Source organism: Lissotriton helveticus, chromosome 8 (genome assembly GCF_964261635.1).
Source record: "Lissotriton helveticus chromosome 8, aLisHel1.1, whole genome shotgun sequence".
Lineage (NCBI taxonomy): Eukaryota > Metazoa > Chordata > Amphibia > Caudata > Salamandridae > Lissotriton > Lissotriton helveticus.
The window spans coordinates 1,574,313,097-1,575,466,529 of record NC_136069.1 but is presented as its reverse complement, the minus strand read 5'-3'; the positions used below and the strand labels follow the sequence as shown (position 1 = coordinate 1,575,466,529).

The 1,153,433-nt window shown below is 45.5% G+C and overlaps 1 protein-coding gene and 1 pseudogene across 1 annotated transcript; both read right to left on the bottom strand.

Moving 5' to 3' along the window:
- Positions 1-376, bottom strand: part of LOC144773935 (olfactory receptor 4D2-like) — an 823-nt pseudogene extending 447 nt beyond the window's left edge.
- Positions 377-123,857: 123,481 nt separating this feature from the next.
- LOC144773934 (olfactory receptor 6N1-like) lies at positions 123,858-124,847 on the bottom strand. Its single transcript, XM_078658991.1, has one exon. The coding sequence runs from the start codon at positions 124,845-124,847 to the stop codon at positions 123,858-123,860; it is 990 nt and encodes a 329-aa protein (XP_078515117.1).
- Between the last annotated feature and the right edge of the window lie 1,028,586 nt (positions 124,848-1,153,433).

Here is a 1,153,433-nt window from a genome sequence, read left to right as displayed (position 1 = left end):
GTAGAAGATGCACACATAGAGGTCCAGTGCCATGACTACTAGGTTGGTGACCATGGACCCGATGTAGGTGTGAATGCAGAACAAATGGGTTAAGCAGCACGTAGGAGACAGTTCGTCGTTCGTAGAGGAGGTCAGCAATTAGCTTCGGAAAGAAGGCGGTGCTTCCATACATGTCATTTACCACCAAGGCATCTATGAAGATGTACATAGGCTTGTGAAGACTTTTCTGCACGATGAAAACAGCGATGAGTAGGCGGTTAGCGATGAGGATCATTACGTGGACAATCAGAGCGCAGACGCTGTGGAAAAATGTAAGGCTGGTCGGTTGTCCATATGCTGTGATCACAAGCATGGAAGGATGTATACAATTCCCCATTGTTGAATATACTGGTAGAATGAATGCCTGGACCCTATGTAAAATAAAATGAAGCACATTGTTACTTTCCGTATTTCAGTTTCATATTATTGAGTACTAGTACTTAGTGGTGGCATTACTGTTTTGGAATAGTAAAGCAATAGTTGATCTATCAATGGTTTCATTATCACTAAGAATGTGTTTCTTACTGAGCACAGTGCCATATTACTGTAGCTCACACTGGCACACATTTGCAGTAATTTAAAGTAATTTAAGGTTTACAGTTCTGTTGAATGACCGTTTGCCTGGGCAGGATAATACTCTCCGCAATATCCCTTCTACCAGTTTTGATACAGGGTGTTCCAAAGATAAAGGATGGGTCTTGCTTCAAGGTGCAGTGATGCACATCAATTCACATAGTTCTCCCACCTGGAGTATCCTCAGATAGGCGTTACTGTGCATAGGTCACCTTAACCATAGGGACTGATTCACAAGGGCATCTATCTGTATGGGAATTAGTATTAAAGTTATACTGTTTTATGCACTTTTATATGCCTTTGTGAATAAGCCATTAAACATCAAATTCTCAATTGGTAGAAGTGCAAAGAGTGCACAGACCTTTCTATTTGTATTAATTGTATATGAATATTCCTTAACTATTACCATGTGATTCCCATTTTGGATGTTTTGCGGCCAATTAACAAATGTGTGTAATAGTATGTAAAAAAGTACCGCAAAAGTACTACTTTACATACCCCCAATTATTTTGTGAATAGGTACCATAATGTCTGAAACCATGCAACTGGGACCTAACTAAACAAAACTGCTACCATTGCATCACTCAGATTTGCACATTTGCACAAATTGGGAATTTGGCAGAGGATGACAAAGGTTTTGCGCGGAAGGTGAGAGTGGAACATAGGTTTCACAATCTATCGAAGGTAGCCACCTAACTGTCTGATTCACAAAGAAGGTGTGCAATTTACACCACTGGTTTTCTCATAAGTTTTGGCATTCACAAAAAATGCCAGGCGCACTCCTTGAAAGCTGTGACTGTTGCAGCTTCCAAGAAGTACCTGGAAAATGAACTGCAATGTGTGTTTGCCCTTGCTTTTTGTTTTCCTTTCTTTACACCGGCAAACATCTTTACTTATGGAAGAACGCTGCTCCTCTGCATAACCACCAATCTTGGGCTGTTCCGCCCCCATTCTGAAAGCAAATTTACTCCTCTCAAAAGAAGTACATAGAACACAATTATCAGGACAGAATGATACCCACAAAGGTTGCAGAATACACAAAAACTCCCTGCTGGTGTATTTGTACCTATGATTTAATTAATGTGTGAGTGCAAATGTCCGTTTTGGGAAAAACTGTTGAATTTGCACTCTTAATTGCTGCTATTTGCACACCTGTCTATAAAATATACAAATACCTTTTTGCACCAGGCCATCAATCGCTAGATCAAATCTCCTTCCATTCCTATATTTCTCCGAGACTTAGGGCCCGATGTAGGTCGGTCGGTAACGGCCGAAAATCGGTATTTTCAGCCGTTACCGACCGGTATCGAGCCCTCGGGATGTAGCAGTCCGAAAACCGCCCAAATCGGTGAATATACCGATTCGGAAAGGTTACCGAATCGGTAGAATACCGAATCGGATAAACACAGAATCGTAAAATATACCGATTCGGTAAAAAATTGGGAATCGGTAAAATCACCGATTCGGTAGAATACCGATTCGGATAAACACAGATTCGGTAACAAAAACCGAATCGGTAAACTCATCGAATCGGTAAAATTACCGATTCGGTATAAAACCGATTCTGTGTGAAAAACTGAAGATTGAGATGTAGGAAAGCTCTGAAATACCGATTTAGCGTCAAATTCGGTATTTAAGAATCGGTATTTACCATAGATTGGAATCAGGTGGTAACCAGGTGCGACCTATAAAAAAGGACCCAAAATGCAATTCTTCTTGCACCATGGCAGCATTTTATGTCATAGCAAGACGGCTACGGCTACAGCAGGATGGAGAGAGGGAATGGCTGAGACAGGAGCAGGTGTATAGACAGCGGATCACCCTGTTCATGCAGACAGATGCAGAGATCCTACAGAGGTACAGGCTGGACCCAGAGACCATTCTAGAGCTCATTAGGGACCTCCAACCCCTGTTGCAGCACCCCACCCCAAGGGCACACGCAATCCCAGTGCACGTGCAGGTGCTATGCAGCCTACACCTGCTTGCGTCTGGCAGCTATCAAAGTGCAGCAGCTGCGGTAGGAGGGGTGACCCAGAGCAGCCTGTCAAGGTTCTTCCACAAGTTCCTTGACGCCATGATACAAAGGATGGACCAATACATTTCCTTCCCTGCAACCCATGCAGAACTGGTACAGACAAAAGCAGACTTCTACCACATGGCAGGATTCCCCCACATCATTGGCTGCATAGATGGCACACACATTCCGATTTGCCCCCCTGCTGACACGGAATACGTATACCGCAATCGGAAGTCACGGCACACCATAAATGTGCAGGTGATTTGTAATGCTAAGTGTGTCATCACTGACGTGGTAGCAAAATTTCCAGGGAGTACCCATGACTCCTACGTCTTTCAAAATAGCGGAATTTATGCACGGCTGATGGCAGGGGAATTCGGTGAAGGATACCTCCTAGGTAAGACACAGTGTCAGACCCCCATAACCTAAATAGCAGTGTGAAGTACATGTATGCATGTGAGTAATGTTACCCCTTATCCTTCTAGGCGACAGTGCATATGTCCTCCGCTCATTCATTCTCACCCCCTACCTCAACCCCTCAACACCCAGCCAAAGGAGGTATAACCGTGCGCACAAAAGCACAAGGAATGTAGTAGAACGGACCTTCGGCATCTGGAAAATCAGGTTCAGATGCTTGCACAAGAGCGGAGGTGCAAGGCAATATACCCCCATCACCTGCTGCAAGATGATTGCAGTCTGTGCAATGTTGCACAACCTTGCAGTCAAGAAGGGCACAGAGGTAGAGTTGTCTGACTACGAGGACCCTGACGATGACATTGCTGTGCCATAATCACAACCTGCTGGAGTGTCTACACCAAGTGATGGCAGGGTCAGACGTGAGGAAATACCAGACAACTATTTCTGAGTGAGTACAGATGCACAGACACGTTATGTATGTGAAGTAATGTAACTTTTGATTGTGGTACAACGGTACAGCACTGATGTGCGACTAATGAAAAGAATAACAACAATATGTGGTCAGGAAATGGGCCGGGTTGACTCACCCACACTGGCAGTGTCATTTCTTGCTGCGCTTTGCAGACCCACTGGGATGTGGCTCCCCCCCTTCTGCATGTCCGGCTGCCTCTGCGGAGCGCCTGGAGCTCTGGCGCGGCTCGGACACTGCGCTGGCAGGACTGCTGCGGCTGCTGCTGTCCCCAGCCTCGGCCACGTCCAGGGCAGGATTCACTACCGTGTTTGAAATAATGAGTGTCTCCATGGCACTGGTGATGCGGGCCATGCCCCTGGTCACCTCCGCAGTGTTATTAGTGAGGCACTCCTCCATATTTGCCCCTCGGCGGCACAGCAGGGCTGTTGATGCGGCTAGCCGGTTAATTGCCCGGTTCTGAACTCGGGCATCCCTGCGCCTTATGTGCTCATGCTGGTCCAACTTGGCACACAGCTGTGTCATGGCAGTTGTCATTCTACCCATTCCTGTAGCCATTTCCCGGTTGCTTGCAACTAAATCAACTATTCCCTTTGTCAACTCCCCCATCTGCAGGTTATGTTGACGCAATTGCCGGTGACAAGCGAGGATGGACTTGGCCTGCATCCGCTGTATTCGGACCATGCTCCCCTCAAGCCCTTGGAAGACACTGCCCTCCCGTGATGGAATAGCACTGCTGGAAGTGCGTGGACGCCGGCGTTCGGGGCTGGTGTGCTGGGTGGCCTGCTGTGCCACAGGTGTCGCAGGTGTGGGTGCTGGTGCCTGACCCGCAGCTCCCTCCATGATGGACAATGGGGCCACAATACTCCTCCTGGCTGGAGCAGTGGCAGGTGCTGGCTGTGACTGTGTGGGTGATTTCTCTGGTGAGAACTGCAATATTGGGGATAGTGACAATTGGGGGGAGTGGGGAAATAAGAGGGCATGGCCTGAGTCATCCTCATGTGTCATGGCGCTGCTGTCCTCCACCTCCTGCGACTCATCCATGCTGCTTGGCCCTGCCACCGCACTGTCCGCTGTTGCTGGAGCTGAGACTTGTGCAGCTGCTGCTCCACTACCTGATGGCGCCCCTAGGAATAAATTAGCATTTGTCAACTGAGTGGAAATGTCTTCCTGTCACTACAATACATGCATTGCACATGTCATTTTCATTACTCTGATTATTTCTTAAGGTGCAATGCAGTTTAATGTGCACTGTTAAATGTTCCTACTTTAGCTGGCTATGTTTCCATCATGCATTGCACATTTATATTGCTAGCAGTACTGGACTGGGGTTTGTCTGTACATGGGGGCCAATGGGGAGGTGTCTGGTAGGGTGTGTCATGCTGTGCATGCTTCTTACCTTTTGATTTGGCTCTGGCTGAGCTGTCCATGTCCCCAACTCCAACCACGCTCTCCCTCTCGATTGTTGTGGACACCAGTTCCTCCAGTTCTGTGAGGGGGGGCGCGGGGTTCCTGCCACCACCGGTCAGTCCTGCCTGCTTGCTGATCTCCGCCAATTTCCTCTTGGTGAGGCTCCGGATATCATAGAACCTCTTCGTTAGGTCGTCCATGGTCCTGGGGGTCACACCAACTGCATTGACCCTCTCACTGATGGCACTCCACAGTTTCTTTTTTGTTGACTCAGGGACTGTGAGGGACAGCCTCCCATACAGCTGCCTGTGGACCCTCACCACCTCCTCCACCAATACTTGCAGCTCATTGCTGCTGAACTTGACCTTACGCTTTCTGTCAGCCTTCTGGCTCTCAGAGCTGCTTGCCATTTCCACTGTTTTCAAAGTACTCCCAACACTCTCTCTGCTGCTCCCTCTCACTGCTGAGCTCTGGCTGCCTCTCCAGAAAGTTCTGATGAGTTGCACCTGCCTGGGTTGCCACTCCCTGCTAGGGTGGGGGAGGGTGCTTCTACCTCATTGGCTGCTTTCATTAGTTTCACTTCCTTGTTTGCCGATCACGTGTTTACCGATTCTGTATTTTCCGATTCGGTATTTACCGATTCGGTAAATTCCGAATCGGGAAATACCGAATCGGAAAATACCGAATCGGTTTTGACAATGCATTCCTATGGGCCTTTTGGCCCATACGGTTGTATTGCCATTACCGATTCGGTATCTACCGATTCGTAATTTCCCGAATCGGTAAGTGTCGAAACACAATACCGATTTTTACCGATTCTGTATTTTAGCGAATTTTTTTCTCTACATATCATTTACCGATTTCAGAATACCGATTCGGTAAAAATCGGTATTTTAGAATCGGTAAATGACTTTTACCTACATCGGGCCCATGGTGCTCTCTGCTACCATGGCAATGTCACCACTAGTTGGCAGTGTTTGTAATCAGTGAGATTTAATATAGACTAGGGGGCTGTGATACATTTCAATACTATGTTGGGTACTTATGCCAACTTTTCAGACATATATATATATATATATATATATATATATATATATATATATATATATATATATATATATATATATATATATATATATATATATATATATATATATATATGTAATTCCCAAGTTTAGGTGGAGAGAAGCTACTATATAGAGCACCCTCCAACATCAGAAAATGATACCCAAAGAAAGAAACAACCATGGGACAAATTATGGAGAGCCTTCAAGCAAGAACAATCTAAGTGTTGGGAAGTCATAACACTACAGAAATAGGTGGACTATGAGAGAGTCCCTCGAGGGCTCAGAATCTTTATAACAGCAACTTTTGTCAATCCAGACCCTGATCTCATAGAGGAGTGGCCAATGAACAATCATAATTGCTCAATGGTAATGTTACAATTACTAATCAAGTATGCCAAGAAAGACATTGAACACTTGACAGCAGAAAGTGATAAGCGTATAGAATTATTGAAAACCAAATACGCAGAGGCGGAGTTTGAACATGAAATTAAGAAACTTAATACCAGATTGGATAAAGTAGAGGAAGAAATAAAAGCCAAAAAACAATTAAAATTCTATAGAGATCAGATTGAATACGAGAAGGGTCATATACTCACATTTGGTTGGAAATTCGACCAATGAAGGGAAATTAACGAAACTATTAGGGTAACGGTACCAACAAAAGTCGCAAAGAGCAGAGAAGAGAATCAAGCAGTGACTGGAGCTACAGGAGGTAGATCAGACCGGAATGAAAGTGACATAAGTGAGAACGGCGCGTTTATTCAATCTAAAATCCAACATTTTAAAAGAGTTCTGGCACAAGGAAGAGAAGCCAACAAAGGAAATCAGAATCTTCCGGGAAATAGAGGATGCGGAGGGTGAGGAAATTTGGACAGCTTTGTGGAAATTAATACACGAGGCAAAACAGCGTCAAAATGAATGATAAACTAACTGTGATAAATCTCTCTGACTATATTTTATCTGCCAGCAGAATCGGAGCCGGATGGTTGCAATCCAAGATAGATTTGTCTGGAAACTGAAAAGGATCATTTGACCCACAGTAAACCTCCACATACGTGCACGGTTGGCACTACCTTCACCTCTTTTTTCAGAGTCCTCCTGAGCCCAACCCCACATGATCGCCCAGCCTAAAGTTATGCGTGGTTGCAAAATTAGGTGCTCCTTATCCATACAGTCCTGATGAAGACCCAACCCGAAGGCTGGAATCACCTTGTTAATTTTTTTAAGGGTCGAAACGTTGACTACAACTAACTCGTAAGCCTCTACAACTGTAATTCATTAACAGTGTTCATGTAATGCTATGTGATAAATTTGGAACAATTGACCCATGTTAGGCCGGATCAGTCTCACTTTGTGATTTTGATGGATATATGTCACACTATCTCTTCCTTGTCCACCACCCTCACGGTTTCACTTTGACCACAAACACTCCATCTTATCCTTTCCCAACACTTGAGTACCTTTTAATAAATATAAGAATTATTTCTCGATGAAAGAGCAACGGCGTTGCCACAATTGAATTGCAAATTCATATTCGAAATAAATTGCATTATTTGCAGTCTAACTTAAATCGATATTGTGAATGCTGCTAAATTTTTATTTTTAAAAAATTGTTGCTACTGTGACCACTCTTCTATTGTACTATATTTTATCTGAGGCATAAAACGATGTTCTATCACTATGCCTTTTTTTTATTGTGCCCCAGAGCACCTTTTAATTACAGGAAAAGTAGAATTGGTATGTTTAATTTTATCAGATAACTTAAACTCAAAAAATGATACGCAAATAAGACAATGAAAACACATACTATTTAGGATAAGCCTTCGATCCTGGTTATAGAAGACATTGATGTGTTACACACAATGGGAGACCTACAGGAGTCAGAGGGTTGGATTGACAACCCTATTTTAAATCTGTTAAATGATGATTTGACAATTGATCTAGAAAGTGAGAGCAGATTTAAACCAAACTCCATTTTTTTACCCCTGATTATCAATGATGCAATTGAGGTATTCGAAAACGGTATGATAAACAAGCTGAAAAAAATGAATAGAAAATGTAAGTTTGCACAAGGGAACTTGAGTATCAAACTTAGAGAGGCACTGAATGAATTAAAAATAACAGATCTGTGGTGATCAAAAAATCGGATAAAGGTGGTTGGGCCCATTGAGATGTACCGGGCTGAAGGTAAACGACAGCTTAATGAAGCCATGTCTTTCATGGACCGGAATCAAGCATCCTAGGACCGTTTTCAGGCTATCAGCCTTCATCAGCCAGGATAGCTTGACTCCAGTGGCGTAGTGAGCACGGGGCCCACGTCTGGGCATACCCTTCCCACATAGGGTGAACAGCAAAACACACAAGATGATGGGCGGAATGCTGCACAATGGTAAAACATTCATCCCCAGTCACAGATCTGGGTTTAATCCATCGTTATTTTCCTCACCAAGCCACCCCAGTTCAGACATGGCCATATGCAAATCAGTCTTGACCCTGTGCCTCATGGGAACAGTCCAGACCGAACTGTCAAGCCATGTCTTCCCTGGACCGGAATCAAGCATCCTAGGACCGGTTTCTGGCTATCAGTCTTCATCCGCCAGGATACCTTGACTCCAGTGGCGTAGTGAGCACGGGACCCACGTCTGGGCATACCCTTCCCACATAGAGTGAATAGCAAAACACACAAGATGATGGACGGAATGTTGCACAATGGCAAAATATTCACCCCCAGTCACAGATCTGAGTTTAATCCATCGTGATTTTGCTCACCAAGCCACACCAGTTCAGACATGGCCATATGCAAATCAGTCTTGACTCTGTGCCTCATGGGAACAGTCCAGACCGAACTGCCAATTGATGACATATTCTGCATTTGGAATGGGACAAAAGAGGAGGCGGATGTTTTGATCAATTTACTGAACATTAATGACTTTAATTTACAGTTTACGAGTCATATAAATCCCACAGAGATCGAATTTCTAGATATCAAATTAAAAGTATGCAATCACAAATTGGAGAGTGAACTTTTCCATAGGAAAACAGCAGGGAACATCATACTGCACGCAGCAAGTTGTCATCCTAAGAACCTCATTGAAAGTATTCCATACGGGGAATTACTTCGAGCCAGACGAAACTGTAGTTCAGAGGACAGTTTTGAGAAAGAAATGTCAGAAATGAGGAGAAGGTTTATTGAAAGAGTTACTCCAGAAAGGTGATTGATCAGGCATGCAATAGAGTTAAAAATATCTAAAGAGAAGATGTGTTGGCACAAAAAGTCTATAAGGTAGATGCACAACCGGTCAGGTTTATAACAGAGTTCAGTACCGAAGCATGGGACATTAAAAAGATTCTCAAAACATTTTGGAATGTCTTACAAACTGACGAAACCTCAGTTAAATCAGTGGGTGACCATGCACAAGTTACCTTTAAAAGGTGTACCTAATTGAAGGATCAGCTATGTAGCAGTACGTTACGGGAAAGTCACAACAAAAGCAGTGTGCAAGAGTTTGTGTAAAGCCTGTAACTACAACATCAACTGTAAAGAGATTAAATTATCTCAGAGAAGACCAGCATACATGATTAGCAAAAATCTAACATGTAACTCTGATTATTTTGTGTACTGTTTAGAATGTCAAGTGTACTATATTGGTAGTACAATACATAATGACAAAAAGAGAATTTTCAAGCATATCAGCAATGAAGAGAGACAATATCCTGTGGCAAGACATTTCAAAGAAAGAAATAGCTAAGATACTAGTCTGTTGAAGCTTTGCGTATTGGACAGAATTCCGGTACTAGAGAGAGGGGGTAACAGGGTTCAGATGTTCAGAATCTAAATTAATCGTTAAATATGACACCAAGGGGTCGATTCCGATCCTGAAAAAAAAAATCATCCGTACGATTCGTATCCGGAGCCCTCTCCGTACGAATCATAAACATGCCGTACGACCTGACGAGTACGATCCGGACCGGGGTATGAGGATGCTATTCGTACGGTCCACGTTAAGTAAGGGTGATTTGTACGGAAAAGCACACAATCACATACACACCATACGGTGCGTACCCCTGCGATCATGGGGTATACGCACCGTACCCCGCGATCGCAGGGTGTACGCACCGTACCTGGGGGGGGGGCGTTCCGTACCTGTTTCGAGGCGAACTCTGCTTCTCCGGATGTTTTCGGCTCCCGAAGAAAAAGCGTCGTACGGTGCGTACCCGACACAAATCGTACTGGCTGGGTCGGGAAATCCAGCTGTGAACCGTACGGATGTCGCGCACATCGGGTTCCGAGGGAGATTCGTATGGGGATTTGATTCGTACGGTCTCTGTACGATTCGTACAGAGTCCAGCTCCTGGTACGAATCATACTTCGTCGTACGTACGGGGGACGTTGTAGGGTACGATTCGTACAGGAAAAATGCACCATACGGCTATTCGGAGAGGTTTTTCCCGAAGCAGAATCGACCCCCAAGTTTCCCAATGGTTTGAACAGGGACGAAGAATTGTCTGAACATGTGTGGTAAAAAAAAATGCAAAATGAGGATGTTTTTCATAAATTGGAGAAGACATTTTGACATGAATTTATGAGAAAATAAGTTTACAAATTTTATGAATCCGATGCGAGATGGTCTAATATTGATTTTTTGTTTTTCTAGGTTACACAGGGCATGGACAATGCAAAAGAGCTTATATCTTGGGGAAGACACTGAATAGCGGAGCTGCGGTTTTTGCCTGCTGTAAGAAAGTGAAGGGTCGCCACATTATACTAGTATGTAGCCCAGTGGGGCAGAATTGGACATTTATGAGAATGCACTACCGCACACATGGGCAGAATTGCGAGTTTCCTGTAAGAATAGTATTTCTGACAGAAAATATTACATATCATAAAAGCCTATGGTATCCTATAACAATGTATTTAATTGTGTATTGGTTGTATGCCAATGTAAATGACAAGGAATGTAAATATTCTTCCCACGTTACAAGATGTCACTGACCATGTCATGAATGATGTAATATGTGATGTCATCAGCAGTGCATTGCGGGGGCGTGAGTTATAGTTAGCTGAACTAACTATAACGGACAAATTTCTCTGGTTTTGTACGAGTGAAATGTCCAACTAACTATAACGTTCATGAAACCTGTGGTTTTTTCAGTGAATTTCTAAAGTGTTTTAAATGCTAATTTCTAACTATGCCTTCAAAGGTAGAACATGTGCAGAAAGAGGAATAAAGGTGCAGAAAGAAGCAAGAGAAATGCAGAAAGAGGCAACAGAATTCCAGAAAGACGAAGAAAGGTACAGAAAAAAGCAAGAGATGTGTACAAAGAACCAACAGATGAGCAGAAAGAGGGGTTGTGGCAAAGTCATCCTGTGCCCCCAACGGTTTGCTGACATGTACTGGTGGTAACTGACTCTGACAAACCAAGCCTGGAGCCAGTGCTATGCTGAAAGACACTTAGAATACAGTGAAAACACCTACATACACTATGGGTTGAGGTAACCCTGTGATTGGCATGACCTCCCCCGTGCAGACAGAGGCAAGTGAGGTACAGAATGAAGCAAGAGCAGTGCAGAAAGAACCAACAGAGGTATAAAAAGAGGCAAAAGGGGTTGCAGAAACAGACAAAAGAAGTGCAGAAAGAGGTAAGTAAGATGCAAAAACAGGCAGGAAAGGTATTGAAAGAGGGAAGATGAGTGCATAAAGTGCCAACAGGGGTGCAGAAAGAAGCAAGACAGGTGCAGAAAGAAGCATGGAAAGTGCAGAATGAAGCAACAGGGTTGTAGAAAGAGGCAAGATAAGTGTAGAAAGGAGCAAGTGAGGTGCAGAAAGAGCCAACAGAAGTACACAAAGAGGCAAGAGAATTGCTGAAAGAGGTAACAGGGGTGTAGAAAGAAGCAAGAAAAGTGCAGAAAGAGGCAAGTGAGATGCAGAAACAGGCAGGAAAGGTACAGAAAGAAGGAAGATGAGTGCAGAAAGAGACAACAAAGTTGCAGAAAGAAGCAAATGAGGTGCAGAAAGAGGCAACAGACATGCAGAAATAGGGAAGAGAGGTGCAGAAAAAGGCAAGGAAAGTGCAGAAAGAGGCAAAAGAGGTACATATAGAGACAACAGGGGTGCAGAAAGAAGCAAGACAGGTGTAGAACGAAGCCTGAAAAGTGCAGAATGACACAACAGGGGTGCAGAAAGAGGCAATAGAAGTGCAGAAAGGAGCAAGTGAGGTGCAGAAAGAGCCAACCAAGGTGCAAAAAGAGCCAAGAGAGGTGCAGAAACAGGCAAGGGAAGTGCACAAAGAGGCAAGAGAATTGCTGAAGGAACAACAGAGTTGTAGAAAGAAGCAAGAAAAGTGCAGAAAGCGGCAAGTGAGATGCAAAAACAGCCAGGAAAGGTACAGAAAGAGGGAAGACGATTGCAGATAGAGACAACAGAGGTGCAGAAAGAAGCAAAAGAGGTGCAGAAAGAGGCAACAAACGTGCAGAAAGAGGGAAGTGAGGTGCAGAAAGTGCAAGAGATTTGCAGAATGAGGTCAAGAGAAGTGTAGAAAAAGAAAGAAACGTGCAGAAAGAAGCAAGAGAAATACAGAAAGAGGCAAGAGAGGCGCAGAGGGAAGCAAGAGTGTCTTGCACACCATTAGTACCAATTTAAAACCCACATTTAGCAATAAGTAACAGGTGACCATTCTAGATTTGCAAAGGGCCTTCCACGCTGTAACACTTGTTGCTGCATTTTTTGTAACGTTTGACCCGTTTCAGCTAGAAACAAGGGGCCTCATTTATGAGGCCTTGCGTCAGTTTTGCACTTCCGATGCGTCACTTTTTGTGACGCATCGATGGCGTAAAACATGCTTCCTGTTGCGCACTATTTACAAAGTGACGCATCTAAACAGATGTGTCACTTTGTAAACCCCTGCGCTACATTATACCTGCGTCAGGTATAATGTATGCAGAGGGGGCGTTCCCACGCAAAAAAGCCTTGTAATAGTGACGCAGTGAAATCTATGAGATTTCACTGCGTCACTTTTAGGATGCTGTTACGTCAAAATCTTGTGCCTGCCTCACAGCAGGCGTAAGACTGACGCAAGCCCTTTCACATGGGGCTTTCCCCATGTGAAAGGATGCATTGCTGGCGTTGCGTCACTTTTCTGACACACTCCAGCAATGCGTCACTTTTGCGCTTACAGATACGTCAGAAATACTGACGTATCATTGGGGTCGCAAGGAGGGCGCAATGAAAAGTAACGCATCGCTGTTTTTTCACAGCGATGCGTCACTTTTCATAAATGAGGCCCAAGGCTTTTTTTGTTCAAATCTGCAGATTAGGGTGCAGATGAGGAATTATGTGGCTAATGCAGAAAATGTATAATCGTGCGAAAGTCGGTGCAGCCAAACAGTCACATAAATCCAGTGGCCCTGCTCATATCTCTGACTAGGTCCACAAGTGCTCCTCAGTGATTCCATCTTTTTTTATCTCACTAAGTTCATAATTGATCTTCTATGGAAACGAGGAAGATTAAACCTGAGGTTACCACTCCACAACACAGACTACCACACCAGATAATTACTCTCCATAACACATAATCCCACTCTACATAATTCCTATACATTAAATACAACATACTTTCTATCCACATAATTTCACTGCACAACATATCACAGAATTCCACTACGCACAACGTACATCCACTCCACTCCAAAAAACATTAGTAAAAGACTTTTGCATTTACAACACCAATAGCTCTTATTCTCACAAATGCGAAACCTATTACATTGCAAACACTTTTTTAACTAGTAGTCATTTGCAGAGTGGTGGAGAAAGGGTGCTGGGCCTTCGACCAGAGCTCAGGAATTCTGGTGCGTAGGGCTTACAGGAGGTACCAGTAGGGCTTCTTGGCCCCCAAAGTGCCTCAGGAGTAAATTGGACTTCATCCCTCATCCCGTAGTCTGCCAAAAGGCACATTTGCAGAATGGTGGTGAAAGTGGGGCATAGCCTACAAAGACGTTTTAGCAATCCCATTGTGCGGGACTTACTGGAGGTAATGAGAAGGGTAGTTGGCCCCCAAGGACATTCTTGGGAGTCAACTACCCTTCCTATTACCTCCAGTAAGTCCCACACAGCAGCATTGCTAATCTTGAAGAGCAGGCCACGCCCCCATTTCCCACCACTCTCCAAACGTGCTCCCTGGCGCACTCTGGGATGGGGATTGAAGTCCCCTTCACTGCTGGGGGTCCTTTAGGGGCCAATTAGCCTACCTCTAACCTCCAGTAAGTCTCACTCAGTGTGATTGATGAGAGGTGGACAAAGGCCATGCCCCTTTCTCCACCACTCTGCAAATGTGCCCCCTGGCTCATTCTAAGTTGGGGTATTATGTTCCTTTTTTACACCTCTCTGCAATGCAGCTCTTTGGGGCTTACTGGAGGTACCTGGTGGGCTAGTTGGCCCCCAGGGATTTCAGGATTGAAGGGTACTTAATCCCCCAATTTACAACGTGCCAGCGGGCGGTATGCACAGTTGTTATATCAGGCCCCATCTCCTCCCTGCACCACTGTGCAAACGCACCCCCGGCACGTTGTAACTTGGGGGATTAAGTCCCTGTAATCTTGAGGGTCCCTGGGGGCCAACTAGCTCACCAGGTACCTCCAGTAAGCCCCACATAACTGCGTTGCAGAGAGGTGTAAAAAGGCGTGGCCTCGAACCACCTCTCTGCAACACAGATCTGTGTGCTTACTGGAGGTTCCTGGTGGGCTAGTTGGCCCCCAGGGACCCTCAGGATTGAAGGGAAATCAATCCCCCACGTTACAATGTTACAAGTGCCTCTTTTTTTATTAATTTTTTTATTGAGGGAGGGGGGCCACGTGGCCCCCTTCCCGGTCCGTAACAGACCTCCCATTTGACTACAGAGTGCTCAGGAAAGGTGATGGTCCCCGGGGTGTGTGGGTGGCTTGAGCCCCCCTCACTAATTATTTATTACAGCCCGGAAAGGCGGTGGTCTCTGGGGTTGGGGGGGCACGTGAGGCCCCCTGCCCTTATTTAATGAAGCCCTGGGGAGGTGGCGGTCCCCGGGGCAGCCTTGGGGGTTGGGACCCCCGCACATTTATTTTGAGAGCACCGGGGAGGTGGCGGTCCCCGGGGCTGTGGTGGCTCCCGCCAGCCAGCACTATACAATTTGTCATTGCCCCAGGGACCTGGCCCACCCGGGGACTTAAACATAATGAAGCACGGGAGCCCGCGCTTCATTTAAAAAAAATCATTTGGCCGTATTTGCAACCCCAGTGCAAATTCGTCCGATTTTAATTTTTTTTAAATGCTTGAGCAGGCCTAGGTGGTCAGGTTATTTCTACCCTGCCCCCGTTTGTCGTTTTTGAACCTTTACCCCCTTTGTATTGTGACTCGGTTACCGAGTCCCAAAATGGCTGCAAACACTTCCTGGTTTGGAATGTTGGCAGCCAATCAGAATTGAGCTTGTGGTCTGGAGGGTTTGCGCATCCTCCTGGGTGCTATATCGATATCTGTTCTTTTTAAAATTTCTCAGGAACTACTGAATGGATGTACACCATTTAACAAAAAGGGTGCTGTCTAAACCAAGACCTACCTTTTTGCCAAATTTGGTGTAATTCCGTTCAGCAGTTTGGGCTGTAGCCTGTAATAAAGTTTCCTATGGAAATTAACATGGGGAAAATGCTCTTTGGGACCCCCCTTTTTTCTCGGCCCCCACTTGATGAATCACCCTGAAACTTTCAACACACAAACTGAGTGGTCCAACTCTGTTTTTTGGACAATTTCACGAAGATTCGTCAAACAGCGCCAAAGATATTGGCAAATCAAAAAACGCTATTCCTATGGTAACTAGGTCCTAACTATAACTACCTACTGGTGATCGCCAGTAGGTAATATATATATATATATTCATATACTTCATCATCAAGTGGAACACAGAAAGCATGCAAACTCTTACCAGGAAAAACAGTATGCCACCCTCATGAAAAAACTACGTGATAACCAAGAAATAGTGGTTTCCAAGTCCGATAAAGGAGGAAATATCGTGATCTGGCCACGAAAAGACTACATCACAGAAGCACATAGACACCTGAATGATTTGAATTGTTATGAGAAAGCCGACTTTCGACTTTATAACCTTGCCAAAGATACTCTAAGCAAACTTTTATCTAAATGGAAAAAAGAAGGAATGATATCCAGTGAAGAATACAAATTCATGAAAGTGGATTTTCCTATAATACCTAGGATATATTTCATTCCTAAAGTCCACAAAAATTGTACACCCATACCAGGTAGGCTGATTAATTCGGCAATAGGTAGTATGGGCGAACATGTTACTGAATATGTGGACTTTTTTCTGCACGGTTTTGTCAAAAAGCTACCCATGTATGTTAAAGATACTGAGATTTCTTGATTGAATTGCAAAACATTACTTGGACTGATGATCTCATCTTCATCACTCTTGACATCGAATCACTTTATACAAGCATCGAACATCATGCAGGCCTCGATGCTGTTGAATATTTTCTTAATTCAAGACCTGCAGAATGTTATCATCATAACAAGATGTTGATGGAGTTAATCACTTGGGGCCTCATTTATGAAAAGTGACGCATCGCTGCGTGAAAACAGTGATGCGTCACTTTTTATTGCGCACCCCTTGCGACATGCTGGATGCGTCATATTTACAATATGACTCATCATGTCGCAAGGAGTTACAGATACGTCAGTATTTCTGACGTATCTGTAGGCGTAAAAATGACGCATTGCTGGAGAGTGTCACAAAAGTGACGCAACTTCAGCAATGGGCCATTTAACATGGGCTGGCACATTTCAATGGCCCTGCCTCAGTCTTGCGCCTGCTGTGAGGCAGGCGTAAGATAATGACGCATTTGCCTCCTAGAAGTGATGCAGTGAAATCTCATAGATTTGAAAAACACACTATAGCACCCACAGACGACTACAAGTTGAGCACCTCAATCCTAAAGTCCCATATATATCAGTTTCTGTGCATAAGGCCTCCGGGACCTGCTGCGGTTGGGTCCCACTGGAATTCCAGAGAAAAGACTTCAAGAAGCGTGGAGGCAGCACCAGGTATGTAGTCACAGAGCAGCCAGCAGTAAATTATATCAATATTCTTTTATTCTTCTTCTTATAAAAATGGAACAAAAGCCAACGCGTTTCGTTCCTATCAAAGGAACTTCGTCAGGGCAGATAATATGATGAGTAAACCACATAAGGTTCCAAACGTAAGGCAATCAAATCGGGTGGCGCCTAATCGAATCAAAAAAGGTATTGTGGCCAAGTTCCTGGTCATGTACTATATAACCTGTATTCAGACGTTTTCAGTAAGCTTCAATTCAAATCAGCACAAAAGTGATCAGTATGACTAAAATCACAATAATATCGATTCCTTATTTCATCCAAATCAGTACGGAGCCACTTTTCTAAAGCAGCATATTGAGTCACTTCAGAAGGGTGTAATAAAACAATCCTTTTAAGTCTCAAGACCCAAATTTATCCAAAGCAAAAGCAAGAGTGTATATCAATAGTCAAGTGTGTAGATGACCCAACTTTCGACTGTAGAAAAGCAGGAAAATGGAGGAAGCCTTGATACGCCACCAACCTTCCCAATCAAAAAGACCGGGTGTCCACCGTTCGTTCCTGTATCACGAAAAAACACCCTACCTCAATCTCATGGATTTCACTGCGTCATTTCTAGGAGGCTTACTTGCGTCAAAACGCCCACCCTGCATACATTATACCTGGTGCAGGTATAATGTGGCGCAACTACCTAGATGCGTCACTTTGTAATTATGACACAACATGGCGCATTTTTTACCATGCTGGTGCGTCACAAAAAGTGACGCATCAGCGGGGCAAAAGTGACGCGAGGGCTCATAAATAAGCCCCTTGGTGCCTTAACAGCAATTTATTTGTATTTGACAATGATGTATATATCCAAAGAAGGGGTGTGGCGATGTGGGTCTGCTTCTCTCCCAGCTATGCGTGTTTACACGTAGGCTGGTGGAAGGAGCTGGTCCTCAGACACACGCATGCACAGGAGTATGACAACCATGTACTACACTGGTTAAGATACATTGATGATATTTTCATCCTATGGCGAGGTGATATGAAAAGTGCCATTGATTTCATTGCAAATATAAATCAAAATGCACTGTATTTGAAATTTACCTCTCAAACCAACAGATAGCATTGAGTTCTTGGATGTAAAGGTATATGTAAAGGAAGGGAACATTTCAACCACTTTATACAGGAAAGTCACTGCTGGCAATTCCCTCTTACATGCCAGCAGTGCACATCCCAAACACCTCATTAGCAATATCCCCTATGGGGAACTTCTAAGACCCAAGAGAATCTGTAGTGATCAGGAAGAGTTAGACTCATGCACTTATGAAGCCTTGACCAGATTCCGAGCGAGAGGATACGATGAAAAATGTCTAGAAGAGGCATTGAGAAAAGTAAACATCAGACCTAGAGAATCTCTCATGCCCAAAGTAAGTGAAGATATTGAGCCAATACTGAAAGATGAAGCGCCTAGGCATATTACCACCTTTAACAGGCAAGAAAGAAAAATTAGGTCAATCATTAAACAAAATTGGCCTATAAGTTTGACTGATGGGGTACTTGCTCCAAGACTCCCTGAACAACTGACAATCACCTTCAGGAAGGGTCCTTCCATGCGATCACGAGTGGTGAGAAATAGCCCGGAAAGTACTATTTCCAATATGTGGCTCTCTTCTAGACAAGGGTTCTATAAATGCACTTCCTACAGGGCCTGCAAGTTTGGGAATAACACCACCCACTACATGACTCCTTTTAGTCCCACTGTGGTACCATTAAGGGTAATTTCAATTGCAGAACCGAGTTTGCGGTCTATGTCCTGACATGCACCTGTGGCTTGAGATATGTTGGCAGCACCAAGCTACAGGTGCATGTCAGAATTCTGCAGCACATACATGCAATTGTGAACAATGACTCGATGTACCCTGTTGCACGACATTTCAAAAGTGAACACAACAATGATCTTAAGTGTTTACATTACTGTATCATAAAAGCAGTACCCAAACAGAGAAGAGGGGGCGACAGGGACAGGAAGTTACGCCAATTGGAATCTAGAACAATTGTAGAATTGGATAGTAAGGCTCCCAACGGTATGAATAACACTAAGGATTTGCGTTACTTCTTATAGAGCAATCTGATGGAGAATACTGTTGTTCACCTTTGAATCTTATTGACCGCAAACGTCTCTTTTTAAATGAGGAACATTCCTATTTAATACTCTGTATATCATTATGTCCTATCTTGGGTTATCTCTAATTTTGTACATAGGCGATTGGATACATTATGCATTACATTTCAGCAATCATACGCTTCGCCAACCAGGTTTTTATTTGGGTAATATGAATTTTATCATCATGGAGAAATAGTATAATTATATGAAAAGAAAAAATAGCACTGGCACTTTATTAGGATTGGGATTTTTACATAAACTTTTTCACTTTTTAGCACATGCCCTTTATTGCTCACAGTATTTGCACATTTCTACCTTTACTTGAATGTCCAGAATTAGCATTCTTCTCCTTCAGGTATGTGAAAAGTAAAGATTGAGGTTCTGCATTTATGCAGATATATGATTTATTGGAATCGTTCTGAATGTTTAATTACACATATGATGGAGTCACAAATATACCCATCAAGTAATATAGGTAGAACGATATTTCATCCTTAGTCTCAGTTTCTGAATGTAGTTTTGCACATAATGATGGTTTACAAAACACAATGCGGTATTTGCACATGAATATAAATATAACTGACATTAAGTATTCGGCAGGATAATGTCCTTACAGGATATTTGGAGTTATCCCATTAACTGTCTGTTTTTATATTTGGAGGGCATTATTTTTACTATGTTTTTAGCGGATGTCTTTTTACATGGTTTCTGGCTCCCTTATATACATCCTTTATGTGTCGAACAATATTCATATAATCATGCACTTTGTAAGTAACAATTTGTCTTATGCATTTTATATTATGAGTTAAGTATTTTATCAGCATTGTTATGCCAAAAGTATATCTTTGTAATGATCGATTTGGAAAACAGACTACATGATGTGAACTACTAAAAGAGCTTTTAGTGTTTTTTCTATGTTTATTTATCACGGCAAGGACTAGTGCAGTCCGAGACGCGTCATTTCTTCGAGAAAAATAAATTAACATCAAGCATACCTTGCAGTGGTTTGTGTCTCTCTATTCGCCACATGGAAGTTGGAGAGTAATTTGCTGTGTATATATATATATCCAATACAAAAAAGAATATCGCGGCACACTTCTTAGTTTTCTCGCAGTTGTTTATTCAAACGTGACACAACACCTCCTACGCGTTTCAAACCGTAGTTCCTGTTCACGGTAGTATTAGTGATTAGTCCCTTTTCACTTTCCATATTTATATCATTACACACCCCTTTCATTTTCTGGGGCATGATGGAACTTGTAGTTTCAACAATATTGTCAATATGCATTACATCATGCATTACAGAATGTGGGTTGTGCATATCAGCGAGGACTGTTTTTAGTTACAGCATAGTAAGCGTGCCTATCTTTAAAGGATCCTTCGCTTCCTTAACGCTCGTGATGCACACGTGCGTGTTAAATCAACTGTCACGGTACCTGATAATTGATTTTGTGCGTAACTTAGGACTTAATGTCGGTTACAATTAAGGGCTGAGTGCCCTACGTCCCCGCTGTTGTGCTGTATCCCACATTGTGTATTTTCATATAGTCACTTGCTGTGAGTTCCCATATCCAACATATTCGGTCTGTCACTCGGGGCAATTAATTACTAGCTTAACGATAATCTGGAGAGTATAATTACACTATTGTTGCAGACATGCCTTTTCCAAACTTCATCAATATTACTACATTATAAATGGACATACAGTTCTTCATCGCCGTTCAGGCCAGCCGGCTGCTTGGTTCTGAACCTTATGATTAACTTCGATTCCAACCGTCTCAATCTTTGTGTACGGTTGCCACCTCTTTCATGTTGTGGGATGCTTGCCAGTCCAAAGAATTTCACATCAAGCCAGGTTTTAGTTTCATGACTGGCCATATGTTTGGCAATGGCATATGAGTGGTCACCGTTTTGGATTGCATGAATGTGTTGCAATATTCTGATTTTGAGGGAACATGTCGTGCTCCCTATGTAGGCTTTGCCACAAAAACATTGTAACATATACACAACGTACGACGAGTCACAAGTAATACTGGTTCTAATTATGAAGTTTTTCCCATCTGGGTCATTCAAGTTCTTAATGTTTTTTCCTATTTTACAAGCCTTGCAAGTTGGACATTTGCTGAATCCTCTTTTTCTCATGTCCAGCCAGGATTCTGGTTTTTTCATTTCAAAGTGACTTTGAGTTAGTTGATCTGCAAGGTTAGGAGCCCTTTTGTATGCAATCAGTGGGTGGTCACCAATAGTCATTCCTATATCTGGGTCTTTAAGCAATACATGCCAATATTTCATCAAGGCTTTTTGTATTTTATGACTCTCCTTGCTGAATGTTATTATCAACCGTGGCTGTTCCTCCTTTTGATTAGTTTTTCGTGAAGTTCCCTCTGTGGATTGATTCCTTTGATGGTCCTTATTTAGAAGAGTATCTGCGCTTGTTTTTGGTACGTGCTCTTGTTTCACATGCGTTGAGATCTGTTGTTTTATATCCTCTTTGTTTGAAGCGTTCCTTGGTCTCTTTGAATTTCTTCTCCATTTCAATGTCCTCCGAGCAATTTCTTTTCATCTGTAATAGCTCTCCATACGGAATGCTCTTTTTTAGTTTCTGTGGGTGAAAGCTCAAGCCATGAAGGAGACTGTTTGTCGCTGTTTTCTTTCTATGGACAGTGGTTTGTATTTTCCCATTGGCTATGTATACCTTTGTGTCCAAGAAATCTATCTCTTTGGAGCTGATAGTGTATGTGAATTTCAGTCCCACATTATTGTCATTCAGGACACCGAAGAAAGTGAGGAACTCTGCTTCAGTACCTTTCCATAGGAGAAAAAGATCATCAATAAATCGTAGCCAGAGGGCCACTTTAGCCATATGATGGTCGTTTTCCTCTCTCCAAGCCACGCCTCTCTCCCACCACCCCATCATGAGATTAGCGTAGCTTGGAGAGAAGGAAACTCCCATCGCCGTTCCACAGCATTGTTCATATAGGATTTTATTGAAAAGAAATACGTTGTTATGCAAGCACATGGAGATAATTTCCATGATCATTTTTGAATGTTCTCTCCGCATGATAGGTTGTTGATCCAGAAAGTAGCTAATCGCTTTTAATCCGATGTTGTGGTTGATGGATGTGTATAGTGATATCACATCGATTGTCACCAGTAGGTAATTCGGTTATATATATAAACACACAGCAAATTACTCTAATTACTACAATTATATTGTCACTGAAAAAAAACATAGGTTTCAGGAACGTTATAGTTGGCTGGACATTTCACTCTTACAAAACCATAAAAATTCCACCCTTATAGTTAGTTCAGCTAACTATGATTCGCGCACCTGCAATGCACTGCTCATGACGTCACATATTACAGCATTCATGACATGGCCAGTGACATCACTGATGACATCTCAATGACATCACTGATGACATCATTGTTGACATCATCCAGTGACTGTGTGTTTCTGTAAAGTTTAAACATGTTGTATATATATATATTCCAAGGTGTATTAAAGAATGAGTTGGTGTATAAGAGTCTGGTTGGAGGATTTAGTAGGTGCGTGACTGACTCTATAAGTGAATGATTAAATATGTCTAACTAAATGCATGGGTTAGTGACTAAACTGTATGAATGGCTGTATAAGTCTGTTTGTTGTTGTGCAAGCTGCTGCATGGGTTGGTCAGTAGCTACATGAGTGTCTATATAGGTTATTGATTGGTTGTCTGAGTATTTTTTGGGGAGATTGAGTGTGTGTGTGGGTGGATGGGAGGTGTGTGAGTCTGTGCATAGGTGTGTGAGTGGTTGATTCACTGGATGCATGGGTTCAAGAGTGCATGTGGAAACAGCTGTATGGGTGAGTGAGTGTGTGTATGGGTGTGTTGGTGAGTGAATGGATGTCTCAGTGGTACATGTCCAAGTAACTACATATGTACATATGTACATATGTAAAAGGCAGTGTATGTGGGAGTTGAAGTATATAAATGACTTCACATGATAGTCAGTGATTGTGAGACTGGCTGTAAGGATGAGTGTGTACTTGTATCACTGAATATATTTGTGAGTAAATATGCGTTAGTATCTGTATGAATAAGTGAGGTGGTGTGTGTATAATTTTATAGGTGAGTAAAGGGGAGTGTGATTGATTCTTAGCATGACTGACTAGGAGTGTAAGTAACTGCATGGATGAGTGGCGGTTTGTGAGTGTCTGTATAGCTGGATGAGTGCATATGAGTGCCAAGTAGCCCACCAGGTACATCCAGTAAGCGCCACAGACCTGCGTATCAGAGAGGCCATGCTCCTTTTTACACAACGCTACAAGCGCACTGCTGCTCACAGGAGGAAGTCCACTTATGTCTTGAGGTCCTCAGGACACAAGAGGACCTCATCGCCCCACTAGAAGTGCACCAGAATCCGCATTTGCAGAGTGGTGTAAAAAGGGGTGTGGCTTTGGAGCACCTCTCTGCAACACAGCCATGTGACATTTACAAGAGGTACCTGATGGGCTAGTTGTCCCCCAGGGACTCTCAGGATTGAAGGGGAATTATTCTCCCAACTTAAAAAGTGCCACAGGGCGCATTTGCACTGTGGTGCAGGGGGGTGGGCAGGGCCTGATGTGACAGTTGTGCAAACACGCTCTGTGGCACGTTTTAAGTTGGGTGATTAAGTCTCCTTGAATCCTGAGGGTCCATGAGAGCCAACTAGCCCACCAGCTACCTCCAGTAAGCACTGCAGAGCTGCGTTGCAGAGTGGTATAAAAAGGGGGAGTGGCCTTGGACCACCACTCTGCAACGCAGCTCCCTGGCGCTTACTGGAGGTACCTGGTGGGCTAGTTGGCCCCCAGGGACCCCAGTATTGAAGGGGAGTTAATTCCCCAACTTAAAACACGTCACAGGGTGCATTTACAGAGTGTTGCTAGGAGGGGGCGGGGCCTCTGGCACGATGCTGGTCTTTTTTTAAATTTATTTTTAGATGGAGGTTGTGTTGCCCTCCTTCTTTTTCCTTTTTTGTGGGCCCTGGAGACCCCATCCCCCAGTGCCTGACCCCTTTTTTTATGAAAAAGAAAAAAATTTAAATGGGAAGAGGGCCGTGTGGGCCCCCCTCCGGTGGCCAATTCTGGCCCTGGGGACCCCATCCCCTGCGGCATGGCCACATATATGTATTTGTTTAAGGAGGGGGCTGCATGGCCCTCCTCCTGAGGCTTCTATTGCCCCGGGGCTGCCCTTTATTTTTTATTTATTTATTTTGGGGGGAGGGGGCCATGTGGCCCCCAACCCAGGCCCCTTCTAGCCCCAGGGACCCCATCTACCAGTGCTGGCCCAATCTGTTGGGGACCGTGGGGGGAGCCCCAATGCCCTCACTGTCTAGACCGCTTCCCGCCTCCTGTGGGAGCAGGCATTGCTTTTCCATACGGGGAGCTGCTGGAGGAAGGAATACAAAGATGAAGACATAAAAGAATACAAACTGAGCCTGGCTCAATACAAACGGATTGGGCAAGTGTATGGCTAAACACTCGCCTAAAGCACTGTTCAAAACAGTTAAAACCCTAGGACATTCCACTATTCCATCTATCCCAGAGAGTCAAGAATTACACAATAACATTGCCAAATTCTTTTTTGACAAAGTTAATGCCATTTTTACAGATTCATCAAACAGAAATTTACCAAACTCACTCACTTGCACAACAAAAGAATTAAAAGATAACACTGTACTCAACTGCTTCAGTCCTCTCACTGAAGGTGACACCTATAATATCCTCACTAAAGTGAAGTCAGGATCCCCGTACGACTCTTGCCTGATAGAAACAGTAAAGTTAGCTGCAAAGACAGTGGCAGGCAAACTTACACCCCTTTTTAACCTAATGTATAAAGAAGGATAATTCCCAAGAGACTGGAAACAGGCTTCCATTGTGCCATTATTGAAGAAGCCCAACTTAGATGCCAACACCCGAACAATTTCAGGTCCATTTCCAGACTACCCCTCCCAGCAAAAATAATAGAGAGAAACATGAAAACCCAACTTAACCAGTTTCTAAAACTATCTCAGACACTGGACCCGACTCAATAGGGATTTAGAGAAGGTCACAGCATGGAAACGGCGCATATCAAATCCATGGAAGAGATCAGGGCCACTCTCGATCGGGGAGGTAAGGCCGCCCTGATCATGCTAGACCTTTCGGCGGCAATAGGATTCAAAGGAATAGCTCAAAAACTCCTTGAATCCTTTCTCTCAGAAAGAACTCAAACGGTCAAACTAGACAAATTTGAGGCAAAAGCATTCTCCCTTCCCTGTGGAGTTCCGCAAGGGTCCTCATTGAGTCCCACACGTATTAACGTTTATATGACCTCTCTAGCCCCCCTTATTGAATGTTTTGGTTTTAATTTACGCCGATAACACCCAAATCGTGGTAGCAATACGACATGATGCTACAGGATACCGCATCCAGACTACAGGATTGTATGAATGCGGTGGGTAACTGGATGGCACAGAATTGTTTAAAGCTAAACTCCAATAAAACGGAGGTTGTGCTCTTCTGCAAAAATCCTATTTTCTGGACCCCAGACTGTTGGCCGAACTCCCTAGCACCACTGCCATCCCCGATCAGGAAGGTGAAGAACCTGGGAGTCTGAATTGATGACACAGTTTCAGGGACCAGGTTAATTCTGTGGCAGCTACTACTTCGTTCATACTCAGATCATGTAAAAAAAATAATGCCTCTACATCCTAAAGATGCACAACAAAAGGTGATCACAGCATTAGTAAAGTCTAGACTAGACTATTGCAATAGTTTTTACCTCAAGCTACAAGAAGAATCTATGAATACATTACAAATGCTGCAGAAAGCGGCTGCCAGACTCCTTACAGGAACTCCTAAGTATGCATCAATCACAGCATCTATTAAAAAGCTCCACTGGCTACTAGTCAGAAAGCGCACCAAGTTCAAGGCCCTGTGTCTGGTTTTCAAGGTTCTGCAGGGATCAGGGCCTGACTTTTTAAAGCAACACTTCCACTGGTATTTACCAACAAGAATACTCTGGTCATCAGATGCTAAAGTAGTGACAATGCCCTTGTTGAAAAAAGCCAAATGGGGTGGCAGTTTCACGGCTAACGCAGCCAAGGCTTGGACTACTCTGCCATTACATCTGAGATGCATGACAAACTTGATGGCCTTCAGGAAGACTTTAAAAACTTGGCTCTTCACAAACTAGCTTGAACTACACACAATTCCTTCATACCTCTGGTAGGTGTTCACCTCAGCGCCAGGACACCTCCATGTAGCAGCAGTGCTTTACAAATGCAATTAACATGCATATCCCTGTGTGGAAAAGCAATCTGCTTTAGATTTTGGAAACCAGAGTTTGCAATTGCAAACAGCAGTGTCCCGGGGGTGGGCACCGGAGACACTCCAGGAGCTGGCTCTGGGTGTTGGTGGACCCCAGGGCCTTTGAGGGCTCCAGGTGCGGTCCCCCTCCCAACTAGTGCACAGCCCCGAGGAGGTGGCGGTCCCCGGGGCATGTGGGGTGGGCTCGAGCCCCCAACACAGTTTTGTTTTTGAATAAAAAAAGAAGCACCGGAGTGGCGGTCCCCGAGCCTAGGGGGGGGCCAAATTAAACAAGCCCCGGTGGTTGCGGTCACCGGGTTTCCGGGAGGGTTGTGTGCCCTTCCGCATATTATAAACAGCCCGGGGGAGGTGGTAGGCCCCGGGGGTGGCCCCCGCTAATAATGTTTGGCAATGCCTCTGGGACCTGGCCCATCTGGGGGCCTCAATTACATGAAGCGCCGGAGCCCCCGCTTCATTTTTTTAAAAAAGTTAGGTGAGATTTGCGACCCCAACACAAATTTCACCAAAATTAAAAAATGTTTTTCTGGACCCTGGGGGCCCTTCTGGGACCCCCTGAGCATGCCTATGGGGTCAGGGTATTTCTACCATGCCCCCTTTTCTTTTTTTCAACTTTGTTTTACTGTTTTCTTGTGACTTGGTTCTACAGAGTAACAAGATGGCTGTCAACACTTCCTGGTTTGGAGTGTTGGCAGCCAATCACAATGTAGCTCATGCTTGAGAGGGGTCGCAACTACACTGAGTCCCTAGATATCAACACTTTTTCTTTTTCAAATTTCCCAGGAACTACTGAACGGATTTACACCATTTAACAAAAAGGGCTCTTTCTGAAACAAGACCTACCTTTTTGCCAAATTTGGTGTAATTCCATTCAGCAATTCGGGTTGTAGCTGTGTCCAAAGTTTCCCATGGAAAATTACATGGGGAAACCACATTTTGGGACCCCCCTTTTTCTCAGCCCCTGCTTGTCGAATCCCCCCAAAACTTTCAAGACAGAAGCTGACCGAAGCGGGCCACTAGTTTTGAAAAGTTCACGAAGATTCGTCAACCGGCGCCAAAGATATTGAGAAAACAAAAAAAACACTTTTCCTATGGAAACTAGGTCCTAACTATAACTACCTACCGGTGACCACCAATAGGTAATATGTATATATCCGTGTATTTCCCAAGTTTAGGTGGAGAGAAGCTCCTATATAGAGCACCCTACAACACCAGAGACACTCTGAATCTGCTCACCTCATATTTCTATATTTCCAGCAAAGTTCTTAAGCAAAGTTCTTAAGTCCCTTTGTAGCTCAGCGTGCCATCCACGCTGAGCTACAAAGGGACAAAGACTTTTGCCATTTATACAGCTTAGTTTTTAAGCATGGGACTAGCCCAGTATCATCCATGCTGATCTGTAAAATGACAAAGGTTTTAAGCCAGTTTTATATAACTATGCTTAGGAATAATACTGATAACTGTTTCTGTGATGAAGTGACTTTTATTAGGCACTAATATAAAATGGTGTTCAGATTTCTACTCATTACGCAACATTACAAGGCGTCATCCGCGGCCTGTGCATGTAAGAGCGGTGGGAGGTGGGGCCGGCTGTGGGGGGATTTCGAAGGATAATGATGAGGGAACATTAATTATTTATTTAATTATCGCTTGTCATCGTCCGTCAAAATCCTCCCCCAGCCAGCCCCACCGTTCTTACCCGCACGGGCCATGGCTGCAAGTCATAATCACTAAAAGATCAAATAGGCCAATTGTGCTGCATTGCCACATTGCATTTGCCATTGCACCAGTATGTAAAGCACCATAACATGCCAGTTTTCACGTTCCTCAAATATGTGGAGAGCCATAACACCTCTTTAAAGCATATTGCTGCAGTATATAAAACAACATCTTAAATGGGCACATTTCCACAATACACAGTATGTGCAAGACCATAGCCAAGCAAGTTCTTCCCCATAATCAGGCAAGTATCTGTGCAGTTTGCTGAACGATACAGCTAGACCTCGTTCTGCAAAATCTTGTACTATTAACCACTAAAGCCCAGTATGTAAAGTAGCATAAGCAGCCAAGCATCTACAATGCCTGTGCACATAAAAAACATAGTCCAACTAGCACATTTCCAATATTTAATTAAAGCATCAAAGCCAGACTATTATAGCCGCAATAGAAATGTTACAAAAACTCTTAAAGTGTGCAAAAATATATTAAAAATGTTTAAAAAATGTTTGAAACTATATATTGAAAAAACATATATATATATAAAGTATGAATTAAATAGAATTATAAACACATTGCTCTATATTAAATAGTACTAATTAATATATAATATTAATGCTCTATAAAAATGTAAAAATAATACTACTTGGTATGAAAAATATAAGTATGAAAATACATGTATGAAAAAGTATTATGTACCATTTTTGTATGATTGTTTAAAAATATTTCTTAAATGAGTGTTAAGAATATAGTACATGTAATGTTCCAGAAAAAATAAAAATGTACCACTGTGACATTTAAAAATGATGTTTACATTTACAATGATACAAAAAATGTACAATAAAAAAATCATAAAATAATAGATGTAAACCCTGACATTTGTTGCTTATTAATGTACAAAAGTACACAGTATACAAAAGTATAAACCATTTTGGGGAAGGTGTTTGACAATAAAAGGGTAGCATATTCTATTCCCACTCAGACAATTCCCACTCAAGCTAAGCCATGTTGGGGAAAGTGTTTGACTCTAAAAGAGTTAGATTTACTATTATCACTCTTATCTAAACCATTTGTATTGTATTGTTTGGACAGTAGAAGGGTGTATTGTACTATTCCCACTCACATCTAAAGCGTTTTGGAGAAGATATTGGACACTAAAGGGGTTAAATGTATTATTCCCACTCTAATGGAAACCATTTTGAGGAGGCACTGGGGGTAATTTGAGTAACTACCTATGTATAAACTTTGTGTTCTTTGCGTCTGCTCCCCGGTCCACCACAGCTTTGGCTGATTGACTGGAGGGAGCATTGACGCTACATTTTCCCCTCACTCCCATTTGGACAGTAACGGGCACCATCTTGCAAAGGAGACGGTCTAATCTCCTCTCATGATCGCCCGCACCACTCTATAAACGGAGGTTATGGCGCTGACGCGCATTTGATAACATTGCTGGCTGTTTTTAGAAGCCAGTCTTGCTGCTCTTATTATTTGTTTTAAAATTCACCATCTCAGATTGTTCTGTGCACTGAGCCATGTTTTCAATTCCTCGTAGCTCTGTGAAGCCTGCCCACATTCGGATTTGGTCACATTGAGGGAAGGGAGGCATTGGGGGTAATTTGAGTTCTTACCTTTGTATAAACTTTGTGTTCTTTGCGTCTGCTCCCCAGTCCACCACAGCTTTGGCTGATTGAGTAGAGGGAGCTTTGAAGCTACATTTTCCCCTCACTTCTGTTTCGACAGTAACGGGCGCCATCTTGCGAAGGAGACAATCTAGTCTCCTCTCAAGATCGCCCACACCACTCTATAAACGGAGGTAATGGCGCCGGCACACGCAGCGGGCGCGCAGGCGGTGCGCCAAAGGCAAGCCCGTCTCCACCCGTCCGCGCCCGAAACGTGGCCAGGACCAGCCATGATGCCGGTTTCCAAGCAGAAAAAACTTTTACATTGAATCTCCTGAGGGAACTGAACACTAAAAATCAGAGTGAACACTATTTGGAGGTCAATAAAATCAGAGGCCCTGTTACGTCTACCGGTTTGTGTCCCCATTGCCCTTCCCCTCCTCTTTCCATGCGGTGTCCTTCACCCTCCCCTCGTCTTTCCCTCCTTCATTACCTGTCTACTTCCCCAGCTCCTTCCCCCATCCCCTGAATCTTTACCCTTGCCTGCTTTTCCCCTTACGTATTTGTGCTTATTGTTTATCTCGACCTTACAAGTAACTATGTTGCCATGCTCTAATAACTGTGTAACCTTTGTAACAATGTAACCTGTAACTATGATCTGATGCTCATGTAAAGCGTTATGATACCTCCAGGTCCAGCCAGCGCTATATAAAACCTTAAAATAATTAAATAAATAAATAAAGTGTCAGGTACAGATACCTTTCATCAAACCTAATCAGGCAATGGAGAAAGACAAAGGAGCCTGCAATCAGGTGGTAATTAAGGGGGGTTTAATTAAAGCACCTTCCTTAGTCAAACATGCCTTGGACATTAAAGAGCTAATCATGGATAATGATTTAGACTTCTTATGCATCACTGAAACATGGCTAAAGGAGGACTGCAATCCAGACATTGCAGTCGCCCTGCCTCCTAACTTTACCATTTGTAGGAAAGACAGAGAGGATGGCGGGGGCGATTAGCCATTATCCATAGAGAGACCTTACAATGGAGGACTTTTACTTTACATGGCCTAAAGGGAGCGGAAAATATGGACTTCTGCTGTGCCATAAACGGTTCATCCTCCTTTTCTGGGGGTTTAATATACCGCCCCCCAGGCAACAGTAATATTTTCTTGGATTCATTAGGGGATTCCCTCAGCCAAGCACTGCTTAGATATTCGAATTTCTCACTGCTCGGAGATATTAATTTACGCTTAGAATGTAGTAATAGATCGGGGTCACTAACTTTTTCGAAACTCTCACCCCAGTTTGCCTGAACCAAGTTGTTCAGGGGCCAACACACAGAGCAGGACACATGCTGGATGTTGTTTGCACCAACCTCACTTCACTTCAGATAGAAGCCCCAATCCCACAGGCCTGGTCAGACCACTGTTTTATTCCCCTGGCTATTCCAATACCCAGTATGGCCCAAGTAGCTACAAATAGTAACACAGGGGCACCGAGGCGTAAATGGCATCTGCTAGCCACTAATCCCTCTTTCCCCATAATTGCCCAAGATAAGGTATCAACATTAACTGGCAAACCAGTAGAGGACTCTCACTGCTTTCACATCTGGATGACGTCCATAGGTGAGGAATTATCTCCATTAAGGTGTTCCACCAGAAGGAGCAAAAGAAAACTTCATAATGACCCATGGTTTTTGAAAGACTTAGAGAGACAACATCAACACTCTAGATAACTTGAACATTGATGGAGAAGGGGATATGAAGTATTAAACTTGCAGATATTCAAAATCTTCAGAAAAGAATATCACTCGGCTATTAAATCAGCCTAAATAGAATATTTCAATAATAGAATAGCTATTGCAAAGCAAAATCAAAAAGAAATCTTTGAAATTGTAAAATCCTTTATAGAACCTTAAGCCCTACATTCAGAAATTCCCCACTCTCAAAACCTTTGCAATGAGCTCGCATTATACTTCGAGGATAAGATTAAGAATATTCATAAGGATTTTGGGACCCATAGTCCATTTGAACCCACTAATGATTATGAGCTGGATTACAGGAAGGGCAAGCCTGTCCTTCAAGCCGTACAAATTACATACATTACATACGCTATCCCAGACTCAGGACACCATACTGGCTTGTAAACCAGGCTCACTATTGGATGCTTGCCCCCAACAGTACTACAACATAATATTGACAGTGAATCCCGTGATCAATAATACCGTGAATTCCTCTTTATCCACCGGCATAGTGCCGGATGAATGGAAATTCGCCATTGTGAAGCCACTCAAGAAGAAACAAAATGTAGATCCCTCCAATCTTTCTAACTAAAGGCCCATACCCCTGTTACTGATTCTAGGTAAGTTCACAGAGGGAATGGTTTAGAAAGAACTTTCCAATTTCTCGGAGTCAGCTCTGAACTTGGCCAATTTGGGTTTCACCCGAAACATTCTATGGAATCGGCGTTATTGGAGATATCGGATACCCTGAAATGTATTACAGACAACGGCAAGTAGGCAGTTCTGATCCTTTTGGATCTGTCTGCCGCGTTTGATACCATCTCTCATAACATCTTGCTAGCCAGATTGAGATTTTGTGGCATTTCCAATTCTGCCTTGGCATGGATTACATCCTTCCCGTAGAATAGGAAGCAAGTTGTCTCCCTGGGATCCTTTCTATCCTCAGAACGCACCATCACTATGGGTGTACCACAGGGGGGATCCCTCAGTCCACTCCTCTTTAATATATATATAGCCACACTTATCTCGCTTTTTTCGGCTCTTGGGATAGAAACAATGTCTTATGCTGATGACACTCAGCTGATCCTGTCCTTGGAAAAGAACTCCACGGAAGCCAAAGAAAACTTCAAAGCCTGTCTCACGGCGGTCATCCAATGAATGAAGAATAACCACCTCCGCTGCAATACCGACAAGACCGAAATCTTACTGATAGGGAAAAACAATCCATTCCTACCCAAGGACTGGTGGCCAGAGGAGGCAGCAGCTCCCCCATCTACAGTAGATGTGGCAAAAAATCTGGGAGTGTGGTTTGAGTCTTCTCTCTCCTTCAAACCCCATGTATTAAAGGTAGCGGGGACATGTTTTGGCTTAATTAAAATATTTCTTAAAAGAGTGTTAAGAATATAGTACATGTAATGTTCCAGAAAAAATAAAAATGTACCACTGTAACATTTAAAAATGATGTTTACATTAACAATGATACAATAAATGTACAATAAAAAAATCATAAAATAAAAGATGTAAACCCTAACATTTGTTGCTTATTAATGTATAGAAGTACACAGTATACAAAAGTATAAACCATTTTGGGGAAGGTGTTTGACAATAAAAGGGTAGCATATTCTATTCCCACTCAGACACTTCCCACTCAAGCTAAACCATGTTGGGGAAAGTGTTTGACTCTAAAAGAGTTGGATTTACTATTACCACTCTTATCTAAACCATTTGTATTAAGGGTTTGGACAGTAGAAGGGTGTATTGTACTATTCCCACTCACATCTAAAGCGTTTTGGAGAAGATATTGGACACTATAGGGGTTAAATGTATTATTCCCACTCTAATGGAAACCATTTTAAGGAGGGACTGGGGGTAATTTGAGTACCTACCTTTGTATAAACGTTGTGTTCTTTGCGTCTGCTCCCCGGTCCACCACAGCTTTGGCCGATTGACTGGAGGGAGCATTGACACCAACATAAGTCAACAGTGAGTCTACACACACAGACAAAGTACCCAAATATACTAGGGAAAAGTTTAACAAAAACGAGTTCCCATCAGTCCACCATCGAGACCGCCCTTCATCATCTGGGATCTCTTTTGACACATATAACTATTGCTGTTGAAGGTGAAAAAACCTGCACTGGCTGTTAACAAACCATGTACCAGGAAAAACCACAGCAATTATGTGGATGTGAAATGGCGTGTCTAGTGGAGTACTGAAAAGCAGTGCATAGAATAAAGTGTGTTGTGAAAAGAATAAGAAAAAGTGTTCTAAAATTAGGTCGTGATCAGGGACAACAATTTTAATAACCACCGTCACACTCCTAAATCAATAAAAACAGTGCAAATTAGTGGCATAACAAATAACTACTTAATAGAGATGTAAGGTCGACATGTTTCTGCAGTCTAATAGAGTCTCGAGATCTCCTGCTGCTTCCTCAGGACCATTAGTGCTACTGCTAAATAAGATCAAAAAGATCAAAAAATAAATAAACCATATCACCTGGATAGTGTGGGTTACTGTACAATCATCTTCTCATCCTAAATATAAGAAGAAAAGTGTATATGTAAGAAAGTAAAATATATATGGGTACAATGTAAAGCCTTAAGGATAACATGCAATATTATGCATACAATGTGATGTGATGCCAGTCAAAATAAAGTTATTGACCGACAATTGGACCGTCTAAGTCAGTCACCACTCACCAAATCGTGAGTATACATATTTGAATACACTCACCCACTCGATGAGAAGGAGAAGCCCCACCTCACCTGGCGCGAGCTCAGGTAGTGGATGCACCGCACTATGAAGAAAATAACACGAAAAACTATGTAAGCTACACCTGTATGTATTCCTAAGCAAACCAGTCTCAGCATGCGCCACAACTAGCGCCAACCCTCGCATGCCAAAAAACCACGCCCTGGCCGCGTGCATCTCTTATTCCAGAGAGTATGTTTATGGAGCTATCAGCTTCAACATCCACTCGTTAGGGACCCCAGCATGTTTTGTAAGCTATCATCTTAAACAGGCACCCGTCTGTTGCCCCAGCTGCTGCACACACACTGGTATCGTGAAGTAACATAAAGCTAAAAATAGCTCACCTCTCCGTCGGTCCACCGGTCGTCCCTCTAAGCTCAATCTTGGGGAGGAGCCGACTCGGTGTACCGGGGGGTGAATATGTCCAAAGCCTGCTTCCGCGTCAGGCGTGGGGCGTGTGCAGACGTGCACAACGCGCGATGACGTCACAAGCAGCGCGAGGGCGCGCTGTTGCAACAGGGAAATGTAGTTTTCCGGGATCATTTACAGGCTAGGTAGCAGGTTCGAATCCCCGACGGGTGATTCGAATCTGCAACGATGGTAAATTAATCCTCATAAGGGGTAAAAATTGTGTAATTGTATATTGCTCAAAATGTTATATTAGAGCAATCACCATCGTAAAGAAACGGTCTTAGATCCTGGCTCAAACTTACTTTGATATGATGCAGAGCAATTGCCGGGAGCGTGTGATCTAAAGCTCTCGCCCCCTGTCACGAAACAACGGGCACTCCACTCGATAAATTACTAATCACACTATACACAATGTCGTTTTGTTGGAAGTGTATGCGTGAATACGCTACATGGCGTTACCCAACCAGTTAAAACAACCATGCCATTAGCTATGTGAATGTTAAATCATGTGGTGGCGGATCGGAACCAACATTAACCAATGAATTAGGGCAAAATTTTTCTATATATATATGTACTTCAGGCAAATTTGCCTAATATAGAAATGACAAGTGGGAGATATATGCCTAATAGTGTTTACTAAGACATTGACAATCATAGCCAACATGCCACTAGTTATACAGATGCTATGTCAGGTCTAGAACACTTTAATTCATGAAAAAATGTGGTTCATGGGAGGATGCCCAGTGTTTACAACGACATCCAAGGAATTTCGTCATTTAACCCACATTCATCACTCCGAAGTCTGTAAACCCATTTCTGTTCGCATTTGAACAGAAATTTTGAGATGTCAATTACAGAAGGAGGAATCCACGGTTGGTCCAATACAGTCCAAGAAATGTCTGAGGGCTGGTGACCCACTTGTAGGAAGTGATTCGTCAATTTCGTTGCTTGTTTACCACAACGAATTGAACTTTTGTGCTCAGAAATTCTAGTTTTAATTTTTCTCGTGGTCATCCCCACGTAGTTCAATTTGCAGGGGCATGTTATCAGGTAGATTAGGTTTGAACTGTTACAATTAGTGAACCGTCTCAATTGCCATGGTCTGTTGGTACCTATGTCTATAGTAAGTGTTTTCATAGTTTGTGGACAAGCCGTGCAGCTACCACAAGGATGGTGTCCAGTAACTGCGGGTAAGTCCCATAGAGTACCAACCGCTCGGGGAATCGAGGTTTTAGGTCTCGTATGAACCAACTGGTCTCTCAAGTTCCGGCCTCTCTTGAAGGCAAACAAAGGGGGAGGTATTGAATCAGTGCCCGTATTAAGGATCTTCCAGTGTTTGGTGACAATGTTTTTGATTTTATTGGAAAGTGTGCTATATGTATTCACACAGGTGATCCTCTCTTGTTGTTTTTTCGGGGGTAATAGTTCTAACAGGCTTTCCCTGTTGTTGTTAGAAGCCCGTTTTCTCGCATGTCTAATGAGATGTTTGGGGTATTTCTTGTCCCGTAGATTACTTTCAAGGGTTTGAGAGTGTTCTCGAAAAGCTGTTTTGGTGGAACAATTCCTCTGGATACGGAGGAATTGCCCAAAAGGTAAATTATCCCTCAATGATTTTGGATGGAAACTCTCATAGTTGAGCAAGGAATTCCTTGCCATTGGTTTCCGATATAATTCGGAATGTAGGCCCCCTCCTGATGCAGAAATTAACAAGTCCAGAAAAGGTAACTGATGTTTGTGAAACTCAATGGTGAATTTGAGGAATTGATTCCTTTCATTCAACCAAGTATGGAAGAGACGAAGATCGTCTACCGTTCCCCGCCATACGACAAAAATGTCATCAATATATCTTTTCCATACTCGCAGACACTGTAGATGGGGATTAGTGTCTGCGAGTACGTGTGTTTGTTCGAAGGTATGGACATACAGGTTAGCGAGACTGGGAGCAAAAACACTTCCCATGCTCGTCCCGCTAACCTGCAAGTAGATTGTTTCCTCATACTCGAAAAAATTCTCAGTCATGGCAATAGTTGCCAAAGTCATGATGAAACTAACCGGAGTAATTGAATTGAGATCTCTGTTAGTCAGGAGTCCTTCAATAGCTTCTAGTGTCTCTGCTTGTGGGATTGATGTGTACAGACTCTCTACATCAAAGGATACTAGAAGGTCAAGTTCTACATTGAACTCAATGTCTGGCAAGATCCTTGGGACATCGTTGGTGTCCTTAAGGAAAGTTGGCATTTCCCGCACAATGGGCTGCAAGAAAACATCTACAAATGTAGACAGTGGTTCCAACAGTGAACCAATACCCGATATGATGGGTCTACCGGGTGGGGGGCGTTGTGTTTTGTGTACTTTTGGCAACGTGTAAAAGTACGGCATCTTCGGATTGACAGTGCATAGGTATTGGGATTCCTTTTGCGTTATCCATCCTTCTGCTAGACCCTCCTCGACAATATGGCCTATGACCACAGTTAGCCTCTCCGTGGGGTCACAATCCAGTTTACGGTACGCCCCTGTGTTGTTCAATTGGCGCATACATTCCTCACGGTATGTGTCTACATCCATAAGGACAATTGCCCCGCCCTTGTCCGCTGGTTTGATTATCACCGACGTCAGATTGGCCAGCGTCGTTACAGCCTCCTGTTCCACTTTGGAAAGGTTCATGAAGCAGTTTTGAGGTTGAAGGTACAACTGTCTCAGATCATGGTCCACTGCCTCTTCAAATGTCTGTACCTTGGATGGTAACCCGACTAGACTGGGGTTGAAGGTAGAGGGTCTCTTGAGACCAGTGTTCTTTGTATCTGCTCCCTGTGTAGTAGTAGTTTTGTTAGCAAACAGGTAGTGGAGCCTGATTTTCCTAAAGAATTTACCCATTTCAGTTTGTATGAGAAACGGGTCACCCTTATTAGTTTTGACATATCCCAGTCCTTTATTAAGGACCAGTTCTTCAGTGTGTGATAAGGCGTGTTTGCTCAAATTTATCACAAGGCTGATGTTCCCGCCTGTTCCCGCGGGATCTTCTTGCCGTCCCTCAGTTCCATAGTTGCTGGAGCAAGGTTCCAACGCACTTGGCCTTGTGTTTGGCTTCTCCGCCGGCCTCTCGGACGTCCAAAGCCCTGTCCTAAAAAAGGCTGCTGATTAAAGTCTGGATATGATTGTTGTGGTCCAAAGGGACCTGGCGGGGGAAATGTAGGTGGGCCCCATGGTGATGGTTGCCACCATGATGGAAAAGGGGGTTGGCTGTAATAGGGATTGTAACCTCTTTTGTTCCTCCTATTATTACCTCGTCCTCTCGCACCCCCTTTGTAACTACCCTGGTTAGAAGAATCGGAATCGGTGGATGTCTCATCCGAATTCGACGTGCCATAGGTCGATCCTCCTGTCCGTCCGTTATTATTAAAAGCCGCAGGGACATAATTATCACCAGTGTAAGGATATATAGTCTCTGCAGAAAACTTAGCCAAGTCTTTCTTGAATTTTTCAAGTTTCTGCACCAGAATGGAATCCCTCAGTTCCTTACTGGTTTTATTTCCTTCCTCTTGTCCTTTATTGAACAACTTGCTAGACAAAGTCGTCCTGATCTGACCTTCCAAGGTCTGAATTTCGACCATTATTTCGTCAGCTTTCTTTTTGGCAGTTTTGATAATCAAAACTAGCCAATCCCTTGTACACTTCCACGCGATAAGGTACCAGTCCCTACAGAAATCTTTGTTGTCAAGGAACAAGCGGGGGCATTGTTTACTATTAGCCCACTAGGAGCACAATTGCCCCTAAGGTATTCTGCCATGATAATGCCATGGACGCAGACCCTTGCCTGGCTCTTTTTAAGTACAAGTATTTTCGCCCAGCCATCATCACTAGTCAATTGGACAGGTGGTATGTTATCCAATATACTCGGATTCTCTGCTAATATGGAATCGATTTCGGCATCATCAAAAGCTAGACCAGGATTAGTGGCCATTGGCATGGCGAAAGGGGACGCCCGCAACTGGCACACGCCCAACCGATATGGAGCAGGAATACGATAATAATCAATGTCAAGTGTTTAACTGTTAAATGTTACGGTGCAGAAATACAGGACCTGCAACAAAAGCTGCACAAAACTACTAATCACAATGAGAAGGTCCCAGGGGTATATTAAAGACCCTTCCGGAGCATTGACGCTACATTTTCCCCTCACTTCCATTTGGACAGTAACAGGCACCATCTTGCGAAGGAGATGGTCTAGTCTCCTCTCAAGATCGCCCGCACCATTCTATAAACAGATGTTATGGCGCTGACGCGAATTTGATAACGTTGCTGGCTGTTTTTAGAAGCCAGTCTTGCTGCTCTTATTATTTGTTTTAAAATTCACCATCTCAGATTGTTCTGTGCACTGAGCCATGTTTTTAATTCCTCATAGCTCTGTGCTCTGCGAAGCCTGCCCGCATTCGAATTCGGTCACATTGAGGGAAGGGAAGCATTGGGGGTAATTTGAGTTCTTACCTTTGTATAAACTTTGTGTTCTTTGCGTCTGCTCCCCAGTCCACCACAGCTTTGGCTGATTGAATGGAGGGAGCATTGATGCTACATTTCCCCCTCACTTCTGTTTCGACAGTAATAGGCGCCATCTTGCGAAGGAGACGTTCTAGTCTCCACTCAAGATCGCCCGCACCACTATAAACGGAAGTAATGGCGCTGACACAAGCAGCGGACGCACAGGCGGTGCGCCAAAGGCAAGCCCGTCTCCACCCGTCCGCGCCCGAAACGTGGCCAGCACCAGCCATGATGCCGGTTTCCAAGCAGAAAAAACGTTTACATTGAATCTCCTGAGGGAACTAAACACTAAAAATCAGAGTGAACATATTTGGAGGTCAATAAAATCAGAGGCCCTGTTACGTCTACCGGTTTGTGTCCCCGTTGCCCTTCCCCTCCTCTTTCCATGCGGTGTCCTTCACCCTCCCCTCCTCTTTCCCTCCTTCATTACCTGTCTACTTCCCCAGCTCCTTCCCCCCTCCCCTGAATCTTTACCCTTGCCTGCTTTTCCCCTTATGTATTTGTGCTTATTGTTTATCTCGACCTTACAAGTAACTATGTTGCCATGCTCTAATAACTGTGTTACCGTTGTAATGATGTAACCTGTAACTATGATCTGATGGTCATGTAAAGCGTTCTGATACCTCCGGGTCTAGCCAGCGCTATATAAAACCTTTTAAATAAATAAATAAATAAATAAAGTGTCAGGTACAGGTACCTTTCATCGAACCTAATCAGGCAATGGAGAAAGACAAAGGAGCCTGCAGTCAGGTGGTAATTAAGGGGGGTTTTATTAAAGCACCTTCCTTAGTCAAACATGCCTTGGACATTAAAGAGCTAATCATAGATAATGATTTAGACTTCTAATGCATCACTGAAACATGGCTAAAGGAGGACTGCAATCCAGACATTGCAGTCGCCCTGCCCCCTAACTTTACCATTTGTAGGAAAGACAGAGAGGATGGCGGGAGCGAGTAGCCATTATCCATAGAGAGACCTTACAATGGAGGACTTTTACTTTACATGGCCTAAAGGGAGCGGAAAATATGGACTTCTGCTGTGCCATAAACGGTTCATCCTCCTTTTCTGGGGGTTTAATATACCGCCCCCCAGGCAACAGTAATATTTTCTTGGATTCAATAGGGGATTCCCTCAGCCAAGCACTGCTTAGATATTCGAATTTCTCACTGCTCGGAGATATTAATTTACGCTTAGAATGTAGTAATAGATCGGGGGTCACTAACTTTTTCGAAACTCTCACCCCAGTTTGCCTGAACCAAGTTGTTCAGGGGCCAACACACAGAGCAGGACACATGCTGGATGTTGTTTGCACCAACCTCACTTCACTTCAGATAGAAGCCCCAATCCCACAGGCCTGGTCAGACCACTGTTTTATTCCCCTGGCTATTCCAATACCCAGTATGGCCCAAGTAGCTACAAATAGTAACACAGGGGCACCGAGGCGTAAATGGCATCTGCTAGCCACTAATCCCTCTTTCCCCATAATTGCCCAAGATAAGGTATCAACATTAACTGGCAAACCAGTAGAGGACTCTCACTGCTTTCACATCTGGATGACGTCCATAGGTGAGGAATTATCTCCATTAAGGTGTTCCACCAGAAGGAGCAAAAGAAAACTTCATAATGACCCATGGTTTTTGAAAGACTTAGAGAGACAACATCAACACTCTAGATAACTTGAACGTTGATGGAGAAGGGGATATGAAGTATTAAACTTGCAGATATTCAAAATCTTCAGAAAAGAATATCACTCGGCTATTAAATCAGCCTAAATAGAATATTTCAATAATAGAATAGCTATTGCAAAGCAAAATCAAAAAGAAACCTTTGAAATTGTAAAATCCTTGATAGATCCTAAAGCCCTACATTCAGAAATTCCCCCCTCTCAAAACCTTTGCAATGAGCTCGCATTATACTTCGAGGAAAAGATTAAAAATATTCATAAGGATTTTGGGACCCATAGTCCATCTGAATCCACTAATGAATATGAGCTGGATTACAGGAAGGGCAAGCCTGTCCTTCAAGCCTTACAAATTACATACATTACATACGCTATCCCAGACTCAGGAAGCCATACTGGCTAGTAAACCAGGCTCACTATTGGACGCTTGCCCCCCAACAATACTACAACATAATATTGCTAGTGAATCCCGTGATCAATAATATCATGAATTCCTCTTTATCCACCGGCATAGTGCCGGATGAATGAAAATTCGCCATTGTGAAGCCACTCAAGAAGAAACAAAATGTAGATCCCTCCAATCTTTCTAATTAAAGGCCCATACCCCTGTTACCGATTCTAGGTAAGTTCACAGAGAGAATGGTTTATAAAGAACTTTCCAATTCCTCGGAGTCAGCTCTGAACTTGGCCAATTTGGGTTTCGCCCGAAACATTCTATGAAATCCGCGTTATTGGAGATATCGGATACCCTGAAATTTATTACAGACAACGGCAAGTAGGCAGTTCTGATCCTTTTGGATCTGTCTGCCGCGTTTGATACCATCTCTCATAACATCTTGCTAGCCAGATTGAGATCTTGTGGCATTTCCAATTCTGCCTTGGCATGGATTACATCCGTCCCGTCAAATAGGAAGCAAGTTGTCTCGCTGGGATCCTTTCTATCCTCAGAACGCACCATCACTACGGGTAATCCACAGGGGGCTCCCTCAGTCCACTCCTCTTTAATATATATATTGCCACACTTATTTCCCTTATTTCGGCTCTTGGGATAGAAACAATGTCTTATGCTGATGACACTCAGCTGATCCTGTCCTTGGAAAAGAACTCCAAGGAAGCCGAAGAAAACTTCAAAGCCTGTCTCACGGCGGTCATCCAATGAATGAAGAATAACCACCTCCGCAGCAAAGCCGACAAGACTGAAATCTTACTGATAGGGAAAAACAATCCATTCCTACCCAAGGACTGGTGGCCAGAGGAGGCTGCAGCTCTCCCATCTACAGTAGAGGTGGCAAAAAATCTGGGAGTGTGGTTTGATTCTTCTCTCTCCTTCAAATACCATGTATTAAAGGTAGCGGGGACATGTTTTGGCTTAATTAAAACCCTGAAAAAATTATTTGACCTGATCCCACTTACCGCAAGGAAAACAGTGGCAGTAGCTTTAATACTCTCGCTGTTAGATTACTGTAATAGCCTTATGGCAGGGACTAATAAAGCAATCCTGAGGAAACTACAGGTAGTACAACATGCAGCAGCTAGACTGGTCTTATGTCTCCCCCGTAGAATGTCTGCCTCTGCTGCCCTGAAGACCCTTCATTGGCTCCTGGAACATAAAAGAATTTGTTTAAACTTCTGTTAACGATCTTCAGGGCAACTTGCTGGCTAGGGCCTGCATACCTTTCTATTAGATTTATGCCATACATGACAATGAGGACACTTAGATCCACTTCAGCAAACCTGCTCAAACTGCCAGGCTTCAAACTGAAAATCAGGGAAGGGAAATCTGCCACGGTGTTAGGGGCTAGGGCGTGGAACTTTATGCCAAATAAACTCAGAGGAATGGAATCTGAAGTGCAGTTTAGAAAGGCCCTAAAGACATGGATCTTTGGAACATCTGATGCCTCATGCTTTGCACTTATCTAGGCTCTAATTCTTTACCGCTGAAGCTCGTTATCTGATAGCTCCAGGAGACTCCTGTGGGAGTGGCAGTTCGCGCTTTATAAGCACTACATCACATTACACATTACATTACTTTATAAGGACAAGGCAACTATTCCCACTCTAATCTAAACCATTTTGGGGAAGGTGATGGACATTCAATAGGCAAGATGCACTATTCCCACTTCAGTCCAAATATTTTGGTAAGGCGTTTAACAGTATAAGGGTAAGATTAATTATTTCCACTGACATCTAAACTCTTTTGTGGAAGGTGTTGGACACTAAAGGGGTTAATTTGACTATTCTCTATTCTCTCTCCAATAGGGTAAGGTGTTTGGCACGAAAAGGGCAAGATTCATTACTACCGCTCGAATCAAAAAATTTTGTGTAAGGTGTTGGGCTCTAAAGGGGCTACATTTATTATTCCCACTCCAATGTAAGCAATGTGGGGACAGGTTTGGACACTAAAGAGGCTAGAGTTCATATTCCTATTGCAATGTAAACCGTTTTGTAGAAGGTGTTGGAAACTAAAAGGGCAATAATTAATATTCCCAGTCTAATATAAACCATTTGGGGAAGGTGTTGGGCACTAAAGAGGTTACATTTAGTATTGCAAATCCTATATGAACCATTTTAGGGAAGGTGGTGAACACTTCTGGTGTTAGATTTACTATTACCACTCCAATCTAAACCATTTTGGGGACAGTGTTGGACACTACATGGGTAATATTTAGTGTTCCAGCTTATTTTCAAAATCATAAATCCCAATATAAAATCACTAACTTACAACACACATTTTGATTTTACACAAATATGAACATTTAAAAAAGAAACAAAACCTACATGCTAAAATTGTACAGATTAAAAAAATAATATACACAAATATTTTTAATATACAATGTTTTAATTTTCAACAACACATTTACCCACCAATATAGAAATCAATAAACGTATAAACTAATAATGCATTAAGGTGATTAGTAATTTTGTCAAAAAATGCAAAAATATTTATTTTTAAAACATAAAATTCAATATTTCAATACAAAATTCACACGTACTTACAACAACTACATATGCACACATTAAAAAGGCTTGTAAAATAAAACTATACCAACAATATTTAATAAACGTATTTATTACAAAGTAAATCTAATTAAAACTAACATTTAAAAATAAAATACCTTTATAATCTGAAATAAAACTTTACCAAATATCAAAATGATACATTAATTATTTTCAAAAGAGTTTCCTTTTAATTATCAGAAACATAAAGGGGCTAATTACGATGTCGGGGAACTGCCTGACCTCAGGTCGGCGGTTCCGATCTCAGTATTTGGAAACATCCAGTTTTCAATAGAAGCATATGCAGTGGGCAGAAAAGGTCCGCAGCACAAGTTTCCATTGAAAACTTTATGTTTTGAAACATCCCTGCACCGTGTGGGTGGTACCAAACGTTGCAGGGATGTCCCAGCCACATTGCAGTGAACCAAGAAGGAAGGGGGCCCTGCTATGGGCCCTCAATGTCACTTTGTACGTCGTAAAGGCTGTCAGAAACCAACACCATAATCCTGACTGTGGAGCCACCACCATTAAGAGATTATGAAGTATTTCCAACATGAACTGTCCCTCTGCATTCTGCCTCCGACCTCAAGCATTGTATTGTGTCACTCGGACCGCAGCAGCAGATGGCAGTCAGCCCGGAACGGACAAGATGTCGTAGCGGTCCAACCTCCATCGTAATTGGGCCCAAAGTATATATACAATGAAGTAACAGAAATATAAAATTCAATAAATAACTACATTTAAAAAAATTATAAATAAGACACATAAATGTATACCTTAAATAAAATACATTTTAACGTTAAAGCACTCTCACAAACTAAAATGACAAATCTAAATAGAAAAACAGCATCTACACATACTGTACAAACCTCCCAACCTTTTTCACCTGTAGGCCAAACATCCTGCTACAAAACATGCTATTACACATATATTTTGTGATTAACCGCACTTTTTAAATCCTGATTGATTGATTGATCTAAGTAAACAATATATTTTACAACCATATTAAAAAGAAGACTTAAAACAATATCCTTACCATTGTTATTTATGTCCATGATATTTTGACATCACAAGATTCCTGCAACAATACTATCTATCTATCTATCTATCTATCTATCTATCTATCTATCTATCTATCTATCTATCTATCTCATCAGTCGCCAATGTGCAGTTATATTTAGGACCAGGTTTCCATAGAAAATTAACTTGTTGGTGTGGTGATAACTTCGGCTCTGTTTTGGGAATCTTCACAAAACCTTTCACAAGAAAGGGTGAACAACTCCGTTCCTTCCTAACGTATTTTGGGGTGATGCATCAATCAGTCTTGACCCTGTGCTTCATGGGAACAGTCCGGCCCGAACTGCCAAGCCATGTCTTCCCTGGACCGGAATCAAGCACCCTAGGACCGGTTTCTGGCTATCAGCCGTCTTCAGCCAGGATAGCTTGACTCCAGTGGCTTAGTGAGCACAGGACCCACGTCTGGGCATATCCTTCCCACATAGGGTGAACAGCAAAACACACAAGATGATGGACGGAATGTTGCACAATGGCAAAACATTCACCCCCAGTCGCAGATCTGGGTTTACTTTAATCCATTGTTATTTTGCTCAGCAAGCCACCCCAGTTCAGGCATGGCCATATGCAAATCAGTCTTGACCCTGTGCCTCATGGGAACAGTCCAACCCGAACTGCCAAGCCATGTCTTCCCTGGACCGGAATCAAGCATCCTAGGACCGGTTTCTGGCTATCAGCCGTCTTCAGCCAGGATTGCTTGACTCCAGTGGCTTAGTGAGCACAGGACCCACGTCTGGGCATACCCTTCCCACATAGGGTGAACAGCAAAACACACAAGATGATGGACAGAATGTTGCACAATGCAAAACATTCACCCCCAGTCACAGATCTGGGTTTAATCCATCGTTATTTTACTCACCAAGCCTGCCCAGTTCAGACATGGCCATATGCAAGTCAGTCTGGACCCTGTGCCTCATGGGAACAGTCCAGCCCGAACTGCCAAGCCATGTCTTCCCTGGACCGGAATCAAGCATCCTAGGACCGGTTTCTGGCTATCACGAAAATGGACCAACTCTGCACTGGTGGGATGATTGAATTTCTCTTAGCCATCAGTGCAGAGTTGGAGCTGTATCCAATCTAGCATTCTTTTGCCCACAATGTCACTTCAGATTAGACCCAGCCATATGAAAATCAGTCTTGATTCTGCTCCAATTGGAACAGTGTAGCCCGAACCGCCAAACCAGGTCCACTCGCAACCAGAGTTCAAGCAACCTAAGATCAGTGCCTTCCTAGGTGGGGCTCTTTATTCAGATGCAATTTGATTCTAGTGGGAAAGAAAGCATGGGTCCCATGTCTGGACATACCTGTGACACTTAGGGAAACGCAGTGAAGTAAACAAAAAAGTGAGGGTGGGATGCTTGAATTAATCGCAGCTACTGGTAATTACTTTGGGCCTCAACCCAGTCCTTCATTCTTTTGCCCACAATGCCACCTCAGAGTACACTCAGCAATATGTAAACCAACACTGATGCTGTTCCATTAGGAACAGTCCAGCCCAAACTGTCAAGACAATACTCTCTGAACTGGCGCACAAGGAAGAAAAGACTGGTTTTGTCGAGGTTGGAGCTTTTTAGTCGGGTGCAGATTTGTTGCGGTGGCAAAGTGAGCAAGGGATCTTCTGATGATGCATCAGAAGGCAATCTGGTAGAGAGAGAGTCAAAACTCAATGTCATTGAGCATAAGAAGAGATCACAATCAAAACATTAGTCCCACTAACCCTTTCAAGTAGCCAGACCATGTGAAATCTCATTCTGTCCAAAGTGTTCAGATAAGTCAAAGATGAGGATAAGTCCAAGAATGCCATATACAATTTGACCTCATTCTGCTAATCAAAAACAGGAGAGAAGGCGAGGGAGTCAATCGAGAAATCATACTACACATGCGTCTTCTGATTCAGATGTAGTCAGGTAATTGGCCCCTGTGCACCCCAAATTCTCCAGGATGCTGTTGACCGAGCAATAAATAGCTGTCTTCAAGGAGGACATGCTGCAGCTCTTTCAGATTGCAGCAGCGCCCTCTGAAACACCTTTAGACCCCACACAAGCCAAGAGGGGCTCCAGTTGGGCTTCTGCCTATGGCCCCTACCTCTGTGCCAACTGTTCCCATGGGCCCTAGTCCTGTTCCCACACCAGTTCACACTTCCATCCAAGCTCCTGGGTCCATGCAAGTGCCTTCTGTGCCCATGTGAATGCCAACTCCTCTGACACTAGAGCAGACACTGACCAGTATTTCCAACCCTGACCCATCATCAGACCATGCCATGCTTGTGTTGTGCTACGAGATTATGAAAGAACAGCCAGACAGTTTGCAACCAGACTAATCTTTTACCTCTGTCTTGGTGCAAGTGCTATCAGAGGCTAGAGACCTTATTTGTGTCCGATTCTAAAGCAGTTCAGAAGATTAAAAAATATTCCACCATGGGGAGATGGACAAACCTCTCCCCCTCACTGTGCTGATGATGGACTATACATGAATTTAATAAATGTCAATGGGCTGGATACATCCTCAGAGACTGAGCTAGACTCGCCGCCTGGGCCAATTATGGAAGAAAGTTGCCCTTTTACAGTAGTGGTGCGAAGAGCAGCATCAGCATAAGTCTTACAATTGCCTGCCGTTGAAAGTAAGACATGTTTGATAATGTAGAGCCTTCAGCTAAGTCCAGTATCTTCTGGGACACTATCACCATTCAACAAAGCTTTTACAGATGTATGAAAGGCCACTAGGTTCTAGTCATGCTCCGGCCCTATGGTCGGTTGTCCTGTGGCCATTCAACATAAACTGGTCACTCATTGTTTCAGATTTTCTGACCTAAGCCTTGTTGTAAAGACATTGGCAAATGAATTCACTTCTAAAGTAATTCTGATAAATCCTCTGAACAGAGAGTCAAAACTTATTGATTATTTTAGAAAGAGAATGTATTCATTGACTAGTTTAGCCTTGAGATCATTAAACACAATGTGCCTATAGGCTGTCACACCCATGCTTTTTAGGACATGGCCAGTGAGATCTTTCCGGCCAACCCATAAGACATCATGGCCTTGCTGGCTCAAATGCTGCATGATAATTGGGATTCAGTGACTATGTCTTGCATGCTGGCATGGACACCACAGACTGCTGGCAAAGCTATTGACAACAATGTAATGCTTAGAGGGCATGCATGGATGTGATCAACTGGGTTCTCCAGGAATATCCAAGCATCCCCTATAAATGCTCTTAGATTGTTTGGAGGGAAGGTTGAATCAGCACTCAACTGATGTAAGGACAGTCAAGCCACAGATCGATCCTTGAGAGTCTTGTCTCCCATCTACAAGTTCCACTGGAAGTTCCAGGTTTTATCTAGGAGGCTAGCCTACATACAATGCCAACCCCCTGAACTTGTGCAGCCCGGTCATTACAAGGCAGAGGCAATGGCAGCATCCCCAGAAGCTACTGTTAGAGTGATACAGTTAGGCTTACAAGGGCAGAGAACTGACAAGTACCATGGCATAGGAAGACAATTGTCCACGTTCTATCACCTAAGCAAGGAAGTCCATCAAGGTATTGATTAGTATAGAGTAGTATACCCTGGCTTTTGGCCCTTTAGACAGAGCTACCACCAGATATGTGCCTTCTGTTTCTGACCTTGTTTGTGTTGGCATAAAGACCCTATGCACTTTTTCCATGCTAAACAGTGGTTGAGTGCTTGCGCTCTCTCCCTCAAACATAGTACAATTGGCCTACTCCTAATTGGTACATTTAAATTCTTGTAATTCCTGGTACTCCTACATGTGTCCAGAGCTTGTAAATTAAATGCTACTCGTGGGCTGAAAGTACTCATTGTACCACTCACTAAAGTAGCACTTTAAAAGCATGTTTCAGCCATGCCACAACAGCCTGCAGTGCAATTTCAAACTGACATTTTGACCTGGAAAAATACATATTTTGCCAGGCCTAAACCTTCCTTTACAATATTTATGTCATCCCTAATGTGGGCCCTCAGAGCTCTTGGGAAGGATTCAGAGTATTTAAAGTAAGACATATGTACTTAAGTAACTTTGGATTGGGAGTAAATAGAGATATGCTATTTAGATTCAAACGAATTGTAATTTGAAATCCTATTTAATGGTGAAGTTAGATTTTAAATCACAATTATGAAAATGGCACTTTTAGAAGTTGGCATTTTCTTGTCCCACACATTTGCCTTCTGGCAGTTGCCTGTATAGCATGACGGTGAATGGCTCTGCTGTTGGGATGCTGGTATTCCTCTCAGACAGGGACACAACGGGGCTAGATGTGGACAGGATGGGCCACCCTGGCAGGATGGCTGGTGATGGAGCTGTACACACCCCCATTTACACTTCAAAGGGGTTTGCCTCCTGCACACACAAAGGAATCTGGTACCAGGCTTGTCCTATCTTTTGTCACCTCATACAGTTTAGAACCTTGACAGGGGAAGAACTTTCCAGAACTAGATGTGGGGCTTGAAAAGGGAGCCCCCCCCTCACATAGGCAGGCACCAGATATAAATATTGGACCTCCAGATCCACTCTTCAGTTTACTTCTGGACTTGTGGGAAGCTCAGAAGAAGGCTGCATTGCTGCTGGAAGGAATGCCCTGCTCCCCAAGGAAGAAAAATTGGACTTGCTCCTTGAACTCAGAAGCACCAGAGTCTCACCCAGGGCTAGTTGGCTGTCCTCTTGTTTGCGCTACAGGCACTTGATTGGGCACCCAGGGCTAGTTAATCCACACTGAGGCAAGTTCAGGGTTTTCCCACTGGATTTCTTTTATATGGACATGGCCAGAAGGCTGCACCCCATTTGACCACCGGTATCTCATTTTACCATCCTGTTTTAATCGTTTCTCCCCTATCTGAAAATGAGTTACTCAGCCCACTTAATGAGCCAAATCCCTCCCTCACCAAGGAGCCCAGGTGGAGTATGGCCCCCCTTGGAGCTCTCCTCATGATCTCCCTCACTCTGGAACCTATTAATGTCCACAAGACCAAAGAGGTGATCATGCCATCTAATGAGCTTACCGAAACCTGTGATGGGGATTCTAAGCATGGTGTGAACATCCATTATTGGAATGTTGTGGGCCTAGCTAGCAAATTGATGTGTACAAATGGGGGCTCTACATATTCAAGCAGGACTTTGATCTATTTCAGGAGACTAGGGCCAGCAAGGAAATAGTTTTGGGTGGTTCTTATTCCTACTCAGTCCTCGCACTTTGCTCTGCTGCAGGCAGGGCCAAGGCAAGCTTAATAGCTTGGTTCAAAATCAACCTGGATTGTACTGTCATTCCAATCCCCTCTGATAGTCTCTTAATTCAAGTCTTCCTAACTACTTGGCCAAATAGCATGAATATTATCCTAATTAATTTCTATAATGGTTACTTCATCTCAGGCCATAATGCCAACCTTAAAGAGCTGTCAGATTTCATATCAGGTCTTTAGGAACATGTATCATCTTTCTGCAATGTTTTTAATATTTTCATAGAGAGTGATTTCATTGTAAAACTAGGGCCTACCCAGGTGTGAAACATGTTTGATAACCTTAGTATTAAGGGAGGGGCAGGTCTTTCAGCAACCTACTAAACTGATTAATCTCTAGAATGTCAGTCAAACATATGATCCACTCTACTCAATTATAGTAACTTTTTAGAGGGGGTTAGTGTTCCTCTGTGATAGATTATATTTTTGTAAACGAGGAGCTCTGTGCTTGGTTCGCTGGCGCCAAAATTGATGAAACACCTCATTGTGGCCATAACCCATGTGCCTGGAATTATGTATGCACAGGATGGGGGAGGAGGATGATTTTGACCTCACAATCCCTAGAAACTAAGACGCAAGGACACTGATTGGTATCGAGAAATGTGGATATGGCCAACCTCCTTGTGGTGAATAGTCTGCTGATGAAACCTAGCAGTCCAAGGCAAGTTGAGTATAAATGGTTTGACCAGGCATGTAGAAAGGCCTCATAGTGCCTACATGAGGGCCAAAAGGCTAAGCCTTAGGATGTGCCCAAAGTTTGTCAATGCAGAAGGGATTATGGGATTGCACAAAGGGTTAGGCAGAAGGAATTACAAGACAAGACCTGGGTAGAGCTGGTGAAGGCTTGCAGACTGAAAGACACCAAAGCCTTTCGGGCTGCCTTAGAAAATATCAAATCAGTTAGAGTAAAATCGAACACTGTTATCACCACTATCAGTCAGGAAGCCAGGGTTGAACATTTTAAAAACATTTATGGCTCCTGGCGCGATTTTGAGGCTGTCGAGGAGGAGTTAGAATTTCCTTTATTAGTAGAATTATCTGTAGAGGAAGTAAAACAGGCAACTAATAAAAGTCCATTCAAGAAGGCTGCTGGTCCGGATGAGGTGCCAATGGACTTACATAGATCTTTGGGCCCATTTACTGTTCAATTGATTTAATGTCCTCTGCAAGACAGGTCTCCCACAATTTTGGCATTCAGCCATAATAGTCCCCGTTTTAAAAAAGGGAAACCTCCACTCCCCAGAATGCTATCGCCCGATAGCACTACTGGACACAGCTGTCAAGTTGTTGGGCAGAATGGTATTGGCCTGCATCTTAGACTGGGTTAGGCCAACTGGTATCCTGTCGGAAATGTAGTACGGATTCCACGAGGGGCTCGGCACAATGGAGCTATGTCTAAATTTGTACCTGCTGATTAGTAAATGCACCATCACTAAGTAGGGCTCCATTTGCCTGGTCTTCATGGATCTGTCCTGCGACCGTTTGGTGAGGTCCAAACTCTAGGAGATATTGATTGACATGGGGATCGATGGCTATCTGGTACTGTTTTTGAGAGCACTCCATTGCGACCTCTCTGCCTTGGCTCAGTTTGGCCCTCAGGAGAAAGGACAGATGGTTTTAAGATAGGGCAGTGTGTACGCCAGGGGTGCATTTTAGCCCCACTGCTGTTCCTGCTATACATAAATGTTATAGGTACTGCCCTGTCTGCCAAGGTCTCTGATGCCCCTTCCACTGCCCGTAGTGCATAGAAACCTTCGGGTATGTGTAGCACTCTATAGATGCCTTATTTAATTTCATTTCACTGGTGGCACAAATGTTCCTGTGTAATATGCAGATGATGAGGTTTTTGCTGTCTAGAACCCACAACGGTCTAAAGATACTATTCCAGGAATGTGTTACCTTGAAGGAGGAGCTTCGCGCGTAACCAAGATGGTCGCATGAGCACAGGGCTCCCCGGACCCTCGCCACCTCCAGCGTCTATCCTGACTTCTATCCTGATTTGGACGACGGGTTGTTACTGGCACAGCCCTGCTGATCAATTATCAGTTTACAGAATTTGATTTGGACTTTGGGAGCCGAAGATACGGATCTCTGACTTTTTCAGGCCTGCTCCATGGCATTGCCCCGGGCTCTGTTTCTTTTCCAGCCGGACAGTAATTGAACAACAACGGACTGCCCGAGTCTTGTCGGTTCGGTTGTCTACTTTCGGTTTCGTTTCTCGCCCGAGGACCTCCTTGATTCAGCCTGATGGCCTGTCCCGATTGCCTTCCACTCTCCTGTTTCTCGAAACTGTGACTTTGGCCTACTTCGGTTTACTGCCTGGCAAGAGGTGCTTATCTCACCCTTCTCATTGACGCTGGAGACTTGGTTGTAGCGATTTTTACCCGGTACCAGGCTTCCCTCCGGGGCTCCAGATCTACAATGGCCACCAAGCCTGAGGGTGAAAAACGCAAGACCAAGCCGGGTGTCCGAGGGAGTTCCGTGCAAACGAACGTCATGGATAGATATACCCTCGCTAAGGGCTCGCCGGGAGGACCGACTAAATCCCCAACTACTGCTACAGATGACTCCTTGACTGGTGAGGACCTGTCCCTGCGGGACGTTATGGGCGCCATTTCTGCAATGAAGACTACGTTGGGGCAACAATATGAGGCCCTGTCTCACAAGTTAGACACGGTCGCTATAGACGTTAATCTGATCAGGGCAGATCTTGCGAAGACCAACGAGAGGGTTAAGTCCCTTGATCTTAAGACGTCTAGCCTCACGACCGATGTCTCCGACTTGCAGGCCGAGGTCGGCAACCTACGTTCCGCCCAGGATTATTTCTCGAGACGCCTGGAGGATTTCTAGAGCCGTGCCCGGCGGAATAACATCCGTCTGATTGGTGTCCCGGAAACATCCGGGGCCTCTTCGGTGGACCTACTGGTGGAGGATCTTGTATTGAATCATTTCGCACCCAAGGGCCTTAGCAAGTTCTTCGCTGTGGAACGTGCGCACAGGATCCCTGGAGGCACGCCGAAACCGGGTGCCACTCCGCGTCCTATCATCGCTAGGATTTTCAACTTTCGGGACAGGGATGCGATTCTACAGGCGTCATGCCAGTCTGGCCCGACTGCTTTCGAGAATACCACAGTCAGTTTTTACCCGGACTTCACCCAGCAGGTCCAGAAACAGCGACTTGGTTTCCAAGGGGTAAAAAAGAGGCTGAGAGACAGAGAAATGAAGTACGCTATGCTCTTTCCGGCCAGACTGCGTGTGGTCTACAACGAACGGACATTTTTCTTCGACCATCCTGGGGCCGTAAGTGACTGGCTTGACTCGCTGCCTATGGGGCAGGGTCACTCTGAGAATTTTGGACATTCCGGGGGTGCGGAGGGCGGCCCGGTGGAACAGGAATAGGGATCGTGGCCTGCCCCTTGTCCATCGCATTGACTTTTAACTTTGGTTTGATGCCGTGATTATTGCTGCTGACACCTGGTCACTTTTGGGGGCGGGTGGGGGGTGGGTGCCTCTTCCTACTCCGGGGTTCTTTTCGTAGATTAGTTGGGTACTAGGGCGACAGGCACACTGCAAGTTGGGGTGGCTTTTTAGTCTCACGCAGGGGTGCGGGGAGGAGGGTGTGATGTACTGCGTTTTTTGGGGGATAGGGGGTTGGTGTTCGTGTTTTATAGTTCTTTGCAAGACACAGTAATGACGAGCTTCTGTTGTACGTTGTCGCACTGGGTGTGGAGTGGGGGCGGGGTTCACCATTGGGATGGGGGGTAGGGGACTTCAACTGTTGTGTTGGAACGTTAACGGGTTGGGGGATAGGATTAAACGGGGTGTGGTGTTGCAGCTGCTGCGACGTCTATCCCCTGATGTGGCTCTGCTCCAGGAGACGCACTTGCTTGGCAATACGTGCCACGTGTTGAATAGGCGTGGTTATCGTCTCCTGGCGCACTCGGGTTTCACTTCTGGATCCAAGGGGGTGGGCATACTGGTCCGTAACTCCCTCCCTCTCGCTATTGACGAGATCATCCTTGATGATAGGGGACGGTACGCCGCCATTGTTGGGCGCTGGGAGGGGAAGGTCATAACCATGGTCTCTGTCTACATACCACCCGGCCTCCAGACTACTACTTATGCTGATTTGGGAAGGGTGCACCTGGGAGTCCCGGGGGGTCTGCTTGTGGTGGGCGGGGACTTTAATTCCGTAGTTTCGGGGATGTGTGATCGTTATCCTCCCCGGGAACTTCCCAAAGCTCAGTCCTGGTTGGGCGAATTCCTTGATACTCTGGGGCTCTCCGATTGTTGGCGCTTGCTTCACCCGGGGAAATCAAAGTATACCTTTCACTCTGGAGCACACGGCAGTCTCTCGAGATTGGACTATGTGCTGATGCCCTCTTCCCAGGCCTCCGCTATACGGGAGGTGAGACATCTCGCTAGGGGTATATCGGATCACTCCCCGGTGTGGTTGGTTGTGGATGTGCAGCTGGGGACGGAAGGTCGTGTGGCCCCGATTAACTCCTGGTACCTCCGTGATCCCAAGGTTAGAGCTGAATTGATTAAGACACTTGACCACTACTTTGCTGACAACGTTGGCTCCGTTTCCTCCTCGGTTTCGTTGTGGGAAGCATATAAAACTGTTCTCCGAGGCCAGGCCCTCTCTCTGATTAGTAACATTAAGAGGAGTAACCGAGCAGAAATTGTCCGTATTGAGGGTGAAATTTCTGCCCTGGAGGGGGAACTGGAGTCCGAGGTTACCCCGGCCGGGCTACACCTGTTGGGTCTCAAGCAATTTGAATATAGAGCGTTGGTCACAGATGCTGTGAAAGTAATGAGCAGGGAACAGCAGGGACGCCTGTATGATGTTGGTGATAAAGCTGGGAAGTTGCTTGCCTGGCTGGATAAGAGGGAGAGTGCAAGTCGGGTGGTCCCTGTGATTGTGGATGTGAATGAAGTGCTTCTTACTGATCCTGTTGCAATAGTTGAATGTTTCGCTGATTATTTCCGGGGAGTATATTCCCCTGTGTCTGATAGATCTGAGCAGGACTCCCACTTGCTTTTGCGTGACATTGCGCTGCCCTGTTTGTCTGCTCCTGAGAGGGAATTCCTCGATGCGCTGCCCACGGTTGAGGAGGTGTCGGTTCGCTCCGGGAAGGCCGCGGGTCCTAATGGGCTTCCTATTGAGCTCTACAAGCTCCGTCCGGACACGATAGCTCCGTATTTACGATTGATGTTCCTGGAATCGCTAGAGATGGGTACCCTCCCTCCTGATCAGAGACTAGCCTCCATAGTAGTGATTCCTAAAGAAGGCAAGCCCCGCGACCGCTGCGCCTCCTATAGGCCGATATTGCTGATTAACGCTGAACCGAAGATCCTGGCCAAATTGCTTGCCAATCGCTTGGTTACTGTTATAGGCGACTTGGTTCATCCGGACCAATCCGGCTTTATACCACACCGCAATACTGAGCTTAACCTCCGGCGATTACATGGCGTCCTCGCGCAGGCGGAAACGTTGCGGGAACCGGCCGTCTTGGCGTCTCTGGACGCCACTGTGGCGTTTGATACGTTAGAGTGGCCATACCTGTGGGCGGTCCTTGCTAAATTTGGTTTTGGTCCGGTTTTCATTAACTGGGTGAAGCTGCTTTACACTGACCCCTTGGCTCAAGTGGTCGTGAACGGTCGAGTCTCTGCTTCCTTTGCGCTGGGAAGAGGTACGCGCCAGGGCTGTCCTTTGTCTCCTCTTTTGTTTGCCCTCGCCTTGGAGCCGCTCGCGGCTTGGCTAAGGTGGGAGCCGTCCTTGAAGGGCATTAGATGGACTCCGGAGTTTGAGGACCGCGTATCCTTATATGCGGATGATATCCTGTTATACCTTACGTCGCCGCGAAAATCGCTAGTTGTCCTTTTTGACATGTTGACCTCCTTCCGTAAGAATTCTGGCCTTGTCATTAATTGGTCGAAGTCTTGTGTTTATGTTCTTTCGGGAGACGCTCATCTTTTGCCCCGTGACTGTCCTATTGCGGTAGTGCGGGAGGGATTTAAATACCTGGGAATCTTTGTTACCCTAGACCCAAGGCTTCGTTATGAACGTAATTTGTTGCCCCCTCTCCGGCGCCTCCGAGCTGATGTCCTTGCTTGGGGTAGACTCCCTCTCTCTCCCCTGGGAAGGGCGGCGTTGTTTAAGATGATGTCGCTACCCCGGTTCCTTTATGCGCTGCAAAACACACTTGACGCTGTACCAGCTAGTTATTTCCGAGAGATTGAAAGTTTGCAGAGACAACTGTTGTGGGGGGGGCGCTCTCGTATTGCTATCGCTAAGATGACGCTCCCGTGGTACGACGGTGGCATCGTGCTCCCTGATATCCGCCGCTACTACTGGGCCTCACAGTTAGGGGCTAATAATCATTGTACCTACGGGCCCTCGCCGAATCCGGCCTTTGCAATGGATAGGTGGCTGCTGCCCGGTGGGAGCTACGATAGAGCTCTCTATGCAAAATCTCCTGGTGGGACTCTCACGGGCCCTACCAGAACGGCAGTCCAGGTTTGGCATCGTGCTACGGTGGCTTTGGGCTGGGCGGACAGGTTGACTCGTGCGACCCTGTTGTACGCATCGGACAAACTTGGCTCCCTTTGGCGGTCGAAGGGGTTTGATAAGTGGGACGTCATCGGTATCAGTAAGGTGAATGACGTGTGGATCAAGGGCAGGGTCAAGACGTTTGATGAGCTGAAAATTGAATATGAGTTGAATGATAGAGAATTCTTCCGGTATGCGCAAGTTCGGCACGCGGTACTGTCTGTCTTTCCCTTGGGCACGGATATACCAGAGGCATCCCCGCTTGAGGATAGGATATTAGATGGGTACGTCCCTGACAGCACAATCTCGCTTATATATAAAAAGTTGATCAACTCTAGGACAGACCTGTTGTGTCGCCTTCGTGAGGCATGGACTAGTGATGGGCTGGAACTTGATGACGAAGATTGGCAGGCTGCAATCTCTTCTCCCAGGGAGGTGGCGATCCCGGCGCGCCTCCGGTTTGTCCAGCTAAAAATTCTCCATAGGATATATGTGACCGGCCCCCGTCTTGTACGCATGGGATTTTCTGAGGATGGACTGTGCAGGCGTGGCTGTGGTTTCGTGGGAACGTTTCTCCATATCATTTGGGAGTGTCCTGTAGTGATGCGATATTGGTCGCGTCTGCATGAAGTTATGAATGAGGTCACGGGTGTGCGGTCGATGCCTGAGGCGAGGAGATGTTTGCTGAACGTTTGGGAGCCGAATGATTATAATGTGGCGCAGCTTCGATGGGTGACCTTAGGTAATATGATTGCCAAACGAGACATCGCACAACTATGGGGTGCCCAGAGACCGCCGACGGTTCTGCTATGGAAACAGAATTTGGATTGGTGCATGTTCAGGGAAAAAACAGTATATGTTTCTCGAGGTACGCCTCGCAAATGGGGGAAGATATGGTCTCAATGGAATGTCTATCGTGGTGAGATATGTGCTCCTCCCCTCCTGGATTTGGATACGGAACTGGTATCTCCCCGGCCCAACGTTTCCCCCACGACGAATTAGACAGCTTCTTGTCCCTTTGCCCCCCCCACTCATATGATGTGTTTCTAAACTGCTTTGTAGTGCACCTCCCGCCCCCCCCGCACGATGCGACACTGTATTGTAAAGTAATGCCTTGTTTGGGTTTTTTGTTCTTGTTTCTGTATTTTGTCATTTTATCTTTAATAAAAAGTTTTATAAAAAAACAAACAAAAAAAAAAAAGAATGTGTTACCTTGAGTGTAGTTTTTGATGCAAATGTAAATTGGCGACCTTCTATCTCTGCAGTCCGGTGTACATTTTTAAGTTCGGTTGAGTATGTTTTTAACCTGGCCAGACATATTGGAAAAAACCTGTGGTCCCCTCACTGGAGGTATATAGGAGAAAGTTTCTTCTCATTTTAATGCACGGTGCAGGCATATGGGGATATAGTAAACCTAAGTCACTCCAGGGTGTGCAAAACAGACTACTGAGGCGACTCCTGGGTGTTCTATGTACTTGTTCCACCTTTACATTCCACCAGGAGTTAGGGGTGGAATATATGGAGGACTCCATTAATATAGCCCCTCAGAGAAGCAAATGAGTCCTCCAAAATTACTGTCAGGGAGCATACCACCCTATACAACACTCCAGCTATGGCACCATATCTGGAGTGGATAGACTCATGCACGTTCGTCTAGGTTATGTGAACTGGCACTTGAGTTTCCCTTTGGTGCAGTTTGATGTGTCTAGAAGTGTGACACGCCCATGTGATGAAGTTTCACCCTAAAGCTTGTAACATTTTACCTTCTTTTGTAAATTTTATCAGGATTTTAGCTAAATGGATTTAAACCCCATTTATAGAAACAGGCAATTCAAACTTCTCTGTCAGCCTTGGAGTATCTTCAAATGTTGGAGTCCCCAATGAACTGTGCCAACATATGCTCCTTCTTAGGTCGATTCTATAGCCGCAGCGCCCAGGTGTTGCTTGCTTTGTGAGGCATTCAATATTCAGTATGGAGTGGAAGCTCCACCCACTTTCTGCCCATCTGTTTTATTGGCTTGTGTCTTTGTCGGTCCTAAATGCTGCCTTCCGATTGGTTTTAGGCTTGTTATTCCCTCCTTATGACTGCCATGTCGTCATTTGTATCCTTCCATGGCTACTGGCCCTTATACTTCAAGTGTTGCACAGTAGGTTTTATTTAGATTGTGAGCACTACTTTCTTCCCGTGCCTCCCCCCCTCCAGCAGTCCGTGCCTTCTTTAGAATTCGAAAGCAGGGGTGGCGCTCACAGAGCATTAGAAGTAGTTATTGTCGTTGTTGAATTTGTTTGGTGTTTTCATGGCAATCACGGATTACCCCGGCACTAGAGGGGAGCCTTGGAGCAATGCATGAACGAGTTGTTTTTTTCTGCGGAGCACCAGATGCTGGCTGTAACATTTGTGTGGGTGAGCTCTGCCGTTATTTGGGGTGCCATGGCAAACTAACTGTGTGAGGGCAGATTCCGAGGCATGCTGGGTAACGCACCCTAGATTGACATGTGGCGTGAGATGTGCTCAGGGCTCTCTGTCACCGAGTTGTGAACCCCTCTTAACTAGGTGAAGCCTGCGATGTTTCTTCATAACTACGTGTATACACTCAGCACCGGGAGCTGAAACCTGGCCCTGGTACTCCGTGTCCTACGTGGGAAAGCCCCCTGGCTAGGGGCGCCCTGGAATCCGAGAACGGGCTGAATAATGTTATGTGAAGCCAACCGTACTGTGCCCTCTTCTGAACCCCCCCTTAAAACAGAGAGTCACCACCGTGACTCCCCACAAGGCCCGCTGTGACACCCAGTCTCCCCTGTGCCTTGGGATCAGAAGCCTGGGTGTCTCCCCCACCCTCCCACCCACCGGAATACCCGTGTGCCAGTGTGCGGTGCTGTGTGTACCCAGTCCCCGTGTGCCAGAGGGTGGCTGCTTTGGGTACCCAGAGACCAAAGCGTACACGGAGATCGACGGGAGCCCCGCCGTGCCCTCACATCTGACTCTGCCATTATAGCCAGTGAAGGGCCGACTTCTGTCATTTCCGACTCAATGGGAGTGTGGGGGGATTTTTTTTAAGGGAGGGGATGAGAGGGTGCGCCGCCTCTATTTTGTACTGTAGGGGTTAAGGGCATATATGAGGGCACATAGGTCTTTCAGCTCACTTTTCTTCAGATTGGGAGGCGCACAGGTGTCTTTATGGAGAGATCATATCCCTTGTAGCCTTGAGTGGAAAAGTGAAAGCGAATGGAGGTGGTTAACCCCATGTGGATGAATTGCTTTTAACCACTGTTGTGGCCTTGCTGAAAATGACCAGTGTTGAGCCGGTTGTAGTTAGCAATCACCAGTGCCAGGCTGGCATTTTCGGCAGTCTGGCAAAGCCACACGGACGGGCCAGCTTTGATGGCCTCTAGGCATTTTGTCTCTACCCTTTAGCTTTCAGACATTGTCCCTCTTTTAGCTAGCTCTTCTCCCTTTTTTACTGCACTAACTCTTTCTTCTAGCTCTATCTCCCTCTCCTTTAATCCCTTTCCTAGTTTGACCCACTTCTATGTTCCCAAACCCTGTTTAACTCTCTTTTTCTACAATGTATATACAGAGCGGGTAAGCACCCACCTGCATAAGATTGTCTGTAAAGAACACAGTACTACTTACTCTGGCTATGTTGCATATATTGTGCTGTGCATGAAGTCTTCTTCTGTTATTAACACACAGGAGTGGCATGTGGTTATCTGAGTGAAGTGCAAGCTTGGTCCCTATTTGATTGCAGGGCCAGCAGTGTGCCTGCCGAAGTACAGGGCGAGCGGAGTCCCTTTTGGAATGTGGGGTGTTCTGTAAGTCTTGTGTGAATGCAGGGTAAACGATGTACAACAATTAAGTAGGGGCCCTTGACGGAGGAGCAACACCTAAAAATTACTTTGGAGTACTTTAATGATGACTAAGTTTAACAGGCTTCCAGAATTATTGAAAAGGGAACTAATTGAGTAAGTTGCCTGTAAGGATGTATTTTATTTTTTACAACAACACAATCGCATACATTGAAGGCCCTCACAGGGGATCCTGAAAATGACAGAATTCCCATAGACCCCACTTCCCTCCTCGTGGACCTCCAACACCTGCAGTGCCTAGTTCATAGTATGAACACCATTTTCCCATATTTTTAGGTCGAGTCTGGGCAGTGCATGAGCTGCTCTGCGAGGCATGCTGTATTCTGGTAGGGCCTTGAAGCTCCAGCCATGTAGTGTTCACTAGGTCGTACTCAGCATTTTCTCTGCTCCTGCCTATACTCTGCATGTTGGCACATTCCAGTTTTCCTTACTCTCCAGAGATAGGGACACAACTTGATATTTGTAGAAATGTACATTAAGTCCTTGCATATGTAGTCATCCTTTTTTAGGTCAAGCCTAGGCAGTGCATGCACTGCTTTGTAAGGCATGCTTTATTTGAGTATAGAATTGAAGCTCCACCCATATTTTTCATTGGCTTGTCGTCACTGTCCTTAGTAAATGCTGGCTTTTGATTAGTTATTAGGCTGGTTAGTCCCTCCTTAGTACTGCCTTATCATCATTTGTAACCTCCCATGAGGACTGGCCCTTTTACTTCTGTTGTTACATCGTATGTCTTATTTAGTCTGTAAGCAATATTTTCTTTAATGATTTTCTTCTACTGCAGGCACGGCATGCTTCTTTGTAACATTCAGCACTCCATGTGCGCTTTCACTTTCCAAGCAGCCCGGGACAATGGCGGCTGCTTCTTTAAACTGCTATAGGTCTCGTATTTACAAGAGTTCCAGCTATTGGCATTGTAAATGACAATGCCTTTTATTTATGTGTTTAATTATAAAAACAAATAAATGAAAGGCATTGTCATTTACAATGCCAATAGCTTAAACTCTTGCCAAAGCGAGACCTATAGCATTGCTAATGCTTGTTAAGGTGTGCTATTAACAGGAGTAACGCAATGCTGTTTTTTAATTTCAAAATATTGTAATGAAATGTTATATGCAGATGAAACATAAAGACAATACAAAAAATATTACTAAAGGGCGAAAATACCTTAAAACATTATCGAAACTAACAATCAATACATTACAAGGTTGCATTAGGTAAGGTTAACAACATTATTTAAAGGAAATTAAAAAGGGGGAAGGGAAGGGAAAATATATCATTAGAGTAAGAATAAATGGAAAGGGGCTACTGTAATAAGGAGAGAACAAACATTAATGGAAAATGAAGGCAACCTAGATAAGTGAATTATAAACAAGCCCTTTCAAAGATAATTGAGCACCTCTTCTTGTAAAAAGAACCCAAGACCACCATGTGTGAACAGATAAAGAGGAACAATCTTTCCAACAATAAGTAATGGATTTCAATGCTGCTGAAATGAGAAAATTAAAAAGTTTACATTCTAAAACATTTAAATCATGTAATAAGATATGCGATTTGCAAATCAACAATTTATAAGAAATATCTTCTTGGATATTAAAAATCTTAGTTATAACAGCCCAAACATCTGACCTAAACTTGAAAATGAGAGGGCAATCAAATAACATATGCTGTAATGTACTAGATTCTACTTTACAATGCCAACAGTCAGGAGAAGGGAGAAGTTTAGCATGAAATAAACGGTAAGGGGTCCATAATTTATCAAGTAAAATATTAGAGTTAGTTTGAAAGAGGGAAATAGGGAGCCAGCCAGATATACCATTACACCATATATCTTTCCAATTATCAGTAGATAGAGAAAGTGATAGTTTATTATTCCAAAAAGTTGACAGCGTATCTATATTGTTACCCAGAGTGTCCGATAATTTTTTTATATAAAATAGAAACACCATAAGAAGAAGAAGAAACCGTTTGAATGTAGCGTGTTAAATCAACATCAATATTAGAGGGAATAGCATCTGGAAAAAAATCTAAAATTGAATTTCATAAGAATTGGTATTTGATAACATGGGATCGAGATAAACCAAATCGAGATTGCAAATGTTCAAACAAAATGAAATTATGGTTGGTATACACATATTTAAGATAAAAAATACCTGCTTTAATCCATGAGGATCAAAAAGTAACATTCCTATTCAATTTGATGACATTGCTAAACCAAAGGGAGGTATCTCCAGTAGTATTCATGGGGGAAAGAAAAATAGGTCTAAATCATTAAACATCATTTTAGTAGATTTAATAATGGCTGATATATGGAGAAATTCCGTGCTATTAGACATTGTTAATAGATATGGAAGTGGGTGAGGATTGATTAACGATTTCTCAATAGATAACCAAGCAGGCGGAGTAAGTAATGAAGAGTGATTAACCAAAGAGAACTTTGTTTCAAAATAAAGGCTTTATGATAAAGAAAAAAATCAGGAATGCTAAAACAGGCATTACATTTAGGAATTTTAGTAGTTTATAACTAATACGAGGTGACTTGTTATTCCATAAAAACTTAGACAAAACTTTATCAACATCTTTATAAAACTTCAGAGGATATTGAATTGGAAGCATTGCAAATGTATAAAACATTTTAGGTGCTAAAGTCATTTTTATAGAGTCCAATCTGCCCCACCATGTGAGATGTAATGATGACCATTTGGAAATGTTGTCTTTAATATAAGTTAAAAGAAAATCACAATTTAAAGTAATAGTTGACTTTATGGATGTAGAAAATAAATTCCCACGATATTTCAGTTTATTTTTTTGCCAAATTATACCATTCAAGGGAAGCATATCAGGTGTACAATATATATTCAAAGGGAAAAATTCTGTTTTATTTGTATTTAAAGTATAACCAGGAATTGTAGAGTAATTCATTATAGCATGCAGTAAAGGTGGGAAAGAGGACACAGGATCACTTAAAAATAAAAGCAAGTCATCAGCATAAACAAGGGATTCAACAAGAACACCCTTAATACTGATACCTTTAATATCATCACATTTTCTAATTGAAGAAAGGAAAGGCTCGATGCCAATTAAAAATAAAAGAGGAGAAAGCGGACATCCTTGCCTCGTACCTCTAAAAAGAGAAAACTGATGAGAAATGTGTTCATTTATGAATAAACAAGCAGTCGGTGCGGAATATAAGGCAGAAACCATACGTATAAAGGAATCTCCAAAATTAAAAAAGGATAATGTATGAAATAAGAATTGCCAATGAATCTTATCAAAAGCTTTCTCAGCATCTAAGGCTAAGATACCTGAGGGGGGTGATAGAGTAGAACTTTGTTCAATAACGTGAAGTAAAGTTCTGGTGTTATTAGCAGAAACTGTATTTTTCATAAAACCAGATTGGTCGGGAGAGATAACTGAATCCAAAATAGGCGCTCATCTAGAAGCGAGTATTTTTGCATATAATTTACAGTCTTGATTAATCAAAGAAATAAGGTGGTAATTAGAGACAAGAGTGAGATATTTATCGGGCTTTGGAAGTACAATTATTAAGGCCTCTGTGAATGAACCAGAAGTTGTACCATTGGATCCAAGAAAAGTAAAACGTTGATGTAAAAAGGGTAACAAATGTATTTGAAATTCTTAATAAAACTCTGCAGGTAACCCATCTGAACTAGGAGATTTATTTTTCTTAAGGGATTTAATGGCAAGTAAAATTTCATCTTTAGTAATGGGAGAATCAAGACCAATTTTATCAGATTGGGAAATCTTGGGTAAATCACAGGAAGATAAAAAAGTGTCAATTAAAGATTCATCATGAAAATCAGGTTTGTTCTATAAGATAGAATAAAATTTCTAAAATTCCTTGACAATATCATTTTGAGAAAAATAATTTTTACCATGAGAGATTTGAATAGAGTTGATTTGAGTTTTGTCTTTTTTAATCCGTAAGTAATTAGCTAAAAGTCGTCCAGATCGATTGGTATTAAAATTAAATCTGCCTTTAGCATTAGAAATTTGAATGCCTGCTCTCTTACTAAGAATGGAGTTAAATTTATATCGTAATTTTTGAAGCGTAAACCTATATTGGGGATCATTAGAAGTTATAAAAAGTCTTTCATTTTTCTCAATTTGTTTTTGTAAATCTATAATGGATGCATTGAAGGTTTTGTTTTCATGTGCCATAATGGAAATTGTAGTCCCCCTAATATAAGCCTTAAATGCATCCCATCTGTTAATTAAAGAGGTAGAACTTTCGTGATTAAATGAAAAATACTCCTTTATGGCTGCTAACATTTTTGGTTTATGTTTCTCATTCAATACAATATCTAGATTGTTTAATGTATGTTGACTGTAAATTTAAAAATAATGAAAACAAGGCGTGGTCAGAGACATCAATATTACCAATTCGAGGATCTATAACAGAATTAATTAAGTGTCTAGAAATTAATAAACAATCAATTCGGGAATGGGAATCATGAGGATTGGAGAAAAAAGTGAAAAAAATTCTGTGGGAAAGTGTAATCTCCATATATCTACTAATTAAGTGGTTTGAAGACAAGCTTTGAATGCAAAATATACTTTAGAAGGGTGGAATTTAGTTTGAGAAATTCTATCCAATAAGGGGGTCATAAATTATATTAAAATCTCCACCAACAATTAAAGGAACATTACCGACGTTTAAGACCTCTGTAGCAAGAGTGGACCAGAATGTAGGATCGTCAGCAGTAGGACTATAAACATTCAATAAAAATAAGAATGTATCATGGACTTTAATTTTTGATAATATATATCTACCATCAGCATCAGAGTGTTTGCTTAAAATCTGACAATGTAATCTTTTTGCAAACAGAATCGCCGCACCATTTTTCGTGCCAGAAGCAGGAGAGGAGACAATGCTATAACCCATTTCTTTTTCATATAATCTAAAATGTTGTCATCAATATGAGTCTCTTGAATAAAACAAATATCAGCATTGTACCTACCTAAATAGTCTAATATTTTGATACGCTTAACTGGATTTCGCAATCCTTTGACATTTAATGACACTACATTCAACTTATGAGCATTAACCATAATGGTAGGAAATGAGATCTAGAAGACAGGCATAAGAGAAAGAAAAGCAAACAAGAAATCGGACTAAAATAAAAAGAAGTAAAAAGTAGCTCCAAAACAGACCAAAGAATTTAAGGAAAGAAAGAAACATGGAAGAAACGACAAACGAAAGACATAAATGTGAAATGTGAAACGCACACACGGTTACAAGAATGTCCAGAACCGCTGGAGCCCTACAGAAGAAAATCTCAGTATCCTGTCAGAAAAGGCAGAACTATTATAACTCAAGTATTGGAATCATGAGTATCCATTGAATGTTGAGACTGCTGATCAATAAAATGTCTCAAGTCTTCAGGACGTTGAAAAGATTTGGAAAAATTATCTTTCCAGAGACGCATCGTCGATGGGTCAAAAAGTCCATACTTAAAGCCACGACATGGAAGATGAGGACGGAATGTAGAAAATTCCTTGCGTATTGCAACAGTTTCCTTGGCAAAATCCTGATGAATAAAGATCTTATATCCATTAACCATCAGCAAAGGAATTTCTCGAGCTGCCTTTCTAATTAAGACCAAGTGGTGGTGACGAAGAACCTTAAAGATCATTTGTCGTGGTTTGTCATGGTGAGGATTTCAATGAGAAGGAATTCTGTGAGCCTTATCTATTTCAAATTTTTCAGGAAATTTGAGTTGCAAAAGACCAGGGAGCAAATTCTCCAAGTATAATCTGCAGTTAGCCCCTTCAACATCTTCAGGTAAATTAAAAATGCGAAGATTGTATTGCCTATTGCGATTTTCCAAATCCAGTAACTGCGAACACAAAGGTGACATTTTTGCCACCAGAGGAGTGAGAGAGTCAATTCTAGCTTTATTATCCTGAATTTTAGTTGAATTATCTGAACTTTTCATGGATAGACTAGCCAGCTCCTTGCGACCATTTTTAATTTCTGACGCAATGGAATCAGTGTTGACTCTTAAAGCTTGAATCTCCTCCATTATTAAAGATAAGGAAGGCTCTGAAGATTCCACAACTTTAGATTTAATAGGAGGAGGGGAGATTTGTTGCCTCCTTTTATTATTAACAAAAGATTTATTCTCCATGTTGTTAAAAAAAATAAGGTGGAAACAGTAGAAATAAAAGAAATTAGCCCAAGTAGCTGTAAAAGTTGTGAAAATGCAATAAAAATCACTGGTGCAGCAATTAAAATGAGCTGTGGGCGTGGCTAGGCCCAAGCCAGGCCCTTTCCTAGAACTGCACTCCGCCCCTCTGACTGGAAACCCTCCAGTACCTCAGAAGCTGGGCTGGGACCAGGAACCACACTGCCGAAAGAAGAACTTCCAATGTTCCAAAATCACTGGAAATCGCAGGTTATAGCAGGTAGGCAATCAGAAGGCTCTCCATCCACTTTTAAAAAGAATTTTGACAGGAATCGTCGCGTTTAAATACAAAAACGAGCGCAAAACGCGCTACTGCAGGAACGCGGCGGCCATCTTTGTTCACACGCTCGCGCGTCTCCCCAACGTAATGTTGTTTTAATTTGCTTTCATTCTTTTTGCACTAGAACAACTAATAAGCATTGACAGCAATGATATTGCGCGCGCACTTTATATCAAGTGGGGTGACCCCTCTGTATATGCGACTTTCTGGTTACATCCTGATGTTCTAAACTGTGAAATGTATTTAGTGCATGGTAGTCCAGGGTGAATGCACTTTTATGGCGACCGAGACTATCTTTTGTCTTTAACTATGTGATCTACTTTTTATCTGTTATGTGATTCACGTTTTATCTGCTGTGCTTTTATGGATAGGTTTGTGGTTGAAATAAAGGTTTTAAACAAACAAACAAACTTCATATGTGAATATATTTTTGAGAGTTCTTTGCATTTACGTGCTGATTTAAAAGCCATAGTAGAAAGATTGTAAAACACGTTATATATAATAAAAATATCTTATGTGATGCACATCCCAAAAATACATTTAAATACATGAAGTTGTCAGATAAAATGAAATGCAAAAATTAGATATTTGCTTTATTATGACACCGACTCTGGTGCATTGCAGAACATAAAACGGTGCAAGTCACATTGCGTATTGAGGTAAGTAGTTGGACAGCACTGCTGCAAGAAATCTACCAATTGTCCACTAAAGTTGCTACTGTGCGGTTATGTTGGGTCATAGGCAAGCCATAGTTTCCAAGCAGTGTCCATGTATTTGGCAATTCTAGCAGTCAGTTGTGGGAGTTTACCCTATGAGACAAAATGTCAGTGGCGCTGGCAACCTTTGAAAGATGCAGGGCACACACACAGGATAATGAAAACAGACTCGTTAATATTGAGATATCGTACTACGGTTTGAAGGTAAATGTTGCAATTCACTCTGTTTACTTCCAGGTATGTTTTTTATTGTCTGAAAAAGTTGTTGATAATTTAAACAAATACTTCTTGTTGTGTGAGAATGTACTTAGTCAGGTCGTATTCTAAATAAATCAGGCCTAAGACATGGAGTTCAGTAAACCATGTCACATTCTGTAAGTGTTACTCTGAACAAGGTCAAACATTTTTCCATATTTCCATAATTTATTGATGGTAAGAATGTGCTTTTATGTATACTCAGAAAGAATGCTAATAAAGCACTATTCAATGTCTTTCCCAGTGTGTTAAATTCAAAACCCAGAGAATATGCCTTTGATCTCAAAGAAGAGAGATGATTTTGAAAGCTAGCTCATTCATCAGACAGAATGCCCAAATAGGTATGCGTAAACACATGTTCAACTTTTTAACAGATTTTATACCATGTGCCATACTCTTGGCCATGGGCAGGTATCTTTAACTCAGCTGTGCAAGCTGCCTTTCATATGACTGAGTGAATTACTTTGATTCCTCTGCTACCTTAAAGACATGCAATATTGCTGTTGTAAGTGGTAAACATTGTTTGAGCACAGCAGTTAAATTTATTCTGTCTCCCGGCTGCAGTGGTCAGTGTTATCCTTGCATCCTGCTCCAGCGACAAAGTCCATCTATGTAGGGTGCTGGGAGAAATTTGTTGCCTGATGTGGTGCTTGTCACACCGACCCTCTGCAGCAAAAAGTTTTGGAAATATTATATTATATTCTATCCTTTGTCAAGCAAGGCCTTACAGCAGGCCCAGATAAGGTTATCTTCTGACCCTTTCGGTCTTTCTGTATGTGCCTGATCAACTCTCAAAGGCCTGACACACAAAGTTGCTCATCATGCCACAACGGGACTTAGTGTTCACTTAAGGCATGATTACGAGTGGGTAGGTTAATTCCAACTAATGCGTAAACCCCTGTTTATGCATGGGTCGGAATTTCAAGTTTAAAGGTATTTAACGCATCTAAAAAATTATCAAATGTATGAAATAACTCAACCTTCGTTAAATTTCGTTAGGTGAAACCTGCCAAAATTTAAAGGAGGAAAAGAATACAGTATTTAGTGTATCATCCTTATTTTGGTGCATTAAATACCAAAATCTGTATGTGATTCCCCATAGACTCGTAATAGGTGTTATTTATTTCACCTGATAAATAATGTAGCCTGTGGTATTGCTATTTATCAGGAGTGTTAAATAACAACTAAACTTGTAACCAGGCCCTTAGTGCTAATATTGGTAACACTCCCCAATTCTCGTAAACAAAATACATAAATAAACCATAGGACATCTTGTTAGTGGAGAAAATTGTTGCAGGTTTATTTGCATAACAAATATGCCAACATGGTGGGTTATCTTACGGGCGATCCAAGGTTCAGGCAAGCCCCCCTACGCCGCCTGCCCGCCTGATTAGCCAAATTACACCGTGGCCATCGCCAATCGGTGGATACCAATTTTGGGAGGGGCCACCCCTTCCAGCGGTGGACCGCCAGTCCACGCCCTTACTCACGCCTCCAAAGGGGGCGGAGCGTTCTTGGCAGCCCCTGGTTGCTCAGGCCCACAACCGCCCATAGGACTAACGGGGCGCCGTCGCTCTTCCAGGGGACAACGCCAGGACATCCCTGGGTACACTTGGCTTTGCACCCTTGTTGTGCTCCTGCATAGAGTACCTTTCTGCACCTTACAGCCTCTGGGTCGCCCTGTAACTCCTCCTGCAACACAAAACAATAAGTTAGAATATTTGCCCCCCTACTATCCCTTGCCCGTCCACAGGGAAAGTGGTAGGGCGGGAAACAGCAAGACCGGCAGCAGACAAGAGGCCACACCGTGGGTGGGGGAAGTATATATATTTCCTGCCCTCCCCCACCACTGCAGGAAGTGATGCGGCCCACTGGCCCTCTGGCCACTAGAAGGGGGATCAACTAGCAGATTACTCGTGTGCGAACATGTGGCACTAAGGTGGCCGCCCACATTGTACACAGTTGCTCACTAGTACTGATGCTCAGTTTTCTGTTCCCTGCTTACGTGAATTGCAGGTATCTTGGTGCTACCATCATATAACACTTTCTGCGGCGGACCTGAGCGGCCTCCTTAATTAAACGCGGGGTCCTGAACAGAACATCATGAGAAGGTTCCAACTTATTGGCACACTGCAATTTGTTTATTGTAGTCCGCGTCTGAGGGCGCAGAAGGAGAAATATTAAGTCACCATGCAAGGGTGGCAATTATATGAGGTGCCATTTCTTCACTGATAGAGCAATACGCAGTGATTGCAGAGCCTAATGGCGCCATCCGCTGGCTCCCTGGAGCATTTCTGTAAAATTCGTCGGATTCAGTCTGATGCTTGGGGATTTTCTGAAGGTGAGAAATCTGCTGTTAAATAGCATGTCCACCAGAAGAAGCATTTTTGGAGGTTAAGCAACCTGTTCATCTGTTTGTATCATAGGGTCAATGGTTTGTCTTTCAAGGATCAGCGCTTCATCTGAGTGTTTATACCAGACATTGAAACCTTTTTGAAATGCCTCAGGAGTGTAGAATAGGAAAATGCAGTTGCCCTGAAAAGAATGGCTGGCAAGAAAAACAAGCATTTGCAATGCAATAGGTCTCGCATTAGGAAAGTTTGAGCTATTGGTCTTGTAAATGACAATTTTTTTATTTATGTGTTTGTTTTGAAAATAGCTAAATTAATAGCTTTGTCATTTACAATGCCAATAGTTATATCTTTCGCAAATGTGACACCTATAGCATTTGTAATGCAACATGTTTTGTATTTACGTGACTTAGATGTATTGATATTACAAATAACAATGGCTTTTAATTTTTTTTAATAAATAATACTTAAATAAAAGTGATTGTAATTTATAATGGCAATAGCTTAAACATTTGTAAATAACTTTTGTGAAGAATATGTTCAGTGTATTTTATTGTGATGTAAATCCAAGATCAGAAGTGAAATATTAACATTTTTTTGTGACATTTGTAATAAAGCTTGAAACATTGAGCGAACATATTTGAACCAGTTGTAGTTGAATGGTCGCACAGATTGATGCTGTGATGGCGCGGAGTGATGCTGTGGCGTTCAGTGATACTGTGGCGTTCAGTGATGCTCTGGTAGCGCATAGTGATGTTGTGGTGCCCCTGAGTGATTCTGTGGACGCCCTGAGTGATGCTGTGGAGGCCCTGAGTGATGCTGTGGAGGCCCTGAGTGATGCTGTGGAGGCCCTGAGTGATGCTGTGGAGGCCCTGAGTGATGGAGGGTGGAGTTGGAGTTGGAGGGTGGAGTTGGAGTTGGGGTTGGAGTTGAAGAGTGGGATTGGAGTTTGAGGGTGGAGTTGGAGGGTGGAGTTGGAGGGTGGAGTTGGAGGGTGGAGTTGGAGGGTGGAGTGGAGGGTGGAGTTGGAGGGTGGAGTTGGAGGGTGGAGTTGGAGGGTGGAGAGTTGGAGGGTGGAGTTGGAGGGTGGAGTTGGGGTTGGAGGGTGGAGTTGGGGTTGGAGGGTGGAGTTGGGGTTGGAGTTGGGGTTGGAGGGTGGAGTTGGGGTTGGAGGGTGGAGTTGGGGGGTGGAGTTGGGGTTGGAGGGTGGAGTTGGTGTTGGAGGGTGGAGTTGGAGTGGGAGTGTGGAGTTGGAGGGGGGAGTTGGAGGGTGGAGTTGGAGGGTGGAGTTGGAGTGGGAGTGTGGAGTGGGAGTGTGGAGATGGAGTTGGAGGGTGGAGTTGGAGGGTGGAGTTGGAGAGTGGAGTTGGAGGGTGGAGTTGGAGGGTGGAGGGTGGAGTTGGAGTTGGAGGGTGGAGTTGGAGTTGGAGGGTGGAGTTGGAGTTGGAGGGTGGAGTTGGAGTTGGAGGGTGGCGTTGGAGGGTGGATTTGGAGGGTGGAGTTGGGGGGTGGAGTTGGAGGGTGGAGGGTGGAGTGTGGAGTTGGAGTGGGAGTGTGGAGTTGGAGTGGGGAGTGTGGAGTTGGAGTGGGGAGTGTGGAGGATGGAGTTGGAGGGTGGAGTTGGAGGTTGGAGGGTGGAGGGTGGAGTTGGAGGGTGGAGTTGGAGGGTGGAGTTGGAGTTGGAGGGTGGAGTTGGAGGGTGGAGGGTGGAGTTGGAGGGTGGAGTTGGAGGGTGTGGTAGGAGGGTGGATTTGGAGGGTGGAGGGTGGAGTTGGAGGCTGGAGGGTGGAGTTGGAGGGTGGAGTTGGAGGGTGGAGTTGGAGGGTGGAGTTGGAGGGTGGAGTTGGAGTTGGAGGGTGGAGTTGGAGGGTGGAGTTGGAGGGTGGAGTTGGAGGGTGGAGTTGGAGGGTGGAGGGTGGAGTTGGAGGGTGGAGTTGGAGTTGGAGGGTGGAGTTGGAGTTGGAGGGTGGAGTTGGAGTTGGAAGGTGGAGTTGGAGGGTGGAGTTGGAGGGTGGAGTTGGAGGGTGGAGTTGGAGGGTGGAGTTGGAGGGTGGAGTTTGAGTTGGAGGGTGGAGTTTGAGTTGGAGGGTGGAGTTTGAGTTGGAGGGTGGAGTTGGAGGGTGGAGTTGGAGGGTGGAGTTGGAGGGTGGAGTTGGAGGGTGGAGTTGGAGGGTGGAGTTGGAGGGTGGAGGGTGGAGTTTGAGGGTGGAGTTGGAGGGTGGAGGGTGGAGTTGGAGGGTGGAGGGTGGAGTTGGAGGGTGGAGGGTGGAGTTGGAGGGTGGAGGGTGGAGTTGGAGGGTGGAGTTGGAGTTGGAGGGTGGAGTTGGAGTTTGAGGGTGGAGTTGGAGTTTGAGGGTGGAGTTGGAGTTTGAGCGTGGAGTTGGAGTTTGAGGGTGGAGGGTGGAGTTGGAGGGTGGAGTTGGAGGGTGGAGTTAGAGGGTGGAGTTGGAGGGTGGAGTTGGAGTGTGGAGTTGGAGGGTAGAGTTGGAGTGTGGAGTTGGAGTGTGGAGTTGGAGGGTGGAGTTGGAGGGTGGAGTTGGAGGGTGGAGTTGGAGGGTGGAGTTGGAGTTGGAGGGTGGAGTTGGAGGATGGAGTTGGAGGATGGAGTTGGAGGGTGGAGTTGGAGGGTGGAGCTGGAGGTTGGAGTTGGAGTTGGAGGGTAGAGTTGGAGGATGGAGTTGGAGGGTGGAGTTGGAGTTGGAGGGTGGAGTTGGAGTTGGAGGGTGGAGTTGGAGGGTGGAGTTGGAGTTGGAGGGTGGAGTTGGAGGGTGGAGTTGGAGTTGGAGGGTGGAGTTGGAGGGTGGAGTTGGAGGGTGGAGTTGGAGTTGGAGGGTGGAGTTGGAGTTGGAGGGTGGAGTTGGAGGGTGGAGTTGGAGTTGGAGGGTGGAGTTGGAGGGTGGAGTTGGAGAGTGGAGTTGGAGGGTGGAGTTGGAGGGTGGAGTTGGAGGGTGGAGTTGGAGTTGGAGGGTGGAGTTGGAGGATGGAGTTGGAGGATGGAGTTGGAGGGTGGAGTTGGAGGGTGGAGCTGGAGGTTGGAGTTGGAGTTGGAGGGTGGAGTTGGAGGATGGAGTTGGAGGGTGGAGTTGGAGTTGGAGGGTGGAGTTGGAGTTGGAGGGTGGAGTTGGAGGGTGGAGTTGGAGTTGGAGGGTGGAGTTGGAGGGTGGAGTTGGAGTTGGAGGGTGGAGTTGGAGGGTGGAGTTGGAGGGTGGAGTTGGAGTTGGAGGGTGGAGTTGGAGTTGGAGGGTGGAGTTGGAGGGTGGAGTTGGAGTTGGAGGGTGGAGTTGGAGGGTGGAGTTGGAGAGTGGAGTTGGAGGGTGGAGTTGGAGGGTGGAGTTGGAGGGTGGAGTTGGAGGGTGGAGTTGGAGGGTGGAGTTGGAGTTGGAGGGTGGAGTTGGAGGATGGAGTTGGAGGATGGAGTTGGAGGGTGGAGTTGGAGGGTGGAGCTGGAGGTTGGAGTTGGAGTTGGAGTTGGAGGGTGGAGTTGGAGGATGGAGTTGGAGGGTGGAGTTGGAGTTGGAGGGTGGAGTTGGAGTTGGAGGGTGGAGTTGGAGGGTGGAGTTGGAGTTGGAGGGTGGAGTTGGAGGGTGGAGTTGGAGTTGGAGGGTGGAGTTGGAGGGTGGAGTTGGAGGGTGGAGTTGGAGTTGGAGGGTGGAGTTGGAGGGTGGAGTTGGAGGGTGGAGTTGGAGTTGGAGGGTGGAGTTGGAGTTGGAGGGTGGAGTTGGAGGGTGGAGTTGGAGAGTGGAGTTGGAGGGTGGAGTTGGAGAGTGGAGTTGGAGTTGGAGGGTGGAGTTGGAGTGTGGAGTTGGAGGGTGGAGTTGGAGTGTGGAGTTGGAGGGTGGAGTTGGGACTCGAAGGGTCCTCGGGGAGGGGAGGGAAGAGAGATGTTGCCTAAAAGAAAAAGAAAACGGACAAAATGACCCTGATACTTTAGGTCCACTCCAATTAAGAACGTTGCTTATTTGCTATAAATCTGTCCTTTTCGCATCCAAATATGTAATTGCAGTGCATTTCTATGTAAAGTATTTCCTACGAGGCCAACGATCCAGGCAGCATATTTGTATTTCAAAATATATAGGAGTTTGTCTTTTCAATGAAAACATGCATACACTTTATCCACCATGAAGCTCGTCGCAAATAGCACTCCTGCTAAGGTTGTATTTTCAGAATACCAACATCTTATGTGGAACATAGTTTCCAGACTCAACTGCATTCCTTCCCACTGGCATTGTTTGCCGCGTTTTACAGGCTGTGTAACAGAACCCATTAATGGAGGAGGGTGTGCGTACTTTGGCCTAAAGCAGCCATTTGTGAATAAGTTAAACACATCGCATGGTCGCAGGCCCGTGTCCTGATCAAGGACTGAGGGGAGGTGAAAACACACATTAGGTTCTACAGTTAGAAGACTTTGCAGCAAGTTCATTCTGTTGCATAACATTTCCAGCACGCCGTCTGTGAAAAACAAGCAGTCAAGTTCGCCTACCTCAAGCTTCACAAATGAGCAGTTAACACAAAAAAGAGACAGGACGCTTTATTACAGTTTTATAAACATCAACTTTATTGACTGTTAACCCCTCTCTTGGATCCGAAAAACCCAAACAGGAAATCACGATGATCATCACAAAATATGTAATTGCGCAGACAAAGCTTGAGAATACTTTCATCGTTAATAGCCCATAGACAACAGCAAGATCTCAAATACTCTGTACCCAACAATACCTAGGGTACACTGCTAGATTGATTTAGTATGGCACTGGAAGGGGAGGTATGTGTACGAGGCCTATCATACTGTCTTCATAAATGTAAAAAGCCTACCTGTTGTGCTGTTCGGTAACTTTGCCCTAGGGCTCCGAGAATATTTGCTGAAAGAACAAGCGGGAGGCGGCTCGGGCACAGCACGTCTTCCGGAGACGTGCGCGTTCACAGAGCTGAATCAGCTCGTGCACAGGCCAGCAGCGGCTCGTGCACAGCTCTATCTCCCTTGCCAGTTAACACGGTGACTATAGAACTCGCTGGCGGGAGCGCTTTGCGCTCCAACGCCAGCTCGACCTAAAAACGGAGAACAAAGAAACAGTGGAGCACTGGTAAATGGAAACAGCAATAACTTTTATGTCAGAATTCTAAACACTACGTAATAGCTAGGACCTAGCTCATATCCACTAATGTGCCTTCCCTTCAGAAAATATTTGAAATGTATTTGTTTATGTAAATACATCAAACATTTGATGAACTATACTTTGAAATGAAATCCAACATTTCAGGACAATTATATATGTATTTTAAGTGGCTGTATATTTGGGAATGAAATAGAAACAGTTGTATGATTTACTCATAAAACTAAACTAAGCTTAATGCCCTGTCTGAGTGTTATGTTGCTGGAAAAAATGCTAATTCTACAAGAGTTTAATGGCAATGCGAAAGACCGTGTAGGAGAATGAAAATGTCCTTAATGTGATGCAAATATATTATGTTCCAGATGCAGTCCTGCAGTTCTTTCGATCGCTTGCGCCTGTAGGGGTTGGTGCTAGAGTAGAAGGATGCAGGGCCTGATAAATATATAAGATGTACTCGTGCGGCCGCGCAAGTAAGAGCCCACACTCCAGAGAATTATATCACCATCAATCGCGCAAAAACTCACTGTCCATGACTTATTAAGCAAGAAAGGCCACTTTATTAAGACAGGTGTGAAAACAAACATCTGAAAAGCATATTTCATTTATTTATTTAATAAACCAAAATTCCTTCAGCTTAACTGAGCATCCTTACTAAAGAGTAAACCCCCCACCAAGTTAACTCTAACGAACCCAGAAACAACTAACTCTTGTAGATACCCCCTTCTTTCCTGTAACTGCCCTTTGAGGATGGACCAACCTGCTCCAGGCTGCCCACCCCCCACTAAAAACCCGCCTACAAAAAAGAATTCAACCTGTCTTAGCGTGGGAAGCCTAAAAAACCAAAGCAGTACCTAAAGCACTGAAAATAAAAAAGGCCTAAAGGGAAAAAGAGGGAAGGGTGGGTGGGGCAAAACAAACTCCGCTACCCGCCTCCTGCTGGCACAGTCCTTTCCCGCCCTACACTGGCCCTATTTATCCCCTCTGTCCCTTGCGCTACCTAATTATCACCTGCCCGTGGCCAGCCCTCGCGCGAACCTACCCAGGGAGAGACCGGCTCGCGCACGGCTCTCCCTTGGTCCCCCCTCGCACAAAATCTCACTGTCCACGACTTCTTATTAAGCAAGAAAGGCCACTTTATTAAGACAGGTGTGAAAACAAACATCTGAAAAGCATATTTCGTTTATTTATTTAATAAACCAAAATTCCTTCAGCTTAACTGAGCATCCTTACTAAAGAGTAAACCCCCCACCAAGTAAACCCTAATGAACCCAGAAACAACTAACTCTTGTAGATACCCCCTCCTTTCCTTTAACTGCCCTTTGAGGATGGACCAACCCGCTCCAGGCTGCCCAACCCCACTAAAAACCGCCAACCAGGAAAACCTTTAGAGTTTTCCTGCCCCACCTGAAAAGCAAATTAAACCTGACCCTGAGAGCAGCACAACTGAACATCCAGCACTTTGGCAATCAAATCACGTAGTTCTAATAAATAAAAGGACTGACCCAACTGAGAAAGGTGGACCCCAACCGCACGAAACAAGTGCTGTTCAGAAACCTGTAAATGAGGATGAGCCAAACTGTAAATACGGCCAGATGTAGGTGGGACTCTTCAGAGTCCCTAAGGCCTTACAGATTCGGTATTTTACCGAATCCAGGTGTGTATGCACATGTGTGCATGCACACCTAGCCATGTGACAGACAGACATGCCCTTAGGGCATGTCTGTGTGCCACATGGCACACATGCCCGTCTTTGGGGTGCTAGAGGGTGTCAAAGTGGCACCCCCTGCACCCTTGCTGGAATCGGTATTTACCGAATCGGTAAATACCGATTCAGTAATGCCCATTGATTCCTATGGGCTTCAAGGCCCATAGGAATCAATGGGCATTACCGAATCGGTATTTACAGAATCGGTAAATACTGAATCTTAACGATTCGGTATTTACCGATTCTGAAATACCTACATCCCCCCCCCCTCTATTTTACCACTTATTAAATACCGAATCAGTAAAATTTGGTATTTAAGAAGTGGTAAATAAGAATTACCTACATCTAGCCCCAAGTTCCTTACAAAACAGTCTCATAGATCGATTCAGTTTTCTCCTCGCTCTGTCCATAGCAGTGTGATTTCGTGCTCCATTCCATTGTAGCTGTGGCACAAATTCCGTCCAGATCACCATGGTGCTTGCCCAGGCGTCCATGATGACTTCCAGATCCATCTTCATCAATTTTACCAAAGATAAACCAGATAAGGATACCTGATCATTTTCACCCATGTGAATTACTAGCAAGTCTGGCGGACCCCCTCCTCCTTCACAAAGTGTAGACAAAAACGGAAACAATCCCACCCAACACATTCCCCCTTTACCATGCCAAAAAACATCATGTGTTAAACTGCTGAGACCTAGACATCTCCCACAAATTAGTTGTTCTGCAGAGACTGCGGCCCATTTCACGAAGGAATGTCCAACAATTCATACCCTTCTTTTATCTCTGACCATCCTGTGCAAAGAACATAGGAGAAAAAACAATTATTAACAAGAGACATAGGTGGGCTACTTTGTAACATACTTCTCGCAGCATCTCGACCTCCATCTGAGGAAAATTGAATTTTGCCTTGTCATATGTGCCTACGTGTTCCCCATCCTATGTTATATGTGCATGATCGATATGCATATATCCCCCTATGATCGATTAAAGACGTAATTATAGTTGTGTCCAACTCTAGTATGCCAGTTTCCAGTCCCCGTGAAAGCAACGTGAATTAGGCTTCTAGGCCTATGTTGCCACGTTTTACATTGTGCACGTTAATTCATTGCATTGTCCCCGTTTCTAGGCCCCAAAAGGGCCCGGACACCAGATTCAAGCTCCAGTCTCCTGAACCCACTCCGAGGAGCGATGCAGCCCCCACCTGCATCCCTGACCCTTCGCTTACTTTCTGCCAAGCAGCGCGGTGCCCGGCCTGGCCTGCCTGCCTGTCTGCCAAGAATATGTTATGCCTCTAGTTATCAGTTCAGCTCTCCGTCTTCACATTCCTAAGCTAGCGAACCGCATACACAGCTCCAGCTCTAGTCTAGTCTTTCTGTCTCCATGCAAGAGAATTACTGTATTAATATTCATGAAGATTCATAGCACACGCAATACATGTAGAATATATGCATGCACCAGCCTTAGTGTCAAGTAGCCTTTGCCCTGATAACTTTTAGATTCTATCATCATGTACTCCAAACACCAGATACCAGATATGCTATAGGTACATGTCGTCCTGACACCGCAGACTTTAGTCTCCTCTTCTAGTGCAGAAGTCATAGCCCCCAGTTCTCCCCGGTAACACGTCATTGCCCGTTTGCGCGCACCACTAGGTTAAAGGTTCCAGCTGCTCAGGTAGCCCCCTCCATGTATCCACCCACTTTATGACACTTCTGTGACGTTCTCATCACATGTCTACGTGCACGCCCTGTGCACGCCTTCTTTTCACGCCCATGTGTTCTTATCTTACGCTTGTCACTTGTTACGCCTACTGTATGCAATGTAATTGTGATGTTTTACTATATATACCTTGTACTGTTAATGAGACGTTGCAGCTGCCTTCTATGCCATTCTATTTCAGGCTGTTCCGATCCTGTTCCTTCCCTTGTGCCTGATTAAAGCCTGTTAGACTCAGATACATCGGATCCTGCCTCTTATTTATTGAGCTATCTGTTATTATTAATGTATTCAAAAATAGTACCGGTAATTAATTATTTATTTACCACATAAATGGCGCCCGAATAGGGACCTGCCCTTTCCCCACGCGCCGGCGATGTAACGCAGGCCCCCTGACCCTTCTACAGCCGTGACGGAACTCTACCGTGCACGTGCAGATATTTCTGCTTCAAGTCTCCCTCAGGCCCACGGAGGAGACGGAACCTGCGGTCCGGCATCCAGACGAGGCGGTGAGGAATGCGGTTCGTCCCGACCAGAGCCCAAGCCGAGAGAGCAAGGTCCGAGGTATCCAGAGGCCCACCTGTAACCGAAGTCCGAAGTTCGTAGTCCGACGTCGTAGCAGTCCAGTCCAGTCCGAGGCCTTCAGTTTCTGCTTCCCGGTGAGTACTGTTGCGGGGGGAGTATCTAGACAGGTTCATTAGTTTGTTCCTGGTCCGATGGGTTTGGGTACACAGATCCAGTCCGAAGTATTCACCTAGGTGGATACGGTATGACGTGTCTCTTTACGAGACCGGTATGTTCTGTACTGTTTTAGCAGTGCATCCAGTAATTCTAGTAAGTCCGTTCTCGAGAAATTCAAGTGTTATGTTTTCAGTGTACCAGGTAGTATTCTGTTCGAACTGTTATTAATGTATTTCTATGTCGTGGTATGAGTGATTTGTTTACCATTACATTACTGTGATTATTGTGTATTGTGTTCGCAAGTATAACTTAGACATGCCTCTGTTTCCGAAATTACGTCAGATCAAAACCAGAAAAGGGTTACTCGAAGAAGCAGTTCCTGTCCCTCCTAGGGACAGTCCTGGACATTTTATGTATCACAAGCATGGCTTAGATGCCATATTATATCTAGATTTATGGGTGGATTACACGAAGGATCTTGAAGAGAAATATAGATGGCCTGTATCAGGTACATGGGATGCCGAGTGCATCATGCGAGTAGAAGAAGCATTATGGAAAAAGAAAGCCAGACAATCCCAGAAAGATGCCATCGAGTTATGGCGCAAAGAATCTCATAGAAGAACCGAAAAAGAATTTAGAAAACCAGAATTAAGTAGGGAATCCTCAGAGAAAGCCCAAGAAAGGGAATTAATCGAAGAAGGTGAACGAGTTAGAGCAGAACAGTCAGACAGACAGAGAAATGCCCTTATTAAAGGTATGTATCCTCTTTTTGCCGAGGGCTTGCCGAAGGCAACCCCGGAAGCACCCTGTAATTTACCGCCACCATTGGTCCCGATTAAGCTACGTCATAAACCGACCGCAGCTGAAATTTTTCTTTCGTCCTACTTGGACGATACAGTCCCAGCATATGCAAATCGTATTCCGCCCGCTCACCCTCAGCATCCTGTAAATAATGTAATTCCTGTTCCTCCAGCCACTGGTCCCGGGGACCAAGTTAATGTGCCAGTACCCCCGGACCAGCCCACATTAAATGTACCCGCTTTTCCAGTCACTTTACCAGCACGTACAGTATTAACTGACGATTCCAGTTCAGGAGCAGCGGGGTGAGGTGCTCCTATCACCCCGCCTCAAGTAAGACGACTGACGCCGCGAGAAGCAGCGTTACAGCGTACGCCAAAAGTGGCTACATACACAGACCTCAAGCGACTTCTTACTGACTGTATATATGATCCAGTTCCAGGCGAAGATCACATGGTATTATATTCAGTACGATTAAGAAGGGTTGCCAACTTTTTGGTCACCCTGCCCGACATGAAGGAACATCTAGACAGAATATATCGTTTTGTCCGTACAGGGGAGAATCCAGGAAGTATTCACGAAGCTATGGCACACAGGAAAGCCGAGATTCAAAATATGATTTTACTTTTCTTGATTAACTGTTTATCAGGATAATCTTGCTCTCTTATTAAAGACAAAGACAAGATGAAGGGTCTGATCAGGTGGAGTGATAATATAGCCGAGGGAAAACACAAGACACAAGGTAGTGTAGAAAGTATGTACAGGAAAATTCGTAAGGAAATTATAAGTTTCCTCCAAAAGGAGGAAGCGAAAAGAGGAACCGAGAAAGAGAATGACTCTTCTAGTGAAGAGGTAGACAGCGAGAATCCCTCCAGAATAGCGTATGTAGGTAGAACTAGATTCTCCGACCGACATTCACGTCTAGATTACAAGAAAGTTTTTCCTCCTCCAGTACCAGAACAGTGTTCTCTTGAACAAGTATTCCAGGCTACTGATAAAATTCTGAAATCACGAATAGGTTATAGCGAGCTTAGCACAATGCATGAACAAGAACTAGCCCGATCAGCAGTCCGATGGACTAGTGATTCTACCACGTTTCCAGATGAAATAGTGGCCCAAACGTTTCTGAAACTGCCCCCAGCCGAGCAGCGTCTGGTGGGTACTTATATGATCCAGCACCTCATCACACTGTATGAGGATCAGCATTCTGATCCAGGTCCTTTACATGATGTACTGAACGAGTTACTCCTAAACAGATGGAAAGGTCTAGGTACCGATTTAATTAGTGTCATACTAGAACAGCGCCACAAATACAGAACGTTCCTGAATCCACATTTTATTCCTGTCCCACCCCCAGTAAGAAAATCATTCTACATAGACAGACAGAATCCGTTACGAGAAGTACATCCAGTTAAGGGAGAGGGGGGTGGTCTAGAACGAGTATTTGTTTACACCCCTATCACGAAAATAGATCTTCTTGAAATGAAAAAGTTAATACCCTGTCATGATAAAGATCCAGCAGGGTTCCACCGTGAATTAAAGGACATGCTCCGTATGGGAGAATACACGTATCCTGATATCATTAAAATGTTAAAGGTCCTGTTGCCTGCGGGCATATATGAAAAACTCAAAGAAAAAGAATGGGAGGTGGGAGAGAAAAAGATAGAATGGACCGCATTAGAAACTGAAGATAACACACGAGTTCCAGGTACCGGTCTTGGGGAGAAAGCTAAAGTATTGCCCGAATTGTTAATACAAGTCTTGCCAAGATTACTAGCCACGAAAAAGGAAGATTGGGATGCCATCTCAGCCTGTAAACAGAAACAAGACGAAGACACTAGTGATTTTTATTCTAGATTTGAGAAATGTTTCATTGTTAATAGTGGTCTGAAAACAAGTAGTGAATCGTACCCACATCTTTTTGTTACCAAGCTAGTCGAGAATTCAAGTCCACAAGTTAAAAATCGAGTACTGAAAGTCGAAAGTACCTGGCAAGCTAATACTCCGTCACAAATGCTCCAGATGTTGCAGTACCACCAGAACAGAATTAGGGAGGAGCAGGAACACGAAAGGAGACGTATGAAAGACACGAAAATGAAAGTACTAGTTGCACAGTCTGTTCCGCAAGACAGTCAGAAGAGGGGTCCGAGTCAAGCCAGTCATCCTACAGCTCCCGTTAAAGGGACATGCAATTACTGTAAACAGCCAGGTCATTATATAAACGAATGTGCAGTTCTGAAACACAACATAGCTACTGGTAAAACGAAAGAGAGACCACGTCCGCCTAGACAAGAACAAGTTTCACAGACTTCCCAGCCACCGCAGAATGCACCACAGACAGTTACAGTACCGCAGCCTATAGCTGCAACACAACACGTTACACAGCAGATGTACCAGTACGCACAGTCAGAGTATCCAGATTATCAGCCGTATTCATGAAACAGCCTAGAGAGGGAGGTTGGCTTGCCTCTCATCGAGATTCCTGTAGATCAAGAGGGTCCCTATATACACAGTCAAGTATTAGGGAAAGACATAAAGTTTCTGATTGATACAGGGGCAAGTAGGACTACCATCAGTCATGACGAGGTTCCAGGGGCTCCACTCTCAGGCTCTAGAAATGTTTCCCTTGGATTTTCAGGAAAGCCTATTGTTAATGAAATATCGAAACCAGTTACTCTAGAAGTTGGTCCATTGTCCCGAACTACAGACTTGTTACTCACGAAATCATGTCCAGAGAACTTACTTGGTATAAAGACTCTGAAAGAATTAGGAGCAGTTATATGCTGTTCCCCAGAAGGGGTGCAACTGTTTTTGAGAGATTTTAAAGGTCATTATGTATTACGTGATTTTGATCCAAGATTATTGAATGTACCACAGCATTTATGGGCGCAAGGTCCAACTGATGTAGGTTGTATGCACATCACACCCCATCGTGTCACTCTGAAGAAAGGTGTTGTATTACCACGAATCCGACAGTACAGATTGCCACCTGAGGCTGTAGCAGCCTTATCGAAAATTATTGACGAGCTCATTGCTCAAGGAGTAGTTGTAGAAACTGACTCCAATGTATGTAATTCTCCTATCATTCCGATTCTGAAACGTACTGATCCAAATGCACCTCCAGTTTATCGATTAGTGATTGACCTTCGAGAACTTAATAAATGTATCATACCCCAGTACCCAGTGGTTCCAGATATTTCTTCCCTATTGACTGCCATTGATTCTGAAGCCACGTTCTTCACTGTTATCGATCTCAAGAACGCATTCTTTAGTGACCCCATTCATCCAGACAGCCAATTCCTTTTCGGATTCTGTTTAAATGGAAGAAGCTATAAATTCACACGAGCTCCTCAAGGTTTCACAGAAAGCCCTAGCATTTATAGTCAAGCACTTAAAAGACAACTAGACAATATTCACATGCCAACTGACACTGCTCTGCTCCAGTATGTCGATGATCTATTGATCACAGCCCGTTCTGAACGTGACTGCGAACGTGCGTCACTTACAGTCTTGTATTTCCTGGCCGAGATGGGGCACAAGGTGTCCCCTTCTAAATTGCAATTCTGTGTCCAGCAAGTGGTCTACCTTGGACACTTACTGTCCAAGAGGGGTAGGCAGTTGACACCTGACCGTATCCAGTTAATAGCACATCTTCCACAGCCCAAGACTCAGAAGGAGGGACGAGCTTTTATCGGCCTCACTTCTTACTGCAGACAATGGATTCCTCAGTACGCATATCTAGCCAAGTCACTGATACAGTTAACGACACAGGAGGCAGCCGTATCGACTGTCCTCCCTTGGACCCAGGAACATACACTTGTTTTCAATGAGTTAAAGAAAGCTTTATGCCAAGCACCTGTTCTAGCAACACCGAACTACAGTAAGCCTTTTACACTTTTTGTCACTGAACGTGATGGTACTGCATTATCTGTTCTCACACAAGATCAAGCAGGACAATACAAGCCCTGTGCTTATTTCTCTAGCACATTAGATCCAGTGGCCCAGGCTCTGCCCGCGTGCCTCAAGTCAGTTGCAGCCACAGCTCTAGCTATCAGACAAAGTGATTCCATAGTGTTAGGACATTCCCTGACAGTACAAGTTCCACACTCTGTGGAAGTTCTTTTAAACCGAACACAGACTCAGCACTTGACAATTGCACGTTTAACAGGTTATGAACTGACGTTGTTTCAGCCACACATAGAAATCAGACGCTGCAACATTTTAAATCCAGCTACACTGTTACCTTCAGTTACTTCAAATCCTGCCATACATGACTGTGTGGAAGTTGTTAACACCATGACAAAGCCAAGACAAGACTTGACAGACATTGCATTACCTGATCCCGACCTGACACTTTATGTGGATGGTTCATGTATGAGAACAAGTACAGGAGAACTAGTAGCCGCGTATGCAGTGACTACTGACACTGAAGTTATAGAAACACATCGTATTGACACCCTGTCTGCTCAAGCAGCAGAGCTCGTCGCTCTGACCCAAGCCTGCATACGAGCTAAGAACCTGAAAGTAAATATATACACAGATTCACGTTATGCATTCGGAGTCGTACACGACTTTGGAGTGCTCTGGCAAGAAAGAGGTTTTATGACTTCCCATGGAACCAAGATTCAGCATGGCCCCCTCATTCAAGCTCTGTTAGATGCAATACATTTACCAACAGCTATCGCTATCATGAAGTGCAAGGCACATACGAAAGTCACTGACATCATTTCCCAGGGTAACGATCTAGCAGATCGAACGGCCAAGCTCACAGCTCAGACTCCAGACATTCCAGTTAACACGACACAGACAGACATTCCAGATCAGACTACTTGTATGACAGTTAAGGACCCTATACAAGACGTACTAGATATACAGTCACATGCTACTCTCGATGAAATCAAGAAATGGTCTGAACAAGGAGGGGTCCAGACAGATCAAGGATGGTTGACGAAGGGAAAAGCCACATGGTTTCTCCCCGACTCTATGGTTCAAGTCATTATTAACACCGCACATAGTCCAGCACACCTAGGAGAAAAGGCCATGTTAGACAGTATTCAGAATCTCTGGTTTAACAAGCATTTACGAGCAGCAGCCAAGCAGAAAGTGCGTACCTGCATGATCTGTTGTCAGTTCAATCCAGGTAAAGGTGTCCCGGTGGAACAAGGTGGATTCCATCCTCCTGACCACCCTTTTGAAGTCCTCCAGATGGATTATATTCAGATGGAGCGATGTCGAGGTTTCAAGTATGTCCTCGTAGTTGTATGCGCTTTGTCCAGATGGACAGAAGCCTATCCAGTCCCAGATTACACTGCTGCGACCACTGCCAGGCAGTTGGTTCGGGAGTTTTTCCCCCGCTATGGATTACCTAGGGTCGTGTATTCAGATAACGGCCAGCCATTCTCCTCCGAACTCATGAAACAAGTATCTCTTCTGTTAGGGTACCAGTGGAAGTTCCATTGTGTACGACATCCCGAAGCAGCTGGTCTCGTAGAGAGACATAATCAGACTCTGAAAATCCGCATTGCCAAGGTATGCGCAGAGAAAGGCGTAGATTGGATGGTAGCACTGCCAGTCGCCCTTTTCTATATGAGAATGGTCGCTCACTCCCGTTCAGGTCTCTCACCTTTCGAGGTAGTTTTCGGTCGTCCCCCAAACATGTGGGGTACACCTAGGCCACGTACAATTACAGATGTTGACAGTAATATGCTGACAGATTACCTGGCTTCCTTGATGTCTGCACTACTCTCTTGTCGTTCACAGGTTGCCGCTGCTTTTCCAGACAACACTCAAGTGAAACCGCACGAGGTCATACCAGGCGACCTCGTTTTGATTCGTAATTTTGATCGTTCAAGTCCGCTGGAGCCCCGCTGGAAGGAGCCAAGACTTGTACTACTAACAACAAGGACGGCCATCAAGGTGGAGGGCAGGAAGGGGTGGTTGCACTCCAGTCATGTGAAGCGATTCCATGGACTTCGACCAAAAACTTTTTTCAAGGACTGCCCCGTTCTCAAGGACTGCCCAGATACTGAATCTAAACTTCCCCTGTCAGAGAAAACTCCGCAGCAGGAGTATAAAGAAAAGTTAAGGTCTAGTAGGTCAGCCAGTTTAATTGTCTAAGTCCCTCTCGGGTGAAACGGTTAGACAGGTTCCTGACATGTATAAGATAGACCCACACAGTGAGAGAGTTAGTCAAAACTCTAAGAGAATACGTTATCAAAAGAATCTTCGAAGTAGATGCATTGTTACTTTATTTTTCATGATATTTCTGAGTCTTATGGGTACCTGCATAAGTTATGCCTTACATTTATGTTTTCCTATTAATTCACATGTACATATGTTCTCTAATGTTACAGTAGAGCACACTTTTAGTGACCTGCCTCCTCACGAGTTATCTTATCGTCTTGCCATGCGTAATAATACGTTTATCCGAATGTTACACTATTCACATCAGACCAGCAATGCCACTAATTGTTGGGTGTGTGGTCGACTTCCCCCTTTCCAGACACCGAAGGGAGTTCTGCCACTCTTTCCCTATCCGTTTTCACATAATGGTTCGTGTGGAGCATGGTCCACGTTAACGTCATCCTCAAATGATATGTCCCTTCTGAATAGAACATGTTTCCCAGACAAGGAAGGTCTTTCCCATAGAACAGGGTTAGATCTAGAAAATGAAGTATATGATCTAGGTAATTATTCCTCGAATTTCATGGTTTTGAATGTTCAGTCCGAGACTACTCCAGATCTGCCTGCTATTTCAGTTCTACCCGTGAAAGGCGAATTATGTGTCAGAAAGAATGGTTCCGCACATGTAGGACATAGTGATTGTACTACTGTGGTCGAGTATAGTGACAGTGGGAAATCTACTTTCAAAGCCTCACGTCATTCTTATTTTGTATGTGGTCAGACCGCATATGTTCGTCTGCCCCTCGATTGGGATGGAACATGTTACATTGCCTTCCTACTGCCACCAGTTTTCCTAGCCCCATCCAATTATCACAGAAACACACATCTAGTACACGTTAGACATAGAAGGGAGACTGAGTCCCCAATTGTCGATCAAACTGAAACTGCCTTAGAACAATATCAAGATTTCAATAAAGGTTTCTTCTTCTTCATAGGTCCTGTCCAGAATAGTAAGTTAATACGTAGGCTAACCAGAACCCTTGAAGCAGTAGTGAATGAGACTACTTCCGCTCTAGGTAACTTAACTGAAGAGCAATCTGCTATGAGATTTGTTGTGCTCCAAAATCGTCTCGTCCTTGACGTCATACTGGCCGATAGGGGAGGAGCTTGTAGAGTCATCGGATCTAGTTGCTGCATTTTCATTCCTAATAACGCACCGTCTGTTTATTCAGCTATAACCAGACTCCATAAAATTGCCCATCAGTTACACCAGAATCCAGGCACCTGGACATGGTCCGGTTGGCTCTGGAGTATAATATCTGCCTGGGGATGGAAAGTATTGTCATTCCTAGGTATAGCAGTAATGATCATATTCAGTTGCTGTCTCTGTTTACAATGTGGCCCTGCGATTTGCGGCTTGTGCGCTACCTCTTGTATTCCTAGTCCTAAGTCCCGTTCCAAGACAATTCGAGACGAGCAAATGATGCTATATGAACAGATAGATGGTATCATGAATATTGATGTTTCCTGATGGAAACGTAGGGCACAAGGAGGGAATGAGGAAAATTGAATTTTGCCTAGTCATATGTGCCTACGTGTTCCCCATCCTATGTTATATGTGCATGATCGATATGCATATATCCCCCTATGATCGATTAAAGACACAATTATAGTTGTGTCCAACTCTAGTATGCCAGTTTCCAGTCCCCGTGAAAGCAACGTGAATTAGGCTTCTAGGCCTATGTTGCCACGTTTTACATTGTGCACGTTAATTCATTGCATTGTCCCCGTTTCTAGGCCTCAAAAGGGCCCGGACACCAGATTCAAGCTCCAGTCTCCTGAACCCACTCCGAGGAGCGATGCAGCCCCCACCTGCATCCCTGACCCTTCGCTTACTTTCTGCCAAGCAGCGCGGTGCCCGGCCTGGCCTGCCTGCCTGTCTGCCAAGAATATGTTATGCCTCTAGTTATCAGTTCAGCTCTCCGTCTTCACATTCCTAAGCTAGCGAACCGCATACACAGCTCCAGCTCTAGTCTAGTCTTTCTGTCTCCATGCAAGAGAATTACTGTATTAATATTCATGAAGATTCATAGCACACGCAATACATGTAGAATATATGCATGCACCAGCCTTAGTGTCAAGTAGCCTTTGCCCTGATAACTTTTAGATTCTATCATCATGTACTCCAAACACCAGATACCAGATATGCTATAGGTACATGTCGTCCTGACACCGCAGACTTTAGTCTCCTCTTCTAGTGCAGAAGTCATAGCCCCCAGTTCTCCCCGGTAACACGTCATTGCCCGTTTGCGCGCACCACTAGGTTAAAGGTTCCAGCTGCTCAGGTAGCCCCCTCCATGTATCCACCCACTTTATGACACTTCTGTGACGTTCTCATCACATGTCTACGTGCACGCCCTGTGCACGCCTTCTTTTCACTCCCATGTGTTCTTATCTTACGCTTGTCACTTGTTACGCCTACTGTATGTAATGTAATTGTGATGTTTTACTATATATACCTTGTACTGTTAATGAGACGTTGCAGCTGCCTTCTATGCCATTCTATTTCAGGCTGTTCCGATCCTGTTCCTTCCCTTGTGCCTGATTAAAGCCTGTTAGACTCAGATACATCGGATCCTGCCTCTTATTTATTGAGCTATCTGTTATTATTAATGTATTCAAAAATAGTACCGGTAATTAATTATTTATTTACCACAAAAACGTAGACAAAAATGGGCATGTCTGTGTGCCACATGGCACACATGCCCGTCTTTGGGGTGCTAGAGGGTGTCAAAGTGACACCCCCTGCACCCTTGCTGGAATCGGTATTTACCGAATCGGTAAATACCGATTCAGTAATGCCCATTGATTCCTATGGGCTTCAAGGCCCATAGGAATCAATGGGCATTACCGAATCGGTATTTACAGAATTGGTAAATACTGAATCTTAACGATTCGGTATTTACCGATTCTGAAATACCTACATCCCCCCCCTCTATTTTACCACTTATTAAATACCGAATCAGTAAAATTCGGTATTTAAGAAGTGGTAAATAAGAATTACCTACATCTAGCCCCAAGTTCCTTACAAAACAGTCTCATAGATCGATTCAGTTTTCTCCTCGCTCTGTCCATAGCAGTGTGATTTCGTGCTCCATTCCATTGTAGCTGTGGCACAAATTCCGTCCAGATCACCATGGTGCTTGCCCAGGCGTCCATGATGACTTCCAGATCCATCTTCATCAATTTTACCAAAGATAAACCAGATAAGGATACCTGATCATTTTCACCCATGTGAATTACTAGCAAGTCTGGCGGACCCCCTCCTCCCTCACAAAGTGTAGACAAAAACGGAAACAATCCCACCCAACACATTCCCCCTTTACCATGCCAAAAAACATCATGTGTTAAACTGCTGAGACCTAGACATCTCCCACAAATTAGTTGTTCTGCAGAGACTGCGGCCCATTTCACGAAGGAATGTCCAACAATTCATACCCTTCTTTTATCTCTGACCATCCTGTGCAAAGAACATAGGAGAAAAAACAATTATTAACAAGAGACATAGGTGGGCTACTTTGTAACATACTTCTCGCAGCATCTCGACCTCCATCTCCCAATTCTGCGTATCTGAGACCAGTCACACCCCAACCAGGCAGCCTCAGTCGCCGCCCCAATCCGAAAAGAATGAGTACCAAAGTGGAAAGGATTCTGCCCCAAATTCAACAGCACCTTCCGTAAAACGGACAATAACTGGGCAACAGAAAGTGGGCTGCCATCAGCGTGGCAAAAGATCACGCCCGGTTTAAAAGAAGAGGAATCCATGAAAACCTCCCATTCCCGAACCGGGCAACAAGAATCCAAACCACTCCTTCCCAGGAAAACCCATTTACCCCTACCCAACTGATCCGTTTAAGAGACTTGCAGGCAAAGTCGTAACCTATCCCCTTCCACAACAACGTCATTACTATTCATGCCAGACCTGTTCCGCAAACCCAAGAGTTCTGAAGCCCGAAATGCCCCCAAAAAAACACACAAAACACAACCTAAATTTGACACACTAAAAAGCATCGTAACAGCAGGAAGGCAACTGAGACAACATTTGCGGAAGTAAATCAAAAGTAACAGGCTGCCGCAGCCGCTTAGAACCAGCCTGTAGCCTACCCAAACCTTTCAGAACCTTTTTGACCAAGACCCCCCCCCCACAGGATCCCTCCCCCACCTTAGCTGCCCATAAAAAGAAATCCCAGCCAGCTTAACAGAGATAGAGGTGTGTGAAAGACCTCTATCAACCAACTGCAAAACAAAACTCAACAAAAACTGTTCCTCAGACAACCCCTCCTCTGGAAAAAGAAACTCATCACTAAATTTCTGAAAATCCTGCCATGCTTGCAAGTAACTCCGACGAGTAGAAGCAGCTACTGAATTGTCGACCAACTGGGCGACCCTCAATCCCTCCAGGCCCATACGTACTGTGGGATCCGTGTCTGCTCGAAATCTGCCACAGGAGCCAGTCTGCAGAATTCCTTTCACTGAAATCGAGATAAAGCGTCTGCTATACAATTAATGGCCCCTGGAATATGTCTCGCTTTGAAAACAATATTCAGCTGTAGACACCTCAACATGAAAGCACGCAATAGCTTCAGCACACGCAAATCCCTTGCTTTTTGTCTGTTAATCAATTCTACTACTGCCAAATTATCCACATGGAATAACACAGTCCTGTTCCTGAATTCTGCACCCCAGACGTACAGCGCCACCAGCAAAGGGATCAACTCCAAAAAGGCAATACTGCGACCCTGACTTCTGCCAGTAAACAGGTAGGTCAGCTTGCAGCACACCTGCGCCCCTCCCAGAATATGCCAAAACCGTTGGCACCAGACGCATCCGTGTAAATTTGTACCTGCCAAATTGTGTCCTCCTCCGCAAAAAACAAGGACACGCCATTAAAATCTTTCAGAAAAGTCAACTAAATGGACAGATCCGCCCTGACAGCTGCTGTAATGCGCCTACGATGATGTGGAAGATACGCCCCAGACAATGACTTATCCAACCTTCTACAAAATGTCCTACCAGCTCGAACCACTCTACATGCAAAATTCAGGTATCCCAACTATTTCTGTACCTTTCTGAGTTTCAATTTACGCTCTTCCATAACTAACAACAAAAAGGCAGAAATTTCTTGAACCTTGTTAGCCGGCAACCTCGCCACCATGGCCAGAGTATCAATTTCGATCCCCAAAAAAGTCAATGTGGTACATGGACCTTCTGTCTTGTCAGGAGCCAAAGGCACACCCAGCTCCTCAGTCATTGCCTGAAAAGTCTGCAATGCCAAATGACACTGACCGGAATGTCGCACACCGATGAAAAGGAAATCGTCCAAATAACAGACCAGCCTATGTCCACTGATGAAAGTGAAATGCCACTGTAAGAAGGTACTAAAAGTTTCCAATAAAGCACAGGACACTGAGCACCCCATCGGCAAGACCTTGTCCACATAGAATTCCCTTGAAAATGCATTCCCAGCAGGCCAAAATCAGAAGGCTGAATAGGCAAAAGACGGAAAACCGATTGGATGTCACTTTTAGCCAACTGTGCCCCTTGTCCCGCCGATCCCACCAGCCCCAAGGCATCATCCACCGAAGCGTAAGACACACTAGAATCTTCTGGAGCAATAAAATCATTGGTGGAGGAACCCTCAGGCCAGGACAAGTGATGTATAAGTCGGAACTCACCAGCTGTCTTTTTAGGCACCACACCCAGAGGGGAAACAATCAAATCAGGCAAAGAACAGTGTACGAAAGGACCAGCGACCCTACCCGCATCAAGTTCAGTTTCCAATTTGTTCTGTACCACCTGGGGACTCTCCTTCGCAGACTTCAAGTTATCCGACCACCTTCCCGGGGCCCCCGATACCCAATCTTGAATCCCACCTTGAAGCCCCAGAACAAACTCTTTGCCGTATCAGAGTCCGGATAATCCTGCAACCACTGTTCCAAGACCGCAACCTTAATAGGAGTAGGAGCCCTTTGGGACAAACTGAGAAGACTGGCCTCTGCCCCCTTGGCCCCTCCCTTGATCTCCAAAGCGCTGTCCTGGGAAACATTGTGTGAGAGTGTGCCTGCCCCCACATTGCGAACACTCATTTTTATATTTACAATACTGTCGGGTACAAAAACCTTTGTTATAATGCCAGCAGGCACCGGATGTTGCTGTCTGCCCTCTGCCCATGACCCCCGCCCCAAACTGGGTGGGAAGAAATTGAAAGGGCCGATATGTCACAGGTAACCCACTAGCCGTGTGAGTAGTCACAGGTGGTTGGGCAGAAGCCATCCACTGTAACCACAGCTCAGCATCCACTTCCCCCCAAGAACGCTCAGGGAACAAACTCAACCTAGCACGGAATTCCTTATCATAAGAAAGCCAGGCATAGCCTCCAAAATAACTGTGCCCCTTCCTTTTGACGTCCACATACTTGAAAATATCCACCGCCTTATCCTGATGCTGTTCGCAATAAACACTAGCGTATATCAGGAAGGCCGACGTCCATTTCTCAATTGACTTCGGGACCCTAGGCCGCCGAGCCAACTCCCACTCCTCCTCCTTAGACCCCTCCCTGGCCTGAATATCATGATGAAGTAACTTAAAAACATCAACAAAGTCATTATGCCAAATCCTAGATTTCGTCTTTTCTGACAAGTGAGAACCCAAGGGCATACCAATTCCTTTATACGGCAATTTCTTATGTATGTTCTTATCCTCTTCCCCCTGATCCTTGGATTGAACAGCGTCCCCTGCCTGCCCATTCTTAACAGCGGCAGCATCTCCACCAGATGTATCACTCCCAGTATTGAGAAAACACCCGTGCACCTCCACAGTAGTCACTTTAATCCCTTCGCTATTGTAGCGTTTAACATACAGTCCATATCTGCAGGGACGGTATTCATGACGGACCTCGACAAACGCTGAGGAGGTGGGGCTTAATATGGTGCCACACGAATATTGTTACTGAGAAGACTGATTTGATATTTCACGTTTTTGACACTAATCAAGGGATCCTGCAGTAATACAACGACTATAGAGTCCAAGATTAACCAGACAAGGACATAAAAGTACATTTCACAGACTTTCAGTAGATACAGGAATTGGGACTTATGATTGCACTACAAATAGCCTTGAGAAAACCCGAAGAGGGCGAAACGCGCGTCGGCTGTGGATCATAACGTTTGCAAAATAAAAGCTTGAATTATCTACATCGTCTGATTTTGTGGAAGTGGCTTCTGACTAAGGATATGGACTGTATGTTAAACGCTACAATAGCGAAGGGATTAAAGTGACTACTGTGGAGGTGCACGGGTGTTTTCTCAATGTTGTGTTAACCTACAGCCCGAATTGAGGTTGGGGCAGTGGGTGACTGTTTGATGCCTTTGGTGGATGTGCATCCAATGCCAAAGTAGCACTCCGTACTGTTCATTGTGCATATAATTTAATTGACTTTGACTAATGAGAACTCATGTTGATGTGCGAGTCAAAATAGCAAATCCATCGTTCTCTTGTGTTTGTTAGTATCACTTCCAGAAGCCTGCCGCACAGGCAGCGTTTTAGTAGCAACTTGCTCCCCAATCACATCAACCCCAATACCAATAGATTGACTACGCTTAGCGGGAAGACTCTCCCCTTGTTGCCAAACAGACCACGATACTGCCTTACCTTTTGGCAACTGTGACATTCTCTGTTGAAACAAAGCAAGGTCCCCTTGACGTGACTTGATTGACGATGAGACTCGAACTTTTGCGTGGTCCGCACTTGACTCCTGCAAAAGACTAAGAGAACCAGATTGCCCCAAAACACCCCTCTCATTTGTGACTGTAACATTTGCAACATCCTTATCTCGTAATTCACCCTCCTCCAGGTCATCACCATAGACATCCAAAAGCAGGTCATCTTCATGTCCAACATAAACCCCACTGCCAATAGGCAACTCGCCATCACCAATTCCACCATCGTAAAATTGCCATTGAATATCCTCACTGCGCACTGCGCCTCGCATCCCAGAAGAGAAATCCGCTCCAGATCCCCTTCCGGTGCCCCCACCCCAGACTGAACCGCCTCCTGTTCAGCCCGTAACTTCTCCCTGCCCGCCGGCGACCGGCTCACTGTAGCTGTGTCCTAGCCTTTGGAGCCACTCAAGCCAGACTGCACCTTACTGATAGACCCACAAGCCCCCGCTGCGCCAGAGGAAGCAACCGCCGAATCTGCACCTGATCCATGCCAAACCCATTGGCCACCCCCTTGCGCACAGTTCGCCCCCTAACCAGCAGGCTCCCGACCCACGCCGGGGGGACTAAGGAAACACGCCTGGGGGGGGCCGCTGTGCCTCTATGGGAGCCGCAACACCCGCCAAGCACTGTGTCACCGGGGAATGGCTCGTGGCGGGAAGGGGGGGGGGGCGAGGAGGAATCGGGGCGAGACAAAGAACCAATGGACAAAGACACTGCAGCAGGCATAGTGTCAGGCCCAGCCACCCTGCTTCCCAAAGAAAGAGACCCACAGCACGGTGGCAAAACACCCCCATACCCCACAACCAAGCCATCCGTTGAAACAAGTGGACCAATGGCCCCAGACTGAAACTGTTGGGGAGGGGGGGGGCAGCACATAAGTCCTGCCATTGAATTGAATCGACTGAGCCAAAACCTGCCCAGCCCCACTACACACCATGGAAGCAGGGGCACTAGGAGGGGCAGGAACAGCCAAACGAGGGCGGCTACCAATGACCAGGCTCCTCCCCTGCTTTCCCCGGGCTCCGGAGGCTGACCTGAGAACCACACGGCCAAACGCCCCGCCCCGCAACCGGGCAGCCCGCCCAAAGGCCTGCCTCTGCCACCCACCCGACGCTTACCTCCGGCCCTCTGCCCCAGGAGAGACAGAACATATCTGCGCAGGAGCGCCCAGCAGCACGGGGGGGGTCACCATCCGACGGGGCACTAGGCAACCCTCCATCCAGCTGCGCAAGGGGCATGGCGGCAGCGCCATCCTCTTCATCTGACTGCGGCGCCAAACAGGCTGACACCACCTTGGCCACGCCTCCAGCTGCTTTCCAGGAAAAGGCGCACACGCCCAACCCACGCCGCACCGGAAACTCCAGGGGAGAGAAGGTCCTCCTGACCCGCTTCGAGGAGGACCTGAATGGCCCGCCGTACCTCCGCAGACTCCTCCATGGCCATGACAAACTGGTGAGTGACGCAGCAGAGCAAGCTTACACCGAGCGCAAAACAAACTCCGCTACCCGCCTCCCTCCGGCACAGTCCTTTCCCGCTCTACACTGGCCCTATTTATCCCCTCTGTCCCTCGCGCTACCTAATTATCACCTGTCCGTGGCCAGCCCTCGTGCGAACCTACCCAGGGAGAGACCGGCTCGCGCACGGCTCTCCCTGGGTCCCCCCATTGATTGTTTTGGATGATGCATTTTGACCTGCCGGGTCTTTAGCAAAGCCTACATAGCAATACTGCACGTGCCCTACTTCCTTTAAACAAAATTCCCAAGACGAATAAACATGGTAAACAGACTCGTGGGATCTCGATCTGTAACATTCTCTGTATGCAAAGAAAGACTGGATACATTTCAATACATTTGATGTAATTTCGGAAACATAGGTATGCATTTAAAATATGATAACTGAATGTGCTAAAACATCTTTGCAATATTATCAAAACCAGCATAAAATATAAGCACGGTACTGACTCAAAAAGAGGGGAAAATACATTTACCAACCGGTATGTGGCTTGCGCTATGTAGGGAGCACCATTTTACTGGTTAAGAAAAGGATCCTGGAACATTTGCGAGCCGTCAGAAAGAATGACATGAGTTAACCCATGGCTAGACACTGCAATCTAATGCATGGGTCCAATATGATAAAATCTCATTTTTTTGGTATTGACAGGATTCCAGCTATTGTAAGTGGAGGCGAGAGGGAATGGGCTCTGAGGAAACTGGAATCGGAGTACATAATTTGTCAAAACAGCAAGCACCCTGGCGGTCTTAACCAGGATGAGGAACTTTATGTTCACCTGGGCTAGGTTGCCTGTCTGTTTTGAGAAACACAATCTTTGATAAGCCCCATTTAATGCGGATGATCTTTAGGGCAAGCTAAATTCTAGAGTTTTGTTTTTCACTTTTTTATTTTTTTCAATCACACTCACAGTTTTTTGAAGCTGTGGGATGTTGGAGATGAACATTTCCTCAGTATAAGGCTTTTTCTACTTTTAAGCCAATTTTATCACCTTGATCCCTTCATTTGTCATATCTCACTAAAAGTCACGTGACATATGATATTGTTTATGCAGTATTGGAGCATTTGTTTGCTAAATGATAATACTCTGTATTATTGTGTACAGCTGGGGTTGGCGCAGAATTGCACATCTAATTATCTGTACATCTGAACGTTTTGATGGTATTGGCAAGAAATGGGTGTGCTTTTAGGAAAAAAATATGTTTCTTCAAGAGTTAACATGAGAACCCCCTCCCCCCCACACACACACCCCTTGGACCACTGCCCCATCCCAAACAAATATTTCTTTTTACATTAACTCTGTTGAAAATGTGGTAACCTATCAATGGTTTATGACAAAAATTGTGGATGCAAACGATTAAGACAACATTCTGAATCTTTTTTTAAGGGATACCCTAAACAAGTTGCTTACAAATGAGATTTGGAAATAATTTCTAAAGCCCTTTCATAATTTAATCACCTGTTACAGAATCACACGATGGGTTTAATACATTTAAAAAGCCATAGCATGGTCGAAAACACCCTGTGATTTGGTGAATCATGGGATTTGCGACTGCTAACTGGCTTTGTACATCTGGCCCATAGTTCCCACTTCAATATAAAATAATCACATTATCCTGCATTCCTATAGACAATTGTGTTTATTTCTTGCTATGCTGCAGGATCTTGTAATATACAATCTCTGCCTGCATTTAATTTTATTTGTATAGCTCGAAAAATAATATCTTGCCTTCAAGTGCCTAGCAATCGGAACAGATTGGAGAAAATGAAAAGCCATGCTTTCAGATTAAGGCCCAGTTTTCTAAAGCTTTGAAATGGTGCTCACGTGTTGCAAAGCATCACCAAGAAGAAGCGATGGATCAACTTTCACATGTAAAATCTGTTTTGTGCTAAAAGTTGACTCTTGGGCTGTGCCCAAACTCCTTTGCTCCATCCATCAGGGAATGTTTGCATGCTATATATGTCTGGAGAGGGCCAGCTCAGAAACCTTGGGTTCTGCTACAAAGCCAGATCTACTATATTAGCGTGCTCCGGCTTTGTCCCCAATCCTAATTCCAAGTATATGCAGACGCAAGCAAAGGGTCAATCAGTTCATCACCTGATACACCTATATGGAATGTGAGCTTTACCCTGAAGCACATATCTTGTATGGGGGACCCCTGTGACATTGTCTGCACCTAGGAATTTGTACTGGAGAGCGTCCTTTCACTACTCATCCTTGGCTAGACACTGATGACTTGCCTTTGCACAACAGTGCAGGGGTCAGCCTCATGCAGAGCAGCAGATTTAGCGATGATGTTAGTGTCAGACAACGCTTCCCGAACCTGGTGCTGCAGTATTATCTGCCCTTCATGAAACATAGCACTACAATTATTCTGCTGTGTGCAAAGAAAGTAAGCCTGGGCATATCTGTTAGGCAAATTAATATACTGTAATTTTCCTAAATATTTGCCATGAGTATTGTCTATAACAGGACAGACCAATGTTAGTTGAGAAGAACCAGACCTGTAGCAAGTGTTTAGATTCCCAATGGCTGTGCAAGTCACTCCCATTCAGTTTTAATGGATTTCTTGAATAAATTTCATAGATCCAAACCCTTCTGAACCAAGGTTGTTACCCTTGATATTCAGGGGGCAGTGAGAGAATTACCGAGCCGTGAGGGAAACGGCAGCTGACACCATATGGGCATACTGCTCCAGCGGGCTCCAGTGTGCGGGGGCAAGCGGCGAAATCCCGGACCCTTGCTGCAACCGCCGAGAGGGCTGAACAACAAGACCCTGGTGCCCCGGCGGTCGCAGCTCTCGCCCGTCATCCCAGAGCGCCCGGAGGCGCGTTAAAGCAGAGGAGCGCCGAGCGCTCTTTGGGGGCAGTGAGAGAATTACCGAGCCGTGAGGGAAACGGCAGCTGACACCATCTGGGCATACTGCTCCAGCGGGCTCCAGTGTGCGGGGGCAAGCGGCGAAATCCCGGACCCTTGCTGCAACCGCCGAGAGGGCTGAACAACAAGACCCAGGTGCCCCGGCGGTCGCAGTTCTCGCCCGTCATCCCAGAGCGCCCGGAGGCGCGTTAAAGCAGAGTAGCACCGAGCGCTCTTTGGGGGCAGTGAGAGAATTACCCAGCCGTGAGGGAAACGGCAGCTGACACCATCTGGGCATAGTGCTCCAGCGGGCTCCAGTGTGCTGGGGCAAGCGGCGAAATCCCGGACCCTTGCTGCAACCGCCGAGAGGGCTGAACAACAAGACCCAGGTGCCCCGGCGGTCGCAGCTCTCGCCCGTCATCCCAGAGCGCCCGGAGGCGCGTTAAAGCAGAGGAGCGCCGAGCGCTCTTTGGGGGCAGTGAGAGAATTACAGAGCCGTGAGGGAAACGGCAGCTGACACCATCTGGGCATACTGCTCCAGCGGGCTCCAGTGTGCGGGGGCAAGCGGCGAAATCCCAGACCCTTGCTGCAACCGCCGAGAGGGCTGAACAACAAGACCCAGGTGCCCCGGCGGTCGCAGCTTTCGCCCGTCATCCCAGAGCGCCCGGAGGCGCGTTAGAGCAGAGGAGCGCCGAGCGCTCTTTGGGGGCAGTGAGAGAATTACCGAGCCGTGAGGGAAACGGCAGCTGACACCATCTGGGCATACTGCTCCAGCGGGCTCCAGTGTGCGGGGGCAAGCGGCGAAATCCCGGACCCTTGCTGCAACCGCCGAGAGGGCTGAACAACAAGACCCAGGTGCCCCGGCGGTCGCAGCTCTCGCCCGTCATCCCAGAGCACCCGGAGGCGCGTTAAAGCAGAGGAGCGCCGAGCGCTCTTTGGGGGCAGTGAGAGAATTACCGAGCCGTGAGGGAAACGGCAGCTGACACCATCTGGGCATACTGCTCCAGCGGGCTCCAGTGTGCGGGGGCAAGCGGCGAAATCCCGGACCCTTGCTGCAACCGCCGAGAGGGCTGAACAACAAGACCCAGGTGCCCCGGCGGTCGCAGCTCTCGCCCGTCATCCCAGAGCGCCCGGAGGCGCTTTAAAGCAGAGGAGCGCCGAGCGCTCTTTGGGGGCAGTGAGAGAATTACCGAGCCGTGAGGGAAACGGCAGCTGAGACCATCTGGGCATACTGCTCCAGCGGGCTCCAGTGTGCGGGGGCAAGCGGCGAAATCCCGGACCCTTGCTGCAACCGCCGAGAGGGCTGAACAACAAGACCCAGGTGCCCCGGCGGTCGCAGCTCTCGCCCGTCATCCCAGAGCGCCCGGAGGCGCGTTAAAGCAGAGGAGCGCCGAGCGCTCTTTGGGGGCAGTGAGAGAATTACCGAGCCGTGAGGGAAACGGCAGCTGACACCATCTGGGCATACTGCTCCAGCGGGCTCCAGTGTGCGGGGGCAAGCGGCGAAATCCCAGACCCTTGCTGCAACCGCCGAGGGGGCTGAACAACAAGACCCAGGTGCCCCGGCGGTTGCAGCTCTCGCCCGTCATCCCAGAGCGCCCGGAGGCGCGTTAGAGCAGAGGAGCGCCGAGCGCTCTTTGGGGGCAGTGAGAGAATTACCGAGCCGTGAGGGAAACGGCAGCTGACACCATCTGGGCATACTGCTCCAGCGGGCTCCAGTGTGCGGGGGCAAGCGGCGAAATCCCGGACCCTTGCTGCAACCGCCGAGAGGGCTGAACAACAAGAGCCAGGTGCCCCGGCGGTCGCAGCTCTCGCCCGTCATCCCAGAGCGCCCGGAGGCGCGTTAAAGCAGAGGAGCGCCGAGCGCTCTTTGGGGGCAGTGAGAGAATTACCGAGCCGTGAGGGAAACGGCAGCTGACACCATCTGGGCATACTGCTCCAGCGGGCTCCAGTGTGCGGGGGCAAGCGGCGAAATCCCGGACCCTTGCTGCAACCGCCGAGAGGGCTGAACAACAAGACCCAGGTGCCCCGGCGGTCGCAGCTCTCGCCCGTCATCCCAGAGCGCCCGGAGGCGCGTTAAAGCAGAGGAGCACCTCTCGCCCCGCGAGTCGCGCGCGGGAGGCGCCAGGGAGAAGCCCGGGACAAGGGCGGGCCCTCTGTGGCCCTCTGTGGCCCTCAGTGGCACGAAGAGGACGGGACGGGGCAACCCCCCTAATGCTATCCCCGTAAGGCATTTCCATCCTAGTTCATGTTTACGATTTGCCTAAGACAGTTGTAGCTGGGGAGTCTTGTGCCACTGATTTTGATTTTGACTTTGACTTTGTTCTACACTGTAGCTGGGTGCACTTGTATGCTGGCCTATAATTATCTTACACTGCCTATTGAGTGGTAATTCCAACCTTCCATTCCTCTTAGCATTTGGCTCTGTATGTTTATTGTTTATTACTATTGTTAGCTTATATTGTTTCTGGCCTAGTATACGTTTCCATCATTATGTCTCCAAGGGGCAGTCGCAGCAAGACAGCCGCTGCGGGGGGCGGCCCTATAATTGGCCCCATAGATAATTTTATTACTAAGGCCAATGACGCTATAAACCAAGGTATTTCGCTTTTAGAGCGCAGGGTCTCTCAAGATCTAGCCCATGCTAGACGCTCTTCCCTTGGTCTTATCGCTGCTGCTACCACTCCTGTTCAGGTCTTGCCAAACAATATTAGACCTTTAGTAAACATATGTGCCGAGATTCATACCATCCCAAGTGAGGTAAATCTATCAGCCTCTATTCCTCTGATAGACTCTGACACAGACATTAGTACGGATTTGGAGAAGACCCCAGATTTACTTATTAATCCCACCCCTGAAGAAATACCTGTTGATAACATAAGACAACTAAGAGGTAGGCGTGAGGGGGCTATTAAAAAACAGAAAGTATATGTACCGAAGCCTCGGTCCTCAAAGGTTAGGGAACATGGTCTGATTAAAAGAAAAACCGGGAAAGGATCTAACTCTAACCCTAACCCTGATCAAATATAACGAGACTCGCAGAGACTATTCAGGAGGATGATAGAGAGAAGGAGCAGCAGGGTGGAATGCTAGTTAACAATGATACCATCAATGACAACCCTGAAAGTGCAAATGATTGTATGTTGGAAAGGCTGGCTGAATTATTGAGTATTCATTTATCTCCCATTGAGAGTAGGCTAATTCGGATCGAAAAACAAATAGCTGATCTGAGTATCCCTATTAAGAATTTACATAAATAACGCATCGTAAATGTTGCAACTAACCCCAGCTTAAATAAAATAGTTGGCACCAAACTCAATACTCCACAAGCACCAACTACAACCATTAATGATACACCCAAAGTCTCATCAGTTACATCAGCAACACCGAAGGGCCCACCTATTAGGCAGCCGCCAGCAGCTACAGCTACCCTTGGCACTAATAACGTAGCTCTGGATAAAATGAAGGATCAGAATACCAAAAAAGTAAATGCAACTACTATTGGTCAACCTATGAATCCCGTAAGTAGCTCTTTTGCGGCCCAACCGCCACAAAGAACAACCAAGCAAGTCCCCTCTCACATTAATCTTCCCCCAGAATGCGGAGCATATGTATTGGTGTTGGTAAATGTCACTAAATTAAGGAAGGACCAGGATGAAACTTTTTCATCTCTCAAAAATAAAACACTCCACTGGTTAATTGCAAATTGCAATTTTCCCATAGATGGCGCAAGGGAGATTATTAACACTCAGCGAGTGGGTTGGATAGGCCCACTCAGGAAAAAGTTTGAGGGCGATTGTGTTACTATAACTTTCAAAAACCCTCAATGGGCGGAGAAAACACTTGCTAGCGCCCCATCGCCCTCTCCCCAGGAATTTAACACCACACTCCTCCCATTAGGTTATTTTTACAGACATTTGATACCTCCTGAACAGGCTATACCGAATCATCCTACAATCCCCCATCAAGAAATGAATTTTGGAGCAAGGATAAAAACACCGCTTTTCATCCAGAATCAGAATCCCATGGTCAATCATATGAAAAATAACAATTTGTGGAATCAGCCTTTAATGTCAATCCCTACCCCTTATTTTCCCCACTATCCGCAATTCCCAATCGTGCACCAACATAATTATAGAGAAAGGTCTTACCCAGCTCATGACCCTTATCAGTTCACACCAACAACATTCAACATTCCTACTTACAATCGATTTGAGTATTTTTCCAATTTAGATGATCAGGATTGACTGGGTATATCGGCGAATAACGAAATGTATGGACAGGTTGCAATTGGTAAATTGGAGGGATCTCGGGTTTCGGTTGCACCTTGTCATGACCTGATTGATCCGATAGAAACTATGCCCACCAATAGCATTTTGCCCATTTTGCCCCTTTCCCATAAGTCAATGTATCATGAAACTAGGAAAGTTGGGAGTAGTCTGGGCACAGGTAGCAATGCTAATGCTTATGGCTTATCTATTTTAAGTTGGAATGTTGCAGGACTGGAAGCAAAGTTACAGGACCCTGCATGGATTGAGATAATTAATGATGTGGATATTCTTATGTTTCAAGAAACATGGGCTGTAGGGAATTTGTATATCGAGGGATACCACTGTTTTAATTTAACATCACCCAAACCTAGATTTGGTCGAGCAGTGGGTGGCTTATTCATAGGGATCAGAATTCTGGCAGGTGGTACAGTCAGAGATCTGCAGATTGAAAACTCTGATAATCCTAACATCCAAATTCTTGAATATAAGCTTAAGTCAAAGACCATGATTTATTTATTACATTTTTATAATAATGATTTTTATTGTGTACCGAACAATTTTTTTTTGGCACTGTCAAGGGTTTTAAGTATGCTTGAATGTCCCTTATCAGAAGATACTAACACTGGTATTCTAATAGGGGGCTATTTCAATGTGAAACTAACAGAGAATTATGGGTCCGACGATCCTATTTGCCCTGACTCAGCAGACCGCAGGGGATCAGAATTGTTTAAAATATTAATTGAATTCAACCTTGCTGATGCTATGAGGATAGGGAATAACACGAATTTCTCCCATGCCCCCACGTTTACCAGTGGGGATAGTAGCTCTACTATTGATTATGTATTCACTTCACTACTTTTAACCGATTGTATAGTAAACAGTTCTGTGGTGCAAACTTCCTTTAGTGATCATAATCCATTGCTGGTGATTTTAAATCTTGTATCCAGTCCAATTTATATGAATTTAAATGGGGCAAGGGACATCACACCCTCTATTGATGGCCTTCGATTGAAATGGAGAGGAGTTGATTGTGGGGCTATCATTGACAGCGTAAAAAAGTTATACCCACATCTGATAAAATCTTGTTTGTCCCCCATTGATAACAACAAGAAATTAATAGCAGATTTTGAAGCTTTATGTCATACTATTAAAACCCTTCTGTCAGTTCCATTCCCCAAAGAAAGCAAAGAGCCCAGGTGGTTTGACTCAGCTTGCTCCTTGGCTAACAGAGAGTTAAGAAAAGTACTCTCTGCCAAACCAAGGTGCAGAGTTGCTGTTCAAGCCGCCAGGAAAAACTATAAAGAGAAAATATCGGAAAGGAAGGCTAACCTACTTTCCGATCATTGGGACTCTTTGTTAATTAGTGCAAATTTGGGAGGCAGCGGCCCATTCTGGTCCGCTGTCCGGAAAACGAGGGAAATGGGTAAAGAGCTTACCAAAATAAGCTGTAATATAACAAGTGCAGCGTGGGAGAGCCATTTCTCTAAAATATATGAAACACCTCCTGAAGAGCCTGATGAGTATTTTCTCCCCAATCTAGACCAATTGGATGGTTTAAAGATCATGGAACATGAACTTAAAATGGCCATAAGGGAAAGTCTAGGAAATAAAGCACCTGGACCAGATGGTCTCCCTATTGACATTATTAAATATAATGCGGACTTGTGGACACCTATACTTCTTAATATCTTTAATAGTCTTCCACAAGCTGTCATGCCATCTACCTGGGCCACCAGTGTTATTGTCCCAATATATAAAAAGGGAGACAGGTCAGATCCAGCAAACTATCGCCCTATCTCCCTTTTGGACAATACCCTAAAAGTCCTAGGGCGTATAATTTATAATAGGGTATTGGAATGGGCGGTGGATACTGACTTCCTGGATCCATGCCAGATGGGATTCAGGAGCGGGGTAGGAACAGTGGAGCAATGTTTAAATTTGAAATTGATAATTGATAAATACTGCACTGCCCGCTCATCCCCTACCTACCTCGCTTTTATGGATCTTTCATCCGCTTTTGATCTCGTAAATAGATCTAAGCTGTGGTCAATTCTTTCATCCAATGGTCTTGATGACACTCTCGTTAGTTTTCTAGCCTATCTCCATACTGACCTAAAAGCAAGGGTACGTATTGGGATGGGTGGAGAGGTCTCGGGAGCTATTGAGATAGGGAGGGGGGTGAGACAGGGGTGCGTTTTAGCACCTCTGTTGTTCATCATTTATATTAATGGCCTCTCTAACTGTCTGAAAAAAGTTACTTCAGACGTCCCAATGATTTTAGGAAATCCTTTACCCGTGCTTTTATACGCAGACGATGTGGTGCTTATGGCCCGCACCCCAAATGCTCTTCGTCTGCTGGCACAGGGCTTCGTAAATTTTATGGGGGGTCTGGATTTAAAGGTAAATTTAAAAAAATCTTTTATCATGTCCTGTGGCCCGGGTAAAAGGAAACTTAACACAATTCGAATAGGCACAGACAAACTAGAATCTGTTCCCAATTTTCCTTATTTAGGGTTGGTTTTCGCTGCGAACGGCTCGTGGAGTGGGCATTTGGCCCATGCCACGAGCAAGTTCTCGAAAGCCAACAATTCGGTGTTGAGCCTCCCTCGCCCAAAGAAGATTGGTGCCACTAAGGCTATTTTAAAGATTTTTAAATTACAGTGCTCACCTGTTGCCACGTATGGAGCAGAGTTATGGGGGTTGGGAAGCAGTACATGTATTCAAAGAGAGGAAAACCGTTTCTGCAGAAAAGTGTTGGGTGCCCCGATTTCCTCATCCGATTTTATCTGTCACAAAGAACTAAATATCCCTCATATAAGTGATTTTATCAGAGCCAGACCAGCTCTTTTCTGGATTAGGATCTGGAGAAATGATGCTGCCGCCCTTACACAAAACATTATTAAGGACTGCCTAAATTGCGAACATGGCATGAAGATTCCTTGGCTCACAGAAGTTTTTAAATCACTCAATGAAGTTGACAGAGGTACCTTGTTTACTGACCCAATGTCAATTGAACCAAAGGACAAAATGGAGGTTCAAAATGCACTCTATGCACTTTACAGAAATGGTCGCCTTGGAATAGAATCCCAGAAATCAAGTGTTGCGAAATACATAGGAAACGGACTGTGTGGGCAAACTCTCCCGCCCTATCTCTCCCTCTCGATGTCCAGTTGGGAGAAAGCTTTATTGTTTCGATTGAGGGCAGGAACTGTTAAATTCTTGTTGTCATTTCCTTTGGGGTATCGACATAGTGCTGATCTTACCCCATGTCCCTGTGATGGTATGAGTACTCAAGATGACCTGCACTTTTTATTTTTCTGTAAATTTTATCTGAGATTTATTAAATGGTTTTTAACTCCCTATTTTAAAAAACACAGACCTCTTACCCTTAAAGAATCATATATAATGCTGCTTAAACTGGACAATGATGAATTGACTTTCCGCACCAGCACTTTCCTAAGAATAGCCATACGAGCACGTAAGACGATGGAAAACCCTTGAAATCAGTAATTAGCTACAATGGTGTCATCTTATATATAATGTAATGAAATGGAACTTATTTTATTGATATTGCACAAAACTCTGAAATGTTTTTCTGTACAACTTTCTCATTTGTTTGTATGTATTATATTTTTAATGAATTATTGTTGTAATCGGTACTTTTATGAATTTTATGAAATTCGAATAAAGGTCTTTTGAACTTGAACTTGATACAATATGCTTACTGGTCACATTGCTACTTGTTATAGAATTTCATTATATGGCATTAACCTTGTTCGTACTTTTCTACATCTGTAGGTGTTTATATGGCAAGCTTGGAGTTCTACACCCGGAACAGCAGCACAGTCTCCAAGTTCATTATATTTGGATTCCCAAGTCTGCAGGGCTTCCAGGTCTTGCTCTTCTGGATATTTCTCACCATCTACCTTCTCACAGTCACAGGCAATGGGGTGATTCTGCTCCTGACAAACACCGATGCCAAGCTCATGACTCCAATGAACTTGTTCATTGGCCACTTGTCCTTCCTGGATATGAGTTCTGTCACCGTCCCAAAAATGCTAATGAAGGTTCTGATGGACAACAGTGACATTTCCTTCAGTGGCTGCTTCTTACAGATGTTCTTGTTTCTCTCGATGACAGCAACAGAATGCTTCCTCTTGGCTGTGATGTCCTTCGATCGCTATTATGCGATTTGTCGCCCTCTTCATTACCACTTACGAATGGCCAGAAAGATTTCCATCTACCTCTCTGCAGCAGCGTGGACTGGGGGGTTCCTCGCATGTTTCCCTTTAGTGGTCTTTGCCTCCACTCGTCCCTTCTGTGGACCTAATATGATTCATCACTACTACTGCGATCATCCACCACTGCTCCAAGTGGCCTGCGCTGACACTTCCCTCAATGTGGCGGTGGGCTCCTCCATCGGGATTTTGTGATTATTTCATCAGTTTCTATTGTTGTGGCTTCTTATGTACAAATTATATTATCCATCCTGAGGATTACTTCTCCAGGGAGGGGGAGGGGGGTGGGAGAGAAAGGCATTTTCAACATGCACTTCTCCCTTGATTATGATCAGCTTATTTTTCGTGTCACTCATTTTCAGTTACATATGGCCCACCGCGTCATATTAGCCTGAGACAGACTCTCTGATTGCTATGGTCTCTACTGTTCTTATCCCCATGTTGAACCCCATAACATACACCCTGAGCAACAAAGACATTAGGGAGTGTAAATGAAAATAAAAAAACAGGCTTTTTACTTTGAACTCATGAAATATACAATATAAATAATATGTACAACAAATTCAAGACAATATGATTTTACTCATGAAAATTATTTCATTTTTAGATAGATGTTATAATAATTGCCCATATGCTTTCAATGTTTTTAAAATCATTTGTTAAATGGATAAAAAACGCTGCAGAACTGCATCGCAGAAGAAACGTTTTCTACCAAAATGTGTAGAATTTGCAGAAGTGAAACACCTGGGGGCAGATTTACTAAGGTTTCACGCAATGCAACACAGGAACACAGCTTGCTGCGGTGCATTGCATGAAATGGAGACAGCGGAAATGCTCCATATCTACTAAGATATGGCATACTTCTGCCCCCTCCTTGTGCTGGTGCACTATGTGCTATCTAACACCAATGCAGGCATCCTTGTGTCTTGCTGAAAGGTTGACTGGATTATGGGCAGTACTGTTTTTGTGAAGGAAGGTACAGAATGATGTGTATACCTGGGATTGTGCCAAACTGTTGCGCCTTCCCTACGGAGACATTAAAAGGTGAAATATCTTTATTCCTCTTTGTATATGTCTTGCATTGTGCAGCACACATGCAAAGAGGAAATGCACCTTCCTACACAAAAAAAATCTTTCCTTGCATCTGTGCTGCAAAATGCAACACATATACAAAGAGAAATAAAGATATTTCTCTTTGTTACGCCTCTATAGGGAAAGCGCAACATTTTGGCATAATCTCATGTTTACACATCTTTGTTAATCTGGGATTGCATCAAAAGGCATGGGTGAATACACGGGAACTCTACCCATGGGATGCATCCCTGCCACAAGATAAAGCAAGGCAGCGATATAGGCTGCCTTGAATTACTCTGGATTTATTAAACCCCACAGAGCCAGGCAAGGCAGCTTTGCGTGGCTTAGTAAATCCCATTTAAGGACTTGTATTGCATTGTGATGGCTTGTGTCACACAAGTGCAATGTAAATCCTTAGTAAATCTGCCCCTGCTTCATAAAAGGAAATTCTATGATAGTGTAAATTCCATTTGTGACTGTAACTAACACACTTAAAATGGGAACACGCATTAGGAAATCCAGTAGGGCTGGTGTATCATATATTCAGCTTCAGAACAGCCTGCCTCACACACAAAGCCCTGCACACAGGCAAACCCGAATACCTGGCCGCCAAACTCAAAAGGGCTGGCCAGTCCAGAAACCTCAGGAGCTCGAACACTCTGCTACTCATCCCGCTGAAAACGCATAAGCATAAAACGGCAGACAAATCATTTGCTGGAAATGCCCTTAAAATCTGGAACTCCACCCCCCTCCACATCAGAATGACCCCCCTCATTTCGAAAATTCAAGGACCTACTCAAAGTCTTCTTCCTCAAACGATCTCGAGTGAACCAATAACAGCCAAGGAAATACTTTAGACGGCTCTCCTCCTTCCTTAACTTGGAGACCAATGACACTGATTCGGAACAAGAAAACTTTTTAGACACCCGTCCTGACTGAACAATGAATCCGCTCGGATGCTCGTTTGGTTTATCATGCACCCTCCTGCCTCCCCTTTGCCCCTTCCCTTCTGTGTGCATTCGTTACCCGGCCAGAACCCTCATGTTATACCAACTATCTGTACCATTTATTTGCATATAATTGTACATGTTGTGAAGCGTTCTGATGCCCTCGGGTCCAGCTAGTGCTATATAAAACTCCTAAAATAAAACAAAATAAATAAATAAATAACTGGATGAGCCTGCTCAGTTTCTGGTGAGATCAGGCACTCCGTAACTGAGCACACATGCACTCTGTCACTCATCATTGCACTTTTAAATCCTTTCATCCACTCACTGATTTATTTTTGCATTCAGCCACTCAATCATCAATAAAAACACACAAAGTGCACAAGCATATGCAAGACTGATTAATATGATAAAAGTACAAAAAAAAGGGAAATGCCACCTCCTTGATGTGCCATTCATAAACTTGTAACAAAAACAGGTAAAAAATTAAGCATGAAACCAAGAGGCCAACATGAAATGCATTATGTGTAGTGTATATTCCTTGTAATAGGAATTCAGCCTTATAGCTGCATTGCTTTAACATAGGTTTTCATAATAAATATGTCAGCCCTCCTGCCTTTGTTATGATGTTTCATAATAGACACATTAGAACTACGGCATCAAACAAGCCTTTCACCAATAAAACAGTCAAACCTATAGCTTTCATCATTGGCATATGATGGCATGCCAACTTTATTGTGCAGAAGCTTTTGTACGGCATTGTCATCATCCATTAAGTCATGCAACTACAGAGGTGTACAAAATTACTTTTAACTAAATAATACACAACCCCTCCTAAAATGGCCCAAGATGGAGTGCAGATTGTTTTGCCCATGGTTTGTCAGAGTGGGTAACCAACACCAAACCTTTGCCTTATATTGTAATTTGTTAGATTTCATATAATGAAACAACTGTCTCCAGTCTTTAAAACAGTGTAATAACAACCCCCTTAAACGGGTATGATATTCACAATAAACAGGTCATGTTTATTGCCTTTGTCATATGTCAAAATGAACAGATCAGACCTCGATCATTGGTTTGCCACCATAAGCAGCTCATGCCTACAGTTCTCAGCATAAGATTTTCAACAGAGAAATACATTCAACACAAGCACTCTTTTTCAGTGTAAGCACACAGCACCTGCCCAATATAAAGGATCCAGTGGTGGTGTATAACAGACAATAGTAAAAAAAAATGTACAAGTGTACTGGGAATACATATAGAAATACCAAGCCAAAAATAATGGAGGGGTTTCCTTCATCATTCAACGTTTATTTTTTTTATGTTTGGTATTTCATTTTCATTTTTCCCTTTTTCCACTTATCACCATGTTGCACGTTCATGCATGCATGTTCTGAGCTATGTGTATTACTTTTGTGACCTTGTAAAACCTTTTTTTAGAGCACTGCGAGTAGACCGCCCACCACTAGGGAGGTCTTTTTTTCGCCACATTCCCATCGTTTCAGACTTTTTTAACACTCTTTTACAAGTCTATTGCATGCGACATAAAAGATATGCTCGAGACGTCTGCACACAACACTGCTTGCTGGGCCGCCCTTCAGGCCACATCGAGGCACTTTAGCTCTTACACAACGGGCCTAACAGGTAAGCCTTTATGAACCTGCCAGTGTCCTCTAATCTATAGACGGTACCAGCGAGGTTTCTTGCTCATGATGCGGGTCTTTTTTAAGTTATTTTCCTTCTCACGTGTGGAACACTTCAGAAGACCACAGAAAAAGGTCAATCGCATTGGTAGTAACCTAGTAGAATTGTAAGAGTTGAGTTTGATAGCACTTCGGAAATTTTCGGGCATATTCACAAGGAGCTGTCGCCAAATTAACAGCACTTTATCGCAGCCAAAGTCGTGATAAATTTACCACCCCATTCACAAGCTGGTGCTAACAGCTCCCAGCACCAGTTTACCCGCCTTAGCAGCAGCAAAACACATTGCCACAGAGGACCTCCGCAACTATCGCTAATGAAATGCAGAGTAGGCGTTCCCGTGCCAAAAGCCGCATCAACACGACACCTCAACATTCACAACGACCAGCCAGATTGGCAATAGGAACACAAAACAAGCTATAGGGCGTGTTGGCAGCAGGAAATGAACACCTGCCCTGCCCTGGTGTAAAGTTGGCCCACAGTCTGCACCACAAAAGGCAGCACAGCCCAGAGCCACACATGAAGAACAACAGATGCCCCCTAGCAACTGAACATGCAGCACGGACACCCAAGAGGGCCACAACACCCACCGATACCACACTCAGGCCCGCAGCACCCCCCCCCCCCCCGGGCCGAGCCCCGGACTAAGAAACTGCACACCAACACGATGTCGTACAAGCAGGAAAATCAACAAACATGCTTGGCCAGAAAATGGAGAATCAGTCATACAGCAATGCAATCTCCAACACTAAACACCATACAAACAAAAGCCAAAACAACCATTTGGATGAGTCCTAGCGGGTGTGCAATGCACCCAACAATGGAAAGAGAGGGAGAGAGCGAGGGAGAGAGACCGAGTGAGATTGCACAAGCAGTGCAAGGCCTTGCAGGGCACCTGGTACCACATGCCAAGATGTGTGTGTGTATCACCATCCTTACACCATGAGCCCAAGGCCATGTCCCAATTCCAAAAACGCAAGTAGTAGCCAGACAAACATCAGGGATGAAAGCTCCATTGTTCCAATGCAGAAGGCGTGAGGTGTGTGTCGATGTTCCCCTGCAGTCATATGGGAGTTGGCTCAGTGGCAGCAATGGCAAAATGGCAAAATGGCAAAATGAAGTACTGCAGGGCATTGAAGTTCCCAGATACTACTCGCTGGTGTCCAGCCGTGGCATACATACTTCCAGCCTGCATCTGCTCCATGGTCTCCATTGACCTCCGCATCTGTGCCAACTCTGTGATGTAATCACTGGTGCCTGTCTGACCAGACAGTTCTTGCATTCGATTCATGGCCCCAGCGAGGTCAGCCAAGGTCTGTGGTGGAGCATGGTGCATACAGGGGGTGTCCAAAAGGGACTGTACATGGTCCCTGATGGGACTCAGACACCCACATATCATCGAGTTTGGCTGCCACGAGTTCGAAACCCACCCGCAGCTGTTCAGCCAACTCCACATGGCAACCCCACACACTTTGTAGGAACTCCATGTATTGGTTGGGGGTGCTGGGAGACAGCCGTGGTGGTTTGCGTTTTCTGCTGTGTGGCCTGTGCAGGTGGTGGGCTCACCTCGGGGCAGCTGGCCTGCCCTGCTCCTGGGGATGGTGTGCGGAGGCTATCCATTATCCCTTGGAGGGCGTCTTGACATATGTGCAGGTTGTCCTCATCAATGATGTGAAGTGTGGTGTGCCCTGCAGGAGGTGTTGCTTGTCCCTCTGCAATGCTTAAAGGGGAAATGCAGGTCAACAGAGTCACACATGTAAGTTGAAGATTTGCAGATGTTTACATTCAGACTGCATGCCAATGTACATTGTCACTGTTTTGGTGGAGCTGGCTATTTGATGGCAGTCAGTGTGTGTTACGACTACATGACTAATGTGTGGTTGTACCCGTGCGTTATCATCACACAGTGTCAGGCAATGCCAGATGTGAGTGGACAGATACTCTGCACGTGCGGGAACTGTTGTGTGCCGCGTCCTATAGTGTTGGTGTTGCACTTTGTACCTCATTGCCGTCATTGCTGATGTTCTTTGATTACTATGTGTGTGTGCTGCATTGTGGGGGAGTTGCCCCTGCAGCTCTGAGTTCGTGTAGCTTTCTCCCTTTGAGGCGGAATGCCTTTGAATTGTGTGCTTTTCAGGGCCTGATTTGTTTGTGACTTGGGTCATATGTGCTTTCGGACAGATTTTGTGGCCGTCTGCTGCGTGTATCATACAGCATGCGTTGTGTGTGCACGTGGACATGTCAGAGTGTGACTTGCTCCTTTACGGATGTGATCCGCACTGGGCTACCTCCATGCCGATTTGCAGGCCATCTCATGTTTTTGGGCTGCTGCCATGCTATCGGGCATGCAGTGTTACTTGCATAGTCAGTGAGACTCACAGAGCTGCTGCTTTGCTGGATTCAGCACATGTGCATGGGTCAGTTGTGATAATGGGGATTTGGACGGGCCCCTTTGTGCACATTGTGGATGGGGGCCTACTTGGCATTTCCATGTGTGCTGCAGTGTGCCAAGGCTCTCAGTGTCATGTTCCCCGATCATTGTGGGTGTGCAGTATGCTGCACATAATTGTGCAATTGTGCCATTTTGACCATTCCACCCCCATTCCCCCCGACCCTGGTCATTACTCACCGTGTTGCTGTTGGGTCAGATCGTATCGTGCTGTGTCCAGGCCCCCAATTCCTGCCACCATGTCCACACTGCTGACTGTGGCCACCATTTCCTCCAGCTCAACAATCTCCACCTGTGTCGCCGGACTCCCACCTCAAGTCACACTTGCTGCCTTCCTGTTGGCGGAGAGTTTCTCATTGGTTTGGCTGCACACTTCATGCCGGCACCTCTTGACCTCCTCCAGTGACCTCCTCGATACTCAGACTGCATTGACATTGGTGTTGATGGCCTGCTATATTTTCGTTTGGGTTGCCAGTACCGCAGTGGAGGTGCGAACAGTTGTTGATGGTGTTCTATTACCTCCGTGACGATGATCCTGTCTTCCTGCGGACTGAACCCCGTCTACCTCTTCCTCTTCTCCTTGCCCTTCCCCGAACACAGGGTTCCTGGCAGTACCTCCGTGGGGCTTGTGGGGTTCGGCTTGTCCTCTGCACTCGGTCCATGTTGCAGAACAGTTTGAATTGCTTTTTTTTTTTTTAAATGTATAGTGCTGTTTCCCGCCAGACGCATGGGATTTGCAGGCCTGTGGCTGGTTTTCTCTGATTCTTGTTCCGCGATTGGCCTCATCGCATGTTTTTTTGAGTTCACGTTTCACATTTTTGCGGCGTGCTGTTGATTTTCACGCTGACATTTGACACGTTATCTGTTGACTATCGCATGCTTCCACCTTGTTGTGAATTCCATGTTGACACGGAGTTATATTCCCGCGATGGGCTGTGATGTTGAAAGTTGCGTTACGCTACTCTTGCGGTAATTATCATGCGTTCTTGTGAATATACCACTTATTTTTTCCAACATCAGGATTATTATTAATTGTTCAGTGAGGTAGCCTGCATCCAGCAATTTTCAGATTGAACGATAGGATTTAGTGAGTCTTCCAGTATGTTTAAGATTTAACCATCAGGCGCACATAGCACATGGTGTCACGGGTATTGGTTTCGATTTATAAAGTTGGGCACAGTTCAGAAACAAAAACCATTGTAACACGCTGTTTGCATCTGGTATCATTGACCTAATTTATCTTTGATTCTGCAATGCAAACATTCATACTTTCATGTGGGTTTGAGAACGCATCTATTTAGTTAACCTTCACCATGCTGATACTCGGCATGTATGAATAGGCGTAAATAATAATAATTATAATTGTTCCTGGATGCCTATGAAGTCAGATTGTGCAAACATACGTTATTTTTGCAGTTCCCCTGAAGAAGGATTTAAAGAAACTCGGAATGCATTGGGAAACTAATCACAAGCACAACATAAAGATTGTTACTGTATGATAGAATGTGATGTAAATGTTTTTAATTTTATGTGTGTTCAGGCCTCATCGAGCTTTATGTATTATGGCAATGCTATTTTTCTTGTCTACAACGAAAAATGTATGAAGAGAAAACCAAATATAAAGACAAACCTTAAATAAATGTAGGTCTTATCAGATTAAATTGTAGCAACATTTACTGTATTGTTAGAGCCCTAGCGGTCAAGAGTGATATTCCTCCTCTGTCATCCATATGTACAGCCATGATGGTAAAATATGTGTTTAAATATTTAAGCATCCACATAACAAGGAATGCAGAAGAATTCCTGGCTAAGAATTTACTTCCACTACTTGAGAAACTGTGGGATGATGTCGCCAACTGGAGGAGACTCCCAGTGTACCTAATGGGCAGAGCTGTCCTCTTCAAAATGATGGCCCTACCGGGCTTACTCTATCATACAGAATACCCCATACAAAACACCACTAGACTTTTTCCAGGTTGACAGTGAGCTGCACAGACTTCTGTGGAATGGGGTGATTTCTGGATAGCACTGTACAAGCTTAAGAGGGGTCTATTTGAGGGGGGGCAAGCAGTTCCAGACGTAAAGAAATATTATTGGGAAACCCAATTGATCACACTTAATGACTTTGTATTCATGGATAAAGGTGAACCTGCCTATTGGGTGGATCGCCAGGCAGTGGGAAATCAAGGTTACCCAGCAGTACAATACAGGAAGAGGCAGGAAAGACAGCTGCCAGTCCACACAGGAACAGTGGTTTGTGAGTGGCACTTGGACACTAACTTCTTGGGCTGGGAGGACAGGCTAACGGAGAAACCCCTGTTAAAGGACATCAATCTGCTGTGGAAGGTGGGTAATCTGCAGGGATTTCACAAGTGGAGACTCCTTGGTGTTTACTTGCTTTGGGATATCTGGAGAGGCCAGGCAGTGATTTCATTTGAAGAACTGAGGGCTGAGTATTAGATGATGGACAATGAGAGGTTTCGATACCTACAGCTCGGACATGCGCTACGGCACATGTCCTATAAGGGGAACAGTTATCAGAGTGAACGCCCTTGGAGGACTGACTACTGCTGGATCCTATGACAGACAAAGCCACCTCTCTAACTTATAGGAAGCTCATGAATAACTCACTTAACCCAATGGGAACCCTAAGGGAGGCAGATCTGGGATTACTAGAAGACTATGACTGGCTGGAGGCAATTCAGAGCCCTCGAGAGATAGCTATTCATGCTCGCATCCTCCTGATACAACTGATGATCCTGCATAGATCCTATTCCTCAGGAACATTAATGCATGGGAGACTGGATACAGACTTGTGTGCTAGAGGTTGTGGTGCAATGGGATCCTTTTTCCATATTCCATGGGTTCGTCCCAAAATCCAATAATATGACACACATCATGAGTAAAGTCACATGCTAAGATATCCTGTTGGAAGCAAGGTGGCATATCCTATGTGTGACGGGGAGGAGGTATGGCCCAAATATCACAAACTATGGCTGATATTGACAGCTGGTGTTGCAAAAAGAATTATAGCGAGGGCTTGAGTTACGGTCTGTCCTTCAAGGATGGCAGACTGGAAGGTCGACCTGGATTGGAGTCAACAAGCCAAGAAGGTAATCTATCAGAGTCAGGGATGCCCACGAAAATGGGAAACAGTTTGGGACCTAAGGACGGAGTTAGGAGCCACTAAGATACTACACTGGAGAGATCACAGACATATCATAAAGATGCTTGACTAGTGATTTGACTCATGCTAAGATGTGCCTATATTACAGCAGTTAGTCTTTACTATTTATTTGACTTCATTAGATATTGTAAATGTGGTGGATTTTTATATTTTCACTGTCGGTCGTGATCTTAAATGCCCATACCTGACCATGTATGCTGAGCTACTGTTTAATGAAAAGATGTTAAAAAAGTGGTTCTACACTTTCAAACAAATTTAAGAAGCTACTGATGCAATGCAAGTGAATGTCATATACATGCAATTGGGAACATGAGGAAAGAAAGTTAGGTAGCTGCATTTGAGGGTTTCACCCTTTTGCAAGCAGCATCAGCTATATAACGTTCTTCCTTCCCTAGGGGCTAGTGTGGAGTGGTGTGGCTCACTGGTTAGAGGCGGCAGACCCGTAAGCAGAGAATGGCCCAGGACCAGGGTTCAATTCCCGACGCGGCAGGGTCGTGGACCAGGGTCAAAACAACCTCGATAATTCTCACCTCGGTGCCTACTCTAACCAGGGAACACACTCGGCAACTCTGGGCATTAAGCTTGCCTCATCTCTACAACAGCCCCCCACAGACGCCGGGGATGCCAGGTTTCACCTTGGAGATACCCAGAAAGGGACCATCTCACAGGGAAAACCAGGACGGGTTCCCCAGCAGTCTTCAGCGCCAGGATACTCTATGGAGTCGCAGTGCGCTTTACAAGTACACCCACATTTACATTTACATTTGGAATGAGTGTTGTGTTAGACCCTCAGCTCTCCATCTGTGAATTGCTTCAGCATCCCAACATCTTTCTTCTTCTCTGCTCACTTAATGACAATTGGCTCTAATGGATCATTGGAAAAGCAGAGCATGTGTGAATGGCTCAGCCTCATGAGTATTGATTAGGAGGTATGAGGTACAATTGGGTAGAGCAGACTCTACCATATTCCAAAGGTACACCTCCCAAATGTACTCTTGCTTGTGTGTCAAAGAAAGAAAGAACCTGAAGCCTGAATCTGATCAATGACCATGAGATATTTGCTTTCGTAGGATGAGTGGTGACTCAGAACATATGGTGGGTCCCCATGTCCCCAACAATAGTCTGTCTCTCTACTCCCAGTGTGCTGGCCACAGGGGACCAGAAAACACCACTTGAGTAGCCCTGACCTCCCTGGTCTGTGCTCTGTTACCCACAACCTCTGCCTAGCTAAAGAGTCTGGTGCCTCATTCTACCACTAGTCCCGAGACCTCAGGTTCGATCCAGCGGGTGTTCGCTTCATTAGTTGCAAATTTCGCTCTGGTATTTTTTTGTTTAGTATTGTATTTAGTATTGCTAGCTTTGGTTACTTTGGAACTTAGTTCCTTGGGCCAACTATTGTTAGCTCCTCTGGTCCCCTTTATTGGTAACTCCCCTCAGGACGCTCGTCCCCACCCTCCTGCTGTTTTTCCGCCGTTGCTCCCAGCCTCCCCAACAGCCCTGGTCCCTCCAAGGCCTCAGTGATTAGCCCTGACCTCCCTGGTCTGTGCTCTGTGCATCGATCCCCACAGCCTCTGCCTAGCACCAGAGTCTGGTGCCTTGTTCTACCACGAGACTCAAGACCTTAGGTTTGGGCCAGCTCGGGTGCTTGCTTCATTTATTTGCTAATTTTACTCTGGTATGTATTTGTTTAGTATTGTATTTAGCATTGTTAGATTTGGTTATTTTGGAACTTAGTTCCTTTGGCTACTTATTGTTAGCTCCTCTGGCCCCTTATTAGATCCTCTGGTTCCTTTTGCAGGTAACTCCCACAAATCTGAGTAATTATCACCCAATCTCCATACTTCCTTTACTGGGAAAAATTCTTGAGAGCAATGCAAATAAACAGCTTATGGCATTTATGATTGACTATGCATTTGTGAATTCTTCTCAATTAGGATTCCGAGTGGCGCATAGTACTGAGACCGCACTTGTGGCAGTGACGACTCTAGCCATCTTTGGGTGGTGGTGTTACTGCCATACTTATTTTATTAGATCTCTCTGTGGCTTTCTACACCGCTTAGAATCCAGTTCTGATTAGCAGGCTGCATGAGATCAGTGTCAGTAGATTTGCTCTGCAGTGGTTAGCCGATTTTCTAAAAGATGAGACCCAAATTATTACTCTGGGTTCCTTTAAATCTCAGCAGGTTCCTCTCATCAAAGGAGTTCCTCAAGGCTCTTTTGACAAAACTGCAGGTCGTAGAAAATACAACTGCCTGTGTGATCTGTAATCTCCTTTCAGCTACTATGCTAAGGTCTTTGCACTGGCTGTTGGTTATGAAGCATATCTTTTTAAAGACTTGCTGTCTTGTCCATAAATCCCTACTAGGAAGATCCCCTCTTTACCTGAAAAACAAACTGCACCATTACTGCTCGTCATATACCCTTAGATCCAGTAGCTAGGCGCTCCTTTTTATCCCTCAGATTCTGTTCTACAGACATGAAGTTAGATACTTCTCTTACAAAGCTCCAAGGTCATTGAACCAACTCCCTGCCTACCTAAATGGGTGTGCATATTTTTTCCAACTGTAGGTTGCACCTCCTAATACAAATATCAAGAAAAAAGTAATTTATGAATGTCCATCCAGTATTAACAATGTTCAAGTTTCTTTATTCTTCATTTTAATTTCAAACAAAGCACCAGGCAGCCAATGCATTTCGTTCATTTTAGACAAGAACTTCGTCAGGGCGATTATACTGCTACTTGTTGTTATTAGTCTGGACACGCAATGCTCAGGATAGTTCAGGTAAGAGCTCTCCCTGCGCCTCCACCTTAAGGTCCAAACTCACAGGCTGCACATAACGGCTGTTGTGTCTATCGTACTGGAGTGCCAGGTATAATTTCTAACCTTGGGGCGATACCCTATTAATCGGCTGTTGTGCCAGCGACGTGGCATTTCAAGTCGTAGGTGATGTATCAAATCAGGCACTCAAGTGACAGATTTTGGTCAATTTAAGAATTTTTTGAAAACCTGGCCATATTAGCTTAATGTCGATGGGTCATGTTGAGGCTAGTCCCAAGATACATCTAGTTTCTTTGGCCACTTATTGTTAGCCCCTCTGGTTCCCTTTGCTGGTAATTGCCCTCGGCATGCTCATCTCTGACATTCTGCTGTTTCTTCACACTGTGGCTCCCCGCTCCCAGCCTCCCCGACAACCCCACCCCCTCCTAGGAGTACATATGCAGGCTCATGCATGGCCAAACCACTGATGCAATGAAGGCATGCCAAATGTAAGCCCATCTGCAGCCGTCCGTGCCTGGACTGTGCCCAGTGCTAGGAACCTTGGATCCTCTACCATCCGTCGCTACACCACCACTGAGCTTCTGGCTGCTGCATCTTCTATCCCAGACACGCAGATGGACCCTTCGCCTGCCAATGCTGCTGATTCACCTGCAGCACCGACACACTCGCTGTGCCTATACAGCCAACCCACTGAAGATGACATCTCATCAATTATGGAACACCTCAAGTTCCAAATCAGGATTGATGCAAACACAACCGTAAAAGGAACCCACACACCTACAGATCCCTGGGTCCACACCCCAGCTTTTGCGACGCCATTCCCAAACTCATCACCCCCCAGGCAACTGCCTCAATGACTCCAACTCCACCAACCGCCTGGAAAGCATGAGCAACATCAGACTTGCACACATGGTCACCAGTCCTACACCTTGCGCAGGACACACCCTAGACCCTATCTTTACAGCCAGCAACAGAATCAAATTCAGCTACACCACCAAACTCATCTAGACAGACCACAGTATCGTCCACTTCACCACTTCACCATCGCAGGCTCACCATACAACCCACCACTATGGCTTGCCGCAGATGGAACAAAATCAACGAGGTCCACTGGACTGCCACCCTCAATACCGACAGAACCCACACCTTGAGCAACCTTGAGCTAGCCATCCAAGACTTCTCCAACTGTCACCCCCAAGAAAACAGCCAGCACCAGAAGATCCAGGAAACACACCAGCTGATTCTCCCCTCAACTCCAGGCCTTCAAACATGAGTGTAATTGACTGGAGAGATGATGGTGCACCAGCAGAAACCCATCAGACCTCACCACCTTCAAAGTGGCCCTCAGCAAATATCACCATCACCTTAAGGAAGCCAAAAAGGATGCCCTAACCATCCGCATTGAGGCAAGCACCAATCACACTAAAGAACTCTTCAGCATTGTCAGTGATTTCTCATGCCTATCTGCCACTGAGACCTCGATCCAGCCTTCCCAAACCCTCTGCGAATCCCTGGCGGACTACTTCCACAACAAAATAGCAGACATCTAGAGCACCTCAATCCACAGCCAACTGACCTCAACCACCTCCTGACACACACCTACAGCACTCACAGCTATGTCATTGAATGGACCCAAATCACCACGCTCATCACTGCAGCGATCAGGTCCTCCATTCACTCTGCAGCACTAACAGACCCCTGCCCCCATCCAATCTTCACCTGGGTATAGAACAAATCAATAACGATCAGTGCACATGCTCATCTTCGAAAGCTTCACTGGCTCCCAGTGGCCGATCGCATCGAGTTTAAATCGCTGGTCCTGGCCTTTCGGGCCTTGCACCAACTTGGGCCACAATATCTGCACAAGAGGTTTATTTTTTATACTCCTCGCCGTGCTCTTCGATCGGCCAATCTGCTTCTGATGTCTATGCCCAAAGTCAGATACGCAAGATTGGGTGGGCAGTCTATCTCTGTCCAAACAGCTCGGTCCTGGAATGCCTTGCCGTTTTCTTTGCGATCATCAGCCACATTGGCGGGATTCAAGAAAGGGTTAAAAACCCATCTTTTTAATCTTAGTACTTAATTTTCTCTTGGATTGGTTCTGTTTAATCTCACATATCGCGCCAGGATACTTTGTAGTAGCAGAGCGCGTTATAAAATATTTTATAACATAACATAACACACTCACCACTATCCTCAACTCTACCATCATCACCACCACTTTCTCTGACACCTGGACCTTGAGATGAAACCCCTCCTGAAAAAGCCCTCCACCAACCCCAGCGAGCTCAAGAACTATGGCTTCATCTCACTGCTCCCCTTCCCAGACAAGGTGCTGGAAAAAGCCTTCATCTGCCAGCTCAATGATCATCTGTAGGGGAACAACCTACTCGATGCCTCCCAGTCAGGCTTCCGTGCTAACCACAGCACCAAGCCCGCTTTGCTAGCCACAACCGACGATATCAGATCCGTCCTCAACTGTGGCAAGTCAGCAGCCCTGATCCTCCTTGCCCTCACAGCAGCTTTCAACACTGTATCCCACCACATCCTCATCGCCAGATCCACCGCATCAGCATCAGAGGAAATACCCTCAAGTGGATCTGCTTCTTCCTCACAGGACGCACACAGAAAATCCACCTACCACCGTTCATCTCCAAACCCAAGAGCATCATTGGCATAGTGCCCCAGAGATCATCCATCAGCACTACCTTCTTCAACGCCTATATGACCCCATTGGCCGACATCATCTACGCCTACAGAATCAACATCATCTCATACGCAAACGACATCCAACTAATCCTCTCCCTCACAGAAGACACCGCCACCACCAGACACAACTTCCAGAATGCCATGACCAACATCGCCAACTGGATGAGATCCAACTGCTTGAAGCTGAACACAGACAAGTTGGAAGATCTCATATTTGGAAAGAACACCTCCCCATGGGATAACACCCAGTGGCCCACAGCACCTGGATCCCGCTTACTCCCTCCAACCACGCCCGCAACCTTGAGATCACCATGGACAGTGACCTCTCCATAAAGTGCCAGATCAACTCAGTTGCCTCCTCCTGCTTCCACACCCTCTGCATTCTGCATAAGATCTTCAGGTGGAACCCAGTCAGCACCAGGAAAACAGTGACTCAAGCCCTCGTCAACAGCCGACTGGACTACGAAAATTCACTCTATGCCTGATCTACTACCCACCTCCTCAAACGGCTACATGCCATACAGTACACCACTGCCAGACTCATCCTCGACCTCCCCAAATGAACCAGCATCACTCCCACCTAAGAAGCCTCCACTGGCTCTCTGTCCCAAAGAGATACCAGTTCAAGCTGCCGACCCTCACCTATAAGGCCCTCCACAATGCCAGACCCTTCTTCAGCAACCACTGCCTGACTTTCCACCAATCAACCAGACAACTCCAATCCCCCTCCCTCACACACAACCCCAAAATCCAGCACAGGGGCAGTGGAGGTCATTCTTTCTCCTACCTCACTGCCAGGTCCTGGAATGACATCCTACTCCTCCTTCAAACCTCCCCTTCACTTGCCGACATCAGGAAGGGACTCAAAACCTGGCTATTCAGCTGAGGCTCACCGTACCCCAGTGCCTGGATACCGTCTGGGGTGGTAAGCCAGATTGATTGATTGATTGACTAGACACCAGGGATAATATAAGTAACAAAGCTCAAAAAGATAAATGGAGAGGGGGCAGCAATCCTGGCATCAGTATTCACTTATCTTACCTTCTGCACACATTGAAACGCTTGCATCCTGAGTTTGGTGAACAACATTTTGTTAAAGTAAGTATACAAGAAAAACATTAAATGGCATGAACCACGTAGGCTTTGCCTCTCATGCGTCATGGTTCCTCCCCACCCTCATACATACACACATGTTTATCCATGTGTTTGTTCATGTGATACTAGTAAAAGGTCTAGCAAAACCTGAGCAGTTATTTAAATAGGTTAATACATTAATGTTCCAATAAAACTGTTTTTGCAATATTTTTTAGAACCAGGTGAACGTGTTTTATTAAGGTGAAATATGCCCATTATGGTTTGGTTGTACTGGTTTAAATGTCGTTTTCACCTAAATATAACAACTTTGTCCATAAAATGGGGCATAATTCCAAAAGAAACTCTGCTCTGCAAGTCTACAAACAATTTCTCTTTGACCATAGATTACCCTCATCAGGGGTGCTGTACACCACGGCGAAGTTGTCTCCTGTTGCGCAATAGCCAGAAGCCATCATTAATTGCATGTGCTATAAGATTACATAGTAATTTTGTACGCCATTGAGTTGTTAACTAAACTACATCCACCATAAGGCATTGCACCTCTTCAGGACGAGACTATTTGAGAAAGGTTGAGTTTCCTCTTTAAAGCCTCTTTAATGTCTTTGTTCCTCAGGGTATAGATGACAGGGTTCATCATGGGTGTCAATACAGAATACAGGACGGGCACCAAGGAGTCAACATCTGGCGAATAGGATGCTGTTGGGCGTATGTACATGAAAATAAGTGGTAGGAAAAAGATATTGACCACAATTAAGTGAGATGTGCAGGTGGAAAAGGCTTTTCTTCGACCTTCAGGGGAATTCATTTTTATAATACATGATAAAATCTTTCCATATGAAAACAGAACAAGAGAAAATGAGGATATTATAACAAAAGCCCCAAATGAAGAACCTACAATGACATTGAACGAAGTATCAGTGCCGGCCAATTGAAGTAGCGGGGGGTGGTCGCAATAATAATGGTGAATCACATTGTTCCCACAGAAGGGTAGCCTTGAGGCTAAAACTGTTGTTATTAAAGGAGCAAAGAATCCTCCAATCCAAGCGGACATCGAGAGGCAAATGCAAAAATCCCTTGTCATGCGTGTGGTGTAGAATAGAGGCTGGCAGATGGCATAATAGCGATCAAAAGACATTACAGCCAAGAGGAAGCACTCTGCCGCAGTCAGGGAAATGTAGAGGTACATCTGCAACATACAGCCTGAGAAGGAAACTGTACTGCTGTTGACCAGAAATTTGGCCAGCATTTTTGGAATTGTAACTGTGGTATAACTCAGGTCAAGGAAGGACAGTTGGCTGACGAAGAAGTACATGGGAGTTTGAAGCTTGTGGTCAAGGTTTGTAAGAAGAAATATCATCCCATTACCTGTGATAGTGAGAAGGTAGATAGAAAGAAATGTCCCAAAGAGAGCAACCTGGAAGTTCTGCAGGCTTGGAAAACCAAATATGATGAATTCCTTTACGGAACAGTCGGTCGAGTTGTTGAACACCCAGCTTCCCATGGCTTCACAGTTTGCCTGCAGAAAGTAGAACATGGACCATTATCCTATATTTCAATCCAAGCTAACAAATGCAGTCAAGAAATGTCTCATTAGAACTTAAGAACAATGAACCAATATGTGGTTGGGATTAGACCCAACCATATAAGTCTGTACAATGTATGCAAAATGACCAGGGATTTGCTAGAATGTGCTATGGACAAGAAGCTTGTTTTTACCAATTGCCGATGTTCAGTGCTTCGAAAAAGCAAAAGTAAGCCAGAGAATCCTAAAAATAGTAAATACAGTTAGTCTAATGGAAAGTACCTCCTAAATAACCGATGACATACACTGCCCTTTTACACCCAACTATGGGCCCGATTATGATTGCGGTGAATCCGCATCCTCCGGGCCGGCGGAAGCCACCGCCGGCCCGGAGGATGCGGATTCACTGCTGCAGTGATTCACAAGACCCCCCACCAGATTAGGGTGGCAGGGGGGTCGGGAAGACTGTCCGCAGCTTTTCCGCCGTGGTCCCGCGGCGGAAAAGCTCTAATATGGTGGCGGTGTCTATCAGACACCGCCAGCCATATTAGGATGCATGCGTAAACATGCTTTTCTACGGCGGCTTTTCCGCCGTGGAAAAGCATGTGGTCTTTGCAGTTTGGGGGCCCGTTGCGGGCCCCCAGGGTGTCAGGGGGTGGGGGGTGCACATGGGGGGTACCTATGGTACGCCCCTGCTTTTACATGAACAAAGCGGCAAGCACTGCGCGGTGCCTGCCGCTTTGTGCATGTAAATGCTATACATGCATTTTTAACATTGCGGCGGGTGCTGCTTCAAGCAGCACCTGCCGCAATGTTAAAAATACAGGATGTGACCGTCAGGGTGGCGGTCACATCCTAATTCGCACGGAGGGACCGCCGCTGCCCCTGCGGACGGTCCCTCCACCTCTGGGATGGCCGACGGACGCAGGTCTGTCCGCCATCCTAATAGGCCCCCTAGTTTGAGTTTGGTAAGCTCAGTTGTGAAAACCCGGTAGAGATGATGATGTGTTTAGCCTCATGGCAACTTGCCCCCAAGGCATCTCAATGTCACCAAGACACCACAAATCAAATGAAACAGTAACAAAAATATCAAGTGTATAGCATATGTCTTTTGCCTTTCTGGTGTGTGCAACAATATAGGGATATTTGCATAAAATGATGACATCACCTGGCCAACAAGTTTTGATGAATTATTAGAAATTTGGTTTCGTATGGCAGAGGTATGAACACTGACCAAACAGGAACAAGCACTCTATTCAGGGTAAGCTAGATACACACTAAAAGATAAGCTGTGCTCACCTTCTAATAGCTTGGCACACAGCAGCCATGCTTTTCTAAAGAGGCAATGTGTAAAATATTTGTGCAACACACACACACAGTAGCGCAATGAAAACATCACAAAAATGGTCCACACAGGGTTAGAAAACTAAACAATAATGTTATGAAACGTAGTGCTTAGAGTCTTAAAGTGCCAACCTGGGACATCTGGTCCTGCTAGACCGGGGCAAAGCCAAAGTAAACGCTAACTATAAAGTAGGGCAGGCCAGCTACAGGTCTCACACTAATAAAGTACATTGGATGGAGGAAGTGCCAATGTTGAAGACTCGTGTGAGGGGCATAGGAGGTGATGAGTTGGTCGTCGATAACGTGGATGGCGGTGAAGCGTCAGTTCTGATCCTCGCAGTCGATGAGGCTTCGTCGACGAACCCCTTTACAAAGCAGTGATGCGTCATCATCGAGCCAAGCTGTTTGTTGTTGTTGAGCTACGCAGTCCGTCAAAGCGATGTTGTCGATCTGCTACTGCGTCAGGGTCAAAGGGTGATGCATCGGTTCCAATCGCAACAAAGTCGTTGATGCATCAGTTTCGTTGGATCAGCACAGAAAAAGCTTATTTTCAAGGGCCCGGGACAGGTAGTGGTGCTGTTGCAGGGTTGTACGAAGTCTTTGATGTCTCTGAGACTTCAAAAAATGGGGCAAGCCAGCAAACCCTTGGAGTCACTCTGGGTTCATGTCCTTTTTTTCAGCAATGATTCAGAAAAGGGGGTGGTGATGAACAGAGTGCCTGAATTAAGCAGACCACTCTTACCCAGTCCAAAGATCAGGGCTTAATCCATCACCGTTTTTTAGCTCACTGCACCATCCCAGCTCAGAACTTGGCTATATGCAAATTAGTCTGTTCCTGTCCCAGTGCATGATGGGAACATGGCAAACCAAACTACCAAGCCAATTCTTGTACTGGGAAGGAAACAAGCTTCCGGGGACCGGTTTCTGCCATTTCAGGCGTCGTCGGCCCGGCTTGCTTGAATCCTGATGGTGCAATGAGCAAGGGACTCACATCTGAGTATACCCTTCCACGCTTATGGTGGACAAAATGATTCAGAAAAGGGGGTGGTGATGAACAGAGTGCCTGAATTAAGCAGACCACTCTTACCCAGTCCAAAGATCAGGGCTTAATCCATCACAGTTTTTTAGCTCACTGCACCATCCCAGCTCAGAACTTGGCTATATGCAAATTAGTCTGTTCCTGTCCCAGTGCATGATGGGAACAGGGCAAACCAAACTACCAAGCCAATTCTTGTACTGGGAAGGAAACAAGCTTCCGGGGACCGGTTTCTGCCATTTCAGGGGTCGTCGGCCCGGCTTGCTTGAATCCTGATGGTGCAATGAGCAAGGGACTCACATCTGAGTATACCCTTCCACGCTTATGGTGGGCAAAATGATTCAGAAAAGGGGGTGGTGATGAACAGAGTGTCTGAATTAAGCAGACCACTCTTACCCAGTCCAAAGATCAGGGCTTAATCCATCACCGTTTTTTAGCTCACTGCACCATCCCAGCTCAGAACTTGGCTATATGCAGATTAGTCTGTTCCTGTCCCAGGCTGAAATGCCAGAAACCGGTCCCCGGTAGCTTGTATCCTTTCTGGTGAAGAATTGGCTTGGTAGTTTGGTCTGCCCTGTTCCCATGATGCACTGGGCCAGGGACAGACTAATTTGCATATAGCCAGGTTCTGAGCTGGGATGGGGCAGTGAGCTAAATAACGGTGATGCATCAAGCCCTGATCTTTGGACTGGGTGAGAGTGGTCTGCTTAATTCAGACACTCTGTTCATCACCACCCACTTTTCTGAATCGTTTTTGGCCACTATAGGTGTGGCAGGGTATACTCAGACATGAGTCCCTTGCTCACTGCTCCATCAGGATTCAAGCAAGCCGGGCCGACGAGGCTGAAATGCCAGAAACCGGTCCCCGGTAGCTTGTATCCTTTCTGGTGAAGAATTGGCTTGGTAGTTTGGTCTGCCCTGTTCCCATGATGCACTGGGCCAGGGACAGACTAATTTGCATATAGCCAGGTTCTGAGCTAGGATGGGGCAGTGAGCTAAATAACGGTGATGGATCAAGCCCTGATCTTTGGACTGGGTGAGAGTGGTCTGCTTAATTCAGACCCTCTGTTCATCACCACCCCCTTTTCTGAATCTTTTTTTCAGCAAGGCAGAGGGAAACAAGTAGCAGGCAACATGCAGCACATTAGGGTAGAAAAGCAGCTCTTCCATATCAGTCCTTATTCTTAGCAGAGTTATTCACAGATCCAGAAGTGTACTGTCTTTGTAGGTTCACAAGCCTAGTACTTGTACCCAGCTGTGCCTTTGAAGTGGGTGACTTCAAAGCAGGCACTTGAAGTGGACATGTCTTACTTTCTTCCCAGCCCAGGCTCCAGACTAGCTGTGAGGAGTAAATCAGCTCATTGAGTGGGGACAGGACACTACCTATTCAGTCAAGTGTTAGCATCTCCCTCCCATCAGAATACAGATGTATGTAGATGGATACTCGGACATACATATCCATCTGTGTTTGTGACTGTCTAGAGGGAATCCATAAAGTGTAGCTGCCACCCCAGACATGTACTGGAGACAAGCTGCAAAGAGGATTTAGTATGACTATTATAGAGATATGAAACATGACAAAACTACTCCTTTCTAATCAGGAATTATAGAGGAGCAGGCCTCACAGTAGTGAAAAACTAATTTATCTGTTTGCCCCAACCAAGTTATGCAAAACATGAAATTACATTTCTACTTTTTATTACAGAATACCCTTCCCTTAGGACTACCTAGGCCCTAACGAGGGGGTGACTTATGTGTAATAAAAGAGGAGTTTAAGGCTTGGCAACTAGCTTAAATGGCAAGTCAAAGTGGCAGTAAACTTGTAATGGCAGTCCTATTCGGCTATATGTTTAGTACCAGTTGTTGACTTCACAATTAAACTGTAACATGGTACATCACAACAAAACAATCAAAGGAGAATGCAAAACTACAATCCGAGTACAACACAACAAAATCACATTGCAATAACAGCACACAAAAACAACTGTACAAAAAACAACAACATAACACAACAACAAAATACTGTAACAAATGTGTACAAAAGTTGCTATCACAGATTTACCTTCTCCAAATCCAACAGTGTGGTAAAGGGTATTTGGAGAAAGCACTGCCTTAACTTACCACCAAGGACATGAAATAGCGATGGTCAAAATATACTTTGGGATCTGGCATTATACATAAAAGAGCGAGTGCTGAAGCCCTAAGCACATATTAACACTCATGATGGGATCACATTTCCCATCTAATAACCCAACTTAACTTCCATCCAGAATAAAAATGTATTTTTCATAAATGTTCGTGATTGATAGAGGTTTGAGAGTTGTACTAGCATAAAACTATATAATTGGTGCACATACAGCAGACTGATTAAAAAGGCTGTTCGTGATTGGTGCATGTTTGACAGGGGTTGAGAAGTGTCCTGCTCCACAAAAAGTTTACTTAGCTCCCAAATGACTTTGGATGAGTGTCTGGTATTCATTGGACCCACATATATTTGTTGGACGTTCCCAGGCTCTGGTTTATGGAGCTGCCAGGCACTTGATCTAGAAGTATGCACAATACTACACTGGCAAGGACACCTCAGGGTAATTTGACACTTAGGCAAACTGATTTATTGAGCACAGCCAGGTTCCACTACTGCACATCCCAGATTGCCTTCAGAGCCCAAACTTCATGTATCTACAAGTGGAACTCCCCTGAAGCGCATCTACATTGTCCATGAACTACAGGCAGAGGGGGATACCTGTTACACATAGCCCACTGGGATGGGTTCATTCCTATGCATCCACTTTACTATAATTAGTTATAGATTAAACACAAATCTCTGCCGTTTGTACTCTCGCCCGCTGAGCATAATACACATAGATCTGAGGAGTCTGTGCACTAACTAACCCGCTGAATTGTACCAGACATCAGAACCACTTACATAAAGATTACACAAAGAACTCTGCAATGAAGTCAGTTAAATCCCCTGCAACATCACACTTCTATTTTTACCTGTGACATGCAAAGAATGATTTTTTCCCTGCAGTGCTCCTCTCTCACTTTCTCTTATTTTTTATTTTATATTTGATTTCTCTCTATTTATTATTTTACTCCGCATTCTGAATCTCTTGTCAGAGGGCGTGAGTCAATGAGGGCCGGTGTAGGTGGAGTCAGTCCTCTGAGAACTTCCACATTTTGAACATAAATAGACCTCAGGGTAAAAAAGGACAAAGGATTGCAACAATCATAAACAAACAACAAAAACGTACCAAACTGACTTCTCTACCCATCTCTTTAGCAAAAGATATGGTAATTAAACTAGATTCGCCCACCACCTCTCTGACATGTATCATTTGTACAGACCCCCAGGTCGCACACCGCAATTCCCGGCTGCTCTGACGGACGCAGTGTAGGGCTAGGCCATTGACTATGCAAAAATATTACTGATGGGAGACTTCAATCTATGGTCAAATAACCCTAATGAGGGCCCCATATTCTCCAAACTGACTGAGCAGTTGTTTTGTTTGAACTTCTATGTCTTCAGCCACCCATGTCAAGGTCCATATTCTAGATCAAATCTGGTTGCTGAACCTCCACATCTCCAATCTCCAGGTCATCCCCTGTTGTTGGTAAGACCATCATTTAATCAAATTTAGAATGGATGCTCCCTCATTTAGAAAACCTCCTGGGTCCTGGCACATTGTCCAGGAATTGGAAACATGTAGATCTCACTGCCTACTGCAACTCTTTGGTCACAGTCCCTTCCCAGCCAGATTGAGGGTCTGGAGGAGCTCGAGGAGGGCAATGACGAACTGGCTCAGAGAAGCAAGCAATATCCATGCTCCTCCGCATAGGACAAGCCTGATCCGTCGCCATGAGACATCCAAATAGTTTTCAGATGACCTTAAAGAAGCCAAACTCCTTCTACACAAATCTGAGTGCATATAGCGTAAAGCGTACAACCCCGAAGAAAAGGATACATTCCTCTTGCAGCTAAAGTCCTACAAGAAACTTATATGGGAGGTCGAATCCACCTACTTTTCCAACAAGCTTATCAATTCTGAAAATAAAACTAAATAATTTTCAAAAGTCAGAATTGGCTTACTCCGACCGCCTAAACACCCTAGTGGCCACTAAACAAGCTTTATGTAATGCATTGAACTCTTCATTCATCGAAAAGATCAGGACAATCAAAGACAGTAATCCTCCAAGCTCACCCATTAGCCCCACTCCTTTGGAAGACAGGAATCCACTCCATCTCAATGCATTCCCGCCAGTCACTAGGGATGATCTGTCAAAGCAGCTAATGAAGGTTACATTTAGTTCTCCCAATGATGTTTGCCCCCCTCTAAATCAAAGAGCGATTTTTTTCCAAAGTTTCCTGAATCAGCAATGGCCATACCATGACCAATCCCTGAGCTAGGGCGTCATCCCTATTAGTTTTAAGGAAGCAGCATCCTTTCTGCTCCTTCACTGTTGGGTCATATGTTTTTAGACTCACACCAGGCGGGCTTCCGGCCCTTTCCCTCCAGGGAATCTGTAATTCTCTTCATAGTGGGCGACATGAGAGAGGAGGTGGACAAAGAGCAGCTCTGGGCTTAAGTCCTTCTGGATCTTTTGGCAGCCTTTGGCACAGAGAATTATGACGCCGGGCAGAGGGGCTATGCCCTGTATTGGATAAAGGGCCTTATTATGAGTTTGGCAGTCTTGGAGCGGGCCATCATGACTGATTCCTATGGAGGCAGAGACCCTCGGCTACCACACACCAGAAGAATTCACAATCTTCAATTTGATCTACCTGAGACTCCTCTACATTGAACGGCTCCCAGTTAACACTAGCCTTTTCGGCTGCCCGCTTTAAATGCACTGCGGTCCACTGTTTTACTTGCCCCTGGTGATAGATATACAGCTTCCTTAGGGCTTAGTGTCTGGAGACCCTCACAACGTCAATACTTCGCTGGTTTATCAATGAGCTAGGTGGGTTTCATCTATATTTCCTTGTACTTCTGACCCTCTTGAAGTCAACCTGATTTATGACTGAGTCATTGATTTTTTCCTGTTTGTCCGTGCCATCTAAATTATGTTTACTTGCATAGATATATTGTGACAAAAGAACCCCCCACACCACTTAGTACATTTATATTCGAGAAATTTTAGATGAAACCTGACCACCTCATGAATAGCACCTTCTGCGCCCTGACGAAGGAATTGTTGGTCTAATGTCCACTCCGAAACGATCGTCGGCGCTGTTTGTCTGTTGATCTATTATGATGTTTTGAAAAATATTTGTTGTACAATCTTTGTAATGATGGTCTGTTGGATGTATTGTTTTTTTCTTTATTGAGGTTTGTCTTGTTTGTTTGTTTGGTGTGTTTGTGATTTGTGGTGTTACTATGCATATGCTGATCTTGTACTAGGTCATGGTGGGGCTGCTTCAGACATTTTATGTATAGAAATGATTTAAAAAATGTATAACTGAATTTATATATATATAACCTCAAAAAAAAGCTTTTGATAAAATAAATTAAGAAAAGAATACTATCTATGGGACATGATGTTATTTCTATTTTAGGATGTATCACCTATTTATTAATTTGTTGTTTCTGTTCTGTATTGGATAAAGGGCCTTATTATGAATGTAGCTGTATTGGAGCGGGCCGTCATGCCAGCGCCCTGCTCCAAGACCGCCAAACCCATACTGAGACCACATGTGGGAATCCAACTGGAATCCATGTCAGCAGGTCCGGCGGTCCTGCAGCAGCTGGCCCATGGCAGTATCATGCTAAGGCTCATATGTGAGCCTTAACAAGGTACTGCAATGGGAACGTCGCTGCACGTTCCTGCACAGCTTGGACTGTCCATGCCCCGCAGGAACTGGGGGTGCATGTATTCAGGGGGGCACACCACATGCCCCCCTGCATGCATCCCCTGGCGCAGAGGCACCTTGTAGGGCCCCCTTAGTTTCCACACCTCTACACTTTTCATGGTGGTTGCACCACAGCATTCTTCCAGAGCACCATGGTCTTTATTTGGGACTGGATGGACAGTCATCAACTAAAGTTAAACTTGGATAAAACTGAGGGGATGATTGTCAAAAACAAACCGCACTGCTGGAGTCCTTCCTTCGGACACCACAAGTTAGGCCCCCCACCTAAAAAGATGGTCAAGAGTCACAACATACTTGTCGATGAAGATCTGTCAATGGAACCTCAGATTGCAGCAGTGACTTCTTCCTGTTTCTTTCAGCTCTGTAAAATAAAAAAAATCTGAATTTTTCTCTCAATTGAAGCCATCATCCTGATTGTACTTGCACTAGTAATGTCCCGCGTCGACTATGCTAAAACCCTGTACCTAGGCCTCCCAAAGGGTCTGCGCCAAAGACTGCAGTTGGGCCGGAATCATGCATCATGCTTCGGCTCATTTCATTCTCCTAGAGGTACCCAAATTCTACAGGAAGAAGCTAGGGGGAAATAGGTTCGCTGTGCTGGTTCCCAGCAATTGGAACTCTTTTCTGTCCAACATAAGAGCAGCAACCTCCAATTAGAAAATTAGAACACTGCAAAAAACTTCAGACAAGCCTAGTACAAAGCCATATATCTGCCCTTCTGATTGTGATCCCAGCACCATGAAACCTTTTGGTGAACGTGCGCTTTAGAAGTTCCCTATAACATAACATAACTCATCTAGCTAGGAAACATGCTAGGAAACATGCTTTACCCAACAGTCAAAACAACAACCAGCCTTTACAAAAAAGTGAATACTCCAACTGCGATGTTACCATGCCTTGCTTTACCACGAAAGTTGTTACAACTTGCTGTAGGTGACACATTGTTGGATTTTTGAATCCATCACCTTTCCTACTGTTGGGTAGACTGGAGTTGGAATAGTAATTTATCCAAAGTCCAGCACCCCCTAAAGAAAAATTTTGTAACGACATGTGTGGTAAAGGAATGCTTGGTAATGTTGCAGTCGGGGTAGTGACTGCTTTGTAAAGACATGCAGGGTAAATGCATTCAGGGTTCCGGCATACAACCAGATCTGTTTGTTGTGTTTGTCCCCCCTGTAATTCTTATTTTTTTTGCTTTTCTCTGTATTATGTGGTATGACCTTTTTCCTTATCACCATGGTACTTTTGCTTTTCTATCCGATCCTATCTCCCAATTTAAATGAGGTTCTTTTTCTGCAGTTTATTTTCCTCTTCTTTCTTATTTTCTGTCAATGCTTGCTCTTATCATGCTTTCAATTAATTCTTCTTCTCTATGATTCTTGGTCTCTTCAGTTTTATTTTTTTTTCTATGTATGCCTCCATGTGAGCATTGAAGCTGGTGAAGTGAAAAGTGTAGCAGAAGAATTTTCATTTTGATGCTATAACAATGCTGCTTAGATGTTGAACATGCATGCAGCTGCACATGAAAGGGTAACATGGCGCAAAGACCCAAGGGCTTGAACCTCTGAGCAGGCTTGGTGGTCAAGCCTAGTCAGCTTTTTGACTCCTTGACCAATCTTAAATCTGACTATGCAAGGCAACTCCCATGAGTTTTACCTCAAAGGCTGTGACCCCTAATGTCAGAGTTGAGGCCTCAGGTACATCATGGGAAAATGTACGCCACCCCTCATCAGTAAGTAAACAATGTGTTTTATTTGCATTTCTAGTCACAATCATTATAAAACTGAGAAGGCACTACTATAACAAACTCATGGTTGCTATTTCACCAAAATCTCAAGGGTGGTGAAAGTGACATCCCATAACCACCCTTTTACCCAGTGACTTCACCGGAAGTGACATCAAATGATCAGAATAACTGACATTACTGAAATTAAGAGCCCCCTAAACGCACAATTATATAATAACATTTTACAAAAACAGATAAATGTGCATTTTAAATAGGGTGCTGACATGATTAATTAATGTTTAATTATCTTAAGTCAGTGCTGAACTTCGCTGTTTTGGCCCCCATTAAGAAACCAAAAAGGCATGCAGAGCAGGGAGTGCAGTGCAGTTTGCATCTCGGTAGAATCTTGACACCCGCTGGCGTGACTTTTGGGTGCTTTTTTTCTGTTAGGCAGGAGGGGGCAAGCAACAAAGACGGAGTGGTTAGAGAATGGATGAGTCAAGAAACAACAGGGACACTGCGCAAGGAAGCAGTCCTTGGGTCATTCTCCTGGGTAGGGACAAACACACAAAGAGGAAGTGAAGCTGGTGCTCACTGACCAAAGAGTAACAAGGAAATGAGAGTGATGATGAAGCCAACCAATGGTGAGCAATGGGCAGGCTCTAAGCCCCCTGAGTAAACAAAATGTCTTGCAAGTGACGGCACATGCACTGTCTCAGGCGAGATCTAAAATATGGAGTGCAAGGAGTAGACACGGGAAGGGCAAACTAACAAAGAGGCGAAGGTGCCTGCCAAACATACTATAGGACATAACCAAGCAACAGTGCCCCCAAAACATTTTTGTCCTGCCTGAGGGGAAACAGCCTTGACCTCAAAGTCTTTAACCCCTTGGGCACTCATGACGAGCTCAGCTTGTCATGAGGCACAGTGCTCATGATGAGCTGAGCTCGTCATGACTGCGGCGGCGCGCCCACGCGGGTATAATTCCCCTGCTGTGCTGGGCGTTCCATGAAAATGGGCGTGGTCATGACGAGCATAGCTTATCATGAGCACAGCGCCACGGTGCAGCGTTACGAGCCGAGCTCGTCACAAGCACCGCGGCGCAGCGCGCGGCCCCATTCCCCCCGCACCGCGGGGGAATTAGCCCCGCGGCGAAGGGGTTAACATGCAGCACCTTTCCACGCAATCTTTACCACACAGATAAAACCCACGTAGGTTAAGTATTTATGTCTTTACTAGGTGTTTAATTTCACAATGCATGTGGGTATACAATATGTTTTTGTGACTATTGTCTGTATGCGTCCCTTGTAGTTGTTGCGCAGCAAGCAAACCGATAGGGTCTGTTCGGCCTTTCGATTAAAAACACGCGCGTATTGTACACACGCGTATTCTGATCTAATGTTGTGTATATATAAACACGCGCTAATGTTGCAAGTGAACCAACCCCCCCCCCTCCCTCCACCCACTTCCTGGTCTGCCATCCTGACAGCAACTGTCCATCCTAATCTATTTAGACTATTGTCTCTATGCATCCTTTCTTAATGTTGCAAAGTGAACCAACTCCTCCCCCCTCCCTCCACCCACTTCCCGGTCTGCCATCCTGACACCAACTGTCCAATCTAATATATGTAGACTATTGTCTATATGCGTCCCTTGTATTTATTGCGCAGCAACCAAATCGATAGGGTCTGTTCGGTTTGCAAAGTGAACCAACTCCTCCCCCTCCCTCCACCCACTTCCCAGTCTGCCATCCTGACACCAACTGTCCATCCTACTATATGTAGACTATTGTCTCTATGCGTCCATTTTAGTTGTTGCGTAGCAACCCAATCGATAGGGTCTGTTCGACCTTTCGATTAAAAACACGTGCGTATTGGACACGCGCGTATTCGAATCCAACGTTGTGTATATATAAACATGTGCTAATCTTGCAAAGTGAACCAACTCCTCCCCCCTCCCTCCACCCACTTACAGGTCTGCCATCCTGACACCAACTGTCCATCCTAATATATGTAGACTATTGTCTCTATGCGTCCTTTCTTAATGTTGCCAAGTGAACCATCTCCTCCCCCCTCCCTCCACCCACTTCCCGGTCTGCTATCCTGACACCAACTGTCCATCCTAGTATATGTAGACTATTGTCTCTATGCGTCTATTGTAGTTGTTGCGCAGCAGCCCAATCGATAGGGTCTGGTTGTCCATTAGCTTAAAAACACTCCCGTATATGACACGCGCGTATTCGAATCCAACATTGTGTATTTATAAACACACGCTTATTCGAATTCAACGTTGTGTCAAAATTTCAAATCAATCGGTGAAGAACTTTCGTAGAATTACATTTTTTATCAAACACACACTTACATTTTGATGTGTCTGTTTGGGCTTTCGATTAGAAACACACGTGTATTCGACACACGTGTATTCAAATCCAACGTTGTGTATATAAAAACACGGGCTTATTCGAATGCAAAGTTGTGTCAAAATTTCAAAGCAATCGGTGAAGAACTTTCGGAGATTTCAGATTTTGAACAAACAAACAGTTGCATTTTTATTTATATAGATTGTGCAGTACTTTACAACACAAGTACTTTTTTTAAATAACATACATTTTATGTTATTTTTTGTAAAGTGATTTTAAGGTTTAGGAAGAAGTAGAGGTAAATGGAAGTAGGGGTTCATTTAGGGTTCAGGGGAGGGTGGAGGTAAAGGGAGGTGACAGTGACTTGAGTGTTCAGGGTGGGTAGAAGTAACGGGATGTGAGGGTGACTTTAGGGTTTGAGGTGTGTATAGATAAAGGGAGGTGATGTGAGAGTTTGGAGTGGGTACAGGTGACTTGAAGTTTCAGGGGTGGGCAGAGGTAAAGTGAGGATGTCGCCAGAGCTGAAGTAGGCACCAGAGTTAGTGCTGAGCCCAAAATGGGTCCAAAGGGCACAGACAGCACAAAGGGTGGACCCACCATCAAAAGTCCAACTGAAGGCCCTGGGACTCTTGGGGCCCGAAGGTGCACCAGAGGTAACCGGTAAAGTGCAGAAAATCCATAGCATAGTCTCCCTGGAGGCTGCTACTTTGTTCAACATTACAGACAGACCTGGAAACTCAGAGGGCATTGGGCCTAGACTTGGAATCGACTCCGATGAAGATCAGGAGAGGATGTGAGCTACACTAAAGCCCTGGAGCCCTTTCTGGAGTGGTGGGAAAGGGCCGTGTTCTGCGTTGACTTCTTATGTTTTTTCTTTGACTCAACCTGCTGTGGGAACAACTTCTGGTGTGGAAATGGGACCTTTCTTCCATCTTCGACCAATGACGGAGCACTCTTTTTGTATTTGAAGATGAAGAGTTTTGCTTTGCATTCACATATGGCCTCCAAGTTCACCTGGGCGCAGTCACATCAGGCCTTGAAGTCGTGGATCAACCAAGCACCACAAACAAACTTTGAATTGTATGGCGCAAACCCTTTTTAAAGAGCTGGCATAAAATCAGAGCTGCCGACACAGGGTCCCTGAACAATCAGCTTTGACTTGAGCTGTCCCGTACTGGCAAGTTGCCTGCTAATGACTACCTTCAGAAATCCTTGCAAGCTCTTGGTCTGACAGAGGCCTGGAAGAATCCAATGGGCCATTTGGTTTTCAAAAAACTAGTAACAAAATCGACAAGGCTCATATCGGTTACATAGGATAAGAATGCGGTATCAATGCGAGCTCATGGTTGGTTCCTGCTTAACAATTACGAAGTTCTCAAACCTCAGGGTCGGATCCAAGCTGGTGAACAAAGAAAAATTCCTAAGGTTACGGTTGGGAGTCGGTCCGATTTGCCTGCTTTTGCCACCGTGGGAAGGAAGAGGGAGTGATCAGACCTGCCGTTTGTGTGCAAAAGATACTGAGACTCTGATCCACATCATATGCATATGCAAGATGCTAGAGGACATTCGGAAAGCACTGTTAAAACCATTATTTAACCAGCATGGAGTGAGGACCTGCAGGCAGGCAGTGATGCTGTGCTTTAATCCGACCATAGTGCAGCTCAACTGTCGCCTTACAAAATTCTTCGATCTGACAGTATTGAGACTGAAAAAGCAAGCTGCCAACAGTTAAGACCTTTAACAGAGTGTTGCAGATCCTGTATTGGACCACTCGCCTGGACAATTAAGAAGGTTTACATAATTTACTTTATATAGGCCTGTAAGTCTGCGCCAGCGGTCCTAACACAGTTGAAACAATTTTACATCTTTTAATTACAAAACAAAGGCATTTTTTACTTTGTACTGTATTTCATATTGTTTTATTAATGCAATATTTTTTAAAATAACTTTTAATGTTTTGAATGCAACTGTTTTAATTGATCATGTATAATAAACTTACCTTACCCTACCAGTGTTTTTACGGGTTGACATATCTATTGCACACTGGAAAAATTCCAATGAAAAGTCTAGTCAAAGATCAGGTAGAAGCTCCGGCTCCAGGTCTGAAGGCGCAGACAACAAACGAACAGAGCACATGAGTGGAATTTATATGCTGCTCTACTCATCCAGTCCGGAGTGAAACCACGTCAGTCTGGAGCCGCACTCACTTAAAGGCACAAAAGAGAACTGATTCAAACGGTTCTGGATCCAGTTTGACACCTGGGGATTTTTCAGGAGGTGAGGGATCTGCGGTTGGAAATATCCATTGGAAGGAAACATTACACATGTATCTTTATATTGCATACAAAATGATTTGCTTCTTGGAAGAAGAGAGCATTGTGCCACAAAAAACACAAACAATACTGGGAAGCCTTATTATTTAGAGCTCACACTTTCATGATTTAATGGATTCCCGAGTGTAAATTCCAAGCATACAGTTTTTGGGAAAATTACAGAAATTCACAAACAAGATTTAAAAAGCAATGGTGGTTCTGCCCACCTCTAATTCTTCGTGTGGATCATTTATTGAATGTAAACTAGGCTACTGACATCAACTATGCCTTGGTACTCTAACACACTGCGATTATCATCACTTGTGAGGCATTATCACTCACTAAAGCACACAGCTGAGGGGTTTATACAAAGACGTCCTTTTCCATATATTCACAATAGTGAAAATCTTGTTAAAAAATGTGTATTTTGTTCTTTCTTGTTTTTTGTTTTTATTCAGGAGACGGTACATCGCACTGCTGTATTTATTTTTTCACAGAACTAATGGGCATATTATCAAGGGGGTTTATCTCCGCTTTTTTGGCTTTAAAAGCCAAGAAAGCGGAGATAAAATTATCTCCCTATTACCTAGCTGTCGCTAACACCAGTTAGCGACAGCTAGTAGGAGATAGCGACCATCTTGGGCCCCACTTTGCATGTCAGTGATATTTATCACTAATGACATGCAAAGTGGGCCTGCCAAGATGTTAGCGACTGGAAACAGTCGCTAACATCGCTATCTCCTATTACCAACTTATGGAGATATTCGCGCTAAGCGCGAATATCTCCAAAAGCTAACACCTGCCCCTGAGCAGTTCTTAGCCATGTTATCCAATGGGAGGTGGATAACATGGCTAAGAGCATTAGCTCGATAATGCATGAATATCGCTGACTTTTCAGCGATATTCATGCATTGCGGCCGATTTTTATCGCATTTGCGATAAACCTTGGTAATACCAAGGTTTATTTGCGATAAAAATCGCCGCAGCTCAGTGATAAATTTTTATCTCTAACCAAGCAATAGCGATAATTATCGCTATTGCTTGGTAATATGCCCCTAAGAGTGGAATGCTTCAGGTTGAGGCCAAAGCTGGAGAATGTAAACAGTGCACATCACATCACTGTTTACATTCTGTTTTAGACATTGCTTTTGCCACCACTGACGTCAAGGGTCACAAAGGCAGAAAAAGAGGTAGAAAGTGGCAAGCCAGGAGTCACAAATGCGACCCTGGTAGCCCATAGATCACGTCCATGTCGGCTCTTGTGCATGGCATTGTATCTATGCTGGCGCAGGTAGGTCACCATTGTTGTACTACTGTGGCGTGCATGTTTCGATGCAGCTCCATTCGAACTCCCCAATTCTTGAACTACCACTTGTGGTTGTGTGACACTATAGCGAGGTTTTTATTATCAACCAACAAATCCTACATTGCCTATCTCTACGTTGTCAAGGTAAGTACACGTTTATTATTCCTATCCCCATATCCATCTACACTCTACTTGCCCTGTGATGTGGATCTGGCATGGAGACACGCCATGAGCTGGCTGAAAGCGGGAAAAAGCAATTGGCAGTGGTATTTATTAAGGACAACGTTCAACTAATAGGTTTCTTGGTACAAGAAAATGCATGCCTGAGCAACTCACTGCCGTGGCAAGCAGGCACCCTCAAGCAGCAGCCATACCAATCTTACAACTGCGCGTAAATGAAGGAATGAGCAAAAATAAAGAAGTTTGCAATTCCAGGCTATCTTCATTTACAAGGGGAAACATCCTTTATAACGCAACTTTTACCATGCAGTGCCTTTACGACGCAACTATTACAACGCATGTCATTACAACGCATTGCGCTGGGGGGCGCTCTAGGATAGGGAATGGATTTAATTTACTATCCAACACCTTCCCTACTATCCACGGGGACTGGAGTTGGAATAGTAAATTAAACTATTCACTATCCAGCACCCCTAAGCGCTATGCGTTGTAACAGCATGCGTTGTAAAAACTGCGATGTAAAGACATGCGTGGTAATGTCATACATCCATTTACAAGTACCTGCTGAATCATTTGCTCCTCCCTGAGAATGCAGCCATGGACCCCCAGGGGTGCAGCACCACAGTTTGAAGACCTCTGCTCTAAGTCCACCCAAAACCTTATACATCAACAAGAGTCACTTGCAGGCTCTTATACTTACTGCAATGATTGCCTGTCTCTCTTCCTATGCTGCCACTGGTGCTGCAGCAGGACACTGTGGCACCTGTAAGTTGAAGGAAAGACCTGTGAAAGGCAGAGTGCTTTTCTGACTCTCCTCCTGGTAGTCATACGACATGTCGTGTAGTAAGTGGCTTCTTCTGCTATCTTTGTCTATATATGGCTGTTTCTGGTGCAGCCCTCACGGTGATGAGAATATGCCATTGCCATTTATTAGAGCAAGATGTCAGAGACGTTTCACACACACGCTCAGTTCTGATGGGATGGCAAGAAAGTGTGGTGAGTGGTTCAATCATTTGATGCAAGACCCAGAAGAGATGGTCTAGCCTAAACTGCTGGACCACCTCACCGAGGATGTGTTGCTGGCATGCAAACACTAGTGCTTGAATGGGAATCATTCATGTTGACACCAGTGACCACCTTATGAGTACAGACTTCTAAAGTGCTGTTCACAGAAAAATTTACTCTCTAAACTAACTCTTCAACTGAGAGCATGCACTGGACAGAAAGTTCTGTTCATTATTTGTTTCCCATTTTGAGCATACATGCACATGTCACCTGTAAGTACATAAACCAAAGATTTTCTATTTTCTTAATTTGTTGATAGTGTTTTAAGAACTGGCTACAGACAAATGTAACTGTCTGATGAGACTTCATGGAAGCACAACAAACACATAATATACAGATAGAGGTTTCGCGTCAAACCTCTAGAGCCATTGGCTTGTTAGGGTGAGCCCCCTTCTAGTATTGGCTTGAGGACAGCCCATCACTTCTTGTATAAGCCGACAGCATTTTGCGGATGCTTTTATTTTCATTGTTTACTTTTGGTGATGAGCATAAAGTGGTTCACTTTGTTCGCCCTAAGTTGGCAGGGTATGCCTGGACGTGGATCCCTTGCTCACTTTGCCACTGGATTCAAGCTAGCCTGGCTGATGAGGGGTGTTATCCTGAAACTGGTCCCAGGAGGCTTTTTTCTGGTCCAGGGAAGACCAGGCTTGGTAGTTCGGGCTGGCATGTTCTCATAAGGCACAGGGTCAAGACTGATTTGCATATAGCTGTGTCTGAACTGAAATGTCAAAGTGAGCTAAAGAACGATAATGGATTCAACCCAGATCTATGACTGGGGTGAGTGTCTGAAAAGTTTCAGCGCTCTGTCCATCATCTCTTAGGGCCGGATGTAGGTAGGCAAATACCGGTCGGTAACAGCCGAATTCGGTAATTTCTGCCGTTACCGACCGGTATTTGGAAAAGGAGATGTAGGTGGGCATTTTACTGATTCGGTAATTTACCGAATCGGTATTTAAAGGAATCGGTAAATTACCGATTCCTTAAAATACCGAATCGTTAAATTACCGATTTTCATGCAGATGCATAAAAGAAAATACCGGGAGCAAACGGCAAGATTCTCAGAATCTGGCCGTTTGCTCCCGGTATTTTTGCATTTGGGATGCATCATCCCAAATGCAGAAATCGCAATTTAAGGAATCTCTAAATAGCGATTCCTTAAATTGCTCTTGCATTTAAGGAATCCCAAAATGAGATTCCTTAAATGCAATGCATGAAATCCAAACAAATAGCGAATTCGCTAATAGGGGGAGCAAATTACCATGAAGTTGAACTTCGTGGTAATTTGCTAAAACTTTGAAAAATTCACTTTTGTGCATTTTTCAAAGTTACATGTTGCGCACACACATGCACTTAGGGCATGTGTGTGTGTAACATTTGTGCACAGGTCCATTTCAGGGGTGCAACAGGGTGTCCTTTGGACACCCTGGCACTAATCGCTAATAAGGAATGGCTTTCCCATTCATTCCTATGGGCCTTTAGGACCATAGGCATGAATGGGAAAGCCATTCCTTATTAGCGATTAGCTATTACCGAATCGCTAATAAGGAATGTTTAGGAATCGCTAATAACATTGCGATTCCTACATGCATCCTGTTTTGCGAGTCTTTAATAGCGATTCCTTAAAATTCGCTATTAAGGACATACCTTTGATGCATCTGCCAGTTTGCTATGTAAGGAGCACTCAAATGGGTGCTTTTCCCCTTTTAGGATTCGTTATTTACCACCAACTACAAGTTGGTGGTAAATAATGAAAACCTTGGAAAAAGCATTTTTTTTGCTTTTCCAACAGTGCCATGTTGCAGACATACATGCCCTTAGGGCATGTATGTCTGCAACATGTGCACCCAAACACAATTGAGGGGTGCAACAGGGTGTCAAAGTGACACCCTGCCACCCTTCAATGTTTCCCTCTTTTACCGAATCGGTAAATACCGATTCGGTAATTGGCATTCATTCCTATGGGCCTCCAGGCCCATAGGAATGAATGGCAATTACCGAATCGGTATTTACCGATTCGGTAATTTTTACGGTAAAATTACCTACATCCCATTTGTCTGTTCTTAAATACCGAATCGGTATGATTCGGTATTTAAGAATCGGTAATCTGGGATTACCTACATCGGGCCCTTAGTGTTTGCTCTGCATAAAGTGGTTCCTTCAAGCATTGCAGCTAAGGAGCCATGCTTCTATAACAAATATGCCTCTGACAGTCGCTCAAATAAAATTAGAGCAAGGCACCTCGCTCGCCTGTTTACCTTTGACAGCTCTCTTCTGCTGCTGGATCCTTGTGTTCTGCAGCTCAAGGGCAAAGTCAATGCATCTATTAGATAAGCGCTATTGGCTTTGCCAATGTTTTTAGCTATATTGTACCGTAGAGTGGCTGCTGTGCAGCATGGCTGAACGTTAGAATTTTTTTTTTCTAAAACGTTGCAAGTGTTGACCGCGAGGGGCTGTGATCCATTTTCTTACTACAGGATTAATGCTGCCTTCACAAAAAAAGTTTATTATCTTATGTCTGAGCTTAAGCTCACTGTTTTGGCCCCACATTAAGGCAGCACCAGAAAGCCCATGCAGATCAGGGAGCGCAGTACCATTTGTAGGTTGGTAATATCTTGGCACCAATTGGCGTGACTTTTGGGTGTGTTTTTACTCTGGCAGGACAGGAAAGGGCATGGAACAAAGAGGGAGGGAGGTGAGGGTGACTTGAGAGTTCAGAGGTAGGTAGAGGTAAGGGTAGTAAGGGTGATTTTATGGTTAGGGGTTGTTAGAGGAAATGGAGTTAAGGCTGAACTTAGGGGGTTGTATGACGTTAGAAGACATTCTGCTGCTACGCATGCATTTACAACACATCCGTTTCTGCGCAAGTGCCATTACCATGTATAACCTTAACTGTGAATATGCCTTTACCAGGCACACCTTTACAGTGAAAATCGTAGTAAAAGCATGCATATTAAAGGCATATTTGTGTTAAAGGTTTTTCCTGACCCCTGCTCCAAATCCGGTCTCTTGCTCCCCCTTGTCCTTTTACAAAAAAATAAACCCTTCCATGCACCCCTGTGCAACCCTCCCGCACCAAACCCTTCGAACAAATACCCTCTCCTGAACCCTAAAAATGTACTACTGCATGACTCCCTTCCTCCCCAAACCCACCCGGCCCTACTTCAAAGTACACCGCCCCTGAGACCTAGAAGCAGACCCCCCACTGTTCCCCATCCTGTCTAAAGACTACCGCTCCCCTGAGCCCTAAAAGGTGACATTCTAACAAATACCCCTCTCCTGAACCCTAAAAACAGACCCTGCATGACTCCCTCCCCCAAACCCCTCACCGGGCCTTTATTCAAATTACCCCGCCCCTGAGCCTAAGAAACAGACCCCTACTCCCCTACCCCTGACCCCCAAACCGTCTAAAGACTACCACTCTGCTGTCATGATAATAATTAAAATCCTTTTAACACTATTTATATTTTTGTATTGAAATACATACATTTAAACATTAATTTAATATCCCCCTCACTTCCCCACAACGTTAGTTTGGGTAGAGGTAAAGGTAGAGAAGGGTGAGTTTAAGGTTCAGGGGTGGGTAGAGATAAAGAGATGTAAGGGGGAATTTGGACTTCAGGGTGGGTAGAGGTTAAGACAAACCTGTTATAGACTGTGCAAACACCTAAGGTATACCTTCAAAAAAGTGAAGTCTGAAGAAAGGCAGATACCTGGATTGGGTAAAGGGTTAGTTTTCATTGCTGGCCTATCCAACTGTGTTCAGGCCTCTCTGGGGCTCAGGCTCTCTACCTCTACACCACAATCCCCTGTGACATCACTTCAGTCGCCTTCGCTGACCACCTCCTTGCAGCTGACACTTAGGTCTTCTCCTTCGGGAATCGCTGAGTGCTATGAAGGCTGGATGGCCCTTTGTTCCTTCATTCAAATCCTCTGAAACTACAAATAATCTACTTCACATCACAATCTTCCATCAATACAGTTTCCTTCTCATGTGGCCACACTCTTTCACTCCACCAACAAGCACTTGAGATCCACCAACACTCATCTTCCAAAGAGTATTAGATATGTATTTGTAATGGCACTTTCACCAAATTTGCATCTTGGCGCTGAATTACAGATGTCCATTTGTCCACAACGGCCTGGCACTAATTTTACCTACATCGGGAGTGTAACATCTGAGTAGGCCTGTCAGGATTAAAACCTGTGACCGTGTGGGTTACAAGCCCCTTGCGCCACCCTTATGTCACCTTTTCCCATTTTAAAAGTGACGCACTGGCGACGGCGCATGGCGCTTTAAATAAGACCCAGAATCTTCAACTAGACGCATTAATTCACTAAGCCACCAGCCCTTGTATAGCTGCATGTTTGATTCAAAGCTCTGGCAAAGCCAAGTGTGATTACATTAAAGGTTGTCCTCAGTTACTATTGAAAACAAATCATCAGCTTTTGAGCTGATCCACCCACACACCCACTTCAGCCCACCACCACCAAGGGCATGGGTGTGTCCTAAACACAGATGGCCTTCAGACTCCTCAACTTTGTCTTGAAGGCAGTTTGTTGTTCTCACTTTATCTCTGTGAACCTCTCCCACTGTGTCTGAACAATAGAACTGCACTCTGCAGACCAGAAGTAGGTTTCGGTCTACTTGGCTCCCAGTGCCTCGCCTACATGTATGCCCCTTGCACTGCCAGGTATTCCTTCATTGGGAGCCCTGCAAACTCTGGACACAAGGGTTCTTTTGGACATAGAGGCCGGTTCTTAACCCCCCCCTTCACCATTCCTGAACATCAGTGCAAGAAACTTAACACACTGATGATGAAAAGCTTCCCTTCCCTACTCTGTATCCTGGACTCTGACTTAGGCAGATATATGTTTCATGAATATAGGGCTACATGTATGTAGCTAAATACCGGTCGGTAACGGCCGAAAATCGGTAATTATCACATTACCGACCGGTATTTAGCCTTTTCTAATGTAGGAGGCAGGTTTGAAGGATTCCGTAATTTACCGATTCCTTATTTTAAGGAATCGGTACATTTTTGAATCCTTAAAAAGCTATGTAGGAGGCACTCAAGTGAGTGCATGTTAGCTTTAAGGATTCATTATTTACCACCAACTACTGGTTGGTGGTAAATAACGAATACCTTACATAAAGCATTTTTTTGCTTTTATCCCACTGCCATATGCCACATGTGCACACATGCACGATTCAGGGGTGCAACAGCGTGTCAATGGGACACCCTGCCACCCTTGAATATGCTCCCCCTATTACCGATTCGGTATTTACCGAATCGGTAATAGTGAATGGCTTCCCATTCATTCCTATGGGCCTCAAGGTCAATAGGAATGAATGGAAAGGTGATTCCTTATTACCGAATCAGTATTACCGATTCGGTAATAAGAAATATTACCGATTCGGTAAATTTTACCGATTTATCACTTACATCACATTTAGCGATTCTTAAATACAGAATCAGTAATTTTTGGTATTTAAGAATCGGTAAATTGTGATTACCTACATGATCAAGCCCATAATTGGTAAAAATGACATGTTATGTTCTGTCATTGTATTGTTAAAATCTTTAGCAATACTTTGCCAGCGAATATGAGACCATCCTACCGCCTAAAATCTAATATACCATCTGTACTGGGTACAGCATCTCTGGCACAAATGCTTCTTTCATAAAAAGAAATACAAATATACATTATCGGAGGCATCCAGGTACTCATATTCAGCAGGCAGCACTTGCACCGCAGAGGCAGCCAGTTCTGGATGCAGGATTCGGCCTGTTGGGAACCCCACGCATGCAAAGGGGTGTCATGGGATGCACTCCATTGCTCAAATAAGAGGTGTGGAAAGTTTCAAAGTTTTTTCTCTTGTAAAGATTAACTATAGTGCAAACTTAGCCAAAAGGCAGTGAAGCGCTGTACTGGGTCAAAGACAATCATAAGCTCTATGAGTAATAAGGGTAGTAGGAGAGGAGGCTGATTTGTGGACGGTTAATGCATTGTGATATAGTGTTAACAGCGGGACACTCCTTGGAGTAGCCACATTCTTTATAAATCTACCATTCATTCATTCGTTCATTTGTTCATTCATTCATTCTTTAACCCCTTCGGCGCTCATGACGAGCCCAGCTCGTCATGAGCGTAACGTGCCCTATGGTGAGGACGAGCTGGGCTCGTCATGTAACGCGGGGTTTTGAACATTGCAGCGCGCAGCGGGAAAACCGCTAGCGCGCATGCGGTTAAAGACAGGCGTCTGCACCTATTTTCTAAATTGGAGCAGCGTTGGGGTGCTTCTGATGGATACAGGATTGTTGTTCCAGATCCTAGGTGCATAGATGGAAAAGGCCTGCTGCCATGTTTTCTCTTTTTCACACTCCTTAGTCTGCATTCTGGTGGTGCCCTGGCAGTGGGTGTGCTGTCAATCACCAGAGATGGTGAACTGAAAATACTATGATTACAACCTGAGGTTCTCAAAGTTTTCTGTGTGTGGGTTTTCACCTTAAAATTGTGATTTTCATACCACGTTACTTGTTTTAACGAAAAAATAATTTCTAACATCCAACCAGTTTCATAGTTGCAAGAAAAACTTTTTAAATTAACCTCGCGAAAAAAACTGAATATTAATTTCAATGCCAGCAAGCACCTGACAGGAAATAGTGCCAGTTGGTGATAAAAACGTTTTCAGGGTACAAGCATGAAAACGAAGGAAGCCCCACATAGTACGAGGAGCCCTACAGTCATGACCTATGCAAGATTTAGTCCCACTTTTCTAAAATCAGTTGTCCTGATAGGACCTTAGTTCCCTAATGTCTAGAACTGGCAACACGCCACTTTAACCCCTTCGATGCTTGTGACGGAACCATTCCGTCATCAGTCACGGTTGAGCTGTGCTGATGACGGAATGGTTCCGTCACGACCGCACCCTGTTCTGGAATGTCCAGCACAGGGGGGGAATCGGTGTCGCACGGAAGCGGTTAAAGAGTTAAACATTAACTTAATTATACGTGAAAAAGTTTTAAAAGTAATAGAGGTGTCAAGAGTTATACACAATGCTTTCACTTTTAATGTCCACCATTTATTTAACCTGATGAACAGCACTTGATGCAACACAGACTTGTGCAAAAAACATAATATAGCACTGGGGGGATATTTACAATAAAATGTAGTGTTACGCCGAAATTGGTAACGCTGTGCTCCAACATTTTTTAAAAGCAAAGATGTGCCTTATTTAAAAAGATATGGCACACCCCTTCCTTTCCCCTAGCGCTGGTGCTAAAAAAGCTGCCAACCCATGTTACATGGGTGCCTGCACTGGAGGGGCAATTGTTTATGTGCAGGAAGGGAAACCTTCCTGCACATAAACAATTTTGAAAGTCGATTTGCTGATTCAATGTGTGCTGCAGAATGCAGAACCCCACCTCCCTTCCTCCCTTCCTCTATCCTCCGGCCCACCCCGCTACTTTGGCAGAGGACGGACTGGGTGCATTGGCATTATCTGGCCTTTCGGCTGAGCTACAACCAATGAGACAAAGACACCTTCGAGGACATACCAAGGATGTGAACTCTTTTCACCAGAACCTGCAGGCGGAATACACAGCAATCATCCATTCACTGGTCCTCACACGGGATAGCAGAAATGCATTACACACCAACATCCTTGACTCAACCCTGGCTCCACTGAAAAGTTCTGCGCCGTCCACTGTTCACACTTTCAAAGGAATTAAGAAGTATGGTCACAGCACTCTCACAGCACTCTCACTCTAATGGACCTGCACTGGCATCATGGCATCATGACTACATATCTCTAGATACAGAGCCAAAAAAGATCTCTAGTGTCCAATGCAGATTGTGGCTTGAATCCAGAGTGTGTCATGCATCTGTCTCCTTGTTTGACGAGTAACCAGAAATGATGCTTGGTGTCCTGGTATCATTTCAGACCCCCATGGTGACAGATTGGGGTAACAACTCCAGATCTGCTTTCGCAGGGGCTCTAGTTTTTAGAATAGTCTAGGGTAATAGTTTCCCTTGGATGCTAGCTAACCCTGGCCCCAAATACTACAAAAAAGCAGTCAGGCGTATCTTATAGGCAATGCGTAAAGTATTTATGCAGAAAAAACAGCAATAAAGTGGAAACACAACACAATAAATATCCCACATCTATTTACAAAAATAGAGTAAATTTGACCTAATCATTTGACACCAAAAGGACAAACATCCAATCAGTAGAACCAAGTTATTAATTTTTAACATGTTTTGTAAAAACTAACACCTAAAGGTTTAAAGCACCAATAGCGGACATCTTGTTGCGCAAGACCGAGTCAAAGTAGAAAAATATGGCGGACTGTGATGGAATGTGGTTTGGATATAAAAACTGGATTATTTGGCAGTCACCTTTGGATTTAGAAGAATTTTCAAGAAAATTGTTTTGAGAAGGTAAACTTTAGCTGGGCATGGCTGCAGGTGGGGTTTGTGGAGACAGCGTTGTAGTTTGGAAGCTTCTGGACAAAGCAGCAGTGAAGTTTTCTACGTTTGGACTTAGTCACTTCTTTGGAAGTCTAAAATCTCCAGCGGGACGAGGCTGGAGGCTGCAGTCAAAGACAGTTCCAGGAGGTCGGATTCCCCTTGGCGAAGGACCACTGAACAGGATTTGCTGCTGCGCATAAGAAAATACCAGGAGCAACCGCAAAGTCAAGCCGACTGCTGAGGTAAATCAGCAAGGAGGTTGGTTCTGGTCTCCCCTCGGTTCTCAGAACAGTTTTTTGGCCAAATATTTTCCAAGTCCCAAGTTTTGGATTTTGGCTATCAGGGCAACTTTAGTGCCTCAATCTATGGTCCAGGACTGGTGGGACACCAATTTGGGTTTTAGGACTCACTTGGGCTAAGTCCAGGTGCGGGTTCAAGATAGTGAGATCCTTTCTTGTCCCTGTGGCTCTGAATAGGAAGCCAGCAAACTGGCCCTTGGAGTAACTCTGGTAGTCCTGGGTTTAGGTGAAAATGCAGGGCTCAAACAGGGCCGGACTGGGAACTGAAAGCAGCCCTGGCAAATTTTGCCAGACCAGCCCCGGTCCGGCACGTTGCGAGCGAGCGCAGCGAGCGAGCCTGAACGCTACTAGGAGGGTTTGGGGGGGTTCTCCCCCCCAAGAAAATTTTGGAGAACAACAGACCAAAATAGTGAATTTTACAGCACATTTTTCATTACATATTCAAATTGTATCAACTTTCAAAGCATAGTAAATAGTAGATGATGACCTTAAAGAACATCAGGTTACCCGCCCAGTTATATGTACCCATAGACATTCTTTCAGAGAGCACCAAAAATAGATACAAGTAGTGAATCAGAGAGAACAAAGTAAAAGTGAGACCAGCCCCCACATGGTGTGTAGCGAGCAAGCACAGTGAGCAACCACTACTAGGGGGAGTTTGGGGGGTTGAACTTGCCAATTCAGTGTAAGTCAATGTTACCATGTTTGAAAGGAAAAAGCGCAAGCACTTTAGCATTGATAAGTGGTGGTAAAGTGCACTGAGCCCTAAGAGCCAACAAAAATGTCATTTTTTTATGTAACAAAGCAGATCAAACCGGATTTTAATTTGGAGGAATCTGAGGCCGACGAGGACTTATCTAACAAGGTCTCAGCATTCAGTATGAACAATATGTATCTAAAAAACATTTTACATGTGCTAATGGCGCTGGGAATTTTTCTGAGTTAGCTTCCTTCTATATCTCCTTGGGTGCCTGAAGAAAAGGATCCAGTTTAGAATGCAGGTATTTATCATCAGTTAGTGTCCTTTCCAAGTTCAATCATGGGATTAATTACTTACATTGTTTTTCAGTCCACAAAGAAAATAGGACAGTGTGTCTTAATTTATGTATTTTTTTTTACCAGAAAGTGGTAGCCCGAGTCCAACATGTATTTTGGACCACAGAAGAACTACTCCCTTCTAAAGCAGATATTTCTGGATCTATATGTTAAATCTAATGCAAATTACTCATGCCACCCTTGTTAGATCGTTAATACAGTAGTCAGGGTAGAAACAAAGCACCCAACATACCTTGAGCATATAATCAGTTCTACCCTCTTACTTGAACCATACAGAAACCTCACCTATTCCCCTTTGTAATAATAGATATAGGGCCCGATGTAGGTAGGCATTTACCAGTCGGTAACAGCCGAATTCGGCCGTTACCGACCGGTAAATGCCTTTTCCAATGTAGGGGGCATGTTTTTACAGAATCGGTATTTTTACCGAATCTGTATTTACCGAATCGGTAAAATTACCGAATTGGTAAATACACACTCTGTAAATGCAGATGTAGGTGGCGCTTTCACCAGTGCCACAGACCCCTAAGAATTCGTTATTTACCATGTAATACTATTGCATGGTAAATAACGAATTCAGGTGTACATGCACATCTGTGCATGTACACCTATGCCATGTGACACACAGACATGCCTTTAGGGCATGTATGTGTGCCACATGGCACACAAGCCTGACATTGGGGTGCTACAGGGTGTCAAAGTGACACCCCATTCCCCCTGCCAGGATTCGGTATTTACCGATTCGGTAAATACCGATTCGGTATTTCCTCTTGATTCCTATGGGCTTCAAGGTCCATAGGAATCAATGAGAAATACCGATTCGGTATTTACCGATTCGGTAAATACCGAATCGTACAGATTCGGTAAATTTAAAATAAAAATTACCTACATCTGCCTACTTCCAATTTACCGACTCTTAAATACCGAATCGGTATGATTCGGTATTTAAGAGTCGGTAAATTGGAATTACCTACATCGAGCCCATAGTGTTTTTGATGGTTAATGTAAATCTTCCTTCTCCATACAACTTCAAATTGGCAGCTGGAACGAATATGTACAACATTGGCAACATTCTCAGTTTGAATATTAAGTCTATTAAACCATATGCCATGTTTTAAAAATCATATCCATGTGGCATTGTACTCCAGAACCGCCCATTATTCTTAAGTCACGGTGCCTTGTCACTGCAGCACAATCTGTTCGTCGTCTGGCTCCCAATTGTTTTTCTTCTATGCTCTGTGTGCTACAATGCCTTAGTACCCAAAGGCTGTGCGAGAAAGTCTCTGACAATGTTCATTTGCAATTCCACGCCTTCCTGCCTTATTTTAACAGAGAGCCTTAACTATTGTTTATAATACATCTCCTTTCACCTCTTCAATTGCATTTTTGTCAGATGAGCTAACCAAGTAACTTTATGAAATTTACATGCAGAATATATGCTTAAGGCTCAAGTCACTTAATTACGATTTATGCCAATTAACTTTGAAAGCACAGTATTATTAAATCTTAAATTTAGTGTTGGTAATTAAACACTATTCAGTACTCAAGTTCATTTGCTGCATGGCAGCCACTGGCAGATTTGCTGGTATGAGCTTGGTATTTTAGCACAAAACACAATGATTTGAATGGTGTCATTGCTTGTTATATAGCAAAAGCTCATCTCCACCATACATTTTTAGGTGAATTAATATAAGTACCTTATCTCAGAGACTCTGGCTGGTAAGAATGAAACTCAGTTAGGGGTGCCCACTGGCTAGGAGTAGCAGCTCCCACCCCTGGCTTACCCTTGGGTACTCATGGTGTGGCACTGCCCTTGTTGGTTTCTACCTCTGCACCAGGTGTAATGAAGAAGGCAGGAGCAGAAATAGAAACTAAGGAGGGTTTTAAAGGGCCTATTAGTGAGTGAAGTGCCCCATACCTGACGACTTTTAACATTTTTGACTATAAGAGAGAGGAGGAGGAAGGGGCATAAACAAGGAGAGCTATGGCTAGCGAGTAGCCTGAGAGCCACACCTCTCTCTCTTCTAAAACTCTAGCAGAAGCTTCAGAGGCTACCACTAATTTCCTAGGGAGGCTGCTTGCAACCCACTTTATGAACGTCAGCAATGCAAAGCCTCCACACACAAGCTGGAAGGCTGTTCTGTGCAAGGGTTTCCAGCTCACCTTGTCTAGCACTATGATAACAGCTCTTCCCCAGGTGACCATACGAAGGGAGCCAATAGTGTGACACACACACCATGTGAGGTAGCAGTTCTAGCTTTCACATCTTGCCCTTGCTGCCCCTGGGCCCTTAGGAGCAAGTAGGACTAGGAGGCTGTTGAAGGGCTTGGGCTGGGATCAGAGATCAACTCTGTGATTTCATCAGAGGATTGGTGATGTAATTTGCCTAACACTGCACCTTCTGTAGAGAACTCTGTGCAGGTAATTCGTTACAGATTGGAATCAATGCAAGGCAGACCCAGCCTTCTCAGCTTTCTGAGGCCAAAAAACACGAATACTATTCAGCTGGATAATCTGTTCCTGGGACATCAAAAACGAAACTTCATAGAATACACAAGAATTGGGTATTATGAAACAGCAAGTCTCTTTCTAAAACTTCTGTCAGATTGCACACTGGGAACTGCAGCTACCGCACCGTCACTGTGGCCCAATTGCATCTTTTAGAAGTGAACCATCCGCTGAACACACAAGTGTGCACATTTTAACAGCGCAAACTCCTTTCTTGTGAAATCCAGACTGAAAGCCCCAAGTTGGGGCTTGTGCTGAAAAATACATTTTAAGCAGACTTGCTGACCCCAACCTTCCCCCCAGTTACAGCCCCCAAGAGTCCAGCACCACAGCGCCACCAAAGGGAGCAGCAAACATATTCTGCCTGATGGCTCGTAACATTGTTCGTCTCTGGCCATGCCCAGAGATGAACACACACATGAACAACACCTGACGAAAAGAAAACCCATTAATACAGAATCTGACCTGAGATCATGTTTGAGGTCAGTGCTGCACTGCTGGGGTGGCGGCCAATGGGCCCAATGCCTTGATGAATCTGATTGCAAATGCAAATGACTTCAGTGACTCCCTGCATAGCTGCCAAGGTTTAAAATTGCTATATGTGACATGGTCAGAATTTCACTGTAATTATGAGTGACATTTCAACGACAATGAGTGACACTTTTTCGAGAGCAAAATCAAGTCACAATCCAAGGTGAACAAGACTGGGCGAAGTTTAACTTTTATCCAAATGGGAAAACTGGTAACCTGTAAGCGGTATGCACATAGCTGCCAAGTTTTCAGACTGCTTATCTGTGGGATTTCCATGGTATGTACACCTTAAAGGCCTCACAGAGCACTCCACAGTGTTGCCATTGTGTGTGAAGAAATCAGTACTGGCGCTGCGTAGCTCGGTATTAAAAAGGGGATATCGGGGTGCATTTTCGAGAAGTCTCTACTAAATGAATATGTGATCAGGTGTGCCAACTGCAGACAGAGTTAAGATAATTGGTGTGTGAACCGACAGCCTTCGGACTAAGTGCTCGACATTTGTAGTGCGCATGCAGACATTCCTGTAGTATGCCAGTAGTCTGTTCATGCCCATCCTTCATGAAAAGATGTCACGCAGGTGCCCTCTCTGCCACTTTGGGGTGCCTAATTGGCCAGATGTCGACTAAGTCATGATCAGTTAGGAGGGAGTGCAGTTGCACTTCGGCGCTGGGTGTGTGCTCCAGTTGGACCGTGATCTGTCAGGATAGAGATCTAAAATAACATATAAGTCACTCACCTATAACACTGTCGAGTGACCACAGAGGAGACTATGGTTTGCCATATTGCGGCAAAGAAGTCCAGGGAGTTTAAATTGGGCCATTATACACATACAATGGTGACCCACTGACTTAGGAGGAAGTGGAACACGTGCAGAATCACACACTTACCTGCCCTTCTTGTCAGACAGGATGAAGGAAACGTGCTGCTGGGTCGCTGGCCGTGCCTTTCCCCAATACTTTCACCAAATCAAAGGCGGACCTCTCAGAAGGTCAAGTTCATAGGTAGCCTAGCCTGTGGTGTGGCTGGGCAGTAATCACCAGGCCATGTGGCAGCACAAGTACAGGTGGCTGCCCCGCCGGGCCACAGGTCCTCGAGGGGCACGAGCAGGTCACTGTGCTGCAGAGCATCAGCAGACCCCACACAACACCAATCCCTCAAATGGTGTGCAGGGTGGTCAAACAGCAACAGCCAGATAACAGCAGGTTGCACAGGCCGGAGCCCGCAGTCCTCACTCCTACCAGCAATTGTCAGCGGCGAAGTGGGAGCAACTTGAATGTGTCCACTGAGGAGCATCTCTGGTAAAATGCCGCTGTTCCTCTCCGCCTCAAATCGGGCTCCAGTCTGGAGCGAGGTATCGGGTCCACCAGGGCTTTAAGTGGGATGAAAAAACAGGGGGGGGGGTCGCTAAAAGGGGCATGGCTAATGTAATTAAGGGCGTGGCTTAACACATAAGCTAAAAATCTGTGCTTAGCATAGTGTGCCGCCCGACTTGTATTTTGATGTTCTTTTTGTCATTGCATCCAGATATATGATACAACAAGTAACATCATACCTACAAGAAGTCAGGACTATTGGCTTGTCAATGGTTGTTAGTTGCATAAGATAAAAAAACAGCAACTATGGCTTCTTGTATATAAAATTGAAAAAGCTTCCACTTAAAGCCCTGATGACACCACAACAATGTTGCTGCTCCTGAGTTTCAAAGAGAGAAGGGAAATGCAGCGAGAAAATTACTCTCTTTATTGGATTTCCCTTCCCCTACAACGCTCACCTGGCCTGACCTCATGCCGTAACTTCTCCACTAGTGAGAAGTGAGCAGTGTGAGCAGCGCACATCCATGTACCTGCTGTCACTGCAGTCCGGAAAAAAACTGACCGCCTGTGCCAGGGCACAAAACAGAGCCCGACAGAGACCCGTTTCGAGGCCCCCTTTAAAAAACTGCTGGTGCTCAGACCTGGCCCACTTAAAGCGCTGCTGGTACCACATTCTGGTTGTTTTGTCTTTTTGGGGGTTTAAATTGAATACAATTCAAGTTACGAGCACAAAGGTGTAGCTTTGTATTTTTAACTTTGCTTACCTATTTCTGTGTACTGGTACATCGTTTTTTCTCGATAACAGCCTTAAATTCATAGTACGGCCACTCATTCGTTATTTCAGTTGCCATGTGTTTTTGTTTGTTATTTTTTTTTTTTTTAATTCTTATTAATTTCTAGAACGACAGTAGCAATATTCATTCAAGTAAAGACAGTTAACTCCCATCCCCCTTCACTGAGTCCCAGTCACATGATATATGGTACAGTAATAAAATCCATCCGCAAACAGAACACCCCCAAATAAAGAACAGGATAGGTCTCGTATGTACCCCAACATAATTACCAAACACATCCTTGTGCATTACAAGAGGTCACCTCAGCCAGCATCTCTGGTATTTTTACAACAAAACAGTTTTGTAAAATGGAGTGCCTTTTAAATGCCAGGTGGCCCATGTCACTGAAGGCAAAAAAAGCAGGAGAAGGCTGTAAAGAACTGAAAGAAGGAGGAAAAGAAGTATAAGTAGAAGAATTAAAGACCGAGTAGGACAGTGGAGGTGTCCTCCTGAGGTTTTATTAATTATACGAATTTACTAATCTGCTCGAAAGCATTGGTACTCACACAGGTGTCAACACTTTTGTTAATAAGAAAATAAATACCCATGACAAAGAATGTACCCATCAAAAAGAAAATGTGAATACAATCTATTCCTAAAAATTAGTGTGAAGCTTATGGTTTGAACTAGCTTGTCGGGCACTCTGCCACTGCCTTGAAAGGGTCCGTGTGTGGGCCGTGTATGTGTTGTTTGTCCTGTTTTGGCTTGGTAGTTTGGTCTGCCCTGTTCCCATGATGCACTGGGCCAGGGACAGACTAATTTGCATACAGCCAGGTTCTGAACTGGGATGGTGCAGTGAGCTAAAAAACGGTGATGGATCAAGCCCTGATCTGTTGACTGGGTAGGAGTGTTCTGATTAACTCAGATACTCTGTCCATCACCACCCCCTTTTTGAAATTATTTTGGCCACCATGAGTGTGGAAGGGTATGCTCAGACATGAGTCCCTTGCTCACTGCACCATCAGGATTCAAGCAAGCCGGGCCGAAGACGGCTGTAATGCCAGAAACCGGTCCCCGGAAGCTTGTTTCCTTTCCAGTGAAGAATTGGCTTGGTAGTTTGGTCTGCCCTGTTCCCATGATGCACTGGGCCAGGGACAGACTAATTTGCATACAGCCAGGTTCTGAACTGGGATGGTGCAGTGAGCTAAAAAACGGTGATGGATCAAGCCCTGATCTGTTGACTGGGTAGGAGTGTTCTGATTAACTCAGATACTCTGTCCATCACCACCCCCTTTTTGAAATTATTTTGGCCACCATGAGTGTGGAAGGGTATGCTCAGACATGAGTCCCTTGCTCACTGCACCATCAGGATTCAAGCAAGCCGGGCCGAAGACGGCTGTAATGCCAGAAACCGGTCCCCGGAAGCTTGTTTCCTTTCCAGTGAAGAATTGGCTTGGTAGTTTGGTCTGCCCTGTTCCCATGATGCACTGGGCCAGGGACAGACTAATTTGCATACAGCCAGGTTCTGAACTGGGATGGTGCAGTGAGCTAAAAAACGGTGATGGATCAAGCCCTGATCTGTTGACTGGGTAGGAGTGTTCTGATTAACTCAGATACTCTGTCCATCACCACCCCCTTTTTGAAATTAGTTTGTCCTGTTACGGCCCACAGGGCAAAAAAAGACCCATTCACTGGCTCTTTCAAACTGGCCCATCTGAGAGCGCCAGAAGACCAGTTAGCCCAGTTATCCTTAAAAAACGCCAGAACTAAAGCAGTCTGAATCGGGTGAGTCACGTGATCTGGCTGTTTCAAGACGTGTACTTCACTATTCTAAATGGAGCCTCTATTTAATTTATCACAATTTCCTTTTCACACTTTTCGAACTTCCACCCTTGGCATTTGTATTGCTTGTCACAGTGATAGTGGACTTTTAAGTCACTGGATACCATAGAAAAAAACCGAGACACCCACCACTTGTGCAATGGTTTCGCCTCCGAGCATGACGTTGCTTCAATGTTAGTAGTGTTGTATAGCTCCTATATATCCTTATATCGTGTTAAGTTAGCATAGGTACATTTGAGATTTAAACGCCATTTTTCCTTTCTTGCAACTTCTGCACACGACCCTTAATTGTTGACTTAGCTTTCAACCTAGTGGTTTGCCGTGGTGTATGTGAGAATAATATGTTATTGCTCTGATATCAGTCTTGTTTAATAAACCATGTCTGCACGGAGAGTGCTGAAGTTTCAGGAGCAACACGATATGGAATTGTTATGAGGTCTGATCTCCACGCTTTCATAGTCATAACACAAGTGCAGCCTTTGCCAACTTGGGCTTGAGGCGGGATTGATATTGCTTTGCACGAGAATTGTTAACACACTTGATGCGGTGCACATGCAGAGAGAGCTGGTGTATGCTGATGTGATTCCTTCATGCTAGGACACTAAGGTATGGGCCCGCCCTAAAACAACCCAAAGAGACCTTCTTAGCTAATAATATAATATATGTGTTAGGGAGGGTGAGATATAAGTGTTGTTAACTCTTATTCATTACAGCATGTTAACATGCTGTCACCATTCGCTTTTTATGTCTTAGTAACTATGCTGATAATTTTGCTACTGATAATAAGTATACTTGTATTATCTAAGATACTGCGCCTGAGAAGACAGCATTAGTAAATAAACATTTCAAATGCACATGTGTCTTCTTTACTCCATGTTCTGGTTTGTAATGATAATATAACGAAAGAGTGTTCATGAGTCCCACGTACCCTGAGGTACTGTAAGTTCATGTTCTGGTTTGTCTAAACATTGGGTGTTTGATATGTCCAATGAGACACTGTAGCTAGCTCGGTAAGGGGTGAGTTGGTTGCTAAGGTAAGTTTTGGGACATCCTAATTTGCCGAGGTTCCACTCCTCTGTGCACAGTTCTGTGTGAGTACAGAAACCCTGCAACATGGCGCCCAACGGTTTCGGTGGTCTTATATCATGACACTCGAGTAGTTTATCGTTCATGCCTTAACCCCTTCACATCCGTTTCCGGAAAACGGGGTGTTGGTGAAACCTACCTATTTTTTGAAATAGGTCTTTATTCAAGCTTGATTCTTACTTAAACGGTTTCTTTGAATTACTACCCAGTTGTGCTACAAAGTATTCTTTGTGTTTTCTTGTTTCCAATTCTGTAATGGCGGCAGCGGTGGCTATTGCGCAGCATAGTCGCGTAGCGGTACGCAACCATCTTCAGACGTACCAGGTCCCAGTAGATGGGATGGCTGTGATTTTCGTGGTAAGTGCAGATCCGGCGTTTCCTTACGAGTTGTTTTACTCTTAGGTTACGTTTCCGGCTGTGGACGCTAATTCTGGTTTGTACCACTCCTACACCGCCTCGGATGTCCCGGCTGAATATACGCCATACAGGGCATTGGAAATACCTATTGATCATTGGCAGCATCGAGTTTGGTTTGATGGCGCCCTCCCCCACTCTTTGTCCCGTGCGAGGTTAGGTCCACTCTCAATTCCAGGTACTAATTGGCCTGCGTTGGGTGGCTTTACCCCGCACCCGAATCACGGGGCTTGTACCCTGGCAGAAATTCGCAGGCTGCATGTAGTTTCCATTTCCGTGATTCGTGCTTTAGTGCAATACATCGGTCGACATCTTCCTGGTGGTCCCCAGGGGGGTGCGGCCGCTCCCATGGAACGAGGCGGAATGCGTCTCAATCCAGTGATGGTAAATTCGGTTTTTGGTGCGCGTCCTGTTGACAACGATGACTTCCCATTCTGGCTAGCAGAGAAGTTTGATCAACTGGAAGCGGTTTTTCCGAATTCTACTCCTGCTGATAAACATAGAATGTTGACGATTACTCTCCCGAAGGATATTACTCCTGAACTTGCTGACTGTGACAGCTGGGGAAAAACATTTGCGGCAGTTTATACAAGGTGCTTCGGCACCCCGTCTATGACTGCCCTGCCTGAAATCGTTAGACGTGTTCAGAATGATCACGGTCCAGAGGCAGCGGTTGAATTGGGTATGCGCCTGTGTGGTTCTTTTGAGATTGTAAGTGATCTCATTCTCTCCAATGTTAAAGGAGATGCAGTTAACTTTCAGGTGTCGAATGCTTTGGCTGCTCTGCCCGATGCCGACAAACCCCGCCAGTTAGCAAAGATTGTGGTGGCCGCTTATAAAACGATTGGCCGCACAAGTAGAGGTCTGAAATATTTTCCAGTGAAGGAGAAAAAACAACCACAGGGGCAATCTGCAGTGACAGATGCCCAGCCAAAGTCCAAGAAACAAAATTGGCCTAAAAAACAGACACAGGGGAAGCAGACAATGCAGACTCAGGGTACTTTTCCTGCAATACAAGCTCCTGCGCCATCCGAAAAAGTTTATGATTTGCGCGACCGCGCGATGATTAAATCACCTGATCGTTTTCAGGGTTCTGATCAACGCTCTCCTCGTTCCTTTCAGGACACATCGGCCCCGAAGACCGGTGGAGGAGGAGGGGGTGGACGTGGACGTGGTGGCCAACAAGGACGTGGTCAGTCCCGCCAGACGGACGGCGCAGTGAAGCAGGAGGATTCTACGCCTAGGCGTCCGCAGTTTGCGAAAAAGAAAGTCGCAGCCTTAACAGCGCATCGATATGCCACAGATAGTGAGAACGCGGCTTCGGAATCTGACGTGGGCTCTGACCTTGCTGGACAGCGCGGCGGAGATAACCATAGTCAGAGAGGCGCTGCGTCCACTACTGAGGGTGACAGCGACTGATGTCTACGTTGTGATAGAAACAGCGGATACGAGACTTGCTCCCCCTGAAAGACTATATGAAATTGTCCTGTTAATTGAAGGTGACATACAGCGTACCGTTAAAGGTGTATTTTGGGAGAATCTGTCTTCTACATATGATATTTTACTTTCGGAGGCTGACTGGCCCCCACCTTTTGTGCTCGCGGCGCCGCGAGGGGAGGAGGTAATCCTACCCAGTTTCGCGAACACTGTCTCGAAAGAGCATGCGCAGCATTTTGCAGAAGAGTGGGCTCGGGCTCTCGCGCCGGCTCTGTACCGTAACCAATGTGGTTGGGATAAATTGTCGCCTTGCCACGAAATTCAGTTGCGGTCTCAGCCGCAGCCTCAACCTCAATATCCCATTCGGCGTGAAGCAAAATCTTCCGTCGCGGAAATCCTTGAACAATTGGAATATCAGGGAGTTATTGAAACGTGTGTGTCACCGATGAATAATCCCCTTTTTACTGTGAATAAACCTGACGGATCATATCGTTTGGTTTTGGATTACCGGCATTTAAACTCGCATTGCCGTAACTGTGCTGTACAGAATACCCACGGCTCTGCCCTAGTGGATAGTCTCGTGCGTAAGCGTTTCAAGACAACGCTTGACATATCCAATGGTTTTTATGCCCACAGATTGGACAGCTTTAGCTCCCAATGGACCAGTTTTACAAGCGCTGGAGTCCAAAAGCAATTCCGGCGTCTTCCAATGGGCTACAAGAATAGTCCTGGTGTATTTACCGCTCGAATTGTCTCTATTCTGGAGGCACTCGACCCTGATGCTTTTTCGTATGTGGATGACATATATCTCACAGACGACGATATTTGGGAGCATCTGTGTCGTGTAAATTCTCTTGTTTGCAACTTCGCAGACATGGGTTACAAATTCAACTTTGCAAAATCGCACATTGCTGAACACACAGTGTTGTTTTTGGGCTATGAGCTCAACAATGAAGGTAGAGGTTTGGCTCCTCACTTCTTGGAGAAGTGCGCACAATTGCGCGCACCAACAACACTGAAAAAATTACAATCCTTACTGGGCTTTTTGAATTTCGGCAGAACTTACATTCCGGAATATGCCCAGCGTATCAAGCCTTTGTATGCTTTGATACAACCGACTTTCTCTAAATCATGCTGGCTGCCTGAGCATTCAGCCATTTTGCAATCCTTGCAGGCTGATCTGCTCGCTTCTAAATATTTACTGACTCGTGATAACCACACCAACCTGGTCATAAGAATAATTCCTGGGACGGTGGGTTTCACGTACCTCACTTTTAATGAAGGTGACACGGTACCTATTGCTTACAAGTCACACTTGTACACTTCGGCTGAGATGCGGTTTCCCACCATAGAAAAGGTTTTAACTGCTGTACAGATGGCTATTCTAAAGGAACGAGCTCTGTCACAGGGGAAACGCATGCTAGTGGTAACACCCTGTCCTCATTTGGAGGCAGTCACGAAAGCAAGTGTACCAAATTCAAAGGCTTTGCACCCTCGGTGGATTCAGTGGGCTGCGTCATTGTCATCCACGGATGTCATGTTTATTTTTGACGCTTCCTTACGGTCGCAGGAGTACTTGCAGTATGAATTCGTTCACCCTGCTCCTCTGGCGATGCGACCTTTGGAGGACTTCCATTGCATCATTTACACTGATGGGTCGGCGCAGGTTGCGCATGGCTCTAAACATGCCTACGTTTCCGCATGCGCCATTGTGGTCGGTGCTATGTTGAATGATGAGTTCATTTCCAGGGAGGTACACACGTTGCCCCTGGGCGATTGCACCGCACAATTGGCAGAGCTTCGTGCTCTCTTACTAGCTTTGGAGTACGCAGATCCAAGTGTTACTACTCTAATTGTAAGTGATTCTTACTACTGTGTCCAGTCTTACAATGAAAACTTGTTCTTTTGGATTCAAAATGATTTTCATGATTCCAAGGGTTGCACAATAAAACATAAAATGATCTGGGTTCGAGTGGCAGAGCTTAAGGCTATGTTGCCACTCGTTTATGTGATTCATACTCTCGGTCATCAGCGCGTGGGAGTACACGCTGTTGGCAACTCGCTTGCTGATGAAGCGGCGAAATCAGCAGTATCTACATACTTAGTTGCAGCAGTTACTAGGTCTAAAACCAAGATTGATAGCGACATCTTGGCAGCGATTGCTGCCTCTGAGAAGGGAAGTAAACATCCTTCGGGATTCCTTTCGAAGTATAAATACCACTTAAGTCCCGAAAAGGTTCCTTTTGTGACAATTCCTGATGTTGGGGAACGGCTGATTCCCAACTCGGATCGCAGAACAGACTTGATTACAGCGGCTCATGAAGGTGTGGCATCTGCGCATGCGGGCGTCTCAGCCACTGTAACGCAACTACAACAACGTTTCTGGTGGCGGGGACTGTACAAACAGACGCGTGATTATGTCCTTCTTTGTGACATATGCCAGCAGATTAAACCTTCAACTGCTACGCGTCCGCCTCAGACTCAGTTGTACATTTCTAATAAACCACTAGGCTGTGTTTATTTAGATCACTGCGGTCCATTTTCATCTGATACTGCGTATAAATACATCTTAGTAGCAGTTGACTCATGCACACGCTTTGTGTGGGTATGGCCACATCGCAGCGCTGATTCCCGGACTGTCATCAGAGATTTGCGTATCTTTATAGGGATTTTTGCCTGTGGTACCTTCCATTCGGATCAGGGTCCGGCTTTCGCCTCTAAGGCGTATAAGGATGCCATGACTTCGATGGGGGTCCAAGTCAAGTTTTCGTCACCCTACAGACCTGAGGGTAATAGTGTAGTTGAACGAATGAACCGTGATTTAAAGCAATCTTTGACAGCCCGAGTTATAGGCACTGGCAGAAACTGGCTGGCTCACCTCTATGGCGTGCAGCGTGCTCTTAATAATCTCCCTAGAAGGTCTCTGGGTGGGCGGACCCCATACGAAATGCTCTTTGGCATCAAGATGTTCGTCCCTGACCTTGACGGTCTAGACTCAGTGGTTCGCGCCACTTCCTTTGACGCAGATGAACATTGCAATGTTTTACAGAATCTACAAAAGACCAGAGACACTCTTGCAAAGGAACATTTGCCCTCCGCTTCGGATGATGCGTTGCAGATCCCGGTAGTTGGCTGGCTACCCCAAGTTGGAGAACTGGTTCGAGAGAAGATTGACAACAAGAAAGAGTTTGGTCCCTCCTATCGAGCTCCAGTCCCAGTGCTTGGAGTGAAGGGCACAAGAACAGTCATTTTACCACCACTCCCAGGTCGTAAGGAAAACAGGTTTATTTCTATTGACAATGTCAAGATACACAGAGTGGCCGATTCTTCTTAGCATGACACCGGCTGTTTCCTGTCCTTCCATTGTGAGAAATTCAATTATGCCCACTGCTTCTAATAATGAACCTGAGGTGGCCATCGAATTACCTGCTGTTTCCAGTCCATTATTGAATAATTTACCAGGAACTAACCTTGATGAGACAGACTATACATACCCCACTGATTTGTCCATGCCTGACCTGCAAGCTCGTTTAGCCACGGAATCCAGATTTTCATTTGACTCTGCTTCCCTTGCCTCGAAAAAACCCTCTAAAATTGCAGTATATGCTAGCCTGTTTAAAAAACATTTTTTGATATCTCCGTGGATATACATTTGGCTGGTCCTTTTTTCAGTTTACCTTTTTATGTCAATTGGTTTTGTGTTTTATTTTTTTCGAATTATGAATGGACACTATGTCGAGGAGAGAACTTGCATTACTCATTTAAATGGAACATTGGCCCCACTTTCCTCTTCACATTCTACACACAGATTAAAAAGAGATTTGACTTTGGTTAACATCACAGCATGGCCTGTTCTGGATGGAATCGCGTGGGATGCAGTTCGTTTTCAGATTCATGGTCCAACGGAAGTCGTTAATGTTCCTAATGTACTGAGAGTTAATATGGGGGATGTGGTGAAACAAAACATTCGTTCTGATGATTGGGATGTTAATGCTGTGGAAAGTTTGTTTTCTGATTTGAAATACTATGCTGCCTTTGATGCTGAGGATTTATATTTAGAATCTGCTAATTATGGTGAATTGTTCTGTTACCAACATTATGGCAATCACTTCTTACACAAGACATCTTCCCGAAGGGATGCGGTTAATTTTACTCAGTGGGAACATTGCCCAGCACCTACACAAGGGAGTTCAGAAACGTTTCTTAAAAAGTATACCTATTTCACTGACTTTAATCAGTCCAATCCCGAGTCCTTTTATTTTAAATTTCAAAAACAGCCACTGTCCAAGGTTCGACTTACAAATACAAAATTGTTGTATTCGAAGGCCTTCCTAGATCAATTAGTTACTGGGGGGTATGAGTTATGGAAGGATGCCATAGACCTTAAATCAGTTTGGGGCTCAAGGGCCTGGCAGGTACGAGGCACTGAGGCTTTGCACCGTGCATGTCTCATCCCACATCATATGTGGTTTTTAATGAAACCATTTCCCAGACAACATGCTTTGGATTGGCTACATCTAAAAGGTTAAACACCCCGTCTTTCCCGGAGTTGGAGGAATATGAGAATTGGAGTAATTTTACTAAATTGTCCATTAGAGATATACAGGCTCTGCTTCTGAATTCCTCCTTTAACATTTCCAGTATGAATCCCAAGGGTTGGCTGCTTTGGCACCGTAGTGCTGATTCTTGCCAAAAGAGATTTTTAAATATAACTGATGGTTTTAAGGCTGTTAGATCTGATCCCCGTTTTGATTTGAGTCATACTGTCACCTCTTACTCTGTGGGCAAGTTGTGTCAAGCTTGGCTGAAACATTCAACTTTACCTGCGGTTAAGTATCACCTTTCCAAACTGAATGCAGACGTGGATTTGAATGATTTCATTAAGGGCCCAGCTAGTGGCAGGTCGAAACGTTGGTTATATGGTGTTTACAATGAAATTTGGAAACTCTCACAGATTGAGGCTGCTTCACGCCTTAGGGCTATTGATCAGGCAAATCTTGAGAAAGTGCTTGCAGTGGTTGACAATAGCATTAACGTGCTTTCCTCTAGAATTTACACATTAGATAATATTGTGTCGTCTGTTGTTGATATTGTGCATGATGAAGTGTCTGTATTATACCATGGTCAAAATCAATTACGTTCAATCATGCAGTTTGCATGGACACTTCAGACTCTGAAAATGGGTAAAGTTCCCTGGGGATACATGAATGTTTCTTCTTTATTTGCACCGTTTAATTTGACAGACAAACAACGCTTGCTTTCAATGCGTGATGCTTCCTTTTCTATGCTCCATATTGAAAGGTTGGAATCTTTACCTTTTTCTGTGGCAGAAGCCACTGCTGCTACGTGGCTTATCCACGGTTTAATAACGCTGCCTTTTGCTTTATATAAGTTTTCAAATTGTATGAAGTATGTGCCAATAGGTCGTTTTGAACCCTTAGGTAGCGGTTTTCTTCATGAAGTCTGGTCACTCCCATACACATACAGATGTTTCAAGGATGAACAAGAGGTTTATCTAACAGGGGATGAGTGTACTGAGACGCCAGATCATTCTTTAATGTGCAGACACATACAGTTACACGGTTCATGTAACAAGGACCGACCGAATATGGCTTGCGTTTTACAGGGCACGCCAGTTCCTGCTATCATCCCCACGTTTAAATTGTTAGAGAATGGTAGTTATTTAATGCTCAATAATGAAAACTGCTGTGGTTTAATTAAAGGTATAGCTTTCATAGTAACGGTTAGTGAGCGAGTTATTTGCTGCAGAAATGTTCTTTATCCTCCCACACGTGAACATAGGGAGTCTTCCATTTGGCCACAGATACCGACCTTGGGAGCAGAATTCAGCGGCATGGCTAGAATAAGAGCTCTATTGTCCCAGAAAGAGGTGGCCTTGAGCTCGGCCCGTGAAACTTTCGTGCTTCACATTGCTAACACCCGTACGGAGGTTCAGGCTCTATTAAACACTGATTTGCCTTTGCATTTCGGAGCCATGGTCCGTTCTATCTTTAACGCATCCTCCACAACATTTTTTTAAAGTTGTTAGCGGTGGTCTCGTGACTTCCTTTGAGAAGATATTTGGAGTCATCCCTGCCTTCTTCCATTCAATTTTTTCATCCTTATTTGGAGGGTTCCCGTTTTTGCTTGCATTAGCGGCTGGCGCATTGGTGGTTTTCTGCCTTTTTAAATATGGATGCCCTTCCTGTGCAAGACCACGCACAGCTACTACTGACGCGGTTTCGCAACCGCATGCTTGATTACTATGGCACACTGCCGTTAGCGACTCTAAGCACGGCGTTTGGATTATCTTTTCGGTTCTCCTATTTCACCTGTGTCCAGCCTGTATTTCGCTGTCTGACCTGCGATTTCCTTTGGGCCATTGATTTGTGTCTCTGCGGACCAGCATCTTCTGACGTCGATTTTGATCAACTGATGAGTCCTATCATTGCTCACGAGTTGGTTTGTTCTGACGAAAGGATTATGGCCTTGGCGGTGGCACATGGACTAATGGGTCCCTGGGATGTGTTGTCGGCAGCGCAAAATTTCTTGGGACTCAGTTTTCTTGAGAACCCACCGAGCTGTCCTCTGATGGTTATAGAGGATCCGGTGCTGGAAGATCACGTATGTTCCTTTCATCTTTTAAATTGGATGGCTGAACTGTTTTCTGATGAGGACAGTGACTTCCTCCTGGAGGCTGTTGCGGCTTACTTTTCATATACTGTCTTATCATAGACACTGCCTCAAATTGACATGCTGATTGATAGCATTTCCTTGATTTTATTGACTTTTTGGTCAAGACATTTTATTTTTTGCTTGCCTATTGGCTTGAGCCACATTATACTTGTGGGCTATTTTTTGGCATTAGTTTTTATAATTGAATTTTTATTCATGCTCGTTTATATTTGGATTCTGCTCTCATGTGATGGTACTTCTGTTATCTTATTTAGTCCGTTCTCGGATCATGGGGGGGTGTTGTATAGCTCCTATATATCCTTATATCGTGTTAAGTTAGCATAGGTACATTTGAGATTTAAACGCCATTTTTCCTTTCTTGCAACTTCTGCACACTTTGCCAACTTGGGCTTGAGGCGGGATTGATATTGCTTTGCACGAGAATTGTTAACACACTTGATGCGGTGCACATGCAGAGAGAGCTGGTGTATGCTGATGTGATTCCTTCATGCTAGGACACTAAGGTATGGGCCCGCCCTAAAACAACCCAAAGAGACCTTCTTAGCTAATAATATAATATATGTGTTAGGGAGGGTGAGATATAAGTGTTGTTAACTCTTATTCATTACAGCATGTTAACATGCTGTCACCATTCGCTTTTTATGTCTTAGTAACTATGCTGATAATTTTGCTACTGATAATAAGTATACTTGTATTATCTAAGATACTGCGCCTGAGAAGACAGCATTAGTAAATAAACATTTCAAATGCACATGTGTCTTCTTTACTCCATGTTCTGGTTTGTAATGATAATATAACGAAAGAGTGTTCATGAGTCCCACGTACCCTGAGGTACTGTAAGTTCATGTTCTGGTTTGTCTAAACATTGGGTGTTTGATATGTCCAATGAGACACTGTAGCTAGCTCGGTAAGGGGTGAGTTGGTTGCTAAGGTAAGTTTTGGGACATCCTAATTTGCCGAGGTTCCACTCCTCTGTGCATAGTTCTGTGTGAGTACAGAAACCCTGCAACAGTAGAGATGACGTGTGCCAATGTCTGAGCAGTTATTTTTAATCGCAGATGTAAATGACCCCTCATACTCACCCTGGAGCCTCAAATGGAATTCACCAGCAATATCCATCACTCGCTCTCCTCCTAACTTTTCAGACAGCATCAGTGCGTTTATATGGGCTCCGTCAGGCCACAAAAGATTACAATCACTTGTGGAGTCAAGCTACTTCCCTCTGTGCAGGGAAGTCGTGTCAGCAGTTCTCAGAATCAGTGCTTTGTCTTCTGGCCAGAGTCGAGAGATAGTAGTTCAGAGTACTACTGTCACACACGGCAGCACCACAGTGAAATTACGGAGCAGGTCAGTGTCGCTGCCCATGCTGCTGCCATCCTGCCACCAAGGCCGCTGACGCTCACCACTCTCAGTCGATGGTGACACAGCACGGCAACCCTGGAACTTCGGATCAAGGCTTCTGTAAAATTGCAGTGTCCCTGTCGGCCACCTTCAAGTTCACCACGGCTCACTCACTCCTCTCTCTGACTTCCTCCTCGGGCCCTGCAGGACTGAAATTGCAGGCCGACCGGCGGGCGGCAACAGGGGGGACTATCAGGCAGGGGCTATAAATAATGTAATTATGGGGTGCCTCTCTGCGAGTTATAAAAAATAAATAAAAAGACCTGTCTTATCCAGTTTGGAATGCTCCTCTCGATCTGTGCTCACGGGTCACGCACGCGCACGTTTTATTACCGAGCTACTATGCGCATGTCACCACCAGCGCGGCAGTAGAGACCCTCCCCCTATTGAATGGTGCGCAGCACAGTTCCATTATTTATGGATTTTTGCACGAGATAATCCACTCCACGATAGTTGTGCTTTATATTTACCCCCACACGGAGCGAGGAAAGACGCAGAGTAGTGACTGACTACTCTTAGTGAACTCTGATTTTTAATTCTTACGTGACGCTGCGGCAGGACCAAAAATCGGCCCCCAGCAAGAAAACCAGCCCCAGCCAAAAAACCGGCCCCCACCGCTGGCAGTCGACCGGGGGATTGCCCGGTGCCCGACATTGTCAGTCCGGCCCTGGGCTCAAACAGCAGGACTGGCCTGTGAGGGTTCAACACATTCTCCAGGCAGCAAAGCAGTCCTCTAGGTACAGCAAAGCAGTCTTGCACAGTGCACAGCAGGTCACAACAGCAGGTAGTCCTCTGAGAGTCTTTTCGCAGGTCCAGAAGTGAACTGAGGAGTGGGTCTGATGGTCCTACTTTTATATCTGATGCCTCCTTAGAAGTTAGTAGATGTTTCTGGAGGTTTCTCTTTGTACTGCTTATACTTTACTGACTCCCTTGCCTTGGCTCCAGGTTGGCTGTAGTAAGAATGTGGAGGTAACAAGCCCTTTGTGTGAAGGCACAGAAAACACAGCCCATTAGGTAGCAAGTGAGGCTCTGCCCAGCTCAAACCCCCTCCTGCCAACAGATGGCCCATTCAGGCACACCTTATCCCACTATTGTGTGACTTTCTGGGAGAAATTCACAAAGTCTAATTGTCGGTTACGCCCATTCATGTGACCCAGGGAAGGCTGCAGGCACCAAATGCCTAAGGGCAGAAAATCCCTACTTTCTAAAAGTGCTATTTTCAAAATTACAATTTAAACCCCGACTTTACCATCAAAGAGGATTTATCATTACAGGTTCAAAGATATCAAACATGAGATGCTCACATGGTCGCAATCAAACATTTGCACTTACTAAATGTAATATAAGGACATGTAAACCTTAAATGTATGTTTCCAACCTTTTAATCACAATGCACACTGCCCTATGGGCTACCTAGGACTTACCTATGCAATAAAAAGGTGAGTTTAAGACTTTGCAAGTGGATTATATTGCCAAGTCAAGTTGGCAGTTTAAATCTGCATTCAAGCTGCAATGGCAGACCAGAGACATGTTTTAAGAGGTATTAACGTGGGTGACACAATATGTGCTGCAGACCGATTAGTAGAATTTAATTTACCTTTGGGACTTCTCTGTCCTGGGTGATAGGCACACTCACACAAGTGGCAATGGGTACTGTTTACATCAGGAGCAGTGTGGGAGCACTGAATAGGAGGGCTTTTTGCTTTCCTCACAAAAAACACAGCTTTCTGTCACAGAAATGTAAGGAAATTCTGATTTGTAAATAAAGGTAAGAAAAAAAGGCTGGATCCTTACAAGCCACAACCCTATAAATGTGTTTGGTCTGCACTTTTGAGAAACATCTGGGGTAGGTAGGTTACCCTAGCTGCATGCTCAGAGTGGCCCAATATGTTAAACACATTCTACTAAGTGACTTTTTCCCTTAGGAAATGTCAAGCTTTTCCCAAGGTGTTTTTGGGCCTATCCCGTACCTTGTGATAGGCCCATCCAAACATGTGTGGTCCCGTTTTTAGGTCGAGCCTAGGCAGCGCTTGCCCTGTTGGTGAGAAATGTTGTATTTAGTCTATAGGCCATAAGCACGCCTATCTATTACCATTTGTTCTTTATTGTGCTTGTCTTAAATGCATTAGTCAGAGGCAGCACCCCACCAGGACAAAAGTTTTAAAAAACAACGCACAGGCACAGGCCCATCTCAGCATGAGCAGCAACGTTGGTGCATCAGTGGGCAGCAGCACCCCGCCAGGACAACTTTTGAAAACCCGCAAATCAGCAAGCGCGCCCAGACACAATCCTTAACCTGGCAACAGCCAAATAAAAGGAGCACAGACTTTCTGGTGCATATCGCGGCGGCAGCACCCCACCTTGGAATAATTGAGGGGCACCTGCACCAGCGAGCAACTAGGGCCAACTCAAGGAATGGCAAAGCAGGGGAGCAAAAGACAGCGGGAGGATCTTAACGACCTGCTGCAGAGAATTCGGGCAGCTCAGAGGTCCACAGGAGCGAGTGGCTGCAATTCCACAGGCTGGAGGATGCCAGGGAAGGGCCGAGAGACCAGCAGCAAGTGGTCCACGACGCACCTGTGGCCAAAAGAAGGAGGAAGGCTCCAGCCAAGCTCGAAGATGCAGTGGCGCCCAGGAAGGCCACCCAGGAAAAGGCCCAGCCACCTGTAACCAGCACGGCGGCAGCGGAACCAAGCAGGGGCACCACGGACACACCGGCGAGTGGTGAGCATATCATTGCAATTGTCCAAGAATGCTTTAAAACGATGACGCCACTGTTACTAAAGGGCTTAGGCATACAGGCAGGGGCGGAAGGAGCACGGACAGAAGTCCGGCAGGGAATCGCGCAGGGTTTAGGGGCGATGGGAGCCCAAGCAGAGGCGGAGACCTCAGGGTTACCATGGCACCTGATAGACCCAGGCGTGCCAGCGTCTTTTAGGGGAACAGGTCACAACAGGGGTCCGGGGAGAGGTAGGAACACCCGCAACAGCCTTGGAGAGCACAACTCCGGCAGCCATTCCTCCCAACACAACAGTGGCACCCAATTCATATAAACACAGCCCTCACCTGGCCCAGCGTCACTGACTACCAGGGCCACAGAGCTAGCCAGCCTCATACCACTGGCGGTCAAGGAAAGAATATGGAGGAAGGAATTCTTTAATATATTTTGGTTACTGGAAATGCAGTTAGAGGGGCTTCACTTGACCATCTGTGATAAGAAGGATGAGGATAAAAGGGAAAGAAGGAAGGAGCGCAAGGAGAGGAATTTTGATAACTGGTTAGATGCATTCTGAATAATGGCCTGCATAATAGTAGGAAAATTCCTGCGCTGCGCAGCCTATTTATGGCTTTATGAAGCCAAATCCATAATGCGCAGAGACAATTCCCGGGCGAAGGTTGGTTGGAGTACGATAAGGGGTTCAGGCTAAAACTGAAAACATAATCGGAGATGGAGTGGAACAAGGAGGATGTTTCTGGGTTCATTCACAAGATGATGGTGGCTAGGGAGGCCAAGGCATGGGCAGGAGGAAACAAGCAGTCCTTTCGGGGGTCCTTTCAGAAGGGGAGGGGGAGGCCTTTCCAAAAGCCCAAGCAATTCAGCTCATGGAACGCCCCCCACAGCAAAGGGGCACCGGCCATGTGCTGGAAATTCGAACAAAACTAATGTACCTACGGGGCATTTTGCAAATTCCAGCATACCTGCTCCTCCTGCGGAGGGGGTCACCCGGCAGCACGGTGCAAACGCAATAAGGAGCACAAAGGAGACAAAAAAGAGAAAAAGTAGCAGTGAGTCAAGCACAGGGGATGCGGTGGCAACAGGGTTCCAAAGTTACACACTAGCACGGTCCCCAATCTACACGCACCTGTTGCGCAAGCTAGCAAACAGTTACCACAGCAAGGCAGACACGGAAACAGGCATCCCCTGGGTGGGAAGCTCAACTACTTAGACGATTTCCTTTTTACGGGCTCCTGCGGCATCAACCATGTGCAGCGACACTGGGCGCCTTTGTAAATTTGGCAGGGGAGCTAGAGATCCCCCTCTCAGCAGAAAATACAGTAGGCCCAGCAACAAGAATCACATTCCTGGGAATAGAGCTAGACTCGGTTGCCGGGACATCCAGGCTCCCTCCAGAAGAGGTAGAGGTAGAGGATTTCAAGAAAGAGATTAGGAGCCTCTGTGGGCATGAGAAGACAATGCTGAGGGACCTCCAGATACTCATAGGCAATCTTAACTTTGCTTCCAGGGTAATCCCTGCAAGCAGGGCATTCGCCAGGCGTCTGACCCGATCAACAAGTGGGCTCACCCAGAAGCACCACCACGTAAGGCTCGGGCAGAAGTAAAAAAAGACCTAATGATATGGAACACTTTCCTGGCAGACTTCAATAGATTACTGATCTGGAGGGAAGACTGGGTAACTAGCAAACAGATTGTTTTGTGCACAGAGGGATCCGGCAGCATGGGTTTTGGGGGCATCCTGGGCAATATATAGTGCGCAGGGCAGTGGCCCGGCAGCTGGCATAGGGCAGGCATAACCAGCAACATCACCTTTTTGGAGCTATTCCCCATCATAGTTGCACTCACAGTCTAGAAACAGCAAATACAGAACATGAAGCTGACACTATGGTCCGGTAACAAGGGGATGGCACAGGCGATTAACAAAGGAACAGCTAGGTGACCCAATACACTACGATTAATGCGCAGATTGGTGAAAATGCAGCTGGAAGGCAACATAGACCTGAGAGCACGCCATGTACCAGGGGTAGACAACGAAGTGGCAGACGCCCCGCTCCAGGGTTCGGATGGAAAAGTTCAGGGACCTGGCACCTTGCGCAGAGCAGGACACGACCACCTTCCCGGGCCAGCTGTGGGACCTGGCAGGGTAGATTTATCTGAACTGGTCAACCAAGCCCTTACCCCGGAAGCTGCTAGGAGATACAAAACATATATAAGCACAGTAATGCGGGTAGGGGGCATCCAGTCCTGGGTGATAAGGGGGCCAAGCAGTTAGTCGGAGCTGATCAGCAGAAGCGAATGGCGCGGGGGGCCCAATCGCAGAGGGCAATTGAGAACTCCCGGAAAAAGCTGAACCTCTCTGTGAGCCAGTTCTGCAGAACCAATGGCTGCTTAACAGTTTAGGCACGGGCTCATCCACAAGGGCCGCCCGAGTTGTATGCCAAGGATGGGGTGCACCTGTCTGTGGAAGGCATGAGAGTCTTCTGGAACAACCTGTGGGGTGCAATGGCATTAGAAGGTTGTAGATTAAAGGACCTAGGGTGAACGGGAGAGGGTAGCCACAGGAAGACGTAAGCCTCCCGGACGGCGTGGCGAGAAAACACGGGGATAATGGTTGATACGGAGGCACACCGGAGGGCGGTGTGCCGGAAGAGGACCACTCACCTTGGGATGCCTTACGGCTGGGTGAGTTGGCAGGAGGGTGGCGTTTAGGACCACTCCCTTTGGGATGCCTTACAGCTGGGTGAGTTGGCCTACCATAAGGGGGTAGCAAACAGGGACGGCGCTCGCTTCCCAGCAACCCCAGCCGGATGGCAGGGCAGAACAAGAGTCGGACAAGGTAGCGAGTTGTGGCCTAACTCCGGGACAGAAGCTACACCCCCTCCCCGCCCCCCCCCCCCGAAAAGAGAGAGAAAACCCAATCAAACAAAGCAACGACCCCGTGGGTGCCAAGAGACAATGCAAGCTGCAAATAACATATACAAACGAACTGTCAGGCTAACCTGCCATTGGGCAATGTAAATGTGTTTATGATGACGATGCAAATAATGCCTCTGTGGTTTCTGTGGTACTGGTAAGTTGTTGCGCTAGAGCAGTGGTTAGTGCTCTGAGATTTTCAAATAGGATCGAGTCAGACATATTTTCTTTATTTTTCCTTTCAGATTTTTGTGGTCCTGAGGAGAATCCCAAGACTGTAGGGATTCGAAACGCGTAGACCATCGGTTCTGCCAAATTGTCTTTTTTCTAATGAGTTGTGACAGTGTCACACTGAATTAATAGGATGATCTTGTGTTTAAACTGTACAGTTGGATTGATTAGCACTTGTTGTACATAAGAAAAAATACTGTTGGTAATTGTTTGTGGTGGTAGTCCAGGTGCTCCTCAAGTGGTTTAGTCATTTACCCTTGTTGTGTGTGTACCTAGTAGTTTGCATGTGAGAGGTATGTTGTGTAAAAGTAAATGTAGCCCCTTTGTCCACAATTTATCCCCTTTTTTGTCTTGTCTCTTTTTTATATTGTAAAAAGTAATGAACCTTTTTGAGACAAAATAGTGTACATTTGAATAAAAAAGCTACTAATGAGCTTCCAAATGCATATGGTCTATGCATTTAGGGCAAATAGTTTTGAGTAATAATCAGTACTGGCATTGTTTCTTGTTGTATAGTGTATAGGGCTCAGCCTTACTGAACAGAGCCATACCCGTTTTTGGTACTAGTAGACGATGCAAATAAGGCATGACGCATATATGACAGTTCGCCAATAATGATTTATGGGATAATACTGAAAGGCATGCAATATATATATATATATATATACGTGTATTCCTAATAAAACTGCAGCCAACAAATGACCACCAGTACACAAGAGTGTACGTTGGCTTATTTATGATAAGGAATACAATGTTGGAAAATTGGAGAGTGGGCATAATGCGGGGTTATGCTCAGGCAAGGGGGTTCTCCATATCCTTCCCACACACATGCCTTGAATGATTATTCATTTGAGCTAACAGAACATGGCACAGGTGCGATACGTGATGCCACCCGGTTGCGTGGTAGCCATCTAAGCAAGTGTGCTTGCAGGGCATGCCCTTCCAAATATCTCTGATGGAATTAGAGTAGTGGTTATTCATATATCTGCATGCTTACCCTGCAGGTGTCCAACACATTCTTAAAATAATAGTCGAAGTACAGTGTGATGTAAAATGCCATATAGGAAGGCTAAATTATATAGATGGAACAAGAATTAAAACAGCCCGGAAGTGTGAGCTATTGACAAATACATTTATAACAGGGAAATACGTACATTTGAAATCACACAATGGAAATAAATCTAAGATAGCATTTTCTGATGAGGCTGATGGAATTTGCGTAGCTTATTGCAAGGGAGGAAGGAGAGCTTCCATTCCCAGATATTTGCCAGTGATGAGTGCTTGATAGTGATATTATTTCTTAAATCTGGGGGTTCGATATGGGGACATGCCAATCACTTCCCACATGACACAGGAGATTTTTTACAAGGCCCGGACGAAATGTAAATTATGCTGGTGTCGTTTTGTGATTTTCATGTTGAGCTTATTCAAATTCAATTCATATTCAATGTATGCAAAATTGCAGGAGTATTAATCGATCAATACATAAATAAATAAAGCAATCCTTCCTTGCAACGCAGGCACCCTTACACCAAGGTGCAAGGGTGTCTGCATGGCACTAGGCAGCTAAATTGAACACCAGTACTACAGAAAACACAGGGGTGTGCTGTATTCTTGTGAATATGGCGCAACCCGGCGCTTTGAAAATGTCGGAGCATGGTATTGCCAAATTTGGCGCAGTTCCGCGCTATGACATTTTCCCATAAATATGTTCCTCAGTCAGAAGGAGATGTACGAAAAAGAGGAGGGTCTTGAGTGGCTCTTTGAATTTAAGTGAAGAGGTGCCACTCTAAGGTGAGAAGGGGGTTCCACTGGTATGTGATAGCTTTTTTCAAATTTCAATCCTCTTCCCTTCCCAACCAATAACCATCGAGAGCTGCGTTCCTCCCACAGGCGAAAAGTGAGGGCCTTCTAAGGAAAGCAACAAGGTTGCAAGTTGAGGAAGCAAAACACAAACAAATGGGAATCGTTAGGTCTACTTACACTTGCAGAACTATATCCAGAACGAAGCGTACATGGGCAGACCACCCGCCCCCTGCACACTGTGGCAAAGAGGGTCCCACAGCACCTTCCCTTTAAAAGCTCCCATGACGGCTCGTCTGCTTCTTTGGCGCCTGCGCTTATCCGCAGAGGTTTTTATAGAATCTATGGAAATTCACTGAGGATATTCATTAATTAATTAATACACAGTGGACTCTTTGAAACACCTGTGACCATCTCATGCAAAACAGGGAATTACTCCTAATTGCACAGGTATATATGAGTGCTTTCCACAGGGGCCACTTCACTCCAAGGCCGCTCCACAGTGCTTGCTATGAGGCCTTTTCCCTGTGTTCTGGTCAATGAATAGTTAAAAGATATTATCCTGTGTGGGTGCTGTTGTGTACCACTCCTGTCCCTGAGCACTGGAGACAATTGCACTCCAAATAGATAAACAAGTTATTCCCATAGTGCGTTTGGGTATCCGAGAGAGTTCAAGGCTTGTCCAGCGGTCAGTAATGGCCTAGCTACTGCACGACACAAGTAATTGCACACGCTAAGCTCAATGTCAAGTCACATGCATGTTTTTTAATAGTAATAAGTATGTTATTTACACATAGAAAAATAGGGGAGGAAGGTTACTTCCTCCTAGAACTTTCAGCAAGGGATTTCAAGTTTAGAGAAAGATTAAAGGCCAGATGTACTAAACACTGGTCACAAAATACTGGTCGCAACTTGCGACCAGTATTTTTGCAGCCAGTATAGTATTTTGCGAACCAACCGATGTACTAATAGGTTGAAGCCAGCCACAATTCGTCAAACCTCATGAATATTGATGAGATAGACCGCAAATTGCCACCTACTAAGATTCCCTGCCGTTACAGAGATGATGACCTGCTGGGGTCAGCAGACCACTATATCTGTGATTGCTTTTAAATGAAGCAATATTTTTTTTTCAAAGCAGCCTGTTTTCCTTAAAGAAAATGGAACTGCATATACAAAGATTTTTTTTCTTTTGTTTAAAAGGAGGCTTTTTTTACACTCACAAAAGGGAAAGGGTCCCAACGGGTTCCCACCTCCTTTGAAGTGTTGAGGTGATGTTAAAATTTCAATGTCCCTGCGCAAATGCCGGTTTGTGCAGGGATGGACATTGTGTGGCATTTGCACACTCAGGGGGGTGCCACCGAGCTCTTTGCCGGGGCCGGTTTTCGGCCGATTTTGGTATAGGGCCAATTTTGCAGCTATGCTGCAAAAACGGCCCTGTAACAAAAACGCCCCCCATGGGCCCAAAACCGGCCCCTACCCGTGCGGCGCATCGGGGGATTGCCCGGTGCCCGCTATGGCCAGTCCGGCCCTGAATTCTAAGCTTTAGACAGACAGACATGGGTCTGTTCTCTAGACTCAGGGCAAGCCAAACATGGCTCACCTCCAGAATGGAGACTTTTTATAATAAAGTACACAGTGAAAATTGCACTGTTAGCATACGGTGCTTGAATAGTTACACAGGTCTAACAAGTCAGGATACAGAATGTAAAGGAGCGCCACCTAACACCATCTTAACTGCATCCCCAAAATGAATATTAATACAACCCCTTTTGGCCTACTGTGCACATCTAGTTACACTCAAAACAATGACAAACTCATGTAATGACTAGTTGGCTGTATCAGGCAGGAAAAGGCCTTTAACAGTTACATTTCTAGAGGAGAAGCCTTCCGAGTTCACACAGAACAATACAACAAAAAACTATTTCATTTCTGCACATTCTGCAGTGTGTAGAGACAGTGTGAGACAAAAACGTACGTATAAAAATGCATGGTTAAGTTGAACCTAGTTACGCCTTGTCTGGCCAATATTAATAAAACACAGTATTTTAAAGTGTAGCTTTCTCGTTTTCAGTGCAAAACATTCATGTTATTGAACTAACATTATTTATGAACCAGAAATGTCTCTAACAAATCCCCCCTCTGATGATGAATCACTCATCACAAAGCCCACAGCTCTATTTGTCATACAGACTCCATCTTCATCTTCTTGAGTCTTAATTCTTCCAAAGTCGTTATATTATAATAGGAACACGCCCTAATATTCTCCGCTCAATTTTAACAGCTCTTCTCCTCTTTCTTGCAAACGTTGCTGACACATTCTTTTCACACCCACAATTTAAACCTCCTGTTAAGAAAATGGCTTCTAAGAATTTTAGAAAGAGAATGAGACAAATTAGACATAAAGAATGATTAGTAACGTTACAATCTTCCTAAGTAAATTCCCACCTATCTTATTTAACCATTAACCAACCTTTGTAAACCCCTTTCCAACCTAATTGAAACACATACTAACTGATATATCCACAACCCATGCTCTTCAAGAGCCTTTGCCTTCAGCAATGTTTTTGTTTTATTACCAGAGTTGTCGGTATTAAGGTTACTATTATCTGGGATGAAGGTGCAATACTGTTGAACCCTCAACACACGACGGACTCCATCCATTTGTGCCAGCAAAAGTGTCCAAAGCAAGACAATTTTACATGATCATCGCACACATTGCAGTTAGCTCTTTGTTAACTCAAATTGATGTACAAGCAGTGTTAGAAGCCAAACGATCCAGCAATGTAGACAGCTTTCCATATTTACATCATTCCAAGCCACAAAAAAGAAGATATCATAGCACCAAGCACATCTTACACAATGTATCCAAAACCATGTTTTACTCTCTTGAATTTCAAATCATCCCTTTCATTTATTTAATCCATGTGGTTAGCATGAGGAAAGACTAAGGCAACATAGCAGCTTCCCACCCAATTATGTGGAAGGTTAAAATAAGCAGTCCTTCCACAGACATAATATATTCCTCTAAGTGTTAGTTCATCTTCAGTCAAAAACTCATCAACTACCAAATGACTGTTCACATTCACTTTTGTCAACCAACTCATTTGGCTCTTTATTTCCACATTTTTCATGTACCAAAGACATCACTCCTTATCTTATTTACTTCGTTCTCAGCATAGGATGCATTCTTTATTTTCTGCACTTCTTTTCCACCTCTTTTTTTGCAAATGTATCTCTTTCACATCTTCCCAATTCCTAATAATATTCACTCTTCTCTCATCTGTTCCATAATAAGTTCACGCTCCTCATCAGTCAACTTATACGCAAACTGATTTTTTGTTTGAATATATGTAATTAGTCTTAAATGATTTCAAAATATATTTCAGATTATCAACTTTAGGAAATGCTTCCAAGGAAATGTTGAAGTTTGTGCCGTAAGATGCTAAGAATTTGCGGACAAAATAAATATTTTCAAAAATATTAGACGATAAGGAAAAAGTCGAAGAAAGTTACAGATACTTAATTCCCTCGAAAAACGAATCAGGTAAAAAGGAACAAACATAACAATTTAGTATTCTCATTATTCAGAGTACCCTACTAACAAATTAGTATAAGTTTTTTTTCTTTATAATTGTACATGGACCTATCCCTGTGTGTTAATCTCATATCTACCATATTGTTGTGTACAGTGGTTAATTCATTATTCCCTATCTGTGGTGAAGCATATTCAACTGGCAATATTAAGCATAGCAGTAGGTCACCTAACAATTTTACTATTATTATAATCAATAACACTACTTTCAAAGTTTGGAACTGCTTTTGCTGAAAATATAAAACAAAACCAAGTTACTAAATCTAAGGTACAAACTCAAACTTCAGTTTTTAAAATGTATGTATTTATTTATTCTAAGTTCAATTCATAGATTCATTTAATATGTTTAATGTAATGTGGTAGAGGAGTGTTTTGTGAAATGCTTGTTACTGCTTCGAAGGGGCAGGAAAGGGGGCTCCTTTCCCTGGGCCTCTAAGCACTAGACTGCTAGAGCAAGCTGCAAGGTCCAGATATCCCCTCCCCCTGCCCTGGGCTTTGTAGCCATTACTTCCTCTTTCCATTATTTGTACCCCTGTGAAATGTATCCAAAAAAAGAAACACTTGCTGGAAAGGTAGTCTCTTTCTAAGATTTTTCACTTCCAAAGTGCAGCCTCGGGAGGGAGAGAAATAAAAGGTTAAAAATGTGAAAGGTAACTAAAGCAAGACAGAGTATGTCAAAAAGGGGCCAGATTGGTTTTATTGACATCCAAAACACGTTAGTGCCACTTTAAAGTGTTTGCCAGTGAAGCACTTCTTTTGTTTTCTTTTATTTCTCTGAACAGCATTTCTTTTTTCCGAGTGGGGAAGCACACCATTCCTAGAGGTACTGTGCAATACCCGCTTGATGGGCAGATAGGAAAACAAAATGCATACCACTGCTCTGTATTCACGAATGTGGTCTTTTTAAACTATACTGCTTACATTTTGTAAGGGTCTAAGCAATGGGCATTAAAAAGGGTCCTTTCTGGTCATGTAGTCACGCCCTTACCTTTTCATGCAAAAGCACTCACTGATTCTGAACAGTGAGTGTAAAAGCGTTGAGGTTAGCATGTTGTTTATGCTTACATTTCACATGCTTTACTTAATCTTGCATTCCTTATGTTTGTTTGCTTTTTTCAGTATGTTACTTTTTTTTAGGCAGCATATTGCTCTTGTCTATTGCGTAATTTGAATTGTGTCGCATTGAGGTGTTTATTGCGGGGCGCAATTGGGTTGTAGGTGAAGACAGTGCGAGTTTTTCGCAGTGGGGCAGTATTTGGAACTTTGGAACTAGGTTCAGCCTTCATAATCAGTCCACCAGACCACTCTCCTGAGAGAGCACATTTCAATGCTAGACCTTAGAAGGCCCTGAAAAACCTTATAAGAATGGTGTCTGAGCACCAGCAGGTGGACCATAGTGGTGGCAAGTGTGGGTTACCCTTGAAGGCCTGTCCACTACAACCCCTATTGAAGCTCACCTCCAGTCTTGTGGCAGGCCTACGAAGCAGCACACCCTAGAGTAACAGTGACTCTGTCACTGAGTTCACAAGACCCTTGAGCAGGGAGACTCTAGGGCAGTGCGACCGGTGAGATCGCACTGAGAGCTGACTGCGGGTGGGGGAGTCATGTTATTGAGTATATTTTGTTTTTAAAAGCACTTGCTGCCTCCTTCCTGGCCTCCAGCAATTTTCGGCAACAATAAAAATGTCATGATATCTCCGGTGATTAATGTTTCTTCCTAGAGAGAGATAGAGTTTTGTCAGGTGGAAGTTTTGATTTGTGAAATGGTAGAGCAGAGGGTTAATGTGCCTGCTGCAAAGAACATGTACTTTGCAGATCACTAAGTCAACATGATGTAAATAGGCCAGTGGGTTACTGCTTTTGTCAGAGATCCTTTTGTTACTTGCAGTTTATAAGTCAAAATCCTAACACAGAACAAAGAGCTATTAACTGTCACCTAAGAGCTGCATGCAAAGACACAAGGTCTAAATTAGAGCGTTATGTTTTTTCCCCCAGTCTGATTATCCTAATGATGCAAAAAGGGTTCATTTGGACAGAAATCAATTCCGGTTATTAAAGAGAATCCCCAACCATGGTATTACGTTCTAAATTTAGAGTTTGTGTTTCTCCAGATAAATCGCTATTAAACTATACTGCCTACTAGTAGGATTGTCATGTGACTCCTACACCTTGTAGTCCTTTGTCTTATGTAACATTACCTTTTGTGATTTACACACGTATGATTGATTGTCTCTGTGTAATGTGTGTGATATAAAGTTCTCTGACATCCTGCACTGATGCCAGTGGTGCTGTAAATCAAATTAAATGCATCTGAGCAAGAAAGTGGTTATGGAGACTTGAGGGACACTGTTAAAGGGTGGTAGTGAGGGAATCCGTGGCAGAGCGCGTCATTGGGGGGGGGGGTGCAACAAACATTGTCGCACAGGGCTCCACCAGCGCTAAAGCCATCCACTTCTACTTCCTACAGTTCCAACACCAAATCAAAAATGCTGATTTGAAAACCCCTTCAAGTCTATGTATGATTTAGCAGTGGTTTCGGCTGTTTTAAGTCTTTTTTTATTTATGTACAATCTTTATTTGTTTGCAATGGTGTCTTGTAATTTTGTATTATATGTGTTGTGTTTTTGCATTTAATATAATTCTGCTGAGTAAAGAGCCCACACACAAAATGATTGTCCTATGACTCTGGGATACTGGTGAGAGGATTTACGTTAAAACAAATTACTAAGTATTAATGTCATCCTAAGGTAGCACAATAATGGCACAGAAAGACAAGGCAGCTTTTTGAAATTGCGATTATATCCATGAAGTGACAGGTTTTCTCTTGTGTAATTTTATATTTTGAATGATCCCGCCCCTCATTACCTCAACAGGATCTCCCCCCTTTATGAGACAGAACTGGAGTGTTTATCATGCATTCATCTGGAAACAATCAGTTAACATGAGTAAGAAATATCAAGCTTTGTGAGACCTGCACCTAGCTTTTCTATCCAATGCGACAAATGTAATCCTTTTAATACAGTTTTAAAATATATGGACTTATTTAATTTGTATATTTATATTTTGTCCATGTTACTGATATCCACATTAGATCTCTTGATGTGATGCCAAATAAGACCAATAGTCCTGCGATGTCTTTTTCTGTGATGTCACTTCTTTTGATGTTACCAAGGATGGCTCCTCCACTAGGGCGGAGGAGTGTCGCCCCACTGATTTCTCGCAGAGCGAGAAGCAGAAACATAAAACGCTAAAACTAACATTTTATGTTTCTGCTTCTCGCACTGCGAGGAAGCAGAAGTGTTTGGTTGGGGGGGGTTCTGCTCTAGGGCAAGGGAGGAGTGGCTTGCACACTGATAAGGGTTCTGACTGTTTGGTCGACCCTCTGGGGCTGACCAAACCAGTCATCCGCACTCTGGCCTTTCTCGTCTGGCTGGTCACCGTCCCAACCAATCACAACGCTGTCATTTCAGCTTTGTGATTGGCTTAGGGAAGGGGAGGGAGGCTGCAGTGGAGCATGCCAGGCACAGAGACTACACCAGACCGGGAAAGGAAGTTTAGTTTTATAATAACCCCCCTGTGTACCCTCCCACAAGACCCCCCACCCGCGAGTCATACCAGCCGCGACTGGATGTTACATGCAAATTAGAGGGTCCTCACATCTTCCCTTTTGTCCAGGCCCCAGAAGTTCTAGGACCGGCCCTGGTTGCAGCAATCAAAAAAGTTCTTCCATGCCACCAAAAACATCTGACACCAACTCATGCCAAAGGTAGAATGCTAGTCTAGTGCTCAAAAAAGGCATTTCGTGCTGTAGCAATGCCTGCAAGAGGAGATGTGAACCGCTGTCAAACCCAACAATTAAGGAGTAAATGATTATGAGTGTGCAGTCAACTATCATCTGTGAGTCAAATCAAATTCAAATTCAAATTCAAATTCAAAAGATCTTTATTCAGTTATTCAAACAAACAACCATAAAAGCACAGTTCAATAGACAGAATAAAAAAAAAAGAAAGAAAAAGGTTAAATCGATCTAAAAACCTCTTCCAGAATTAAAAAAACACAATTCATCATGTACAATACAATGTTAAAAACAGTTTGAAACATTTATCCCTCCATGCTGTTTCTAAATTTTAGAGCTAGTTTTAAAAAACCAGTTACAAATAAAGTGCAATCGTGGGTTAGCAGCTGTAAATAACAAAGTGCAGGTCTAACCTGTGTAAAGTTCATATTTTTGAGAAGGGGCTTTAAGTAAAGCCTCCGAGGTATGTCATAGTAAGGACAAATAAATAGGAAGTGCACCAAGTCCTGCGGAGACATATTGTCGCAGCCGCAGGCCGGTAGCACTTGTCCTCGGTGGCTCCCCTTGGGAACGGCAAGCAGTAAATGGGAAAAGTCCAAACGGAACATTGTTAGCAAAAATCTATCGAAGCCCGACATTGGCCAAGACAAGTACGGTGCCATACTGGGTGTTGATTTTTTTACAACATATTTACGGACACTGCTTTTGTTCAGTTCCACCTCCTCTCGATGCAGATACCGAGAAAGGGAAAAAGTTTTCCTCAAATATGTAACATCAGATCTGCTGATAGAATCAGGTCTTATAAAAAGCTTAGGACGCCCCAGTTCTGAGAAGCAGTCTTTCAAGTATTTGAGCCACGGGATTTTGTGCATATTGTCCCAAGATAAGGCTTCTCTCAGAAGTTGGTGAGTAAGTGGCAGGTCTTTGTTTAGCCAACAGTTTAGCCACCAGATTAGAGGTCGTAGGGCTATAGTATCACTTATAAAGGGGACGCCTAGTTCTCCATGCACTATAAAACTGTCCGTTCCCCTTGGGACCCCCAGCATCTGTTTCAGGAAATTATTTTCTACTACCGCCAGGTCATTGATTGCCGTGTGCCCCCAGAGCTCGCTCCCATAACAGGCTAACGCCACACTCTTTGCCTGGTAAATTTTTAGCAATGCAGCAATTGGGCGGTTTCCCATTTTCCTAGCAAAGCTAAAGATGGCCGCGTTAGCCCGAGTTAACTCCCCCCTTTTCCTCTGTACTGCAGGGCCCCATTTCAACTGGTTATCAAACAAGACACCCAGATATGAAAAGGTTTTTGTAGTAGTGATCTTCTCCCCATTAACATGAAATGAGAACGTCTTTTTGTGGCCCTTCCCTACGTTCATTACAAAGGATTTTGTGTTGTTAATGGCGAGATCTCGGGATTTCATGAAGCTGTAAAAGGAGTCAAGTAACAATTGAAGCCCTTTTGCGGTCCTTGCCAACAAAACGGCATCGTCCGCATAGAGTAAAACGGGTAGGCCTTTGCGCCCAACATAGGGGTAATCTGCTCCGTTGTTTAAAAGGTTCTCCTCCAAGTTGTTAATATATAAATTAAAAAGAAACAGAGCTAAAATACAGCCCTGTCAGACTCCCCGATGCACCCCAAAATCCCTTGTTAACTTTAGCTCTTGGGAGTAACGTACATTGGCTCTCGTGTCCTGGTGCAGATCTGCCAGCAAGTTAACTAGATTTTGCTCCACGCCCATGTGGCCCATGGCCTCCCAGAGCTTAGCCCGGTTGACACAGTCGAAGGCTGATGAGAGGTCCATAAAAGCCATGTGTATTGTGCCCTGACGTGCCAAGGTGTATTTTCCCAGGACCATATACAGATTGAGACACTGTGAGATCGGGGAGTGGCCTGGGCTAAAGCCGTATTGGATTGGGGAAATTATATTATGCTCTTCCGCCCAGGTTGTTAATCTGTTCAAGATTACCCCCCCCCCCCCGCTACTTTGACCACAGAATCAATTAAAGATATTGGTCTGTAGCAGGATGTACTATTACTGTCCCCTTTCTTAAACAGGGGAACTATCGTGGAGACCCCCCACGACCTAGGGCATCCAGATACATCGGCTGCATTGAGCACAGCTGTAAGAACAGGCGCCCACAGTGATATACATGACTTAAAAAGGTCCGGGGGCAAGCCGTCGGGCCCTGGAGCTTCATTACTTGTTAAGCCCTTGATTCCCTTTTCAACCTCACTAATGGAAAAGCACAGGGGGTTATCTTCCAAAAGCCATTTTTAAATTCTGCTTGTGGTAAATTACTATTAAAAATAGAGCTAAAATGAGAGACCCACTCTTCTTCTGGTATGTTAGTGCCTACAGCGGAGTTACCTGTTAATTCAAAAAGAGGTCTATTTATGATTTCCCAAAACTTTGCACTATTTCCAAGGATTTGGGGATCTAACAGGTTTTCCCAAATGGAGGCCTTCACTTCTGATTTGCTTTTAACTAGGGCCTTATTATAGTGAGTGCGTGATGCCCTGATTCGTGCCAGGTCTCTGGGCCTGGCCTTTAGGGCCGCTTTTAAGTCACGACTTGCCTTAGAGCAAGAGTGATCAAACCATTTCGGGCCACTGCGAGCCAGCCCCGTAGAGGGCACGGTTAATATTGCCCCAACTTTAGATACAATACCGTCAAAAGCAGACAGGATCTCCAACTCAGGGCCACACGTGTTATTAATTAATTCGTACAAGTGGCTCGAGTTTACCATTGCCCACTTTAAACATTGTTTGCCATCAGTACATTTTAGGACACCACCATCTAACCTCTTCTTACGCAATTCAAATATCACGCCACCCAGTTGGATACAGACTGGATTATGATCGCTGTGTTGGTTCTCCTGAATTTTAAAGTCCAAGATAGAGGTACCAAGGTCGCCAGAAAGAAGTATATGGTCAATATAGGATCCCCCTGAGTTGCCTTTATAAGTGGGTACATCATGAAGGGTGTGGTCAGCCACCACAGACATGGCCGGGGTTAGATTGAATTCATTCAGGAGGTCATTCAACAGGTTACCCCGCCGTGTGTGATCGAAATGAAAACCTCTCTGTCTGTGGCAACCCAGTGAACCCGTTACAGTATCCCCTGGGTTCCCACAGGGGTGTGCGTTGAAATCCCCTACAATAAATATATGGTGTGGGAGGCTCTCCAGATTATTCCTAAGGAAATTACCCAAATCCACGAGTCTACACTCACCATTGTGATTTACAGCGTTATAAAAGTTAATCAGGGTTAGTGAGTCTTTCCCTTTCTTGACCAACAGCACTTGAATATCAGTATTACAGAAGGAGTACCTTTTGACTGTGCATTTTAGTGCTAGATCAATAAACACAGCCGATCCCCCTTTGGCTCTACCGCTACGTGACGGTTCTGCGGATACAAAGAAGCTTTTATACCCTTCTATAAATGCATTATTCCCAACCAGCCATGTCTCTTGAAGACATACCACTGCAAAAGATCTCATAAAGGCTACCCAGGCCGGGTCGCTAATTTTGCCTGCCAAACCAGCGATGTTCCAAGAGATTACATTGAATCTAGAGGTCAACGATTCAGTAAGGGCCATCACACGTGCAGCTAAGGCTTTTTCTGGGGGAACCTCAGGACTGGCTTCAGTGCTATCCCCTGCGACTGTATTTGCTTTAGTGTCATCTCTCTGGATAATTTTTGACACTTGAGTAGGTTCGCAGGTTGTTATGGGGTATACTTTATCTGGGCCACTATGATTCAGGGGAACGTTATCTGCCACTAGTTGCCCTAAATGAGGCTCGGCCACATCAGTTACCCTAGCTATATCAACTATAAATGGATTTGATATATCCCGTGCAGCAGTTAAAAAAACCGGAGCTACCTTCATCTGTTCCCTGTTTGCTATCCCACTTCGTAATTCAGATGGATTGTAACTAACAGAGAGCGGGGCCTTTGCACAGAGTCTATCCACTCCCTCAAGGTCTCCCTGAGAGTGGAAGGCGTTAAATCGATTGAAAATAGGAACCCTATATTGATTATCATGGTAATCGTAATACCTATTTTCATGGGTATAGTTTGAGTGCGGATTACCATAGGTCATATGTTGCTTATCATAAGTCAAATCACTTGGTGTGTACTGCCACAAATGAGTCAAAACCGCAGATGAAACGTGCACAGAATAAAGTGTGTGACCACTGAAAAGCAAAAGAAGCTTGTCTATGATTCCGCTAGAGCCAATGTGAGAAAGTAAACATGCTACATCTAGGTAATGAAAAGAGAAAAACTGGGGAAATTCCAGAGAAAAACTGAGGAAGGAAAACGAATATGAAAAATCAAGTAAACCTGTGAAATCTAAAAATCCCGTAAAATATGTCATAGATAGAACATGCCGTGAGTTATGTAATATGTGAGGTTACAAGTTATAGTTAGCTCTGCTACTATAACTGGTAAATGTCTGTGTTTTGTTTTTAGTTCAAAATGTTAATGTTTTTACTTACATATTCACGTAGCTATATCACTTTAACCTTTATTTTTTTCAGTGAATTTCCAAGTTTTTTAAACAAAAACAGATCTTTTGGCCAACCCACCCAGAGGCAGCCAACCACCCCCTGCAGGCAGCCAATTCGACGCTGCATATGACCTTTCATCATGCGCAGCGTGGGGTTGGCTGCTGCAGGACTGAGCTTGCAGCCAGACCCTCCCTCCAACTTCCTACAGGTAGCCGCCCTGAGACAGCCAATCCCATGCTGCACATAAGCTTTGGTCGTGAATGGTATGGTAATGGTAGCTATTAGCCAGGCCCTGTGTCCAACTCCACACATGCAGACAACCCAACACTGCACACCCCTTTGGTGTGCTTGGCATAGCGTTGGCCTTCGGGTCCCAGGGACCTCAACCCCATCGCTATATATATATATATATATATATATATATATATATATAACGCTCCAAATCCTCTCGGCTCACAAGAAGACAACAGCACTCGAGGGCTACTTTTCAACACCGCAGGGTTTTATTATTCGCAGGCACTCTCCACAAACGCGTTTCGGCGTGTCGCCTTCGTCAGTGTGGTTACAGTGATTTCTGCACTAAGGTGGATTTAAATACACCATTCTCAGTTTCTATTTTACATACATAGAAATAGACAGAGGACAACCCCACTGTGGTTACTCTAGGCACCATCTTGGAATGTCAGTATGGATAACCTCATAGTGCTCACAGGTTATACAATAAAGCCCCTAGATGGGCTAATCCATACACTTAGTGGGTATAAGCATTAAATTATGAGTTTCTGAGATAAACAACAGAATCAAGCCGTGGGTCGGCTAGGGTCCTCTAACTAATGGATGGCATAATGGTCCACCTTTATACCTGCAGGCATTCAACAGTTCATGTTTACCAAATAAGTCGCAAAATGTTCCGGTACAACTCACATTGTGTAAATCCCAATACTTCAACATTCTTAAGAATTCTTAAAAAGGAAGAAGGATGAAAGAGTTCATTCAATCCTTAGAACACAACATTATTACATATCAAATCATATGAAGGTCCTGGACAGAAAAGAGAACTCTAAGAAAATAATCAAATACATTAGACATGATGGTTTGTAGCCATATAGTGAGTGTCGTACATATTATGCGACTGGAGTCCCTGGAAGGTACACGCTCAGTAGACCATTATCGTTACCTTCACAAGGCAAACTTGCAGCCAATAGACTGAACCTCAAGTTCTACATCACATCGCAACAGTATTTTTGGACCACAGTGACCTGTGCTGTCATAGCAGTTCCTGCAAAGCTAGGGATATGTTGGGTGTAATATAGATGTGTTATGGATAGTTTATATGTTGCACGGCCTTCACGGGACGTTCTATTGATTTCATTTTCCCAGATGAAAAGCCATCTCCTCCCCAGCATTCAAGCCCCTCGGGAACTTCGTAGAAAGGTCTATAATGAACCTGGATTCAAGTCTACGGAGTCGTCTGAGGCGATCTCCACCCCTAACGTTGGGTGGTACAGTGTCAAGGCCGAAATATTGCAGTAGCTTTCGGTCTCGTCCATGGACCTCCGCAAAGTGGCGGGCCACTGGGTAGCTGGGGTCTGCCTTGTCGATGGCTCTCAAGTGTTCCAAAACCCTTAGCTTTAGTTCTTTAATAGTGCTGCCTATGTAGCGGAGGCCACATGGGCAGTGCAAACAGTAAACAGCATATTGTGTACTGCAGGTGATGAACTTTTTGATTGGAATGGTCATTCCTGTATCTGGAATAGTGTACGACAGAACTCTTCTGCTGCTCGCACAAGCTTTACATCTCCCACAGGGGAAAAACCCTTTTTGATCTTTCAGGGTATTTGTCTTTGGGGGAAGCTTCTCCAGATGACTCCTGACCAGCATATCACCCACAGACCTAGCTTTACTGAATGTGACTAACGGGTTAGGGGGAAGGTCATCCTTTAATACGCTATCCGTTTGCAGAATATGCCAGTTCTTTCTTAGCATTTTCTTTAGGTCATTGGCTCCAGTCGAATAAGGAGTGATCAACCGGAATTTGTTAATGGTGGTGGTACTGTTTTTGTCACGGCCTGATCCATCTGGTCTGGCCGTGAGTAGATTCCCTCTTGTTATCTTTTTTACCCTCCTCAGCGTATCCTGTAAAAGATCTTCACCATATCCCCTTACCTTGAAGCGGGATATACACTCCAAGGCAGCCGCCTCGAAGTCCAAATCTCTTGAACAATTATTGCTGCACTTCAAAACAACTCTTATTTGTAATTTGCTTATTAGGCTATTCTGTTAAGCAAATTACAAATAAGAGTTGTTTTGAAGTGCAGCAAAATGAACACTGCTTTGTTACCACAGCTACTGCATATAGTGGGATTAGATGCAAGTTTAATTTTTCTGGCACTCAGCCACCATTAATAACGTAAGAATATTTGCATAGTAATGCAGACATGAGAAAAATGGAAAATGTCCTTTTGTAATGCTGCATTTAGGAAATGAAATTATAACTATGTTCGTTAAAGACACCACTTTAATTTGTCTGAAACCACATATCCCACAATGCACTAAGAATGATTGCACACTATAAATAATGAAAAGCAAAGTAGGACAACTGTGAAAAACTGCCGTGACAAGGAACCATCCTGGTTCGAAACGCGTAGGCTTTACAGTGCTGAATAAACATCATTTATTCTAAACAAGCGGAGTGCTGGAGTAAATCTTTTTTGAGTGGAAATATATATATATATATATATATATATATATATATATATATATATATATATATATATATATATATATATATAAGTGTGTTAAGGGGAAGGGTCATCGAACCCCCCTCCCCAAGCACTATTTGGCCCCAGGGACCCCATCCCCCGGGCCACACTCCAATAAAAAGTAGAGTGGGGCCGCATGGGCCTCCCCCTGAAGCCTTAAAAGGCCCCATGGACCCTATTCCTGAGGCCAGATACAATTAAACAGGGGAAGGGGCATGCAGCCCCCCTCCTCAAACCTTCTTCAGTCTATTCCCTAGGGCTATATTATAAAGGGAGGGGGGCATGTATCCCTGAGACTTAATAGGCCTTAAGACCATATCCCACGAGGCAAACTACAATAAAAAAGAGGAGGGGGCCACACAGTCCCCCTCACCATGCTTATCAGGCCTCAGAGACCGCATACCCCGGGGCTGCATGTTCATATGAAGGGGAGGTGCCACATGTCCCCCTTCCTGAGCATTCTTGTCCACAGAGACCCCATACCCCGGGAATAAATATAATTACAAAAGAAAGCGAGGTGCATGGCCGCCTTCCAGAGCCTATTTTGACCCCAGGGACCCCAATCCCCTGGAGCCTGCATCAATTATAGGTGGGTGCAATGCGTTGAGGCCATGGGGGACCCCCAGGGTTCCGAAACCTGAGCCGGCTCCTGGCATGGTGCAGGAGCTGGCATTGTTCTAGCCCGGAGGATGCAGCTGTTTTCTGCTGGCTCTCTCCGGAGGGAGCCATGCAGGGAAACAGAACAAAAGTCTGCTCCCAGCCAGTGGGAGTTTATTTAACTATCCCCTCAGCCTAGGCCAGACTTTCATGTTTGCTCTCCCAGACAGGAGCAAACACAGTAATTTTCCTGTACGCACTAGCACAAGCTCCACCAGAGCCCCTGCCATCACCCAACCCAGGTGCGACAGTAGCCTACATTGCTCCCACCCCTATGGAGCAACTTTTCTTTACCTCCCGCCTGGCTGTCCCGCCTAGCTGGAGCAATTCTAAGTTTCCCTGCTCACAAGAGCGCAGGCAGTGAGAAACTTATGAGCGATCATTGCCTTTCTGTTTTGACTGGGTGTGAGCAAATAAGACTTTCTGGAAGCCTCAGTGTCCAGCGATATGAGGTCCTCAGAACATCCTCAATGACCTTGTCCCTGGAATGGAGTCCCCGGTGCATTGTATGGCTCTGGGAGGAGCGACTCTGCCTTGACACTGGAAGCTCAATCTATTGATTGATTATAAACTTTGATCCATGCCCAATTCAACTTCCCTCCTAAATGCGACTGGGACTACTCAACCCAGTGCATTACATTCCACTGTAGAATCATCTCATAGCACAATCTCATACAAACAGCAGAGTCACTGACTCAGCAACCCAAATCAGGCACTCAATCTCCAAGAAGAGCGGCCATTGTGAGTTGATTCTGCTTAAATCCCGGATGCTACTACAAGCCACTATTTATTGATTATAAAAACTGATTGTGGATTTGCTAGACCTCTAACCTATAATACTATGCGACTACTCAGCCCCAGACCTGCCTGCATTTCGAAACACTTCGCATCTCGCTTCCAGCAGTATCACACCCGAGGAGTAGAGCCACTGACTCAGCTACCCAAATCAGCACCTCCATTTACAAGAGTAGCGACTCTGCCTTGACACTGGAAGCTCAATCTATTGATTGACTATAAACTATGATCCAGGCCCAATTCAACTTCCCTCCTAAATGCGACTGGGACTATTCAGCCCAGTGCATTACAATCCACTGCAGAATCATCTCCTAGCACAATCTCATACAAAGAGCAGAGTCACTGACTCAGCAACCCAATTCAGGCACTCTATCTCCAAGAACAGCGGCCATTGTAAGTTGATTCTGCCTAAATCCCGGACGCTAATACAAGCCACTATTTATTGATTATAAAAACTGATTGTGGATTCGCTATACCTCTAACATATATTACTATACGACTACTCAGCCCCAAACCTGCCTGTATTTCGAAACACCGCATCTCGCTTCCAGCAATATCACACCCGAGGAGTAGAGCCACTGACTCAGCTACCCAAATCAGCACCTCCATTTCCAAGAGCATCGACTCTGCCTTGACACTGGAAGCTCAATCTATTTATTGATTATAAACTATGATCCAGGCCCAATTCAAATTCCCACCTAAATGCGACTAGGACTACTCAACCCAGTGCATTACAATGCACTGCAGAATCATCTCATAGCACAAGCTCATACAAAGAGCGAAGTCACTGACTCAGCAACCCAAATCAGGCACTCTATCTCCAAGAAGAGCGGCCATTGTAAGTTGATTCTGCCTAAATCCCGGACGCTAATACAAGCAACTATTTATTGATTATAAAAACTGATTGTGGATTCGCTATACATCTAACCTATAAGAGTATGTGACTACACAGCCCCAAAACTCCCTACATTTCGAAACAATTCACAACCCGCTTCCAGGAGCAACACACTCGAGGAGTAGAGCCACTGACTCAGCTACCCAAATCAGCACCTCTATTTCCAAGAGCAGCGTCTCTCCCTTGACACTGGAAGCTCAATCTATTTATTGATTATCAACTATGATCCAGGCACAATTCAAATTCCCACCTAAATGCGACTGGGACTACTCAATCCTGTGCATTACAATCCACTGCAGAATCATCTCATAGCACAAGCTCATACAAAGAGCGGAGTCACAGACTCGGCAACCCAAATCAGGCACTCTATCTCCAAGAAGAGCGGCCATTGTGAGTTGATTCTGCCCAAATCCCGGATGTTACTACAAGCCACTATTTATTGATTATAAAAACTGATTGTGGATTCGCTAGACCTCTAACCTATAATAGTATAAGACTACAGAGCCCCAAACGTGCCTGCATTTCGAAACAATTCACAACCCGCTTCCAGGAGCAACACACCCGAGGAGTAGAGCCACTGACTCAGCTACCTAAATCAGCACCTCATTTCCAAGAGCAGTGACTCTGCCTTGAAACTGGAAGCTCAATCTATTTATTGATTATAAACTATGATCCAGGCTTAATTCAACTTCCCACCTAAATGCGACTGGGACTACTCAACCCAGTGCATTACAATCCACTGCAGAATCATCTCATAGCACAATCTCATACAAAGAGCAGTCACTGACTCAGCACCCCAAATCAGGCACTCTATCTCCAAGAAGAGTGGCCATTGTAAGTTGAGTCTGCCTAAATCCTGGATGCTAATACAAGTCACTATTTATTGATTATAAAAACTGATTGTGGATTCGCTATACCTCTAACCTATAATAGAATAAGACTACAGAGCCCCAAACGTGCCTGCATTTCGAAACACTTTGCATCCTGCTTCCAGCAGCATCACACCCCTGGAGTAGAACCACTGACTCAGCTACCCAAATCAGCACCTCCATTTACAAGAGCAGCGACTCTCCCTTGACACTGGAAGCTCAATCTATTGATTGACTATAAACAATGATCCAGGCCCAATTCAACTTCCCTCCTAAATGCGACTGGGACTACTCAGCCCAGTGCATTACAATCCACTGCAGAATCATCTCATAGCACAGTCTGATGCAAAGAGCAGAGTCACTGGCTCAGCAACCCAAATAAGGCACTCTATCTCCAAGAAGAGCGGCCATTGTGAGTTGATTCTGCCTAAATCCCGGACGCTACTACAAGCGACTATTTATTGATTATAAAAACTGATTGTGAATTCGCTATACCTCTAACCTATATTAGTATGTGACTACACAGCCCCGAAACTCTCTACATTTCGAAAAGAATTCACAACCCGCTTCCAGGAGCAACACACCCGAGGAGTAGAGCCACTGACTCAGCTACCTAAATCAGCACATCCATTTCCAAGAGCAGCGACTCTGCCTTGACACTGGAAGCTCAATCTATTGATTGATTATGAACTATGATCCAGGCCCAATTCAACTTCCCTCCTAAATGCGACTGGGACTACTCAACCCAGTGCATTACAATCCACTGCAGAATCATCTCATAGCACAATCTCATACAAATAGCAGAGTCACTGACTCACCAACACGAATCAGGCACTCTATCTCCAAGACGAGCGGTCATTGTAAGTTGATTCTGCCTAAATCCCGGACGCTAATACAAGCCACTATTTATTGATTATAAAAACTGATTTTGGATTCGCTATACCTCTAACCTATAATAGTATTAAGACTACACAGCCCCAAATGTGCCTGCATTTCGAAACACTTTGCAGCCTGCTTCCAGCAGCATCACACCCCAGGAATAGAGACACTGACTCAGCTACCCAAATCAGCACCTCCATTTCCAAGAGCAGCGACTCAGCCTTGATACTGGAAGCTCAATCTATTGATTGATTATAAACTTTGATCCATGCCCAATTCAACTTCCCTCCTAAATGCGACTGGGACGACTCAACCCAGTGCATTACATTCCACTGTAGAATCATCTCTTAGCACAATCTCATACAAAGAGCAGAGTCACTGACTCAGCAACCCAAATCAGGCACTCTATCTCCAAGAAGAGCGGCCATTGTAAGTTGATTCTGCCTAAATCTCGGACGCTAATACAAGCCACTATTTATTATTATAAAAACTGATTGTGGATTCGCTATACCTCTAACCTATATTACTATGCGAATACTCAGCCCCAAACCTGCCTGTATTTCGAAACACTTCACATCTCGCTTGCAGCAGTATCACACCCGAGGAGTAGAGACACGGACTCAGCTACCCAAATCAGCACCTCCATTTCCAAGAGCAGTGACTCTGCCTTGACACTGGAAGCTCAATCTATTGATTGATTATAAACTTTGATCCATGCCCAATTCAACTTCCCTCCTAAATGCGACTGGGACTACTCAACCCAGTGCATTACATTCCACTGTAGAATCATCTCATAGCACAATCTCATACAAACAGCAGAGTCACTGACTCAGCAACCCAAATCAGGCACTCAATCTCCAAGAAGAGCGGCCATTGTGAGTTGATTCTGCTTAAATCCCGGATGCTACTACAAGCCACTATTTATTGATTATAAAAACTGATTGTGGATTTGCTAGACCTCTAACCTATAATACTATGCGACTACTCAGCCCCAGACCTGCCTGCATTTCGAAACACTTCGCATCTCGCTTCCAGCAGTATCACACCCGAGGAGTAGAGCCACTGACTCAGCTACCCAAATCAGCACCTCCATTTACAAGAGTAGCGACTCTGCCTTGACACTGGAAGCTCAATCTATTGATTGACTATAAACTATGATCCAGGCCCAATTCAACTTCCCTCCTAAATGCGACTGGGACTATTCAGCCCAGTGCATTACAATCCACTGCAGAATCATCTCCTAGCACAATCTCATACAAAGAGCAGAGTCACTGACTCAGCAACCCAATTCAGGCACTCTATCTCCAAGAACAGCGGCCATTGTAAGTTGATTCTGCCTAAATCCCGGACGCTAATACAAGCCACTATTTATTGATTATAAAAACTGATTGTGGATTCGCTATACCTCTAACATATATTACTATACGACTACTCAGCCCCAAACCTGCCTGTATTTCGAAACACCGCATCTCGCTTCCAGCAATATCACACCCGAGGAGTAGAGCCACTGACTCAGCTACCCAAATCAGCACCTCCATTTCCAAGAGCATCGACTCTGCCTTGACACTGGAAGCTCAATCTATTTATTGATTATAAACTATGATCCAGGCCCAATTCAAATTCCCACCTAAATGCGACTAGGACTACTCAACCCAGTGCATTACAATGCACTGCAGAATCATCTCATAGCACAAGCTCATACAAAGAGCGAAGTCACTGACTCAGCAACCCAAATCAGGCACTCTATCTCCAAGAAGAGCGGCCATTGTAAGTTGATTCTGCCTAAATCCCGGACGCTAATACAAGCAACTATTTATTGATTATAAAAACTGATTGTGGATTCGCTATACATCTAACCTATAAGAGTATGTGACTACACAGCCCCAAAACTCCCTACATTTCGAAACAATTCACAACCCGCTTCCAGGAGCAACACACTCGAGGAGTAGAGCCACTGACTCAGCTACCCAAATCAGCACCTCTATTTCCAAGAGCAGCGTCTCTCCCTTGACACTGGAAGCTCAATCTATTTATTGATTATCAACTATGATCCAGGCACAATTCAAATTCCCACCTAAATGCGACTGGGACTACTCAATCCTGTGCATTACAATCCACTGCAGAATCATCTCATAGCACAAGCTCATACAAAGAGCGGAGTCACAGACTCGGCAACCCAAATCAGGCACTCTATCTCCAAGAAGAGCGGCCATTGTGAGTTGATTCTGCCCAAATCCCGGATGTTACTACAAGCCACTATTTATTGATTATAAAAACTGATTGTGGATTCGCTAGACCTCTAACCTATAATAGTATAAGACTACAGAGCCCCAAACGTGCCTGCATTTCGAAACAATTCACAACCCGCTTCCAGGAGCAACACACCCGAGGAGTAGAGCCACTGACTCAGCTACCTAAATCAGCACCTCATTTCCAAGAGCAGTGACTCTGCCTTGAAACTGGAAGCTCAATCTATTTATTGATTATAAACTATGATCCAGGCTTAATTCAACTTCCCACCTAAATGCGACTGGGACTACTCAACCCAGTGCATTACAATCCACTGCAGAATCATCTCATAGCACAATCTCATACAAAGAGCAGTCACTGACTCAGCACCCCAAATCAGGCACTCTATCTCCAAGAAGAGTGGCCATTGTAAGTTGAGTCTGCCTAAATCCTGGATGCTAATACAAGTCACTATTTATTGATTATAAAAACTGATTGTGGATTCGCTATACCTCTAACCTATAATAGAATAAGACTACAGAGCCCCAAACGTGCCTGCATTTCGAAACACTTTGCATCCTGCTTCCAGCAGCATCACACCCCTGGAGTAGAACCACTGACTCAGCTACCCAAATCAGCACCTCCATTTACAAGAGCAGCGACTCTCCCTTGACACTGGAAGCTCAATCTATTGATTGACTATAAACAATGATCCAGGCCCAATTCAACTTCCCTCCTAAATGCGACTGGGACTACTCAGCCCAGTGCATTACAATCCACTGCAGAATCATCTCATAGCACAGTCTGATGCAAAGAGCAGAGTCACTGGCTCAGCAACCCAAATAAGGCACTCTATCTCCAAGAAGAGCGGCCATTGTGAGTTGATTCTGCCTAAATCCCGGACGCTACTACAAGCGACTATTTATTGATTATAAAAACTGATTGTGAATTCGCTATACCTCTAACCTATATTAGTATGTGACTACACAGCCCCGAAACTCTCTACATTTCGAAAAGAATTCACAACCCGCTTCCAGGAGCAACACACCCGAGGAGTAGAGCCACTGACTCAGCTACCTAAATCAGCACATCCATTTCCAAGAGCAGCGACTCTGCCTTGACACTGGAAGCTCAATCTATTGATTGATTATGAACTATGATCCAGGCCCAATTCAACTTCCCTCCTAAATGCGACTGGGACTACTCAACCCAGTGCATTACAATCCACTGCAGAATCATCTCATAGCACAATCTCATACAAATAGCAGAGTCACTGACTCACCAACACGAATCAGGCACTCTATCTCCAAGACGAGCGGTCATTGTAAGTTGATTCTGCCTAAATCCCGGACGCTAATACAAGCCACTATTTATTGATTATAAAAACTGATTTTGGATTCGCTATACCTCTAACCTATAATAGTATTAAGACTACACAGCCCCAAATGTGCCTGCATTTCGAAACACTTTGCAGCCTGCTTCCAGCAGCATCACACCCCAGGAATAGAGACACTGACTCAGCTACCCAAATCAGCACCTCCATTTCCAAGAGCAGCGACTCTGCCTTGATACTGGAAGCTCAATCTATTGATTGATTATAAACTTTGATCCATGCCCAATTCAACTTCCCTCCTAAATGCGACTGGGACGACTCAACCCAGTGCATTACATTCCACTGTAGAATCATCTCTTAGCACAATCTCATACAAAGAGCAGAGTCACTGACTCAGCAACCCAAATCAGGCACTCTATCTCCAAGAAGAGCGGCCATTGTAAGTTGATTCTGCCTAAATCTCGGACGCTAATACAAGCCACTATTTATTATTATAAAAACTGATTGTGGATTCGCTATACCTCTAACCTATATTACTATGCGAATACTCAGCCCCAAACCTGCCTGTATTTCGAAACACTTCACATCTCGCTTGCAGCAGTATCACACCCGAGGAGTAGAGACACGGACTCAGCCACCCAAATCAGCACCTCCATTTCCAAAAGCATCGACTCTGCCTTGACACTGGAAGCTCAATCTATTTATTGATTATAAACTATGATCCAGGCCCAATTCAAATTCCCACCTAAATGCGACTGGAACTACTCAACCCAGTGCATTACAGTCCACTGCAGAATCATCTCATAGCACAAGCTCATACAAAGAGCGGAGTCACTGACTCAGCAACCCAAATCAGGCACTCTATCTCCAAGAAGAGCGGCCATTGTAAGTTGATTCTGCCTAAATCGCGACGCTAATACAAGCAACTATTTATTGATTATAAAAACTGATTGTGGATTCGCTATACATCTAACCTATAATAGTATGTGACTACACAGCCCCAAAACTCCCTACATTTCGAAACAATTCACAACCCGCTTCCAGGAGCAACACACCCGAGGAGTAGAGCCACTGACTCAGTTACCCAAATCAGCACCTCCATTTCCAAGAGCAGCGTCTCTCCCTTGACAGTGGAAGCTCAATCTATTTATTGATTATAAACTATGATCCAGGCCCAAATCAAATTCCCACCTAAATGCTCCTGGGACTACTCAATCCTGTGCATTACAATCCACTGCAGAATCATCTCATAGCACAAGCTCATACAAAGAGCGGAGTCACAGACTCGGCAACCCAAATCAGGCACTCTATCTCCAAGAAGAGCGGCCATTGTGAGTTGATTCTGCCCAAATCCCGGATGTTACTACAAGCCACTATTTATTGATTATAAAAACTGATTGTGGATTCGCTAGACCTCTAACCTATAATAGTATAGGACTACAGGGCCCCAAACGTGCCTGCATTTTGAAACACTTTGCAGCCTGCTTCCAGCAGCATCACACCCCAGGAGTAGAGCCACTGACTCAGCTACCCAAATCAGCACCTCCATTTCCAAGAGCAGCGACTCTGCCTTGGCACTGGAAGCTCAATCTATTGATTGACTATAAACTGTGATCCAGGCCCAATTCAACTTCCCTCCTAAATGCGACTGGGACTACTCAACCCAGTGCATTACAATCCACTGCAGAATCATCTCATAGCACAATCTCATACAAAGAGCAGACTCACTGACTCAGCAACCCAAATCAGACACTCTATCTCCAAGAAGAGCGGCCATTGTGAGATGATTCTGCCTAAATCCCGGACGCTACTACAAGCCACTATTTATTGATTATAAAAACTGATTGTTGATTCGCTATACCTCTAACCTATAATAGTATTTGACTACACAGCCCCGAAACTCCCTACATTTCGAAAAAAAATCACAACCCGCTTCCAGGAGCAACACACCCGAGGAGTAGAGCCACTGACTCAGCTACCTAAATCAGCACTTCCATTTTCAAGAGCAGCGACTCTGCCTTGACACTGGAAGCTCAATCTATTGATCGATTATAAACTATGATCCAGGCCCAATTCAACTTCCCTCCTAAATGCGACGGGGACTACTCAACCCAGTGAATTATAATCCACTGCAGAATCATCTCATAGCACAATCTCATACAAAGAGCAGAGTCACTGACTCAGCAACCCAAATCAGGCACTCTATCTCCAAGAAGAGCGGCCATTGTGAGTTGATTCTGCCTAAATCCCGGATGCTACTACAATCGACTATTTATTGATTATAAAAACTGATTGTGGATTCGCTAGACCTCTAACCTATAACACTATGCGACTACTCAGCCCCAAACCTGCCTGCATTTCGAAACACTTGGCATCTCGCTTCCAGCAGTATCACACCCGAGGAGTAGAGCCACTGACTCAGCTACCCAAATCAGCACCTCCATTTCCAAGAGCAGCGACTCTGCCTTGACACTGGAAGTTCAATCTATTGATTGATTATAAACTATGATCCAGGCCCAATTCAACTTCCCACCTAAATGTGAGTGGGACTACTCAACCTACTGCATTACAATCCAGTGCAGAATCATCTCATAGCACAATCTCATACAAAGAGCAGAGTCACTGACTCACCAACACGAATCAGGCACTCCATCTCCAAGAAGAGCGGTCATTGTAAGTTGTTTCTGCCTAAATCCCGGACGCTAATACAAGCTACTAGTTATTGATTATAAAAACTGATTGTGGATTCGCTATACCTCTAACCTATAATATTATTAAGACTACACAGCCCCAAACGTGCCTGCATTTCGAAACACTTCGCATCTCGCTTCCAGCAGTATCACACCCGAGTAGTAGAGCCACTGACTCAGCTAAACAAATCAGCACCTCCATTTCCAAGAGCAGCGACTCTGCCTTGACACTGGAAGCTCAATCTATTTATTAATTATAAACTATGTTCCAGGCCCAATTCAAATTTCAACCTAAATGCGACTGGGACTACTCAATCCTGTGCATTACAATCCACTGCAGAATCATCTCCTAGCACAATCTCATACAAAGAGCAGAGTCACTGACTCGGCAACCCAAATCAGGCACTCTATCTCCAAGAAGAGCGGCCATTGTGAGTTGATTCTGCCTAAATCCTGGATGCTACTACAATCGACTATTTATTTATTATAAAAACTGATTGTGGATTCGCTAGACCTCTAACCTATAATACTATGCGACTACTCAGCACCAAACCTGCCTGCATTTCGAGACACTTGACATCTCGCTTCCAGCAGTATCACACCCCAGGAGTAGAGCCACTGACTCAGCTACCCAAATCAGCACCTCCATTTCGAAGAGCAGCGACTCTGCCTTGACACTGGAAGCTCAATCTATTGATTGACTATAAACTGTGATCCAGGGCCAATTCAACTTCCCTCCTAAATGCGACTGGGACTACTCAACCCAGTGCATTACAATCTACTGCAGAATCATCTCATAGGTCAATCTCATACAAAGAGCAGAGTCACTGACTCAGCAACCCAAATCAGACACTCTATCTCCAAGAAGAGCGGCCATTGTGAGTTGATTCTGCCTAAATCCCGGACGCTACTACAAGCCACTATTTATTGATTATAAAAACTGATTGTTGATTCGCTATACCTCTAACCTATAATAGTATTTGACTACACAGCCCCGAAACTCCCTACATTTCGAAAAAAATCACAACCCGCTTCCAGGAGCAACACACCCGAGGAGTAGAGCCACTGACTCAGCTACCTAAATCAGCACCTCCATTTTCAAGAGCAGCGACTCTGCCTTGACACTGGAAGCTCAATCTATTGATTGATTATAAACTATGATCCAGGCCCAATTCAACTTCCCTCCTAAATGCGACGGGGACTACTCAACCCAGTGCATTATAATCCACTGCAGAATCATCTCATAGCACAATCTCATACAAAGAGCAGAGTCACTGACTCAGCAACCCAAATCAGGCACTCTATCTCCAATAAGAGCGGCCATTGTAAATTGATTCTGCCTAAATCCCGTACGCTAATACAAGCCACTATTTATTGATTATAAAAACTGATTGTGGATTCGCTATACCTCTAACCTATAATACTATGCAACTACTCAGCCCCAAACCTGCCTGCATTTCGAAACACTTTGCATCTCGCTTCCAGCAGTATCACACCCGAGGAGTAGAGCCACTGACTCAGCTACCCAAATCAGCACCTCCATTTCCAAGAGCAGCGACTCTGCCTTGAAACTGGAAGCTCAATCTATTTATGAATTATAAACTATGATCCTGGCCCAATTCAACTTCCAACCTAAATGTGACTGGGACTACTCAACCCACTGCATTACAATCCACTGCAGAATCATCTCATAGCACAATCTCATACAAAGAGCAGAGTCACTGACTCAGCAACCCAAATCAGGCACTCTATCTCCAAGAAGAGCGGCCATTGTAAGTTGATTCTGCTTCAATCCCGGTGCTAATACAAGCCACTATTTATTGATTATAAAAACTGACTGTGGATTCGCTATACCTCTAACCTATAATAGTATGTGACTACACAGCCCCGAAACTCCCTACATTTCGAAACAATTCACAACCCGCTTCCAGGAGCAACACACCTGAGGAGTAGAGCCACTGACTCAGCTACCCAAATCAGCACCTCCATTTCCAAGAGCAGCGACTCTGCCTTGAAACTGGAAGCTCAATCTATTTATGAATTATAAACTATGATCCTGGCCCAATTCAACTTCCAACCTAAATGTGACTGGGACTACTCAACCCACTGCATTACAATCCACTGCAGAATCATCTCATAGCACAATCTCATACAAAGAGCAGAGTCACTGACTCAGCAACCCAAATCAGGCACTTTATCTCCAAGAAGAGCGGCCATTGTAAGTTGATTCTGCTTCAATCCCGGTGCTAATACAAGCCACTATTTATTGATTATAAAAACTGACTGTGGATTCGCTATACCTCTAACCTATAATAGTATGTGACTACACAGCCCCGAAACTCCCTACATTTCGAAACAATTCACAACCCGCTTCCAGGAGCAACACACCTGAGGAGTAGAGCCACTGACTCAGCTACCCAAATCAGCACCTCCATTTCCAAGAGCAGCAACTCTCCCTTGACACTGGAAGCTCAATCTATTTATTAATTATAAACTATGTTCCAGGCCCAATTCAAATTCCAACCTAAATGCGACTGGGACTACTCAATCCTGTGCATTACAATCCACTGCAGAATCATCTCATAGCACAAGCTCATACAAAGAGCAGAGTCACAGACTCGGCAACCCAAATCCGGCACTCTATCTCCAAGAAGAGCGGCCATTGTAAGTTGATTCTGCCTAAATCCCGAACACTAATACAAGCCACTATTTATTGAGTATAAAAACTGATTGTGGATTCGCTATACCTCTAACCTATAATACTATGCGACTACTCAGCCCCAAACCTGCCTGCATTTCGAAACACTTCGCATCTCGCTTCCAGCAGTATCACACCCGAGGAGTAGAGCCACTGACTCAGCTACCCAAATCAGCACCTCCATTTCCAAGAGCAGCGACTCTCCCTTGACACTGGAAGCTCATTCTATATATTGATTATAAACTATGATCCAGGCCCAATTCAAATTCCCTCCTAAATGCGACTGGGACTACTCAACCCAGGGCATTACAATCCACTGCAGAATCATCTCATAGCACAAGTTCATACAAAGAGCGGAGTTTCTGACTCAGCAACCCAAATCAGGCACTCTATCTCCAAAAAGAGTGGCCATTGTAAGTTGATTCCGCCTAAATCCCGGACACTAATACAAGCCACTATTTATTGATTATAAAAACTGATTATGGATTCGCTATACATCTAACCTATAATAGTATGTGACTACACAGCCCCGAAACTCCCTACATTTCGAAACAATTCACAACCCGCTTCCAGGAGCAACACACCCGAGGAGTAGAGGCACTGACTCAGCTACCCAAATCAGCACCTCCATTTCCAAGAGCAGTGACTCTCCCTTGACACTGGAAGCTCAATCTATTTATTGATTATAAACTATGATCCAGGCCCAATTCAAATTCCCACCTAAATGCGACTGGGACTACTCAATCCTGTGCATGACAATCCACTGCAGAATCATCTCATAGCACAATCTCATACAAAGAGCTGAGTCACAGACTCCACAACCCAAATCAGGCATTCTATCTCCAAGAAGAGCGGCCATTGTGAGTTGATTCTGCCTAAATCCCGGATGCTACTACAATCGACTATTTATTGATCATAAAAACTGATTGTGGATTCGCTAGACCTCTAACCTATAATACTATGCAACTAACCAGCCCCAAACCTGCCTGCATTTCGAAACACTTGGCATCTCGCTTCCAGCAGTATCACACCCGAGGAGTAGAGCCACTGACTCAGCTACCCAAATCAGCACCTCCATTTCCAAGACGAGCGACTCTGCCTTGACACTGGGAGCTCAATCTATTGATTGATTATAAACTATGATCTACGCCCAATTCAACTTCCCACCTAAATGTGAGTGGGACTACTCAACCTACTGCATTACAATCCACTGCAGAATCATCTCATAGCACAATCTCATACAAAGAGCAGAGTCACTGACTCACCAACACGAATCAGGCACTCCATCTCCAAGAAGAGCGGTCATTGTAAGTTGATTCTGCCTAAATCCCGGACGCTAATACAAGCCACTAGTTATTGATTATAAAAACTGATTGTGGATTCGCTATACCTCTAACCTATAATATTATCAAGACTACACAGCCCCAAACGTGCCTGCATTTCGAAACACTTCGCATCTTGCTTCCAGCAGTATCACACCCGAGTAGTAGAGCCACTGACTCAGCTACCCAAATCAGCACCTCCATTTCCAAGAGCAGCGACTCTGCCTTGACACTGGAAGCTCAATCTATTTATTAATTATAAACTATGTTCCAGGCCCAATTCAAATTCCAACCTAAATGCGAATGGGACTACTCAATCCTGTGCATTACAATCCACTACAGAATCAACTCCTAGCACAATCTCATACAAAGAGCAGAGTCCCTGACTCAGCAACCCAAATCAGGCACTCTATCTCCAAGAAGAGCGGCCATTGTGAGTTGATTCTGCCTAAATCCCGGATGCTACTACAATCGACTATTTATTTATTATAAAAACTGATTGTGAAGGCGTTGGCAAATCGCCTTCTCCCATATGTGACGGATCTGGTCCACCCGGATCAGGCGGGATTTATGCCGGGCAGGGCGACAAGACACAACATCAGACGGGCGCAGGTGGCGGTTAGTGCGATGGGGGCGACTGGGGAGCGGGCGGCGCTCTTACTGGCGGACATCGACAGGGCGTTTGATTCTGTCAGTTGGACATACCTCTTTGCTCTGTTGCCGCGCCTCAACTTAGGCCCAGTTTTTATCTCGTACGTCCGACTGCTGTACACCGACATCACAGCCTCGGTGCGTGTCTCGGGCGCCATTTCGGAGAAATTCCCGATTGCTAGGGGGACCCGGCAGGGGTGCCCCCTGTCCCCGTATCTCTTTGCGCTAGCCATGGAGCCGCTGGCGGCCTGGGTGCGCATTGATGCACAGCTTCGTGGCTTTGTGTGGGGTGCGAGCCTCACGGACAGAATCGCACTGTATGCGGATGATGTTCTTTTCTTTTTGACAGACCTGGATCGTTCAGGACCGCGTATATTGGAGATAATGCGTGTGTTCGGGGAAGTCTCGGGACTATACCTTAACCCACGCAAATCGACCCTCTGGTTGTTGGGGGGCCGGCGCGAGGTGTCTCCTTGGGCAGTGGATCTGCAGGTGGCGGTTGGTGGCCTGAAGTATCTCGGAGTCTTCCTGTCGGAGTCTGCCGCTGTTGCCTGGGAGCGTAATGTACAACCGGTGTGGGACAGGGTTCAATCCGACGTTAAGACATGGTCACGCATGCCTCTGAACATCTATGGCAGATCTGCCATTTTTAAGATGGTGGCCCTCCCTAGACTACTCTACCAACTACAGAACCATCCGTACAGAGTAGACCCGCAGTGGTTCCGGCGTGTGAACTCCCTATTAGGCCGGTTTTTGTGGGCTGGGGGTGCCTCTAGGGTGGCACTGCGGACCTGCTTTTTGTCCACGTACTGTGGAGGCCTCGCGACGTCAGACATATTGTCCTACTATCAAGCCTCTCATTTGCTGGTCTTGAATGAGTGGTGGTACGGGGGCCGCGACGACCCGGCCTATGCCCTGGAACATTCTCTGATGGGAGGTGCCACGCTCCATACCCTCTTGTATTCTGCGGGGCGGCGGAAGTTGCTGCCGCATGCGACACAAGTGGTCTTCCTGATTTGGAGGCAGGCACTACGTCGAATGGGTTGGTGGGGACGGCTGACGGCCGAAACTCCGCTGTGGCACAACGGGCGACTCCCGGCGCTGGCTTCTTTGCAAGGGTTTGGTGGCTGGGACTCCATAGGGATCTCGTCGCTTGGTCACGTACTTACCGGGACTACCTTTAAGTCCTTTGAAGTGCTCAGCGGTGAGTTTGCGATGCCCAAGACCCAGTTTTTTAAGTACCTACAGCTTCGTCATGCGCTGGCGCCGAGCCTAGTGGAGCTGGACCAGCTTCCGGACTTCAGCCCCGTTGAAGCTAAGCTGTTCATGGGAGACCTAGGGGATAAAAAAGTCTCGAAAATCTACCAATCGTTGGTCACTCACTGCTCCTCATCCCTGGTGTCGTTGAAGGCCGCTTGGGAGATGGATGTTGGACCGCTGGATGAGGATGACTGGAGAGAGGCGCTGGAATCCCCCCGGGGTGCGGCTATTGCAGTACGGTTGAGATTCATACAATTTAAATACCTACATCGGGCCTATTACACCAGGGAGAGACTGTGGAGGGCGGGCCTTATTGCTTCCCCAGATTGCCTGCGCTGTGGGGCAGAGAGGGGCACATTAGTGCATACTGTGTGGTCATGTGTGGGCCTGGTCCGGTTCTGGGGTGGGGTGTGGGACTGCCTGTCGGAAGTGCTGGGGTGGGAGCTACCTCGTACACCTAGGTTGGGTCTTCTTCATATCCTGGATCAAGTGGGTGGTAACGTCTATAAGCGCCATCTCCTGCTGTTGGGCCTTGTTGTGGCCAAGAGAGACCTGGCGAAGGCCTGGAAGAGTGACCGTGCCCCCCCACTTGGCGCCTGGAAGGCGGGCTTGGACTTCCTCATGGGGCTGGAACAGCCGGTGTTTGAGGCCAGGGGCTGCCCTAGGAAACATTACAAGATCTGGAAGCGGTGGGCGGACTACAGAGACCTGATATTAGATCCTCCCATTGTACCGGATGATGGTCTGTCTGATGATTGAAGCCTCGGGGCCCGGATAGCTCCAAGACACTTAGTGTGTTTTCTCTTGTCTTCTGCAGCTAATTGTGATCACGTGCATCGGGTTAGGGTGGGATAAGGGGTGGGTAGTTGGTACTGTTGGGATTGTGGGGGGGATACGGGGGCGGGTGGGGGTTAATCGAAAGTTTGAGCCATACGTATTTTCTACTGTACTTTGCATATTGTCGTGTTCCCCTGCTCTTGGGGTGCTGTACACTTGATCTGCTTGAACTTTTAATAAATACGGTTTTGAAAAAAAAAAAAACTGATTGTGGATTCGCTAGACCTCTAACCTATAATACTATGCGACTACTCAGCGCCAAACATGCCTGCATTTCGAGACACTTGACATCTCGCTTCCAGCAGTATCACACCCGAGGAGTAGAGCCACTGACTCAGCTACCCAAATCAGCACTTCCATTTCCAAGAGCAGCGACTCGGCCTTGACACTGGAAGCTCAATCTATTGATTGACTATAAAGTATGATCCAGGCACAAATTCCCACCTAAATGCGACTGGGACTACTCAACCCAGTGCATTACAATCCTCTGCAGAATCATCTCATAGCACAAGCTCATACAAAGAGCGGAGTCACTGACTCAGCAACCCAAATCAGGCACTCTATCTCCAAGAAGAGCCGCCATTGTAAGTTGATTCTGCCTAAATCCCGGACGCTAATACAAGCCACTATTTATTGATTATAAAAACTGATTGTGGATTCGCTATACATCTAACCTATAATAGTATGTGACTACACAGCCCCAAAACTCCCTACATTTCGCAACAATTCACAACCCGCTTCCAGGAGCAACACACCCGAGGAGTAGAGCCACTGACTCAGCTACCCAAATCAGCACCTCCATTTCCAAGACCAGCGACTCTCCCTTGGCACTGGAAGCTCAATCTATTTATTGATTATAAACTATGTTCCAGGCCCAATTCAAATTCCAACCTAAATGCGACTGGGACTACTCAATCCTGTGCATTACAATCCACTGCAGAATCATCTCAAAGCACAAGCTCATACAAAGAGCAGAGTGACAGACTCGGCAACCCAAATCAGGCCCTCTATCTCCAAGAAGAGCGGCCATTGTAAGTTGATTCTGCCTAAATCCCGGACGCTAATACAAGCCACTATTTATTGAGTATAAAAACTGATTGTGGATTCGCTATACCTCTAACCTATAATACTATGCGACTACTCAGCCCCAAACCTGCCTGCATTTCGAAACACTTCGCATCTCGCTTCCAGCAGTATCACACCCGAGGAGTAGAGCCACTGACTCAGCTACCCAAATCAGCACCTCCATTTCCAAGAGCAGCGACTCTCCCTTGACACTGGAAGCTCATTCTATATATTGATTATAAACTATGATCCAGGCCCAATTCAAAGCCCCCCTAAATGCGACTGGGACTACTCAACCCAGTGCATTACAATCCACTGCAGAATCCTCTCATAGCACAAGCTCATACAAAGAGCGGAGTTTCTGACTCAGCAACCCAAATCAGGCACTCTATCTCCAAAAAGAGTGGCCATTGTAAGTTGATTCCGCCTAAATCCCGGACACTAATACAAGCCACTATTTATTGATTATAAAAACTGATTGTGGATTCGCTATACATCTAACCTATTATAGTATGTGACTACACAGCCCCGAAACTCCCTACATTTCGAAACAATTCACAACCCGCTTCCAGGAGCAACACACCCGAGGAGTAGAGGCACTGACTCAGCTATCCAAATCAGCACCTACATTTCCAAGAGCAGCGACTCTCCCTTGACACTGGAAGCTCAATCTATTTATTGATTATAAACTATGATCCAGGCCCAAATCAAAGTCCCACCTAAATGCGACTGGGACTACTCAATCCTGTGCATGACAATCCACTGCAGAATCATCTCATAGCACAATCTCATACAAAGAGCGGAGTCACAGACTCGACAACCCAAATCAGGCACTCTATCTCCAAGAAGAGCGGCCATTGTGAGTTGATTCTGCCTAAATCCCGGATGCTACTACAATCGACTATTTATTGATTATAAAAACTGATTGTGGATTCGCTAGACCTCTAACCTATAATACTATGCGACTACTCAGCCCCAAACCTGCCTGCATTTCGAAACACTTGACATCTCGCTTCCAGCAGTATCACACCCGAGGAGTAGAGCCACTGACTCAGCTACCCAAATCAGCACCTCCATTTCCAAGAGCAGCGACTCTGCCTTGACACTGGAAGCTCAATCTATTGATTGATTATAAACTACGATCCAGGCCCAATTCAACTTCCCACCTAAATGTGAGTGGGTCTACTCAACCTACTGCATTACAATCCACTGCAGAATCATCTCATAGCACAATCTCATACAAAGAGCAGAGTCACTGACTCACCAACACGAATCAGACACTCTATCTCCAAGAAGAGCGGCCATTGTGAGTTGATTCTGCCTAAATCCCGGACGCTACTACAAGCCACTATTTATTGATTATAAAAACTGATTGTTGATTCGCTATACCTATAATAGTATTTGACTACACAGCCCCGAAACTCCCTACATTTCGAAAAGAAAATCACAACCCGCTTCCAGGAGCAACACACCCGAGGAGTAGAGCCACTGACTCAGCTACCTAAATCAGCACCTCCATTTTCAAGAGCAGCGACTCTGCCTTGACACTGGAAGCTCAATCTATTGATTGATTATAAACTATGATCCAGGCACAATACAACTTCCCTCCTAAATGGGACGGGGACTACTCAACCCAGTGCATTATAATCCACTGCAGAATCATCTCATAGCACAATCTCATACAAAGAGCAGAGTCACTGACTCAGCAACCCAAATCAGGCACTCTATCTCCAATAAGAGCGGCCATTGTAAGTTGATTCTGCCTAAATCCCGGACGCTAATACAAGCCACTATTTATTGATTATAAAAACTGATTGTGGATTCGCTATACCTCTAACCTATAATACTATGCAACTACTCAGCCCCAAACCTGCCTGCATTTCGAAACACTTCGCATCTCGCTTCCAGCAGTATCACACCGAGGAGTAGAGCCACTGACTCAGCTACCCAAATCAGCACCTCCATTTCCAAGAGCAGCGACTCTGCCTTGAAACTGGAAGCTCAATCTATTTATGAATTATAAAGTATGATCCTGGCCCATTTCAACTTCCAACCTAAATGTGACTAGGACTACTCAACCCACTGCATTACAATCCACTGCAGAATCATCTCATAGCACAATCTCATACAAAGAGCAGAGTCACTGACTCAGCAACCCAAATCAGGCACTCTATCTCCAAGAAGAACGGCCATTGTAAGTTGATTCTGCTTCAATCCCGGTGCTAATACAAGCCACTATTTATTGCTTATAAAAACTGACTGTGGATTCGCTATACCTCTAACCTATAATAGTATGTGACTACACAGCCCCGAAACTCCCTACATTTCGAAACAATTCACAACCCGCTTCCAGGAGCAACACACCCGAGGAGTAGAGGCACTGACTCAGCTACCCAAATCAGCACCTCCATTTCCAAGAGCAGCAACTCTCCCTTGACACTGGAAGCTCAATCTATTTATTAATTATAAACTATGTTCCAGGCCCAATTCAAATTCCAACCTAAATGCGACTGGGACTACTCAATCCTGTGCATTACAATCCACTGCAGAATCATCTCATAGCACAAGCTCATACAAAGAGCAGAGTCACAGACTCGGCAACCCAAATCCGGCACTCTATCTCCAAGAAGAGCGGCCATTGTAAGTTGATTCTGCCTAAATCCCGGACGCTAATACAAGCCACTATTTATTGAGTATAAAAACTGATTGTGGATTCGCTATACCTCTAACCTATAATACTATGCGACTACTCAGCCCCAAACCTGCCTGCATTTCGAAACACTTCGCATCTCGCTTCCAGCACTATCACAGTCGAGGAGTAGAGCAACTGACTCAGCTACCCAAATCAGTACCTCCATTTCCAAGAGCAGCGACTCTCCCTTGACACTGGAAGCTCATTCTATATATTGATTATAAACTATGATCCAGGCCCAATTCAAATTCCCCCCTAAATGCGACTGGGACTACTCAAGCCAGTGCATTACAATCCACTGCAGAATCATCTCATAGCACAAGCTCATACAAACAGCGGAGTTTCTGACTCAGCAACCCAAATCAGGCACTCTATCTCCAAAAAGAGTGGCCATTGTAAGTTGATTCTGCCTAAATCCCGGACACTAATACATGCCACTATTTATTGATTATAAAAACAGATTGTGGATTCGCTATACATCTAACCTATAACAGTATGTGACTACACAGCCCCGAAACTCCCTACATTTCGAAACAATTCACAACCCGCTTCCAGGAGCAACACAACCGAGGAGTAGAGGCACTGACTCAGCTACCCAAATCAGCACCTCCATTTCCAAGAGCAGCGACTCTCCCTTGACACTGGAAGCTCAATCTATTTATTGATTATAAACTATGATCCAGGCCCAATTCAAATTCCCACCTAAATGCGACTGGGACTACTCAATCCTGTGCATGACAATCCACTGCAGAATCATCTCATAGCATAATCTCATACAAAGAGCTGAGTCACAGACTCCACAACCCAAATCAGGCATTCTATCTCCAAGAAGAGCGGCCATTGTGAGTTGATTCTGCCTAAATCCCGGATGCTACTACAATCGACTATTTTTTTATCATAAAAACTGATTGTGGATTCGCTAGACCTCTAACCTATAATACTATGCGACTAACCAGCCCCAAACCTGCCTGCATTTCGAAACACTTGACATCTCGCTTCCAGCAGTATCACACCCGAGGAGTAGAGCCACTGACTCAGCTACCCAAATAAGCACCTCCATTTCCAAGAGCAGCGACTCTGCCTTGACACTGGAAGCTCAATCTATTGATTGATTATAAACTATGATCCATGCCCAATTCAACTTCCCACCTAAATGTGAGTGGGACTACTCAACCTACTGCATTACAATCCACTGCAGAATCATCTCATAGCACAATCTCATACAAAGAGCAGAGTCACTGACTCACCAACACGAATCAGGCACTCCATCTCCAAGAAGAGCGGTCATTGTAAGTTGATTCTGCCTAAATCCCGGACGCTACTACAAGCCACTATTTATTGATTATAAAAACTGATTGTTGATTCGCTATACCTATAATAGTATTTGACTACACAGCCCCGAAACTCCCTACATTTCGAAAAGAAAATCACAACCCGCTTCCAGGAGCAACACACCCGAGGAGTAGAGCCACTGACTCAGCTACCTAAATCAGCACCTCCATTTTCAAGAGCAGCGACTCTGCCTTGACACTGGAAGCTCAATCTATTGATTGATTATAAACTATGATCCAGGCACAATACAACTTCCCTCCTAAATGGGACGGGGACTACTCAACCCAGTGCATTATAATCCACTGCAGAATCATCTCATAGCACAATCTCATACAAAGAGCAGAGTCACTGACTCAGCAACCCAAATCAGGCACTCTATCTCCAATAAGAGCGGCCATTGTAAGTTGATTCTGCCTAAATCCCGGACGCTAATACAAGCCACTATTTATTGATTATAAAAACTGATTGTGGATTCGCTATACCTCTAACCTATAATACTATGCAACTACTCAGCCCCAAACCTGCCTGCATTTCGAAACACTTCGCATCTCGCTTCCAGCAGTATCACACCGAGGAGTAGAGCCACTGACTCAGCTACCCAAATCAGCACCTCCATTTCCAAGAGCAGCGACTCTGCCTTGAAACTGGAAGCTCAATCTATTTATGAATTATAAAGTATGATCCTGGCCCATTTCAACTTCCAACCTAAATGTGACTAGGACTACTCAACCCACTGCATTACAATCCACTGCAGAATCATCTCATAGCACAATCTCATACAAAGAGCAGAGTCACTGACTCAGCAACCCAAATCAGGCACTCTATCTCCAAGAAGAACGGCCATTGTAAGTTGATTCTGCTTCAATCTCGGTGCTAATACAAACCACTATTTATTGCTTATAAAAACTGACTGTGGATTCGCTATACCTCTAACCTATAATAGTATGTGAATACACAGCCCCGAAACTCCCTACATTTCGAAAAAATTAACAACCCGCTTCCAGGAGCAACACACCCGAGGAGTAGAGCCACTGACTCAGCTACCCAAATCAGCACCTCCATTTCCAAGAGCAGCAACTCTCCCTTGACACTGGAAGCTCAATCTATTTATTAATTATAAACTATGTTCCAGGCCCAATTCGAATTCCAACCTAAATGCGACTGGGACTACTCAATCCTGTGCATTACAATCCACTGCAGAATCATCTCATAGCACAAGCTCATACAAAGAGCAGAGTCACAGACTCGGCAACCCAAATCCGGCACTCTATCTCCAAGAAGAGCGGCCATTGTAAGTTGATTCTGCCTAAATCCCGGACGCTAATACAAGCCACTATTTATTGAGTATAAAAACTGATTGTGGATTCGCTATACCTCTAACCTATAATACTATGCGACTACTCAGCCCCAAACCTGCCTGCATTTCGAAACACTTCGCATCTCGCTTCCAGCACTATCACAGTCGAGGAGTAGAGCAACTGACTCAGCTACCCAAATCAGTACCTCCATTTCCAAGAGCAGCGACTCTCCCTTGACACTGGAAGCTCATTCTATATATTGATTAAAAACTATGATCCAGGCCCAATTCAAATTCCCCCCTAAATGCGACTGGGACTACTCAAGCCAGTGCATTACAATCCACTGCAGAATCATCTCATAGCACAAGCTCATACAAACAGCGGAGTTTCTGACTCAGCAACCCAAATCAGGCACTCTATCTCCAAAAAGAGTAGCCATTGTAAGTTGATTCTGCCTAAATCCCGGACACTAATACATGCCACTATTTATTGATTATAAAAACAGATTGTGGATTCGCTATACATCTAACCTATAACAGTATGTGACTACACAGCCCCGAAACTCCCTACATTTTGAAACAATTCACAACCCGCTTCCAGGAGCAACACACCCGAGGAGTAGAGGCACTGACTCAGCTACCCAAATCAGCACCTCCATTTCCAAGAGCAGCGACTCTCCCTTGACACTGGAAGCTCAATCTATTTATTGATTATAAACTATGATCCAGGCCCAATTCAAATTCCCACCTAAATGCGACTGGGACTACTCAATCCTGTGCATGACAATCCACTGCAGAATCATCTCATAGCACAATCTCATACAAAGAGCTGAGTCACAGACTCCACAACCCAAATCAGGCATTCTATCTCCAAGAAGAGCGGCCATTGTGAGTTGATTCTGCCTAAATCCCGGATGCTACTACAATCGACTATTTTTTGATCATAAAAACTGATTGTGGATTCGCTAGACCTCTAACCTATAATACTATGCGACTAACCAGCCCCAAACCTGCCTGCATTTCGAAACACTTGGCATCTCGCTTCCAGCAGTATCACACCCGAGGAGTAGAGCCACTGACTCAGCTACCCAAATAAGCACCTCCATTTCCAAGAGCAGCGACTCTGCCTTGACACTGGAAGCTCAATCTATTGATTGATTATAAACTATGATCCATGCCCAATTCAACTTCCCACCTAAATGTGAGTGGGACTACTCAACCTACTGCATTACAATCCACTGCAGAATCATCTCATAGCACAATCTCATACAAAGAGCAGAGTCACTGACTCACCAACACGAATCAGGCACTCCATCTCCAAGAAGAGCGGTCATTGTAAGTTGATTCTGCCTAAATCCCGGACGCTAATACAAGCCACTAGTTATTGATTATAAAAACTGATTGTGGATTCGCTATACCTCTAACCTATAATATTATTAAGACTACACAGCCCCAAACGTACCTGCATTTCGAAACACTTCGCATCTCGCTTCCAGCAGTATCACACCCTAGTAGTAGAGCCACTGACTCAGCTACCCAAATCAGCACCTCCATTTCCAAGAGCAGCGACTCTGCCTTGACACTGGAAGCTCAATCTATTTATTAATTATAAACTATGTTCCAGGCCCAATTCAAATTCCAACCTAAATGCGAATGGGACTACTCAATCCTGTGCATTACAATCCACTACAGAATCAACTCCTAGCACAATCTCATACAAAGAGCAGAGTCCCTGACTCAGCAACCCAAATCAGGCACTCTATCTCCAAGAAGAGCGGCCATTGTGAGTTGATTCTGCCTAAATCCCGTATGCTACTACAATCGACTATTTATTTATTATAAAAACTGATTGTGGATTCGCTAGACCTCTAACCTATAATACTATGCGACTACTCAGCGCCAAACATGCCTGCATTTCGAGACACTTGACATCTCGCTTCCAGCAGTATCACACCCGAGGAGTAGAGCCACTGACTCAGCTACCCAAATCAGCACCTCCATTTCCAAGAGCAGCGACTCGGCCTTGACACTGGAAGCTCAATCTATTGATTGACTATAAAGTATGATCCAGGCACAAATTCCCACCAAAATGCGACTGGGACTACTCAACCCAGTGCATTACAATCCACTGCAGAATCATCTCATAGCACAAGCTCATACAAAGAGCGGAGTCACTGACTCAGCAACCCAAATCAGGCACTCTATCTCCAAGAAGAGCCGCCATTGTAAGTTGATTCTGCCTAAATCCCGGACGCTAATACAAGCCACTATTTATTGATTATAAAAACTGATTGTGGATTCGCTATACATCTAACCTATAATAGTATGTGACTACACAGCCCCAAAACTCCCTACATTTCGCAACAATTCACAACCCGCTTCCAGGAGCAACACACCCGAGGAGTAGAGCCACTGACTCAGCTACCCAAATTAGCACCTCCATTTCCAAGAGCAGCGACTCTCCCTTGGCACTGGAAGCTCAATCTGTTTATTGATTATAAACTATGTTCCAGGCCCAATTCAAATTCCAACCTAAATGCGAATGGGACTACTCAATCCTGTGCATTACAATCCACTGCAGAATCATCTCAAAGCACAAGCTCATACAAAGAGCAGAGTGACAGACTCGGCAACCCAAATCAGGCACTCTATCTCCAAGAAGAGTGGCCATTGTGAGTTGATTCTGCCTAAATCCCGGACGCTACTACAAGCCACTATTTATTGATTCTAAAAACTGATTGTGGATTCGCTATACATCTAACCTATAATAGTATGTGACTACACAGCCCCGAAACTCCCTACATTTCGAAACAATTCACAACCCGCTTCCAGGAGCAACACACCCGAGGAGTAGAGGCACTGACTCAGCTATCCAAATCAGCACCTCCATTTCCAAGAGCAGCGACTCTCCCTTGACACTGGAAGCTCAATCTATTTATTAATTATAAACTATGTTCCAGGCCCAATTCAAATTCCAACCTAAATGCGACTGGGAATACTCAATCCTGTGCATTACAATCCACTGCAGAATCATCTCATAGCACAAGCTCATACAAAGAGCAGAGTCACAGACTCGGCAACCCAAATCAGGCATTCTATCTCCAAGAAGAGCGGCCATTGTGAGTTGATTCTGCCTAAATCCCGGATGCTACTACAATCGACTATTTATTGATCATAAAAACTGATTGTGGATTCGCTAGACCTCTAACCTATAATACTATGCAACTAACCAGCCCCAAACCTGCCTGCATTTCGAAACACTTGGCATCTCGCTTCCAGCAGTATCACACCCAAGGAGTAGAGCCACTGACTCAGCTACCCAAATCAGCACCTCCATTTCCAAGAGCAGCGACTCTGCCTTGACACTGGGAGCTCAATCTATTGATTGATTATAAACTATGATCTACGCCCAATTCAACTTCCCACCTAAATGTGAGTGGGACTACTCAACCTACTGCATTACAATCCACTGCAGAATCATCTCATAGCACAATCTCATACAAAGAGCAGAGTCACTGACTCACCAACACGAATCAGGCACTCCATCTCCAAGAAGAGAGGTCATTGTAAGTTGATTCTGCCTAAATCCCGGACGCTAATACAAGCCACTAGTTATTGATTATAAAAACTGATTGTGGATTCGCTATACCTCTAACCTATAATATTATCAAGACTACACAGCCCCAAACGTGCCTGCATTTCGAAACACTTCGCATCTTGCTTCCAGCAGTATCACACCCGAGTAGTAGAGCCACTGACTCAGCTACCCAAATCAGCACCTCCATTTCCAAGAGCAGCGACTCTGCCTTGACACTGGAAGCTCAATCTATTTATTAATTATAAACTATGTTCCAGGCCCAATTCAAATTCCAACCTAAATGCGAATGGGACTACTCAATCCTGTGCATTACAATCCACTACAGAATCAACTCCTAGCACAATCTCATACAAAGAGCAGAGTCCCTGACTCAGCAACCCAAATCAGGCACTCTATCTCCAAGAAGAGCGGCCATTGTGAGTTGATTCTGCCTAAATCCCGGATGCTACTACAATCGACTATTTATTTATTATAAAAACTGATTGTGGATTCGCTAGACCTCTAACCTATAATACTATGCGACTACTCAGCGCCAAACATGCCTGCATTTCGAGACACTTGACATCTCGCTTCCAGCAGTATCACACCCGAGGAGTAGAGCCACTGACTCAGCTACCCAAATCAGCACTTCCATTTCCAAGAGCAGCGACTCGGCCTTGACACTGGAAGCTCAATCTATTGATTGACTATAAAGTATGATCCAGGCACAAATTCCCACCTAAATGCGACTGGGACTACTCAACCCAGTGCATTACAATCCTCTGCAGAATCATCTCATAGCACAAGCTCATACAAAGAGCGGAGTCACTGACTCAGCAACCCAAATCAGGCACTCTATCTCCAAGAAGAGCCGCCATTGTAAGTTGATTCTGCCTAAATCCCGGACGCTAATACAAGCCACTATTTATTGATTATAAAAACTGATTGTGGATTCGCTATACATCTAACCTATAATAGTATGTGACTACACAGCCCCAAAACTCCCTACATTTCGCAACAATTCACAACCCGCTTCCAGGAGCAACACACCCGAGGAGTAGAGCCACTGACTCAGCTACCCAAATCAGCACCTCCATTTCCAAGACCAGCGACTCTCCCTTGGCACTGGAAGCTCAATCTATTTATTGATTATAAACTATGTTCCAGGCCCAATTCAAATTCCAACCTAAATGCGACTGGGACTACTCAATCCTGTGCATTACAATCCACTGCAGAATCATCTCAAAGCACAAGCTCATACAAAGAGCAGAGTGACAGACTCGGCAACCCAAATCAGGCCCTCTATCTCCAAGAAGAGCGGCCATTGTAAGTTGATTCTGCCTAAATCCCGGACGCTAATACAAGCCACTATTTATTGAGTATAAAAACTGATTGTGGATTCGCTATACCTCTAACCTATAATACTATGCGACTACTCAGCCCCAAACCTGCCTGCATTTCGAAACACTTCGCATCTCGCTTCCAGCAGTATCACACCCGAGGAGTAGAGCCACTGACTCAGCTACCCAAATCAGCACCTCCATTTCCAAGAGCAGCGACTCTCCCTTGACACTGGAAGCTCATTCTATATATTGATTATAAACTATGATCCAGGCCCAATTCAAAGCCCCCCTAAATGCGACTGGGACTACTCAACCCAGTGCATTACAATCCACTGCAGAATCCTCTCATAGCACAAGCTCATACAAAGAGCGGAGTTTCTGACTCAGCAACCCAAATCAGGCACTCTATCTCCAAAAAGAGTGGCCATTGTAAGTTGATTCCGCCTAAATCCCGGACACTAATACAAGCCACTATTTATTGATTATAAAAACTGATTGTGGATTCGCTATACATCTAACCTATTATAGTATGTGACTACACAGCCCCGAAACTCCCTACATTTCGAAACAATTCACAACCCGCTTCCAGGAGCAACACACCCGAGGAGTAGAGGCACTGACTCAGCTATCCAAATCAGCACCTACATTTCCAAGAGCAGCGACTCTCCCTTGACACTGGAAGCTCAATCTATTTATTGATTATAAACTATGATCCAGGCCCAAATCAAAGTCCCACCTAAATGCGACTGGGACTACTCAATCCTGTGCATGACAATCCACTGCAGAATCATCTCATAGCACAATCTCATACAAAGAGCGGAGTCACAGACTCGACAACCCAAATCAGGCACTCTATCTCCAAGAAGAGCGGCCATTGTGAGTTGATTCTGCCTAAATCCCGGATGCTACTACAATCGACTATTTATTGATTATAAAAACTGATTGTGGATTCGCTAGACCTCTAACCTATAATACTATGCGACTACTCAGCCCCAAACCTGCCTGCATTTCGAAACACTTGACATCTCGCTTCCAGCAGTATCACACCCGAGGAGTAGAGCCACTGACTCAGCTACCCAAATCAGCACCTCCATTTCCAAGAGCAGCGACTCTGCCTTGACACTGGAAGCTCAATCTATTGATTGATTATAAACTACGATCCAGGCCCAATTCAACTTCCCACCTAAATGTGAGTGGGTCTACTCAACCTACTGCATTACAATCCACTGCAGAATCATCTCATAGCACAATCTCATACAAAGAGCAGAGTCACTGACTCACCAACACGAATCAGACACTCTATCTCCAAGAAGAGCGGCCATTGTGAGTTGATTCTGCCTAAATCCCGGACGCTACTACAAGCCACTATTTATTGATTATAAAAACTGATTGTTGATTCGCTATACCTATAATAGTATTTGACTACACAGCCCCGAAACTCCCTACATTTCGAAAAGAAAATCACAACCCGCTTCCAGGAGCAACACACCCGAGGAGTAGAGCCACTGACTCAGCTACCTAAATCAGCACCTCCATTTTCAAGAGCAGCGACTCTGCCTTGACACTGGACGCTCAATCTATTGATTGATTATAAACTATGATCCAGGCACAATACAACTTCCCTCCTAAATGGGACGGGGACTACTCAACCCAGTGCATTACAATCCACTGCAGAATCATCTCATAGCACAATCTCATACAAAGAGCAGAGTCACTGACTCAGCAACCCAAATCAGGCACTCTATCTCCAATAAGAGCGGCCATTGTAAGTTGATTCTGCCTAAATCCCGGACGCTAATACAAGCCACTATTTATTGATTATAAAAACTGATTGTGGATTCGCTATACCTCTAACCTATAATACTATGCAACTACTCAGCCCCAAACCTGCCTGCATTTCGAAACACTTCGCATCTCGCTTCCAGCAGTATCACACCGAGGAGTAGAGCCACTGACTCAGCTACCCAAATCAGCACCTCCATTTCCAAGAGCAGCGACTCTGCCTTGAAACTGGAAGCTCAATCTATTTATGAATTATAAAGTATGATCCTGGCCCATTTCAACTTCCAACCTAAATGTGACTAGGACTACTCAACCCACTGCATTACAATCCACTGCAGAATCATCTCATAGCACAATCTCATACAAAGAGCAGAGTCACTGACTCAGCAACCCAAATCAGGCACTCTATCTCCAAGAAGAACGGCCATTGTAAGTTGATTCTGCTTCAATCCCGGTGCTAATACAAGCCACTATTTATTGCTTATAAAAACTGACTGTGGATTCGCTATACCTCTAACCTATAATAGTATGTGACTACACAGCCCCGAAACTCCCTACATTTCGAAACAATTCACAACCCGCTTCCAGGAGCAACACACCCGAGGAGTAGAGGCACTGACTCAGCTACCCAAATCAGCACCTCCATTTCCAAGAGCAGCAACTCTCCCTTGACACTGGAAGCTCAATCTATTTATTAATTATAAACTATGTTCCAGGCCCAATTCAAATTCCAACCTAAATGCGACTGGGACTACTCAATCCTGTGCATTACAATCCACTGCAGAATCATCTCATAGCACAAGCTCATACAAAGAGCAGAGTCACAGACTCGGCAACCCAAATCCGGCACTCTATCTCCAAGAAGAGCGGCCATTGTAAGTTGATTCTGCCTAAATCCCGGACGCTAATACAAGCCACTATTTATTGAGTATAAAAACTGATTGTGGATTCGCTATACCTCTAACCTATAATACTATGCGACTACTCAGCCCCAAACCTGCCTGCATTTCGAAACACTTCGCATCTCGCTTCCAGCACTATCACAGTCGAGGAGTAGAGCAACTGACTCAGCTACCCAAATCAGTACCTCCATTTCCAAGAGCAGCGACTCTCCCTTGACACTGGAAGCTCATTCTATATATTGATTATAAACTATGATCCAGGCCCAATTCAAATTCCCCCCTAAATGCGACTGGGACTACTCAAGCCAGTGCATTACAATCCACTGCAGAATCATCTCATAGCACAAGCTCATACAAACAGCGGAGTTTCTGACTCAGCAACCCAAATCAGGCACTCTATCTCCAAAAAGAGTGGCCATTGTAAGTTGATTCTGCCTAAATCCCGGACACTAATACATGCCACTATTTATTGATTATAAAAACAGATTGTGGATTCGCTATACATCTAACCTATAACAGTATGTGACTACACAGCCCCGAAACTCCCTACATTTCGAAACAATTCACAACCCGCTTCCAGGAGCAACACAACCGAGGAGTAGAGGCACTGACTCAGCTACCCAAATCAGCACCTCCATTTCCAAGAGCAGCGACTCTCCCTTGACACTGGAAGCTCAATCTATTTATTGATTATAAACTATGATCCAGGCCCAATTCAAATTCCCACCTAAATGCGACTGGGACTACTCAATCCTGTGCATGACATTCCACTGCAGAATCATCTCATAGCACAATCTCATACAAAGAGCTGAGTCACAGACTCCACAACCCAAATCAGGCATTCTATCTCCAAGAAGAGCGGCCATTGTGAGTTGATTCTGCCTAAATCCCGGATGCTACTACAATCGACTATTTTTTTATCATAAAAACTGATTGTGGATTCACTAGACCTCTAACCTATAATACTATGCGACTAACCAGCCCCAAACCTGCCTGCATTTCGAAACACTTGACATCTCGCTTCCAGCAGTATCACACCCGAGGAGTAGAGCCACTGACTCAGCTACCCAAATAAGCACCTCCATTTCCAAGAGCAGCGACTCTGCCTTGACACTGGAAGCTCAATCTATTGATTGATTATAAACTATGATCCATGCCCAATTCAACTTCCCACCTAAATGTGAGTGGGACTACTCAACCTACTGCATTACAATCCACTGCAGAATCATCTCATAGCACAATCTCATACAAAGAGCAGAGTCACTGACTCACCAACACGAATCAGGCACTCCATCTCCAAGAAGAGCGGTCATTGTAAGTTGATTCTGCCTAAATCCCGGACGCTACTACAAGCCACTATTTATTGATTATAAAAACTGATTGTTGATTCGCTATACCTATAATAGTATTTGACTACACAGCCCCGAAACTCCCTACATTTCGAAAAGAAAATCACAACCCGCTTCCAGGAGCAACACACCCGAGGAGTAGAGCCACTGACTCAGCTACCTAAATCAGCACCTCCATTTTCAAGAGCAGCGACTCTGCCTTGACACTGGAAGCTCAATCTATTGATTGATTATAAACTATGATCCAGGCACAATACAACTTCCCTCCTAAATGGGACGGGGACTACTCAACCCAGTGCATTATAATCCACTGCAGAATCATCTCATAGCACAATCTCATACAAAGAGCAGAGTCACTGACTCAGCAACCCAAATCAGGCACTCTATCTCCAATAAGAGCGGCCATTGTAAGTTGATTCTGCCTAAATCCCGGACGCTAATACAAGCCACTATTTATTGATTATAAAAACTGATTGTGGATTCGCTATACCTCTAACCTATAATACTATGCAACTACTCAGCCCCAAACCTGCCTGCATTTCGAAACACTTCGCATCTCGCTTCCAGCAGTATCACACCGAGGAGTAGAGCCACTGACTCAGCTACCCAAATCAGCACCTCCATTTCCAAGAGCAGCGACTCTGCCTTGAAACTGGAAGCTCAATCTATTTATGAATTATAAAGTATGATCCTGGCCCATTTCAACTTCCAACCTAAATGTGACTAGGACTACTCAACCCACTGCATTACAATCCACTGCAGAATCATCTCATAGCACAATCTCATACAAAGAGCAGAGTCACTGACTCAGCAACCCAAATCAGGCACTCTATCTCCAAGAAGAACGGCCATTGTAAGTTGATTCTGCTTCAATCTCGGTGCTAATACAAGCCACTATTTATTGCTTATAAAAACTGACTGTGGATTCGCTATACCTCTAACCTATAATAGTATGTGAATACACAGCCCCGAAACTCCCTACATTTCGAAAAAATTAACAACCCGCTTCCAGGAGCAACACACCCGAGGAGTAGAGCCACTGACTCAGCTACCCAAATCAGCACCTCCATTTCCAAGAGCAGCAACTCTCCCTTGACACTGGAAGCTCAATCTATTTATTAATTATAAACTATGTTCCAGGCCAAATTCGAATTCCAACCTAAATGCGACTGGGACTACTCAATCCTGTGCATTACAATCCACTGCAGAATCATCTCATAGCACAAGCTCATACAAAGAGCAGAGTCACAGACTCGGCAACCCAAATCCGGCACTCTATCTCCAAGAAGAGCGGCCATTGTAAGTTGATTCTGCCTAAATCCCGGACGCTAATACAAGCCACTATTTATTGAGTATAAAAACTGATTGTGGATTCGCTATACCTCTAACCTATAATACTATGCGACTACTCAGCCCCAAACCTGCCTGCATTTCGAAACACTTCGCATCTCGCTTCCAGCACTATCACAGTCGAGGAGTAGAGCAACTGACTCAGCTACCCAAATCAGTACCTCCATTTCCAAGAGCAGCGACTCTCCCTTGACACTGGAAGCTCATTCTATATATTGATTAAAAACTATGATCCAGGCCCAATTCAAATTCCCCCCTAAATGCGACTGGGACTACTCAAGCCAGTGCATTACAATCCACTGCAGAATCATCTCATAGCACAAGCTCATACAAACAGCGGAGTTTCTGACTCAGCAACCCAAATCAGGCACTCTATCTCCAAAAAGAGTAGCCATTGTAAGTTGATTCTGCCTAAATCCCGGACACTAATACATGCCACTATTTATTGATTATAAAAACAGATTGTGGATTCGCTATACATCTAACCTATAACAGTATGTGACTACACAGCCCCGAAACTCCCTACATTTCGAAACAATTCACAACCCGCTTCCAGGAGCAACACACCCGAGGAGTAGAGGCACTGACTCAGCTACCCAAATCAGCACCTCCATTTCCAAGAGCAGCGACTCTCCCTTGACACTGGAAGCTCAATCTATTTATTGATTATAAACTATGATCCAGGCCCAATTCAAATTCCCACCTAAATGCGACTGGGACTACTCAATCCTGTGCATGACAATCCACTGCAGAATCATCTCATAGCACAATCTCATACAAAGAGCTGAGTCACAGACTCCACAACCCAAATCAGGCATTCTATCTCCAAGAAGAGCGGCCATTGTGAGTTGATTCTGCCTAAATCCCGGATGCTACTACAATCGACTATTTTTTGATCATAAAAACTGATTGTGGATTCGCTAGACCTCTAACCTATAATACTATGCGACTAACCAGCCCCAAACCTGCCTGCATTTCGAAACACTTGGCATCTCGCTTCCAGCAGTATCACACCCGAGGAGTAGAGCCACTGACTCAGCTACCCAAATAAGCACCTCCATTTCCAAGAGCAGCGACTCTGCCTTGACACTGGAAGCTCAATCTATTGATTGATTATAAACTATGATCCATGCCCAATTCAACTTCCCACCTAAATGTGAGTGGGACTACTCAACCTACTGCATTACAATCCACTGCAGAATCATCTCATAGCACAATCTCATACAAAGAGCAGAGTCACTGACTCACCAACACGAATCAGGCACTCCATCTCCAAGAAGAGCGGTCATTGTAAGTTGATTCTGCCTAAATCCCGGACGCTAATACAAGCCACTAGTTATTGATTATAAAAACTGATTGTGGATTCGCTATACCTCTAACCTATAATATTATTAAGACTACACAGCCCCAAACGTACCTGCATTTCGAAACACTTCGCATCTCGCTTCCAGCAGTATCACACCCTAGTAGTAGAGCCACTGACTCAGCTACCCAAATCAGCACCTCCATTTCCAAGAGCAGCGACTCTGCCTTGACACTGGAAGCTCAATCTATTTATTAATTATAAACTATGTTCCAGGCCCAATTCAAATTCCAACCTAAATGCGAATGGGACTACTCAATCCTGTGCATTACAATCCACTACAGAATCAACTCCTAGCACAATCTCATACAAAGAGCAGAGTCCCTGACTCAGCAACCCAAATCAGGCACTCTATCTCCAAGAAGAGCGGCCATTGTGAGTTGATTCTGCCTAAATCCCGTATGCTACTACAATCGACTATTTATTTATTATAAAAACTGATTGTGGATTCGCTAGACCTCTAACCTATAATACTATGCGACTACTCAGCGCCAAACATGCCTGCATTTCGAGACACTTGACATCTCGCTTCCAGCAGTATCACACCCGAGGAGTAGAGCCACTGACTCAGCTACCCAAATCAGCACCTCCATTTCCAAGAGCAGCGACTCGGCCTTGACACTGGAAGCTCAATCTATTGATTGACTATAAAGTATGATCCAGGCACAAATTCCCACCAAAATGCGACTGGGACTACTCAACCCAGTGCATTACAATCCACTGCAGAATCATCTCATAGCACAAGCTCATACAAAGAGCGGAGTCACTGACTCAGCAACCCAAATCAGGCACTCTATCTCCAAGAAGAGCCGCCATTGTAAGTTGATTCTGCCTAAATCCCGGACGCTAATACAAGCCACTATTTATTGATTATAAAAACTGATTGTGGATTCGCTATACATCTAACCTATAATAGTATGTGACTACACAGCCCCAAAACTCCCTACATTTCGCAACAATTCACAACCCGCTTCCAGGAGCAACACACCCGAGGAGTAGAGCCACTGACTCAGCTACCCAAATCAGCACCTCCATTTCCAAGAGCAGCGACTCTCCCTTGGCACTGGAAGCTCAATCTGTTTATTGATTATAAACTATGTTCCAGGCCCAATTCAAATTCCAACCTAAATGCGACTGGGACTACTCAATCCTGTGCATTACAATCCACTGCAGAATCATCTCAAAGCACAAGCTCATACAAAGAGCAGAGTGACAGACTCGGCAACCCAAATCAGGCACTCTATCTCCAAGAAGAGTGGCCATTGTGAGTTGATTCTGCCTAAATCCCGGACGCTACTACAAGCCACTATTTATTGATTCTAAAAACTGATTGTGGATTCGCTATACATCTAACCTATAATAGTATGTGACTACACAGCCCCGAAACTCCCTACATTTCGAAACAATTCACAACCCGCTTCCAGGAGCAACACACCCGAGGAGTAGAGGCACTGACTCAGCTATCCAAATCAGCACCTCCATTTCCAAGAGCAGCGACTCTCCCTTGACACTGGAAGCTCAATCTATTTATTAATTATAAACTATGTTCCAGGCCCAATTCAAATTCCAACCTAAATGCGACTGGGAATACTCAATCCTGTGCATTACAATCCACTGCAGAATCATCTCATAGCACAAGCTCATACAAAGAGCAGAGTCACAGACTCAGCAACCCAAATCAGGCACTCTATCTCCAAGAAGAGCGGCCATTGTAAGTTGATTCTGCCTAAATCCCGGACGCTAATACAAGCCACTATTTATTGAGTATAAAAACTGATTGTGGATTCGCTATACCTCTAACCTATAATACTATGCGACTACTCAGCCCCAAACCTGCCTGCATTTCTAAACACTTCGCATCTCGCTTCCCGCAGTATCACACCCGAGGGGTAGAGCCACTGACTGAGCTACCCAAATCAGCACCTCCATTTCCAAGAGCAGCGACTCTCCCTTGACACTGGAAGCTCATTCTATATATTGATTATAAACTATGATCCAGGCCCAATTCAAATTCCCCCCTAAATGCGACTGGGACTACTCAACCCAGTGCATTACAATCCACTGCAGAATCATCTCATAGCACAAGCTCATACAAAGAGCGGAGTTTCTGACTCAGCAACCTAAATCAGGCACTCTATCTCCAAAAAGAGTGGCCATTGTAAGTTGATTCCGCCTAAATCCCGGACACTTATACAAGCCACTATTTATTGATTATAAAAACTGATTGTGGATTCGCTATACATCTAACCTATAATAGTATGTGACTACACAGCCCCGAAACTCCCTACATTTCGAAACAATTCACAACCCGCTTCCAGGAGCAACACACCCGAGGAGTAGAGGCACTGACTCAGCTATCCAAATCAGCACCTCCATTTCCAAGAGCAGCGACTCTCCCTTGACACTGGAAGCTCAATCTATTTATTGATTATAAACTATGATCCAGGCCCAATTCAAAGTCCCACCTAAATGCGACTGGGACTACTCAATCCTGTGCATGACAATCCACTGCAGAATCATCTCATAGCACAATCTCATACAAAGAGCGGAGTCACAGACTCGACAACCCAAATCAGGCCCTCTATCTCCAAGAAGAGCGGCCATTGTGAGTTGATTCTGCCTAAATCCCGGATGCTACTACAATCGACTATTTATTGATTATAAAAACTGATTGTGGATTCGCTGGACCTCTAACCTATAATACTATGCGACTACTCAGCCCCAAACCTGCCTGCATTTCGAAACACTTGACATCTCGCTTCCAGCAGTATCACACCCGAGGAGTAGAGCCACTGACTCAGCTACCCAAATCAGCACCTCCATTTCCAACAGCAGCGACTCTGCCTTGACACTGGAAGCTCAATCTATTGATTGATTATAAACTACGATCCAGGCCCAATTCAACTTCCCACCTAAATGTGAGTGGGTCTACTCAACCTACTGCATTACAATCCACTGCAGAATCATCTCATAGCACAATCTCATACAAAGAGCAGAGTCACTGACTCACCAACACGAATCAGACACTCTATCTCCAAGAAGAGCGGCCATTGTGAGTTGATTCTGCCTAAATCCCGGACGCTACTACAAGCCACTATTTATTGATTATAAAAACTGATTGTTGATTCGCTATACCTATAATAGTATTTGACTACACAGCCCCGAAACTCCCTACATTTCGAAAAGAAAATCACAACCCGCTTCCAGGAGCAACACACCCGAGGAGTAGAGCCACTGACTCAGCTACCTAAATATGCACCTCCATTTTCAAGAGCAGCGACTCTGCCTTGACACTGGAAGCTCAATCTATTGATTGATTATAAACTATGATCCAGGCCCAATACAACTTCCCTCCTAAATGGGACGGGGACTACTCAACCCAGTGCATTATAATCCACTGCAGAATCATCTCATAGCACAATCTCATACAAAGAGCAGAGTCACTGACTCAGCAACCCAAATCAGGCACTCTATCTCGAATAAGAGCGGCCATTGTAAGTTGATTCTGCCTAAATCCCGGACGCTAATACAAGCCACTATTTATTGATTATAAAAACTGATTGTGGATTCGCTATACCTCTGATCTATAATACTATGCAACTACTCAGCCCCAAACCTGCCTGCATTTCGAAACACTTCGCATCTCGCTTCCAGCAGTATCACACCCGAGGAGTAGAGCCACTGACTCAGCTACCCAAATCAACACCTCCATTTCCAAGAGCAGCGACTCTCCCTTGACACTGGAAGCTCAATCTATTTATTAATTATAAACTATGATCCTGGCCCAATTCAACTTCCAACCTAAATGTGACTAGGACTACTCAACCCACTGCATTACAATCCACTGCAGAATCATCTCATAGCACAATCTCATACAAAGAGCAGAGTCACTGACTCAGCAACCCAAATCAGGCACTCTATCTCCAAGAAGAACGGCCATTGTAAGTTGATTCTGCTTCAATCCCGGTGCTAATACAAGCCACTATTTATTGCTTATAAAAACTGACTGTGGATTCGCTATACCTCTAACCTATAATAGTATGTGAATACACAGCCCTGAAACTCCCTACATTTCGAAACAATTCACAACCCGCTTCCAGGAGCAACACACCCGAGGAGTAGAGCCACTGACTCAGCTACCCAAATCAGCACCTCCATTTCCAAGATCAGCAACTCTCCCTTGACACTGGAAGCTCAATCTATTTATTAATTATAAACTATGTTCCAGGCCCAATTCAAATTCCAACCTAAATGCGACTAGGACTACTCAATCCTGTGCATTACAATCCACTGCAGAATCATCTCATAGCACAAGCTCATACAAAGAGCAGAGTCACAGACTCGGCAACCCAAATCCGGCACTCTATCTCCAAGAAGAGCGGCCATTGTAAGTTGATTCTGCCTAAATCCCGGACGCTAATACAAGCCACTATTTATTGAGTATAAAAACTGATTGTGGATTCGCTATACCTCTAACCTATAATACTATGCGACTACTCAGCCCCAAACCTGCCTGCATTTCGAAACACTTCGCATCTCGCTTCCAGCACTATCACAGTCGAGGAGTAGAGCAACTGACTCAGCTACCCAAATCAGTACCTCCATTTCCAAGAGCAGCGACTCTCCCTTGACACTGGAAGCTCATTCTATATATTGATTATAAACTATGATCCAGGCCTAATTCAAATTCCCCCCTAAATGCGACTGGGACTACTCAAGCCAGTGCATTACAATCCACTGCAGAATCATCTCATAGCACAAGCTCATACAAACAGCGGAGTTTCTGACTCAGCAACCCAAATCAGGCACTCTATCTCCAAAAAGAGTGGCCATTGTAAGTTGATTCTGCCTAAATCCCGGACACTAATACATGCCACTATTTATTGATTATAAAAACAGATTGTGGATTCGCTATACATCTAACCTAGAACAGTATGTGACTACACAGCCCCGAAACTCCCTACATTTCGAAACAATTCACAACCCGCTTCCTGGAGCAACACACCCGAGGAGTAGAGGCACTGACTCAGCTACCCAAATCAGCACCTCCATTTCCAAGAGCAGCGACTCTCCCTTGACACTGGAAGCTCAATCTATTTATTGATTATAAACTATGATCCAGGCCCAATTCAAATTCCCACCTAAATGCGACTGGGACTACTCAATCCTGTGCATGACAATCCACTGCAGAATCATCTCATAGCACAATCTCATACAAAGAGCTGAGTCACAGACTCCACAACCCAAATCAGGCATTCTATCTCCAAGAAGAGCGGCCATTGTGAGTTGATTCTGCCTAAATCCCGGATGCTACTACAATCGACTATTTTTTGATCATAAAAACTGATTGTGGATTCGCTAGACCTCTAACCTATAATACTATGCGAGTAACCAGCCCCAAACCTGCCTGCATTTCGAAACACTTGGCATCTCGCTTCCAGCAGTATCACACCCGAGGAGTAGAGCCACTGACTCAGCTACCCAAATAAGCACCTCCATTTCCAAGAGCAGCGACTCTGCCTTGACACTGGAAGCTCAATCTATTGATTGATTATAAACTATGATCCATGCCCAATTCAACTTCCCACCTAAATGTGAGTGGGACTACTCAACCTACTGCATTACAATCCACTGCAGAATCATCTCATAGCACAATCTCATACAAAGAGCAGAGTCACTGACTCACCAACACGAATCAGGCACTCCATCTCCAAGAAGAGCAGTCATTGTAAGTTGATTCTGCCTAAATCCCGGACGCTAATACAAGCCACTAGTTATTGATTATAAAAACTGATTGTGGATTCGCTATATCTCTAACTTATAATAGTATGTGACTACACATCCCCGAAACTCCCTACATTTCAAAAAAATTTACAACCCGCTTCCAGGAGCAACACACCGGAGGAGTAGAGCCACTGACTCAGCTACCTAAATCAGCACATCCATTTCCAAGAGCAGCGACTCTGCCTTGACACTGAAAGCTCAATCTATTTATTGATTATAAACTATGATCCAGGCCCAATTCAACTTCCCTCCTAAATGCGACTGGGACTACTCAACCCAGTGCATTACAATCCACTGCAGAATCATTTCATAGCACAATCTCATACAAAGAGCAGAGTCACTGACTCAGCAACCCAAATCAGGCACTCTATCTCCAAGAAGAGCGGCCATTGTAAGTTAATTCTGCTTTATTCCCGGTGCTAATACAAGCCACTATTTATTGATCATAAAAACTGATTGTGGATTCGCTATACATCTAACCTATAATAGTATGTGACTACACAGCCCCGAAACGCCCTACATTTCGCAACAATTCACAACCCGCTTCCAAGAGCAACACACCCGAGGAGTAGAGCCACTGACTCAGCTACCTAAATCAGCACCTCCATTTTCAAGAGCAGCGACTCTGCCTTGACACTGGAAGCTCAATCTATTGATTGATTATAAACTATGATCCAGGCGCAATTCAACTTCCCTCCTAAATGCGACGGGGACTACTCAACCCAGTGAATTACAATCCACTGCAGAATCATCTCATAGCACAATTTCATACAAAGAGCAGAGTCACTGACTCAGCAACCCAAATCAGGCACTCTATCTCCAAGAAGAGCGGCCATTGTAAGTTGAGTCTGCCTAAATCCCGGACGCTAATACAAGCCACTCTTTATTGATTATAAAAACTGATTGTGGATTCGCTATACCTCTAACCTATAATACTATGCGACTACTCAGCCCCAAACCTGCCTGCATTTCGAAACACTTCGCATCTCGCTTCCAGCAGTATCACACCCGAGGAGTAGAGCCACTGACTCAGCTACCCAAATCAGCACCTCCATTTCCAAGAGCAGTGTCTCTGTCTTGAAACTGGAAGCTCAATCTATTTATGAATTATAAACTATGATCCAGGCCCAATTCAACTTCCAACCTAAATGTGACTGGGCCTACTCAACCCACTGCATTACAATCCACTGCAGAATCATCTCATAGCACAATCTCATACAAAGAGCAGAGTCACTGACTCAGCAACCCAAATCAGGCACTCTATCTCCAAGAAGAGTGGCCATTGTGAGTTGATTCTGCCTAAATCCCGGACGCTACTACAAGCCACTATTTATTGATTATAAAAACTGACTGTGGATTCGCTATACCTCTAACCTATAATAGTATGTGACTACACAGCCCCGAAACTCCCTACATTTCGAAACAATTCACAACCCCCTTCCAGGAGCAACACCCCCGAGGAGTAGAGCCACAGACTCAGCTACCCAAATCAGCACCTCCATTTCCAAGAGCAGCGACTCTCCCTTGACACTGGAAGCTCAATCTATTTATTAATTATAAACTATGATACAGGCCCAATTCAAATTCCAACCTAAATGCGACTGGGACTCCTCAATCCTGTGCATTACAATTCACTGCAGAATCATCTCATAGCACAAGCTCATACAAAGAGCAGAGTCACAATCTCGGCAACCCAAATCAGGCACTCTATCTCCAAGAAGAGCGGCCATTGTGAGTTGATTCTGCCTAAATCTCGGACGCTACTACAAGCCACTATTTATTGATTATAAAAACTGATTGTGGATTCGGTAGACCTCTAACCTATAATACTATGCGACTACTCAGCGCCAAACCTGCCTGCATTTCAAAACACTTCGCATCACGCTTCCAGCAGTATCACACCCGAGAAGTAGAGGCACTGACTCAGCTACCCAAATCAGCACCTCCATTTCCAAGAGCAGCGACACCCCCTTGACACTGGAAGCTCATTCTATATATTGATTATAAACTATGATCCAGGCCCAATTAAAATTCCCACCTAAATGAGACTGGGACTACTCAACCCAGTGCATTACAATCCACTGCAGAATCATCTCATAGCACAAGCTCATACAAAGCGCAGAGTCACAGACTCGGCAACCCAACTCAGGCACTCTCTCTCCAAGAAGACCGGCCATTGTGAGTTGATTCTGCCTAAATCCCGGACGCTACGACAAGCCACTATTTATTGATTATAAAAACTGATTGTGGATTCGCTAGACCTCTAACCTATAATACTATGCGACTACTCAGCCCCAAACCTGCCTGCATTTCGAAACACTTTGCATCTCGCTTCCAGCAGTATCACACCCGAGAAGTAGAGGCACTGATTCAGCTACCCAAATCAGCACCTCCATTTCCAAGAGCAGCGACACCCCCTTGACACTGGAAGCGCATTCTATATATTGATTATAAACTATGATCCAGGCCCAATTCAAATTCCCACCTAAATGCGACTGGGACTACTCAACCCAGTGCATTACAATCCACTGCAGAATCATCTCATAGCACAAGCTCATACAAAGAGCGGAGTCACTGACTCAGCAACTCAAATCAGGCACTCTATCTCCAAGAAGAGCGGCCATTGTGAGTTGATTCTGCCTAAATCCCGGACGCTACTACAATAGACTATTTATTGATTATAAAAACTGATTGTGGATTCGCTATACCTCTAACCTATAATACTATGCGACAACTCATCCCCAAACCTGCCTGCATTTCGAAACACTTCGCATCTCGCTTCCAGCAGTATCACACCCGAGGAGTAGAGCCACTGACTCAGCTACCCAAATCAGCACCTCCATTTCCAAGAGCAGCGACTCTGCCTTGACACTGGAAGCTCAATCTATTGATTGATTATAAACTATGATCCAGGCCCAATTCAACTTCCCACCTAAATGTGACTGGGACTACTCAACCTACTGCAGTACAATCCACTGCAGAATCATCTCATAGCACAATCTCATACAAAGAGCAGAGTTACTGACTCACCAACACGAATCAGGCACTCTATCTCCAAGAAGAGCGGTCATTGTAAGTTGATTCTGCCTAAATCCCGGACGCTAATACAAGCCACTAGTTATTGATTATAAAAACTGATTGTGGATTCGCTATACCTCTAACCTATAATAGTATTAAGACTACACAGCCCCAAACGTGCCTGCATTTCGAAACACTTCGCATCTCGCTTCCAGCAGCATCACACCCGAGGAGTAGAGCCACTGACTCAGCTACCCAAATCAGCACCTCCATTTCCAAGAGCAGCGACTCGGCCTTGACACTGGAAGCTCAATCTATTGATTGACTATAAAGTATGATCCAGGCACAAATTCCCACCAAAATGCGACTGGGACTACTCAACCCAGTGCATTACAATCCACTGCAGAATCATCTCATAGCACAAGCTCATACAAAGCGCAGAGTCACAGACTCGGCAACCCAACTCAGGCACTCTCTCTCCAAGAAGACCGGCCATTGTGAGTTGATTCTGCCTAAATCCCGGACGCTACGACAAGCCACTATTTATTGATTATAAAAACTGATTGTGGATTCGCTAGACCTCTAACCTATAATACTATGCGACTACTCAGCCCCAAACCTGCCTGCATTTCGAAACACTTTGCATCTCGCTTCCAGCAGTATCACACCCGAGAAGTAGAGGCACTGATTCAGCTACCCAAATCAGCACCTCCATTTCCAAGAGCAGCGACACCCCCTTGACACTGGAAGCGCATTCTATATATTGATTATAAACTATGATCCAGGCCCAATTCAAATTCCCACCTAAATGCGACTGGGACTACTCAACCCAGTGCATTACAATCCACTGCAGAATCATCTCATAGCACAAGCTCATACAAAGAGCGGAGTCACTGACTCAGCAACTCAAATCAGGCACTCTATCTCCAAGAAGAGCGGCCATTGTGAGTTGATTCTGCCTAAATCCCGGACGCTACTACAATAGACTATTTATTGATTATAAAAACTGATTGTGGATTCGCTATACCTCTAACCTATAATACTATGCGACAACTCATCCCCAAACCTGCCTGCATTTCGAAACACTTCGCATCTCGCTTCCAGCAGTATCACACCCGAGGAGTAGAGCCACTGACTCAGCTACCCAAATCAGCACCTCCATTTCCAAGAGCAGCGACTCTGCCTTGACACTGGAAGCTCAATCTATTGATTGATTATAAACTATGATCCAGGCCCAATTCAACTTCCCACCTAAATGTGACTGGGACTACTCAACCTACTGCAGTACAATCCACTGCAGAATCATCTCATAGCACAATCTCATACAAAGAGCAGAGTTACTGACTCACCAACACGAATCAGGCACTCTATCTCCAAGAAGAGCGGTCATTGTAAGTTGATTCTGCCTAAATCCCGGACGCTAATACAAGCCACTAGTTATTGATTATAAAAACTGATTGTGGATTCGCTATACCTCTAACCTATAATAGTATTAAGACTACACAGCCCCAAACGTGCCTGCATTTCGAAACACTTCGCATCTCGCTTCCAGCAGCATCACACCCGAGGAGTAGAGCCACTGACTCAGCTACCCAAATCAGCACCTCCATTTCCAAGAGCAGCGACTCGGCCTTGACACTGGAAGCTCAATCTATTGATTGACTATAAAGTATGATCCAGGCACAAATTCCCACCAAAATGCGACTGGGACTACTCAACCCAGTGCATTACAATCCACTGCAGAATCATCTCATAGCACAAGCTCATACAAAGAGCGGAGTCACTGACTCAGCAACCCAAATCAGGCACTCTATCTCCAAGAAGAGCGGCCATTGTAAGTTGATTCTGCCTAAATCCCGGACGCTAATACAAGCCACTATTTATTGATTATAAAAACTGATTGTGGATTCGCTATACATCTAACCTATAATAGTATGTGACTACACAGCCCCAAAACTCCCTACATTTCGCAACAATTCACAACCCGCTTCCAAGAGCAACACACCCGAGGAGTAGAGCCACTGACTCAGCTACCCAAATCAGCACCTCCATTTCCAAGAGCAGCGACTCTGCCTTGACACTGGAAGCTCAATCTATTGATTGACTATAAACAATTATCCAGGCCCAATTCAACTTCCCTCCTAAATGCGACTGGGACTACTCAGCTCAGTGCATTACAATCCACTGCAGAATCATCTCATAGCTCATTCTCATACAAAGAGCAGAGTCACTGGCTCAGCAACCAAAATCAGGCACTCTATCTCCAAGAAGAGCGGCCATTGTGAGTTGATTCTGCCTAATTCCCGGACGCTACTACAAGCGACTATTTATTGATTATAAAAACTGATTGTGGATTCGCTATATCTCTAACTTATAATAGTATGTGACTACACATCCCCGAAACTCCCTACATTTCGAAAAAATTTACAACCCGCTTCCAGGAGCAACACACCGGAGGAGTAGAGCCACTGACTCAGCTACCTAAATCAGCACATCCATTTCCAAGAGCAGCGACTCTGCCTTGACACTGGAAGCTCAATCTATTTATTGATTATAAACTATGATCCAGGCCCAATTCAAATTCCCACCTAAATGCGACTGGAACTACTCAACCCAGTGCATTACAATCCACTGCAGAATCATCTCATAGCAAAATCACATACAAAGAGCAGAGTCACAGACTCGGCAACCCAAATCAGGCACTCTATCTCCAAGAAGAGCGGCCATTGTGAGTTGATTCTGCCTAAATCTCGGACGCTACTACAAGCCACTATTTATTGATTATAAAAACTGATTGTGGATTCGGTAGACCTCTAACCTATAATACTATGCGACTACTCAGCGCCAAACCTGCCTGCATTTCAAAACACTTCGCATCACGCTTCCAGCAGTATCACACCCGAGAAGTAGAGGCACTGACTCAGCTACCCAAATCAGCACCTCCATTTCCAAGAGCAGCGACACCCCCTTGACACTGGAAGCTCATTCTATATATTGATTATAAACTATGATCCAGGCCCAATTCAAATTCCCACCTAAATGAGACTGGGACTACTCAACCCAGTGCATTACAATCCACTGCAGAATCATCTCATAGCACAAGCTCATACAAAGCGCAGAGTCACAGACTCGGAAACCCAACTCAGGCACTCTATCTCCAAGAAGACCGGCCATTGTGAGTTGATTCTGCCTAAATCCCGGACGCTACGACAAGCCACTATTTATTGATTATAAAAACTGATTGTGGATTCGCTAGACCTCTAACCTATAATACTATGCGACTACTCAGCCCCAAACCTGCCTGCATTTCGAAACACTTTGCATCTCGCTTCCAGCAGTATCACACCCGAGAAGTAGAGGCACTGATTCAGCTACCCAAATCAGCACCTCCATTTCCAAGAGCAGCGACACCCCCTTGACACTGGAAGCGCATTCTATATATTGATTATAAACTATGATCCAGGCCCAATTCAAATTCCCACCTAAATGCGACTGGGACTACTCAACCCAGTGCATTACAATCCACTGCAGAATCATCTCATAGCACAAGCTCATACAAAGAGCGGAGTCACTGACTCAGCAACTCAAATCAGGCACTCTATCTCCAAGAAGAGCGGCCATTGTGAGTTGATTCTGCCTAAATCCCGGACGCTAATACAAGCCACTATTTATTGAATATAAAAACTGATTGTGGATTCGCTAGGCCTTTAACCTATAATAGTATAAGACTACGCAGGCCCAAACGTGCCTGCATTTTGAAACACTTTGCAGCCTGCTTCCAGCAGCATCACACCCCAGGAGTAGAGCCACTGACTCAGCTACCCAAATCAGCACCTCCATTTCCAAGAGCAGCGACTCTGCCTTGACACTGGAAGCTCAATCTATTGATTGATTATAAACTATGATCCAGGCCCAATTCAATGTCCCACCTAAATGTGACTGGGACTACTCAACCTACTGCATTACAATCCACTGCAGAATCATCTCATAGCACAATCTCATACAAAGAGCAGAGTTACTGACTCACCAACACGAATCAGGCACTCTATCTCCAAGAAGAGCAGTCATTGTAAGTTGATTCTGCCTAAATCCCGGACACTAATACAAGCCACTAGTTATTGATTATAAAAACTGATTGTGGATTCGCTATACCTCTAACCTATAATAGTATTAAGACTACACAGCCCCAAACGTGCCTGCATTTCGAAACACTTCGCATCTTGCTTCCAGCAGTATCACACCCGAGGAGTAGAGCCACTGACTCAGCTACCCAAATCAGCACCTCCATTTCCAAGAGCAGCGACTCGGCCTTGACACTGGAAGCTCAATCTATTGATTGACTATAAAGTATGATCCAGGCACAAATTCCCACCAAAATGCGACTGGGACTACTCAACCCAGTGCATTACAATCCACTGCAGAATCATCTCATAGCACAAGCTCATACAAAGAGCGGAGTCACTGACTCAGCAACCCAAATCAGGCACTCTATCTCCAAGAAGAGCGGCCATTGTAAGTTGATTCTGCCTAAATCCCGGACGCTAATACAAGCCACTATTTATTGATTATAAAAACTGATTGTGGATTCGCTATACATCTAACCTATAATAGTATGTGACTACACAGCCCCAAAACTCCCTACATTTCGCAACAATTCACAACCCGCTTCCAAGAGCAACACACCCGAGGAGTAGAGCCACTGACTCAGCTACCCAAATCAGCACCTCCATTTCCAAGAGCAGCGACTCTGCCTTGACACTGGAAGCTCAATCTATTGATTGACTATAAACAATTATCCAGGCCCAATTCAACTTCCCTCCTAAATGCGACTGGGACTACTCAGCTCAGTGCATTACAATCCACTGCAGAATCATCTCATAGCTCAATCTCATACAAAGAGCAGAGTCACTGGCTCAGCAACCAAAATCAGGCACTCTATCTCCAAGAAGAGCGGCCATTGTGAGTTGATTCTGCCTAATTCCCGGACGCTACTACAAGCGACTATTTATTGATTATAAAAACTGATTGTGGATTCGCTATATCTCTAACTTATAATAGTATGTGACTACACATCCCCGAAACTCCCTACATTTCGAAAAAATTTACAACCCGCTTCCAGGAGCAACACACCGGAGGAGTAGAGCCACTGACTCAGCTACCTAAATCAGCACATCCATTTCCAAGAGCAGCGACTCTGCCTTGACACTGGAAGCTCAATCTATTTATTGATTATAAACTATGATCCAGGCCCAATTCAACTTCCCTCCTAAATGCGACTGGGACTACTCAACCCAGTGCATTGCAATCCACTGCAGAATCATCTCATAGCACAATCTCATACAAAGAGCAGAGTCACTGACTCAGCAACCCAAATCAGGCACTCTATCTCCAAGAAGAGCGGCCATTGTAAGTTAATTCTGCTTTATTCCCGGTGCTAATACAAGCCACTATTTATTGATCATAAAAACTGATTGTGGATTCGCTATACATCTAACCTATAATAGTATCTGACTACACAGCCCCGAAACGCCCTACATTTCGAAACAATTGACAACCTGCTTCCAGGAGCAACACACCCGAGGAGTGGAGCCACTGACTCAGCTACCCAAATCAGCACCTCCATTTCAAAGAGCAGCGACTCTCCCTTGACACTGGAAGCTCAATCTATTTATACATTATAAACTATGATCCAGGCCCAATTCAAATTCCCACCTAAATGCGACTAGGACTACTCAACCCAGAGCATTACAATCCACTGCAGAATCACCTCATAGCACAATCTCACACAAAGAGCAGAGTCACTGACTCAGCACCCCAAATCAGGCACTCTATCTCCAAGAAGAGCGGCCATTGTAAGTTGATTCTGCCTAAATCCCGGATGCTAATACAAGTCACTATTTATTGATTATAAAAACTGATTGTGGATTCGCTATACCTCTAACCTATAATAGTATGTGACTACACAGCCCCGAAACGCCCTACATTTCGAAAAAAATTCTCAACCCGCTTCCAGGAGCAACACACCCGAGGAGTAGAGCCACTGACTCAGCTACCTAAATCAGCACCTCCATTTTCAAGAGCAGCGACTCTGCCTTGACACTGGAAGCTCAATCTATTGATTGATTATAAACTATGATCCAGGCGCAATTCAACTTCCCTCCTAAATGCGACGGGGACTACTCAACCCAGTGAATTACAATCCACTGCAGAATCATCTCATAGCACAATTTCATACAAAGAGCAGAGTCACTGACTCAGCAACCCAAATCAGGCACTCTATCTCCAAGAAGAGCGGCCATTGTAAGTTGAGTCTGCCTAAATCCCGGACGCTAATACAAGCCACTCTTTATTGATTATAAAAACTGATTGTGGATTCGCTATACCTCTAACCTATAATACTATGCGACTACTCAGCCCCAAACCTGCCTGCATTTCGAAACACTTCGCATCTCGCTTCCAGCAGTATCACACCCGAGGAGTAGAGCCACTGACTCAGCTACCCAAATCAGCACCTCCATTTCCAAGAGCAGTGTCTCTGTCTTGAAACTGGAAGCTCAATCTATTTATGAATTATAAACTATGATCCAGGCCCAATTCAACTTCCAACCTAAATGTGACTGGGCCTACTCAACCCACTGCATTACAATCCACTGCAGAATCATCTCATAGCACAATCTCATACAAAGAGCAGAGTCACTGACTCAGCAACCCAAATCAGGCACTCTATCTCCAAGAAGAGTGGCCATTGTGAGTTGATTCTGCCTAAATCCCGGACGCTACTACAAGCCACTATTTATTGATTATAAAAACTGACTGTGGATTCGCTATACCTCTAACCTATAATAGTATGTGACTACACAGCCCCGAAACTCCCTACATTTCGAAACAATTCACAACCCCCTTCCAGGAGCAACACCCCCGAGGAGTAGAGCCACAGACTCAGCTACCCAAATCAGCACCTCCATTTCCAAGAGCAGCGACTCTCCCTTGACACTGGAAGCTCAATCTATTTATTAATTATAAACTATGATACAGGCCCAATTCAAATTCCAACCTAAATGCGACTGGGACTCCTCAATCCTGTGCATTACAATTCACTGCAGAATCATCTCATAGCACAAGCTCATACAAAGAGCAGAGTCACAATCTCGGCAACCCAAATCAGGCACTCTATCTCCAAGAAGAGCGGCCATTGTGAGTTGATTCTGCCTAAATCTCGGACGCTACTACAAGCCACTATTTATTGATTATAAAAACTGATTGTGGATTCGGTAGACCTCTAACCTATAATACTATGCGACTACTCAGCGCTAAACCTGCCTGCATTTCAAAACACTTCGCATCACGCTTCCAGCAGTATCACACCCGAGAAGTAGAGGCACTGACTCAGCTACCCAAATCAGCACCTCCATTTCCAAGAGCAGCGACACCCCCTTGACACTGGAAGCTCATTCTATATATTGATTATAAACTATGATCCAGGCCCAATTAAAATTCCCACCTAAATGAGACTGGGACTACTCAACCCAGTGCATTACAATCCACTGCAGAATCATCTCATAGCACAAGCTCATACAAAGCGCAGAGTCACAGACTCGGCAACCCAACTCAGGCACTCTATCTCCAAGAAGACCGGCCATTGTGAGTTGATTCTGCCTAAATCCCGGACGCTACGACAAGCCACTATTTATTGATTATAAAAACTGATTGTGGATTCGCTAGACCTCTAACCTATAATACTATGCGACTACTCAGCCCCAAACCTGCCTGCATTTCGAAACACTTTGCATCTCGCTTCCAGCAGTATCACACCCGAGAAGTAGAGGCACTGATTCAGCTACCCAAATCAGCACCTCCATTTCCAAGAGCAGCGACACCCCCTTGACACTGGAAGCGCATTCTATATATTGATTATAAACTATGATCCAGGCCCAATTCAAATTCCAACCTAAATGCGACATGGGACTACTCAACCCAGTGCATTACAATCCACTGCAGACTCATCTCATAGCACAATCTCATACAAAGAGCGGAGTCACTGACTCAGCAACTCAAATCAGGCACTCTATCTCCAAGAAGAGCGGCCATTGTGAGTTGATTCTGCCTAAATCCCGGATGCTACTACAATAGACTATTTATTGATTATAAAAACTGATTGTGGATTCGCTATACCTCTAACCTATAATACTATGCGACAACTCATCCCCAAACCTGCCTGCATTTCGAAACACTTCGCATCTCGCTTCCAGCAGTATCACACCCGAGGAGTAGAGCCACTGACTCAGCTACCCAAATCAGCACCTCCATTTCCAAGAGCAGCGACTCTGCCTTGACACTGGAAGCTCAATCTATTCATTGATTATAAACTATGATCCAGGCCCAATTCAACTTCCCACCTAAATGTGACTGGGACTACTCAACCTACTGCAGTACAATCCACTGCAGAATCATCTCATAGCACAATCTCATACAAAGAGCAGAGTTACTGACTCACCAACACGAATCAGGCACTCTATCTCCAAGAAGAGCGGTCATTGTAAGTTGATTCTGCCTAAATCCCGGACGCTAATACAAGCCACTAGTTATTGATTATAAAAACTGATTGTGGATTCGCTATACCTCTAACCTATAATAGTATTAAGACTACACAGCCCCAAACGTGCCTGCATTTCGAAACACTTCGCATCTCGCTTCCAGCAGTATCACACCCGAGGAGTAGAGCCACTGACTCAGCTACCCAAATCAGCACCTCCATTTCCAAGAGCAGCGACTCGGCCTTGACACTGGAAGCTCAATCTATTGATTGACTATAAAGTATTATCCAGGCACAAATTCCCACCAAAATGCGACTGGGACTACTCAACCCAGTGCATTACAATCCACTGCAGAATCATCTCATAGCACAAGCTCATACAAAGAGCGGAGTCACTGACTCAGCAACCCAAATCAGGCACTCTATCTCCAAGAAGAGCGGCCATTGTAAGTTGATTCTGCCTAAATCCCGGACGCTAATACAAGCCACTATTTATTGATTATAAAAACTGATTGTGGATTCGCTATACATCTAACCTATAATAGTATGTGACTACACAGCCCCAAAACTCCCTACATTTCGCAACAATTCACAACCCGCTTCCAAGAGCAACACACCCGAGGAGTAGAGCCACTGACTCAGCTACCCAAATCAGCACCTCCATTTCCAAGAGCAGCGACTCTGCCTTGACACTGGAAGCTCAATCTATTGATTGACTATAAACAATTATCCAGGCCGAATTCAACTTCCCTCCTAAATGCGACTGGGACTACTCAGCTCAGTGCATTACAATCCACTGCAGAATCATCTCATAGCTCAATCTCATACAAAGAGCAGAGTCACTGGCTCAGCAACCAAAATCAGGCACTCTATCTCCAAGAAGAGCGGCCATTGTGAGTTGATTCTGCCTAATTCCCGGACGCTACTACAAGCGACTATTTATTGATTATAAAAACTGATTGTGGATTCGCTATATCTCTAACTTATAATAGTATGTGACTACACATCCCCGAAACTCCCTACATTTCGAAAAAATTTACAACCCGCTTCCAGGAGCAACACACCGGAGGAGTAGAGCCACTGACTCAGCTACCTAAATCAGCACATCCATTTCCAAGAGCAGCGACTCTGCCTTGACACTGGAAGCTCAATCTATTTATTGATTATAAACTATGATCCAGGCCCAATTCAACTTCCCTCCTAAATGCGACTGGGACTACTCAACCCAGTGCATTACAATCCACTGCAGAATCATCTCATAGCACAATCTCATACAAAGAGCAGAGTCACTGACTCAGCAACCCAAATCAGGCACTCTATCTCCAAGAAGAGCGGCCATTGTAAGTTAATTCTGCTTTATTCCCGTTGCTAATACAAGCCACTATTTATTGATCATAAAAACTGATTGTGGATTCGCTATACATCTAACCTATAATAGTATCTGACTACACAGCCCCGAAACGCCCTACATTTCGAAACAATTGACAACCTGCTTCCAGGAGCAACACACCCGAGGAGTAGAGCCACTGACTCAGCTACCCAAATCAGCACCTCCATTTCAAAGAGCAGCGACTCTCCCTTGACACTGGAAGCTCAATCTATTTATTGATTATAAACTATGAACCAGGCCCAATTCAAATTCCCACCTAAATGCGACTGGGACTGCTCAATCCTGTGCATTACAATCCACTGCAGAATCATCTCATAGCACAAGCTCATGCAAAGAGCGGAGTCACAGACTCGGCAACCCAAATCAGGCACTCTATCTCCAAGAAGAGCGGCCACTGCGAGTTGATTCTGCCTAAATCCCGGATGCTACTACAATCGACTATTTATTGATTATAAAAACTGATTGTGGAATCGCTAGAACTCTAACCTATAATACTATGCGACTACTCAGCCCCAAACCTGCCTGCATTTCGAAACACTTCGCATCTTGCTTCCAGCAGTATCACACCCGAGAAGTAGAGGCACTGACTCAGCTACCCAAATCAGCACCTCCATTTCCAAGAGCAGCGACACCCCCTTGACACTGGAAGCTCATTCTATATATTAATTATAAACTATGATCCAGGCCCAATTCAACTTCCCACCTAAATACGACTGGGACTACTCAACCCAGTGCATTACAATCCACTGCAGAATCATCTTATAGCAAAATCACATACAAAGAGCAGAGTCACTGACTCAGCAACCCAAATCAGGCACTCAATCTCCAAGAAGAGCGGCCATTGTAAGTTGATTCTGCCTAAATCCCGGACGCTAATACAAGCCACTATTTATTGATTATAAAAACTGATTGTGGATTCGCTATACATCTAACCTATAATAGTATGTGACTACACAGCCCCAAAACTCCCTACATTTCGCAACAATTCACAACCCGCTTCCAAGAGCAACACACCCGAGGAGTAGAGCCACTGACTCAGCTACCCAAATCAGCACCTCCATTTCCAAGAGCAGCGACTCTGCCTTGACACTGGAAGCTCAATCTATTGATTGACTATAAACAATTATCCAGGCCCAATTCAACTTCCCTCCTAAATGCGACTGGGACTACTCAGCTCAGTGCATTACAATCCACTGCAGAATCATCTCATAGCTCAATCTCATACAAAGAGCAGAGTCACTGGCTCAGCAACCAAAATCAGGCACTCTATCTCCAAGAAGAGCGGCCATTGTGAGTTGATTCTACCTAATTCCCGGACGCTACTACAAGCGACTATTTATTGATTATAAAAACTGATTGTGGATTCGCTATATCTCTAACTTATAATAGTATGTGACTACACATTCCCGAAACTCCCTACATTTCGAAAAAATTTACAACCCGCTTCCAGGAGCAACACACCGGAGGAGTAGAGCCACTGACTCAGCTACCTAAATCAGCACATCCATTTCCAAGAGCAGCGACTCTGCCTTGACACTGGAAGCTCAATCTATTTATTGATTATAAACTATGATCCAGGCCCAATTCAACTTCCCTCCTAAATGCGACTGGGACTACTCAACCCAGTGCATTAGAATCCACTGCAGAATCATCTCATAGCACAATCTCATACAAAGAGCAGAGTCACTGACTCAGCAACCCAAATCAGGCACTCTATCTCCAAGAAGAGCGGCCATTGTAAGTTAATTCTGCTTTATTCCCGGTGCTAATACAAGCCACTATTTATTGATCATTAAAACTGATTGTGGATTCGCTATACATCTAACCTATAATAGTATCTGACTACACAGCCCCTAAACGCCCTACATTTCGAAACAATTGACAACCTGCTTCCAGGAGCAACACACCCGAGGAGTAGAGCCACTGACTCAGCTACCCAAATCAGCACCTCCATTTCAAAGAGTAGCGACTCTCCCTTGACACTGGAAGCTCAATCTATTTATTGATTATAAACTATGAACCAGGCCCAATTCAAATTCCCACCTAAATGCGACTGGGACTGCTCAATTCTGTGCATTACAATTACACTGCAGAATCATCTCATAGCACAAGCTCATGCAAAGAGCGGAGTCACAGACTCGGCAACCCAAATCAGGCACTCTATCTCCAAGAAGAGCGGCCACTGCGAGTTGATTCTGCCTAAATCCCGGATGCTACTACAATCGACTATTTATTGATTATAAAAACTGATTGTGGAATCGCTAGAACTCTAACCTATAATACTATGCGACTACTCAGCCCCAAACCTGCCTGCATTTCGAAACACTTCACATCTTGCTTCCAGCAGTATCACACCCGAGAAGTAGAGGCACTGACTCAGCTACCCAAATCAGCACCTCCATTTCCAAGAGCAGCGACACCCCCTTGACACTGGAAGCTCATTCTATATATTAATTATAAACTATGATCCAGGCCCAATTCAACTTCCCACCTAAATGCGACTGGGACTACTCAACCCAGTGCATTACAATCCACTGCAGAATCATCTTATAGCAAAATCACATACAAAGAGCAGAGTCACAGACTCGGCAACCGAAATCAGGCACTCTATCTCCAAGAAGAGCGGCCATTGTGAGTTGATTCTGCCTAAATCCCGGACGCTAATACAAGCCACTATTTAATGATTATAATAACTGATTGTGAATTCGCTATACCTCTAACCTATAATAGTATAAGGCTACAGAGCCCCAAACGTGCCTGCATTTCGAAACACTTTGCAGCCTGCTTCCAGCAGCATCACACCCCAGGAGTAGAGCCACTGACTCAGCTACCCAAATCAGCACCTCCATTTCCAAGAGCAGTGACTCTACCTTGACACTGGAAGCTCAATCTATTTATTGATTATAAACTATGATCCAGGCCCAATTCAACTTCCCACCTAAATGTGACTGGGACTAATCAGCCCAGTGCATTACAATCCACTGCAGAAACATCTCATAGCACAATCGCGTACAAAGAGCAGAGTCACTGACTCAGCAACTCAAATCAGGCACTCTATCTCCAAGAAGAGCGGCCATTGCAAGTTGATTCTGCCTAAATCCCGGACGCTAATACAAGTCACTATTTATTGATTATAAACTATGATCCAGGCCCAATTCAACTTCCCACGTAAATGTGACTGGGACTACTCAGCCCAGTGCATTACAATCCACTGCAGAATCATCTCATAGCACAATCTAATACAAAGAGCAGAGTCACTGACTCAGCAACTCAAATCAGGCACTCTATCTCCAAGAAGAACGGCCATTGTAAGTTGATTCTGCCTAAATCCCGGACGCTAATACAAGCCACTATTTATTGATTATAAAAACTGATTGTGGATTCGCTATACATCTAACCTATAATAGCATGTGGCTACACAGCCCCAAAACTCCCTACATTTCGAAACAATTCACAATCCGCTTCCAGGAGCAACACACCCGAGGAGTAGAGCCACTGACTCAGCTGCCCAAATCAGCACCTCCATTTCCAAGAGCAGCGACTCTCCCTTGACACTGAAAGCTCAATCTATTTATTGACTATAAACTATGATACAGGCCCAATTCAAATTCCAACTTAAATGCGACTGAGACTCCTCAATCCTGTGCATTACAATCCACTGCAGAATCATCTCATAGCACAAGCTCCTACAAAGAGCAGAGTCACAGACGCGGCAACCCAAATCAGGCACTCTATCTCCAAGAAGAACGGCCATTGTGAGTTGATTCTGCCTAAATCCCGGACGCTACTACAAGCCACTATTTATTGATTATAAAAACTGATTGTGGATTTGCTAGACCTCTACCCTATAATACTATGCGACTACTCAGCCCCAAACCTGCCCGGATTTCGAAACACTTCGCATCTCGCTTCCAGCAGTATCACACCCGAGAAGTAGAGGCACTGACTCAGCTACCCAAATCAGCACCTCCATTTCCAAGAGCAGCGACACCCCCTTGACACTGGAAGCTAATTCTATATATTGATTATAAACTATGATCCAGGCCCAATTCAAATTCCCACCTAAATGAGACTGGGACTACTCAACCCAGTGCATTACAATCCACTGCAGAATCATCTCATAGCACAAGCTCATACAAAGAGCGGAGTCAATGACTCAGCAACCCAAATCAGACACTCTATCTCCAAGTAGAGCGGCCATTGTAAGTTGACTCTGCCTAAATCCCGGACACTAATACAAGCCACTATTTAATGATTATAAAAACTGATAGTGAATTCGCTATACCTCTAACCTATAATAGTATAAGGTTACAGAGCCCCAAACGTGCCTGCATTTCGAAACACTTTGCAGCCTGCTTCCAGCAGCATCACACCCCAGGAGTAGAGCCACTGACTCAGCTACCCAAATCAGCACCTCCATTTCCAAGAGCAGTGACTCTGCCTTGACACTGGAAGCTCAATCTATTTATTGATTATAAACTATGATCCAGGCCCAATTCAACTTCCCACCTAAATGTGACTGGCACTACTCAGCCCAGTGCATTACAATCCACTGCAGAATCATCTCATAGCACAATCTCATACAAAGAGCAGAGTCACTGACTCAGCAACCCAAATCAGGCACTCTATCTCCAAGAAGAGCGGCCATTGTAGGTTGATTTTGCCTAAATCCCGGACGCTAATACAAGCCACTATTTATTGATTATAAAAACTGATTGTGGATTCGCTATACATCTAACCTATAATAGCATGTGACTACACAGCCCCAAAACTCCCTACATTTCGAAACAATTCACAACCCGCTTCCAGGAGCAACACACCCGAGGAGTAGAGCCACTGACTCAGCTACCCAAATCAGCACCTCCATTTCCAAGAGCAGCGACTCTCCCTTGACACTGAAAGCTCAATCTATTTATTGACTATAAACTATGATACAGGCCCAATTCAAATTCCAACCTAAATGCGACTGGGACTCCTCAATCCTGTGCATTACAATCCACTGCAGAATCATATCATAGCACAAGCTCATACAAAGAGCAGAGTCACAGACTCGGCAACCCAAATCAGGCACTCTATCTCCAAGAAGAGCGGCCATTGTGAGTTGATTCTGCCTAAATCCCGGACGCTACTACAAGCCACTATTTATTGATTATAAAAACTGATTGTGGATTCGCTAGACCTCTAACCTATAATACTATGCGACTACTCAGCCCCAAACCTGCCTGCTATTCGAAACACTTCACATCTCGCTTCCAGCAGTATCACACCCGAGAAGTAGAGGCACTGACTCAGCTACCCAAATCAGCACCTCCATTTCCAAGAGCAGCGACACCGCCTTGACACTGGAAGCTAATTCTATATATTGATTATAAACTATGATCCAGGCCCAATTCAAATTCCCACCTAAATGAGACTGGGACTACTCAACCCTGTGCATTACAATCCACTGCAGAATCATCTCATTGCACAAGCTCATACAAACAGCGGAGTTTCTGACTCAGCAACCCAAATCAGGCACTCTATCTCCAAGTAGAGCGGCCATTGTAAGTTGACTCTGCCTAAATCCCGGACACTAATACAAGCCACTATTTATTGATTATAAAAACTGATTGTGGATTCGCTATACATCTAACCTATAATAGTATGTGACTACACAGCCCCGAAATTCCCTACATTTCGAAACAATTCACAAACCGCTTCCAGGAGCAACACACCCGAGGAGTAGAGCCACTGACTCAGCTACCAAAATCAGCACCTCCATTTCCAAGAGCAGCGACTCTCCCTTGACACTGGAAGCTCAATCTATTTATTGATTATAAACTATGATCCAGGCCCAATTCAAATTCCCACCTAAATGCGACTGGGACTGCTCAATCCTGTGCATTACAATCCACTGCAGAATCATCTCATAGAACAAGCTCATACAAAGAGCGGAGTCACAGATTCGGCAACCCAAATCAGGCACTCTATCTCCAAGAAGAGCGGCCATTGTGAGTTAATTCTGCCTAAATCCCGGATGCTACTACAATCGACTATTTATTGATTATAAAAACTGATTGTGGAATCGCTAGACCTCTAACCTATAATACTATGCGACTTCTCAGCCCCAAACCTGCCTGCATTTCGAAACACTTCGCATCTCGCTTCCAGAAGTATCACACCCGAGAAGTAGAGGCACTGACTCAGCTACCCAAATCAGCACCTCCATTTCCAAGAGCAGCGACACCCCCTTGACACTGGAAGCTCATTCTATATATTGATTATAAACTATGATCCAGGCCCAATTCAACTTCCCACCTAAATGCGACTGGGACTACTCAACCCAGTGCATTACAATCCACTGCAGAATCATCTCATAGCACAAGCTCATACAAACAGCGGAGTTTCTGACTCAGCAACCCAAATCAGGCACTCTATCTCCAAGTAGAGCGGCCATTGTAAGTTGACTCTGCCTAAATCCCGGACACTAATACAAGCCACTATTTATTGATTATAAAAACTGATTGTGGATTCGCTATACATCTAACCTATAATAGTATGTGACTACACAGCCCCGAAATTCCCTACATTTCGAAACAATTCACAAACCGCTTCCAGGAGCAACACACCCGAGGAGTAGAGCCACTGACTCAGCTACCTAAATCAGCACCTCCATTTTCAAGAGCAGCGACTCTGCCTTGACACTGGAAGCTCAATCTATTGATTGATTATAAACTATGATCCAGGCGCAATTCAACTTCCCTCCTAAATGCGACGGGGACTACTCAACCCAGTGAATTACACTCCACTGCAGAATCATCTCATAGCACAATTTCATACAAAGAGCAGAGTCACTGACTCAGCAACCCAAATCAGGCACTCTATCTCCAAGAAGAGCGGCCATTGTAAGTTGATTCTGCCTAAATCCCGGACGCTAATACCAGCCACTATTTATTGATTATAAAAACTGATTGTGGATTCGCTATACCTCTAACCTATAATACTATGCGACTACTCAGCCCCAAACCTGCCTGCATTTCGAAACACTTCGCATCTCGCTTCCAGCAGTATCACACCCGAGGAGTAGAGCCACTGACTCAGCTACCCAAATCAGCACCTCCATTTTCAAGAGCAGTGTCTCTGTCTTGAAACTGGAAGCTCAATCTATTTATGAATTATAAACTATGATCCAGGCCCAATTCAACTTCCAACCTAAATGTGACTGGGCCTACTCAACCCACTGCATTACAATCCACTGCAGAATCATCTCATAGCACAATCTCATACAAAGAGCAGAGTCACTGACTCAGCAACCCAAATCAGGCACTCTATCTCCAAGAAGAGTGGCCATTGTGAGTTGATTCTGCCTAAATCCCGGACGCTACTACAAGCCACTATTTATTGATTATAAAAACTGACTGTGGATTCGCTATACCTCTAACCTATAATAGTATGTGACTACACAGCCCCGAAACTCCCTACATTTCGAAACAATTCACAACCCCCTTCCAGGAGCAACACCCCCGAGGAGTAGAGCCACAGACTCAGCTACCCAAATCAGCACCTCCATTTCCAAGAGCAGCGACTCTCCCTTGACACTGGAAGCTCAATCTATTTATTAATTATAAACTATGATACAGGCCCAATTCAAATTCCAACCTAAATGCGACTGGGACTCCTCAATCCTGTGCATTACAATCCACTGCAGAATCATCTCATAGCACAAGCTCATACAAAGAACAGAGTCACAGTCTCGGCAACCCAAATCAGGCACTCTATCTCTAAGAAGAGCGGCCATTGTGAGTTGATTCTGCCTAAATCCCGGACGCTACTACAAGCCACTATTTATTGATTATAAAAACTGATTGTGGATTCGCTAGACCTCTAACCTATAATACTATGCGACTACTCAGCCCCAAACCTGCCTTCATTTCGAAACACTTTGCATCTCGCTTCCAGCAGTATCACACCCGAGAAGTAGAGGCACTGACTCAGCTACCCAAATCAGCACCTCCATTTCCAAGAGCAGCGACACCCCCTTGACACTGGAAGCTCCTTCTATATATTGATTATAAACTATGATCCAGGCCCAATTCAAATTCCCACCTAAATGCGACTGGGACTACTCAACCCAGTGCATTACAATCCACTGCAGAATCATCTCATAGCACAAGCTCATACATAGAGCGGAGTCACTGACTCAGCAACCCAAATCAGGCACTCTATATCCAAGTAGAGCGGCCATTGTAAGTTGACTCTGCCTAAATCCCGGACACTAATACAAGCCACTATTTATTGATTATAAAAACTGAGTGTAGATTCGCTATACATCTAACCTATAATAGTATGTGACTACACAGCCCTGAAATTCCCTACATTTCGAAACAATTCACAAACCGCTTCCAGGAGCAACACACCCGAGGAGTAGAGCCAATGACTCAGCTACAAAAATCAGCACCTCCATTTCCAAGAGCAGCAACTCTCCCTTGACACTGGAAGCTCAATCTATTTATTAATTATAAACTATGATCCAGGCCCAATTCAAATTTCCACCTAAATGCGACTGGGACTGCTCAATCCTGTGCATTACAATCCACTGCAGAATCATCTCATAGCACAAGCTCATACAAAGAGCGGAGTCACAGACTCGGCAACCCAAATCAGGCACTCTATCTCCAAGAAGAGCGGCCATTGTGAGTTGATTCTGCCTAAATCCCGGATGCTACTACAATCGACTATTTATTGATTATAAAAACTGATTGTGGATTCGCTAGACCTCTAACGTATAATACTATGCGACTACTCAGCCCCAAACCTGCCTGCATTTCGAAACACTTCGCATCTCGCTTCCAGCAGTATCACACCCGAGAAGTAAAGGCACTGACTCAGCTACCCAAATCAGCACCTCCATTTCCAAGAGCAGCGACACCCCCTTGACACTGGAAGCTCATTCTATATATTGATTATAAACTATGATCCAGTTCCAATTCAACTTCCCACCTAAATGCGACTGGGACTACTCAACCCAGTGCATTACAATCCACTGCAGAATCATCTTATAGCAAAATCACATACAAAGAGCAGAGTCGCAGACTCGGCAACCCAAATCAGGCACTCTATCTCCAAGAAGAGCGGCCACTGTGAGTTGATTCTGCCTAAATCCCGGATGCTACTACAAGCGACTATTTATTGATTATAAAAACTGATTGTGGATTCGCTAGACCTCTAACCTATAATACTATGCGACTACTCAGGCCCAAACCTGCCTGCATTTCGAAACACTTCACATCTCGCTTCCAGCAGCATCACACCCCAGGAGTAGAGCCACTGACTCAGCTATCCAAATCAGCACCTCCATTTCCAAGAGCAGTGACTCTGCCTTGACACTGGAAGCTCAATCTATTTATTGATTATAAACTATGATCCAGGCCCAATTCAACTTCCCACCTAAATGTGACTGGGACTACTCAGCCCAGTGCATTACAATCCACTGCAGAATCATCTCATAGCACAATCTAATACAAAGAGCAGAGTCACTCACTCAGCAACTCAAATCAGGCACTCTATCTCCAAGAAGAGCGGCCATTGTAAGTTGATTCTGCCTAAATCCCGGACGCTAATACAAGCCACTATTTATTGATTATAAATACTGATTGTGGATTTGCTATACATCTAACCTATAATAGCATGTGACTACACAGCCCCAAAACTCCCTACATTTCGAAACAATTCACAACCCGCTTCCAGGAGCAACACACCCCAGGAGTAGAGCCACTGACTCAGCTATCCAAATCAGCACCTCCATTTCCAAGAGCAGCGACTCTCCCTTGACACTGAAAGCTCAATCTATTTATTGACTATAAACTATGATACAGGCCCAATTCAAATTCCAACCTAAATGCGACTGGGACTCCTCAATCCTGTGCATTACAATCCACTGCAGAATCATCTCATAGCACAATCTCAAACAAAGAGCAGAGTCACAGACTCGGCAACCCAAATCAGGCACTCTATCTCCAAGAAGACCGGCCATTGTGAGTTGATTCTGCCTAAATCCCGGACGCTACTACAAGCCACTGTTTATTGATTATAAAAACTGATTGTGGATTCGCTAGACCTCTAACCTATAATACTATGCGACTACTCAGCCCCAAACCTGCCTGCATTTCGAAACACTTCGCATCTCGCTTCCAGCAGTATCACACCCGAGAAGTAGAGGCACTGACTCAGCTACCCAAATCAGCACCTCCATTTCCAAGAGCAGCGACACCCCCTTGACACTGGAAGCTCATTCTATATATTGATTATAAACTATGATCCAGGCCCAATTCAAATTCCCACCTAAATGAGACTGGGACTACTCAACCCAGTGCATTACAACCCACTGCAGAATCATCTCATAGCACAAGCTAATACAAAGAGCGGAGTCACTGACTCAGAACCCCAAATCAGGCACTCTATCTCCAAGTAGAGCGGCCATTGTAAGTTGACTCTGCCTAAATCCCGGACACCAATACAAGCCACTATGTATTGATCATAAAAACTGATTGTGGATTCGGTATACATCTAACCTATAATAGTATGGGACTACACAGCCCCGAAATTCCATACATTTCTAAACAATTCACAAACCCCTTCCAGGAGCAACACACCCGAGGAGTAGAGCCACTGACTCAGCTACCAAAATCAGCACCTCCATTTCCAAGAGCAGCGACTCTCCCTTGACACTGGAAGCTCAATCTATTTATTGATTATAAACTATGAACCAGGCCCAATTCAAATTCCCACCTAAATGCAACTGGGACTGCTCAATCCTGTGCATTACAATCCACTGCAGAATCATCTCATAGCACAAGCTCATGCAAAGAGCGGAGTCACAGACTCGGCAACCCAAATCAGGCACTCTATCTCCAAGAAGAGCGGCCACTGCGACTTGATTCTGCCTAAATCCCGGATGCTACTACAATCGACTATTTATTGATTATAAAAACTGATTGTGGAATCGCTAGAACTCTAACCTATAATGCTATGCGACTACTCAGCCCCAAACCTGCCTGCATTTCGAAACACTTCGCATCTTGCTTCCAGCAGTATCACACCCGAGAAGTAGAGGCACTGACTCAGCTACCCAAATCAGCACCTCCATTTCCAAGAGCAGCGACTCTGCCTTGACACTGGATGCGCAATCTATTTATTGATTATAAACTATGATCCAGGCCCAATTCAACTTCCCACCTAAATGTGACTGGGACTACTCAACCTACTGCATTACAATCCACTGCAGAGTCATCTCATAGCACAATCTCATACAAAGAGCAGAGTCACTGACTCAGCACCCCAAATCAGGCACTCTATCTCCAAGAAGAGCGGCCATTGTAAGTTGATTCTGCCTAAATCCCGGACGCTAATACAAGCCACTATTTAATGATTATAATAACTGATTGTGAATTCGCTATACCTCTAACCTATAATAGTATAAGGCTACAGAGCCCCAAACGTGCCTGCATTTCGAAACACTTTGCAGCCTGCTTCCAGCAGCATCACACCCCAGGAGTTGAGCCACTGACTCAGCTACCCAAATCAGCACCTCCATTTCCAAGAGCAGTGACTCTACCTTGACACTGGAAGCTCAATCTATTTATTGATTATAAACTATGATCCAGGCCCAATTCAACTTCCCACCTAAATGTGACTGGGACTAATCAGCCCAGTGCATTACAATCCACTGCAGAAACATCTCATAGCACAATCTAATACAAAGAGCAGAGTCACTGACTCAGCAACTCAAATCAGGCACTCTATCTCCAAGAAGAGCGGCCATTGTAAGTTGATTCTGCCTAAATCCCGGACGCTAATACAAGCCACTATTTATTGATTATAAAAACTGATTGTGGATTCGCTATACATCTAACCTATAATAGCATGTGGCTACACAGCCCCAAAACTCCCTGCATTTCGAAACAATTCACAATCCGCTTCCAGGAGCAACACACCCGAGGAGTAGAGCCACTGACTCAGCTGCCCAAATCAGCACCTTCATTTCCAAGAGCAGCGACTCTCCCTTGACACTGAAAGCTCAATCTATTTATTGACTATAAACTATGATACAGGCCCAATTCCAACTTAAATGCGACTGGGACTCCTCAATCCTGTGCATTACAATCCACTGCAGAATCATCTCATAGCACAAGCTCCTACAAAGAGCAGACTCACAGACTCGGCAACCCAAATCAGGCACTCTATCTCCAAGAAGAACAGCCATTGTGAGTTGATTCTGCCTAAATCCCGGACGCTACTACAAGCCACTATTTATTGATTATAAAAACTGATTGTGGATTCGCTAGACCTCTACCCTATAATACTATGCGACTACTCAGCCCCAAACCTGCCTGGATTTCGAAACACTTCGCATCTCGCTTCCAGCAGTATCACACCCGAGAAGTAGAGGCACTGACTCAGCTACCCAAATCAGCACCTCCATTTCCAAGAGCAGCGACACCCCCTTGACACTGGAAGCTAATTCTATATATTGATTATAAACTATGATCCAGGCCCAATTCAAATTCCCACCTAAATGAGACTGGGACTACTCAACCCAGTGCATTACAATCCACTGCAGAATCATCTCATAGCACAAGCTCATACAAAGAGCGGAGTCACTGACTCAGCAACCCAAATCAGGCACTCTATCTCCAAGTAGAGCGGCCATTGTAAGTTGACTCTGCCTAAATCCCGGACACTAATACAAGCCACTATTTAATTATTATAAAAACTGATTGTGAATTCGCTATACCTCTATCCTATAATAGTATAAGGCTACAGAGCCCCAAACGTGCCTGCATTTCGAAACACTTTGCAGCCTGCTTCCAGCAGCATCACACCCCAGGAGTAGAGCCACTGACTCAGCTACCCAAATCAGCACCTCCATTTCCAAGAGCAGTGACTCTGCCTTGACACTGGAAGCTCAATCTATTTATTGATTATAAACTATGATCCAGGCCCAATTCAACTTCCCACCTAAATGTGACTGGGACTACTCAGCCCAGTGCATTACAATCCACTGCAGAATCATCTCATAGCACAATCTCATACAAAGAGCAGAGTCACTGACTCAGCAACTCAAATCAGGCACTCTATCTCCAAGAAGAGCGGCCATTGTAGGTTGATTTTGCCTAAATCCCGGACGCTAATACAAGCCACTATTTATTGATTATAAAAACTGATTGTGGATTCGCCATACATCTAACCTATAATAGCATGTGACTACACAGCCCCAAAACTCCCTACATTTCGAAACACTTCACATCTCGCTTCCAGCAGTATCACACCCGAGAAGTAGAGGCACTGACTCAGCTACCCAAATCAGCACCTCCATTTCCAAGAGCAGCGACACCGCCTTGACACTGGAAGCTAATTCTATATATTGATTATAAACTATGATCCAGGCCCAATTCAAATTCCAACCTAAATGCGACTGGGACTCCTCAATCCTGTGCATTACAATCCACTGCAGAATCATATCATAGCACAAGCTCATACAAAGAGCAGAGTCACAGACTCGGCAACCCAAATCAGGCACTCTATCTCCAAGAAGAGCGGCCATTGTGAGTTGATTCTGCCTAAATCCCGGACGCTACTACAAGCCACTATTTATTGATTATAAAAACTGATTGTGGATTCGCTAGACCTCTAACCTATAATACTATGCGACTACTCAGCCCCAAACCTGCCTGCATTTCGAAACACTTCACATCTCGCTTCCAGCAGTATCACACCCGAGAAGTAGAGGCACTGACTCAGCTACCCAAATCAGCACCTCCATTTCCAAGAGCAGCGACACCGCCTTGACACTGGAAGCTAATTCTATATATTGATTATAAACTATGATCCAGGCCCAATTCAAATTCCAACCTAAATGAGACTGGGACTACTCAACCCTGTGCATTACAATCCACTGCAGAATCATCTCATAGCACAAGCTCATACAAACAGCGGAGTTTCTGACTCAGCAACCCAAATCAGGCACTCTATCTCCAAGTAGAGCGGCCATTGTAAGTTGACTTTGCCTAAATCCCGGACACTAATACAAGCCACTATTTATTGATTATAAAAACTGATTGTGGATTCGCTATACATCTAACCTATAATAGTATGTGACTACACAGCCCCGAAATTCCCTACATTTCGAAACAATTCACAAACCGCTTCCAGGAGCAACACACCCGAGGAGTAGAGCCACTGACTCAGCTACCAAAATCAGCACCTCCATTTCCAAGAGCAGCGACTCTCCCTTGACACTGGAAGCTCAATCTATTTATTGATTATAAACTATGATCCAGGCCCAATTCAAATTCCCACCTAAATGCGACTGGGACTGCTCAATCCTGTGCATTACAATCCACTGCAGAATCATCTCATAGAACAAGCTCATACAAAGAGCGGAGTCACAGACTCGGCAACCCAAATCAGGCACTCTATCTCCAAGAAGAGCGGCCATTGTGAGTTAATTCTGCCTAAATCCCGGATGCTACTACAATCGACTATTTATTGATTATAAAAACTGATTGTGGAATCGCTAGACCTCTAACCTATAATACTATGCGACTACTCAGCCCCAAACCTGCCTGCATTTCGAAACACTTCGCATCTCGCTTCCAGCAGTATCACACCCGAGAAGTAGAGGCACTGACTCAGCTACCCAAATCAGCACCTCCATTTCCAAGAGCAACGACACCCCCTTGACACTGGAAGCTCATTCTATATATTGATTAAAAACTATGATCCAGGCCCAATTCAACTTCCCACCTAAATGCGACTGGGACTACTCAACCCAGTGCATTACAATCCACTGCAGAATCATCTTATAGCAAAATCACATACAAAGAGCAGAGTCACAGACTCGGCAACCGAAATCAGGCACTCTATCTCCAAGAAGAGCGGCCATTGTGAGTTGATTCTGCCTAAATCCCGGACGCTACTACAAGCCACTATTTATTGATTATAAAAACTGATTGTGGATTCGCAAGACCTCTAACCTATAATACAATGCGACTACTCAGCCCCAAACCTGCCTGCATTTCGAAACACTTCGCATCTCGCTTCCAGCAGTATCACACCCGAGGAGTAGAGCCACTGACTCAGCTACCCAAATCAGCACCTCCATTTCCAAGAGCAGCGACTCTGCCTTGACACTGGATGCTCAATCTATTTATTGATTATAAACAATGATCCAGGCCCAATTCAACTTCCCACCTAAATGTGACTGGGACTACTCAACCTACTGCATTACAATCCACTGCAGAGTCATCTCATAGCACAATCTCATACAAAGAGCAGAGTGACTGACTCAGCAACCCAAATCAGGCACTCTATCTCCAAGAAGAGCGGCCATTGTAAGTTGATTCTGCCTAAATCCCGGACGCTAATACAAGCCACTATTTAATGATTATAAAAACTGATTGTGAATTCGCTATACCTCTAACCTATAATAGTATAAGGCTACAGAGCCCCAAACGTGCCTGCATTTCGAAACACTTTGCAGCCTGCTTCCAGCAGCATCACACCCCAGGAGTAGAGCCACTGACTCAGCTACCCAAATCAGCACCTCCATTTCCAAGAGCAGTGACTCTGCCTTGACACTGGAAGCTCAATCTATTTATTGATTATAAACTATGATCCAGGCCCAATTCAACTTCCCACCTAAATGTGACTGGGACTACTCAGCCCAGTGCATTACAATCCACTGCAGAATCATCTCATAGCACAATCTAATACAAAGAGCAGAGTCACTCACTCAGCAACTCAAATCAGGCACTCTATCTCCAAGAAGAGCGGCCATTGTAAGTTGATTCTGCCTAAATCCCGGACGCTAATACAAGCCACTATTTATTGATTATAAATACTGATTGTGGATTTGCTATACATCTAACCTATAATAGCATGTGACTACACAGCCCCAAAACTCCCTACATTTCGAAACAATTCACAACCCGCTTCCAGGAGCAACACACCCCAGGAGTAGAGCCACTGACTCAGCTATCCAAATCAGCACCTCCATTTCCAAGAGCAGCGACTCTCCCTTGACACTGAAAGCTCAATCTATTTATTGACTATAAACTATGATACAGGCCCAATTCAAATTCCAACCTAAATGCGACTGGGACTCCTCAATCCTGTGCATTACAATCCACTGCAGAATCATCTCATAGCACAATCTCAAACAAAGAGCAGAGTCACAGACTCGGCAACCCAAATCAGGCACTCTATCTCCAAGAAGACCGGCCATTGTGAGTTGATTCTGCCTAAATCCCGGACGCTACTACAAGCCACTGTTTATTGATTATAAAAACTGATTGTGGATTCGCTAGACCTCTAACCTATAATACTATGCGACTACTCAGCCCCAAACCTGCCTGCATTTCGAAACACTTCGCATCTCGCTTCCAGCAGTATCACACCCGAGAAGTAGAGGCACTGACTCAGCTACCCAAATCAGCACCTCCATTTCCAAGAGCAGCGACACCCCCTTGACACTGGAAGCTCATTCTATATATTGATTATAAACTATGATCCAGGCCCAATTCAAATTCCCACCTAAATGAGACTGGGACTACTCAACCCAGTGCATTACAACCCACTGCAGAATCATCTCATAGCACAAGCTAATACAAAGAGCGGAGTCACTGACTCAGAACCCCAAATCAGGCACTCTATCTCCAAGTAGAGCGGCCATTGTAAGTTGACTCTGCCTAAATCCCGGACACCAATACAAGCCACTATGTATTGATTATAAAAACTGATTGTGGATTCGGTATACATCTAACCTATAATAGTATGGGACTACACAGCCCCGAAATTCCATACATTTCTAAACAATTCACAAACCCCTTCCAGGAGCAACACACCCGAGGAGTAGAGCCACTGACTCAGCTACCAAAATCAGCACCTCCATTTCCAAGAGCAGCGACTCTCCCTTGACACTGGAAGCTCAATCTATTTATTGATTATAAACTATGAACCAGGCCCAATTCAAATTCCCACCTAAATGCAACTGGGACTGCTCAATCCTGTGCATTACAATCCACTGCAGAATCATCTCATAGCACAAGCTCATGCAAAGAGCGGAGTCACAGACTCGGCAACCCAAATCAGGCACTCTATCTCCAAGAAGAGCGGCCACTGCGACTTGATTCTGCCTAAATCCCGGATGCTACTACAATCGACTATTTATTGATTATAAAAACTGATTGTGGAATCGCTAGAACTCTAACCTATAATGCTATGCGACTACTCAGCCCCAAACCTGCCTGCATTTCGAAACACTTCGCATCTTGCTTCCAGCAGTATCACACCCGAGAAGTAGAGGCACTGACTCAGCTACCCAAATCAGCACCTCCATTTCCAAGAGCAGCGACACCCCCTTGACACTGGAAGCTCATTCTATATATTAATTATAAACCATGATCCAGGCCCAATTCAACTTCCCACCTAAATGCGACTGGGACTACTCAACCCAGTGCATTACAATCCACTGCAGAATCATCTTATAGCAAAATCACATACAAAGAGCAGAGTCACAGACTCGGCAACCGAAATCAGGCACTCTATCTCCAAGAAGAGCGGCCATTGTGAGTTGATTCTGCCTAAATCCCGGACGCTACGACAAGCCACTATTTATTGATTATAAAAACTGATTGTGGATTCGCAAGACCTCTAACCTATAATACTATGCGACTACTCAGCCCCAAACCTGCCTGCATTTCGAAACACTTCGCATCTCGCTTCCAGCAGTATCACACCCGAGGAGTAGAGCCACTGGCTCAGCTACCCAAATCAGCACCTCCATTTCCAAGAGCAGCGACTCTGCCTTGACACTGGATGCGCAATCTATTTATTGATTATAAACTATGATCCAGGCCCAATTCAACTTCCCACCTAAATGTGACTGGGACTACTCAACCTACTGCATTACAATCCACTGCAGAGTCATCTCATAGCACAATCTCATACAAAGAGCAGAGTCACTGACTCAGCACCCCAAATCAGGCACTCTATCTCCAAGAAGAGCGGCCATTGTAAGTTGATTCTGCCTAAATCCCGGACGCTAATACAAGCCACTATTTAATGATTATAATAACTGATTGTGAATTCGCTATACCTCTAACCTATAATAGTATAAGGCTACAGAGCCCCAAACGTGCCTGCATTTCGAAACACTTTGCAGCCTGCTTCCAGCAGCATCACACCCCAGGAGTTGAGCCACTGACTCAGCTACCCAAATCAGCACCTCCATTTCCAAGAGCAGTGACTCTACCTTGACACTGGAAGCTCAATCTATTTATTGATTATAAACTATGATCCAGGCCCAATTCAACTTCCCACCTAAATGTGACTCGGACTAATCAGCCCAGTGCATTACAATCCACTGCAGAAACATCTCATAGCACAATCTAATACAAAGAGCAGAGTCACTGACTCAGCAACTCAAATCAGGCACTCTATCTCCAAGAAGAGCGGCCATTGTAAGTTGATTCTGCCTAAATCCCGGACGCTAATACAAGCCACTATTTATTGATTATAAAAACTGATTGTGGATTCGCTATACATCTAACCTATAATAGCATGTGGCTACACAGCCCCAAAACTCCCTGCATTTCGAAACAATTCACAATCCGCTTCCAGGAGCAACACACCCGAGGAGTAGAGCCACTGACTCAGCTGCCCAAATCAGCACCTTCATTTCCAAGAGCAGCGACTCTCCCTTGACACTGAAAGCTCAATCTATTTATTGACTATAAACTATGATACAGGCCCAATTCCAACTTAAATGCGACTGGGACTCCTCAATCCTGTGCATTACAATCCACTGCAGAATCATCTCATAGCACAAGCTCCTACAAAGAGCAGACTCACAGACTCGGCAACCCAAATCAGGCACTCTATCTCCAAGAAGAACAGCCATTGTGAGTTGATTCTGCCTAAATCCCGGACGCTACTACAAGCCACTATTTATTGATTATAAAAACTGATTGTGTATTCGCTAGACCTCTACCCTATAATACTATGCGACTACTCAGCCCCAAACCTGCCTGGATTTCGAAACACTTCGCATCTCGCTTCCAGCAGTATCACACCCGAGAAGTAGAGGCACTGACTCAGCTACCCAAATCAGCACCTCCATTTCCAAGAGCAGCGACACCCCCTTGACACTGGAAGCTAATTCTATATATTGATTATAAACTATGATCCAGGCCCAATTCAAATTCCCACCTAAATGAGACTGGGACTACTCAACCCAGTGCATTACAATCCACTGCAGAATCATCTCATAGCACAAGCTCATACAAAGAGCGGAGTCACTGACTCAGCAACCCAAATCAGGCACTCTATCTCCAAGTAGAGCGGCCATTGTAAGTTGACTCTGCCTAAATCCCGGACACTAATACAAGCCACTATTTAATTATTATAAAAACTGATTGTGAATTCGCTATACCTCTATCCTATAATAGTATAAGGCTACAGAGCCCCAAACGTGCCTGCATTTCGAAACACTTTGCAGCCTGCTTCCAGCAGCATCACACCCCAGGAGTAGAGCCACTGACTCAGCTACCCAAATCAGCACCTCCATTTCCAAGAGCAGTGACTCTGCCTTGACACTGGAAGCTCAATCTATTTATTGATTATAAACTATGATCCAGGCCCAATTCAACTTCCCACCTAAATGTGACTGGGACTACTCAGCCCAGTGCATTACAATCCACTGCAGAATCATCTCATAGCACAATCTCATACAAAGAGCAGAGTCACTGACTCAGCAACTCAAATCAGGCACTCTATCTCCAAGAAGAGCGGCCATTGTAGGTTGATTTTGCCTAAATCCCGGACGCTAATACAAGCCACTATTTATTGATTATAAAAACTGATTGTGGATTCGCCATACATCTAACCTATAATAGCATGTGACTACACAGCCCCAAAACTCCCTACATTTCGAAACACTTCACATCTCGCTTCCAGCAGTATCACACCCGAGAAGTAGAGGCACTGACTCAGCTACCCAAATCAGCACCTCCATTTCCAAGAGCAGCGACACCGCCTTGACACTGGAAGCTAATTCTATATATTGATTATAAACTATGATCCAGGCCCAATTCAAATTCCAACCTAAATGCGACTGGGACTCCTCAATCCTGTGCATTACAATCCACTGCAGAATCATATCATAGCACAAGCTCATACAAAGAGCAGAGTCACAGACTCGGCAACCCAAATCAGGCACTCTATCTCCAAGAAGAGCGGCCATTGTGAGTTGATTCTGCCTAAATCCCGGACGCTACTACAAGCCACTATTTATTGATTATAAAAACTGATTGTGGATTCGCTAGACCTCTAACCTATAATACTATGCGACTACTCAGCCCCAAACCTGCCTGCATTTCGAAACACTTCACATCTCGCTTCCAGCAGTATCACACCCGAGAAGTAGAGGCACTGACTCAGCTACCCAAATCAGCACCTCCATTTCCAAGAGCAGCGACACCGCCTTGACACTGGAAGCTAATTCTATATATTGATTATAAACTATGATCCAGGCCCAATTCAAATTCCAACCTAAATGAGACTGGGACTACTCAACCCTGTGCATTACAATCCACTGCAGAATCATCTCATAGCACAAGCTCATACAAACAGCGGAGTTTCTGACTCAGCAACCCAAATCAGGCACTCTATCTCCAAGTAGAGCGGCCATTGTAAGTTGACTTTGCCTAAATCCCGGACACTAATACAAGCCACTATTTATTGATTATAAAAACTGATTGTGGATTCGCTATACATCTAACCTATAATAGTATGTGACTACACAGCCCCGAAATTCCCTACATTTCGAAACAATTCACAAACCGCTTCCAGGAGCAACACACCCGAGGAGTAGAGCCACTGACTCAGCTACCAAAATCAGCACCTCCATTTCCAAGAGCAGCGACTCTCCCTTGACACTGGAAGCTCAATCTATTTATTGATTATAAACTATGATCCAGGCCCAATTCAAATTCCCACCTAAATGCGACTGGGACTGCTCAATCCTGTGCATTACAATCCACTGCAGAATCATCTCATAGAACAAGCTCATACAAAGAGCGGAGTCACAGACTCGGCAACCCAAATCAGGCACTCTATCTCCAAGAAGAGCGGCCATTGTGAGTTAATTCTGCCTAAATCCCGGATGCTACTACAATCGACTATTTATTGATTATAAAAACTGATTGTGGAATCGCTAGACCTCTAACCTATAATACTATGCGACTACTCAGCCCCAAACCTGCCTGCATTTCGAAACACTTCGCATCTCGCTTCCAGCAGTATCACACCCGAGAAGTAGAGGCACTGACTCAGCTACCCAAATCAGCACCTCCATTTCCAAGAGCAGCGACACCCCCTTGACACTGGAAGCTCATTCTATATATTGATTAAAAACTATGATCCAGGCCCAATTCAACTTCCCACCTAAATGCGACTGGGACTACTCAACCCAGTGCATTACAATCCACTGCAGAATCATCTTATAGCAAAATCACATACAAAGAGCAGAGTCACAGACTCGGCAACCGAAATCAGGCACTCTATCTCCAAGAAGAGCGGCCATTGTGAGTTGATTCTGCCTAAATCCCGGACGCTACTACAAGCCACTATTTATTGATTATAAAAACTGATTGTGGATTCGCAAGACCTCTAACCTATAATACAATGCGACTACTCAGCCCCAAACCTGCCTGCATTTCGAAACACTTCGCATCTCGCTTCCAGCAGTATCACACCCGAGGAGTAGAGCCACTGACTCAGCTACCCAAATCAGCACCTCCATTTCCAAGAGCAGCGACTCTGCCTTGACACTGGATGCTCAATCTATTTATTGATTATAAACAATGATCCAGGCCCAATTCAACTTCCCACCTAAATGTGACTGGGACTACTCAACCTACTGCATTACAATCCACTGCAGAGTCATCTCATAGCACAATCTCATACAAAGAGCAGAGTGACTGACTCAGCAACCCAAATCAGGCACTCTATCTCCAAGAAGAGCGGCCATTGTAAGTTGATTCTGCCTAAATCCCGGACGCTAATACAAGCCACTATTTAATGATTATAAAAACTGATTGTGAATTCGCTATACCTCTAACCTATAATAGTATAAGGCTACAGAGCCCCAAACGTGCCTGCATTTCGAAACACTTTGCAGCCTGCTTCCAGCAGCATCACACCCCAGGAGTAGAGCCACTGACTCAGCTACCCAAATCAGCACCTCCATTTCCAAGAGCAGTGACTCTGCCTTGACACTGGAAGCTCAATCTATTTATTGATTATAAACTATGATCCAGGCCCAATTCAACTTCCCACCTAAATGTGACTGGGACTACTCAGCCCAGTGCATTACAATCCACTGCAGAATCATCTCATAGCAAAATCTCATACAAAGAGCAGAGTCACTGAATCAGCAACTCAAATCAGGCACTCTATCTCCAAGAAGAGCGGCCATTGTAAGTTGATTCTGCCTAAATCCCGGACGCTAATACAAGCCACTATTTATTGATTATAAATACTGATTGTGGATTTGCTATACATCTAACCTATAATAGCATGTGACTACACAGCCCCAAAACTCCCTACATTTCGAAACAATTCACAACCCGCTTCCAGGAACAACACACCCGAGGAGTAGAGCCACTGACTCAGCTGCCCAAATCAGCACCTCCATTTCCAAGAGCAGCGACTCTCCCTTGACACTGAAAGCTCAATCTATTTATTGACTATAAACTATGATACAGGCCCAATTCAAATTCCAACCTAAATGCGACTGGGACTCCTCAATCCTGTGCATTACAATCCACTGCAGAATCATCTCATAGCACAAGCTCATACAAAGAGCAGAGTCACAGACTCGGCAACCCAAATCAGGCACTCTATCTCCAAGAAGACCGGCCATTGTGAGTTGATTCTGCCTAAATCCCGGACGCTACTACAAGCCACTGTTTATTGATTATAAAAACTGATTGTGGATTCGCTAGACCTCTAACCTATAATACTATGCGACTACTCAGCCCCAAACCTGCCTGCATTTCGAAACACTTCGCATCTCGCTTCCAGCAGTATCACACCCGAGAAGTAGAGGCACTGACTCAGCTACCCAAATCAGCACCTCCATTTCCAAGAGCAGCGACACCCCCTTGACACTGGAAGCTCATTCTATATATTGATTATAAACTATGATCCAGGCCCAATTCAAATTCCCACCTAAATGAGACTGGGACTACTCAACCCAGTGCATTACAACCCACTGCAGAATCATCTCATAGCACAAGCTAATACAAAGAGCGGAGTCACTGACTCAGAAACCCAAATCAGGCACTCTATCTCCAAGTAGAGCGGCCATTGTAAGTTGACTCTGCCTAAATCCCGGACACCAATACAAGCCACTATGTATTGATTATAAAAACTGATTGTGGATTCGGTATACATCTAACCTATAATAGTATGGGACTACACAGCCCCGAAATTCCATACATTTCTAAACAATTCACAAACCCCTTTCAGGAGCAACACACCCGAGGAGTAGAGCCACTGACTCAGCTACCAAAATCAGCACCTCCATTTCCAAGAGCAGTGACTCTCCCTTGACACTGGAAGCTCAATCTATTTATTGATTATAAACTATGAACCAGGCCCAATTCAAATTCCCACCTAAATGCAACTGGGACTGCTCAATCCTGTGCATTACAATCCATTGCAGAATCATCTCATAGCACAAGCTCATGCAAAGAGCGGAGTCACAGACTCGGCAACCCAAATCAGGCACTCTATCTCCAAGAAGAGCGGCCACTGCGACTTGATTCTGCCTAAATCCCGGATGCTACTACAATCGACTATTTATTGATTATAAAAACTGATTGTGGAATCGCTAGAACTCTAACCTATAATACTATGCGACTACTCAGCCCCAAACCTGCCTGCATTTCGAAACACTTCGCATCTTGCTTCCAGCAGTATCACACCCGAGAAGTAGAGGCACTGACTCAGCTACCCAAATCAGCACCTCCATTTCCAAGAGCAGCGACACCCCCTTGACACTGGAAGCTCATTCTATATATTAATTATAAACCATGATCCAGGCCCAATTCAACTTCCCACCTAAATGCGACTGGGACTACTCAACCCAGTGCATTACAATCCACTGCAGAATCATCTTATAGCAAAATCACATACAAAGAGCAGAGTCACAGACTTGGCAACCGAAATCAGGCACTCTATCTCCAAGAAGAGCGGCCATTGTGAGTTGATTCTGCCTAAATCCCGGACGCTACGACAAGCCACTATTTATTGATTATAAAAACTGATTGTGGATTCGCAAGACCTCTAACCTATAATACTATGAGACTACTCAGCCCCAAACCTGCCTGCATTTCGAAACACTTCGCATCTCGCTTCCAGCAGTATCACACCCGAGGAGTAGAGCCACTGACTCAGCTACCCAAATCAGCACCTCCATTTCCAAGAGCAGCGACTCTGCCTTGACACTGGATGCTCAATCTATTTATTGATTATAAACAATGATCCAGGCCCAATTCAACTTCCCACCTAAATGTGACTGGGACTACTCAACCTACTGCATTACAATCCACTGCAGAGTCATCTCATAGCACAATCTCATACAAAGAGCAGAGTCACTGACTCAGCAACCCAAATCAGGCACTCTATCTCCAAGAAGAGCGGCCATTGTAAGTTGATTCTGCCTAAATCCCGGACGCTAATACAAGCCACTATTTAATGATTATAAAAACTGATTGTGAATTCGCTATACCTCTAACCTATAATAGTATAAGGCTACAGAGCCCCAAACGTGCCTGCATTTCGAAACACTTTGCAGCCTGCTTCCAGCAGCATCACACCCCAGGAGTAGAGCCACTGACTCAGCTACCCAAATCAGCACCTCCATTTCCAAGAGCAGTGACTCTGCCTTGACACTGGAAGCTCAATCTATTTATTGATTATAAACTATGATCCAGGCCCAATTCAACTTCCCACCTAAATGTGATTGGGACTACTCAGCCCAGTGCATTACAATCCACTGCAGAATCATCTCATAGCACAATCTCATACAAAGAGCAGAGTCACTGACTCAGCAACTCAAATCAGGCACTCTATCTCCAAGAAGAGCGGCCATTGTAGGTTGATTCTGCCTAAATCCCGGACGCTAATACAAGCCACTATTTAATTATTATAAAAACTGATTGTGGATTCGCTATACATCTAACCTATAATAGCATGTGACTACACAGCCCCAAAACTCCCTAAATTTCGAAACAATTCACAACCCGCTTCCAGGAGCAACACACCCGAGGAGTAGAGCTCAGACTCAGCTACCCAAATCAGCACCTCCATTTCCAAGAGCAGCGACTCTCCCTTGACACTGAAAGCTCAATCTATTTATTGACTATAAACTATGATACAGGCCCAATTCAAATTCCAACCTAAATGTTACTGGGACTCCTCAATCCTGTGCATTACAATCCACTGCAGAATCATATCATAGCACAAGCTCATACAAAGAGCAGAGTCACAGACTCGGCAACCCAAATCAGGCACTCTATCTCCAAGAAGAGCGGCCATTGTGAGTTGATTCTGCCTAAATCCCGGACGCTACTACAAGCCACTATTTATTGATTATAAAAACTGATTGTGGATTCGCTATACATCTAACCTTTAATAGTATGTGACTACACAGCCCCGAAATTCCCTTCATTTCGAAACAATTTACAAACCGCTTCCAGGAGCAACACACCCGAGGAGTAGAGCCACTGACTCAGCTACCAAAATCAGCACCTCCATTTCCAAGAGCAGCGACTCCTCCTTGACACTGGAAGCTCAATCTATTTATTGATTATAAACTATGATCCAGGCCCAATTCAAATTCCCACCTAAATGCGACTGGGACTACTCAATCCTGTGCATTACAATCCACTGCAGAATCATCTCATAGCACAAGCTCATACAAAGAGCGGAGTCACAGACTCGGCAACCCAAATCAGGCACTCTATCTCCAAGAAGAGCGGCCATTGTGAGTTGATTCTGCCTAAATCCCGGATGCTACTACAATCGACTATTTATTGATTATAAAAACTGATTGTGGATTCGCTAGACCTCTAACCTATAATACTATGCGACTACTCAGCCCCAATCCTGCCTGCATTTCGAAACACTTCGCATCTCGCTTCTAGCAGTATCACACCGGAGAAGTAGAGGCACTGACTCAGCTACCCAAATCAGCATCTCCATTTCCAAGAGCAGCGACACCCCCTTGACAATGGAAGCTCATTCTATATATTGATTATAAACTATGATCCAGGCCCAATTCAACTTCCCACCTAAATGCGACTGGGACTACTCAACCCAGTGCATTACAATCCACTGCAGAATCATCTTATAGCAAAATCACATACAAAGAGCAGAGTCACAGACTCGGCAACCCAAATCAGGCACTCTATCTCCAAGAAGAGCGGCCATTGTGAGTTGATTCTGCCTAACTCCCGGACGCTACTACAAGCCACTATTTATTGATTATAAAAACTGATTGTGGATTCGGTAGACCTCTAACCTATAATACTATGCGACTACTCAGCCCCAAACCTGCCTGCATTTCGAAACAATTCGCATTTCGCTTCCAGCAGTATCAAACCCGAGAAGTAGAGGCACTGACTCAGCTACCCAAATCAGCACCTCCAATTCCAAGAGCAGCGACACCCCCTTGACACTGGAAGCTCATTCTATATATTGATTATAAACTATGATCCAGGCCCAATTCAAATTCCCACCTAAATGCGACTGGGACTGCTCAATCCTGTGCATTACAATCCACTGCAGAATCATCTCATAGAACAAGCTCATACAAAGAGCGGAGTCACAGACTCGGCAACCCAAATCAGGCACTCTATCTCCAAGAAGAGCGGCCATTGTGAGTTAATTCTGCCTAAATCCCGGATGCTACTACAATCGACTATTTATTGATTATAAAAACTGATTGTGGATTCGCTATACATCTAACCTATAATAGTATGTGACTACACAGCCCCGAAATTCCCTACATTTCGAAACAATTCACAAACCGCTTCCAGGAGCAACACACCCGAGGAGTAGAGCCACTGACTCAGCTACCAAAATCAGCACCTCCATTTCCAAGAGCAGCGACTCTCCCTTGACACTGGAAGCTCAATCTATTTATTGATTATAAACTATGAACCAGGCCCAATTCAAATTCCCACCTAAATGCAACTGGGACTGCTCAATCCTGTGCATTACAATCCATTGCAGAATCATCTCATAGCACAAGCTCATGCAAAGAGCGGAGTCACAGACTCGGCAACCCAAATCAGGCACTCTATCTCCAAGAAGAGCGGCCACTGCGACTTGATTCTGCCTAAATCCCGGATGCTACTACAATCGACTATTTATTGATTATAAAAACTGATTGTGGAATCGCTAGAACTCTAACCTATAATACTATGCGACTACTCAGCCCCAAACCTGCCTGCATTTCGAAACACTTCGCATCTTGCTTCCAGCAGTATCACACCCGAGAAGTAGAGGCACTGACTCAGCTACCCAAATCAGCACCTCCATTTCCAAGAGCAGCGACACCCCCTTGACACTGGAAGCTCATTCTATATATTAATTATAAACCATGATCCAGGCCCAATTCAACTTCCCACCTAAATGCGACTGGGACTACTCAACCCAGTGCATTACAATCCACTGCAGAATCATCTTATAGCAAAATCACATACAAAGAGCAGAGTCACAGACTTGGCAACCGAAATCAGGCACTCTATCTCCAAGAAGAGCGGCCATTGTGAGTTGATTCTGCCTAAATCCCGGACGCTACGACAAGCCACTATTTATTGATTATAAAAACTGATTGTGGATTCGCAAGACCTCTAACCTATAATACTATGAGACTACTCAGCCCCAAACCTGCCTGCATTTCGAAACACTTCGCATCTCGCTTCCAGCAGTATCACACCCGAGGAGTAGAGCCACTGACTCAGCTACCCAAATCAGCACCTCCATTTCCAAGAGCAGCGACTCTGCCTTGACACTGGATGCTCAATCTATTTATTGATTATAAACAATGATCCAGGCCCAATTCAACTTCCCACCTAAATGTGACTGGGACTACTCAACCTACTGCATTACAATCCACTGCAGAGTCATCTCATAGCACAATCTCATACAAAGAGCAGAGTCACTGACTCAGCAACCCAAATCAGGCACTCTATCTCCAAGAAGAGCGGCCATTGTAAGTTGATTCTGCCTAAATCCCGGACGCTAATACAAGCCACTATTTAATGATTATAAAAACTGATTGTGAATTCGCTATACCTCTAACCTATAATAGTATAAGGCTACAGAGCCCCAAACGTGCCTGCATTTCGAAACACTTTGCAGCCTGCTTCCAGCAGCATCACACCCCAGGAGTAGAGCCACTGACTCAGCTACCCAAATCAGCACCTCCATTTCCAAGAGCAGTGACTCTGCCTTGACACTGGAAGCTCAATCTATTTATTGATTATAAACTATGATCCAGGCCCAATTCAACTTCCCACCTAAATGTGATTGGGACTACTCAGCCCAGTGCATTACAATCCACTGCAGAATCATCTCATAGCACAATCTCATACAAAGAGCAGAGTCACTGACTCAGCAACTCAAATCAGGCACTCTATCTCCAAGAAGAGCGGCCATTGTAGGTTGATTCTGCCTAAATCCCGGACGCTAATACAAGCCACTATTTAATTATTATAAAAACTGATTGTGGATTCGCTATACATCTAACCTATAATAGCATGTGACTACACAGCCCCAAAACTCCCTAAATTTCGAAACAATTCACAACCCGCTTCCAGGAGCAACACACCCGAGGAGTAGAGCTCAGACTCAGCTACCCAAATCAGCACCTCCATTTCCAAGAGCAGCGACTCTCCCTTGACACTGAAAGCTCAATCTATTTATTGACTATAAACTATGATACAGGCCCAATTCAAATTCCAACCTAAATGTTACTGGGACTCCTCAATCCTGTGCATTACAATCCACTGCAGAATCATATCATAGCACAAGCTCATACAAAGAGCAGAGTCACAGACTCGGCAACCCAAATCAGGCACTCTATCTCCAAGAAGAGCGGCCATTGTGAGTTGATTCTGCCTAAATCCCGGACGCTACTACAAGCCACTATTTATTGATTATAAAAACTGATTGTGGATTCGCTATACATCTAACCTTTAATAGTATGTGACTACACAGCCCCGAAATTCCCTTCATTTCGAAACAATTTACAAACCGCTTCCAGGAGCAACACACCCGAGGAGTAGAGCCACTGACTCAGCTACCAAAATCAGCACCTCCATTTCCAAGAGCAGCGACTCCTCCTTGACACTGGAAGCTCAATCTATTTATTGATTATAAACTATGATCCAGGCCCAATTCAAATTCCCACCTAAATGCGACTGGGACTACTCAATCCTGTGCATTACAATCCACTGCAGAATCATCTCATAGCACAAGCTCATACAAAGAGCGGAGTCACAGACTCGGCAACCCAAATCAGGCACTCTATCTCCAAGAAGAGCGGCCATTGTGAGTTGATTCTGCCTAAATCCCGGATGCTACTACAATCGACTATTTATTGATTATAAAAACTGATTGTGGATTCGCTAGACCTCTAACCTATAATACTATGCGACTACTCAGCCCCAATCCTGCCTGCATTTCGAAACACTTCGCATCTCGCTTCTAGCAGTATCACACCGGAGAAGTAGAGGCACTGACTCAGCTACCCAAATCAGCATCTCCATTTCCAAGAGCAGCGACACCCCCTTGACAATGGAAGCTCATTCTATATATTGATTATAAACTATGATCCAGGCCCAATTCAACTTCCCACCTAAATGCGACTGGGACTACTCAACCCAGTGCATTACAATCCACTGCAGAATCATCTTATAGCAAAATCACATACAAAGAGCAGAGTCACAGACTCGGCAACCCAAATCAGGCACTCTATCTCCAAGAAGAGCGGCCATTGTGAGTTGATTCTGCCTAACTCCCGGACGCTACTACAAGCCACTATTTATTGATTATAAAAACTGATTGTGGATTCGGTAGACCTCTAACCTATAATACTATGCGACTACTCAGCCCCAAACCTGCCTGCATTTCGAAACAATTCGCATTTCGCTTCCAGCAGTATCAAACCCGAGAAGTAGAGGCACTGACTCAGCTACCCAAATCAGCACCTCCAATTCCAAGAGCAGCGACACCCCCTTGACACTGGAAGCTCATTCTATATATTGATTATAAACTATGATCCAGGCCCAATTCAAATTCCCACCTAAATGCGACTGGGACTGCTCAATCCTGTGCATTACAATCCACTGCAGAATCATCTCATAGAACAAGCTCATACAAAGAGCGGAGTCACAGACTCGGCAACCCAAATCAGGCACTCTATCTCCAAGAAGAGCGGCCATTGTGAGTTAATTCTGCCTAAATCCCGGATGCTACTACAATCGACTATTTATTGATTATAAAAACTGATTGTGGATTCGCTATACATCTAACCTATAATAGTATGTGACTACACAGCCCCGAAATTCCCTACATTTCGAAACAATTCACAAACCGCTTCCAGGAGCAACACACCCGAGGAGTAGAGCCACTGACTCAGCTACCAAAATCAGCACCTCCATTTCCAAGAGCAGCGACTCTCCCTTGACACTGGAAGCTCAATCTATTTATTGATTATAAACTATGATCCAGGCCCAATTCAAATTCCCACCTAAATGCGACTGGGACTGCTCAATCCTGTGCATTACAATCCACTGCAGAATCATCTCATAGAACAAGCTCATACAAAGAGCGGAGTCACAGACTCGGCAACCCAAATCAGGCACTCTATCTCCAAGAAGAGCGGCCATTGTGAGTTAATTCTGCCTAAATCCCAGATGCTACTACAATCGACTATTTATTGATTATAAAAACTGATTGTGGAATCGCTAGACCTCTAACCTATAATACTATGCGACTACTCAGCCCCAAACCTGCCTGCATTTCGAAACACTTCGCATCTCGCTTCCAGAAGTATCACACCCGAGAAGTAGAGGCACTGACTCAGCTACCCAAATCAGCACCTCCATTTCCAAGAGCAGCGACACCCCCTTGACACTGGAAGCTCATTCTATATATTGATTATAAACTATGATCCAGGCCCAATTCAACTTCCCACCTAAATGCGACTGGGACTACTCAACCCAGTGCATTACAATCCACTGCAGAATCATCTTATAGCAAAATCACATACAAAGAGCAGAGTCACAGACTCGGCAACCGAAATCAGGCACTCTATCTCCAAGAAGAGCGGCCATTGTGAGTTGATTCTGCCTAAATCCCGGACGCTACTACAAGCCACTATTTATTGATTATAAAAACTGATTGTGGATTCGCAAGACCTCTAACCTATAATACTATGCGACTACTCAGCACCAAACCTGCCTGCATTTCGAAACACTTCGCATCTCGCTTCCAGCAGTATCACACCCGAGGAGTAGAGCCACTGACTCAGCTACCCAAATCAGCACCTCCATTTCCAAGAGCAGCGACTCTGCCTTGACACTGGATGCTCAATCTATTTATTGATTATAAACTATGATCCAGGCCCAATTCAACTTCCCACCTAAATGTGACTGGGACTACTCAACCTACTGCATTACAATCCACTGCAGAGTCATCTCATAGCACAATCTCATACAAAGAGCAGAGTCACTGACTCAGCACCCCAAATCAGGCACTCTATCTCCAAGAAGAGCGGCCATTGTAAGTTGATTCTGCCTAAATCCCGGACGCTAATACAAGCCACTATTTAATGATTATAAAAACTGATTGTGAATTCGCTATACCTCTAACCTATAATAGTATAAGGCTACAGAGCCCAAAACCTGCCTGCATTTCGAAACACTTCGCATCACGCTTCCAGCAGCATCACACCCCAGGAGTAGAGCCACTGACTCAGCTACCCAAATCAGCACCTCCATTTCCAAGAGCAGTGACTCTGCCTTGACACTGGAAGCTCAATCTATTTATTGATTATAAACTATGATCCAGGCCCAATTCAACTTCCCACCTAAATGTGACTGGGACTACTCAGCCCAGTGCATTACAATCCACTGCAGAATCATCTCATAACACAATCTAATACAAAGAGCAGAGTCACTGACTCAGCAACTCAAATCAGGCACTCTATCTCCAAGAAGAGCGGCCATTGTAAGTTGATTCTGCCTAAATCCCGGACGCTAATACAAGCCACTATTTATTGATTATAAAAACTGATTGTGGATTCGCTATACATCTAACCTATAATAGCATGTGACTACACAGCCCCAAAACTCCCTACATTTCGAAACAATTCACAATCCGCTTCCAGGAGCAACACACCCGAGGAGTAGAGCCACTGACTCAGCTGCCCAAATCAGCACCTCCATTTCCAAGAGCAGCGACTCTCCCTTGACACTGAAAGCTCAATCTATTTATTGGCTATAAACTATGATACAGGCCCAATTCAAATTCCAACTTAAATGCGACTGGGACTCCTCAATCCTGTGCATTACAATCCACTGCAGAATCATCTCATAGCACAAGCTCATACAAAGAGCAGAGTCACAGACTCGGCAACCCAAATCAGGCACTCTATCTCCTAGAAGAGCGGCCATTGTGAGTTGATTCTGCCTAAATCCAGGACGCTACTACAAGCCACTATTTATTGATTATAAAAACTGATTGTGGATTCGCTAGACCTCTAACCTATAATACTATGCGACTACTCAGCCCCAAACCTGCCTGCATTTCGAAACACTTCACATCTCGCTTCCAGCAGTATCACACCCGAGAAGTAGAGGCACTGACTCAGCTACCCAAATCAGCACCTCCATTTCCAAGAGCAGCGACACCGCCTTGACACTGGAAGCTAATTCTATATATTGATTATAAACTATGATCCAGGCCCAATTCAAATTCCCACCTAAATGAGACTGGGACTACTCAACCCAGTGCATTACAATCCACTGCAGAATCATCTCATAGCACAAGCTCATACAAACAGCGGAGTTTCTGACTCAGCAACCCAAATCAGGCACTCTATCTCCAAGTAGAGCGGCCATTGTAAGTTGACTCTGCCTAAATCCCGGACACTAATACAAGCCACTATTTATTGATTATAAAAACTGATTGTGGATTCGCTATACATCTAACCTATAATAGTATGTGACTACACAGCCCCGAAATTCCCTACATTTCGAAACAATTCACAAACCGCTTCCAGGAGCAACACACCCGAGGAGTAGAGCCACTGACTCAGCTACCAAAATCAGCACCTCCATTTCCAAGAGCAGCGACTCTCCCTTGACACTGGAAGCTCAATCTATTTATTGATTATAAACTATGATCCAGGCCCAATTCAAATTCCCACCTAAATGCGACTGGGACTGCTCAATCCTGTGCATTACAATCCACTGCAGAATCATCTCATAGAACAAGCTCATACAAAGAGCGGAGTCACAGACTCGGCAACCCAAATCAGGCACTCTATCTCCAAGAAGAGCGGCCATTGTGAGTTAATTCTGCCTAAATCCCGGATGCTACTACAATCGACTATTTATTGATTATAAAAACTGATTGTGGAATCGCTAGACCTCTAACCTATAATACTATGCGACTTCTCAGCCCCAAACCTGCCTGCATTTCGAAACACTTCGCATCTCGCTTCCAGCAGTATCACACCCGAGAAGTAGAGGCACTGACTCAGCTACCCAAATCAGCACCTCCATTTCCAAGAGCAGCGACACCCCCTTGACACTGGAAGCTCATTCTATATATTGATTAAAAACTATGATCCAGGCCCAATTCAACTTCCCACCTAAATGCGACTGGGACTACTCAACCCAGTGCATTACAATCCACTGCAGAATCATCTTATAGCAAAATCACATACAAAGAGCAGAGTCACAGACTCGGCAACCGAAATCAGGCACTCTATCTCCAAGAAGAGCGGCCATTGTGAGTTGATTCTGCCTAAATCCCGGACGCTACTACAAGCCACTATTTATTGATTATAAAAACTGATTGTGGATTCGCAAGACCTCTAACCTATAATACTATGCGACTACTCAGCCCCAAACCTGCCTGCATTTCGAAACACTTCGCATCTCGCTTCCAGCAGTATCACACCCGAGAAGTAGAGCCACTGACTCAGCTACCCAAATCAGCACCTTCATTTCCAAGAGCAGCGACTCTGCCTTGACACTGGATGCTCAATCTATTTATTGATTATAAACAATGATCCAGGCCCAATTCAACTTCCCACCTAAATGTGACTGGGACTACTCAACCTACTGCATTACAATCCACTGCAGAGTCATCTCATAGCACAATCTCATACAAAGAGCAGAGTCACTGACTCAGCAACCCAAATCAGGCACTCTATCTCCAAGAAGAGCGGCCATTGTAAGTTGATTCTGCCTAAATCCCGGACGCTAATACAAGCCACTATTTAATGATTATAAAAACTGATTGTTTATTCGCTATACCTCTAACCTATAATAGTATAAGGCTACAGAGCCCCAAACGTGCCTGCATTTCGAAACACTTTGCAGCCTGCTTCCAGCAGCATCACACCCCAGGAGTAGAGCCACTGACTCAGCTACCCAAATCAGCACCTCCATTTCCAAGAGCAGTGACTCTGCCTTGACACTGGAAGCTCAATCTATTTATTGATTATAAACTATGATCCAGGCCCAATTCAACTTCCCACCTAAATGTGACTGGGACTACTCAGCCCAGTGCATTACAATCCACTGTAGAATCATCTCATAGCACAATCTCATACAAAGAGCAGAGTCACTGACTCACCAACTCAAATCAGGCACTCTATCTCCAAGAAGAGCGGCCATTGTAGGTTGATTCTGCCTAAATCCCGGACGCTAATACAAGCCACTATTTATTTATTATAAAAACTGATTGTGGATTCGCTATACATCTAACCTATAATAGCATGTGACTACACAGCCCCAAAACTCCCTAAATTTCGAAACAATTCACAACCCGCTTCCAGGAGCAACACACCCGAGGAGTAGAGCTCAGACTCAGCTACCCAAATCAGCACCTCCATTTCCAAGAGCAGCGACTCTCCCTTGACACTGAAAGCTCAATCTATTTATTGACTATAAACTATGATACAGGCCCAATTCAAATTCCAACCTAAATGTTACTGGGACTCCTCAATCCTGTGCATTACAATCCACTGCAGAATCATATCATAGCACAAGCTCATACAAAGAGCAGAGTCACAGACTCGGCAACCCAAATCAGGCACTCTATCTCCAAGAAGAGCGGCCATTGTGAGTTGATTCTGCCTAAATCCCGGACGCTACTACAAGCCACTATTTATTGATTATAAAAACTGATTGTGGATTCGCTATACATCTAACCTTTAATAGTATGTGACTACACAGCCCCGAAATTCCCTTCATTTCGAAACAATTTACAAACCGCTTCCAGGAGCAACACACCCGAGGAGTAGAGCCACTGACTCAGCTTCCAAAATCAGCACCTCCATTTCCAAGAGCAGCGACTCCTCCTTGACACTGGAAGCTCAATCTATTTATTGATTATAAACTATGATCCAGGCCCAATTCAAATTCCCACCTAAATGCGACTGGGACTACTCAATCCTGTGCATTACAATCCACTGCAGAATCATCTCATAGCACAAGCTCATACAAAGAGCGGAGTCACAGACTCGGCAACCCAAATCAGGCACTCTATCTCCAAGAAGAGCGGCCATTGTGAGTTGATTCTGCCTAAATCCCGGATGCTACTACAATCGACTATTTATTGATTATAAAAACTGATTGTGGATTCGCTAGACCTCTAACCTATAATACTATGCGACTACTCAGCCCCAATCCTGCCTGCATTTCGAAACACTTCGCATCTCGCTTCCAGCAGTATCACACCGGAGAAGTAGAGGCACTGACTCAGCTACCCAAATCAGCATCTCCATTTCCAAGAGCAGCGACACCCCCTTGACAATGGAAGCTCATTCTATATATTGATTATAAACTATGATCCAGGCCCAATTCAACTTCCCACCTAAATGCGACTGGGACTACTCAACCCAGTGCATTACAATCCACTGCAGAATCATCTTATAGCAAAATCACATACAAAGAGCAGAGTCACAGACTCGGCAACCCAAATCAGGCACTCTATCTCCAAGAAGAGCGGCCATTGTGAGTTGATTCTGCCTAACTCCCGGACGCTACTACAAGCCACTATTTATTGATTATAAAAACTGATTGTGGATTCGGTAGACCTCTAACCTATAATACTATGCGACTACTCAGCCCCAAACCTGCCTGCATTTCGAAACAATTCGCATTTCGCTTCCAGCAGTATCAAACCCGAGAAGTAGAGGCACTGACTCAGCTACCCAAATCAGCACCTCCATTTCCAAGAGCAGCGACACCCCCTTGACACTGGAAGCTCATTCTATATATTGATTATAAACTATGATCCAGGCCCAATTCAAATTCCCACCTAAATGCGACTGGGACTGCTCAATCCTGTGCATTACAATCCACTGCAGAATCATCTCATAGAACAAGCTCATACAAAGAGCGGAGTCACAGACTCGGCAACCCAAATCAGGCACTCTATCTCCAAGAAGAGCGGCCATTGTGAGTTAATTCTGCCTAAATCCCGGATGCTACTACAATCGACTATTTATTGATTATAAAAACTGATTGTGGATTCGCTATACATCTAACCTATAATAGTATGTGACTACACAGCCCCGAAATTCCCTACATTTCGAAACAATTCACAAACCGCTTCCAGGAGCAACACACCCGAGGAGTAGAGCCACTGACTCAGCTACCAAAATCAGCACCTCCATTTCCAAGAGCAGCGACACCCCCTTGACACTGGAAGCTCATTCTATATATTGATTAAAAACTATGATCCAGGCTCAATTCAACTTCCCACCTAAATGCGACTGGGACTACTCAACCCAGTGCATTACAATCCACTGCAGAATCATCTTATAGCAAAATCACATACAAAGAGCAGAGTCACAGACTCGGCAACCGAAATCAGGCACTCTATCTCCAAGAAGAGCGGCCATTGTGAGTTGATTCTGCCTAAATCCCGGACGCTACAACAAGCCACTATTTATTGATTAAAAAAACTGATTGTGGATTCGCAAGACCTCTAACCTATAATACTATGCGACTACTCAGCCCCAAACCTGCCTGCATTTCGAAACACTTCGCATCTCGCTTGCAGCAGTATCACACCCGAGGAGTAGAGCCACTGACTCAGCTACCCAATCAGCACCTCCATTTCCAAGAGCAGCGACTCTGCCTTGACACTGGATGCTCAATCTATTTATTGATTATAAACAATGATCCAGGCCCAATTCAACTTCCCACCTAAATGTGACTGGGACTACTCAACCTACGGCATTACAATCCACTGCAGAGTCATCTCATAGCACAATCTCATACAAAGAGCAGAGTCACTGACTCAGCAACCCAAATCAGGCACTCTATCTCCAAGAAGAGCGGCCATTGTAAGTTGATTCTGCCTAAATCCCGGACGCTAATACAAGCCACTATTTAATGATTATAAAAACTGATTGTGAATTCGCTATACCTCTAACCTATAATAGTATAAGGCTACAGAGCCCCAAACGTGCCTGCATTTCGAAACACTTTGCAGCCTGCTTCCAGCAGCATCACACCCCAGGAGTAGAGCCACTGACTCAGCTACCCAAATCAGCACCTCCATTTCCAAGAGCAGTGACTCTGCCTTGACACTGGAAGCTCAATCTATTTATTGATTATAAACTATGATCCAGGCCCAATTCAACTTCCCACCTAAATGTGACTGGGACTACTCAGCCCAGTGCATTACAATCCACTGCAGAATCATCTCATAGCACAATCTCATACAAAGAGCAGAGTCACTGACTCAGCAACTCAAATCAGGCACTCTATCTCCAAGAAGAGCGGCCATTGTAGGTTGATTCTGCCTAAATCCCGGACGCTAATACAAGCCACTATTTATTTATTATAAAAACTGATTGTGGATTCGCTATACATCTAACCTATAATAGCATGTGACTACACAGCCCCAAAACTCCCTAAATTTCGAAACAATTCACAACCCGCTTCCAGGAGCAACACACCCGAGGAGTAGAGCTCAGACTCAGCTACCCAAATCAGCACCTCCATTTCCAAGAGCAGCGACTCTCCCTTGACACTGAAAGCTCAATCTATTTATTGACTATAAACTATGATACAGGCCCAATTCAAATTCCAACCTAAATGTTACTGGGACTCCTCAATCCTGTGCATTACAATCCACTGCAGAATCATATCATAGCACAAGCTCATACAAAGAGCAGAGTCACAGACTCGGCAACCCAAATCAGGCACTCTATCTCCAAGAAGAGCGGCCATTGTGAGTTGATTCTGCCTAAATCCCGGACGCTACTACAAGCCACTATTTATTGATTATAAAAACTGATTGTGGATTCGCTATACATCTAACCTTTAATAGTATGTGACTACACAGCCCCGAAATTCCCTTCATTTCGAAACAATTTACAAACCGCTTCCAGGAGCAACACACCCGAGGAGTAGAGCCACTGACTCAGCTACCAAAATCAGCACCTCCATTTCCAAGAGCAGCGACTCCTCCTTGACACTGGAAGCTCAATCTATTTATTGATTATAAACTATGATCCAGGCCCAATTCAAATTCCCACCTAAATGCGACTGGGACTACTCAATCCTGTGCATTACAATCCACTGCAGAATCATCTCATAGCACAAGCTCATACAAAGAGCGGAGTCACAGACTCTGCAACCCAAATCAGGCACTCTATCTCCAAGAAAAGCGGCCATTGTGAGTTGATTCTGCCTAAATCCCGGATGCTACTACAATCGACTATTTATTGATTATAAAAACTGATTGTGGATTCGCTAGACCTCTAACCTATAATACTATGCGACTACTCAGCCCCAATCCTGCCTGCATTTCGAAACACTTCGCATCTCGCTTCCAGCAGTATCACACCGGAGAAGTAGAGGCACTGACTCAGCTACCCAAATCAGCATCTCCATTTCCAAGAGCAGCGACACCCCCTTGACAATGGAAGCTCATTCTATATATTGATTATAAACTATGATCCAGGCCCAATTCAACTTCCCACCTAAATGCGACTGGGACTACTCAACCCAGTGCATTACAATCCACTGCAGAATCATCTTATAGCAAAATCACATACAAAGAGCAGAGTCACAGACTCGGCAACCCAAATCAGGCACTCTATCTCCAAGAAGAGCGGCCATTGTGAGTTGATTCTGCCTAACTCCCGGACGCTACTACAAGCCACTATTTATTGATTATAAAAACTGATTGTGGATTCGGTAGACCTCTAACCTATAATACTATGCGACTACTCAGCCCCAAACCTGCCTGCATTTCGAAACAATTCGCATTTCGCTTCCAGCAGTATCAAACCCGAGAAGTAGAGGCACTGACTCAGCTACCCAAATCAGCACCTCCATTTCCAAGAGCAGCGACACCCCCTTGACACTGGAAGCTCATTCTATATATTGATTATAAACTATGATCCAGGCCCAATTCAAATTCCCACCTAAATGCGACTGGGACTGCTCAATCCTGTGCATTACAATCCACTGCAGAATCATCTCATAGAACAAGCTCATACAAAGAGCGGAGTCACAGACTCGGCAACCCAAATCAGGCACTCTATCTCCAAGAAGAGCGGCCATTGTGAGTTAATTCTGCCTAAATCCCGGATGCTACTACAATCGACTATTTATTGATTATAAAAACTGATTGTGGATTCGCTATACATCTAACCTATAATAGTATGTGACTACACAGCCCCGAAATTCCCTACATTTCGAAACAATTCACAAACCGCTTCCAGGAGCAACACACCCGAGGAGTAGAGCCACTGACTCAGCTACCAAAATCAGCACCTCCATTTCCAAGAGCAGCGACACCCCCTTGACACTGGAAGCTCATTCTATATATTGATTAAAAACTATGATCCAGGCCCAATTCAACTTCCCACCTAAATGCGACTGGGACTACTCAACCCAGTGCATTACAATCCACTGCAGAATCATCTTATAGCAAAATCACATACAAAGAGCAGAGTCACAGACTCGGCAACCGAAATCAGGCACTCTATCTCCAAGAAGAGCGGCCATTGTGAGTTGATTCTGCCTAAATCCCGGACGCTACAACAAGCCACTATTTATTGATTATAAAAACTGATTGTGGATTCGCAAGACCTCTAACCTATAATACTATGCGACTACTCAGCCCCAAACCTGCCTGCATTTCGAAACACTTCGCATCTCGCTTGCAGCAGTATCACACCCGAGGAGTAGAGCCACTGACTCAGCTACCCAATCAGCACCTCCATTTCCAAGAGCAGCGACTCTGCCTTGACACTGGATGCTCAATCTATTTATTGATTATAAACAATGATCCAGGCCCAATTCAACTTCCCACCTAAATGTGACTGGGACTACTCAACCTACGGCATTACAATCCACTGCAGAGTCATCTCATAGCACAATCTCATACAAAGAGCAGAGTCACTGACTCAGCAACCCAAATCAGGCACTCTATCTCCAAGAAGAGCGGCCATTGTAAGTTGATTCTGCCTAAATCCCGGACGCTAATACAAGCCACTATTTAATGATTATAAAAACTGATTGTGAATTCGCTATACCTCTAACCTATAATAGTATAAGGCTACAGAGCCCCAAACGTGCCTGCATTTCGAAACACTTTGCAGCCTGCTTCCAGCAGCATCACACCCCAGGAGTAGAGCCACTGACTCAGCTACCCAAATCAGCACCTCCATTTCCAAGAGCAGTGACTCTGCCTTGACACTGGAAGCTCAATCTATTTATTGATTATAAACTATGATCCAGGCCCAATTCAACTTCCCACCTAAATGTGACTGGGACTACTCAGCCCAGTGCATTACAATCCACTGCAGAATCATCTCATAGCACAATCTCATACAAAGAGCAGAGTCACTGACTCAGCAACTCAAATCAGGCACTCTATCTCCAAGAAGAGCGGCCATTGTAGGTTGATTCTGCCTAAATCCCGGACGCTAATACAAGCCACTATTTATTTATTATAAAAACTGATTGTGGATTCGCTATACATCTAACCTATAATAGCATGTGACTACACAGCCCCAAAACTCCCTAAATTTCGAAACAATTCACAACCCGCTTCCAGGAGCAACACACCCGAGGAGTAGAGCTCAGACTCAGCTACCCAAATCAGCACCTCCATTTCCAAGAGCAGCGACTCTCCCTTGACACTGAAAGCTCAATCTATTTATTGACTATAAACTATGATACAGGCCCAATTCAAATTCCAACCTAAATGTTACTGGGACTCCTCAATCCTGTGCATTACAATCCACTGCAGAATCATATCATAGCACAAGCTCATACAAAGAGCAGAGTCACAGACTCGGCAACCCAAATCAGGCACTCTATCTCCAAGAAGAGCGGCCATTGTGAGTTGATTCTGCCTAAATCCCGGACGCTACTACAAGCCACTATTTATTGATTATAAAAACTGATTGTGGATTCGCTATACATCTAACCTTTAATAGTATGTGACTACACAGCCCCGAAATTCCCTTCATTTCGAAACAATTTACAAACCGCTTCCAGGAGCAACACACCCGAGGAGTAGAGCCACTGACTCAGCTACCAAAATCAGCACCTCCATTTCCAAGAGCAGCGACTCCTCCTTGACACTGGAAGCTCAATCTATTTATTGATTATAAACTATGATCCAGGCCCAATTCAAATTCCCACCTAAATGCGACTGGGACTACTCAATCCTGTGCATTACAATCCACTGCAGAATCATCTCATAGCACAAGCTCATACAAAGAGCGGAGTCACAGACTCTGCAACCCAAATCAGGCACTCTATCTCCAAGAAAAGCGGCCATTGTGAGTTGATTCTGCCTAAATCCCGGATGCTACTACAATCGACTATTTATTGATTATAAAAACTGATTGTGGATTCGCTAGACCTCTAACCTATAATACTATGCGACTACTCAGCCCCAATCCTGCCTGCATTTCGAAACACTTCGCATCTCGCTTCCAGCAGTATCACACCGGAGAAGTAGAGGCACTGACTCAGCTACCCAAATCAGCATCTCCATTTCCAAGAGCAGCGACACCCCCTTGACAATGGAAGCTCATTCTATATATTGATTATAAACTATGATCCAGGCCCAATTCAACTTCCCACCTAAATGCGACTGGGACTACTCAACCCAGTGCATTACAATCCACTGCAGAATCATCTTATAGCAAAATCACATACAAAGAGCAGAGTCACAGACTCGGCAACCCAAATCAGGCACTCTATCTCCAAGAAGAGCGGCCATTGTGAGTTGATTCTGCCTAACTCCCGGACGCTACTACAAGCCACTATTTATTGATTATAAAAACTGATTGTGGATTCGGTAGACCTCTAACCTATAATACTATGCGACTACTCAGCCCCAAACCTGCCTGCATTTCGAAACAATTCGCATTTCGCTTCCAGCAGTATCAAACCCGAGAAGTAGAGGCACTGACTCAGCTACCCAAATCAGCACCTCCATTTCCAAGAGCAGCGACACCCCCTTGACACTGGAAGCTCATTCTATATATTGATTATAAACTATGATCCAGGCCCAATTCAAATTCCCACCTAAATGCGACTGGGACTGCTCAATCCTGTGCATTACAATCCACTGCAGAATCATCTCATAGAACAAGCTCATACAAAGAGCGGAGTCACAGACTCGGCAACCCAAATCAGGCACTCTATCTCCAAGAAGAGCGGCCATTGTGAGTTAATTCTGCCTAAATCCCGGATGCTACTACAATCGACTATTTATTGATTATAAAAACTGATTGTGGATTCGCTATACATCTAACCTATAATAGTATGTGACTACACAGCCCCGAAATTCCCTACATTTCGAAACAATTCACAAACCGCTTCCAGGAGCAACACACCCGAGGAGTAGAGCCACTGACTCAGCTACCAAAATCAGCACCTCCATTTCCAAGAGCAGCGACACCCCCTTGACACTGGAAGCTCATTCTATATATTGATTAAAAACTATGATCCAGGCCCAATTCAACTTCCCACCTAAATGCGACTGGGACTACTCAACCCAGTGCATTACAATCCACTGCAGAATCATCTTATAGCAAAATCACATACAAAGAGCAGAGTCACAGACTCGGCAACCGAAATCAGGCACTCTATCTCCAAGAAGAGCGGCCATTGTGAGTTGATTCTGCCTAAATCCCGGACGCTACAACAAGCCACTATTTATTGATTATAAAAACTGATTGTGGATTCGCAAGACCTCTAACCTATAATACTATGCGACTACTCAGCCCCAAACCTGCCTGCATTTCGAAACACTTCGCATCTCGCTTCCAGCAGTATCACACCCGAGGAGTAGAGCCACTGACTCAGCTACCCAAATCAGCACCTCCATTTCCAAGAGCAGCGACTCTGCCTTGACACTGGATGCTCAATCTATTTATTGATTATAAACAATGATCCAGGCCCAATTCAACTTCCCACCTAAATGTGACTGGGACTACTCAACCTACTGCATTACAATCCACTGCAGAGTCATCTCATAGCACAATCTCATACAAAGAGCAGAGTCACTGACTCAGCAACCCAAATCAGGCACTCTATCTCCAAGAAGAGCGGCCATTGTAAGTTGATTCTGCCTAAATCCCGGACGCTAATACAAGCCACTATTTAATGATTATAAAAACTGATTGTGAATTCGCTATACCTCTAACCTATAATAGTATAAGGCTACAGAGCCCCAAACGTGCCTGCATTTCGAAACACTTTGCAGCCTGCTTCCAGCAGCATCACACCCCAGGAGTAGAGCCACTGACTCAGCTACCCAAATCAGCACCTCCATTTCCAAGAGCAGTGACTCTGCCTTGACACTGGAAGCTCAATCTATTTATTGATTATAAACTATGATCCAGGCCCAATTCAACTTCCCACCTAAATGTGACTGGGACTACTCAGCCCAGTGCATTACAATCCACTGCAGAATCATCTCATAGCACAATCTCATACAAAGAGCAGAGTCACTGACTCAGCAACTCAAATCAGGCACTCTATCTCCAAGAAGAGCGGCCATTGTAGGTTGATTCTGCCTAAATCCCGGACGCTAATACAAGCCACTATTTATTTATTATAAAAACTGATTGTGGATTCGCTATACATCTAACCTATAATAGCATGTGACTACACAGCCCCAAAACTCCCTAAATTTCGAAACAATTCACAACCCGCTTCCAGGAGCAACACACCCGAGGAGTAGAGCTCAGACTCAGCTACCCAAATCAGCACCTCCATTTCCAAGAGCAGCGACTCTCCCTTGACACTGAAAGCTCAATCTATTTATTGACTATAAACTATGATACAGGCCCAATTCAAATTCCAACCTAAATGTTACTGGGACTCCTCAATCCTGTGCATTACAATCCACTGCAGAATCATATCATAGCACAAGCTCATACAAAGAGCAGAGTCACAGACTCGGCAACCCAAATCAGGCACTCTATCTCCAAGAAGAGCGGCCATTGTGAGTTGATTCTGCCTAAATCCCGGACGCTACTACAAGCCACTATTTATTGATTATAAAAACTGATTGTGGATTCGCTATACATCTAACCTTTAATAGTATGTGACTACACAGCCCCGAAATTCCCTTCATTTCAAAACAATTTACAAACCGCTTCCAGGAGCAACACACCCGAGGAGTAGAGCCACTGACTCAGCTACCAAAATCAGCACCTCCATTTCCAAGAGCAGCGACTCCTCCTTGACACTGGAAGCTCAATCTATTTATTGATTATAAACTATAATCCAGGCCCAATTCAAATTCCCACCTAAATGCGACTGGGACTGCTCAATCCTGTGCATTACAATCCACTGCAGAATCATCTCATAGAACAAGCTCATACAAAGAGCGGAGTCACAGACTCGGCAACCCATATCAGGCACTCTATCTCCAAGAAGAGCGGCCATTGTGAGTTAATTCTGCCTAAATCCCGGATGCTACTACAATCGACTATTTATTGATTATAAAAACTGATTGTGGAATCGCTAGACCTCTAACCTATAATACTATGCGACTACTCAGCCCCAAACCTGCCTGCATTTCGAAACACTTCGCATCTCGCTTCCAGCAGTATCACACCCGAGAAGTAGAGGCACTGACTCAGCTACCCAAATCAGCACCTCCATTTCCAAGAGCAGCGACACCCCCTTGACACTGGAAGCTCATTCTATATATTGATTAAAAACTATGATCCAGGCCCAATTCAACTTCCCACCTAAATGCGACTGGGACTACTCAACCCAGTGCATTACAATCCACTGCAGAATCATCTTATAGCAAAATCACATACAAAGAGCAGAGTCACAGACTCGGCAACCGAAATCAGGCACTCTATCTCCAAGAAGAGCGGCCATTGTGAGTTGATTCTGCCTAAATCCCGGACGCTACTACAAGCCACTATTTATTGATTATAAAAACTGATTGTGGATTCGCAAGACCTCTAACCTATAATACTATGCGACTACTCAGCCCCAAACCTGCCTGCATTTCGAAACACTTTGCATCTCTCTTCCAGCAGTATCACACCCGAGGAGTAGAGCCACTGACTCAGCTACCCAAATCAGCACCTCCATTTCCAAGAGCAGCGACTCTGCCTTGACACTGGATGCTCAATCTATTTATTGATTATAAACAATGATCCAGGCCCAATTCAACTTCCCACCTAAATGTGACTGGGACTACTCAACCTACTGCATTACAATCCACTGCAGAGTCATCTCATAGCACAATCTCATACAAAGAGCAGAGTCACTCACTCAGCAACCCAAATCAGGCACTCTATCTCCAAGAAGAGCGGCCATTGTAAGTTGATTCTGCCTAAATCCCGGACGCTAATACAAGCCACTATTTAATGATTATAAAAACTGATTGTGAATTCGCTATACCTCTAACCTATAATAGTATAAGGCTACAGAGCCCCAAACGTGCCTGCATTTCGAAACACTTTGCAGCCTGCTTCCAGCAGCATCACACCCCAGGAGTAGAGCCACTGACTCAGCTACCCAAATCAGCACCTCCATTTCCAAGAGCAGTGACTCTGCCTTGACACTGGAAGCTCAATCTATTTATTGATTATAAACTATGATCCAGGCCCAATTCAACTTCCCACCTAAATGTGACTGGGACTACTCAGCCCAGTGCATTACAATCCACTGCAGAATCATCTCATAGCACAATCTCATACAAAGAGCAGAGTCACTGACTCAGCAACTCAAATCAGGCACTCTATCTCCAAGAAGAGCGGCCATTGTAGGTTGATTCTGCCTAAATCCCGGACGCTAATACAAGCCACTATTTATTTATTATAAAAACTGATTGTGGATTCGCTATACATCTAACCTATAATAGCATGTGACTACACAGCCCCAAAACTCCCTAAATTTCGAAACAATTCACAACCCGCTTCCAGGAGCAACACACCCGAGGAGTAGAGCTCAGACTCAGCTACCCAAATCAGCACCTCCATTTCCAAGAGCAGCGACTCTCCCTTGACACTGAAAGCTCAATCTATTTATTGACTATAAACTATGATACAGGCCCAATTCAAATTCCAACCTAAATGTTACTGGGACTCCTCAATCCTGTGCATTACAATCCACTGCAGAATCATATCATAGCACAAGCTCATACAAAGAGCAGAGTCACAGACTCGGCAACCCAAATCAGGCACTCTATCTCCAAGAAGAGCGGCCATTGTGAGTTGATTCTGCCTAAATCCCGGACGCTACTACAAGCCACTATTTATTGATTATAAAAACTGATTGTGGATTCGCTATACATCTAACCTATAATAGTATGTGACTACACAGCCCCGAAATTCCCTACATTTCGAAACAATTCACAAACCGCTTCCAGGAGCAACACACCCGAGGAGTAGAGCCACTGACTCAGCTACCAAAATCAGCACCTCCATTTCCAAGAGCAGCGACTCTCCCTTGACACTGGAAGCTCAATCTATTTATTGATTATAAACTATGATCCAGGCCCAATTCAAATTCCCACCTAAATGCGACTGGGACTGCTCAATCCTGTGCATTACAATCCACTGCAGAATCATCTCATAGAACAAGCTCATACAAAGAGCGGAGTCACAGACTCGGCAACCCAAATCAGGCACTCTATCTCCAAGAAGAGCGGCCATTGTGAGTTAATTCTGCCTAAATCCCGGATGCTACTACAATCGACTATTTATTGATTATAAAAACTGATTGTGGAATCGCTAGACCTCTAACCTATAATACTATGCGACTACTCAGCCCCAAACCTGCCTGCATTTCGAAACACTTCGCATCTCGCTTCCAGCAGTATCACACCCGAGAAGTAGAGGCACTGACTCAGCTACCCAAATCAGCACCTCCATTTCCAAGAGCAGCGACACCCCCTTGACACTGGAAGCTCATTCTATATATTGATTAAAAACTATGATCCAGGCCCAATTCAACTTCCCACCTAAATGCGACTGGGACTACTCAACCCAGTGCATTACAATCCACTGCAGAATCATCTTATAGCAAAATCACATACAAAGAGCAGAGTCACAGACTCGGCAACCGAAATCAGGGACTCTATCTCCAAGAAGAGCGGCCATTGTGAGTTGATTCTGCCTAAATCCCGGACGCTACTACAAGCCACTATTTATTGATTATAAAAACTGATTGTGGATTCGCAAGACCTCTAACCTATAATACTATGCGACTACTCAGCCCCAAACCTGCCTGCATTTCGAAACACTTCGCATCTCGCTTCCAGCAGTATCACACCCGAGGAGTAGAGCCACTGACTCAGCTACCCAAATCAGCACCTCCATTTCCAAGAGCAGCGACTCTGCCTTGACACTGGATGCTCAATCTATTTATTGATTATAAACAATGATCCAGGCCCAATTCAACTTCCCACCTAAATGTGACTGGGACTACTCAACCTACTGCATTACAATCCACTGCAGAGTCATCTCATAGCACAATCTCATACAAAGAGCAGAGTCACTGACTCAGCAACCCAAATCAGGCACTCTATCTCCAAGAAGAGCGGCCATTGTAAGTTGATTCTGCCTAAATCCCGGACGCTAATACAAGCCACTATTTAATGATTATAAAAACTGATTGTGAATTCGCTATACCTCTAACCTATAATAGTATAAGGCTACAGAGCCCCAAACGTGCCTGCATTTCGAAACACTTTGCAGCCTGCTTCCAGCAGCATCACACCCCAGGAGTAGAGCCACTGACTCAGCTACCCAAATCAGCACCTCCATTTCCAAGAACAGTGACTCTGCCTTGACACTGGAAGCTCAATCTATTTATTGATTATAAACTATGATCCAGGCCCAATTCAACTTCCCACCTAAATGTGACTGGGACTACTCAGCCCAGTGCATTACAATCCACTGCAGAATCATCTCATAGCACAATCTCATACAAAGAGCAGAGTCACTGACTCAGCAACTCAAATCAGGCACTCTATCTCCAAGAAGAGCGGCCATTGTAGGTTGATTCTGCCTAAATCCCGGACGCTAATACAAGCCACTATTTATTTATTATAAAAACTGATTGTGGATTCGCTATACATCTAACCTATAATAGCATGTGACTACACAGCCCCAAAACTCCCTAAATTTCTAAACAATTCACAACCCGCTTCCAGGAGCAACACACCCGAGGAGTAGAGCTCAGACTCAGCTACCCAAATCAGCACCTCCATTTCCAAGAGCAGCGACTCTCCCTTGACACTGAAAGCTCAATCTATTTATTGACTATAAACTATGATACAGGCCCAATTCAAATTCCAACCTAAATGTTACTGGGACTCCTCAATCCTGTGCATTACAATCCACTGCAGAATCATATCATAGCACAAGCTCATACAAAGAGCAGAGTCACAGACTCGGCAACCCAAATCAGGCACTCTATCTCCAAGAAGAGCGGCCATTGTGAGTTGATTCTGCCTAAATCCCGGACGCTACTACAAGCCACTATTTATTGATTATAAAAACTGATTGTGGATTCGCTATACATCTAACCTTTAATAGTATGTGACTACACAGCCCCGAAATTCCCTTCATTTCGAAACAATTTACAAACCGCTTCCAGGAGCAACACACCCGAGGAGTAGAGCCACTGACTCAGCTACCCAAATCAGCACCTCCATTTCCAAGAGCAGCGACTCCTCCTTGACACTGGAAGCTCAATCTATTTATTGATTATAAACTATGATCCAGGCCCAATTCAAATTCCCACCTAAATGCGACTGGGACTACTCAATCCTGTGCATTACAATCCACTGCAGAATCATCTCATAGCACAAGCTCATACAAAGAGCGGAGTCACAGACTCGGCAACCCAAATCAGGCACTCTATCTCCTAGAAGAGCGGCCATTGTGAGTTGATTCTGCCTAAATCCCGGATGCTACTACAATCGACTATTTATTGATTATAAAAACTGATTGTGGATTCGCTAGACCTCTAACCTATAATACTATGCGACTACTCAGCCCCAATCCTGCCTGCATTTCGAAACACTTCGCATCTCGCTTCCAGCAGTATCACACCGGAGAAGTAGAGGCACTGACTCAGCTACCCAAATCAGCATCTCCATTTCCAAGAGCAGCGACACCCCCTTGACAATGGAAGCTCATTCTATATATTGATTATAAACTATGATCCAGGCCCAATTCAACTTCCCACCTAAATGCGACTGGGACTACTCAACCCAGTGCATTACAATCCACTGCAGAATCATCTTATAGCAAAATCACATACAAAGAGCAGAGTCACAGACTCGGCAACCCAAATCAGGCACTCTATCTCCAAGAAGAGCGGCCATTGTAAGTTGATTCTGCCTAACTCCCGGACGCTACTACAAGCCACTATTTATTGATTATAAAAACTGATTGTGGATTCGGTAGACCTCTAACCTATAATACTATGCGACTACTCAGCCCCAAACCTGCCTGCATTTCGAAACAATTCGCATTTCGCTTCCAGCAGTATCAAACCCAAGAAGTAGAGGCACTGACTCAGCTACCCAAATCAGCACCTCCATTTCCAAGAGCAGCGACACCCCCTTGACACTGGAAGCTCATTCTATATATTGATTATAAACTATGATCCAGGCCCAATTCAAATTCCCACCTAAATGCGACTGGGACTGCTCAATCCTGTGCATTACAATCCACTGCAGAATCATCTCATAGAACAAGCTCATACAAAGAGCGGAGTCACAGACTCGGCAACCCAAATCAGGCACTCTATCTCCAAGAAGAGCGGCCATTGTGAGTTAATTCTGCCTAAATCCCGGATGCTACTACAATCGACTATTTATTGATTATAAAAACTGATTGTGGATTCGCTATACATCTAACCTATAATAGTATGTGACTACACAGCCCCGAAATTCCCTACATTTCGAAACAATTCACAAACCGCTTCCAGGAGCAACACACCCGAGGAGTAGAGCCACTGACTCAGCTACCCAAATCAGCACCTCCATTTCCAAGAGCAGCGACACCCCCTTGACACTGGAACCTCATTCTATATATTGATTAAAAACTATGATCCAGGCCCAATTCAACTTCCCACCTAAATGCGACTGGGACTACTCAACCCAGTGCATTACAATCCACTGCAGAATCATCTTATAGCAAAATCACATACAAAGAGCAGAGTCACAGACTCGGCAACCGAAATCAGGCACTCTATCTCCAAGAAGAGCGGCCATTGTGAGTTGATTCTGCCTAAATCCCGGACGCTACTACAAGCCACTATTTATTGATTATAAAAACTGATTGTGGATTCGCAAGACCTCTAACCTATAATACTATGCGACTACTCAGCCCCAAACCTGCCTGCATTTCGAAACACTTCGCATCTCGCTTCCAGCAGTATCACACCCGAGGAGTAGAGCCACTGACTCAGCTACCCAAATCAGCACCTCCATTTACAAGAGCAGCGACTCTTCCTTGACACTGGATGCTCAATCTATTTATTGATTATAAACAATGATCCAGGCCCAATTCAACTTCCCACCTAAATGTGACTGGGACTACTCAACCTACTGCATTACAATCCACTGCAGAGTCATCTCATAGCTCAATCTCATACAAAGAGCAGAGTCACTGACTCAGCAACCCAAATCAGGCACTCTATCTCCAAGAAGAGCGGCCATTGTAAGTTGATTCTGCCTAAATCCCGGACGCTAATACAAGCCACTATTTAATGATTATAAAAACTGATTGTGAATTCGCTATACCTCTAACCTATAATAGTATAAGGCTACAGAGCCCCAAACGTGCCTGCATTTCGAAACACTTTGCAGCCTGCTTCCAGCAGCATCACACCCCAGGAGTAGAGCCACTGACTCAGCTACCCAAATCAGCACCTCCATTTCCAAGAGCAGTGACTCTGCCTTGACACTGGAAGCTCAATCTATTTATTGATTATAAACTATGATCCAGGCCCAATTCAACTTCCCACCTAAATGTGACTGGGACTACTCAGCCCAGTGCATTACAATCCACTGCAGAATCATCTCATAGCACAATCTCATACAAAGAGCAGAGTCACTGACTCAGCAACTCAAATCAGGCACTCTATCTCCAAGAAGAGCGGCCATTGTAGGTTGATTCTGCCTAAATCCCGGACGCTAATACAAGCCACTATTTATTTATTATAAAAACTGATTGTGGATTCGCTATACATCTAACCTATAATAGCATGTGACTACACAGCCCCAAAACTCCCTAAATTTCGAAACAATTCACAACCCGCTTCCAGGAGCAACACACCCGAGGAGTAGAGCTCAGACTCAGCTACCCAAATCAGCACCTCCATTTCCAAGAGCAGCGACTCTCCCTTGACACTGAAAGCTCAATCTATTTATTGACTATAAACTATGATACAGGCCCAATTCAAATTCCAACCTAAATGTTACTGGGACTCCTCAATCCTGTGCATTACAATCCACTGCAGAATCATATCATAGCACAAGCTCATACAAAGAGCAGAGTCACAGACTCGGCAACCCAAATCAGGCACTCTATCTCCAAGAAGAGCGGCCATTGTGAGTTGATTCTGCCTAAATCCCGGACGCTACTACAAGCCACTATTTATTGATTATAAAAACTGATTGTGGATTCGCTATACATCTAACCTTTAATAGTATGTGACTACACAGCCCCGAAATTCCCTTCATTTCGAAACAATTTACAAACCGCTTCCAGGAGCAACACACCCGAGGAGTAGAGCCACTGACTCAGCTACCAAAATCAGCACCTCCATTTCCAAGAGCAGCGACTCCTCCTTGACACTGGAAGCTCAATCTATTTATTGATTATAAACTATGATCCAGGCCCAATTCAAATTCCCACCTAAATGCGACTGGGACTACTCAATCCTGTGCATTACAATCCACTGCAGAATCATCTCATAGCACAAGCTCATACAAAGAGCGGAGTCACAGACTCGGCAACCCAAATCAGGCACTCTATCTCCAAGAAGAGCGGCCATTGTGAGTTGATTCTGCCTAAATCCCGGATGCTACTACAATCGACTATTTATTGATTATAAAAACTGATTGTGGATTCGCTAGACCTCTAACCTATAATACTATGCGACTACTCAGCCCCAATCCTGCCTGCATTTCGAAACACTTCGCATCTCGCTTCCAGCAGTATCACACCGGAGAAGTAGAGGCACTGACTCAGCTACCCAAATCAGCATCTCCATTTCCAAGAGCAGCGACACCCCCTTGACAATGGAAGCTCATTCTATATATTGATTATAAACTATGATCCAGGCCCAATTCAACTTCCCACCTAAATGCGACTGGGACTACTCAACCCAGTGCATTACAATCCACTGCAGAATCATCTTATAGCAAAATCACATACAAAGAGCAGAGTCACAGACTCGGCAACCCAAATCAGGCACTCTATCTCCAAGAAGAGCGGCCATTGTGAGTTGATTCTGCCTAACTCCCGGACGCTACTACAAGCCACTATTTATTGATTATAAAAACTGATTGTGGATTCGGTAGACCTCTAACCTATAATACTATGCGACTACTCAGCCCCAAACCTGCCTGCATTTCGAAACAATTCGCATTTCGCTTCCAGCAGTATCAAACCCGAGAAGTAGAGGCACTGACTCAGCTACCCAAATCAGCACCTCCATTTCCAAGAGCAGCGACACCCCCTTGACACTGGAAGCTCATTCTATATATTGATTATAAACTATGATCCAGGCCCAATTCAAATTCCCACCTAAATGCGACTGGGACTGCTCAATCCTGTGCATTACAATCCACTGCAGAATCATCTCATAGAACAAGCTCATACAAAGAGCGGAGTCACAGACTCGGCAACCCAAATCAGGCACTCTATCTCCAAGAAGAGCGGCCATTGTGAGTTAATTCTGCCTAAATCCCGGATGCTACTACAATCGACTATTTATTGATTATAAAAACTGATTGTGGATTCGCTATACATCTAACCTATAATAGTATGTGACTACACAGCCCCGAAATTCCCTACATTTCGAAACAATTCACAAACCGCTTCCAGGAGCAACACACCCGAGGAGTAGAGCCACTGACTCAGCTACCAAAATCAGCACCTCCATTTCCAAGAGCAGCGACACCCCCTTGACACTGGAAGCTCATTCTATATATTGATTAAAAACTATGATCCAGGCCCAATTCAACTTCCCACCTAAATGCGACTGGGACTACTCAACCCAGTGCATTACAATCCACTGCAGAATCATCTTATAGCAAAATCACATACAAAGAGCAGAGTCACAGACTCGGCAACCGAAATCAGGCACTCTATCTCCAAGAAGAGCGGCCATTGTGAGTTGATTCTGCCTAAATCCCGGACGCTACTACAAGCCACTATTTATTGATTATAAAAACTGATTGTGGATTCGCAAGACCTCTAACCTATAATACTATGCGACTACTCAGCCCCAAACCTGCCTGCATTTCGAAACACTTCGCATCTCGCTTCCAGCAGTATCACACCCGAGGAGTAGAGCCACTGACTCAGCTACCCAAATCAGCACCTCCATTTCCAAGAGCAGCGACTCTGCCTTGACACTGGATGCTCAATCTATTTATTGATTATAAACAATGATCCAGGCCCAATTCAACTTCCCACCTAAATGTGACTGGGACTACTCAACCTACTGCATTACAATCCACTGCAGAGTCATCTCATAGCACAATCTCATACAAAGAGCAGAGTCACTGACTCAGCAACCCAAATCAGGCACTCTATCTCCAAGAAGAGCGGCCATTGTAAGTTGATTCTGCCTAAATCCCGGACGCTAATACAAGCCACTATTTAATGATTATAAAAACTGATTGTGAATTCGCTATACCTCTAACCTATAATAGTATAAGGCTACAGAGCCCCAAACGTGCCTGCATTTCGAAACACTTTGCAGCCTGCTTCCAGCAGCATCACACCCCAGGAGTAGAGCCACTGACTCAGCTACCCAAATCAGCACCTCCATTTCCAAGAGCAGTGACTCTGCCTTGACACTGGAAGCTCAATCTATTTATTGATTATAAACTATGATCCAGGCCCAATTCAACTTCCCACCTAAATGTGACTGGGACTACTCAGCCCAGTGCATTACAATCCACTGCAGAATCATCTCATAGCACAATCTCATACAAAGAGCAGAGTCACTGACTCAGCAACTCAAATCAGGCACTCTATCTCCAAGAAGAGCGGCCATTGTAGGTTGATTCTGCCTAAATCCCGGACGCTAATACAAGCCACTATTTATTTATTATAAAAACTGATTGTGGATTCGCTATACATCTAACCTATAATAGCATGTGACTACACAGCCCCAAAACTCCCTAAATTTCGAAACAATTCACAACCCGCTTCCAGGAGCAACACACCCGAGGGGTAGAGCTCAGACTCAGCTACCCAAATCAGCACCTCCATTTCCAAGAGCAGCGACTCTCCCTTGACACTGAAAGCTCAATCTATTTATTGACTATAACCTATGATACAGGCCCAATTCAAATTCCAACCTAAATGTTACTGGGACTCCTCAATCCTGTGCATTACAATCCACTGCAGAATCATATCATAGCACAAGCTCATACAAAGAGCAGAGTCACAGACTCGGCAACCCAAATCAGGCACTCTATCTCCAAGAAGAGCGGCCATTGTGAGTTGATTCTGCCTAAATCCCGGACGCTACTACAAGCCACTATTTATTGATTATAAAAACTGATTGTGGATTCGCTATACATCTAACCTTTAATAGTATGTGACTACACAGCCCCGAAATTCCCTTCATTTCGAAACAATTTACAAACCGCTTCCAGGAGCAACACACCCGAGGAGTAGAGCCACTGACTCAGCTACCAAAATCAGCACCTCCATTTCCAAGAGCAGCGACTCCTCCTTGACACTGGAAGCTCAATCTATTTATTGATTATAAACTATGATCCAGGCCCAATTCAAATTCCCACCTAAATGCGACTGGGACTACTCAATCCTGTGCATTACAATCCACTGCAGAATCATCTCATAGCACAAGCTCATACAAAGAGCGGAGTCACAGACTCGGCAACCCAAATCAGGCACTCTATCTCCAAGAAGAGCGGCCATTGTGAGTTGATTCTGCCTAAATCCCGGATGCTACTACAATCGACTATTTATTGATTATAAAAACTGATTGTGGATTCGCTAGACCTCTAACCTATAATACTATGCGACTACTCAGCCCCAATCCTGCCTGCATTTCGAAACACTTCGCATCTCGCTTCCAGCAGTATCACACCGGAGAAGTAGAGGCACTGACTCAGCTACCCAAATCAGCATCTCCATTTCCAAGAGCAGCGACACCCCCTTGACAATGGAAGCTCGTTCTATATATTGATTATAAACTATGATCCAGGCCCAATTCAACTTCCCACCTAAATGCGACTGGGACTACTCAACCCAGTGCATTACAATCCACTGCAGAATCATCTTATAGCAAAATCACATACAAAGAGCAGAGTCACAGACTCGGCAACCCAAATCAGGCACTCTATCTCCAAGAAGAGCGGCCATTGTGAGTTGATTCTGCCTAACTCCCGGACGCTACTACAAGCCACTATTTATTGATTATAAAAACTGATTGTGGATTCGGTAGACCTCTAACCTATAATACTATGCGACTACTCAGCCCCAAACCTGCCTGCATTTCGAAACAATTCGCATTTCGCTTCCAGCAGTATCAAACCCGAGAAGTAGAGGCACTGACTCAGCTACCCAAATCAGCACCTCCATTTCCAAGAGCAGCGACACCCCCTTGACACTGGAAGCTCATTCTATATATTGATTATAAACTATGATCCAGGCCCAATTCAAATTCCCACCTAAATGCGACTGGGACTGCTCAATCCTGTGCATTACAATCCACTGCAGAATCATCTCATAGAACAAGCTCATACAAAGAGCGGAGTCACAGACTCGGCAACCCAATTCAGGCACTCTATCTCCAAGAAGAGCGGCCATTGTGAGTTAATTCTGCCTAAATCCCGGATGCTACTACAATCGACTATTTATTGATTATAAAAACTGATTGTGGATTCGCTATACATCTAACCTATAATAGTATGTGACTACACAGCCCCGAAATTCCCTACATTTCGAAACAATTCACAAACCGCTTCCAGGAGCAACACACCCGAGGAGTAGAGCCACTGACTCAGCTACCAAAATCAGCACCTCCATTTCCAAGAGCAGCGACTCTCCCTTGACACTGGAAGCTCAATCTATTTATTGATTATAAACTATGATCCAGGCCCAATTCAAATTCCCACCTAAATGCGACTGGGACTGCTCAATCCTGTGCATTACAATCCACTGCAGAATCATCTCATAGAACAAGCTCATACAAAGAGCGGAGTCACAGACTCGGCAACCGAAATCAGGCACTCTATCTCCAAGAAGAGCGGCATTGTGAGTTAATTCTGCCTAAATCCCGGATGCTACTACAATCGACTATTTATTGATTATAAAAACTGATTGTGGAATCGCTAGACCTCTAACCTATAATACTATGCGACTACTCAGCCCCAAACCTGCCTGCATTTCGAAACACTTCGCATCTCGCTTCCAGCAGTATCACACCCGAGAAGTAGAGGCACTGACTCAGCTACCCAAATCAGCACCTCCATTTCCAAGAGCAGCGACACCCCCTTGACACTGGAAGCTCATTCTATATATTGATTATAAACTATGATCCAGGCCCAATTCAACTTCCCACCTAAATGCGACTGGGACTACTCAACCCAGTGCATTACAATCCACTGCAGAATCATCTTATAGCAAAATCACATACAAAGAGCAGAGTCACAGACTCGGCAACCGAAATCAGGCACTCTATCTCCAAGAAGAGCGGCCATTGTGAGTTGATTCTGCCTAAATCCCGGACGCTACTACAAGCCACTATTTATTGATTATAAAAACTGATTGTGGATTCGCAAGACCTCTAACCTATAATACTATGCGACTACTCAGCCCCAAACCTGCCTGCATTTCGAAACACTTCGCATCTCGCTTCCAGCAGTATCACACCCGAGGAGTAGAGCCACTGACTCAGCTACCCAAATCAGCACCTCCATTTCCAAGAGCAGCGACTCTGCCTTGACACTGGATGCTCAATCTATTTATTGATTATAAACTATGATCCAGGCCCAATTCAACTTCCCACCTAAATGTGACTGGGACTACTCAACCTACTGCATTACAATCCACTGCAGAGTCATCTCATAGCACAATCTCATACAAAGAGCAGAGTCACTGACTCAGCACCCCAAATCAGGCACTCTATCTCCAAGAAGAGCGGCCATTGTAAGTTGATTCTGCCTAAATCCCGGACGCTAATACAAGCCACTATTTAATGATTATAAAAACTGATTGTGAATTCGCTATCCCTCTAACCTATAATAGTATAAGGCTACAGAGCCCCAAACGTGCCTGCATTTCGAAACACTTTGCAGCCTGCTTCCAGCAGCATCACACCCCAGGAGTAGAGCCACTGACTCAGCTACCCAAATCAGCACCTCCATTTCCAAGAGCAGTGACTCTGCCTTGACACTGGAAGCTCAATCTATTTATTGATTATAAACTATGATCCAGGCCCAATTCAACTTCCCACCTAAATGTGACTGGGACTACTCAGCCCAGTGCATTACAATCCACTGCAGAATCATCTCATAGCACAATCTCATACAAAGAGCAGAGTCACTGACTCAGCAACTCAAATCAGGCACTCTATCTCCAAGAAGAGCGGCCATTGTAGGTTGATTCTGCCTAAATCCCGGACGCTAATACAAGCCACTATTTATTTATTATAAAAACTGATTGTGGATTCGCTATACATCTAACCTATAATAGCATGTGACTACACAGCCCCAAAACTCCCTAAATTTCGAAACAATTCACAACCCGCTTCCAGGAGCAACACACCCGAGGGGTAGAGCTCAGACTCAGCTACCCAAATCAGCACCTCCATTTCCAAGAGCAGCGACTCTCCCTTGACACTGAAAGCTCAATCTATTTATTGACTATAACCTATGATACAGGCCCAATTCAAATTCCAACCTAAATGTTACTGGGACTCCTCAATCCTGTGCATTACAATCCACTGCAGAATCATATCATAGCACAAGCTCATACAAAGAGCAGAGTCACAGACTCGGCAACCCAAATCAGGCACTCTATCTCCAAGAAGAGCGGCCATTGTGAGTTGATTCTGCCTAAATCCCGGACGCTACTACAAGCCACTATTTATTGATTATAAAAACTGATTGTGGATTCGCTATACATCTAACCTTTAATAGTATGTGACTACACAGCCCCGAAATTCCCTTCATTTCGAAACAATTTACAAACCGCTTCCAGGAGCAACACACCCGAGGAGTAGAGCCACTGACTCAGCTACCAAAATCAGCACCTCCATTTCCAAGAGCAGTGACTCCTCCTTGACACTGGAAGCTCAATCTATTTATTGATTATAAACTATGATCCAGGCCCAATTCAAATTCCCACCTAAATGCGACTGGGACTACTCAATCCTGTGCATTACAATCCACTGCAGAATCATCTCATAGCACAAGCTCATACAAAGAGCGGAGTCACAGACTCGGCAACCCAAATCAGGCACTCTATCTCCAAGAAGAGCGGCCATTGTGAGTTGATTCTGCCTAAATCCCGGATGCTACTACAATCGACTATTTATTGATTATAAAAACTGATTGTGGATTCGCTAGACCTCTAACCTATAATACTATGCGACTACTCAGCCCCAATCCTGCCTGCATTTCGAAACACTTCGCATCTCGCTTCCAGCAGTATCACACCGGAGAAGTAGAGGCACTGACTCAGCTACCCAAATCAGCATCTCCATTTCCAAGAGCAGCGACACCCCCTTGACAATGGAAGCTCGTTCTATATATTGATTATAAACTATGATCCAGGCCCAATTCAACTTCCCACCTAAATGCGACTGGGACTACTCAACCCAGTGCATTACAATCCACTGCAGAATCATCTTATAGCAAAATCACATACAAAGAGCAGAGTCACAGACTCGGCAACCCAAATCAGGCACTCTATCTCCAAGAAGAGCGGCCATTGTGAGTTGATTCTGCCTAACTCCCGGACGCTACTACAAGCCACTATTTATTGATTATAAAAACTGATTGTGGTTTCGGTAGACCTCTAACCTATAATACTATGCGACTACTCAGCCCCAAACCTGCCTGCATTTCGAAACAATTCGCATTTCGCTTCCAGCAGTATCAAACCCGAGAAGTAGAGGCACTGACTCAGCTACCCAAATCAGCACCTCCATTTCCAAGAGCAGCGACACCCCCTTGACACTGGAAGCTCATTCTATATATTGATTATAAACTATGATCCAGGCCCAATTCAAATTCCCACCTAAATGCGACTGGGACTGCTCAATCCTGTGCATTACAATCCACTGCAGAATCATCTCATAGAACAAGCTCATACAAAGAGCGGAGTCACAGACTCGGCAACCCAATTCAGGCACTCTATCTCCAAGAAGAGCGGCCATTGTGAGTTAATTCTGCCTAAATCCCGGATGCTACTACAATCGACTATTTATTGATTATAAAAACTGATTGTGGATTCGCTATACATCTAACCTATAATAGTATGTGACTACACAGCCCCGAAATTCCCTACATTTCGAAACAATTCACAAACCGCTTCCAGGAGCAACACACCCGAGGAGTAGAGCCACTGACTCAGCTACCAAAATCAGCACCTCCATTTCCAAGAGCAGCGACTCTCCCTTGACACTGGAAGCTCAATCTATTTATTGATTATAAACTATGATCCAGGCCCAATTCAAATTCCCACCTAAATGCGACTGGGACTGCTCAATCCTGTGCATTACAATCCACTGCAGAATCATCTCATAGAACAAGCTCATACAAAGAGCGGAGTCACAGACTCGGCAACCGAAATCAGGCACTCTATCTCCAAGAAGAGCGGCATTGTGAGTTAATTCTGCCTAAATCCCGGATGCTACTACAATCGACTATTTATTGATTATAAAAACTGATTGTGGAATCGCTAGACCTCTAACCTATAATACTATGCGACTACTCAGCCCCAAACCTGCCTGCATTTCGAAACACTTCGCATCTCGCTTCCAGCAGTATCACACCCGAGAAGTAGAGGCACTGACTCAGCTACCCAAATCAGCACCTCCATTTCCAAGAGCAGCGACACCCCCTTGACACTGGAAGCTCATTCTATATATTGATTATAAACTATGATCCAGGCCCAATTCAACTTCCCACCTAAATGCGACTGGGACTACTCAACCCAGTGCATTACAATCCACTGCAGAATCATCTTATAGCAAAATCACATACAAAGAGCAGAGTCACAGACTCGGCAACCGAAATCAGGCACTCTATCTCCAAGAAGAGCGGCCATTGTGAGTTGATTCTGCCTAAATCCCGGACGCTACTACAAGCCACTATTTATTGATTATAAAAACTGATTGTGGATTCGCAAGACCTCTAACCTATAATACTATGCGACTACTCAGCCCCAAACCTGCCTGCATTTCGAAACACTTCGCATCTCGCTTCCAGCAGTATCACACCCGAGGAGTAGAGCCACTGACTCAGCTACCCAAATCAGCACCTCCATTTCCAAGAGCAGCGACTCTGCCTTGACACTGGATGCTCAATCTATTTATTGATTATAAACTATGATCCAGGCCCAATTCAACTTCCCACCTAAATGTGACTGGGACTACTCAACCTACTGCATTACAATCCACTGCAGAGTCATCTCATAGCACAATCTCATACAAAGAGCAGAGTCACTGACTCAGCACCCCAAATCAGGCACTCTATCTCCAAGAAGAGCGGCCATTGTAAGTTGATTCTGCCTAAATCCCGGACGCTAATACAAGCCACTATTTAATGATTATAAAAACTGATTGTGAATTCGCTATCCCTCTAACCTATAATAGTATAAGGCTACAGAGCCCCAAACGTGCCTGCATTTCGAAACACTTTGCAGCCTGCTTCCAGCAGCATCACACCCCAGGAGTAGAGCCACTGACTCAGCTACCCAAATCAGCACCTCCATTTCCAAGAGCAGTGACTCTGCCTTGACACTGGAAGCTCAATCTATTTATTGATTATAAACTATGATCCAGGCCCAATTCAACTTCCCACCTAAATGTGACTGGGACTACTCAGCCCAGTGCATTACAATCCACTGCAGAATCATCTCATAGCACAATCTCATACAAAGAGCAGAGTCACTGACTCAGCAACTCAAATCAGGCACTCTATCTCCAAGAAGAGCGGCCATTGTAGGTTGATTCTGCCTAAATCCCGGACGCTAATACAAGCCACTATTTATTTATTATAAAAACTGATTGTGGATTCGCTATACATCTAACCTATAATAGCATGTGACTACACAGCCCCAAAACTCCCTAAATTTCGAAACAATTCACAACCCGCTTCCAGGAGCAACACACCCGAGGAGTAGAGCCACTGACTCAGCTACCCAAATCAGCACCTCCATTTCCAAGAGCAGTGACTCTCCCTTGACACTGAAAGCTCAATCTATTTATTGACTATAAACTATGATACAGGCCCAATTCAAATTCCAACCTAAATGTTACTGGGACTCCTCAATCCTGTGCATTACAATCCACTGCAGAATCATATCATAGCACAAGCTCATACAAAGAGCAGAGTCACAGACTCGGCAACCCAAATCAGGCACTCTATCTCCAAGAAGAGCGGCCATTGTGAGTTGATTCTGCCTAAATCCCGGACGCTACTACAAGCCACTATTTATTGATTATAAAAACTGATTGTGCATTCGCTATACATCTAACCTATAATAGTATGTGACTACACAGCCCCGAAATTCCCTACATTTCGAAACAATTTACAAACCGCTTCCAGGAGCAACACACCCGAGGAGTAGAGCCACTGACTCAGCTACCAAAATCAGCACCTCCATTTCCAAGAGCAGCGACTCCTCCTTGACACTGGAAGCTCAATCTATTTATTGATTATAAACTATGATCCAGGCCCAATTCAAATTCCCACCTAAATGCGACTGGGACTACTCAATCCTGTGCATTACAATCCACTGCAGAATCATCTCATAGCACAAGCTCATACAAAGAGCGGAGTCACAGACTCGGCAACCCAAATCAGGCACTCTATCTCCAAGAAGAGCGGCCATTGTGAGTTGATTCTGCCTAAATCCCGGATGCTACTACAATCGACTATTTATTGATTATAAAAACTGATTGTGGATTCGCTAGACCTCTAACCTATAATACTATGCGACTACTCAGCCCCAATCCTGCCTGCATTTCGAAACACTTCGCATCTCGCTTCCAGCAGTATCACACCGGAGAAGTAGAGGCACTGACTCGGCTACCCAAATCAGCATCTCCATTTCCAAGAGCAGCGACACCCCCTTGACAATGGAAGCTCATTCTATATATTGATTATAAACTATGATCCAGGCCCAATTCAACTTCCCACCTAAATGCGACTGGGACTACTCAACCCAGTGCATTACAATCCACTGCAGAATCATCTTATAGCAAAATCACATACAAAGAGCAGAGTCACAGACTCGGCAACCCAAATCAGGCACTCTATCTCCAAGAAGAGCGGCCATTGTGAGTTCATTCTGCCTAACTCCCGGACGCTACTACAAGCCACTATTTATTGATTATAAAAACTGATTGTGGATTCGGTAGACCTCTAACCTATAATACTATGCGACTACTCAGCCCCAAACCTGCCTGCATTTCGAAACAATTCGCATTTCGCTTCCAGCAGTATCAAACCCGAGAAGTAGAGGCACTGACTCAGCTACGCAAATCAGCACCTCCATTTCCAAGAGCAGCGACACCCCCTTGACACTGGAAGCTCATTCTATATATTGATTATAAACTATGATCCAGGCCCAATTCAAATTCCCACCTAAATGAGACTGGGCCTACTCAACCCAGTGCATTACAATCCACTGCAGAATCATCTCATAGCACAAGCTCATACAAAGAGCGGAGTCACAGACTCGGCACCCCAAATCAGGCACTCTATCTCCAAGAAGAGCGGCCATTGTGAGTTGATTCTGCCTAAATCCCGGACGCTACTACAAGCCACTATTTATTGATTATAAAAACTGATTGTGGATTCGCAAGACCTCTAACCTATAATACTATGCGACTACTCAGCCCCAAACCTGCCTGCATTTCGAAACACTTCGCATCTCGCTTCCAGCAGTATCACACCCGAGGAGTAGAGCCACTGACTCAGCTACCCAAATCAGCACCTCCATTTCCAAGAGCAGCGACTCTGCCTTGACACTGGATGCTCAATCTATTTATTGATTATAAACTATGATCCAGGCCCAATTCAACTTCCCACCTCAATGTGACTGGGACTACTGAACCTACTGCATTACAATCCACTGCAGAGTCATCTCATAGCACAATCTCATACAAAGAGCAGAGTCACTGACTCAGCAACTCAAATCAGGCACTCTATCTCCAAGAAGAGCGGCCATTGTAAGTTGATTCTGCCTAAATCCCGGACGCTAATACAAGCCACTATTTATTGATTATAAAAACTGATTGTGGATTTGCTATACATCTAACCTATAATAGCATGTGACTACTCAGCCCCAAACCTGCCTGCATTTCGAAACACTTCGCATCTCGCTTCCAGCAGTATCACACCCGAGAAGTAGAGGCACTGACTCAGCTACCCAAATCAGCACCTCCATTTCGAAGAGCAGCAACACCCCCTTGACACTGGAAGCTCATTCTATATATTGATTATAAACTATGATCCAGGCCCAATTCAAATACCCACCTAAATGCGACTGGGACTACTCAACCCAGTGCATTACAATCCACTGCAGAATCATCTCATAGCACCAGCTCATACAAAGAGCGGAGTCACTGTCTCAGCAACCCAAATCAGGCACTCTATCTCCAAGTAGAGCGGCCATTGTAAGTTGACTCTGCCTAAATCCCGGACACTAATACAAGCCACTATTTATTGATTATAAAAACTGATTGTGGATTCGCTATACATCTAACCTATAATAGTATGTGACTACACAGCCCCGAAATTCCCTACATTTCGAAACAATTCACAAACCGCTTCCAGGAGCAACACACCCGAGGAGTAGAGCCACTGACTCAGCTACCAAAATCAGCACCTCCATTTCCAAGAGCAGCGACTCTCCCTTGACACTGGAAGCTCAATCTATTTATTGATTATAAACTATGATCCAGGCCCAATTCAAATTCCCACCTAAATGCGACTGGGACTGCTCAATCCTGTGCATTACAATCCACTGCAGAATCATATCATAGCACAAGCTCATACAAAGAGCGGAGTCACAGACTCGGCAACCCAAATCAGGCACTCTATCTCCAAGAAGAGCGGCCATTGTGAGTTGATTCTGCCTAAATCCCGGATGCTACTACAATCGACTATTTATTGATTATAAAAACTGATTGTGGAATCGCTAGACCTCTAACCTATAATACTATGCGACAATTCAGCCCCAAACCTGCCTGCATTTCGAAACACTTCGCATCTCGCTTCCAGCAGTATCACACCTGAGAAGTAGAGGCACTGACTCAGCTACCCAAATCAGCACCTCCATTTCCAAGAGCAGCGACACCCCCCTGACACTGGAAGCTCATTCTATATATTGATTATAAACTATGATCCAGACCCAATTCAAATTCCCACCTAAATGCGACTGGGACTACTCAACCCAGTGCATTACAATCCACTGCAGAATCATCTTATAGCAAAATCACATACAAAGAGCAGAGTCACAGACTCGGCAACCGAAATCAGGCACTCTATCTCCAAGAAGAGCGGCCATTGTGAGTTGATTCTGCCTAAATCCCGGACGCTACTACAAGCCACTATTTATTGATTATAAAAACTGATTGTGGATTCGCAAGACCTCTAACCTATAATACTATGCGACTACTCAGCCCCAAACCTGCCTGCATTTCGAAACACTTCGCATCTCGCTTCCAGCAGTATCACACCCGAGGAGTAGAGCCACTGACTCAGCTACCCAAATCAGCACCTCTGTTAGACCTGGCATCATTGGCATGAGTCTCTCCTCCATTTTTTCTGTTTGCCTCCTCTGTTTACGATGTTTTTGCTGGTATTTGCTGATCAGTGCCACAGTGCAAGTGCTCCCTATGGGAAATTGCTGTATTGATTGACTTCCATGTTTGGCTTATTTGGTTTACTGTCCCTAGTAGAGTGCACCAGGAGTGCCAGGGCTTGTAAATACAAGTGCTGCTAGTGGGCCTGCAGCACATGTTGTGCCACCCACAAGAGCGGCCTAGTAAAAGTATGTCTAAAGGTCTGCCATTGCCAGACCACGTGCAGTCTGACTGTCACGAGGACTGCGCAAGTACACCTACTTGCCAGTCCCTAAACCTTCCCTTAACTTCATGTTAGTCACCCCTATGGTAGGCCCACGGGCAGGGTGCATTGTAAGCATAAGGTAGGACAAGCCTGACAAGGTTGGCATGTCCTAATAGTGAATTACATCCCTAGTCGTTTTTCACTATTGTAAGGTAGCCTGCTCTCCATCAGTTAGAATGGGCTGCCAGGATTATTAATGCTATAATCCTAGCGGGCTCGGGGAGCATGGTGCAATGTCGAGTTTGGTATCCCTGAACTCAGGGTTTAATAACGCATCCGTTTGTGTGGATGGTTTTTGGACTCTGTGTTTGAAAATAGCACTTTTAGAAAGTAGCTATTTTCTTGTCTAACTGTCTACCGGTCTCTGCTGGTTCTGGTGTGCGTGTGACAGGAGCTGGGTGGCTCCAGAGAGTCTGAATGAGTCAGTGTGGGATGGGTGGGGCATTTGCATTGAGAGTAGGGGAAGAGTAGCTCTTGATAGCCTGCCCTGCCTGATACAATGTTGGCTCCGCCCCCCTGCCAGGCGACTGATGACTCTGTGCTTGCCTGGGACTTCCCTGGCCCGCCTCCTGCCAGGCAGCTGATGGCCCTGCCCCTGCCAGTGACAATGCTGGCTCCGCTCCTGCTGGGCGGCTGAGGACTCTGCCCTGCCCCGTGAATAGGCCAGGTGCTCTGGCCTGGCAACACCCACAACAAACCCAGGATGGGGGGAAATTCCCCTGCATGGACAAAGGGATCAAAGCCAAAAAGGGGTATAAGAGAAGGACCCCTGAACCAAGAATTCAGATCACTTCTGACAAGGAAACCTGAACCAAGGACAAGAAGCCTGCTGATCTAAGGACTGCCTACCCCTTCTGCCAGAGTGCTGTTTGTTGGGGGAATTCTGCATTGCTTCTTTATTTTTGCCAAGGAACCAGGAGAGAGGAACTGTGTGTGTACTCTCACTCTTTGCTGAGAAAATCTCCAAGGGCTGGAAGAGTGCCAGTCTCCTGTTGAAGTCACAGGGCTAAAGGACTTCATCTGCTTAAAGTGCTATTTGCTGGAGTTTGTGAATCCAGCACCTCTGAAAGAATCCAGCAATCTCGACGCCGACGGACGCCGCCGAATCCAGCTCGACATCGTGAGTAACGGCTCCAGTGTCCCGCTTCCTCGACGCCGGCCGCCGGGCCCGATCGACGCCAGCAGCAACGCCAGTGAGTAGTGAGTTCGGCTCCAGCTCCAAGTGACCCCGTGTCTGCACCGCTGCTGATCGCATCGACTTCGAGCCCTCTCGACGCCGTGAGCGCTGCTCACTCTTGCAACATCGACATCGACGACGCCGTATCCTGCTTCATCCCGTGAGCGCTGCTCCCGCCTGACTTCGGTCGACGCCGCTGCAGATCGCCCCGACTCCGAGGCCCGATCGACGCCGAAGACGCGACGCCGGACATCTCGACGCCGCTGATCATCGAGTGCTTCACTTTTTCCAAGGTACTGTGTTGTTGGGGTCTGTGCGACTCCGGGCTCGACGTAGCGCTCCTCGCGGTCGACGCCGAACCTTTGGATTAACTTTGCCTCGACGTCGTGTGACTCCCGTGTGGGTTACATTGTTGCCAAGAACTGTGTTTTAGAGAAGAAGAGTTGCTTTTGATACTAAAGACTTTGTGCTAAGAAGAAACCGTGCTTGAACTATTATTTTTTTCCTTCCAAGAGTATTTATTAAGATTGTGGTATATTTTTGTCGTTATTTGGTCTTGTGCTAAACCTTATATAAAAATCCATATTTTTATAATACTACTGTGTCGTGTCCATTTGTAGTGTATTCACTTTATTACTGTATGTGGTCATAAATGCTTAACGCACTGCCTCTGAGATAAGCCTGTCTGCTTTGCCAAGCTACCAAGGGGGTGAGCAGGGGTTATCTAAGTGTGTGATCTCCTTGCCCTGACTAGAAAAGGTGTGTCCCTATTTGTCAAAAGTGTATACCTCTGCCAACTAGAGACAGCCGCTTCTAACATTGGTGGGTCAGCGGTGGGATTTTGAACTTTGCATTTATGGCCCATGTGCAGTGATTAGTGTGCGCTACATAGTGAAAGCAGACCATAGCGCAGCCACAATCTGTTTTGGTTGGATATTCTATTTTTGTTCTCCAATTTCCTGAGCTTGATTTTTGAAACTGCCAGTTTTGACCATGAGTGACGCCGGAGTCACTGCCCCTGTTGTTGCTGTTGTGGAGGAATTTGATAGGAGTAAGATAAATGATTATTCCTTAAAAGAGCTGAAACACTTTTGCAAACAATTGAAAGTCCCTACTCCAGGCCTCTCCAAGAAAGCAGAATATTTCAAAGCATTGGAAGCCTGGTTAGAGGCCAGAAATCCCTCTGATCCGGTGGTGGTACCGACAGGGGAAGGGGAGGAGGAAGTGCCCGTGACTGGGCCTGTATCCCCTCCTGGCAGCAGTGTTTCCTCCAAAGGTCTTTCCCCTGAAGAAAGAGAAGAAAGGGCGAAGGAGCGAGCTTACAACATGGAAATGGCAAAACTTAAGATAAATGGGCAGTTGGAGATAGAGAATGCAAGAGGCAGGAGAGAAGCTGATTTGGAGATCAAAAGATTAGAGTTTGAAAGAGAGAAGTTAGCTTTTGAGCGTGATACCAAGTTGAGGGAGTTGGAGCTCCAAGCTAAAAAGTTAGAATTGAATCCCTCTGGTGGCAGCATCCCATCTGTGCCTGCAGAAAGTAGGTTTTATTTTCCCAAAGATGTGATCAAAGATTTTCAGAAGAATGAGGATATTGGTCAATGGTTTAAAGCATATGAGTTAGCATTGTTGGCCCACCGGGTCCCTGAGAAGGATTGGGGAGCGGGGTTGTGGGGTCGCTTTGTGAATGAGGGAAGAGATACCCTGTTAGACATGCCTGTTGAGAATAGGACGTCTTATGCTCATATGAAAGATGCTTTAATGTTAAGGTATGGCCTCACCCCAGAAAAGTACAGACAGGCCTTTAGAGAATGTAAGAAGTTGCCTGGTACCACATGGGTGGAGTATGTGTCATATTTTTGCAGAGCCATGGATGGTTGGGTAAAGGGCAGCAAAGTGGAAAGTTATGATGCTCTTTATGATTTGTTTGCTTGGGAGCACTTGTCTAATAACTGTTTTCCAGAGCTGCGCCAGCACCTTATTGATAGCAAGATATCTAACCCTAGAAAACTTGCTGAAGAGGCGGACCGCTGGGTCAGTACCAGGGTCCACAAGGGTCCAGTGGGAGACTCAGCCAAAGGTGGGCAGGGTCCCCAGCAGAAGAGTGGGGGGGACAAGGGTAAACAGAAGGAGTCCCAGAAAGGGCCCCAAAGTAATCCCCAAGGGAACCAAGGGAAGGGTTCCCAGCCTCCCCCAGATAGGAAATCAGAGGCCCCGACAGGTAAACCTGGTCGTAGGGGCCCCATGACTTGCTTCGCTTGTAAGCAGGTGGGACACCGTTTTTATGATCCTCAGTGTCCCTTGAAGAACTCTAGTGCGCCACCCGGTGCACCACCACGTGCCGCCCCCCGTCAGTTGGCGAGTGTAGCTCTGGGAGGGGAGGAGATGGTTGCCCATGGTGGGGAGGGTCCCGCAGAGATGTCCCTGGTCTCCCTAGGAGACATGGAATTGGTCCCGCCACCCCCGCTGCCTAGTAACACTAAAAAATATAGGCAGTGGGTGACCATTAATGGCCATAGAGTGGAAGCTCTCAGAGACACCGGAGCGAGTGTGACAGCTGTCAAGTGTCACTTGGTGTCCAGAGAGCAGGTTGTTCCCCACGCATTCTACCCTGTGATAGCTGCTGACAACTCCCAGAGAGAGTGTGAGGTAGCTCAAGTTTCCTTTGAATGGGGGGGAGTTTCAGGTACTCTTCAAGTTGCTGTAAGGCCCGCCATGCCTGTTGATTGTCTCCTGGGCAATGATTTAGAAGACTCCCCTTGGGCTAAGGTGGAGAGGGAGACACATTTGAAAATGTTGGGTGTGCCAGAGTGGGTGTGTGCAACCACTCGATCGATGACAGCAAGTAAGGGTGTTGATGGGGTTCTGGAGCCTGAAAGTATGGCCCAGGACCCAGCTGTGAAGAGAAGAGGCAGGGGGCGCGGGAAACCATCCCCCGTAGTTCCCGTGGTCCAGGAGGAGGCAGACCTTGAGGGGTATGCCCTGGAACCCACCGGTGAACAAGTTGCTGAACTGGGAGACCTGCCCGAGCTGACCCACTGGCAGCAGGATGGTGGTCCCTCCAGGGAAGAGTTCTGTGCAGAACAGAAAGTGTGCCCTTCTCTTGTGGGTATGAGGCAGCAGGCCTCAGCCCAAACCTCAGGTGATCAGTCAGGGTCACATTTTGTTTACTGGGAGAACGACCTCCTGTATAGCGAGCCTAAGGCTGCTGAGCCTGGGTCAGCCCGTGTGCTGGTGGTACCCCAGCGCTTCAGAGCCTTCCTACTGGGTTTGGCTCATGACGTGCCGTTAGCTGGACATCTGGGGCAGGACAAGACCTATGACAGGCTTGTCACCCATTTCTATTGGCCTCAGATGCGACGGGACACAGATGTCCATTGCAAGACCTGTCAAACTTGCCAGGCAAGTGGGAAAAGCGGGCGGAAGCAGAAGGCTCCCCTCCAACCTTTTCCCGTGGTCAGTACCCCCTTTGACCGGGTGGGGATTGACATTGTTGGGCCACTGGACCCCAAGACAGCCCTGGGCAACAGGTTCACCCTGGTCTTGGTGGACCATGCCACACGGTACCCGGAAGCCATCCCTCTCAGAACAGTGACTGCCCCCGTGGTGGGAAGGGCACTGATGGGTGTTTTCTCCCGAATGGGGTTCCCCAGAGAGGTGGTGTCAGACCGGGGCACCAACTTCATTTCCAACTATATGAAGTCTCTGTGGAAGGAGTGTGGGGTAACTTATAAGTTCACCACTCCTTACCACCCTCAAGGTAATGGGTTGGTTGAAAGATTCAACCGTACCCTTAAAGGCATGATTATGGGTCTTGAAGAACCAATGAGGCGTAAATGGGACGTCCTCTTGCCATGCCTGTTGTTTGCTTACCGTGAGGTGCCACAGAAGTCTCTAGGGTTCAGCCCCTTTGAGCTTTTGTATGGTCACCCGGTAAGAGGACCTTTAAGTCTGGTCAAAGAAGGCTGGGAGCAATCTCCCAGGAAACCTCCCCAGGATGTATACAGTTACATGCTGGCCTTTAGGAACCAGACTAGGCGCTTCAGAGATCTTGCTCAGGCAAATCTGGAGGCCAGCCAGGAGGAGATGAAGCGGTGGTACGACCAGAAGGCCACTCTGGTAGAGCTTCAGCCTGGACAGAAAGTTTGGGTCATGTCCCCTGTGGAACCTTGTGCGCTCAAGGACAGGTGGACTGGACCATTTGAGGTTGTGGAGAAGAAGAGCGATGTCACCTACCTGGTGGATTTAAAGTCTCCCAGGAACCCCTTGCGGGTCCTGCATGTCAACCGTTTGAAGCCCCACTTAGAAAGGTCCGAAGTGGGCATGCTCCTAGCTACAGATGCTGGAATGGAGGAGGAGAGTGAGCCTCTTCCTGACCTCCTGTATGCAAAAGAGCAAGATGGGTCAGTGGATGGTGTTGTCCTCTCTGACACACTGACCCCTGAACAGCAGCAGGATTGCCGCCAATTGTTGGGACAATTCCCTGATCTGTTCTCCTTGATTCCTGGTGTCACTCAGTGGTGTGTCCATGATGTGGACACCGGGGACAGCACTCCTGTCAAGCACAAGGCTTACAGAGTGACTGACAAGGTCAGAGCATACATCAAGGAGGAGGTCTCCAAGATGTTTGCCTTAGGGGTGGTTGAGTCCTCTAGCAGTCCTTGGGCCAGCCCCGTGGTCTTGGTACCAAAGGCTGCAGCGCCTGGTGCTCTACCGGAACTTCGGTTCTGTGTGGATTACCGAGGACTCAATTCAGTCACCAAGACTGACGCGCACCCCATCCCCAGAGCTGATGAGCTCATAGATCGGTTAGGGGCTGCCCGGTACCTTAGTACGTTTGATCTAACGTCTGGGTACTGGCAGATCGCCTTGACCGATGGGGCAAAAGAGAGGTCAGCATTCTCCACACCAGATGGGCACTACCAGTTCCGGGTTATGCCCTTTGGGATGAAGAATGCCCCTGCCACCTTCCAGAGGTTGGTCAACCAGGTCTTGGCTGGACTGGAGGATTTCAGTGCCACCTACCTGGACGACATCGCAGTGTTCAGCGCCAGCTGGGAGGAACACTTGTGCCACCTCCAGGAAGTGTTGTTGGCCCTGCGCAGAGCAGGCCTCACAATCAAAGCCAGTAAGTGCCAGATTGGGCAGGGTTCAGTGGTGTACTTGGGGCACCAAGTAGGGAGCGGCAAGGTGGCCCCCCTGCAACCCAAGATTGATACCATCCTGGCATGGGCACCGCCCAAAACCCAGACTCAGGTGAGAGCCTTCCTGGGTCTCACGGGTTACTACAGGAGGTTTGTCAAGGATTATGGTAACATTGTGCACCCCTTGACTTCGCTGACTTCCAGGAAGCAGCCACGACTTGTGAACTGGACTGACGCCTGTCAGACGGCCTTTGACACCCTGAAAACTGCAATGTGCACAGCACCCATACTCCAGGCACCCGACTTTTCTAAAGAATTTGTTGTCCAGACGGACGCTTCAGAGCATGGCGTGGGGGCTGTTCTAGCTCAGGTGAATGAAGAGGGCCGAGACTTACCTGTAGCCTTCATCAGCAGGAGGTTACTTCCCAGGGAACAGAGGTGGAGTGCGATAGAGAGAGAAGCATTTGCTGTGGTCTGGGCGCTGAAAAAGCTAAGACCCTACCTGTTTGGGACTCACTTCCGGGTGCAGACAGACCACAGGCCCCTCAGATGGTTGATGCAGATGAGGGGTGAGAATCCAAAGCTGTTGAGGTGGTCCATTTCCCTACAGGGGATGGACTTCACGGTGGAACACCGCCCTGGCACAGATCACGCCAATGCTGATGGTCTGTCCAGATTTTTCCGCCTTAGTGATGAGGACTCCCTAGGGTAAGGGTAGTTCTCCCCACATTTCAGCTGGAGGGGACACGTGTTAGACCTGGCATCATTGGCATGAGTCTCTCCTCCATTTTTTCTGTTTGCCTCCTCTGTTTACGATGTTTTTGCTGGTATATGCTTTGGGCACTGTGCCACTGCTGATCAGTGCCACAGTGCAAGTGCTCCCTATGGGAAATTGCTGTATTGATTGACTTCCATGTTTGGCTTATTTGGTTTACTGTCAGTCCCTAGTAGAGTGCACCAGGAGTGCCAGGGCTTGTAAATACAAGTGCTGCTAGTGGGCCTGCAGCACATGTTGTGCCACCCACAAGAGCGGCCTAGTAAAAGTATGTCTAAAGGTCTGCCATTGCCAGACCACGTGCAGTCTGACTGTCACGAGGACTGCGCAAGTACACCTACTTGCCAGTCCCTAAACCTTCCCTTAACTTCATGTTAGTCACCCCTATGGTAGGCCCACGGGCAGGGTGCATTGTAAGCATAAGGTAGGACAAGCCTGACAAGGTTGGCATGTCCTAATAGTGAATTACATCCCTAGTCGTTTTTCACTATTGTAAGGTAGCCTGCTCTCCATCAGTTAGAATGGGCTGCCAGGATTATTAATGCTATAATCCTAGCGGGCTCGGGGAGCATGGTGCAATGTCGAGTTTGGTATCCCTGAACTCAGGGTTTAATAACGCATCCGTTTGTGTGGATGGTTTTTGGACTCTGTGTTTGAAAATAGCACTTTTAGAAAGTAGCTATTTTCTTGTCTAACTGTCTACCGGTCTCTGCTGGTTCTGGTGTGCGTGTGACAGGAGCTGGGTGGCTCCAGAGAGTCTGAATGAGTCAGTGTGGGATGGGTGGGGCATTTGCATTGAGAGTAGGGGAAGAGTAGCTCTTGATAGCCTGCCCTGCCTGATACAATGTTGGCTCCGCCCCCCTGCCAGGCGACTGATGACTCTGTGCTTGCCTGGGACTTCCCTGGCCCGCCTCCTGCCGGGCAGCTGATGGCCCTGCCCCTGCCAGTGACAATGCTGGCTCCGCTCTTGCTGGGCGGCTGAGGACTCTGCCCTGCCCCGTGAATAGGCCAGGTGCTCTGGCCTGGCAACACCCACAACAAACCCAGGATGGGGGGAAATTCCCCTGCATGGACAAAGGGATCAAAGCCAAAAAGGGGTATAAGAGAAGGACCCCTGAACCAAGAATTCAGATCACTTCTGACAAGGAAACCTGAACCAAGGACAAGAAGCCTGCTGATCTAAGGACTGCCTACCCCTTGTGCCAGAGTGCTGTTTGTTGGGGGAATCCTGCATTGCTTCTTTATTTTTGCCAAGGAACCAGGAGAGAGGAACTGTGTGTGTACTCTCACTCTTTGCTGAGAAAATCTCCAAGGGCTGGAAGAGTGCCAGTCTCCTGTTGAAGTCACAGGGCTAAAGGACTTCATCTGCTTAAAGTGCTATTTGCTGGAGTTTGTGAATCCAGCACCTCTGAAAGAATCCAGCAATCTCGACGCCGAATCCAGCTCGACATCGTGAGTAACGGCTCCAGTGTCCCGCTTCCTCGACGCCGGCCGCCGGGCCCGATCGACGCCAGCAGCAACGCCAGTGAGTAGTGAGTTCGGCTCCAGCTCCAAGTGACCCCGTGTCTGCACCGCTGCTGATCGCATCGACTTCGAGCCCTCTCGACGCCGTGAGCGCTGCTCACTCTTGCAACATCGACATCGACGACGCCGTATCCTGCTTCATCCCGTGAGCGCTGCTCCCGCCTGACTTCGGTCGACGCCGCTGCAGATCGCCCCGACTCCGAGGCCCGATCGACGCCGAAGACGCGACGCCGGACATCTCGACGCCGCTGATCATCGAGTGCTTCACTTTTTCCAAGGTACTGTGTTGTTGGGGTCTGTGCGACTCCGGGCTCGACGTAGCGCTCCTCGCGGTCGACGCCGAACCTTTGGATTAACTTTGCCTCGACGTCGTGTGACTCCCGTGTGGGTTACATTGTTGCCAAGAACTGTGTTTTAGAGAAGAAGATTTGCTTTTGATACTAAAGACTTTGTGCTAAGAAGAAACCGTGCTTGAACTATTATTTTTTTCCTTCCAAGAGTATTTATTAAGATTGTGGTATATTTTTGTCGTTATTTGGTCTTGTGCTAAACCTTATATAAAAATCCATATTTTTATAATACTACTGTGTCGTGTCCATTTGTAGTGTATTCACTTTATTACTGTATGTGGTCATAAATGCTTAACGCACTGCCTCTGAGATAAGCCTGTCTGCTTTGCCAAGCTACCAAGGGGGTGAGCAGGGGTTATCTAAGTGTGTGATCTCCTTGCCCTGACTAGAAAAGGTGTGTCCCTATTTGTCAGAAGTGTATACCTCTGCCAACTAGAGACAGCCGCTTCTAACAACCTCCATTTCCAAGAGCAGCGACTCTGCCTTGACACTGGATGCTCAATCTATTTATTGATTATAAACTATGATCCAGGCCCAATTCAACTTCCCACCTAAATGTGACTGGGACTACTCAACCTACTGCATTACAATCCACTGCAGAGTCATCTCATAGCACAATCTCATACAAAGAGCAGAGTCACTGACTCAGCACCCCAAATCAGGCACTCTATCTCCAAGAAGAGCGGCCATTGTAAGTTGATTCTGCCTAAATCCCGGACGCTAATACAAGCCACTATTTAATGATTATAAAAACTGATTGTGAATTCGCTATACCTCTAACCTATAATAGTATAAGGCTACAGAGCCCCAAACGTGCCTGCATTTCGAAACACTTTGCAGCCTGCTTCCAGCAGCATCACACCCCAGGAGTAGAGCCACTGACTCAGCTACCCAAATCAGCACCTCCATTCCCAAGAGCAGTGACTCTGCCTTGACACTGGAAGCTCAATCTATTTATTGACTATAAACTATGATACAGGCCCAATTCAAATTCCAACCTAAATGCGACTGGGACTCCTCAATCCTGTGCATTACAATCCACTGCAGAATCATATCATAGCACAAGCTCATACAAAGAGCAGAGTCACAGACTCGGCAACCCAAATCAGGCACTCTATCGCCAAGAAGAGCGGCCATTGTGAGTTGATTCTGCCTAAATCCTGGACGCTACTACAAGCCACTATTTATTGATTATAAAAACTGATTGTGGATTCGCTATACATCTAACCTATAATAGCATGTGACTACACAGCCCCGAAATTCCCTACATTTCGAAACAATTCACAACCCGCTTCCAGGAGCAACACACCCGAGGAGTAGAGCCACTGACTCAGCTACCCAAATCAGCACCTCCATTTCCAAGAGCAGCGACTCTCCCTTGACACTGAAAGCTCAATCTATTTATTGACTATAAACTATGATACAGGCCCAATTCAAATTCCAACCTAAATGCGACTGGGACTCCTCAATCCTGTGCATTACAATCCACTGCAGAATCATATCATAGCACAAGCTCATACAAAGAGCAGAGTCACAGACTCGGCAACCCAAATCAGGCACTCTATCTCCAAGAAGAGCGGCCATTGTGAGTTGATTCTGCCTAAATCCTGGACGCTACTACAAGCCACTATTTATTGATTATAAAAACTGATTGTGGATTCGCTATACATCTAACCTATAATAGCATGTGACTACACAGCCCCGAAATTCCCTACATTTCGAAACAATTTACAAACCGCTTCCAGGAGCAACACACCCGAGGAGTAGAGCCACTGACTCAGCTACCAAAATCAGCACCTCCATTTCCAAGAGCAGCGACTCCTCCTTGACACTGGAAGCTCAATCTATTTATTGATTATAAACTATGATCCAGGCCCAATTCAAATTCCCACCTAAATGCGACTGGGACTACTCAATCCTGTGCATTACAATCCACTGCAGAATCATCTCATAGCACAAGCTCATACAAAGAGCGGAGTCACAGACTCGGCAACCCAAATCAGGCACTCTATCTCCAAGAAGAGCGGCCATTGTGAGTTGATTCTGCCTAACTCCCGGACGCTACTACAAGCCACTATTTATTGATTATAATTCTGATTGTGGATTCGGTAGACCTCTAACCTATAATACTATGCGACTACTCAGCCCCAAACCTGCCTGCATTTCAAAACACTTCGCATTTCGCTTCCAGCAGTATCACACCCGAGAAGTAGAGGCACTGACTCAGCTACCCAAATCAGCACCTCCATTTCCAAGAGCAGCGACACCCCCTTGACACTGGAAGCTCATTCTATATATTGATTATAAACTATGATCCAGGCCCAATTCAAATTCCCACCTAAATGAGACTGGGACTACTCAACCCAGTGCATTACAATCCACTGCAGAATCATCTCATAGCACAAGCTCATACAAAGAGCGGAGTCACTGACTCAGCAACCCAAATCAGGCACTCTATCTCCAAGTAGAGCGGCCATTGTAAGTTGACTCTGCCTAAATCCCGGACACTAATACAAGCCACTATTTATTAATTATAAAAACTGATTGTGGATTCGCTATACATCTAACCTATAATAGTATGTGACTACACAGCCCCGAAATTCCCTACATTTCGAAACAATTCACAAACCGCTTCCAGGAGCAACACACCCGAGGAGTAGAGCCACTGACTCAGCTACCAAAATCAGCACCTTCATTTCCAAGAGCAGCGACTCTCCCTTGACACTGGAAGCTCAATTTATTTATTGATTATAAACTATGATCCAGGCCCAATTCAAATTCCCACCTAAATGCGACTGGGACTGCTCAATCCTGTGCATTACAATCCACTGCAGAATCATCTCATAGCACAAGCTCATACAAAGAGCGGAGTCACAGACTCGGCAACCCAAATCAGGCACTCTATCTCCAAGAAGAGCGGCCATTGTGAGTTGATTCTGCCTAAATCCCGGATGCTACTACAATCGACTATTTATTGATTATAAAAACTGATTGTGGAATCGCTAGACCTCTAACCTATAATACTATGCGACTACTCAGCCCCAAACCTGCCTGCATTTCGAAACACTTCGCATCTCGCTTCCAGCAGTATCACACCCAAGAAGTAGAGGCACTGACTCAGCTACCCAAATCAGCACCTCCATTTCCAAGAGCAGCGACACCCCCTTGACACTGGAAGCTCATTCTATATATTGATTATAAACTATGATCCAGGTCCAATTCAACTTCCCACCTAAATGCGACTGGGACTACTCAACCCAGTGCATTACAATCCACTGCAGAATCATCTTATAGCAAAATCACATACAAAGAGCAGAGTCACAGACTCGGCAACACAAATCAGGCACTCTATCTCCAAGAAGAGCGGCCTTTGTGAGTTGATTCTGCCTAAATCCCGGACGCTACTACAAGCCACTATTTATTGATTATAAAAACTGATTGTGGATTCGCTAGACCTCTAACCTATAATACTATGCGACTACTCAGCCCCAAACCTGCCTGCATTTTGAAACACTTCGCATCTCGCTTCCAGCAGCATCACACCCCAGGAGTAGAGCCACTGACTCAGCTACCCAAATCAGCACCTCCATTTCCAAGAGCAGTGACTCTGCCTTGACACTGGAAGCTCAATCTATTTATTGATTATAAACTATGATCCAGGCCCAATTCAACTTCCCACCTAAATGTGACTGGGACTACTCAGCCCAGTGCATTACAATCCACTGCAGAATCATCTCATAGCACAATCTAATACAAAGAGCAGAGTCACTGACTCAGCAACTCAAATCAGGCACTCTATCTCCAAGAAGAGCGGCCATTGTAAGTTGATTCTGCCTAAATCCCGGACGCTAATACAAGCCACTATTTATTGATTATAAAAATTGATTGTGGATTCGCTTTACATCTAACCTATAATAGCATGTGACTACACAGCCCCAAAACTCCCTACATTTCGAAACAATTCACAATCCGCTTCCAGGAGCAACACACCCGAGGAGTAGAGCCACTGACTCAGCTGCCCAAATCAGCACCTTTATTTCCAAGAGCAGCGACTCTCCCTTGACACTGAAAGCTCAATCTATTTATTGACTATAAACTATGATACAGGCCCAATTCAAATTCCAACTTAAATGCGACTGGGACTCCTCAATCCTGTGCATTACAATCCACTGCAGAATCATCTCATAGCACAAGCTCATACAAAGAGCAGAGTCACAGACTCGGCAACCCAAATCAGGCACTCTATCTCCAAGAAGAGCGGCCATTGTGAGTTGATTCTGCCTAAATCCCGGACGCTACTACAAGCCACTATTTGTTGATTATAAAAACTGATTGTGGATTCGCTAGACCTCTAACCTATAATACTATGCGACTACTCAGCCCCAAACCTGCCTGCATTTCGAAACACTTCGCATCTCGCTTCCAGCAGTATCACACCCGAGAAGTAGAGGCACTGACTCAGCTACCCAAATCAGCACCTCCATTTTCAAGAGCAGCGACACCGCCTTGACACTGGAAGCTCATTCTATATATTGATTATAAACTATGATCCAGGCCCAATTCAAATTCCCACCTAAATGAGACTGGGACTACTCAACCCAGTGCATTACAATCCACTGCAGAATCATCTCATAGTACAAGCTCATACAAAGAGCGGAGTCACTGACTCAGCAACCCAAATCAGGCACTCTATCTCCAAGTAGAGCGGCCATTGTGAGTTGATTCTGCCTAAATCCCGGACGCTACTACAAGCCACTATTTATTGATTATAAAAACTGATTGTGGATTCGCAAGACCTCTAACCTATAATACTATGCGACTACTCAGCCCCAAACCTGCCTGCATTTCGAAACACTTCGCATCTCGCTTCCAGCAGTATCACACCCGAGGAGTAGAGCCGCTGACTCAGCTACCCAAATCAGCACCTCCATTTCCAAGAGCAGCGACTCTGCCTTGACACTGGATGCTCAATCTATTTATTGATTATAAACTATGATCCAGGCCCAATTCAACTTCCCACCTAAATGTGACTGGGACTACTCAACCTACTGCATTACAATCCACTGCAGAGTCATCTCATAGCACAATCTCATACAAAGAGCAGAGTCACTGACTCAGCACCCCTAATCAGGCACTCTATCTCCAAGAAGAGCAGCCATTGTAAGTTGATTCTGCCTAAATCCCGGACGCTAATACAAGCCACTATTTAATGATTATAAAAACTGATTGTGAATTCGCTATACCTCTAACCTATAATAGTATAAGGCTACAGAGCCCCAAACGTGCCTGCATTTCGAAACACTTTGCAGCCTGCTTCCAGCAGCATCACACCCCAGGAGTAGAGCCACTGACTCAGCTGCCCAAATCAGCACCTCCATTTCCAAGAGCAGTGACTCTGCCTTGACACTGGAAGCTCAATCTATTTATTGATTATTAACTATGATCCAGGCCCAATTCAACTTCCCACCTAAATGTGACTGGGACTACTCAGCCCAGTACATTACAATCCACTGCAGAATCATCTCATAGCACAATCTCATACAAAGAGCAGAGTCACTGACTCAGCAACTCAAATCAGGCACTCTATCTCCAAGAAGAGCGGCCATTGTAGGTTTATTCTGCCTAAATCCCGGACGCTAATACAAGCCACTATTTATTGATTATAAAAACTGATTGTGGATTCGCTATACATCTAACCTATAATAGCATGTGACTACACAGCCCCAAAACTCCCTACATTTCGAAACAATTCACAACCCGCTTCCAGGAGCAACACACCCGAGGAGTAGAGCCACTGACTCAGCTACCCAAATCAGCACCTCCATTTCCAAGAGCAGCTACTCTCCCGTGACACTGAAAGCTCAATCTATTTATTGACTATAAATTATGATACAGGCCCAATTCAAATTCCAACCTAAATGCGACTGGGACTCCTCAATCCTGTGCATTACAATCCACTGCAGAATCATATCATAGCACAAGCTCATACAAAGAGCAGAGTCACAGACTCGGCAACCCAAATCAAGCACTCTATCTCCAAGAAGAGCGGCCATTGTGAGTTGATTCTGCCTAAATCCTGGACGCTACTACAAGCCACTATTTATTGATTATAAAAACTGATTGTGGATTCGCTATACATCTAACCTATAATAGCATGTGACTACACAGCCCCGAAATTCCCTACATTTCGAAACAATTTACAAACCGCTTCCAGGAGCAACACACCCGAGGAGTAGAGCCACTGACTCAGCTACCAAAATCAGCACCTCCATTTCCAAGAGCAGCGACTCCTCCTTGACACTGGAAGCTCAATCTATTTATTGATTATAAACTATGATCCAGGCCCAATTCAAATTCCCACCTAAATGCGACTGGGACTACTCAATCCTGTGCATTACAATCCACTGCAGAATCATCTCATAGCACAAGCTCATACAAAGAGCGGAGTCACAGACTCGGCAACCCAAATCAGGCACTCTATCTCCAAGAAGAGCGGCCATTGTGAGTTGATTCTGCCTAAATCCCGGATGCTACTACAATCGACTATTTATTGATTATAAAAACTGATTGTGGATTCGCTAGACCTCTAACCTATAATACTATGCGACTACTCAGCCCCAATCCTGCCTGCATTTCGAAACACTTCGCATCTCGCTTCCAGCAGTATCACACCGGAGAAGTAGAGGCACTGACTCAGCTACCCAAATCAGCATCTCCATTTCCAAGAGCAGCGACACCCCCTTGACAATGGAAGCTCATTCTATATATTGATTATAAACTATGATCCAGGCCCAATTCAACTTCCCACCTAAATGCGACTGGGACTACTCAACCCAGTGCATTACAATCCACTGCAGAATCATCTTATAGCAAAATCACATACAAAGAGCAGAGTCAAAGACTCGGCAACCCAAATCAGGCACTCTATCTCCAAGAAGAGCGGCCATTGTGAGTTGATTCTGCCTAACTCCCGGACGCTACTACAAGCCACTATTTATTGATTATAATTCTGATTGTGGATTCGGTAGACCTCTAACCTATAATACTATGCGACTACTCAGTCCCAAACCTGCCTGAATTTCGAAACACTTCGCATTTCGCTTCCAGCAGTATCACACCCGAGAAGTAGAGGCACTGACTCAGCTACCCAAATCAGCACCTCCATTTCCAAGAGCAGCGACACCCCCTTGACACTGGAAGCTCATTCTATATATTGATTATAAACTATGATCCAGGCCCAATTCAAATTCCCACCTAAATGAGACTGGGACTACTCAACCCAGTGCATTACAATCCACTGCAGAATCATCTCATAGCACAAGCTCATACAAAGAGCGGAGTCACTGACTCAGCAACCCAAATCAGGCACTCTATCTCCAAGTAGAGCGGCCATTGTAAGTTGACTCTGCCTAAATCCCGGACACTAATACAAGCCACTATTTATTGATTATAAAAACTGATTGTGGATTCGCTATACATCTAACCTATAATAGTATGTGACTACACAGCCCCGAAATTCCCTACATTTCGAAACAATTCACAAACCGCTTCCAGGAGCAACACACCCGAGGAGTAGAGCCACTGACTCAGCTACCAAAATCAGCACCTCCATTTCCAAGAGCAGCGACTCTCCCTTGACACTGGAAGCTCAATCTATTTATTGATTATTAACTATGATCCAGGCCCAATTCAACTTCCCACCTAAATGTGACTGGGACTACTCAGCCCAGTGCATTACAATCCACTGCAGAATCATCTCATAACACAATCTAATACAAAGAGCAGAGTCACTGACTCAGCAACTCAAATCAGGCACTCTATCTCCAAGAAGAGCGGCCATTGTAAGTTGATTCTGCCTAAATCCCGGACGCTAATACAAGCCACTATTTATTGATTATAAAAACTGATTGTGGATTCGCTATACATCTAACCTATAATAGCATGTGACTACACAGCCCCAAAACTCCCTACATTTCGAAACAATTCACAATCCGCTTCCAGGAGCAACACACCCGAGGAGTAGAGCCACTGACTCAGCTGCCCAAATCAGCACCTCCATTTCCAAGAGCAGCGACTCTCCCTTGACACTGAAAGCTCAATCTATTTATTGACTATAAACTATGATACAGGCCCAATTCAAATTCCAACTTAAATGCGACTGGGACTCCTCAATCCTGTGCATTACAATCCGCTGCAGAATCATCTCATAGCACAAGCTCATACAAAGAGCAGAGTCACAGACTCGGCAACCCAAATCAGGCACTCTATCTCCTAGAAGAGTGGCCATTGTGAGTTGAATCTGCCTAAATCCAGGACGCTACTACAAGCCACTATTTATTGATTATAAAAACTGATTGTGGATTCGCTAGACCTCTAACCTATAATACTATGCGACTACTCAGCCCCAAACCTGCCTGCATTTGGAAACACTTCACATCTCGCTTCCGGCAGTATCACACCCGAGAAGTAGAGGCACTGACTCAGCTACCCAAATCAGCACCTCCATTTCCAAGAGCAGCGACACCGCCTTGACACTGGAAGCTAATTCTATATATTGATTATAAACTATGATCCAGGCCCAATTCAAATTCCCACCTAAATGAGACTGGGACTACTCAACCCAGTGCATTACAATCCACTGCAGAATCATCTCATAGCACAAGCTCATACAAACAGCGGAGTCACTGACTCAGCACCCCAAATCAGGCACTCTATCTCCAAGAAGAGCGGCCATTGTAAGTTGATTCTGCCTAAATCCCGGACGCTAATACAAGCCACTATTTAATGATTATAAAAACTGATTGTGAATTCGCTATACCTCTAACCTATAATAGTATAAGGCTACAGAGCCCCAAACGTGCCTGCATTTCGAAACACTTTGCAGCCTGCTTCCAGCAGCATCACACCCCAGGAGTAGAGCCACTGACTCAGCTACCCAAATCAGCACCTCCATTTCCAAGAGCAGTGACTCTGCCTTGACACTGGAAGCTCAATCTATTTATTGATTATAAACTATGATCCAGGCCCAATTCAACTTCCCACCTAAATGTGACTGGGACTACTCAGCCCAGTGCATTACAATCCACTGCAGAATCATCTCATAGCACAATCTCATACAAAGAGCAGAGTCACTGACTCAGCAACTCAAATCAGGCACTCTATCTCCAAGAAGAGCGGCCATTGTAGGTTGATTCTGCCTAAATCCCGGACGCTAATACAAGCCACTATTTATTTATTATAAAAACTGATTGTGGATTCGCTATACATCTAACCTATAATAGCATGTGACTACACAGCCCCAAAACTCCCTAAATTTCGAAACAATTCACAACCCGCTTCCAGGAGCAACACACCCGAGGAGTAGAGCCACTGACTCAGCTACCCAAATCAGCACCTCCATTTCCAAGAGCAGCGACTCTCCCTTGACACTGAAAGCTCAATCTATTTATTGACTATAAACTATGATACAGGCCCAATTCAAATTCCAACCTAAATGTTACTGGGACTCCTCAATCCTGTGCATTACAATCCACTGCAGAATCATATCATAGCACAAGCTCATACAAAGAGCAGAGTCACAGACTCGGCAACCCAAATCAGGCACTCTATCTCCAAGAAGAGCGGCCATTGTGAGTTGATTCTGCCTAAATCCCGGACGCTACTACAAGCCACTATTTATTGATTATAAAAACTGATTGTGGATTCGCTATACATCTAACCTTTAATAGTATGTGACTACACAGCCCCGAAATTCCCTACATTTCGAAACAATTTACAAACCGCTTCCAGGAGCAACACACCCGAGGAGTAGAGCCACTGACTCAGCTACCAAAATCAGCACCTCCATTTCCAAGAGCAGCGACTCTCCCTTGACACTGGAAGCTCAATCTATTTATTGATTATAAACTATGATCCAGGCCCAATTCAAATTCCCACCTAAATGCGACTGGGACTGCTCAATCCTGTGCATTACAATCCACTGCAGAATCATATCATAGCACAAGCTCATACAAAGAGCGGAGTCACAGACTCGGCAACCCAAATCAGGCACTCTATCTCCAAGAAGAGCGGCCATTGTGAGTTGATTCTGCCTAAATCCCGGATGCTACTACAATCGACTATTTATTGATTATAAAAACTGATTGTGGAATCGCTAGACCTCTAACCTATAATACTATGCGACTACTCAGCCCCAAACCTGCCTGCATTTCGAAACACTTCGCATCTCGCTTCCAGCAGTATCACACCCGAGAAGTAGAGGCACTGACTCAGCTACCCAAATCAGCACCTCCATTTCCAAGAGCAGCGACACCCCCTTGACACTGGAAGCTCATTCTATATATTGATTATAAACTATGATCCAGGCCCAATTCAACTTCCCACCTAAATGCGACTGGGACTACTCAACCCAGTGCATTACAATCCACTGCAGAATCATCTTATAGCAAAATCACATACAAAGAGCAGAGTCACAGACTCGGCAACCCAAATCAGGCACTCTATCTCCAAGAAGAGCGGCCATTGTGAGTTGATTCTGCCTAAATCCCGGACGCTACTACAAGCCACTATTTATTGATTATAAAAACTGATTGTGGATTCGCAAGACCTCTAACCTATAATACTATGCGACTACTCAGCCCCAAACCTGCCTGCATTTCGAAACACTTTGCATCTCGCTTCCAGCAGTATCACACCCGAGAAGTAGAGGCACTGACTCAGCTACCCAAATCAGCACCTCCATTTCCAAGAGCAGCGACACCCCCTTGACACTGGAAGCTAATTCTATATATTGATTATAAACTATGATCCAGGCCCAATTCAAATTCCCACCTAAATGAGACTGGGACTATTCAACCCAGTGCATTACAATCCACTGCAGAATCATCTCATAGCACAAGCTCATACAAAGAGCGGAGTCACTGACTCAGCAACCCAAATCAGGCACTCTATCTCCAAGTAGAGCAGCCATTGTAAGTTGACTCTGCCTAAATCCCGGACACTAATACAAGCCACTATTTATTGATTATAAAAACTGATTGTGGATTCGCTATACATCTAACCTATAATAGTATGTGACTACACAGCCCCGAAATTCCCTACATTTCGAAACAATTCACAAACCGCTTCCAGGAGCAACACACCCGAGGAGTAGAGCCACTGACTCAGCTACCAAAATCAGCACCTCCATTTCGAAGAGCAGCGACTCTCCCTTGACACTGGAAGCTCAATCTATTTATTGATTATAAACTATGATCCAGGCCCAATTCAAATTCCCACCTAAATGCGACTGGGACTGCTCAATCCTGTGCATTACAATCCACTGCAGAATCATCTCATAGCACAAGCTCATACAAAGAGCGGAGTCACAGACTCGGTAACCCAAATCAGGCACTCTATCTCCAAGAAGAGCGGCCATTGTGAGTTGATTCTGCCTAAATCCCGGATGCTACTACAATCGACTATTTATTGATTATAAAAACTGATTGTGGAATCGCTAGACCTCTCACCTATAATACTATGCGACTACTCAGCCCCAAACCTGCCTGCATTTCGAAACACTTCGCATCTCGCTTCCAGCAGTATCACACCCGAGAAGTAGAGGCACTGACTCAGCTACCCAAATCAGCACCTCCATTTCCAAGAGCAGCGACACCCCCTTGACACTGGAAGCTCATTCTATATATTGATTATAAACTATGATCCAGGCCCAATTCAACTTCCCACCTAAATGCGACTGGGACTACTCAACCCAGTGCATTACAATCCACTGCAGAATCATCTTATAGCAAAATCACATACAAAGAGCAGAGTCACAGACTCGGCAACCGAAATCAGGCACTCTATCTCCAAGAAGAGCGGCCACTGTGAGTTGATTCTGCCTAAATCCTGGACGCTACTACAAGCCACTATTTATTGATTATAAAAACTGATTGTGGATTCGCAAGACCTCTAACCTATAATACTATGCGACTACTCAGCCCCAAACCTGCCTGCATTTCGAAACACTTCGCATCTCGCTTCCAGCAGTATCACACCCGAGGAGTAGAGCCACTGACTCAGCTACCCAAATCAGCACCTCCATTTCCAAGAGCAGCGACTCTGCCTTGACACTGGATGCTCAATCTATTTATTGATTATAAACTATGATCCAGGCCCAATTCAACTTCCCACCTAAATGTGACTGGGACTACTCAGCCCAGTGCATTACAATCCACTGCAGAATCATCTCATAGCACAATCTAATACAAAGAGCAGAGTCACTGACTCAGCAACTCAAATCAGGCACTCTATCTCCAAGAAGAGCGGCCATTGTAAGTTGATTCTGCCTAAATCCCGAACGCTAATACAAGCCACTATTTATTGATTATAAAAACTGATTGTGGATTTGCAAGACCTCTAACCTATAATACTATGCGACTACTCAGCCCCAAACCTGCCTGCATTTCGAAACACTTCGCATCTCGCTTCCAGCAGCATCACACCCCAGGAGTAGAGCCACTGACTCAGCTACCCAAATCAGCACCTCCATTTCCAAGAGCAGTGACTCTGCCTTGACACTGGAAGCTCAATCTATTTATTGATTATAAACTATGATCCAGGCCCAATTCAACTTCCCACCTAAATGTGACTGGGACTACTCAGCCCAGTGTATTACAATCCACTGCAGAATCATCTAATAGCACAATCTAATACAAAGAGCAGAGTCACTGACTCAGCAACTCAAATCAGGCACTCTATCTCCAAGAAGAGCGGCCATTGTAAGTTGATTCTGCCTAAATCCTGGACGCTAATACAAGCCACTATTTATTGATTATAAAAACTGATTGTGGATTCGCTATACATCTAACCTATAATAGCATGTGACTACACAGCCCCAAAACTCCCTACATTTCGTAACAATTCACAATCCGCTTCCAGGAGCAACACACCCGAGGAGTAGAGCCACTGACTCAGCTGCCCAAATCAGCACCTCCATTTCCAAGAGCAGCGACTCTCCCTTGACACTGAAAGCTCAATCTATTTATTGACTATAAACTATGATACAGGCCCAATTCAAATTCCAACTTAAATGCAACTGGGACTCCTCAATCCTGTGCATTACAATCCACTGCAGAATCATCTCATAGCACAAGCTCATACAAAGAACAGAGTCACAGACTCGGCAACCCAAATCAGGCACTCTATCTCCAAGAAGAGCGGCCATTGTGAGTTGATTCTGCCTAAATCCCGGATGCTACTACAATCGACTATTATTGATTATAAAAACTGATTGTGGAATCGCGAGACCTCTAACCTATAATACTATGCGACTACTCAGCCCCAAACCTGCCTGCATTTCGAAACACTTCGCATCTCGCTTCCAGCAGTATCACACCCGAGAAGTTGAGGCACTGACTCAGCTACCCAAATCAGCACCTCCATTTCCAAGAGCAGCGACACCCCCTTGACACTGGAAGCTCATTCTATATATTGATTATAAACTATGATCCAGGCCCAATTCAACTTCCCACCTAAATGCGACTGGGACTACTCAACCCAGTGCATTACAATCCACTGCAGAATCATCTTATAGCAAAATCACATACAAAGAGCAGAATCACAGACTCGGCAACCGAAATCAGGCACTCTATCTCCAAGAAGAGCGGCCACTGTGAGTTGATTCTGCCTAAATCCTGGACGCTACTACAAGCCACTATTTATTGATTATAAAAACTGATTGTGGATTCGCAAGACCTCTAACCTATAATACTATGCGACTACTCAGCCCCAAACCTGCCTGCATTTCGAAACACTTCGCATCTCGCTTCCAGCAGTATCACACCCGAGGAGTAGAGCCACTGACTCAGCTACCCAAATCAGCACCTCCATTTCCAAGAGCAGCGACTCTGCCTTGACACTGGATGCTCAATCTATTTATTGATTATAAACTATGATCCAGGCCCAATTCAACTTCCCACCTAAATGTGACTGGACCTACTCAACCTACTGCATTACAATCCACTGCAGAGTCATCTCATAGCACAATCTCATACAAAGAGCAGAGTCACTGACTCAGCACCCCAAATCAGGCTCTCTATCTCCAAGAAGAGCGGCCATTGTAAATTGATTCTGCCTAAATCCCGGACGCTAATACAAGCCACTATTTAATGATTATAAAAACTGACTGTGAATTCGCTATACCTCTAACATATAATAGTATAAGGCTACAGAGCCCCAAACGTGCCTGCATTTCGAAACACTTTGCAGCCTGCTTCAAGCAGCATCACACCCCAGGAGTAGAGCCACTGACTCAGCTACCCAAATCAGCACCTCCATTTCCAAGAGCAGTGACTCTGCCTTGACACTGGAAGCTCAATCTATTTATTGATTATAAACTATGATCCAGGCCCAATTCAACTTCCCACCTAAATGTGACTGGGACTACTCAGCCCAGTGCATTACAATCCACTGCAGAATCATCTCATAGCACAATCTCATACAAAGAGCAGAGTCACTGACTCAGCAACTCAAATCAGGCACTCTATCTCCAAGAAGAGCGGACATTGTAGGTTGATTCTGCCTAAATCCCGGACGCTAATACAAGCCACTATTTATTGATTATAAAAACTGATTGTGGATTCGCTATATATCTAACCTATAATAGCATGTGACTACACAGCCTCAAAACTCCCTACATTTCGAAACAATTCACAACCCGCTTCCAGGAGACAAACCCGAGGAGTAGAGCCACTGACTCAGCTACCCAAATCAGCACCTCCATTTCCAAGAGCAGCGACTCTCCCTTGACACTGAAAGCTCAATCTATTTATTGACTATAAACTATGATACAGGCCCAATTCAAATTTCAACCTAAATGCGACTGGGACTCCTCAATCCTGTGCATTACAATCCACTGCAGAATCATATCATAGCACAAGCTCATACAAAGAGCAGAGTCACAGACTCGGCAACCCAAATCAGGCACTCTATCTCCAAGAAGAGCGGCCATTGTGAGTTGATTCTGCCTAAATCCCGGACGCTACTACAAGCCACTATTTATTGATTATAAAAACTGATTGTGGATTCGCTAGACCTCTAACCTATAATACTATGCGACTACTCAGCCCCAAACCTGCCTGCATTTCGAAACACTTCGCATCTCGCTTCCAGCAGTATCACACCCGAGAAGTAGAGGCACTGACTCAGCTACCCAAATCAGCACCTCCATTTCCAAGAGCAGCGACACCCCCTTGACACTGGAAGCTCATTCTATATATTGATTATAAACTATGATCCAGGCCCAATTCAAATTCCCACCTAAATGCGACTGGGACTACTCAACCCAGTGCATTACAATCCACTGCAGAATCATCTCATAGCACAAGCTCATACAAAGAGCGGAGTCACTGACTCAGCAACCCAAATCAGGCACTCTATCTCCAAGTAGAGCGGCCATTGTAAGTTGACTCTGCCTAAATCCCGGACACTAATACAAGCCACTATTTATTGATTATAAAAACTGATTGAAGATTCGCTATACATCTAAAATATAATAGTATGTAACTACACAGCCCCGAAATTCCCTACATTTCGAAACAATTTACAAACCGCTTCCAGGAGCAACACACCCGAGGAGTAGAGCCACTGACTCAGCTACCAAAATCAGCACCTCCATTTCCAAGAGCAGCGACTCCTCCTTGACACTGGAAGCTCAATCTATTTATTGATTATAAACTATGATCCAGGCCCAATTCAAATTCCCACCTAAATGCGACTGGGACTACTCAATCCTGTGCATTACAATCCACTGCAGAATCATCTCATAGCACAAGCTCATACAAAGAGCGGAGTCACAGACTCGGCAACCCAAATCAGGCACTCTATCTCCAAGAAGAGCGGCCATTGTGAGTTGATTCTGCCTAAATCCCGGATGCTACTACAATCGACTATTTATTGATTATAAAAACTGATTGTGGATTCGCTAGACCTCTAACCTATAATACTATGCGACTACTCTGCCCCAATCCTGCCTGCATTTCGAAACACTTCGCATCTCGCTTCCAGCAGTATCACACCGGAGAAGTAGAGGCACTGACTCAGCTACCCAAATCAGCATCTCCATTTCCAAGAGCAGCGACACCCCCTTGACAATAGAAGCTCATTCTATATATTGATTATAAACTATGATCCAGGCCCAATTCAACTTCCCACCTAAATGCTACTGGGACTACTCAACCCAGTGCATTACAATCCACTGCAGAATCATCTTATAGCAAAATCACATACAAAGAGCAGAGTCACAGACTCGGCAACCCAAATCAGGCACTCTATCTCCAAGAAGAGCGGCCATTGTGAGTTGATTCTGCCTAACTCCCGGACGCTACTACAAGCCACTATTTATTGATTATAAAAACTGATTGTGGATTCGGTAGACCTCTAACTTATAATACTATGCGACTACTCAGCCCCAAACCTGCCTGCATTTCGAAACACTTGGCATTTCGCTTCCAGCAGTATCACACCCGAGAAGTAGAGGCACTGACTCAGCTACCCAAATCAGCACCTCCATTTCCAAGAGCAGTGACACCCCCTTGACACTGGAAGCTCATTCTATATATTGATTATAAACTATGATCCAGGCCCAATTCAAATTCCCACCTAAATGAGACTGGGACTACTCAGCCCAGTGCATTACAATCCACTGCAGAATCATCTCATAGCACAAGCTCATACAAAGAGCGGAGTCACTGACTCAGCAACCCAAATCAGGCACTCTATCTCCAAGTAGAGCGGCCATTGTAAGTTGACTCTGCCTAAATCCCGGACACTAATACAAGCCACTATTTATTGATTATAAAAACTGATTCTGGATTCGCTATACATCTAACCTATAATAGTATGTGACTACACAGCCCCGAAATTGCCTACATTTCGAAACAATTCACAAACCGCTTCCAGGAGCAACACACCCGAGGAGTAGAGCCACTGACTCAGCTACCAAAATCAGCACCTCCATTTCCAAGAGCAGCGACTCTCCCTTGACACTGGAAGCTCAATCTATTTATTGATTATAAACTATGATCCAGGCCCAATTCAAATTCCCACCTAAATGCGACTGGGACTGCTCAATCCTGTGCATTACAATCCACTGCAGAATCATCTCATAGCACAAGCTCATACAAAGAGCGGAGTCACAGACTCGGTAACCCAAATCAGGCACTCTATCTCCAAGAAGAGCGGCCATCGTGAGTTGATTCTGCCTAAATCCCGGATGCTACTACAATCGACTATGTATTGATTATAAAAACTGATTGTGGAATCGCTAGACCTCTAACCTATAATACTATGCGACTACTCAGCCCCAAACCTGCCTGCATTTCGAAACACTTCGCATCTCGCTTCCAGCAGTATCACACCCGAGAAGTAGAGGCACTGACTCAGCTACCCAAATCAGCACCTCCATTTCCAAGAGCAGCGACACCCCCTTGACACTGGAAGCTCATTCTATATATTGATTATAAACTATGATCCAGGCCCAATTCAACTTCCCACCTAAATGCGACTGGGACTACTCAACCCAGTGCATTACAATCCACTGCAGAATCATCTTATAGCAAAATCACATACAAAGAGCAGAGTCACAGACTCGGCAACCGAAATCAGGCACTCTATCTCCAAGAAGAGCGGCCACTGTAAGTTGATTCTGCCTAAATCCTGGACGCTACTACAAGCCACTATTTATTGATTATAAAAACTGATTGTGGATTCGCAAGACCTCTAACCTATAATACTATGCGACTACTCAGCCCCAAACCTGCCTGCATTTCGAAACACTTCGCATCTCACTTCCAGCAGTATCACACCCGAGGAGTAGAGCCACTGACTCAGCTACCCAAATCAGCACCTCCATTTCCAAGAGCAGCGACTCTGCCTTGACACTGGATGCTCAATCTATTTATTGATTATAAACTATGATCCAGGCCCAATTCAACTTCCCACCTAAATGTGACTGGGACTACTCAGCCCAGTGCATTACAATCCACTGCAGAATCATCTCATAGCACAATCTAATACAAAGAGCAGAGTCACTGACTCAGCAACTCAAATCAGGCACTCTATCTCCAAGAAGAGCGGCCATTGTAAGTTGATTCTGCCTAAATCCCGAACGCTAATACAAGCCACTATTTATTGATTATAAAAACTGATTGTGGATTTGCAAGACCTCTAAACAATAATACTATGCGACTACTCAGCCCCAAACCTGCCTGCATTTCGAAACACTTCGCATCTCGCTTCCAGCAGCATCACACCCCAGGAGTAGAGCCACTGACTCAGCTACCAAAATCAGCACCTCCATTTCCAAGAGCAGTGACTCTGCCTTGACACTGGAAGCTCAATCTATTTATTGATTATAAACTATGATCCAGGCCCAATTCAACTTCCCACCTAAATGTGACTGGGACTACTCAGCCCAGTGTATTACAATCCACTGCAGAATCATCTAATAGCACAATCTAATACAAAGAGCAGAGTCACTGACTCAGCAACTCAAATCAGGCACTCTATCTCCAAGAAGAGCGGCCATTGTAAGTTGATTCTGCCTAAATCCTGGACGCTAATACAAGCCACTATTTATTGATTATAAAAACTGATTGTGGATTCGCTATACATCTAACCTATAATAGCATGTGACTACACAGCCCCAAAACTCCCTACATTTCGTAACAATTCACAATCCGCTTCCAGGAGCAACACACCCGAGGAGTAGAGCCACTGACTCAGCTGCCCAAATCAGCACCTCCATTTCCAAGAGCAGCAACTCTCCCTTGACACTGAAAGCTCAATCTATTTATTGACTATAAACTATGATACAGGCCCAATTCAAATTCCAACTTAAATGCAACTGGGACTCCTCAATCCTGTGCATTACAATCCACTGCAGAATCATCTCATAGCACAAGCTCATACAAAGAGCAGAGTCACAGACTCGGCAACCCAAATCAGGCACTCTATCTCCAAGAAGAGCGGCCATTGTGAGTTGATTCTGCCTAAATCCCGGATGCTACTACAATCGACTATTATTGATTATAAAAACTGATTGTGGAATCGCGAGACCTCTAACCTATAATACTATGCGACTACTCAGCCCCAAACCTGCCTGCATTTCGAAACACTTCGCATCTCGCTTCCAGCAGTATCACACCCGAGAAGTTGAGGCACTGACTCAGCTACCCAAATCAGCACCTCCATTTCCAAGAGCAGCGACACCCCCTTGACACTGGAAGCTCATTCTATATATTGATTATAAACTATGATCCAGGCCCAATTCAACTTCCCAACTAAATGCGACTGGGACTACTCAACCCAGTGCATTACAATCCACTGCAGAATCATCTTATAGCAAAATCACATACAAAGAGCAGAATCACAGACTCGGCAACCGAAATCAGGCTCTCTATCTCCAAGAAGAGCGGCCACTGTGAGTTGATTCTGCCTAAATCCTGGACGCTACTACAAGCCACTATTTATTGATTATAAAAACTGATTGTGGATTCGCAAGACCTCTAACCTATAATACTATGCGACTACTCAGCCCCAAACCTGCCTGCATTTCGAAACACTTCGCATCTCGCTTCCAGCAGTATCACACCCGAGGAGTAGAGCCACTGACTCAGCTACCCAAATCAGCACCTCCATTTCCAAGAGCAGCGACTCTGCCTTGACACTGGATGCTCAATCTATTTATTGATTATAAACTATGATCCAGGCCCAATTCAACTTCCCACCTAAATGTGACTGGACCTACTCAACCTACTGCATTACAATCCACTGCAGAGTCATCTCATAGCACAATCTCATACAAAGAGCAGAGTCACTGACTCAGCACCCCAAATCAGGCTCTCTATCTCCAAGAAGAGCGGCCATTGTAAATTGATTCTGCCTAAATCCCGGACGCTAATACAAGCCACTATTTAATGATTATAAAAACTGACTGTGAATTCGCTATACCTCTAACCTATAATAGTATAAGGCTACAGAGCCCCAAACGTGCCTGCATTTCGAAACACTTTGCAGCCTGCTTCAAGCAGCATCACACCCCAGGAGTAGAGCCACTGACTCAGCTACCCAAATCAGCACCTCCATTTCCAAGAGCAGTGACTCTGCCTTGACACTGGAAGCTCAATCTATTTATTGATTATAAACTATGATCCAGGCCCAATTCAACTTCCCACCTAAATGTGACTGGGACTACTCAGCCCAGTGCATTACAATCCACTGCAGAATCATCTCATAGCACAATCTCATACAAAGAGCAGAGTCACTGACTCAGCAACTCAAATCAGGCACTCTATCTCCAAGAAGAGCGGCCATTGTAGGTTGATTCTGCCTAAATCCCAGACGCTAATACAAGCCACTATTTATTGATTATAAAAACTGATTGTGGATTCGCTATACATCTAACCTATAATAGCATGTGACTACACAGCCTCAAAACTCCCTACATTTCGAAACAATTCACAACCCGCTTCCAGGAGACAAACCCGAGGAGTAGAGCCACTGACTCAGCTACCCAAATCAGCACCTCCATTTCCAAGAGCAGCGACTCTCCCTTGACACTGAAAGCTCAATCTATTTATTGACTATAAACTATGATACAGGCCCAATTCAAATTTCAACCTAAATGCGACTGGGACTCCTCAATCCTGTGCATTACAATCCACTGCAGAATCATATCATAGCACAAGCTCATACAAAGAGCAGAGTCACAGACTCGGCAACCCAAATCAGGCACTCTATCTCCAAGAAGAGCGGCCATTGTGAGTTGATTCTGCCTAACTCCAGGACGCTACTACAAGCCACTATTTATTGATTATAAAAACTGATTGGTGATTCGGTAGACCTCTAACTTATAATACTATGCGACTACTCAGCCCCAAACCTGCCTGCATTTCGAAACACTTGGCATTTCGCTTCCAGCAGTATCACACCCGAGAATTAGAGGCACTGACTCAGCTACCCAAATCAGCACCTCCATTTCCAAGAGCAGTGACACCCCCTTGACACTGGAAGCTCATTCTATATATTGATTATAAACTATGATCCAGGCCCAATTCAAATTCCCACCTAAATTAGACTGGGACTACTCAGCCCAGTGCATTACAATCCACTGCAGAATCATCTCATAGCACAAGCTCATACAAAGAGCGGAGTCACTGACTCAGCAACCCAAATCAGGCACTCTATCTCCAAGTAGAGCGGCCATTGTAAGTTGACTCTGCCTAAATCCCGGACACTAATACAAGCCACTAGTTATTGATTATAAAAACTGATTCTGGATTCGCTATACATCTAACCTATAATAGTATGTGACTACACAGCCCCGAAATTGCCTACATTTCGAAACAATTCACAAACCGCTTCCAGGAGCAACACACCCGAGGAGTAGAGCCACTGACTCAGCTACCAAAACCAGCACCTCCATTTCCAAGAGTAGCGACTCTCCCTTGACACTGGAAGCTCAATCTATTTATTGATTATAAACTATGATCCAGGCCCAATTCAAATTCCCACCTAAATGCGACTGGGACTGCTCAATCCTGTGCATTACAATCCACTGCAGAATCATCTCATAGCACAAGCTCATACAAAGAGCGGAGTCACAGACTCGGCAACCCAAATCAGGCACTCTATCTCCAAGAAGAGCGGCCATTGTGAGTTGATTCTGCCTAAATACCGGATGCTACTACAATCGACTATTTATTAATTATAAAAACTGATTGTGGAATCGCTAGACCTCTAACCTATAATACTATGCGACTACTCAGCCCCAAACCTGCCAGCATTTCGAAACACTTCGCATCTCGTTTCCAGCAGTATCACACCCGAGAAGTAGAGGCACTGACTCAGCTACCCAAATCAGCACCTCCATTTCCAAGAGCAGCGACACCCCCTTGACACTGGAAGCTCATTCTATATATTGATTATAAACTATGATCCAGGCCCAATTCAACTTCCCACCTAAATGCGACTGGGACTACTCAACCCAGTGCATTACAATCCACTGCAGAATCATCTTATAGCAAAATCACATACAAAGAGCAGAGTCACAGACTCGGCAACCCAAATCAGGCACTCTATCTCCAAGAAGAGCGGCCATTGTGAGTTGATTCTGCCTAAATCCCGGATGCTACTACAATCGACTATTTATTAATTATAAAAACTGATTGTGGATTCGCTAGACCTCTAACCTATAATACTATGCGACTACTCAGCCCCAAACCTGCCTGCATTTCGAAGCACTTCGCATATCGCTTCCAGCAGTATCACACCCGAGGAGTAGAGCCACTGACTCAGCTACCCAAATCAGCACCTCCATTTCCAAGAGCAGCGACTCTGCCTTGACACTGGATGCTCAATCTATTTATTGCTTATAAACTATGATCCAGGCCCAATTCAACTTCCCACCTAAATGTGACTGGGACTACTCAACCCTGTGCATTCCAATCCACTGCAGAGTCATCTCATAGCACAATCTCATACAAAGAGCAGAGTCACTGACTCAGCACCCCAAATCAGGCACTCTATCTGCAAGAAGAGCGGCCATTGTAAGTTGATTCTGCCTAAATCCCGGACGCTAATGCAAGCCACTATTTAATGATTATAAAAACTGATTGTGAATTCGCTATACCTCTAAACTATAATAGTATAAGGCTACAGAACCCCAAACGTGCCTGCATTTCAAAACACTTTGTAGCCAGCTTCCAGCAGCATCACACCCCAGGAGTAGAGCCACTGACTCAGCTACCCAAATCAGCACCTCCATTTCCAAGAGCAGTGACTCTGCCTTGACACTGGAAGCTCAATCTATTTATTGATTATAAACTATGATCCTGGCCCAATTCAACTTCCCACCTAAATGTGACTGGGACTACTCAGCCCAGTGCATTACAATCCACTGCAGAATCATCTCATAGCACAATCTCATACAAAGAGCAGAGTCACTGACTCAGCAACTCAAATCAGGCACTCTATCTCCAAGAAGAGCGGCCATTGTAAGTTGATTCTGCCTAAATCCCGGACGCTAATACAAGCCACTACTTATTGATTATAAAAACTGATTGTGGATTCGCTATACATCTAACCTATGATAGCATGTGACTACACAGCCCCAAAACTCCCTACATTTCGAAACAATTCACAACCCGCTTTCAGGAGCAACACACCCGAGGAGTAGAGCCACTGACTCAGCTACCCAAATCAGCACCTCCATTTCTAAGAGCAGCGACTCTCCCTTGACACTGAAAGCTCAATCTATTTATTGACTATAAACTATGATACAGGCCCAATTCAAATTCCAACCTAATTGCGACTGGGACTCCTCAATCCTGTGCATTACAATCCACTGCAGAATCATCTCATAGCACAAGCTCATAAAAAGAGCAGAGTCACAGACTCGGCAACCCAAATCAGGCACTCTATCTCCAAGAAGAGTGGCTATTGTGAGTTGATTCTGCCTAAATTCCGGATGCTACTACAATCGACTATTTATTGATTATAAAAACTGATTGTGGATTCGCTAGACCTCTAACCTATAATACTATGTGACTTCTCAGCCCCAAACCTGCCTGCATTTCGAAACACTTCGCATCTCGCTTCCAGCAGTATCACACCCGAGAAGTAGAGGCACTGACTCAGCTACCCAAATCAGCACCTCCATTTCGAAGAGCAGCAACACCCCCTTGACACTGGAAGCTCATTCTATATATTGATTATAAACTATGATCCAGGCCCAATTCAAATTCCCACCTAAATGCGACTGGGACTACTAAACCCAATGCATTACAATCTACTGCAGAATCATCTCATAGCACAAGCTCATACAAAGAGCGGAGTCACTGACTCAGCAACCCAAATCAGGCACTCTATCTCCAAGTAGAGCGGCCATTGTAAGTTGACTCTGCCTAAATCCCAGACACTAATACAAGCCACTATTTATTGATTATAAAAACTGATTGTGGATTCGCTATACATCTAACCTATAATAGCATGTGACTACACAGCCCCGAAACTCCCTACATTTCGAAACAATTCACAACCCGCTTTCAGGAGCAACACACCCGATGAGTAGAGCCACTGACTCAGCTACCCAAATCAGCACCTCCATTTCCAAGAGCAGCGACACCCCCTTGACACTGGAAGCTCAATCTATTTATTGACTATAAACTATGATCCAGGCCTAATTCAAATTCCAACCTAAATGCGACTGGGACTACTCAATCCTGTGCATTACAATCCACTGCAGAATCATCTCATAGCACAAGCTCATACAAAGAGCAGAGTCACAGACTCGGCAACCCAAATCAGGCACTCTATCTCCAAGAAGAGCGTCCATTGTGAGTTGATTCTGCCTAAATCCCGGATGCTACTACAATCGACTATTTATTGATTATAAAAACTGATTGTGGATTCGCTATACCTCTAACCTATAATACTTTGCGACTACTCAGCCCCAAACCTGCCTGCATTTAGAAACCCTTCGCATCTAGCTTCCAGCAGTATCACACCCGAGGAGTAGAGCCACTGACTCAGCTACCCAAATCAGCACCTCCATTTCCAAGAGCAGCGACTCTGCCTTGACACTGAATGCTCAATCTATTTATTGATTATAAAATATGATCCAGGCCCAATTCAACTTCCCACCTAAATGTGACTGGGACTACTCAACCTACTGCATTACAATCCACTGCAGAATCATCTCATAGCACAATCTCATACTAAGAGCAGAGTCACTGACTCAGCACCCCAAATCAGGCACTCTATCTCCAAGAAGAGCGGCCATTGTAAGTTGATTCTGCCTAAATCCCGGACGCCAATACAAGCCACTATTTAATGATTATAAAAACTGATTGTGAATTCGCTATACCTCTAACCTATAATAGTATAAGACTACAGAGCCCCAAACGTGCCTGCATTTCAAAACACTTTGCAGCCTGCTTCCAGCAGCATCACACCCCAGGAGTAGAGCCACTGACTCAGCTACCCAAATCAGCACCTCCATTTCCAAGAGCAGTGACTTTGCCTTGACACTGGAAGCTCAATCTATTTATTGATTATAAACTATGATCCAGGCCCAATTCAACTTCCCACCTAAATGTGACTGGGACTACTCAACCCACTGCATTACAATCCACTGCAGATTCATCTCATAGTACAATCTCATACAAAGAGCAGAGTCACTGACTCAGCAACCCAAATCACTCTATCACTCTATCTCCAAGTAGAGCGGCCATTGTAAGTTGACTCTGCCTAAATCCCGGACACTAATACAAGGAACTATTTATTGATTATAAAAACTGATTGTTGATTCGCTATACATCTAACCTATAATATTATGTGACTACACAGCCCCGAAATTCCCTACATTTCGAAACAATTCACAAACCGCTTCCAGGAGCAACACACCCGAGGAGTAGCGCCACTGACTCAGCTACCTAAATCAGCACATCCATTTCCAAGAGCAGCGACTCTGCCTTGACACTGGAAGCTCAATCTATTGATTGATTATAAACTATGATCCAGGCCCAATTCAACTTCCCTCCTAAATGCGACTGGGACTACTCAACCCTGTGCATTACAATCCACTGCAGAATCATCTCATAGCACAATCTCATACAAAGAGCAGAGTCACTGACTCAGCAACCCAAATTAGGCACTCTATCTCCAAGAAGAGCAGCCATTGTAAGTTGATTCTGCGTAAATCCCGGACACTAATACAAGCCACTATTTATTGATTATAAAAACTGATTGTGGATTCGCTATACCTCTAACCTATAATACTATGCGACTACTCAGCCCCAAACCTGCCTGCATTTCGAAACACTTCGCATCTCGCTTCCAGCAGTATCACACCCGAGGAGTAGAGCCAAAGACTCAGCTACCCAAATCAGCACCTCCATTTCCAAGAGCAGCGACTCTGCCTTGACACTGGATGCTCAATCTATTTATTGATTATAAAATATGATCCAGGCCCAATTCAACTTCCCACCTAAATGTGACTGGGACTACTCAACCTACTGCATTACAATCCACTGCAGAATCATCTCATAGCACAATCTCATACAAAGAGCAGAGTCACTGACTCAGCACCCCAAATCAGGCACTCTATCTCCAAGAAGAGCGGCCATTGTAAGTTGACTCTGCCTAAATCCCGGACACTAATACAAGCCACTATTTATTGATTATAAAAACTGATTGAAGATTCGCTATACATCTAACCTATAATAGTATGTAACTACACAGCCCCGAAATTCCCTACATTTCGAAACAATTTACAAACCGCTTCCAGGAGCAACACACCCGAGGAGTAGAGCCACTGACTCAGCTACCAAAATCAGCACCTCCATTTCCAAGAGCAGCGACTCCTCCTTGACACTGGAAGCTCAATCTATTTATTGATTATAAACTATGATCCAGGCCCAATTCAAATTCCCACCTAAATGCGACTGGGACTACTCAATCCTGTGCATTACAATCCACTGCAGAATCATCTCATAGCACAAGCTCATACAAAGAGCGGAGTCACAGACTCGGCAACCCAAATCAGGCACTCTATCTCCAAGAAGAGCGGCCATTGTGAGTTGATTCTGCCTAAATCCCGGATGCTACTACAATCGACTATTTATTGATTATAAAAACTGATTGTGGATTCGCTAGACCTCTAACCTATAATACTATGCGACTACTCTGCCCCAATCCTGCCTGCATTTCGAAACACTTCGCATCTCGCTTCCAGCAGTATCACACCGGAGAAGTAGAGGCACTGACTCAGCTACCCAAATCAGCATCTCCATTTCCAAGAGCAGCGACACCCCCTTGACAATAGAAGCTCATTCTATATATTGATTATAAACTATGATCCAGGCCCAATTCAACTTCCCACCTAAATGCGACTGGGACTACTCAACCCAGTGCATTACAATCCACTGCAGAATCATCTTATAGCAAAATCACATACAAAGAGCAGAGTCACAGACTCGGCAACCCAAATCAGGCACTCTATCTCCAAGAAGAGCGGCCATTGTGAGTTGATTCTGCCTAACTCCCGGACGCTACTACAAGCCACTATTTATTGATTATAAAAACTGATTGTGGATTCGGTAGACCTCTAACTTATAATACTATGCGACTACTCAGCCCCAAACCTGCCTGCATTTCGAAACACTTGGCATTTCGCTTCCAGCAGTATCACACCCGAGAAGTAGAGCCACTGACTCAGCTACCCAAATCAGCACCTCCATTTCCAAGAGCAGTGACACCCCCTTGACACTGGAAGCTCATTCTATATATTGATTATAAACTATGATCCAGGCCCAATTCAAATTCCCACCTAAATGAGACTGGGACTACTCAGCCCAGTGCATTACAATCCACTGCAGAATCATCTCATAGCACAAGCTCATACAAAGAGCGGAGTCACTGACTCAGCAACCCAAATCAGGCACTCTAACTCCAAGTAGAGCGGCCATTGTAAGTTGACTCTGCCTAAATCCCGGACACTAATACAAGCCACTATTTATTGATTATAAAAACTGATTCTGGATTCGCTATACATCTAACCTATAATAGTATGTGACTACACAGCCCCAAAATTGCCTACATTTCGAAACAATTCACAAACCGCTTCCAGGAGCAACACACCCGAGGAGTAGAGCCACTGACTCAGCTACCAAAATCAGCACCTCCATTTCCAAGAGCAGCGACTCTCCCTTGACACTGGAAGCTCAATCTATTTATTGATTATAAACTATGATCCAGGCCCAATTCAAATTCCCACCTAAATGCGACTGGGACTGCTCAATCCTGTGCATTACAATCCACTGCAGAATCATCTCATAGCACAAGCTCATACAAAGAGCGGAGTCACAGACTCGGCAACCCAAATCAGGCACTCTATCTCCAAGAAGAGCGGCCATTGTGAGTTGATTCTGCCTAAATACCGGATGCTACTACAATCGACTATTTATTAATTATAAAAACTGTTTGTGGAATCGCTAGACCTCTAACCTATAATACTATGCGACTACTCAGCCCCAAACCTGCCGGCATTTCGAAACACTTCGCATCTCGCTTCCAGCAGTATCACACCCGAGAAGTAGAGGCACTGACTCAGCTACCCAAATCAGCACCTCCATTTCCAAGAGCAGCGACACCCCTGTGACACTGGAAGCTCATTCTATATATTGATTATAAACTATGATCCAGGCTCAATTCAACTTCCCACCTAAATGCGACTGGGACTACTCCACCCAGTGCATTACAATCCACTGCAGAATCATCTTATAGCAAAATCACATACAAAGAGCAGAGTCACAGACTCGGCAACCCAAATCAGGCACTCTATCTCCAAGAAGAGCGGCCATTGTGAGTTGATTCTGCCTAAATCCCGGATGCTACTACAATCGACTATTATTGATTATAAAAACTGATTGTGGAATCGCGAGACCTCTAACCTATAATACTATGCGACTACTCAGCCCCAAACCTGCCTGCATTTCGAAACACTTCGCATCTCGCTTCCAGCAGTATCACACCCGAGAAGTTGAGGCACTGACTCAGCTACCCAAATCAGCACCTCCATTTCCAAGAGCAGCGACACCCCCTTGACACTGGAAGCTCATTCTATATATTGATTATAAACTATGATCCAGGCCCAATTCAACTTCCCAACTAAATGCGACTGGGACTACTCAACCCAGTGCATTACAATCCACTGCAGAATCATCTTATAGCAAAATCACATACAAAGAGCAGAATCACAGACTCGGCAACCGAAATCAGGCTCTCTATCTCCAAGAAGAGCGGCCACTGTGAGTTGATTCTGCCTAAATCCTGGACGCTACTACAAGCCACTATTTATTGATTATAAAAACTGATTGTGGATTCGCAAGACCTCTAACCTATAATACTATGCGACTACTCAGCCCCAAACCTGCCTGCATTTCGAAACACTTCGCATCTCGCTTCCAGCAGTATCACACCCGAGGAGTAGAGCCACTGACTCAGCTACCCAAATCAGCACCTCCATTTCCAAGAGCAGCGACTCTGCCTTGACACTGGATGCTCAATCTATTTATTGATTATAAACTATGATCCAGGCCCAATTCAACTTCCCACCTAAATGTGACTGGACCTACTCAACCTACTGCATTACAATCCACTGCAGAGTCATCTCATAGCACAATCTCATACAAAGAGCAGAGTCACTGACTCAGCACCCCAAATCAGGCTCTCTATCTCCAAGAAGAGCGGCCATTGTAAATTGATTCTGCCTAAATCCCGGATGCTAATACAAGCCACTATTTAATGATTATAAAAACTGACTGTGAATTCGCTATACCTCTAACCTATAATAGTATAAGGCTACAGAGCCCCAAACGTGCCTGCATTTCGAAACACTTTGCAGCCTGCTTCAAGCAGCATCACACCCCAGGAGTAGAGCCACTGACTCAGCTACCCAAATCAGCACCTCCATTTCCAAGAGCAGTGACTCTGCCTTGACACTGGAAGCTCAATCTATTTATTGATTATAAACTATGATCCAGGCCCAATTCAACTTCCCACCTAAATGTGACTGGGACTACTCAGCCCAGTGCATTACAATCCACTGCAGAATCATCTCATAGCACAATCTCATACAAAGAGCAGAGTCACTGACTCAGCAACTCAAATCAGGCACTCTATCTCCAAGAAGAGCGGCCATTGTAGGTTGATTCTGCCTAAATCCCAGACGCTAATACAAGCCACTATTTATTGATTATAAAAACTGATTGTGGATTCGCTATACATCTAACCTATAATAGCATGTGACTACACAGCCTCAAAACTCCCTACATTTCGAAACAATTCACAACCCGCTTCCAGGAGACAAACCCGAGGAGTAGAGCCACTGACTCAGCTACCCAAATCAGCACCTCCATTTCCAAGAGCAGCGACTCTCCCTTGACACTGAAAGCTCAATCTATTTATTGACTATAAACTATGATACAGGCCCAATTCAAATTTCAACCTAAATGCGACTGGGACTCCTCAATCCTGTGCATTACAATCCACTGCAGAATCATATCATAGCACAAGCTCATACAAAGAGCAGAGTCACAGACTCGGCAACCCAAATCAGGCACTCTATCTCCAAGAAGAGCGGCCATTGTGAGTTGATTCTGCCTAACTCCAGGACGCTACTACAAGCCACTATTTATTGATTATAAAAACTGATTGGTGATTCGGTAGACCTCTAACTTATAATACTATGCGACTACTCAGCCCCAAACCTGCCTGCATTTCGAAACACTTGGCATTTCGCTTCCAGCAGTATCACACCCGAGAATTAAAGGCACTGACTCAGCTACCCAAATCAGCACCTCCATTTCCAAGAGCAGTGACACCCCCTTGACACTGGAAGCTCATTCTATATATTGATTATAAACTATGATCCAGGCCCAATTCAAATTCCCACCTAAATTAGACTGGGACTACTCAGCCCAGTGCATTACAATCCACTGCAGAATCATCTCATAGCACAAGCTCATACAAAGAGCGGAGTCACTGACTCAGCAACCCAAATCAGGCACTCTATCTCCAAGTAGAGCGGCCATTGTAAGTTGACTCTGCCTAAATCCCGGACACTAATACAAGCCACTAGTTATTGATTATAAAAACTGATTCTGGATTCGCTATACATCTAACCTATAATAGTATGTGACTACACAGCCCCGAAATTGCCTACATTTCGAAACAATTCACAAACCGCTTCCAGGAGCAACACACCCGAGGAGTAGAGCCACTGACTCAGCTACCAAAATCAGCACCTCCATTTCCAAGAGCAGCGACTCTCCCTTGACACTGGAAGCTCAATCTATTTATTGATTATAAACTATGATCCAGGCCCAATTCAAATTCCCACCTAAATGCGACTGGGACTGCTCAATCCTGTGCATTACAATCCACTGCAGAATCATCTCATAGCACAAGCTCATACAAAGAGCGGAGTCACAGACTCGGCAACCCAAATCAGGCACTCTATCTCCAAGAAGAGCGGCCATTGTGAGTTGATTCTGCCTAAATACCGGATGCTACTACAATCGACTATTTATTAATTATAAAAACTGATTGTGGAATCGCTAGACCTCTAACCTATAATACTATGCGACTACTCAGCCCCAAACCTGCCGGCATTTCGAAACACTTCGCATCTCGTTTCCAGCAGTATCACACCCGAGAAGTAGAGGCACTGACTCAGCTACCCAAATCAGCACCTCCATTTCCAAGAGCAGCGACACCCCCTTGACACTGGAAGCTCATTCTATATATTGATTATAAACTATGATCCAGGCCCAATTCAACTTCCCACCTAAATGCGACTGGGACTACTCAACCCAGTGCATTACAATCCACTGCAGAATCATCTTATAGCAAAATCACATACAAAGAGCAGAGTCACAGACTCGGCAACCCAAATCAGGCACTCTATCTCCAAGAAGAGCGGCCATTGTGAGTTGATTCTGCCTAAATCCCGGATGCTACTACAATCGACTATTTATTAATTATAAAAACTGATTGTGGATTCGCTAGACCTCTAACCTATAATACTATGCGACTACTCAGCCCCAAACCTGCCTGCATTTCGAAGCACTTCGCATATCGCTTCCAGCAGTATCACACCCGAGGAGTAGAGCCACTGACTCAGCTACCCAAATCAGCACCTCCATTTCCAAGAGCAGCGACTCTGCCTTGACACTGGATGCTCAATCTATTTATTGCTTATAAACTATGATCCAGGCCCAATTCAACTTCCCACCTAAATGTGACTGGGACTACTCAACCCTGTGCATTCCAATCCACTGCAGAGTCATCTCATAGCACAATCTCATACAAAGAGCAGAGTCACTGACTCAGCACCCCAAATCAGGCACTCTATCTGCAAGAAGAGCGGCCATTGTAAGTTGATTCTGCCTAAATCCCGGACGCTAATGCAAGCCACTATTTAATGATTATAAAAACTGATTGTGAATTCGCTATACCTCTAAACTATAATAGTATAAGGCTACAGAGCCCCAAACGTGCCTGCATTTCAAAACACTTTGTAGCCTGCTTCCAGCAGCATCACACCCCAGGAGTAGAGCCACTGACTCAGCTACCCAAATCAGCACCTCCATTTCCAAGAGCAGTGACTCTGCCTTGACACTGGAAGCTCAATCTATTTATTGATTATAAACTATGATCCTGGCCCAATTCAACTTCCCACCTAAATGTGACTGGGACTACTCAGCCCAGTGCATTACAATCCACTGCAGAATCATCTCATAGCACAATCTCATACAAAGAGCAGAGTCACTGACTCAGCAACTCAAATCAGGCACTCTATCTCCAAGAAGAGCGGCCATTGTAAGTTGATTCTGCCTAAATCCCGGACGCTAATACAAGCCACTACTTATTGATTATAAAAACTGATTGTGGATTCGCTATACATCTAACCTATGATAGCATGTGACTACACAGCCCCAAAACTCCCTACATTTCGAAACAATTCACAACCCGCTTTCAGGAGCAACACACCCGAGGAGTAGAGCCACTGACTCAGCTACCCAAATCAGCACCTCCATTTCTAAGAGCAGCGACTCTCCCTTGACACTGAAAGCTCAATCTATTTATTGACTATAAACTATGATACAGGCCCAATTCAAATTCCAACCTAATTGCGACTGGGACTCCTCAATCCTGTGCATTACAATCCACTGCAGAATCATCTCATAGCACAAGCTCATAAAAAGAGCAGAGTCACAGACTCGGCAACCCAAATCAGGCACTCTATCTCCAAGAAGAGTGGCTATTGTGAGTTGATTCTGCCTAAATTCCGGATGCTACTACAATCGACTATTTATTGATTATAAAAACTGATTGTGGATTCGCTAGACCTCTAACCTATAATACTATGTGACTTCTCAGCCCCAAACCTGCCTGCATTTCGAAACACTTCGCATCTCGCTTCCAGCAGTATCACACCCGAGAAGTAGAGGCACTGACTCAGCTACCCAAATCAGCACCTCCATTTCGAAGAGCAGCAACACCCCCTTGACACTGGAAGCTCATTCTATATATTGATTATAAACTATGATCCAGGCCCAATTCAAATTCCCACCTAAATGCGACTGGGACTACTAAACCCAATGCATTACAATCTACTGCAGAATCATCTCATAGCACAAGCTCATACAAAGAGCGGAGTCACTGACTCAGCAACCCAAATCAGGCACTCTATCTCCAAGTAGAGCGGCCATTGTAAGTTGACTCTGCCTAAATCCCAGACACTAATACAAGCCACTATTTATTGATTATAAAAACTGATTGTGGATTCGCTATACATCTAACCTATAATAGCATGTGACTACACAGCCCCGAAACTCCCTACATTTCGAAACAATTCACAACCCGCTTTCAGGAGCAACACACCCGATGAGTAGAGCCACTGACTCAGCTACCCAAATCAGCACCTCCATTTCCAAGAGCAGCGACACCCCCTTGACACTGGAAGCTCAATCTATTTATTGACTATAAACTATGATCCAGGCCTAATTCAAATTCCAACCTAAATGCGACTGGGACTACTCAATCCTGTGCATTACAATCCACTGCAGAATCATCTCATAGCACAAGCTCATACAAAGAGCAGAGTCACAGACTCGGCAACCCAAATCAGGCACTCTATCTCCAAGAAGAGCGTCCATTGTGAGTTGATTCTGCCTAAATCCCGGATGCTACTACAATCGACTATTTATTGATTATAAAAACTGATTGTGGATTCGCTATACCTCTAACCTATAATACTTTGCGACTACTCAGCCCCAAACCTGCCTGCATTTAGAAACCCTTCGCATCTAGCTTCCAGCAGTATCACACCCGAGGAGTAGAGCCACTGACTCAGCTACCCAAATCAGCACCTCCATTTCCAAGAGCAGCGACTCTGCCTTGACACTGGATGCTCAATCTATTTATTGATTATAAAATATGATCCAGGCCCAATTCAACTTCCCACCTAAATGTGACTGGGACTACTCAACCTACTGCATTACAATCCACTGCAGAATCATCTCATAGCACAATCTCATACTAAGAGCAGAGTCACTGACTCAGCACCCCAAATCAGGCACTCTATCTCCAAGAAGAGCGGCCATTGTAAGTTGATTCTGCCTAAATCCCGGACGCCAATACAAGCCACTATTTAATGATTATAAAAACTGATTGTGAATTCGCTATACCTCTAACCTATAATAGTATAAGACTACAGAGCCCCAAACGTGCCTGCATTTCAAAACACTTTGCAGCCTGCTTCCAGCAGCATCACACCCCAGGAGTAGAGCCACTGACTCAGCTACCCAAATCAGCACCTCCATTTCCAAGAGCAGTGACTTTGCCTTGACACTGGAAGCTCAATCTATTTATTGATTATAAACTATGATCCAGGCCCAATTCAACTTCCCACCTAAATGTGACTGGGACTACTCAACCCACTGCATTACAATCCACTGCAGATTCATCTCATAGTACAATCTCATACAAAGAGCAGAGTCACTGACTCAGCAACCCAAATCACTCTATCACTCTATCTCCAAGTAGAGCGGCCATTGTAAGTTGACTCTGCCTAAATCCCGGACACTAATACAAGGAACTATTTATTGATTATAAAAACTGATTGTTGATTCGCTATACATCTAACCTATAATATTATGTGACTACACAGCCCCGAAATTCCCTACATTTCGAAACAATTCACAAACCGCTTCCAGGAGCAACACACCCGAGGAGTAGCGCCACTGACTCAGCTACCAAAATCAGCACCTCCATTTCCAAGAGCAGCGACTCTCCCTTGACACTGGAAGCTCAATCTATTTATTGATTATAAACTATGATGCAGGCCCATTTCAAATTCCCACCTAAATGCGACTGGGACTACTCAATCCTGTGCATTACAATGCACTGCAGAATCATCTCATAGCACAAGCTCATACAAAGAGCGGAGTCACAGACTCGGCAACCCAAATCAGGCACTCTATCTCCAAGAAGAGCGGCCATTGTGAGTTGATTCTGCCTAAATCCCGGACGCTACTACAAGCCACTATTTATTGATTATAAAAACTGATTGTGGATTCGTTAGACCTCTAACCTATAATACTATGCGACTACTCAGCCCCAAACCTGCCTGCATTTCGAAACACTTCGCATCTCGCTTCCAGCAGTATCACACCCGAGGAGTAGAGCCAAAGACTCAGCTACCCAAATCAGCACCTCCATTTCCAAGAGCAGCGACTCTGCCTTGACACTGGATGCTCAATCTATTTATTGATTATAAAATATGATCCAGGCCCAATTCAACTTCCCACCTAAATGTGACTGGGACTACTCAACCTACTGCATTACAATCCACTGCAGAATCATCTCATAGCACAATCTCATACAAAGAGCAGAGTCACTGACTCAGCACCCCAAATCAGGCACTCTATCTCCAAGAAGAGCGGCCATTGTAAGTTGACTCTGCCTAAATCCCGGACACTAATACAAGCCACTATTTATTGATTATAAAAACTGATTGAAGATTCGCTATACATCTAACCTATAATAGTATGTAACTACACAGCCCCGAAATTCCCTACATTTCGAAACAATTTACAAACCGCTTCCAGGAGCAACACACCCGAGGAGTAGAGCCACTGACTCAGCTACCAAAATCAGCACCTCCATTTCCAAGAGCAGCGACTCCTCCTTGACACTGGAAGCTCAATCTATTTATTGATTATAAACTATGATCCAGGCCCAATTCAAATTCCCACCTAAATGCGACTGGGACTACTCAATCCTGTGCATTACAATCCACTGCAGAATCATCTCATAGCACAAGCTCATACAAAGAGCGGAGTCACAGACTCGGCAACCCAAATCAGTCACTCTATCTCCAAGAAGAGCGGCCATTGTGAGTTGATTCTGCCTAAATCCCGGATGCTACTACAATCGACTATTTATTGATTATAAAAACTGATTGTGGATTCGCTAGACCTCTAACCTATAATACTATGCGACTACTCTGCCCCAATCCTGCCTGCATTTCGAAACACTTCGCATCTCGCTTCCAGCAGTATCACACCGGAGAAGTAGAGGCACTGACTCAGCTACCCAAATCAGCATCTCCATTTCCAAGAGCAGCGACACCCCCTTGACAATAGAAGCTCATTCTATATATTGATTATAAACTATGATCCAGGCCCAATTCAACTTCCCACCTAAATGCGACTGGGACTACTCAACCCAGTGCATTACAATCCACTGCAGAATCATCTTATAGCAAAATCACATACAAAGAGCAGAGTCACAGACTCGGCAACCCAAATCAGGCACTCTATCTCCAAGAAGAGCGGCCATTGTGAGTTGATTCTGCCTAACTCCCGGACGCTACTACAAGCCACTATTTATTGATTATAAAAACTGATTGTGGATTCGGTAGACCTCTAACTTATAATACTATGCGACTACTCAGCCCCAAACCTGCCTGCATTTCGAAACACTTGGCATTTCGCTTCCAGCAGTATCACACCCGAGAAGTAGAGCCACTGACTCAGCTACCCAAATCAGCACCTCCATTTCCAAGAGCAGTGACACCCCCTTGACACTGGAAGCTCATTCTATATATTGATTATAAACTATGATCCAGGCCCAATTCAAATTCCCACCTAAATGAGACTGGGACTACTCAGCCCAGTGCATTACAATCCACTGCAGAATCATCTCATAGCACAAGCTCATACAAAGAGCGGAGTCACTGACTCAGCAACCCAAATCAGGCACTCTAACTCCAAGTAGAGCGGCCATTGTAAGTTGACTCTGCCTAAATCCCGGACACTAATACAAGCCACTATTTATTGATTATAAAAACTGATTGTGGATTCGGTAGACCTCTAACCTATAATACTATGCGACTACTCAGCCCCAAACCTGCCGGCATTTCGAAACACTTCGCATCTCGCTTCCAGCAGTATCACACCCGAGAAGTAGAGGCACTGACTCAGCTACCCAAATCAGCACCTCCATTTCCAAGAGCAGCGACACCCCTGTGACACTGGAAGCTCATTCTATATATTGATTATAAACTATGATCCAGGCTCAATTCAACTTCCCACCTAAATGCGACTGGGACTACTCCACCCAGTGCATTACAATCCACTGCAGAATCATCTTATAGCAAAATCACATACAAAGAGCAGAGTCACAGACTCGGCAACCCAAATCAGGCACTCTATCTCCAAGAAGAGCGGCCATTGTGAGTTGATTCTGCCTAAATCCCGGATGCTACTACAATCGACTATTTATTGATTATAAAAACTGATTGTGGAATCGCTAGACCTCTAACCTATAATACTATGCGACTACTCAGCCCCAAACCTGCCTGCATTTCGAAACACTTCGCATCTCGCTTCCAGCAGTATCACACCCGAGGAGTAGAGCCACTGACTCAGCTACCCAAATCAGCACCTCCATTTCCAAGAGCAGCGACTCTGCCTTGACACTGGATGCTCAATCTATTTATTGATTATAAAATATGATCCAGGCCCAATTCAACTTCCCACCTAAATGTGACTGGGACTACTCAACCTACTGCATTACAATCCACTGCAGAATCATCTCATAGCACAATCTCATACAAAGAGCAGAGTCACTGACTCAGCATCCCAAATCAGGCACTCTATCTCCAAGAAGAGCGGCCATTGTAAGTTGATTCTGCCTAAATCCCGGACGCCAATACAAGCCACTATTTAATGATTATAAAAACTGATTGTGAATTCGCTATACCTCTAACCTATAATAGTATAAGACTACAGAGCCCCAAACGTGCCTGCATTTCAAAACACTTTGCAGCCTGCTTCCAGCAGCATCACACCCCAGGAGTAGAGCCACTGACTCAGCTACCCAAATCAGCACCTCCATTTCCAAGAGCAGTGACTTTGCCTTGACACTGGAAGCTCAATCTATTTATTGATTATAAACTATGATCCAGGCCCAATTCAACTTCCCACCTAAATGTGACTGGGACTACTCAAACCACTGCATTACAATCCACTGCAGATTCATCTCATAGTAAAATCTCATACAAAGAGCAGAGTCACTGACTCAGCAACCCAAATCACTCTATCACTCTATCTCCAAGTAGAGCGGCCATTGTAAGTTGACTCTGCCTAAATCCCGGACACTAATACAAGGAACTATTTATTGATTATAAAAACTGATTGTGGATTCGCTATACATCTAACCTATAATATTATATGACTACACAGCCCCGAAATTCCCTACATTTCGAAACAATTCACAAACCGCTTCCAGGAGCAACACACCCGAGGAGTAGCGCCACTGACTCAGCTACCAAAATCAGCACCTCCATTTCCAAGAGCAGCGACTCTCCCTTGACACTGGAAGCTCAATCTATTTATTGATTATAAACTATGATGCAGGCCCATTTCAAATTCCCACCTAAATGCGACTGGGACTACTCAATCCTGTGCATTACAATCCACTGCAGAATCATCTCATAGCACAAGCTCATACAAAGAGCGGAGTCACAGACTCGGCAACCCAAATCAGGCACTCTATCTCCAAGAAGAGCGGCCATTGTGAGTTGATTCTGCCTAAATCCCGGACGCTACTACAAGCCACTATTTATTGATTATAAAAACTGATTGTGGATTCGTTAGACCTCTAACCTATAATACTATGCGACTACTCAGCCCCAAACCTGCCTGCATTTCGAAACCCTTCGCATCTCGCTTCCAGCAGTATCACACCCGAGGAGTAGAGCCAAAGACTCAGCTACCCAAATCAGCACCTCCATTTCCAAGAGCAGCGACTCTGCCTTGACACTGGATGCTCAATCTATTTATTGATTATAAAATATGATCCAGGCCCAATTCAACTTCCCACCTAAATGTGACTGGGACTACTCAACCTACTGCATTACAATCCACTGCAGAATCATCTCATAGCACAATCTCATACAAAGAGCAGAGTCACTGACTCAGCACCCCAAATCAGGCACTCTATCTCCAAGAAGAGCGGCCATTGTAAGTTGATTCTGCCTAAATCCCGGACGCTAATACAAGCCACTATTTAATGATTATAAAAACTGATTGTGAATTCGCTATACCTCTAACCTATAATAGCATAAGACTACAGAGCCCCAAACGTGCCTGCATTTCGAAACACTTTGCAGCCTGCTTCCAGCAGCATCACACCCCAGGAGTAGAGCCACTGACTCAGCTACCCAAATCAGCACCTCCATTTCCAAGAGCAGTGACTTTGCCTTGACACTGGAAGCTCAATCTATTTATTGATTATAAACTATGATCCAGGCCCAATTCAACTTCCCACCTAAATGTGACTGGGACTACTCAACCCACTGCATTACAATCCACTGCAGATTCATCTCATAGTACAATCTCATACAAAGAGCAGAGTCACTGACTCAGCAACCCAAATCACTCTATCACTCTATCTCCAAGTAGAGCGGCCATTGTAAGTTGACTCTGCCTAAATCCCAGACACTAATACAAGGAACTATTTATTGATTATAAAAACTGATTGTGGATTCGCTATACATCTAACCTATAATAGTATGTGACTACACAGCCCCGAAATTCCCTACATTTCGAAACAATTCACAAACCGCTTCCAGGAGCAACACACCCGAGGAGTAGCGCCACTAACTCAGCTACCAAAATCAGCACCTCCATTTCCAAGAGCAGCGACACCCCCTTGACACTGGAAGCTCATTCTATATATTGATTATAAACTATGATACAGGCCCAATTCAAATTCCAACCTAAATGCGACTGGGACTCCTCAATCCTGTGCATTACAATCCACTGCAGAATCATCTCATAGCACAAGATCATACAAAGAGCAGAGTCACAGACTCGGCAACCCAAATCAGGCACTCTATCTCCAAGAAGAGCGGCCATTGTGAGTTGATTCTGCCTAAATCCCGGACGCCACTACAAGCCACTATTTATTGATTATAAAAACTGATTGTGGATTCGCTAGACCTCTAACCTATAATACTATGCGACTACTCAGCCCCAAACCTGCCTGCATTTCGAAACACTTCGCATCTCGCTTCCAGCAGTATCACACCCGAGAAGTAGAGGCACTGACTCAGCTACCCAAATCAGCACCTCCATTTCCAAGAGCAGCGACTCTCCCTTGACACTGGAAGCTCAATCTATTTATTGAATATGAACTATGATCCAGGCCCAATTCAAATTCCCACCTAAATGCGACTGGGACTACTCAACCCAGTGCATTACAATCCACTGCAGAATCATCTCATAGCACAAGTTCATACAAAGAGCGGAGTCACTGACTCAGCAACCCAAATCAGGCACTCTATCTCCAAGAAGAGCGGCCATTGTAAGTTGATTCTGCCTAAATCCTGGACACTAATACAAGCCACTATTTATTGATTATAAAAACCGATTGTGGATTCGCTATACCTCTAACCTATAATAGTATAAGGCTACACAGCCCCAAACGTGCCTGCATTTCGAAACAATTCACAACCCGCTTCCAGGAGCAACACACCCCAGGAATAGAGCCCACTGACTCAGCTACCCAAATCAGCACCTCCATTTCCAAGAGCAGCGACTCTCCCTTGACACTGGAAGCTCAATCTATTTATTGAATATGTACTATGATCCAGGCCCAATTCAAATTCCCACCTAAATGCGACTGGGACTACTCAACCCAGTGCATTACAATCCACTGCAGAATCATCTCATAGCACAAGCTCATACAAAGAGCGGAGTCACTGACTCAGCAACCCAAATTAGGCACTCTATCTCCAAGTAGAGCGGCCATTGTAAGTTGACTCTGCCTAAATCCCGGACACTAATACAAGCCACTATTTATTGATTATAAAAACTGATTGTGGATTCGCTATACATCTAACCTATAATAGTATGTGACACACAGCCCCGAAATTCCCTACATTTCGAAACAATTCACAAACCGCTTCCAGGAGCAATACACCCGAGGAGTAGAGCCACTGACTCAGCTATCAAAATCAGCACCTCCATTTCCAAGAGCAGCGACTCTCCCTTGACACTGGAAGCTCAATCTATTTATTGATTATAAACTATGATCCAGGCCCAATTCAAATTCCCACCTAAATGCGACTGGGACTACTCAATCCTTTGCATTACAATCCACTGCAGAATCATCTCATAGCACAAGCTCATACAAAGAGCGGAGTCACAGACTCGGCAACCCAAATCAGGCACTCTATCTCCAAGAAGAGCTGCCATTGTGAGTTGATTCTGCCTAAATCCCGGATGCTACTACAATCGACTATTTGTTGATTATAAAAACTGATTGTGGATTCGCTAGACCTCTAACCTATAATACTATGCGACTACTCAGCCCCAAACCTGCCTGCATTTAGAAACACTTCGCATCTCAATTCCAGCAGTATCACACCCGAGAAGTAGAGGCACTGACTCAGCTACCCAAATCAGCACCTCCATTTCCAAGAGCTCTGCAACCCCCTTGACACTGGAGGCTCAATCTATTGATTGACTATAAACTATGATCCAGGCCCAATTCAACTTCCCTCCTAAATGCGACTGGGACTACTCAGCCCACTGCATTACAATCCACTGCAGAATCATCTCATAGCCCAATCACATACAAAGAGCAGAGTCACTGACTCAGCAACCCAAATCAGGCACTCTATCTCCAAGAAGAGCGGCCATTGTAAGTTGATTCTGCCTAAATCCCGGACGCTAATACAAGCCACTATTTATTAATTATAAAAACTGATTGTGGATTCGCTATACCTCTAACCTATAAAAGTATGTGACTACACAGCCCCGAAACTCCCTACATTTCTAAACAATTCACAACCCGCTTCCAGGAGCAACACACCCGACGAGTAGAGCCACTGACTCAGCTACCAAAATCAGCACCTCCATTTCCAAGAGCAGCGACTCTCCCTTGACACTGGAAGCTCAATCTATTTATTGATTATAAACTATGATCCAGACCCAATTCAAATTCCCACCTAAATGCGACTGGGACTACTCAATCCTGTGCATTACAATCCACTGCAGAATCATCTCATAGCACAAGCTCATACAAAGAGCAGAGTCACCGACTCGGCAACCCGAATCAGGCACTCTATCTCCAAGAAGAGCCGCCATTGTGAGTTAATTCTGCCTAAATCCCAGATGCTACTACAATTGACTATTTATTGATTATAAAAACTGATTGTGGATTCGCTAGACCTCTAACCTGTAATACTATGCGACTACTCAGCCCCAAACCTGCCTGCATTTCGAAACACTTCGCATCTCGCTTCCAGCAGTATTACACCCGAGGAGTAGAGCCACTGACTCAGCTACCCAAATCAGCACCTCCATTTCCAAGAGCAGCGACTCTGCCTTGACACTGGAAGCTCATTCTATATATTGATTATAAACTATGCTCCAGGCCCAATTCAAATTCCTAACTAAGTGCGACTGGGACTACTCAACCCAGTGCATTACAATCCACTGCAGAATCATCTCATAGCACAAGCTCATAAAAAGAGCGGAATCACTGATTCAGCAACCCAAATCAGGCACTCTATCTCCAAGAAGAACGGCCATTGTAAGTTGATTCTGCCTAAATCCCGGACCCTACTACAAGCCACTATTTATTGATTATAAAAACTGATTGTGGATTCGCTATACCTCTAACCTATAATAGTATGTGACTACACAGCCCCGAAACTCCCTACATTTCGAAACAATTCACATCCCGCTTCCAGGAGCAAAACTCCCGAGGAGTAGAGTCACTGACTCAGCTACCTAAATCAGCACCTCCATTTCCAAGAGCAGCGACTCTGCCTTGACACTGGAGGCTCAATCATTTGATTGACTATAAACTATGATCCAGGCCCAATTCAACTTCCCTCCTAAATGCGACTGGGACTACTCAACCCAGTGCATTACAATCCACTGCAGAATCATCTCATAGCACAATGTCATACAAAGAGCAGAGTCACTGACTCAGCAACTCAAATCAGGCACTCTATCTCCAAGAAGAGCGGCCATTGTAAGTTGATTCTGCCTAAATCCTGAACGCTAACACAAGCCACTATTTATTGATTATAAAAACTGATTGTGTATTCGCTATACATCTAACCTATAATAGTATGTGACTACACAGCCCCGAAACTCCCTACATTTCGAAACAATTCACAACCCGCTTCCAGGAGCAACAGACCCAAGGAGTAGAGCCACTGACTCAGCCACCTAAATCAGCACATCCATTTCCAAGAGCAGCGACTCTGCCTTGGCACTGGAAGCTCAATCTATTTATTGATTATAAACTATGATCCAGGCCCAATTCAACTTCCCGGTATGCAATGTTTACAACCAATTTTTTACAACGCACTACCATTACAACGCAGGTATTACCACGCATACCATTACAACGCATTGCGCTGGGGGGCGCTCTAGGGTAAGTAATAAGTTTAATTTTCTATCCAACACCTTTCCTAGTGTCCACGGGGACTGGAGTTGGAATAGAAAAATATACTTATCACTATCCAGCACCTCTAAGCGCTATGCGTTGTAACGGTATTCGTTGTAAATACCGCGTTGTAAAGGTATGCGTGGTAAAAGTATGCGTTGTAACGTCATACATCCCAACTTCCCACCTAAATGCGACTGGGACTACTCAACCCAGTGCATTACAATCCACTGCAGAATCATCTTATAGCAAAATCACATACAAAGAGCAGAGTCACAGACTCGGCAACCCAAATCAGGCACTCTATCTCCAAGAAGAGCGGCCATTGTGAGTTGATTCTGCCTAAATCCCGGACGCTACTACAAGCCACTATTTATTGATTATAAAAACTGATTGTGGATTCGCTAGACCTCTAACCAATAATACTATGCGACTACTCAGCCCCAAACCTGCCTGCATTTCGAAACACTTCACAACCCGCTTCCAGGAGCAACACACCCGTGAGTAGAGCCACTGACTCAGCTACCTAAATCAGCACATCCATTTCCAAGAGCAGCGACTCTGCCTTGACACTGGAAGCTCAATCTATTGATTGATTATAAACTATGATCCAGGCCCAATTCAACTTCCCTCCTAAATGCGACTGGGACTACTCAACCCTGTGCATTACAATCCACTGCAGAATCATCTCATAGCACAATCTCATACAAAGAGCAGAGTCACTGACTCAGCAACCCAAATTAGGCACTCTATCTCCAAGAAGAGCAGCCATTGTAAGTTGATTCTGCGTAAATCCCGGACACTAATACAAGCCACTATTTATTGATTATAAAAACTGATTGTGGATTCGCTATACCTCTAACCTATAATACTATGCGACTACTCAGCCCCAAACCTGCCTGCATTTCGAAACACTTTGCATCTCGCTCCCAGCAGTATCACACCCGAGGAGTAGAGCCACTGACTCAGCTACCCAAATCAGCACCTCCATTTCCAAGAGGAACGACACTGCCTTGGCACTGGAAGCTCAATCTATTTATTGATTATAAACTATGATCCAGGCCCAATTCAACTTCCCACCTAAATGTGACTGGGACTACTCAACCCACTGCATTACAATCCACTGCATAATCATCTCATAGCACAATCTCATGCAAAGAGCAGCAGAGTCACTGACTCAGCAACCCAAATCAGGCACTCTATCTCCAAGAAGAGCGGCCATTGTAACTTGACTCTGCCTAAATCTCGGACACTAATACAAGCCACTATTTATTGATAATAAAAACTGATTGTGGATTCGCTATACCTCTAACCTATAATAGTATGTGACTACACAGCCCCGAAACTCCCTACATTTCGAAACAATTCACAACCCGCTTCCAGGAGCAACACACCCAAGGAGTAGAGCCACTGACTCAGCTACCTAAATCAGCACATCCATTTCCAAGAGCAGCGACTCTGCCTTGACACTGGAAGCTCAATCTATTTATTGATTATAAACTATGATCCAGGCCCAATTCAACTTCCCACCTAAATGCGACTGGGACTACTCAACCCAGTGCATTACAATCCACTGCAGAATCGTCTCATAGCACAATCTCATACAAAGAGCAGAGTCACAGACTCGGCAACCCAAATCAGGCACTCTATCTCCAAGAAGAGCGGCCATTGTTAGTTGATTCTGCCTAAATCCCGGATGCTACTTCAATCGACTATTTATTGATTATAAAAACTGATTGTGGATTCGCTAGACCTCTAACCTATAATACTATACGACTACTCAGCCCCAAACCTGCCTGCATTTCGAAACACTTTGCATCTCGCTTCCAGCAGTATCACACCCGAGGAGTAGTGCCACTGACTCAGCTACCCAAATCAGCACCTCCATTTCCAAGAGCAGCGACTCTGCCTTGACACTGGAAGCTCAATCTATTGATTGATTATAAACTTTGATCCAGGCCAATTCAACTTCCCTCCTAAATGCGACTTGGACTACTCAACCCAGTGCATTACATTCCACTGCAGAATCATCTCATAGCACAATCTCATACAAAGAGCAGAGTCACTGACTCAGCACCCCAAATCAGGAACTCTATCTCCAAGAAGAGCTGCCATTGTAAGTTGATTCTGTCTGAATCCCGGACGCTATTACAAGTAACTATTTATTGTTTATAAAAACTGATTGTGGATTCGCTATACCTCTAACCTATAATAGTATGTGACTACACAGCCTCGAAACTCCCTGCATTTCGAAACAATTAACAACCTGTTTCCAGGAGCACCACACCCGAGGAGTAGAGCCACTGACTCAGCTACCCAAATCAGCACCTCCATTTCCAAGAGCAGCGACTCTCCCTTGACACTGGAAGCTCATTCTACATTTTGATTATAAACTATGATCCAGGCCCAATACAAATTCCCACCTAAATGCGACTGGGACTACTCAACCCAGTGCATTACAATTCACTGCAGAATCATATCATAGCGCAATCTCAGACAAAGAGCAGAGTCACCGACTCAGCAACCCAAATCAGGCACTCTATCTCCAAGAAGAGCGGCCATTGTAAGTTGATTCTGCCTAAATCCCGGGCGCTAATACAAGCCACTGTTTATTTATTATAAAAACTGATTGTGGATTCGCTATACCTCTAACCTATAATAGTATAAGACTACACAGCCCCAAACGTGCCTGCATTTCGAAAGACTTTGCAGCCCGCTTCCAGCAGCATCACACCCCAGGAATAGAGCCCACTGACTTAGCTACCCAAATCAGCACTTCCATTTCCAAGAGCAGTGACTCTGCCTTGACACTGGAAGCTCAATCTATTGATTGATTATAAACTATGATCCAGGCCCAATTCAACTTCCCTCCTAAATGCGACTGGGACTACTCAACCCAGTGCATTACAATCCACTGCAGAATCATCTCATAGCACAATCTCATACAAAGAGCCGAGTCACTGACTCAGCAACCCAAATACGGCACTCTATCTCCAAGAAGAGCGGCCATTGTAAGTTGATTCTGCCTAAATCCCGGACGCTACTACAAGCCACTATTTATTGATTAGAAAAACTGATTGTGGATTCGCTAAACCTCTAAGCTATAATAGTATGTGACTACACAGCCCCGAAACTCCCTACATTTCGAAAACAATTCACAACCCGTTTCCAGGAGCAACACACCCTAGGAGTAGAGCCACTGACTCAGCTACTCAAATCAGCACCTCCATTTCCAAGAGCAGCGACTCTCCCTTGACACTGGAAGCTCATTCTATATATTGATTATAAACTATTATCCAGGCCCAATTCAACTTCCCACCTAAATGCGACTGGGACTATTCAACCCAGTGCATTACAATCCACTGCAGAATCATCTCAGAGCACAATCTCATTCAAAGAGCAGAGTCACTGACTCAGCAACCCAAATCAGGCACTCTATCTCCAAAAAGAGCGCCCATTGTGAGTTGATTCTGCCTAAATCCCGGACGCTACTACAAGCCACTAATTCTTGATTGTAAAAATTGATTTGGGATTCGCTATACCTTTAACCTATAATAGTATGTGACTACACAGCCCCGAAACTCCCTACATTTCAAAACAATTCACAACCCGCTTCCAGGAGCAACACACCCGAGGAGTAGAGCCACTGACTCAGCTACCTAAATCAGCACATCCATTTCCAAGAGCAGCGACTCTGCCTTGACACTGGAAGTTCAATCTATTTATTGATTATAAACTATGATCCAGGCCCAATTCAACGTCCCACCTAAATGCGACTGGGACTACTCAACCCAGTGCATCACAATCCACTGCAGAATCATCTCATAGCACAATCTCATACAAAGAGCAGAGTCACTAACTCAGCACCCCAAGTCAGGCACTCTATCTCCAAGAAGAGAGGTCATTGTAAGTTGATTCTGCCTAAATCCCGGACGCTAATACAAGCCACCATTTATTGATTATAAAAACTGATTGTGGATTCGGTATACATCTAACCTCTAATAGTATGTGACTACACAGCCCCAAAACTCCATACATTTCGAAACAATTTGCAACCCGCTTCCAGGAGCAACACACCCGAGGAGTAGAGCCACTGACTCAGCTACCCAATCAGCACCTCCATTTCCAAGAGCAGCGACTCTCCCTTTACACTGGAAGCTCAATCTTTTTATTGATTATAAACTATGATCCAGGCCCAATTCAAATTCCAACCTAAATGCGACTGGGACTACTCAACCCAGTGCATTACAATCCACTGCAGAATCATCTCATAGCACAATCTCATTCAAAGAGCAGAGTCACTGACTCCGCTCCCCAAATCAGGCACTCTATCTCCAAGAAGAGCGGCCATTGTAAGTTGATTCTGCCTAAATCCCGGACACTAATACAAGCCACTATTTATTGATTATAAAAACTGATTGTGGATTCGCTATACCTCTAACATATATTAGTATGTGACTACACAGCACCGAAACTCCCTACATTTCGAAACAATTCACATCCTGCTTACAGGAGCAAAACTCCCGAGGAGTAGAGCCACTGACTCAGCTACCCAAATCAGCACCTCCATTTCCAAGAGCAGCGACTCTCCCTTGACACTGGAAGCTCATTCTATATATTGATTATAAACTATGATCCAGGCCCAATTCAACTTCCCACCTAAATGTGACTGGGACTACTCAACCCACTGCATTACAATCCACTGCAGAATCATCTCATACCACAATCTCATACAAAGAGCAGAGTCACTGACTCAGCAACCCAAATCAGGCACTCTATCTCCAAGAAGAGCGGCCATTGTAAGTTGATTCTGCCTAAATCCCTGACGCTAATACAAGCCACCATTTATTGAATATAAAAACTGATTGTGGATTCGCTATACATCTAACCTATAATAGTATGTGACTACACAGCCCCAAAACTCCATACATTTCGAAACAATTTGCAACCGCTTCCAGGAGCAACACACCCGAGGAGTAGAGCCAGTGACTCAGCTACCTAAATCAGCACATCCATTTCCAAGAGCAGCGACTCTGCCTTGACACTGGAAGCTCAATCTATTTATTGATTATAAACTATGATCCAGGCCCAATTCAACTTCCCACCTAAATGCGACTGGGACTACTCAACCCAGTGCATTACAATCCACTGCAGAATCATCTCATAGCACAATCTCATACAAAGAGCAGAGTCACTGACTCAGCACCCCAAATCAGGCACTCTATCTCCAAGAAGAGCGGCCATTGTAAGTTGATTCTGCCTAAATCCCGGACGCTAATACAAGCCACTATTTATTGATTACAAAAACTGATTGTGGATTCGCTATACCTCTAACCTATAGTAGTATAAGACTACAGAGCCCCAAACGTGCCTGCATTTCAAAACACTTTGCAGGCTGCTTCCAGCAGCATCACACCCTGGGAGTAGAGCCACTGACTCAGCTACCCAAATCAGCACCTCCATTTCCAAGAGCAGCGACTCTCCCTTGACACTGGAAGCTCATTCTATATATTGATTATAATCTATGATCCAGGCCCAATTCAAATTCCCAACTAAATGCGACTGGGACTACTCAACCCAGTGCATTACAATCCACTGCAGAATCATCTCATAGCACAAGCTCACACAAAGAGCTGAGTCACTGACTCAGCAACCGAAATCAGGAACTCTATCTCCAAGAAGAGCGGCCATTGTAAGTTGATTCTGCCTAAATCCCGGACGCTACTACAAGCCACTTTTTATTGATTATAAAAACTGATTGTGGATTCGCTAAACCTCTAAGCTATAATAGTATGTGACTACACAGCCCCGAAACTCCCTACATTTCGAAAACAATTCACAACCCATTTCCAGGAGCAACACACCCGAGGAGTAGAGCCACTGACTCAGCTACCCAAATCAGCACCTCCATTTCCAAGAGCAGCGACTCTCCCTTGACACTGGAAGCTCATTCTATATATTGATTATAAACTATGATCCAGGCCCAATTCAACTTCCCACCTAAATGTGACTGGGACTACTCAACCCACTGCATTACAATCCACTGCAGAATCATCTCATAGCACAATCTCATACAAAGAGCAGAGTCACTGACTCAGCAACCCAAATCAGGCACTCTATCTCCAAGAAGAGCGGCCATTGTAAGTTGATTCTGCCTAAATCCCTGACGCTAATACAAGCCACCATTTATTGATTATAAAAACTGATTGTGGATTCGCTATACATCTAACCTATAATAGTATGTGACTACACAGCCCCAAAACTCCATACATTTCGAAACAATTTGCAACCGCTTCCAGGAGCAACACACCCGAGGAGTAGAGCCACTGACTCAGCTACCCAAATCAGCACCTCCATTTCCAAGAGCAGCGACTCTCCCTTTACACTGGAAGCTCAATCTATTTATTGATTATAAACTATGATCCAGGCCCAATTCAAATTCCAACCTAAATGCGACTGGGACTACTCAATCCTGTGCATTACAATCCACTGCAGAATCATCTCATAGCACAAGCTCATACAAAGAGCAGAGTCACAGACTCGGCAACCCAAATCAGGCACTCTATCTCCAAGAAGAGCGGTCATTGTAAGTTGATTCTGCCTAAATCCCGGACGCTAATACAAGCCACTATTTATTGATTATAAAAACTGATTGTGGATTCGCTATACCTCTAACCTATAATAGTATAAGGCTACACAGCCCCAAACGTGCCTGCATTTCGAAACACTTTTCAGCCTGCTTCCAGCAGTATCACACCCCAGGAATAGAGCCCACTGACTCAGCTACCCAAACCAGCACCTCCATTTCCAAGAGCAGTGACTCTGCCTTGACACTGGAAGCTCAATCTATTGATTGATTATAAACTATGATCCAGGCCCAATTCAACTTCCCTCCTAAATGCGACTGGGACTACTCAACCCAGTACATTACAATTCACTGCAGAATCATCTCATAGCACAATCTCATAGAAAGAGCAGAGTCACTGACTCAGCAACCCAAATCACGCACTCTATCTCCAAGAAGAGCGGCCATTGTAAGTTGATTCTGCCTAAATCCGGACGCTACTACAAGCCACTATTTATTGATTATAAAAACTGATTGTGGATTCACTATACCTCTAACCTATACTAGTATGAGACTACACAGCCCCGAAACTCCATACATTTCGAAACAATTCACAACCCGCTTCCAGGAGCAACACACCCGAGGAGTAGAGCCACTGACTCAGCTACCCAAATCAGCACCTCCATTTCCAAGAGCAGCGACTCTCCCTTGACACTGGAAGCTCATTCTATATATTGATTATAAACTATGATCCAAGCCCAATTCAAATTCCCACCTAAATGCGACTGGGACTACTAAACCCAGTGCATTACAATCCACTGCAGAATCATCTCATAGCACAAGCTCATACAAAGACCGGAGTCACTGACTCAGCAACCCAAATCAGGCACTCTATCTCCAAGAAGAGCGGCCATTGTAAGTTGATTCTGCCTAAATCCCAGACACTAATACAAGCCACTATTTATTGATTATAAAAACTGATTGTGGATTCGCTATACCTCTAACCTATAATAGTATGTGACTACACAGCCCCGAAACTCCCTTCATTTCGAAACAATTCACAACCCGCTTCCAGGAGCAAAACACCCGAGGAGTAGAGCCAGTGACTCAGCTACCTAAATCAGCACATCCATTTCTAAGAGCAGCGACTCTGCCTTGACACTGGAAGCTCAATCTATTTATTGATTATAAACTATGATCCAGGCCCAATTCAACTTCCCACCTAAATGCGACTGGGACTACTCAACCCAGTGCATTACAATCCACTGCAGAATCATCTCATAGCACAATCTCATACAAAGAGCAGAGTCACTGACTCAGCACCCCAAATCAGGCACTCTATCTCCAAGAAGAGCGGCCATTGTAAGTTGATTCTGCCTAAATCCCGGACGCTAATACAAGCCACTATTTATTGATTACACAAACTGATTGTGGATTCGCTATACCTCTAACCTATAATAGTATAAGACTACAGAGCCCCAAACGTGCCTGCATTTCAAAACACTTTGCAGGCTGCTTCCAGCAGCATCACACCCCGGGAGTAGAGCCACTGACTCAGCTACCCAAATCAGCACCTCCATTTCCCAGAGCAGCGACTCTCCCTTGACACTGGAAGCTCATTCTATATATTGATTATAATCTATGATCTAGGCCCAATTCAAATTCCCACCTAAATGTGACTGGGACTACTCAACCCAGTGCATTACAATCCACTGCAGAATCATCTCATAGCACAAGCTCACACAAAGAGCTGAGTCACTGACTCAGCAACCCAAATCAGGAACTCTATCTCCAAGAAGAGCGGCCATTGTAAGTTGATTCTGCCTAAATCCCGGACGCTACTACAAGTCACTATTTATTGATTATAAAAACTGATTGTGGATTCGCTAAACCTCTAAGCTATAATAGTAAGTGACTACACAGCCCCGAAACTCCCTACATTTCGAAAACAATTCACAACCCATTTCCAGGAGCAACACACCCGAGGAGTAGAGCCACTGACTCAGCTACCCAAATCAGCACCTCCATATCCAAGAGCAGCGACTCTCCCTTGACACTGGAAGCTCATTCTATATATTGATTATAAACTATGATCCAGGCCCAATTCAACTTCCCACCTAAATGCGACTGGGACTACTCAACCCAGTGCATTACAATCCACTGCAGAATCATCTCATAGCACAATCTCATACAAAGAGCAGAGTCACTGACTCAGCAACCCAAATCAGGCACTCTATCTCCAAGAAGAGCGGCCATTGTAAGTTGATTCTGCCTAAATCCCAGACGCTAATACAAGCCACTATTTATTGATTACAAAAACAGATTGTGGATTCGCTATACCTCTAACCTATAATAGTATAAGACTACAGAGCCCCAAACGTGCCTGCATTTCGAAACACTTTGCAGCCTGCTTCCAGCAGCATCACACCCCAGGAGTAGAACCACTGACTCAGCTACCCAAATCAGAAACTCCATTTCCAAGAGCAGCGACTCTGCCTTGACACTGGAAGCTCAATGTATTTATTGATTATAAACTATAATCGAGGCCCAATTCAACTTTCCACCTAAATGTGACTGGGACTACTCAACCCACTGCATTACAATCCACTGCAGAATTATCTCATAGCACAATCTCATACAAAGAGCAGAGTCACTGACTCAGCAACCCAAATCAGGCACTCTATCTCGAAGAAGAGCGGCCATTGTGAGTTGATTCTTCCTAATCCCGGATGCTACTACAAGCCACTATTTATTGATTATAAAAACTGATTGTGGATTCGCTAGACCTCTAACCTATAATACTATGCGACTACTCAGCCCAAAACGTGCCTGCATTTCGAAAGACTTTGCAGCCCGCTTCCAGCAGCATCACACCCGAGGAGTAGAGCCACTGACTCAGCTACCCAAATCAGCACCTCCATTTCCAAGAGCAGCGACTCTCCCTTGACACTGGAAGCTCATTCTATATATTGATTATAAACTATTATCCAGGCCCAATTCAACTTCCCACCTAAATGCGACTGGGACGACTCAACCCAGTGCATTACAATCTACTGCAGAATCATCTCATAGCACAATCTCATACAAAGAGCAGAGTCACTAACTCAGCACCCCAAGTCAGGCACTCTATCTCCAAGAAGAGCGGTGATTGTAAGTTGATTCTGCCTAAATCCCGGACGCTAATACAAGCCACCATTTATTGATTATAAAAACTGATTGTGGATTCGCTATACATCTAACCTCTAATAGTATGTGACTACACAGCCCCAAAACTCCATACATTTCGGAACAATTTGCAACCCGCTTCCAGGAGCAACACACCCGAGGAGTAGAGCCACTGACTCAGCTACCCAATCAGCACCTCCATTTCCAAGAGCAGCGACTCTCCCTTTACACTGGAAGCTCAATCTATTTATTGATTATAAACTATGATCCAGGCCCAATTCAAATTCCAACCTAAATGCTACTGGGACTACTCAACCCAGTGCATTACAATCCACTGCAGAATCATCTCATAGCACAATCTCATACAAAGAGCATAGTCACTGACTCAGCAACCAAAATCAGGCACTCTATCTCCAAGAAGAGCGGCCATTGTAAGTTGATTCTGCCTAAATCCCGGACGCTAATACAAGCCACTATTTATTGATTACAAAAACTGATTGTGGATTCACTATACCTCTAACCTATAATAGTATAAGACTACAGAGCCCCAAACGTGCCTGTATTTCGAAACACTTTGCAGCCTGCTTCCAGCAGCATCACACCCCAGGAGTAGAACCACTGACTCAGCTACCCAAATCAGAAACTCCATTTCCAAGAGCAGCGACTCTGCCTTAACAATGGAAGCTCAAACTATTTATTGATTATAAACTATAATCGAGGCCCAATTCAACTTCCCACCTAAATGTGACTGGGACTACTCAACCCACTGCATTACAATCCACTGCAGAATTATCTCATAGCACAATCTCATACAAAGAGCAGAGTCACTGAATCAGCAACCCAAATCAGGCACTCTATCTCGAAGAAGAGCGGCCATTGTGAGTTGATTCTTCCTAATCCCGGATGCTACTACAAGCCACTATTTATTGATTATAAAAACTGATTGTGGATTCACTAGACCTCTAACCTATAATACTATGTGACTACTCAGCCCAAAACCTGCCTGCATTTCGAAACACTTCACATCTCGCTTCCAGCAGTATCACACCCGAGGAGTAGAGCCACTGACTCAGCTACCCAAATCAGCACCTCCATTTCCAAGAGCAGCAACTCTGCCTTGACACTGGAAGCTCAATCTATTGATTGACTATAAACTATGATCCAGGCCCAATTCAACTTCCCACCTAAATGTGACTGGGACTACTCAGCCCAGTGCATTACAATCCACTGCAGAATCATCTCATAGCACAATCTCATACAAAGACCAGAGTCACTGACTCAGCAACCCAAATCAGGCACTCTATCTCCAAGAAGAGCGGCCATTGTAAGGTGATTCTGCCTAAATCCCGGACGCTAATACAAGCCACTATTTATTGATTATTAAAACTGATTGTCGATTCGCTATACCTCTAACCTATAATAGTATGTGACTACACAGCCCCGAAACTCCCTACATTTCAAAACAATTCACATCCTGCTTACAGGAGCAAAACTCCCGAGGAGTAGAGCCACTGACTCAGCTACCTAAATCAGCACATCCATTTCCAAGAGCAGCGACTCTGCCTTGACACTGGAAGCTCAATCTATTTATTGATTATAAACTATGATCCAGGCCCAATTCAACTTCCCACCTAAATGTGACTGGGACTACTCAACCCACTGCATTACAATCCACTGCAGAATCATCTCATAGCACAATCTCATACAAAGAGCAGAGTCACTGACTCAGCAACCCAAATCAGGCACTCTATCTCCAAGAAGACCGGCCATTGTAAGTTGATTCTGCCTAAATCCCTGACGCTAATACAAGCCACCATTTATTGATTATAAAAACTGATTGTGGATTCGCTATACATCTAACCTATAATAGTATGTGACTACACAGCCCCAAAACTCCATACATTTCGAAACAATTTGCAACCGCTTCCAGGAGCTACACACCCGAGGAGTAGAGCCACTGACTCAGCTACCCAAATCAGCACCTCCATTTCCAAGAGCAGCGACTCTCCCTTTACACTGGAAGCTCAATCTATTTATTGATTATAAACTATGATCCAGGCCCAATTCAAATTCCAACCTAAATGCGACTGGGACTACTCAATCCTGTGCATTACAATCCACTGCAGAATCATCTCATAGCACAAGCTCATACAAAGAGCAGAGTCACAGACTCGGCAACTCAAATCAGGCACTCTATCTCCAAGAAGAGCGGCCATTGTAAGTTGATTCTGCCTAAATCCCGGACGCTAATACAAGCCACTATTTATTGATTACAAAAACTGATTGTGGATTCGCTATACCTCTAACCTATAATAGTATAAAACTTCAGAGCCTCAAACGTGCCTGCATTTCGAAACACTTTGCAGCCTGCTTCCAGCAGCATCACACCCCAGGAGTAGAGCCACTGACTCAGCTACACAAATCAGCACCTCCATTTCCAAGAGCAGCGACTCTCCCTTGATCACTGGAAGCTCAATCTATTTATTGATTATGAACTCTGATCCAGGCCAAATTCAAATTCCAACCTAAATGCGACTGGGGCTACTCAATCCTGTGCATTACAATCCACTGCAGAATCATCTCATAGCACAAGCTCTTACAAAGAGCAGAGTCACAGACTTGGCAACCCAAATCAGGCACTCTATCTCCAAGAAGAGCGGCCATTGTGAGTTGATTCTGCCTAAATCCCGGATGCTACTACAATCAACTATTTATTGATTATAAAAACTGATTGTGGATTCGCTAGACCTCTAATCTATATTACTAGGCGACTACTCAGCGCCAAACCTGCCTGCATTTCGAAACACTTTGCAGCCTGCTTCCAGCAGCATCACACCCCAGGAATAGAGCCACTGACTCAGCTATCCAAATCAGCACCTCCATTTCCAAGAGCAGCGACTCTGCCTTCACACTGGAAACTCAATCTATTGCTTGATTATAAACTTTGATCCAGGCCCAATTCAACTTCCCTCCTAAATGTGACTTGGACTACTCAACCCAGTGCATTACATTCCACTGCAGAATCATCTCATAGCACAATCTCATACAAAGAGCAGAGTCACTGACTCAGCAACCCCAAATCAGGCACTCTATCTCCAAGAAGAGCGGCCATTGTAAGTTGATTCTGCCTAAATCCCGGGCGCTAATACAAGTCACTATTTATTGATTATAAAAACTGATTATGGATTCGCTATACCTCTAACCTATAATAGTATAAGACTACACAGCCCCAAACGTGCCTGCATTTTGAAACACTTTGCAGTCTGATCCCAGCAGCACCACACCCCAGGAGTAGAGCCACTGACTCAGCTACCCAAATCAGCACATCCATTTATAAGAGCAGCGACTCTCCCTTGACACTAGAAGCTCATCCTATATATTGATTATAAACTATGATCCAGGCCCAATTCAACTTCCCACCTAAATGCGACTGGGACTACTCAGCCCAGTGCATTACAATCCACTGCAGAATCATCTCATAGCACAAGCTCACACAAAGAGCTGAGTCACTGACTCAGCAACCCAAATCAGGCACTCTATCTCCAAGAAGAGCGGCCATTGTAAGTTGATTCTGCCTAAATCCCGGACGCTAATACAAGCCACTATTTATTGATTATAAAAACTGATTGTGGATTCGCTATACCTCTAACCTATAATAGCATAAGACTACAGAGCCCCAAACGTGCCTGCATTTCGAAACACTTTGCAGCCTGCTTCCAGCAGCATCACACCCCAGGAGTAGAGCCACTGACTCAGCTACCCAAATCAGCACCTCCATTTCCAAGAGCAGCGACTCTGCCTTGACACTGGAAGCTCAATCTATGTATTGATTATAAACTATAATCGAGGCCCAATTCAACTTCCCACCTAAAATGTGACTGGGACTACTCAACCCACTGCATTACAATCCACTGCAGAATCATCTCATAGCACAATCTCATACAAAGAGCAGATTCACTGACTCAGCAACCCAAATCAGGCACTCTATCTCCAAGAATAGAGGCCATTGTAAGTTGATTCTGCCTAAATCCCGGACGCTAATACAAGCGACTATTTATTGATTATAAAAACTGATTGTGGATTCGCTATACATCTAACCTCTAATAGTATGTGACTACACAGCCCCAAAACTCCATACATTTCGGAACAATTTGCAACCCGCTTCCAGGAGCAACACACCCGAGGAGTAGAGCCACTGACTCAGCTACCCAATCAGCACCTCCATTTCCAAGAGCAGCGACTCTCCCTTTACACTGGAAGCTCAAGCTATTTATTGATTATAAACTATGATCCAGGCCCAATTCAAATTCCAACCTAAATGCTACTGGGACTACTCAACCCAGTGCATTACAATCCACTGCAGAATCATCTCATAGCACAATCTCATACAAAGAGCAGAGTCACTGACTCAGCAACCCAAATCAGGCACTCTATCTCCAAGAAGAGCGGCCATTGTAAGTTGATTCTGCCTAAATCCCGGACGCTAATACAAGCCACTATTTATTGATTACAAAAACTGATTGTGGATTCACTATACCTCTAACCTATAATAGTATAAGACTACAGAGCCCCAAACGTGCCAGTATTTCGAAACACTTTGCAGCCTGCTTCCAGCAGCATCACACCCCAGGAGTAGAACCACTGACTCAGCTACCCAAATCAGAAACTCCATTTCCAAGAGCAGCGACTCTGCCTTAACACTGGAAGCTCAAACTATTTATTGATTATAAACTATAATCGAGGCCCAATTCAACTTCCCACCTAAATGTGACTGGGACTACTCAACCCACTGCATTACAATCCACTGCAGAATTATCTCATAGCACAATCTCATACAAAGAGCAGAGTCACTGAATCAGCAACCCAAATCAGGCACTCTATCTCGAAGAAGAGCGGCCATTGTGAGTTGATTCTTCCTAATCCCGGATGCTACTACAAGCCACTATTTATTGATTATAAAAACTGATTGTGGATTCGCTAGACCTCTAACCTATAATACTATGTGACTACTCAGCCCAAAACCTGCCTGCATTTCGAAACACTTCACATCTAGCTTCCAGCAGTATCACACCCGAGGAGTAGAGCCACTGACTCAGCTACCCAAATCAGCACCTCCATTTCCAAGAGCAGCAACTCTGCCTTGACACTGGAAGCTCAATCTATTGATTGACTATAAACTATGATCCAGGCCCAATTCAACTTCCCACCTAAATGTGACTGGGACTACTCAGCCCAGTGCATTACAATCCACTGCAGAATCATCTCATAGCACAATCTCATACAAAGACCAGAGTCACTGACTCAGCAACCCAAATCAGGCACTCTATCTCCAAGAAGAGCGGCCATTGTAAGGTGATTCTGCCTAAATCCCGGACGCTAATACAAGCCACTATTTATTGATTATTAAAACTGATTGTCGATTCGCTATACCTCTAACCTATAATAGTATGTGACTACACAGCCCCGAAACTCCCTACATTTCAAAACAATTCACATCCCGCTTACAGGAGCAAAACTCCCGAGGAGTAGAGCCACTGACTCAGCTACCTAAATCAGCACATCCATTTCCAAGAGCAGCGACTCTGCCTTGACACTGGAAGCTCAATCTATTTATTGATTATAAACTATGATCCAGGCCCAATTCAACTTCCCACCTAAATGTGACTGGGACTACTCAACCCACTGCATTACAATCCACTGCAGAATCATCTCATAGCACAATCTCATACAAAGAGCAGAGTCACTGACTCAGCAACCCAAATCAGGCACTCTATCTCCAAGAAGAGCGGCCATTGTAAGTTGATTCTGCCTAAATCCCTGACGCTAATACAAGCCACCATTTATTGATTATAAAAACTGATTGTGGATTCGCTATACCTCTAACCTATAATAGTATAAGGCTACACAGCCCCAAACGTGCCTGCATTTCGAAACACTTTGCAGCCTGCTTCCAGCAGTATCACACCCCAGGAATAGAGCCCACTGACTCAGCTACCCAAACCAGCACCTCCATTTCCAAGAGCAGTGACTCTGCCTTGACACTGGAAGCTCAATCTATTGATTGATTATAAAATATGATCCAGGCCCAATTCAACTTCCCTCCTAAATGCGACTGGGACAACTCAACCCAATGCATTACAATTCACTGCAGAATCATCTCATAGCACAATCTCATACAAAGAGCAGAGTCACTGACTCAGCAACCCAAATCAGGCACTCTATCTCCAAGAAGAGCGGCCATTGTAAGTTGATTCTGCCTAAATCCGGAGGCTACTACAAGCCACTATTTATTGATTATAAAAACTGATTGTGGATTCACTATACCTCTAACCTATAATAGTATGTGACTACACAGCCCCGAAACTCCCTACATTTCGAAACAATTCACAACCCGCTTCCAGGAGCAACACACCCGAGGAGTAGAGCCACTGACTCAGCTACCTAAATCAGCACATCCATTTCCAAGAGCAGCGACTATGCCTTGACACTGGAAGTTCAATCTATATATTGATTATAAACGATGATCCAGGCCCAATTCAAATTCCCACCTAAATGCGACTTGGACTACTCATCTCAGTGTATTACAATCCACTGCAGAATCATCTCATAGCACAAGCTCACACAAAGAGCTGAGTCACTGACTCAGCAACCCAAATCAGGCACTCTATCTCCAAGAAGAGCGGCCATTGTAAGTTGATTCTGCCTAAATCCTGGACACTAATACAAGCCACTATTTATTGATTATAAAAACTGATTGTGGATTTGCTATACCTCTAACCTATAATAGTATAAGGCTACACAGCCCCAAACGTGCCTGCATTTCGAAACAATTCACAACCCGCTTCCAGGAGCAAAACACCCCAGGAATAGAGCCCACTGACTCAGCTACCCAAACCAGCACCTCCATTTCCAAGAGCAGTGACTTTGCCTTGACACTGGAAGCTCAATCTATTGATTGATTATAAACTATGATCCAGGCCCAATTCAACTTCCCTCCTAAATGCGACTGGGACTACTCAACCCAGTGCATTACATTCCACTGCAGAATCATCTCATAGCACAAGCTCACACAAAGAGCTGAGTCACTGACTCATCAACCCAAATCAGGAACTCTATCTCCAAGAAGAGCGGCCATTGTAAGTTGATTCTGCCTAAATCCCGGACACTAATACAAGCGACTATTTATTGATTACAAAAACTGATTGTGGATTCGCTATACCTCTAACCTATAATAATATAACACTACAGAGCCCCAAACGTGCCTGCATTTCTAAACACTTTGCAGCCTGCTTCCAGCAGCATCACACCACAGGAGTAGAGTCACTGACTCAGCTACCCAAATCAGCACCTCCATTTCCAAGAGCAGCGACTCTCCCTTGACACTGGAAGCTCATTCTATATATTGATTATAAACTATGATCCAGGCCCAATTCAAATTCCCACCTAAATGCGACTGGGACTACTCAACCCAGTGCATTACAATCCACTGCAGAATCATCTCATAGCACAAGCTCACACAAAGAGCTGAGTCACTGACTCATCAACCCAAATCAGGAACTCTATCTCCAAGAAGAGCGGCCATTGTAAGTTGATTCTGCCTAAATCCCGGACACTAATACAAGCGACTATTTATTGATTATAAAAACTGATTGTGGATTCGCTATACATCTAACCTATAATAGTATGTGACTACACAGCCCCAATACTCCCTACATTTCGAAACAATTCACAACCCGTTTCCAGGAGCAACACACCCAAGGAGTGGAGCCACTGACTCAGCTACCCAAATCAGCACCTCCATTTCCAAGAGCAGCGACTCTCCCTTGACACTGGAAGCTCAATCTATTTATTGATTATAAACTATGGTCCAGGCCCAATTCATATTCCAACCTAAATGCGACTGGGACTACTCAATCCTGTGCATTACAATCCACTGCAGAATCATCTCATAGCACAAGCTCATACAAAGAGCAGAGTCACAGACTCGGCAACCCAAATCAGGCACTCTATCTCCAAGAAGAGCGGTCATTGTAAGTTGATTCTGCCTAAATCCCGGACGCTAATACAAGCCACTATTTATTGATTATAAAAACTGATTGTGGATTCGCTATACATCTAACCTATAATAGTATAAGACTAAACAGCCCCAAACGTGCCTGCATTTCGAAACACTTCACAATCCGCTTCCAGGAGCAACACACCCGAGGAGTAGAGCCACTGACTCAGCTACCCAAATCAGCACCTCTATTTCCAAGAGCAGCGACTCTCCCTTGACACTGGAAGCTCATTCTATATATTGATTATAAACTATGATCCAGGCCCAATTCACATTCCCACCTAAATGCGACTAGGACTACTCAACCCAGTGCATTACAATCCACTGCAGAATCATCTCATAGCACAAGCTCATACAAAGAGCGGAGTCACCTACTCAGCAACCCAAATCAAGCACTCTATCTCCAAGAAGAGTGGCCATTGTAAGTTGATTCTGCCTAAATCCCGGACACTAATACAAGCCACTATTTATTCATTATTAAACTGATTGTGGATTCGCAATACCTCTAACCTATAATAGTATGTGACTACACAGCCCCGAAACTCCCTACATTTCGAAACAATTCACAACCCGCTTCCAGGAGCAACACACCCGAGGAGTAGAGCCACTGACTCAGCTACCTAAATCAGCACATCCATTTCCAAGAGCAGCGACTCTGCCTTGACACTGGAAGCTCAATCTATTTATTAATTATAAACTATGATCCATGCCCAATTTAACTTCCCACCTAAATGCGACTGGGACTACTCAACCCAGTACATTACAATCCACTGCAGAATCATCTCATAGCATAATCTCATACAAAGAGCAAAGTCACTGACTCAGCAACCCAAATCAGGCACTCTTTCTCCAAGAAGAGCGGCTATTGTAAGTTGATTCTGCCTAAATCCCGGACGCTAATACAAGCCACTATTTATTGATTACAAAAACTGATTGTGGATTCACTATACCTCTAACCTATAATAGTATAAGACTACAGAGCCTCAAACGTGCCTGCATTTCGAAACACTTTGCAGCCTGCTTCCAGCAGCATCACACCCCAGGAGTAGAGCCACTGACTCAGCTACCCAAATCAGCACCTCCATTTCCAAGAGCAGCGACTCTCCCTTGACACTGGAAGCTCAATCTATTTATTGATTATGAATTATGATCCAGGCCAAATTCAAATTCCAACCTAAATGCGACTGGGGCTACTCAATCCTGTGCATTACAATCCACTGCAGAATCATCTCATAGCACAAGCTCATACAAAGAGCAGAGTCACAGACTTGGCAACCCAAATCAGGCACTCTATCTCAAAGAAGAGCGGCCATTGTGAGTTGATTCTGCCTAAATCCCGGATGCTACTACAATCAACTATTTATTGATTATAAAAACTGATTGTGGATTCGCTAGACCTCTAACCTATATTACTAGGCGACTACTCAGCGCCAAACCTGCCTGCATTTCGAAACACTTTGCAGCCTGCTTCCAGCAGCATCACACCCCAGGAATAGAGCCACTGACTCAGCTACCCAAATCAGCACCTCCATTTCCAAGAGCAGCGAGTCTCCCTTGACACTGGAAGCTCAATCTATTTATTGATTATGAACTATGATCCAGGCCCAATTCAAATTCCAACCTAAATGTGACTGGGACAACTCAACCCAGTACATTACATTCCACTACAGAATCATCTCATAGCACAATCTCATACAAAGAGCAGAGTCACTGACTCAGCACCCCAAATCAGGCACTCTATCTCCAAGAAGAGCGGCCATTGTAAGTTGATTCTGCCTAAATCCCGGGCGCTAATACAAGTCACTATTTATTGATTATAAAAACTGATTATGGATTCGCTATACCTCTAACCTATAATAGTATAAGACTACACAACCCCAAACCTGCCTGCATTTTGAAACACTTTGCAGTCTGCTCCCAGCAGCACCACACCCCAGGAGTAGAGCCACTGACTCAGCTACCCAAATCAGCACCTCCATTTCCAAGAGCAGCGACTCTCCCTTGACACTGGAAGCTCATCCTATATATTGATTATAAACTATGATCCAGGCCCAATTCAACTTCCCACCTAAATGCGACTGGGACTACTCAACCCAGTGCATTACAATCCACTGCAGATTCATCTCATAGCACAATCTCATACAAAGAGCAGAGTCACTGACTCAGCAACCCAAATCAGGCACTCTATCTCCAAGAAGAGCGGCCATTGTAAGTTGATTCTGCCTAAATCCCGGACACTAATACAAGCCACTATTTATTGATTATAAAAACTGATTGTGGATTCGCTATACCTCTAACCTATAATAGTATGTGACTACACAGCCCCGAAACTCCCTACATTTCGAAACAATTCACAACCCGCTTCCAGGAGCAAAACACCCGAGGAGTAGAGCCAGTGACTCAGCTACCTAAATCAGCACATCCATTTCCAAGAGCAGCGACTCTGCCTTGACACTGGAAGCTCATTCTATTTATTGATTATAAACTATGATCCAGGCCCAATTCAACTTCCCACCTAAATGCGACTGGGACTACTCAACCCAGTGCATTACAATCCACTGCAGAATCATCTCATAGCACAATCTCATACAAAGAGCAGAGTCACTGACTCAGCACCCCAAATCAGGCACTCTATCTCCAAGAAGAGCGGCCATTGTAAGTTGATTCTGCCTAAATCCCGGACGCTAATACAAGCCACTATTTATTGATTATAAAAACTGATTGTGGATTCGCAATACCTCTAACCTATAATAGTATGTGACTACACAGCCCCGAAACTCCCTACATTTCAAAACAATTCACATCCCGCTTCCAGGAGCAACACACCCGAGGAGTAGAGCCACTGACTCAGCAACCTAAATCAGCACATCCATTTCCAAGAGCAGCGACTCTGCCTTGACACTGGAAGCTCAATCTATTTATTGATTATAAACTATGATCCAGGCACAATTTAACTTCCCACCTAAATGCGACTGGGACTACTCAACCCAGTGCATTACAATCCACTGCAGAATCATCTCATAGCACAATCTCATACAAAGAGCAGAGTCACTGACTCAGCAACCCAAATCAGGCACTCTTTCTCCAAGAAGAGCGGCTATTGTAAGTTGATTCTGCCTAAATCCCGGACGCTAATACTAGCCACTATTTACTGATTACAAAAACTGATTGTGGATTCGCTATACCTCTAACCTATAGTAGTATAAGACTACAGAGCCTCAAACGTGCCTGCATTTCGAAACACTTTGCAGCCTGCTTCCGGCAGCATCACACCCCAGGAGTAGAGCCACTGACTCAGCTACCCAAATCAGCACCTCCATTTCCAAGAGCAGCGACTCTCCCTTGACACTGGAAGCTCAATCTATTTATTGATTATGAACTATGATCCAGGCCAAATTCAAATTCCAACCTAAATGCAACTGGGGCTACTCAATCCTGTGCATTACAATCCACTGCAGAATCATCTCATAGCACAAGCTCATACAAAGAGCAGAGTCACTGACTCAGCACCCCAAATCAGGCACTCTATCTCCAAGAAGAGCGGCCATTGTAAGTTGATTCTGCCTAAATCCCGGGCGCTAATACAAGTCACTATTTATTGATTATAAAAACTGATTATGGATTCGCTATACCTCTAACCTATAATAGTATAAGACTACACAGCCCCAAACGTGCCTGCATTTTGAAACACTTTGCAGTCTGCTCCCAGCAGCACCACACCCCAGGAGTAGAGCCACTGACTCAGCTACCCAAATCAGCACCTCCATTTCCAAGAGCAGCGACTCTCCCTTGACACTGGAAGCTCATCCTATATATTGATTATAAACTATGATCCAGGCCCAATTCAACTTCCCACCTAAATGCGACTGGGACTACTCAACACCGTGCATTACAATCCACTGCAGATTCATCTCATAGCACAATCTCATACAAAGAGCAGAGTCACTGACTCAGCAACCCAAATCAGACACTCTATCTCCAAGAAGAGCGGCCATTGTGAGTTGATTCTGCCTAAATCCCGGACGCTACTACAAGCCACTATTTCTTGATTATAAAAATTGATTGTGGATTCGCTATACCTTTAACCTATAATAGTATGTGACTACACAGCCCCGAAACTCCCTACATTTCGAAACAATTCACAACCCGCTTCCAGGAGCAACACACCCGAGGAGTAGAGCCACTGACTCAGCTACCTAAATCAGCACATCCATTTCCAAGAGCAGCGACTCTGCCTTGACACTGGAAGCTCAATCTATTTATTGATTATAAACTATGATCCAGGCCCAATTCAACTTCCCACCTAAATGCGACTGGGACTACTCAACCCAGTGCATTACAATCCACTGCAGAATGATCTCATAGCACAATCTCATACAAAGAGCAGAGTCACTGACTCAGCACCCCAAATCAGGCACTCTATCTCCAAGAAGAGCGGCCATTGTAAGTTGATTCTGCCTAAATCCCGGACGCTAATACAAGCCACTATTAATTGATTATAAAAACTGATTGTGGATTCGCTATACCTCTAACCTATAATAGTATGTGACTACACAGCCCGAATACTCCCTACATTTCGAAACAATTCACAACCCGCTTCCAGGAGCAACACACCCGAGGAGTAGAGCCACTGACTCAGCTACCCAAATCAGCACCTCTATTTCCAAGAGCAGCGACTCTCCCTTGACACTGGAAGCTCATTCTATATATTGATTATAAACTATGATCCAGGCCCAATTCAAATTCCCACCTAAATGCGACTAGGACTACTCAACCCAGTGCATTACAATCCACTGCAGAATCATCTCATAGCACAAGCTCATACAAAGAGCGGAGTCACCTACTCAGCAACCCAAATCAGGCACTCTATCTCCAAGAAGAGTGGCCATTGTAAGTTGATTCTGCCTAAATCCCGGACACTAATACAAGCCACTATTTATTGATTATAAAAACTGATTGTGGATTCGCAATACCTCTAACCTATAATAGTATGTGACTACACAGCCCCGAAACTCCCTACATTTCGAAACAATTCACAACCCGCTTCCAGGAGCAACACACCCGAGCAGTAGAGCCACTGACTCAGCTACCTAAATCAGCATATCCATTTCCAAGAGCAGCGACTCTGCCTTGACACTGGAAGCTCAATCTATTTATTAATTATAAACTATGATCCAGGCCCAATTTAACTTCCCACCTAAATGCGACTGGGATTACTCAACCCAGTACATTACAATCCACTGCAGAATCATCTCATAGCATAATCTCATACAAAGAGCAAAGTCACTGACTCAGCAACCCAAATCAGGCACTCTTTCTCCAAGAAGAGCGGCTATTGTAAGTTGATTCTGCCTAAATCCCGGACGCTAATACAAGCCACTATTTATTGATTACAAAAACTGATTGTGGATTCGCTATACCTCTAACCTATAATAGTATAAGACTACAGAACCTCAAACGTGCCTGCATTTCGAAACACTTTGCAGCCTGCTTCCAGCAGCATCACACCCCAGGAGTAGAGCCACTGACTCAGCTACCCAAATCAGCACCTCCATTTCCAAGAGCAGCGACTCTCCCTTTACACTGGAAGCTCAATCTATTTATTGATTATGAACTATGATCCAGGCCAAATTCAAATTCCAACCTAAATGCGACTGGGGCTACTCAATCCTGTGCATTACAATCCACTGCAGAATCATCTCATAGCACAAGCTCATACAAAGAGCAGAGTCACAGACTTGGCAACCCAAATCAGGCACTCTATCTCAAAGAAGAGCGGCCATTGTGAGTTGATTCTGCCTAAATCCCGGATGCTACTACAATCAACTATTTATTGATTATAAAAACTGATTGTGGATTCGCTAGACCTCTAACCTATATTACTAGGCGACTACTCAGCGCCAAACCTGCCTGCATTTCGAAACACTTTGCAGCCTGCTTCCAGCAGCATCACACCCCAGGAATAGAGCCACTGACTCAGCTACCCAAATCAGCACCTCCATTTCCAAGAGCAGCGAGTCTCCCTTGACACTGGAAGCTCAATCTATTTATTGATTATGAACTATGATCCAGGCCCAATTCAAATTCCAACCTAAATGTGACTGGGACAACTCAACCCAGTGCATTACATTCCACTGCAGAATCATCTCATAGCACAATCTCATACAAAGAGCAGAGTCACTGACTCAGCACCCCAAATCAGGCAGTGTATCTCCAAGAAGAGCGGCCATTGTAAGTTGATTCTGCCTAAATCCCGGGCGCTAATACAAGTCACTATTTATTGATTATAAAAACTGATTATGGATTCGCTATACCTCTAATCTATAATAGTATAAGACTACACAACCCCAAACCTGCCTGCATTTTGAAACACTTTGCAGTCTGCTCCCAGCAGCACCACACCCCAGGAGTAGAGCCACTGACTCAGCTACCCAAATCAGCACCTCCATTTCCAAGAGCAGCGACTCTCCCTTGACACTGGAAGCTCATCCTATATATTGATTATAAACTATGATCCAGGCCCAATTCAACTTCCCACCTAAATGCGACTGGGACTACTCAACCCAGTGCATTACAATCCACTGCAGATTCATCTCATAGCACAATCTCATACAAAGAGCAGAGTCACTGACTCAGCAACCCAAATCAGGCACTCTATCTCCAAGAAGAGCGGCCATTGTAAGTTGATTCTGCCTAAATCCCGGACACTAATACAAGCCACTATTTATTGATTATAAAAACTGATTGTGGATTCGCTATACCTCTAACCTATAATAGTATGTGACTACACAGCCCCGAAACTCCCTACATTTCGAAACAATTCACAACCCGCTTCCAGGAGCAAAACACCCGAGGAGTAGAGCCAGTGACTCAGCTACCTAAATCAGCACATCCATTTCCAAGAGCAGCGACTCTGCCTTGACACTGGAAGCTCATTCTATTTATTGATTATAAACTATGATCCAGGCCCAATTCAACTTCCCACCTAAATGCGACTGGGACTACTCAACCCAGTGCATTACAATCCACTGCAGAATCATCTCATAGCACAATCTCATACAAAGAGCAGAGTCACTGACTCAGCACCCCAAATCAGGCACTCTATCTCCAAGAAGAGCGGCCATTGTAAATTGATTCTGCCTAAATCCCGGACGCTAATACAAACCACTATTTATTGATTATAAAAACTGATTGTGGATTCGCAATACCTCTAACCTATAATAGTATGTGACTACACAGCCCCGAAACTCCCTACATTTCAAAACAATTCACATCCCGCTTCCAGGAGCAACACACCCGAGGAGTAGAGCCACTGACTCAGCAACCTAAATCAGCACATCCATTTCCAAGAGCAGCGACTCTGCCTTGACACTGGAAGCTCAATCTATTTATTGATTATAAACTATGATCCAGGCCCAATTTAACTTCCCACCTAAATGCGACTGGGACTACTCAACCCAGTGCATTACAATTCACTGCAGAATCATCTCATAGCACAATCTCATACAAAGAGCAGAGTCACTGACTCAGCAACCCAAATCAGGCACTCTTTCTCCAAGAAGAGCGGCTATTGTAAGTTGATTCTGCCTAAATCCCGGACGCTAATACTAGCCACTATTTACTGATTACAAAAACTGATTGTGGATTGGCTATACCTCTAACCTATAGTAGTATAAGACTACAGAGCCTCAAACGTGCCTGCATTTCGAAACACTTTGCAGCCTGCTTCCGGCAGCATCACACCCCAGGAGTAGAGCCACTGACTCAGCTACCCAAATCAGCACCTCCATTTCCAAGAGCAGCGACTCTCCCTTGACACTGGAAGCTCAATCTATTTATTGATTATGAACTATGATCCAGGCCAAATTCAAATTCCAACCTAAATGCAACTGGGGCTACTCAATCCTGTGCATTACAATCCACTGCAGAATCATCTCATAGCACAAGCTCATACAAAGAGCAGAGTCACTGACTCAGCACCCCAAATCAGGCACTCTATCTCCAAGAAGAGCGGCCATTGTAAGTTGATTCTGCCTAAATCCCGGGCGCTAATACAAGTCACTATTTATTGATTATAAAAACTGATTATGGATTCGCTATACCTCTAACCTATAATAGTATAAGACTACACAGCCCCAAACGTGCCTGCATTTTGAAACACTTTGCAGTCTGCTCCCAGCAGCACCACACCCCAGGAGTAGAGCCACTGACTCAGCTACCCAAATCAGCACCTCCATTTCCAAGAGCAGCGACTCTCCCTTGACACTGGAAGCTCATCCTATATATTGATTATAAACTATGATCCAGGCCCAATTCAACTTCCCACCTAAATGCGACTGGGACTACTCAACCCAGTGCATTACAATCCACTGCAGATTCATCTCATAGCACAATCTCATACAAAGAGCAGAGTCACTGACTCAGCAACCCAAATCAGACACTCTATCTCCAAGAAGAGCGGCCATTGTGAGTTGATTCTGCCTAAATCCCGGACGCTACTACAAGCCACTATTTCTTGATTATAAAAATTGATTGTGGATTCGCTATACCTTTAACCTATAATAGTATGTGACTACACAGCCCCGAAACTCCCTACATTTCGAAACAATTCACAACCCGCTTCCAGGAGCAACACACCCGAGGAGTAGAGCCACTGACTCAGCTACCTAAATCAGCACGTCCATTTCCAAGAGCAGCGACTCTGCCTTGACACTGGAAGCTCAATCTATTTATTGATTATAAACTATGATCCAGGCCCAATTCAACTTCCCACCTAAATGCGACTGGGACTACTCAACCCAGTGCATTACAATCCACTGCAGAATGATCTCATAGCACAATCTCATACAAAGAGCAGAGTCACTGACTCAGCACCCCAAATCAGGCACTCTATCTCCAAGAAGAGCGGCCATTGTAAGTTGATTCTGCCTAAATCCCGGACGCTAATACAAGCCACTATTAATTGATTATAAAAACTGATTGTGGATTCGCTATACCTCTAACCTATAATAGTATGTGACTACACAGCCCGAATACTCCCTACATTTCGAAACAATTCACAACCCGCTTCCAGGAGCAACACACCCGAGGAGTAGAGCCACTGACTCAGCTACCCAAATCAGCACCTCTATTTCCAAGAGCAGCGACTCTCCCTTGACACTGGAAGCTCATTCTATATATTGATTATAAACTATGATCCAGGCCCAATTCAAATTCCCACCTAAATGCGACTAGGACTACTCAACCCAGTGCATTACAATCCACTGCAGAATCATCTCATAGCACAAGCTCATACAAAGAGCGGAGTCACCTACTCAGCAACCCAAATCAGGCACTCTATCTCCAAGAAGAGTGGCCATTGTAAGTTGATTCTGCCTAAATCCCGGACACTAATACAAGCCACTATTTATTGATTATAAAAACTGATTGTGGATTCGCAATACCTCTAACCTATAATAGTATGTGACTACACAGCCCCGAAACTCCCTACATTTCGAAACAATTCACAACCCGCTTCCAGGAGCAACACACCCGAGGAGTAGAGCCACTGACTCAGCTACCTAAATCAGCACATCCATTTCCAAGAGCAGCGACTCTGCCTTGACACTGGAAGCTCAATCTATTTATTAATTATAAACTATGATCCAGGCCCAATTTAACTTCCCACCTAAATGCGACTGGGACTACTCAACCCAGTACATTACAATCCACTGCAGAATCATCTCATAGCATAATCTCATACAAAGAGCAAAGTCACTGACTCAGCAACCCAAATCAGGCACTCTTTCTCCAAGAAGAGCGGCTATTGTAAGTTGATTCTGCCTAAATCCCGGACGCTAATACAAGCCACTATTTATTGATTACAAAAACTGATTGTGGATTCGCTATACCTCTAACCTATAATAGTATAAGACTACAGAGCCTCAAACGTGCCTGCATTTCGAAACACTTTGCAGCCTGCTTCCAGCAGCATCACACCCCAGGAGTAGAGCCACTGACTCAGCTACCCAAATCAGCACCTCCATTTCCAAGAGCAGCGACTCTCCCTTGACACTGGAAGCTCAATCTATTTATTGATTATGAACTATGATCCAGGCCAAATTCAAATTCCAACCTAAATGCGACTGGGGCTACTCAATCCTGTGCATTACAATCCACTGCAGAATCATCTCATAGCACAAGCTCATACAAAGAGCAGAGTCACAGACTTGGCAACCCAAATCAGGCACTCTATCTCAAAGAAGAGCGGCCATTGTGAGTTGATTCTGCCTAAATCCCGGATGCTATTACAATCAACTATTTATTGATTATAAAAACTGATTGTGGATTCGCTAGACCTCTAACCTATATTACTAGGCGACTACTCAGCGCCAAACCTGCCTGCATTTCGAAACACTTTGCAGCCTGCTTCCAGCAGCATCACACCCCAGGAATAGAGCCACTGACTCAGCTACCCAAATCAGCACCTCCATTTCCAAGAGCAGCGAGTCTCCCTTGACACTGGAAGCTCAATCTATTTATTGATTATGAACTATGATCCAGGCCCAATTCAAATTCCAACCTAAATGTGACTGGGACAACTCAACCCAGTGCATTACATTCCACTGCAGAATCATCTCATAGCACAATCTCATACAAAGAGCAGAGTCACTGACTCAGCACCCCAAATCAGGCACTCTATCTCCAAGAAGAGCGGCCATTGTAAGTTGATTCTGCCTAAATCCCGGGCGCTAATACAAGTCACTATTTATTGATTATAAAAACTGATTATGGATTCGCTATACCTCTAACCTATAATAGTATAAGACTACACAACCCCAAACCTGCCTGCATTTTGAAACACTTTGCAGTCTGCTCCCAGCAGCACCACACCCCAGGAGTAGAGCCACTGACTCAGCTACCCAAATCAGCACCTCCATTTCCAAGAGCAGCGACTCTCCCTTGACACTGGAAGCTCATCCTATATATTGATTATAAACTATGATCCAGGCCCAATTCAACTTCCCACCTAAATGCGACTGGGACTACTCAACACCGTGCATTACAATCCACTGCAGATTCATCTCATAGCACAATCTCATACAAAGAGCAGAGTCACTGACTCAGCAACCCAAATCAGACACTCTATCTCCAAGAAGAGCGGCCATTGTGAGTTGATTCTGCCTAAATCCCGGACGCTACTACAAGCCACTATTTCTTGATTATAAAAATTGATTGTGGATTCGCTATACCTTTAACCTATAATAGTATGTGACTACACAGCCCCGAAACTCCCTACATTTCGAAACAATTCACAACCCGCTTCCAGGAGCAACACACCCGAGGAGTAGAGCCACTGACTCAGCTACCTAAATCAGCACATCCATTTCCAAGAGCAGCGACTCTGCCTTGACACTGGAAGCTCAATCTATTTATTGATTATAAACTATGATCCAGGCCCAATTCAACTTCCCACCTAAATGCGACTGGGACTACTCAACCCAGTGCATTACAATCCACTGCAGAATGATCTCATAGCACAATCTCATACAAAGAGCAGAGTCACTGACTCAGCACCCCAAATCAGGCACTCTATCTCCAAGAAGAGCGGCCATTGTAAGTTGATTCTGCCTAAATCCCGGACGCTAATACAAGCCACTATTAATTGATTATAAAAACTGATTGTGGATTCGCTATACCTCTAACCTATAATAGTATGTGACTACACAGCCCGAATACTCCCTACATTTCGAAACAATTCACAACCCGCTTCCAGGAGCAACACACCCGAGGAGTAGAGCCACTGACTCAGCTACCCAAATCAGCACCTCTATTTCCAAGAGCAGCGACTCTCCCTTGACACTGGAAGCTCATTCTATATATTGATTATAAACTATGATCCAGGCCCAATTCAAATTCCCACCTAAATGCGACTAGGACTACTCAACCCAGTGCATTACAATCCACTGCAGAATCATCTCATAGCACAAGCTCATACAAAGAGCGGAGTCACCTACTCAGCAACCCAAATCAGGCACTCTATCTCCAAGAAGAGTGGCCATTGTAAGTTGATTCTGCCTAAATCCCGGACACTAATACAAGCCACTATTTATTGATTATAAAAACTGATTGTGGATTCGCAATACCTCTAACCTATAATAGTATGTGACTACACAGCCCCGAAACTCCCTACATTTCGAAACAATTCACAACCCGCTTCCAGGAGCAACACACCCGAGCAGTAGAGCCACTGACTCAGCTACCTAAATCAGCATATCCATTTCCAAGAGCAGCGACTCTGCCTTGACACTGGAAGCTCAATCTATTTATTAATTATAAACTATGATCCAGGCCCAATTTAACTTCCCACCTAAATGCGACTGGGATTACTCAACCCAGTACATTACAATCCACTGCAGAATCATCTCATAGCATAATCTCATACAAAGAGCAAAGTCACTGACTCAGCAACCCAAATCAGGCACTCTTTCTCCAAGAAGAGCGGCTATTGTAAGTTGATTCTGCCTAAATCCCGGACGCTAATACAAGCCACTATTTATTGATTACAAAAACTGATTGTGGATTCGCTATACCTCTAACCTATAATAGTATAAGACTACAGAACCTCAAACGTGCCTGCATTTCGAAACACTTTGCAGCCTGCTTCCAGCAGCATCACACCCCAGGAGTAGAGCCACTGACTCAGCTACCCAAATCAGCACCTCCATTTCCAAGAGCAGCGACTCTCCCTTTACACTGGAAGCTCAATCTATTTATTGATTATGAACTATGATCCAGGCCAAATTCAAATTCCAACCTAAATGCGACTGGGGCTACTCAATCCTGTGCATTACAATCCACTGCAGAATCATCTCATAGCACAAGCTCATACAAAGAGCAGAGTCACAGACTTGGCAACCCAAATCAGGCACTCTATCTCAAAGAAGAGCGGCCATTGTGAGTTGATTCTGCCTAAATCCCGGATGCTACTACAATCAACTATTTATTGATTATAAAAACTGATTGTGGATTCGCTAGACCTCTAACCTATATTACTAGGCGACTACTCAGCGCCAAACCTGCCTGCATTTCGAAACACTTTGCAGCCTGCTTCCAGCAGCATCACACCCCAGGAATAGAGCCACTGACTCAGCTACCCAAATCAGCACCTCCATTTCCAAGAGCAGCGAGTCTCCCTTGACACTGGAAGCTCAATCTATTTATTGATTATGAACTATGATCCAGGCCCAATTCAAATTCCAACCTAAATGTGACTGGGACAACTCAACCCAGTGCATTACATTCCACTGCAGAATCATCTCATAGCACAATCTCATACAAAGAGCAGAGTCACTGACTCAGCACCCCAAATCAGGCAGTGTATCTCCAAGAAGAGCGGCCATTGTAAGTTGATTCTGCCTAAATCCCGGGCGCTAATACAAGTCACTATTTATTGATTATAAAAACTGATTATGGATTCGCTATACCTCTAATCTATAATAGTATAAGACTACACAACCCCAAACCTGCCTGCATTTTGAAACACTTTGCAGTCTGCTCCCAGCAGCACCACACCCCAGGAGTAGAGCCACTGACTCAGCTACCCAAATCAGCACCTCCATTTCCAAGAGCAGCGACTCTCCCTTGACACTGGAAGCTCATCCTATATATTGATTATAAACTATGATCCAGGCCCAATTCAACTTCCCACCTAAATGCGACTGGGACTACTCAACCCAGTGCATTACAATCCACTGCAGATTCATCTCATAGCACAATCTCATACAAAGAGCAGAGTCACTGACTCAGCAACCCAAATCAGGCACTCTATCTCCAAGAAGAGCGGCCATTGTAAGTTGATTCTGCCTAAATCCCGGACACTAATACAAGCCACTATTTATTGATTATAAAAACTGATTGTGGATTCGCTATACCTCTAACCTATAATAGTATGTGACTACACAGCCCCGAAACTCCCTACATTTCGAAACAATTCACAACCCGCTTCCAGGAGCAAAACACCCGAGGAGTAGAGCCAGTGACTCAGCTACCTAAATCAGCACATCCATTTCCAAGAGCAGCGACTCTGCCTTGACACTGGAAGCTCATTCTATTTATTGATTATAAACTATGATCCAGGCCCAATTCAACTTCCCACCTAAATGCGACTGGGACTACTCAACCCAGTGCATTACAATCCACTGCAGAATCATCTCATAGCACAATCTCATACAAAGAGCAGAGTCACTGACTCAGCACCCCAAATCAGGCACTCTATCTCCAAGAAGAGCGGCCATTGTAAATTGATTCTGCCTAAATCCCGGACGCTAATACAAACCACTATTTATTGATTATAAAAACTGATTGTGGATTCGCAATACCTCTAACCTATAATAGTATGTGACTACACAGCCCCGAAACTCCCTACATTTCAAAACAATTCACATCCCGCTTCCAGGAGCAACACACCCGAGGAGTAGAGCCACTGACTCAGCAACCTAAATCAGCACATCCATTTCCAAGAGCAGCGACTCTGCCTTGACACTGGAAGCTCAATCTATTTATTGATTATAAACTATGATCCAGGCCCAATTTAACTTCCCACCTAAATGCGACTGGGACTACTCAACCCAGTGCATTACAATTCACTGCAGAATCATCTCATAGCACAATCTCATACAAAGAGCAGAGTCACTGACTCAGCAACCCAAATCAGGCACTCTTTCTCCAAGAAGAGCGGCTATTGTAAGTTGATTCTGCCTAAATCCCGGACGCTAATACTAGCCACTATTTACTGATTACAAAAACTGATTGTGGATTGGCTATACCTCTAACCTATAGTAGTATAAGACTACAGAGCCTCAAACGTGCCTGCATTTCGAAACACTTTGCAGCCTGCTTCCGGCAGCATCACACCCCAGGAGTAGAGCCACTGACTCAGCTACCCAAATCAGCACCTCCATTTCCAAGAGCAGCGACTCTCCCTTGACACTGGAAGCTCAATCTATTTATTGATTATGAACTATGATCCAGGCCAAATTCAAATTCCAACCTAAATGCAACTGGGGCTACTCAATCCTGTGCATTACAATCCACTGCAGAATCATCTCATAGCACAAGCTCATACAAAGAGCAGAGTCACTGACTCAGCACCCCAAATCAGGCACTCTATCTCCAAGAAGAGCGGCCATTGTAAGTTGATTCTGCCTAAATCCCGGGCGCTAATACAAGTCACTATTTATTGATTATAAAAACTGATTATGGATTCGCTATACCTCTAACCTATAATAGTATAAGACTACACAGCCCCAAACGTGCCTGCATTTTGAAACACTTTGCAGTCTGCTCCCAGCAGCACCACACCCCAGGAGTAGAGCCACTGACTCAGCTACCCAAATCAGCACCTCCATTTCCAAGAGCAGCGACTCTCCCTTGACACTGGAAGCTCATCCTATATATTGATTATAAACTATGATCCAGGCCCAATTCAACTTCCCACCTAAATGCGACTGGGACTACTCAACCCAGTGCATTACAATCCACTGCAGATTCATCTCATAGCACAATCTCATACAAAGAGCAGAGTCACTGACTCAGCAACCCAAATCAGACACTCTATCTCCAAGAAGAGCGGCCATTGTGAGTTGATTCTGCCTAAATCCCGGACGCTACTACAAGCCACTATTTCTTGATTATAAAAATTGATTGTGGATTCGCTATACCTTTAACCTATAATAGTATGTGACTACACAGCCCCGAAACTCCCTACATTTCGAAACAATTCACAACCCGCTTCCAGGAGCAACACACCCGAGGAGTAGAGCCACTGACTCAGCTACCTAAATCAGCACGTCCATTTCCAAGAGCAGCGACTCTGCCTTGACACTGGAAGCTCAATCTATTTATTGATTATAAACTATGATCCAGGCCCAATTCAACTTCCCACCTAAATGCGACTGGGACTACTCAACCCAGTGCATTACAATCCACTGCAGAATGATCTCATAGCACAATCTCATACAAAGAGCAGAGTCACTGACTCAGCACCCCAAATCAGGCACTCTATCTCCAAGAAGAGCGGCCATTGTAAGTTGATTCTGCCTAAATCCCGGACGCTAATACAAGCCACTATTAATTGATTATAAAAACTGATTGTGGATTCGCTATACCTCTAACCTATAATAGTATGTGACTACACAGCCCGAATACTCCCTACATTTCGAAACAATTCACAACCCGCTTCCAGGAGCAACACACCCGAGGAGTAGAGCCACTGACTCAGCTACCCAAATCAGCACCTCTATTTCCAAGAGCAGCGACTCTCCCTTGACACTGGAAGCTCATTCTATATATTGATTATAAACTATGATCCAGGCCCAATTCAAATTCCCACCTAAATGCGACTAGGACTACTCAACCCAGTGCATTACAATCCACTGCAGAATCATCTCATAGCACAAGCTCATACAAAGAGCGGAGTCACCTACTCAGCAACCCAAATCAGGCACTCTATCTCCAAGAAGAGTGGCCATTGTAAGTTGATTCTGCCTAAATCCCGGACACTAATACAAGCCACTATTTATTGATTATAAAAACTGATTGTGGATTCGCAATACCTCTAACCTATAATAGTATGTGACTACACAGCCCCGAAACTCCCTACATTTCGAAACAATTCACAACCCGCTTCCAGGAGCAACACACCCGAGGAGTAGAGCCACTGACTCAGCTACCTAAATCAGCACATCCATTTCCAAGAGCAGCGACTCTGCCTTGACACTGGAAGCTCAATCTATTTATTAATTATAAACTATGATCCAGGCCCAATTTAACTTCCCACCTAAATGCGACTGGGACTACTCAACCCAGTACATTACAATCCACTGCAGAATCATCTCATAGCATAATCTCATACAAAGAGCAAAGTCACTGACTCAGCAACCCAAATCAGGCACTCTTTCTCCAAGAAGAGCGGCTATTGTAAGTTGATTCTGCCTAAATCCCGGACGCTAATACAAGCCACTATTTATTGATTACAAAAACTGATTGTGGATTCGCTATACCTCTAACCTATAATAGTATAAGACTACAGAGCCTCAAACGTGCCTGCATTTCGAAACACTTTGCAGCCTGCTTCCAGCAGCATCACACCCCAGGAGTAGAGCCACTGACTCAGCTACCCAAATCAGCACCTCCATTTCCAAGAGCAGCGACTCTCCCTTGACACTGGAAGCTCAATCTATTTATTGATTATGAACTATGATCCAGGCCAAATTCAAATTCCAACCTAAATGCGACTGGGGCTACTCAATCCTGTGCATTACAATCCACTGCAGAATCATCTCATAGCACAAGCTCATACAAAGAGCAGAGTCACAGACTTGGCAACCCAAATCAGGCACTCTATCTCAAAGAAGAGCGGCCATTGTGAGTTGATTCTGCCTAAATCCCGGATGCTATTACAATCAACTATTTATTGATTATAAAAACTGATTGTGGATTCGCTAGACCTCTAACCTATATTACTAGGCGACTACTCAGCGCCAAACCTGCCTGCATTTCGAAACACTTTGCAGCCTGCTTCCAGCAGCATCACACCCCAGGAATAGAGCCACTGACTCAGCTACCCAAATCAGCACCTCCATTTCCAAGAGCAGCGAGTCTCCCTTGACACTGGAAGCTCAATCTATTTATTGATTATGAACTATGATCCAGGCCCAATTCAAATTCCAACCTAAATGTGACTGGGACAACTCAACCCAGTGCATTACATTCCACTGCAGAATCATCTCATAGCACAATCTCATACAAAGAGCAGAGTCACTGACTCAGCACCCCAAATCAGGCACTCTATCTCCAAGAAGAGCGGCCATTGTAAGTTGATTCTGCCTAAATCCCGGGCGCTAATACAAGTCACTATTTATTGATTATAAAAACTGATTATGGATTCGCTATACCTCTAACCTATAATAGTATAAGACTACACAACCCCAAACCTGCCTGCATTTTGAAACACTTTGCAGTCTGCTCCCAGCAGCACCACACCCCAGGAGTAGAGCCACTGACTCAGCTACCCAAATCAGCACCTCCATTTCCAAGAGCAGCGACTCTCCCTTGACACTGGAAGCTCATCCTATATATTGATTATAAACTATGATCCAGGCCAAATTCAACTTCCCACCTAAATGCGACTGGGACTACTCAACCCAGTGTATTACAATCCACTGCAGATTCATCTCATAGCACAATCTCATACAAAGAGCAGAGTCACTGACTCAGCAACCCAAATCAGGCACTCTATCTCCAAGAAGAGCGGCCATTGTAAGTTGATTCTGCCTAAATCCCGGACACTAATACAAGCCACTATTTATTGATTATAAAAACTGATTGTGGATTCGCTATATCTCTAACCTATAATAGTATGTGACTACACAGCCCTGAAACTCCCTACATTTCGAAACAATTCACAACCCGCTTCCAGGAGCAAAACACCCGAGGAGTAGAGCCAGTGACTCAGCTACCTAAATCAGCACATCCATTTCCAAGAGCAGCGACTCTGCCTTGACACTGGAAGCTCATTCTATTTATTGATTATAAACTATGATCCAGGCCCAATTCAACTTCCCACCTAAATGCGACTGGGACTACTCAACCCAGTGCATTACAATCCACTGCAGAATCATCTCATAGCACAATCTCATACAAAGAGCAGAGTCACTGACTCAGCACCCCAAATCAGGCACTCTATCTCCAAGAAGAGCGGCCATTGTAAGTTGATTCTGCCTAAATCCCGGGCGCTAATACAAGTCACTATTTATTGATTATAAAAACTGATTATGGATTCGCTATACCTCTAACCTATAATAGTATAAGACTACACAGCCCCAAACGTGCCTGCATTTTGAAACACTTTGCAGTCTGCTCCCAGCAGCACCACACCCCAGGAGTAGAGCCACTGACTCAGCTACCCAAATCAGCACCTCCATTTCCAAGAGCAGCGACTCTCCCTTGACACTGGAAGCTCATCCTATATATTGATTATAAACTATGATCCAGGCCCAATTCAACTTCCCACCTAAATGCGACTGGGACTACTCAACACCGTGCATTACAATCCACTGCAGATTCATCTCATAGCACAATCTCATACAAAGAGCAGAGTCACTGACTCAGCAACCCAAATCAGACACTCTATCTCCAAGAAGAGCGGCCATTGTGAGTTGATTCTGCCTAAATCCCGCACGCTACTACAAGCCACTATTTCTTGATTATAAAAATTGATTGTGGATTCGCTATACCTTTAACCTATAATAGTATGTGACTACACAGCCCCGAAACTCCCTACATTTCGAAACAATTCACAACCCGCTTCCAGGAGCAACACACCCGAGGAGTAGAGCCACTGACTCAGCTACCTAAATCAGCACATCCATTTCCAAGAGCAGCGACTCTGCCTTGACACTGGAAGCTCAATCTATTTATTGATTATAAACTATGATCCAGGCCCAATTCAACTTCCCACCTAAATGCGACTGGGACTACTCAACCCAGTGCATTACAATCCACTGCAGAATGATCTCATAGCACAATCTCATACAAAGAGCAGAGTCACTGACTCAGCACCCCAAATCAGGCACTCTATCTCCAAGAAGAGCGGCCATTGTAAGTTGATTCTGCCTAAATCCCGGACGCTAATACAAGCCACTATTAATTGATTATAAAAACTGATTGTGGATTCGCTATACCTCTAACCTATAATAGTATGTGACTACACAGCCCGAATACTCCCTACATTTCGAAACAATTCACAACCCGCTTCCAGGAGCAACACACCCGAGGAGTAGAGCCACTGACTCAGCTACCCAAATCAGCACCTCTATTTCCAAGAGCAGCGACTCTCCCTTGACACTGGAAGCTCATTCTATATATTGATTATAAACTATGATCCAGGCCCAATTCAAATTCCCACCTAAATGCGACTAGGACTACTCAACCCAGTGCATTACAATCCACTGCAGAATCATCTCATAGCACAAGCTCATACAAAGAGCGGAGTCACCTACTCAGCAACCCAAATCAGGCACTCTATCTCCAAGAAGAGTGGCCATTGTAAGTTGATTCTGCCTAAATCCCGGACACTAATACAAGCCACTATTTATTGATTATAAAAACTGATTGTGGATTCGCAATACCTCTAACCTATAATAGTATGTGACTACACAGCCCCGAAACTCCCTACATTTCGAAACAATTCACAACCCGCTTCCAGGAGCAACACACCCGAGCAGTAGAGCCACTGACTCAGCTACCTAAATCAGCATATCCATTTCCAAGAGCAGCGACTCTGCCTTGACACTGGAAGCTCAATCTATTTATTAATTATAAACTATGATCCAGGCCCAATTTAACTTCCCACCTAAATGCGACTGGGACTACTCAACCCAGTACATTACAATCCACTGCAGAATCATCTCATAGCATAATCTCATACAAAGAGCAAAGTCACTGTCTCAGCAACCCAAATCAGGCACTCTTTCTCCAAGAAGAGCGGCTATTGTAAGTTGATTCTGCCTAAATCCCGGACGCTAATACAAGCCACTATTTATTGATTACAAAAACTGATTGTGGATTCGCTATACCTCTAACCTATAATAGTATAAGACTACAGAACCTCAAACGTGCCTGCATTTCGAAACACTTTGCAGCCTGCTTCCAGCAGCATCACACCCCAGGAGTAGAGCCACTGACTCAGCTACCCAAATCAGCACCTCCATTTCCAAGAGCAGCGACTCTCCCTTTACACTGGAAGCTCAATCTATTTATTGATTATGAACTATGATCCAGGCCAAATTCAAATTCCAACCTAAATGCGACTGGGGCTACTCAATCCTGTGCATTACAATCCACTGCAGAATCATCTCATAGCACAAGCTCATACAAAGAGCAGAGTCACAGACTTGGCAACCCAAATCAGGCACTCTATCTCAAAGAAGAGCGGCCATTGTGAGTTGATTCTGCCTAAATCCCGGATGCTACTACAATCAACTATTTATTGATTATAAAAACTGATTGTGGATTCGCTAGACCTCTAACCTATATTACTAGGCGACTACTCAGCGCCAAACCTGCCTGCATTTCGAAACACTTTGCAGCCTGCTTCCAGCAGCATCACACCCCAGGAATAGAGCCACTGACTCAGCTACCCAAATCAGCACCTCCATTTCCAAGAGCAGCGAGTCTCCCTTGACACTGGAAGCTCAATCTATTTATTGATTATGAACTATGATCCAGGCCCAATTCAAATTCCAACCTAAATGTGACTGGGACAACTCAACCCAGTGCATTACATTCCACTGCAGAATCATCTCATAGCACAATCTCATACAAAGAGCAGAGTCACTGACTCAGCACCCCAAATCAGGCACTCTATCTCCAAGAAGAGCGGCCATTGTAAGTTGATTCTGCCTAAATCCCGGGCGCTAATACAAGTCACTATTTATTGATTATAAAAACTGATTATGGATTCGCTATACCTCTAATCTATAATAGTATAAGACTACACAACCCCAAACCTGCCTGCATTTTGAAACACTTTGCAGTCTGCTCCCAGCAGCACCACACCCCAGGAGTAGAGCCACTGACTCAGCTACCCAAATCAGCACCTCCATTTCCAAGAGCAGCGACTCTCCCTTGACACTGGAAGCTCATCCTATATATTGATTATAAACTATGATCCAGGCCCAATTCAACTTCCCACCTAAATGCGACTGGGACTACTCAACCCAGTGCATTACAATCCACTGCAGATTCATCTCATAGCACAATCTCATACAAAGAGCAGAGTCACTGACTCAGCAACCCAAATCAGGCACTCTATCTCCAAGAAGAGCGGCCATTGTAAGTTGATTCTGCCTAAATCCCGGACACTAATACAAGCCACTATTTATTGATTATAAAAACTGATTGTGGATTCGCTATACCTCTAACCTATAATAGTATGTGACTACACAGCCCCGAAACTCCCTACATTTCGAAACAATTCACAACCCGCTTCCAGGAGCAAAACACCCGAGGAGTAGAGCCAGTGACTCAGCTACCTAAATCAGCACGTCCATTTCCAAGAGCAGCGACTCTGCCTTGACACTGGAAGCTCAATCTATTTATTGATTATAAACTATGATCCAGGCCCAATTCAACTTCCCACCTAAATGCGACTGGGACTACTCAACCCAGTGCATTACAATCCACTGCAGATTCATCTCATAGCACAATCTCATACAAAGAGCAGAGTCACTGACTCAGCAACCCAAATCAGACACTCTATCTCCAAGAAGAGCGGCCATTGTGAGTTGATTCTGCCTAAATCCCGGACGCTACTACAAGCCACTATTTCTTGATTATAAAAATTGATTGTGGATTCGCTATACCTTTAACCTATAATAGTATGTGACTACACAGCCCCGAAACTCCCTACATTTCGAAACAATTCACAACCCGCTTCCAGGAGCAACACACCCGAGGAGTAGAGCCACTGACTCAGCTACCTAAATCAGCACGTCCATTTCCAAGAGCAGCGACTCTGCCTTGACACTGGAAGCTCAATCTATTTATTGATTATAAACTATGATCCAGGCCCAATTCAACTTCCCACCTAAATGCGACTGGGACTACTCAACCCAGTGCATTACAATCCACTGCAGAATGATCTCATAGCACAATCTCATACAAAGAGCAGAGTCACTGACTCAGCACCCCAAATCAGGCACTCTATCTCCAAGAAGAGCGGCCATTGTAAGTTGATTCTGCCTAAATCCCGGACGCTAATACAAGCCACTATTAATTGATTATAAAAACTGATTGTGGATTCGCTATACCTCTAACCTATAATAGTATGTGACTACACAGCCCGAATACTCCCTACATTTCGAAACAATTCACAACCCGCTTCCAGGAGCAACACACCCGAGGAGTAGAGCCACTGACTCAGCTACCCAAATCAGCACCTCTATTTCCAAGAGCAGCGACTCTCCCTTGACACTGGAAGCTCATTCTATATATTGATTATAAACTATGATCCAGGCCCAATTCAAATTCCCACCTAAATGCGACTAGGACTACTCAACCCAGTGCATTACAATCCACTGCAGAATCATCTCATAGCACAAGCTCATACAAAGAGCGGAGTCACCTACTCAGCAACCCAAATCAGGCACTCTATCTCCAAGAAGAGTGGCCATTGTAAGTTGATTCTGCCTAAATCCCGGACACTAATACAAGCCACTATTTATTGATTATAAAAACTGATTGTGGATTCGCAATACCTCTAACCTATAATAGTATGTGACTACACAGCCCCGAAACTCCCTACATTTCGAAACAATTCACAACCCGCTTCCAGGAGCAACACACCCGAGGAGTAGAGCCACTGACTCAGCTACCTAAATCAGCACATCCATTTCCAAGAGCAGCGACTCTGCCTTGACACTGGAAGCTCAATCTATTTATTAATTATAAACTATGATCCAGGCCCAATTTAACTTCCCACCTAAATGCGACTGGGACTACTCAACCCAGTACATTACAATCCACTGCAGAATCATCTCATAGCATAATCTCATACAAAGAGCAAAGTCACTGACTCAGCAACCCAAATCAGGCACTCTTTCTCCAAGAAGAGCGGCTATTGTAAGTTGATTCTGCCTAAATCCCGGACGCTAATACAAGCCACTATTTATTGATTACAAAAACTGATTGTGGATTCGCTATACCTCTAACCTATAATAGTATAAGACTACAGAGCCTCAAACGTGCCTGCATTTCGAAACACTTTGCAGCCTGCTTCCAGCAGCATCACACCCCAGGAGTAGAGCCACTGACTCAGCTACCCAAATCAGCACCTCCATTTCCAAGAGCAGCGACTCTCCCTTGACACTGGAAGCTCAATCTATTTATTGATTATGAACTATGATCCAGGCCAAATTCAAATTCCAACCTAAATGCGACTGGGGCTACTCAATCCTGTGCATTACAATCCACTGCAGAATCATCTCATAGCACAAGCTCATACAAAGAGCAGAGTCACAGACTTGGCAACCCAAATCAGGCACTCTATCTCAAAGAAGAGCGGCCATTGTGAGTTGATTCTGCCTAAATCCCGGATGCTATTACAATCAACTATTTATTGATTATAAAAACTGATTGTGGATTCGCTAGACCTCTAACCTATATTACTAGGCGACTACTCAGCGCCAAACCTGCCTGCATTTCGAAACACTTTGCAGCCTGCTTCCAGCAGCATCACACCCCAGGAATAGAGCCACTGACTCAGCTACCCAAATCAGCACCTCCATTTCCAAGAGCAGCGAGTCTCCCTTGACACTGGAAGCTCAATCTATTTATTGATTATGAACTATGATCCAGGCCCAATTCAAATTCCAACCTAAATGTGACTGGGACAACTCAACCCAGTGCATTACATTCCACTGCAGAATCATCTCATAGCACAATCTCATACAAAGAGCAGAGTCACTGACTCAGCACCCCAAATCAGGCACTCTATCTCCAAGAAGAGCGGCCATTGTAAGTTGATTCTGCCTAAATCCCGGGCGCTAATACAAGTCACTATTTATTGATTATAAAAACTGATTATGGATTCGCTATACCTCTAACCTATAATAGTATAAGACTACACAACCCCAAACCTGCCTGCATTTTGAAACACTTTGCAGTCTGCTCCCAGCAGCACCACACCCCAGGAGTAGAGCCACTGACTCAGCTACCCAAATCAGCACCTCCATTTCCAAGAGCAGCGACTCTCCCTTGACACTGGAAGCTCATCCTATATATTGATTATAAACTATGATCCAGGCCAAATTCAACTTCCCACCTAAATGCGACTGGGACTACTCAACCCAGTGTATTACAATCCACTGCAGATTCATCTCATAGCACAATCTCATACAAAGAGCAGAGTCACTGACTCAGCAACCCAAATCAGGCACTCTATCTCCAAGAAGAGCGGCCATTGTAAGTTGATTCTGCCTAAATCCCGGACACTAATACAAGCCACTATTTATTGATTATAAAAACTGATTGTGGATTCGCTATATCTCTAACCTATAATAGTATGTGACTACACAGCCCCGAAACTCCCTACATTTCGAAACAATTCACAACCCGCTTCCAGGAGCAAAACACCCGAGGAGTAGAGCCAGTGACTCAGCTACCTAAATCAGCACATCCATTTCCAAGAGCAGCGACTCTGCCTTGACACTGGAAGCTCATTCTATTTATTGATTATAAACTATGATCCAGGCCCAATTCAACTTCCCACCTAAATGCGACTGGGACTACTCAACCCAGTGCATTACAATCCACTGCAGAATCATCTCATAGCACAATCTCATACAAAGAGCAGAGTCACTGACTCAGCACCCCAAATCAGGCACTCTATCTCCAAGAAGAGCGGCCATTGTAAGTTGATTCTGCCTAAATCCCGGACGCTAATACAAGCCACTATTTATTGATTATAAAAACTGATTGTGGATTCGCAATACCTCTAACCTATAATAGTATGTGACTACACAGCCCCGAAACTCCCTACATTTCAAAACAATTCACATCCCGCTTCCAGGAGCAACACACCCGAGGAGTAGAGCCACTGACTCAGCAACCTAAATCAGCACATCCATTTCCAAGAGCAGCGACTCTGCCTTGACACTGGAAGCTCAATCTATTTATTGATTATAAACTATGATCCAGGCCCAATTTACTTCCCACCTAAATGCGACTGGGACTACTCAACCCAGTGCATTACAATCCACTGCAGAATCATCTCATAGCACAATCTCATACAAAGAGCAGAGTCACTGACTCAGCAACCGAAATCAGGCACTCTTTCTCCAAGAAGAGCGGCTATTGTAAGTTGATTCTGCCTAAATCCCGGACGCTAATACTAGCCACTATTTACTGATTACAAAAACTGATTGTGGATTCGCTATACCTCTAACCTATAGTAGTATAAGACTACAGAGCCTCAAACGTGCCTGCATTTCGAAACACTTTGCAGCCTGCTTCCGGCAGCATCACACCCCAGGAGTAGAGCCACTGACTCAGCTACCCAAATCAGCACCTCCATTTCCAAGAGCAGCGACTCTCCCTTGACACTGGAAGCTCAATCTATTTATTGATTATGAACTATGATCCAGGCCAAATTCAAATTCCAACCTAAATGCAACTGGGGCTACTCAATCCTGTGCATTACAATCCACTGCAGAATCATCTCATAGCACAAGCTCATACAAAGAGCAGAGTCACTGACTCAGCACCCCAAATCAGGCACTCTATCTCCAAGAAGAGCGGCCATTGTAAGTTGATTCTGCCTAAATCCCGGGCGCTAATACAAGTCACTATTTATTGATTATAAAAACTGATTATGGATTCGCTATACCTCTAACCTATAATAGTATAAGACTACACAGCCCCAAACGTGCCTGCATTTTGAAACACTTTGCAGTCTGCTCCCAGCAGCACCACACCCCAGGAGTAGAGCCACTGACTCAGCTACCCAAATCAGCACCTCCATTTCCAAGAGCAGCGACTCTCCCTTGACACTGGAAGCTCATCCTATATATTGATTATAAACTATGATCCAGGCCCAATTCAACTTCCCACCTAAATGCGACTGGGACTACTCAACCCAGTGCATTACAATCCACTGCAGATTCATCTCATAGCACAATCTCATACAAAGAGCAGAGTCACTGACTCAGCAACCCAAATCAGACACTCTATCTCCAAGAAGAGCGGCCATTGTGAGTTGATTCTGCCTAAATCCCGGACGCTACTACAAGCCACTATTTCTTGATTATAAAAATTGATTGTGGATTCGCTATACCTTTAACCTATAATAGTATGTGACTACACAGCCCCGAAACTCCCTACATTTCGAAACAATTCACAACCCGCTTCCAGGAGCAACACACCCGAGGAGTAGAGCCACTGACTCAGCTACCTAAATCAGCACATCCATTTCCAAGAGCAGCGACTCTGCCTTGACACTTGAAGCTCAATCTATTTATTGATTATAAACTATGATCCAGGCCCAATTCAACTTCACACCTAAATGCGACTGGGACTACTCAACCCAGTGCATTACAATCCACTGCAGAATGATCTCATAGCACAATCTCATACAAAGAGCAGAGTCACTGACTCAGCACCCCAAATCAGGCACTCTATCTCCAAGAAGAGCGGCCATTGTAAGTTGATTCTGCCTAAATCCCGGACGCTAATAAAAGCCACTATTAATTGATTATAAAAACTGATTGTGGATTCGCTATACCTCTAACCTATAATAGTATGTGACTACACAGCCCGAATACTCCCTACATTTCGAAACAATTCACAACCCGCTTCCAGGAGCAACACACCCAAGGAGTAGAGCCACTGACTCAGCTACCCAAATCAGCACCTCCATTTCCAAGAGCAGCGACTCTGCCTTGACACTGGAAGCTCAATCTATTTATTGATTATAAACTATGATCCAGGCCCAATTCAACTTTCCACCTAAATGCGACTGGGACTACTCAACCCAGTGCATTACAATCCACTGCAGAATCATCTCATAGCACAATCTTATACAAAGAGCAGAGTCACTGACTCAGCACCCCAAATCAGGCACTCTATCTCCAAGAAGAGCGGCCATTGCAAGTTGATTCTGCCTAAATCCCAGGCGCTAATACAAGTCACTATTTAAATATTATAAAAACTGATTATGGATTCGCTATACCTCTAACCTATAATAGTATAAGACTACACAGCCCCAAACGTGCCTGCATTTTGAAACACTTTGCAGTCTGCTCCCAGCAGCACCACACCCCAGGAGTAGAGCCACTGACTCAGCTACCCAAATCAGCACCTCCATTTCCAAGAGCAGCGACTCTCCCTTGACACTGGAAGCTCATCCTATATATTGATTATAAACTATGATCCAGGCCCAATTCAACTTCCCACCTAAATGCGACTGGGACTACTCAACCCAGTGCATTACAATCCACTGCAGAATCATCTCATAGCACAATCTCATACAAAGAGCAGAGTCACTGACTCAGCACCCCAAATCAGGCACTCTATCTCCAAGAAGAGCGGCCATTGTAAGTTGATTCTGCCTAAATCCCGGACGCTAATACAAGCCACTATTTATTGATTATAAAAACTGATTGTGGATTCGCTATACCTCTAACCTATAATAGCATAAGACTACAGAGCCCCAAAAGTGCCTGCATTTTGAAACACTTTGCAGCCTGCTTCCAGCAGCATCACACCCCAGGAGTAGAGCCACTGACTCAGCTACCCAAATCAGCACCTTCATTTCCAAGAGCAGCGACTCTGCCTTGACACTGGAAGCTCAATCTATTTATTGATTATAAACTATAATCGAGGCCCAATTCAACTTCCCACCTAAATGTGACTGGCACTACTAAATCCACTGCATTACAATCCACTGCAGAATCATCTCATAGCACAATCTCATACAAAGAGCAGAGTCACTGACTCTGCAACCCAAATCAGGCACTCTATCTCCAAGAAGAGAGGCCATTGTAAGTTGATTCTGTATAAATCCCGGACGCTAATACAAGCGACTATTTATTGATTATAAAAACTGATTATGGATTTGCTATACATGTAACCTATAATAGTATGTGACTACACAGCCCCAATACTCCCTACATTTCGAAACAATTCACAACCCGCTTCCAGGAGCAACACACCCAAGGAGTGGAGCCACTGACTCAGCTACCCAAATCAGCACCTCCATTTCCAAGAGCAGCGACTCTCCCTTGACACTGGAAGGTCAATCTATTTATTGATTATAATCTATGGTCCAGGCCCAATTCAAATTCCAACCTAAATGCGACTGGGACTGCTCAATTCTGTGCATTACAATCCACTGCAGAATCATCTCATAGCACAAGCTCATACAAAGAGCAGAGTCACAGACTAGGCAACCCAAATCAGGCACTCTATCTCCAAGAAGAGCGGTCATTGTAAGTTGATTCTGCCTAAATCCCAGACGCTAATACAAGCCACTATTTATTGATTATAAAAACTGATTGTGGATTCGCTATACCTCTAACCTATAATAGTATAAGACTACACAGCCCCAAACGTGCCTGCATTTCGAAACACTTTGCAGCCTGCTTCCAGCAGCATCAAACCCCAGGAATAGAGCCACTGACTCAGCTACCCAAATCAGCACCTCCATTTCCAAGAGCAGTGACTCTGCCTTGACACTGGAAGCTCAATTTATTGATTGATTATAAACTATGATCCAGGCCCAATTCAACTTCCCTCCTAAATGCGACTGGGACTACTCAAACCAGAGCATTACAATCCACTGCAGAATCATCTCATAGCACAATCTCATACAAAGAGCAGTCACTGACTCAGCAGCCCAAATACGGCACTCTACCTCCAAGAAGAGCGGCCATTGTAAGTTGATTCTGCCTAAATCCCGGACGCTACTACAAGCCACTATGTATTGATTATAAAAACTGATTGTGGATTCGCTATACCTCTAAGCTATAATAGTATGTGACTACACAGCCCCGAAACTCCCTACATTTAGAAACAATTAACAACCCGTTTCCAGGAGCAACACACCCGAGGAGTAGAGCCACTGACTCAGCTACCCAAATCAGCACCTCCATTTCCAAGAGCAGCGACTCTCCCTTGACACTGGAAGCTCATTCTATATATTGATTATAAACTATGATCCAGGCCCAATTCAACTTCCCACCTAAATGCGAATGGGACGACTCAACCAAGTGCATTACAATCCACTGCATTACAATCCACTGCAGAATCATCTCATAGCACAATCTCATACAAAGAGCAGAGTCACTTACTCAGCAACCCAAATCAGTCACTCTATCTCCAAGAAGAGCGGCGATTGTGAGTTGATTCTGCCTAAATTCCGGACGCTACTACAAGCCACTATTTCTTGATTATAAAAATTGATTGTAGATTCGCTATACCTTTAACCTATAATAGTATGTGACTACACAGCCCCGAAACTCCCTACATTTCGAAACAATTCACAACCCGCTTCCAGGAGCAACACACCCGAGGAGTAGAGCCACTGACTCAGCTACCTAAATCAGCACATCCATTTCCAAGAGCAGCGACTCTGCCTTGACACTGGAAGCTCAATCTATTTATTGATTATAAACTATGATCCAGGCCCAATTCAACTTCCCACCTAAATGCGACTGGGACTACTCAACCCAGTGCATCACAATCCACTGCAGAATCATCTCATAGCACAATCTCATACAAAGAGCAGAGTCACTGACTCAGCAACCCAAATACGGCACTCTATCTCCAAGAAGAGCGGCCATTGTAAGTTGATTCTGCCTAAATCCCGGACGCTACTACAAGCCACTATTTATTGATTATAAAAACTGATTGTGGATTTGCTAGACCTCTAACCTATATTACTAGGCGACTACTCAGCGCCAAACCTGCCTGCATTTCGAAACACTTTGCAGCCTGCTTCCAGCAGAATCACACCCCAGGAATAGAGCCACTGACTGAGCTACCCAAATCAGCACCTCCATTTCCAAGAGCAGCGACTCTGCCTTGACACTGGAAGCTCAATCTATTGATTGATTATAAACTTTGATCCAGGCACAATTCAACTTCCCTCCTAAATGCGCCTTGGACTACTCAACCCAGTGCATTACATTCCACTGCAGAATCATCTCATAGCACAATCTCATACAAAGAGCAGAGTCACTGACTCAGCACCCCAAATCAGGCACTCTATCTCCAAGAAGAGCGGCCATTGTAAGTTGATTCTGCCTAAATCCCGGGCGCTAATACAAGTCACTATTTATTGATTATAAAAACTGATTGTGGATTCGCTAGACCTTTAACCTATAATAGTATGTGACTACACAGCCCCGAAACTCCCTACATTTCGAAACAATTCACAACCCGCTTCCAGGAGCAACACACCCGAGGAGTAGAGCCACTGACTCAGCTACCTAAATCAGCACATCCATTTCCAAGAGCAGCGACTCTGCCTTGACACTGGAAGCTCAATCTATTTATTGATTATAAACTATGATCCAGGCCCAATTCAACTTCCCACCTAAATGCGACTGGGACTACTCAACCCAGTGCATTACAATCCACTGCAGAATGATCTCATAGCACAATCTCATACAAAGAGCAGAGTCACTGACTCAGCACCCCAAATCAGGCACTCTATCTCCAAGAAGAGCCGTCATTGTAAGTTGATTCTGCCTTAATCCCGGACGCTAATACAAGCCACTATTTATTGATTAGAAAAACTGATTGTGGATTCGCTATACCTCTAACCTATAATAGTATAAGACTACAGAGCCTCAAACGTGCCTGCATTTCGAAACACTTTGCAGCCTGCTTCCAGCAGCATCACACCCCAGGAGTTGAGCCACTGACTCAGCTACCCATATCAGCACCTCCATTTCCAAGAGCAGTGACTCTGCCTTGACACTGGAAGCTCAATCTATTGATTGATTATAAACTATGATCCAGGCCCAATTCAACTTCCCTCCTAAATGCGACTGGGACTACTCAACCCAGTGCATTACAATCCACTGCAGAATCATCTCATAGCACAATCTCATACAAAGAGCAGAGTCACTTACTCAGCAACCCAAATCAGGCACTCTATCTCCAAGAAGAGCGGCCATTGTGAGTTGATTCTGTCTAAATTCCGGACGCTACTACAAGCCACTATTTCTTGATTATAAAAATTGATTGTAGATTCGCTATACCTTTAACCTATAATAGTATGTGACTACACAGCCCCGAAACTCCCTACATTTCGAAACAATTCACAACCCGCTTCCAGGAGCAAAACACCCGAGGAGTAGAGCCACTGACTCAGCTACCTAAATCAGCACATCCATTTCCAAGAGCAGCGACTCTGCCTTGACACTGGAAGCTCAATCTATTTATTGATTATAAACTATGATCCAGGCCCAATTCAACTTCCCACCTAAATGGAACTGGGACTACTTAACCCAGTGCATCACAATCCACTGCAGAATCATCTCATAGCACAATCTCATACAAATAGCAGAGTCACTGACTCAGCAACCCAAATCAGGCACTCTATCTCCAAGAAGAGCGGTCATTGTAAGTTGATTCTGCCTAAATCCCGGACGCTAATACAAGCCACTATTTATTGATTATAAAAACTGATTGTGGATTCGCTATACATCTAACCTATAATAGTATAAGACTAAACAGCCCCAAATGTGCCTGCATTTCGAAACACTTTGCAGCCTGCTTCCAGCAGCATCAAACCCCAGGAATAGAGCCCACTGACTCAGCTACCCAAATCAGCACCTCCATTTCCAATAGCAGTGACTCTGCCTTGACACTGGAAGCTCAATCTATTTATTGTTTATAAACTATGATCCAGGCCCAATTCAACTTCCCTCCTAAATGCGACTGGGACTACTCAACCCAGTGCATTACAATTCACTGCAGAATCATCTCATAGCACAATCTCATACAAAGAGCAGAGTCACTGACTCAGCAACCCAAATACAGCACTCTATCTCCAAGAAGAGCGGCCATTGTAAGTTGATTCTGCCTAAATCCCGGACGCTACTACAAGCCACTATTTATTGCTTATAAAAACTGATTGTGGATTCGCTATACCTCTAACCTATAATAGTATGTGACTACACAGCCCCGAAACTCCCTACATTTCGAAACAATTCACAACCCGCTTCCAGGAGCAACACACCCGAGGAGTAGAGCCACTGACTCAGCTACGCAAATCAGCACCTCCATTTCCAAGAGCAGCGACTCTCCCTTGACACTGGAAGCTCATTCTATATATTGATTATAAACTATGATCCAGGCCCAATTCAAATTCCCACCTAAATGCGACTAGGACTACTCAACCCAGTGCATTACAATCCACTGCAGAATCATCTCATAGCACAAGCTCATACAAAGAGCGGAGTCACTGACTCAGCAACCCAAATCAGGCACTCTATCTCCAAGAAGAGCGGCCATTGTAAGTTGATTCTGCCTAAATCACGGACACTAATACAAGCCACTATTTATTGATTATAAAAACTGATTGTGGATTCGCTATACCTCTAACCTATAATAGTATGTGACTACACAGCCCCGAAACTCCCTACATTTCGAAACAATTCTCAACCCGCTTCCAGGAGCAACACACCCGAGGAGTAGAGCCACTGACTCAGCTACCTAAATCAGCACATCCATTTCCAAGAGCAGCGACTCTGCCTTGACACTGGAAGCTCAATCTATTTATTCATTATAAACTATGATCCAGGCCCAATTTAACTTCCCACCTAAATGCGACTGGGACAACTCAACCCAGTGCATTACAATCCACTGCAGAATCATCTCATAGCACAATCTCATACAAAGAGCAAAGTCACTGACTCAGCACCCCAAATCTGGCACTCTATCTCCAAAAAGAGCGGCTATTGTAAGTTGATTCTGCCTAAATCCCGGACGCTAATACAAGCCACTATTTATTGATTACAAAAACTGATTGTGGATTCGCTATACCTCTAACCTATAATAGTATAAGACTACAGAGCCTCAAACGTGCCTGCATTTCAAAACACTTTGCAGCCTGCTTCCAGCAGCATCACACCCCAGGAGTAGAGCCACTGACTCAGCTACCCAAATCAGCACCTCCATTTCCAAGAGCAGCGACTCTCCCTTGACACTGGAAGCTCAATCTATTTATTGATTATGAACTATGATCCAGGCCAAATTCAAATTCCAACCTAAATGCGACTGCGGCTACTCAATCCTGTGCATTACAATCCACTGCAGAATCATCTCATAGCACAAGCTCATACAAAGAGCAGAGTCACAGACTCGGCAACCCAAATCAGGCACTCTATCTCCAAGAAGAGCGGCCATTGTGAGTTGATTCTGCCTAAATCCCGGATGCTACTACAATCGACTATTTATTGAATATAAAAACTGATTGTGGATTCGCTAGACCTCTAACCTATATTACTAGGCGACTACTCAGCGCCAAACCTGCCTGCATTTCGAAACACTTTGCAGCCTGCTTCCAGCAGCATCACACCCCAGGAGTAGAGCCACTGACTCAGCTACCCAAATCAGCACCTCCTTTTTCAAGAGCAGCGACTCTCCCTTGACACTGGAAGCTCAATCTATTTATTGATTATGAACTATGATCCAGGCCCAATTCAAATTCCAACCTAAATGTGACTGGGACTACTCAACCCACTGCATTACGATCCACTGCAGAATCATCTCATAGCACAATCTCATACAAAGAGCAGAGTCACTGACTCAGCACCCAAAATCAGGCTCTCTATCTCCAAGAAGAGCGGCCATTGTAAGTTGATTCTGCCTAAATCCCGGACACTAATACAAGCCACTATTTATTGATTATAAAAACTGATTGTGGATTCGCTATACCTCTAACTTATAATAGTATAAGACTACACAGCCCCAAACGTGCCTGCATTTCGAAACACTTTGCAGCCTGCTTCCAGCAGCATCACACCCCAGGAATAGAGCCACTGACTGAGCTACCCAAATCAGCACCTCCATTTCAAAGAGCAGCGATTCTGCCTTGACACTGGAAGCTCAATCTATTGATTGATTATAAACTTTGATCCAGGCACAATTCAACTTCCCTCCTAAATGCGCCTTGGACTACTCAACCTAGTGCATTACATTCCACTGCAGAATCATCTCATAGCACAATCTCATACAAAGAGCAGAGTCACTGACTCAGCACCCCAAATCAGGCACTCTATCTCCAAGAAGAGCGGCCATTGTAAGTTGATTCTGCCTAAATCCCGGGCGTTAATACAAGTCACTATTTATTGATTATAAAAACTGATTGTGGATTCGCTAGACCTTTAACCTATAATAGTATGTGACTACACAGCCCCGAAACTCCCTACATTTCGAAACAATTCACAACCCGCTTCTAGGAGCAACACACCCGAGGAGTAGAGCCACTGACTCAGCTACCTAAATCCGCACATCCATTTCCAAGAGCAGCGACTCTGCCTTGACACTTGAAGCTCAATCTATTTATTGATTATAAACTATGATCCAGGCCCAATTCAACTTCCCACCTAAATGCGACTGGGACTACTCAACCCAGTGCATTACAATCCACTACAGAATGATCTCATAGCACAATCTCATACAAAGAGCAGAGTCTCTGACTCAGCAACCCAAATCAGGCACTCTATCTCCAAGAAGAGCGGCCATTGTGAGTTGATTCTGCCTAAATCCCAGATGCTACTACAAGCCACTATTTATTCATTATAAAAACTGATTTTGGATTCGCTATACCTCTAACCTATAATAGTATAAGACTACACAGCCCCAAACGTGCCTGCATTTTGAAACACTTTGCAGCCTGCTTCCGGCAACATCACACACCAGGAGTAGAGCCACTGACTCAGCTACCCAAATCAGCACCTCCATTTCCAAGAGCAGCGACTCTGCCTTGACACTGGAAGCTCAATCTATTGATTGATTATACACTATGATCCAGGCCCAATTCAACTTCCCTCCTAAATGCGACTGGGAATACTCAACCCAGTACATTACAATCCACGGCATAATCATCTCATAGCACAATCTCATACAAAGAGCAGAGTCACTGACTCAGCAACCCAAATCAGGCACTCTATTTCCAAGAAGAGCGGCCATTGTAAGTTGATTCTGCCTAAATCCCGGATGCTAATACAAGCCACTATTTATTGAATATAAAAACTGATTGTGGATTCGCTAGGCCTTTAACCTATGATACTATACGACTACTCAGCCCCAAACGTGCCTGCATTTTGAAACACTTTGCAGCCTGCTTCCAGTGTGGTTCTGAAATTCTGGACCCTACCGTTGTCCCGGTATCGAGGTCCAATACCCGTGTCCCGAAACATCAACGTACCATGACGAATTTTGTGTCGACGAACCGATAATGATTAGGACATCATTCCTATGCATTTTTGTCATGATCGAGGTATGCTAACACCCCTGAATCGTAGTTTCCGTCCCGACCCCTCAGACTCCATTTTGTAAACGGTATCCATCTTGTGTCTTGCCCTCATGATAAGTCAATTAAAGGTCGAACTTGATCTAAAAGGACACGTCCACCTTCCCTGACTCCCCCCTGACCTGTCCCAACTGACTCCCTTGCCTCCAGCCAAACCTGTTTGGGCAGCTCCTCGCCCAGTGGCCAAACACGATAGCATCAATGCACAACATACCACAAACCATTCACCGCGTACAGATCATGTTTTCTACACACATACACACCTGTCCACACTCCCTGTTTATGGCCAGTTTTATGACTAGGAGGTGCCTTCTTTTATTGGGGTTTCACCGATATCTGATGGGAGTTCCGGGCCTGGCTAGGTAATCTATCACGAATTGGACATCTAAAATACAGGCTTGCCTACATGACTTCGCTCTTTTGTATTATTGTAGAAATATGTGTATAGCCATATCATAAACTCAAGAATTCTTGCTTGCAGCTATTATTTTTGTATATAAGGAGAAGGCTGGTTCTGTAAAAACGAACAGTCTCCTGAGAACACATGACCCGTGTTTGTCGTGCTTCTAGGACACCTGTTACTTGGTAGCTGCCAATAAAACTTGATCTCTGACTGCGACTAGAAGACTTCGTGTTTCTGTGGTCCGGAACAGGGAGAACTCAGAGGTCTTCGGGTGTTATCCCCTGGCACCAAACGGGTTCCTAAAAACCCGTTACCTCACCAGCAGCATCACACCCCAGGAGTAGAGCCACTGACTCAGCTACCCAAATCAGCACCTCCATTTCCAAGAGCAATGACTCTGCCTTGACACTGGAAGCTCAATCTATTGATTGATTATAAACTATGATCCAGGCTCAATTCAACTTCCCTCCTAAATGCGACTGGGACAACTCAACCCAGTGGATTACAATCCACTGCAGAATCATCTCATAGCACAATCTCATACAAAGAGCAGAGTCACTGACTCAGCAAGCCAAATCAGGCACTCTATCTCCAAGAAGAGCGGCCATTGTGAGTTGATTCTACCTAAATCCCGGACGCTAACACAAGCCACTATTTATTGATTATAAAAACTAATTGTGGATTCGCTATAGCTCTAACATATAATAGTATAAGACTATGCAGCCCCAAACGTGCCTGCATTTTGAAACACTTTGCAACCTGCTTCCAGCAGCATCACACCCCAGGAGTAGAGCCACTGACTCAGCTACCCAAATCAGGACCTCCATTTCCAAGAGCAGCGACTCTGCCTTGACACTGGAAGCTCAATCTATTGATTGATTATAAACTATGATCCAGACCCAATTCAACTTCCCTCCTAAATGCGACTGGGACTACTCAACCCAGTGCATTACAATCCACTGCAGAATCATCTCATAGCATAAGCTCATACAAAGAGCAGAGTCACTGACTCAGCAACCCAAATCAGGCACTCTATCTCCAAGAAGAGCGGCCATAGTAAGTTGATTCTGCCTAAATCCCGGACGCTAATACAAGCCACTTTTTATTGATTATAAAAACTGATTGTGGATTCGCTATACCTCTAACCTATAATAGTGTAAGACTACACAGCCCCAAACGTGCCTGTATTTTGAAACATTTTGCAGCCTGCTTCCAGCAGCATCACACCCCAGGAGTAGAGCTGCTGACTCAGCTACCGAAATCAGCACCTCCATTTCCAAGAGCAGCGACTCTGCCTTGACACTGGAAGCTCAATCTATTGATTGATTATAAACTATGATCCAGGCCCAATTCAACTTCCCTCCTAAATGCAACTGGGACTACTTAACCCAGTGCATTACAATCTACTGCAGAATCATCTCATAGCACAATCTCATACAAAGAGCAGAGTCACTGACTCAGCAACCCAAATCAGGCACTCTATTTCCAAGAAGAGCGGCCATTGTAAGTTGATTCAGCCTAAATCCCGGACGCTAATACAAGCCACTATTTATTGAATATAAAAACTGATTGTGGATTCGCTAGGCCTTTAACCTATAATACTATACGACTACTCAGCCCCAAACGTGCCTGCATTTTGAAACACTTTGCAGCCTGCTTCCAGTGTGGTTCTGAAATTCTGGACCCTACCGTTGTCCCGGTATCGAGGTCCAATACCCGTGTCCCGAAACATCAACGTACCATGACGAACTTTGTGTCGACGAACCGATAATGATTAGGACATCATTCCTATGCATTTTCGTCATGATCGAGGTATGCTAACACCCCTGAATCGTAGTTTCCGTCCCGACCCCTCAGACTCCATTTTGTAAACGGTATCCATCTTGTGTCTTGCCCTCATGATAAGTCAATTAAAGGTCGAGCTTGATCTAAAAGGACACGTCCACCTTCCCTGACTCCCCCCTGACCTGTCCCAACTGACTCCCTTGCCTCCAGCCAAACCTGTTTGGGCAGCTCCTCGCCCAGTGGCCAAACACGATAGCATCAATGCACAACATACCACAAACCATTCACCGCGTACAGATCATGTTTTCTACACACATACACACCTGTCCACGCTCCCTGTTTATGGCCAGTTTTATGACTAGGAGGTGCCTTCTTTTATTGGGGTTTCACCGATATCTGATGGGAGTTCCGGGCCTGGCTAGGTAATCTATCACGAATTGGACATCTAAAATACGGGCTTGCCTACATGACTTCGCTCTTTTGTATTATTGTAGAAATATGTGTATAGCCATATCATAAACTCAAGAATTCTTGCTTGCAGCTATTATTTTTGTATATAAGGAGAAGGCTGGTTCTGTAAAAACGAACAGTCTCCTGAGAACACATGACCCGTGTTTGTCGTGCTTCTAGGACACCTGTTACTTGGTAGCTGCCAATAAAACTTGATCTCTGACTGCGACTAGAAGACTCCGTGTTTCTGTGGTCCGGAACAGGGAGAACTCAGAGGTCTTCGGGTGTTATCCCCTGGCACCAAACGGGTTCCTAAAAACCCGTTACCTCAGTTGGCGCCCAACGTTGGGCGGTATCAAGCGGCGACGGTCCAAGCCAGATGTTCGTGAGGAGCTTCGTGTGAAAATTCCAGAGGACGGCCAGCCACTTCAGCGACCCCTGTATGTCGACGTGGTTCCGAAGGTCTTTGCTGCGAGGTTCCCCGCGTCCCGACGGCTACGAAGGACTGCTGCCCTGACTATCGCCTTGTTTTGGACCCAGTGATCCTTGGTAGAGCGAAACGATAGACGAGTCTTCTAGCGACGTCACCGATCTTCAAATACTTCAGTTAAGTATAAGTGGAGCGTCTCCCAGTCCTTAGTTTGTCCTTAGTTTTTGGTATCCTTGAGATACGCTTTTGATTTGGTACTTGCAAGCCCCAAAGCCGAAGGACTTGTGTATTCACGAGAAATATCGTAACAGATAATCCTTTGAAGTTTGAAGCTAGACTAGTGAGCAAAGATGCCTGGTTTTAGCAGACTTGGAAACTTGTTTTGTCTTGGTTATAGTAAGGACTCCCAATTAGAGGATTCCTGTCCGGTTCCTCCGATTGGAACTCCAACATATGAGCTCTATGTAAAGCACGGCGTAGGTCCTATCACATATAATGAAGTGTGGATAAAATACACCCGCAAGGATGGTGTTTTAAAATGGCCCCAATATGGTAGTTTCGACTCAGAAATATTAGATAACCTAGAGGTCAAATTATTTAAGAGAAAAGCCCGGCCGGCGATGTTTGACTCTTTCCGCTTAAGGCGCAAAGAAGCCAAACAGAAAGAAATAAAATTAGCAAAAAGGAATAAAAGAGGTATGTCAATGGTGCAAGCTGCCGTTGCATACAGGGATAACGAGGAAGAGCAAGAAAGCGAACAAATACTTAGGAGCAAGAAACTTGCAGTAGATAAATGCTACCCGATGTTACCAAATAAGGGACAAGGTCAAGAGGAGAGATCCGAGAAAGATCCATTAATGTCCCACTTATTAAGCTCACCTCCACCGTATGCGTTAGACACTACTACAACGCCAAAGCATTTTACTATACCGCGCCCCGGCGCACGTAACCCAGCTCTTGCACAAATGCCAGCTCCTCTTCAGCTGGTTTCTACTTCTCCGGCGCAGCCTTCTCAAGGGCCGCCATCTTTGCTACCTACTCCATCTACTTCTACGACTTTGCCTACAGCTCCAGCTATTGTCTATGATACTACGTCTGCTACTACTTCAACTTCCTCTGCTATTGCCTCTACTTCTTCTTTGCCTCAGCCTGTTTTTTCCGATGCACTTGCTCCTCCGCAAGGTTCTCCTTCTATTAGACAAAGAGTGACAGGTACCGTTACTGGTCTGCTTTCACCTTTCTTCGGGTCGCCTAAAACGACCCCTAAAACAGAAGATAGACAGTTACGTAGTCAACTGCCTGATTATGAGGAACGAAAAGTGCTGAATGAACTAGCCCGTAAATGAATTACGGATACTGTTAGATATGATGTTCAGTCTGTTATGGAAGTTTTCCGTCAATGGAATGCACCCACTCAGAGATACGTATTCGAAGAGATATGTGTATATCTGGGCGAAGATTTGGAGACGAATGATCCCAAATACACAATGAACGAGCTATGGCGTACACGCTTTAAGTTCTATGAAGGTATGATTATAGGTGCAGATGTTGAGAAAGCGATAGAGTTATTGCTCTCTTATAGGAGTAAGGGAAACGTCTCTAGATCATGTCACGAAGACGATGCACCAGGCGGGAAAAGAGCGAGACAGTACCCCATGAGAGAGGTTCCTCCGGTTTGGAGGGAAGGTGATGCGAATGCGAATCCACCAATTCTGCCTCATTTCCAGCGTGTATGGGTACATGTCCCCTGGAAAAGATCCGATGTCTTAGCACTCAAGCAGACACTGCCTGATCCTCGTAAAAATCCGACTGGGTATTATAAAGAGTTATAACAAACTGCAAGCTCATGTATAATGAATTTAGCGGATATCGACATGTTGTTTGGGAACGTTGTTCCACATCCTCTATGGAGCAAAATACGTCATACGAACCATGACCAAGAACTAGGTGACTCATGGGCGAACATTGCCGCTATAGATGCTAGACAAATTGGTGGTTCTAAACCTGAGCCATTAATAGCTGAACTTCCCGGTAGAATTATCGCGTACATGAAAACGATAATGCCTAAAGTACGCGTAAACTGGGACAAGCTATCTGCGTGCAAGCAGAAGAAAGATGAGAATGTGTCTGACTTTTTCACAAGATTTGAGGAGACTTTCACCGATCATAGTGGTCAGGATATGGCTACCGAGGGTGGTCAAAGATTGTTTGTAGACAAATTCGTACATAATTTAATCCCTGAACTGTGTAATAAACTGAAGGATTCAGAGAGTGCTTGGGCTGTCTCTACGTCAGCGCAAATTTTAGCTACAGCCCAGTACTATGAAAATAGGCGCAAAGACGAGCTAGATAAAGTCGACAAAAAGACAAAAGATTTAAAAACTAAAGTTCTTCTCCAGCAAGCCTATCCGCCTCGTACGACTAGTCAGCCCAATTACCAACAACAACAGCAGTATTCGAGAAACGCGCAAGGAAACGAGTTTTCCCATCAGCGTATTGCTTATGGCCCGAATCAATGTGCGTATTGCAAAGAAGAGGGTCACTTTAAAGGTAATTGTCCGGCTCTTGCGCGACGTTCGAGCGGTGCTTCAGGTGTAAGGGGAAGAGGTGTTCAACATTCCCCTAGAGGTAGGGGCCGTGGAAATTTCACCCAGAATACAACTTCCTTTCCGCCTCAGAATTCGATGAACAGCTTTGACCAACAGAATAATGCATCGTCTAGGTCAGCTCAGTACTATGCTGACGACTATTACACCGAACACGAAAATGAGGGTAACGATTGCTAGGACAGCCATGGACAAAGAGAGGGAGTTGTTTCAGTTCCAGTAGATCAGAATGGACCTTATGTCAAGGTAATTACCTCAGGAGTGTCAGAGCCATTTCTGCTGGATACTGGTGCTACAAAAAGTTCTATCATGCACTCGAAACTTCCTGGCGCACCTTTGTCTGGCGAAATGAATGTTTCAGTAGGTTTCTCTGGCGCCCCTGTTAGAAACCCGATCTCTAGTCCTATATCTCTTTCTATTGGCCCGTGCGAATTAGAAGCACCCCTCATTCTTACAACAGGTTGCGGTGAAAATTTGTTAGGTTTGGATTTGCTAAAAAGGTTATATGCGACTTTGTACTGTTCCCCCTTGGGAGTACAACTTACTTTAGGTAAGAAAGTCATTTCTCCAATGTATTTGTCAAAGGACAATATTCCGACTGAATTGTCATCACTTCCTGATATACTTTGGGCTAAAGGCTCCAATGATGTAGGTCGTTTGGAGATAGCACCGTATGTCATAACATTGAAAGCCAACGTTAGGTTGCCACGTATTCCCCAATACAAAATATCTAGCGAATGCGAAAATGCATTATTGACGATTGTTTATGACCTGATTGATAAAGACTTCATCGAAGAAACAACAGGAAATGTTTGTAACAGTCCAGTTCTACCCGTCTTAAAGCGTACTGATCCTTTACAACCGCCTGTGTATAGGTTTGTCATCGACCTCAGAGAAGTGAACAAGATAGTTATCCCACAGTTTCCAGTTGTCCCCAACATTACTGCTTTATTGACGATGGTTCCAGCTTCAGCAAATTGGTTCTCGGTGATTGACCTGAAGAACGCTTTCTTCAGCATCCCGATTGCTGAGGAGAGTAGAGATATTTTTGGATTCAATTTAGGAGGACGAAGCTTCCGCTTCAAGTGCGCTCCTCAAGGCTACTGCGAAAGCCCATCAATATTCAGTCAGGCCCTGAAAACACAACTAGACACGATTATTCTACCGAATGGTTCAACTCTGATTCAGTACGTAGACGATCTGCTGATCGCTGCAGACACTGAAGAGATTTGCAAGAAAGCTACGTTATCATTATTACGTAACTTATGTGACATGAAGCACAAAGTCTCTCTTTCCAAACTACAATTTTGCCGACAAGAAGTAACCTACTTAGGTCACATCTTGTCGAAGGAGGGAAGGAGACTGACACCAGAAAGAATACAGGCAATTGCAGAACTGAGTGCCCCAAGGACACAGAGAGAGGTTCGAGCCTTCTTGGGCATTACATCGTACTGTAGACAATGGATACCGAATTTCTCACTACTAGCTAAACCCTTGCTGGCACTACTCTGCAAAGACACGCCAAATCCTATGCCTTGGTCTGAAGATTGCCAGACGAGTTTCCACAAGTTGCGTGATGCATTATGTTCGGCTCCTGTGTTGGAAACCCCAACTACAGTAAGCCTTTTACATTATATGTCCATGAGAAGGAAGGTTGTGCATTATCAGTTTTAACACAACATTTTGGGGACAGACAGCGCCCATGCGCGTATTTTTCGGCAACTCTAGACCCTGTGGCTAAAGCCCTACCAAGTTGTCTGAGGGCTACCGCCGCAGCAGCTGTCTGCATCCGACAATCCGCTGGATTAGTCATGAACAATACTCTGATCGTTATGGTTCCGCATGCAGTAGACATTTTACTAAACAGGACGAAGACACAACACCTTATTGGCGCTCGACTATCCAGTTACGAACTTACACTGCTAGCAAGTCACATCCACATAAAGAGGTGCGATGCACTGAATCCCGCAACGTTATTACCCATTCCGACAGAAACAGACAAGATTGATAGCCATGACTGCTGTTTTAGGACAGAAGAAGAGACAAAAGGGAGAGTAGACTTACAGGACACTCCCCTTCCTGAATGCAACGATACTTTATGGGTTGATGGTTCATGTTTCAAGCTGCCGAAGGGTGATACGACTGCAGCATATGCCGTAACGAAATTACACACCATTATAGAGACCGCGCGCATTTCCCATAATTCTGCACAAGCTGCAGAGCTAATTGCGCTTACCAGAGCATGTGTGTTAGCGAAAGGAAAGCGAGTGAATGCTTACACTGACAGCCAATACGCCTTTGGTGTGGCTCACAGTTATGGGAGATTGTGGCGTGAACGTGGGTTTCTTACGTCACATGGTGCAAAGATACAACATGGTCAGTTAGTTAATGAACTCCTCGAGTCACTGACCTTGCCACTACAAGTTGCAATTGTAAAATGCAGTGCACACAAAAAGATTCAGGATGATGTTGGCCGCGGGAATGCATTTGCAGACGAGGTTGCGAAAGAGACTGCAAGGGACACAATGAGTCGGATGTATGTTGTAGGTCCCGCTAGATGGATTACTGATGTGGGAATGTGTGAGGACACCATCGAAAGCGTGAAATCTATACAAGCCGAGGCAACTGAGAAAGAGGTGAATGAATGGAGAGAAAGTAAGGGTAGGTTAGATGCGAATGGTTGTTGGGTCGAATTGTCAGAACACCAGCGATGGCTATTACCTAACGCATATGTACTTGCAGTAGTAAACCATGGCTCATGGAGTTGCGCACATTAGTTCGAGAGGAATCTGTAAGGTATTGGCCCCAGTATGGCAAAATGGTAATATCCCAAAATATGCAGAGAATGTGGTCAGAAACTGTATGGTGTGTTTGAAGTACAATCCCGGTAGGGGAACCCCAACTCCAGCTGGTCATTTTGCGCCTCCAACGTATCCGTTCGAGGTTTTGCAGCTCGATTTCATTCACATGGAGAGATGCAACAATCTGAAGTATGTGCTCGTTGTTGTTTGCGCTTTCTCCAGGTGGGTGGAAGCGTACCCCCTTAAGGACAATACTGCCTTGTCAACTGCCAAAGCCCTTGTCAAAGAGTTCTTCCCGAGATTCGGTATGCCTAGAATCGTCTGGAGTGATAATGGAAGTGAATTCGTAGGACGCGTGATGAAGAGAGTGTGTGAGTGTTTAGGCATACAACAAAAGTTTCACTCTGCGAATCACCCCCAATCAGCTGGATTAGTAGAATGCTACAATGGTACTTTAAAGCTCAAATTAGCCAAGATCCAAGCCTGTACAGGTCTTAAATGGCCTGACGCCTTGCCCCTAGCACTCTTGTCAACCAGAATGACCATTCCAGGTTAGGACTTAGCCCCCATGAGATAGTGTTTGGCCGCCCAGCCAACGTCTGGGGCGTGCCAAGGCCAAAGAAACTCAGCAAAATAGAGCACCCCGTACTGCTTGACTATTTGTGCGAATTAACAACTAAATTGCGTGTTTTACACCAACAGGTTCACAGCTCCTCTCCGCCAGCCTCTGACGATCCAGGTCACTCCATCGCACCCGGCACATGGGTCTTGGTGCGGAATTTCCAGCGCACAAACAACGGACAGCCGAGGTGGACCGTACCGTACCTGGTACTTCTTTCTACAAGATCAGCTGTTCGGGTGGAAGGCAAAAAGAACTGGGTGCACGGGACCCATTGTAAACGGGTCCCTCTGCCCCTTCCATATGACCGGTGGGTCGACGAAGGAATTGCGGACTCCGAGACAGAATCCATACCTCGCTTCATCCCTTTCAGCGATGCACGTTTAAAAGAAACTGGTACCGAAAAGGAGAGTGATCATATTTTACAAGGACTTGTGCCACCGTCAATGCAGTTGGACACTTCAGAACCTAAGACATTGTTTGAAGACCACGCCGTACCTGGGAAACAACAATATAATCTAAGGTCAAGACAAAGAGACAAATAAAAAGCAAACCAATGTGATTTCCCTTCCCCCAAGAACTATTTTTGATTTTTCAGCTCTCTCACTCTCAGGAAACTTGCTCATTTTTGATTTTCGAACCGCCATCCGGTTCTGCTGCTAGGGTCGCGGTTGAAGTCTGGGGACGTCTAGGTCAACGGTTCTGGTTGGTCCAAGGGAGTTACCCCGGACTGAACAGAGCGCACTCCCTGGCAGAACCAACCTACCACCGCGGGCAGCAACTAGAGGATGGAGTTTCCTAGGGTAAAGAGACCTACCAGACTCACAAACTTTGAAAGACAATTATGCACTGTACTGGCCAAAAGAAGGTTTTTGATAACGTGTATTTTAATGTTGTGTAGCATAACGATGTTTTTGACTGGTTATACTCTATTCGTATTCCAAGTTACTTTTTCAAATGACACCCGGCCACCGCCTCCTCCTACTATCTCTCCACACTACTTTCACCCTCTACCTTAACACGAGTCTGCCAGAAGACTCGAATTTGTAAATAACTCATTCATTCAACTTCTACACCAACACCAGTCCATAATGAACACATCGAACTGTTGGATATGTGGACTCATGCCACACACAACGGATAAGGGTATCCCATACTTCATCCTGCCATTCAGTTATTATGGTTCTCTGTGGGCTTTCCAGACCATGTTCCTATTCGCCCTAGAACCATACCCGACCCGTTCTACTGAGAGTGACTCCAGTAACAAGGCACTAGTAGCAGGGATAAGAAATATGAGTAGAGAGTTCGACACCTATCTTACGATTCCCAAAGATGAACTCACTCCGTACACTCGTTGGAACGTAACTAAATATGGGATTTACCTGAGTAAGAGCCAGACAGCAAAGAAATCCCGCCCAGTTTGGATAGTACCCAACCGAGGTCACTTATGTTTGCAAGGTATCGGCAGGGATCCCAAAGCACAATTAGGAAAGAGTATATGCACGGAAACCTATGTGTTCGCTTCCCGAACTTCCCCTATACTATTAGCAGCCAAAGGCACGTATTTCGTCTGCCATGACCAAGCCTACACCTGGTTGCCCCCTGACTTCTCAGGTACATGTTTTATCTCATTTCTGCTGCCTCCCACCTACACGGCCAGAGCAGATTACCATCGGACAAGGACAGCTAGAGGGGTCGTGAGTAAAAACGACACCGCGGGTCAGGAATTCGCTGACTTTGCAAAGGGTTTCTGCCATTTTGGGGGCCTATGGTGAACAGCAGGAATATTCGCCAGTTATCGAGGATAGTTGAATCCGCCGTGATTACAACGGCCGGAGCCCTTGGCAATTTGACGACCGAACTTCAGTCGGATCGACTTATGACCCTTCAGAACCGAGTTGCCCTAGATATCATACTTGCCGATCGTGGTGGTGTGTGTAGAGTGATCCAATCCAGTTGTTGCATTTTCATCCCTGATAACGCACCGACAGTGTACCAGGCCATCTCTAAACTACACGAGATATCTGGTTCCCTTCACGTAGAAAAAGTGGACTGGTCCTTACTAGGGTGGTTCTGGGAACTGATCGCTACATGGGGATGGAAAACACTGATCTACATTGGGATGATCTTAGCACTTCTGTTTATGTTCTGCCTGTGTGTACAGTGCGCTCCTGCACTATGTGGCCTCTGTGCTACCTCATGTGTACGGAAGCCTGTGTCAAGGGACGAACTGAGCAACAGAATGATGCTACAGCAGCATCTCCACGAATTCCTTCATACAGACTTAGACTCGGATTAACATGAATTATTGCCTTATATGAGGGCAAAAGGAGGGTATGTGGTTCTGAAATTCTGGACCCTACCGTTGTCCCGGTATCGAGGTCCAATACCCGTGTCCCGAAACATCAACGTACCATGACGAATTTTGTGTCGACGAACCGATAATGATTAGGACATCATTCCTATGCATTTTCGTCATGATCGAGGTATGCTAACACCCCTGAATCTTAGTTTCCGTCCCGACCCCTCAGACTCCATTTTGTAAACGGTATCCATCTTGTGTCTTGCCCTCATGATAAGTCAATTAAAGGTCGAGCTTGATCTAAAAGGACACGTCCACCTTCCCTGACTCCCCCCTGACCTGTCCGAACTGACTCCCTTGCCTCCAGCCAAACCTGTTTGGGCAGCTCCTCGCCCAGTGGCCAAACACGATAGCATCAATGCACAACATACCACAAACCATTCACCGCGTACAGATCATGTTTTATACACACATACACACCTGTCCACGCTCCCTGTTTATGGCCAGTTTTATGACTAGGAGGTGCCTTCTTTTATTGGGGTTTCACCGATATCTGATGGGAGTTCCGGGCCTGGCTAGGTAATCTATCACGAATTGGACATCTAAAATACGGGCTTGCCTACATGACTTCGCTCTTTTGTATTATTGTAGAAATATGTGTATAGCCATATCATAAACTCAAGAATTCTTGCTTGCAGCTATTATTTTTGTATATAAGGAGAAGGCTGGTTCTGTAAAAACGAACAGTCTCCTGAGAACACATGACCCGTGTTTGTCGTGCTTCTAGGACACCTGTTACTTGGTAGCTGCCAATAAAACTTGATCTCTGACTGCGACTAGAAGTCTCCGTATTTCTGTGGTCCGGAACAGGGAGAACTCAGAGGTCTTCGGGTGTTATCCCCTGGCACCAAACGGGTTCCTAAAAACCCGTTACCTCACCAGCAGCATCACACCCCAGGAGTAGAGCCACTGACTCAGCTACCCAAATCAGCACCTCCATTTCCAAGAGCAATGACTCTGCCTTGACACTGGAAGCTCAATCTATTGATTGATTATAAACTATGATCAAGGCTCAATTCAACTTCCCTCCTAAATGCGACTGGGACAACTCAACCCAGTGGATTACAATCCACTGCAGAATCATCTCATAGCACAATCTCATACTAAGAGCAGAGTCACTGACTCAGCAAGCCAAATCAGGCACTCTATCTCCAAGAAGAGCGGCCATTGTGAGTTGATTCTACCTAAATCCCGGACGCTAACACAAGCCACTATTTATTGATTATAAAAACTAATTGTGGATTCGCTATAGCTCTAACATATAATAGTATAAGACTACGCAGCCCCAAACGTGCCTGCATTTTGAAACACTTTGCAGCCTGCTTCCAGCAGCATCACACCCCAGGAGTAGAGCCACTGACTCAGCTACCCAAATCAAGACCTCCATTTCCAAGAGCAGCGACTCTGCCTTGACACTGGAAGCTCAATCTATTGACTGCTTATAAACTATGATCCAGACCCATTTCAACTTCCATCCTCAATGTGACTGGGACTACTCAACCGAGTGCATTACAATCCACTGCAGAATCATCTCATAGCACAATCTCATGCAAAGAGCAGAGTCTCTGACTCAGCAACCCAAATCAGGCACTCTATCTCCAAGAAGAGCGGCCATTGTGAGTTGATTCTGCCTAAATCCCGGACGCTACTACAAGCCACTATTTATTGATTATAAAAACTGATTGTGGATTCGCTATACCTCTAACCTATAATAGTATGTGACTACACAGCCCCGAAACTCCCTACATTTTGAAACAATTCACAAACCGCTTCCAGAAGCAACACACCCTAGAAGTAGAGCCACTGACTCAGCTACCCAAATCAGCACCTCCATTTCCAAGAGCAGCGACTCTCCCTTGACAATGGAAGCTCAATCTATTTATTGGTTATAAACTGATCCAGTCCCAATTCAAATTCCCACCTAAATGCGACTGGGAATACTCAACCCAGTGCATTACAATCCACTGCAGAATCATCTCATAGCACAAGTTCATACAAAGAGCAAAGTCTCTGCCTCAGCAACCCAAATCAGGCACTCTATCTCCAAGAAGAGCGGCCATTGTAAGTTGATTCTGCCTAAATCCCGGACGCTAATACAAGCCACTATTTATTGATTATAAAAACTAATTGTGGATTCGCTATACCTCTAACCTATAATAGTATAAGACTACACAGCCCCAAACGTGCCTGCATTTTGAAAAACTTTGCAGCCTGCTTCCAGCAGCAACACCCCAGGAGTAGAGCTACTGACTCAGCTACCCAAATCAGCACCTCCATTTCCAAGAGCAGCGACTCTGCCTTGACACTGGAAGCTCAATCTATTGATTGATTATAAACTATGATCCAGGCCCAATTCAACTTCCCTCCTAAATGCGACTGGGACTACTCAACCCAGTTCATTACAATCCACTGCAGAATCATCTCATAGCACAATCTCATACAAAGAGCAGAGTCACTGACTCAGCAACCCAAATCAGGCACTCTATCTCCAAGAAGAGCGGCCATTGTAAGTTGATTCTGCCTAAATACCGGACGCTAATACAAGCCACTATTTATTGAATATAAAAACTGATTGTGGATTCGCTAGGCCTTTAACCTATAATACTATGAGACTACTTAGCCCCAAACCGGCCTGCATTTCGAAACACTTCGCATCTCGCTTCCGGCAGTATCACACCCGAGGAGTAGAGCCACTGACTCAGCTACCCATATCAGCACTTCCATTTCCAAGAGCAATGACTCTGCCTTGACACTGGAAGCTCAATCTATTTATTGATTATAAACTATGATCCAGGCCCAATTCAAATTCCCACCTAAATGCGACTGGGACAACTCAACCCTGTGCATTAAAATCCACTGCAGAATCATCTCATAGCACAATCTCATACAAAGAGCAGAGTCACTGACTCAGCAACCCAAATCAGGCACTCTATCTCCAAGAAGAGCGGCCATTGTAAGTTGATTCTGCCTAAATCCCGGACGCTTATACAAGCCACTATTTATTGATTATAAAAACTAATTGTGGATTCGCTATAGCTCTAACCTATAATAGTATAAGACTACGCAGCCCCAAACGTGCATGCATTTTGAAACACTTTGCAGCCTGCTTCCAGCAGCATCACACTCCAGGAGTAGAGCCACTGACTCAGCTATCCAAATCAGCACCTCCATTTCCAAGAGCAATGACTCTGCCTTGACACTGGAAGCTCAATCTATTGATTGATTCTAAACTATGATCCAGGCCCAATTCAACTTCCCTCCTAAATGTGATTGGGACAACTCAACCCAGTCCATTACAATCCACTGCAGAATCATCTCATAGCACAATCTCATACAAAGAGCAGAGTCACTGACTTAGCAACCCAAATCAGGCCCTCTATCTCCAAGAAGAGCGGCCATTGTAAGTTGATTCTGCCTAAATCCCGGACGCTAATACAAGCCACTATTTATTGATTATAAAAACTGATTGTGGATTCGCTATACCTCTAACCTATAATAGTATAAGACTACGCAGCCCCAAACATGCCTGCATTTTGAAACACTTTGCAGCCTGCTTCCAGCAGCATCACACCCCAGGAGTAGAGCCACTGACTCAGCTACCCAAATCAGCACCTCCGTCTCCAAGAGCAATGACTCTGCCTTGACACTGGAAGCTCAATCTATTGATTGATTATAAACTATGATCCAGGCCCAATTCAACTTCCCATCTAAATGCGACTGGGACTACTCAACCCAGTCCATTACAATCCACTACAGAATCATCTCATAGCACAATCTCATACAAAGAGCAGAGTCACTGACTCAGCAACCCAAATCAGGCACTCTATCTCCAAGAAGAGCGGCCATTGTGAGATGATTCTGCCTAAATCCAGGACGCTAATACAAGTCACTATTTATTGAATATAAAAAGTGATTGTGGATTCGCTAGGCCTTTAACCTATAATACTATGCGACTACTCAGCCCCAAACCTGCCTGCATTTCGAAACACTTCGCATCTCGCTTCCAGCAGTATCACACCCGAGGAGTAGAGCCACTGACTCAGCTACCCAAATCAGCACCTCCATTTTCAAGAGCAATGACTCTGCCTTGACACTGGAAGCTCAATCTATTGATTGATTATAAACTATGATCCAAGCCCAATTCAACTTCCCTCCTAAATGCGACTGGGACTACTCAACCCAGTGCATTACAATCCACTGCAGAATCATCTCATAGCACAATCTCATACAAAGAGCAGAGTCACTGACTCAGCAACCCAAATCAGGCACTCTGTCTCCAAGAAGAGCGGCCATTGTAAGTTGATTCTGCCTAAATCCCGGACGCTAATACAAGCCACTATTTATTGATTATAAAAACTGATTGTGGATTCGCTATACCTCTAATCTATAATTGTATAAGTCTACACAGCCTCAAACGTGCCTGCATTTTGAAACACTTTGCAGCCTGCTTCCAGCAGCATCACACCCCAGGAGTAGAGCCACTGACTCAGCTACCCAAATCAGCACCTCCATTTCCAAGAGCAGCGACTCTGCCTTGACACTGGAAGCTCAATCTATTGATTGATTATAAACTATGATCCAGGCCCAATTCAACTTCCCTCCTAAATGCGACTGGGACAACTCAACCCAGTGCATTAAAACCCACTGCAGAATCATCTCATAGCACAATCTCATTCAAAGAGCAGAGTGACTGACACAGCAACCCGAATCTGGGACTCTATCTCCAAGAAGAGCGGCCATTGTAAGTTGATTCTGTCTAAATCCGGGACACTAATACAAGCCACTATTTATTGATTATAAAAACTAATTTTGGATTCGCTATAGCTCTAACCTATAATAGTATAAGACTACGCAGCCCCAAACGTGCATGCATTTTGAAACACTTTGCAGCCTGCTTACAGCAGCATCACACCCCAAGACTAGAGCCACTGACTCAGCTACCCAAATCAGCATCTCCATTTCCAAGAGCAATGACTCTGCCTTGACACTGGAAGCTCAATCTAATGATTGATTATAAACTATGATCCAGGCCCAATTCAACTTCCCTCCCAAATGCGACTGGGACTACTCAGCACAGTCCATTACAATCCACTGCAGAATCATCTCATAGCACAATCTCATACAAAGAGCAGAGTCACTGACTCAGCAACCCAAATCAGGCACTCTATCTCCAAGAAGAGAGGCCATTGTAAGTTGATTCTGCCTAAATACCGGACGCTAAGAGTGGCCATTTTAAGTTGATTTTGCCTAAATCCTGGACGCTAATACAAGCCACTATTTATTGATTATAAAAACTAATTGTGGAGTTGCTATAGCTCTAACCTATACTAGTATAAGACTACGCAGCCCCAAACGTGCCTGCATTTTGAAACACTTTGCAGCCTGCTTCCAGCAGCATCTCCCCAGGAGTAGAGCCATTGACTCAGCTACCCAAATCAGCACCTCCATTTCCAAGAGCAGCGACTCTGCCTTGACACTGGAAGCTCAATCTATTGATTGATTCTAAACTATGATCCAGGCCCAATTCAACTTCCCTCCTAAATGCGATTGGGACAACTCAACCCAGTCCATTACAGTCCACTGCAGAATCATCTCATAGCACAATCTCATACAAAGAGCCGAGTCACTGACTAAGCAACCCAAATCAGGCCCTCTATCTCCAAGAAGAGCGGCCATTGTAAGTTGATTCTGCCTAAATCCCGGACGCTAATACAAGCCAGTATTTATTGATTAAAAAAACTGATTGTGGATTCGCTATACCGCTAACCTATAATAGTATAAGACTACGCAGCCCCAAACATGCCTGCATTTTGAAACACTTTGCAGCCTGCTTCCAGCAGCATCACACCCCAGGAGTAGAGCCACTGACTCAGCTACCCAAATCAGCACCTCCGTTTCCAAGAGCAATGACTCTGCCTTGACACTGGAAGCTCAATCTATTGATTGATTATAAACTATGATCCAGGCCCAATTCAACTTCCCATCTAAATGCGACTGGGACTACTCAACCCAGTCTATTACAATCCACTGCAGAATCATCTCATAGCACAATCTCATACAAAGAGCAGAGTCACTGACTCAGCAACCCAAATCAGGCACTCTATCTCCAAGAAGAGCGGCCATTGTGAGTTGATTCTGCCTAAATCCAGGACGCTAATACAAGCCACTATTTATTGAATATAAAAACTGATTGTGGATTTGCTAGGCCTTTAACCTATAATGCTATGCGACTACTCAGCCCCAAACCTGCCTGCATTTCGAAACACTTTGCATCTCGCTTCCAGCAGTATCACACCCGAGGAGTAGAGCCACTGACTCAGCTACCCAAATCAGCACCACCATTTCCAAGAGCAATGACTCTGCCTTGACACTGGAAGCTCAATCTATTGATTGATTATAAACTATGTTCCAGGCCCAATTCAACTTCCCTCCTAAATGCGACTGGGACTACTCAACCCATTACATTACAATCCACGGCATAATCATCTCATAGCACAATCTCATACAAAGAGCAGAGTCACTGACTCAGCAACCCAAATCAGGCACTCTTTTTCCAAGAAGAGCGGCCATTGTAAGTTGTCTCTGCCTAAATCCCGGACGCTAATACAAGCCACTATTTATTGAATATAAAAACTGATTGTGGATTCGCTAGGCCTTTAACCTATAATACTATACGACTACTCAGCCCCAAACGTGCCTGCATTTTGAAACACTTTGCAGCCTGCTTCCAGCAGCATCACACCCCAGGAGTAGAGCCACTGACTCAGCTACCCAAATCAGCACCTCCATTTCCAAGAGCAATGACTCTGCCTTGACACTGGAAGCTCAATCTATTGATTGATTATAAACTATGATCCAGGCTCAATTCAACTTCCCTCCTAAATGCGACTGGGACAACTCAACCCAGTGGATTACAATCCACTGCAGAATCATCTCATAGCACAATCTCATACAAAGAGCAGAGTCACTGACTCAGCAAGCCAAATCAGGCACTCTATCTCCAAGAACAGCGGCCATTGTGAGTTGATTCTACCTAAACCCCGGACGCTAACACAAGTCACTATTTATTGATTATAAAAACTAATTGTGGATTCGCTATAGCTCTAACCTATATTAGTATAAGACTACGCAGCCCCAAACGTGCCTGCATTTTGAAACACTTTGCAGCCTGCTTCCAGCAGCATCACACCCCAGGAGTAGAGCCACTGACTCAGCTACCCAAATCAGGACCTCCATTTCCAAGAGCAGCGACTCTGCCTTGACACTGGAAGCTCAATCTATTGATTGATTATAAACTATGATCCAGACCCAATTCAACTTCCCTCCTAAATGCGACTGGGACTACTCAACCCAGTGCATTACAATCCACTGCAGAATCATCTCATAGCATAAGCTCATACAAAGAGCAGAGTCACTGACTCAGCAACCCAAATCAGGCACTCTATCTCCAAGAAGAGCGGCCATTGTGAGTTGATTCTGCCTAAATCCCAGATGCTACTACAAGCCACTATTTATTCATTATAAAAACTGATTGTGGATTCGCTATACCTCTAACCTATAATAGTATAAGACTACACAGCCCCAAACATGCCTGCATTTTGAAACACTTTGCAGCCTGCTTCCAGCAACATCACACCCCAGGAGTAGAGCCACTGACTCAGCTACCCAAATCAGCACCTCCATTTCCAAGAGCAGCGACTCTGCCTTGACACTGGAAGCTCAATCTATTGATTGATTATAATCTATGATCCAGGCCCAATTCAACTTCCCTCCTAAATGCGACTGGGACAACTCAACCAAGTGCCTTAAAATCCACTGCAGAATCATCTCATAGCTTAATCTCATACAAAGAGCAGAGTCACTGACTCAGCAACCCAAATCAGGCACTCTATCTCGAAGAAGAGCGGCCATTGTAAGTTGATTCTGCCTAAATCCCGGACGCTAATACAAGCCACTATTTAATTATTATAAAAACTGATTGTGGATTCGCAAGGCCTTTAACCTATAATACTATGCGACTACTCAGCCCCAAACCTGCCTGCATTTCGAAACACTTCACATCCCGCTTCCAGCAGTATCACACCCGAGGAGTAGAGCCACTGACTCAGCTACCCAAATCAGCACCTCCATTTCCAAGAGCAATGACTCTTCCTTGACACTGGAAGCTCAGTCTATTTATTGATTATAAACTATGATCCAGGCCCAATTCAAATTCCAACCTAAATGCGACTGGGACAACTTAACCCTGTGCATTAAAATCCACTGCAGAATCATCTCATAGCACAATCTCATACAAAGAGCAGAGTCACTGACTCGGCAACCCAAATCAGGCACTCTATCTCCAAGAAGAGCGGCCATTGTAAGTTGATTCTGCCTAAATCCTGGACGCTTATAGAAGCCACTATTTATCGATTATAAAAACTAATTGTGGATTCGCTATAGCTCTAACCTATAATAGTCTAAGACTACGCAGCCCCAAACATGCCTGCATTTTTAAACACTTTGCAGCCTGCTTCCAGCAGCATCACACCCCAGGAGTAGAGCCACTGACTCAGCTACCCAAATCAGCACCTCCATTTCCAAGAGCAATGACTCTTCCTTGACACTGGAAGCTCAGTCTATTTATTGATTATAAACTATGATCCAGGCCCAATTCAAATTCCAACCTAAATGCGACTGGGACAACTTAACCCTGTGCATTAAAATCCACTGCAGAATCATCTCATAGCACAATCTCATACAAAGAGCAGAGTCACTGACTCGGCAACCCAAATCAGGCACTCTATCTCCAAGAAGAGCGGCCATTGTAAGTTGATTCTGCCTAAATCCTGGACACTAATACAAGCCACTATTTATTGATTATAAAAACTAATTTTGGATTCGCTATAGCTCTAACCTATAATAGTCTAAGACTACGCAGCCCCAAACATGCCTGCATTTTGAAACACTTTGCAGCCTGCTTACAGCAGCATCACACCCCAAGACTAGAGCCACTGACTCAGCTACCCAAATCAGCATCTCCATTTCCAAGAGCAGCGACTCTGCCTTGACACTGGAAGCTCAATCTATTGATTGATTATAAACTATGATCGAGGCCCAATTCAACTTCCCTCCTCAATGCGACTGGGACTACTCAACCCAGTGCATTACAATCCACTGCAGAATCATCTCATAGCACAATCTCATACAAAGAGCAGAGTCTCTGACTCAGCAACCCAAATCAGGCACTCTATCTCCAAGAAGAGCGGCCATTGTGAGTTGATTCTGCCTAAATCCCAGACGCTACTACAAGCCACTATTTATTGATTATAAAAACTGATTGTGGATTCGCTATACCTCTAACCTATAATAGTATGTGACTACACAGCCCCGAAACTCCCTACATTTCGAAACAATTCACAACCCGCTTCCAGAAGCAACACACCCTAGGAGTAGAGCCACTGACTCAGCTACCCAAATCAGCACCTCCATTTACAAGAGCAGCGACTCTCCCTTGACACTGGAAGCTCAATCTATTTATTGATTATAAACTGATCCAGTCCCAATTCAAATTCCCACCTAAATGCGACTGGGAATACTCAAACCAGTGCATTACAATTCACTGCAGAATCATCTCATAGCACAAGCTCATACAAAGAGCAAAGTCTCTGCCTCAGCAACCCAAATCAGGCACTCTATCTCCAAGAAGAGCGGCCATTGTAAGTTGATTCTGCCTAAATCCCGAACGCTAATACAAGCCACTATTTATTGATTATAAAAACTAATTGTGGATTCGCTATACCTCTAACCTATAATAGTATAAGACTACACAGCCCCAAACGTGCCTGCATTTTGAAAAACTTTGCAGCCTGCTTCCAGCAGCAACACCCCAGGAGTAGAGCTACTGACTCAGCTACCCAAATCAGCACCTCCATTTCCAAGAGCAGCGACTCTGCCTTGACACTGGAAGCTCAATCTATTGATTGATTATAAACTATGATCCAGGCCCAATTCAACTTCACTCCTAAATGCGACTGGGACTACTCAACCCAGTTCATTACAATCCACTGCAGAATCATCTCATAGCACAATCTCATACAAAGAGCAGAGTCACTGACTCAGCAACCCAAATCAGGCCCTCTATCTCCAAGAAGAGCGGCCATTGTAAGTTGATTCTGCCTAAATCCCGGACGCTAATACAAGCCACTATTTATTGATTATAAAAACTGATTGTGGATTCGCTATACCTCTAACCTATAATAGTATAAGACTACGCAGCCCCAAACATGCCTGCATTTTGAAGCACTTTGCAGCCTGCTTCCAGCAGCATCACACCCCAGGAGTAGAGCCACTGACTCAGCTACCCAAATCAGCACCTCCGTTTCCAAGAGCAATGACTCTACCTTGACACTGGAAGCTCAATCTATTGATTGATTATAAACTATGATCCAGGCCCAATTCAACTTCCCATCTAAATGCGACTGGGACTACTCAACCCAGTCCATTACAATCCACTACAGAATCATCTCATAGCACAATCTCATACAAAGAGCAGAGTCACTGACTCAGCAACCCAAATCAGGCACTCTATCTCCAAGAAGAGCGGCCATTGTGAGTTGATTCTGCCTAAATCCAGGACGCTAATACAAGCCACTATTTATTGAATATAAAAACTGATTGTGGATTCGCTAGGCCTTTAACCTATAATACTATGCGACTACTCAGCCCCAAACCTGCCTGCATTTCGAAACACTTCGCATCTCGCTTCCAGCAGTATCACACCCGAGGAGTAGAGCCACTGACTCAGCTACCCAAATCAGCACCTCCATTTTCAAGAGCAATGACTCTGCCTTGACACTGGAAGCTAAATCTATTGATTGATTATAAACTATGATCCAGGCCCAATTCAACTTCCCTCCTAAATGCGACTGGGACTACTCAACCCAGTGCATTACAATCCACTGCAGAATCATCTCATAGCACTATCTCATACAAAGAGCAGAGTCACTGACTCCGCAAACCAAATCAGGCACTCTGTCTCCAAGAAGAGCGGCCATTGTAAGTTGATTCTGCCTAAATCCCGGACGCTAATACAAGCCACTATTTATTGATTATAAAAACTGATTGTGGATTCGCTATACCTCTAATCTATAATTGTATAAGTCTACACAGCCTCAAACGTGCCTGCATTTTGAAACACTTTGCAGCCTGCTTCCAGCAGCATCACACCCCAGGAGTAGAGCCACTGACTCAGCTACCCAAATCAGCACCTCCATTTCCAAGAGCAGCGACTCTGCCTTGACACTGGAAGCTCAATCTATTGATTGATTATAAACTATGATCCAGGCCCAATTCAACTTCCCTCCTAAATGCGACTGGGACAACTCAACCCAGTGCATTAAAACCCACTGCAGAATCATCTCATAGAACAATCTCATACAAAGAGCAGAGTGACTGACACAGCAACCCGAATCTGGGACTCTATCTCCAAGAAGAGCGGCCATTGTAAGTTGATTCTGTCTAAATCCGGGACGCTAATACAAGCCACTATTTATTGATTATAAAAACTAATTTTGGATTCGCTATAGCTCTAACCTATAATAGTATAAGACTACGCAGCCCCAAACGTGCATGCATTTTAAAACACTTTGCAGCTTGCTTACAGCAGCATCACACCCCAAGAGTAGAGCCACTGACTCAGCTACCCAAATCAGCATCTCCATTTCCAAGAGCAATGACTCTGCCTTGACACTGGAAGCTCAATCTAATGATTGATTATAAACTATGATCCAGGCCCAATTCAACTTCCCTCCTAAATGCGACTGGGACTACTCAACACAGTCCATTACAATCCACTGCAGAATCATCTCATAGCATAATCTCATACAAAGAGCAGAGTCACTGACTCAGCAACCCAAATCAGGCACTCTATCTCCAAGAAGAGAGGCCATTGTAAGTTGATTCTGCCTAAATCCCGGATGCTAAGAGTGGCCATTTTAAGTTGATTTTGCCTAAATCCTGGTCGCTAATACAAGCCACTATTTATTGATTATAAAAACTAATTGTGGATTTGCTATAGCTCTAACCTATACTAGTATAAGACTACGCAGCCCCTAACGTGCCTGCATTTTGAAACACTTTGCAGCCTGCTTCCAGCAGCATCTCCCCAGGAGTAGAGCCACTGACTCAGCTACCCAAATCAGCACCTCCATTTCCAAGAGCAGCGACTCTGCCTTGACACTGGAAGCTCAATCTATTGATTGATTCTAAACTATGATCCAGGCCCAATTCAACTTCCCTCCTAAATGCGATTGGGACAACTCAACCCAGTCCATTACAATCCACTGCAGAATCATCTCATAGCACAATCTCATACAAAGAGCCGAGTCACTGACTAAGCAACCCAAATCAGGCCCTCTATCTCCAAGAAGAGCGGCCATTGTAAGTTGATTTTGCCTAAATCCCGGACGCTAATACAAGCCAGTATTTATTGATTAAAAAAACTGATTGTGGATTCGCTATACCTCTAACCTATAATACTATAAGACTACGCAGCCCCAAACATGCCTGCATTTTGAAACACTTTGCAGCCTGCTTCCAGCAGCATCACACCCCAGGAGTAGAGCCACTGACTCAGCTATCCAAATCAGCACCTCCGTTTCCAAGAGCAATGACTCTGCCTTGACACTGGAAGCTCAATCTATTGATTGATTATAAACTATGATCAAGGCTCAATTCAACTCCCCTCCTAAATGCGACTGGGACAACTCAACGCAGTGGATTACAATCCACTGCAGAATCATCTCATAGCACAATCTCATACAAAGAGCAGAGTCACTGACTCAGCAACCCAAATCAGGCACTCTATCTCCAAGAAGAGCGGCCATTGTGAGTTGATTCTGCCTAACTCCCAGATGCTACTACAAGCCACTATTTATTCATTATAAAAATTGATTGTGGATTCGCTATACCTCTAACCTATAATAGTATGTGACTACACAGCCACGAAATACCCTACATTTCGAAACAATTCACAACCAGCTTCCAGGAGCAACACACCCAAGGAGTAGAGCCACTGACTCAGCTACCCAAATCAGCACCTCCATTTCCAAGAGCAGCGACTCTGCTTGACACTGGAAGCTCAATCTATTGATTGATTATAAACTATGATCCAGGCCCAATTCAACTTCCCTCCTAAATGCAACTGGGACAACTCAACCCAGTGCATTACAATCCACTGCAGAATCATCTCATATCACAATCTCATACAAAGAGCAGAGTCACTGACTCAGCAACCCAAATCAGGCACTCTATCTCCAAGAAGAGCGGCCATTGTGAGTTGATTCTGCCTAAATCCCGGGCGCTACTACAAGCCACTATTTATTGATTATAAACACTGATTGTGGATTCGCTATATCTCTAACCTATAATAGTATGTGACTACACAGCCCCGAAATACCCTACATTTCGAAACAATTCACAACCAGCTTCCAGGAGCAACACACCCAAGGAGTAGAGCCACTGACTCAGCTACCCAAATCAGCACCTCCATTTCCAAGAGCAGCGACTCTGCCTTGACACTGGAAGCTCAATCTATTGATTGATTATAAACTATGATGCAGGCCCAATTCAACTTCCCTCCTAAATGCGACTGGGACAACTCAACCCAGCCCATTACAATCCACTGCAGAATCATCTCATAGCACAATCTCATACAAAGAGCAGAGTCACTGACTCAGCAACCCAAATCAGGCACTCTATCTCCAAGAAGAGCGGCCATTGTAAGTTGATTCTGCCTAAATCCCGGACGCTAATACAAGCCACTATTTATTGATTATAAAAACTGATTGTGGTTTCGCTATACCTCTAACCTATAATAGTGTAAGACTACACAGCCCCAAACGTGCCTGCATTTTGAAACACTTTTCAGCCTGCTTCCAGCAGCATCACACCCCAGGAGTAGAGCCACTGACTCAGCTACCCAAATCAGCACCTCCATTTCCAAGAGCAGCAACTCTGCCTTGACACTGGAAGCTCAATCTATTGATTGATTATAAACTATGATCCAGGCCCAATTCAACTTCCCCCTTAAATGCGACGGGGACTACTCAACCCTGTGCATTACAATCCACTGCAGAATCATCTCATAGCACAATCTCATACAAAGAGCCGAGTCACTGACTCAGGCACTCTATCTCCAAGAAGAGCGGCCGTTGTAAGTTGATTCTGCCTAAATCCCGGTCGCTAGTACAAGCCACTATTTATTGATTATAAACACTAATTGCGGATTCGCTATAGCTCTAACCTATAATAGTATAAGACTACGCAGCCCCAAACGTGCCTGCATTTTGAAACACTTTGCAGCCTGCTTCCAGCAGCATCATACCCCAGGAGTAGAGCCACTGACTCAGCTACCCAAATCAGCACCTCCATTTCCAAGAGCAGCGACTCTGCCTTGGCACTGGAAGCTCAATCTATTGATTGATTATAAACGATGATCCAGGCCCAATTCAACTTCCCTCCTAAATGCGACTGGGACAACTCAACCCAGTGCATTACAATCCACTGCAGAATCATCTCATAGCACAATCTGATACAAAGAGCAGAGTCACTGACTCAGCAACCCAAATCAGGCACTCTATCTCCAAGAAGAGCGGCAATAGTAAGTTGATTCTGCCTAAATCCCGGACGCTAATACAAGCCACTATTTATTGATTATAAAAACTAATTGTGGATTCGCTATAGCTCTAACCATTAATAGTATAAGACTATGCAGCCCCAAGCGTGCCTGCATTTTGAAAAACTTTGCAGCCTACTTCCAGCAGCATCACACCCCAGGAGTAGAGCCACTGACTCAGCTACCCAAATCAGCACCTCCATTTCCAAGAGCAATGACTCTCCCTTGACACTGGAAGCTCAATCTATTGATTGATTATAAACTATGGTCCAGGCCCAATTCAGCTTCCCTCCTAAATGCGACTGGGACTACTCAACCCAGTCCATTAAAATCCACTGCAGAATCATCTCATAGCACCATCTCATACAAAGAGCAGAGTCACTGACTCAGCACCCCAAATCAGGCATTATATCTCCAAGAAGAGCGGCCATTGTAAGTTGATTCTGCCTAAATCCCGGACGCTGATACAAGCCACTATTTATTGATTATAAAAACTAATTGTGGATTCGCTATAGCTCTAACCTATATTAGTATAAGACTACGCAGCCCCAAAAGTGCCTACATTTTGAAACACTTTGCAGCCTGCTTCTAGCAGCATCACACCCCAGGAGTAGAGCCACTGACTCAGCTACCCAAATCAGCACCTCCATTTCCAAGAGCAGCGACTCCGCCTTGACACTGGAAGCTCAATCTATTGATTGATTATGAACTACGATCCAGGCACAATTCAACTTCCCTCCTAAATGCGACTGGGACAACTCAACCCAGTGCATTACAATCCACTGCAGAATCACCTCATAGCACAATCTCATACAAAGAGCAAAGTCACTGACTCAGCACCCCAAATCAGGCACTCTATCTCCAAGAAGAGCGGCTATTGTAAGTTGATTCTGCCTAAATCCCGGACGCCAATACAAGCCACTATTTATTGAATATAAAAACTGATTGTGGATTCGCTAGGCCTTTAACCTATAATACTATGCGACTACTCAGCCCCAAACCTGCCTGCATTTCGAAACACTTCGCATCTCGCTTCCGGCAGTATCACACCCCAGGAGTAGAGCCACTGACTCAGCTACCCAAATCAGCACCTCCATTTCCAAGAGCAGCGACTCTGCCTTGGCACTGGAAGCTCAATCTATTGATTGATTATATACTATGACCTAGGCACAATTCAAATTCCCTCCTAAATTCGACTGGGACAACTCAACCCAGTGCATTACAATCCACTGCAGAATCATCTCATAGCACAATCTGATACAAAGAGCAGAGTCACTGACTCAGCAACCCAAATCAGGCACTCTATCTCCAAGAAGAGCGGCCATAGTAAGTTGATTCTGCCTAAATCCCGGACACTAATACAAGCCACTATTTATTGATTATAAAAACTAATTGTGGATTCGCTATAGCTCTAACATATAATGGTATAAGACTACGCAGCCCCAAACGTGCATGCATTTTGAAACACTTTGCAGCCTGCTTTCAGCAGCATCACACCCCAGGAGTAGAGCCACTGACTCAGCTACCCAAATCAGCACCTCCATTTCCAAGAGCAATGACTCTGCCTTGACACTGGAAGCTCAATCTATTGATTGATTATAAACTATGATCCAGGCCCAATTCAACTTCCCTCCTAAATGCGACTGGGACTAGTCAACCCAGTCCATTACAATCCACTGCAGGATCATCTCATAGCACAATCTCATACAAAGAGCAGAGTCACTGACTCAGCAACCCAAATCAGGCACTCTATCGCCAAGAAGAGCGGCCATTGTAAGTTGATTCTGCCTAAATCCCGGACGCTAATACAAGCCACTATTTATTGATTATAAAAACTAATTGTGGATTCGCTATAGCTCTAACCATTAATAGTATAAGACTATGCAGCCCCAAGCGTGCCTGCATTTTGAAAAACTTTTCAGCCTACTTCCAGCAGCATCACACCCCAGGAGTAGAGCCACTGACTCAGCTACCCAAATCAGCACCTCCATTTCCAAGAGCAATGACTCTCCCTTGACACTGGAAGCTCAATCTATTGATTGATTATAAACTATGGTCCAGGCCCAATTCAGCTTCCCTCCTAAATGCGACTGGGACTACTCAACCCAGTCCATTAAAATCCACTGCAGAATCATCTCATAGCACCATCTCATACAAAGAGCAGAGTCACTGACTCAGCACCCCAAATCAGGCATTATATCTCCAAGAAGAGCGGCCATTGTAAGTTGATTCTGCCTAAATCCCGGACGCTGATACAAGCCACTATTTATTGATTATAAAAACTAATTGTGGATTCGCTATAGCTCTAACCTATATTAGTATAAGACTACGCAGCCCCAAAAGTGCCTACATTTTTAAACACTTTGCAGCCTGCTTCTAGCAGCATCACACCCCAGGAGTAGAGCCACTGACTCAGCTACCCAAATCAGCACCTCCATTTCCAAGAGCAGCGACTCCGCCTTGACACTGGAAGCTCAATCTATTGATTGATTATGAACTACGATCCAGGCACAATTCAACTTCCCTCCTAAATGCGACTGGGACAACTTAACCCAGTGCATTACAATCCACTGCAGAATCACCTCATAGCACAATCTCATACAAAGAGCAAAGTCACTGACTCAGCACCCCAAATCAGGCACTCTATCTCCAAGAAGAGCGGCTATTGTAAGTTGATTCTGCCTAAATCCCGGACGCCAATACAAGCCACTATTTATTGAATATAAAAACTGATTGTGGATTCGCTAGGCCTTTAACCTATAATACTATGCGACTACTCAGCCCCAAACCTGCCTGCATTTCGAAACACTTCGCATCTCGCTTCCGGCAGTATCACACCCCAGGAGTAGAGCCACTGACTCAGCTACCCAAATCAGCACCTCCATTTCCAAGAGCAGCGACTCTGCCTTGACACTGGAAGCTCAATCTATTGATTGATTATATACTATGACCTAGGCACAATTCAACTTCCCTCCTAAATGCGACTGGGACAACTCAACCCAATGCATTACAATCCACTGCAGAATCATCTCATAGCACAATCTCATACAAAGAGCAGAGTCACTGACTCAGCAACCCAAATCAGGCACTCTATCTCCAAGAAGAGCGGCCATTGTAAGTTGATTCTGCCTAAATCCCGGACGCTAATACAAGCCACTATTTATTGAATATAAAAACTGATTGTGGATTCGCTAGGCCTTTAACCTATAATACTATGCGACTACTCAGCCCCAAACCTGCCTGCATTTCGAAACACTTCGCATCTCGCTTCCGGCAGTATCACAACCCAGGAGTAGAGCCACTGACTCAGCTACCCAAATCAGCACCTCCATTTCCAAGAGCAGCGACTCTGCCTTGACACTGGAAGCTCAATCTATTGATTGATTATAAACTATGATCTAGGCACAATTCAACTGCCCTCCTAAATGCGACTGGGACAACTCAACCCAATGCATTACAATCCACTGCAGAATCATCTCATAGCACAATCTCATACAAAGAGCAGAGTCACTGACTCAGCAACCCAAATCAGGCACTCTATCTTCAAGAAGAGCGGCCATTGTAAGTTGATTCTGCCTAAATCCCGGACGCAAATACAAGCCACTATTTATTGAATATAAAAACTGATTGTGGATTCGCTAGGCCTTTAACCTATAATACTATGCGACTACTCAGCCCCAAACCTGCCTGCATTTCGAAACACTTCGCATCTTGCTTCCGGCAGTATCACACCCGAGGAGTAGAGACACTGACTCAGCTACCCAAATCAGCACTTCCATTTCCAAGAGCAGCGACTCTGCCTTGACACTGGAAGCTCAATCTATTGATTGATTATAAACTATGGTCCAGGCCCAATTCAGCTTCCCTCCTAAATGCGACTGGGACTACTCAACCCAGTCCATTAAAATCCACTGCAGAATCATCTCATAGCACCATCTCATACAAAGAGCAGAGTCACTGACTCAGCACCCCAAATCAGGCATTATATCTCCAAGAAGAGCGGCCATTGTAAGTTGATTCTGCCTAAATCCCGGACGCTGATACAAGCCACTATTTATTGATTATAAAAACTAATTGTGGATTCGCTATAGCTCTAACCTATATTAGTATAAGACTACGCAGCCCCAAAAGTGCCTACATTTTTAAACACTTTGCAGCCTGCTTCTAGCAGCATCACACCCCAGGAGTAGAGCCACTGACTCAGCTACCCAAATCAGCACCTCCATTTCCAAGAGCAGCGACTCCGCCTTGACACTGGAAGCTCAATCTATTGATTGATTATGAACTACGATCCAGGCACAATTCAACTTCCCTCCTAAATGCGACTGGGACAACTTAACCCAGTGCATTACAATCCACTGCAGAATCACCTCATAGCACAATCTCATACAAAGAGCAAAGTCACTGACTCAGCACCCCAAATCAGGCACTCTATCTCCAAGAAGAGCGGCTATTGTAAGTTGATTCTGCCTAAATCCCGGACGCCAATACAAGCCACTATTTATTGAATATAAAAACTGATTGTGGATTCGCTAGGCCTTTAACCTATAATACTATGCGACTACTCAGCCCCAAACCTGCCTGCATTTCGAAACACTTCGCATCTCGCTTCCGGCAGTATCACACCCCAGGAGTAGAGCCACTGACTCAGCTACCCAAATCAGCACCTCCATTTCCAAGAGCAGCGACTCTGCCTTGACACTGGAAGCTCAATCTATTGATTGATTATATACTATGACCTAGGCACAATTCAACTTCCCTCCTAAATGCGACTGGGACAACTCAACCCAATGCATTACAATCCACTGCAGAATCATCTCATAGCACAATCTCATACAAAGAGCAGAGTCACTGACTCAGCAACCCAAATCAGGCACTCTATCTCCAAGAAGAGCGGCCATTGTAAGTTGATTCTGCCTAAATCCCGGACGCTAATACAAGCCACTATTTATTGAATATAAAAACTGATTGTGGATTCGCTAGGCCTTTAACCTATAATACTATGCGACTACTCAGCCCCAAACCTGCCTGCATTTCGAAACACTTCGCATCTCGCTTCCGGCAGTATCACAACCCAGGAGTAGAGCCACTGACTCAGCTACCCAAATCAGCACCTCCATTTCCAAGAGCAGCGACTCTGCCTTGACACTGGAAGCTCAATCTATTGATTGATTATATACTATGATCTAGGCACAATTCAACTTCCCTCCTAAATGCGACTGGGACAACTCAACCCAATGCATTACAATCCACTGCAGAATCATCTCATAGCAAAATCTCATACAAAGAGCAGAGTCACTGACTCAGCAACCCAAATCAGGCACTCTATCTCCAAGAAGAGCGGCCACTGTAAGTTGATTCTGCCTAAATCCCGGACGCTAATACAAGCCACTATTTATTGCATATAAAAACTGATTGTGGATTCGCTAGGCCTTTAACCTATAATACTATGCGACTACTCAGCCCCAAACCTGCCTGCATTTCGAAACACTTCGCATCTCGCTTCCGGCAGTATCACACCCGAGGAGTAGAGACACTGACTCAGCTACCCAAATCAGCACCTCCATTTCCAAGAGCAGCGACTCTGCCTTGACACTGGAAGCTCAATCTATTGATTGATTATAAACTATGATCCAGGCCCAATTCAACTTCCCTCCTAAATGCGACTGGGACTAGTCAACCCAGTCCATTACAATCCACTGAAGAATCATCTCATAGCACAATCTCATACAAAGAGCAGAGTCACTGACTCAGCAACCCAAATCAGGCACTCTATCTCCAAGAAGAGCAGCCATAGTAAGTTGATTCTGCCTAAATCCCGGACGCTAATACAAGCCACTATTTATTGATTATAAAAACTAATTGTGGATTCCCTATAGCTCTAACCTATAATAGTATAAGACTACGCAGCCCCAAACTTGCATGCATTTTGAAACACTTTGCAGCCTGCTTCCAGCAGCATCACACCCCAGGAGTAGAGCCACTGACTCAGCTACCCAAATCAGCACCACCATTTCCAAGAGCAATGACTCTGCCTTGACACTGGAAGCTCAATCTATTGATTGATTATAAACTATGGCCCAGGCCCAATTCAACTTCCCTCCTAAATGCGACTGGGACAACTCAACCATGTGCATTAAAATCCACTGCAGAATCATCTCATAGCACAATCTCATACAAAGAGCAGAGTCACTGACTCAGCAACCCAAATCAGGCACTCTATCTCCAAGAAGAGCGGCCATTGTAAGTTGATTCTGCCTAAATCCCGGACGATATTACAAGCCACTATTTATTGAATATAAAAACTGATTGTGGATTCGCTAGGCCTTTAACCTATAATACTATGCGACTACTCAGCCCCAAACCTGCCTGCATTTCGAAACACTTCGCATCTCGCTTCCGGCAGTATCACACCCGAGGAGTAGAGCCACTGACTCAGCTACCCAAATCAGCACCTCCATTTCCAAGAGCAATGACTCTGCCTTGACACTGGAAGCTCAATCTATTGATTGATTATAAACTATGATCCAGGCCCTATTCAACTTCCCTCCTAAATGCGACTAGGACAACTCAACCCTGTGCATTAAAATCCACTGCAGAATCATCTCATAGCACAATCTCATACAAAGAGCAGAGTCACTGACTCAGCACCCCGAATCAGGCACTCTATCTCCAAGAAGAGCAGCCATTGTAAGTATTTATTGATTATAAAAACGAATTGTGGATTCGCTATAGCTCTAACCTATAATAGTATAAGACTACGCAGCCCCAAACGTGCCTGCATTTTGAAAAACTTTGCAGCCTGCTTCCAGCCGCATCACACCCTAGGAGTAGAGCCACTGACTCAGCTAACCAAATCAGCACCTCCATTTCCAAGAGCAGCGACTCTGCCTTGACACTGGAAGCTCAATCTATTGATTGATTATAAACTATGGTCCAGACCCAATTCAACTTTCCTCCTAAATGCGACTGGGACAACTCAACCCTGTGCATTACAATCCACTGCAGAATCATCTCATAGCACAATCTCATACAAAGAGCAGAGTCACTGACTCAGCAACCCAAATCAGGCACTCTATCTCCAAGAAGAGCGGCCATTGTAAGTTGATTCTGCCTAAATCCCGGACGCTAATACAAGCCACTATTTATTGAATATAAAAACTGATTGTGGATTCGCTAGGCCTTTAACCTATAATACTATGCGACTACTCAGCCCCAAACCTGCCTGCATTTCGAAACACTTCGCATCTTGCTTCCGGCAGTATCACAACCCAGGAGTAGAGCCACTGACTCAGCTACCCAAATCAGCACCTCCATTTCCAAGAGCAGCGACTCTGCCTTGACACTGGAAGCTCAATCTATTGATTGATTATATACTATGATCTAGGCACAATTCAACTTCCCTCCTAAATGCGACTGGGACAACTCAACCCAATGCATTACAATCCACTGCAGAATCATCTCATAGCAAAATCTCATACAAAGAGCAGAGTCACTGACTCAGCAACCCAAATCAGGCACTCTATCTCCAAGAAGAGCGGCCACTGTAAGTTGATTCTGCCTAAATCCCGGACGCTAATACAAGCCACTATTTATTGCATATAAAAACTGATTGTGGATTCGCTAGGCCTTTAACCTATAATACTATGCGACTACTCAGCCCCAAACCTGCCTGCATTTCGAAACACTTCGCATCTCGCTTCCGGTAGTATCACACCCGAGGAGTAGAGACACTGACTCAGCTACCCAAATCAGCACCTCCATTTCCAAGAGCAGCGACTCTGCCTTGACACTGGAAGCTCAATCTATTGATTGATTATAAACTATGATCCAGGCCCAATTCAACTTCCCTCCTAAATGCGACTGGGACTAGTCAACCCAGTCCATTACAATCCACTGAAGAATCATCTCATAGCACATTCTCATACAAAGAGCAGAGTCACTGACTCAGCAACCCAAATCAGGCACTCTATCTCCAAGAAGAGCAGCCATAGTAAGTTGATTCTGCCTGAATCCCGGACGCTAATACAAGCCACTATTTATTGATTATAAAAACTAATTGTGGATTCCCTATAGCTCTAACCTATAATAGTATAAGACTACACAGCCCCAAACGTGCATGCATTTTGAAACACTTTGCAGCCTGCTTCCAGCAGCATCACACCCCAGGAGTAGAGCCACTGACTCAGCTACCCAAATCAGCACCACCATTTCCAAGAGCAATGACTCTGCCTTGACACTGGAAGCTCAATCTATTGATTGATTATAAACTATGATCCAGGCCCAATTCAACTTCCCTACTAAATGCGACTGGGACTACTCAACCTAGTCCATTACAATCCACTGCAGAATCATCTCATAGCACAATCTGAAACAAAGAGCAGAGTCACTGACTCAGTAACCCAAATCAGGCACTCTATCTCCAAGAAGAGCGGCCATTGTAAGTTTATTCTGCCTAAATCCCGGACGCTAATACAAGCCACTATTTATTGAATATAAAAAATGATTGTGGATTCGCTAGGCCTTTAACCTATAATACTATGCGACTACTCAGCCCCAAACCTGCCTGCATTTCGAAACACTTCGCATCTCACTTCCGGCAGTATCACACCCGAGGAGTAGGGACACTGACTCAGCTACCCAAATCAGCACCTCCATTTCCAAGAGCAATGACTCTGCCTTGACACTGGAAGCTCAATCTATTGATTGATTATAAACTATGATCCAGGCCCTATTCAACTTCCCTCCTAAATGCGACTAGGACAACTCAACCCTGTGCATTAAAATCCACTGCAGAATCATCTCATAGCACAATCTCATACAAAGAGCAGAGTCACTGACTCAGCACCCCGAATCAGGCACTCTATCTCCAAGAAGAGCAGCCATTGTAAGTATTTATTGATTATAAAAACGAATTGTGGATTCGCTATAGCTCTAACCTATAATAGTATAAGACTACGCAGCCCCAAACGTGCCTGCATTTTGAAAAACTTTGCAGCCTGCTTCCAGCCGCATCACACCCTAGGAGTAGAGCCACTGACTCAGCTAACCAAATCAGCACCTCCATTTCCAAGAGCAGCGACTCTGCCTTGACACTGGAAGCTCAATCTATTGATTGATTATAAACTATGGTCCAGACCCAATTCAACTTTCCTCCTAAATGCGACTGGGACAACTCAACCCTGTGCATTACAATCCACTGCAGAATCATCTCATAGCACAATCTCATACAAAGAGCAGAGTCACTGACTCAGCAACCCAAATCAGGCACTCTATCTCCAAGAAGAGCGGCCATTGTAAGTTGATTCTGCCTAAATCCCGGACGCTAATACAAGCCACTATTTATTGAATATAAAAACTGATTGTGGATTCGCTAGGCCTTTAACCTATAATACTATGCGACTACTCAGCCCCAAACCTGCCTGCATTTCGAAACACTTCGCATCTTGCTTCCGGCAGTATCACAACCCAGGAGTAGAGCCACTGACTCAGCTACCCAAATCAGCACCTCCATTTCCAAGAGCAGCGACTCTGCCTTGACACTGGAAGCTCAATCTATTGATTGATTATATACTATGATCTAGGCACAATTCAACTTCCCTCCTAAATGCGACTGGGACAACTCAACCCAATGCATTACAATCCACTGCAGAATCATCTCATAGCAAAATCTCATACAAAGAGCAGAGTCACTGACTCAGCAACCCAAATCAGGCACTCTATCTCCAAGAAGAGCGGCCACTGTAAGTTGATTCTGCCTAAATCCCGGACGCTAATACAAGCCACTATTTATTGCATATAAAAACTGATTGTGGATTCGCTAGGCCTTTAACCTATAATACTATGCGACTACTCAGCCCCAAACCTGCCTGCATTTCGAAACACTTCGCATCTCGCTTCCGGTAGTATCACACCCGAGGAGTAGAGACACTGACTCAGCTACCCAAATCAGCACCTCCATTTCCAAGAGCAGCGACTCTGCCTTGACACTGGAAGCTCAATCTATTGATTGATTATAAACTATGATCCAGGCCCAATTCAACTTCCCTCCTAAATGCGACTGGGACTAGTCAACCCAGTCCATTACAATCCACTGAAGAATCATCTCATAGCACATTCTCATACAAAGAGCAGAGTCACTGACTCAGCAACCCAAATCAGGCACTCTATCTCCAAGAAGAGCAGCCATAGTAAGTTGATTCTGCCTGAATCCCGGACGCTAATACAAGCCACTATTTATTGATTATAAAAACTAATTGTGGATTCCCTATAGCTCTAACCTATAATAGTATAAGACTACACAGCCCCAAACGTGCATGCATTTTGAAACACTTTGCAGCCTGCTTCCAGCAGCATCACACCCCAGGAGTAGAGCCACTGACTCAGCTACCCAAATCAGCACCACCATTTCCAAGAGCAATGACTCTGCCTTGACACTGGAAGCTCAATCTATTGATTGATTATAAACTATGATCCAGGCCCAATTCAACTTCCCTACTAAATGCGACTGGGACTACTCAACCTAGTCCATTACAATCCACTGCAGAATCATCTCATAGCACAATCTGAAACAAAGAGCAGAGTCACTGACTCAGTAACCCAAATCAGGCACTCTATCTCCAAGAAGAGCGGCCATTGTAAGTTTATTCTGCCTAAATCCCGGACGCTAATACAAGCCACTATTTATTGAATATAAAAAATGATTGTGGATTCGCTAGGCCTTTAACCTATAATACTATGCGACTACTCAGCCCCAAACCTGCCTGCATTTCGAAACACTTCGCATCTCACTTCCGGCAGTATCACACCCGAGGAGTAGGGACACTGACTCAGCTACCCAAATCAGCACCTCCATTTCCAAGAGCAATGACTCTGCCTTGACACTGGAAGCTCAATCTATTGATTGATTATAAACTATGGTCCAGGCCCAATTCAACTTCCCTCCTAAATGCGACTGGGACAACTCAACCCTGTGCATTAAAATCCACTGCAGAATCATCTCATTGCACAATCTCATACAAAGAGCAGAGTCACTGACTCAGCAACCCAAATCAGGCACTCTATCTCCAAGAAGAGCGGCCATTGTAAGTTGATTCTGCCTAAATCCCGCACGATAATACAAGCCACTATTTATTGAATATAAAAACTGATTGTGGATTCGCTAGGCCTTTAACCTATAATACTATGCGACTACTCAGCCCCAAACCTGCCTGCATTTCGAAACACTTCGCATCTCGCTTCCGGCAGTATCACACCCGAGGAGTAGAGCCACTGACTCAGCTACCCAAATCAGCACCTCCATTTCCAAGAGCAATGACTCTGCCTTGACACTGGAAGCTCAATCTCTTGATTGATTATAAACTATGATCCAGGCGCAATTCCACTTCCCTCCTAAATGCGACTGGGACAACTCAACCCTGTGCATTAAAATCCACTGCAGAATCATCTGATAGCACAATCTCATACAAAGAGCAGAGTCACTGACTCAGCAACCCAAATCAGGCACTCTATCTCCAAGAAGAGCGGCCATTGTAAGTGGATTCTGCCTAAATCCCGGACGATATTACAAGCCACTATTTATTGAATATAAAAACTGATTGTGGATTCGCTAGGCCTTTAACCTATAATACTATGCGACTACTCAGCCCCAAACCTGCCTGCATTTCGAAACACTTCGCATCTCGCTTCCGGCAGTATCACACCCAAAGAGTAGAGCCACTGACTCAGCTACCCAAATCAGCACCTCCATTTCCAAGAGCAATGACTCTGCCTTGACACTGGAAGCTCAATCTATTGATTGATTATAAACTATGATCCAGGCACAATTCCACTTCCCTCCTAAATGCGACTGGGACAACTCAACCGTGTGCATTAAAATCCACTGCAGAATCATCTCATAGCACAATATCATACAAAGAGCAGAGTCACTGACTCAGCACCCCAAATCAGGCACTCTATCTCCAAGAAGAGCGGCCATTGTAAGTTGATTCTGCCTAAATCCCGGACGCTAATACAAGCCACTATTTATTGAATATAAAAACTGATTGTGGATTCGCTAGGCCTTTAACCTATAATACTATGCGACTATTCAGGCCCAAACCTGCCTGCATTTCTAAACACTTCGCATCTCGCTTCCGGCAGTATCACACCCGAGGAGTAGAGCAACTGACTCAGCTACCCAAATCAGCACCTCTATTTGCAAGAGCAGCGACTCTGCCTTGACACTGGAAGCTCAATCTATTGATTGATTATAAACTATGATCCAGGCACAATTCAAATTCCCTCCTAAATGCGACTGGGACAACTCAATCCTGTGCATTAAAATCCACTGCAGAATCATCTCATAGCACAATCTCATACAAAGAGCAGAGTCACTGACTCAGCAACCCAAATCAGGCACTCTATCTCCAAGAAGAGCGGCCATTGTAAGTTGATTCTGCCTAAATCCCGGACGATAATACAAGACACTATTTATTGAATATAAAAACTGATTGTGGATTCACTAGGCCTTTAACCTATAATACTATGCGACTACTCAGCCCCAAACCTGCCTGCATTTCGAAACACTTTGCATCTCGCTTCCAGCAGTATCACACCCGAGGAGTAGAGCCACTGACTCAGCTACCCAAATCAGCACCTCCATTTCCAAGAGCAATGACTCTGCCTTGACACTGGAAGCTCAATCTATTGATTGATTATAAACTATGATCCAGGCCCAATTCAACTTCCCTCCTAAATGCGACTGGGACTACTCAACCCAGTGCATTACAATCCACTGCAGAATCATCTCATAGCACAATCTCATACAAAGAGCAGAGTCACTGACTCAGCAACCCAAATCAGGCACTCTGTCTCCAAGAAGAGCGGCCATTGTAAGTTGATTCTGCCTAAATCCCGGACGCTAATACAAGCCACTATTTATTGATTATAAAAACTGATTGTGGATTCGCTATACCTCTAATCTATAATTGTATAAGTCTACACAGCCTCAAACGTGCCTGCATTTTGAAACACTTTGCAGCCTGCTTCCAGCAGCATCACACCCCAGGAGTAGAGCCACTGACTCAGCTACCCAAATCAGCACCTCCATTTCCAAGAGCAGCGACTCTGCCTTGACACTGGAAGCTCAATCTATTGATTGATTATAAACTATGATCCAGGCCCAATTCAACTTCCCTCCTGAATGCGACTGGGACAACTCAACCCAGTGCATTAAAACCCACTGCAGAATCATCTCATAGCACAATCTCATACAAAGAGCAGAGTCACTGACTCAGCACCCCAAATCAGGCACTCTATCTCCAAGAAGAGCGGCCATTGTAAGTTGGTTCTGCCTAAATCCCGGACGCTAATACAAGCCACTATTTATTGAATATAAAAACTGATTGTGGATTCGCTAGGCCTTTAACCTATAACACTATGCGACTACTCAGGCCCAAACCTGCCTGCATTTCTAAACACTTCGCATCTCGCTTCCGGCAGTATCACACCCGAGGAGTAGAGCCACTGACTCAGCTACCCAAATCAGCACCTCTATTTGCAAGAGCAGCGACTCTGCCTTGACACTGGAAGCTCAATCTATTGATTGATTATAAACTATGATCCAGGCACAATTCAAATTCCCTCCTAAATGCGACTGGGACAACTCAATCCTGTGCATTAAAATCCACTGCAGAATCATCTCATAGCACAATCTCATACAAAGAGCAGAGTCACTGACTCAGCAACCCAAATCAGGCACTCTATCTCCAAGAAGAGCGGCCATTGTAAGTTGATTCTGCCTAAATCCCGGACGATAATACAAGACACTATTTATTGAATATAAAAACTGATTGTGGATTCACTAGGCCTTTAACCTATAATACTATGCGACTACTCAGCCCCAAACCTGCCTGCATTTCGAAACACTTTGCATCTCGCTTCCAGCAGTATCACACCCGAGGAGTAGAGCCACTGACTCAGCTACCCAAATCAGCACCTCCATTTCCAAGAGCAATGACTCTGCCTTGACACTGGAAGCTCAATCTATTGATTGATTATAAACTATGATCCAGGCCCAATTCAACTTCCCTCCTAAATGCGACTGGGACTACTCAACCCAGTGCATTACAATCCACTGCAGAATCATCTCATAGCACAATCTCATACAAAGAGCAGAGTCACTGACTCAGCAACCCAAATCAGGCACTCTGTCTCCAAGAAGAGCGGCCATTGTAAGTTGATTCTGCCTAAATCCCGGACGCTAATACAAGCCACTATTTATTGATTATAAAAACTGATTGTGGATTCGCTATACCTCTAATCTATAATTGTATAAGTCTACACAGCCTCAAACGTGCCTGCATTTTGAAACACTTTGCAGCCTGCTTCCAGCAGCTTCACACCCCAGGAGTAGAGCCACTGACTCAGCTACCCAAATCAGCACCTCCATTTCCAAGAGCAGCGACTCTGCCTTGACACTGGAAGCTCAATCTATTGATTGATTATAAACTATGATCCAGGCCCAATTCAACTTCCCTCCTAAATGCGACTGGGACTACTCAACCCAGTGCATTACAATCCACTGCAGAATCATCTCATAGCACAATCTCATACAAAGAGCAGAGTCACTGACTCAGCAACCCAAATCAGGCACTCTGTCTCCAAGAAGAGCGGCCATTGTAAGTTGATTCTGCCTAAATCCCGGACGCTAATACAAGCCACTATTTATTGATTATAAAAACTGATTGTGGATTCGCTATACCTCTAATCTATAATTGTATAAGTCTACACAGCCTCAAACGTGCCTGCATTTTGAAACACTTTGCAGCCTGCTTCCAGCAGCATCACACCCCAGGAGTAGAGCCACTGACTCAGCTACCCAAATCAGCACCTCCATTTCCAAGAGCAGCGACTCTGCCTTGACACTGGAAGCTCAATCTATTGATTGATTATAAACTATGATCCAGGCCCAATTCAACTTCCCTCCTGAATGCGACTGGGACAACTCAACCCAGTGCATTAAAACCCACTGCAGAATCATCTCATAGCACAATCTCATACAAAGAGCAGAGTCACTGACTCAGCACCCCAAATCAGGCACTCTATCTCCAAGAAGAGCGGCCATTGTAAGTTGATTCTGCCTAAATCCCGGACGCTAATACAAGCCACTATTTATTGAATATAAAAACTGATTGTGGATTCGCTAGGCCTTTAACCTATAATACTATGCGACTACTCAGGCCCAAACCTGCCTGCATTTCTAAACACTTCGCATCTCGCTTCCGGCAGTATCACACCCGAGGAGTAGAGCCACTGACTCAGCTACCCAAATCAGCACCTCTATTTGCAAGAGCAGCGACTCTGCCTTGACACTGGAAGCTCAATCTATTGATTGATTATAAACTATGATCCAGGCACAATTCAAATTCCCTCCTAAATGCGACTGGGACAACTCAATCCTGTGCATTAAAATCCACTGCAGAATCATCTCATAGCACAATCTCATACAAAGAGCAGAGTCACTGACTTAGCAACCCAAATCAGGCACTCTATCTCCAAGAACAGCGGCCATTGTAAGTTGATTCTGCCTAAATCCCGGACGATAATACAAGACACTATTTATTGAATATAAAAACTGATTGTGGATTCACTAGGCCTTTAACCTATAATACTATGCGACTACTCAGCCCCAAACCTGCCTGCATTTCGAAACACTTTGCATCTCGCTTCCAGCAGTATCACACCCGAGGAGTAGAGCCACTGACTCAGCTACCCAAATCAGCACCTCCATTTCCAAGAGCAATGACTCTGCCTTGACACTGGAAGCTCAATCTATTGATTGATTATAAACTATGATCCAGGCCCAATTCAACTTCCCTCCTAAATGCGACTGGGACTACTCAACCCAGTGCATTACAATCCACTGCAGAATCATCTCATAGCACAATCTCATACAAAGAGCAGAGTCACTGACTCAGCAACCCAAATCAGGCACTCTGTCTCCAAGAAGAGCGGCCATTGTAAGTTGATTCTGCCTAAATCCCGGACACTAATACAAGCCACTATTTATTGATTATAAAAACTGATTGTGGATTCGCTATACCTCTAATCTATAATTGTATAAGTCTACACAGCCTCAAACGTGCCTGCATTTTGAAACACTTTGCAGCCTGCTTCCAGCAGCATCACACCCCAGGAGTAGAGCCACTGACTCAGCTACCCAAATCAGCACCTCTATTTCCAAGAGCAGCGACTCTGCCTTGACACTGGAAGCTCAATCTATTGATTGATTATAAACTATGATCCAGGCCCAATTCAACTTCCCTCCTGAATGCGACTGGGACAACTCAACCCAGTGCATTAAAACCCACTGCAGAATCATCTCATAGCACAATCTCATACAAAGAGCAGAGTGACTGACACAGCAACCCGAATCTGGGACTCTATCTCCAAGAAGAGCGGCCATTGTAAGTTGATTCTGTCTAAATCCGGGACGCTAATACAAGCCACTATTTATTGATTCTAAAAACTAATTGTGGATTCGCTATAGCTCTAACCTATAATAGTATAAGACTACGCAGCCCCAAACGCGCATGCATTTTGAAACACTTTGCAGCCTGCTTACAGCAGCATCACACCCCAAGAGTAGAGCCACTGACTCAGCTACCCAAATCAGCATCTCCATTTCCAAGAGCAATGACTCTGCCTTGACACTGGAAGCTCAATCTATTGATTGATTATAAACTATGATCCAGGCCCAATTCAACTTCCCTCCTAAATGCGACTGGGACTACTCAACCCAGTCCATTACAATCCACTGCAGAATCATCTCATAGCACAATCTCATACAAAGAGCAGAGTCACTGACTCAGCAACCCAAATCAGGCACTCTATCTCCAAGAAGAGCGGCCATTGTAAGTTGATTCAGCCTAAATCCCGGACGCTAAGAGTGGCCATTGTAAGTTGATTCTGCCTAAATCCTGGACGCTAATACAAGCCACTATTTATTGATCATAAAAAATAATTGTGGATTTGTTATAGCTCTAACCTATAATAGTATAAGACTACGCAGCCCCAAACGTGCCTGCATTTTGAAACACTTTGCAGCCTGCTTCCAGCAGCATCTCACCCCAGGAGTAGAGCCACTGACTCAGCTACCCAAATCAGCACCTCCATTTCCAAGAGCAGCGACTCTGCCTTGACACTGGAAGCTCAATCTATTGATTGATTATAAACTATGATCCAGGCCCAATTCAACTTCCCTCCTAAATGCGACAGGGACTACTCAACCCAGCGCATTACAATCCACTGCAGAATCATCTCATAGCACAATCTCATACAAAGAGCAGAGTCACTGACTCAGGCACTCTATCTCCAAGAAGAGCGGCCATTGTAAGTTGATTCTGCCTAAATCCCGGTCGCTAGTACAAGCCACTATTTATTGATTATAAACACTAATTGCGGATTCGCTATAGCTCTAACCTATAATAGTATAAGACTACGCAGCCCCAAACGTGCCTGCATTTTGAAACACTTTGCAGCCTGCTTCCAGCAGCATCATACCCCAGGAGTAGAGCCACTGACTCAGCTATCCAAATCAGCACCTCCATTTCCAAGAGCAGCGACTCTGCCTTGGCACTGGAAGCTCAATCTATTGATTGATTATAAACTATGATCCAGGCCCAATTAAACTTCCCTCCTAAATGCGACTGGGACTACTCAACCCAGTACATTACAATCCACTGCATAATCATCTCATAGCACAATCTCATACAAAGAGCAGAGTCACTGACTCAGCAACCCAAATCAGGCACTCTATTTCCAAGAAGAGCGGCCATTGTAAGTTGATTCTGCCTAAATCCCGGACGCTAATACAAGCCATTATTTATTGATTATAAAAACTAATTGTGGATTCGCTATAGCTCTAACCTATAATAGTATAAGACTGCGCAGCCCCAAACATGCCTGCATTTTGAAACACTTTGCAGCCTGCTTCCAGCAGCATCACACCCCAGGAGTAGAGCCACTGACTCAGCTACCCAAATCAGCACCTCCATTTCCAAGAGCAATGACTCTGCCTTGACACTGGAAGCTCAATCTATTGATTGATTATAAACTATGATCAAGGCTCAATTCAACTCCCCTCCTAAATGCGACTGGGACAACTCAACGCAGTGGATTACAATCCACTGCGCAATCATCTCATAGCACAATCTCATACAAAGAGCAGAGTCACTGACTCAGCAACCCAAATCAGGCACTCTATTGCCAAGAAGAGCGGCCATTGTGAGTTGATTCTGCCTAACTCCCAGATGCTACTACAAGCCACTATTTATTCATTATAAAAATTGATCGTGGATTCGCTATACCTCTAACCTATAATAGTATGTGACTACACAGCCACGAAATACCCTACATTTCGAAACAATTCACAACCAGCTTCCAGGAGCAACACACCCAAGGAGTAGAGCCGCTGACTCAGCTACCCAAATCAGCACCTCCATTTCCAAGAGCAGCGACTCTGCCTTGACACTGGAAGCTCAATCTATTGATTGATTATAAACTATGATGCAGGCCCAATTCAACTTCCCTCCTAAATGCGACTGGGACAACTCAACCCAGTCCATTACAATCCACTGCAGAATCATCTCATAGCACAATCTCATACAAAGAGCAGAGTCACTGACTCAGCAACCCAAATCAGGCACTCTATCTCCAAGAAGAGCGGCCATTGTAAGTTGATTCTGCCTAAATCCCGGACGCTAATACAAGCCACTATTTATTGATTATAAAAACTGATTGTGGTTTCGCTATACCTCTAACCTATAATAGTGTAAGACTACACAGCCCCAAACGTGCCTGCATTTTGAAACACTTTTCAGCCTGCTTCCAGCAGCATCACACCCCAGGAGTAGAGCCACTGACTCAGCTACCCAAATCAGCACCTCCATTTCCAAGAGCAGCAACTCTGCCTTGACACTGGAAGCTCAATCTATTGATTGATTATAAACAATGATCCAGGCCCAATTCAACTTCCCTCTTAAATGCGACGGGGACTACTCAACCCTGTGCATTACAATCAACTGCAGAATCATCTAAAAGCATAAGCTCATACAAAGAGCAGAGTCACTGACTCAGCAACCCAAATCAGGCACTCTATCTCCAAGAAGAGCGGCCATTGTAAGTTGATTCTGCCTAAATCCCGGACGCTAACACAAGCCACTATTTATTGATTATAAAAACTGATTGTGGATTCGCTATACCTCTAACCTATAATAGTATGTGACTACACAGCCCCGAAACTCCCTACATTTACAAACAATTCACAACCCGCTTCTAGGAGCAACACACCCGAGGAGTAGAGCCACTGACTCAGCTACCCAAATCAGCACCTCCATTTCCAAGAGCAGCGACTCTCCCTTGACACTGGAAGCTCAATCTATTGATTGATTATAAACTATGATCCAGGCCCAATTCAACTTCCCTCTTAAATGCGACGGGGACTACTCAACCCTGTGCATTACAATCAACTGCAGAATCATCTAAAAGCATAAGCTCATACAAAGAGCAGAGTCACTGACTCAGCAACCCAAATCAGGCACTCTATCTCCAAGAAGAGCGGCCATTGTAGGTTGATTCTGCCTAAATCCCGGACGCTAATACAAGCTGTAGGAGAGTAGTGTCTGCTATCCTATGGTCACCCCAAATTTTTGCTTTTTGCTTCACTGGTTTATGACTTAATGTGGCTGTGTTCCTGCTAATCAGACCCACAGCCTGCTGTTCTCTCTCTTAATTGTAACCCATGCACTTTAGGTGCCTAACAAAATTGGAACTGGTTCAACTTATTGGCCCCTGTAACAGTGTACCCAGGTACCCAGTGCATAGGTGCTTCCAAGGCCTACCAGGGGCTGCAGCACGTATTGTGCCACCCCTGGCCTGGCCTCCATATTTGACACAACTGGCTGATCACTCAGCTGGGGTAAGTCGGTGTAACCACCCCTTACTTAGGTGTAGTATGCCTATACCTAACCTAAAATGGACACATACGTTCCTATCAGCCACTCCTATGGAAGGCCTCATCAATCCTGGAGGCAGAGTGCTTGGAAATATGTGAGATAGTGCTCTGGCATGAGCTGAGCCTGTCTGCAGCTTTCAGAACCATGTCCTTTAGCTGTTTCATGATACTGCCATACCATATACTCTTAAGTGCATTATAATCCTCGCGGTTTAATGCTATCTTAGGTTTGGCTTTATCAAAACATGTCGATTAAGGTGTCAGACGAATTGGAATACTACCCCCTCGCCAGTTCTGGTGACGGGGGTAGCATTCCACCCTTCTAGAGGGACACGACATGTACCTAACCTGAACCCCGGTTAAAGTTAAACAGTGCCTCAGCATCACAAAATGGATGCTGCCACCACAGACACAAGTCTGACCTACTGTTGCTGGGAGTCCTTCCAGCGAGGGCAGCTTGGACAAAGGGTTTCCTGCCTTGGGAGGTTCTAGCACCACCCCAGACAGGATTTTTTGTATTGGGTAGGACAGGGCTGAATAGAATCAGACATGCCTGGGGCACACAAGGTGTCCCCGTGCATAGGCCAGTTCAAACCGGTGCTGGGGCCTTCCAGTCCCAGTCTTGGCGTGAACTGGACAAAGGAAAGGGGGTGTAACCACTCCCCTTCCTGGTCCCACCCAGAGGAGGGACCTAGTAGGTGATCCGGCCCCCAGATTCGAATAAGAGTGGGAGCTGTGTCCTGAGACTTCAGATCATCCTGAATCAACTTGAAACTAAGACGACGACTGGACTTCGACATTCTGCTGCACAGAAGACTGAAGAGCATCTCCCTTGTGGCCTAGGAGTGGCCACCCTGTGAACACAGGCACCATCCAGCAACTCGACGTCTGCTTTGCCACCTCCTCCCGCTGGAGCCCGAGCCCAGAGCCTGACAAGACCCAGACTCCCAGACTTCTCACAGCCCGATCCACAGTCCCTGCAAAAAAGGGACCCGTGGAGGCACCGAGAGACGTGGGACTGGACCTCTTGGAAGACCCTTGAGAAGCTGACTGCCCAGCATCAGAGGCAACCTCGACGCTGTGCTTTGGGTTTGAGAAGCCCCAACCTCGAGCAGCCCTTGCACCGAAGATCAGCCCCCCAACATCTCCACGATCTGCGTGGGGCCATTTTGCACCGTGCCACTCGACGCACCATCCCGGCCACTTGCCACGCTGCTAGCGGCCATCTTGGCAACGAAATCTTCAATCTACACCACTGGTCTGGTTGCTCCAGACTGGCCCTTGCTCCCCTGAAAAGGAGCACCCGCTCTGACCTTGCTGGTCTGAGTGAGAAGCTTGAATCACTTCCTGCGTGGCTTGCTTTAGCCAAGGCCTGTTTGCATCAATCAAGTTGCCGACTCCGCCATCAGCGAGACCCTTCGTGGGACAGCTCGTGACCAACGCCTGGACGTCCTTGACCTTTTCGTGTCCATGTGGCTGCAGAGACAATCTTCACGACATCGCCTGTTTGCACCCGACATTGCCTGGTTCCTTCCTGGTTCCATGGTAGTCACTGGCTAGTGACTTTGAACATTGTCCCCTCTGCTTTCAGGTCTTCACCTCTTCAGATCCACCCTTGGATTCACCGGAACTTTTCACATCGAGCCGCCTGCAGCATCTTCAGCTCCAAGCACCATTGACCTGCGTGACGAAACCCGACACTACTTCGACCCTGTGCACCCGCTTCCTCTGGGTGAGGTAACTCAGCAACGCCAGTGTTCCCACACTGGTACACACCTCTAGTGTCTGTGTCTAAATTTTCATCCTTCTAGGTCACTCGGAAGGTTCCTTAATAACTAACTTTGTAACTTTTACGCACCCTTGACATTGCATTGGTATTGCGTGCACTTTCCGCACTGCACCCGAGTCCCGCGGGCCTTTCCCGACTTCATCACTGCTAGTCTCGAATAGCTCCAGCGATTCCCCAGGCCCTAGGCCTCTTCACTTTCCCCATAGTGGTTCTTATACCACTATTTTAGTATATGGTTTAGGTGGCCCCTAGGGCTCATCCATAATTGTGCAACTTTTGTATATTTAAACTGTGTTTTGTTTTAACGCATTTGCTTCTGTGCTCATAAAGAGTATCAGGGATAATTGTAGAAATAAATCTATATATATTTTCAATATATATCTGTGTGGTGTCCTTTCATTTGGTATTCAAGGGGATTGTGTATGGTAAAACAGCTTGCTTCACATGCCTTTACAGAGTTTAGCCTAAGACTGCTTAGTCCATGCTACCCCTAGGATAGCTTGTCTATAAGGTTGACTTTACAACCTGCACCATAAGGGTTGCTTGGCATGGTACAAGGTGATCACTAGAACTAGTGAGCATCATATACCAGGCCAACTTCTCACACAAGCCACTTTTTATTGATTATAAAAACTGATTGTGGATTCGCTATAGCTCTAACATATAATAGTATAAGACTACGCAGCCCCAAACGTGCATGCATTTTGAAACACTTTGCAGCCTGCTTCCAGCAGCATCACACCCCAGGAGTAGAGCCACTGACTCAGCTACCCAAATCAGCACCTCCATTTCCAAGAGCAATGACTCTGCCTTGACACTGGAAGCTCAATCTATTGATTGATTATAAACTATGATCCAGGCCCAATTCAACTTCCCTCCTAAATGCGACTGGGACTAGTCAACCCAGTCCATTACAATCCACTGCAGGATCATCTCATAGCACAATCTCATACAAAGAGCAGAGTCACTGATTCAGCACCCCAAATCAGGCGCTCTATCTCCAAGAAGAGCAGCCATTGTAAGTATTTATTGATTATAAAAACTAATTGTGGTTTCGCTATAGCTCTAACCTATAATAGTTTAAGACTACGCAGCCCCAAACGTGCCTGCATTTTGAAAAACTTTGCAGCCTGCTTCCAGCCGCATCACACCCCAGGAGTAGAGCCACTGACTCATCTAACCAAATCAGCACCTCCATTTCCAAGAGCAGCGACTCTGCCTTGACACTGGAAGCTCAATCTATTGATTGATTATAAACTATGGTCCAGACCCAATTCAACTTTCCTCCTAAATGCGACTGGGACAACTCAACCCAATGCATTACAATCCACTGCAGAATCATCTCATAGCACAATCTCATACAAAGAGCAGAGTCACTGACTCAGCAACCCAAATCAGGCACTCTATCTCCAAGAAGAGCGGCCATTGTAAGTTGATTGTGCCTAAATCCCGGACGCTAATACAAGCCACTATTATTATAAAAACTAATTGTGGATTCGCTATAGCTCTAACCTATAATAGTATAAGACTATGCAGCCCCAAACCTGCCTGCATTTCGAAACACTTCGCATCTCGCTTCCGGCAGTATCACACCCGAGGAGTAGAGCCACTGACTCAGCTACCCAAATCAGCACCTCCATTTCCAAGAACAATGACTCTGCCTTGACACTGGAAGCTCAATCTATTGATTGATTATAAACTATGATCCAGGCCCTATTCAACTTCCCTCCTAAATGCGACTAGGACAACTCAACCCTGTGCATTAAAATCCACTGCAGAATCATCTCATAGCACAATCTCATACAAAGAGCAGAGTCACTGACTCAGCACCCCAAATCAGGCGCTCTATCTCCAAGAAGAGCAGCCATTGTAAGTATTTATTGATTATAAAAACTAATTGTGGTTTCGCTATAGCTCTAACCTATAATAGTATAAGACTACGCAGCCCCAAACGTGCCTGCATCTTGAAAAACTTTGCAGCCTGCTTCCAGCCGCATCACACCCCAGGAGTAGAGCCACTGACTCAGCTAACCAAATCAGCACCTCCATTTCCAAGAGCAGCGACTCTGCCTTGACACTGGAAGCTCAATCTATTGATTGATTATAAACTATGGTCCAGACCCAATTCAACTATCCTCCTAAATGCGACTGGGACAACTCAACCCAATGCATTACAATCCACTGCAGAATCATCTCATAGCACAATCTCATACAAAGAGCAGAGTCACTGACTCAGCAACCCAAATCAGGCACTCTATCTCCAAGAAGAGCGGCCACTGTAAGTTGATTCTGCCTAAATCCCGGACGCTAATACAAGCCACTATTTATTGCATATAAAAACTGATTGTGGATTCGCTAGGCCTTTAACCTATAATACTATGCGACTACTCAGCCCCAAACCTGCCTGCATTTCGAAACACTTCGCATCTCGCTTCCGGCAGTATCACACAAGAGGAGAAGAGACACTGACTCAGCTACCCAAATCAGCACCTCCATTTCCAAGAGCAGCGACTCTGCCTTGACACTGGAAGCTCAATCTATTGATTGATTATAAACTATGATCCAGGCCCAATTCAACTTCCCTCCTAAATGCGACTGGGACTAGTCAACCCAGTCCATTACAATCCACTGAAGAATCATCTCATAGCACAAGCTCATACAAAGAGCAGAGTCACTGACTCAGCTACCCAAATCAGGCACTCTATCTCCAAGAAGAGCAGCCATAGTAAGTTGATTCTGCCTAAATCCCGGACGCTAATACAAGCCACTATTTATTAATTATAAAAACTAATTGTGGATTCGCTATAGCTCTAACCTATAATAGTATAAGACTACGCAGCCCCAAACGTGCATGCATTTTGAAACACTTTGCATCTCGCTTCCGGCAGTATCACACCCGAGGAGTAGAGCCACTGACTCAGCTACCCAAATCAGCACCTCTATTTCCAAGAGCAGCGACTCTGCCTTGACACTGGAAGCTCAATCTATTGATTGATTATAAACTATGATCCAGGCACAATTCAAATTCCCTCCTAAATGCGACTGGGACAACTCAATCCTGTGCATTAAAATCCACTGCAGAATCATCTCATAGCACAATCTCATACAAAGAGCAGAGTCACTGACTCAGCAACCCAAATCAGGCACTCTATCTCCAAGAAGAGCGGCCATTGTAAGTTGATTCTGCCTAAATCCCGGACGATAATACAAGCCACTATTTATTGAATATAAAAACTGATTGTGGATTCGCTAGGCCTTTAACCTATAATACTATGCGACTACTCAGCCCCAAACCTGCCTGCATTTCGAAACACTTCGCATCTCGCTTCCGGCAGTATCACACCCGAGGAGTAGAGCCACGGACTCAGCTACCCAAATCAGCACCTCCATTTCCAAGAGCAATGACTCTGCCTTGACACTGGAAGCTCAATCTATTGATTGATTATAAACTATGATCCAGGCGCAATTCCACTTCCCTCCTAAATGCGACTGGGACAACTCAACCCTGTGCATTAAAATCCACTGCAGAATCATCTCATAGCACAATCTCATACAAAGAGCAGAGTCACTGACTCAGCAACCCAAATCAGGCACTCTATCTCCAAGAAGAGCGGCCATTGTAAGTTGATTCTGCCTAAATCCCGGACGATATTACAAGCCACTATTTATTGAATATAAAAATTGATTGTGGATTCGCTAGGCCTTTAACCTATAATACTATGCGACTACTCAGCCCCAAACCTGCCTGCATTTCGAAACACTTCGCATCTCGCTTCCGGCAGTATCACACCCGAGGAGTAGAGCCACTGACTCAGCTACCCAAATCAGCACCTCCATTTCCAAGAGCAATGACTCTGCCTTGACACTGGAAGCTCAATCTATTGATTGATTATAAACTATGATCCAGGCGCAATTCCACTTCCCTCCTAAATGCGACTGGGACAACTCAACCCTGTGCATTAAAATCCACTGCAGAATCATCTCATAGCACAATCTCATACAAAGAGCAGAGTCACTGACTCAGCAACCCAAATCAGGCACTCTATCTCCAAGAAGAGCGGCCATTGTAAGTTGATTCTGCCTAAATCCCGGACGCTAATACAAGCCACTATTTATTGAATATAAAAACTGATTGTGGATTCGCTAGGCCTTTAACCTATAATACTATGCGACTACTCAGGCCCAAACCTGCCTGCATTTCTAAACACTTCGCATCTCGCTTCCGGCAGTATCACACCCGAGGAGTAGAGCCACTGACTCAGCTACCCAAATCAGCACCTCTATTTCCAAGAGCAGCGACTCTGCCTTGACACTGGAAGCTCAATCTATTGATTGATTATAAACTATGATCCAGGCACAATTCAACTTCCCTCCTAAATGCGACTGGGACAACTCAATCCTGTGCATTAAAATCCACTGCAGAATCATCTCATAGCACAATCTCATACAAAGAGCAGAGTCACTGACTCAGCAACCCAAATCAGGCACTCTATCTCCAAGAAGAGCGGCCATTGTAAGTTGATTCTGCCTAAATCCCGGACGATAATACAAGCCACTATTTATTGAATATAAAAACTGATTGTGGATTCGCTAGGCCTTTAACCTATAATACTATGCGACTACTCAGCCCCAAACCTGCCTGCATTTCGAAACACTTCGCATCTCGCTTCCGTCAGTATCACACCCGAGGAGTAGAGCCACTGACTCAGCTACCCAAATCAGCACCTCCATTTCCAAGAGCAATGACTCTGCCTTGACACTGGAAGCTCAATCTATTGATTGATTATAAACTATGATCCAGGCGCAATTCCACTTCCCTCCTAAATGCGACTGGGACAACTCAACCCAGTCCATTACAATCCACTGAAGAATCATCTCATAGCACATTCTCATAAAAAGAGCAGAGTCGCTGACTCAGCAACCCAAATCAGGCACTTTATCTCCAAGAAGAGCGGCCATAGTAAGTTGATTCTGCCTAAATCCCGGACGCTAATACAAGCCACTATTTATTGATTATAAAAACTAATTGTGGATTCGCTATAGCTCTAACATATAATAGTATAAGACTACGCAGCCCCAAACGTGCATGCATTTTGAAACACTTTGCAGCCTGCTTCCAGCAGCATCACACCCCAGGAGTAGAGCCACTGACTCAGCTACCCAAATCAGCACCTCCATTTCCAAGAGCAATGACTCTGCCTTGACACTGGAAGCTCAATCTATTGATTGATTATAAACTATGATCCAGGCCCAATTCAACTTCCCTCCTAAATGCGACTGGGACTAGTCAACCCAGTCCATTACAATCCACTGCAGGATCATCTCATAGCACAATCTCATACAAAGAGCAGAGTCACTGACTCAGCAACCCAAATCAGGCACTCTATCTCCAAGAAGAGCGGCCATTGTAAGTTGATTCTGCCTAAATCCCGGACGCTAATACAAGCCACTATTTATTGATTATAAAAACTAATTGTGGATTCGCTATAGCTCTAACCATTAATAGTATAAGACTATGCAGCCCCAAACGTGCCTGCATTTTGAAAAACTTTGCAGCCTACTTCCAGCAGCATCACACCCCAGGAGTAGAGCCACTGACTCAGCTACCCAAATCAGCACCTCCATTTCCAAGAGCAATGACTCTCCCTTGACACTGGAAGCTCAATCTATTGATTGATTATAAACTATGGTCCAGGCCCAATTCAGCTTCGCTCCTAAATGCGACTGGGACTACTCAACCCAGTCCATTAAAATCCACTGCAGAATCATCTCATAGCACCATCTCATACAAAGAGCAGAGTCACTGACTCAGCACCCCAAATCAGGCACTCTATCTCCAAGAAGAGCGGCCATTGTAAGTTGATTCTGCCTAAATCCCGGACGCTGATACAAGCCACTATTTATTGATTATAAAAACTAATTGTGGATTCGCTATAGCTCTAACCTATATTAGTATAAGACTACGCAGCCCCAAAAGTGCCTGCATTTTGAAACACTTTGCAGCCTGCTTCTAGCAGCATCACACCCCAGGAGTAAAGCCACTGACTCAGCTACCCAAATCAGCACCTCCATTTCCAAGAGCAGCGACTCCGCCTTGACACTGGAAGCTCAATCTATTGATTGATTATGAACTATGATCTAGGCACAATTCAACTTCCGTCCTAAATGCGACTGGGACAACTCAACCCAGTGCATTACAATCCACTGCAGAATCATCTCATAGCACAATCTCATACAAAGAGCAGAGTCACTGACTCAGCAACCCAAATCAGGCATTCTATCTCCAAGAAGAGCGGCCATTGTAAGTTGATTCTGCCTAAATCCCGGACGCTAATACAAGCCACTATTATTATAAAAACTAATTGTGGATTCGCTATAGCTCTAACCTATAATAGTATAAGACTACGCAGCCCCAAACCTGCCTGCATTTCGAAACACTTCGCATCTCGCTTCCGGCAGTATCACACCCGAGGAGTAGAGCCACTGACTCAGCTACCCAAATCAGCACCTCCATTTCCAAGAACAATGACTCTGCCTTGACACTGGAAGCTCAATCTATTGATTGATTATAAACTATGATCCAGGCCCTATTCAACTTCCCTCCTAAATGCGACTAGGACAACTCAACCCTGTGCATTAAAATCCACTGCAGAATCATCTCATAGCACAATCTCATACAAAGAGCAGAGTCACTGACTCAGCACCCCAAATCAGGCACTCTATCTCCAAGAAGAGCAGCCATTGTAAGTATTTATTGATTATAAAAACTAATTGTGGATTCGCTATAGCTCTAACCTATAATAGTATAAGACTACGCAGCCCCAAACGTGCCTGCATTTTGAAAAACTTTGCAGCCTGCTTCCAGCCGCATCACACCCCAGGAGTAGAGCCACTGACTCAGCTAACCAAATCAGCACCTCCATTTCCAAGAGCAGCGACTCTGCCTTGACACTGGAAGCTCAATCTATTGATTGATTATAAACTATGGTCCAGACCCAATTCAACTTTCCTCCTAAATGCGACTGGGACAACTCAACCCAATGCATTACAATCCACTGCAGAATCATCTCATAGCACAATCTCATACAAAGAGCAGAGTCACTGACTCAGCAACCCAAATCAGGCACTCTATCTCCAAGAAGAGCGGCCACTGTAAGTTGATTCTGCCTAAATCCCGGACGCTAATACAAGCCACTATTTATTGCATATAAAAACTGATTGTGGATTCGCTAGGCCTTTAACCTATAATACTATGCGACTACTCAGCCCCAAACCTGCCTGCATTTCGAAACACTTCGCATCTCGCTTCCGGCAGTATCACACAAGAGGAGTAGAGACACTGACTCGGCTACCCAAATCAGCACCTCCATTTCCAAGAGCAGTGACTCTGCCTTGACACTGGAAGCTCAATCTATTGATTGATTATAAACTATGATCCAGGCCCAATTCAACTTCCCTCCTAAATGCGACTTGGACTAGTCAACCCAGTCCATTACAATCCACTGAAGAATCATCTCATAGCACATTCTCATACAAAGAGCAGAGTCACTGACTCAGCAACCCAAATCAGGCACTCTATCTCCAAGAAGAGCAGCCATAGTAAGTTGATTCTGCCTAAATCCCGGACGCTAATACAAGCCACTATTTATTGATTATAAAAACTAATTGTGTATTCGCTATAGCTCTAACCTATAATAGTATAAGACTACGCAGCCCCAAACGTGCATGCATTTTGAAACACTTTGCATCTCGCTTCCGGCAGTATCACACCCGAGGAGTAGAGCCACTGACTCAGCTACCCAAATCAGCACCTCTATTTCCAAGAGCAGCGACTCTGCCTTGACACTGGAAGCTCAATCTATTGATTGATTATAAACTATGATCCAGGCACAATTCAAATTCCCTCCTAAATGTGACTGGGACAACTCAATCCTGTGCATTAAAATCCACTGCAGAATCATCTCATAGCACAATCTCATACAAAGAGCAGAGTCACTGACTCAGCAACCCAAATCAGGCACTCTATCTCCAAGAAGAGCGGCCATTGTAAGTTGATTCTGCCTAAATCCCGGACGATAATACAAGCCACTATTTATTGAATATAAAAACTGATTGTGGATTCGCTAGGCCTTTAACCTATAATACTATGCGACTACTCAGGCCCAAACCTGCCTGCATTTCTAAACACTTCGCATCTCGCTTCCGGCAGTATCACACCCGAGGAGTAGAGCCACTGACTCAGCTACCCAAATCAGCACCTCTATTCCAAGAGCAGCGACTCTGCCTTGACACTGGAAGCTCAATCTATTGATTGATTATAAACTATGATCCAGGCACAATTCAAATTCCCTCCTAAATGCGACTGGGACAACTCAATCCTGTGCATTAAAATCCACTGCAGAATCATCTCATAGCACAATCTCATACAAAGAGCAGAGTCACTGACTCAGCAACCCAAATCAGGCACTCTATCTCCAAGAAGAGCGGCCATTGTAAGTTAAGTTAATTCTGCCTAAATCCCGGACGCTAATACAAGCCACTATTTATTGAATATAAAAACTGATTGTGGATTCGCTAGGCCTTTAACCTATAATACTATGCGACTACTCAGGCCCAAACCTGCCTGCATTTCGAAACACTTCGCATCTCGCTTCCGGCAGTATCACACCCGAGGAGTAGAGCCACTGACTCAGCTACCCAAATCAGCACCTCCATTTCCAAGAGCAATGACTCTGCCTTGACACTGGAAGCTCAATCTATTGATTGATTATAAACTATGATCCAGGCGCAATGCCACTTCCCTCCTAAATGCGACTGGGACAACTCAACCCTGTGCATTAAAAGCCACTGCAGAATCATCTCATAGCACAATCTCATACAAAGAGCAGAGTCACTGACTCAGCAACCCAAATCAGGCACTCTATCTCCAAGAAGAGCGGCCATTGTAAGTTGATTCTGCCTAAATCCCGGACGATATTACAAGCCACTATTTATTGAATATAAAAACTGATTGTGGATTCGCTAGGCCTTTAACCTATAATACTATGCGACTACTCAGCCCCAAACCTGCCTGCATTTCGAAACACTTCGCATCTCGCTTCCGGCAGTATCACACCCGAGGAGTAGAGCCACTGACTCAGCTACCCAAATCAGCACCTCCATTTCCAAGAGCAATGACTCTGCCTTGACACTGGAAGCTCAATCTATTGATTGATTATAAACTATGATCCAGGCGCAATTCCACTTCCCTCCTAAATGCGACTGGGACAACTCAACCCTGTGCATTAAAATCCACTGCAGAATCATCTCATAGCACAATCTCATACAAAGAGCAGTGTCACTGACTCAGCAACCCAAATCAGGCACTCTATCTCCAAGAAGAGCGGCCATTGTAAGTTGATTCTGCCTAAATCCCGGACGCTAATACAACCCACTATTTATTGAATATAAAAACTGATTGTGGATTCGCTAGGCCTTTAACCTATAATACTATGCGACTACTCAGCCCCAAACCTGCCTGCATTTCGAAACACTTCGCATCTCGCTTCCGGCAGTATCACACCCCAGGAGTAGAGCCACTGACTCAGCTACCCAAATCAGCACCTCCATTTCCAAGAGCAGCGACTCTGCCTTGACACTGGAAGCTCAATCTATTGATTGATTATATACTATGATCTAGGCACAATTCAACTTCCCTCCTAAATGCGACTGGGACAACTCAACCCAATGCATTACAATCCACTGCAGAATCATCTCATAGCACAATCTCATACAAAGAGCAGAGTCACTGACTCAGCAACCCAAATCAGGCACTCTATCTCCAAGAAGAGCGGCCATTGTAAGTTGATTCTGCCTAAATCCCGGACGATAATACAAGCCACTATTTATTGAATATAAAAACTGATTGTGGATTCGCTAGGCCTTTAACCTATAATACTATGCGACTACTCAGCCCCAAACCTGCCTGCATTTCGAATCACTTCGCATCTCGCTTCCGGCAGTATCACACCCGAGGAGTAGAGCCACTGACTCAGCTACCCAAATCAGCACCTCCATTTCCAAGAGCAATGACTCTGCCTTGACACTGGAAGCTCAATCTATTGATTGATTATAAACTATGATCCAGGCGCAATTCCACTTCCCTCCTAAATGCGACTGGGACAACTCAACCCAGTCCATTACAATCCACTGAAGAATCATCTCATAGCACATTCTCATACAAAGAGCAGAGTCGCTGACTCAGCAACCCAAATCAGGCACTTTATCTCCAAGAAGAGCGGCCATAGTAAGTTGATTCTGCCTAAATCCCGGACGCTAATACAAGCCACTATTTATTGATTATAAAAACTAATTGTGGATTCGCTATAGCTCTAACATATAATAGTATAAGACTACGCAGCCCCAAACGTGCCTGCATTTTGAAAAACTTTGCAGCCTACTTCCAGCAGCATCACACCCCAGGAGTAGAGCCACTGACTCAGCTACCCAAATCAGCACCTCCATTTCCAAGAGCAATGACTCTCCCTTGACACTGGAAGCTCAATCTATTGATTGATTATAAACTATGGTCCAGGCCCAATTCAGCTTCGCTCCTAAATGCGACTGGGACTACTCAACCCAGTGCATTACAATCCACTGCAGAATCATCTCATAGCACAATCTCATACAAAGAGCAGAGTCACTGACTCAGCAACCCAAATCAGGCATTCTATCTCCAAGAAGAGCGGCCATTGTAAGTTGATTCTGCCTAAATCCCGGACGCTAATACAAGCCACTATTATTATAAAAACGAATTGTGGATTCGCTATAGCTCTAACCTATAATAGTATAAGACTACGCAGCCCCAAACCTGCCTGCATTTCGAAACACTTCGCATCTCGCTTCCGGCAGTATCACACCCGAGGAGTAGAGCCACTGACTCAGCTACCCAAATCAGCACCTTCATTTCCAAGAACAATGACTCTGCCTTGACACTGGAAGCTCAATCTATTGATTGATTATAAACTATGATCCAGGCCCTATTCAACTTCCCTCCTAAATGCGACTAGGACAACTCAACCCTGTGCATTAAAATCCACTGCAGAATCATCTCATAGCACAATCTCATACAAAGAGCAGAGTCACTGACTCAGCACCCCAAATCAGGCACTCTATCTCCAAGAAGAGCAGCCATTGTAAGTATTTATTGATTATAAAAACTAATTGTGGATTCGCTATAGCTCTAACCTATAATAGTATAAGACTACGCAGCCCTAAACGTGCCTGCATTTTGAAAAACTTTGCAGCCTGCTTCCAGCCGCATCACACCCCAGGAGTAGAGCCACTGACTCAGCTAACCAAATCAGCACCTCCATTTCCAAGAGCAGCGACTCTGCCTTGACACTGGAAGCTCAATCTATTGATTGATTATAAACTATGGTCCAGACCCAATTCAACTTTCCTCCTAAATGCGACTGGGACAACTCAACCCAATGCATTACAATCCACTGCAGAATCATCTCATAGCACAATCTCATACAAAGAGCAGAGTCACGGACTCAGCAACCCAAATCAGGCACTCTATCTCCAAGAAGAGCGGCCACTGTAAGTTGATTCTGCCTAAATCCCGGACGCTAATACAAGCCACTATTTATTGCATATAAAAACTGATGGTGGATTCGCTAGGCCTTTAACCTATAATACTATGCGACTACTCAGCCCCAAACCTGCCTGCATTTCGAAACACTTCGCATCTCGCTTCCGGCAGTATCACACAAGAGGAGTAGAGACACTGACTCAGCTACCCAAATCAGCACCTCCATTTCCAAGAGCAGCGACTCTGCCTTGACACTGGAAGCTCAATCTATTGATTGATTATAAACTATGATCCAGGCCCAATTCAACTTCCCTCCTAAATGCGACTGGGACTAGTCAACCCAGTCCATTACAATCCACTGAAGAATCATCTCATAGCACATTCTCATACAAAGAGCAGAGTCACTGACTCAGCAACCCAAATCAGGCACTCTATCTCCAAGAAGAGCAGCCATAGTAAGTTGATTCTGCCTAAATCCCGGACGCTAATACAAGCCACTATTTATTGATTATAAAAACTAATTGTGGATTCGCTATAGCTCTAACCTATAATAGTATAAGACTACGCAGCCCCAAACGTGCATGCATTTTGAAACACTTTGCATCTCGCTTCCGGCAGTATCACACCCGAGGAGTAGAGCCACTGACTCAGCTACCCAAATCAGCACCTCTATTTCCAAGAGCAGCGACTCTGCCTTGACACTGGAAGCTCAATCTATTGATTGATTATAAACTATGATCCAGGCACAATTCAAATTCCCTCCTAAATGTGACTGGGACAACTCAATCCTGTGCATTAAAATCCACTGCAGAATCATCTCATAGCACAATCTCATACAAAGAGCAGAGTCACTGACTCAGCAACCCAAATCAGGCACTCTATCTCCAAGAAGAGCGGCCATTGTAAGTTGATTCTGCCTAAATCCCGGACGATAATACAAGCCACTATTTATTGAATATAAAAACTGATTGTGGATTCGCTAGGCCTTTACCCTATAATACTATGCGACTACTCAGGCCCAAACCTGCCTGCATTTCTAAACACTTCGCATCTCGCTTCCGGCAGTATCACACCCGAGGAGTAGAGCCACTGACTCAGCTACCCAAATCAGCACCTCTATTCCAAGAGCAGCGACTCTGCCTTGACACTGGAAGCTCAATCTATTGATTGATTATAAACTATGATCCAGGCACAATTCAAATTCCCTCCTAAATGCGACTGGGACAACTCAATCCTGTGCATTAAAATCCACTGCAGAATCATCTCATAGCACAATCTCATACAAAGAGCAGAGTCACTGACTCAGCAACCCAAATCAGGCACTCTATCTCCAAGAAGAGCGGCCATTGTAAGTTGATTCTGCCTAAATCCCGGACGATAATACAAGCCACTATTTATTGAATATAAAAACTGATTGTGGATTCGCTAGGCCTTTAACCTATAATACTATGCGACTACTCAGCCCCAAACCTGCCTGCATTTCGAAACACTTCGCATCTCGCTTCCGGCAGTATCACACCCGAGGAGTAGAGCCACTGACTCAGCTACCCAAATCAGCACCTCCATTTCCAAGAGCAATGACTCTGCCTTGACACTGGAAGCTCAATCTATTGATTGATTATAAACTATGATCCAGGCGCAATTCCACTTCCCTCCTAAATGTGACTGGGACAACTCAACCCTGTGCATTAAAATCCACTGCAGAATCATCTCATAGCACAATCTCATACAAAGAGCAGAGTCACTGACTCAGCAACCCAAATCAGGCACTCTATCTCCAAGAAGAGCGGCCATTGTAAGTTGATTCTGCCTAAATCCCGGACGCTAATACAAGCCACTATTTATTGAATATAAAAACTGATTGTGGATTCGCTAGGCCTTTAACCTATAATACTATGCGACTACTCAGGCCCAAACCTGCCTGCATTTCGAAACACTTCGCATCTCGCTTCCGGCAGTATCACACCCGAGGAGTAGAGCCACTGACTCAGCTACCCAAATCAGCACCTCCATTTCCAAGAGCAATGACTCTGCCTTGACACTGGAAGCTCAATCTATTGATTGATTATAAACTATGATCCAGGCGCAATTCCACTTCCCTCCTAAATGCGACTGGGACAACTCAACCCTGTGCATTAAAAGCCACTGCAGAATCATCTCATAGCACAATCTCATACAAAGAGCAGAGTCACTGACTCAGCAACCCAAATCAGGCACTCTATCTCCAAGAAGAGCGGCCATTGTAAGTTGATTCTGCCTAAATCCCGGACGATATTACAAGCCACTATTTATTGAATATAAAAACTGATTGTGGATTCGTTAGGCCTTTAACCTATAATACTATGCGACTACTCAGCCCCAAACCTGCCTGCATTTCGAAACACTTCGCATCTCGCTTCCGGCAGTATCACACCCGAGGAGTAGAGCCACTGACTCAGCTACCCAAATCAGCACCTCCATTTCCAAGAGCAATGACTCTGCCTTGACACTGGAAGCTCAATCTATTGATTGATTATAAACTATGATCCAGGCGCAATTCCACTTCCCTCCTAAATGCGACTGGGACAACTCAACCCTGTGCATTAAAATCCACTGCAGAATCATCTCATAGCACAATCTCATACAAAGAGCAGTGTCACTGACTCAGCAACCCAAATCAGGCACTCTATCTCCAAGAAGAGCGGCCATTGTAAGTTGATTCTGCCTAAATCCCGGACGCTAATACAACCCACTATTTATTGAATATAAAAACTGATTGTGGATTCGCTAGGCCTTTAACCTATAATACTATGCGACTACTCAGGCCCAAACCTGCCTGCATTTCTAAACACTTCGCATCTCGCTTCCGGCAGTATCACACCCGAGGAGTAGAGCCACTGACTCAGCTACCCAAATCAGCACCTCTATTTCCAAGAGCAGCGACTCTGCCTTGACACTGGAAGCTCAATCTATTGATTGATTATAAACTATGATCCAGGCACAATTTAAATTCCCTCCTAAATGCGACTGGGACAACTCAATCCTGTGCATTAAAATCCACTGCAGAATCATCTCATAGCACAATCTCATACAAAGAGCAGAGTCACTGACTCAGCAACCCAAATCAGGCACTCTATCTCCAAGAAGAGCGGCCATTGTAAGTTGATTCTGCCTAAATCCCGGACAATAATACAAGCCACTATTTATTGAATATAAAAACTGATTGTGGATTCGCTAGGCCTTTAACCTATAATACTATGCGACTACTCAGCCCCAAACCTGCCTGCATTTCGAAACACTTCGCATCTCGCTTCCGGCAGTATCACACCCGAGGAGTAGAGCCACTGACTCAGCTACCCAAATCAGCACCTCCATTTCCAAGAGCAATGACTCTGCCTTGACACTGGAAGCTCAATCTATTGATTGATTATAAACTATGATCCAGGCGCAATTCCACTTCCCTCCTAAATGCGACTGGGACAACTCAACCCTGTGCATTAAAATCCACTGCAGAATCATCTCATAGCACAATCTCATACAAAGAGCAGAGTCACTGACTCAGCAACCCAAATCAGGCACTCTATCTCCAAGAAGAGCGGCCATTGTAAGTTGATTCTGCCTAAATCCCGGACGCTAATACAAGCCACTATTTATTGAATATAAAAACTGATTGTGGATTCGCTAGGCCTTTAACCTATAATACTATGCGACTACTCAGGCCCAAACCTGCCTGCATTTCTAAACACTTCGCATCTCGCTTCCGGCAGTATCACACCCGAGGAGTAGAGCCACTGACTCAGCTACCCAAATCAGCACCTCCATTTCCAAGAGCAGCGACTCTGCCTTGACACTGGAAGCTCAATCTATTGATTGATTATAAACTATGATCCAGGCACAATTCAAATTCCCTCCTAAATGCGACTGGGACAACTCAACCCAGTCCATTACAATCCACTGCAGAATCATCTCATAGCACAATCTCATACAAAGAGCAGAGTCACTGACTCAGCAACCCAAATCAGGCACTCTATCTCCAAGAAGAGCGGCCATTGTAAGTTGATTCTGCCTAAATCCCGGACGCTAATACAAGCCACTATTTATTGAATATAAAAACTGATTGTGGATTTGCTAGGCCTTTAACCTATAATAGTATAAGACTATGCAGCCCCAAACGTGCCTGCATTTTGAAACACTTTGCAGCCTGCTTCCAGCAGCATCACACCCCAGGAGTAGAGCCACTGACTCAGCTACCCAAATCAGCACCTCCATTTCCAAGAGCAGCGACTCTGCCTTGACACTGGAAGCTCAATCTATTGATTGATTATAAACTATGGTCCAGGCCCAATTCAACTTCCCTCCTAAATGCGACTGGGACAACTCAACCCTGTGCATTTAAATCCACTGCAGAATCATCTCATAGCACAATCTCATACAAAGAGCAGAGTCACTGACTCAGCAACCCAAATCAGGCACTCTATCTCCAAGAAGAGCGGCCATTGTAAGTTGATTCTGCCTAAATCCCGGACGCTAATACAAGCCACTATTTATTGAATATAAAAACTGATTGTGGATTCGCTAGGCCTTTAACCTATAATACTATGCGACTACTCAGCCCCAAACCTGCCTGCATTTCGAAACACTTCGCATCTCGCTTCCGGCAGTATCACACCCGAGGAGTAGAGCCACTGACTCAGCTACCCAAATCAGCACCTCCATTTCCAAGAGCAATGACTCTGCCTTGACACTGGAAGCTCAATCTATTGATTGATTATAAACTATGATCCAGGCGCAATTCAACTTCCCTCCTAAATGCAACTGGGACAACTCAACCCTGTGCATTAAAATCCACTGCAGAATCATCTCATAGTACAATCTCATACAAAGAGCAGAGTCACTGACTCAGCACCCCAAATCAGGCACTCTATCTCCAAGAAGAGCGGCCATTGTAAGTTGATTCTGCCTAAATCCCGGACGCTGATACAAGCCACTATTTATTGATTATAAAAACTAATTGTGGATTCGCTATAGCTCTAACCTATAATAGTATAAGACTACGCAGCCCCAAACGTGCATGCATTTTGAAACACTTTGCAGCCTGCTTCCAGCAGCATCACACCCCAGGAGTAGAGCCACTGACTCAGCTACCCAAATCAGCACCTCCATTTCCAAGAGCAATGACTCTGCCTTGACACTGGAAGCTCAATCTATTGATTGATTATAAACTATGATCCAGGCCCAATTCAACTTCCCTACTAAATGCGACTGGGACTACTCAACCCAGTCCATTACAATCCACTGCAGAATCATCTCATAGCACAATCTGATACAAAGAGCAGAGTCACTGACTCAGCAAGCCAAATCAGGAACTCTATCTCCAAGAAGAGCGGCCATTTTAAGTTGATTCTGCCTAAATCCCAGACGCTAATACAAGCCACTATTTATTGAATATAAAAACTGATTGTGGATCCGCTAGGCCTTTAACCTATAATACTATGCGACTACTCAGCCCCAAACCTGCCTGCATTTCGAAACACTTCGCATCTCGCTTCCGGCATTATCACACCCCAGGAGTAGAGCCACTGACTCAGCTACCCAAATCAGCACCTCCATTTCCAAGAGCAATGACTCTGCCTTGACACTGGAAGCTCAATCTATTGATTGATTATAAACTATGATCCAGGCACAATTTAAATTCCCTCCTAAATGCGACTGGGACAACTCAATCCTGTGCATTAAAATCCACTGCAGAATCATCTCATAGCACAATCTCATACAAAGAGCAGAGTCACTGACTCAGCAACCCAAATCAGGCACTCTATCTCCAAGAAGAGCGGCCATTGTAAGTTGATTCTGCCTAAATCCCGGACAATAATACAAGCCACTATTTATTGAATATAATAACTGATTGTGGATTCGCTAGGCCTTTAACCTATAATACTATGCGACTACTCAGCCCCAAACCTGCCTGCATTTCGAAACACTTCGCATCTCGCTTCCGGCAGTATCACACCCGAGGAGTAGAGCCACTGACTCAGCTACCCAAATCAGCACCTCCATTTCCAAGAGCAATGACTCTGCCTTGACACTGGAAGCTCAATCTATTGATTGATTATAAACTATGATCCAGGCGCAATTCCACTTCCCTCCTAAATGCGACTGGGACAACTCAACCCTGTGCATTAAAATCCACTGCAGAATCATCTCATAGCACAATCTCATACAAAGAGCAGAGTCACTGACTCAGCAACCCAAATCAGGCACTCTATCTCCAAGAAGAGCGGCCATTGTAAGTTGATTCTGCCTAAATCCCGGACGCTAATACAAGCCACTATTTATTGAATATAAAAACTGATTGTGGATTCGCTAGGCCTTTAACCTATAATACTATGCGACTACTCAGGCCCAAACCTGCCTGCATTTCTAAACACTTCGCATCTCGCTTCCGGCAGTATCACACCCGAGGAGTAGAGCCACTGACTCAGCTACCCAAATCAGCACCTCCATTTCCAAGAGCAGCGACTCTGCCTTGACACTGGAAGCTCAATCTATTGATTGATTATAAACTATGATCCAGGCACAATTCAAATTCCCTCCTAAATGCGACTGGGACAACTCAACCCAGTCCATTACAATCCACTGCAGAATCATCTCATAGCACAATCTCATACAAAGAGCAGAGTCACTGACTCAGCAACCCAAATCAGGCACTCTATCTCCAAGAAGAGCGGCCATTGTAAGTTGATTCTGCCTAAATCCCGGACGCTAATACAAGCCACTATTTATTGAATATAAAAACTGATTGTGGATTTGCTAGGCCTTTAACCTATAATAGTATAAGACTATGCAGCCCCAAACGTGCCTGCATTTTGAAACACTTTGCAGCCTGCTTCCAGCAGCATCACACCCCAGGAGTAGAGCCACTGACTCAGCTACCCAAATCATCACCTCCATTTCCAAGAGCAGCGACTCTGCCTTGACACTGGAAGCTCAATCTATTGATTGATTATAAACTATGTTCCAGGCCCAATTCAACTTCCCTCCTAAATGCGACTGGGACAACTCAACCCTGTGCATTTAAATCCACTGCAGAATCATCTCATAGCACAATCTCATACAAAGAGCAGAGTCACTGACTCAGCAACCCAAATCAGGCACTCTATCTCCAAGAAGAGCGGCCATTGTAAGTTGATTCTGCCTAAATCCCGGACGCTAATACAAGCTACTATTTATTGAATATAAAAACTGATTGTGGATTCGCTAGGCCTTTAACCTATAATACTATGCGACTACTCAGCCCCAAACCTGCCTGCATTTCGAAACACTTCGCATCTCGCTTCCGGCAGTATCACACCCAAGGAGTAGAGCCACTGACTCAGCTACCCAAATCAGCACCTCCATTTCCAAGAGCAATGACTCTGCCTTGACACTGGAAGCTCAATCTATTGATTGATTATAAACTATGATCCAGGCGCAATTCAACTTCCCTCCTAAATGCGACTGGGACAACTCAACCCTGTGCATTAAAATCCACTGCAGAATCATCTCATAGTACAATCTCATACAAAGAGCAGAGTCACTGACTCAGCACCCCAAATCAGGCACTCTATCTCCAAGAAGAGCGGCCATTGTAAGTTGATTCTGCCTAAATCCCGGACGCTGATACAAGCCACTATTTATTGATTATAAAAACTAATTGTGGATTCGCTATAGCTCTAACCTATAATAGTATAAGACTACGCAGCCCCAAACGTGCATGCATTTTTAAACACTTTGCAGCCTGCTTGCAGCAGCATCACACCCCAGGAGTAGAGCCACTGACTCAGCTACCCAAATCAGCACCTCCATTTCCAAGAGCAATGACTCTGCCTTGACACTGGAAGCTCAATCTATTGATTGATCATAAACTATGATCCAGGCCCAATTCAACTTCCCTACTAAATGCGACTGGGACTACTCAACCTAGTCCGTTACAATCCACTGCAGAATCATCTCATAGCACAATCTCATACCAAGAGCAGAGTCACTGACTCAGCAACCCAAATCAGGCACTCTATCTCCAAGAAGAGCGGCCATTGTAAGTTGATTCTGCCTAAATCCCGGACGCTAATACAAGCCACTATTTATTGATTATAAAAACTGATTGTGGATTCGCTATACCTCTAACCTATAATAGTATGAGACTACACAGCCCCGAAACTCCCTACATTTCGAAACAATTCACAACCCGCTTCCAGGAGCATCACACCCGAGGAGTAGAGCCACTGACTCAGCTACCCAAATCAGCATCTCCATTTCCAAGAGCAGCGACTCTCCCTTGACACTGGAAGCTCAATCTATTGATTGATTATAAACGATGATCCAGGCCCAATTCAACTTCCCTCCTAAATGCGACTGGGACTACTCAACCCAGTGCATTACAATCCAAAGCAGAATCATCTCATAGCACAATATCATACAAAGAGCAGAGTCACTGACTCAGCAACCCAAATCAGGCACTCTATCTCCAAGAAGAGCGGCTATTGTAAGTTGATTCTGCCTAAATCCCGGACGCTAATACAAGCCACTATTTATTGATTATAAAAACTAATTGTGGATTCGCTATAGCTCTAACCTATAATAGTATAAGACTACGCAGCCCCAAACGTGCCTGCATTTTGAAAGACTTTGCAGCCTGCTTCCAGCAGCATCACACCCCAGGAGTAGAGCCACTGACTCAGCTACCCAAATCAGCACCTCCATTTCCAAGAGCAGCGACTCTGCCTTGACACTGGAAGCTCAATCTATTGATTGATTATAAACTATGGTCCAGGCCCAATTCAACTTCCCTCCTAAATGCGACTGGGACAACTCAACCCTGTACATTAAAATCCACTGCAGAATCATCTCATAGCACAATCTCATACAAAGAGCTGTCACTTACTCAGCAGCCCAAATCAGGCACTCTATCTCCAAGAAGAGCGGCCATTGTAAGTTGATTCTGCCTAAATCCCGGACGCTAATACAAGCCACTATTTATTGATTATAAAAACTAATTGTGGATTCGCTATAGCTCTAACCTATAATAGTATAAGACTGCGCAGCCCCAAACATGCCTGCATTTTGAAACACTTTGCAGCCTGCTTCCAGCAGCATCACACCCCAGGAGTAGAGCCACTGACTCAGCTACCCAAATCAGCACCTCCATTTCCAAGAGCAGCGACTCTGCCTTGACACTGGAAGCTCAATCTATTGATTGATTATAAACTATGATCCAGGCCCAATTCAACTTCCCTCCTAAATGCCACTGGGACTACTCAACCCAGTGCATTACAATCCACTGCAGAATCATCTCATAGCACAATCTCATACAAAGAGCAAAGTCACTGACTCAGCAACCCAAATCAGGCACTCCATCTCCAAGAAGAGCGGCCATTGTAAGTTGATTCTGCCTAAATCCCGGACGCTAATACAAGCTGTAGGAGAGTAGGGTCTGCTATCCTATGGTCACCCCAAATTTTTGCTTTTTGCTTCACTGGTTTATGACTTAATGTGGCTGTGGGCCTGCTAATCAGACCCACAGCCTGCTGTTCTCTCTCTAAATTGTAACCCATGCACTTTAGGTGCATAACGAAATTGGAACTGGTTCACCTTATTGGCCCCTGTAACAGTGTACCCAGGTACCCAGTGCATAAGTGCTTCCAAGGCCTACCAGGGGCTGCAGCACGTATTGTGCCACCCCTGGCCTGGCCTCCATATTTGACACAACTGGGTGATCACTCAGCTGGGGTAAGTCGGTGTAACCACCCCTTACTTAGGTGTAGTATGCCTATACCTAACCTAAAATGGACACATATGTTCCTATCAGCCACTCCTATGGAAGGCCTCATCAATCCTGGAGGCAGAGTGCTTGGAAATATGTGAGATAGTGCTCTGGCATGAGCTGAGCCTGTCTGCAGCTTTCGGAACCATGTCCTTTAGCTGTTTCATGATACTGCCATACCATATACTCTTAACTGCATTATAATCCTCGCGGTTAAATGCTATCTTAGGTTTGGCTTTATCAAAACATGTCGAGTAAGGTGTCAGACGAATTGGAATACTACCCCCTCGCCAGTTCTGGCGACGGGGGTAGCATTCCACCCTTCTAGAGGAACACGACATGTACCTAACCTGAACCCAGGTTAAAGTTAAACAGTGCCTCAGCATCACAAAATGGATGCTGCCACCACAGACACAAGTCTGGCCTCTTGTTGCTGGGAGTCCTTCCAGCGAGGGCAGCTTGGACAAAGGGTTTCCTGCTTTGGGAGGTGCTAGCACCACCCCAGACAGGATTTTGTGTATTGGGTAGGACAGGGCTGAATAGAATTAGACATGCCTGGGGCACACAAGGTGTCCCCGTGCATAGGCCAGTTCAAACCGGTGCTGGGGCCTTCCAGCCCCAGTCTTGGCGTGAACTGGACAAAGGAAAGGGGGTGTAACCACTCCCCTTCCTGGTCCCACCCAGAGGAGGGACCTAGTAGGTGATCCGGCCCCCCAGATTCGAATAAGAGTGGGAGCTGTGTCCTGAGACTTCAGATCATCCTGAATCTACTTGAAACTAAGAAGACGACTGGACTTCGACATTCTGCTGCACAGAAGACTGAAGAGCATCTCCCTTGTGGCCTAGGAGTGGCCACCCTGTGAACACAGGCACCATCCAGCAACTCGACGTCTGCTTTGCCGCCTCCTCCCGCCGGAGCCCGAGCCCAGAGCCTGACAAGACCCAGACTCCCAGACTTCTCACAGCCCGATCCACAGTCCCTGCAAAAAAGGGACCCGTGGAGGCACCGAGAGACGTGGGACTGGACCTCTTGGAAGACCCTTGAGAAGCTGACTGCCCAGCATCAGAGGCAACCTCGACGCTGTGCTTTGAGTTTGAGAAGCCCCAACCTCGAGCAGCCCTTGCACCGAAGATCAGCCCCCCAACATCTCCACGATCTGCGTGGGGCCCTTTTGCACCGTGCCACTCGACGCACCATCCCGGCCACTTGCCACGCGGCTAGCGGCCATCTTGGCAACGAAATCTTCAATCTACACCACTGGTCTGGTTGCTCCAGACTGGCCCTTGCTCCCCTGAAAAGGAGCACCCGCTCTGACCTTGCTGGTCTGAGTGAGAAGCTTGAATCACTTCCTGCGTGGCTTGCTTTAGCCAAGACCTGTTTGCTTCAATCAAGTTGCCGACTCCGCCATCAGCGACAGCCTTCGTGGGCCAGCTTGTGACCAATGCCTGGACGTCCTTGACCTCTTCGTGTCCACGTGGCTGCAGAGACAATCTTCACGACATCGCCTGTTTGCACCCGACATTGCCTGGTTCCTTCCTGGTTCCACGGTAGTCACTGGCTAGTGCCTTTGAACATTGTCCCCTCTGCTTTCAGGTCTTCACCTCTTCAGATCCACCCTTGGATCCACCGGAACTCTTCACATCGAGCCGCCTGCAGCATCTTCAGCTCCAAGCACCATTGACCTGCGTGACGAAACCCGACACTACTTCGACCCTGTGCACCCGCTTCCTGTGGGTGAGGTAACTCAGCAACGCCAGTGTTCCCACACTGGTACACACCTCTAGTGTCTGTGTCTAAAGTTTCATCCTTCTGGGTCACTCGGAAGGTTCCTTGATAACTAACTTTGTAACTTTTACGCACCATTGACATTGCATTGGTATTGCGTGCACTTTCCGGACTGCACCCGAGTCCCGCGGGCCTTTCCCCGACTTCATCACTGCTAGTCTCGAATAGCTCCAGCGATTCCCCAGGTCCTAGGCCTCTTCACTTTCCCCATATTGGTTCTTATACCACTATTTTAGTATATGGTTTAGGTGGCCCCTAGGGCTCATCCATAATTGTGCAACTTTTGTATATTTAAACTGTGTTTTGTTTTAACGCATTTGCTTCTGTGCTCATAAAGAGTATCAGGGATAATTGTAGAAATAAATCTATATATATTTTCAATATATATCTGTGTGGTGTCCTTTCATTTGGTATTCAAGGAGATTGTGTATGATAAAACAGCTTGCTTCACATGCCTTTACAGAGTTTAGCCTAAGACTGCTTAGTCCATGCTACCCCTAGGATAGCTTGTCTATAAGGTTGACTTTACAACCTGCACCATAAGGGTTGCTTGGCATGGTACAAGGTGATCACTAGAACTAGTGAGCATCATATACCAGGCCAACTTCTCACACAAGCCACTTTTTATTGATTATAAAAACTGATTGTGGATTCGCTATACCTCTAACCTATAATAGTGTAAGACTACACAGCCCCAAACGTGCCTGCATTTTAAAACACTTTGCAGCCTGCTTCCAGCAGCATCACACCCCAGGAGTAGAGCCACTCACTCAGCTACCCAAATCAGCACCTCCATTTCCAAGAGCAGCGACTCGGCCTTGACACTGGAAGCTCAATCTATTTACTGATTATAAACTATGATCCAGGCCCAATTCAAATTCCCACCTAAATGCGACTGGGACAACTCAACCCTGTGCATTAAAATCCACTGCAGAATCATCTCATAGCACAATCTCATACAAAGAGCAGAGTCACTGACTCAGCAACCCAAATCAGGCACTCTATCTCCAAGAAGAGCGGCCATTGTAAGTTGATTCTTCCTAAATCCCGGACGCTAATACAAGCCACTATTTATTGATTATAAAAACTAATTGTGGATTCGCTATAGCTCTAACCTATAATAGTATAAGACTACGAAGCCCCAAACGTGCATGCATTTTGAAACACTTTGCAGCCTGCTTCCAGCAGCATCACACCCCAGGAGTAGAGCCACTGACTCAGCTACCAAATCAGCACCTCCATTTCCAAGAGCAATGACTCTGCCTTGACACTGGAAGCTCAATCTATTTATTGATTATAAACTATGATCCAGGCCCAATTCAACTTCCCTCCTAAATGCGACTGGGACTACTCAGCCCAGTCCATTACAATCCACTGCAGAATCATCTCTTAGCACAATCTCATACAAAGAGCAGAGTCACTGACTCAGCAACCCAAATCAGGCACTCTATCTCCAAGAAGAGCGGCCATTGTAAGTTGATTCTGCGTAAATCCCGGACGCTAATACAAGCCACTATTTATTGATTATATAAACTAATTGTGGATTCGCTATAGCTCTAACCTATAATAGTATAAGACTACGCAGCACCAAACGTGCCTGCATTTTGAAAAACTTTGCAGCCTACTTCCAGCAGCACCACACCCCAGGAGTAGCACCACTGACTCAGCTACCCAAATCAGCACCTCCATTTCCAAGAGCAATGACTCTCCCTTGACACTGGAAGCTCAATCTATTGATTGATTCTAAACTATGGACCAGGCCCAATTCAGCTTCCCTCTTAAATGCGACTGGGACTACTCAATCCAGTCCATTACAATCCACTGCAGAATCATCTCATAGCACAATCTCATACAAAGAGAAGAGTCACTGACTCAGCAACCCAAATCAGGCACTCTATCTCCAAGAAGAGCGGCCATAGTAAGTTTATTCTGCCTAAATCCCGGACGCTAATACAAGCCACTATTTATTGATTATAAAAACTAATTGTGGATTCACTATAGCTCTAACCTATAATAGTATAAGACTACGCAGCCCCAAACGTGCCTGCATTTTGAAACACTTTGCAGCCTGCTTCCAGCAGCATCACACCCCAGGAGTAGAGCCACTGACTCAGCTACCCAAATCAGCACCTCCATTTCCAAGAGCAGCGACTCTGCCTTGACACTGGAAGCTCAATCTATTGATTGATTATAAACTATGGTCCAGGCCCAATTCAACTTCCCTCCTAAATGCGACTGGGACAACTCAACCCTGTGCATTAAAATCCACCGCAGAATCTTCTCATAGCACAATCTCATACAAAGAGCAGAGTCACTGACTCAGCAACCCAAATCAGGCACTCTATCTCCAAGAAGAGCGGCCACTGTAAGTTGATTCTGCCCAAATCCCGGACGCTAATACAAGCCACTATTTATTGAATATAAAAACTGATTGTGGATTCGCTAGGCCTTTAACCTATAATACTATGCGACTACTCAGCCGCAAACCTGCCTGCATTTCGAAACACTTCGCATCTCGCTTCCGGCAGTATCACACCCGAGGAGTAGAGCCACTGACTCAGCTACCCAAATCAGCACCTCCATTTCCAAGAGCAATGACTCTGCCTTGACACTGGAAGCTCAATCTATTGATTGATTATAAACTATGATCCAGGCCCAATTCAACTTCCCTCCTAAATGCGACTGGGACTAGTCAACCCAGTCCATTACAATCCACTGAAGAATCATCTCATAGCACATTCTCATACAAAGAGCAGAGTCACTGACTCAGCAACCCAAATCAGGCACTCTATCTCCAAGTAGAGCAGCCATAGTAAGTTTATACTGCCTAAATCCCGGACGCTAATAAAAGCCACTATTTATTGATTATAAAAACTAATTGTGGATTCGCTATAGCTCTAACCTATAATAGTATAAGACTACGCAGCCCCAAACGTGCATGCATTTTGAAACACTTTGCAGCCTGCTTCCAGCAGCATCACACCCCAGGAGTAGAGCCACTGACTCAGCTACCCAAATCAGCACCTCCATTTCCAAGAGCAATCACTCTGCCTTGACACTGGAAGCTCAATCTATTGATTGATTATAAACTATGATCCAGGCCCAATTCAACTTCCCTCCTAAATGCGACTGGGACTAGTCAACCCAGTCCATTACAATCCACTGCAGGATCATCTCATAACACAATCTCATACAAAGAGCAGAGTCACTGACTCAGCAACCCAAATCAGGCACTCTATCTCCAAGAAGAGCGGCCATTGTAAGTTGATTCTGCCTAAATCCCGGACGCTAATACAAGCCACTATTTATTGAATATAAAAACTAATTGTGGATTCGCTATAGCTCTAACCTATAATAGTATAAGACTACGCAGCCCCAAACGTGCCTGCATTTTGAAAAACTTTGCAGCCTACTTCCAGCAGCATCACACCCCAGGAGTAGAGCCACTGACTCAGCTACCCAAATCAGCACCTCCATTTCCAAGAGCAATGACTCTCCCTTGACACTGGAAGCTCAATCTATTGATTGATTATAAACTATGGTCCAGGCCCAATTCAGCTTCCCTCCTAAATGCGACTGGGACTACTCAACCCAGTCCATTACAATCCACTGCAGAATCATCTCATAGCACAATCTCATACAAAGAGCAGAGTCACTGACTCAGCACCCCAAATCAGGCACTCTATCTCCAAGAAGAGCGGCCATTGTAAGTTGATTCTGCCTAAATCCCGGACGCTAATACAAGCCACTATTTATTGATTATAAAAACTAATTGTGGATTCGCTATAGCTCTAACCTATAATAGTATAAGACTACGCAGCCCCAAACGTGCCTGCATTTTGAAAAACGTTGCAGCCTGCTTCCAGCCGCATCACACCCCAGGAGTAGAGCCACTGACTCAGCTACCCAAATCAGCACCTTCATTTCCAAGAGCAGGAACTCTGCCTTGACACTGGAAGCTCACTCTATTGATTGATTATAAACTATGGTCCAGACCCAATTCAACTTTCCTCCTAAATGCGACTGGGACAACTCAACCCTGTGCATTACAATCCACTGCAGAATCATCTCATAGCACAATCTCATACAAAGAGCAGAGTCACTGACTCAGCAACCCAAATCAGGCACTCTATCTCCAAGAAGAGCGGCCATTGTAAGTTGATTCTGCCTAAATCCCGGACGCTAATACAAGCCACTATTTATTGAATATAAAAACTGATTGTGGATTCGCTAGGCCTTTAACCTATAATACTATGCGACTACTCAGCCCCAAACCTGCCTGCATTTCGAAACTCTTCGCATCTCGCTTCCGGCAGTATCAGACCCGAGGAGTAGAGCCACTGACTCAGCTACCCAAATCAGCACCTCCATTTCCAAGAGCAATGACTCTCCCTTGACACTGGAAGCTCAATCTATTGATTGATTATAAACTATGGTCCAGGCCCAATTCAGCTTCCCTCCTAAATGCGACTGGGACTACTCAACCCAGTCCATTACAATCCACTGCAGAATCATCTCATAGCACAATCTCATACAAAGAGCAGAGTCACTGACTCAGCACCCCAAATCAGGCACTCTATCTCCAAGAAGAGCGGCCATTGTAAGTTGATTCAGCCTAAATCCCGGACGCTAATACAAGCCACTATTTATTGATTATAAAAACTAATTGTGGATTCGCTATAGCTCTAACCTATAATAGTATAAGACTACGCAGCCCCAAACGTGCCTGCATTTTGAAAAACGTTGCAGCCTGCTTCCAGCCGCATCACACCCCAGGAGTAGAGCCACTGACTCAGCTACCCAAATCAGCACCTTCATTTCCAAGAGCAGGAACTCTGCCTTGACACTGGAAGCTCACTCTATTGATTGATTATAAACTATGGTCCAGACCCAATTCAACTTTCCTCCTAAATGCGACTGGGACAACTCAACCCTGTGCATTACAATCCACTGCAGAATCATCTCATAGCACAATCTCATACAAAGAGCAGAGTCACTGACTCAGCAACCCAAATCAGGCACTCTATCTCCAAGAAGAGCGGCCATTGTAAGTTGATTCTGCCTAAATCCCGGACGCTAATACAAGCCACTATTTATTGAATATAAAAACTGATTGTGGATTCGCTAGGCCTTTAACCTATAATACTATGCGACTACTCAGCCCCAAACCTGCCTGCATTTCGAAACTCTTCGCATCTCGCTTCCGGCAGTATCAGACCCGAGGAGTAGAGACACTGACTCAGCTACCCAAATCAGCACCTCCATTTCCAAGAGCAGCGACTCTGCCTTGACACTGGAAGCTCAATCTATTGATTGATTATAAACTATGATCCAGGCCCAATTCAACTTCCCTCCTAAATGCGACTGGGACTAGTCAACCCAGTCCATTACAATCCATTGAAGAATCATCTCATAGCACAATCTCATACAAAGAGCAGAGTCACTGACTCAGCAACCCAAATCAGGCTCTCTATCTCCAAGAAGAGCGGCCATTGTAAGTTGATTCTGCCTAAATCCTGGACGCTAATACAAGCCACTATTTATTGAATATAAAAACTAATTGCGGATTCGCTATAGCTCTAACCTATAATAGTATAAGACTACGCAGCCCCAAACGTGCCTGCATTTTGAACAACTTTGCAGCCTACTTCCAGCAGCATCACACCCCAGGAGTAGAGCCACTGACTCAGCTGCCCAAATCAGCACCTCCATTTCCAAGAGCAATGACTCTCCCTTGACACTGGAAGCTCAATCTATTGATTGATTATAAACTATGATCCAGGCGCAATTCAACTTCCCTCCTAAATGCGACTGGGACAACTCAACCCTGTGCATTAAAATCCACTGCAGAATCATCTCATAGCACCATCTCATACAAAGAGCAGAGTCACTGACTCAGAACCCCAAAACAGGCACTCTATCTCCAAGAAGAGTGGCCATTGTAAGTTGAATCTGCCTAAATCCCGGACGCTGATACAAGCCACTATTTATTGATTATAAAAACTAATTGTGGATTCGCTATAGCTCTAACCTATAATAGTATAAGACTACGCAGCCCCAAACGTGCCTGCATTTTGAAAAATGTTGCAGCCTGCTTCCAGCCGCATCACACCCCAGGAGTAGAGCCACTGACTCAGCTACCCAAATCAGCACCTTCATTTCCAAGAGCAGGGACTCTGCCTTGACACTGGAAGCTCACTCTATTGATTGATTATAAACTATGGCCCAGACCCAATTCAACTTTCCTCCTAAATGCGACTGGGACAACTCAACCCTGTGCATTACAATCCACTGCAGAATCATCTCATAGCACAATCTCATACAAAGAGCAGAGTCACTGACTCAGCAACCCAAATCAGGCACTCTAAATCCAAGAAGAGCGGCCATTGTAAGTTGATTCTGCCTAAATCCCGGACGCTAATACAAGCCAATATTTATTGATTATAAAAACTAATTGTGGATTCGCTATAGCTCTAACCTATAATAGTATAAGACTACTCAGCCCCAAACGTGCCTGTATTTTGAAACACTTTGCAGCCTGCTTCCAGCAGCATCACACCCCAGGAGTAGAGCCACTGACTCAGCTACCCAAATCAGCACCTCCATTTCCAAGAGCAATGACTCTCCCTTGACACTGGAAGCTCAATCTATTGATTGATTATAAACTATTGTCCAGGCCCAATTCAACTTCCCTCCTAAATGCGACTGGGACTACTCAACCCAGTCCATTACAATCCACTGCAGAATGATCTCATAGCACAATCTCATACAAACAGCAGAGTCACTAACTCAGCAACCCAAATCAGGCACTCTATCTCCAAGAAGAGCGGCCATTGTAAGTTGATTCTGCCTAAATCCAGGACGCTAATACAAGCCACTATTTATTGATTATAAAAACTAATTGTGGATTCGCTATAGCTCTAACCTATAATAGTATAAGACTACGCAGCCCCAAACGTGCCTGCATTTTGAAAAATGTTGCAGCCTGCTTCCAGCCGCATCACACCCCAGGAGTAGAGCCACTGACTCAGCTACCCAAATCAGCACCTTCATTTCCAAGAGCAGGGACTCTGCCTTGACACTGGAAGCTCACTCTATTGATTGATTATAAACTATGGCCCAGACCCAATTCAACTTTCCTCCTAAATGCGACTGGGACAACTCAACCCTGTGCATTACAATCCACTGCAGAATCATCTCATAGCACAATCTCATACAAAGAGCAGAGTCACTGACTCAGCAACCCAAATCAGGCACTCTATCTACAAGAAGAGCGGCCATTGTAAGTTGATTCTGCCTAAATCCCGGACGCTAATACAAGCCACTATTTATTGAATATAAAAACTGATTGTGGATTCGCTAGGCCTTTAACCTATAATACTATGCGACTACTCAGCCCCAAACCTGCCTGCATTTCGAAACACTTCGCATCTCGCTTCCGGCAGTATCACACCCCAGGAGTAGAGCCACTGACTCAGCTACCCAAATCAGCACCTCCATTTCCAAGAGCAGCGACTCTGCCTTGACACTGGAAGCTCAATCTATTGATTGATTATAAACTATGATCTAGGCACAATTCAACTGCCCTCCTAAATGCGACTGGGACAACTCAACCCAATGCATTACAATCCACTGCAGAATCATCTCATAGCACAATCTCATACAAAGAGCAGAGTCACTGACTCAGCAACCCAAATCAGGCACTCTATCTTCAAGAAGAGCGGCCATTGTAAGTTGATTCTGCCTAAATCCCGGACGCAAATACAAGCCACTATTTATTGAATATAAAAACTGATTGTGGATTCGCTAGGCCTTTAACCTATAATACTATGCGACTACTCAGCCCCAAACCTGCCTGCATTTCGAAACACTTCGCATCTTGCTTCCGGCAGTATCACACCCGAGGAGTAGAGACACTGACTCAGCTACCCAAATCAGCACTTCCATTTCCAAGAGCAGCGACTCTGCCTTGACACTGGAAGCTCAATCTATTGATTGATTATAAACTATGATCCAGGCGCAATTCAACTTCCCTCCTAAATGCGACTGTGACAACTCAACCCTGTGCATTACAATCCACTGCAGAATCATCTCATAGCACAATCTCATACAAAGAGCAGAGTCACTGACTCAGCAACCCAAATCAGGCACTCTATCTCCAAGAAGAGCGGCCATTGTAAGTTGATTCTGCCTAAATCCCGGACGCTAATACAAGCCACTATTTATTGAATATAAAAACTGATTGTGGATTCGCTAGGCCTTTAACCTATAATACTATGCGACTACTCAGCCCCAAACCTGCCTGCATTTCGAAACTCTTCGCATCTCGCTTCCGGCAGTATCAGACCCGAGGAGTAGAGACACTGACTCAGCTACCCAAATCAGCACCTCCATTTCCAAGAGCAGCGACTCTGCCTTGACACTGGAAGCTCAATCTATTGATTGATTATAAACTATGATCCAGGCCCAATTCAACTTCCCTCCTAAATGCGACTGGGACTAGTCAACCCAGTCCATTACAATCCATTGAAGAATCATCTCATAGCACAATCTCATACAAAGAGCAGAGTCACTGACTCAGCAACCCAAATCAGGCTCTCTATCTCCAAGAAGAGCGGCCATTGTAAGTTGATTCTGCCTAAATCCTGGACGCTAATACAAGCCACTATTTATTGAATATAAAAACTAATTGCGGATTCGCTATAGCTCTAACCTATAATAGTATAAGACTACGCAGCCCCAAACGTGCCTGCATTTTGAACAACTTTGCAGCCTACTTCCAGCAGCATCACACCCCAGGAGTAGAGCCACTGACTCAGCTACCCAAATCAGCACCTCCATTTCCAAGAGCAATGACTCTCCCTTGACACTGGAAGCTCAATCTATTGATTGATTATAAACTATGATCCAGGCGCAATTCAACTTCCCTCCTAAATGCGACTGGGACAACTCAACCCTGTGCATTAAAATCCACTGCAGAATCATCTCATAGCACCATCTCATACAAAGAGCAGAGTCACTGACCCAGAACCCCAAATCAGGCACTCTATCTCCAAGAAGAGCGGCCATTGTAAGTTGATTCTGCCTAAATCCCGGACGCTGATACAAGCCACTATTTATTGATTATAAAAACTAATTGTGGATTCGCTATAGCTCTAACCTATATTAGTTTAAGACTACGCAGCCCCAAAAGTGCCTGCATTTTGAAACACTTTGCAGCCTGCTTCTAGCAGCATCACACCCCAGGAGTAGAGCCACTGACTCAGCTACCCAAATCAGCACCTCCATTTCCAAGAGCAGCGACTCCGCCTTGACACTGGAAGCTCAATCTATTGATTGATTATGAACTATGATCTAGGCACAATTCAACTTCCCTCCTAAATGCGACTGGGACAACTCAACCCAGTGCATTACAATCCACTGCAGAATCATCTCATAGCACAATCTCATACAAAGAGCAGAGTCACTGACTCAGCAACCCAAATCAGGCACTCTATCTCCAAGAAGAGCGGCCATTGTAAGTTGATTCTGCCTAAATCCCGGACGCTAATACAAGCCACTATTTATTGAATATAAAAACTGATTGTGGATTCGCTAGGCCTTTAACCTATAATACTATGCGACTACTCAGCCCCAAACCTGCCTGCATTTCGAAACACTTCGCATCTCGCTTCCGGCAGTATCACACCCCAGGAGTAGAGCCACTGACTCAGCTACCCAAATCAGCACCTCCATTTCCAAGAGCAGCGACTCTGCCTTGACACTGGAAGCTCAATCTATTGATGATTATAAACTATGATCTAGGCACAATTCAACTGCCCTCCTAAATGCGACTGGGACAACTCAACCCAATGCATTACAATCCACTGCAGAATCATCTCATAGCACAATCTCATACAAAGAGCAGAGTCACTGACTCAGCAACCCAAATCAGGCACTCTATCTTCAAGAAGAGCGGCCATTGTAAGTTGATTCTGCCTAAATCCCGGACGCAAATACAAGCCACTATTTATTGAATATAAAAACTGATTGTGGATTCGCTAGGCCTTTAACCTATAATACTATGCGACTACTCAGCCCCAAACCTGCCTGCATTTCGAAACACTTCGCATCTTGCTTCCGGCAGTATCACACCCGAGGAGTAGAGCCACTGACTCAGCTACCCAAATCAGCACCTCCATTTCCAAGAGCAATGACTCTGCCTTGACACTGGAAGCTCAATCTATTGATTGATTATAAACTATGATCCAGGCGCAATTCCACTTCCCTCCTAAATGCGACTGGGACAACTCAACCCTGTGCATTAAAATCCACTGCAGAATCATCTCATAGCACAATCTCATACAAAGAGCAGAGTCACTGACTCAGCAACCCAAATCAGGCACTCTATCTCCAAGAAGAGCGGCCATTGTAAGTTGATTCTGCCTAAATCCCGGACGCTAATACAAGCCACTATTTATTGAATATAAAAACTGATTGTGGATTCGCTAGGCCTTTAACCTATAATACTATGCGACTACTCAGGCCCAAACCTGCCTGCATTTCTAAACACTTCGCATCTCGCTTCCGGCAGTATCACACCCGAGGAGTAGAGCCACTGACTCAGCTACCCAAATCAGCACCTCCATTTCCAAGAGCAGCGACTCTGCCTTGACACTGGAAGCTCAATCTATTGATTGATTATAAACTATGATCCAGGCACAATTCAAATTCCCTCCTAAATGCGACTGGGACAACTCAACCCAGTCCATTACAATCCACTGCAGAATCATCTCATAGCACAATCTCATACAAAGAGCAGAGTCACTGACTCAGCAACCCAAATCAGGCACTCTATCTCCAAGAAGAGCGGCCATTGTAAGTTGATTCTGCCTAAATCCCGGACGCTAATACAAGCCACTATTTATTGAATATAAAAACTGATTGTGGATTTGCTAGGCCTTTAACCTATAATAGTATAAGACTATGCAGCCCCAAACGTGCCTGCATTTTGAAACACTTTGCAGCCTGCTTCCAGCAGCATCACACCCCAGGAGTAGAGCCACTGACTCAGCTACCCAAATCAGCACCTCCATTTCCAAGAGCAGCGACTCTGCCTTGACACTGGAAGCTCAATCTATTGATTGATTATAAACTATGGTCCAGGCCCAATTCAACTTCCCTCCTAAATGCGACTGGGACAACTCAACCCTGTGCATTTAAATCCACTGCAGAATCATCTCATAGCACAATCTCATACAAAGAGCAGAGTCACTGACTCAGCAACCCAAATCAGGCACTCTATCTCCAAGAAGAGCGGCCATTGTAAGTTGATTCTGCCTAAATCCCGGACGCTAATACAAGCCACTATTTATTGAATATAAAAACTGATTGTGGATTCGCTAGGCCTTTAACCTATAATACTATGCGACTACTCAGCCCCAAACCTGCCTGCATTTCGAAACACTTCGCATCTCGCTTCCGGCAGTATCACACCCAAGGAGTAGAGCCACTGACTCAGCTACCCAAATCAGCACCTCCATTTCCAAGAGCAATGACTCTGCCTTGACACTGGAAGCTCAATCTATTGATTGATTATAAACTATGATCCAGGCGCAATTCAACTTCCCTCCTAAATGCGACTGGGACAACTCAACCCTGTGCATTAAAATCCACTGCAGAATCATCTCATAGTACAATCTCATACAAAGAGCAGAGTCACTGACTCAGCACCCCAAATCAGGCACTCTATCTCCAAGAAGAGCGGCCATTGTAAGTTGATTCTGCCTAAATCCCGGACGCTGATACAAGCCACTATTTATTGATTATAAAAACTAATTGTGGATTCGCTATAGCTCTAACCTATAATAGTATAAGACTACGCAGCCCCAAACGTGCATGCATTTTGAAACACTTTGAAGCCTGCTTCCAGCAGCATCACACCCCAGGAGTAGAGCCACTGACTCAGCTACCCAAATCAGCACCTCCATTTCCAAGAGCAATGACTCTGCCTTGACACTGGAAGCTCAATCTATTGATTGATTATAAACTATGATCCAGGCCCAATTCAACTTCCCTACCAAATGCGACTATTACTACTCAACCCAGTCCATTACAATCCACTGCAGAATCATCTCATAGCACAATCTGATACAAAGAGCAGAGTCACTGACTCAGCAACCCAAATCAGGAACTCAATCTCCAAGAAGAGCGGCCATTGTAAGTTGATTCTGCCTAAATCCCGGACGCTAATACAAGCCACTATTTATTGAATATAAAAACTGATTGTGGATTCGCTAGGCCTTTAACCTATAATACTATGCGACTACTCAGCCCCAAACCTGCCTGCATTTCGAAACACTTCGCATCTCGCTTCTGGCAGTATCACACCCGAGGAGTAGAGCCACTGACTCAGCTACCCAAATCAGCACCTCCATTTCCAGGAGCAATGACTCTGCCTTGACACTGGAAGCTCAATCTATTGATTGATTATAAACTATGGTCCAGGCCCAATTCAACTTCCCTCCTAAATGCGACTGGGACAACTCAACCCTGTGCATTAAAATCCACTGCAGAATCATCTCATAGCACAATCTCATACAAAGAGCAGAGTCACTGACTCAGCAACCCAAATCAGGCACTCTATCTCCAAGAAGAGCGGCCATTGTAAGTTGATTCTGCCTAAATCCCGGACGATAATACAAGCCACTATTTATTGAATATAAAAACTGATTGTGGATTCGCTAGGCCTTTAACCTATAATACTATGCGACTACTCAGCCCCAAACCTGCCTGCATTTCGAAACACTTCGCATCTCGCTTCCGGCAGTATCACACCCGAGGAGTAGAGCCACTGACTCAGCTACCCAAATCAGCACCTCCATTTCCAAGAGCAATGACTCTGCCTTGACACTGGAAGCTCAATCTATTGATTGATTACAAACTATGATCCAGGCGCAATTCCACTTCCTTCCTAAATGCGACTGGGACAACTCAACCCTGTGCATTAAAATCCACTGCAGAATCATCTCATAGCACAATCTCATACAAAGAGCAGAGTCACTGACTCAGCAACCCAAATCAGGCACTCTATCTCCAAGAAGAGCGGCCATTGTAAGTTGATTCTGCCTAAATCCCGGACGCTAATACAAGCCACTATTTATTGAATATAAAAACTGATTGTGGATTCGCTAGGCCTTTAACCTATAATACTATGCGACTACTCAGGCCCAAACCTGCCTGCATTTCGAAACACTTCGCATCTCGCTTCCAGCAGTATCACAGCCGAGGAGTAGAGCCACTGACTCAGCTACCCAAATCAGCACCTCCATTTCCAAGAGCAGCGACTCTGCCTTGACACTGGAAGCTCAATCTAATGATTGATTATAAACTATGATCCAGGCACAATTCAAATTCCCTTCTAAATGCGACTGGGACAACTCAACCCAGTCCATTACAATCCACTGCAGAATCATCTCATAGCACAATCTCATACAAAGAGCAGAGTCACTGACTCAGCAACCCAAATCAGGCACTCTATCTCCAAGAAGAGCGGCCATTGTAAGTAGATTCTGCCTAAATCCCGGACGCTAATACAAGCCACTATTTATTGAATATAAAAACTGATTGTGGATTCGCTAGGCCTTTAACCTATAATAGTATAAGACTACGCAGCCCCAAACGTGCCTGCATTTTGAAACACTTTGCAGCCTGCTTCCAGCAGCATCACACCCCAGGAGTAGAGCCACTGACTCAGCTACCCAATTCAGCACCTCCATTTCCAAGAGCAGCGACTCTGCCTTGACACTGGAAGCTCAATCTATTGATTGATTATAAACTATGGTCCAGGCCCAATTCAACTTCCCTCCTAAATGCGACTGGGACAACTCAACCCTGTGCATTAAAATCCACTGCAGGATCATCTCATAGCACAATCTCATACAAAGAGCAGAGTCACTGACTCAGCAACCCAAATCAGGCACTCTATCTCCAAGAAGAGCGGCCATTGTGAGTTGATTCTGCCTAAATCCCGGACGCTAATACAAGCCACTATTTATTGAATATAAAAACTGATTGTGGATTCGCTAGGCCTTTAACCTATAATACTATGCGACTACTCAGCCCCAAACCTGCCTGCATTTCGAAACTCTTTGCATCTCGCTTCCGGCAGTATCAGACCCGAGGAGTAGAGACACTGACTCAGCTACCCAAATCAGCACCTCCATTTCCAAGAGCAGCGACTCTGCCTTGACACTGGAAGCTCAATCTATTGATTGATTATAAACTATGATCCAGGCCCAATTCAACTTCCCTCCTAAATGCGACTGGGACTAGTCAACCCAGTCCATTACAATCCATTGAAGAATCATCTCATAGCACAATCTCATACAAAGAGCAGAGTCACTGACTCAGCAACCCAAATCAGGCTCTCTATCTCCAAGAAGAGCGGCCATTGTAAGTTGATTCTGCCTAAATCCTGGACGCTAATACAAGCCACTATTTATTGAATATAAAAACTAATTGCGGATTCGCTATAGCTCTAACCTATAATAGTATAAGACTACGCAGCCCCAAACGTGCCTGCATTTTGAACAACTTTGCAGCCTACTTCCAGCAGCATCACACCCCAGGAGTAGAGCCACTGACTCAGCTGCCCAAATCAGCACCTCCATTTCCAAGAGCAATGACTCTCCCTTGACACTGGAAGCTCAATCTATTGATTGATTATAAACTATGATCCAGGCGCAATTCAACTTCCCTCCTAAATGCGACTGGGACAACTCAACCCTGTGCATTAAAATCCACTGCAGAATCATCTCATAGCACCATCTCATACAAAGAGCAGAGTCACTGACTCAGAACCCCAAATCAGGCACTCTATCTCCAAGAAGAGTGGCCATTGTAAGTTGAATCTGCCTAAATCCCGGACGCTGATACAAGCCACTATTTATTGATTATAAAAACTAATTGTGGATTCGCTATAGCTCTAACCTATAATAGTATAAGACTACGCAGCCCCAAACGTGCCTGCATTTTGAAAAATGTTGCAGCCTGCTTCCAGCCGCATCACACCCCAGGAGTAGAGCCACTGACTCAGCTACCCAAATCAGCACCTTCATTTCCAAGAGCAGGGACTCTGCCTTGACACTGGAAGCTCACTCTATTGATTGATTATAAACTATGGCCCAGACCCAATTCAACTTTCCTCCTAAATGCGACTGGGACAACTCAACCCTGTGCATTACAATCCACTGCAGAATCATCTCATAGCACAATCTCATACAAAGAGCAGAGTCACTGACTCAGCAACCCAAATCAGGCACTCTAAATCCAAGAAGAGCGGCCATTGTAAGTTGATTCTGCCTAAATCCCGGACGCTAATACAAGCCAATATTTATTGATTATAAAAACTAATTGTGGATTCGCTATAGCTCTAACCTATAATAGTATAAGACTACTCAGCCCCAAACGTGCCTGTATTTTGAAACACTTTGCAGCCTGCTTCCAGCAGCATCACACCCCAGGAGTAGAGCCACTGACTCAGCTACCCAAATCAGCACCTCCATTTCCAAGAGCAATGACTCTGTCAAGACCTAAGTACACTGTCTCTTACCTTTTAGCAATGACTGGTAATCCTGTTGACAGTGTAGAGATTTTCACAGAGACGCAAGGGACCAACTTCCTGAAAACTCTAACTAAGCCTTGCTGACTAAACTTACAGCTAAGCATTAACCAGAACCTTCGGGAAGAGGGCCGGTACTGGACGTTGACTGGAGGGTTGAGTCTTCGACTGTCGACCTGCAGGTTCACAAGAACAATAAAGTTCAGAATCCTATCTATCTGAATTAGTATTCCTACTTCTAGTTTACCCCCCCTTGACTCTCAATGTAATATCCTGTTCTCCCCCAGCTGCTTCCTACCTGCGATCAGTCCGGGTCCGTCCACCGTCCAGTATTTCTTTGTCTTGTCTAGGGTGCTGCAGTCTTGGGAATTGTCTTTTAGGGTTTTGAAGTCTGCAATTTTAAACAAGAGAAATATCAACAAAACTCCTTTCTCTATTAATTCCTTAGTTCACTCTCTCCTCCTATTCAGATATCTAATATCTAAAACTTACTTGAATAAACTCTTCTTTTAAGATGACATGTGGTTTCTGATTATCCTCAAGAGTGTCTTTCTCCTAAAGGAATAAAACTCACCACAAAAACGACAACTCCAGCAATAACAACCCACTAAGAATTCAGTGAATAAATACTCCTCGACAAGAATTGTATCTCTAATAGACCTAAAACATAATTCTGCGAATCACAATAATTATTCTTGTGAATACCTTTTAAAGAAAAATCAAAATATTGACACCCTGAATCTTTAACCAAATTCTGCAATGAATTTGACAATCTAAATACAAATCAGCATTCAAAAGTTCAAAAGAGGGCTGTTTTAAACATTACTCTGAAATCAAAACAGTTATTTCTAAATAATTGCAAAAGGTAGCTCAGTTCTCTTTCTTGCGTTGGGCGCCTTAAATTGTCCACGGAAACTTATCTTTAATTTGAGGCTGGAATCCTAAGCTGCTTGCCGAGTGCTGAAACCTCGCGCTGAAGTAGCAATTCTGAAGGCCTATCCCTCGAAGTCTTCCTTGAAGCGCTGGATAGACGTCCGCGATGCAGGTCCTCTGGAAACTCCTAAGGCAAAGCGAGGCTTCAGGGAAGGGTGTGGTTTAAATAGCCTGCGCACCAAATGCCAACGTGCGCTTGCACGTTGCAACCGCCTTCAGCCCTCCGCGTGCAGCGCGAGCGGAAGGCTTTCGGCAGACAGCTGAACGAAAGCGCACGCATTTCCAGCGTGCGAAGGCTGCCGAAAGAAATCACACGTATCTCTCGCGTGTGAAGACCCCCTTTGATTCTAACTGTGAAAGCAAGGAACTAGTACTTTCTAAAGGCTCACGGGCCTGCCAGCAGTGATATTGTAGAATGAAAGTTACACTCATGCGCTTACCACGAAATGCTTTTCATATAAAAAATGTCTCTGAAAGTAAGTAACAAAAAGCATAGACATCAGTTACAAAAACACAAACACAAAAGAGGTGCTGGTGCACGGGAAAGGGGTGGGTTTTTACAGATGGAAAGATACCCTTTGTCCTAGGTGTAATTTACCGTTGGGTATTTAGCAAGTGTCCCCGGGGAGGAACAGCTGGGACTGGAGAATCGTGACAGTACTCCCTCCTCAAGATCCCCCCTAAGACTGGTGCAATGGGTTTGGGTTTCTCAGGATGTTGAGTATGAAATCTTTTCAACATTTTGGGAGCATGTTTTAGATTTTCCAAAGGTTCCCAGGACCTTTCTTCCGGACCGTAACCTTTCCAGTCGATCAAATAAAGCAACCTTCCCCTAGATCTCTTAGAATCTAGAATTGTTTTAACTTCATATTCAGGATTCCCCTCTATCTCAATGGAGGAGGGGGGTTGGACAAATCTAGTTTGGGCGTGAAAAGGCTTGATTAACGATACATGGAAAACTGGATGGATTTGAAATTTGGCTGGCAAGGTTAGTCTTATACATACAGGATTTATGATCTTTTCTATAGGAAAAGGGCCTATATACCTTGGATTAAACTTACGATTCCCTTTTAGCTTCAGATTCTTAGTACTTAACCACACTTTATCTCCAGGTGAATAAAGCGGAGGCTCAGATCTGTGTTTATCAGCAAACCTCTTTTGATCCTCTTTTGCTTTGGCCAAATTAAAGGCTGCTTGCTCCTGAATAGAGGATAATGTAGAAACATAGTCAGAAATGGCTGGTACATGATTTAGCTCTTTTATCTCTTTAGGAAAAGAATTGGGATGATATCCTAAATTACAGAAAAAAGGTGACATACCAAGGGAAGAATGATCTACATTGTTGTAAGCAAATTCTAGTTGACTTAGAAGAGTTGACCATTCTTCGCCTACATTTGTCAACATGCACCGAATGAATTGTTCAATGGTTTGATTGGTACGCTCAGTAAGACCATCAGTCTGAGGATGATAGCTAGAGGATAAACGTATGTCCATATTAAGGAGAAACCTTAAGCTTTGCCACACTCGTGAAATAAACTGGGACCCTCTGTCCGAAATTACCACTGATGGAATCCCATGTAAACGGACTACATTTTCCATAATTAAATGTGCTAATTCCATGCTAGTTGGTAGTTTTTTAAGCGGGACAAAGTGAGCCATGCGTGAAAACTGATCTACAATTGTAAGAATGGTGGTAAACCCCTTCTTGGTGATTGGTAACTCAACAATAAAATCCAGTGAAATAGTGTGCCGAGGTGGTAAAGGTAAAGGATTCAGCAAACCACTTGGACTTTGATGAGATGATTTGTTCTGAATACAAACCCCACAAGTTTCGACATAATGTTGCACATCTTTAAACATTGATGGCCACCAAAAGGTTCTTTTAATTAAATCATAGGTTTTAACCTTACTTGGGTGAGCAGATAAAGTAGTGTCATGATGGAAGTGTAGAATCTTTTCTTTTAGCGTGTCAGTAGGTACGAAGATGAGGTTTTGCATGAAGAACAAATCATCTCTTTCCTGTAAATAAGGGTGTGACAGTTTCCATACATTAAAGTCTTGCTTTGCTAATTCCTTCTTAATGTCAGATATAACATCACAAACAGTAATACTTGCTTGAAATCGGGATATCGGTATTACAGGTTTTACTTCAGACGGAGGATCTATCACAACCTCTCCCATTCTAGATAATGCATCAGCTTTCAAATTTTCTTTCCCTGATCGATAGGTAATGACAAAATTATAATCATTAAAGAACATTGACCATCTCAGTTGTCTAGCAGATAGAGCCTTTACTGATCTCAAGGCTTGAAGGTTTCTATGGTCCGTATATATCGTCACTGGATGTCTTGCTCCCAGCAAATAATGGCGCCATTCCTCAAATGCTGCTTTTATTGCCAGAAGTTCTTTATCCGCAATAGCATAATTCAACTCTGCTTCAGATAACTTTCTAGAGAAATACGCAATGGGATGCATTTGACCTGTATCTACATGTCTCTGCGACAAAATTCCCCCAACAGCAAATTGAGAGGCGTCAGCTTCCACAATAAAGGGCTGACTGGGATCTGGATGAGAAAGAATTGGAGCTGTAATAAACTTCTTTTTAAGTTTCTGAAAAGCTTCTTCAGCTAGTTTTGTCCACTCGAACTTAACTCCTTTCCTCAACAATCTTGTGATTGGAGTGATAGTTTTAGAGAAATCTTGAATGAAGCGGCGGTAGAAATTTGCGAACCCCCAAAAACTTTGAACTTGTTTTACTGAAGATGGGCTGGACCAGGATTCTACCGCTTCAACCTTCTTTGGGTCCATTTCTATCCCCTTGGGACTGATGACATATCCCAGGAACTCAACCTTTGAAGCGTGAAACAAGCTTTTTTCCAATTTGACATACAAAGAATTTGCAAGCAGTTTTTTGAGAATAGCTCTGACCTGTTGTACATGCTCTTCTTCTGAATTAGAAAAGATCAGAATGTCATCTATATAGACAACACAACATACATCAATAAACTCATGCAAAACTTCATTTATAAAAAATTGGAAGGCTGCGGGGGCATTGCAAAGACCAAAAGGCATGACTTGGTATTCGAATAATCCAAATTTTGTGCGGAAAGCAGTCTTCCATTCGTCACCCTTTCGTACTCGTACCAAATGGTAAGCTCCCCGCAAGTCCAATTTTGTATAAATGGTTGCTTTCTTGACCTGATCTAGCAAAGTGGGGATCAACGGCAAAGGATATCGGTTTTTTATAGTCACATTGTTCAAAGCTCTATAGTCTATGCACGTGCGCAAATCACCTCCCTTTTTAGGAATAAAAAAGAGAGCTGAAGAGACAGGAGACTTGGAATGACGAATAAAGCCGTTAGCTAAATACTCATCCAAGTACTCTCTAAGATGAATATTCTCTTTTTCTGTCAATGCATAGATTCGACTACATGGAAGAGTAGCCCCGGGAACAAGATCTATTCTACAGTCAAAGTCTCTGTGTGGAGGGAGAGTATTTGCCTTTTTTTTGTCAAAAACGTCTTGTAGATCCGAGTAAACTGATGGAACCCCTTCTATCACTAAAACTCTAGATGAGTTAGAAGGAAAGTCAAACCCTTGAATAATTTCTCCTGATTTTTCCAAAAGGAAACAGTTGTTTACACAATGTGTTGACTGAAAGGTTAAAGTCTGAGATACCCAATCTATACCTGGATTGTGTTTTACCAACCAAGGAATCCCCAAAATTAACTTGAACTGCGGGGCGTCTATGATATCAAACTGTATTTTTTCACGATGAATAGGTGAACAGTCCATCTCAAGGATTTCAGTTTGTTGGCTAATAGGTCCTGAAGTTAACTCTTTGCCATCTACTGCTCTAACTATCTCGGGACAATCCTTTAAAACTGATTCAAAGCCTAACTGAGAGAAAAACTGAGTATCTATAAAGTTTCCCGTAGCTCCAGAGTCTATTACAGCTTCTACCCTTCTAGCTAAAGAGGAAGGCAAAAGACTTCGTAACTCGACTAGGATACCAAAATGCTTACATCCTAAAGGTGGAACAGTAGAGGCCAAACTAGGAATTACACTCGATGAACCGACCTCATCTTTCATCGAGTTTTCTAGTTTTCCGACGTCTCTTGAGTTAACGCAAGATCAGAGGATTTTACCTTAAACTTATTAGGTTTAGTAGGACAGTCTCTTACAAAATGTCCAGTCTTACCACAGTAAAGACATTGATTTAACTTCCGCCTCTTCTCTTTTTCATCCTTAGAGAGCGGACCTCGAACAGTTCCAATTTGCATTGGTTCCACATGATCTGATTTTGAGCCTACCTCCTTGCCTGATGATGTATTTCTATCTTTCACAAATAAGATTTTATGGTCACTTTTCCCCTTCTCGCCCTTTCTCTCACTAAGACGGTGATTCAATTTAATCACAAGATCGATAAACTCGCTGATATCATCAGGAGGTTCCAAAATTTGAGTTACCATGTCTTTCAGATCTTCTCTAAGACCTCTATAAAAAAGAGAAATTCTTTTATCATATGGCCAATTAGCCTCTAAAACCAAACGATTAAATTGAGAGATATAGTGAAGGAGATCAGAAGACCCTTGTTTTAAACTCAATAACTCATTGTCTGCAGACTGCACAAACATATGCTTTGCAAAGATCTTCTTTAGTGCCCGTTCAAAGTTTCTAAAATTATACAAAATTGCATCATCCCTTTCTACAAAAGGAATGGACCAAAGGGCAGCATCCCCTCCAAAATACGATAGCATGAAAGCTACCTTGGAGGAGTCATCAGGAAAGGCTGATTTCTTGGCTAAGAAATGTAGATGACATTGTTGCAAAAAGATGGAAAACTTGTTGCAATCTCCATAAAAACGTTCTGGTGGAGCTAATGGCGTGGGCATTGGGGTAACTGCCTGAATCTGAGCTCCCCCCCCTGAGTCTGAAGACGAAGCCTGCACACTAACTGTACTCTGCTGGATTGCAGCTTGTAAGGCGGTCATGTCGTTTCGTAAAGAAACATTCTCATCTCTAATATCCTTTAGAACTGCCGCTATGTCTTGCAGGGATACCTGGTCCATTGCGTCTGGGTGAAATAAGCTTCTTGGGCTTTGCCTTCTGTCAAGACCTAAGTACACTGTCTCTTACCTTTTAGCAATGACTGGTAATCCTGTTGACAGTGTAGAGATTTTCACAGAGACGCAAGGGACCAACTTCCTGAAAACTCTAACTAAGCCTTGCTGACTAAACTTACAGCTAAGCATTAACCAGAACCTTCGGGAAGAGGGCCGGTACTGGACGTTGACTGGAGGGTTGAGTCTTCGACTGTCGACCTGCAGGTTCACAAGAACAATAAAGTTCAGAATCCTATCTATCTGAATTAGTATTCCTACTTCTAGTTTACCCCCCCTTGACTCTCAATGTAATATCCTGTTCTCCCCCAGCTGCTTCCTACCTGCGATCAGTCCGGGTCCGTCCACCGTCCAGTATTTCTTTGTCTTGTCTAGGGTGCTGCAGTCTTGGGAATTGTCTTTTAGGGTTTTGAAGTCTGCAATTTTAAACAAGAGAAATATCAACAAAACTCCTTTCTCTATTAATTCCTTAGTTCACTCTCTCCTCCTATTCAGATATCTAATATCTAAAACTTACTTGAATAAACTCTTCTTTTAAGATGACATGTGGTTTCTGATTATCCTCAAGAGTGTCTTTCTCCTAAAGGAATAAAACTCACCACAAAAACGACAACTCCAGCAATAACAATCCACTAAGAATTCAGTGAATAAATACTCCTCGACAAGATTTGTATCTCTAATAGACCTAAAACATAATTCTGCGAATCACAATAATTATTCTTGTGAATACCTTTTAAAGAAAAATCAAAATATTGACACCCTGAATCTTTAACCAAATTCTGCAATGAATTTGACAATCTAAATACAAATCAGCATTCAAAAGTTCAAAAGAGGGCTGTTTTAAACATTACTCTGAAATCAAAACAGTTATTTCTAAATAATTGCAAAAGGTAGCCCAGTTCTCTTTCTTGCGTTGGGCGCCTTAAATTGTCCACGGAAACTTATCTTTAATTTGAGGCTGGAATCCTAAGCTGCTTGCCGAGTGCTGAAACCTCGCGCTGAAGTAGCAATTCTGAAGGCCTATCCCTCGAAGTCTTCCTTGAAGCGCTGGATAGACGTCCGCGATGCAGGTCCTCTGGAAACTCCTAAGGCAAAGCGAGGCTTCAGGGAAGGGTGTGGTTTAAATAGCCTGCGCACCAAATGCCAACGTGCGCTTGCACGTTGCAACCGCCTTCAGCCCTCCGCGTGCAGCGCGAGCGGAAGGCTTTCGGCAGACAGCTGAACGAAAGCGCACGCATTTCCAGCGTGCGAAGGCTGCCGAAAGAAATCACACGTATCTCTCGCGTGTGAAGACCCCCTTTGATTCTAACTGTGAAAGCAAGGAACTAGTACTTTCTAAAGGCTCACGGGCCTGCCAGCAGTGATATTGTAGAATGAAAGTTACACTCATGCGCTTACCACGAAATGCTTTTCATATAAAAAATGTCTCTGAAAGTAAGTAACAAAAAGCATAGACATCAGTTACAAAAACACAAACACAAAAGAGGTGCTGGTGCACGGGAAAGGGGTGGGTTTTTACAGATGGAAAGATACCCTTTGTCCTAGGTGTAATTTACCGTTGGGTATTTAGCAAGTGTCCCCAGGGAGGAACAGCTGGGACTGGAGAATCGTGACAGACTCTCCCTTGACACTGGAAGCTCAATCTATTGATTGATTATAAACTATTGTCCAGGCCCAATTCAACTTCCCTCCTAAATGCGACTGGGACTACTCAACCCAGTCCATTACAATCCACTGCAGAATGATCTCATAGCACAATCTCATACAAACAGCAGAGTCACTAACTCAGCAACCCAAATCAGGCACTCTATCTCCAAGAAGAGCGGCCATTGTAAGTTGATTCTGCCTAAATCCAGGACGCTAATACAAGCCACTATTTATTGATTATAAAAACTAATTGTGGATTCGCTAGGCCTTTAACCTATAATACTATGCGACTACTCAGCCCCAAACCTGCCTGCATTTCGAAACACTTCGCATCTCGCTTCCGGCAGTATCACACCCCAGGAGTAGAGCCACTGACTCAGCTACCCAAATCAGCACCTCCATTTCCAAGAGCAGCGACTCTGCCTTGACACTGGAAGCTCAATCTATTGATTGATTATAAACTATGATCTAGGCACAATTCAACTTCCCTCCTAAATGCGACTGGGACTACTCAACCCAGTCCATTACAATCCACTGCAGAATCATCTCATAGCACAATCTCATACAAACAGCAGAGTCACTAACTCAGCAACCCAAATCAGGCACTCTATCTCCAAGAAGAGCGGCCATTGTAAGTTGATTCTGCCTAAATCCAGGACGCTAATACAAGCCACTATTTATTGATTATAAAAACTAATTGTGGATTCGCTATAGCTCTAACCTATAATAGTATAAGACTACGCAGCCCCAAACGTGCCTGCATTTTGAAAAATGTTGCAGCCTGCTTCCAGCCGCATCACACCCCAGGAGTAGAGCCACTGACTCAGCTACCCAAATCAGCACCTTCATTTCCAAGAGCAGGGACTCTGCCTTGACACTGGAAGCTCACTCTATTGATTGATTATAAACTATGGCCCAGACCCAATTCAACTTTCCTCCTAAATGCGACTGGGACAACTCAACCCTGTGCATTACAATCCACTGCAGAATCATCTCATAGCACAATCTCATACAAAGAGCAGAGTCACTGACTCAGCAACCCAAATCAGGCACTCTATCTACAAGAAGAGCGGCCATTGTAAGTTGATTCTGCCTAAATCCCGGACGCTAATACAAGCCACTATTTATTGAATATAAAAACTGATTGTGGATTCGCTAGGCCTTTAACCTATAATACTATGCGACTACTCAGCCCCAAACCTGCCTGCATTTCGAAACACTTCGCATCTCGCTTCCGGCAGTATCACACCCCAGGAGTAGAGCCACTGACTCAGCTACCCAAATCAGCACCTCCATTTCCAAGAGCAGCGACTCTGCCTTGACACTGGAAGCTCAATCTATTGATTGATTATAAACTATGATCTAGGCACAATTCAACTGCCCTCCTAAATGCGACTGGGACAACTCAACCCAATGCATTACAATCCACTGCAGAATCATCTCATAGCACAATCTCATACAAAGAGCAGAGTCACTGACTCAGCAACCCAAATCAGGCACTCTATCTTCAAGAAGAGCGGCCATTGTAAGTTGATTCTGCCTAAATCCCGGACGCAAATACAAGCCACTATTTATTGAATATAAAAACTGATTGTGGATTCGCTAGGCCTTTAACCTATAATACTATGCGACTACTCAGCCCCAAACCTGCCTGCATTTCGAAACACTTCGCATCTTGCTTCCGGCAGTATCACACCCGAGGAGTAGAGACACTGACTCAGCTACCCAAATCAGCACTTCCATTTCCAAGAGCAGCGACTCTGCCTTGACACTGGAAGCTCAATCTATTGATTGATTATAAACTATGATCCAGGCGCAATTCAACTTCCCTCCTAAATGCGACTGTGACAACTCAACCCTGTGCATTACAATCCACTGCAGAATCATCTCATAGCACAATCTCATACAAAGAGCAGAGTCACTGACTCAGCAACCCAAATCAGGCACTCTATCTCCAAGAAGAGCGGCCATTGTAAGTTGATTCTGCCTAAATCCCGGACGCTAATACAAGCCACTATTTATTGAATATAAAAACTGATTGTGGATTCGCTAGGCCTTTAACCTATAATACTATGCGACTACTCAGCCCCAAACCTGCCTGCATTTCGAAACTCTTCGCATCTCGCTTCCGGCAGTATCAGACCCGAGGAGTAGAGACACTGACTCAGCTACCCAAATCAGCACCTCCATTTCCAAGAGCAGCGACTCTGCCTTGACACTGGAAGCTCAATCTATTGATTGATTATAAACTATGATCCAGGCCCAATTCAACTTCCCTCCTAAATGCGACTGGGACTAGTCAACCCAGTCCATTACAATCCATTGAAGAATCATCTCATAGCACAATCTCATACAAAGAGCAGAGTCACTGACTCAGCAACCCAAATCAGGCTCTCTATCTCCAAGAAGAGCGGCCATTGTAAGTTGATTCTGCCTAAATCCTGGACGCTAATACAAGCCACTATTTATTGAATATAAAAACTAATTGCGGATTCGCTATAGCTCTAACCTATAATAGTATAAGACTACGCAGCCCCAAACGTGCCTGCATTTTGAACAACTTTGCAGCCTACTTCCAGCAGCATCACACCCCAGGAGTAGAGCCACTGACTCAGCTACCCAAATCAGCACCTCCATTTCCAAGAGCAATGACTCTCCCTTGACACTGGAAGCTCAATCTATTGATTGATTATAAACTATGATCCAGGCGCAATTCAACTTCCCTCCTAAATGCGACTGGGACAACTCAACCCTGTGCATTAAAATCCACTGCAGAATCATCTCATAGCACCATCTCATACAAAGAGCAGAGTCACTGACCCAGAACCCCAAATCAGGCACTCTATCTCCAAGAAGAGCGGCCATTGTAAGTTGATTCTGCCTAAATCCCGGACGCTGATACAAGCCACTATTTATTGATTATAAAAACTAATTGTGGATTCGCTATAGCTCTAACCTATATTAGTTTAAGACTACGCAGCCCCAAAAGTGCCTGCATTTTGAAACACTTTGCAGCCTGCTTCTAGCAGCATCACACCCCAGGAGTAGAGCCACTGACTCAGCTACCCAAATCAGCACCTCCATTTCCAAGAGCAGCGACTTCGCCTTGACACTGGAAGCTCAATCTATTGATTGATTATGAACTATGATCTAGGCACAATTCAACTTCCCTCCTAAATGCGACTGGGACAACTCAACCCAGTGCATTACAATCCACTGCAGAATCATCTCATAGCACAATCTCATACAAAGAGCAGAGTCACTGACTCAGCAACCCAAATCAGGCACTCTATCTCCAAGAAGAGCGGCCATTGTAAGTTGATTCTGCCTAAATCCCGGACGCTAATACAAGCCACTATTTATTGAATATAAAAACTGATTGTGGATTCGCTAGGCCTTTAACCTATAATACTATGCGACTACTCAGCCCCAAACCTGCCTGCATTTCGAAACACTTCGCATCTCGCTTCCGGCAGTATCACACCCCAGGAGTAGAGCCACTGACTCAGCTACCCAAATCAGCACCTCCATTTCCAAGAGCAGCGACTCTGCCTTGACACTGGAAGCTCAATCTATTGATTGATTATAAACTATGATCTAGGCACAATTCAACTGCCCTCCTAAATGCGACTGGGACAACTCAACCCAATGCATTACAATCCACTGCAGAATCATCTCATAGCACAATCTCATACAAAGAGCAGAGTCACTGACTCAGCAACCCAAATCAGGCACTCTATCTTCAAGAAGAGCGGCCATTGTAAGTTGATTCTGCCTAAATCCCGGACGCAAATACAAGCCACTATTTATTGAATATAAAAACTGATTGTGGATTCGCTAGGCCTTTAACCTATAATACTATGCGACTACTCAGCCCCAAACCTGCCTGCATTTCGAAACACTTCGCATCTTGCTTCCGGCAGTATCACACCCGAGGAGTAGAGCCACTGACTCAGCTACCCAAATCAGCACCTCCATTTCCAAGAGCAATGACTCTGCCTTGACACTGGAAGCTCAATCTATTGATTGATTATAAACTATGATCCAGGCGCAATTCCACTTCCCTCCTAAATGCGACTGGGACAACTCAACCCTGTGCATTAAAATCCACTGCAGAATCATCTCATAGCACAATCTCATACAAAGAGCAGAGTCACTGACTCAGCAACCCAAATCAGGCACTCTATCTCCAAGAAGAGCGGCCATTGTAAGTTGATTCTGCCTAAATCCCGGACGCTAATACAAGCCACTATTTATTGAATATAAAAACTGATTGTGGATTCGCTAGGCCTTTAACCTATAATACTATGCGACTACTCAGGCCCAAACCTGCCTGCATTTCTAAACACTTCGCATCTCGCTTCCGGCAGTATCACACCCGAGGAGTAGAGCCACTGACTCAGCTACCCAAATCAGCACCTCCATTTCCAAGAGCAGCGACTCTGCCTTGACACTAGAAGCTCAATCTATTGATTGATTATAAACTATGATCCAGGCACAATTCAAATTCCCTCCTAAATGCGACTGGGACAACTCAACCCAGTCCATTACAATCCACTGCAGAATCATCTCATAGCACAATCTCATACAAAGAGCAGAGTCACTGACTCAGCAACCCAAATCAGGCACTCTATCTCCAAGAAGAGCGGCCATTGTAAGTTGATTCTGCCTAAATCCCGGACGCTAATACAAGCCACTATTTATTGAATATAAAAACTGATTGTGGATTTGCTAGGCCTTTAACCTATAATAGTATAAGACTATGCAGCCCCAAACGTGCCTGCATTTTGAAACACTTTGCAGCCTGCTTCCAGCAGCATCACACCCCAGGAGTAGAGCCACTGACTCAGCTACCCAAATCAGCACCTCCATTTCCAAGAGCAGCGACTCTGCCTTGACACTGGAAGCTCAATCTATTGATTGATTATAAACTATGGTCCAGGCCCAATTCAACTTCCCTCCTAAATGCGACTGGGACAACTCAACCCTGTGCATTTAAATCCACTGCAGAATCATCTCATAGCACAATCTCATACAAAGAGCAGAGTCACTGACTCAGCAACCCAAATCAGGCACTCTATCTCCAAGAAGAGCGGCCATTGTAAGTTGATTCTGCCTAAATCCCGGACGCTAATACAAGCCACTATTTATTGAATATAAAAACTGATTGTGGATTCGCTAGGCCTTTAACCTATAATACTATGCGACTACTCAGCCCCAAACCTGCCTGCATTTCGAAACACTTCGCATCTCGCTTCCGGCAGTATCACACCCAAGGAGTAGAGCCACTGACTCAGCTACCCAAATCAGCACCTCCATTTCCAAGAGCAATGACTCTGCCTTGACACTGGAAGCTCAATCTATTGATTGATTATAAACTATGATCCAGGCGCAATTCAACTTCCCTCCTAAATGCGACTGGGACAACTCAACCCTGTGCATTAAAATCCACTGCAGAATCATCTCATAGTACAATCTCATACAAAGAGCAGAGTCACTGACTCAGCACCCCAAATCAGGCACTCTATCTCCAAGAAGAGCGGCCATTGTAAGTTGATTCTGCCTAAATCCTGGACGCTGATACAAGCCACTATTTATTGATTATAAAAACTAATTGTGGATTCGCTATAGCTCTAACCTATAATAGTATAAGACTACGCAGCCCCAAACGTGCATGCATTTTTAAACACTTTGCAGCCTGCTTGCAGCAGCATCACACCCCAGGAGTAGAGCCACTGACTCAGCTACCCAAATCAGCACCTCCATTTCCAAGAGCAATGACTCTGCCTTGACACTGGAAGCTCAATCTATTGATTGATCATAAATTATGATCCAGGCCCAATTCAACTTCCCTACTAAATGCGACTGGGACTACTCAACCTAGTCCGTTACAATCCACTGCAGAATCATCTCATAGCACAATCTCATACCAAGAGCAGAGTCACTGACTCAGCAACCCAAATCAGGCACTCTATCTCCAAGAAGAGCGGCCATTGTAAGTTGATTCTGCCTAAATCCCGGACGCTAATACAAGCCACTATTTATTGATTATAAAAACTGATTGTGGATTCGCTATACCTCTAACCTATAATAGTATGAGACTACACAGCCCCGAAACTCCCTACATTTCGAAACAATTCACAACCCGCTTCCAGGAGCATCACACCCGAGGAGTAGAGCCACTGACTCAGCTACCCAAATCAGCATCTCCATTTCCAAGAGCAGCGACTCTCCTTTGACACTGGAAGCTCAATCTATTGATTGATTATAAACGATGATCCAGGCCCAATTCAACTTCCCTCCTAAATGCGACTGGGACTACTCAACCCAGTGCATTACAATCCAAAGCAGAATCATCTCATAGCACAATATCATACAAAGAGCAGAGTCACTGACTCAGCAACCCAAATCAGGCACTCTATCTCCAAGAAGAGCGGCTATTGTAAGTTGATTCTGCCTAAATCCCGGACGCTAATACAAGCCACTATTTATTGATTATAAAAACTAATTGTGGATTCGCTATAGCTCTAACCTATAATAGTATAAGACTACGCAGCCCCAAACGTGCCTGCATTTTGAAAGACTTTGCAGCATGCTTCCAGCAGCATCACACCCCAGGAGTAGAGCCACTGACTCAGCTACCCAAATCAGCACCTCCATTTCCAAGAGCAGCGACTCTGCCTTGACACTGGAAGCTCAATCTATTGATTGATTATAAACTATGGTCCAGGCCCAATTCAACTTCCCTCCTAAATGCGACTGGGACAACTCAACCCTGTACATTAAAATCCACTGCAGAATCATCTCATAGCACAATCTCATACAAAGAGCTGTCACTTACTCAGCAGCCCAAATCAGGCACTCTATCTCCAAGAAGAGCGGCCATTGTAAGTTGATTCTGCCTAAATCCCGGACGCTAATACAAGCCACTATTTATTGATTATAAAAACTAATTGTGGATTCGCTATAGCTCTAACCTATAATAGTATAAGACTGCGCAGCCCCAAACATGCCTGCATTTTGAAACACTTTGCAGCCTGCTTCCAGCAGCATCACACCCCAGGAGTAGAGCCACTGACTCAGCTACCCAAATCAGCACCTCCATTTCCAAGAGCAGCGACTCTGCCTTGACACTGGAAGCTCAATCTATTGATTGATTATAAACTATGATCCAGGCCCAATTCAACTTCCCTCCTAAATGCCACTGGGACTACTCAACCCAGTGCATTACAATCCACTGCAGAATCATCTCATAGCACAATCTCATACAAAGAGCAAAGTCACTGACTCAGCAACCCAAATCAGGCACTCCATCTCCAAGAAGAGCGGCCATTGTAAGTTGATTCTGCCTAAATCCCGGACGCTAATACAAGCTGTAGGAGAGTAGGGTCTGCTATCCTATGGTCACCCCAGATTTTTGCTTTTTGCTTCATTGGTTTATGACTTAATGTGGCTGTGGGCCTGCTAATCAGACCCACAGCCTGCTGTTCTCTCTCTAAATTGTAACCCATGCACTTTAGGTGCATAACGAAATTGGAACTGGTTCACCTTATTGGCCCCTGTAACAGTGTACCCAGGTACCCAGTGCATAAGTGCTTCCAAGGCCTACCAGGGGCTGCAGCACGTATTGTGCCACCCCTGGCCTGGCCTCCATATTTGACACAACTGGGTGATCACTCAGCTGGGGTAAGTCGGTGTAACCACCCCTTACTTAGGTGTAGTATGCCTATACCTAACCTAAAATGGACACATATGTTCCTATCAGCCACTCCTATGGAAGGCCTCATCAATCCTGGAGGCAGAGTGCTTGGAAATATGTGAGATAGTGCTCTGGCATGAGCTGAGCCTGTCTGCAGCTTTCGGAACCATGTCCTTTAGCTGTTTCATGATACTGCCATACCATATACTCTTAACTGCATTATAATCCTCGCGGTTAAATGCTATCTTAGGTTTGGCTTTATCAAAACATGTCGAGTAAGGTGTCAGACGAATTGGAATACTACCCCCTCGCCAGTTCTGGCGACGGGGGTAGCATTCCACCCTTCTAGAGGAACACGACATGTACCTAACCTGAACCCAGGTTAAAGTTAAACAGTGCCTCAGCATCACAAAATGGATGCTGCCACCACAGACACAAGTCTGGCCTCTTGTTGCTGGGAGTCCTTCCAGCGAGGGCAGCTTGGACAAAGGGTTTCCTGCTTTGGGAGGTGCTAGCACCACCCCAGACAGGATTTTGTGTATTGGGTAGGACAGGGCTGAATAGAATTAGACATGCCTGGGGCACACAAGGTGTCCCCGTGCATAGGCCAGTTCAAACCGGTGCTGGGGCCTTCCAGCCCCAGTCTTGGCGTGAACTGGACAAAGGAAAGGGGGTGTAACCACTCCCCTTCCTGGTCCCACCCAGAGGAGGGACCTAGTAGGTGATCCGGCCCCCCAGATTCGAATAAGAGTGGGAGCTGTGTCCTGAGACTTCAGATCATCCTGAATCTACTTGAAACTAAGAAGACGACTGGACTTCGACATTCTGCTGCACAGAAGACTGAAGAGCATCTCCCTTGTGGCCTAGGAGTGGCCACCCTGTGAACACAGGCACCATCCAGCAACTCGACGTCTGCTTTGTCGCCTCCTCCCGCCGGAGCCCGAGCCCAGAGCCTGACAAGACCCAGACTCCCAGACTTCTCACAGCCCGATCCACAGTCCCTGCAAAAAAGGGACCCGTGGAGGCACCGAGAGACGTGGGACTGGACCTCTTGGAAGACCCTTGAGAAGCTGACTGCCCAGCATCAGAGGCAACCTCGACGCTGTGCTTTGAGTTTGAGAAGCCCCAACCTCGAGCAGCCCTTGCACCGAAGATCAGCCCCCCAACATCTCCACGATCTGCGTGGGGCCCTTTTGCACCGTGCCACTCGACGCACCATCCCGGCCACTTGCCACGCGGCTAGCGGCCATCTTGGCAACGAAATCTTCAATCTACACCACTGGTCTGGTTGCTCCAGACTGGCCCTTGCTCCCCTGAAAAGGAGCACCCGCTCTGACCTTGCTGGTCTGAGTGAGAAGCTTGAATCACTTCCTGCGTGGCTTGCTTTAGCCAAGACCTGTTTGCTTCAATCAAGTTGCCGACTCCGCCATCAGCGACAGCCTTCGTGGGCCAGCTTGTGACCAATGCCTGGACGTCCTTGACCTCTTCGTGTCCACGTGGCTGCAGAGACAATCTTCACGACATCGCCTGTTTGCACCCGACATTGCCTGGTTCCTTCCTGGTTCCACGGTAGTCACTGGCTAGTGCCTTTGAACATTGTCCCCTCTGCTTTCAGGTCTTCACCTCTTCAGATCCACCCTTGGATCCACCGGAACTCTTCACATCGAGCCGCCTGCAGCATCTTCAGCTCCAAGCACCATTGACCTGCGTGACGAAACCCGACACTACTTCGACCCTGTGCACCCGCTTCCTGTGGGTGAGGTAACTCAGCAACGCCGGTGTTCCCACACTGGTACACACCTCTAGTGTCTGTGTCTAAAGTTTCATCCTTCTAGGTCACTCGGAAGGTTCCTTGATAACTAACTTTGTAACTTTTACGCACCATTGACATTGCATTGGTATTGCGTGCACTTTCCGGACTGCACCCGAGTCCCGCGGGCCTTTCCCCGACTTCATCACTGCTAGTCTCGAATAGCTCCAGCGATTCCCCAGGTCCTAGGCCTCTTCACTTTCCCCATATTGGTTCTTATACCACTATTTTAGTATATGGTTTAGGTGGCCCCTAGGGCTCATCCATAATTGTGCAACTTTTGTATATTTAAACTGTGTTTTGTTTTAACGCATTTGCTTCTGTGCTCATAGAGAGTATCAGGGATAATTGTAGAAATAAATCTATATATATTTTCAATATATATCTGTGTGGTGTCCTTTCATTTGGTATTCAAGGAGATTGTGTATGATAAAACAGCTTGCTTCACATGCCTTTACAGAGTTTAGCCTAAGACTGCTTAGTCCATGCTACCCCTAGGATAGCTTGTCTATAAGGTTGACTTTACAACCTGCACCATAAGGGTTGCTTGGCATGGTACAAGGTGATCACTAGAACTAGTGAGCATCATATACCAGGCCAACTTCTCACACAAGCCACTTTTTATTGATTATAAAAACTGATTGTGGATTCGCTATACCTCTAACCTATAATAGTGTAAGACTACACAGCCCCAAACGTGCCTGCATTTTAAAACACTTTGCAGCCTGCTTCCAGCAGCATCACACCCCAGGAGTAGAGCCACTCACTCAGCTACCCAAATCAGCACCTCCATTTCCAAGAGCAGCGACTCGGCCTTGACACTGGAAGCTCAATCTATTTATTGATTATAAACTATGATCCAGGCCCAATTCAAATTCCCACCTAAATGCGACTGGGACAACTCAACCCTGTGCATTAAAATCCACTGCAGAATCATCTCATAGCACAATCTCATACAAAGAGCAGAGTCACTGACTCAGCAACCCAAATCAGGCACTCTATCTCCAAGAAGAGCGGCCATTGTAAGTTGATTCTTCCTAAATCCCGGACGCTAATACAAGCCACTATTTATTGATTATAAAAACTAATTGTGGATTCGCTATAGCTCTAACCTATAATAGTATAAGACTACGAAGCCCCAAACGTGCATGCATTTTGAAACACTTTGCAGCCTGCTTCCAGCAGCATCACACCCCAGGAGTAGAGCCACTGACTCAGCTACCAAATCAGCACCTCCATTTCCAAGAGCAATGACTCTGCCTTGACACTGGAAGCTCAATCTATTTATTGATTATAAACTATGATCCAGGCCCAATTCAACTTCCCTCCTAAATGCGACTGGGACTACTCAGCCCAGTCCATTACAATCCACTGCAAGATCATCTCATAGCACAATCTCATACAAAGAGCAGAGTCACTGACTCAGCAACCCAAATCAGGCACTCTATCTCCAAGAAGAGCGGCCATTGTAAGTTGATTCTGCGTAAATCCCGGACGCTAATACAAGCCACTATTTATTGATTATATAAACTAATTGTGGATTCGCTATAGCTCTAACCTATAATAGTATAAGACTACGCAGCACCAAACGTGCCTGCATTTTGAAAAACTTTGCAGCCTACTTCCAGCAGCACCACACCCCAGGAGTAGCACCACTGACTCAGCTACCCAAATCAGCACCTCCATTTCCAAGAGCAATGACTCTCCCTTGACACTGGAAGCTCAATCTATTGATTGATTCTAAACTATGGACCAGGCCCAATTCAGCTTCCCTCTTAAATGCGACTGGGACTACTCAATCCAGTCCATTACAATCCACTGCAGAATCATCTCATAGCACAATCTCATACAAAGAGAAGAGTCACTGACTCAGCAACCCAAATCAGGCACTCTATCTCCAAGAAGAGCGGCCATAGTAAGTTTATTCTGCCTAAATCCCGGACGCTAATACAAGCCACTATTTATTGATTATAAAAACTAATTGTGGATTCACTATAGCTCTAACCTATAATAGTATAAGACTACGCAGCCCCAAACGTGCCTGCATTTTGAAAAACGTTGCAGCCTGCTTCCAGCCGCATCACACCCCAGGAGTAGAGCCACTGACTCAGCTACCCAAATCAGCACCTTCATTTCCAAGAGCAGGAACTCTGCCTTGACACTGGAAGCTCACTCTATTGATTGATTATAAACTATGGTCCAGACCCAATTCAACTTTCCTCCTAAATGCGACTGGGACAACTCAACCCTGTGCATTACAATCCACTGCAGAATCATCTCATAGCACAATCTCATACAAAGAGCAGAGTCACTGACTCAGCAACCCAAATCAGGCACTCTATCTCCAAGAAGAGCGGCCATTGTAAGTTGATTCTGCCTAAATCCCGGACGCTAATACAAGCCACTATTTATTGAATATAAAAACTGATTGTGGATTCGCTAGGCCTTTAACCTATAATACTATGCGACTACTCAGCCCCAAACCTGCCTGCATTTCGAAACTCTTCGCATCTCGCTTCCGGCAGTATCAGACCCGAGGAGTAGAGCCACTGACTCAGCTACCCAAATCAGCACCTCCATTTCCAAGAGCAATGACTCTCCCTTGACACTGGAAGCTCAATCTATTGATTGATTATAAACTATGGTCCACGCCCAATTCAGCTTCCCTCCTAAATGCGACTGGGACTACTCAACCCAGTCCATTACAATCCACTGCAGAATCATCTCATAGCACAATCTCATACAAAGAGCAGAGTCACTGACTCAGCACCCCAAATCAGGCACTCTATCTCCAAGAAGAGCGGCCATTGTAAGTTGATTCTGCCTAAATCCCGGACGCTAATACAAGCCACTATTTATTGATTATAAAAACTAATTGTGGATTCGCTATAGCTCTCACCTATATTAGTTTAAGAATACGCAGCCCCAAAAGTGCCTGCATTTTGAAACACTTTGCAGCCTGCTTCTAGCAGCATCACACCCCAGGAGTAGAGCAACTGACTCAGCTACCCAAATCAGCACCTCCATTTCCAAGAGCAGCGACTCCGCCTTGACACTGGAAGCTCAATCTATTGATTGATTATGAACTATGATCTAGGCACAATTCAACTGCCCTCCTAAATGCGACTGGGACAACTCAACCCAATGCATTACAATCCACTGCAGAATCATCTCATAGCACAATCTCATACAAAGAGCAGAGTCACTGACTCAGCAACCCAAATCAGGCACTCTATCTTCAAGAAGAGCGGCCATTGTAAGTTGATTCTGCCTAAATCCCGGACGCAAATACAAGCCACTATTTATTGACTATAAAAACTGATTGTGGATTCGCTAGGCCTTTAACCTATAATACTATGCGACTACTCAGCCCCAAACCTGCCTGCATTTCGAAACACTTCGCATCTTGCTTCCGGCAGTATCACACCCGAGGAGTAGAGACACTGACTCAGCTACCCAAATCAGCACTTCCATTTCCAAGAGCAGCGACTCTGCCTTGACACTGGAAGCTCAATCTATTGATTGATTATAAACTATGATCCAGGCGCAATTCAACTTCCCTCCTAAATGCGACTGTGACAACTCAACCCTGTGCATTAAAATCCACTGCAGAATCATCTCATAGCACATTCTCATACAAAGAGCAGAGTCACTGACTCAGCAACCCAAATCAGGCACTCTATCTCCAAGAAGAGCAGCCATAGTAAGTTGATTCTGCCTAAATCCCGGACGCTAATACAAGCCACTATTTATTGATTATAAAAACTAATTGTGGATTCGCTATAGCTCTAACCTATAATAGTATAAGACTACGCAGCCCCAAACGTGCATGCATTTTGAAACACTTTGCAGCCTGCTTCCAGCAGCATCACACCCCAGGAGTAGAGCCACTGACTCAGCTACCCAAATCAGCACCTCCATTTCCAAGAGCAATGACTCTGCCTTGACACTGGAAGCTCAATCTATTGATTGATTATAAACTATGATCCAGGCCCAATTCCACTTCCCTACTAAATGCGACTGGGACTACTAAACCTAGTCCATTACAATCCCCTGCAGAATCATCTCATAGCACAATCTGATACAAAGAGCAGAGTCACTGACTCAGCAACCCAAATCAGGCACTCTATGTCCAAGAAGAGCGGCCATTGCAAGTTGATTCTGCCTAAATCCCGGACGCTAATACAAGCCACTATTTATTGAATATAAAAAATGATTGTGGATTCGCTAGGCCTTTAACCTATAATACTATGCGACTACTCAGCCGCAAACCTGCCTGCATTTCGAAACACTTCGCATCTCGCTTCCGGCAGTATCACACCCGAGGAGTAGAGCCACTGACTCAGCTACCCAAATCAGCACCTCCATTTCCAAGAGCAATGACTCTGCCTTGACACTGGAAGCTCAATCTATTGATTGATTATAAACTATGATCCAGGCCCAATTCAACTTCCCTCCTAAATGCGACTGGGACTAGTCAACCCAGTCCATTACAATCCACTGAAGAATCATCTCATAGCACATTCTCATACAAAGAGCAGAGTCACTGACTCAGCAACCCAAATCAGGCACTCTATCTCCAAGTAGAGCAGCCATAGTAAGTTTATACTGCCTAAATCCCGGACGCTAATAAAAGCCACTATTTATTGATTATAAAAACTAATTGTGGATTCGCTATAGCTCTAACCTATAATAGCATAAGACTACTCAGCCCCAAACGTGCATGCATTTTGAAACACTTTGCAGCCTGCTTCCAGCAGCATCACACCCCAGGAGTAGAGCCACTGACTCAGCTACCCAAATCAGCACCTCCCTTTCCAAGAGCAATGACTCTCCCTTGATACTGGAAGCTCAATCTATTGATTGATTATAAACTATTGTCCAGGCCCAATTCAACTTCCCTCCTAAATGCGACTGGGACTACTCAACCCAGTCCATTACAATCCACTGCAGAATGATCTCATAGCACAATCTCATACAAACAGCAGAGTCACTAACTCAGCAACCCAAATCAGGCACTCTATCTCCAAGAAGAGCGGCCATTGTAAGTTGATTCTGCCTAAATCCAGGACGCTAATACAAGCCACTATTTATTGATTATAAAAACTAATTGTGGATTCGCTATAGCTCTAACCTATAATAGTATAAGACTACGCAGCCCCAAACGTGCCTGCATTTTGAAAAATGTTGCAGCCTGCTTCCAGCCGCATCACACCCCAGGAGTAGAGCCACTGACTCAGCTACCCAAATCAGCACCTTCATTTCCAAGAGCAGGGACTCTGCCTTGACACTGGAAGCTCACTCTATTGATTGATTATAAACTATGGCCCAGACCCAATTCAACTTTCCTCCTAAATGCGACTGGGACAACTCAACCCTGTGCATTACAATCCACTGCAGAATCATCTCATAGCACAATCTCATACAAAGAGCAGAGTCACTGACTCAGCAACCCAAATCAGGCACTCTATCTACAAGAAGAGCGGCCATTGTAAGTTGATTCTGCCTAAATCCCGGACGCTAATACAAGCCACTATTTATTGAATATAAAAACTGATTGTGGATTCGCTAGGCCTTTAACCTATAATACTATGCGACTACTCAGCCCCAAACCTGCCTGCATTTCGAAACACTTCGCATCTCGCTTCCGGCAGTATCACACCCCAGGAGTAGAGCCACTGACTCAGCTACCCAAATCAGCACCTCCATTTCCAAGAGCAGCGACTCTGCCTTGACACTGGAAGCTCAATCTATTGATTGATTATAAACTATGATCTAGGCACAATTCAACTGCCCTCCTAAATGCGACTGGGACAACTCAACCCAATGCATTACAATCCACTGCAGAATCATCTCATAGCACAATCTCATACAAAGAGCAGAGTCACTGACTCAGCAACCCAAATCAGGCACTCTATCTTCAAGAAGAGCGGCCATTGTAAGTTGATTCTGCCTAAATCCCGGACGCAAATACAAGCCACTATTTATTGAATATAAAAACTGATTGTGGATTCGCTAGGCCTTTAACCTATAATACTATGCGACTACTCAGCCCCAAACCTGCCTGCATTTCGAAACACTTCGCATCTTGCTTCCGGCAGTATCACACCCGAGGAGTAGAGACACTGACTCAGCTACCCAAATCAGCACTTCCATTTCCAAGAGCAGCGACTCTGCCTTGACACTGGAAGCTCAATCTATTGATTGATTATAAACTATGATCCAGGCGCAATTCAACTTCCCTCCTAAATGCGACTGTGACAACTCAACCCTGTGCATTACAATCCACTGCAGAATCATCTCATAACACAATCTCATACAAAGAGCAGAGTCACTGACTCAGCAACCCAAATCAGGCACTCTATCTCCAAGAAGAGCGGCCATTGTAAGTTGATTCTGCCTAAATCCCGGACGCTAATACAAGCCACTATTTATTGAATATAAAAACTGATTGTGGATTCGCTAGGCCTTTAACCTATAATACTATGCGACTACTCAGCCCCAAACCTGCCTGCATTTCGAAACTCTTCGCATCTCGCTTCCGGCAGTATCAGACCCGAGGAGTAGAGACACTGACTCAGCTACCCAAATCAGCACCTCCATTTCCAAGAGCAGCGACTCTGCCTTGACACTGGAAGCTCAATCTATTGATTGATTATAAACTATGATCCAGGCCCAATTCAACTTCCCTCCTAAATGCGACTGGGACTAGTCAACCCAGTCCATTACAATCCATTGAAGAATCATCTCATAGCACAATCTCATACAAAGAGCAGAGTCACTGACTCAGCAACCCAAATCAGGCTCTCTATCTCCAAGAAGAGCGGCCATTGTAAGTTGATTCTGCCTAAATCCTGGACGCTAATACAAGCCACTATTTATTGAATATAAAAACTAATTGCGGATTCGCTATAGCTCTAACCTATAATAGTATAAGACTACGCAGCCCCAAACGTGCCTGCATTTTGAACAACTTTGCAGCCTACTTCCAGCAGCATCACACCCCAGGAGTAGAGCCACTGACTCAGCTACCCAAATCAGCACCTCCATTTCCAAGAGCAATGACTCTCCCTTGACACTGGAAGCTCAATCTATTGATTGATTATAAACTATGATCCAGGCGCAATTCAACTTCCCTCCTAAATGCGACTGGGACAACTCAACCCTGTGCATTAAAATCCACTGCAGAATCATCTCATAGCACCATCTCATACAAAGAGCAGAGTCACTGACCCAGAACCCCAAATCAGGCACTCTATCTCCAAGAAGAGCGGCCATTGTAAGTTGATTCTGCCTAAATCCCGGACGCTGATACAAGCCACTATTCATTGATTATAAAAACTAATTGTGGATTCGCTATAGCTCTAACCTATATTAGTTTAAGACTACGCAGCCCCAAAAGTGCCTGCATTTTGAAACACTTTGCAGCCTGCTTCTAGCAGCATCACACCCCAGGAGTAGAGCCACTGACTCAGCTACCCAAATCAGCACCTCCATTTCCAAGAGCAGCGACTCCGCCTTGACACTGGAAGCTCAATCTATTGATTGATTATGAACTATGATCTAGGCACAATTCAACTTCCCTCCTAAATGCGACTGGGACAACTCAACCCAGTGCATTACAATCCACTGCAGAATCATCTCATAGCACAATCTCATACAAAGAGCAGAGTCACTGACTCAGCAACCCAAATCAGGCACTCTATCTCCAAGAAGAGCGGCCATTGTAAGTTGATTCTGCCTAAATCCCGGACGCTAATACAAGCCACTATTTATTGAATATAAAAACTGATTGTGGATTCGCTAGGCCTTTAACCTATAATACTATGCGACTACTCAGCCCCAAACCTGCCTGCATTTCGAAACACTTCGCATCTCGCTTCCGGCAGTATCACACCCCAGGAGTAGAGCCACTGACTCAGCTACCCAAATCAGCACCTCCATTTCCAAGAGCAGCGACTCTGCCTTGACACTGGAAGCTCAATCTATTGATTGATTATAAACTATGATCTAGGCACAATTCAACTGCCCTCCTAAATGCGACTGGGACAACTCAACCCAATGCATTACAATCCACTGCAGAATCATCTCATAGCACAATCTCATACAAAGAGCAGAGTCACTGACTCAGCAACCCAAATCAGGCACTCTATCTTCAAGAAGAGCGGCCATTGTAAGTTGATTCTGCCTAAATCCCGGACGCAAATACAAGCCACTATTTATTGAATATAAAAACTGATTGTGGATTCGCTAGGCCTTTAACCTATAATACTATGCGACTACTCAGCCCCAAACCTGCCTGCATTTCGAAACACTTCGCATCTTGCTTCCGGCAGTATCACACCCGAGGAGTAGAGACACTGACTCAGCTACCCAAATCAGCACTTCCATTTCCAAGAGCAGCGACTCTGCCTTGACACTGGAAGCTCAATCTATTGATTGATTATAAACTATGATCCAGGCGCAATTCAACTTCCCTCCTAAATGCGACTGTGACAACTCAACCCTGTGCATTACAATCCACTGCAGAATCATCTCATAGCACAATCTCATACAAAGAGCAGAGTCACTGACTCAGCAACCCAAATCAGGCACTCTATCTCCAAGAAGAGCGGCCATTGTAAGTTGATTCTGCCTAAATCCCGGACGCTAATACAAGCCACTATTTATTGAATATAAAAACTGATTGTGGATTCGCTAGGCCTTTAACCTATAATACTATGCGACTACTCAGCCCCAAACCTGCCTGCATTTCGAAACTCTTCGCATCTCGCTTCCGGCAGTATCAGACCCGAGGAGTAGAGACACTGACTCAGCTACCCAAATCAGCACCTCCATTTCCAAGAGCAGCGACTCTGCCTTGACACTGGAAGCTCAATCTATTGATTGATTATAAACTATGATCCAGGCCCAATTCAACTTCCCTCCTAAATGCGACTGGGACTAGTCAACCCAGTCCATTACAATCCATTGAAGAATCATCTCATAGCACAATCTCATACAAAGAGCAGAGTCACTGACTCAGCAACCCAAATCAGGCTCTCTATCTCCAAGAAGAGCGGCCATTGTAAGTTGATTCTGCCTAAATCCTGGACGCTAATACAAGCCACTATTTATTGAATATAAAAACTAATTGCGGATTCGCTATAGCTCTAACCTATAATAGTATAAGACTACGCAGCCCCAAACGTGCCTGCATTTTGAACAACTTTGCAGCCTACTTCCAGCAGCATCACACCCCAGGAGTAGAGCCACTGACTCAGCTACCCAAATCAGCACCTCCATTTCCAAGAGCAATGACTCTCCCTTGACACTGGAAGCTCAATCTATTGATTGATTATAAACTATGATCCAGGCGCAATTCAACTTCCCTCCTAAATGCGACTGGGACAACTCAACCCTGTGCATTAAAATCCACTGCAGAATCATCTCATAGCACCATCTCATACAAAGAGCAGAGTCACTGACTCAGAACCCCAAATCAGGCACTCTATCTCCAAGAAGAGCGGCCATTGTAAGTTGATTCTGCCTAAATCCCGGACGCTGATACAAGCCACTATTTATTGATTATAAAAACTAATTGTGGATTCGCTATAGCTCTAACCTATATTAGTTTAAGACTACGCAGCCCCAAAAGTGCCTGCATTTTGAAACACTTTGCAGCCTGCTTCTAGCAGCATCACACCCCAGGAGTAGAGCCACTGACTCAGCTACCCAAATCAGCACCTCCATTTCCAAGAGCAGCGACTCCGCCTTGACACTGGAAGCTCAATCTATTGATTGATTATGAACTATGATCTAGGCACAATTCAACTTCCCTCCTAAATGCGACTGGGACAACTCAACCCAGTGCATTACAATCCACTGCAGAATCATCTCATAGCACAATCTCATACAAAGAGCAGAGTCACTGACTCAGCAACCCAAATCAGGCACTCTAAATCCAAGAAGAGCGGCCATTGTAAGTTGATTCTGCCTAAATCCCGGACGCTAATACAAGCCAATATTTATTGATTATAAAAACTAATTGTGGATTCGCTATAGCTCTAACCTATAATAGTATAAGACTACGCAGCCCCAAACGTGCCTGTATTTTGAAACACTTTGCAGCCTGCTTCCAGCAGCATCACACCCCAGGAGTAGGTCCACTGACTCAGCTACCCAAATCAGCACCTCCATTTCCAAGAGCAATGACTCTCCCTTGACACTGGAAGCTCAATCTATTGATTGATTATAAACTATTGTCCAGGCCCAATTCAACTTCCCTCCTAAATGCGACTGGGACTACTCAACCCAGTCCATTACAATCCACTGCAGAATCATCTCATAGCACAATCTCATACAAACAGCAGAGTCACTAACTCAGCAACCCAAATCAGGCACTCTATCTCCAAGAAGAGCGGCCATTGTAAGTTGATTCTGCCTAAATCCAGGACGCTAATACAAGCCACTATTTATTGATTATAAAAACTAATTGTGGATTCGCTATAGCTCTAACCTATAATAGTATAAGACTACGCAGCCCCAAACGTGCCTGCATTTTGAAAAATGTTGCAGCCTGCTTCCAGCCGCATCACACCCCAGGAGTAGAGCCACTGACTCAGCTACCCAAATCAGCACCTTCATTTCCAAGAGCAGGGACTCTGCCTTGACACTGGAAGCTCACTCTATTGATTGATTATAAACTATGGCCCAGACCCAATTCAACTTTCCTCCTAAATGCGACTGGGACAACTCAACCCTGTGCATTACAATCCACTGCAGAATCATCTCATAGCACAATCTCATACAAAGAGCAGAGTCACTGACTCAGCAACCCAAATCAGGCACTCTATCTCCAAGAAGAGCGGCCATTGTAAGTTGATTCTGCCTAAATCCCGGACGCTAATACAAGCCACTATTTATTGAATATAAAAACTGATTGTGGATTCGCTAGGCCTTTAACCTATAATACTATGCGACTACTCAGCCCCAAACCTGGCTGCATTTCGAAACACTTCGCATCTCGCTTCCGGCAGTATCACACCCCAGGAGTAGAGCCACTGACTCAGCTACCCAAATCAGCACCTCCATTTCCAAGAGCAGCGACTCTGCCTTGACACTGGAAGCTCAATCTATTGATTGATTATAAACTATGATCTAGGCACAATTCAACTGCCCTCCTAAATGCGACTGGGACAACTCAACCCAATGCATTAAAATCCACTGCAGAATCATCTCATAGCACAATCTCATACAAAGAGCAGAGTCACTGACTCAGCAACCCAAATCAGGCACTCTATCTTCAAGAAGAGCGGCCATTGTAAGTTGATTCTGCCTAAATCCCGGACGCAAATACAAGCCACTATTTATTGACTATAAAAACTGATTGTGGATTCGCTAGGCCTTTAACCTATAATACTATGCGACTACTCAGCCCCAAACCTGCCTGCATTTCGAAACACTTCGCATCTTGCTTCCGGCAGTATCACACCCGAGGAGTAGAGACACTGACTCAGCTACCCAAATCAGCACTTCCATTTCCAAGAGCAGCGACTCTGCCTTGACACTGGAAGCTCAATCTATTGATTGATTATAAACTATGATCCAGGCGCAATTCAACTTCCCTCCTAAATGCGACTGTGACAACTCAACCCTGTGCATTAAAATCCACTGCAGAATCATCTCATAGCACATTCTCATACAAAGAGCAGAGTCACTGACTCAGCAACCCAAATCAGGCACTCTATCTCCAAGAAGAGCAGCCATAGTAAGTTGATTCTGCCTAAATCCCGGACGCTAATACAAGCCACTATTTATTGATTATAAAAACTAATTGTGGATTCGCTATAGCTCTAACCTATAATAGTATAAGACTACGCAGCCCCAAACGTGCATGCATTTTGAAACACTTTGCAGCCTGCTTCCAGCAGCATCACACCCCAGGAGTAGAGCCACTGACTCAGCTACCCAAATCAGCACCTCCATTTCCAAGAGCAATGACTCTGCCTTGACACTGGAAGCTCAATCTATTGATTGATTATAAACTATGATCCAGGCCCAATTCCACTTCCCTACTAAATGCGACTGGGACTACTAAACCTAGTCCATTACAATCCCCTGCAGAATCATCTCATAGCACAATCTGATACAAAGAGCAGAGTCACTGACTCAGCAACCCAAATCAGGCACTCTATGTCCAAGAAGAGCGGCCATTGCAAGTTGATTCTGCCTAAATCCCGGACGCTAATACAAGCCACTATTTATGAATATAAAAAATGATTGTGGATTCGCTAGGCCTTTAACCTATAATACTATGCGACTACTCAGCCCCAAACCTGCCTGCATTTCAAAACACTTCGCATCTCACTTCCGGCAGTATCACACCCGAGGAGTAGGGACACTGACTCAGCTACCCAAATCAGCACCTCCATTTCCAAGAGCAATGACTCTGCCTTGACACTGGAAGCTCAATCTATTGATTGATTATAAACTATGATCCAGGCCCAATTCAACTTCCCTACCAAATGCGACTGCTACTACTCAACCCAGTCCATTACAATCCACTGCAGAATCATCTCATAGCACAATCTGATACAAAGAGCAGAGTCACTGACTCAGCAACCCAAATCAGGAACTCAATCTCCAAGAAGAGCGGCCATTGTATGTTGATTCTGCCTAAATCCCGGACGCTAATACAAGCCACTATTTATTGAATATAAAAACTGATTGTGGATTCGCTAGGCCTTTAACCTATAATACTATGCGACTACTCAGCCCCAAACCTGCCTGCATTTCGAAACACTTCGCATCTCGCTTCCGGCAGTATCACACCCGAGGAGTAGAGCCACTGACTCAGCTACCCAAATCAGCACCTCCATTTCCAAGAGCAATGACTCTGCCTTGACACTGGAAGCTCAATCTATTGATTGATTATAAACTATGATCCAGGCCCTATTCAACTTCCCTCCTAAATGCGACTAGGACAACTCAACCCTGTGCATTAAAATCCACTGCTGAATCATGTCATAGCACAATCTCATACAAAGAGCAGAGTCACTGACTCAGAACCCCAAATCAGGCACTCTATCTCCAAGAAGAGCGGCCATTGTAAGTTGATTCTGCCTAAATCCCGGACGCTGATACAAGCCACTATTTATTGATTATAAAAACTAATTGTGGATTCGCTATAGCTCTCACCTATATTAGTTTAAGAATACGCAGCCCCAAAAGTGCCTGCATTTTGAAACACTTTGCAGCCTGCTTCTAGCAGCATCACACCCCAGGAGTAGAGCAACTGACTCAGCTACCCAAATCAGCACCTCCATTTCCAAGAGCAGCGACTCCGCCTTGACACTGGAAGCTCAATCTATTGATTGATTATGAACTATGATCTAGGCACAATTCAACTTCCCTCCTAAATGCGACTGGGACAACTCAACCCAGTGCATTACAATCCACTGCAGAATCATCTCATAGCACAATCTCATACAAAGAGCAGAGTCACTGACTCAGCAACCCAAATCAGGCACTCTAAATCCAAGAAGAGCGGCCATTGTAAGTTGATTCTGCCTAAATCCCGGACGCTAATACAAGCCAATATTTATTGATTATAAAAACTAATTGTGGATTCGCTATAGCTCTAACCTATAATAGTATAAGACTACGCAGCCCCAAAGGTGCCTGCATTTTGAAACACTTTGCAGCCTGCTTCCAGCAGCATCACACCCCAGGAGTAGAGCCACTGACTCAGCTACCCAAATCAGCACCTCCATTTCCAAGAGCAATGACTCTCCCTTGACACTGGAAGCTCAATCTATTGATTGATTATAAACTATTGTCCAGGCCCAATTCAACTTCCCTCCTAAATGCGACTGGGACTACTCAACCCAGTCCATTACAATCCACTGCAGAATCATCTCATAGCACAATCTCATACAAACAGCAGAGTCACTAACTCAGCAACCCAAATCAGGCACTCTATCTCCAAGAAGAGCGGCCATTGTAAGTTGATTCTGCCTAAATCCAGGACGCTAATACAAGCCACTATTTATTGATTATAAAAACTAATTGTGGATTCGCTATAGCTCTAACCTATAATAGTATAAGACTACGCAGCCCCAAACGTGCCTGCATTTTGAAAAACGTTGCAGCCTGCTTCCAGCCGCAGCACACCCCAGGAGTAGAGGCACTGACTCAGCTACCCAAATCAGACCCTTCATTTCCAAGAGCAGGGACTCTGCCTTGACACTGGAAGCTCACTCTATTGATTGATTATAAACTATGGTCCAGACCCAATTCAACTTTCCTCCTAAATGCGACTGGGACAACTGAACCCTGTGCATTACAATCCACTGCAGAATCATCTCATAGCACAATCTCATACAAAGAGCAGAGTCACTGACTCAGCAACCCGAATCAGGCACTCTATCTCCAAGAAGAGCGGCCATTGTAAGTTGATGCTGCCTAAATCCCGGACGCTAATACAAGCCACTATTTATTGAATATAAAAACTGATTGTGGATTCGCTAGGCCTTTAACCTATAATACTATGCGACTACTCAGCCCCAAACCTGCCTGCATTTCGAAACACTTCGCATCTCGCTTCCGGCAGTATCACACCCCAGGAGTAGAGCCACTGACTCAGCTTCCCAAATCAGCACCTCCATTTCCAAGAGCAGCGACTCTGCCTTGACACTGGAAGCTCAATCTATTGATTGATTATAAACTATGATCCAGGCACAATTCAACTTCCCTCCTAAATGCGACTGTGACAACTCAACCCTGTGCATTAAAATCCACTGCAGAATCATCTCATAGCACAATCTCATACAAAGAGCAGAGTCACTGACTCAGCAACCCAAATCAGGCACTCTATCTCCAAGAAGAGCGGCCATTGTAAGTTGATTCTGCCTAAATCCCGGACGCTAATACAAGCCACTATTTATTGATTATAAAATCTAATTGTGGATTCGCTATAGCTCTAACCTATAATAGTATAAGACTACGCAGCCCCAAACATGCATGCATTTTGAAACACTTTGCAGCCTGCTTCCAGCAGCATCACACCCCAGGAGTAGAGCCACTGACTCAGCTACCCAAATCAGCACCTCCATTTCCAAGAGCAATGACTCTGCCTTGACACTGGAAGCTCAATCTATTGATTGATTATAAACTATGATCCAGGCCCAATTCAACTTCCCTACTAAATGCGACTGGGACTACTCAACCTAGTCCATTACAATCCCCTGCAGAATCATCTCATAGCACAATCTGATACAAAGAGCAGAGTCACTGACTCAGCAACCCAAATCAGGCACTCTATCTCCAAGAAGAGCGGCCATTGTAAGTTGATTCTGCCTAAATCCCGGACGCTAATACAAGCCACTATTTATTGAATATAAAAAAATGATTTTGGATTCGCTAGGCCTTTAACCTATAATACTATGCGACTACTCAGCCCCAAACCTGCCTGCATTTCAAAACACTTCGCATCTCACTTCCGGCAGTATCACACCCCAGGAGTAGGGACACTGACTCAGCTACCCAAATCAGCACCTCCATTTCCAAGAGCAATGACTCTGCCTTGACACTGGAAGCTCAATCTATTGATTGATTATAAACTATGGTCCAGGCCCAATTCAACTTCCCTCCTAAATGCGACTGGGACAACTCAACCCTGTGCATTAAAATCCACTGCAGAATCATCTCATAGCACAATCTCATACAAAGAGCAGAGTCACTGACTCAGCAACCCAAATCAGGCACTCTATCTCCAAGAAGAGAGGCCATTGTAAGTTGATTCTGCCTAAATCCCGGACGATAATACAAGCCACTATTTATTGAATATAAAAACTGATTGTGGATTCGCTAGGCCTTTAACCTATAATACTATGCGACTACTCAGCCCCAAACCTGCCTGCATTTCGAAACACTTCGCATCTCGCTTCCGGCAGTATCACACCCAAGGAGTAGAGCCACTGACTCAGCTACCCAAATCAGCACCTCCATTTCCAAGAGCAATGACTCTGCCTTGACACTGGAAGCTCAATCTATTGATTGATTATAAACTATGATCCAGGCGCAATTCCACTTCCCTCCTAAATGCGACTGGGACAACTCAACCCTGTGCAATAAAATCCACTGCAGAATCATCTCATAGCACAATCTCATACAAAGAGCAGAGTCACTGACTCAGCAACCCAAATCAGGCACTCTATCTCCAAGAAGAGTGGCCATTGAAAGTTGATTCTGCCTAAATCCCGGACGCTAATACAAGCCACTATTTATTGAATATAAAAACTGATTGTGGATTCGCTAGGCCTTTAACCTATAATACTATGCGACTACTCAGGCCCAAACCTGCCTGCATTTCGAAACACTTCGCATCTCGCTTCCGGCAGTATCACACCCGAGGAGTAGAGCCACTGACTCAGCTACCCAAATCAGCACCTCCATTTCCAAGAGCAGCGACTCTGCCTTGACACTGGAAGCTCAATCTATTGATTGATTATAAACTATGATCCAGGCACAATTCAACTTCCCTCCTAAATGCGACTGGGACAACTCAACCCAGTCCATTACAATCCACTGCAGAATCATCTCATAGCACAATCTCATACAAAGAGCAGAGTCACTGACTCAGCAACCCAAATCAGGCACTCTATCTCCAAGAAGAGCGGCCATTGTAAGTTGATTCTGCCTAAATCCCGGACGCTAATACAAGCCACTATTTATTGAATATAAAAACTGATTGTGGATTCGCTAGGCCTTTAACCTATAATACTATGCGACTACTCAGCCCCAAACCTGCCTGCATTTCGAAACACTTCGCATCTCGCTTCCGGCAGTATCACACCCGAGGAGTAGAGCCACTGACTCAGCTACCCAAATCAGCACCTCCATTTCCAAGAGCAATGACTCTGTCTTGACACTGGAAGCTCAATCTATTGATTGATTATAAACTATGATCCAGGCCCTATTCAACTTCCCTCCTAAATGCGACTAGGACAAATCAACCCTGTGCATTAAAATCCACTGCTGAATCATGTCATAGCACAATCTCATACAAAGAGCAGAGTCACTGACTCAGCAACCCAAATCAGGCACTTTATCTCCAAGAAAAGCGGCCATAGTAAGTTGATTCTGCCTAAATCCCGGACGCTAATACAAGCCACTATTTATTGATTATAAAAATTAATTGTGGATTCGCTATAGCTCTAACCTATAATAGTATAAGACTACGCAGCCCCAAACGTGCATGCATTTTGAAACACTTTGCAGCCTACTTCCAGCAGCATCACACCCCAGGAGTAGAGCCACTGACTCAGCTACCCAAATCAGCACCTCCATTTCCAAGAGCAATGATTCTGCCTTGACACTGGAAGCTCAATCTATTGATTGATTATAAACTATGATCCAGGCCCAATTCAACTTCCCTACCAAATGCGACTGCTACTACTCAACCCAGTCCATTACAATCCACTGCAGAATCATCTCATAGCACAATCTGATACAAAGAGCAGAGTCACTGACTCAGCAACCCAAATCAGGAACTCAATCTCCAAGAAGAGCGGCCATTGTAAGTTGATTCTGCCTAAATCCCGGACGCTAATACAAGCCACTATTTATTGAATATAAAAACTGATTGTGGATTCGCTAGGCCTTTAACCTATAATACTATGCGACTACTCAGCCCCAAACCTGCCTGCATTTCGAAACACTTCGCATCTCGCTTCCGGCAGTATCACACCCGAGGAGTAGAGCCACTGACTCAGCTACCCAAATCAGCACCTCCATTTCCAGGAGCAATGACTCTGCCTTGACACTGGAAGCTCAATCTATTGATTGATTATAAACTATGATCCAGGCCCTATTCAACTTCCCTCCTAATTGCGACTAGGACAACTCAACCCTGTGCATTAAAATCCACTGCTGAATCATGTCATAGCACAATCTCATACAAAGAGCAGAGTCACTGACTCAGCAACCCAAATCAGGCACTCTATCTCCAAGAAGAGCGGCCATTGTAAGTTGATTCTGCCTAAATCCCGGACGCTAATACAAGCCACTATTTATTGAATATAAAAAATGATTGTGGATTCGCTAGGCCTTTAACCTATAATACTATGCGACTACTCAGCCCCAAACCTGCCTGCATTTCAAAACACTTCGCATCTCACTTCCGGCAGTATCACACCCGAGGAGTAGAGCCACTGACTCAGCCACCCAAATCAGCACCTCCATTTCCAAGAGCAGCGACTCTGCCTTGACACTGGAAGCTCAATCTATTGATTGATTATAAACTATGATCCAGGCACAATTCAAATTCCCTTCTAAATGCGACTGGGACAACTCAACCCAGTCCATTACAATCCACTGCAGAATCATCTCATAGCACAATCTCATACAAAGAGCAGAGTCACTGACTCAGCAACCCAAATCAGGCACTCTAAATCCAAGAAGAGCGGCCATTGTAAGTTGATTCTGCCTAAATCCCGGACGCTAATACAAGCCAATATTTATTGATTATAAAAACTAATTGTGGATTCGCTATAGCTCTAACCTATAATAGTATAAGACTACGCAGCCCCAAAGGTGCCTGCATTTTGAAACACTTTGCAGCCTGCTTCCAGCAGCATCACACCCCAGGAGTAGAGCCACTGACTCAGCTACCCAAATCAGCACCTCCATTTCCAAGAGCAATGACTCTCCCTTGACACTGGAAGCTCAATCTATTGATTGATTATAAACTATTGTCCAGGCCCAATTCAACTTCCCTCCTAAATGCAACTGGGACTACTCAACCCAGTCCATTACAATCCACTGCAGAATCATCTCATAGCACAATCTCATACAAACAGCAGAGTCACTAACTCAGCAACCCAAATCAGGCACTCTATCTCCAAGAAGAGCGGCCATTGTAAGTTGATTCTGCCTAAATCCAGGACGCTAATACAAGCCACTATTTATTGATTATAAAAACTAATTGTGGATTCGCTATAGCTCTAACCTATAATAGTATAAGACTACGCAGCCCCAAACGTGCCTGCATTTTGAAAAACGTTGCAGCCTGCTTCCAGCCGCAGCACACCCCAGGAGTAGAGGCACTGACTCAGCTACCCAAATCAGCACCTTCATTTCCAAGAGCAGGGACTCTGCCTTGACACTGGAAGCTCACTCTATTGATTGATTATAAACTATGGTCCAGACCCAATTCAACTTTCCTCCTAAATGCGACTGGGACAACTGAACCCTGTGCATTACAATCCACTGCAGAATCATCTCATAGCACAATCTCATACAAAGAGCAGAGTCACTGACTCAGCAACCCAAATCAGGCACTCTATCTCCAAGAAGAGCGGCCATTGTAAGTTGATGCTGCCTAAATCCCGGACGCTAATACAAGCCACTATTTATTGAATATAAAAACTGATTGTGGATTCGCTAGGCCTTTAACCTATAATACTATGCGACTACTCAGCCCCAAACCTGCCTGCATTTCGAAACACTTCGCATCTCGCTTCCGGCAGTATCACACCCCAGGAGTAGAGCCACTGACTCAGCTACCCAAATCAGCACCTCCATTTCCAAGAGCAGCGACTCTGCCTTGACACTGGAAGCTCAATCTATTGATTGATTATAAACTATGATCCAGGCACAATTCAACTTCCCTCCTAAATGCGACTGTGACAACTCAACCCTGTGCATTAAAATCCACTGCAGAATCATCTCATAGCACAATCTCATACAAAGAGCAGAGTCACTGACTCAGCAACCCAAATCAGGCACTCTATCTCCAAGAAGAGCGGCCATTGTAAGTTGATTCTGCCTAAATCCCGGACGCTAATACAAGCCACTATTTATTGATTATAAAATCTAATTGTGGATTCGCTATAGCTCTAACCTATAATAGTATAAGACTACGCAGCCCCAAACATGCATGCATTTTGAAACACTTTGCAGCCTGCTTCCAGCAGCATCACACCCCAGGAGTAGAGCCACTGACTCAGCTACCCAAATCAGCACCTCCATTTCCAAGAGCAATGACTCTGCCTTGACACTGGAAGCTCAATCTATTGATTGATTATAAACTATGATCCAGGCCCAATTCAACTTCCCTACTAAATGCGACTGGGACTACTCAACCTAGTCCATTACAATCCCCTGCAGAATCATCTCATAGCACAATCTGATACAAAGAGCAGAGTCACTGACTCAGCAACCCAAATCAGGCACTCTATCTCCAAGAAGAGCGGCCATTGTAAGTTGATTCTGCCTAAATCCCGGACGCTAATACAAGCCACTATTTATTGAATATAAAAAAATGATTTTGGATTCGCTAGGCCTTTAACCTATAATACTATGCGACTACTCAGCCCCAAACCTGCCTGCATTTCAAAACACTTCGCATCTCACTTCCGGCAGTATCACACCCCAGGAGTAGGGACACTGACTCAGCTACCCAAATCAGCACCTCCATTTCCAAGAGCAATGACTCTGCCTTGACACTGGAAGCTCAATCTATTGATTGATTATAAACTATGGTCCAGGCCCAATTCAACTTCCCTCCTAAATGCGACTGGGACAACTCAACCCTGTGCATTAAAATCCACTGCAGAATCATCTCATAGCACAATCTCATACAAAGAGCAGAGTCACTGACTCAGCAACCCAAATCAGGCACTCTATCTCCAAGAAGAGAGGCCATTGTAAGTTGATTCTGCCTAAATCCCGGACGATAATACAAGCCACTATTTATTGAATATAAAAACTGATTGTGGATTCGCTAGGCCTTTAACCTATAATACTATGCGACTACTCAGCCCCAAACCTGCCTGCATTTCGAAACACTTCGCATCTCGCTTCCGGCAGTATCACACCCAAGGAGTAGAGCCACTGACTCAGCTACCCAAATCAGCACCTCCATTTCCAAGAGCAATGACTCTGCCTTGACACTGGAAGCTCAATCTATTGATTGATTATAAACTATGATCCAGGCGCAATTCCACTTCCCTCCTAAATGCGACTGGGACAACTCAACCCTGTGCAATAAAATCCACTGCAGAATCATCTCATAGCACAATCTCATACAAAGAGCAGAGTCACTGACTCAGCAACCCAAATCAGGCACTCTATCTCCAAGAAGAGTGGCCATTGAAAGTTGATTCTGCCTAAATCCCGGACGCTAATACAAGCCACTATTTATTGAATATAAAAACTGATTGTGGATTCGCTAGGCCTTTAACCTATAATACTATGCGACTACTCAGGCCCAAACCTGCCTGCATTTCGAAACACTTCGCATCTCGCTTCCGGCAGTATCACACCCGAGGAGTAGAGCCACTGACTCAGCTACCCAAATCAGCACCTCCATTTCCAAGAGCAGCGACTCTGCCTTGACACTGGAAGCTCAATCTATTGATTGATTATAAACTATGATCCAGGCACAATTCAACTTCCCTCCTAAATGCGACTGGGACAACTCAACCCAGTCCATTACAATCCACTGCAGAATCATCTCATAGCACAATCTCATACAAAGAGCAGAGTCACTGACTCAGCAACCCAAATCAGGCACTCTATCTCCAAGAAGAGCGGCCATTGTAAGTTGATTCTGCCTAAATCCCGGACGCTAATACAAGCCACTATTTATTGAATATAAAAACTGATTGTGGATTCGCTAGGCCTTTAACCTATAATACTATGCGACTACTCAGCCCCAAACCTGCCTGCATTTCGAAACACTTCGCATCTCGCTTCCGGCAGTATCACACCCGAGGAGTAGAGCCACTGACTCAGCTACCCAAATCAGCACCTCCATTTCCAAGAGCAATGACTCTGCCTTGACACTGGAAGCTCAATCTATTGATTGATTATAAACTATGATCCAGGCCCTATTCAACTTCCCTCCTAAATGCGACTAGGACAAATCAACCCTGTGCATTAAAATCCACTGCTGAATCATGTCATAGCACAATCTCATACAAAGAGCAGAGTCACTGACTCAGCAACCCAAATCAGGCACTTTATCTCCAAGAAAAGCGGCCATAGTAAGTTGATTCTGCCTAAATCCCGGACGCTAATACAAGCCACTATTTATTGATTATAAAAATTAATTGTGGATTCGCTATAGCTCTAACCTATAATAGTATAAGACTACGCAGCCCCAAACGTGCATGCATTTTGAAACACTTTGCAGCCTACTTCCAGCAGCATCACACCCCAGGAGTAGAGCCACTGACTCAGCTACCCAAATCAGCACCTCCATTTCCAAGAGCAATGATTCTGCCTTGACACTGGAAGCTCAATCTATTGATTGATTATAAACTATGATCCAGGCCCAATTCAACTTCCCTACCAAATGCGACTGCTACTACTCAACCCAGTCCATTACAATCCACTGCAGAATCATCTCATAGCACAATCTGATACAAAGAGCAGAGTCACTGACTCAGCAACCCAAATCAGGAACTCAATCTCCAAGAAGAGCGGCCATTGTAAGTTGATTCTGCCTAAATCCCGGACGCTAATACAAGCCACTATTTATTGAATATAAAAACTGATTGTGGATTCGCTAGGCCTTTAACCTATAATACTATGCGACTACTCAGCCCCAAACCTGCCTGCATTTCGAAACACTTCGCATCTCGCTTCCGGCAGTATCACACCCGAGGAGTAGAGCCACTGACTCAGCTACCCAAATCAGCACCTCCATTTCCAGGAGCAATGACTCTGCCTTGACACTGGAAGCTCAATCTATTGATTGATTATAAACTATGATCCAGGCCCTATTCAACTTCCCTCCTAATTGCGACTAGGACAACTCAACCCTGTGCATTAAAATCCACTGCTGAATCATGTCATAGCACAATCTCATACAAAGAGCAGAGTCACTGACTCAGCAACCCAAATCAGGCACTCTATCTCCAAGAAGAGCGGCCATTGTAAGTTGATTCTGCCTAAATCCCGGACGCTAATACAAGCCACTATTTATTGAATATAAAAAATGATTGTGGATTCGCTAGGCCTTTAACCTATAATACTATGCGACTACTCAGCCCCAAACCTGCCTGCATTTCAAAACACTTCGCATCTCACTTCCGGCAGTATCACACCCGAGGAGTAGGGACACTGACTCAGCTACCCAAATCAGCACCTCCATTTCCAAGAGCAATGACTCTGCCTTGACACTGGAAGCTCAATCTATTGATTGATTATAAACTATGGTCCAGGCCCAATTCAACTTCCCTCCTAAATGCGACTGGGACAACTCAACCCTGTGCATTAAAATCCACTGCAGAATCATCTCATAGCACAATCTCATACAAAGAGCAGAGTCACTGACTCAGCAACCCAAATCAGGCACTCTATCTCCAAGAAGAGCGGCCATTGTAAGTTGATTCTGCCTAAATCCCGGACGATAATACAAGCCACTATTTATTGAATATAAAAACTGATTGTGGATTCGCTAGGCCTTTAACCTATAATACTATGCGACTACTCAGCCCCAAACCTGCCTGCATTTCGAAACACTTCGCATTTCGCTTCCGGCAGTATCACACCCGAGGAGTAGAGCCACTGACTCAGCTACCCAAATCAGCACCTCCATTTCCAAGAGCAATGACTCTGCCTTGACACTGGAAGCTCAATCTATTGATTGATTATAAACTATGATCCAGGCGCAATTCCACTTCCCTCCTAAATGCGACTGGGACAACTCAACCCTGTGCATTAAAATCCACTGCAGAATCATCTCATAGCACATTCTCATACAAAGAGCAGAGTCACTGACTCAGCAACCCAAATCAGGCCCTCTATCTCCAAGAAGAGCGGCCATTGTAAGTTGATTCTGCCTAAATCCCGGACGCTAATGCAAGCCACTATTTATTGAATATAAAAACTGATTGTGGATTCGCTAGGCCTTTAACCTATAATACTATGCGACTACTCAGGCCCAAACCTGCCTGCATTTTGAAACACTTCGCATCTCGCTTCCGGCAGTATCACACCCGAGGAGTAGAGCCACTGACTCAGCCACCCAAATCAGCACCTCCATTTCCAAGAGCAGCGACTCTGCCTTGACACTGGAAGCTCAATCTATTGATTGATTATAAACTATGATCCAGGCACAATTCAAATTCCCTTCTAAATGCGACTGGGACAACTCAACCCAGTCCATTACAATCCACTGCAGAATCATCTCATAGCACAATCTCATACAAAGAGCAGAGTCACTGACTCAGCAACCCAAATCAGGCACTCTATCTCCAAGAAGAGCGGCCATTGTAAGTTGATTCTGCCTAAATCCCGGACGCTAATACAAGCCACTATTTATTGAATATAAAAACTGATTGTGGATTCGCTAGGCCTTTAACCTATAATAGTATAAGACTACGCAGCCCCAAACGTGCCTGCATTTTGAAACACTTTGCAGCCTTCTTCCAGCAGCATCACACCCCAGGAGTAGAGCCACTGACTCAGCTACCCAATTCAGCACCTCCATTTCCAAGAGAAGCGACTCTGCCTTGACACTGGAAGCTCAATCTATTGATTGATTATAAACTATGGTCCAGGCCCAATTCAACTTCCCTCCTAAATGCGACTGGGACAACTCAACCCTGTGCATTAAAATCCACTGCAGAATCATCTCATAGCACAATCTCATACAAAGAGCAGAGTCACTGACTCAGCAACCCAAATCAGGCACTCTATCTCCAAGAAGAGCGGCCATTGTAAGTTGATTCTGCCTAAATCCCGGACGCTAATACAAGCCACTATTTATTGAATATAAAAACTGATTGTGGATTCGCTAGGCCTTTAACCTATAATACTATGCGACTACTCAGCCCCAAACCTGCCTGCATTTCGAAACACTTCGCATCTCGCTTCCGGCAGTATCACACCCGAGGAGTAGAGCCACTGACTCAGCTACCCAAATCAGCACCTCCATTTCCAAGAGCAATGACACTGCCTTGACCCTGGAAGCTCAATCTATTGATTGATTATAAACTATGATCCAGGCCCTATTCAACTTCCCTCCTAAATGCGACTAGGACAAATCAACCCTGTGCATTAAAATCCACTGCTAAATCATGTCATAGCACAATCTCATACAAAGAGCAGAGTCACTGACTCAGCAACCCAAATCAGGCACTTTATCTCCAAGAAGAGCGGCCATAGTAAGTTGATTCTGCCTAAATCCCGGACGCTAATACAAGCCACTATTTATTGATTATAAAAACTAATTGTGAATTCGCTATAGCTCTAACCTATAATAGTATAAGACTACGCAGCCCCAAACATGCATGCATTTTGAAACATTTTGCAGCCTGCTTCCAGCAGCATCACACCCCAGGAGTAGAGCCACTGACTCAGCTACCCAAATCAGCACCTCCATTTCCAAGAGCAATGACTCTGCCTTGACACTGGAAGCTCAATCTATTGATTGATTATAAACTATGATCCAGGCCCAATTCAACTTCCCTACCAAATGCGACTATTACTACTCAACCCAGTCCATTACAATCCACTGCAGAATCATCTCATAGCACAATCTGATACAAAGAGCAGAGTCACTGACTCAGCAACCCAAATCAGGAACTCAATCTCCAAGAAGAGCGGCCATTGTAAGTTGATTCTGCCTAAATCCCGGACGCTAATACAAGCCACTATTTATTGAATATAAAAACTGATTGTGGATTCGCTAGGCCTTTAACCTATAATACTATGCGACTACTCAGCCCCAAACCTGCCTGCATTTCGAAACACTTCGCATCTCGCTTCTGGCAGTATCACACCCGAGGAGTAGAGCCACTGACTCAGCTACCCAAATCAGCACCTCCATTTCCAGGAGCAATGACTCTGCCTTGACACTGGAAGCTCAATCTATTGATTGATTATAAACTATGGTCCAGGCCTAATTCAACTTCCCTCCTAAATGCGACTGGGACAACTCAACCCTGTGCATTAAAATCCACTGCAGAATCATCTCATAGCACAATCTCATACAAAGAGCAGAGTCACTGACTCAGCAACCCAAATCAGGCACTCTATCTCCAAGAAGAGCGGCCATTGTAAGTTGATTCTGCCTAAATCCCGGACGATAATACAAGCCACTATTTATTGAATATAAAAACTGATTGTGGATTCGCTAGGCCTTTAACCTATAATACTATGCGACTACTCAGCCCCAAACCTGCCTGCATTTCGAAACACTTCGCATCTCGCTTCCGGCAGTATCACACCCGAGGAGTAGAGCCACTGACTCAGCTACCCAAATCAGCACCTCCATTTCCAAGAGCAATGACTCTGCCTTGACACTGGAAGCTCAATCTATTGATTGATTACAAACTATGATCCAGGCGCAATTCCACTTCCCTCCTAAATGCGACTGGGACAACTCAACCCTGTGCATTAAAATCCACTGCAGAATCATCTCATAGCACAATCTCATACAAAGAGCAGAGTCACTGACTCAGCAACCCAAATCAGGCACTCTATCTCCAAGAAGAGCGGCCATTGTAAGTTGATTCTGCCTAAATCCCGGACGCTAATACAAGCCACTATTTATTGAATATAAAAACTGATTGTGGATTCGCTAGGCCTTTAACCTATAATACTATGCGACTACTCAGGCCCAAACCTGCCTGCATTTCGAAACACTTCGCATCTCGCTTCCAGCAGTATCACAGCCGAGGAGTAGAGCCACTGACTCAGCTACCCAAATCAGCACCTCCATTTCCAAGAGCAGCGACTCTGCCTTGACACTGGAAGCTCAATCTAATGATTGATTATAAACTATGATCCAGGCACAATTCAAATTCCCTTCTAAATGCGACTGGGACAACTCAACCCAGTCCATTACAATCCACTGCAGAATCATCTCATAGCACAATCTCATACAAAGAGCAGAGTCACTGACTCAGCAACCCAAATCAGGCACTCTATCTCCAAGAAGAGCGGCCATTGTAAGTAGATTCTGCCTAAATCCCGGACGCTAATACAAGCCACTATTTATTGAATATAAAAACTGATTGTGGATTCGCTAGGCCTTTAACCTATAATAGTATAAGACTACGCAGCCCCAAACGTGCCTGCATTTTGAAACACTTTGCAGCCTGCTTCCAGCAGCATCACACCCAAGGAGTAGAGCCACTGACTCAGCTACCCAATTCAGCACCTCCATTTCCAAGAGCAGCGACTCTGCCTTGACACTGGAAGCTCAATCTATTGATTGATTATAAACTGTGGTCCAGGCCCAATTCAACTTCCCTCCTAAATGCGACTGGGACAACTCAACCCTGTGCATTAAAATCCACTGCAGGATCATCTCATAGCACAATCTCATACAAAGAGCAGAGTCACTGACTCAGCAACCCAAATCAGGCACTCTATCTCCAAGAAGAGCGGCCATTGTGAGTTGATTCTGCCTAAATCCCGGACGATAATACAAGCCACTATTTATTGAATATAAAAACTGATTGTGGATTCGCTAGGCCTTTAACCTATAATACTATGCGACTACTCAGCCCCAAACCTGCCTGCATTTCGAAACACTTCGCATCTCGCTTCCGGCAGTATCACACCCGAGGAGTAGAGCCACTGACTCAGCTACCCAAATCAGCACCTCCATTTCCAAGAGCAATGACTCTGCCTTGACACTGGAAGCTCAATCTATTGATTGATTATAAACTATGATCCAGGCCCTATTCAACTTCCCTCCTAAATGCGACTAGGACAACTCAACCCTGTGAATTAAAATCCACTGCTGAATCATGTCATAGCACAATCTCATACAAAGAGCAGAGTCACTGACTCAGCAACCCAAATCAGGCACTTTATCTCCAAGAAGAGCGGCCATAGTAAGTAGATTCTGCCTAAATCCCGGACGCTAATACAAGCCACTATTTATTGATTATAAAAACTAATTGTGGATTCGCTATAGCTCTAACCTATAATAGTATAAGACTACGCAGCCCCAAACGTGCATGCATTTTGAAACACTTTGCAGCCTGCTTCCAGCAGCATCACACCCCAGGAGTAGAGCCACTGACTCAGCTACCCAATTCAGCACCTCCATTTCCAAGAGCAGCGACTCTGCCTTGACACTGGAAGCTCAATCTATTGATTGATTATAAACTATGGTCCAGGCCCAATTAAACTTCCCTCCTAAATGCGACTGGGACAACTCAACCCTGTGCATTAAAATCCACTGCAGAATCATCTCATAGCACAATCTCATACAAAGAGCAGAGTCACTGACTCAGCAACCCAAATCAGGCACTCTATCTCCAAGAAGAGCGGCCATTGTAAGTTGATTCTGCCTAAATCCCGGACGCTAATACAAGCCACTATTTATTGAATATAAAAACTGATTGTGGATTCGCTAGGCCTTTAACCTATAATACTATGCGACTACTCAGCCCCAAACCTGCCTGCATTTCGAAACACTTCGCATCTCGCTTCCGGCAGTATCACACCCGAGGAGTAGAGCCACTGACTCAGCTACCCAAATCAGCACCTCCATTTCCAAGAGCAATGACTCTGCCTTGACACTGGAAGCTCAATCTATTGATTGATTATAAACTATGATCCAGGCCCTATTCAACTTCCCTCCTAAATGCGACTAGGACAACTCAACCCTGTGCATTAAAATCCACTGCTGAATCATGTCATAGCACAATCTCATACAAAGAGCAGAGTCACTGACTCAGCAACCCAAATCAGGCACTTTATCTCCAAGAAGAGCGGCCATAGTAAGTTGATTCTGCCTAAATCCCGGACTCTAATACAAGCCACTATTTATTGATTATAAAAACTAATTGTGGATTCGCTATAGCTCTAACCTATAATAGTATAAGACTACGCAGCCCCAAACGTGCATGCATTTTGAAACACTTTGCAGCCTGCTTCCAGCAGCATCACACCCCAGGAGTAGAGCCACTGACTCAGCTACCCAAATCAGCACCTCCATTTCCAAGAGCAATGACTCTGCCTTGACACTGGAAGCTCAATCTATTAATTGATTATAAACTATGATCCAGGCCCAATTCAACTTCCCTACCAAATGCGACTGCTACTACTCAAACCAGTCCATTACAATCCACTGCAGAATCATCTCATAGCACAATCTGATACAAAGAGCAGAGTCACTGACTCAGCAACCCAAATCAGGAACTCAATCTCCAAGAAGAGCGGCCATTGTAAGTTGATTCTGCTTAAATCCCGGACGCTAATACAAGCCACTATTTATTGAATATAAAAACTGATTGTGGATTCGCTAGGCCTTTAACCTATAATGCTATGCGACTACTCAGCCCCAAACCTGCCTGCATTTCGAAACACTTCGCATCTCGCTTCCGGCAGTATCACACCCGAGGAGTAGAGCCACTGACTCAGCTACCCAAATCAGCACCTCCATTTCCAAGAGCAATGACACTGCCTTGACACTGGAAGCTCAATCTATTGATTGATTATAAACTATGATCCAGGCCCTATTCAACTTCCCTCCTAAATGCGACTAGGACAACTCAACCCTGTGCATTAAAATCCACTGCTAAATCATGTCATAGCACAATCTCATACAAAGAGCAGAGTCACTGACTCAGCAACCCAAATCAGGCACTTTATCTCCAAGAAGAGCGGCCATAGTAAGTTGATTCTGCCTAAATCCCGGACGCTAATACAAGCCACTATTTATTGATTATAAAAACTAATTGTGGATTCGCTATAGCTCTAACCTATAATAGTATAAGACTACGCAGCCCCAAACATGCATGCATTTTGAAACACTTTGCAGCCTGCTTCCAGCAGCATCACACCCCAGGAGTAGAGCCACTGACTCAGCTACCCAAATCAGCACCTCCATTTCCAAGAGCAATGACTCTGCCTTGACACTGGAAGCTCAATCTATTGATTGATTATAAACTATGGTCCAGGCCCAATTCAGCTTCCCTCCTAAATGCGACTGGGACTACTCAACCCAGTCCATTACAATCCACTGCAGAATCATCTCATAGCACAATCTCATACAAAGAGCAGAGTCACTGACTCAGCACCCCAAATCAGGCACTCTATCTCCAAGAAGAGCGGCCATTGTAAGTTGATTCTGCCTAAATCCCGGACGCTAATACAAGCCACTATTTATTGATTATAAAAACTAATTGTGGATTCGCTATACCTCTAACTTATAATAGTATAAGACTACGCAGCCCCAAACGTGCCTGCATTTTGAAAAACGTTGCAGCCTGCTTCCAGCCGCATCACACCCCAGGAGTAGAGCCACTGACTCAGCTACCCAAATCAGCACCTTCATTTCCAAGAGCAGGGACTCTGCCTTGACACTGGAAGCTCACTCTATTGATTGATTATAAACTATGGTCCAGACCCAATTCAACTTTCCTCCTAAATGCGACTGGGACAACTGAACCCTGTGCATTACAATCCACTGCAGAATCATCTCATAGCACAATCTCATACAAAGAGCAGAGTCACTGACTCAGCAACCCAAATCAGGCACTCTATCTCCAAGAAGAGCGGCCATTGTAAGTTGATTCTGCCTAAATCCCGGACGCTAATACAAGCCACTATTTATTGAATATAAAAACTGATTGTGGATTCGCTAGGCCTTTAACCTATAATACTATGCGACTACTCTGCCCCAAACCTGCCTGCATTTCGAAACACTTCGCATCTCGCTTCCGGCAGTATCACACCCCAGGAGTAGAGCCACTGACTCAGCTACCCAAATCAGCACCTCCATTTCCAAGAGCAGCGACTCTGCCTTGACACTGGAAGCTCAATCTATTGATTGATTATAAACTATGATCTAGGCACAATTCAACTTCCCTCCTAAATGCGACTGGGACAACTCAACCCAGTGCATTACAATCCACTGCAGAATCATCTCATAGCACAATCTCATACAAAGAGCAGAGTCACTGACTCAGCAACCCAAATCAGGCACTCTATCTTCAAGAAGAGCGGCCATTGTAAGTTGATTCTGCCTAAATCCCGGACGCAAATACAAGCCACTATTTATTGAATATAAAAACTGATTGTGGATTCGCTAGGCCTTTAACCTATAATACTATGCGACTACTCAGCCCCAAACGTGCCTGCATTTCGAAACACTTCGCATCTTGCTTCCGGCAGTATCACACCCGAGGAGTAGAGACACTGACTCAGCTACCCAAATCAGCACTTCCATTTCCAAGAGCAGCGACTCTGCCTTGACACTGGAAGCTCAATCTATTGATTGATTATAAACTATGATCCAGGCACAATTCAACTTCCCTCCTAAATGCGACTGTGACAACTCAACCCTGTGCATTAAAATCCACTGCAGAATCATCTCATAGCACAATCTCATACAAAGAGCAGAGTCACTGACTCAGCAACCCAAATCAGGCACTCTATCTCCAAGAAGAGCGGCCATTGTAAGTTGATTCTGCCTAAATCCCGGACGCTAATACAAGCCACTATTTATTGATTATAAAAACTAATTGTGGATTCGCTATAGCTCTAACCTATAATAGTATAAGACTACGCAGCCCCAAACGTGCATGCATTTTGAAACACTTTGCAGCCTGCTTCCAGCAGCATCACACCCCAGGAGTAGAGCCACTGACTCAGCTACCCAAATCAGCACCTCCATTTCCAAGAGCAATGACTCTGCCTTGACACTGGAAGCTCAATCTATTGATTGATTATAAACTATGATCCAGGCCCAATTCAACTTCCCTCCTAAATGCGACTGGGACAACTCAACCCTGTGCAATAAAATCCACTGCAGAATCATCTCATAGCACAATCTCATACAAAGAGCAGAGTCACTGACTCAGCAACCCAAATCAGGCACTCTATCTCCAAGAAGAGCGGCCATTGTAAGTTGATTCTGCCTAAATCCCGGACGCTAATACAAGCCACTATTTATTGAATATAAAAACTGATTGTGGATTCGCTAGGCCTTTAACCTATAATACTATGCGACTACTCAGCCCCAAACCTGCCTGCATTTCGAAACACTTCGCATCACGCTTCCGGCAGTATCACACCCGAGGAGTAGAGCCACTGACTCAGCTACCCAAATCAGCACCTCCATTTCCAAGAGCAATGACTCTGCCTTGACACTGGAAGCTCAATCTATTGATTGATTATAAACTATGATCCAGGCCCTATTCAACTTCCCTCCTAAATGCGACTAGGACAACTCAACCCTGTGCATTAAAATCCACTGCTGAATCATGTCATAGCACAATCTCATACAAAGAGCAGAGTCACTGACTCAGCAACCCAAATCAGGCACTTTATCTCCAAGAAAAGCGGCCATAGTAAGTTGATTCTGCCTAAATCCCGGACGCTAATACAAGCCACTATTTATTGATTATAAAAACTAATTGTGGATTCGCTATAGCTCTAACCTATAATAGTATAAGACTACTCAGCCCCAAACCTGCCTGCATTTCGAAACACTTCGCATCTCGCTTCCGGCAGTATCACACCCCAGGAGTAGAGCCACTGACTCAGCTACCCAAATCAGCACCTCCATTTCCAAGAGCAGCGACTCTGCCTTGACACTGGAAGCTCAATCTATTGATTGATTATAAACTATGATCTAGGCACAATTCAACTTCCCTCCTAAATGCGACTGGGACAACTCAACCCAGTGCATTACAATCCACTGCAGAATCATCTCATAGCACAATCTCATACAAAGAGCAGAGTCACTGACTCAGCAACCCAAATCAGGCACTCTATCTTCAAGAAGAGCGGCCATTGTAAGTTGATTCTGCCTAAATCCCGGACGCAAATACAAGCCACTATTTATTGAATATAAAAACTGATTGTGGATTCGCTAGGCCTTTAACCTATAATACTATGCGACTACTCAGCCCCAAACGTGCCTGCATTTCGAAACACTTCGCATCTTGCTTCCGGCAGTATCACACCCGAGGAGTAGAGACACTGACTCAGCTACCCAAATCAGCACTTCCATTTCCAAGAGCAGCGACTCTGCCTTGACACTGGAAGCTCAATCTATTGATTGATTATAAACTATGATCCAGGCACAATTCAACTTCCCTCCTAAATGCGACTGTGACAACTCAACCCTGTGCATTAAAATCCACTGCAGAATCATCTCATAGCACAATCTCATACAAAGAGCAGAGTCACTGACTCAGCAACCCAAATCAGGCACTCTATCTCCAAGAAGAGCGGCCATTGTAAGTTGATTCTGCCTAAATCCCGGACGCTAATACAAGCCACTATTTATTGATTATAAAAACTAATTGTGGATTCGCTATAGCTCTAACCTATAATAGTATAAGACTACGCAGCCCCAAACGTGCATGCATTTTGAAACACTTTGCAGCCTGCTTCCAGCAGCATCACACCCCAGGAGTAGAGCCACTGACTCAGCTACCCAAATCAGCACCTCCATTTCCAAGAGCAATGACTCTGCCTTGACACTGGAAGCTCAATCTATTGATTGATTATAAACTATGATCCAGGCCCAATTCAACTTCCCTCCTAAATGCGACTGGGACAACTCAACCCTGTGCAATAAAATCCACTGCAGAATCATCTCATAGCACAATCTCATACAAAGAGCAGAGTCACTGACTCAGCAACCCAAATCAGGCACTCTATCTCCAAGAAGAGCGGCCATTGTAAGTTGATTCTGCCTAAATCCCGGACGCTAATACAAGCCACTATTTATTGAATATAAAAACTGATTGTGGATTCGCTAGGCCTTTAACCTATAATACTATGCGACTACTCAGCCCCAAACCTGCCTGCATTTCGAAACACTTCGCATCACGCTTCCGGCAGTATCACACCCGAGGAGTAGAGCCACTGACTCAGCTACCCAAATCAGCACCTCCATTTCCAAGAGCAATGACTCTGCCTTGACACTGGAAGCTCAATCTATTGATTGATTATAAACTATGATCCAGGCCCTATTCAACTTCCCTCCTAAATGCGACTAGGACAACTCAACCCTGTGCATTAAAATCCACTGCTGAATCATGTCATAGCACAATCTCATACAAAGAGCAGAGTCACTGACTCAGCAACCCAAATCAGGCACTTTATCTCCAAGAAAAGCGGCCATAGTAAGTTGATTCTGCCTAAATCCCGGACGCTAATACAAGCCACTATTTATTGATTATAAAAACTAATTGTGGATTCGCTATAGCTCTAACCTATAATAGTATAAGACTACTCAGCCCCAAACCTGCCTGCATTTCGAAACACTTCGCATCTCGCTTCCGGCAGTATCACACCCCAGGAGTAGAGCCACTGACTCAGCTACCCAAATCAGCACCTCCATTTCCAAGAGCAGCGACTCTGCCTTGACACTGGAAGCTCAATCTATTGATTGATTATAAACTATGATCTAGGCACAATTCAACTTCCCTCCTAAATGCGACTGGGACAACTCAACCCAGTGCATTACAATCCACTGCAGAATCATCTCATAGCACAATCTCATACAAAGAGCAGAGTCACTGACTCAGCAACCCAAATCAGGCACTCTATCTTCAAGAAGAGCGGCCATTGTAAGTTGATTCTGCCTAAATCCCGGACGCAAATACAAGCCACTATTTATTGAATATAAAAACTGATTGTGGATTCGCTAGGCCTTTAACCTATAATACTATGCGACTACTCAGCCCCAAACGTGCCTGCATTTCGAAACACTTCGCATCTTGCTTCCGGCAGTATCACACCCGAGGAGTAGAGACACTGACTCAGCTACCCAAATCAGCACTTCCATTTCCAAGAGCAGCGACTCTGCCTTGACACTGGAAGCTCAATCTATTGATTGATTATAAACTATGATCCAGGCACAATTCAACTTCCCTCCTAAATGCGACTGTGACAACTCAACCCTGTGCATTAAAATCCACTGCAGAATCATCTCATAGCACAATCTCATACAAAGAGCAGAGTCACTGACTCAGCAACCCAAATCAGGCACTCTATCTCCAAGAAGAGCGGCCATTGTAAGTTGATTCTGCCTAAATCCCGGACGCTAATACAAGCCACTATTTATTGATTATAAAAACTAATTGTGGATTCGCTATAGCTCTAACCTATAATAGTATAAGACTACGCAGCCCCAAACGTGCATGCATTTTGAAACACTTTGCAGCCTGCTTCCAGCAGCATCACACCCCAGGAGTAGAGCCACTGACTCAGCTACCCAAATCAGCACCTCCATTTCCAAGAGCAATGACTCTGCCTTGACACTGGAAGCTCAATCTATTGATTGATTATAAACTATGATCCAGGCCCAATTCAACTTCCCTCCTAAATGCGACTGGGACAACTCAACCCTGTGCAATAAAATCCACTGCAGAATCATCTCATAGCACAATCTCATACAAAGAGCAGAGTCACTGACTCAGCAACCCAAATCAGGCACTCTATCTCCAAGAAGAGCGGCCATTGTAAGTTGATTCTGCCTAAATCCCGGACGCTAATACAAGCCACTATTTATTGAATATAAAAACTGATTGTGGATTCGCTAGGCCTTTAACCTATAATACTATGCGACTACTCAGCCCCAAACCTGCCTGCATTTCGAAACACTTCGCATCACGCTTCCGGCAGTATCACACCCGAGGAGTAGAGCCACTGACTCAGCTACCCAAATCAGCACCTCCATTTCCAAGAGCAATGACTCTGCCTTGACACTGGAAGCTCAATCTATTGATTGATTATAAACTATGATCCAGGCCCTATTCAACTTCCCTCCTAAATGCGACTAGGACAACTCAACCCTGTGCATTAAAATCCACTGCTGAATCATGTCATAGCACAATCTCATACAAAGAGCAGAGTCACTGACTCAGCAACCCAAATCAGGCACTTTATCTCCAAGAAAAGCGGCCATAGTAAGTTGATTCTGCCTAAATCCCGGACGCTAATACAAGCCACTATTTATTGATTATAAAAACTAATTGTGGATTCGCTATAGCTCTAACCTATAATAGTATAAGACTACGCAGCCCCAAACGTGCATGCATTTTGAAACACTTTGCAGCCTGCTTCCAGCAGCATCACACCCCAGGAGTAGAGCCACTGACTCAGCTACCCAAATCAGCACCTCCATTTCCAAGAGCAATGATTCTGCCTTGACACTGGAAGCTCAATCTATTGATTGATTATAAACTATGATCCAGGCCCAATTCAACTTCCCTACTAAATGCGACTGGGACTACTCAACCTAGTCCATTACAATCCCCTGCAGAATCATCTCATAGCACAATCTGATACAAAGAGCAGAGTCACTGACTCAGCAACCCAAATCAGGCACTCTATCTCCAAGAAGAGCGGCCATTGTAAGTTGATTCTGCCTAAATCCCGGACGCTAATACAAGCCACTATTTATTGAATATAAAAAAATGATTTTGGATTCGCTAGGCCTTTAACCTATAATACTATGCGACTACTCAGCCCCAAACCTGCCTGCATTTCAAAACACTTCGCATCTCACTTCCGGCAGTATCACACCCGAGGAGTAGGGACACTGACTCAGCTACCCAAATCAGCACCTCCATTTCCAAGAGCAATGACTCTGCCTTGACACTGGAAGCTCAATCTATTGATTGATTATAAACTATGGTCCAGGCCCAATTCAACTTCCCTCCTAAATGCGACTAGGACAACTCAACCCTGTGCATTAAAATCCACTGCAGAATCATCTCATAGCACAATCTCATACAAAGAGCAGAGTCACTGACTCAGCAACCCAAATCAGGCACTCTATCTCCAAGAAGAGAGGCCATTGTAAGTTGATTCTGCCTAAATCCCGGACGATAATACAAGCCACTATTTATTGAATATAAAAACTGATTGTGGATTCGCTAGGCCTTTAACCTATAATACTATGCGACTACTCAGCCCCAAACCTGCCTGCATTTCGAAACACTTCGCATCTCGCTTCCGGCAGTATCACACCCAAGGAGTAGAGCCACTGACTCAGCTACCCAAATCAGCACCTCCATTTCCAAGAGCAATGACTCTGCCTTGACACTGGAAGCTCAATCTATTGATTGATTATAAACTATGATCCAGGCGCAATTCCACTTCCCTCCTAAATGCGACTGGGACAACTCAACCCTGTGCAATAAAATCCACTGCAGAATCATCTCATAGCACAATCTCATACAAAGAGCAGAGTCACTGACTCAGCAACCCAAATCAGGCACTCTATCTCCAAGAAGAGCGGCCATTGTAAGTTGATTCTGCCTAAATCCCGGACGCTAATACAAGCCACTATTTATTGAATATAAAAACTGATTGTGGATTCGCTAGGCCTTTAACCTATAATACTATGCGACTACTCAGCCCCAAACCTGCCTGCATTTCGAAACACTTCGCATCACGCTTCCGGCAGTATCACACCCGAGGAGTAGAGCCACTGACTCAGCTACCCAAATCAGCACCTCCATTTCCAAGAGCAATGACTCTGCCTTGACACTGGAAGCTCAATCTATTGATTGATTATAAACTATGATCCAGGCCCTATTCAACTTCCCTCCTAAATGCGACTAGGACAACTCAACCCTGTGCATTAAAATCCACTGCTGAATCATGTCATAGCACAATCTCATACAAAGAGCAGAGTCACTGACTCAGCAACCCAAATCAGGCACTTTATCTCCAAGAAAAGCGGCCATAGTAAGTTGATTCTGCCTAAATCCCGGACGCTAATACAAGCCACTATTTATTGATTATAAAAACTAATTGTGGATTCGCTATAGCTCTAACCTATAATAGTATAAGACTACGCAGCCCCAAACGTGCATGCATTTTGAAACACTTTGCAGCCTGCTTCCAGCAGCATCACACCCCAGGAGTAGAGCCACTGACTCAGCTACCCAAATCAGCACCTCCATTTCCAAGAGCAATGATTCTGCCTTGACACTGGAAGCTCAATCTATTGATTGATTATAAACTATGATCCAGGCCCAATTCAACTTCCCTACCAAATGCGACTGCTACTACTCAACCCAGTCCATTACAATCCACTGCAGAATCATCTCATAGCACAATCTGATACAAAGAGCAGAGTCACTGACTCAGCAACCCAAATCAGGAACTCAATCTCCAAGAAGAGCGGCCATTGTAAGTTGATTCTGCCTAAATCCCGGACGCTAATACAAGCCACTATTTATTGAATATAAAAACTGATTGTGGATTCGCTAGGCCTTTAACCTATAATACTATGCGACTACTCAGCCCCAAACCTGCCTGCATTTCGAAACACTTCGCATCTCGCTTCCGGCAGTATCACACCCGAGGAGTAGAGCCACTGACTCAGCTACCCAAATCAGCACCTCCATTTCCAGGAGCAATGACTCTGCCTTGACACTGGAAGCTCAATCTATAAATTGATTATAAACTATGATCCAGGCCCTATTCAACTTCCCTCCTAAATGCGACTAGGACAACTCAACCCTGTGCATTAAAATCCACTGCTGAATCATGTCACAGCACAATCTCATACAAAGAGCAGAGTCACTGACTCAGCAACCCAAATCAGGCACTCTATCTCCAAGAAGAGCGGCCATTGTAAGTTGATTCTGCCTAAATGCCGGACGCTAATACAAGCCACTATTTATTGAATATAAAAAATTATTGTGGATTCGCTAGGCCTTTAACCTATAATACTATGCGACTACTCAGCCCCAAACCTGCCTGCATTTCAAAACACTTTGCATCTCACTTCCGGCAGTATCACACCCGAGGAGTAGGGACACTGACTCAGCTACCCAAATCAGCACCTCCATTTCCAAGAGCAATGACTCTGCCTTGACACTGGAAGCTCAATCTATTGATTGATTATAAACTATGGTCCAGGCCCAATTCAACTTCCCTCCTAAATGCAACTGGGACAACTCAACCCTGTGCATTAAAATCCACTGCAGAATCATCTCATAGCACAATCTCATACAAAGAGCAGAGTCACTGACTCAGCAACCCAAATCAGGCACTCTATCTCCAAGAAGAGCGGCCATTGTAAGTTGATTCTGCCTAAATCCCGGACGATAATACAAGCCACTATTTATTGAATATAAAAACTGATTGTGGATTCGCTAGGCCTTTAACCTATAATACTATGCGACTACTCAGCCCCAAACCTGCCTGCATTTCGAAACACTTCGCATCTCGCTTCCGGCAGTATCACACCCGAGGAGTAGAGCCACTGACTCAGCTACCCAAATCAGCACCTCCATTTCCAAGAGCAATGACTCTGCCTTGACACTGGAAGCTCAATCTATTGATTGATTATAAACTATGATCCAGGCGCAATTCCACTTCCCTCCTAAATGCGACTGGGACAACTCAACCCTGTGCATTAAAATCCACTGCAGAATCATCTCATAGCACATTCTCATACAAAGAGCAGAGTCACTGACTCAGCAACCCAAATCAGGCCCTCTATCTCCAAGAAGAGCGGCCATTGTAAGTTGATTCTGCCTAAATCCCGGACGCTAATGCAAGCCACTATTTATTGAATATAAAAACTGATTGTGGATTCGCTAGGCCTTTAACCTATAATACTATGCGACTACTCAGGCCCAAACCTGCCTGCATTTTGAAACACTTCGCATCTCGCTTCCGGCAGTATCACACCCGAGGAGTAGAGCCACTGACTCAGCCACCCAAATCAGCACCTCCATTTCCAAGAGCAGCGACTCTGCCTTGACACTGGAAGCTCAATCTATTGATTGATTATAAACTATGATCCAGGCACAATTCAAATTCCCTTCTAAATGCGACTGGGACAACTCAACCCAGTCCATTACAATCCACTGCAGAATCATCTCATAGCACAATCTCATACAAAGAGCAGAGTCACTGACTCAGCAACCCAAATCAGGCACTCTATCTCCAAGAAGAGCGGCCATTGTAAGTTGATTCTGCCTAAATCCCGGACGCTAATACAAGCCACTATTTATTGAATATAAAAACTGATTGTGGATTCGCTAGGCCTTTAACCTATAATACTATGCGACTACTCAGCCCCAAACCTGCCTGCATTTCGAAACACTTCGCATCTCGCTTCCGGCAGTATCACACCCGAGGAGTAGAGCCACTGACTCAGCTACCCAAATCAGCACCTCCATTTCCAAGAGCAATGACTCTGCCTTGACACTGGAAGCTCAATCTATTGATTGATTACAAACTATGATCCAGGCGCAATTCCACTTCCCTCCTAAATGCGACTGGGACAACTCAACCCTGTGCATTAAAATCCACTGCAGAATCATCTCATAGCACAATCTCATACAAAGAGCAGAGTCACTGACTCAGCAACCCAAATCAGGCACTCTATCTCCAAGAAGAGCGGCCATTGTAAGTTGATTCTGCCTAAATCCCGGACGCTAATACAAGCCACTATTTATTGAATATAAAAACTGATTGTGGATTCGCTAGGCCTTTAACCTATAATACTATGCGACTACTCAGGCCCAAACCTGCCTGCATTTCGAAACACTTCGCATCTCGCTTCCAGCAGTATCACAGCCGAGGAGTAGAGCCACTGACTCAGCTACCCAAATCAGCACCTCCATTTCCAAGAGCAGCGACTCTGCCTTGACACTGGAAGCTCAATCTAATGATTGATTATAAACTATGATCCAGGCACAATTCAAATTCCCTTCTAAATGCGACTGGGACAACTCAACCCAGTCCATTACAATCCACTGCAGAATCATCTCATAGCACAATCTCATACAAAGAGCAGAGTCACTGACTCAGCAACCCAAATCAGGCACTCTATCTCCAAGAAGAGCGGCCATTGTAAGTAGATTCTGCCTAAATCCCGGACGCTAATACAAGCCACTATTTATTGAATATAAAAACTGATTGTGGATTCGCTAGGCCTTTAACCTATAATAGTATAAGACTACGCAGCCCCAAACGTGCCTGCATTTTGAAACACTTTGCAGCCTGCTTCCAGCAGCATCACACCCAAGGAGTAGAGCCACTGACTCAGCTACCCAATTCAGCACCTCCATTTCCAAGAGCAGCGACTCTGCCTTGACACTGGAAGCTCAATCTATTGATTGATTATAAACTGTGGTCCAGGCCCAATTCAACTTCCCTCCTAAATGCGACTGGGACAACTCAACCCTGTGCATTAAAATCCACTGCAGGATCATCTCATAGCACAATCTCATACAAAGAGCAGAGTCACTGACTCAGCAACCCAAATCAGGCACTCTATCTCCAAGAAGAGCGGCCATTGTGAGTTGATTCTGCCTAAATCCCGGACGATAATACAAGCCACTATTTATTGAATATAAAAACTGATTGTGGATTCGCTAGGCCTTTAACCTATAATACTATGCGACTACTCAGCCCCAAACCTGCCTGCATTTCGAAACACTTCGCATCTCGCTTCCGGCAGTATCACACCCGAGGAGTAGAGCCACTGACTCAGCTACCCAAATCAGCACCTCCATTTCCAAGAGCAATGACTCTGCCTTGACACTGGAAGCTCAATCTATTGATTGATTATAAACTATGATCCAGGCCCTATTCAACTTCCCTCCTAAATGCGACTAGGACAACTCAACCCTGTGAATTAAAATCCACTGCTGAATCATGTCATAGCACAATCTCATACAAAGAGCAGAGTCACTGACTCAGCAACCCAAATCAGGCACTTTATCTCCAAGAAGAGCGGCCATAGTAAGTAGATTCTGCCTAAATCCCGGACGCTAATACAAGCCACTATTTATTGATTATAAAAACTAATTGTGGATTCGCTATAGCTCTAACCTATAATAGTATAAGACTACGCAGCCCCAAACGTGCATGCATTTTGAAACACTTTGCAGCCTGCTTCCAGCAGCATCACACCCCAGGAGTAGAGCCACTGACTCAGCTACCCAATTCAGCACCTCCATTTCCAAGAGCAGCGACTCTGCCTTGACACTGGAAGCTCAATCTATTGATTGATTATAAACTATGGTCCAGGCCCAATTAAACTTCCCTCCTAAATGCGACTGGGACAACTCAACCCTGTGCATTAAAATCCACTGCAGAATCATCTCATAGCACAATCTCATACAAAGAGCAGAGTCACTGACTCAGCAACCCAAATCAGGCACTCTATCTCCAAGAAGAGCGGCCATTGTAAGTTGATTCTGCCTAAATCCCGGACGCTAATACAAGCCACTATTTATTGAATATAAAAACTGATTGTGGATTCGCTAGGCCTTTAACCTATAATACTATGCGACTACTCAGCCCCAAACCTGCCTGCATTTCGAAACACTTCGCATCTCGCTTCCGGCAGTATCACACCCGAGGAGTAGAGCCACTGACTCAGCTACCCAAATCAGCACCTCCATTTCCAAGAGCAATGACTCTGCCTTGACACTGGAAGCTCAATCTATTGATTGATTATAAACTATGATCCAGGCCCTATTCAACTTCCCTCCTAAATGCGACTAGGACAACTCAACCCTGTGCATTAAAATCCACTGCTGAATCATGTCATAGCACAATCTCATACAAAGAGCAGAGTCACTGACTCAGCAACCCAAATCAGGCACTTTATCTCCAAGAAGAGCGGCCATAGTAAGTTGATTCTGCCTAAATCCCGGACTCTAATACAAGCCACTATTTATTGATTATAAAAACTAATTGTGGATTCGCTATAGCTCTAACCTATAATAGTATAAGACTACGCAGCCCCAAACGTGCATGCATTTTGAAACACTTTGCAGCCTGCTTCCAGCAGCATCACACCCCAGGAGTAGAGCCACTGACTCAGCTACCCAAATCAGCACCTCCATTTCCAAGAGCAATGACTCTGCCTTGACACTGGAAGCTCAATCTATTAATTGATTATAAACTATGATCCAGGCCCAATTCAACTTCCCTACCAAATGCGACTGCTACTACTCAAACCAGTCCATTACAATCCACTGCAGAATCATCTCATAGCACAATCTGATACAAAGAGCAGAGTCACTGACTCAGCAACCCAAATCAGGAACTCAATCTCCAAGAAGAGCGGCCATTGTAAGTTGATTCTGCTTAAATCCCGGACGCTAATACAAGCCACTATTTATTGAATATAAAAACTGATTGTGGATTCGCTAGGCCTTTAACCTATAATGCTATGCGACTACTCAGCCCCAAACCTGCCTGCATTTCGAAACACTTCGCATCTCGCTTCCGGCAGTATCACACCCGAGGAGTAGAGCCACTGACTCAGCTACCCAAATCAGCACCTCCATTTCCAAGAGCAATGACACTGCCTTGACACTGGAAGCTCAATCTATTGATTGATTATAAACTATGATCCAGGCCCTATTCAACTTCCCTCCTAAATGCGACTAGGACAACTCAACCCTGTGCATTAAAATCCACTGCTAAATCATGTCATAGCACAATCTCATACAAAGAGCAGAGTCACTGACTCAGCAACCCAAATCAGGCACTTTATCTCCAAGAAGAGCGGCCATAGTAAGTTGATTCTGCCTAAATCCCGGACGCTAATACAAGCCACTATTTATTGATTATAAAAACTAATTGTGGATTCGCTATAGCTCTAACCTATAATAGTATAAGACTACGCAGCCCCAAACATGCATGCATTTTGAAACACTTTGCAGCCTGCTTCCAGCAGCATCACACCCCAGGAGTAGAGCCACTGACTCAGCTACCCAAATCAGCACCTCCATTTCCAAGAGCAATGACTCTGCCTTGACACTGGAAGCTCAATCTATTGATTGATTATAAACTATGGTCCAGGCCCAATTCAGCTTCCCTCCTAAATGCGACTGGGACTACTCAACCCAGTCCATTACAATCCACTGCAGAATCATCTCATAGCACAATCTCATACAAAGAGCAGAGTCACTGACTCAGCACCCCAAATCAGGCACTCTATCTCCAAGAAGAGCGGCCATTGTAAGTTGATTCTGCCTAAATCCCGGACGCTAATACAAGCCACTATTTATTGATTATAAAAACTAATTGTGGATTCGCTATACCTCTAACTTATAATAGTATAAGACTACGCAGCCCCAAACGTGCCTGCATTTTGAAAAACGTTGCAGCCTGCTTCCAGCCGCATCACACCCCAGGAGTAGAGCCACTGACTCAGCTACCCAAATCAGCACCTTCATTTCCAAGAGCAGGGACTCTGCCTTGACACTGGAAGCTCACTCTATTGATTGATTATAAACTATGGTCCAGACCCAATTCAACTTTCCTCCTAAATGCGACTGGGACAACTGAACCCTGTGCATTACAATCCACTGCAGAATCATCTCATAGCACAATCTCATACAAAGAGCAGAGTCACTGACTCAGCAACCCAAATCAGGCACTCTATCTCCAAGAAGAGCGGCCATTGTAAGTTGATTCTGCCTAAATCCCGGACGCTAATACAAGCCACTATTTATTGAATATAAAAACTGATTGTGGATTCGCTAGGCCTTTAACCTATAATACTATGCGACTACTCTGCCCCAAACCTGCCTGCATTTCGAAACACTTCGCATCTCGCTTCCGGCAGTATCACACCCCAGGAGTAGAGCCACTGACTCAGCTACCCAAATCAGCACCTCCATTTCCAAGAGCAGCGACTCTGCCTTGACACTGGAAGCTCAATCTATTGATTGATTATAAACTATGATCTAGGCACAATTCAACTTCCCTCCTAAATGCGACTGGGACAACTCAACCCAGTGCATTACAATCCACTGCAGAATCATCTCATAGCACAATCTCATACAAAGAGCAGAGTCACTGACTCAGCAACCCAAATCAGGCACTCTATCTTCAAGAAGAGCGGCCATTGTAAGTTGATTCTGCCTAAATCCCGGACGCAAATACAAGCCACTATTTATTGAATATAAAAACTGATTGTGGATTCGCTAGGCCTTTAACCTATAATACTATGCGACTACTCAGCCCCAAACGTGCCTGCATTTCGAAACACTTCGCATCTTGCTTCCGGCAGTATCACACCCGAGGAGTAGAGACACTGACTCAGCTACCCAAATCAGCACTTCCATTTCCAAGAGCAGCGACTCTGCCTTGACACTGGAAGCTCAATCTATTGATTGATTATAAACTATGATCCAGGCACAATTCAACTTCCCTCCTAAATGCGACTGTGACAACTCAACCCTGTGCATTAAAATCCACTGCAGAATCATCTCATAGCACAATCTCATACAAAGAGCAGAGTCACTGACTCAGCAACCCAAATCAGGCACTCTATCTCCAAGAAGAGCGGCCATTGTAAGTTGATTCTGCCTAAATCCCGGACGCTAATACAAGCCACTATTTATTGATTATAAAAACTAATTGTGGATTCGCTATAGCTCTAACCTATAATAGTATAAGACTACGCAGCCCCAAACGTGCATGCATTTTGAAACACTTTGCAGCCTGCTTCCAGCAGCATCACACCCCAGGAGTAGAGCCACTGACTCAGCTACCCAAATCAGCACCTCCATTTCCAAGAGCAATGACTCTGCCTTGACACTGGAAGCTCAATCTATTGATTGATTATAAACTATGATCCAGGCCCAATTCAACTTCCCTCCTAAATGCGACTGGGACAACTCAACCCTGTGCAATAAAATCCACTGCAGAATCATCTCATAGCACAATCTCATACAAAGAGCAGAGTCACTGACTCAGCAACCCAAATCAGGCACTCTATCTCCAAGAAGAGCGGCCATTGTAAGTTGATTCTGCCTAAATCCCGGACGCTAATACAAGCCACTATTTATTGAATATAAAAACTGATTGTGGATTCGCTAGGCCTTTAACCTATAATACTATGCGACTACTCAGCCCCAAACCTGCCTGCATTTCGAAACACTTCGCATCACGCTTCCGGCAGTATCACACCCGAGGAGTAGAGCCACTGACTCAGCTACCCAAATCAGCACCTCCATTTCCAAGAGCAATGACTCTGCCTTGACACTGGAAGCTCAATCTATTGATTGATTATAAACTATGATCCAGGCCCTATTCAACTTCCCTCCTAAATGCGACTAGGACAACTCAACCCTGTGCATTAAAATCCACTGCTGAATCATGTCATAGCACAATCTCATACAAAGAGCAGAGTCACTGACTCAGCAACCCAAATCAGGCACTTTATCTCCAAGAAAAGCGGCCATAGTAAGTTGATTCTGCCTAAATCCCGGACGCTAATACAAGCCACTATTTATTGATTATAAAAACTAATTGTGGATTCGCTATAGCTCTAACCTATAATAGTATAAGACTACTCAGCCCCAAACCTGCCTGCATTTCGAAACACTTCGCATCTCGCTTCCGGCAGTATCACACCCCAGGAGTAGAGCCACTGACTCAGCTACCCAAATCAGCACCTCCATTTCCAAGAGCAGCGACTCTGCCTTGACACTGGAAGCTCAATCTATTGATTGATTATAAACTATGATCTAGGCACAATTCAACTTCCCTCCTAAATGCGACTGGGACAACTCAACCCAGTGCATTACAATCCACTGCAGAATCATCTCATAGCACAATCTCATACAAAGAGCAGAGTCACTGACTCAGCAACCCAAATCAGGCACTCTATCTTCAAGAAGAGCGGCCATTGTAAGTTGATTCTGCCTAAATCCCGGACGCAAATACAAGCCACTATTTATTGAATATAAAAACTGATTGTGGATTCGCTAGGCCTTTAACCTATAATACTATGCGACTACTCAGCCCCAAACGTGCCTGCATTTCGAAACACTTCGCATCTTGCTTCCGGCAGTATCACACCCGAGGAGTAGAGACACTGACTCAGCTACCCAAATCAGCACTTCCATTTCCAAGAGCAGCGACTCTGCCTTGACACTGGAAGCTCAATCTATTGATTGATTATAAACTATGATCCAGGCACAATTCAACTTCCCTCCTAAATGCGACTGTGACAACTCAACCCTGTGCATTAAAATCCACTGCAGAATCATCTCATAGCACAATCTCATACAAAGAGCAGAGTCACTGACTCAGCAACCCAAATCAGGCACTCTATCTCCAAGAAGAGCGGCCATTGTAAGTTGATTCTGCCTAAATCCCGGACGCTAATACAAGCCACTATTTATTGATTATAAAAACTAATTGTGGATTCGCTATAGCTCTAACCTATAATAGTATAAGACTACGCAGCCCCAAACGTGCATGCATTTTGAAACACTTTGCAGCCTGCTTCCAGCAGCATCACACCCCAGGAGTAGAGCCACTGACTCAGCTACCCAAATCAGCACCTCCATTTCCAAGAGCAATGACTCTGCCTTGACACTGGAAGCTCAATCTATTGATTGATTATAAACTATGATCCAGGCCCAATTCAACTTCCCTCCTAAATGCGACTGGGACAACTCAACCCTGTGCAATAAAATCCACTGCAGAATCATCTCATAGCACAATCTCATACAAAGAGCAGAGTCACTGACTCAGCAACCCAAATCAGGCACTCTATCTCCAAGAAGAGCGGCCATTGTAAGTTGATTCTGCCTAAATCCCGGACGCTAATACAAGCCACTATTTATTGAATATAAAAACTGATTGTGGATTCGCTAGGCCTTTAACCTATAATACTATGCGACTACTCAGCCCCAAACCTGCCTGCATTTCGAAACACTTCGCATCACGCTTCCGGCAGTATCACACCCGAGGAGTAGAGCCACTGACTCAGCTACCCAAATCAGCACCTCCATTTCCAAGAGCAATGACTCTGCCTTGACACTGGAAGCTCAATCTATTGATTGATTATAAACTATGATCCAGGCCCTATTCAACTTCCCTCCTAAATGCGACTAGGACAACTCAACCCTGTGCATTAAAATCCACTGCTGAATCATGTCATAGCACAATCTCATACAAAGAGCAGAGTCACTGACTCAGCAACCCAAATCAGGCACTTTATCTCCAAGAAAAGCGGCCATAGTAAGTTGATTCTGCCTAAATCCCGGACGCTAATACAAGCCACTATTTATTGATTATAAAAACTAATTGTGGATTCGCTATAGCTCTAACCTATAATAGTATAAGACTACGCAGCCCCAAACGTGCATGCATTTTGAAACACTTTGCAGCCTGCTTCCAGCAGCATCACACCCCAGGAGTAGAGCCACTGACTCAGCTACCCAAATCAGCACCTCCATTTCCAAGAGCAATGATTCTGCCTTGACACTGGAAGCTCAATCTATTGATTGATTATAAACTATGATCCAGGCCCAATTCAACTTCCCTACTAAATGCGACTGGGACTACTCAACCTAGTCCATTACAATCCCCTGCAGAATCATCTCATAGCACAATCTGATACAAAGAGCAGAGTCACTGACTCAGCAACCCAAATCAGGCACTCTATCTCCAAGAAGAGCGGCCATTGTAAGTTGATTCTGCCTAAATCCCGGACGCTAATACAAGCCACTATTTATTGAATATAAAAAAATGATTTTGGATTCGCTAGGCCTTTAACCTATAATACTATGCGACTACTCAGCCCCAAACCTGCCTGCATTTCAAAACACTTCGCATCTCACTTCCGGCAGTATCACACCCGAGGAGTAGGGACACTGACTCAGCTACCCAAATCAGCACCTCCATTTCCAAGAGCAATGACTCTGCCTTGACACTGGAAGCTCAATCTATTGATTGATTATAAACTATGGTCCAGGCCCAATTCAACTTCCCTCCTAAATGCGACTAGGACAACTCAACCCTGTGCATTAAAATCCACTGCAGAATCATCTCATAGCACAATCTCATACAAAGAGCAGAGTCACTGACTCAGCAACCCAAATCAGGCACTCTATCTCCAAGAAGAGAGGCCATTGTAAGTTGATTCTGCCTAAATCCCGGACGATAATACAAGCCACTATTTATTGAATATAAAAACTGATTGTGGATTCGCTAGGCCTTTAACCTATAATACTATGCGACTACTCAGCCCCAAACCTGCCTGCATTTCGAAACACTTCGCATCTCGCTTCCGGCAGTATCACACCCAAGGAGTAGAGCCACTGACTCAGCTACCCAAATCAGCACCTCCATTTCCAAGAGCAATGACTCTGCCTTGACACTGGAAGCTCAATCTATTGATTGATTATAAACTATGATCCAGGCGCAATTCCACTTCCCTCCTAAATGCGACTGGGACAACTCAACCCTGTGCAATAAAATCCACTGCAGAATCATCTCATAGCACAATCTCATACAAAGAGCAGAGTCACTGACTCAGCAACCCAAATCAGGCACTCTATCTCCAAGAAGAGCGGCCATTGTAAGTTGATTCTGCCTAAATCCCGGACGCTAATACAAGCCACTATTTATTGAATATAAAAACTGATTGTGGATTCGCTAGGCCTTTAACCTATAATACTATGCGACTACTCAGCCCCAAACCTGCCTGCATTTCGAAACACTTCGCATCACGCTTCCGGCAGTATCACACCCGAGGAGTAGAGCCACTGACTCAGCTACCCAAATCAGCACCTCCATTTCCAAGAGCAATGACTCTGCCTTGACACTGGAAGCTCAATCTATTGATTGATTATAAACTATGATCCAGGCCCTATTCAACTTCCCTCCTAAATGCGACTAGGACAACTCAACCCTGTGCATTAAAATCCACTGCTGAATCATGTCATAGCACAATCTCATACAAAGAGCAGAGTCACTGACTCAGCAACCCAAATCAGGCACTTTATCTCCAAGAAAAGCGGCCATAGTAAGTTGATTCTGCCTAAATCCCGGACGCTAATACAAGCCACTATTTATTGATTATAAAAACTAATTGTGGATTCGCTATAGCTCTAACCTATAATAGTATAAGACTACGCAGCCCCAAACGTGCATGCATTTTGAAACACTTTGCAGCCTGCTTCCAGCAGCATCACACCCCAGGAGTAGAGCCACTGACTCAGCTACCCAAATCAGCACCTCCATTTCCAAGAGCAATGATTCTGCCTTGACACTGGAAGCTCAATCTATTGATTGATTATAAACTATGATCCAGGCCCAATTCAACTTCCCTACCAAATGCGACTGCTACTACTCAACCCAGTCCATTACAATCCACTGCAGAATCATCTCATAGCACAATCTGATACAAAGAGCAGAGTCACTGACTCAGCAACCCAAATCAGGAACTCAATCTCCAAGAAGAGCGGCCATTGTAAGTTGATTCTGCCTAAATCCCGGACGCTAATACAAGCCACTATTTATTGAATATAAAAACTGATTGTGGATTCGCTAGGCCTTTAACCTATAATACTATGCGACTACTCAGCCCCAAACCTGCCTGCATTTCGAAACACTTCGCATCTCGCTTCCGGCAGTATCACACCCGAGGAGTAGAGCCACTGACTCAGCTACCCAAATCAGCACCTCCATTTCCAGGAGCAATGACTCTGCCTTGACACTGGAAGCTCAATCTATAAATTGATTATAAACTATGATCCAGGCCCTATTCAACTTCCCTCCTAAATGCGACTAGGACAACTCAACCCTGTGCATTAAAATCCACTGCTGAATCATGTCACAGCACAATCTCATACAAAGAGCAGAGTCACTGACTCAGCAACCCAAATCAGGCACTCTATCTCCAAGAAGAGCGGCCATTGTAAGTTGATTCTGCCTAAATGCCGGACGCTAATACAAGCCACTATTTATTGAATATAAAAAATTATTGTGGATTCGCTAGGCCTTTAACCTATAATACTATGCGACTACTCAGCCCCAAACCTGCCTGCATTTCAAAACACTTTGCATCTCACTTCCGGCAGTATCACACCCGAGGAGTAGGGACACTGACTCAGCTACCCAAATCAGCACCTCCATTTCCAAGAGCAATGACTCTGCCTTGACACTGGAAGCTCAATCTATTGATTGATTATAAACTATGGTCCAGGCCCAATTCAACTTCCCTCCTAAATGCAACTGGGACAACTCAACCCTGTGCATTAAAATCCACTGCAGAATCATCTCATAGCACAATCTCATACAAAGAGCAGAGTCACTGACTCAGCAACCCAAATCAGGCACTCTATCTCCAAGAAGAGCGGCCATTGTAAGTTGATTCTGCCTAAATCCCGGACGATAATACAAGCCACTATTTATTGAATATAAAAACTGATTGTGGATTCGCTAGGCCTTTAACCTATAATACTATGCGACTACTCAGCCCCAAACCTGCCTGCATTTCGAAACACTTCGCATCTCGCTTCCGGCAGTATCACACCCGAGGAGTAGAGCCACTGACTCAGCTACCCAAATCAGCACCTCCATTTCCAAGAGCAATGACTCTGCCTTGACACTGGAAGCTCAATCTATTGATTGATTATAAACTATGATCCAGGCGCAATTCCACTTCCCTCCTAAATGCGACTGGGACAACTCAACCCTGTGCATTAAAATCCACTGCAGAATCATCTCATAGCACATTCTCATACAAAGAGCAGAGTCACTGACTCAGCAACCCAAATCAGGCCCTCTATCTCCAAGAAGAGCGGCCATTGTAAGTTGATTCTGCCTAAATCCCGGACGCTAATGCAAGCCACTATTTATTGAATATAAAAACTGATTGTGGATTCGCTAGGCCTTTAACCTATAATACTATGCGACTACTCAGGCCCAAACCTGCCTGCATTTTGAAACACTTCGCATCTCGCTTCCGGCAGTATCACACCCGAGGAGTAGAGCCACTGACTCAGCCACCCAAATCAGCACCTCCATTTCCAAGAGCAGCGACTCTGCCTTGACACTGGAAGCTCAATCTATTGATTGATTATAAACTATGATCCAGGCACAATTCAAATTCCCTTCTAAATGCGACTGGGACAACTCAACCCAGTCCATTACAATCCACTGCAGAATCATCTCATAGCACAATCTCATACAAAGAGCAGAGTCACTGACTCAGCAACCCAAATCAGGCACTCTATCTCCAAGAAGAGCGGCCATTGTAAGTTGATTCTGCCTAAATCCCGGACGCTAATACAAGCCACTATTTATTGAATATAAAAACTGATTGTGGATTCGCTAGGCCTTTAACCTATAATACTATGCGACTACTCAGCCCCAAACCTGCCTGCATTTCGAAACACTTCGCATCTCGCTTCCGGCAGTATCACACCCGAGGAGTAGAGCCACTGACTCAGCTACCCAAATCAGCACCTCCATTTCCAAGAGCAATGACACTGCCTTGACACTGGAAGCTCAATCTATTGATTGATTATAAACTATGATCCAGGCCCTATTCAACTTCCCTCCTAAATGCGACTAGGACAACTCAACCCTGTGCATTAAAATCCACTGCTAAATCATGTCATAGCACAATCTCATACAAAGAGCAGAGTCACTGACTCAGCAACCCAAATCAGGCACTCTATCTTCAAGAAGAGCGGCCATTGTGAGTTGATTCTGCCTAAATCCCGGACGCAAATACAAGCCACTATTTATTGAATATAAAAACTGATTGTGGATTCGCTAGGCCTTTAACCTATAATACTATGCGACTACTCAGCCCCAAACGTGCCTGCATTTCGAAACACTTCGCATCTTGCTTCCGGCAGTATCACACCCGAGGAGTAGAGACACTGACTCAGCTACCCAAATCAGCACTTCCATTTCCAAGAGCAGCGACTCTGCCTTGACACTGGAAGCTCAATCTATTGATTGATTATAAACTATGATCCAGGCACAATTCAACTTCCCTCCTAAATGCGACTGTGACAACTCAACCCTGTGCATTAAAATCCACTGCAGAATCATCTCATAGCACAATCTCATACAAAGAGCAGAGTCACTGACTCAGCAACCCAAATCAGGCACTCTATCTCCAAGAAGAGCGGCCATTGTAAGTTGATTCTGCCTAAATCCCGGACGCTAATACAAGCCACTATTTATTGATTATAAAAACTAATTGTGGATTCGCTATAGCTCTAACCTATAATAGTATAAGACTACGCAGCCCCAAACGTGTATGCATTTTGAAACACTTTGCAGCCTGCTTCCAGCAGCATCACACCCCAGGAGTAGAGCCACTGACTCAGCTACCCAAATCAGCACCTCCATTTCCAAGAGCAATGACTCTGCCTTGACACTGGAAGCTCAATCTATTGATTGATTATAAACTATGATCCAGGCCCAATTCAACTTCCCTACTAAATGCGACTGGGACTACTCAACCTAGTCCATTACAATCCCCTGCAGAATCATCTCATAGCACAATCTGATACAAAGAGCAGAGTCACTGACTCAGCAACCCAAATCAGGCACTCTATCTCCAAGAAGAGCGGCCATTGTAAGTTGATTCTGCCTAAATCCCGGACGCTAATACAAGCCACTATTTATTGAATATAAAAAAATGATTTTGGATTCGCTAGGCCTTTAACCTATAATACTATGCGACTACTCAGCCCCAAACCTGCCTGCATTTCGAAACACTTCGCATCTCGCTTCCGGCAGTATCACACCCGAGGAGTAGAGCCACTGACTCAGCTACCCAAATCAGCACCTCCATTTCCAAGAGCAATGACACTCCCTTGACACTGGAAGCTCAATCTATTGATTGATTATAAACTATGATCCAGGCCCTATTCAACTTCCCTCCTAAATGCGACTAGGACAACTCAACCCTGTGCATTAAAATCCACTGCTAAATCATGTCATAGCACAATCTCATACAAAGAGCAGAGTCACTGACTCAGCAACCCAAATCAGGCACTCTATCTTCAAGAAGAGCGGCCATTGTAAGTTGATTCTGCCTAAATCCCGGACGCAAATACAAGCCACTATTTATTGAATATAAAAACTGATTGTGGATTCGCTAGGCCTTTAACCTATAATACTATGCGACTACTCAGCCCCAAACGTGCCTGCATTTCGAAACACTTCGCATCTTGCTTCCGGCAGTATCACACCCGAGGAGTAGAGACACTGACTCAGCTACCCAAATCAGCACTTCCATTTCCAAGAGCAGCGACTCTGCCTTGACACTGGAAGCTCAATCTATTGATTGATTATAAACTATGATCCAGGCACAATTCAACTTCCCTCCTAAATGCGACTGTGACAACTCAACCCTGTGCATTAAAATCCACTGCAGAATCATCTCATAGCACAATCTCATACAAAGAGCAGAGTCACTGACTCAGCAACCCAAATCAGGCACTCTATCTCCAAGAAGAGCGGCCATTGTAAGTTGATTCTGCCTAAATCCCGGACGCTAATACAAGCCACTATTTATTGATTATAAAAACTAATTGTGGATTCGCTATAGCTCTAACCTATAATAGTATAAGACTACGCAGCCCCAAACGTGCATGCATTTTGAAACACTTTGCAGCCTGCTTCCAGCAGCATCACACCCCAGGAGTAGAGCCACTGACTCAGCTACCCAAATCAGCACCTCCATTTCCAAGAGCAATGACTCTGCCTTGACACTGGAAGCTCAATCTATTGATTGATTATAAACTATGATCCAGGCCCAATTCAACTTCCCTACTAAATGCGACTGGGACTACTCAACCTAGTCCATTACAATCCCCTGCAGAATCATCTCATAGCACAATCTGATACAAAGAGCAGAGTCACTGACTCAGCAACCCAAATCAGGCACTCTATCTCCAAGAAGAGCGGCCATTGTAAGTTGATTCTGCCTAAATCCCGGACGCTAATACAAGCCACTATTTATTGAATATAAAAAAATGATTTTGGATTCGCTAGGCCTTTAACCTATAATACTATGCGACTACTCAGCCCCAAACCTGCCTGCATTTCAAAACACTTCGCATCTCACTTCCGGCAGTATCACACCCGAGGAGTAGGGACACTGACTCAGCTACCCAAATCAGCACCTCCATTTCCAAGAGCAATGACTCTGCCTTGACACTGTAAGCTCAATCTATTGATTGATTATAAACTATGGTCCAGGCGCAATTCCACTTCCCTCCTAAATGCGACTGGGACAACTCAACCCTGTGCAATAAAATCCACTGCAGAATCATCTCATAGCACAATCTCATACAAAGAGCAGAGTCACTGACTCAGCAACCCAAATCAGGCACTCTATCTCCAAGAAGAGCGGCCATTGTAAGTTGATTCTGCCTAAATCCCGGACGCTAATACAAGCCACTATTTATTGAATATAAAAACTGATTGTGGATTCGCTAGGCCTTTAACCTATAATACTATGCGACTACTCAGCCCCAAACCTGCCTGCATTTCGAAACACTTCGCATCACGCTTCCGGCAGTATCACACCCGAGGAGTAGAGCCACTGACTCAGCTACCCAAATCAGCACCTCCATTTCCAAGAGCAATGACTCTGCCTTGACACTGGAAGCTCAATCTATTGATTGATTATAAACTATGATCCAGGCCCTATTCAACTTCCCTCCTAAATGCGACTAGGACAACTCAACCCTGTGCATTAAAATCCACTGCTGAATCATGTCATAGCACAATCTCATACAAAGAGCAGAGTCACTGACTCAGCAACCCAAATCAGGCACTTTATCTCCAAGAAAAGCGGCCATAGTAAGTTGATTCTACCTAAATCCCGGACGCTAATACAAGCCACTATTTATTGATTATAAAAACTAATTGTGGATTCGCTATAGCTCTAACCTATAATAGTATAAGACTACGCAGCCCCAAACGTGCATGCATTTTGAAACACTTTGCAGCCTGCTTCCAGCAGCATCACACCCTAGGAGTAGAGCCACTGACTCAGCTACCCAAATCAGCACCTCCATTTCCAAGAGCAATGACTCTGCCTTGACACTGGAAGCTCAATCTATTGATTGATTATAAACTATGATCCAGGCCCAATTCAACTTCCCTACTAAATGCGACTGGGACTACTCAACCTAGTCCATTACAATCCCCTGCAGAATCATCTCATAGCACAATCTGATACAAAGAGCAGAGTCACTGACTCAGCAACCCAAATCAGGCACTCTATCTCCAAGAAGAGCGGCCATTGTAAGTTGATTCTGCCTAAATCCCGGACGCTAATACAAGCCACTATTTATTGAATATAAAAAAATGATTTTGGATTCGCTAGGCCTTTAACCTATAATACTATGCGACTACTCAGCCCCAAACCTGCCTGCATTTCAAAACACTTCGCATCTCACTTCCGGCAGTATCACACCCGAGGAGTAGGGACACTGACTCAGCTACCCAAATCAGCATCTCCATTTCCAAGAGCAATGACTCTGCCTTGACACTGGAAGCTCAATCTATTGATTGATTATAAACTATGGTCCAGGCGCAATTCCACTTCCCTCCTAAATGCGACTGGGACAACTCAACCCTGTGCAATAAAATCCACTGCAGAATCATCTCATAGCACAATCTCATACAAAGAGCAGAGTCACTGACTCAGCAACCCAAATCAGGCACTCTATCTCCAAGAAGAGCGGCCATTGTAAGTTGATTCTGCCTAAATCACGGACGCTAATACAAGCCACTATTTATTGAATATAAAAACTGATTGTGGATTCGCTAGGCCTTTAACCTATAATACTATGCGACTACTCAGCCCCAAACCTGCCTGCATTTCGAAACACTTCGCATCACGCTTCCGGCAGTATCACACCCGAGGAGTAGAGCCACTGACTCAGCTACCCAAACCATCACCTCCATTTCCAAGAGCAATGACTCTGCCTTGACACTGGAAGCTCAATCTATTGATTGATTATAAACTATGATCCAGGCCCTATTCAACTTCCCTCCTAAATGCGACTAGGACAACTCAACCCTGTGCATTAAAATCCACTGCTGAATCATGTCATAGCACAATCTCATACAAAGAGCAGAGTCACTGACTCAGCAACCCAAATCAGGCACTTTATCTCCAAGAAAAGCGGCCATAGTAAGTTGATTCTACCTAAATCCCGGACGCTAATACAAGCCACTATTTATTGATTATAAAAACTAATTGTGGATTCGCTATAGCTCTAACCTATAATAGTATAAGACTACGCAGCCCCAAACGTGCATGCATTTTGAAACACTTTGCAGCCTGCTTCCAGCAGCATCACAACTCAGGAGTAGAGCCACTGACTCAGCTACCCAAATCAGCACCTCCATTTCCAAGAGCAATGATTCTGCCTTGACACTGGAAGCTCAATCTATTGATTGATTATAAACTATGATCCAGGCCCAATTCAACTTCCCTACTAAATGCGACTGGGACTACTCAACCTAGTCCATTACAATCCCCTGCAGAATCATCTCATAGCACAATCTGATACAAAGAGCAGAGTCACTGACTCAGCAACCCAAATCAGGCACTCTATCTCCAAGAAGAGCAGCCATTGTAAGTTGATTCTGCCTAAATCCCGGACGCTAATACAAGCCACTATTTATTGAATATAAAAAAATGATTTTGGATTCGCTAGGCCTTTAACCTATAATACTATGCGACTACTCAGCCCCAAACCTGCCTGCATTTCAAAACACTTCGCATCTCACTTCCGGCAGTATCACACCCGAGGAGTAGGGACACTGACTCAGCTACCCAAATCAGCACCTCCATTTCCAAGAGCAATGACTCTGCCTTGACACTGGAAGCTCAATCTATTGATTGATTATAAACTATGGTCCAGGCCCAATTCAACTTCCCTCCTAAATGCGACTGGGACAACTCAACCCTGTGCATTAAAATCCACTGCAGAATCATCTCATAGCACAATCTCATACAAAGAGCAGAGTCACTGACTCAGCAACCCAAATCAGGCACTCTATCTCCAAGAAGAGAGGCCATTGTAAGTTGATTCTGCCTAAATCCCGGACGATAATACAAGCCACTATTTATTGAATATAAAAACTGATTGTGGATTCGCTAGGCCTTTAACCTATAATACTATGCGACTACTCAGCCCCAAACCTGCCTGCATTTCGAAACACTTCGCATCTCGCTTCCGGCAGTATCACACCCAAGGAGTAGAGCCACTGACTCAGCTACCCAAATCAGCACCTCCATTTCCAAGAGCAATGACTCTGCCTTGACACTGGAAGCTCAATCTATTGATTGATTATAAACTATGATCCAGGCGCAATTCCACTTCCCTCCTAAATGCGACTGGGACAACTCAACCCTGTGCAATAAAATCCACTGCAGAATCATCTCATAGCACAATCTCATACAAAGAGCAGAGTCACTGACTCAGCAACCCAAATCAGGCACTCTATCTCCAAGAAGAGCGGCCATTGTAAGTTGATTCTGCCTAAATCCCGGACGCTAATACAAGCCACTATTTATTGAATATAAAAACTGATTGTGGATTCGCTAGGCCTTTAACCTATAATACTATGCGACTACTCAGCCCCAAACCTGCCTGCATTTCGAAACACTTCGCATCACGCTTCCGGCAGTATCACACCCGAGGAGTAGAGCCACTGACTCAGCTACCCAAATCAGCACCTCCATTTCCAAGAGCAATGACTCTGCCTTGACACTGGAAGCTCAATCTATTGATTGATTATAAACTATGATCCAGGCCCTATTCAACTTCCCTCCTAAATGCGACTAGGACAACTCAACCCTGTGCATTAAAATCCACTGCTGAATCATGTCATAGCACAATCTCATACAAAGAGCAGAGTCACTGACTCAGCAACCCAAATCAGGCACTTTATCTCCAAGAAAAGCGGCCATAGTAAGTTGATTCTGCCTAAATCCCGGACGCTAATACAAGCCACTATTTATTGATTATAAAAACTAATTGTGGATTCGCTATAGCTCTAACCTATAATAGTATAAGACTACGCAGCCCCAAACGTGCATGCATTTTGAAACACTTTGCAGCCTGCTTCCAGCAGCATCACACCCCAGGAGTAGAGCCACTGACTCAGCTACCCAAATCAGCACCTCCATTTCCAAGAGCAATGATTCTGCCTTGACACTGGAAGCTCAATCTATTGATTGATTATAAACTATGATCCAGGCCCAATTCAACTTCCCTACCAAATGCGACTGCTACTACTCAACCCAGTCCATTACAATCCACTGCAGAATCATCTCATAGCACAATCTGATACAAAGAGCAGAGTCACTGACTCAGCAACCCAAATCAGGAACTCAATCTCCAAGAAGAGCGGCCATTGTAAGTTGATTCTGCCTAAATCCCGGACGCTAATACAAGCCACTATTTATTGAATATAAAAACTGATTGTGGATTCGCTAGGCCTTTAACCTATAATACTATGCGACTACTCAGCCCCAAACCTGCCTGCATTTCGAAACACTTCGCATCTCGCTTCCGGCAGTATCACACCCGAGGAGTAGAGCCACTGACTCAGCTACCCAAATCAGCACCTCCATTTCCAGGAGCAATGACTCTGCCTTGACACTGGAAGCTCAATCTATAAATTGATTATAAACTATGATCCAGGCCCTATTCAACTTCCCTCCTAAATGCGACTAGGACAACTCAACCCTGTGCATTAAAATCCACTGCTGAATCATGTCACAGCACAATCTCATACAAAGAGCAGAGTCACTGACTCAGCAACCCAAATCAGGCACTCTATCTCCAAGAAGAGCGGCCATTGTAAGTTGATTCTGCCTAAATGCCGGACGCTAATACAAGCCACTATTTATTGAATATAAAAAATTATTGTGGATTCGCTAGGCCTTTAACCTATAATACTATGCGACTACTCAGCCCCAAACCTGCCTGCATTTCAAAACACTTTGCATCTCACATCCGGCAGTATCACACCCGAGGAGTAGGGACACTGACTCAGCTACCCAAATCAGCACCTCCATTGCCAAGAGCAATGACTCTGCCTTGACACTGGAAGCTCAATCTATTGATTGATTATAAACTATGGTCCAGGCCCAATTCAACTTCCCTCCTAAATGCGACTGGGACAACTCAACCCTGTGCATTAAAATCCACTGCAGAATCATCTCATAGCACAATCTCATACAAAGAGCAGAGTCACTGACTCAGCAACCCAAATCAGGCACTCTATCTCCAAGAAGAGCGGCCATTGTAAGTTGATTCTGCCTAAATCCCGGACGATAATACAAGCCACTATTTATTGAATATAAAAACTGATTGTGGATTCGCTAGGCCTTTAACCTATAATACTATGCGACTACTCAGCCCCAAACCTGCCTGCATTTCGAAACACTTCGCATCTCGCTTCCGGCAGTATCACACCCGAGGAGTAGAGCCACTGACTCAGCTACCCAAATCAGCACCTCCATTTCCAAGAGCAATGACTCTGCCTTGACACTGGAAGATCAATCTATTGATTGATTATAAACTATGATCCAGGCGCAATTTCACTTCCCTCCTAAATGCGACTGGGACAACTCAACCCTGTGCATTAAAATCCACTGCAGAATCATCTCATAGCACATTCTCATACAAAGAGCAGAGTCACTGACTCAGCAACCCAAATCAGGCCCTCTATCTCCAAGAAGAGCGGCCATTGTAAGTTGATTCTGCCTAAATCCCGAACGCTAATGCAAGCCACTATTTATTGAATATAAAAACTGATTGTGGATTCGCTAGGCCTTTAACCTATAATACTATGCGACTACTCAGGCCCAAACCTGCCTGCATTTTGAAACACTTCGCATCTCGCTTCCGGCAGTATCACACCCGAGGAGTAGAGCCACTGACTCAGCCACCCAAATCAGCACCTCCATTTCCAAGAGCAGCGACTCTGCCTTGACACTGGAAGCTCAATCTATTGATTGATTATAAACTATGATCCAGGCACAATTCAAATTCCCTTCTAAATGCGACTGGGACAACTCAACCCAGTCCATTACAATCCACTGCAGAATCATCTCATAGCACAATCTCATACAAAGAGCAGAGTCACTGACTCAGCAACCCAAATCAGGCACTCTATCTCCAAGAAGAGCGGCCATTGTAAGTTGATTCTGCCTAAATCCCGGACGCTAATACAAGCCACTATTTATTGAATATAAAAACTGATTGTGGATTCGCTAGGCCTTTAACCTATAATAGTATAAGACTATGCAGCCCCAAACGTGCCTGCATTTTGAAACACTTTGCAGCCTTCTTCCAGCAGCATCACACCCCAGGAGTAGAGCCACTGACTCAGCTACCCAATTCAGCACCTCCATTTCCAATAGCAGCGACTCTGCCTTGACACTGGAAGCTCAATCTATTGATTGATTATAAACTATGGTCCAGGCCCAATTCAACTTCCCTCCTAAATGCGACTGGGACAACTCAACCCTGTGCATTAAAATCCACTGCAGAATCATCTCATAGCACAATCTCATACAAAGAGCAGAGTCACTGACTCAGCAACCCAAATCAGGCACTCTATCTCCAAGAAGAGCGGCCATTGTAAGTTGATTCTGCCTAAATCTCGGACGCTAATACAAGCCACTATTTATTGAATATAAAAACTGATTGTGGATTCGCTAGGCCTTTAACCTATAATACTATGCGACTACTCAGCCCCAAACCTGCCTGCATTTCGAAACACTTCGCATCTCGCTTCCGGCAGTATCACACCCGAGGAGTAGAGCCACTGACTCAGCTACCCAAATCAGCACCTCCATTTCCAAGAGCAATGACACTGCCTTGACACTGGAAGCTCAATCTATTGATTGATTATAAACTATGATCCAGGCCCTATTCAACTTCCCTCCTAAATGCGACTAGGACAACTCAACCCTGTGCATTAAAATCCACTGCTAAATCATGTCATAGCACAATCTCATACAAAGAGCAGAGTCACTGACTCAGCAACCCAAATCAGGCACTTTATCTCCAAGAAGAGCGGCCATAGTAAGTTGATTCTGCCTAAATCCCGGACGCTAATACAAGCCACTATTTATTGATTATAAAAACTAATTGTGGATTCGCTATAGCTCTAACCTATAATAGTATAAGACTACGCAGCCCCAAACATGCATGCATTTTGAAACACTTTGCAGCCTGCTTCCAGCAGCATCACACCCCAGGAGTAGAGCCACTGACTCAGCTACCCAAATCAGCACCTCCATTTCCAAGAGCAATGACTCTGCCTTGACACTGGAAGCTCAATCTATTGATTGATTATAAACTATGATCCAGGCCCAATTCAACTTCCCTACCAAATGCGACTATTACTACTCAACCCAGTCCATTACAATCCACTGCAGAATCATCTCATAGCACAATCTGATACAAAGAGCAGAGTCACTGACTCAGCAACCCAAATCAGGAACTCAATCTCCAAGAAGAGCGGCCATTGTAAGTTGATTCTGCCTAAATCCCGGACGCTAATACAAGCCACTATTTATTGAATATAAAAACTGATTGTGGATTCGCTAGGCCTTTAACCTATAATACTATGCGACTACTCAGCCCCAAACCTGCCTGCATTTCGAAACACTTCGCATCTCGCTTCTGGCAGTATCACACCCGAGGAGTAGAGCCACTGACTCAGCTACCCAAATCAGCACCTCCATTTCCAGGAGCAATGACTCTGCCTTGACACTGGAAGCTCAATCTATTGATTGATTATAAACTATGGTCCAGGCCCAATTCAACTTCCCTCCTAAATGCGACTGGGACAACTCAACCCTGTGCATTAAAATCCACTGCAGAATCATCTCATAGCACAATCTCATACAAAGAGCAGAGTCACTGACTCAGCAACCCAAATCAGGCACTCTATCTCCAAGAAGAGCGGCCATTGTAAGTTGATTCTGCCTAAATCCCGGACGATAATACAAGCCACTATTTATTGAATATAAAAACTGATTGTGGATTCGCTAGGCCTTTAACCTATAATACTATGCGACTACTCAGCCCCAAACCTGCCTGCATTTCGAAACACTTCGCATCTCGCTTCCGGCAGTATCACACCCGAGGAGTAGAGCCACTGACTCAGCTACCCAAATCAGCACCTCCATTTCCAAGAGCAGCGACTCTGCCTTGACACTGGAAGCTCAATCTAATGATTGATTATAAACTATGATCCAGGCACAATTCAAATTCCCTTCTAAATGCGACTGGGACAACTCAACCCAGTCCATTACAATCCACTGCAGAATCATCTCATAGCACAATCTCATACAAAGAGCAGAGTCACTGACTCAGCAACCCAAATCAGGCACTCTATCTCCAAGAAGAGCGGCCATTGTAAGTAGATTCTGCCTAAATCCCGGACGCTAATACAAGCCACTATTTATTGAATATAAAAACTGATTGTGGATTCGCTAGGCATTTAACCTATAATAGTATAAGACTACGCAGCCCCAAACGTGCCTGCATTTTGAAACACTTTGCAGCCTGCTTCCAGCAGCATCACACCCCAGGAGTAGAGCCACTGACTCAGCTACCCAATTCAGCACCTCCATTTCCAAGAGCAGCGACTCTGCCTTGACACTGGAAGCTCAATCTATTGATTGATTATAAACTATGGTCCAGGCCCAATTCAACTTCCCTCCTAAATGCGACTGGGACAACTCAACCCTGTGCATTAAAATCCACTGCAGAATCATCTCATAGCACAATCTCATACAAAGAGCAGAGTCACTGACTCAGCAACCCAAATCAGGCACTCTATCTCCAAGAAGAGCGGCCATTGTAAGTTGATTCTGCCTAAATCCCGGACGATAATACAAGTCACTATTTATTGAATATAAAAACTGATTGTGGATTCGCTAGGCCTTTAACCTATAATACTATGCGACTACTCAGCCCCAAACCTGCCTGCATTTCGAAACACTTCGCATCTCGCTTCCGGCAGTATCACACCCGAGGAGTAGAGCCACTGACTCAGCTACCCAAATCAGCACCTCCATTTCCAAGAGCAATGACTCTGCCTTGACACTGGAAGCTCAATCTATTGATTGATTATAAACTATGATCCAGGCCCTATTCAACTTCCCTCCTAAATGTGACTAGGACAACTCAACCCTGTGCATTAAAATCCACTGCTGAATCATGTCATAGCACAATCTCATACAAAGAGCAGAGTCACTGACTCAGCAACCCAAATCAGGCACTTTATCTCCAAGAAGAGCGGCCATAGTAAGTAGATTCTGCCTAAATCCCGGACGCTAATACAAGCCACTATTTATTGATTATAAAAACTAATTGTGGATTCGCTATAGCTCTAACCTATAATAGTATAAGACTACGCAGCCCCAAACGTGCATGCATTTTGAAACACTTTGCAGCCTGCTTCCAGCAGCATCACACCCCAGGAGTAGAGCCACTGACTCAGCTACCCAATTCAGCACCTCCATTTCCAAGAGCAGCGACTCTGCCTTGACACTGGAAGCTCAATCTATTGATTGATTATAAACTATGGTCCAGGCCCAATTAAACTTCCCTCCTAAATGCGACTGGGACAACTCAACCCTGTGCATTAAAATCCACTGCAGAATCATCTCATAGCACAATCTCATACAAAGAGCAGAGTCACTGACTCAGCAACCCAAATCAGGCACTCTATCTCCAAGAAGAGCGGCCATTGTAAGTTGATTCTGCCTAAATCCCGGACGCTAATACAAGCCACTATTTATTGAATATAAAAACTGATTGTGGATTCGCTAGGCCTTTAACCTATAATACTATGCGACTACTCAGCCCCAAACCTGCCTGCATTTCGAAACACTTCGCATCTCGCTTCCGGCAGTATCACACCCGAGGAGTAGAGCCACTGACTCAGCTACCCAAATCAGCACCTCCATTTCCAAGAGCAATGACTCTGCCTTGACACTGGAAGCTCAATCTATTGATTGATTATAAACTATGATCCAGGCCCTATTCAACTTCCCTCCTAAATGCGACTAGGACAACTCAACCCTGTGCATTAAAATCCACTGCTGAATCATGTCATAGCACAATCTCATACAAAGAGCAGAGTCACTGACTCAGCAACCCAAATCAGGCACTTTATCTCCAAGAAGAGCGGCCATAGTAAGTTGATTCTGCCTAAATCCCGGACGCTAATACAAGCCACTATTTATTGATTATAAAAACTAATTGTGGATTCGCTATAGCTCTAACCTATAATAGTATAAGACTACGCAGCCCCAAACGTGCATGCATTTTGAAACACTTTGCAGCCTGCTTCCAGCAGCATCACACCCCAGGAGTAGAGCCACTGACTCAGCTACCCAAATCAGCACCTCCATTTCCAAGAGCAATGACTCTGCCTTGACACTGGAAGCTCAATCTATTAATTGATTATAAACTATGATCCAGGCCCAATTCAACTTCCCTCCTAAATGCGACTGGGACAACTCAACCCTGTGCATTAAAATCCACTGCAGAATCATCTCATAGCACAATCTCATACAAAGAGCAGAGTCACTGACTCAGCAACCCAAATCAGGCACTCTATCTCCAAGAAGAGCGGCCATTGTAAGTTGATTCTGCCTAAATCCCGGACGCTAATACAAGCCACTATTTATTGAATATAAAAACTGATTGTGGATTCGCTAGGCCTTTAACCTATAATACTATGCGACTACTCAGCCCCAAACCTGCCTGCATTTCGAAACACTTCGCATCTCGCTTCCGGCAGTATCACACCCGAGGAGTAGAGCCACTGACTCAGCTACCCAAATCAGCACCTCCATTTCCAAGAGCAATGACACTGCCTTGACACTGGAAGCTCAATCTATTGATTGATTATAAACTATGATCCAGGCCCTATTCAACTTCCCTCCTAAATGCGACTAGGACAACTCAACCCTGTGCATTAAAATCCACTGCTAAATCATGTCATAGCACAATCTCATACAAAGAGCAGAGTCACTGACTCAGCAACCCAAATCAGGCACTTTATCTCCAAGAAGAGCGGCCATAGTAAGTTGATTCTGCCTAAATCCCGGACGCTAATACAAGCCACTATTTATTGATTATAAAAACTAATTGTGGATTCGCTATAGCTCTAACCTATAATAGTATAAGACTACGCAGCCCCAAACATGCATGCATTTTGAAACACTTTGCAGCCTGCTTCCAGCAGCATCACACCCCAGGAGTAGAGCCACTGACTCAGCTACCCAAATCAGCACCTCCATTTCCAAGAGCAATGACTCTGCCTTGACACTGGAAGCTCAATCTATTGATTGATTATAAACTATGATCCAGGCCCAATTCAACTTCCCTACCAAATGCGACTATTACTACTCAACCCAGTCCATTACAATCCACTGCAGAATCATCTCATAGCACAATCTGATACAAAGAGCAGAGTCACTGACTCAGCAACCCAAATCAGGAACTCAATCTCCAAGAAGAGCGGCCATTGTAAGTTGATTCTGCCTAAATCCCGGACGCTAATACAAGCCACTATTTATTGAATATAAAAACTGATTGTGGATTCGCTAGGCCTTTAACCTATAATACTATGCGACTACTCAGCCCCAAACCTGCCTGCATTTCGAAACACTTCGCATCTCGCTTCTGGCAGTATCACACCCGAGGAGTAGAGCCACTGACTCAGCTACCCAAATCAGCACCTCCATTTCCAGGAGCAATGACTCTGCCTTGACACTGGAAGCTCAATCTATTGATTGATTATAAACTATGGTCCAGGCCCAATTCAACTTCCCTCCTAAATGCGACTGGGACAACTCAACCCTGTGCATTAAAATCCACTGCAGAATCATCTCATAGCACAATCTCATACAAAGAGCAGAGTCACTGACTCAGCAACCCAAATCAGGCACTCTATCTCCAAGAAGAGCGGCCATTGTAAGTTGATTCTGCCTAAATCCCGGACGATAATACAAGCCACTATTTATTGAATATAAAAACTGATTGTGGATTCGCTAGGCCTTTAACCTATAATACTATGCGACTACTCAGCCCCAAACCTGCCTGCATTTCGAAACACTTCGCATCTCGCTTCCGGCAGTATCACACCCGAGGAGTAGAGCCACTGACTCAGCTACCCAAATCAGCACCTCCATTTCCAAGAGCAATGACTCTGCCTTGACACTGGAAGCTCAATCTATTGATTGATTACAAACTATGATCCAGGCCCAATTCAACTTCCCTACCAAATGCGACTATTACTACTCAACCCAGTCCATTACAATCCACTGCAGAATCATCTCATAGCACAATCTGATACAAAGAGCAGAGTCACTGACTCAGCAACCCAAATCAGGAACTCAATCTCCAAGAAGAGCGGCCATTGTAAGTTGATTCTGCCTAAATCCCGGACGCTAATACAAGCCACTATTTATTGAATATAAAAACTGATTGTGGATTCGCTAGGCCTTTAACCTATAATACTATGCGACTACTCAGCCCCAAACCTGCCTGCATTTCGAAACACTTCGCATCTCGCTTCTGGCAGTATCACACCCGAGGAGTAGAGCCACTGACTCAGCTACCCAAATCAGCACCTCCATTTCCAGGAGCAATGACTCTGCCTTGACACTGGAAGCTCAATCTATTGATTGATTATAAACTATGGTCCAGGCCCAATTCAACTTCCCTCCTAAATGCGACTGGGACAACTCAACCCTGTGCATTAAAATCCACTGCAGAATCATCTCATAGCACAATCTCATACAAAGAGCAGAGTCACTGACTCAGCAACCCAAATCAGGCACTCTATCTCCAAGAAGAGCGGCCATTGTAAGTTGATTCTGCCTAAATCCCGGACGATAATACAAGCCACTATTTATTGAATATAAAAACTGATTGTGGATTCGCTAGGCCTTTAACCTATAATACTATGCGACTACTCAGCCCCAAACCTGCCTGCATTTCGAAACACTTCGCATCTCGCTTCCGGCAGTATCACACCCGAGGAGTAGAGCCACTGACTCAGCTACCCAAATCAGCACCTCCATTTCCAAGAGCAATGACTCTGCCTTGACACTGGAAGCTCAATCTATTGATTGATTACAAACTATGATCCAGGCGCAATTCCACTTCCCTCCTAAATGCGACTGGGACAACTCAACCCTGTGCATTAAAATCCACTGCAGAATCATCTCATAGCACAATCTCATACAAAGAGCAGAGTCACTGACTCAGCAACCCAAATCAGGCACTCTATCTCCAAGAAGAGCGGCCATTGTAAGTTGATTCTGCCTAAATCCCGGACGCTAATACAAGCCACTATTTATTGAATATAAAAACTGATTGTGGATTCGCTAGGCCTTTAACCTATAATACTATGCGACTACTCAGGCCCAAACCTGCCTGCATTTCGAAACACTTCGCATCTCGCTTCCGGCAGTATCACACCCGAGGAGTAGAGCCACTGACTCAGCTACCCAAATCAGCACCTCCATTTCCAAGAGCAGCGACTCTGCCTTGACACTGGAAGCTCAATCTAATGATTGATTATAAACTATGATCCAGGCACAATTCAAATTCCCTTCTAAATGCGACTGGGACAACTCAACACAGTCCATTACAATCCACTGCAGAATCATCTCATAGCACAATCTCATACAAAGAGCAGAGTCACTGACTCAGCAACCCAAATCAGGCACTCTATCTCCAAGAAGAGCGGCCATTGTAAGTAGATTCTGCCTAAATCCCGGACGCTAATACAAGCCACTATTTATTGAATATAAAAACTGATTGTGGATTCGCTAGGCCTTTAACCTATAATAGTATAAGACTACGCAGCCCCAAACGTGCCTGCATTTTGAAACACTTTGCAGCCTGCTTCCAGCAGCATCACACCCCAGGAGTAGAGCCACTGACTCAGCTACCCAATTCAGCACCTCCATTTCCAAGAGCAGCGACTCTGCCTTGACACTGGAAGCTCAATCTATTGATTGATTATAAACTATGGTCCAGGCCCAATTCAACTTCCCTCCTAAATGCGACTGGGACAACTCAACCCTGTGCATTAAAATCCACTGCAGAATCATCTCATAGCACAATCTCATACAAAGAGCAGAGTCACTGACTCAGCAACCCAAATCAGGCACTCTATCTCCAAGAAGAGCGGCCATTGTAAGTTGATTCTGCCTAAATCCCGGACGATAATACAAGTCACTATTTATTGAATATAAAAACTGATTGTGGATTCGCTAGGCCTTTAACCTATAATACTATGCGACTACTCAGCCCCAAACCTGCCTGCATTTCGAAACACTTCGCATCTCGCTTCCGGCAGTATCACACCCGAGGAGTAGAGCCACTGACTCAGCTACCCAAATCAGCACCTCCATTTCCAAGAGCAATGACTCTGCCTTGACACTGGAAGCTCAATCTATTGATTGATTATAAACTATGATCCAGGCCCTATTCAACTTCCCTCCTAAATGTGACTAGGACAACTCAACCCTGTGCATTAAAATCCACTGCTGAATCATGTCATAGCACAATCTCATACAAAGAGCAGAGTCACTGACTCAGCAACCCAAATCAGGCACTTTATCTCCAAGAAGAGCGGCCATAGTAAGTAGATTCTGCCTAAATCCCGGACGCTAATACAAGCCACTATTTATTGATTATAAAAACTAATTGTGGATTCGCTATAGCTCTAACCTATAATAGTATAAGACTATGCAGCCCCAAACGTGCATGCATTTTGAAACACTTTGCAGCCTGCTTCCAGCAGCATCACACCCCAGGAGTAGAGCCACTGACTCAGCTACCCAATTCAGCACCTCCATTTCCAAGAGCAGCGACTCTGCCTTGACACTGGAAGCTCAATCTATTGATTGATTATAAACTATGGTCCAGGCCCAATTAAACTTCCCTCCTAAATGCGACTGGGACAACTCAACCCTGTGCATTAAAATCCACTGCAGAATCATCTCATAGCACAATCTCATACAAAGAGCAGAGTCACTGACTCAGCAACCCAAATCAGGCACTCTATCTCCAAGAAGAGCGGCCATTGTAAGTTGATTCTGCCTAAATCCCGGACGCTAATACAAGCCACTATTTATTGAATATAAAAACTGATTGTGGATTCGCTAGGCCTTTAACCTATAATACTATGCGACTACTCAGCCCCAAACCTGCCTGCATTTCGAAACACTTCGCATCTCGCTTCCGGCAGTATCACACCCGAGGAGTAGAGCCACTGACTCAGCTACCCAAATCAGCACCCCAATTTTCCAAGAGCAATGACTCTGCCTTGACACTGGAAGCTCAATCTATTGATTGATTATAAACTATGATCCAGGCCCTATTCAACTTCCCTCCTAAATGCGACTAGGACAACTCAACCCTGTGCATTAAAATCCACTGCTGAATCATGTCATAGCACAATCTCATACAAAGAGCAGAGTCACTGACTCAGCAACCCAAATCAGGCACTTTATCTCCAAGAAGAGCGGCCATAGTAAGTTGATTCTGCCTAAATCCCGGACGCTAATACAAGCCACTATTTATTGATTATAAAAACTAATTGTGGATTCGCTATAGCTCTAACCTATAATAGTATAAGACTACGCAGCCCCAAACGTGCATGCATTTTGAAACACTTTGCAGCCTGCTTCCAGCAGCATCACACCCCAGGAGTAGAGCCACTGACTCAGCTACCCAAATCAGCACCTCCATTTCCAAGAGCAATGACTCTGCCTTGACACTGGAAGCTCAATCTATTAATTGATTATAAACTATGATCCAGGCCCAATTCAACTTCCCTCCTAAATGCGACTGGGACAACTCAACCCTGTGCATTAAAATACACTGCAGAATCATCTCATAGCACAATCTCATACAAAGAGCAGAGTCACTGACTCAGCAACCCAAATCAGGCACTCTATCTCCAAGAAGAGCGGCCATTGTAAGTTGATTCTGCCTAAATCCCGGACGCTAATACAAGCCACTATTTATTGAATATAAAAACTGATTGTGGATTCGCTAGGCCTTTAACCTATAATACTATGCGACTACTCAGCCCCAAACCTGCCTGCATTTCGAAACACTTCGCATCTCGCTTCCGGCAGTATCACACCCGAGGAGTAGAGCCACTGACTCAGCTACCCAAATCAGCACCTCCATTTCCAAGAGCAATGACACTGCCTTGACACTGGAAGCTCAATCTATTGATTGATTATAAACTATGATACAGGCCCTATTCAACTTCCCTCCTAAATGCGACTAGGACAACTCAACCCTGTGCATTAAAATCCACTGCTAAATCATGTCATAGCACAATCTCATACAAAGAGCAGAGTCACTGACTCAGCAACCCAAATCAGGCACTTTATCTCCAAGAAGAGCGGCCATAGTAAGTTGATTCTGCCTAAATCCCGGACGCTAATACAAGCCACTATTTATTGATTATAAAAACTAATTGTGGATTCGCTATAGCTCTAACCTATAATAGTATAAGACTACGCAGCCCAAAACATGCATGCATTTTGAAACACTTTGCAGCCTGCTTCCAGCAGCATCACACCCCAGGAGTAGAGCCACTGACTCAGCTACCCAAATCAGCACCTCCATTTCCAAGAGCAATGACTCTGCCTTGACACTGGAAGCTCAATCTATTGATTGATTATAAACTATGATCCAGGCCCAATTCAACTTCCCTACCAAATGCGACTATTACTACTCAACCCAGTCCATTACAATCCACTGCAGAATCATCTCATAGCACAATCTGATACAAAGAGCAGAGTCACTGACTCAGCAACCCAAATCAGGAACTCAATCTCCAAGAAGAGCGGCCATTGTAAGTTGATTCTGCCTAAATCCCGGACGCTAATACAAGCCACTATTTATTGAATATAAAAACTGATTGTGGATTCGCTAGGCCTTTAACCTATAATACTATGCGACTACTCAGCCCCAAACCTGCCTGCATTTCGAAACACTTCGCATCTCGCTTCTGGCAGTATCACACCCGAGGAGTAGAGCCACTGACTCAGCTACCCAAATCAGCACCTCCATTTCCAGGAGCAATGACTCTGCCTTGACACTGGAAGCTCAATCTATTGATTGATTATAAACTATGGTCCAGGCCCAATTCAACTTCCCTCCTAAATGCGACTGGGACAACTCAACCCTGTGCATTAAAATCCACTGCAGAATCATCTCATAGCACAATCTCATACAAAGAGCAGAGTCACTGACTCAGCAACCCAAATCAGGCACTCTATCTCCAAGAAGAGCGGCCATTGTAAGTTGATTCTGCCTAAATCCCGGACGATAATACAAGCCACTATTTATTGAATATAAAAACTGATTGTGGATTCGCTAGGCCTTTAACCTATAATACTATGCGACTACTCAGCCCCAAACCTGCCTGCATTTCGAAACACTTCGCATCTCGCTTCCGGCAGTATCACACCCGAGGAGTAGAGCCACTGACTCAGCTACCCAAATCAGCACCTCCATTTCCAAGAGCAATGACTCTGCCTTGACACTGGAAGCTCAATCTATTGATTGATTACAAACTATGATCCAGGCGCAATTCCACTTCCCTCCTAAATGCGACTGGGACAACTCAACCCTGTGCATTAAAATCCACTGCAGAATCATCTCATAGCACAATCTCATACAAAGAGCAGAGTCACTGACTCAGCAACCCAAATCAGGCACTCTATCTCCAAGAAGAGCGGCCATTGTAAGTTGATTCTGCCTAAATCCCGGACGCTAATACAAGCCACTATTTATTGAATATAAAAACTGATTGTGGATTCGCTAGGCCTTTAACCTATAATACTATGCGACTACTCAGGCCCAAACCTGCCTGCATTTCGAAACACTTCGTATCTCGCTTCCGGCAGTATCACACCCGAGGAGTAGAGCCACTGACTCAGCTACCCAAAACAGCACCTCCATTTCCAAGAGCAGCGACTCTGCCTTGACACTGGAAGCTCAATCTAATGATTGATTATAAACTATGATCCAGGCACAATTCAAATTCCCTTCTAAATGCGACTGGGACAACTCAACACAGTCCATTACAATCCACTGCAGAATCATCTCATAGCACAATCTCATACAAAGAGCAGAGTCACTGACTCAGCAACCCAAATCAGGCACTCTATCTCCAAGAAGAGCGGCCATTGTAAGTAGATTCTGCCTAAATCCCGGACGCTAATACAAGCCACTATTTATTGAATATAAAAACTGATTGTGGATTCGCTAGGCCTTTAACCTATAATAGTATAAGACTACGCAGCCCCAAACGTGCCTGCATTTTGAAACACTTTGCAGCCTGCTTCCAGCAGCATCACACCCCAGGAGTAGAGCCACTGACTCAGCTACCCAATTCAGCACCTCCATTTCCAAGAGCAGCGACTCTGCCTTGACACTGGAAGCTCAATCTATTGATTGATTATAAACTATGGTCCAGGCCCAATTCAACTTCCCTCCTAAATGCGACTGGGACAACTCAACCCTGTGCATTAAAATCCACTGCAGAATCATCTCATAGCACAATCTCATACAAAGAGCAGAGTCACTGACTCAGCAACCCAAATCAGGCACTCTATCTCCAAGAAGAGCGGCCATTGTAAGTTGATTCTGCCTAAATCCCTGACGATAATACAAGCCACTATTTATTGAATATAAAAACTGATTGTGGATTCGCTAGGCCTTTAACCTATAATACTATGCGACTACTCAGCCCCAAACCTGCCTGCATTTCGAAACACTTCGCATCTCGCTTCCGGCAGTATCACACCCGAGGAGTAGAGCCACTGACTCAGCTACCCAAATCAGCCCCTCCATTTCCAAGAGCAATGACTCTGCCTTGACACTGGAAGCTCAATCTATTGATTGATTATAAACTATGATCCAGGCCCTATTCAACTTCCCTCCTAAATGCGACTAGGACAACTCAACCCTGTGCATTAAAATCCACTGCTGAATCATGTCATAGCACAATCTCATACAAAGAGCAGAGTCACTGACTCAGCAACCCAAATCAGGCACTTTATCTCCAAGAAGAGCGGCCATAGTAAGTAGATTCTGCCTAAATCCCGGACGCTAATACAAGCCACTATTTATTGATTATAAAAACTAATTGTGGATTCGCTATAGCTCTAACCTATAATAGTATAAGACTACGCAGCCCCAAACGTGCATGCATTTTGAAACACTTTGCAGCCTGCTTCCAGCAGCATCACACCCCAGGAGTAGAGCCACTGACTCAGCTACCCAATTCAGCACCTCCATTTCCAAGAGCAGCGACTCTGCCTTGACACTGGAAGCTCAATCTATTGATTGATTATAAACTATGGTCCAGGCCCAATTAAACTTCCCTCCTAAATGCGACTGGGACAAATCAACCCTGTGCATTAAAATCCACTGCAGAATCATCTCATAGCACAATCTCATACAAAGAGCAGAGTCACTGACTCAGCAACCCAAATCAGGCACTCTATCTCCAAGAAGAGCAGCCATTGTAAGTTGATTCTGCCTAAATCCCGGACGCTAATACAAGCCACTATTTATTGAATATAAAAACTGATTGTGGATTCGCTAGGCCTTTAACCTATAATACTATGCGACTACTCAGCCCCAAACCTGCCTGCATTTCGAAACACTTCGCATCTCGCTTCCGGCAGTATCACACCCGAGGAGTAGAGCCACTGACTCAGCTACCCAAATCAGCACCTCCATTTCCAAGAGCAATGACTCTGCCTTGACACTGGAAGCTCAATCTATTGATTGATTATAAACTATGATCCAGGCCCTATTCAACTTCCCTCCTAAATGCGACTAGGACAACTCAACCCTGTGCATTAAAATCCACTGCTGAATCATGTCATAGCACAATCTCATACAAAGAGCAGAGTCACTGACTCAGCAACCTAAATCAGGCACTTTATCTCCAAGAAGAGCGGCCATAGTAAGTTGATTCTGCCTAAATCCCGGACGCTAATACAAGCCACTATTTATTGATTATAAAAACTAATTGTGGATTCGCTATAGCTCTAACCTATAATAGTATAAGACTACGCAGCCCCAAACGTGCATGCATTTTGAAACACTTTGCAGCCTGCTTCCAGCAGCATCACACCCCAGGAGTAGAGCCACTGACTCAGCTACCCAAATCAGCACCTCCATTTCCAAGAGCAATGACTCTGCCTTGACACTGGAAGCTCAATCTATTAATTGATTATAAACTATGATCCAGGCCCAATTCAACTTCCCTACCAAATGCGACTGCTACTACTCAAACCAGTCCATTACAATCCACTGCAGAATCATCTCATAGCACAATCTGATACAAAGAGCAGAGTCACTAACTCAGCAACCCAAATCAGGAACTCAATCTCCAAGAAGAGCGGCCATTGTAAGTTGATTCTGCTTAAATCCCGGACGCTAATACAAGCCACTATTTATTGAATATAAAAACTGATTGTGGATTCGCTAGGCCTTTAACCTATAATACTATGCGACTACTCAGCCCCAAACCTGCCTGCATTTCGAAACACTTCGCATCTCGCTTCCGGCAGTATCACACCCGAGGAGTAGAGCCACTGACTCAGCTACCCAAATCAGCACCTCCATTTCCAAGAGCAATGACTCTGCCTTGACACTGGAAGCTCAATCTATTGATTGATTATAAACTATGATCCAGGCCCTATTCAACTTCCCTCCTAAATGCGACTAGGACAACTCAACCCTGTGCATTAAAATCCACTGCTGAATCATGTCATAGCACAATCTCATACAAAGAGCAGAGTCACAGACTCAGCACCCCAAATCAGGCACTCTATCTCCAAGAAGAGCGGCCATTGTAAGTTGATTCTGCCTAAATCCCGGACGCTAATACAAGCCAATATTTATTGATTATAAAAACTAATTGTGGATTCGCTATAGCTCTAACCTATAATAGTATAAGACTACGCAGCCCCAAACGTGCCTGCATTTTGAAACACTTTGCAGCCTGCTTCCAGCAGCATCACACCCCAGGAGTAGAGCCACTGACTCAGCTACCCAAATCAGCACCTCCATTTCCAAGAGCAATGACTCTCCCTTGACACTGGAAGCTCAATCTATTGATTGATTATAAACTATTGTCCAGGCCCAATTTAACTTCCCTCCTAAATGCGACTGGGACTACTCAACCCAGTCCATTACAATCCACTGCAGAATCATCTCATAGCACAATCTCATACAAAGAGCAGAGTCACTAACTCAGCAACCCAAATCAGGCACTCTATCTCCAAGAAGAGCGGCCATTGTAAGTTGATTCTGCCTAAATCCAGGACGCTAATACAAGCCACTATTTATTTATTATAAAAACTAATTGTGGATTCGCTATAGCTCTAACCTATAATAGTATAAGACTACGCAGCCCCAAACGTGCCTGCATTTTGAAAAACTTTGCAGCCTGCTTCCAGCCGCATCACACCCCAGGAGTAGAGCCACTGACTCAGCTACCCAAATCAGCACCTTCATTTCCAAGAGCAGCGACTCTGCCTTGACACTGGAAGCTCAATCTATTGATTGATTATAAACTATGGTCCAGACCCAATTCAACTTTCCTCCTAAATGCGACTGGGACAACTCAACCCTGTGCATTACAATCCACTGCAGAATCATCTCATAGCACAATCTCATACAAAGAGCAGAGTCACTGACTCAGCAACCCAAATCAGGCACTCTATCTCCAAGAAGAGCGGCCATTGTAAGTTGATTCTGCCTAAATCCCGGACGCTAATACAAGCCACTATTTATTGAATATAAAAACTGATTGTGGATTCGCTAGGCCTTTAACCTATAATACTATGCGACTACTCAGCCCCAAACCTGCCTGCATTTCGAAACACTTCGCATCTTGCTTCCGGCAGTATCACACCCCAGGAGTAGAGCCACTGACTCAGCTACCCAAATCAGCACCTCCATTTCCAAGAGCAGCGACTCTGCCTTGACACTGGAAGCTCAATCTATTGATTGATTATAAACTATGATCTAGGCACAATTCAACTTCCCTCCTAAATGCGACTGGGACAACTCAACCCAATGCATTACAATCCACTGCAGAATCATCTCATAGCACAATCTCATACAAAGAGCAGAGTCACTGACTCAGCAACCCAAATCAGGCACTCTATCTTCAAGAAGAGCGGCCATTGTAAGTTGATTCTGCCTAAATCCCGGACGCTAATACAAGCCACTATTTATTGAATATAAAAACTGATTGTGGATTCGCTAGGCCTTTAACCTATAATACTATGCGACTACTCAGCCCCAAACCTGCCTGCATTTCGAAACACTTCGCATCTCGCTTCCGGCAGTATCACACCCGAGGAGTAGAGACACTCACTCAGCTACCCAAATCAGCACCTCCATTTCCAAGAGCAGCGACTCTGCCTTGACACTGGAAGCTCAATCTATTGATTGATTATAAACTATGATCCAGGCCCAATTCAACTTCCCTCCTAAATGCGACTGGGACTAGTCAACCCAGTCCTTTACAATCCACTGAAGAATCATCTCATAGCACATTCTCATACAAAGAGCAGAGTCACTGACTCAGCTACCCAAATCAGGCACTCTATCTCCATGAAGAGCAGCCATAGTAAGTTGATTCTGGCTAAATCCCGGACGCTAATACAAGCCACTATTTATTGATTATAAAAACTAATTGTGGATTCGCTATAGCTCTAACCTATAATAGTATAAGACTACGCAGCCTCAAATGTGCATGCATTTTGAAACACTTTGCAGCCTGCTTCCAGCAGCATCACACCCCAGGAGTAGAGCCACTGACTCAGCTACCCAAATCAGCACCTCCATTTCCAAGAGCAATGACTCTGCCTTGACACTGGAAGCTCAATCTATTGATTGATTATAAACTATGATCCAGGCCCTATTCAACTTCCCTCCTAAATGCGACTAGGACAACTCAACCCTGTGCATTAAAATCCACTGCTGAATCATGTCATAGCACAATCTCATACAAAGAGCAGAGTCACTGACTCAGCAACCCAAATCAGGCACTTTATCTCCAAGAAGAGCGGCCATAGTAAGTTGATTCTGCCTAAATCCCGGACGCTAATACAAGCCACTATTTATTGATTATAAAAACTAATTGTGGATTCGCTATAGCTCTAACCTATAATAGTATAAGACTACGCAGCCCCAAATGTGCATGCATTTTGAAACACTTTGCAGCCTGCTTCCAGCAGCGTCACACCCCAGGAGTAGAGCCACTGACTCAGCTACCCAAATCAGCACCTCCATTTCCAAGAGCAATGACTCTGCCTTGACACTGGAAGCTCAATCTATTGATTGATTATAAACTATGATCCAGGCCCAATTCAACTTCCCTACCAAATGCGACTGCTACTTCTCAACCCAGTCCATTACAATCCACTGCAGAATCATCTCATAGCACAATCTGATACAAAGAGCAGAGTCACTGACTCAGCAACCCAAATCAGGAACTCAATCTCCAAGAAGAGCGGCCATTGTAAGTTGATTCTGCCTAAATCCCGGACGCTAATACAAGCCACTATTTATTGAATATAAAAACTGATTGTGCATTCGCTAGGCCTTTAACCTATAATACTATGCGACTACTCAGCCCCAAACCTGCCTGCATTTCGAAACACTTCGCATCTCGCTTCCGGCAGTATCACACCCGAGGAGTAGAGCCACTGACTCAGCTACCCAAATCAGCACCTCCATTTCCAAGAGCAATGACTCTGCCTTGACACAGGAAGCTCAATCTATTGATTGATTATAAACTATGGTCCAGGCCCAATTCAACTTCCCTCCTAAATGCGACTGGGACAACTCAACCCTGTGCATTAAAATCCACTGCAGAATCATCTCATAGCACAATCTCATACAAAGAGCAGAGTCACTGACTCAGCAACCCAAATCAGGCACTCTATCTCCAAGAAGAGCGGACATTGTAAGTTGATTCTGCCTAAATCCCGGACGATAATACAAGCCACTATTTATTGAATATAAAAACTGATTGTGGATTCGCTAGGCCTTTAACCTATAATACTATGCGACTACTCAGCCCCAAACCTGCCTGCATTTCGAAACACTTCGCATCTCGCTTCCGGCAGTATCACACCCGAGGAGTAGAGCCACTGACTCAGCTACCCAAATCAGCACCTCCATTTCCAAGAGCAATGACTCTGCCTTGACACTGGAAGCTCAATCTATTGATTGATTATAAACTATGATCCAGGCGCAATTCCACTTCCCTCCTAAATGCGACTGGGACAACTCAACCCTGTGCATTAAAATCCACTGCAGAATCATCTCATAGCACAATCTCATACAAAGAGCAGAGTCACTGACTCAGCAACCCAAATCAGGCACTCTATCTCCAAGAAGAGCGGCCATTGTAAGTTGATTCTGCCTAAATCCCGGACGCTAATACAAGCCACTATTTATTGAATATAAAAACTGATTGTGGATTCGCTAGGCCTTTAACCTATAATACTATGCGACTACTCAGGCCCAAACCTGCCTGCATTTCGAAACACTTCGCATCTCGCTTCCGGCAGTATCACACCCGAGGAGTAGAGCCACTGACTCAGCTACCCAAATCAGCACCTCCATTTCCAAGAGCAGCGACTCTGCCTTGACACTGGAAGCTCAATCTATTGATTGATTATAAACTATGATCCAGGCACAATTCAAATTCCCTCCTAAATCCGACTGGGACAACTCAACCCAGTCCATTACAATCCACTGCAGAATCATCTCATAGCACAATCTCATACAAAGAGCAGAGTCACTGACTCAGCAACCCAAATCAGGCACTCTATCTTCAAGAAGAGCGGCCATTGTAAGTTGATTCTGCCTAAATCCCGGACGCTAATACAAGCCACTATTTATTGAATATAAAAACTGATTGTGGATTCGCTAGGCCTTTAACCTATAATAGTATAAGACTACGCAGCCCCAAACGTGCCTGCATTTTGAAACACTTTGCAGCCTTCTTCCAGCAGCATCACACCCCAGGAGTAGAGCCACTGACTCAGCTACCCAATTCAGCACCTCCATTTCCAAGAGCAGCGACTCTGCCTTGACACTGGAAGCTCAATCTATTGATTGATTATAAACTATGGTCCAGGCCCAATTCAACTTCCCTCCTAAATGCGACTGGGACAACTCAACCCTGTGCATTAAAATCCACTGCAGAATCATCTCATAGCACAATCTCATACAAAGAGCAGAGTCACTGACTCAGCAACCCAAATCAGGCACTCTATCTCCAAGAAGAGCGGCCATTGTAAGTTGATTCTGCCTAAATCCCGGACGCTAATACAAGCCACTATTTATTGAATATAAAAACTGATTGTGGATTCGCTAGGCCTTTAACCTATAATACTATGCGACTACTCAGCCCCAAACCTGCCTGCATTTCGAAACACTTCGCATCTCGCTTCCGGCAGTATCACACCCGAGGAGTAGAGCCACTGACTCAGCTACCCAAATCAGCACCTCCATTTCCAAGAGCAATGACTCTGCCTTGACACTGGAAGCTCAATCTATTGATTGATTATAAACTATGATCCAGGCCCTATTCAACTTCCCTCCTAAATGCGACTAGGACAACTCAACCCTGTGCATTAAAATCCACTGCTGAATCATGTCATAGCACAATCTCATACAAAGAGCAGAGTCACTGACTCAGCAACCCAAATCAGGCACTTTATCTCCAAGAAGAGCGGCCATAATAAGTTGATTCTGCCTAAATCCCGGACGCTAATACAAGCCACTATTTATTGATTATAAAAACTAATTGTGGATTCGCTATAGCTCTAACCTATAATAGTATAAGACTACGCAGCCCCAAACGTGCATGCATTTTGAAACACTTTGCAGCCTGCTTCCAGCAGCATCACACCCCAGGAGTAGAGCCACTGACTCAGCTACCCAAATCAGCACCTCCATTTCCAAGAGCAATGACTCTGCCTTGACACTGGAAGCTCAATCTATTGATTGATTATAAACTATGATCCAGGCCCAATTCAACTTCCCTACCAAATGCGACTGCTACTACTCAAACCAGTCCATTACAATCCACTGCAGAATCATCTCATAGCACAATCTGATACAAAGAGCAGAGTCACTGACTCAGCAACCCAAATCAGGAACTCAATCTCCAAGAAGAGCGGCCATTGTAAGTTGATTCTGCCTAAATCCCGGACGCTAATACAAGCCACTATTTATTGAATATAAAAACTGATTGTGGATTCGCTAGGCCTTTAACCTATAATACTATGCGACTACTCAGCCCCAAACCTGCCTGCATTTCGAAACACTTCACATCTCGCTTCCGGCAGTATCACACCCGAGGAGTAGAGCCACTGACTCAGCTACCCAAATCAGCACCTCCATTTCCAAGAGCAATGACTCTGCCTTGACACTGGAAGCTCAATCTATTGATTGATTATAAACTATGATCCAGGCCCAATTCAACTTCCCTCCTAAATGCGACTGGGACTAGTCAACCCAGTCCTTTACAATCCACTGAAGAATCATCTCATAGCACATTCTCATACAAAGAGCAGAGTCACTGACTCAGCAACCCAAATCAGGCACTCTATCTTCAAGAAGAGCGGCCATTGTAAGTTGATTCTGCCTAAATCCCAGACGCTAATACAAGCCACTATTTATTGAATATAAAAACTGATTGTGGATTCGCTAGGCCTTTAACCTATAATACTATGTGACTACTCAGCCCCAAACCTGCCTGCATTTCGAAACACTTCGCATCTCGCTTCCGGCAGTATCACACCCGAGGAGTAGAGACACTGACTCAGCTACCCAAATCAGCACCTCCATTTCCAAGAGCAGCGACTCTGCCTTGACACTGGAAGCTCAATCTATTGATTGATTATAAACTATGATCCAGGCCCAATTCAACTTCCCTCCTAAATGCGACTGGGACTAGTCAACCCAGTCCTTTACAATCCACTGAAGAATCATCTCATAGCACATTCTCATACAAAGAGCAGAGTCACTGACTCAGCTACCCAAATCAGGCACTCTATCTCCATGAAGAGCAGCCATAGTAAGTTGATTCTGCCTAAATCCCGGACGCTAATACAAGCCACTATTTATTGATTATAAAAACTAATTGTGGATTCGCTATAGCTCTAACCTATAATAGTATAAGACTACGCAGCCTCAAATGTGCATGCATTTTGAAACACTTTGCAGCCTGCTTCCAGCAGCATCACACCCCAGGAGTAGAGCCACTGACTCAGCTACCCAAATCAGCACCTCCATTTCCAAGAGCAATGACTCTGCCTTGACACTGGAAGCTCAATCTATTGATTGATTATAAACTATGATCCAGGCCCAATTCAACTTCCCTACTAAATGCGACTGGGACTACTCAACCTAGTCCATTACAATCCCCTGCAGAATCATCTCATAGCACAATCTGATACAAAGAGCAGAGTCACTGACTCAGCAACCCAAATCAGGCACTCTATCTCCAAGAAGAGCGGCCATTGTAAGTTGATTCTGCCTAAATCCCGGACGCTAATACAAGCCACTATTTATTGAATATAAAAAATCATTGTGGATTCGCTAGGCCTTTAACCTATAATACTATGCGACTACTCAGCCCCAAACCTGCCTGCATTTCAAAACACTTTGCATCTCACTTCCGGCAGTATCACACCCGAGGAGTAGGGACACTGACTCAGCTACCCAAATCAGCACCTCCATTTCCAAGAGCAATGACTCTGCCTTGACACTGGAAGCTCAATCTATTGATTGATTATAAACTATGATCCAGGCCCTATTCAACTTCCCTCCTAAATGCGACTAGGACAACTCAACCCTGTGCATTAAAATCCACTGCTGAATCATGTCATAGCACAATCTCATACAAAGAGCAGAGTCACTGACTCAGCAACCCAAATCAGGCACTTTATCTCCAAGAAGAGCGGCCATAGTAAGTTGATTCTGCCTAAATCCCGGACGCTAATACAAGCCACTATTTATTGATTATAAAAACTAATTGTGGATTCGCTATAGCTCTAACCTATAATAGTATAAGACTACGCAGCCCCAAACGTGCATGCATTTTGAAACACTTTGCAGCCTGCTTCCAGCAGCGTCACACCCCAGGAGTAGAGCCACTGACTCAGCTACCCAAATCAGCACCTCCATTTCCAAGAGCAATGACTCTGCCTTGACACTGGAAGCTCAATCTATTGATTGATTATAAACTATGATCCAGGCCCAATTCAACTTCCCTACCAAATGCGACTGCTACTACTCAACCCAGTCCATTACAATCCACTGCAGAATCATCTCATAGCACAATCTGATACAAAGAGCAGAGTCACTGACTCAGCAACCCAAATCAGGAACTCAATCTCCAAGAAGAGCGGCCATTGTAAGTTGATTCTGCCTAAATCCCGGACGCTAATACAAGCCACTATTTATTGAATATAAAAACTGATTGTGCATTCGCTAGGCCTTTAACCTATAATACTATGCGACTACTCAGCCCCAAACCTGCCTGCATTTCGAAACACTTCGTATCTCGCTTCCGGCAGTATCACACCCGAGGAGTAGAGCCACTGACTCAGCTACCCAAATCAGCACCTCCATTTCCAGGAGCAATGACTCTGCCTTGACACTGGAAGCTCAATCTATTGATTGATTATAAACTATGATCCAGGCCCTATTCAACTTCCCTCCTAAATGCGACTAGGACAACTCAACCCTGTGCATTAAAATCCACTGCTGAATCATTGCATAGCACAATCTCATACAAAGAGCAGAGTCACTGACTCAGCAACCCAAATCAGGCACTCTATCTCCAAGAAGAGCGGCCATTGTAAGTTGATTCTGCCTAAATCCCGGACGCTAATACAAGCCACTATTTATTGAATATAAAAAATGATTGTGGATTCGCTAGGCCTTTAACCTATAATACTATGCGACTACTCAGCCCCAAACCTGCCTGCATTTCAAAACACTTCGCATCTCACTTCCGGCAGTATCACACCCGAGGAGTAGGGACACTGACTCAGCTACCCAAATCAGCACCTCCATTTCCAAGAGCAATGACTCTGCCTTGACACAGGAAGCTCAATCTATTGATTGATTATAAACTATGGTCCAGGCCCAATTCAACTTCCCTCCTAAATGCGACTGGGACAACTCAACCCTGTGCATTAAAATCCACTGCAGAATCATCTCATAGCACAATCTCATACAAAGAGCAGAGTCACTGACTCAGCAACCCAAATCAGGCACTCTATCTCCAAGAAGAGCGGCCATTGTAAGTTGATTCTGCCTAAATCCCGGACGATAATACAAGCCACTATTTATTGAATATAAAAACTGATTGTGGATTCGCTAGGCCTTTAACCTATAATACTATGCGACTACTCAGCCCCAAACCTGCCTGCATTTCGAAACACTTCGCATCTCGCTTCCGGCAGTATCACACCCGAGGAGTAGAGCCACTGACTCAGCTACCCAAATCAGCACCTCCATTTCCAAGAGCAATGACTCTGCCTTGACACTGGAAGCTCAATCTATTGATTGATTATAAACTATGATCCAGGCGCAATTCCACTTCCCTCCTAAATGCGACTGGGACAACTCAACCCTGTGCATTAAAATCCACTGCAGAATCATCTCATAGCACAATCTCATACAAAGAGCAGAGTCACTGACTCAGCAACCCAAATCAGGCACTCTATCTCCAAGAAGAGCGGCCATTGTAAGTTGATTCTGCCTAAATCCCGGACGCTAATACAAGCCACTATTTATTGAATATAAAAACTGATTGTGGATTCGCTAGGCCTTTAACCTATAATACTATGCGACTACTCAGGCCCAAACCTGCCTGCATTTCGAAACACTTCGCATCTCGCTTCCGGCAGTATCACACCCGAGGAGTAGAGCCACTGACTCAGCTACCCAAATCAGCACCTCCATTTCCAAGAGCAGCGACTCTGCCTTGACACTGGAAGCTCAATCTATTGATTGATTATAAACTATGATCCAGGCACAATTCAAATTCCCTCCTAAATCCGACTGGGACAACTCAACCCAGTCCATTACAATCCACTGCAGAATCATCTCATAGCACAATCTCATACAAAGAGCAGAGTCACTGACTCAGCAACCCAAATCAGGCACTCTATCTTCAAGAAGAGCGGCCATTGTAAGTTGATTCTGCCTAAATCCCGGACGCTAATACAAGCCACTATTTATTGAATATAAAAACTGATTGTGGATTCGCTAGGCCTTTAACCTATAATAGTATAAGACTACGCAGCCCCAAACGTGCCTGCATTTTGAAACACTTTGCAGCCTTCTTCCAGCAGCATCACACCCCAGGAGTAGAGCCACTGACTCAGCTACCCAATTCAGCACCTCCATTTCCAAGAGCAGCGACTCTGCCTTGACACTGGAAGCTCAATCTATTGATTGATTATAAACTATGGTCCAGGCCCAATTCAACTTCCCTCCTAAATGCGACTGGGACAACTCAACCCTGTGCATTAAAATCCACTGCAGAATCATCTTATAGCACAATCTCATACAAAGAGCAGAGTCACTGACTCAGCAACCCAAATCAGGCACTCTATCTCCAAGAAGAGCGGCCATTGTAAGTTGATTCTGCCTAAATCCCGGACGCTAATACAAGCCACTATTTATTGAATATAAAAACTGATTGTGGATTCGCTAGGCCTTTAACCTATAATACTATGCGACTACTCAGCCCCAAACCTGCCTGCATTTCGAAACACTTCGCATCTCGCTTCCGGCAGTATCACACCCGAGGAGTAGAGCCACTGACTCAGCTACCCAAATCAGCACCTCCATTTCCAAGAGCAATGACTCTGCCTTGACACTGGAAGCTCAATCTATTGATTGATTATAAACTATGATCCAGGCCCTATTCAACTTCCCTCCTAAATGCGACTAGGACAACTCAACCCTGTGCATTAAAATCCACTGCTGAATCATGTCATAGCACAATCTCATACAAAGAGCAGAGTCACTGACTCAGCAACCCAAATCAGGCACTTTATCTCCAAGAAGAGCGGTCCTTAGTAAGTTGATTCTGCCTAAATCCCGGACGCTAATACAAGCCACTATTTATTGATTATAAAAACTAATTGTGGATTCGCTATAGCTCTAACCTATAATAGTATAAGACTACGCAGCCCCAAACGTGCATGCATTTTGAAACACTTTGAAGCCTGCTTCCAGCAGCATCACACCCCAGGAGTAGAGCCACTGACTCAGCTACCCAAATCAGCACCTCCATTTCCAAGAGCAATGACTCTGCCTTGACACTGGAAGCTCAATCTATTGATTGATTATAAACTATGATCCAGGCCCAATTCAACTTCCCTACCAAATGCGACTGCTACTACTCAAACCAGTCCATTACAATCCACTGCAGAATCATCTCATAGCACAATCTGATACAAAGAGCAGAGTCACTGACTCAGCAACCCAAATCAGGAACTCAATCTCCAAGAAGAGCGGCCATTGTAAGTTGATTCTGCCTAAATCCCGGACGCTAATACAAGCCACTATTTATTGAATATAAAAACTGATTGTGGATTCGCTAGGCCTTTAACCTATAATACTATGCGACTACTCAGCCCCAAACCTGCCTGCATTTCGAAACACTTCACATCTCGCTTCCGGCAGTATCACACCCGAGGAGTAGAGCCACTGACTCAGCTACCCAAATCAGCACCTCCATTTCCAAGAGCAATGACTCTGCCTTGACACTGGAAGCTCAATCTATTGATTGATTATAAACTATGATCCAGGCCCTATTCAACTTCCCTCCTAAATGCGACTAGGACAACTCAACCCTGTGCATTAAAATCCACTGCTGAATCATGTCATAGCACAATCTCATACAAAGAGCAGAGTCACTGACTCAGCACCCCAAATCAGGCACTCTATCTCCAAGAAGAGCGGCCATTGTAAGTTGATTCTGCCTAAATCCCGGACGCTAATACAAGCCAATATTTATTGATTATAAAAACTAATTGTGGATTCGCTATAGCTCTAACCTATAATAGTATAAGACTACGCAGCCCCAAACGTGCCTGCATTTTGAAACACTTTGCAGCCTGCTTCCAGCAGCATCACACCCCAGGAGTAGAGCCACTGACTCAGCTACCCAAATCAGCACCTCCATTTCCAAGAGCAATGACTCTCCCTTGACACTGGAAGCTCAGTCTATTGATTGATTATAAACTATTGTCCAGGCCCAATTCAACTTCCCTCCTAAATGCGACTGGGACTACTCAACACAGTCCATTACAATCCACTGCAGAATCATCTCATAGCACAATCTCATACAAAGAGCAGAGTCACTAACTCAGCAACCCAAATCAGGCACTCTATCTCCAAGAAGAGCGGCCATTGTAAGTTGATTCTGCCTAAATCCAGGACGCTAATACAAGCCACTATTTATTGATTATAAAAACTAATTGTGGATTCGCTATAGCTCTAACCTATAATAGTATAAGACTACGCAGCCCCAAACGTGCCTGCATTTTGAAAAACTTTGCAGCCTGCTTCCAGCCGCATCACACCCCAGGAGTAGAGCCACTGACTCAGCTACCCAAATCAGCACCTTCATTTCCAAGAGCAGCGACTCTGCCTTGACACTGGAAGCTCAATCTATTGATTGATTATAAACCATGGTCCAGACCCAATTCAACTTTCCTGCTAAATGCGACTGGGACAACTCAACCCTGTGCATTACAATCCACTGCAGAATCATCTCATAGCACAATCTCATACAAAGAGCAGAGTCACTGACTCAGCAACCCAAATCAGGCACTCTATCTCCAAGAAGAGCGGCCATTGTAAGTTGATTCTGCCTAAATCCCGGACGCTAATACAAGCCACTATTTATTGAATATAAAAACTGATTGTGGATTCGCTAGGCCTTTAACCTATAATACTATGCGACTACTCAGCCCCAAACCTGCCTGCATTTCGAAACACTTCGCATCTCGCTTCCGGCAGTATCACACCCCAGGAGTAGAGCCACTGACTCAGCTACCCAAATCAGCACCTCCATTTCCAAGAGCAGCGACTCTGCCTTGACACTGGAAGCTCAATCTATTGATTGATTATAAACTATGATCTAGGCACAATTCAACTTCCCTCCTAAATGCGACTGGGACAACTCAACCCAATTCATTACAATCCACTGCAGAATCATCTCATAGCACAATCTCATACAAAGAGCAGAGTCACTGACTCAGCAACCCAAATCAGGCACTCTATCTTCAAGAAGAGCGGCCATTGTAAGTTGATTCTGCTTAAATCCCTGACGCTAATACAAGCAACTATTTATTGAATATAAAAACTGATTGTGGATTCGCTAGGCCTTTAACCTATAATACTATGCGACTACTCAGCCCCAAACCTGCCTGCATTTCGAAACACTTCGCATCTCGCTTCCGGCAGTATCACACCCGAGGAGTAGAGACACTGACTCAGCTACCCAAATCAGCACCTCCATTTCCAAGAGCAGCGACTCTGCCTTGACACTGGAAGCTCAATCTATTGATTGATTATAAACTATGATCCAGGCCCAATTCAACTTCCCTCCTAAATGCGACTGGGACTAGTCAACCCAGTCCTTTACAATCCACTGAAGAATCATCTCATAGCACATTCTCATACAAAGAGCAGAGTCACTGACTCAGCTACCCAAATCAGGCACTCTATCTCCAAGAAGAGCAGCCATAGTAAGTTGATTCTGCCTAAATCCCGGACGCTAATACAAGCCACTATTTATTGATTATAAAAACTAATTGTGGATTCGCTATAGCTCTAACCTATGATAGTATAAGACTACGCAGCCTCAAAAGTGCATGCATTTTGAAACACTTTGCAGCCTGCTTCCAGCAGCATCACACCCCAGGAGTAGAGCCACTGACTCAGCTACCCAAATCAGCACCTCCATTTCCAAGAGCAATGACTCTGCCTTGACACTGGAAGCTCAATCTATTGATTGATTATAAACTATGATCCAGGCCCAATTCAGCTTCCCTACTAAATGCGACTGGGACTACTCAACCTAGTCCATTACAATCCCCTGCAGAATCATCTCATAGCACAATCTGATACAAAGAGCAGAGTCACTGACTCAGCAACCCAAATCAGGCACTCTATCTCCAAGAAGAGCGGCCATTGTAAGTTGATTCTGCCTAAATCCCGGACGCTAATACAAGCCACTATTTATTGAATATAAAAAATGATTGTGGATTTGCTAGGCCTTTAACCTATAATACTATGCGACTACTCAGCCCCAAACCTGCCTGCATTTCAAAACACTTTGCATCTCACTTCCGGCAGTATCACACCCGAGGAGTAGGGACACTGACTCAGCTACCCAAATCAGCACCTCCATTTCCAAGAGCAATGACTCTGCCTTGACACTGGAAGCTCAATCTATTGATTGATTATAAACTATGGTCCAGGCCCAATTCAACTTCCCTCCTAAATGCGACTGGGACAACTCAACCCTGTGCATTAAAATCCACTGCAGAATCATCTCATAGCACAATCTCATACAAAGAGCAGAGTCACTGACTCAGCAACCCAAATCAGGCACTCTATCTCCAAGAAGAGCGGCCATTGTACGTTGATTCTGCCTAAATCCTGGACGATAATACAAGCCACTATTTATTGAATATAAAAACTGATTGTGGATTCGCTAGGCCTTTAACCTATAATACTATGCGACTACTCAGCCCCAAACCTGCCTGCATTTCGAAACACTTCGCATCTCGCTTCCGGCAGTATCACACCCGAGGAGTAGAGCCACTGACTCAGCTACCCAAATCAGAACCTCCATTTCCAAGAGCAATGACTCTGCCTTGACACTGGAAGCTCAATCTATTGATTGATTATAAACTATGATCCAGGCGCAATTCCACTTCCCTCCTAAATGCGACTGGGACAACTCAACCCTGTGCATTAAAATCCACTGCAGAATCATCTCATAGCACAATCTCATACAAAGAGCAGAGTCACTGACTCAGCAACCCAAATCAGGCACTCTATCTCCAAGAAGAGCGGCCATTGTAAGTTGATTCTGCCTAAATCCCGGACGCTAATACAAGCCACTATTTATTGAATATAAAAACTGATTGTGGATTCGCTAGGCCTTTAACCTATAATACTATGCGACTACTCAGGCCCAAACCTGCCTGCATTTCGAAACACTTCGCATCTCGCTTCCGGCAGTATCACACCCGAGGAGTAGAGCCACTGACTCAGCTACCCAAATCAGCACCTCCATTTCCAAGAGCAGCGACTCTGCCTTGACACTGGAAGCTCAATCTATTGATTGATTATAAACTATGATCCAGGCACAATTCAAATTCCCTCCTAAATCCGACTGGGACAACTCAACCCAGTCCATTACAATCCACTGCAGAATCATCTCATAGCACAATCTCATACAAAGAGCAGAGTCACTGACTCAGCAACCCAAATCAGGCACTCTATCTCCAAGAAGAGCGGCCATTGTAAGTTGATTCTGCCTAAATCCCGGACGCTAATACAAGCCACTATTTATTGAATATAAAAACTGATTGTGGATTCGCTAGGCCTTTAACCTATAATAGTATAAGACTACGCAGCCCCAAACGTGCCTGCATTTTGAAACACTTTGCAGCCTGCTTCCAGCAGCATCACACCCCAGGAGTAGAGCCACTGACTCAGCTACCCAATTCAGCACCTCCATTTCCAAGAGCAGCGACTCTGCCTTGACACTGGAAGTTCAATCTATTGATTGATTATAAACTATGGTCCAGGCCCAATTAAACTTCCCTCCTAAATGCGACTGGGACAACTCAACCCTGTGCATTAAAATCCACTGCAGAATCATCTCATAGCACAATCTCATACAAAGAGCAGAGTCACTGACTCAGCAACCCAAATCAGGCACTCTATCTCCAAGAAGAGCGGCCATTGTAAGTTGATGCTGCCTAAATCCCGGACGCTAATACAAGCCACTATTTATTGAATATAAAAACTGATTGTGGATTCGCTAGGCCTTTAACCTATAATACTATGCGACTACTCAGCCCCAAACCTGCCTGCATTTCGAAACACTTCGCATCTCGCTTCCGGCAGTATCACACCCGAGGAGTAGAGCCACTGACTCAGCTACCCAAATCAGCACCTCCATTTCCAAGAGCAATGACTCTGCCTTGACACTGGAAGCTCAATCTATTGATTGATTATAAACTATGATCCAGGCCCTATTCAACTTCCCTCCTAAATGCGACTAGGACAACTCAACCCTGTGCATTAAAATCCACTGCTGAATCATGTCATAGCACAATCTCATACAAAGAGCAGAGTCACTGACTCAGCAACCCAAATCAGGCACTTTATCTCCAAGAAGAGCGGCCATAGTAAGTTGATTCTGCCTAAATCCCGGACGCTAATACAAGCCACTATTTATTGATTATAAAAACTAATTGTGGATTCGCTATAGCTCTAACCTATAATAGTATAAGACTACGCAGCCCCAAACGTGCATGCATTTTGAAACACTTTGCAGCCTGCTTCCAGCAGCATCACACCCCAGGAGTAGAGCCACTGACTCAGCTACCCAAATCAGCACCTCCATTTCCAAGAGCAATGACTCTGCCTTGACACTGGAAGCTCAATCTATTGATTGATTATAAACTATGATCCAGGCCCAATTCAACTTCCCTACCAAATGCGACTGCTACTACTCAAACCAGTCCATTACAATCCACTGCAGAATCATCTCATAGCACAATCTGATACAAAGAGCAGAGTCACTGACTCAGCAACCCAAATCAGGAACTCAATCTCCAAGAAGAGCGGCCATTGTAAGTTGATTCTGCCTAAATCCCGGACGCTAATACAAGCCACTATTTATTGAATATAAAAACTGATTGTGGATTCGCTAGGCCTTTAACCTATAATACTATGCGACTACTCAGCCCCAAACCTGCCTGCATTTCGAAACACTTCGCATCTCGCTTCCGGCAGTATCACACCCGAGGAGTAGAGCCACTGACTCAGCTACCCAAATCAGCACCTCCATTTCCAAGAGCAATGACTCTGCCTTGACACTGGAAGCTCAATCTATTGATTGATTATAAACTATGATCCAGGCCCTATTCAACTTCCCTCCTAAATGCGACTAGGACAACTCAACCCTGTGCATTAAAATCCACTGCTGAATCATGTCATAGCACAATCTCATACAAAGAGCAGAGTCACTGACTCAGCACCCCAAATCAGGCACTCTATCTCCAAGAAGAGCGGCCATTGTAAGTTGATTCTGCCTAAATCCCGGACGCTAATACAAGCCAATATTTATTGATTATAAAAACTAATTGTGGATTCGCTATAGCTCTAACCTATAATAGTATAAGACTACGCAGCCCCAAACGTGCCTGCATTTTGAAACACTTTGCAGCCTGCTTCCAGCAGCATCACACCCCAGGAGTAGAGCCACTGACTCAGCTACCCAAATCAGCACCTCCATTTCCAAGAGCAATGACTCTCCCTTGACACTGGAAGCTCAATCTATTGATTGATTATAAACTATTGTCCAGGCCTAATTTAACTTCCCTCCTAAATGCGACTGGGACTACTCAACCCAGTCCATTACAATCCACTGCAGAATCATCTCATAGCACAATCTCAACCAAAGAGCAGAGTCACTAACTCAGCAACCCAAATCAGGCACTCTATCTCCAAGAACAGCGGCCATTGTAAGTTGATTCTGCCTAAATCCAGGACGCTAATACAAGCCACTATTTATTGATTATAAAAACTAATTGTGGATTCGCTATAGCTCTAAACTATAATAGTATAAGACTACGCAGCCCCAAACGTGCCTGCATTTTGAAAAACTTTGCAGCCTGCTTCCAGCCGCATCACACCCCAGGAGTAGAGCCACTGACTCAGCTACCCAAATCAGCACCTTCATTTCCAAGAGCAGCGACTCTGCCTTGACACTGGAAGCTCAATCTATTGATTGATTATAAACTATGGTCCAGACCCAATTCAACTTTCCTCCTAAATGCGACTGGGACAACTCACCCTGTGCATTACAATCCACTGCAGAATCATCTCATAGCACAATCTCATACAAAGAGCAGAGTCACTGACTCAGCAACCCAAATCAGGCACTCTATCTCCAAGAAGAGCGGCCATTGTAAGTTGATTCTGCCTAAATCCCGGACGCTAATACAAGCCACTATTTATTGAATATAAAAACTGATTGTGGATTCGCTAGGCCTTTAACCTATAATACTATGCGACTACTCAGCCCCAAACCTGCCTGCATTTCGAAACACTTCGCATCTTGCTTCCGGCAGTATCACACCCCAGGAGTAGAGCCACTGACTCAGCTACCCAAATCAGCACCTCCATTTCCAAGAGCAGCGACTCTGCCTTGACACTGGAAGCTCAATCTATTGATTGATTATAAACTATGATCTAGGCACAATTCAACTTCCCTCCTAAATGCGACTGGGACAACTCAACCCAATGCATTACAATCCACTGCAGAATCATCTCATAGCACAATCTCATACAAAGAGCAGAGTCACTGACTCAGCAACCCAAATCAGGCACTCTATCTTCAAGAAGAGCGGCCATTGTAAGTTGATTCTGCCTAAATCCCGGACGCTAATACAAGCCACTATTTATTGAATATAAAAACTGATTGTGGATTCGCTAGGCCTTTAACCTATAATACTAAGCAACTACTCAGCCCCAAACCTGCCTGCATTTCGAAACACTTCGCATCTCGCTTCCGGCAGTATCACACCCGAGGAGTAGAGACACTGACTCAGCTACCCAAATCAGCACCTCCATTTCCAAGAGCAGCGACTCTGCCTTGACACTGGAAGCTCAATCTATTGATTGATTATAAACTATGATCCAGGCCCTATTCAACTTCCCTCCTAAATGCGACTAGGACAACTCAACCCTGTGCATTAAAATCCACTGCTGAATCATGTCATAGCACAATCTCACACAAAGAGCAGAGTCACTGACTCAGCAACCCAAATAAGGCACTTTATCTCCAAGAAGAGCGGCCATAGTAAGTTGATTCTGCCTAAATCCCGGACGCTAATACAAGCCACTATTTATTGATTATAAAAACTAATTGTGGATTCGCTATAGCTCTAACCTATAATAGTATAAGACTACGCAGCCCCAAACGTGCATGCATTTTGAAACACTTTGCAGCCTGCTTCCAGCAGCATCACACCCCAGGAGTAGAGCCACTGACTCAGCTACCCAAATCAGCACCTCCATTTCCAAGAGCAATGACTCTGCCTTGACACTGGAAGCTCAATCTATTGATTGATTATAAACTATGATCCAGGCCCAATTCAACTTCCCTACCAAATGCGACTGCTACTACTCAACCCAGTCCATTACAATCCACTGCAGAATCATCTCATATCACAATCTGATACAAAGAGCAGAGTCACTGACTCAGCAACCCAAATCAGGCACTCAATCTCCAAGAAGAGCGGCCATTGTAAGTTGATTCTGCCTAAATCCCGGACGCTAATACAAGCCACTATTTATTGAATATAAAAACTGATTGTGGATTCGCTAGGCCTTTAACCTATAATACAATGCGACTACTCAGCCCCAAACCTGCCTGCATTTCGAAACACTTCGCATCTCGCTTCTGGCAGTATCACACCCGAGGAGTAGAGCCACTGACTCAGCTACCCAAATCAGCACCTCCATTTCCAGGAGCAATGACTCTGCCTTGACACTGGAAGCTCAATCTATTGATTGATTATAAACTATGGTCCAGGCCCAATTCAACTTCCCTCCTAAATGCGACTGGGACAACTCAACCCTGTGCATTAAAATCCACTGCAGAATCATCTCATAGCACAATCTCATACAAAGAGCAGAGTCACTGACTCAGCAACCCAAATCAGGCACTCTATCTCCAAGAAGAGCGGCCATTGTAAGTTGATTCTGCCTAAATCCCGGACGATAATACAAGCCACTATTTATTGAATATAAAAACTGATTGTGGATTCGCTAGGCCTTTAACCTATAATACTATGCGCCTACTCAGCCCCAAACCTGCCTGCATTTCGAAACACTTCGCATCTCGCTTCCGGCAGTATCACACCCGAGGAGTAGAGCCACTGACTCAGCTACCCAAATCAGCACCTCCATTTCCAAGAGCAATGACTCTGCCTTGACACTGGAAGCTCAATCTATTGATTGATTACAAACTATGATCCAGGCGCAATTCCACTTCCCTCCTAAATGCGACTGGGACAACTCAACCCTGTGCATTAAAATCCACTGCAGAATCATCTCATAGCACAATCTCATACAAAGAGCAGAGTCACTGACTCAGCAACCCAAATCAGGCACTCTATCTCCAAGAAGAGCGGCCATTGTAAGTTGATTCTGCCTAAATCCCGGACGCTAATACAAGCCACTATTTATTGAATATAAAAACTGATTGTGGATTCGCTAGGCCTTTAACCTATAATACTATGCGACTACTCAGGCCCAAACCTGCCTGCATTTCGAAACACTTCGCATCTCGCTTCCGGCAGTATCACACCCGAGGAGTAGAGCCACTGACTCAGCTACCCAAATCAGCACCTCCATTTCCAAGAGCAGCGACTCTGCCTTGACACTGGAAGCTCAATCTAATGATTGATTATAAACTATGATCCAGGCACAATTCAAATTCCCTTCTAAATGCGACTGGGACAACTCAACACAGTCCATTACAATCCACTGCAGAATCATCTCATAGCACAATCTCATACAAAGAGCAGAGTCACTGACTCAGCAACCCAAATCAGGCACTCTATCTCCAAGAAGAGCGGCCATTGTAAGTAGATTCTGCCTAAATCCCGGACGCTAATACAAGCCACTATTTATTGAATATAAAAACTGATTGTGGATTCGCTAGGCCTTTAACCTATAATAGTATAAGACTACGCAGCCCCAAACGTGCCTGCATTTTGAAACACTTTGCAGCCTGCTTCCAGCAGCATCACACCCCAGGAGTAGAGCCACTGACTCAGCTACCCAATTCAGCACCTCCATTTCCAAGAGCAGCGACTCTGCCTTGACACTGGAAGCTCAATCTATTGATTGATTATAAACTATGGTCCAGGCCCAATTCAACTTCCCTCCTAAATGCGACTGGGACAACTCAACCCTGTGCATTAAAATCCACTGCAGAATCATCTCATAGCACAATCTCATACAAAGAGCAGAGTCACTGACTCAGCAACCCAAATCAGGCACTCTATCTCCAAGAAGAGCGGCCATTGTAAGTTGATTCTGCCTAAATCCCGGACGATAATACAAGCCACTATTTATTGAATATAAAAACTGATTGTGGATTCGCTAGGCCTTTAACCTATAATACTATGCGACTACTCAGCCCCAAACCTGCCTGCATTTCGAAACACTTCGCATCTCGCTTCCGGCAGTATCACACCCGAGGAGTAGAGCCACTGACTCAGCTACCCAAATCAGCACCTCCATTTCCAAGAGCAATGACTCTGCCTTGACACTGGAAGCTCAATCTATTGATTGATTATAAACTATGATCCAGGCCCTATTCAACTTCCCTCCTAAATGCGACTAGGACAACTCAACCCTGTGCATTAAAATCCACTGCTGAATCATGTCATAGCACAATCTCAAACAAAGAGCAGAGTCACTGACTCAGCAACCCAAATCAGGCACTTTATCTCCAAGAAGAGCGGCCATAGTAAGTAGATTCTGCCTAAATCCCGGACGCTAATACAAGCCACTATTTATTGATTATAAAAACTAATTGTGGATTCACTATAGCTCTAACCTATAATAGTATAAGACTACGCAGCCCCAAACGTGCATGCATTTTGAAACACTTTGCAGCCTGCTTCCAGCAGCATCACACCCCAGGAGTAGAGCCACTGACTCAGCTACCCAATTCAGCACCTCCATTTCCAAGTACAGCAGCGACTCTGCCTTGACACTGGAAGCTCAATCTATTGATTGATTATAAACTATGGTCCAGGCCCAATTAAACTTCCCTCCTAAATGCGACTGGGACAACTCAACCCTGTGCATTAAAATCCACTGCAGAATCATCTCATAGCACAATCTCATACAAAGAGCAGAGTCACTGACTCAGCAACCCAAATCAGGCACTCTATCTCCAAGAAGAGCGGCCATTGTAAGTTGATTCTGCCTAAATCCCGGACGCTAATACAAGCCACTATTTATTGAATATAAAAACTGATTGTGGATTCGCTAGGCCTTTAACCTATAATACTATGCGACTACTCAGCCCCAAACCTGCCTGCATTTCGAAACACTTCGCATCTCGCTTCCGGCAGTATCACACCCGAGGAGTAGAGCCACTGACTCAGCTACCCAAATCAGCACCTCCATTTCCAAGAGCAATGACTCTGCCTTGACACTGGAAGCTCAATCTATTGATTGATTATAAACTATGATCCAGGCCCTATTCAACTTCCCTCCTAAATGCGACTAGGACAACTCAACCCTGTGCATTAAAATCCACTGCTGAATCATGTCATAGCACAATCTCATACAAAGAGCAGAGTCACTGACTCAGCAACCCAAATCAGGCACTTTATCTCCAAGAAGAGCGGCCATAGTAAGTTGATTCTGCCTAAATCCCGGACGCTAATACAAGCCACTATTTATTGATTATAAAAACTAATTGTGGATTCGCTATAGCTCTAACCTATAATAGTATAAGACTACGCAGCCCCAAACGTGCATGCATTTTGAAACACTTTGCAGCCTGCTTCCAGCAGCATCACACCCCAGGAGTAGAGCCACTGACTCAGCTACCCAAATCAGCACCTCCATTTCCAAGAGCAATGACTCTGCCTTGACACTGGAAGCTCAATCTATTAATTGATTATAAACTATGATCCAGGCCCAATTCAACTTCCCTACCAAATGCGACTGCTACTACTCAAACCAGTCCATCACAATCCACTGCAGAATCATCTCATAGCACAATCTGATACAAAGAGCAGAGTCACTGACTCAGCAACCCAAATCAGGAACTCAATCTCCAAGAAGAGCGGCCATTGTAAGTTGATTCTGCTTAAATCCCGGACGCTAATACAAGCCACTATTTATTGAATATAAAAACTGATTGTGGATTCGCTAGGCCTTTAACCTATAATACTATGCGACTACTCAGCCCCAAACCTGCCTGCATTTCGAAACACTTCGCATCTCGCTTCCGGCAGTATCACACCCGAGGAGTAGAGCCACTGACTCAGCTACCCAAATCAGCACCTCCATTTCCAAGAGCAATGACTCTGCCTTGACACTGGAAGCTCAATCTATTGATTGATTATAAACTATGATCCAGGCCCTATTCAACTTCCCTCCTAAATGCGACTAGGACAACTCAACCCTGTGCATTAAAATCCACTGCTGAATCATGTCATAGCACAATCTCATACAAAGAGCAGAGTCACTGACTCAGCACCCCAAATCTGGCACTCTATCTCCAAGAAGAGCGGCCATTGTAAGTTGATTCTGCCTAAATCCCGGACGCTAATACAAGCCAATATTTATTGATTATAAAAACTAATTGTGGATTCGCTATAGCTCTAACCTATAATAGTATAAGACTACGCAGCCCCAAACGTGCCTGCATTTTGAAACACTTTGCAGCCTGCTTCCAGCAGCATCACACCCCAAGAGTAGAGCCACTGACTCAGCTACCCAAATCAGCACCTCCATTTCCAAGAGCAATGACTCTCCCTTGACACTGGAAGCTCAATCTATTGATTGATTATAAACTATTGTCCAGGCCCAATTTAACTTCCCTCCTAAATGCGACTGGGACTACTCAACCCAGTCCATTACAATCCACTGCAGAATCATCTCATAGCACAATCTCATACAAAGAGCAGAGTCACTAACTCAGCAACCCAAATCAGGCACTCTATCTCCAAGAAGAGCGGCCATTGTAAGTTGATTCTGCCTAAATCCAGGACGCTAATACAAGCCACTATTTATTGATTATAAAAACTAATTGTGGATTCGCTATAGCTCTAACCTATAATAGTATAAGACTACGCAGCCCCAAACGTGCCTGCATTTTGAAAAACTTTGCAGCCTGCTTCCAGCCGCATCACACCCCAGGAGTAGAGCCACTGACTCAGCTACCCAAATCAGCACCTTCATTTCCAAGAGCAGCGACTCTGCCTTGACACTGGAAGCTCAATCTATTGATTGATTATAAACTATGGTCCAGACCCAATTCAACTTTCCTCCTAAATGCGACTGGGACAACTCAACCCTGTGCATTACAATCCACTGCAGAATCATCTCATAGCACAATCTCATACAAAGAGCAGAGTCACTGACTCAGCAACCCAAATCAGGCACTCTATCTCCAAGAAGAGCGGCCATTGTAAGTTGATTCTGCCTAAATCCCGGACGCTAATACAAGCCACTATTTATTGAATATAAAAACTGATTGTGGATTCGCTAGGCCTTTAACCTATAATACTATGCGACTACTCAGCCCCAAACCTGCCTGCATTTCGAAACACTTCGCATCTTGCTTCCGGCAGTATCACACCCCAGGAGTAGAGCCACTGACTCAGCTACCCAAATCAGCACCTCCATTTCCAAGAGCAGCGACTCTGCCTTGACACTGGAAGCTCAATCTATTGATTGATTATAAACTATGATCTAGGCACAATTCAACTTCCCTCCTAAATGCGACTGGGACAACTCAACCCAATGCATTACAATCCACTGCAGAATCATCTCATAGCACAATCTCATACAAAGAGCAGAGTCACTGACTCAGCAACCCAAATCAGGCACTCTATCTTCAAGAAGAGCGGCCATTGTAAGTTGATTCTGCCTAAATCCCGGACGCTAATACAAGCCACTATTTATTGAATATAAAAACTGATTGTGGATTCGCTAGGCCTTTAACCTATAATACTATGCGACTACTCAGCCCCAAACCTGCCTGCATTTCGAAACACTTCGCATCTCGCTTCCGGCAGTATCACACCCGAGGAGTAGAGACACTGACTCAGCTACCCAAATCAGCACCTCCATTTCCAAGAGCAGCGACTCTGCCTTGACACTGGAAGCTCAATCTATTGATTGATTATAAACTATGATCCAGGCCCAATTCAACTTCCCTCCTAAATGCGACTGGGACTACTCAACCTAGTCCATTACAATCCCCTGCAGAATCATCTCATAGCACAATCTGATACAAAGAGCAGAGTCACTGACTCAGCAACCCAAATCAGGCACTCTATCTCCAAGAAGAGCGGCCATTGTAAGTTGATTCTGCCTAAATCCCGGACGCTAATACAAGCCACTATTTATTGAATATAAAAAATCATTGTGGATTCGCTAGGCCTTTAACCTATAATACTATGCGACTACTCAGCCCCAAACCTGCCTGCATTTCAAAACACTTTGCAGCTCACTTCCGGCAGCATCACACCCCAGGAGTAGAGCCACTGACTCAGCTACCCAAATCAGCACCTTCATTTCCAAGAGCAGCGACTCTGCCTTGACACTGGAAGCTCAATCTATTGATTGATTATAAACTATGGTCCAGACCCAATTCAACTTTCCTCCTAAATGCGACTGGGACAACTCAACCCTGTGCATTACAATCCACTGCAGAATCATCTCATAGCACAATCTCATACAAAGAGCAGAGTCACTGACTCAGCAACCCAAATCAGGCACTCTATCTCCAAGAAGAGCGGCCATTGTAAGTTGATTCTGCCTAAATCCCGGACGCTAATACAAGCCACTATTTATTGAATATAAAAACTGATTGTGGATTCGCTAGGCCTTTAACCTATAATACTATGCGACTACTCAGCCCCAAACCTGCCTGCATTTCGAAACACTTCGCATCTTGCTTCCGGCAGTATCACACCCCAGGAGCAGAGCCACTGACTCAGCTACCCAAATCAGCACCTCCATTTCCAAGAGCAGCGACTCTGCCTTGACACTGGAAGCTCAATCTATTGATTGATTATAAACTATGATCTAGGCACAATTCAACTTCCCTCCTAAATGCGACTGGGACAACTCAACCCAATGCATTACAATCCACTGCAGAATCATCTCATAGCACAATCTCATACAAAGAGCAGAGTCACTGACTCAGCAACCCAAATCAGGCACTCTATCTTCAAGAAGAGCGGCCATTGTAAGTTGATTCTGCCTAAATCCCGGACGCTAATACAAGCCACTATTTATTGAATATAAAAACTGATTGTGGATTCGCTAGGCCTTTAACCTATAATACTATGCGACTACTCAGCCCCAAACCTGCCTGCATTTCGAAACACTTCGCATCTCGCTTCCGGCAGTATCACACCCGAGGAGTAGAGACACTGACTCAGCTACCCAAATCAGCACCTCCATTTCTAAGAGCAGCGACTCTGCCTTGACACTGGAAGCTCAATCTATTGATTGATTATAAACTATGATCCAGGCCCAATTCAACTTCCCTCCTAAATGCGACTGGGACTAGTCAACCCAGTCCTTTACAATCCACTGAAGAATCATCTCATAGCACATTCTCATACAAAGAGCAGAGTCACTGACTCAGCTACCCAAATCAGGCACTCTATCTCCAAGAAGAGCAGCCATAGTAAGTTGATTCTGCCTAAATCCCGGACGCTAATACAAGCCACTATTTATTGATTATAAAAACTAATTGTGGATTCGCTATAGCTCTAACCTATAATAGTATAAGACTACGCAGCCTCAAATGTGCATGCATTTTGAAACACTTTGCAGCCTGCTTCCAGCAGCATCACACCCCAGGAGTAGAGCCACTGACTCAGCTACCCAAATCAGCACCTCCATTTCCAAGAGCAATGACTCTGCCTTGACACTGGAAGCTCAATCTATTGATTGATTATAAACTATGATCCAGGCCCAATTCAACTTCCCTACTAAATGCGACTGGGACTACTCAACCTAGTCCATTACAATCCCCTGCAGAATCATCTCATAGCACAATCTCATACAAAGAGCAGAGTCACTGACTCAGCAACCCAAATCAGGCACTCTATCTTCAAGAAGAGCGGCCATTGTAAGTTGATTCTGCCTAAATCCCGGACGCTAATACAAGCCACTATTTATTGAATATAAAAACTGATTGTGGATTCGCTAGGCCTTTAACCTATAATACTAAGCAACTACTCAGCCCCAAACCTGCCTGCATTTCGAAACACTTCGCATCTCGCTTCCGGCAGTATCACACCCGAGGAGTAGAGACACTGACTCAGCTACCCAAATCAGCACCTCCATTTCCAAGAGCAGCGACTCTGCCTTGACACTGGAAGCTCAATCTATTGATTGATTATAAACTATGATCCAGGCCCTATTCAACTTCCCTCCTAAATGCGACTAGGACAACTCAACCCTGTGCATTAAAATCCACTGCTGAATCATGTCATAGCACAATCTCACACAAAGAGCAGAGTCACTGACTCAGCAACCCAAATAAGGCACTTTATCTCCAAGAAGAGCGGCCATAGTAAGTTGATTCTGCCTAAATCCCGGACGCTAATACAAGCCACTATTTATTGATTATAAAAACTAATTGTGGATTCGCTATAGCTCTAACCTATAATAGTATAAGACTACGCAGCCCCAAACGTGCATGCATTTTGAAACACTTTGCAGCCTGCTTCCAGCAGCATCACACCCCAGGAGTAGAGCCACTGACTCAGCTACCCAAATCAGCACCTCCATTTCCAAGAGCAATGACTCTGCCTTGACACTGGAAGCTCAATCTATTGATTGATTATAAACTATGATCCAGGCCCAATTCAACTTCCCTACCAAATGCGACTGCTACTACTCAACCCAGTCCATTACAATCCACTGCAGAATCATCTCATATCACAATCTGATACAAAGAGCAGAGTCACTGACTCAGCAACCCAAATCAGGCACTCAATCTCCAAGAAGAGCGGCCATTGTAAGTTGATTCTGCCTAAATCCCGGACGCTAATACAAGCCACTATTTATTGAATATAAAAACTGATTGTGGATTCGCTAGGCCTTTAACCTATAATACAATGCGACTACTCAGCCCCAAACCTGCCTGCATTTCGAAACACTTCGCATCTCGCTTCTGGCAGTATCACACCCGAGGAGTAGAGCCACTGACTCAGCTACCCAAATCAGCACCTCCATTTCCAGGAGCAATGACTCTGCCTTGACACTGGAAGCTCAATCTATTGATTGATTATAAACTATGGTCCAGGCCCAATTCAACTTCCCTCCTAAATGCGACTGGGACAACTCAACCCTGTGCATTAAAATCCACTGCAGAATCATCTCATAGCACAATCTCATACAAAGAGCAGAGTCACTGACTCAGCAACCCAAATCAGGCACTCTATCTCCAAGAAGAGCGGCCATTGTAAGTTGATTCTGCCTAAATCCCGGACGATAATACAAGCCACTATTTATTGAATATAAAAACTGATTGTGGATTCGCTAGGCCTTTAACCTATAATACTATGCGCCTACTCAGCCCCAAACCTGCCTGCATTTCGAAACACTTCGCATCTCGCTTCCGGCAGTATCACACCCGAGGAGTAGAGCCACTGACTCAGCTACCCAAATCAGCACCTCCATTTCCAAGAGCAATGACTCTGCCTTGACACTGGAAGCTCAATCTATTGATTGATTACAAACTATGATCCAGGCGCAATTCCACTTCCCTCCTAAATGCGACTGGGACAACTCAACCCTGTGCATTAAAATCCACTGCAGAATCATCTCATAGCACAATCTCATACAAAGAGCAGAGTCACTGACTCAGCAACCCAAATCAGGCACTCTATCTCCAAGAAGAGCGGCCATTGTAAGTTGATTCTGCCTAAATCCCGGACGCTAATACAAGCCACTATTTATTGAATATAAAAACTGATTGTGGATTCGCTAGGCCTTTAACCTATAATACTATGCGACTACTCAGGCCCAAACCTGCCTGCATTTCGAAACACTTCGCATCTCGCTTCCGGCAGTATCACACCCGAGGAGTAGAGCCACTGACTCAGCTACCCAAATCAGCACCTCCATTTCCAAGAGCAGCGACTCTGCCTTGACACTGGAAGCTCAATCTAATGATTGATTATAAACTATGATCCAGGCACAATTCAAATTCCCTTCTAAATGCGACTGGGACAACTCAACACAGTCCATTACAATCCACTGCAGAATCATCTCATAGCACAATCTCATACAAAGAGCAGAGTCACTGACTCAGCAACCCAAATCAGGCACTCTATCTCCAAGAAGAGCGGCCATTGTAAGTAGATTCTGCCTAAATCCCGGACGCTAATACAAGCCACTATTTATTGAATATAAAAACTGATTGTGGATTCGCTAGGCCTTTAACCTATAATAGTATAAGACTACGCAGCCCCAAACGTGCCTGCATTTTGAAACACTTTGCAGCCTGCTTCCAGCAGCATCACACCCCAGGAGTAGAGCCACTGACTCAGCTACCCAATTCAGCACCTCCATTTCCAAGAGCAGCGACTCTGCCTTGACACTGGAAGCTCAATCTATTGATTGATTATAAACTATGGTCCAGGCCCAATTCAACTTCCCTCCTAAATGCGACTGGGACAACTCAACCCTGTGCATTAAAATCCACTGCAGAATCATCTCATAGCACAATCTCATACAAAGAGCAGAGTCACTGACTCAGCAACCCAAATCAGGCACTCTATCTCCAAGAAGAGCGGCCATTGTAAGTTGATTCTGCCTAAATCCCGGACGATAATACAAGCCACTATTTATTGAATATAAAAACTGATTGTGGATTCGCTAGGCCTTTAACCTATAATACTATGCGACTACTCAGCCCCAAACCTGCCTGCATTTCGAAACACTTCGCATCTCGCTTCCGGCAGTATCACACCCGAGGAGTAGAGCCACTGACTCAGCTACCCAAATCAGCACCTCCATTTCCAAGAGCAATGACTCTGCCTTGACACTGGAAGCTCAATCTATTGATTGATTATAAACTATGATCCAGGCCCTATTCAACTTCCCTCCTAAATGCGACTAGGACAACTCAACCCTGTGCATTAAAATCCACTGCTGAATCATGTCATAGCACAATCTCAAACAAAGAGCAGAGTCACTGACTCAGCAACCCAAATCAGGCACTTTATCTCCAAGAAGAGCGGCCATAGTAAGTAGATTCTGCCTAAATCCCGGACGCTAATACAAGCCACTATTTATTGATTATAAAAACTAATTGTGGATTCACTATAGCTCTAACCTATAATAGTATAAGACTACGCAGCCCCAAACGTGCATGCATTTTGAAACACTTTGCAGCCTGCTTCCAGCAGCATCACACCCCAGGAGTAGAGCCACTGACTCAGCTACCCAATTCAGCACCTCCATTTCCAAGTACAGCAGCGACTCTGCCTTGACACTGGAAGCTCAATCTATTGATTGATTATAAACTATGGTCCAGGCCCAATTAAACTTCCCTCCTAAATGCGACTGGGACAACTCAACCCTGTGCATTAAAATCCACTGCAGAATCATCTCATAGCACAATCTCATACAAAGAGCAGAGTCACTGACTCAGCAACCCAAATCAGGCACTCTATCTCCAAGAAGAGCGGCCATTGTAAGTTGATTCTGCCTAAATCCCGGACGCTAATACAAGCCACTATTTATTGAATATAAAAACTGATTGTGGATTCGCTAGGCCTTTAACCTATAATACTATGCGACTACTCAGCCCCAAACCTGCCTGCATTTCGAAACACTTCGCATCTCGCTTCCGGCAGTATCACACCCGAGGAGTAGAGCCACTGACTCAGCTACCCAAATCAGCACCTCCATTTCCAAGAGCAATGACTCTGCCTTGACACTGGAAGCTCAATCTATTGATTGATTATAAACTATGATCCAGGCCCTATTCAACTTCCCTCCTAAATGCGACTAGGACAACTCAACCCTGTGCATTAAAATCCACTGCTGAATCATGTCATAGCACAATCTCATACAAAGAGCAGAGTCACTGACTCAGCCACCCAAATCAGGCACTTTATCTCCAAGAAGAGCGGCCATAGTAAGTTGATTCTGCCTAAATCCCGGACGCTAATACAAGCCACTATTTATTGATTATAAAAACTAATTGTGGATTCGCTATAGCTCTAACCTATAATAGTATAAGACTACGCAGCCCCAAACGTGCATGCATTTTGAAACACTTTGCAGCCTGCTTCCAGCAGCATCACACCCCAGGAGTAGAGCCACTGACTCAGCTACCCAAATCAGCACCTCCATTTCCAAGAGCAATGACTCTGCCTTGACACTGGAAGCTCAATCTATTAATTGATTATAAACTATGATCCAGGCCCAATTCAACTTCCCTACCAAATGCGACTGCTACTACTCAAACCAGTCCATCACAATCCACTGCAGAATCATCTCATAGCACAATCTGATACAAAGAGCAGAGTCACTGACTCAGCAACCCAAATCAGGAACTCAATCTCCAAGAAGAGCGGCCATTGTAAGTTGATTCTGCTTAAATCCCGGACGCTAATACAAGCCACTATTTATTGAATATAAAAACTGATTGTGGATTCGCTAGGCCTTTAACCTATAATACTATGCGACTACTCAGCCCCAAACCTGCCTGCATTTCGAAACACTTCGCATCTCGCTTCCGGCAGTATCACACCCGAGGAGTAGAGCCACTGACTCAGCTACCCAAATCAGCACCTCCATTTCCAAGAGCAATGACTCTGCCTTGACACTGGAAGCTCAATCTATTGATTGATTATAAACTATGATCCAGGCCCTATTCAACTTCCCTCCTAAATGCGACTAGGACAACTCAACCCTGTGCATTAAAATCCACTGCTGAATCATGTCATAGCACAATCTCATACAAAGAGCAGAGTCACTGACTCAGCACCCCAAATCTGGCACTCTATCTCCAAGAAGAGCGGCCATTGTAAGTTGATTCTGCCTAAATCCCGGACGCTAATACAAGCCAATATTTATTGATTATAAAAACTAATTGTGGATTCGCTATAGCTCTAACCTATAATAGTATAAGACTACGCAGCCCCAAACGTGCCTGCATTTTGAAACACTTTGCAGCCTGCTTCCAGCAGCATCACACCCCAAGAGTAGAGCCACTGACTCAGCTACCCAAATCAGCACCTCCATTTCCAAGAGCAATGACTCTCCCTTGACACTGGAAGCTCAATCTATTGATTGATTATAAACTATTGTCCAGGCCCAATTTAACTTCCCTCCTAAATGCGACTGGGACTACTCAACCCAGTCCATTACAATCCACTGCAGAATCATCTCATAGCACAATCTCATACAAAGAGCAGAGTCACTAACTCAGCAACCCAAATCAGGCACTCTATCTCCAAGAAGAGCGGCCATTGTAAGTTGATTCTGCCTAAATCCAGGACGCTAATACAAGCCACTATTTATTGATTATAAAAACTAATTGTGGATTCGCTATAGCTCTAACCTATAATAGTATAAGACTACGCAGCCCCAAACGTGCCTGCATTTTGAAAAACTTTGCAGCCTGCTTCCAGCCGCATCACACCCCAGGAGTAGAGCCACTGACTCAGCTACCCAAATCAGCACCTTCATTTCCAAGAGCAGCGACTCTGCCTTGACACTGGAAGCTCAATCTATTGATTGATTATAAACTATGGTCCAGACCCAATTCAACTTTCCTCCTAAATGCGACTGGGACAACTCAACCCTGTGCATTACAATCCACTGCAGAATCATCTCATAGCACAATCTCATACAAAGAGCAGAGTCACTGACTCAGCAACCCAAATCAGGCACTCTATCTCCAAGAAGAGCGGCCATTGTAAGTTGATTCTGCCTAAATCCCGGACGCTAATACAAGCCACTATTTATTGAATATAAAAACTGATTGTGGATTCGCTAGGCCTTTAACCTATAATACTATGCGACTACTCAGCCCCAAACCTGCCTGCATTTCGAAACACTTCGCATCTTGCTTCCGGCAGTATCACACCCCAGGAGTAGAGCCACTGACTCAGCTACCCAAATCAGCACCTCCATTTCCAAGAGCAGCGACTCTGCCTTGACACTGGAAGCTCAATCTATTGATTGATTATAAACTATGATCTAGGCACAATTCAACTTCCCTCCTAAATGCGACTGGGACAACTCAACCCAATGCATTACAATCCACTGCAGAATCATCTCATAGCACAATCTCATACAAAGAGCAGAGTCACTGACTCAGCAACCCAAATCAGGCACTCTATCTTCAAGAAGAGCGGCCATTGTAAGTTGATTCTGCCTAAATCCCGGACGCTAATACAAGCCACTATTTATTGAATATAAAAACTGATTGTGGATTCGCTAGGCCTTTAACCTATAATACTATGCGACTACTCAGCCCCAAACCTGCCTGCATTTCGAAACACTTCGCATCTCGCTTCCGGCAGTATCACACCCGAGGAGTAGAGACACTGACTCAGCTACCCAAATCAGCACCTCCATTTCCAAGAGCAGCGACTCTGCCTTGACACTGGAAGCTCAATCTATTGATTGATTATAAACTATGATCCAGGCCCAATTCAACTTCCCTCCTAAATGCGACTGGGACTACTCAACCTAGTCCATTACAATCCCCTGCAGAATCATCTCATAGCACAATCTGATACAAAGAGCAGAGTCACTGACTCAGCAACCCAAATCAGGCACTCTATCTCCAAGAAGAGCGGCCATTGTAAGTTGATTCTGCCTAAATCCCGGACGCTAATACAAGCCACTATTTATTGAATATAAAAAATCATTGTGGATTCGCTAGGCCTTTAACCTATAATACTATGCGACTACTCAGCCCCAAACCTGCCTGCATTTCAAAACACTTTGCAGCTCACTTCCGGCAGCATCACACCCCAGGAGTAGAGCCACTGACTCAGCTACCCAAATCAGCACCTTCATTTCCAAGAGCAGCGACTCTGCCTTGACACTGGAAGCTCAATCTATTGATTGATTATAAACTATGGTCCAGACCCAATTCAACTTTCCTCCTAAATGCGACTGGGACAACTCAACCCTGTGCATTACAATCCACTGCAGAATCATCTCATAGCACAATCTCATACAAAGAGCAGAGTCACTGACTCAGCAACCCAAATCAGGCACTCTATCTCCAAGAAGAGCGGCCATTGTAAGTTGATTCTGCCTAAATCCCGGACGCTAATACAAGCCACTATTTATTGAATATAAAAACTGATTGTGGATTCGCTAGGCCTTTAACCTATAATACTATGCGACTACTCAGCCCCAAACCTGCCTGCATTTCGAAACACTTCGCATCTTGCTTCCGGCAGTATCACACCCCAGGAGCAGAGCCACTGACTCAGCTACCCAAATCAGCACCTCCATTTCCAAGAGCAGCGACTCTGCCTTGACACTGGAAGCTCAATCTATTGATTGATTATAAACTATGATCTAGGCACAATTCAACTTCCCTCCTAAATGCGACTGGGACAACTCAACCCAATGCATTACAATCCACTGCAGAATCATCTCATAGCACAATCTCATACAAAGAGCAGAGTCACTGACTCAGCAACCCAAATCAGGCACTCTATCTTCAAGAAGAGCGGCCATTGTAAGTTGATTCTGCCTAAATCCCGGACGCTAATACAAGCCACTATTTATTGAATATAAAAACTGATTGTGGATTCGCTAGGCCTTTAACCTATAATACTATGCGACTACTCAGCCCCAAACCTGCCTGCATTTCGAAACACTTCGCATCTCGCTTCCGGCAGTATCACACCCGAGGAGTAGAGACACTGACTCAGCTACCCAAATCAGCACCTCCATTTCTAAGAGCAGCGACTCTGCCTTGACACTGGAAGCTCAATCTATTGATTGATTATAAACTATGATCCAGGCCCAATTCAACTTCCCTCCTAAATGCGACTGGGACTAGTCAACCCAGTCCTTTACAATCCACTGAAGAATCATCTCATAGCACATTCTCATACAAAGAGCAGAGTCACTGACTCAGCTACCCAAATCAGGCACTCTATCTCCAAGAAGAGCAGCCATAGTAAGTTGATTCTGCCTAAATCCCGGACGCTAATACAAGCCACTATTTATTGATTATAAAAACTAATTGTGGATTCGCTATAGCTCTAACCTATAATAGTATAAGACTACGCAGCCTCAAATGTGCATGCATTTTGAAACACTTTGCAGCCTGCTTCCAGCAGCATCACACCCCAGGAGTAGAGCCACTGACTCAGCTACCCAAATCAGCACCTCCATTTCCAAGAGCAATGACTCTGCCTTGACACTGGAAGCTCAATCTATTGATTGATTATAAACTATGATCCAGGCCCAATTCAACTTCCCTACTAAATGCGACTGGGACTACTCAACCTAGTCCATTACAATCCCCTGCAGAATCATCTCATAGCACAATCTGATACAAAGAGCAGAGTCACTGACTCAGCAACCCAAATCAGGCACTCTATCTCCAAGAAGAGCGGCCATTGTAAGTTGATTCTGCCTAAATCCCGGACGCTAATACAAGCCACTATTTATTGAATATAAAAAATCATTGTGGATTCGCTAGGCCTTTAACCTATAATACTATGCGACTACTCAGCCCCAAACCTGCCTGCATTTCAAAACACTTTGCATCTCACTTCCGGCAGTATCACACCCGAGGAGTAGCGACACTGACTCAGCTACCCAAATCAGCACCTCCATTTCCAAGAGCAATGACTCTGCCTTGACACTGGAAGCTCAATCTATTGATTGATTATAAACTATGATCCAGGCCCTATTCAACTTCCCTCCTAAATGCGACTAGGACAACTCAACCCTGTGCATTAAAATCCACTGCTGAATCATGTCATAGCACAATCTCATACAAAGAGCAGAGTCACTGACTCAGCAACCCAAATCAGGCACTTTATCTCCAAGAAGAGCGGCCATAGTAAGTTGATTCTGCCTAAATCCCGGACGCTAATACAAGCCACTATTTATTGATTATAAAAACTAATTGTGGATTCGCTATAGCTCTAACCTATGATAGTATAAGACTACGCAGCCCCAAACGTGCATGCATTTTGAAACACTTTGCAGCCTGCTCCCAGCAGCGTCACACCCCAGGAGTAGAGCCACTGACTCAGCTACCCAAATCAGCACCTCCATTTCCAAGAGCAATGACTCTGCCTTGACACTGGAAGCTCAATCTATTGATTGATTATAAACTATGATCCAGGCCCAATTCAACTTCCCTACCAAATGCGACTGCTACTACTCAACCCAGTCCATTACAATCCACTGCAGAATCATCTCATAGCACAATCTGATACAAAGAGCAGAGTCACTGACTCAGCAACCCAAATCAGGAACTCAATCTCCAAGAAGAGTGGCCATTGTAAGTTGATTCTGCCTAAATCCCGGACGCTAATACAAGCCACTATTTATTGAATATAAAAACTGATTGTGCATTCGCTAGGCCTTTAACCTATAATACTATGCGACTACTCAGCCCCAAACCTGCCTGCATTTCGAAACACTTCGCATCTCGCTTCCGGCAGTATCACACCCGAGGAGTAGAGCCACTGACTCAGCTACCCAAATCAGCACCTCCATTTCCAGGAGCAATGACTCTGCCTTGACACTGGAAGTTCAATCTATTGATTGATTATAAACTATGATCCAGGCGCAATTCCACTTCCCTCCTAAATGCGACTGGGACAACTCAACCCTGTGCATTAAAATCCACTGCAGAATCATCTCATAGCACAATCTCATACAAAGAGCAGAGTCACTGACTCAGCAACCCAAATCAGGCACTCTATCTCCAAGAAGAGCGGCCATTGTAAGTTGATTCTGCCTAAATCCCGGACGCTAATACAAGCCACTATTTATTGAATATAAAAACTGATTGTGGATTCGCTAGGCCTTTAACCTATAATACTATGCGACTACTCAGGCCCAAACCTGCCTGCATTTCGAAACACTTCGCATCTCGCTTCCGGCAGTATCACACCCGAGGAGTAGAGCCACTGACTCAGCTACCCAAATCAGCACCTCCATTTCCAAGAGCAGCGACTCTGCCTTGACACTGGAAGCTCAATCTATTGATTGATTATAAACTATGATCCAGGCACAATTCAAATTCCCTCCTAAATCCGACTGGGACAACTCAACCCAGTCCATTACAATCCACTGCAGAATCATCTCATAGCACAATCTCATACAAAGAGCAGAGTCACTGACTCAGCAACCCAAATCAGGCACTCTATCTTCAAGAAGAGCGGCCATTGTAAGTTGATTCTGCCTAAATCCCGGACGCTAATACAAGCCACTATTTATTGAATATAAAAACTGAATGTGGATTCGCTAGGCCTTTAACCTATAATAGTATAAGACTACGCAGCCCCAAACGTGCCTGCATTTTGAAACACTTTGCAGCCTTCTTCCAGCAGCATCACACCCCAGGAGTAGAGCCACTGACTCAGCTACCCAATTCAGCACCTCCATTTCCAAGAGCAGCGACTCTGCCTTGACACTGGAAGCTCAATCTATTGATTGATTATAAAATATGGTCCAGGCCCAATTCAACTTCCCTCCTAAATGCGACTGGGACAACTCAACCCTGTGCATTAAAATCCACTGCAAAATCATCTCATAGCACAATCTCATACAAAGAGCAGAGTCACTGACTCAGCAACCCAAATCAGGCACTCTATCTCCAAGAAGAGCGGCCATTGTAAGTTGATTCTGCCTAAATCCCGGACGCTAATACAAGCCACTATTTATTGAATATAAAAACTGATTGTGGATTCGCTAGGCCTTTAACCTATAATACTATGCGACTACTCAGCCCCAAACCTGCCTGCATTTCGAAACACTTCGCATCTCGCTTCCGGCAGTATCACACCCGAGGAGTAGAGCCACTGACTCAGCTACCCAAATCAGCACCTCCATTTCCAAGAGCAATGACTCTGCCCTGACACTGGAAGCTCAATCTATTGATTGATTATAAACTATGATCCAGGCCCTATTCAACTTCCCTCCTAAATGCGACTAGGACAACTCAACCCTGTGCATTAAAATCCACTGCTGAATCATGTCATAGCACAATCTCATACAAAGAGCAGAGTCACTGACTCAGCACCCCAAATCAGGCACTCTATCTCCAAGAAGAGCAGCCATAGTAAGTTGATTCTGCCTAAATCCCGGACGCTAATACAAGCCACTATTTATTGATTATAAAAACTAATTGTGGATTCGCTATAGCTCTAACCTATAATAGTATAAGACTACGCAGCCTCAAATGTGCATGCATTTTGAAACACTTTGCAGCCTGCTTCCAGCAGCATCACACCCCAGGAGTAGAGCCACTGACTCAGCTACCCAAATCAGCACCTCCATTTCCAAGAGCAATGACTCTGCCTTGACACTGGAAGCTCAATCTATTGATTGATTATAAACTATGATCCAGGCCCAATTCAACTTCCCTACCAAATGCGACTGCTACTACTCAAACCAGTCCATTACAATCCACTGCAGAATCATCTCATAGCACAATCTGATACAAAGAGCAGAGTCACTGACTCAGCAACCCAAATCAGGAACTCAATCTCCAAGAAGAGCGGCCATTGTAAGTTGATTCTGCCTAAATCCCGGACGCTAATACAAGCCACTATTTATTGAATATAAAAACTGATTGTGGATTCGCTAGGCCATTAACCTATAATACTATGCGACTACTCAGCCCCAAACCTGCCTGCATTTCGAAACACTTCACATCTCGCTTCCGGCAGTATCACACCCGAGGAGTAGAGCCACTGACTCAGCTACCCAAAATAGCACCTCCATTTCCAAGAGCAATGACTCTGCCTTGACACTGGAAGCTCAATCTATTGATTGATTATAAACTATGATCCAGGCCCTATTCAACTTCCCTCCTAAATGCGACTAGGACAACTCAACCCTGTGCATTAAAATCCACTGCTGAATCATGTCATAGCACAATCTCATACAAAGAGCAGAGTCACTGACTCAGCACCCCAAATCAGGCACTCTATCTCCAAGAAGAGCGGCCATTGTAAGTTGATTCTGCCTAAATCCCGGACGCTAATACAAGCCAATATTTATTGATTATAAAAACTAATTGTGGATTCGCTATAGCTCTAACCTATAATAGTATAAGACTACGCAGCCCCAAACGTGCCTGCATTTTGAAACACTTTGCAGCCTGCTTCCAGCAGCATCACACCCCAGGAGTAGAGCCACTGACTCAGCTACCCAAATCAGCACCTCCATTTCCAAGAGCAATGACTCTCCCTTGACACTGGAAGCTCAATCTATTGATTGATTATAAACTATTGTCCAGGCCCAATTCAACTTCCCTCCTAAATGCGACTGGGACTACTCAACACAGTCCATTACAATCCACTGCAGAATCATCTCATAGCACAATCTCATACAAAGAGCAGAGTCACTAACTCAGCAGCCCAAATCAGGCACTCTATCTCCAAGAAGAGCGGCCATTGTAAGTTGATTCTGCCTAAATCCAGGACGCTAATACAAGCCACTATTTATTGAATATAAAAAATCATTGTGGATTCGCTAGGCCTTTAACCTATAATACTATGCGACTACTCAGCCCCAAACCTGCCTGCATTTCAAAACACTTTGCATCTCACTTCCAGCCGCATCACACCCCAGGAGTAGAGCCACTGACTCAGCTACCCAAATCAGCACCTTCATTTCCAAGAGCAGCGACTCTGCCTTGACACTGGAAGCTCAATCTATTGATTGATTATAAACTATGGTCCAGACCCAATTCAACTTTCCTGCTAAATGCGACTGGGACAACTCAACCCTGTGCATTACAATCCACTGCAGAATCATCTCATAGCACAATCTCATACAAAGAGCAGAGTCACTGACTCAGCAACCCAAATCAGGCACTCTATCTCCAAGAAGAGCGGCCATTGTAAGTTGATTCTGCCTAAATCCCGGACGCTAATACAAGCCACTATTTATTGAATATAAAAAATCATTGTGGATTCGCTAGGCCTTTAACCTATAATACTATGCGACTACTCAGCCCCAAACCTGCCTGCATTTCAAAACACTTTGCATCTCACTTCCGGCAGTATCACACCCGAGGAGTAGGGACACTGACTCAGCTACCCAAATCAGCACCTCCATTTCCAAGAGCAATGACTCTGCCTTGACACTGGAAGCTCAATCTATTGATTGATTATAAACTATTGTCCAGGCCCAATTCAACTTCCCTCCTAAATGCGACTGGGACTACTCAACACAGTCCATTACAATCCACTGCAGAATCATCTCATAGCACAATCTCATACAAAGAGCAGAGTCACTAACTCAGCAGCCCAAATCAGGCACTCTATCTCCAAGAAGAGCGGCCATTGTAAGTTGATTCTGCCTAAATCCAGGACGCTAATACAAGCCACTATTTATTGATTATAAAAACTAATTGTGGATTCGCTATAGCTCTAACCTATAATAGTATAAGACTACGCAGCCTCAAATGTGCATGCATTTTGAAACACTTTGCAGCCTGCTTCCAGCAGCATCACACCCCAGGAGTAGAGCCACTGACTCAGCTACCCAAATCAGCACCTCCATTTCCAAGAGCAATGACTCTGCCTTGACACTGGAAGCTCAATCTATTGATTGATTATAAACTATGATCCAGGCCCAATTCAACTTCCCTACTAAATGCGACTGGGACTACTCAACCTAGTCCATTACAATCCCCTGCAGAATCATCTCATAGCACAATCTGATACAAAGAGCAGAGTCACTGACTCAGCAACCCAAATCAGGCACTCTATCTCCAAGAAGAGCGGCCATTGTAAGTTGATTCTGCCTAAATCCCGGACGCTAATACAAGCCACTATTTATTGAATATAAAAAATCATTGTGGATTCGCTAGGCCTTTAACCTATAATACTATGCGACTACTCAGCCCCAAACCTGCCTGCATTTCAAAACACTTTGCATCTCACTTCCGGCAGTATCACACCCGAGGAGTAGGGACACTGACTCAGCTACCCAAATCAGCACCTCCATTTCCAAGAGCAATGACTCTGCCTTGACACTGGAAGCTCAATCTATTGATTGATTATAAACTATGATCCAGGCCCTATTCAACTTCCCTCCTAAATGCGACTAGGACAACTCAACCCTGTGCATTAAAATCCACTGCTGAATCATGTCATAGCACAATCTCATACAAAGAGCAGAGTCACTGACTCAGCAACCCAAATCAGGCACTCTATCTCCAAGAAGAGCGGCCATTGTAAGTTGATTCTGCCTAAATCCCGGACGCTAATACAAGCCACTATTTATTGAATATAAAAACTGATTGTGGATTCGCTAGGCCTTTAACCTATAATACTAAGCAACTACTCAGCCCCAAACCTGCCTGCATTTCGAAACACTTCGCATCTCGCTTCCGGCAGTATCACACCCGAGGAGTAGAGACACTGACTCAGCTACCCAAATCAGCACCTCCATTTCCAAGAGCAGCGACTCTGCCTTGACACTGGAAGCTCAATCTATTGATTGATTATAAACTATGATCCAGGCCCTATTCAACTTCCCTCCTAAATGCGACTAGGACAACTCAACCCTGTGCATTAAAATCCACTGCTGAATCATGTCATAGCACAATCTCACACAAAGAGCAGAGTCACTGACTCAGCAACCCAAATAAGGCACTTTATCTCCAAGAAGAGCGGCCATAGTAAGTTGATTCTGCCTAAATCCCGGACGCTAATACAAGCCACTATTTATTGATTATAAAAACTAATTGTGGATTCGCTATAGCTCTAACCTATAATAGTATAAGACTACGCAGCCCCAAACGTGCATGCATTTTGAAACACTTTGCAGCCTGCTTCCAGCAGCATCACACCCCAGGAGTAGAGCCACTGACTCAGCTACCCAAATCAGCACCTCCATTTCCAAGAGCAATGACTCTGCCTTGACACTGGAAGCTCAATCTATTGATTGATTATAAACTATGATCCAGGCCCAATTCAACTTCCCTACCAAATGCGACTGCTACTACTCAACCCAGTCCATTACAATCCACTGCAGAATCATCTCATATCACAATCTGATACAAAGAGCAGAGTCACTGACTCAGCAACCCAAATCAGGCACTCAATCTCCAAGAAGAGCGGCCATTGTAAGTTGATTCTGCCTAAATCCCGGACGCTAATACAAGCCACTATTTATTGAATATAAAAACTGATTGTGGATTCGCTAGGCCTTTAACCTATAATACAATGCGACTACTCAGCCCCAAACCTGCCTGCATTTCGAAACACTTCGCATCTCGCTTCTGGCAGTATCACACCCGAGGAGTAGAGCCACTGACTCAGCTACCCAAATCAGCACCTCCATTTCCAGGAGCAATGACTCTGCCTTGACACTGGAAGCTCAATCTATTGATTGATTATAAACTATGGTCCAGGCCCAATTCAACTTCCCTCCTAAATGCGACTGGGACAACTCAACCCTGTGCATTAAAATCCACTGCAGAATCATCTCATAGCACAATCTCATACAAAGAGCAGAGTCACTGACTCAGCAACCCAAATCAGGCACTCTATCTCCAAGAAGAGCGGCCATTGTAAGTTGATTCTGCCTAAATCCCGGACGATAATACAAGCCACTATTTATTGAATATAAAAACTGATTGTGGATTCGCTAGGCCTTTAACCTATAATACTATGCGCCTACTCAGCCCCAAACCTGCCTGCATTTCGAAACACTTCGCATCTCGCTTCCGGCAGTATCACACCCGAGGAGTAGAGCCACTGACTCAGCTACCCAAATCAGCACCTCCATTTCCAAGAGCAATGACTCTGCCTTGACACTGGAAGCTCAATCTATTGATTGATTACAAACTATGATCCAGGCGCAATTCCACTTCCCTCCTAAATGCGACTGGGACAACTCAACCCTGTGCATTAAAATCCACTGCAGAATCATCTCATAGCACAATCTCATACAAAGAGCAGAGTCACTGACTCAGCAACCCAAATCAGGCACTCTATCTCCAAGAAGAGCGGCCATTGTAAGTTGATTCTGCCTAAATCCCGGACGCTAATACAAGCCACTATTTATTGAATATAAAAACTGATTGTGGATTCGCTAGGCCTTTAACCTATAATACTATGCGACTACTCAGGCCCAAACCTGCCTGCATTTCGAAACACTTCGCATCTCGCTTCCGGCAGTATCACACCCGAGGAGTAGAGCCACTGACTCAGCTACCCAAATCAGCACCTCCATTTCCAAGAGCAGCGACTCTGCCTTGACACTGGAAGCTCAATCTAATGATTGATTATAAACTATGATCCAGGCACAATTCAAATTCCCTTCTAAATGCGACTGGGACAACTCAACACAGTCCATTACAATCCACTGCAGAATCATCTCATAGCACAATCTCATACAAAGAGCAGAGTCACTGACTCAGCAACCCAAATCAGGCACTCTATCTCCAAGAAGAGCGGCCATTGTAAGTAGATTCTGCCTAAATCCCGGACGCTAATACAAGCCACTATTTATTGAATATAAAAACTGATTGTGGATTCGCTAGGCCTTTAACCTATAATAGTATAAGACTACGCAGCCCCAAACGTGCCTGCATTTTGAAACACTTTGCAGCCTGCTTCCAGCAGCATCACACCCCAGGAGTAGAGCCACTGACTCAGCTACCCAATTCAGCACCTCCATTTCCAAGAGCAGCGACTCTGCCTTGACACTGGAAGCTCAATCTATTGATTGATTATAAACTATGGTCCAGGCCCAATTCAACTTCCCTCCTAAATGCGACTGGGACAACTCAACCCTGTGCATTAAAATCCACTGCAGAATCATCTCATAGCACAATCTCATACAAAGAGCAGAGTCACTGACTCAGCAACCCAAATCAGGCACTCTATCTCCAAGAAGAGCGGCCATTGTAAGTTGATTCTGCCTAAATCCCGGACGATAATACAAGCCACTATTTATTGAATATAAAAACTGATTGTGGATTCGCTAGGCCTTTAACCTATAATACTATGCGACTACTCAGCCCCAAACCTGCCTGCATTTCGAAACACTTCGCATCTCGCTTCCGGCAGTATCACACCCGAGGAGTAGAGCCACTGACTCAGCTACCCAAATCAGCACCTCCATTTCCAAGAGCAATGACTCTGCCTTGACACTGGAAGCTCAATCTATTGATTGATTATAAACTATGATCCAGGCCCTATTCAACTTCCCTCCTAAATGCGACTAGGACAACTCAACCCTGTGCATTAAAATCCACTGCTGAATCATGTCATAGCACAATCTCAAACAAAGAGCAGAGTCACTGACTCAGCAACCCAAATCAGGCACTTTATCTCCAAGAAGAGCGGCCATAGTAAGTAGATTCTGCCTAAATCCCGGACGCTAATACAAGCCACTATTTATTGATTATAAAAACTAATTGTGGATTCACTATAGCTCTAACCTATAATAGTATAAGACTACGCAGCCCCAAACGTGCATGCATTTTGAAACACTTTGCAGCCTGCTTCCAGCAGCATCACACCCCAGGAGTAGAGCCACTGACTCAGCTACCCAATTCAGCACCTCCATTTCCAAGTACAGCAGCGACTCTGCCTTGACACTGGAAGCTCAATCTATTGATTGATTATAAACTATGGTCCAGGCCCAATTAAACTTCCCTCCTAAATGCGACTGGGACAACTCAACCCTGTGCATTAAAATCCACTGCAGAATCATCTCATAGCACAATCTCATACAAAGAGCAGAGTCACTGACTCAGCAACCCAAATCAGGCACTCTATCTCCAAGAAGAGCGGCCATTGTAAGTTGATTCTGCCTAAATCCCGGACGCTAATACAAGCCACTATTTATTGAATATAAAAACTGATTGTGGATTCGCTAGGCCTTTAACCTATAATACTATGCGACTACTCAGCCCCAAACCTGCCTGCATTTCGAAACACTTCGCATCTCGCTTCCGGCAGTATCACACCCGAGGAGTAGAGCCACTGACTCAGCTACCCAAATCAGCACCTCCATTTCCAAGAGCAATGACTCTGCCTTGACACTGGAAGCTCAATCTATTGATTGATTATAAACTATGATCCAGGCCCTATTCAACTTCCCTCCTAAATGCGACTAGGACAACTCAACCCTGTGCATTAAAATCCACTGCTGAATCATGTCATAGCACAATCTCATACAAAGAGCAGAGTCACTGACTCAGCAACCCAAATCAGGCACTTTATCTCCAAGAAGAGCGGCCATAGTAAGTTGATTCTGCCTAAATCCCGGACGCTAATACAAGCCACTATTTATTGATTATAAAAACTAATTGTGGATTCGCTATAGCTCTAACCTATAATAGTATAAGACTACGCAGCCCCAAACGTGCATGCATTTTGAAACACTTTGCAGCCTGCTTCCAGCAGCATCACACCCCAGGAGTAGAGCCACTGACTCAGCTACCCAAATCAGCACCTCCATTTCCAAGAGCAATGACTCTGCCTTGACACTGGAAGCTCAATCTATTAATTGATTATAAACTATGATCCAGGCCCAATTCAACTTCCCTACCAAATGCGACTGCTACTACTCAAACCAGTCCATCACAATCCACTGCAGAATCATCTCATAGCACAATCTGATACAAAGAGCAGAGTCACTGACTCAGCAACCCAAATCAGGAACTCAATCTCCAAGAAGAGCGGCCATTGTAAGTTGATTCTGCTTAAATCCCGGACGCTAATACAAGCCACTATTTATTGAATATAAAAACTGATTGTGGATTCGCTAGGCCTTTAACCTATAATACTATGCGACTACTCAGCCCCAAACCTGCCTGCATTTCGAAACACTTCGCATCTCGCTTCCGGCAGTATCACACCCGAGGAGTAGAGCCACTGACTCAGCTACCCAAATCAGCACCTCCATTTCCAAGAGCAATGACTCTGCCTTGACACTGGAAGCTCAATCTATTGATTGATTATAAACTATGATCCAGGCCCTATTCAACTTCCCTCCTAAATGCGACTAGGACAACTCAACCCTGTGCATTAAAATCCACTGCTGAATCATGTCATAGCACAATCTCATACAAAGAGCAGAGTCACTGACTCAGCACCCCAAATCTGGCACTCTATCTCCAAGAAGAGCGGCCATTGTAAGTTGATTCTGCCTAAATCCCGGACGCTAATACAAGCCAATATTTATTGATTATAAAAACTAATTGTGGATTCGCTATAGCTCTAACCTATAATAGTATAAGACTACGCAGCCCCAAACGTGCCTGCATTTTGAAACACTTTGCAGCCTGCTTCCAGCAGCATCACACCCCAAGAGTAGAGCCACTGACTCAGCTACCCAAATCAGCACCTCCATTTCCAAGAGCAATGACTCTCCCTTGACACTGGAAGCTCAATCTATTGATTGATTATAAACTATTGTCCAGGCCCAATTTAACTTCCCTCCTAAATGCGACTGGGACTACTCAACCCAGTCCATTACAATCCACTGCAGAATCATCTCATAGCACAATCTCATACAAAGAGCAGAGTCACTAACTCAGCAACCCAAATCAGGCACTCTATCTCCAAGAAGAGCGGCCATTGTAAGTTGATTCTGCCTAAATCCAGGACGCTAATACAAGCCACTATTTATTGATTATAAAAACTAATTGTGGATTCGCTATAGCTCTAACCTATAATAGTATAAGACTACGCAGCCCCAAACGTGCCTGCATTTTGAAAAACTTTGCAGCCTGCTTCCAGCCGCATCACACCCCAGGAGTAGAGCCACTGACTCAGCTACCCAAATCAGCACCTTCATTTCCAAGAGCAGCGACTCTGCCTTGACACTGGAAGCTCAATCTATTGATTGATTATAAACTATGGTCCAGACCCAATTCAACTTTCCTCCTAAATGCGACTGGGACAACTCAACCCTGTGCATTACAATCCACTGCAGAATCATCTCATAGCACAATCTCATACAAAGAGCAGAGTCACTGACTCAGCAACCCAAATCAGGCACTCTATCTCCAAGAAGAGCGGCCATTGTAAGTTGATTCTGCCTAAATCCCGGACGCTAATACAAGCCACTATTTATTGAATATAAAAACTGATTGTGGATTCGCTAGGCCTTTAACCTATAATACTATGCGACTACTCAGCCCCAAACCTGCCTGCATTTCGAAACACTTCGCATCTTGCTTCCGGCAGTATCACACCCCAGGAGTAGAGCCACTGACTCAGCTACCCAAATCAGCACCTCCATTTCCAAGAGCAGCGACTCTGCCTTGACACTGGAAGCTCAATCTATTGATTGATTATAAACTATGATCTAGGCACAATTCAACTTCCCTCCTAAATGCGACTGGGACAACTCAACCCAATGCATTACAATCCACTGCAGAATCATCTCATAGCACAATCTCATACAAAGAGCAGAGTCACTGACTCAGCAACCCAAATCAGGCACTCTATCTTCAAGAAGAGCGGCCATTGTAAGTTGATTCTGCCTAAATCCCGGACGCTAATACAAGCCACTATTTATTGAATATAAAAACTGATTGTGGATTCGCTAGGCCTTTAACCTATAATACTATGCGACTACTCAGCCCCAAACCTGCCTGCATTTCGAAACACTTCGCATCTCGCTTCCGGCAGTATCACACCCGAGGAGTAGAGACACTGACTCAGCTACCCAAATCAGCACCTCCATTTCCAAGAGCAGCGACTCTGCCTTGACACTGGAAGCTCAATCTATTGATTGATTATAAACTATGATCCAGGCCCAATTCAACTTCCCTCCTAAATGCGACTGGGACTACTCAACCTAGTCCATTACAATCCCCTGCAGAATCATCTCATAGCACAATCTGATACAAAGAGCAGAGTCACTGACTCAGCAACCCAAATCAGGCACTCTATCTCCAAGAAGAGCGGCCATTGTAAGTTGATTCTGCCTAAATCCCGGACGCTAATACAAGCCACTATTTATTGAATATAAAAAATCATTGTGGATTCGCTAGGCCTTTAACCTATAATACTATGCGACTACTCAGCCCCAAACCTGCCTGCATTTCAAAACACTTTGCAGCTCACTTCCGGCAGCATCACACCCCAGGAGTAGAGCCACTGACTCAGCTACCCAAATCAGCACCTTCATTTCCAAGAGCAGCGACTCTGCCTTGACACTGGAAGCTCAATCTATTGATTGATTATAAACTATGGTCCAGACCCAATTCAACTTTCCTCCTAAATGCGACTGGGACAACTCAACCCTGTGCATTACAATCCACTGCAGAATCATCTCATAGCACAATCTCATACAAAGAGCAGAGTCACTGACTCAGCAACCCAAATCAGGCACTCTATCTCCAAGAAGAGCGGCCATTGTAAGTTGATTCTGCCTAAATCCCGGACGCTAATACAAGCCACTATTTATTGAATATAAAAACTGATTGTGGATTCGCTAGGCCTTTAACCTATAATACTATGCGACTACTCAGCCCCAAACCTGCCTGCATTTCGAAACACTTCGCATCTTGCTTCCGGCAGTATCACACCCCAGGAGCAGAGCCACTGACTCAGCTACCCAAATCAGCACCTCCATTTCCAAGAGCAGCGACTCTGCCTTGACACTGGAAGCTCAATCTATTGATTGATTATAAACTATGATCTAGGCACAATTCAACTTCCCTCCTAAATGCGACTGGGACAACTCAACCCAATGCATTACAATCCACTGCAGAATCATCTCATAGCACAATCTCATACAAAGAGCAGAGTCACTGACTCAGCAACCCAAATCAGGCACTCTATCTTCAAGAAGAGCGGCCATTGTAAGTTGATTCTGCCTAAATCCCGGACGCTAATACAAGCCACTATTTATTGAATATAAAAACTGATTGTGGATTCGCTAGGCCTTTAACCTATAATACTATGCGACTACTCAGCCCCAAACCTGCCTGCATTTCGAAACACTTCGCATCTCGCTTCCGGCAGTATCACACCCGAGGAGTAGAGACACTGACTCAGCTACCCAAATCAGCACCTCCATTTCTAAGAGCAGCGACTCTGCCTTGACACTGGAAGCTCAATCTATTGATTGATTATAAACTATGATCCAGGCCCAATTCAACTTCCCTCCTAAATGCGACTGGGACTAGTCAACCCAGTCCTTTACAATCCACTGAAGAATCATCTCATAGCACATTCTCATACAAAGAGCAGAGTCACTGACTCAGCTACCCAAATCAGGCACTCTATCTCCAAGAAGAGCAGCCATAGTAAGTTGATTCTGCCTAAATCCCGGACGCTAATACAAGCCACTATTTATTGATTATAAAAACTAATTGTGGATTCGCTATAGCTCTAACCTATAATAGTATAAGACTACGCAGCCTCAAATGTGCATGCATTTTGAAACACTTTGCAGCCTGCTTCCAGCAGCATCACACCCCAGGAGTAGAGCCACTGACTCAGCTACCCAAATCAGCACCTCCATTTCCAAGAGCAATGACTCTGCCTTGACACTGGAAGCTCAATCTATTGATTGATTATAAACTATGATCCAGGCCCAATTCAACTTCCCTACTAAATGCGACTGGGACTACTCAACCTAGTCCATTACAATCCCCTGCAGAATCATCTCATAGCACAATCTGATACAAAGAGCAGAGTCACTGACTCAGCAACCCAAATCAGGCACTCTATCTCCAAGAAGAGCGGCCATTGTAAGTTGATTCTGCCTAAATCCCGGACGCTAATACAAGCCACTATTTATTGAATATAAAAAATCATTGTGGATTCGCTAGGCCTTTAACCTATAATACTATGCGACTACTCAGCCCCAAACCTGCCTGCATTTCAAAACACTTTGCATCTCACTTCCGGCAGTATCACACCCGAGGAGTAGGGACACTGACTCAGCTACCCAAATCAGCACCTCCATTTCCAAGAGCAATGACTCTGCCTTGACACTGGAAGCTCAATCTATTGATTGATTATAAACTATGATCCAGGCCCTATTCAACTTCCCTCCTAAATGCGACTAGGACAACTCAACCCTGTGCATTAAAATCCACTGCTGAATCATGTCATAGCACAATCTCATACAAAGAGCAGAGTCACTGACTCAGCAACCCAAATCAGGCACTTTATCTCCAAGAAGAGCGGCCATAGTAAGTTGATTCTGCCTAAATCCCGGACGCTAATACAAGCCACTATTTATTGATTATAAAAACTAATTGTGGATTCGCTATAGCTCTAACCTATAATAGTATAAGACTACGCAGCCCCAAACGTGCATGCATTTTGAAACACTTTGCAGCCTGCTCCCAGCAGCGTCACACCCCAGGAGTAGAGCCACTGACTCAGCTACCCAAATCAGCACCTCCATTTCCAAGAGCAATGACTCTGCCTTGACACTGGAAGCTCAATCTATTGATTGATTATAAACTATGATCCAGGCCCAATTCAACTTCCCTACCAAATGCGACTGCTACTACTCAACCCAGTCCATTACAATCCACTGCAGAATCATCTCATAGCACAATCTGATACAAAGAGCAGAGTCACTGACTCAGCAACCCAAATCAGGAACTCAATCTCCAAGAAGAGTGGCCATTGTAAGTTGATTCTGCCTAAATCCCGGACGCTAATACAAGCCACTATTTATTGAATATAAAAACTGATTGTGCATTCGCTAGGCCTTTAACCTATAATACTATGCGACTACTCAGCCCCAAACCTGCCTGCATTTCGAAACACTTCGCATCTCGCTTCCGGCAGTATCACACCCGAGGAGTAGAGCCACTGACTCAGCTACCCAAATCAGCACCTCCATTTCCAGGAGCAATGACTCTGCCTTGACACTGGAAGTTCAATCTATTGATTGATTATAAACTATGATCCAGGCGCAATTCCACTTCCCTCCTAAATGCGACTGGGACAACTCAACCCTGTGCATTAAAATCCACTGCAGAATCATCTCATAGCACAATCTCATACAAAGAGCAGAGTCACTGACTCAGCAACCCAAATCAGGCACTCTATCTCCAAGAAGAGCGGCCATTGTAAGTTGATTCTGCCTAAATCCCGGACGCTAATACAAGCCACTATTTATTGAATATAAAAACTGATTGTGGATTCGCTAGGCCTTTAACCTATAATACTATGCGACTACTCAGGCCCAAACCTGCCTGCATTTCGAAACACTTCGCATCTCGCTTCCGGCAGTATCACACCCGAGGAGTAGAGCCACTGACTCAGCTACCCAAATCAGCACCTCCATTTCCAAGAGCAGCGACTCTGCCTTGACACTGGAAGCTCAATCTATTGATTGATTATAAACTATGATCCAGGCACAATTCAAATTCCCTCCTAAATCCGACTGGGACAACTCAACCCAGTCCATTACAATCCACTGCAGAATCATCTCATAGCACAATCTCATACAAAGAGCAGAGTCACTGACTCAGCAACCCAAATCAGGCACTCTATCTTCAAGAAGAGCGGCCATTGTAAGTTGATTCTGCCTAAATCCCGGACGCTAATACAAGCCACTATTTATTGAATATAAAAACTGAATGTGGATTCGCTAGGCCTTTAACCTATAATAGTATAAGACTACGCAGCCCCAAACGTGCCTGCATTTTGAAACACTTTGCAGCCTTCTTCCAGCAGCATCACACCCCAGGAGTAGAGCCACTGACTCAGCTACCCAATTCAGCACCTCCATTTCCAAGAGCAGCGACTCTGCCTTGACACTGGAAGCTCAATCTATTGATTGATTATAAAATATGGTCCAGGCCCAATTCAACTTCCCTCCTAAATGCGACTGGGACAACTCAACCCTGTGCATTAAAATCCACTGCAAAATCATCTCATAGCACAATCTCATACAAAGAGCAGAGTCACTGACTCAGCAACCCAAATCAGGCACTCTATCTCCAAGAAGAGCGGCCATTGTAAGTTGATTCTGCCTAAATCCCGGACGCTAATACAAGCCACTATTTATTGAATATAAAAACTGATTGTGGATTCGCTAGGCCTTTAACCTATAATACTATGCGACTACTCAGCCCCAAACCTGCCTGCATTTCGAAACACTTCGCATCTCGCTTCCGGCAGTATCACACCCGAGGAGTAGAGCCACTGACTCAGCTACCCAAATCAGCACCTCCATTTCCAAGAGCAATGACTCTGCCCTGACACTGGAAGCTCAATCTATTGATTGATTATAAACTATGATCCAGGCCCTATTCAACTTCCCTCCTAAATGCGACTAGGACAACTCAACCCTGTGCATTAAAATCCACTGCTGAATCATGTCATAGCACAATCTCATACAAAGAGCAGAGTCACTGACTCAGCACCCCAAATCAGGCACTCTATCTCCAAGAAGAGCAGCCATAGTAAGTTGATTCTGCCTAAATCCCGGACGCTAATACAAGCCACTATTTATTGATTATAAAAACTAATTGTGGATTCGCTATAGCTCTAACCTATAATAGTATAAGACTACGCAGCCTCAAATGTGCATGCATTTTGAAACACTTTGCAGCCTGCTTCCAGCAGCATCACACCCCAGGAGTAGAGCCACTGACTCAGCTACCCAAATCAGCACCTCCATTTCCAAGAGCAATGACTCTGCCTTGACACTGGAAGCTCAATCTATTGATTGATTATAAACTATGATCCAGGCCCAATTCAACTTCCCTACCAAATGCGACTGCTACTACTCAAACCAGTCCATTACAATCCACTGCAGAATCATCTCATAGCACAATCTGATACAAAGAGCAGAGTCACTGACTCAGCAACCCAAATCAGGAACTCAATCTCCAAGAAGAGCGGCCATTGTAAGTTGATTCTGCCTAAATCCCGGACGCTAATACAAGCCACTATTTATTGAATATAAAAACTGATTGTGGATTCGCTAGGCCATTAACCTATAATACTATGCGACTACTCAGCCCCAAACCTGCCTGCATTTCGAAACACTTCACATCTCGCTTCCGGCAGTATCACACCCGAGGAGTAGAGCCACTGACTCAGCTACCCAAAATAGCACCTCCATTTCCAAGAGCAATGACTCTGCCTTGACACTGGAAGCTCAATCTATTGATTGATTATAAACTATGATCCAGGCCCTATTCAACTTCCCTCCTAAATGCGACTAGGACAACTCAACCCTGTGCATTAAAATCCACTGCTGAATCATGTCATAGCACAATCTCATACAAAGAGCAGAGTCACTGACTCAGCACCCCAAATCAGGCACTCTATCTCCAAGAAGAGCGGCCATTGTAAGTTGATTCTGCCTAAATCCCGGACGCTAATACAAGCCAATATTTATTGATTATAAAAACTAATTGTGGATTCGCTATAGCTCTAACCTATAATAGTATAAGACTACGCAGCCCCAAACGTGCCTGCATTTTGAAACACTTTGCAGCCTGCTTCCAGCAGCATCACACCCCAGGAGTAGAGCCACTGACTCAGCTACCCAAATCAGCACCTCCATTTCCAAGAGCAATGACTCTCCCTTGACACTGGAAGCTCAATCTATTGATTGATTATAAACTATTGTCCAGGCCCAATTCAACTTCCCTCCTAAATGCGACTGGGACTACTCAACACAGTCCATTACAATCCACTGCAGAATCATCTCATAGCACAATCTCATACAAAGAGCAGAGTCACTAACTCAGCAGCCCAAATCAGGCACTCTATCTCCAAGAAGAGCGGCCATTGTAAGTTGATTCTGCCTAAATCCAGGACGCTAATACAAGCCACTATTTATTGAATATAAAAAATCATTGTGGATTCGCTAGGCCTTTAACCTATAATACTATGCGACTACTCAGCCCCAAACCTGCCTGCATTTCAAAACACTTTGCATCTCACTTCCAGCCGCATCACACCCCAGGAGTAGAGCCACTGACTCAGCTACCCAAATCAGCACCTTCATTTCCAAGAGCAGCGACTCTGCCTTGACACTGGAAGCTCAATCTATTGATTGATTATAAACTATGGTCCAGACCCAATTCAACTTTCCTGCTAAATGCGACTGGGACAACTCAACCCTGTGCATTACAATCCACTGCAGAATCATCTCATAGCACAATCTCATACAAAGAGCAGAGTCACTGACTCAGCAACCCAAATCAGGCACTCTATCTCCAAGAAGAGCGGCCATTGTAAGTTGATTCTGCCTAAATCCCGGACGCTAATACAAGCCACTATTTATTGAATATAAAAAATCATTGTGGATTCGCTAGGCCTTTAACCTATAATACTATGCGACTACTCAGCCCCAAACCTGCCTGCATTTCAAAACACTTTGCATCTCACTTCCGGCAGTATCACACCCGAGGAGTAGGGACACTGACTCAGCTACCCAAATCAGCACCTCCATTTCCAAGAGCAATGACTCTGCCTTGACACTGGAAGCTCAATCTATTGATTGATTATAAACTATTGTCCAGGCCCAATTCAACTTCCCTCCTAAATGCGACTGGGACTACTCAACACAGTCCATTACAATCCACTGCAGAATCATCTCATAGCACAATCTCATACAAAGAGCAGAGTCACTAACTCAGCAGCCCAAATCAGGCACTCTATCTCCAAGAAGAGCGGCCATTGTAAGTTGATTCTGCCTAAATCCAGGACGCTAATACAAGCCACTATTTATTGATTATAAAAACTAATTGTGGATTCGCTATAGCTCTAACCTATAATAGTATAAGACTACGCAGCCTCAAATGTGCATGCATTTTGAAACACTTTGCAGCCTGCTTCCAGCAGCATCACACCCCAGGAGTAGAGCCACTGACTCAGCTACCCAAATCAGCACCTCCATTTCCAAGAGCAATGACTCTGCCTTGACACTGGAAGCTCAATCTATTGATTGATTATAAACTATGATCCAGGCCCAATTCAACTTCCCTACTAAATGCGACTGGGACTACTCAACCTAGTCCATTACAATCCCCTGCAGAATCATCTCATAGCACAATCTGATACAAAGAGCAGAGTCACTGACTCAGCAACCCAAATCAGGCACTCTATCTCCAAGAAGAGCGGCCATTGTAAGTTGATTCTGCCTAAATCCCGGACGCTAATACAAGCCACTATTTATTGAATATAAAAAATCATTGTGGATTCGCTAGGCCTTTAACCTATAATACTATGCGACTACTCAGCCCCAAACCTGCCTGCATTTCAAAACACTTTGCATCTCACTTCCGGCAGTATCACACCCGAGGAGTAGGGACACTGACTCAGCTACCCAAATCAGCACCTCCATTTCCAAGAGCAATGACTCTGCCTTGACACTGGAAGCTCAATCTATTGATTGATTATAAACTATGATCCAGGCCCTATTCAACTTCCCTCCTAAATGCGACTAGGACAACTCAACCCTGTGCATTAAAATCCACTGCTGAATCATGTCATAGCACAATCTCATACAAAGAGCAGAGTCACTGACTCAGCAACCCAAATCAGGCACTTTATCTCCAAGAAGAGCGGCCATAGTAAGTTGATTCTGCCTAAATCCCGGACGCTAATACAAGCCACTATTTATTGATTATAAAAACTAATTGTGGATTCGCTATAGCTCTAACCTATAATAGTATAAGACCACGCAGCCCCAAACGTGCATGCATTTTGAAACACTTTGCAGCCTGCTTCCAGCAGCATCACACCCCAGGAGTAGAGCCACTGACTCAGCTACCCAAATCAGCACCTCCATTTCCAAGAGCAATGACTCTGCCTTGACACTGGAAGCTCAATCTATTGATTGATTATAAACTATGATCCAGGCCCAATTCAACTTCCCTACCAAATGCGACTGCTACTACTCAAACCAGTCCATTACAATCCACTGCAGAATCATCTCATAGCACAATCTGATACAAAGAGCAGAGTCACTGACTCAGCAACCCAAATCAGGAACTCAATCTCCAAGAAGAGCGGCCATTGTAAGTTGATTCTGCCTAAATCCCGGACGCTAATACAAGCCACTATTTATTGAATATAAAAACTGATTGTGGATTCGCTAGGCCATTAACCTATAATACTATGCGACTACTCAGCCCCAAACCTGCCTGCATTTCGAAACACTTCACATCTCGCTTCCGGCAGTATCACACCCGAGGAGTAGAGCCACTGACTCAGCTACCCAAATCAGCACCTCCATTTCCAAGAGCAATGACTCTGCCTTGACACTGGAAGCTCAATCTATTGATTGATTATAAACTATGATCCAGGCCCTATTCAACTTCCCTCCTAAATGCGACTAGGACAACTCAACCCTGTGCATTAAAATCCACTGCTGAATCATGTCATAGCACAATCTCATACAAAGAGCAGAGTCACTGACTCAGCACCCCAAATCAGGCACTCTATCTCCAAGAAGAGCGGCCATTGTAAGTTGATTCTGCCTAAATCCCGGACGCTAATACAAGCCAATATTTATTGATTATAAAAACTAATTGTGGATTCGCTATAGCTCTAACCTATAATAGTATAAGACTACGCAGCCCCAAACGTGCCTGCATTTTGAAACACTTTGCAGCCTGCTTCCAGCAGCATCACACCCCAGGAGTAGAGCCACTGACTCAGCTACCCAAATCAGCACCTCCATTTCCAAGAGCAATGACTCTCCCTTGACACTGGAAGCTCAATCTATTGATTGATTATAAACTATTGTCCAGGCCCAATTCAACTTCCCTCCTAAATGCGACTGGGACTACTCAACACAGTCCATTACAATCCACTGCAGAATCATCTCATAGCACAATCTCATACAAAGAGCAGAGTCACTGACTCAGCAACCCAAATCAGGCACTCTATCTCCAAGAAGAGCGGCCACTGTAAGTTGATTCTGCCTAAATCCCGGACGCTAATACAAGCCACTATTTATTGAATATAAAAACTGATTGTGGATTCGCTAGGCCTTTAACCTATAATACTATGCGACTACTCAGCCCCAAACCTGCCTGCATTTCGAAACACTTCGCATCTCGCTTCCGGCAGTATCACACCCCAGGAGTAGAGCCACTGACTCAGCTACCCAAATCAGCACCTCCATTTCCAAGAGCAGCGACTCTGCCTTGACACTGGAAGCTCAATCTATTGATTGATTATAAACTATGATCTAGGCACAATTCAACTTCCCTCCTAAATGCGACTGGGACAACTCAACCCAATTCATTACAATCCACTGCAGAATCATCTCATAGCACAATCTCATACAAAGAACAGAGTCACTGACTCAGCAACCCAAATCAGGCACTCTATCTTCAAGAAGAGCGGCCATTGTAAGTTGATTCTGCTTAAATCCCTGACGCTAATACAAGCAACTATTTATTGAATATAAAAACTGATTGTGGATTCGCTAGGCCTTTAACCTATAATACTATGCGACTACTCAGCCCCAAACCTGCCTGCATTTCGAAACACTTCGCATCTCGCTTCCGGCAGTATCACACCCGAGGAGTAGAGACACTGACTCAGCTACCCAAATCAGCACCTCCATTTCCAAGAGCAGCGACTCTGCCTTGACACTGGAAGCTCAATCTATTGATTGATTATAAACTATGATCCAGGCCCAATTCAACTTCCCTCCTAAATGCGACTGGGACTAGTCAACCCAGTCCTTTACAATCCACTGAAGAATCATCTCATAGCACATTCTCATACAAAGAGCAGAGTCACTGACTCAGCTACCCAAATCAGGCACTCTATCTCCAAGAAGAGCAGCCATAGTAAGTTGATTCTGCCTAAATCCTGGACGCTAATACAAGCCACTATTTATTGATTATAAAAACTAATTGTGGATTCGCTATAGCTCTAACCTATGATAGTATAAGACTACGCAGCCTCAAAAGTGCATGCATTTTGAAACACTTTGCAGCCTGCTTCCAGCAGCATCACACCCCAGGAGTTGAGCCAATGACTCAGCTACCCAAATCAGCACCTCCATTTCCAAGAGCAATGACTCTGCCTTGACACTGGAAGCTCAATCTATTGATTGATTATAAACTATGATCCAGGCCCAATTCAACTTCCCTACTAAATGCGACTGGGACTACTCAACCTAGTCCATTACAATCCCCTGCAGAATCATCTCATAGCACAATCTGATACAAAGAGCAGAGTCACTGACTCAGCAACCCAAATCAGGCACTCTATCTCCAAGAAGAGCGGCCATTGTAAGTTGATTCTGCCTAAATCCCGGACGCTAATACAAGCCACTATTTATTGAATATAAAAAATGATTGTGGATTTGCTAGGCCTTTAACCTATAATACTATGCGACTACTCAGCCCCAAACCTGCCTGCATTTCAAAACACTTTGCATCTCACTTCCGGCAGTATCACACCCGAGGAGTAGGGACACTGACTCAGCTACCCAAATCAGCACCTCCATTTCCAAGAGCAATGACTCTGCCTTGACACTGGAAGCTCAATCTATTGATTGATTATAAACTATGGTCCAGGCACAATTCAACTTCCCTCCTAAATGCGACTGGGACAACTCAACCCTGTGCATTAAAATCCACTGCAGAATCATCTCATAGCACAATCTCATACAAAGAGCAGAGTCACTGACTCAGCAACCCAAATCAGGCACTCTATCTCCAAGAAGAGCGGCCATTGTACGTTGATTCTGCCTAAATCCTGGACGATAATACAAGCCACTATTTATTGAATATAAAAACTGATTGTGGATTCGCTAGGCCTTTAACCTATAATACTATGCGACTACTCAGCCCCAAACCTGCCTGCATTTCGAAACACTTCGCATCTCGCTTCCGGCAGTATCACACCCGAGGAGTAGAGCCACTGACTCAGCTACCCAAATCAGAACCTCCATTTCCAAGAGCAATGACTCTGCCTTGACACTGGAAGCTCAATCTATTGATTGATTATAAACTATGATCCAGGCGCAATTCCACTTCCCTCCTAAATGCGACTGGGACAACTCAACCCTATGCATTAAAATCCACTGCAGAATCATCTCATAGCACAATCTCATACAAAGAGCAGAGTCACTGACTCAGCAACCCAAATCAGGCACTCTATCTCCAAGAAGAGCGGCCATTGTAAGTTGATTCTGCCTAAATCCCGGACGCTAATACAAGCCACTATTTATTGAATATAAAAACTGATTGTGGATTCGCTAAGCCTTTAACCTATAATACTATGCGACTACTCAGGCCCAAACCTGCCTGCATTTCGAAACACTTCGCATCTCGCTTCCGGCAGTATCACACCCGAGGAGTAGAGCCACTGACTCAGCTTCCCAAATCAGCACCTCCATTTCCAAGAGCAGCGACTCTGCCTTGACACTGGAAGCTCAATCTATTGATTGATTATAAACTATGATCCAGGCACAATTCAAATTCCCTCCTAAATCCGACTGGGACAACTCAACCCAGTCCATTACAATCCACTGCAGAATCATCTCATAGCACAATCTCATACAAAGAGCAGAGTCACTGACTCAGCAACCCAAATCAGGCACTCTATCTCCAAGAAGAGCGGCCATTGTAAGTTGATTCTGCCTAAATCCCGGACGCTAATACAAGCCACTATTTATTGAATATAAAAACTGATTGTGGATTCGCTAGGCCTTTAACCTATAATAGTATAAGACTACGCAGCCCCAAACGTGCCTGCATTTTGAAACACTTTGCAGCCTGCTTCCAGCAGCATCACACCCCAGGAGTAGAGCCACTGACTCAGCTACCCAATTCAGCACCTCCATTTCCAAGAGCAGCGACTCTGCCTTGACACTGGAAGTTCAATCTATTGATTGATTATAAACTATGGTCCAGGCCCAATTAAACTTCCCTCCTAAATGCGACTGGGACAACTCAACCCTGTGCATTAAAATCCACTGCAGAATCATCTCATAGCACAATCTCATACAAAGAGCAGAGTCACTGACTCAGCAACCCAAATCAGGCACTCTATCTCCAAGAAGAGCGGCCATTGTAAGTTGATGCTGCCTAAATCCCGGACGCTAATACAAGCCACTATTTATTGAATATAAAAACTGATTGTGGATTCGCTAGGCCTTTAACCTATAATACTATGCGACTACTCAGCCCCAAACCTGCCTGCATTTCGAAACACTTCGCATCTCGCTTCCGGCAGTATCACACCCAAGGAGTAGAGCCACTGACTCAGCTACCCAAATCAGCACCTCCATTTCCAAGAGCAATGACTCTGCCTTGACACTGGAAGCTCAATCTATTGATTGATTATAAACTATGATCCAGGCCCTATTCAACTTCCCTCCTAAATGCGACTAGGACAACTCAACCCTGTGCATTAAAATCCACTGCTGAATCATGTCATAGCACAATCTCATACAAAGAGCAGAGTCACTGACTCAGCAACCCAAATCAGGCACTCTATCTCCAAGAAGAGCGGCCATTGTAAGTTGATCCTGCCTAAATCCCGGACGCTAATACAAGCCACTATTTATTGAATATAAAAAATGATTGTGGATTCGCTAGGCCTTTAACCTATAATACTATGCGACTACTCAGCCCCAAACCTGCCTGCATTTCAAAACACTTCGCATCTCACTTCCGGCAGTATCACACCCGAGGAGTAGGGACACTGACTCAGCTACCCAAATCAGCACCTCCATTTCCAAGAGCAATGACTCTGCCTTGACACAGGAAGCTCAATCTATTGATTGATTATAAACTATGGTCCAGGCCCAATTCATCTTCCCTCCTAAATGCGACTGGGACAACTCAACCCTGTGCATTAAAATCCACTGCAGAATCATCTCATAGCACAATCTCATACAAAGAGCAGAGTCACTGACTCAGCAACCCAAATCAGGCACTCTATCTCCAAGAAGAGCGGCCATTGTAAGTTGATTCTGCCTAAATCCCGGACGATAATACAAGCCACTATTTATTGAATATAAAAACTGATTGTGGATTCGCTAGGCCTTTAACCTATAATACTATGCGACTACTCAGCCCCAAACCTGCCTGCATTTCGAAACACTTCGCATCTCGCTTCCGGCAGTATCACACCCGAGGAGTAGAGCCACTGACTCAGCTACCCAAATCAGCACCTCCATTTCCAAGAGCAGCGACTCTGCCTTGACACTGGAAGCTCAATCTATTGATTGATTATAAACTATGATCCAGGCCCAATTCAACTTCCCTCCTAAATGCGACTGGGACTAGTCAACCCAGTCCTTTACAATCCACTGAAGAATCATCTCATAGCACATTCTCATACAAAGAGCAGAGTCACTGACTCAGCTACCCAAATCAGGCACTCTATCTCCAAGAAGAGCAGCCATAGTAAGTTGATTCTGCCTAAATCCCGGACGCTAATACAAGCCACTATTTATTGATTATAAAAACTAATTGTGGATTCGCTATAGCTCTAACCTATAATAGTATAAGACTACGCAGCCTCAAAAGTGCATGCATTTTGAAACACTTTGCAGCCTGCTTCCAGCAGCATCACACCCCAGGAGTAGAGCCACTGACTCAGCTACCCAAATCAGCACCTCCATTTCCAAGAGCAATGACTCTGCCTTGACACTGGAAGCTCAATCTATTGATTGATTATAAACTATGATCCAGGCCCAATTCAACTTCCCTACTAAATGCGACTGGGACTACTCAACCTAGTCCATTACAATCCACTGCAGAATCATCTCATAGCACAATCTGATACAAAGAGCAGAGTCACTGACTCAGCAACCCAAATCAGGAACTCAATCTCCAAAAAGAGCGGCCATTGTAAGTTGATTCTGCCTAAATCCCGGACGCTAATACAAGCCACTATTTATTGAATATAAAAACTGATTGTGGATTCGCTAGGCCTTTAACCTATAATACTATGCGACTACTCAGCCCCAAACCTGCCTGCATTTCGAAACACTTCGCATCTCGCTTCCGGCAGTATCACACCCGAGGAGTAGAGCCACTGACTCAGCTACCCAAATCAGCACCTCCATTTCCAGGAGCAATGACTCTGCCTTGACACTGGAAGCTCAATCTATTGATTGATTATAAACTATGATCCAGGCCCTATTCAACTTCCCTCCTAAATGCGACTAGGACAACTCAACCCTGTGCATTAAAATCCACTGCTGAATCATGTCATAGCACAATCTCATACAAAGAGCAGAGTCACTGACTCAGCAACCCAAATCACGCACTCTATCTCCAAGAAGAGCGGCCATTGTAAGTTGATCCTGCCTAAATCCCGGACGCTAATACAAGCCACTATTTATTAAATATAAAAAATGATTGTGGATTCGCTAGGCCTTTAACCTATAATACTATGCGACTACTCAGCCCCAAACCTGCCTGCATTTCAAAACACTTCGCATCTCACTTCCGGCAGTATCACACCCGAGGAGTAGGGACACTGACTCAGCTACCCAAATCAGCACCTCCATTTCCAAGAGCAATGACTCTGCCTTGACACAGGAAGCTCAATCTATTGATTGATTATAAACTATGGTCCAGGCCCAATTCATCTTCCCTCCTAAATGCGACTGGGACAACTCAACCCTGTGCATTAAAATCCACTGCAGAATCATCTCATAGCACAATCTCATACAAAGAGCAGAGTCACTGACTCAGCAACCCAAATCAGGCACTCTATCTCCAAGAAGAGCGGCCATTGTAAGTTGATTCTGCCTAAATCCCGGACGATAATACAAGCCACTATTTATTGAATATAAAAACTGATTGTGGATTCGCTAGGCCTTTAACCTATAATACTATGCGACTACTCAGCCCCAAACCTGCCTGCATTTCGAAACACTTCGCATCTCGCTTCTGGCAGTATCACACCCGAGGAGTAGAGCCACTGACTCAGCTACCCAAATCAGCACCTCCATTTCCAAGAGCAGCGACTCTGCCTTGACACTGGAAGCTCAATCTATTGATTGATTATAAACTATGATCCAGGCCCAATTCAACTTCCCTCCTAAATGCGACTGGGACTAGTCAACCCAGTCCTTTACAATCCACTGAAGAATCATCTCATAGCACATTCTCATACAAAGAGCAGAGTCACTGACTCAGCTACCCAAATCAGGCACTCTATCTCCAAGAAGAGCAGCCATAGTAAGTTGATTCTGCCTAAATCCCGGACGCTAATACAAGCCACTATTTATTGATTATAAAAACTAATTGTGGATTCGCTATAGCTCTAACCTATAATAGTATAAGACTACGCAGCCTCAAAAGTGCATGCATTTTGAAACACTTTGCAGCCTGCTTCCAGCAGCATCACACCCCAGGAGTAGAGCCACTGACTCAGCTACCCAAATCAGCACCTCCATTTCCAAGAGCAATGACTCTGCCTTGACACTGGAAGCTCAATCTATTGATTGATTATAAACTATGATCCAGGCCCAATTCAACTTCCCTACTAAATGCGACTGGGACTACTCAACCTAGTCCATTACAATCCCCTGCAGAATCATCTCATAGCACAATCTGATACAAAGAGCAGAGTCACTGACTCAGCAACCCAAATCAGGCACTCTATCTCCAAGAAGAGCGGCCATTGTAAGTTGATTCTGCCTAAATCCCGGACGCTAATACAAGCCACTATTTATTGAATATAAAAAATGATTGTGGATTTGCTAGGCCTTTAACCTATAATACTATGCGACTACTCAGCCCCAAACCTGCCTGCATTTCAAAACACTTTGCATCTCACTTCCGGCAGTATCACACCCGAGGAGTAGGGACACTGACTCAGCTACCCAAATCAGCACCTCCATTTCCAAGAGCAATGACTCTGCCTTGACACTGGAAGCTCAATCTATTGATTGATTATAAACTATGGTCCAGGCCCAATTCAACTTCCCTCCTAAATGCGACTGGGACAACTCAACCCTGTGCATTAAAATCCACTGCTGAATCATGTCATAGCACAATCTCATACAAAGAGCAGAGTCACTGACTCAGCAACCGAAATCAGGCACTCTATCTCCAAGAAGAGCGGCCATTGTAAGTTGATTCTGCCTAAATCCCGGACGCTAATACAAGCCACTATTTATTGAATATAAAAAATGATTGTGGATTCGCTAGGCCTTTAACCTATAATACTATGCGACTACTCAGCCCCAAACCTGCCTGCATTTCAAAACACTTCGCATCTCACTTCCGGCAGTATCACACCCGAGGAGTAGGGACACTGACTCAGCTACCCAAATCAGCACCTCCATTTTAAAGAGCAATGACTCTGCCTTGACACAGGAAGCTCAATCTATTGATTGATTATAAACTATGGTCCAGGCCCAATTCAACTTCCCTCCTAAATGCGACTGGGACAACTCAACCCTGTGCATTAAAATCCACTGCAGAATCATCTCATAGCACAATCTCATACAAAGAGCAGAGTCACTGACTCAGCAACCCAAATCAGGCACTCTATCTCCAAGAAGAGCGGCCATTGTACGTTGATTCTGCCTAAATCCCGGACGATAATATAAGCCACTATTTATTGAATATAAAAACTGATTGTGGATTCGCCAGGCCTTTAACCTATAATACTATGCGACTACTCAGCCCCAAACCTGCCTGCATTTCGAAACACTTCGCATCTCGCTTCCGGCAGTATCACACCCGAGGAGTAGAGCCACTGACTCAGCTACCCAAATCAGAACCTCCATTTCCAAGAGCAATGACTCTGCCTTGACACTGGAAGCTCAATCTATTGATTGATTATAAACTATGATCCAGGCGCAATTCCACTTCCCTCCTAAATGCGACTGGGACAACTCAACCCTGTGCATTAAAATCCACTGCAGAATCATCTCATAGCACAATCTCATACAAAGAGCAGAGTCACTGACTCAGCAACCCAAATCAGGCACTCTATCTCCAAGAAGAGCGGCCATTGTAAGTTGATTCTGCCTAAATCCCGGACGCTAATACAAACCACTATTTATTGAATATAAAAACTGATTGTGGATTCGCTAGGCCTTTAACCTATAATAGTATAAGACTACGCAGCCCCAAACGTGCCTGCATTTTGAAACACTTTGCAGCCTGCTTCCAGCAGCATCACACCCCAGGAGTAGAGCCACTGACTCAGCTACCCAATTCAGCACCTCCATTTCCACAAGCAGCGACTCTGCCTTGACACTGGAAGTTCAATCTATTGATTGATTATAAACTATGGTCCAGGCCCAATTAAACTTCCCTCCTAAATGCGACTGGGACAACTCAACCCTGTGCATTAAAATCCACTGCAGAATCATCTCATAGCACAATCTCATACAAAGAGCAGAGTCACTGACTCAGCAACCCAAATCAGGCACTCTATCTCCAAGAAGAGCGGCCATTGTAAGTTGATGCTGCCTAAATCCCGGACGCTAATACAAGCCACTATTTATTGAATATAAAAACTGATTGTGGATTCGCTAGGCCTTTAACCTATAATACTATGCGACTACTCAGCCCCAAACCTGCCTGCATTTCGAAACACTTCGCATCTCGCTTCCGGCAGTATCACACCCGAGGAGTAGAGCCACTGACTCAGCTACCCAAATCAGCACCTCCATTTCCAAGAGCAATGACTCTGCCTTGACACTGGAAGCTCAATCTATTGATTGATTATAAACTATGATCCAGGCCCTATTCAACTTCCCTCCTAAATGCGACTAGGACAACTCAACCCTGTGCATTAAAATCCACTGCTGAATCATGTCATAGCACAATCTCATACAAAGAGCAGAGTCACTGACTCAGCAACCCAAATCAGGCACTTTATCTCCAAGAAGAGCGGCCATAGTAAGTTGATTCTGCCTAAATCCCGGACGCTAATACAAGCCACTATTTATTGATTATAAAAACTAATTGTGGATTCGCTATAGCTCTAACCTATAATAGTATAAGACTACGCAGCCCCAAACGTGCATGCATTTTGAAACACTTTTCAGCCTGCTTCCAGCAGCATCACACCCCAGGAGTAGAGCCACTGACTCAGCTACCCAAATCAGCACCTCCATTTCCAAGAGCAATGACTCTGCCTTGACACTGGAAGCTCAATCTATTGATTGATTATAAACTATGATCCAGGCCCTATTCAACTTCCCTCCTAAATGCGACTAGGACAACTCAACCCAGTCCATTACAATCCACTGCAGAATCATCTCATAGCACAATCTCATACAAAGAGCAGAGTCACTAACTCAGCAACCCAAATCAGGCACTCTATCTCCAAGAAGAGCGGCCATTGTAAGTTGATTCTGCCTAAATCCAGGACGCTAATACAAGCCACTATTTATTGATTATAAAAACTAATTGTGGATTCGCTATAGCTCTAACCTATAATAGTATAAGACTACGCAGCCCCAAACGTGCCTGCATTTTGAAAAACTTTGCAGCCTGCTTCCAGCCGCATCACACCCCAGGAGTAGAGCCACTGACTCAGCTACCCAAATCAGCACCTTCATTTCCAAGAGCAGCGACTCTGCCTTGACACTGGAAGCTCAATCTATTGATTGATTATAAACTATGGTCCAGACCCAATTCAACTTTCCTGCTAAATGCGACTGGGACAACTCAACCCTGTGCATTACAATCCACTGCAGAATCATCTCATAGCACAATCTCATACAAAGAGCAGAGTCACTGACTCAGCAACCCAAATCAGGCACTCTATCTCAAAGAAGAGCGGCCATTGTAAGTTGATTCTGCCTAAATCCCGGACGCTAATACAAGCCACTATTTATTGAATATAAAAACTGATTGTGGATTCGCTAGGCCTTTAACCTATAATACTATGCGACTACTCAGCCCCAAACCTGCCTGCATTTCGAAACACTTCGCATCTCGCTTCCGGCAGTATCACACCCCAGGAGTAGAGCCACTGACTCAGCTACCCAAATCAGCACCTCCATTTCCAAGAGCAGCGACTCTGCCTTGACACTGGAAGCTCAATCTATTGATTGATTATAAACTATGATCTAGGCACAATTCAACTTCCCTCCTAAATGCGACTGGGACAACTCAACCCAATTCATTACAATCCACTGCAGAATCATCTCATAGCACAATCTCATACAAAGAGCAGAGTCACTGACTCAGCAACCCAAATCAGGCACTCTATCTTCAAGAAGAGCGGCCATTGTAAGTTGATTCTGCTTAAATCCCTGACGCTAATACAAGCAACTATTTATTGAATATAAAAACTGATTGTGGATTCGCTAGGCCTTTAACCTATAATACTATGCGACTACTCAGCCCCAAACCTGCCTGCATTTCGAAACACTTCGCATCTCGCTTCCGGCAGTATCACACCCGAGGAGTAGAGACACTGACTCAGCTACCCAAATCAGCACCTCCATTTCCAAGAGCAGCGACTCTGCCTTGACACTGGAAGCTCAATCTATTGATTGATTATAAACTATGATCCAGGCCCAATTCAACTTCCCTCCTAAATGCGACTGGGACTAGTCAACCCAGTCCTTTACAATCCACTGAAGAATCATCTCATAGCACATTCTCATACAAAGAGCAGAGTCACTGACTCAGCTACCCAAATCAGGCACTCTATCTCCAAGAAGAGCAGCCATAGTAAGTTGATTCTGCCTAAATCCCGGACGCTAATACAAGCCACTATTTATTGATTATAAAAACTAATTGTGGATTCGCTATAGCTCTAACCTATGATAGTATAAGACTACGCAGCCTCAAAAGTGCATGCATTTTGAAACACTTTGCAGCCTGCTTCCAGCAGCATCACACCCCAGGAGTAGAGCCACTGACTCAGCTACCCAAATCAGCACCTCCATTTCCAAGAGCAATGACTCTGCCTTGACACTGGAAGCTCAATCTATTGATTGATTATAAACTATGATCCAGGCCCAATTCAACTTCCCTACTAAATGCGACTGGGACTACTCAACCTAGTCCATTACAATCCCCTGCAGAATCATCTCATAGCACAATCTGATACAAAGAGCAGAGTCACTGACTCAGCAACCCAAATCAGGCACTCTATCTCCAAGAAGAGCGGCCATTGTAAGTTGATTCTGCCTAAATCCCGGACGCTAATACAAGCCACTATTTATTGAATATAAAAAATTATTGTGGATTTGCTAGGCCTTTAACCTATAATACTATGCGACTACTCAGCCCCAAACCTGCCTGCATTTCAAAACACTTTGCATCTCACTTCCGGCAGTATCACACCCGAGGAGTAGGGACACTGACTCAGCTACCCAAATCAGCACCTCCATTTCCAAGAGCAATGACTCTGCCTTGACACTGGAAGCTCAATCTATTGATTGATTATAAACTATGGTCCAGGCCCAATTCAACTTCCCTCCTAAATGCGACTGGGACAACTCAACCCTGTGCATTAAAATCCACTGCAGAATCATCTCATAGCACAATCTCATACAAAGAGCAGAGTCACTGACTCAGCAACCCAAATCAGGCACTCTATCTTCAAGAAGAGCGGCCATTGTAAGTTGATTCTGCTTAAATCCCTGACGCTAATACAAGCAACTATTTATTGAATATAAAAACTGATTGTGGATTCGCTAGGCCTTTAACCTATAATACTATGCGACTACTCAGCCCCAAACCTGCCTGCATTTCGAAACACTTCGCATCTCGCTTCCGGCAGTATCACACCCGAGGAGTAGAGACACTGACTCAGCTACCCAAATCAGAACCTCCATTTCCAAGAGCAGCGACTCTGCCTTGACACTGGAAGCTCAATCTATTGATTGATTATAAACTATGATCCAGGCCCAATTCAACTTCCCTCCTAAATGCGACTGGGACTAGTCAACCCAGTCCTTTACAATCCACTGAAGAATCATCTCATAGCACATTCTCATACAAAGAGCAGAGTCACTGACTCAGCTACCCAAATCAGGCACTCTATCTCCAAGAAGAGCAGCCATAGTAAGTTGATTCTGCCTAAATCCCGGACGCTAATACAAGCCACTATTTATTGATTATAAAAACTAATTGTGGATTCGCTATAGCTCTAACCTATGATAGTATAAGACTACGCAGCCTCAAAAGTGCATGCATTTTGAAACACTTTGCAGCCTGCTTCCAGCAGCATCACACCCGAGGAGTAGAGCCACTGACTCAGCTACCCAAATCAGCACCTCCATTTCCAAGAGCAATGACTCTGCCTTGACACTGGAAGCTCAATCTATTGATTGATTATAAACTATGATCCAGGCCCAATTCAACTTCCCTACTAAATGCGACTGGGACTACTCAACCTAGTCCATTACAATCCCCTGCAGAATCATCTCATAGCACAATCTGATACAAAGAGCAGAGTCACTGACTCAGCAACCCAAATCAGGCACTCTATCTCCAAGAAGAGCGGCCATTGTACGTTGATTCTGCCTAAATCCTGGACGATAATATAAGCCACTATTTATTGAATATAAAAACTGATTGTGGATTCGCTAGGCCTTTAACCTATAATACTATGCGACTACTCAGCCCCAAACCTGCCTGCATTTCGAAACACTTCGCATCTCGCTTCCGGCAGTATCACACCCGAGGAGTAGAGCCACTGACTCAGCTACCCAAATCAGAACCTCCATTTCCAAGAGCAATGACTCTGCCTTGACACTGGAAGCTCAATCTATTGATTGATTATAAACTATGATCCAGGCGCAATTCCACTTCCCTCCTAAATGCGACTGGGACAACTCAACCCTGTGCATTAAAATCCACTGCAGAATCATCTCATAGCACAATCTCATACAAAGAGCAGAGTCACTGACTCAGCAACCCAAATCAGGCACTCTATCTCCAAGAAGAGCGGCCATTGTAAGTTGATTCTGCCTAAATCCCGGACGCTAATACAAGCCACTATTTATTGAATATAAAAACTGATTGTGGATTCGCTAGGCCTTTAACCTATAATACTATGCGACTACTCAGGCCCAAACCTGCCTGCATTTCGAAACACTTCGCATCTCGCTTACGGCAGTATCACACCCGAGGAGTAGAGCCACTGACTCAGCTACCCAAATCAGCACCTCCATTTCCAAGAGCAGCGACTCTGCCTTGACACTGGAAGCTCAATCTATTGATTGATTATAAACTATGATCCAGGCACAATTCAAATTCCCTCCTAAATCCGACTGGGACAACTCAACCCAGTCCATTACAATCCACTGCAGAATCATCTCATAGCACAATCTCATACAAAGAGCAGAGTCACTGACTCAGCAACCCAAATCAGGCACTCTATCTCCAAGAAGAGCGGCCATTGTAAGTTGATTCTGCCTAAATCCCGGACGCTAATACAAGCCACTATTTATTGAATATAAAAACTGATTGTGGATTCTCTAGGCCTTTAACCTATAATAGTATAAGACTACGCAGCCCCAAACGTGCCTGCATTTTGAAACACTTTGCAGCCTGCTTCCAGCAGCATCACACCCCAGGAGTAGAGCCACTGACTCAGCTACCCAATTCAGCACCTCCATTTCCAAGAGCAGCGACTCTGCCTTGACACTGGAAGTTCAATCTATTGATTGATTATAAACTATGGTCCAGGCCCAATTAAACTTCCCTCCTAAATGCGACTGGGACAACTCAACCCTGTGCATTAAAATCCACTGCAGAATCATCTCATAGCACAATCTCATACAAAGAGCAGAGTCACTGACTCAGCAACCCAAATCAGGCACTCTATCTCCAAGAAGAGCGGCCATTGTAAGTTGATGCTGCCTAAATCTCGGACGCTAATACAAGCCACTATTTATTGAATATAAAAACTGATTGTGGATTCGCTAGGCCTTTAACCTATAATACTATGCCACTACTCAGCCCCAAACCTGCCTGCATTTCGAAACACTTCGCATCTCGCTTCCGGCAGTATCACACCCGAGGAGTAGAGCCACTGACTCAGCTACCCAAATCAGCACCTCCATTTCCAAGAGCAATGACTCTGCCTTGACACTGGAAGTTCAATCTATTGATTGATTATAAACTATGATCCAGGCCCTATTCAACTTCCCTCCTAAATGCGACTAGGACAACTCAACCCTGTGCATTAAAATCCACTGCTGAATCATGTCATAGCACAATCTCATACAAAGAGCAGAGTCACTGACTCAGCAACCCAAATCAGGCACTTTATCTCCAAGAAGAGCGGCCATAGTAAGTTGATTCTGCCTAAATCCCGGACGCTAATACAAGCCACTATTTATTGATTATAAAAACTAATTGTGGATTCGCTATAGCTCTAACCTATAATAGTATAAGACTACGCAGCCCCAAACGTGCCTGCATTTTGAAACACTTTGCAGCCTGCTTCCAGCAGCATCACACCCCAGGAGTAGAGCCACTGACTCAGCTACCCAATTCAGCACCTCCATTTCCAAGAGCAGCGACTCTGCCTTGACACTGGAAGTTCAATCTATTGATTGATTATAAACTATGATCCAGGCCCTATTCAACTTCCCTCCTAAATGCGACTAGGACAACTCAACCCTGTGCATTAAAATCCACTGCTGAATCATGTCATAGCACAATCTCATACAAAGAGCAGAGTCACTGACTCAGCAACCCAAATCAGGCACTTTATCTCCAAGAAGAGCGGCCATAGTAAGTTGATTCTGCCTAAATCCCGGACGCTAATACAAGCCACTATTTATTGATTATAAAAACTAATTGTGGATTCGCTATAGCTCTAACCTATAATAGTATAAGACTACGCAGCCCCAAACGTGCATGCATTTTGAAACACTTTGCAGCCTGCTTCCAGCAGCATCACACCCCAGGAGTAGAGCCACTGACTCAGCTACCCAAATCAGCACCTCCATTTCCAAGAGCAATGACTCTGCCTTGACACTGGAAGCTCAATCTATTGATTGATTATAAACTATGATCCAGGCCCAATTCAACTTCCCTACCAAATGTGACTGCTACTACTCAAACCAGTCCATTACAATCCACTGCAGAATCATCTCATAGCACAATCTGATACAAAGAGCAGAGTCACTGACTCAGCAACCCAAATCAGGAACTCAATCTCCAAGAAGAGCGGCCATTGTAAGTTGATTCTGCCTAAATCCCGGACGCTAATACAAGCCACTATTTATTGAATATAAAAACTGATTGTGGATTCGCTAGGCCTTTAACCTATAATACTATGCGACTACTCAGCCCCAAACCTGCCTGCATTTCGAAACACTTCGCATCTCGCTTCCGGCAGTATCACACCCGAGGAGTAGAGCCACTGACTCAGCTACCCAAATCAGCACCTCCATTTCCAAGAGCAATGACTCTGCCTTGACACTGGAAGCTCAATCTATTGATTGATTATAAACTATGATCCAGGCCCTATTCAACTTCCCTCCTAAATGCGACTAGGACAACTCAACCCTGTGCATTAAAATCCACTGCTGAATCATGTCATAGCACAATCTCATACAAAGAGCAGAGTCACTGACTCAGCACCCCAAATCAGGCACTCTATCTCCAAGAAGAGCGGCCATTGTAAGTTGATTCTGCCTAAATCCCGGACGCTAATACAAGCCAATATTTATTGATTATAAAAACTAATTGTGGATTCGCTATAGCTCTAACCTATAATAGTATAAGACTACGCAGCCCCAAACGTGCCTGCATATTGAAACACTTTGCAGCCTGCTTCCAGCAGCATCACACCCCAGGAGTAGAGCCACTGACTCAGCTACCCAAATCAGCACCTCCATTTCCAAGAGCAATGACTCTCCCTTGACACTGGAAGCTCAATCTATTGATTGATTATAAACTATTGTCCAGGCCTAATTTAACTTCCCTCCTAAATGCGACTGGGACTACTCAACCCAGTCCATTACAATCCACTGCAGAATCATCTCATAGCACAATCTCATACAAAGAGCAGAGTCACTAACTCAGCAACCCAAATCAGGCACTCTATCTCCAAGAAGAGCGGCCATTGTAAGTTGATTCTGCCTACATCCAGGACGCTAATACAAGCCACTATTTATTGATTATAAAAACTAATTGTGGATTCGCTATAGCTCTAAACTATAATAGTATAAGACTACGCAGCCCCAAACGTGCCTGCATTTTGAAAAACTTTGCAGCCTGCTTCCAGCCGCATCACACCCCAGGAGTAGAGCCACTGACTCAGCTACCCAAATCAGCACCTTCATTTCCAAGAGCAGCGACTCTGCCTTGACACTGGAAGCTCAATCTATTGATTGATTATAAACTATGGTCCAGACCCAATTCAACTTTCCTCCTAAATGCGACTGGGACAACTCACCCTGTGCATTACAATCCACTGCAGAATCATCTCATAGCACAATCTCATACAAAGAGCAGAGTCACTGACTCAGCAACCCAAATCAGGCACTCTATCTCCAAGAAGAGCGGCCATTGTAAGTTGATTCTGCCTTAATCCCGCACGCTAATACAAGCCACTATTTATTGAATATAAAAACTGATTGTGGATTCGCTAGGCCTTTAACCTATATTACTATGCGACTACTCAGCCCCAAACCTGCCTGCATTTCGAAACACTTCGCATCTTGCTTCCGGCAGTATCACACCCCAGGAGTAGAGCCACTGACTCAGCTACCCAAATCAGCACCTCCATTTCCAAGAGCAGCGACTCTGCCTTGACACTGGAAGCTCAATCTATTGATTGATTATAAACTATGATCTAGGCACAATTCAACTTCCCTCCTAAATGCGACTGGGACAACTCAACCCAATGCATTACAATCCACTGCAGAATCATCTCATAGCACAATCTCATACAAAGAGCAGAGTCACTGACTCAGCAACCCAAATCAGGCACTCTATCTTCAAGAAGAGCGGCCATTGTAAGTTGATTCTGCCTAAATCCCGGACGCTAATACAAGCCACTATTTATTGAATATAAAAACTGATTGTGGATTCGCTAGGCCTTTAACCTATAATACTATGCAACTACTCAGCCCCAAACCTGCCTGCATTTCGAAACACTTCGCATCTCGCTTCCGGCAGTATCACACCCGAGGAGTAGAGACACTGACTCAGCTACCCAAATCAGCACCTCCATTTCCAAGAGCAGCGACTCTGCCTTGACACTGGAAGCTCAATCTATTGATTGATTATAAACTATGATCCAGGCCCTATTCAACTTCCCTCCTAAATGCGACTAGGACAACTCAACCCTGTGCATTAAAATCCACTGCTGAATCATGTCATAGCACAATCTCACACAAAGAGCAGAGTCACTGACTCAGCAACCCAAATAAGGCACTTTATCTCCAAGAAGAGCGGCCATAGTAAGTTGATTCTGCCTAAATCCCGGACGCTAATACAAGCCACTATTTATTGATTATAAAAACTAATTGTGGATTCGCTATAGCTCTAACCTATAATAGTATAAGACTACGCAGCCCCAAACGTGCATGCATTTTGAAACACTTTGCAGCCTGCTTCCAGCAGCATCACACCCCAGGAGTAGAGCCACTGACTCAGCTACCCAAATCAGCACCTCCATTTCCAAGAGCAATGACTCTGCCTTGACACTGGAAGCTCAATCTATTGATTGATTATAAACTATGATCCAGGCCCAATTCAACTTCCCTACCAAATGCGACTGCTACTACTCAACCCAGTCCATTACAATCCACTGCAGAATCATCTCATAGCACAATCTGATACAAAGAGCAGAGTCACTGACTCAGCAACCCAAATCAGGAACTCAATCTCCAAGAAGAGCGGCCATTGTAAGTTGATTCTGCCTAAATCCCGGACGCTAATACAAGCCACTATTTATTGAATATAAAAACTGATTGTGGATTCGCTAGGCCTTTAACCTATAATACTATGCGACTACTCAGCCCCAAACCTGCCTGCATTTCGAAACACTTCGCATCTCGCTTCCGGCAGTATCACACCCGAGGAGTAGAGCCACTGACTCAGCTACCCAAATCAGCACCTCCATTTCCAGGAGCAATGACTCTGCCTTGACACTGGAAGCTCAATCTATTGATTGATTATAAACTATGATCCAGGCCCTATTCAACTTCCCTCCTAAATGCGACTAGGACAACTCAACCCTGTGCATTAAAATCCACTGCTGAATCATGTCATAGCACAATCTCATACAAAGAGCAGAGTCACTGACTCAGCAAACCAAATCAGGCACTCTATCTCCCAGAAGAGCGGCCATTGTAAGTTGATCCTGCCTAAATCCCGGACGCTAATACAAGCCACTATTTATTGAATATAAAAAATGATTGTGGATTCGCTAGGCCTTTAACCTATAATACTATGCGGCTACTCAGCCCCAAACCTGCCTGCATTTCAAAACACTTCGCATCTCACTTCCGGCAGTATCACACCCGAGGAGTAGGGACACTGACTCAGCTACCCAAATCAGCACCTCCATTTCCAAGAGCAATGACTCTGCCTTGACACAGGAAGCTCAATCTATTGATTGATTATAAACTATGGTCCAGGCCCAATTCATCTTCCCTCCTAAATGCGACTGGGACAACTCAACCCTGTGCATTAAAATCCACCGCAGAATCATCTCATAGCACAATCTCATACAAAGAGCAGAGTCACTGACTCAGCAACCCAAATCAGGCACTCTATCTCCAAGAAGAGCGGCCATTGTAAGTTGATTCTGCCTAAATCCCGGACGATAATACAAGCCACTATTTATTGAATATAAAAACTGATTGTGGATTCGCTAGGCCTTTAACCTATAATACTATGCGACTACTCAGCCCCAAACCTGCCTGCATTTCGAAACACTTCGCATCTCGCTTCCGGCAGTATCACACCCGAGGAGTAGAGCCACTGACTCAGCTACCCAAATCAGCACCTCCATTTCCAAGAGCAGCGACTCTGCCTTGACACTGGAAGCTCAATCTATTGATTGATTATAAACTATGATCCAGGCCCAATTCAACTTCCCTCCTAAATGCGACTGGGACTAGTCAACCCAGTCCTTTACAATCCACTGAAGAATCATCTCATAGCACATTCTCATACAAAGAGCAGAGTCACTGACTCAGCTACCCAAATCAGGCACTCTATCTCCAAGAAGAGCAGCCATAGTAAGTTGATTCTGCCTAAATCCCGGACGCTAATACAAGCCACTATTTATTGATTATAAAAACTAATTGTGGATTCGCTATATCTCTAACCTATAATAGTATAAGACTACGCAGCCTCAAAAGTGCATGCATTTTGAAACACTTTGCAGCCTGCTTCCAGCAGCATCACACCCCAGGAGTAGAGCCACTGACTCAGCTACCCAAATCAGCACCTCCATTTCCAAGAGCAATGACTCTGCCTTGACACTGGAAGCTCAATCTATTGATTGATTATAAACTATGATCCAGGCCCAATTCAACTTCCCTACTAAATGCGACTGGGACTACTCAACCTAGTCCATTACAATCCCCTGCAGAATCATCTCATAGCACAATCTGATACAAAGAGCAGAGTCACTGACTCAGCAACCCAAATCAGGCACTCTATCTCCAAGAAGAGCGGCCATTGTAAGTTGATTCTGCCTAAATCCCGGACGCTAATACAAGCCACTATTTATTGAATATAAAAAATGATTGTGGATTTGCTAGGCCTTTAACCTATAATACTATGCGACTACTCAGCCCCAAACCTGCCTGCATTTCGAAACACTTCGCATCTCGCTTCCAGCAGTATCACACCCGAGGAGTAGGGACACTGACTCAGCTACCCAAATCAGCACCTCCATTTCCAAGAGCAATGACTCTGCCTTGACACTGGAAGCTCAATCTATTGATTGATTATAAACTATGGTCCAGGCCCAATTCAACTTCCCTCCTAAATGCGACTGGGACAACTCAACCCTGTGCATTAAAATCCACTGCTGAATCATGTCATAGCACAATCTCATACAAAGAGCAGAGTCACTGACTCAGCAACCGAAATCAGGCACTCTATCTCCAAGAAGAGCGGCCATTGTAAGTTGATTCTGCCTAAATCCCGGACGCTAATACAAGCCACTATTTATTGAATATAAAAAATGATTGTGGATTCGCTAGGCCTTTAACCTATAATACTATGCGACTACTCAGCCCCAAACCTGCCTGCATTTCAAAACACTTCGCATCTCACTTCCGGCAGTATCACACCCGAGGAGTAGGGACACTGACTCAGCTACCCAAATCAGCACCTCCATTTTAAAGAGCAATGACTCTGCCTTGACACAGGAAGCTCAATCTATTGATTGATTATAAACTATGGTCCAGGCCCAATTCAACTTCCCTCCTAAATGAGACTGGGACAACTCAACCCTGTGCATTAAAATCCACTGCAGAATCATCTCATAGCACAATCTCATACAAAGAGCAGAGTCACTGACTCAGCAACCCAAATCAGGCACTCTATCTCCAAGAAGAGCGGCCATTGTACGTTGATTCTGCCTAAATCCCGGACGATAATACAAGCCACTATTTATTGAATATAAAAACTGATTGTGGATTCGCTAGGCCTTTAACCTATAATACTATGCGACTACTCAGCCCCAAACCTGCCTGCATTTCGAAACACTTCGCATCTCGCTTCCGGCAGTATCACACCCGAGGAGTAGAGCCACTGACTCAGCTACCCAAATCAGAACCTCCATTTCCAAGAGCAATGACTCTGCCTTGACACTGGAAGCTCAATCTATTGATTGATTATAAACTATGATCCAGGCGCAATTCCACTTCCCTCCTAAATGCGACTGGGACAACTCAACCCTGTGCATTAAAATCCACTGCAGAATCATCTCATAGCACAATCTCATACAAAGAGCAGAGTCACTGACTCAGCAACCCAAATCAGGCACTCTATCTCCAAGAAGAGCGGCCATTGTAAGTTGATTCTGCCTAAATCCCGGACGCTAATACAAGCCACTATTTATTGAATATAAAAACTGATTGTGGATTCGCTAGGCCTTTAACCTATAATAGTATAAGACTACGCAGCCCCAAACGTGCCTGCATTTTGAAACACTTTGCAGCCTGCTTCCAGCAGCATCACACCCCAGGAGTAGAGCCACTGACTCAGCTACCCAATTCAGCACCTCCATTTCCACGAGCAGCGACTCTGCCTTGACACTGGAAGTTCAATCTATTGATTGATTATAAACTATGGTCCAGGCCCAATTAAACTTCCCTCCTAAATGCGACTGGGACAACTCAACCCTGTGCATTAAAATCCACTGCAGAATCATCTCATAGCACAATCTCATACAAAGAGCAGAGTCACTGACTCAGCAACCCAAATCAGGCACTCTATCTCCAAGAAGAGCGGCCATTGTAAGTTGATGCTGCCTAAATCCCGGACGCTAATACAAGCCACTATTTATTGAATATAAAAACTGATTGTGGATTCGCTAGGCCTTTAACCTATAATACTATGCGACTACTCAGCCCCAAACCTGCCTGCATTTCGAAACACTTCGCATCTCGCTTCCGGCAGTATCACACCCGAGGAGTAGAGCCACTGACTCAGCTACCCAAATCAGCACCTCCATTTCCAAGAGCAATGACTCTGCCTTGACACTGGAAGCTCAATCTATTGATTGATTATAAACTATGATCCAGGCCCTATTCAACTTCCCTCCTAAATGCGACTAGGACAACTCAACCCTGTGCATTAAAATCCACTGCTGAATCATGTCATAGCACAATCTCATACAAAGAGCAGAGTCACTGACTCAGCAACCCAAATCAGGCACTTTATCTCCAAGAAGAGCGGCCATAGTAAGTTGATTCTGCCTAAATCCCGGACGCTAATACAAGCCACTATTTATTGATTATAAAAACTAATTGTGGATTCGCTATAGCTCTAACCTATAATAGTATAAGACTACGCAGCCCCAAACGTGCATGCATTTTGAAACACTTTTCAGCCTGCTTCCAGCAGCATCACACCCCAGGAGTAGAGCCACTGACTCAGCTACCCAAATCAGCACCTCCATTTCCAAGAGCAATGACTCTGCCTTGACACTGGAAGCTCAATCTATTGATTGATTATAAACTATGATCCAGGCCCAATTCAACTTCCCTACCAAATGCGACTGCTACTGCTCAAACCAGTCCATTACAATCCACTGCAGAATCATCTCATAGCACAATCTGATACAAAGAGCAGAGTCACTGACTCAGCAACCCAAATCAGGAACTCAATCTCCAAGAAGAGCGGCCATTGTAAGTTGATTCTGCCTAAATCCCGGACGCTAATACAAGCCACTATTTATTGAATATAAAAACTGATTGTGGATTCGCTAGGCCTTTAACCTATAATACTATGCGACTACTCAGCCCCAAACCTGCCTGCATTTCGAAACACTTCGCATCTCGCTTCCGGCAGTATCACACCCGAGGAGTAGAGCCACTGACTCAGCTACCCAAATCAGCACCTCCATTTCCAAGAGCAATGACTCTGCCTTGACACTGGAAGCTCAATCTATTGATTGATTATAAACTATGATCCAGGCCCTATTCAACTTCCCTCCTAAATGCGACTAGGACAACTCAACCCTGTGCATTAAAATCCACTGCTAAATCATGTCACAGCACAATCTCATACAAAGAGCAGAGTCACTGACTCAGCAACCCAAATCAGGCACTTTATCTCCAAGAAGAGCGGCCATAGTAAGTTGATTCTGCCTAAATCCCGGACGCTAATACAAGCCACTATTTATTGATTATAAAAACTAATTGTGGATTCGCTATAGCTCTAACCTATAATAGTATAAGACTACGCAGCCCCAAACGTGCATGCATTTTGAAACACTTTGCAGCCTGCTTCCAGCAGCATCACACCCCAGGAGTAGAGCCACTGACTCAGCTACCCAAATCAGCACCTCCATTTCCAAGAGCAATGACTCTGCCTTGACACTGGAAGCTCAATCTAATAATTGATTATAAACTATGATCCTGGCCCAATTCAACTTCCCTACCAAATGCGACTGCTACTACTCAAACCAGTCCATTACAATCCACTGCAGAATCATCTCATAGCACAATCTGATACAAAGAGCAGAGTCACTGACTCAGCAACCCAAATCAGGAACTCAATCTCCAAGAAGAGCGGCCATTGTAAGTTGATTCTGCTTAAATCCCGGACGCTAATACAAGCCACTATTTATTGAATATAAAAACTGATTGTGGATTCGCTAGGCCTTTAACCTATAATACTATGCGACTACTCAGCCCCAAACCTGCCTGCATTTCGAAACACTTCGCATCTCGCTTCCGGCAGTATCACACCCGAGGAGTAGAGCCACTGACTCAGCTACCCAAATCAGCACCTCCATTTCCAAGAGCAATGACTCTGCCTTGACACTGGAAGCTCAACCTATTGATTGATTATAAACTATGATCCAGGCCCTATTCAACTTCCCTCCTAAATGCGACTAGGACAACTCAACCCTGTGCATTAAAATCCACTGCTGAATCATGTCATAGCACAATCTCATACAAAGAGCAGAGTCACTAACTCAGCAACCCAAATCAGGCACTCTGTCTCCAAGAAGAGCGGCCATTGTAAGTTGATTCTGCCTAAATCCAGGACGCTAATACAAGCCACTATTTATTGATTATAAAAACTAATTGTGGATTCGCTATAGCTCTAACCTATAATAGTATAAGACTACGCAGCCCCAAACGTGCCTGCATTTTGAAAAACTTTGCAGCCTGCTTCCAGCCGCATCACACCCCAGGAGTAGAGCCACTGACTCAGCTACCCAAATCAGCACCTTCATTTCCAAGAGCAGCGACTCTGCCTTGACACTGGAAGCTCAATCTATTGATTGATTATAAACTATGGTCCAGACCCAATTGAACTTTCCTGCTAAATGCGACTGGGACAACTCAACCCTGTGCATTACAATCCACTGCAGAATCATCTCATAGCACAATCTCATACAAAGAGCAGAGTCACTGACTCAGCAACCCAAATCAGGCACTCTATCTCCAAGAAGAGCGGCCATTGTAAGTTGATTCTGCCTAAATCCCGGACGCTAATACAAGCCACTATTTATTGAATATAAAAACTGATTGTGGATTCGCTAGGCCTTTAACCTATAATACTATGCGACTACTCAGCCCCAAACCTGCCTGCATTTCGAAACACTTCGCATCTCGCTTCCGGCAGTATCACACCCCAGGAGTAGAGCCACTGACTCAGCTACCCAAATCAGCACCTCCATTTCCAAGAGCAGCGACTCTGCCTTGACACTGGAAGCTCAATCTATTGATCGATTATAAACTATGATCTAGGCACAATTCAACTTCCCTCCTAAATGCGACTGGGACAACTCAACCCAATTCATTACAATCCACTGCAGAATCATCTCATAGCACAATCTCATACAAAGAGCAGAGTCACTGACTCAGCAACCCAAATCAGGCACTCTATCTTCAAGAAGAGCGGCCATTGTAAGTTGATTCTGCTTAAATCCCTGACGCTAATACAAGCAACTATTTATTGAATATAAAAACTGATTGTGGATTCGCTAGGCCTTTAACCTATAATACTATGCGACTACTCAGCCCCAAACCTGCCTGCATTTCGAAACACTTCGCATCTCGCTTCCGGCAGTATCACACCCGAGGAGTAGAGACACTGACTCAGCTACCCAAATCAGCACCTCCATTTCCAAGAGCAGCGACTCTGCCTTGACACTGGAAGCTCAATCTATTGATTGATTATAAACTATGATCCAGGCCCAATTCAACTTCCCTCCTAAATGCGACTGGGACTAGTCAACCCAGTCCTTTACAATCCACTGAAGAATCATCTCATAGCACATTCTCATACAAAGAGCAGAGTCACTGACTCAGCTACCCAAATCAGGCACTCTATCTCCAAGAAGAGCAGCCATAGTAAGTTGATTCTGCCTAAATCCCGGACGCTAATACAAGCCACTATTTATTGATTATAAAAACTAATTGTGGATTCGCTATAGCTCTAACCTATGATAGTATAAGACTACGCAGCCTCAAAAGTGCATGCATTTTGAAACACTTTGCAGCCTGCTTCCAGCAGCATCACACCCCAGGAGTAGAGCCACTGACTCAGCTACCCAAATCAGCACCTCCATTTCCAAGAGCAATGACTCTGCCTTGACACTGGAAGCTCAATCTATTGATTGATTATAAACTATGATCCAGGCCCAATTCAACTTCCCTACTAAATGCGACTGGGACTACTCAACCTAGTCCATTACAATCCCCTGCAGAATCATCTCATAGCACAATCTGATACAAAGAGCAGAGTCACTGACTCAGCAACCCAAATCAGGCACTCTATCTCCAAGAAGAGCGGCCATTGTAAGTTGATTCTGCCTAAATCCCGGACGCTAATACAAGCCACTATTTATTGAATATAAAAAATGATTGTGGATTTGCTAGGCCTTTAACCTATAATACTATGCGACTACTCAGCCCCAAACCTGCCTGCATTTCAAAACACTTTGCATCTCACTTCCGGCAGTATCACACCCGAGGAGTAGGGACACTGACTCAGCTACCCAAATCAGCACCTCCATTTCCAAGAGCAATGACTCTGCCTTGACACTGGAAGCTCAATCTATTGATTGATTATAAACTATGGTCCAGGCCCAATTCAACTTCCCTCCTAAATGCGACTGGGACAACTCAACCCTGTGCATTAAAATCTACTGCAGAATCATCTCATAGCACAATCTCATACAAAGAGCAGAGTCACTGACTCAGCAACCCAAATCAGGCACTCTATCTCCAAGAAGAGCGGCCATTGTACGTTGATTCTGCCTAAATCCTGGACGATAATACAAGCCACTATTTATTGAATATAAAAACTGATTGTGGATTCGCTAGGCCTTTAACCTATAATACTATGCGACTACTCAGCCCCAAACCTGCCTGCATTTCGAAACACTTCGCATCTCGCTTCCGGCAGTATCACACCCGAGGAGTAGAGCCACTGACTCAGCTACCCAAATCAGAACCTCCATTTCCAAGAGCAATGACTCTGCCTTGACACTGGAAGCTCAATCTATTGATTGATTATAAACTATGATCCAGGCGCAATTCCACTTCCCTCCTAAATGCGACTGGGACAACTCAACCCTGTGCATTAAAATCCACTGCAGAATCATCTCATAGCACAATCTCATACAAAGAGCAGAGTCACTGACTCAGCAACCCAAATCAGGCACTCTATCTCCAAGAAGAGCGGCCATTGTAAGTTGATTCTGCCTAAATCCCGGACGCTAATACAAGCCACTATTTATTGAATATAAAAACTGATTGTGGATTCGCTAGGCCTTTAACCTATAATACTATGCGACTACTCAGGCCCAAACCTGCCTGCATTTCGAAACACTTCGCATCTTGCTTCCGGCAGTATCACACCCGAGGAGTAGAGCCACTGACTCAGCTACCCAAATCAGCACCTCCATTTCCAAGAGCAGCGACTCTGCCTTGACACTGGAAGCTCAATCTATTGATTGATTATAAACTATGATCCAGGCACAATTCAAATTCCCTCCTAAATCCGACTGGCACAACTCAACCCAGTCCATTACAATCCACTGCAGAATCATCTCATAGCACAATCTCATACAAAGAGCAGAGTCACTGACTCAGCAACCCAAATCAGGCACTCTATCTCCAAGAAGAGCGGCCATTGTAAGTTGATTCTGCCTAAATCCCGGACGCTAATACAAGCCACTATTTATTGAATATAAAAACTGATTGTGGATTCGCTAGGCCTTTAACCTATAATAGTATAAGACTACGCAGCCCCAAACGTTCCTGCATTTTGAAACACTTTGCAGCCTGCTTCCAGCAGCATCACACCCCAGGAGTAGAGCCACTGACTCAGCTACCCAATTCAGCACCTCCATTTCCAAGAGCAGCGACTCTGCCTTGACACTGGAAGTTCAATCTATTGATTGATTATAAACTATGGTCCAGGCCCAATTAAACTTCCCTCCTAAATGCGACTGGGACAACTCAACCCTGTGCATTAAAATCCACTGCAGAATCATCTCATAGCACAATCTCATACAAAGAGCAGAGTCACTGACTCAGCAACCCAAATCAGGCACTCTATCTCCAAGAAGAGCGGCCATTGTAAGTTGATGCTGCCTAAATCTCGGACGCTAATACAAGCCACTATTTATTGAATATAAAAACTGATTGTGGATTCGCTAGGCCTTTAACCTATAATACTATGCCACTACTCAGCCCCAAACCTGCCTGCATTTCGAAACACTTCGCATCTCGCTTCCGGCAGTATCACACCCGAGGAGTAGAGCCACTGACTCAGCTACCCAAATCAGCACCTCCATTTCCAAAAGCAATGACTCTGCCTTGACACTGGAAGCTCAATCTATTGATTGATTATAAACTATGATCCAGGCCCTATTCAACTTCCCTCCTAAATGCGACTAGGACAACTCAACTCTGTGCATTAAAATCCACTGCTGAATCATGTCATAGCACAATCTCATACAGAGAGCAGAGTCACTGACTCAGCAACCCAAATCAGGCACTTTATCTCCAAGAAGAGCGGCCATAGTAAGTTGATTCTGCCTAAATCCCGGACGCTAATACAAGCCACTATTTATTGATTATAAAAACTAATTGTGGATTCGCTATAGCTCTAACCTATAATAGTATAAGACTACGCAGCCCCAAACGTGCATGCATTTTGAAACACTTTGCAGCCTGCTTCCAGCAGCATCACACCCCAGGAGTAGAGCCACTGACTCAGCTACCCAAATCAGCACCTCCATTTCCAAGAGCAATGACTCTGCCTTGACACTGGAAGCTCAATCTATTGATTGATTATAAACTATGATCCAGGCCCAATTCAACTTCCCTACCAAATGCAACTGCTACTACTCAAACCAGTCCATTACAATCCACTGCAGAATCATCTCATAGCACAATCTGATACAAAGAGCAGAGTCACTGACTCAGCAACCCAAATCAGGAACTCAATCTCCAAGAAGAGCGGCCATTGTAAGTTGATTCTGCCTAAATCCCGGACGCTAATACAAGCCACTATTTATTGAATATAAAAACTGATTGTGGATTCGCTAGGCCTTTAACCTATAATACTATGCGACTACTCAGCCCCAAACCTGCCTGCATTTCGAAACACTTCGCATCTCGCTTCCGGCAGTATCACACCCGAGGAGTAGAGCCACTGACTCAGCTACCCAAATCAGCACCTCCATTTCCAAGAGCAATGACTCTGCCTTGACACTGGAAGCTCAATCTATTGATTGATTATAAACTATGATCCAGGCCCTATTCAACTTCCCTCCTAAATGCGACTAGGACAACTCAACCCTGTGCATTAAAATCCACTGCTGAATCATGTCATAGCACAATCTCATACAAAGAGCAGAGTCACTGACTCAGCACCCCAAATCAGGCACTCTATCTCCAAGAAGAGCGGCCATTGTAAGTTGATTCTGCCTAAATCCCGGACGCTAATACAAGCCAATATTTATTGATTATAAAAACTAATTGTGGATTCGCTATAGCTCTAACCTATAATAGTATAAGACTACGCAGCCCCAAACGTGCCTGCATTTTGAAACACTTTGCAGCCTGCTTCCAGCAGCATCACACCCCAGGAGTAGAGCCACTGACTCAGCTACCCAAATCAGCACCTCCATTTCCAAGAGCAATGACTCTCCCTTGACACTGGAAGCTCAATCTATTGATTGATTATAAACTATTGTCCAGGCCTAATTTAACTTCCCTCCTAAATGCGACTGGGACAACTCACCCTGTGCATTACAATCCACTGCAGAATCATCTCATAGCACAATCTCATACAAAGAGCAGAGTCACTGACTCAGCAACCCAAATCAGGCACTCTATCTCCAAGAAGAGCGGCCATTGTAAGTTGATTCTGCCTTAATCCCGGACGCTAATACAAGCCACTATTTATTGAATATAAAAACTGATTGTGGATTCGCTAGGCCTTTAACCTATATTACTATGCGACTACTCAGCCCCAAACCTGCCTGCATTTCGAAACACTTCGCATCTTGCTTCCGGCAGCATCACACCCCAGGAGTAGAGCCACTGACTCAGCTACCCAAATCATCACCTCCATTTCCAAGAGCAGCGACTCTGCCTTGACACTGGAAGCTCAATCTATTGATTGATTATAAACTATGATCTAGGCACAATTCAACTTCCCTCCTAAATGCGACTGGGACAACTCAACCCAATGCATTACAATCCACTGCAGAATCATCTCATAGCACAATCTCATACAAAGAGCAGAGTCACTGACTCAGCAACCCAAATCAGGCACTCTATCTTCAAGAAGAGCGGCCATTGTAAGTTGATTCTGCCTAAATCCCGGACGCTAATACAAGCCACTATTTATTGAATATAAAAACTGATTGTGGATTCGCTAGGCCTTTAACCTATAATACTATGCAACTACTCAGCCCCAAACCTGCCTGCATTTCGAAACACTTCGCATCTCGCTTCCGGCAGTATCACACCCGAGGAGTAGAGACATTGACTCAGCTACCCAAATCAGCACCTCCATTTCCAAGAGCAGCGACTCTGCCTTGACACTGGAAGCTCAATCTATTGATTGATTATAAACTATGATCCAGGCCCTATTCAACTTCCCTCCTAAATGCGACTAGGACAACTCAACCCTGTGCATTAAAATCCACTGCTGAATCATGTCATAGCACAATCTCACACAAAGAGCAGAGTCACTGACTCAGCAACCCAAATAAGGCACTTTATCTCCAAGAAGAGCGGCCATAGTAAGTTGATTCTGCCTAAATCCCGGACGCTAATACAAGCCACTATTTATTGATTATAAAAACTAATCGTGGATTCGCTATAGCTCTAACCTATAATAGTATAAGACTACGCAGCCCCAAACGTGCATGCATTTTGAAACACTTTGCAGCCTGCTTCCAGCAGCATCACACCCCAGGAGTAGAGCCACTGACTCAGCTACCCAAATCAGCACCTCCATTTCCAAGAGCAATGACTCTGCCTTGACACTGGAAGCTCAATCTATTGATTGATTATAAACTATGATCCAGGCCCAATTCAACTTCCCTACCAAATGCGACTGCTACTACTCAACCCAGTCCATTACAATCCACTGCAGAATCATCTCATAGCACAATCTGATACAAAGAGCAGAGTCACTGACTCAGCAACCCAAATCAGGAACTCAATCTCCAAGAAGAGCGGCCATTGTAAGTTGATTCTGCCTAAATCCCGGACGCTAATACAAGCCACTATTTATTGAATATAAAAACTGATTGTGGATTCGCTAGGCCTTTAACCTATAATACTATGCGACTACTCAGCCCCAAACCTGCCTGCATTTCGAAACACTTCGCATCTCGCTTCCGGCAGTATCACACCCGAGGAGTAGAGCCACTGACTCAGCTACCCAAATCAGCACCTCCATTTCCAGGAGCAATGACTCTGCCTTGACACTGGAAGCTCAATCTATTGATTGATTATAAACTATGATCCAGGCCCTATTCAACTTCCCTCCTAAATGCGACTAGGACAACTCAACCCTGTGCATTAAAATCCACTGCTGAATCATGTCATAGCACAATCTCATACAAAGAGCAGAGTCACTGACTCAGCAACCCAAATCAGGCACTCTATCTCCAAGAAGAGCGGCCATTGTAAGTTGATCCTGCCTAAATCCCGGACGCTAATACAAGCCACTATTTATTGAATATAAAAAATGATTGTGGATTCGCTAGGCCTTTAACCTATAATACTATGCGACTACTCAGCCCCAAACCTGCCTGCATTTCAAAACACTTCGCATCTCACTTCCGGCAGTATCACACCCGAGGAGTAGGGACACTGACTCAGCTACCCAAATCAGCACCTCCATTTCCAAGAGCAATGACTCTGCCTTGACACAGGAAGCTCAATCTATTGATTGATTATAAACTATGGTCCAGGCCCAATTCATCTTCCCTCCTAAATGCGACTGGGACAACTCAACCCTGTGCATTAAAATCCACTGCAGAATCATCTCATAGCACAATCTCATACAAAGAGCAGAGTCACTGACTCAGCAACCCAAATCAGGCACTCTATCTCCAAGAAGAGCGGCCATTGTAAGTTGATTCTGCCTAAATCCCGGACGATAATACAAGCCACTATTTATTGAATATAAAAACTGATTGTGGATTCGCTAGGCCTTTAACCTATAATACTATGCGACTACTCAGCCCCAAACCTGCCTGCATTTCGAAACACTTCGCATCTCGCTTCCGGCAGTATCACACCCGAGGAGTAGAGCCACTGACTCAGCTACCCAAATCAGCACCTCCATTTCCAAGAGCAGCGACTCTGCCTTGACACTGGAAGCTCAATCTATTGATTGATTATAAACTATGATCCAGGCCCAATTCAACTTCCCTCCTAAATGCGACTGGGACTAGTCAACCCAGTCCTTTACAATCCACTGAAGAATCATCTCATAGCACATTCTCATACAAAGAGCAGAGTCACTGACTCAGCTACCCAAATCAGGCACTCTATCTCCAAGAAGAGCAGCCATAGTAAGTTGATTCTGCCTAAATCCCGGACGCTAATACAAGCCACTATTTATTGATTATAAAAACGAATTGTGGATTCGCTATAGCTCTAACCTATAATAGTATAAGACTACGCAGCCTCAAAAGTGCATGCATTTTGAAACACTTTGCAGCCTGCTTCCAGCAGCATCACACCCCAGGAGTAGAGCCACTGACTCAGCTACCCAAATCAGCACCTCCATTTCCAAGAGCAATGACTCTGCCTTGACACTGGAAGCTCAATCTATTGATTGATTATAAACTATGATCCAGGCCCAATTCAACTTCCCTACTAAATGCGACTGGGACTACTCAACCTAGTCCATTACAATCCCCTGCAGAATCATCTCATAGCACAATCTGATACAAAGAGCAGAGTCACTGACTCAGCAACCCAAATCAGGCACTCTATCTCCAAGAAGAGCGGCCATTGTAAGTTGATTCTGCCTAAATCCCGGACGCTAATACAAGCCACTATTTATTGAATATAAAAAATGATTGTGGATTTGCTAGGCCTTTAACCTATAATACTATGCGACTACTCAGCCCCAAACCTGCCTGCATTTCAAAACACTTTGCATCTCACTTCCGGCAGTATCACACCCGAGGAGTAGGGACACTGACTCAGCTACCCAAATCAGCACCTCCATTTCCAAGAGCAATGACTCTGCCTTGACACTGGAAGCTCAATCTATTGATTGATTATAAACTATGGTCCAGGCCCAATTCAACTTCCCTCCTAAATGCGACTGGGACAACTCAACCCTGTGCATTAAAATCCACTGCTGAATCATGTCATAGCACAATCTCATACAAAGAGCAGAATCACTGACTCAGCAACCGAAATCAGGCACTCTATCTCCAAGAAGAGCGGCCATTGTAAGTTGATTCTGCCTAAATCCCGGACGCTAATACAAGCCACTATTTATTGAATATAAAAAATGATTGTGGATTCGCTAGGCCTTTAACCTATAATACTATGCGACTACTCAGCCCCAAACCTGCCTGCATTTCAAAACACTTCGCATCTCACTTCCGGCAGTATCACACCCGAGGAGTAGGGACACTGACTCAGCTACCCAAATCAGCACCTCCATTTTAAAGAGCAATGACTCTGCCTTGACACAGGAAGCTCAATCTATTGATTGATTATAAACTATGGTCCAGGCCCAATTCAACTTCCCTCCTAAATGCGACTGGGACAACTCAACCCTGTGCATTAAAATCCACTGCAGAATCATCTCATAGCACAATCTCATACAAAGAGCAGAGTCACTGACTCAGCAACCCAAATCAGGCACTCTATCTCCAAGAAGAGCGGCCATTGTACGTTGATTCTGCCTAAATCCCGGACGATAATACAAGCCACTATTTATTGAATATAAAAACTGATTGTGGATTCGCTAGGCCTTTAACCTATAATACTATGCGACTACTCAGCCCCAAACCTGCCTGCATTTCGAAACACTTCGCATCTCGCTTCCGGCAGTATCACACCCGAGGAGTAGAGCCACTGACTCAGCTACCCAAATCAGAACCTCCATTTCCAAGAGCAATGACTCTGCCTTGACACTGGAAGCTCAATCTATTGATTGATTATAAACTATGATCCAGGCGCAATTCCACTTCCCTCCTAAATGCGACTGGGACAACTCAACCCTGTGCATTAAAATCCACTGCAGAATCATCTCATAGCACAATCTCATACAAAGAGCAGAGTCACTGCCTCAGCAACCCAAATCAGGCACTCTATCTCCAAGAAGAGCGGCCATTGTAAGTTGATTCTGCCTAAATCCCGGACGCTAATACAAGCCACTATTTATTGAATATAAAAACTGATTGTGGATTCGCTAGGCCTTTAACCTATAATAGTATAAGACTACGCAGCCCCAAACGTGCCTGCATTTTGAAACACTTTGCAGCCTGCTTCCAGCAGCATCACACCCCAGGAGTAGAGCCACTGACTCAGCTACCCAATTCAGCACCTCCATTTCCACGAGCAGCGACTCTGCCTTGACACTGGAAGTTCAATCTATTGATTGATTATAAACTATGGTCCAGGCCCAATTAAACTTCCCTCCTAAATGCGACTGGGACAACTCAACCCTGTGCATTAAAATCCACTGCAGAATCATCTCATAGCACAATCTCATACAAAGAGCAGAGTCACTGACTCAGCAACCCAAATCAGGCACTCTATCTCCAAGAAGAGCGGCCATTGTAAGTTGATGCTGCCTAAATCCCGGACGCTAATACAAGCCACTATTTATTGAATATAAAAACTGATTGTGGATTCGCTAGGCCTTTAACCTATAATACTATGCGACTACTCAGCCCCAAACCTGCCTGCATTTCGAAACACTTCGCATCTCGCTTCCGGCAGTATCACACCCGAGGAGTAGAGCCACTGACTCAGCTACCCAAATCAGCACCTCCATTTCCAAGAGCAATGACTCTGCCTTGACACTGGAAGCTCAATCTATTGATTGATTATAAAATATGATCCAGGCCCTATTCAACTTCCCTCCTAAATGCGACTAGGACAACTCAACCCTGTGCATTAAAATCCACTGCTGAATCATGTCATAGCACAATCTCATACAAAGAGCAGAGTCACTGACTCAGCAACCCAAATCAGGCACTTTATCTCCAAGAAGAGCGGCCATAGTAAGTTGATTCTGCCTAAATCCCGGACGCTAATACAAGCCACTATTTATTGATTATAAAAACTAATTGTGGATTCGCTATAGCTCTAACCTATAATAGTATAAGACTACGCAGCCCCAAACGTGCATGCATTTTGAAACACTTTGCAGCCTGCTTCCAGCAGCATCACACCCCAGGAGTAGAGCCACTGACTCAGCTACCCAAATCAGCACCTCCATTTCCAAGAGCAATGACTCTGCCTTGACACTGGAAGCTCAATCTATTGATTGATTATAAACTATGATCCAGGCCCAATTCAACTTCCCTACCAAATGCGACTGCTACTACTCAAACCAGTCCATTACAATCCACTGCAGAATCATCTCATAGCACAATCTGATACAAAGAGCAGAGTCACTGACTCAGCAACCCAAATCAGGAACTCAATCTCCAAGAAGAGCGGCCATTGTAAGTTGATTCTGCCTAAATCCCGGACGCTAATACAAGCCACTATTTATTGAATATAAAAACTGATTGTGGATTCGCTAGGCCTTTAACCTATAATACTATGCGACTACTCAGCCCCAAACCTGCCTGCATTTCGAAACACTTCGCATCTCGCTTCCGGCAGTATCACACCCGAGGAGTAGAGCCACTGACTCAGCTACCCAAATCAGCACCTCCATTTCCAAGAGCAATGACTCTGCCTTGACACTGGAAGCTCAATCTATTGATTGATTATAAACTATGATCCAGGCCCTATTCAACTTCCCTCCTAAATGCGACTAGGACAACTCAACCCTGTGCATTAAAATCCACTGCTGAATCATGTCATAGCACAATCTCATACAAAGAGCAGAGTCACTGACTCAGCACCCCAAATCAGGCACTCTATCTCCAAGAAGAGCGGCCATTGTAAGTTGATTCTGCCTAAATCCCGGACGCTAATACAAGCCAATATTTATTGATTATAAAAACTAATTGTGGACTCGCTATAGCTCTAACCTATAATAGTATAAGACTACGCAGCCCCAAACGTGCCTGCATTTTGAAACACTTTGCAGCCTGCTTCCAGCAGCATCACACCCCAGGAGTAGAGCCACTGACTCAGCTACCCAAATCAGCACCTCCATTTCCAAGAGCAATGACTCTCCCTTGACACTGGAAGCTCAATCTATTGATTGATTATAAACTATTGTCCAGGCCCAATTTAACTTCCCTCCTAAATGCGACTGGGACTACTCAACCCAGTCCATTACAATCCACTGCAGAATCATCTCATAGCACAATCTCATACAAAGAGCAGAGTCACTAACTCAGCAACCCAAATCAGGCACTCTATCTCCAAGAAGAGCGGCCATTGTAAGTTGATTCTGCCTAAATCCAGGACGCTAATACAAGCCACTATTTATTGATTATAAAAACTTATTGTGGATTCGCTATAGCTCTAAACTATAATAGTATAAGACTACGCAGCCCCAAACGTGCCTGCATTTTGAAAAACTTTGCAGCCTGCTTCCAGCCGCATCACACCCCAGGAGTAGAGCCACTGACTCAGCTACCCAAATCAGCACCTTCATTTCCAAGAGCAGCGACTCTGCCTTGACACTGGAAGCTCAATCTATTGATTGATTATAAACTATGGTCCAGACCCAATTCAACTTTCCTCCTAAATGCGACTGGGACAACTCACCCTGTGCATTACAATCCACTGCAGAATCATCTCATAGCACAATCTCATACAAAGAGCAGAGTCACTGACTCAGCAACCCAAATCAGGCACTCTATCTCCAAGAAGAGCGGCCATTGTAAGTTGATTCTGCCTAAATCCCGGACGCTAATACAAGCCACTATTTATTGAATATAAAAAATCATTGTGGATTCGCTAGGCCTTTAACCTATAATACTATGCGACTACTCAGCCCCAAACCTGCCTGCATTTCAAAACACTTTGCATCTCACTTCCGGCAGTATCACACCCGAGGAGTAGGGACACTGACTCAGCTACCCAAATCAGCACCTCCATTTCCAAGAGCAATGACTCTGCCTTGACACTGGAAGCTCAATCTATTGATTGATTATAAACTATGATCCAGGCCCTATTCAACTTCCCTCCTAAATGCGACTAGGACAACTCAACCCTGTGCATTAAAATCCACTGCTGAATCATGTCATAGCACAATCTCATACAAAGAGCAGAGTCACTGACTCAGCAACCCAAATCAGGCACTTTATCTCCAAGAAGAGCGGCCATAGTAAGTTGATTCTGCCTAAATCCCGAACGCTAATACAAGCCACTATTTATTGATTATAAAAACTAATTGTGGATTCGCTATAGCTCTAACCTATAATAGTATAAGACTACGCAGCCCCAAACGTGCATGCATTTTGAAACACTTTGCAGCCTGCTTCCAGCAGCGTCACACCCCAGGAGTAGAGCCACTGACTCAGCTACCCAAATCAGCACCTCCATTTCCAAGAGCAATGACTCTGCCTTGACACTGGAAGCTCAATCTATTGATTGATTATAAACTATGATCCAGGCCGAATTCAACTTCCCTACCAAATGCGACTGCTACTACTCAACCCAGTCCATTACAATCCACTGCAGAATCATCTCATAGCACAATCTGATACAAAGAGCAGAGTCACTGACTCAGCAACCCAAATCAGGAACTCAATCTCCAAGAAGAGCGGCCATTGTAAGTTGATTCTGCCTAAATCCCGGACGCTAATACAAGCCACTATTTATTGAATATAAAAACTGATTGTGCATTCGCTAGGCCTTTAACCTATAATACTATGCGACTACTCAGCCCCAAACCTGCCTGCATTTCGAAACACTTCGCATCTCGCTTCCGGCAGTATCACACCCGAGGAGTAGAGCCACTGACTCAGCTACCCAAATCAGCACCTCCATTTCCAGGAGCAATGACTCTGCCTTGACACTGGAAGCTCAATCTATTGATTGATTATAAACTATGATCCAGGCCCTATTCAACTTCCCTCCTAAATGCGACTAGGACAACTCAACCCTGTGCATTAAAATCCACTGCTGAATCATGTCATAGCACAATCTCATACAAAGAGCAGAGTCACTGACTCAGCAACCCAAATCAGGCACTCTATCTCCAAGAAGAGCGGCCATTGTAAGTTGATTCTGCCTAAATCCCGGACGCTAATACAAGCCACTATTTATTGAATATAAAAAATGATTGTGGATTCGCTAGGCCTTTAACCTATAATACTATGCGACTACTCAGCCCCAAACCTGCCTGCATTTCAAAACACTTCGCATCTCACTTCCGGCAGTATCACACCCGAGGAGTAGGGACACTGACTCAGCTACCCAAATCAGCACCTCCATTTCCAAGAGCAATGACTCTGCCTTGACACAGGAAGCTCAATCTATTGATTGATTATAAACTATGGTCCAGGCCCAATTCAACTTCCCTCCTAAATGCGACTGGGACAACTCAACCCTGTGCATTAAAATCCACTGCAGAATCATCTCATAGCACAATCTCATACAAGGAGCAGAGTCACTGACTCAGCAACCCAAATCAGGCACTCTATCTCCAAGAAGAGCGGCCATTGTAAGTTGATTCTGCCTAAATCCCGGACGATAATACAAGCCACTATTTATTGAATATAAAAACTGATTGTGGATTCGCTAGGCCTTTAACCTATAATACTATGCGACTACTCAGCCCCAAACCTGCCTGCATTTCGAAACACTTCGCATCTCGCTTCCGGCAGTATCACACCCGAGGAGTAGAGCCACTGACTCAGCTACCCAAATCAGCACCTCCATTTCCAAGAGCAATGACTCTGCCTTGACACTGGAAGCTCAATCTATTGATTGATTATAAACTATGATCCAGGCGCAATTCCACTTCCCTCCTAAATGCGACTGGGACAACTCAACCCTGTGCATTAAAATCCACTGCAGAATCATCTCATAGCACAATCTCATACAAAGAGCAGAGTCACTGACTCAGCAACCCAAATCAGGCACTCTATCTCCAAGAAGAGCGGCCATTGTAAGTTGATTCTGCCTAAATCCCGGACGCTAATACAAGCCACTATTTATTGAATATAAAAACTGATTGTGGATTCGCTAGGCCTTTAACCTATAATACTATGCGACTACTCAGGCCCAAACCTGCCTGCATTTCGAAACACTTCGCATCTCGCTTCCGGCAGTATCACACCCGAGGAGTAGAGCCACTGACTCAGCTACCCAAATCAGCACCTCCATTTCCAAGAGCAGCGACTCTGCCTTGACACTGGAAGCTCAATCTATTGATTGATTATAAACTATGATCCAGGCACAATTCAAATTCCCTCCTAAATCCGACTGGGACAACTCAACCCAGTCCATTACAATCCACTGCAGAATCATCTCATAGCACAATCTCATACAAAGAGCAGAGTCACTGACTCAGCAACCCAAATCAGGCACTCTATCTTCAAGAAGAGCGGCCATTGTAAGTTGATTCTGCCTAAATCCCGGACGCTAATACAAGCCACTATTTATTGAATATAAAAACTGATTGTGGATTCGCTAGGCCTTTAACCTATAATAGTATAAGACTACGCAGCCCCAAACGTGCCTGCATTTTGAAACACTTTGCAGCCTTCTTCCAGCAGCATCACACCCCAGGAGTAGAGCCACTGACTCAGCTACCCAATTCAGCACCTCCATTTCCAAGAGCAGCGACTCTGCCTTGACACTGGAAGCTCAATCTATTGATTGATTATAAACTATGGTCCAGGCCCAATTCAACTTCCCTCCTAAATGCGACTGGGACAACTCAACCCTGTGCATTAAAATCCACTGCAGAATCATCTCATAGCACAATCTCATACAAAGAGCAGAGTCACTGACTCAGCAACCCAAATCAGGCACTCTATCTCCAAGAAGAGCGGCCATTGTAAGTTGATTCTGCCTAAATCCCGGACGCTAATACAAGCCACTATTTATTGAATATAAAAACTGATTGTGGATTCGCTAGGCCTTTAACCTATAATACTATGCGACTACTCAGCCCCAAACCTGCCTGCATTTCGAAACACTTCGCATCTCGCTTCCGGCAGTATCACACCCGAGGAGTAGAGCCACTGACTCAGCTACCCAAATCAGCACCTCCATTTCCAAGAGCAATGACTCTGCCTTGACACTGGAAGCTCAATCTATTGATTGATTATAAAACTATGATCCAGGCCCTATTCAACTTCCCTCCTAAATGCGACTAGGACAACTCAACCCTGTGCATTAAAATCCACTGCTGAATCATGTCATAGCACAATCTCATACAAAGAGCAGAGTCACTGACTCAGCAACCCAAATCAGGCACTTTATCTCCAAGAAGAGCGGCCATAGTAAGTTGATTCTGCCTAAATCCCGGACGCTAATACAAGCCACTATTTATTGATTATAAAAACTAATTGTGGATTCGCTATAGCTCTAACCTATAATAGTATAAGACTACGCAGCCCCAAACGTGCATGCATTTTGAAACACTTTGCAGCCTGCTTCCAGCAGCATCACACCCCAGGAGTAGAGCCACTGACTCAGCTACCCAAATCAGCACCTCCATTTCCAAGAGCAATGACTCTGCCTTGACACTGGAAGCTCAATCTATTGATTGATTATAAACTATGATCCAGGCCCAATTCAACTTCCCTACCAAATGCGACTGCTACTACTCAAACCAGTCCATTACAATCCACTGCAGAATCATCTCATAGCACAATCTGATACAAAGAGCAGAGTCACTGACTCAGCAACCCAAATCAGGAACTCAATCTCCAAGAAGAGCGGCCATTGTAAGTTGATTCTGCCTAAATCCCGGACGCTAATACAAGCCACTATTTATTGAATATAAAAACTGATTGTGGATTCGCTAGGCCTTTAACCTATAATACTATGCGACTACTCAGCCCCAAACCTGCCTGCATTTCGAAACACTTCACATCTCGCTTCCGGCAGTATCACACCCGAGGAGTAGAGCCACTGACTCAGCTACCCAAATCAGCACCTCCATTTCCAAGAGCAATGACTCTGCCTTGACACTGGAAGCTCAATCTATTGATTGATTATAAACTATGATCCAGGCCCTATTCAACTTCCCTCCTAAATGCGACTAGGACAACTCAACCCTGTGCATTAAAATCCACTGCTGAATCATGTCATAGCACAATCTCATACAAAGAGCAGAGTCACTGACTCAGCACCCCAAATCAGGCACTCTATCTCCAAGAAGAGCGGCCATTGTAAGTTGATTCTGCCTAAATCCCGGACGCTAATACAAGCCAATATTTATTGATTATAAAAACTAATTGTGGATTCGCTATAGCTCTAACCTATAATAGTATAAGACTACGCAGCCCCAAACGTGCCTGCATTTTGAAACACTTTGCAGCCTGCTTCCAGCAGCATCACACCCCAGGAGTAGAGCCACTGACTCAGCTACCCAAATCAGCACCTCCATTTCCAAGAGCAATGACTCTCCCTTGACACTGGAAGCTCAATCTATTGATTGATTATAAACTATTGTCCAGGCCCAATTCAACTTCCCTCCTAAATGCGACTGGGACTACTCAACACAGTCCATTACAATCCACTGCAGAATCATCTCATAGCACAATCTCATACAAAGAGCAGAGTCACTAACTCAGCAACCCAAATCAGGCACTCTATCTCCAAGAAGAGCGGCCATTGTAAGTTGATTCTGCCTAAATCCAGGACGCTAATACAAGCCACTATTTATTGATTATAAAAACTAATTGTGGATTCGCTATAGCTCTAACCTATAGTAGTATAAGACTACGCAGCCCCAAACGTGCCTGCATTTTGAAAAACTTTGCAGCCTGCTTCCAGCCGCATCACACCCCAGGAGTAGAGCCACTGACTCAGCTACCCAAATCAGCACCTTCATTTCCAAGAGCAGCGACTCTGCCTTGACACTGGAAGCTCAATCTATTGATTGATTATAAACTATGGTCCAGACCCAATTCAACTTTCCTGCTAAATGCGACTGGGACAACTCAACCCTGTGCATTACAATCCACTGCAGAATCATCTCATAGCACAATCTCATACAAAGAGCAGAGTCACTGACTCAGCAACCCAAATCAGGCACTCTATCTCCAAGAAGAGCGGCCATTGTAAGTTGATTCTGCCTAAATCCCGGACGCTAATACAAGCCACTATTTATTGAATATAAAAACTGATTGTGGATTCGCTAGGCCTTTAACCTATAATAGTATAAGACTACGCAGCCCCAAACGTGCCTGCATTTTGAAACACTTTGCAGCCTTCTTCCAGCAGCATCACACCCCAGGAGTAGAGCCACTGACTCAGCTACCCAATTCAGCACCTCCATTTCCAAGAGCAGCGACTCTGCCTTGACACTGGAAGCTCAATCTATTGATTGATTATAAACTATGGTCCAGGCCCAATTCAACTTCCCTCCTAAATGCGACTGGGACAACTCAACCCTGTGCATTAAAATCCACTGCAGAATCATCTCATAGCACAATCTCATACAAAGAGCAGAGTCACTGACTCAGCAACCCAAATCAGGCACTCTATCTCCAAGAAGAGCGGCCATTGTAAGTTGATTCTGCCTAAATCCCGGACGCTAATACAAGCCACTATTTATTGAATATAAAAACTGATTGTGGATTCGCTAGGCCTTTAACCTATAATACTATGCGACTACTCAGCCCCAAACCTGCCTGCATTTCGAAACACTTCGCATCTCGCTTCCGGCAGTATCACACCCGAGGAGTAGAGCCACTGACTCAGCTACCCAAATCAGCACCTCCATTTCCAAGAGCAATGACTCTGCCTTGACACTGGAAGCTCAATCTATTGATTGATTATAAAACTATGATCCAGGCCCTATTCAACTTCCCTCCTAAATGCGACTAGGACAACTCAACCCTGTGCATTAAAATCCACTGCTGAATCATGTCATAGCACAATCTCATACAAAGAGCAGAGTCACTGACTCAGCAACCCAAATCAGGCACTTTATCTCCAAGAAGAGCGGCCATAGTAAGTTGATTCTGCCTAAATCCCGGACGCTAATACAAGCCACTATTTATTGATTATAAAAACTAATTGTGGATTCGCTATAGCTCTAACCTATAATAGTATAAGACTACGCAGCCCCAAACGTGCATGCATTTTGAAACACTTTGCAGCCTGCTTCCAGCAGCATCACACCCCAGGAGTAGAGCCACTGACTCAGCTACCCAAATCAGCACCTCCATTTCCAAGAGCAATGACTCTGCCTTGACACTGGAAGCTCAATCTATTGATTGATTATAAACTATGATCCAGGCCCAATTCAACTTCCCTACCAAATGCGACTGCTACTACTCAAACCAGTCCATTACAATCCACTGCAGAATCATCTCATAGCACAATCTGATACAAAGAGCAGAGTCACTGACTCAGCAACCCAAATCAGGAACTCAATCTCCAAGAAGAGCGGCCATTGTAAGTTGATTCTGCCTAAATCCCGGACGCTAATACAAGCCACTATTTATTGAATATAAAAACTGATTGTGGATTCGCTAGGCCTTTAACCTATAATACTATGCGACTACTCAGCCCCAAACCTGCCTGCATTTCGAAACACTTCACATCTCGCTTCCGGCAGTATCACACCCGAGGAGTAGAGCCACTGACTCAGCTACCCAAATCAGCACCTCCATTTCCAAGAGCAATGACTCTGCCTTGACACTGGAAGCTCAATCTATTGATTGATTATAAACTATGATCCAGGCCCTATTCAACTTCCCTCCTAAATGCGACTAGGACAACTCAACCCTGTGCATTAAAATCCACTGCTGAATCATGTCATAGCACAATCTCATACAAAGAGCAGAGTCACTGACTCAGCACCCCAAATCAGGCACTCTATCTCCAAGAAGAGCGGCCATTGTAAGTTGATTCTGCCTAAATCCCGGACGCTAATACAAGCCAATATTTATTGATTATAAAAACTAATTGTGGATTCGCTATAGCTCTAACCTATAATAGTATAAGACTACGCAGCCCCAAACGTGCATGCATTTTGAAACACTTTGCAGCCTGCTTCCAGCAGCATCACACCCCAAGACTAGAGCCACTGACTCAGCTACCCAAATCAGCACCTCCATTTCCAAGAGCAATGACTCTCCCTTGACACTGGAAGCTCAATCTATTGATTGATTATAAACTATTGTCCAGGCCCAATTCAACTTCCCTCCTAAATGCGACTGGGACTACTCAACACAGTCCATTACAATCCACTGCAGAATCATCTCATAGCACAATCTCATACAAAGAGCAGAGTCACTAACTCAGCAACCCAAATCAGGCACTCTATCTCCAAGAAGAGCGGCCATTGTAAGTTGATTCTGCCTAAATCCAGGACGCTAATACAAGCCACTATTTATTGATTATAAAAACTAATTGTGGATTCGCTATAGCTCTAACCTATAGTAGTATAAGACTACGCAGCCCCAAACGTGCCTGCATTTTGAAAAACTTTGCAGCCTGCTTCCAGCCGCATCACACCCCAGGAGTAGAGCCACTGACTCAGCTACCCAAATCAGCACCTTCATTTCCAAGAGCAGCGACTCTGCCTTGACACTGGAAGCTCAATCTATTGATTGATTATAAACTATGGTCCAGACCCAATTCAACTTTCCTGCTAAATGCGACTGGGACAACTCAACCCTGTGCATTACAATCCACTGCAGAATCATCTCATAGCACAATCTCATACAAAGAGCAGAGTCACTGACTCAGCAACCCAAATCAGGCACTCTATCTCCAAGAAGAGCGGCCATTGTAAGTTGATTCTGCCTAAATCCCGGACGCTAATACAAGCCACTATTTATTGAATATAAAAACTGATTGTGGATTCGCTAGGCCTTTAACCTATAATACTATGCGACTACTCAGCCCCAAACCTGCCTGCATTTCGAAACACTTCGCATCTCGCTTCCGGCAGTATCACACCCCAGGAGTAGAGCCACTGACTCAGCTACCCAAATCAGCACCTCCATTTCCAAGAGCAGCGACTCTGCCTTGACACTGGAAGCTCAATCTATTGATTGATTATAAACTATGATCCAGGCCCTATTCAACTTCCCTCCTAAATGCGACTAGGACAACTCAACCCTGTGCATTACAATCCACTGCAGAATCATCTCATAGCACAATCTCATACAAAGAGCAGAGCCACTGACTCAGCAACCCAAATCAGGCACTCTATCTCCAAGAAGAGCGGCCATTGTAAGTTGATTCTGCCTAAATCCCGGACGCTAATACAAGCCACTATTTATTGAATATAAAAACTGATTGTGGATTCGCTAGGCCTTTAACCTATAATACTATGCGACTACTCAGCCCCAAACCTGCCTGCATTTCGAAACACTTCGCATCTCGCTTCCGGCAGTATCACACCCCAGGAGTAGAGCCACTGACTCAGCTACCCAAATCAGCACCTCCATTTCCAAGAGCAGCGACTCTGCCTTGACACTGGAAGCTCAATCTATTGATTGATTATAAACTATGGTCCAGACCCAATTCAACTTTCCTGCTAAATGCGACTGGGACAACTCAACCCTGTGCATTACAATCCACTGCAGAATCATCTCATAGCACAATCTCATACAAAGAGCAGAGTCACTGACTCAGCAACCCAAATCAGGCACTCTATCTCCAAGAAGAGCGGCCATTGTAAGTTGATTCTGCCTAAATCCCGGACGCTAATACAAGCCACTATTTATTGAATATAAAAACTGATTGTGGATTCGCTAGGCCTTTAACCTATAATACTATGCGACTACTCAGCCCCAAACCTGCCTGCATTTCGAAACACTTCGCATCTCGCTTCCGGCAGTATCACACCCGAGGAGTAGAGCCACTGACTCAGCTACCCAAATCAGCACCTCCATTTCCAGGAGCAATGACTCTGCCTTGACACTGGAAGCCCAATCTATTGATTGATTATAAACTATGATCCAGGCCCTATTCAACTTCCCTCCTAAATGCGACTAGGACAACTCAACCCTGTGCATTAAAATCCACTGCTGAATCATGTCATAGCACAATCTCATACAAAGAGCAGAGTCACTGACTCAGCAACCCAAATCAGGCACTCTATCTCCAAGAAGAGCGGCCATTGTAAGTTGATTCTGCCTAAATCCCGGACGCTAATACAAGCCACTATTTATTGAATATAAAAAATGATTGTGGATTCGCTAGGCCTTTAACCTATAATACTATGCGACTACTCAGCCCCAAACCTGCCTGCATTTCAAAACACTTCGCATCTCACTTCCGGCAGTATCACACCCGAGGAGTAGGGACACTGACTCAGCTACCCAAATCAGCACCTCCATTTCCAAGAGCAATGACTCTGCCTTGACACAGGAAGCTCAATCTATTGATTGATTATAAACTATGGTCCAGGCCCAATTCAACTTCCCTCCTAAATGCGACTGGGACAACTCAACCCTGTGCATTAAAATCCACTGCAGAATCATCTCATAGCACAATCTCATACAAAGAGCAGAGTCACTGACTCAGCAACCCAAATCAGGCACTCTATCTCCAAGAAGAGCGGCCATTGTAAGTTGATTCTGCCTAAATCCCGGACGATAATACAAGCCACTATTTATTGAATATAAAAACTGATTGTGGATTCGCTAGGCCTTTAACCTATAATACTATGCGACTACTCAGCCCCAAACCTGCCTGCATTTCGAAACACTTCGCATCTCGCTTCCGGCAGTATCACACCCGAGGAGTAGAGCCACTGACTCAGCTACCCAAATCAGCACCTCCATTTCCAAGAGCAATGACTCTGCCTTGACACTGGAAGCTCAATCTATTGATTGATTATAAACTATGATCCAGGCGCAATTCCACTTCCCTCCTAAATGCGACTGGGACAACTCAACCCTGTGCATTAAAATCCACTGCAGAATCATCTCATAGCACAATCTCATACAAAGAGCAGAGTCACTGACTCAGCAACCCAAATCAGGCACTCTATCTCCAAGAAGACCGGCCATTGTAAGTTGATTCTGCCTAAATCCCGGACGCTAATACAAGCCACTATTTATTGAATATAAAAACTGATTGTGGATTCGCTAGGCCTTTAACCTATAATACTATGCGACTACTCAGGCCCAAACCTGCCTGCATTTCGAAACACTTCGCATCTCGCTTCCGGCAGTATCACACCCGAGGAGTAGAGCCACTGACTCAGCTACCCAAATCAGCACCTCCATTTCCAAGAGCAGCGACTCTGCCTTGACACTGGAAGCTCAATCTATTGATTGATTATAAACTATGATCCAGGCACAATTCAAATTCCCTCCTAAATCCGACTGGGACAACTCAACCCAGTCCATTACAATCCACTGCAGAATCATCTCATAGCACAATCTCATACAAAGAGCAGAGTCACTGACTCAGCAACCCAAATCAGGCACTCTATCTTCAAGAAGAGCGGCCATTGTAAGTTGATTCTGCCTAAATCCCGGACGCTAATACAAGCCACTATTTATTGAATATAAAAACTGATTGTGGATTCGCTAGGCCTTTAACCTATAATAGTATAAGACTACGCAGCCCCAAACGTGCCTGCATTTTGAAACACTTTGCAGCCTTCTTCCAGCAGCATCACACCCCAGGAGTAGAGCCACTGACTCAGCTACCCAATTCAGCACCTCCATTTCCAAGAGCAGCGACTCTGCCTTGACACTGGAAGCTCAATCTATTGATTGATTATAAACTATGGTCCAGGCCCAATTCAACTTCCCTCCTAAATGCGACTGGGACAACTCAACCCTGTGCATTAAAATCCACTGCAGAATCATCTCATAGCACAATCTCATACAAAGAGCAGAGTCACTGACTCAGCAACCCAAATCAGGCACTCTATCTCCAAGAAGAGCGGCCATTGTAAGTTGATTCTGCCTAAATCCCGGACGCTAATACAAGCCACTATTTATTGAATATAAAAACTGATTGTGGATTCGCTAGGCCTTTAACCTATAATACTATGCGACTACTCAGCCCCAAACCTGCCTGCATTTCGAAACACTTCGCATCTCGCTTCCGGCAGTATCACACCCGAGGAGTAGAGCCACTGACTCAGCTACCCAAATCAGCACCTCCATTTCCAAGAGCAATGACTCTGCCTTGACACTGGAAGCTCAATCTATTGATTGATTATAAAACTATGATCCAGGCCCTATTCAACTTCCCTCCTAAATGCGACTAGGACAACTCAACCCTGTGCATTAAAATCCACTGCTGAATCATGTCATAGCACAATCTCATACAAAGAGCAGAGTCACTGACTCAGCAACCCAAATCAGGCACTTTATCTCCAAGAAGAGCGGCCATAGTAAGTTGATTCTGCCTAAATCCCGGACGCTAGTACAAGCCACTATTTATTGATTATAAAAACTAATTGTGGATTCGCTATAGCTCTAACCTATAATAGTATAAGACTACGCAGCCCCAAACGTGCATGCATTTTGAAACACTTTGCAGCCTGCTTCCAGCAGCATCACACCCCAGGAGTAGAGCCACTGACTCAGCTACCCAAATCAGCACCTCCATTTCCAAGAGCAATGACTCTGCCTTGACACTGGAAGCTCAATCTATTGATTGATTATAAACTATGATCCAGGCCCAATTCAACTTCCCTACCAAATGCGACTGCTACTACTCAAACCAGTCCATTACAATCCACTGCAGAATCATCTCATAGCACAATCTCATACAAAGAACAGAGTCACTGACTCAGCAACCCAAATCAGGAACTCAATCTCCAAGAAGAGCGGCCATTGTAAGTTGATTCTGCCTAAATCCAGGACGCTAATACAAGCTACTATTTATTGATTATAAAAACTAATTGTGGATTCGCTATAGCTCTAACCTATAATAGTATAAGACTACGCAGCCCCAAACGTGCCTGCATTTTGAAAAACTTTGCAGCCTGCTTCCAGCCGCATCACACCCCAGGAGTAGAGCCACTGACTCAGCTACCCAAATCAGCACCTTCATTTCCAAGAGCAGCGACTCTGCCTTGACACTGGAAGCTCAATCTATTGATTGATTATAAACTATGGTCCAGACCCAATTCAACTTTCCTGCTAAATGCGACTGGGACAACTCAACCCTTTGCATTACAATCCACTGCAGAATCATCTCATAGCACAATCTCATACAAAGAGCAGAGTCACTGACTCAGCAACCCAAATCAGGCACTCTATCTCCAAGAAGAGCGGCCATTGTAAGTTGATTCTGCCTAAATCCCGGACGCTAATACAAGCCACTATTTATTGAATATAAAAACTGATTGTGGATTCGCTAGGCCTTTAACCTATAATACTATGCGACTACTCAGCCCCAAACCTGCCTGCATTTCGAAACACTTCGCATCTCGCTTCCGGCAGTATCACACCCCAGGAGTAGAGCCACTGACTCAGCTACCCAAATCAGCACCTCCATTTCCAAGAGCAGCGACTCTGCCTTGACACTGGAAGCTCAATCTATTGATTGATTATAAACTATGATCTAGGCACAATTCAACTTCCCTCCTAAATGCGACTGGGACAACTCAACCCAATTCATTACAATCCACTTCAGAATCATCTCATAGCACAATCTCATACAAAGAGCAGAGTCACTGACTCAGCAACCCAAATCAGGCACTCTATCTTCAAGAAGAGCGGCCATTGTAAGTTGATTCTGCTTAAATCCCTGACGCTAATACAAGCAACTATTTATTGAATATAAAAACTGATTGTGGATTCGCTAGGCCTTTAACCTATAATACTATGCGACTACTCAGCCCCAAACCTGCCTGCATTTCGAAACACTTCGCATCTCGCTTCCAGCAGTATCACACCCGAGGAGTAGAGACACTGACTCAGCTACCCAAATCAGAACCTCCATTTCCAAGAGCAATGACTCTGCCTTGACACTGGAAGCTCAATCTATTGATTGATTATAAACTATGATCCAGGCCCAATTCAACTTCCCTACTAAATGCGACTGGGACTACTCAACCTAGTCCATTACAATCCCCTGCAGAATCATCTCATAGCACAATCTGATACAAAGAGCAGAGTCACTGACTCAGCAACCCAAATCAGGCACTCTATCTCCAAGAAGAGCGGCCATTGTAAGTTGATTCTGCCTAAATCCCGGACGCTAATACAAGCCACTATTTATTGAATATAAAAAATGATTGTGGATTTGCTAGGCCTTTAACCTATAATACTATGCGACTACTCAGCCCCAAACCTGCCTGCATTTCAAAACACTTTGCATCTCACTTCCGGCAGTATCACACCCGAGGAGTAGGGACACTGACTCAGCTACCCAAATCAGCACCTCCATTTCCAAGAGCAATGACTCTGCCTTGACACTGGAAGCTCAATCTATTGATTGATTATAAACTATGGTCCAGGCCCAATTCAACTTCCCTCCTAAATGCGACTGGGACAACTCAACCCTGTGCATTAAAATCCACTGCTGAATCATGTCATAGCACAATCTCATACAAAGAGCAGAGTCACTGACTCAGCAACCCAAATCAGGCACTCTATCTCCAAGAAGAGCGGCCATTGTAAGTTGATTCTGCCTAAATCCCGGACGCTAATACAAGCCACTATTTATTGAATATAAAAAATGATTGTGGATTCGCTAGGCCTTTAACCTATAATACTATGCGACTACTCTGCCCCAAACCTGCCTGCATTTCAAAACACTTCGCATCTCACTTCCGGCAGTATCACACCCGAGGAGTAGGGACACTGACTCAGCTACCCAAATCAGCACCTCCATTTTAAAGAGCAATGACTCTGCCTTGACACAGGAAGCTCAATCTATTGATTGATTATAAACTATGGTCCAGGCCCAATTTAACTTCCCTCCTAAATGCGACTGGGACAACTCAACCCTGTGCATTAAAATCCACTGCAGAATCATCTCATAGCACAATCTCATACAAAGAGCAGAGTCACTGACTCAGCAACCCAAATCAGGCACTCTATCTCCAAGAAGAGCGGCCATTGTACGTTGATTCTGCCTAAATCCCGGACGATAATACAAGCCACTATTTATTGAATATAAAAACTGATTGTGGATTCGCTAGGCCTTTAACCTATAATACTATGCGACTACTCAGCCCCAAACCTGCCTGCATTTCGAAACACTTCGCATCTCGCTTCCGGCAGTATCACACCCGAGGAGTAGAGCCACTGACTCAGCTACCCAAATCAGAACCTCCATTTCCAAGAGCAATGACTCTGCCTTGACACTGGAAGCTCAATCTATTGATTGATTATAAACTATGATCCAGGCGCAATTCCACTTCCCTCCTAAATGCGACTGGGACAACTCAACCCTGTGCATTAAAATCCACTGCAGAATCATCTCATAGCACAATCTCATACAAAGAGCAGAGTCACTGACTCAGCAACCCAAATCAGGCACTCTATCTCCAAGAAGAGCGGCCATTGTAAGTTGATTCTGCCTAAATCCCGGACGCTAATACAAGCCACTATTTATTGAATATAAAAACTGATTGTGGATTCGCTAGGCCTTTAACCTATAATACTATGCGACTACTCAGGCCCAAACCTGCCTGCATTTCGAAACACTTCGCATCTCGCTTCCGGCAGTATCACACCCGAGGAGTAGAGCCACTGACTCAGCTACCCAATTCAGCACCTCCATTTCCAAGAGCAGCGACTCTGCCTTGACACTGGAAGTTCAATCTATTGATTGATTATAAACTATGGTCCAGGCCCAATTAAACTTCCCTCCTAAATGCGACTGGGACAACTCAACCCTGTGCATTAAAATCCACTGCAGAATCATCTCATAGCACAATCTCATACAAAGAGCAGAGTCACTGACTCAGCAACCCAAATCAGGCACTCTATCTCCAAGAAGAGCGGCCATTGTAAGTTGATGCTGCCTAAATCCCGGACGCTAATACAAGCCACTATTTATTGAATATAAAAACTGATTGTGGATTCGCTAGGCCTTTAACCTATAATACTATGCGACTACTCAGCCCCAAACCTGCCTGCATTTCGAAACACTTCGCATCTCGCTTCCGGCAGTATCACACCCGAGGAGTAGAGCCACTGACTCAGCTACCCAAATCAGCACCTCCATTTCCAAGAGCAATGACTCTGCCTTGACACTGGAAGCTCAATCTATTGATTGATTATAAACTATGATCCAGGCCCTATTCAACTTCCCTCCTAAATGCGACTAGGACAACTCAACCCTGTGCATTAAAATCCACTGCTGAATCATGTCATAGCACAATCTCATACAAAGAGCAGAGTCACTGACTCAGCAACCCAAATCAGGCACTTTATCTCCAAGAAGAGCGGCCATAGTAAGTTGATTCTGCCTAAATCCCGGACGCTAATACAAGCCACTATTTATTGATTATAAAAACTAATTGTGGATTCGCTATAGCTCTAACCTATAATAGTATAAGACTACGCAGCCCCAAACGTGCATGCATTTTGAAACACTTTGCAGCCTGCTTCCAGCAGCATCACACCCCAGGAGTAGAGCCACTGACTCAGCTACCCAAATCAGCACCTCCATTTCCAAGAGCAATGACTCTCCCTTGACACTGGAAGCTCAATCTATTGATTGATTATAAACTATTGTCCAGGCCTAATTTAACTTCCCTCCTAAATGCGACTGGGACTACTCAACCCAGTCCATTACAATCCACTGCAGAATCATCTCATAGCACAATCTCATACAAAGAGCAGAGTCACTAACTCAGCAACCCAAATCAGGCACTCTATATCCAAGAAGAGCGGCCATTGTAAGTTGATTCTGCCTAAATCCAGGACGCTAATACAAGCCACTATTTATTGATTATAAAAACTAATTGTGGATTCGCTATAGCTCTAAACTATAATAGTATAAGACTACGCAGCCCCAAACGTGCCTGCATTTTGAAAAACTTTGCAGCCTGCTTCCAGCCGCATCACACCCCAGGAGTAGAGCCACTGACTCAGCTACCCAAATCAGCACCTTCATTTCCAAGAGCAGCGACTCTGCCTTGACACTGGAAGCTCAATCTATTGATTGATTATAAACTATGGTCCAGACCCAATTCAACTTTCCTCCTAAATGCGACTGGGACAACTCACCCTGTGCATTACAATCCACTGCAGAATCATCTCATAGCACAATCTCATACAAAGAGCAGAGTCACTGACTCAGCAACCCAAATCAGGCACTCTATCTCCAAGAAGAGCGGCCATTGTAAGTTGATTCTGCCTAAATCCCGGACGCTAATACAAGCCACTATTTATTGAATATAAAAACTGATTGTGGATTCGCTAGGCCTTTAACCTATAATACTATGCAACTACTCAGCCCCAAACCTGCCTGCATTTCGAAACACTTCGCATCTCGCTTCCGGCAGTATCACACCCGAGGAGTAGAGACACTGACTCAGCTACCCAAATCAGCACCTCCATTTCCAAGAGCAGCGACTCTGCCTTGACACTGGAAGCTCAATCTATTGATTGATTATAAACTATGATCCAGGCCCTATTCAACTTCCCTCCTAAATGCGACTAGGACAACTCAACCCTGTGCATTAAAATCCACTGCTGAATCATGTCATAGCACAATCTCACACAAAGAGCAGAGTCACTGACTCAGCAACCCAAATAAGGCACTTTATCTCCAAGAAGAGCGGCCATAGTAAGTTAATTCTGCCTAAATCCCGGACGCTAATACAAGCCACTATTTATTGATTATAAAAACTAATTGTGGATTCGCTATAGCTCTAACCTATAATAGTATAAGACTACGCAGCCCCAAACGTGCATGCATTTTGAAACACTTTGCAGCCTGCTTCCAGCAGCATCACACCCCAGGAGTAGAGCCACTGACTCAGCTACCCAAATCAGCACCTCCATTTCCAAGAGCAATGACTCTGCCTTGACACTGGAAGCTCAATCTATTGATTGATTATAAACTATGATCCAGGCCCAATTCAACTTCCCTACCAAATGCGACTGTTACTACTCAACCCAGTCCATTACAATCCACTGCAGAATCATCTCATAGCACAATCTGATACAAAGAGCAGAGTCACTGACTCAGCAACCCAAATCAGGAACTCAATCTCCAAGAAGAGCGGCCATTGTAAGTTGATTCTGCCTAAATCCCGGACGCTAATACAAGCCACTATTTATTGAATATAAAAACTGATTGTGGATTCGCTAGGCCTTTAACCTATAATACTATGCGACTACTCAGCCCCAAACCTGCCTGCATTTCGAAACACTTCGCATCTCGCTTCCGGCAGTATCACACCCGAGGAGTAGAGCCACTGACTCAGCTACCCAAATCAGCACCTCCATTTCCAGGAGCAATGACTCTGCCTTGACACTGGAAGCTCAATCTATTGATTGATTATAAACTATGATCCAGGCCCTATTCAACTTCCCTCCTAAATGCGACTAGGACAACTCAACCCTGTGCATTAAAATCCACTGCTGAATCATGTCATAGCACAATCTCATACAAAGAGCAGAGTCACTGACTCAGCAACCCAAATCAGGCACTCTATCTCCAAGAAGAGCGGCCATTGTAAGTTGATCCTGCCTAAATCCCGGACGCTAATACAAGCCACTATTTATTGAATATAAAAAATGATTGTGGATTCGCTAGGCCTTTAACCTATAATACTATGCGACTACTCAGCCCCAAACCTGCCTGCATTTCAAAACACTTCGCATCTCACTTCCGGCAGTATCACACCCGAGGAGTAGGGACACTGACTCAGCTACCCAAATCAGCACCTCCATTTCCAAGAGCAATGACTCTGCCTTGACACAGGAAGCTCAATCTATTGATTGATTATAAACTATGGTCCAGGCCCAATTCATCTTCCCTCCTAAATGCGACTGGGACAACTCAACCCTGTGCATTAAAATCCACTGCAGAATCATCTCATAGCACAATCTCATACAAAGAGCAGAGTCACTGACTCAGCAACCCAAATCAGGTACTCTATCTCCAAGAAGAGCGGCCATTGTAAGTTGATTCTGCCTAAATCCCGGACGATAATACAAGCCACTATTTATTGAATATAAAAACTGATTGTGGATTCGCTAGGCCTTTAACCTATAATACTATGCGACTACTCAGCCCCAAACCTGCCTGCATTTCGAAACACTTCGCATCTCGCTTCCGGCAGTATCACACCCGAGGAGTAGAGCCACTGACTCAGCTACCCAAATCAGCACCTCCATTTCCAAGAGCAGCGACTCTGCCTTGACACTGGAAGCTCAATCTATTGATTGATTATAAACTATGATCCAGGCACAATTCAAATTCCCTCCTAAATCCGACTGGGACAACTCAACCCAGTCCATTACAATCCACTGCAGAATCATCTCATAGCACAATCTCATACAAAGAGCAGAGTCACTGACTCAGCAACCCAAATCAGGCACTCTATCTCCAAGAAGAGCGGCCATTGTAAGTTGATTCTGCCTAAATCCCGGACGCTAATACAAGCCACTATTTATTGAATATAAAAACTGATTGTGGATTCGCTAGGCCTTTAACCTATAATAGTATAAGACTACGCAGCCCCAAACGTGCCTGCATTTTAAAACACTTTGCAGCCTGCTTCCAGCAGCATCACACCCCAGGAGTAGAGCCACTGACTCAGCTACCCAATTCAGCACCTCCATTTCCAAGAGCAGCGACTCTGCCTTGACACTGGAAGTTCAATCTATTGATTGATTATAAACTATGGTCCAGGCCCAATTAAACTTCCCTCCTAAATGCGACTGGGACAACTCAACCCTGTGCATTAAAATCCACTGCAGAATCATCTCATAGCACAATCTCATACAAAGAGCAGAGTCACTGACTCAGCAACCCAAATCAGGCACTCTATCTCCAAGAAGAGCGGCCATTGTAAGTTGATGCTGCCTAAATCCCGGACGCTAATACAAGCCACTATTTATTGAATATAAAAACTGATTGTGGATTCGCTAGGCCTTTAACCTATAATACTATGCGACTACTCAGCCCCAAACCTGCCTGCATTTCGAAACACTTCGCATCTCGCTTCCGGCAGTATCACACCCGAGGAGTAGAGCCACTGACTCAGCTACCCAAATCAGCACCTCCATTTCCAAGAGCAATGACTCTGCCTTGACACTGGAAGCTCAATCTATTGATTGATTATAAACTATGATCCAGGCCCTATTCAACTTCCCTCCTAAATGCGACTAGGACAACTCAACCCTGTGCATTAAAATCCACTGCTGAATCATGTCATAGCACAATCTCATACAAAGAGCAGAGTCACTGACTCAGCAACCCAAATTAGGCACTTTATCTCCAAGAAGAGCGGCCATAGTAAGTTGATTCTGCCTAAATCCCGGACGCTAATACAAGCCACTATTTATTGATTATAAAAACTAATTGTGGATTCGCTATAGCTCTAACCTATAATAGTATAAGACTACGCAGCCCCAAACGTGCATGCATTTTGAAACACTTTGCAGCCTGCTTCCAGCAGCATCACACCCCAGGAGTAGAGCCACTGACTCAGCTACCCAAATCAGCACCTCCATTTCCAAGAGCAATGACTCTGCCTTGACACTGGAAGCTCAATCTATTGATTGATTATAAACTATGATCCAGGCCCAATTCAACTTCCCTACCAAATGCGACTGCTACTACTCAAACCAGTCCATTACAATCCACTGCAGAATCATCTCATAGCACAATCTGATACAAAGAGCAGAGTCACTGACTCAGCAACCCAAATCAGGAACTCAATCTCCAAGAAGAGCGGCCATTGTAAGTTGATTCTGCCTAAATCCCGGACGCTAATACAAGCCACTATTTATTGAATATAAAAACTGATTGTGGATTCGCTAGGCCTTTAACCTATAATACTATGCGACTACTCAGCCCCAAACCTGCCTGCATTTCGAAACACTTCGCATCTCGCTTCCGGCAGTATCACACCCAAAGAGTAGAGCCACTGACTCAGCTACCCAAATCAGCACCTCCATTTCCAAGAGCAATGACTCTGCCTTGACACTGGAAGCTCAATCTATTGATTGATTATAAACTATGATCCAGGCCCTATTCAACTTCCCTCCTAAATGCGACTGGGACTACTCAACCTAGTCCATTACAATCCCCTGCAGAATCATCTCATAGCACAATCTGATACAAAGAGCAGAGTCACTGACTCAGCAACCCAAATCAGGCACTCTATCTCCAAGAAGAGCGGCCATTGTAAGTTGATTCTGCCTAAATCCCGGACGCTAATACAAGCCACTATTTATTGAATATAAAAAATGATTGTGGATTTGCTAGGCCTTTAACCTATAATACTATGCGACTACTCAGCCCCAAACCTGCCTGCATTTCAAAACACTTTGCATCTCACTTCCGGCAGTATCACACCCGAGGAGTAGGGACACTGACTCAGCTACCCAAATCAGCACCTCCATTTCCAAGAGCAATGACTCTGCCTTGACACTGGAAGCTCAATCTATTGATTGATTATAAACTATGGTCCAGGCCCAATTCAACTTCCCTCCTAAATGCGACTGGGACAACTCAACCCTGTGCATTAAAATCCACTGCTGAATCATGTCATAGCACAATCTCATACAAAGAGCAGAGTCACTGACTCAGCAACCCAAATCAGGCACTCTATCTCCAAGAAGAGCGGCCATTGTAAGTTGATTCTGCCTAAATCCCGGACGCTAATACAAGCCACTATTTATTGAATATAAAAAATGATTGTGGATTCGCTAGGCCTTTAACCTATAATACTATGCGACTACTCTGCCCCAAACCTGCCTGCATTTCAAAACACTTCGCATCTCACTTCCGGCAGTATCACACCCGAGGAGTAGGGACACTGACTCAGCTACCCAAATCAGCACCTCCATTTTAAAGAGCAATGACTCTGCCTTGACACAGGAAGCTCAATCTATTGATTGATTATAAACTATGGTCCAGGCCCAATTCAACTTCCCTCCTAAATGCGACTGGGACAACTCAACCCTGTGCATTAAAATCCACTGCAGAATCATCTCATAGCACAATCTCATACAAAGAGCAGAGTCACTGACTCAGCAACCCAAATCAGGCACTCTATCTCCAAGAAGAGCGGCCATTGTACGTTGATTCTGCCTAAATCCCGGACGATAATACAAGCCACTATTTATTGAATATAAAAACTGATTGTGGATTCGCTAGGCCTTTAATCTATAATACTATGCGACTACTCAGCCCCAAACCTGCCTGCATTTCGAAACACTTCGCATCTCGCTTCCGGCAGTATCACACCCGAGGAGTAGAGCCACTGACTCAGCTACCCAAATCAGAACCTCCATTTCCAAGAGCAATGACTCTGCCTTGACACTGGAAGCTCAATCTATTGCTTGATTATAAACTATGATCCAGGCGCAATTCCACTTCCCTCCTAAATGCGACTGGGACAACTCAACCCTGTGCATTAAAATCCACTGCAGAATCATCTCATAGCACAATCTCATACAAAGAGCAGAGTCACTGACTCAGCAACCCAAATCAGGCACTCTATCTCCAAGAAGAGCGGCCATTGTAAGTTGATTCTGCCTAAATCCCGGACGCTAATACAAGCCACTATTTATTGAATATAAAACCTGATTGTGGATTCGCTAGGCCTTTAACCTATAATACTATGCGACTACTCAGGCCCAAACCTGCCTGCATTTCGAAACACTTCGCATCTCGCTTCCGGCAGTATCACACCCGAGGAGTAGAGCCACTGACTCAGCTACCCAATTCAGCACCTCCATTTCCAAGAGCAGCGACTCTGCCTTAACACTGGAAGTTCAATCTATTGATTGATTATAAACTATGGTCCAGGCCCAATTAAACTTCCCTCCTAAATGCGACTGGGACAACTCAACCCTGTGCATTAAAATCCACTGCAGAATCATCTCATAGCACAATCTCATACAAAGAGCAGAGTCACTGACTCAGCAACCCAAATCAGGCACTCTATCTCCAAGAAGAGCGGCCATTGTAAGTTGATGCTGCCTAAATCCCGGACGCTAATACAAGCCACTATTTATTGAATATAAAAACTGATTGTGGATTCGCTAGGCCTTTAACCTATAATACTGTGCGACTACTCAGCCCCAAACCTGCCTGCATTTCGAAACACTTCGCATCTCGCTTCCGGCAGTATCACACCCGAGGAGTAGAGCCACTGACTCAGCTACCCAAATCAGCACCTCCATTTCCAAGAGCAATGACTCTGCCTTGACACTGGAAGCTCAATCTATTGATTGATTATAAACTATGATCCAGGCCCTATTCAACTTCCCTCCTAAATGCGACTAGGACAACTCAACCCTGTGCATTAAAATCCACTGCTGAATCATGTCATAGCACAATCTGATACAAAGAGCAGAGTCACTGACTCAGCAACCCAAATCAGGCACTTTATCTCCAAGAAGAGCGGCCATAGTAAGTTGATTCTGCCTAAATCCCGGACGCTAATACAAGCCACTATTTATTGATTATAAAAACTAATTGTGGATTCGCTATAGCTCTAACCTATAATAGTATAAGACTACGCAGCCCCAAACGTGCCTGCATTTTGAAAAACTTTGCAGCCTGCTTCCAGCCGCATCACACCCCAGGAGTAGAGCCACTGACTCAGCTACCCAAATCAGCACCTTCATTTCCAAGAGCAGCGACTCTGCCTTGACACTGGAAGCTCAATCTATTGATTGATTATAAACTATGGTCCAGACCCAATTCAACTTTCCTCCTAAATGCGACTGGGACAACTCACCCTGTGCATTACAATCCACTGCAGAATCATCTCATAGCACAATCTCATACAAAGAGCAGAGTCACTGACTCAGCAACCCAAATCAGGCACTCTATCTCCAAGAAGAGCGGCCATTGTAAGTTGATTCTGCCTAAATCCCGGACGCTAATACAAGCCACTATTTATTGAATATAAAAACTGATTGTGGATTCGCTAGGCCTTTAACCTATAATACTATGCGACTACTCAGCCCCAAACCTGCCTGCATTTCGAAACACTTCGCATCTTGCTTCCGGCAGTATCACACCCCAGGAGTAGAGCCACTGACTCAGCTACCCAAATCAGCACCTCCATTTCCAAGAGCAGCGACTCTGCCTTGACACTGGAAGCTCAATCTATTGATTGATTATAAACTATGATCTAGGCACAATTCAACTTCCCTCCTAAATGCGACTGGGACAACTCAACCCAATGCATTACAATCCACTGCAGAATCATCTCATAGCACAATCTCATACAAAGAGTAGAGCCACTGACTCAGCTACCCAAATCAGCACCTTCATTTCCAAGAGCAGCGACTCTGCCTTGACACTGGAAGCTCAATCTATTGATTGATTATAAACTATGGTCCAGACCCAATTCAACTTTCCTCCTAAATGCGACTGGGACAACTCACCCTGTGCATTACAATCCACTGCAGAATCATCTCATAGCACAATCTCATACAAAGAGCAGAGTCACTGACTCAGCAACCCAAATCAGGCACTCTATCTCCAAGAAGAGCGGCCATTGTAAGTTGATTCTGCCTAAATCCCGGACGCTAATACAAGCCACTATTTATTGAATATAAAAACTGATTGTGGATTCGCTAGGCCTTTAACCTATAATACTATGCAACTACTCAGCCCCAAACCTGCCTGCATTTCGAAACACTTCGCATCTCGCTTCCGGCAGTATCACACCCGAGGAGTAGAGACACTGACTCAGCTACCCAAATCAGCACCTCCATTTCCAAGAGCAGCGACTCTGCCTTGACACTGGAAGCTCAATCTATTGATTGATTATAAACTATGATCCAGGCCCTATTCAACTTCCCTCCTAAATGCGACTAGGACAACTCAACCCTGTGCATTAAAATCCACTGCTGAATCATGTCATAGCACAATCTCACACAAAGAGCAGAGTCACTGACTCAGCAACCCAAATAAGGCACTTTATCTCCAAGAAGAGCGGCCATAGTAAGTTAATTCTGCCTAAATCCCGGACGCTAATACAAGCCACTATTTATTGATTATAAAAACTAATTGTGGATTCGCTATAGCTCTAACCTATAATAGTATAAGACTACGCAGCCCCAAACGTGCATGCATTTTGAAACACTTTGCAGCCTGCTTCCAGCAGCATCACACCCCAGGAGTAGAGCCACTGACTCAGCTACCCAAATCAGCACCTCCATTTCCAAGAGCAATGACTCTGCCTTGACACTGGAAGCTCAATCTATTGATTGATTATAAACTATGATCCAGGCCCAATTCAACTTCCCTACCAAATGCGACTGTTACTACTCAACCCAGTCCATTACAATCCACTGCAGAATCATCTCATAGCACAATCTGATACAAAGAGCAGAGTCACTGACTCAGCAACCCAAATCAGGAACTCAATCTCCAAGAAGAGCGGCCATTGTAAGTTGATTCTGCCTAAATCCCGGACGCTAATACAAGCCACTATTTATTGAATATAAAAACTGATTGTGGATTCGCTAGGCCTTTAACCTATAATACTATGCGACTACTCAGCCCCAAACCTGCCTGCATTTCGAAACACTTCGCATCTCGCTTCCGGCAGTATCACACCCGAGGAGTAGAGCCACTGACTCAGCTACCCAAATCAGCACCTCCATTTCCAGGAGCAATGACTCTGCCTTGACACTGGAAGCTCAATCTATTGATTGATTATAAACTATGATCCAGGCCCTATTCAACTTCCCTCCTAAATGCGACTAGGACAACTCAACCCTGTGCATTAAAATCCACTGCTGAATCATGTCATAGCACAATCTCATACAAAGAGCAGAGTCACTGACTCAGCAACCCAAATCAGGCACTCTATCTCCAAGAAGAGCGGCCATTGTAAGTTGATCCTGCCTAAATCCCGGACGCTAATACAAGCCACTATTTATTGAATATAAAAAATGATTGTGGATTCGCTAGGCCTTTAACCTATAATACTATGCGACTACTCAGCCCCAAACCTGCCTGCATTTCAAAACACTTCGCATCTCACTTCCGGCAGTATCACACCCGAGGAGTAGGGACACTGACTCAGCTACCCAAATCAGCACCTCCATTTCCAAGAGCAATGACTCTGCCTTGACACAGGAAGCTCAATCTATTGATTGATTATAAACTATGGTCCAGGCCCAATTCATCTTCCCTCCTAAATGCGACTGGGACAACTCAACCCTGTGCATTAAAATCCACTGCAGAATCATCTCATAGCACAATCTCATACAAAGAGCAGAGTCACTGACTCAGCAACCCAAATCAGGTACTCTATCTCCAAGAAGAGCGGCCATTGTAAGTTGATTCTGCCTAAATCCCGGACGATAATACAAGCCACTATTTATTGAATATAAAAACTGATTGTGGATTCGCTAGGCCTTTAACCTATAATACTATGCGACTACTCAGCCCCAAACCTGCCTGCATTTCGAAACACTTCGCATCTCGCTTCCGGCAGTATCACACCCGAGGAGTAGAGCCACTGACTCAGCTACCCAAATCAGCACCTCCATTTCCAAGAGCAGCGACTCTGCCTTGACACTGGAAGCTCAATCTATTGATTGATTATAAACTATGATCCAGGCACAATTCAAATTCCCTCCTAAATCCGACTGGGACAACTCAACCCAGTCCATTACAATCCACTGCAGAATCATCTCATAGCACAATCTCATACAAAGAGCAGAGTCACTGACTCAGCAACCCAAATCAGGCACTCTATCTCCAAGAAGAGCGGCCATTGTAAGTTGATTCTGCCTAAATCCCGGACGCTAATACAAGCCACTATTTATTGAATATAAAAACTGATTGTGGATTCGCTAGGCCTTTAACCTATAATAGTATAAGACTACGCAGCCCCAAACGTGCCTGCATTTTAAAACACTTTGCAGCCTGCTTCCAGCAGCATCACACCCCAGGAGTAGAGCCACTGACTCAGCTACCCAATTCAGCACCTCCATTTCCAAGAGCAGCGACTCTGCCTTGACACTGGAAGTTCAATCTATTGATTGATTATAAACTATGGTCCAGGCCCAATTAAACTTCCCTCCTAAATGCGACTGGGACAACTCAACCCTGTGCATTAAAATCCACTGCAGAATCATCTCATAGCACAATCTCATACAAAGAGCAGAGTCACTGACTCAGCAACCCAAATCAGGCACTCTATCTCCAAGAAGAGCGGCCATTGTAAGTTGATGCTGCCTAAATCCCGGACGCTAATACAAGCCACTATTTATTGAATATAAAAACTGATTGTGGATTCGCTAGGCCTTTAACCTATAATACTATGCGACTACTCAGCCCCAAACCTGCCTGCATTTCGAAACACTTCGCATCTCGCTTCCGGCAGTATCACACCCGAGGAGTAGAGCCACTGACTCAGCTACCCAAATCAGCACCTCCATTTCCAAGAGCAATGACTCTGCCTTGACACTGGAAGCTCAATCTATTGATTGATTATAAACTATGATCCAGGCCCTATTCAACTTCCCTCCTAAATGCGACTAGGACAACTCAACCCTGTGCATTAAAATCCACTGCTGAATCATGTCATAGCACAATCTCATACAAAGAGCAGAGTCACTGACTCAGCAACCCAAATTAGGCACTTTATCTCCAAGAAGAGCGGCCATAGTAAGTTGATTCTGCCTAAATCCCGGACGCTAATACAAGCCACTATTTATTGATTATAAAAACTAATTGTGGATTCGCTATAGCTCTAACCTATAATAGTATAAGACTACGCAGCCCCAAACGTGCATGCATTTTGAAACACTTTGCAGCCTGCTTCCAGCAGCATCACACCCCAGGAGTAGAGCCACTGACTCAGCTACCCAAATCAGCACCTCCATTTCCAAGAGCAATGACTCTGCCTTGACACTGGAAGCTCAATCTATTGATTGATTATAAACTATGATCCAGGCCCAATTCAACTTCCCTACCAAATGCGACTGCTACTACTCAAACCAGTCCATTACAATCCACTGCAGAATCATCTCATAGCACAATCTGATACAAAGAGCAGAGTCACTGACTCAGCAACCCAAATCAGGAACTCAATCTCCAAGAAGAGCGGCCATTGTAAGTTGATTCTGCCTAAATCCCGGACGCTAATACAAGCCACTATTTATTGAATATAAAAACTGATTGTGGATTCGCTAGGCCTTTAACCTATAATACTATGCGACTACTCAGCCCCAAACCTGCCTGCATTTCGAAACACTTCGCATCTCGCTTCCGGCAGTATCACACCCAAAGAGTAGAGCCACTGACTCAGCTACCCAAATCAGCACCTCCATTTCCAAGAGCAATGACTCTGCCTTGACACTGGAAGCTCAATCTATTGATTGATTATAAACTATGATCCAGGCCCTATTCAACTTCCCTCCTAAATGCGACTGGGACTACTCAACCTAGTCCATTACAATCCCCTGCAGAATCATCTCATAGCACAATCTGATACAAAGAGCAGAGTCACTGACTCAGCAACCCAAATCAGGCACTCTATCTCCAAGAAGAGCGGCCATTGTAAGTTGATTCTGCCTAAATCCCGGACGCTAATACAAGCCACTATTTATTGAATATAAAAAATGATTGTGGATTTGCTAGGCCTTTAACCTATAATACTATGCGACTACTCAGCCCCAAACCTGCCTGCATTTCAAAACACTTTGCATCTCACTTCCGGCAGTATCACACCCGAGGAGTAGGGACACTGACTCAGCTACCCAAATCAGCACCTCCATTTCCAAGAGCAATGACTCTGCCTTGACACTGGAAGCTCAATCTATTGATTGATTATAAACTATGGTCCAGGCCCAATTCAACTTCCCTCCTAAATGCGACTGGGACAACTCAACCCTGTGCATTAAAATCCACTGCTGAATCATGTCATAGCACAATCTCATACAAAGAGCAGAGTCACTGACTCAGCAACCCAAATCAGGCACTCTATCTCCAAGAAGAGCGGCCATTGTAAGTTGATTCTGCCTAAATCCCGGACGCTAATACAAGCCACTATTTATTGAATATAAAAAATGATTGTGGATTCGCTAGGCCTTTAACCTATAATACTATGCGACTACTCTGCCCCAAACCTGCCTGCATTTCAAAACACTTCGCATCTCACTTCCGGCAGTATCACACCCGAGGAGTAGGGACACTGACTCAGCTACCCAAATCAGCACCTCCATTTTAAAGAGCAATGACTCTGCCTTGACACAGGAAGCTCAATCTATTGATTGATTATAAACTATGGTCCAGGCCCAATTCAACTTCCCTCCTAAATGCGACTGGGACAACTCAACCCTGTGCATTAAAATCCACTGCAGAATCATCTCATAGCACAATCTCATACAAAGAGCAGAGTCACTGACTCAGCAACCCAAATCAGGCACTCTATCTCCAAGAAGAGCGGCCATTGTACGTTGATTCTGCCTAAATCCCGGACGATAATACAAGCCACTATTTATTGAATATAAAAACTGATTGTGGATTCGCTAGGCCTTTAATCTATAATACTATGCGACTACTCAGCCCCAAACCTGCCTGCATTTCGAAACACTTCGCATCTCGCTTCCGGCAGTATCACACCCGAGGAGTAGAGCCACTGACTCAGCTACCCAAATCAGAACCTCCATTTCCAAGAGCAATGACTCTGCCTTGACACTGGAAGCTCAATCTATTGCTTGATTATAAACTATGATCCAGGCGCAATTCCACTTCCCTCCTAAATGCGACTGGGACAACTCAACCCTGTGCATTAAAATCCACTGCAGAATCATCTCATAGCACAATCTCATACAAAGAGCAGAGTCACTGACTCAGCAACCCAAATCAGGCACTCTATCTCCAAGAAGAGCGGCCATTGTAAGTTGATTCTGCCTAAATCCCGGACGCTAATACAAGCCACTATTTATTGAATATAAAACCTGATTGTGGATTCGCTAGGCCTTTAACCTATAATACTATGCGACTACTCAGGCCCAAACCTGCCTGCATTTCGAAACACTTCGCATCTCGCTTCCGGCAGTATCACACCCGAGGAGTAGAGCCACTGACTCAGCTACCCAATTCAGCACCTCCATTTCCAAGAGCAGCGACTCTGCCTTAACACTGGAAGTTCAATCTATTGATTGATTATAAACTATGGTCCAGGCCCAATTAAACTTCCCTCCTAAATGCGACTGGGACAACTCAACCCTGTGCATTAAAATCCACTGCAGAATCATCTCATAGCACAATCTCATACAAAGAGCAGAGTCACTGACTCAGCAACCCAAATCAGGCACTCTATCTCCAAGAAGAGCGGCCATTGTAAGTTGATGCTGCCTAAATCCCGGACGCTAATACAAGCCACTATTTATTGAATATAAAAACTGATTGTGGATTCGCTAGGCCTTTAACCTATAATACTGTGCGACTACTCAGCCCCAAACCTGCCTGCATTTCGAAACACTTCGCATCTCGCTTCCGGCAGTATCACACCCGAGGAGTAGAGCCACTGACTCAGCTACCCAAATCAGCACCTCCATTTCCAAGAGCAATGACTCTGCCTTGACACTGGAAGCTCAATCTATTGATTGATTATAAACTATGATCCAGGCCCTATTCAACTTCCCTCCTAAATGCGACTAGGACAACTCAACCCTGTGCATTAAAATCCACTGCTGAATCATGTCATAGCACAATCTGATACAAAGAGCAGAGTCACTGACTCAGCAACCCAAATCAGGCACTTTATCTCCAAGAAGAGCGGCCATAGTAAGTTGATTCTGCCTAAATCCCGGACGCTAATACAAGCCACTATTTATTGATTATAAAAACTAATTGTGGATTCGCTATAGCTCTAACCTATAATAGTATAAGACTACGCAGCCCCAAACGTGCCTGCATTTTGAAAAACTTTGCAGCCTGCTTCCAGCCGCATCACACCCCAGGAGTAGAGCCACTGACTCAGCTACCCAAATCAGCACCTTCATTTCCAAGAGCAGCGACTCTGCCTTGACACTGGAAGCTCAATCTATTGATTGATTATAAACTATGGTCCAGACCCAATTCAACTTTCCTCCTAAATGCGACTGGGACAACTCACCCTGTGCATTACAATCCACTGCAGAATCATCTCATAGCACAATCTCATACAAAGAGCAGAGTCACTGACTCAGCAACCCAAATCAGGCACTCTATCTCCAAGAAGAGCGGCCATTGTAAGTTGATTCTGCCTAAATCCCGGACGCTAATACAAGCCACTATTTATTGAATATAAAAACTGATTGTGGATTCGCTAGGCCTTTAACCTATAATACTATGCGACTACTCAGCCCCAAACCTGCCTGCATTTCGAAACACTTCGCATCTTGCTTCCGGCAGTATCACACCCCAGGAGTAGAGCCACTGACTCAGCTACCCAAATCAGCACCTCCATTTCCAAGAGCAGCGACTCTGCCTTGACACTGGAAGCTCAATCTATTGATTGATTATAAACTATGATCTAGGCACAATTCAACTTCCCTCCTAAATGCGACTGGGACAACTCAACCCAATGCATTACAATCCACTGCAGAATCATCTCATAGCACAATCTCATACAAAGAGTAGAGCCACTGACTCAGCTACCCAAATCAGCACCTTCATTTCCAAGAGCAGCGACTCTGCCTTGACACTGGAAGCTCAATCTATTGATTGATTATAAACTATGGTCCAGACCCAATTCAACTTTCCTCCTAAATGCGACTGGGACAACTCACCCTGTGCATTACAATCCACTGCAGAATCATCTCATAGCACAATCTCATACAAAGAGCAGAGTCACTGACTCAGCAACCCAAATCAGGCACTCTATCTCCAAGAAGAGCGGCCATTGTAAGTTGATTCTGCCTAAATCCCGGACGCTAATACAAGCCACTATTTATTGAATATAAAAACTGATTGTGGATTCGCTAGGCCTTTAACCTATAATACTATGCAACTACTCAGCCCCAAACCTGCCTGCATTTCGAAACACTTCGCATCTCGCTTCCGGCAGTATCACACCCGAGGAGTAGAGACACTGACTCAGCTACCCAAATCAGCACCTCCATTTCCAAGAGCAGCGACTCTGCCTTGACACTGGAAGCTCAATCTATTGATTGATTATAAACTATGATCCAGGCCCTATTCAACTTCCCTCCTAAATGCGACTAGGACAACTCAACCCTGTGCATTAAAATCCACTGATGAATCATGTCATAGCACAATCTCACACAAAGAGCAGAGTCACTGACTCAGCAACCCAAATAAGGCACTTTATCTCCAAGAAGAGCGGCCATAGTAAGTTAATTCTGCCTAAATCCCGGACGCTAATACAAGCCACTATTTATTGATTATAAAAACTAATTGTGGATTCGCTATAGCTGTAACCTATAATAGTATAAGACTACGCAGCCCCAAACGTGCATGCATTTTGAAACACTTTGCAGCCTGCTTCCAGCAGCATCACACCCCAGGAGTAGAGCCACTGACTCAGCTACCCAAATCAGCACCTCCATTTCCAAGAGCAATGACTCTGCCTTGACACTGGAAGCTCAATCTATTGATTGATTATAAACTATGATCCAGGCCCAATTCAACTTCCCTACCAAATGCGACTGCTACTACTCAACCCAGTCCATTACAATCCACTGCAGAATCATCTCATAGCACAATCTGATACAAAGAGCAGAGTCACTGACTCAGCAACCCAAATCAGGAACTCAATCTCCAAGAAGAGCGGCCATTGTAAGTTGATTCTGCCTAAATCCCGGACGCTAATACAAGCCACTATTTATTGAATATAAAAACTGATTGTGGATTCGCTAGGCCTTTAACCTATAATACTATGCGACTACTCAGCCCCAAACCTGCCTGCATTTCGAAACACTTCGCATCTCGCTTCCGGCAGTATCACACCCGAGGAGTAGAGCCACTGACTCAGCTACCCAAATCAGCACCTCCATTTCCAGGAGCAATGACTCTGCCTTGACACTGGAAGCTCAATCTATTGATTGATTATAAACTATGATCCAGGCCCTATTCAACTTCCCTCCTAAATGCGACTAGGACAACTCAACCCTGTGCATTAAAATCCACTGCTGAATCATGTCATAGCACAATCTCATACAAAGAGCAGAGTCACTGACTCAGCAACCCAAATCAGGCACTCTATCTCCAAGAAGAGTGGCCATTGTAAGTTGATCCTGCCTAAATCCCGGACGCTAATACAAGCCACTATTTATTGAATATAAAAAATGATTGTGGATTCGCTAGGCCTTTAACCTATAATACTATGCGACTACTCAGCCCCAAACCTGCCTGCATTTCAAAACACTTCGCATCTCACTTCCGGCAGTATCACACCCGAGGAGTAGGGACACTGACTCAGCTACCCAAATCAGCACCTCCATTTCCAAGAGCAATGACTCTGCCTTGACACAGGAAGCTCAATCTATTGATTGATTATAAACTATGGTCCAGGCCCAATTCATCTTCCCTCCTAAATGCGACTGGGACAACTCAACCCTGTGCATTAAAATCCACTGCAGAATCATCTCATAGCACAATCTCATACAAAGAGCAGAGTCACTGACTCAGCAACCCAAATCAGGCACTCTATCTCCAAGAAGAGCGGCCATTGTAAGTTGATTCTGCCTAAATCCCGGACGATAATACAAGCCACTATTTATTGAATATAAAAACTGATTGTGGATTCGCTAGGCCTTTAACCTATAATACTATGCGACTACTCAGCCCCAAACCTGCCTGCATTTCGAAACACTTCGCATCTCGCTTCCGGCAGTATCACACCCGAGGAGTAGAGCCACTGACTCAGCTACCCAAATCAGCACCTCCATTTCCAAGAGCAGCGACTCTGCCTTGACTCTGGAAGCTCAATCTATTGATTGATTATAAACTATGATCCAGGCACAATTCAAATTCCCTCCTAAATCCGACTGGGACAACTCAACCCAGTCCATTACAATCCACTGCAGAATCATCTCATAGCACAATCTCATACAAAGAGCAGAGTCACTGACTCAGCAACCCAAATCAGGCACTCTATCTCCAAGAAGAGCGGCCATTGTAAGTTGATTCTGCCTAAATCCCGGACGCTAATACAAGCCACTATTTATTGAATATAAAAACTGATTGTGGATTCGCTAGGCCTTTAACCTATAATAGTATAAGACTACGCAGCCCCAAACGTGCCTGCATTTTAAAACACTTTGCAGCCTGCTTCCAGCAGCATCACACCCCAGGAGTAGAGCCACTGACTCAGCTACCCAATTCAGCACCTCCATTTCCAAGAGCAGCGACTCTGCCTTGACACTGGAAGTTCAATCTATTGATTGATTATAAACTATGGTCCAGGCCCAATTAAACTTCCCTCCTAAATGCGACTGGGACAACTCAACCCTGTGCATTAAAATCCACTGCAGAATCATCTCATAGCACAATCTCATACAAAGAGCAGAGTCACTGACTCAGCAACCCAAATCAGGCACTCTATCTCCAAGAAGAGCGGCCATTGTAAGTTGATGCTGCCTAAATCCCGGACGCTAATACAAGCCACTATTTATTGAATATAAAAACTGATTGTGGATTCGCTAGGCCTTTAACCTATAATACTATGCGACTACTCAGCCCCAAACCTGCCTGCATTTCGAAACACTTCGCATCTCGCTTCCGGCAGTATCACACCCGAGGAGTAGAGCCACTGACTCAGCTACCCAAATCAGCACCTCCATTTCCAAGAGCAATGACTCTGCCTTGACACTGGAAGCTCAATCTATTGATTGATTATAAACTATGATCCAGGCCCTATTCAACTTCCCTCCTAAATGCGACTAGGACAACTCAACCCTGTGCATTAAAATCCACTGCTGAATCATGTCATAGCACAATCTCATACAAAGAGCAGAGTCACTGACTCAGCAACCCAAATCAGGCACTCTATCTCCAAGAAGAGCGGCCATTGTAAGTTGATTCTGCCTAAATCCCGGACGCTAATACAAGCCACTATTTATTGAATATAAAAAATGATTGTGGATTCGCTAGGCCTTTAACCTATAATACTATGCGACTACTCAGCCCCAAACCTGCCTGCATTTCAAAACACTTTGCATCTCACTTCGGGCAGTATCACACCCGAGGAGTAGGGACACTGACTCAGCTACCCAAATCAGCACCTCCATTTCCAAGAGCAATGACTCTGCCTTGACACTGGAAGCTCAATCTATTGATTGATTATAAACTATGATCCAGGCGCAATTCCACTTCCCTCCTAAATGCGACTGGGACAATTCAACCCTGTGCATTAAAATCCACTGCAGAATCATCTCATAGCACAATCTCATACAAAGAGCAGAGTCACTGACTCAGCAACCCAAATCAGGCACTCTATCTCCAAGAAGAGCGGCCATTGTAAGTTGATTCTGCCTAAATCCCGGACGCTAATACAAGCCACTATTTATTGAATATAAAAACTGATTGTGGATTCGCTAGGCCTTTAACCTATAATACTATGCGACTACTCAGGCCCAAACCTGCCTGCATTTCGAAACACTTCGCATCTCGCTTCCGGCAGTATCACACCCGAGGAGTAGAGCCACTGACTCAGCTACCCAAATCAGCACCTCCATTTCCAAGAGCAGCGACTCTGCCTTGACACTGGAAGCTCAATCTATTGATTGATTATAAACTATGATCCAGGCACAATTCAAATTCCCTCCTAAATCCGACTGGGACAACTCAACCCAGTCCATTACAATCCACTGCAGAATCATCTCATAGCACAATCTCATACAAAGAGCAGAGTCACTGACTCAGCAACCCAAATCAGGCACTCTATCTCCAAGAAGAGCGGCCATTGTAAGTTGATTCTGCCTAAATCCCGGACGCTAATACAAGCCACTATTTATTGAATATAAAAACTGATTGTGGATTCGCTAGGCCTTTAACCTATAATAGTATAAGACTACGCAGCCCCAAACGTGCCTGCATTTTGAAACACTTTGCAGCCTGCTTCCAGCAGCATCACACCCCAGGAGTAGAGCCACTGACTCAGCTACCCAATTCAGCACCTCCATTTCCAAGAGCAGCGACTCTGCCTTGACACTGGAAGTTCAATCTATTGATTGATTATAAACTATGGTCCAGGCCCAATTAAACTTCCCTCCTAAATGCGACTGGGACAACTCAACCCTGTGCATTAAAATCCACTGCAGAATCATCTCATAGCACAATCTCATACAAAGAGCAGAGTCACTGACTCAGCAACCCAAATCAGGCACTCTATCTCCAAGAAGAGCGGCCATTGTAAGTTGATGCTGCCTAAATCCCGGACGCTAATACAAGCCACTATTTATTGAATATAAAAACTGATTGTGGATTCGCTAGGCCTTTAACCTATAATACTATGCGACTACTCAGCCCCAAACCTGCCTGCATTTCGAAACACTTCGCATCTCGCTTCCGGCAGTATCACACCCGAGGAGTAGAGCCACTGACTCAGCTACCCAAATCAGCACCTCCATATCCAAGAGCAATGACTCTGCCTTGACACTGGAAGCTCAATCTATTGATTGATTATAAACTATGATCCAGGCCCTATTCAACTTCCCTCCTAAATGCGACTAGGACAACTCAACCCTGTGCATTAAAGTCCACTGCTGAATCATGTCATAGCACAATCTCATACAAAGAGCAGAGTCACTGACTCAGCAACCCAAATCAGGCACTTTATCTCCAAGAAGAGCGGCCATAGTAAGTTGATTCTGCCTAAATCCCGGACGCTAATACAAGCCACTATTTATTGATTATAAAAACTAATTGTGGATTCGCTATAGCTCTAACCTATAATAGTATAAGACTACGCAGCCCCAAACGTGCATGCATTTTGAAACACTTTGCAGCCTGCTTCCAGCAGCATCACACCCCAGGAGTAGAGCCACTGACTCGGCTACCCAAATCAGCACCTCCATTTCCAAGAGCAATGACTCTGCTTTGACACTGGAAGCTCAATCTATTGATTGATTATAAACTATGATCCAGGCCCAATTCAACTTCCCTACCAAATGCGACTGCTACTACTCAAACCAGTCCATTACAATCCACTGCAGAATCATCTCATAGCACAATCTGATACAAAGAGCAGAGTCACTGACTCAGCAACCCAAATCAGGAACTCAATCTCCAAGAAGAGCGCCCATTGTAAGTTGATTCTGCCTAAATCCCGGACGCTAATACAAGCCACTATTTATTGAATATAAAAACTGATTGTGGATTCGCTAGGCCTTTAACCTATAATACTATGCGACTACTCAGCCCCAAACCTGCCTGCATTTCGAAACACTTCGCATCTCGCTTCCGGCAGTATCACACCCGAGGAGTAGAGCCACTGACTCAGCTACCCAAATCAGCACCTCCATTTCCAAGAGCAATGACTCTGCCTTGACACTGGAAGCTCAATCTATTGATTGATTATAAACTATGATCCAGGCCCTATTCAACTTCCCTCCTAAATGCGACTAGGACAACTCAACCCTGTGCATTAAAATCCACTGCTGAATCATGTCATAGCACAATCTCATACAAAGAGCAGAGTCACTGACTCAGCACCCTAAATCAGGCACTCTATCTCCAAGAAGAGCGGCCATTGTAAGTTGATTCTGCCTAAATCCCGGACGCTAATACAAGCCAATATTTATTGATTATAAAAACTAATTGTGGATTCGCTATAGCTCTAACCTATAATAGTATAAGACTACGCAGCCCCAAACGTGCCTGCATTTTGAAACACTTTGCAGCCTGCTTCCAGCAGCATCACACCCCAGGAGTAGAGCCACTGACTCAGCTACCCAAATCAGCACCTCCATTTCCAAGAGCAATGACTCTCCCTTGACACTGGAAGCTCAATCTATTGATTGATTATAAACTATTGTCCAGGCCCAATTTAACTTCCCTCCTAAATGCGACTGGGACTACTCAACCCAGTCCATTACAATCCACTGCAGAATCATCTCATAGCACAATCTCATACAAAGAGCAGAGTCACTAACTCAGCAACCCAAATCAGGCACTCTATCTCCAAGAAGAGCGGCCATAGTAAGTTGATTCTGCCTAAATCTCGGACGCTAATACAAGCCACTATTTATTGATTATAAAAACTAATTGTGGATTCGCTATAGCTCTAACCTATAATAGTATAAGACTACGCAGCCCCAAACGTGCATGCATTTTGAAACACTTTGCAGCCTGCTTCCAGCAGCATCACACCCCAGGAGTAGAGCCACTGACTCAGCTACCCAAATCAGCACCTCCATTTCCAAGAGCAATGACTCTGCCTTGACACTGGAAGCTCAATCTATTGATTGATTATAAACTATGATCCAGGCCCAATTCAACTTCCCTACCAAATGCGACTGCTACTACTCAACCCAGTCCATTACAATCCACTGCAGAATCATCTCATAGCACAATCTGATACAAAGAGCAGAGTCACTGACTCAGCAACCCAAATCAGGAACTCAATCTCCAAGAAGAGCGGCCATTGTAAGTTGATTCTGCCTAAATCCCGGACGCTAATACAAGCCACTATTTATTGAATATAAAAACTGATTGTGGATTCGCTAGGCCTTTAACCTATAATACTATGCGACTACTCAGCCCCAAACCTGCCTGCATTTCGAAACACTTCGCATCTTGCTTCCGGCAGTATCACACCCGAGGAGTAGAGCCACTGACTCAGCTACCCAAATCAGCACCTCCATTTCCAGGAGCAATGACTCTGCCTTGACACTGGAAGCTCAATCTATTGATTGATTATAAACTATGATCCAGGCCCTATTCAACTTCCCTCCTAAATGCGACTAGGACAACTCAACCCAATGCATTACAATCCACTGCAGAATCATGTCATAGCACAATCTCATACACAGAGCAGAGTCACTGACTCAGCAACCCAAATCAGGCACTCTATCTCCAAGAAGAGCGTTCATTGTAAGTTGATTCTGCCTAAATCCCGGACGCTAATACAAGCCACTATTTATTGAATATAAAAAATGATTGTGGATTCGCTAGGCCTTTAACCTATAATACTATGTGACTACTCAGCCCCAAACCTGCCTGCATTTCAAAACACTTCGCATCTCACTTCCGGCAGTATCACACCCGAGGAGTAGGGACACTGACTCAGCTACCCAAATCAGCACCTCCATTTCCAAGAGCAATGACTCTGCCTTGACACAGGAAGCTCAATCTATTGATTGATTATAAACTATGGTCCAGGCCCAATTCAACTTCCCTCCTAAATGCGACTGGGACAACTCAACCCTGTGCATTAAAATCAACTGCAGAATCATCTCATAGCACAATCTCATACAAAGAGCAGAGTCACTGACTCAGCAACCCAAATCAGGCACTCTATCTCCAAGAAGAGCGGCCATTGTAAGTTGATTCTGCCTAAATCCCGGACGATAATACAAGCCACTATTTATTGAATATAAAAACTGATTGTGGATTCGCTAGGCCTTTAACCTATAATACTATGCGACTACTCAGCCCCAAACCTGCCTGCATTTCGAAACACTTCGCATCTCGCTTCCGGCAGTATCACACCCGAGGAGTAGAGCCACTGACTCAGCTACCCAAATCAGCACCTCCATTTCCAAGAGCAATGACTCTGCCTTGACACTGGAAGCTCAATCTATTGATTGATTATAAACTATGATCCAGGCGCAATTCCACTTCCCTCCTAAATGCGACTGGGACAACTCAACCCTGTGCATTAAAATCCACTGCAGAATCATCTCATAGCACAATCTCATACAAAGAGCAGAGTCACTGACTCAGCAACCCAAATCAGGCACTCTATCTCCAAGAAGAGCGGCCATTGTAAGTTGATTCTGCCTTAATCCCGGACGCTAATACAAGCCACTATTTATTGAATATAAAAACTGATTGTGGATTTGCTAGGCCTTTAACCTATAATACTATGCGACTACTCAGGCCCAAACCTGCCTGCATTTCGAAACACTTCGCATCTCGCTTCCGGCAGTATCACACCCGAAGAGTAGAGCCACTGACTCAGCTACCCAAATCAGCACCTCCATTTCCAAGAGCAGCGACTCTGCCTTGACACTGGAAGCTCAATCTATTGATTGATTATAAACTATGATCCAGGCCCAATTCAACTTCCCTCCTAAATGCGACTGGGACTACTCAACCCTGTGCATTAAAATCAACTGCAGAATCATCTCATAGCACAATCTCATACAAAGAGCAGAGTCACTGACTCAGCAACCCAAATCAGGCACTCTATCTCCAAGAAGAGCGGCCATTGTAAGTTGATTCTGCCTAAATCCCGGACGATAATACAAGCCACTATTTATTGAATATAAAAACTGATTGTGGATTCGCTAGGCCTTTAACCTATAATACTATGCGACTACTCAGCCCCAAACCTGCCTGCATTTCGAAACACTTCGCATCTCGCTTCCGGCAGTATCACACCCGAGGAGTAGAGCCACTGACTCAGCTACCCAAATCAGCACCTCCATTTCCAAGAGCAATGACTCTGCCTTGACACTGGAAGCTCAATCTATTGATTGATTATAAACTATGGTCCAGACCCAATTCAACTTTCCTCCTAAATGCGACTGGGACAACTCAACCCTGTGCATTACGATCCACTGCAGAATCATCTCATAGCACAATCTCATACAAAGAGCAGAGTCACTGACTCAGCAACCCAAATCAGGCACTCTATCTCCAAGAAGAGCGGCCATTGTAAGTTGATTCTGCCTAAATCCCGGACGCTAATACAAGCCACTATTTATTGAATATAAAAACTGATTGTGGATTCGCTAGGCCTTTAACCTATAATACTATGCGACTATTCAGCCCCAAACCTGCCTGCATTTCGAAACACTTCGCATCTCGCTTCCGGCAGTATCACACCCCAGGAGTAGAGCCACTGACTCAGCTACCCAAATCAGCACCTCCATTTCCAAGGGCAGCGACTCTGCCTTGACACTGGAAGCTCAATCTATTGATTGATTATAAACTATGATCCAGGCACAATTCAAATTCCCTCCTAAATGCGACTGGGACAACTCAACCTAGTCCATTACAATCCACTGCAGAATCATCTCATAGCACAATCTCATACAAAGAGCAGAGTCACTGACTCAGCAACCCAAATCAGGCACTCTATCTCCAAGAAGAGCGGCCATTGTAAGTTGATTCTGCCTAAATCCCGGACGCTAATACAAGCCAATATTTATTGAATATAAAAACTGATTGTGGATTCGCTAGGCCTTTAACCTATAATAGTATAAGACTACGCAGCCCCAAACGTGCCTGCATTTTGAAACACTTTGCAGCCTCCTTCCAGCAGCATCACACCCCAGGAGTAGAGCCACTGACTCAGCTACCCAAATCAGCACCTCCATTTCCAAGAGCAGCGACTCTGCCTTGACACTGGAAGCTCAATCTATTGATTGATTATAAACTATGGTCCAGGCCCAATTCAACTTCCCTCCTAAATGCGACTGGGACAACTCAACCCTGTGCATTAAAATCCACTGCAGAATCATCTCATAGCACAATCTCATACAAAGAGCAGAGTCACTGACTCAGCAACCCAAATCAGGCACTCTATCTCCAAGAAGAGCGGCCATTGTAAGTTGATTCTGCCTTAATCCCGGACGCTAATACAAGCCACTATTTATTGAATATAAAAAATGATTGTGGATTCGCTAGGCCTTTAACCTATAATACTATGCGACTACTCAGCCCCAAACCTGCCTGCATTTCAAAACACTTTGCATCTCACTTCCGGCAGTATCACACCCGAGGAGTAGGGACACTGACTCAGCTACCCAAATCAGCACCTCCATTTCCAAGAGCAATGACTCTGCCTTGACACTGGAAGCTCAATCTATTGATTGATTATAAACTATGGTCCAGGCCCAATTCAACTTCCCTCCTAAATGCGACTGGGACAACTCAACCCTGTGCATTAAAATCCACTGCTGAATCATGTCATAGCACAATCTCATACAAAGAGCAGAGTCACTGACTCAGCAACCCAAATCAGGCACTCTATCTCCAAGAAGAGCGGCCATTGTAAGTTGATTCTGCCTAAATCCGGGACGCTAATACAAGCCACTATTTATTGATTATAAAAACTAATTGTGGATTCGCTATAGCTCTAACCTATAATAGTATAAGACTACGCAGCCCCAAACGTGCATGCATTTTGAAACACTTTGCAGCCTGCTTCCAGCAGCATCACACCCCAGGAGTAGAGCCACTGACTCAGCTACCCAAATCAGCACCTCCATTTCCAAGAGCAATGACTCTGCCTTGACACTGGAAGCTCAATCTATTGATTGATTATAAACTATGATCCAGGCCCAATTCAACTTCCCTACCAAATGCGACTGCTACTACTCAACCCAGTCCATTACAATCCACTGCAGAATCATCTCATAGCACAATCTGATACAAAGAGCAGAGTCACTGACTCAGCAACCCAAATCAGGAACTCAATCTCCAAGAAGAGCGGCCATTGTAAGTTGATTCTGCCTAAATCCCGGACGCTAATACAAGCCACTCTTTATTGAATATAAAAACTGATTGTGGATTCGCTAGGCCTTTAACCTATAATACTATGCGACTACTCAGCCCCAAACCTGCCTGCATTTCGAAACACTTCGCATCTCGCTTCCGGCAGTATCACACCCGAGGAGTAGAGCCACTGACTCAGCTACCCAAATCAGCACCTCCATTTCCAAGAGCAATGACTCTGCCTTGACACTGGAAGCTCAATCTATTGATTGATTATAAACTATGATCCAGGCGCAATTCCACTTCCCTCCTAAATGCGACTGGGACAACTCAACCCTGTGCATTAAAATCCACTGCAGAATCATCTCATAGCACAATCTCATACAAAGAGCAGAGTCACTGACTCAGCAACCCAAATCAGGCACTCTATCTCCAAGAAGAGCGGCCATTGTAAGTTGATTCTGCCTTAATCCCGGACGCTAATACAAGCCACTATTTATTGAATATAAAAACTGATTGTGGATTCGCTAGGCCTTTAACCTATAATACTATGCGACTACTCAGGCCCAAACCTGCCTGCATTTCAAAACACTTCGCATCTCGCTTCCGGCAGTATCACACCCGAGGAGTAGAGCCACTGACTCAGCTACCCAAATCAGCACCTCCATTTCCAAGAGCAATGACTCTGCCTTGACACTGGAAGCTCAATCTATTGATTGATTATAAACTATGGTCCAGGCCCAATTCAACTTCCCTCCTAAATGCGACTGGGACAACTCAACCCTGTGCACTAAAATCCACTGCAGAATCATCTCATAGCACAATCTCATACAAAGAGCAGAGTCACTGACTCAGCAACCCAAATCAGGCACTCTATCTCCAAGAAGAGCGGCCATTGTAAGTTGATTCTGCCTAAATCCCGGACGCTAATACAAGCCACTATTTATTGAATATGAAATCTGATTGTGGATTCGCTAGGCCTTTAACCTATAATACTATGCGACTACTCAGCCCCAAACCTGCCTGCATTTCGAAACACTTCGCATCTCGCTTCCGGCAGTATCACACCCGAGGAGTAGAGCCACTGACTCAGCTACCCAAATCAGCACCTCCATTTCCAAGAGCAATGACTCTGCCTTGACACTGGAAGCTCAATCTATTGATTGATTATAAACTATGATCCAGGCCCTATTCAACTTCCCTCCTAAATGCGACTAGGACAACTCAACCCTGTGCATTAAAATCCACTGCTGAATCATGTCATAGCACAATCTCATACAAAGAGCAGAGTCACTGACTCAGCAACCCAAATCAGGCACTTTATCTCCAAGAAGAGCGGCCATAGTAAGTTGATTCTGCCTAAATCCCGGACGCTAATACAAGCCACTATTTATTGATTATAAAAACTAATTGTGGATTCGCTATAGCTCTAACCTATAATAGTATAAGACTACGCAGCCCCAAACGTCAATGCATTTTGAAACACTTTGCAGCCTGCTTCCAGCAGCATCACACCCCAGGAGTAGAGCCACTGACTCAGCTACCCAAATCAGCACCTCCATTTCCAAGAGCAATGACTCTGCCTTGACCCTGGAAGCTCAATCTATTGATTGATTATAAACTATGATCTAGGCACAATTCAACTTCCCTCCTAAATGCGACTGGGACAACTCAACCCAATGCATTACAATCCACTGCAGAATCATCTCATAGCACAATCTCATACAAAGAGCAGAGTCACTGACTCAGCAACCCAAATCAGGCACTCTATCTTCAAGAAGAGCGGCCATTGTAAGTTGATTCTGCCTAAATCCCGGACGCTAATACAAGCCACTATTTATTGAATATAAAAACTGATTGTGGATTCGCTAGGCCTTTAACCTATAATACTATGCGACTACTCAGCCCCAAACCTGCCTGCATTTCGAAACACTTCGCATCTCGCTTCCGGCAGTATCACACCCGAGGAGTAGAGACACTGACTCAGCTACCCAAATCAGCACCTCCATTTCCAAGAGCAGCGAATCTGCCTTGACACTGGAAGCTCAATCTATTGATTGATTATAAACTATGATCCAGGCCCAATTCAACTTCCCTACTAAATGCGACTGGGACTACTCAACCTAGTCCATTACAATCCCCTGAAGAATCATCTCATAGCACAATCTGATACAAAGAGCAGAGTCACTGACTCAGCAACCCAAATCAGGCACTCTATCTCCAAGAAGAGCGGCCATTGTAAGTTGATTCTGCCTAAATCCCGGACGCTAATACAAGCCACTATTTATTGAATATAAAAAATGATTGTGGATTCGCTAGGCCTTTAACCTATAATACTATGCGACTACTCAGCCCCAAACCTGCCTGCATTTCAAAACACTTTGCATCTCACTTCCGGCAGTATCACACCCGAGGAGTAGGGACACTGACTCAGCTACCCAAATCAGCACCTCCATTTCCAAGAGCAATGACTCTGCCTTGACACTGGAAGCTCAATCTATTGATTGATTATAAACTATGATCCAGGCCCTATTCAACTTCCCTCCTAAATGCGACTAGGACAACTCAACCCTGTGCATTAAAATCCACTGCTGAATCATGTCATAGCACAATCTCATACAAAGAGCAGAGTCACTGACTCAGCAACCCAAATCAGGCACTTTATCTCCAAGAAGAGCAGCCATAGTAAGTTGATTCTGCCTAAATCCCAGACGCTAATACAAGCCACTATTTATTGATTATAAAAACTAATTGTGGATTCGCTATAGCTCTAACCTATAATAGTATAAGACTACGCAGCCCCAAACGTGCATGCATTTTGAAACACTTTGCAGCCTGCTTCCAGCAGCATCACACCCCAGGAGTAGAGCCACTGACTCAGCTACCCAAATCAGCACCTCCATTTCCAAGAGCAATGACTCTGCCTTGACACTGGAAGCTCAATCTATTGATTGATTATAAACTATGATCCAGGCCCAATTCAACTTCCCTACCAAATGCGACTGCTACTACTCAACCCAGTCCATTACAATCCACTGCAGAATCATCTCATAGCACAATCTGATACAAAGAGCAGAGTCACTGACTCAGCAACCCAAATCAGGAACTCAATCTCCAAGAAGAGCGGCCATTGTAAGTTGATTCTGCCTAAATCCCGGACGCTAATACAAGCCACTATTTATTGAATATAAAAACTGATTGTGGATTCGCTAGGCCTTTAACCTATAGTACTATGCGACTACTCAGCCCCAAACCTGCCTGCATTTCAAAACACTTTGCATCTCACTTCCGGCAGTATCACACCCGAGGAGTAGGGACACTGACTCAGCTACCCAAATCAGCACCTCCATTTCCAAGAGCAATGACTCTGCATTGACACTGGAAGCTCAATCTATTGATTGATTATAAACTATGATCCAGGCCCTATTCAACTTCCCTCCTAAATGCGACTAGGACAACTCAACCCTGTGCATTAAAATCCACTGCTGAATCATGTCATAGCACAATCTCATACAAAGAGCAGAGTCACTGACTCAGCAACCCAAATCAGGCACTTTATCTCCAAGAAGAGCGGCCATAGTAAGTTGATTCTGCCTAAATCCCGGACGCTAATACAAGCCACTATTTATTGATTATAAAAACTAATTGTGGATTCGCTATAGCTCTAACCTATAATAGTATAAGACTACGCAGCCCCAAACGTGCATGCATTTTGAAACACTTTGCAGCCTGCTTCCAGCAGCATCACACCCCAGGAGTAGAGCCACTGACTCAGCTACCCAAATCAGCACCTCCATTTCCAAGAGCAATGACTCTGCCTTGACACTGGAAGCTCAATCTATTGATTGATTATAAACTATGATCCAGGCCCAATTCAACTTCCCTACCAAATGCGACTGCTACTACTCAACCCAGTCCATTACAATCCACTGCAGAATCATCTCATAGCACAATCTGATACAAAGAGCAGAGTCACTGACTCAGCAACCCAAATCAGGAACTCAATCTCCAAGAAGAGTGGGCATTGTAAGTTGATTCTGCCTAAATCCCGGACGCTAATACAAGCCACTATTTATTGAATATAAAAACTGATTGTGGATTCGTTAGGCCTTTAACCTATAATACTATGCGACTACTCAGCCCCAAACCTGCCTGCATTTCGAAACACTTCGCATCTCGCTTCCGGCAGTATCACACCCGAGGAGTAGAGCCACTGACTCAGCTACCCAAATCAGCACCTCCATTTCCAGGAGAATTGACTCTGCCTTGACACTGGAAGCTCAATCTATTGATTGATTATAAACTATGATCCAGGCCCTATTCAACTTCCCTCCTAAATGCGACTAGGACAACTCAACCCTGTGCATTAAAATCCACTGCTGAATCATGTCATAGCACAATCTCATACAAAGAGCAGAGTCACTGACTCAGCAACCCAAATCAGGCACTCTATCTCCAAGAAGAGCGGCCATTGTAAGTTGATTCTGCCTAAATCCCGGACGCTAATACAAGCCACTATTTATTGAATATAAAAAATGATTGTGGATTCGCTAGGCCTTTAACCTATAATACTATGCGACTACTCAGCCCCAAACCTGCCTGCATTTCAAAACACTTCGCATCTCACTTCCGGCAGTATCACACCCGAGGAGTAGGGACACTGACTCAGCTACCCAAATCAGCACCTCCATTTCCAAGAGCAATGACTCTGCCTTGACACAGGAAGCTCAATCTATTGATTGATTATAAACTATGGTCCAGGCCCAATTCAACTTCCCTCCTAAATGCGACTGGGACAACTCAACCCTGTGCATTAAAATCCACTGCAGAATCATCTCATAGCACAATCTCATACAAAGAGCAGAGTCACTGACTCAGCAACCCAAATCAGGCACTCTATCTCCAAGAAGAGCGGCCATTGTAAGTTGATTCTGCCTAAATCCCGGACGATAATACAAGCCACTATTTATTGAATATATAAACTGATTGTGGATTCGCTAGGCCTTTAACCTATAATACTATGCGACTACTCAGCCCCAAACCTGCCTGCATTTCGAAACACTTCGCATCTCGCTTCCGGCAGTATCACACCCGAGGAGTAGAGCCACTGACTCAGCTACCCAAATCAGCACCTCCATTTCCAAGAGCAATGACTCTGCCTTGACACTGGAAGCTCAATCTATTGATTGATTATAAACTATGATCCAGGCGCAATTCCACTTCCCTCCTAAATGCGACTGGGACAACTCAACCCTGTGCATTAAAATCCACTGCAGAATCATCTCATAGCACAATCTCATACAAAGAGCAGAGTCACTGACTCAGCAACCCAAATCAGGCACTCTATCTCCAAGAAGAGCGGCCATTGTAAGTTGATTCTGCCTTAATCCCGGACGCTAATACAACCACTATTTATTGAATATAAAAACTGATTGTGGATTCGCTAGGCCTTTAACCTATAATACTATGCGACTACTCAGGCCCAAACCTGCCTGCATTTCGAAACACTTCGCATCTCGCTTCCGGCAGTATCACACCCGAGGAGTAGAGCCACTGACTCAGCTACCCAAATCAGCACCTCCATTTCCAAGAGCAGCGACTCTGCCTTGACACTGGAAGCTCAATCTATTGATTGATTATAAACTATGATCCAGGCACAATTCAAATTCCCTCCTAAATCCGACTGGGACAACTCAACCCAGTCCATTACAATCCACTGCAGAATCATCTCATAGCACAATCTCATACAAAGAGCAGAGTCACTGACTCAGCAACCCAAATCAGGCACTCTATCTTCAAGAAGAGCGGCCATTGTAAGTTGATTCTGCCTAAATCCCGGACGCTAATACAAGCCACTATTTATTGAATATAAAATCTGATTGTGGATTCGCTAGGCCTTTAACCTATAATACTATGCGACTACTCAGCCCCAAACCTGCCTGCATTTCGAAACACTTCGCATCTCGCTTCCGGCAGTATCACACCCGAGGAGTAGAGCCACTGACTCAGCTACCCAAATCAGCACCTCCATTTCCAAGAGCAATGACTCTGCCTTGACACTGGAAGCTCAATCTATTGATTGATTATAAACTATGATCCAGGCCCTATTCAACTTCCCTCCTAAATGCGACTAGGACAACTCAACCCTGTGCATTAAAATCCACTGCTGAATCATGTCATAGCACAATCTCATACAAAGAGCAGAGTCACTGACTCAGCAACCCAAATCAGGCACTTTATCTCCAAGAAGAGCGGCCATAGTAAGTTGATTCTGCCTAAATCCCGGACGCTAATACAAGCCACTATTTATTGATTATAAAAACTAATTGTGGATTCGCTATAGCTCTAACCTATAATAGTATAAGACTACGCAGCCCCAAACGTGCATGCATTTTGAAACACTTTGCAGCCTGCTTCCAGCAGCATCACACCCCAGGAGTAGAGCCACTGACTCAGCTACCCAAATCAGCACCTCCATTTCCAAGAGCAATGACTCTGCCTTGACCCTGGAAGTTCAATCTATTGATTGATTATAAACTATGATCTAGGCACAATTCAACTTCCCTCCTAAATGCGACTGGGACAACTCAACCCAATGCATTACAATCCACTGCAGAATCATCTCATAGCACAATCTCATACAAAGAGCAGAGTCACTGACTCAGCAACCCAAATCAGGCACTCTATCTCCAAGAAGAGCGGCCATTGTAAGTTGATTCTGCCTAAATCCCGGACGCTAATACAAGCCACTATTTATTGAATATAAAATCTGATTGTGGATTCGCTAGGCCTTTAACCTATAATACTATGCGACTACTCAGCCCCAAACCTGCCTGCATTTCGAAACACTTCGCATCTCGCTTCCGGCAGTATCACACCCGAGGAGTAGAGCCACTGACTCAGCTACCCAAATCAGCACCTCCATTTCCAAGAGCAATGACTCTGCCTTGACACTGGAAGCTCAATCTATTGATTGATTATAAACTATGATCCAGGCCCTATTCAACTTCCCTCCTAAATGCGACTAGGACAACTCAACCCTGTGCATTAAAATCCACTGCTGAATCATGTCATAGCACAATCTCATACAAAGAGCAGAGTCACTGACTCAGCAACCCAAATCAGGCACTTTATCTCCAAGAAGAGCGGCCATAGTAAGTTGATTCTGCCTAAATCCCGGACGCTAATACAAGCCACTATTTATTGATTATAAAAACTAATTGTGGATTCGCTATAGCTCTAACCTATAATAGTATAAGACTACGCAGCCCCAAACGTGCATGCATTTTGAAACACTTTGCAGCCTGCTTCCAGCAGCATCACACCACAGGAGTAGAGCCACTGACTCAGCTACCCAAATCAGCACCTCCATTTCCAAGAGCAATGACTCTGCCTTGACCCTGGAAGCTCAATCTATTGATTGATTATAAACTATGATCTAGGCACAATTCAACTTCCCTCCTAAATGCGACTGGGACAACTCAACCCAATGCATTACAATCCACTGCAGAATCATCTCATAGCACAATCTCATACAAAGAGCAGAGTCACTGACTCAGCAACCCAAATCAGGCACTCTATCTTCAAGAAGAGCGGCCATTGTAAGTTGATTCTGCCTAAATCCCGGACGCTAATACAAGCCACTATTTATTGAATATAAAAACTGATTGTGGATTCGCTAGGCCTTTAACCTATAATACTATGCGACTACTCAGCCCCAAACCTGCCTGCATTTCGAAACACTTCGCATCTCGCTTCCGGCAGTATCACACCCGAGGAGTAGAGACACTGACTCAGCTACCCAAATCAGCACCTCCATTTCCAAGAGCAGCGAATCTGCCTTGACACTGGAAGCTCAATCTATTGATTGATTATAAACTATGATCCAGGCCCAATTCAACTTCCCTACTAAATGCGACTGGGACTACTCAACCTAGTCCATTACAATCCCCTGCAGAATCATCTCATAGCACAATCTGATACAAAGAGCAGAGTCACTGACTCAGCAACCCAAATCAGGCACTCTATCTCCAAGAAGAGCGGCCATTGTAAGTTGATTCTGCCTAAATCCCGGACGCTAATACAAGCCACTATTTATTGAATATAAAAAATGATTGTGGATTCGCTAGGCCTTTAACCTATAATACTATGCGACTACTCAGCCCCAAACCTGCCTGCATTTCAAAACACTTTGCATCTCACTTCCGGCAGTATCACACCCGAGGAGTAGGGACACTGACTCAGCTACCCAAATCAGCACCTCCATTTCCAAGAGCAATGACTCTGCCTTGACACTGGAAGCTCAATCTATTGATTGATTATAAACTATGATCCAGGCCCTATTCAACTTCCCTCCTAAATGCGACTAGGACAACTCAACCCTGTGCATTAAAATCCACTGCTGAATCATGTCATAGCACAATCTCATACAAAGAGCAGAGTCACTGACTCAGCAACCCAAATCAGGCACTTTATCTCCAAGAAGAGCAGCCATAGTAAGTTGATTCTGCCTAAATCCCAGATGCTAATACAAGCCACTATTTATTGATTATAAAAACTAATTGTGGATTCGCTATAGCTCTAACCTATAATAGTATAAGACTACGCAGCCCCAAACGTGCATGCATTTTGAAACACTTTGCAGCCTGCTTCCAGCAGCATCACACCCCAGGAGTAGAGCCACTGACTCAGCTACCCAAATCAGCACCTCCATTTCCAAGAGCAATGACTCTGCCTTGACACTGGAAGCTCAATCTATTGATTGATTATAAACTATGATCCAGGCCCAATTCAACTTCCCTACCAAATGCGACTGCTACTACTCAACCCAGTCCATTACAATCCACTGCAGAATCATCTCATAGCACAATCTGATACAAAGAGCAGAGTCACTGACTCAGCAACCCAAATCAGGAACTCAATCTCCAAGAAGAGCGGCCATTGTAAGTTGATTCTGCCTAAATCCCGGACGCTAATACAAGCCACTATTTATTGAATATAAAAACTGATTGTGGATTCGCTAGGCCTTTAACCTATAGTACTATGCGACTACTCAGCCCCAAACCTGCCTGCATTTCAAAACACTTTGCATCTCACTTCCGGCAGTATCACACCCGAGGAGTAGGGACACTGACTCAGCTACCCAAATCAGCACCTCCATTTCCAAGAGCAATGACTCTGCATTGACACTGGAAGCTCAATCTATTGATTGATTATAAACTATGATCCAGGCCCTATTCAACTTCCCTCCTAAATGCGACTAGGACAACTCAACCCTGTGCATTAAAATCCACTGCTGAATCATGTCATAGCACAATCTCATACAAAGAGCAGAGTCACTGACTCAGCAACCCAAATCAGGCACTTTATCTCCAAGAAGAGCGGCCATAGTAAGTTGATTCTGCCTAAATCCCGGACGCTAATACAAGCCACTATTTATTGATTATAAAAACTAATTGTGGATTCGCTATAGCTCTAACCTATAATAGTATAAGACTACGCAGCCCCAAACGTGCATGCATTTTGAAACACTTTGCAGCCTGCTTCCAGCAGCATCACACCCCAGGAGTAGAGCCACTGACTCAGCTACCCAAATCAGCACCTCCATTTCCAAGAGCAATGACTCTGCCTTGACACTGGAAGCTCAATCTATTGATTGATTATAAACTATGATCCAGGCCCAATTCAACTTCCCTACCAAATGCGACTGCTACTACTCAACCCAGTCCATTACAATCCACTGCAGAATCATCTCATAGCACAATCTGATACAAAGAGCAGAGTCACTGACTCAGCAACCCAAATCAGGAACTCAATCTCCAAGAAGAGCGGCCATTGTAAGTTGATTCTGCCTAAATCCCGGACGCTAATACAAGCCACTATTTATTGAATATAAAAACTGATTGTGGATTCGTTAGGCCTTTAACCTATAATACTATGCGACTACTCAGCCCCAAACCTGCCTGCATTTCGAAACACTTCGCATCTCGCTTCCGGCAGTATCACACCCGAGGAGTAGAGCCACTGACTCAGCTACCCAAATCAGCACCTCCATTTCCAGGAGCAATGACTCTGCCTTGACACTGGAAGCTCAATCTATTGATTGATTATAAACTATGATCCAGGCCCTATTCAACTTCCCTCCTAAATGCGACTAGGACAACTCAACCCTGTGCATTAAAATCCACTGCTGAATCATGTCATAGCACAATCTCATACAAAGAGCAGAGTCACTGACTCAGCAACCCAAATCAGGCACTCTATCTCCAAGAAGAGCGGCCATTGTAAGTTGATTCTGGCTAAATCCCGGACGCTAATACAAGCCACTATTTATTGAATATAAAAAATGATTGTGGATTCGCTAGGCCTTTAACCTATAATACTATGCGACTACTCAGCCCCAAACCTGCCTGCATTTCAAAACACTTCGCATCTCACTTCCGGCAGTATCACACCCGAGGAGTAGGGACACTGACTCAGCTACCCAAATCAGCACCTCCATTTCCAAGAGCAATGACTCTGCCTTGACACAGGAAGCTCAATCTATTGATTGATTATAAACTATGGTCCAGGCCCAATTCAACTTCCCTCCTAAATGCGACTGGGACAACTCAACCCTGTGCATTAAAATCCACTGCAGAATCATCTCATAGCACAATCTCATACAAAGAGCAGAGTCACTGATTCAGCAACCCAAATCAGGCACTCTATCTCCAAGAAGAGCGGCCATTGTAAGTTGATTCTGCCTAAATCCCGGACGATAATACAAGCCACTATTTATTGAATATAAAAACTGATTGTGGATTCGCTAGGCCTTTAACCTATAATACTATGCGACTACTCAGCCCCAAACCTGCCTGCATTTCGAAACACTTCGCATCTCGCTTCCGGCAGTATCACACCCGAGGAGTAGAGCCACTGACTCAGCTACCCAAATCAGCACCTCCATTTCCAAGAGCAATGACTCTGCCTTGAAACTGGAAGCTCAATCTATTGATTGATTATAAACTATGATCCAGGCGCAATTCCACTTCCCTCCTAAATGCGACTGGGACAACTCAACCCTGTGCATTAAAATCCACTGCAGAATCATCTCATAGCACAATCTCATACAAAGAGCAGAGTCACTGACTCAGCAACCCAAATCAGGCACTCTATCTCCAAGAAGAGTGGCCATTGTAAGTTGATTCTGCCTTAATCCCGGACGCTAATACAAGCCACTATTTATTGAATATAAAAACTGATTGTGGATTCGCTAGGCCTTTAACCTATAATACTATGCGACTACTCAGGCCCAAACCTGCCTGCATTTCGAAACACTTCGCATCTCGCTTCCGGCAGTATCACACCCGAGGAGTAGAGCCACTGACTCAGCAACCCAAATCAGCACCTCCATTTCCAAGAGCAGCGACTCTGCCTTGACACTGGAAGCTCAATCTATTGATTGATTATAAACTATGATCCAGGCACAATTCAAATTCCCTCCTAAATCCGACTGGGACAACTCAACCCAGTCCATTACAATCCACTGCAGAATCATCTCATAGCACAATCTCATACAAAGAGCAGAGTCACTGACTCAGCAACCCAAATCAGGCACTCTATCTCCAAGAAGAGCGGCCATTGTAAGTTGATTCTGCCTAAATCCCGGACGCTAATACAAGCCACTATTTATTGAATATAAAAACTGATTGTGGATTCGCTAGGCCTTTAACCTATAATAGTATAAGACTACGCAGCCCCAAACGTGCCTGCATTTTGAAACACTTTGCAGCCTGCTTCAAGCCGCATCACACCCCAGGAGTAGAGCCACTGACTCAGCTACCCAAATCAGCACCTCCATTTCCAAGAGCAGCCACTCTGCCTTGACACTGGAAGCTCAATCTATTGATTGATTATAATCTATGGTCCAGGCCCAATTCAACTTCCCTCCTAAATGCGACTGGGACAACTCAACCCTGTGCATTAAAATCCACTGCAGAATCATCTCATAGCACAATCTCATACAAAGAGCAGAGTCACTGACTCAGCAACCCAAATCAGGCACTCTATCTCCAAGAAGAGCGGCCATTGTAAGTTGATTCTGCCTAAATCCCGGACGCTAATACAAGCCACTATTTATTGAATATAAAAACTGATTGTGGATTCGTTAGGCCTTTAACCTATAATACTATGCGACTACTCAGGCCCAAACCTGCCTGCATTTCGAAACACTTCGCATCTCGCTTCCGGCAGTATCACACCCGAGGAGTAGAGCCACTGACTCAGCTACCCAAATCAGCACCTCCATTTCCAAGAGCAGCGACTCTGCCTTGACACTGGAAGCTCAATCTATTGATTGATTATAAACTATGATCCAGGCACAATTCAAATTCCCTCCTAAATCCGACTGGGACAACTCAACCCAGTCCATTACAATCCACTGCAGAATCATCTCATAGCACAATCTCATACAAAGAGCAGAGTCACTGACTCAGCAACCCAAATCAGGCACTCTATCTCCAAGAAGAGCGGCCATTGTAAGTTGATTTTGCCTAAATCCCGGACGCTAATACAAGCCACTATTTATTGAATATAAAAACTGATTGTGGATTCGCTAGGCCTTTAACCTATAATAGTATAAGACTACGCAGCCCCAAACGTGCCTGCATTTCGAAACACTTCGCATCTCGGTTCCGGCAGTATCACACCCGAGGAGTAGAGCCACTGACTCAGCTACCCAAATCAGCACCTCCATTTCCAAGAGCAATGACTCTGCCTTGACACTGGAAGCTCAATCTATTGATTGATTATAAACTATGATCCAGGCGCAATTCCACTTCCCTCCTAAATGCGACTGGGACAACTCAACCCTGTGCATTAAAATCCACTGCAGAATCATCTCATAGCACAATCTCATACAAAGAGCAGAGTCACTGACTCAGCAACCCAAATCAGGCACTCTATCTCCAAGAAGAGCGGCCATTGTAAGTTGATTCTGCCTTAATCCCGGACGCTAATACAAGCCACTATTTATTGAATATAAAAACTGATTGTGGATTCGCTAGGCCTTTAACCTATAATACTATGCGACTACTCAGGCCCAAACCTGCCTGCATTTCGAAACACTTCGCATCTCGCTTCCGGCAGTATCACACCCGAGGAGTAGAGCCACTGACTCAGCTACCCAAATCAGCACCTCCATTTCCATGAGCAGCGACTCTGCCTTGACACTGGAAGCTCAATCTATTGATTGATTATAAACTATGATCCAGGCACAATTCAAATTCCCTCCTAAATCCGACTGGGACAACTCAACCCAGTCCATTACAATCCACTGCAGAATCATCTCATAGCACAATCTCATACAAAGAGCAGAGTCACTGACTCAGCAACCCAAATCAGGCACTCTATCTCCAAGAAGAGCGGCCATTGTAAGTTGATTCTGCCTAAATCCCGGACGCTAATACAAGCCACTATTTATTGAATATAAAAACTGATTGTGGATTCGCTAGGCCTTTAACCTATAATAGTATAAGACTACGCAGCCCCAAACATGCCTGCATTTTGAAACACTTTGCAGCCTGCTTCAAGCCGCATCACACCCCAGGAGTAGAGCCACTGACTCAGCTACCCAAATCAGCACCTCCATTTCCAAGAGCAGCCACTCTGCCTTGACACTGGAAGCTCAATCTATTGATTGATTATAATCTATGGTCCAGGCCCAATTCAACTTCCCTCCTAAATGCGACTGGGACAACTCAACCCTGTGCATTAAAATCCACTGCAGAATCATCTCATAGCACAATCTCATACTAAGAGCAGAGTCACTGACTCAGCAACCCAAATCAGGCACTTTATCTCCAAGAAGAGCGGCCATAGTAAGTTGATTCTGCCTAAATCCCGGACGCTAATACAAGCCACTGTTTATTGATTATAAAAACTAATTGTGGATTCGCTATAGCTCTAACCCATAATAGTATAAGACTACGCAGCCCCAAACGTGCATGCATTTTGAAACACTTTGCAGCCTGCTTCCAGCAGCATCACACCCCAGGAGTAGAGCCACTGACTCAGCTACCCAAATCAGCACCTCCATTTCCAAGAGCAATGACTCTGCCATGACACTGGAAGCTCAATCTATTGATTGATTATAAACTATGATCCAGGCCCAATTCAACTTCCCTACCAAATGTGACTGCTACTACTCAAACAAGTCCATTACAATCCACTGCAGAATCATCTCATAGCACAATCTCATACAAAGAGCAGAGTCACTAACTCAGCAACCCAAATCAGGCACTCTATCTCCAAGAAGAGCGGCCATTGTAAGTTGATTCTGCCTAAATCCAGGACGCTAATACAAGCCACTATTTATTGATTATAAAAACTAATTGTGGATTCGCTATAGCTCTAACCTATAATAGTATAAGACTACGCAGCCCCAAACGTGCCTGCATTTTGAAAAACTTTGCAGCCTGCTTCCAGCCGCATCACACCCCAGGAGCAGAGCCACTGACTCAGCTACCCAAATCAGCACCTTCATTTCCAAGAGCAGTGACTCTGCCTTGACACTGGAAGCTCAATCTATTGATTGATTATAAACTATGGTCCAGACCCAATTCAACTTTCCTCCTAAATGCGACTGGGACAACTCAACCCTGTGCATTACAATCCACTGCAGAATCATCTCATAGCACAATCTCATACAAAGAGCAGAGTCACTGACTCAGCAACCCAAATCAGGCACTCTATCTCCAAGAAGAGCGGCCATTGTAAGTTGATTCTGCCTAAATCCCGGACGCTAATACAAGCCACTATTTATTGAATATAAAAACTGATTGTGGATTCGCTAGGCCTTTAACCTATAATACTATGCGACTACTCAGCCCCAAACCTGCCTGCATTTCGAAACACTTCGCATCTTGCTTCCGGCAGTATCACACCCCAGGAGTAGAGCCACTGACTCAGCTACCCAAATCAGCACCTCCATTTCCAAGAGCAGCGACTCTGCCTTGACACTGGAAGCTCAATCTATTGATTGATTATAAACTATGATCTAGGCACAATTCAACTTCCCTCCTAAATGCGACTGGGACAACTCAACCCAATGCATTACAATCCACTGCAGAATCATCTCATAGCACAATCTCATACAAAGAGCAGAGTCACTGACTCAGCAACCCAAATCAGGCACTCTATCTTCAAGAAGAGCGGCCATTGTAAGTTGATTCTGCCTAAATCCCGGACGCTAATACAAGCCACTATTTATTGAATATAAAAACTGATTGTGGATTCGCTAGGCCTTTAACCTATAATACTATGCGGCTACTCAGCCCCAAACCTGCCTGCATTTCGAAACACTTCGCATCTCGCTTCCGGCAGTATCACACCCGAGGAGTAGAGACACTGACTCAGCTACCCAAATCAGCACCTCCATTTCCAAGAGCAGCGAATCTGCCTTGACACTGGAAGCTCAATCTATTGATTGATTATAAACTATGATCCAGGCCCAATTCAACTTCCCTACTAAATGCGACTGGGACTACTCAACCTAGTCCATTACAATCCCCTGCAGAATCATCTCATAGCACAATCTGATACAAAGAGCAGAGTCACTGACTCAGCAACCCAAATCAGGCACTCTATCTCCAAGAAGAGCGGCCATTGTAAGTTGATTCTGCCTAAATCCCGGACGCTAATACAAGCCACTATTTATTGAATATAAAAAATGATTGTGGATTTGCTAGGCCTTTAACCTATAATACTATGCGACTACTCAGCCCCAAACCTGCCTGCATTTCAAAACACTTTGCATCTCACTTCCGGCAGTATCACACCCGAGGAGTAGGGACACTGACTCAGCTACCCAAATCAGCACCTCCATTTCCAAGAGCAATGACTCTGCCTTGACACTGGAAGCTCAATCTATTGATTGATTATAAACTATGATCCAGGCCCTATTCAACTTCCCTCCTAAATGCGACTAGGACAACTCAACCCTGTGCATTAAAATCCACTGCTGAATCATGTCATAGCACAATCTCATACAAAGAGCAGAGTCACTGACTCAGCAACCCAAATCAGGCACTTTATCTCCAAGAAGAGCGGCCATAGTAAGTTGATTCTGCCTAAATCCCGGACGCTAATACAAGCCACTATTTATTGATTATAAAAACTAATTGTGGATTCGCTATAGCTCTAACCTATAATAGTATAAGACTACGCAGCCCCAAACGTGCATGCATTTTGAAACACTTTGCAGCCTGCTTCCAGCAGCATCACACCCCAGGAGTAGAGCCACTGACTCAGCTACCCAAATCAGCACCTCCATTTCCAAGAGCAATGACTCTGCCTTGACACTGGAAGCTCAATCTATTGATTGATTATAAACTATGATCCAGGCCCAATTCAACTTCCCTACCAAATGCGACTGCTACTACTCAACCCAGTCCATTACAATCCACTGCAGAATCATCTCATAGCACAATCTGATACAAAGAGCAGAGTCACTGACTCAGCAACCCAAATCAGGAACTCAATCTCCAAGAAGAGCGGCCATTGTAAGTTGATTCTGCCTAAATCCCGGACGCTAATACAAGCCACTATTTATTGAATATAAAAACTGATTGTGGATTCGCTAGGCCTTTAACCTATAATACTATGCGACTACTCAGCCCCAAACCTGCCTGCATTTCGAAACACTTCGCATCTCGCTTCCGGCAGTATCACACCCGAGGAGTAGAGCCACTGACTCAGCTACCCAAATCAGCACCTCCATTTCCAGGAGCAATGACTCTGCCTTGACACTGGAAGCTCAATCTATTGATTGATTATAAACTATGATCCAGGCCCTATTCAACTTCCCTCCTAAATGCGACTAGGACAACTCAACCCTGTGCATTAAAATCCACTGCTGAATCATCTCATAGCACAATCTCATACAAAGAGCAGAGTCACTGACTCAGCAACCCAAATCAGCACCTCCATTTCCAAGAGCAATGACTCTGCCTTGACACTGGAAGCTCAATCTATTGATTGATTATAAACTATGATCCAGGCGCAATTCCACTTCCCTCCTAAATGCGACTGGGACAACTCAACCCTGTGCATTAAAATCCACTGCAGAATCATCTCATAGCACAATCTCATACAAAGAGCAGAGTCACTGACTCAGCAACCCAAATCAGGCACTCTATCTCCAAGAAGAGCGGCCATTGTAAGTTGATTCTGCCTTAATCCCGGACGCTAATACAAGCCACTATTTATTGAATATAAAAACTGATTGTGGATTCGCTAGGCCTTTAACCTATAATACTATGCGACTACTCAGGCCCAAACCTGCCTGCATTTCGAAACACTTCGCATCTCGCTTCCGGCAGTATCACACCCGAGGAGTAGAGCCACTGACTCAGCTACCCAAATCAGCACCTCCATTTCCAAGAGCAGCGACTCTGCCTTGACACTGGAAGCTCAATCTATTGATTGATTATAAACTATGATCCAGGCACAATTCAAATTCCCTCCTAAATACGACTGGGACAACTCAACCCAGTCCATTACAATCCACTGCAGAATCATCTCATAGCACAATCTCATACAAAGAGCAGAGTCACTGACTCAGCAACCCAAATCAGGCACTCTATCTCCAATAAGAGCGGCCTGTAAGTTGATTCTGCCTAAATCCCGGACGCTAATACAAGCCACTATTTATTGAATATAAAAACTGATTGTGGATTCGCTAGGCCTTTAACCTATAATAGTATAAGACTACGCAGCCCCAAACGTGCCTGCATTTTGAAACACTTTGCAGCCTGCTTCCAGCAGCATCACACCCCAGGAGTAGAGCCACTGACTCAGCTACCCAATTCAGCACCTCCATTTCCAAGAGCAGCGACTCTGCCTTGACACTGGAAGCTCAATCTATTGATTGATTATAAACTATGGTCCAGGCCCAATTCAACTTCCCTCCTAAATGCGACTGGGACAACTCAACCCTGTGCATTAAAATCCACTGCAGAATCATCTCATAGCACAATCTCATACAAAGAGCAGAGTCACTGACTCAGCAACCCAAATCAGGCACTCTATCTCCAAGAAGAGCGGCCATTGTAAGTTGATTCTGCCTAAATCCCGGACGCTAATACAAGCCACTATTTATTGAATATAAAAACTGATTGTGGATTCGCTAGGCCTTTAACCTATAATACTATGCGACTACTCAGCCCCAAACCTGCCTGCATTTGGAAACACTTCACATCTCGCTTCCGGCAGTATCACACCCGACGAGTAGAGCCACTGACTCAGCTACCCAAATCAGCACCTCCATTTCCAAGAGCAATGACTCTGCCTTGACACTGGAAGCTCAATCTATTGATTGATTATAAACTATGATCCAGGCCCTATTCAACTTCCCTCCTAAATGCGACTAGGACAACTCAACCCTGTGCATTAAAATCCACTGCTGAATCATGTCATAGCACAATCTCATACAAAGAGCAGAGTCACTGACTCAGCAACCCAAATCAGGAACTCAATCTCCAAGAAGAGCGGCCATTGTAAGTTGATTCTGCCTAAATCCCGGACGCTAATACAAGCCACTATTTATTGAATATAAAAACTGATTGTGGATTCGCTAGGCCTTTAACCTATAATACTATGCGACTACTCAGCCCCAAACCTGCCTGCATTTCGAAACACTTCGCATCTCGCTTCCGGCAGTATCACACCCGAGGAGTAGAGCCACTGACACAGCTACCCAAATCAGCACCTCCATTTCCAAGAGCAATGACTCTGCCTTGACACTGGAAGCTCAATCTATTGATTGATTATAAACTATGATCCAGGCCCTATTCAACTTCCCTCCTAAATGCGACTAGGACAACTCAACCCTGTGCATTAAAATCCACTGCTGAATCATGTCATAGCACAATCTCATACAAAGAGCAGAGTCACTGACTCAGCAACCCAAATCAGGCACTCTATCTCCAAGAAGAGCGGCCATTGTAAGTTGATTCTGCCTAAATCCCGGACGCTAATACAAGCCAATATTTATTGATTATAAAAACTAATTGTGGATTCGCTATAGCTCTAACCTATAATAGTATAAGACTAAGCAGCCCCAAACGTGCCTGCATTTTGAAACACTTTGCAGCCTGCTTCCAGCAGCATCACACCCCAGGAGTAGAGCCACTGACTCAGCTACCCAAATCAGCACCTCCATTTCCAAGAGCAATGACTCTCCCTTGACACTGGAAGCTCAATCTATTGATTGATTATAAACTATTGTCCAGGCCCAATTCAACTTCCCTCCTAAATGCGACTGGGACTACTCAACCCAGTCCATTACAATCCACTGCAGAATCATCTCATAGCACAATCTCATACAAAGAGCAGAGTCACTGACTCAGCAACCCAAATCAGGCACTCTATCTTCAAGAAGAGCGGCCATTGTAAGTTGATTCTGCCTAAATCCCGGACGCTAATACAAGCCACTATTTATTGAATATAAAAACTGATTGTGGATTCGCTAGGCCTTTAACCTATAATACTATGCGACTACTCAGCCCCAAACCTGCCTGCATTTCGAAACACTTCGCATCTCGCTTCCGGCAGTATCACACCCGAGGAGTAGAGACACTGACTCAGCTACCCAAATCAGCACCTCCATTTCCAAGAGCAGCGAATCTGCCTTGACACTGGAAGCTCAATCTATTGATTGATTATAAACTATGATCCAGGCCCAATTCAACTTCCCTACTAAATGCGACTGGGACTACTCAACCTAGTCCATTACAATCCCCTGCAGAATCATCTCATAGCACAATCTGATACAAAGAGCAGAGTCACTGACTCAGCAACCCAAATCAGGCACTCTATCTCCAAGAAGAGCGGCCATTGTAAGTTGATTCTGCCTAAATCCCGGACGCTAATACAAGCCACTATTTATTGAATATAAAAAATGATTGTGGATTCGCTAGGCCTTTAACCTATAATACTATGCGACTACTCAGCCCCAAACCTGCCTGCATTTCAAAACACTTTGCATCTCACTTCCGGCAGTATCACACCCGAGGAGTAGGGACACTGACTCAGCTACCCAAATCAGCACCTCCATTTCCAAGAGCAATGACTCTGCCTTGACACTGGAAGCTCAATCTATTGATTGTTTATAAACTATGATCCAGGCCCTATTCAACTTCCCTCCTAAATGCGACTAGGACAACTCAACCCTGTGCATTAAAATCCACTGCTGAATCATGTCATAGCACAATCTCATACAAAGAGCAGAGTCACTGACTCAGCAACCCAAATCAGGCACTTTATCTCCAAGAAGAGCGGCCATAGTAAGTTGATTCTGCCTAAATCCCGGACGCTAATACAAGCCACTATTTATTGATTATAAAAACTAATTGTGGATTCGCTATAGCTCTAACCTATAATAGTATAAGACTACGCAGCCCCAAACGTGCATGCATTTTGAAACACTTTGCAGCCTGCTTCCAGCAGCATCACACCCCAGGAGTAGAGCCACTGACTCAGCTACCCAAATCAGCACCTCCATTTCCAAGAGCAATGACTCTGCCTTGACACTGGAAGCTCAATCTATTGATTGATTATAAACTATGATCCAGGCCCAATTCAACTTCCCTACCAAATGCGACTGCTACTACTCAACCCAGTCCATTACAATCCACTGCAGAATCATCTCATAGCACAATCTGATACAAAGAGCAGAGTCACTGACTCAGCAACCCAAATCAGGAACTCAATCTCCAAGAAGAGCGGCCATTGTAAGTTGATTCTGCCTAAATCCCGGACGCTAATACAAGCCACTATTTATTGAATATAAAAACTGATTGTGGATTCGCTAGGCCTTTAACCTATAATACTATGCGACTACTCAGCCCCAAACCTGCCTGCATTTCGAAACACTTCGCATCTCGCTTCCGGCAGTATCACACCCGAGGAGTAGAGCCACTGACTCAGCTACCCAAATCAGCACCTCCATTTCCAGGAGCAATGACTCTGCCTTGACACTGGAAGCTCAATCTATTGATTGATTATAAACTATGATCCAGGCCCTATTCAACTTCCCTCCTAAATGCGACTAGGACAACTCAACCCTGTGCATTAAAATCCACTGCTGAATCATGTCATAGCACAATCTCATACAAAGAGCAGAGTCACTGACTCAGCAACCCAAATCAGCACCTCCATTTCCAAGAGCAATGACTCTGCCTTGACACTGGAAGCTCAATCTATTGATTGATTATAAACTATGATCCAGGCGCAATTCCACTTCCCTCCTAAATCCGACTGGGACAACTCAACCCAGTCCATTACAATCCACTGCAGAATCATCTCATAGCACAATCTCATACAAAGAGCAGAGTCACTGACTCAGCAACCCAAATCAGGCACTCTATCTCCAATAAGAGCGGCCATTGTAAGTTGATTCTGCCTAAATCCCGGACGCTAATACAAGCCACTATTTATTGAATATAAAAACTGATTGTGGATTCGCTAGGCCTTTAACCTATAATAGTATAAGACTACGCAGCCCCAAACGTGCCTGCATTTTGAAACACTTTGCAGCCTGCTTCCAGCAGCATCACACCCCAGGAGTAGAGCCACTGACTCAGCTACCCAATTCAGCACCTCCATTTCCAAGAGCAGCGACTCTGCCTTGACACTGGAAGCTCAATCTATTGATTGATTATAAACTATGGTCCAGGCCCAATTCAACTTCCCTCCTAAATGCGACTGGGACAACTCAACCCTGTGCATTAAAATCCACTGCAGAATCATCTCATAGCACAATCTCATACAAAGAGCAGAGTCACTGACTCAGCAACCCAAATCAGGCACTCTATCTCCAAGAAGAGCGGCCATTGTAAGTTGATTCTGCCTAAATCCCGGACGCTAATACAAGCCACTATTTATTGAATATAAAAACTGATTGTGGATTCGCTAGGCCTTTAACCTATAATACTATGCGACTACTCAGCCCCAAACCTGCCTGCATTTGGAAACACTTCACATCTCGCTTCCGGCAGTATCACACCCGACGAGTAGAGCCACTGACTCAGCTACCCAAATCAGCACCTCCATTTCCAAGAGCAATGACTCTGCCTTGACACTGGAAGCTCAATCTATTGATTGATTATAAACTATGATCCAGGCCCTATTCAACTTCCCTCCTAAATGCGACTAGGACAACTCAACCCTGTGCATTAAAATCCACTGCTGAATCATGTCATAGCACAATCTCATACAAAGAGCAGAGTCACTGACTCAGCAACCCAAATCAGGCACTCTATCTCCAAGAAGAGCGGCCATTGTAAGTTGATTCTGCCTAAATCCCGGACGCTAATAGAAGCCACTATTTATTGAATATAAAAAATGATTGTGGATTCGCTAGGCCTTTAACCTATAATACTATGCGACTACTCAGCCCCAAACCTGCCTGCATTTCAAAACACTTCGCATCTCACTTCCGGCAGTATCACACCCGAGGAGTAGGGACACTGACTCAGCTACCCAAATCAGCACCTCCATTTCCAAGAGCAATGACTCTGCCTTGACACAGGAAGCTCAATCTATTGATTGATTATAAACTATGGTCCAGGCCCAATTCAACTTCCCTCCTAAATGCGACTGGGACAACTCAACCCTGTGCATTAAAATCCACTGCAGAATCATCTCATAGCACAATCTCATACAAAGAGCAGAGTCACTGACTCAGCAACCCAAATCAGGCACTCTATCTCCAAGAAGAGCGGCCATTGTAAGTTGATTCTGCCTAAATCCCGGACGCTAATACAAGCCACTATTTATTGAATATAAAAAATGATTGTGGATTCGCTAGGCCTTTAACCTATAATACTATGCGACTACTCAGCCCCAAACCTGCCTGCATTTCAAAACACTTTGCATCTCACTTCCGGCAGTATCACACCCGAGGAGTAGGGACACTGACTCAGCTACCCAAATCAGCACCTCCATTTCCAAGAGCAATGACTCTGCCTTGACACTGGAAGCTCAATCTATTGATTGTTTATAAACTATGATCCAGGCCCTATTCAACTTCCCTCCTAAATGCGACTAGGACAACTCAACCCTGTGCATTAAAATCCACTGCTGAATCATGTCATAGCACAATCTCATACAAAGAGCAGAGTCACTGACTCAGCAACCCAAATCAGGCACTTTATCTCCAAGAAGAGCGGCCATAGTAAGTTGATTCTGCCTAAATCCCGGACGCTAATACAAGCCACTATTTATTGATTATAAAAACTAATTGTGGATTCGCTATAGCTCTAACCTATAATAGTATAAGACTACGCAGCCCCAAACGTGCATGCATTTTGAAACACTTTGCAGCCTGCTTCCAGCAGCATCACACCCCAGGAGTAGAGCCACTGACTCAGCTACCCAAATCAGCACCTCCATTTCCAAGAGCAATGACTCTGCCTTGACACTGGAAGCTCAATCTATTGATTGATTATAAACTATGATCCAGGCCCAATTCAACTTCCCTACCAAATGCGACTGCTACTACTCAACCCAGTCCATTACAATCCACTGCAGAATCATCTCATAGCACAATCTGATACAAAGAGCAGAGTCACTGACTCAGCAACCCAAATCAGGAACTCAATCTCCAAGAAGAGCGGCCATTGTAAGTTGATTCTGCCTAAATCCCGGACGCTAATACAAGCCACTATTTATTGAATATAAAAACTGATTGTGGATTCGCTAGGCCTTTAACCTATAATACTATGCGACTACTCAGCCCCAAACCTGCCTGCATTTCGAAACACTTCGCATCTCGCTTCCGGCAGTATCACACCCGAGGAGTAGAGCCACTGACTCAGCTACCCAAATCAGCACCTCCATTTCCAGGAGCAATGACTCTGCCTTGACACTGGAAGCTCAATCTATTGATTGATTATAAACTATGATCCAGGCCCTATTCAACTTCCCTCCTAAATGCGACTAGGACAACTCAACCCTGTGCATTAAAATCCACTGCTGAATCATGTCATAGCACAATCTCATACAAAGAGCAGAGTCACTGACTCAGCAACCCAAATCAGCACCTCCATTTCCAAGAGCAATGACTCTGCCTTGACACTGGAAGCTCAATCTATTGATTGATTATAAACTATGATCCAGGCGCAATTCCACTTCCCTCCTAAATCCGACTGGGACAACTCAACCCAGTCCATTACAATCCACTGCAGAATCATCTCATAGCACAATCTCATACAAAGAGCAGAGTCACTGACTCAGCAACCCAAATCAGGCACTCTATCTCCAATAAGAGCGGCCATTGTAAGTTGATTCTGCCTAAATCCCGGACGCTAATACAAGCCACTATTTATTGAATATAAAAACTGATTGTGGATTCGCTAGGCCTTTAACCTATAATAGTATAAGACTACGCAGCCCCAAACGTGCCTGCATTTTGAAACACTTTGCAGCCTGCTTCCAGCAGCATCACACCCCAGGAGTAGAGCCACTGACTCAGCTACCCAATTCAGCACCTCCATTTCCAAGAGCAGCGACTCTGCCTTGACACTGGAAGCTCAATCTATTGATTGATTATAAACTATGGTCCAGGCCCAATTCAACTTCCCTCCTAAATGCGACTGGGACAACTCAACCCTGTGCATTAAAATCCACTGCAGAATCATCTCATAGCACAATCTCATACAAAGAGCAGAGTCACTGACTCAGCAACCCAAATCAGGCACTCTATCTCCAAGAAGAGCGGCCATTGTAAGTTGATTCTGCCTAAATCCCGGACGCTAATACAAGCCACTATTTATTGAATATAAAAACTGATTGTGGATTCGCTAGGCCTTTAACCTATAATACTATGCGACTACTCAGCCCCAAACCTGCCTGCATTTGGAAACACTTCACATCTCGCTTCCGGCAGTATCACACCCGACGAGTAGAGCCACTGACTCAGCTACCCAAATCAGCACCTCCATTTCCAAGAGCAATGACTCTGCCTTGACACTGGAAGCTCAATCTATTGATTGATTATAAACTATGATCCAGGCCCTATTCAACTTCCCTCCTAAATGCGACTAGGACAACTCAACCCTGTGCATTAAAATCCACTGCTGAATCATGTCATAGCACAATCTCATACAAAGAGCAGAGTCACTGACTCAGCAACCCAAATCAGGCACTCTATCTCCAAGAAGAGCGGCCATTGTAAGTTGATTCTGCCTAAATCCCGGACGCTAATAGAAGCCACTATTTATTGAATATAAAAAATGATTGTGGATTCGCTAGGCCTTTAACCTATAATACTATGCGACTACTCAGCCCCAAACCTGCCTGCATTTCAAAACACTTCGCATCTCACTTCCGGCAGTATCACACCCGAGGAGTAGGGACACTGACTCAGCTACCCAAATCAGCACCTCCATTTCCAAGAGCAATGACTCTGCCTTGACACAGGAAGCTCAATCTATTGATTGATTATAAACTATGGTCCAGGCCCAATTCAACTTCCCTCCTAAATGCGACTGGGACAACTCAACCCTGTGCATTAAAATCCACTGCAGAATCATCTCATAGCACAATCTCATACAAAGAGCAGAGTCACTGACTCAGCAACCCAAATCAGGCACTCTATCTCCAAGAAGAGCGGCCATTGTAAGTTGATTCTGCCTAAATCCCGGACGCTAATACAAGCCACTATTTATTGAATATAAAAAATGATTGTGGATTCGCTAGGCCTTTAACCTATAATACTATGCGACTACTCAGCCCCAAACCTGCCTGCATTTCAAAACACTTTGCATCTCACTTCCGGCAGTATCACACCCGAGGAGTAGGGACACTGACTCAGCTACCCAAATCAGCACCTCCATTTCCAAGAGCAATGACTCTGCCTTGACACTGGAAGCTCAATCTATTGATTGTTTATAAACTATGATCCAGGCCCTATTCAACTTCCCTCCTAAATGCGACTAGGACAACTCAACCCTGTGCATTAAAATCCACTGCTGAATCATGTCATAGCACAATCTCATACAAAGAGCAGAGTCACTGACTCAGCAACCCAAATCAGGCACTTTATCTCCAAGAAGAGCGGCCATAGTAAGTTGATTCTGCCTAAATCCCGGACGCTAATACAAGCCACTATTTATTGATTATAAAAACTAATTGTGGATTCGCTATAGCTCTAACCTATAATAGTATAAGACTACGCAGCCCCAAACGTGCATGCATTTTGAAACACTTTGCAGCCTGCTTCCAGCAGCATCACACCCCAGGAGTAGAGCCACTGACTCAGCTACCCAAATCAGCACCTCCATTTCCAAGAGCAATGACTCTGCCTTGACACTGGAAGCTCAATCTATTGATTGATTATAAACTATGATCCAGGCCCAATTCAACTTCCCTACCAAATGCGACTGCTACTACTCAACCCAGTCCATTACAATCCACTGCAGAATCATCTCATAGCACAATCTGATACAAAGAGCAGAGTCACTGACTCAGCAACCCAAATCAGGAACTCAATCTCCAAGAAGAGCGGCCATTGTAAGTTGATTCTGCCTAAATCCCGGACGCTAATACAAGCCACTATTTATTGAATATAAAAACTGATTGTGGATTCGCTAGGCCTTTAACCTATAATACTATGCGACTACTCAGCCCCAAACCTGCCTGCATTTCGAAACACTTCGCATCTCGCTTCCGGCAGTATCACACCCGAGGAGTAGAGCCACTGACTCAGCTACCCAAATCAGCACCTCCATTTCCAGGAGCAATGACTCTGCCTTGACACTGGAAGCTCAATCTATTGATTGATTATAAACTATGATCCAGGCCCTATTCAACTTCCCTCCTAAATGCGACTAGGACAACTCAACCCTGTGCATTAAAATCCACTGCTGAATCATGTCATAGCACAATCTCATACAAAGAGCAGAGTCACTGACTCAGCAACCCAAATCAGCACCTCCATTTCCAAGAGCAATGACTCTGCCTTGACACTGGAAGCTCAATCTATTGATTGATTATAAACTATGATCCAGGCGCAATTCCACTTCCCTCCTAAATCCGACTGGGACAACTCAACCCAGTCCATTACAATCCACTGCAGAATCATCTCATAGCACAATCTCATACAAAGAGCAGAGTCACTGACTCAGCAACCCAAATCAGGCACTCTATCTCCAATAAGAGCGGCCATTGTAAGTTGATTCTGCCTAAATCCCGGACGCTAATACAAGCCACTATTTATTGAATATAAAAACTGATTGTGGATTCGCTAGGCCTTTAACCTATAATAGTATAAGACTACGCAGCCCCAAACGTGCCTGCATTTTGAAACACTTTGCAGCCTGCTTCCAGCAGCATCACACCCCAGGAGTAGAGCCACTGACTCAGCTACCCAATTCAGCACCTCCATTTCCAAGAGCAGCGACTCTGCCTTGACACTGGAAGCTCAATCTATTGATTGATTATAAACTATGGTCCAGGCCCAATTCAACTTCCCTCCTAAATGCGACTGGGACAACTCAACCCTGTGCATTAAAATCCACTGCAGAATCATCTCATAGCACAATCTCATACAAAGAGCAGAGTCACTGACTCAGCAACCCAAATCAGGCACTCTATCTCCAAGAAGAGCGGCCATTGTAAGTTGATTCTGCCTAAATCCCGGACGCTAATACAAGCCACTATTTATTGAATATAAAAACTGATTGTGGATTCGCTAGGCCTTTAACCTATAATACTATGCGACTACTCAGCCCCAAACCTGCCTGCATTTGGAAACACTTCACATCTCGCTTCCGGCAGTATCACACCCGACGAGTAGAGCCACTGACTCAGCTACCCAAATCAGCACCTCCATTTCCAAGAGCAATGACTCTGCCTTGACACTGGAAGCTCAATCTATTGATTGATTATAAACTATGATCCAGGCCCTATTCAACTTCCCTCCTAAATGCGACTAGGACAACTCAACCCTGTGCATTAAAATCCACTGCTGAATCATGTCATAGCACAATCTCATACAAAGAGCAGAGTCACTGACTCAGCAACCCAAATCAGGCACTCTATCTCCAAGAAGAGCGGCCATTGTAAGTTGATTCTGCCTAAATCCCGGACGCTAATAGAAGCCACTATTTATTGAATATAAAAAATGATTGTGGATTCGCTAGGCCTTTAACCTATAATACTATGCGACTACTCAGCCCCAAACCTGCCTGCATTTCAAAACACTTCGCATCTCACTTCCGGCAGTATCACACCCGAGGAGTAGGGACACTGACTCAGCTACCCAAATCAGCACCTCCATTTCCAAGAGCAATGACTCTGCCTTGACACAGGAAGCTCAATCTATTGATTGATTATAAACTATGGTCCAGGCCCAATTCAACTTCCCTCCTAAATGCGACTGGGACAACTCAACCCTGTGCATTAAAATCCACTGCAGAATCATCTCATAGCACAATCTCATACAAAGAGCAGAGTCACTGACTCAGCAACCCAAATCAGGCACTCTATCTCCAAGAAGAGCGGCCATTGTAAGTTGATTCTGCCTAAATCCCGGACGATAATACAAGCCACTATTTATTGAATATAAAAACTGATTGTGGATTCGCTAGGCCTTTAACCTATAATACTATGCGACTACTCAGCCCCAAACCTGCCTGCATTTCGAAACACTTCGCATCTCGCTTCCGGCAGTATCACACCCGAGGAGTAGAGCCACTGACTCAGCTACCCAAATCAGCACCTCCATTTCCAAGAGCAATGACTCTGCCTTGACACTGGAAGCTCAATGTATTGATTGATTATAAACTATGATCCAGGCGCAATTCCACTTCCCTCCTAAATGCGACTGGGACAACTCAACCCTGTGCATTAAAATCCACTGCAGAATCATCTCAGAGCACAATCTCATACAAAGAGCAGAGTCACTGACTCAGCAACCCAAATCAGGCACTCTATCTCCAAGAAGAGCGGCCATTGTAAGTTGATTCTGCCTTAATCCCGGACGCTAATACAAGCCACTATTTATTGAATATAAAAACTGATTGTGGATTCGCTAGGCCTTTAACCTATAATACTATGCGACTACTCAGGCCCAAACCTGCCTGCATTTCGAAACACTTCGCATCTCGCTTCCGGCAGTATCACACCCGAGGAGTAGAGCCACTGACTCAGCTACCCAAATCAGCACCTCCATTTCCAAGAGCAGCGACTCTGCCTTGACACTGGAAGCTCAGTCTATTGATTGATTATAAACTATGATCCAGGCACAATTCAAATTCCCTCCTAAATCCGACTGGGACAACTCAACCCAGTCCATTACAATCCACTGCAGAATCATCTCATAGGACAATCTCATACAAAGAGCAGAGTCACTGACTCAGCAACCCAAATCAGGCACTCTATCTCCAATAACAGCGGCCATTGTAAGTTGATTCTGCCTAAATCCCGGACGCTAATACAAGCCACTATTTATTGAATATAAAAACTGATTGTGGATTCGCTAGGCCTTTAACCTATAATAGTATAAGACTACGCAGCCCCAAATGTGCCTGCATTTTGAAACACTTTGCAGCCTGCTTCCAGCAGCATCACACCCCAGGAGTAGAGCCACTGACTCAGCTACCCAATTCAGCACCTCCATTTCCAAGAGCAGCGACTCTGCCTTGACACTGGAAGCTCAATCTATTGATTGATTATAAACTATGGTCCAGGCCCAATTCAACTTCCCTCCTAAATGCGACTGGGACAACTCAACCCTGTGCATTAAAATCCACTGCAGAATCATCTCATAGCACAATCTCATACAAAGAGCAGAGTCACTGACTCAGCAACCCAAATCAGGCACTCTATCTCCAAGAAGAGCGGCCATTGTAAGTTGATTCTGCCTAAATCCCGGACGCTAATACAAGCCACTATTTATTGAATATAAAAACTGATTGTGGATTCGCTAGGCCTTTAACCTATAATACTATGCGACTACTCAGCCCCAAACCTGCCTGCATTTCGAAACACTTCGCATCTTGCTTCCGGCAGTATCACACCCCAGGAGTAGAGCCACTGACTCAGCTACCCAAATCAGCACCTCCATTTCCAAGAGCAGCGACTCTGCCTTGACACTGGAAGCTCAATCTATTGATTGATTATAAACTATGATCTAGGCACAATTCAACTTCCCTCCTAAATGCGACTGGGACAACTCAACCCAATGCATTACAATCCACTGCAGAATCATCTCATAGCACAATCTCATACAAAGAGCAGAGTCACTGACTCAGCAACCCAAATCAGGCACTCTATCTTCAAGAAGAGCGGCCATTGTAAGTTGATTCTGCCTAAATCCCGGACGCTAATACAAGCCACTATTTATTGAATATAAAAACTGATTGTGGATTCGCTAGGCCTTTAACCTATAATACTATGCGACTACTCAGCCCCAAACCTGCCTGCATTTCGAAACACTTCGCATCTCGCTTCCGGCAGTATCACACCCGAGGAGTAGAGACACTGACTCAGCTACCCAAATCAGCACCTCCATTTCCAAGAGCAGCGAATCTGCCTTGACACTGGAAGCTCAATCTATTGATTGATTATAAACTATGATCCAGGCCCAATTCAACTTCCCTACTAAATGCGACTGGGACTACTCAACCTAGTCCATTACAATCCCCTGCAGAATCATCTCATAGCACAATTTGATACAAAGAGCAGAGTCACTGACTCAGCAACCCAAATCAGGCACTCTATCTCCAAGAAGAGCGGCCATTGTAAGTTGATTCTGCCTAAATCCCGGACGCTAATACAAGCCACTATTTATTGAATATAAAAAATGATTGTGGATTCGCTAGGCCTTTAACCTATAATACTATGCGACTACTCAGCCCCAAACCTGCCTGCATTTCAAAACACTTTGCATCTCACTTCCGGCAGTATCACACCCGAGGAGTAGGGACACTGACTCAGCTACCCAAATCAGCACCTCCATTTCCAAGAGCAATGACTCTGCCTTGACACTGGAAGCTCAATCTATTGATTGATTATAAACTATGATCCAGGCCCTATTCAACTTCCCTCCTAAATGCGACTAGGACAACTCAACCCTGTGCATTAAAATCCACTGCTGAATCATGTCATAGCACAATCTCATACAAAGAGCAGAGTCACTGACTCAGCAACCCAAATCAGGCACTTTATCTCCAAGAAGAGCGGCCATAGTAAGTTGATTCTGCCTAAATCCCGGACGCTAATACAAGCCACTATTTATTGATTATAAAAACTAATTGTGGATTCGCTATAGCTCTAACCTATAATAGTATAAGACTACGCAGCCCCAAACGTGCATGCATTTTGAAACACTTTGCAGCCTGCTTCCAGCAGCATCACACCCCAGGAGTAGAGCCACTGACTCAGCTACCCAAATCAGCACCTCCATTTCCAAGAGCAATGACTCTGCCTTGACACTGGAAGCTCAATCTATTGATTGATTATAAACTATGATCCAGGCCCAATTCAACTTCCCTACCAAATGCGACTGCTACTACTCAACCCAGTCCATTACAATCCACTGCAGAATCATCTCATAGCACAATCTGATACAAAGAGCAGAGTCACTGACTCAGCAACCCAAATCAGGAACTCAATCTCCAAGAAGAGCGGCCATTGTAAGTTGATTCTGCCTAAATCCCGGACGCTAATACAAGCCACTATTTATTGAATATAAAAACTGATTGTGGATTCGCTAGGCCTTTAACCTATAATACTATGCGACTACTCAGCCCCAAACCTGCCTGCATTTCGAAACACTTCGCATCTCGCTTCCGGCAGTATCACACCCGAGGAGTAGGGACACTGACTCAGCTACCCAAATCAGCACCTCCATTTCCAAGAGCAATGACTCTGCCTTGACACAGGAAGCTCAATCTATTGATTGATTATAAACTATGGTCCAGGCCCAATTCAACTTCCCTCCTAAATGCGACTGGGACAACTCAACCCTGTGCATTAAAATCCACTGCAGAATCATCTCATAGCACAATCTCATACAAAGAGCAGAGTCACTGACTCAGCAACCCAAATCAGGCACTCTATCTCCAAGAAGAGCGGCCATTGTAAGTTGATTCTGCCTAAATCCCGGACGATAATACAAGCCACTATTTATTGAATATAAAAACTGATTGTGGATTCGCTAGGCCTTTAACCTATAATACTATGCGACTACTCAGCCCCAAACCTGCCTGCATTTCGAAACACTTCGCATCTCGCTTCCGGCAGTATCACACCCGAGGAGTAGAGCCACTGACTCAGCTACCCAAATCAGCACCTCCATTTCCAAGAGCAATGACTCTGCCTTGACACTGGAAGCTCAATCTATTGATTGATTATAAACTATGATCCAGGCGCAATTCCACTTCCCTCCTAAATGCGACTGGGACAACTCAACCCTGTGCATTAAAATCCACTGCAGAATCATCTCAGAGCACAATCTCATACAAAGAGCAGAGTCACTGACTCAGCAACCCAAATCAGGCACTCTATCTCCAAGAAGAGCGGCCATTGTAAGTTGATTCTGCCTTAATCCCGGACGCTAATACAAGCCACTATTTATTGAATATAAAAACTGATTGTGGATTCGCTAGGCCTTTAACCTATAATACTATGCGACTACTCAGGCCCAAACCTGCCTGCATTTCGAAACACTTCGCATCTCGCTTCCGGCAGTATCACACCCGAGGAGTAGAGCCACTGACTTAGCTACCCAAATCAGCACCTCCATTTCCAAGAGCAGCGACTCTGCCTTGACACTGGAAGCTCAGTCTATTGATTGATTATAAACTATGATCCAGGCACAATTCAAATTCCCTCCTAAATCCGACTGGGACAACTCAACCCAGTCCATTACAATCCACTGCAGAATCATCTCATAGGACAATCTCATACAAAGAGCAGAGTCACTGACTCAGCAACCCAAATCAGGCACTCTATCTCCAATAACAGCGGCCATTGTAAGTTGATTCTGCCTAAATCCCGGACGCTAATACAAGCCACTATTTATTGAATATAAAAACTGATTGTGGATTCGCTAGGCCTTTAACCTATAATAGTATAAGACTACGCAGCCCCAAATGTGCCTGCATTTTGAAACACTTTGCAGCCTGCTTCCAGCAGCATCACACCCCAGGAGTAGAGCCACTGACTCAGCTACCCAATTCAGCACCTCCATTTCCAAGAGCAGCGACTCTGCCTTGACACTGGAAGCTCAATCTATTGATTGATTATAAACTATGGTCCAGGCCCAATTCAACTTCCCTCCTAAATGCGACTGGGACAACTCAACCCTGTGCATTAAAATCCACTGCAGAATCATCTCATAGCACAATCTCATACAAAGAGCAGAGTCACTGACTCAGCAACCCAAATCAGGCACTCTATCTCCAAGAAGAGCGGCCATTGTAAGTTGATTCTGCCTAAATCCCGGACGCTAATACAAGCCACTATTTATTGAATATAAAAACTGATTGTGGATTCGCTAGGCCTTTAACCTATAATACTATGCGACTACTCAGCCCCAAACCTGCCTGCATTTGGAAACACTTCACATCTCGCTTCCGGCAGTATCACACCCGAGGAGTAGAGCCACTGACTCAGCTACCCAAATCAGCACCTCCATTTCCAAGAGCAATGACTCTGCCTTGACACTGGAAGCTCAATCTATTGATTGATTATAAACTATGATCCAGGCCCTATTCAACTTCCCTCCTAAATGCGACTAGGACAACTCAACCCTGTGCATTAAAATCCACTGCTGAATCATGTCATAGCACAATCTCATACAAAGAGCAGAGTCACTGACTCAGCAACCCAAATCAGGCACTTTATCTCCAAGAAGAGCGGCCATAGTAAGTTGATTCTGCCTAAATCCCGGACGCTAATACAAGCCACTATTTATTGATTATAAAAACTAATTGTGGATTCGCTATAGCTCTAACCTATAATAGTATAAGACTACGCAGCCCCAAACGTGCATGCATTTTGAAACACTTTGCAGCCTGCTTCCAGCAGCATCACACCCCAGGAGTAGAGCCACTGACTCAGCTACCCAAATCAGCACCTCCATTTCCAAGAGCAATGACTCTGCCTTGACACTGGAAGCTCAATCTATTGATTGATTATAAACTATGATCCAGGCCCAATTCAACTTCCCTACCAAATGTGACTGCTACTACTCAAACCAGTCCATTACAATCCACTTCAGAATCATCTCATAGCACAATCTGATACAAAGAGCAGAGTCACTGACTCAGCAACCCAAATCAGGAACTCAATCTCCAAGAAGAGCGGCCATTGTAAGTTGATTCTGCCTAAATCCCGGACGCTAATACAAGCCACTATTTATTGAATATAAAAACTGATTATGGATTCGCTAGGCCTTTAACCTATAATACTATGCGACTACTCAGCCCCAAACCTGCCTGCATTTCGAAACACTTCGCATCTCGCTTCCGGCAGTACCACACCCGAGGAGTAGAGTCACTGACTCAGCAACCCAAATCAGGCACTCTATCTCCAAGAAGAGCGGCCATTGTAAGTTGATTCTGCCTAAATCCCGGACGATAATACAAGCCACTATTTATTGAATATAAAAACTGATTGTGGATTCGCTAGGCCTTTAACCTATAATAGTATAAGACTACGCAGCCCCAAACGTGCCTGCATTTTGAAACACTTTGCAGCCTGCTTCCAGCAGCATCACACCCCAGGAGTAGAGCCACTGACTCAGCTACCCAATTCAGCACCTCCATTTCCAAGAGCAGCGACTCTGCCTTGACACTGGAAGCTCAATCTATTGATTGATTATAAACTATGGTCCAGGCCCAATTCAACTTCCCTCCTAAATGCGACTGGGACAACTCAACCCTGTGCATTAAAATCCACTGCAGAATCATCTCATAGCACAATCTCATACAAAGAGCAGAGTCACTGACTCAGCAACCCAAATCAGGCACTCTATCTCCAAGAAGAGCGGCCATTGTAAGTTAATTCTGCCTAAATCCCGGACGCTAATACAAGCCACTATTTATTGAATATAAAAACTGATTGTGGATTCGCTAGGCCTTTAACCTATAATACTATGCGACTACTCAGCCCCAAACCTGCCTGCATTTGGAAACACTTCACATCTCGCTTCCGGCAGTATCACACCCGACGAGTAGAGCCACTGACTCAGCTACCCAAATCAGCACCTCCATTTCCAAGAGCAATGACTCTGCCTTGACACTGGAAGCTCAATCTATTGATTGATTATAAACTATGATCCAGGCCCTATTCAACTTCCCTCCTATATGCGACTAGGACAACTCAACCCTGTGCATTAAAATCCACTGCTGAATCATGTCATAGCACAATCTCATACAAAGAGCAGAGTCACTGACTCAGCAACCCAAATCAGGCACTCTATCTCCAAGAAGAGCGGCCATTGTAAGTTGATTCTGCCTAAATCCCGGACGCTAATAGAAGCCACTATTTATTGAATATAAAAAATGATTGTGGATTCGCTAGGCCTTTAACCTATAATACTATGCGACTACTCAGCCCCAAACCTGCCTGCATTTCAAAACACTTCGCATCTCACTTCCGGCAGTATCACACCCGAGGAGTAGGGACACTGACTCAGCTACCCAAATCAGCACCTCCATTTCCAAGAGCAATGACTCTGCCTTGACACAGGAAGCTCAATCTATTGATTGATTATAAACTATGGTCCAGGCCCAATTCAACTTCCCTCCTAAATGCGACTGGGACAACTCAACCCTGTGCATTAAAATCCACTGCAGAATCATCTCATAGCACAATCTCATACAAAGAGCAGAGTCACTGACTCAGCAACCCAAATTAGGCACTCTATCTCCAAGAAGAGCGGCCATTGTAAGTTGATTCTGCCTAAATCCCGGACGATAATACAAGCCACTATTTATTGAATATAAAAATTGATTGTGGATTCGCTAGGCCTTTAACCTATAATACTATGCGACTACTCAGCCCCAAACCTGCCTGCATTTCGAAACACTTCGCATCTCGCTTCCGGCAGTATCACACCCGAGGAGTAGAGCCACTGACTCAGCTACCCAAATCAGCACCTCCATTTCCAAGAGCAATGACTCTGCCTTGACACTGGAAGCTCAATCTATTGATTGATTATAAACTATGATCCAGGCGCAATTCCACTTCCCTCCTAAATGCGACTGGGACAACTCAACCCTGTGCATTAAAATCCACTGCAGAATCATCTCAGAGCACAATCTCATACAAAGAGCAGAGTCACTGACTCAGCAACCCAAATCAGGCACTCTATCTCCAATAAGAGCGGCCATTGTAAGTTGATTCTGCCTAAATCCCGGACGCTAATACAAGCCACTATTTATTGAATATAAAAACTGATTGTGGATTCGCTAGGCCTTTAACCTATAATAGTATAAGACTACGCAGCCCCAAACGTGCCTGCATTTTGAAACACTTTGCAGCCTGCTTCCAGCAGCATCACACCCCAGGAGTAGAGCCACTGACTCAGCTACCCAATTCAGCACCTCCATTTCCAAGAGCAGCGACTCTGCCTTGACACTGGAAGCTCAATCTATTGATTGATTATAAACTATGGTCCAGGCCCAATTCAACTTCCCTCCTAAATGCGACTGGGACAACTCAACCCTGTGCATTAAAATCCACTGCAGAATCATCTCATAGCACAATCTCATACAAAGAGCAGAGTCACTGACTCAGCAACCCAAATCAGGCACTCTATCTCCAAGAAGAGCGGCCATTGTAAGTTGATTCTGCCTAAATCCCGGACGCTAATACAAGCCACTATTTATTGAATATAAAAACTGATTGTGGATTCGCTAGGCCTTTAACCTATAATACTATGCGACTACTCAGCCCCAAACCTGCCTGCATTTGGAAACACTTCACATCTCGCTTCCGGCAGTATCACACCCGACGAGTAGAGCCACTGACTCAGCTACCCAAATCAGCACCTCCATTTCCAAGAGCAATGACTCTGCCTTGACACTGGAAGCTCAATCTATTGATTGATTATAAACTATGATCCAGGCCCTATTCAACTTCCCTCCTAAATGCGACTAGGACAACTCAACCCTGTGCATTAAAATCCACTGCTGAATCATGTCATAGCACAATCTCATACAAAGAGCAGAGTCACTGACTCAGCAACCCAAATCAGGCACTCTATCTCCAAGAAGAGCGGCCATTGTAAGTTGATTCTGCCTAAATCCCGGACGCTAATAGAAGCCATTATTTATTGAATATAAAAAATGATTGTGGATTCGCTAGGCCTTTAACCTATAATACTATGCGACTACTCAGCCCCAAACCTGCCTGCATTTCAAAACACTTCGCATCTCACTTCCGGCAGTATCACACTCGAGGAGTAGGGACACTGACTCAGCTACCCAAATCAGCACCTCCATTTCCAAGAGCAATGACTCTGCCTTGACACAGGAAGCTCAATCTATTGATTGATTATAAACTATGGTCCAGGCCCAATTCAACTTCCCTCCTAAATGCGACTGGGACAACTCAACCCTGTGCATTAAAATCCACTGCAGAATCATCTCATAGCACAATCTCATACAAAGAGCAGAGTCACTGACTCAGCAACCCAAATCAGGCACTCTATCTCCAAGAAGAGCGGCCATTGTAAGTTGATTCTGCCTAAATCCCGGACGATAATACAAGCCACTATTTATTGAATATAAAAACTGATTGTGGATTCGCTAGGCCTTTAACCTATAATACTATGCGACTACTCAGCCCCAAACCTGCCTGCATTTCGAAACACTTCGCATCTCGCTTCCGGCAGTATCACACCCGAGGAGTAGAGCCACTGACTCAGCTACCCAAATCAGCACCTCCATTTCCAAGAGCAATGACTCTGCCTTGACACTGGAAGCTCAATCTATTGATTGATTATAAACTATGATCCAGGCGCAATTCCACTTCCCTCCTAAATGCGACTGGGACAACTCAACCCTGTGCATTAAAATCCACTGCAGAATCATCTCAGAGCACAATCTCATACAAAGAGCAGAGTCACTGACTCAGCAACCCAAATCAGGCACTCTATCTCCAAGAAGAGCGGCCATTGTAAGTTGATTCTGCCTTAATCCCGGACGCTAATACAAGCCACTATTTATTGAATATAAAAACTGATTGTGGATTCGCTAGGCCTTTAACCTATAATACTATGCGACTACTCAGGCCCAAACCTGCCTGCATTTCGAAACACTTCGCATCTCGCTTCCGGCAGTATCACACCCGAGGAGTAGAGCCACTGACTCAGCTACCCAAATCAGCACCTCCATTTCCAAGAGCAGCGACTCTGCCTTGACACTGGAAGCTCAGTCTATTGATTGATTATAAACTATGATCCAGGCACAATTCAAATTCCCTCCTAAATCCGACTGGGACAACTCAACCCAGTCCATTACAATCCACTGCAGAATCATCTCATAGGACAATCTCATACAAAGAGCAGAGTCACTGACTCAGCAACCCAAATCAGGCACTCTATCTCCAATAACAGCGGCCATTGTAAGTTGATTCTGCCTAAATCCCGGACGCTAATACAAGCCACTATTTATTGAATATAAAAACTGATTGTGGATTCGCTAGGCCTTTAACCTATAATAGTATAAGACTACGCAGCCCCAAATGTGCCTGCATTTTGAAACACTTTGCAGCCTGCTTCCAGCAGCATCACACCCCAGGAGTAGAGCCACTGACTCAGCTACCCAATTCAGCACCTCCATTTCAAAGAGCAGCGACTCTGCCTTGACACTGGAAGCTCAATCTATTGATTGATTATAAACTATGGTCCAGGCCCAATTCAACTTCCCTCCTAAATGCGACTGGGACAACTCAACCCTGTGCATTAAAATCCACTGCAGAATCATCTCATAGCACAATCTCATACAAAGAGCAGAGTCACTGACTCAGCAACCCAAATCAGGCACTCTATCTCCAAGAAGAGCGGCCATTGTAAGTTGATTCTGCCTAAATCCCGGACGCTAATACAAGCCACTATTTATTGAATATAAAAACTGATTGTGGATTCGCTAGGCCTTTAACCTATAATACTATGCGACTACTCAGCCCCAAACCTGCCTGCATTTGGAAACACTTCACATCTCGCTTCCGGCAGTATCACACCCGAGGAGTAGAGCCACTGACTCAGCTACCCAAATCAGCACCTCCATTTCCAAGAGCAATGACTCTGCCTTGACACTGGAAGCTCAATCTATTGATTGATTATAAACTATGATCCAGGCCCTATTCAACTTCCCTCCTAAATGCGACTAGGACAACTCAACCCTGTGCATTAAAATCCACTGCTGAATCATGTCATAGCACAATCTCATACAAAGAGCAGAGTCACTGACTCAGCAACCCAAATCAGGCACTTTATCTCCAAGAAGAGCGGCCATAGTAAGTTGATTCTGCTTAAATCCCGGACGCTAATACAAGCCACTATTTATTGATTATAAAAACTAATTGTGGATTCGCTATAGCTCTAACCTATAATAGTATAAGACTACGCAGCCCCAAACGTGCATGCATTTTGAAACACTTTGCAGCCTGCTTCCAGCAGCATCACACCCCAGGAGTAGAGCCACTGACTCAGCTACCCAAATCAGCACCTCCATTTCCAAGAGCAATGACTCTGCCTTGACACTGGAAGCTCAATCTATTGATTGATTATAAACTATGATCCAGGCCCAATTCAACTTCCCTACCAAATGTGACTGCTACTACTCAAACCAGTCCATTACAATCCACTGCAGAATCATCTCATAGCACAATCTGATACAAAGAGCAGAGTCACTGACTCAGCAACCCAAATCAGGAACTCAATCTCCAAGAAGAGCGGCCATTGTAAGTTGATTCTGCCTAAATCCCGGACGCTAATACAAGCCACTATTTATTGAATATAAAAACTGATTATGGATTCGCTAGGCCTTTAACCTATAATACTATGCGACTACTCAGCCCCAAACCTGCCTGCATTTCGAAACACTTCGCATCTCGCTTCCGGCAGTATCACACCCGAGGAGTAGAGTCACTGACTCAGCAACCCAAATCAGGCACTCTATCTCCAAGAAGAGCGGCCATTGTAAGTTGATTCTGCCTAAATCCCGGACGATAATACAAGCCACTATTTATTGAATATAAAAACTGATTGTGGATTCGCTAGGCCTTTAACCTATAATAGTATAAGACTACGCAGCCCCAAACGTGCCTGCATTTTGAAACACTTTGCAGCCTGCTTCCAGCAGCATCACACCCCAGGAGTAGAGCCACTGACTCAGCTACCCAATTCAGCACCTCCATTTCCAAGAGCAGCGACTCTGCCTTGACACTGGAAGCTCAATCTATTGATTGATTATAAACTATGGTCCAGGCCCAATTCAACTTCCCTCCTAAATGCGACTGGGACAACTCAACCCTGTGCATTAAAATCCACTGCAGAATCATCTCATAGCACAATCTCATACAAAGAGCAGAGTCACTGACTCAGCAACCCAAATCAGGCACTCTATCTCCAAGAAGAGCGGCCATTGTAAGTTGATTCTGCCTAAATCCCGGACGATAATACAAGCCACTATTTATTGAATATAAAAACTGATTGTGGATTCGCTAGGCCTTTAACCTATAATACTATGCGACTACTCAGCCCCAAACCTGCCTGCATTTGGAAACACTTCACATCTCGCTTCCGGCAGTATCACACCCGACGAGTAGAGCCACTGACTCAGCTACCCAAATCAGCACCTCCATTTCCAAGAGCAATGACTCTGCCTTGACACTGGAAGCTCAATCTATTGATTGATTATAAACTATGATCCAGGCCCTATTCAACTTCCCTCCTAAATGCGACTAGGACAACTCAACCCTGTGCATTAAAATCCACTGCTGAATCATGTCATAGCACAATCTCATACAAAGAGCAGAGTCACTGACTCAGCAACCCAAATCAGGCACTCTATCTCCAAGAAGAGCGGCCATTGTAAGTTGATTCTGCCTAAATCCCGGACGCTAATAGAAGCCACTATTTATTGAATATAAAAAATGATTGTGGATTCGCTAGGCCTTTAACCTATAATACTATGCGACTACTCAGCCCCAAACCTGCCTGCATTTCAAAACACTTCGCATCTCACTTCCGGCAGTATCACACCCGAGGAGTAGGGACACTGACTCAGCTACCCAAATCAGCACCTCCATTTCCAAGAGCAATGACTCTGCCTTGACACTGGAAGCTCAATCTATTGATTGATTATAAACTATTGTCCAGGCCCAATTCAACTTCCCTCCTAAATGCGACTGGGACTACTCAACCCAGTCCATTACAATCCACTGCAGAATCATCTCATAGCACAATCTCATACAAAGAGCAGAGTCACTAACTCAGCAACCCAAATCAGGCACTCTATCTCCAAGAAGAGCGGCCATTGTAAGTTGATTCTGCCTAAATCCAGGACGCTAATACAAGCAACTATTTATTGATTATAAAAACTAATTGTGGATTCGCTATAGCTCTAACCTATAATAGTATAAGACTACGCAGCCCCAAACGTGCCTGCATTTTGAAAAACTTTGCAGCCTGCTTCCAGCCGCATCACACCCCAGGAGTAGAGCCACTGACTCAGCTACCCAAATCAGCACCTCCATTTCCAAGAGCAATGACTCTGCCTTGACACTGGAAGCTCAATCTATTGATTGATTATAAACTATGATCCAGGCCCAATTCAACTTCCCTACTAAATGCGACTGGGACTACTCAACCTAGTCCGTTACAATCCCCTGCAGAATCATCTCATAGCACAATCTGATACAAAGAGCAGAGTCACTGACTCAGCAACCCAAATCAGGCACTCTATCTCCAAGAAGAGCGGCCATTGTAAGTTGATTCTGCCTAAATCCCGGACGCTAATACAAGCCACTATTTATTGAATATAAAATATGATTGTGGATTCGCTAGGCCTTTAACCTATAATACTATGCGACTACTCAGCCCCAAACCTGCCTGCATTTCGAAACACTTTGCATCTCGCTTCCGGCAGTATCACACCCGAGGAGCAGGGACACTGACTCAGCTACCCAAATCAGCACCTCCATTTCCAAGAGCAATGACTCTGCCTTGACACTGGAAGCTCAATCTATTGATTGATTATAAACTATGGTCCAGGCCCAATTCAACTTCCCTCCTAAATGTGACTGGGACAGCTCAACCCTGTGCATTAAAATCCACTGCAGAATCATCTCATAGCACAATTTCATACAAAGAGCAGAGTCACTGACTCAGCAACCCAAATCAGGCACTCTATCTCCAAGAAGAGCGGCCATTGTAAGTTGATTCTGCCTAAATCCCGGACGATAATACAAGCCACTATTTATTGAATATAAAAACTGATTGTGGATTCGCTAGGGCTTTAACCTATAATACTATGCGACTACTCAGCCCCAAACCTGCCTGCATTTCGAAACACTTCGCATCTCGCTTCCGGCAGTATCACACCCGAGGAGTAGAGCCACTGACTCAGCTACCCAAATCAGCACCTCCATTTCCAAGAGCAATGACTCTGCCTTGACACTGGAAGCTCAATCTATTGATTAATTATAAACTATGATCCAGGCGCAATTCCACTTCCCTCCTAAATGCTACTGGGACAACTCAACCCTGTGCATTCAAATCCAATGCAGAATCATCTCATAGCACAATCTCATACAAAGAGCAGAGTCACTGACTCAGCAACCCAAATCAGGCACTCTATCTCCAAGAAGAGCGGCCATTGTAAGTTGATTCTGCCTAAATCCCGGACGCTAATACAAGCCACTATTTATTGAATATAAAAACTGATTGTGGATTCGCTAGGCCTTTAACCTATAATACTATGCGACTACTCAGGCCCAAACCTGCCTGCATTTCGAAACACTTTGCATCTCGCTTCCGGCAGTATCACACCCGAGGAGCAGAGCCACTGACTCAGCTACCCAAATCAGCACCTCCATTTCCAAGAGCAGCGACTCTGCCTTGACACTGGAAGCTCAATCTATTGATTGATTATAAACTATGATCCAGGCACAATTCAAATTCCCTCCTAAATGCGACTGGGACAACTCAACCCTGTGCATTAAAATCCACTGCAGAATCATCTCATAGCACAATCTCATACAAAGAGCAGAGTCACTGACTCAGCACCCCAAATCAGGCACTCTATCTCCAAGAAGAGCGGCCATTGTAAGTTGATTCTGCCTAAATCCCGGACGCTGATACAAGCCACTATTTATTGATTATAAAAACTAATTGTGGATTCGCTATAGCTCTAACCTATAATAGTATAAGACTACGCAGCCCCAAACGTGCATGCATTTTGAAACACTTTGCAGCCTGCTTCCAGCAGCATCACACCCCAGGAGTAGAGCCACTGACTCAGCTACCCAAATCAGCACCTCCATTTCCAAGAGCAATGACTCTGCCTTGACACTGGAAGCTCAATCTATTGATTGATTATAAACTATGATCCAGGCCCAATTCAACTTCCCTACTAAATGCCACTGGGACTACTCAACCCAGTCCATTACAATCCACTGCAGAATCATCTCATAGCACAATCTGATACAAAGAGCAGAGTCACTGACTCAGCAACCCAAATCAGGAACTCTATCTCCAAGAAGAGCGGCCATTTTAAGTTGATTCTGCCTAAATCCCAGACGCTAATACAAGCCACTATTTATTGAATATAAAAACTGATTGTGGATCCGCTAGGCCTTTAACCTATAATACTATGCGACTACTCAGCCCCAAACCTGCCTGCATTTCGAAACACTTCGCATCTCGCTTCCGGCAGTATCACACCCGAGGAGTAGAGCCACTGACTCAGCTACCCAAATCAGCACCTCCATTTCCAAGAGCAATGACTCTGCCTTGACACTGGAAGCTCAATCTATTGATTGATTATAAACTATGATCCAGGCCCTATTCAACTGCCCTCCTAAATGCGACTGGGACTACTCAACCCAGTCCATTACAATCCACTGCAGAATCATCTCATAGCACAATCTCATACAAATAGTAGAGTCACTAACTCAGCAACCCAAATCAGGCACTCTATCTCCAAGAAGAGCGGCCATTGTAAGTTGATTCTGCCTAAATCCAGGACGCTAATACAAGCCACTATTTATTGATTATAAAAACTAATTGTGGATTCGCTATAGCTCTAACCTATAATAGTATAAGACTACGCAGCCCCAAACGTGCCTGCATTTTGAAACACTTTGCAGCCTGCTTCAAGCCGCATCACACCCCAGGAGTAGAGCCACTGACTCAGCTACCCAAATCAGCACCTCCATTTCCAAGAGCAGCGACTCTGCCTTGACACTGGAAGCTCAATCTATTGATTGATTATAAACTATGGTCCAGGCCCAATTCAACTTCCCTCCTAAATGCGACTGGGACAACTCAACCCTGTGCATTAAAATCCACTGCAGAATCATCTCATAGCACAATCTCATACAAAGAGCAGAGTCACTGACTCAGCAACCCAAATCAGGCACTCTATCTCCAAGTAGAGCGGCCATTGTCAGTTGATTCTGCCTAAATCCCGGACGCTAATACAAGCCACTATTTATTGAATATAAAAACTGATTGTGGATTCGCTAGGCCTTTAACCTATAATACTATGCGACTACTCAGCCCCAAACCTGCCTGCATTTCGAAACACTTCGCATCTCGCTTCCCGTAGTATCACACCTGAGGAGTAGAGCCACTGACTCAGCTACCCAAGTCAGCACCTACATTTCCAAGAGCAATGACTCTGCCTTGACACTGGAAGCTCAATCTATTGATTGATTATAAACTATGATCCAGGCGCAATTCAACTTCCCTCCTAAATGCGACTGGGAAAACTCAACCCTGTGCATTAAAATCCACTGCCGAATCATCTCATAGCACAATCTCATACAAAGAGCAGAGTCACTGACTCAGCACCCCAAATCAGGCACTCTATCTCCAAGAAGAGCGGCCATAGTAAGTTGATTCTGCCTAAATCCCGAACGCTGATACAAGCCACTATTTATTGATTATAAAAACTAATTGTGGATTCGCTATAGCTCTAACCTATAATGGTATAAGACTACGCAGCCCCAAACGTGCCTACATTTTGAAACACTTTGCAGTCTGCTTCCTGCAGCATCACACCCCAGGAGTAGAGCCACTGACTCAGCTACCCAAATCAGCACCTCCATTTCCAAGAGCAGCGACTCTGCCTTGACACTGGAAGCTCAATCTATTGATTGATTATAAACTATGATCTAGGCACAATTCAACTTCCCTCCTAAATGCGACCGGGACAACTCAACCAAGTGATTTACAATCCACTGCAGAATCATCTCGTAGCACAATCTCATACAAAGAGCAGAGTCACTGACTCAGCAACCCAAATCAGGCACTCTATCTCCAAGAAGAGCGGCCATTGTAAGTTGATTCTGCCTAAATCCCGGACGCTAATACAAGCCACTATTTTTTGAATATAAAAACCCATTGTGGATTCGCTAGGCCTTTAACCTATAATACTATGCGACTACTCAGCCCCAAACAGGCCTGCATTTTGAAACACTTTGCATCTCGCTTCCGGCATTATCACACCCGAGGAGTAGAGACACTGACTCAGCTACCCAAATCAGCACCTCCATTTCCAAGAGCAGCGACTCTGCCTTGACACTGGAAGCTCAATCTATTGATTGATTATAAACTATGATCCAGGCCCAATTCAACTTCCCTCCTAAATGCGACTGGGACTAGTCAACCCAGTCCATTACAATCCACTGAAGAATCATCTCATAGCACATTCTCGTACAAAGAGCAGAGTCACTGACTCAGCAACCCAAATCAGGCACTCTATCTCCAAGAGGAGCGGCCATTGTAAGTTGATTCTGCCTAAATCCCGGACGCTAATACAAGCCACTATTTATTGAATATAAAAACTGATTGTGGATTCGCTAGGCCTTTAACCTATAATAGTATAAGACTACGCAGCCCCAAACGTGCCTGCATTTTGAAACACTTTGCAGCCTGCTTCCAGCAGCATCACACCCTAGGAGTAGAGCCACTGACTCAGCTACCCAAATCAGCACCTCCATTTCCAAGAGCAGCGACTCTGCCTTGACACTGGAAGCTCAATCTATTGATTGATTATAAACTATGGTCCAGGCCCAATTCAACTTCCCTCCTAAATGCGACTGGGACTACTCAACCCAGTCCATTACAATCCACTGCAGAATCATCTCATAGCACAATCTCATACAAATAGTAGAGTCACAAACTCAGCAACCCAAATCAGGCACTCTATCTCCAAGAAGAGCGGCCATTGTAAGTTGATTCTGCCTAAATCCAGGACGCTAATACAAGCCACTATTTATTGATTATAAAAAATAATTGTGGATTCGCTATAGCTCTAACCTATAATAGTATAAGACTACGCAGCCCCAAACGTGCCTGCATTTTGAAACACTTTGCAGCCTGCTTCAAGCCGCATCACACCCCAGGAGTAGAGCCACTGACTCAGCTACCCAAATCAGCACCTCCATTTCCAAGAGCAGCCACTCTGCCTTGACACTGGAAGCTCAATCTATTGATTGATTATAATCTATGGTCCATTCCCAATTCAACTTCCCTCCTAAATGCGACTGGGACAACTCAACCCTGTGCATTAAAATCCACTGCAGAATCATCTCATAGCACAATCTCATACAAAGAGCAGAGTCACTGACTCAGCAACCCAAATCAGGCACTCTATCTCCAAGAAGAGCGGCCATTGTAAGTTGATTCTGCCTAAATCCCGGACGCTAATACAAGCCACTATTTATTGAATATAAAAACTGATTGTGGATTCGCTAGGCCTTTAACCTATAATAGTATAAGACTACGCAGGCCCAAACGTGCCTGCATTTTGAAACACTTTGCAGCCTGCTTCCAGCAGCATCACACCCCAGGAGTAGTGCCACTGACTCAGCTACCCAAATCAGCACCTCCATTTCCAAGAGCAGCGACTCTGCCTTGACACTGGAAGCTCAATCTATTGATTGATTATAAACTATGGTCCAGGCCCAATTCAACTTCCCTCCTAAATGCGACTGGGACAACTCAACCCTGTGCATTAAAATCCACTGCAGAATCATCTCATAGCACAATCTCATACAAAGAGCAGAGTCACTGATTCAGCAACCCAAATCAGGCACTCTATCTCCAAGAAGAGCGGCCATTGTAAGTTGATTCTGCCTAAATCCCGGATGCTAATACAAGCCACTATTTATTGAATATAAAAACTGATTGTGGATTCGCTAGGCCTTTAACCTATAATACTATGCGACTACTCAGCCCCAAACCTGCCTGCATTTCGAAACACTTCGCATCTCGCTTCCGGCAGTATCACACCCGAGGAGTAGAGCCACTGACTCAGCTACCCAAATCAGCACCTCCATTTCCAAGAGCAATGACTCTGCCTTGACACTGGAAGCTCAATCTATTGATTGATTATAAACTATGATCCAGGCGCAATTCAACTTCCCTCCTAAATGCGACTGGGACAACTCAACCCTGTGCATTAAAATCCACTGCAGAATCATCTCATAGCACAATCTCATACAAAGAGCAGAGTCACTGACTCAGCACCCCAAATCAGGCACTCTATCTCCAAGAAGAGCGGCCATTGTAAGTTGATTCTGCCTAAATCCCGGACGCTGATACAAGCCACTATTTATTGATTATAAAAACTAATTGTGGATTCGCTATAGCTCTAACCTATAATAGTATAAGACTACGCAGCCCCAAACGTGCATGCATTTTGAAACTGTTTGCAGCCTGCTTCCAGCAGCATCACACCCCAGGAGTAGAGCCACTGACTCAGCTACCCAAATCAGCACCTCCATTTCCAAGAGCAATGACTCTGCCTTGACACTGGAAGCTCAATCTATTGATTGATTATAAACTATGATCCAGGCCCAATTCAACCTCCCTCCTAAATGCGACTGGGACTACTCAACTCAGTCCATTACAATCCACTGCAGAATCATCTCATAGCACAATCTGATACAAAGAGCAGAGTCACTGACTCAGCAACCCAAATCAGGAACTCTATCTCCAAGAAGAGCGGACATTTTAAGTTGATTCTGCCTAAATCCCAGACGCTAATACAAGCCACTATTTATTGAATATAAAAACTGATTGTGGATCCGCTAGGCCTTTAACCTAAAATAATAAGCGACTACTCAGCCCCAAACCTGCCTGCATTTCGAAACACTTCGCATCTCGCTTCCGGCAGTATCACACCCGAGGAGTAGAGCCACTGACTCAGCTACCCAAATCAGCACCTCCATTTCCAAGAGCAATGACTCTGCCTTGACACTGGAAGCTAAATCTATTGATTGACTATAAACTATGATCCAGGCCCAATTCAACTTCCCTCCTAAATGCGACTGGGACTAGTCAACCCAGTCCATTACAATCCACTGAAGAATCATCTCATAGCACATTCTCATACAAAGAGCAGAGTCACTGACTCAGCAACCCAAATCAGGCACTCTATCTCCAAGAAGTGCAGCCATTGTAAGTTGATTCTGCCTAAATCCCGGACACTAATACAAGCCACTATTTATTGATTATAAAAACTAATTGTGGATTCGCTATAGCTCTAACCTATATTAGTATAAGACTACGCAGCCCCAAAAGTGCCTGCATTTTGAAACACTTTGCAGCCTGCTTCTAGCAGCATCACACCCCAGGAGTAGAGCCACTGACTCAGCTACCCAAATCAGCACCTCCATTTCCAAGAGCAATGACTCTGCCTTGACACTGGAAGCTCAATCTATTGATTGATTATAAACTATGATCCAGTCCCAATTCAACTTCCCTACCAAATGCGACTGCTACTACTCAACCCAGTCCATTACAATCCACTGCAGAATCATCTCATAGCACAATCTGATACAAAGAGCAGAGTCACTGACTCAGCAACCCAAATCAGGAACTCAATCTCCAAGAAGAGCGGCCATTGTAAGTTGATTCTGCCTAAATCCCGGACGCTAATACAAGCCACTATTTATTGAATATAAAAACTGATTGTGGATTCGCTAGGCCTTTAACCTATAATACTATGCGACTACTCAGCCCCAAACCTGCCTGCATTTCGAAACACTTCGCATCTCGCTTCCGTCAGTATCACACCCGAGGAGTAGAGCCACTGACTCAGCTACCCAAATCAGCACGCCATTTCCAAGAGCAATGACTCTGCCTTGACACTGGAAGCTCAATCTATTGATTGATTATAAACTATGATCCAGGCCCTATTCAACTTCCCTCCTAAATGCGACTAGGACAACTCAACCCTGTGCATTAAAATCCACTGCAGAATCATCTCATAGCACAATCTCATACAAAGAGCAGAGTCACTGACTCAGCACCCCAAATCAGGCACTCTATCTCCAAGAAGAGCGGCCATTGTAAGTTGATTCTGCCTAAATCCAGGACGCTAATACAAGCCACTATTTATTGATTATAAAAAATAATTGTGGATTCGCTATAGCTCTAACCTATAATAGTATAAGACTACGCAGCCCCAAACGTGCCTGCATTTTGAAACACTTTGCAGCCTGCTTCAAGCCGCATCACACCCCAGGAGTAGAGCCACTGACTCAGCTACCCAAATCAGCACCTCCATTTCCAAGAGCAGCCACTCTGCCTTGACACTGGAAGCTCAATCTATTGATTGATTATAATCTATGGTCCATTCCCAATTCAACTTCCCTCCTAAATGCGACTGGGACAACTCAACCCTGTGCATTAAAATCCACTGCAGAATCATCTCATAGCACAATCTCATACAAAGAGCAGAGTCACTGACTCAGCAACCCAAATCAGGCACTCTATCTCCAAGAAGAGCGGCCATTGTAAGTTGATTCTGCCTAAATCGCGGACGCTAATACAAGCCACTATTTATTGAATATAAAAACTGATTGTGGATTCGCTAGGCCTTTAACCTATAATACTATGCGACTACTCAGGCCCAAACCTGCCTGCATTTCGAAACACTTCGCATCTCGCTTCCGGCAGTATCACACCCGAGGAGTAGAGCCACTGACTCAGCTACCCAAATCAGCACCTCCATTTTCAAGAGCAGCGATTCTGCCTTGACACTGGAAGCTCAATCTATTGATTGATTATAAACTATGATTCAGGCACAATTCAAATTCCCTCCTAAATGCGACTAGGACAACTCAACCCAGTCCATTACAATCCACTGCAGAATCATCACATAGCACAATCTCATACAAAGAGCAGAGTCACTGACTCAGCAACCCAAATCAGGCACTCTATCTCCAAGAAGAGCGGCCATTGTAAGTTGATTCTGCCTAAATCCCGGACACTAATACAAGCCACTATTTATTGAATATAAAAACTGATTGTGGATTCGCTAGGCCTTTAACCTATAATAGTATAAGACTACGCAGGCCCAAACGTGCCTGCATTTTGAAACACTTTGCAGCCTGCTTCCAGCAGCATCACACCCCAGGAGTAGAGCCACTGACTCAGCTACCCAAATCAGCACCTCCATTTCCAAGAGCAGCGACTCTGCCTTGACACTGGAAGCTCAATCTATTGATTGATTATAAACTATGGTCCAGGCCCAATTCAACTTCCCTCCTAAATGCGACTGGGACAACTCAACCCTGTGCATTAAAATCCACTGCAGAATCATCTCATAGCACAATCTCATACAAAGAGCAGAGTCACTGATTCAGCAACCCAAATCAGGCACTCTATCTCCAAGAAGAGCGGCCATTGTAAGTTGATTCTGCCTAAATCCCGGATGCTAATACAAGCCACTATTTATTGAATATAAAAACTGATTGTGGATTCGCTAGGCCTTTAACCTATAATACTATGCGACTACTCAGCCCCAAACCTGCCTGCATTTCGAAACACTTCGCATCTCGCTTCCGGCAGTATCACACCCGAGGAGTAGAGCCACTGACTCAGCTACCCAAATCAGCACCTCCATTTCCAAGAGCACTGACTCTGCCTTGACACTGGAAGCTCAATCTATTGATTGATTATAAACTATGATCCAGGCGCAATTCAACTTCCCTCCTAAATGCGACTGGGACAACTCAACCCTGTGCATTAAAATCCACTGCAGAATCATCTCATAGCACAATCTCATACAAAGAGCAGAGTCACTGACTCAGCACCCCAAATCAGGCACTCTATCTCCAAGAAGAGCGGCCATTGTAAGTTGATTCTGCCTAAATCCCGGACGCTGATACAAGCCACTATTTATTGATTATAAAAACTAATTGTGGATTCGCTATAGCTCTAACCTATAATAGTATAAGACTACGCAGCCCCAAACGTGCATGCATTTTGAAACTGTTTGCAGCCTGCTTCCAGCAGCATCACACCCCAGGAGTAGAGCCACTGACTCAGCTACCCAAATCAGCACCTCCATTTCCAAGAGCAATGACTCTGCCTTGACACTGGAAGCTCAATCTATTGATTGATTATAAACTATGATCCAGGCCCAATTCAACCTCCCTCCTAAATGCGACTGGGACTACTCAACTCAGTCCATTACAATCCACTGCAGAATCATCTCATAGCACAATCTGATACAAAGAGCAGAGTCACTGACTCAGCAACCCAAATCAGGAACTCTATCTCCAAGAAGAGCGGACATTTTAAGTTGATTCTGCCTAAATCCCAGACGCTAATACAAGCCACTATTTATTGAATATAAAAACTGATTGTGGATCCGCTAGGCCTTTAACCTAAAATACTATGCGACTACTCAGCCCCAAACCTGCCTGCATTTCGAAACACTTCGCATCTCGCTTCCGGCAGTATCACACCCGAGGAGTAGAGCCACTGACTCAGCTACCCAAATCAGCACCTCCATTTCCAAGAGCAATGACTCTGCCTTGACACTGGAAGCTAAATCTATTGATTGACTATAAACTATGATCCAGGCCCAATTCAACTTCCCTCCTAAATGCGACTGGGACTAGTCAACCCAGTCCATTACAATCCACTGAAGAATCATCTCATAGCACATTCTCATACAAAGAGCAGAGTCACTGACTCAGCAACCCAAATCAGGCACTCTATCTCCAAGAGGAGCGGCCATTGTAAGTTGATTCTGCCTAAATCCCGGACACTAATACAAGCCACTATTTATTGATTATAAAAACTAATTGTGGATTCGCTATAGCTCTAACCTATATTAGTATAAGACTACGCAGCCCCAAAAGTGCCTGCATTTTGAAACACTTTGCAGCCTGCTTCTAGCAGCATCACACCCCAGGAGTAGAGCCACTGACTCAGCTACCCAAATCAGCACCTCCATTTCCAAGAGCAATGACTCTGCCTTGACACTGGAAGCTCAATCTATTGATTGATTATAAACTATGATCCAGTCCCAATTCAACTTCCCTACCAAATGCGACTGCTACTACTCAACCCAGTCCATTACAATCCACTGCAGAATCATCTCATAGCACAATCTGATACAAAGAGCAGAGTCACTGACTCAGCAACGCAAATCAGGAACTCAATCTCCAAGAAGAGCGGCCATTGTAAGTTGATTCTGCCTAAATCCCGGACGCTAATACAAGCCACTATTTATTGAATATAAAAACTGAATGTGGATTCGCTAGGCCTTTAACCTATAATACTATGCGACTACTCAGCCCCAAACCTGCCTGCATTTCGAAACACTTCGCATCTCGCTTCCGGCAGTATCACACCCGAGGAGTAGAGCCACTGACTCAGCTACCCAAATCAGCACGCCATTTCCAAGAGCAATGACTCTGCCTTGACACTGGAAGCTCAATCTATTGATTGATTATAAACTATCATCCAGGCCCTATTCAACTTCCCTTCTAAATGCGACTAGGACAACTCAACCCTGTGCATTAAAATCCACTGCAGAATCATCTCATAGCACAATCTCATACAAAGAGCAGAGTCACTGACTCAGCACCCCAAATCAGGCACTCTATCTCCAAGAAGAGCGGCCATTGTAAGTTGATTCTGCCTAAATCCCAGACGCTAATACAAGCCACTATTTATTGAATATAAAAACTGATTGTGGATCCGCTAGGCCTTTAACCTAAAATACTATGCGACTACTCAGCCCCAAACCTGCCTGCATTTCGAAACACTTCGCATCTCGCTTCCGGCAGTATCACACCCGAGGAGTAGAGCCACTGACTCAGCTACCCAAATCAGCACCTCCATTTCCAAGAGCAATGACTCTGCCTTGACACTGGAAGCTAAATCTATTGATTGACTATAAACTATGATCCAGGCCCAATTCAACTTCCCTCCTAAATGCGACTGGGACTAGTCAACCCAGTCCATTACAATCCACTGAAGAATCATCTCATAGCACATTCTCATACAAAGAGCAGAGTCACTGACTCAGCAACCCAAATCAGGCACTCTATCTCCAAGAGGAGCGGCCATTGTAAGTTGATTCTGCCTAAATCCCGGACACTAATACAAGCCACTATTTATTGATTATAAAAACTAATTGTGGATTCGCTATAGCTCTAACCTATATTAGTATAAGACTACGCAGCCCCAAAAGTGCCTGCATTTTGAAACACTTTGCAGCCTGCTTCTAGCAGCATCACACCCCAGGAGTAGAGCCACTGACTCAGCTACCCAAATCAGCACCTCCATTTCCAAGAGCAATGACTCTGCCTTGACACTGGAAGCTCAATCTATTGATTGATTATAAACTATGATCCAGTCCCAATTCAACTTCCCTACCAAATGCGACTGCTACTACTCAACCCAGTCCATTACAATCCACTGCAGAATCATCTCATAGCACAATCTGATACAAAGAGCAGAGTCACTGACTCAGCAACGCAAATCAGGAACTCAATCTCCAAGAAGAGCGGCCATTGTAAGTTGATTCTGCCTAAATCCCGGACGCTAATACAAGCCACTATTTATTGAATATAAAAACTGAATGTGGATTCGCTAGGCCTTTAACCTATAATACTATGCGACTACTCAGCCCCAAACCTGCCTGCATTTCGAAACACTTCGCATCTCGCTTCCGGCAGTATCACACCCGAGGAGTAGAGCCACTGACTCAGCTACCCAAATCAGCACGCCATTTCCAAGAGCAATGACTCTGCCTTGACACTGGAAGCTCAATCTATTGATTGATTATAAACTATCATCCAGGCCCTATTTAACTTCCCTTCTAAATGCGACTAGGACAACTCAACCCTGTGCATTAAAATCCACTGCAGAATCATCTCATAGCACAATCTCATACAAAGAGCAGAGTCACTGACTCAGCACCCCAAATCAGGCACTCTATCTCCAAGAAGAGCGGCCATTGTAAGTTGATTCTGCCTAAATCCCGGACACTAATACAAGCCAATATTTATTGATTATAAAAACTAATTGTGGATTCGCTATAGCTCTAACCTATAATAGTATAAGACTACGCAGCCCCAAACGTGCCTGAATTTTGAAACACTTTGCAGCCTGCTTCCAGCAGCATCACACCCCAGGAGTAGAGCCACTGACTCAGCTACCCAAATCAGCACCTCCATTTCCAAGAGCAATGACTCTCCCTTGACACTGGAAGCTCAATCTATTGATTGATTATAAACTATTGTCCATGCCCAATTCAACTTCCCTCCTAAATGCGACTGGGACTACTCAACCCAGTCCATTACACTCCACTGCAGAATCATCTCATAGCACAATCTCATACAAAGAGCAGAGTCACTAACTCAGCACCCCAAATCAGGCACTCTATCTCCAAGAAGAGCGGCCATTGTAAGTTGATTCTGCCTAAATCCAGGACGCTAATACAAGCCACTATTTATTGATTATAAAAACTAATTGTGGATTCGCTATAGCTCTAACCTATAATAGTATAAGACTACGCAGCCCCAAACGTGCCTGCAGTTTGAAAAACTTTGCAGCCTGCTTCCAGCCACATCACACCCCAGGAGTAGAGCCACTGACTCAGCAACACAAATCACCACCTTCATTTCCAAGAGCAGCGACTCTGCCTTGACACTGAAAGCTCAATCTATTGATTGATTATAAACTATGGTCCAGACCCAATTCAACTTTCCTCCTAAATGCGACTGGGACAACTCAACCCTGTGCATTACAATCCACTGCAGAATCATCTCATAGCACAATCTCATACAAAGAGCAGAGTCACTAACTCAGCAACCCAAATCAGGCACTCTATCTCCAAGAAGAGCGGCCATTGTAAGTTGATTCTGCCTAAATCCCGGACGCTAATACAAGCCACTATTTATTGAATATAAAAACTGATTGTGGATTCGCTAGGCCTTTAACCTATAATACTATGCGACTACTCAGCCCCAAACCTGCCTGCATTTCGAAACACTTCGCATCTCGCTTCCGGCAGTATTACACCCCAGGAGTAGAGCCACTGACTCAGCTACCCAAATCAGCACCTCCATTTCCAAGAGCAGCGACTCTGCCTTGACACTGGAAGCTCAATCTATTGATTGATTATAAACTATGATCTAGGCACAATTCAACTTCCCTCCTAAATGCGACTGGGACAACTCAACCCAATGCATTACAATCCACTGCAGAATCATCTCTTAGCACAATCTCATACAAAGAGCAGAGTCACTGACTCAGCAACCCAAATCAGGCACTCTATCTCCAAGAAGAGCAGCCATAGTAAGTTCATTCTGCCTAAATCCCGGACGCTAATACAAGCCACTATTTATTGATTATAAAAACTAATTGTGGATTCGCTATAGCTCTAACCTATAATAGTATAAGACTACGCAGCCCCAAACGTGCATGCATTTTGAAACACTTTGCAGCCTGCTTCCAGCAGCATCACACCCCAGGAGTAGAGCCACTGACTCAGGTACCCAAATCAGCACCTCCATTTCCAAGAGCAATGACTCTGCCTTGACACTGGAAGCTCAATCTATTGATTGATTATAAACTATGATCCAGGCCCAATTCAACTTCCCTACTAAATGCGACTGGGATTACTCAACCTAGTCCATTACAATCCACTGCAGAATCATCTCATAGCACAATCTGATACAAAGAGCAAAATCACTGACTCAGCAACCCAAATCAGGCACTCTATCTCCAAGAAGAGCGGCCATTGTAAGTTGATTCTGCCTAAATCCCGGACGCTAATACAAGCCACTATTTATTGAATATAAAAAATGATTGTGGATTCGCTAGGCCTTTAACCTATAATACTATGCGACTACTCAGCCCCAAACCTGCCTGCATTTCGAAACACTTCGCATCTCACTTCCGGCAGTATCACACCCGAGGAGTAGGGACACTGACTCAGCTACCCAAATCAGCACCTCCATTTCCAAGAGCAATGACTCTGCCTTGACACTGGAAGCTCAATCTATTGATTGATTATAAACTATGGTCCAGGCCCAATTCAACTTCCCTCCTAAATGTGACTGGGACAGCTCAACCCTGTGCATTAAAATCCACTGCAGAATCATCTCATAGCACAATCTCATACAAAGAGCAGAGTCACTGACTCAGCAACCCAAATCAGGCACTCTATCTCCAAGAAGAGCGGCCATTGTAAGTTGATTCTGCCTAAATCCCGGACGATAATACAGCCACTATTTATTGAATATAAAAACTGATTGTGGATTCGCTAGGCCTTTAACCTATAATACTATGCGACTACTCAGGCCCAAACCTGCCTGCATTTTGAAACACTTTGCATCTCGCTTCCGGCAGTATCACACCCGAGGAGCAGAGCCACTGACTCAGCTACCCAAATCATCACCTCCATTTCCAAGAGGAGCGACTCTGCCTTGACACTGGAAGCTCAATCTATTGATTGATTATAAACTATGATCCAGGCACAATTCAAATTCCCTCCTAAATGCGACTGGGACAACTCAACCCAGTCCATTACAATCCACTGCAGAATCATCTCATAGCACAATCTCATACAAAGAGCATAGTCACTGACTCAGCAACCCAAATCAGGCACTCTATCTCCAAGAAGAGCGGCCATTGTAAGTTGATTCTGCCTAAATCCCGGACGCTAATACAAGCCACTATTTATTGAATATAAAAACTGATTGTGGATTCGCTAGGCCTTTAACCTATAATAGTATAAGACTACGCAGCCCCAAACGTGCCTGCATTTTGAAACACTTCGCATCTCGCTTCCCGCAGTATCACACCCGAGGAGTAGAGCCACTGACTCAGCTACCCAAATCAGCACCTCCATTTCCAAGAGCAATGACTCTGCCGTGACACTGGAAGCTCAATCTATTGATTGATTATAAACTATGATCCAGGCACAATTCAACTTCCCTCCTAAATGCGACTGGGACAACTCAACCCTGTGCATTAAAATCCACTGCAGAATCATCTCATAGCACAATCTCATACAAAGAGCAGAGTCACTGACTCAGCACCCCAAATCAGGCACTCTATCTCCAAGAAGAGCGGCCATTGTAAGTTGATTCTGCCTAAATCCCGGACGCTGATACAAGCCACTATTTATTGATTATAAAAACTAATTGTGGATTCGCTATAGCTCTAACCTATAATAGTATAAGACTACGCAGCCCCAAACGTGCATGCATTTTGAAACACTTTGCAGCCTGCTTCCAGCAGCATCACACCCCAGGAGTAGAGCCACTGACTCAGCTACCCAAATCAGCACCTCCATTTCCAAGAGCAATGACTCTGCCTTGACACTGGAAGCTCAATCTATTGATTGATTATAAACTATGATCCAGGCCCAATTCAACTTCCCTACTAAATGCCACTGGGACTACTCAACCCAGTCCATTACAATCCACTGCAGAATCATCTCATAGCACAATCTGATACAAAGAGCAGAGTCACTGACTCAGCAACCCAAATCAGGAACTCTATCTCCAAGAAGAGCGGCCATTTTAAGTTGATTCTGCCTAAATCGCAGACGCTAATACAAGCCACTATTTATTGAATATAAAAACTGATTGTGGATCCGCTAGGCCTTTAACCTATAATACTATGCGACTACTCAGCCCCAAACCTGCCTGCATTTCGAAACACTTCGCATCTCGCTTCCGGCAGTATCACACCCGAGGAGTAGAGCCACTGACTCAGCTACCCAAATCAGCACCTCCATTTCCAAGAGCAATGACTCTGCCTTGACACTGGAAGCTCAATCTATTGATTGATTATAAACTATGATCCAGGCCCTATTCAACTTCCCTCCTAAATGCGACTGGGACTACTCAACCCAGTCCATTACAATCCACTGCAGAATCATCTCATAGCACAATCTCATACAAATAGTAGAGTCACTAACTCAGCAACCCAAATCAGGCACTCTATCTCCAAGAAGAGCGGCCATTGTAAGTTGATTCTGCCTAAATCCAGGACGCTAATACAAGCCACTATTTATTGATTATAAAAACTAATTGTGGATTCGCTATAGCTCTAACCTATAATAGTATAAGACTACGCAGCCCCAAACGTGCCTGCATTTTGAAACACTTTGCAGCCTGCTTCAAGCCGCATCACACCCCAGGAGTAGAGCCACTGACTCAGCTACCCAAATCAGCACCTCCATTTCCAAGAGCAGCGACTCTGCCTTGACACTGGAAGCTCAATCTATTGATTGATTATAAACTATGGTCCAGGCCCAATTCAACTTCCCTCCTAAATGCGACTGGGACAACTCAACCCTGTGCATTAAAATCCACTGCAGAATCATCTCATAGCACAATCTCATACAAAGAGCAGAGTCACTGACTCAGCAACCCAAATCAGGCACTCTATCTCCAAGTAGAGCGGCCATTGTCTGTTGATTCTGCCTAAATCCCGGACGCTAATACAAGCCACTATTTATTGAATATAAAAACTGATTGTGGATTCGCTAGGCCTTTAACCTATAATACTATTCGACTACTCAGCCCCAAACCTGCCTGCATTTCGAAACACTTCGCATCTCGCTTCCGGCAGTATCACACCCGAGGAGTAGAGCCACTGACTCAGCTACCCAAATCAGCACCTCCATTTCCAAGAGCAATGACTCTGCCTTGACACTGGAAGCTCAATCTATTGATTTATTATAAACTATGATCCAGGCGCAATTCAACTTCCCTCCTAAATGCGACTGGGAAAACTCAACCCTGTGCATTAAAATCCACTGCCGAATCATCTCATAGCACAATCTCATACAAAGAGCAGAGTCACTGACTCAGCACCCCAAATCAGGCACTCTATCTCCAAGAAGAGCGGCCATAGTAAGTTGATTCTGCCTAAATCCCGAACGCTGATACAAGCCACTATTTATTGATTATAAAAACTAATTGTCGATTCGCTATAGCTCTAACCTATAATAGTATAAGACTACGCAGCCCCAAACGTGCCTACATTTTGAAACACTTTGCAGTCTGCTTCCTGCAGCATCACACCCCAGGAGTAGAGCCACTGACTCAGCTACCCAAATCAGCACCTCCATTTCCAAGAGCAGCGACTCTGCCTTGACACTGGAAGCTCAATCTATTGATTGATTATAAACTATGATCTAGGTACAATTCAACTTCCCTCCTAAATGCGACCGGGACAACTCAACCAAGTGAATTACAATCCACTGCAGAATCATCTCATAGCACAATCTCATACAAAGAGCAGAGTCACTGACTCAGCAACCCAAATCAGGCACTCTATCTCCAAGAAGAGCGGCCATTGTAAGTTGATTCTGCCTAAATCCCGGACGCTAATACAAGCCACTATTTATTGAATATAAAAACCCATTGTGGATTCGCTAGGCCTTTAACCTATAATACTATGCGACTACTCAGCCCCAAACAGGCCTGCATTTTGAAACACTTTGCATCTCGCTTCCGGCATTATCACACCCGAGGAGTAGAGACACTGACTCAGCTACCCAAATCAGCACCTCCATTTCCAAGAGCAGCGACTCTGCCTTGACACTGGAAGCTCAATCTATTGATTGATTATAAACTATGATCCAGGCCCAATTCAACTTCCCTCCTAAATGCGACTGGGACTAGTCAATCCAGTCCATTACAATCCACTGAAGAATCATCTCATAGCACATTCTCATACAAAGAGCAGAGTCACTGACTCAGCAACCCAAATCAGGCACTCTATCTCCAAGAGGAGCGGCCATTGTAAGTTGATTCTGCCTAAATCCCGGACGCTAATACAAGCCACTATTTATTGAATATAAAAACTGATTGTGGATTCGCTAGGCCTTTAACCTATAATAGTATAAGACTACGCAGCCCCAAACGTGCCTGCATTTTGAAACACTTTGCAGCCTGCTTCCAGCAGCATCACACCCTAGGAGTAGAGCCACTGACTCAGCTACCCAAATCAGCACCTCCATTTCCAAGAGCAGCGACTCTGCCTTGACACTGGAAGCTCAATCTATTGATTGATTATAAACTATGGTCCAGGCCCAATTCAACTTCCCTCCTAAATGCGACTGGGACAACTCAACCCTGTGCATTAAAATCCACTGCAGAATCATCTCATAGCACAATCTCATACAAAGAGCAGAGTCACTGACTCAGCAACCCAAATCAGGCACTCTATCTCCAAGAAGAGCGGCCATTGTAAGTTGATTCTGCCTAAATCCCGGACGCTAATACAAGCCACTATTTATTGAATATAAAAACTGATTGTGGATTCGCTAGGCCTTTAACCTATAATACTATGCGACTACTCAGCCCCAAACCTGCCTGCATTTCGAAACACTGCGCATCTCGCTTCTGGCAGTATCACACCCGAGGAGTAGAGCCACTGACTCAGCTACCCAAATCAGCACCTCCATTTCCAAGAGCAATGACTCTGCCTTGACACTGGAGGCTCAATCTATTGATTGATTATAAACTATGATCCAGGCGCAATTCAACTTCCCTCCTAAATGCGACTGGGACAACTCAACCCTGTGCATTAAAATCCACTGCAGAATCATCTCATAGCACAATCTCATACAAAGAGCAGAGTCACTGACTCAGCACCCCAAATCAGGCACTCTATCTCCAAGAAGAGCGGCCATTGTAAGTTGATTCTGCCTAAATCCCGGACGCTGATACAAGCCACTATTTATTGATTATAAAAACTAATTGTGGATTCGCTATAGCTCTAACCTATAATAGTATAAGACAATGAAGCCCCAAACGTGCATGCATTTTGAAACACTTTGCAGCCTGCTTCCAGCAGCATCAAACCCCAGGAGTAGAGCCACTGACTCAGCTACCCAAATCAGCACCCTCCATTTCCAAGAGCAATGACTCTGCCTTGACACTGGAAGCTCAATCTATTGATTGATTATAAACTATGATCTAGGCCCAATTCAACCTCCCTCCTAAATGCGACTGGGACTACTCAACTCAGTCCATTACAATCCACTGCAGAATCATCTCATAGCACAATCTGATACAAAGAGCAGAGTCACTGACTCAGCAACCCAAATCAGGAACTCTATCTCCAAGAAAAGCGGCCATTTTAAGTTGATTCTGCCTAAATCCCAGACGCTAATACAAGCCACTATTTATTGAATATAAAAACTGATTGTGGATCCGCTAGGCCTTTAACCTATAATACTATGCGACTACTCAGCCCCAAACCTGCCTGCATTTCGAAACACTTCGCATCTCGCTTCCGGCAGTATCACACCCGAGGAGTAGAGCCACTGACTCAGCTACCCAAATCAGCACCTCCATTTCCAAGAGCAATGACTCTGCCTTGACACTGGAAGCTCAATCTATTGATTGATTATAAACTATGATCCAGGCCCTATTCAACTTCCCTCCTAAATGCGACTGGGACTACTCAACCCAGTCCATTACAATCCACTGCAGAATCATGTCATAGCACAATCTCATACAAATAGTAGAGTCACTAACTCAGCAACCCAAATCAGGCACTCTATCTCCAAGAAGAGCGGCCATTGTAAGTTGATTCTGCCTAAATCCAGGACGCTAATACAAGCCACTATTTATTGATTATAAAAACTAATTGTGGATTCGCTATAGCTCTAACCTATAATAGTATAAGACTACGCAGCCCCAAACGTGCCTGCATTTTGAAACACTTTGCAGCCTGCTTCAAGCCGCATCACACCCCAGGAGTAGAGCCACTGACTCAGCTACCCAAATCAGCACCTCCATTTCCAAGAGCAGCGACTCTGCCTTGACACTGGAAGCTCAATCTATTGATTGATTATAAACTATGGTCCAGGCCCAATTCAACTTCCCTCCTAAATGCGACTGGGACAACTCAACCCTGTGCATTAAAATCCACTGCAGAATCATCTCATAGCACAATCTCATACAAAGAGCAGAGTCACTGACTCAGCAACCCAAATCAGGCACTCTATCTCCAAGTAGAGCGGCCATTGTCTGTTGATTCTGCCTAAATCCCGGACGCTAATACAAGCCACTATTTATTGAATATAAAAACTGATTGTGGATTCGCTAGGCCTTTAACCTATAATACTATTCGACTACTCAGCCCCAAACCTGCCTGCATTTCGAAACACTTCGCATCTCGCTTCCGGCAGTATCACACCCGAGGAGTAGAGCCACTGACTCAGCTACCCAAATCAGCACCTCCATTTCCAAGAGCAATGACTCTGCCTTGACACTGGAAGCTCAATCTATTGATTTATTATAAACTATGATCCAGGCGCAATTCAACTTCCCTCCTAAATGCGACTGGGAAAACTCAACCCTGTGCATTAAAATCCACTGCCGAATCATCTCATAGCACAATCTCATACAAAGAGCAGAGTCACTGACTCAGCACCCCAAATCAGGCACTCTATCTCCAAGAAGAGCGGCCATAGTAAGTTGATTCTGCCTAAATCCCGAACGCTGATACAAGCCACTATTTATTGATTATAAAAACTAATTGTCGATTCGCTATAGCTCTAACCTATAATAGTATAAGACTACGCAGCCCCAAACGTGCCTACATTTTGAAACACTTTGCAGTCTGCTTCCTGCAGCATCACACCCCAGGAGTAGAGCCACTGACTCAGCTACCCAAATCAGCACCTCCATTTCCAAGAGCAGCGACTCTGCCTTGACACTGGAAGCTCAATCTATTGATTGATTATAAACTATGATCTAGGTACAATTCAACTTCCCTCCTAAATGCGACCGGGACAACTCAACCAAGTGAATTACAATCCACTGCAGAATCATCTCATAGCACAATCTCATACAAAGAGTAGAGTCACTGACTCAGCAACCCAAATCAGGCACTCTATCTCCAAGAAGAGCGGCCATTGTAAGTTGATTCTGCCTAAATCCCGGACGCTAATACAAGCCACTATTTATTGAATATAAAAACCCATTGTGGATTCGCTAGGCCTTTAACCTATAATACTATGCGACTACTCAGCCCCAAACCTGCCTGCATTTCGAAACACTTCGCATCTCGCTTCCGGCAGTATCACACCCGAGGAGTAGAGCCACTGACTCAGCTACCCAAATCAGCACCTCCATTTCCAAGAGCAATGACTCTGCCTTGACACTGGAGGCTCAATCTATTGATTGATTATAAACTATGATCCAGGCGCAATTCAACTTCCCTCCTAAATGCGACTGGGACAACTCAACCCTGTGCATTAAAATCCACTGCAGAATCATCTCATAGCACAATCTCATACAAAGAGCAGAGTCACTGACTCAGCACCCCAAATCAGGCACTCTATCTCCAAGAAGAGCGGCCATTGTAAGTTGATTCTGCCTAAATCCCGGACGCTGATACAAGCCACTATTTATTGATTATAAAAACTAATTGTGGATTCGCTATAGCTCTAACCTATAATAGTATAAGACAATGCAGCCCCAAACGTGCATGCATTTTGAAACACTTTGCAGCCTGCTTCCAGCAGCATCAAACCCCAGGAGTAGAGCCACTGACTCAGCTACCCAAATCAGCACCCTCCATTTCCAAGAGCAATGACTCTGCCTTGACACTGGAAGCTCAATCTATTGATTGATTATAAACTATGATCTAGGCCCAATTCAACCTCCCTACTAAATGCGACTGGGACTACTCAACTCAGTCCATTACAATCCACTGCAGAATCATCTCATAGCACAATCTGATACAAAGAGCAGAGTCACTGACTCAGCAACCCAAATCAGGAACTCTATCTCCAAGAAAAGCGGCCATTTTAAGTTGATTCTGCCTAAATCCCAGACGCTAATACAAGCCACTATTTATTGAATATAAAAACTGATTGTGGATCCGCTAGGCCTTTAACCTATAATACTATGCGACTACTCAGCCCCAAACCTGCCTGCATTTCGAAACACTTCGCATCTCGCTTCCGGCAGTATCACACCCGAGGAGTAGAGCCACTGACTCAGCTACCCAAATCAGCACCTCCATTTCCAAGAGCAATGACTCTGCCTTGACACTGGAAGCTCAATCTATTGATTGATTATAAACTATGATCCAGGCCCAATTCAACTTCCCTCCTAAATGCGACTGGGACAACTCAACCCTGTGCATTAAAATCCACTGCAGAATCATCTCATAGCACAATCTCATACAAATAGCAGAGCCACTGACTCAGCACCCCTAATCAGGCACTCGATCTCCAAGAAGAGCGGCCATTGTAAGTTGATTCTGCCTAAATCCCGGACGCTATTAAAAGCCACTATTTATTGATTATAAAAACTAATTGTGGATTCGCTATAGCTCTAACCTATAATAGTATAAGACTACGCAGCCCCAAACGTGCCTGCATTTTGAAACACTTTGCAGCCTGCTTCCAGCATCATCACACCCCAGGAGTAGAGCCACTGACTCAGCTACCCAAATCAGCACCTCCATTTCCAAGAGCAATGACTCTACCTTGACACTGGAAGCTCAATCTATTGATTGATTATAAACTATGGTCCAGGCCCAATTCAACTTCCCTCCTAAATGCGACTGGGACTACTCAACCCAGTCCATTACAATCCACTGCAGAATCATCTCATAGCACAATCTCATACAAATAGTAGAGTCACTAACTCAGCAACCCAAATCAGGCACTCTATCTCCAAGAAGAGCGGCCATTGTAAGTTGATTCTGCCTAAATCCAGGACGCTAATACAAGCCACTATTTATTGATTATAAAAAATAATTGTGGATTCGCTATAGCTCTAACCTATAATAGTATAAGACTACGCAGCCCCAAACGTGCCTGCATTTTGAAACACTTTGCAGCCTGCTTCAAGCCGCATCACACCCCAGGAGTAGAGCCACTGACTCAGCTACCCAAATCAGCACCTCCATTTCCAAGAGCAGCCACTCTGCCTTGACACTGGAAGCTCAATCTATTGATTGTATATAATCTATGGTCCAGGCCCAATTCAACTTCCCTCCTAAATGCGACTGAGACAACTCAACCCTGTGCATTAAAATCCACTGCAGAATCATCTCATAGCACAATCTCATACAAAGAGCAGAGTCACTGACTCAGCAACCCAAATCAGGCACTTTATCTCCAAGTAGAGCGGCCATTGTAAGTTGATTCTGCCTAAATCCCGGACGCTAATACAAGCCACTATTTATTGAATATAAAAACTGATTGTGGATTCGCTAGGCCTTTAACCTATAATACTATTCGACTACTCAGCCCCAAACCTGCCTGCATTTCGAAACACTTTGCATCTCGCTTCCGGCAGTATCACACCCGAGGAGTAGAGCCACTGACTCAGCTACCCAAATCAGCACCTCCATTTCCAAGAGCAATGACTCTGCCTTGACACTGGAAGCTCAATCTATTGATTTATTATAAACTATGATCCAGGCGCAATTCAACTTCCCTCCTAAATGCGACTGGGAAAACTCAACCCTGTGCATTAAAATCCACTGCAGAATCATCTCATAGCACAATCTCATACAAAGAGCAGAGTCACTGACTCAGCACCCCAAATCAGGCACTCTATCTCCAAGAAGAGCGGCCATAGTAAGTTGATTCTGCCTAAATCCCGAACGCTGATACAAGCCACTATTTATTGATTATAAAAACTAATTGTGTATTCGCTATAGCTCTAACCTATAATAGTATAAGACTACGCAGCCCCAAACGTGCATGCATTTTGAAACACTTTGCAGCCTGCTTCCAGCAGCATCACACCCCAGGAGTAGAGCCACTGACTCAGCTACCCAAATCAGCACCTCCATTTACAAGAGCAATGACTCTGCCTTGACACTGAAAGCTCAATCTATTGATTGATTATAAACTATGATCCAGGCCCAATTCAACTTCCCTACTAAATGCGACTGGGACTACTCAACCCAGTCCATTACAATCCACTGCAGAATCATCTCATAGCACAATCTGATACAAAGAGCAGAGTCACTGACTCAGCAACCCAAATCAGGCACTCTATCTCCAAGAAGAGCGGCCATTGTAAGTTGATTCTGCCTAAATCCCGGACGCTAATACAAGCCACTATTTATTGAACATAAAAACTGATTGTGGATTCGCTAGGCCTTTAACCTATAATACTATGCGACTACTCAGCCCCAAACCTGCCTGCATTTCGAAACACTTCGCATCTCGCTTCCGGCAGTATCACACCCGAGGAGTGGAGCCACTGACTCAGCTACCCAAATCAGCACCTCAATTTACAAGAGCAATGACTCTGCCTTGACATTGGAAGCTCAATCTATTTATTGATTATAAACTATGATCCAGGCCCAATTCAACTTCCCTCCTAAATGCAACTGGGACAACTCAACCCTGTGCATTAAAATCCACTGCAGAATCATCTCATAGCACAATCTCATACAAAGAGCAGAGTCACTGACTCAGCACCCCAAATCAGGCACTCTATCTCCAAGAAGAGCGGCCATTGTAAGTTGATTCTGCCTAAATCCCGGACGCTAATAAAAGCCACTATTTATTGAATATAAAAACTGATTGTGGATTCGCTAGGCCTTTAACCTATAATACTATGCGACTACTCAGGCCCAAACCTGCCTGCATTTCGAAACACTTCGCATCTCGTTTCCGGCAGTATCACACCTGAGGAGTAGAGCCACTGACTCAGCTACCCAAATCAGCACCTCCATTTCCAAGAGCAGCGACTCTGCCTTGACACTGGAAGCTCAATCTATTGATTGATTATAAACTATGGTCCAGGCCCAATTCAACTTCCCTCCTAAATGCGACTGGGACAACTCAACCCTGTGCATTAAAATCCACTGCAGAATCATCTCATAGCACAATCTCATACAAAGAGCAGAGTCACTGACTCAGCAACCCAAACCAGGCACTCCATCTCCAAGAAGAGCGGCCATTGTAAGTTGATTCTGCCTAAATCCCGGACGCTAATACAAGCCACTATTTATTGAATATAAAAACTGATTGTGGATTCGCTAGGCCTTTAACCTATAATAGTATAAGACTACGCAGCCCCAAACGTGTCTGCATTTTGAAACACTTTGCAGCCTGCTTCCAGCAGCATCACACCCCAGGAGTAGAGCCACTGACTCAGCTAGCCAAATCAGCACCTCCATTTTCAAGAGCAGCGACTCTGCCTTGACACTGGAAGCTCAATCTATTGATTGATTATAAACTATGATCTAGGTACAATTCAACTTCCCTCCTAAATGCGACCGGGACAACTCAACCAAGTGAATTACAATCCACTGCAGAATCATCTCATAGCACAATCTCATACAAAGAGCAGAGTCACTGACTCAGCAACCCAAATCAGGCACTCTATCTCCAAGAAGAGCGGCCATTGTAAGTTGATTCTGCCTAAATCCCGGACGCTAATACAAGCCACTATTTATTGAATATAAAAACCCATTGTGGATTCGCTAGGCCTTTAACCTATAATACTATGCGACTACTCAGCCCCAAACAGGCCTGCATTTTGAAACACTTTGCATCTCGCTTCCGGCATTATCACACCCGAGGAGTAGAGACACTGACTCAGCTACCCAAATCAGCACCTCCATTTCCAAGAGCAGCGACTCTGCCTTGACACTGGAAGCTCAATCTATTGATTGATTATAAACTATGATCCAGGCCCAATTCAACTTCCCTCCTAAATGCGACTGGGACTAGTCAACCCAGTCCATTACAATCCACTGAAGAATCATCTCATAGCACATTCTCATACAAAGAGCAGAGTCACTGACTCAGCAACCCAAATCAGGCACTCTATCTCCAAGAGGAGCGGCCATTGTAAGTTGATTCTGCCTAAATCCCGGACGCTAATACAAGCCACTATTTATTGAATATAAAAACTGATTGTGGATTCGCTAGGCCTTTAACCTATAATAGTATAAGACTACGCAGCCCCAAACGTGCCTGCATTTTGAAACACTTTGCAGCCTGCTTCCAGCAGCATCACACCCTAGGAGTAGAGCCACTGACTCAGCTACCCAAATCAGCACCTCCATTTCCAAGAGCAGCGACTCTGCCTTGACACTGGAAGCTCAATCTATTGATTGATTATAAACTATGGTCCAGGCCCAATTCAACTTCCCTCCTAAATGCGACTGGGACAACTCAACCCTGTGCATTAAAATCCACTGCAGAATCATCTCATAGCACAATCTCATACAAAGAGCAGAGTCACTGACTCAGCAACCCAAATCAGGCACTCTATCTCCAAGAAGAGCGGCCATTGTAAGTTGATTCTGCCTAAATCCCGGACGCTAATACAAGCCACTATTTATTGAATATAAAAACTGATTGTGGATTCGCTAGGCCTTTAACCTATAATACTATGCGACTACTCAGCCCCAAACCTGCCTGCATTTCGAAACACTTCGCATCTCGCTTCCGGCAGTATCACACCCGAGGAGTAGAGCCACTGACTCAGCTACCCAAATCAGCACCTCCATTTCCAAGAGCAATGACTCTGCCGTGACACTGGAAGCTCAATCTATTGATTGATTATAAACTATGATCCAGGCACAATTCAACTTCCCTCCTAAATGCGACTGGGACAACTCAACCCTGTGCATTAAAATCCACTGCAGAATCATCTCATAGCACAATCTCATACAAAGAGCAGAGTCACTGACTCAGCACCCCAAATCAGGCACTCTATCTCCAAGAAGAGCGGCCATTGTAAGTTGATTCTGCCTAAATCCCGGACGCTGATACAAGCCACTATTTATTGATTATAAAAACTAATTGTGGATTCGCTATAGCTCTAACCTATAATAGTATAAGACTACGCAGCCCCAAACGTGCATGCATTTTGAAACACTTTGCAGCCTGCTTCCAGCAGCATCACACCCCAGGAGTAGAGCCACTGACTCAGCTACCCAAATCAGCACCTCCATTTCCAAGAGCAATGACTCTGCCTTGACACTGGAAGCTCAATCTATTGATTGATTATAAACTATGATCCAGGCCCAATTCAACTTCCCTACTAAATGCCACTGGGACTACTCAACCCAGTCCATTACAATCCACTGCAGAATCATCTCATAGCACAATCTGATACAAAGAGCAGAGTCACTGACTCAGCAACCCAAATCAGGAACTCTATCTCCAAGAAGAGCGGCCATTTTAAGTTGATTCTGCCTAAATCGCAGACGCTAATACAAGCCACTATTTATTGAATATAAAAACTGATTGTGGATCCGCTAGGCCTTTAACCTATAATACTATGCGACTACTCAGCCCCAAACCTGCCTGCATTTCGAAACACTTCGCATCTCGCTTCCGGCAGTATCACACCCGAGGAGTAGAGCCACTGACTCAGCTACCCAAATCAGCACCTCCATTTCCAAGAGCAATGACTCTGCCTTGACACTGGAAGCTCAATCTATTGATTGATTATAAACTATGATCCAGGCCCTATTCAACTTCCCTCCTAAATGCGACTGGGACTACTCAACCCAGTCCATTACAATCCACTGCAGAATCATCTCATAGCACAATCTCATACAAATAGTAGAGTCACTAACTCAGCAACCCAAATCAGGCACTCTATCTCCAAGAAGAGCGGCCATTGTAAGTTGATTCTGCCTAAATCCAGGACGCTAATACAAGCCACTATTTATTGATTATAAAAACTAATTGTGGATTCGCTATAGCTCTAACCTATAATAGTATAAGACTACGCAGCCCCAAACGTGCCTGCATTTTGAAACACTTTGCAGCCTGCTTCAAGCCGCATCACACCCCAGGAGTAGAGCCACTGACTCAGCTACCCAAATCAGCACCTCCATTTCCAAGAGCAGCGACTCTGCCTTGACACTGGAAGCTCAATCTATTGATTGATTATAAACTATGGTCCAGGCCCAATTCAACTTCCCTCCTAAATGCGACTGGGACAACTCAACCCTGTGCATTAAAATCCACTGCAGAATCATCTCATAGCACAATCTCATACAAAGAGCAGAGTCACTGACTCAGCAACCCAAATCAGGCACTCTATCTCCAAGTAGAGCGGCCATTGTCTGTTGATTCTGCCTAAATCCCGGACGCTAATACAAGCCACTATTTATTGAATATAAAAACTGATTGTGGATTCGCTAGGCCTTTAACCTATAATACTATTCGACTACTCAGCCCCAAACCTGCCTGCATTTCGAAACACTTCGCATCTCGCTTCCGGCAGTATCACACCCGAGGAGTAGAGCCACTGACTCAGCTACCCAAATCAGCACCTCCATTTCCAAGAGCAATGACTCTGCCTTGACACTGGAAGCTCAATCTATTGATTTATTATAAACTATGATCCAGGCGCAATTCAACTTCCCTCCTAAATGCGACTGGGAAAACTCAACCCTGTGCATTAAAATCCACTGCCGAATCATCTCATAGCACAATCTCATACAAAGAGCAGAGTCACTGACTCAGCACCCCAAATCAGGCACTCTATCTCCAAGAAGAGCGGCCATAGTAAGTTGATTCTGCCTAAATCCCGAACGCTGATACAAGCCACTATTTATTGATTATAAAAACTAATTGTCGATTCGCTATAGCTCTAACCTATAATAGTATAAGACTACGCAGCCCCAAACGTGCCTACATTTTGAAACACTTTGCAGTCTGCTTCCTGCAGCATCACACCCCAGGAGTAGAGCCACTGACTCAGCTACCCAAATCAGCACCTCCATTTCCAAGAGCAGCGACTCTGCCTTGACACTGGAAGCTCAATCTATTGATTGATTATAAACTATGATCTAGGTACAATTCAACTTCCCTCCTAAATGCGACCGGGACAACTCAACCAAGTGAATTACAATCCACTGCAGAATCATCTCATAGCACAATCTCATACAAAGAGCAGAGTCACTGACTCAGCAACCCAAATCAGGCACTCTATCTCCAAGAAGAGCGGCCATTGTAAGTTGATTCTGCCTAAATCCCGGACGCTAATACAAGCCACTATTTATTGAATATAAAAACCCATTGTGGATTCGCTAGGCCTTTAACCTATAATACTATGCGACTACTCAGCCCCAAACAGGCCTGCATTTTGAAACACTTTGCATCTCGCTTCCGGCATTATCACACCCGAGGAGTAGAGACACTGACTCAGCTACCCAAATCAGCACCTCCATTTCCAAGAGCAGCGACTCTGCCTTGACACTGGAAGCTCAATCTATTGATTGATTATAAACTATGATCCAGGCCCAATTCAACTTCCCTCCTAAATGCGACTGGGACTAGTCAATCCAGTCCATTACAATCCACTGAAGAATCATCTCATAGCACATTCTCATACAAAGAGCAGAGTCACTGACTCAGCAACCCAAATCAGGCACTCTATCTCCAAGAGGAGCGGCCATTGTAAGTTGATTCTGCCTAAATCCCGGACGCTAATACAAGCCACTATTTATTGAATATAAAAACTGATTGTGGATTCGCTAGGCCTTTAACCTATAATAGTATAAGACTACGCAGCCCCAAACGTGCCTGCATTTTGAAACACTTTGCAGCCTGCTTCCAGCAGCATCACACCCTAGGAGTAGAGCCACTGACTCAGCTACCCAAATCAGCACCTCCATTTCCAAGAGCAGCGACTCTGCCTTGACACTGGAAGCTCAATCTATTGATTGATTATAAACTATGGTCCAGGCCCAATTCAACTTCCCTCCTAAATGCGTCTGGGACAACTCAACCCTGTGCATTAAAATCCACTGCAGAATCATCTCATAGCACAATCTCATACAAAGAGCAGAGTCACTGACTCAGCACCCCAAATCAGGCACTCTATCTCCAAGAAGAGCGGCCATTGTAAGTTGATTCTGCCTAAATCCCGGACGCTGATACAAGCCACTATTTATTGATTATAAAAACTAATTGTGGATTCGCTATAGCTCTAACCTATAATAGTATAAGACAATGCAGCCCCAAACGTGCATGCATTTTGAAACACTTTGCAGCCTGCTTCCAGCAGCATCAAACCCCAGGAGTAGAGCCACTGACTCAGCTACCCAAATCAGCACCCTCCATTTCCAAGAGCAATGACTCTGCCTTGACACTGGAAGCTCAATCTATTGATTGATTATAAACTATGATCTAGGCCCAATTCAACCTCCCTCCTAAATGCGACTGGGACTACTCAACTCAGTCCATTACAATCCACTGCAGAATCATCTCATAGCACAATCTGATACAAAGAGCAGAGTCACTGACTCAGCAACCCAAATCAGGAACTCTATCTCCAAGAAAAGCGGCCATTTTAAGTTGATTCTGCCTAAATCCCAGACGCTAATACAAGCCACTATTTATTGAATATAAAAACTGATTGTGGATCCGCTAGGCCTTTAACCTATAATACTATGCGACTACTCAGCCCCAAACCTGCCTGCATTTCGAAACACTTCGCATCTCGCTTCCGGCAGTATCACACCCGAGGAGTAGAGCCACTGACTCAGCTACCCAAATCAGCACCTCCATTTCCAAGAGCAATGACTCTGCCTTGACACTGGAAGCTCAATCTATTGATTGATTATAAACTATGATCCAGGCCCAATTCAACTTCCCTCCTAAATGCGACTGGGACAACTCAACCCTGTGCATTAAAATCCACTGCAGAATCATCTCATAGCACAATCTCATACAAATAGCAGAGCCACTGACTCAGCACCCCAAATCAGGCACTCGATCTCCAAGAAGAGCGGCCATTGTAAGTTGATTCTGCCTAAATCCCGGACGCTATTAAAAGCCACTATTTATTGATTATAAAAACTAATTGTGGATTCGCTATAGCTCTAACCTATAATAGTATAAGACTACGCAGCCCCAAACGTGCCTGCATTTTGAAACTCTTTGCAGCCTGCTTCCAGCATCATCACACCCCAGGAGTAGAGCCACTGACTCAGCTACCCAAATCAGCACCTCGATTTCCAAGAGCAATGACTCTACCTTGACACTGGAAGCTCAATCTATTGATTGATTATAAACTATGGTCCAGGCCCAATTCAACTTCCCTCCTAAATGCGACTGGGACTACTCAACCCAGTCCATTACAATCCACTGCAGAATCATCTCATAGCACAATCTCATACAAATAGTAGAGTCACTAACTCAGCAACCCAAATCAGGCACTCTATCTCCAAGAAGAGCGGCCATTGTAAGTTGATTCTGCCTAAATCCAGGACGCTAATACAAGCCACTATTTATTGATTATAAAAAATAATTGTGGATTCGCTATAGCTCTAACCTATAATAGTATAAGACTACGCAGCCCCAAACGTGCCTGCATTTTGAAACACTTTGCAGCCTGCTTCAAGCCGCATCACACCCCAGGAGTAGAGCCACTGACTCAGCTACCCAAATCAGCACCTCCATTTCCAAGAGCAGCCACTCTGCCTTGACACTGGAAGCTCAATCTATTGATTGTATATAATCTATGGTCCAGGCCCAATTCAACTTCCCTCCTAAATGCGACTGAGACAACTCAACCCTGTGCATTAAAATCCACTGCAGAATCATCTCATAGCACAATCTCATACAAAGAGCAGAGTCACTGACTCAGCAACCCAAATCAGGCACTTTATCTCCAAGTAGAGCGGCCATTGTAAGTTGATTCTGCCTAAATCCCGGACGCTAATACAAGCCACTATTTATTGAATATAAAAACTGATTGTGGATTCGCTAGGCCTTTAACCTATAATACTATTCGACTACTCAGCCCCAAACCTGCCTGCATTTCGAAACACTTCGCATCTCGCTTCCGGCAGTATCACACCCGAGGAGTAGAGCCACTGACTCAGCTACCCAAATCAGCACCTCCATTTCCAAGAGCAATGACTCTGCCTCGACACTGGAAGCTCAATCTATTGATTTATTATAAACTATGATCCAGGCGCAATTCAACTTCCCTCCTAAATGCGACTGGGAAAACTCAACCCTGTGCATTAAAATCCACTGCAGAATCATCTCATAGCACAATCTCATACAAAGAGCAGAGTCACTGACTCAGCACCCCAAATCAGGCACTCTATCTCCAAGAAGAGCGGCCATAGTAAGTTGATTCTGCCTAAATCCCGAACGCTGATACAAGCCACTATTTATTGATTATAAAAACTAATTGTGTATTCGCTATAGCTCTAACCTATAATAGTATAAGACTACGCAGCCCCAAACGTGCATGCATTTTGAAACACTTTGCAGCCTGCTTCCAGCAGCATCACACCCCAGGAGTAGAGCCACTGACTCAGCTACCCAAATCAGCACCTCCATTTACAAGAGCAATGACTCTGCCTTGACACTGAAAGCTCAATCTATTGATTGATTATAAACTATGATCCAGGCCCAATTCAACTTCCCTACTAAATGCGACTGGGACTACTCAACCCAGTCCATTACAATCCACTGCAGAATCATCTCATAGCACAATCTGATACAAAGAGCAGAGTCACTGACTCAGCAACCCAAATCAGGCACTCTATCTCCAAGAAGAGCGGCCATTGTAAGTTGATTCTGCCTAAATCCCGGACGCTAATACAAGCCACTATTTATTGAATATAAAAACTGATTGTGGATTCGCTAGGCCTTTAACCTATAATACTATGCGACTACTCAGCCCCAAACCTGCCTGCATTTCGAAACACTTCGCATCTCGCTTCCGGCAGTATCACACCCGAGGAGTGGAGCCACTGACTCAGCTACCCAAATCAGCACCTCAATTTACAAGAGCAATGACTCTGCCTTGACATTGGAAGCTCAATCTATTTATTGATTATAAACTATGATCCAGGCCCAATTCAACTTCCCTCCTAAATGCAACTGGGACAACTCAACCCTGTGCATTAAAATCCACTGCAGAATCATCTCATAGCACAATCTCATACAAAGAGCAGAGTCACTGACTCAGCACCCCAAATCAGGCACTCTATCTCCAAGAAGAGCGGCCATTGTAAGTTGATTCTGCCTAAATCCCGGACGCTAATAAAAGCCACTATTTATTGAATATAAAAACTGATTGTGGATTCGCTAGGCCTTTAACCTATAATACTATGCGACTACTCAGGCCCAAACCTGCCTGCATTTCGAAACACTTCGCATCTCGTTTCCGGCAGTATCACACCTGAGGAGTAGAGCCACTGACTCAGCTACCCAAATCAGCACCTCCATTTCCAAGAGCAGCGACTCTGCCTTGACACTGGAAGCTCAATCTATTGATTGATTATAAACTATGATCCAGGCACAATTCAACTTCCCTCCTAAATGCGACTGGGACAACTCAACCCAGTCCATTACAATCCACTGCAGAATCATCTCATAGCACAATCTCATACAAAGAGCAGAGTCACTGACTCAGCAACCCAAATCAGGCACTCCATCTCCAAGAAGAGCGGCCATTGTAAGTTGATTCTGCCTAAATCCCGGACGCTAATACAAGCCACTATTTATTGAATATAAAAACTGATTGTGGATTCGCTAGGCCTTTAACCTATAATAGTATAAGACTACGCAGCCCCAAACGTGTCTGCATTTTGAAACACTTTGCAGCCTGCTTCCAGCAGCATCACACCCCAGGAGTAGAGCCACTGACTCAGCTACCCAAATCAGCACCTCCATTTCCAAGAGCAGCTACTCTGCCTTGACACTGGAAGCTCAATCTATTGATTGATTATAAACTATGGTCCAGGCCCAATTCAACTTCCCTCCTAAATGCGACTGGGACAACTCAACCCTGTGCATTAAAATCCACTGCAGAATCATCTCATAGCACAATCTCATACAAAGAGCAGAGTCACTGACTCAGCAACCCAAATCAGGCACTCCATCTCCAAGAAGAGCGGCCATTGTAAGTTGATTCTGCCTAAATCCCGGACGCTAATACAAGCCACTATTTATTGAATATAAAAACTGATTGTGGATTCGCTAGGCCTTTAACCTATAATAGTATAAGACTACGCAGCCCCAAACGTGTCTGCATTTTGAAACACTTTGCAGCCTGCTTCCAGCAGCATCACACCCCAGGAGTAGAGCCACTGACTCAGCTAGCCAAATCAGCACCTCCATTTCCAAGAGCAGCGACTCTGCCTTGACACTGGAAGCTCAATCTATTGATTGATTATAAACTATGATCTAGGTACAATTCAACTTCCCTCCTAAATGCGACCGGGACAACTCAACCAAGTGAATTACAATCCACTGCAGAATCATCTCATAGCACAATCTCATACAAAGAGCAGAGTCACTGACTCAGCAACCCAAATCAGGCACTCTATCTCCAAGAAGAGCGGCCATTGTAAGTTGATTCTGCCTAAATCCCGGACGCTAATACAAGCCACTATTTATTGAATATAAAAACCCATTGTGGATTCGCTAGGCCTTTAACCTATAATACTATGCGACTACTCAGCCCCAAACAGGCCTGCATTTTGAAACACTTTGCATCTCGCTTCCGGCATTATCACACCCGAGGAGTAGAGACACTGACTCAGCTACCCAAATCAGCACCTCCATTTCCAAGAGCAGCGACTCTGCCTTGACACTGGAAGCTCAATCTATTGATTGATTATAAACTATGATCCAGGCCCAATTCAACTTCCCTCCTAAATGCGACTGGGACTAGTCAACCCAGTCCATTACAATCCACTGAAGAATCATCTCATAGCACATTCTCATACAAAGAGCAGAGTCACTGACTCAGCAACCCAAATCAGGCACTCTATCTCCAAGAGGAGCGGCCATTGTAAGTTGATTCTGCCTAAATCCCGGACGCTAATACAAGCCACTATTTATTGAATATAAAAACTGATTGTGGATTCGCTAGGCCTTTAACCTATAATAGTATAAGACTACGCAGCCCCAAACGTGCCTGCATTTTGAAACACTTTGCAGCCTGCTTCCAGCAGCATCACACCCTAGGAGTAGAGCCACTGACTCAGCTACCCAAATCAGCACCTCCATTTCCAAGAGCAGCGACTCTGCCTTGACACTGGAAGCTCAATCTATTGATTGATTATAAACTATGGTCCAGGCCCAATTCAACTTCCCTCCTAAATGCGACTGGGACAACTCAACCCTGTGCATTAAAATCCACTGCAGAATCATCTCATAGCACAATCTCATACAAAGAGCAGAGTCACTGACTCAGCAACCCAAATCAGGCACTCTATCTCCAAGAAGAGCGGCCATTGTAAGTTGATTCTGCCTAAATCCCGGACGCTAATACAAGCCACTATTTATTGAATATAAAAACTGATTGTGGATTCGCTAGGCCTTTAACCTATAATACTATGCGACTACTCAGCCCCAAACCTGCCTGCATTTCGAAACACTTCGCATCTCGCTTCCGGCAGTATCACACCCGAGGAGTAGAGCCACTGACTCAGCTACCCAAATCAGCACCTCCATTTCCAAGAGCAATGACTCTGCCTTGACACTGGAAGCTCAATCTATTGATTGATTATAAACTATGATCCAGGCGCAATTCAACTTCCCTCCTAAATGCGACTGGGACAACTCAACCCTGTGCATTAAAATCCACTGCAGAATCATCTCATAGCACAATCTCATACAAAGAGCAGAGTCACTGACTCAGCACCCCAAATCAGGCACTCTATCTCCAAGAAGAGCGGCCATTGTAAGTTGATTCTGCCTAAATCCCGGACGCTGATACAAGCCACTATTTATTGATTATAAAAACTAATTGTGGATTCGCTATAGCTCTAACCTATAATAGTATAAGACAATGCAGCCCCAAACGTGCATGCATTTTGAAACACTTTGCAGCCTGCTTCCAGCAGCATCAAACCCCAGGAGTAGAGCCACTGACTCAGCTACCCAAATCAGCACCTCCATTTCCAAGAGCAATGACTCTGCCTTGACACTGGAAGCTCAATCTATTGATTGATTATAAACTATGATCTAGGCCCAATTCAACCTCCCTCCTAAATGCGACTGGGACTACTCAACTCAGTCCATTACAATCCACTGCAGAATCATCTCATAGCACAATCTGATACAAAGAGCAGAGTCACTGACTCAGCAACCCAAATCAGGAACTCTATCTCCAAGAAAAGCGGCCATTTTAAGTTGATTCTGCCTAAATCCCAGACGCTAATACAAGCCACTATTTATTGAATATAAAAACTGATTGTGGATCCGCTAGGCCTTTAACCTATAATACTATGCGACTACTCAGCCCCAAACCTGCCTGCATTTCGAAACACTTCGCATCTCGCTTCCGGCAGTATCACACCCGAGGAGTAGAGCCACTGACTCAGCTACCCAAATCAGCACCTCCATTTCCAAGAGCAATGACTCTGCCTTGACACTGGAAGCTCAATCTATTGATTGATTATAAACTATGATCCAGGCCCAATTCAACTTCCCTCCTAAATGCGACTGGGACAACTCAACCCTGTGCATTAAAATCCACTGCAGAATCATCTCATAGCACAATCTCATACAAATAGCAGAGCCACTGACTCAGCACCCCAAATCAGGCACTCGATCTCCAAGAAGAGCGGCCATTGTAAGTTGATTCTGCCTAAATCCCGGACACTATTAAAAGCCACTATTTATTGATTATAAAAACTAATTGTGGATTCGCTATAGCTCTAACCTATAATAGTATAAGACTACGCAGCCCCAAACGTGCCTGCATTTTGAAACACTCTGCAGCCTGCTTCCAGCAGCATCACACCCCAGGAGTAGAGCCACTGACTCAGCTACCCAAATCAGCACCTCCATTTCCAAGAGCAATGACTCTACCTTGACACTGGAAGCTCAATCTATTGATTGATTATAAACTATGGTCCAGGCCCAATTCAACTTCCCTCCTAAATGCGACTGGGACTACTCAACCCAGTCCATTACAATCCACTGCAGAATCATCTCATAGCACAATCTCATACAAATAGTAGAGTCACTAACTCAGCAACCCAAATCAGGCACTCTATCTCCAAGAAGAGCGGCCATTGTAAGTTGATTCTGCCTAAATCCAGGACGCTAATACAAGCCACTATTTATTGATTATAAAAAATAATTGTGGATTCGCTATAGCTCTAACCTATAATAGTATAAGACTACGCAGCCCCAAACGTGCCTGCATTTTGAAACACTTTGCAGCCTGCTTCAAGCCGCATCACACCCCAGGAGTAGAGCCACTGACTCAGCTACCCAAATCAGCACCTCCATTTCCAAGAGCAGCCACTCTGCCTTGACACTGGAAGCTCAATCTATTGATTGTATATAATCTATGGTCCAGGCCCAATTCAACTTCCCTCCTAAATGCGACTGAGACAACTCAACCCTGTGCATTAAAATCCACTGCAGAATCATCTCATAGCACAATCTCATACAAAGAGCAGAGTCACTGACTCAGCAACCCAAATCAGGCACTCTATCTCCAAGTAGAGCGGCCATTGTAAGTTGATTCTGCCTAAATCCCGGACGCTAATACAAGCCACTATTTATTGAATATAAAAACTGATTGTGGATTCGCTAGGCCTTTAACCTATAACACTATTCGACTACTCAGCCCCAAACCTGCCTGCATTTCGAAACACTTCGCATCTCGCTTCCGGCAGTATCACACCCGAGGAGTAGAGCCACTGACTCAGCTACCCAAATCAGCACCTCCATTTCCAAGAGCAATGACTCTGCCTTGACACTGGAAGCTCAATCTATTGATTTATTATAAACTATGATCCAGGCGCAATTCAACTTCCCTCCTAAATGCGACTGGGAAAACTCAACCCTGTGCATTAAAATCCACTGCAGAATCATCTCATAGCACAATCTCATACAAAGAGCAGAGTCACTGACTCAGCACCCCAAATCAGGCACTCTATTTCCAAGAAGAGCGGCCATAGTAAGTTGATTCTGCCTAAATCCCGAACGCTGATACAAGCCACTATTTATTGATTATAAAAACTAATTGTGTATTCGCTATAGCTCTAACCTATAATAGTATAAGACTACGCAGCCCCAAACGTGCATGCATTTTGAAACACTTTGCAGCCTGCTTCCAGCAGCATCACACCCCAGGAGTAGAGCCACTGACTCAGCTACCCAAATCAGCACCTCCATTTACAAGAGCAATGACTCTGCCTTGACACTGAAAGCTCAATCTATTGATTGATTATAAACTATGATCCAGGCCCAATTCAACTTCCCTCCTAAATGCGACTGGGACTACTCAACCCAGTCCATTACAATCCACTGCAGAATCATCTCATAGCACAATCTGATACAAAGAGCAGGGTCACTGACTCAGCAACCCAAATCAGGCACTCTATCTCCAAGAAGAGCGGCCATTGTAAGTTGATTCTGCCTAAATCCCGGACGCTAATACAAGCCACTATTTATTGAATATAAAAACTGATTGTGGATCCGCTAGGCCTTTAACCTATAATACTATGCGACTACTCAGCCCCAAACCTGCCTGCATTTCGAAACACTTCGCATCTCGCTTCCGGCAGTATCACACCCGAGGAGTAGAGCCACTGACTCAGCTACCCAAATCAGCACCTCCATTTCCAAGAGCAATGACTCTGCCTTGACACTGGAAGCTCAATCTATTGATTGATTATAAACTATGATCCAGGCGCAATTCAACTTCCCTCCTAAATGCGACTGGGACAACTCAACCCTGTGCATTAAAATCCACTGCAGAATCATCTCATAGCACAATCTCATACAAAGAGCAGAGTCACTGACTCAGCACCCCAAATCAGGCACTCTATCTCCAAGAAGAGCGGCCATTGTAAGTTGATTCTGCCTAAATCCCGGACGCTGATACAAGCCACTATTTATTGAGTATAAAAACTAATTGTGGATTCGCTATAGCTCTAACCTATAATAGTATAAGACAATGCAGCCCCAAACGTGCATGCATTTTGAAACACTTTGCAGCCTGCTTCCAGCAGCATCAAACCCCAGGAGTAGAGCCACTGACTCAGCTACCCAAATCAGCACCCTCCATTTCCAAGAGCAATGACTCTGCCTTGACACTGGAAGCTCAATCTATTGATTGATTATAAACTATGATCTAGGCCCAATTCAACCTCCCTCCTAAATGCGACTGGGACTACTCAACTCAGTCCATTACAATCCACTGCAGAATCATCTCATAGCACAATCTGATACAAAGAGCAGAGTCACTGACTCAGCAACCCAAATCAGGAACTCTATCTCCAAGAAAAGCGGCCATTTTAAGTTGATTCTGCCTAAATCCCAGACGCTAATACAAGCCACTATTTATTGAATATAAAAACTGATTGTGGATCCGCTAGGCCTTTAACCTATAATACTATGCGACTACTCAGCCCCAAACCTGCCTGCATTTCGAAACACTTCGCATCTCGCTTCCGGCAGTATCACACCCGAGGAGTAGAGCCACTGACTCAGCTACCCAAATCAGCACCTCCATTTCCAAGAGCAATGACTCTGCCTTGACACTGGAAGCTCAATCTATTGATTGATTATAAACTATGATCCAGGCCCAATTCAACTTCCCTCCTAAATGTGACTGGGACAACTCAACCCTGTGCATTAAAATCCACTGCAGAATCATCTCATAGCACAATCTCATACAAATAGCAGAGCCACTGACTCAGCACCCCAAATCAGGCACTCGATCTCCAAGAAGAGCGGCCATTGTAAGTTGATTCTGCCTAAATCCCGGACGCTATTAAAAGCCACTATTTATTGATTATAAAAACTAATTGTGGATTCGCTATAGCTCTAACCTATAATAGTATAAGACTACGCAGCCCCAAACGTGCCTGCATTTTGAAACACTTTGCAGCCTGCTTCCAGCATCATCACACCCCAGGAGTAGAGCCACTGACTCAGCTACCCAAATCAGCACCTCCAATTCCAAGAGCAATGACTCTACCTTGACACTGGAAGCTCAATCTATTGATTGATTATAAACTATGGTCCAGGCCCAATTCAACTTCCCTCCTAAATGCGACTGGGACTACTCAACCCAGTCCATTACAATCCACTGCAGAATCATCTCATAGCACAATCTCATACAAATAGTAGAGTCACTAACTCAGCAACCCAAATCAGGCACTCTATCTCCAAGAAGAGCGGCCATTGTAAGTTGATTCTGCCTAAATCCAGGACGCTAATACAAGCCACTATTTATTGATTATAAAAAATAATTGTGGATTCGCTATAGCTCTAACCTATAATAGTATAAGACTACGCAGCCCCAAACGTGCCTGCATTTTGAAACACTTTGCAGCCTGCTTCAAGCCGCATCACACCCCAGGAGTAGAGCCACTGACTCAGCTACCCAAATCAGCACCTCCATTTCCAAGAGCAGCCACTCTGCCTTGACACTGGAAGCTCAATCTATTGATTGTATATAATCTATGGTCCAGGCCCAATTCAACTTCCCTCCTAAATGCGACTGAGACAACTCAACCCTGTGCATTAAAATCCACTGCAGAATCATCTCATAGCACAATCTCATACAAAGAGCAGAGTCACTGACTCAGCAACCCAAATCAGGCACTTTATCTCCAAGTAGAGCGGCCATTGTAAGTTGATTCTGCCTAAATCCCGGACGCTAATACAAGCCACTATTTATTGAATATAAAAACTGATTGTGGATTCGCTAGGCCTTTAACCTATAATACTATTCGACTACTCAGCCCCAAACCTGCCTGCATTTCGAAACACTTCGCATCTCGCTTCCGGCAGTATCACACCCGAGGAGTAGAGCCACTGACTCAGCTACCCAAATCAGCACCTCCATTTCCAAGAGCAATGACTCTGCCTTGACACTGGAAGCTCAATCTATTGATTTATTATAAACTATGATCCAGGCGCAATTCAACTTCCCTCCTAAATGCGACTGGGAAAACTCAACCCTGTGCATTAAAATCCACTGCAGAATCATCTCATAGCACAATCTCATACAAAGAGCAGAGTCACTGACTCAGCACCCCAAATCAGGCACTCTATCTCCAAGAAGAGCGGCCATAGTAAGTTGATTCTGCCTAAATCCCGAACGCTGATACAAGCCACTATTTATTGATTATAAAAACTAATTGTGTATTCGCTATAGCTCTAACCTATAATAGTATAAGACTACGCAGCCCCAAACGTGCATGCATTTTGAAACACTTTGCAGCCTGCTTCCAGCAGCATCACACCCCAGGAGTAGAGCCACTGACTCAGCTACCCAAATCAGCACCTCCATTTACAAGAGCAATGACTCTGCCTTGACACTGAAAGCTCAATCTATTGATTGATTATAAACTATGATCCAGGCCCAATTCAACTTCCCTCCTAAATGCAACTGGGACAACTCAACCCTGTGCATTAAAATCCACTGCAGAATCATCTCATAGCACAATCTCATACAAAGAGCAGAGTCACTGACTCAGCACCCCAAATCAGGCACTCTATCTCCAAGAAGAGCGGCCATTGTAAGTTGATTCTGCCTAAATCCCGGACGCTAATAAAAGCCACTATTTATTGAATATAAAAACTGATTGTGGATTCGCTAGGCCTTTAACCTATAATACTATGCGACTACTCAGGCCCAAACCTGCCTGCATTTCGAAACACTTCGCATCTCGTTTCCGGCAGTATCACACCTGAGGAGTAGAGCCACTGACTCAGCTACCCAAATCAGCACCTCCATTTCCAAGAGCAGCGACTCTGCCTTGACACTGGAAGCTCAATCTATTGATTGATTATAAACTATGATCCAGGCACAATTAAACTTCCCTCCTAAATGCGACTGGGACAACTCAACCCAGTCCATTACAATCCACTGCAGAATCATCTCATAGCACAATCTCATACAAAGAGCAGAGTCACTGACTCAGCAACCCAAATCAGGCACTCCATATCCAAGAAGAGCGGCCATTGTAAGTTGATTCTGCCTAAATCCCGGACGCTAATACAAGCCACTATTTATTGAATATAAAAACTGATTGTGGATTCGCTAGGCCTTTAACCTATAATAGTATAAGACTACGCAGCCCCAAACGTGTCTGCATTTTGAAACACTTTGCAGCCTGCTTCCAGCAGCATCACACCCCAGGAGTAGAGCCACTGACTCAGCTACCCAAATCAGCACCTCCATTTCCAAGAGCAGCTACTCTGCCTTGACACTGGAAGCTCAATCTATTGATTGATTATAAACTATGGTCCAGGCCCAATTCAACTTCCCTCCTAAATGCGACTGGGACAACTCAACCCTGTGCATTAAAATCCACTGCAGAATCATCTCATAGCACAATCTCATACAAAGAGCAGAGTCACTGACTCAGCAACCCAAATCAGGCACTCCATCTCCAAGAAGAGCGGCCATTGTAAGTTGATTCTGCCTAAATCCCGGACGCTAATACAAGCCACTATTTATTGAATATAAAAACTGATTGTGGATTCGCTAGGCCTTTAACCTATAATAGTATAAGACTACGCAGCCCCAAACGTGTCTGCATTTTGAAACACTTTGCAGCCTGCTTCCAGCAGCATCACACCCCAGGAGTAGAGCCACTGACTCAGCTAGCCAAATCAGCACCTCCATTTCCAAGAGCAGCGACTCTGCCTTGACACTGGAAGCTCAATCTATTGATTGATTATAAACTATGATCTAGGTACAATTCAACTTCCCTCCTAAATGCGACCGGGACAACTCAACCAAGTGAATTACAATCCACTGCAGAATCATCTCATAGCACAATCTCATACATAGAGCAGAGTCACTGACTCAGCAACCCAAATCAGGCACTCTATCTCCAAGAAGAGCGGCCATTGTAAGTTGATTCTGCCTAAATCCCGGACGCTAATACAAGCCACTATTTATTGAATATAAAAACCCATTGTGGATTCGCTAGGCCTTTAACCTATAATACTATGCGACTACTCAGCCCCAAACAGGCCTGCATTTTGAAACACTTTGCATCTCGCTTCCGGCATTATCACACCCGAGGAGTAGAGACACTGACTCAGCTACCCAAATCAGCACCTCCATTTCCAAGAGCAGCGACTCTGCCTTGACACTGGAAGCTCAATCTATTGATTGATTATAAACTATGATCCAGGCCCAATTCAACTTCCCTCCTAAATGCGACTGGGACTAGTCAACCCAGTCCATTACAATCCACTGAAGAATCATCTCATAGCACATTCTCATACAAAGAGCAGAGTCACTGACTCAGCAACCCAAATCAGGCACTCTATCTCCAAGAGGAGCGGCCATTGTAAGTTGATTCTGCCTAAATCCCGGACGCTAATACAAGCCACTATTTATTGAATATAAAAACTGATTGTGGATTCGCTAGGCCTTTAACCTATAATAGTATAAGACTACGCAGCCCCAAACGTGCCTGCATTTTGAAACACTTTGCAGCCTGCTTCCAGCAGCATCACACCCTAGGAGTAGAGCCACTGACTCAGCTACCCAAATCAGCACCTCCATTTCCAAGACCAGCGACTCTGCCTTGACACTGGAAGCTCAATCTATTGATTGATTATAAACTATGGTCCAGGCCCAATTCAACTTCCCTCCTAAATGCGACTGGGACAACTCAACCCTGTGCATTAAAATCCACTGCAGAATCATCTCATAGCACAATCTCATACAAAGAGCAGAGTCACTGACTCAGCAACCCAAATCAGGCACTCTATTTCCAAGAAGAGCGGCCATAGTAAGTTGATTCTGCCTAAATCCCGAACGCTGATACAAGCCACTATTTATTGATTATAAAAACTAATTGTGTATTCGCTATAGCTCTAACCTATAATAGTATAAGACTACGCAGCCCCAAACGTGCATGCATTTTGAAACACTTTGCAGCCTGCTTCCAGCAGCATCACACCCCAGGAGTAGAGCCACTGACTCAGCTACCCAAATCAGCACCTCCATTTACAAGAGCAATGACTCTGCCTTGACACTGAAAGCTCAATCTATTGATTGATTATAAACTACGATCCAGGCCCAATTCAACTTCCCTCCTAAATGCGACTGGGACTACTCAACCCAGTCCATTACAATCCACTGCAGAATCATCTCATAGCACAATCTGATACAAAGAGCAGGGTCACTGACTCAGCAACCCAAATCAGGCACTCTATCTCCAAGAAGAGCGGCCATTGTAAGTTGATTCTGCCTAAATCCCGGACGCTAATACAAGCCACTATTTATTGAATATAAAAACTGATTGTGGATCCGCTAGGCCTTTAACCTATAATACTATGCGACTACTCAGCCCCAAACCTGCCTGCATTTCGAAACACTTCGCATCTCGCTTCCGGCAGTATCACACCCGAGGAGTAGAGCCACTGACTCAGCTACCCAAATCAGCACCTCCATTTCCAAGAGCAATGACTCTGCCTTGACACTGGAAGCTCAATCTATTGATTGATTATAAACTATGATCCAGGCGCAATTCAACTTCCCTCCTAAATGCGACTGGGACAACTCAACCCTGTGCATTAAAATCCACTGCAGAATCATCTCATAGCACAATCTCATACAAAGAGCAGAGTCACTGACTCAGCACCCCAAATCAGGCACTCTATCTCCAAGAAGAGCGGCCATTGTAAGTTGATTCTGCCTAAATCCCGGACGCTGATACAAGCCACTATTTATTGAGTATAAAAACTAATTGTGGATTCGCTATAGCTCTAACCTATAATAGTATAAGACAATGCAGCCCCAAACGTGCATGCATTTTGAAACACTTTGCAGCCTGCTTCCAGCAGCATCAAACCCCAGGAGTAGAGCCACTGACTCAGCTACCCAAATCAGCACCCTCCATTTCCAAGAGCAATGACTCTGCCTTGACACTGGAAGCTCAATCTATTGATTGATTATAAACTATGATCTAGGCCCAATTCAACCTCCCTCCTAAATGCGACTGGGACTACTCAACTCAGTCCATTACAATCCACTGCAGAATCATCTCATAGCACAATCTGATACAAAGAGCAGAGTCACTGACTCAGCAACCCAAATCAGGAACTCTATCTCCAAGAAAAGCGGCCATTTTAAGTTGATTCTGCCTAAATCCCAGACGCTAATACAAGCCACTATTTATTGAATATAAAAACTGATTGTGGATCCGCTAGGCCTTTAACCTATAATACTATGCGACTACTCAGCCCCAAACCTGCCTGCATTTCGAAACACTTCGAATCTCGCTTCCGGCAGTATCACACCCGAGGAGTAGAGCCACTGACTCAGCTACCCAAATCAGCACCTCCATTTCCAAGAGCAATGACTCTGCCTTGACACTGGAAGCTCAATCTATTGATTGATTATAAACTATGATCCAGGCCCAATTCAACTTCCCTCCTAAATGTGACTGGGACAACTCAACCCAATGCATTACAATCCACTGCAGAATCATCTCATAGCACAATCTCATACAAAGAGCAGAGTCACTTACTCAGCAACCCAAATCAGGCACTCGATCTCCAAGAAGAGCGGCCATTGTAAGTTGATTCTGCCTAAATCCCGGACGCTATTAAAAGCCACTATTTATTGATTATAAAAACTAATTGTGGATTCGCTATAGCTCTAACCTATAATAGTATAAGACTACGCAGCCCCAAACGTGCCTGCATTTTGAAACACTTTGCAGCCTGCTTCCAGCATCATCACACCCCAGGAGTAGAGCCACTGACTCAGCTACCCAAATCAGCACCTCCAATTCCAAGAGCAATGACTCTACCTTGACACTGGAAGCTCAATCTATTGATTGATTATAAACTATGGTCCAGGCCCAATTCAACTTCCCTCCTAAATGCGACTGGGACTACTCAACCCAGTCCATTACAATCCACTGCAGAATCATCTCATAGCACAATCTCATACAAATAGTAGAGTCACTAACTCAGCAACCCAAATCAGGCACTCTATCTCCAAGAAGAGCGGCCATTGTAAGTTGATTCTGCCTAAATCCAGGACGCTAATACAAGCCACTATTTATTGATTATAAAAAATAATTGTGGATTCGCTATAGCTCTAACCTATAATAGTATAAGACTACGCAGCCCCAAACGTGCCTGCATTTTGAAACACTTTGCAGCCTGCTTCAAGCCGCATCACACCCCAGGAGTAGAGCCACTGACTCAGCTACCCAAATCAGCACCTCCATTTCCAAGAGCAGCCACTCTGCCTTGACACTGGAAGCTCAATCTATTGATTGTATATAATCTATGGTCCAGGCCCAATTCAACTTCCCTCCTAAATGCGACTGAGACAACTCAACCCTGTGCATTAAAATCCACTGCAGAATCATCTCATAGCACAATCTCATACAAAGAGCAGAGTCACTGACTCAGCAACCCAAATCAGGCACTTTATCTCCAAGTAGAGCGGCCATTGTAAGTTGATTCTGCCTAAATCCCGGACGCTAATACAAGCCACTATTTATTGAATATAAAAACTGATTGTGGATTCGCTAGGCCTTTAACCTATAATACTATTCGACTACTCAGCCCCAAACCTGCCTGCATTTCGAAACACTTCGCATCTCGCTTCCGGCAGTATCACACCCGAGGAGTAGAGCCACTGACTCAGCTACCCAAATCAGCACCTCCATTTCCAAGAGCAATGACTCTGCCTTGACACTGGAAGCTCAATCTATTGATTTATTATAAACTATGATCCAGGCGCAATTCAACTTCCCTCCTAAATGCGACTGGGAAAACTCAACCCTGTGCATTAAAATCCACTGCAGAATCATCTCATAGCACAATCTCATACAAAGAGCAGAGTCACTGACTCAGCACCCCAAATCAGGCACTCTATCTCCAAGAAGAGCGGCCATAGTAAGTTGATTCTGCCTAAATCCCGAACGCTGATACAAGCCACTATTTATTGATTATAAAAACTAATTGTGTATTCGCTATAGCTCTAACCTATAATAGTATAAGACTACGCAGCCCCAAACGTGCATGCATTTTGAAACACTTTGCAGCCTGCTTCCAGCAGCATCACACCCCAGGAGTAGAGCCACTGACTCAGCTACCCAAATCAGCACCTCCATTTACAAGAGCAATGACTCTGCCTTGACACTGAAAGCTCAATCTATTGATTGATTATAAACTATGATCCAGGCCCAATTCAACTTCCCTCCTAAATGCAACTGGGACAACTCAACCCTGTGCATTAAAATCCACTGCAGAATCATCTCATAGCACAATCTCATACAAAGAGCAGAGTCACTGACTCAGCACCCCAAATCAGGCACTCTATCTCCAAGAAGAGCGGCCATTGTAAGTTGATTCTGCCTAAATCCCGGACGCTAATAAAAGCCACTATTTATTGAATATAAAAACTGATTGTGGATTCGCTAGGCCTTTAACCTATAATACTATGCGACTACTCAGGCCCAAACCTGCCTGCATTTCGAAACACTTCGCATCTCGTTTCCGGCAGTATCACACCTGAGGAGTAGAGCCACTGACTCAGCTACCCAAATCAGCACCTCCATTTCCAAGAGCAGCGACTCTGCCTTGACACTGGAAGCTCAATCTATTGATTGATTATAAACTATGATCCAGGCACAATTCAACTTCCCTCCTAAATGCGACTGGGACAACTCAACCCAGTCCATTACAATCCACTGCAGAATCATCTCATAGCACAATCTCATACAAAGAGCAGAGTCACTGACTCAGCAACCCAAATCAGGCACTCCATATCCAAGAAGAGCGGCCATTGTAAGTTGATTCTGCCTAAATCCCGGACGCTAATACAAGCCACTATTTATTGAATATAAAAACTGATTGTGGATTCGCTAGGCCTTTAACCTATAATAGTATAAGACTACGCAGCCCCAAACGTGTCTGCATTTTGAAACACTTTGCAGCCTGCTTCCAGCAGCATCACACCCCAGGAGTAGAGCCACTGACTCAGCTACCCAAATCAGCACCTCCAATTCCAAGAGCAGCTACTCTGCCTTGACACTGGAAGCTCAATCTATTGATTGATTATAAACTATGATCTAGGTACAATTCAACTTCCCTCCTAAATGCGACCGGGACAACTCAACCAAGTGAATTACAATCCACTGCAGAATCATCTCATAGCACAATCTCATACATAGAGCAGAGTCACTGACTCAGCAACCCAAATCAGGCACTCTATCTCCAAGAAGAGCGGCCATTGTAAGTTGATTCTGCCTAAATCCCGGACGCTAATACAAGCCACTATTTATTGAATATAAAAACCCATTGTGGATTCGCTAGGCCTTTAACCTATAATACTATGCGACTACTCAGCCCCAAACAGGCCTGCATTTTGAAACACTTTGCATCTCGCTTCCGGCATTATCACACCCGAGGAGTAGAGACACTGACTCAGCTACCCAAATCAGCACCTCCATTTCCAAGAGCAGCGACTCTGCCTTGACACTGGAAGCTCAATCTATTGATTGATTATAAACTATGATCCAGGCCCAATTCAACTTCCCTCCTAAATGCGACTGGGACTAGTCAACCCAGTCCATTACAATCCACTGAAGAATCATCTCATAGCACATTCTCATACAAAGAGCAGAGTCACTGACTCAGCAACCCAAATCAGGCACTCTATCTCCAAGAGGAGCGGCCATTGTAAGTTGATTCTGCCTAAATCCCGGACGCTAATACAAGCCACTATTTATTGAATATAAAAACTGATTGTGGATTCGCTAGGCCTTTAACCTATAATAGTATAAGACTACGCAGCCCCAAACGTGCCTGCATTTTGAAACACTTTGCAGCCTGCTTCCAGCAGCATCACACCCTAGGAGTAGAGCCACTGACTCAGCTACCCAAATCAGCACCTCCATTTCCAAGACCAGCGACTCTGCCTTGACACTGGAAGCTCAATCTATTGATTGATTATAAACTATGGTCCAGGCCCAATTCAACTTCCCTCCTAAATGCGACTGGGACAACTCAACCCTGTGCATTAAAATCCACTGCAGAATCATCTCATAGCACAATCTCATACAAAGAGCAGAGTCACTGACTCAGCAACCCAAATCAGGCACTCTATCTCCAAGAAGAGCGGCCATTGTAAGTTGATTCTGCCTAAATCCCGGACGCTAATACAAGCCACTATTGATTGAATATAAAAACTGATTGTGGATTCGCTAGGCCTTTAACCTATAATACTATGCGACTACTCAGCCCCAAACCTGCCTGCATTTCGAAACACTTCGCATCTCGCTTCCGGCAGTATCACACCCGAGGAGTAGAGCCACTGACTCAGCTACCCAAATCAGCACCTCCATTTCCAAGAGCAATGACTCTGCCTTGACACTGGAAGCTCAATCTATTGATTGATTATAAACTATGATCCAGGCGCAATTCAACTTCCCTCCTAAATGCGACTGGGACAACTCAACCCTGTGCATTAAAATCCACTGCAGAATCATCTCATAGCACAATCTCATACAAAGAGCAGAGTCACTGACTCAGCACCCCAAATCAGGCACTCTATCTCCAAGAAGAGCGGCCATTGTAAGTTGATTCTGCCTAAATCCCGGACGCTGATACAAGCCACTATTTATTGATTATAAAAACTAATTGTGGATTCGCTATAGCTCTAACCTATAATAGTATAAGACAATGCAGCCCCAAACGTGCATGCATTTTGAAACACTTTGCAGCCTGCTTCCAGCAGCATCAAACCCCAGGAGTAGAGCCACTGACTCAGCTACCCAAATCAGCACCTCCATTTCCAAGAGCAATGACTCTGCCTTGACACTGGAAGCTCAATCTATTGATTGATTATAAACTATGATCTAGGCCCAATTCAACCTCCCTCCTAAATGCGACTGGGACTACTCAACTCAGTCCATTACAATCCACTGCAGAATCATCTCATAGCACAATCTGATACAAAGAGCAGAGTCACTGACTCAGCAACCCAAATCAGGAACTCTATCTCCAAGAAAAGCGGCCATTTTAAGTCGATTCTGCCTAAATCCCAGACGCTAATACAAGCCACTATTTATTGAATATAAAAACTGATTGTGGATCCGCTAGGCCTTTAACCTATAATACTATGCGACTACTCAGCCCCAAACCTGCCTGCATTTCGAAACACTTCGCATCTCGCTTCCGGCAGTATCACACCCGAGGAGTAGAGCCACTGACTCAGCTACCCAAATCAGCACCTCCATTTCCAAGAGCAATGACTCTGCCTTGACACTGGAAGCTCAATCTATTGATTGATTATACACTATGATCCAGGCCCAATTCAACTTCCCTCCTAAATGCGACTGGGACAACTCAACCCTGTGCATTAAAATCCACTGCAGAATCATCTCATAGCACAATCTCATACAAATAGCAGAGCCACTGACTCAGCACCCCAAATCAGGCACTCGATCTCCAAGAAGAGCGGCCATTGTAAGTTGATTCTGCCTAAATCCCGGACGCTATTAAAAGCCACTATTTATTGATTATAAAAACTAATTGTGGATTCGCTATAGCTCTAACCTATAATAGTATAAGACTACGCAGCCCCAAACGTGCCTGCATTTTGAAACACTCTGCAGCCTGCTTCCAGCAGCATCACACCCCAGGAGTAGAGCCACTGACTCAGCTACCCAAATCAGCACCTCCATTTCCAAGAGCAATGACTCTACCTTGACACTGGAAGCTCAATCTATTGATTGATTATAAACTATGGTCCAGGCCCAATTCAACTTCCCTCCTAAATGCGACTGGGACTACTCAACCCAGTCCATTACAATCCACTGCAGAATCATCTCATAGCACAATCTCATACAAATAGTAGAGTCACTAACTCAGCAACCCAAATCAGGCACTCTATCTCCAAGAAGAGCGGCCATTGTAAGTTGATTCTGCCTAAATCCAGGACGCTAATACAAGCCACTATTTATTGATTATAAAAAATAATTGTGGATTCGCTATAGCTCTAACCTATAATAGTATAAGACTACGCAGCCCCAAACGTGCCTGCATTTTGAAACACTTTGCAGCCTGCTTCAAGCCGCATCACACCCCAGGAGTAGAGCCACTGACTCAGCTACCCAAATCAGCACCTCCATTTCCAAGAGCAGCCACTCTGCCTTGACACTGGAAGCTCAATCTATTGATTGTATATAATCTATGGTCCAGGCCCAATTCAACTTCCCTCCTAAATGCGACTGAGACAACTCAACCCTGTGCATTAAAATCCACTGCAGAATCATCTCATAGCACAATCTCATACAAAGAGCAGAGTCACTGACTCAGCAACCCAAATCAGGCACTCTATCTCCAAGTAGAGCGGCCATTGTAAGTTGATTCTGCCTAAATCCCGGACGCTAATACAAGCCACTATTTATTGAATATAAAAACTGATTGTGGATTCGCTAGGCCTTTAACCTATAACACTATTCGACTACTCAGCCCCAAACCTGCCTGCATTTCGAAACACTACGCATCTCGCTTCCGGCAGTATCACACCCGAGGAGTAGAGCCACTGACTCAGCTACCCAAATCAGCACCTCCATTTCCAAGAGCAATGACTCTGCCTTGACACTGGAAGCTCAATCTATTGATTTATTATAAACTATGATCCAGGCCCATTTCAACTTCCCTCCTAAATGTGACTGGGAAAACTCAACCCTGTGCATTAAAATCCACTGCAGAATCATCTCATAGCACAATCTCATACAAATAGCAGAGCCACTGACTCAGCACCCCAAATCAGGCACTCGATCTCCAAGAAGAGCGGCCATTGTAAGTTGATTCTGCCTAAATCCCGAACGCTGATACAAGCCACTATTTATTGATTATAAAAACTAATTGTGGATTCGCTATAGCTCTAACCTATAATAGTATAAGACTACGCAGCCCCAAACGTGCCTGCATTTTGAAACACTTTGCAGCCTGCTTCCAGCATCATCACACCCCAGGAGTAGAGCCACTGACTCAGCTACCCAAATCAGCACCTCCAATTCCAAGAGCAATGACTCTACCTTGACACTGGAAGCTCAATCTATTGATTGATTATAAACTATGGTCCAGGCCCAATTCAACTTCCCTCCTAAATGCGACTGGGACTACTCAACCCAGTCCATTACAATCCACTGCAGAATCATCTCATAGCACAATCTCATACAAATAGTAGAGTCACTAACTCAGCAACCCAAATCAGGCACTCTATCTCCAAGAAGAGCGGCCATTGTAAGTTGATTCTGCCTAAATCCAGGACGCTAATACAAGCCACTATTTATTGATTATAAAAAATAATTGTGGATTCGCTATAGCTCTAACCTATAATAGTATAAGACTACGCAGCCCCAAACGTGCCTGCATTTTGAAACACTTTGCAGCCTGCTTCAAGCCGCATCACACCCCAGGAGTAGAGCCACTGACTCAGCTACCCAAATCAGCACCTCCATTTCCAGGAGCAGCCACTCTGCCTTGACACTGGAAGCTCAATCTATTGATTGTATATAATCTATGGTCCAGGCCCAATTCAACTTCCCTCCTAAATGCGACTGAGACAACTCAACCCTGTGCATTAAAATCCACTGCAGAATCATCTCATAGCACAATCTCATACAAAGAGCAGAGTCACTGACTCAGCAACCCAAATCAGGCACTTTATCTCCAAGTAGAGCGGCCATTGTAAGTTGATTCTGCCTAAATCCCGGACGCTAATACAAGCCACTATTTATTGAATATAAAAACTGATTGTGGATTCGCTAGGCCTTTAACCTATAATACTATTCGACTACTCAGCCCCAAACCTGCCTGCATTTCGAAACACTTTGCATCTCGCTTCCGGCAGTATCACACCCGAGGAGTAGAGCCACTGACTCAGCTACCCAAATCAGCACCTCCATTTCCAAGAGCAATGACTCTGCCTTGACACTGGAAGCTCAATCTATTGATTTATTATAAACTATGATCCAGGCGCAATTCAACTTCCCTCCTAAATGCGACTGGGAAAACTCAACCCTGTGCATTAAAATCCACTGCAGAATCATCTCATAGCACAATCTCATACAAAGAGCAGAGTCACTGACTCAGCACCCCAAATCAGGCACTCTATCTCCAAGAAGAGCGGCCATAGTAAGTTGATTCTGCCTAAATCCCGAACGCTGATACAAGCCACTATTTATTGATTATAAAAACTAATTGTGTATTCGCTATAGCTCTAACCTATAATAGTATAAGACTACGCAGCCCCAAACGTGCATGCATTTTGAAACACTTTGCAGCCTGCTTCCAGCAGCATCACACCCCAGGAGTAGAGCCACTGACTCAGCTACCCAAATCAGCACCTCCATTTACAAGAGCAATGACTCTGCCTTGACACTGAAAGCTCAATCTATTGATTGATTATAAACTATGATCCAGGCCCAATTCAACTTCCCTACTAAATGCGACTGGGACTACTCAACGCAGTCCATTACAATCCACTGCAGAATCATCTCATAGCACAATCTGATACAAAGAGCAGAGTCACTGACTCAGCAACCCAAATCAGGCACTCTATCTCCAAGAAGAGCGGCCATTGTAAGTTGATTCTGCCTAAATCCCGGACGCTAATACAAGCCACTATTTATTGAATATAAAAACTGATTGTGGATTCGCTAGGCCTTTAACCTATAATACTATGCGACTACTCAGCCCCAAACCTGCCTGCATTTCGAAACACTTCGCATCTCGCTTCCGGCAGTATCACACCCGAGGAGTGGAGCCACTGACTCAGCTACCCAAATCAGCACCTCAATTTACAAGAGCAATGACTCTGCCTTGACATTGGAAGCTCAATCTATTTATTGATTATAAACTATGATCCAGGCCCAATTCAACTTCCCTCCTAAATGCAACTGGGACAACTCAACCCTGTGCATTAAAATCCACTGCAGAATCATCTCATAGCACAATCTCATACAAAGAGCAGAGTCACTGACTCAGCACCCCAAATCAGGCACTCTATCTCCAAGAAGAGCGGCCATTGTAAGTTGATTCTGCCTAAATCCCGGACGCTAATAAAAGCCACTATTTATTGAATATAAAAACTGATTGTGGATTCGCTAGGCCTTTAACCTATAATACTATGCGACTACTCAGGCCCAAACCTGCCTGCATTTCGAAACACTTCGCATCTCGTTTCCGGCAGTATCACACCTGAGGAGTAGAGCCACTGACTCAGCTACCCAAATCAGCACCTCCATTTCCAAGAGCAGCGACTCTGCCTTGACACTGGAAGCTCAATCTATTGATTGATTATAAACTATGATCCAGGCACAATTCAACTTCCCTCCTAAATGCGACTGGGACAACTCAACCCAGTCCATTACAATCCACTGCAGAATCATCTCATAGCACAATCTCATACAAAGAGCAGAGTCACTGACTCAGCAACCCAAATCAGGCACTCCATATCCAAGAAGAGCGGCCATTGTAAGTTGATTCTGCCTAAATCCCGGACGCTAATACAAGCCACTATTTATTGAATATAAAAACTGATTGTGGATTCGCTAGGCCTTTAACCTATAATAGTATAAGACTACGCAGCCCCAAACGTGTCTGCATTTTGAAACACTTTGCAGCCTGCTTCCAGCAGCATCACACCCCAGGAGTAGAGCCACTGACTCAGCTACCCAAATCAGCACCTCCATTTCCAAGAGCAGCTACTCTGCCTTGACACTGGAAGCTCAATCTATTGATTGATTATAAACTATGGTCCAGGCCCAATTCAACTTCCCTCCTAAATGCGACTGGGACAACTCAACCCTGTGCATTAAAATCCACTGCAGAATCATATCATAGCACAATCTCATACAAAGAGCAGAGTCACTGACTCAGCAACCCAAATCAGGCACTCCATCTCCAAGAAGAGCGGCCATTGTAAGTTGATTCTGCCTAAATCCCGGACGCTAATACAAGCCACTATTTATTGAATATAAAAACTGATTGTGGATTCGCTAGGCCTTTAACCTATAATAGTATAAGACTACGCAGCCCCAAACGTGTCTGCATTTTGAAACACTTTGCAGCCTGCTTCCAGCAGCATCACACCCCAGGAGTAGAGCCACTGACTCAGCTAGCCAAATCAGCACCTCCATTTCCAAGAGCAGCGACTCTGCCTTGACACTGGAAGCTCAATCTATTGATTGATTATAAACTATGATCTAGGTACAATTCAACTTCCCTCCTAAATGCGACCGGGACAACTCAACCAAGTGAATTACAATCCACTGCAGAATCATCTCATAGCACAATCTCATACATAGAGCAGAGTCACTGACTCAGCAACCCAAATCAGGCACTCTATCTCCAAGAAGAGCGGCCATTGTAAGTTGATTCTGCCTAAATCCCGGACGCTAATACAAGCCACTATTTATTGAATATAAAAACCCATTGTGGATTCGCTAGGCCTTTAACCTATAATACTATGCGACTACTCAGCCCCAAACAGGCCTGCATTTTGAAACACTTTGCATCTCGCTTCCGGCATTATCACACCCGAGGAGTAGAGACACTGACTCAGCTACCCAAATCAGCACCTCCATTTCCAAGAGCAGCGACTCTGCCTTGACACTGGAAGCTCAATCTATTGATTGATTATAAACTATGATCCAGGCCCAATTCAACTTCCCTCCTAAATGCGACTGGGACTAGTCAACCCAGTCCATTACAATCCACTGAAGAATCATCTCATAGCACATTCTCATACAAAGAGCAGAGTCACTGACTCAGCAACCCAAATCAGGCACTCTATCTCCAAGAGGAGCGGCCATTGTAAGTTGATTCTGCCTAAATCCCGGACGCTAATACAAGCCACTATTTATTGAATATAAAAACTGATTGTGGATTCGCTAGGCCTTTAACCTATAATAGTATAAGACTACGCAGCCCCAAACGTGCCTGCATTTTGAAACACTTTGCAGCCTGCTTCCAGCAGCATCACACCCTAGGAGTAGAGCCACTGACTCAGCTACCCAAATCAGCACCTCCATTTCCAAGAGCAGCGACTCTGCCTTGACACTGGAAGCTCAATCTATTGATTGATTATAAACTATGGTCCAGGCCCAATTCAACTTCCCTCCTAAATGCGACTGGGACAACTCAACCCTGTGCATTAAAATCCACTGCAGAATCATCTCATAGCACAATCTCATACAAAGAGCAGAGTCACTGACTCAGCAACCCAAATCAGGCACTCTATCTCCAAGAAGAGCGGCCATTGTAAGTTGATTCTGCCTAAATCCCGGACGCTAATACAAGCCACTATTGATTGAATATAAAAACTGATTGTGGATTCGCTAGGCCTTTAACCTATAATACTATGCGACTACTCAGCCCCAAACCTGCCTGCATTTCGAAACACTTCGCATCTCGCTTCCGGCAGTATCACACCCGAGGAGTAGAGCCACTGACTCAGCTACCCAAATCAGCACCTCCATTTCCAAGAGCAATGACTCTGCCTTGACACTGGAAGCTCAATCTATTGATTGATTATAAACTATGATCCAGGCGCAATTCAACTTCCCTCCTAAATGCGACTGGGACAACTCAACCCTGTGCATTAAAATCCACTGCAGAATCATCTCATAGCACAATCTCATACAAAGAGCAGAGTCACTGACTCAGCACCCCAAATCAGGCACTCTATCTCCAAGAAGAGCGGCCATTGTAAGTTGATTCTGCCTAAATCCCGGACGCTGATACAAGCCACTATTTATTGATTATAAAAACTAATTGTGGATTCGCTATAGCTCTAACCTATAATAGTATAAGACAATGCAGCCCCAAACGTGCATGCATTTTGAAACACTTTGCAGCCTGCTTCCAGCAGCATCAAACCCCAGGAGTAGAGCCACTGACTCAGCTACCCAAATCAGCACCTCCATTTCCAAGAGCAATGACTCTGCCTTGACACTGGAAGCTCAATCTATTGATTGATTATAAACTATGATCTAGGCCCAATTCAACCTCCCTCCTAAATGCGACTGGGACTACTCAACTCAGTCCATTACAATCCACTGCAGAATCATCTCATAGCACAATCTGATACAAAGAGCAGAGTCACTGACTCAGCAACCCAAATCAGGAACTCTATCTCCAAGAAAAGCGGCCATTTTAAGTTGATTCTGCCTAAATCCCAGACGCTAATACAAGCCACTATTTATTGAATATAAAAACTGATTGTGGATCCGCTAGGCCTTTAACCTATAATACTATGCGACTACTCAGCCCCAAACCTGCCTGCATTTCGAAACACTTCGCATCTCGCTTCCGGCAGTATCACACCCGAGGAGTAGAGCCACTGACTCAGCTACCCAAATCAGCACCTCCATTTCCAAGAGCAATGACTCTGCCTTGACACTGGAAGCTCAATCTATTGATTGATTATAAACTATGATCCAGGCCCAATTCAACTTCCCTCCTAAATGCGACTGGGACAACTCAACCCTGTGCATTAAAATCCACTGCAGAATCATCTCATAGCACAATCTCATACAAATAGTAGAGCCACTGACTCAGCACCCCAAATCAGGCACTCGATCTCCAAGAAGAGCGGCCATTGTAAGTTGATTCTGCCTAAATCCCGGACGCTATTAAAAGCCACTATTTATTGATTATAAAAACTAATTGTGGATTCGCTATAGCTCTAACCTATAATAGTATAAGACTACGCAGCCCCAAACGTGCCTGCATTTTGAAACACTTTGCAGCCTGCTTCCAGCAGCATCACACCCCAGGAGTAGAGCCACTGACTCAGCTACCCAAATCAGCACCTCTATTTCCAAGAGCAATGACTCTACCTTGACACTGGAAGCTCAATCTATTGATTGATTATAAACTATGGTCCAGGCCCAATTCAACTTCCCTCCTAAATGCGACTGGGACTACTCAACCCAGTCCATTACAATCCACTGCAGAATCATCTCATAGCACAATCTCATACAAATAGTAGAGTCACTAACTCAGCAACCCAAATCAGGCACTCTATCTCCAAGAAGAGCGGCCATTGTAAGTTGATTCTGCCTAAATCCAGGACGCTAATACAAGCCACTATTTATTGATTATAAAAAATAATTGTGGATTCGCTATAGCTCTAACCTATAATAGTATAAGACTACGCAGCCCCAAACGTGCCTGCATTTTGAAACACTTTGCAGCCTGCTTCAAGCCGCATCACACCCCAGGAGTAGAGCCACTGACTCAGCTACCCAAATCAGCACCTCCATTTCCAAGAGCAGCCACTCTGCCTTGACAATAGAAGCTCAATCTATTGATTGTATATAATCTATGGTCCAGGCCCAATTCAACTTCCCTCCTAAATGCGACTGAGACAACTCAACCCTGTGCATTAAAATCCACTGCAGAATCATCTCATAGCACAATCTCATACAAAGAGCAGAGGCACTGACTCAGCAACCCAAATCAGGCACTCTATCTCCAAGTAGAGCGGCCATTGTAAGTTGATTCTGCCTAAATCCCGGACGCTAATACAAGCCACTATTTATTGAATATAAAAACTGATTGTGGATTCGCTAGGCCTTTAACCTATAATACTATTCGACTACTCAGCCCCAAACCTGCCTGCATTTCGAAACACTTCGCATCTCGCTTCCGGCAGTATCACACCCGAGGAGTAGAGCCACTGACTCAGCTACCCAAATCAGCACCTCAATTTACAAGAGCAATGACTCTGCCTTGACATTGGAAGCTCAATCTATTTATTGATTATAAACTATGATCCAGGCCCAATTCAACTTCCCTCCTAAATGCAACTGGGACAACTCAACCCTGTGCATTAAAATCCACTGCAGAATCATCTCATAGCACAATCTCATACAAAGAGCAGAGTCACTGACTCAGCACCCCAAATCAGGCACTCTATCTCCAAGAAGAGCGGCCATTGTAAGTTGATTCTGCCTAAATCCCGGACGCTAATAAAAGCCACTATTTATTGAATATAAAAACTGATTGTGGATTCGCTAGGCCTTTAACCTATAATACTATGCGACTACTCAGGCCCAAACCTGCCTGCATTTCGAAACACTTCGCATCTCGTTTCCGGCAGTATCACACCTGAGGAGTAGAGCCACTGACTCAGCTACCCAAATCAGCACCTCCATTTCCAAGAGCAGCGACTCTGCCTTGACACTGGAAGCTCAATCTATTGATTGATTATAAACTATGATCCAGGCACAATTCAACTTCCCTCCTAAATGCGACTGGGACAACTCAACCCAGTCCATTACAATCCACTGCAGAATCATCTCATAGCACAATCTCATACAAAGAGCAGAGTCACTGACTCAGCAACCCAAATCAGGCACTCCATATCCAAGAAGAGCGGCCATTGTAAGTTGATTCTGCCTAAATCCCGGACGCTAATACAAGCCACTATTTATTGAATATAAAAACTGATTGTGGATTCGCTAGGCCTTTAACCTATAATAGTATAAGACTACGCAGCCCCAAACGTGTCTGCATTTTGAAACACTTTGCAGCCTGCTTCCAGCAGCATCACACCCCAGGAGTAGAGCCACTGACTCAGCTACCCAAATCAGCACCTCCATTTCCAAGAGCAGCTACTCTGCCTTGACACTGGAAGCTCAATCTATTGATTGATTATAAACTATGGTCCAGGCCCAATTCAACTTCCCTCCTAAATGCGACTGGGACAACTCAACCCTGTGCATTAAAATCCACTGCAGAATCATCTCATAGCACAATCTCATACAAAGAGCAGAGTCACTGACTCAGCAACCCAAATCAGGCACTCCATCTCCAAGAAGAGCGGCCATTGTAAGTTGATTCTGCCTAAATCCCGGACGCTAATACAAGCCACTATTTATTGAATATAAAAACTGATTGTGGATTCGCTAGGCCTTTAACCTATAATAGTATAAGACTACGCAGCCCCAAACGTGTCTGCATTTTGAAACACTTTGCAGCCTGCTTCCAGCAGCATCACACCCCAGGAGTAGAGCCACTGACTCAGCTAGCCAAATCAGCACCTCCATTTCCAAGAGCAGCGACTCTGCCTTGACACTGGAAGCTCAATCTATTGATTGATTATAAAGTATGATCTAGGTACAATTCAACTTCCCTCCTAAATGCGACCGGGACAACTCAACCAAGTGAATTACAATCCACTGCAGAATCATCTCATAGCACAATCTCATACATAGAGCAGAGTCACTGACTCAGCAACCCAAATCAGGCACTCTATCTCCAAGAAGAGCGGCCATTGCAAGTTGATTCTGCCTAAATCCCGGACGCTAATACAAGCCACTATTTATTGAATATAAAAACCCATTGTGGATTCGCTAGGCCTTTAACCTATAATACTATGCGACTACTCAGCCCCAAACAGGCCTGCATTTTGAAACACTTTGCATCTCGCTTCCGGCATTATCACACCCGAGGAGTAGAGACACTGACTCAGCTACCCAAATCAGCACCTCCATTTCCAAGAGCAGCGACTCTGCCTTGACACTGGAAGCTCAATCTATTGATTGATTATAAACTATGATCCAGGCCCAATTCAACTTCCCTCCTAAATGCGACTGGGACTAGTCAACCCAGTCCATTACAATCCACTGAAGAATCATCTCATAGCACATTCTCATACAAAGAGCAGAGTCACTGACTCAGCAACCCAAATCAGGCACTCTATCTCCAAGAGGAGCGGCCATTGTAAGTTGATTCTGCCTAAATCCCGGACGCTAATACAAGCCACTATTTATTGAATATAAAAACTGATTGTGGATTCGCTAGGCCTTTAACCTATAATAGTATAAGACTACGCAGCCCCAAACGTGCCTGCATTTTGAAACACTTTGCAGCCTGCTTCCAGCAGCATCACACCCTAGGAGTAGAGCCACTGACTCAGCTACCCAAATCAGCACCTCCATTTCCAAGAGCAGCGACTCTGCCTTGACACTGGAAGCTCAATCTATTGATTGATTATAAACTATGGTCCAGGCCCAGTTCAACTTCCCTCCTAAATGCGACTGGGACAACTCAACCCTGTGCATTAAAATCCACTGCAGAATCATCTCATAGCACAATCTCATACAAAGAGCAGAGTCACTGACTCAGCAACCCAAATCAGGCACTCTATCTCCAAGAAGAGCGGCCATTGTAAGTTGATTCTGCCTAAATCCCGGACGCTAATACAAGCCACTATTGATTGAATATAAAAACTGATTGTGGATTCGCTAGGCCTTTAACCTATAATACTATGCGACTACTCAGCCCCAAACCTGCCTGCATTTCGAAACACTTCGCATCTCGCTTCCGGCAGTATCACACCCGAGGAGTAGAGCCACTGACTCAGCTACCCAAATCAGCACCTCCATTTCCAAGAGCAATGACTCTGCCTTGACACTGGAAGCTCAATCTATTGATTGATTATAAACTATGATCCAGGCGCAATTCAACTTCCCTCCTAAATGCGACTGGGACAACTCAACCCTGTGCATTAAAATCCACTGCAGAATCATCTCATAGCACAATCTCATACAAAGAGCAGAGTCACTGACTCAGCACCCCAAATCAGGCACTCTATCTCCAAGAAGAGCGGCCATTGTAAGTTGATTCTGCCTAAATCCCGGACGCTGATACAAGCCACTATTTATTGATTATAAAAACTAATTGTGGATTCGCTATAGCTCTAACCTATAATAGTATAAGACAATGCAGCCCCAAACGTGCATGCATTTTGAAACACTTTGCAGCCTGCTTCCAGCAGCATCAAACCCCAGGAGTAGAGCCACTGACTCAGCTACCCAAATCAGCACCTCCATTTCCAAGAGCAATGACTCTGCCTTGACACTGGAAGCTCAATCTATTGATTGATTATAAACTATGATCTAGGCCCAATTCAACCTCCCTCCTAAATGCGACTGGGACTACTCAACTCAGTCCATTACAATCCACTGCAGAATCATCTCATAGCACAATCTGATACAAAGAGCAGAGTCACTGACTCAGCAACCCAAATCAGGAACTCTATCTCCAAGAAAAGCGGCCATTTTAAGTTGATTCTGCCTAAATCCCAGACGCTAATACAAGCCACTATTTATTGAATATAAAAACTGATTGTGGATCCGCTAGGCCTTTAACCTATAATACTATGCGACTACTCAGCCCCAAACCTGCCTGCATTTCGAAACACTTCGCATCTCGCTTCCGGCAGTATCACACCCGAGGAGTAGAGCCACTGACTCAGCTACCCAAATCAGCACCTCCATTTCCAAGAGCAATGACTCTGCCTTGACACTGGAAGCTCAATCTATTGATTGATTATAAACTATGATCCAGGCCCAATTCAACTTCCCTCCTAAATGCGACTGGGACAACTCAACCCTGTGCATTAAAATCCACTGCAGAATCATCTCATAGCACAATCTCACACAAATAGCAGAGCCACTGACTCAGCACCCCAAATCAGGCACTCGATCTCCAAGAAGAGCGGCCATTGTAAGTTGATTCTGCCTAAATCCCGGACGCTATTAAAAGCCACTATTTATTGATTATAAAAACTAATTGTGGATTCGCTATAGCTCTAACCTATAATAGTATAAGACTACGCAGCCCCAAACGTGCCTGCATTTTGAAACACTTTGCAGCCTGCTTCCAGCAGCATCACACCCCAGGAGTAGAGCCACTGACTCAGCTACCCAAATCAGCACCTCCATTTCCAAGAGCAATGACTCTACCTTGACACTGGAAGCTCAATCTATTGATTGATTATAAACTATGGTCCAGGCCCAATTCAACTTCCCTCCTAAATGCGACTGGGACTACTCAACCCAGTCCATTACAATCCACTGCAGAATCATCTCATAGCACAATCTCATACAAATAGTAGAGTCACTAACTCAGCAACCCAAATCAGGCACTCTATCTCCAAGAAGAGCGGCCATTGTAAGTTGATTCTGCCTAAATCCAGGACGCTAATACAAGCCACTATTTATTGATTATAAAAAATAATTGTGGATTCGCTATAGCTCTAACCTATAATAGTATAAGACTACGCAGCCCCAAACGTGCCTGCATTTTGAAACACTTTGCAGCCTGCTTCAAGCCGCATCACACCCCAGGAGTAGAGCCACTGACTCAGCTACCCAAATCAGCACCTCCATTTCCAAGAGCAGCCACTCTGCCTTGACAATGGAAGCTCAATCTATTGATTGTATATAATCTATGGTCCAGGCCCAATTCAACTTCCCTCCTAAATGCGACTGAGACAACTCAACCCTGTGCATTAAAATCCACTGCAGAATCATCTCATAGCACAATCTCATACAAAGAGCAGAGGCACTGACTCAGCAACCCAAATCAGGCACTCTATCTCCAAGTAGAGCGGCCATTGTAAGTTGATTCTGCCTAAATCCCGGACGCTAATACAAGCCACTATTTATTGAATATAAAAACTGATTGTGGATTCGCTAGGCCTTTAACCTATAATACTATTCGACTACTCAGCCCCAAACCTGCCTGCATTTCGAAACACTTCGCATCTCGCTTCCGGCAGTATCACACCCGAGGAGTAGAGCCACTGACTCAGCTACCCAAATCAGCACCTCCATTTCCAAGAGCAATGACTCTGCCTTGACACTGGAAGCTCAATCTATTGATTTATTATAAACTATGATCCAGGCGCAATTCAACTTCCCTCCTAAATGCGACTGGGAAAACTCAACCCTGTGCATTAAAATCCACTGCAGAATCATCTCATAGCACAATCTCATACAAAGAGCAGAGTCACTGACTCAGCACCCCAAATCAGGCACTCTATTTCCAAGAAGAGCGGCCATAGTAAGTTGATTCTGCCTAAATCCCGAACGCTGATACAAGCCACTATTTATTGATTATAAAAACTAATTGTGTATTCGCTATAGCTCTAACCTATAATAGTATAAGACTACGCAGCCCCAAACGTGCATGCATTTTGAAACACTTTGCAGCCTGCTTCCAGCAGCATCACACCCCAGGAGTAGAGCCACTGACTCAGCTACCCAAATCAGCACCTCCATTTACAAGAGCAATGACTCTGACTTGACACTGAAAGCTCAATCTATTGATTGATTATAAACTATGATCCAGGCACAATTCAACTTCCCTCCTAAATGCGACTGGGACTACTCAACCCAGTCCATTACAATCCACTGCAGAATCATCTCATAGCACAATCTGATACAAAGAGCAGGGTCACTGACTCAGCAACCCAAATCAGGCACTCTATCTCCAAGAAGAGCGGCCATTGTAAGTTGATTCTGCCTAAATCCCGGACGCTAATACAAGCCACTATTTATTGAATATAAAAACTGATTGTGGATTCGCTAGGCCTTTAACCTATAATACTATGCGACTACTCAGCCCCAAACCTGCCTGCATTTCGAAACACTTCGCATCTCGCTGCCGGCAGTATCACACCCGAGGAGTGAAGCCACTGACTCAGCTACCCAAATCAGCACCTCAATTTACAAGAGCAATGACTCTGCCTTGACATTGGAAGCTCAATCTATTTATTGATTATAAACTATGATCCAGGCCCAATTCAACTTCCCTCCTAAATGCAACTGGGACAACTCAACCCTGTGCATTAAAATCCACTGCAGAATCATCTCATAGCACAATCTCACACAAAGAGCAGAGTCACTGACTCAGCACCCCAAATCAGGCACTCTATCTCCAAGAAGAGCGGCCATTGTAAGTTGATTCTGCCTAAATCCCGGACGCTAATACAAGCCACTATTTATTGAATATAAAAACTGATTGTGGATTCGCTAGGCCTTTAACCTATAATAGTATAAGACTACGCAGCCCCAAACGTGTCTGCATTTTGAAACACTTTGCAGCCTGCTTCCAGCAGCATCACACCCCAGGAGTAGAGCCACTGACTCCGCTACCCAAATCAGCACCTCCATTTCCAAGAGCAGCTACTCTGCCTTGACACTGGAAGCTCAATCTATTGATTGATTATAAACTATGGTCCAGGCCCAATTCAACTTCCCTCCTAAATGCGACTGGGACAACTCAACCCTGTGCATTAAAATCCACTGCAGAATCATCTCATAGCACAATCTCATACAAAGAGCAGAGTCACTGACTCAGCAACCCAAATCAGGCACTCTATCTACAAGAAGAGTGGCCATTGTAAGTTGATTCTGCCTAAATCCCGGACGCTAATACAAGCCACTATTTATTGAATATAAAAACTGATTGTGGATTCGCTAGGCCTTTAACCTATAATACTATGCGACTACTCAGCCCCAAACCTGCCTGCATTTCGAAACACTTCGCATCTCGCTTCCGGCAGTATCACACCCGAGGAGTAGAGCCACTGACTCAGCTACCCAAATCAGCACCTCCATTTCAAAGAGCAATGACTCTGCCTTGACACTGGAAGCTCAATCTATTGATTGATTATAAACTATGATCCAGGCGCAATTCAACTTCCCTCCTAAATGCGACTGGGACAACTCAACCCTGTGCATTAAAATCCACTGCAGAATCATCTCATAGCACAATCTCATACAAAGAGCATAGTCACTGACTCAGCAACCCAAATCAGTCACTCTATCTCCAAGAAGAGCGGCCATTGTAAGTTGATTCTGCCTAAATCCCGGACGCTAATACAAGCCACTATTTATTGAATATAAAAACTGATTGTGGATTCGCTAGGCCTTTAACCTATAATAGTATAAGACTACGCAGCCCCAAACGTGCCTGCATTTTGAAACACTTTGCAGCCTGCTTCCAGCAGCATCACACCCCAGGAGTAGAGCCACTGACTCAGCTACCCAAATCAGCACCTCCATTTCCAAGAGCAGCGACTCTGCCTTGACACTGGAAGCTCAATCTATTGATTGATTATAAACTATGGTCCAGGCCCAAATCAACTTCCCTCCTAAATGCGACTGGGACAACTCAACCCTGTGCATTAAAATCCACTGCAGAATCATCTCATAGCACAATCTCATACAAAGAGCAGAGTCACTGACTCAGCAACCCAAATCAGGCACTCTATCTCCAAGAAGAGCAGCCATTGTAAGTTGATTCTGCCTAAATCCCGGACGCTAATACAAGCCACTATTTATTGAATATAAAAACTGATTGTGGATCCGCTAGGCCTTTAACCTATAATACTATGCGACTACTCAGCCCCAAACCTGCCTGCATTTCGAAACACTTCGCATCTCGCTTCCCGCAGTATCACACCCAAAGAGTAGAGCCACTGACTCAGCTACCCAAATCAGCACCTCCATTTCCAAGAGCAATGACTCTGCCGTGACACTGGAAGCTCAATCTATTGATTGATTATAAACTATGATCCAGGCACAATTCAACTTCCCTCCTAAATGCGACTGGGACAACTCAACCCTGTGCATTAAAATCCACTGCAGAATCATCTCATAGCACAATCTCAAACAAAGAGCAGAGTCACTGACTCAGCACCCCAAATCAGGCACTCTATCTCCAAGAAGAGCGGCCATTGTAAGTTGATTCTGCCTAAATCCCGGACTCTGATACAAGCCACTATTTATTGATTATAAAAACTAATTGTGGATTCGCTATAGCTCTAACCTATAATAGTATAAGACTACGCAGCCCCAAACGTGCATGCATTTTGAAACACTTTGCAGCCTGCTTCCAGCAGCATCACACCCCAGGAGTAGAGCCACTGACTCAGCTACCCAAATCAGCACCTCCATTTCCAAGAGCAATGACTCTGCCTTGACACTGGAAGCTCAATCTATTGATTGATTATAAACTATGATCCAGGCCCAATTCAACTTCCCTACTAAATGCCACTGGGACTACTCAACCCAGTCCATTACAATCCACTGCAGAATCATCTCATAGCACAATCTGATACAAACAGCAGAGTCACTGACTCAGCAACCCAAATCAGGAACTCTATCTCCAAGAAGAGCGGCCATTTTAAGTTGATTCTGCCTAAATCGCAGACGCTAATACAAGCCACTATTTATTGAATATAAAAACTGATTGTGGATCCGCTAGGCCTTTAACCTATAATAGTATAAGACTACGCAGCCCCAAACGTGCCTGCATTTTGAAACACTTTGCAGCCTGCTTCAAGCCGCATCACACCCCAGGAGTAGAGCCACTGACTCAGCTACCCAAATCAGCACCTCCATTTCCAAGAGCAGCGACTCTGCCTTGACACTGGAAGCTCAATCTATTGATTGATTATAAACTATGGTCCAGGCCCAATTCAACTTCCCTCCTAAATGCGACTGGGACATCTCAACCCTGTGCATTAAAATCCACTGCAGAATCATCTCATAGCACAATCTCATACAAAGAGCAGAGTCACTGACTCAGCAACCCAAATCAGGCACTCTATCTCCAAGTAGAGCGGCCATTGTCTGTTGATTCTGCCTAAATCCCGGACGCTAATACAAGCCACTATTTATTGAATATAAAAACTGATTGTGGATTCGCTAGGCCTTTAACCTATAATACTATTCGACTACTCAGCCCCAAACCTGCCTGCATTTCGAAACACTTCGCATCTCGCTTCCGGCAGTATCACACCCGAGGAGTAGAGCCACTGACTCAGCTACCCAAATCAGCACCTCCATTTCCAAGAGCAATGACTCTGCCTTGACACTGGAAGCTCAATCTATTGATTTATTATAAACTATGATCCAGGCGCAATTCAACTTCCCTCCTAAATGCGACTGGGAAAACTCAACCCTGTGCATTAAAATCCACTGCCAAATCATCTCATAGCACAATCTCATACAAAGAGCAGAGTCACTGACTCAGCACCCCAAATCAGGCACTCTATCTCCAAGAAGAGCGGCCATAGTAAGTTGATTCTGCCTAAATCCCGAACGCTGATACAAGCCACTATTTATTGATTATAAAAACTAATTGTCGATTCGCTATAGCTCTAACCTATAATAGTATAAGACTACGCAGCCCCAAACGTGCCTACATTTTGAAACACTTTGCAGTCTGCTTCCTGCAGCATCACACCCCAGGAGTAGAGCCACTGACTCAGCTACCCAAATCAGCACCTCCATTTCCAAGAGCAGCGACTCTGCCTTGACACTGGAAGCTGAATCTATTGATTGATTATAAACTATGATCTAGGTACAATTCAACTTCCCTCCTAAATGCGACCGGGACAACTCAACCAAGTGAATTACAATCCACTGCAGAATCATCTCATAGCACAATCTCATACAAAGAGCAGAGTCACTGACTCAGCAACCCAAATCAGGCACTCTATCTCCAAGAAGAGCGGCCATTGTAAGTTGATTCTGCCTAAATCCCGGACGCTAATACAAGCCACTATTTATTGAATATAAAAACCCATTGTGGATTCGCTAGGCCTTTAACCTATAATACTATGCGACTACTCAGCCCCAAACAGGCCTGCACTTTGAAACACTTTGCATCTCGCTTCCGGCATTATCACACCCGAGGAGTAGAGACACTGACTCAGCTACCCAAATCAGCACCTCCATTTCCAAGAGCAGCGACTCTGCCTTGACACTGGAAGCTCAATCTATTGATTGATTATAAACTATGATCCAGGCCCAATTCAACTTCCCTCCTAAATGCGACTGGGACTAGTCAATCCAGTCCATTACAATCCACTGAAGAATCATCTCATAGCACATTCTCATACAAAGAGCAGAGTCACTGACTCAGCAACCCAAATCAGGCACTCTATCTCCAAGAGGAGCGGCCATTGTAAGTTGATTCTGCCTAAATCCCGGACGCTAATACAAGCCACTATTTATTGAATATAAAAACTGATTGTGGATTCGCTAGGCCTTTAACCTATAATAGTATAAGACTACGCAGCCCCAAACGTGCCTGCATTTTGAAACACTTTGCAGCCTGCTTCCAGCAGCATCACACCCTAGGAGTAGAGCCACTGACTCAGCTACCCAAATCAGCACCTCCATTTCCAAGAGCAGCGACTCTGCCTTGACACTGGAAGCTCAATCTATTGATTGATTATAAACTATGGTCCAGGCCCAATTCAACTTCCCTCCTAAATGCGACTGGGGCAACTCAACCCTGTGCATTAAAATCCACTGCAGAATCATCTCATAGCACAATCTCATACAAAGAGCAGAGTCACTGACTCAGCAACCCAAATCAGGCACTCTATCTCCAAGAAGAGCGGCCATTGTAAGTTGATTCTGCCTAAATCCCGGACGCTAATACAAGCCACTATTTATTGAATATAAAAACTGATTGTGGATTCGCTAGGCCTTTAACCTATAATACTATGCGACTACTCAGCCCCAAACCTGCCTGCATTTCGAAACACTTCGCATCTCGCTTCCGGCAGTATCACACCCGAGGAGTAGAGCCACTGACTCAGCTACCCAAATCAGCACCTCCATTTCCAAGAGCAATGACTCTGCCTTGACACTGGAAGCTCAATCTATTGATTGATTATAAACTATGATCCAGGCGCAATTCTACTTCCCTCCTAAATGCGACTGGGACAACTCAACCCTGTGCATTAAAATCCACTGCAGAATCATCTCATAGCAGAATCTCAAACAAAGAGCAGAGTCACTGACTCAGCACCCCAAATCAGGCACTCTATCTCCAAGAAGAGCGGCCATTGTAAGTTGATTCTGCCTAAATCCCGGACGCTGATACAAGCCACTATTTATTGATTATAAAAACTAATTGTGGATTCGCTATAGCTCTAATCTATAATAGTATAAGACAATGCAGCCCCAAACGTGCATGCATTTTGAAACACTTTGCAGCCTGCTTCCAGCAGCATCAAACCCCAGGAGTAGAGCCACTGACTCAGCTACCCAAATCAGCACCCTCCATTTCCAAGAGCAATGACTCTGCCTTGACACTGGAAGCTCAATCTATTGATTGATTATAAACTATGATCTAGGCCCAATTCAACCTCCCTCCTAAATGCGACTGGGACTACTCAACTCAGTCCATTACAATCCACTGCAGAATCATCTCATAGCACAATCTGATACAAAGAGCAGAGTCACTGACTCAGCAACCCAAATCAGGAACTCTATCTCCAAGAAAAGCGGCCATTTTAAGTTGATTCTGCCTAAATCCCAGACGCTAATACAAGCCACTATTTATTGAATATAAAAACTGATTGTGGATCCGCTAGGCCTTTAACCTATAATACTATGCGACTACTCAGCCCCAAACCTGCCTGCATTTCGAAACACTTCGCATCTCGCTTCCGGCAGTATCACACCCGAGGAGTAGAGCCACTGACTCAGCTACCCAAATCAGCACCTCCATTTCCAAGAGCAATGACTCTGCCTTGACACTGGAAGCTCAATCTATTGATTGATTATAAACTATGATCCAGGCCCAATTCAACTTCCCTCCTAAATGCGACTGGGACAACTCAACCCTGTGCATTAAAATCCACTGCAGAATCATCTCATAGCACAATCTCATACAAATAGCAGAGCCACTGACTCAGCACCCCAAATCAGGCACTCGATCTCCAAGAAGAGCGGCCATTGTAAGTTGATTCTGCCTAAATCCCGGACGCTATTAAAAGCCACTATTTATTGATTATAAAAACTAATTGTGGATTCGCTATAGCTCTAACCTATAATAGTATAAGACTACGCAGCCCCAAACGTGCCTTCATTTTGAAACACTTTGCAGCCTGCTTCCAGCATCATCACACCCCAGGAGTAGAGCCACTGACTCAGCTACCCAAATCAGCACCTCCATTTCCAAGAGCAATGACTCTACCTTGACACTGGAAGCTCAATCTATTGATTGATTATAAACTATGGTCCAGGCCCAATTCAACTTCCCTCCTAAATGCGACTGGGACTACTCAACCCAGTCCATTACAATCCACTGCAGAATCATCTCATAGCACAATCTCATACAAATAGTAGAGTCACTAACTCAGCAACCCAAATCAGGCACTCTATCTCCAAGAAGAGCGGCCATTGTAAGTTGATTCTGCCTAAATCCAGGACGCTAATACAAGCCACTATTTATTGCTTATAAAAAATAATTGTGGATTCGCTATAGCTCTAACCTATAATAGTATAAGACTACGCAGCCCCAAACGTGCCTGCATTTTGAAACACTTTGCAGCCTGCTTCAAGCCGCATCACACCCCAGGAGTAGAGCCACTGACTCAGCTACCCAAATCAGCACCTCCATTTCCAAGAGCAGCCACTCTGCCTTGACACTGGAAGCTCAATCTATTGATTGTATATAATCTATGGTCCAGGCCCAATTCAACTTCCCTCCTAAATGCGACTGAGACAACTCAACCCTGTGCATTAAAATCCACTGCAGAGTCATCTCATAGCACAATCTCATACAAAGAACAGAGTCACTGACTCAGCAACCCAAATCAGGCACTCTATCTCCAAGTAGAGCGGCCATTGTAAGTTGATTCTGCCTAAATCCCGGTCGCTAATACAAGCCACTATTTATTGAATATAAAAACTGATTGTGGATTCGCTAGGCCTTTAACCTATAATACTATTCGACTACTCAGCCCCAAACCTGCCTGCATTTCGAAACACTTCGCATCTCGCTTCCGGCAGTATCACACCCGAGGAGTAGAGCCACTGACTCAGCTACCCAAATCAGCACCTCCATTTCCAAGAGCAATGACTCTGCCTTGACACTGGAAGCTCAATCTATTGAATTATTATAAACTATGATCCAGGCGCAATTCAACTTCCCTCCTAAATGCGACTGGGAAAACTCAACCCTGTGCATTAAAATCCACTGCAGAATCATCTCATAGCACAATCTCATACAAAGAGCAGAGTCACTGACTCAGCACCCCAAATCAGGCACTCTATCTCCAAGAAGAGCGGCCATAGTAAGTTGATTCTGCCTAAATCCCGAACGCTGATACAAGCCACTATTTATTGATTATAAAAACTAATTGTGTATTCGCTATAGCTCTAACCTATAATAGTATAAGACTACGCAGCCCCAAACGTGCATGCATTTTGAAACACTTTGCAGCCTGCTTCCAGCAGCATCACACCCCAGGAGTAGAGCCACTGACTCAGCTACCCAAATCAGCACCTCCATTTACAAGAGCAATGACTCTGCCTTGACACTGAAAGCTCAATCTATTGATTGATTATAAACTATGATCCAGGCCCAATTCAACTTCCCTACTAAATGCGACTGGGACTACTCAACCCAGTCCATTACAATCCACTGCAGAATCATCTCATAGCACAATCTCATACAAAGAGCAGAGTCACTGACTCAGCACCCCAAATCAGGCACTCTATCTCCAAGAAGAGCGGCCATTGTAAGTTGATTCTGCCTAAATCCCGGACGCTAATAAAAGCCACTATTTATTGAATATAAAAACTGATTGTGGATTCGCTAGGCCTTTAACCTATAATACTATGCGACTACTCAGGCCCAAACCTGCCTGCATTTCGAAACACTTCGCATCTCGTTTCCGGCAGTATCACACCTGAGGAGTAGAGCCACTGACTCAGCTACCCAAATCAGCACCTCCATTTCCAAGAGCAGCGACTCTGCCTTGACACTGGAAGCTCAATCTATTGATTGATTATAAACTATGATCCAGGCACAATTCAACTTCCCTCCTAAATGCGACTGGGACAACTCAACCCAGTCCATTACAATCCACTGCAGAATCATCTCATAGCACAATCTCATACAAAGAGCAGAGTCACTGACTCAGCAACCCAAATCAGGCACTCCATCTCCAAGAAGAGCGGCCATTGTAAGTTGATTCTGCCTAAATCCCGGACGCTAATACAAGCCACTATTTATTGAATATAAAAACTGATTGTGGATTCGCTAGGCCTTTAACCTATAATAGTATAAGACTACGCAGCCCCAAACGTGTCTGCATTTTGAAACACTTTGCAGCCTGCTTCCAGCAGCATCACACCCCAGGAGTAGAGCCACTGACTCAGCTACCCAAATCAGCACCTCCATTTCCAAGAGCAGCTACTCTGCCTTGACACTGGAAGCTCAATCTATTGATTGATTATAAACTATGGTCCAGGCCCAATTCAACTTCCCTCCTAAATGCGACTGGGACAACTCAACCCTGTGCATTAAAATCCACTGCAGAATCATCTCATAGCACAATCTCATACAAAGAGCAGAGTCACTGACTCAGCAACCCAAATCAGGCACTCTATCTCCAAGAAGAGCGGCCATTGTAAGTTGATTCTGCCTAAATCCCGGACGCTAATACAAGCCACTATTTATTGAATATAAAAACCCCTTGTGGATTCGCTAGGCCTTTAACCTATAATACTATGCGACTACTCAGCCCCAAACAGGCCTGCATTTTGAAACACTTTGCATCTCGCTTCCGGCATTATCACACCCGAGGAGTAGAGACACTGACTCAGCTACCCAAATCAGCACCTCCATTTCCAAGAGCAGCGACTCTGCCTTGACACTGGAAGCTCAATCTATTGATTGATTATAAACTATGATCCAGGCCCAATTCAACTTCCCTCCTAAATGCGACTGGGACTAGTCAACCCAGTCCATTACAATCCACTGAAGAATCATCTCATAGCACATTCTCATACAAAGAGCAGAGTCACTGACTCAGCAACCCAAATCAGGCACTCTATCTCCAAGAGGAGCGGCCATTGTAAGTTGATTCTGCCTAAATCCCGGACGCTAATACAAGCCACTATTTATTGAATATAAAAACTGATTGTGGATTCGCTAGGCCTTTAACCTATAATAGTATAAGACTACGCAGCCCCAAACGTGCCTGCATTTTGAAACACTTTGCAGCCTGCTTCCAGCAGCATCACACCCTAGGAGTAGAGCCACTGACTCAGCTACCCAAATCAGCACCTCCATTTCCAAGAGCAGCGACTCTGCCTTGACACTGGAAGCTCAATCTATTGATTGATTATAAACTATGGTCCAGGCCCAATTCAACTTCCCTCCTAAATGCGACTGGGACAACTCAACCCTGTGCATTAAAATCCACTGCAGAATCATCTCATAGCACAATCTCATACAAAGAGCAGAGTCACTGACTCAGCAACCCAAATCAGGCACTCTATCTCCAAGAAGAGCGGCCATTGTAAGTTGATTCTGCCTAAATCCCGGACGCTAATACAAGCCACTATTTATTGAATATAAAAACTGATTGTGGATTCGCTAGGCCTTTAACCTATAATACTATGCGACTACTCAGCCCCAAACCTGCCTGCATTTCGAAACACTTCGCATCTCGCTTCCGGCAGTATCACACCCGAGGAGTAGAGCCACTGACTCAGCTACCCAAATCAGCACCTCCATTTCCAAGAGCAATGACTCTGCCTTGACACTGGAAGATCAATCTATTGATTGATTATAAACTATGATCCAGGCGCAATTCAACTTCCCTCCTAAATGCGACTGGGACAACTCAACCCTGTGCATTAAAATCCACTGCAGAATCATCTCATAGCACAATCTCATACAAAGAGCAGAGTCACTGACTCAGCACCCCAAATCAGGCACTCTATCTCCAAGAAGAGCGGCCATTGTAAGTTGATTCTGCCTAAATCCCGGACGCTGATACAAGCCACTATTTATTGATTATAAAAACTAATTGTGGATTCGCTATAGCTCTAACCTATAATAGTACAAGACAATGCAGCCCCAAACGTGCATGCATTTTGAAACACTTTGCAGCCTGCTTCCAGCAGCATCAAACCCCAGGAGTAGAGCCACTGACTCAGCTACCCAAATCAGCACCTCCATTTCCAAGAGCAATGACTCTGCCTTGACACTGGAAGCTCAATCTATTGATTGATTATAAACTATGATCTAGGCCCAATTCAACCTCCCTCCTAAATGCGACTGGGACTACTCAACTCAGTCCATTACAATCCACTGCAGAATCATCTCATAGCACAATCTGATACAAAGAGCAGAGTCACTGACTCAGCAACCCAAATCAGGAACTCTATCTCCAAGAAAAGCGGCCATTTTAAGTTGATTCTGCCTAAATCCCAGACGCTAATACAAGCCACTATTTATTGAATATAAAAACTGATTGTGGATCCGCTAGGCCTTTAACCTATAATACTATGCGACTACTCAGCCCCAAACCTGCCTGCATTTCGAAACACTTCGTTTCTCGCTTCCGTCAGTATCACACCCGAGGAGTAGAGCCACTGACTCAGCTACCCAAATCAGCACCTCCATTTCCAAGAGCAATGACTCTGCCTTGACACTGGAAGCTCAATCTATTGATTGATTATAAACTATGATCCAGGCCCAATTCAACTTCCCTCCTAAATGCGACTGGGACAACTCAACCCTGTGCATTAAAATCCACTGCAGAATCATCTCATAGCACAATCTCATACAAATAGCAGAGCCACTGACTCAGCACCCCAAATCAGGCACTCGATCTCCAAGAAGAGCGGCCATTGTAAGTTGATTCTGCCTAAATCCCGGACGCTATTAAAAGCCACTATTTATTGATTATAAAAACTAATTGTGGATTCGCTATAGCTCTAACCTATAATAGTATAAGACTACGCAGCCCCAAACGTGCCTGCATTTTGAAACACTTTGCAGCCTGCTTCCAGCAGCATCACACCCCAGGAGTAGAGCCACTGACTCAGCTACCCAAATCAGCACCTCCATTTCCAAGAGCAATGACTCTACCTTGACACTGGAAGCTCAATCTATTGATTGATTATAAACTATGGTCCAGGCCCAATTCAACTTCCCTCCTAAATGCGACTGGGACTACTCAACCCAGTCCATTACAATCCACTGCAGAATCATCTCATAGCACAATCTCATACAAATAGTAGAGTCACTAACTCAGCAACCCAAATCAGGCACTCTATCTCCAAGAAGAGCGGCCATTGTAAGTTGATTCTGCCTAAATCCAGGACGCTAATACAAGCCACTATTTATTGATTATAAAAAATAATTGTGGATTCGCTATAGCTCTAACCTATAATAGTATAAGACTACGCAGCCCCAAACGTGCCTGCATTTTGAAACACTTTGCAGCCTGCTTCAAGCCGCATCACACCCCAGGAGTAGAGCCACTGACTCAGCTACCCAAATCAGCACCTCCATTTCCAAGAGCAGCCACTCTGCCTTGACACTGGAAGCTCAATCTATTGATTTATTATAAACTATGATCCAGGCGCAATTCAACTTCCCTCCTAAATGCGACTGGGAAAACTCAACCCTGTGCATTAAAATCCACTGCAGAATCATCTCATAGCACAATCTCATACAAAGAGCAGAGTCACTGACTCAGCACCCCAAATCAGGCACTCTATTTCCAAGAAGAGCGGCCATAGTAAGTTGATTCTGCCTAAATCCCGAACGCTGATACAAGCCACTATTTATTGATTATAAAAACTAATTGTGTATTCGCTATAGCTCTAACCTATAATAGTATAAGACTACGCAGCCCCAAACGTGCATGCACTTTGAAACACTTTGCAGCCTGCTTCCAGCAGCATCACACCCCAGGAGTAGAGCCACTGACTCAGCTACCCAAATCAGCACCTCCATTTACAAGAGCAATGACTCTGCCTTGACACTGAAAGCTCAATCTATTGATTGATTATAAACTATGATCCAGGCCCAATTCAACTTCCCTCCTAAATGCGACTGGGACTACTCAACCCAGTCCATTACAATCCACTGCAGAATCATCTTATAGCACAATCTGATACAAAGAGCAGGGTCACTGACTCAGCAACCCAAATCAGGCACTCTATCTCCAAGAAGAGCGGCCATTGTAAGTTGATTCTGCCTAAATCCCGGACGCTAATACAAGCCACTATTTATTGAATATAAAAACTGATTGTGGATTCGCTAGGCCTTTAACCTATAATACTATGCGACTACTCAGCCCCAAACCTGCCTGCATTTCGAAACACTTCGCATCTCGCTTCCGGCAGTATCACACCCGAGGAGTGGAGCCACTGACTCAGCTACCCAAATCAGCACCTCAATTTACAAGAGCAATGACTCTGCCTTGACATTGGAAGCTCAATCTATTTATTGATTATAAACTATGATCCAGGCCCAATTCAACTTCCCTCCTAAATGCGACTGGGACAACTCAACCCTGTGCATTAAAATCCACTGCAGAATCATCTCATAGCACAATCTCATACAAAGAGCAGAGTCACTGACTCAGCACCCCAAATCAGGCACTCTATCTCCAAGAAGAGCGGCCATTGTAAGTTGATTCTGCCTAAATCCCGGACGCTGATACAAGCCACTATTTATTGATTATAAAAACTAATTGTGGATTCGCTATAGCTCTAACCTATAATAGTATAAGACAACGCAGCCCCAAACGTGCATGCATTTTGAAACACTTCGCATCTCGCTTCCGGCAGTATCACACCCGAGGAGTAGAGCCACTGACTCAGCTACCCAAATCAGCACCTCCATTTCAAAGAGCAATGACTCTGCCTTGACACTGGAAGCTCAATCTATTGATTGATTATAAACTATGATCCAGGCGCAATTCAACTTCCCTCCTAAATGCGACTGGGACAACTCAACCCTGTGCATTAAAATCCACTGCAGAATCATCTCATAGCACAATCTCATACAAAGAGCAGAGTCACTGACTCAGCAACCCAAATCAGGCACTCTATCTCCAAGAAGAGCGGCCATTGTAAGTTGATTCTGCCTAAATCCCGGACGATAATACAAGCCACTATTTATTGAATATAAAAACTGATTGTGGATTCGCTAGGCCTCTAACCTATAATACTATGCGACTACTCAGCCCCAAACCTGCCTGCATTTCGAAACACTTCGCATCTCGCTTCCGGCAGTATCACACCCGAGGAGTAGAGCCACTGACTCAGCTACCCAAATCAGCACCTCCATTTCCAAGAGCAGCGACTCTGCCTTGACACTGGAAGCTCAATCTATTGATTGATTATAAACTATGATCTAGGCACAATTCAACTTCCCTCCTAAATGCGACTGGGACAACTCAACCCAATGCATTACAATCCACTGCAGAATCATCTCATAGCACAATCTGATACAAAGAGCAGAGTCACTGACTCAGCAACCCAAATCGGGAACTCTATCTCCAAGAAGAGCGGCCATTGTAAGTTGATTCTCCCTAAATCCCGGACGCTAATACAAGCCACTATTTATTGAATATAAAAACTGATTGTAGATTCTCTAGGCATTTAACCTATAATACTATGCGACTACTCAGCCCCAAACCTGCCTGCATTTCGAAACACTTCGCATCTCGCTTCCGGCAGTATCACACCCAAGGAGTAGAGCCACTGACTCAGCTACCCAAATCAGCACCTCCATTTCCAAGAGCAGCGACTCTGCCTTGACACTGGAAGCTCAATCTATTGATTGATTATAAACTATGATCTAGGCACAATTCAACTTCCCTCCTAAATGCGACTGGGACAACTCAACCCAATGCATTACAATCCACTGCAGAATCATCTCATAGCACAATCTCATACAAGGAGCAGAGTCACTGACTCAGCAACCCAAATCAGGCACTCTATCTCCAAGAAGAGCGGCCATTGTAAGTTGATTCTGCCTAAATCCCGGACGCTAATACAAGCCACTATTTATTGAATATAAAAACTGATTGTGGATTCGCTAGGCCTTTAACCTATAATACTATGCGACTACTCAGGCCCAAACCTGCCTGCATTTCGAAACATTTCGCATCTCGCTTCCGGCAGTATCACACCCGAGGAGGTGAGCCACTGACTCAGCTACCCAAATCAGCACCTCCATTTCCAAGAGCAGCGACTCTGCCTTGACACTGGAAGCTCAATCTATTGATTGATTATAAACTATGATCTAGGCACAATTCAACTTCCCTCCTAAATGTGACTGGGACAACTCAACCCAATGCATTACAATCCACTGCAGAATCATCTCATAGCACAATCTGATACAAAGAGCAGAGTCACTGACTCAGCAACCCAAATCAGGCACTCTATCTCCAAGAGGAGCGGCCATTGTAAGTTGATTCTGCCTAAATCCCGGACGCTAATACAAGCCACTATTTATTGAATATAAAAACTGATTGTGGATTCGCTAGGCCTTTAACCTATAATAGTATAAGACTACGCAGCCCCAAACGTGCCTGCATTTTGAAACACTTTGCAGCCTGCTTCCAGCAGCATCACACCCTAGGAGTAGAGCCACTGACTCAGCTACCCAAATCAGCACCTCCATTTCCAAGAGCAGCGACTCTGCCTTGACACTGGAAGCTCAATCTATTGATTGATTATAAACTATGATCCAGGCCCAATTCAACTTCCCTCCTAAATGCGACTGGGACTAGTCAACCCAGTCCATTACAATCCACTGAAGAATCATCTCATAGCACATTCTCATACAAAGAGCAGAGTCACTGACTCAGCAACCCAAATCAGGCACTCTATCTCCAAGAAGAGCGGCCATAGTAAGTTGATTCTGCCTAAATCCCGGACGCTAATACAAGCCACTATTTATTGATTATAAAAACTAATTGTGGATTCGCTATAGCTCTAACCCATAATAGTATAAGACTACGCAGCCCCAAACGTGCATGCATTTTGAAACACTTTGCAGCCTGCTACCAGCAGCATCACACCCCAGGAGTAGAGCCACTGACTCAGCTACCCAAATCAGCACCTCCATTTCCAAGAGCAATGACTCTGCCTTGACACTGGAAGCTCAATCTATTGATTGATTATAAACTATGATCCAGGCCCAATTCAACTTCCCTACTAAATGCGACTGGGACTACTCAACCCAGTCCATTACAATCCACTGCAGAATCATCTCATAGCACAATCTGATACCAAGAGCAGAGTCACTGACTCGGCAACCCAAATCAGGCACTCTATCTCCAAGAAGAGCGGCCATTGTAAGTTGATTCTGCCTAAATCCCGGACGCTAATACAAGCCACTATTTATTGAATATAAAAACTGATTGTGGATTCGCTAGGCCTTTAACCTATAATACTATGCGATTACTCAGCCCCAAACCTGCCTGCATTTCGAAACACTTCGCAACTCGCTTCCGGCAGTATCACACCCGAGGAGTGGAGCCACTGACTCAGCTACCCAAATCAGCACCTCAATTTCCAAGAGCAATGACTCTGCCTTGACACTGGAAGCTCAATCTATTTATTGATTATTAACTATGATCCAGGCCCAATTCAACTTCCCTCCTAAATGCGACACGGACAACTCAACCCTGTGCATTAAAATCCACTGCAGAATCACCTCATAGCACAATCTCATACAAAGAGCAGAGTCACTGACTCAGCACCCCAAATCAGGCACTCTATCTCCAAGAAGAGCGGCCATTGTAAGTTGATTCTGCCTAAATCCCGGACGATAATACAAGCCACTATTTATTGAATATAAAAACTGATTGTGGATTCGCTAGGCCTTTAACCTATAATACTATGCGACTACTCAGCCCCAAACCTGCCTGCATTTCGAAACACTTCGCATCTCGCTTCCGGCAGTATCACACCCGAGGAGTAGAGCCACTGACTCAGCTACCCAAATCAGCACCTCCATTTCCAAGAGCAGTGACTCTGCCTTGACACTGGAAGCTCAATCTATTGATTGATTATAAACTATGATCTAGGCACAATTCAACTTCCCTCCTAAATGTGACTGGGACAACTCAACCCAATGCATTACAATCCACTGCAGAATCATCTCATAGCACAATCTGATACAAAGAGCAGAGTCACTGACTCAGCAACCCAAATCAGGCACTCTATCTCCAAGAAGAGCGGCCATTGTAAGTTGATTCTGCCTAAATCCCGGACGCTAATACAAGCCACTATTTATTGAATATAAAAACTGATTGTGGATTCGCTAGGCCTTTAACCTATAATACTATGCGACTACTCAGGCCCAAACCTGCCTGCATTTCGAAACACTTCGCATCTCGCTTCCGGCAGTATCACACCCGAGGAGGTGAGCCACGGACTCAGCTACCCAAATCAGCACCTCCATTTCCAAGAGCAGCGACTCTGCCTTGACACTGGAAGCTCAATCTATTGATTGATTATAAACTATGATCCAGGCCCAATTCAACTTCCCTCCTAAATGCGACTGGGACTACTCCACCCAGTGCATTACAATCCACTGCAGTATCATGTCATAGCACAATCTCATACAAAGAGCAGAGTCTCTGACTCAGCAACCCAAATCAGGCACTCTATCTCCAAGAAGAGCGGCCATTGTGACTTGATTCTGCCTGAATCCCGGACGCTAATACAAGCCACTATTTATTGATTATAAAAACTGATTGTGGATTCGCGATACCTCTAACCTATAAAAGTACCAGACTACACAGCCCCAAACGTGCCTGCATTTCGAAACACTTTGCAGCCTGCTTCTAGCAGCATCACACCCGAGGAGTAGAGCCACTGACTCAGCTACCCAAATCAGCACCTCCATTTCCAAGTGCAGCGAATCTGTCTTGACACTGGAAGCTCAATCTATTGATTGATTATAAACTATGATCCAGGCCCAATTCAACTTCCCACCTAAATGCGACTGGGACTACTCAACTCACTGCATTACAATTCAATGCAGAATCATCTCATAGCACAATCTCATACAAAGAGCAGAGTCACTGACTCAGCAACCCAAATCAGGCACTCTATCTCCAAGAAGAGCGGCCATTGTAAATTGATTCTGCCTAAATCCCGGACGCTAATACAAGCCACTATTTATTGATTATAAAAACTGATTGTGGATTCGCTATACCTCTAACCTACAATAGTATAAGACTTCACAGCCCCAAACGTGCCTGCATTTCGTAACACTTTACAGCCTGCTTCCAGCAGCGTCTTACCCAAGGAGTAGAGCCACTGACTCAGCTACACAAATCAGTACCTCCATTTGCAAGAGCAGCGACTCTGCCTTGACACTGGAAGGTCAATCTATTGATTGATTATAAACTATGATCCAGGCCCAATTCAACTTCCCTCCTAAATGTGACTGGGACTACTCAACCCTGTGCATTACATTCTACTGCAGAATCATCTCATAGCACAATCTCATACAAAGATCAGAGTCACTGACTCAGCAACCCAAATCAGGCACTCTATCTCCAAGAAGAGCGGCCATTGTAAGTTGATTCTGCCTAAATTCAGGACGCTACAACAAGCCACTGTTTATTGATTATAAAAACTGATTGTGGATTCCCTATACCTCTAACCTATAATAGTATGTGACTACACAGTCCCGAAACCCCCTACATTTTGAAACAATTCACAACCCGCTTCCAGGAGCATCACACTCGAGGAGTAGAGCCACTGACTCAGCTACGCAAATCAGCACCTCCATTTCCAAGAGCAGCGACTCTGCCTTGACACCTGAAGCTCAATCTATTGATTGATTATAAACTATGATCCAGGCCCAATTCAACTTCCCACCTAAATGCGACTGGGACTACTCAACCCACTGCATTACAATCCACTGCAGAATCATCTCATAGCACAATCTCATACAAAGAGCAGAGTCACTGACTCAGCAACCCAAATCAGGCACTCTATCTCCAAGAAGAGCGGTCATTGTAAGTTGATTCTGCCTAAATCCCGGATGCTAATACAAGCCACTATTTATTGATTCTAAAAACTGATTGTGGATTCGTTATACCTCTAACCTAAAATACTATGCGACTACTCAGCCCCAAACGTGCCTACATTTCGAAACACTTTGCAGCCTACTTCCAGCAGCATCACACCCCAGGAGTAGAGCCACTGACTCAGCTACCCAAATCAGCACCTCCATTTCCAAGAGCAGCGACTCTGGCTTGACACAGGAAGCTCAATCTATTGATTGATTATAAACTATGATTCAGGCCCAATTCCACTTCCCACCTAAATGCGACTGGGACTACTCAACCCAGTGCATTACAATCCACTGCAGTATCCTGTCTTAGCACAATCTCATACAAAGAGCAGAGTCACTGACTCAGCAACCCAAATCAGGCACTCTATCTCCAAGAAGAGCGGCCATTGTGACTTGATTCTGCCTAAATCCCGGACGCTAATACAAGCCACTATTTATTGATTATAAAAACTGATTGTGGATTCGCTATACCTCTAACCTATAATAGTATGTGACTACACAGCCCCAAAACTCCCTACATTTCCAAACAATTCACAACCCGCTTCTAGGAGCATCACACCCGAGGAGTAGAGCCACTGACTCAGCTACCCAAATCAGCACCTCCATTTCCAAGAGCAGCGACTCTGCCTTGACACTGGAAGCTCAGTCTATTTACTGATTATAAACTATGATCCTGGCCCAATACAAATTCCCACCTAAATGCGTCTGGGACTACTCAACCCAGTGCATTACAGTCCACTGCAGAATCATCCCATAGCACAATCTCTTACAAAGAGCAGTGTCACTGACTCAGCAACCCAAATTAGGCACTCTATCTCCAAGAAGAGCGGCCATTGTAAGTTGATTCTGCCTAAATCCCGGACGCTAATACAAGCCACTATTTATTAATTATAAAAACTGATTGTGGATTCGCTATACCTCTAACCCAGTGGTTCCCAAACTTTTTTGACCCGTGGCTCCCTTGATCTTATTGGCAGTTGGCCGTGGCTCCCCACCATTTTTTACCTGTGCACCGGGGTGCAGCGGCGCACACTTTGGGAACCACTGCCACAAAGTGACACACCGGCGGCGCAAGGGGCTTGTAAACAATGGGCTTGTAAATAAAACACACATGGTGCTTATTAACTGAACATCGACGTTTAGATTCTTAGCTTCAATATGACGCACTCATCTCAATTTTATTGTGGAAAATGTCACAGTGTGCGTAAAAAGGAGAGACGTACTCTCGAGTTTATTTGCGGAACATTGTTTTAAGCATATTTAAATTGGCTTCCGCTAGCAGCACCTGCCCTCTCTGCTTACTTTCACTTCTCTCAAATTAATGTGACACTCCCCAACCAACCAACCGCCCTCCCACGCTCCAGAAATGAGACACGGCGAGTCGAGGAGTCTGTCTCAGCCACGATTATTTATCCATTAATTAGAAAAGGCCAGTGCTCCATGCAATATAACAACTGTCTAGAAAAGAAACGCCAAATTTAATTGTGCAACTCCCCATTTGCCCCACCCAAAAACACATACCTTCCTAACCCGACCGGCACCTTATCTATCTCTTCCTTTAGGCAGCTACAGTTTTAGCCATTTTGCCCGCTGTAACCTCACCGAACTCTTAATTGAGCCATTTAAATCCAGAGGGCGAGGGCTGGGATCACGTTCAGCACAAAGGAGCCACATTCTGGTCGGCGGCCCGGCGCCCCAGGCTTCTCATCACGGCGCACCGGGGTGCCGCGGCGCACACTTTGGGAACCACCGGTCTAGGGTTATGAGCCACAGGATGTGGGAGTGGCCAGGAGGGTAGGAATTGGCTAAAGGAGTTTTGCTTGGAAGTTCTGGGGGAGGAGCTATTGCTCAAGCCGTATTGGCTGTGACGGGGAGGTGTGTTGAGACGGTAATGACTTCCCCAAGCGCCCTCTAAATATTGGAATTGTGCACTACAGGTCATTCAACAGCAGCTGTCTAAAGCTGTCCTCTAGACTAGATCTAAATATCATCCATGACCAAAAACTGTTCAATGTTGAATTAATGTCAGATCATGTGAAAGCCACACAGCACTGCGCACGAAAGAATAGGGGCTACAGATCAGGAGGTGTAAATTTAGTAGAATAGTGGACCACAGGGCATGCACTGTGAGCAGACCAGAGCTGTGTATCTCTTTAAGTTGTATTCCAGATTGCCAAGGTTGCTCCTGTAGCAGTAAACATCCACAAAGATTATCTAGCTGAACCCACCACTGCATGCAAAAGGCAGAGGCAGCTAGACAATACTGCTGAACACCACAGGGAAGCAAAACAAACGTATAACAATATATCACATAAATTGATGGAAAGTCTTGCTAAAGTAAAAACATTTGAAAACAATTAGTGAAAGGCCTAAACGTTGCACAGAGCTAATTTAATTACTAATCACCATTACTAACAAGACAATTATCAACAGATACAAAAGTCTGCAAGTAAAATTAGAAAGCTGGCAAGAGGGATGCTTACCTTGTCTGCTGCAGCAAAGAAAGAGGGCTTACTGCAGAGGAAGCCTTTATTATTATACTCTCCTGCTGTGAATAGAATGGTTACACTTTCTTTGCCAAGGATGTTTTCCCTCTTCCTTTTGGGAAAATGTACTTTGTAAGCAGTAACACTCTGTTACTTCCCACTCCCCCCAGCAGCGCCTTGAGATCCTTACAGGCGAGTAGGTGCGCTATACACGTACCGGATTGATCGACTGAACTGTTGATGAAAGAAAAATAGGTGATGCCGCCAATCCTTACAATCTAACATTCATAAGTAGTGAAATACCTATGCATAAAGTAAGGAGTAAAATAAACTTGAACAACATGCGGACTAAAATTGCCCTGCAGATTACTAAGGATAGAAAGAAACACATGGTAGACCAGAAAAGTTGTGCAGTTGTTGGTATAAAATTAGAGGACTGATTTTAGAGATTGCTGATTGAAAAATACAGTATGTTTTAAATACACTGCATAATTAAATAAAATGAAGACGAGCAACATACACCAGTTAGTAATGCAGTTTTCTTTTGAAGCGCCAGGAGTGAGTTATAGCATCAGATGCATTTTGATTTTCAGGCTAACATGCCGTTTAAAAATTGCTACATGTATTTTTTCTTATAGCATTTCTGTGTTTATATAAATGGTAATATACTCTCAGGGTTTTCATCCTCATGCCGGTATCCTAACCAGCGTGCTCGTCTTCATCTAATTTCCACTTCGAGCAGAAGCATGACACTGCTCTCCATACGGTCAGTAAAAACTGATTAGGAACTGACCAGGGTTGCTGGGTCATGCATCACAGTGGTACTTTGTCTTTTTTTGGCATATGTTTCATAAATAAAGCACCTACCCTTGCAAATGCCCCATGGTTCTTTATTTCAGTTTTGTTTTTCCCTGCAGAGGTTTAAAACTCACTTGCATTGCTTTAAGCAAAACCCGGCCGGCGCCTTATCTATCTCTTCCTTTAGGCAGCTACAGTTTTAGTCATTTCGCCCGCTGTAACCTTACCAAGCTCTTAATTGAGCCATTTAAATGCAGAGGGCGAGGGCTGGGATCACGTTCAGCACAAAGAAGCCACATCCTGGGCGGCGGCGCGGCGCCTCTGGCTTCTCATCACGGCGCACGGGGTGCCGCGGCGCACACTTTCGGAACCACCGCTCTAACATATAATAGCATGTGACTACACAGCTCCGAAACTCCCTACATTTCGAAACAATTCACAACCCGCTTCCAGGAGCATCACACCCGAGGAGTAGAGCCACTGACTCAGCTACCCAAATCAGCACCTCTATTTCCAAGAGCAGCGACTCTCCCTTGACACTGGAAGCTCAATCTATGGATTGATTATGAACTATGATCCAGGCCCAATTCAACTTCCCACCTAAATACGACCGGGACTACTCAACCCAGTGCATTACAATCCACTGCAGAATCATCTCATAGCACAATCTCATACAAAGAGTAGAGTCACTGACTCAGCAACCCAAATCAAGCACTCTATCTCCAAGAAGAGCGGCCATCGTGAGTTGTTTCTGCCTGAATCCCAGACGCTAGTAGAAGCCACTATTTATTGATTATAAAAACTCATTCTGGATTCGCTATACCTCTAACCTATAATAGTATGTGACTACACAGCCCCGAAACTCCCTACATTTCGAAACAATTCACAACCGGCTTCCAGGAGCTTCACACCCGAGGAGTAGAGCCACTGACTCAGCTACCCAAATCAGCACCTCCATTTCCAAGAGCAGCGACTCTACCTTGACACTGGAAGCTCAATCTAATGATTGATTATAAACTATGATCCAGGCCCAATTCAACTTCCCTCCTAATTGCGACTGGGACTACTCAACCCAGTCCATTACAATCCACTGCAGAATCATCTCATAGCACAATTTCATACAAAGAGCGGAGTCACTGACTCAGCAACCCAAATCAGGCACTCTATCTCCAAGAAGAGCGGCCATTGTAAGTTGATTCTGCCTAAATCACGGATGCTACTTCAAGCCACTATTTATTGATTATAAAAACTGATTGTGGATTCGCTATACTTCTAACCTCTAATACTATGTGACTACACAGCCCCGAAACTCCCTACATTTCGAAACAATTCACAACCCGCTTCCAGGAGCATCACCCCTGAGGAGTAGTGCCACTGACTCAGCTACCCAAATCAGCACCTCCATTTCCAAGAGCAGCGACTCTCCCTTGACACTGGAAGCTCAATCTATTTATTGATTATAAACTATGATCCAGGCCCAATTCAACTTCCCACCTAAATGCGACTGGGACTACTCAGACCAGTGCATTACAATCCACTGCAGAATCATCTCATAGCACAATCTCATACAAAGAGCAGCGTCACTGACTCAGCAACCCAAATCAGGCACTCAATCTCCAAGAAGAGCGCCCATTGAAAGTTGATTCTGCCTAAATCCCGGATGCTAATGCAAGCCACTATTTATTGATTATAAAACCTGATTGTGGATTCGCTATACCTCTAACCTATAATACTATGCGACGACTCAGCCCCAAACGTGCCTGCATTTCGAAACACTTTGCAGCCTGCTTCCAGCAGCATCACACCCCAGGAATAGAGCCACTGACTCAGCTACCCAAATCAGCACCTCCGTTTCCAAGAGCAGCGACTCTGCCTTGACACTGGAAGCTCAATCTATTGATTGATTATAAACTATGATCCAGGCCCAATTCAACTTCCCACCTAAATGCGACTGGGACTACTCAACTCACTGCATTACAACTTAATGCAGAATTATCTCATAGCACAATCTCATACAAAGAGCAGAGTCACTGACTCAGCAACCCAAATCAGGCACTCTATCTCCAAGAAGAGCGGCCATTGTAAATTGATTCTGCCTAAATCCCGGACACTAATACAAGCCACTATTTATTGATTATAAAAACTGATTGTGGATTCGCTATACCTCTAACCTACAATAGTATAAGACTTCACAGCCCCAAACATGCATGCATTTCGAAACACTTTACAGCCTGCTTCCAGCAGCATCTTACCCCAGGAGTAGAGCCAATGACTCAGCTACACAAATCAGTACCTCCATTTCCAAGGGCAGCGACTCTGCCTTGACACTGGAAGGTCAATCTATTGATTGATTATAAACTATGATCCAGGCCCAATTCAACTTCCCTCCTAAATGCGACTGGGACTACTCAACCCAGTGCATTACATTCTACTGCTGAATCATCTCATAGCACAATCTCATACAAAGAGCAGAGTCACTGACTCAGCAACCCAAATCAGGCACTCTATCTCCAAGAACAGCGGCCATTGTAAGTTGATTCTGCCTAAATTCCGGACGCTACAACAAGCCACTGTTTATTGATTATAAAAACTGGTTGTGGATTTGCTATACCTCTAACCTATAATAGTATGTGACTACACAGTCCCGAAACCCCCTACATTTTGAAACAATTCACAACCCGCTTCCAGGAGCCTCAGACCCGAGGAGTAGAGCCACTGACTCAGCTACCCAAATCAGCACCTCCATTTCCAAGAGCAGCGACTCTGCCTTGACATAGGAAGCTCAATCTATTCATTGATTATAAACTATGATCCAGGCCCAATACAAATTCCCACCTAAATGCGTCTGGGACTACTCAACCCTGTGCATTACAGTCCACTGCAGAATCATCCCATAGCACAATCTCTTACAAAGAGCAGTGTTACTGACTCAGCAACCCAAATTAGGCACTCTATCTCCAAGAAGAGCGGCCATTGTAAGTTGATTCTGCCTAAATCCCGGACGCTAATACAAGCCACTATTTATTAATTATAAAAACTGATTGTGGATTCGCTATACCTCTAACCCAGTGGTTCCCAAACTTTTTTGACCCGTGGCTCTCTTGACCTTATTGGCAGTTGGCCGTGGCTCCCCACCATTTTTTTACCTGTGCACCGGGGTGCAGCGGCGCACACTTTGGGAACCACCGCCACAAAGTGACACACCGGCGGCACAAGGGGCTTGTAAACAATGGGCTTGTAAATAAAACACACATGGTGCTTTTTAACTGAACATCGACGTTTAGATTCTTAGCTTCGATATGACGCGCTCATCTCAATTTTTTAGTGGAAAATGTCACAGTGTGCGTAAAAAGGAGAGACGTGCTCTCGAGTTTATTTGCGGAACATTGTTTTACGCGTATTTAAATTGGCTTCCGCTAGCAGCCCCTGCCCTCTCTGCTTATTTTCACTTCTCTCAAATTAATATGACACTCCCCAACCAACCAACCGCCCTCCCACGCTCCAGAAATGAGACACGGAGAGTCGAGCAGTCTGTCTCAGCCACGATTATTTATCCATTAATTAGAAAATGCCAGTGCTCCATGCAATATAACAACTGTCTAGAAAAGAAACGCCAAATTTAATTGTGCAACTCCCCATTTGCCCCTCCCCAAAACACATACCTTCCCAACCCGACCGGCACCTTATCTATCTCTTCCTTTAGGCAGCTACAGTTTTAGTCATTTTGCCCGCTGTAACCTCACCGAGCTCTTAATTGAGCCATTTAAATGCAGAGGGCGAGGGCTGGGATCACGTTCAGCACAAAGGAGCCACATTCTGGTCGGTGGCCCGGCGCCCCAGGCTTCTCATCACGGCGCACCGGGGTGCCGCGGCGCACACTTTGGGAACCACCGGTCTAGGGTTCTGAGCCACAGGATGTGGAAGTGGCCAGGAGGGTAGGAATTGGCTGAAGGAGTTTTGCTTGGAAGTTCTGGGGGAGGAGCTATTGCTCAAGCGGTATTGGCTGTGACGGGGAGGTGTGTTGAGACGGTAATGGCTTCCCCAAGCGCCCTCTAAATATTCGAATTGTGCACTACAGGTCATTCAACAGCAGCTGTCTAAAGCTGTCCTCTAGACTAGATCTAAATATCATCCATGACCAAAAACTGTTCAATGTTGAATTAATGTCAGATCATGTGAAAGCCACACAGCACTGCGCACGAAAGAATAGGGGCTACAGATCAGGAGGTGTAAATTTAGTAGAATAGTGGACCACAGGGCATGCACTGTGAGCAGACCAGAGCTGTGTATCTCTTTAAGTTGTATTCCAGATTGCCAAGGTTGCTCCTGTAGCAGTAAACATCCACAAAGATTATCTAGCTGAACCCACCACTGCATGCAAAAGGCAAAGGCAGCTAGACAATACTGCTGAACACCACAGGGAAGCAAAACAAACGTATAACAATATATCACATACATTGATGGAAAGTCTTGATAAAGTAAAAACATTTGAAAACAATTAGTGAAAGGCCTAAACGTCGCACAGAGCTAATTTAATTACTAATCACCATTACTAACAAGACAATTATCAACAGATACAAAAGTCTGCAAGTAAAATTAGAAAGCTGGCAAGAGGGATGCTTACCTTGTCTGCTGCAGCAAAGAAAGAGGGCTTACTGCAGAGGAAGCCTTTATTATTATACTCTCCTGCTGCGAATAGAATGGTTACAAATTCTTTGCCAAGGATGTTTTCCCTCTTCCTTTTGGGAAAATGTACTTTGTAAGCAGTAACACTCTGTTACTTCCCACTCCCCCCAGCAGCGCCTTGAGATCCTTACAGGCGAGTAGGTGCGCTATACACGTACCTGATTGATCGACTGAACTGTTGATGAAAGAAAAATAGGTGATGCCGCCAATCCTTACAATCTAACATTCATAAGTAGTGAAATACCTATGCATAAAGTAAGGAGTAAAATAAACTTGAACAACATGCGGACTAAAATTGCCCTGCAGATTACTAAGGATAGAAAGAAACACATGGTAGACCAGAAAAGTTGTGCAGTTGTTGGTATAAAATTAGAGGACTGATTTTAGAGATTGCTGATTGAAAAATACAGTATGTTTTAAATACACTGCGTAATTAAATAAAATGAAGACGAGCAACATACACCAGTTAGTAATGCAGTTTTCTTTTGAAGCGCCAGGAGTGAGTTATAGCATCAGATGCATTTTGATTTTCAGGCTAACATGCCGTTTAAAAATTGCTACATGTATTTTTTTCTTATAGCATTTCTGTGTTTATATAAATGGTAATATACTCTCAGGGTTTTCATCCTCATGCCGGTATCCTAACCAGCGTGCTCGTCTTCATCTAATTTCCACTTCGAGCAGAAGCATGACACTGCTCTCCATACGGTCAGTAAAAACTGATTAGGAACTGACCAGGGTTGCTGGGTCATGCATCACAGTGGTACTTTGTCTTTTTTTGGCATATGTTTCATAAATAAAGCACCTACCCTTGCAAATGCCCCAGGGTTCTTTATTTCAGTTTTGTTTTTCCCTGCAGAGGTTTAAAACTCACTTGCATTGCTTTAAGCAAAACCCGGCCGGCGCCTTATCTATCTCTTCCTTTAGGCAGCTACAGTTTTAGTCATTTCGCCCGCTGTAACCTTACCAAGCTCTTAATTGAGCCATTTAAATGCAGAGGGCGAGGGCTGGGATCACGTTCAGCACAAAGAAGCCACATCCTGGGCGGCGGCGCGGCGCCTCTGGCTTCTCATCACGGCGCACGGGGTGCCGCGGCGCACACTTTCGGAACCACCGCTCTAACATATAATAGCATGTGACTACACAGCTCCGAAACTCCCTACATTTCGAAACAATTCACAACCCGCTTCCAGGAGCATCACACCCGAGGAGTAGAGCCACTGACTCAGCTACCCAAATTAGCACCTCTATTTCCAAGAGCAGCGACTCTCCCTTGACACTGGAAGCTCAATCTATGGATTGATTATGAACTATGATCCAGGCCCAATTCAACTTCCCACCTAAATACGACCGGGACTACTCAACCCAGTGCATTACAATCCACTGCAGAATCATCTCATAGCACAATCTCATACAAAGAGTAGAGTCACTGACTCAGCAACCCAAATCAAGCACTCTATCTCCAAGAAGAGCGGCCATCGTGAGTTGTTTCTGCCTGAATCCCAGACGCTAGTAGAAGCCACTATTTATTGATTATAAAAACTCATTCTGGATTCGCTATACCTCTAACCTATAATAGTATGTGACTACACAGCCCCGAAACTCCCTACATTTCGAAACAATTCACAACCGGCTTCCAGGAGCTTCACACCCGAGGAGTAGAGCCACTGACTCAGCTACCCAAATCAGCACCTCCATTTCCAAGAGCAGCGACTCTACCTTGACACTGGAAGCTCAATCTAATGATTGATTATAAACTATGATCCAGGCCCAATTCAACTTCCCTCCTAAATGCGACTGGGACTACTCAACCCAGTCCATTACAATCCACTGCAGAATCATCTCATAGCACAATTTCATACAAAGAGCGGAGTCACTGACTCAGCAACCCAAATCAGGCACTCTATCTCCAAGAAGAGCGGCCATTGTAAGTTGATTCTGCCTAAATCACGGATGCTACTTCAAGCCACTATTTATTGATTATAAAAACTGATTGTGGATTCGCTATACTTCTAACCTCTAATACTATGTGACTACACAGCCCCGAAACTCCCTACATTTCGAAACAATTCACAACCCGCTTCCAGGAGCATCACCCCTGAGGAGTAGTGCCACTGACTCAGCTACCCAAATCAGCACCTCCATTTCCAAGAGCAGCGACTCTCCCTTGACACTGGAAGCTCAATCTATTTATTGATTATAAACTATGATCCAGGCCCAATTCAACTTCCCACCTAAATGCGACTGGGACTACTCAGACCAGTGCATTACAATCCACTGCAGAATCATCTCATAGCACAATCTCATACAAAGAGCAGCGTCACTGACTCAGCAACCCAAATCAGGCACTCAATCTCCAAGAAGAGCGCCCATTGAAAGTTGATTCTGCCTAAATCCCGGATGCTAATGCAAGCCACTATTTATTGATTATAAAACCTGATTGTGGATTCGCTATACCTCTAACCTATAATACTATGCGACGACTCAGCCCCAAACGTGCCTGCATTTCGAAACACTTTGCAGCCTGCTTCCAGCAGCATCACACCCCAGGAATAGAGCCACTGACTCAGCTACCCAAATCAGCACCTCCGTTTCCAAGAGCAGCGACTCTGCCTTGACACTGGAAGCTCAATCTATTGATTGATTATAAACTATGATCCAGGCCCAATTCAACTTCCCACCTAAATGCGACTGGGACTACTCAACTCACTGCATTACAACTTAATGCAGAATTATCTCATAGCACAATCTCATACAAAGAGCAGAGTCACTGACTCAGCAACCCAAATCAGGCACTCTATCTCCAAGAAGAGCGGCCATTGTAAATTGATTCTGCCTAAATCCCGGACACTAATACAAGCCACTATTTATTGATTATAAAAACTGATTGTGGATTCGCTATACCTCTAACCTACAATAGTATAAGACTTCACAGCCCCAAACATGCATGCATTTCGAAACACTTTACAGCCTGCTTCCAGCAGCATCTTACCCCAGGAGTAGAGCCAATGACTCAGCTACACAAATCAGTACCTCCATTTCCAAGGGCAGCGACTCTGCCTTGACACTGGAAGGTCAATCTATTGATTGATTATAAACTATGATCCAGGCCCAATTCAACTTCCCTCCTAAATGCGACTGGGACTACTCAACCCAGTGCATTACATTCTACTGCTGAATCATCTCATAGCACAATCTCATACAAAGAGCAGAGTCACTGACTCAGCAACCCAAATCAGGCACTCTATCTCCAAGAACAGCGGCCATTGTAAGTTGATTCTGCCTAAATTCCGGACGCTACAACAAGCCACTGTTTATTGATTATAAAAACTGGTTGTGGATTTGCTATACCTCTAACCTATAATAGTATGTGACTACACAGTCCCGAAACCCCCTACATTTTGAAACAATTCACAACCCGCTTCCAGGAGCCTCAGACCCGAGGAGTAGAGCCACTGACTCAGCTACCCAAATCAGCACCTCCATTTCCAAGAGCAGCGACTCTGCCTTGACATAGGAAGCTCAATCTATTCATTGATTATAAACTATGATCCAGGCCCAATACAAATTCCCACCTAAATGCGTCTGGGACTACTCAACCCTGTGCATTACAGTCCACTGCAGAATCATCCCATAGCACAATCTCTTACAAAGAGCAGTGTTACTGACTCAGCAACCCAAATTAGGCACTCTATCTCCAAGAAGAGCGGCCATTGTAAGTTGATTCTGCCTAAATCCCGGACGCTAATACAAGCCACTATTTATTAATTATAAAAACTGATTGTGGATTCGCTATACCTCTAACCCAGTGGTTCCCAAACTTTTTTGACCCGTGGCTCTCTTGACCTTATTGGCAGTTGGCCGTGGCTCCCCACCATTTTTTTACCTGTGCACCGGGGTGCAGCGGCGCACACTTTGGGAACCACCGCCACAAAGTGACACACCGGCGGCACAAGGGGCTTGTAAACAATGGGCTTGTAAATAAAACACACATGGTGCTTTTTAACTGAACATCGACGTTTAGATTCTTAGCTTCGATATGACGCGCTCATCTCAATTTTTTAGTGGAAAATGTCACAGTGTGCGTAAAAAGGAGAGACGTGCTCTCGAGTTTATTTGCGGAACATTGTTTTACGCGTATTTAAATTGGCTTCCGCTAGCAGCCCCTGCCCTCTCTGCTTATTTTCACTTCTCTCAAATTAATATGACACTCCCCAACCAACCAACCGCCCTCCCACGCTCCAGAAATGAGACACGGAGAGTCGAGCAGTCTGTCTCAGCCACGATTATTTATCCATTAATTAGAAAATGCCAGTGCTCCATGCAATATAACAACTGTCTAGAAAAGAAACGCCAAATTTAATTGTGCAACTCCCCATTTGCCCCTCCCCAAAACACATACCTTCCCAACCCGACCGGCACCTTATCTATCTCTTCCTTTAGGCAGCTACAGTTTTAGCCATTTTGCCCGCTGTAACCTCACCGAGCTCTTAATTGAGCCATTTAAATGCAGAGGGCGAGGGCTGGGATCACGTTCAGCACAAAGGAGCCACATTCTGGTCGGTGGCCCGGCGCCCCAGGCTTCTCATCACGGCGCACCGGGGTGCCGCGGCGCACACTTTGGGAACCACCGGTCTAGGGTTCTGAGCCACAGGATGTGGAAGTGGCCAGGAGGGTAGGAATTGGCTGAAGGAGTTTTGCTTGGAAGTTCTGGGGGAGGAGCTATTGCTCAAGCGGTATTGGCTGTGACGGGGAGGTGTGTTGAGACGGTAATGACTTCCCCAAGCGCCCTCTAAATATTTGAATTGTGCACTACAGGTCATTCAACAGCAGCTGTCTAAAGCTGTCCTCTAGACTAGATCTAAATATCATCCATGACCAAAACTGTTCAATGTTGAATTAATGTCAGATCATGTGAAAGCCACACAGCACTGCGCACGAAAGAATAGGGGCTACAGATCAGGAGGTGTAAATTTAGTAGAATAGTGGACCACAGGGCATGCACTGTGAGCAGACCAGAGCTGTGTATCTCTTTAAGTTGTATTCCAGATTGCCAAGGTTGCTCCTGTAGCAGTAAACATCCACAAAGATTATCTAGCTGAACCCACCACTGCATGCAAAAGGCAAAGGCAGCTAGACAATACTGCTGAACACCACAGGGAAGCAAAACAAACGTATAACAATATATCACATAAATTGATGGAAAGTCTTGCTAAAGTAAAAACATTTGAAAACAATTAGTGAAAGGCCTAAACGTCGCACAGAGCTAATTTAATTACTAATCACCATTACTAACAAGACAATTATCAACAGATACAAAAGTCTGCAAGTAAAATTAGAAAGCTGGCAAGAGGGATGCTTACCTTGTCTGCTGCAGCAAAGAAAGAGGGCTTACTGCAGAGGAAGCCTTTATTATTATACTCTCCTGCTGCGAATAGAATGGTTACAAATTCTTTGCCAAGGATGTTTTCCCTCTTCCTTTTGGGAAAATGTACTTTGTAAGCAGTAACACTCTGTTACTTCCCACTCCCCCCAGCAGCGCCTTGAGATCCTTACAGGCGAGTAGGTGCGCTATACACGTACCTGATTGATCGACTGAACTGTTGATGAAAGAAAAATAGGTGATGCCGCCAATCCTTACAATCTAACATTCATAAGTAGTGAAATACCTATGCATAAAGTAAGGAGTAAAATAAACTTGAACAACATGCGGACTAAAATTGCCCTGCAGATTACTAAGGATAGAAAGAAACACATGGTAGACCAGAAAAGTTGTGCAGTTGTTGGTATAAAATTAGAGGACTGATTTTAGAGATTGCTGATTGAAAAATACAGTATGTTTTAAATACACTGCGTAATTAAATAAAATGAAGACGAGCAACATACACCAGTTAGTAATGCAGTTTTCTTTTGAAGCGCCAGGAGTGAGTTATAGCATCAGATGCATTTTGATTTTCAGGCTAACATGCCGTTTAAAAATTGCTACATGTATTTTTTCTTATAGCATTTCTGTGTTTATATAAATGGTAATATACTCTCAGGGTTTTCATCCTCATGCCGGTATCCTAACCAGCGTGCTCGTCTTCATCTAATTTCCACTTCGAGCAGAAGCATGACACTGCTCTCCATACGGTCAGTAAAAACTGATTAGGAACTGACCAGGGTTGCTGGGTCATGCATCACAGTGGTACTTTGTCTTTTTTTGGCATATGTTTCATAAATAAAGCACCTACCCTTGCAAATGCCCCAGGGTTCTTTATTTCAGTTTTGTTTTTCCCTGCAGAGGTTTAAAACTCACTTGCATTGCTTTAAGCAAAACCCGGCCGGCGCCTTATCTATCTCTTCCTTTAGGCAGCTACAGTTTTAGTCATTTCGCCCGCTGTAACCTTACCAAGCTCTTAATTGAGCCATTTAAATGCAGAGGGTGAGGGCTGGGATCACGTTCAGCACAAAGGAGCCACATCCTGGGCGGCGGCGCGGCGCCTCTGGCTTCTCATCACGGCGCACGGGTTGCCGCGGCGCACACTTTCGGAACCACCGCTCTAACCTATAATAGCATGTGACTACACAGCTCCGAAACTCCCTACATTTCGAAACAATTCACAACCCGCTTCCAGGAGCATCACACCCGAGGAGTAGAGCCACTGACTCAGCTACCCAAATCAGCACCTCTATTTCCAAGAGCAGCGACTCTGCCTTGACACTGGAAGCTCAATCTATGGATTGATTATGAACTATGATCCAGGCCCAATTCAACTTCCCACCTAAATACGACCGGGACTACTCAACCCAGTGCCTTACAATCCACTGCAGAATCATCTCATAGCACAATCTCATACAAAGAGTAGAGTCACTGACTCAGCAACCCAAATCAAGCACTCTATCTCCAAGAAGAGCGGCCATCGTGAGTTGTTTCTGCCTGAATCCCAGACACTAGTAGAAGCCACTATTTATTGATTATAAAAACTGATTGTGGATTCGCTATACCTCTAACCTGGATCACTGAAAGAATATCGACTACCAAAATATCGACTACCCAAAATATCGAGGAAAAAATATCTACAGCAAAAATATCGAGTTTGTATGTACAAACAGGTAAGTACAAAAATATCGAGTACAAAATATCGTTTACAAAAATATAGTTGTAAAAAATATCGTATTTACTAAAAACAGTGTTAAATTAAATTAATATTAATAATTAATTACTAAAATATACTTAAAATTACTTAAATTAACTTATAATAATTAAATAATTAATGAAAGTTAAATAAATATTTTTTTATTTCATATTTATTAAACATATATATATAGTAATAAAATATAATAAAATAATACCCAAAAACTGAAAACTGACCCTGAACCCTAAAAATACCCCTTTACCCAAAAACTGAAAACTGACTCTGAACCCTAAAAATACCCCTTTACCCAAAAACTGAAAACTGACCCTGAACCCTAAAAATACCCCTTTACCCAAAAACTGAAAACTGACCCTGAACCCTAAAAATACCCCTTTACCCAAAAACTGAAAACTGACCCTGAACCCTAAAAATACCCCTTTACCCAAAAACTGAAAACTGACCCTGAACCCTAAAAATACCCCTTTACCCAAAAACTGAAAACTGACCCTGAACCCTAAAAATACCCCTTTACCCAAAAACCCAAAACTGACTCTGAACCCTAAAAATACCCCTTTACCCAAAAACCCAAAACTGACCCTGAACCCTAAAAATAAAAACAATTTATTTTACTATCTATAGTATATACTTACATATTTTCACTTTCTATATTATTTACAGTCGATATTACTGCACGTACCTTAAAAACGATATTTTGGCTGTCGATATTCTGTCCAGTCGATATTTTGTCCAAACGATATTTTTTCCTCGATATTCTGTCCAAACGATATTTTGGAGTCGATATTATGTCTGTGCACCCTCTAACCTATAATAGTATGTGACTACACAGCCCGAAACTCCCTACATTTCGAAACAATTCACAACCGGCTTCCAGGAGCTTCACACCCGAGGAGTAGAGCCAATGACTCAGCTACCCAAATCAGCACCTCCATTTCCAAGAGCAGCGACTCTACCTTGACACTGGAAGCTCAATCTATTGATTGATTATAAACTATGATCCAGGCCCAATTCAACTTCCCTCCTAAATGCGACTGGGACTACTCAACCCAGTCCATTACAATCCACTGCAGAATCATCTCATAGCACCAGCTCATACAAAGAGCAGAGTCACTGACTCAGCAACCCAAATCAGGCACTCTATCTCCAAGAAGAGCGGCCATTGTAAGTTGATTCTGCCTAAATCACGGATGCTACTTCAAGCCACTATATATTGATTATAAAAACTGATTGTGGATTCGCTATACTTCTAACCTCTAATACTATGTGACTAAACAGCCCCGAAACTCCCTACATTTCGAAACAATTCACAACCCGCTTCCAGGAGCATCACCCCTGAGGAGTAGTGCCACTGACTCAGCTACCCAAATCAGCACCTCCATTTCCAAGAGCAGCGACTCTCCCTTGACACTGGAAGCTCAATCTATTTATTGATTATAAACTATGATCCAGGCCCAATTCAAATTCCCACCTAAATGCGACTGGGACTACTCATCCCTGTGCATTACAATCCACTGCAGAATCATCTCATAGCACAATCTCATACATAGAGCAGAGTCACTGACTCAGCAACCCAAATCAGGCACTCTATCTCCAAGAAGAGCAGCCATTGTGAGTTGATTCTGCCTAAATCCCAGATGCTACTACAAACTACTATTTATTAATTATAAAAACTGATTGTGGATTCGCTATACCCCTAACCTATAATAGTGTGTGACTACACAGCCACAAACATGCCTGCATTTTGAAATACTTTGCAGCCTGCTTCCAGCTGCATCACACCCCAGGAGTAGAGCCACTGACTCAGCTACCCAAATCAAGGCACTCTATCTCTAAGAAGAGCGGACATTGTGAGTTGATTCTGCCTAAATCCCAGACGCTACAAGCCACTATGTATTGATTATAAAAACTGATTGTGGATTCGCTATACCTCTAACCCATAATAGTATGTGACTACACAGTCCCGAAACCCCCTACATTTCGAAACAATTCACAACCCGCTTCCAGGAGCCTCACGACCGAGGAGTAGAGCCACTTACTCAGCTACCCAAATCAGCACCTCCATTTCCAAGAGCAGCGACTCTGCCTTGACACTGGAAGATCAATCTATTGATTGATTATAAACTATGATCCAGGCCCAATTCAACTTCCCTCCTAAATGCGACTGGGACTACTCAACCCAGTGCATTACAATCCACTGCAGAATCATCTCATAGCACAATCTCATACAAAGAGCAGCGTCACTGACTCAGAAACCCAAATCAGGCACTCTATCTCCAAGAAGAGCGGCCATTGAAAGTTGATTCTGCCTAAATCCCGGATGCTAATGAAAGCCACTATTTATTGATTAGAAAAACTGATTGTGGATTCGCTATACCTCTAACCTATAATAGTATGTGACTACACAGCCCCGAAACTCCCTACATTTCGAAACAATTCACAACCCGCTTCCAGGAGCAACACAACCGAGGAGTAGAGCCACTGACTCAGCTACCCAAATCAGCACCTCCATTTCCAAGAGCAGCGACTCTGCCTTGACACTGGAAGATCAATCTATTTATTGATTATAAACTATGATCCAGGCCCAATTCAACTTCCCACCTAAATGCGACTGGGACTACTCAGACCAGTGCATTACAATCCACTGCAGAATCATCTCATAGCACAATCTCATACAAAGAGCAGCGTCACTGACTCAGCAACCCAAATCAGGCACTCTATCTCCAAGAAGAGCGCCCATTGAAAGTTGATTCTACCTAAATCCCGGATGCTAATGCAAGCCACTATTTATTGATTATAAAAACTGATTGTGCATTCGCTATACCTCTAACCTATAATACTATGCGACGACTCAGCCCCAAACGTGCCTGCATTTCAAAACACTTTGCAGCCTGCTTCCAGCAGCATCACACCCCGGGAGTAGAGCCACTTACTCAGCTACCCAAATCAGCACCTCCGTTTCCAAGAGCAGCGACTCTGCCTTGACACTGGAAGCTCAATCTATTGATTGATTATAAACTATGATCCAGGCCCAATTCAACTTCCCTCCTAAATGCGACTGGGACTACTCCACCCGGTGCATTACAATCCACTGCAGTATCATGTCATAGCACAATCTCATACAAAGAGCAGAGTCTCTGACTCAGCAACCCAAATCAGGCACTCTACTTCCAAGAAGAGCGGCCATTGTGACTTGATTCTGCCTGAATCCCGGACGCTAATACAAGCCACTATTTATTGATTATAAAAACTGATTGTGGATTCGCGATACCTCTAACCTATAATAGTACCAGACTACACAGCCCCAAACGTGCCTGCATTTCGAAACACTTTGCAGCCTGCTTCTAGCAGCATCACACCCGAGGAGTAGAGCCACTGACTTAGCTACCCAAATCAGCACCTCCATTTCCAAGTGCAGCGAATCTGTCTTGACACTGGAAGCTCAATCTATTGATTGATTAAAAACTATGATCCAGGCCCAATTCAAATTCCCACCTAAATGCGACTGGGACTACTCATCCCTGTGCATTACAATCCACTGCAGAATCATCTCATAGCACAATCTCATACAAAGAGCAGAGTCACTGACTCAGCAACCCAAATCAGGCACTCTATCTCCAAGAAGAGCAGCCATTGTGAGTTGATTCTGCCTAAATCCCAGATGCTACTACAAACTACTATTTATTAATTATAAAAACTGATTGTGGATTCGCTATACCTCTAACCTATAATAGTGTGTGACTACACAGCCACAAACATGCCTGCATTTTGAAATACTTTGCAGCCTGCTTCCAGCTGCATCACACCCCAGGAGTAGAGCCACTGACTCAGCTACCCAAATCAAGGCACTCTATCTCTAAGAAGAGCGGACATTGTGAGTTGATTCTGCCTAAATCCCAGACGCTACAAGCCACTATGTATTGATTATAAAAACTGATTGTGGATTCGCTATACCTCTAACCCATAATAGTATGTGACTACACAGTACCGAAACCCCCTACATTTCGAAACAATTCACAACCCGCTTCCAGGAGCCTCACGACCGAGGAGTAGAGCCACTGACTCAGCTACCCAAATCAGCACCTCCATTTCCAAGAGCAGCGACTCTGCCTTGACACTGGAAGATCAATCTATTGATTGATTATAAACTATGATCCAGGCCCAATTCAACTTCCCTCCTAAATGCGACTGGGACTACTCAACCCAGTGCATTACAATCCACTGCAGAATCATCTCATAGCACAATCTCATACAAAGAGCAGCGTCACTGACTCAGCAACCCAAATCAGGCACTCTATCTCCAAGAAGAGCGGCCATTGAAAGTTGATTCTGCCTAAATCCCGGATGCTAATGCAAGCCACTATTTATTGATTAGAAAAACTGATTGTGGATTCGCTATACCTCTAACCTATAATAGTATGTGACTACACAGCCCCGAAACTCCCTACATTTCGAAACAATTCACAACCCGCTTCCAGGAGTAACACAACCGAGGAGTAGAGCCACTGACTCAGCTACCCAAATCAGCACCTCCATTTCCAAGAGCAGCGACTTTGCCTTGACACTGGAAGATCAATCTATTTATTGATTATAAATTATGATCCAGGCCCAATTCAACTTCCCACCTAAATGCGACTGGGACTACTCAGACCAGTGCATTACAATCCACTGCAGAATCATCTCATAGCACAATCTCATACAAAGAGCAGCGTCACTGACTCAGCAACCCAAATCAGGCACTCTTTCTCCAAGAAGAGCGCCCATTGAAAGTTGATTCTACCTAAATCCCGGATGCTAATGCAAGCCACTATTTATTGATTATAAAAACTGATTGTGGATTCGCTATACCTCTAACCTATAATACTATGCGACGACTCAGCCCCAAACGTGCCTGCATTTCGAAACACTTTGCAGCCTGCTTCCAGCAGCATCACACCCCGGGAGTAGAGCCACTGACTCAGCTACCCAAATCAGCACCTCCGTTTCCAAGAGCAGCGACTCTGCCTTGACACTGGAAGCTCAATCTATTGATTGATTATAAACTATGATCCAGGCCCAATTCAACTTCCCCCCTAAATGCGACTGGGACTACTCCACCCAGTGCATTACAATCCACTGCAGTATCATGTCATAGCACAATCTCATACAAAGAGCAGAGTCTCTGACTCAGCAACCCAAATCAAGCACTCTATCTCCAAGAAGAGCGGCCATTGTGACTTGATTCTGCCTGAATCCCGGACGCTAATACAAGCAACTATTTATTGATTATAAAAACTGATTGTGGATTCGCGATACCTCTAACCTATAATAGTACCAGACTACACAGCCCCAAACGTGCCTGCATTTCGAAACACTTTGCAGCCTGCTTCTAGCAGCATCACACCCGAGGAGTAGAGCCACTGACTCAGCTACCCAAATAAGCACCTCCATTTCCAAGTGCACCGAATCTGTCTTGACACTGGAAGCTCAATCTATTGATTGATTATAAACTATGATCCAGGCCCAATTCAACTTCCCACCTAAATGCGACTGGGACTACTCAACTCACTGCATTACAATCCAATGCAGAATCATCTCATAGCACAATCTCATACAAAGAGCAGAGTCACTGACTCAGCAACCCAAATCAGGCACTCTATCTCCAAGAAGAGCGGCCATTGTAAATTGATTCTGCCTAAATCCCGGACGCTAATACAAGCCATTATTTATTGATTATAAAAACTGATTGTGGATTCGCTATACCTCTAACCTACAATAGTATAAGACTTCACAGCCCCAAACGTGCCTGTATTTCGAAACACTTTACAGCCTGCTTCCAGCAGCATCTTACCCAAGGAGTAGAGCCACTGACTCAGCTACACAAATCAGTACCTCCATTTCCAAGAGCAGCGACTCTGCCTTGACACTGGAAGGTCAATCTATTGATTGATTATAAACTATGATCCAGGCCCAATTCAACTTCCCTCCTAAATGTGACTGAGACTACTCAACCCTGTGCATTACATTCTACTGCAGAATCATCTCATAGCACAATCTTATACAAAGAGCAGAGTCACTGACTCAGCAACCCAAATCAGGCACTCTATCTCCAAGAAGAGCGGCCATTGTAAGTTGATTCTGCCTAAATTCCGGACGCTACAACAAGCCACTGTTTATTGATTATAAAAACTGATTGTGGATTCGCTATACCTCTAACCTATAATAGTATGTGACTACACAGTCCCGAAACCCCCTACATTTTTAAACAATTCACAACCCGCTTCCAGGAGCCTCACACTCGAGGAGTAGAGCCACTGACTCAGCTACGCAAATCAGCACCTCCATTTCCAAGAGCAGCGACTCTGCCTTGACACCTGAAGCTCAATCTATTGATTGATTATAAACTATGATCCAGGCCCAATTCAACTTCCCACCTAAATGCGACTGGGACTACTCAACCCACTGCATTACAATCCACTGCAGAATCATCTCATAGCACAATTTCATACAAAGAGCAGAGTCACTGACTCAGCAACCCAAATCAGGCACTCTATCTCCAAGAAGAGCGGCCATTGTAAATTGATTCTGCCTAACTCCCGGACGCTAATACAAGCCACTATTTATTGATTCTAAAAACTGATTGTGGATTCGTTATACCTCTAACCTATAATACTATGCGACTACTCAGCCCCAAACGTGCCTACATTTCGAAATACTTTGCAGCCTACTTCCAGCCGCATCACACCCCAGGAGTAGAGCCACTGACTCAGCTACCCAAATCAGCACCTCCATTTCCAAGAGCAGCGACTCTGCCTTGACACAGGAAGCTCAATCTATTGATTGATTATAAACTATGATTCAGGCCCAATTCCACTTCTCACCTAAATGCGACTGGGACTACTCAACCCAGTGCATTACAATCCACTGCAGTATCCTGTCTTAGCACAATCTCATACAAAGAGCAGAGTCACTGACTCAGCAACCCAAATCAGGCACTCTATCTCCAAGAAGAGCGGCCATTGTGACTTGATTCTGCCTAAATCCCGGACGCTAATACAAGCCACTATTTATTGATTATAAAAACTGATTGCGGATTTGCTATACCTCTAACCTATAATAGTATGTGACTACACAGCCCCAAAACTCCCTACATTTCCAAACAATTCACAACCCGCTTCTAGGAGCATCACACCCAAGGAGTAGAGCCACTGACTCAGCTACTCAAATCAGCACCTCCATTTCCAAGAGCGGCGACTCTCCCTTGACACTGGAAGCTCAATCTATTTATTGATTATAAACTATGATCCAGGCCCAATTCAAATTCCCACCTAAATGCGACTGGGACTACTCAACCCTGTGCATTACAATCCACTGCAGAATCATCTCATAGCACAAGCTCATACAAAGAGCGGAGTCACTGACTCAGCAACTCAAATCAGGCACTCTATCTCCAAGAAGAGTGGCCATTGTGAGTTGATTCTGCCTAAAACCCGGACACACATACAAGCCACTATTTATTAATTGTAAAAACTGATTGTGGATTCGCTAGACCTCTAACCTATAATACTATGCGACTACTCAGCCCCAAACCTACCTGCATTTCGAGACACTTCGCATCTCGCTTCCACCAGTATCACACCCGAGGAGTAGAGCCACTGACTCAGCTACCCAAATCAGCACCTCCATTTCCAACAGCAGCGACTCTGCCTTGACACTAGAAACTCAATCTATTTATTGACTATAAACCTTGGTCCAGGACCAATTCAACTTCCCACCTAAATGTGACAGGGACTACTCAACCCTGTGCATTACAATCCACTGCAGAATCATCTCATAGCACAAGCTCATACAAAGAGCAGAGTCACTGACTCAGCAACCCAAATCAGGCTCACTATCTCCAAGAAGAGCAGCCATTGTAAGTTGATTCTGCCTAAATCCCGGGCGCTAATACAAGCCACTATTTATTGATTATAAAAACTGATTGTGGATTCGCTATACCTCTAACCTATAATAGTATAAGACTACACAGCCCCAAACGTGTCTGCATTTCGAAACGCTTTACAGTCTGCTTCCAGCAGCAACACACCCCAAGAGTAGAGCCACTGACTCAGGTCCAGGACCAATTCAACTTCCCACGTAAATGCGACTGGGACTACTCAAACCAGTGCATTACAATCCACTGCATAATCAGCTCATAGCACAATATCATACAAAGAGCAGAGTAACTGACTCAGCAACCCAAATCAGGCACTCCATCTCCAAGAAGAGCGGCCATTGTAAGTTGATTCTGCCTGAATCCCGGACGCTAATACAAGCCACAATTTATTGATTATAAAAACTGATGGTGGATTCGCTATACCTCTAACCTATAATAGTATACGACTACACAGCCCCAAACGTGCCTGCATTTGAAACACTTTGAAGCCTGCTTCCAGCAGCATCACACACCAGGAGTAGAGCCACTGACTCAGCTACCCAAATCAGCACCTCCATTTCCCAGAGCAGCGACTCTACCTTGACACTGGAAGCTCAATCTATTGATTGATTATAAACTATGATCCAGGCCCAATTCAACTTCCCTCCTAAATGCGACTGGGACTACTCAACCCAGTGCATTACACTCCACTGCAGAATCATCTCATAGCACAATCTCATACAAAGAGCAGAGTCACTGACTCAGCAACCCAAATCAGGCACTCTATCTCCAAGAAGAGCGGACATTGTGAGTTGATTCTGCCTAAATCCCAGAAGCTAATACAACCCACTATTTATTGAGTATAAAAACTGATTGTGGATTCGCTAGACCTAAAACCTATAATACTATGCGACTACTCAGCCCCATACCTGCCTGCATTTCGAAACACTACGCAACCCGCTTCCAGCAGTATCACACCCGAGGAGTAGAGCCACTCAGTCAGCTACCCAAATCAGCACCTCAGTAAGTCTTTTTGAACCAGGAGATGAAAAGACTGGTACGTGTAGGGGGCTCTGCCACAGATGATGACAACGAAGAGCAATTCCGGTCAATATAGTAACGGCTGGACCTCAGCTGAAACAACGGAGGTTGCTTTTCATTGGAGGGTGAATGTATTGTACTTTCAGTAATGTCAATTATAACCACAGCTGGAGGAGAAGTATACTCAGTATCCACAGTTGTTGGAGAGTATTCGAAGAAACAGAAGCAATCGGATTAAGTGAAAGATACCGACGTGGAATGCTTGGAGGCTACGGGCCCGATTCACAGAACTAACTTAAGACAAAATCCTAAACTTACTACCATTTTGGTATACACAGAAGGCACTTATTCATTTTGGTATTCACAGAAGTTAGGAGTCCTAACAGAGACAATAGGGAACATTCCCACTAACTTCATCCCCAAATCCAGGGCTGGACCAGCCCTCTGCTCATCCTGTACCTTTTTAGAATGCTCGGCAGAACGCTCATGGAGGGGGTGCCAAAGCACAGTGTATACACTGAATCAAACACCATTCCCCCAGGTGGTGCAGTCAGCTAAAGCGGGAATCAGACCACTTGGCAAACTCATTGTAAGGACCCTGTGTTTTCAACTGGAGTAGTGTGTGGAAAAACAGCTTCAAATTGCTCAAATTGTTGTGCAAGCCAAAACGACAAGTCATCACGATTTTGAGGTTGTTTGCCCATCACCGAATTAAACATGACAGGACTAATGCCAGACCACCGCCATGTCCTGGTGGCGGAGGAATAGCTCCAGGCGGAGCCGCTTGAAGTGCACGTGACATATATTGTATGACACTTCTGTGAATATGAAGCAACTGCGTATATAACAGGTGTAGCTCTGCGACAGTAACATTCATATAAGTTGTTTGGGGTGTAAAATTAGCCAAAACCGGTCAAGTGGCCCCATCAATAGACAAGTGGCAGATACGAACAATAGTAAGAGGGTGAGGAAGGGTGCCATTAAGCCAAACAGTATGCTTCCAGTAATGCATAAGGACGATAAGCCGCCTGGGCAGCAGCCCTCATATAGTCATGAAACAAATTATCATACCCATCCACAGCAAGGAATATAACCCAAGAATAAAAGACTACGCAGCGAAAAGCAGGGCCCACTTCGACAACAAAAATAATGTTAGCCCCTGCATTTGGGACTCCATGTTGAGTAAAATGTGCTGTAACCGCCACGCGGTTAGGTTCAGCAATTGCGCCCGGTTGTGCCATGTTTATAAATGGAAAAAATAAACCAGGAAAATGGTAGCGCAAACAGGGTAAAGAACAACCTTTTAAATTTCAAGCTTGAAAAACCTAAAATAAATCTATATAAATAAAAATGTAAATGTTCGTTTGTTCAAAATCGTAAATCTCCAAAAGTTCTTCACCGATTGCTTTGAAATTTTGACACAACGTTGGATTTGATTAAACACATGTTTATATATACACAATGTTGGATTCGAATACGCGTGTGTCCAATACGCGTGTGCTTTTAATCAAACGGCCGAACAGACCCTATCGATTTGGTTAATGCGCAACAACTACAAGAGACACATAGAGACAATAGTCTACATATATTAAGATAGACAGTTGGTGTCAGGATGGCAGACCGGGCAGTGGGTGCAGGGAGGGGGGAGGAGTTGGTTCACTTTGCAACATTAAGAAGGGACGCATAGAGACAATAGTCTACTTATATTAGGATAGGCAGCCCAAACAGACACATAAAAATGTCAACGTTCGTTTGTTCAAAATCTTAATTCTCCTAAAGTTCTTCACCGATTGCTTTGAGATTTTAACACAACGTTGGATTCGATTAAACGCATGTTTATATATACACAATGTTGGATTCGAATACGCGTGTGTCCAATACGCGCGTGTTTTTAATCAAAAGGCCGAACAGACCCTATCGATTTGGTTAATGCTCAACAACTACAAGAGACGCATAGAGACAATAGTCTACATATATTAAGATAGACAGTTGGTGTCAGGATGGCAGACCGGGCAGTGGGTGGAGGGAGGGGGGAGGAGTTGGTTCACTTTGCAACATTAAGAAGGGACACATAGACAATAGTCTACTTATATTAGGATAGACAGTTGGTGTCAGGATGGCAGACCGGGAAGTGGGTGGAGGGAGCGGGGAGGAGTTGGTTCACTTTGCAACATTAAGAAGGGACGCATAGAGACAATAGTCTACTTATATTAGGATAGACAGTTGGTGTCAGGATGGCTGACCGGGAAGTGGGTGGAGGGAGGGGGGAGGAGTTGGTTCACTTTGCTAGCACGTGTTTATATAGACACAACGTTGGATTCGAAAACACGCGTGTCCAATACGCGAGTGTTTTTAATAGAAAGGCCGAACAGACGCTATTGATTTGCTTGCTGCGCAACAACTACAAGGGACGCATAGAGACAATAGTCACAAAAACATATTGTATACCCACAAGCATTGTGAAATTAAACATATTTCTGTTCCATTTAACCAGACTGAGCCACAGCAGCACGTGGCCGGGTACAGCTAGTATACAAATATAGGAGGCTAAGACCCCCACCACGGACGTCTCCGGAAAACTGTGAGAGGGAAATTGTGCTCAAGCACAAACGCTACTCAGGGGTCCCGTGAATAAGTACCAGACCAAACATTGGTGGCGCCATGTAGCAAGGATTCTGCACAAATACAGAACTATGCTCAATATTATAGGGCCTTGGTTTATAGGGACTGAGTCATCCTACCACCTTAGTACCCATGAGCCCAGGACCTACTAGCTATAGTGCCTCACTTACTCTCCTACTCACTCAAAGAGACACAAATGATTAGACACCCCAGAACACAACACTCTCAGATCCCTCAGGAATCGCAGTAACAAGACACACCCTTTGCACTTGTCCACAATAAGATCTGACAGAGACACAAAACAGTTTAAAATATTTATTTTAACTAACGTGCCCCAACATGCAGTATAAGTGCTACAATAAGCAGGAAAATACATAGTATAAATACAGTCAGCATAGCAGGTAGTACATAATTGGTAAAGGGAGCTGTCATCATGGAAAGACAGAACATCGTAACCTCCCTCCCCTTGCTAAGAAGCTGTATTATTATATATTTGAATATCTCAGGTCTTTGTCAGCAGACCCCATACCTTAGAATATAGATGGTGGATCTACATAATATTTGCTGTCTCGCTCTTCTCCCTGGAAAGGTCCCTCTCCAAGTGTGTGTTACCTATTCATGTATTCTAATAAAACCAAAGTGCGTTGTCCAAACAACAGCAGCATCAGTATGTTATGTCTAAGGGCTAAGGCCTGCCCAAAACATATTAACAAGGGGCATTGGTGTTTGAGTTTGCACATAATGTTCAGTCAAAATCCCACGAACATGCAGAGAGTGAACACAGCGATGAGTTCTCATGTGAAAACAGCCATAGAAATTACTGCAAAGACATGTAGTAAGGTGCGCAAAGCAGCAGGCAAGCTGCAGCGTGCTCATGCAAACTCAGTGTAGACGACAATGTCACTATGGGCCATGTGACAGTGACATATGGCAATATGTATGCCATCAAGACAGCAAGTTACATTGGGAAACTGTGCTACCTGGCAAAATATTCATTTGGTCTGTTGCAAAGGTTGGGGGGGTATTTGGAAAATATATGTAATGGTTTACCCTGCTAACAATTACATTTTCCCAGCCATTGCACAACCCTCCAGGAGCCTGTGAGTTTGAGCCACGTTTGTTCCCTTCTCACCCCACCTCCGTTTAGTGTGTCCATATTCTGATTTGGTTTGACGTGTACTCCATTGGGGGGCGTATAAGGAGAAATATTGACCACCACAGATAATTGATCTGCCCATAAAAACACAGAGGGCCCGATTCACAGAATGAACTTAAGACTAAATCCTAAACGTACTACTATTTGGTATTCACAGAATGCACTTACTACTTTCGGGATTCACAGGGTGAACTTACTATTTTCGGGATTCACAGAATAAACTTACTACTTTCGGTATTCACAGAATAGATTTAAGACTACTAACTCTAAATCCGAAATCGGGGAGTAAATTCCGGCCCGGAGGCGGAGCTTCCGCCTTGGGGGTGGAGCTTGCAGCCCGGAGGCGGTGCTTCCGGCCCGGAGGTGGAGCTTCCGGCCCGGAGTCGGAGCTTGCGGCCCGGAGTTGGAGATTTCAGCATGGCAAAAATCCCCACCTCCGAGCCGGAAGCTCCGCCTCCAAGCCGCAAGCTCCGCCTCTGGGCCGGAAGCTACGCCTCCGGGCCACAAACTCCGCCCCCAAGCCGGAAGCTCCGCCTCTGGGCCGGAATTTACTCCCCGATTTCGGACTTAGAGTTAGTAGTCTTAAATCTATTCTGTGAATACCGAAAGTAGTACGTTTATTCTGTGAATCCCGAAAGTAGTAAGTTCACTCTGTGAATCCCGAAAATAGTAAGTGCATTCTGTGAATACCAAATAGTAGTAAGTTTAGGATTTAGTCTTAAGTTCATTCTGTGAATCGGGCCCACAGCTCCTTACAACCACCGTGAAAGTTCCAGAATGTCGGCAGGTGCACCTATCAATCAAGTTAATGGTGAGTAACTGTCAGAACTAATTGCTCTGTTTTTTGCAAATGTTCCAGAACAAACAGCAGTAATAGGTGTCTTTTCAAATAAACTCATGAGGTATCACCCTCAAATCAAGAGCCCTGCTTGAACATTCCATGACCCCATCAGAGGCATTTGCTAACCAAGACCCTGGCACATAAAGAACTTTCCATGACCCTGTACTTTTGTTAATCTAACTCCTGGCTCATGGTAAACATTACATGATGCTCACAGGTACACTAAAGGCACACTTTCAGCCTCTATTTAAAGTCAGTGCCCACTCTGTTCCTGTGCTTGGTCTCTTTGCTTTTCACTCATCTGAATTCTCGCGATGAAGCCTCTGGATCATGTCACTGTCCCAGCCTTGTTACCATCCTCAGAAGCAGCAACTCAGGACTCCCTAAAGAAAAGGAAAAGACAACGCTTCAGAAGAATTCAATTTGAGGTATTTGTACCACAATTCTTGTATGTCCTGAGCACAGTAGCACAATAATAATAATTTAGGAATGGCCTACTCTTGTTATAAGAAAGCACACTAAAGACTCCATCACTGGCAGGGCTCTGTGAGGACTGATATCTCCTGGGCCTTTGCCCCCTTGTGCTCTGAAAAATAACTTGGCTAGGCTGCAAGGTGTGACTTTGATGACATCTTAGTTCAGCATACAAAAGGAATAACCTAGCGAAAAAATAAAGAAGTGTGCTGCAACAGTGACTTTGTTTGATCGTTGCAACAACTATCATCAAACAATCCATCGGAAGTCAAAACCGCACAAATGAAAAGATATGCACCCTTTGACCAGCAAGGCAGAGCTCAGTAGATGCCGGTTTGGGGTATGACCTGCAACATATAAATCAGATTTGTTGATGCTATGGAATAATTACATTGTGTGTATTAAACCCCAGTTTTACAAACCACAGATACTCCTCAAACCTTGGGCGGTCACATAATCGGCGACAGGTCCCTTTAGGTCTCCGGGGCTGCCCCCAAGGAGCATCACAGAATCTTGTTTGTCTTTCCCCTTGGGGCCTGTCACTAGTACAGTGTCACCCTCTTTCCTCGAGGACAGACTAGGGGGAATTCAGGGACTTACCGTCGCCCCATCAGAACCGCTTGGGATTCAAGTGAGTGACTCATAACATGATGTCCAGAAACATGTGAAAGAACCTGGAAATTGCACTTGGTGATACCCCCTGCCTTGCTATGACACCCTTGTAACTACCAGAAGCTACAAGCATTGTCATAGCCAATAGGTCTCGCCTTTGGGACCTTATAATTGTTATCCAGCACAATATCCTTGGTGCAACAACATCAACTGCTGCATGGCTAAACACTTATAAGGTCCCAAAGGAGAGACCTATTGGCTATGGAAATGCTTGTTGGCTTTGTTAATGCTTCTGTTTTTTTTATGTTGTCAATATTTATGCATAACTTTTACTGTTGGAGAAACTGCTGAGCTGCTCTCAATCGAAAAAAGAAATTGTTAAAAGCTAAATTATTTTGAGGTATTATAAAGCATATGTTGCCATAGTAGTCCTTAGCACTTAAGGAAACTACTTTGCGTGCAGATGGGCTCCGTTTGAAAGGGTAGAATGCTGTCACTCACAGTGCCGATAGCCAATGGCTGATGTGGGCTGGCCCACTTCCCCATGCTGTGTGTAGAAGAAAAATGTGAATGACACAATAACAGACCCTTGAATGAAGAGTGCTAGCTCAAACCCCACATAAGTACTTTAAATATAGAATTTTAGCAAAATTATCTTAGTTAATGCCAGATTTATAAAAAATGCATAAACATTAAATGGTTCATCAAATTCAAAATACGAAAAAGAAACGTAAGAGAGTAAAATATTTTGCGCTGCAAATTAAATAACTAAGCAGGATAAAGTTTTGAACGGAACACTTCGGTAACAGCAGCTGGGAATTGTTAAAAGGCTTAGGGAAACTGAAACATGAAATGTGGTGGAATCTCTCATGAAAGTGATGATGGATAATTGATAGAGGTGAATTAATCTTGACGAATAATTTATCGTTTGAGTGTATTCGTGCAGATGTTCCTCTCTGACTTAAACAACATTAGAATGAGGACTGGCTGTGCAGGGTGACGTTCAAGTAGGTCTTTACCAAGTATTAGAAATGGCTATCGGACAGAAAGTGCTACACCTTTGCATGCCTGAAAAGATGAGTAAGTCATAGAATACATTGCACAACTTTGGTTTAAAAAAAGTGTGCATTCACAGAAGTGGCCTTGTTCGCTCACAAACATATTGTTCCTGACAATAAGGTTAAAACAACAGAGTGTAAGCGCATCCTCATTAGAAAGATGTTATGAGACAGAGGTTCTGCCGTGTGAAGTGGCGCTTGGCCCAGCTACTGAGAGAGTAGACAGGAGAGGTGGAAATCCCATGCAGAGACTTGCAGGGCAACCATGTTCAACATAGAAACAAAATTGGCTGATGTCGACACAACGTAGGAATGGGTACGCATGGAAGAATCTCTCACCATGCCATAAAAATACTAATCCCGATACCAGGGCTAGCGCAGACTGCTAGGGTTACTTCACATTATGCTTTCACATGGCGGCCATGATGAAACATTTATATCGCAGTCATAAAAACATTCTGTGGTGTACTCACACCTATTGGTATCCTTTAGCTGGGACACTCTATTATGAAGATGCCTGTCATTTGATGAGCTAGTCTTAGAGATACAAGTAAGTGATCCAAATAATCTTTCTATGGGCTATTGAAAGAATTGTGCACATGGGCAATGGATTGAGAACTATAAAGCATGGGCTTTGAGTGCATTGAATTTCATTTGATATTTCCCATCACAGCATATGAATCAGCCCCTTTTCAATCAACCACTCTGGTAATGATTAATCGTCTCTTTTGTAAATTGTTCCAATTGCTCAATAGAAACGTATTTTAAGTGATAATATGTGTGCATTGAAATAAACGCCCCTTGCCATCAACGCTACTGGTAAATAGAGTATGCATTTACCTATGCAAAGGATATCCCTTCTGTTTGAATACAGTCGTCTATCTGTATAATTTTGGTTAATTGATTTCAGAGTACACTGTGCATGCTTGGAGGATTTTGTAAGGCAACAAGGAATGGAAATTATCTCCCCTTTACTTACCCGTCCTGCAATTCTCTTCAGTTCCGATTTATGGGTGTCACTTAGAATGCTTCTAGTGGAACTGGCATGTATTTTCCCATAAATTCTTCATATCTATATTTAATTTGCTGTCCTTTGAACTACTTGGCATTTAATGTTATGGATAGTGGACCTTTTGCATTGATCTCTCATAGTTCTAGAAAAAAATAAAAGTATTCATATTTTGCTTCTCTATGGTAAATTAAAACAGTAGGCGGAGCCGCTAATAATACTTGACCCGGGCCATACAGATGTTAGGGGCGGCCCTATTCAACTAAGTGCAAATTAGTTGCATCTTTCTATGACCTGCTAGTAACTCGGGATCTCTGCAACATACATATCAACCCACTATGCCATGTTACAGAGAAGGTACATCTGGTACCTCAAGCGCCTTGAGACCCTCTGGGTGAGTAGTGCGCTATACAAATTCCTGATCTTGAACTTGAACTGTACCTACATGTTACATGAACTCCTCTGTCGAAGGCACTTTAACATGCTATGCTATTTTATGAAGATTCAAGTTTGAAGCAAGACATTACTCAGTGATTTGCCAATATTGTGCCTCAAATACTTCCTGAAATATATTTATTTTGCATCCAATGAAGTTATCCAAAAAAGCTTAATTAACTGAAGACCAGATGCCCTAAGCATTTTAACAATCACAAATGCTCCATTTAGGCATTTGTGGTAGTTCACTAGCGTTTTTATATGTACAAATCCAATTTTAGGAGTCAGTAAAGTTTTCCAACTGTTAAAATGGGATTCCAAATGGATAATGATTCTGTATCTGGGAGGGACATGTTGTAGGCATGCCTATCAAATACCAAATGGGAATCAATGTTTTGCATTAAAATTCGGTTCCAAAACATTGCATTGAAAATGCAGTGACATATCAAAGTAGGTGGTAATGCATTTGGAAAAGGGAAATGGTTCGCTTGAGTTTTTCGGATTGTGGCTCACTACGAATTGGAACAAACCAATTAACAATAGGACGTTTCTTAAAATTCTTTACTGATCACAAAATGTGGCCAGTATTTTTGCAACCAGTAAATAGGATATCTGGCCTCTTGTTCAAATGTTGCCAATTTCTATGGGGGAAGAATTGTAAAAATAATGTACATATATTAGTAGACTGTAGCCAACCTTTTAATGACGCTGCAGCTGTTCATTCACTGTACCATGAGTCTGCCCTTCATGACTCTACCCCTTTTGTGTCCCGACCGCATTAGAAGAACTGTTTTTATACACTGACAGAACTAAGTGCAGGTGCCACTGCGAGAAGGGTGCAAAGCAGGACTACCACATTATTGACTGCAGTGAGCTAAGGGCTACAAGTGCTAACCATTTTTGCATTCGCAAACACCCCAATTTTGGGTTTGCAACTGCAAATAAACATTTCTGAAAATGTACAAAACCCATTTTAGGTGTCTGTAAAGTTTTACTGACTTTGAAAATAGGTTTGCACATGTATATTGATTCAGTATTTGGAAGGGTGTGTTTGGGGCCTCCCTTCCAGTAGAAGATGTATCAATGGTTATCCAAAATTCCAATCGCATGTCTTAAATGTTACTGAGGTTAGTAACTCAATACAAAAGGGAAGAGGTCCTCTTTGAACCCCCTGCCATTTTGTGAATTTTGGAAAATGTGTCTGGTGGAGTCAACTATAGTCCAGGTGATCACTGCCAAATCGCAGAGGTCTTTTTAAAAAGCACATGTTTTTAAGACAAGCATTGGAAATGCAATAGGTCTCGCAGCATTAGAGTTTGTGCTTTTAGAATTGTTTATGGTTTTTTTTTTTTATCTTTAGCATTTTTGTTTCCTGTAGGCAATGCTAAAGAATTACAAAGAAAAAAAGCCATAAACAAATCTAAAAGCTCTAACTCAAATGCTCCGAGACCTATTGCATGCACCCATTCAGTTGTTGGCCTCTCAGCTGAGTCTGCCAACTAGACAACAAAGTGGAGGTGGGGCGGTTAACTAATGAGGCAGTAAAAAAACAAGACGGAGGGAAGGCAGAGAAGGGGAGGGGGGAGGTGCACGTCCAGTGTGTAACGCGGTTCCCAACCAGCCAACCCTGTTTTGAACTGGAGGAGAAAGCGAAAGCAACTCTAGATTGCACGTGCCTCCTTGCATTGGAAAAAGAATAAAAGTTTCTGGATTGAGGGAAGAAATACATCCGGCCTTCTTACCCAACAAACAAAATTATTTTGAAGGTACGAAAAAAACAGCTCGGGATCGTGTCCAGTTGCCTAAATAATTCATCACCAAAGAAAAGAACAACATGAAACACTTATAAAGCGTATGGCTACAAACAGCCTTTATTGCGCGAAATGCAAAGCCTGGTCCCTGGCGACGACCTTTGACCCAAACCTCGACTTCACTGCACGGCGACCAATCAATACTAAACAGGTAATAAAATGAATTCATCCAACGCGTTCGTTTTGTCGTACCTTCTCCACAACAAAAATCCCAATACTGCTTCACATTATCACTTCGAATACCACCGGTGGCAAAGTCTCCTCGGCAAACCTCACTCTACACAGGATTTCCCAGTGGTCATTCAATTTCCTGCCCTCTAAGCGCTGGTAGTCCCCACAGCCTGACGAGCATATCGAGGGCATGTGTATTCCTGCGGCAAGCCTCGAAAAAATACCTCGCGCTCTGCATTATAGATTTGGACAGACAGCCGTGCGTCAAGTGCTGTGTGTATTTCTTCTTTCTGACCCAGAGTTGTCGAGATGCAGCATGTTCATGTATTATTTACTGGTTTTCATAACCACAGCATTTTGCATCCTGAGACTCATAGTTACCCTTGAACATTGTACGCCAGTCCACAAATAGTGTACAGTGTGGTTTGCTTAATTTACCAATCAACTTTTCAAAACCAAAGGAACCTGCTGAGTTATCAGATCGGTATGTGTGGCGTTTCTGTGGTTTAAGTCCGGCTATGAGTGACATTCGTGACATTATCACTTCGCAACCTTATTTGCGCGCTGCACTTAAAGCCTCACTTACCAGTGTCCATGGCAACCCGCCCAACCAATGCAATATGAATATGGCTTTAAAAATTCACCCCCTCGGGAACGCTGCCAAGAACAGCAGCCAACGGTTGATCCTGGAGTGAATGAACCGAACAGCAACCCAGGAATCCGGTTCTCGGATGTCAGACCGGAAGGGGACAAACCTCGCAGCTCCAAGCCCTCCCCCTACATGTTTGCATGCATCCGTTGTAAACTAGGGGGAGGGGGCGGGAGGCGGAGAGTTGAGGCAGGCAGGCATGGGAGGAGAGGAGGAGGGGGGAGGAGAGTAGGGGAGGCACGGCCTAGCGGCCGTGCAATCAAGTAGTGAGGGGGCGGAGTTGTGGGAAGGCTGAGAGAGAGAGTAGGCGGCTGGGGGCTTGTGCACGCGCTTTTAAGCTCAATGCACATGCGCATTGAGCTTAAAAGTCACGGGCACTGCAAGGAATCGCCACGATTCCTTGCAAGTTAGATAAAGTCTGGATGAGCCCCTATAGTCTCGCTTGCTCGATGCGCATGCGCATCGACAGGCGAGACCTAATAAGGTATAGACTACACAATACCTGCACATGTGGGGGAATTGCATTGCTTCTGAGTGTTGGTGTCCATAGCTGAGGTTGTAACTTAGCAATTAATTCCAGGATCCCCTCACTACTGACTCTGTACTTCTCATATATCTCCTCCTCTGTCTGTTCAAACAGGGTGACCCTCGCCCTAAATATCCTCTCTTGTCTACACCTCCTGCGAGCCACAATCCTCATCCTCCTCACCAAGAAACACAAAGTCGCCATTCTGAAAGAGCCTGATGCATTTTGGGTGCCTTTTTATAGCTTGCACCAGCTTACCACCTGAAACAGTTTGATCGTAATTGCATTTCCTAAATGGCCCTTTTGCGTGTATCCGCATTTAGGACTGTTTAATTTAGAACTTCTGCATGAGAAAAGGTCCAAGGGTAATTTTTCAATTAACATTTTCTTCAAGCTGTTGCATGGTTATTCACAATTAACAGATGCTAATGGGTGTTGTGTGTACTTATTTGCCAATGTCTGTTTCCGGTAGTATGACTTATCTACTCACTTATCCCGTAGCTTACACAATTATCGCTAGTTTGTTTTATAGACAAGGTAGTTAAGGTTATCATTTTTAAATGTTGACAAAACTATATGTGGGGAACCCTATGTTTAAATGGCTGACTGTATTCAACAGCTAGAACTGTACAGGAAATGGGACATTTTTGGGGATGGTGATGCACTACTGTCTTATGGCAAAGTGGAACTTGTAAATTTAACAGTGATGAAAAAGATTTTATGGAAGAATTGTGTGTCTTCTCAGCGAGGCGACAAAGGTGTGAGACCTTCTGCCAATGTTGTCACAGAAGGAGGGGTGGGGCATTTCCAGTTGATTTGAATATTCTGCATAACCAGGAGCAGGGCAAGATCAATGAATCTTCTAGCTGCCTGCTCAGCTTGCCATCATGAGAAGAGGCCTAATATGACAGATTCAAGGGAAGTTGTAATTGCACATCCAGTAACTCGAAAAAAAACATTGAGTGCCTGTGACCAGCATATTGAAAGTGAGGTACATGGCCATAGCATGTAGGGCTGGCCCACATCTAATGGGCCACACATTGGGCATCGCGCCTCTGCATTAGGATAAGCGCTGTGAGGCCATTGGCGCATCTGGTAAGCTCTGTTAACTATATTAAATGGAACGTATTTTAATACTGTGATACGCTTAATTGTATGTGGATATAAGTGTAACTGAATACTTTGGGCCCGATTTAGAGTTTGGTGGATGGGTTCATCCATCACAAATGTGAGAGATATTACACCATCCCTATTACAAGTGTCACAGGATATAAACAACTTGTAAATTGTGATGGAATAACCCATCCACTGAACTCCTCCTAATCAGGCTCCTAATGTTATGCAACTCATTCAATGTGCCAAATAATACAGTCAAGGCATTAATTTTAAAAACAATGCGTATTGTATCTATAAGCATGGCAATATTTAAAATGCAATGGTGCAAGTCTCATAATGGTGAAAATATTTATAAAAAAACATAAAATGACAAGCATGAAAGGTTGAAATACAGAGTGTGTACCTGTGTAAATAAATACTTAAGGTTATGTATCCCATTCAATGTGTCAAAATGTGAAATCAAGGCCACACTTTTATAAGCAATGCTTATTGTATTTACAGAAGTAAGCAGGTCAATAGTCAAAGTGCAGATGGCCCAGTGCTCACAGTGGTGCAAATATTTATATAAATAAGCATTAAATCACATGAACAAGGGTTGCAAATCTAGCCTTATACATAAATCTTTCCCAATCATCCCGAACAGACCGAAAGTAAATCTTTATCACACAACACCCAAGATGTAGCATTGATGTTTCGACCCACTATTATTCCTATGGGTCTTATCAAGACTAACCCTCTGTCTTTGCATTCTTCCGACATTATTAGCGCGCTGTAGTATTTGATGATATTCACTCTTATTTCACAGCAGGGCCATAGTGCCGCGACGGGAATGTAACAGGTGCTCACATAAAGCGCTCGAATGACCTTGGACCGAGTTTGACTTGTGAGATGAAACCTGTAGATACTGCAATCAGTTCAAAAGTTTGCTCGACATTTCAGCACTTGTGTCAATGTTATACAAGGAGTGATGTTGGTTTAAGTATTGCGTATTTTCTGTTTGCATGCCTTGTCTAAATGTTGTCCGAATATGAATAGTGTATAATTTTTAAATGTTTTTACATATTAACAAATAAAGTACTGCCATCGGAAACCTCGTGAAACTGTACATCAAATGCCGGCCGCTTACACTATTCTCCTTTCAAATCTGAAAGTAAACCGAGAGGCGGGAATACCTTACAGCATCCCTTCATTGCTGGTCACATGCACGTTTCCTCGAATGTCCAACTCGAGTTTCAGGTCTATAAAAAGAGGAAAGTGTCATGGACATCATTTAGCGGTCGACAGCTGCGACCCCTGGCACTGCCGTTGCGACCCCTGGCCTTAGAGGTAGCAAAATCAGGACTTGGAACACAGAAGTAGTTACACTAATGGACGTCGTTTGGGGCTCCATTTTCATGGTGTTCTGCTAAAAAGTTATTAGCTGGAATATGACGCTATCTGCGAATTGCGGAGAGGGAGAGAGAGAGAGAGTGTGCGTGTGTGTGTGTGTCAAAGCGAAGGCAAATGGTGCGTGATGTCGCTGCCGCTGCCCCTGACATTTTGGTGAATTGATGCCCATAGATAGTATCAGAAATCATCACCTTTTCAAAGGTTCAAAGAGTTTTCTCTTGCCCAAAGTGTTACCGCATTGCATCAAATGACCTGCCAAGCCTCTTGTGACGTCTTTCATTACCCGTCATGCAACTGTGACACCATCTTTCCAGCATCCCTGCCTCCAGGTAAGTTCAGCGGTGAGTCTCTTGAGGATCACGAGACATTTGTTTTTCCTTTTACGTTGTGATGTTGAACGTCAGTCACAACGGTTTCGACAGCGGTAAACACTCTCTGACACATAAATGTATTGTCTAGCCTTGGGCTTCAATATTCCACCCCAGTATTGAGAATGTATGGCAGTTTCATACCTGCCAACTCACGATTTCGGGTTCCTTCAAACGGTCACCCGGTGAGAATCCGAATTCACACGGTGGCAGGTGGATCTTAAGCTCGTTTTCGGGGGCGTTGAAGTGCAGACGTCCATAACGAGGTGTAAAAACACCCCTGGACATCGAGACATCGGCCTCAATGACCCTTTCTTGTTATCTTTTTTAGAGGGGGGCTTGCTTGGTGAGGGGCAGAGTGCCTCTTAAGTTGCTCTCTGCACGTTGTCCCGTCCCCTCCTCACACTGTGGCATCAATTTATAATTTAGCAGGTATGCCTGAGTTTTTAAGGTGCCTTTTTTGAACAAAGACTCCAACATCATTTGGAGAGCGGAATTCTGTCGCTCTGGCAGCTCCCATGCACAGAACTGTTCGTTTGCTTCATAGAAGCTGGGGCCTTTGGGGCAAAGTTGAAAGCTACAACTCTCGATAGTCATTTCCTCACTGCCTTCCCGGTTTTATCTTGAGGAGCATATTGGTGCAGGATATACAAGCCCTCTGGCCCTATTTCGACTCGAGTTCAGCGGCCAGAGCGTTCAGTCAAGCGTGGTCAGTGTCCGACATGAAGTGATGCCTCGTGTGTCTGTAAAGCGCTCTATCCTCTGTGAGGGGGTCCTGGCGCTGTGCGGGGTTAGACCTTATTACACTATTATTACGGCGGACGAGTTTGACAGACCGCCCCTTCTAACGACCCACAAAAAGGCGGTATTATCACTAATAAAAACTATTGAAACGAGCTCAATGTGAGGGTCTTTTCAAAGCCTTCAGTATACTCTTCCATTTTTAGCTCCTCGAGGTCTAAACCAGACACTAGCGAAGCAAGAAGCCAAAAGTAAACCCTTTCACCCGGAGCAGCGGCCCAAAAAACAATCCCAAACATCACTTATCTCAACAAAAGACGGGCTTTGGAAGAGACATGAAACATCTGCTTCTTACCGGGTCTTCTCGCTCCTGTCGGGGGCTTCGTCCCTCACAGATGCACACACCTGGGCTGGCGGTTGCTAGGTTACCAGATGCGCAACTCAAATGTACGTCATAACGGCGGCAGTGACGCCTCACAGCTCGTGACGACACGCGCCACCAAACAATGGCCGCAGTGACGGCTCACAGCTCGTGACGACACGCGCCACCAAATAATGGGCAGGGACGGTGGCCTGTGGGAAAATATGAAACCTATATCTCCATAAAAGGAATTAAAAAAAACATATATATATATATATATGAAACAAGGGCATTTTGCTGCAAAGTCACCCTCCTTGCTTTAAATGTCTAGGTAGGAACAGTTTTAGTGAAGGTAGGAAAAAAAAGAATACTTGTATTGTGTATATCTATTTTAGTGTTTCCGCCTTTGGGAAACTTTGACCCAATTCAAACGAAGAATAAGAGAACTATGAGGACAGTCAGCAACAGCCCGAACTCAACACAAAGTGACTAGTTTGTTTCGATAAAAAGCAATAGTCCTTACAAGATGTAGTTAAAGGTGCTGGAGGAGTGGTGAGTACATTTGCAAAAGTTTTGTTTGCTGTTCAGATTAACACATAAGTATTGCAGCCTCATTTTGTCTGGTTTTTATTAGCGATCCCGAATTCAAAGTCACATCCATTTAAAATATGTTGTCTAGTAAAACAGATCCAGATAAACGGGTATCAGTAGGGAAATAAAGCCAAGGTGGAAAAACGCTAATGACCCCTTATGATTTAATTGTAAATTCGAAATGGAGCGCAAACAACATTTGCATCTGATCTCGGATTCTGAGCTGAACTCAAATTGCAAACTGACCCAGAGTCTTTTCACCTCGCACATTCATCCAAACAGTAACTGTAGGAATATTGGAGGGAGGATGTCAGAAATGTGGAAAATATGAAATGTTAACAATCCTTTAGCCCCTGTGCTGACCTCCGGAACTCAGAATAGAGTGACCGCCTCACCCCAGGACCTTACGGACACTCTACAGTCCTGAACTCCTCTCCTAGAAATCATTGACTTCAGGTATTAGTCTCAATTACTTCAGTGGAAGCAAAACAAGACTACCACACCCAGACTGCATTAGTTTGCCACACAGAATACCAGGACTGGAAGCAATTTCCGTAATGACCTGGAGGGAGATGGTCAACCTATCTCGGAATAGGGTGGTAAAATAGACATAGAAAATAATTCCACAACGTGCTGCAGCCGTATGTCTCTAAGAGCTTAACGGACCTCACTCAGTTCATGCCAAACTACAATTAAGGGCTGATTGTCCAAGCCAACAAAAACATAATGAAAAAAAAACTACGCAGAGTTTGCAGTAAAAGCCATCATCAACCAAGAGTAAGTTTATCTTGCCAGGCTCCATGTCGAGAAAATATGTTGATGAATGTAAGAATGTGATACACCAATGTGGTAGCAAGTTTCCTAAAGTTCCTGCATTTCATGTGGATAAGAAAGATCACAAGCAGCATAATGGGGTCAAAAATGAGGTGTCAGTATGGCACTCAGGGCTGTCTTTCGGGCGTGCGACCGGTGCAGCTGCACCTGCCTCCAAGGTCGGGGGGTGCTGTGTTTAAAAATAACGTAAGGGTTTAAAAGCACCTGCTGCAGAGTTCCTTGTGGGTTCAGCAGTCTTCACACAACAAAGCAAATGTCACGATAACTCTGATTATTAATGTTCCCGCTGGACAAAGATCAGAGTTGGGTCAAGTGGCAGTTTTGACTCATCATACAATAGCACAGAGTGTTTATATGCCTGTTGCACAGAATGTGCATCATGCAGATCACATAACTGTATTATATGTGGATAGCTCAGTCAGTTATTGCTTTTATCAAGGAGATCCTCTTGTTATTTGCATTTCATAAATTACAATCCTAATATAGCACAGTGACCCATAAACTGTCGTCAAAGAGCTGCATGCAAACTGCATGGTATAGGTTACAACGTTTTGTTTCTTTCCCCAGTCTTTCATTATCCTAATGTTGCTAAAAATAGTTAGTTTGGGACGAAATTAGGCATGGGTAGAAAAATTCACTCTACTTGCGGAGCTAGTGGAATTCGGGAAGTCAGTGAAATACATTCTTATTTATAAAGTCAGCCTCAACCACTGTAGTACGTTTTAAATCCAGAGTTTATTCTTCTCCAGACTAAACAATCTTAAAATATACTGCCTACTGGTATGGATGACATGTGAATCCTACACCTTGAAATCCTCATTGCCTTATGTAACATTTTCTACAGACTGATTTACCCCCGCATGATTCATTGTCTCTGTATAATGTGTGTGTGAAGTAAAGTGCTCTGACTCCCTACACTGATATGAATAACGCTATAAAACAAATGAAATGCAGGTGAGGGAGAGGCAATGGATGTATGAGGGACAATAGGGTGGCCCCAAAAAGATTGTTGCACCAGGTGCCACCAGCGCTGAAAAGCGGTCCCGTGGATACTGTAATGACCTCAGCACCGCAAGTGTGGTGCCGAAGTGACCCAAAAGCTGCACCCTGTAACACCCTCTGGCCAGGCGTGGCAAGAGGCTATAAATAAAGGGGGCGAAGACCACTCAGGGTCTTCTGCCCAGACTAATTCACTGATCGTGTGTGTCCATCATTGCTGCTGTGGCAAATGACCACGCTGGCGACGAGGGTTGTGATTCCATACCACCACCACCACCGCAACTAAGCACCTAGCCTGCAGACAGCGCCGGTGCGCACCTACCTTCGGCGCAGGTGCCGCTGCGCGGTAGGCCTTCTGTCATCAGCCGCACTGTTGGCACATGTTGTGTCCTTCAGAAGGGTTGGACCAACTTAGCTAATCGGCACTAGGCCTGACACGTGGCCCTAGGAATAAAGGAGTCAGACACGGGAAATAACTTGCTGGCTCTCCGTGCGCCCGTCTCAGAATAGCGTACGTGCGTGCGGAGCCTTTCTTTATTATAGGCGGTCACATGACTTCAACACTGCACGCCCCTTACGCCAGGGGCGGATCATGGGCCCAGAACATAACATTCCTCCTAAAACAAGAAAAACTCAAAACTAAATTCAAAAACAGCTGCAACCCTGCAGTCTCGATGGATAGTCTATTGTACTAATTTTCATAGACTTCGAATTCACTTTCCAAAACCACTAACAATAAGTATGACACATTACGGGATATTGTATGCAACACTGATACATAGAACAGTCTTACGTGAGGTAATCGCGTAGTCGACAAGAAGGCGTCGGGTTTCGTCTCAGCCTTTGATCCACGCCCCTCTGGCTTGAACAGTCTATCTCTGGGGCGGAGCTGGTCTCAGGCGCCTCCATGTCGGGCTCCTCCGGATCTGACACCCCCTCCTGGGCCTCCGCGCTGCCTTCCGTCTCCTTGATCACCGCCCTCGGAGTGTTACTCTGGGTGACCTCGAGACTAGGCGTCGGCTCCCTTCCTGGCAAGTCCTGTGCAGTTTCGGTTTCTGTTGCCAGAGTTGGTGAATCCGATGCTCTCAAACCCCCATGAAAATGTTTAAAGTGCGACACATTCCTGGTTACAGTCTCTCTTCCTCGGACCACAGTGATGCGGGTTCCTTTCACACCAACCACTCGCCAAGGTCTTCTTTCATAGTTCAAACGGAATTTTCCACTGGTCACTCTGTTACGGAGAAGTACCACATCTCCTCTGCTGAATTGTGTCACCACGGCTCTTCTCCTTTGACTAATTTTAGCAAAAGCAGTCTTTCGTTTGCGGGCAATTGTTTCTTCATTCGCGGGTGCTGGGGCCCATTGGGGATGGTGAGGAATGGAATCAGGTATAATCCGTCCCATCAAAAGATGCGCCGGAGCTATCCCTGTGGTTGAATGTGGGGTTTGTCGGTAGCTGCGGAGAAAAGTGAAAATGGCCATTTCCACAGACTGCCCTTTGTCATGAGCAATGCGAATCACTTTATTGAGAGTCCTCATGAAACGTTCCGCTTCCCCATTAGCTTGTGGCCATCGGGGAGTGATGCGTCTATGCCGAATGCCCAGAGATGATAGATAGGTGGCCAATTCCTGTCCTTGAAATGGGGGTCCATTGTCTGTGCGGATTTCACACATAGCCCCATGTGTGGCAATAATCTTCTCTACCTTCGGGATTACACACTCGGCACTGGTGCTGGCTATTATTTCTACTTCCGGATACTTGGAATGGTCATCAATCATGACCAGCGTGTACTTTCCGTCCGGAAGACTGCCAAAGTCCATGCTGACCTTCTCCCATGGCTGTTGGGGACGAGGTTCCACGGCAATCGGGGCTTCACGAGGAGCTTCCCCAGTCACCTGACACGCAGCACATGTCCTTACCACCTGCTCCACCATGTCATCCATCAGGGGAAACCACACCTTTGTCCGTAAGCGTGCCTTGGTTTTGACTATCCCTTGGTGACCTACATGCGCTAATTGTATTACTTGATCAGTGAGGGCTGAAGGTATTACCAAGCGATGCCCCCGCAGCAGGCATCCGGCCTCATCCTCATTGAGCTCCTCCCGGACATGATACAGGCTTTCCATTATTTTCTGGGCTTCGGACGTGAGCACCTTCCACCCCTCCTTGGCCCGATTCCAGTTAGTCGTGTGAACAAGTTCTTTGGCCCTCTGAAGGCAGGCGTCCTGTGCTGTGGCACTCACAATGTCACTGAGAGAGATGGGACGAGGGCAAGATCGCGCCACCACCCACCTGACATAGGCCTCCGTTTCTTCAGCTTCCTCCATCTCCTCGGCCGTGGCTGGTCTGGGATGACGTGACAGATAGTCTGCCGGGTTCTTAGCTCCGGGCTGATACTCGATTGTACAGTTGTACTCCTGCAGTTGAAGCAGCCACTTCTCTATGCGAGGCGGGGGTTTAGATGAGGTTCCCGCAAACAAAGACAGCAAGGGCTTGTGATCAGTCACCACAGTGAATGGTTTGCCATAGATGTAGAGGTGAAAGTGTCGGCACCCCCAGTGAATGGCAATTGCTTCTTTCTCAATCTGCGAGTACCTTTGTTCCGTGTCCGTGAGAGATCTGCTCGCAAAAGCAACAGGCGTCCAGTCGATGTCGTCTCTCTTCCTTTGCATGAGAACCGCTCCCAATCCAGCAGGCCCCGCATCCACAGCAATGAGCGTGAAGTTGCGTGGGTCAAAGAAGGCGAGAGTGGTGTTGTTGGACAGAGACTCTTTGATGTCTCGGAAAGCTTTTTCTTGCTCAGGTCCCCAGTGCCAGGGAGTGGAGTCTTTGGTGAGGTCCCGCAAGGGGAGCGTGAGATTAGCCAAGTCTCTGATGAACCGGCCACAATAGTTGACCATGCCCAGGAAGCTCCGGACTTCAGTGACGGTCTGCGGGGGTGGCGCATCTTTAATGTCTTTTACTTTATCCGGATCCGGGTTGACACCCTCAGCCGAGAAGACGTATCCAAAAAACCCTATCCGGTCCCGCAGGAATTCACACTTTTCTCGGTGGAGCGTCAGTCCTGCGTCTTTGAGTCTTCGAAATACTTGGGCCAGCCTTTGATTGTGCTCCGGGATGGTGCGGGCATGTATCATTATGTCATCACTGACATTTATCACTCCCGGTATACCAGCGATCAGCTCCTGGATGACATTCTGGAATACCTCCGCGGCGCTGGAAATTCCGAAACTGAGGCGAGTGTATCGTCGAAGGCCGATGTGGGTGGAGAAAGTAGTGATGTTGCGCGACTCCATGTCCAACACCAACTGGTGATACCCTGATCGCAAGTCCAGCTTGGAGAACCACCGGGCACCTGCCATCTCTCCGATGAGGTCATCTATAGTGGGCGTGATGTGGCGCTCCCGTTTTATGGCAGCATTCGGGAGGCGCATGTCCACGCAGATCCTGACCGCTCCGGGTTGCTTCGGTTTCCGGGTGACCACGATGGGCGAGACCCATGGGGTGGGACCCGAAACCTTTTCGATTATGCCCGCCGCTTCCAGTTTGTGGAGTTCCTCTTCCACCAACGGCCGTAGATGGAACGCAATGCGGCGGTGTCGCAGAGCCACCGGCTGTACCGTTGGATCTATGTGCAGATGAATTTCTCGGCCTTTGAACTTGCCAATGCCCTCAAAGAGATCCGGGTATTCCATGAGGAGATATTGAACGGATTCCTCATGGACCCCAAAGGCAAATGTCACCACACCCAGGTCTTCAGCCGCTCTGCAACTCAGCAGCATACCTTGGCCTTCTTCTGACACGAAGACGTTGGTTTTGATTGTCTTGTTCCCATGGCGGATCACCGCTTTGAATTTCCCTCGAATCTCGAGAGGGGTGTCTTGCCCATACGCGAAGACTGTGATGGGGGTGGGACGCAGCGCCGGAGGCGTGGTCATGGTCCTGTAGAGGGAAACACTCATGAGGTTTATGGACGCGCCCGTATCCACCACTGCTATTAGATCTTGGTCCGCTACCTGTATGGCGCATTGAGGCAGTGGCCTGGTACGGCGGGCAGCGGTGCCGATCATGTGTACCTTGTGCACCGACCGTTCCTCCTCCTCATCGTCATCCATATCACTGTGACTCTGTTCCCCTTCCATTATGGCCTGCACAGCGGGGCGTGGTTTACGGAATTTCTTCGACCGGCACACCTTCTCAAAGTGATTCTGCCGGCCACATCCCGAACACCGCTTGCCCCGTGCTGGGCATTCTGCCATCTGGTGTCGCGGACCTCCACAATAACCACATGACTGTCCCGACGCTCCACCCTGAGTGGGCGGTCTCTTGGGCCACTTAGTGGGCGTGTGCGTCTGTATTTTGTTAACCGGTTCCACTTTGACCGATGCCTGCAAAGCAGCTTCCATGTGCGCAGCCCTAGCTTTGGAGAGCTCTTTCGTGCGGCCAAGAGTTAGGATGTCCATCAGCGGCTTGCCAGACTCCTCTAGAATCCGTTCCCTCAATTTGGCCGACGCACATCCCTGTATAATTTGTCCCCGAATTTCCTCGGTGGTATCTTGAAACCCACACGTGAGCGCCAACCTTTTGAGCCTGGTGTGATATGTGTCCAGCGACTCCTCGGGCAACTGGCGCGCTTGCCTGAACACAAATCGTTCATAATCTTGATTGGCCATGGGCTCAAAATGGGCATTGAGGGCATTAATCAGCGTGTGATGAGTTCTGGGGGTCGCCTCCGGGAGGGTCCGAGCAATGGAATGGATGTCCTTGCCGCCGAGATGTAACACCATGGCCCGTTTCTGTTCCTTGTGCGTCTTCGTAGCTTCGAAGAATACTAGGAGTCTATCCACCCACTCCTTCCATTTGGGAGCGAGCGCTGAGGGCGCACCCTCCACCACAAAGGGTTCAATGGGCGGAATCGTCGCCATCCTCCCAGTCGCGCCGGATCAGGCACTTCGCACGACCACCTGATGCGTGGGCTGAAGCGGGGCACCGCCCGGAGCACCGTGCAGATGTGAGCTGTGCGGCAGTAGGGTCGGAGTCACCTACTCGATGTCCATGCACCAGGCCGCTCCTCCCGGCGGTCTGCGCGGGGGTGGGGTACGCCGCACGGCACGAGCACCACGAGCCGAGGAACAGGCTCGCGGCCGCCACACGGGGCAGGAGGCAAGTACCCTCACCCAGCGAGGATTCAGCAGCCACCCTCGTCGCCAATTGTTGTGTCCTTCAGAAGGGTTGGACCAACTTAGCTAATCGGCACTAGGCCTGACACGTGGCCCTAGGAATAAAGGAGTCAGACACGGGAAATAACTTGCTGGCTCTCCGTGCGCCCGTCTCAGAATAGCGTACGTGCGTGCGGAGCCTTTCTTTATTATAGGCGGTCACATGACTTCAACACTGCACGCCCCTTACGCCAGGGGCGGATCATGGGCCCAGAACATAACAGCACAGTCGCCGCTGCGCGCGTCGGCCTCCATCCGCCAGAGCTCCGTTTCGGCCACCCAGGGCGGCCTCATCCAGATCTGCCATAGGTGCGCGGCCTGAACCCGCAGGAGCGCCTGCCGGTTGTCCTGGATCCTCAACCCGGCTACATGGGTGTGCCCGGCCGCTTCCTACCCGAGGCTCTGGGGCTTTCTGCCTGCCACACGACATTCATACAGAGGCGCATGGACAGTAGCAGGTGAGAGAGACCTTATGAAACAAACAGCAAACTACCGTCAGACAAAAGAAAAAATAATAAAGATAAAAGGAAGGGACTTTACACTAAATAAGAAAGACCTATCTGCTTACCTGCCGGACAGCTGCCTGGAACACCACACCCTCTCCACACCCCATGCACCAGAAGCCAGTCAGCCCTAAAAGTGCAAGAAAAAGAAAAAAACAAGCACGAGCTGCCACATTTGACAAGTGGAGACCCGCATTGTGCGGAAGCTACAACAAGTCTCCTACTTCAGCAGGGTGAATAAGCCACAACACCCTTTCTGCTACATCTGCATCATCTTACAGCCATGGAGGATGAAGCAGTCAACACCGGTCCTCAGCAGGCACAGGCTCCTGCCCGCAAGCGATTTACAAAGTGAGCCCTAGACCTTAGATTCCACATCTATCACACTATGGGAGTGGTAACAAAGAATGGAGCTCTGATCAGGGGGGAACAGCCTCCTCATCCCCAGTAAGTGGAAATTGTCCACAAGCTTATGCACTAGAGAGATCATCACTTACTGTCATTAATTTTCACTGGCTATGTCTTGATTAAGGCAATATTTACAAATACCACTTTCAAATGCAAAACTATTTGTTCATGTCCACATTACGCAGGTTCCAATCAAATGTATGGAGACGCGTTGTCGGTTGCAAACTTCTTAATTCATATTAGTACAAAAATGTTCAGCCAATGTAGTCAACGCATTTCGTCCCTTTCTCAAGGCTTCTTCAGGGCTGAGACCTTGTCTACCTGTTTTCTCATGTCTCTCATGTCACTTGTATATATACGGATTCCTAAGATAGCTATTGACCATAGTTATTTGCTGGTGGTCCCCGTTCTTAAGGAGCTGTCATGTTCACCAAAGATAAATTCTGGCACATGTTGGCAGCCGAACCTGGCAGTAGGCTGGCATGTGTGCACCGTCTCTCGACTTGAAGTAAAACAGCCTCCTGCCCCACCTACCACACAACAAACACAGGTCAGCACACTGGGGAAATGTGCCTTTTAATGGGCACACCCGTGCAGGTTTCACCCTTATCTTGTCCATGGGTCTATAGATCAACAAAATAGAGATTGACTCTGAAGCTGGAATTTAAAGAACAAGTTTATTAATCACTCATGAGTGGGACTACGTCCATACAACACCCTCAGTAGCTATTTTGTGTAGTTTGGAGGTGACCGCATATACAGAAGGTGAATTGTCCGGTGTGAAGACACAACAGCTGGATCCGATGATACAGAATGCTCCAGTCTACATGGTTCCCAGGTGGTCTCTATCTGGTCGACTACAGAGACTTCGATTGCACGTTTTCCTCTACTACCAGCATAGTGATTGAACAATTGCAAATCTTGATGGTAGGTTGGGGGAGCAAAAACACAGGTGGTAGAAGGAAGGCTATGTAACAGGTACCAGACCAGCCTGGAGGTAGGAAGTAGTATACCTTAGTTCCACAAACAAAAGAAGTGTGACGTGATGCAAGGAAACTGCTTCAGCCTCTCGTAGATATCTGCAACACTGCAGTACAGTTACTGTGGCCCACTGGTACTTTGTACACAAAGGGGGCCGGTGGTCATGGCAACAGACATAACAAGGGGCCCATTTACTTTAGCCAACCTAGAATTTGGATACACATAGTTTGTTGCTGCACTTCCTTTACTATATTCTTCCATTTCTAAAGCAGTCCCTTTTGCTTATGGATCCCCATCTTCGTTTGGGTAACAGACTTTCTTCATTAGAGGCATATAAACGTTTGAACCAAGCTGGGCATGAGCCATTGTGAGAGAATGGCAATGGTGACAACGGGATTCCTTTTATGATCTGATGAGGAGGAATCTTGCCACAAACCCAACAGTTAGTAGCATTGCTTAGCTGGTGTGTCTGATGCAACATTTGAAGAAATGAATTGTTTCTCATATTTTGCCGGTATCCCAGTTCATGTTGCGGCAAATCAAAGTGATGTAACAGTAATGTTAGGTAAGGAGGCTACAGGCATTACTTCCTCCACTACCCACATTACAGTAGCGATGATGCAGTAGTCAAAGTCAGACCAAGGATGCAGATTGTACTGCCATTGCATATTGTCGCAGCGATCTCCTTCTTCTTAGGCAAGCTCATTTTCATCGGCAAACAACAAAACAGATGGTGCCCTATGGTCCTGGACAGGCGTTGGTTTCTTCACTAACATTAAGACGAGTAGTCACTAATAAGCTACCCCCCCTTTGTAGTCAGTCCACCGGTGTTCTTATGAAGACAGAATGAATTCGGTCTATAAACAAGTACAAACATACTCTTTTAGAAGATAGTTGTGTTTTGAGGAGTGAGGCTTCTGTTGAGGACATCTTTTGAATGTAACCACGGTAGTGCTCAGTTTATTTACACATTCTCTATTCTGTTTACGTCTATATCCTGACTTCTGGGTACTTATGCATTGACTTTTTGACCCTAAAGAAAGGAAATCTTTGAAAGAAAAAAACTTGGTTGATAAGAGACATTATAGACAACAGTAATTGGTAAGAATGCTTGTATTGATTTATGTTATGCAGATTAGAGAGAAATGGCATTTGAAATGAGTTAATGTCCATGGGGCTGTTTTATATTTCATAGCGAATTAGATCTTATTCGTTGTCCTTCCAGATAACCGTAGATACTGATATTTCAATTTTGGATAATAATGTGTACAGTCTAAATAGCTACACAACGTGTTCGCTGTTGTTTGGCAGCCTTCTCAGCCACCCCAGAACTGATCTCTACTGATGAGGGATATTATCCCGAAACACGAGCCGTGTCTAGAGATACTGGAAATACCAAGTAATTACTTGCACCAACCTTGGTGAAACACTTACAAACTTTTTCCTAACTCTTCAAGTCATACGAACTGCATGTACCAGAATGCAAAGGGGCGATCCGGCGGAAAGGTTAGGAGTGTGCTCCCATCTTTGAATACTTTTAAGGCCTCCCGTATGCCCCACGCGAGATATGTGAGGTTTGGCATCTCACGCGAGATGCGTGAGATTTGGCATGGGCGTGCCTACGATGACGTCAGCGGCCACGCACAGTTCCCCGTGCTCACTATTTAGCGTCTTTTGGTGAAGGAGGAAGAGGATGTTGGGGCTCTGTTTATCGGTGAGGCCAGCTTTCTTCTTTTGATCGGTGGAGAGTTCTGGGTGCCTGAAGACTGCTACTACGCTCGCTGAGCTGCAGGAGGAGTTTAGAATCTGCTGAGGCTTCTCTTCTTGATCAGCTCCCAGTGAGGCTAGCTTTTGGGGGATTACCTGTCACTAACCCAGATTCAGAAGTAGAGTAGGTCGTACTCTACAGGTAAGATTGCGAATCTTGTTAAAACCATTTCAGTGAATTATTGAGAACATTTCTTTTGATTCTCAAGATCATTACCTTATTCACGAGTGTGATTCTTGTTCAGTAGAAATTCTATGCATGTTTTCTCCAGCTCATTTCCATATTCACGAGTGTGATTCTTTTTCTATAAGTAGTTCTATGAATGGTTTTTTGGGAATACTTTTAAAGTCACATAAAATAAGGAAATATAAGACACGGATTGTTTAGGTGATTGAAAACCTAGTCCGCTTATGCCTTTGAGCAGTTGATACTGAAGTGAAGTATTATCGCCACAATAAAGCTTTTCTAAAGAAAGTTCAACTAAGAATCTGATTGTCTGAATAAACGCAAGCCACTAAGCTCTTAAGCTAGTTCCTGATAGAAGGACAGAATCCGATGTCCTAATTTACGTCTTTTTGCTTAGGAAAGTGCGTGTATTTTTGTTTGTGAGTAACTTTTCCTTTTCAGATCTCCTTCCCAGCTGTTCCCTTCCTAATTCCCTTTCCCCCCGCTTAATCACTTTAATACTCTGTGTAATCATTACAATCAGAGTCGGAGGTATTGAGAGGTGGGCCCCTTATATCATCACTCCAGACCCTGAGGAAGAAGCAACCTGACAGGTTAGGAGTGTGCTCCCAACTTTAAATACTTTTAAGGGCTCCCGTGAGCCCCCCGTAGCTGACGAGCTATTGGAGATGCACCTTCGCGCCCGAGAGGCAACAAAGCCTGTGACTGTTGTTTGGCAGCCTTCTCAGCCACCCCAGAACTGATCTCTACTGATGAGGGATATTATCCCGAAACACGAGCCGTGTCTAGAGATACTGGAAATACCAAGTACTTGCTTGCATCAACCTTGGTGAAACACTTACAAACTTTTCCCTAACTCTTCAAGTCATACGAACTGCATGTACCAGAATGCAAAGGGGCGATCCCGCTGAGAGGTTAGGAGTGGTCTCCCATCTTTGAATAATTTTATGGGTTCCCATGAGCCCCCGTAGCTGACGAGCTATTGGAGATGCACCTTTGCGCCCGAGAGGCAATAAAGCCTGTGACTGTTGTTTGGCAGCCTTCTCATCCACCCCAGAACTGATCTCCACTGATGAGGGATATTATCCCGAAACACGAGCCGTGTCTAGAGATACTGGAAATACCAAGTACTTACTTGCACCAACCTTGGTGAAACACTTACAAACTTTTTCCTAACTCTTCAAGTCATACGAACTGCATGTACCAGAATGCAAAGGGGTTATCCGGCGGAGAGGTTATTTCAGGACTAGGGCGGCTTGCGGTCTAGGGCCCGCCCCATCCTGTAGGCACATACGCCTGTTCCTGTGCGGTCAACCTTTATGTGGTAAAAGTCATAATGTAGCCCCTGGAAGATTGTGGTGGCGCAAATGTTTAAAGATGCATGTTCTTGTGTGCTAGCATATTTGTTCTCTTTACTAACTTTTTCCCATTCAGGATGCGTGAGATTTGGCATCTCACGCGAGATGCGTGAGATTTGGCATGGGCGTGCCTACGATGATGTCAGCGGCCGCGCCCAGTTCCCCGTGATCACTATTCAGCGGCTTTTGGTGAAGGAGGAAGAGGATCTTGGGGCTCTGTTTCTCGGTGAGGCCAGCTTTCTTCTTTTGATCGGTGGAGAGTTCTGGGTGCCTGAAGACGGCTACTACGCTCGCTGAGCTGCAGGAGGAGTTTAGAATCTGCTGAGGCTTCTCTTCTTGATCGGCTCCCGGTGAGGCTAGCTCTTGGGGGATTACCTGTCACTAACCCAGATTCAGAAGTAGAGTAGGTCGTACTCTACAGGTAAGATTGCGAATCTTGTTAAAACCATTTCAGTGAATTATTAAGAACATTTCTTTTGATTCTCAAGATCATTACCTTATTCACGAGTGTGATTCTTGTTCAGTAGAAATTCTATGCATGTTTTCTCCAGCTCTTTTCCATATTCACGAGTGTGATTCTTGTTCTATAAGTAGTTCTATGAATGGTTTTTGGGAATACTTTTAAAGTCACATAAAATAAGGAAATATAAGACACTGATTGTTTAGGTGATTGAAAACCTAGTCCGCTTATGCCTTTGAGCAGTTGATACTGAAGTGAAGTATTATCGCCACAATATAGCGGATCTAAAGAAAGGTCAACTAAGAATCTGATTGTCTTTATAAACGCAAGCCACAAAGCTCTTAAGCTAGTTCCTGATAGAAGGACAGAATCTGATGTCCTAATTTACGTCTTTTTGCTTAGGAAAGTGCGTGTATTTTTGTTTGTGAGTAACTTTTCCTTTTCAGATCTCCTTCCCAGCTGTTCCCTTCCTAATTCCCTTTCCCCCCGCTTAATCACTTTAATACTCTGTGTAATCATTACAATCAGAGTTGGAGGTATTGAGAGGTGGGCCCCTTATGTCATCACTCCAGACCCTGAGGAAGAAGCAACCTGACAGGTAAGAAGTGTGCTCCCATCTTTGAATACTTTTAAGGGCTCCCGTGAGCCCCCGTAGCTGACGAGCTATTGGAGATGCACCTTGGCACCCGAGAGGCAACAAAGCCTGTGACTGTTGTTTGGCAGCCTTCTCAGCCACCCCAGAACTGATCTCTACTGATGAGGGATATTATCCCGAAACACGAGCCGTGTCTAGAGATACTGGAAATACCAAGTACTTACTTGCACCAGCCTTGGTGAAACACTTGCAAACTTTTTCCTAACTCTTCAAGTCATACGAACTGCATGTACCAGAATGCAAAGGGGCGATCCGGCAGAGAGGTTAGGAGTGTGCTCCCATCTTTGAATACTTTTAATTGCTCCCGTGAGCCCGCGTAGCTGACGAGCTATTGGAGATGCACCTTCACGCCCGAGAGGCAACGAAGCCTGTGACTGTTGTTTGGCAGCCTTCTCAGCCACCCCAGAACTGATCTCTACTGATGAGGGATATTATCCCGAAACACGAGCCGTGTCTAGAGATACTGGAAATACCAAGTACTTGCTTGCATCAACCTTGGTGAAACACTTACAAACTTTTCCCTAACTCTTCAAGTCATACGAACTGCATGTACCAGAATGCAAAGGGGCGATCCCGCTGAGAGGTTAGGAGTGGTCTCCCATCTTTGAATAATTTTATGGGTTCCCATGAGCCCCCGTAGCTGACGAGCTATTGGAGATGCACCTTTGCGCCCGAGAGGCAATAAAGCCTGTGACTGTTGTTTGGCAGCCTTCTCATCCACCCCAGAACTGATCTCCACTGATGAGGGATATTATCCCGAAACACGAGCCGTGTCTAGAGATACTGGAAATACCAAGTACTTACTTGCACCAACCTTGGTGAAACACTTACAAACTTTTTCCTAACTCTTCAAGTCATACGAACTGCATGTACCAGAATGCAAAGGGGTTATCCGGCGGAGAGGTTATTTCAGGACTAGGGCGGCTTGCGGTCTAGGGCCCGCCCCATCCTGTAGGCACATACGCCTGTTCCTGTGCGGTCAACCTTTATGTGGTAAAAGTCATAATGTAGCCCCTGGAAGATTGTGGTGGCGCAAATGTTTAAAGATGCATGTTCTTGTGTGCTAGCATATTTGTTCTCTTTACTAACTTTTTCCCATTCAGGATGCGTGAGATTTGGCATCTCACGCGAGATGCGTGAGATTTGGCATGGGCGTGCCTACGATGATGTCAGCGGCCGCGCCCAGTTCCCCGTGCTCACTATTCAGCGGCTTTTGGTGAAGGAGGAAGAGGATCTTGGGGCTCTGTTTCTCGGTGAGGCCAGCTTTCTTCTTTTGATCGGTGGAGAGTTCTGGGTGCCTGAAGACGGCTACTACGCTCGCTGAGCTGCAGGAGGAGTTTAGAATCTGCTGAGGCTTCTCTTCTTGATCGGCTCCCGGTGAGGCTAGCTTTTGGGGGATTACCTGTCACTAACCCAGATTCAGAAGTAGAGTAGGTCGTACTCTACAGGTAAGATTGCGAATCTTGTTAAAACCATTTCAGTGAATTATTAAGAACATTTCTTTTGATTCTCAAGATCATTACCTTATTCACGAGTGTGATTCTTGTTCAGTAGAAATTCTATGCATGTTTTCTCCAGCTCTTTTCCATATTCACGAGTGTGATTCTTGTTCTATAAGTAGTTCTATGAATGGTTTTTGGGAATACTTTTAAAGTCACATAAAATAAGGAAATATAAGACACTGATTGTTTAGGTGATTGAAAACCTAGTCCGCTTATGCCTTTGAGCAGTTGATACTGAAGTGAAGTATTATCGCCACAATATAGCGGATCTAAAGAAAGGTCAACTAAGAATCTGATTGTCTTTATAAACGCAAGCCACAAAGCTCTTAAGCTAGTTCCTGATAGAAGGACAGAATCTGATGTCCTAATTTACGTCTTTTTGCTTAGGAAAGTGCGTGTATTTTTGTTTGTGAGTAACTTTTCCTTTTCAGATCTCCTTCCCAGCTGTTCCCTTCCTAATTCCCTTTCCCCCCGCTTAATCACTTTAATACTCTGTGTAATCATTACAATCAGAGTTGGAGGTATTGAGAGGTGGGCCCCTTATGTCATCACTCCAGACCCTGAGGAAGAAGCAACCTGACAGGTAAGAAGTGTGCTCCCATCTTTGAATACTTTTAAGGGCTCCCGTGAGCCCCCGTAGCTGACGAGCTATTGGAGATGCACCTTGGCACCCGAGAGGCAACAAAGCCTGTGACTGTTGTTTGGCAGCCTTCTCAGCCACCCCAGAACTGATCTCTACTGATGAGGGATATTATCCCGAAACACGAGCCGTGTCTAGAGATACTGGAAATACCAAGTACTTACTTGCACCAGCCTTGGTGAAACACTTGCAAACTTTTTCCTAACTCTTCAAGTCATACGAACTGCATGTACCAGAATGCAAAGGGGCGATCCGGCAGAGAGGTTAGGAGTGTGCTCCCATCTTTGAATACTTTTAATTGCTCCCGTGAGCCCGCGTAGCTGACGAGCTATTGGAGATGCACCTTCACGCCCGAGAGGCAACGAAGCCTGTGACTGTTGTTTGGCAGCTTTCTCAGCCACCCCAGAACTGATCTCTACTGATGAGGGATATTATCCCGAAACACGAGCCGTGTCTAGAGATACTGGAAATACCAAGTACTTACTTGCACCAACCTTGGTGAAACACATACAAACTTTTTCCTAACTCTTCAAGTCATACGAACTGCATGTACCAGAATGCAAAGGGGCGATCCGGTGGAGAGGTTAGGAGTGTGCTCCCATCTTTGAATACTTTTAAGGGCTCCCGTGAGCCCCCATAGCTGACAACTATTCGAGATGGACCTTTGCGCCCGAGAGGCAACGAAGCCTGTGACTGTTGTTTGGCAGCCTTCTCAGCCTCCTCAGTACTGATCTCTACTGATGAGGTTAGGAGTGTGCTCCCATCTTTCAATACTTTTAAAGGCTCCCGTGAGCCCCCGTAGCTGACGAGCTATTGGAGATGCACCTTGGCCCCCGAGAGGCAACGAAGCCTGTGACTGTTGTTTGGCGGCAGCCTTCTCAGCCACCCCAGAACTCATCTCTACTGATGAGGGATATTATCCCGAAACACGAGCCATGTCTAGAGATACTGGAAATACCAAGTACTTTCTTGCACCAACCTTGGTGAAACGAACTGCATGTACCAGAATGCAAAGGGGCAATCCGGCGGAGAGGTTAGGAGTGTGCTCCCATTATTGAATACTTTTATGGCCTCCCGTGAGCCCCCGTGGCTGACGAGTTATTGGAGATGCACCTTGGCGCCCAAGAGGCAACGAAGCCTGTGACTGTTGTTTGGCAGCCTTCTCAGCCACCCCAGAACTGATCTCTACTGATGAGGGATATAAGCCCGAAACACAAGCCATGTCTAGAGATACTGGAAATACCAAGTACTTACTTGCACCAACCTTGGTGAAACACTTACAAACTTTTTCCTAACTCTTCAAGTCATACGAACTGCATGTACCAGAATGCAAAGGGGCAATCCGGCGGAGAGGTTAGGAGGGTGCTCCCATCTTTGAATACTTTTAAGGGCTCCCGTGAGCCCCCGTAGCTGACGAGCTATTGGAGATGCACCTTCGCGTCCGAGAGGCAACGAAGCCTGTGACTGTTGTTTGGCAGCCTTCTAAGCCACCCCAGAACAGATCTCTACTGATGAGGGATATTATCCCGAAACACGAGCTGTGTCTAGAGATACTGGAAATACCAAGTACTTACTTGCACCAACCTTGGTGAAACACTTACAAACTTTTTCCTAATTTTTGAAGTCATACGAACTGCATGTACCAGAATGCAAAGGGGCGATCCGGCGGAGAGGTTTGGAGTGTGCTCCAATCTTTGAATACTTTTAAGGGCTCCCGTGAGCCCCCGTAGCTGACGAGCTATTGGAGATGCACCTTCATGCCCGAGAGGCAACATAGCCTGTGTTGTTGTTTGGCAGCCTTCTCAGCCACCCCAGAACTGATCTCTGCTGATGAGGGATATTATCCCGAAACACGAGCCGTGTCTAGAGATACTGGAAATACCAAGTACTTACTTGCACCAACCTTGGTGAAACACTTGCAAACTTTTTCCTAACTCGTCAAGTCATACGAACTGCATGTACCAGAATGCAAAGGGGCGATCCGGCGGAGAGGTTAGGAGTGTGCTCCCATCTTTGAATACTTTTAAGGGCTCCCGTGAGCCCCCGGAGCTGACAACTATTGGAGATGCACTTTCGCGCCCGAGAGGCAACGAACCCTGTGACTGTTGTTTGGCAGCCTTCTCAGCCGCCCCAGAACTGATCTCTACTGATGAGGGATATTATTCCGAAACACGAGCCGTGTCTAGAGATACTGGAAATACCAAGTACTTACTTGCTCCAACCTTGGTGAAACACTTACAATCTTTTTCCTAACTCTTCAAGTCATACGAACTGCATGTACCAGAATGCAAAGGGGCGATCCGGTGGAGAGGTTAGGAGTGTGCTCCCATCTTTCAATACTTTTAAGGGCTCCCGTGAGCCCCCGTAGCTGACAAGCTATTGGAGATGCACCTTGGCCCCCGAGAGGCAACGAAGCCTGTGACTGTTGTTTGGCGGCAGCCTTCTCAGCCACCCCAGAACTGATCTCTACTGATGAGGGATATTATCTCAAAACACGAGCCGTGTCTAGAGATACTGGAAATACCAAGTACTTACTTGCACCAACCTTGGTGAAACACTTACAAACATTTTCCTAACTCTTCAAGTCATACGAACTGTATGTATCCGAATGCAAAGGGTTGATCCGGCAGAGAGGTTAGGAGTGAGCTCCCATCTTTGAATACTTTTAAGGGCTCCCGTGAGCCCCCATAGCTGACAAGCTATTGGAGATGCACCTTCGCGCCCGAGAGGCAAAGAAGCCTGTGACTGTTGTTTGGCAGCCTTCTCAGCCACCCCAGAACTGATCTCTACTGATGAGGGATATTACCCCGAAAAACGAGCCGTGTCTAGAGATACTGGAAATACCAAGTACTTACTTGCACCAACCTTGGTGAAACACTTACAAACTTTTTCCTAACTCTTCAAGTCATACAAACTGCATGTACCAGAATGCAAAGGGGCGATCCGGCGGAGAGGTTAGGAGTGTGCTCCCGTCTTTGAATACTTTGAAAGGCCTCCATGAGCCCCCGTAGCTGACGAGCTATTGGAGATGCACCTTCGCACCCGAGAGGCAACGAAGCCTGTGACTGTAGTTTGGCAGCCTTCTCAGCCACCCCAGAACTGATCTCTACTGATGAGGGATATTATTCCGAAACACGAGCCATATCTAGAGATACTGGAAATACCAAGTACTTACTTGCACCAACCTTGGTGAAACACTTACAAACTTTTTCCTAATTCTTCAAGTCATACAAACTGCATGTACCAGAATGCAAAGGGGTGATCCGGCGGAGAAGTTAGGAGTGTGCTCCCATCTTTTAATACTTTTAAGGGCTCCCATGAGCCCCCGTAGCTGACGAGCTATTGGAGATGCACCTTCGCGCCCGAGAGGCAACAAAGCCTGTGACTGTTGTTTGGCAGCCTTCTCAGCCACCCCAGAAATGATCTCTACTGATGAGGGATATTATCCCGAAACACGAGCCGTGTCTAGAGATATTGGAAATACCAAGTACTTACTTGCACCAACCTTGGTGAAACACTTACAAACTTTTTCCTAACTCTTCAAGTCATACAAACTGCATGTACCAGAATGCAAAGGGGCGATCCGGCGGAGAGGTTAGGAGTGTGCTCCCATTATTGAATACATTTAAGGCCTCCCGTGAGCCCCCATAACTGACGAGCTATTGGAAACGTGGCTGGAGGATTGTTCAGTGCCGGATTTAGTGGCGGCCTTACCAGACAACTATCTGGCACTCCACTTCAATAGGGAGGGAGCCAAAAAAGGAGGGGGAGTAGCTCTTCTTTATCAGGCACGTCTCCGCGCCGAAAGGTTCTTATCAGAAACCTTGGGGGGCGCAGAGATTTTGGGAATAAAACTCAGACAGGGGGCGGCGTGTGTGGTGTTCTTGGTGGTATACCGCCCGCCCGGGGCCCTGCCGGATTTCCCTGTGTTGTTTACCAGACTGCTTCAGGATTTGCGGTCTAGATACGATAAAATGATTGTCGTCGGAGACTTCAATTATCATTGGGAGAAATACCCTAAAGAAGGCCAAGGACTACAAATTGAGGAGGCAATTTCCTCCCTGGACTTTACTCAGCAGGTGAATGGACCGACACATGAGAAGGGACATACGCTTGACTTAATCTGGACCACTATGCCAGTCCAGGGCGCCACAGAGATTCTGCCATGCGTTTGGTCTGATCACTCTTTAATAAGATGTAAAATTATTCTGAACGGCCATTTGCCCAAGTCGGGGGAAGGCTGGAAAATGGCCCGGAAATGGAGAAACCTTGATGGAGAGAAAATGATGTCTTTCCTGAAACAGTCTCCGCCGATAAAGGAGCAGGACGCCAACGTTGATGCCCTTTGTGGACATCTCCACCACAAATTGGGGAGAGCCATTGAGTTGGTGGCACCCCTTCGTAGGGTGAAGAAGGTGGATAGGGGAGCTGGGGCCCCTTGGTATAATGACTCCCTACGTGACATGAAACGTGGGGTGAGGAGGAAAGAACGTGCATGGCGGAAGGAGTATGACGCTACTGCCAAGAAAGACTACATGTCTTCTTTGACGACTTACAAATTAGCCATCCAAACCAGGAAGGCGGTCTTCTTTGAGAAAAGAATAGTTGCAGCTAGGAATCCACAGAAGGAAATCTTTCGGGTTTTGTCAGAGCTCAGGATAAACAAAGAGCAAAGTACTGAGTTCACCCAGCAGGATTGCCAGAGGTTCCAGGACTTCTTTGTGAGTAAGATCTCCGATCTTCTGGGAGAAATCGCTGCAACTATACCCCTCGACTGTCCTAGCCTACCTGGTTACATTGTTCCGCCGGATTTCACTCCGCTAGCCGAGTTCCCCTCAATTGAAAAACAGGAATTAGCCATGATTATGGACCGAGTCAAATCCGGTTCATTGGTGGATCCATGCCCGCCTGAAGTATTCAAGCTGGCACTACCGGGCATTGAGGAAGAAGTCTTGCATCTACTGAACTCTTCTCTCCACACAGGACAGGTCCCTCTAGCATTTAAAGAGGCTCGCCTGATTCCTTTATTAAAAAAACCTGGTTCAGACACAAAGTGTCTAAAGAACTTCCGTCCCATCTCCCAGTTGCCTTTTTTGGCTAAGGTGACTGAGCAGCATGTGTTGGTATCGCTCTCAAAACATCTAGAGAGCAACAACCTGCTGGAGGTCAATCAGGCAGGGTTCCGTGCTAATCATAGCACGGAACTAGTTATGCTATCAATTCTGGATGATTTGAGGAGTCGGGCGGATATAAAAACACCTAGCGCCCTGGTACTACTAGATCTCTCCGCGGCCTTTGATACCGTGTGTCATGAACAACTTTTGTCGCGGTTGAGGTCTTTTGGTATCAGGGGCACAGCTTTGGCATGGCTTGCATCATTCCTGCAGGGTAGGACACAGAGAGTACAGCTGGGGGACCTGCTTTCCACCTCCGCGCCTATCACTTGCGGGGTCCCACAGGGCTCTGCTTTGTCACCCCTACTCTTCAACATCTATCTGCAGCCATTGATTGCACTCCTGAATAGGATGGATTGCCTAGTTTATAACTACGCCGACGACACCCAGATTATTATTCGGCTGGATGAAGGTCCAGGAGCGTCCACCAGGCTACAGGATATACTTAAAGCCACGGTTAATTGGATGTCTAAAAACTCCTTAAAAATTAACCCGGAAAAGACGGAAGTGTTGCCCATCTCCATCTCGGGCAACCCCTGGAATGAGGAATTCTGGCCTGTAGAGCTGGGTGTGCCACCGAAACCAGCGGCGGCAGTTAAAAGTCTGGGTCTGTACATGGATGGAAAACTCTCCATGGAAAAACAAGTCACGACTGTAGTGGGTACCTGTATTGGCTTACTGCGGCAATTGAGAAAAATATCGGCACTGCTTTCTTTTTCCACCCTGAAACATGTGGTTTCAGCTATAATCTTGGCCAGGCTGGATTATGGAAACTCTCTGTATATAGGGCTACCCCAGCGGTTGCTGGATAAGCTACAGGGGGTTATGAACGATGCAGCCAGGCTGATTTACAAGAAACCCAGGATGACCCACTCGTCCCCTCTGATGCAGGAGCTTCATTGGCTCCCAATTCGGCAGAGAGTAGTATTTAAAGGACTGTGTATAGTACACAAGGCGCTGTACGGGAATGCACCAAAATATCTGAAGTCCCGACTATCCCTTTATACGCCGTGCAGGACTTTACGTTCATCAGATGCTACTCTCCTATCCCAATCCCGGTTTAAATTGGCCACGGTGGGGGGACGTGCTTTTTCTAAAACACTCCCAGCTCTGTGGAACAAATTGGCCCCAGAACTAAGGAAGGAACGCAATTTGTTAGCCTTCAGAAAAAACTTAAAAACTGTTTTGTTTAAGCAAGCATTTAACAGCCACTAGGTGCTTTGTTAAGATCAAGCAAAATGCCAAGCCCCACTATGCAACCTGGACAATCAGCGCTTAGAGACCCCGGTGGTTATAACGCGCTATACAAATTAAATAAATAAATAAATAAATAAATAAATAAGATGCACCTTCGAGCCCGAGAGGCAACGAAGCCTGTGACTGTAGTTTGGCAGCCTTCTCAACTGATCTCTACTGATGAGGGATATTATTCCGAAACACGAGCCGTGTCTAGAGATACTGGAAATACCAAGTACTTACTTGCACCAACCTTGGGGAAACCCTTGCAAACTTTTTCCTAACTCCTCAAGTCATACGAACTGCATGTACCAGAATGCAAAGGGGCGATCCGGCGGGGAGGTTAGGAGTGTGTTCCCATCTTTGAATACTTTTAAGGGCTTCTGTGAGCCCGCGTAGCTGACAAGCTATTGGAGATGCACCGTCGCGCCCGAGAGGCAACGAAGCCTGTGACTGTTGTTTGGCAGCCTTCTCAGCCACCCCAGAACTGATCTCTACTGATGAGGGATATTATCCCGAAACACGAGCCGTGTCTAGAGATACTGGAAATACCAAGTACTTACTTGCACCAAACTTGGTGAAACACTTACAAACTTTTTCCTAACTCTTCAAGTCATACGAACTGCATGTACCAGAATGCAAAGTGGCGATCCGGCTGAGAGATTAGGAGTGTGCTCCCATCTTTGAATACTTTTAAGGGCTCCCGTGAGCCCCCGTAGCTGACAACTATTGGAGATGCACCTTCGCGCCCGAGAGGCAACGAAGCCTGTGACTGTTGTTTGGCAGCCTTCTCAGCCACCCCAGAACTGATCTCTAATGATGAGGGATATTATCCCGAAACACGAGCCGTGTCTAGAGATATTGGAAATACCAAGTACTTACTTGCACCAACCTTGGTGAAACACTTACAAACTTTTTCCTAACTCTTCAAGTCATACAAACTGCATGTACCAGAATGCAAAGGGGCGATCCGGCGGAGAGGTTAGGAGTGTGCTCCCATTATTGAATACTTTCATGGCCTCCCGTGAGCCCCTGTAGCTGACGAGCTATTGAAGATGCACCTTAGCGCCCGAGAGGCAACGAAGCCTGTGACTGTAGTTTGGCAGCCTTCTCAGCCACCCCAGAACTGATCTCTACTGATGAGGGATATTATTCCGAAACACGAGCCGTGTCTAGAGATACTGGAAATACCAATTACTTACTTGCACCAACCTTGGTGAAACACTTACAAACTTTTTCCTAACTCTTCAATTCATACGAACTGCATGTACGAGAATGCAAAGGGGCGATCCAGCGGAGAGGTTTGGAGTGTGCTCCCATCTTTGAATACTTTTAAGGGCTCCCGTGAGCCCCCATAGCTGACGAGCTATTGGAGATGCACCTTCACGCCCGAGAAGCAACGAAGCCTGTGACTGTTGTTTGGCAGCCTTCTCAGCCACCCCAGAACTGATCTCTACTGATGAGGGATATTATCCCGAAACACGAGCCGTGTCTAGAGATACTGGAAATACCAAGTACTTGCTTGCACCAACCTTGGTGAAACACTTACAAACTTTTTCCTAACTCTTCAAGTCATACGAACTGCATGTACCAGAATGCAAAGGGGCGATCCGGCGGAGAGGTTAGGCGTGTGCTCCCATCTTTGAATACTTTTAAGGGCTCCCGTGAGCCCCTGTAGCTGACAAGCTATTGGAAATGCACCTTCGCGCCCGAGAGGCAACGAAGCCTGTGACTGTTGTTTGGCAGCCTTCTCAGCCACCCCAGAACTGATCTCTACTGATGAGGGATATTATCCCGAAACACGAGCCGTGTCTAGAGATACTGGAAATACCAAGTACTTACTTGCACCAACCTTGGTGAAACACTTACAAACTTTTTCCTAACTCTTCAAGTCATACAAACTGCATGTACCAGAATGCAAAGTGCTGATCCGGCGGAGAGGTTAGGAGTGTGCTCCCATTATTGAATACTTTTAAGGCCTCAGGTGAGCCCCCGTAGCTGACGAGCTATTAGAGATGCACCTTCGCGCCCGAGAGGCAACGAAGCCTGTGACTGTTGTTTGGCAGCCTTCTCAGCCACCCCAGAACTGATCTCTAATGATGAGGGATATTAGCCCGAAACACGAGCCGTGTCTAGAGATATTGGAAATACCAAGTACTTACTTGCACCAACCTTGGTGAAACACTTACAAACTTTTTCCTAACTCTTCAAGTCATACAAACTGCATGTACCAGAATGCAAAGGGGCGATCCGGCGGAGAGGTTAGGAGTGTGCTCCCATTATTGAATACTTTTATGGCCTCCCGTGAGCCCCTGTAGCTGACGAGCTATTGGAGATGCACCTTAGCGCCTGAGAGGCAACGAAGACTGTGACTGTAGTTTGGCAGCCTTCTCAGCCACCCCATTACTGATCTCTACTGATGAGGGATATTATTCCGAAACACGAGCCGTGTCTAGAGATACTGGAAATACCAATTACTTACTTGCACCAACCTTGGTGAAACACTTGCAAACTTTTTCCTAACTCTTCAAGTCATATGAACTGCATGTACGAGAATGCAAAGGGGCGATCCAGCGGAGAGGTTTGGAGTGTGCTCCCATCTTTGAATACTTTTAAGGGCTCCCGTGAGCCCCCATAGCTGACGAGCTATTGGAGATGCACCTTCACGCCCGAGAGGCAACGAAGCCTGTGACTGTTGTTTGGCAGCCTTCTCAGCCACCCCAGAACTGATCTCTACTGATGAGGGATATTATCCCGAAACACGAGACGTGTCTAGAGATACTGGAAATACCAAGTACTTACTTGCACCAACCTTGGTGAAACACTTGCAAACTTTTTCCTAACTCGTCAAGTCATACGAACTGCATGTACCAGAATGCAAAGGGGCGATCCGGCGGGGAGGTTAGGAGTGTGTTCCCATCTTTGAATACTTTTAAGGGCTTCTGGGAGCCCGCGTAGCTGACAAGCTATTGGAGATGCACCTTCGCGCCCGAGAGGCAACGAAGCCTGTGACTGTTGTTTGGCAGCCTTCTCAGCCACCCCAGAACTGATCTCTACTGATGAGGGATATTATCCCGAAGCACGAGCCGTGTCTAGAGATACTGGAAATACCAAGTACTTACTTGCACCAACCTTGGTGAAACACTTACAAACTTTTTCCTAACTCTTCAAGTCATACGAACTGCATGTACGAGAATGCAAAGGGGCGATCCGGCGGAGAGGTTAGGAGTGTGCTCCCATCTTTCAATACTTTTAAGGGCTCCCGTGAGGCCCCGTAGCTGACGAGCTATTGGAGATGCACCTTGGCCCCCGAGAGGCAACGAAGCCTCTGACTGTTTGGCGGCAGCCTTCTCACCCACCCCAGAACTGATCTATACTGATGAGGGATATTATCCTGAAACACGAGCCGTGTCTCGAGATACTGGAAATACCAAGTACTTACATGCACCAACCTTGGTGAAACGCTTACAAACTTTTTCCTAACTCTTCAAGTCATACGAACTGCATGTACCAGAATGCAACGGGGCGATCCAGCGGAGAGGTTAGGAGTGTGCTCCCATCTTTGAATACTTTTAAGGGCTCCCGTGAGGCCCCGTAGCTGACAAGCTATTGAAGATGCACCTTCGTGCCCGAGAGGCAACGAAGCCTGTGACTGTTGTTTGGCAGCCTTCTCAGCCACCCCAGAACTGATCTCTACTGATGAGGGATATTATCCCGAAACACGAGCCGTGCCTAGAGATACTGGAAATACCAAGCACTTACTTGCACCAACCTTGGTGAAACACTTACAAACTTTTTCCTAACTCTTCAAGTCATACGAACTGCATGTACCAGAATGCAAAGGGGCGATTCGGCGGAGAGGTTTGGAGTGTGCTTCCATCTTTGAATACTTTTAAGGGCTCCCGTGAGCCCCCGTAGCTGACGAGCTATTGGAGATGCACCTTCACGCCCGAGAGGGAACGAAGCCTGTGACTGTTGTTTGGCAGCCTTCTCCAGAACTGATCTCTACTGATGAGGGATATTATCCCGAAACACGAGCCGTGTCTAGAGATTCTGGAAATACCAAGTACTTACTTGCACCAACCTTGGTGAAACACTTACAAACTTTTTCCTAACTCTTCAAGTCATACGAACTTCATGTACCAGAATGCAAAGGGGCGATCCGGCGGAGAGGTTAGGAGTGTGCTCCCATCTTTGAATACTTTTAAGAGCTCCCGTGAGCCCCCGTAGCTGACGAGCTATTGGAGATGCACCTTCGCGCCCAGGAGGCAACGAAGCCTGTGACTGTTGTTTGGCAGCCTTCTCAGCCACCCCAGAACTGATCTCTACTGATGAGGGATATAAGCCCGAAACATGAGCCTTGTCTAGAGATACTGGAAATACCAAGTACTTACTTGCACCAACCTTGGTGAAACACTTACATACTTTTTCCTAACTCTTCAAGTCATACGAACTGCATGTACCAGAATGCAAAGGGGCAATCCGGCGGAGAGGTTAGGAGGGTGCTCCCATCTTTGAATACTTTTAAGGGCTCCCGTGAGCCCCCGTAGCTGACGAGCTATTGGAGATGCACCTTCGCGTCCGAGAGGCAACGAAGCCTGTGACTGTTGTTTGGCAGCCTTCTAAGCCACCCCAGAACAGATCTCTACTGATGAGGGATATTATCCCGAAACACGAGCTGTGTCTAGAGATACTGGAAATACCAAGTACTTACTTGCACCAACCTTGGTGAAACACTTACAAACTTTTTCCTAATTTTTGAAGTCATACGAACTGCATGTACCAGAATGCAAAGGGGCGATCCGGCGGAGAGGTTTGGAGTGTGCTCCAATCTTTGAATACTTTTAAGGGCTCCCGTGAGCCCCCGTAGCTGACGAGCTATTGGAGATGCACCTTCATGCCCGAGAGGCAACATAGCCTGTGTTGTTGTTTGGCAGCCTTCTCAGCCACCCCAGAACTGATCTCTGCTGATGAGGGATATTATCCCGAAACACGAGCCGTGTCTAGAGATACTGGAAATACCAAGTACTTACTTGCACCAACCTTGGTGAAACACTTGCAAACTTTTTCCTAACTCGTCAAGTCATACGAACTGCATGTACCAGAATGCAAAGGGGCGATCCGGCGGAGAGGTTAGGAGTGTGCTCCCATGTTTGAATACTTTTAAGGGCTCCCGTGAGCCCCCGGAGCTGACAACTATTGGAGATGCACCTTCGCGCCCGAGAGGCAACGAAGCCTGTGACTGTTGTTTGGCAGCCTTCTCAGCCGCCCCAGAACTGATCTCTACTGATGAGGGATATTATTCCGAAACACGAGCCGTGTCTAGAGATACTGGAAATACCAAGTACTTACTTGCTCCAACCTTGGTGAAACACTTACAATCTTTTTCCTAACTCTTCAAGTCATACGAACTGCATGTACCAGAATGCAAAGGGGCGATCCGGCGGAGAGGTTAGGAGTGTGCTCCCATCTTTCAATACTTTTAAGGGCTCCCGTGAGCCCCCGTAGCTGACAAGCTATTGGAGATGCACCTTGGCCCCCGAGAGGCAACGAAGCCTGTGACTGTTGTTTGGCGGCAGCCTTCTCAGCCACCCCAGAACTCATCTCTACTGATGAGGGATATTATCTCAAAACACGAGCCGTGTCTAGAGATACTGGAAATACCAAGTACTTACTTGCACCAACCTTGGTGAAACACTTACAAACTTTTTCCTAACTCTTCAAGTCATACGAACTGTATGTATCAGAATGCAAATGTTGATCCGGCAGAGAGGTTAGGAGTGAGCTCCCATCTTTAAATACTTTTAAGGGCTCCCGTGAGCCCCCATAGCTGACAAGCTATTGGAGATGCACCTTCGCGCCCGAGAGGCAAAGAAGCCTGTGACTGTTGTTTGGCAGCCTTCTCAGCCACCCCAGAAGTGATCTCTACTGATGAGGGATATTACCCCGAAAAACGAGCCGTGTCTAGAGATACTGGAAATACCAAGTACTTACTTGCACCAACCTTGGTGAAACACTTACAAACTTTTTCCTAACTCTTCAGGTCATACGAACTGCATGTACCAGAATGCAAAGGGGCAATCCGGCGGAGAGGTTAGGAGTGTGCTCCCGTCTTTGAATACTTTTAAAGGCCTCCATGAGCCCCCGTAGCTGACGAGCTATTGGAGATGCACCTTCGCGTCCGAGAGGCAACGAAGCCTGTGACTGTTGTTTGGCAGCCTTCTAAGCCACCCCAGAACAGATCTCTACTGATGAGGGATATTATCCCGAAACACGAGCTGTGTCTAGAGATACTGGAAATACCAAGTACTTACTTGCACCAACCTTGGTGAAACACTTACAAACTTTTTCCTAATTTTTGAAGTCATACGAACTGCATGTACCAGAATGCAAAGGGGCGATCCGGCGGAGAGGTTTGGAGTGTGCTCCAATCTTTGAATACTTTTAAGGGCTCCCGTGAGCCCCCGTAGCTGACGAGCTATTGGAGATGCACCTTCATGCCCGAGAGGCAACATAGCCTGTGTTGTTGTTTGGCAGCCTTCTCAGCCACCCCAGAACTGATCTCTGCTGATGAGGGATATTATCCCGAAACACGAGCCGTGTCTAGAGATACTGGAAATACCAAGTACTTACTTGCACCAACCTTGGTGAAACACTTGCAAACTTTTTCCTAACTCGTCAAGTCATACGAACTGCATGTACCAGAATGCAAAGGGGCGATCCGGCAGAGAGGTTAGGAGTGTGCTCCCATCTTTGAATACTTTTAAGGGCTCCCGTGAGCCCCCGGAGCTGACAACTATTGGAGATGCACCTTCGCGCCCAAGAGGCAACGAACCCTGTGACTGTTGTTTGGCAGCCTTCTCAGCCGCCCCAGAACTGATCTCTACTGATGAGGGATATTATTCCGAAACACGAGCCGTGTCTAGAGATACTGGAAATACCAAGTACTTCCTTGCTCCAACCTTGGTGAAACACTTACAATCTTTTTCCTAACTCTTCAAGTCATACGAACTGCATGTACCAGAATGCAAAGGGGCGATCCGGCAGAGAGGTTAGGAGTGTGCTCCCATCTTTCAATACTTTTAAGGGCTCCCGTGAGCCCCCGTAGCTGACAAGCTATTGGAGATGCACCTTGGCCCCCGAGAGGCAACGAAGCCTGTGACTGTTGTTTGGCGGCAGCCTTCTCAGCCACCCCAGAACTCATCTCTACTGATGAGGGATATTATCTCAAAACACGAGCCGTGTCTAGAGATACTGGAAATACCAAGTACTTACTTGCACCAACCTTGGTGAAACACTTACAAACTTTTTCCTAACTCTTCAAGTCATACGAACTGTATGTATCAGAATGCAAAGGGTTGATCCGGCAGAGAGGTTAGGAGTGAGCTCCCATCTTTGAATACTTTTAAGGGCTCCCGTGAGCCCCCATAGCTGACAAGCTATTGGAGATGCACCTTCGCGCCCGAGAGGCAAAGAAGCCTGTGACTGTTGTTTGGCAGCCTTCTCAGCCACCCCAGAAGTGATCTCTACTGATGAGGGATATTACCCCGAAAAACGAGCCGTGTCTAGAGATACTGGAAATACCAAGTACTTACTTGCACCAACCTTGGTGAAACACTTACAAACTTTTTCCTAACTCTTCAGGTCATACGAACTGCATGTACCAGAATGCAAAGGGGCAATCCGGCGGAGAGGTTAGGAGTGTGCTCCCGTCTTTGAATACTTTTAAAGGCCTCCATGAGCCCCCGTAGCTGACGAGCTATTGGAGATGCACCTTCGCGCCCGAGAGGCAACGAAGCCTGTGACTGTTGTTTGGCAGCCTTCTTAGCCACCCCAGAACTAATCTCTACTGATGAGGGATATTATCCCGAAACACGAGCCATATCTAGAGATACTGGAAATACCAAGTACTTACTTGCACCAACCTTGGTGAAACACTTACAAACTTTTTCCTAATTCTTCAAGTCATACAAACTGCATGTACCAGAATGCAAAGGGGCGATCCGGCGGAGAAGTTAGGAGTGTGCTCCCATCTTTTAATACTTTTAAGGGCTCCCATGAGCCCCCGTAGCTGACGAGCTATTGGAGATGCACCTTCGCGCCCGAGAGGCAACAAAGCCTGTGACTGTTGTTTGGCAGCCTTCTCAGCCACCCCAGAAATGATCTCTACTGATGAGGGATATTATCCCGAAACACGAGCCGTGTCTAGAGATATTGGAAATACCAAGTACTTACTTGCACCAACCTTGGTGAAACACTTACAAACTTTTTCCTAACTCTTCAAGTCATACAAACTGCATGTACCAGAATGCAAAGGGGCGATCCGGCGGAGAGGTTAGGAGTGTGCTCCCATTATTGAATACATTTAAGGCCTCCCGTGAGCCCCCATAACTGACGAGCTATTGGAGATGCACCTTCGAGCCCGAGAGGCAACGAAGCCTGTGACTGTAGTTTGGCAGCCTTCTCAACTGATCTCTACTGATGAGGGATATTATTCCGAAACACGAGCCGTGTCTAGAGATACTGGAAATACCAAGTACTTACTTGCACCAACCTTGGGGAAACCCTTGCAAACTTTTTCCTAACTCCTCAAGTCATACGAACTGCATGTACCAGAATGCAAAGGGGCGATCCGGCGGGGAGGTTAGGAGTGTGTTCCCATCTTTGAATACTTTGAAGGGCTTCTGTGAGCCTGCGTAGCTGACGAGCTATTGGAGATGCACCGTCGCGCCCGAGAGGCAACGAAGCCTGTGACTGTTGTTTGGCAGCCTTCTCAGCCACCCCAGAACTGATCTCTACTGATGAGGGATATTATCCCGAAACACGAGCCGTGTCTAGAGATACTGGAAATACCAAGTACTTACTTGCACCAAACTTGGTGAAACACTTACAAACTTTTTCCTAACTCTTCAAGTCATACGAACTGCATGTACCAGAATGCAAAGTGGCTATCCGGCTGAGAGATTAGGAGTGTGCTCCCATCTTTGAATACTTTTAAGGGCTCCCGTGAGCCCCCGTAGCTGACAACTATTGGAGATGCACCTTCCCGCCCGAGAGGCAACGAAGCCTGTGACTGTTGTTTGGCAGCCTTCTCAGCCACCCCAGAACTGATCTCTAATGATGAGGGATATTATCCCTTAACACGAGCCGTGTCTAGAGATATTGGAAATACCAAGTACTTACTTGCACCAACCTTGGTGAAACACTTACAAACTTTTTCCTAACTCTTCAAGTCATACAAACTGCATGTACCAGAATGCAAAGGGGCAATCCGGCGGAGAGGTTAGGAGGGTGCTCCCATCTTTGAATACTTTTAAGGGCTCCCGTGAGCCCCCGTAGCTGACGAGCTATTGGAGATGCACCTTCGCGTCCGAGAGGCAACGAAGCCTGTGACTGTTGTTTGGCAGCCTTCTAAGCCACCCCAGAACAGATCTCTACTGATGAGGGATATTATCCCGAAACACGAGCTGTGTCTAGAGATACTGGAAATACCAAGTACTTACTTGCACCAACCTTGGTGAAACACTTACAAACTTTTTCCTAATTTTTGAAGTCATACGAACTGCATGTACCAGAATGCAAAGGGGCGATCCGGCGGAGAGGTTTGGAGTGTGCTCCAATCTTTGAATACTTTTAAGGGCTCCCGTGATTCCCCGTAGCTGACGAGCTATTGGAGATGCACCTTCATGCCCGAGAGGCAACATAGCCTGTGTTGTTGTTTGGCAGCCTTCTCAGCCACCCCAGAACTGATCTCTGCTGATGAGGGATATTATCCTGAAACACGAGCCGTGTCTAGAGATACTGGAAATACCAAGTACTTACTTGCACCAACCTTGGTGAAACACTTGCAAACTTTTTCCTAACTCGTCAAGTCATACGAACTGCATGTACCAGAATGCAAAGGGGCGATCCGGCGGAGAGGTTAGGAGTGTGCTCCCATCTTTGAATACTTTTAAGGGCTCCCGTGAGCCCCCGGAGCTGACAACTATTGGAGATGCACCTTCGCGCCCGAGTGGCAACGAAGCCTGTGACTGTTGTTTGGCAGCCTTCTCAGCCGCCCCAGAACTGATCTCTACTGATGAGGGATATTATTCCGAAACACGAGCCGTGTCTAGAGATACTGGAAATACCAAGTACTTACTTGCTCCAACCTTGGTGAAACACTTACAATCTTTTTCCTAACTCTTCAAGTCATACGAACTGCATGTACCAGAATGCAAAGGGGCGATCCGGCGGAGAGGTTAGGAGTGTGCTCCCATCTTTCAATACTTTTAAGGGCTCCCGTGAGCCCCCGTAGCTGACAAGCTATTGGAGATGCACCTTGGCCCCCGAGAGGCAACGAAGCCTGTGACTATTGTTTGGCGGCAGCCTTCTCAGCCACCCCAGAACTGATCTCTACTGATGAGGGATATTATCTCAAAACACGAGCCGTGTCTAGAGATACTGGAAATACCAAGTACTTACTTGCACCAACCTTGGTGAAACACTTACAAACTTTTTCCTAACTCTTCAAGTCATACGAACTGTATGTATCAGAATGCAAAGGGTTGATCCGGCAGAGAGGTTAGGAGTGAGCTCCCATCTTTGAATACTTTTAAGGGCTCCCGTGAGCCCCCATAGCTGACAAGCTATTGGAGATGCACCTTCGCGCCCGAGAGGCAAAGAAGCCTGTGACTGTTGTTTGGCAGCCTTCTCAGCCACCCCAGAAGTGATCTCTACTGATGAGGGATATTACCCCGAAAAACGAGCCGTGTCTAGAGATACTGGAAATACCAAGTACTTACTTGCACCAACCTTGGTGAAACACTTACAAACTTTTTCCTAACTCTTCAGGTCATACGAACTGCATGTACCAGAATGCAAAGGGGCAATCCGGCGGAGAGGTTAGGAGTGTGCTCCCGTCTTTGAATACTTTTAAAGGCCTCCATGAGCCCCCGTAGCTGACGAGCTATTGGAGATGCACCTTCGCGCCCGAGAGGCAACGAAGCCTGTGACTGTTGTTTGGCAGCCTTCTTAGCCACCCCAGAACTAATCTCTACTGATGAGGGATATTATCCCGAAACACGAGCCATATCTAGAGATACTGGAAATACCAAGTACTTACTTGCACCAACCTTGGTGAAACACTTACAAACTTTTTCCTAATTCTTCAAGTCATACAAACTGCATGTACCAGAATGCAAAGGGGCGATCCGGCGGAGAAGTTAGGAGTGTGCTCCCATCTTTTAATACTTTTAAGGGCTCCCATGAGCCCCCGTAGCTGACGAGCTATTGGAGATGCACCTTCGCGCCCGAGAGGCAACAAAGCCTGTGACTGTTGTTTGGCAGCCTTCTCAGCCACCCCAGAAATGATCTCTACTGATGAGGGATATTATCCCGAAACAGGAGCCGTGTCTAGAGATATTGGAAATACCAAGTACTTACTTGCACCAACCTTGGTGAAACACTTACAAACTTTTTCCTAACTCTTCAAGTCATACAAACTGCATGTACCAGAATGCAAAGGGGCGATCCGGCGGAGAGGTTAGGAGTGTGCTCCCAATATTGAATACATTTAAGGCCTCCCGTGAGCCCCCATAACTGACGAGCTATTGGAGATGCACCTTCGAGCCCGAGAGGCAACGAAGCCTGTGACTGTAGTTTGGCAGCCTTCTCAACTGATCTCTACTGATGAGGGATATTATTCCGAAACACGAGCCGTGTCTAGAGATACTGGAAATACCAAGTACTTACTTGCACCAACCTTGGGGAAACCCTTGCAAACTTTTTCCTAACTCCTCAAGTCATACGAACTGCATGTACCAGAATGCAAAGGGGCGATCCGGCGGGGAGGTTAGGAGTGTGTTCCCATCTTTGAATACTTTTAAGGGCTTCTGTGAGCCCGCGTAGCTGACGAGCTATTGGAGATGCACCGTCGCGCCCGAGAGGCAACGAAGCCTGTGACTGTTGTTTGGCAGCCTTCTCAGCCACCCCAGAACTGATCTCTACTGATGAGGGATATTATCCCGAAACACGAGCCGTGTCTAGAGATACTGGAAATACCAAGTACTTACTTGCACCAAACTTGGTGAAACACTTACAAACTTTTTCCTAACTCTTCAAGTCATACGAACTGCATGTACCAGAATGCAAAGTGGCGATCCGGCTGAGAGATTAGGAGTGTGCTCCCATCTTTGAATACTTTTAAGGGCTCCCGTGAGCCCCCGTAGCTGACAACTATTGGAGATGCACCTTCGCGCCTGAGAGGCAACGAAGCCTGTGACTGTTGTTTGGCAGCCTTCTCAGCCACCCCAGAACTGATCTCTAATGATGAGGGATATTATCCCGAAACACGAGCCGTGTCTAGAGATATTGGAAATACCAAGTACTTACTTGCACCAACCTTGGTGAAACACTTACAAACTTTTTCCTAACTCTTCAAGTCATACAAACTGCATGTACCAGAATGCAAAGGGGCGATCCGGCGGAGAGGTTAGGAGTGTGCTCCCATTATTGAATACTTTCATGGCCTCCCGTGAGCCCCTGTAGCTGACGAGCTATTGAAGATGCACCTTAGCGCCCGAGAGGCAACGAAGCCTGTGACTGTAGTTTGGCAGCCTTCTCAGCCACCCCAGAACTGATCTCTACTGATGAGGGATATTATTCCGAAACACGAGCCGTGTCTAGAGATACTGGAAATACCAATTACTTACTTGCACCAACCTTGGTGAAACACTTACAAACTTTTTCCTAACTCTTCAAGTCATACGAACTGCATGTACGAGAATGCAAAGGGGCGATCCAGCGGAGAGGTTTGGAGTGTGCTCCCATCTTTGAATACTTTTAAGGGCTCCCGTGAGCCCCTATAGCTGACGAGCTATTGGAGATGCACCTTCACGCCCGAGAAGCAACGAAGCCTGTGATTGTTGTTTGGCAGCCTTCTCAGCCACCCCAGAACTGATCTCTACTGATGAGGGATATTATCCCGAAACACGAGCCGTGTCTAGAGATACTGGAAATACCAAGTACTTGCTTGCACCAACCTTGGTGAAACACTTACAAACTTTTTCCTAACTCTTCAAGTCATACGAACTGCATGTACCAGAATGCAAAGGGGCAATCCGGCGGAGAGGTTAGGAGTGTGCTCCCATCTTTGAATACTTTTAAGGGCTCCCGTGAGCCCCTGTAGCTGACAAGCTATTGGAAATGCACCTTCGCGCCCGAGAGGCAACGAAGCCTGTGACTGTTGTTTGGCAGCCTTCTCAGCCACCCCAGAACTGATCTCTACTGATGAGGGATATTATCCCGAAACACGAGCCGTGTCTAGAGATACTGGAAATACCAAGTACTTACTTGCACCAACCTTGGTGAAACACTTACAAACTTTTTCCTAACTCTTCAAGTCATACAAACTGCATGTACCAGAATGCAAAGTGCTGATCCGGCGGAGAGGTTAGGAGTGTGCTCCCATTATTGAATACTTTTAAGGCCTCAGGTGAGCCCCCGTAGCTGACGAGCTATTAGAGATGCACCTTCGCGCCCGAGAGGCAACGAAGCCTGTGACTGTTGCTTGGCAGCCTTCTCAGCCACCCCAGAACTGATCTCTAATGATGAGGGATATTAGCCCGAAACACGAGCCGTGTCTAGAGATATTGGAAATACCAAGTACTTACTTGCACCAACCTTGGTGAAACACTTACAAACTTTTTCCTAACTCTTCAAGTCATACAAACTGCATGTACCAGAATGCAAAGGGGCGATCCGGCGGAGAGGTTAGGAGTGTGCTCCCATTATTGAATACTTTTATGGCCTCCCGTTAGCCCCTGTAGCTGACGAGCTAGTGGAGATGCACCTTAGCGCCCGAGAGGCAACGAAGACTGTGACTGTAGTTTGGCAGCCTTCTCAGCCACCCCATTACTGATCTCTACTGATGAGGGATATTATTCCGAAACACGAGCCGTGTCTAGAGATACTGGAAATACCAATTACTTACTTGCACCAACCTTGGTGAAACACTTGCAAACTTTTTCCTAACTCTTCAAGTCATATGAACTGCATGTACGAGAATGCAAAGGGGCGATCCAGCGGAGAGGTTTGGAGTGTGCTCCCATCTTTGAATACTTTTAAGGGCTCCCGTGAGCCCCCATAGCTGACAAGCTATTGGAGATGCACCTTCACGCCCGAGAGGCAACGAAGCCTGTGACTGTTGTTTGGCAGCCTTCTCAGCCACCCCAGAACTGATCTCTACTGATGAGGGATATTATCCCGAAACACGAGCCGTGTCTAGAGATACTGGAAATACCAAGTACTTGCTTGCACCAACCTTGGTGAAACACTTACAAACTTTTTCCTAACTCTTCAAGTCATACGAACTGCATGTACCAGAATGCAAAGGGGCGATCCGGCGGAGAGGTTAGGAGTGTGCTCCCATCTTTGAATACTTTTAAGGGCTCCCGTGAGCCCCCGTAGCTGACGAGCTATTGGAGATGCACCTTCGCGCCCGAGAGGCAACGAAGCCTGTGACTGTTGTTTGGCAGCCTTCTCAGCCACCCCAGAACTGATCTCTACTGATGAGGGATATTATCCCGAAACACGAGCCGTGTCTAGAGATACTGGAAATACCAAGTACTTACTTGCACCAACCTTGGTGAAACACTTGCAAACTTTTTCCTAACTCGTCAAGTCATACGAACTGCATGTACCAGAATGCAAAGGGGCGATCCGGCGGGGAGGTTAGGAGTGTGTTCCCATCTTTGAATACTTTTAAGGGCTTCTGTGAGCCCGCGTAGCTGACGAGCTATTGGAGATGCACCGTCGCGCCCGAGAGGCAACGAAGCCTGTGACTGTTGTTTGGCAGCCTTCTCAGCCACCCCAGAACTGATCTCTACTGATGAGGGATATTATCCCGAAACACGAGCCGTGTCTAGAGATACTGGAAATACCAAGTACTTACTTGCACCAAACTTGGTGAAACACTTACAAACTTTTTCCTAACTCTTCAAGTCATACGAACTGGATGTACCAGAATGCAAAGTGGCTATCCGGCTGAGAGATTAGGAGTGTGCTCCCATCTTTGAATACTTTTAAGGGCTCCCGTGAGCCCCCGTAGCTGACAACTATTGGAGATGCACCTTCGCGCCCGAGAGGCAACGAAGCCTGTGACTGTTGTTTGGCAGCCTTCTCAGCCACCCCAGAACTGATCTCTAATGATGAGGGATATTATCCCGAAACACGAGCCGTGTCTAGAGATATTGGAAATACCAAGTACTTACTTGCACCAACCTTGGTGAAACACTTACAAACTTTTTCCTAACTCTTCAAGTCATACAAACTGCATGTACCAGAATGCAAAGGGGCAATCCGGCGGAGAGGTTAGGAGGGTGCTCCCATCTTTGAATACTTTTAAGGGCTCCCGTGAGCCCCCGTAGCTGACGGGCTATTGGAGATGCACCTTCGCGTCCGAGAGGCAACGAAGCCTGTGACTGTTGTTTGGCAGCCTTCTAAGCCACCCCAGAACAGATCTCTACTGATGAGGGATATTATCCCGAAACACGAGCTGTGTCTAGAGATACTGGAAATACCAAGTACTTACTTGCACCAACCTTGGTGAAACACTTACAAACTTTTTCCTAATTTTTGAAGTCATACGAACTGCATGTACCAGAATGCAAAGGGGCGATCCGGCGGAGAGGTTTGGAGTGTGCTCCAATCTTTGAATACTTTTAAGGGCTCCCGTGATCCCCCGTAGCTGACGAGCTATTGGAGATGCACCTTCATGCCTGTTAGACGGACCGGGAGGGTCGGCCGAGGATACGGGGAGAGGTCTCCGGGGAGAGCCGTCTCCTAGTGAATCGTACAGACAAGTAACTTCCCCCCCACAGACGGACACCACACAATGATAAAGTTCAACGATACTTTATAGACAATTCTTCAAGTACGGTAGAATGGTACAAGGAGGTCTGGACTCAGGGGTCCCCTCTATTCTGGTCTCTGTTTGGGAAAAGGGTAGCGGGACAGTCTTGTTACCAAAAAGATGGAAAATAGCTCTCAATCCTCGAGCTCGGTGGCGTAGATGAACGGGCCGCGGCGGAGCCAGCAGGTCCCGAGATGGATGAAGGAAGACGACGGTCCGCGGCAGAGCCAGCAGGTCCCGATGAAGGTGGTGGTTACAAACGGTCCGCGGCCACGCCAGCAGGTCCCGACGATGATGAAGGATAGGGTGGTTCCCAAAGCCGCGGCAGCGCCAGCAGGCAAGACGAGGGTGCACAAGACAGAGCTACGGCAGCGCCAGTAGTCCGTCAAGGATGAGTTCTTCTTTGCGTCTCTCGACTCCAAGATACAACTGCCCTCCTGCTCTGGAGCTGCCCCAGTTATAGGGCTGGTGTGCTTTGATGTCCGGACCCTCGCACTTGGAGGTCGGGAGGTCCGGGATGAGGGGGTTCAGACACCCAGCAGGGGGGTGGAGCCAGCGCCCGGGGAGGCGATGGGCGAGCGGCACTTGGCGGGGGAGAGCCATCGACACCTCCTGCTCCCATTGACTGACCAAGTAGCCCGCTCACCTCCTGGGTGGATGTTGGTGCCGGAATGTCTGAGGCCTGGCCAGGCCCAGGGTTGAGGTCGATCGGGGGCCAGGCGGCCTCGTGGTGGAGTGTCCAAGATGGCGCCCAGGATGGGCGCGCAGGCCGGTAGTGGGTCGGCCTACGCGGTCAACAGGTTCGAGTGTAGGGGTCCCTGCGGGGACGGTGGACGTGCAATGGTGGTGTGTGGTACTTGCGTGGCTGGTTCGGGCCTGGTTGGGCCGGGGGAGAGCGGCCCTTCATGTGGCCTGTCCAACATGCGTCCCCCCCAGCTGAAGGCGGGGAGAGTTACCCATTCTCTTGGGGACTCTTCTCGTCGAGGCGGAAGAACCGGGACAGGCCATCTGCGTTGGCGTGATCGGGCCCAGGCCGATGTTCAACTGTGAAGTCCATCCCTTGTAGGGAGATGGACCAGCGTAGTAACTTCGGGTTTTCCCCCCGCATCTGCATCAGCCACTGCAGGGGTCGGTGGTCGGTCTGTACCCGAAAGGGTGTGCCAAAAAGGTAGGGCCGGAGCTTCTTGAGGGCCCATACCACCGCGAAGGCCTCCCTCTCTATGGTGCTCCAGCGTTGTTCCCGTGGTAGGAGTCGCCGGCTGATGAAGGCCACCGGCTGGTCATGGCCTTCGGTGTTCACTTGGGACAGGACTGCCCCAATGCCATGGTCGGAGGCATCCGTCTGGACGATGAACTCCCGGCTGTAGTCGGGGGCCTGGAGCACAGGGGCGGAGCACATGGCGGCTTTCAATTGTTCAAATGCCGCTTGACACTCTGGGGTCCAGTTGACTTTCTGGGGCTGATTTTTTGACGTGAGCTCTGTGAGGGGCCTCACGATAGTACCATAGTCTTTCACGAACCTTCGGTAATAGCCCGTGAGGCCCAGGAAGGCTCGTACCTCGGTCTGGGTAGTGGGGGGCTGCCAGGACTGGATGGCGGCAATTTTTAGCTGCAGAGGGGCCACCAGGCCGCTTCCCACCTGGTGCCCGAGGTAGGTTACAGACCCTTGCCCAATTTGACATTTGCTGGCCTTGATCGTGAGGCCAGCTTGCTGAAGGGCGTGCAGTACTGCGCGGAGGTGGTGGAGGTGCTCGGACCACTGGTTGCTGTATACAGCGATGTCGTCTAAGTAGGCGGCGCTGAATCCTTCGAGCCCCGCCAGGACCTGATTGACGAGCCGTTGGAACGTTGCTGGGGCATTCTTCATGCCGAAGGGCATGACTGTGAAATGGTAATGGCCATCGGGCGTGGAAAAGGCAGAACGTTCTTGTGCCCGGGGTGTGAGGCCGATTTGCCAGTAGCCCGCCGTCAGGTCGAAGATACTGAGGTAGCGGGCAGCTCCCATGCGGTCGATTAGTTCATCTGCCCGGGGGATGGGATGTGCGTCTGTCCTGGTGACCGCATTCAAGCCCCGGTAGTCGACGCAGAACCGGAGTTCTGGTGTGGTGCCGGGGGCAGCTGCTTTGGGGACCAGTACTACAGGGCTGGCCCAGGGGCTGTCTGAGGGCTCGATGACCCCGAGCGTGAGCATTTTGGCTACTTCCTCCTGGATGCAGGCCCGTACCCGATCTGGCACGCGGTAGGCCCGGTGGCGGATAGGGGGGCTGTCCCCCGTGTCCACATCGTGCGTACACCAGGAAGTGACACCTGGGGTGAGGGAGAACAGGCTGGCGAATTGTGACAGGAGAGCTTGGCACTCCTGGTGTTGCTCTCGGGTGAGGGCCTCTGAGAGTCGGACCCCATCTACGGAACCGTCTTTCTCCCGCGTTCGTAGGAGGTCCGGGAGGGGCTCGGAGTCCTCTTCAGCCCCATTGTCTGTGGCCATCAGGAGGCTGAGTTCTGTCCGTACAAAGTGCGGTTTCAGTCTGTTAGCGTTGAGGACCCGGAGGGGGTTCCGGGAAGATTCCAAGTCGATGAGATAGGTAGCCGGACCCTTGCGCTCGACCACTTTGAAGGGCCCTGTCCACTTGTCTTGTAGGGCGCAGGGTTCGGTGGGGGACATCACCCATACCTGTTGCCCAGGTTCAAATTCGATGGAGGAGGCATTCCGGTCATACCACCTTTTCATGTCCTCCTGACTGGCCTCTAGGTTGGCTTTTGCTAGTTCTCGGAATCGCCGGGTCTGGTTGCGGAGTGTTAGGAGGTAGCGGAAAACATCTGGTGGGTTCTTTAGAGGGGGCATCTCCCAGCCTTCCTTAACTAGGCTGAGCGGCCCGCGCACGGGGTGTCCATATAGCAGTTCAAATGGGCTGAAGCCCAGGGACTTCTGGGGAACCTCTCGATATGCGAAGAGAAGGCACGGCAACAGTACATCCCACTGGCGACGGAGGGGCTCTTCCAACCCCCCGATCATCCCTTTGAGCGTGCGGTTGAACCGCTCAACGAGTCCGTTTCCTTGAGGGTGATAGGGGGTCGTGAACCGGTAGGTAACCCCGCACTGTTGCCAGAGAGATTTCATATATTTCGAAATAAAGTTCGTGCCTCTGTCACTGACGACCTCCCGGGGGAAGCCCACCCGGGAGAAGATCCCCATCAGAGCTCGGCCGACTACCGGGGCTGTCACAGTCCGCAGGGGAACAGCCTCCGGGTAGCGGGTGGCGTGGTCCACTAGCACCAGGATGAATCGATGGCCTTGTTTTGTGCGCGGGTCCAGGGGCCCTACGATATCGATTCCGACCCTCTCGAACGGGGTGGTGACCACGGGAAAAGGTTGCAGGGGGGCTTTCAGTTTGCGGCCGCTCTTCCCACTGGCTTGGCACGTGGGGCAAGATCGGCAATGCTGGTGTACATTGTCCCTCATTTTGGGCCAGAAGAAGTGGGTCACCAGGCGGCTATAGGTTTTGTCTTGACCCAAGTGTCCTGCCAGGGGGACATCGTGGGCCAGGTTTAGCAGAAAGTCTCTAAAATGGAGGGGTACCACTAGGACTCGGCTGGCCCCCAGCTCCGCGATTCTTTGCTCACTGTACAGCAGATCATTGTCCCAGTAGACCCAGTGAGTTCCGGAGGTATCCCCTGCGCTTTGGGCTAGCGCTTGCTGGCGGAGTCCCTCGAGGGAGGGACAGGTCTTTTGTTCTTGGCGAAATTGTTCTTGCGTGGGCCCCCCCTCTTGAGGCCACTGGTCGAGGTTAGCGAGGTCTGGAGGTTGAGCTGGTTCGGGGGGGACGTCACGGTCGGTGGTTTCGGCGGGGGCGACCGGAGGCGGTGGCGCCGGCCATTCGAGTTCCTCTGGGCGGGTGTTGGCACGGGCGGTCATGGACCGGGTGGTGACGCACGCCCAGTCCGGGACGCCCAGCATCCCCAGGTGCTCTTTTCGTTCGACTGCTGCCCATGGAGAGCTTTCCAGGTCATTACCCAGGAGGCAGTCTACGGGGGCATCATCTCGGACCGTCACCTTCAACATGCCGGAGACCCCTCCCCATTCGAAGGGGACGCAGGCCATCCGACACAGACTTTCTGAGTTATCGGCTGAACGTACAGGGCAGAGAATGTTTGGTAAGTATTGTTCGGGGGTCACCAGGTGACAGCGGACGGCTGTTACACTGGCCCCAGTGTCACGAAGGGCTTCAGCCCGGCGTCCATTGATGCCCACCCATTGGCTGTACTTCTGGGTATTAGCGGGTAGGGGGACCCGCGGGACCATGTCTCTCCCCCCTAGGCAGGCGAGAGCCATGGCGGCTGGCTCCCATTCTTGGTGTTCCTGTTCATATTCTTCTTGTTCCTCTGAGATCCGTTCCTCCCCCAGAGCAGCAGCGGCTACGTGGCGGGGTCTTGGGCTCTGGTACTGGGGGCAGTTTGGGTCGTTTGCATAGTGTCCGACCCGTTGACATCGATGGCAGGTAACATTGGCTCGATGTCCCGGTCGCGCTGGGGTGCTGCCCCGGTTGGCCGGGGGGGTGGGGCTGGTAGTGGGGGTGACCGGAGCGTTGCTTCTTCCGCGTCCTTGGCCTCCACCTCCTCGGGGACGGTGCTGACCATTGTTGTTCCGGTTCTGTTCGGAGGACCCATTTCGACTCACTCTGGTGATCTCCCACCGGTCTGCTTCGGCTGCGAGCTGCCGGGGATCCGTTAACTTGCTGTCGAGGAGGTGCTGGCGAAGTTCAATGAAGCAATTGTTCGACAGATGCTCCCATACCATAAGATTGAACAGTTGTTCGTAGGTTGTGACCTTGCTTCCTTTGATCCAGCCCTCGAAGGCTCGGCTAAAGTAATTGACATAGTCCACCCAAGTTGTACCTGGGATGCGGGTGCAGTCTCGGAACCTCTGACGGTACATCTCGGGTGTGAGGCCATAGCGGGTGAGGAGTGCAGCTTTCATATGGTCATAGGAGGTCATCTGCTGGTCCGGGAGTTGCAGCAGGGCGTCGCGGCCCTCATTGAGGAATCTCCCCCACAGACCGGCCCCCCAATCGCTTCTATCGATCCGGTGTGCAGTCATAGCGATTTCATAGGCCTTAAACCATTGCTGGATGTCGTCCTCTCGGAAGTATTCTCGAACGACATCCTTGGGGATGTGTACCTTCTTCTCTGTTGCCCCTGGAGTGTGGGGTTGCTCGGGCACCCCTGTTTCTTTATTCTGTTTGCGTAGGTCGATTTCAGCTAATTTCCGCTCATGTTCATATGCCAGTTTCTTTTCCTCGAGCTCCCTTTGTCTCTGTTTCTCCTCTCTTTCTTCTCGGAGACGCAGGTGCTCTAAGTTGATTTTCTGTTCGGCCAACTTTAGTTCAACGTCCATTTTGAGCCGGGCCATTTCCAGCTCGTGTAGTCGGGTTCTTTCTCGTTCCTGGATCTCGTCTGGCGAGAGACCCGTTCTTCGTTCTTCAGGGCCCATGGGGGTTTGTGCTGCGATGTCTTGATCGGGGGTTCCGGCAGCCCCGGTTTCTGCCCAAGATTCCAGGGCCTGCTTAAAGTCATCTTTGGTATTTAGTCCGGTGGTAGCGATACCTAATTCGATACAGAACTGTTTAAGTTCACGATGGCTGTACTCGCCCAATTTCTCCATCTGGAATTTCTCCGTTGATCCGCTGTCTTTAGTTGACATCGTGATTCGCCGTGGGGTGAGCTACTCTCTGTACGGTTTATGCGGTGATTCGGATCCCGTCGCTGGCCACCAATGTTAGACGGACCGGGAGGGTCGGCCGAGGATACGGGGAGAGGTCTCCGGGGAGAGCCGTCTCCTAGTGAATCGTACAGACAAGTAACTTCCCCCCCACAGACGGACACCACACAATGATAAAGTTCAACGATACTTTATAGACAATTCTTCAAGTACGGTAGAATGGTACAAGGAGGTCTGGACTCAGGGGTCCCCTCTATTCTGGTCTCTGTTTGGGAAAAGGGTAGCGGGACAGTCTTGTTACCAAAAAGATGGAAAATAGCTCTCAATCCTCGAGCTCGGTGGCGTAGATGAACGGGCCGCGGCGGAGCCAGCAGGTCCCGAGATGGATGAAGGAAGACGACGGTCCGCGGCAGAGCCAGCAGGTCCCGATGAAGGTGGTGGTTACAAACGGTCCGCGGCCACGCCAGCAGGTCCCGACGATGATGAAGGATAGGGTGGTTCCCAAAGCCGCGGCAGCGCCAGCAGGCAAGACGAGGGTGCACAAGACAGAGCTACGGCAGCGCCAGTAGTCCGTCAAGGATGAGTTCTTCTTTGCGTCTCTCGACTCCAAGATACAACTGCCCTCCTGCTCTGGAGCTGCCCCAGTTATAGGGCTGGTGTGCTTTGATGTCCGGACCCTCGCACTTGGAGGTCGGGAGGTCCGGGATGAGGGGGTTCAGACACCCAGCAGGGGGGTGGAGCCAGCGCCCGGGGAGGCGATGGGCGAGCGGCACTTGGCGGGGGAGAGCCATCGACACCTCCTGCTCCCATTGACTGACCAAGTAGCCCGCTCACCTCCTGGGTGGATGTTGGTGCCGGAATGTCTGAGGCCTGGCCAGGCCCAGGGTTGAGGTCGATCGGGGGCCAGGCGGCCTCGTGGTGGAGTGTCCAAGATGGCGCCCAGGATGGGCGCGCAGGCCGGTAGTGGGTCGGCCTACGCGGTCAACAGGTTCGAGTGTAGGGGTCCCTGCGGGGACGGTGGACGTGCAATGGTGGTGTGTGGTACTTGCGTGGCTGGTTCGGGCCTGGTTGGGCCGGGGGAGAGCGGCCCTTCATGTGGCCTGTCCAACAATGCCCGAGAGGCAACATAGCCTGTGTTGTTGTTTGGCAGCCTTTTCAGCCACCCCAGAACTGATCTCTGCTGATGAGGGATATTATCCCGAAGCACGAGCCGTGTCTAGAGATACTGGAAATACCAAGTACTTACTTGCACCAACCTTGGTGAAACACTTACAAACTTTTTCCTAACTCTTCAAGTCATACGAACTGCATGTACGAGAATGCAAAGGGGCGATCCGGCGGAGAGGTTAGGAGTGTGCTCCCATCTTTCAATACTTTTAAGGGCTCCTGTGAGCCCCCGTAGCTGACGAGCTATTGGAGATGCACCTTGGCCCCCGAGAGGCAACGAAGCCTCTGACTGTTTGGCGGCAGCCTTCTCACCCACCCCAGAACTGATCTATACTGATGAGGGATATTATCCCGAAACACGAGCCGTGTCTCGAGATACTGGAAATACCAAGTACTTACATGCACCAACCTTGGTGAAACGCTTACAAACTTTTTCCTAACTCTTCAAGTCATACGAACTGCATGTACCAGAATGCAACGGGGCGATCCAGCGGAGAGGTTAGGAGTGTGCTCCCATCTTTGAATACTTTTAAGGGCTCCCGTGAGGCCCCGTAGCTGACAAGCTATTGAAGATGCACCTTCGTGCCCGAGAGGCAACTAAGCCTGTGACTGTTGTTTGGCAGCCTTCTCAGCCACCCCAGAACTGATCTCTACTGATGAGGGATATTATCCCGAAAAACGAGCCATGTCTAGAGATACTGGAAATACCAAGTACTTACTTGCACCAACCTTGGTGAAACACTTACAAACTTTTTCCTAACTCTTCAAGTCATACGAACTGCATGTACCAGAATGCAAAGGGGCTATCTGGCGTAGAGGTTATGTCAGGACTAGGGCGACTTGCCGTCTAGGGCCCGCCCCATCCTGTAGGCACATACGCCTGTTCCTGTGCGATCAACCTTTATGTGGTAAAAGTCATAGAGTAGCCCCTGGAGGATTGTGGTGGCGCAAATGTTTAAAGATGCATGTTCTTGTGTCGTAGTATATTTGTTCTCTTTACTAACTTTTTCCCACTCAGGATGCGTGAGATTTGGCATCTCACGCGAGATGCGTGAGATTTGGCATCTCACGCGAGATGGGTGAGATTTGGCATGGGCGTGCCTACGATGACGTCAGCGGCCGCGCCCAGTTCCCCGTGGTCACTATTCAGCGTCTTTTGGTGAAGGAGGAAGAGGATCTTGGGGCTCTGTTTCTCGGTGAGGCCAGCTTTCTTCTTTTGATCGGTGGAGAGTTCTGGGTGCCTGAAGACTGCTACTGCGCTCGCTGAGCTGCAGGAGGAGTTTAGAATCTGCTGAGGCTTCTCTTCTTGATCGGCTCCCGGTGAGGCTAGCTTTTGAGGGATTACCTGTCACTAACCCAGATTCAGAAGTAGAGTAGGTCGTACTCTACAGGTAAGATTGCGAATCTTGTTAAAACCCTTTCAGTGAATTATTAAGAACATTTGTTTTGATTCTCAAGATCATTACCTTATTCACAAGTGTGATTCTTGTTCAGTAGAAATTCTATGCATGTTTTCTCCAGCTCATTTCCATATTCACGAGTGTGATTCTTGTTCTATAAGTAGTTCTATGAATGTTTTTTTGCGAATACTTTTAAAGTCACATAAAATAAGGAAATATAAGACACTGATTGTTTAGGTGATTGAAAACCTAGTCCGCTTATGCCTTTGAGCAGTTGATACTGAAGTGAAGTATTATCGCCACAATATAGCGGATCTAAAGAAAGGTCAACCAAGAATCTGATTGTCTGAATAAACGCAAGCCACGAAGCTCTTAATCTAGTTCCTGATAGAAGGACAGAATCTGGTCTCCTAATTTACGTCTTTTTGCTTAGGAAAGTGCGTGTATTTTTGTTTGTGAGTAACTTTTCCTTTTCAGATCTCCTTCCCAGCTGTTCCCTTCCTAATTCCCTTTCCCCCCGCTTAATCACTTTAATACTCTGTGTAATCATTACAATCAGAGTTGGAGGTATTGAGAGGTGGGCCCCTTATATCATCACTCCAGACCCTGAGCAAGAAGCAACCTGACAGGTTAGGAGTGTGCTCCCATCTTTGAATACTTTTAAGGGCTCCCGTGAGCCCCCCGTAGCTGACGAGCTATTGGAGATGCACCTTCGCGCCCGAGAGGCAACGAAGCCTGTAACTGTAGTTTGGCAGCCTTCTCAGCCACCCCAGAACTGATCTCTACTGATGAGGGATATTATTCCGAAACACGAGCCGTGTCTAGAGATACTGGAAATACCAAGTACTTACTTGCACCAACCTTGGTGAAACACTAACAAACATTTTCCTAACTCTTCAAGTCATACGAACTGCATGTACCAGAATGCAAAGGGGCGATCCCGCAGAGAGGTTAGGAGTTGCCTCCATCTTTGAATACTTTTAAGGGCTCCCATGAGCCCCCGTAGCTGACGAGCTATTGGAGATGCACTTTCGCGCCCGAGAGGCAACGAAGCCTGTGACTGTTGTTTGGCAGCCTTCTCAGCCACCCCAGAACTGATCTCTACTGATGAGGGATATTATCCCGAAGCACGAGACGTGCCTAGAGATACTGGAAATACCAAGTACTTACTTGCATCAACCTTGGTGAAACACTTACAAACTTTTTCCTAACTCTTCAAGTCATACGAACTGCATGTACCAGAATGCAAAGGGGCGATCCGGCAGAGAGGTTAGGAGTGTGCTCCCATCTTTGAATACTTTTAAGCGCTCCCGTGAGCCCCGTAGCTGACGAGCTATTGGAGATGCACCTTCGCGCCCGAGAGGCAACGAAGCCTGTGACTGTTGTTTGGCAGCCTTCTCAGCCACCCCAGAACTGATCTCTACTGATGAGGGATATTATCCTGAAACACGAGCCGTGCCTAGAGATACTGGAAATACCAAGCACTTACTTGCACCAACCTTGGTGAAACACTTACAAACTTTTTCCTAACTCTTCAAGTCATACGAACTGCATGTACCAGAATGCAAAGGGGCGATTCGGCGGAGATGTTTGGAGTGTGCTTCCATCTTTGAATACTTTTAAGGGCTCCCGTGAGCCCCCGTAGCTGACGAGCTATTGGAGATGCACCTTCACGCCCGAGAGGGAACGAAGCCTGTGACTGTTGTTTGGCAGCCTTCTCCAGAACTGATCTCTTCTGATGAGGGATATTATCCCGAAACACGAGCCGTGTCTAGAGATTCTGGAAATACCAAGTACTTACTTGCACCAACCTTGGTGAAACACTTACAAACTTTTTCCTAACTCTTCAAGTCATACGAACTTCATGTACCAGAATGCAAAGGGGCGATCCGGCGGAGAGGTTAGGAGTGTGCTCCCATCTTTGAATACTTTTAAGAGCTCCCGTGAGCCCCCGTAGCTGACGAGCAATTGGAGATGCACCTTCGCGCCCCAGAGGCAACGAAGCCTGTGACTGTTGTTTGGCAGCCTTCTCAGCCACCCCAGAACTGATCTCTACTGATGAGGGATATTATCCCGAAACACGAGCCGTGTCTAGAGATACTGGAAATACCAAGTACTTACTTGCACCAACCTTGGTGAAACACTTGCAAACTTTTTCCTAACTCGTCAAGCCATACGAACTGCATGTACCAGAATGCAAAGGGGAGATCCGGCGGGGAGGTTAGGAGTGTGTTCCCGTCTTTGAATACTTTTAAGGGCTTCTGTGAGCCCGCGTAGCTGACGAGCTATTGGAGATGCACCTTCACGCCCGAGAGGCAACGAAGCCTGTGACTGTTGTTTGGCAGCCTTCTCAGCCACCCCAGAACTGATCTCTACTGATGAGGGATATTATCCCGAAACACGAGCCATGTCTAGAGATACTGGAAAGGGTGCACAGACATAATATCGACTCTAAAATATCGTTTGGACAGAATATCGAGTTTGAAATATCGTTTGGACAAAATATCGACAGAACAGAATATAGACAGCCAAAATATCGTTTTTAAGGTAAGTGAAGTAATATCGACTGTAAATAATATAGAAAGTGAAAATATCCAAGTATATAATCTAGATAGTAAAAAATATCGTTTTTTAAATAATATTTAATTATTTATAGTGTTTTTTCATGTTATAATATGTGTGAAAAGTGTCATTTTATGTTATAATTATTTTTAATTAATGTTTTTTTTAATTATTGTGTAATTTTATTCTGTAGCGGATTGTGGGTTTATAGGGGAATAGGGTGGGAAGTAATTTAATTATAATTAATTAAATATGTAAATTTATTAATTGGTAGTAATATTTAATTAATTGGTAATTAAATATTATTTGTTAATTATTTAAAATGTAATAGTAATTAATTTAATTGATTAATTGCTAATTATGTAAATTTAAATAATTTATTTCCTGTAGCGGTTTGTGGGTTTATAGGGGAATAGGGTGGGAAGTAATTTAATTATAATTAATTAAATATGTAAATGTATTAATTGGTAGTAATATTTAATTAATTGGTAATTAAATAACATTTGTTAAATATTAAAATTTAATTGGTAATTAATTTAATTTAATTGATTAATTGCTAATTATGTTAAATTAAATTATTTATTTCCTGTAGCCGGTTGTGGGTTTATAGGGGAATAGAGTGGGAAGTCATTTAATAATAATTAATGAAATAATAACATTTATTTAATTGTATTTAATATAAAATAATTGTAAATTAATTTTTAATTATCAAATAAATAATTGGTAATTAGTTATGAATTAGTATTAATAGGTAACTAATTGAAATATTTATAGTTAATTAGTAATTTTAATATATTAATTATTAATAATTTTTAAATAAATTTATATTGATATTATTTTGTAATTTATTTATTAATATATGAAGTATTTACTTTCTCTAATGTTGCACCCACTGGAGTGGGAATAGTAATTTTAACCCTTACGCTATCCAACGCTTTCCCTACTGTTGCACCCACTGGAGTGGGAATAGTAATTTTAACCCCTACGCTATCCAACGCTTTCCCTACTGTTGCAGGAAACATCCTTTACAACGCAACTTTTACAACGCATACCATTACAACGTAAGTATTGGTAAGTATATAATAATTTTTTTAATGTAAATTTTTGTAATTTTTGGGTAAAGGGGTATTTTTAGGGTTCAGGGTCAGTTTTTAGGTAAAGGGGTATTTTTAGGGTTCAGGGTCAGTTTTTAGTTTTTGGGTAAAGGGGTATTTTTAGGGTTCAGGGTCAGTTTTTGGTTTTTGGGTAAAGGGGTATTTTTAGGGTTCAGGGTCAGTTTTTAGTTTTTGGGTAAATGGGTATTTTTAGGGTTCAGGGTCAGTTTTTAGTTTTTGGGTAAAGGGATATTTTTAGGGTTCAGGGTCAGTTTTTAGTTTTTGGGTAAAGGGGTATTTTTAGGGTTCAGGGTCAGTTTTAGTTTTTTGGGTAAAGGGGTATTTTTAGGGTTCAGGGCCAGTTTTTAGTTTTTGGGTAAAGGGGTATTTTTAGGGTTCAGGGTCAGTTTTGGGTTTTTGGGTAAAGGTTTTTTTTTAGGGTTCAGGGTCAGTTTTGGGTTTTTGGGGTACAGGGGTACAGTGTAAAAATAAAGTAAAATTAAATTTACATTAAATTAATTTAATGAAATTAATTTTAAATAATTTAAATAAAAAAAATTATTATATACTTACCAATACTTACGTTGTAATGGTATGCGTTGTAAAGGTATCTGCGTTGTAAAAACATGCGTTGTAAAAACATGCGTTGTAATAGTTTTTGCGTTGTAAAAATTTCGTTGTAATGGTAGTGCGTTGTAAAAGTTGAGTTGTAACGTCATATATCCACTGTTGCACTCTTTGGAGTGGGAATAGTAATTTTAACCCCTACGCTATCCAACGCTTTCCCTACTGTTGCACCCACTGGAGTGGGAATAGTAATTTTTACTCTTTTGTATTTGTAAGTTAATAATATTGGCTATTATTTAATTAAATTTTGTTACTATATATATATATATATATATATGTTTTAAGAAATATGAATACAAAAATATTATATTTTTACTTTCATTAATTATTTAATTATTTAAAGTTATTTTAAGTATTGTTAAGTATATTTTAGTAATTAATTTTTTATATTAATGTAATTAAACATTGTTTTTATTAGAGTCGATATTTTTTACATCTATATTTTTGTAAACGATATTTAAAACTCGATATTTTTGTACTTACCTGTTTGTGCATAGAAAGTCGATATTTTGACAGTCTATACTTTGTCAACGATATTCTTGAAGGTCGATATTTTGTCACTCTATATTATTTCAGTGATCCACTGGAAATACCAAGTACTTACTTGCACCAACCTTGGTGAAACACTTACAAACTTTTTCCTAACTCTTCAAGTCATACGAACTGCATGTACCAGAATTCAAAGGGGCGATCCAGCGGAGAGGTTAGGAGTGTGCTCCCATCTTTGAATACTTTTAAGGGCTCCCGTGAGCCCCCGTAGCTGACGAGCTATTGGAGATGCACCTTCACACCCAAGAGGCAACGAAGCATGTGACTGTTGTTTGGCAGCCTTCTCAGCCACCCCAGAACTGATCTCTACTGATGAGGGATATTATCCCGAAACACGAGCCGTGTCTAGAGATACTGGAAATACCAAGTACTTACTTGCACCAACCTTGGTGAAACACTAACAAACATTTTCCTAACTCTTCAAGTCATACGAACTGCATGTACCAGAATGCAAAGGGGCGATCCCGCGGAGAGGTTAGGAGTTGCCTCCATCTTTGAATACTTTTAAGGGCTCCCATGAGCCCCCGTAGCTGACGAGCTATTGGAGATGCACTTTCGCGCCCGAGAGGCAACGAAGCCTGTGACTGTTGTTTGGCAGCCTTCTCAGCCACCCCAGAACTGATCTCTACTGATGAGGGATATTATCCCGAAGCACGAGACGTGCCTAGAGATACTGGAAATACCAAGTACTTACTTGCATCAACCTTGGTGAAACACTTACAAACTTTTTCCTAACTCTTCAAGTCATACGAACTGCATGTACCAGAATGCAAAGGGGCGATCCGGCAGAGAGGTTAGGAGTGTGCTCCCATCTTTGAATACTTTTAAGCGCTCCCATGAGCCCCGTAGCTGACGAGCTATTGGAGATGCACCTTCGCGCCCGAGAGGCAACGAAGCCTGTGACTGTTGTTTGGCAGCCTTCTCAGCCACCCCAGAACTGATCTCTACTGATGAGGGATATTATCCTGAAACACGAGCCGTGCCTAGAGATACTGGAAATACCAAGCACTTACTTGCACCAACCTTGGTGAAACACTTACAAACTTTTTCCTAACTCTTCAAGTCATACGAACTGCATGTACCAGAATGCAAAGGGGCGATTCGGCGGAGATGTTTGGAGTGTGCTTCCATCTTTGAATACTTTTAAGGGCTCCCGTGAGCCCCCGTAGCTGACGAGCTATTGGAGATGCACCTTCACGCCCGAGAGGGAACGAAGCCTGTGACTGTTGTTTGGCAGCCTTCTCCAGAACTGATCTCTTCTGATGAGGGATATCATCCCGAAACACGAGCCGTGTCTAGAGATTCTGGAAATACCAAGTACTTACTTGCACCAACCTTGGTGAAACACTTACAAACTTTTTCCTAACTCTTCAAGTCATACGAACTTCATGTACCAGAATGCAAAGGGGCGATCCGGCGGAGAGGTTAGGAGTGTGCTCCCATCTTTGAATACTTTTAAGAGCTCCCGTGAGCCCCCGTAGCTGACGAGCTATTGGAGATGCACCTTCGCGCCCCAGAGGCAACGAAGCCTGTGACTGTTGTTTGGCAGCCTTCTCAGCCACCCCAGAACTGATCTCTACTGATGAGGGATATTATCCCGAAACACGAGCCGTGTCTAGAGATACTGGAAATACCAAGTACTTACTTGCACCAACCTTGGTGAAACACTTGCAAACTTTTTCCTAACTCGTCAAGCCATACGAACTGCATGTACCAGAATGCAAAGGGGCGATCCGGCGGGGAGGTTAGGAGTGTGTTCCCGTCTTTGAATACTTTTAAGGGCTTCTGTGAGCCCGCGTAGCTGACGAGCTATTGGAGATGCACCTTCACGCCCGAGAGGCAACGAAGCCTGTGACTGTTGTTTGGCAGCCTTCTCAGCCACCCCAGAACTGATCTCTACTGATGAGGGATATTATCCCGAAACACGAGCCATGTCTAGAGATACTGGAAAGGGTGCACAGACATAATATCGACTCCAAAATATCGTTTGGACAGAATATCGAGTTTGAAATATCGTTTGGACAAAATATCGACAGAACAGAATATAGACAGCCAAAATATCGTTTTTAAGGTAAGTGAAGTAATATCGACTGTAAATAATATAGAAAGTGAAAATATCCAAGTATATAATCTAGATAGTAAAAAATATCGTTTTTTAAATAATATTTAATTATTTATAGTGTTTTTTCATGTTATAATATGTGTGAAAAGTGTCATTTTATGTTATAATTATTTTTAATTAATGTTTTTTTTAATTATTGTGTAATTTTATTCTGTAGCGGGTTGTGGGTTTATAGGGGAATAGGGTGGGAAGTAATTTAATTATAATTAATTAAATATGTAAATTTATTAATTGGTAGTAATATTTAATTAATTGGTAATTAAATATTATTTGTTAATTATTTAAAATGTAATAGTAATTAATTTAATTGATTAATTGCTAATTATGTAAATTTAAATAATTTATTTCCTGTAGCGGTTTGTGGGTTTATAGGGGAATAGGGTGGGAAGTAATTTAATTATAATTAATTAAATATGTAAATGTATTAATTGGTAGTAATATTTAATTAATTGGTAATTAAATAACATTTGTTAAATATTAAAATTTAATTGGTAATTAATTTAATTTAATTGATTAATTGCTAATTATGTTAAATTAAATTATTTATTTCCTGTAGCCGGTTGTGGGTTTATAGGGGAATAGAGTGGGAAGTCATTTAATAATAATTAATGAAATAATAACATTTATTTAATTGTATTTAATATAAAATAATTGTAAATTAATTTTTAATTATCAAATAAATAATTGGTAATTAGTTATGAATTAGTATTAATAGGTAACTAATTGAAATATTTATAGTTAATTAGTAATTTTAATATATTAATTATTAATAATTTTTAAATAAATTTATATTGATATTATTTTGTAATTTATTTATTAATATATGAAGTATTTACTTTCTCTAATGTTGCACCCACTGGAGTGGGAATAGTAATTTTAACCCTTACGCTATCCAACGCTTTCCCTACTGTTGCACCCACTGGAGTGGGAATAGTAATTTTAACCCCTACGCTATCCAACGCTTTCCCTACTGTTGCAGGAAACATCCTTTACAACGCAACTTTTACAACGCATACCATTACAACGTAAGTATTGGTAAGTATATAATAATTTTTTTAATGTAAATTTTTTTAATTTTTGGGTAAAGGGGTATTTTTAGGGTTCAGGGTCAGTTTTTAGGTAAAGGGGTATTTTTAGGGTTCAGGGTCAGTTTTTAGTTTTTGGGTAAAGGGGTATTTTTAGGGTTCAGGGTCAGTTTTTGGTTTTTGGGTAAAGGGGTATTTTTAGGGTTCAGGGTCAGTTTTTAGTTTTTGGGTAAATGGGTATTTTTAGGGTTCAGGGTCAGTTTTTAGTTTTTGGGTAAAGGGATATTTTTAGGGTTCAGGGTCAGTTTTTAGTTTTTGGGTAAAGGGGTATTTTTAGGGTTCAGGGTCAGTTTTAGTTTTTTGGGTAAAGGGGTATTTTTAGGGTTCAGGGCCAGTTTTTAGTTTTTGGGTAAAGGGGTATTTTTAGGGTTCAGGGTCAGTTTTGGGTTTTTGGGTAAAGGGTTTTTTTTAGGGTTCAGGGTCAGTTTTGGGTTTTTGGGGTACAGGGGTACAGTGTAAAAATAAAGTAAAATTAAATTTACATTAAATTAATTTAATGAAATTAATTTTAAATAATTTAAATTAAAAAAATTATTATATACTTACCAATACTTACGTTGTAATGGTATGCGTTGTAAAGGTATCTGCGTTGTAAAAACATGCGTTGTAAAAACATGCGTTGTAATAGTTTTTGCGTTGTAAAAATTTCGTTGTAATGGTAGTGCGTTGTAAAAGTTGAGTTGTAACGTCATATATCCACTGTTGCACTCTTTGGAGTGGGAATAGTAATTTTAACCCCTACGCTATCCAACGCTTTCCCTACTGTTGCACCCACTGGAGTGGGAATAGTAATTTTTACTCTTTTGTATTTGTAAGTTAATAATATTGGCTATTATTTAATTAAATTTTGTTACTATATATATATATATATATATATATGTTTTAAGAAATATGAATACAAAAATATTATATTTTTACTTTCATTAATTATTTAATTATTTAAAGTTATTTTAAGTATTGTTAAGTATATTTTAGTAATTAATTTTTTATATTAATGTAATTAAACATTGTTTTTATTAGAGTCGATATTTTTTACATCTATATTTTTGTAAACGATATTTAAAACTCGATATTTTTGTACTTACCTGTTTGTGCATAGAAAGTCGATATTTTGACAGTCTATACTTTGTCAACGATATTCTTGAAGGTCGATATTTTGTCACTCTATATTATTTCAGTGATCCACTGGAAATACCAAGTACTTACTTGCACCAACCTTGGTGAAACACTTACAAACTTTTTCCTAACTCTTCAAGTCATACGAACTGCATGTACCAGAATTCAAAGGGGCGATCCAGCGGAGAGGTTAGGAGTGTGCTCCCATCTTTGAATACTTTTAAGGGCTCCCGTGAGCCCCCGTAGCTGACGAGCTATTGGAGATGCACCTTCACACCCAAGAGGCAACGAAGCATGTGACTGTTGTTTGGCAGCCTTCTCAGCCACCCCAGAACTGATCTCTACTGATGAGGGATATTATCCCAAAACACTAGCCGTGTCTAGAGATACTGGAAATACCAAGTACTTACTTGCACCAACCTTGGTGAAACACTTACAAACTTTTTCCTAACTCTTCAAGTCATACGAACTGCATGTACCAGAATGCAAAGGGGCGATCCGGCGGAGAGGTTAGGAGTGTGCTCCCATCTTTGAATACTTTTAAGGGCACCCGTGAGCCCCCGTAGCTGACAACTATTGGAGATGCACCTTCGCGCCCGAGAGGCAACGAAGCCTGTGACTGTTGTTTGGCAGCCTTCTCAGCCACCCCAGAACTGATCTCTACTGATGAGGGATATTATCCCGAAACACGAGCCGTGTCTAGAGATATTGGAAATACCAAGTACTTACTTGCACCAACCTTGGTGAAACACTTACAAACTTTTTTCTAACTCTTCAAGTCATACAAACTGCATGTACCAGAATGCAAAGGGGCGATCCGGCGGAGAGGTTAGGAGTGTGCTCCCATTATTGAATACTTTTATGGCCTCCCGTGAGCCCCCGTAGTTGACAAGCTATTGGAGATGCACCTTCGCGCCCGAGAGGCAACGAAGCCTGTGACTGTAGTTTGGCAGCCTTCTCAGCCACCCCAGAACTGATCTCTACTGATGAGGGATATTATTCCGAAACACGAGCCGTGTCTAGAGATACTGGAAATACCAAGTACTTACTTGCTCCAACCTTGGTGAAACACTTACAATCTTTTTCCTAACTCTTCAAGTCATACGAACTGCATGTACCAGAATGCAAAGGGGCGATCCGGCGGAGAGGTTAGGAGTGTGCTCCCATCTTTGAATACTTTTAAGGGCTCCCGTGAGCCCCCGTAGCTGACAAGCTATTGGAGATACACCTTGGCCCCCGAGAGGCAACGAAGCCTGTGACTGTTGTTTGGCGGCAGCCCTCTCAGCCACCCCAGAACTGATCTCTACTGATGAGGGATATTATCTCAAAACACGAGCCGTGTCTAGAGATACTGGAAATACCAAGTACTTACTTGCACCAACCTTGGTGAAACACTTACAAACTTTTTCCTAACTCTTCAAGTCATACGAACTGTATGTATCAGAATTGTTAGACGGGGACCTGGAGGGTCGGCCGAGCACAAGGGGGGAGGCCTCCGGTGAGGGCCGTCCCCAGCGATCGTACAGACAAGTAACTTCCCCCCCACAGATGGACACCACACGAAGATCAGATTAATACCTTTTATAGGCAGTTCTTGAAGTAAGATAGCACGATACAATGAGATCTGGACACGATGATCCTCTCAATTCTAGTCTCTATTAGGGAAGGGGGTAGCGGGACAGTCTTGGTACCCGTAGGTACGGCGGTGGAACGGTGATAGCTCACAATCCTCGAGCTCGGTGTTTGGACGGGTCAGACCGCGGCAGCGCCAGCAGGTCCCGAAGAGGTCGTAGGTGGCAACGGGCCGCGGCAGCGCCTGCAGGTCCCAGCGAGGATGACGGTTACAACGGGCCGCGGCAGCGCCAGCAGGTCCCAACGAGGATGAAGGTTACAACGGGCCGCGGTAGCGCCAGCAGGTCCCACGAGGATGAAGGTTGCAGAAGGCCGCGGCAGCGCCAGCAGGTAGGACAAAGGTTCACAAGGCAGGGCTGCGGCAGCGCCAGCAGTCCGTCAAGGATGAGTTCGTCGCGGTGTCTCTCGACTCCAGGATACAACTGCCTTCCTGTTCTGGGGCTGCCTCAGTTATAGGTCTGGCACTCTTTGATGTCCGGACCCTCGCTCTTGGAGGTCGGGAGGTCCGGGATGAGGGAGTCCAGACACCCAGCAGGGGGGTGGAGCCAGTGCCCGGGGGGGCTGGGGGTGATCGGCACCTGGCGGGAGAGAGCCATCGACACTTCTTACTCTCATTGACCTGCCAAGTGGTCCGTTCACCTCCTGGGTGGATGGTGGTGCCGGGATGTCGGGACCTGGCCAGGCCCGGGGTTGGGGTCGAGCTGAGGCCACGCGGCCTCGTGGCGCAGTGTCCAAGATGGCGGCTGGCCCGGGCAAGGGTGCTGACGGTGGCCCAGGCCAGGGACACAGGGATTCCCAGGAGCAGACGTCCCATGGGGGACGGGTTGGGGGTTGCTTCTGCGGGTAGTACCTGGAAGGCCGGTACCAGGGCCCTGTCATGCGGGGAGGGAGCGAGCCCTTCATGGGGCCTGTCCAACATGCGTCCCCCCCAGCTGAAGGCGGGGAGAGTCACCCATCCTCTTGGGGACTTTCCTCGTCGAGGCGGAAAAAGCGGGACAGGCCGTCCGCGTTGGCGTGGTCTTGACCAGGGCGATGCTCTACAGTGAAGTCCATCCCCTGCAGGGAGATGGACCATCGCAATAGTTTGGGGTTCTCCCCCCGCATTTGCATGAGCCATTGCAGGGGCCGATGATCTGTTTGTACCCGGAAGTGGGTTCCGAAGAGGTAAGGCCGGAGCTTCTTGAGGGCCCATACTACTGCGAAGGCCTCTCGCTCAATGGTGCTCCAGCGCTGTTCTCGGGGCAGTAGGCGTCTGCTGATGAAGGCCACTGGTTGGTCGACTCCTTCGGGGTTCAGTTGGGAGAGGACGGCCCCAATACCATGGTCGGAGGCATCGGTCTGAACGATGAACTCGCGGCTGTAGTCGGGGGCCTGGAGCACAGGAGCGGTGCACATGGCGGCCTTCAGCTTCTCGAAGGCCGCTTGACAGTCGGGAGTCCAGTTGACTCTTTTTGGGTGGTTCTTAGACGTGAGTTCCGTGAGGGGCCCCACAATGCTGCCATAGTCCTTCACGAACCGCCGGTAGTATCCGGTGAGCCCCAGGAAGGCTCGGACCTCGGTTTGTGTTTCGGGGGGTTGCCAGGACTGAATGGCAGCTACCTTGAGTTGGAGGGGGGCCACCAGACCGCTCCCCACTTGGTGTCCGAGGTAGGTCACGGACCCCTGGCCGATTTGGCACTTGCTGGCCTTCATGGTGAGGCCGGCCTGTTGGAGGGCCTGCAGGACCTCTCGGAGGTGGTGGAGGTGGTCTGTCCAGTGGCGGCTGTATACCGCGATGTCGTCCAGGTAGGCGGCGCTGAATTCTTCGAGGCCCGCCAATACTTGGTTCACCAGTCTTTGAAAAGTGGCTGGAGCGTTCTTCATGCCGAATGGCATCACTCTGAAATGGTAGTGCCCATCCGGGGTGGAGAAAGCGGAACGTTCTTGGGCCCTGGGGGTGAGGCCGATCTGCCAGTAGCCCGCTGTCAGGTCGAAGATGCTTAGGCAGCGGGCTGCCCCATGCGGTCGACTAGTTCATCTGCTCGGGGGATAGGGTGAGCGTCGGTTCGGGTGACCGCGTTCAGACCCCGATAGTCGATGCAGAATCGGAGCTCAGGTGTGGTGCCCGGGGCCGCGGCCTTGGGGACCAGGACGACCGGGCTGGCCCAGGGACTGTCCGAAGGTTCGATGACCCCGAGGGCGAGCATCTTGGAGACTTCTTCTTGGATGCATGTACGTACCCGATCCGGTACTCGGTACGCCCGGGGTCGGACAGGAGGACTGTCCCCAGTGTCCACGTCGTGCAGGCACCAGGAGGTGACTCCGGGTGCGAGGGAGAACAGGTTTGCGAACGGCAGCAGGAGGGCCCGACAATCTTGACGCTACTCGGGGTCAGGGCCTCGGAGAGTCGGACCCCGTCCACCGAACCATCTCTTTCACGGGTCCTCAGTAGGTCAGGGAGGGGCTCAGAGTCTCCTTCGGCGCCACTGTCGGTAGCCATCAGCAGGCTGAGCTCTGAGCGCACGAAGTGGGGTTTGAGTCTGTTGGCATGGAGAACCCGGAGGGGGTTCCGGGGGGACTCCAGGTCGATGAGATAGGTGACGGGACTCTTGCGCTCGATCACCTTGAAGGGCCCTGTCCATTTGTCCTGCAAGGCACACGGTTCGATGGGGGACATCACCCATACCTACTGACCCGGTTCAAACTCGATGGAGGAGGCATGTTGATCGTACCACTTCTTCATGTCCTCTTGACTGGCCTCAAGATTGGCTTTGGCGATCTCCCTGAATTTCCGGGTCTGATTGCGGAGGGTCAGGAGGTACTTGTAGACGTCTGGAGGGGTTTTTAGGGGGGCCATTTCCCATTCCTCCTTCACTAGGCTGAGAGGCCCGCGAACGGGGTGTCCGTACAGGAGTTCGAAGGGGCTGAAGCCGAGGGACTTCTGGGGGACTTCTCGGTAGGCGAAGAGGAGGCACGGTAATAGCACGTCCCACTGGCGGCGTAGGGGTTCTTCTAGCCCCATGATCATCCCCTTGAGAGTGTGGTTGAACCGCTCGACCAGTCCGTTTCCCTGGGGGTGATAGGGGGTTGTGAATCGGTAAGTGACCCCGCACTGCTGCCAGAGGGATTTCATATACTTTGAAATAAAGTTCGTACCCCTGTCGCTGACGACTTCCCGGGGGAAGCCCACTCGAGAAAAGATCCCCATTAAGGCTCGACCCACTACTGGGGCTGTTATAGTACGAAGGGGGACCGCTTCAGGATAGCGGGTGGCGTGGTCCACCAGGACCAGGATGAAGCGATGCCCTTGTGCTGTTCGGGGGTCCAGGGGCCCCACAATGTCTATTCCCACCCTTTCGAACGGGGTGGTCACCACGGGGAATGGTTGTAGGGGTGCCTTGAGTTTGCGGCCGCTCTTCCCGCTGGCCTGGCAGGTCGGGCAGGACCGGCAGTGGTTGGAGACGTCATTTCTCATCTTGGGCCAAAAAAAGTGAGTCACCAGGCGGTGGTAGGTTTTGTCTTGCCCCAGGTGCCCTGCCAGGGGGACATCATGGGCCAAGTTCAACAGGAAGTCTCTGAAGTGGAGGGGCACCACCAGCACTCGACCGGCCCCCAGCTCTGCGATTCTCTGCTCGCTGTACAAGAGATCATTGTCCCAATAAACCCAGTGGGCCCCGGTGGTGTCTCCTTGGCCCTGGGCGAGCGCTTGCTGTCGCAGTCCCTCGAGGGAGGGACAGGTCTTTTGCTCCTGCCGGAATTGTTCTTGGGTGGGCCCCCCTTCTTGACGCCACTGAGCCAGGTCGGGAAGTTCGGGGGGCTGTGCGGACCCCTCTGGGGTTGGTCCCGGGTGGTCGGTATGGATGGAGTCTTCTTCGGGAGCGATCGGGGGCGGAGGTGCTGCCCATTCGGGTTCTTCCGGTCTAGGGATGGTGCGGGTGGCCATGGACCGGGTGGTCACGCACGCCCAGTCCGGGAGACCCAACATCCCCAGATGCTCTCTTCTTTCAACAGCTGCCCACGGGGAGCTCTCGAGATCGTTCCCCAGGAGGCAGTCCACGGGGGCATCGTCGCGGACAGTTACTTTTAGCATGCCGGACACTCCTCCCCATTCGAAGGGGACGCAGGCCATCCGACACAGGCTCTCCGAATTGTCTGCCGATCGGACGGGGCAAAGGACGTTTGGCAGGATTTGTTCTGGGGTCACCAGGTGACAGCGGACGGCCGTCACGCTGGCCCCGGTGTCACGCAGGGCTTCGGCCTTGCGCCCATTGATGCTCACCCATTGGCTGTACTTCCGAGTGTTGGCTGGCAGGGGAGTCCGCGGGACCATGTCTCTTCCCCCTAGGCAGGCCAGGGTCATGGCGGCAGGTTCCCACTCGAACTGCTCCGACTCGTATGCTTCAGTGTCTTCGGAGACTTGTTCTTCTCCTAGGACGGCGGCCGCCACCTGGCGGGGCCCGGGAGCCGGGTTCTTCGGGCAGGTCGGGTCACTGGCGTAGTGGCCGACTCGCTGGCATCGGTGACACGTAACGTTGGCTCGGAAACCCGGGCGCATCGGGGGGTTTCCCCGGCCGGCTGGGGGCGGGGTGGTGTTAGCGGGAGTGACCGGGACAGCGTCTCTGCCCCGGCCCGGTCCTCCTCCTCCTCCTCGGGGACGATGATGACCTTGGTTGGATCTGTTCTGCTCATTCGGCCCACTCCGGGCCACTCGGGTGCTCTCCCACCGGTCCGCCTCGGTGGCGAGCTGCCGTGGTTCAGTCATTTTACTGTCGAGGAGGTGCTGCCTGAGCTCGACGAAACAGTTGTTGGAGAGGTGCTCCCACACAATGAGATTGAAGAGTTGTTCGTAGGTGGTTACGTTGTTACCCTTGATCCACCCCTCGAAGGCTCGGCTGAAATAGTTTACGTATTCCAACCAAGTTGTACCTGGGATCCGGGTGCAGTTGCGGAACCTCTGGCGGTACATTTCGGGCGTAAGCCCATATCGGCTGAGGAGGGCGGCCTTCATGTGGTCATAGGACGTCATTTGATGGTCCGGCAGCTGCAGCAGGGCATCACGGCCCTCATTGACGAATCTTCCCCATAGCCCAGCTCCCCAGTCACTTCGAGCGATCCGGTGGGCCGTCATGGCGATCTCGTAGGCCTTGAACCACTGCTGTATGTCGTCGTTCCGGTGGTATTCTCGGACCACATCCTTGGGGATGTGGACCTTCTGTTCGGTAGTACCCGGGGAGCGCGGTGGCTCGGGCACCCCTAGGTTTGTGTTTAGTTTGCGTATTTCTATCTCTGCTAGTTTGCACTCGTGTTCGTATGCCAGTCTTTTTTCTTCGAGATCCCTCTGTCTCTGTTTTTCCTCTCACTCTTCTCTGAGCCGTAAGTGTTCTAAGTTTATTTTCTGTTCCGCCAGCTTCAATTCTCCGTCTAATTTGAGCCGTGCCAAGTCTAGCTCGTGTAGTCTATTTTTTTCCCGCTCCTGGATCTCCTCTCGGGAGGGACCTGTTCTCCGTTCTTCCGTCAGGGTGGTGTTGACTTCCGGGGCTTCGAGGTCCCGGGGTGTGGCGGTATTCGTCTCTGTCCAGGCCTCTAGGGCGTTTTTGAAGTCTTCTTTTGTGCTTAGCCCGGTGGTAGCAATGCCTAAGTCCATGCAAAATTGTTTTAGCTCTCGGTGGCTGTATTCCTCCAGCTTTTCCATCTGGAACTTCTCTGCTGATCCGCTCTCTTTGGTTGTCATTGTGGTTTAGTCGTAGGGTGAGTTACTATCTGTACGGTACGCGTTGGTTCGGATCGCGCCGCTGGCCACCAATGTTAGACGGGGACCTGGAGGGTCGGCCGAGCACAAGGGGGGAGGCCTCCGGTGAGGGCCGTCCCCAGCGATCGTACAGACAAGTAACTTCCCCCCCACAGATGGACACCACACGAAGATCAGATTAATACCTTTTATAGGCAGTTCTTGAAGTAAGATAGCACGATACAATGAGATCTGGACACGATGATCCTCTCAATTCTAGTCTCTATTAGGGAAGGGGGTAGCGGGACAGTCTTGGTACCCGTAGGTACGGCGGTGGAACGGTGATAGCTCACAATCCTCGAGCTCGGTGTTTGGAAGGGTCAGACCGCGGCAGCGCCAGCAGGTCCCGAAGAGGTCGTAGGTGGCAACGGGCCGCGGCAGCGCCTGCAGGTCCCAGCGAGGATGACGGTTACAACGGGCCGCGGCAGCGCCAGCAGGTCCCAACGAGGATGAAGGTTACAACGGGCCGCGGCAGCGCCAGCAGGTCCCACGAGGATGAAGGTTGCAGAAGGCCGCGGCAGCGCCAGCAGGCAGGACAAAGGTTCACAAGGCAGGGCTGCGGCAGCGCCAGCAGTCCGTCAAGGATGAGTTTGTCGCGGTGTCTCTTGACTCCAGGATACAACTGCCATCCTGTTCTGGGGCTGCCTCAGTGATAGGTCTGGCACTCTTTGATGTCCGGACCCTCGCTCTTGGAGGTCGGGAGGTCCGGGATGAGAGAGTCCAGACACCCAGCAGGGGGGTGGAGCCAGCGCCCGGGGGGGTTGGGGGTGATCGGCACCTGGCGGGAGAGAGCCATCGACACTTCTTACTCTCATTGACCTGCCAAGTGGTCCGTTCACCTCCTGGGTGGATGGTGGTGCCGGGATGTCGGGACCTGGCCAGGCCCGGGGTTGGGGTCGAGCTGAGGCCACGCGGCCTCGTGGCGCAGTGTCCAAGATGGCGGCTGGCCCGGGCAAGGGTGCTGACGGTGGCCCAGGCCAGGGACACAGGGATTCCCAGGAGCAGACGTCCCATGGGGGACGGGTTGGGAGATGCTTCTGCGGGTAGTACCTGGAAGGCCGGTACCAGGGCCCTGTCATGCGGGGAGGGAGCGAGCCCTTCATGGGGCCTGTCCAACAAGAATCCAAAGGGTTGATCCGGCAGAGAGGTTAGGAGTGAGCTCCCATCTTTGAATACTTTTAAGGGCTCCCGTGATCCCCCATAGCTGACAAGCTATTGGAGATGCACCTTCGCGCCCGAGAGGCAAAGAAGCCTGTGACTGTTGTTTGGCAGCCTTCTCAGCCACCCCAGAACTGATCTCTACTGATGAGGGATATTATCCCGAAAAACGAGCCGTGTCTAGAGATACTGGAAATACCAAGTACTTACTTGCACCAACCTTGGTGAAACACTTACAAACTTTTTCCTAACTCTTCAGGTCATACGAACTGCATGTACCAGAATGCAAAGGGGCAATCCGGCAGAGAGGTTAGGAGTGTGCTCCCGTCTTTGAATACTTTTAAAGGCCTCCATGAGCCCCCGTAGCTGACGAGCTTTTGGAGATGCACCTTCGCGCCCGAGAGGCAACGAAGCCTGTGACTGTTGTTTGGCAGCCTTCTTAGCCACCCCAGAACTGATCTCTACTGATGAGGGATATTATCCCGAAACACGAGCCATATCTAGAGATACTGGAAATACCAAGTACTTACTTGCACCAACCTTGGTGAAACACTTACAAACTTTTTCCTAATTCTTCAAGTCATACAAACTGCATGTACCAGAATGCAAAGGGGCGATCCGGCGGAGAAGTTAGGAGTGTGCTCCCATCTTTGAATACTTTTAAGGGCTCCCATGAGCCCCCGTAGCTGACGAGCTATTGGAGATGCACCTTTGCGCCCGAGAGGCAACAAAGCCTGTGACTGTTGTTTGGCAGCCTTCTCAGCCACCCCAGAAATGATCTCTACTGATGAGGGATATTATCCCGAAACACGAGCCGTGTCTAGAGATATTGGAAATACCAAGTACTTACTTGCACCAACCTTGGTGAAACACTTACAAACTTTTTCCTAACTCTTCAAGTCATACAAACTGCATGTACCGGAATGCAAAGGGGCGATCCGGCGGAGAGGTTAGGAGTGTGCTCCCATTATTGAATACTTTAAGGCCTCCCGTGAGCCCCCATAACTGACGAGCTATTGGAGATGCAGCTTCGAGCCCGAGAGGCAACGAAGCCTGCGACTGTAGTTTGGCAGCCTTCTCAACTGATCTCTACTGATGAGGGATATTATTCCGAAACACGAGCCGTGTCTAGAGATACTGGAAATACCAAGTACTTACTTGCACCAACCTTGGGGAAACACTTGCAAACTTTTTCCTAACTCCTCAAGTCATACGAACTGCATGTACCAGAATGCAAAGGGGCGATCCGGCGGGGAGGTTAGGAGTGTGTTCCCATCTTTGAATACTTTTAAGGGCTTCTGTGAGCCCGCGTAGCTGACGAGCTATTGGAGATGCACCGTCGCGCCCGAGAGGCAACGAAGCCTGTGACTGTTGTTTGGCAGCCTTCTCAGCCACCCCAGAACTGATCTCTACTGATGAGGGATATTATCCCGAAACACGAGCCGTGTCTAGAGATACTGGAAATACCAAGTACTTACTTGCACCAAACTTGGTGAAACACTTACAAACTTTTTCCTAACTCTTCAAGTCATACGAACTGCATGTACCAGAATGCAAAGGGGCGATCCAGCGGAGAGGTTAGGAGTGTGCTCCCATCTTTGAATACTTTTAAGGGCTCCCGTGAGCCCCCGTAGCTGACGAGCTATTGGAGATGCACCTTCGCGCCCGAGAGGCAACCAAGCCTGTGACTGTTGTTTGGCAGCCTTCTCAGCCACCCCAGAACTGATCTCTACTGATCAGGGATATTATCCCGAAACACGAGCTGTGTCTAGAGATACTGGAAAAACCAAGTACTTACTTGCACCAACCTTGGTGAAACACTTACAAACTTTTTCCTAAATCTTCAAGTCATACAAACTGCATGTACCAGAATGCAAAGGGGCGATCCGGCGGAGAGGTTAGGAGTGTGCTCCCATCTTTGAATACTTGTAAGGCTCCCGTGAGCCCCCATAGCAGACAAGCTATTGGAGATGCACCTTCGCGCCCGAGAGGCAACAAAGCCTGTGACTGTTGTTTGGCAGCCTTCTCAGCCACCCCAGAAATGATCTCTACTGATGAGGGATATTATCCCGAAACATGAGCCGTGCCTAGAGATACTGGAAATACCAAGTACTTACTTGCACCAACCTTGGTGAAACACTTACAAACTTGTTCCTAACTCTTCAAGTCATACAAACTGCATGTACCAGAATCCAAAGGGGCGATCCGGCGGAGAGGTTAGGAGTGTGCTCCCATTATTGAATACTTTTAAGGCCTCCCGTGAGCCCCCGTAGCTGACGAGCTATTGGAGATGCACCTTTGCGCCCGAGAGGCAACGAAGCCTGTGACTGTTGTTTGGCAGCCTTCTCAGCCACCCCAGAACTGATCTCTACTGATGAGGGATACTATTCTGAAACACGAGCCGTGTCTAGAGATACTGGAAATACCAAGTACTTACTTGCACCAACCTTGGTGAAACACTTACAAACTTTTTCCTAACTCTTCAAGTCATACGAACTGCATGTACCAGAATGCAAAGGGGCGATCCGGTGGAGAGGTTAGGAGTGTGCTCCCATCTTTGAATACTTTTAAGGCTCCTGTAAGCCCCCGTAGCTGACGAGCTATTGATGATGCACCTTCTCGCACGAGATGCAACGAAGCCTGTGACTGTTGTTTGGCAGCCTTCTCAGCCACCCCAGAACTGATCTCTACTGATGAGGGATATTATCCCGAAACACGAGCCGTGTCTAGAGATACTGGAAATACCAAATACTTGCTTGCATCAACCTTGGTGAAACACTTACAAACTTTTCCCTAACTCTTCAAGTCATACGAACTGCATGTACCAGATTGCAAAGGGGCGATCCGGCGGAGAGGTAGGAGTGTGCTCCCATCTTTGAATACTTTTAAGAGCTCCCCTGAGCCCCCGTAGCTGACGAGCTACTGTAGATGCACCTTCGCGCCCGTGAGGCAAAGAAGCCTGTGACTGCTGTTTGGCAGCCTTCTCAGCCACCCCAGAACTGATCTCTACTGATGAGGAATATTATCCCGAAACAAGAGCCGTGTCTAGAGATACTGGAAATACCAAGTACTTACTTGCAACAACCTTGGTGAAACACTTACAAACTTTTTCCTAACTCTTCAAGTCATACGAACTGCATGTACCAGAATCCAAAATGCGATCCGGCGGAGAGGTTAGGAGTGTGCTCCCATCTTTGAATACTTTTAAGGGCTCCCGTGAGCCCCCGTAGCTGACGAGCTATTAGAGATGCACCTTCGCGCCCAAGAGGCAACGAAGCCGGTGACTGTTGTTTGGCAGCCTTCTCAGCCACCCCAGAACTGATCTCTACTGATGAGGGATATTATCCCGAAACACGAGCCGTGTCTAGAGATACTGGAAATACCAAGTACTTACTTGCACCAACCTTGGTGAAACACTTACAAACTTTTTCCTAACTCTTCAAGTCATACGAACTGCATGTACCAGAATGCAAAGGGGCAATCCGGCGGAGAGGTTAGGAGTGTGCTCCCATCTTTGAATACTTTTAAGGGCTTCCGTGAGCCCCCGTAGCTGACGAGCTTTTGGAGATGCACCTTCGCGCCCGAGAGGCAACGAAGCCTGAGACTGTTGTTTGGCAGCCTTCTCAGCCACCCCAGAACTGATCTCTACTGATGAGGGATATTATTCTGAAACACGAGCCGTGTCTAGAGATACTGGAATTGCCAAGTACTTACTTGCACCAACCTTGGTGAAACACTTACAAACTTTTTCCTAACTCTTCAAGTCATACAAACTGCATGTACCAGAATGCCAAGGGGCGATCCGACGGAGAGGTTAAGAGTGTGCTCCCATCTTTGAATACTTTTAAGGGCTTCTGTGAGCCCGCGCAGCTGACGAGCTATTGGAGATGCACCTTCGCGCCCGAGAGGCAACAAAGCCTGTGACTGTTGGTTGGCAGCCTTCTCAGCCATCCCAGAACTGATCTCTACTGATGAGGGATATTATCCCGAAACACGAGCTGTGTCTAGAGATTCTGGAAATACCAAGTACTTACTTGCACCAACCATGGTGAAACACTTACAAACTTTTTCCTAACTCTTCAAGTCATATGAACTGCATGTAGCAGAATCCAAAGGGGCTATCCGGTGGAGAGGTTAGGAGTGTGCTCTCATCTTTGAATACTTTTAAGGCTCCTGTGAGCCCCCGTAGCTGACGAGCTATTGATGATGCACCTTCTCGCACGAGAGGCAACGAAGCCTGTGACTGTTGTTTGGCAGCCTTCTCAGCCACCCCAGAACTGATCTCTACTGATGAGGGATATTATCCCAAAACACGAGCCTTGTCTAGAGATACTGGAAATACCAAGTACTTACTTGCACCAACCTTGGTGAAACACTTACTAACTTTTTCCTAACTCGTCAAGTCATACGAACTGCATGTACCAGAATGCAAAGGGGCGATCCGGCGGAGAGGTTAGGAGTGTGCTCCCATTATTGAATACTTTTATGGCCTCCCGTGAGCCCCCGTAGCTGACGAGCTATTGGAGATGCACCTTCGCGCCCGTGAGGCAACGAAGCCTGTGACTGCTGTTTGGCAGCCTTCTCAGCCACCCCAGAACTGATCTCTACTGATGAGGAATATTATCCCGAAACACGAGCCGTGTCTAGAGATACTGGAAATACCAAGTACTTACTTGCAACTACCTTGGTGAAACACTTACAAACTTTTTCCTAACTCTTCAAGTCATACGAACTGCATGTACCAGAATCCAAAATGCGATCCGGCGGAGAGGTTAGCAGTGTGCTCCCATCTTTGAATACTTTTAAGGGCTCCCGTGAGCCCCCGTAGCTGACGAGCTATTAGAGATGCACCTTCGCGCCCAAGAGGCAACGAAGCCTGTGACTGTTGTTTGGCAGCCTTCTCAGCCACCCCAGAACTGATCTCTACTGATAAGGGATATTATCCCGAAACACGAGCCGTGTCTAGAGATACTGGAAATACCAAGTACTTACTTGCACCAACCTTGGTGAAACACTTACAAACTTTTTCCTAACTCTTCAAGTCATACGAACTGCATGTACCAGAATGCAAAGGGGCAATCCGGCGGAGAGGTTAGGAGTGTGCTCCCATCTTTGAATACTTTTAAGGGCTTCCGTGAGCCCCCGTAGCTGACGAGCTATTGGAGATGCACCTTCGCGCCCGAGAGGCAACGAAGCCTGTGACTGTTGTTTGGCAGCCTTCTCAGCCACCCCAGAACTGATCTCTACTGATAAGGGATATTATCCCGAAACACGAGCCGTGTCTAGAGATACTGGAAATACCAAGTACTTACTTGCACCAACCTTGGTGAAACACTTACAAACTTTTTCCTAACTCCTCAAGTCATACGAACTGCATGTACCAGAATGCAACGGGGCGATCCGGCAGAGAGGTTAGGAGTGTGCTCCAATCGTTGAATACTTTTAAGGGGCTCCTGTGAGCCCTCGTAGCTGACGAGCTATTGGAGTTGCACCTTCGCGCCCGAGAGGCAGCGAAGCCTGTGACTGTTGTTTGGCAGCCTTCTCAGCCACCCCAGAACTGATCTCTACTGATGAGGGATATTATCCCGAAACACGAGCCATGTCTAGAGATACTGGAAATACCAAGTACTTACTTGCACCAAGCTTGGTGAAACACTTACAAACTTTTTCCTAACTCTTCAAGTCATACGAACTGCATGTACCAGAATGCAACGGGGCGATCCGGCAGAGAGGTTAGGAGTGTGCTCCCATCGTTGAATACTTTTAAGGGCTCCCGTGAGCCCCCGTAGCTGACGAGCTATTGGAGATGCACCTTCGCGCCCGAGAGGCAACGAAGCCTGTGACTGTTGTTTGGCAGCCTTCTCAGCCACCCCAGAACTGATCTCTACTGATGAGGGATATTATCCCGAAGCACGAGAATTGCCTAGAGATACTGGAAATACCAAGTACTTACTTGCATCAACCTTGGTGAAACACTTACAAACTTTTTCCTAACTCTTCAAGTCATACGAACTGCATGTACCAGACTGCAAAGGGGCAATCCGGCAGAGAGGTTAGGAGTGTGCTCCCATCTTTGAATACTTTTAAGCGCTCCCGTGAGCCCCGTAGCTGACGAGCTATTGGAGATGCACCTTCGTGCCCGAAAGGCAACGAAGCCTGTGACTGTTGTTTGGCAGCCTTCTCAGCCACCCCAGAACTAATCTCTACTGATGAGGGATATTATCCCGAAACACGAGCCGTGTCTAGAGATACTGGAAATACCAAGTACTTACTTGCACCAACCTTGGTGAAAAACTTACAACTTTTTTCCTAACTCTTCAAGTCATACGAACTGCATGTACCAGAATGCAAAGGGGGGATCCGGCGGAGAGGTTTGGCGTGTGCTCCCATCTTTGAATACTTTTAAGGGCTCCGGTGAGCCCCCGTAGCTTATGAGCTATTGGAGATGCACCTTCACGCCCGAGAGGCAACGAAGCCTGTGACTGTTGTTTGGCAGCCTTCTCAGCCACCCCAGAACTGATCTCTACTGATGAGGGATATTATCCCGAAACACGAGCCGTGTCTAGAGATACTGGAAATACCAAGTATTTACTTGCACCAACCTTGGTGAAACACTTACAAACTTTTTCCTAACTCTTCAAGTCATACGAACTGCATGTACCAGAATGCAAAGGGGCGATCCGGCGGAGAGGTTAGGAGTGTGCTCCCATCTTTGAATACTTTTAAGGGCTCCCGTGAGCCCCCGTAGCTGGCAACTATTGGAGATGCACCTTCGCGCCCGAGAGGCAACGAAGCCTGTGACTGTTGTTTGGCAGCCTTCTCAGCCACCCCAGAACTGATCTCTACTGATGGGGGATATTATTCTGAAACACGAGCCGTGTCTAGAGATACTGGAAATACCAAATACTTGCTTGCATCAACCTTGGTGAAACACTTACAAACTTTTCCCTAACTCTTCAAGTCATACGAACTGCATGTACCAGATTGCAAAGGGGCGATCCGGCGGAGAGGTAGGAGTGTGCTCCCATCTTTGAATACTTTTAAGAGCTCCCCTGAGCCCCCGTAGCTGACGAGCTACTGTAGATGCACCTTCGCGCCCGTGAGGCAAAGAAGCCTGTGACTGCTGTTTGGCAGCCTTCTCAGCCACCCCAGAACTGATCTCTACTGATGAGGAATATTATCCCGAAACAAGAGCCGTGTCTAGAGATACTGGAAATACCAAGTACTTACTTGCAACAACCTTGGTGAAACACTTACAAACTTTTTCCTAACTCTTCAAGTCATACGAACTGCATGTACCAGAATCCAAAATGCGATCCGGCGGAGAGGTTAGGAGTGTGCTCCCATCTTTGAATACTTTTAAGGGCTCCCGTGAGCCCCCGTAGCTGACGAGCTATTAGAGATGCACCTTCGCGCCCAAGAGGCAACGAAGCCTGTGACTGTTGTTTGGCAGCCTTCTCAGCCACCCCAGAACTGATCTCTACTGATGAGGGATATTATCCCAAAACACGAGCCTTGTCTAGAGATACTGGAAATACCAAGTACTTACTTGCACCAACCTTGGTGAAACACTTACTAACTTTTTCCTAACTCGTCAAGTCATACGAACTGCATGTACCAGAATGCAAAGGGGCGATCCGGCGGAGAGGTTAGGAGTGTGCTCCCATTATTGAATACTTTTATGGCCTCCGGTGAGCCCCCGTAGCTGACGAGCTATTGGAGATGCACCTTCGCGCCCGTGAGGCAACGAAGCCTGTGACTGCTGTTTGGCAGCCTACTCAGCCACCCCAGAACTGATCTCTACTGATGAGGAATATTATCCCGAAACACGAGCCGTGTCTAGAGATACTGGAAATACCAAGTACTTACTTGCAACAACCTTGGTGAAACACTTACAAACTTTTTCCTAACTCTTCAAGTCATACGAACTGCATGTACCAGAATCCAAAATGCTATCCGGCGGAGAGGTTAGGAGTGTGCTCCCATCTTTGAATACTTTTAAGGGCTCCCGTGAGCCCCCGTAGCTGACGAGCTATTAGAGATGCACCTTTGCGCCCAAGAGGCAAGAAGCCTGTGACTGTTGTTTGGCAGCCTTCTCAGCCATCCCAGAACTGATCTCTACTGATGAGGGATATTATCCCGAAACACGAGCCGTGTCTAGAGATTCAGGAAATACCAAGTACTTACTTGCACCAACCATGGTGAAACACTTACAAACTTTTTCCTAACTCTTCAAGTCATACGAACTGCATGTACCAGAATGCAAAGGGGCTATCCGGCGGAGAGGTTAGGAGTGTGCTCTCATCTTGGAATACTTTTAAGGCTCCTGTGAGCCCCCGTAGCTGACGAGCTATTGATGATGCACCTTCTCGCACGAGAGGCAACGAAGCCTGTGACTGTTGTTTGGCAGCCTTCTCAGCCACCCCAGAACTGATCTCTACTGATGAGGGATATTATCCCAAAACACGAGCCTTGTCTAGAGATACTGGAAATACCAAGTACTTACTTGCACCAACCTTGGTGAAACACTTACTAACTTTTTCCTAACTCGTCAAGTCATACGAACTGCATGTATCAGAATGCAAAGGGGCGATCTGGCGGGGAGGTTAGGAGTGTGCTCCCATCTTTGAATACTTTTAAGGGCTTCTGTGAGCCCGCGTAGCTGATGAGCTATTGGAGATGCACCTTTGCGCCCGAGAGGCAACGAAGCCTGTGACTGTTGTTTGGCAGCCTTCTCAGCCACCCCAGAACTGATCTCTACTGATGAGGGATATTATCCCGAAACACGAGCCGTGTCTAGAGATACTGGAAATACCAAGTACTTACTTGCAGCAACCTTGGTGAAACACTTACAAACTTTTTCCTAACTCTTCAAGTCATATGAACTGCATGTACCAGAATGCAAAGGGGCTATCCGGCGGTGAGGTTAGGAGTGTGCTCTCATCTTTGAATACTTTTAAGGCTCCTGTGAGCCCCCGTAGCTGACGAGCTATTGATGATGCACCTTCTCGCACGAGAGGCAACGAAGCCTGTGACTGTTGTTTGGCAGCCTTCTCAGCCACCCCAGAACTGATCTCTACTGATGAGGGATGTTATCCCAAAACACGAGACTTGTCTAGAGATACTGGAAATACCAAGTACTTTCTTGCACCAACCTTGGTGAAACACTTACTAACTTTTTCCTAACTCGTCAAGTCATACGAACTGCATGTACCAGAATGCAAAGGGGTGATCCGGCGGGGAGGTTAGGAGTGTGCTCCCATCTTTGAATACTTTTAAGGGCTTATGTGAGCCCGTCTAGCTGATGAGCTATTGGAGATGCACCTTTGCGCCCGAGAGGCAACGAAGCCTGTGACTGTTGTTTGGCAGCCTTCTCAGCCACCCCAGAACTGATCTCTACTGATGAGGGATATTATCCCGAAACACGAGCCGTGTCTAGAGATACAGGAAATACCAAGTACTTACTTGCACCAACCTTGGTGAAACACTTACAAACTTTTTCCTAACTCTTCAAGTCATACGAACTGCATGTATCAGAATGCAAAGGGGCGATCCGGCGGGGAGGTTAGGAGTGTGTTCCCATCTTTGAATACTTTTAAGGGCTTCTGAGAGCCCGCGTAGCTGACGAGCTATTGGAGATGCACCTTCGCGCCGAGAGGCAACGAAGCCTGTGACTGTTGTTTGGCAGCCTTCTCAGCCACCCCAGAACTGATCTCTACTGATGAGGGATATTATCCCGAAACACGAGCCGTGTCTAGAGATACTGGAAATACCAAGTACTTACTTGCACCAACCTTGGTGAAACACTTACTAACTTTTTCCTAACTCTTCAAGTCATACAAACTGCATGTACCAGAATGCAAAGTGGCGATCCAACGGAGAGGTTAAGAGTGTGCTCCCATCTTTGAATACTTTTAAGGGCTTCTGTGAGCCCGCGTAGCTGACAAGCTATTTGAGATGCACCTTCGCGCCCGAGAGGAAACAAAGCCTGTGACTGTTGGTTGGCAGCCTTCTCAGCCATCCCAGAACTGATCTCTACTGATGAGGGATATTATCCCGAAACACGAGCCGTGTCTAGAGATTCTGGAAATACCAAGTACTTACTTGCACCAACCATGGGGAAACACTTACAAACTTTTCCCTAACTCTTCAAGTCATACGGACTGCATGTACCAGAATGCAAAGGGGCGATCTGGCGGAGAGGTTAGGAGTGTGCTCCCATCTTTGAATACTTTTAAGGCTCCTGTTAGCCCCCGTAGCTGACGAGCTATTGATGATGCACCTTCTCGCACGAGAGGCAACGAAGCCTGTGACTGTTGTTTGGCAGCCTTCTCAGCCACCCCAGAACTGATCTCTACTGATGAGGGATATTATCCCAAAACATGAGCCTTGTTTAGAGATACTGAAAATACCAAGTACTTACTTGCACCAACCTTGGTGAAACACTTACTAACTTTTTCCTAACTCGTCAAGTCATACGAACTGCATGTAAAAGAATGCAAAGGGGCGATCCGGCGGGGAGGTTAGAAGTGTGCTCCCATCTTTGAATACTTTTAAGGGCTTCTGTGAGCCCGCGTAGCTGACGAGCTATTGGAGATGCACCTTCGCGCCCGAGAGGCAACGAAGCCTGTGACTGTTGTTTGGCAGCCTTCTCAGCCACCCCAGAACTGATCTCTACTGATTAGGGATATTATCCCGAAACACGAGCCGTGTCTAGAGATACTGGAAATACCAAGTACTTACTTGCACCAACCTTGGTGAAACACTTGCAAACTTTTTCCTAAATCGTCAAGTCATACGAACTGCATGTACCAGAATGCAAAGGGGCGATCCGGCGGGGAGGTTAGGAGTGTGTTCCCATCTTTGAATACATTTAAGGGCTTCTGTGAGACCACGTAGCTGACAAGCTATTGGAGATGCACCTTCGCGCCCGAGAGGCAGCGAAGCCTGTGACTGTTGTTTGGCAGCCTTCTCAGCCACCCCAGAACTGATCTCTACTGATGAGGGATATTATCCCGAAAAACGAGCCGTGTCTAGAGATACTGGAAATACCAAGTACTTACTTGCACCAACCTTGGTGAAGCACTTACAAACTTTTTCCCAGCTCTTCAAGTCATGCGAACTGCATGTACCAGAATGCAAAGGGGCGATCCAGCGGAGAGGTTAGGAGTGTGCTCCCATCTTTGAATACTTTTAAGGGCTTCCGTGAGCCCCTGTAGCTGACAAGCTATTGAAGATGCACCTTCGCGCCCGAGAGGCAACGAAGCCTGTGACTGTTGTTTGGCAGCCTTCTCAGCCACCCCAGAACTGATCTCTACTGATGAGGGATATTATCCCAAAAAACGAGCCGTGTCTACAGATACTGGAAATACCAAGTACTTACTTGCACCAACCTTGGTGAAACACTTGCAAACTTTTTCCTAACTCTTCAAGTCATACGAACTGCATGTACCAGAATGCAAAGGGGCAATCCGGCGGAGAGGTTAGGAGTGTGCTCCCATCTTTGAATACTTTGAAGTGCCTCCGTGAGCCCCAGTAGCTGACGAGCTATTGGAGATGCACCTTTGCGCCCGAGAGGCAACGAAGCATGTGACTGTTGTTTGGCAGCCTTCTCAGCCACCCCAGAACTGATCTCTACTGATCAGGGATATTATCCCGAAACACGAGCTGTGTCTAGAGATACTGGAAAAACCAAGTACTTACTTGCACCAACCTTGGTGAAACACTTACAAACTTTTTCCTAACTCTTCAAGTCATACAAACTGCATGTACCAGAATGCAAAGGGGCGATCCGGCGGAGAGGTTAGGAGTGTGCTCCCATCTTTGAATACTTTTAAGGCTCCCGTGAGCCCCCATAGCAGACAAGCTATTGGAGATGCACCTTCGCGCCCGAGAGGCAACAAAGCCTGTGACTGTTGTTTGGCAGCCTTCTCAGCCACCCCAGAAATGATCTCTACTGATGAGGGATATTATCCCGAAACATGAGCCGTGTCTAGAGATATTGGAAATACCAAGTACTTACTTGCACCAACCTTGGTGAAACACTTACAAACTTGTTCCTAACTCTTCAAGTCATACAAACTGCATGTACCAGAATCCAAAGGGGCGATCTGGCGGAGAGGTTAGGAGTGTGCTCCCATTATTGAATACTTTTAAGGCCTCCCGTGAGCCCCCGTAGCTGACGAGCTATTGGAGATGCACCTTTGCGCCCGAGAGGCAACAAAGCCTGTGACTGTTGTTTGGCAGCCTTCTCAGCCACCCCAGAACTGATCTCTACTGATGAGGGATACTATTCTGAAACACGAGCCGTGTCTAGAGATACTGGAAATACCAAGTACTTACTTGCACCAACCTTGGTGAAACACTTACAAACTTTTTCCTAACTCTTCAAGTCATACAAACTGCATGTACCAGAATGCAAAGAGGCGATCCGACGGAGAGGTTAAGAGTGTGCTCCCATCTTTGAATACTTTTAAGGGCTTCTGTGAGCCCGCATAGCTGACGAGCTATTGGAGATGCACCTTCGCGCCCGAGAGGCAACAAAGCTTGTGACTGTTGGTTGGCAGCCTTCTCAGCCATCCCAGAACTGATCTCTACTGATGAGGGATATTATCCCGAAACACGGGCTGTGTCTAGAGATTCTGGAAATACCAAGTACTTACTTGCACCAACCATGGGGAAACACTTACAAACTTTTTCCTAACTCTTCAAGTCATACGAACTGCATGTACCAGAATGCAAAGGGGCGATCCGGTGGAGAGGTTAGGAGTGTGCTCCCATCTTTGAATACTTTTAAGGCTCCTGTAAGCCCCCGTAGCTGACGAGCTATTGATGATGCACCTTCTCGCACGAGATGCAACGAAGCCTGTGACTGTTGTTTGGCAGCCTTCTCAGCCACCCCAGAACTGATCTCTACTGATGAGGGATATTATCCCGAAACACGAGCCGTGTCTAGAGATACAGGAAATACCAAGTACTTACTTGCACCAACCTTGGTGAAACACTTACAAACTTTTTCCTAACTCTTCAAGTCATACGAACTGCATGTATCAGAATGCAAAGGGGCGATCCGGCGGGGAGGTTAGGAGTGTGTTCCCATCTTTGAATACTTTTAAGGGCTTCTGAGAGCCCGCGTAGCTGACGAGCTATTGGAGATGCACCTTCGCGCTGAGAGGCAACGAAGCCTGTGACTGTTGTTTGGCAGCCTTCTCAGCCACCCCAGAACTGATCTCTACTGATGAGGGATATTATCCCGAAACACGAGCCGTGTCTAGAGATACTGGAAATACCAAGTACTTACTTGCACCAACCTTGGTGAAACACTTACAAACTTTTTCCTAACTCTTCAAGTCATACGAAGTGCATGTACCAGAATGCAAAGGGGCGATCCGGCAGAGAGTTTAGGAGTGTGCTCCCATCTTTGAATACTTTTAAGGGCTCCTTTGAGCCCCCGTAGCTGCCGAGCTATTGGAGATGCACCTTCGCGCCCGAGAGGCAACGAAGCCTGTGACTGTTGTTTGGCAGCCTTCTCAGCCACCCCAGAACTGATTTCTACTGATGAGGGATACTATTCTGAAACACGAGCCGTGTCTAGAGATACAGGAAATACCAAGTACTTACTTGCACCAACCTTGGTGAAACACTTACAAACTTTTTCCTAACTCTTCAAGTCATACGAACTGCATGTATCAGAATGCAAAGGGGCGATCCGGCGGGGAGGTTAGGAGTGTGTTCCCATCTTTGAATACTTTTAAGGGCTTCTGAGAGCCCGCGTAGCTGACGAGCTATTGGAGATGCACCTTCGCGCCAAGAGGCAACGAAGCCTGTGACTGTTGTTTGGCAGCCTTCTCAGCCACCCCAGAACTGATCTCTACTGATGAGGGATATTATCCCGAAACACGAGCCGTGTCTAGAGATACTGGAAATACCAAGTACTTACTTGCACCAACCTTGGTGAAACACTTACTAACTTTTTCCTAACTCTTCAAGTCATACAAACTGCATGTACCAGAATGCAAAGTGGCGATCCAACGGAGAGGTTAAGAGTGTGCTCCCATCTTTGAATACTTTTAAGGGCTTCTGTGAGCCCGCGTAGCTGACGAGCTATTTGAGATGCACCTTCGCGCCCGAGAGGAAACAAAGCCTGTGACTGTTGGTTGGCAGCCTTCTCAGCCACCCCAGAACTGATCTCTACTGATCAGGGATATTATCCCGAAACACGAGCTGTGTCTAGAGATACTGGAAAAACCAAGTACTTACTTGCACCAACCTTGGTGAAACACTTACAAACTTTTTCCTAACTCTTCAAGTCATACAAACTGCATGTACCAGAATGCAAAGGGGCGATCCGGCGGAGAGGTTAGGAGTGTGCTCCCATCTTTGAATACTTTTAAGGCTCCCGTGAGCCCCCATAGCAGACAAGCTATTGGAGATGCACCTTCGCGCCCGAGAGGCAACAAAGCCTGTGACTGTTGTTTGGCAGCCTTCTCAGCCACCCCAGAAATGATCTCTACTGATGAGGGATATTATCCCGAAACATGAGCCGTGTCTAGAGATATTGGAAATACCAAGTACTTACTTGCATCAACCTTGGTGAAACACTTACAAACTTGTTCCTAACTCTTCAAGTCATACAAACTGCATGTACCAGAATCCAAAGGGGCGATCTGGCGGAGAGGTTAGGAGTGTGCTCCCATTATTGAATACTTTTAAGGCCTCCCGTGAGCCCCCGTAGCTGACGAGCTATTGGAGATGCACCTTTGCGCCCGAGAGGCAACAAAGCCTGTGACTGTTGTTTGGCAGCCTTCTCAGCCACCCCAGAACTGATCTCTACTGATGAGGGATACTATTCTGAAACACGAGCCGTGTCTAGAGATACTGGAAATACCAAGTACTTACTTGCACCAACCTTGGTGAAACACTTACAAACTTTTTCCTAACTCTTCAAGTCATACAAACTGCATGTACCAGAATGCAAAGAGGCGATCCGACGGAGAGGTTAAGAGTGTGCTCCCATCTTTGAATACTTTTAAGGGCTTCTGTGAGCCCGCATAGCTGACGAGCTATTGGAGATGCACCTTCGCGCCCGAGAGGCAACAAAGCTTGTGACTGTTGGTTGGCAGCCTTCTCAGCCATCCCAGAACTGATCTCTACTGATGAGGGATATTATCCCGAAACACGGGCTGTGTCTAGAGATTCTGGAAATACCAAGTACTTACTTGCACCAACCATGGGGAAACACTTACAAACTTTTTCCTAACTCTTCAAGTCATACGAACTGCATGTACCAGAATGCAAAGGGGCGATCCGGTGGAGAGGTTAGGAGTGTGCTCCCATCTTTGAATACTTTTAAGGCTCCTGTAAGCCCCCGTAGCTGACGAGCTATTGATGATGCACCTTCTCGCACGAGATGCAACGAAGCCTGTGACTGTTGTTTGGCAGCCTTCTCAGCCACCCCAGAACTGATCTCTACTGATGAGGGATATTATCCCGAAACACGAGCCGTGTCTAGAGATACAGGAAATACCAAGTACTTACTTGCACCAACCTTGGTGAAACACTTACAAACTTTTTCCTAACTCTTCAAGTCATACGAACTGCATGTATCAGAATGCAAAGGGGCGATCCGGCGGGGAGGTTAGGAGTGTGTTCCCATCTTTGAATACTTTTAAGGGCTTCTGAGAGCCCGCGTAGCTGACGAGCTATTGGAGATGCACCTTCGCGCTGAGAGGCAACGAAGCCTGTGACTGTTGTTTGGCAGCCTTCTCAGCCACCCCAGAACTGATCTCTACTGATGAGGGATATTATCCCGAAACACGAGCCGTGTCTAGAGATACTGGAAATACCAAGTACTTACTTGCACCAACCTTGGTGAAACACTTACAAACTTTTTCCTAACTCTTCAAGTCATACGAAGTGCATGTACCAGAATGCAAAGGGGCGATCCGGCGGAGAGGTTAGGAGTGTGCTCCCATCTTTGAATACTTTTAAGGGCTCCTTTGAGCCCCCGTAGCTGCCGAGCTATTGGAGATGCACCTTCGCGCCCGAGAGGCAACGAAGCCTGTGACTGTTGTTTGGCAGCCTTCTCAGCCACCCCAGAACTGATTTCTACTGATGAGGGATACTATTCTGAAACACGAGCCGTGTCTAGAGATACAGGAAATACCAAGTACTTACTTGCACCAACCTTGGTGAAACACTTACAAACTTTTTCCTAACTCTTCAAGTCATACGAACTGCATGTATCAGAATGCAAAGGGGCGATCCGGCGGGGAGGTTAGGAGTGTGTTCCCATCTTTGAATACTTTTAAGGGCTTCTGAGAGCCCGCGTAGCTGACGAGCTATTGGAGATGCACCTTCGCGCCAAGAGGCAACGAAGCCTGTGACTGTTGTTTGGCAGCCTTCTCAGCCACCCCAGAACTGATCTCTACTGATGAGGGATATTATCCCGAAACACGAGCCGTGTCTAGAGATACTGGAAATACCAAGTACTTACTTGCACCAACCTTGGTGAAACACTTACTAACTTTTTCCTAACTCTTCAAGTCATACAAACTGCATGTACCAGAATGCAAAGTGGCGATCCAACGGAGAGGTTAAGAGTGTGCTCCCATCTTTGAATACTTTTAAGGGCTTCTGTGAGCCCGCGTAGCTGACGAGCTATTTGAGATGCACCTTCGCGCCCGAGAGGAAACAAAGCCTGTGACTGTTGGTTGGCAGCCTTCTCAGCCATCCCAGAACTGATCTCTACTGATGAGGGATATTATCCCGAAACACGAGCCGTGTCTAGAGATTCTGGAAATACCAAGTACTTACTTGCACCAACCATGGGGAAACACTTACAAACTTTTCCCTAACTCTTCAAGTCATACGGACTGCATGTACCAGAATGCAAAGGGGCGATCTGGCGGAGAGGTTAGGAGTGTGCTCCCATCTTTGAATACTTTTAAGGCTCCTGTTAGCCCCCGTAGCTGACGAGCTATTGATGATGCACCTTCTCGCACGAGAGGCAACGAAGCCTGTGACTGTTGTTTGGCAGCCTTCTCAGCCACCCCAGAACTGATCTCTACTGATGAGGGATATTATCCCAAAACATGAGCCTTGTTTAGAGATACTGAAAATACCAAGTACTTACTTGCACCAACCTTGGTGAAACACTTACTAACTTTTTCCTAACTCGTCAAGTCATACGAACTGCATGTAAAAGAATGCAAAGGGGCGATCCGGCGGGGAGGTTAGAAGTGTGCTCCCATCTTTGAATACTTTTAAGGACTTCTGTGAGCCCGCGTAGCTGACGAGCTATTGGAGATGCACCTTCGCGCCCGAGAGGCAACGAAGCCTGTGACTGTTGTTTGGCAGCCTTCTCAGCCACCCCAGAACTGATCTCTACTGATGAGGGATATTATCCCGAAACACGAGCCGTGTCTAGAGATACTGGAAATACCAAGTACTTACTTGCACCAACCTTGGTGAAACACTTGCAAACTTTTTCCTAAATCGTCAAGTCATACGAACTGCATGTACCAGAATGCAAAGGGGCGATCCGGCGGGGAGGTTAGGAGTGTGTTCCCATCTTTGAATACATTTAAGGGCTTCTGTGAGACCACGTAGCTGACAAGCTATTGGAGATGCACCTTCGCGCCCGAGAGGCAGCGAAGCCTGTGACTGTTGTTTGGCAGCCTTCTCAGCCACCCCAGAACTGATCTCTACTGATGAGGGATATTATCCCGAAAAACGAGCCGTGTCTAGAGATACTGGAAATACCAAGTACTTACTTGCACCAACCTTGGTGAAGCACTTACAAACTTTTTCCCAGCTCTTCAAGTCATGCGAACTGCATGTACCAGAATGCAAAGGGGCGATCCAGCGGAGAGGTTAGGAGTGTGCTCCCATCTTTGAATACTTTTAAGGGCTTCCGTGAGCCCCTGTAGCTGACAAGCTATTGAAGATGCACCTTCGCGCCCGAGAGGCAACGAAGCCTGTGACTGTTGTTTGGCAGCCTTCTCAGCCACCCCAGAACTGATCTCTACTGATGAGGGATATTATCCCAAAAAACGAGCCGTGTCTAGAGATACTGGAAATACCAAGTACTTACTTGCACCAACCTTGGTGAAACACTTACAAACTTTTTCCTAACTCTTCAAGTCATACGAACTGCATGTATCAGAATGCAAAGGGGCGATCCGGCGGGGAGGTTAGGAGTGTGTTCCCATCTTTGAATACTTTTAAGGGCTTCTGAGAGCCCGCGTAGCTGACGAGCTATTGGAGATGCACCTTCGCGCTGAGAGGCAACGAAGCCTGTGACTGTTGTTTGGCAGCCTTCTCAGCCACCCCAGAACTGATCTCTACTGATGAGGGATATTATCCCGAAACACGAGCCGTGTCTAGAGATACTGGAAATACCAAGTACTTACTTGCACCAACCTTGGTGAAACACTTACAAACTTTTTCCTAACTCTTCAAGTCATACGAAGTGCATGTACCAGAATGCAAAGGGGCGATCCGGCGGAGAGGTTAGGAGTGTGCTCCCATCTTTGAATACTTTTAAGGGCTCCTTTGAGCCCCCGTAGCTGCCGAGCTATTGGAGATGCACCTTCGTGCCCGAGAGGCAACGAAGCCTGTGACTGTTGTTTGGCAGCCTTCTCAGCCACCCCAGAACTGATTTCTACTGATGAGGGATACTATTCTGAAACACGAGCCGTGTCTAGAGATACTGGAAATACCAAGTACTTACTTGCACCAACCTTGGTGAAACACTTACTAACTTTTTCCTAACTCTTCAAGTCATACAAACTGCATGTACCAGAATGCAAAGAGGTGATCCAACGGCGAGGTTAAGAGTGTGCTCCCATCTTTGAATACTTTTAAGGGCTTCTGTGAGCCCGCGTAGCTGACGAGCTATTTGAGATGCACCTTCGCGCCCGAGAGGCAACAAAGCCTGTGACTGTTGGTTGGCAGCCTTCTCAGCCATCCCAGAACTGATCTCTACTGATGAGGGATATTATCCCGAAACACGAGCCGTGTCTAGAGATTCTGGAAATAACAAGTACTTACTTGCACCAACCATGGGGAAACACTTACAAACTTTTTCCTAACTCTTCAAGTCATACGAACTGCATGTACCAGAATGCAAAGGGGCGATCCGGTGGAGAGGTTAGGAGTGTGCTCCCATCTTTGAATACTTTTAAGGCTCCTGTAAGCCCCCGTAGCTGACGAGCTATTGATGATGCACCTTCTCGCACGAGATGCAACGAAGCCTGTGACTGTTGTTTGGCAGCCTTCTCAGCCACCCCAGAACTGATCTCTACTGATGAGGGATATTATCCCGAAACACGAGCCGTGTCTAGAGATACAGGAAATACCAAGTACTTACTTGCACCAACCTTGGTGAAACACTTACAAACTTTTTCCTAACTCTTCAAGTCATACGAACTGCATGTATCAGAATGCAAAGGGGCGATCCGGCGGGGAGGTTAGGAGTGTGTTCCCATCTTTGAATACTTTTAAGGGCTTCTGAGAGCCCGCGTAGCTGACGAGCTATTGGAGATGCACCTTCGCGCCGAGAGGCAACGAAGCCTGTGACTGTTGTTTGGCAGCCTTCTCAGCCACCCCAGAACTGATCTCTACTGATGAGGGATATTATCCCGAAACACGAGCCGTGTCTAGAGATACTGGAAATACCAAGTACTTACTTGCACCAACCTTGGTGAAACACTTACAAACTTTTTCCTAACTCTTCAAGTCATACGAAGTGCATGTACCAGAATGCAAAGGGGCGATCCGGCGGAGAGGTTAGGAGTGTGCTCCCATCTTTGAATACTTTTAAGGGCTCCTTTGAGCCCCCGTAGCTGCCGAGCTATTGGAGATGCACCTTCGCGCCCGAGAGGCAACGAAGCCTGTGACTGTTGTTTGGCAGCCTTCTCAGCCACCTCAGAACTGATTTCTACTGATGAGGGATACTATTCTGAAACACGAGCCGTGTCTAGAGATACTGGAAATACCAAGTACTTACTTGCACCAACCTTGGTGAAACACTTACTAACTTTTTTCTAACTCTTCAAGTCATACAAACTGCATGTACCAGAATGCAAAGAGGCGATCCAACGGAGAGGTTAAGAGTGTGCTCCCATCTTTGAATACTTTGAAGGGCTTCTGTGAGCCCGCGTAGCTGACAAGCTATTTGAGATGCACCTTCGCGCCCGAGAGGCAACAAATCCTGTGACTGTTGGTTGGCAGCCTTCTCAGCCATCCCAGAACTGATCTCTACTGATGAGGGATATTATCCCGAAACACGAGCCGTGTCTAGAGATTCTGGAAATACCAAGTACTTACTTGCACCAACCATGGGGAAACACTTACAAACTTTTTCCTAACTCTTCAAGTCATATGAACTGCATGTACCAGAATGCAAAGGGGCTATCCGGTGGAGAGGTTAGGAGTGTGCTCTCATCTTTGAATACTTTTAAGGCTCCTGTGAGCCCCCGTAGCTGACGAGCTATTGATGATGCACCTTCTCGCACGAGAGGCAACGAAGCCTGTGACTGTTGTTTGGCAGCCTTCTCAGCCACCCCAGAACTGATCTCTACTGATGAGGGATATTATCCCAAAACACGAGCCTTGTCTAGAGATACTGGAAATACCAAGTACTTACTTGCACCAACCTTGGTGAAACACTTACTAACTTTTTCCTAACTCGTCAAGTCATACGAACTGCATGTACCAGAATGCAAAGGGGCGATCCGGCGGAGAGGTTAGGAGTGTGCTCCCATTATTGAATACTTTTATGGCCTCCCGTGAGCCCCCGTAGCTGACGAGCTATTGGAGATGCACCTTCGCGCCCGTGAGGCAACGAAGCCTGTGACTGCTGTTTGGCAGCCTTCTCAGCCACCCCAGAACTGATCTCTACTGATGAGGAATATTATCCCAAAACACGAGCCGTGTCTAGAGATACTGGAAATACCAAGTACTTACTTGCAACAACCTTGGTGAAACACTTACAAACTTTTTCCTAACTCTTCAAGTCATACGAACTGCATGTACCAGAATCCAAAATGCGATCCGGCGGAGAGGTTAGAAGTGTGCTCCCATCTTTGAATACTTTTAAGGGCTCCCGTGAGCCCCCGTAGCTGACGAGCTATTAGAGATGCACCTTCGCGCCCAAGAGGCAACGAAGCCTGTGACTGTTGTTTGGCAGCCTTCTCAGCCACCCCAGAACTGATCTCTACTGATGAGGGATATTATCCCGAAACACGTGCCGTGTCTAGAGATACTGGAAATACCAAGTACTTACTTGCACCAACCTTGGTGAAACACTTACAAACTTTTTCCTAACTCTTCAAGTCATACGAACTGCATGTACCAGAATGCAAAGGGGCAATCCGGCGGAGAGGTTAGGAGTGTGCTCCCATCTTTGAATACTTTTAAGGGCTTCCGTGAGCCCCCGTAGCTGACGAGCTATTGGAGATGCACCTTCGCGCCCGAGAGGCAACGAAGCCTGTGACTGTTGTTTGGCAGCCTTCTCAGCCACCCCAGAACTGATCTCTACTGATGAGGGATATTATCCCGAAACACGAGCCGTGTCTAGAGATACTGGAAATACCAAGTACTTACTTGCACCAACCTTGGTGAAACACTTACAAACTTTTTCCTAACTCCTCAAGTCATACGAACTGCATGTACCAGAATGCAACGGGGCGATCCGGCAGAGAGGTTAGGAGTGTGCTCCCATCGTTGAATACTTTTAAGGGGCTCCTGTGAGCCCCCGTAGCTGACGAGCTATTGGAGTTGCACCTTCGCGCCCGAGAGGCAGCGAAGCCTGTGACTGTTGTTTGGCAGCCTTCTCAGCCACCCCAGAACTGATCTCTACTGATGAGGGATATTATCCCGAAACACGAGCCGTGTCTAGAGATACTGGAAATACCAAGTACTTACTTGCACCAACCTTGGTGAAAGACTTACAAACTTTTTCCTAACTCTTCAAGTCATACGAACTGCATGTATCAGAATGCAAAGGGGCGATCCGGCGGGGAGGTTAGGAGTGTGTTCCCATCTTTGAATACTTTTAAGGGCTTCTGAGAGCCCGCGTAGCTGACGAGCTATTGGAGATGCACCTTCGCGCTGAGAGGCAACGAAGCCTGTGACTGTTGTTTGGCAGCCTTCTCAGCCACCCCAGAACTGATCTCTACTGATGAGGGATATTATCCCGAAACACGAGCCGTGTCTAGAGATACTGGAAATACCAAGTACTTACTTGCACCAACCTTGGTGAAACACTTACAAACTTTTTCCTAACTCTTCAAGTCATACGAAGTGCATGTACCAGAATGCAAAGGGGCGATCCGGCGGAGAGGTTAGGAGTGTGCTCCCATCTTTGAATACTTTTAAGGGCTCCTTTGAGCCCCCGTAGCTGCCGAGCTATTGGAGATGCACCTTCGTGCCCGAGAGGCAACGAAGCCTGTGACTGTTGTTTGGCAGCCTTCTCAGCCACCCCAGAACTGATTTCTACTGATGAGGGATACTATTCTGAAACACGAGCCGTGTCTAGAGATACTGGAAATACCAAGTACTTACTTGCACCAACCTTGGTGAAACACTTACTAACTTTTTCCTAACTCTTCAAGTCATACAAACTGCATGTACCAGAATGCAAAGAGGTGATCCAACGGCGAGGTTAAGAGTGTGCTCCCATCTTTGAATACTTTTAAGGGCTTCTGTGAGCCCGCGTAGCTGACGAGCTATTTGAGATGCACCTTCGCGCCCGAGAGGCAACAAAGCCTGTGACTGTTGGTTGGCAGCCTTCTCAGCCATCCCAGAACTGATCTCTACTGATGAGGGATATTATCCCGAAACACGAGCCGTGTCTAGAGATTCTGGAAATAACAAGTACTTACTTGCACCAACCATGGGGAAACACTTACAAACTTTTTCCTAACTCTTCAAGTCATACGAACTGCATGTACCAGAATGCAAAGGGGCGATCCGGTGGAGAGGTTAGGAGTGTGCTCCCATCTTTGAATACTTTTAAGGCTCCTGTAAGCCCCCGTAGCTGACGAGCTATTGATGATGCACCTTCTCGCACGAGATGCAACGAAGCCTGTGACTGTTGTTTGGCAGCCTTCTCAGCCACCCCAGAACTGATCTCTACTGATGAGGGATATTATCCCGAAACACGAGCCGTGTCTAGAGATACAGGAAATACCAAGTACTTACTTGCACCAACCTTGGTGAAACACTTACAAACTTTTTCCTAACTCTTCAAGTCATACGAACTGCATGTATCAGAATGCAAAGGGGCGATCCGGCGGGGAGGTTAGGAGTGTGTTCCCATCTTTGAATACTTTTAAGGGCTTCTGAGAGCCCGCGTAGCTGACGAGCTATTGGAGATGCACCTTCGCGCCGAGAGGCAACGAAGCCTGTGACTGTTGTTTGGCAGCCTTCTCAGCCACCCCAGAACTGATCTCTACTGATGAGGGATATTATCCCGAAACACGAGCCGTGTCTAGAGATACTGGAAATACCAAGTACTTACTTGCACCAACCTTGGTGAAACACTTACAAACTTTTTCCTAACTCTTCAAGTCATACGAAGTGCATGTACCAGAATGCAAAGGGGCGATCCGGCGGAGAGGTTAGGAGTGTGCTCCCATCTTTGAATACTTTTAAGGGCTCCTTTGAGCCCCCGTAGCTGCCGAGCTATTGGAGATGCACCTTCGCGCCCGAGAGGCAACGAAGCCTGTGACTGTTGTTTGGCAGCCTTCTCAGCCACCTCAGAACTGATTTCTACTGATGAGGGATACTATTCTGAAACACGAGCCGTGTCTAGAGATACTGGAAATACCAAGTACTTACTTGCACCAACCTTGGTGAAACACTTACTAACTTTTTTCTAACTCTTCAAGTCATACAAACTGCATGTACCAGAATGCAAAGAGGCGATCCAACGGAGAGGTTAAGAGTGTGCTCCCATCTTTGAATACTTTGAAGGGCTTCTGTGAGCCCGCGTAGCTGACAAGCTATTTGAGATGCACCTTCGCGCCCGAGAGGCAACAAATCCTGTGACTGTTGGTTGGCAGCCTTCTCAGCCATCCCAGAACTGATCTCTACTGATGAGGGATATTATCCCGAAACACGAGCCGTGTCTAGAGATTCTGGAAATACCAAGTACTTACTTGCACCAACCATGGGGAAACACTTACAAACTTTTTCCTAACTCTTCAAGTCATATGAACTGCATGTACCAGAATGCAAAGGGGCTATCCGGTGGAGAGGTTAGGAGTGTGCTCTCATCTTTGAATACTTTTAAGGCTCCTGTGAGCCCCCGTAGCTGACGAGCTATTGATGATGCACCTTCTCGCACGAGAGGCAACGAAGCCTGTGACTGTTGTTTGGCAGCCTTCTCAGCCACCCCAGAACTGATCTCTACTGATGAGGGATATTATCCCAAAACACGAGCCTTGTCTAGAGATACTGGAAATACCAAGTACTTACTTGCACCAACCTTGGTGAAACACTTACTAACTTTTTCCTAACTCGTCAAGTCATACGAACTGCATGTACCAGAATGCAAAGGGGCGATCCGGCGGAGAGGTTAGGAGTGTGCTCCCATTATTGAATACTTTTATGGCCTCCCGTGAGCCCCCGTAGCTGACGAGCTATTGGAGATGCACCTTCGCGCCCGTGAGGCAACGAAGCCTGTGACTGCTGTTTGGCAGCCTTCTCAGCCACCCCAGAACTGATCTCTACTGATGAGGAATATTATCCCAAAACACGAGCCGTGTCTAGAGATACTGGAAATACCAAGTACTTACTTGCAACAACCTTGGTGAAACACTTACAAACTTTTTCCTAACTCTTCAAGTCATACGAACTGCATGTACCAGAATCCAAAATGCGATCCGGCGGAGAGGTTAGAAGTGTGCTCCCATCTTTGAATACTTTTAAGGGCTCCCGTGAGCCCCCGTAGCTGACGAGCTATTAGAGATGCACCTTCGCGCCCAAGAGGCAACGAAGCCTGTGACTGTTGTTTGGCAGCCTTCTCAGCCACCCCAGAACTGATCTCTACTGATGAGGGATATTATCCCGAAACACGTGCCGTGTCTAGAGATACTGGAAATACCAAGTACTTACTTGCACCAACCTTGGTGAAACACTTACAAACTTTTTCCTAACTCTTCAAGTCATACGAACTGCATGTACCAGAATGCAAAGGGGCAATCCGGCGGAGAGGTTAGGAGTGTGCTCCCATCTTTGAATACTTTTAAGGGCTTCCGTGAGCCCCCGTAGCTGACGAGCTATTGGAGATGCACCTTCGCGCCCGAGAGGCAACGAAGCCTGTGACTGTTGTTTGGCAGCCTTCTCAGCCACCCCAGAACTGATCTCTACTGATGAGGGATATTATCCCGAAACACGAGCCGTGTCTAGAGATACTGGAAATACCAAGTACTTACTTGCACCAACCTTGGTGAAACACTTACAAACTTTTTCCTAACTCCTCAAGTCATACGAACTGCATGTACCAGAATGCAACGGGGCGATCCGGCAGAGAGGTTAGGAGTGTGCTCCCATCGTTGAATACTTTTAAGGGGCTCCTGTGAGCCCCCGTAGCTGACGAGCTATTGGAGTTGCACCTTCGCGCCCGAGAGGCAGCGAAGCCTGTGACTGTTGTTTGGCAGCCTTCTCAGCCACCCCAGAACTGATCTCTACTGATGAGGGATATTATCCCGAAACACGAGCCGTGTCTAGAGATACTGGAAATACCAAGTACTTACTTGCACCAACCTTGGTGAAAGACTTACAAACTTTTTCCTAACTCTTCAAGTCATACGAACTGCATGTACCAGAATGCAACGGGGCGATCCGGCAGAGAGGTTAGGAGTGTGCTCCCATCGTTGAATACTTTTAAGGGCCTCCCGTGAGCCCCCGTAGCTGACGAGCTATTGGAGATGCACCTTCGCGCCCGAGAGGCAACGTAGCCTGTGACTGTTGTTTGACAGCCTTCTCAGCCACCCCAGAACTGATCTCTACTGATGAGGGATATTATTCTGAAACACGAGCCGTGTCTAGAGATACTGGAAATGCCAAGTACTTACTTGCACCAACCTTGGTGAAACACTTACAAACTTTTTCCTAACTCTTCAAGTCATACGAACTGCATGTGCCAGAATCCAAAATGCGATCCGGCGGAGAGGTTAGGAGTGTGCTCCCATCTTTGAATACTTTTAAGGGCTCCCGTGAGCCCCCGTAGCTGACGAGCTATTAGAGATGCACCTTTGCGCCCAAGAGGCAAGAAGCCTGTGACTGTTGTTTGGCAGCCTTCTCAGCCACCCCAGAACTGATCTCTACTGATGAGGGATATTATCCCGAAACACGAGCCGTGTCTAGAGATACTGGAAATACCAAGTACTTACTTGCACCAACCTTGGTGAAACACTTACAAACTTTTTCCTAACTCTTCAAGTCATACGAACTGCATGTACCAGAATGCAAAGGGGCAATCCGGCGGAGAGGTTAGGAGTGTGCTCCCATCTTTGAATACTTTTAAGGGCTTCCGTGAGCCCCCGTAGCTGACGAGCTATTGGAGATGCACCTTCACGCCCGAGAGGCAACGAAGCCTGTGACTGTTGTTTGGCAGCCTTCTCAGCCACCCCAGAACTGATCTCAACTGATGAGGGATATTATCCCGAAACACGAGCCGTGTCTAGAGATACTGGAAATACCAAGTACTTACTTGCACCAACCTTGGTGAAACACTTACAAACTTTTTCCTAACTCCTCAAGTCATACGAACTGCATGTACCAGAATGCAACGGGGCGATCCGGCAGAGAGGTTAGGAGTGTGCTCCCATCGTTGAATACTTTTAAGGGGCTCCTGTGAGCCCCCGTAGCTGACGAGCTATTGGAGTTGCACCTTCGCGCCCGAGAGGCAGCGAAGCCTGTGACTGTTGTTTGGCAGCCTTCTCAGCCACCCCAGAACTGAACTCTACTGATGAGGGATATTATCCCGAAACACGAGCCGTGTCTAGAGATACTGGAAATACCAAGTACTTACTTGCACCAACCTTGGTGAAACACTTACAAACTTTTTCCTAACTCTTCAAGTCATACGAACTGCATGTACCAGAATGCAACGGGGCGATCCGGCAGAGAGGTTAGGAGTGTGCTCCCATCGTTGAATACTTTTAAGGGCTCCCGTGAGCCCCCGTAGCTGACGAGCTATTGGAGATGCACCTTCGCGCCCGAGAGGCAACGTAGCCTGTGACTGTTGTTTGGCAGCCTTCTCAGCCACCCCAGAACTGATCTCTACTGATGAGGGATATTATTCTGAAACACGAGCCGTGTCTAGAGATACTGGAAATGCCAAGTACTTACTTGCACCAACCTTGGTGAAACACTTACAAACTTTTTCCTAACTCTTCAAGTCATACAAACTGCATGTACCAGAATGCAAAGGGGCGATCCGACGGAGAGTTTAAGAGTGTGCTCCCATCTTTGAATACTTTTAAGGGCTTCTGTGAGCCCGCGCAGCTGACGAGCTATTGGAGATGCACCTTCGCGCCCGAGAGGCAACAAAGCCTGTGAATGTTGGTTGGCAGCCTTCTCAGCCATCCCAGAACTGATCTCTACTGATGAGGGATATTATCCCGAAACACGAGCCGTGTCTAGAGATTCAGGAAATACCAAGTACTTACTTGCACCAACCATGGTGAAACACTTACAAACTTTTTCCTAACTCTTCAAGTCATACGAACTGCATGTACCAGAATGCAAAGGGGCTATCCGGCAGAGAGGTTAGGAGTGTGCTCTCATCTTTGAATACTTTTAAGGCTCCTGTGAGCCCCCGTAGCTGACGAGCTATTGATGATGCACCTTCTCGCACGAGAGGCAACGAAGCCTGTGACTGTTGTTTGGCAGCCTTCTCAGCCACCCCAGAACTGATCTCTACTGATGAGGGATATTATCCCAAAACACGAGCCTTGTCTAGAGATACTGGAAATACCAAGTACTTACTTGCACCAACCTTGGTGAAACACTTACTAACTTTTTCCTAACTCGTCAAGTCATACGAACTGCATGTATCAGAATGCAAAGGGGCGATCCGGCGGGGAGGTTAGGAGTGTGCTCCCATCTTTGAATACTTTTAAGGGCTTCTGTTAGCCCCCCTAGCTGATGAGCTATTGGAGATGCACCTTTGCGCCCGAGAGGCAACGAAGCCTGTGACTGTTGTTTGGCAGCCTTCTCAGCCACCCCAGAACTGATCTCTACTGATGAGGGATATTATCCCGAAACACGAGCCGTGTCTAGAGATACTGGAAATACCAAGTACTTACTTGCACCAACCTTGGTGAAACACTTACTAACTTTTTCCTAACTCGTCAAGTCATACGAACTGCATGTACCAGAATGCAAAGGGGTGATCCGGCGGGGAGGTTAGGAGTGTGCTCCCATCTTTGAATACTTTTAAGGGCTTATGTGAGCCCGCGTAGCTGATGAGCTATTGGAGATGCACCTTTGCGCCCGAGAGGCAACGAAGCCTGTGACTGTTGTTTGGCAGCCTTCTCAGCCACCCCAGAACTGATCTCTACTGATGAGGGATATAATCCCGAAACACGAGCCGTGTCTAGAGATACAGGAAATACCAAGTACTTACTTGCACCAACCTTGGTGAAACACTTACAAACTTTTTCCTAACTCTTCAAGTCATACGAACTGCATGTATCAGAATGCAAAGGGGCGATCCGGCGGGGAGGTTAGGAGTGTGTTCCCATCTTTGAATACTTTTAAGGGCTTCTGAGAGCCCGCGTAGCTGACGAGCTATTGGAGATGCACCTTCGCGCCGAGAGGCAACGAAGCCTGTGACTGTTGTTTGGCAGCCTTCTCAGCCACCCCAGAACTGATCTCTACTGATGAGGGATATTATCCCGAAACACGAGCCGTGTCTAGAGATACTGGAAATACCAAGTACTTACTTGCACCAACCTTGGTGAAACACTTACAAACTTTGTCCTAACTCTTCAAGTCATACGAAGTGCATGTACCAGAATGCAAAGGGGCAATCCGGCGGAGAGGTTAGGAGTGTGCTCCCATCTTTGAATACTTTTAAGGGCTCCTGTGAGCCCCCGTAGCTGACGAGCTATTGGAGATGCACCTTCGCGCCCGAGAGGCAACGAAGCCTGTGACTGTTGTTTGGCAGCCTTCTCAGCCACCCCAGAACTGATTTCTACTGATGAGGGATACTATTCTGAAACACGAGCCGTGTCTAGAGATACTGGAAATACCAAGTACTTACTTGCACCAACCTTGGTGAAACACTTACTAACTTTTTCCTAACTCTTCAAGTCATACAAACTGCATGTACCAGAATGCAAAGAGGCGATCCAACGGAGAGGTTAAGAGTGTGCTCCCATCTTTGAATACTTTTAAGGGCTTCTGTGAGCCCGCGTAGCTGACGAGCTATTTGAGATGCACCTTCGCGCCCGAGAGAAAACAAAGCCTGTGACTGTTGGTTGGCAGCCTTCTCAGCCATCCCAGAACTGATCTCTACTGATGAGGGATATTATCCCGAAACACGAGCCGTGTCTAGAGATTCTGGAAATACCAAGTACTTACTTGCACCAACCATGGGGAAACACTTACAAACTTTTCCCTAACTCTTCAAGTCATACGGACTGCATGTACCAGAATGCAAAGGGGCGATCCGGCGGAGAGGTTAGGAGTGTGCTCCCATCTTTGAATACTTTTAAGGCTCCTGTTAGCCCCCGTAGCTGACGAGCTATTGATGATGCACCTTCTCGCACGAGAGGCAACGAAGCCTGTGACTGTTGTTTGGCAGCCTTCTCAGCCACCCCAGAACTGATCTCTACTGATGAGGGATATTATCCCAAAACATGAGCCTTGTTTAGAGATACTGGAAATACCAAGTACTTACTTGCACCAACCTTGGTGAAACACTTACTAACTTTTTCCTAACTCGTCAAGTCATACGAACTGCATGTACCAGAATGCAAAGGGGCGATCCGGCGGGGAGGTTAGAAGTGTGCTCCCATCTTTGAATACTTTTAAGGGCTTCTGTGAGCCCGCGTAGCTGACGAGCTATTGGAGATGCACCTTCGCGCCCGAGAGGCAACGAAGCCTGTGACTGTTGTTTGGCAGCCTTCTCAGCCACCCCAGAACTGATCTCTACTGATGAGGGATATTATCCTGAAACACGAGCCGTGTCTAGAGATACTGGAAATACCAAGTACTTACTTGCACCAACCTTGGTGAAACACTTACAAACTTTTTCCTAACTCTTCAAGTCATACGAACTGCATGTACCAGAATGCAAAGGGGCGATCCGGCGGAGAGGTTAGGAGTGTGTTCCCATCTTTGAATACATTTAAGGGCTTCTGTGAGACCACGTAGCTGACAAGCTATTGCAGATGCACCTTCGCGCCCGAGAGGCAGCGAAGCCTGTGACTGTTGTTTGGCAGCCTTCTCAGCCACCCCAGAACTGATCTCTACTGATGAGGGATATTATCCCGAAACACGAGCCGTGTCTAGAGATACTGGAAATACCAAGTACTTACTTGCACCAACCTTGGTGAAACACTTACAAACTTTTTCCTAACTCTTCAAGTCATAGGAACTGCATGTACCAGAATGCAAAGGGGCGATCCGGCGGAGAGGTTAGGAGTGTGCTCCCATCTTTGAATACTTTTAAGTGCCTCCGTGAGCCCCAGTAGCTGACGAGCTATTGGAGATGCACCTTTGCGCCCGAGAGGCAACGAAGCCTGTGACTGTTGTTTGGCAGCCTTCTCAGCCACCCCAGAACTGATCTCTACTGATCAGGGATATTATCCCGAAACACGAGCTGTGTCTAGAGATACTGGAAAAACCAAGTACTTACTTGCACCAACCTTGGTGAAACACTTACAAACTTTTTCCTAACTCTTCAAGTCATACAAACTGCATGTACCAGAATGCAAAGAGGCGATCCGACGGAGAGGTTAAGAGTGTGCTCCCATCTTTGAATACTTTTAAGGGCTTCTGTGAGCCCGCATAGCTGACGAGCTATTGGAGATGCACCTTCGCGCCCGAGAGGCAACAAAGCCTGTGACTGTTGGTTGGCAGCCTTCTCAGCCATCCCAGAACTGATCTCTACTGATGAGGGATATTATCCCGAAACACGGGCCGTGTCTAGAGATTCTGGAAATACCAAGTACTTACTTGCAGCAACCATGGGGAAACACTTACAAACTTTTTCCTAACTCTTCAAGTCATACGAACTGCATGTACCAGAATGCAAAGGGGTGATCCGGTGGAGAGGTTAGGAGTGTGCTCCCATCTTTGAATACTTTTAAGGCTCCTGTAAGCCCCCGTAGCTGACGAGCTATTGATGATGCACCTTCTCGCACGAGATGCAACGAAGCCTGTGACTGTTGTTTGGCAGCCTTCTCAGCCACCCCAGAACTGATCTCTACTGATGAGGGATATTATCCCGAAACACGAGCCGTGTCTAGAGATACTGGAAATACCAAGTACTTGCTTGCATCAACCTTGGTGAAACACTTACAGACTTTTCCCTAACTCTTCAAGTCATACGAACTGCATGTACCAGATTGCAAAGGGGCGATCCGGCGGAGAGGTAGGAGTGTGCTCCCATCTTTGAATACTTTTAAGAGCTCCCCTGAGCCCCCGTAGCTGACGAGCTACTGTAGATGCACCTTCGCGCCCGTGAGGCAACGAAGCCTGTGACTGCTGTTTGGCAGCCTTCTCAGCCACCCCAGAACTGATCTCTACTGATGAGGAATATTATCCCGAAACACGAGCCGTGTCTAGAGATACTGGAAATACCAAGTACTTACTTGCAACAACCTTGGTGAAACACTTACAAACTTTTTCCTAACTCTTCAAGTCATACGAACTGCATGTACCAGAATCCAAAATGCGATCCGGCGGAGAGGTTAGGACTGTGCTCCCATCTTTGAATACTTTTAAGGGCTCCCGTGAGCCCCCTTAGCTGACGAGCTATTAGAGATGCACCTTCGCGCCCAAGAGGCAACGAAGCCTGTGACTGTTGTTTGGCAGCCTTCTCAGCCACCCCAGAACTGATCTCTACTGATGAGGGATATTATCCCGAAACACGAGCCGTGTCTAGAGATACAGGAAATACCAAGTACTTACTTGCACCAACCTTGGTGAAACACTTACAAACTTTTTCCTAACTCTTCAAGTCTTACGAAGTGCATGTACCAGAATGCAAAAGGGCGATCCGGCGGAGAGGTTAGGAGTGTGCTCCCATCTTTGAATACTTTTAAGGGCTCCTGTGAGCCCCCGTAGCTGACGAGCTATTGGAGATGCACCTTCGCGCCCGAGAAGCAACGAAGCCTGTGACTGTTGTTTGGCAGCCTTCTCAGCCAACCCAGAACTGATCTCTACTGATGAGGGATACTATTCTGAAACACGAGCCGTGTCTAGAGATACTGGAAATACCAAGTACTTACTTGCACCAACCTTGGTGAAACACTTACTAACTTTTTCCTAACTCTTCAAGTCATACAAACTGCATGTACCAGAATGCAAAGAGGCGATCCGACGGAGAGGTTAAGAGTGTGCTCCCATCTTTGAATACTTTTAAGGGCTTCTGTGAGCCAGCGTAGCTGACGAGCTATTTGAGATGCACCTTCGCGCCCGAGAGGCAACAAAGCCTGTGACTGTTGGTTGGCAGCCTTCTCAGCCATCCCAGAACTGATCTCTACTGATGAGGGATATTATCCCGAAACACGAGCCGTGTCAAGAGATTCTGGAAATACCAAGTACTTACTTGCACCAACCATGGGGAAACACTTACAAACTTTTCCCTAACTCTTCAAGTCATACGAACTGCATGTACCAGAATGCAAAGGGGCGATCCGGCGGAGAGGTTAGGAGTGTGCTCCCATCTTTGAATACTTTTAAGGCTCCTGTTAGCCCCCGTAGCTGACGAGCTATTGATGATGCACCTTCTCGCACGAGAGGCAACGAAGCCTGTGACTGTTGTTTGGCAGCCTTCTCAGCCACCCCAGAACTGATCTCTACTGATGAGGGATATTATCCCAAAACATGAGCCTTGTTTAGAGATACTGGAAATACCAAGTACTTACTTGCACCAACCTTGGTGAAACACTTACTAACTTTTTCCTAACTCGTAAAGTCATACGAACTGCATGTACCAGAATGCAAAGGGGCGATCCGGCGGGGAGGTTAGAAGTGTGCTCCCATCTTTGAATACTTTTAAGGGCTTCTGTGAGCCCGCGTAGCTGACGAGCTATTGGAGATGCACCTTCGCGCCCGAGAGGCAACGAAGCCTGTGACTGTTGTTTGGCAGCCTTCTCAGCCACCCCAGAACTGATCTCTACTGATGAGGGATATTATCCTGAAACACGAGCCGTGTCTAGAGATACTGGAAATACCAAGTACTTACTTGCACCAACCTTGGTGAAACACTTACAAACTTTTTCCTAACTCTTCAAGTCATACGAACTGCATGTACCAGAATGCAAAGGGGCGATCCGGCGGAGAGGTTAGGAGTGTGCTCCCATCTTTGAATACTTTTAAGGGCTCCCGTGAGCCCCCGTAGCTGACGAGCTATTGGAGATGCACCTTCGCGCCCGAGAGGCAACGAAGCCTGTGACTGTTGTTTGGCAGCCTTCTCAGCCACCCCAGAACTGATCTCTACTAATGAGGGATATTATCCTGAAACACGAGCCGTGTCTAGAGATACTGGAAATACCAAGTACTTACTTGCACCAACCTTGGTGAAACACTTACAAACTTTTTCCCAACTCTTCAAGTCATGCGAACTGCATGTACCAGAATGCAAAGGGGCGATCCAGCGGAGAGGTTAGGAGTGTGCTCCCATCTTTGAATACTTTTAAGGGCTTCCGTGAGCCCCTGTAGCTGACAAGCTATTGAAGATGCACCTTCGCGCCCGAGAGGCAACGAAGCCTGTGACTGTTGTTTGGCAGCCTTCTCAGCCACCCCAGAACTGATCTCTACTGATGAGGGATATTATCCCGAAAAACGAGCCGTGTCTAGAGATACTGGAAATACCAAGTACTTACTTGCACCAACCTTGGTGAAACACTTGCAAACTTTTTCCTAACTCTTCAAGTCATACGAACTGCATGTACCAGAATGCAAAGGGGCAATCCGGCGGAGAGGTTAGGAGTGTGCTCCCATCTTTGAATACTTTTAAGTGCCTCCGTGAGCCCCAGTAGCTGACGAGCTATTGGAGATGCACCTTTGCGCCCGAGAGGCAACGAAGCCTGTGACTGTTGTTTGGCAGCCTTCTCAGCCACCCCAGAACTGATCTCTACTGATCAGGGATATTATCCCGAAACACGAGCTGTGTCTAGAGATACTGGAAAAACCAAGTACTTACTTGCACCAACCTTGGTGAAACACTTACAAACTTTTTCCTAACTCTTCAAGTCATACGAAGTGCATGTACCAGAATGCAAAGGGGCGATCCGGCGGAGAGGTTAGGAGTGTGCTCCCATCTTTGAATACTTTTAAGGGCTCCTGTGAGCCCTCGTAGCTGACGAGCTATTGGAGATGCACCTTCGCGCCCGAGAAGCAACGAAGCCTGTGACTGTTGTTTGGCAGCCTTCTCAGCCAACCCAGAACTGATCTCTACTGATGAGGGATACTATTCTGAAACACGAGCCATGTCTAGAGATACTGGAAATACCAAGTACTTACTTGCACCAACCTTGGTGAAACACTTACTAACTTTTTCCTAACTCTTCAAGTCATACGAACTGCATGTACCAGAATGCAAAGGGGCAATCCGGCGGAGAGGTTAGGAGTGTGCTCCCATCTTTGAATACTTTTAAGGGCTTCTGTGAGCCCCCGTAGCTGACGAGCTATTGGAGATGCACCTTCGCGCCCGAGAGGCAACGAAGCCTGTGACTGTTGTTTGGCAGCCTTCTCAGCCACCCCAGAACTGATCTCAACTGATGAGGGATATTATCCCGAAACACGAGCCGTGTCTAGAGATACTGGAAATACCAAGTACTTACTTGCACCAACCTTGGTGAAACACTTACAAACTTTTTCCTAACTCCTCAAGTCATACGAACTGCATGTACCAGAATGCAACGGGGCGATCCGGCAGAGAGGTTAGGAGTGTGCTCCCATCGTTGAATACTTTTAAGGGGCTCCTGTGAGCCCCCGTAGCTGACGAGCTATTGGAGTTGCACCTTCGCGCCCGAGAGGCAGCGAAGCCTGTGACTGTTGTTTGGCAGCCTTCTCAGCCACCCCAGAACTGATCTCTACTGATGAGGGATATTATCCCGAAACACGAGCCGTGTCTAGAGATACTGGAAATACCAAGTACTTACTTGCACCAACCTTGGTGAAACACTTACAAACTTTTTCCTAACTCTTCAAGTCATACGAACTGCATGTACCAGAATGCAACGGGGCGATCCGGCAGAGAGGTTAGGAGTGTGCTCCCATCGTTGAATACTTTTAAGGGCTCCCGTGAGCCCCCGTAGCTGACGAGCTATTGGAGATGCACCTTCGCGCCCGAGAGGCAACGTAGCCTGTGACTGTTGTTTGGCAGCCTTCTCAGCCACCCCAGAACTGATCTCTACTCATGAGGGATATTATTCTGAAACACGAGCCGTGTCTAGAGATACTGGAAATGCCAAGTACTTACTTGCACCAACCTTGGTGAAACACTTACAAACTTTTTCCTAACTCTTCAAGTCATACAAACTGCATGTACCAGAATGCAAAGGGGCGATCCGACGGAGAGGTTAAGAGTGTGCTCCCATCTTTGAATACTTTTAAGGGCTTCTGTGAGCCCGCGCAGCTGACGAGCTATTGGAGATGCACCTTCGCGCCCGAGAGGCAACAAAGCCTGTGAATGTTGGTTGGCAGCCTTCTCAGCCATCCCAGAACTGATCTCTACTGATGAGGGATATTATCCCGAAACACGAGCCGTGTCTAGAGATTCAGGAAATACCAAGTACTTACTTGCACCAACCATGGTGAAACACTTACAAACTTTTTCCTAACTCTTCAAGTCATACGAACTGCATGTACCAGAATGCAAAGGGGCTATCCGGCAGAGAGGTTAGGAGTGTGCTCTCATCTTTGAATACTTTTAAGGCTCCTGTGAGCCCCCGTAGCTGACGAGCTATTGATGATGCACCTTCTCGCACGAGAGGCAACGAAGCCTGTGACTGTTGTTTGGCAGCCTTCTCAGCCACCCCAGAACTGATCTCTACTGATGAGGGATTTTATCCCAAAACACGAGCCTTGTCTAGAGATACTGGAAATACCAAGTACTTACTTGCACCAACCTTGGTGAAACACTTACTAACTTTTTCCTAACTCGTCAAGTCATACGAACTGCATGTATCAGAATGCAAAGGGGCGATCCGGCGGGGAGGTTAGGAGTGTGCTCCCATCTTTGAATACTTTTAAGGGCTTCTGTGAGCCCCCCTAGCTGATGAGCTATTGGAGATGCACCTTTGCGCCCGAGAGGCAACGAAGCCTGTGACTGTTGTTTGGCAGCCTTCTCAGCCACCCCAGAACTGATCTCTACTGATGAGGGATATTATCCCGAAACACGAGCCGTGTCTAGAGATACTGGAAATACCAAGTACTTACTTGCACCAACCTTGGTGAAACACTTACAAACTTTTTCCTAACTCTTCAAGTCATACGAACTGCATGTACCAGAATGCAAAGGGGCTATCCGGCGGAGAGGTTAGGAGTGTGTTCTCATCTTTGAATACTTTTAAGGCTCCTGTGAGCCCCCGTAGCTGACGAGCTATTGATGATGCACCTTCTCGCACGAGAGGCAACGAAGCCTGTGACTGTTGTTTGGCAGCCTTCTCAGCCACCCCAGAACTGATCTCTACTGATGAGGGATATTATCCCAAAACACGAGACTTGTCTAGAGATACTGGAAATACCAAGTACTTACTTGCACCAACCTTGGTGAAACACTTACTAACTTTTTCCTAACTCGTCAAGTCATACGAACTGCATGTACCAGAATGCAAAGGGGTGATCCGGCGGGGAGGTTAGGAGTGTGATCCCATCTTTGAATACTTTTAAGGGCTTATGTGAGCCCGCGTAGCTGATGAGCTATTGGAGATGCACCTTTGCGCCCGAGAGGCAACGAAGCCTGTGACTGTTGTTTGGCAGCCTTCTCAGCCACCCCAGAACTGATCTCTACTGATGAGGGATATTATCCCGAAACACGAGCCGTGTCTAGAGATACAGGAAATACCAAGTACTTACTTGCACCAACCTTGGTGAAACACTTACAAACTTTTTCCTAACTCTTCAAGTCATACGAACTGCATGTATCAGAATGCAAAGGGGCGATCCGGCGGGGAGGTTAGGAGTGTGTTCCCATCTTTGAATACTTTTAAGGGCTTCTGAGAGCCCGCGTAGCTGACGAGCTATTGGAGATGCACCTTCGCGCCGAGAGGCAACGAAGCCTGTGACTGTTGTTTGGCAGCCTTCTCAGCCACCCCAGAACTGATCTCTACTGATGAGGGATATTATCCCGAAACACGAGCCGTGTCTAGAGATACTGGAAATACCAAGTACTTACTTGCAGCAACCTTGGTGAAACACTTACAAACTTTGTCCTAACTCTTCAAGTCATACGAAGTGCATGTACCAGAATGCAAAGGGGCAATCCGGCGGAGAGGTTAGGAGTGTGCTCCCATCTTTGAATACTTTTAAGGGCTCCTGTGAGCCCCCGTAGCTGACGAGCTATTGGAGATGCACCTTCGCGCCCGAGAGGCAACGAAGCCTGTGACTGTTGTTTGGCAGCCTTCTCAGCCACCCCAGAACTGATTTCTACTGATGAGGGATACTATTCTGAAACACGAGCCGTGTCTAGAGATACTGGAAATACCAAGTACTTACTTGCACCAACCTTGGTGAAACACTTACTAACTTTTTCCTAACTCTTCAAGTCATACAAACTGCATGTACCAGAATGCAAAGAGGCGATCCAACGGAGAGGTTAAGAGTGTGCTCCCATCTTTGAATACTTTTAAGGGCTTATGTGAGCCCGCGTAGCTGACGAGCTATTTGAGATGCACCTTCGCGCCCGAGAGAAAACAAAGCCTGTGACTGTTGGTTGGCAGCCTTCTCAGCCATCCCAGAACTGATCTCTACTGATGAGGGATATTATCCCGAAACACGAGCCGTGTCTAGAGATTCTGGAAATACCAAGTACTTACTTGCACCAACCATGGGGAAACACTTACAAACTTTTCCCTAACTCTTCAAGTCATACGGACTGCATGTACCAGAATGCAAAGGGGCGATCCGGCGGAGAGGTTAGGAGTGTGCTCCCATCTTTGAATACTTTTAAGGCTCCTGTTAGCCCCCGTAGCTGACGAGCTATTGATGATGCACCTTCTCGCACGAGAGGCAACGAAGCCTGTGACTGTTGTTTGGCAGCCTTCTCAGCCACCCCAGAACTGATCTCTACTGATGAGGGATATTATCCCAAAACATGAGCCTTGTTTAGAGATACTGGAAATACCAAGTACTTACTTGCACCAACCTTGGTGAAACACTTACTAACTTTTTCCTAACTCGTCAAGTCATACGAACTGCATGTACCAGAATGCAAAGGGGCGATCCGGCGGGGAGGTTAGAAGTGTGCTCCCATCTTTGAATACTTTTAAGGGCTTCTGTGAGCCCGCGTAGCTGACGAGCTATTGGAGATGCACCTTCGCGCCCGAGAGGCAACGAAGCCTGTGACTGTTGTTTGGCAGCCTTCTCAGCCACCCCAGAACTGATCTCTACTGATGAGGGATATTATCCTGAAACACGAGCCGTGTCTAGAGATACTGGAAATACCAAGTACTTACTTGCACCAACCTTGGTGAAACACTTACAAACTTTTTCCTAACTCTTCAAGTCATACGAACTGCATGTACCAGAATGCAAAGGGGCGATCCGGCGGAGAGGTTAGGAGTGTGTTCCCATCTTTGAATACATTTAAGGGCTTCTGTGAGACCACGTAGCTGACAAGCTATTGCAGATGCACCTTCGCGCCCGAGAGGCAGCGAAGCCTGTGACTGTTGTTTGGCAGCCTTCTCAGCCACCCCAGAACTGATCTCTACTGATGAGGGATATTATCCCGAAACACGAGCCGTGTCTAGAGATACTGGAAATACCAAGTACTTAATTGCACCAACCTTGGTGAAACACTTACAAACTTTTTCCTAACTCTTCAAGTCATACGAACTGCATGTACCAGAATGCAAAGGGGCGATCCGGCGGAGAGGTTAGGAGTGTGCTCCCATCTTTGAATACTTTTAAGGGCTCCCGTGAGCCCCCGTAGCTGACAACTATTGGAGATGCACCTTCGCGCCCGAGAGGGAACGAAGCCTGTGACTGTTGTTTGGCAGCCTTCTCAGCCACCCCAGAACTGATCTCTACTGATGAGGGATATTATCCCGAAAAACGAGCCGTGTCTAGAGATACTGGAAATACCAAGTACTTACTTGCACCAACCTTGGTGAAACACTTACAAACTTTTTCCCAACTCTTCAAGTCATGCGAACTGCATGTACCAGAATGCAAAGGGGCAATCCGGCGGAGAGGTTAGGAGTGTGCTCCCATCTTTGAATACTTTTAAGTGCCTCCGTGAGCCCCAGTAGCTGACGAGCTATTGGAGATGCACCTTTGCGCCCGAGAGGCAACGAAGCCTGTGACTGTTGTTTGGCAGCCTTCTCAGCCACCCCAGAACTGATCTCTACTGATCAGGGATATTATCCCGAAACACGAGCTGTGTCTAGAGATACTGGAAAAACCAAGTACTTACTTGCACCAACCTTGGTGAAACACTTACAAACTTTTTCCTAACTCTTCAAGTCATACAAACTGCATGTACCAGAATGCAAAGGGGCGATCCGGCGGAGAGGTTAGGAGTGTGCTCCCATCTTTGAATACTTTTAAGGCTCCCGTGAGTCCCCATAGCAGACAAGCTATTGGAGATGCACCTTCGCGCCCGAGAGGCAACAAAGCCTGTGACTGTTGTTAGGCAGCCTTCTCAGCCACCCCAGAAATGATCTCTACTGATGAGGGATATTATCCCGAAACATGAGCCGTGTCTAGAGATATTGGAAATACCAAGTACTTACTTGCACCAACCTTGGTGAAACACTTACAAACTTGTTCCTAACTCTTCAAGTCATACAAACTGCATGTACCAGAATCCAAAGGGGCGATCTGGCGGAGAGGTTAGGAGTGTGCTCCCATTATTGAATACTTTTAAGGCCTCCCGTGAGCCCCCGTAGCTGACGAGCTATTGGAGATGCACCTTTGCGCCCGAGAGGCAACGAAGCCTGTGACTGTTGTTTGGCAGCCTTCTCAGCCACCCCAGAACTGATCTCTACTGATGAGGGATAAGAGGAAGAGGTGTGGCGCCGCGGCCAGGGCGACTGACGCTGGAATCTGGGGATCACGGTTCGATCCCCGGCACCGGTGGCAGATTAGCCCAGCACCATGTGACTCTGGGCAATAGCTCGCTTAATCTTCCCGACGGCCCCCAGCGCCTAGAGACCCTTACGGGTGATTGTGCGCTTTACAAATGTGGATTAGATTAGTTAGGGATACTATTCTGAAACACGAGCCGTGTCTAGAGATACTGGAAATACCAAGTACTTACTTGCACCAACCTTGGTGAAACACTTACAAACTTTTTCCTAACTCTTCAAGTCATACAAACTGCATGTACCAGAATGCAAAGAGGCGATCCGACGGAGAGGTTAAGAGTGTGCTCCCATCTTTGAATACTTTTAAGGGCTTCTGTGAGCCCGCATAGCTGACGAGCTATTGGAGATGCACCTTCGCGCCCGAGAGGCAACAAAGCCTGTGACTGTTGGTTGGCAGCCTTCTCAGCCATCCCAGAACTGATCTCTACTGATGAGGGATATTATCCCGAAACACGGGCCGTGTCTAGAGATTCTGGAAATACCAAGTACTTACTTGCACCAACCATGGGGAAACACTTACAAACTTTTTCCTAACTCTTCAAGTCATACGAACTGCATGTACCAGAATGCAAAGGGGCAATCCGGCGGAGAGGTTAGGAGTGTGCTCCCATCTTTGAATACTTTTAAGGGCTTCCGTGAGCCCCCGTAGCTGACGAGCTATTGGAGATGCACCTTCGCGCCCGAGAGGCAACGAAGCCTGTGACTGTTGTTTGGCAGCCTTCTCAGCCACCCCAGAACTGATCTCTACTGATGAGGGATATTATCCCGAAACACGAGCCGTGTCTAGAGATACTGGAAATACCAAGTACTTACTTGCACCAACCTTGGTGAAACACTTACAAACTTTTTCCTAACTCCTCAAGTCATACGAACTGCATGTACCAGAATGCAACGGGGCGATCCGGCAGAGAGATTAGGAGTGTGCTCCCATCGTTGAATACTTTTAAGGGGCTCCTGTGAGCCCCCGTAGCTGACGAGCTATTGGAGTACCACCTTCGCGCCCGAGAGGCAGCGAAGCCTGTGACTGTTGTTTGGCAGCCTTCTCAGCCACCCCAGAACTGATCTCTACTGATGAGGGATATTATCCCGAAACACGAGCCGTGTCTAGAGATACTGGAAATACCAAGTACTTACTTGCACCAACCTTGGTGAAAGACTTACAAACTTTTTCCTAACTCTTCAAGTCATACGAACTGCATGTACCAGAATGCAACGGGGCGATCCGGCAGAGAGGTTAGGAGTGTGCTCCCATCGTTGAATACTTTTAAGGGCCTCCCGTGAGCCCCCGTAGCTGACGAGCTATTGGAGATGCACCTTCGCGCCCGAGAGGCAACGTAGCCTGTGACTGTTGTTTGACAGCCTTCTCAGCCACCCCAGAACTGATCTCTACTGATGAGGGATATTATTCTGAAACACGAGCCGTGTCTAGAGATACTGGAAATGCCAAGTACTTACTTGCACCAACCTTGGTGAAACACTTACAAACTTTTTCCTAACTCTTCAAGTCATACGAACTGCATGTGCCAGAATCCAAAATGCGATCCGGCGGAGAGGTTAGGAGTGTGCTCCCATTTTTGAATACTTTTAAGGGCTCCCGTGAGCCCCCGTAGCTGACGAGCTATTAGAGATGCACCTTTGCGCCCAAGAGGCAAGAAGCCTGTGACTGTTGTTTGGCAGCCTTCTCAGCCACCCCAGAACTGATCTCTACTGATGAGGGATATTATCCCGAAACACGAGCCGTGTCTAGAGATACTGGAAATACCAAGTACTTACTTGCACCAACCTTGGTGAAACACTTACAAACTTTTTCCTAACTCTTCAAGTCATACGAACTGCATGTACCAGAATGCAAAGGGGCAATCCGGCGGAGAGGTTAGGAGTGTGCTCCCATCTTTGAATACTTTTAAGGGCTTCCGTGAGCCCCCGTAGCTGACGAGCTATTGGAGATGCACCTTCGCGCCCGAGAGGCAACGAAGCCTGTGACTGTTGTTTGGCAGCCTTCTCAGCCACCCCAGAACTGATCTCAACTGATGAGGGATATTATCCCGAAACACGAGCCGTGTCTAGAGATACTGGAAATACCAAGTACTTACTTGCACCAACCTTGGTGAAACACTTACAAACTTTTTCCTAACTCCTCAAGTCATACGAACTGCATGTACCAGAATGCAACGGGGCGATCCGGCAGAGAGGTTAGGAGTGTGCTCCCATCGTTGAATACTTTTAAGGGGCTCCTGTGAGCCCCCGTAGCTGACGAGCTATTGGAGTTGCACCTTCGCGCCCGAGAGGCAGCGAAGCCTGTGACTGTTGTTTGGCAGCCTTCTCAGCCACCCCAGAACTGATCTCTACTGATGAGGGATATTATCCCGAAACACGAGCCGTGTCTAGAGATACTGGAAATACCAAGTACTTACTTGCACCAACCTTGGTGAAACACTTACAAACTTTTTCCTAACTCTTCAAGTCATACGAACTGCATGTACCAGAATGCAACGGGGCGATCCGGCAGAGAGGTTAGGAGTGTGCTCCCATCGTTGAATACTTTTAAGGGCTCCCGTGAGCCCCCGTAGCTGACAAGCTATTGGAGATGCACCTTCGCGCCCGAGAGGCAACGTAGCCTGTGACTGTTGTTTGGCAGCCTTCTCAGCCACCCCAGAACTGATCTCTACTGATGAGGGATATTATTCTGAAACACGAGCCGTGTCTAGAGATACTGGAAATGCCAAGTACTTACTTGCACCAACCTTGGTGAAACACTTACAAACTTTTTCCTAACTCTTCAAGTCATACAAACTGCATGTACCAGAATGCAAAGGGGCGATCCGACGGAGAGTTTAAGAGTGTGCTCCCATCTTTGAATACTTTTAAGGGCTTCTGTGAGCCCGCGCAGCTGACGAGCTATTGGAGATGCACCTTCGCGCCCGAGAGGCAACAAAGCCTGTGAATGTTGGTTGGCAGCCTTCTCAGCCATCCCAGAACTGATCTCTACTGATGAGGGATATTATCCCGAAACACGAGCCGTGTCTAGAGATTCAGGAAATACCAAGTACTTACTTGCACCAACCATGGTGAAACACTTACAAACTTTTTCCTAACTCTTCAAGTCATACGAACTGCATGTACCAGAATGCAAAGGGGCTATCCGGCAGAGAGGTTAGGAGTGTGCTCTCATCTTTGAATACTTTTAAGGCTCCTGTGAGCCCCCGTAGCTGACGAGCTATTGATGATGCACCTTCTCGCACGAGAGGCAACGAAGCCTGTGACTGTTGTTTGGCAGCCTTCTCAGCCACCCCAGAACTGATCTCTACTGATGAGGGATATTATCCCAAAACACGAGCCTTGTCTAGAGATACTGGAAATACCAAGTACTTACTTGCACCAACCTTGGTGAAACACTTACTAACTTTTTCCTAACTCGTCAAGTCATACGAACTGCATGTATCAGAATGCAAAGGGGCGATCCGGCGGGGAGGTTAGGAGTGTGCTCCCATCTTTGAATACTTTTAAGGGCTTCTGTGAGCCCCCCTAGCTGATGAGCTATTGGAGATGCACCTTTGCGCCCGAGAGGCAACGAAGCCTGTGACTGTTGTTTGGCAGCCTTCTCAGCCACCCCAGAACTGATCTCTACTGATGAGGGATATTATCCCGAAACACGAGCCGTGTCTAGAGATACTGGAAATACCAAGTACTTACTTGCACCAACCTTGGTGAAACACTTACAAACTTTTTCCTAACTCTTCAAGTCATACGAACTGCATGTACCAGAATGCAAAGGGGCTATCCGGCGGAGAGGTTAGGAGTGTGCTCTCATCTTTGAATACTTTTAAGGCTCCTGTGAGCCCCCGTAGCTGACGAGCTATTGATGATGCACCTTCTCGCACGAGAGGCAACGAAGCCTGTGACTGTTGTTTGGCAGCCTTCTCAGCCACCCCAGAACTGATCTCTACTGATGAGGGATATTATCCCAAAACACAAGACTTGTCTAGAGATACTGGAAATACCAAGTACTTACTTGCACCAACCTTGGTGAAACACTTACTAACTTTTTCCTAACTCGTCAAGTCATACGAACTGCATGTACCAGAATGCAAAGGGGTGATCCGGCGGGGAGGTTAGGAGTGTGCTCCCATCTTTGAATACTTTTAAGGGCTTATGTGAGCCCGCGTAGCTGATGAGCTATTGGAGATGCACCTTTGCGCCCGAGAGGCAACGAAGCCTGTGACTGTTGTTTGGCAGCCTTCTCAGCCACCCCAGAACTGATCTCTACTGATGAGGGATATTATCCCGAAACACGAGCCGTGTCTAGAGATACAGGAAATACCAAGTACTTACTTGCACCAACCTTGGTGAAACACTTACAAACTTTTTCCTAACTCTTCAAGTCATACGAACTGCATGTATCAGAATGCAAAGGGGCGATCCGGCGGGGAGGTTAGGAGTGTGTTCCCATCTTTGAATACTTTTAAGGGCTTCTGAGAGCCCGCGTAGCTGACGAGCTATTGGAGATGCACCTTCGCGCCGAGAGGCAACGAAGCCTGTGACTGTTGTTTGGCAGCCTTCTCAGCCACCCCAGAACTGATCTCTACTGATGAGGGATATTATCCCGAAACACGAGCCGTGTCTAGAGATACTGGAAATACCAAGTACTTACTTGCACCAACCTTGGTGAAACACTTACAAACTTTGTCCTAACTCTTCAAGTCATACGAAGTGCATGTACCAGAATGCAAAGGGGCAATCCGGCGGAGAGGTTAGGAGTGTGCTCCCATCTTTGAATACTTTTAAGGGCTCCTGTGAGCCCCCGTAGCTGACGAGCTATTGGAGATGCACCTTCGCGCCCGAGAGGCAACGAAGCCTGTGACTGTTGTTTGGCAGCCTTCTCAGCCACCCCAGAACTGATTTCTACTGATGAGGGATACTATTCTGAAACACGAGCCGTGTCTAGAGATACTGGAAATACCAAGTACTTACTTGCACCAACCTTGGTGAAACACTTACTAACTTTTTCATAACTCTTCAAGTCATACAAACTGCATGTACCAGAATGCAAAGAGGCGATCCAACGGAGAGGTTAAGAGTGTGCTCCCATCTTTGAATACTTTTAAGGGCTTCTGTGAGCCCGCGTAGCTGACGAGCTATTTGAGATGCACCTTCGCGCCCGAGAGAAAACAAAGCCTGTGACTGTTGGTTGGCAGCCTTCTCAGCCATCCCAGAACTGATCTCTACTGATGAGGGATATTATCCCGAAACACGAGCCGTGTCTAGAGATTCTGGAAATACCAAGTACTTACTTGCACCAACCATGGGGAAATACTTACAAACTTTTCCCTAACTCTTCAAGTCATACGGACTGCATGTACCAGAATGCAAAGGGGCGATCCGGCGGAGAGGTTAGGAGTGTGCTCCCATCTTTGAATACTTTTAAGGCTCCTGTTAGCCCCCGTAGCTGACGAGCTATTGATGATGCACCTTCTCGCACGAGAGGCAACGAAGCCTGTGACTGTTGTTTGGCAGCCTTCTCAGCCACCCCAGAACTGATCTCTACTGATGAGGGATATTATCCCGAAACACGAGCCGTGTCTAGAGATACAGGAAATACCAAGTACTTACTTGCACCAACCTTGGTGAAACACTTACAAACTTTTTCCTAACTCTTCAAGTCATACGAACTGCATGTATCAGAATGCAAAGGGGCGATCCGGCGGGGAGGTTAGGAGTGTGTTCCCATCTTTGAATACTTTTAAGGGCTTCTGAGAGCCCGCGTAGCTGACGAGCTATTGGAGATGCACCTTCGCGCCGAGAGGCAACGAAGCCTGTGACTGTTGTTTGGCAGCCTTCTCAGCCACCCCAGAACTGATCTCTACTGATGAGGGATATTATCCCGAAACACGAGCCGTGTCTAGAGATACTGGAAATACCAAGTACTTACTTGCACCAACCTTGGTGAAACACTTACAAACTTTGTCCTAACTCTTCAAGTCATACGAAGTGCATGTACCAGAATGCAAAGGGGCAATCCGGCGGAGAGGTTAGGAGTGTGCTCCCATCTTTGAATACTTTTAAGGGCTCCTGTGAGCCCCCGTAGCTGACGAGCTATTGGAGATGCACCTTCGCGCCCGAGAGGCAACGAAGCCTGTGACTGTTGTTTGGCAGCCTTCTCAGCCACCCCAGAACTGAATTCTACTGATGAGGGATACTATTCTGAAACACGAGCCGTGTCTAGAGATACTGGAAATACCAAGTACTTACTTGCACCAACCTTGGTGAAACACTTACAAACTTTTCCCTAACTCTTCAAGTCATACGGACTGCATGTACCAGAATGCAAAGGGGCGATCCGGCGGAGAGGTTAGGAGTGTGCTCCCATCTTTATGGTGGAGAAGCGTGGCTCAGTGGTTAGAGGCGGCAGACCCGGAAGCTGAGATCGACCGTGGACCAGGGTTCGATTCCCCGCCTCGGCGGGTCTCGGGCTCAAAAATTCCACAGACTCGACAATTCTCGCTCTGGTGCCTACTCAACTCACGGGGTCACACTCTGCGACTCTGGGCAATAGCTTGCTTAATCTCCACTACGGCCCCTCGCGGCGGGATACCTGGCTTTCACCTTGTGGACACCCTGCCGGGGTTTCTCACAGGGGAATACCAGGACGGGTTCCCTAAGCAAGCGCCGGGACGCTCACGGGCAGCCGTGCGCTTTACAAATCCAGCACATTACATTACATCTTTGAATACTTTTAAGGCTCCTGTTAGCCCCCGTAGCTGACGAGCTATTGATGATGCACCTTCTCGCACGAGAGGCAACGAAGCCTGTGACTGTTGTTTGGCAGCCTTCTCAGCCACCCCAGAACTGATCTCTACTGATGAGGGATATTATCCCAAAACATGAGCCTTGTTTAGAGATACTGGAAATACCAAGTACTTACTTGCACCAACCTTGGTGAAACACTTACTAACTTTTTCCTAACTCGTCAAGTCATACGAACTGCATGTACCAGAATGCAAAGGGGCGATCCGGCGGGGAGGTTAGAAGTGCGCTCCCATCTTTGAATACTTTTAAGGGCTTCTGTGAGCCCGCGTAGCTGACGAGCTATTGGAGATGCACCTTCGCGCCCGAGAGGCAACGAAGCCTGTGACTGTTGTTTGGCAGCCTTCTCAGCCACCCCAGAACTGATCTCTACTGATGAGGGATATTATCCTGAAACACGAGCCGTGTCTAGAGATACTGGAAATACCAAGTACTTACTTGCACCAACCTTGGTGAAACACTTACAAACTTTTTCCTAACTCTTCAAGTCATACGAACTGCATGTACCAGAATGCAAAGGGGCGATCCGGCGGAGAGGTTAGGAGTGTGTTCCCATCTTTGAATACATTTAAGGGCTTCTGTGAGACCACGTAGCTGACAAGCTATTGCAGATGCACCTTCGCGCCCGAGAGGCAGCGAAGCCTGTGACTGTTGTTTGGCAGCCTTCTCAGCCACCCCAGAACTGATCTCTACTGATGAGGGATATTATCCCGAAACACGAGCCGTGTCTAGAGATACTGGAAATACCAAGTACTTACTTGCACCAACCTTGGTGAAACACTTACAAACTTTTTCCTAACTCTTCAAGTCATAGGAACTGCATGTACCAGAATGCAAAGGGGCGATCCGGCGGAGAGGTTAGGAGTGTGCTCCCATCTTTGAATACTTTTAAGTGCCTCCGTGAGCCCCAGTAGCTGACGAGCTATTGGAGATGCACCTTTGCGCCCGAGAGGCAACGAAGCCTGTGACTGTTGTTTGGCAGCCTTCTCAGCCACCCCAGAACTGATCTCTACTGATCAGGGATATTATCCCGAAACACGAGCTGTGTCTAGAGATACTGGAAAAACCAAGTACTTACTTGCACCAACCTTGGTGAAACACTTACAAACTTTTTCCTAACTCTTCAAGTCATACAAACTGCATGTACCAGAATGCAAAGGGGCGATCCGGCGGAGAGGTTAGGAGTGTGCTCCCATCTTTGAATACTTTTAAGGCTCCCGTGAGCCCCCATAGCAGACAAGCTATTGGAGATGCACCTTCGCGCCCGAGAGGCAACAAAGCCTGTGACTGTTGTTAGGCAGCCTTCTCAGCCACCCCAGAAATGATCTCTACTGATGAGAGATATTATCCCGAAACATGAGCCGTGTCTAGAGATATTGGAAATACCAAGTACTTACTTGCACCAACCTTGGTGAAACACTTACAAACTTGTTCCTAACTCTTCAAGTCATACAAACTGCATGTACCAGAATCCAAAGGGGCGATCTGGCGGAGAGGTTAGGAGTGTGCTCCCATTATTGAATACTTTTAAGGCCTCCCGTGAGCCCCCGTAGCTGACGAGCTATTGGAGATGCACCTTTGCGCCCGAGCGGCAACGAAGCCTGTGACTGTTGTTTGGCAGCCTTCTCAGCCACCCCAGAACTGATCTCTACTGATGAGGGATACTATTCTGAAACACGAGCCGTGTCTAGAGATACTGGAAATACCAAGTACTTACTTGCACCAACCTTGGTGAAACACTTACAAACTTTTTCCTAACTCTTCAAGTCATACAAACTGCATGTACCAGAATGCAAAGAGGCGATCCGACGGAGAGGTTAAGAGTGTGCTCCCATCTTTGAATACTTTTAAGGGCTTCTGTGAGCCCGCATAGCTGACGAGCTATTGGAGATGCACCTTCGCGCCCGAGAGGCAACAAAGCCTGTGACTGTTGGTTGGCAGCCTTCTCAGCCATCCCAGAACTGATCTCTACTGATGAGGGATATTATCCCGAAACACGGGCCGTGTCTAGAGATTCTGGAAATACCAAGTACTTACTTGCACCAACCATGGGGAAACACTTACAAACTTTTTCCTAACTCTTCAAGTCATACGAACTGCATGTACCAGAATGCAAAGGGGTGATCCGGTGGAGAGGTTAGGAGTGTGCTCCCATCTTTGAATACTTTTAAGGCTCCTGTAAGCCCCCGTAGCTGACGAGCTATTGATGATGCACCTTCTCGCACGAGATGCAACGAAGCCTGTGACTGTTGTTTGGCAGCCTTCTCAGCCACCCCAGAACTGATCTCTACTGATGAGGGATATTATCCCGAAACACGAGCCGTGTCTAGAGATACTGGAAATACCAAGTACTTGCTTGCATCAACCTTGGTGAAACACTTACAGACTTTTCCCTAACTCTTCAAGTCATACGAACTGCATGTACCAGATTGCAAAGGGGCGATCCGGCGGAGAGGTAGGAGTGTGCTCCCATCTTTGAATACTTTTAAGAGCTCCCCTGAGCCCCCGTAGCTGACGAGCTACTGTAGATGCACCTTCGCGCCCGTGAGGCAACGAAGCCTGTGACTGCTGTTTGGCAGCCTTCTCAGCCACCCCAGAACTGATCTCTACTGATGAGGAATATTATCCCGAAACACGAGCCGTGTCTAGAGATACTGGAAATACCAAGTACTTACTTGCAACAACCTTGGTGAAACACTTACAAACTTTTTCCTAACTCTTCAAGTCATACGAACTGCATGTACCAGAATCCAAAATGCGATCCGGCGGAGAGGTTAGGACTGTGCTCCCATCTTTGAATACTTTTAAGGGCTCCCGTGAGCCCCCTTAGCTGACGAGCTATTAGAGATGCACCTTCGCGCCCAAGAGGCAACGAAGCCTGTGACTGTTGTTTGGCAGCCTTCTCAGCCACCCCAGAACTGATCTCTACTGATGAGGGATATTATCCCGAAACACGAGCCGTGTCTAGAGATACAGGAAATACCAAGTACTTACTTGCACCAACCTTGGTGAAACACTTACAAACTTTTTCCTAACTCTTCAAGTCTTACGAAGTGCATGTACCAGAATGCAAAAGGGCGATACGGCGGAGAGGTTAGGAGTGTGCTCCCATCTTTGAATACTTTTAAGGGCTCCTGTGAGCCCCCGTAGCTGACGAGCTATTGGAGATGCACCTTCGCGCCCGAGAAGCAACGAAGCCTGTGACTGTTGTTTGGCAGCCTTCTCAGCCAACCCAGAACTGATCTCTACTGATGAGGGATACTATTCTGAAACACGAGCCGTGTCTAGAGATACTGGAAATACCAAGTACTTACTTGCACCAACCTTGGTGAAACACTTACTAACTTTTTCCTAACTCTTCAAGTCATACAAACTGCATGTACCAGAATGCAAAGAGGCGATCCGACGGAGAGGTTAAGAGTGTGCTCCCATCTTTGAATACTTTTAAGGGCTTCTGTGAGCCAGCGTAGCTGACGAGCTATTTGAGATGCACCTTCGCGCCCGAGAGGCAACAAAGCCTGTGACTGTTGGTTGGCAGCCTTCTCAGCCATCCCAGAACTGATCTCTACTGATGAGGGATATTATCCCGAAACACGAGCCGTGTCAAGAGATTCTGGAAATACCAAGTACTTACTTGCACCAACCATGGGGAAACACTTACAAACTTTTCCCTAACTCTTCAAGTCATACGAACTGCATGTACCAGAATGCAAAGGGGCGATCCGGCGGAGAGGTTAGGAGTGTGCTCCCATCTTTGAATACTTTTAAGGCTCCTGTTAGCCCCCGTAGCTGACGAGCTATTGATGATGCACCTTCTCGCACGAGAGGCAACGAAGCCTGTGACTGTTGTTTGGCAGCCTTCTCAGCCACCCCAGAACTGATCTCTACTGATGAGGGATATTATCCCAAAACATGAGCCTTGTTTAGAGATACTGGAAATACCAAGTACTTACTTGCACCAACCTTGGTGAAACACTTACTAACTTTTTCCTAACTCGTAAAGTCATACGAACTGCATGTACCAGAATGCAAAGGGGCGATCCGGCGGGGAGGTTAGAAGTGTGCTCCCATCTTTGAATACTTTTAAGGGCTTCTGTGAGCCCGCGTAGCTGACGAGCTATTGGAGATGCACCTTCGCGCCCGAGAGGCAACGAAGCCTGTGACTGTTGTTTGGCAGCCTTCTCAGCCACCCCAGAACTGATCTCTACTGATGAGGGATATTATCCTGAAACACGAGCCGTGTCTAGAGATACTGGAAATACCAAGTACTTACTTGCACCAACCTTGGTGAAACACTTACAAACTTTTTCCTAACTCTTCAAGTCATACGAACTGCATGTACCAGAATGCAAAGGGGCGATCCGGCGGAGAGGTTAGGAGTGTGCTCCCATCTTTGAATACTTTTAAGGGCTCCCGTGAGCCCCCGTAGCTGACGAGCTATTGGAGATGCACCTTCGCGCCCGAGAGGCAACGAAGCCTGTGACTGTTGTTTGGCAGCCTTCTCAGCCACCCCAGAACTGATCTCTACTGATGAGGGATATTATCCTGAAACACGAGCCGTGTCTAGAGATACTGGAAATACCAAGTACTTACTTGCACCAACCTTGGTGAAACACTTACAAACTTTTTCCCAACTCTTCAAGTCATGCGAACTGCATGTACCAGAATGCAAAGGGGCGATCCAGCGGAGAGGTTAGGAGTGTGCTCCCATCTTTGAATACTTTTAAGGGCTTCCGTGAGCCCCTGTAGCTGACAAGCTATTGAAGATGCACCTTCGCGCCCGAGAGGCAACGAAGCCTGTGACTGTTGTTTGGCAGCCTTCTCAGCCACCCCAGAACTGATCTCTACTGATGAGGGATATTATCCCGAAAAACGAGCCGTGTCTAGAGATACTGGAAATACCAAGTACTTACTTGCACCAACCTTGGTGAAACACTTGCAAACTTTTTCCTAACTCTTCAAGTCATACGAACTGCATGTACCAGAATGCAAAGGGGCAATCCGGCGGAGAGGTTAGGAGTGTGCTCCCATCTTTGAATACTTTTAAGTGGCTCCGTGAGCCCCAGTAGCTGACGAGCTATTGGAGATGCACCTTTGCGCCCGAGAGGCAACGAAGCCTGTGACTGTTGTTTGGCAGCCTTCTCAGCCACCCCAGAACTTATCTCTACTGATCAGTGATATTATCCCGAAACACGAGCTGTGTCTAGAGATACTGGAAAAACCAAGTACTTACTTGCACCAACCTTGGTGAAACACTTACAAACTTTTTCCTAACTCTTCAAGTCATACGAAGTGCATGTACCAGAATGCAAAGGGGCGATCCGGCGGAGAGGTTAGGAGTGTGCTCCCATCTTTGAATACTTTTAAGGGCTCCTGTGAGCCCTCGTAGCTGACGAGCTATTGGAGATGCACCTTCGCGCCCGAGAAGCAACGAAGCCTGTGACTGTTGTTTGGCAGCCTTCTCAGCCAACCCAGAACTGATCTCTACTGATGAGGGATACTATTCTGAAACACGAGCCGTGTCTAGAGATACTGGAAATACCAAGTACTTACTTGCACCAACCTTGGTGAAACACTTACTAACTTTTTCCTAACTCTTCAAGTCATACGAACTGCATGTACCAGAATGCAAAGGGGCAATCCGGCGGAGAGGTTAGGAGTGTGCTCCCATCTTTGAATACTTTTAAGAGCTTCTGTGAGCCCCCGTAGCTGACGAGCTATTGGAGATGCACCTTCGCGCCCGAGAGGCAACGAAGCCTGTGACTGTTGTTTGGCAGCCTTCTCAGCCACCCCAGAACTGATCTCAACTGATGAGGGATATTATCCCGAAACACGAGCCGTGTCTAGAGATACTGGAAATACCAAGTACTTACTTGCACCAACCTTGGTGAAACACTTACAAACTTTTTCCTAACTCCTCAAGTCATACGAACTGCATGTACCAGAATGCAACGGGGCGATCCGGCAGAGAGGTTAGGAGTGTGCTCCCATCGTTGAATACTTTTAAGGGGCTCCTGTGAGCCCCCGTAGCTGACGAGCTATTGGAGTTGCACCTTCGCGCCCGAGAGGCAGCGAAGCCTGTGACTGTTGTTTGGCAGCCTTCTCAGCCACCCCAGAACTGATCTCTACTGATGAGGGATATTATCCCGAAACACGAGCCGTGTCTAGAGATACTGGAAATACCAAGTACTTACTTGCACCAACCTTGGTGAAACACTTACAAACTTTTTCCTAACTCTTCAAGTCATACGAACTGCATGTACCAGAATGCAACGGGGCGATCCGGCAGAGAGGTTAGGAGTGTGCTCCCATCGTTGAATACTTTTAAGGGCTCCCGTGAGCCCCCGTAGCTGACGAGCTATTGGAGATGCACCTTCGCGCCCGAGAGGCAACGTAGCCTGTGACTGTTGTTTGGCAGCCTTCTCAGCCACCCCAGAACTGATCTCAACTGATGAGGGATATTATCCCGAAACACGAGCCGTGTCTAGAGATACTGGAAATACCAAGTACTTACTTGCACCAACCTTGGTGAAACACTTACAAACTTTTTCCTAACTCCTCAAGTCATACGAACTGCATGTACCAGAATGCAACGGGGCGATCCGGCAGAGAGGTTAGGAGTGTGCTCCCATCGTTGAATACTTTTAAGGGGCTCCTGTGAGCCCCCGTAGCTGACGAGCTATTGGAGTTGCACCTTCGCGCCCGAGAGGCAGCGAAGCCTGTGACTGTTGTTTGGCAGCCTTCTCAGCCACCCCAGAACTGATCTCTACTGATGAGGGATATTATCCCGAAACACGAGCCGTGTCTAGAGATACTGGAAATACCAAGTACTTACTTGCACCAACCTTGGTGAAACACTTACAAACTTTTTCCTAACTCTTCAAGTCATACGAACTGCATGTACCAGAATGCAACGGGGCGATCCGGCAGAGAGGTTAGGAGTGTGCTCCCATCGTTGAATACTTTTAAGGGCTCCCGTGAGCCCCCGTAGCTGACGAGCTATTGGAGATGCACCTTCGCGCCCGAGAGGCAACGTAGCCTGTGACTGTTGTTTGGCAGCCTTCTCAGCCACCCCAGAACTGATCTCTACTGATGAGGGATATTATTCTGAAACACGAGCCGTGTCTAGAGATACTGGAAATGCCAAGTACTTACTTGCACCAACCTTGGTGAAACACTTACAAACTTTTTCCTAACTCTTCAAGTCATACAAACTGCATGTACCAGAATGCAAAGGGGCGATCCGCGGAGAGGTTAAGAGTGTGCTCCCATCTTTGAATACTTTTAAGGGCTTCTGTGAGCCCGCGCAGCTGACGAGCTATTGGAGATGCACCTTCGCGCCCGAGAGGCAACAAAGCCTGTGAATGTTGGTTGGCAGCCTTCTCAGCCATCCCAGAACTGATCTCTACTGATGAGGGATATTATCCCGAAACACGAGCCGTGTCTAGAGATTCAGGAAATACCAAGTACTTACTTGCACCAACCATGGTGAAACACTTACAAACTTTTTCCTAACTCTTCAAGTCATACGAACTGCATGTACCAGAATGCAAAGGGGCTATCCGGCAGAGAGGTTAGGAGTGTGCTCTCATCTTTGAATACTTTTAAGGCTCCTGTGAGCCCCCGTAGCTGACGAGCTATTGATGATGCACCTTCTCGCACGAGAGGCAACGAAGCCTGTGACTGTTGTTTGGCAGCCTTCTCAGCCACCCCAGAACTGATCTCTACTGATGAGGGATATTATCCCAAAACACGAGCCTTGTCTAGAGATACTGGAAATACCAAGTACTTACTTGCACCAACCTTGGTGAAACACTTACTAACTTTTTCCTAACTCGTCAAGTCATACGAACTGCATGTATCAGAATGCAAAGGGGCGATCCGGCGGGGAGGTTAGGAGTGTGCTCCCATCTTTGAATACTTTTAAGGGCTTCTGTGAGCCCCCCTAGCTGATGAGCTATTGGAGATGCACCTTTGCGCCCGAGAGGCAACGAAGCCTGTGACTGTTGTTTGGCAGCCTTCTCAGCCACCCCAGAACTGATCTCTACTGATGAGGGATATTATCCCGAAACACGAGCCGTGTCTAGAGATACTGGAAATACCAAGTACTTACTTGCACCAACCTTGGTGAAACACTTACAAACTTTTTCCTAACTCTTCAAGTCATACGAACTGCATGTACCAGAATGCAAAGGGGCTATCCGGCGGAGAGGTTAGGAGTGTGCTCTCATCTTTGAATACTTTTAAGGCTCCTGTGAGCCCCCGTAGCTGACGAGCTATTGATGATGCACCTTCTCGCACGAGAGGCAACGAAGCCTGTGACTGTTGTTTGGCAGCCTTCTCAGCCACCCCAGAACTGATCTCTACTGATGAGGGATATTATCCCAAAACACGAGACTTGTCTAGAGATACTGGAAATACCAAGTACTTACTTGCACCAACCTTGGTGAAACACTTACTAACTTTTTCCTAACTCGTCAAGTCATACGAACTGCATGTACCAGAATGCAAAGGGGTGATCCGGCGGGGAGGTTAGGAGTGTGCTCCCATCTTTGAATACTTTTAAGGGCTTATGTGAGCCCGCGTAGCTGATGAGCTATTGGAGATGCACCTTTGCGCCCGAGAGGCAACGAAGCCTGTGACTGTTGTTTGGCAGCCTTCTCAGCCACCCCAGAACTGATCTCTACTGATGAGGGATATTATCCCGAAACACGAGCCGTGTCTAGAGATACAGGAAATACCAAGTACTTACTTGCACCAACCTTGGTGAAACACTTACAAACTTTTTCCTAACTCTTCAAGTCATACGAACTGCATGTATCAGAATGCAAAGGGGCGATCCGGCGGGGAGGTTAGGAGTGTGTTCCCATCTTTGAATACTTTTAAGGGCTTCTGAGAGCCCGCGTAGCTGACGAGCTATTGGAGATGCACCTTCGCGCCGAGAGGCAACGAAGCCTGTGACTGTTGTTTGGCAGCCTTCTCAGCCACCCCAGAACTGATCTCTACTGATGAGGGATATTATCCCGAAACACGAGCCGTGTCTAGAGATACTGGAAATACCAAGTACTTACTTGCACCAACCTTGGTGAAACACTTACAAACTTTGTCCTAACTCTTCAAGTCATACGAAGTGCATGTACCAGAATGCAAAGGGGCAATCCGGCGGAGAGGTTAGGAGTGTGCTCCCATCTTTGAATACTTTTAAGGGCTCCTGTGAGCCCCCGTAGCTGACGAGCTATTGGAGATGCACCTTCGCGCCCGAGAGGCAACGAAGCCTGTGACTGTTGTTTGGCAGCCTTCTCAGCCACCCCAGAACTGATTTCTACTGATGAGGGATACTATTCTGAAACACGAGCCGTGTCTAGAGATACTGGAAATACCAAGTACTTACTTGCACCAACCTTGGTGAAACACTTACTAACTTTTTCCTAACTCTTCAAGTCATACAAACTGCATGTACCAGAATGCAAAGAGGCGATCCAACGGAGAGGTTAAGAGTGTGCTCCCATCTTTGAATACTTTTAAGGGCTTCTGTGAGCCCGCGTAGCTGACGAGCTATTTGAGATGCACCTTCGCGCCCGAGAGAAAACAAAGCCTGTGACTGTTGGTTGGCAGCCTTCTCAGCCATCCCAGAACTGATCTCTACTGATGAGGGATATTATCCCGAAACACGAGCCGTGTCTAGAGATTCTGGAAATACCAAGTACTTACTTGCACCAACCATGGGGAAACACTTACAAACTTTTCCCTAACTCTTCAAGTCATACGGACTGCATGTACCAGAATGCAAAGGGGCGATCCGGCGGAGAGGTTAGGAGTGTGCTCCCATCTTTGAATACTTTTAAGGCTCCTGTTAGCCCCCGTAGCTGACGAGCTATTGATGATGCACCTTCTCGCACGAGAGGCAACGAAGCCTGTGACTGTTGTTTGGCAGCCTTCTCAGCCACCCCAGAACTGATCTCTACTGATGAGGGATATTATCCCAAAACATGAGCCTTGTTTAGAGATACTGGAAATACCAAGTACTTACTTGCACCAACCTTGGTGAAACACTTACTAACTTTTTCCTAACTCGTCAAGTCATACGAACTGCATGTACCAGAATGCAAAGGGGCGATCCGGCGAGGAGGTTAGAAGTGTGCTCCCATCTTTGAATACTTTTAAGGGCTTCTGTGAGCCTGCGTAGCTGACGAGCTATTGGAGATGCACCTTCGCGCCCGAGAGGCAACGAAGCCTGTGACTGTTGTTTGGCAGCCTTCTCAGCCACCCCAGAACTGATCTCTACTGATGAGGGATATTATCCTGAAACACGAGCCGTGTCTAGAGATACTGGAAATACCAAGTACTTACTTGCACCAACCTTGGTGAAACACTTACAAACTTTTTCCTAACTCTTCAAGTCATACGAACTGCATGTACCAGAATGCAAAGGGGCGATCCGGCAGAGAGGTTAGGAGTGTGTTCCCATCTTTGAATACATTTAAGGGCTTCTGTGAGACCACGTAGCTGACAAGCTATTGCAGATGCACCTTCGCGCCCGAGAGGCAGCGAAGCCTGTGACTGTTGTTTGGCAGCCTTCTCAGCCACCCCAGAACTGATCTCTACTGATGAGGGATATTATCCCGAAACACGAGCCGTGTCTAGAGATACTGGAAATACCAAGTACTTACTTGCACCAACCTTGGTGAAACACTTACAAACTTTTTCCTAACTCTTCAAGTCATACGAACTGCATGTACCAGAATGCAAAGGGGCGATCCGGCGGAGAGGTTAGGAGTGTGCTCCCATCTTTGAATACTTTTAAGGGCTCCCGTGAGCCCCCGTAGCTGACAACTATTGGAGATGCACCTTCGCGCCCGAGAGGGAACGAAGCCTGTGACTGTTGTTTGGCAGCCTTCTCAGCCACCCCAGAACTGATCTCTACTGATGAGGGATATTATCCCGAAAAACGAGCCGTGTCTAGAGATACTGGAAATACCAAGTACTTACTTGCACCAACCTTGGTGAAACACTTACAAACTTTTTCCCAACTCTTCAAGTCATGCGAACTGCATGTACCAGAATGCAAAGGGGCAATCCGGCGGAGAGGTTAGGAGTGTGCTCCCATCTTTGAATACTTTTAAGTGCCTCCGTGAGCCCCAGTAGCTGACGAGCTATTGGAGATGCACCTTTGCGCCCGAGAGGCAACGAAGCCTGTGACTGTTGTTTGGCAGCCTTCTCAGCCACCCCAGAACTGATCTCTACTGATCAGGGATATTATCCCGAAACACGAGCTGTGTCTAGAGATACTGGAAAAACCAAGTACTTACTTGCACCAACCTTGGTGAAACACTTACAAACTTTTTCCTAACTCTTCAAGTCATACAAACTGCATGTACCAGAATGCAAAGGGGCGATCCGGCGGAGAGGTTAGGAGTGTGCTCCCATCTTTGAATACTTTTAAGGCTCCCGTGAGCCCCCATAGCAGACAAGCTATTGGAGATGCACCTTCGCGCCCGAGAGGCAACAAAGCCTGTGACTGTTGTTAGGCAGCCTTCTCAGCCACCCCAGAAATGATCTCTACTGATGAGGGATATTATCCCGAAACATGAGCCGTGTCTAGAGATATTGGAAATACCAAGTACTTACTTGCACCAACCTTGGTGAAACACTTACAAACTTGTTCCTAACTCTTCAAGTCATACAAACTGCATGTACCAGAATCCAAAGGGGCGATCTGGCGTAGAGGTTAGGAGTGTGCTCCCATCTTTGAATACTTTTAAGGGCTTCTGTGAGCCCGCGCAGCTGACGAGCTATTGGAGATGCACCTTCGCGCCCGAGAGGCAACAAAGCCTGTGAATGTTGGTTGGCAGCCTTCTCAGCCATCCCAGAACTGATCTCTACTGATGAGGGATATTATCCCGAAACACGAGCCGTGTCTAGAGATTCAGGAAATACCAAGTACTTACTTGCACCAACCATGGTGAAACACTTACAAACTTTTTCCTAACTCTTCAAGTCATACGAACTGCATGTACCAGAATGCAAAGGGGCTATCCGGCAGAGAGGTTAGGAGTGTGCTCTCATCTTTGAATACTTTTAAGGATCCTGTGAGCCCCCGTAGCTGACGAGCTATTGATGATGCACCTTCTCGCACGAGAGGCAACGAAGCCTGTGACTGTTGTTTGGCAGCCTTCTCAGCCACCCCAGAACTGATCTCTACTGATGAGGGATATTATCCCAAAACACGAGCCTTGTCTAGAGATACTGGAAATACCAAGTACTTACTTGCACCAACCTTGGTGAAACACTTACTAACTTTTTCCTAACTCGTCAAGTCATACGAACTGCATGTATCAGAATGCAAAGGGGCGATCCGGCGGGGAGGTTAGGAGTGTGCTCCCATCTTTGAATACTTTTAAGGGCTTCTGTGAGCCCCCCTAGCTGATGAGCTATTGGAGATGCACCTTTGCGCCCGAGAGGCAACGAAGCCTGTGACTGTTGTTTGGCAGCCTTCTCAGCCACCCCAGAACTGATCTCTACTGATGAGGGATATTATCCCGAAACACGAGCCGTGTCTAGAGATACTGGAAATACCAAGTACTTACTTGCACCAACCTTGGTGAAACACTTACAAACTTTTTCCTAACTCTTCAAGTCATACGAACTGCATGTACCAGAATGCAAAGGGGCTATCCGGCGGAGAGGTTAGGAGTGTGCTCTCATCTTTGAATACTTTTAAGGCTCCTGTGAGCCCCCGTAGCTGACGAGCTATTGATGATGCACCTTCTCGCACGAGAGGCAACGAAGCCTGTGACTGTTGTTTGGCAGCCTTCTCAGCCACCCCAGAACTGATCTCTACTGATGAGGGATATTATCCCAAAACACGAGACTTGTCTAGAGATACTGGAAATACCAAGTACTTACTTGCACCAACCTTGGTGAAACACTTACTAACTTTTTCCTAACTCGTCAAGTCATACGAACTGCATGTACCAGAATGCAAAGGGGTGATCCGGCGGGGAGGTTAGGAGTGTGCTCCCATCTTTGAATACTTTTAAGGGCTTATGTGAGCCCGCGTAGCTGATGAGCTATTGGAGATGCACCTTTGCGCCCGAGAGGCAACGAAGCCTGTGACTGTTGTTTGGCAGCCTTCTCAGCCACCCCAGAACTGATCTCTACTGATGAGGGATATTATCCCGAAACACGAGCCGTGTCTAGAGATACAGGAAATACCAAGTACTTACTTGCACCAACCTTGGTGAAACACTTACAAACTTTTTCCTAACTCTTCAAGTCATACGAACTGCATGTATCAGAATGCAAAGGGGCGATCCGGCGGGGAGGTTAGGAGTGTGTTCCCATCTTTGAATACTTTTAAGGGCTTCTGAGAGCCCGCGTAGCTGACGAGCTATTGGAGATGCACCTTCGCGCCGAGAGGCAACGAAGCCTGTGACTGTTGTTTGGCAGCCTTCTCAGCCACCCCAGAACTGATCTCTACTGATGAGGGATATTATCCCGAAACACGAGCCGTGTCTAGAGATACTGGAAATACCAAGTACTTACTTGCACCAACCTTGGTGAAACACTTACAAACTTTGTCCTAACTCTTCAAGTCATACGAAGTGCATGTACCAGAATGCAAAGGGGCAATCCGGCGGAGAGGTTAGGAGTGTGCTCCCATCTTTGAATACTTTTAAGGGCTTCTGTGAGCCCCCGTAGCTGACGAGCTATTGGAGATGCACCTTCGCGCCCGAGAGGCAACGAAGCCTGTGACTGTTGTTTGGCAGCCTTCTCAGCCACCCCAGAACTGATTTCTACTGATGAGGGATACTATTCTGAAACACGAGCCGTGTCTAGAGATACTGGAAATACCAAGTACTTACTTGCACCAACCTTGGTGAAACACTTACTAACTTTTTCCTAACTCTTCAAGTCATACAAACTGCATGTACCAGAATGCAAAGAGGCGATCCAACGGAGAGGTTAAGAGTGTGCTCCCATCTTTGAATACTTTTAAGGGCTTCTGTGAGCCCGCGTAGCTGACGAGCTATTTGAGATGCACCTTCGCGCCCGAGAGAAAACAAAGCCTGTGACTGTTGGTTGGCAGCCTTCTCAGCCATCCCAGAACTGATCTCTACTGATGAGGGATATTATCCCGAAACACGAGCCGTGTCTAGAGATTCTGGAAATACCAAGTACTTACTTGCACCAACCATGGGGAAACACTTACAAACTTTTCCCTAACTCTTCAAGTCATACGGACTGCATGTACCAGAATGCAAAGGGGCGATCCGGCGGAGAGGTTAGGAGTGTGCTCCCATCTTTGAATACTTTTAAGGCTCCTGTTAGCCCCCGTAGCTGACGAGCTATTGATGATGCACCTTCTCGCACGAGAGGCAACGAAGCCTGTGACTGTTGTTTGGCAGCCTTCTCAGCCACCCCAGAACTGATCTCTACTGATGAGGGATATTATCCCAAAACATGAGCCTTGTTTAGAGATACTGGAAATACCAAGTACTTACTTGCACCAACCTTGGTGAAACACTTACTAACTTTTTCCTAACTCGTCAAGTCATACGAACTGCATGTACCAGAATGCAAAGGGGCGATCCGGCGAGGAGGTTAGAAGTGTGCTCCCATCTTTGAATACTTTTAAGGGCTTCTGTGAGCCTGCGTAGCTGACGAGCTATTGGAGATGCACCTTCGCGCCCGAGAGGCAACGAAGCCTGTGACTGTTGTTTGGCAGCCTTCTCAGCCACCCCAGAACTGATCTCTACTGATGAGGGATATTATCCTGAAACACGAGCCGTGTCTAGAGATACTGGAAATACCAAGTACTTACTTGCACCAACCTTGGTGAAACACTTACAAACTTTTTCCTAACTCTTCAAGTCATACGAACTGCATGTACCAGAATGCAAAGGGGCGATCCGGCGGAGAGGTTAGGAGTGTGTTCCCATCTTTGAATACATTTAAGGGCTTCTGTGAGACCACGTAGCTGACAAGCTATTGCAGATGCACCTTCGCGCCCGAGAGGCAGCGAAGCCTGTGACTGTTGTTTGGCAGCCTTCTCAGCCACCCCAGAACTGATCTCTACTGCTGAGGGATATTATCCCGAAACACGAGCCGTGTCTAGAGATACTGGAAATACCAAGTACTTACTTGCACCAACCTTGGTGAAACACTTACAAACTTTTTCCTAACTCTTCAAGTCATACGAACTGCATGTACCAGAATGCAAAGGGGCGATCCGGCGGAGAGGTTAGGAGTGTGCTCCCATCTTTGAATACTTTTAAGGGCTCCCGTGAGCCCCCGTAGCTGACAACTATTGGAGATGCACCTTCGCGCCCGAGAGGGAACGAAGCCTGTGACTGTTGTTTGGCAGCCTTCTCAGCCACCCCAGAACTGATCTCTACTGATGAGGGATATTATCCCGAAAAACGAGCCGTGTCTAGAGATACTGGAAATACCAAGTACTTACTTGCACCAACCTTGGTGAAACACTTACAAACTTTTTCCCAACTCTTCAAGTCATGCGAACTGCATGTACCAGAATGCAAAGGGGCAATCCGGCGGAGAGGTTAGGAGTGTGCTCCCATCTTTGAATACTTTTAAGTGCCTCCGTGAGCCCCAGTAGCTGACGAGCTATTGGAGATGCACCTTTGCGCCCGAGAGGCAACGAAGCCTGTGACTGTTGTTTGGCAGCCTTCTCAGCCACCCCAGAACTGATCTCTACTGATCAGGGATATTATCCCGAAACACGAGCTGTGTCTAGAGATACTGGAAAAACCAAGTACTTACTTGCACCAACCTTGGTGAAACACTTACAAACTTTTTCCTAACTCTTCAAGTCATACAAACTGCATGTACCAGAATGCAAAGGGGCGATCCGGCGGAGAGGTTAGGAGTGTGCTCCCATCTTTGAATACTTTTAAGGCTCCCGTGAGCCCCCATAGCAGACAAGCTATTGGAGATGCACCTTCGCGCCCGAGAGGCAACAAAGCCTGTGACTGTTGTTAGGCAGCCTTCTCAGCCACCCCAGAAATGATCTCTACTGATGAGGGATATTATCCCGAAACATGAGCCGTGTCTAGAGATATTGGAAATACCAAGTACTTACTTGCACCAACCTTGGTGAAACACTTACAAACTTGTTCCTAACTCTTCAAGTCATACAAACTGCATGTACCAGAATCCAAAGGGGCGATCTGGCGGAGAGGTTAGGAGTGTGCTCCCATTATTGAATACTTTTAAGGCCTCCCGTGAGCCCCCGTAGCTGACGAGCTATTGGAGATGCACCTTTGCGCCCGAGAGGCAACGAAGCCTGTGACTGTTGTTTGGCAGCCTTCTCAGCCACCCCAGAACTGATCTCTACTGATGAGGGATAAGAGGAAGAGGTGATGCGCCGCGGCCAGGGCGACTGACGCTGGAATCTGGGGATCACGGTTCGATCCCCGGCACCAGTGGCAGATTAGCCCAGCACCATGTGACTCTGGGCAATAGCTCGCTTAATCTTCCCGACGGCCCCCAGCACCTAGAGACCCTTACGGGTGATTGTGCGCTTTACAAATGTGGATTAGATTAGTTAGGGATACTATTCTGAAACACGAGCCGTGTCTAGAGATACTGGAAATACCAAGTACTTACTTGCACCAACCTTGGTGAAACACTTACAAACTTTTTCCTAACTCTTCAAGTCATACAAACTGCATGTACCAGAATGCAAAGAGGCGATCCGACGGAGAGGTTAAGAGTGTGCTCCCATCTTTGAATACTTTTAAGGGCTTCTGTGAGCCCGCATAGCTGACGAGCTATTGGAGATGCACCTTCGCGCCCGAGAGGCAACAAAGCCTGTGACTGTTGGTTGGCAGCCTTCTCAGCCATCCCAGAACTGATCTCTACTGATGAGGGATATTATCCCGAAACACGGGCCGTGTCTAGAGATTCTGGAAATACCAAGTACTTACTTGCACCAACCATGGGGAAACACTTACAAACTTTTTCCTAACTCTTCAAGTCATACGAACTGCATGTACCAGAATGCAAAGGGGTGATCCGGTGGAGAGGTTAGGAGTGTGCTCCCATCTTTGAATACTTTTAAGGCTCCTGTAAGCCCCCGTAGCTGACGAGCTATTGATGATGCACCTTCTCGCACGAGATGCAACGAAGCCTGTGACTGTTGTTTGGCAGCCTTCTCAGCCACCCCAGAACTGATCTCTACTGATGAGGGATATTATCCCGAAACACGAGCCGTGTCTAGAGATACTGGAAATACCAAGTACTTGCTTGCATCAACCTTGGTGAAACACTTACAGACTTTTCCCTAACTCTTCAAGTCATACGAACTGCATGTACCAGATTGCAAAGGGGCGATCCGGCGGAGAGGTAGGAGTGTGCTCCCATCTTTGAATACTTTTAAGAGCTCCCCTGAGCCCCCGTAGCTGACGAGCTACTGTAGATGCACCTTCGCGCCCGTGAGGCAACGAAGCCTGTGACTGCTGTTTGGCAGCCTTCTCAGCCACCCCAGAACTGATCTCTACTGATGAGGAATATTATCCCGAAACACGAGCCGTGTCTAGAGATACTGGAAATACCAAGTACTTACTTGCAACAACCTTGGTGAAACACTTACAAACTTTTTCCTAACTCTTCAAGTCATACGAACTGCATGTACCAGAATCCAAAATGCGATCCGGCGGAGAGGTTAGGAGTGTGCTCCCATCTTTGAATACTTTTAAGGGCTCCCGTGAGCCCCCTTAGCTGACGAGCTATTAGAGATGCACCTTCGCGCCCAAGAGGCAACGAAGCCTGTGACTGTTGTTTGGCAGCCTTCTCAGCCACCCCAGAACTGATCTCTACTGATGAGGGATATTATCCCGAAACACGAGCCGTGTCTAGAGATACAGGAAATACCAAGTACTTACTTGCACCAACCTTGGTGAAACACTTACAAACTTTTTCCTAACTCTTCAAGTCATACGAACTGCATGTACCAGAATGCAAAGGGGCGATCCGGTGGGGAGGATAGGAGTGTGTTCCCATCTTTGAATACTTTTAAGGGCTTCTGAGAGCCCGCGTAGCTGACGAGCTATTGGAGATGCACCTTCGCGCCGAGAGGCAACGAAGCCTGTGACTGTTGTTTGGCAGCCTTCTCAGCCACCCCAGAACTGATCTCTACTGATGAGGGATATTATCCCGAAACACGAGCCATGTCTAGAGATACTGGAAATACCAAGTACTTACTTGCACCAACCTTGGTGAAACACTTACAAACTTTTTCCTAACTCTTCAAGTCTTACGAAGTGCATGTACCAGAATGCAAAAGGGCGATCCGGCGGAGAGGTTAGGAGTGTGCTCCCATCTTTGAATACTTTTAAGGGCTCCTGTGAGCCCCCGTAGCTGACGAGCTATTGGAGATGCACCTTCGCGCCCGAGAAGCAACGAAGCCTGTGACTGTTGTTTGGCAGCCTTCTCAGCCAACCCAGAACTGATCTCTACTGATGAGGGATACTATTCTGAAACACGAGCCGTGTCTAGAGATACTGGAAATACCAAGTACTTACTTGCACCAACCTTGGTGAAACACTTACTAACTTTTTCCTAACTCTTCAAGTCATACAAACTGCATGTACCAGAATGCAAAGAGGCGATCCGACGGAGAGGTTAAGAGTGTGCTCCCATCTTTGAATACTTTTAAGGGCTTCTGTGAGCCCGCGTAGCTGACGAGCTATTTGAGATGCACCTTCGCGCCCGAGAGGCAACAAAGCCTGTGACTGTTGGTTGGCAGCCTTCTCAGCCATCCCAGAACTGATCTCTACTGATGAGGGATATTATCCCGAAACACGAGCCGTGTCAAGAGATTCTGGAAATACCAAGTACTTACTTGCACCAACCATGGGGAAACACTTACAAACTTTTCCCTAACTCTTCAAGTCATACGAACTGCATGTACCAGAATGCAAAGGGGCGATCCGGCGGAGAGGTTAGGAGTGTGCTCCCATCTTTGAATACTTTTAAGGCTCCTGTTAGCCCCCGTAGCTGACGAGCTATTGATGATGCACCTTCTCGCACGAGAGGCAACGAAGCCTGTGACTGTTGTTTGGCAGCCTTCTCAGCCACCCCAGAACTGATCTCTACTGATGAGGGATATTATCCCAAAACATGAGCCTTGTTTAGAGATACTGGAAATACCAAGTACTTACTTGCACCAACCTTGGTGAAACACTTACTAACTTTTTCCTAACTCGTAAAGTCATACGAACTGCATGTACCAGAAGAATGCAAAGGGGCGATCCGGCGGGGAGGTTAGAAGTGTGCTCCCATCTTTGAATACTTTTAAGGGCTTCTGTGAGCCCGCGTAGCTGACGAGCTATTGGAGATGCACCTTCGCGCCCGAGAGGCAACGAAGCCTGTGACTGTTGTTTGGCAGCCTTCTCAGCCACCCCAGAACTGATCTCTACTGATGAGGGATATTATCCTGAAACACGAGCCGTGTCTAGAGATACTGGAAATACCAAGTACTTACTTGCACCAACCTTGGTGAAACACTTACAAACTTTTTCCTAACTCTTCAAGTCATACGAACTGCATGTACCAGAATGCAAAGGGGCGATCCGGCGGAGAGGTTAGGAGTGTGCTCCCATCTTTGAATACTTTTAAGGGCTCCCGTGAGCCCCCGTAGCTGACGAGCTATTGGAGATGCACCTTCGCGCCCGAGAGGCAACGAAGCCTGTGACTGTTGTTTGGCAGCCTTCTCAGCCACCCCAGAACTGATCTCTACTAATGAGGGATATTATCCTGAAACACGAGCCGTGTCTAGAGATACTGGAAATACCAAGTACTTACTTGCACCAACCTTGGTGAAACACTTACAAACTTTTTCCCAACTCTTCAAGTCATGCGAACTGCATGTACCAGAATGCAAAGGGGCGATCCAGCGGAGAGGTTAGGAGTGTGCTCCCATCTTTGAATACTTTTAAGGGCTTCCGTGAGCCCCTGTAGCTGACAAGCTATTGAAGATGCACCTTCGCGCCCGAGAGGCAACGAAGCCTGTGACTGTTGTTTGGCAGCCTTCTCAGCCACCCCAGAACTGATCTCTACTGATGAGGGATATTATCCCGAAAAACGAGCCGTGTCTAGAGATACTGGAAATACCAAGTACTTACTTGCACCAACCTTGGTGAAACACTTGCAAACTTTTTCCTAACTCTTCAAGTCATACGAACTGCATGTACCAGAATGCAAAGGGGCAATCCGGCGGAGAGGTTAGGAGTGTGCTCCCATCTTTGAATACTTTTAAGTGCCTCCGTGAGCCCCAGTAGCTGACGAGCTATTGGAGATGCACCTTTGCGCCCGAGAGGCAACGAAGCCTGTGACTGTTGTTTGGCAGCCTTCTCAGCCACCCCAGAACTGATCTCTACTGATCAGGGATATTATCCCGAAACACGAGCTGTGTCTAGAGATACTGGAAAAACCAAGTACTTACTTGCACCAACCTTGGTGAAACACTTACAAACTTTTTCCTAACTCTTCAAGTCATACGAAGTGCATGTACCAGAATGCAAAGGGGCGATCCGGCGGAGAGGTTAGGAGTGTGCTCCCATCTTTGAATACTTTTAAGGGCTCCTGTGAGCCCTCGTAGCTGACGAGCTATTGGAGATGCACCTTCGCGCCCGAGAAGCAACGAAGCCTGTGACTGTTGTTTGGCAGCCTTCTCAGCCAACCCAGAACTGATCTCTACTGATGAGGGATACTATTCTGAAACACGAGCCGTGTCTAGAGATACTGGAAATACCAAGTACTTACTTGCACCAACCTTGGTGAAACACTTACTAACTTTTTCCTAACTCTTCAAGTCATACAAACTGCATGTACCAGAATGCAAAGAGGCGATCCGACGGAGAGGTTAAGAGTGTGCTCCCATCTTTGAATACTTTTAAGGGCTTCTGTGAGCCCGCGTAGCTGACGAGCTATTTGAGATGCACCTTCGCGCCCGAGAGGCAACGAAGCCTGTGACTGTTGTTTGGCAGCCTTCTCAGCCACCCCAGAACTGATCTCTACTGATGAGGGATATTATCCCAAAACATGAGCCTTGTTTAGAGATACTGGAAATACCAAGTACTTACTTGCACCAACCTTGGTGAAACACTTACTAACTTTTTCCTAACTCGTCAAGTCATACGAACTGCATGTACCAGAATGCAAAGGGGCGATCCGGCGGGGAGGTTAGAAGTGTGTTCCCATCTTTGAATACTTTTAAGGGCTTCTGTGAGCCCGCATAGCTGACGAGCTATTGGAGATGCACCTTCGCGCCCGAGAGGCAACAAAGCCTGTGACTGTTGGTTGGCAGCCTTCTCAGCCATCCCAGAACTGATCTCTACTGATGAGGGATATTATCCCGAAACACGGGCCGTGTCTAGAGATTCTGGAAATACCAAGTACTTACTTGCACCAACCATGGGGAAACACTTACAAACTTTTTCCTAACTCTTCAAGTCATACGAACTGCATGTACCAGAATGCAAAGGGGCGATCCGGCGGGGAGGATAGGAGTGTGTTCCCATCTTTGAATACTTTTAAGGGCTTCTGAGAGCCCGCGTACCTGACGAGCTATTGGAGATGCACCTTCGCGCCGAGAGGCAACGAAGCCTGTGACTGTTGTTTGGCAGCCTTCTCAGCCACCCCAGAACTGATCTCTACTGATGAGGGATATTATCCCGAAACACGAGCCATGTCTAGAGATACTGGAAATACCAAGTACTTACTTGCACCAACCTTGGTGAAACACTTACAAACTTTTTCCTAACTCTTCAAGTCTTACGAAGTGCATGTACCAGAATGCAAAAGGGCGATCCGGCGGAGAGGTTAGGAGTGTGCTCCCATCTTTGAATACTTTTAAGGGCTCCTGTGAGCCCCCGTAGCTGACGAGCTATTGGAGATGCACCTTCGCGCCCGAGAAGCAACGAAGCCTGTGACTGTTGTTTGGCAGCCTTCTCAGCCAACCCAGAACTGATCTCTACTGATGAGGGATACTATTCTGAAACACGAGCCGTGTCTAGAGATACTGGAAATACCAATTACTTACTTGCACCAACCTTGGTGAAACACTTACTAACTTTTTCCTAACTCTTCAAGTCATACAAACTGCATGTACCAGAATGCAAAGAGGCGATCCGACGGAGAGGTTAAGAGTGTGCTCCCATCTTTGAATACTTTTAAGGGCTTCTGTGAGCCCGCGTAGCTGACGAGCTATTTGAGATGCACCTTCGCGCCCGAGAGGCAACAAAGCCTGTGACTGTTGGTTGGCAGCCTTCTCAGCCATCCCAGAACTGATCTCTACTGATGAGGGATATTATCCCGAAACACGAGCCGTGTCAAGAGATTCTGGAAATACCAAGTACTTACTTGCACCAACCATGGGGAAACACTTACAAACTTTTCCCTAACTCTTCAAGTCATACGAACTGCATGTACCAGAATGCAAAGGGGCGATCCGGCGGAGAGGTTAGGAGTGTGCTCCCATCTTTGAATACTTTTAAGGCTCCTGTTAGACCCCGTAGCTGACGAGCTATTGATGATGCACCTTCTCGCACGAGAGGCAACGAAGCCTGTGACTGTTGTTTGGCAGCCTTCTCAGCCACCCCAGAACTGATCTCTACTGATGAGGGATATTATCCCAAAACATGAGCCTTGTTTAGAGATACTGGAAATACCAAGTACTTACTTGCACCAACCTTGGTGAAACACTTACTAACTTTTTCCTAACTCGTCTAGTCATACGAACTGCATGTACCAGAATGCAAAGGGGCGATCCGGCGGGGAGGTTAGAAGTGTGCTCCCATCTTTGAATACTTTTAAGGGCTTCTGTGAGCCCGCGTAGCTGACGAGCTATTGGAGATGCACCTTCGCGCCCGAGAGGCAACGAAGCCTGTGACTGTTGTTTGGCAGCCTTCTCAGCCACCCCAGAACTGATCTCTACTGATGAGGGATATTATCCTGAAACACGAGCCGTGTCTAGAGATACTGGAAATACCAAGTACTTACTTGCACCAACCTTGGTGAAACACTTACAAACTTTTTCCTAACTCTTCAAGTCATACGAACTGCATGTACCAGAATGCAAAGGGGAGATCCGGCGGAGAGGTTAGGAGTGTGCTCCCATCTTTGAATACTTTTAAGGGCTCCCGTGAGCCCCCGTAGCTGACGAGCTATTGGAGATGCACCTTCGCGCCCGAGAGGCAACGAAGCCTGTGACTGTTGTTTGGCAGCCTTCTCAGCCACCCCAGAACTGATCTCTACTAATGAGGGATATTATCCTGAAACACGAGCCGTGTCTAGAGATACTGGAAATACCAAGTACTTACTTGCACCAACCTTGGTGAAACACTTACAAACTTTTTCCCAACTCTTCAAGTCATGCGAACTGCATGTACCAGAATGCAAAGGGGCGATCCAGCGGAGAGGTTAGGAGTGTGCTCCCATCTTTGAATACTTTTAAGGGCTTCCGTGAGCCCCTGTAGCTGACAAGCTATTGAAGATGCACCTTCGCGCCCGAGAGGCAACGAAGCCTGTGACTGTTGTTTGGCAGCCTTCTCAGCCACCCCAGAACTGATCTCTACTGATGAGGGATATTATCCCGAAAAACGAGCCGTGTCTAGAGATACTGGAAATACCAAGTACTTACTTGCACCAACCTTGGTGAAACACTTGCAAACTTTTTCCTAACTCTTCAAGTCATACGAACTGCATGTACCAGAATGCAAAGGGGCAATCCGGCGGAGAGGTTAGGAGTGTGCTCCCATCTTTGAATACTTTTAAGTGCCTCCGTGAGCCCCAGTAGCTGACGAGCTATTGGAGATGCACCTTTGCGCCCGAGAGGCAACGAAGCCTGTGACTGTTGTTTGGCAGCCTTCTCAGCCACCCCAGAACTGATCTCTACTGATCAGGGATATTATCCCGAAACACGAGCTGTGTCTAGAGATACTGGAAAAACCAAGTACTTACTTGCACCAACCTTGGTGAAACACTTACAAACTTTTTCCTAACTCTTCAAGTCATACGAAGTGCATGTACCAGAATGCAAAGGGGCGATCCGGCGGAGAGGTTAGGAGTGTGCTCCCATCTTTGAATACTTTTAAGGGCTCCTGTGAGCCCTCGTAGCTGACGAGCTATTGGAGATGCACCTTCGCGCCCGAGAAGCAACGAAGCCTGTGACTGTTGTTTGGCAGCCTTCTCAGCCAACCCAGAACTGATCTCTACTGATGAGGGATACTATTCTGAAACACGAGCCGTGTCTAGAGATACTGGAAATACCAAGTACTTACTTGCACCAACCTTGGTGAAACACTTACTAACTTTTTCCTAACTCGTCAAGTCATACGAACTGCATGTACCAGAATGCAAAGGGGCGATCTGGCGGGGAGGTTAGAAGTGTGCTCCCATCTTTGAATACTTTTAAGGGCTTCTGTGAGCCCGCGTAGCTGACGAGCTATTGGAGATGCACCTTCGCGCCCGAGAGGCAACAAAGCCTGTGACTGTTGGTTGGCAGCCTTCTCAGCCATCCCAGAACTGATCTCTACTGATGAGGGATATTATCCCGAAACACGAGCCGTGTCTAGAGATTCTGGAAATACCAAGTACTTACTTGCACCAACCATGGGGAAACACTTACAAACTTTTCCCTAACTCTTCAAGTCATACGAACTGCATGTACCAGAATGCAAAGGGGCGATCCGGCGGAGAGGTTAGGAGTGTGCTCCCATCTTTGAATACTTTTAAGGCTCCTGTTAGCCCCCGTAGCTGACGAGCTATTGATGATGCACCTTCTCGCACGAGAGGCAACGAAGCCTGTGACTGTTGTTTGGCAGCCTTCTCAGCCACCCCAGAACTGATCTCTACTGATGAGGGATATTATCCCAAAACATGAGCCTTGTTTAGAGATACTGGAAATACCAAGTACTTACTTGCACCAACCTTGGTGAAACACTTACTAACTTTTTCCTAACTCGTCAAGTCATACGAACTGCATGTACCAGAATGCAAAGGGGCGATCCGGCGGGGAGGTTAGAAGTGTGCTCCCATCTTTGAATACTTTTAAGGGCTTCTGTGAGCCCGCGTAGCTGACGAGCTATTGGAGATGCACCTTCGCGCCCGAGAGGCAACGAAGCCTGTGACTGTTGTTTGGCAGCCTTCTCAGCCACCCCAGAACTGATCTCTACTGATGAGGGATATTATCCTGAAACACGAGCCGTGTCTAGAGATACTGGAAATACCAAGTACTTACTTGCACCAACCTTGGTGAAACACTTACAAACTTTTTCCTAACTCTTCAAGTCATACGAACTGCATGTACCAGAATGCAAAGGGGCGATCCGGCGGAGAGGTTAGGAGTGTGTTCCCATCTTTGAATACATTTAAGGGCTTCTGTGAGACCACGTAGCTGAATAGCTATTGGAGATGCACCTTCGCGCCCGAGAGGCAGCGAAGCCTGTGACTGTTGTTTGGCAGCCTTCTCAGCCACCCCAGAACTGATCTCTACTGATGAGGGATATTATCCCGAAACACGAGCCGTGTCTAGAGATACTGGAACTACCAAGTACTTACTTGCACCAACCTTGGTGAAACACTTACAAACTTTTTCCTAACTCTTCAAGTCATACGAACTGCATGTACCAGAATGCAAAGGGGCGATCCGGCGGAGAGGTTAGGAGTGTGCTCCCATCTTTGAATACTTTTAAGGGCTCCCGTGAGCCCCCGTAGCTGACAACTATTGGAGATGCACCTTCGCGCCCGAGAGGGAACGAAGCCTGTGACTGTTGTTTGGCAGCCTTCTCAGCCACCCCAGAACTGATCTCTACTGATGAGGGATATTATCCCGAAAAACGAGCCGTGTCTAGAGATACTGGAAATACCAAGTACTTACTTGCACCAACCTTGGTGAAACACTTACAAACTTTTTCCCAACTCTTCAAGTCATGCGAACTGCATGTACCAGAATGCAAAGGGGCGATCCAGCGGAGAGGTTAGGAGTGTGCTCCCATCTTTGAATACTTTTAAGGGCTTCCGTGAGCCCCTGTAGCTGACAAGCTATTGAAGATGCACCTTCGCGCCCGAGAGGCAACGAAGCCTGTGACTGTTGTTTGGAAGCCTTCTCAGCCACCCCAGAACTGATCTCTACTGATGAGGGATATTATCCCGAAAAACGAGCCGTGTCTAGAGATACTGGAAATACGAAATACTTACTTGCACCAACCTTGGTGAAACACTTGCAAACTTTTTCCTAACTCTTCAAGTCATACGAACTCCATGTACCAGAATGCAAAGGGGCAATCCGGCGGAGAGGTTAGGAGTGTGCTCCCATCTTTGAATACTTTTAAGTGCCTCCGTGAGCCCCAGTAGCTGACGAGCTATTGGAGATGCACCTTTGCGCCCGAGAGGCAACGAAGCCTGTGACTGTTGTTTGGCAGCCTTCTCAGCCACCCCAGAACTGATCTCTACTGATCAGGGATATTATCCCGAAACACGAGCTGTGTCTAGAGATACTGGAAAAACCAAGTACTTACTTGCACCAACCTTGGTGAAACACTTACAAACTTTTTCCTAACTCTTCAAGTCATACAAACTGCATGTACCAGAATGCAAAGGGGCGATCCGGCGGAGAGGTTAGGAGTGTGCTCCCATCTTTGAATACTTTTAAGGCTCCCGTGAGCCCCCATAGCAGACAAGCTATTGGAGATGCACCTTCGCGCCCGAGAGGCAACAAAGCCTGTGACTGTTGTTAGGCAGCCTTCTCAGCCACCCCAGAAATGATCTCTACTGATGAGGGATATTATCCCGAAACATGAGCCGTGTCTAGAGATATTGGAAATACCAAGTACTTACTTGCACCAACCTTGGTGAAACACTTACAAACTTGTTCCTAACTCTTCAAGTCATACAAACTGCATGTACCAGAATCCAAAGGGGCGATCTGGCGGAGAGGTTAGGAGTGTGCTCCCATTATTGAATACTTTTAAGGCCTCCCGTGAGCCCCCGTAGCTGACGAGCTATTGGAGATGCACCTTTGCGCCCGAGAGGCAACAAAGCCTGTGACTGTTGTTAGGCAGCCTTCTCAGCCACCCCAGAAATGATCTCTACTGATGAGGGATATTATCCCGAAACATGAGCCGTGTCTAGAGATATTGGAAATACCAAGTACTTACTTGCACCAACCTTGGTGAAACACTTACAAACTTGTTCCTAACTCTTCAAGTCATACAAACTGCATGTACCAGAATGCAAAGAGGCGATCCGACGGAGAGGTTAAGAGTGTGCTCCCATCTTTGAATACTTTTAAGGGCTTCTGTGAGCCCGCATAGCTGACGAGCTATTGGAGATGCACCTTCGCGCCCGAGAGGCAACAAAGCCTGTGAATGTTGGTTGGCAGCCTTCTCAGCCATCCCAGAACTGATCTCTACTGATGAGGGATATTATCCCGAAACACGGGCCGTGTCTAGAGATTCTGGAAATACCAAGTACTTACTTGCACCAACCATGGGGAAACACTTACAAACTTTTTCCTAACTCTTCAAGTCATACGAACTGCATGTACCAGAATGCAAAGGGGTGATCCGGTGGAGAGGTTAGGAGTGTGCTCCCATCTTTGAATACTTTTAAGGCTCCTGTAAGCCCCCGTAGCTGACGAGCTATTGATGATGCACCTTCTCGCACGAGATGCAACGAAGCCTGTGACTGTTGTTTGGCAGCCTTCTCAGCCACCCCAGAACTGATCTCTACTGATGAGGGATATTATCCCGAAACACGAGCCGTGTCTAGAGATACTGGAAATACCAAGTACTTGCTTGCATCAACCTTGGTGAAACACTTACAAACTTTTCCCTAACTCTTCAAGTCATACGAACTGCATGTACCAGATTGCAAAGGGGCGATCCGGCGGAGAGGTAGGAGTGTGCTCCCATCTTTGAATACTTTTAAGAGCTCCCCTGAGCCCCCGTAGCTGACGAGCTACTGTAGATGCACCTTCGCGCCCGTGAGGCAACGAAGCCTGTGACTGCTGTTTGGCAGCCTTCTCAGCCCCCCAGAACTGATCTCTACTGATGAGGAATATTATCCCGAAACACGAGCCGTGTCTAGAGATACTGGAAATACCAAGTACTTACTTGCAACAACCTTGGTGAAACACTTACAAACTTTTTCATAACTCTTCAAGTCATACGAACTGCATGTACCAGAATCCAAAATGCGATCCGGCGGAGAGGTTAGGAGTGTGCTCCCATCTTTGAATACTTTTAAGGGCTCCCGTGAGCCCCCTTAGCTGACGAGCTATTAGAGATGCACCTTCGCGCCCAAGAGGCAACGAAGCCTGTGACTGTTGTTTGGCAGCCTTCTCAGCCACCCCAGAACTGATCTCTACTGATGAGGGATATTATCCCGAAACACGAGCCGTGTCTAGAGATACAGGAAATACCAAGTACTTACTTGCACCAACCTTGGTGAAACACTTACAAACTTTTTCCTAACTCTTCAAGTCATACGAACTGCATGTACCAGAATGCAAAGGGGCGATCCTGCGGGGAGGATAGGAGTGTGTTCCCATCTTTGAATACTTTTAAGGGCTTCTGAGAGCCCGCGTAGCTGACGAGCTATTAGAGATGCACCTTCGCGCCGAGAGGCAACGAAGCCTGTGACTGTTGTTTGGCAGCCTTCTCAGCCACCCCAGAACTGATCTCTACTGATGAGGGATATTATCCCGAAACACGAGCCATGTCTAGAGATATTGGAAATACCAAGTACTTACTTGCACCAACCTTGGTGAAACACTTACAAACTTTTTCCTAACTCTTCAAGTCTTACGAAGTGCATGTACCAGAATGCAAAGGGGCGATCCGGCGGAGAGATTAGGAGTGTGCTCCCATCTTTGAATACTTTTAAGGGCTCCTGTGAGCCCCCGTAGCTGACGAGCTATTGGAGATGCACCTTCGCGCCCGAGAAGCAACGAAGCCTGTGACTGTTGTTTGGCAGCCTTCTCAGCCAACCCAGAACTGATCTCTACTGATGAGGGATACTATTCTGAAACACGAGCCGTGTCTAGAGATACTGGAAATACCAAGTACTTACTTGCACCAACCTTGGTGAAACACTTACTAACTTTTTCCTAACTCTTCAAGTCATACAAACTGCATGTACCAGAATGCAAAGAGGCTATCCGACGGAGAGGTTAAGAGTGTGCTCCCATCTTTGAATACTTTTAAGGGCTTCTGTGAGCCCGCGTAGCTGACGAGCTATTTGAGATGCACCTTCGCGCCCGAGAGGCAACAAAGCCTGTGACTGTTGGTTGGCAGCCTTCTCAGCCATCCCAGAACTGATCTCTACTGATGAGGGATATTATCCCGAAACACGAGCCGTGTCAAGAGATTCTGGAAATACCAAGTACTTACTTGCACCAACCATGGGGAAACACTTACAAACTTTTCCCTAACTCTTCAAGTCATACGAACTCCATGTACCAGAATGCAAAGGGGCGATCCGGCGGAGAGGTTAGGAGTGTGCTCCCATCTTTGAATACTTTTAAGGCTCCTGTTACCCCCGTAGCTGACGAGCTATTGATGATGCACCTTCTCGCACGAGAGGCAACGAAGCCTGTGACTGTTGTTTGGCAGCCTTCTCAGCCACCCCAGAACTGATCTCTACTGATGAGGGATATTATCCCAAAACATGAGCCTTGTTTAGAGATACTGGAAATACCAAGTACTTACTTTCACCAACCTTGGTGAAACACTTACTAACTTTTTCCTAACTCGTCAAGTCATACGAACTGCATGTACCAGAATGCAAAGGGGCGATCCGGCGGGGAGGTTAGAAGTGTGCTCCCATCTTTGAATACTTTTAAGGGCTTCTGTGAGCCCGCGTAGCTGACGAGCTATTGGAGATGCACCTTCGTGCCCGAGAGGCAACGAAGCCTGTGACTGTTGTTTGGCAGCCTTCTCAGCCACCCCAGAACTGATCTCTACTGATGAGGGATATTATCCTGAAACACGAGCCGTGTCTAGAGATACTGGAAATACCAAGTACTTACTTGCACCAACCTTGGTGAAACACTTACAAACTTTTTCCTAACTCTTCAAGTCATACGAACTGCATGTACCAGAATGCAAAGGGGCGATCCGGCGGAGAGGTTAGGAGTGTGCTCCCATCTTTGAATACTTTTAAGGGCTCCCGTGAGCCCCCGTAGCTGATGAGCTATTGGAGATGCACCTTCGCGCCCGAGAGGCAACGAAGCCTGTGACTGTTGTTTGGCAGCCTTCTCAGCCACCCCAGAACTGATCTCTACTAATGAGGGATATTATCCTGAAACACGAGCCGTGTCTAGAGATACTGGAAATACCAAGTACTTACTTGCACCAACCTTGGTGAAACACTTACAAACTTTTTCCCAACTCTTCAAGTCATGCGAACTGCATGTACCAGAATGCAAAGGGGCGATCCAGCGGAGAGGTTAGGAGTGTGCTCCCATCTTTGAATACTTTTAAGGGCTTCCGTGAGCCCCTGTAGCTGACAAGCTATTGAAGATGCACCTTCGCGCCCGAGAGGCAACGAAGCCTGTGACTGTTGTTTGGCAGCCTTCTCAGCCACCCCAGAACTGATCTCTACTGATGAGGGATATTATCCCGAAAAACGAGCCGTGTCTAGAGATACTGGAAATACCAAGTACTTACTTGCACCAACCTTGGTGAAACACTTGCAAACTTTTTCCTAACTCTTCAAGTCATACGAACTGCATGTACCAGAATGCAAAGGGGCAATCCGTCGGAGAGGTTAGGAGTGTGCTCCCATCTTTGAATACTTTTAAGTGCCTCCGTGAGCCCCAGTAGCTGACGAGCTATTGGAGATGCACCTTTGCGCCCGAGAGGCAACGAAGCCTGTGACTGTTGTTTGGCAGCCTTCTCAGCCACCCCAGAACTGATCTCTACTGATCAGGGATATTATCCCGAAACACGAGCTGTGTCTAGAGATACTGGAAATACCAAGTACTTACTTGCACCAACCTTGGTGAAACACTTACAAACTTTTTCCCAACTCTTCAAGTCATGCGAACTGCATGTACCAGAATGCTAAGGGGCGATCCAGCGGAGAGGTTAGGAGTGTGCTCCCATCTTTGAATACTTTTAAGGGCTTCCGTGAGCCCCTGTAGCTGACAAGCTATTGAAGATGCACCTTCGCGCCCGAGAGGCAACGAAGCCTGTGACTGTTGTTTGGCAGCCTTCTCAGCCACCCCAGAACTGATCTCTACTGATGAGGGATATTATCCCGAAAAACGAGCCGTGTCTAGAGATACTGGAAATACCAAGTACTTACTTGCACCAACCTTGGTGAAACACTTACAAACTTTTTCCCAACTCTTCAAGTCATGCGAACTGCATGTACCAGAATGCAAAGGGGCGATCCAGCGGAGAGGTTAGGAGTGTGCTCCAATCTTTGAATACTTTTAAGGGCTTCCGTGAGCCCCTGTAGCTGACAAGCTATTGAAGATGCACCTTCGCGCCCGAGAGGCAACGAAGCCTGTGACTGTTGTTTGGCAGCCTTCTCAGCCACCCCAGAACTGATCTCTACTGATGAGGGATATTATCCCGAAAAACGAGCCGTGTCTAGAGATACTGGAAATACCAAGTACTTACTTGCACCAACCTTGGTGAAACACTTGCAAACTTTTTCCTAACTCTTCAAGTCATACGAACTGCATGTACCAGAATGCAAAGGGGCAATCCGTCGGAGAGGTTAGGAGTGTGCTCCCATCTTTGAATACTTTTAAGTGCCTCCGTGAGCCCCAGTAGCTGACGAGCTATTGGAGATGCACCTTTGCGCCCGAGAGGCAACGAAGCCTGTGACTGTTGTTTGGCAGCCTTCTCAGCCACCCCAGAACTGATCTCTACTGATCAGGGATATTATCCCGAAACACGAGCTGTGTCTAGAGATACTGGAAAAACCAAGTACTTACTTGCACCAACCTTGGTGAAACACTTACAAACTTTTTCCTAACTCTTCAAGTCATACGAAGTGCATGTACCAGAATGCAAAGGGGCGATCCGGCGGAGAGGTTAGGAATGTGCTCCCATCTTTGAATACTTTTAAGGGCTCCTGTGAGCCCTCGTAGCTGACGAGCTATTGGAGATGCACCTTCGCGCCCGAGAAGCAACGAAGCCTGTGACTGTTGTTTGGCAGCCTTCTCAGCCAACCCAGAACTGATCTCTACTGATGAGGGATACTATTCTGAAACACGAGCCGTGTCTAGAGATACTGGAAATACCAAGTACTTACTTGCACCAACCTTGGTGAAACACTTACTAACTTTTTCCTAACTCTTCAAGTCATACAAACTGCATGTACCAGAATGCAAAGAGGCGATCCGACGGAGAGGTTAAGAGTGTGCTCCCATCTTTGAATACTTTTAAGGGCTTCTGTGAGCCCGCGTAGCTGACGAGCTATTTGAGATGCACCTTCGCGCCCGAGAGGCAACAAAGCCTGTGACTGTTGGTTGGCAGCCTTCTCAGCCATCCCAGAACTGATCTCTACTGATGAGGGATATTATCCCGAAACACGAGCCGTGTCTAGAGATTCTGGAAATACCAAGTGCTTACTTGCACCAACCATGGGGAAACACTTACAAACTTTTCCCTAACTCTTCAAGTCATACGAACTGCATGTACCAGAATGCAAAGGGGCGATCCGGCGGAGAGGTTAGGAGTGTGATCCCATCTTTGAATACTTTTAAGGCTCCTGTTAGCCCCCGTAGCTGACGAGCTATTGATGATGCACCTTCTCGCACGAGAGGCAACGAAGCCTGTGACTGTTGTTTGGCAGCCTTCTCAGCCACCCCAGAACTGATCTCTACTGATGAGGGATATTATCCCAAAACATGAGCCTTGTTTAGAGATACTGGAAATACCAAGTACTTACTTGCACCAACCTTGGTGAAACACTTACTAACTTTTTCCTAACTCATCAAGTCATACGAACTGCATGTACCAGAATGCAAAGGGGCGATCCGGCGGGGAGGTTAGAAGTCTGCTCCCATCTTTGAATACTTTTAAGGGCTTCTGTGAGCCCGCGTAGCTGACGAGCTATTGGAGATGCACCTTCGCGCCCGAGAGGCAACGAAGCCTGTGACTGTTGTTTGGCAGCCTTCTCAGCCACCCCAGAACTGATCTCTACTGATGAGGGATATTATCCCGAAACACGAGCCGTGTCTAGAGATACTGGAAATACCAAGTACTTACTTGCACCAACCTTGGTGAAACACTTACAAACTTTTCCCTAACTCTTCAAGTCATACGAACTGCATGTACCAGAATGCAAAGGGGCGATCCGGAGGAGAGGTTAGGAGTGTGCTCCCATCTTTGAATACTTTTAAGGGCTCCCGTGAGCCCCCGTAGCTGACGAGCTATTGGAGATGCACCTTCGCGCCCGAGAGGCAACGAAGCCTGTGACTGTTGTTTGGCAGCCTTCTCAGCCACCCCAGAACTGATCTCTACTGATGAGGGATATTATCCTGAAACACGAGCCGTGTCTAGAGATACTGGAAATACCAAGTACTTACTTGCACCAACCTTGGTGAAACACTTGCAAACTTTTTCCTAAATCGTCAGGTCATACGAACTGCATGTACCAGAATGCAAAGGGGCGATCCGGCGGGGAAGTTAGGAGTGTGTTCCCATCTTTGAATACATTTAAGGGCTTCTGTGAGACCACGTAGCTGACAAGCTATTGGAGATGCACCTTCGCGCCCGAGAGGCAGCGAAGCCTGTGACTGTTGTTTGGCAGCCTTCTCAGCCAGCCCAGAACTGATCTCTACTGATGAGGGATATTATCCCGAAACACGAGCCGTGTCTAGAGATACTGGAAATACCAAGTACTTACTTGCACCAACCTTGGTGAAACACTTACAAACTTTTTCCTAACTCTTCAAGTCATACGAACTGCATGTACCAGAATGCAAAGGGGCGATCCGGCGGAGAGGTTAGGAGTGTGCTCCCATCTTTGAATACTTTTAAGGGCTCCCGTGAGCCCACGTAGCTGACAACTATTGGAGATGCACCTTCGCGCCCGAGAGGCAACGAAGCCTGTGACTGTTGTTTGGCAGCCTTCTCAGCCACCCCAGAACTGATCTCTACTGATGAGGGATATTATCCCGAAAAACAAGCCGTGTCTAGAGATACTGGAAATACCAAGTACTTACTTGCACCAACCTTAGTGAAACACTTACAAACTTTTTCCCAACTCTTCAAGTCATGCGAACTGCATGTACCAGAATGCAAAGGGGCGATCCAGCGGAGAGGTTAGGAGTGTGCTCCCATCTTTGAATACTTTTAAGGGCTTCCGTGAGCCCCTGTAGCTGACAAGCTATTGAAGATGCACCTTCGCGCCCGAGAGGCAACGAAGCCTGTGACTGTTGTTTGGCAGCCTTCTCAGCCACCCCAGAACTGATCTCTACTGATGAGGGATATTATCCCGAAAAACGAGCCGTGTCTAGAGATACTGGAAATACCAAGTACTTACTTGCACCAACCTTGGTGAAACACTTGCAAACTTTTTCCTAACTCTTCAAGTCATACGAACTGCATGTACCGGAATGCAAAGGGGCAATCCGGCGGAGAGGTTAGGAGTGTGCTCCCATCTTTGAATACTTTTAAGTGCCTCCGTGAGCCCCAGTAGCTGACGAGCTATTGGAGATGCACCTTCGCGCCCGAGAGGCAACGAAGCCTGTGACTGTTGTTTGGCAGCCTTCTCAGCCACCCCAGAACGGATCTCTACTGATCAGGGATATTATCCCGAAACACGAGCTGTGTCTAGAGATACTGGAAAAACCAAGGACTTACTTGCACCAACCTTGGTGAAACACTTACAAACTTTTTCCTAACTCTTCAAGTCATACAAACTGCATGTACCAGAATGCAAAGGGGCGATCCGGCGGAGAGGTTAGGAGTGTGCTCCCATCTTTGAATACTTTTAAGGCTCCCATGAGCCCCCATAGCAGACAAGCTATTGGAGATGCACCTTCGCGCCCGAGAGGCAACAAAGCCTGTGACTGTTGTTTGGAAGCCTTCTCAGCCACCCCAGAAATGATCTCTACTGATGAGGGATATTATCCCGAAACATGAGCTGTGTCTAGAGATACTGGAAAAACCAAGGACTTACTTGCACCAACCTTGGTGAAACACTTACAAACTTTTTCCTAACTCTTCAAGTCATACAAACTGCATGTACCAGAATCCAAAGGGGCGATCCGGCGGAGAGGTTAGGAGTGTGCTCCCATTATTGAATACTTTTAAGGCCTCCCATGAGCCCCCGTAGCTGACGAGCTATTGGAGATGCACCTTTGCGCCCGAGAGGCAATGAAGCCTGTGACTGTTGTTTGGCAGCCTTCTCAGCCACCCCAGAACTGATCTCTACTGATGAGGGATACTATTCTGAAACACAAGCCGTGTCTAGAGATACTGGAAATACCAAGTACTTACTTGCACCAACCTTGGTGAAACACTTACAAACTTTTTCCTAACTCTTCAAGTCATACAAACTGCATGTACCAGAATGCAAAGAGGCGATCCGACGGAGAGGTTAAGAGTGTGCTCCCATCTTTGAATACTTTTAAGGGCTTCTGTGAGCCCGCATAGCTGACGAGCTATTGGAGATGCACCTTCGCGCCCGAGAGGCAACAAAGCCTGTGACTGTTGTTTGGCAGCCTTCTCAGCCATCCCAGAACTGATCTCTACTGATGAGGGATATAATCCCGAAACACGAGCCGTGTCTAGAGATACTGGAAATACCAAGTACTTGCTTGCATCAACCTTGGTGAAACACTTACAAACTTTTCCCTAACTCTTCAAGTCATACGAACTGCATGTACCAGATTGCAAAGGGGCGATCCGGCGGAGAGGTAGGAGTGTGCTCCCATCTTTGAATACTTTTAAGAGCTCCCCTGAGCCCCCGTAGCTGACGAGCTACTGTAGATGCACCTTCGCGCCCGTGAGGCAACGAAGCCTGTGACTGCTGTTTGGCAGCCTTCTCAGCCACCCCAGAACTGATCTCTACTGATGAGGAATATTATCCCGAAACACGAGCCATGTCTAGAGATACTGGAAATACCAAGTACTTACTTGCAACAACCTTGGTGAAACACTTACAAACTTTTTCCTAACTCTTCAAGTCATACGAACTGCATGTACCAGAATCCAAAATGCGATCCGGTGGAGAGGTTAGGAGTGTGCTCCCATCTTTGAATACTTTTAAGGGCTCCCGTGAGCCCCCGTAGCTGACGAGCTATTAGAGATGCACCTTCGCGCCCAAGAGGCAACGAAGCCTGTGACTGTTGTTTGGCAGCCTTCTCAGCCACCCCAGAACTGATCTCTACTGATGAGGGATATTATCCCGAAACACGAGCCGTGTCTAGAGATACTGGAAATACCAAGTACTTACTTGCACCAACCTTGGTGAAACACTTACAAACTTTTTCCTAACTCTTCAAGTCATACGAACTGCATGTACCAGAATGCAAAGGGGCAATCCGGCGGAGAGGTTAGGAGTGTGCTCCCATCTTTGAATACTTTTAAGGGCTTCCGTGAGCCCCCGTAGCTGACGAGCTATTGGAGATGCACCTTCGCGCCCGAGAGGCAACGAAGCCTGTGACTGTTGTTTGGCAGCCTTCTCAGCCACCCCAGAACTGATCTCTACTGATGAGGGATATTATCCCGAAACACGAGCCGTGTCTAGAGATACTGGAAATACCAAGTACTTACTTGCACCAACCTTGGTGAAACACTTACAAACTTTTTCCTAACTCCTCAAGTCATACGAACTGCATGTACCAGAATGCAACGGGGCGATCCGGCAGAGAGGTTAGGAGTGTGCTCCCATCGTTGAATACTTTTAAGGGCTCCCGTGAGCCCCCGTAGCTGACGAGCTATTGGAGATGCACCTTCGCGCCCGAGAGGCAACGAAGCCTGTGACTGTTGTTTGGCAGCCTTCTCAGCCACCCCAGAACTGATCTCTACTGATGAGGGATATTATTCGGAAACACGAGCCGTGTCTAGAGATACTGGAAATGCCAAGTACTTACTTGCCCCAACCTTGGTGAAACACTTACAAACTTTTTCCTAACTCTTCAAGTCATACAAACTGCATGTACCAGAATGCAAAGGGGCGATCCGACGGAGAGGTTAAGAGTGTGCTCCCATCTTTGAATACTTTTAAGGGCTTCTGTGAGCCCGCGCAGCTGACGAGCTATTGGAGATGCACCTTCGCGCCCAAGAGGCAACGAAGCCTGTGACTGTTGTTTGGCAGCCTTCTCAGCCACCCCAGAACTGATCTCTACTGATGAGGGATATTATCCCGAAACAAGAGCCGTGTCTAGAGATACTGGAAATACCAAGTACTTACTTGCACCAACCTTGGTGAAACACTTACAAACTTTTTCCTAACTCTTCAAGTCATACGAACTGCATGTACCAGAATGCAAAGGGGCTATCCGGCGGAGAGGTTAGGAGTGTGCTCTCATCTTTGAATACTTTTAAGGCTCCTGTGAGCCCCCGTAGCTGACGAGCTATTGATGATGCACCTTCTCGCACGAGAGGCAACGAAGCCTGTGACTGTTGTTTGGCAGCCTTCTCAGCCACCCCAGAACTGATCTCTACTGATGAGGGATATTATCCCAAAACACGAGCCTTGTCTAGAGATACTGGAAATACCAAGTACTTACTTGCACCAACCTTGGTGAAACACTTACTAACTTTTTCCTAACTCGTCAAGTCATACGAACTGCATGTACCAGAATGCAAAGGGGCGATCCGGCGGAGAGGTTAGGAGTGTGCTCCCATTATTGAATACTTTTATGGCCTCCCGTGAGCCCCCGTAGCTGACGAGCTATTGGAGATGCACCTTCGCGCCCGTGAGGCAACAAAGTCTGTGACTGCTGTTTGGCAGCCTACTCAGCCACCCCAGAACTGATCTCTACTGATGAGGAATATTATCCCGAAACACGAGCCGTGTCTAGAGATACTGGAAATACCAAGTACTTACTTGCAACAACCTTGGTGAAACACTTACAAACTTTTTCCTAACTCTTCAAGTCATACGAACTGCATGTACCAGAATCCAAAATGTGATCCGGCGGAGAGGTTAGGAATGTGCTCCCATCTTTGAATACTTTTAAGGGCTCCCGTGAGCCCCCGTAGCTGACGAGCTATTAGAGATGCACCTTCGCGCCCAAGAGGCAACGAAGCCTGTGACTGTTGTTTGGCAGCCGTCTCAGCAACCCCAGAACTGATCTCTACTGATGAGGGATATTATCCCGAAACACGAGCCGTGTCTAGAGATACTGGAAATACCAAGTACTTACTTGCACCAACCTTGGTGAAACACTTACAAACTTTTTCCTAACTCTTCAAGTCATACGAACTGCATGTACCAGAATGCAAAGGGGCAATCCGGCGGAGAGGTTAGGAGTGTGCTCCCATCTTTGAATACTTTTAAGGGCTTCCGTGAGCCCCCGTAGCTGACGAGCTATTGGAGATGCACCTTCGCGCCCGAGAGGCAACGAAGCCTGTGACTGTTGTTTGGCAGCCTTCTCAGCCACCCCAGAACTGATCTCTACTGATGAGGGATATTATCCCGAAACACGAGCCGTGTCTAGAGATACTGGAAATACCAAGTACTTACTTGCACCAACCTTGGTGAAACACTTACAAACTTTTTCCTAACTCCTCAAGTCATACGAACTGCATGTACCAGAATGCAACGGGGCGATCCGGCAGAGAGGTTAGGAGTGTGCTCCCATCGTTGAATACTTTTAAGGGCTCCCGTGAGCCCGCGCAGCTGACGAGCTATTGGAGATGCACCTTCGCGCCCGAGAGGCAACAAAGCCTGTGACTGTTGGTTGGCAGCCTTCTCAGCCATCCCAGAACTGATCTCTACTGATGAGGGATATTATCCCGAAACACGAGCCGTGTCTAGAGATTCAGGAAATACTAAGTACTTACTTGCACCAACCATGGTGAAACACTTACAAACTTTTTCCTAACTCTTCAAGTCATACGAACTGCATGTACCAGAATGCAAAGGGGCTATCCGGCGGAGAGGTTAGGAGTGTGCTCTCATCTTTGAATACTTTTAAGGCTCCTGTGAGCCCCCGTAGCTGACGAGCTATTGATGATGCACCTTCTCGCACAAGAGGCAACGAAGCCTGTGACTGTTGTTTGGCAGCCTTCTCAGCCACCCCAGAACTGATCTCTACTGATGAGGGATATTATCCCAAAACCCGAGCCTTGTCTAGAGATACTGGAAATACCAAGTACTTACTTGGACCAACCTTGGTGAAACACTTACTAAATTTTTCCTAACTCGTCAAGTCATACGAACTGCATGTATCAGAATGCAAAGGGGCGATCCGGCGGGGAGGTTAGGAGTGTGCTCCCATCTTTGAATACTTTTAAGGGCTTCTGTGAGCCCGCGTAGCTGATGAGCTATTGGAGATGCACCTTTGCGCCCGAGAGGCAACGAAGCCTGTGACTGTTGTTTGGCAGCCTTCTCAGCCACCCCAGAACTGATCTCTACTGATGAGGGATATTATCCCGAAACACGAGCCGTGTCTAGAGATACTGGAAATACCAAGTACTTACTTGCACCAACCTTGGTGAAACACTTACAAACTTTTTCCTAACTCTTCAAGTCATACGAATTGCATGTACCAGAATGCAAAGGGGCTATCCGGCGGAGAGGTTAGGAGTGTGCTCTCATCTTTGAATACTTTTAAGGCTCCTGTGAGCCCCCGTAGCTGACGAGCTATTGATGATGCACCTTCTCGCACGAGAGGCAACGAAGCCTGTGACTGTTGTTTGGCAGCCTTCTCAGCCACCCCAGAACTGATCTCTACTGATGAGGGATATTATCCCAAAACAAGAGCCTTGTCTAGAGATACTGGAAATACCAAGTACTTACTTGCACCAACCATGGTGAAACACTTACAAACTTTTTCCTAACTCTTCAAGTCATACGAACTGCATGTACCAGAATGCAAAGGGGCTATCCGGCGGAGAGGTTAGGAGTGTGCTCTCATCTTTGAATACTTTTAAGGCTCCTGTGAGCCCCCGTAGCTGACGAGCTATTGATGATGCACCTTCGCGCCCGAGAGGCAACGAAGCCTGTGACTGTTGTTTGGCAGCCTTCTCAGCCACCCCAGAACTGATCTCTACTGATCAGGGATATTATCCCGAAACACGAGCTGTGTCTAGAGATACTGGAAAAACCAAGGACTTACTTGCACCAACCTTGGTGAAACACTTACAAACTTTTTCCTAACTCTTCAAGTCATACAAACTGCATGTACCAGAATGCAAAGGGGCGATCCGGCGGAGAGGTTAGGAGTGTGCTCCCATCTTTGAATACTTTTAAGGCTCCCGTGAGCCCCCATAGCAGACAAGCTATTGGAGATGCACCTTCGCGCCCGAGAGGCAACAAAGCCTGTGACTGTTGTTTGGCAGCCTTCTCAGCCACCCCAGAAATGATCTCTACTGATGAGGGATATTATCCCGAAACATGAGCCGTGTCTAGAGATATTGGAAATACCAAGTACTTACTTGCACCAACCTTGGTGAAACACTTACAAACTTGTTCCTAACTCTTCAAGTCATACAAACTGCATGTACCAGAATCCAAAGGGGCGATCCGGCGGAGAGGTTAGGAGTGTGCTCCCATTATTGAATACTTTTAAGGCCTCCCGTGAGCCCCCGTAGCTGACGAGCTATTGGAGATGCACCTTTGCGCCCGAGAGGCAACGAAGCCTGTGACTGTTGTTTGGCAGCCTTCTCAGCCACCCCAGAACTGATCTCTACTGATGAGGGATACTATTCTGAAACACGAGCCGTGTCTAGAGATACTGGAAATACCAAGTACTTACTTGCACCAACCTTGGTGAAACACTTACAAACTTTTTCCTAACTCTTCAAGTCATACAAACTGCATGTACCAGAATGCAAAGAGGCGATCCGACGGAGAGGTTAAGAGTGTGCTCCCATCTTTGAATACTTTTAAGGGCTTCTGTGAGCCCGCATAGCTGACGAGCTATTGGAGATGCACCTTCGCGCCCGAGAGGCAACAAAGCCTGTGACTGTTGGTTGGCAGCCTTCTCAGCCATCCCAGAACTGATCTCTACTGATCAGGGATATTATCCCGAAACACGGGCCGTGTCTAGAGATTCTGGAAATACCAAGTACTTACTTGCACCAACCATGGGGAAACACTTACAAACTTTTTCCTAACTCTTCAAGTCATACGAACTGCATGTACCAGAATGCAAAGGGGCGATCCGGTGGAGAGGTTAGGAGTGTGCTCCCATCTTTGAATACTTTTAAGGCTCCTGTAAGCCCCCGTAGCTGACGAGCTATTGATGATGCACCTTCTCGTACGAGATGCAACGAAGCCTGTGACTGTTGTTTGGCAGCCTTCTCAGCCACCCCAGAACTGATCTCTACTGATGAGGGATATTATCCCGAAACACGAGCCGTGTCTAGAGATACTGGAAATACCAAGTACTTGCTTGCATCAACCTTGGTGAAACACTTACAAACTTTTCCCTAACTCTTCAAGTCATACGAACTGCATGTACCAGATTGCAAAGGGGCGATCCGGCGGAGAGGTAGGAGTGTGCTCCCATCTATGAATACTTTTAAGAGCTCCCCTGAGCCCCCGTAGCTGACGAGCTACTGTAGATGCACCTTCGCGCCCGTGAGGCACCGAAGCCTGTGACTGCTGTTTGGCAGCCTTCTCAGCCACCCCAGAGCTGATCTCTACTGATGAGGAATATTATCCCGAAACACGAGCCGTGTCTACAGATACTGGAAATACCAAGTACTTACTTGCACCAACCTTGGTGAAACACTTACAAACTTTTTCCTAACTCTTCAAGTCATACGAACTGCATGTACCAGAATGCAAAGGGGCGATCCGGCGGAGAGGTTAGGAGTGTGCTCCCATCTTTGAATACTTTTAAGGGCTCCCGTGAGCCCCCGTAGCTGACAACTATTGGAGATGCACCTTCGCGCCCGAGAGGCAACGAAGCCTGTGACTGTTGTTTGGCAGCCTTCTCAGCCACCCCAGAACTGATCTCTACTGATGAGGGATATTATCCCGAAAAACGAGCCGTGTCTAGAGATACTGGAAATACCAAGTACTTACTTGCACCAACCTTGGTGAAACACTTACAAACTTTTTCCCAACTCTTCAAGTCATGCGAACTGCATGTACCAGAATGCAAAGGGGCGATCCAGCGGAGAGGTTAGGAGTGTGCTCCCATCTTTGAATACTTTTAAGGGCTTCCGTGAGCCCCTGTAGCTGACAAGCTATTGAAGATGCACCTTCGCGCCCGAGAGGCAACGAAGCCTGTGACTGTTGTTTGGCAGCCTTCTCAGCCACCCCAGAACTGATCTCTACTGATGAGGGATATTATCCCGAAAAACGAGCCGTGTCTAGAGATACTGGAAATACCAAGTACTTACTTGCACCAACCTTGGTGAAACACTTGCAAACTTTTTCCTAACTCTTCAAGTCATACGAACTGCATGTACCGGAATGCAAAGGGGCAATCCGGCGGAGAGGTTAGGAGTGTGCTCCCATCTTTGAATACTTTTAAGTGCCTCCGTGAGCCCCAGTAGCTGACGAGCTATTGGAGATGCACCTTCGCGCCCGAGAGGCAACGAAGCCTGTGACTGTTGTTTGGCAGCCTTCTCAGCCACCCCAGAACGGATCTCTACTGATCAGGGATATTATCCCGAAACACGAGCTGTGTCTAGAGATACTGGAAAAACCAAGGACTTACTTGCACCAACCTTGGTGAAACACTTACAAACTTTTTCCTAACTCTTCAAGTCATACAAACTGCATGTACCAGAATGCAAAGGGGCGATCCGGCGGAGAGGTTAGGAGTGTGCTCCCATCTTTGAATACTTTTAAGGCTCCCATGAGCCCCCATAGCAGACAAGCTATTGGAGATGCACCTTCGCGCCCGAGAGGCAACAAAGCCTGTGACTGTTGTTTGGAAGCCTTCTCAGCCACCCCAGAAATGATCTCTACTGATGAGGGATATTATCCCGAAACATGAGCTGTGTCTAGAGATACTGGAAAAACCAAGGACTTACTTGCACCAACCTTGGTGAAACACTTACAAACTTTTTCCTAACTCTTCAAGTCATACAAACTGCATGTACCAGAATCCAAAGGGGCGATCCGGCGGAGAGGTTAGGAGTGTGCTCCCATTATTGAATACTTTTAAGGCCTCCCATGAGCCCCCGTAGCTGACGAGCTATTGGAGATGCACCTTTGCGCCCGAGAGGCAATGAAGCCTGTGACTGTTGTTTGGCAGCCTTCTCAGCCACCCCAGAACTGATCTCTACTGATGAGGGATACTATTCTGAAACACAAGCCGTGTCTAGAGATACTGGAAATACCAAGTACTTACTTGCACCAACCTTGGTGAAACACTTACAAACTTTTTCCTAACTCTTCAAGTCATACAAACTGCATGTACCAGAATGCAAAGAGGCGATCCGACGGAGAGGTTAAGAGTGTGCTCCCATCTTTGAATACTTTTAAGGGCTTCTGTGAGCCCGCATAGCTGACGAGCTATTGGAGATGCACCTTCGCGCCCGAGAGGCAACAAAGCCTGTGACTGTTGTTTGGCAGCCTTCTCAGCCATCCCAGAACTGATCTCTACTGATGAGGGATATAATCCCGAAACACGAGCCGTGTCTAGAGATACTGGAAATACCAAGTACTTGCTTGCATCAACCTTGGTGAAACACTTACAAACTTTTCCCTAACTCTTCAAGTCATACGAACTGCATGTACCAGATTGCAAAGGGGCGATCCGGCGGAGAGGTAGGAGTGTGCTCCCATCTTTGAATACTTTTAAGAGCTCCCCTGAGCCCCCGTAGCTGACGAGCTACTGTAGATGCACCTTCGCGCCCGTGAGGCAACGAAGCCTGTGACTGCTGTTTGGCAGCCTTCTCAGCCACCCCAGAACTGATCTCTACTGATGAGGAATATTATCCCGAAACACGAGCCATGTCTAGAGATACTGGAAATACCAAGTACTTACTTGCACCAACCTTGGTGAAACACTTACAAACTTTTTCCTAACTCTTCAAGTCATACGAATTGCATGTACCAGAATGCAAAGGGGCTATCCGGCGGAGAGGTTAGGAGTGTGCTCTCATCTTTGAATACTTTTAAGGCTCCTGTGAGCCCCCGTAGCTGACGAGCTATTGATGATGCACCTTCTCGCACGAGAGGCAACGAAGCCTGTGACTGTTGTTTGGCAGCCTTCTCAGCCACCCCAGAACTGATCTCTACTGATGAGGGATATTATCCCAAAACAAGAGCCTTGTCTAGAGATACTGGAAATACCAAGTACTTACTTGCACCAACCATGGTGAAACACTTACAAACTTTTTCCTAACTCTTCAAGTCATACGAACTGCATGTACCAGAATGCAAAGGGGCTATCCGGCGGAGAGGTTAGGAGTGTGCTCTCATCTTTGAATACTTTTAAGGCTCCTGTGAGCCCCCGTAGCTGACGAGCTATTGATGATGCACCTTCGCGCCCGAGAGGCAACGAAGCCTGTGACTGTTGTTTGGCAGCCTTCTCAGCCACCCCAGAACTGATCTCTACTGATCAGGGATATTATCCCGAAACACGAGCTGTGTCTAGAGATACTGGAAAAACCAAGGACTTACTTGCACCAACCTTGGTGAAACACTTACAAACTTTTTCCTAACTCTTCAAGTCATACAAACTGCATGTACCAGAATGCAAAGGGGCGATCCGGCGGAGAGGTTAGGAGTGTGCTCCCATCTTTGAATACTTTTAAGGCTCCCGTGAGCCCCCATAGCAGACAAGCTATTGGAGATGCACCTTCGCGCCCGAGAGGCAACAAAGCCTGTGACTGTTGTTTGGCAGCCTTCTCAGCCACCCCAGAAATGATCTCTACTGATGAGGGATATTATCCCGAAACATGAGCCGTGTCTAGAGATATTGGAAATACCAAGTACTTACTTGCACCAACCTTGGTGAAACACTTACAAACTTGTTCCTAACTCTTCAAGTCATACAAACTGCATGTACCAGAATCCAAAGGGGCGATCCGGCGGAGAGGTTAGGAGTGTGCTCCCATTATTGAATACTTTTAAGGCCTCCCGTGAGCCCCCGTAGCTGACGAGCTATTGGAGATGCACCTTTGCGCCCGAGAGGCAACGAAGCCTGTGACTGTTGTTTGGCAGCCTTCTCAGCCACCCCAGAACTGATCTCTACTGATGAGGGATACTATTCTGAAACACGAGCCGTGTCTAGAGATACTGGAAATACCAAGTACTTACTTGCACCAACCTTGGTGAAACACTTACAAACTTTTTCCTAACTCTTCAAGTCATACAAACTGCATGTACCAGAATGCAAAGAGGCGATCCGACGGAGAGGTTAAGAGTGTGCTCCCATCTTTGAATACTTTTAAGGGCTTCTGTGAGCCCGCATAGCTGACGAGCTATTGGAGATGCACCTTCGCGCCCGAGAGGCAACAAAGCCTGTGACTGTTGGTTGGCAGCCTTCTCAGCCATCCCAGAACTGATCTCTACTGATCAGGGATATTATCCCGAAACACGGGCCGTGTCTAGAGATTCTGGAAATACCAAGTACTTACTTGCACCAACCATGGGGAAACACTTACAAACTTTTTCCTAACTCTTCAAGTCATACGAACTGCATGTACCAGAATGCAAAGGGGCGATCCGGTGGAGAGGTTAGGAGTGTGCTCCCATCTTTGAATACTTTTAAGGCTCCTGTAAGCCCCCGTAGCTGACGAGCTATTGATGATGCACCTTCTCGTACGAGATGCAACGAAGCCTGTGACTGTTGTTTGGCAGCCTTCTCAGCCACCCCAGAACTGATCTCTACTGATGAGGGATATTATCCCGAAACACGAGCCGTGTCTAGAGATACTGGAAATACCAAGTACTTGCTTGCATCAACCTTGGTGAAACACTTACAAACTTTTCCCTAACTCTTCAAGTCATACGAACTGCATGTACCAGATTGCAAAAGGGCGATCCGGCGGAGAGGTAGGAGTGTGCTCCCATCTATGAATACTTTTAAGAGCTCCCCTGAGCCCCCGTAGCTGACGAGCTACTGTAGATGCACCTTCGCGCCCGTGAGGCACCGAAGCCTGTGACTGCTGTTTGGCAGCCTTCTCAGCCACCCCAGAGCTGATCTCTACTGATGAGGAATATTATCCCGAAACACGAGCCGTGTCTACAGATACTGGAAATACCAAGTACTTACTTGCACCAACCTTGGTGAAACACTTACAAACTTTTTCCTAACTCTTCAAGTCATACGAACTGCATGTACCAGAATGCAAAGGGGCGATCCGGCGGAGAGGTTAGGAGTGTGCTCCCATCTTTGAATACTTTTAAGGGCTCCCGTGAGCCCCCGTAGCTGACAACTATTGGAGATGCACCTTCGCGCCCGAGAGGCAACGAAGCCTGTGACTGTTGTTTGGCAGCCTTCTCAGCCACCCCAGAACTGATCTCTACTGATGAGGGATATTATCCCGAAAAACGAGCCGTGTCTAGAGATACTGGAAATACCAAGTACTTACTTGCACCAACCTTGGTGAAACACTTACAAACTTTTTCCCAACTCTTCAAGTCATGCGAACTGCATGTACCAGAATGCAAAGGGGCGATCCAGCGGAGAGGTTAGGAGTGTGCTCCCATCTTTGAATACTTTTAAGGGCTTCCGTGAGCCCCTGTAGCTGACAAGCTATTGAAGATGCACCTTCGCGCCCGAGAGGCAACAAAGCCTGTGACTGTTGTTTGGCAGCCTTCTCAGCCACCCCAGAACTGATCTCTACTGATGAGGGATATTATCCCGAAAAACGAGCCGTGTCTAGAGATACTGGAAATACCAAGTACTTACTTGCACCAACCTTGGTGAAACACTTGCAAACTTTTTCCTAACTCTTCAAGTCATACGAACTGCATGTACCGGAATGCAAAGGGGCAATCCGGCGGAGAGGTTAGGAGTGTGCTCCCATCTTTGAATACTTTTAAGTGCCTCCGTGAGCCCCAGTAGCTGACGAGCTATTGGAGATGCACCTTCGCGCCCGAGAGGCAACGAAGCCTGTGACTGTTGTTTGGCATCCTTCTCAGCCACCCCAGAACGGATCTCTACTGATCAGGGATATTATCCCGAAACACGAGCTGTGTCTAGAGATACTGGAAAAACCAAGGACTTACTTGCACCAACCTTGGTGAAACACTTACAAACTTTTTCCTAACTCTTCAAGTCATACAAACTGCATGTACCAGAATGCAAAGGGGCGATCCGGCGGAGAGGTTAGGAGTGTGCTCCCATCTTTGAATACTTTTAAGGCTCCCATGAGCCCCCATAGCAGACAAGCTATTGGAGATGCACCTTCGCGCCCGAGAGGCAACAAAGCCTGTGACTGTTGTTTGGAAGCCTTCTCAGCCACCCCAGAAATGATCTCTACTGATGAGGGATATTATCCCGAAACATGAGCTGTGTCTAGAGATACTGGAAAAACCAAGGACTTACTTGCACCAACCTTGGTGAAACACTTACAAACTTTTTCCTAACTCTTCAAGTCATACAAACTGCATGTACCAGAATCCAAAGGGGCGATCCGGCGGAGAGGTTAGGAGTGTGCTCCCATTATTGAATACTTTTAAGGCCTCCCATGAGCCCCCGTAGCTGACGAGCTATTGGAGATGCACCTTTGCGCCCGAGAGGCAATGAAGCCTGTGACTGTTGTTTGGCAGCCTTCTCAGCCACCCCAGAACTGATCTCTACTGATGAGGGATACTATTCTGAAACACAAGCCGTGTCTAGAGATACTGGAAATACCAAGTACTTACTTGCACCAACCTTGGTGAAACACTTACAAACTTTTTCCTAACTCTTCAAGTCATACAAACTGCATGTACCAGAATGCAAAGAGGCGATCCGACGGAGAGGTTAAGAGTGTGCTCCCATCTTTGAATACTTTTAAGGGCTTCTGTGAGCCCGCATAGCTGACGAGCTATTGGAGATGCACCTTCGCGCCCGAGAGGCAACAAAGCCTGTGACTGTTGTTTGGCAGCCTTCTCAGCCATCCCAGAACTGATCTCTACTGATGAGGGATATAATCCCGAAACACGAGCCGTGTCTAGAGATACTGGAAATACCAAGTACTTGCTTGCATCAACCTTGGTGAAACACTTACAAACTTTTCCCTAACTCTTCAAGTCATACGAACTGCATGTACCAGATTGCAAAGGGGCGATCCGGCGGAGAGGTAGGAGTGTGCTCCCATCTTTGAATACTTTTAAGAGCTCCCCTGAGCCCCCGTAGCTGACGAGCTACTGTAGATGCACCTTCGCGCCCGTGAGGCAACGAAGCCTGTGACTGCTGTTTGGCAGCCTTCTCAGCCACCCCAGAACTGATCTCTACTGATGAGGAATATTATCCCGAAACACGAGCCATGTCTAGAGATACTGGAAATACCAAGTACTTACTTGCAACAACCTTGGTGAAACACTTACAAACTTTTTCCTAACTCTTCAAGTCATACGAACTGCATGTACCAGAATCCAAAATGCGATCCGGTGGAGAGGTTAGGAGTGTGCTCCCATCTTTGAATACTTTTAAGGGCTCCCGTGAGCCCCCGTAGCTGACGAGCTATTAGAGATGCACCTTCGCGCCCAAGAGGCAACGAAGCCTGTGACTGTTGTTTGGCAGCCTTCTCAGCCACCCCAGAACTGATCTCTACTGATGAGGGATATTATCCCGAAACACGAGCCGTGTCTAGAGATACTGGAAATACCAAGTACTTACTTGCACCAACCTTGGTGAAACACTTACAAACTTTTTCCTAACTCTTCAAGTCATACGAACTGCATGTACCAGAATGCAAAGGGGCAATCCGGCGGAGAGGTTAGGAGTGTGCTCCCATCTTTGAATACTTTTAAGGGCTTCCGTGAGCCCCCGTAGCTGACGAGCTATTGGAGATGCACCTTCGCGCCCGAGAGGCAACGAAGCCTGTGACTGTTGTTTGGCAGCCTTCTCAGCCACCCCAGAACTGATCTCTACTGATGAGGGATATTATCCCGAAACACGAGCCGTGTCTAGAGATACTGGAAATACCAAGTACTTACTTGCACCAACCTTGGTGAAACACTTACAAACTTTTTCCTAACTCCTCAAGTCATACGAACTGCATGTACCAGAATGCAACGGGGCGATCCGGCAGAGAGGTTAGGAGTGTGCTCCCATCGTTGAATACTTTTAAGGGCTCCCGTGAGCCCCCGTAGCTGACGAGCTATTGGAGATGCACCTTCGCGCCCGAGAGGCAACGAAGCCTGTGACTGTTGTTTGGCAGCCTTCTCAGCCACCCCATAACTGATCTCTACTGATGAGGGATATTATTCGGAAACACGAGCCGTGTCTAGAGATACTGGAAATGCCAAGTACTTACTTGCCCCAACCTTGGTGAAACACTTACAAACTTTTTCCTAACTCTTCAAGTCATACAAACTGCATGTACCAGAATGCAAAGGGGCGATCCGACGGAGAGGTTAAGAGTGTGCTCCCATCTTTGAATACTTTTAAGGGCTTCTGTGAGCCCGCGCAGCTGACGAGCTATTGGAGATGCACCTTCGCGCCCAAGAGGCAACGAAGCCTGTGACTGTTGTTTGGCAGCCTTCTCAGCCACCCCAGAACTGATCTCTACTGATGAGGGATATTATCCCGAAACAAGAGCCGTGTCTAGAGATACTGGAAATACCAAGTACTTACTTGCACCAACCTTGGTGAAACACTTACAAACTTTTTCCTAACTCTTCAAGTCATACGAACTGCATGTACCAGAATGCAAAGGGGCTATCCGGCGGAGAGGTTAGGAGTGTGCTCTCATCTTTGAATACTTTTAAGGCTCCTGTGAGCCCCCGTAGCTGACGAGCTATTGATGATGCACCTTCTCGCACGAGAGGCAACGAAGCCTGTGACTGTTGTTTGGCAGCCTTCTCAGCCACCCCAGAACTGATCTCTACTGATGAGGGATATTATCCCAAAACACGAGCCTTGTCTAGAGATACTGGAAATACCAAGTACTTACTTGCACCAACCTTGGTGAAACACTTACTAACTTTTTCCTAACTCGTCAAGTCATACGAACTGCATGTACCAGAATGCAAAGGGGCGATCCGGCGGAGAGGTTAGGAGTGTGCTCCCATTATTGAATACTTTTATGGCCTCCCGTGAGCCCCCGTAGCTGACGAGCTATTGGAGATGCACCTTCGCGCCCGTGAGGCAACAAAGTCTGTGACTGCTGTTTGGCAGCCTACTCAGCCACCCCAGAACTGATCTCTACTGATGAGGAATATTATCCCGAAACACGAGCCGTGTCTAGAGATACTGGAAATACCAAGTACTTACTTGCAACAACCTTGGTGAAACACTTACAAACTTTTTCCTAACTCTTCAAGTCATACGAACTGCATGTACCAGAATCCAAAATGTGATCCGGCGGAGAGGTTAGGAATGTGCTCCCATCTTTGAATACTTTTAAGGGCTCCCGTGAGCCCCCGTAGCTGACGAGCTATTAGAGATGCACCTTCGCGCCCAAGAGGCAACGAAGCCTGTGACTGTTGTTTGGCAGCCGTCTCAGCAACCCCAGAACTGATCTCTACTGATGAGGGATATTATCCCGAAACACGAGCCGTGTCTAGAGATACTGGAAATACCAAGTACTTACTTGCACCAACCTTGGTGAAACACTTACAAACTTTTTCCTAACTCTTCAAGTCATACGAACTGCATGTACCAGAATGCAAAGGGGCAATCCGGCGGAGAGGTTAGGAGTGTGCTCCCATCTTTGAATACTTTTAAGGGCTTCCGTGAGCCCCCGTAGCTGACGAGCTATTGGAGATGCACCTTCGCGCCCGAGAGGCAACGAAGCCTGTGACTGTTGTTTGGCAGCCTTCTCAGCCACCCCAGAACTGATCTCTACTGATGAGGGATATTATCCCGAAACACGAGCCGTGTCTAGAGATACTGGAAATACCAAGTACTTACTTGCACCAACCTTGGTGAAACACTTACAAACTTTTTCCTAACTCCTCAAGTCATACGAACTGCATGTACCAGAATGCAACGGGGCGATCCGGCAGAGAGGTTAGGAGTGTGCTCCCATCGTTGAATACTTTTAAGGGCTCCCGTGAGCCCGCGCAGCTGACGAGCTATTGGAGATGCACCTTCGCGCCCGAGAGGCAACAAAGCCTGTGACTGTTGGTTGGCAGCCTTCTCAGCCATCCCAGAACTGATCTCTACTGATGAGGGATATTATCCCGAAACACGAGCCGTGTCTAGAGATTCAGGAAATACTAAGTACTTACTTGCACCAACCATGGTGAAACACTTACAAACTTTTTCCTAACTCTTCAAGTCATACGAACTGCATGTACCAGAATGCAAAGGGGCTATCCGGCGGAGAGGTTAGGAGTGTGCTCTCATCTTTGAATACTTTTAAGGCTCCTGTGAGCCCCCGTAGCTGACGAGCTATTGATGATGCACCTTCTCGCACAAGAGGCAACGAAGCCTGTGACTGTTGTTTGGCAGCCTTCTCAGCCACCCCAGAACTGATCTCTACTGATGAGGGATATTATCCCAAAACCCGAGCCTTGTCTAGAGATACTGGAAATACCAAGTACTTACTTGCACCAACCTTGGTGAAACACTTACTAAATTTTTCCTAACTCGTCAAGTCATACGAACTGCATGTATCAGAATGCAAAGGGGCGATCCGGCGGGGAGGTTAGGAGTGTGCTCCCATCTTTGAATACTTTTAAGGGCTTCTGTGAGCCCGCGTAGCTGATGAGCTATTGGAGATGCACCTTTGCGCCCGAGAGGCAACGAAGCCTGTGACTGTTGTTTGGCAGCCTTCTCAGCCACCCCAGAACTGATCTCTACTGATGAGGGATATTATCCCGAAACACGAGCCGTGTCTAGAGATACTGGAAATACCAAGTACTTACTTGCACCAACCTTGGTGAAACACTTACAAACTTTTTCCTAACTCTTCAAGTCATACGAATTGCATGTACCAGAATGCAAAGGGGCTATCCGGCGGAGAGGTTAGGAGTGTGCTCTCATCTTTGAATACTTTTAAGGCTCCTGTGAGCCCCCGTAGCTGACGAGCTATTGATGATGCACCTTCTCGCACGAGAGGCAACGAAGCCTGTGACTGTTGTTTGGCAGCCTTCTCAGCCACCCCAGAACTGATCTCTACTGATGAGGGATATTATCCCAAAACAAGAGCCTTGTCTAGAGATACTGGAAATACCAAGTACTTACTTGCACCAACCATGGTGAAACACTTACAAACTTTTTCCTAACTCTTCAAGTCATACGAACTGCATGTACCAGAATGCAAAGGGGCTATCCGGCGGAGAGGTTAGGAGTGTGCTCTCATCTTTGAATACTTTTAAGGCTCCTGTGAGCCCCCGTAGCTGACGAGCTATTGATGATGCACCTTCGCGCCCGAGAGGCAACGAAGCCTGTGACTGTTGTTTGGCAGCCTTCTCAGCCACCCCAGAACTGATCTCTACTGATCAGGGATATTATCCCGAAACACGAGCTGTGTCTAGAGATACTGGAAAAACCAAGGACTTACTTGCACCAACCTTGGTGAAACACTTACAAACTTTTTCCTAACTCTTCAAGTCATACAAACTGCATGTACCAGAATGCAAAGGGGCGATCCGGCGGAGAGGTTAGGAGTGTGCTCCCATCTTTGAATACTTTTAAGGCTCCCGTGAGCCCCCATAGCAGACAAGCTATTGGAGATGCACCTTCGCGCCCGAGAGGCAACAAAGCCTGTGACTGTTGTTTGGCAGCCTTCTCAGCCACCCCAGAAATGATCTCTACTGATGAGGGATATTATCCCGAAACATGAGCCGTGTCTAGAGATATTGGAAATACCAAGTACTTACTTGCACCAACCTTGGTGAAACACTTACAAACTTGTTCCTAACTCTTCAAGTCATACAAACTGCATGTACCAGAATCCAAAGGGGCGATCCGGCGGAGAGGTTAGGAGTGTGCTCCCATTATTGAATACTTTTAAGGCCTCCCGTGAGCCCCCGTAGCTGACGAGCTATTGGAGATGCACCTTTGCGCCCGAGAGGCAACGAAGCCTGTGACTGTTGTTTGGCAGCCTTCTCAGCCACCCCAGAACTGATCTCTACTGATGAGGGATACTATTCTGAAACACGAGCCGTGTCTAGAGATACTGGAAATACCAAGTACTTACTTGCACCAACCTTGGTGAAACACTTACAAACTTTTTCCTAACTCTTCAAGTCATACAAACTGCATGTACCAGAATGCAAAGAGGCGATCCGACGGAGAGGTTAAGAGTGTGCTCCCATCTTTGAATACTTTTAAGGGATTCTGTGAGCCCGCATAGCTGACGAGCTATTGGAGATGCACCTTCGCGCCCGAGAGGCAACAAAGCCTGTGACTGTTGGTTGGCAGCCTTCTCAGCCATCCCAGAACTGATCTCTACTGATCAGGGATATTATCCCGAAACACGGGCCGTGTCTAGAGATTCTGGAAATACCAAGTACTTACTTGCACCAACCATGGGGAAACACTTACAAACTTTTTCCTAACTCTTCAAGTCATACGAACTGCATGTACCAGAATGCAAAGGGGCGATCCGGTGGAGAGGTTAGGAGTGTGCTCCCATCTTTGAATACTTTTAAGGCTCCTGTAAGCCCCCGTAGCTGACGAGCTATTGATGATGCACCTTCTCGTACGAGATGCAACGAAGCCTGTGACTGTTGTTTGGCAGCCTTCTCAGCCACCCCAGAACTGATCTCTACTGATGAGGGATATTATCCCGAAACACGAGCCGTGTCTAGAGATACTGGAAATACCAAGTACTTGCTTGCATCAACCTTGGTGAAACACTTACAAACTTTTCCCTAACTCTTCAAGTCATACGAACTGCATGTACCAGATTGCAAAGGGGCGATCCGGCGGAGAGGTAGGAGTGTGCTCCCATCTATGAATACTTTTAAGAGCTCCCCTGAGCCCCCGTAGCTGACGAGCTACTGTAGATGCACCTTCGCGCCCGTGAGGCACCGAAGCCTGTGACTGCTGTTTGGCAGCCTTCTCAGCCACCCCAGAGCTGATCTCTACTGATGAGGAATATTATCCCGAAACACGAGCCGTGTCTACAGATACTGGAAATACCAAGTACTTACTTGCACCAACCTTGGTGAAACACTTACAAACTTTTTCCTAACTCTTCAAGTCATACGAACTGCATGTACCAGAATGCAAAGGGGCGATCCGGCGGAGAGGTTAGGAGTGTGCTCCCATCTTTGAATACTTTTAAGGGCTCCCGTGAGCCCCCGTAGCTGACAACTATTGGAGATGCACCTTCGCGCCCGAGAGGCAACGAAGCCTGTGACTGTTGTTTGGCAGCCTTCTCAGCCACCCCAGAACTGATCTCTACTGATGAGGGATATTATCCCGAAAAACGAGCCGTGTCTAGAGATACTGGAAATACCAAGTACTTACTTGCACCAACCTTGGTGAAACACTTACAAACTTTTTCCCAACTCTTCAAGTCATGCGAACTGCATGTACCAGAATGCAAAGGGGCGATCCAGCGGAGAGGTTAGGAGTGTGCTCCCATCTTTGAATACTTTTAAGGGCTTCCGTGAGCCCCTGTAGCTGACAAGCTATTGAAGATGCACCTTCGCGCCCGAGAGGCAACAAAGCCTGTGACTGTTGTTTGGCAGCCTTCTCAGCCACCCCAGAACTGATCTCTACTGATGAGGGATATTATCCCGAAACACGAGCTGTGTCTAGAGATACTGGAAAAACCAAGTACTTACTTGCACCAACCTTGGTGAAACACTTGCAAACTTTTTCCTAACTCTTCAAGTCATACGAACTGCATGTACCAGAATGCAAAGGGGCAATCCGGCGGAGAGATTAGGAGTGTGCTCCCATCTTTGAATACTTTTAAGTGCCTCCGTGAGCCCCAGTAGCTGACGAGCTATTGGAGATGCACCTTTGCGCCCGAGAGGCAACGAAGCCTGTGACTGTTGTTTGGCAGCCTTCTTAGCCACCCCAGAACTGATCTCTACTGATCAGGGATATTATCCCGAAACACGAGCTGTGTCTAGAGATACTGGAAAAACCAAGTCCTTACTTGCACCAACCTTGGTGAAACACTTACAAACTTTTTCCTAACTCTTCAAGTCATACAAACTGCATGTACCAGAATGCAAAGGGGCGATCCGGCGGAGAGGTTAGGAGTGTGCTCCCATCTTTGAATACTTTTAAGGCTCCCGTGAGCCCCCATAGCAGACAAGCTATTGGAGATGCACCTTCGCGCCCGAGAGGCAACAAAGCCTGTGACTGTTGTTTGGCAGCCTTCTCAGCCACCCCAGAAATGATCTCTACTGATGAGGGATATTATCCCGAAACATGAGCCGTGTCTAGAGATATTGGAAATACCAAGTACTTACTTGCACCAACCTTGGTGAAACACTTACAAACTTGTTCCTAACTCTTCAAGTCATACAAACTGCATGTACCAGAATCCAAAGGGGCGATCTGGCGGAGAGGTTAGGAGTGTGCTCCCATTATTGAATACTTTTAAGGCCTCCCGTGAGCCCCCGTAGCTGACTAGCTATTGGAGATGCACCTTTGCGCCCAAGAGGCAACAAAGCCTGTGACTGTTGTTTGGCAGCCTTCTCAGCCACCCCAGAACTGATCTCTACTGATGAGGGATACTATTCTGAAACACGAGCCGTGTCTAGAGATACTGGAAATACCAAGTACTTACTTGCACCAACCTTGGTGAAACACTTACAAACTTTTTCCTAACTCTTCAAGTCATACAAACTGCATGTACCAGAATGCAAAGAGGCGATCCGACGGAGCTGTTAAGAGTGTGCTCCCATCTTTGAATACTTTTAAGGGCTTCTGTGAGCCCGCATAGCTGACGAGCTATTGGAGATGCACCTTCGCGCCCGAGAGGCAACAAAGCCTGTGACTGTTGGTTGGCAGCCTTCTCAGCCATCCCAGAACTGATCTCTACTGATAAGGGATATTATCCCGAAACACGGGCCGTGTCTAGAGATACTGGAAATACCAAGTACTTGCTTGCATCAACCTTGGTGAAACACTTACAAACTTTTCCCTAACTCTTCAAGTCATACGAACTGCATGTACCAGATTGCAAAGGGGCGATCCGGCGGAGAGGTAGGAGTGTGCTCCCATCTTTGAATACTTTTAAGAGCTCCCCTGAGCCCCCATAGCTGACGAGCTACTGTTGATGCACCTTCGCGCCCGTGAGGCAACGAAGCCTGTGACTGCTGTTTGGCAGCCTTCTCAGCCACCCCAGAACTGATCTCTACTGATGAGGAATATTATCCCGAAACACGAGCCGTGTCTAGAGATACTGGAAATACCAAGTACTTACTTGCAACAACCTTGGTGAAACACTTACAAACTTTTTCCTAACTCTTCAAGTCATACGAACTGCATGTACCAGAATCCAAAATGCGATCCGGCGGAGAGGTTAGGAGTGTGCTCCCATCTTTGAATATTTTTAAGGGCTCCCGTGAGCCCCCGTAGCTGACGAGCTATTAGAGATGCACCTTCGCGCTCAAGAGGCAACGAAGCCTGTGACTGTTGTTTGGCAGCCTTCTCAGCCACCCCAGAACTGATCTCTACTGATGAGGGATATTATCCCGAAACACGAGCCGTGTCTAGAGATACAGGAAATACCAAGTACTTACTTGCACCAACCTTGGTGAAACACTTACAAACTTTTTCCTAACTCTTCAAGTCATACGAACTGCATGTACCAGAATGCAAAGGGGCGATCCGGCGGGGAGGATAGGAGTGTGTTCCCATCTTTGAATACTTTTAAGGGCTTCTGAGAGCCGGCGTAGCTGACGAGCTATTGGAGATGCACCTTCGCGCCGAGAGGCAACGACGCCTGTGACTGTTGTTTGGCAGCCTTCTCAGCCACCCCAGAACTGATCTCTACTGATGAGGGATATTATCCCGAAACACGAGCCGTGTCTAGAGATACTGGAAATACCAAGTACTTACTTGCACCAACCTTGGTGAAACACATACAAACTTTTTCCCAACTCTTCAAGTCATGCGAACTGCATGTACCAGAATGCAAAGGGGCGATCCAGCGGAGAGGTTAGGAGTGTGCTCCCATCTTTGAATACTTTTAAGGGCTTCGGTGAGCCCCTGTAGCTGACAAGCTATTGAAGATGCACCTTCGCGCCCGAGAGGCAACGAAGCCTGTGACTGTTGTTTGGCAGCCTTCTCAGCCACCCCAGAACTGATCTCTACTGATGAGGGATATTATCTCGAAAAACGAGCCGTGTCTAGAGATACTGGAAATACCAAGTACTTACTTGCACCAACCTTGGTGAAACACTTGCAAACTTTTTCCTAACTCTTCAAGTCATACGAACTGCATGTACCAGAATGCAAAGGGGCAATCCGGCGGAGAGATTAGGAGTGTGCTCCTGTTGGACAGGCCACATGAAGGGCCGCTCTCCCCCGGCCCAACCAGGCCCGAACCAGCCACGCAAGTACCACACACCACCATTACACGTCCACCGTCCCCGCAGGGACCCCTACACTCGAACCTGTTGACCGCGTAGGCCGACCCACTACCGGCCTGCGCGCCCATCCTGGGCGCCATCTTGGACACTCCACCACGAGGCCGCCTGGCCCCCGATCGACCTCAACCCTGGGCCCGGCCAGGCCTCAGACATTCCGGCACCAACATCCACCCAGGAGGTGAGCGGGCTACTTGGTCAGTCAATGGGAGCAAGAGGTGTCGATGGCTCCCCCCCGCCAAGTACCGCTCGCCCATCGCCTCCCCGGGCGCTGGCTCCACCCCCCTGCTGGGTGTCTGAACCCCCTCATCCCGGACCTCCCGACCTCCAAGTGCGAGGGTCCGGACATCAAAGCACACCAGCCCTATAACTGGGGCAGCTCCAGAGCCGGACGGCAGTTGTATCTTGGAGTCGAGAGACGCAAAGAAGAACTCATCCTTGACGGACTACTGGCGCTGCCGTAGCTCTGTCTTGTGCACCTTCGTCTTGCCTGCTGGCGCTGCCGCGGCTTTGGGAACCACCCTATCCTTCATCTTCGTCGGGACCTGCTGGCGTGGCCGCGGACCGTTTGTAACCACCACCTTCATCGGGACCTGCTGGCTCTGCCGCGGACCGTCGTCTTCCTTCATCCATCTCGGGCCCTGCTGGCTCCGCCGCGGCCCGTTCATCTACACCACCGAGCTCGAGGATTGAGAGCTATTTCCATCTCTTTGGTAACAAGACTGTCCCGCTACCCTTTTCCCAAACAGAGACCAGAATAGAGGGGACCCCTGAGTCCAGACCTCCTTGTACCATTCTACCGTACTTGAAGAATTACCTATAAAGTATCGTTGAACTTTATCATTGTGTGGTGTCCGTCTGTGGGGGGGAAGTTACTTGTCTGTACGATTCACTGGAGACGGCTCTCCCCGGAGACCTCTCCCCTTATCCTCGGCCGACCCTCCCGGTCCGTCTAACATTGGTGGCCAGCGACGGGATCCGAATCACCGCATAAACCGTACAGAGAGTAGCTCACCCCACGGCGAATCACGATGTCAACTAAAGACAGCGGATCAACGGAGAAATTCCAGATGGAGAAATTGGACGAGTACAACCATCGTGAACTTAAACAGTTCTGTATCGAATTAGGTATCGCTACCACCGGACTAAATACCAAAGATGACTTTAAGCAGGCCCTGGAATCTTGGGCAGAAACCGGGGCTGCCGGAACCCCCGATCAAGACATCGCAGCACAAACCCCCATGGCCCCTGAAGAACGAAGAACGGGTCTCTCGCCAGACGAGATCCAGGAACGAGAAAGAACCCGACTACACGAGCTGGAAATGGCCCGGCTCAAAATGGACGTTGAACTAAAGTTGGCCGAACAGAAAATCAACTTAGAGCACCTGCGTCTCCGAGAAGAAAGAGAGGAGAAACAGAGACAAAGGGAGCTCGAGGAAAAGAAACTGGCATATGAACATGAGCGGAAATTAGCTGAAATCGACCTACGCAAACAGAATAAAGAAGCAGGGGTGCCCGAGCAACCCCACACTCCAGGGGCAACAGAGAAGAAGGTACACATCCCCAAGGATGTCGTTCGAGAATACTTCCGAGAGGACGACATCCAGCAATGGTTTAAGGCCTATGAAATCGCTATGACTGCACACCGGATCGATAAAAGCGATTGGGGGGCCGGTCTGTGGGGGAGATTCCTCAATGAGGGCCGCGACGCCCTGCTGCAACTCCCGGACCACCAGATGACCTCCTATGACCATATGAAAGCTGCACTCCTCACCCGCTATGGCCTCACACCCGAGATGTACCGTCAGAGGTTCCGAGACTGCACCCGCATCCCAGGTACAACTTGGGTGGACTATGTCAATTACTTTAGCCGAGCCTTCGAGGGCTGGATCAAAGGAAGCAGGGTCACAACCTACGAACAACTGTTCAATCTGATGGTATGGGAGCATCTGTCGAACAATTGCTTCATTGAACTTCGTCAGCACCTCCTCGACAGCAAGTTAACGGATCCCCGGCAGCTCGCAGCTGAAGCAGACCGGTGGGAGATCACCAGAGTGAGTCGAAATGGGTCCTCCGAACAGAACCGGAACAACAATGGTCAGCACCGTCCCCGAGGAGGTGGAGGCCAAGGACGCGGAAGAAGCAACGCTCCGGTCACCCTCACTACCAGCCCCACCCCCCCGGCCAACCGGGGCAGCACCCCAGCGCGACCGGGACATCGAGCCAATGTTACCTGCCATCGATGCCAACGAGTCGGACACTATGCAAACGACCCAAACTGCCCCCAGTACCAGAGCCCAAGACCCCGCCAAGTAGCCGCTGCTGCTCTGGGGGAGGAACAGATCTCAGAGGAACAAGAAGAATATGAACAGGACCACCAAGAATGGGAGCCAGCCGCCATGGCTCTCGCCTGCCTAGGGGGGAGAGACATGGTCCCGCGGGTCCCCCTACCCGCTAATACCCAGAAGTACAGCCAATGGGTGGGCATCAATGGACGCCGGGCTGAAGCCCTTCGTGACACTGGGGCCAGTGTAACAGCCGTCCGCTGTCACCTGGTGACCCCCGAACAATACTTACCAAACATTCTCTGCCCTGTACGTTCAGCCGATAACTCAGAAAGCCTGTGTCGGATGGCCTGCGTCCCCTTCGAATGGGGAGGGGTCTCCGGCAGGTTGAAGGTGACGGTCCGAGATGATGCCCCCGTAGACTGCCTCCTGGGTAATGACCTGGAAAGCTCTCCATGGGCAGCAGTCGAACGAAAAGAGCACCTGGGGATGCTGGGCGTCCCGGACTGGGCGTGCGTCACCACCCGGTCCATGACCGCCCGTGCCAACACCCGCCCAGAGGAACTCGAATGGCCGGCGCCACCGCCTCCGGTCGCCCCCGCCGAAACCACCGACCGTGACGTCCCCCCCGAACCAGCTCAACCTCCAGACCTCGCTAACCTCGACCAGTGGCCTCAAGAGGGGGGGCCCACGCAAGAACAATTTCGCCAAGAACAAAAGACCTGTCCCTCCCTCGAGGGACTCCGCCGGCAAGCGCTAGCCCAAAGCGCAGGGGATACCTCCGGAACTCACTGGGTCTACTGGGACAATGATCTGCTGTACAGTGAGCAAAGAATCGCGGAGCTGGGGGCCAGCCGAGTCCTAGTGGTACCCCTCCGTTTTAGAGACTTTCTGCTAAACCTGGCCCACGATGTCCCCCTGGCAGGACACTTGGGTCAAGACAAAACCTATAGCCGCCTGGTGACCCACTTCTTCTGGCCCAAAATGAGGGACAATGTACACCAGCATTGCCGATCTTGCCCCACGTGCCAAGCCAGTGGGAAGAGCGGCCGCAAACTGAAAGCCCCCCTGCAACCGTTTCCCGTGGTCACCACCCCGTTCGAGAGGGTCGGAATCGATATCGTAGGGCCCCTGGACCCGCGCACAAAACAAGGCCATCGATTCATCCTGGTGCTAGTGGACCACGCCACCCGCTACCCGGAGGCTGTTCCCCTGCGGACTGTGACAGCCCCGGTAGTCGGCCGGGCTCTGATGGGGATCTTCTCCCGGGTGGGCTTCCCCCGGGAGGTCGTCAGTGACAGGGGCACGAACTTTATTTCGAAATATATGAAATCTCTCTGGCAACAGTGCGGGGTTACCTACCGGTTCACGACCCCCTATCACCCTCAAGGAAACGGCCTCGTTGAGCGGTTCAACCGCACGCTCAAAGGGATGATCGGGGGGTTGGAAGAGCCCCTCCGTCGCCAGTGGGATGTGCTGCTGCCGTGCCTCCTCTTCGCATATCGAGAGGTTCCCCAGAAGTCCCTGGGCTTCAGCCCATTTGAACTGCTATATGGACACCCCGTGCGCGGGCCGCTCAGCCTAGTTAAGGAAGGCTGGGAGATGCCCCCTCTAAAGAACCCACCAGATGTTTTCCGCTACCTCCTAACACTCCGCAACCAGACCCGGCGATTCCGAGAACTAGCAAAAGCCAACCTAGAGGCCAGTCAAGAGGACATGAAAAGGTGGTATGACCGGAATGCCTCCTCCATCGAATTTGAACCTGGGCAACAGGTATGGGTGATGTCCCCCACCGAACCCTGCGCCCTACAAGACAAGTGGACCGGGCCCTTCAAAGTGGTCGAGCGCAAGGGTCCGGCTACCTATCTCATCGACTTGGAATCTTCCCGGAACCCCCTCCGGGTCCTCCACGCTAACAGACTGAAACCGCACTTTGTACGGACAGAACTCAGCCTCCTGATGGCCACAGACAATGGGGCTGAAGAGGACTCCGAGCCCCTCCCGGACCTCCTACGAACGCGGGAGAAAGATGGTTCCGTAGAGGGGGTCCGACTCTCAGAGGCCCTCACCCGAGAGCAACGCCAGGAGTGCCAAGTTCTCCTGTCACAATTCGCCAGCCTGTTCTCCCTCACCCCAGGTGTCACTTCCTGGTGTACGCACGATGTGGACACGGGGGACAGCCCCCCTATCCGCCACCGGGCCTACCGCGTGCCAGATCGGGTACGGGCCTGCATCCAGGAGGAAGTAGCCAAAATGCTCACGCTCGGGGTCATCGAGCCCTCAGACAGCCCCTGGGCCAGCCCTGTAGTACTGGTCCCCAAAGCAGCTGCCCCCGGCACCACACCAGAACTCCGGTTCTGCGTCGACTACCGGGGCTTGAATGCGGTCACCAGGACAGACGCACATCCCATCCCCCGGGCAGATGAACTAATCGACCGCATGGGAGCTGCCCGCTACCTCAGTATCTTCGACCTAACGGCGGGCTACTGGCAAATCGGCCTCACACCCCGGGCACAAGAACGTTCTGCCTTCTCCACTCCCGATGGCCATTTCCATTTCACAGTCATGCCCTTCGGCATGAAGAATGCCCCAGCAACATTCCAACGACTCGTCAATCAGGTCCTGGCGGGGCTCGAAGGATTCAGCGCCGCCTACCTAGACGACATCGCTGTATACAGCAACCAGTGGTCCGAGCACCTCCGCCACCTCCGAGCAGTGCTGCACGCCCTTCAGCAAGCTGGCCTCACGATCAAGGCCAGCAAATGTCAAATTGGGCAAGGGTCTGTAACCTACCTCGGGCACCAGGTGGGAAGCGGCCTGGTGGCCCCTCTGCAGCTAAAAATTGCCGCCATCCAGTCCTGGCAGCCCCCCATTACCCAGACCGAGGTACGGGCCTTCCTGGGCCTCACGGGCTATTACCGAAGGTTCGTGAAAGACTATGGTACTATCGTGAGGCCCCTCACAGAGCTCACGTCAAAAAATCAGCCCCAGAAAGTCAACTGGACCCCAGAGTGTCAAGCTGCATTTGAACAATTGAAAGCCGCCATGTGCTCCGCCCCTGTGCTCCAGGCCCCCGACTACAGCCGGGAGTTCATCGTCCAGACGGATGCCTCCGACCATGGCATTGGGGCAGTCCTGTCTCAAGTGAACACCGAAGGCCGTGATCAGCCGGTGGCCTTCATCAGCCGGCGACTCCTACCACGGGAACAACGCTGGAGCACCATAGAGAGGGAGGCCTTTGCAGTGGTATGGGCCCTCAAGAAGCTCCGGCCCTACCTTTTTGGCACGCCCTTTCGGGTACAGACCGACCACCGACCCCTGCAGTGGCTGATGCAGATGCGGGGGGAAAACCCGAAGTTACTACGCTGGTCCATCTCCCTACAAGGGATGGACTTCACAGTTGAACATCGGCCTGGGCCAGATCACGCCAACGCAGATGGCCTGTCCCGGTTCTTCCGCCTCGACGAAAAGAGTCCCCAAGAGAATGGGTAACTCTCCCCGCCTTCAGCTGGGGGGGACGCATGTTGGACAGGCCACATGAAGGGCCGCTCTCCCCCGGCCCAACCAGGCCCGAACCAGCCACGCAAGTACCACACACCACCATTACACGTCCACCGTCCCCGCAGGGACCCCTACACTCGAACCTGTTGACCGCGTAGGCCGACCCACTACCGGCCTGCGCGCCCATCCTGGGCGCCATCTTGGACACTCCACCACGAGGCCGCCTGGCCCCCGATCGACCTCAACCCTGGGCCCGGCCAGGCCTCAGACATTCCGGCACCAACATCCACCCAGGAGGTGAGCGGGCTACTTGGTCAGTCAATGGGAGCAAGAGGTGTCGATGGCTCCCCCCCGCCAAGTACCGCTCGCCCATCGCCTCCCCGGGCGCTGGCTCCACCCCCCTGCTGGGTGTCTGAACCCCCTCATCCCGGACCTCCCGACCTCCAAGTGCGAGGGTCCGGACATCAAAGCACACCAGCCCTATAACTGGGGCAGCTCCAGAGCCGGACGGCAGTTGTATCTTGGAGTCGAGAGACGCAAAGAAGAACTCATCCTTGACGGACTACTGGCGCTGCCGTAGCTCTGTCTTGTGCACCTTCGTCTTGCCTGCTGGCGCTGCCGCGGCTTTGGGAACCACCCTATCCTTCATCTTCGTCGGGACCTGCTGGCGTGGCCGCGGACCGTTTGTAACCACCACCTTCATCGGGACCTGCTGGCTCTGCCGCGGACCGTCGTCTTCCTTCATCCATCTCGGGCCCTGCTGGCTCCGCCGCGGCCCGTTCATCTACACCACCGAGCTCGAGGATTGAGAGCTATTTCCATCTCTTTGGTAACAAGACTGTCCCGCTACCCTTTTCCCAAACAGAGACCAGAATAGAGGGGACCCCTGAGTCCAGACCTCCTTGTACCATTCTACCGTACTTGAAGAATTACCTATAAAGTATCGTTGAACTTTATCATTGTGTGGTGTCCGTCTGTGGGGGGGAAGTTACTTGTCTGTACGATTCACTGGAGACGGCTCTCCCCGGAGACCTCTCCCCTTATCCTCGGCCGACCCTCCCGGTCTGTCTAACAGCTCCCATCTTTGAATACTTTTAAGTGCCTCCGTGAGCCCCAGTAGCTGACGAGCTATTGGAGATGCACCTTTGCGCCCGAGAGGCAACGAAGCCTGTGACTGTTGTTTGGCAGCCTTCTCAGCCACCCCAGAACTGATCTCTACTGATCAGGGATATTATCCCGAAACACGAGCTGTGTCTAGAGATACTGGAAAAACCAAGTACTTACTTGCACCAACCTTGGTGAAACACTTACAAACTTTTTCCTAACTCTTCAAGTCATACAAACTGCATGTACCAGAATGCAAAGGGGCGATCCGGCGGAGAGGTTAGGAGTGTGCTCCCATCTTTGAATACTTTTAAGGCTCCCGTGAGCCCCCATAGCAGACAAGCTATTGGAGATGCACCTTCGCGCCCGAGAGGCAACAAAGCCTGTGACTGTTGTTTGGCAGCCTTCTCAGCCACCCCAGAAATGATCTCTACTGATGAGGGATATTATCCCGAAACATGAGCCGTGTCTAGAGATATTGGAAATACCAAGTACTTACTTGCACCAACCTTGGTGAAACACTTACAAACTTGTTCCTAACTCTTCAAGTCATACAAACTGCATGTACCAGAATCCAAAGGGGCGATCTGGCGGAGAGGTTAGGAGTGTGCTCCCATTATTGAATACTTTTAAGGCCTCCCGTGAGCCCCCATAGCTGATGAGCTATTGGAGATGCACCTTTGCGCCCGAGAGGCAACGAAGCCTGTGACTGTTGTTTTTGCAGCCTTCTCAGCCACCCCAGAACTGATCTCTACTGATGAGGGATACTATTCTGAAACACGAGCCGTGTCTAGAGATACTGGAAATACCAAGTACTTACTTGCACCAACCTTGGTGAAACACTTACAAACTTTTTCCTAACTCTTCAAGTCATACAAACTGCATGTACCAGAATGCAAAGAGGCGATCCGACGGAGAGGTTAAGAGTGTGCTCCCATCTTTGAATACTTTTAAGGGCTTCTGTGAGCCCGCATAGCTGACGAGCTATTGGAGATGCACCTTCGCGCCCGAGAGGCAACAAAGCCTGTGACTGTTGGTTGGCAGCCTTCTCAGCCATCCCAGAACTGATCTCTACTGATGAGGGATATTATCCCGAAACACGGGCCGTGTCTAGAGATACTGGAAATACCAAGTACTTGCTTGCATCAACCTTGGTGAAACACTTACAAACTTTTCCCTAACTCTTCAAGTCATACGAACTGCATGTACCAGATTGCAAAGGGGCGATCCGGCGGAGAGGTAGGAGTGTGCTCCCATCTTTGAATACTTTTAAGAGCTCCCCTGAGCCCCCGTAGCTGACGAGCTACTGTAGATGCACCTTCGCGCCCGTGAGGCAACGAAGCCTGTGACTGCTGTTTGGCAGCCTTCTCAGCCACCCCAGAACTGATCTCTACTGATGAGGAATATTATCCCGAAACACGAGCCGTGTCTAGAGATACTGGAAATACCAAGTACTTACTTGCAACAACCTTGGTGAAACACTTACAAACTTTTTCCTAACTCTTCAAGTCATACGAACTGCATGTACCAGAATCCAAAATGCGATCCGGCGGAGAGGTTAGGAGTGTGCTCCCATCTTTGAATACTTTTAAGGGCTCCCGTGAGCCCCCGTAGCTGACGAGCTATTAGAGATGCACCTTCGCGCCCAAGAGGCAACGAAGCCTGTGACTGTTGTTTGGCAGCCTTCTCAGCCACCCCAGAACTGATCTCTACTGATGAGGGATATTATCCCGAAACACGAGCCGTGTCTAGAGATACTGGAAATACCAAGTACTTACTTGCACCAACCTTGGTGAAACACTTACAAACTTTTTCCTAACTCTTCAAGTCATACAAACTGCATGTACCAGAATCCAAAGGGGCGATCCGGCGGAGAGGTTAGGAGTGTGCTCCCATTATTGAATACTTTTAAGGCCTCCCATGAGCCCCCGTAGCTGACGAGCTATTGGAGATGCACCTTTGCGCCCGAGAGGCAATGAAGCCTGTGACTGTTGTTTGGCAGCCTTCTCAGCCACCCCAGAACTGATCTCTACTGATGAGGGATACTATTCTGAAACACAAGCCGTGTCTAGAGATACTGGAAATACCAAGTACTTACTTGCACCAACCTTGGTGAAACACTTACAAACTTTTTCCTAACTCTTCAAGTCATACAAACTGCATGTACCAGAATGCAAAGAGGCGATCCGACGGAGAGGTTAAGAGTGTGCTCCCATCTTTGAATACTTTTAAGGGCTTCTGTGAGCCCGCATAGCTGACGAGCTATTGGAGATGCACCTTCGCGCCCGAGAGGCAACAAAGCCTGTGACTGTTGTTTGGCAGCCTTCTCAGCCATCCCAGAACTGATCTCTACTGATGAGGGATATAATCCCGAAACACGAGCCGTGTCTAGAGATACTGGAAATACCAAGTACTTGCTTGCATCAACCTTGGTGAAACACTTACAAACTTTTCCCTAACTCTTCAAGTCATACGAACTGCATGTACCAGATTGCAAAGGGGCGATCCGGCGGAGAGGTAGGAGTGTGCTCCCATCTTTGAATACTTTTAAGAGCTCCCCTGAGCCCCCGTAGCTGACGAGCTACTGTAGATGCACCTTCGCGCCCGTGAGGCAACGAAGCCTGTGACTGCTGTTTGGCAGCCTTCTCAGCCACCCCAGAACTGATCTCTACTGATGAGGAATATTATCCCGAAACACGAGCCATGTCTAGAGATACTGGAAATACCAAGTACTTACTTGCACCAACCTTGGTGAAACACTTACAAACTTTTTCCTAACTCTTCAAGTCATACGAATTGCATGTACCAGAATGCAAAGGGGCTATCCGGCGGAGAGGTTAGGAGTGTGCTCTCATCTTTGAATACTTTTAAGGCTCCTGTGAGCCCCCGTAGCTGACGAGCTATTGATGATGCACCTTCTCGCACGAGAGGCAACGAAGCCTGTGACTGTTGTTTGGCAGCCTTCTCAGCCACCCCAGAACTGATCTCTACTGATGAGGGATATTATCCCAAAACAAGAGCCTTGTCTAGAGATACTGGAAATACCAAGTACTTACTTGCACCAACCATGGTGAAACACTTACAAACTTTTTCCTAACTCTTCAAGTCATACGAACTGCATGTACCAGAATGCAAAGGGGCTATCCGGCGGAGAGGTTAGGAGTGTGCTCTCATCTTTGAATACTTTTAAGGCTCCTGTGAGCCCCCGTAGCTGACGAGCTATTGATGATGCACCTTCGCGCCCGAGAGGCAACGAAGCCTGTGACTGTTGTTTGGCAGCCTTCTCAGCCACCCCAGAACTGATCTCTACTGATCAGGGATATTATCCCGAAACACGAGCTGTGTCTAGAGATACTGGAAAAACCAAGGACTTACTTGCACCAACCTTGGTGAAACACTTACAAACTTTTTCCTAACTCTTCAAGTCATACAAACTGCATGTACCAGAATGCAAAGGGGCGATCCGGCGGAGAGGTTAGGAGTGTGCTCCCATCTTTGAATACTTTTAAGGCTCCCGTGAGCCCCCATAGCAGACAAGCTATTGGAGATGCACCTTCGCGCCCGAGAGGCAACAAAGCCTGTGACTGTTGTTTGGCAGCCTTCTCAGCCACCCCAGAAATGATCTCTACTGATGAGGGATATTATCCCGAAACATGAGCCGTGTCTAGAGATATTGGAAATACCAAGTACTTACTTGCACCAACCTTGGTGAAACACTTACAAACTTGTTCCTAACTCTTCAAGTCATACAAACTGCATGTACCAGAATCCAAAGGGGCGATCCGGCGGAGAGGTTAGGAGTGTGCTCCCATTATTGAATACTTTTAAGGCCTCCCGTGAGCCCCCGTAGCTGACGAGCTATTGGAGATGCACCTTTGCGCCCGAGAGGCAACGAAGCCTGTGACTGTTGTTTGGCAGCCTTCTCAGCCACCCCAGAACTGATCTCTACTGATGAGGGATACTATTCTGAAACACGAGCCGTGTCTAGAGATACTGGAAATACCAAGTACTTACTTGCACCAACCTTGGTGAAACACTTACAAACTTTTTCCTAACTCTTCAAGTCATACAAACTGCATGTACCAGAATGCAAAGAGGCGATCCGACGGAGAGGTTAAGAGTGTGCTCCCATCTTTGAATACTTTTAAGGGCTTCTGTGAGCCCGCATAGCTGACGAGCTATTGGAGATGCACCTTCGCGCCCGAGAGGCAACAAAGCCTGTGACTGTTGGTTGGCAGCCTTCTCAGCCATCCCAGAACTGATCTCTACTGATCAGGGATATTATCCCGAAACACGGGCCGTGTCTAGAGATTCTGGAAATACCAAGTACTTACTTGCACCAACCATGGGGAAACACTTACAAACTTTTTCCTAACTCTTCAAGTCATACGAACTGCATGTACCAGAATGCAAAGGGGCGATCCGGTGGAGAGGTTAGGAGTGTGCTCCCATCTTTGAATACTTTTAAGGCTCCTGTAAGCCCCCGTAGCTGACGAGCTATTGATGATGCACCTTCTCGTACGAGATGCAACGAAGCCTGTGACTGTTGTTTGGCAGCCTTCTCAGCCACCCCAGAACTGATCTCTACTGATGAGGGATATTATCCCGAAACACGAGCCGTGTCTAGAGATACTGGAAATACCAAGTACTTGCTTGCATCAACCTTGGTGAAACACTTACAAACTTTTCCCTAACTCTTCAAGTCATACGAACTGCATGTACCAGATTGCAAAGGGGCGATCCGGCGGAGAGGTAGGAGTGTGCTCCCATCTATGAATACTTTTAAGAGCTCCCCTGAGCCCCCGTAGCTGACGAGCTACTGTAGATGCACCTTCGCGCCCGTGAGGCACCGAAGCCTGTGACTGCTGTTTGGCAGCCTTCTCAGCCACCCCAGAGCTGATCTCTACTGATGAGGAATATTATCCCGAAACACGAGCCGTGTCTACAGATACTGGAAATACCAAGTACTTACTTGCACCAACCTTGGTGAAACACTTACAAACTTTTTCCTAACTCTTCAAGTCATACGAACTGCATGTACCAGAATGCAAAGGGGCGATCCGGCGGAGAGGTTAGGAGTGTGCTCCCATCTTTGAATACTTTTAAGGGCTCCCGTGAGCCCCCGTAGCTGACAACTATTGGAGATGCACCTTCGCGCCCGAGAGGCAACGAAGCCTGTGACTGTTGTTTGGCAGCCTTCTCAGCCACCCCAGAACTGATCTCTACTGATGAGGGATATTATCCCGAAAAACGAGCCGTGTCTAGAGATACTGGAAATACCAAGTACTTACTTGCACCAACCTTGGTGAAACACTTACAAACTTTTTCCCAACTCTTCAAGTCATGCGAACTGCATGTACCAGAATGCAAAGGGGCGATCCAGCGGAGAGGTTAGGAGTGTGCTCCCATCTTTGAATACTTTTAAGGGCTTCCGTGAGCCCCTGTAGCTGACAAGCTATTGAAGATGCACCTTCGCGCCCGAGAGGCAACAAAGCCTGTGACTGTTGTTTGGCAGCCTTCTCAGCCACCCCAGAACTGATCTCTACTGATGAGGGATATTATCCCGAAAAACGAGCCGTGTCTAGAGATACTGGAAATACCAAGTACTTACTTGCACCAACCTTGGTGAAACACTTGCAAACTTTTTCCTAACTCTTCAAGTCATACGAACTGCATGTACCGGAATGCAAAGGGGCAATCCGGCGGAGAGGTTAGGAGTGTGCTCCCATCTTTGAATACTTTTAAGTGCCTCCGTGAGCCCCAGTAGCTGACGAGCTATTGGAGATGCACCTTCGCGCCCGAGAGGCAACGAAGCCTGTGACTGTTGTTTGGCATCCTTCTCAGCCACCCCAGAACGGATCTCTACTGATCAGGGATATTATCCCGAAACACGAGCTGTGTCTAGAGATACTGGAAAAACCAAGGACTTACTTGCACCAACCTTGGTGAAACACTTACAAACTTTTTCCTAACTCTTCAAGTCATACAAACTGCATGTACCAGAATGCAAAGGGGCGATCCGGCGGAGAGGTTAGGAGTGTGCTCCCATCTTTGAATACTTTTAAGGCTCCCATGAGCCCCCATAGCAGACAAGCTATTGGAGATGCACCTTCGCGCCCGAGAGGCAACAAAGCCTGTGACTGTTGTTTGGAAGCCTTCTCAGCCACCCCAGAAATGATCTCTACTGATGAGGGATATTATCCCGAAACATGAGCTGTGTCTAGAGATACTGGAAAAACCAAGGACTTACTTGCACCAACCTTGGTGAAACACTTACAAACTTTTTCCTAACTCTTCAAGTCATACAAACTGCATGTACCAGAATCCAAAGGGGCGATCCGGCGGAGAGGTTAGGAGTGTGCTCCCATTATTGAATACTTTTAAGGCCTCCCATGAGCCCCCGTAGCTGACGAGCTATTGGAGATGCACCTTTGCGCCCGAGAGGCAATGAAGCCTGTGACTGTTGTTTGGCAGCCTTCTCAGCCACCCCAGAACTGATCTCTACTGATGAGGGATACTATTCTGAAACACAAGCCGTGTCTAGAGATACTGGAAATACCAAGTACTTACTTGCACCAACCTTGGTGAAACACTTACAAACTTTTTCCTAACTCTTCAAGTCATACAAACTGCATGTACCAGAATGCAAAGAGGCGATCCGACGGAGAGGTTAAGAGTGTGCTCCCATCTTTGAATACTTTTAAGGGCTTCTGTGAGCCCGCATAGCTGACGAGCTATTGGAGATGCACCTTCGCGCCCGAGAGGCAACAAAGCCTGTGACTGTTGTTTGGCAGCCTTCTCAGCCATCCCAGAACTGATCTCTACTGATGAGGGATATAATCCCGAAACACGAGCCGTGTCTAGAGATACTGGAAATACCAAGTACTTGCTTGCATCAACCTTGGTGAAACACTTACAAACTTTTCCCTAACTCTTCAAGTCATACGAACTGCATGTACCAGATTGCAAAGGGGCGATCCGGCGGAGAGGTAGGAGTGTGCTCCCATCTTTGAATACTTTTAAGAGCTCCCCTGAGCCCCCGTAGCTGACGAGCTACTGTAGATGCACCTTCGCGCCCGTGAGGCAACGAAGCCTGTGACTGCTGTTTGGCAGCCTTCTCAGCCACCCCAGAACTGATCTCTACTGATGAGGAATATTATCCCGAAACACGAGCCATGTCTAGAGATACTGGAAATACCAAGTACTTACTTGCAACAACCTTGGTGAAACACTTACAAACTTTTTCCTAACTCTTCAAGTCATACGAACTGCATGTACCAGAATCCAAAATGCGATCCGGTGGAGAGGTTAGGAGTGTGCTCCCATCTTTGAATACTTTTAAGGGCTCCCGTGAGCCCCCGTAGCTGACGAGCTATTAGAGATGCACCTTCGCGCCCAAGAGGCAACGAAGCCTGTGACTGTTGTTTGGCAGCCTTCTCAGCCACCCCAGAACTGATCTCTACTGATGAGGGATATTATCCCGAAACACGAGCCGTGTCTAGAGATACTGGAAATACCAAGTACTTACTTGCACCAACCTTGGTGAAACACTTACAAACTTTTTCCTAACTCTTCAAGTCATACGAACTGCATGTACCAGAATGCAAAGGGGCAATCCGGCGGAGAGGTTAGGAGTGTGCTCCCATCTTTGAATACTTTTAAGGGCTTCCGTGAGCCCCCGTAGCTGACGAGCTATTGGAGATGCACCTTCGCGCCCGAGAGGCAACGAAGCCTGTGACTGTTGTTTGGCAGCCTTCTCAGCCACCCCAGAACTGATCTCTACTGATGAGGGATATTATCCCGAAACACGAGCCGTGTCTAGAGATACTGGAAATACCAAGTACTTACTTGCACCAACCTTGGTGAAACACTTACAAACTTTTTCCTAACTCCTCAAGTCATACGAACTGCATGTACCAGAATGCAACGGGGCGATCCGGCAGAGAGGTTAGGAGTGTGCTCCCATCGTTGAATACTTTTAAGGGCTCCCGTGAGCCCCCGTAGCTGACGAGCTATTGGAGATGCACCTTCGCGCCCGAGAGGCAACGAAGCCTGTGACTGTTGTTTGGCAGCCTTCTCAGCCACCCCATAACTGATCTCTACTGATGAGGGATATTATTCGGAAACACGAGCCGTGTCTAGAGATACTGGAAATGCCAAGTACTTACTTGCCCCAACCTTGGTGAAACACTTACAAACTTTTTCCTAACTCTTCAAGTCATACAAACTGCATGTACCAGAATGCAAAGGGGCGATCCGACGGAGAGGTTAAGAGTGTGCTCCCATCTTTGAATACTTTTAAGGGCTTCTGTGAGCCCGCGCAGCTGACGAGCTATTGGAGATGCACCTTCGCGCCCAAGAGGCAACGAAGCCTGTGACTGTTGTTTGGCAGCCTTCTCAGCCACCCCAGAACTGATCTCTACTGATGAGGGATATTATCCCGAAACAAGAGCCGTGTCTAGAGATACTGGAAATACCAAGTACTTACTTGCACCAACCTTGGTGAAACACTTACAAACTTTTTCCTAACTCTTCAAGTCATACGAACTGCATGTACCAGAATGCAAAGGGGCTATCCGGCGGAGAGGTTAGGAGTGTGCTCTCATCTTTGAATACTTTTAAGGCTCCTGTGAGCCCCCGTAGCTGACGAGCTATTGATGATGCACCTTCTCGCACGAGAGGCAACGAAGCCTGTGACTGTTGTTTGGCAGCCTTCTCAGCCACCCCAGAACTGATCTCTACTGATGAGGGATATTATCCCAAAACACGAGCCTTGTCTAGAGATACTGGAAATACCAAGTACTTACTTGCACCAACCTTGGTGAAACACTTACTAACTTTTTCCTAACTCGTCAAGTCATACGAACTGCATGTACCAGAATGCAAAGGGGCGATCCGGCGGAGAGGTTAGGAGTGTGCTCCCATTATTGAATACTTTTATGGCCTCCCGTGAGCCCCCGTAGCTGACGAGCTATTGGAGATGCACCTTCGCGCCCGTGAGGCAACAAAGTCTGTGACTGCTGTTTGGCAGCCTACTCAGCCACCCCAGAACTGATCTCTACTGATGAGGAATATTATCCCGAAACACGAGCCGTGTCTAGAGATACTGGAAATACCAAGTACTTACTTGCAACAACCTTGGTGAAACACTTACAAACTTTTTCCTAACTCTTCAAGTCATACGAACTGCATGTACCAGAATCCAAAATGTGATCCGGCGGAGAGGTTAGGAATGTGCTCCCATCTTTGAATACTTTTAAGGGCTCCCGTGAGCCCCCGTAGCTGACGAGCTATTAGAGATGCACCTTCGCGCCCAAGAGGCAACGAAGCCTGTGACTGTTGTTTGGCAGCCGTCTCAGCAACCCCAGAACTGATCTCTACTGATGAGGGATATTATCCCGAAACACGAGCCGTGTCTAGAGATACTGGAAATACCAAGTACTTACTTGCACCAACCTTGGTGAAACACTTACAAACTTTTTCCTAACTCTTCAAGTCATACGAACTGCATGTACCAGAATGCAAAGGGGCAATCCGGCGGAGAGGTTAGGAGTGTGCTCCCATCTTTGAATACTTTTAAGGGCTTCCGTGAGCCCCCGTAGCTGACGAGCTATTGGAGATGCACCTTCGCGCCCGAGAGGCAACGAAGCCTGTGACTGTTGTTTGGCAGCCTTCTCAGCCACCCCAGAACTGATCTCTACTGATGAGGGATATTATCCCGAAACACGAGCCGTGTCTAGAGATACTGGAAATACCAAGTACTTACTTGCACCAACCTTGGTGAAACACTTACAAACTTTTTCCTAACTCCTCAAGTCATACGAACTGCATGTACCAGAATGCAACGGGGCGATCCGGCAGAGAGGTTAGGAGTGTGCTCCCATCGTTGAATACTTTTAAGGGCTCCCGTGAGCCCGCGCAGCTGACGAGCTATTGGAGATGCACCTTCGCGCCCGAGAGGCAACAAAGCCTGTGACTGTTGGTTGGCAGCCTTCTCAGCCATCCCAGAACTGATCTCTACTGATGAGGGATATTATCCCGAAACACGAGCCGTGTCTAGAGATTCAGGAAATACTAAGTACTTACTTGCACCAACCATGGTGAAACACTTACAAACTTTTTCCTAACTCTTCAAGTCATACGAACTGCATGTACCAGAATGCAAAGGGGCTATCCGGCGGAGAGGTTAGGAGTGTGCTCTCATCTTTGAATACTTTTAAGGCTCCTGTGAGCCCCCGTAGCTGACGAGCTATTGATGATGCACCTTCTCGCACAAGAGGCAACGAAGCCTGTGACTGTTGTTTGGCAGCCTTCTCAGCCACCCCAGAACTGATCTCTACTGATGAGGGATATTATCCCAAAACCCGAGCCTTGTCTAGAGATACTGGAAATACCAAGTACTTACTTGCACCAACCTTGGTGAAACACTTACTAAATTTTTCCTAACTCGTCAAGTCATACGAACTGCATGTATCAGAATGCAAAGGGGCGATCCGGCGGGGAGGTTAGGAGTGTGCTCCCATCTTTGAATACTTTTAAGGGCTTCTGTGAGCCCGCGTAGCTGATGAGCTATTGGAGATGCACCTTTGCGCCCGAGAGGCAACGAAGCCTGTGACTGTTGTTTGGCAGCCTTCTCAGCCACCCCAGAACTGATCTCTACTGATGAGGGATATTATCCCGAAACACGAGCCGTGTCTAGAGATACTGGAAATACCAAGTACTTACTTGCACCAACCTTGGTGAAACACTTACAAACTTTTTCCTAACTCTTCAAGTCATACGAATTGCATGTACCAGAATGCAAAGGGGCTATCCGGCGGAGAGGTTAGGAGTGTGCTCTCATCTTTGAATACTTTTAAGGCTCCTGTGAGCCCCCGTAGCTGACGAGCTATTGATGATGCACCTTCTCGCACGAGAGGCAACGAAGCCTGTGACTGTTGTTTGGCAGCCTTCTCAGCCACCCCAGAACTGATCTCTACTGATGAGGGATATTATCCCAAAACAAGAGCCTTGTCTAGAGATACTGGAAATACCAAGTACTTACTTGCACCAACCATGGTGAAACACTTACAAACTTTTTCCTAACTCTTCAAGTCATACGAACTGCATGTACCAGAATGCAAAGGGGCTATCCGGCGGAGAGGTTAGGAGTGTGCTCTCATCTTTGAATACTTTTAAGGCTCCTGTGAGCCCCCGTAGCTGACGAGCTATTGATGATGCACCTTCGCGCCCGAGAGGCAACGAAGCCTGTGACTGTTGTTTGGCAGCCTTCTCAGCCACCCCAGAACTGATCTCTACTGATCAGGGATATTATCCCGAAACACGAGCTGTGTCTAGAGATACTGGAAAAACCAAGGACTTACTTGCACCAACCTTGGTGAAACACTTACAAACTTTTTCCTAACTCTTCAAGTCATACAAACTGCATGTACCAGAATGCAAAGGGGCGATCCGGCGGAGAGGTTAGGAGTGTGCTCCCATCTTTGAATACTTTTAAGGCTCCCGTGAGCCCCCATAGCAGACAAGCTATTGGAGATGCACCTTCGCGCCCGAGAGGCAACAAAGCCTGTGACTGTTGTTTGGCAGCCTTCTCAGCCACCCCAGAAATGATCTCTACTGATGAGGGATATTATCCCGAAACATGAGCCGTGTCTAGAGATATTGGAAATACCAAGTACTTACTTGCACCAACCTTGGTGAAACACTTACAAACTTGTTCCTAACTCTTCAAGTCATACAAACTGCATGTACCAGAATCCAAAGGGGCGATCCGGCGGAGAGGTTAGGAGTGTGCTCCCATTATTGAATACTTTTAAGGCCTCCCGTGAGCCCCCGTAGCTGACGAGCTATTGGAGATGCACCTTTGCGCCCGAGAGGCAACGAAGCCTGTGACTGTTGTTTGGCAGCCTTCTCAGCCACCCCAGAACTGATCTCTACTGATGAGGGATACTATTCTGAAACACGAGCCGTGTCTAGAGATACTGGAAATACCAAGTACTTACTTGCACCAACCTTGGTGAAACACTTACAAACTTTTTCCTAACTCTTCAAGTCATACAAACTGCATGTACCAGAATGCAAAGAGGCGATCCGACGGAGAGGTTAAGAGTGTGCTCCCATCTTTGAATACTTTTAAGGGATTCTGTGAGCCCGCATAGCTGACGAGCTATTGGAGATGCACCTTCGCGCCCGAGAGGCAACAAAGCCTGTGACTGTTGGTTGGCAGCCTTCTCAGCCATCCCAGAACTGATCTCTACTGATCAGGGATATTATCCCGAAACACGGGCCGTGTCTAGAGATTCTGGAAATACCAAGTACTTACTTGCACCAACCATGGGGAAACACTTACAAACTTTTTCCTAACTCTTCAAGTCATACGAACTGCATGTACCAGAATGCAAAGGGGCGATCCGGTGGAGAGGTTAGGAGTGTGCTCCCATCTTTGAATACTTTTAAGGCTCCTGTAAGCCCCCGTAGCTGACGAGCTATTGATGATGCACCTTCTCGTACGAGATGCAACGAAGCCTGTGACTGTTGTTTGGCAGCCTTCTCAGCCACCCCAGAACTGATCTCTACTGATGAGGGATATTATCCCGAAACACGAGCCGTGTCTAGAGATACTGGAAATACCAAGTACTTGCTTGCATCAACCTTGGTGAAACACTTACAAACTTTTCCCTAACTCTTCAAGTCATACGAACTGCATGTACCAGATTGCAAAGGGGCGATCCGGCGGAGAGGTAGGAGTGTGCTCCCATCTATGAATACTTTTAAGAGCTCCCCTGAGCCCCCGTAGCTGACGAGCTACTGTAGATGCACCTTCGCGCCCGTGAGGCACCGAAGCCTGTGACTGCTGTTTGGCAGCCTTCTCAGCCACCCCAGAGCTGATCTCTACTGATGAGGAATATTATCCCGAAACACGAGCCGTGTCTACAGATACTGGAAATACCAAGTACTTACTTGCACCAACCTTGGTGAAACACTTACAAACTTTTTCCTAACTCTTCAAGTCATACGAACTGCATGTACCAGAATGCAAAGGGGCGATCCGGCGGAGAGGTTAGGAGTGTGCTCCCATCTTTGAATACTTTTAAGGGCTCCCGTGAGCCCCCGTAGCTGACAACTATTGGAGATGCACCTTCGCGCCCGAGAGGCAACGAAGCCTGTGACTGTTGTTTGGCAGCCTTCTCAGCCACCCCAGAACTGATCTCTACTGATGAGGGATATTATCCCGAAAAACGAGCCGTGTCTAGAGATACTGGAAATACCAAGTACTTACTTGCACCAACCTTGGTGAAACACTTACAAACTTTTTCCCAACTCTTCAAGTCATGCGAACTGCATGTACCAGAATGCAAAGGGGCGATCCAGCGGAGAGGTTAGGAGTGTGCTCCCATCTTTGAATACTTTTAAGGGCTTCCGTGAGCCCCTGTAGCTGACAAGCTATTGAAGATGCACCTTCGCGCCCGAGAGGCAACAAAGCCTGTGACTGTTGTTTGGCAGCCTTCTCAGCCACCCCAGAACTGATCTCTACTGATGAGGGATATTATCCCGAAACACGAGCTGTGTCTAGAGATACTGGAAAAACCAAGTACTTACTTGCACCAACCTTGGTGAAACACTTGCAAACTTTTTCCTAACTCTTCAAGTCATACGAACTGCATGTACCAGAATGCAAAGGGGCAATCCGGCGGAGAGATTAGGAGTGTGCTCCCATCTTTGAATACTTTTAAGTGCCTCCGTGAGCCCCAGTAGCTGACGAGCTATTGGAGATGCACCTTTGCGCCCGAGAGGCAACGAAGCCTGTGACTGTTGTTTGGCAGCCTTCTTAGCCACCCCAGAACTGATCTCTACTGATCAGGGATATTATCCCGAAACACGAGCTGTGTCTAGAGATACTGGAAAAACCAAGTCCTTACTTGCACCAACCTTGGTGAAACACTTACAAACTTTTTCCTAACTCTTCAAGTCATACAAACTGCATGTACCAGAATGCAAAGGGGCGATCCGGCGGAGAGGTTAGGAGTGTGCTCCCATCTTTGAATACTTTTAAGGCTCCCGTGAGCCCCCATAGCAGACAAGCTATTGGAGATGCACCTTCGCGCCCGAGAGGCAACAAAGCCTGTGACTGTTGTTTGGCAGCCTTCTCAGCCACCCCAGAAATGATCTCTACTGATGAGGGATATTATCCCGAAACATGAGCCGTGTCTAGAGATATTGGAAATACCAAGTACTTACTTGCACCAACCTTGGTGAAACACTTACAAACTTGTTCCTAACTCTTCAAGTCATACAAACTGCATGTACCAGAATCCAAAGGGGCGATCTGGCGGAGAGGTTAGGAGTGTGCTCCCATTATTGAATACTTTTAAGGCCTCCCGTGAGCCCCCGTAGCTGACTAGCTATTGGAGATGCACCTTTGCGCCCAAGAGGCAACAAAGCCTGTGACTGTTGTTTGGCAGCCTTCTCAGCCACCCCAGAACTGATCTCTACTGATGAGGGATACTATTCTGAAACACGAGCCGTGTCTAGAGATACTGGAAATACCAAGTACTTACTTGCACCAACCTTGGTGAAACACTTACAAACTTTTTCCTAACTCTTCAAGTCATACAAACTGCATGTACCAGAATGCAAAGAGGCGATCCGACGGAGCTGTTAAGAGTGTGCTCCCATCTTTGAATACTTTTAAGGGCTTCTGTGAGCCCGCATAGCTGACGAGCTATTGGAGATGCACCTTCGCGCCCGAGAGGCAACAAAGCCTGTGACTGTTGGTTGGCAGCCTTCTCAGCCATCCCAGAACTGATCTCTACTGATAAGGGATATTATCCCGAAACACGGGCCGTGTCTAGAGATACTGGAAATACCAAGTACTTGCTTGCATCAACCTTGGTGAAACACTTACAAACTTTTCCCTAACTCTTCAAGTCATACGAACTGCATGTACCAGATTGCAAAGGGGCGATCCGGCGGAGAGGTAGGAGTGTGCTCCCATCTTTGAATACTTTTAAGAGCTCCCCTGAGCCCCCATAGCTGACGAGCTACTGTTGATGCACCTTCGCGCCCGTGAGGCAACGAAGCCTGTGACTGCTGTTTGGCAGCCTTCTCAGCCACCCCAGAACTGATCTCTACTGATGAGGAATATTATCCCGAAACACGAGCCGTGTCTAGAGATACTGGAAATACCAAGTACTTACTTGCAACAACCTTGGTGAAACACTTACAAACTTTTTCCTAACTCTTCAAGTCATACGAACTGCATGTACCAGAATCCAAAATGCGATCCGGCGGAGAGGTTAGGAGTGTGCTCCCATCTTTGAATATTTTTAAGGGCTCCCGTGAGCCCCCGTAGCTGACGAGCTATTAGAGATGCACCTTCGCGCTCAAGAGGCAACGAAGCCTGTGACTGTTGTTTGGCAGCCTTCTCAGCCACCCCAGAACTGATCTCTACTGATGAGGGATATTATCCCGAAACACGAGCCGTGTCTAGAGATACAGGAAATACCAAGTACTTACTTGCACCAACCTTGGTGAAACACTTACAAACTTTTTCCTAACTCTTCAAGTCATACGAACTGCATGTACCAGAATGCAAAGGGGCGATCCGGCGGGGAGGATAGGAGTGTGTTCCCATCTTTGAATACTTTTAAGGGCTTCTGAGAGCCGGCGTAGCTGACGAGCTATTGGAGATGCACCTTCGCGCCGAGAGGCAACGACGCCTGTGACTGTTGTTTGGCAGCCTTCTCAGCCACCCCAGAACTGATCTCTACTGATGAGGGATATTATCCCGAAACACGAGCCGTGTCTAGAGATACTGGAAATACCAAGTACTTACTTGCACCAACCTTGGTGAAACACATACAAACTTTTTCCCAACTCTTCAAGTCATGCGAACTGCATGTACCAGAATGCAAAGGGGCGATCCAGCGGAGAGGTTAGGAGTGTGCTCCCATCTTTGAATACTTTTAAGGGCTTCGGTGAGCCCCTGTAGCTGACAAGCTATTGAAGATGCACCTTCGCGCCCGAGAGGCAACGAAGCCTGTGACTGTTGTTTGGCAGCCTTCTCAGCCACCCCAGAACTGATCTCTACTGATGAGGGATATTATCTCGAAAAACGAGCCGTGTCTAGAGATACTGGAAATACCAAGTACTTACTTGCACCAACCTTGGTGAAACACTTGCAAACTTTTTCCTAACTCTTCAAGTCATACGAACTGCATGTACCAGAATGCAAAGGGGCAATCCGGCGGAGAGATTAGGAGTGTGCTCCTGTTGGACAGGCCACATGAAGGGCCGCTCTCCCCCGGCCCAACCAGGCCCGAACCAGCCACGCAAGTACCACACACCACCATTACACGTCCACCGTCCCCGCAGGGACCCCTACACTCGAACCTGTTGACCGCGTAGGCCGACCCACTACCGGCCTGCGCGCCCATCCTGGGCGCCATCTTGGACACTCCACCACGAGGCCGCCTGGCCCCCGATCGACCTCAACCCTGGGCCCGGCCAGGCCTCAGACATTCCGGCACCAACATCCACCCAGGAGGTGAGCGGGCTACTTGGTCAGTCAATGGGAGCAAGAGGTGTCGATGGCTCCCCCCCGCCAAGTACCGCTCGCCCATCGCCTCCCCGGGCGCTGGCTCCACCCCCCTGCTGGGTGTCTGAACCCCCTCATCCCGGACCTCCCGACCTCCAAGTGCGAGGGTCCGGACATCAAAGCACACCAGCCCTATAACTGGGGCAGCTCCAGAGCCGGACGGCAGTTGTATCTTGGAGTCGAGAGACGCAAAGAAGAACTCATCCTTGACGGACTACTGGCGCTGCCGTAGCTCTGTCTTGTGCACCTTCGTCTTGCCTGCTGGCGCTGCCGCGGCTTTGGGAACCACCCTATCCTTCATCTTCGTCGGGACCTGCTGGCGTGGCCGCGGACCGTTTGTAACCACCACCTTCATCGGGACCTGCTGGCTCTGCCGCGGACCGTCGTCTTCCTTCATCCATCTCGGGCCCTGCTGGCTCCGCCGCGGCCCGTTCATCTACACCACCGAGCTCGAGGATTGAGAGCTATTTCCATCTCTTTGGTAACAAGACTGTCCCGCTACCCTTTTCCCAAACAGAGACCAGAATAGAGGGGACCCCTGAGTCCAGACCTCCTTGTACCATTCTACCGTACTTGAAGAATTACCTATAAAGTATCGTTGAACTTTATCATTGTGTGGTGTCCGTCTGTGGGGGGGAAGTTACTTGTCTGTACGATTCACTGGAGACGGCTCTCCCCGGAGACCTCTCCCCTTATCCTCGGCCGACCCTCCCGGTCCGTCTAACATTGGTGGCCAGCGACGGGATCCGAATCACCGCATAAACCGTACAGAGAGTAGCTCACCCCACGGCGAATCACGATGTCAACTAAAGACAGCGGATCAACGGAGAAATTCCAGATGGAGAAATTGGACGAGTACAACCATCGTGAACTTAAACAGTTCTGTATCGAATTAGGTATCGCTACCACCGGACTAAATACCAAAGATGACTTTAAGCAGGCCCTGGAATCTTGGGCAGAAACCGGGGCTGCCGGAACCCCCGATCAAGACATCGCAGCACAAACCCCCATGGCCCCTGAAGAACGAAGAACGGGTCTCTCGCCAGACGAGATCCAGGAACGAGAAAGAACCCGACTACACGAGCTGGAAATGGCCCGGCTCAAAATGGACGTTGAACTAAAGTTGGCCGAACAGAAAATCAACTTAGAGCACCTGCGTCTCCGAGAAGAAAGAGAGGAGAAACAGAGACAAAGGGAGCTCGAGGAAAAGAAACTGGCATATGAACATGAGCGGAAATTAGCTGAAATCGACCTACGCAAACAGAATAAAGAAGCAGGGGTGCCCGAGCAACCCCACACTCCAGGGGCAACAGAGAAGAAGGTACACATCCCCAAGGATGTCGTTCGAGAATACTTCCGAGAGGACGACATCCAGCAATGGTTTAAGGCCTATGAAATCGCTATGACTGCACACCGGATCGATAAAAGCGATTGGGGGGCCGGTCTGTGGGGGAGATTCCTCAATGAGGGCCGCGACGCCCTGCTGCAACTCCCGGACCACCAGATGACCTCCTATGACCATATGAAAGCTGCACTCCTCACCCGCTATGGCCTCACACCCGAGATGTACCGTCAGAGGTTCCGAGACTGCACCCGCATCCCAGGTACAACTTGGGTGGACTATGTCAATTACTTTAGCCGAGCCTTCGAGGGCTGGATCAAAGGAAGCAGGGTCACAACCTACGAACAACTGTTCAATCTGATGGTATGGGAGCATCTGTCGAACAATTGCTTCATTGAACTTCGTCAGCACCTCCTCGACAGCAAGTTAACGGATCCCCGGCAGCTCGCAGCTGAAGCAGACCGGTGGGAGATCACCAGAGTGAGTCGAAATGGGTCCTCCGAACAGAACCGGAACAACAATGGTCAGCACCGTCCCCGAGGAGGTGGAGGCCAAGGACGCGGAAGAAGCAACGCTCCGGTCACCCTCACTACCAGCCCCACCCCCCCGGCCAACCGGGGCAGCACCCCAGCGCGACCGGGACATCGAGCCAATGTTACCTGCCATCGATGCCAACGAGTCGGACACTATGCAAACGACCCAAACTGCCCCCAGTACCAGAGCCCAAGACCCCGCCAAGTAGCCGCTGCTGCTCTGGGGGAGGAACAGATCTCAGAGGAACAAGAAGAATATGAACAGGACCACCAAGAATGGGAGCCAGCCGCCATGGCTCTCGCCTGCCTAGGGGGGAGAGACATGGTCCCGCGGGTCCCCCTACCCGCTAATACCCAGAAGTACAGCCAATGGGTGGGCATCAATGGACGCCGGGCTGAAGCCCTTCGTGACACTGGGGCCAGTGTAACAGCCGTCCGCTGTCACCTGGTGACCCCCGAACAATACTTACCAAACATTCTCTGCCCTGTACGTTCAGCCGATAACTCAGAAAGCCTGTGTCGGATGGCCTGCGTCCCCTTCGAATGGGGAGGGGTCTCCGGCAGGTTGAAGGTGACGGTCCGAGATGATGCCCCCGTAGACTGCCTCCTGGGTAATGACCTGGAAAGCTCTCCATGGGCAGCAGTCGAACGAAAAGAGCACCTGGGGATGCTGGGCGTCCCGGACTGGGCGTGCGTCACCACCCGGTCCATGACCGCCCGTGCCAACACCCGCCCAGAGGAACTCGAATGGCCGGCGCCACCGCCTCCGGTCGCCCCCGCCGAAACCACCGACCGTGACGTCCCCCCCGAACCAGCTCAACCTCCAGACCTCGCTAACCTCGACCAGTGGCCTCAAGAGGGGGGGCCCACGCAAGAACAATTTCGCCAAGAACAAAAGACCTGTCCCTCCCTCGAGGGACTCCGCCGGCAAGCGCTAGCCCAAAGCGCAGGGGATACCTCCGGAACTCACTGGGTCTACTGGGACAATGATCTGCTGTACAGTGAGCAAAGAATCGCGGAGCTGGGGGCCAGCCGAGTCCTAGTGGTACCCCTCCGTTTTAGAGACTTTCTGCTAAACCTGGCCCACGATGTCCCCCTGGCAGGACACTTGGGTCAAGACAAAACCTATAGCCGCCTGGTGACCCACTTCTTCTGGCCCAAAATGAGGGACAATGTACACCAGCATTGCCGATCTTGCCCCACGTGCCAAGCCAGTGGGAAGAGCGGCCGCAAACTGAAAGCCCCCCTGCAACCGTTTCCCGTGGTCACCACCCCGTTCGAGAGGGTCGGAATCGATATCGTAGGGCCCCTGGACCCGCGCACAAAACAAGGCCATCGATTCATCCTGGTGCTAGTGGACCACGCCACCCGCTACCCGGAGGCTGTTCCCCTGCGGACTGTGACAGCCCCGGTAGTCGGCCGGGCTCTGATGGGGATCTTCTCCCGGGTGGGCTTCCCCCGGGAGGTCGTCAGTGACAGGGGCACGAACTTTATTTCGAAATATATGAAATCTCTCTGGCAACAGTGCGGGGTTACCTACCGGTTCACGACCCCCTATCACCCTCAAGGAAACGGCCTCGTTGAGCGGTTCAACCGCACGCTCAAAGGGATGATCGGGGGGTTGGAAGAGCCCCTCCGTCGCCAGTGGGATGTGCTGCTGCCGTGCCTCCTCTTCGCATATCGAGAGGTTCCCCAGAAGTCCCTGGGCTTCAGCCCATTTGAACTGCTATATGGACACCCCGTGCGCGGGCCGCTCAGCCTAGTTAAGGAAGGCTGGGAGATGCCCCCTCTAAAGAACCCACCAGATGTTTTCCGCTACCTCCTAACACTCCGCAACCAGACCCGGCGATTCCGAGAACTAGCAAAAGCCAACCTAGAGGCCAGTCAAGAGGACATGAAAAGGTGGTATGACCGGAATGCCTCCTCCATCGAATTTGAACCTGGGCAACAGGTATGGGTGATGTCCCCCACCGAACCCTGCGCCCTACAAGACAAGTGGACCGGGCCCTTCAAAGTGGTCGAGCGCAAGGGTCCGGCTACCTATCTCATCGACTTGGAATCTTCCCGGAACCCCCTCCGGGTCCTCCACGCTAACAGACTGAAACCGCACTTTGTACGGACAGAACTCAGCCTCCTGATGGCCACAGACAATGGGGCTGAAGAGGACTCCGAGCCCCTCCCGGACCTCCTACGAACGCGGGAGAAAGATGGTTCCGTAGAGGGGGTCCGACTCTCAGAGGCCCTCACCCGAGAGCAACGCCAGGAGTGCCAAGTTCTCCTGTCACAATTCGCCAGCCTGTTCTCCCTCACCCCAGGTGTCACTTCCTGGTGTACGCACGATGTGGACACGGGGGACAGCCCCCCTATCCGCCACCGGGCCTACCGCGTGCCAGATCGGGTACGGGCCTGCATCCAGGAGGAAGTAGCCAAAATGCTCACGCTCGGGGTCATCGAGCCCTCAGACAGCCCCTGGGCCAGCCCTGTAGTACTGGTCCCCAAAGCAGCTGCCCCCGGCACCACACCAGAACTCCGGTTCTGCGTCGACTACCGGGGCTTGAATGCGGTCACCAGGACAGACGCACATCCCATCCCCCGGGCAGATGAACTAATCGACCGCATGGGAGCTGCCCGCTACCTCAGTATCTTCGACCTAACGGCGGGCTACTGGCAAATCGGCCTCACACCCCGGGCACAAGAACGTTCTGCCTTCTCCACTCCCGATGGCCATTTCCATTTCACAGTCATGCCCTTCGGCATGAAGAATGCCCCAGCAACATTCCAACGACTCGTCAATCAGGTCCTGGCGGGGCTCGAAGGATTCAGCGCCGCCTACCTAGACGACATCGCTGTATACAGCAACCAGTGGTCCGAGCACCTCCGCCACCTCCGAGCAGTGCTGCACGCCCTTCAGCAAGCTGGCCTCACGATCAAGGCCAGCAAATGTCAAATTGGGCAAGGGTCTGTAACCTACCTCGGGCACCAGGTGGGAAGCGGCCTGGTGGCCCCTCTGCAGCTAAAAATTGCCGCCATCCAGTCCTGGCAGCCCCCCATTACCCAGACCGAGGTACGGGCCTTCCTGGGCCTCACGGGCTATTACCGAAGGTTCGTGAAAGACTATGGTACTATCGTGAGGCCCCTCACAGAGCTCACGTCAAAAAATCAGCCCCAGAAAGTCAACTGGACCCCAGAGTGTCAAGCTGCATTTGAACAATTGAAAGCCGCCATGTGCTCCGCCCCTGTGCTCCAGGCCCCCGACTACAGCCGGGAGTTCATCGTCCAGACGGATGCCTCCGACCATGGCATTGGGGCAGTCCTGTCTCAAGTGAACACCGAAGGCCGTGATCAGCCGGTGGCCTTCATCAGCCGGCGACTCCTACCACGGGAACAACGCTGGAGCACCATAGAGAGGGAGGCCTTTGCAGTGGTATGGGCCCTCAAGAAGCTCCGGCCCTACCTTTTTGGCACGCCCTTTCGGGTACAGACCGACCACCGACCCCTGCAGTGGCTGATGCAGATGCGGGGGGAAAACCCGAAGTTACTACGCTGGTCCATCTCCCTACAAGGGATGGACTTCACAGTTGAACATCGGCCTGGGCCAGATCACGCCAACGCAGATGGCCTGTCCCGGTTCTTCCGCCTCGACGAAAAGAGTCCCCAAGAGAATGGGTAACTCTCCCCGCCTTCAGCTGGGGGGGACGCATGTTGGACAGGCCACATGAAGGGCCGCTCTCCCCCGGCCCAACCAGGCCCGAACCAGCCACGCAAGTACCACACACCACCATTACACGTCCACCGTCCCCGCAGGGACCCCTACACTCGAACCTGTTGACCGCGTAGGCCGACCCACTACCGGCCTGCGCGCCCATCCTGGGCGCCATCTTGGACACTCCACCACGAGGCCGCCTGGCCCCCGATCGACCTCAACCCTGGGCCCGGCCAGGCCTCAGACATTCCGGCACCAACATCCACCCAGGAGGTGAGCGGGCTACTTGGTCAGTCAATGGGAGCAAGAGGTGTCGATGGCTCCCCCCCGCCAAGTACCGCTCGCCCATCGCCTCCCCGGGCGCTGGCTCCACCCCCCTGCTGGGTGTCTGAACCCCCTCATCCCGGACCTCCCGACCTCCAAGTGCGAGGGTCCGGACATCAAAGCACACCAGCCCTATAACTGGGGCAGCTCCAGAGCCGGACGGCAGTTGTATCTTGGAGTCGAGAGACGCAAAGAAGAACTCATCCTTGACGGACTACTGGCGCTGCCGTAGCTCTGTCTTGTGCACCTTCGTCTTGCCTGCTGGCGCTGCCGCGGCTTTGGGAACCACCCTATCCTTCATCTTCGTCGGGACCTGCTGGCGTGGCCGCGGACCGTTTGTAACCACCACCTTCATCGGGACCTGCTGGCTCTGCCGCGGACCGTCGTCTTCCTTCATCCATCTCGGGCCCTGCTGGCTCCGCCGCGGCCCGTTCATCTACACCACCGAGCTCGAGGATTGAGAGCTATTTCCATCTCTTTGGTAACAAGACTGTCCCGCTACCCTTTTCCCAAACAGAGACCAGAATAGAGGGGACCCCTGAGTCCAGACCTCCTTGTACCATTCTACCGTACTTGAAGAATTACCTATAAAGTATCGTTGAACTTTATCATTGTGTGGTGTCCGTCTGTGGGGGGGAAGTTACTTGTCTGTACGATTCACTGGAGACGGCTCTCCCCGGAGACCTCTCCCCTTATCCTCGGCCGACCCTCCCGGTCTGTCTAACAGCTCCCATCTTTGAATACTTTTAAGTGCCTCCGTGAGCCCCAGTAGCTGACGAGCTATTGGAGATGCACCTTTGCGCCCGAGAGGCAACGAAGCCTGTGACTGTTGTTTGGCAGCCTTCTCAGCCACCCCAGAACTGATCTCTACTGATCAGGGATATTATCCCGAAACACGAGCTGTGTCTAGAGATACTGGAAAAACCAAGTACTTACTTGCACCAACCTTGGTGAAACACTTACAAACTTTTTCCTAACTCTTCAAGTCATACAAACTGCATGTACCAGAATGCAAAGGGGCGATCCGGCGGAGAGGTTAGGAGTGTGCTCCCATCTTTGAATACTTTTAAGGCTCCCGTGAGCCCCCATAGCAGACAAGCTATTGGAGATGCACCTTCGCGCCCGAGAGGCAACAAAGCCTGTGACTGTTGTTTGGCAGCCTTCTCAGCCACCCCAGAAATGATCTCTACTGATGAGGGATATTATCCCGAAACATGAGCCGTGTCTAGAGATATTGGAAATACCAAGTACTTACTTGCACCAACCTTGGTGAAACACTTACAAACTTGTTCCTAACTCTTCAAGTCATACAAACTGCATGTACCAGAATCCAAAGGGGCGATCTGGCGGAGAGGTTAGGAGTGTGCTCCCATTATTGAATACTTTTAAGGCCTCCCGTGAGCCCCCATAGCTGATGAGCTATTGGAGATGCACCTTTGCGCCCGAGAGGCAACGAAGCCTGTGACTGTTGTTTTTGCAGCCTTCTCAGCCACCCCAGAACTGATCTCTACTGATGAGGGATACTATTCTGAAACACGAGCCGTGTCTAGAGATACTGGAAATACCAAGTACTTACTTGCACCAACCTTGGTGAAACACTTACAAACTTTTTCCTAACTCTTCAAGTCATACAAACTGCATGTACCAGAATGCAAAGAGGCGATCCGACGGAGAGGTTAAGAGTGTGCTCCCATCTTTGAATACTTTTAAGGGCTTCTGTGAGCCCGCATAGCTGACGAGCTATTGGAGATGCACCTTCGCGCCCGAGAGGCAACAAAGCCTGTGACTGTTGGTTGGCAGCCTTCTCAGCCATCCCAGAACTGATCTCTACTGATGAGGGATATTATCCCGAAACACGGGCCGTGTCTAGAGATACTGGAAATACCAAGTACTTGCTTGCATCAACCTTGGTGAAACACTTACAAACTTTTCCCTAACTCTTCAAGTCATACGAACTGCATGTACCAGATTGCAAAGGGGCGATCCGGCGGAGAGGTAGGAGTGTGCTCCCATCTTTGAATACTTTTAAGAGCTCCCCTGAGCCCCCGTAGCTGACGAGCTACTGTAGATGCACCTTCGCGCCCGTGAGGCAACGAAGCCTGTGACTGCTGTTTGGCAGCCTTCTCAGCCACCCCAGAACTGATCTCTACTGATGAGGAATATTATCCCGAAACACGAGCCGTGTCTAGAGATACTGGAAATACCAAGTACTTACTTGCAACAACCTTGGTGAAACACTTACAAACTTTTTCCTAACTCTTCAAGTCATACGAACTGCATGTACCAGAATCCAAAATGCGATCCGGCGGAGAGGTTAGGAGTGTGCTCCCATCTTTGAATACTTTTAAGGGCTCCCGTGAGCCCCCGTAGCTGACGAGCTATTAGAGATGCACCTTCGCGCCCAAGAGGCAACGAAGCCTGTGACTGTTGTTTGGCAGCCTTCTCAGCCACCCCAGAACTGATCTCTACTGATGAGGGATATTATCCCGAAACACGAGCCGTGTCTAGAGATACTGGAAATACCAAGTACTTACTTGCACCAACCTTGGTGAAACACTTACTAACTTTTTCCTAACTCTTCAAGTCATACGAACTGCATGTACCAGAATGCAAAGGGGCGATCCGGCGGGGAGGTTAGAAGTGTGCTCCCATCTTTGAATACTTTTAAGGGCTTCTGAGAGCCCGCGTAGCTGACGAGCTATTGGAGATGCACCTTCGCGCCGAGAAGCAACGAAGCCTGTGACTGTTGTTTGGCAGCCTTCTCAGCCACCCCAGAACTGATCTCTACTGATGAGGGATATTATCCCGAAACACGAGCCGTGTCTAGAGATACTGGAAATACCAAGTACTTACTTGCACCAACCTTGGTGAAACACTTACAAACTTTATCCTAACTCTTCAAGTCATACGAACTGCATGTACCAGAATGCAAAGGGGCGATCCGGCGGGGAGGTTAGAAGTGTGCTCCCATCTTTGAATACTTTTAAGGGCTTCTGTGAGCCCGCGTAGCTGACGAGCTATTGGAGATGCACCTTCGCGCCCGAGAGGCAACGAAGCCTGTGACTGTTGTTTGGCAGCCTTCTCAGCCACCCCAGAACTGATCTCTACTGATGAGGGATATTATCCCGAAACACGAGCCGTGTCTAGAGATACTGGAAATACCAAGTACTTACTTGCACCAACCTTGGTGAAACACTTACAAACTTTTTCCTAACTCTTCAAGTCATACGAACTGCATGTACCAGAATGCAAAGAGGCGATCCGGCGGAGAGGTTAGGAGTGTGCTCCCATCTTTGAATACTTTTAAGGGCTCCCGTGAGCCCCCGTAGCTGACGAGCTATTGGAGATGCACCTTCGCGCCCGAGAGGCAATGAAGCCTGTGACTGTTGTTTGGCAGCCTACTCAGCCACCCCAGAACTGATCTCTACTGATGAGGAATATTATCCCGAAACACGAGCCGTGTCTAGAGATACTGGAAATACCAAGTACTTACTTGCACCAAGCTTGGTGAAACACTTACAAACTTTTTCCCAACTCTTCAAGTCATGCGAACTGCATGTACCAGAATGCAAAGGGGCGATCCAGCGGAGAGGTTAGGAGTGTGCTCCCATCTTTGAATACTTTTAAGGGCTTCCGTGAGCCCCTGTAGCTGACAAGCTATTAAAGATGCACCTTCGCGCCCGAGAGGCAACGAAGCCTGTGACTGTTGTTTGGCAGCCTTCTCAGCCACCCCAGAACTGATCTCTACTGATGAGGGATATTATCCCGAAACACGAGCTGTGTCTAGAGATACTGGAAAAACCAAGTACTTACTTGCACCAACCTTGGTGAAACACTTGCAAACTTTTTCCTAACTCTTCAAGTCATACGAACTGCATGTACCAGAATGCAAAGGGGCAATCCGGCGGAGAGATTAGGAGTGTGCTCCCATCTTTGAATACTTTTAAGTGCCTCCGTGAGCCCCAGTAGCTGACGAGCTATTGGAGATGCACCTTTGCGCCCGAGAGGCAACGAAGCCTGTGACTGTTGTTTGGCAGCCTTCTCAGCCACCCCAGAACTGATCTCTACTGATCAGGGATATTATCCCGAAACACGAGCTGTGTCTAGAGATACTGGAAAAACCAAGTCCTTACTTGCACCAACCTTGGTGAAACACTTACAAACTTTTTCCTAACTCTTCAAGTCATACAAACTGCATGTACCAGAATGCAAAGGGGCGATCCGGCGGAGAGGTTAGGAGTGTGCTCCCATCTTTGAATACTTTTAAGGCTCCCGTGAGCCCCCATAGCAGACAAGCTATTGGAGATGCACCTTCGCGCCCGAGAGGCAACAAAGCCTGTGACTGTTGTTTGGCAGCCTTCTCAGCCACCCCAGAAATGATCTCTACTGATGAGGGATATTATCCCGAAACATGAGCCGTGTTTAGAGATATTGGAAATACCAAGTACTTACTTGCACCAACCTTGGTGAAACACTTACAAACTTGTTCCTAACTCTTCAAGTCATACAAACTGCATGTACCAGAATCCAAAGGGGCGATCTGGCGGAGAGGTTAGGAGTGTGCTCCCATTATTGAATACTTTTAAGGCCTCCCGTGAGCCCCCGTAGCTGACTAGCTATTGGAGATGCACCTTTGCGCCCGAGAGGCAACAAAGCCTGTGACTGTTGTTTGGCAGCCTTCTCAGCCACCCCAGAACTGATCTCTACTGATGAGGGATACTATTCTGAAACACGAGCCGTGTCTAGAGATACTGGAAATACCAAGTACTTACTTGCACCAACCTTGGTGAAACACTTACAAACTTTTTCCTAACTCTTCAAGTCATACAAACTGCATGTACCAGAATGCAAAGAGGCGATCCGACGGAGAGGTTAAGAGTGTGCTCCCATCTTTGAATACTTTTAAGGGCTTCTGTGAGCCCGCATAGCTGACGAGCTATTGGAGATGCACCTTCGCGCCCGAGAGGCAACAAAGCCTGTGACTGTTGGTTGGCAGCCTTCTCAGCCATCCCAGAACTGATCTCTACTGATAAGGGATATTATCCCGAAACACGGGCCGTGTCTAGAGATACTGGAAATACCAAGTACTTGCTTGCATCAACCTTGGTGAAACACTTACAAACTTTTCCCTAACTCTTCAAGTCATACGAACTGCATGTACCAGATTGCAAAGGGGCGATCCGGCGGAGAGGTAGGAGTGTGCTCCCATCTTTGAATACTTTTAAGAGCTCCCCTGAGCCCCCGTAGCTGACGAGCTACTGTAGATGCACCTTCGCGCCCGTGAGGCACCGAAGCCTGTGACTGCTGTTTGGCAGCCTTCTCAGCCACCCCAGAACTGATCTCTACTGATGAGGAATATTATCCCGAAACACGAGCCGTGTCTAGAGAAACTGGAAATACCAAGTACTTACTTGCACCAACCTTGGTGAAACACTTACAAACTTTTTCCTAACTCTTCAAGTCATACGAACTGCATGTACCAGAATGCAAAGAGGCGATCCGGCGGAGAGGTTAGGAGTGTGCTCCCATCTTTGAATACTTTTAAGGGCTCCCGTGAGCCCCCGTAGCTGACGAGCTATTGGAGATGCACCTTCGCGCCCGAGAGGCAATGAAGCCTGTGACTGTTGTTTGGCAGCCTACTCAGCCACCCCAGAACTGATCTCTACTGATGAGGAATATTATCCCGAAACACGAGCCGTGTCTAGAGATACTGGAAATACCAAGTACTTACTTGCACCAAGCTTGGTGAAACACTTACAAACTTTTTCCCAACTCTTCAAGTCATGCGAACTGCATGTACCAGAATGCAAAGGGGCGATCCAGCGGAGAGGTTAGGAGTGTGCTCCCATCTTTGAATACTTTTAAGGGCTTCCGTGAGCCCCTGTAGCTGACAAGCTATTAAAGATGCACCTTCGCGCCCGAGAGGCAACGAAGCCTGTGACTGTTGTTTGGCAGCCTTCTCAGCCACCCCAGAACTGATCTCTACTGATGAGGGATATTATCCCGAAACACGAGCTGTGTCTAGAGATACTGGAAAAACCAAGTACTTACTTGCACCAACCTTGGTGAAACACTTGCAAACTTTTTCCTAACTCTTCAAGTCATACGAACTGCATGTACCAGAATGCAAAGGGGCAATCCGGCGGAGAGATTAGGAGTGTGCTCCCATCTTTGAATACTTTTAAGTGCCTCCGTGAGCCCCAGTAGCTGACGAGCTATTGGAGATGCACCTTTGCGCCCGAGAGGCAACGAAGCCTGTGACTGTTGTTTGGCAGCCTTCTCAGCCACCCCAGAACTGATCTCTACTGATCAGGGATATTATCCCGAAACACGAGCTGTGTCTAGAGATACTGGAAAAACCAAGTCCTTACTTGCACCAACCTTGGTGAAACACTTACAAACTTTTTCCTAACTCTTCAAGTCATACAAACTGCATGTACCAGAATGCAAAGGGGCGATCCGGCGGAGAGGTTAGGAGTGTGCTCCCATCTTTGAATACTTTTAAGGCTCCCGTGAGCCCCCATAGCAGACAAGCTATTGGAGATGCACCTTCGCGCCCGAGAGGCAACAAAGCCTGTGACTGTTGTTTGGCAGCCTTCTCAGCCACCCCAGAAATGATCTCTACTGATGAGGGATATTATCCCGAAACATGAGCCGTGTTTAGAGATATTGGAAATACCAAGTACTTACTTGCACCAACCTTGGTGAAACACTTACAAACTTGTTCCTAACTCTTCAAGTCATACAAACTGCATGTACCAGAATCCAAAGGGGCGATCTGGCGGAGAGGTTAGGAGTGTGCTCCCATTATTGAATACTTTTAAGGCCTCCCGTGAGCCCCCGTAGCTGACTAGCTATTGGAGATGCACCTTTGCGCCCGAGAGGCAACAAAGCCTGTGACTGTTGTTTGGCAGCCTTCTCAGCCACCCCAGAACTGATCTCTACTGATGAGGGATACTATTCTGAAACACGAGCCGTGTCTAGAGATACTGGAAATACCAAGTACTTACTTGCACCAACCTTGGTGAAACACTTACAAACTTTTTCCTAACTCTTCAAGTCATACAAACTGCATGTACCAGAATGCAAAGAGGCGATCCGACGGAGAGGTTAAGAGTGTGCTCCCATCTTTGAATACTTTTAAGGGCTTCTGTGAGCCCGCATAGCTGACGAGCTATTGGAGATGCACCTTCGCGCCCGAGAGGCAACAAAGCCTGTGACTGTTGGTTGGCAGCCTTCTCAGCCATCCCAGAACTGATCTCTACTGATAAGGGATATTATCCCGAAACACGGGCCGTGTCTAGAGATACTGGAAATACCAAGTACTTGCTTGCATCAACCTTGGTGAAACACTTACAAACTTTTCCCTAACTCTTCAAGTCATACGAACTGCATGTACCAGATTGCAAAGGGGCGATCCGGCGGAGAGGTAGGAGTGTGCTCCCATCTTTGAATACTTTTAAGAGCTCCCCTGAGCCCCCGTAGCTGACGAGCTACTGTAGATGCACCTTCGCGCCCGTGAGGCACCGAAGCCTGTGACTGCTGTTTGGCAGCCTTCTCAGCCACCCCAGAACTGATCTCTACTGATGAGGAATATTATCCCGAAACACGAGCCGTGTCTAGAGAAACTGGAAATACCAAGTACTTACTTGCAACAACCTTGGTGAAACACTTACAAACTTTTTCCTAACTCTTCAAGTCATACGAACTGCATGTACCAGAATGCAAAGGGGCGATCCGGCGGGGAGGATAGGAGTGTGTTCCCATCTTTGAATACTTTTAAGGGCTTCTGAGAGCCCGCGTAGCTGACGAGCTATTGGAGATGCACCTTCGCGCCGAGAGGCAACGAAGCCTGTGACTGTTGTTTGGCAGCCTTCTCAGCCACCCCAGAACTGATCTCTACTGATGAGGGATATTATCCCGAAACACGAGCCGTGTCTAGAGATACTGGAAATACCAAGTACTTACTTGCACCAACCTTGGTGAAACACTTACAAACTTTTTCCTAACTCTTCAAGTCATACGAACTGCATGTACCAGAATGCAAAGGGGCGATCCGGCGGAGAGGTTAGGAGTGTGCTCCCATCTTTGAATACTTTTAAGGGCTCCCGTGAGCCCCCGTAGCTGACAACTATTGGAGATGCACCTTCGCGCCCGAGAGGCAACGAAGGCTGTGACTGTTGTTTGGCAGCCTTCTCAGCCACCCCAGAACTGATCTCTACTGATGAGGGATAATATCCCGAAAAACGAGCCGTGTCTAGAGATACTGGAAATACCAAGTACTTACTTGCACCAACCTTGGTGAAACACTTACAAACTTTTTCCCAACTCTTCAAGTCATGCGAACTGCATGTACCAGAATGCAAAGGGGCGATCCAGCGGAGAGGTTAGGAGTGTGCTTCCATCTTTGAATACTTTTAAGGGCTTCCGTGAGCCCCTGTAGCTGACAAGCTATTGAAGATGCACCTTCGCGCCCGAGAGGCAACGAAGCCTGTGACTGTTGTTTGGCAGCCTTCTCAGCCACCCCAGAACTGATCTCTACTGATGAGGGATATTATCTCGAAAAACGAGCCGTGTCTAGAGATACTGGAAATACCAAGTACTTACTTGCACCAACCTTGGTGAAACACTTGCAAACTTTTTCCTAACTCTTCAAGTCATACGAACTGCATGTACCAGAATGCAAAGGGGCAATCCGGCGGAGAGATTAGGAGTATGCTCCCATCTTTGAATACTTTTAAGTGCCTCCGTGAGCCCCAGTAGCTGACGAGCTATTGGAGATGCACCTTTGCGCCCGAGAGGCAACGAAGCCTGTGACTGTTGTTTGGCAGCCTTCTCAGCCACCCCAGAACTGATCTCTACTGATCAGGGATATTATCCCGAAACACGAGCTGTGTCTAGAGATACTGGAAAAACCAAGTACTTACTTGCACCAACCTTGGTGAAACACTTACAAACTTTTTCCTAACTCTTCAAGTCATACAAACTGCATGTACCAGAATGCAAAGGGGCGATCCGGCGGAGAGGTTAGGAGTGTGCTCCCATCTTTGAATACTTTTAAGGCTCCCGTGAGCCCCCATAGCAGACAAGCTATTGGAGATGCACCTTCGCGCCCGAGAGGCAACAAAGCCTGTGACTGTTGTTTGGCAGCCTTCTCAGCCACCCCAGAAATAATCTCTACTGATGAGGGATATTATCCCGAAACATGAGCCGTGTCTAGAGATATTGGAAATACCAAGTACTTACTTGCACCAACCTTGGTGAAACACTTACAAACTTGTTCCTAACTCTTCAAGTCATACAAACTGCATGTACCAGAATCCAAAGGGGCGATCTGGCGGAGAGGTTAGGAGTGTGCTCCCATTATTGAATACTTTTAAGGCCTCCCGTGAGCCCCCATAGCTGACGAGCTATTGGAGATGCACCTTTGCGCCCGAGAGGCAACGAAGCCTGTGACTTTTGTTTGGCAGCCTTCTCAGCCACCCCAGAACTGATCTCTACTGATGAGGGATACTATTCTGAAACACGAGCCGTGTCTAGAGCTACTGGAAATACCAAGTACTTACTTGCACCAACCTTGGTGAAACACTTACAAACTTTTTCCTAACTCTTCAAGTCATACAAACTGCATGTACCAGAATGCAAAGAGGCGATCCGACGGAGAGGTTAAGAGTGTGCTCCCATCTTTGAATACTTTTAAGGGCTTCTGTGAGCCCGCATAGCTGACGAGCTATTGGAGATGCACCTTCGCGCCCGAGAGGCAACAAAGCCTGTGACTGTTGGTTGGCAGCCTTCTCAGCCATCCCAGAACTGATCTCTACTGATGAGGGATATTATCCCGAAACACGGGCCGTGTCTAGAGATACTGGAAATACCAAGTACTTGCTTGCATCAACCTTGGTGAAACACTTACAAACTTTTCCCTAACTCTTCAAGTCATACGAACTGCATGTACCAGATTGCAAAGGGGCGATCCGGCGGAGAGGTAGGAGTGTGCTCCCATCTTTGAATACTTTTAAGAGCTCCCCTGAGCCCCCGTAGCTGACGAGCTACTGTAGATGCACCTTCGCGCCCGTGAGGCAACGAAGCCTGTGACTGCTGTTTGGCAGCCTTCTCAGCCACCCCAGAACTGATCTCTACTGATGAGGAATATTATCCCGAAACACGAGCCGTGTCTAGAGATACTGGAAATACCAAGTACTTACTTGCAACAACCTTGGTGAAACACTTACAAACTTTTTCCTAACTCTTCAAGTCATACGAACTGCATGTACCAGAATCCAAAATGCGATCCGGCGGAGAGGTTAGGAGTGTGCTCCCATCTTTGAATACTTTTAAGGGCTCCCGTGAGCCCCCGTAGCTGCCGAGCTATTAGAGATGCACCTTCACGCCCAAGAGGCAACGAAGCCTGTGACTGTTGTTTGGCAGCCTTCTCAGCCACCCCAGAACTGATCTCTACTGATGAGGGATATTATCCCGAAACACGAGCCGTGTCTAGAGATACTGGAAATACCAAGTACTTACTTGCACCAACCTTGGTGAAACACTTACAAACTTTTTCCTAACTCTTCAAGTCATACGAACTGCATGTACCAGAATGCAAAGGGGCGATCCGGCGGGGAGGTTAGAAGTGTGCTCCCATCTTTGAATACTTTTAAGGGCTTCTGAGAGCCCGCGTAGCTGACGAGCTATTGGAGATGCACCTTCGCGCCGAGAGGCAACGAAGCCTGTGACTGTTGTTTGGCAGCCTTCTCAGCCACCCCAGAACTGATCTCTACTGATGAGGGATATTATCCCGAAACACGAGCCGTGTCTAGAGATACTGGAAATACCAAGTACTTACTTGCACCAACCTTGGTGAAACACTTACAAACTTTTTCCTAACTCTTCAAGTCATACGAACTGCATGTACCAGAATGCAAAGGGGCGATCCGGCGGGGAGGTTAGAAGTGTGCTCCCATCTTTGAATACTTTTAAGGGCTTCTGTGAGCCCGCGTAGCTGACGAGCTATTGGAGATGCACCTTCGCGCCCGAGAGGCAACGAAGCCTGTGACTGTTGTTTGGCAGCCTTCTCAGCCACCCCAGAACTGATCTCTACTGATGAGGGATATTATCCCGAAACACGAGCCGTGTCTAGAGATACTGGAAATACCAAGTACTTACTTGCACCAACCTTGGTGAAACACTTACAAACTTTTTCCTAACTCTTCAAGTCATACGAACTGCATGTACCAGAATGCAAAGGGGCGATCCGGCGGGGAGGTTAGAAGTGTGCTCCCATCTTTGAATACTTTTAAGGGCTTCTGTGAGCCCGCGTAGCTGACGAGCTATTGGAGATGCACCTTCGCGCCCGAGAGGCAACGAAGCCTGTGACTGTTGTTTGGCAGCCTTCTCAGCCACCCCAGAACTGATCTCTACTGATGAGGGATATTATCCCAAAACAAGAGCCTTGTCTAGAGATACTGGAAATACCAAGTACTTACTTGCACCAACCATGGTGAAACACTTACAAACTTTTTCCTAACTCTTCAAGTCATACGAACTGCATGTACCAGAATGCAAAGGGGCTATCCGGCGGAGAGGTTAGGAGTGTGCTCTCATCTTTGAATACTTTTAAGGCTCCTGTGAGCCCCCGTAGCTGATGAGCTATTGATGATGCACCTTCGCGCCCGAGAGGCAACGAAGCCTGTGACTGTTGTTTGGCAGCCTTCTCAGCCACCCCAGAACTGATCTCTACTGATCAGGGATATTATCCCGAAACACGAGCTGTGTCTAGAGATACTGGAAAAACCAAGGACTTACTTGCACCAACCTTGGTGAAACACTTACAAACTTTTTCCTAACTCTTCAAGTCATACAAACTGCATGTACCAGAATGCAAAGGGGCGATCCGGCGGAGAGGTTAGGAGTGTGCTCCCATCTTTGAATACTTTTAAGGCTCCCGTGAGCCCCCATAGCAGACAAGCTATTGGAGATGCACCTTCGCGCCCGAGAGGCAACAAAGCCTGTGACTGTTGTTTGGCAGCCTTCTCAGCCACCCCAGAAATGATCTCTACTGATGAGGGATATTATCCCGAAACATGAGCCGTGTCTAGAGATATTGGAAATACCAAGTACTTACTTGCACCAACCTTGGTGAAACACTTACAAACTTGTTCCTAACTCTTCAAGTCATACAAACTGCATGTACCAGAATCCAAAGGGGCGATCCGGCGGAGAGGTTAGGAGTGTGCTCCCATTATTGAATACTTTTAAGGCCTCCCGTGAGCCCCCGTAGCTGACGAGCTATTGGAGATGCACCTTTGCGCCCGAGAGGCAACGAAGCCTGTGACTGTTGTTTGGCAGCCTTCTCAGCCACCCCAGAACTGATCTCTACTGATGAGGGATACTATTCTGAAACACGAGCCGTGTCTAGAGATACTGGAAATACCAAGTACTTACTTGCACCAACCTTGGTGAAACACTTACAAACTTTTTCCTAACTCTTCAAGTCATACAAACTGCATGTACCAGAATGCAAAGAGGCGATCCGACGGAGAGGTTAAGAGTGTGCTCCCATCTTTGAATACTTTTAAGGGCTTTTGTGAGCCCGCATAGCTGACAAGCTATTGGAGATGCACCTTCGCGCCCGAGAGGCAACAAAGCCTGTGACTGTTGGTTGGCAGCCTTCTCAGCCATCCCAGAACTGATCTCTACTGATCAGGGATATTATCCCAAAACACGGGCCGTGTCTAGAGATTCTGGAAATACCAAGTACTTACTTGCACCAACCATGGGGAAACACTTACAAACTTTTTCCTAACTCTTCAAGTCATACGAACTGCATGTACCAGAATGCAAAGGGGCGATCCGGTGGAGAGGTTAGGAGTGTGCTCCCATCTTTGAATACTTTTAAGGCTCCTGTAAGCCCCCGTAGCTGACGAGCTATTGATGATGCACCTTCTCGTACGAGATGCAACGAAGCCTGTGACTGTTGTTTGGCAGCCTTCTCAGCCACCCCAGAACTGATCTCTACTGATGAGGGATATTATCCCGAAACACGAGCCGTGTCTAGAGATACTGGAAATACCAAGTACTTGCTTGCATCAACCTTGGTGAAACACTTACAAACTTTTCCCTAACTCTTCAAGTCATACGAACTGCATGTACCAGATTGCAAAGGGGCGATCCGGCGGAGAGGTAGGAGTGTGCTCCCATCTTTGAATACTTTTAAGAGCTCCCCTGAGCCCCCGTAGCTGACGAGCTACTGTAGATGCACCTTCGCGCCCGTGAGGCACCGAAGCCTGTGACTGCTGTTTGGCAGCCTTCTCAGCCACCCCAGAACTGATCTCTACTGATGAGGAATATTATCCCGAAACACGAGCCGTGTCTACAGATACTGGAAATACCAAGTACTTACTTGCACCAACCTTGGTGAAACACTTACAAACTTTTTCCTAACTCTTCAAGTCATACGAACTGCATGTACCAGAATGCAAAGGGGCGATCCGGCGGAGAGGTTAGGAGTGTGCTCCCATCTTTGAATACTTTTAAGGGCTCCCGTGAGCCCCCGTAGCTGACAACTATTGGAGATGCACCTTCGCGCCCGAGAGGCAACGAAGCCTGTGACTGTTGTTTGGCAGCCTTCTCAGCCACCCCAGAACTGATCTCTACTGATGAGGGATATTATCCCGAAAAACGAGCCGTGTCTAGAGATACTGGAAATACCAAGTACTTACTTGCACCAAGCTTGGTGAAACACTTACAAACTTTTTCCCAACTCTTCAAGTCATGCGAACTGCATGTACCAGAATGCAAAGGGGCGATCCAGCGGAGAGGTTAGGAGTGTGCTCCCATCTTTGAATACTTTTAAGGGCTTCCGTGAGCCCCTGTAGCTGACAAGCTATTAAAGATGCACCTTCGCGCCCGAGAGGCAACGAAGCCTGTGACTGTTGTTTGGCAGCCTTCTCAGCCACCCCAGAACTGATCTCTACTGATGAGGGATATTATCCCGAAACACGAGCTGTGTCTAGAGATACTGGAAAAACCAAGTACTTACTTGCACCAACCTTGGTGAAACACTTGCAAACTTTTTCCTAACTCTTCAAGTCATACGAACTGCATGTACCAGAATGCAAAGGGGCAATCCGGCGGAGAGATTAGGAGTGTGCTCCCATCTTTGAATACTTTTAAGTGCCTCCGTGAGCCCCAGTAGCTGACGAGCTATTGGAGATGCACCTTTGCGCCCGAGAGGCAACGAAGCCTGTGACTGTTGTTTGGCAGCCTTCTCAGCCACCCCAGAACTGATCTCTACTGATCAGGGATATTATCCCGAAACACGAGCTGTGTCTAGAGATACTGGAAAAACCAAGTCCTTACTTGCACCAACCTTGGTGAAACACTTACAAACTTTTTCCTAACTCTTCAAGTCATACAAACTGCATGTACCAGAATGCAAAGGGGCGATCCGGCGGAGAGGTTAGGAGTGTGCTCCCATCTTTGAATACTTTTAAGGCTCCCGTGAGCCCCCATAGCAGACAAGCTATTGGAGATGCACCTTCGCGCCCGAGAGGCAACAAAGCCTGTGACTGTTGTTTGGCAGCCTTCTCAGCCACCCCAGAAATGATCTCTACTGATGAGGGATATTATCCCGAAACATGAGCCGTGTCTAGAGATATTGGAAATACCAAGTACTTACTTGCACCAACCTTGGTGAAACACTTACAAAATTGTTCCTAACTCTTCAAGTCATACAAACTGCATGTACCAGAATCCAAAGGGGCGATCTGGCGGAGAGGTTAGGAGTGTGCTCCCATTATTGAATACTTTTAAGGCCTCCCGTGAGCCCCCGTAGCTGACTAGCTATTGGAGATGCACCTTTGCGCCCGAGAGGCAACAAAGCCTGTGACTGTTGTTTGGCAGCCTTCTCAGCCACCCCAGAACTGATCTCTACTGATGAGGGATACTATTCTGAAACACGAGCCGTGTCTAGAGATACTGGAAATACCAAGTACTTACTTGCACCAACCTTGGTGAAACACTTACAAACTTTTTCCTAACTCTTCAAGTCATACAAACTGCATGTACCAGAATGCAAAGAGGCGATCCGACGGAGAGGTTAAGAGTGTGCTCCCATCTTTGAATACTTTTAAGGGCTTCTGTGAGCCCGCATAGCTGACGAGCTATTGGAGATGCACCTTCGCGCCCGAGAGGCAACAAAGCCTGTGACTGTTGGTTGGCAGCCTTCTCAGCCATCCCAGAACTGATCTCTACTGATAAGGGATATTATCCCGAAACACGGGCCGTGTCTAGAGATACTGGAAATACCAAGTACTTGCTTGCATCAACCTTGGTGAAACACTTACAAACTTTTCCCTAACTCTTCAAGTCATACGAACTGCATGTACCAGATTGCAAAGGGGCGATCCGGCGGAGAGGTAGGAGTGTGCTCCCATCTTTGAATACTTTTAAGAGCTCCCCTGAGCCCCCGTAGCTGACGAGCTACTGTAGATGCACCTTCGCGCCCGTGAGGCAACGAAGCCTGTGACTGCTGTTTGGCAGCCTTCTCAGCCACCCCAGAACTGATCTCTACTGATGAGGAATATTATCCCGAAACACGAGCCGTGTCTAGAGAAACTGGAAATACCAAGTACTTACTTGCAACAACCTTGGTGAAACACTTACAAACTTTTTCCTAACTCTTCAAGTCATACGAACTGCATGTACCAGAATGCAAAGGGGCGATCCGGCGGGGAGGATAGGAGTGTGTTCCCATCTTTGAATACTTTTAAGGGCTTCTGAGAGCCCGCGTAGCTGACGAGCTATTGGAGATGCACCTTCGCGCCGAGAGGCAACGAAGCCTGTGACTGTTGTTTGGCAGCCTTCTCAGCCACCCCAGAACTGATCTCTACTGATGAGGGATATTATCCCGAAACACGAGCCGTGTCTAGAGATACTGGAAATACCAAGTACTTACTTGCACCAACCTTGGTGAAACACTTACAAACTTTTTCCTAACTCTTCAAGTCATACGAACTGCATGTACCAGAATGCAAAGGGGCGATCCGGCGGAGAGGTTAGGAGTGTGCTCCCATCTTTGAATACTTTTAAGGGCTCCCGTGAGCCCCCGTAGCTGACAACTATTGGAGATGCACCTTCGCGCCCGAGAGGCAACGAAGGCTGTGACTGTTGTTTGGCAGCCTTCTCAGCCACCCCAGAACTGATCTCTACTGATGAGGGATAATATCCCGAAAAACGAGCCGTGTCTAGAGATACTGGAAATACCAAGTACTTACTTGCACCAACCTTGGTGAAACACTTACAAACTTTTTCCCAACTCTTCAAGTCATGCGAACTGCATGTACCAGAATGCAAAGGGGCGATCCAGCGGAGAGGTTAGGAGTGTGCTTCCATCTTTGAATACTTTTAAGGGCTTCCGTGAGCCCCTGTAGCTGACAAGCTATTGAAGATGCACCTTCGCGCCCGAGAGGCAACGAAGCCTGTGACTGTTGTTTGGCAGCCTTCTCAGCCACCCCAGAACTGATCTCTACTGATGAGGGATATTATCTCGAAAAACGAGCCGTGTCTAGAGATACTGGAAATACCAAGTACTTACTTGCACCAACCTTGGTGAAACACTTGCAAACTTTTTCCTAACTCTTCAAGTCATACGAACTGCATGTACCAGAATACAAAGGGGCAATCCGGCGGAGAGATTAGGAGTGTGCTCCCATCTTTGAATACTTTTAAGTGCCTCCGTGAGCCCCAGTAGCTGACGAGCTATTGGAGATGCACCTTTGCGCCCGAGAGGCAACGAAGCCTGTGACTGTTGTTTGGCAGCCTTCTCAGCCACCCCAGAACTGATCTCTACTGATCAGGGATATTATCCCGAAACACGAGCTGTGTCTAGAGATACTGGAAAAACCAAGTACTTACTTGCACCAACCTTGGTGAAACACTTACAAACTTTTTCCTAACTCTTCAAGTCATACAAACTGCATGTACCAGAATGCAAAGGGGCGATCCGGCGGAGAGGTTAGGAGTGTGCTCCCATCTTTGAATACTTTTAAGGCTCCCGTGAGCCCCCATAGCAGACAAGCTATTGGAGATGCACCTTCGCGCCCGAGAGGCAACAAAGCCTGTGACTGTTGTTTGGCAGCCTTCTCAGCCACCCCAGAAATAATCTCTACTGATGAGGGATATTATCCCGAAACATGAGCCGTGTCTAGAGATATTGGAAATACCAAGTACTTACTTGCACCAACCTTGGTGAAACACTTACAAACTTGTTCCTAACTCTTCAAGTCATACAAACTGCATGTACCAGAATCCAAAGGGGCGATCTGGCGGAGAGGTTAGGAGTGTGCTCCCATTATTGACTACTTTTAAGGCCTCCCGTGAGCCCCCATAGCTGACGAGCTATTGGAGATGCACCTTTGCGCCCGAGAGGCAACGAAGCCTGTGACTGTTGTTTGGCAGCCTTCTCAGCCACCCCAGAACTGATCTCTACTGATGAGGGATACTATTCTGAAACACGAGCCGTGTCTAGAGATACTGGAAATACCAAGTACTTACTTGCACCAACCTTGGTGAAACACTTACAAACTTTTTCCTAACTCTTCAAGTCATACAAACTGCATGTACCAGAATGCAAAGAGGCGATCCGACGGAGAGGTTAAGAGTGTGCTCCCATCTTTGAATACTTTTAAGGGCTTCTGTGAGCCCGCATAGCTGACGAGCTATTGGAGATGCACCTTCGCGCCCGAGAGGCAACAAAGCCTGTGACTGTTGGTTGGCAGCCTTCTCAGCCATCCCAGAACTGATCTCTACTGATGAGGGATATTATCCCGAAACACGGGCCGTGTCTAGAGATACTGGAAATACCAAGTACTTGCTTGCATCAACCTTGGTGAAACACTTACAAACTTTTCCCTAACTCTTCAAGTCATACGAACTGCATGTACCAGATTGCAAAGGGGCGATCCGGCGGAGAGGTAGGAGTGTGCTCCCATCTTTGAATACTTTTAAGAGCTCCCCTGAGCCCCCGTAGCTGACGAGCTACTGTAGATGCACCTTCGCGCCCGTGAGGCAACGAAGCCTGTGACTGCTGTTTGGCAGCCTTCTCAGCCACCCCAGAACTGATCTCTACTGATGAGGAATATTATCCCGAAACACGAGCCGTGTCTAGAGATACTGGAAATACCAAGTACTTACTTGCAACAACCTTGGTGAAACACTTACAAACTTTTTCCTAACTCTTCAAGTCATACGAACTGCATGTACCAGAATCCAAAATGCGATCCGGCGGAGAGGTTAGGAGTGTGCTCCCATCTTTGAATACTTTTAAGGGCTCCCGTGAGCCCCCGTAGCTGACGAGCTATTAGAGATGCACCTTCACGCCCAAGAGGCAACGAAGCCTGTGACTGTTGTTTGGCAGCCTTCTCAGCCACCCCAGAACTGATCTCTACTGATGAGGGATATTATCCCGAAACACGAGCCGTGTCTAGAGATACTGGAAATACCAAGTACTTACTTGCACCAACCTTGGTGAAACACTTACAAACTTTTTCCTAACTCTTCAAGTCATACGAACTGCATGTACCAGAATGCAAAGGGGCGATCCGGCGGGGAGGTTAGAAGTGTGCTCCCATCTTTGAATACTTTTAAGGGCTTCTGAGAGCCCGCGTAGCTGACGAGCTATTGGAGATGCACCTTCGCGCCGAGAGGCAACGAAGCCTGTGACTGTTGTTTGGCAGCCTTCTCAGCCACCCCAGAACTGATCTCTACTGATGAGGGATATTATCCCGAAACACGAGCCGTGTCTAGAGATACTGGAAATACCAAGTACTTACTTGCACCAACCTTGGTGAAACACTTACAAACTTTTTCCTAACTCTTCAAGTCATACGAACTGCATGTACCAGAATGCAAAGGGGCGATCCGGCGGGGAGGTTAGAAGTGTGCTCCCATCTTTGAATACTTTTAAGGGCTTCTGTGAGCCCGCGTAGCTGACGAGCTATTGGAGATGCACCTTCGCGCCCGAGAGGCAACGAAGCCTGTGACTGTTGTTTGGCAGCCTTCTCAGCCACCCCAGAACTGATCTCTACTGATGAGGGATATTATCCCGAAACACGAGCCGTGTCTAGAGATACTGGAAATACCAAGTACTTACTTGCACCAACCTTGGTGAAACACTTACAAACTTTTTCCTAACTCTTCAAGTCATGCGAACTGCATGTACCAGAATGCAAAGGGGCGATCCGGCGGAGAGGTTAGGAGTGTGCTCCCATCTTTGAATACTTTTAAGGGCTCCCGTGAGCCCCCGTAGCTGACGAGCTATTGGAGATGCACCTTCGCGCCCGAGAGGCAACGAAGCCTGTGACTGTTGTTTGGCAGCCTACTCAGCCACCCCAGAACTGATCTCTACTGATGAGGAATATTATCCCGAAACACGAGCCGTGTCTAGAGATACTGGAAATACCAAGTACTTACTTGCAACAACCTTGGTGAAACACTTACAAACTTTTTCCTAACTCTTCAAGTCATACGAACTGCATGTACCAGAATCCAAAATGTGATCCGGCGGAGAGGTTAGGAATGTGCTCCCATCTTTGAATACTTTTAAGGGCTCCCGTGAGCCCCCGTAGCTGACGAGCTATTAGAGATGCACCTTCGCGCCCAAGAGGCAACGAAGCCTGTGACTGTTGTTTGGCAGCCGTCTCAGCAACCCCAGAACTGATCTCTACTGATGAGGGATATTATCCCGAAACACGAGCCGTGTCTAGAGATACTGGAAATACCAAGTACTTACTTGCACCAACCTTGGTGAAACACTTACAAACTTTTTCCTAACTCTTCAAGTCATACGAACTGCATGTACCAGAATGCAAAGGGGCAATCCGGCGGAGAGGTTAGGAGTGTGCTCCCATCTTTGAATACTTTTAAGGGCTTCCGTGAGCCCCCGTAGCTGACGAGCTATTGGAGATGCACCTTCGCGCCCGAGAGGCAACGAAGCCTGTGACTGTTGTTTGGCAGCCTTCTCAGCCACCCCAGAACTGATCTCTACTGATGAGGGATATTATCCCGAAACACGAGCCGTGTCTAGAGATACTGGAAATACCAAGTACTTACTTGCACCAACCTTGGTGAAACACTTACAAACTTTTTCCTAACTCCTCAAGTCATACGAACTGCATGTACCAGAATGCAACGGGGCGATCCGGCAGAGAGGTTAGGAGTGTGCTCCCATCGTTGAATACTTTTAATGGCTCCCGTGAGCCCGCGCAGCTGACGAGCTATTGGAGATGCACCTTCGCGCCCGAGAGGCAACAAAGCCTGTGACTGTTGGTTGGCAGCCTTCTCAGCCATCCCAGAACTGATCTCTACTGATGAGGGATATTATCCCGAAACACGAGCCGTGTCTAGAGATTCAGGAAATACTAAGTACTTACTTGCACCAACCATGGTGAAACACTTACAAACTTTTTCCTAACTCTTCAAGTCATACGAACTGCATGTACCAGAATGCAAAGGGGCTATCCGGCGGAGAGGTTAGGAGTGTGCTCTCATCTTTGAATACTTTTAAGGCTCCTGTGAGCCCCCGTAGCTGACGAGCTATTGATGATGCACCTTCTCGCACGAGAGGCAACGAAGCCTGTGACTGTTGTTTGGCAGCCTTCTCAGCCACCCCAGAACTGATCTCTACTGATGAGGGATATTATCCCAAAACCCGAGCCTTGTCTAGAGATACTGGAAATACCAAGTACTTACTTGCACCAACCTTGGTGAAACACTTACTAAATTTTTCCTAACTCGTCAAGTCATACGAACTGCATGTATCAGAATGCAAAGGGGCGATCCGGCGGGGAGGTTAGGAGTGTGCTCCCATCTTTGAATACTTTTAAGGGCTTCTGTGAGCCCGCGTAGCTGATGAGCTATTGGAGATGCACCTTTGCGCCCGAGAGGCAACGAAGCCTGTGGCTGTTGTTTGGCAGCCTTCTCAGCCACCCCAGAACTGATCTCTACTGATGAGGGATATTATCCCGAAACACGAGCCGTGTCTAGAGATACTGGAAATACCAAGTACTTACTTGCACCAACCTTGGTGAAACACTTACAAACTTTTTCCTAACTCTTCAAGTCATACGAATTGCATGTACCAGAATGCAAAGGGGCTATCCGGCGGAGAGGTTAGGAGTGTGCTCTCATCTTTGAATACTTTTAAGGCTCCTGTGAGCCCCCGTAGCTGACGAGCTATTGATGATGCACCTTCTCGCACGAGAGGCAACGAAGCCTGTGACTGTTGTTTGGCAGCCTTCTCAGCCACCCCAGAACTGATCTCTACTGATGAGGGATATTATCCCAAAACAAGAGCCTTGTCTAGAGATACTGGAAATACCAAGTACTTACTTGCACCAACCATGGTGAAACACTTACAAACTTTTTCCTAACTCTTCAAGTCATACGAACTGCATGTACCAGAATGCAAAGGGGCTATCCGGCGGAGAGGTTAGGAGTGTGCTCTCATCTTTGAATACTTTTAAGGCTCCTGTGAGCCCCCGTAGCTGATGAGCTATTGATGATGCACCTTCGCGCCCAAGAGGCAACGAAGCCTGTGACTGTTGTTTGGCAGCCTTCTCAGCCACCCCAGAACTGATCTCTACTGATCAGGGATATTATCCCGAAACACGAGCTGTGTCTAGAGATACTGGAAAAACCAAGGACTTACTTGCACCAACCTTGGTGAAACACTTACAAACTTTTTCCTAACTCTTCAAGTCATACAAACTGCATGTACCAGAATGCAAAGGGGCGATCCGGCGGAGAGGTTAGGAGTGTGCTCCCATCTTTGAATACTTTTAAGGCTCCCGTGAGCCCCCATAGCAGACAAGCTATTGGAGATGCACCTTCGCGCCCGAGAGGCAACAAAGCCTGTGACTGTTGTTTGGCAGCCTTCTCAGCCACCCCAGAAATGATCTCTACTGATGAGGGATATTATCCCGAAACATGAGCCGTGTCTAGAGATATTGGAAATACCAAGTACTTACTTGCACCAACCTTGGTGAAACACTTACAAACTTGTTCCTAACTCTTCAAGTCATACAAACTGCATGTACCAGAATCCAAAGGGGCGATCCGGCGGAGAGGTTAGGAGTGTGCTCCCATTATTGAATACTTTTAAGGCCTCCCGTGAGCCCCCGTAGCTGACGAGCTATTGGAGATGCACCTTTGCGCCCGAGAGGCAACGAAGCCTGTGACTGTTGTTTGGCAGCCTTCTCAGCCACCCCAGAACTGATCTCTACTGATGAGGGATACTATTCTGAAACACGAGCCGTGTCTAGAGATACTGGAAATACCAAGTACTTACTTGCACCAACCTTGGTGAAACACTTACAAACTTTTTCCTAACTCTTCAAGTCATACAAACTGCATGTACCAGAATGCAAAGAGGCGATCTGACGGAGAGGTTAAGAGTGTGCTCCCATCTTTGAATACTTTTAAGGGCTTCTGTGAGCCCGCATAGCTGACGAGCTATTGGAGATGCACCTTCGCGCCCGAGAGGCAACAAAGCCTGTGACTGTTGGTTGGCAGCCTTCTCAGCCATCCCAGAACTGATCTCTACTGATCAGGGATATTATCCCGAAACACGGGCCGTGTCTAGAGATTCTGGAAATACCAAGTACTTACTTGCACCAACCATGGGGAAACACTTACAAACTTTTTCCTAACTCTTCAAGTCATACGAACTGCATGTACCAGAATGCAAAGGGGCGATCCGGTGGAGAGGTTAGGAGTGTGCTCCCATCTTTGAATACTTTTAAGGCTCCGGTAAGCCCCCGTAGCTGACGAGCTATTGATGATGCACCTTCTCTTACGAGATGCAACGAAGCCTGTGACTGTTGTTTGGCAGCCTTCTCAGCCACCCCAGAACTGATCTCTACTGATGAGGGATATTATCCCGAAACACGAGCCGTGTCTAGAGATACTGGAAATACCAAGTACTTGCTTGCATCAACCTTGGTGAAACACTTACAAACTTTTCCCTAACTCTTCAAGTCATACGAACTGCATGTACCAGATTGCAAAGGGGCGATCCGGCGGAGAGGTAGGAGTGTGCTCCCATCTTTGAATACTTTTAAGAGCTCCCCTGAGCCCCCGTAGCTGACGAGCTACTGTAGATGCACCTTCGCGCCCGTGAGGCACCGAATCCTGTGACTGCTGTTTGGCAGCCTTCTCTGAGGGAAATCAAAAATCCCATCTCAGGGGTTTGCACTAACACCTGATCCTTTAAAGCAGCATGAAAAAATTGGCACAGAATCTGTAATCAAGAGAAACATATTTATTAAATTACAACAAGTGAGGCCATGTCACACAGAAGCCGCAGCACTCTGTATGAGATGGTCTGAGGACTGAAGGCCACAGTATCTCTTATATACCCTCACAGGGGCTAAAAAAGGGCAGTACAAGTGCACATAAGAAGAGTTACACACATAGATGGTCATACAGAAAATGCACAGTCGACAAGTAGGAGGAGCTAACAGTGTTGCCAATGCTAGCAAGCACATCCTGACAGTTACAGAATATTAGCAGCTGCAAGCACAACTGAGCATGTGCAAAGTAGAAGGAAGAGGCTAAATATACCGAGCAGAGAACAGCAAGATAGGACTGAGTACATGGTGAGCACATGGCCATCTAAAATGGCTGCCAAATACAAAATGGATTCCATAGAAAGACAAGATAGTCTCTAAATACAGGATGTCTTCTGCTAATGCTTAATCTAATCGCTGCTAAATTACGACAGACGACCCTTTCAGCATTAGATGAAGACATTCCCATGATCCAGTAAGAACATAGAAAATATTTGTACATTCAATTTCACAATTTATCAATATCCTAATTTATTCCTAGGGGAGCATTTTCCAGTCTGAACATTTCACTAAGGGTATCAGCAGAAATCCAAGAAAAACGGGCATTGGATCATAATAAACATAGACAGTAGGAGAAAGCAATGGCCACTATTATAAACAGAATTATCATTTTTCTTGGCCTAAGCTAAAGCAAATCCTAAAATCATCTAGTAGACATTTTCAGGGCTCCTATGCATTTCAGTGACTATTCATTTTAAATTTCAGAACAGCTAACAGCTCATATCTAATAAAAACATTTTCCAATTGACTGTTACATTTTCCTTTTATGAGGGCTAGAACATCAAGCATATCTGGGACCAGGAGGACCACACAGGGCCATAGGAATTAGGACCAAGAGCTGCAAAGGACTGCTCTTCAAAAATGGGACAACTAAAGGGATACATTATTAACAAAAATAAGAAGTCCTTTTGGAAATTGAAGCCGTTGTACAACCAACCAGAGGGGGAGTCTTCTCCCTGTGTCCGTTTGAGCCTCACAGGCAGGCTCTTGTTGTTTCCACGGTGGAGCTGCACAACTCGCAACTCAAGAATCACAGTCCAGTTTTAAGGAAAAAAGTCTCTTCTTTCAGGATAGGGCAGTCACCCAACAGGCAAATGCTCTTAGCGATCCTGTCCAGTGTCTCAAACAGTGCACCACTTCTCTTCACTTCAATCTAACGGGCACCAGAGACACAGCACTTGAACCCTAATCTCAAGTCCTTCCCTATCTCCTATATTGCTCTGCTGGCGCACTGCTCATTCGTTGGGGCTACACATTTGCATCCAGTGTACCCAGGTATCTCTTGACCAACAAACAAAGGTGCAAACTTGTATTCACTTTAGGACCAGAAATCAGAGGCCTGATTCTAGGATCTCTGAAGCAACCCTTGTTTCAGAAGGGGTCACCTCAAGCAAAACCTCCTTGCCATTCTGGTCGGTCTGTGACTCTCAGCTGGGCATGATCCACGATTTCTCCTTTCTGATTTGTGACCCCGTCTTTCGCTCAAAACAGTGGCAGGGGTACACACTTAATCACAGGGCTTCCGCCTTCACTGAGGTCCTAGTTGCCAGCAATGCTTTTGCTGGTTACCTTCACTTTGGTTTCAAGCTGCACTGGTGCTGACGCTGACTCCCCAGGCTGAATCTGATGTCCGGGCCCCTCTGGTAGTGGTTTGTACAGCAGCAAATATCTATTGGTGGACAGAACAAATTGTCTTTAGACAAGGCACAGAAACAGTCTATCAACAGAGTGTTAGAAAATACTTCCTAGTCTTGGGATGCCCCATATATTAGCAAGGCACCCAAGAACCACTTCCATCTATCTATGTGAGAGTAAAGAAAAACACAGGCTGGACCTATTGGCAAGTATACAAAAAACAATTCATTGCAGGGGATTTGCAAGCAGGTGGCCTGCAATCTTCAAAGGAGTGGCCATACACCATGGGACTATAGTGATCTAAAACAAAATACTGTCATTGTCATAGAGTACAAAGACAAAAGGTAGTAGGTAAAACAGCACCTCTAGCCTCTTCAATTGGGTTTCCATGTGAGAGCATACCCTCATCCATCTAAAGGTAGACAGCTACATAGAAAATTCTGTTTGAGTGGATGTTTTTACACATAGTGACATTGTCTAAGGGGGTAAACACACTTTCCTCAATTATTAAGTGCAGGTGTTTCTAAATTCCTTATCTAGAACACCTCAAAAAGAGAAATCACATAATACAGATTATCAGGGACATGTAGACTAATTGTACGTCAGGTGGACTATACAATACAAAAGCTAATAGCAATGTAGAAACAACAGACAAGAACTAGAGGTCTGGTATTTCTATGATTAGGACACATCTGATCCCACCAAAAATTAAAGCAGCAGGGAAAAAGAACTAAAACCAAATTAGAATAGGCATTTGAATTTGTCATACTAAATACTCGTGAAAGTATCTCCTATTGAGGTGGACAACTGATCTTACTATAATCTATCACTACCCTAACAGTCAGACTAGAAAACATCAGAGTAGGCCTGAAGAAATTTTGAAAACCAGTTTGGTCATACAAAAGGGAATTACACATATTATAGAGGAACCTGATACATCACTGTAGTCTGGAAATGTAAACCTCTAAATGGTGAAAGAAAAACGAAAAAGAAAATAGGACTAGAACACAGCTAAAATCCCCAAAAACTAGGCACAATGTGACATCAATCAGGGGAGAAGCAGCAAAAGAAAAATCTATAGGAAGGACAAAAAGTACTTGGGTGATAGTCAAGTTTGTGACATAATGCCAAGAGCATGGGTGATACAAAAAAGTCAAAAATAGTACACATATTATAACTCTACCGCTGGCCACTACACCATCTACGGTAATCTCAGCTAGTGATCCCATTCCTTCCTTTCTCGGGGAAAATGAAACCTGGTTTCCTTTTAAGACAGAACATCATTTAACTAATACTATATAGAAATTAGGTCACCTTGCATAAGAGTCACAGATCTATAATTGCTTCCTTAGGTCCAATCAAGGAAATATAAATGTGAGGCTGCCTTTTCCTTAAGGGAAAAGAGCAGTAACGTGAGTAAAGGTGACACACTTTGCTGTATATATTATAACCACATAGGCATGCACTTGGTGAAGTGCTGTCTGTTCTTGCTCACAATATAACAATATCATATATCATAATTTAGTATCAGCAAGTTTTACCACTTAACAAGTTTTAACCACTGTTGCTCAAAGGATATACATCGTCATGTCATCCCTTCACAACACAGCAAAACTTACAAAAGCACCAACATGGATCACAAACATACATAATATAGGACATGTCATGCCAAGCCATCAGATATACTTTGCTGTATACCTAAGCACAGAAAAACACAATAGCATGCAACACCATTTCATGCACTTTCTGCACAATAAACACTCCAATAACATAAAAAAAAAACCATTTGGGCCCATTTTAATTTTGTCAGACTTATACCTAAATAACACCTTCTTTTAATCCATCCTCACCCCTTTGACAGCAGATCAAGCAGTCAGTGAAGATCAGCTTGTCAAATATAACTTACTGTGTCGCGTCAGACACACAGGAAAAGCAGGGAAAATTCATGGAAGAAATGCAAAAAACATGAAAATGCACAGATAATTCATTTCAAAGAAGTCATAAAAACACATCTTTGTTTCATCATACAGCCAATACTTCACATAACATGCAAAATCTCAAGTGGAACCACCCAGCTTTTGTAAATGTACAAAATATCTTAAGCAAAAACTCTTTCACAGCCTCTGCGTGTCCCTTACACCAACCCCCCAGGTTAGGCCCTGCTGTTTATAAAAAGCCGTGTCAGGAATGCACTCTTCAAATGTCGACGTGAATGGCTCCTTTGCGTGACGCTTTTCCAAGCAATCATTTCACCATTTGTTGTCACATACTCCTAAGCCCCCACCACACTGACGTAAAGGTCAAAATCTGGCTGGAGCACCAAGCTTTCTTGTAACCTCCCTGTGAAACTGACAAAGACAATAAGTCTCTGCAAGTCTGTGCAATAATCAACCCTATTTAAAAAAAGACATTTTAAATATAGTACTTCTCTTAGAGAACTACAATTTATTTATTCTCAGAGCCTGTGAATAATTTATGGAACATAACACACCATACCAGCTTCAGAATAAATGTGTGTCACTGTGCCATGCAATGTTACACATTTTATCAACCTTAAATGAATGAATGGCTCAGTAGGCCCGCTGAAGTCAAAACTTTCAACCCTGATATTAAACATAAGCCTCTGCGCTGGGCACATTGACTCACTAAGCTATGAAAAAGCAAACGTGCACATTTGTATTATACTTGAATGTATGCATTCACTGAAGCCTAAGGCATTATAAAACAAGTTTAAATGGCAAGAAAGCCTTTTAAAATGGTCTATTTTACTCAATATCGTTTTTGCAATTTGAGGTACTTAAAAATAAATAACCTACAATTGTGTTACATATTAATCATCCTCAAAATGTTCTTTAGAGATTGCAGAAATCGGACTTAGACATATCTCATGTAAATCTTTAAAAAAAAATGACTTCTTACGCCTGCGCCAAGTGAAGGTCCCATACATAAATGTCCTCATTATGCAGTACTGCACAACTTAAATTAAATTATAATGCTAGGAGGTCACAGTATGAGTATTAAGCTTTATGAATATCAAAAAACGATTTTTAAAAAGCACTTATTTTTTTTTCAAAATTTTTTTTATGTCATAATTCAAAATTACTCTCCATATTTCGTTTTTGTAATAATCCTATATTTAAAACCAAGCTGCATCCCTATTATAAATCTGCCCTTTGCTTATGTTTTTAGAGCAACTATTCAAAAGCCTAAGTACATAAGCTCAATTTTAAATATACGACAACTTCGCGCCACTTTTGTTTGAAAAGGACAATGATTTTAGCAACAGAGCCAGACATGTGCTGACGAGAAAAATGCTAAAAGAGAAGGAAAACCGAAATTGAAATGTCTGTCTGTGATACAAATAATTAACCTTATTTATGTAAACCTTGCTTCCAAAATAACACTCTGAGATGCAAAGTTGCACGTTTAACTAAGGAAGAAGTCCTGGCTAAATAAACGAGGCCTGCGAAAATAACAGCTGTGCCCTTGACGGCAGGCCCTACCCAGTGTTAAATTTCCTGGAGGCAGCCTTACTAAAAACAGACATTCCAAGCTTTGAAATGCGTGTGCAAGAATACACATTTCGAGTTCAGAAAAATTCACTCCAGCTAAACTGTTTTGTCTGTTAACATCTAATGCGAAGTATAGAAGTAAACATGCTATGAGAGTGTTGTCTACAAAAACACACCATTTCATTTTTCTGCTGTAGGCCTTTAATATTCCTAGTGAATAAGAATTTTAAGTTTATCCCTTAAACATTTAACAATTGTACATGTGCGCTATTCCTTACCCTATAACTTTAAAGAGCAACATATAGTTATGTTAGCACATCACATAGGTCATTCCTGAATTTCTATCGAATTTTTATCCAATATTAATTAATCTAACAGTATGTTGAACAGACTGAAAACATCAAAAAGAACCACAAAAATACATATGAGCTCAGTTCAGACATAAACAGAAAGGGGTAAAACAGAAAAGACACACAATACAGCGCGCTTTAGCCATGTTTCGTAAATAGCGACGACGCAATGTACAAGCAAAAGTTACATGAATGGAAAAAAACCACAAACCAGCTAGACATTTAAACACACCTTTTAAACCATGGGTCAACACTAAAGCCAGAAACAAAAGACAGCCCGCAGACTGCATCCAAACCACCTATGTAAATTCCAGTTGTAAGTCATATTTACAAGGAAAAACCCTATTCTCAACAGTATTCTAAAAACTGAAGTAGAAATACTCTCAATTCACTAATTCAGGCTGGCAGAACACCAAAAACCGCTCTGCATCTCTTCATACATAAAATTGCACAGAACAAAAGGATCCTCATGTGTATTATGGGCATATTTAAATTCCCTGGGGAAAAATTTCACCAAGGAAGAAATATGTTTTCATACCTAAAACCTATTTTAAGTTTTCCCTCTAGGGGAAGCCGGCTAATTCAATTCATATCTCACTATGGTACCTCTCATAAAACTACACATTTTACATGTGAGTTTGGAACAGGCATGCAAACAAATATAATGCAAAATATGCATTATCATAATCTAAAATGGCACTTAATCATTGCGCCGCTCATAACCATAAATGGAGAAACATCTCCACATTACCTGCCTACATGTGTTGCAACGCATATATCACATAATCCATATCATAAATATGATCGATCATCCATACATATCCATATCCATATCCATAAGCCACAGCAAGCGTATCCTAAAACTGCCTTGCGAGTCACTGGCTACCATAAGCTCACAGTAATTACCATACAATGGTTCTTACCAAGCACGAGCGTCCAGGTTCTATCTGCCAAGTTTTGAATGACCTAACAGTCTTTTCTTTTAAAATATTCACGCCAGAAATGTTCTCAGTCAGGGGTGCCATCATGTGGAGGATCAAAAAATCAGTAAGATCAGAAGTAGACTGGGCTACAGAGACTAAGAACCCCCCAGAATTGGTACCTCCTTTAGTAGAATCCAGCCTTGTCTTCCTCAGTAAAGTCTGTCTCCTGACAAGATCGCTCCTTCAGATAGTCACCGCTCTGATGAGCCCCAAGTTGGCGCGCCAAATGAGGGAAATCAAAAATCCCATCTCAGGGGTTTGCACTAACACCTGATCCTTTAAAGCAGCATGAAAAAATTGGCACAGAATCTGTAATCAAGAGAAACATATTTATTAAATTACAACAAGTGAGGCCATGTCACACAGAAGCCGCAGCACTCTGTATGAGATGGTCTGAGGACTGAAGGCCACAGTATCTCTTATATACCCTCACAGGGGCTAAAAAAAGGCAGTACAAGTGCACATAAGAAGAGTTACACACATAGATGGTCATACAGAAAATGCACAGTCGACAAGTAGGAGGAGCTAACAGTGTTGCCAATGCTAGCAAGCACATCCTGACAGTTACAGAATATTAGCAGCTGCAAGCACAACTGAGCATGTGCAAAGTAGAAGGAAGAGGCTAAATATACCGAGCAGAGAACAGCAAGATAGGACTGAGTACATGGTGAGCACATGGCCATCTAAAATGGCTGCCAAATACAAAATGGATTCCATAGAAAGACAAGATAGTCTCTAAATACAGGATGTCTTCTGCTAATGCTTAATCTAATCGCTGCTAAATTACGACATCTCAGCCACCCCAGAACTGATCTCTACTGATGAGGAATATTATCCCGAAACACGAGCCATGTCTACAGATACTGGAAATACCAAGTACTTACTTGCACCAACCTTGGTGAAACACTTACAAACTTTTTCCTAACTCTTCAAGTCATACGAACTGCATGTACCAGAATGCAAAGGGGCGATCCGGCGGAGAGGTTAGGAGTGTGCTCCCATCTTTGAATACTTTTAAGGGCTCCCGTGAGCCCCCGTAGCTGACAACTATTGGAGATGCACCTTCGCGCCCGAGAGGCAACGAAGCCTGTGACTGTTGTTTGGCAGCCTTCTCAGCCACCCCAGAACTGATCTCTACTGATGAGGGATATTATCCCGAAAAACGAGCCGTGTCTAGAGATACTGGAAATACCAAGTACTTACTTGCACCAACCTTGGTGAAACACTTACAAACTTTTTCCCAACTCTTCAAGTCATGCGAACTGCATGTACCAGAATGCAAAGGGGCGATCCAGCGGAGAGGTTAGGAGTGTGCTCCCATCTTTGAATACTTTTAAGGGCTTCCGTGAGCCCCTGTAGCTGACAAGCTATTGAAGATGCACCTTCGCGCCCGAGAGGCAACGAAGCCTGTGACTGTTGTTTGGCAGCCTTCTCAGCCACCCCAGAACTGATCTCTACTGATGAGGGATATTATCCCGAAACACGAGCTGTGTCTAGAGATACTGGAAAAACCAAGTACTTACTTGCACCAACCTTGGTGAAACACTTGCAAACTTTTTCCTAACTCTTCAAGTCATACGAACTGCATGTACCAGAATGCAAAGGGGCAATCCGGCGGAGAGATTAGGAGTGTGCTCCCATCTTTGAATACTTTTAAGTGCCTCCGTGAGCCCCAGTAGCTGACGAGCTATTGGAGATGCACCTTTGCGCCCGAGAGGCAACGAAGCCTGTGACTGTTGTTTGGCAGCCTTCTCAGCCACCCCAGAACTGATCTCTACTGATCAGGGATATTATCCCGAAACACGAGCTGTGTCTAGAGATACTGGAAAAACCAAGTCCTTACTTGCACCAACCTTGGTGAAACACTTACAAACTTTTTCCTAACTCTTCAAGTCATACAAACTGCATGTACCAGAATGCAAAGGGGCGATCCGGCGGAGAGGTTAGGAGTGTGCTCCCATCTTTGAATACTTTTAAGGCTCCCGTGAGCCCCCATAGCAGACAAGCTATTGGAGATGCACCTTCGCGCCCGAGAGGCAACAAAGCCTGTGACTGTTGTTTGGCAGCCTTCTCAGCCACCCCAGAAATGATCTCTACTGATGAGGGATATTATCCCGAAACATGAGCCGTGTCTAGAGATATTGGAAATACCAAGTACTTACTTGCACCAACCTTGGTGAAACACTTACAAACTTGTTCCTAACTCTTCAAGTCATACAAACTGCATGTACCAGAATCCAAAGGGGCGATCTGGCGGAGAGGTTAGGAGTGTGCTCCCATTATTGAATACTTTTAAGGCCTCCCGTGAGCCCCCGTAGCTGACTAGCTATTGGAGATGCACCTTTGCGCCCGAGAGGCAACAAAGCCTGTGACTGTTGTTTGGCAGCCTTCTCAGCCACCCCAGAACTGATCTCTACTGATGAGGGATACTATTCTGAAACACGAGCCGTGTCTAGAGATACTGGAAATACCAAGTACTTACTTGCACCAACCTTGGTGAAACACTTACAAACTTTTTCCTAACTCTTCAAGTCATACAAACTGCATGTACCAGAATGCAAAGAGGCGATCCGACGGAGAGGTTAAGAGTGTGCTCCCATCTTTGAATACTTTTAAGGGCTTCTGTGAGCCCGCATAGCTGACGAGCTATTGGAGATGCACCTTCGCGCCCGAGAGGCAACAAAGCCTGTGACTGTTGGTTGGCAGCCTTCTCAGCCATCCCAGAACTGATCTCTACTGATAAGGGATATTATCCCGAAACACGGGCCGTGTCTAGAGATACTGGAAATACCAAGTACTTGCTTGCATCAACCTTGGTGAAACACTTACAAACTTTTCCCTAACTCTTCAAGTCATACGAACTGCATGTACCAGATTGCAAAGGGGCGATCCGGCGGAGAGGTAGGAGTGTGCTCCCATCTTTGAATACTTTTAAGAGCTCCCCTGAGCCCCCGTAGCTGACGAGCTACTGTAGATGCACCTTCGCGCCCGTGAGGCAACGAAGCCTGTGACTGCTGTTTGGCAGCCTTCTCAGCCACCCCAGAACTGATCTCTACTGATGAGGAATATTATCCCGAAACACGAGCCGTGTCTAGAGAAACTGGAAATACCAAGTACTTACTTGCAACAACCTTGGTGAAACACTTACAAACTTTTTCCTAACTCTTCAAGTCATACGAACTGCATGTACCAGAATCCAAAATGCGATCCGGCGGAGAGGTTAGGAGTGTGCTCCCATCTTTGAATACTTTTAAGGGCTCCCGTGAGCCCCCGTAGCTGACGAGCTATTAGAGATGCACCTTCGCGCCCAAGAGGCAACGAAGCCTGTGACTGTTGTTTGGCAGCCTTCTCAGCCACCCCAGAACTGATCTCTACTGATGAGGGATATTATCCCGAAACACGAGCCGTGTCTAGAGATACAGGAAATACCAAGTACTTACTTGCACCAACCTTGGTGAAACACTTACAAACTTTTTCCTAACTCTTCAAGTCATACGAACTGCATGTACCAGAATGCAAAGGGGCGATCCGGCGGGGAGGATAGGAGTGTGTTCCCATCTTTGAATACTTTTAAGGGCTTCTGAGAGCCCGCGTAGCTGACGAGCTATTGGAGATGCACCTTCGCGCCGAGAGGCAACGAAGCCTGTGACTGTTGTTTGGCAGCCTTCTCAGCCACCCCAGAACTGATCTCTACTGATGAGGGATATTATCCCGAAACACGAGCCGTGTCTAGAGATACTGGAAATACCAAGTACTTACTTGCACCAACCTTGGTGAAACACTTACAAACTTTTTCCTAACTCTTCAAGTCATACGAAGTGCATGTACCAGAATGCAAAGGGGCGATCCGGCGGAGAGGTTAGGAGTGTGCTCCCATCTTTGAATACTTTTAAGGGCTCCTGTGAGCCCCCGTAGCTGACGAGCTATTGGAGATGCACCTTCGCGCCCGAGAGGCAACGAAGCCTGTGACTGTTGTTTGGCAGCCTTCTCAGCCACCCCAGAACTGATCTCTACTGATGAGGGATACTATTCTGAAAGACGAGCCGTGTCTAGAGATACTGGAAATACCAAGTACTTACTTGCACCAACCTTGGTGAAACACTTACTAACTTTTTCCTAACTCTTCAAGTCATACAAACTGCATGTACCAGAATGCAAAGAGGCGATCCGACGGAGAGGTTAAGAGTGTGCTCCCATCTTTGAATACTTTCAAGGGCTTCTGTGAGCCCGCGTAGCTGACGAGCTATTTGAGATGCACCTTCGCGCCCGAGAGGCAACAAAGCCTGTGACTGTTGGTTGGCAGCCTTCTCAGCCATCCCAGAACTGATCTCTACTGATGAGGGATATTATCCCGAAACACGGGCCGTGTCTAGAGATTCTGGAAATACCAAGTACTTACTTGCACCAACCATGGGGAAACACTTACAAACTTTTTCCTAACTCTTCAAGTCATACGAACTGCATGTACCAGAATGCAAAGGGGCGATCCGGTGGAGAGGTTAGGAGTGTGCTCCCATCTTTGAATACTTTTAAGGCTCCTGTAAGCCCCCGTAGCTGACGAGCTATTGATGATGCACCTTCTCGCACGAGATGCAACGAAGCCTGTGACTGTTGTTTGGCAGCCTTCTCAGCCACCCCAGAACTGATCTCTACTGATGAGGGATATTATCCCGAAACACGAGCCTTGTCTAGAGATACTGGAAATACCAAGTACTTGCTTGCATCAACCTTGGTGAAAAACTTACAAACTTTTCCCTAACTCTTCAAGTCATACGAACTGCATGTACCAGATTGCAAAGGGGCGATACGGCGGAGAGGTAGGAGTGTGCTCCCATCTTTGAATACTTTTAAGAGCTCCCCTGAGCCCCCGTAGCTGACGAGCTACTGTAGATGCACCTTCGCGCCCGTGAGGCACCGAAGCCTGTGACTGCTGTTTGGCAGCCTTCTCAGCCACCCCAGAACTGATCTCTACTGATGAGGAATATTATCCCGAAACACGAGCCGTGTCTACAGATACTAGAAATACCAAGTACTTACTTGCACCAACCTTGGTGAAACACTTACAAACTTTTTCCTAACTCTTCAAGTCATACGAACTGCATGTACCAGAATGCAAAGGGGCGATCCGGCGGAGAGGTTAGGAGTGTGCTCCCATCTTTGAATACTTTTAAGGGCTCCCGTGAGCCCCCATAGCTGACAACTATTGGAGATGCACCTTCGCGCCCGAGAGGCAACGAAGCCTGTGACTGTTGTTTAGCAGCCTTCTCAGCCACCCCAGAACTGATCTCTACTGATGAGGGATATTATCTCGAAAAACGAGCCGTGTCTAGAGATACTGGAAATACCAAGTACTTACTTGCACCAACCTTGGTGAAACACTTGCAAACTTTTTCCTAACTCTTCAAGTCATACGAACTGCATGTACCAGAATGCAAAGGGGCAATCCGGCGGAGAGATTAGGAGTGTGCTCCCATCTTTGAATACTTTTAAGTGCCTCCGTGAGCCCCAGTAGCTGACGAGCTATTGGAGATGCACCTTTGCGCCCGAGAGGCAACGAAGCCTGTGACTGTTGTTTGGCAGCCTTCTCAGCCACCCCAGAACTGATCTCTACTGATCAGGGATATTATCCCGAAACACGAGCTGTGTCTAGAGATACTGGAAAAACCAAGTCCTTACTTGCACCAACCTTGGTGAAACACTTACAAACTTTTTCCTAACTCTTCAAGTCATACAAACTGCATGTACCAGAATGCAAAGGGGCGATCCGGCGGAGAGGTTAGGAGTGTGCTCCCATCTTTGAATACTTTTAAGGCTCCCGTGAGCCCCCATAGCAGACAAGCTATTGGAGATGCACCTTCGCGCCCGAGAGGCAACAAAGCCTGTGACTGTTGTTTGGCAGCCTTCTCAGCCACCCCAGAAATGATCTCTACTGATGAGGGATATTATCCCGAAACATGAGCCGTGTCTAGAGATATTGGAAATACCAAGTACTTACTTGCACCAACCTTGGTGAAACACTTACAAACTTGTTCCTAACTCTTCAAGTCATACAAACTGCATGTACCAGAATCCAAAGGGGCGATCTGGCGGAGAGGTTAGGAGTGTGCTCCCATTATTGAATACTTTTAAGGCCTCCCGTGAGCCCCCGTAGCTGACTAGCTATTGGAGATGCACCTTTGCGCCCGAGAGGCAACAAAGCCTGTGACTGTTGTTTGGCAGCCTTCTCAGCCACCCCAGAACTGATCTCTACTGATGAGGGATACTATTCTGAAACACGAGCCGTGTCTAGAGATACTGGAAATACCAAGTACTTACTTGCACCAACCTTGGTGAAACACTTACAAACTTTTTCCTAACTCTTCAAGTCATACAAACTGCATGTACCAGAATGCAAAGAGGCGATCCGACGGAGAGGTTAAGAGTGTGCTCCCATCTTTGAATACTTTTAAGGGCTTCTGTGAGCCCGCATAGCTGACGAGCTATTGGAGATGCACCTTCGCGCCCGAGAGGCAACAAAGCCTGGGACTGTTGGTTGGCAGCCTTCTCAGCCATCCCAGAACTGATCTCTACTGATAAGGGATATTATCCCGAAACACGGGCCGTGTCTAGAGATACTGGAAATACCAAGTACTTGCTTGCATCAACCTTGGTGAAACACTTACAAACTTTTCCCTAACTCTTCAAGTCATACGAACTGCATGTACCAGATTGCAAAGGGGCGATCCGGCGGAGAGGTAGGAGTGTGCTCCCATCTTTGAATACTTTTAAGAGCTCCCCTGAGCCCCCGTAGCTGACGAGCTACTGTAGATGCACCTTCGCGCCCGTGAGGCAACGAAGCCTGTGACTGCTGTTTGGCAGCCTTCTCAGCCACCCCAGAACTGATCTCTACTGATGAGGAATATTATCCCGAAACACGAGCCGTGTCTAGAGAAACTGGAAATACCAAGTACTTACTTGCAACAACCTTGGTGAAACACTTACAAACTTTTTCCTAACTCTTCAAGTCATACGAACTGCATGTACCAGAATCCAAAATGCGATCCGGCGGAGAGGTTAGGAGTGTGCTCCCATCTTTGAATACTTTTAAGGGCTCCCTTGAGCCCCCGTAGCTGACGAGCTATTAGAGATGCACCTTCGCGCCCAAGAGGCAACGAAGCCTGTGACTGTTGTTTGGCAGCCTTCTCAGCCACCCCAGAACTGATCTCTACTGATGAGGGATATTATCCCGAAACACGAGCCGTGTCTAGAGATACAGGAAATACCAAGTACTTACTTGCACCAACCTTGGTGAAACACTTACAAACTTTTTCCTAACTCTTCAAGTCATACGAACTGCATGTACCAGAATGCAAAGGGGCGATCCGGCGGGGAGGATAGGAGTGTGTTCCCATCTTTGAATACTTTTAAGGGCTTCTGAGAGCCCGCGTAGCTGACGAGCTATTGGAGATGCACCTTCGCGCCGAGAGGCAACGAAGCCTGTGACTGTTGTTTGGCAGCCTTCTCAGCCACCCCAGAACTGATCTCTACTGATGAGGGATATTATCCCGAAACACGAGCCGTGTCTAGAGATACTGGAAATACCAAGTACTTACTTGCACCAACCTTGGTGAAACACTTACAAACTTTTTCCTAACTCTTCAAGTCATACGAAGTGCATGTACCAGAATGCAAAGGGGCGATCCGGCGGAGAGGTTAGGAGTGTGCTCCCATCTTTGAATACTTTTAAGGGCTCCTGTGAGACCCCGTAGCTGACGAGCTATTGGAGATGCACCTTCGCGCCCGAGAGGCAACGAAGCCTGTGACTGTTGTTTGGCAGCCTTCTCAGCCACCCCAGAACTGATCTCTACTGATGAGGGATACTATTCTGAAACACGAGCCGTGTCTAGAGATACTGGAAATACCAAGTACTTACTTGCACCAACCTTGGTGAAACACTTACTAACTTTTTCCTAACTCTTCAAGTCATACAAACTGCATGTACCAGAATGCAAAGAGGCGATCCGACGGAGAGGTTAAGAGTGTGCTCCCATCTTTGAATACTTTCAAGGGCTTCTGTGAGCCCGCGTAGCTGACGAGCTATTTGAGATGCACCTTCGCGCCCGAGAGGCAACAAAGCCTGTGACTGTTGGTTGGCAGCCTTCTCAGCCATCCCAGAACTGATCTCTACTGATGAGGGATATTATCCCGAAACACGGGCCGTGTCTAGAGATTCTGGAAATACCAAGTACTTACTTGCACCAACCATGGGGAAACACTTACAAACTTTTTCCTAACTCTTCAAGTCATACGAACTGCATGTACCAGAATGCAAAGGGGCGATCCGGTGGAGAGGTTAGGAGTGTGCTCCCATCTTTGAATACTTTTAAGGCTCCTGTAAGCCCCCGTAGCTGACGAGCTATTGATGATGCACCTTCTCGCACGAGATGCAACGAAGCCTGTGACTGTTGTTTGGCAGCCTTCTCAGCCACCCCAGAACTGATCTCTACTGATGAGGGATATTATCCCGAAACACGAGCCTTGTCTAGAGATACTGGAAATACCAAGTACTTGCTTGCATCAACCTTGGTGAAAAACTTACAAACTTTTCCCTAACTCTTCAAGTCATACGAACTGCATGTACCAGATTGCAAAGGGGCGATCCGGCGGAGAGGTAGGAGTGTGCTCCCATCTTTGAATACTTTTAAGAGCTCCCCTGAGCCCCCGTAGCTGACGAGCTACTGTAGATGCACCTTCGCGCCCGTGAGGCACCGAAGCCTGTGACTGCTGTTTGGCAGCCTTCTCAGCCACCCCAGAACTGATCTCTACTGATGAGGAATATTTTCCCGAAACACGAGCCGTGTCTACAGATACTAGAAATACCAAGTACTTACTTGCACCAACCTTGGTGAAACACTTACAAACTTTTTCCTTACTCTTCAAGTCATACGAACTGCATGTACCAGAATGCAAAGGGGCGATCCGGCGGAGAGGTTAGGAGTGTGCTCCCATCTTTGAATACTTTTAAGGGCTCCCGTGAGCCCCCGTAGCTGACAACTATTGGAGATGCACCTTCGCGCCCGAGAGGCAACGAAGCCTGTGACTGTTGTTTGGCAGCCTTCTCAGCCACCCCAGAACTGATCTCTACTGATGAGGGATATTATCTCGAAAAACGAGCCGTGTCTAGAGATACTGGAAATACCAAGTACTTACTTGCACCAACCTTGGTGAAACACTTGCAAACTTTTTCCTAACTCTTCAAGTCATACGAACTGCATGTACCAGAATGCAAAGGGGCAATCCGGCGGAGAGATTAGGAGTGTGCTCCCATCTTTGAATACTTTTAAGTGCCTCCGTGAGCCCCAGTAGCTGACGAGCTATTGGAGATGCACCTTTGCGCCCGAGAGGCAACGAAGCCTGTGACTGTTGTTTGGCAGCCTTCTCAGCCACCCCAGAACTGATCTCTACTGATCAGGGATATTATCCCGAAACACGAGCTGTGTCTAGAGATACTGGAAAAACCAAGTACTTACTTGCACCAACCTTGGTGAAACACTTACAAACTTTTTCCTAACTCTTCAAGTCATACAAACTGCATGTACCAGAATGCAAAGGGGCGATCCGGCGGAGAGGTTAGGAGTGTGCTCCCATCTTTGAATACTTTTAAGGCTCCCGTGAGCCCCCATAGCAGACAAGCTATTGGAGATGCACCTTCGCGCCCGAGAGGCAACAAAGCCTGTGACTGTTGTTTGGCAGCCTTCTCAGCCACCCCAGAAATGATCTCTACTGATGAGGGATATTATCCCGAAACATGAGCCGTGTCTAGAGATATTGGAAATACCAAGTACTTACTTGCACCAACCTTGGTGAAACACTTACAAACTTGTTCCTAACTCTTCAAGTCATACAAACTGCATGTACCAGAATCCAAAGGGGCGATCTGGCGGAGAGGTTAGGAGTGTGCTCCCATTATTGAATACTTTTAAGGCCTTCCGTGAGCCCCCGTAGCTGACGAGCTATTGGAGATGCACCTTTGCGCCCGAGAGGCAACGAAGCCTGTGACTGTTGTTTGGAAGCCTTCTCAGCCACCCCAGAACTGATCTCTACTGATGAGGGATACTATTCTGAAACACGAGCCGTGTCTAGAGATACTGGAAATACGAAGTACTTACTTGCACCAACCTTGGTGAAACACTTACAAACTTTTTCCTAACTCTTCAAGTCATACAAACTGCATGTACCAGAATGCAAAGAGGCGATCCGACGGAGAGGTTAAGAGTGTGCTCCCATCTTTGAATACTTTTAAGGGCTTCTGTGAGCCCGCATAGCTGACGAGCTATTGGAGATGCACCTTCGCGCCCGAGAGGCAACAAAGCCTGTGACTGTTGGTTGGCAGCCTTCTCAGCCATCCCAGAACTGATCTCTACTGATGAGGGATATTATCCCGAAACACGGGCCGTGTCTAGAGATACTGGAAATACAAAGTACTTGCTTGCATCAACCTTGGTGAAACACTTACAAACTTTTCCCTAACTCTTCAAGTCATACGAACTGCATGTACCAGATTGCAAAGGGGCGATCCGGCGGAGAGGTAGGAGTGTGCTCCCATCTTTGAATACTTTTAAGAGCTCCCCTGAGCCCCCGTAGCTGACGAGCTACTGTAGATGCACCTTCGCGCCCGTGAGGCAACGAAGCCTGTGACTGCTGTTTGGCAGCCTTCTCAGCCACCCCAGAACTGATCTCTACTGATGAGGAATATTATCCCGAAACACGAGCCGTGTCTAGAGATACTGGAAATACCAAGTACTTACTTGCAACAACCTTGGTGAAACACTTACAAACTTTTTCCTAACTCTTCAAGTCATACGAACTGCATGTACCAGAATCCAAAATGCGATCCGGCGGAGAGGTTAGGAGTGTGCTCCCATCTTTGAATACTTTTAAGGGCTCCCGTGAGCCCCCGTAGCTGACGAGCTATTAGAGATGCACCTTCGCGCCCAAGAGGCAACGAAGCCTGTGACTGTTGTTTGGCAGCCTTCTCAGCCACCCCAGAACTGATCTCTACTGATGAGGGATATTATCCCGAAACACGAGCCGTGTCTAGAGATACAGGAAATACCAAGTACTTACTTGCACCAACCTTGGTGAAACACTTACAAGCTTTTTCCTAACTCTTCAAGTCATACGAACTGCATGTACCAGAATGCAAAGGGGCGATCCGGCGGGGAGGATAGGAGTGTGTTCCCATCTTTGAATACTTTTAAGGGCTTCTGCGAGCCCGCGTAGCTGACGAGCTATTGGAGATGCACCTTCGCGCCGAGAGGCAACGAAGCCTGTGACTGTTGTTTGGCAGCCTTCTCAGCCACCCCAGAACTGATCTCTACTGATGAGGGATATTATCCCGAAACACGAGCCGTGTCTAGAGATACTGGAAATACCAAGTACTTACTTGCACCAACCTTGGTGAAACACTTACAAACTTTTTCCTAACTCTTCAAGTCATACGAAGTGCATGTACCAGAATGCAAAGGGGCGATCCGGCGGAGAGGTTAGGAGTGTGCTCCCATCTTTGAATACTTTTAAGGGCTCCTGTGAGCCCCCGTAGCTGACGAGCTATTGGAGATGCACCTTCGCGCCCGAGAGGCAACGAAGCCTGTGACTGTTGTTTGGCAGCCTTCTCAGCCACCCCAGAACTGATCTCTACTGATGAGGGATACTATTCTGAAACACGAGCCGTGTCTAGAGATACTGGAAATACCAAGTACTTACTTGCACCAACCTTGGTGAAACACTTACTAACTTTTTCCTAACTCTTCAAGTCATACAAACTGCATGTACCAGAATGCAAAGAGGCGATCCGACGGAGAGGTTAAGAGTGTGCTCCCATCTTTGAATACTTTTAAGGGCTTCTGTGAGCCCGCGTAGCTGACGAGCTATTTGAGATGCACCTTCACGCCCGAGAGGCAACAAAGCCTGTGACTGTTGGTTGGCAGCCTTCTCAGCCATCCCAGAACTGATCTCTACTGATGAGGGATATTATCCCGAAACACGGGCCGTGTCTAGAGATTCTGGAAATACCAAGTACTTACTTGCACCAACCATGGGGAAACACTTACAAACTTTTTCCTAACTCTTCAAGTCATACGAACTGCATGTACCAGAATGCAAAGGGGCGATCCGGTGGAGAGGTTAGGAGTGTGCTCCCATCTTTGAATACTTTTAAGGCTCCTGTAAGCCCCCGTAGCTGACGAGCTATTGATGATGCACCTTCTCGCACGAGATGCAACGAAGCCTGTGACTGTTGTTTGGCAGCCTTCTCAGCCACCCCAGAACTGATCTCTACTGATGAGGGATATTATCCCGAAACACGAGCCGTGTCTAGAGATACTGGAAATACCAAGTACTTGCATGCATCAACCTTGGTGAAACACTTACAAACTTTTCCCTAACTCTTCAAGTCATACGAACTGCATGTACCAGATTGCAAAGGGGCGATCCGGCGGAGAGGTAGGAGTGTGCTCCCATCTTTGAATACTTTTAAGAGCTCCCCTGAGCCCCCGTAGCTGACGAGCTACTGTAGATGCACCTACGCGCCCGTGAGGCACCGAAGCCTGTGACTGCTGTTTGGCAGCCTTCTCAGCCACCCCAGAACTGATCTCTACTGATGAGGAATATTATCCCGAAACACGAGCCGTGTCTACAGATACTGGAAATACCAAGTACTTACTTGCACCAACCTTGGTGAAACACTTACAAACTTTTTCCTAACTCTTCAAGTCATACGAACTGCATGTACCAGAATGCAAAGGGGCGATCCGGCGGAGAGGTTAGGAGTGTGCTCCCATCTTTGAATACTTTTAAGGGCTCCCGTGAGCCCCCGTAGCTGACAACTATTGGAGATGCACCTTCGCGCCCGAGAGGCAACGAAGGCTGTGACTGTTGTTTGGCAGCCTTCTCAGCCACCCCAGAACTGATCTCTACTGATGAGGGATATTATCCCGAAAAACGAGCCGTGTCTAGAGATACTGGAAATACCAAGTACTTACTTGCACCAACCTTGGTGAAACACTTACAAACTTTTTCCCAACTCTTCAAGTCATGCGAACTGCATGTACCAGAATGCAAAGGGGCGATCCAGCGGAGAGGTTAGGAGTGTGCTCCCATCTTTGAATACTTTTAAGGGCTTCCGTGAGCCCCTGTAGCTGACAAGCTATTGAAGATGCACCTTCGCGCCCGAGAGGCAACGAAGCCTGTGACTGTTGTTTGGCAGCCTTCTCAGCCACCCCAGAACTGATCTCTACTGATGAGGGATATTATCTCGAAAAACGAGCCGTGTCTAGAGATACTGGAAATACCAAGTACTTACTTGCACCAACCTTGGTGAAACACTTGCAAACTTTTTCCTAACTCTTCAAGTCATACGAACTGCATGTACCAGAATGCAAAGGGGCAATCCGGCGGAGAGATTAGGAGTGTGCTCCCATCTTTGAATACTTTTAAGTGCCTCCGTGAGCCCCAGTAGCTGACGAGCTATTGGAGATGCACCTTTGCGCCCGAGAGGCAACGAAGCCTGTGACTGTTGTTTGGCAGCCTTCTCAGCCACCCCAGAACTGATCTCTACTGATCAGGGATATTATCCCGAAACACGAGCTGTGTCTAGAGATACTGGAAATACCAAGTACTTACTTGCACCAACCTTGGTGAAACACTTACAAACTTTTTCCCAACTCTTCAAGTCATGCGAACTGCATGTACCAGAATGCAAAGGGGCGATCCAGCGGAGAGGTTAGGAGTGTGCTCCCATCTTTGAATACTTTTAAGGGCTTCCGTGAGCCCCTGTAGCTGACAAGCTATTGAAGATGCACCTTCGCGCCCGAGAGGCAACGAAGCCTGTGACTGTTGTTTGGCAGCCTTCTCAGCCACCCCAGAACTGATCTCTACTGATGAGGGATATTATCTCGAAAAACGAGCCGTGTCTAGAGATACTGGAAATACCAAGTACTTACTTGCACCAACCTTGGTGAAACACTTACAAACTTGTTCCTAACTCTTCAAGTCATACAAACTGCATGTACCAGAATCCAAAGGGGCGATCTGGCGGAGAGGTTAGGAGTGTGCTCCCATTATTGAATACTTTTAAGGCCTCCCGTGAGCCCCCATAGCTGACGAGCTATTGGAGATGCACCTTTGCGCCCGAGAGGCAACGAAGCCTGTGACTGTTGTTTGGCAGCCTTCTCAGCCACCCCAGAACTGATCTCTACTGATGAGGGATACTATTCTGAAACACGAGCCGTGTCTAGAGATACTGGAAATACCAAGTACTTACTTGCACCAACCTTGGTGAAACACTTACAAACTTTTTCCTAACTCTTCAAGTCATACAAACTGCATGTACCAGAATGCAAAGAGGCGATCCGACGGAGAGGTTAAGAGTGTGCTCCCATCTTTGAATACTTTTAAGGGCTTCTGTGAGCCCGCATAGCTGACGAGCTATTGGAGATGCACCTTCGCGCCCGAGAGGCAACAAAGCCTGTGACTGTTGGTTGGCAGCCTTCTCAGCCATCCCAGAACTGATCTCTACTGATGAGGGATATTATCCCGAAACACGGGCCGTGTCTAGAGATACTGGAAATACCAAGTACTTGCTTGCATCAACCTTGGTGAAACACTTACAAACTTTTCCCTAACTCTTCAAGTCATACGAACTGCATGTACCAGATTGCAAAGGGGCGATCCGGCGGAGAGGTAGGAGTGTGCTCCCATCTTTGAATACTTTTAAGAGCTCCCCTGAGCCCCCGTAGCTGACGAGCTACTGTAGATGCACCTTCGCGCCCGTGAGGCAACGAAGCCTGTGACTGCTGTTTGGCAGCCTTCTCAGCCACCCCAGAACTGATCTCTACTGATGAGGAATATTATCCCGAAACACGAGCCGTGTCTAGAGATACTGGAAATACCAAGTACTTACTTGCAACAACCTTGGTGAAACACTTACAAACTTTTTCCTAACTCTTCAAGTCATACAAACTGCATGTACCAGAATCCAAAATGCGATCCGGCGGAGAGGTTAGGAGTGTGCTCCCATCTTTGAATACTTTTAAGGGCTCCCGTGAGCCCCCGTAGCTGACGAGCTATTAGAGATGCACCTTCGCGCCCAAGAGGCAACGAAGCCTGTGACTGTTGTTTGGCAGCCTTCTCAGCCACCCCAGAACTGATCTCTACTGATGAGGGATATTATCCCGAAACACAAGCCGTGTCTAGAGATACTGGAAATACCAAGTACTTACTTGCACCAACCTTGGTGAAACACTTACAAACTTTTCCCTAACTCTTCAAGTCATACGAACTGCATGTACCAGAATGCAAAGGGGCGATCCGGCGGGGAGGTTAGAAGTGTGCTCCCATCTTTGAATACTTTTAAGGGCTTCTGAGAGCCCGCGTAGCTGACGAGCTATTGGAGATGCACCTTCGCGCCGAGAGGCAACGAAGCCTGTGACTGTTGTTTGGCAGCCTTCTCAGCCACCCCAGAACTGATCTCTACTGATGAGGGATATTATCCCGAAACACGAGCCGTGTCTAGAGATACTGGAAATACCAAGTACTTACTTGCACCAACCTTGGTGAAACACTTACAAACTTTTTCCTAACTCTTCAAGTCATACGTCATACGAACTGCATGTACCAGAATGCAAAGGGGCGATCCGGCGGGGAGGTTAGAAGTGTGCTCCCATCTTTGAATACTTTTAAGGGCTTCTGTGAGCCCGCGTAGCTGACGAGCTATTGGAGATGCACCTTCGCGCCCGAGAGGCAACGAAGCCTGTGACTGTTGTTTGGCAGCCTTCTCAGCCACCCCAGAACTGATCTCTACTGATGAGGGATATTATCCCGAAACACGAGCCGTGTCTAGAGATACTGGAAATACCAAGTACTTACTTGTACCAACCTTGGTGAAACACTTACAAACTTTTTCCTAACTCTTCAAGTCATACGAACTGGATGTACCAGAATGCAAAGGGGCGATCCGGCGGAGAGGTTAGGAGTGTGCTCCCATCTTTGAATACTTTTAAGTGCCTCCGTGAGCCCCCGTAGCTGACTAGCTATTGGAGATGCACCTTCGCGCCCGAGAGGCAACGAAGCCTGTGACTGTTGTTTGGCAGCCTTCTCAGCCACCCCAGAACTGATCTCTACTGATCAGGGATATTATCCCGAAACACGAGCTGTGTCTAGAGATACTGGAATAACCAAGGACTTACTTGCACCAACCTTGGTGAAACACTTACAAACTTTTTCCTAACTCTTCAAGTCATACAAACTGCATGTACCAGAATGCAAAGGGGCGATCCGGCGGAGAGGTTAGGAGTGTGCTCCCATCTTTGAATACTTTTAAGGCTCCCGTCAGCCCCCATAGCAGACAAGCTATTGGAGATGCACCTTCGCGCCCGAGAGGCAACAAAGCCTGTGACTGTTGTTTGGCAGCCTTCTCAGCCACCCCAGAAATGATCTCTACTGATGAGGGATATTATCCCGAAACATGAGCCGTATCTAAAGATATTGGAAATACCAAGTACTTACTTGCACCAACCTTGGTGAAACACTTACAAACTTGTTCCTAACTCTTCAAGTCATACAAACTGCATGTACCAGAATCCAAAGGGGCGATCCGGCGGAGAGGTTAGGAGTGTGCTCCCATTATTGAATACTTTTAAGGCCTCCCGTGAGCCCCCGTAGCTGACGAACTATTGGAGATGCACCTTTGCGCCCGAGAGGCAACGAAGCCTGTGACTGTTGTTTGGCAGCCTTCTCAGCCACCCCAAAACTGATCTCTACTGATGAGGGATACTATTCTGAAACACGAGCCGTGTCTAGAGATACTGGAAATACCAAGTACTTACTTGCACCAACCTTGGTGAAACACTTACAAACTTTTTCCTAACTCTTCAAGTCATACAAACTGCATGTACCAGAATGCAAAGAGGCGATCCGACGGAGAGGTTAAGAGTGTGCTCCCATCTTTGAATACTTTTAAGGGCTTCTGTGAGCCCGCATAGCTGACGAGCTATTGGAGATGCACCTTCGCGCCCGAGAGACAACAAAGCCTGTGACTGTTGGTTGGCAGCCTTCTCAGCCATCCCAGAACTGATCTCTACTGATGAGGGATATTATCCCGAAACACGGGCCGTGTCTAGAGATTCTGAAAATACCAAGTACTTACTTGCACCAACCATGGGGAAACACTTACAAACTTTTTCCTAACTATTCAAGTCATACGAACTGCATGTACCAGAATGCAAAGGGGCGATCCGGTGGAGAGGTTAGGAGTGTGCTCCCATCTTTGAATACTTTTAAGGCTCCTGTAAGCCCCCGTAGCTGACGAGCTATTGATGATGCACCTTCTCGCACGAGATGCAACGAAGCCTGTGACTGTTGTTTGGCAGCCTTCTCAGCCACCCCAGAACTGATCTCTACTGATGAGGGATATTATCCCGAAACACGAGCCGTGTCTAGAGATACTGGAAATACCAAGTACTTACTTGCACCAACCTTGGTGAAACACTTACAAACTTTTTCCTAACTCTTCAAGTCATACGAACTGCATGTACCAGAATGCAAAGGGGCGATCCGGCGGAGAGGTTAGGAGTGTGCTCCCATCTTTGAAAACTTTTAAGGGCTCCCGTGAGCCCACGTAGCTGACAACTATTGGAGATGCACCTTCGCGCCCGAGAGGCAACGAAGCCTGTGACTGTTGTTTGGCAGCCTTCTCAGCCACCCCAGAACTGATCTCTACTGATGAGGGATAGTATCCCGAAAAACGAGCCGTGTCTAGAGATACTGGAAATACCAAGTACTTACTTGCACCAACCTTGGTGAAACACTTACAAACTTTTTCCCAACTCTTCAAGTCATGCGAACTGCATGTACCAGAATGCAAAGGGGCGATCCAGCGGAGAGGTTAGGAGTGTGCTCCCATCTTTGAATACTTTTAAGGGCTTCCGTGAGCCCCTGTAGCTGACAAGCTATTGAAGATGCACCTTCGCGCCCGAGAGGCAACGAAGCCTGTGACTGTTGTTTGGCAGCCTTCTCAGCCACCCCAGAACTGATCTCTACTGATGAGGGATATTATCCCGAAAAACGAGCCGTGTCTAGAGATACTGGAAATACCAAGTACTTACTTGCACCAACCTTGGTGAAACACTTGCAAACTTTTTCCTAACTCTTCAAGTCATACGAACTGCATGTACCAGAATGCAAAGGGGCAATCCGGCGGAGAGGTTAGGAGTGTGCTCCCATCTTTGAATACTTTTAAGTGCCTCCGTGAGCCCCAGTAGCTGACTAGCTATTGGAGATGCACCTTCGCGCCCGAGAGGCAACGAAGCCTGTGACTGTTGTTTGGCAGCCTTCTCAGCCACCCCAGAACTGATCTCTACTGATCAGGGATATTATCCCGAAACACGAGCTGTGTCTAGAGATACTGGAATAACCAAGGACTTACTTGCACCAACCTTGGTGAAACACTTACAAACTTTTTCCTAACTCTTCAAGTCATACAAACTGCATGTACCAGAATGCAAAGGGGCGATCCGGCGGAGAGGTTAGGAGTGTGCTCCCATCTTTGAATACTTTTAAGGCTCCCGTCAGCCCCCATAGCAGACAAGCTATTGGAGATGCACCTTCGCGCCCGAGAGGCAACAAAGCCTGTGACTGTTGTTTGGCAGCCTTCTCAGCCACCCCAGAAATGATCTCTATTGATGAGGGATATTATCCCGAAACATGAGCCGTATCTAAAGATATTGGAAATACCAAGTACTTACTTGCACCAACCTTGGTGAAACACTTACAAACTTGTTCCTAACTCTTCAAGTCATACAAACTGCATGTACCAGAATCCAAAGGGGCGATCCGGCGGAGAGGTTAGGAGTGTGCTCCCATTATTGAATACTTTTAAGGCCTCCCGTGAGCCCCCGTAGCTGACGAGCTATTGGAGATGCACCTTTGCGCCCGAGAGGCAACGAAGCCTGTGACTGTTGTTTGGCAGCCTTCTCAGCCACCCCAAAACTGATCTCTACTGATGAGGGATACTATTCTGAAACACGAGCCGTGTCTAGAGATACTGGAAATACCAAGTACTTACTTGCACCAACCTTGGTGAAACACTTACAAACTTTTTCCTAACTCTTCAAGTCATACAAACTGCATGTACCAGAATGCAAAGAGGCGATCCGACGGAGAGGTTAAGAGTGTGCTCCCATCTTTGAATACTTTTAAGGGCTTCTGTGAGCCCGCATAGCTGACGAGCTATTGGAGATGCACCTTCGCGCCCGAGAGACAACAAAGCCTGTGACTGTTGGTTGGCAGCCTTCTCAGCCATCCCAGAACTGATCTCTACTGATGAGGGATATTATCCCGAAACACGGGCCGTGTCTAGAGATTCTGAAAATACCAAGTACTTACTTGCACCAACCATGGGGAAACACTTACAAACTTTTTCCTAACTATTCAAGTCATACGAACTGCATGTACCAGAATGCAAAGGGGCGATCCGGTGGAGAGGTTAGGAGTGTGCTCCCATCTTTGAATACTTTTAAGGCTCCTGTAAGCCCCCGTAGCTGACGAGCTATTGATGATGCACCTTCTCGCACGAGATGCAACGAAGCCTGTGACTGTTGTTTGGCAGCCTTCTCAGCCACCCCAGAACTGATCTCTACTGATGAGGGATATTATCCCGAAACACGAGCCGTGTCTAGAGATACTGGAAATACCAAGTACTTGCTTGCATCAGCCTTGGTGAAACACTTACAAACTTTTCCCTAACTCTTCAAGTCATACGAACTGCATGTACCAGATTGCAAAGGGGCGATCCGGCGGAGAGGTAGGAGTGTGCTCCCATCTTTGAATACTTTTAAGAGCTCCCCTGAGCCCCCGTAGCTGACGAGCTACTGTAGATGCACCTTCGCGCCCGTGAGGCAACGAAGCCTGTGACTGCTGTTTGGCAGCCTTCTCAGCCACCCCAGAACTGATCTCTACTGATGAGGAATATTATCCCGAAACACGAGCCGTGTCTAGAGATACTGGAAATACCAAGTACTTACTTGCAACAACCTTGGTGAAACACTTACAAACTTTTTCTTAACTCTTCAAGTCATACGAACTGCATGTACCAGAATCCAAAATGCGATCCGGCGGAGAGGTTAGGAGTGTGCTCCCATCTTTGAATACTTTTAAGGGCTCCCGTGAGCCCCCGTAGCTGACGAGCTATTAGAGATGCACCTTCGTGCCCAAGAGGCAACGAAGCCTGTGACTGTTGTTTGGCAGCCTTCTCAGCCACCCCAGAACTGATCTCTATTGATGAGGGATATTATCCCGAAACACGAGCCGTGTCTAGAGATACTGGAAATACCAAGTACTTACTTGCACCAACCTTGGTGAAACACTTACAAACTTTTTCCTAACTCTTCAAGTCATACGAACTGCATGTACCAGAATGCAAAGGGGCAATCCGGTGGAGAGGTTAGGAGTGTGCTCCCATCTTTGAATACTTTTAAGGGCTTCCGTGAGCCCCCGTAGCTGACGAGCTATTGGAGATGCACCTTCGCGCCCGAGAGGCAACGAAGCCTGTGACTGTTGTTTGGCAGCCTTCTCAGCCACCCCAGAACTGATCTCTACTGATGAGGGATATTATTCTGAAACACGAGCCGTGTCTAGAGATACTGGAAATACCAAGTACTTACTTGCACCAACCTTGGTGAAACACTTACAAACTTTTTCCTAACTCCTCAAGTCATACGAACTGCATGTACCAGAATGCAACGGGGCGATCAGGCAGAGAGGTTAGGAGTGTGCTCCCATCGTTGAATACTTTTAAGGGCTCCCGTGAGCCCCCGTAGCTGACGAGCTATTGGAGATGCACCTTCGCGCCCGAGAGGCAACGAAGCCTGTGACTGTTGTTTGGCAGCCTTCTCAGCCACCCCAGAACTGATCTCTACTGATGAGGGATATTATTCTGAAACACGAGCCGTGTCTAGAGATACTGGAAATGCCAAGTACTTACTTGCACCAACCTTGGTGAAACACTTACAAACTTTTTCCTAACTCTTCAAGTCATACAAACTGCATGTACCAGAATGCAAAGGGGCGATCCGACGGAGAGGTTAAGAGTGTGCTCCCATCTTTGAATACTTTTAAGGGCTTCTGTGAGCCCGCGCAGCTGACGAGCTATTGGAGATGCACCTTCGCGCCCGAGAGGCAACAAAGACTGTGACTGTTGGTTGGCAGCCTTCTCAGCCATCCCAGAACTGATCTCTACTGATGAGGGATATTATCCCGAAACACGAGCCGTGTCTAGAGATTCTGGAAATACCAAGTACTTACTTGCACCAACCATGGTGAAACACTTACAAACTTTTTCTTAACTCTTCAAGTCATACGAACTGCATGTACCAGAATGCAAAGGGGCTATCCGGCGGAGAGGTTAGGAGTGTGCTCTCATCTTTGAATACTTTTAAGGCTCCTGTGAGCCCCCGTAGCTGACGAGCTATTGATGATGCACCTTCTCGCACGAGAGGCAACGAAGCCTGTGACTGTTGTTTGGCAGCCTTCTCAGCCACCCCAGAACTGATCTCTACTGATGAGGGATATTATCCCAAAACACGAGTGTTAGAAACGGCTGTCTCTAGTTGGCAGAGGTATACACTTCTGACAAATAGGGACACACCTTTTCTAGTCAGGGCAAGGAGATCACACACTTAGATAACCCCTGCTCACCCCCTTGGTAGCTTGGCAAAGCAGACAGGCTTATCTCAGAGGCAGTGCGTTAAGCATTTATGACCACATACAGTAATAAAGTGAATACACTACAAATGGACACGACACAGTAGTATTATAAAAATAAGTATTTTTATATAAGGCTTAGCACAAGACCAAATAACGACAAAAATATACCACAGTCTTAATAAATACTCTTGGAAGGAAAAATAATAATTCAAGCACGGTTTCTTCTTAGCACAAAGTCTTTAGTATCAAAAGCAACTCTTCTTCTCTAAAACACAGTTCTTGGCAACAATGTAACCCACACGGGAGTCACACGACGTCGAAGCAAAGTTAATCCAAAGGTTCGGCGTCGACCGCGAGGAGCGCTACGTCGAGCCCGGAGTCGCACAGACCCCAACAACACAGTACCTTGGAAAAGTGAAGCACTCGATGATCAGCGGCGTCGAGATGTCCGGCGTCGCGTCTTCGGCGTCGATCGGGCCTCGGAGTCGGGGCGATCTGCAGCGGCGTCGACCGAAGTCAGGCGGAAGCAGCGCTCACGGGATGAAGCAGGATACGACGTCGTCGATGTCGATGTTGCAAGAGTGAGCAGCGCTCACGGCGTCGAGAGGGCTCGAAGTCGATGCGATCAGCAGCGGTGCAGACACGAGGTCACTTGGAGCTGGAGCCGAACTCACTACTCACTGGCGTTGCTGCTGGCGTCGATCGGGCCCGGCGGTCGGCGTCGAGGAAGCGGGACACTGGAGCCGTTACTCACGATGTCGAGCTGGGTTCGGCGGCGTCCGTCGGCGTCGAGATTGCTGGATTCTTTCAGAGGTGCTGGATTCACAAATTCCAGCAAATAGCACTTTAAGCAGATGAAGTCCTTTAGCCCTGTGACTTCAACAGGAGACTGTGGTTCCTATGGCATACGATTTTGTATAACTTAATATTTATAACAAGCTCAATGGCAATGAAAACATTGGAGAGAGGGTGGCAGAAGAAAGAGAGACGCACACTTGTACCATGAAGGATATTTCCTTATATTTAAGAATTGATGATGAAAAATACATATGAATAATTTGCGACATACAAATATTATACAAAGTGCAGTGTATCCCAAGTGAATAGTGAGCAAACCAAGAACGTGTATAACAAGGTGAACTATACAGGTTTCAGCTGTGAATATTTACAAAGAACAGGAAACTAGACTCTAAACCAATTATGTCAACAAATGATTAGCCAGCCGCTATAAAATTATAGAAACTGTGTTGGTCTGATTTGTTTCCTGGGGCGTCGACGGCGTTTCAACCATTAGAATAAAGGTCTCATCAGGACTGGGCAGTGAGGGACATCTATCAAAATACAAAAATAAAATAAAAATAGTTTGTAACTATTGGCAGTCGCCATGAATAGATAATATTCATGAATATTGTCAGGGAGATTTGTTACCTTGCACCAGGGTGTAAATAGCCCAAGCGTGTGAAAGTAAACTGAATTTACTTACAGTGAACCCGGCCGGGCACTGTCAGAAACAGGGAAAAACCAAGCGTCAATGCAGTATATCTGAAAATGACTGAGTCATCAAGAGCGGGGGTGCTTAAATATAAACAAAACTTACCACTGTAGGCACAGTTGGTAGCGTGTCTTTATTTTATTTAGATATTCGCGGTCAATGCCGTTCCACCGCCAAGTTTCACAGATGTGCTAAAATAAAGATGTGAAACTATGTCAGGCGCTCATTACAGAGCGAACCAATTTCGCTCTATTCCCTAGTTGTTTACAGGCTTATGCAAGGCATTTCCTACCTTGGCGCTTTTGAATCGTGCTGCTCGATGGCTGGCTCCGATCAATCCTCTGGTAAGGGGAGTGTCACGCAAGGCGGCGTCATCGCCGTTATGACATGATGGACGGCGTGTGTAAGCATAGAAAGGGGACTTGCAAATTACGCGTCCTCGTAGTGTTGACTCCTACAGATGGCCACTCTGCCCATATCTACGTGTTATATCTAGTTCTCTCAAAGCTATTAATTCAAAGAATGAGCATTTCGCAAACAACAATAAAAGTAAAGACAGATTGCATTATTTAAACAGTAAATTACCGTGAAGCTCTACAATTTCGTGGGCACACCCCCTGATGGAACCATAATGAATCTCGGACTATTTACAGGCATTAGCACATATATACATTTTAAAAAAAATACATTTTGCAAGAAAAACCTCTTTCTTTACAGAAACAGTTAATGCAGAATGCTGACAGTTGGTAAGTGCAATACAGCGCATGTTAGAACCAATACAGCTGTCACAACATCGAGTCAACCAATTGAATATTTACAGAGTCTAACATAGTTTCTATGTCATATTGGATACAAAGCCTCTCCATTCATCAGCAGTGTTAAGACCTTCATTTATGGAATTGATCTTGTCAATCCAATGGCACTCGCGACGTTGAAGTATTTGGGCAATATCGCCACCCCTTTCTGGTAGTCTTGCGATATCTACCACTTGCCACCTCATTTCATCCGCTGAATGGTTTAATTCTTTGAAATGGGCAACAAGAGGTGCAGTCAAAACAGATTTCCTTATGCGACTGCGGTGCTGTCCTATTCTGGCCTTTACCAGTTGTTGCGTTTGTCCAATATAGGGTAAGCCGCAGGGACACCAAATGCAATACACGACATTACGTGTGTTACAATTTGAAAAGAAATCAAGTTTATAGTCAAAGTTGCCATGTTTAAAATTCAAGGTCTTACATGTTAGTGGGCAATTCACACAATTTCCACACGGATGATGTCCCAAAATGGGAGGCAGGTTCCAATTCGATTCTAACGTACCACTTTTCTGGTTAGCTATTTCAGTGGACGATCTAACTAAATGATCTTTTAGGTTTTTTGCTCTCTTATAAGCAAAGAGGGGTACCTCGATCGCTGGGTCGATGCTCCTATTCACAGCTGAAACCTGTATAGTTCACCTTGTTATACACGTTCTTGGTTTGCTCACTATTCACTTGGGATACACTGCACTTTGTATAATATTTGTATGTCGCAAATTATTCATATGTATTTTTCATCATCAATTCTTAAATATAAGGAAATATCCTTCATGGTACAAGTGTGCGTCTCTCTTTCTTCTGCCACCCTCTCTCCAATGTTTTCATTGCCATTGAGCTTGTTATAAATATTAAGTTATACAAAATCGTATGCCATAGGAACCACTGTTTTTCTATATAAACGTACTGCCCTGGTTCCGCTGTGAGTAGGGTTTCCCTTGTTTTTCCATTCAACAGGAGACTGGCACTCTTCCAGCCCTTGGAGATTTTCTCAGCAAAGAGTGAGAGTACACACACAGTTCCTCTCTCCTGGTTCCTTGGCAAAAATAAAGAAGCAATGCAGGATTCCCCCAACAAACAGCACTCTGGCAGAAGGGGTAGGCAGTCCTTAGATCAGCAGGCTTCTTGTCCTTGGTTCAGGTTTCCTTGTCAGAAGTGATCTGATTTCTTGGTTCAGGGGTCCTTCTCTTATACCCCTTTTTGGCTTTGATCCCTTTGTCCATGCAGGGGAATTTCCCCCCATCCTGGGTTTGTTGTGGGTGTTGCCAGGCCGAAGCACCTGGCCTATTCACTGGGCAGGGCAGAGTCCTCAGCCGCTCAGCAGGAGCGGAGCCAGCATTGTCACTGGCAGGGGCAGGGCCATCAGCTGCCCGGCAGGAGGCGGGCCAGGAAAGTCCCAGGCAAGCACAGAGTCATCAGTCGCCTGGCAGGGGGGCGGAGCCAACATTGTATCAGGCAGGGCAGGCTATCAGGAGCTACTCTTCCCCTACTCTCAATGCAAATGCCCCACTCATCCCACACTGACTCATTCAGACTCTCTGGAGCCACCCAGCTCCGGTCACACGCACACCAGAACCAGCAGAGACCGGTAGACAGTTAGACAAGAAAATAGCTACTTTCTAAAAGTGCTATTTTCAAACACAGAGTCCAAAAACCATCCACACAAACGGATGCGTTATTAAACCCTGAGTTCAGGGATACCAAACTCGACATTGCACCATGCTCTCCGAGCCCGCTAGGATTATAGCATTAATAATCTTGGCAGCCCATTCTAACTGATGGAGAGCAGGTTACCTTACAATAGTGAAAAACGACTATGGCTGTAATTCACTATTAGGACATGCCAACCTTGTCAGGCTTGTCCTACCTTATGCTTACAATGCACCCTGCCCGTGGGCCTACCATAGGGGTGACTAACATGAAGTTAAGGGAAGGTTTAGGGACTGGCAAGTAGGTGTACTTGCGCAGTCCTCGTGACAGTCAGACTGCACGTGGTCTGGCAATGGCAGACCTTCAGACATACTTTTACTAGGCCGCTCTTGTGGGTGGCACAACATGTGCTGCAAGCCCACTAGCAGCATTTGTATTTACAAGCCCTGGCACTCCTGGTGCACTCTACTAGGGACTGATAGTAAACCAAATAAGCCAAACATGGAAGTAAATCAATACAGCAATTTCACATAGGGAGCACTTGCACTGTGGCACTGATCAGCAGTGGCACAGTGCCCAAAGCATATACCAGCAAAAACATCGTAAACAGAGGAGGCAAACAGAAAAAATGGAGGAGAGACTCATGCCAATGATGCCAGGTCTAACACGTGTCCCCTCCAGCTGAAATGTGGGGAGAACTACCCTTACCCTAGGGAGTCCTCATCACTAAGGCGGAAAAATCTGGACAGACCATCAGCATTGGCGTGATCTGTGCCAGGGCGGTGTTCCACCGTGAAGTCCATCCCCTGTAGGGAAATGGACCACCTCAACAGCTTTGGATTCTCACCCCTCATCTGCATCAACCATCTGAGGGGCCTGTGGTCGGTCTGAACCCGGAAGTGAGTCCCAAACAGGTAGGGTCTTAGCTTCTTCAGCGCCCAGACCACAGCAAATGCTTCTCTCTCTATCGCACTCCACCTCTGTTCCCTGGGAAGTAACCTCCTACTGATGAAGGCTACAGGTAAGTCTCGGCCCTCTTCATTCACCTGAGCTAGAACAGCCCCCACGCCATGCTCTGAAGCGTCCGTCTGGACAACAAATTCTTTAGAAAAGTCGGGTGCCTGGAGTATGGGTGCTGTGCACATTGCAGTTTTCAGGGTGTCAAAGGCCGTCTGACAGGCGTCAGTCCAGTTCACAAGTCTTGGCTGCTTCCTGGAAGTCAGCGAAGTCAAGGGGTGCACAATGTTACCATAATCCTTGACGAACCTCCTGTAATAACCCGTGAGACCCAAGAAGGCTCTCACCTGAGTCTGGGTTTTGGGCGGTGCCCATGCCAGGATGGTATCAATCTTGGGTTGCAGGGGGGCCACCTTGCCGCTCCCTACTTGGTGCCCCAAGTACACCACTGAGCCCTGCCCAATCTGGCACTTACTGGCTTTGA

Excerpts from the sequence above, each read along its gene's own strand:
- LOC144773934 (XM_078658991.1), bottom strand. The coding sequence starts at position 124,847 with ATGTTCTACTTTCTGCAGGCAAACTGTGAAGCCATGGGAAGCTGGGTG.